Here is a 1,153,433-nt window from a genome sequence, read left to right as displayed (position 1 = left end):
TTCTATGAGTATTTTACTAGCGTTACAGATCTCGGACAAACTGCCGACTTCTCAGTCGTCTCCGACGTAAGAAAGCGCAGGAACAGAATCTTTCCTCACTGCGGAGTTTCAACAGCAAGGGGAAAGTTCTGATCTAAAACGTATTACGAATCAACATAAAAGGAATATACGAAATTAAATTTAAAAAATCTCACAAGACTTCTTAAATATGTTTTTCTTCTATGACAAAAGCTGTTAAAAATACTTATTTATTACAATCGGTTTTAAGGCTAGAATACTAAAGAGGGGGGGGGGGGGGCAGGGGAATATTACATTCTGCTAAACCATCGTGAAGTTTTCTACTCCGCATTTTATTCAAAGGAAATCATAAGTTATGGCTGATGAATTAGTTGATTATAATTATTACATCTTCAGTGATATGTTACACACAGTACCAGATTAAGGGGGGTAGGACGTCAGACTGGCCGACTTGGAACAGGAGAGGCATCACAGGACATTTTAATTTCCAGTGTCTATACCTTTACAAATAAATTCGTAAAACTTTGTCAGCATCACCAGGAAGGATTCAGGATTCACACTCATTGCAGTGGAAGTTCGAAAACATAACAAAATAATTTTTTTACTTGTGAAATTTCATCATTTTTTCTCTTACTAATGGCTGCATTTGTTGCTATAGGTACACTTTTCTTCATAAGTTAGAGAAATTCTTTGATGAATTTTGCACAGCATACATACCATACTTACAGGTGTATGAAAGCCTAGAATTTCTTTGATTTTTGAAAATACGCATGATCTGTTGTAATTTAACCTTCATGTTTAGAAGAAACACAAATTTTGTAGTTAATTACCTCAATTTTTACCACAGTTTTTAATAGATTTGGAAAATTCTAGAGTTCCATACACCTTTAAGTATGGTTTGTATATTGTGAAAAATTCATCGAAACATCTCTCTTACTTATGAAGAAAAGTGTACCTATAGCAACAAATGCTGCAATTAGTATGTGAAAAAAATTATGAAATTTCACATGTAAAAAAATTACTTCGTTATGTTTTCGAATTTCCACTGCTATGTGTGTGAATTCTGAATCCTTCCTGGTCATGCTGACAAAGTTTTATGAAATTATTTGTAAAAGTATAGACAGTGGAAATTAAAATGTCCTGTGGTGCCTCTCGTGCTCCAGGTCGGCCTGTTTGACGTCGTACCCCCCTTAAATACAAAATGTCCGTTTTATACAGTACTGGCCGTGCGGTTAAAGGCGCTACAGTCTGGAACTGCAAGACCGCTACGGTCGCAGGTTCGAATCCTGCCTCGGGCATGGATGTTTGTGATGTCCTTAGGTTAGTTAGGTTTAACTAGTTCTAAGTTCTAGGGGACTAATGACCTCAGCAGTTGAGTCCCATAGTGCTCCGAGCCATTTGAATTTTTATACAGTACTGCAATCGTAAATGTTATTCGGGTTTGGAAGCCTTGCGTTAATCCCTCAGATCGTCATCAGGTATACTGAATGCAAAAGAGGAAGGCAACTTGAAACGCATGTCTTAATCAGCTGTCACTGCTTCTGTTGTAGATGCACATACGTACATAAATACACATCCAGCTCTGATACTCCCTGAAGACCATGCGCTACTTCCACATATAGCCTCCTTTCTGTCTTGTGCTCTGTTCCTTCAGATGTCTTGCCTGCATGGCTGGCAGATATTTCGCCAAGTCGTAAATCCATCACTGCCTTGCTCGACCTATGGGCGACTGGTGTTTGGTTTCCCTCAAATACTTTCTTCACCCATCTTTCTTCTGGTGTACGGGGATTTCAATTGGATGTTATAGTTTGGTACTTATTTCGTGATAACAGCTAGTGAGACGTATCCAATGATGAGTAACAGTACGGTCTTTGAAGTTCAACGAATGTCACTAACGTGGCATGAACGTCCATTTACAGCGTGTGTTCGAAATGATGAGCACTGGTAACAATGCAGTTTACAATCTTCTTATCTTGGATTGAGTGGTACTCTTTATCACATCGGCACTTATCGAAGCACATGCTCTGACAATTCTCTCTCGTATATCGTTCAAATAGTAAATATTCGCAGAATACGGCGCATCCATCTGATGTGCCATTGCCAAGTAAACACCATTCGACGCTTTCGTAGTACAACACTAATAGCAACGGTATGACTAATAACGTCGAATCAAGCGAATGTTAATGATTTATTCCTTCGAAGAACAAGTGGATATGCTTCTAATTTACGGAGAATGGCAACGAAATTCAATGAGAGCTAGAGACGTATAGGCTGAAACATATCCTCAATGTACTCTTCCTACACGTCGTACATTTAAATATGTATATGATAAATTGAGAACAACTGGATCTTTAACGCATCGGAAACATATCCTGCAAAGAAAAATTGCTAATGAGGAAACTGACATTGGTACTCTTGTCACTGTGGCTCGAGATCCTTGTGTTAGTTCGCGTTAAATCGCAAGGGAATCTGGCATGAACCAGAGTAGTGTTGTTTGTGTTCTGCATCGCCATAAATATCATCCTTAAATATCAGTCTCTATCAAAAATTATTTGGTACGGATTGCATGCGTCGCGTTGAACTATGCCGATTGGCTCCACTTCAAGTTCAGAGTGATGGCACACTAATAAATTTGATTTTATTTACTGACGAGGCTACATTTAAGAAAACATGGAAATAATGTTAATTTGCATAACATGCGCTATTGGGCAACTGAAAATCTATGTTGGATGCAGCAAGTTGAACACCATAACCGTGGTAAGGATTCTGGAGGACAGAATTATAGGCCCGTAATTCATCGAAGGAAATCTTAATGGTAGGAAATACACCACATTTCTGCAAGAAACATTAGGTCCGTTATTGGAAGAAGTAATTTTAGGAACAATGAACATGATGTGGTATCAACACGATGGGTGTCCGGCACATTTTTCGCTGATGGCTAGAAATGAGTTCCAGAGACAATTCCCAAATCGTTGGATTGGACGTGGAGGAGATGCGTCGTGGCCGGCTCATTCGCCGGACTTGACACCTCGGGAGTTTTTCTTGTGGGGGTTCGTAAAAGACATTGTTTATAAAGACGTTCCAACAACACCTGAAGATATGCGAGGGAGAGACTTATCAGAGCATGTGCTTCGATAAGTGCCGATGTGATAAGGAATACCTCTCAATCTATGATAAGAAGATTGCAGCACTGCATTGTTACCAGTGGTCATCATTTCGAACACAAGCTGTAAATGGACGTTCATGCCACCTTTGTGACATTCGTTGACCCTCAAAGACCTTACTGTTACATATCGTTTGATTCGTCTCGCTAGCTGCTATCAGAAAATAAGTACCAAACTATAATACCAGATTTAAGAAAACAAAACCGATCTTCATATCTCTGAAGCGACCCCACCTAGCAACAAAAAACCAACGTCATATTATGGCCCCCGTTGTCCCATGCAACTTTTGTCACACAAACTTTTCAGCTCCTATCATACTTTCGGAGCTATTCTTGGTGGCAATATTTAGTGACTCACCCTGTATAACGGGCTTGTTATGGCCAATTTCTATTCTGCTGCAATGTCTCATACTTCCATATCAACTGGATCAGTTTATATACTTCTAAGTGCTTTGTGTTGTGTATGCTCACGAGACCTCGCGTAATGACATATCACATAGTAATTTACGTCGTTTAAAGCAACCTAGGGGCTGATGTTAAACCTATGACGTGGAGGTGCATACAATTCATCAGAAATCACTGAAAATAAAAATTCGACACGTAGTGTAATGGGACTGAAAGAGTTCATACAGATAATGAAATACTTAAATATGCTGTTACCTATTGTGAAATAGTAAAATACATTACATTGTGGTTCAAATGGCTCTGAGCACTATGGGACTCAACTGCTGTGGTCATCAGTCCCCTAGAACTTAGAACTACTTAAACCTAACTATCCTAAGGACATCACATACACCCATGCCCGAGGCAGGATTCGAACCTGCGACCGTAGCAACAGCGTGGCTCCAGACTGGAGCGCCTAGAACCGCACGGCCACCGCGGCCGGCCATTACATTGTCACGTATAATATGTATTTAGCACTGTTAATCATCTTTCTCTATACAGGGTGCCCCAGGAGTTATAAGACAAAGATCTAGTAAGCGTTGGCTCTAAAATGCATACCTTAAGAGATATGAGCTCTTGTTCCTTTTCACTACTGTATAACACATCACTTCCACTCAGCAAGTGCTCATAGCTGTTAAAGTACGTACTTTAGACAACATGTCCACTACACTCTTTTGCTTCGAATGATCGCTTCAGTTAAAGCGCTAAATACTGAACATTCCTCCAGGGACACGCTGAATACAGCTGGCTTCCGACATTTAGCGTGGTGGTACTTACTACACAGCAGACGGATATAAGCAGCAATTTTCGTCGGTTGTATTCTACAATGTTCAGTTCTCATTAGTAGTATGCCTTGTGCATATGTTGTTTAATGATCAGCTCTTTTTATTATACTGTTAAATGTTCACTCGATTCACAGTAGTTGTATGCTGTGTGTAGCTATTTTTTTGAACAGCTAGTGCTTGATGTCGTTTGAGCCATATTTAGTGAAATAATTTCCGCTATTTGGGTCACACGTAGGATGAATACTATACGTGTAACTACTCTCCTACATGTTTTCAGCCTGGTATTAATATTTCTCTTACAGAATTAGAGCCGAACTTTTAATGGAGATACATATTACGTTAAGCCAGTTATATACGATACATGTAAGTCTAATTTCCTGTGCTAAAGTTAAAACTGAAGAGGCGGTATCCCTCAAATATCGCCGAAAAAAATGGAAGATCTAAATCATTTCACACAGAGAAAAATTCGTAAGTAGCTTGTATTTACACTTCCTTATTAGAAACGCTAGTGGTAAACTAACACACATAATATACTATTACTGTCAGCGTACAGATCATCACATTTTTATGTGTGGCTGCCACAGATTATCGCAGGCGCATATTTTGTACGTAATTTGTGTGGGAAGTTAGCCGTAGACCTGAGTTATGCTGTGGTATTGCTATAAAATGTTGCTTATTATGTGTGAATACTGCAATGTCGTTCGCTAAATAGTCACTAAGCGAGAGGCAGCAGACGCATAATTCTAGGGGACGTTGACACATCCATTCATAGTCAATAAACAGACCTATAATCAACAAGAGAAGTATCAGCAATGCTCGTTACGTTCATTGCATAATAAGACTAATGTCTTTGAATATGGCCACAGTGCACAATGATGACATCGCCACAATGAAAACAACAAGCTCATACGTTTTGACAGTCGGCCTTGTCCAGCCTTCTTCCTCACAACGCCACGAAAGTGTCAAAGAATGGCAGGTAACACAAGGCAAGGGGTAAGGTAACGACTAACTTTTTTAGCTAAAATTATTGATTTATTAAGTGTGTGTGAGGTTTTTGTGGATGAGATGTCGATGGTACTACCGACAGAACGTCATAAGTAAGGGAATACAGTGGCGTATAGAACCCGGAAAACTCTTCTGTTCCAGGGATGGAGAAATGGTGAGCGACATAAAGACGAAAAACTCAGAAGAAGAAAAGACCCGCTCACTAGGGGCACGGTAAGCGAGGCGGACTGCTAAGCGAAGAGGCACCATGGAATATGAGCATATCGAAATCTGATATACCGCGTGGTGGGATTAACGCAAGTGCCTAGTAAAGGGGTAATGCATGTTCGACTAGAGTGATTTACAGGAACAGCAATGAAGTCCATATATTGCCTTTAACATAGTCTTAGTTGCATCATAAATGAAATTAGTTGCATAAGAATGATTAACAGCGGTAGCAGAGAATAACCATTAACAAATAACAGCGCTAAAGTATGAATGAAAATGTGTGAAGTTGATAATAGAACAAATATGCTAGGTGCAAGAAATAATAAGCTCTTAAAATCAAGTTGTCTAAGTGCAAGGTAGTACAGTTTTTTAAAAGTGCAATTATTCTGATAGTAGTATGAATCCAAACGACGTAAGGTAGAAAATACGTGTTTTTAAAGTCAATTTAACTTCATCTTTCCCTTGGAGACTTTACTTAGTAAGTTCAACAAGATTTTTTTTTTAATTTTCTAGTACAATATAATGAAAAACTGGAGAAGAATTGACTGGTGGGTTGAATGGAGATGTTTGTACTTCTACGTAAACATAAGTGGATCGTTTGCTAATCACAGCTCGTAAGATTTTGTGCGGATGGATGGAAGTGGCAGACACTGAGTAAAGCAGTGGAGTGGCGGCAGGCACTGGACACACAATTATAACGGGGTGTTGACTTGGCAGGTCTGGAACCGACCGACAACGGGTAGGCAAGTGGTTCCTCTCGACCTTGGCGCAAGTGGCTGAGCTGGGTCGCAGCCAATGACCCGACTCAATGGCGACTTATCGCGGCTGAATCGAGGTGGAGTGGGTTTGACAACTGACAGGGTGAATGGAGAGGGCAAAAGGGTGAACAGGGCTGATGGTATGGACAATAGCTCGCAATCACGCTGTGCTCCCACAAACATTCACCTGCATTTCCGTACCGGATGGTCGGAAACCTTTTGTAAAGCTTGTAAGGGTTTGCAGCATAGGCTCTGCTGAGAAATACCTATTGCCAAAAAATTCGATGTATAACGCTGTTTCCTAGCATATTTACATTGAAGTTAACCAATAAATGTGTTGTTGCGTAAATTCAAGCGGCCTGTCCGGTACAGCAAGCGTCAGTTGCCTTCTTAGTGTAGATGATAGTGTACGAGACCGCTCAGTCTTTGGGTCGGGTTGGATCTTTCCTACCGTCCCATGTCCAATGTCGCTCTGCTGTTCGATTTTAGGGTAGCAAACGAAGAACAGGTACAGTGACACCATCGGTGGCTGTGTGCTTCAATTTGCCTGCCCAACGACCTCATTGCTAAATTCAGTGCTAATTACCTGGAAGATAGGGCAAGGTAAAGAGATTTTTTATTGACAATTATTTCTCAGCAGAGCCTACCCTACAACACCCTTACAAACTTTTCATATAGTTTCTGACCACCCTGTATACACATCCAGCCTGACGACCAGCGAGTCACACAACATTTAGCGCTGTAACAGATTTTTCTCATAGGAACCGTAGATACATATGTCTTGTCACACACCATGGCTGTTGTCTCCTGGAGAAATCATTATCCAGTGTCTTCTTTGCGATGCATAATCACACCCATGATGTAACGTTATGGCAGCCTTTGCCAAAAGGCTATTTCTGACACTATGCAACAAGACTCATGTCAACATAACCAGCCTATGCAACCAATGGGTTTTATAGAAATGTGTATTTAGAGTGGTTGACGAAATAAAATACGGTCTCTCTCAATCGTATCGCCGAAAATCAAAGTTCTAAGATTTTCATAAGTTCTATATCAGCTCGGAGCCCCCATGTGCCACCACAGAAACACTTCAGTGTGCCCCCTTAAATGTAGCTGGACTTACAAGTTTGAAGCGTCGATCGCGTGCAATGTACCCAGTGTTCCACATAAGTTTTTAATATAAATGCAGGCCGAATTTGCTACGCAAAAGTCACGTACGCACTCACGTATATTTTAAAGTTTCACAAAATCGAGTTCATTTCCAATAAGAACAGAAAAATCGAAAGCCACAGTTAACAAGAAAATAATTTCAGAACCTGACCGGATTTCGTAAGATCTTGAAGGGAGATGAATAAACTACGATTAATTGCATGAATTATCTTTAGAAAACCGCTGAGGTTCCACAGTACCTCAAACTACTAATTCCACAACGTCTGAACACTGAAATATTATAAGTGTGGCTTGTATCACACAAAACTAAAAAAAAAGAAGTCCAGCACATGCCGAAAAATTTCTAGGAACTCTGAATAATTCACTCACGCGAAATAGTGGCAGCTATTTCACTGCTCGTCAGATAGGACTTTCTCGAAACACAGACTAACACCAGCCTGACCACCTCCAATGGCGACGAAACAGACTCCACCAAAATGCTACTGTTCACTCAGGAAACCTCGGTGAAGCACCACTCAAGTCAGTTAAACTACTGAACAAGAAAATTGTTGAAATTTTTAGTTTTAACCTTTTATACAAATATGACACATGAAACCACACTGAAATTTCCCGAGAAATATTGCGCTGTTATCACTTTTATTTCCCATAGTTTATTAGTAAGCAATAATTTCTATAGTTTTCCCTCATTTTCGGATTTACAGGTGTAAATGTTAACAAACAATTTAAATTATGCAGTCAACGATTTCCTGTATATCTGGATTTACAGTACTTTTTGCTTCTGAATTTATTTAGTAAGAAAATCAGTTTTCAATTGTGCGAAATCCACTTTTTGGCTTCTCATTTAAATTTGTGAATAATTTCAGCCAATATACTGTCACAGTACGATAGCATTTTATGAGATGTAGAAACATCGTTCGTTGCAATCGCATTATGTGTTGTCGAGAAATTCACTTTTACAGTCCAGAAATTACTTATAACATTTAACTTACTTACAAAATATTGCGGATAGCGAAGTCGCGTCTTCACACGTGTAATCGTCCGTCTTTTCCACTTCATATGAGCTTACTCGTTCTTCAGTGACACATATGGTTCAATATTTATTAATTTTGGGGTAAGCTTTAATTTTTCACTGGTCCCGAAAACTGACTATGAGAAAAGAGCAGCCATTGTGCTGTCCAACGGACGGGTTTTCCCGCTCACGTCGTCACATAAGCGGCAGTTGGAAGTCCAGAGACAGCCCCAATTGTGGAACATAATGTGAAACTGGCCGTCCTCGTGCTTCTGTCAAGCTGAATTCAGCTGTCAACAGGAATACGATCCGATCATAGCAGCCGCCTCTGCGTCAGCGGTCGCGTGTTTGTGATTATAAAACCTGTCTCTTCTCTTTGCTATAGGCTGTCGTGTTACGCTTAGCTTCCATGTTAATGTGAATCGACAAGTGAGCCAATTTCCCCGTTGAGACACCTTCGCAAAAACAACCGCACCAGAGATCTCCGACATTCACGAAACCTGATACTGTGAGACTGAACATTTCCAAATGTCTAGTCTCTTGTTCATTACGCAATAAGTGCAGATACAGAAAAAATGATTCCGTGTGTCGCAGGGTGTGTGTAGGTAATTTGTTTTTCACGGCAGTATCTCGCAATGAAGAGATGAGCGTTATATATTTTGCTTTATTTTTCAGCGAACTGTATGGTCAAAATCTTTCATGGATAACGTTTTTTCATTTAATTTTGGTATGTATACTTATAAACCTTTGAGATACGGAAGTCCGCGTAACACCATTTAGGGGTAAAAATGGTTCAAATGGCTCTGAGCACCATGGGACTCAACATTTGTGGTCATCAGTCCCCTAGAACTTAGAACTACTTAAACCTAACTAACCTAAGGACAATACACACATCCATGCCCGAGGCAGGATTTGTACCTGCGACCGTAGCGGTCACGTGGTTCCAGACTGACGCGCCTAGAACCGAACGGCCACACCGGCCGGCATTTAGGGGTACAATTGCCATGTATTCTGATATTTATCCTAGTAGTTAAATTATATACGACTACCCTTAATAACTGATTCATATTTGGGAAGGGATTTTCATTTGTGTGAGATGCGATTATGGATGATAAGTGAGTAAGTCCATTTGAATTGTACGTCGAGTTTCTCTCCTAAGAGCTGTTAGGTGCATTTTTCTGATGTTTCTGTAGACATGTTCAGTTTCGTGATGTATTGTGTAGCTGGAGGCACCCCAAACAAATACTGATCGTCATGTGTTTCATGCTACGACTAGAGTCAAGAGAGTGCGTCGGTTTGTTTCCCATTACAAACAAAATAAGTTGTAACTAGGAGTTTTACTGGACCATTCTACACGAACCCTCCAAACTTGTCTAGTCCGATATTCGCGTTATCGATATGTACTAAAGGGAGACAGCATAACACTAAGAATAAATAGTAATGCAGCAGCAAGTCGATAGAGCTGCATGATTGGCGGTAGCATTCAGCGTTAGTCAAGGCAGTGCTGTCGTTGCTAGAGTACTAGTTATTCTTCGAGTTTAGTAAATGTCGATAACACGAATATCGCACTAGACTAATACTTGACCCTCTGACAAATAGGCGCGTGAAATTCCGTGTTAAGAAACATTTTTAAAATATTTTTTTAACTGGAATCTCCCGACGCTTTCCGTCTACAATGGCCGTCGCGTGAAAGACATGATGAGTTCTGTTTGTTTCAGCTAATTCCAGCCACACAGTGAGAAAAAATGAAATTGCAAATATCTCTGCTGAAGCACCAGAGATGCAAAACTAGACTGCTCTTGCGGTGTGATTCGAAAGGCTACAGGCGACTGTGAGTTCACACTCGGACGGAAATCACTTTAGCTAGTAAGCCTTCCAATTGTCTACCTGACCCTTGCATCTGCCAAATTGACTTTGTGCTTTGACAGTAGTTGTGATTAATGTATCAACATGGAATTGATCGTATACAAAAAAACTGTAGCAAAAGTGTATTGATAATAAAACAGACAAACATACAAGTTAGGCGAGATGGCAAATAAATCAAGAACTGTAGGCAACACAAATAGGAGCCAAAAATAGTCTACACTCCAGTGGGTGGGGACAGATTGGCAAGACTAAGAATTGTGTGGTTAATCTGTTTATTCTGGCTCAAAACATGGATAACACAATATGAAATTATCTAATGCTGAATAGGCGTTGATGGATTTACTCGACAATGAAGCTATACTACGTTGGTGCAGTTGAGGCCAAGTGGAAAGACTGTGACTCCAGACCGGAGTCCGAATGAGAAGAGCGAGTCTCTCCACTCCCACCCTTCGTTCAGACCTCAGCAAACTCACCAAAACCACTCATGCACCCACCCCCAAAAGGGTGTTTCGCCAATCACAAGACTCCATGAGCTACATGTCCCCCTCTAATTCATCTGCTCTACCCATCGGCCAATCGTGATCAAAGTTAAAAGTATTTTTTTCTTTTCAGGAGAAACAGCCAGTCCCTGGCTCATAAATTAGCGCTTTCATTTTTTCCCATTGTCACTTCAAGCAGCGTATTTTGAGTATCTATTTAGGCCTAAAGTGAACAACAGATCGATGACAGAGCTCATTATCTGGGTAGGCCTAAGATTCCAACGTCCCTGACCAGGGCCTTGGCTAAACTAAGACAAGTGCTTTTGTGTCCCAACATGGACACTTTCACAGCCGCCAATAGTTTTGCATTCCATTCGAAAATTCTTTCCAAGGCCTCAGACTGCACAAAAAATCGTCAGGCGTTGGGGAAGCACTATCTGACGGCACCCTCGATAGCCCCCGGTCCATGGTGAACACGGAAACGCAAATTTTTATGGTCACCATCCCTATTTACAACTGGCGTTTAAGACTCTGTCGAAACGCCCTGGCCAGGTGACCTACAGTTCTCTTGCACTCCTGCCTTTGCCTTGATTAGAAGCACCTAACAGGTTGATCTAGGTAGGCAGTTTTTTCATCCCTTGGGTCGAAAGCATTGTCTACACACCAATGAGAGAAATTATTGAGACCGGTATTCTGTTCTCTGTAAAGGCTCGGAAACTTTCCTTTTCCTACTAGCTACACGTAGCTTCTGTGCCACGAACGTCCATTGGAAGATTTACTGCCCACTTGTTCTCAACTCCAGGAAATACTATTCGAAGAGAGCCCCCATAAAGATCCCACAATCATTAACAAACGTTCATGCTCCGATCAGTGCCTGCTCATGTCGATAATTTCCTGTCATCTCACAAAAGTGAAGTCTTGCGTTTAAAATCAGTACTAATGTACCTTTGAATATGAAAAATAGAGAGAGTGACTCATCCTCTCTCAGAATAAATGCAACTGAAAAGAGATACCCTGTATACACCAATGAACCAAAGCATTATGACCACCTGTATAATAGTGAGTTCTTCCACTTATCAGACACAGTAAAACAGGGATTCTGCTTGGAACGAATGGTACAGCTCCTTGACAGGATTGCATAAATATGAGGCACCAGATGTCAAGCAATTCCCACAAGTTACGGGATGGTGGGTTACAGGCATGAAGTTGGTGCCCGATACCTGTTCCAGTGGATAGAAATCAGACACAATTGCTGATCAATACATGAATGTGACTTCACTATACTGCCTCTCAGACCACTGTTGCACGATTGTGACCTTGCAAGACGGACAGTCATCCGCTGGAAGATGCCATCGCCGCAGGGGGGATACTTCAAGCATAAAGCGATGCAAACGGTCCGCAAAAATGTTCACGTAGTTCACTGCCGGTCACGATACCTTCGAGTACCATCACAGATCAGTTGGAAGCGCAGTTCAACGTATCTCACAGCATAATTCTGCCCTCACTGGCCTGCATCTGTGGCGTAGTGCATGTTTCGGGCAGCCATTCGCCCGGATGGGTTGTAAGGACCCAAACATCGACCTGATGTAAAACGAAATGCGATTCATTCGACAGGCGACATATTTCTACCGGCCCACGGAGAAAACTATGTGGTGCTGTGCACACTGAAATCATCACTGACGATGGCGTGGATCAACACAGGAACACATGGCGATCGTGTGATGTGGATTTCCGTGTTCAATCGGGGCCTGTACCAGCATGGTACTCAGTCGTCAGCTCTATCGTAGATCGCTGCCTATCCTGTAATACACAGTGGGGGATCCTCCGACCTCCAACGTTTTGTGATGAGACGTGATCGTCCATTATCGTGCGGTCTATTCGATACTGCACCACCCTTCTACCACATTCCATTGGTAGAGCAGTGCGCCGACAGGTGACCAGCTACGCCATTTCAGAAATACTCGTTTCCAGATGCAACGCAACGACAATGTGCTCTTTGTGAAAACTCTTTATATCTGTGGACTGTGGCTGTGGCTAATCCATGTCTCCGCAATATCCTTTCCTCCAAGAGCGCTATATTTCCAAGTTTCACAAGAGACGTTCTGTGAAGTTGTGAAGGTAGGATATGAAGCACTGGCGGAAGTAAATGTGCGACGACGGATCGTGAGCCCAAATCAGCAAAACATATGCCCATCAGCAGCAGACGACAGCCAGCAGAGCAATCACACTGTGTTCAGAACATAAAAGCCACGAAACTTACTTCTCCCTCCTAAAATCTCTATATTACAAAACTCTACATCGAGGGGACCATTCAGTCATACTGCCAATGTCATGGACGATGAATATCGCTTCTTTCATGAAAAAAAGAAGACAGCAGAAACATGAAATTCTTGATGTGCAAAACGCACATTGAACATCATACAGCCATTTACAACAATACGAACCGCATCCTTCAGGAATTTTATAATGACATTATATAATCACCCCAAATGTAAGATAGTGTAAACATTACAAAATACACACATAAAAAAAAATTGCCTCACCACGTTTCCCAGAACTCCTGAAGATAGATGTTGACTGCGGATGTTGTATCACAGACACAGTCCCTTTGACTGTACAGAGATGTCACTAAACCCGCCCAAACATGTAAACAACCATGCATGAGCAGCGACTATTAGACGGAGGGGGCCATCAGCCGATCAGCTCCAGTCATTCCACGAGGGAGGAGGTACAGGGCTCATGTCGTCCGTAGTTCAACCCTGCCTAGACGGTCAATACCGCGCTTCAATCGCTTCCGCATTGTTACTTTGTGTCAGGAAAGGCTCTCAACAAGGGAAGTGGCCAGGCGTCTCGTAGTGAACCTAAGTGATGTTGTTCGGACTTGGAGCGGATACAGAGAGACAGGAACTGTCGATGACATGCCTCTCTCAGGCCGCCCAAGGGCTGCTACTGCAATGGATGACCGCTGCTTACGGATTATGGCTCGGAGGAACCCTGACAGCAACGCCGCTATGTAGAATAATGCTTTTCGTGCAGCCACAGGACGTCGTGTTACGACTCAAAGTGTGCGCAATAGGTAGCATGATGCGCAACTTCACTCCTGACGTCGATAGCTAGGTCCATCTTTGCAATCAAGTGACCATGCAGCGCGGTACAGATGGGCCCAACAACATGCCGGAAGTACCGCTCTTGATAAGCATCACGTTCTCTTCGCCGATGTGTGTCGCATTAGCCTTCCACCAGACAATCGTCGGAGACGTGTTTCGAGGCAGCTCGGTCAGGCTGAATGCTTAAAAACACACTGTCCAGCGAGTGCAACAAGGTGGAGGTTGCCTGCTGTTTTGGGATGGCATTATGTGGGCCCGACGTACGCCGCTGGAGATCATGGAAGGCGCCGTAACGGCTGCACGATACGTGAATGTCATCCTCCCACCGATAGTGCAACCATATCGGCAGCATATTGGCGAGGCATACCTCTACATGGACTACAATTCGCGTCCCCATCGTGTACATCTTGTGAATGACTTCCTTCAGGATAGCGACATGGCTCGACTAGAGTTACCAGCATGTTCTCCAGACATGAACCCTATCGAACATACCTGGGATAGATTGAAAAGGGCTGTTAATGGACAACGTGACCCACCATCCACCCTGAGGGATCTACGCCGAATAGCCGTTGAGGAGTGGGACAACCTGGACCAACAGTGCCTTGATGAACTTGTGCACATAGAATGAAATTTTCACTCCACAGCGGAGCGTGCGCTGATATGAAACTTCCTGGCAGATTAAAACTGTGTGCTGGACCGAGACTCGAACTCGGGACCTTTGCCTTTCGCGGGCAACTGCTCTACCAACTGAGCTACCCGAGCACGACTCACGCCCCGTCCTCACAGTAGTCCCGAGTTCGAGTCTCGGTCCGGCACACAGTTTTAATCTGCCACGAAGTTTCGACTTGTGCATAGTACTCGTATGCCACGACGAAGACAGCCATGCATCAATGCAAGAGGGCGTGCTACTGGGTATTAGAGGTACCGGTGTGTACAACAATCTTGACCACCACCTCTGAAGGTCTGGCTGTATGGTGGTAAAACAAGCAATGTGTCGTTTTCATGTGTAATAAAAAGGGCGAAAATGATGTTTATGTTGATCTCTTCCTATTATCTGTAGCGGTTCCAGAACTCTCGGAACGAATGTGATTCAAACTTTTTTTTGATGTGTGCTATTACTTGGAAAGTTTCAAAATTTATTAAATAAGATCAAGGGAAGAAACAAAGTGAATAGATAACCTGAAGCCCACATTTCCTTGAAAATATAATAGCTTATAACATTCTCATATAATTTAAATGTCATGCTAAAAATTACACCAATCACTTCAGATTAACCCCACTTTAACTGAGACAGAACCTTTACTTAAATATTATTGCCCATCCATATATTGAGCTGTAAAAATATATATTACAAGTATATGACACTTCTGAATGTTGTTGAATTAACGCTTAGTGGTGATCACACAACAGGCAACACAAGATATCGCGAGTCACTTAACGCTAACAAAACAAGAATGGCCACAGTTTGTAATGTGCTCATTCACCAAGCGTGATTAAGTGCTAGCGTGAGTATCACAGCGCAGCTCAGTTTGGCACTGTGGTGTACGGAGGTAAAACACAACGCGCAGAGCAGAGGTTGTGGGTTGCAACTTGTGGGTCAGTCCGAGTCTTGTTAGGGAGTTCCTGCAGAACGTTCGTCTTCTTTTCAAGTATTCAAGTCATCAAGTACGATAGAAAGAGTGGCCGATAGACAGACAGTGGTGAACGGTGAACAGAATTATCGTGTATGGACGGAGACCGCTTGTCTAGAGATTTAACTGAGCATTGTTAGTTAGGAACTGTTGATCGAATATTTCATTCTTCCTCCTTTAATTTAGTTAACATTATTTAGTTTGTTTTCATCGAACTGTAGTCGACGCAGGACAATTAGGCTAAACCTATATTCAACATTTTGTGTATATGTGTGCGTGTGTGTGTGTGTGTGTGTGTGTGTGTGTGTGTGTGTGTGTGTGTGTGTGCAGGTGTGTGTATATGAAAGCCAGGATCCTTTGATTTTAAGACCTCTGTTCCAAATACTACTTGTGCACACTGGGGGTATTCATCGTTTGTTGTGGTGTGTTGAGCGCCTAGGACGATTACAAATGTTTGTTACCATTACGTTTCGGCACACATGTAATTTATATTCTTGAAGTGTGCCCATATCTTTGTATATGTGTCATATTTAAGGATCTACTTTTGTGATTCCCATAATATATAATGTTCTTTTTAAATTGTGTAAAGTTTTCATGACGCTAATTTCAAATATTTAAATATATCACCGTTCAATACGATGGTGCTACCTGATGTCTACAAGCAAGTCAAGAGAATTCTGTGTCGTCTCAGTTCAGCCCAGGTGGTAATTTAGGTCATCCCAAAAAATGGTGGTATTTTGTGCAAATTACTGTGTACCTCTTTTCTTTTAATACAGTGTAATGCCAGTCTGAAGATGACAGCACGATCCTGTCGAAACTATTAACTGGAATAAATATCTCAAAACCCAGCGAGCTTGGCTTTCAATATATATATATATATATATATATACCAACAGAGATCACCGCAATAACATCTGTAAGTTATCTACATTCTACAACCGCTGTAAACAGCGTTATCAAAGTTGAGTAATGTACACTGAGGAGCCAAAGCAACTGGCATAGGCACGCATGTACAAATACAGATATAATATGTAAACAGGCAGAATATGACGCCGCAATCGGCAACGCCTACGTAAGACAACAAGTGTCTGGCGCAGTTGTTAGATTGGGTACTGCTGCTACAGTGGCACGTTATCAAGATTTAAGTGGGTTTGAACGTGGCGTTGTAGGGGGCGCACGAGCGACACGACTGAAGAGAATCGTTCAACGTGACATAAGTGCAACACTTACGCAAATTGCTGCAGATTTCAATGGTAAGCCTTCAACAACTGTCACAGTGCGAACCATTCAACGAAGCATAATCGATATGGGCTTTCGGAGTCGAAGGCCCGCTCGTGTACCCTCAGTGACTTCATGAGAGAAAGCTTAACCCCTCGCCTGGGCTCGTTAACACAGACATAGGACTGTTCATGACTTGAAACATGTAGGCTGGTCGGAAGAGTCTCGTTTCAATTTGTATCGAGCGGATGGACGTGTACAGGTATGGAGACAACCTCAGCAATCCATTAAATTTTGGAAATTTGTAGTGAGGTCTTACGGGACCAAACTGCTGAGGCCATCGGTCCCTAAGCCCCCACACTACTTACTCTAACTTCAACTAACTTATGTTGTGGACAACACACACACCCATGCTCGAGGGAGGACTTGAACCTCCAACAGTGGGAGCCGCACGGACCGTGACAAAGCGCCATAGACCACGCGGCTACCCTCGCGGCTGAATCCATGAACCTTCCATGTCAGCGGAGGACTCTTCAAGCTGGTGGAGGCTCTGTAATGGTATGGGGCGTTTGAAGTTGGAGTGATATGAGACCTCTGATACCTCTAGATACAAATCTGACAGGTGACACGTACGGGTAACCATCCTGTCTGATCACCTGCTTCCATTCATGTCCACTGTGTATTTCGACGGACTTTGGAAACCCCAGCAGGACAATGCGACATCCCACCGTCAAGGATTTCTACAGAGTGGATCCAGGAAAATATTTCTGAGTTTAAACACTTCCGCTGTCCACCAAACTCCTCAGACATGAACATTATGGAGCATATCGGGAATGTCTTGCAACGTGCTGTTCAGAAGAGATCTCCAGCCCGAGTACCTTTAGGGATTTATGGACAGCCCTACAAGATTCATGGTGTCAATTTGTCTCTCCCAGTAGTGGTTCATGCCATGTTGTGTTGCGACACTTCAGCGTGCTCACAGTGGCACGATATTAGGCCAGTGTATCGGTTTCTTTGCCCCTTCAATGTATTTTGCTTTACACATTTCTGTGTTACGTTCATTGTGTGTGAGTGTGTGCGAGTGTTGGCCTAGAGCCCACGCATCCGTCATGCCAGGGCCACTGTAGTGGTTTTTTCACCAACAGCGAGATATTCATCAATGTGGACGCTTCCAGTTCACAACAGCCGTTGCACAACTATACGACAAGCCAAACATCCCATGCATAAAATCATATCCAATCCAAGTTGTTCCTGTCGTGTTCTCATGCAGTGCTCCACACGGGAATTGAGACGACACGTGAAGGCAGCAGCGCCGACGCGTCAGCGAAGCGCCCTCTCGACAGGTGTGGCCCACGTGGACGTTCCTCTTGCGCATACCACTAGCAGTGGCGACGCTACGGTTCGGAGGACGTTCAAATACGCTCGCCTCGGTAATGGAGTTGAACCATCTGACGCTTACTGTCAATGTTGGAAGAAACTGAGCTTATTAAACAACGTACGCAAGATCCTGGCAACACATAAACAAGCAGATCCATTTTAATAACATTGCACATTTTCTTCCAGAAATTTTTAAGGCATCTAGCAATCGTCCACGTCGACGCACCGCGTATTTGAGCCACAGCCCCGTGGCCGACCTGAGACAGAGGCAGCGCATCGGCGTGTAGATTGGCTTCCTTAAATGCTGTACAACGGCGTGGTACACAACGTGGTATACGAGCAAGCAAAAAAAAATTCAGTCAACCGTAGTGGTTATATCTTACTTCCCGTAACTTCAGTTGCTGCACACTGTTTCCCTTTTATAATTTATTGTTTTATACTTTTCGTGTTTTTATGCTTTCTTTTTTTCGTTTTTAATATTCAGTGTCAGTTAATTCAGTTCTAGGAACTAAACATAATTCCAATTGTACTATTTTACGACCTTTACGTCTCTTACTATTTATATATCAATTGCTTCATATTTCTAATATTTTAACGAGAATTTTTGTACAGTTTTACCTTTTATACTTTCAGAGCAAGACCTTACAGTTTTGGACTTTCAGTGTTCCATATTTAATATCATAAGACACTGATTCAATTTTAATTACTTTACCTCCAATTTTGTAATAATTACACTTCAACATGGAAACTCTTCCTTATACACGTTTCTGAACACTGCAACACTGCATCGTATTTCTTTGCGATTCTGCACGAAAAATAATCAACACCTCCAATATACGCAGCCAACAGCTACTACAGAGTACACAAATCGCGCAGCAGAACAGAGAACATAATAGTCCTACGTTCTAGACAATGGTCTTGTAGCAGTGATGCCAACTCTGGCGCACGGTTTGCCCTTTATTGCACTTCAAATTCTCCTAAATAATTTATCACGCCGTCGGGTAAGCGAGCGGGGTAGTGGGGAGGTAAAAGGGAGTCAAGAATGAAATTGTCGAGAGGAGGGGCGGGGAGGGGAGGGTAGTAACCATAATCTTTTCTCCCTGAAACATTTATCTGTCTAACTTCCCATAGGCAGCTTAATTCCCCCTAAATTTAGGGGGAAATCCCCCAACTTGGCAACGCTGCCTTGTAGACACAACAATGCTAATGACTTCACACAGAACGACTATCGACTAATTCTTGTCCACGATAACTTTACGATTGCGCTGGTTCTACCAGAAGCAGAGGAAATTGGCACTAGCTGAAAGATATTTATTTGTCTCCGAACCCTGTAAACGGTAAGTTCCTTACTTCCTTGTAGATACGAAGCGCGAGCTACCCCTACTGCCGCTCCCGACAGCCACCGCACATAGACAAGTAGCAACCATACCGTGTCATCCACCAATATATCGAAGGCGCAGGATTTTCAAACAGTATGGAAAGGATTGAATCTGCTCTTACAATCGGGAGATCGGTCTTCACGGTCGGCAGATCGGGAGCAGAAAAGAAAAATCGGGAGTCCCCCTCCAGAGTTGGCACGTCTGGTAATCTATTATTTTATCTCTTTTAGAGTTTCGAACACCTATTGATCTCTTTCGGTATAAACTCCTCTCCTATCAAACTCGTAGCATCCCTGCCATCACTCCTCTTCCCCAACATCAATCCCCTATCAATCCCCTTCGGCCCGCCGGCCGGAGTGGCAGAGCGGTTCTAGGCGCTACAGTCTGGAACCGCGCGACCGCTCCGGTCGCAGGTTCGAATCCTGCCTCGGGCATGGATGTCCTTAGGTTAGTTAGGTTTAAGTAGTTCTAAGTTGGAGGGGACTGATGACCTCAGAAGTTAAGTCTCATAGTGCTCAGAGCCATTTGAACCTTGCCCCCCCCCCCCCCCCACCTCCATACCTTCTTTCACCGCTTTCAATATCCCCTTGCTCCATTTTATAATTTTACTGTTTTATGCCTTTCCACAGTAATTCTACACTAGGAACACTTTAACGAGAATGTTTATATAATTACACCTTTTGTAATTTTCATGATCCCTCTTGGAAAACTCAGGACACTTTGCTACCACTGTCCCTCTCTGTACGTTTCCCCCCTCCAAATCACCCTCACTCCATTTTTATCCTTCCTTCCTTCCTGTGTACCCCATAGCTATCAGATACCTATTTAAAACATTGACTGAAGCAGCTAAATAAAGTACTTTGATACAAGGTTCTGAACAGACAACACGCTTTTCTCATTCAACTAATTAGGTAAATTGTACATTTATTTTTGCTACTTGTTGTAAAATATTAGATACTGCATGTGTAGTTTTACTTCTTTTAGACCCGAAGATGATACAGAATGATCGAAACTGCCATGTAATTAAAAATGTGTAACTGAGATTGAACAATAAATGACAATTGTTTTAAGTTTCAATGCAGATGCAAATTTTCTCGGGGCAAAAATATTGCCTGTAGTACGCGGAAAACCTTATTTGTACGAAGCTTCAGGGATATCATTTACTACCGATAGTCAAAGTATGAGAGCCGAAATTATGTTCGAATGTAAAACCCACATTTCACAGTTCGCCCATTGTCTTCCAGTAGTACAGTTGCACTGGCGTGTCGAACAGTGTAAGTTCAGTGAAGTTCATTCTTAGCATTCCCCTTTTAGTCTTTGTGAATAACGCTAGCGTGCCTTGTGCTAACTACGTAAGAAAATGACCTTTAAGTATGAAGTCTGTGTGCTGTCAGTGAACTTGCACAGCGCTAGATATCTGCAGTAGGTCTATGCTTGCATAGGTAATTTGCTCTCGTAGGAAATCATTTAGGGAGGCAGATCTACACATTACACCAATATAGATATATTAGATATTCGTAACAATTCGACAGACTTTACCCTACAGGAGGAAACCATGAAGCGTCACTGCGTCACAGCCAGAGGCTATAATAAGTTCTACAAGTGAGGTGATGATACGAGTAATTTCCTATTATTTTCTATAATTTATGCACTTTCATTTTCACCAACACTAATGGTCTGTTGTAACAGGCTTTCTCAACCGGAGTTAGTTTCCTTACAAATTTTATGTGTTTTAAGCGTGTCATATTCCAAAATAACATATCAACGAATATTCCAGTATCGCAAATGGCCATCATCAGAATATTTAATACGACTGTGGCAATGAACAATTCGCTGACTTCATGCGTTCCTCAGTAATTCCTGAAAAAGAGTGTAAATAGAGATTCCTCATACGTAAAATGTGAAATTACTAACTTGAGCTGATGATAATGTTCTTTATTTATACAACCTGTTTCAGTCGCCTGACCATTGTCAAGTTCATAAAAGTACTCACAGCATCATACTAGGTGAAATGTAAAATCATTGTCGTCTGATGATAAAATCATGGATTATACGCTGTAATCGTATCGTAGTACAAATTACATCGAAAATGTATAAAAACTGTACCAGGAGTGTACTCGTTCACGTTATAATTGCTACCATGATCCAGCACAGTTTTATCATCTGATGATAATGGTTTTTTATATCACCTAACATGACGCTGTGAATCATTTATGAACCTGATCATGGTTAGTCGGCTGAAACTGTTTGTGTAAATAAGCATTTTATCAGCAGCTCATAGCCGTAATACCATATTTTAGAGCTGTGGCATCATCACCTAAAAATATAATGGGTTCTTCGTACGACTGGTTGTCGGGGGCTGATATTCCATATTGAGTGATTAAATGAACTATAAAGTTTCTTCAAGTAAAAGCATACGTGAATTGTTCGATGACAGTTTCTGATGAATATTTATTATTACAAACTACCCATAAACACTTTTTGGGCAATGGCTATGTCAGATCTTTTGGTCCTCCTGGAACCCAGTAGTAAGAATCTCATGGAAAAGTTCTCTCCTCGCTCTCGCCGTTGCTGTGTTTTGGTAACGAATACTTAGTCGAAACCAGTACTACCATTAAACAGCTTACGTGGCCACTGAAAAAATGGTTCAAATGGCTCTAAGCACTATGGGCCTTAACATCTGAGTTCATCAGTCCCATAGAACTAAGAACTACTTAAACCTAACTAACCAAAAGACATCACAAACATCCATGCCCGAGGCAGGACTCGAACCTGCGACCGTAGCGGTCGCGCGGTTCCAGACTATACCACCCAGAACCGCTCGGCCACCCTGGTCGGCCACTGACAGTTTACTCTTCTTTAGAGGAATTATTGTGACGGAAACCAAGATGTTATACTAAAATTGTGTTGTCCCAGCAGTATTACATATTTTGTTGAATTATATAACGATTTTAGTTTACGCCAGCATTTGGGAATTATAGGGATAGAATTGAAGACAATGTATTGTAGTTACAGTTACAACTTCTTAGTAGTGTTCAATGGTCCATCATTACACGGTACGACACCGTCTACTACTATTGTGGAAACTATTGTGATAGCTACGACTTCCGCCAACTTTTACTTTTTCCTTCTATTTCTTATCTTCTACTATTATTCCTTCTTACGTTGTATCAACACCTGCTTCCTAGAGTTACCACGTTCAGCGAAATACATTGTGTATTTTTCCCCCTCCACCAGAGTCTTCGTTCTGGGTACAAGCTTTATTTCTGACGTTCTTTTGTTGCAGAAAGAATTCGATGTGCAAGACGGGTTGATGACTTGCTCTGATTTTCCCAGAATTTTTTCTCAGAACACTAGGTCACATACGTAAACACTTAGGTGCAATTCGTGACGCAGGAAGCGTGGCCTCCAATTCGAGAGTAACATTCAGTGTGAGTCTGAGGACAAAGCAACAGTCGATGAGAAGCTTCGATCCGTTGTAGCGGACGCCTGCGGACAGCAGGGAACGGAAGCCCTTGTCCTTCCACTGCTGGCCTGGAAGACAAGGATTAGTTTCTGCTCTCCGTTTGTGTCACTGGCGAACAGTCGAAAGGTGAGGGAAAGCTCACCATTTCTCAGAGTCTTGTTATCAATAAAGTGACAACTATGTCACTGCTACACATAATTTGTTCAGGAGGCAAAGTAATCATTTTAAAAGCTGGCAGTACAGAACACGTCTAACAAAATATATCATATAGTATGTGTCAAATATTTTGTTACAGAGATAAAGCTGGTTCCAACGGTAAGTTTTTATTTCAGCGTCGGTACTACATTACGTATGGATTTATTTACTTACTATCATTGTTGTTTTGAAATTGTGAAGCTGTTGTTATGTTTACATAGTTGAATTTTACGACTGCGATCATGACTGTTATTTGCTGGACAATTCTACTGTATCGTCTATCCGGGCTACGTCGTCTTAGAGGGTCCCAGTTATCTAAGATTTTATTGAAAACGAGCTTCCAGCATTATTGGAAGAGGTTGATTTGGCTACAAGGAACGATATGTGGCGGGATCCCTGCACATTGTGGTTGTCAAGTGATACATCATCTAAGTCTAACATTCTCTGTATGGTCGATAGAAATAGTCATGTTCCTTAGCAACCAAGGTTTCACCCGAAAAGTGAAGTCTACAAAGGAATGTAAACAGAAGAGCCGGATTGATTATTTGGATTATTTAAAATGCTGCTCTCATAAAAGATCGCCTAGACGTCCACAGGAGAGCTGCTCGTGATGTTGTCAACAGAATTCGAATGAGAATTGAAGTAGGAGAACGAATTCATGAATAAACTTTGCCCTTAATTGTTAGCCCTTAATCGTTATCTATGTAGGTACTAAGTGTTGGACCACATCTGATACCGAATCTTTTATTCGAATATATATCATATAAATTCTCGGTCTGTGTGTGTTTGTGTGTGTGTGTGTGTGTGTGCGTGTGCGTGTGTGTGTGTGTGTGTGTGTGTGTGTGTGTGTGAAAGAGAGAGAGATAGAGCATGCGTACAGGAATTCTATTCCTTCTATTCCTCCATCACTCTGTTATGCCTCAAGCAGTTTATACCGAAGTTAGTACCCATATCACCTTGAGACAAATGTAGTGTGGGAAAGACACACCAAACAGCCCTGTTCGTGTGAGACGAGATGGAAAACTGACGACATGTTAGCATAGCTCTAAAACGCCAGGTAAAATTTCGGCGAAAATTCGTGCTTACGTAGACGACGTTAGTGTAGAATTCATAACTTTCGGTGTTGCTAGGCTGCTTGACGGAAATCTCGATAACATTCAACTGCTGCTCGAGGGGGGGGGGGGGGGGGGGAGTCAGATAGGTCTGGAGAAATTTCACTCGTGCGCACTTGTGGAAAAGGAATGCACTTATATGCGTTCCCCTCTTGCGTATGGGGCAAGCACAGCCCAACGGCGTCTGGTTACAAGCCGCAAAGATGTATGAAAATGATTTAAAATGATGATAGTACAGAATCTTAATTTTTCTGTGTTGCTATCCGAATTCCTGCCATTAACTTTGATGTGTCACTCGTTGGAGTCATATTAGAGACTAAGGAAAGTAACTTGTAACAATAATTGAGAAGTATTGACATGACTGTAACATTAACAATATGCTTTGGTCTGACAATATTTCATCCACAGAGGTGAGGCGAAGATGAGGTAAGAAGGGGGTAGCGCAAAAATAATAAAAAGAAATAATAAAAGACAGCGAATAATTAGTAATCTGGCAGCACCGAGTAATCATGTAGTGCTGAAAACTGAACATGAATAGTCACAACCGCAGGAAACTTCTGTTCTTGTGAGGTTACCGATTTCGGTCTGTTTTAGACCGTCTTCAGATCTAACACAATGATGGCAGATGGTGGTTGTGAGCAGAACTGGCTCCAGCACCACGAACGCTAACTACTAATGTTCCCAAAAAGTAATCACGTAGTGGCTTTCAAGAATGCACATACATACGTTAAGAATTTGAAACATACTTTTGAAAAATTGTGAATGAATGTGCTGGTAAACTTCTACGTTATTTGATTTTCGAACAGCTGAGCAAAACCCAACGTACTCAAACAGTTTTCTCTTTGCTACTTCTGATCATCACTAAACTGACACACAATATTTTTAGCGCAACGCATTCTGACTTTCAATAATCGCTACAAAAGAATGGCCCTGAGTAACAATAACCTATACCTTTCATGAAGCACTTACCTCACAAAAATCTTCGTTACTCGAACTACTGCAATAAGCGAGCTCCAATACTGCCAGCTAAATAAAAGGTTCTAACTATTGAAGGCACTAACTACTGACTGGCATAGTTAGCAAATGAAAGACGTTGATAGAGAACAAACAATGTATTAACATTAAAAATATTCAGAAGTCATCATATATATCCATCAATTCATAACGACCATCTCTGCAAAATTCCTTTTTCTGGCGGACGCACGTCCAGATCGTCCGCTTATACTAACCTCTCAAAAGTCTGCCATCTCTCTCTCCACATCCACAACTGGTGGCGGCTCACCTCCAACTGCCCAACACTACGGGCTGTTCACATCCAACTGCCCAACACTACACCAGCGAATATTCCAACAATGAGTCCAACCAGCCACAGACTGCACACAGCAGCCAGTGATTTTCATACAGAGCGCATCGTGGCGATACCAACATAAAAATCTAAACACCCTACTTAAAAATTGTTCTGTTTGCCGATTCTGTATTCTGCATTCTCTTACATCGAGTCAGGATTCCACTCATGCAGTACCTTTTTACATCATAGTTACCTAAGAAAAAACAATTTATTTCTTCTCCTTTCGGATTGTCTACGGCTGTCGCCGTTTCTCAGCCGCCCACTCCCAGTCTTCTGCCTTGACTTTCCACAAAGTTCATGTGCTTTGTTCCCATTGCCTCCTCCACATCATTCTGCCAGTTGTGTCGTGGGCGACCTCTTTTCTTCCTCTAGGATGGTATCCTCCTCTTTTCCTTATTTGGTATGCTAGTGTATTCATCCTATTCACGTTGATCCTTTTTTGGAAAATGTAATAATTTTAGCGTTACAAATGGAATGAAAATGATTCTGAGTGTCTGAAGTGTCATTGTGAGTAAATATTGATATGAACAAATAAAGTGAATACTGGCGGTACCTGTACAACTGCATCTGCTGCACTAATAGTGATAATAAAAGTAGTAATAATAATAGTAATGACAATAGTAAGAGTAATGATAGAGGCAGACACACAAAAATTTATATGTGTACACAATAGTCCGCCATACATGGTCAACGCGTGTAACTTCACCACCAAAGGAACTTCTTCAGTTAACAGAATAGGAGTAATAAAAGAAAACCATAGTTATCTGCTTTTTCTATCCCAAATTTCGTACAAGATTTCTGTCATAAGTGAATTTTTAATTTCTCCATAACCAAATAGTTATGTGTTCCACGCAAGTCTAGAAATTTTAAAAGAGCTAAGGCTTCCTGAATCTCAGGATGGGTTCGAACAATGCAGTGGTGTACTGGAAATTGTTTTTATGGAGACAGTATCATAGCTTCTAATATAAATAACTGATCCCGTGTGATAATTGTAACTATTTTGCCGTTGTTTATCATTTTCGGCGTCCTATAAAGGTACTGTACTTACTACGTAACGGATGTATATTTTAGCTGCTGGTAATAAGGAACTAGGAAAAATATATTACTCAAAAATGAAAACAAACAATAGTGATCTTACCGATTTACTGTCCTTCAGTCTAAATTTTTATGCTTTTAAAATGATGATGGAAGATAACTGAGTGTCCGCTTGAATGTTTGTGGCATCTTTTGTAAGATAAATTTAGCACTCAGCTCACGGATACCAGTTTAAACATCAGAACAGGTGCAGGGACAGCTAGCTGAACCTGAACAAATGTCATACGTTGTGTATAAATAGATCCATTACTATTTGCTTACACTATTAGTGATAATCACTGGAAACACTAATTACTGCAAAATAGCCAGGATAAACTCCGGTATGACTTAGAGTTGGATTATGACAAAAAGCTGGTTGTACGAGAAGCAGATGTGAGGCTGATATTTATTGGATGAAACTTACGAGAATACAATTCCCTGACCAAATAAAAGCTTCATAAAGCACTCATCCGACCTATTCTTGACCCTTGAGATGACAGGTCAACAAAAGAGAGAGACAGGATCCAACGAAAAATTGCGCTTTCCGTCACGACGAGATGCTTAGCAAATTCCAATGGTGTACCCTACATGAGAGACGTTTTACTTCAAGATAGGTGTGCTACTGAAATTCCGAGAGCGTACGTTCCAGGAGTAGGTAAACATATTATTTTCTCCAGCGTACGTGTCGCAAAATGATTAAGTCAATGGAAAAAAAATTATAGCTCATATGACATGCGTTAAGACAGCAGTGAATAATTCCACGCTACTAGAGGGGACCGTTGAGGGTAAAAACTATAGAGGACGACAGAGATTGTAAAACATACAACACATGACTGATTACGTAGGATGCAATTGTGGGATGATGAACTAGGTACAAAATAAGAGCTTCATAAAGCACTCATCCGACTTATTCTTGACCCTTGAGATGACAGGTTAACAAAAGAGAGAGACATGATCCAACGAAAAATGGCGCTTTCCGTCACGACGAGATGCTTAGCAAATTCCAATGGTGTACCCTACATCAGAGATGTTTTACTTCAAGATAGGTGTGCTACTGAAATTCCGAGAGCGTACGTTCCAGGAGTAGGTAAACATATTATTTTCTCCAGCGTACGTGTCGCAAAATGATTAAGTCAATGGAAAAAAATTATAGCCCATATGACATGCGTTAAGACAGCAGTGAATAATTCCACGCCAGTAGAGCGGACAGTTGAGGGTACAAACTATAGAGGACGACAGAGATTGTAAAACATACAACACATAACTGATTACGTAGGATGCAATTGTGGGATGATGAACTAGGTACAAAATAAGAGCATCATAAAACACTCATCCGACCTATTCTTGACCCTTGAGATGACAGGTTAATAAAAGAGAGAGACAGGATCCATCGAAAAATGGCGCTTTGCGTCACGACAAGATGCTTAGCAAAGTGGAATGGTGTACCCTACATGAGAGACGTTTTACTTCAAGATAGGTGTGCTACTGAAATTCCGAGAGCGTACGTTCCAGGAGAGGGTAAACATATTATTGATCCAGCGTACGTGTCGCAAAATGATTAAGTCAATTGAAAAAAATTATAGCTCATATGACATGCATTAAGACAGCAGTGAATAATTCCACGCTACTAGAGGGGACCGTTGCGGGGAAAAGCTATAGAGGACGACAGAGATTGTAAAACATACAACACATAACTGATTACGTAGGATGCAATTGTGGGACGATGAACTAGGTACAAAATAAGAGCTTCATAAAGCACTCATCCGACCTATTCTTGACCCTTGAGATGACAGGTTAATAAAGGACAGAGACAGGATCCAACGAAAAATGGCGCTTTCCGTCACGACGAGATGCTTAGCAAATTTCAATGGTGTACCCTACATGAGAGACGTTTTACTTCAAGATAGGTGTGCTACTGAAATTCCGAGAGCGTACGTTCCAGGAGTAGGTAAACATATTATTTTCTCCAGCGTACGTGTCGCAAAATGATTAAGTCAATGGAAAAAAATTATAGCTCACATGACATGCGTTTAGACAGCAGTGAATAATTCCTCGCTACTAGAGGGGACCGTAGCGGGTAAAAACTATAGAGGACGACAGAGATTGTAAAACATACAACACATAACTGATTACGTAGGATGCAATGGTGGGATGATGAACTGGGTATACAATAAGAGCTTCATAAAGCTCTCATCCGACCTATTCTTGACCCTTGTGATGACAGATTAATAAAAGAGAGAGACAGGATCCAACAAAAATGGCGCTTTCCGTCACGACGAGATGCTTAGCAAAGTGGAATGGTGTACCCTACATGAGAGACGTTTTACTTCAAGATAGGTGTGCTACTGAAATTCCGAGAGCGTACGTTCCAGGAGAGGGTAAACATATTATTTCTCCAGCGTACGTGTCGCAAAATGATTAAGTCAATTGAAAAAAATTATAGCTCATATGACATGCATTAAGACAGCAGTGAATAATTCCACGCTAGTAGAGGGGACCGTTGAGGGTAAAATCTATAGAGGACGACAGAGATTGTAAAACATACAACACATAACTGATTACGTAGGATGCAATTGTGGGATGATGAACTAGGTACAAATTAAGAGCTTCATAAAGCACTCATCCGACCTATTCTTGACCCTTGAGATGACAGGTTAATAAAAGAGAGAGACAGGATCCAACGAAAAATGGCGCCTTCAGACACGACGAGATGCTTAGCAAATTCCAATGGTCTACCCTACATGAGGGTCGTTTTACTTCAAGATAGGTGTGCTACTGAAATTCCGAGAGCGTACGTTCCAGGTGTAGGTAAACATATTAATGTCTCCAGCATACGTGTCGCAAAATGATTAAGTCAATTAAAAGAAATTATAGCTCATATGACATGCATTAAGACAGCAGTGAATATTTCCACGCTACTAGAGGGGACCGTTGAGGGTAAAAACTATAGAGGACGACAGAGATTGTAAAACATACAACACAAAACTGAACTCGTAGGATGCAATTGTGGGATGATGAACTAGGTACAGAATAAGAGCTTCATAAAGCACTCATCCGACCTATTCTTGACCCTTGAGATGACAGGTTAATAAAAGAGAGAGACAGGATCCAACGAAAAATGGCGCTTTCCGTCGCGACGAGATGCTTAGCAAATTCCAATGGTGTACCCTACATGAGAGACGTTTTACTTCAAGATAGGTGTGCTACTGAAATTCCGAGAGAGTACGTTCCAGGAGTAGGTAAACATATTATTTTCTCCAGCGTACGTGTCGCAAAATGATTAAGTCAATGGAAAAAAATTATAGCTCATATGACATGCATTAAGACAGCAGTGAATAATTCCACGCTACTAGGGGGGACCGTTGAGGATAAAAACTATAGAGGACGACAGAGATTGTAAAACATACAACACATAACTGATTACGTAGGATGCAATTGTGGGATGATGAACTAGGTACAAATTAAGAGCTTCATAAAGCACTCATCCGACCTATTCTTGACCCTTGAGATGACAGGTTAATAAAAGAGAGAGACAGGATCCAACGAAAAATGGCGCCTTCAGACACGACGAGATGCTTAGCAAATTCCAATGGTCTACCCTACATGAGGGTCGTTTTACTTCAAGATAGGTGTGCTACTGAAATTCCGAGAGCGTACATTCCAGGAGTAGGTACACATATTATTTTCTCCAGCGTACGTGTCGCAAAATGATTAAGTCAATTAAAAAAAATTATAGCTCATATGACATGCATTAAGACAGCAGTGAATAATTCCACGCTACTAGAGGGGACCGTTGAGGATAAAAACTATAGAGGACGACAGAGATTGTAAAACATACAACACATAACTGATTACGTAGGATGCAATTGTGGGATGATGGACTAGGTACAAAATATGAGTTTCATAAAGCACTTATCCAACCTATTCTTGGCCCTTGAGATGACAGGTTAATAAAAGAGAGAGACAGGATCCAACGAGAAATGGCGCTTTCCGTCACGACGAGATGCTTAGCAAATTCCAATTGTGTACCCTACATGAGAGACGTTTTACTTCAAGATAGGTGTGCTACTGAAATTCCGAGAGCGTACGTTCCAGGAGTAGGTAAACATATTATTTTCTCCAGCGTACGTGTCGCAAAATGATTAAGTCAATTGAAAAAAATTATAGCTCATATGACATGCATTAAGACAGCAGTGAATAATTCCACGCTACTAGAGGGGACCGTTGAGGATAAAAACTATAGAGGACGACAGAGATTGTAAAACATACAACACATAACTGAACTCGTAGGATGCAATTGTGGGATGATGAACTAGGTACAAAATAAGAGCTTGATAAAGCACTCATCCGACCTATTGTTGACCCTTGAGATGACAGGTTAATAAAAGAGAGAGACAGGATCCAACGAGAAATGGCGCTTTCCGTCACGACGAGATGCTTAGCAAATTCCAACGGTGTACCCTAAATGAGAGACGTTTTACTTCAAGATAGGTGTGCTACTGAAGTTCCGAGAGTGTACGTTCCAGGAGTAGGTAAACATATTAATGTCTCCAGCGTACGTGTCGCAAAATGATTAAGTCAATTGAAAAAAATTATAGCTCATATGACATGCATTAAGACAGCAGTGAATAATTCCACGCTACTAGAGGGGACCGTTGAGGATAAAAACTATAGAGGACGACAGAGATTGTAAAACATACAACACATAACTGAACTCGTAGGATGCAATTGTGGGATGATGAACTAGGTACAAAATAAGAGCTTCATAAAGCACTCATCCGACCTATTCTTGGCCCTTGAGATGACAGGTTAATAAAAGAGAGAGACAGGATCCAACGAAAAATTGCGCTTTCCGTCACGACGAGATGCTTAGCAAATTCCAATGGTGTACCCTACATGAGAGACGTTTTACTTCAAGATAGGTGTGCTACTGAAATTCCGAGAGCGTACGTTCCAGGAGTAGGTAAACATATTATTTTCTCCAGCGTACGTGTCGCAAAATGATTACGTCAATGGAAAAAAATTATAGCTCATATGACATGCATTAAGACAGCAGTGAATAATTCCACGCTACTAGAGGGGACCATTGAGGGTAAAAACTATAGAGGACGACAGAGATTGTAAAACATACAACACATAACTGATTACGTAGGATGCAATTGTGGGATGATGAACTGGGTACAAAATAAGAGCTTCATAAAGCACTCATCCGACCTATTCTTGACCCTTGAGATGACAGGTTAATAAAAGAGAGAGACAGGATCCAACGAAAAATGGCGCCTTCAGACACGACGAGATGCTTAGCAAATTCCAATGGTCTACCCTACATGAGGGACGTTTTAGTTCAAGATAGGTGTGCTACTGAAATTCCGAGAGCGTACGTTCCAGGAGTAGGTAAACATATTAATGTCTCCAGCGTACGTGTCGCAAAATGATTGAGTCAATTAAAAAAAATTATAGCTCATATGACATGCATTAAGACAGCAGTGAATAATTCCACGCTACTAGAGGGGACCGTTGAGGATAAAAACTATAGAGGACGACAGAGGTTGTAAAACATACAACACATAACAGATTACGTAGGATGCAATTGTGGGATAATGAACTAGCTACAAAATAAGAGCTTGATAAAGCACTCATCCGACCTATTGTTGACCCTTGAGATGACAGGTTAATAAAAGAGAGAGACAGGATCCAACGAGAAATGGCGCTTTCCGTCACGAGGAGATGCTTAGCAAATTCCAATGGTGTACCCTACATGAGAGACGTTTTACTTCAAGATAGGTGTGCTACTGCAATTCCGAGAGCGTACGTTCCAGGAGTAGGTAAACACATTATTTTCTCCAGCGTACGTGTCGCAAAATGATTAAGTCAATTGAAAAAAATTATAGCTCATATGACATGCATTAAGACAGCAGTGAATAATTCCACGCTACTAGAGGGGACCGTTGAGGATAAAAACTATAGAGGACGACAGAGATTGTAAAACATACAACACATAACTGATTACGTAGGATGCAGTTGTGGGATGATGAACTAGGTACAAGATAAGAGCTTCATAAAGCACTCATCCGACCTATTCTTGGTCCTTGAGATGACAGGTTAATAAAAGAGAGAGACAGGATCCAACGAAAAATGGCGCCTTCAGACACGACGAGATGCTTAGCAAATTCCAATGGTCTACCCTACATGAGGGACGTTTTACTTCAAGATAGGTGTGCTACTGAAATTCCGAGAGCGTACGTTCTAGGAGTAGGTAAACATATTAATGTCTCCAGCGTACGTGTCGCAAAATGATTAAGTCAATTAAAAAAAATTATAGCTCACATGACATGCGTTTAGACAGCAGTGAATAATTCCTCGCTACTAGAGGGGACCGTAGCGGGTAAAAACTATAGAGGACGACAGAGATTGTAAAACATACAACACATAACTGATTACGTAGGATGCAATGGTGGGATGATGAACTGGGTATACAATAAGAGCTTCATAAAGCTCTCATCCGACCTATTCTTGACCCTTGTGATGACAGATTAATAAAAGAGAGAGACAGGATCCAACAAAAATGGCGCTTTCCGTCACGACGAGATGCTTAGCAAAGTGGAATGGTGTACCCTACATGAGAGACGTTTTACTTCAAGATAGGTGTGCTACTGAAATTCCGAGAGCGTACGTTCCAGGAGAGGGTAAACATATTATTTCTCCAGCGTACGTGTCGCAAAATGATTAAGTCAATTGAAAAAAATTATAGCTCATATGACATGCATTAAGACAGCAGTGAATAATTCCACGCTAGTAGAGGGGACCGTTGAGGGTAAAATCTATAGAGGACGACAGAGATTGTAAAACATACAACACATAACTGATTACGTAGGATGCAATTGTGGGATGATGAACTAGGTACAAATTAAGAGCTTCATAAAGCACTCATCCGACCTATTCTTGACCCTTGAGATGACAGGTTAATAAAAGAGAGAGACAGGATCCAACGAAAAATGGCGCCTTCAGACACGACGAGATGCTTAGCAAATTCCAATGGTCTACCCTACATGAGGGTCGTTTTACTTCAAGATAGGTGTGCTACTGAAATTCCGAGAGCGTACGTTCCAGGTGTAGGTAAACATATTAATGTCTCCAGCATACGTGTCGCAAAATGATTAAGTCAATTAAAAGAAATTATAGCTCATATGACATGCATTAAGACAGCAGTGAATATTTCCACGCTACTAGAGGGGACCGTTGAGGGTAAAAACTATAGAGGACGACAGAGATTGTAAAACATACAACACAAAACTGAACTCGTAGGATGCAATTGTGGGATGATGAACTAGGTACAGAATAAGAGCTTCATAAAGCACTCATCCGACCTATTCTTGACCCTTGAGATGACAGGTTAATAAAAGAGAGAGACAGGATCCAACGAAAAATGGCGCTTTCCGTCGCGACGAGATGCTTAGCAAATTCCAATGGTGTACCCTACATGAGAGACGTTTTACTTCAAGATAGGTGTGCTACTGAAATTCCGAGAGAGTACGTTCCAGGAGTAGGTAAACATATTATTTTCTCCAGCGTACGTGTCGCAAAATGATTAAGTCAATGGAAAAAAATTATAGCTCATATGACATGCATTAAGACAGCAGTGAATAATTCCACGCTACTAGGGGGGACCGTTGAGGATAAAAACTATAGAGGACGACAGAGATTGTAAAACATACAACACATAACTGATTACGTAGGATGCAATTGTGGGATGATGAACTAGGTACAAATTAAGAGCTTCATAAAGCACTCATCCGACCTATTCTTGACCCTTGAGATGACAGGTTAATAAAAGAGAGAGACAGGATCCAACGAAAAATGGCGCCTTCAGACACGACGAGATGCTTAGCAAATTCCAATGGTCTACCCTACATGAGGGTCGTTTTACTTCAAGATAGGTGTGCTACTGAAATTCCGAGAGCGTACATTCCAGGAGTAGGTACACATATTATTTTCTCCAGCGTACGTGTCGCAAAATGATTAAGTCAATTAAAAAAAATTATAGCTCATATGACATGCATTAAGACAGCAGTGAATAATTCCACGCTACTAGAGGGGACCGTTGAGGATAAAAACTATAGAGGACGACAGAGATTGTAAAACATACAACACATAACTGATTACGTAGGATGCAATTGTGGGATGATGGACTAGGTACAAAATATGAGTTTCATAAAGCACTTATCCAACCTATTCTTGGCCCTTGAGATGACAGGTTAATAAAAGAGAGAGACAGGATCCAACGAGAAATGGCGCTTTCCGTCACGACGAGATGCTTAGCAAATTCCAATTGTGTACCCTACATGAGAGACGTTTTACTTCAAGATAGGTGTGCTACTGAAATTCCGAGAGCGTACGTTCCAGGAGTAGGTAAACATATTATTTTCTCCAGCGTACGTGTCGCAAAATGATTAAGTCAATTGAAAAAAATTATAGCTCATATGACATGCATTAAGACAGCAGTGAATAATTCCACGCTACTAGAGGGGACCGTTGAGGATAAAAACTATAGAGGACGACAGAGATTGTAAAACATACAACACATAACTGAACTCGTAGGATGCAATTGTGGGATGATGAACTAGGTACAAAATAAGAGCTTGATAAAGCACTCATCCGACCTATTGTTGACCCTTGAGATGACAGGTTAATAAAAGAGAGAGACAGGATCCAACGAGAAATGGCGCTTTCCGTCACGACGAGATGCTTAGCAAATTCCAATGGTGTACCCTAAATGAGAGACGTTTTACTTCAAGATAGGTGTGCTACTGAAGTTCCGAGAGTGTACGTTCCAGGAGTAGGTAAACATATTAATGTCTCCAGCGTACGTGTCGCAAAATGATTAAGTCAATTGAAAAAAATTATAGCTCATATGACATGCATTAAGACAGCAGTGAATAATTCCACGCTACTAGAGGGGACCGTTGAGGATAAAAACTATAGAGGACGACAGAGATTGTAAAACATACAACACATAACTGAACTCGTAGGATGCAATTGTGGGATGATGAACTAGGTACAAAATAAGAGCTTCATAAAGCACTCATCCGACCTATTCTTGGCCCTTGAGATGACAGGTTAATAAAAGAGAGAGACAGGATCCAACGAAAAATTGCGCTTTCCGTCACGACGAGATGCTTAGCAAATTCCAATGGTGTACCCTACATGAGAGACGTTTTACTTCAAGATAGGTGTGCTACTGAAATTCCGAGAGCGTACGTTCCAGGAGTAGGTAAACATATTATTTTCTCCAGCGTACGTGTCGCAAAATGATTACGTCAATGGAAAAAAATTATAGCTCATATGACATGCATTAAGACAGCAGTGAATAATTCCACGCTACTAGAGGGGACCATTGAGGGTAAAAACTATAGAGGACGACAGAGATTGTAAAACATACAACACATAACTGATTACGTAGGATGCAATTGTGGGATGATGAACTGGGTACAAAATAAGAGCTTCATAAAGCACTCATCCGACCTATTCTTGACCCTTGAGATGACAGGTTAATAAAAGAGAGAGACAGGATCCAACGAAAAATGGCGCCTTCAGACACGACGAGATGCTTAGCAAATTCCAATGGTCTACCCTACATGAGGGACGTTTTAGTTCAAGATAGGTGTGCTACTGAAATTCCGAGAGCGTACGTTCCAGGAGTAGGTAAACATATTAATGTCTCCAGCGTACGTGTCGCAAAATGATTGAGTCAATTAAAAAAAATTATAGCTCATATGACATGCATTAAGACAGCAGTGAATAATTCCACGCTACTAGAGGGGACCGTTGAGGATAAAAACTATAGAGGACGACAGAGGTTGTAAAACATACAACACATAACAGATTACGTAGGATGCAATTGTGGGATAATGAACTAGCTACAAAATAAGAGCTTCATAAAGCACTCATCCGACCTAGTCTTGACCCTTGAGATGACAGGTTAATAAAAGAGAGAGACAGGATCCAACGAGAAATGGCGCTTTCCGTCACGAGGAGATGCTTAGCAAATTCCAATGGTGTACCCTACATGAGAGACGTTTTACTTCAAGATAGGTGTGCTACTGCAATTCCGAGAGCGTACGTTCCAGGAGTAGGTAAACACATTATTTTCTCCAGCGTACGTGTCGCAAAATGATTAAGTCAATTGAAAAAAATTATAGCTCATATGACATGCATTAAGACAGCAGTGAATAATTCCACGCTACTAGAGGGGACCGTTGAGGATAAAAACTATAGAGGACGACAGAGATTGTAAAACATACAACACATAACTGATTACGTAGGATGCAGTTGTGGGATGATGAACTAGGTACAAGATAAGAGCTTCATAAAGCACTCATCCGACCTATTCTTGGTCCTTGAGATGACAGGTTAATAAAAGAGAGAGACAGGATCCAACGAAAAATGGCGCCTTCAGACACGACGAGATGCTTAGCAAATTCCAATGGTCTACCCTACATGAGGGACGTTTTACTTCAAGATAGGTGTGCTACTGAAATTCCGAGAGCGTACGTTCTAGGAGTAGGTAAACATATTAATGTCTCCAGCGTACGTGTCGCAAAATGATTAAGTCAATTAAAAAAAATTATAGCTCATATGACATGCATTAAGACAGCAGTGAATAATTCCACGCTACTAGAGGGGACCGTTGAGGATAAAAACTATAGAGGACGACAGAGATTGTAAAACATACAACACATAACTGATTACGTAGGATGCAATTGTGGGATGATGAACTAGGTACAAGATAAGAGCTTCATAAAGCACTCATCCGACCTATTCTTGGTCCTTGAGATGACAGGTTAATAAAAGAGAGAGACAGGATCCAACGAAAAATGGCGCTTTCCGTCACGACGAGATGCTTTGCAATTTCCAATGGTGTACCCTATATGAGAGACGTTTTACTTCAAGATAGGTGTGCTACTGAAATTCCGAGAGCGTACGTTCCAGGAGTAGGTAAACATGTTATTTTCTCCAGCGTACGTGTCGCAAAATGATTAAGTCAATGGAAAATAATTATAGCTCATATGACATGCATTAAGACAGCAGTGAATAATTCCACGCAACTAGAGGGGACCGTTCCTTTTGTGCACCATTTCCATACACTCCGGAGACGAAGGAGAAGATAACGGGGCCAACAGTATTCCACACACTCTGAATTACAGCAGATGCCGCTGCAGCGCAATAGGAATTCCTTAGAAGCAAACGTTGACCTGAAAGAAACGTCCAGAAGTTGGACAAAAATATGGAAACGTCATGAGAAATGCGTGTTTCATACAAGTGCACTTGCTCGCCACCCTGCAGTTTGCACTGCTGTATTTGATAGCGAACGGCATTTATGCAATGTCCTCAATGCTCTGTAAGTGTAAGTCTTCGCCAGAATAGAGTTCTGTGTAGCTGCGAGTCTATTGTGGCGGAGCGAAATCACTTCGAATGTCGGCAAAACGCCGTAGATCGCGTGGGAGGCTCTTCCGTAGCCAAGGTAGCCAAAGTGTTTGGTGTTTCTAGAGACTACCTTTCAAAAATTTATACCGCATACTGGGAAAACGAAAAATTGTTATGCGCTAAGTCACGAAGTTGACGAATGTGTCTATTGAATGAGCGTAACGGATTGTCATTGAAAAAGATTTTGACTAAATATAAGAGGACATTTTCGAAACGCACTCCAGAACTCGAATTCGCACTCGCGAACCTAGTAAGTACTAAATTAAAACGAAGGGAACTCCACAAACAATAAATTACAGGGCGAGCACCGATGCCAAAACCATCCAATAGACGTGCAAATGCCCGTAACAAGAAAACACAGTGCTGGAGCCAGAGAACCTGGTCAGTGAGCAATGTAAGAAAGTCATTTCGCTGGATGATTCTTGTCTCACACTGTTCCCTTTTCTTGGCCGAGATAATGTGACAACAGTGAAGCAAGGCACGTGTCCCATGATGATTTGGGCAGATTAATCCTTGTATTTCATGTTACGCTGCGAAGTCTCATTTCTGCCAAGAATTGTGTGACAATTTTGTTTAACTATGTCTGCCCCATGGTACAATGTTTGCCCTCAATGGTCGTGCTGTGTTCCAAGACGGCACGGTCCCTGTTCACGCTTCTCGCATCATCCAGGGGTGGTTTTGTGACCATGAGCATCAATTGTCGCGACTCCCGTGGCCACCATAGTCGGATCTAAATTCTTGAGCATTTGTGATTTGCTTTAGAAAGAAATGTGTGCATCTATATATACACTCATCGTCCTTACCTGAACTGCCACTATTTTACTGCAAGAATGGCATAATATTCCCTTGGAAGAATGGTATAATATTTCCTTGAAAACAAAACATGACCCATATTTCTCCATACCGACACGACTGAAAGCTTTTTTGAATGACAGCGGGTCTTCTGTACCATTTTCAGGATGGTAATGCTTTGTATTTTCTGGTGCTACCATACTTTTGACCAAACCCTGTATTTGCCAACAAATTCGCATAAAGAATGTGTTCTGTAACCACGGTGATGTATTATAACCAATGTAATTCTAATACTACAAAACGACAAAGGAATGAAGTATCTGCAAAACTTGCTTAGTATTTTCACCACATGTATTTCTTCTGCAGCAGTGCGTTCTCGGGTATACTGGCAGCTTGATCTAGGACTTCATTATCGAATATTCTTTCCAAATTTAGACTGGGACAGATCGTAACTGAAGTTTCCCTTTACACTGCCAAGATTTACAGGGTGACGATAATTAAACTTTCAAACCACTGTATAAATATCAACACTGGTCAGAATGACGTCAAAATGCCACTGAATATTATCGGAGAACGGGGAAAGCGTATAGCAGAAGAAAAATAAATCATAATTTAATAGCGGTAGACTAGAAATGAATCTTACAAAAATGCCTAGGGTGTACGTTTGACGATAAGCAAAATGTACTACGCAGTGTGCATGGATGTACAGATGTGATCCTGTTAGTTACGTAAGCCCGTTGGATGGGAAAAGTAGGTTTCTAATTGTCCTGAGGCCAAAACCAGCATAAAAAGCATCACTCACAATGGTTTTTAACTGCCCTGAGTCCTAAAACCACGTGAAAAGTATTAATCAAAATCAAATCGGATTATTAATTTCCGTGTGACTGGCCCAAAACATGTTCGTTAAACTGTCCACCGCTTTCTGCAACAAGCTAAATCGAGTGACAGCATGTTCCACAACTGATCGAAGTGTTTCCCGGGATTATGTTCAGAATGTGTTGCGCAATGCGTGCCTTCAATGCAGCTAAGTTTGCAGTCGGAACACTGAACACAACATCTTTCAGATAGCCCCAAAGCCGCAACTGACACGGCTGATGATTTTATCATTTTCTAAACGGCACTTCAGCAGCTGCTTAAATGGATTTGCAATGTGCGGAGGGGCACCATCTTGCATAAAAATGATCCCATTCACACATTCGCGCTGTTGGAGAGCGGGAATGACATGGTTGCGCAAATATGGCCCTGTGATAAATGATACCGTAAACCCGCACAACATAGTGACCTTTTCAGGATGAAGTGGTACTGTTTGATTTACATGTGGATTTGCCGTTGCCCATATTCAACAATTCTGAGCAATGACATACCCTGTCAGATGGGTCTTCGTCTGTAAACAAAATCTTCCAAGGACAATCTTTGTCCACTTCCAAGCGGGGAAGAAATTCTAAGCAAAGGTCTCTGTTGCTGGCAGGTCAACAGGAAGAAACTCGTGCACATGGGTAATTTTGAATTGATACGAACGAAGGATGCGTCGTAGGATTTGACGCACCGTGCTCACGGGTATTTCCAAATTTTGGGCAACTCTCCATGCACTACACGTCAGCACACGTCAGTCTCCTCCTGCATTGCTGTGGCCACTGCTTACACTGACGTCAAATTAATTCGTTTCCTCCCTATAGAAGGTTGTGCACAAAAAGAACCCGTCTTTCGAATTTCCGAAACATTTTCTCCAGACCCACGGCCGTCATCGGACTAACGCCTTTTTTCAAACCCTTCAGTGTCCGGAAATTTTGCAGAGCGACGTGTATACAGTCATCATTCTTGTAATACAGCTTTACAAGGAGAGCGCGATCCTGCATTGAGACAGTCATGGTGAACGTTGTAGACGTGAAAGGAGGAAAAGCTGTGTACCCGGAGTGTTTGTACCAACTTCAGGGGGTCATGCGCTTGACAAGTCTTTTCATTTACGTATTCTGACATATATAGCGCCATCAAGTGATCAATTTTAACACTTTTTTTTTCCTTCTTCCATAAGTTCTCTCCCTTCTCCGATAATATTACGTTTCAATTTGACGTCAGTCTGACCAGTGGTGTTATTTCTACAGCGTTTTGAAAGTTTTACTTTTATTATAACCACCCTGTATATCAGTCATCACTGGTGCTGCTTTGCTGTACGATATAACACACGTCGGCACGGTGATAGGTTCTTAGATTACTTCTGGAGCAGGCCAAATTAATACTGTAGCACATTCAAAATATTATATCATTTTACTGTAACCTCATACATATAAAAATGTCCTGTCAAGTGCGTTACAAATAAAGTTCAGTGACCTATCTCTCCGTCAACATTCTGGAACTGAATATAATTAGATTTTTATTTTTATCATTATAATTCTATTTAGATTCAGAAAAAATATAATGTTGCATTTTCAGTCTGCGTTGAACGAGAAGTGAAAAGTATACGACCAATATAATTTTTACGTGTCACTTTCAGGTGTGTATTATTCATTTGAGAAGGTGAGAAGCAGAGAAAACAACATGGTAACGCGGATGATTTTTTTAGCTGGTAGCTCAGTCTGAAAATTATCGTAAAATACTTCAGTCCAGAATGTGAAAACCATCAGTAATTTTTGCATTTAATAAATAACTTCAGTACTCATATACCGTAAAGTCTAAAATCCTAGCGTTAGGTATGGACGCCAGGCAATATCACGGTTCGAGAGCAGGCAGAACGCAGCATTAACGATTCATTAACTCGTTCAATTAATGACGGCAGCTGGTAAACCTTCGTTTAATTTTAATGCAATTAGTGGTACTGCGCAAGTGCTCGCTTGTGAACAACATTAGGTATTAGTTTGCAGCCACAGATTTCAAGCATAATCTCATAACCGACCATTTCTGCAATGCGAGCGTGTAGGAGTGGATCAGTTACAATCAAACATTTGTTTTCACGTTACTGGTAACTCATTTTCTTTAAAATATAAATATGAGGAATTTCAAGCTATAATCGAAATATTTGAGACACTGTTTCTATTTACACCAAAAAATTTTACTACTCATAATAAAACATTAACATGCTGGTAGATTCTAATACAGAAAGAAATAAAGCTTGAAATAGACAGTGAAGTTGTTTTCCATTCTTAAATTTCCGATTTCGACTTCACTACAGTTTTCAGGTGCACATAAAATTTATATACGCATCTTAATACAAAAGTTGCCTCGCCATACAAAACGAACATACCACACTCTAAGGCAAAAAGAAAAACGACGCACCACGCAGGAATTATCCAAATGGGACTGAACTCTGTAGATGTTATGTACATGTAAAGAGAAACGAATGTTTACAATTTCAGAAAAAAACTGGATGATTTATTCCAGAGAAGGAGTTTCACGAATTCTGAAAGCCAGTAATGCGTTGGTCCACCTCTGGCCCTTTTGCAAGCAGCTATTCGGCGTCTCATTGTGTGATAGAGTTGCTGGATGTCCCCTTAAGGGAGATCTTCTCATATTCTGTACAACTGGCTCTTAAGATCATCAAAATCCTGAGTTGTTTGGAGGACCATGCCCATAATGCTGGAATAGTGGAGAGGTCTGGCGACCTTTCTCGCCAAGGTAGGCTTCGGTAATCACAAAGACCAGCAATAGAAACTGGTGCCGTTTGCGGGCGGACATTATCTTGCTGAAAGGTGAGTCGAGGATGGCATAACGTGCAGGCCACAAAACGGGGCGTTGAATATCGTCGACGACACCCTGTGCGGTGTTTGGACAGCGTCTATATATTCGCACAACAATGTCCTTCAGACATGCATGCTTGTCTGAATACGTTGTAGTGTGACGGTACAGACAACGTTTAGATACAGGCATTGTAACCATCAAAGAGGTCATTAATGTCTCTTCATCCAGACATGCAAATAAATAATGCATACCCAGGCGGTCACAGGATGGTAATACCGTTGATCTGGTTTCCTCACAGTTTCGTTCTCACTGGTGCGGAAACACGGAGTAAAGCTGCGATAGTGAAGTGATGAATGTAGGGAGGGGTGTGACGTATGGAAGATAGGGTCACTCCGAGAAGCGTGCATAAATAGCCGAGCTAGTTCAGGCGACCGATCGCGGTAAGCGGGAAATCTGGGATAAGTCCTGGTCCTGTACAATTATTCGTATGTCAGTGATAGGTAGTAAATCATTACCTAGCACTGCTGATACCTAGATATTCGAATATTAACAATTTATTTCGAATTAAAAGCGGATGTGTATCAATCGTCATTAATGTCTCATCATCCTTACAAGCGAGTAACTAAATTAAATATCTGTGTCTCGTGAACATTATCGCATCCTCATCTGAGGGCGCATTATGGATTTGTGGCAGAAGTGACGGGTCTATTCTTTCACTGGAACGTAAACATATTACCTCCGATCTGAAAGAGAGACTCCAAATATTTCAGCTCTGTTTACGAAGTCATAGGTAGACCCTAACACAAGTGTGTCACTCGTCGTTATATTTGAGCCAACTATCGTATTTTGGCTGCCTGAATTTTAACAGGGAATCGTAAGGCAGTAAAGCAGCTCGGAGGGCGAACTCATTCCCAAAGTACAAGCCCCCGTTCGAGAAGTTTCTTAAACATCTGCCTGCTGACACCTGCGGTATCTACAATTCCATAATTCAGATCGAAACTCAAAACAAAATGCTGTTATTAAACACAACTGGCCATTAAAATTGCCACACTACGAAGATGACGTGCTACAGACGTGTAATTTAACCGACAGGAAGAAGATGCTGTGATATGCAAATGATTAGCCTTTCAGATTATTCACACATGGTTGGCGCCGGTGGTGACACCTACAACGTGCTGACATGAAGAAAGTTTCCAACCGATTTCCCATACACAAACAGCAGTTGACCGGCGTTGCCTGGTGAGACGTTGTTGTGATGCCTCGTGTAAGGAGGGGAAATGCGCACCATCACGTTTCCGACTTCGATAAAGGTCGGACTGTAGCCTGTCGCAATTGCGGTTTATCGTATAGCGACATTGCTGCTCGCTCTGGTCGAGATCCAACGACTGTTGGCAGAATATGGAATCGGTGGGTTCAGGAGGGTAATACGGAACGCCGTGCAGGATCCCAACGGCCTCGTATCACTAGCATTCGAGATGACAGGCATCTTAAGCGCATGGCTGTAACGGATCGTGCACCCACGTCTAGATCCCTGCGTCAACAGATGGGGACGTTTGCAAGACAACAACCATCTGCACGAACAGTTCGACGACGTTTGCAGCAGTATGGGCTGCGGTTACCCTTGACTCTGCATCACAGACAGGAGCGCCTGCAATGGTGTACTCAATGACGAACCTGGGTACACGAATGGCAAAACATTTTCTCGGATGAATCCAGGTTATGTTTACAGCATCATAATGGTCGCATCCGTGTTTGGTGACATCGCAGTGAACACACACTGGAAGCGTGTATTCATCATCACCATACTGGCGTACCCACTGGCGTGATGGTACAGGGTGCCATTGGCTACACGTCTCGGTCACCTCTTGTTCGCATTGACGGCACTTTGAACAGTGGACGTTACATTTCAGATGTGTTGCGACACGTGGCTCTACCCTTCATTCGATCCCGGCGAAACCCTACATTTCAGCAGGATGTACGACCACATGTTGCAGGTCCTTTACGGACCTTTCTGGATACAGAAAATGTTCTACTGCTGATCTGGCCATCACAATCTCCAGATGTCTCACCAATTGAAAACGTCTGGTCAATGGGTATCGTGTTGAAGCTGCATGGGCAGCAGTACCTGTACACGCCATCCGAGCTCTGTTTGACTCAATGCCCATTCGTATCAAGGCCGTTATTACGGTCAGAGGTGGTTGTGCTGTTTACCGATTTCACAGGATCTATGCACCCAAATTGCGTGAAAATGTAATCACGTGTCAGTTCTAGTAAAATATATTTGTCCAATGAGTATACGTTCATCATCTGTATTTCTTCTTGGTGAAACAATTTTAATGGCCAGTAGTGTATGACCAGTTTAAATGAAGTTCACGTTGACTTGACAGCACACTATTTATTGTACTTGAATCACAAACAAGGTTATCCGCACGAGCCTCAATACACCTGCTTTGCAAGCGCATTCTTGCAGTTAACACTTCTTGAATCGAGTTCGCCGTTCCTGGTAATTTAAAAATCATCCCTTAAATAAGTAATTCCATTTCTTCAAATTGTTGTTGTTGTGGTCTTCAGTCCTGAGACTGGTTTGATACAGCTGTCCATGCTACTCTATCCTGTGCAACCTGCTTCATCTCCCAGTAGGTACTGCAGCCTACATCCTTCTGAATCTGTTTAGTGTATTCATCTCTTGGTCTCCCTCTACGATTTTTACTCCCCATGCTGCTCTTCAATACTTAATTGGTGATCCCTTGATGCCTCAGAACATGTCCTACCAACCGGTCCTTCTTCTTGTGAAGTTGTGCCACAAACTCCTCTTCTCCCCAATTCTGTTCAATACCTCCTCGTTATATTTGTGATCTACCCATCTAATCTTCAGCATTCTTCTGTAGCATCACATTTCGAAAGTTTCTATTCTCTTTATGTCCGAACTATTTATCGTCCATGTTTCACTTCCATACATGGCTGCACTCCATACAATACTCTCAGAAACGACTTCCTGGTAAATCTATACTCGATGTTAACAAATTTCTCTTCTGCAGAAATGCTTTCCTTGGCATTGCCACTCAGCATTTTATATCCTCTCTACTTCGACCATCATCAGTTATTTTGCTCCCCCAATAGCAAAACTCCATTACTACTTTAAGTGTCTCATGCCCTTATCTAAGTCCCTCAGCATCACCCTAGTTAACTGGACTATATTCCATTATCCTCGTTTTGGTTTCTTTTTATGTCCATCTTATATCCTCCTTCATCTTCTTCAAATTAATTCCTTTTATTCCCGATCCCGTAGAACACACTCGCCATCCTCTCTTTAAGACGGCTCTGGTGAGACTGACTTAGTTACACTCCAGAGAAAATTGCGGTCACCAAGAAACTCGCTGGATCGGAGACAAGTTAGGATCGATTCGATCTTTCAAGAAGAGGATCCATATCTGTAACAATACTCATGTTGTACTGGAATGTGCATTTCTCTGAGTCCTCGATTGTAGAAGTGAGGCAGCAGCTTCAGGGCTATCTGTCTTTAAAGCGCTGCAGAATGAGGAGAAATTTGGCGTCTTCAACCAAACAGCTTCTACATTTCACAGTATGCAAAAAGCGAAAATGGGGAACAACTGTTGGATTCCCAGGGAAGAAGGATGCGATGTGCGCTGGAAAACGGGAACAGGTCGATTGCAGGATAGGAATGATGGGAGATGGATCTACAAACTGTCAGCCTCATTTCATTTCCAAGCCTGCCTTCGGATACGAAGTCACACAGTTGGTGGAACGAGAAACACTCCAGTAGATCACAGAATAGGTTATGGATCCACGATGTTCCTGGAGATAGTCTGAGAAGTAAAATGGAGCCGGTGAGCTACATTAGATCTCTCAAAAAACGTCGTAGTATGTGTAATCTCCATCACATTCCTATTCTTCTTACCATTTAATGGTTAAAATAGTGTTGGTTTAATTACAGCTAGTTCAAAATTTCCAAATGTGTGTGAATTCCTAAGGGACCGAACTGTTGGGTAATCGGTCGCTAGACTTACACACTATTTAAATTAACTGATGCTAAGAATAATACATACAAACACATGCCGGAGGGAGGACTCTAATCTCCGGCGGGAGAGGCTACTCCGCGCGCCTAAGAGCTAGTTCTTAGAAAAAAACAAGAGCAAACATACACACAATACCTAAATGTCAGTCGGCGGGAAACCAGATCACAAGTGATTAAGAAGTATTTTAACCAATAAAAGTGTTATGTTTTTGTACATCTTTTTCCAAAAATAAAATTCAAAAAGATGGTCTATTTAATTGAATATGTGATAGACAATCAACAAGGATACGTAATTCTAAAATAAACCCTTCTTTGACAGAGTCCCCCCCGTTCTCTCCATTATCTTAACGGACGTCGGCCACTGTGTCGCAGTTGCTACTGTGCCTCCCTGATCCTTAGTCTTACAGCAATTATTTCACTGTAACTGTTAGATATTTCGTCTTTTTTTGCCGCTATCTCAAACAAGATAGCCATTGTCGTTCACTTTGTTTTCTTGATGGACGTCATTTACTGTGTTACTGTTGCTGCTCTTCCGTCCCCAACCCCTAGACTTGCACCTCTTATATAACTGAAACTGACAGCTGTACACTGTATCAAATAAAATAGACACTGCTGTTCACTTTGTGTTCTTGGTTGACGTCATTTGCTGTGTCACTGTTCCTGCTGTTCCCTCCCCTGCTACTAGTCCTGCAGCAGTTGTTTAACTGTAATTGTCAGTTATTTCCATTTGTTTCTTCTGGCACCATCACAAAAAGACATCTAAGATTATAAAGATGGATGGTCCTCGTCTTAACAGATAATTCATTTCAAGTTAGGACATTATATTGTGTACTCCGTTAACTGTAACATATTTCTTATTTGTTTTACCATATCGCCAGCGGGGATTCGTTCAGATGATTCAAATGGCTCTGAGCACTATGGGACTTAACAGCTATGGTCATCAGTCCCCTAGAACTTAGAACTACGTAAACCTAACTAACCTAAGGACATCACACAACACCCAGTCATCACGAGGCAGAGAAAATCCCTGACCCCGCCGGGAATCGAACCCGGGAACCCGGGCGTGGGAAGCGAGAACGCTACCGCACGACCACGAGCTGCGGACAGCGGGGATTGAAGTTGTAAATATTTTTCACAATGCAACTTTTTATTATCAGGGAAATCTTGCTTTCCACAATCATATGTGTAATTGTCGATCATAATTTTCCGTTTGAGGGTGATTTGCAGCGTATACTAGGTGCTACAATAAAGTAATGAGACTGATGTGAAAAAAAATATTGCTTACCGTTTTAGTGAAGTTTAGCGTTGTCTCCTTCAAAGTAGTTCCCTTCTGATTGCACACACTTTTTCCAGCGCTTCTGCAATTGATTGTAACATTCCTGGGACTCATCTTCTGTAATATTCTCCAAGATCCTCGTGACAGCTTTTTGGATATCTTGTGTTGTTAGAAAATGGCGTCCGTTGACCACCGTTTCGACTCTAGGAAATAGGAAAAAGTCGCTCGGAGCGGTATCTGGTGAATAAGGTGGCTGTGGTAGTACTGAAATTTGTTTTGAGGTTAAAAATTGTTGTACTAACAGACCAGTATGGGATGGCGCATTATCGAGTTGCAGAATCCAATTGTCAGCAATGTTGACGAGGACATGAAGAACTCTTTTACAAAGTCATTCTAAAATTTCTTTGTTGTAATATTGGTTAGCTGTTTGTCCAGGAAGCACCCATTCTTTATGAACAATTCCCTTGGCATAAATGAAGCACACAAGCATGCATTTCACTTTTGACTTTGACATGCAAGCTTTTTTTGGTCTGGATGATCCCTTTGAGCACCATTGCGAACTTTGGCGTTTTGTCTCTGGATTGTACTAAAAAAAAAGAAACAACTTTCATTACCAGTGGTAACATGGCTCAGCATTCTGGATTGATTTCCATTTGCTCTAACAGAGCGGCTGCCACATTTTTCCGTGTTTCTCCCTGTTGTGGTGTGAGAGTTCTGGGAACCATTTTTGCACTTTCTCGTACCAAGATCTTCAGTTATTATTAGACGAACCGTTTCTCGATTGATGTTCAGTTCTTCTGCAGTCATTTTCGCGGATAATCTTCGATCAGATCGTACGAGTTCATGCACCCTGACCAAGTTGACATCCATCCGTGAGGTTGATGTTGATGGTCGTCCACTGCGGTCTTCATCTTCAACATTCGTTCTGCCTTCACTAAATATTTTATGCCAACGAAACACTTGAGCTCTTGACATAACCTCCTCTCCAAAAGCGTTCTGAAGCTTAACGTAATTTGTAGTCGCGTTTTCACCAAATTGAAAGCAAAAAAAAAAAAAAAAAAAAAAAAAAGAAGCCATACCGTTGAGCAATATTATGCAGTTCCATTTCCGTCAAGAGATACACAAACACGTCTTACCTTATTACAGCACAACTCACGACTGAGCACTTGCATCGATGTGCCGCTTGGGCCAGAAGCAGCTTATACACCAAGTTCAAAGATACTGTGCCTACGCAAGCCTGCAGGATTGCCACAAAATGAGTCTCATTACTTTGTTGTGCACCTCGAATGAAACTTAGTGGGACTCTAATGTGGGTATACAGGGTAGCCCATTGTTCGTGACCTGGGCCAAATATCTCACGAAATAACCGTCAAACGAAAAAACGACAAAGAACGAAACTTGTCTTGCTTGAAGGGGGAAACAAAATGGCGTTATGGTTGGCCCGCCGGATGGCGCTGCCATGGGTCAAACGGATTTCAATTGCGTTTTATTAAATAGGAACCACTTTTTTTCATTACTTATTTTTGTAGTACGCAAAGAAATACGAATGTTCCTGTAGGACCACTTTTTTCGTTTCGTGATAGATGACGCTGTAATAGTCACATAGATATGGCTCACAATTTTAGACGAACAGTTGGTAAGAGGTGGGTTTTTTAAATTAAAAAACAGAACGTCGTTACGTTTGTTCATTTTATTTCGGTTGTTCGAATGTGATACATGTACCTTTGTGAACTTATCATTTCTGAGGACGCATGTTGTTACAGCGTGATTACCTGTAAGTACCACATTAATGCAATAAATGTTCAAAATGATATCCGTCAACCTCAATGCATTTGGCGATACGTGTAACGACATTCCTCTCAACAGCGAGTAGTTCGCCTTCCATAATCTTCACACATGCATTGACAATGCGCTGACGCATGTTGTCGGGCGTTGTCGGTGGATAACAATAGCAAATATCCTTCAACTTTCCCCGCAGAATAAAATCTGGGGACGTGAAATCCGGTGAACGTGCGGGCCATGGTATGGTGCTTTGACGAACAATCCACCTGTCATGAAATATGCTATTCAATACCGCTTCAACCGCACGCGAGCTATGTGCTAGACATGCATCATGCTGGAAGTACATCGCCATTCTGTCATGCAGTGAAACATCGGTAGAACTTTACGTACGAAATCAGCATACATTGCACTATTTAGATTGCCATCGATAAAATGGGGGCAAATTATCCTTCCTGCCATAATGCCGCACCATACATTAACCCGCCTAGGTCGCTGATGTTCCACTTGTCGCAGCCATTGTGGATCTTCCGTTGCCCAATAGTGCATATTATGCCGGTTTACGTTACCGCTGCTGGTGAATGACGCTTTGTCGCTAAATAGAACGCGTGAAAAAAATCTGTCATTGTGCCGTAATTTCTCTTGTGCCCAGTGGCAGAACTGTACACGACGTTCAAAGTCGTCGTCATACAATTCCTGGTGCATGGAAATATGGTACGAGTCCAATCTATGTTGATGTAGCATTCTCGACACCGACGTTTTTGAGATTGCCGATTCTCGCGCAGTTTTTCTGCTACTAATGTGCGGATAAGCCGCGACAGCAGCTAAAACACTCACTTGGGCATCATAATTTGTTGCAGGTCGTGGTTGACGTTTCACATGTGGCTGAACACTTCCTGTTTCCTTAAATAACGTAACTATCCAGCGAACGGTCCGGACACTTGGATGATGTCGTCCAGGATACCGAGCAGTATACATAGCACACGCTCGTTGCGCATGTTGCTGACAATAGCCATACATCAACACGATATCGACCTTTGCCGCAATTGGCGAACTGTCCATTTTAACACGGGTAATGTATCACGAAGCAAATACCGTCCGCACTGAGGAAATGTTACGTGATACCACGTACTTATACGTTTGTGACTATTACAGCGCCAACAACCACAATGCGAAAAAATTTGTCCAAATAAAACATTCATATTTCCTTACGTACTACACGAATATGTTGATTTCCGTTTGACGTATGGCAGCGCCATCTAGCGGGCCAACCATAGCGCCATCTGGTTTCTTCCTTCAAGGTAGTCGAGTTTCGTTCTTTGTAGTTTTTTCGTTTGATGCTTATTTCGTGATATATTTGGCTCGGTCACTATCAATGGACCACCCAGTATAAGCATGGACATATAGGCACAGGAGTAGTGTGGTATTTGTTTTTTTGCGACGTGTGTGTAGCAAATGTGAAAACGTGAACTTTCGCGCCGTTATTACCAAATGCGTCCAGACAGAATTATCACGCTCTTGTTCTGTTCTTCGCTGCCGCAGGACAAATACTGGAAGACAGCTATCAGTGAAAGAATGTATATGGGTCATCATGTCTCTCGGAAACCACCATTGTGGAATGGTGTTCAGCGGGATGCTGCTGCTTCATGGTGACGTACATGTCCATATCACAAATGTTGTACCGCTGAAGCTACGCCAACTCAAGAGGGAGACACTCAAGCACACACCCTATACTCCATATCTCTCCACCATTCCATAAGAAAAGCCTTGTATTGTTTACGATTCCATCGTAGGAGAATGTGCATCAGGCAGTAACGGAGTTCTTCAAACTTCAGCACACGGTGTTTTACCAAACGGGTATCTTCAACCTTGTGCATCAATGGGATGATTGTCTCAATGCTTACGGCAGTTTTGTCTGATTGGCATGCCGACTCAGGACTGTATAGCCTTTAAAAGGAAACTTTTTATAGTCGCTTATAAAGGCCGCTTCCTGTGCATGTAGATCATGGTTACCATTGGGTGATTCCAATGAGAGATCGATGGGCCCATTCTTTTACTAACTACTCTCATTAACAGCACACTTTACGGCTGAACAACATTGTGTGATGCGTGTTACAGCAAAACGGAACAGAAGTATCTCTGCGAATCTGAAATTTCCCAAAAATATTCGAAGTGCCGAAGGGAATCACTTCCTCCTCTGCTCGACTGTTCATGGAGAAACTCTTACGCATCATCCTACAGACAATATCAAAAAAGCTCGCCTATAATATCGGAAATTTACCTTCTAGCAAACGGGTGTGTTTATTTATTTACCGGCAGTATAGCTCACTTTCTGCTATAGCTACTTTGAAGTTGATGCGTAAGTGTTAGTTCAAACTACACACATCAAAAAAAGTTTTGCTTCACAATGGTTCCGAGAGTTCTATAGCCTGTACAGAAAATTGTAATAGAGATCAAAACATCATTGCCGCCCTTTTCACCGCTCATGAAAACCACACATTGCATGTTGTACCACCTCACAGCGAGACCTTCTGAGGTGCTGGTCCATATTGCTGTACACACTGGGATCTCTAATACCCGGTAGCATGTCTTCTTGCATTGATGCAAGCCTCTTTTCGTTGTGGAATGCTGTCCACAAGTTCATCAAGGCACTGTTGGTCCAGATTGTCCCACTCCTCAACGGTGATTCGGCGTAGAGTGGTAGGTGGGTCACGTCGTCCACAAACAGGCCTTTTCAATCTAACCCTAGGCATGTTCTATAGGGGTCATATCCGGAGAACATGCTGGCCACTCTAGTCGAGCGATGTCGTTACCCCGAAGGAAGTGATTCACAAGATGTACACGAGTGCGGCTTGAATTGTCGACGAACACCTCACCAATATGCTGCCGATATGGTTGCACTATCGGTCGGAGGATGGCAGTCACTTATCGTACAGCCTTATCGCTAACAGTCGACATGACAGGCATCTTATCCGCATGGCTGTAACGGATCGTGCAGCCACGTATCGATCCCTGAGCCAACAGATGGGGACGTTTGCAAGACAACAACCATCTGCATGAACAGTACGACGACGTTTGCAACAGCATGGACTATCTGCTCGGAGACCGTGGCTGCGGTCACCCTTGACGCTGCATCACAGACAGGAGCGCCTGCGATGGTGTACTCAACGACGAACCTGGGTGCACGAATGGCAAAACGTCATTTTTTCGGACGAATCCAGGTTCTGTTTACGGCATCGTGATAGTCGCCTCCGTGTTTGGCGACATAGCGGTGGACGCACATTGGAAGCGTGTATTCGTCATCGCCATACTGGCGTATCACCCTGCGTGATGGAATGGGGTGCCATTAGCTACACGTCTCGGTCAACTCTTGTTCGCATTGACGGCACTTTGAGCAGTGGTCGTTACATTTCAGATGTGTTACGACCCGTGGCTCTGCCCTTCATTCGCTCCCTGCGAAACCCTAAATTTCAGTAGGATAATGCACGACCGCATGTTGCAGATCCTGTACGGGCCTTTCTGGATACAGAAAATGTTCGGCTGCTGCCCTATCCATCACAGTTGAAAACGTCTGGTCAATGGTGGCCGAGCAACTGGCTCGTCACAATACGCCAGTGACTTATCTTGATGAACTGTGGTATCGTGTTGAAGCTGCATGGGCAGCTGTACCTGTACACGCTATCGAAGCTCTATTTGACTCAATGCCCAGGCGTATCAAGGCCGTTATTACGGCCAGAGGTGGTTGTTCTGGGTACTGATTTCTCAGGATTTATGCACCCATATTGCGTCAAAATGTAATCACATGGCAGTTCTATTATAATATATTTGTCCAATGAATACCCGTTTATCATCTGCATTTCTTCTTGTTGTAGCAATTTTAATGACCAGTAGTGTAGTCTTTCTCAACTTCTTCTTATTGTTTTCAGTCTCTAATGAACTCATCACTGATGGAGCCTTTACTCCAATCTTCCCGTATCCTTTTCTCCTTGTACTTCCTGCTGGATTGACCGTTAATCCCGGTTCTGATTCAAAGTCTAGCCCCATCGACTTCCCGAAATTCCTATTGTTCTACATCCTTTGGGTCCGTACTGCAGAGCTTATGTGGTCACGCTGCCAGAATTTATTTCAACGTGCTCTTTCCCGTGACGCTGTTGGTAAGCATTTCAGAGCCTATGTTCAGTAGATTTTCGTATTTTGTTCAACACTACCACACACACACACACACACACACACACACACACACGCACACGCACAAGCACGCGCGCACAGACACACACAATAACATATCACCAACTTAGCTTTTCAGTTACTAGAGTAGATTTCCTGTGTGCGTTTCTTTAATGTTACCGTCTGGACATTTCTCTTTCATCGCTGTAACTAATCGCCAATGTGATACAGTGTAATTGGCCGTAATCATTGTGAACTTCTTGCTGTGCAGTTCCTAAACGAGGCCACAGATAATCGATCCTTAAATCTCTGCTCTCTTCAAGAAACAGGTTAATCGGAGAAAGTAATTAAGTCTTAAATAATTTTGTAAGATTGCTAGTAATAAGTCTCGTTTTTGTGTGGGCTAACTGGGATAATTTGGGTATTTTATTTCAGTGATTACTTTCATTTAACTTTCACTTAATTTGATCGAAGTAATAATTAGGAATTTTACGCTGTTCACGGCGTACGCTTCTGGCCGTTTGTATCTTCCGCAATTTCGTATCTTGATAAACGTACAGAAGGCGAGTTCTCTCGTAAGTGGTTTTTGACTTGCTGCAAGTCTCCACGTTCCATTGTCTCATTTCTTTGCATTCGGTAAACTGCTTGTACGGAAAGAAAAAAAAGTTATCGTCAAAACATCTGTGATCATAACTGATACATATTCATAGTAGACAACGTTTTCCGGTACTTGAATTGTGGTAGGTAGCGTATTAACATAGTTCCGAGGGCAGACTTTTGTGTTTTAAACATGAAGCTAATTCCAGAGAATGAATGATGCCGCTTATAAGAAGATGGACGATGTTTAACGCGACATTTAGTGCAAATGGGCTTATTATTTTGATACAATGAGCGTAAAATTAGTCTGAAAAATCATTCAACGGCTGCCGTTCACAAAGGGTTCGAATGAATGCTCATGAAAGAGTAGTTACACAATGCACCTATCATCGACGGCTGATCGAGCGTGAATTGAAGGTGCAGAAGCGCTTAGAATCTGCACTACAATGCACAACAAACAGACAGAAGGACAACAGACATTGTGAACTGTATAACAATGACCCATCACACTGGAAAGAATTTAGGTGTTAACTTAATTAAACTAATTTAAATAAAACGTATACGCACTACTGTGAAATAAGTAGTTGCTCTTGCACGAAGTTGTGCCTTTTCGCATCGAAATATCAAAACAATAAGTTCTAAATCAGTTACTACTAAATAAATAGTAATAAAGCACATCTCATTTGTTGATGGACGCATAACACGTTGAACTAGGACGTCTCTGTATCAAAAATACGCCAGTTAAAAGAATCAAGTCATATTATTTACCATGACATTTCTGCAGTGCTCTCTTTTATTTACGTGTAGTAAACCGTTACATACTTGAGTGGGAGAAATGTACAAGAGCCCAGTCATAGTAATTCTGATGAAACGCAGTCTTTTGATCACAGAATGGATGTCAAAGGAAGATCTGTAAAACTGCTACATTACATGATAAAGCTTTCTCTCGAAACGGATGTAGATTATGTCCTAAAAGTACTTAACATATACTTAGAAAAAGAATTAATACTGCAATGCTCTTTTCACAAATAAGTCCTAATGCCAATTTCATCACAAAAACGAACTTCCTAATAGAATTTTAGAACATACGCAGATGGTATTACTGCTCTGAAATTGAGCTGAAGTTGGATTCTATGATGACTTGATAAATAACATATACGTCAACTGATTCTACCAAGAAAAAGGTAAATGTTGTATAAGTGTTTCCCCAGCAGTATGTTCATTCGGCCATTCAAAATTTTACTGCTAGCTAAATTTTCAGGGCTACTGGCAAGTTATTGAAACAATATGGTCCTGAATGAGTAGCATTTTTATTTAGGCAGATTGTTTTTAATTGTAGTAAAGTTTCAATGAACTGACCCCCTGAGTTTAAAACTGAGGTACGGTATTTATGACAAAATTTACTAAGGATTTAATGCAATACAAACCCGAAATATGTTCTCAGTTTCTTGCAGAAACTTTTGCAGGTTGTTTTTGAATAAATCTAATTACACATTTCTGCAAGCAGGGAACCGTGTATTGGCTTCTTGAGTTAAGCCAAAATATGACTCCATGGACGTTATGGAGTTAAAGTAAACAATGTATGCCAGCTGTCTTATTTTAATATCATGAATGTTAGATTTGATTTAAGAATCATGACTGAATTTTGTGTATATGGGAGAGATGTGATGAAGGTTAGTGACAGATTATATTGCGGTAAGACTGCCATATCAGATCCATATTTTAAACTGCGAAACATTTCCAGGGGTAAATGCGGATTCACATCATAGCTTGTTGGTTACGAAATGCAGATTAAAACAGAAGAACTTGCAGAAAGGTAGGATATAAAGAAAATGAGATCTAGATAAACTGAAAGAATAAGAGATTCTTGAGACTTTGAAAGAGAACTTTAGGCAAAATATGAAACAGGATACGGGAAATATGTAGCAAATGAAGCAGCTAAAAGGCATTACAGACATTTGAAACTGAGACTGCCAGAAGCATGAAGCGTCTTATTAGGAATGCACAGAGAGTAAATGCTAATTTGTGGAAACATGCATGAGCAAAAGGAAATTGAAAGCCTGCTTACAGTAAAACTGAAGAGAGTTTGGAGAAAAAAGAAGCGACTATATTAATACCAAGAGATTAAATCTGTGCTACGCAAAGAACGGAACACTGAAACTGAAGGAAACTCATTGAAGAACTATGCGATGAATGAAAACTTGAAGAATGTTACGGAAAGAGAATAGGACGTAATTGAAGCTGAGATCGGAGATAAAACACTATAAACAGAACTTTCCAGAGCACTGAAAAACTTAAGCGGAAAAAAGCTCAACATATCCATTTCGCCTGGTGTACAAGATGTAAGTCAGGGGATACACCCTAAGACTCGAAAAAGAATGTAATAATTCCAATTAAAAGAAGGTATGTGTCTATCAAAATGAATATCAGAAATTTGTAAGTTTTATAATTCGAGGTTGCAGAATACTGAATCGACTTCTTTAGAAAATAAAGAAAAAACTCACTGAAGCTGACCTTGGCGGAGATCGGTTTGTGTTCCGGAGAAATTTAGGAAGACATTAGGCATCACTGACCCTAATACTTATCACAGAAGATAAGTTGAAGGAAGCCAAATCCACGTTTACAGTATTTGTAGATTTAGGGAAAGCCTTTCGCAGTGTTGACTGGACCACTGTCTTTGAAAATTCGAGGACGACCGGAATAAAATACAGGGAGGAGACTGTATTTAAATCTAAGGACATGTAAGTGCAGAAGTAGCTGAGGGAATAGTGAGACAGGGTTATAGTCTTTCCGCCGTTTTATTTAAAAAAGCTGCGCCAGAACCAACGACACATTTCGGAAAGACATTGAAGTTTATAGCAAAGAAAGTGAAGCTTTTGAGATGGCAGATAACAAAGCAATACTGTCAGATATCGCAAAGGGTTTGGAAAAACAGTTGAGAAGAATGGATCGTTGACGTAAAAGTTTCTGGGTATAGTACTGCGTCATAACGTAAAAACACTAAACTAGAAAAAACAACATATGTTAAGATGACTTCTGTAATCATTGTTTGTGCTACTTGTTATTCAAAAAATACGCATTTTTTAAAAATAACATTACTGCATGGTACTTCTTGCAAATATTCTTCTAAATTTAATAACTTCCCGTCACATGTTTTAGCTTCTATTCTCGCCAATACATTCATGTAACGCAAATGTAGTACCTGATAACTGCAAACAGCTTGTTGGGTAACACTGTAATACAACTTTTATCAACTTGGGTGCTCCTTTATGTTAATATATATTTTACTTCTTGAATTGCAGCTTCGATGTAAATATGGTTTCTCAGCTGCACAAAATACGTACAGCATTCTATAATCCGGATTTAGGAAGCAACGTCTTAGAAAATGACTTGGCCTTCTAAACAATAATTTAACATCTTCAGTTTTTGTAGCCCTGTCTTCCTTAGTTGCGTGTAATATTACGGTATATTGATAATTTTTACTTTTGGACAGTCCAACTACTCGTATAACTAAATGAAACACAATTTTCCTCCCCTACCCTCTCCCTCCCTCTCTGCCTCGCTCTCTCTCTCTCCCTCCCCCTTCACCTTCTGGTCACACACACACACACACACACACAATGATAGTAAAAAATGCTCACCAAAACCAATACTATTTCACACAAAAACACAAACACATGCATACACAAACAGATGACAGATATGTCAAAAATTACACTCGAATTGGCATTAACATTGGATATTTGGCAATAACATCCGACAGTCGGCAACACAAACCAAAACATTGTATCAAAAAATGTGTTCAGTTCCTAGTGTTGTGAATTGTTAAAACGAAAACCCCAAGTAGCAATTATAAGAAGAGGAACAGCACCTAAAATGGTACAGAAACAGAACATGTAGAAAATCGTCTACGCAAACTGTCAGTAGGATTCAAAATATTACTACGCCATAGAAAAAAGCAACCAACAGGTTTATAATCTATATGAACATTGCTCCAGAATTTAAACTGAATATTAAAAATATGTGCATATTCCAGGTCAATGAAGGTGGCTTATAGAGAATAAAGGAGAAACGCGTATAGCACGAAAATTGTGTTTCATTCAGTTGTAGTTAGACGGTCCAAGAGTAAAAATTATCAATATACCGCAATAACAGACAGTTAAACATTTATGTATATGTAAAAGTCATCTGCAGATAACATCAGTGAAGGCATTGCTCATAGACTTCCATATAGCTCCCAGCTGGATGTGGCTACATCTTTGGCTGATAACGGAGGACATCGACTCATATGCATTACCGTGGCAACCAGCTGGTGTCCCATTAACCATCTTTGTCATACTCGCGTTGATATGAGAACCTGTAGAGGTCACCGTATACTGAAATGGGCAAGTCCCACTGGAGACTCTCTACTCTGTTTAACAACAATTTGTACTGTACGTCTTTTATGTATATCTATAACACCCATAAGACTTTTATGTATGATTTTCTCTGTGACTTTAACATATATTTAACATTTGTATACAAACAGCTCTCGCACCTTCAGTAACCGTTCTCCACGATTGGGTGCTGGAGTCGTCATGCAGCAGGCAGTGGGCGGAGCTTTGCTGCAAATCCATGAGCGCATGAGCTCCTGTCATTAGTGTTCCAGAGCAGCGTGATCCACTCCACTTGCACCGGCTTTCGCCAATGGAATACCAGTCATTTGTTTGACGTTATTTTACTTCTATGATTGTTTTCTTTCCTCGACCCCTAACTATATGTAATACTCCTGTTTGCAGAGGAAAACAATGGTCTTATGAAGCACCGAAATCGATCACCTAACGAAATACACAACATAAATACGATCAAAACTGTTTTATTAAAGGAATTTCGATAACGATATTTATATAGGTTCTCCTGATCTTTACCGTAAGACGTGACCTGTAATGCTAATTTTGGCCTCTCAGAGCAGCTGAATATAAATATATTATGCATTTGATTTCCTGACTGCATGTAAGGACTACTTTTGCGTTGGCATGAGTGATAAAGAAAAAATTTGTGTGGAGATCAGAAAAAACTTAGGCTACCCACACGTGTATCTATTCAGCACTTATGAAGTACTTGAACAAATGTTTTTAAATAGGTGCTGGAGCAAAGCCAAGCAGATTAGTGTCCATAATGAATCGCCAGTGCCACTGATATGGAAATTTGAACACCTACTGACTCTGTAGAAAGTTTCTTAGATATCGTTGGAATGAGGAATAAGTTAATCTTCTGTAGGCCTACCTGATAAATAGTCAAGCAGCCACTTGAATCTGAGTGGACACAGTGGAGGAAAGCGGAGGAACAACGGAGTAAATTTAATGGCGGCAATAGAAGAAAATTAGGTCATTGGGAAAATGATCACCTTAATGGGCGCTGTTAGACGCCAGACAACAGCAAAGTTTTGGCCGCAATGGAGGGAACTAGCAAGGAAAACATTTGGGGAATTGGAAGTATTCCTACTGAAAACTGAGAGAGGACAACTAATTATGATTTGAAAAGGCTCAAGAGGAGGAATTTTAATGGGTTCAATATCAGAGTATTTCATATGTATAATAATAAAGCTTAGAAAGGAAGAAATGGATGCAACTATAGGAAACAGTGATTTATGGCTCAGTATGGTTTCAAAATAATACGGAAAGAAACGTAAATAAGTATCCAGATTTCAGGCATTTGGGATTCAATGTGAGAAATTTAAGAGGATCACACCCTGCCTAGTTAACCCATGTTAATTTAATCAAGTATTTGACCCATTTCTGAAAAAAAACTATTTGATGCAGGACCTTAATATTTTTCCTGTATGTTACATGATGCTAATAGAGTCAACTGTACTAATATCTACTTTATCCATTTTATAGTTTTAAGGAATGCTTTTTTAATTTATTAACAAAAAATATTAAGATTTTCCTGCAGGAAATATTTTTTTTCTGAACTTCCTAATGGGGGAATATTAATGAATGTAGTACCAGAGGTGGTTCTTTATGTTATGCAGAGTCTCTGAAAATTTCATTCGTTTATCTATGATAGTTTCTGATATAATGGGTCATGTCTAATAAAAATTTTAGTTTGCGGGAAATTGACTTTAAAGAAAACACTTTTGAAATTTGTTATTTAATTAAAATTGTCCTGATGCATACGATGGCCCTTCTTTGGCCTCTAGCAGGTCTTCCAGCTTCTTTTTCACCTTCCTGGATGTTTGTCTTACTTTCGTGGCCATATTAGCTGCAGACTTAACTGCATCGGCTACCCTCATTTTATCGCAATGTTGCAGCCCAGTGAGCATATTTTCACCTGGATTACCTTCCAGCTTTTTCAGTACCCAACACTTTCCAATATTATCACAACTGAATGTAATAACAGCATTATGAGCTCCTAGTTTCATCGTGTGCATGCCTAAAAATACAGTTTTAGGAAGGCGGTTCCAAATTATGCTGTTGAAACATTCATTTGGGTTCTGTGTCTGCCCATACAGACATTTCCTTAGAAGGTCAGGATGAGCTAAGTCTCTGAAAATAGGTTTAATTGCGGTAATAACAGCAGCAGGAAGAGAATGCTGGTGAGAATAAGATTCTCCAGTTGCCTGAGCCCTATTGTATTTGCACCACGAATTTTCTCCTGATGGACAGAATCCATGACATGGTTTATCATCAGTAGAGGACTTATGGAAGAATATGGCCCAAACATCTCTCTTCATTGCCTCCAGATTTTCTTTATTTCTCCTAATTGCCTGCCTGTAGTATACCTGAGAGTTTTGTATTTCAGTTGTAGCTAACCGACCCTGTCTGGTCAACAATTTTCCATCTTCTGGTTTTTTCCTCTCATATCAACAGTTCGTTTTCTCAGCCTTGTTCCCAAACGTTTTTGAACAAGGCCTACACATTCTATTTTGCTAATAATGGCATCTCCTTATGGCTTAGAGTTTACAGTGGGTGGGTTGACAGTAGGTGACAGAAAAATGGGCGTGGCACATAAACACATGTGGTGGGAAAATGCTCTTAAAATGCAGTTAAATTCTTTTCAGAGTACTTAAATAAAACCTTAATCTATCGAAATAGGATCAAAATCGAAATTACTTTTCTTCGACTTGAACCACCTTGAGGTCACCTTAATCTAATGGGGCTTTTTCATGCGAATAATAAGACTGTAGATGTAGTATCTAATTCTATGGGATTGGCTTCTGAAAGCTGTGATAGCAGATGAAATACATGTGTGCGTTAATAAGATGTATGTACATGTGCATGGCAGTTAGATACAATGTGATCAGCTCCATTTCAAAATGAGTAAACTGTTTGCAGGTAGAGCAGCTATTGTCACAGTTGCTTGTAGATGGAGATGTGTCAGAAGGAGCAAGTTCCCATAGTGAGGATAGTTCTGTGCACGTGGTGTTGCCGCAGATCAGGTACAGGACATTTATTTGTTGGTGGTGAAAGGCTACTGACTGTGGTCAGCTTCGACTACAACATATGCAACACCATAAGTATTATTACTGGACTCCATTGTGCCACTCATTGTATTCGTGACATCAGCAAATACATCCACAGTTTGCACAAAACCAACATCACGGGCATATCCTCGTACAGGTCCATTTATAAAGCCTTGTGTTGCAGAGTACCTCGTGTTACCTGCGCACAACCAACTTCAGTAATGTGACATGCTCTTTCTTGTACATGTCTGCCAACAAAAAAACCCTGACAAAGACTCCTTCACCGGCTCACAATTTACATCAAGTACAAATGAGGATGAACGCACTGTAACTAACTCGGTACCATTAATGATGCTTTCGTCTTATTACGGCACACATTTATTACTTCCGGTGCCACAGCAGCCCCAGACTCTAAACTTTCATAAGCCTATTCCACACAGTCCATGGTTCACAGTGTTGTGTACTTTCCAGGCGCCATCACTGGAACATTTTCCGCCGTCTGTACGCAACTGAAGACCTGCTGAAACACAAGGTCAATATCCCTCTCGCAGTTTAAGTGTTGTGCATGATTACAATCAGCAGAACAGCAGTAACTACCCCTCTTCCCTCCCCACAGCGTTATCGAACACTGGATGACTGTAGTCTGGGTGGCTAATGATCCATTTTAAACAAAATCAAATCTTTCACGCATATCGTGGTTTATAACTTCATATCTCTTTTACTATGTGTCGCACAATATTTGAGGCCGTGCTGAAAAGTAAGTCTCCGATTGTTTTCAGTGAAAACTCTTAACTTTTTTTTGATAAAACATATGTTATTAACGTTCTGCATCCTTGTTCTTTTATCGCCACATATTTATTTCTCAACATAGTCATCCCAGCTACGAACATCTGTGTCTCAACGAGCGATCTGTTTGTTGGTACCGTCAGTGTAGAATGTTTGACTTCGTTGACGGAGCCACGATGCTTGCACCGCTTCATCACTATCGAAGAGAATTTCTGTAAGTTTTGTAAACAGATAAATATCGGGTGGCGAAAATTCGGTGAAAATAAACCCAAGGTGTCAGATTGTTGCAGAAGTCGCAGGGCTCGTGTGTGGTCTGTCATTATCATGCTGAAGGAGAAGGTGCTCCATGTGTGGACAGACTCTTCTGCAGTTACAAACACGGTGTTCGCCCATCGAGGCAGTTACGTTACATCACCACGTTACCCGCTACAATTCCGAGCCCTGTAGTGGCAGAGTATAGCAACTTGCGCCAGCGAGGTGGGAGAAGAGACATGTTTTATATCGTCGCCGTATTAAAAATTAAACCAACTACCTGCTGATGATATGGAGGGGAGGTTGATTCCACTTTGACGTTACCGGACAGGCTGAAACATTAGTCCTCTTGCGAGCTAACCGTCAAAACTCGTAAGCTGCTAGATGCATGCACATGGAAAAGTAATGTGTACCCTCCCATGTAAGGATCAAAATATTATGAAATAACATGGTGAACAATGTGATGAGAAATTCTGCCTTATGCAAGATCCCTTTCTTCCTGTTTTGTTTCACCCATACATGTTTCAGCACTTTTGTGGTACCATCAGTGGGTTTAATTTTTATTTTTAACTGTGAAATTGTTGTTTCATATTAACATTTGTGATGTTTATAACATTATGTCAAAGTTCCATTTATAGCTTAATTGGAGAAAAGTGGATGTATGCATTAGTTAACATACTTTTCATGATGCTATTGTCAATTTATTTTGGTTGCTATTCTGCTACACAATATACAACTTGTCATTTGCAAACAGCAAAACTGAGTTTATTTTTCTGTTTGTTGTGCATTTACAAACGGAAATGAATCTGCATTACGTTTTTTGTGTGTAACTTACAGTTTTGAAGTTGTGAAGCCTTCTCCTGTGTTGTTGGCGAAGTTAATAGGCTTACTTCGAAACCTATGGTCGCTTGCCACTGCAATTTTTCGATTTCTCAAAACATAGGCAGAGTTTTCGCTGCCATTACGTGTTGTTGTGTCTCTGTGGTATTCATTTGTTTCGTAGCGAGTTTGGTTGGATGAGGCGCATGAGTTTGAATTGTATTTGGCATCAGTGGTGCATGTGCGTATGTGTGTGTTGAGGACTGGGGCAGAGAGAGAGGGAGAGAGAGGGAGAGACAGAGAGAAGTGAGAGAGAGAGAGAGAGAGAGAGAGAGAGAGAGATAGAGGGAAAGGGAGAGGGAGAAGGAGAAGGAGACGGAGGGTGGGAGGGAGAAAGGTTTTACTTATTTATTTATTTCCCATGAATAATTTTGGTTTGGGTTTTATTTGTATAGTTCTTCTATTATGGCGGAGAGGGCTTTGTTGCACAGTGATGTGTATTCATCGAGTACTTTCTTTCCTTGGGCTATTGATTTTTGGATGTGATAGTTTTCTTCTATAGTTAATTTTTGGTATAAGCTGCTACTAGTATGTGTAAGTCGGTTTCAATGTTTGTTGGGTAGTGATTGTGTGTTATCAGGTGGTCTGCAAATGTTGAGTGTGAGATATTGCTTTTCAGTGCCCTGAGGTGTTCTGTATACCTGGTTCTGAAGTTTCTACATGTTTGGCCCACATATACAGATTGACGGCAGTTGCAAGCAGGTTGGTACATACCGGAATGGCTGTATTTGTCAGTGTTGGTGGTATTTGTTCGAAGTCTGCTGTGTATTGTGTTGTTGGTTCTGTATGTGATGTTGAGTCCTTGTTTCTTTAGTATATTAACCACCCTGTGTGTGACTTTGTTATTGTAAGTCATTATGTGTCATTTGTTGTTTACTGTCTGTTGATTTGTTGTGCGTTATGTTGTGTTTGTGTGTGTGTTTCATGGTTACATGTTGTTTGTTTTAGTATTTTGTACTTTTTGTATTCTGTAGTTTATTTTGTCAGCTCTCTTTGAATCATATCCATTCTCATGTACAATCTGTTATACTGCGTTTAGTTCTTGTGTGTAATCACGTTTGTTCACAGGTATTTTGTTCAGTCTGTGAAGTAAATATCTTAACGTGGCTTCTTTGTGAGTTATGGGGTGATTGGATTGGCTATTTATAATGGTGCTGGTGATTGTGGGTTTTGAATTGGTTGTGAATTCCTGTTTGTTGCTTCTCTTGTGTAAGGTGAGATCTAAGAAATTAATTTTTTCTTCTGTTTGTGTTTCAATGGTGAATTGTATTTGTGTTAGTGGAAGTTTATGTTGTCATGAAGTTCTTTTATCCGGGGCTGTGGTTCATCTATTAAGCAAGTTATGTCATCTACATTTCGGTACTGTGATTTTTGTACTGTTTTGGTATTACTATGTTGTCAAAGATTAGTTATTCAATCTGATTGAGGAAAATGTCAGCTACGAGACCACTGATTGGGGATCCCATGGGTAGTCCATCTGCTTGAGAGTAAAATCTGTTGTTGAATGTGAAGTAGTTTTGCTCTGTGATGAGCCTAAGTAGGATCGCTATTTCTTATATGTTTGTTGTGGGTGTGTTTCCTTGTAGTTGGAGGTTCCTTTCTATGATGTTGATGGTTTCTTCTGATGGGATGTGTGTGTACTTGGAAATTATGTCAAATGAAGTAAATGTTGCTAGGTTTCGTATGTTTTCATTTCTTATTTTTTTCTATTGAGTCACTTGAGTTTCTTAGACTACTGTTTTCAGTGTATTTGTATATTGTCTTATCCCATTTTCGCCACAAGCACGGACATAACAAGAACTGCACCCCAAGATGATGGTGTAGTAGTATAAGTAAACAATGGTAACATATTCCATGTAACGGTCATGTGTTACTTCTCTTTACTTTGTGGGGAGTGTGCTCAAAATTAAATTTCCACCCTGTTGATTTTGGTTTCCCACAGAATTTGTAATTCTTTCGTTGACGTTATCTGTATCCAATCCTTCCATATTCATACTTTAAATATGTCTTTTGCGTACTTTACGCATGTTGTCAAGTTATACCGATGAAATCTCTGGCATATTCGGATGTCGTTGAATATGGCTATGTAAAGGAGGGAAACATCAGAAGCTAAAATAAGATGTGGAATCTAACAATGAAAGATGTGTTGTGCAAACATTGATTTTCCATTGACTTTGCGACTTTTTTTGTTACACTACGCCTATGTTACCTATGATTTTGCTGAGAACGCGAACTTATTTTGAAAAATTTCAGTGAGAGGTCCTGAGTGAGGCAGTGTTTAGTTGCATCAGCAGCTGCTCACACGAATATGGGTTGTCGACACGAAAAGTAGCATCTTCACTGATACCACATAATACGAGGCCTTAGCCATAAAGCTGTGGGCACTGTCAGACTGTATAGCAGAATTTTAAAATTCACAGTCCAAATAGCGTACAACGATGTGGACAAAACTCTGCAACAAGTGCATAGAAACAACCTCCATTCTAGAACAGCAGATGCTCTTTATTAACAATATAACTGGTGTATAAAGGGAAAGGACACCTCAACGATCCCGGCAAATACAGAGGCATTGCAGTAGAAAACTTTCTTTTAAAAATACAAAATTAAAAACGGAAAGATTATAGGAAACAATCGATGAACATCTCCATGAAATCCAAATGAGATTCAGGAAAGTAATATGAACACTGACTGCATTGAAACTCTAGCTAAAGAACTGATGGGAATCCCTTGAAGATAGACAAAAGTTTTATGTATTGGTTATAGACTTAACAAAAACCTTTGACTTTATGGACAGACGGATGGTGGTGAAAAATTTAGAGTAAACCCTAAGCGAAATCTATATATGGAAGCGATTCATAAGCGGAGCACTGCGAAGGAACGAAATAAGGCTCTCGGAAAATCTTTTCCTAACATAGACGACACTGCAGTCAAACTGAGTACTTAATGAAGTACCTCTAATTACTCTATTATTTATCCTTGTAGGAGAAAAAGTCGGAAGAAGATCCCAAAGTGAGCATGCAATCTGAAAAGCATAAGCAGACGATATTGCAATTGGCTAAAAGGACATTGCAAAGCTACAAGAAACGGTGAACAATAAGGAAAATTAGTGCTTCAAACACGACTTTGAAATAACTGTGGCAAAAACGCGAATGATGGCGTTCTGAAATTATCGACTGAACGAAAACTGAAAATCGTATCAGAGATCAAATACCTGTGCGTCACGACACAAATAAGTGCTAAACATTTCACAAAACATGTAACTGAAATATCAATGCAAGCAATAATAGATATACATGTAATAGAACACATTAGAGCTCCCAGCCCACATACAGAGGCGGCACTGTTCAGAGCCAAACTCCTGGCAATACCGACTTACGGCATAGAAATCATGGACCACATCTCGCAGTGAAAAAGCCAGCGCCACAAGAAAGATTGTAGGCGACCTACAAAAATAAAGCGTTCGTAATATTCAAAACAAAATGATTCAGACTTGTAGTCCTGTTAGCGAGGGAATCCTTTTTCATTGAAGACTTACGGGCAAATCTCTTGTTACCCAATACCTGCACTTCCGAAATTTTACTACAGAACTGAACGAAACAAAGGGAAGACATACCCCCAGAGTTTTACAGCACAGAGACTATGACTGACCTGACATGGACAAATGAAAACTTCGAGACGAGAAGAGCGAACACCGGAGTTGCAGTCCATCTTTTCCACTAGCTTATATGCAACAATATACCATATCATGAACCAAACGCAGCGTGTGAGTATAAACGGTGTCATAGAACATGCGAACGTTTCCACATAGAACTCTGTACTAAAAGGACACTGTCAATAACTGACTATGCAAATCGCAATATGTAAAATTTCTAATTTGGTGTATTATTATAACTGTACTTTGACTTTTACAGCTACACTCCTGGAAATGGAAAAAAGAACACATTGACACCGGTGTGTCAGACCCACCATACTTGCTCCGGACACTGCGAGAGGGCTGTACAAGCAATGATCACACGCACGGCACAGCGGACACACCAGGAACCGCGGTGTTGGCCGTCGAATGGCGCTAGCTGCGCAGCATTTGTGCACCGCCGCCGTCAGTGTCAGCCAGTTTGCCGTGGCATACGGAGCTCCATCGCAGTCTTTAACACTGGTAGCATGCCGCGACAGCGTGGACGTGAACCGTATGTGCAGTTGACGGACTTTGAGCGAGGGCGTATAGTGGGCATGCGGGAGGCCGGGTGGACGTACCGCCGAATTGCTCAACACGTGGGGCGTGAGGTCTCCACAGTACATCGATGTTGTCGCCAGTGGTCGGCGGAAGGTGCACGTGCCCGTCGACCTGGGACCGGACCGCAGCGACGCACGGATGCACGCCAAGACCGTAGGATCCTACGCAGTGCCGTAGGGGACCGCACCGCCACTTCCCAGCAAATTAGGGACACTGTTGCTCCTGGGGTATCGGCGAGGACCATTCGCAACCGTCTCCATGAAGCTGGGCTACGGTCCCGCACACCGTTAGGCCGTCTTCCGCTCACGCCCCAACATCGTGCAGCCCGCCTCCAATGGTGTCGCGACAGGCGTGAATGGAGGGACGAATGGAGACGTGTCGTCTTCAGCGATGAGAGTCGCTTCTGCCTTGGTGCCAATGATGGTCGTATGCGTGTTTGGCGCCGTGCAGGTGAGCGCCACAATCAGGACTGCATACGACCGAGGCACACAGGGCCAACACCCGGCATCATGGTGTGGGGAGCGATCTCCTACACTGGCCGTACACCACTGGTGATCGTCGAGGGGACGCTGAATAGTGCACGGTACATCCAAACCGTCATCGAACCCATCGTTCTACCATTCCTAGACCGGCAAGGGAACTTGCTGTTCCAACAGGACAATGCACGTCCGCATGTATCCCGTGCCACCCAACGTGCTCTAGAAGGTGTAAGTCAACTACCCTGGCCAGCAAGATCTCCGGATCTGTCCCCCATTGAGCATGTTTGGGACTGGATGAAGCGTCGTCTCACGCGGTCTGCACGTCCAGCACGAACGCTGGTCCAACTGAGGCGCCAGGTGGAAATGGCATGGCAAGCCGTTCCACAGGACTACATCCAGCATCTCTACGATCGTCTCCATGGGAGAATAGCGGGCTGCATTGCTGCGAAAGGTGGATATACACTGTACTAGTGCCGACATTGTGCATGCTCTGTTGCCTGTGTCTATGTGCCTGTGGTTCTGTCAGTGTGATCATGTGATGTATCTGACCCCAGGAATGTGTCAATAAAGTTTCCCCATCCTGGGACAATGAATTCACGGTGTTCTTATTTCAATTTCCAGGAGTGTATTTAGCTGCAAAAATTGTTTTACTTCTATCTAAGTTAAACTAACTGTAGGTATCAGGTTAATAAATTATTTTGATTGAATGTTAATGAAACAATATTGTAGTAGTTATTAGGGACCAAAGGAAGGCTGTTTATGTGTACGTTATTAATGCAATAAACTTAGTTCTGACGAACACTCTTTAGCTGAGTGTGCGCTGATTCCAGATTCTCTGGCGGATCAAAGCTGTATGTTGGACGGGACTACATAGTTTCTGAAGGTACTGTTTCTTATGACACAGTTTTCGTTCAGTTCTGTAGTAAATTTTCGGAAGTGCAGGTGTTGGGTAGCATGAGATTTGCCCGTAAGTCTTCAATGAAAAAGGATTCCCTCGCTAGCGGAAGTACGAGTCTGAATGATCTTGTTTTGAGTATTGCGATCGATTTCTTTTTGTAGGTGACCTACAATCTTTCTTGTGTCGCTAGCTTTTTCACTGCGAGATGTGGTCCATGATTTCTACGCCGTAAGACGCTATTGGCAGGAGTTTTGCTCTGAATAGTGCCACTTCTGTCTGTGGGCTGGGGGACCTAATGTGTTCTATTACATGGATATCTATTATTGCTTTGGTTGAAACCTCAGTTATACTTTTTGTGGAATACTTTGCACTTATTTGTGTCGTGACGCCTAGGTATTTGATGTCTGGTACGGTATTCAGTTATCCCTCAGCCGATCATTTCTGAACACTACCATATCCGTATTTGTCACAGTTATTTCAAAGTCGTGTTTGACGCACAAATTTTCCGTATTGTTCATTGTTGCTTGTAGCTTTGTAATGTCCTTTTAGCCTATTACAACATAGTCTGCATATGCTGATTTTCAGATTACATCCTCACTTTGGGATATTCTTCGATTTCTTCTCTTACAAGAATAAATAATAAAGGACTTAGTGTGACTTTCTGAAGTACTTCGTTTCACTGTGTATCGTTTCTTATAGGAACAGATAGTCCGAGAGCCTTATTTCGTTCCATCGCAGTATTCCGCTTATGATCCGTGTCCGTTTACTGTTGTCGCTTAGGATTTACTCTAAATCTTTCGTCACCACCATTCTGTCTATAAAGTCAAAGGTCTTTGTTAAGTCTATAACTAATACACAAGACTTTTCTCTGTCTTCAAAGATTTCCCATCAGTTCTTTAGCTAGATTATCATTGCAGTCTGTGTTGATATTACTTTCCTGAATTTCATTTGGTTTTCACGGAGATCTTTGTCGATTGTTTCTTATATTCTTTCCGTTTTCATTTTTCTACCGGGTGATCAAAAAGTCAGTATAAATTTGAAAACGTTATAAACCACGGAATAATGTAGATAAAGAGGTAAAAATTGACACACATGCTTGGAATGACATGGGGTTTTATTAGTACCACCCATATTGCTAGACGCGTGAAAGATCTCTTGCGCGCGTCGTTTGGTGATGATCGTGTGCTCAGCCGCCACTTTCGTCATGCTTGTCCTCCCAGGTCCCCAGACCTCAGTCCGTGCGATTATTTGCTTTGGGGTTACCTGAAGTCGCAAGTGTATCGTGATCGGCCGACATCTCTAAGGATGCTGAAAGACAACATCCGACGCCAATGCCTTACCATAACTCCGGACATGCTTTACAGTGCTGTTCACAACATTATTCCTCGACTACAGCTATTGTTGAGGAATGATGGTGGACATATTGCTTTATTTCTATCGAAGTCAAAATAACTTTAGATATCAGGTTAATAAATTATTTTGATTAAATGTCAATTATACAGTATGGCAGTAGTTATTAGGGACCAAAGGAAGGACGTGTATCTGTAGGTTATCAATGCAACAAACTTAGTTTTGACGAACACTGTTTACAAAACCCGAGACAGAAGCCAATATGCAGTTTGTGAACACTGTTTAGCTGAATGTGCGCTGATTCCAGATTCTCTGGCGGATCAGAGGTATATGTTGGGCCGGGACGACATAGTTTCTGATGGTACTGTTTCTTATGACGGTTTTCTTTGGTCCCCTCTATCCTATTGCAAACTTTAGATCGGTCTTATAGCGAAATTATTTCTCTCTTGAAGGGCACATTTTTGGTAAGTTTTCAATGAGTTAGCAAGATAATTTTCCATCCGCACTTTGTATTTAGGTGTTAACGATAACTCCGCAGATCTGATCTGGGAAATACCCACCAATGAAGCGTCTTTCACTGAGATATTGTGTTGTGAACACACAGTCCCAACAGCTAAGTAAAGCCGTTACCTTCTTCACGGGGACATGAGCTCCAGTCATGTTTTACAAGATGGCTTGTGTTTAAGTGCGATCCGTTGCATCTAATGATAGCGGCAACTTTCTCCCTTATTTATTTCCAAGTCCCGGTTCGATACCTGCACACAGACATTTTTGGGAAGAATCAACGATTTGTTATTGTGGACATAACGTGTTTGGAGTGTACTTGAGTTGACGTAGCCTTTATCCAGCGAAAATAGTGTCGTTTAAGACGTCGTACTAAATTGTTAACTATTAAACCGCAGAGTACTGTTGTTTATATTCTCCAGTGTCAAATGCCAGTGTGCGTTCGGAATTTATCGCTCTTCTGTATTTTTTTTGAATGTATTTTGTTAATTTAGCACACAAGAACTTCGTTGTAGATCGATTTCGTACTAATTGTAAATAGCTGAGTTCAAAGTAGTATCATTCTGCATAAACTAGCACCGAATCTGTTAGGCCCACGTTAAATTGGGCGGCGAGTGGAGGGGGGAGGGGGGGTGCGTTGGGATGGTTGGTGGTTCTGATTTCGTAAGTTATCAAATAATTATTTTGTTGCAGTGTTCTAGTCTTTATAAAATGTTTTGCAAGTTTCTCTCAGACACAGAGCGGTTGCTCGTGCCATGACTTTCTTATGCCTAAGGCTCCTTCGACCCGGTTTAAAGTGACCGTGTTAAAAGGAGTCTTAATTTTGATATTTCGACAGCTATACCGACACCACTAACTTTGAAATTTGGTGACAACTGCTGTTGGTATGATAACACATTTGCTGGGCACTATAGCGAAGATCATAGGGTGAAATCCCATCAAGAGAATATTTGCTTATCTGTAATTACCGTTTATTAAGTTTTATGGACTGAAACGGAACCAAAAAAGATGCGATCCTATCTCCTGAGATGTAATGTTACAGAAGGATATTGAAAATTAATAATACCTGATGAGGATGTTCCCAAAGATGTTCTCTAACGGTTTTGCGACACAGCAGCGAATTTCTGTCGTCCAGGAACTGAAACGATCGTCGATGAATTAAACATTGCTTAGAGATGCATGTTTACTTTGTTCGAAATTAGCTTCATGTATCTTCGTAACTTAGATGTATTACCCAGTATGCCCCTTCGTCTTCTACATCTTCACATATACCCCGCAAGTGCACTAAGACGCTTGGCTTTGAGTACATCTGTGACCACAGTCACATTCCATATCCTTGTTCCGTGTGCGTATTGCCACGTAATATGAACAACCGTCGGTAAACCATCACATGAGCTTCAATTTCTCAGACTTTCTCATTTCACGAGAGACGTGTGAGGGACTAGTGTATTTTCAAAACCTTTTGTAAACAATTCTCTCAGGATTTCAACAGTAAACTTCTCCGAGGTGTAAGGTGACTCCCCTGTAACATCTGCCACAGGAATGAGTTTAGCACCTTCCGAGTGCTCCCGCACTAATAAAATTTTTCGGGATTAAACCTACCGCAGTTCACTAAATCTTCTCTATCTGTTCCAGAATCCGACAAGGTGACATTCCCAGACTGGTGAGCTACGTTTTAGAATAAGTAAAATTATTGTCTTATAATCCACTTCTTTTGTGAATGCATTGCATTTTCTTTTCTTCCAGTTAGTCTCAGTAGACCATATGCCAATGTTAATGATGATTGGATCACTAATTGCGTGTGAAATACCTCACCTATTGGAAGAAGCACTAGCAATGCGCTTACAGAACCTTTCTTGAGGACCAGTGCTGTCTCTGACATACTGCACTCATTTTTTACTGATTCGTATTCTGCTGCGTCGGCAACATTCGGAGTGACAACTTCTGACAGTAACTAAAATCGTGCAGTTCAGCAGAAGAAGATATACGATTCGCTTGAACCTGTGATTCTGTAAGTCTGAATCGCAAAAGTACTAGTTTCCGCTATCCTATGAGCATATCAACTCAGGATCGTAAGATTCCGACCGAGAATGTCCTATAAGTCACTATCCACTGAGGAATGACGAGTCGTTCCAATTGAATGATGACAATTCGCATCCCGCGTCTCTTTTGATGTTTGATCAGTTCGTTCGGCGAGTTAGCAACATTTTGTGCTCTCAGTTATTATTTTCTTGTTGAGGTTGTTGTAAGTGCAATGGCTCTGTCGAAATTGTCGATCAAAGTTTCTTGTGACTGTGTTCGAGAGGGTGTCGGTTTGTTGCAGATCCCCACTTGCATAGATTCCTCATATGTCATAGTAGGCTTTTGGGCTGCTTTGCGTGAAGGCCACGGTAAAGATGTTGAGAGTGGTGGAATCAATCTTGGATATGCAAGAGCTGTGTTGATTGTGGTTGTGTGGGATAGATGCTCATACCCGAGGGCGCCCTGCCACCTACCTCTCAGGGAGAGGAAAAAATACAATGTAATCTGATGTTTTTCTTTCGAAAAAGAGTTTAAGAGTCCGTGCTACGCAGATTTCTTAACAGGGTCGAAATTGGAACTTTTTTATTGATACTTACAAGTCGTGATTCGTCTTCCACAACACGAAAATACTCCAGACCTACCCCCCTTCAACTGTCTGTCGTATGGGCGCCCTTGTTGTGTGGAGCGTGGTTTTGGTAACCAGCTGGAGGAGGCTTTCCGCCGTCATCTGGTGTGCTTTCTTTTAAAACGTGTTGCCAAAGCGTAAATTTAGCACCGTCTTACATAAATATGTAAATATGTCTACGGTTCTAAATTGTTATTCAATTACTGCATTACCGGCTATAATATGGCATGAGCATGAATGTGAACTAAATTGAAAGACACTACCGTTTTCATATGTTGCCTGTAAAGTATTGTATATGTTTAAAATTATTCAGTTAGGTTCCCTGAATACTTTCAAACAAACTTAGTTCACTCTTGAATATCATTTCACTTTTATAACACGGAGACAGACAATACTAGAAATGGCGAACTTTACTGAAAAGTTTTCTGAGATTTAGCTGAGAACGTTTTATGCTACGACACCAGCAAAGAAAGGTAGAAGTTAAAACAGTTTCTCGTAGCATATATGTTGATATACAGTCAAGTATCCTTTACGTAGACTCTTTTTACAGTGGAAAATATGTTTGTCTGAATTATTCGGCAATTTAAACTCGCCGCGTAAAACTTTCATGAAATGGCGACAGATAAATGAACATCAGTGTATCAGAGAATCGATCTGTTCCGATTACATGAAAATAATTGACTGAATTCGATTTGAAAACATAAATACATTAATAAGTATTAAATAATTGTCCTGAACATTTTCAATCTGAAATAAAACTCTAACTCGCGCCAATAAAATCATATAAATTTATTACCGCTAATGGCGGCGTTGCAGCTCGTCCGCAGCGAAGCGAAGATGGAATGCAAAGGATCAAGATTAGTAATATTCTTACGGATAATATGAGATAAACTTGAATAACATTATTCTCTATTTTTCTCGAATAATTTACAATAGGTAGTTTACATAATAGGCGGCAGATTAAAGCGCGTCTTGCTAATACAAGTAGAAAGAACGCAACAGAAAATCAGTAATAATAACAATTGTTCTTATAATTAAAAGATTTCATTGTTTTCAGACTATTTTCTGTGGCTTGTGAAGATATTGTAACACCGTCTCTGCACTAGCAAATCCAAACTGTTTCTCCGACACCACACTTGGCTTTTACGATATCACATATTAAAAAAAATTATAAAAATGTTTTATCGACTACAAAATACTTGCGTGGATGCTATAGAGGGTACTGCGCTGCTAGCTAGGTCTGTTTTGAGGATACAGTATGTATTCGCCTCGGAGATCAAATTGTCTTACGAGGCACGCGGTCTTCGTTGCATACGTCACACGATATTTTTCACTTGTGGAGGTCATTGTGTTGAGCAGCTGTGAAAATTCGAACATGGAATTCAACTTCGGGTCTTGTGCTGGTATGTGATGTCTCTCTCGGCATGCCACACAGGTGTGGTGCTGACCAGTGTAGCTAATAGCAACCAGAAAGCCAAATATGGATAGACACAATTCTTTAATGCGTCTTTCATATAATGGTACCCATTGTCTACACCGAAGTGAAAATTATTGTGCAAACTTTCTTACTAGAATTAGTACACCTTTCCCAGTGCAGCTGCCGCTTGATGGATCGTCTCATGATTAAATTTGGAGAACATATTGCTAATTTTGCTCGAGCGTCGTCCTAAGGGCACGTGTGTGATCACTGTTTTGCTCACATCGCACATAGATGTGATGAAACACGCCTCGCCGTTGAACAGTAGGCCAAAGCCTTATTACGTGGTAAATCTTTGCAACAACCTTGTGTCAATAACGTAAATTTTCGGACGCTTGTATAAGTAGAAAAAAAAAAAACGAATCGTTCCGTTCTCCCTTGCATTTACGCCTCCATGGTGATGAACCAGGCGACTAGGTGCCAACAGTCTACTGGATCTGTTTGTTGGCATACTGAAGGCAGCTATTAAGGGCGAGGTTCTTCAATGCCACGTCATAGACTCACAATTCACCAGGTGTACGACTTTAGTCGAACATGTACTGCTTTTTACAGTCGCGTCCGGACAAATGTTATAAGTCGGCCTGTCCAGCTTTTCTTAGGATTCTTAGCGATGAAGTAAAGAGCGCACAACGAAGGTCTATTCCAAGCTAACGACGTAAGCGCGCGGATTAAGTGCAAGCAGGAAACAGTTCCGATCGATCCCGAAATGGGAATTACTATGAGAATCCGACTAAGCTTTCCACATATATGTCAGGCAGCACGGTTAGAACGTAAATATGCCTAGAAAATACTGTCTCCCGCCAATTATGTGGGCTCTTGAGACTTTCAGCCTGATGCCATGCAGCCCACATAACATAAGTGTCTCTTTGTGACAATTCGTGGTCAATGACGATGATACTGCAGCGTTTTCGATGGGGAGTGTTTAATCATCTCCTGCTGAATTTCATCTCTCGTAGCATGATATGCTGGCTATGGAGGTAACGTTTTGGCACAGAAAACGAGCTGAAGATCAGGGTAGAGAAACGGTGTAAAACACAGGCGGCTGCCTTTTATAACGAGGATATTGAAAAGTTGGTACAACGCTACTACAGATGTGTAATTGGAGCAGTGACTGTGTAGAGAAGTAGCTGGCAGCAGTAGCTAACTGTTACAAATAAAACATTTTTGGTTTTTGTAGTGGTTTTCATTCCGCTACCGACCGGAACCTACTTTCCGAATAACTCTTGTAGATCTACCAGACAATGCTGGACTGATGTCTGTGGCCTATGTTTCTCTTCGTAGGACGGATGAGGCTAACATACCAAGTCACAACCACGGTACGTGAAATGCAAGCGAGGCAAAACAGCATGTTCCGATAAGGCGATGACAACCCACCTGCCCAGCCATGTTCGTGGATCGCTCTTTACGCGTCTTCAGACGCGCAAGTGCGAACTAGAGTTATTCTCGGCTGCGCCTTCGCCAGCAGAGACTGCTGCGGTTGCTTTCAGCGAGCGACAGACATTTTCTTTGAGATTTAACTATTTCGAGGAAACAATGCCCTTTTTCTGACAGTTGACAAACTCAATACAAGATGTTAAAAACTGGGATCAAATAACTAGAATTAATACTTAACTACAGAGTATCGTTATTTCTTTATATTAACATGTCCAAAGCTATTCAGTAATTTTTCGTTTACCATCCCGGAAGAATACATAACATTTTACTTTCTTTAATAGGGAAAGTTTAGTTCATTGTGACGTACGATTATCCTAGTAAGATTGCTCAGCTATTAAAAAGAGTCGTCAATTAATGACTATCACAACTGTCTAATTATCTGGCTGTTACTAATTTCTTTTAATTTTCGGCATTTTTAAGGTTGAAATGACAAAAAACTTACTACAGTCGGTTATTAATAATCCATTGTGGTGGTCAGGCTTTCAGGACAAAAATTCCAGCGTAATATAAATCTATTTTTGGATCAGGAAAACCTAAACAGGATCGTCTGTTGCTCCTGATGAAGATGATGGGTTTAATCATCGAAGGCTCATGATTTTACTCTTAACTGACGTGGCAATATTTCCGAGAAAGTTTTATACATCAGTGTCGTCGTGAAAGACTTCATTCACATACTACGCAGCACAAAAGATAGTGGTACTTCGGGACATTGACGACAGGCATTTCTCTGCTTCAAATATTTATTTATTTATTGATTGATTTATTTAACCTGGCAAGATTAGGGCCATCAGGCCCTCTCTTACATCCAACCAGGCATTCTACTTATTTTACATTCATATGTTTTAGTAAGCATGTTAAACTACATCTAGTACAAAAAGTGAAATAAACAATTTGAAAGGTACACCTGGAAAAATACATACATATAGAGTTTATATTATTAGGTCACAAGTATTGTTATAATTAGACATTATTGAAGAGACAGATTTTAGATAGGAGTGCTGGCAGCAAGGAGTATGAGGGAGACTCATGGTGAAGGGAGGAGAAGAATAGAGACATGATGAAACATAATTAAGGAAATATAAAGGAAAAGAAGATTGCGTGGCTAATAGAGATAGATGAAGAGGAAGCATCTCAGGAGCAAGATAGGAGACGCTAGCTTTGCTATTTGACAGATGAGGGGATTGTCCTTGTACATTAATTTTGTGGAGAACTTTATGAGGATGATAGTAGGAAATGCTTCAACTTCTTCTTAAAAGCAGCAGGAGATCGAATTTTGCGCAAGGTAAGGGGCAGTTTGTTCCAGAGGCGGACAGCGGCAACTGAGAAGGAGTTTGCAAAAGTTTTTGTTTTGTGAGTGGGCACAGTTAGGATACCAAATAAGAGTGACCTCGTGTTTCGATTATGATGACATGACAGGTTTTTAATCTCTGAAGCAAGGTAGTGGGGTGCTTGCGCGACGAGGAGTCGGTGGAGAAGACATAGAGTGTGGTAGTCACGCAATTTGTCCGGCGGCAGCCACCCTAGCTCGGAGTATGAAGCACTAACATGATCATATCGGCGAATGTTGCAGGTGTAACGCACACAGGCATTCATGGTTAGCTCTAGCCGTCTTTTGTTTTCACTACTCATGCCTTGTTGAATCACATCACAATAATGGAGGTTCGGTGGAACGAGTGCTTGCACGAGCTGGCGTTTCAAGTCCTGTGGAAATATGTTCCGAAACTTTTTGAGAGCATAGAGACAAGCAGACGTCTTTCGGCACACGGCGACTGTATTCTCCGCCCAGTTGAGATGCTCATCCAAAGTTACACCCAAGTTCTTCACTGTTTTCTGATATGGTATTGGAGTACCGTCGAGCAGAATAGGAGGTAGCCGTTCGCGGAAATCTGAACTTATTAATTTCTGATGGGCTATTAAGATTACTTGCGTCTTTTTTGCATTTAGTTTAAGCCCCAGGGTTTTCGCCCATGTCACTACTGAAGACAGATCATCATTATTCTGAGCGATTGCAGTGTTTACATCTTCAGGTCTGACGCTTAGGTAGAGCTGGAGGTCGTCGGCATAGAAATGATATTTACAGGAGGACAGAACCGACGAAATATCGTTGACATATAAAGAAAACAAAAGTGGTCCTAAGACTGATCCTTGTGGCACTCCCGAGGAAACATGTTTCCAGGAAGATTTTTCATTTACGCATACAAAACATTGCTGTCTGTCTTTTAAGTAGCTTTCCAACCATCTCATTGCACTATCAGAGAAATTAAGCTGTTGCATTTTTCTGAGCAATATGTCAAAGTTAACAGTGTCAAAAGCCTTGCTGAAGTCCAGTAGCGTCAATATTGTTGCCTTTCGATTGTCGATGGTATATTTCAGGTCATCAGTTACTTTAATTAGAGCAGTGTTTGTGCTGTGATGTTTACGGAAACCGGATTGAAATTTGTCATATAGGCTGAATTCATGTAAGTGTTCAGTGATTTGGTCATGAACAATATATTCAAGTGCTTTGGAAACAGCAGGCAGTATGCTAATTGGTCGGTAATCACTAGGTAGTTGCGGGTTTTCGATCTTAGGGATGGGTCGAATTAGCTTCTTTTCCATGCAATGGGACATATTCCGTTCACGAGGGAAAAATTAAATATGTCAGTTAAGACAGGTACTAAGATTTCGGCAACATTCTTAATCATGGTTATACCGATACTGTCGTTGCCTATTGCATCAGAAGAGATTCTCATTATGGCTTTTCTTGCCGTATTTGTTGTTACGTGTTTTAGATGGAAGGTATCGTTGTTAGTTATCCTGTTTGGGGATTCTTGTGGACGGTAATAATCAGCTGTGCTGGTATTCAGAGGTGCAGAGAAGAATTCATTTAATTCGTTAGCTGACACTTGAAAAGTAGTTTCCGATTTTGCCTTTCCGACCCCCAGGCTACAGAGATTCTTCCATAGAGTCGTGGGCGTCAGATCGCTGCGTACAAGGGAGCGAGCGTGCCTGATTTTAGCATTGCGAATGCATTGTTTCACTCTGTTCCGTAGCTTTCTATATTCTACGAAACGCTCGGGTTTCGGATCTGCCTTGAAACGCCTGTGGACAGCATCCCTATTAGTCATCATTTGACGTAATTCAACTGTCAGCCATGGAGCAGGAGATTTTCTTACACGGATTGTGCACACAGGTGCATGTTTGTCATAGAGGGCAGTGAGTTTATCACCAAGTTCATTAATTTTGCCGTCGATTGTGGGTTTTCTGATTATTTGATGCCATGAGATTTCTGAGCAATCGGCTGTTAGAGCGTCTAGGTCAATACGTTTCATGTTCCTACGAGTTATGTAACGCGATTTGATCCTTGGGGGCTGCACAGAGCAGGCCAGGAATATTACATCATGTGCTGAGAGGCCAGGGGCCGATGTTTGACCAACTTCTCCTACTTTGTCAGTCTGTTTCGTTGCGATTACGTCTATAAGAGTATGACTGTGCGCCGTATGGTGCGTAGGTTGTAATGGAAGAATGTTCATGCTATTGCAACTAAACAGTCTTGTTAGGTTTATTGCGGAGGGAGTGTCTCTTAGCAGGTCTATATTCAAGTCACCCATTACGATGACATGTTCGTATTGACACTGAAGTGAATGTAATTGCGACTGGAAGGAACTCGTTGAGCTTATTTTTGGCGGCTTGTACATGACGCCAGTCAAGAATTTCCGACTTTGTATATTTATTTCAATGAGTATGAATTCAGCCTCTTTTTCTTCAGCAGGATTTGACGTACATAAGACTTTCGCTTTGAGATCTGTTCGTATATACGCGCCGACCCCGCCTTGATCTGTCTGCCCTAAGAAATGTGTACCCTGGGAGATGAAAAAATGCAGAGGATATGTGTGGTTTCAACCACGTTTCGGATAAGGGCATTACGTGGTAGTTTAGTTAGTTGAAGAGGAGGTTAAGTTCTTCGTAATACGCAGGTAAAGACTGGATGTTGCAATGAGCTGCTAAAAGCTCTGACGCGTTCCGCTGAGCAGCCTGGAGTAGGGTGGCAGAATGGTTTGTCCCTTTGTTAGGCACTTCCTGCCGCGAGGGGCACTGGCCGCTGCTTCCGCCAAGTGACATAACACAGGGGTGTCCGAGATTTTGCGCGCCCTGTTTGTGACTCCGCGAGTGCCGAAAGAAAGGCGACCGCTAAAGATTTCCTGAGGTTGCGGGAGTATAGAAAATGGATTAGTGGTATTCGGTGCAAGAAGAATATGACCAAAATAGTGACGGCTGTGTGTCACTGTATATCCTCTGTCGTAAGAGGAGAAATGTAATTAGCGTATTTGAAACAGCTTAGGGTGGAAATAAGGAAGAAGGGAGTGATTTAAGAGGCCGATGCTGCCAGCAGAGAGAAGTAAGCTTAATAATTAATAGATTATCGTAGGAAGCTAGAATTAAACTGAAATTTACTAAAGTGATACTGGTAGTGATTATCGTAGGAAGCTACAATTAGATTGAAATTTGCTAAAGTGATACTGATAGTGATTTTTGTTATGAACAATTTAAACCAAAGAGATGGGTGATTAATGAGCTAAAGGAGAGACTAATAATTGCAATAGAACTATTTCAGAACGGAAGAGAATAAACTGAGAAAATGAAAAAAGTATTAGCAGTAACTAAAATTAAGTAATGGTTAGAGCTACATACACAAAAATAATAGTGAAAAGTTAATACAGTTACAAAAACAATTAGTTGAAGGTACAAATATGGGTATAATTAAAAAATTAATAAAATTACAAGACTATATCTGAGTATTGGGGCTGTTACAATTGCAAATGGTGTTAAGTTTGCACTTTTGGCTCGAGTAGCTTCACTTAATACTATTCAGTTCTGTCAGGTTTGTGACTGTCTTCTTTCCAGCTGCTGTCTTAATGATTACTCTGCCATCCTGAGTCCACACATTCTGAAGACCGAAATGGGATATGGCACTGTTTAAAATCTTTAGCCGTTCGTGTGCCAGATCTTCCCTTATTGTAAGCCCTGTCCTTGCTAACTTCTTCTTCTGGGTAAAGATCTCTGCCCTTTTTCGGTACGAGACAAATTTAATTATTGTTGGACGAGGTTTGGTGGCACCTGGTAGTTTTCGTCCCACCCGATGGCTCCTCTCAATGTCTGCCTTGGTCACTTCAACGCCTAATTTTTCACGCGCAACCTGTATAAGCAGGTTGTCCGTGTCTTCTTCCTTATTCTCTACTACTCCAAACAGTCGTAGACTATTTCGCCTTTGGTACTGTTCTAGTTCGTCAGTTGCGGCAGATAGTTTCACTTCCAACTATCGTGCCTTTTTCTCTTATTCAGACACAGACTTTTTTAGTGCTGTAATTTCGGAAGTATTGGCCTCAACAGTTTCACGCATTTTGGCCAATACTGCTGCCGTTACAGTATCTGATATAGTGCCTGCTATCAGATCGAGATTGTTTTTATCGCGAAGCGCAGCGTTTACCTCAGAGCGGACCAGCTCCGCTATACCGGGAGCCGCGGCCGCACCTTCCGCCAAGAGCGGGCCCGCCGCACCTGCTGCTTCCCCGCTGCTGGACGCGCTGCTGTTCACTCTTCTGTTTACAGGGTGTTAAGGATATAACTACAGATACTGTGACAGCGTTTAGAACACATGGAATCTTATTCAGCAAATGCAGCCGATAGCAACTGAAGATGGCATTTGAAGGCCGAAACCGGTTATTATTGTATACTGTGGGTATTGCATCATATAGCCGGCCGCGGCGGTCTAGCGGTTCTAGGCGCTCAGTCCGGAACCGCGTGACTGCTACGGTCGCAGGTTCGAATCCTGCCTCGGGCACGGATGTGTGTGATGTCCTTAGGTTAGTTAGGTTTAAGTCGTTCTAAGTTCTAGGGGACTGATGACCACAGATGTTAAGTCCGATAGTGCTCAGGGCCATATTGCATCATTTAAAATTAATTGAGGAAAAAATTAAAAAGTAGTATCTTATATTGTGATCATTGGTACCTTAGTGTTAGTTGTTTTGTCTCTGCATCTTACGCTCTTCTGAGAAACATGTCATATAATTTACTTCCGACGTTTCAGCACGGTCATAAATGCACCACAGTGTCAACTACACCTGTCAGTACAGACTGACAGTTCTCAGAATAAGCAATAATGGCTTGTACTTGGGACATTTACTTGAAGGTACTAGCCAGCCTAAGAAATTACTACTCCTAACAGCTATAATACTTGCCTGCAAATGATGTAAATACTGATTTATTGATTTATTGTTGTTCAGTATAGTTTCCTCCCTCAGTCACCAATAAGAATATCATGATTTATATCCCATATTCACGTATATATATATATATATATATATATATATATATATATATATATATATATATGTGTGTGTGTGTGTGTGTGTGTGTGTGAGTGTGTGTGTGTATGTGAAATGACTTAAGACAGGAAAGTAACATTTTGGAAAATGAGAAAAAACTTTCTAAACCACTTCTGCTCTTATTGGGACAAAAATTGTACAGTCATTAATTTATTTGTCCATTTATGTAATATGGTTTAATGGGAAAATTTTGTACATGCACAATGCAGTGTAATTATAAAAAACATTAAAGATTTGAAAATCCTCTTCACTTACACTTTTCATAAATAAACGCGCATATTTGAGGAAAAGGTATTGAATAATATTAGATACCCATTCATTTCCATAGTTAAACGCTCTTACAGTTGGCATTATACATGAGACATTCACATGAATATTGTGACTTATTATAAAAGTGTGTTTCATGAATCCCCTATGTGCCTGTGGTGGCTTAGTTGTACTGAAACTGCGTGAAACTAACAATGGCGAAGTTTTGTTTTTGAGAAGGTGACACTACAGTGCCCATGTTTTGAACTTCAGATATATATCCTCCAACGGAACTACGTGAACATTAAATTTGCCACGAATTGCAGCAGAGCATATGATTTCACAAATTTATATCGGTTCATAGTGTCTAAAAGTTTTTTCTGAGTATTCGCTTTACAGAAATAAAATTACGGTCGCACGGTGGTAAGACTTAGGAACCTTGGACTGGAAAGCGATAAACACTTTTGTCAGGTTCTCCATTGTCTACGAGGGCTAGCAAGAATCTTATCATGCGGGGATGCTTTTCTTACCCACCACAGAAATCACTAAAAAGGCGAAGCTCTCTGATATCTGGGAAAGTATGTTCAATCAAACGAATGAATAGGAATTAACAAGTTTCATTTGTGCCTATCTTCCTCTGACCTCCAAGGCACAAAAAGAAATCAGCACCTTTAGTGCTGTGGTTATGTACAGCAAATGTGAAAACAGATGCCTGCCTGTAATAATACATCTCTTGAACGGGAATGCGTGGCATGGAGAATTTCTGCTAATCAAACGTGAGACCCATAATGCTGTCATTATATTTAGATAACTGTTCAATCTCTCATATACTGCGGTAAAACTTTTAGCTTTTCTCTCACGTACTGCCAACTCAGCAGCTGCCACGTGTTCTACAGTGTCTCTTTCATCTAACTTTGAGCTGTTCACAGATCATTGCAAGAGTCAGCATGTGGCCTACCGGAACATAAATCAAAGCCATATTTCAGTGCCTTGAAATATAATGAATGCTTCACTTGTGGATCCGGAAACTTTTCCCGGAAAAGACGACACATCTTTGTAATATCTAAAGCAAATGAAGATATTTCAGTGACTGATGCTTGTGGGGAAGCCATTATGTTCTCTCCAATTCGCTCTACAACTTCCGTTTGGATTGTTCTCCTGTTTCCTTCTTGGCCCCATCTGTCCGTTGACGATTTTTCCACCAACAAGACAGTTTCTAGTCTGAAACTTCCTGGCAGATTAAAACTGTATGCCGGACCGAGGCTCGAACTCGGGACCTTTGCCTTTCGCGGCCAAGTCCTCGGTCCATCACAGTTTTGAATTTCCTGGAAGTTTCATATCAGCGCACACTCCGCTGCAGAGTGAAAATCTCATTCTGGAAACATCCCCCAAGGTGTGGCTAAGCCATGTCTCCGCAATATCCTTTCTTTCAGGAGTGGTAGTTCTGCAAGTTTCGCAGGAGAGCTTCTGCAAAGTTTGGAAGGAAGGAGACGAGGTACAGGCAGAAGTAAAGCTGTGGGGACGGGCTGTGAGTCGTGCTTGGGTAGCCCAGATGGTGTAGGTACGGTAACTCAGCGTGTTCGGTCAGAGTGTTAGCTACCCTCTGCAATAAAAAATAAAAAAATAAAAAAACTGAGTTAATGGATCAACGTCGAACAGAAATGGGCGTCTTGCGACGTCCGCCCCAAGCAGGTACAACGATAACGAAGAAAATGAGATTTAAAAAAAGGAAAAACAATTAGCGCAATGGGCAAGGTAACTGACTGGGAATCAGAAAACCCGGGTTCGAATCTCGAAGAAACCTAGCGGATGTTATAAAGCCGGCACGGTAGCTCAGCGTGTTCGGTCAGAGGGTTAGCTGTCGTGTGTACTAAAAAAACTGAGTTAATCGATCAACGACGAACTTAAGCTGGTGTCTTACGACGTCCGCCCCGATCAGATGCAACGAAAGAAAGCGAACAAAACGAATTGAACAAGAAAAAAAAAGACGGTAGAGCACATGCCCGCGAAAGGCAAAGGTCCCGAGTTCGAGCCTCGGTCCGGCACACAGTTTCAATCTGCCAGGAAGTTTCATATCAGCGCACACTCCGCTGCGCAGTGAAAATCTCATTCTAGTTTGTAGTCTCCCCATCCCTTTTTCAGCTCCAGTGTGCACTTGAAGAAACTCATTTTAGCACACTCTGAACCACTGGCCTCCATTCATTACGTGCTACTTGAAAAAAGAAATTTTTCGTTTGTTTATGAAGAGGCATAAGTCGGGTGACTTCAGATGTTACAAAAATAAACGTAAAAAAAGACTAAGCTTTTTCGTGCCATTCTAAGAGTCGGACTGGGGGTTCTTTCATAGTCAAACGATGCTTCTACAATCAAATAAACGGCTTTCACCAATTATTCATTTCCATCAGAAACTGATGTATCTCCTTTGGTTCAAATGGCTCTGAGCACTATGCGACTAAACTTCTGAGGTCATCAGTCGCCTAGGCCTTAGAACTAATTAAACCTAACTAACTTAAGGACATCACATCCCGAGGCAGGATTCGAACCTGCGACCGTAGCGGTCGCTCGGTTCCGGACTGTAGCGCCTAGAACCGCTCGGTCACCCTGGCCGGCGATTAGAGAATGATTACAAGCTTTGATTGTTTCAAGAATGTGGAACCAAATCGGTCGCGCTCTTTCAGTGAAACTATCTCGGAATTTGTCTGGAGTGTTTTAGGGGTATCACAGAAAACCTACATCATTATGATCGGACACGGATTTGAACCACTTTCCTGCCGTATCTGAGCCCATTGTAAACCACATCAGTCGGTCGTGCTTGGATACTTCAAGCGACAGAGCACTTGTCTAGAAACGCAAAAGTCCCACATCTGAGTCCTGGTGTGGCATGTGGCTTTAATCTTCTACAGAGTAGTGGTCGCTCGGTTCCAGACTGTAGCGCCTAGAACCACACGGCCACTCCGGCCGGCGATATATAAGAGAGATAAGGAGAGAAAGAGAGGGATTGGTGCCAGCAGCAAGCTTAAGTAGTTGTTTGCAGTATATTACAGCATTAAATGCGAGTCCGTTCACTAATTTCTGTTGGCCTTTGTGGCGCTCTTCGCTGGACCAATTACAGCACAGCAGGATCTACGACTAACTCCATTTGAATCGCCACCCGCAGATCGTAGGGACAGCTTCTCTGGGTCGCCACGCGCACTTGATTAATACCGCAACGCGAACCGTCCGTCCGGAACGCCACACGGTAGAGCCGAGCGACGAGGTCCGCCCCGTTTGATTGTGCGAGAGGCCTCCCGGCTTAATAACATTACAGACACTCTCGCCCCATATTAGCTGCTGTGAGTAATGAGAATACGCAATAACGGGGCCTTTTAACAAAAACCGCAGGGTATTAAAGCTAGGTAGCCGCCGCAGGGCCGGCCCGAGTTAAGCGCGCTCGCCAGGCGGGAAATATTAGCGCCGCTAATCTAAATTTAAGCCGGCGTTGGGCCGCCGGGGTAGTTGGCAAAACCCGGCCGTAGCCAGAGTAAATGAATTCCGAAGAGCTCGCGTGCTGAGTAGCAGAGGTCGGCCGAGCAGAGGACAGGGTGGGCGGGGCAGAACTGAATGGCCGGAGCGCGGAAGGTGTCGCGCGGCCTATTTGCACAGGACGTAATCCGCCGCGGCCGGTAACCGTGTTTTGCCAGCTGCCACGCGGTTTCGCCGTCAGCTTCGGGGGCGGCGAACAGGTGGAGAGAGACGCCAACTGGCGCAGACCTACAATGTACTGCCCTAGTTTGCGGTTAAGCGTTAATGACATGACCCTTGAAATGCTAACGTCATCTTTTCAAAGCGCGGCAAATACTCATCTGATATTACAGTGCAAGGCTAAATTAGTAACCCCATAGGCTTCTGTACATTGACCTGCAGTTTATTCCATATTTATTTATAACACCCTTAACTGAACACACATTCAATTCTTATGATCTCGAAGCAAATACCCCGATACACAGCGGAAAGGCTTCTTTCCAGACTTTACGTGTTTCTTGACTTCCGCAAGGCGTTCGATATAGTTCGCCACAGTCGTTTAACGAACAAAGTAAGAGCATATGGACTATCAGACCAATTGTGTGATTGGATTGAAGGGTTCCTAGATAACAGAACGCAGCATGTCATTCCCAATGGAAAGAAGTCTTCCGAAGTAAGAGTGATTTCAGGTGCGCCGCAGGGGAGTGTCGTAGGACCGTTGCTATTCACAACATACATAAATTACCTTGTGGAAGACATCGGAAGTTCACTGAGGCTTTTTGCGGATGATGCTGTGGTATATCGAGAGGTTGTAACAATCGAAAAATTGTACTGAAATGCAGGAGGATCAGCAGCGAATTGACGCATGGTCCAGGGAATGGCAACTGAATCTCAATGTAGACAAGTGTAATGTGCTGAGAATACTTAGAAAGAAAGATCCCTTATCATTTAGCTACAGTATAGCAGGTCAGCAACTGGAAGCAGTTAATTCCATAAATTATCTGGGAGTACGCATTAGGATTGATTTAAAATGGAATGATCATATAAAGTTGATCGTCGGTAAAGCAGATGCCAGACTGAGATTCATTGGCAGAATCCTAAGGAAATGCAATCCGAAAGCAAAGGAAGTAGGTTACAGTACGCTTGTTCGCCCACTGCTTGAATACTGCTCACCGGTGTGGCATCCGTACCAGATAGGGTTGATAGAAGAGATAGAGAAGATCCAACGGAGAACAGCGTGCTTCGTTACAGGATCATTACTAATCGCGAAAGCGTCTCGGTGATGATAGATAAACTCCAGTAGAAGACTCTGCAGGAGAGACGCTCATTAGCTCAGTACGGGCTTTTGTTGAAGTTTCGAGAACATACCTTCACCGAGGAGTGAAGCAGTACATTGCTCCCTCCTAAGTATATCTCGCGAAGATACCATGAGGATAAAATCAGAGAGATTAGAGCCCACACAGAGGCATACCGACAATCCTTCTTTCCACGAACAATAAGAGACTGGAATAGAAGGGAGAACCGATAGAGGTACTCAAGGGACCCTCCGCCACACACCGTCATATGGTTTGCGGAGTATGGATGTAGATGTAGATGTACTTGTCCAGCATTCGCGTCCGCACAACAGCTATGGAAGAAATCTGCAAAGTGTATCTACTAAATGAACAAAGTATACGACGTCTGTACCAGAAGAAACTTAATCAAGAACTAGAGAAGAAAGAAGTAGCGAAAGAAATAGAAAACGGATAGGAAAGAAGGAAAAGATGAGAACCAAGAAATGGTTAAAAATTGGGCATTAGATCTAACTGGACTTATCTCAATGAAACACCTTAGCAGAATCGTCAAATTCACTAACAAAAGAGAATTGCAAAAAAAAAAAAAAAAATCGGGCATTGAAACGAGTTCGTCAAAAATCTTAATCTACATCTACATGTAGTGATTACTCTGCTATTCACAATAACATGCCTGGCAGGGGGTCAAATGAACCACCTTCAGGCTTTCTCTCCACCGTTCCAGTCTCGAACGGCACACGGGAAAAACGAGCACTTAAATTTTTCTGTGTGAGCCCTGATTTCTCTCATTTTATCGTGATGATCATTTCTCCATGTGTAGGTGGGTGGCGACAGAATGTTTTCGCAATAGAAGGAAAAAACTGGTTATTGAAATTTCATGAGAAGATCCCGTCGCAACGAAAAACGTCTTTGCTTTAATGATTATCACTCCAATTGACGTATCATGTCTGTGGTACTGTCTCCTCTATTCCACTGTACTACAAAACGAGCTGCCCTTCTTTGAAGTTTTTCGGTGTCGTCCGTCAGTCCCACCTGATCCTGATCCCACACTGCATAGCAGTACTCCAGAAGAGGCCTGGCAAGCGTGGTTTAAACGGTCTCTTTAGTAGGTCTCTTTCATCCTTTAATGTTTTGCCAATGAATGGCAGTCTTTGCTTTGCTCTACTTATAACGTTATCTACAGGGTGGCGCACGAAATGTGTTACCATTTTGTTTTTGAATATAAACTTTATTGTCAATACAATCTGAAAGGAACATATACTACAATGAAGAGCAGTCCATGGAGATTTGTTCTAACTCAGCACATGCTCAATATGTCCACCACTTCGTTTCCTAACTTCCTTCAAATGAACACTGAAGTTAGTGATTACCCTACGGCACATGTCTTCCGTAATTTCACTGCAAGCTTGAAGAATAAGTCTTCTGAGCTCCATTAAATCACGTGGACGATTCGGGAAAATTTCTTCCTTTCGGTACCCCTAAAGAAAAAAGTCACATCGATTGAGGTCTGGACTACTGGGGGGCCAATATTGTCCGTCATTGAAGCTACCTGGATACCTGAGTGAAATGATCCGCATGTCTAAATGCTCGTGTAAAAACTCCAACACAGTGTTTGCAGTATGTGGCCATGCTCCATCTTGCATGAACCACTGCGTGTTGAAGGGCAAGGCAGCAGCAAGAAGCTGTGGAATGAAGCTATTGCGAAGCATGCTCAAATAACGCTCGCTGTTCACAATTTCTTCAAAGAAAAAGGGTCCAATAAGTCCGTAACTGGAAACTGTTGCCAATGCTGTAATCCTCGGAGCATAACGTTGTCGTTCATGAAGCACATGTGGGTTTTCAGTGGCCTAAAAGTGTACATTTTGTTTGTTAACCACACCGTCTAAATGAAAATGCGCCTTGTCTGAAAACCAAACGTTGTTGAGAGTTTCTTCCCTATCCTCCGCCCACTGAGCAAACAGTAGTCTCTACTGCTTGTCTTCTTCAGTGAGCTTTTATGCTCAGGTCATCTTTTATGGGTACATATGAAGCTCACTTTTAAGAATGCGTTGAACGGAGCGTCTGGATATTCCCATTTGCACAGCTGCCTTTCTGCACAATTTCCCGGGACTTCTCTGTACAGCAACTCCTACTGCTTCAATATTCTCTGGCGAACAAACAGGCTTAGGCCGAGGTCCAATACTGTTCCTTTCTGTACACATTTATCGTACAACCTGTGGATGGTCTTCTTGCAAGAGACCCATCGCGTGTTAAGCTGTTGTCGAAAACATCTCTGAGTCACAACAAGGCTTTTCGTTTCGCGAAAAAGTAATACAATTGCCGATCGTTGTTGTGTCGTCAGTTTTCCACTGTCAGCCATTGCTGCTTACTAGCTTCCTAGCTGCTTTAGAGATCCCAGCGAGATATCTAATGTGCGTCGTAAAATGTGAAAGAAACAATTGGTAACAAACTTCGCGCACCACCCGGTATGTGAGCGTTCGGATTTTCTATTGCAATTCCTAGGGAATTACTTCAATTTACAGCCTTTAAGTTTGTGTGACTTATCGAGTAATCGAAATTTAACGGATTTCTTTTAGTACCTTTGTGAATAGCTTTACACTTTTCTTTATTCATGGTCACATGCCACTTTGTGCACCATACAGATATCTTACCTAACTCATCTTGTAATTTGTTACAAGACGGTAAATGGTGGCATCATCTGCAAACAATCGAAGAGCACTACTCAGATTGTCTGCTATGTCGTTAATGTAGATCAGGAACAATAGAGTGCCTATAGCACCTCCTTGGGGAACGCCGGATATTACTTTTGTTTTACTTGATGACATTCCATCTATTACTACGAACTGTGACCTTTCTGACAGGAAATCACTAATCCAGTTGTAAGGTGGCAGAATAAATGGTCAGATTCGCACCATACTATGGACCTTTATACATTACAACGAGAAGCTGAGGATACCTAACGTAATTCGGCGTCTATGAAAACATTTGCCTGTCACTATGGAATGCAGAAAGGGATGACAGCCAATCAACGGTAATTAATACACCTGAAACTCTGTACAACCTCTAGTTCTTTCAGTTTATCCAGGTCCCATCTCCTTAAATTCCCACGTTTTTGCAGTTTCTTCAGTTTTAATGTACAGTTCATTGCCAATTGATTGTGGTCTGAGTACACATCTACCCTTGGAAATGTCTATCAATTTAAAAAATGGTTCCTAAATCTCAGTCTTACTATTAATTAACCTATCTGAAACCTTTTAGTATCTCCAGGGTTCTTCAATGTATATAACCTTCTTTCATGATTCTTTCATGATTCTTCGACCCAAATATCGAAAAAGGGCCGTGAGATGAAAAACGAATGATCCAAAGTGGGGTTCTGCCATGAGTAGAACAAGAGAGAAAATTTCGACGACTCTTCTCTAAACTGTCGTCAAGTGCAGAATGGAGCGCTTTACGCTCTGTACGACGCAGAGAAGAAATTTGTGTGGACACTGCGTTCACAGTGGCTGCACTTCAGCTAGAAATTAACTGTAGCAACATTTAACTCCAACTGTGGAGAAACGAACCAGCCACGTTAGTTAATCGTTCTTGCGAGAACTGAGAGTGCACTATAATATGCACGCTGCTCCTACCATGCACATGTATATCGGCACATAATAAGAGTAGGGCCGAGTACAAGATTTTTGGCATATCAAGAAACATAGGGAAAGTTTCTGCTGGAAAGTTCAGCAAAGGCCAGAATTAGTTTTGTAAGAATTTCAGTTGGAGAGAGCGGCCTTGCAGTCGGCATCACATCGCAGCTTAAGATAATACCACGTGCAGAGGTGTAAACTTCGTTAGTTCACCAGTTTTTGTCGACTTTAAACTCAAGCGACCTTGGGTAATCTTGCACTCAAATTTGTCACCGAACTACCCATCCACCGTCGACTTGATTGCCATCATAAATAGTACTGAACTTCGATCCAGAATCGCACAATTTTCTTAGGACTGACCAACATCATAACATATGTGTAGGAGCAATTTTGTAAAGAAACTTCCAATTAAACTTTCATAATATTGTGTTTATTATTAATGTTCTTTCAGAGAATTAATATTTAACATTTTTGTGCATAAAATTAGTTCACTACTTTATGTTGCCGATATGCGTTATCCATTACCCTGTTTTTATGTTGTCGAGTTGAAAACCAAGCGTGTAATTTTGTGAGAAAAATTGCGACATTAAACTTGTCATTTCACCTTACACAGTTGTTCTCAATTCTAGAATAAGCAAAACCGCACCTACTGAGCCACACATCTGAGGCGATATTCCATAGGCAAGCAGTTTGGTTAGAAGATGCTTGTGAGGAATGTTGTCGAAAGCCTTCTGGTGGTTGAAGAATCAATTTGAGATCCCCTGTCGATAGCATTCATTACTTCACGAGTATAAAGAGCTAGTTGTGTTTCACAAGAACGATATTTTCTGAATCCGTGCTATGTGTCAATAAATAGTGGAGAATGTCTCTTATAAAAGCGTTAAGAAGATTTTTATCAGCTTTATTAAATAGATGTACATTGTATTTCTTTTTTATGGTTATGGGTGTTACGGTATTCAGCCTAGCAGCAACTGCCTTGTGGTCGCTAATCCCTGTATCCCACATGACACTACCTATTTGCCAGGATTATTTGTTGCTAAGAGGTCAAGCATGCTTTAGCAACCATTTAGGCTTCGATAGGGCTCTTGAACTAATTGTTCAAAATAACTTTCTGAGAAGGCATTCAGTACAGTTTCGGATGACGTTTTATGCCTACCGCCAGCTTTAAATGTGTAATTTTTCCAGTAAATCGAGGGCCGATTGAAGTCACCACCGACTATAATTGTGTGATTTGGGTACCTGTTTGAAATAGGTACTTCCATAATTTACTATTCAGCGTTGATTTCATCTGTGCCAGTAGCTTTCTCGTAACTCGTACTTCTCAAATAGTATACATATCATATATCAAGTTTATTCTGTTTACTCTCTGTGGAGTTCTTATAATGTTCTATCCATTTTGCTTATTGGAGCTTATTTATTTGAGCAACTACATTTTCTGTTTGATTTAGAATTTTCATTGTTTTATAAACCATCATTTGCCTTCAATGACTATCAACTTCTTTTACGCTTGTAAACGTACCGAAGATGCGAGCTGAGTTGGTGATCCTTCGCTCACAGCTCCAGGGGGTGTTGGCTTCCGTCACACAGCTTCAGGCTGCTGCCAAGGGGCATCACTGTGGGGATGTCGGACGCGAGGATGCGAGAGACGTCGAGCACGTCTCACGTGTCCCTCAGATCTATCCACTGCTGTGGCCTCCCCGGGTACTACATGCACTGAGGTTGGCCCCGCACCCGTGGTTGAGTGAGAGATCATTCAAAAGCCTGGCAGGCAGCGAAAGGCTTTCTGAAGGGCCGATCGTACGGCCGCCCTGGACATTCACAGAAGGTGTGTTCGCTGGTATTTGGGAGCTCCAACGATAGTCGAGTAATGGGGCCCCTTAGGAACAAGGCTGATAAGGAGGGAAAGGAGCCGGCCGGAGTGGCCGAGTGGTTCTAGGTGCTACAATCTGGAACCGCGCGACCGCTACGGTCGCGGGTTCGAATCCTGCCTCGGGCATGGATGTGTGTGATGTCCTTAGGTTAGTTAGGTTTAAGTAGTTATAAGTTCTAGGGGGACTGATGACCACAGATGTTAAGTCCCATAGTGCTCACAGCCATTTGAACCAATTTTTTGTGAGATACGGTGCTGCAAGAAGAATACAGAAGACCTAGTTCGAAACAAGGCCCTTACATCAGAAGATATTTTCTCAGAATTATTGAGATCCTTGGGTGAGGCAGCGACAACTATACATTTCCACCTGGTATGCAAGATATATGAGATAGACGAAATTACCTCAGATTTTAAGATCAATGTAAGAATTTCAGTTAAAAAGAGCGCTGATGCTGACAGGTGAGTTAGTCACGCTTGAAGGCGCAATACTGAACCTACGTAGCTTAAGGAAAGGAAAACCTACGTTACATTTGTAGGTTCCATACTGGGATTAAAATTCATGGTGGAAAGGTATCAGGGATAACATTCGCCAATGACACTGCTGGCCTCAGGGAAAATGAAGATTTACACTATGTTTTCAGTACAATGAAATGTTTAATGAGCATAGAGTATAGACTGAGACAAACTTAACGATGGTCACGAAACAGATGAGGTTAGGAAATTCTGGTATCTAGGCAACAAGCTAACTAATGACGGAGGGTGCAAGGAGGACATAAAAAGCAGATTAGCACTGGCAGAAAGAGCACTCCTGGTCAAGAATCTGTTAGTATCAAACATTGGCCTTAATTTGAAGAAGAAGTTTCTGGGAATGTACGTCTGTAGTACAACATTTTGTGGCAGTGAGACATGGACTGTGGGAAAACAGGAATAGAAGAGACTGAGATGTGGTGACACAGTTTGATGTTGAGAATTAGCTGGAGTGATAAGGCAATGGATAAGGAGTTTCTCCGCAGAATTGACGAGGAAAGGAACATATTGAAAACACTGAAGAAGGGACAGTACGAGAAGACATCTGTTATGACATCGGGGAAAATGTTCCATGGTACTAGACAGAGCTGTAGAGGGTAAAAAGTATATAAGAAGACAGAGACTGGAATATATGCAGCAAAGAACTGAGGAAGTACGTTGCAACTGATACACTGAGATGAAAAGGTTGGCGCAAGAAAGAAATTCGTGGCGGGCCGTAACAAAGCAGTGAGTAAAAAAGAAAAAATAAGCAAGTTTTAGACGATGTTGACGCAAAGATACTCTTTGCCATTCTGAAGAGGAGAGATGAAACACAGGGAGCGAAAAGTTATGTAAAACTTTTGTGGAAACCGGACTGTAGTTATGAGGATTGAAGGACTTGAATGGAAAGCAGAGGATGAGAACAGAGTGAGACAGGGTAATTCCATCTATAGATTGGGCAATCTATGAAGTTACCATAGAGAAGCGTAAAGCTGGAAATGTAGTTCACGAAGAAGACATAAAACCTTGTTGATTTGCCGATTGTAATGTAATTCTATCAGAGAAAGCGAAGAATTTCGATGAGCAGTTGACTGAAATGGATAGTGTCTTGAAGAAAGTTATTAAAATCAGTATCAACAAAACTGACAAGTAGGGTTGTAATAGAATTAAAGCACACGACGTTCATGGAGCTAGATTGGGAAATAATAACAGCAGTAGAGTTTTGTTATTTGAGTAAGAATATAACTGATGTTGGACGAAGTAGAGAGGATGTAAATTAGAAACTGAGAGTAGCACGAAAAACTTTTCTTAAAAAGACGAATTTGTCATGTAATATAAATTAGTAGTTAGGAAGTCAAGTCTGATCTGAAGGTATTTGTGGAGAACGTAGCATTATACGTGAGCGAAATACATAGGATAGGCATTCACACAACAAGAAAACAGAAACTTTTGAAATATGTGCTACTGAAGTGAGCTGAAGGTTATATGTATAGACAAAATAACTGATGAGGAGATATTGAATCATATTGCGGAATTACCACATTTATGGCACAACTTTACGAAAAAAAAAAAATGCAGGGAATTGTGTAGGTAAAACCTGTACAAAGAGAGAAGGGGATGAGTATAGCGAGCAGATTCAGATGGATGCAAGTTGCTGTGGCTACACCGAGATGGAGAGGCATGCAGCGTAGAGATCTGCATTCTTTCTTCTGAAGACCAGAACAGAAATACCTATTACAATATCGTCTGGAGAAAACAGCAAAAATGTAAAATGTAGATTGTTAACAAAGGTATCGTCCGTTATTTTGAGCCAATTGTTTATGACCGCGTAAAAGCAAACAATAAAAAATTTCCTTATATCGCTTCTTGTTTTTGTTATCTGAGACTGATTCACGTTTCAAAGAATGAAACTGTACCTTCTTATTTACGTACAGTGATTCAACAGCTGAAATTCAGAATTCCGTAATTACTTTATTTCCTAGTATTTGTCACAACTATTTTCTCTTCCCATGGAACGTGTCATTTCAGACTGACACGCCTTTGTTTTATCTGAAACTCACTGATAGCAATTACAATAATAACATAACACCATTTTATGGAGAAAACTGCCAAAGAATGTACGTCGTAGACAACTAAGCCATTAGAAGGTTGAGGGATAGCACATATGGATGAGGAAGTGTAATGATATCGGCGCCGAATTTATTGAAGGCACTAGCAAATATTTCGCGTCAACTGTTATACGGAAATAATGCGAAACCTATGCCATTGGGCCGGGCTAAATTCGTCTGAAGTGTTCTGATGAGAATGGCGAAAAATCTGTAACTGGATGGTGATTGATTTGTTATTCCAGTAAATTTTGCGATTTACTATAAGTAATTCTGAAGAAATTCTGAGTCTGTAACGACACAGTTATGTGCTGACAGCAACTTAAACTTGAGAGTCACTCACGTATGAAACGCAGAAGCCCAGCACAGTTTTCAATTCTGAGTTTATTAATTTCAGTTCATAATGGGATATGGGATATTTACAAGTATGTGCCAGTGTTCTGACATGGTAACCAGTAACGCTATCTGTTAGTAGCGTAAGGAAGTGTTTGTGTAAATATTGTCATTTCTGTCTGAGCGCTTTAGAATTTGCGTATAATATTATTTGTGTAATAAAGTCTTTGAAAAATTAAACTATGCTATAAAGTGGAATGTGTGTTAAAAATAACCGCTGTGTATAAGACATTTATCGTCCTTGTACGAGAGCTGCACTAGTTGGGCAGAGATTTTGTTTATCGTAACAACTGTGGTAAATATAGTCTGTGGCAGTCAATACGTCATGATATGCTCTATGCTCTATGTTTAACTGCGAGCATTCCGTGATGGACGATCAAATACATATGTAGTAATATTATAACGTGGGGACATTACAAGTAGAAGTGTGCCGCTATGCGGTAATTACCGTAACATGGCAGTAAAATGAACGAGGAAGGGGAAGGAAATTGTTTATCTGTCACTGAACCTCGATATCACTGCAACACTCCAGATAAGTGATACTTATTTGTAAAGTGGAGTTTCTCACTAAATTTTGCATTCACATTCAGAAACCCAAGAATTAGAGATGTGTAGACAAATGATTCCTTTTTATTAACTATTTCTACAGCCCTTCATTAAAAATTATGTAGGCACTAACGCTCTTTCCTCCATTGCAGTAAATTATTCAGTTTAGAAACGGCACTGCGTTATCTGTTTAAATAGTTATATTTATTAGTCCATGAATAATATTTTAATGTGAGTTAATGATGGTGTGAATTATTATTGTAGTTATTACTTTACTGCTGTAAATAATTACACTCCTGGAAATTGAAATAAGAACACCGTGAATTCATTGTCCCAGGAAGGGGAAACTTTATTGACACATTCCTGGGGTCAGATACATCACATGATCACACTGACAGAACCACAGGCACATAGACACAGGCAACACAGCATGCACAATGTCGGCACTAGTACAGTGTATATCCACCTTTCGCAGCAATGCAGCCCGCTATTCTCCCATGGAGACGATCGTAGAGATGCTGGATGTAGTCCTGTGGAACGGCTTGCCATGCCATTTCCACCTGGCGCCTCAGTTGGACCAGCGTTCGTGCTGGACGTGCAGACCGCGTGAGACGACGCTTCATCCAGTCCCAAATATGCTCAATGGGGGACAGATCCGGAGATCTTGCTGGCCAGGGTAGTTGACTTACACCTTCTAGAGCACGTTGGGTGGCATGGGATACATGCGGACGTGCATTGTCCTGTTGGAACAGCAAGTTCCCTTGCCGGTCTAGGAATGGTAGAACGATGGGTTCGATGACGGTTTGGATGTACCGTGCACTATTCAGTGTCCCCTCGACGATCACCAGTGGTGTACGGCCAGTGTAGGAGATCGCTCCCCACACCATGATGCCGGGTGTTGGCCCTGTGTGCTCGGTCGTATGCAGTCCTGATTGTGGCGCTCACCTGCACGGCGCCAAACACGCATACGACCATCATTGGCACCAATGCAGAAGCGACTCTCATCGCTGAAGACGACACGTCTCCATTCGTCCCTCCATTCACGCCTGTCGCGACACCACTGGAGGCGGGCCGCACGATGTTGGGGCGTGAGCGGAAGACGGCCTAACGGTGTGCGGGACCGTAGCCCAGCTTCATGGAGACGGTTGCGAATGGTCCTCGCCGATACCCCAGGAGCAACAGTGTCCCTAATTTGCTGGGAAGTGGCGGTGCGGTCCCCTATGGCACTGCGTAGGATCCTGCGGTCTTGGCGTGCATCCGTGCGTCGCTGCGGTCCGGTCCCAGGTCGACGGGCACGTGCACCTTCCGCCGACCACTGGCGACAACATCGATGTACTGTGGAGACCTCACGCCCCACGTGTTGAGCAATTCGGCGGTACGTCCACCCGGCCTCCCGCATGCCCACTATACGCCCTCGCTCAAAGTCCGTCAACTGCACACACGGTTCACGTCCACGCTGTCGCGGCATGCTATCAGTGTTAAAGACTGCGATGGAGCTCCGTATGCCACGGAAAACTGGCTGACACTGACGGCGGCGGTGCACAAATGCTGCGCAGCTAGCGCCATTCGACGGCCAACACCGCGGTTCCTGGTGTGTCCGCTGTGCCGTGCGTGTGATCATTGCTTGTACAGCCCTCTCGCAGTGTCCGGAGCAAGTATGGTGGGTCTGACACACCGGTGTCAATGTGTTCTTTTTTCCATTTCCAGGAGTGTATGTCATTCAGATATGCATCATATCTGCTCGTTATCTGCTCCATGCGTACAGTCTATTTGCCATAGCTGTTTTTATTTTAATTGTCAGTACCTGAACTCATAATTGGAATATGAATACCACGCGTACAGAAATTTTGTTATAACACAGTGTTTGATGGTCTGATATATTCACGGCCATGTTTTCGAATATTAACATCATTTACAGTGTATTACTACGGCAGCCTCCCAAGTCTAAGCATATATGGTCCCGATACGAGAGGCTCGTAACATGTTCACTGAACATAGTGTGGAACTGAATAGAATGTGGCCTTGAAGTCAAGGAACACTTCATCGATCTGGGCGCTTTTGTCTAGGGCGCTCCGGATCTCATAGACGAACAGAGTGAGCTTAATTTCGAAATATGTCAATGCAGCATATATTCGTTCTCCAATAACTATGTCCGCAGCGTTGTTCCAGTGACCTACGACAAACTAATGCTAGAAGGGAAACAAGATATTTTGGATAATCTGTGTAGAGCTTCAGAGAAGTCTCATACAGTCCAACTATGTTTCCACTGGTGTGCAGTCTTCGCTGACATTCTCTTCAGCGATCACATATCTCAGTATCTGCCGAAATCGAGCGACGATTGATAGGAGAAAACGTGTTACGACCTTTCGCAGGGAAACAGTTTCGAAAGACTGAATTTATCACGGTGGTTTTCAGTCTGTAAACTTATGCCTCAGTGCGAGCATGCTCACTGGATAGATGATATACAGTAGATCCACTTACTGACTTTCCGTAACACCAAAACTTCTAATCATTTTTAGTCAAAACGTGTGGCAAAGTTCTACTTTCGAATTTATTAGGTGCTCCTCGCATTTACCATTTTAGGCTGATTTGACCTTCGTTCAACATTTGTTCGTAAACTGTACTTCGACTTCCTTTGAATCGAAGTTGAAACTCTTTGCTTTCTCAGCAACTTTCTGTCGTGCATTGAACACCGGTAGGTCCTTTCCGTTCCTCACAGCATTGCTAACACAATAGCATGATCTTGAAATTTATTTATAATATCATCTTCCTCTGAAACGCAGTGTCACTACGCCTTCCAGGGCAGGTGATGACCAATAAAATTATGGTTAACTCACCTAAGATTTGAACTATGTAGGATATTGTCATGTGGGAGGCAGAACAGTTAGTCAGTGTACAAGATTCCGTAACAGTTAAACTATGTTGGGGATGATGGATTCAAATGTTACAAATACTTTTAACAATCACTTTCTAAACGTAGCAGCACTGGTAGGCTTAAATGGTTCCGTTGAAGAAGCAAGAGAATATATTAAAAATTTCATTGCACGAAACTTAAAGCAGCTGGAAGTAGCACCAGCATCCTTCGCTGAAATTACTGCAATGATATTTTTTTTTAAGAAAGCTCAAGTGTGGTTGGTGAAATTTCAAACAGAACTAAAAAGTTTTTCCAAATTAATAAGTATTATCCTCAGCGATATATGTATTGCATCATTGGCAAGGGGAATTTTTTCAAACGGGTTAAATATGCATTAAGGTAACAAGACATACTCAAACAAATGTCGTCCACTTTTGTTAGTGACGTCTTTTTCCAAAATATTCGAAAAAGTTATTTACCCAAGAGGAGGCACGTACTTCAGTGGAAACAATTTTACTTAGCGTACCACAGTTTCGATTCCACAAGAGTTGAACGCGATTTATGCATTACGTAAAACAGTAAAAGGATTAAATAATAATATATTGCCAGTTGGTATTTTTGTAACCTTTCTAATGGTGTGGATGGATATGGTGTTATGGGCGCTCAACAGTGTAGTCTTTAGCGCCCGAGTGTAATCTTTTCGAGGCGTCAATTTGTGTAGCTCGTGTTATGCTCATAGAAAAACTCAAGTTTTATGGAATTGATGAATTTACAGATAACTATTTTGGATCATATTTAAGAAACAGAATGCAAAAGATTGCACTGAATAATTCATATCAGGATAAAAATGTAGAAAATTTTATTGGCTAGGAAAAAAGGATCACTAAGGTTGCCCCACAGGGTTCAATTCTCAGTACACTCCTATTCCGGATCTATGTGATAACCTTCCACTCAATGTTCAAAATGCAAAATAAGTACTTTTAATACACGGCATTTGTGTTATAATAAGCCCCACTAGAGAGAATGTGGCAGAAACGTATAATTTCTAGGGAATTATGAAGTGTTTCCCTGGAAAGAGACTCAACCTAACTTTTAAACAGGCACAATACATTCATTTCCTTACAAAAAGTAGAGTCACACCAGCAGTTTATGTAGCACGTGAGCAGAAGGCAGTAAATAGGAGAGAATGCTCCAGATTTCTGAGTGTTTGTATAGATGAAAACTTGAACTGAAAGGGAATATTATTGAGCTATTCAAACAATTCAGCTACTTGTGCTCTTCGTATACTAGCTAATTTTGAATACAAACATTTCAGTCTGCTGAGATATTTCGCATATTTCCACACAGTAACGTCTTACATTATAAATTTCTGGGCTAACTTACCACTTAGAAAGAAAGTACTGATTGCAGAAGAGCGAGCGATAAGGAAAACGTGTGTAACTCAGCCACGGACGTCCTGTAGGTACTTCTTCAAGAAGGCGCGCATTTTAACTGCGCCGTCACAGTACGTATAATCGCTAATGAAATCCGTTATAAATAATCCATCACTATTTGGAAAAAACAGTTATGTCCATACCTACAAAACCCATTATTAAGGCTGTCGGGGGCTCAGAAAGGAGGTCAATATGCAACAATAAAAATTCTTGATCATTTGTTACACAACGTAAAACTGTGTGACCGGTGGTGAAGCAAGTTTTAAATCTAATTTGAAACCATTTCTCCTGGAAGTCTTCGTCATTGTGTAGCTCACGCCTGGTCTATTGAGAGGATTACTACAGTCTCTATGTAACAGAGGAAGTCGGAAAATTCGCATCATAGATCGTCGCAGAATCCACTGAGACTCTGGTTCAGAACTCTCTCTCGCATCCAAACCAGAGGGCTGTGTTTTATTCAGGATGATGTAGAGCTGCTTTAATAAGTATCATAAAATTAATTTTTTTTGCTCTTCTTGTAGTCACTGAAAACGAAAACATATCTTCAGCTTAACCCTGAAAAAGAAAAAAAAAGATTTACATAAAAAGATATATATAAAAAAAGATATATATAATGTGGGATCCTAAAATCCGAGCAACAACATGTTTCCAGGATATCACGTTGATAATAGTAAAATCACGTTGAATGAAGTCCCAGTCTCGTTTATCCGGTAGTCGGCTCCCATTTGAGTTGGCAGCTCAGTAACAAATTTTTGGATGCAAAAATTGTAGGGTCTTTAAAGCGGTAATAATCTACGTAAACAACAAGTCACCGTCGTCTTCTAGATCCTGCATAATATGATGCAGCGAGTTGACTGGCTTGCAGAAAGACAGATTTTCGTGGATGAGCTCCAGAAATATGGCTTTTTCAATATTAAGTGCTGCCTCAGTCGTTGCATTGTGGATCAGTGTACTCATTCGTGGTGATTTACTGTATTCTCCAGCTGAAAGTGAGCAGTTTTCAAGAATATCTAATAAACGCTTAGAAGGGTCTACAGCAAAATTTAGCAGCATGTAAATACCATTTCACCCCCATACCCACTGTAGTTTACGGAAACACGAGACCGGCTGTAGGAAACAGTTCCCTAGGAGCCACCACGACACATCTCATAAACCATTTCAGCGATGTAACATTTCAAAGGGCCCTCTCACTATTTTGTGGAAATAGACTCCTCGTTAGAATGAGTATGGCTTTCATGGATAGCGGGCATGAGGAAGCTGAAGAGTGAGAATGCTGGCTATCTCTCGCCATCCTATACACAGTTAAATCTTACCAGAAATATCCAACATAGCATATACCCCGGCAAGAGGGAAAGAAAATTCGTGCACACACACAAAATGTAGCGATGGAACCCCAGTCAGCGAAAGTTCAGTTACGTACGAAAATTTTCGTCACCTGCTCACCAATCTGACGATGAAGGCTTTTGTGTTCTGTTTTTGTTGTTGTGGTCTTCAGTCTGAAGTCTGATTTGGTGCAGCTCTCCACGCTTGTATATCCTGTACAAACCTCTTTGAATAACTACTACAAACAACGTACATTTGAACCCGATTACTATCGTCGAGTGTTGGTGTCGCTCTGCATTTTTTCACCCTACCTTCTGTTTCAAAATTCTTTTCTCGGTAACTCATAATGTGCTTTGTAAACCGATACCCCCTTTTAGTGAGGTTGTATCAAAACTTTGTTCCTTTTTTTCCCCAATCAAATTCAGTACCTCTTCTTCAGTTAGTCATTGTACCCATTTAACATTCAGCATTCTCCTGTACCACCACGCTTCAAAATCTTCCATTCTTTACTTGTGTTAACCGTTTATTGTCGAAGTATCACTTAAAGACTAATGCCTTCAGATAAGTCTCCATAGCAAAAAAATGTTCAAATGTGTGTGAAATCTTATGGGACTTAATTGCCAAGGTCATCAGTCCCAAAGCTTACACACTACTTAACTTTAATTACCCTAAGGACAAACACACACACCCATGCCCGAGGGAGGACTCGAACCTCCACCGGGTCCAGCCGCACAGTCCATGACTTCAGCGTCTTAGACCGCTCGGCTGATCCCGCACGGCTCTCCATAACACATGACTGGCGACTCTTTCTGGTTTCACCGTGTAGCTTTACGTATCTACTTGCCTGGCATAGCGGCGATCTGTACTACTGTGAGATGACCGAACGTGTTTAGCGTTGTTAGCAAAAAGCTTGAAAAGTTTATGACCGATTTGCTTCACTTTTTTACTCGACACTATAAGCAATATTTATTGTATCGTAGGCAACATATTCTTTTAACCAAAAGTGTACAAATTGTCTGTTGAAACGGACTGCGAGAAAGAAACTTCTGTGCTGTGCTGTGAAAATATCCAACTTCTTTCTCGCACAACAGCAAAGGATTGAAACCTTGGCTAAAATTGTTACTCCCACCTATATTCATTCTGCTTATATTCAATGCTAACTGCTTTGTATACGCTACAATGAGCTGTTTTGTTTTGCTATTAACAACTGATTTTAACAGGAAAGTTGTATTTATGCCTTCTCGGCAAATTATCAGAATATTGTTACGGAATCTGAATAGTCCGAAACTTAGCAATGCACCCATTCCGTGACTAAAACTACACCAAATACTGTCATTGCATTGAAGCTACAAACATAAGACGTTGACTGTGGATATTGTATCACAGACACAGTCCCTTTGACTGTTCAGAGATTTCACTAAATCTGCCCAAAGATGTAAGCAACCATGCATGAGCAGCGCCTATTAGACGCAGGTGGTTCGACAGCCGATCAGTTCCAGTCATTCCACCAGAAAGGAGGTAATGGCTCGTATTGTCTGTAATTCAACCATGAATTGACGGTCAATACCACGGTTCGATCGCGCCCGCATTGTTACTTTGTTCCATGAAGGGCTCTCAACAAGGGAAGTGTCCAGGTGTCTCGGAGTGAACCAAAGTAATTTTGTATGGACGTGGTGGAGATAAAGAGAGACAAGAATTGTCGGTGATGCGCCTCGCTCAGGCCATCCAAGGGCTACTACTGCAGTCGATGACCGATACCTACGAATTATGGCTGCGAGGGTACCTGACAGCATGTTGAATAATACTTTTCGTGCAGCCACAGGTCGTCGTGTTACGACTCAGACTGGGCACAATAAGCCGCATGATGCGCATCATCGCTTGCGACGTCCATGCCGAGATCCCTCTTTGCAACCATGACAACATGAAGCGCGGTACAGATGGACCCAACAACATGCCGAATGGACAGCTCTGGATTGGCATCACACCGATGAGTGTCGCATATGCCTTCAACCAGGCAATCGTCGGAGACGTGTTTGAGAGCAACCTGGTCAGGTTGAATGCCTTAGACACATTGTCCAGCGAGTGCAGCAAGGTAGAGGTTCCCCTCTGTTTTGGGGTGCCATTATGTGGAGACGACGTACGCGCTGGTGGCCATGGATGGAGCCGTAATAGCAGCGTGATACGTGTATGCCATCCTCCGACCGATAGTGAAATCATATCGGCAGCATACTGGCGAGGCATTCGTCTTCATGGAAGACAATTCGCACCCCCATCGTGCACATCTTGTCAATGACTTCCTTCAGGGTAACGATATCGCGCGACTAGAAGGGCCAGCATGTTCTCCAAACGTGAACCCTGTCGAACATGGCTGGGATTGATTGAAAAGGGCTGTTTATGAACGACGTGATCCACCAACCACTCGGAGCGATCTCCACCGAATCGCCGTTGAGGAGAGGAACAATCTGGACCAACAGTGCCTTGATGAACTTGTGGATAGTAAGACACGACGAATAGAGGCATGCATCAATGCAAGAGGACGTGCTACTGGGTATTAGAGATACCGGTGTCTACAGCAGTCTGGACCACCACCTCATAAGGTCTCGCTGTAAGGTGGTACAATACGCAATGTGTGGTTTTCATGAGCAATGACAAGGGGGTGGAAATGATGTTTATGTAGATCTCTATTCCAATATTCTGTACAGGTTCTGGAACTCTAGGAATTGAGGTGATGCAAAACTTTTTTGATGTGTGTATTATCATCACTGATCCAGTTGTTGGAGAAGTCTCATCATACTCCTTGTACCAATGATCCCAAAGATTTGCCCAGTCGTGTTAAATGATTTCAATTCCCAATCTAGGTTTCGTTTGCAATAACAATAAACAAGGTTCAAGGTCAAGAGGAGGGGTATGAGTAGATGGACACAGAGGGGAGGGGGAGGAAGACGAAATGGATGTAGAGAGGGGGAAGGAGGCGACGGATAGAGAAAAGAGAGAGATGGGTAAAGGAAGAGACTGGTAGGAGATGATGGACGGGAAAAATATGCAGGATGTGAAAGACCGAGCTTGGGGGTGGGGGGCGGGGGGCGGGGGGCGGAGGGAGCAGGAGGAAGAGGAGCAGTAGATGGACATAGCCGGCCGGGGTGGCCAAGCGGTTAAAGGCGCTACAGTCTGGAACCGCGGGACCGCTACGGTCGCAGGTTGGAATCCTGCCTCGGGCATGGATGTGTGTGATGTTCTTAGGTTAGTTAGGTTTAAGTAGTTCTAAGTTCTAGGGAACTGATGACCTTAGAAATTGAGTCCCATAGCGCTCAGAGCCATTTGAACCATTTTTAGATGGACATAGTGAGAGGCTAAGCGGAAAAGACAAAGAGACAGCAGGAGATTAGGACGTGTATCCAATTTGCCTTACACACACAGCAATTCGGAAGCACTTCCGCGTTTGCTGGTAAAGCACATACGCTTCCTCGTGAAAACCGTATAAAAATCCGTACAGAAGCTAATGGCATTAGTCTTTGCATGCAGACTGAAAATCGCGACGGTGGAGTTGAATTTATAATCGGAATAGAAGTTAACAAAATACCTTTTTTTTGGAAATGTTTTTGTTGTTATTTGGCCTGTAGGCCTGGTTTTTACATGCTCTCTACTTTTGGCTGTGGTCTGTTATTTTGCTGCCCAAATTTCAAAATTCATCTGCAGTGTATTATTATATCAACTGAGTAAAGATATCCACTCGGCGATTAAAACCAGCAATTCACCCGTTCTTTTGACGCCTCCTCGATTGAGGTTGAAACCTCGAGACATACGGTTGAAACGCTGTTTTCTTTTGGGTGCCTGAGTAAAACATTTCAGACAAATCGCCTCTCAGAAATGACGCATAAAGCCCTTAAGGTGTGATACAAAGGGCGTCAATGAAACTGTTCCTTTCCTTGCGGTATCGATCCCCACACTTTTCACGCTCGAGAAAAACAGTTCGCAGTGTGACGAGCAGCAGGAGGACATTGTTGACAACCTGTGACATTGATGACATCCGATGGACAATGCAACCCTTCTCTAAAGATATTGTGAGCCAGCAACCGAATTGCTCGTGCAATATTTGCTCTGTTTTACAGGGTGCTAGCAGCATGGACCGTTCAAAGCCATGGGACGAAATCTGAACGTGTCCCAAATCAGTAAATGGTTTTTACCCATTTACAACCCTTCTTTTAACGGAGCGGTGTAACTTTGAATCATGAGTGAATAAGACTTCGATGGTTCCCTTTAAGCCCCCAATTTGGTTATAACATTAGTTTCAACCCTCCACTTTTGTTGAGCAGTTTAAATATGTACCCAGTACACCGACAACCTATGATGGAGCCCCGGGCGTTTGCATAGAGGAAACCCCTTGACACCGCTCTGATTCAGCAGTACTACTAGCAGGTGTTGGAGTAGTGCATAGTCTGCCTGCAGGCGCCTAGGACTGTTGTGGATTGTCTCTGTACATAGCATTTAACGTACTCAACAAACGCGAATGGATTGCACTGTGACCTTTGCTGAAGAGGGTAGGCTTAGAAGAATCTTTTGCCGTTTTATTTTCACATTCGTCAACGTCACAACTCTCCTCCCCCCCTCCCAAACGAACATTTCACAAGAGGGAACAAACAGGAGGGTTGAAAAGACGTAAGCAGTCTTACCTGTTTCGGAACACATTCAAATTTCTTTGAACGGATTTTAACGGTCGCTTGTCACTCCACCCTTAGGGCAAAAATTGCAGTCGTACTGTGCTCCAAAGGCATGTGATCACTTCCAATGTGGTTGCTAGCCCACAATGTCCTCTTTTTTTTGAGTCATCAGTCTTCTGAATGGTTTGCTGCAGGCTGGCACGAATTCCTTTCATGCACTAACCTCTTCATCTCAGAGTAGCATTTGCGAACTACATCCTCAATTATTTGTTCGTTGTACAGTCTTTGTCCTTTATAGTTCCCTTTAATACGAAGGAGATTATTCCCAGATGGCCTAACAGAGATCCTATCATCCCGTCCCTTCTTTTTTGCAGTGTTTTCTGTATGTTCCTTTCATTGCCGATTCTGCGAAAAACCTCCTCATTCTTCTGTAGCACCACATCTCAGACGCTTAGATTCCCTTGTGTTCTAATCTTTCTACTGTCCATGATTCACTACCATACGATGCTATATTCAGAACGTACATTCTAAGCCCTATGTTTGACATCAGTAAATTTCTCTTAGCCAGGAATGAGACCATCCACAACAGAGTCCTAGGCCCGTGCAGGCAGACTATGTACTACTCCAGCACCTGCAAGCAAGAGTGCTGAATCAGAGGGGTGTCAAGGGGTTTCCTCAATGCAAACGCCCGGGGCTTCATCATAGGTTGTCGGTGTACTGGTACAGAGCTTGTCTGCTTTCCATCTTCTTCTTGCTTTGTCCGTTATGGGTTAACTTTGCTTCCAAGGTAGCAAGTTTCTTATCTAACTTCGTCTGCTTCGTGGCCATTTCTTGATGCCATATTTCTCGCTGTTCCCATTCCTGCCACTTCTCATTACTTTCCTGGTTTTTAGATTTACTATCAGTCCAACCAATCCATATTCTGTACTCATTAGACTGTTCTTTCCCATTAATACACCCTACAGTTCTTCTTCCGTTGCACTTAGGATAGCAACGTCATCCGCGAGTCGTATCATAGATATTCTTATATATCAATCCGACTCTTGACATTTTCTTTCATTTCCGTCATTGCTTCTTCGATTTATAGATACAGCAGTAGAAGAGAAAGAGTCAATCCACGTCTTAAATCCAATTTAATTCGAGCAGTTCGAAATTGGCCTTCCAACATTATTGTTTCGTCTTGGTATCCGTACATATACTGCATATCGGCTATCTCTTCCTGTAGCTTGCTCCAGTTTTCTCAGAATTTAGAACATCTTCCACCATTTCACATTGTCGAATGCTTTTTCTAGTCCTTTTTTCTCAACATTTTGAACATATTTCACCGTTTCACTTTGTCGAACGCTTTTTATAGGCTGAGAAACCCTATTATCATATTTTTATCAACCAAAACTTCAATTTTCATCTCCCTTCTGCTGTATGTTGTTGGTTTACATCTACTTTTACTGATAATTATTCTACAATTTGCTATAAAGTGCCTGGAACAGGGTTCATCGAACCATCTGCAAGCTATTTCTCTACAGCAACACTTTAGAACAGCGCGCGGAACAAACGAACACTTACACCTTTCAGTGAAAGCTCTGATTTCCCTCATTTTATTAAGATGATAATTCATCGTTATGTAGGTGGGCACCAACAAAATATTTTAACGCTCTGAGAAGAAAATTGGTCATTTAAATTTCATGAGACCATCCTGCTTCAACGAAAAACACCACTGTTTTAAAGACTGACACTCCAATTCACTTGTCATATTCGTGGCGCTCTCTCCTATTTCACAATACTAGGAAACAAGGTGTCCTTGTTTGAACTTTTTTGATGTCCTCCGTCGATCCTATCTGATGCGGATCCCACACCGCACAACAATACTTCTAAAGAGAACGTACAAGCGTAGTGTAAGCAGCCTCTCTAGTCGAGTTGTTGCATTTTCTCAGTGATCAGCTAATACACCGCAGGCTTTCGTTTGCTTTACCCAAACCATTATCTACGTGATCGTTCGTACTCAAGTTATTCTTAATTCTAACCTCTAAGTATTTAGTTGAATTTACAGCTATTAGATTTGTGTGATTTATCGTGTAACCGAAATTTAGAGGAATACTTTTAGTACTCGTGTGAATGACTTTACACTAATCATTATTTAGAGTCAATTACCATTATTCATACCATACAGGTAGCTCGTCTAAAACATTTTACAATTTGGTTTACCTGTTGACTTTAAAAGACGGTAAATTCTAGCATTATCTGCTGAGTGCTACTCAGATGGTCTCCTAAATCGTTTATGTAGATCATGATCAGTGGGGAGGGGGGGGGGGGTGGGGCTTACTTGGGGAACGCCAGATATTACTTCTCTTTTACTCGATGACTTTCCGTCAGTCACTACGATCTGTAATCTTTTTGATAGGAAACCACGAACATAGCTGCACAACTGAGACAGCAGACCATAGGCATGCAATTTGATTACAAGTCGCTTGTGAGGTACTATGTCAAAAGCCTTCTGTATATATGAAGATGGTACCTATTCTTTCCGACATGTCCGAAAGATCAGATAACATCGGTGACCATGCAGCTTGTTAGAATGAAATTACTATGAAATGAACACTCTTAGCAGCATACTGGCGTTGATATAAGTCAAAGCGGACAGTTGAAAATGTGTGCCCCTACCGAGACTCAAACCCGGGATCTTCTGCCTACGTGGCAGACGCTCTATCTATCTGAGCCATTGAGGACACAGAGGATAGTGCGGCTGCAGGGACATCTCTGGCGCTATATTCATAGTGACCCTGCCCATTACACTCATTACTCGCGGCTTTTTGCCGATTCCCGTAAGAATTCGGGTACTGTATGTGCATCCGCACAGAAGAAGATGGTCAAATAGCCGGTGAGCCTTAACTTTATAGATATATGAAGATGGTATCTGTTCTTTCGGACATGTCCGATTAATGAGTATAACGGGCAGTGGCACTGTGAATATAGTGCGGACCAGTAAGTTGGGAATGTGGGTCTCAAGAGAGGCGTGCCAGAGATAAGTCCATGCAGACGCACTATGTGTCCTCGGTGGCTCAGATGGATTGAGCGTCTGCTATGTAAGCAGGAGATTCCGGGGTCGAGTCCCGGTCGGGGCACACATATTCAACTGTCCCCGTCGAGTTATATCAACGCCTGTATGCAGTAAGGGGTATTCATTTAACTGTAAAAGCCTTCTAAACATCTAGAAGTATGGAATCAATTTGACATCCCCTCGTTAGTAGCTTGGGTGCATGAGATGTTAAGCTGACTGAGCGATAGTTTTCGCGCTTACATGCCCTAGCTACCTTCGTAACTGCGTGGATGATATTTTTCCAAAAATATGATGGTACGTCGCCAGTCTCATAGCGTCTACATAACAACTTGAAAACTCATTTGGTTACTGAGCCGTGGCTGGCTCATGTTCTGAGTTGGATTAAACCGTGGTTGCTATTCTATGTTTAGTCTCCCGCAGTTATCTCAATTATACTGTTATCCTGTCTTTTCACGGTTGGCAGCAGCGGTGTTTAGCGATATTCACACCTTGGATTATCTTTGGCCTGGCGCTTATAGTTTCTCGCTGGGCTGTGTGCGGGCAGTTGGTCGGTTAGCGTGGAGCAGCGCGGAAATCTTTGCGACGTGTAGTTTGGCCGGGCCATCTGGCGGCCTATATGCGGTGACTGAGTGTGTGGTGCTGTTCCCTTGCTCCGAGTTTCGTGGCTCACCGATCGTGGACATGAAAGTTGGGTTTCGACTTAATGTACCTCCAAGTCACGACTATTCACATTGTATCGTTTAGAGTTCGTTGTCAGCTGCTGGGGTATTCCCGTGAGCACCAACGTGTGTTTTCAAGTGGGCGAATTGGAATCTTCTCCCTTGTTTCCGTTAACGTTCCGGTTACCTGCCGTGGCCGTTGACGTAAATTCCAGGCGGTGTATTTTCCTCATCGTGTTGTTGCTGTCCAGCACGGTGTGTAGATTGACAGTTCAGTGTATAATTGGTTGTGGGCGCCGATACCTCCTACGTTGTTCCAGTGAAACCCCTGTTGTGTGCTGGTTGGGTGAAGAGGAGGTTACCTTGTCGTTGGGCCCGTTGACTGTCTGTCGGTTGGGTTGTCGTCAGATCGACAATGGTTGGGCCGACTGCCTGTCTCACCTAAGCGACAGTTAGTGTTTGATTTCCAGGCCGACTGTCGGAACTTGTGAGTGCCCTTGGGTGTACTGCCTTTTCTTGTTTGTTCTTGTTGCTTGTACTTGTATGGCTTCTAACCGTTTTCTAGATAAGGTTGTTTGGCCCTTAAGGAACAGATGGATTTCGCCTTCAGCCTAATTTTAGAACTGTTTTACGTAAAGCCTTTGGCTTTTTTAAATTAATGTTATTGGGTCTTAAATGATGTGCCTTCAGCCGATTTTGAATTTAAGTGGTTTTGCGCTTAAAGTGTCAGATTGTTTGAGCCTGTAGCCGGTTTGAATTAAATTGGTTCTGCTCTTTTGCTGTCAGATGGTTTGGGCCTTCAGAACGTACCCAGACATTTCCCTCTTTGCTTATTCTGATCATCACTAAACTGCCACACAATACTTTTAGCGCAACGCAATCTGACTTTCAATAATCCCTACAAAAGTATGGCCCTGACCAACAATACCCTCTACCTTTCATGAATCACTTACCTCACAAAAACCTTCGTTACTCGAACTCCTGCAATACAGCGAGCGCCAATACAGCCAGCTAAATAAAAGATTCTAACTACTGAGGGCACTAACTACTGATAGGCATAGTTAGCAAATGAAAGATGTTGATAGGGAACAAACAATGTAATTACTTTACTAATGTTTAAAAGTCACCAATTAATTACCTCCATCTTCACAAATTTCCCCACTACTCAAGCGAATATTCCAACGATGAGTCCAACCAGCCACAGACTGCACACAGCACAGTCAGTGATTTTCATACAGAGCGCTACGTGGCTTTACCAACATAGAAACCTAAACAGCCTACTTACAAGCCTTTGGCATCTTTGAAAGTAATATTACTGACTCTTCAGACGATTTTGATTTTATTTTGTTTTGCTCTTAAAGTGTCAGATTCTTTGGGCCTTCAGCCTAGTTAAGGAACTGTTCTGATTTTGGTTGAGCTTTAAGTTATTGGCTTTCAGCCGTTTTTAAATTAAAGTGGTCTTGCCCTTAAGGCATGAGATTGTACTGCGTATTCAGCCACTAATTAAGTTCCAAAACTAAAGCTGTTTTTTTTTTAATTTTCCTTGGCTCTTGTGAAGTTTTTGTGCGCAATAAAAGGTTGTATGTTCGAGTGTAACTGACAGCCGCTTATTTTGGCCCCTTTCCACAACTTAAACTACCTGTCCTGTCCTGCGGGTTTAGTGAGGCGTTTCAGTTACCATTTTCCCAATGGCTTTAAAAAAAACCTAGGCAATGTTATGTTTTCCTTCTGCTTTACTTCATCTCAAACGTTCCACAGTTACTATGAACTCGGTCTCTAATACTCGACCCCTATATCTTTCTTGGTGACTACAGCTTCTTCTTCTGGCAAGTCATCAGGCGAGTCCTCATTCTCGTTGAGACTTAGGTTTACTCTTTCGACCTATTCGCTTTCCCATCTGCCTTTAACAGCAGAACATCCATTGCACTCTTAATGTTCCAAAATTTGCTTCATTTTAACGAAGGATGTTTTGACTGTTGTGTATGCTTAATCAGTTCTTCTGACGGTCATTTCTTTACATCCTTTCTGCAGCCATGTCCCTTGACTGCCCATCACTTCCTATCTATTTTATTCCTACGTTATTTATATTGCTTTACTTCTGTCTTTCCGTGAACATTTTTGTACTTCCTCGCCTCTTCAATGAGCAGAAGTATTTCCTCTATTACGCAAAGTTTCTTTGGTGTCCCCTTCTTTATACCTCTGTCTGACTGTCCAATCTCTGCATATGGCCTTTTTGGAGACGTCCACTTTCTCTGACGTTCAGACTTCTAAAATTCCATGTCCCGATTCTAGAATGATATTCTGTTAATGGTTATTCCCTCTTTTTCTCATGATCACATCCCTCATGGTAGTCCCCTTCTGGAGATCCAAATGGGGGACTATTCTGAAATCTATTTCCGATCGACAGATCCTCATGACCTTTTTGCAGTTGCAGGGCACATATCCTTTGTATACATATTATGTGCCTTTAATGCAGTGGTTTCTATTGCCTTCATTATCCTAATGTCGTTAATCATGGCTGATTCTTTCACTTTGGGGCAGTTTCCTTACAAGAGAGTGATCTTGATCTCTATCCGCACCTCTGCTGTTTTTGACAAGGACGATGGCACAGCGTGTGTGAATTCTTCTGCCAGATGACTTTGGCCATCTTAATGGTGAATTTTATTCACAATTTAAGCAGTGGCTGGGTTCGACAGCAGTACGCAGGACGTTTTGGTTACCAGTCATAGACCCTACTCCTAGACCATGGGTTCACGATATCCGTGAAGAAGCGTTGAATTCCCCGAGGGGTGTTAGCTGTGCCACAGGTTGTCAGGAATGTCTTCCTGTTGCTCATCCGACTGCGATTGTTTTCGACCGCGAAATGTGTGAGTACCAACGCTCCAAACAAGGGTTGGTTTCTGACACCCACGAGGACTTTTCGTGACACTTGTAAGAGTAGGTGTGTCTAAAATACTTTCCTCGTCCAACTATGAGAAAACTGCGTGATTTGAACGCTGGGCCTCACGATTCTGACGTCCAGTGTGAAGACACCAAAAACAAATGGTGAAATGTGGATAAGACGATATGCAACGACATTCCCATCTTGCGACATGTCCACCGTGCAATCGGGCAAAATTGTGATGAAATTTGTCTAATTTTTTATTTTTATATTTATTTATTTATTTATTTATTTATTTTTTTTTTTTTTGGCATGTGTCGACACTTCGCCCGAGACAGACGTCGCAGGTCGCCGTGCTTATGTACCAATCCAGAAGTTGTAAACATCTCTAAGTCAAATTTGAAACCCACGTATCTCCATGTCAAAGAAGTACAGGTTTCCAAAAAGTGATAATTGAACTGTATTGCGCAACGTAATTTTATCAGCACTACCTGATTTAATTCAACTAAATTGCAATACCGTTGTGTTAGTTTTGTTGGCGTTCGTTTTATAATTTCATTTCCATTTTTGAACCATACCTTTCAACTCATGTTGCAAATCTTTCGCTGTCTCTGACAGAATTACTATGTCATCGGCAAACGTCAGAAATTTTATATCTTCACTTTAATCTACAATCGCCTTTGGAAATTTTTTTAGGATTGCTATTATTACGCGATCTGTGTGCAGATCCATCATCGTCGGACGGAAGTTGTACCCTGTCTCAGTAGGGATTTTAAAACACAAAATTCAGAACATTTGAGATGTTTCACGTTGGTATCCGTAATCTTTTCTGAGGTAGCGCGTGTGTTAAACACCGCATGTGCACAAAGAATAGAAAGTTGAACAATTCACACCAAGAAAGAAAATATGAATAATCCACTGAAATAAAATAGGTGTGGTGTCACCGCCAGACACCACACTTGCTAGGTGGTAGCCTTTTTAAATCGGCCGCGGTCCGGTATTATACGTCGGACCCGCGTGTCGCCACTGTCAGTGATTGCAGACCGAGCGCCGCCACACGGCAGGTCTAGAGAGACTTCCTAGCACTCGACCCAGTTGTACAACCGACTTTGCTAGCGATGGTTCACTGACAAAATACGCTCTCATTTGCCGAGACGATAGTTTAGCATAGCCTTCAGCTACGTCATTTGCTACGACCTAACAAGGCGCCATTATCAGTTACTATTGATATTGAATCATGTACCGTCAAGACCGACGTTCACCATTAATGGATTAAAGTTAAGTATTCCACCAGCTACGTCCGTTTCTCTAAATTCTAATTTCCTTGTCCTGTTCCAGACCTCATGCCAGCCTGGGTGAGCTAAAACGCGTGCCTTTCGGCCTCCTCTAGTAACACGGTGTTGGCTCTCCTGCCAACCAAAACAATAGGAATAACCTGCTGAATTCCAGACTCCTCTCACCAACATCACTTCCAGTAGGATTTTGCAGTATATATTGCGCTCGAACATTACGAATAACCTCGAAGAAAACGATTTATTGACAGTTAGCCAATACGGAATCAGAAAATATCGTACTTGTGAAAGACGGCTAACTCTTTATTCTGACGAAGTAGTGGGTGCTATACACATGGGACGTCAAATTGCTTCAGTACTTATGGATTTCCAGAAGGCTTTCTATCCCGTCCCTCAGAAGCGACTTCTAATTAAATTGCATGTCTATGGAGTATCGTCTCTGCTGTGTGACTGGATTCGTAGTTTCGTGTTAGAAAGGTCACAGATTTTAGTAACTGATGGAGAGTCATCGAGTAAAACAGCACTAATATCTACTGTACTCCAAGTAAGTGTTATATGCTCTCCTTTGTTCCTGATATACGTAAACGATTTAGGAGACAGTCTGAGCAGTTCTCCCAGGTTGTTTGCAGATAATGCTGTCATTTACCGTTATGATCAAAACAAATCGCCAAATTATGTACAGAAGATGTCTGTATGGTGCAAAAAGTGGAAATTAACTTTAAATCGTGAAAAGTGTGAAGTCAACCACATCAGCACTAAAATGAATTATCTAAAATTCATGTACTCTGTAAATCACACATATCCAAAGGCTGCAAACTCAACTAAATACCTAGGCCTTGCAGTTACGAATAACTTAAACTGAAATTGTCCCATAGATAACGTTTTGGAGAAAGCAAACCAAAGGCTACTGATTCACTGAGAAAATGCAACAGGTCTACTAAAGAGACTGCTTACACTAGGCACGTCCACCCTCTTCTGGAGTACTTCTGTACTGTGTGGGATCATATGAGATAGGATTAACGGATGGCATCGCGAAAGTTCAAAGAACGGCAGCTCGTTTTCTGTCATCGCGAAATAGGGGAGACAGTGCCACGGATACGACACAAGAATTGGCGTGGTAATCATTACGACAAAGGCGTTTTTCTCTGCGGCAGTGTCTTCTCATGAAATTTCAATGACGAGCTTTCTCCTCAGAACGTGAAAATACTATTTTTTTGTTCGGATACATAGGGAGAAACAATAATCATAATAAGAGAAGTCAGCGCTCGGGCTGAAAGATTTAAGTGTTCGTTCGAGAACGGAAGAGAAGTAGCTTGAAGAAGGTTCGATGAAGCCACTGCGGGTCAAAGTAATAGATATTGTATGTATTGTATTGTATTATGTGTTAACCGGGAACCTAGAAACGACGGAAAGGCTCCGTCCCCGTCGCAGCCGCAGTGGTCCACAACCCCACGACGATTACCGCTGTCCACTTCACCCCTCCGCCTCCCCACACTGAACCCAGGGTTATTGTGCAGTTCGGCCCCCGGTGGACCCTTCAGGGAACGTCTCACACCAGACGAGTGTAACCCCTATGTTTGGCAGGCCGCTAGTGGCCGTGCGGTTCTAGGCGCTTCAGTCTGGAACCGTGTCACCACTACGGTCGCAGGTTCTAATCCTGCCTCGGGTATGGATATGTGTGATATCCTTAGGTTAGTTAGGTGTAAGTAGTTCTAAGTTCTAGGGCACTGATGACCGCAGATGTTAAGTCCCATAGTGCTCAGAGCCATTTTTTGAACCCCTTATGTTTGCGCGGTAGAGTAATGGTGGTACACGTGTACGTGGAGAACTTGTTTGCAGAGTAATTGCCGACATAGTGTAACTGAGACAGAATATGGATAACCAGCCCGCATTCGACCAGGCAGATGGAAAACCGCCTAAAATCCATCCACAGACTGGCTGGTTCACCGGACCTCGACACAAGTCCGCCGGGCGGATTCGTGCCGGGGACCAGGCGCTTCTTCACGCCCGGAAAGCCGTGCGTTAGGCCGGACGGCCAACCGGGCGGGCAAAAATGGTTCAAATGGCTCCTGAGCACCATGGGAATTAACATCTGAGGTCATCAGTCCCCTAGAACTTAGAACTACTTAAACCTAACTAACCTAAGGACATCTCACACATCCATGCCCGAGGCAGGATTCGAACCTGCGACCGTAGCAGTCACGCGGTTCCAAACTGAAGCGCCTAGAACCGAACGGCCACTCCAGCCGGCCCCGGGCGGGCAAATAATAGATATAGACGTAGATGTACTCTTATTGCAAATAGGGAATGCCTTTCAGTACAACTTTATTACCCCCTTATGAGATGATACGCATTTTCCTCCATACGAAGCGACTCAAATAGCAGCTGTTGATTACTATGAATACGCAGCATATAATGCTGCCTCCGTCTTATCGTTCTGCCAGCAAGCAAAATTTTACGAAGAAGAAAACGTGAAGCGTAAGATATTTAGAAGAAACGGCGAGACAAAACCGTAAACTTGTATACGATGCGAATGTTATTAGCTGAGAAGGTAATAATTCAGAGCCTTGTCAAGGGTTACGCTGCGCCTGACGGCAGCGAGATGAAGCCGGGCTTATGTGCCCAGGGAGTATTTTTGCCTCCTGCGCGTTGCTCGTTTTACGCGATGCCAGGGGCCGCTCCGGAGATTACGGAGTGAGGGAAACTTCGGGGCCCTGCGGGACTTAAGAGTCGGCAGTCAAGTGCCCGCTTTCTGGGGCTTCTGGGCCACTTGCCCACCCCGAGATCATCAGTGCGCTCGCCCAATTTCCCCCGTGTACCACTACCAATTCTGGCTCACTAAACGTCTTAAAGTGGCACAATTTCTTACAGTAACTGTGAGGGACGGATTAAACTCATGCTCATTTACAAAATGCGCCCACTGAGTGACACAATGGATACAAAATTGAACAAGTTACGAGGATGGCTTAGTTTCTACGCTAACATACATATTTATTCATATTGTAAGTAGCTGATCACTCATTTACGTATTTGCCCAACTTTTAAGAGTCACCTTTTCCTACTCCTCTCCCCCCGTCCACCACCGCTACAGTGATTAAAGCCATCAGATCGGTCACCAATCGCCAGTTTTTACTCTAGGTCATCAGTATTCCGTCTCGTTTGTTGCAGCCCCCCACGATTTCCTCCCCTGCCCCAACTTGTTCGCCTCATAGTATGTTATGGGTATATTCCACTACATTTTGTGTGATATTTCTCTCCTGCATTTCTCTCTTCTACCAGTTAATACATTTTCTTCTGCTTGATGTATGTTCTCTGATCACGTCCCTTTCTCTAATAAGTGTTTTGCATACTTTTCTAATCCTATCATGCGTATACAGGGAACTCCCAGATTCTGTAGAACTAGACCTTGCCGCGCGGAGTGGCAGCATGGTTCGAGGCGTCATTATACACATTGCGCGGCCCCTCTCTCCGGACATTCGACTCGTCCCTCGGGCATGGGTGTGCGTGTTATTTTAGCATAAGCTAGTTTAAGATAGTTAAAGTAGTGTGTAAGGCTAGGGACCGATGACCTCAGCAGTTTTATCTCTTAGTAAGTCACACACACACACACACACACACACACACATACACACACAGCTACACCCGCTCCTTCTACTTCTTAACCTTTTTCCTTTCTTCTTAAGCTAAAGCCTGTTTCATTCGCCACACATCAGTGTACCTTGAATTTCTCACTCCATTTTTTTTTAAATGGTTCAAATGGCTCTGAGCACTATGGGACTTAACATCTGTGGTCATCAGTCCCCTAGAACTTAGAACTACTTAAAGCTAACTAACGGAAGGACATCACACACATCCAAGCTCGAGGCAGGATTCGAACCTGCGACCGTAGCGGTCACGCGGTTCCAGACTGAAGCGCCTAGAACCGCACGGTCACAACGGCCGGCTACTCCATTTTTTCCTTGGACGGCTTATGTTTCACATACCAGCTGGCGATTTACTTCTTACGGTTTTCACGTTCATACGTTCATTCATCCTGTCTGTCCGTCCTTTTCATTCATGCTTTTTCTTGTGTACACACTCATTAATGGCTGGCCGGCGTGGCCGAGCGGTTAGAGGCGCTACAGTCTGGAACCGCGTGACCGCTACGGTCGCAGGTTCGAATCCTGCCTCGGGCATGGATGTGTGTGATGTCCTTAGGTTAGTTAGGTTTAAGTAGTTGTAAGTTCTAGGGGACTGATGACCTCAGTAGTTAAGTCCCATAGTGCTCAAAGCCGTTTGAACCACTAGATCCCCTGAGCGGATGTTTAGGTTTTTGGCTGCTACGTTAAAAATATGTTAAACCTGCATCGTCACCATAACAATTTCTTTTTATCTCCAAATCTGTCATTCTATAAGAACCCCCTGCGGATGCCTCCTCTCGCAATATGTCTCTACACTGCACAATCCATCTCGCTTCACACCACACTTCCAAAAATCTCAAGTACATCGATTTTCAGTTTTGTACAGAATGATATCTTCATATTATTCTTTTTATATAAAAAGAATTTTAAACCAGATATGAATAAACGAGTAAACATACAGCATCAGAACAAAATCAAAATAGCAATCACATTTATGACCGTTGCAAAACATGGTCAGAAATGTATTTGTACAAAGAAATGCACTTATAAATTCTCGTTCTAAAATAATTCTTTCAATGTATCACTAAAATAAAGCAGATTGGAAGAAAAAGGAAGCACAGGAAAGAAGAAACAAGATCTATATCGTTCTCAAGTTGTATCTTAACTGCGTCAATCGTTATTTTCTTTCTGTGTGGTTATCATAATAGTTATAACTATGTGCTGACCGTGAAAAGCACGTCCCACCCTCACGGTTTTACCAGTACCTCATCTCCTACGCTTCCATCTTCTACAACTTTGCGGGGCTAGGAGTCCTGGGAAGAAAGAATATTGTGGAACATGGCTTAGAAACAACATGCACACTGTTTCCAGACTAAATTTCTACTCTGCGCAGGAGTGTACACTGATATGAAACTTCCTGTGTGTCAGACTGGCAGATTGGGACTCATACCTGGGACCGTTGTCTTTTGGGCCAAGTACTCTGCTGACAGCCATATACGACCACCCCTAGTAATTCGTCTGCTGCTAGCTCATCTCCGATCATTGAAAATGTATAGATGTTCTCCTGTAATCTTGCGAGACTAGCACTCCTGAAAAAGAGGATGTTGTGGAAACGGGCTTTTAGAGAAGCGGAGTGTGTGAAGTGGGCATTTCCTGCGGCAGTCGGCAACTGCACAGCATCTGCGCCTGAACGAGGCCGTTCGGTGGCCAGTGGCGGAACTTGGTGGGGACAGAAGAAGGTGTCTTGGTCTTGGTCTTGAGGTTCGACTACAGAGGGGAGAAGATGTGTTCATCGGGGTACACAGCAGTGGTGCTGCAGTGGAATCTCCACCGCGCTTTTCGTCAGTATTAGCAAACTATTGGCAGGAGTAAAGAAGAGACTGAAATTGCGGAGTTCGTGGGTTTTCTGAATTTACTATGCGTGACTTATGGCCCATTCAGAATTTACACGTCAGTCGATATATATCTGGTTATTTGTTCTTCGTTTATGAGTGACATTCCGTTGCATGCTAAGAGCGATCTGAATTAGTCTGGTGTCACTAGTCGTGCCCGTTATCTGAATTCTTGTAACTTCTTGTCAGTAAGCGGAAGGACTTAGTGTGTTTGCTGGACGACGAGATCCAGGAGTTGTTACTTTAACAAAATGTGAAACAAATATTTTCTGCTCTAAATGTTTCTGCTGTAGTGTGAACTATTTAAGTTTTTATGGAATCTGAATGAATTTAAAGTTTCTGCGGAACATGTAACTAACTAAGTTTGAAACATCTGCTAAATCCGCTGGGCAGAACAGGTAATTAGAATTGTGGGCAGGGCCAAATAAAGTTGCGGTCAGTTTCACCTTCTACTTGTAATTTATTGTAATAACACATTTACAACCAAAGCGGCACATAGCAGGACCTTTACAAAATGCAGCTCTTTCAGAGAAGGAGGCCTCCGAACAAGAAATCTAAAAAAAATCAACAAGATAAAAATACAATTAAAATAATGAAATGAACATCTACCTCAGCTAGGTGGAAAGCCTCAAAGCAAAGTAGACAGAACAAACATATGCAAGGCGCAATACAAATTGCTGAAGGCCACAATTAAGTCTCAAAATTTACAAATATATTACGATAATCTTTTAAAGGCAGAAGGTCCAAATGTTTAAGCTTGAACGATAATCTTAAAAATAAGGTTCTAAGACTGAAAGCCCACAATTAATTTTGCAAAATTTTTTAGAAAAAAAGAAAAAAAATCATAAAGCTTAAATTTTAAGTAGCTGAAAACAGATAATCAACACTGGTAGGAAAGACAATAAAGACAACGGCACTCAGAAGCCTCCAGGGAGGTCGGTCTCCCCTCGTTCACTTAGGCGAGACAGGTGGTGAGCCCAGCTACACGTGATCCGTCGTAACCCAACCAGGGGACAGCCACGGACCGACCGACGCAACGACTTTCTTCCCATCAATCAGTGCATGAGAACCCAATCAGAAAAGGTTACATATGTGATAATCCAAAAAGGGGTATGTATTAGCTGTCAAAATTACGCACCATGTTGGACTGCGACAACAGGTGAGGAAAGGACGCTGCCTGAAATTATGTTACTGGCCAGGACAGGTAACCGGAACACTGACGACTACTAGGTAGAAAATTCCGATGGTATACTTGAATTTGAAACACGGTAGTATAGTTAACTTCCCCCAAAAGAACACTGCCTGAATTTATGTCAGTGCCCAGTGCAGGTAACCAGACACTAACGGCCACAAGGCAGAAAATTCCGCCGGTGGACTTACCTACGGATAAATTAATTTAACCAATTCCACCTGACGGCGGCTATCTCGAACACTTTACTCGTTGGTGCTCACAGGAAAACCTCCACAATAGCAACGCCGGAACCAACAACGTAATGGTCAAAACCACTTAACCTTCACGTCCTGGGTCGGCGAGCGACGATGCTCATACCGATCGGACAGCTCCAGACAGACTCCGACATTGCGCAGAGACCACCAGCGGCGCAGTCGACTACGCCGCAAGGAGATGTCCTCGGACCAACCGACCGACCATCAATCCACCAAAGGTCAGGCTCGGCTTAAGTGATGCGTGGCGGCAACGGTCGGGCGGGCGACGTCCATGCAGGGCTCACTTCTGCTGCAAGCCGGCGACTGGCTGGTCCGGGCTGTGCTCCAGACGCTTTGCAACTCCCTGGCAGGGCCCAACTCAAGACCCGAACTGCCGCCGTTAACTCTCCTCCTCACACGTTCCGACTGACTCCACGCAGAATGCCGACAATATCTAAAATAGTCGTCAGTGTAAATAACGGCAACTACACACACAACCTGACAAACACTTGCACGAAGACCTGAACGATACCAAACAGTAACTAAGCACACACGAAGACAAATCAGCACAGACGCTCACACACAGACACAGACGACTCATGAACTATTGGAGAGAAAAAACGCGTCGTCCGGTAGGACGACCGACCAACGATCCACCAACACCGTGGCCTAGCTCAACTGATGCGCCGTGGCAAAGTTCGGGCGAGCCATGTCGACGCAGACCTCAATGCTCCAACCCGACTGCACTAGTGCCACATTGTAACTCTCTACTGGCAGGTCCGGCCTGCACTCCAGACGCGTTACAACTCACTGGCAGACCCGAACTAATGACCGGAACTGACTAAAGAAGACAACGACCGGGAGGCAATAGCACTCAAGCATAGATACTACGAGAGGTGATACATCGATACACGCTGCTAGCGCCGGTCATGGTCAGGCAAAGCAGCAACTCAGTGACAGTAATAATTTAAATTAACGTAGTGAGGTGGAAGTACGTTAAAAACAGGGTATAAAATACAAAATGGCGGGATCACGAGCCACTCACGGCACAAATTTTGCTAAAGAAAGACACAAACGTAGCAGACCTCTTATTGGAACTTTATGTATATTCCATTTGCGTAAAGGTCTAGATATGTGAAACAGGATATATGGTAGTTGCTGAAGCATGACTTATGTTATGATCATTTGGGTTTGGCTAGCTCCAGTGTATTAATTGTGCTAAGGAAGCTTGGTAATTTTTGACTGAAAAACACCTGAGGGAGCAAATAAAATATTCAAATGTTCGTGGGATGTGCTAATTGTCCGGTTTTAATAAACGTTTTTAGTGATTTCCCACTTTGGTGCATTTCCTTTCAACCCAGAACCACACACACTCATGGAAATTCTATGTTTGCTACTCACACTCTGCTGCAGATTAGAAATTCATTCTGGATACAGTTACGCAGGCTGTGACTAAGCAACGTCGCTGCAGTATCCATTTATTACAGGAGGGAAAATCCTGCGATTTTGCAGGAGAGCTTCTGTGAAGATAGCAGATCAGGTTCTGGCGGAAGTAGATCTTGGATGTAAGGAAAATAATCTCGTTTTTGCGTCTGTGGAACGAAAAATGAATCTAATTAAATCAAATCTAATCTATGAAGAGAGAAGATATATTTGGGTTTTACCTCCCATCGAGAACGAGGTCATTACAGAATGAATATAAGCCGGGATTGTTTCAAGAATGTGGAAGGAAATCAGCCGCCTCTTTCAGTGAAATCATCCTGGCATTTGTCTGGAGTGTTTTAGGGATGTCACAGAAATCTGTATGATCGGACACGGATTTGATCCTCTTTCCTGCCGGATCCGAACCCATTGAGCGCCACATTAGTCGGCCGTGCTTGGATAGTTCAATCGATAGAGCACGTGTCTAGAAAAGCAAAAGTCCCACGCCTGAGTCCTAGTGTTGCATGTGGCTTTGATCTTCTACGGAGTTTTAATTAGCATCCACTCAGCTAAAGAGTGAAACTTCATTCTGTTAACATACAGTGTTTCCAATCAACATCTGGTCATCCTGACCAATGAGAAAATTCACTCTAATGGGAAGTGTGTTTCAGGTATTTTTCAAGATTTCTTACAGACGCATGACTTTTCGTTTCCACGGGATCTTGTTCTACATACTGTGACTTGGCATTTGTACTGTAACACCTTCTAATATCCATTATTGCCTCCCCCCTTCCCTTCCCCCAACCTGTCGTCATGCTACGGACATTTACCTCACTGTTGTTACTGTTCTACTAATAGTTTGTACAGTAACATGAAATCCGGTTTGCTTTCACGTTGTACCTTACTCTAATTTTCATACATCCTTATATATTACAGCGGCAGTACTAACAGTGTAACTTTATCTTTCTTCGAAAGTCTTTGTATAACGTAAGTTTTTATGTAATTGTATATTTATTTTGTTTAATTTGTTTGTATGTGTTTACAGTGTTTGTAGAGACACTCACCGTAGCTCTTGTGCTCCTTCCATCTTGTCTCTTTCCAATACTCTGTTTTACATGATTTGGTTTGTTACTTTTACTGTAACATCTCCTTGAGTCATTAGATTCCTCTTCTTCTCCACCACCCTCCACGTATAGCTCCACTCACCACCCATTCCTCTGGTGAGCACTTTGCAAACTCTTGTTATTGTTATACGAATAGTTTCTATCTAAACACTAAATCCAGTCTGCATTTACATTGTATTTATTCTCTTTTGTATAGGTCTTAACTTTTTATATTAACAGTAAAATACAGTATTGTTATGTTTCTTGGAAAGGTTTGCATCTTCATATAATGATGTATTTATTTTGATTAAAATTTCTATACACATTTACAAATTTTGTAAAGACACACTTTGTAGCTCTTGTGATCCTTTCATCTCTTAGTTTTTATTACACGTTGGCGTCAGCCAATATGGTTCTGTTAATTCGTTTCCTTATTTGCATCTTAATTTTATATTACTTAAATTTTTGGTTTTTATTATATCAGTTGTAAACTACGACGATGCAATGCAGCAATGTTGCTACTTTCTGCGACCTGATGACCTAGTACTTGTTCGTTTATTAGTTTCTTTTTAACATTTTAAATTTTGTAATTATTTTGTTGTTGAAGTTTTATTACGTACTCATGTCTATTATTCCTCATAAATATAATGTACTATCAGTCTTGACGATGCACAGTTGCACGTTTGCTACTACTTTACCATCTGACAGCAGCCACATGCATTTCTTCTTTGCTGTTCTTGTTTCAAACTAAAAATATTTCCCAATCGTTGTTTCTTTGCTGATTTTATAATGTATATTTGACTATGGGATGTATACGATTTAATTTTTGGACTATGCTGTCACCTACGACGAAGTATGGCACCCTCATATTAAGATTCTTTCATTAGTGTGCTTATGACTGTTACATACACATCTTGAAACCTTGATCCAAGTATCCAGTGTGTTGCTCCTGCGTATGCTTTTACCTGAAATACCTTGTGTATACAGTTGAGAGTTGCTCTTGTGTTCCGGTATTATGATTTTGTTTTCTAACTGTTATGTGTCTTCTCTGTTTTTTCAGATATCTAAAGGTGGCTAACTCCGAAAAGCGTCATATTACTAGCAACGAAATCATTCTGTATTTCAAGCAAGACTTTTTGATTAGTGGCCAATTCAGCCCTTATGAAGTTCTACTATTCATCCTGATTACAGTTTTCACTAATTTTCTTAAATAATTAAAGCACATAGTGGGATTTTTCGTTGCAGGATTACATATTTGCTTATCCACCCTTCCAAATTCAAATTTCTTCTTTGTCTTTAATGACCTGTCATCGATGGGACGTTTAACCCTGATCAGCCAAGGGTACTTATGTTTTTTGAGGCGTCCTGTTTTGCGCCCTCGAGTGAAGTGTTCATATGGGAGTGGTCCATTAACATGTGTGTAAATAAAACTGGAAAATTTTTCTGTATCATCCCCAAGTTCAACAATACCCTCGGTGTGCCCTGCGCACCTTCGATGAAGATGATACCAGTTCAGCCTAGTGACTGCTCTATGGCCTGAGGATTAGGCAGCTGCTTCGACACGCCTTAGGAAGGATTTGCCTATCTTCAGGCGCTAGAGAAGCCATAAGGCTGAATTTGTATCGAAATTTTTGACTGGTACATCTGTAAAGTGCTCATAAAACGTGCGTGGGTGGTATTCAGAAATGGCTCTGAGCAATATGGGACTTAACCGCTGAGGTCATCAGTCCCCTAGAACTTAGAACTACTTAAACCTAACTAACCGAAGGACATCATACACATCAATGCCTGAGGCAGGATTCGAACCTGCGACTGTTCTAGACTGTAGCACCTAGAGCCGCTCGGCCACTTCGGCCGGCGTGGGTGGTATTGATTATATTGTCGAACAGAGGTGTCTTACAGGGACCCAATGCTACAATCTGAAAATATCTATCGGTAAAAGTTTGATTCACTGCGGGAAACACCCATCGTATGACAAATTGTTACTGTAGAGAGGGAGCTGTAAGAAGTCTGCAGTTTTAGATAATTAGGATGCGATATTAACTTGATACTGATAGTGATGTACAGAGTAAAGCAAACAAATTTCAATATACATGTTGTTGTTGTATGGTTTTCACTCTGAAGACATGTTTGAAGTAGGTCTCCATGTTACTGTATCCTGTGCAAGACTCTTCATCTCCAAGTAACTACTGCTACTTACATCTTTCTACATCCACTTACTGTATTCATCTCTCGGTCTTCCTCTACGACTTTTAACACCTTCCCCTCCCCCCCCCCCTACACATCCCTCCAATAATGCGCTGGTGATACTTTGACGTCTGAGAATGTGTCCTATTAACTGATACCATCTTATCCTTTCTTATAGTCAGGTTGTGATAGCGATTTCTTTTCTCCTAATTACCTACGTAATCGAACCATCTAATGTTCAGCATTCTTCTGTAGCACCAAATTTCAAAAGCTTTTATTCTCTTCTCCTCTAAACTATTTATTGTCCACGATTTACTTCCATACATGGTTACACTCCACACAAATACTTTCAGAAAAGACTTCCTAACACCCTGTTCTACGCTGATGTGCCTAAACATTATGATCACCTGCTTAACGATCTTTGGAACGAAATACATCACTGACTCTGCGTATCAGGAATACCACTTCGTTGCTAAGCTTTTGGAGGTATGTGGTGTTAGATGTCTATGCACACGTCATGTAATTCATGGAAATAACAAGTCGCGGAAACGCGACCATGATGATGGCGCCCGATAGCGACACAGATGGCTTACACAGGATTTACGTGAGGCGAATTTGGTCCCAGTGGCATCAACGTAACTTCACTATAATGCTCCTCAGACGACTGTAGCACGATTCTGGCTCCGAGACACGTGCAGTTAAGCTCATGAAAGACGACATCGCCGTCGGAAAGATATCAAGTGTGAACGGATGCAGGTGGTTCACAGTGGTCAGCCTGTCTTGTATTACTACCATGGTCCCATGTAAGCGCAGGAGAATGTCTCCCATAGCATAATACTGCTCCCATCAGCCTGTGGTACACAGCACATTTCGAGCCGCCTTTTACCTCGATAACGGCGTTTGTGGAGACGACCATCGGCCTAGTGCAGCAAAATTGTGATTCACCTGAAGGTCCGAAAAGTTTCTATTGATCGACGATCGAATGTCGATGGTCCCTGGCTCACTGCAATCATAATTGACGACGTCGTTGGGTTAACATGCGAACACGTAGGTGTTGTCTGCTGCAGAGCTACATGTTCAACAATGTGCAGTGAATGGTGTGCTCCGAAACACTAGTGCGTGCACCGATGTTGTGCTCTTTCAGGGTGGATGCCACAGATCACCATGCATGTACTTTACAGAGCACACAAACCTCCAAACCCCTACGTTGTATGAACAGTCATAGAGTCCTACCATTTAGACTCATTACAGCATCATGGTAGTTTTCTGTTCATCGACCGCTTTCCTTAGATCACCAAGGGAGTACCATGTGACATTCGACCACCTTCAAGCAGTAACTGGGTACTTTGAGCGCACTAAGAGATTATTTAATGATCAAACCCAACCCATCCGCAAAACTAAAGTCTAAAAATCAAATCAATATAAATTTACTCACTAAATGAACACGAGATTGTGAAATTCAATGTCATTATTTTTACTTTTTTCATTGCTTTATATTTTAACATGATATTACCATCTTCAAACAACTAAAATTCCCAGTTATTATTTTATTAAACCAATCTGGCAAAATAATTTTAAACTATATAGCTCTACATTCACAATTTTAGAGGAAAACCTTGGTTTTGCCTATTCTTTATATTGATATTCAGTAACTGAACATGATAGAATACAGAAGAGTGAATTAGCTGTTTATTTTCTCGATTAGTTTGAAACACAACAAAAATAAAATAAGGCATATCAAATACCAAGGAGTTATAATAATTAGTAATACCTAGTTCAAAATTTCTTTTTCTATCTAATTTGGCTATTTCAACTGTTTGTGTCTAAGAAAAGAAACTGCAATTTTTGGATCTTTCAGTCTTTCTTCTTCTAGCTGTAGTGAATATTTTGGTTCATATTTTACGACTGGGACACGAATTTCCAAACATTCTACTACAGTTTCACCTTGTATTGTAAGTGTATCCTTCATTTCAACTCCAGCATAGATTTTATCAGCCTACATAAGAATAGCACCTCCAGCACTTGTACTCCAACTACAAATTACAGTTAAATGACCCTCCTTCATCACTTCCTTACAAACTCTCAAAAATCCACCAAAGAAATGTAGCAGAGAAGGTGCTTCATTTTTCTTACCTTTTATCTTATCATTTTATGGATATGACCTTCCATTGGGAACTCACGAGCTATAGTGGAAGTCAATCGTATAAGGAACAGAGAAATGAATGGGTGTTCTAGGTGAGACAAAATATTGTTTCTTTTCTTTATAGTGTTGATCTCGGAAAGCTTTGCCACATAGTTATTAATATTTTATTAGATTTTCTGTCATATGATGGAAAATCAGTACCATCGGCTCCCATAATACTAAAGATTCAATACTTTTAACATACAGGTACTGGTTTCTGTAATTACACACCTGGCTCGTTTCTTTTTGAACGCCTCTTATATTTCGCATAATTTACGTCCTCCAGAAGGTTTCTCGAAAATTTTAAAGTAAGGGAACTTAATTTTAGAGATAAGAATCTTGGTCTTAGAGGATACAGTAAATTAAAGAAAACAGAGCCAATGAATGCTATTTCGTTACGGGAACATCAACTTTACCCATAATTGTTCGAAAAGACTGGATCAAGGCAAAAATGTGTACCTAATATAAATTATTTTTAGAACTTTGATGATGACGTTATTGAAAAAACTCGACTACATAGAGCAGAAAAAAACTGAGACTAGATAAAATTTATCCATCCTGTAGCAAACCATTTGAGCAAGAAAGAGAGACAGAGCCAACCATAAAGCATTTAATTGAGATTAAAGAAATAATATCGAGATGTAATGAAAAATTTAAAGCTTGTTCTGTTCACTGCAAAATTGTCTTTAATGGTGCTAATATTGCAAAATTCCATACCATTAGTAAGAAATCGAATTATACAATGAAAGCACTCAAATCTGTGGTTGAAGTACCTAAAAAGAGAACTTATTTTAGAAAGGGAGTTAAGTTTAATATACTATCCACAAATATGTTATCCAGTTTATACAGGATATAAAGCATCAGATAATACTTTAGAAGCTGTTCAGGTTTTGTGGAATAAAATCAGAGACATATTAACATGTGATGAGAGTATTGATATCCCAGCGACCTGATTTAATGTCAAATGATAGCGATTTTATAGACAGTAAAGATAAAAAGTAATAAATTAAGCTCATGATAAAATGACTAAAATGTGTATGACAACAATTAATAATAATGATAATCTGTGCTGTCCTAGAACAAGAATAGTGGCATTAACATACCATACAAATAATATTTTGGGTAGAGGTATAACCACAAATGAGATTAAGAGATTTACAGAAGGAGATACTTACAAATTATATATTATGTAATCAGTTGGGTGAATACAACGAAGAAGGGTTCACTCTAGATGATATTAAATACGTTTAAGATTTGCTAGATGTTCAGTTAAACGTTATATGTGCTGTGAATTTCAATTCAGGTACCTTTAATGGTCCTGAGAAGGAAATAAATTTATATCTGCCTAAAGAGCATAAATATTTTGATGTAATTAACAGTAAAAAAATCTTTCTTAGAATCAATATATTTCTGTAATAAATGTAAGAAGCCATATAATAACAAATACTAACATAATTGCAAAAGAGAGAAAAATCTATGTACTATGCAGCAGTTTATATATGGAACTGTGGAAACAAAGATATACTCTTAAAACTGCAATAGATTATGTTATAATGAAGAATGCTTAAAAATCAGCAAGAAGTTTGTGGTACAGCTAATATGTGTAAAGAATGTAAACAGATTTGTTTGAGGTCTAAAGAACATAGATGTAGCCTAGAGCTTTGCAGAAACTGTACTCAACCAGTAAGAATGTAAATGTTACATGCAATACTGGTTGCAAAAAGATGGAATTTTTGAAAAAAATTTGGTGAAGAATTCGTAGTCCAAGGTTGTTACAATTGTAATAAGGATGGTCCTTATATTAATGGAAAATTCATAAATTTTTATGTTTACCAAAGCTTCACATGCTCTAAAATAGTTTCTCATAAATAGTTTGAGTATTGTGAAGATGAATTCCATGTTGTTGTTGTTGTCGTGGCCTTCAGTCCTGAGACTGGTTTGATGCAGCTCTCCATGCTAATCTATCCTGTGCAAGCTCCTTCATCTCCCAGTACCTACTGCAACCTACATCCTTCTGAATCTTCTTAGTGTATTCATCTCTTGGTCTCCCTCTACGATTTTTACCCTCCACGCTGCTCTCCAATACTAAATTTGTGATCCCTTGATGCCTCAGGACATGTCCTACCAACCCATCCCTTCTTCTTGTCAAGTTGTGACACAAACTTCTCTTCTCCCCAATCCTATTCAATTCGTCCTGATTAGTTACGTGATCTACACACTTAATCTTCAACATTCTTCTGTAGCACCACATTTCGAAAGATTCTATTCTATTCTTCTCCAAACTATTTATTGTCCATGTTTCACTCCCATACATGGCTACATTCCATACAAATACTTTAAGACACGACTTCCTGACACTTAAATATATACTCGATGTTAACAAATTTCTCTTCTTCAGAAACGCTTTCCTTGCCATTGCCAGTTGACAATTTATATCCCCTCTACTTCGACCATCATCAGTTATTTTGCTCCCCAAATAACAAAACTCCTTTACTACTTTAAGTGTCTCACTTCCTAATTTAATTCCCTCAGCACCACCCGACTTAATTCGACTACATTCCATTATCCTCGTTTTGCTTTTGTTGATGTTCATATTATATCCTTCTTTCAACACACTATCCATTCCGTTCACTGCTCTTCCAAGTCCTTTGCTGTCTCTGACAGAATTACAATGTCATCGGCGAAACTCAAAGTTTTTATTTCTTCTCCATGGATTTTAATACCTACTCCAACTTTTTTCTTTTGTTTCCTTTACTGCTTGCTCAATATACAGATTGAATAACATCAGGGAGAGGCTACAACCCTGTTGCACTCCCTTCCCAACCACTGGTTCTCTTTCATGCCCCTCGACTCTTATAACTTTCATCTGGTTTGTGTATAAATTGTAAATATCCTCGCGCTCCCTGTATTTTACCCCTGCCACCTTCAGAATTTGATAGAGGGTATTCCATTCAACACTGTCAAAAGCTTTCTCTAAGTCTACAAATGCTAGAAACGTAGGTTTCCCTTTCCTTAATCTTTCTTGTAAGATATGTCGTAAGGTCAGTATTGCCTCACGAGTTCCAACATGTCTACGGAATCCAAACTGATCTCCCTCGAGATCGGCTCCTACCAATTTTTCCATTCGTCTGTAAATAATTCGCGTTAGTATTTTGCAGCTGTGACTTATTAAACTGATAGTTCGGTAATTTTCACGTCTGTCAACACCGGCTTTCTTTGGGATAGGAATTATTATATTCTTCTTGAAGTCTGAGGGTATTTCGCCTGTCTCGTACATCTTGCGCACCAAATGGTAGAGTTTTGTCAGGACTGGCTCTCCCAAGGCCGTCAGTAGTTCTAATGGAATGTTTTCCACTCCCGGGGCCTTGTTTCGACTCAGGTCTTTCAGTGCTCTGTCAAACGCATTATCGTATCTCCCATTTCATCTTCATCTACATCCTCTTCCATTTCCATTATATTGTCTTCAAGTACATCGCCCTTGTATAGACCCTCTATAAACTCCTTCCACCTTTCTGCTTTCCCGTCTTTGCTTAGAACTGGGTTTCCATCTGAGCTCCTGATATTCATACAAGTGGCTCTCTTATCTCCAAAGGTCTCTTTAATTTTCCTGTAGGCTGTATCTATCTTACCCCTAGTGAGTAAGCCTCTACATCCTTAAATTTGTCCTCTAGCCATGCCTGCTTAGCCATTTTGCGCTTCCTGTCGATCCCATTTTTGAGACGTTTGTATTACTTTTTGCCTGCTTCATTTACTGCATTTTTATATTTTCTCCTTTCATCAATTAAATTCAATGTTTCTTCTGTTACCCAAGGATTTATACTAGCCCTCGTCTTTTTACCTACTTGATCCTCTGCTGCCTTCACTGCTTCGTCCCTCAGAGCTACCCATTCGTCTTCTACTGTATTTCTTTCTCCCATTCCTGCCAATTGTTGCCTTATGCTGTCCCTGAAACTCTGCACAACCTCTGGTTTACTCAGTTTATCCAGGTCCCATCTCCTTAAATTCCCACCTTTTTGCAATTTCTTCAGTTTTAATCTACAGTTCATAACCAACAGATTGTGGTCAGAGTCCACATCTGCACCTGGAAATGTCCTACAATTTAAAACCTGGTTCCTAAATCTCTGTCTTACCATTGTATAATCTATCTGATACCTTTTAGTATCTCCAGGATTCTTCCATGTAAACAACCTCCTTTTATGATTCTTGAACCAAGCGTTAGCTGTGATTAAGTTATGCTCTGTGCAAAATTCTACCAGGCGGCTTCCACTTTCATTTCTTAGCCACAATCCATATTCACCTACTGTGTTTCCTTCTCTCCCTTTTCCTTCAGTCGAATTCCAGTCACCCATGACTATTAAATTTTCGTCTCCCTTCACTACCTGAATAATTTCTTTTATTTCAGCATACATTTCTTCAATTTCTTCGTCATCTGCAGAGCTAGTTGGCATATAAACTTGTACCACAGTAGTAGGCATGGGCTTCATGTCTATCTTGGCTACTATAATACGTTCACTATGCTGTTTATAGTAGCTTACCTGCACTCCTATTTTTTTATTCATTATTAAACGTACTCCTGCATTACCCCTATTTGATTTTGTCTTTATAACACTGTGTTCACCTGACCAGAAGTCTTTGTCCTCCTGCCCCGAACGTCACTAATTCGGACTATATCCGTCTTTAACCTATCCATTTCCCTTTTTAAATTTTCAAACCTACCTGCCCGATTAAGGGATCTGATGGATTCCATAAGAGAGTGAATTGTATCTATACTGAAAAGTACATGTGGCTAGTTTAAGAAGCTCAACAAGAAACTGGTATACATATATCGAACCACATAATAATTCCCAACTTCAAAGGAGATACTTTTTATAAATTGAAGACATGATGAACTCTGTAGTTGGGTGATATCTAAAACAAAATTATATTCATTTGGAAGTACTGTGTTGAAAATACAATAAAACCATGTACTGACTACACAGCAACAAAGCTGATGTTATTGGAGATAAGACAATTAGGTCTAAAAATTATAGATATCAATAATCTTGTGCAAGTTCCATTTAGTAGTTACTTAAAAGCATTTGATTTGAAAGAATTGATGAAGGGCTATTTTCCACAATTATTCAGTATACAAGAATATGAAAATTACTTACCACCAATTCCAGATACTCGTTATGAGTTGAGACTATGAAACCAAAAGATAGAGAAGCATTTCTCAAATGGCATAGTTCCAGAGTTAAAGTAAATTATGTGTTTAATATAAAGAAAAACATTAATGAGTACTGTAAGTCTGATGTAGATATCTTGAGAAGAGGTTGTGTGGAGTTGAGAAAACTATTTCTAGAGATAGCTAACATTGATCCATTCTGGGTATTTAACAATTGTAGGTGTGTTTAAGACTATTTATAGATATAAATATTTAGCTGAAAATACAACTGCTATATTGGATCCAGAACAAATAGAAAATTATAATAAAGAATCCATAGTTTGGTTGAATAGTTTAAAGAATGATAATACCTCGCATGCTCTTAGTGGTGGAGAAGTAAATATAGGCAGGGAGAAAGTAGATGGATACTATTTCTCAATACTACAGCTGTTTTGGCATGGTTGTAAACATGTTTTAAAAGTGAGATGATTAAATATAAAAACAGAGAAACAATAGATTACCTTTATCAAAAGACTGTAACAAAAGAAATACGAAGTGTGGGGTACAATTCACTGGAAATGTGGGACTGTGGTTGGCTTAACTGTCCAGAATAACAGATGCTTGAAAAATAAAAACAGTTACCAGAAGTTATCGAACCATTCCAACCAAGAGATAATTTTTATGGTTGTTGAACATATGCAGTTCAATTAAGAGCCAAAGCACATTGTGTTAGGTGATGATGTATGCAGTCTTCATCCAACTGTACAATACTACCATTATTATCCTGAGCGACATCACAGAAACTTATTTCGACCAAGATATTGTTCAAAATAGTGGGATGGTTTAACAAAAAGTAAAGTAATGGCACCTACGGGATTGTATCATCCTATTTTACAAGAATGAATCAATGAAAAACTATTGTTTCCTTTGTGTATCAAGTGTGTAGAAGACAAAAAAAAGTAAATGCCATCACAATGATGAAGAAAGATGGTTCATTGGAACTTGAGTAACTGAAGAAGTGAAGTTGGCTGTAGAAATGGGATGTAAAGTTTTAGATATTTGTGAAGTATGGGATGTTAGAAATAAAAGCAACATGTTGCTTAAAAAGTATGTGAGAGATTTTATGAAAATGAAATTAGAAAGCAGTCCACATGATTCTGAAACTGACAAAGAGTATATACAGTTGAAGAGAACTTAGATATTCACTTAGATCCTAACACGAGTAGAAAAATGGAAAATTCCAGAAAACGAGCTGTTGCTAAGGTAAGGCTTAATTCATTATGGGGGGAGTTTAGACAAAGAATATGATTTAAACAGAATATGTTACAGACTCATGGCGATTTTAGTAGATACTTTTGGATGATCTATTAGATAATGTAGATAACAATTTCATTAATTACAATTTCATTCAGATGAAGTTCCATTTCAAGGATTATTTTATGGAAAATGATACATCTACAAATATTTTTATAGCAGTACTCACTACATAACAATGCTATGCTTATATTACATGACAGGCTAGAAAAAATAGAAAAATATATTTTATATTTTGATACCGATTCTTTGGTATATATTGATGATGAAGTTAATTTAGAAAAAGTTTGGATGTTGGGTGAAAGGACAAATTAGTTAGGAGATAATAAATGGAAAAAAAATTGGTCTTTGACTGAACCTAGATGTTATTATAATGGGAAAGTGATAAAAGTGGAAGGTAAAGGGTTTCACTTTAAACTATAATAATATTCAAAAGCTGAATAGCCAATCTATGATGAGATTAAATGAGAGTGAAGTGAAAGAAAAAAAGGACAATTTCCAAAATGTTCAAATGTGTGTGAAATCTTAAGGGACTTAACTGCTAAGGTCATCAGTCCATAAGCTTACACACCACATAACGTAAACTATCCTAAGGACAAACACACACACCCATGCCCGAGGGAGGACTCAAACCTCCGCCAGGACCAGCCACACAGTCCATGACTGCAGTGCCTTAGACCGCTCAGCCAATCCTACACAGCAAACAATTACAATACAATCAGACTACAAGATATGTCAATACCAAAATGTAGTCAACAAAGAGGATAAGAGAGAATTCTCATTTCAGTGTGATCCAAGATTACTTCTAGAAAATTATGATAGAGTGCCTTATGAATATTGAAAATTATTTATTATTTAATAAATTTTAATAAGTTTAAATTATTTTTCAGTATCTTCTAATGCAAGAATAAAATTCATACCCATTTGGTGTACAATGAATTAAATTTGTTAGTGGATATCTATTGTATTCTCTATCTTCTAAATCTCAAATCACTGATTCAGAAGCTATTAAAAATTATGAATAGGCTTTAATATAATTTTGTATTATTTTTGGTAAATTGTAATTATGTTACAGTCATAAAAAAGAGATAATCTGAATTTCCTATTTCATTCTGTATTTCTATATCAGTTTCATCATAACTATTAAAACTCATTTTGTATCCTTCTTCATAAATTTGCTTTAATACACTAATCCTGTCAGTATGATCCTGACTTCTCAAATGTGGTTTAAAATATTCCTTCTGAATATTACATTGAAGTTCTTGGTTTATAATTTCTGACATCAGGCGGCATCCGACATCACGGTGGGCAGTCATCATAATGTTTTGGCTTATCAGTGTACGAGGTTTCTGCAAAAAAATCCAGAATTTTGTCCACAAAATTTTACTCTGCTCACCTTTTATTTATTGTGAATTGTTTTCTTTGAAATACTCTCATCCACAATTGATACACTTCTCAGAACGCCGTTTTCACTTCTGGAAGCAGTCTTGGTAGGCCTTTTGTTGGATTGTGCTAAGCGCCGTCTGCGAATTTTCTTTTATCTCGTCTCTGCAGATCTTCGGTCTTTCAAAGGAGTTTTCAACTTCGTAAATAAAAAAAAGTCCAAAGGCACCAGGACTGAAGAGTGCGAAAGATGAGGCAGCACAGTGATTTCGTTTTCTGTGCGATAGTCACGCACTAACAAATATGAATGTGCGGATGCGTTATTGTGATGCAAGAGCCAAGAATTATCTCGCCACGTTTCCTCGCGTTTCCTTCTGACACTTTTTCGCAGTCGTCGCAACACTTTCCGATAGTCAGTCTTCGACTAGCATGCACTTTTTCGTTGACGTTCCTGACATGGGCGTCATCGTAGACGCCGAAGGGCGTCCTGAACGAAGGTCATCTTTAAATTCCCATCCGGCCATTTTTAACCCGTGTGAAGCATTTGTAACACCTAGTAAAGCTTAAGCATTCGTCACAGTAGGCTTCTTGCATCATTTGGCGTGTCTCTGTAAAGGTTTTCTTGAGTGTCACGCAAAATGTAACGCAGACCCTTTGCTCCTCTTAACTCTGCAATCTACGTTCTACCCAATAGAGCATTTAACGGTAACTAACAGACTAACTGTTCCAAGATGGCCGCCGAGTAAGTGACGCCAGAAACTATTTCCCGAAAGTTATGTGCTTTAGACAGGAATATAATTTAGTTTAACACCGACAACAAATTAAATACGTGCATTAGTGTATCGTTTAGTCTTGCCATTAAAGATTTCACTTTTCTTTGCGTATTTTTTCAGAAAACACGAAAAGATCGTAACTTCGCGAAGTTGATTTTATTCTAAAATTTTGTAAACGTGTTTGTCTCTTGTTTCATGGTAATTTGACTAGTTTCTCGGTAACAAATAAGTAATCTGCCGTAAATAGCGTATAACTTAATAGTTTTAATACAGATTTCTGAAAAACTGCGTAACTTTATATCAGAAACTTACTTATATACATTTGTTTATAGGCCTAATTCTCGTAACGTTTTTGGAGAATCAAACTTAAAGTATCTCGTTTAATTGTCCTTTTTTTCATTCCATCGAGTGAAATATATAATAATTAGCGTATACCTTCATTGTTTTAATACAGATATCAGAAAAACAGTGGAATTTTAAATCAGAGACTTGCTTATATACATTTGTGAATAGGCTTAATCCTCGTAACGTCGTTTTTTGATTTTCGGTAATTTAACTGATTTATTCTAGCTAAATTATTATTTTTGCCATGAGTGAGAAGTGGCTGACTTGCTGTAGAATTGTTAGTTCCGGGGTTTGGTGTGATGGATGCAGAAGTTTTTTTCATTAGGGGGACTGCAGTGGCGTGGGTGTCGGGAAAGTGGATCAGGCTCATCAGTGGTTATTTAGGTTTTGCAGCAGAGATAGGAAGATAGTGGAAGAGGAGGGGAAAATTGCTGCCCTTTATGCTGAGCTAGGTCAGGCTAGGGAATATCTGGACAGGTTAAGGAGGGAGAAGGGCAAAGAGAGGTGGGAAGTGGCAACAGGTAACAGAAGGAACAGGCCTTCAACTAAGTCTGACAATTTGGTGGTGAATGTCAAAAATAAGTTTGACCTGTTGCTTCAGTTCGAAACTGATGAGCCTCAAGGAGAGGTAGGTGTAGACAGGACACAACACACTGTCAATAGGAAACTGAAAAAGAATGTAGGAAAGTCATCGAGAAGGAAGAAAGTTTTGTTCTTAGGCAGTTCTCATGCCAGAGGTGTAGGCCAACTTCTGCAGGTCTGGATCAGGTGACAAAGGATTTAGGTTCACTCGTAAATGATTTACCAGTTAAGACACTGTGGTTATTGTGGGACGGCCAGGGGACAGTATCGACAGAGATCCTGGGTACAGTATAGAGTGTGACTTGGTGAAGATTTCGTCGGCATCGAGACACACCAATGTTGAATTTGTATCTGTCGTGAGACGTCATGACCGGCCTCATTTGAACTCTTCTGTTGAGAGAGTTAATTTGGAGTTTGAACGGTTACTTGGGTCGGGTGCGGGGGCTCATAGTGGTGTGGATCCTGTTGATTCTCTCAGTAGGTGGGACTATACCAGGCATGGCCTACATCTCAACAGGAAAGGGAAGGGTAAACTGGCTGGGGTAGTAGCAGGAAATTTAAGGGGGGGGAGGCACTGCTATCAATGATACAATACCAGTGGTTATAGGTGTTAGAGCAGCACCTTTTTTAGGATAGGTAAGACAGAAAGATGTCAAGTTCTACGAGAGGTCAGGATTGAAACTAATCTTCAGTTTAGGAAATAAATTAAACAGCACAATTCTAGCACTTTGGATCACCAATCACAGCTGTCAATTATAAATTTTCACCAATCACCAGAAATTTTATCTCCACCAAGTTGTATCTCAGTCCTAGGTAATTACATTGATGAATTAAAGTCACCCAACCCAGTTGACATAATCTGCCTCTCTCAACACCATGTGGCCACTGGTATAGGAACTAGGCCTAAGCACAATGAGAAACTCAGACAGGAGAGTAGTGCAAATGTTAGAATAAGGAAAGGTTCTCATAAAAGTACCATTAAAAATAATATAAGTATATTTCATCAAAATATTGGGAGTTTAAAGAATAAAATAGATAAGCTTCTGGTTTGTTTAGAAGATTTAGAAGCTGAGGATGAAATAGATATACTATACATGTCTGAGCATCACATTGTTACTGATATGGATAAGGCAAATGTAAGTGGATACAAGCTCTCTGCACATGTAATTAGAGAAAATATGGAGATAGGAGGAGTTGCCATATATGTCAAAAGTTATCATTGTGCAAAAAGTATAGAAACAAAAAAGTTTTGTGTAGAGAAACATATAGAAGCATGTGCCTGTGAGCTTAAATTAAATAAAGGCACATTCATAATTGTAACTGTATATAGGTCCCCATCAGGAAATTTTCATCTATTTCTGAAAAATTTGGACTCCTTGTTGTGCTATCTGTCAGACAGGGGGAAGCAAATTATTATTTGTTGGGACTTCAGTGTAGATTCTCAGAAAGAGGGTAATAGGAAAAATGACCTTGAAGTATTACTCAGTTCTTTCAATTTGACACCCGTTATTGATTTTCCTACTCGGGTGGTAAAGGATAGCAGCTCACTGATAGATAACTTTTTTATAGACCAAGATACATTTAACCAGATTAGTGCTCAGCCTGTTGATAATGGTCTTTCTGATCATGGTGCACAGCTAGTTACAATATATGACATATCTCCATTCAGCGGTACTAAACAGTCCTCCAAAGTAGTACGTTCAGTCAATGATTTAACAATTGCAAATTTCATGGAAAGCCTACAGCAGTTAGACTGAGATGAGGTGTACCGTGAGCCTGATGCCAATTTAAAATATAATGTATTTCATGACACTTTTGTAAATGCATTTGAAAACTGCTTCCCCAAGAAAATAGTTAAATATACTCATAAGAAACCATGTAACAAACCATGGCTTACTAAGGGTATAAAAATATCTTGTAACTGGAAAAGGGAAATGTGACAGAAACAAAGAGTAGTGAGCCAGAAACTATAAAACATTGTAAAAACTACTGTGCTATATTAAGAAAAGTTATTAAAAAATCCAGAAGTATGAGTATCAATTCTGAAATCAGCAACTCTGGTAACAAAATTAAAACAATTTGGAATATTATTAAAAGAGAAACAGATCAACCAAGAGCACAGGAAGACAGTATTACCATCAAATTGAATGAAAACTTTACGAAAAAAAAGTCAGAGGTTGAAAATATTTTTAATAATCATTTTCTAAATGTTGTGGATATAGTGGGATCCAGGTGTTCATTAGAAGATGCTAGGCTGTTAACAGAAGAGGGATTACCTATGCAATTTGATACAATTGAAATCTCACCCACTTCTCCTTCTGCAATTAGCAAAATAATAAACTTGCTTAAAAGCAAAAACTCGCATGGAATTGATGGCATTTGCAGCATAATACTAAACGCTTGTTCTCAACAGATAAGTTAAGATTCTCAGCCACCTGTGTAACAGCTGTCTGGAACAGGGCATTTTCCCTGATAGACTGAAATATGCTATTGTTATACCTTTGCATAAAAAAGGGATAGATATGATGTCACCAATTAGTATCCAATCTCCCTTCTAACTGCTTTATCCAAAATTTTTGAGAAAGTAATGTATTCAAGAGTAGCTTCACATAACTGTAAAAATGAAGTACTAACAAAATGTCAGTTTGGTTTCCAGAAAGGTTTTTCAACAGAATTGCCATATATGCTTTACCAGTCGAATTTTGAATGATCTGAATAACCGAACACCACCCATTGGGATTTTTTGTGATCTCTCAAAGGCTTTTGATTGTGTAAATCATGAAATTCTGCTAGACAAGCTCAAGTATTGTGGCATGAGTGGGACAGTGGACAAATGGTTTAATTCATACTTAACTGGAGGAGTGCAAAAAGTTGAAATAAGTAGTTCTCATAATACGCAAAGATCAGCACATTCCTCAAAGTGGGGAACTATCAAGAATGGGGTTCCACAAGGGTCAGTCTTTGGTCCTTTGTTGTTCTTAATATGTATTAATGACTTGCCATTCTGTATTCATGAAGAGGCAAAGTTAGTTCTCTTTGCTGATGATACAAGTATAGTAATCACACCCGACAAACAAGAATTAACTGATGAAATGGTCAATAATGCCTTTCAGAAAATTACTGAGTGGTTCCTTGTAAACGGACTCTCACTGAATTTTGATAAAACACAGTACATACAGTCCCATACAATAAATGGTATGTCGCCATTAATAAATATAGACCTTAAACAGAAGCATATAGCTAAAGTAGAATATTCAAAATTTTTAGGTGAGTCCATTGATGAGAGATTAAATTGGAAGAAACGCATTGATGATCTGCTCAAACGTTTGAGTTCAGCTACTTATGCAATAAGGGTCATTGCAAGTTTTGGTGATAAACATCTTAGAAAATTAGCTTACTACACCTATTTTCACTCATTGCTTGCATATGGCATCATATTTTGGGATAATTCATCACTGAGGAATAAAGTATTTATTGCACAAAAGCGTGTAATCAGAATAATAGCTGGAATCCACCCAAGATCATCCAGCATACATTTATTTAAGGCTCTAGGGATATTCACAGTAGCTTCTCAGTATATATACTCTCTTATGAAATTTGTTATAAACAACCAAACCCAATTCAAGAGTAATAGCAGTTTGCATAACTACAATCCTAGGAGAAAGGATGATCTTCACTATTCAAGATTAAATCTAACTTTGGCACAGAAAGGGGTGAATTATACTGCCACTAAAGTCTTTGGTCACTTACCAGATAGTATCAAAAGTCTGACAGATAACCAAAAAGTATTTAAGAAGAAATTAAAAGAATTTCTGAATGACAACTCCTTCTACTCCATAGAGGAATTTTTAGATATAAATTAAGAAAAATGTGAAAAAAAAACAAACAAACAAAAATAAAAAAGTTGTTATATTAACTTAATTATGTTGTTAAATTAACTTAATTATGTCATGTATTGGAAAATTTGACTCGTTCCACATCATTACGAAATATCGTATTCATGATCCATGGAACTAGTATTAATCTAATCTAATCTAAACTCCTGGCCGTTACACAATAAGAACAGGTATCCCAACCGCCTTTAGCTCTAACATACCATTGGCACGAAATTATGAAAGGTCTGAATTTTTAACAGACCTTGGATAGTCGATGTTAAATGACTTCTCTTCTTCAAAAACGCTTTCTTGACCATTACGAGTCTACATTTTATATCATCACCACTTCGACTCTCGACCGCTATTTTTCTGACCAAATAACAAAACTCGTCTATTACTTTCAGTGTCTCGTTTAGTTATCTCATTCCCTCAGCTTCACCTAATTTAATTTAACTACGTTCCATGATCTATGTTCTGCTTCTGTTGATGTTGATCTTATATCAACATTTCAAGTCACTCTCCATTGTTCTCAACTGATCTTCCAAGTCCTTTGCTGTTTCTGACTTAATTACAATGTCATTAGCAACGCTCAGTTTTTATTTCTTCTTCCTGAACTTTAATCCCTACTCTCTCTTTTTTTTAGGTTCCTTTATAGTCTGCTCAGTGTACGGATTGAATAACATCAGGGATAGACTACAATCCTGTCGCACTCCTCTTTCAATCACTGCTTCCCTTTCGTGTGTCTCGAATCTAATAACTGCTTTCTGGTTTCTGTACAAGTTGTAAATAGAGTTCCGTTCCTGTATTTTATCCCTGATATCTCCAGAATTTAAAAGAAAATACTCTAGTCTACATTATCAAAAGCCATCTCTAAGTCAACAAATACTATATACATAAATTTGCCTTTTCTTAACCTATGTTCCAAGATAAGTCTTAATGTCAGTACTGCTCCAGGTGTGGCCACGTTGGTTAGGAATCTAAACTGATCTTCCCCGAGATCAGCTTCTACCAGCCTTTTCATTCATTAGTAAAGAATTCGTGTTCGTGTTTTGCAAACCATGACTTACCAAACTGATAGTTTGGTAATATTCATTCCTGCCAGTACTAGCTTTCTTCAGAATTGGAACGATTGTATCTTGACGTCTGAGGGTATTTCGCCTATCTCATATATCTTGCACACCAAATGCAAGAGTTCTGTCATGGCTGCTCACCCAAGGCTATCAGTAGCGCTGACCGAATTTAGTCTGCTCCAGGGGCCTTCTTTCGACTTCAGTCTTTCAGTGCTCTGTTAAATTCTTCTCCTAGTATCTTGCCTCCGATCTCATTTATGTCCTCTTCCATTTCTATAATATTGCAAGTTCATCTCCCTTGTACAGACTTTGTATACGAGGTATGATTGGGAAGTCTTAAGAATCGATCCTCCACTGCTTACGGGTTTGGTGGGCAGGTACACGGAGGGTGGGGAGTGAGTCATTGCCTTGTCCTTGAACGCTGTCTGACAAGAAACTGAGTTTCCTTTATTCAGTTCATTATTGCAGCTGGCTGAGTGCGGGTCTGTTAGGGCTTGTTGCCTGATTCTGTCTGTGTGAATAAAAACGGAGCAACGAGTTTGTGTGAAAATTTGTTTTCAAACGGGGAAATCAGCTTCTGGGACTTACTAAGTGTTGAAAACAGCTTCTGTAGATAACTGTATGAGTCACTCAAATGTTTTGGTCTGGTTCAACAGATTTAAAAATGGCTACCATTCATTAGAAGATTAACGTCAGTACGGCCATCCTTCCACCTCAGAAACGAATGAAAATATATTGAAAGTTTGCGAATTAGTGCGCTCTGTTCGTAGACTTACAATTTGGGAAATGGCTGATGAACTTAATTTAAGTTTCTGTGCAGCTCAGTCAATTTTAACTGAAGATCTGAGAGGGGTGCTACATCATGAGAATGCTCCAGCTCATCGTACCTTCTCCATCGTTGAATATTTGACCAAATTCAAAATCCCTGTGTTTCCACAACCGCCATATTCCTCTAAATTGGTCCATGCGGACCTCTACCTGTTTCCTAAAATGAAATTTGCACTGAAAGGGAGGCGATTTGACTCGATCGAAGACACCCAGGCAAATATGGACAGCGTCCTTAACATATTTCAGAAATAAAATTTCCAGGAATGTTTAAATAAGTGGAAACACGTTGGAGTCGGTGTGTTCAGTCAGAAGGGGAGTATTTTGAAGGAGATGCATCAAAGCAGCATGTAAGGACCGCCATTGTACAATTACAAGCCCATTCTTAAAACTTTCCTATCACACGTCGTATACTCCTTCTACCTCTCACCTTTACCTTCTTTGCTTAGGACTAGTTTATCATCTAAGCTCACACCATTGCTTCTGTTTTCTCCAAAGACCTCTTTAAGTTTCCTAGACAGTGTCTGTCTTTCCTCTAGTGAAATATGCGTCTAACTCCTTACATTTGTCCTCGAACAATTTCTGCTTAGTCTTTTTCCACTTCCTGTCAGTCTCAGTTTTTAAACGTTTGTACTACCTTTCGCCTACTTCATTAGTTGCTTTTTTTAATATTTTCTCCTTTCAGCAGTTAATTTCAATACCTATAGTGTCAGCCAATGAATTATACTAGGCCTTGTACTTTTATCTATTTTATCCTCAGCTGCCTTCAGTGTTTCATTTCTCAAAGCTACTCTTTCCTTTTCAACTATATTCCTTTTCCCTGTTCTCGTCAATCGTTCCGTAACGGTCCCTCTGAAACTCCCTACAACCTCTGGTTATTTCATCTTATTCTGGCCTCATCTCCTTAATTTCTTACCTTTCTGTCATTCCTTTAGTTTTAATCTACAATTCATAACCAGTAAATTGTGATCGGAACCCACATCTGTAACTGTAAAAGTCTTGCAAGCTAAAATCTGGTTCAGAAACCTCTCTCTTACCATTAACCAATCGGAAACCTTTTTGTATCCCTAGGTATCCTCGACGTATACAGCCTTACAGCCATCTTTCACGATTCCTAATCCAAGTGTTAGCAATGATTAAATTATGCTCTGTGCATAGTTCTACCTTTCGGCTTTCTCTTTCGTTCCTTTCCCCCAGTCCCTATTCACGTACTAATTTTCCCTCTCTTCCTTTTCCGACTATGGAATTTTAGTCCCCCCACCACAATTAAATTTTCGTTTGTCATAACTACTGATTAATTTATTTTATCTCATCATACACTTCGTCAGTCACTTCATCATCAGCAGAGGTGGTTGGGATATAAATTTGTCATACTTGGTGTGTATGAACTTTTTGTGCATCAGTAGATACACGAAACTTTATATACTACTTTCATGAACAAGAGACGATATTCAGGTTTCACGAAACAATGCCAGTGCTAGTGTGGCTCTACGACAGTGAACCTTGAATTGAAGAGAAGAAATATGAAATCAGAATATAGTCGTCTGAAATAAGTTTTGTGAGATCTACGAAAGGTTGCTCAAGGATGTTTCTTAGACGACAGAAGTTAAATTTAATGTAAACGACAAACAGGGAGAATGCGTGGGGAGATGAAAGTTACATCTTAAACATTCGTATAAAGGCAAAACGCCAGTGACTGTAAACGCGTACAAGCACTCCGCCCCTGCCAGTGACAAAGCAAAACCTACGTAGGCAGATAAGGAAACAAGTGTTCTTGAAAATGTGAAATAGGAACGGGCATATTGCATGAACCTTGAAACGAAGAAGATAGCAATGACCAAGTTGTCAACATCACGGGTGCCATGATTGCAGAGGTGCACGACTATCGGGTGTAGCTTTCTACTTCAATGCTAGTTTGGAGCAACGTAAGTGAAACTTGAATGAATGTTAGCGTCCTGTTGTCTCCTTCGATGAGAATTAGGTTCATCGCTACACCCGGAAACAAAGTGTCGGTCGTCTAGAGGGATTTTGTACGATGAGATTGAATGAAGAAAGAGAAGAGGCCTCCATACCTCAAAAAAGCTTGGATTCCAAGGTCGTTATATAGTTATTGGCTTCTCAGGAAAAGGAAATAAAGGTCACTGAACTATATTGCACTGTGGTGTCAGATCTTTTCGACAAGAAATTCAAAGATACAACGGTCCATTTGGCAAAAGAGAATATGCTGTTTCATTGCACCAAAACATCAGTACATTCATCTCCACTTGTCACAATAAAATTGTATTAAATGCAATATGAATTACTGCCAATTCTCGCATTCATGCGACCTGACTCTCTGTGAAATCTCCCCAAAGATGAAGGAATGGCTTACAGCAATTGACAATGATCAAATAAAATCATCTTCGAGACGGAGTCGTTAATCAGAGTGAAAGAGGTCCTATAGTCCCCTCTCATTACCTCTTTATTTGCTTACCAGTGCACTTTGCGTCCTACAGAACAATTCGGGTGTTTTCGCTGCTAAATTTCGTGCCAGAGAAGACTAAGCTATGATTCAAAATGGCCGTAGACTATTTCTTCGTACAATTTGCAAGCATCATACGGCTGTTGTGTTGGCTATTTTCAAATCTGCAAATGCGTCAATAACGCCATTATAATTCTTCCGTGTTTTTATATGTAACCCAACTCACCACTACGATCCAATAAAACGTTTATCCCTTGTTCTCCGATTCCAAAACTCTCTGGAATGCGTGAGAGAGTGAATGTGAGTGCGTTTCATTTTGCTCTACGGCGGGTATTCTCCAGCAGAGAATCAGCGGTAGGCTCCCAGAATGGCCAACTCTTGTAGGTTTCAGGTAGGCAAGGAGGATTTTCCCTTTTTGTGAGAGTTACTGGTTTTAAGCTGGTGGTGGAAACCTCATCTCTGGGTTTTCCTGGCCCCGGGGTTGTGTGGGAGAAATTTTAGTGTGAGATGGTAAGTCTGCTTCCAGCTCTCCGAGGGTCTGTAGCCGAGATCCCTTCGAAGGACGGTGAGTTGATTTAACCACTTGGCGCTTTGGCTTCTAGCGAGAGAGGAGCTTCTTGTAATTCAGCCTTACTGAACGTGCACCTTTTGCAGCTTTTGGCCTTGCGTTTTGTTTTATAAAGTTTGTTTTGCTGGGTCACAGCAAGGAAGCCAAGTCTTTTGTAGACCTCCAGTTCGATTCCTAATACAGACTTTGGTCCATAAGAAGAACGTAGCAGAATGGTGTTGCATATGTTGAAGTGATCTCACGTAGGAAGTGCGCCCTCGGTTCAGTGTGACTGTTTGTGTGCCTGCAACTGAGTGTGTATACATTCTAATCTTTTCCGAATCTTGATAATTATTGCCGCTTTTTGAACTTTCTTTGTTCATTGCTATATGTCCGTTGGAAACCATCCAAGTTGGTTAATAGAAGAGTATGTTTGCCCTCTGCCATTACCCTTTGTGTATTCAAATGTGTTCTTTGTAAAATGTTAATTGTTCGCGGTTGCGAAGTTTAATGTTGGTAAAATTTGACCACGGTACGTAGAAATTATGACTCTGCGATCCACGTGGTCACACGAGTTAACTGTAGGCCTAACTTTCATGAGGTCCCCTGTCTCTGTGCTAGAGTTTACTTATTGCTCTGATTTTGGAATATTAAATTTACCCTGTTCGGATTATTGAGTTATATTTGTGGTTTGTGATTTCATATTAAGCGCGTAAGCGTGTATGCGTGGCCCTCTTCGAGGCTGTTTCTCCAAATCGAGGTTCAACTTTAAATGCTACCGTGATTTTCAGATTTACTGTTACATTTAATCATTTCTCAACATAGTGAAACAAACCTCGTAGCCTCGTTGCATGTTGGTGTTTGGGTCGTCCTTGCTGCTCATTGAGTGAATGTTGGCCTGAATGTGAGTGTTCAACCTTTCCCGTCCCCCTCTGTTGTGAATTGTATAGCGATTCACAAGCAACGGTACGTAGTTAACAGCCAACAGCATTTATGTAGATGTCTTCTACCAATGTCTTCAGAATTAAATAGTTTTGTTTCAAGTTTTCTCCAGTGTACCGATGTTACGCGTCGTTTACCTACGCCATTCATCTTTTAGCTTCCTTATTGCCCATCCATAGCGTTTTTATGCGTACAGGTCCAATAATTAGAGTTCCCTCTTTATTTAAAATAAATTCTTTAGAGTAGATTTTGTTTTCAGGAATTTTACGGCAAGCTGCTCTTATTCACAGTGTTCACACGCTTTTTAGCTTATTTTAATATTTGATTCATGTGAAGAATCCCGGGATCATACGAGGCGTGTTTTTTAAGTAAGTACCGTTTTGAAATTAAAAAAAGACGTGCTGAGCTATCTCAATAGTTTTATTTTTACATGAAAGCCTGTGCCTTAATCTACCCACTGACGCCATTACAGTCTGATTCTCCCTTGTTTACGTTGTGTACTGAGTGTTTAAGATACCTCCGATAATCGTGAGTCCCGCCGACTGTGAAGTACGGGCTGTTATAAGGTTTCTTAGTGCTAAAGGCCTAACAGCGATATTCATCGTAAGATCTGTGCAGTTTACGGAGAAAACATTATGATTGATGGAACGGTAAGAAAGTGGGTGAGAGCATTTAAAGATGGCCCCACAAACGTGCATGATGAACAACGGAGTGGGCGTCCATCGGTCGTTAATGAAAGTTTGGTGCAGGAAGTGGACAATAAGGTGAGAGAAAACAGACGCTTCGCGATTTCCTCCTTGCGGAATGACTTTCCTAATGTTTCTCGTAGTGTTTTGTATGGCATTGTGACCAAGCACTTGAATTACCGAAAATTGTGTGCACGTTGGGTACCGAAACTGTTGACGAATGTGCACACAACGAAACGTTTAGACAGTATATTGACTTTCCGTGAGCGGTACCGCAACGACGGTGATGATTTCTTAAGCCAAATTGTTACGTTCGGTTAAACATGGGTGGCCTACGTCACACCAGAATCAAAGCAACAGTCTATGGAAATTGAGCAAGGGCATCGTTTTGCTGCAAGACAATGCCCGTGCGCATGTGGCGAATCAGACCAAAGACCTCATCACATCTTTTTGATGTGAAACTCTAGATCACCCTCCGTACAGCCCCGATCTAGCGTCCAGTGACTACCATCTGTTTCTGCACTTGAAGAAACACCTGGGCGGTCAGTGTCTTCAGGTTCAAATGGCTCTGAGCACTATGGGACTTAACTGCTGTGGTCATCAGTCCCCTAGCACTTGCAACTACTTAAACCTAACTAACCTAAGGACATCATACATATTCATGCTCGAGGCAGGATTCGAACCTGCGACCGCAGCGGTCGCGCGGTTCGAGACTGTAGCGCCTAGAACCGCTCGGCCACTTCGGCCGGCCAAAACAGTGGTATTGCAGTGGTTAACAGTGGTGATGCAGTGGTTAATAAGTTATGCGGCGGACTTCAATGAGTAGGGTATTCAAAAACTGGTACATCGTTATGACAAGTGCCTCAGTATTAACGGAAATTATGTAGAAAAGTAAATTAAGGTACAGGCTTTCATGTAAAAATAAAATTATTGAAATATCTTAGCAAGTCTTATTTTAATTTCAAAACGGTACTTACTTATAAAACACGCCTCGTTTTAGTAATTGGATCCCATTTGTTATGAATGACATTACAGTGAATGTCCTTTTACGAGTTTTCCTTATGACTAAATTAGTTAACTTTCCAAATCAGTCTAACCTCTTGTTTGTTGTGTGGCTAGAGGTGGTGGCCACCCAATCTTTTACTTACATTTTAATGTCAGATAGCATTTCCATTTGCGTGTAGCTCTTTTAGCCATAATGATATAGCTCAGGGCTCCACTCATTTCATAAACATCACTTAAGTACACGTCACTTACAAGACAGCGTACGGTTCCTGCTTCTTGGAGATTTACGAAATGTCCAGAACGATAGGAAAAGTGTATATCACTGATCTCTAAAAATGGCTAAGTTGAAAATAATAATTTCGAAAGAAAGGGTGTCTATTACTAAAACTAGTATTAATTGATTAGTCGAGGTAACACGTTGCTCACAACGCCACTAGAAACTCATAGTCGCACCAGTCTATACTTATTTCTGACAAGTGCTAACTGTATCCACCTCTATAATCCGCAACCCACTTTATGACCCTTGTTGCAGGGTGCTCTCTGTGCCACTGCCGAATTAGTATTTTCCTGTGACAGTATTGAATGGTTGACAGAAAGAGCTACAGTTCGCAAACCTCCATGTGTGCTCCAGTCTCTTTACTGTCCTTTCGCGAGGCATACGAACTGTCAGCAGTCGTGATGGCTCTTACGCTGTCTGTGTAAGTGCGTAAAAATTTTAATGTAACATTTCTTTCCATAAGTTTCTCACACATATCTCTTTCTTTGAACTACTGAGTGTGCTACATTTCAATCCGAGGTAGAACCATGGCAATGAATAGGAGTATGGTAAAATGACGCATCTGATACAAAAAATACCCCTCCAGATAAGGACAAAACTCAGTTGCGACAATCTGAGAGGTTCAGTGAATATGAAATCTTAAGCCTTGAACGTTAAGACCTTACAGTAAAATAAGTCAAATTCCGAGTTATTAATGAATATTCACTCCATATCGCGCAAACTATAAAGGGTTCACGACGAAGATAAACAAAAACGCCGTGTATTTGCAGGAATACGGAAGTAATGAAAATGAAATGTGGGTACATCGCGTGCGATACGTGTGCACATGCGGGAAGAACGCGGGGAGCAGAAAATAAACTCCGTCAATAGTGTTCTGCTTGATGGGTGTGGCCAAATGGGCCAAAACCTCAGAAATTATTTCATCAGTTAAGGTGCACGAACAACTAAGAAGCACGGCAAACGCACAACAGAGCGGAGGAACGGTAATTTAGAGTTTAGCCGAGGAGAACGGCACTCTTTTGGCACGCAAGTGCGCACGATAACTTTCGGGGCGAAAGTAGAAACGCACGGCAGTAAACCAGAAACACGGACAGCTTAATACTCTCCTACTGTTATGCAATTAGTCTCCCCTTTGAGCTACTGTGAAGCGGAAGTCATGGATAAAAAGAATAAGAGAAAGGTTAAAGGCTATTGCTGAGAAACTCTCCACTGTCGTGAGTGGTTGGCTACCTCTTAGAGCAATATCATATTTAAGACATGAGAGAGTCACCCCCCCCCCCCTCCCAAAAAAAGAAAGCTATGTACTCTAGCTCTCTGTTGACTCTCGCCACCTGCACAACATCCACAACAGACTTCCTCCTCAATGGGCATCATCATGTCCTCTAAAAGCCTTTTCTGTTTTCAGTGCTGGAGTTTGCTTTTTAACAGTACAATTACTCTCAGTAGCTCAAACAACAAAAATACAATTAGGAACGCATGCTTTTGGAAAATTCTTTACAATTAATTCCGTTTGTCACTTCTCAACCTTAAAAGTTTATGGTGTCCCCTAGTCTCTTTTGGAGATTCCGAGCGTTCTAAGCTTCTGTGACATCAGTCATCCATCTTCCTTTCCTTTTCCCCTTTGGTATACGCCTCCACCCTTTCTTTGATCAAATATTATTTCATGTTAAATTAACAGACCACATTGACTTCTTCCTTACGAATTATATTCTCTTTCACGATTATAAATGTGATAATTTCGTTATTTCTGACGCGTTCGAGTCTTGAGGCGGCAGAGTTTCGTACCCTAAAATCAGTTGCCATAGACAGCAGTTGATCTTTTTATCACTTTCCCACTTGCCCCGTTATCTGATATCGTCGATGAAAGTATGAGGCGAACTTCTATATTTGAGAGTGTAGTATTCTTTTAGAACACTTTACTGCGAAGATCGCATGTTTTGTTGCGTAGCTAACGATAATTGTCTGAAACTGGTTATTTACGTAACAGAAATTGCAATCTAGGCGATAAATATCTCTAAAAGGATACTTCACAGAGAGAGAGAGGGAGAGAGAGAGAGAGAGAGAGATTTCACGTTGTCACCCATCTTGTCGTATCTTGTCTTGAAACCGAGAAGATGGACGCTCGAACCTGATTAAAGTATTTCAAGACTTATAACAGTTACGATAAATGTACAGTTGAAACTGTTCTTATACAAAGGAAAATACCTTTCGAATGCTGATTTCTGTAAACTACTGGTGTCGTATTAATCTTAGTTCTAATAATGTATAATCGAGTCATCTGTGGTAAAACCAACCTGAATATGTTTGCTTCTTCCTCTATTGGCAGCGGCATGATAAAGATGAAAATGCGTTACCTACAAAAGCAGTAGTAAATGGACAATATATATCAAATATGTGTTTTACTTTATAACATGCACGTCCTTTCAGATCTCCTGTTTTAATTAAATGAATTGAATGATTTTTGGATCATTTAATTTACAAAGAGGTGACAAAAGTCATGGGATACCTCTTAATACCGTGTCGGTCTTCCTTTTGCCTGATGTGGCGCGGAAACTTGACGTGGCATGGACCCAATAAGGCGTTGGAAACCAGTGCAGAAATATTAAGCCATGCTGCCTCTGTGGCTGTCCATAACTGATAATGTTCTGCCGATTCAGGATCTTATGCATGAATTGACCTATCGATTATGTACGATAAATGTTCGATGAGATTGAATTCGGCCGATCTGGTTGGCCAAATCACTGGCTCGAATTGTCCAGAATGTTATTCAATCCAGTCGCGAGCGATTGTGGCCCGGTGACATGGCCCATTGTCATCCATAAAAATTCCGTCATTATTTGGGAACATGATGCCCGTGGCGTCACGAGCCCAGGAGAAGGGCTGCAGGAGATGTCGGGCTGTTAGTAACGGAACTCGCGTCGCTCGTCTGGTGCCATGGCCCATTAACGCCCAATTTCGCCACACTGTCCTAATGAATATGTTAATCGTACGTCCCACATTGATTTCTGCTGTTATTTCACGCAGTATTGCTCGTCTGTGAGTACTGGCAACGCTACGCAATCGTCGTTGCTCTCGGTCGTTAAGTGAAGGTCTTCAAGCACTGCATTGTCATTGGTGAGAGGTAATCGCAGAACCTTTCTACTGCTGACACACTCTTGATACTGTGCATCTTGAAATATTGGATTCCCTAACGAATTCCGAAACTGAATGTCTCATGTGTCCAGCTCCAACTACCATTCCGCGTTCAAAGTCCGTTAATCCCCATCTTGCGGCCATAATCACGTCGGAACATGAATGACCTGAGTGCCGATGACAGCTCCGCCAATGCGCTGCACTTTTGTACCTTGTGTACACGATAATAACACCACCTACACCTGTGCGTATTTACTTCAGTCACCTCCTGTAAGTTGGAACCGACTTACTAGGTAAAACCCAGTGATCAAATGCTATAAGCATTCTGTCGGTTAGTCCTTTATCTTTTGATAGTCGAGCCTGCGTTCTGCACGAAATCTGACTAACTTGATGCAAAGTAATTTTGGCCTACATTTAATTTCTATTTTAGGCGGTAATATCAGTACATTTGATATCTGCCAAGTAAAAAATTTTCATGGTTTTTATCAGTATCAGAAAAATTGGCAATAATTGTGGCATACCATTTCTTACTGACTTTGTAGTGGGTTCCCCTTCTTCGAAATTTTATTACAGATAGCAACAAAAAAATCTCATCAATTTATATCTATGTTTATCGGGAACTACTATAGAGTACCACTTTGTTGCACTTGTGTGCGTTTCAATAAACTCTGTAAATTTAGAGTTTAGACTGTACAGCTAGTTACAGACCAATTATCTATTGAAGATTACTGTGGAAGGCAATACCCTTTATATTAGACGTTATAAGAAAAATAATTAATTTAAAAATGTTTACCAAATATTATTATAGCCAGGATACAAAACTTCAAGTCACACGTTTTGTAGTAACTGCTTCAAATGAAATAAAATTGCCCTACCATCCGCTCCAAATGTAGATATTGATTATGCAAAAGAAAATCGATTGGAACAGGAATAGTGAGTGACAACAATGTTTATTCATTTTATGAATACAAAGTTCTTAGGACATTAGACTGAGCGTCGACACAGTTGGGTAACTAGGTAGGTAGGGAGGGGTGATTAATGATGTTGATTGTTTGATGGAATCGGCAGTACATGATAATGTAGGAAGCTTGCATGATCTCGGCGTGACGTGTGACGTGTTGATGTGGAGGCAGGCTGATGACGGTGGTATGGCTGTTGATTGACAGCTATCTGCCGGTGTCTCATCATTCCTGGGCAGCTCTTGATTTATGGACGTCGCTCAGAGCTGCTGAATCTGCACTCTGCTAGCTCTTCAAGTCTGGTGACCTGTATGGCTAATCGAAACTTCTGTGTGAGCGCTTATGGTTGCTTCATTCGCTGAGTCGTTGCGACTGTTCGGTGTCTCCGGATGCTCACACAGCATGTTATGACTACAGTAATTAAACTGTGGTGGCAGCATCAAACATATGGTATATTCACATGTACCATATCACAACAGCATACAGGGTGAGTTACCTAACGTTACCGCTGGATATATTTCGTAAACCACATCAAATACTGACGAACCGATTCCACAGACCGACCGTGAGGAGAGGGGCTAGTGTAATTGTTTAATACAAACCATACAAAAATGCACGGAAGTATGTTTTTTAACACAAACCTAGGTTTTTTTAAACGGGACCACGTTAGTTTTGTTAGCACATCTGAACGTATAAACAAATACGTAATCAGTGCCGTTTGTTGCATTGTAAAAGGTTAATTACATCCGGAGATATTGTAACCTAAAGTTGACGCTTGAAACCTCCGACGTTCAGTTGCGTGTTGTAACAAACACGGGCCACGATCGGCGAGCAGCATCTGCAGGGACATGTTCACGATGACGACCGTGTTTACGACTGTGGCTGTAGTGCACTGTTGTGGTTTGGTCTAGCTGTCGCAGTGTCCGCATGTAGGGCTTGCTGCTATTGTTATTCTGCATTCGTCTCCGCACGCAGACCAACTGTAGTACACCGTGTTACCAGACGTCTGTGATAGTGTAGTGTTGTAGGAACTGTGACCATGGTGTATTCGAACTCTGAAAAGGCGGAGATGATACTCATCTATGGCGAGTGTCGACGAAATGCAGCTGAAGCCTGCAGGGTGTATGCAGAACGGTACCCGGACAGAGAGCATCCAACGTGCCGCACATTGCAAAACATCTACCGCCAACTGTATGCAACAGGTATGGTCGTAGCACGCAAACGAGTCCGTAACAGGCCCGTCACAGGAGAAGCGGGTGCAGTTGGTGTGTTAGCTGCTGTTGCCATGAATCCACACAAGAGCACACGGGACATTGCGAGAGCCGGTGGACTGAGTCAAAGTAGTGTCATGCGCATACTGCATCGTCACCGCTTTCACCCGTTTCATGTGTCGCTACATCAGCAATTACATGGTGATGACTTTAATCATCGAGTACAATTCTGTCAATGGGCATTAATAGAGAATGCGTTGCAGTTCTACCTGTTTACCGATGAAGCGGGTTTCACAAAGCACGGGACAGTGAATCTACGGAACATGCATTACTGGTCCGTGGACAATCCTCGCCGGCTCAGACAGGTAGAGCGACAGCGACCGTGGAATGTAAATGTAGGGTGCGGAATCATTGGCGACCACCTCATTGGTCCTCACTTCATTGCAGGGGCCCAAACAGCTGCAACATACATCGCGTTTCTACAGAATGATCTGCCAACGTTGCTCGAAAATGTCCACTGGAAACGCGTCGACGTATGTGGTATCAGCATGATGGTGCACCTGCACATTCCGCAATTAACACTAGGCTGACCCTTGACAGGATGTTCGACGGACGTTTCATAGGACGTGGAGGACGCATAAATTGGCCAGCCCGTTCTCCTGATATTACACCTCTGGACTTCTTTCTGTGGGGTACGTTAAAGGAGAATGTGTACCGTGATGTGCCTACAACCCCAGAGGATATGAAACAACGTATTGTGGCACCCTGCGGCGACATTACACCAGATGTACTGCGGCGTGTACGACATTCATTACGCCAGAGATTGCAATTGTGTGCAGCAAATGATGGCCACCACATTGAACATCTATTGGCCTGACATGTCGGGACACACTCAATTCCACTCCGTAATTGAAAACGGAAACCACGTGTGTACGTGTACCTCACCCCTCATGGTAATGTACATGTGCGTCAGTGAAAAAGACCAATAAAAAGGTGTTAGCATGTGGACGTAATGTGCTGTTCCAGTCTCTTCTGTACCTAAGGTCCACCACCATATCCTTTGGATCCCTACGTCATTCGGTGCTCTCCGATACACACGATCGAACAGCGGAGGAGTGGTACTCAAGCGTCAACTTTAGGTTACAATATCTCCGGATGTAATTAACATTTTACAATGCAACAAACGGCACTGATTACGTATTTGTTTATATGTTCAGATGTGCTAACAAAACTAACGGGATTCCATTTAAAAAAACGAAGGTTTGTGTTAAAAAACATACTTCCGTGCATTTTTGTACGGTTTGTATTAACCAATTACACTAGCCCCTCTCCTCACATTCGGTCTGTGGAATCGATTCGTCAGTATTTGATGTGGTTTACGAAATATATCCAGCGGTAATGTTAGGTGACTCACCCTGTATATATATGATGATCTGTGTTACGAATCAATGTTAATACTGATTATGTCTATTACTAAGTTGTAAAAGCTTGAAGTCTTTGTTTTATGACAATCGTTCAGTTACACTGGCCACCGAATCTGAAGAACTGTTTTTAATTGTATTGTGTAAGTATGTTGTCATTTTATGAAAGATCTTAATGATACGTGGAGTCGTATGGCACCATCACTAATCAAGAAGAAGGTTCCTACAGTCATCTCCAATAGAATATAGGAATCAGATTTAGAGTCTGTATGCCTACTTGAAAAAAGAGCGACATGCCCCCTGAACGCAAAGTCGGAATGTGGCTATGAACGGCGGTTTCATTGTCAGATGCGACGCAATGTTTGAGAAACCTAAAACAGCATGAGAATGAAAATCAACTCCAGAATCCGACTCAAATTCAGAATGATCCTAAGAATTCTCCGGCTCGGAAGATTTTATCTCCCTCACTGTTTTCCTTCGGAGCACTGTATTTTCTAACTCAGTGTTACCGGTGAACTCAAATTATAATGCCTGCTAACGATCAATCGACGCTGGGGATTTCCACCTTCCCAGTCTTCTTTGCAAAGCACCTATCGTTTCGATCTTGATTCAAAACAATCATTTGATTCTCTTTCGCAGATAGCCTTATTTCTCATCATCAAAGACTGGCATGATGTACGCCGCCATTCGACAGGGTGGGTCTCAAGTTAACTGGAGCCATACCGCCACTCTTACATGCAGGGTTTCTTAAGAAGTCAATAATTGCGGCCAGGGATCAGATCTTTGCATTCCTGAGTTGCCAACCTGCAAGTTAACAGCATGTCCACTAAGCGAAAATGTGTGTGTGTGAATTTCTAAGGGAACAAACTGCTTAGGCCATCAGTCCCTAGACTTACACATTACTTAAGCTAACATAAATTAATTTCTGCTAAGAACAACACACACACCCATGCCTGAGGTAAGACTCGAACCTCCGACGGGAGGGGCCGCGCAGTCAGTGACATGGCGCCTCTAACCGCGCTGCCATTCCGCTAAGCATCCCAGGATACTTTGCGGCGTCCCTCTGTAGTTTGTCACTCTGTAAATGGCACTGCCTCTTCAGGCCGAAGCACGATACATGTGATGGCCGGCCGAAGTGGCCGTGCGGTTAAAGGCGCTGCAGTCTGGAACCGCAAGACCGCTACGGTCGCAGGTTCGAATCCTGCCTCGGGCATGGATGTTTGTGATGTCCTTAGGTTAGTTAGGTTTAACTAGTTCTAAGTTCTAGGGGACTAATGACCTCAGCAGTTGAGTCCCATAGTGCTCAGAGCCATTTGATTTTTGAACGATACATGTAAACAGCACTGTCAGTAAACTGCAGTGTCAGTGGTGGAATTCTTACGTTTACAAATCACGACTTTAGGGACGTGTTTCTTCGGTGAGCCACGCTTACAACTGTGAATGTACCAGAAGTATGTTTCGTAATGGTTCTCATACTTTCCTTTGAAAAGAAAGATTTCGGCGAGTGTCAGTTCTTGTGAAGCTTATGGGTAGGAATGCTGCATTGGAGGGAAATTTAGGTATATCAAACGTGTACCTGTACACCTTGTAAAATGCTTTGGATTTGAAGAACAAATAAGTTGACTATGATTATGGCCAGTAGTCAAAACTGGGCCCTTGGAAAGGTTAGTCAATACAATCGTGACCTTCTCAGTGCGTTATCATATGCTGGTATCAGTGTTAACAACTACTTGTCCCTAATTAACAGAACAGCTCGAAGATCATGCCGGTAGACAGAAAATCGGTGTTTCTTACATAATAAAGAGCAAACTGTACGACAGGCCAAGTGTGAGAGAATGATCTGATTTGTGAAAAGATAGAGACTCTGTTAGATGGAAACGTTGTAGAAACACACGCCTCGTTCAGTGTTATTGGTCACAGGGTACGGTTGGTAACAGAAACTCGAAGTAACAAAAGTTGTGAAGTGAGCCACGAAGTTGACAGAAAACGCTGTGTATGCTATGCCAATCATTAGCACGTAGATCCAGGCTAAACTATCTTAGATACTGAGTGAAGTGATGAGAATTCACTTTGGGGATTGATATATGTCTGAGCAATGTTCACATTACGAACTTGTGCTACGAAGAGTGACTAGATATTCTGTTTTCGATGCAATGGGAAGACTCTGTTGGAGCTTTCTCTTATGGGCATCAGACTCTACACGTCCACTACCTTCCTTACTCGCTACCTGGAAACCAGGCCACCCTTTGCATAGTATAATCACGACTACAGCCCACCCTTAGCATAGTATAATCACGACTACACAGTCCCAAAAGTTAGTTACAAAGCCGAATAGAATAATTCATCTAGTACAAATCCAATCTTTAAAGTTAAAGAAATATTATCTACCTTCAAACAATAATTTTTTAAAATGCAATTTGATTTGTTTAATGTAATTTTATACTTGGCACTCGTAAACTGAGTTTCACAATACAACAAAATAAAAATTTTGCCTTGGACCTTTGGCTGTTTGCTAGTGTTTCATTCTCAGTGTAGAAACATCATCGCATTACAGAAGCCTTGCGATTGGACTAACCGAGCCATGAAAGTCCATTGTGAATTGATTGAACGGAATCAAAAACCAGAGAGAGCCTTGGGTCAGACTCTCGTTTTCATCAGCTGTGGATCTCATCACTATTTCAGTTCATTCTCATATAATATTTTACATTCTTCAGACATCCTTTCATCTACTCTCAATTTCTCTTCATTCTTTCTCAAGATCATTTTCCACATCTTACAATCTCTGTCTCGAAGTTCATTTTTTTCCATTTAACATTTTCCCTCTGAAAAAATCCTCTTCTGGAGATTCTTCTGCGTCTATGTCGTATATTCCTAAATCGTTTATAACTTCTTAGAATCTCTATTGTCATTTACCTTGCATAAATGCTCAAAATATATTTGTTACTTTTTCTTTGGTGTGATACATTTTAAGGCTTCAGCGCTGCTTATTTGACCCAAAATTTTCCTTAATTTTCCTATTTCTAATTTAGAATTTATTGCTGCCTATTCATTTATGTAGAGCCATTTTGATATCGCTACCGTTGTGTAATACGTTACCTTTGCGTTTTTTTGGCGATGCACGTGTTGTATTTTTTGTTTTTGTTATTCTGTATATGCTTTCCATTTTGTGAATACTTTCATTTATTAGCTGGTTTCTCTAATGCACTTTGAATCATCTCTTCTAGATTCTTCTCACTTTTGTCTTTGTCGATTGCGATTGTATGCGTTAACCTTATCTCTCAACACTGCTACAGACTATTCATTTACACTGACTTGAAACTAGATATCTTTCTTTCGTCATTTACATTCTCCCTCTATAAGGAAAGGGTTGACAGCGATGGGCTGTCAGCGACCATGCTGCTTTTGGTTAGAAATAAGGAACTTAATACAAATTTTAATGGGATGAAATAGTCTTGAAATCAGGACTAGATGCTGATGATGTGAGTTATTCCTGTTCTATGGAGATGAGATGGGCGTTGGGGGCGGCTCATCATGGTATGATTGTAATGTAGGAGATAATATTATAGATACGGTTTTCATATGAGAAATACGTAATATAGGTACCGGATGCGTGAAAGCGTATTGAATTGCTGCTAGGTAGGAAACGACGGCCTCCACCTTCATTTGGGGTGAATGAGTAGTGTGGATTGTAGCTGGTTGGAAAGGTAGATCTCGGGAAATTTTCCGTGGTCAGGTAAGCGGAGGAAATTGAAAATACTATGGGAAACGATAAGGAGCGATAGGAGAAATCGGCTAAGAGGCTCATAATGATAGACAAACCGCAGTATTCTAAGAATCTCGAATAGTGGAGATACAGTAGGGTATTGTTTCTGAATTTACGTAATAAACTATGTGATTCATTTACTGTCGTGCAATTTCGGAGAGAAAAAACTAGTCTCAGGAAGCAAGTTGTGGGTTGTCGATACCATACTTAATTATTCTGCTCCAAGACCCTTAGGATACAGCATTGCAGTGTTATCGTTCTGTTACTGAGTGCACTGTCTTAAGGTATCCCGTGTTTGTAAGCAAGAACGATTAATGCCGAACTTAGGTCCCTCCATTACCGAGTCAAGTATGCCCTGATGTGTACGGAAGAGTCGATGAATCTATCTGTTCCTCAAATCAGGTTATGACATGTATTATTCTTCGATTGCGCGCCTCTTCATTAGTTATACAACCTACCTACGCATGCATTAGTATTCAGATTTACTTTTATTTTTGCAGTACTGTGAAGACAGCAAAATAGTTTGATGTAGACAGGTCTGATTCATTGTGTTTATAGTTCAAGTATACCCACTTCATGCCTACATAGTTTTATTTGAGTACCAATCTGGATGTTCGACGAAACTTTTTCCCTATCTTCATCCGTTTATTAGTGTTTGACTCAGGGTCTGAACTCGCTTCCCCCAAAAAAACACTCGTTACACGTTTATATATCTGAACAAAACCATATTGCTGACCAAGGAGCATATTTTTAGTTTACTGAAACATACTATTGCCCAAAATAGCATCATGTGTACATACAAATTAATTGCCACATAAAATTACAAAATTAGAAATGTCAAATGAATGTGAAGACTTTCAAGGTATTTCGTTTCGTGGACTTAAAATTTGGCTATGGGCTAGCCTAGCATAACCTGATTCAGTGGTACGTTGTACGAATTGTATGACTCACCCCCCTGTTTGAAACTGCGCAACAAATAACCTTCATTGCCCAGTACAATGAGGGTTAAACCTATTACACTGTTGTATATTTTCAAAATGGATGTTTCTGTATTTCATCACGCACTTGTGCAAATTCAGCTTGTTTTGACACATAGCCGATATTACGTGCTCTCAGATCCACATCTCTATCCACAGCACAATTACAATTCACTTTCTCTTATTTCCAGCATCTTCTACTTTGAGAAATCAGGCAATGATTGTCACTTATTTAACAGATCCCACTAACGTTCCATAGAATATGAAAGGAACATGAATTTACCTAAGACGGATAAGGGAGAGCAAAGCGAAACTTCATAACATGACTTGGTCTTGCCTGTTGTAGCTATAGCTAACTGAAACGAGAAAATGAAGCAGAGAGGTTTAGAAAAACAGTTAATGTGACCCATGTTTCAGCTGAATGAGATAACAGTAATCTCCATTTTCTGTATGTCTTTCGCATTAAAGATCCGTGGTTCGTTATTTCGGAGCGAGCTAACACTAAGTCTTACACAACTGCCGCATTCCACGACTCAGATATAAAGTATATCGTCTAAATGTCAGTATTAGTATTATTAAGTGTCCTAAGTCACCACTAGCTTTCCATCGAGATTCGGAGAAGCAGTGTCATCTGTAATTATTGACCATGTGATCAGTATAGCGCAGCATATTCATTCTGGAAACAGCAGAACGAAGTTCACTGGTAGAAGCTTATTAAAAAATGGCATAACTTCATCTATAGTAACTAACTAAAATGGAAAATGTATCTTCTTATCGAAGGAGAAAACCTTATTTTTTAATTTGGAAATCTGGATACTGTTACGTAGCATAACGTACATGTATATACTTTGGGATCTCCAACAGTGTCAAAGATAATTACTTAGGTAGGTACTGGCATTGATTAGGTACTGCAAGCGATATACGTATGTGTGATGCTGTCGTCGTTTCAGTAAGAATACAGAGTGGAAACTATCCGTTGTTTGAAGCTGACATACGACATACCACGAAGATAAGATTAAGAGAAGTTAGGAGTCGCACGGAGACATATAGACGGTCTTTCCCTCGCTCTGTTTGCAAGTGGAAGACGGAATAAAATGGCTAGTAGTGGTACAAGGTACACTGCACCGAACGAAATTCGGTGGCTTGTGGAGTATACGTATAGATGCTGATGTAGAGCCTACAGCTTGGCTGATTTCAACAAGACTGAACGCTTGGGATCGGGGCTGCGGCTCCGAAACAATTAACGACCAAAGACATACTCTTACAAAGAATTAGGGGCAATATTCGACGGAGAATAATTGCAGACTAGGTATGTCACCAGATTATACCTTTATCTTTGACAAATTAAATACCCTGCAATATATGGTTACTTGCTTGTTCATTTAATTAACAACAACGTAAATGTCCGGCTGTTGTAGACAGCACAGTAGAAACAGTGCTTTGAGCGCCTCAATAAGCGTTTATCGCCGCCTGACACGTTCATGACAATTTCCGTGTAAATCTATGATCAGCCTCTGGTATCGTGTCCCATTCTTGGATGAGAGACCTTGACTGTTCTCATAGAGTCTGAGATAGAACAGGAAGGCGACCAACACGGGTGTCAAGTATGTTTACGTCGAGACTCACGCCGGCCATCCCGTTATTTCAGTGTCTAGGCTTCGCAGGACAGCACTGGTGACGCCTGCCATAAGGCCCTTAGCAATATCGTGCACGAGAAGGAGTTTAGAGCCGCCACCATATGCAGCAGCTTTCATACGGTTCACCAAGAACTGTTAGATGTACTGACTGAAGGTATGGCAACCACTGACAACGACAAGATGTGTACGGCTGTCAGCTCTAATGCTTCCCTACACTATCACAGAAACTTCGCCTAATCGGTTGATTTTCTGGGCAATATCCCACAGGGACCGCTCACCACGGCATCTCCGTGCTCTAAAACGGCCCTCACTTTGCGTCAGATGAAACCTGGACTCCTCAGTGAATAACATGTATCGTCAGTGACGAATTTGCCAGGTGAGTGGACAGGTAGAACTTAAGGCGATCTGCGAGCTGTGTCGAAGTGAGTACTGGAATAGGAAGTCTTGGTGTTAAATTCCTTTCTTCTAAACTATTCCTTACAGTCCGATCAAACACAGCGGCTTCAATGGCCCTTCTGAGAAACTCCTGCATTGGAAAATGTTTGAAATTTGTGGTAGGTTCCAATGGGACCAAACTGCTGAGGTCATCGGCTCCATGGCTTACATACTTAATCTAATTTAAACTAACTTACGCTAAGGACAACACGCACAGCCATGCCAGAGGGAGGACTCAAACCTTAACAGTTGCATACCAGTGCTGTATGTTGCATTGGCCAACGCCAATGGGAGGAGTCAGCGACTGGCCCCACAACCATGACACATTCCCTATCTAGGATAAATCACATTACTTATGTATTTCCATAATTTTGACAGGAGAAGATTAAAATGTTGATTATTATTACTGGGAAAGGGTTTCTGGGACATTTTTAGTAAAAAATAAATAGTTTTTTACATTTATTTGTATTAATTTCACAATTAAAAGGATTACTGAGATTCACATTCAGAACATTTTACTATACGAACTACTTCTTCTTTCTTCGTGTGTGCAGGGCAGATATACTTCCTGCAAAAAGTGCAAGCCTTCATGTACTTACGGTCTTTGCTTCTGGCGCATAAGTAACAGCGTCCTTTCTTTGACAGATTATGCACAGCTGCAAGTGTTACTTTCCGTCACGGCTCCGTAACGTTTCCTCTGCTCACAGCGCCTTGATTTTCATTACACTCATACCAAAATGTTGATAACGCTGTAGGGTATTTTTAGTGTAGGTCTACAGCATTTTGAGCACGTCTTTTCATGTTGAGGTCACAAAGTTCACGAGCAAGATCTTTCAGGTACTTCTTTCTTCCAGAACTCTTTGTCGGGTAATTCTTTGTCCACTCCTTGTGTGTATCTTGAAATACCACATATGAATTGTATGCTGCAATGTCAATCAAGTTGAAAAACACCGCCATAGGCCACCGACGCGTTGCTCGACGGCTGCTGCACGTTCTTACACACTTATCTAATGTATCCACTCCTGACTTTGTACAATTGTAGAATGTCTGGCTTCTCTTCCGTCACATTCATATCATGGTGTTGGGTTGACAATACTGTAACAACCTTTCCCGTCTTAGGCACGTAACTGACTTAAGTGGCATCATCACTAAAGGCAAATTGGATTGTTCCTGGTGTAACTTCTTTTAGAGAAACAGGACGGAGTTCTGTAAGAATATCGCGTTTGTCACTTCGAATAGTACCAACTGTAGTTATTTTCTCTTTCAAAAGATCAGACGTGAGTGGAACAGTAGAGAACTTTCCGTCCATGGTAACATTTCTTCCAGATTGTTTCAAGTTAGACATTTCAATCAATCTTCTAACGATTTCAGGGCCACTGTTAAGGTTCTTCCCATTAGCGTGCTTTCCAGCGTAGGGATCCACAGCGAAGCTGTATTTCGTATCTGAATCACATAACAGGTTCACCTCTATTCCATATTTTTCTGGTTTTGTTGGAATATATAGCCTGAATGGACATCGCCCATGGGTGGTCCCAAGTTCTTCATCTACTGTGACTGACTCACTAGGATTATAAAACTCAGGAAATTTACCAACTATCATGTTCCATATATCCCTGCTAGGAGCAAATTTGTCGATCTGTTTTCTAGCTGCTCGAGTTACAGCATCATCAAAACGCAAGCACATCAGTAAGCGCCTCGGTCTATGCTCCGAAAATGAAGCGCGGTACATGGGAAAGTTTTCTTTACTAAATATATCACGTAAACTGTTCTTGTTCTGTATATGGACTCCACAGTTCAATAGAATTCCAATAGCTGACACAATTTCTTCCCTTTCAAATGCTTTCAAATTTTTCATGAAAATATCTTCAGATGATTCCCTAAGATTTCCAAGCTTTAGATTGGTACACATCAAAATGTTATCCAGGATGTTATCATCGAAGTACATGAGAAAAGATTTACCTGGTGTATCAGGTTTTATCCCTGGTTTAGTTCCTTTCGGGGTTTTCATTACGTTAGCAACAGACCTCCTCCTTTGATTTACGCAAGGGCTTCTCTTCCATGTCGTACTTAACGGGGCCACCATGTCTTTTTCAAGTTGATCAATTTGGCTTTCGGCCTGGGTCGTCTTCTTGTTGGTTGAATATCTATAAAAATATGAAAACAGAACCGAACACTAGCAAACTAAGCACTCTACCGAAACACACATCCTAATATACACCAAAATATCTGCAAAAAGTAATAAAAATCAATACTTACCCTGTTCACTTTCATCACACTCGCTGCTGTCAAAAACTACTTGATCTGGAATTTCAATGACTACATCTTCAGTTTCACTGCTTGAGTTTTCGGATAGTTCACCACTAAATTCATTGTCTGAACTCTCAAGCAAATTTCTAATTTCGTCATCTGTCAATTTCATCTTCTTGTACATTCTGTCAAATGCCACAAAGATATTACCTTCCACTCACCACACTGTTTACCGGTTGACTGCGAGTGGTGATCGTTGACCTGCTACACCTTCAGTTATAACAATCGCTATAGCTAAACAGTCAGTGTAAACCAAAAGCTGTTCTTAATGTCGATTGTACCAATTATAATTACGATAAATGCCATGTATTTATTAAATAAACTACTGAACAAGACAGGAGTTTTAGCCTAAAAACTTCATTGGGGTCAGTTACTGACCCCCCCCCCCCCCTGGTATGCACCTGTTAAACGGGGGGAACCGGGCGAAAAGGGGAGGGCGCCTTTGACCGCGTGGCTACGCTGCGCGGCTCTTATTGCTCTAGCGGTAGCCGTAGGACGTGGCAACGCTGATAGGTGGGATTTTAATGCATCGGCGACATCGTGGAACTCTCCTTGTGTACTACTGAAATACCTGCCTGTAGCGTTTCCACAAACTACTTATTACATATGAAGAAACATCGGTATTTGCAGTAACAACAAGCGAAGTCCACTCTTTCTGGTTGATGGAGACTGCCCTTGAAACTTGTGCTGCATGAATGCTATAGCATGGCTTGCGTCTGGTTGAATACAACGTCCACGAATGACAACTGCCGGCTCTAAACGTCACTGGAGAACGCCGGATCACCGGTACTCACTTCCTTCTGAGGGGATATCTGATACTGTAGTGCATAGTACAGCCGACATTTGGCGAATTACTTCAGTTGTGGCGTACACTGAAAGCAAAGATCTCAGCCTAAAAACGAAGATCACATGTACCGCCTGTATCAAAGCAGATTTAACATACCGGATGCTGATAAGCGTGTTCCCCTAATTGTTTTTAGCAGTGTACTGACAATTAAATGTATGTCGCTGTGGAACTGTTATTTACAGATAAAAATAAATATTATGTCTCTGGTCGGGATATCTGGTATCACTCTTATTGTTCACGTTTTCAGTTACTTGTTGATGTTTGGTTGTATTCTTGTTGGGCATGTGGCAGCGGATGCCAGTGATGCTGGTTTACTCGCTTCGAACAGTGGTCTGGCCGGTCGCTGTGAACAATGTCACTTGTTCTCATTTCATTAGACAGTGCTATTGGTCCTAATGTGGAGCCACTTTGTCTGCGTTTTAGCATCATATTAAATCATTATTCTACCCTGTTCTTGTTGTGGTCTACACATCGAAGTCTCATTTAATGCAGCTCTTCACTCTAGTCTACCCTGCTCATGCCACTTCATCTCTGCGTAACTACTGGAACCTACACCCATTTGAAACTGCTTTCTGTATTCATACTTAGCTCTTCGCCTACAGATATCACACTTCCTCCCCTCCAACACATCCGTCAGTTATCGAACTGACTACCTGTTGATGCCTCAGGATACGTCCTGCCAACCATTCCTTTCTCCAGTCGAACTGTGGCACGTACACCTCTCATCCCCACTCCCCAACTTGGATGCAGTACCTCCTCATTAGTTACTCGATCCAAATAAACTTTAGCATTCTTTTGAACAGTCACATATCGAAAAGTTATATTCTCTTCCTGTCTGAAATTCTAATCGTCCACGTTCTATTTCCGTACAAGGCAACAAGCGACACTCAAGAACTGACCTTCTAACACATTTGTATTATATCTTAACGAATACCTCTTGTTCAGATAGCTTATCGTGCTGTTACCCGTCAGCATTTTATACACTCTTTACTTCTATCGTCTCATTTCGTGATCTCAGCATCACGTGGCTTAATTCGTCGACATTACATGATCCATGTTTTTACTTTGATTGGTGTTGATTCTTACCTTTTTAATATACTATCCATTCCGTTAAACTGCTCTTCTACGTCCACTGGAATCTTTGACAGACGCACAATGTCATCGGTAAACCTGAAAATTTTTGTTTATTATTGCTGAATTTTAAATTCAAGGTAGCAGTGTCATCAGTGAAACATATCACTGATAACCATTCATCAGAATTTGAATCCCACTCTTTAACGGATCTTTTAATTCCATCGTTGTTTCTTCGATGTATATATTGAACAGTAGCGACGAATGGGTGTATTCCTGCATTATACCCTTCTTAATCCCAACTCGGCATTCTTCCCCCCCCCCCCCCCCCCCCCCCAAGGACTCTTGTAGAAGATGAATATTACACTACATCTTACTCCTAGGTTTCTCACAATTTCGACTATATTGCACTATTTTGCATTGTCGAACGCTTTTTCTAGACAGTGTCTTGATTTTTCTCTAATCCTGCTTTAGTTATTAACCGCAACGTCAGAACTGACATCCTGGTGCTATTTTTTTCCAAAGCTAAACTGATCACCGTATTACAGAAATTCAGTTTTCTTTTCCGTTCGTCTGTATATTACTGTTGTCAGTAGCGTGGATGCATAAGCTGTAAAGCAGATTGTGCGATAGCTCTCGAACCTCCAATGTGTTTCTGACCTCCGATAGTAAGAGTGGCTTTTACTGTCCTGTAACACACACACACACGCACACACACACACACACACACACACACACACACACACACACACACACACACACACACCAAGAGTATCAGACACCTGGCTGAAAATGACTTACAAGTTCATGGCACCCTCCAACGTTAATTCTGGAATTCAATATGGTGTTGGCCCACCCTTATCCATAATGACAGCTTCCACACTCGCAGGCATACTTTTTCAGGTGCTGAAAGGTTTCTTGGGGAATGGCAACCCATTCTTCTCGGGATGCTGGCTGAGGAGAGGTATCGATGTCGGTCGGTGAGGCCTGGCCCGAAGTCGGCATTCCAAAACATCCCAAAGGTGTTCTGTAGGCTTCAGATCAGGACTATGTGCGGGCCAGTACATTAAAGAGATGTTACTGTTTTGTAACCACTCAGCCACAGGCCGTGCATTATGAATAGGTGCTCCATCGTGTTGAAAGATGCAGTCACCATCCCCAAATTGTGTGATAGTGCGATGTAAAACAACAAGGGGTGCAAGCCCACTGCATGAAAAACACGACCACATCATTACACCACCGCTTCCGAATTCTACACTCTACTGTTGACACCACATACGCTAGTAGATGAAATTTACCGGGTATTCGCCATACCCACACAGTACCATCGGATCGCCACATTGTGCACCGTCATTCGTCACTCCACACAACGTTTTTCCACTGTTCAATCGCAAAATGTTTACGCTCCTTACACCAAGCGAGGCGTAGTTTGGGATTTACCGGCTTGATGTGTGGCTTACGAGCAGGCGCTCGACCGTAAATCCAAGTTTTCTCACCTGATGCCTAACTGTCATAGTACTTGCAGTGGAACCTGAAGCAATTTGGGATTCCTGTGTGAGGGTGTGGCGCTCTCTTTCAGTGTACAGACGAGGTCGGCCTGTACGCTTTTGTGCTTTACGCGTTCCTTTACGTTTCCACTTCATTATCAGATCGAAAACAGTGGACCTAGGGATGTATAGGAGTGTGGAAATCTCGTGTACAGACGTATGGCGCAAGTTACACCCAATCACCTGACCATGTTCGAAGTCCGTGAGCGCCGCGGGGCAACCCGTTCTGCTCTCTCACGATGTCTAATGACTAGTTACGTCGCTGATATGGAGTACGTTGCCGTAGGTGGCATCACAATGCACTTAATATAAAAAACGTAGTTTTTTGGTAGTGTCCGGATACTTTTGATCACAATAGAGAGAGAGAGAGAGAGAGAGAGAGAGAGAGAAATCAGTGACACTACTGCTTTCTCATTTTTATACCGTCCTTTTACTAATATATTTGTTAGCTTGCCTAACTGGTAATTCTTGTTTCTACACTGAAGCCTGAAGATGATGCAATGGAACACCAAAACAGGTTGTGTAGATAACTTAAATGCAATATAAGATGTTTTAATTTTCATTGTATACTGAACAGCCGAGATCCCTGCAACCATATACGGCAACTCCTGCAATCTTCGGATTTGTGTGGATATTATTTTTTCGAAAATCTGATGATACGTTGCCAATCTCATAGATTCTATAAACCAACTGGAACAGTGTCTGGTTGCCAGTTCAAACAACGTTCTTTGAAATTACATTGGAATTTTATCTATCTTTTCTGCCTGATTTGATTCAAAGTCTCCCACAGCCCTGTTAATTTCTGACTATAGCGCCGTACCACCTGTGTCTTCTAAATCAATTCAAATTTCTTCTTGCATCACATCACCAAAGAAGTCATCCCCCTCACAGAGGCCTCCACCTTTCTCTCTGTAACATTTATGTCAAATGATAGGTACTCACGATCTCATAATGTTCTGTAGTATGTTGTCAGCGGCTGCGGATTCTGTGAGTGTGTGTGTGTGTGTGTGTGAGAGAGAGAGAGAGGGAGAGAGAGAGAGAGAGAGAGAGAAAGAGAGAGAGAGAGAGAGAGAGAGAGAGAGAGAGAGAGAGATAGAGAGAGAGAGAGAGAGAGAGAAAGGGAGAGAGGGAGAGAAGATAGCTCTGATATTTTGCAACTTACAGTGTGACACCTTGGTGAGATTACTTGACGTGAGCCACGTAAGAGAACGCCATTGGCAGAGATAGGCAGCAATACATATAGTCAGACCAAATTTCTGCGACTCTGAATGGACGAATGGCGGGGAAGCAGGTCGCTACCCTGGCTGCTGAGAGCTGGAAGGATAGTGACGGAGAAGATCCCATCGGCTACGGACGTGTGCCGGTTGTCGTTCCTATTCATTACTTCTGTTATTGAATTTACTTCATTAACGGTCGACTTCTATCACTGGCCTAATTAGTCAATATTTCAGAAATGTTTTTGGATAAATGTTATCAAGTTTGTTGCTCATATTGCATATCCGCAGTCTGTGATTGTGAGGTCACGTAGTTGCGTAATACAAATGTCCTTTGGATAATCTGCCTACAATTACATACTGGTTATAAGAGCCGCGCGGGGTGGCCGCATTGTTTGAGGCGCCATGTCATGGACTTCGCGGCCCCTCCCACCGGGCGTTCGAGTCCTCCCTCGGGCGTGGGTGTGTGTTTTGTTCTTGGCTTAAGTTAGTTTAAGTTAGTTGAAGTAGTGTGTGAGTATAGGGACCGACGACCTCAGCAGTTTGGTCCCGTAGGTATTCATAGACATTTGAACAAATTTTGTATATAATAGTCCGATGAAGTGTAAAGTGCAGCGTATGGTGGATGTGAGGACATTACCAGATGCTTAGTTAAGCGCATGACATCACTTTTAAAACATTTTACACTCTTAAACGACACAAAGAAACAGTTATCGAAGAATCCGTTCACAGTGCACCATTGCAGCTATACTCCCGCGTCCAAATCCGGCGAGTCCACGACCGTGCTTCCACTGCAGCGAAAGAGATACCATCTGAAAGAAGCAGGTTAGTGGTATCCACATCAATAACCGAGATGTGTGATGGACATGCATATCTCCAAAGACGACCTCCCCACTTACAGTTGCTGTCGTACAAGCAAAGGCTGATACCGGGCTTGCAAATGCAAGGGGAATGTTGTATCTCTTAATGTTACCTCCCTTTTGATTTCACCGAGGGTTGCTTTGAATTTTCTATACGTCGAGTCAGTCCTCCCAACTACCATTTCTTTTTCAATTTCTTTACACCTTTATTGCAGTCAGTCCGTCTTGGCTATCCTGCACTTCCTAATTATTTCATCACTAAAGGATTTATATGGCTATATTCCCGCCTCTCCTTGAACATTCGTGTACTTCCTTGTTCCGTTGATCAACTGCAGTATATCTTCTTTACCTGGGGCTTCTTCACAGTTACATTCCTTATACCTTGTTTGTTTGTCCATCATCTGTGATAGTGGTAGCCTTTTTCAGAGAGGTTTCCTTCTCTTCAACAGAAATGGTTGCTCTAGTATTCCTTATCCTTAGGAACCTTCAAACCTGCCTCATCATTCCTCAGAATTGAACTATTCCACTTCGTCCCACGCTGTTCGTTGCGGACGATTCTGTTAAGCTTCAACATGCTTTCCGTTATTACTAGATTGTTATCTGAGTGTATATCGGCACACGGGGACAGTCAACATCTGATTTCGGAATCTTCTTCTGATCATGCTGTAATAGAGCTGTAACCTTCCTATGTCTACATCTAGATCTACACGTATACTCCCCAAGCCACTGCGCGGTGAGTGGTGGAGGATATGCTGTACCACTATTTGACATTTCCTTTCCTGTTCCACTCGCATATGGAGCGAGGGAAAAACGACGTTCTGTGTGCCTCCGTATCATTCATAATTTCTCTCATCATATCTTCGTGGTCCTTACGCGCAATGTATGTTGGCGGCAGTAGAATCGTTCGACAGTCACTTTCAAACGCCGATTTCTCCAAAACAACGGCGCCTTCCATCCAGGCATTCCGATTTGAGTGCCCGAAGCATCTTCGTAACACTTACGTGTTGTTCGAACCTACAGGTGACAAATCTAGCATCCCCTTCTGATTTTCTTCTCTCGGTCTTCTCCAAGTATATCTCCCCCTCTTGTGTTTCTGAACAGGATATTCATTAACACTATCTGAAATTTGTTCAACAATTCAGTTAATCTATCTCCTCTCTCTTTCATATTGCCGAGCCCATATTCCCGAGTATTCCTTTCTTCTCGTCTTTCCCCTACAGTTACGTTTCTACTTTCATCCTATGTAGTGAATTACCCACTCAGTGTCCTCATATATTTCACCACTTCTTCTGCTTATACTTGCAACGTTGGCATGTATATCTGAACTATCGTTGTCGGCCTTGCTTTGCTGTTGAGTATGAAGAGAAGATTGCTTTCACCAAATTGTTCACAATAGCTCACTCTCTGCCGTTCTTTCCTATTCATAACTAATCCTACTTCTATTATACAATTTTCTCTTAGCTACTTATATTACCCTGTATTCGCCTGTCCACAAATCCTTATTCTCTTTCCGTTTCACATCACTTACCTCCACTGTGTCTAGATCCAGGCTTAGCAATTCCCTTTTCGTAGATTTTCTAGCTTACCTACCACGTTCAAACTTCTGTTACTCTATGCCACGACTCGTTGAACGTTGTCCTTTCGTTGGCTTCTCAATATTCTTTTCATGGTCACCTCATCTCGGTCAGTCCCCCCCCCCCCCGCAGAGATCCGAATGGAGGAATGGGGGAGTAATCTCAAATCTTTTGCTAAAACAGAGACCATCATTACACTTCCACAATTACAGATCATAGCTGATTCTTCCGCCTTTTAGGGGCAGTTTACCACCCGAAGGCAAGAAATTTAACCGTAGCTTTATCTGTTTCTGCGTAGGACTAGGGTGACTTCTTATGCCGGAAGTGCTGATGATATTTATTCTTAACTTACTCGGTAGCTGGGTTCAAAAGCAGGTCCCAGTACGTTTTGATTATTGGTCGAGAATGCTCTTCCCAAACTTACCTATTATCAAAATTACAAAAATTGTTGTCCACTCAACTCTGTCAAAGTCATATCGAAATCGGCAAGTGCTATAAATGTAGGTTTGTTGATTTTCAACCTATCTTGTAACATTAGAAGTAGAGCGATTATACTCTCACGCACTCCTACATTTCTCCAGAAATCCGCACTGATCTTCCCCGAGGTGGATTTCTGCCAGCTTTCTATTGTTTTCTAGGTAATTCATGTCATTGTTAAAGTGAAGAATCGATATTGATCACACGTGGCAGCAGCTGCCTTGTTTGTAAGGGGAATTGTTGCATTCCTCGTCACGTCTGAAGTTACTTAGTCTGTCTCATAATCTTGAATTGGTGTCTGAATAGTTTTGTCACAACTGGCTCTTCGAAAAACCTCAATAATTCTTAAAATAAGTCTTCTGTTCCTGGAATGTTATTTGGAATTACGTCTTTGTACTCTGTCTGATTTTCCTCGTAGTAACATATGTCTCATCTTCTCCTATTCCCTTCCTATAATTTAGCCTTCCAATTTATATCCCTTGTACAGCCTTTCTACGTATTCCTCCCTCACTTCAGCTGCCCCTTGTTTCACAGCATTGGGTTGCCTTCTGAACTGTTTGTAGTCACTGGGCTGCTTCAGTTTTCTCTCTCCATCTCTCTGTAATTCTTTTTAATATTCCGATATGCAGTTTATGTCCCTTATTCATGTTATTTCTACAGCCTTGCATTTGTGTTCTATCTTTTCCTACTCACCCATTTCGCAACTCCCGTCAGTCTCATTTTTAGACCTCTGTCATTTGATTTTTTTATCTTCATACGTGAGTTAAATTCTCTCGCATTAACAAAATGTAGATACCGAAAGCACTGCATCGATTGAAGATTAAACGTGTTATTTGTGACTCTCTCGCTGCTGCAGTAGTATAATGCAAGGAAGATAAGTGTCTCATTTCCCATCAAGTAGTAAGTCATCAGAAGTGGGAAACTATAATTCTGTGGACAAGAATAGGGACGGAAATCAGCGGTGTCGTCTTCATTAAACCATAACGGCATTTGCCGTAAGAGCTGTAGGTAAGACATGGAAAGAAAACTGATCCAGACTGGTCAGACGGGGATTTGACTCTCGTTCCTCCCACCCCCGCCGGCCGAAGTGGCCGTGCGGTTAAAGGCGCTGCAGTCTGGAACCGCAAGACCGCTACGGTCGCAGGTTCGAATCCTGCCTCGGGCATGGATGTTTGTGATGTCCTTAGGTTAGTTAGGTTTAACTAGTTCTAAGTTCTAGGGGACTAATGACCTCAGCAGTTGAGTCCCATAATGCTCAGAGCCATTTGAACCATTTTTGAACCTCCCACCCCCGAGTCCAGTATCGAACAACTACTCCAACTATCTCCATCACTAGTGGTGTGCTGACGAGATGTAGGGACCTTCATCTGTTACACTAACACTTAAATAATATGGTGAACAATCTGTGCTGCGAGTTGTGAAATTCGTAGTTAGCACTTAGTTGCTAGCCCCATGTTGTGAGTTAACAGAAGTGGTAATGGATTTTTACTCTGCCACCTTCCCAAACTAAATTATACTAATTACGTATATTATTTACAAAAGTTGTACTTCCACGTATCAATCAGTATGAAAAAGAAGTGTTAAGAGCGGCAGCTGATGGACGTTTCCACGGCGGTAGCTAATGCTGAGCCGCCTATCAGAGAACATTGGCCAACAGGATTTCGATTTTGTCACTGCATTTCAGAACCCCGCACGCACAGTGTTCAGTTGTTTTCGTGTGACTCGTGTCTTATAGCGTGTGTCTGCGATGCCGCCTTTTTTGGAAACCCTCTTATGCAGCGTTACGACAAATGAGTCCAACCAACTCTCCGTTCAACACCGGTGACCTCTCAACATACGTTGAATTGACTCATGAGGTATGCAGTAGCTAAGTTCATCCAGCACCAGTGTGGCTCCCCCCTGGAAAGGTAAAGCCGTCACCAAGCCGATGTTTGGTTTGAATACCTTCGGTAATATGCCATTGTCATCCTCTGATAGTCGAACACAGGTGAAATAAATGAAAATTAACCGATAAAAGTCATTTCTAAGAACATTTCTCGTGACCAAAGTCAGCAGCGTAGCTAACATTCTTTAAAAATTGGTTAAAACAGTTTTGACCACTGCAAATAAACATTTCATTGCCGTTAAGATTGTTTTCAATCAGTTTTATATACATAAAAGTCCTAGACTGGCTGGGATTGAATAGTCTATCACTTTACATTTAGGCCACCGTTTTACCTGTTTCGGCAAGTTGTTGCCATCTTCAGACGTTCTTCATCCTCAAAAAGCCTCGTATAGACAAACAAACATAGTCAGTCACTTATTCTTTTTCGACTTACAGCTCTCTCCTTTATAGCTCTTAAATTAAAATAATTTTCTTTCCCATTAAGATAGTAACACCATTCACAGCGGAAAATTTGCAGGAGGAAGGAATAATTGAGATTACCGTCCTGTTAAAGGGTGAGTTTCATCTCTTAAATTTTTGTTTGGAACTAATTGCAAGTGATCAAAATATTTGAAAAATAGAAACTGAAAATGAAAGCCAAGTCTTTTATCGCAAGTATAAAACTCAGTTATCACTTTTTGTGTTTTTACGTTGCTAACATAAAATTCTTTTTCGGTTAGGTGAGCTTCGTGTATGTACTAAAGATGAAATCCTAACAAATAAAAATTTGTGGAGTAAAGTTACTTCGCAATTTTAGCACTGTTGTTAATCTTTCCATCTGTTCTCTATTCTATAAGACTACGTATACGTATCGTTTATATTTTGTTGCCATTTTAGGATTTGCTAGTGTTTTCCAAACCTTTTTCCTTAGTTGGTCCCGTAAACCTTTGCGTATTATTTAAGTGCAGACTATGTTACACTGGTTTCTACACAGTCTATACCATTCTGCATCAGATCATCGTTACTCCCTATAAGGCAGTCGAAGTTACGCGTCAGCCGGTGTGCCCGGTGAGTCATCCGCCCGGAATTCAATGATTTTAGCCTCAGCCATTTTTTTCTCGTGGCCTTCTTTGATATGCAACATCGAATTTAGTATGATTTCATTGCCCTTCTTTTCTCCTTGATGTCTTTCTATATTTGAGACAGGACTTCGGATATCTCTTCTCGCTTCATTGCTGCTTGTCTTCTCTTTTTAGAAGATGTACTGCTGTCGTCTCTGTTTTGAAAATGTACTGATGTCGGTTTGCACTTTCATAATGATGATTCTGAAGACAGTTGCAGCTTAGAAGAAATTTAGTTACTGCTCCAATTTACCACTAGTTTTTCAGCATGGTGCCTTTTCGGTCATATACTCGTTGTCATATGTGGTCTCGGAGTTTTCAAAATATATGTTTTGCCGTTGTCAACAGTTCTTTTTTTTTTTTATTAATGCTTGCTGGCGCATTCTGATGTTCCTCGTCCTGTGAGTTTTCATTAACGCCGATATCGTCCTCGTTGCCTGAGTCATGTTAACTGTCAGCTTCAGCAACTTCCATTCCGTTCCCTTATTCTCCGGTGATAAGTTTCCCTAATTTCTTCGTCCACATTTTTCCCACTTCGACCCGGTTGAACAACTGAGGGGTCGCTTTGACTTAACACAACAGTTGCATGCGTCATTACTTTCGGTTTATTGTTTCCTATACACTATTTTCCAAGGTCAGACATTTCTCACAGATGTTCACTGATCAGTTTCATTACCTATGGAGCATATATGAGAATGGTTTGAACACACGACAGACGTCCTACCCTGCATAGAGTCGCATGAGTATGTGCTTTTGTAATTCTACACTGGCTTTTCGATTGCCACTTAATTTGTCATGCCAAAGGGTTTCAGCCCACACTGCTTCTCTGGTACCGTAAACTATCTCATATGAGCTAAGGACTTAAGTGACGTACTCGAGCGGCATTTAGTACTGTAAATTAGGGACTCTCGTAGATCGTAAGCCGATAACTGTGTGTGTAATTAACTTTCTGCTAACAGAGCTGCACCACTTGCACGCGATGCAGATAGACAAGGGTATGCGGCGAGTAAGGTATGCCTTCGTCCAGCGAAACAAGCACGGCATCCAGAGAGCTAAGCCTGGCCCCTGACACTTCGCTGACAGCGCCTGTTCACATACTCAGCAAATGGCTCAGCGACTGGTACCTTCTCATTTGGCGTCCCTGCCCGTCGGAGCTGATGCTAAACCGTAGAGCAGGTGATCCCATTGCGTGGTGGACGCTGATGATCTAACTAACGGAAGGCGGTAGAGGGACGATATTTCTTCGGCCACTCTGAGGTAGCCCGCTCCATGGCGCCTTCTGGTAAGATGCACTTCACTGGCTAGGCTGCCAGTACTTGTACGGTCTGGGCCAGGCGTCTTGACGTCAAGAAGCCCCATCCGTCACCTGGTCCTTCTGTTGAAATGCTATAAGTAATATTCCCAACACGACTAGTTGTCCACTAGCACTCTTAACGGTATGAAATCGACAGATGAAAGGAAGTATACGGAGCACCAAAAGGACGTATTGTAGGGTCCTTAATGCTCACAATATATGAAAATGAGCTAGTAGGAAATATCGCAACATGAGACTTTTGTAGGCAGGAAAGAAGCAATGAGAGGAGATTTTAGCGAAATGTAGGAAGAACTCTAGAGCAACGATGGTTGGTGCAGAGGCTGGAGGTTGACCCAGAAAGTAAATAAATGTAAAAAAAATTGCGTAAACAAGCGGTGACATCCATTAACGTACCGATAACGCTTTTGATGAAGACTCGTTATAAACAACTACAACCATAAAATATATCGGCGCTGCCTAAAGCGGATGATGACATAGAATTAATTATCAGAAAAACAGATGCCAGGCTGAGATACAGTAGAAAAATCTTGAAGAAATGCAATTCACGAAAGAAGTTGTAGCATCATTTACAATATCCATTAATATCTGTGCATCGATGTCTTTTTTTTTTTTTTTTTTTTTTTGCGGAGAGTTGAAAAGGACAAAAACAAGTTGCAGCATCCTTGTTGAACGAGCTAACTGCAGCGTTGAACTGGGGGAATAATACCGGCGTGTGATCTAGTGGCGCTAGAGACCTACCTACTGATAATATTCACTCGGCAATACAGCAGTTTCGGTAGCGTTTGTAAGTTAACAATTTCTTGATGAAATGAAATGCATTCTGCTGCTTTTGTGACGCTAGTTACAGTATCTATTAATTTTTACTGCTGCGCTTTCATTGTTGTTGTGTATTGATAGAGCTTTTAGTGAATGAATTCAATAAACGAAATCCTATTGCACAGCAGGATAACTCTGATATATAAAATCTTACGGCACTGTCAATAAGGGGTCTTACATACCACGCTAATAATTTCATTCTCTCACATCGCAGGATAGTAATCTGTAATTGCCTATTAAAGCGAGACCTTAATCATATTTCAGTGCCATATCAACGTCATTTGCATCGAGGTGCTCATAACCATGCTGTAGAATATCCTTGCAACGTCACAGCTCGGTTCAGGGTTATAACCATAAAAGAAAAACACTAAGGACGTAGTAGTAGCTGTGGCACAATCAACGATTACCTCTTTTATATTCTACTCTTATATCATGTCTTATCCGCCCAACCACATTTGTATTTGATGCTACAACATTACTAAGTAGCCACCATTAGGTGGAGAAGCCGTATAATCCGTAAATCTGTTATAGAGCAGACACAAACAAGCAACATATTTACATTAACTCGTTAATACTATTGACTTCTTGTTAAGTAGCGTTTATTTACTGGGTTGAGAAGTGTATCGTAAGACCTAATCACACTGCTGTTGTTAAAAGTCGGCAGCGTTTTCCGATTAGGTCTGAAAATATGACCAGAAAAGTTATTCGGATCTGCAATAGAATTAGTTAATTTCAGAACTCACTTCCACTTCCTAGATATTCTCGTAATCTTCAACGTAGCACATGCGGAAAAGATTGTTTGAACGTTAATATTATAGAGGATGACTTCTCCCTCAACAATATCTTACGACTGAGATCTCTATACAGCGAGTTATCCAATATGACCTTGAGATCTCAGTCAGACTAGTTAGCATCTTCACTTTTTTTTTTTTTTTTTTTTTTGTCCTCAGTCTACTGATTGGTTTGATGCGGCCCGCCACGAATTCCTTTCCTGTGCTAACCTCTTCATCTCAGAGTAGCACTTGCAACCTACGTCCTCAATTATTTGCTTGACGTATTACAATCTCTGTCTTCCTCTACAGTTTTTGCCCTCTAAAGCTCCCTCTAGTACCATGGAAGTCATTCCCTCACGTCTTAGCAGATGTCCTATCATCCTGTCCCTTCTCCTTATCAGTGTTTTCCACATATTCCTTTCCTCTACGATTCTGCGCAGAACCTCCTCACTCCTTACCTTATCAGTCCACCTAATTTTCAACATTCTTCTATAGCACCACATCTCAAATGCTTCGATTCTCTTCTGTTCCGGTTTTCCCACAGTCCATGTTTCACTACCATACAATGCTGTACTCCAGACGTACATCCTCAGAAATTTCTTCCTCAAATTAAGGCCGGTATTTGATATTAGTAGACTTCTCTTGGCCAGAAATGCCTTTTTTGCCATAGCGAGTCTGCTTTTGATGTCCTCCTTGCTCCGTCCGTCATTGGTTGTTTTACTGCCCAGGTAGCAGAATTCCTTAACTTCATTGACTTCGTGACCATCGATCCTGATGTTAAGTTTCTCGCTGTTCTCATTTCTACTACTTCTCATTACCTTCGTCTTTCTCCGATTTACTCTCAAACCATACTGTGTACTCATTAGACTGTTCATTCCGTTTAGCAGATCATTTAATTCGTCTTCACTCTCACTCAGGATAGCAATGTCATCAGCGAATCGTATCATTGATATCCTTTCACCTTGTATTTTAATTCCACTCCTGAACCTTTCTTTTATTTCCATCATTGCTTCCTCGATGTACAGATTGAAGAGTATGGGCGAAAGGCTACAGCCTTGTCTTAGACCCTTCTTAATACGAGCACTTCGTTCTTGATCGTCCACTCTTATAATTCCCTCTTGGTTGTTGTACATATTGTATATGCCCCGTCTGTCCCTATAGCTTACCCCTACTTTTTTCAGAATCTCGAACAGCTTGCACCATTTTATGTTGTCGAACCCTTTTTCCAGGTCGACAAATCCTATGAAAGTGTCTTGATTTTTCTTTAGCCTTGCTTCCATTATTAGCCGTAACGTCAGAATTGCCTCTCTCGTCCCTTTACTTTTCCTAAAGCCAAACTGATCGTCACCTAGCGCATTCTCAATTTTCTTTTCCATTCTTCTGTATATTATTATTGCAAGCAGCTTCGATGCATGAGCTGTTAAGCTGATTGTGCGATAATTCTCGCACTTGTCAGCTCTTGCCGTCTTCGGAATTGTGTGGATGATGCTTTTCCGAAAGTCAGATGGTATATCGCCAGTCTCATATATTCTACACACCAACGTGAATAGTCGATTTGTTGCCACTTCCCCCAATGATTTTAGAAATTCTGATGGAATGTTATCTATCCCTTCTGCCTTATTTGGCCGTAAGTCCTCCATAGCTCTTATAAATTCCGATTCTAATACTGGATACCCTATCTCTTCTAAATCAACTCCTGTTTCTTCTTCTATCACATCAGACAAATCTTCACCCTCATAGAGGCTTTCAATGTATTCATTCCACCTATTTGCTCTCTCCTCTGCATTTAACAGTGGAATTCCCGTTGCACTCTTAATGTTACCACCGTTGCTTTTAATGTCACCAATGGTTGTTTTGACTTTCCTGTATGCTGAGTCTGTCCTTCTGACAATCATATATTTTTCGATGTCTTCACAGTTTTCCTGCAGCCATTTCGTCTTAGCTTCCCTGCACTTCCTATTTATTTCATTCCTCAGCGAGTTGTATCTCTGTATTCCTGATTTTCCCGGAACATGTTTGTACTTCCTCCTTTCAGCAATCTACTGAAGTATTTCTTCTGTTACCCATGGTTTCTTCGCAGCTACCTTCTTTGTACCTATGTTTTCCTTCCCAACTTCTGTGATGGCCCTTTTTAAAAATGTCCATTCCTCTTCAACTGTACTGCCTACTGCGCTGTTCCTTATTGCTGTATCTGTAGCGTTAGAGAACTTCAAACGTATCTCGTCAGTCCTTAGTACTTCCGTATCCCACTTCTTTGCGTATTGATTCTTCCTGACTAATGTCTTGAACTTCAGCCTACTCTTCATCACTACTATATTGTGATCTGAGTCTATATCTGCTCCTGGGTACGCCTTACAATCCAGTATCTGATTTCGGAACCTCTGTCTGACCATGATGTAATCTAATTGAAATCTTCCCGTATCTCCCGGCCTTTTCCAAGTATACCTCCTCATCTTGTAATTCTTGAACAGGGTATTCGCTATTACTAGCTGAAACTTGTTACAGAACTCAATTAGTCTTTCTCCTCTTTCATTCCTTGTCCAAAGCCCATATTCTCCTGTAACCTTTTCTTCTACTCCTTCCCCTACAACTGCATTCCAGTCTCCCATGACTATTAGATTTTCGTCCCCCTTTACATACTGCATCACCCTTTCAATATCCTCATACACTTTCTCTATCTTCATATTAGCTTCATTAATTAACTTGCGAGTGTCACATAGTTTTGACCGAGTACCAGAACAGAAGAACAAAGGATTAGGATTGACCCTCACGAAATGCAACTAGAAATGGGTAATGAGCCGTTGCTCTCGTCAAATAAGTGGATGAAAATGATAATAAAATATTCCGTCGCTTATTGTTAACGCCAAATAATAGCAAAATTATGGGAGAGTGACCCGAATGATAGACTACCCAATAATATGCATCGTTACCACAATATCCAGATAATGATAATAATTTCGTGTAGCTCAAAGAGCTAGCTCAACTCTCTGAAAAAAAGTGGCGAACAGCTGTTCCCTACAACGTCTTCATACCAGAACTCTTAAGAGAGCAATGTTCCAAGACGTAAGCGCTCCTATCATGTGGATATAATATGTTTAGATTAGAATGACTAGGATAAAATTGATTCATAGGCTCCATCCATCGTAACGTCCTCTCACAAGTTTATGAAATCAACAGCCTAGTAACATCTGTGTAGAAAAATGAGTCAGTTTCAGGACAGAACGTGGAATACTCTGCCCTCTACGGCTGTTACTCTGTAGTTTTAGTTGCTCAACAATCATGGAACAGTTTGAATAATTTATCACTATTATATTGAGGGACCGATGCTGTAGAGAGTTCGAGTTCACATATTCGATCAGAGAATCCCAGATACTGTTAGCGAAACTTGGAATAAGTTCAGAGAGTGAAAAGAGCATGTTACGATTGATTTAATTTGTATCAGAAAGATTAACGAAAAGACACAGCATGTTAAGATTATATTACCACCAAGCAACTTGCGACATAATTATACAAGAAATAATTTTTATCACATACTTTCACTTCGGTACGGTGGTTGAATGACCTGAGAAATTGGAAAACTCATTCAGACTATATAAAATGCAAGAATGATTGGAAACGAATTGCTGAAGTTTGATGACCTCGAATAATGGAAGATTTTAAAGTCTGACATTTGCCTAAGCAAAATGTTTTGCAGTGCCACTTGCTAATAGCACAAAGGCTGAAATTGCAGTAACGAAATAAATTATTTCTACAGTCAACGGCGAACATCATGTCCTTCAAAAAAAGTGAACTAGTAAGTGATTTAAAAGAACTGTCATGTCGAATCCAAGCCACATCAAAACACTTTCCCCAACGCAGAAATCCTGAGGTCTCACCTGAACTATCGTTTCAAGTGTGTGGTAGAGTTTTTTGATAGTAATACGTCATAGTAACATTCAATTCATCCCTATGAAGCAAACAGTTTTCGTACAGAGGAATGTAGCTACAACCTTACATTTTTACCTGAAACTATACAGTGATTCTGATTTCCTCTTTCGTTTGATGGCTTTTATAATAAACACTTGCCGCTGCGGTAGGTCACAGTCTAAAGTGATATTTTTATTCAACCTCACCCAAACAAAACTTCTGCAACATTAACGTCCAGTTCATTTTTAACATACTGAGAAGCAGAATTCCTTCACCCATTTTCGCACAGAAAATGAGCAAGCAAGTAATTATGTAAAGTGAGTAATGGTATGTCCATTTGTTTTCTGACTTAGCTGAAAAAAACTCTTGAATTTACGCAGTGAGCGTAGGTTACAGCTAGTCAAGAGAGTACTGGCGAAAAAAGGAAAATTAGTGTAAAGTATATAATTTGTTATGTTTCCGTGAAAGACAATTTTAGCCGCTTTTTGCATACTGTAAGGTGTACTGTTTCCATCTCAATAGCCTATTTCCTCAGAACATGATATTTGTATCAGTCAGAATCTGAATTATCAAAACAGATAACTTCACGAGATCCCTTGGAATGGTATGTGCATCCCCATTCATACAGTAGCTTCTCAAATTTTTCGAACTCGAAACAGTATAACGTACATTATCTGACCAGAAGTATCCAGACACCTATTAACATACGTCAATATACGCAGTTTCCACCCTTCGCCATTACGACTACTAGAACTCTGCTGGAGAGATTCTCGATGAGGTATCTGAATGCCTGTCGAGAGTTTCAAAAGCTGAAACAAAAGAAGACAGTGATGTTGGACGCTTCGGTCTGAAGCGAAATCGACATTGTAATTCATCCCAGAGGTATTCTTGGGTTCACGTCGGGCACTCTGGCCGGGCCATGTTGATTTCAGAGATCTTATTGTCTTCAGACCATTTCCTCACAGATCCTGCTTAATGACGGAGCGCATTGTCCTGCTGGTACAAGCAATCAGCGTCGACCTGTTCCTGTGTTGTACGTAGTACACAACGTTGTACAATGTGCTCCTATCATTCCAAGCTGAGCGTTTTCTTAATGGTGTAACATATATATAAGTAATAATCTGAATTATCAAAACAGATAACGTCATGAAATACCTGGGAATTTTCTGCGCGCTCTCATTAGTACAGTAGTTTATCAAAGTTTCCGAACTCGGAACAGTACAACATAAGTTATCTGATTAAAAGTATCCAGACGCATATTAACACTGAGCGTTTTGTTAACCACAGTAAGGGTACCATACCATAAGCACGAGAGACACCCCCATAGCATAACACTACCTTCTCTGTTCTTCATCTATGACTCTATATATGATGTCAGGAAATATTCTCCACGCATTTGCCAAGCCTAAAACCTCCCTTCCGGTTTCCACAGGGTATAGCATGATTCGTCACTCTATGTCACTTGTTTCCAGTAACACACTGTCGTGGCGTCGCTCTTTACACCACTCACAGAATGTTTAACACTTAATACAGAAACGTATGGCTTATGGAGAGCTGCTCGACATTTGTACTCTAATCATTTTAATTACCTAGTGGGACTAGTGGTAGCACTGCAGAATTCATCCGTTATTCCTTCCACTGACTTATCTCGATTTTGTACATGCATTCTCCACAATGCTCCACAGTTCCTGTCAGTCAGTAGAAGATATCTACCTTGTCTTGATTCTGCTGCGGTTGTTCCATCAAGTATGCATTTCAGAATCACATCAACAACAGTCGACTTTGGCAACTTCATGAGGGTCGACATTTCCGTGCTGGATTTGTTACTCAGTTAACATCCGTGACTAATCCTCGTATAAATGTGGTGCTCAACAGAGGAACAAACGAAATTGTGCTTATACTGAGTAACTCTGTTGGTACTGATAAATATTTGCATGGTGAAAATTCATTAATGCTGCAGTCTTATGGTATTTCGTCGAGGTAAGGCACTTAATTGGAGAACAACAGTCCTCTGGGAATACTGTTGATTGCATATTGCATAGACTAAAGAAAAAAATCCTTGACGTCTATATTTATGTGCTGCTCCATGACTCTGCTGTCAATATCTATATTCTTGGCTTATGTGTAAGTTCTGTGTATTTTCTCTTACAGAAAATGTGTTTTTTTCGTATCCAGGGTGTAATTACAAAGCTAATAAAATGTTTTCTTGCCTTTAAATAATATTTTTCATCAGGTTATGGGCCCAGTACACGTGCAAAGGCAAACAACACAGTTTAATTAAAACAATATTTGAAATGAGAGTATGTCTGTAAAGAAACATGACTGCTAGCGGCGATTATAAGGTCAGCATTGATAAGCTTGAAGGACCTGACGACTGGGCCAAATGGAAATGGCATATTTCTATGGTGCTACGTTCATATGGACTAGAAGATATTATTAACGGTACACGTGAACTTGTAGAGTTGCCGCAAGATACGACAAGTGAACAAAAAGAAGCGTATGTGGAATGGCTCAAGAACGACGCAAAGGCAGCAAGTCTTATAGCAAGTGCGCTAAGTAAACCTGTTGCAGAACTCGTCTTAACGTGCAAGAATGCTAAAGAAATCTGGGACAAATTACGCGCCCGATTTGAACGTAGCAGTACTCAGCGTTTGAATATGTTGATTGAAACATTTTTCCGTGTTAAAGGTGATGAATCGGAAGATATTAGTGCACATGTCGCCAAACTGCAAAAGTTATTTGTGGACCTGAACGATGAATTATCAAAACATGAAGAAAATACGCTATCTGAAAGAATCTTAAATGGTAGAATTTTGTCTACACTGGGAAAAGACGACAATTTTAAGGATCTCTGGGATACGATACCGACAGAAAAGCAAAGCTTGAATTTATTGATTGAAAAACTCTGTACTATAGAACTGCGTGAACAAGACGTAAGTGGAAGTGCAGCTTTTGTCGTTTCTAAAACAAGAAAACGGAACAAGTAATCAGCAAGTAAAGATGACGAAGTCACAATTAAAACAGAAGTTTCCGTGTAATAAATGTAAACAATTAGGTCACTGGGCAGCAGAGTGTCCACAGAACACTCGTGACAGCAATAAAAGAAAAGAGAAGAAGCGAGACAGTGAACACGCTGCATTTACTTCATACGCTATGGGTGTGTGTACCAGTAATCACAGTGACCCAAATAAATGGTATTGCGACAGTGGCGCTACAAATCATATCACTCCCAACAAACAGTACTTTGTTTCGTATAGTGAATTTGATGTTCCTCAAGTAATTTCATTGGGAAAACAAGATGTGAAATTGTGTGCGTACGGTCAAGGAACAGTTTACATCAAAATCCGGCGAAACAATAAATGGTACAATGCTAGAATGGACAATGTTTTATACGTCCCTGATGCAAGTGCTAATCTGTTCTCTGTGAGAGCCATTGCCTGCAGAGGCTACAGTACTAATTTTAGTTATAATAATGTCTGTGTTCGAAAACAAGTCAGTGGCAATATTGTTATGAAAGGTTATGTGAAAAATGGACTTTATGTGTTGAACATGCGTGTTGTTAGAAATGCAAAAATGAATCGTATGAGCTTGATGACTTCATCCGAAACATTGCAAGTGTACCATGAAAGGTTTGGTCATCAGAATAAACAACATGTGAAGAATATTTTAAAAGGAATGAACATTAATGTGGAAGATGCCAAGAGTGAATTTTGTGACGGCTGTGCGGTTGGAAAGATGCATAGGCTGCCATTCAAAACACGAACAATACGCGCTACCAGTACTGGTGAATTAATCCACGCGGATGTAAATGGACCAATGAGCACGAAATCTTTTGGAGGCAAGCATTATTATGTATGTTTCAAAGACGATTTTAGTAAATTTCGTCGAATTTTCTTTTTAAGACACAAAAGTGAAGTGTGTACTGTGCTTAAGCAGTTTTTAAATGAAGCACGAACTAATGGACATGTTCTCAAGCAATTTAGATGTGATGGTGGCAAAGAATTTAACAATAAGAATGTCAGTGAACTGCTTGCAGACAGGGGAATAGAGCTACTGATTCCTCCTCCTTACACTCCTGAACAAAATGGTGTGGCTGAACGGGAAGATAGGACCATTGTTGAAGCTGCCCGGTCAATGCTAAATCCGAGTAAATTACCTAAAGGGTTGTGGGCAGAGGCATGTAACACAGCAGTCTACCTAATAAATCGTACTGGAAAATCTTCAGTTGAAAATAAAACCCCTTATGAACTATGGTTTAATCGACCAGTAGGACGAGTTGATCATCTCAGAATTTTTGGTACAGGCTGCTATGTTCACATTAACAAACAATTCCGTTCCAAGTTTGATGATAAAGCAGTTTTTGGACGACTTGTTGGATATGTTAATGACAAAGATGGGTTCAGAGTTTGGATTCCATCTAAAAGAAAAGTGGTGTTGAGTCACGATGTAAATTTAAGCCAGAAATTGTTTGTGATTTACATAGTGATCATGTTGAATTTGAAGTCCCTCGGGAAGAATTTAATGATCCGAATTCATCTAAAGAAGACCAATGTAAATCTCCTAGGCTGTACACTTCTGGAGGAAGCCAAACTCAAGAAAAAATTGGCACTCTCGATTCTAGAGAAAGTCAAGAGTAGAGTGAATCTGAAGAAAATAAAGAATTAACAGAATTTCTGAAAGCAGAAGCTGCTGAATCTTCTAATGAAGAGAAACAGAAGAATAAAAGACAACGAAGAAAACCAACCTGGACGGAAAGTGGTGAATTTTGTATGGCAACAAAAGTTGATGCACTTGGATACAAAGATCCACACTGTTTTTCAGAAATATTGCAGTCAAACGAGAAGGAAGAATGGATGCAAGCTATTAGTGCTGGTTGACCGTCCGAAGAATGCCAAAGTATTGCAAAACCGCTGGGTTCTACGGCGAAAGGTCGCAGTCAATGGAGGTACTCGCTTTAAAGCCAGACTGGTTGCAAAAGGCTGTATTCAGAAAGCAGGAATTGATTATGACGACGCCTTTCGCCCTGTGGCACGTTATGACACCATACGAACTCTGTTGGCTGTAGCTGCTTCAAAGAAAATGCTGCTAGAACAATTCGATGTAAAGACAGCTTTTTTGAATGGAATACTTGAAGATGAAGTATATATGGAACAACCAGAAGGTTTCGAAGATGGTACAGGCCGAGTATGTTTCTTAAAAAAAGGTCTTTATGGGTTGAAGCAAGCGCCACGTTGCTGGAACAAACGTTTTGTTGAGTTCATGAAGAAAGCTGGTTTTTCAAACAGTGATGCAGACCCATGCCTATTTTATCGTAGACAAAATGGAAATAGCCCTTATGTGGCAATCTACGTTGATGATGGCCTGATTGTCGGTAGTAACAAGAAAGAAATTGCTGTTTTTATGGATGTTTTACAACATGAATTCGAAATAACAACTGGCAGTCTTGACAACTTTCTTGGCATAAAAATAAAGCAATATGAAGATGGAGCAATAATGATAAGTCAAGAGAAATACACAGAAGAAATTCTGCAAAGATTTCGAATGGCAGAATGCAATACAATCTCAACTCCTAAAGGACGTGAGGACAATAATCAAAACGAAGAAGTTTCGTCATCTGTACCCTACCGTGAAGCAATTGGTTGTCTCATGTACCTTTCAACAGTAACTCGTCCAGACATCACTTTTGCAGTCAATAAAGCTGCTCGAGCTATGGAGAAACCAACCACTGAAGACTGGAATAGAGTAAAGCGCATTTTCCGGTATTTGAAAGGGACCTTAAATTTTGGAATTGTATATAATAAAAAAGAAGAGTTAAAGATTTACGCTGATGCAGATTTCGCAGATGATAACCGGACAAGGCGCTCAACAACTGGAATTCTTGCAAAGTACACAGGTGGTGCAGTGGCATGGACAAGTCAGTTGCAGAAAGTAGTGGCCACATCCACAACCGAGACGGAAATAATTGCAGCTAGTGAAGGAGCAAAAGAGTTAGTTTGGTTACGTCGTCTGCTATCAGAATTAGTGTAAATGTCGGGGCAGCCTCCAGTTCTTTACATTGACAATGCTAGTGCATTGAAGTTGGCAAAAAATCCAGAATATCATCGACGTTCTAAACATATAGAGGTCCGACATTTCTATGTTCGTGAAAGATATCTGAACGGTGAGATTTTCTTGGAACACATTGATGGACACAATCAGTTGGCAGATATGACGAAACCTCTTGAACGAGTTCGATTTAATTTTCTATGTTCAGAAATTGGCATGCAAGAGACAAAGCAATAATTTCATGATTTTTTCTTTTGGAGGAAGTGTTAAAAGAAAAGAAAAAATTCCTTGAGGTCTATATATATGTGCTGCTCCATGACTCTGTTGTCAATATCTATATTCTTGGCTTATGTGTAACTTCTGTGTATTTTCTCTTACAGAAAATGTTTTTTTTTTTTCGTATCCAGGGTGTAATTACAAAGCTAATAAAATGTTTTCTTGCCTTTAAATAATACTTTTCATCAGCCTATAAACTTAGGCTGATTGTTCTTAAGTATGGTGATTCCACGCTTTCTTTAGGTTACAGACGCAAGTACAGCGGTAGTAAGAATCCAAAAGAGTAATTAATGCATCTAGGCGGGTGCATAATGCATTAGATGCGACGACACGTACAGAGGATTTTCTTGGTAAAATGCCTGGGCTGCTTTGTTATTACATTTGCGGGTATGCACACAAATATTTCATTTCAAGATTTATTCTTACCGTAACCTTGTTGAATTAATATAGGAAGCGTTTGATTTGCTGCCACATCGACTTTCGACAGTCATATTACCCGTATTTCTTCTAACGCTACAACGGTGGAATAGGTCAAAATGACCTCTGTCATACGTTTTTCATTCATTGTCATATCCATTTTATTTACTTCGTTAAGGAAATCATATCAATTTTCATAATTTTTCTCCTCTTTACAGTGATATAGTAGGATTTGCAAAATATTTGTATTTTTTCGATATTGCATTCGATATACCTAGAACAGTGAAAGGGGTCAAATCGAAGCCACAGTAATTACTCTTCTGAATGTATTGTATCCAACAATGAGGCGACAGTAGTCATGTAGAGCAGCTGTCTCTCATTGACTTAACGTGGCACATGTAAATTCCAATCTACTACAGCATATTTCGTGTCATTCAGGTCTTTGTCCGTGAAAGACGTTTTCGAACACGTATCGCCAGCGTGAACTTTCTGATTTCTTAGAGAACTCCAAAGTTAAAGCGAAATTTGACTTTACTGGTGAAGATGAGGATTATGTACCTCAGAGAAGTGAAGATATTGTGAACGAAGAAAGATTAATGGAATGCGATTGATATGCTGATTTACGACAATCATAAACTCTTTCATCACACAAGGCACAATAGGAAGCGTTTACAAAGATGGTTGCTAGAGTTGGAACCGTGTGGGAGAGCGCCGATTTTTCATATTCTAGTAGAAGGTCGGCTTTGAACGTTATGAAGGACAAGAGGAGGTCCGACTGCTTACGCTTGCCAACGAGCAGGCGACTCTGTCACCAGTGCCTTCCGACTTATTTTTGACGAAGGAATGCTGCCTCTCATGAAGAAATACACAGAAACAAATGCTCGAGAAGTATCAAAAAACAATGACTGGACTGTGTCATTTGAGGAACTGTACAAAAGGTATGTCTGTGGATAATCTCTTATTGCATTCTTGGAGGCCTACTTTTATTAAAGACGTATAGATTTCAGGAGCTTCTCTGATCCATTTCGATGAAAAATCAGCCATAGCTTACCGGCTGGCAGTGAACAAATTGGATCATGTATCTGAAATCTGGTGAAAGTTCATTGACAACTGTATTCATTCTAACCAACCTGAGAAAATACAGCCACTGACCTGCAGCCATTACCAAGCAAAATAAGGTGCAGGTTCACTCAATTCATGTCCAACAAACTAGCCAAATACGGTCTCAAATTCCAGTTGTCCGTCGTTGTAACGACAAAGTGCATAAGTAATGCTTTCCCTTACCTCCGTAAAGAGGACACGCCTAGAGAGTAGCAGCCACTTGGAGAGTATGTCCTTCTGTGTCTCATGGACCCATTTGTAAATCAAGGAAGAAACGTGACGACAGCCCACTTCTTTAAGTTTCTTCAACTTGCTGAGAAACACAAAGAAAAAAAAATTCATTATTTAGTACAATGAACACGATCCATCGTGAAATCCCCGAAGAAGTAAGAAAGCCCAGTGCTGAAATACACCCAACCACAAATCTGCACCATAGTGGTAACACAGACTGCACTATGACTGAATTCCAAAGAAATAAGAATAAAAATGTCATCTTCTGAGAACACTGCATGATTAAGTAGCAATAAGCAAAAAAGGAAAGAAGAAACCTGAAACCTTAACTTTCGATAATGAAAAAATGTGTGGAGTAGGCATTGTTGATCAAATGACCTGTAAATACACTACAAAGGGTGCATGAAGGAGATGCCCAATGCATGCCTTCTACAACGTCTTGGACATAGGCTTAGTAAATGGATGGATCATCTACAACATAGTAACGAAGAAGAAAATGGAAGGGAAGAACATACTTCAGCTGGTAAGTGAACTCAAGGGATCGAAACAGCAAGAACATGAGGCAAAGGAAGAAGATACGAGACAAAAATCACCTAGAAAGGGGAAGACGTGCTAAACCAGCCACTTCTAGGGTAACAAGACCAGCGAAAACTCTGTAATGTGCCACAAAGCTGTGTGCGGAAAATGTGCGCCTAGAACGAAAATCACCTGTGCTAGGTTCGTGTAGCAGATTCCAATGACTTGCGTGAAAGCGGCATGAGAACATATGCGAGAGTCATATCGACCAGATACACTAAACGTAGCTAAAAGGTTCCACATTAATAAATGAAAATCTACAGTTTACAAAAATTCTTGGCATTAGCAACAATAAATTTGTAAGAGGCTTTGTTGTTGAAAGAAACAGGTGATCATTAATTATCATGTTAAATAATTATTGTGATTACTAGAAAAATGTATTGGTTAACGAACACTAAACAAAGTACTTGTTTAAGTCAGGTATGAAAATGTTTTATTTTGGGTCAACTCCTTTCTACCATTTTAGGAATGTCAGAAACTCCGCCGTTCTGGCCTTACAGAACAAAAGGCTCAAAACATACGGCAGTTAGAGTACGTAGTTTGGTCTGGCGTACCGACTAGTAATTTAACTGATGCTCCAAACCGACTGCGTATAAAGGAATGATGATATTTAATAACACATATTGTTAGAAGCTGGACGACAGACTTGTTAATAATGCACCGGACTTTTCAAGCATCCAGTCGGTACAAAATTACAAGTAGTCTGAAAAACGCTATTCATATACGAAGATACAGTTTGTTCACAGGTCAATAACAAATATACACTGCTTACAGATCCGGATATTCACCACGCTACTTTGCGTCTTACCTTGGTTCCTAGTAACAATCGTGACAGCTCTCCAGAATGTACGCAAACTCCTAGTACACCTGGTACAATGCCATAGAAATAAATGCAGGCAGTATCGCTGCAAAATATGTTGCGAAATAACTGTATTAAAATTAGCATCACAGAATCATTTATTGTTTATGAGCTTATAGATTTCATTATTAGAATATCAGCATGATCAAGATGATATCGGAGACCTTCGCCGTTATTACATTTCTTAAAGAATTACTACACTCTATCTGCATTATACGCTGTTGGAAAAAATTAGTACACGCCTTTAGACGTTTCGAATCCACTCAAGACGTATGGTTGCAACAGTGTATATGGATCACCTGAAATGATTACATTTACAGAGAATAGCACAGGCGGCTCTGAGGTTCCAGGTATCGACCTATGCTGAAACACCCATATTTGTACGTGGTGATGACTCCACGGGGGGCAGTACAAGTACTCATCCGCATCCAGTTCATTGTACGGATAGCTAATACTGTTCTGTTCTGTGATACGTCATTCCACATCTGCTCGACCTGCTCACGTAGTTCTGTAAGACTTATTGGTTGACGAGTATTACGAGCTTCGTCTCGTCCTGTCATATCCCACACATACTCGATCGGAGACCAGTCCGGATATCGTGGCAGCCAGGGAAGTTGCTGACCTTCTTACATACCACGTTGAGTTTCACGGGCAGTGTGTGTGGGGGTATCATCCTGTTGGAAGAACATATCACCTTCCTGTTGCAAGAACAGCGACAGAACGGTCTAATAACATTCTGCATGTGCTGAGCGCTGGTTACCCTCCCCTCCAGAAACACCAAAGGTAAACGAGAGTTGTCGCTGATCGCATCCACAGACCACAAAACCTGGAGTGAGGTTAACGTGCCCTGGACGAATTCACTATACGAGACAAATTCAAATGGCTCTGAGCACTATTTGACTTAACTGCTGAGGTAATCAGTCCCCTAGAACTCAGAACTACTTAAACCTCCATGACTGAAGCAGGATTCGAACCTGCGACCGTAGTGGTCGCGCAGTTCCTGACTGTAGCGCCTACAACCGCTCGGCTACTGCGGCCGGCCTCTACGAGACAGAACGGTCTAATAACATTCTGCACGTGCCGAGTGCTGGTTAGCGTCCCCTCCAGAAACACCAAAGGTAAACGAGAGTTGTAGCTGATCGCATCGCCGGACCACAAGACCTGGGGTGAGGTTCACGTGCCCTGGACGAATTCACTCTACAAGACAGCATTCACAGTACGCATAGACGACCACTACTTGCTGGCAAGTAGAATCAACTTCCATCGCTGAAGACCACGGCACCAGCCGAGCCGTACACGTCAATGCTCCATAGTGAGTGGAAGACGGTCTATAGGTGTACGTGCCATTCGTCCCGTTGCGAATAACTGGTTCGCAACAGTTCGTGTTGACATGCCTGGACTCACAAGCCCTGTTATCTGTGCTGTGGTAGCTGTACGATCTGCCACTGCTACGCTTAATAAACGACTATCCCGGCGGGAGGCTGTGCTGCGTGGACCTCCGGAATCTCGTCTACGAATGTGATCATTGATACCAGCATCGTTGCACAATTGACGCAGCACGTCCAACTTGTGTGGCAGTTCTCTGAAAGGACCATCCATCTACTCGGAAGGCTACAACTTGATCCTTTCAAACTTGCTTAGTTGGCTGTAGGAAGCACGAATGCGTCGCCGTGATATGGTTATTGTTTGTTTCACGCTTCTCTCCACAATGAGCCTTCCCAATTGAAGAGTAGACACAGATGACACTCTGTTAGCTATGCCACTACGCTATCTGGGATTGCCGGTCTTGTTCCGAACTTTAAACCAATATTTTCATATGAGACCTACCTCATTTTATGACACAAGAAAATAAAAACTTTGTGTTTCTATTCACCCCACAGAGAGAGGTGAATAGAAACAACAGCGTTTATCTTACTATTTTCTTATATTAGGCCTAACTGTTATTTGTGGTGGATTGAGACACTTGAATATGCGTTTTGGTTATAGCGGACTAAGAAGCAAAATTTATCTAGTCCGAAAATAGATGAATTCAATACAAAAACTAAAATTTTGCATGCATTTTGGTTTTTATTCTACATTCCGAATAAAAATATTATATCTCTAATTGCTTTATTGTAACTGAACTTCGTTTACTTATTAATACATTAAGTCACCGGCAGTATGTTGTAAGATGACTTCTCTGAACCATCCCATCAGAACTAACGAAGGTCTTTCGAGCCACATCTCCGTCACCAAAAAATGACTCCTCACCTGTTAAAACGAGTGTGTTTAATCAGCATAATGTTTTCAATCAGGATAATTTTTATGCTCCTAAATAACAAATTTTACGTGCGTACAATCAAATGACAGCTTAAATTTTCCATACACTTTAATGACATTATAATCTCCTGGGCTGAGAACAGTAGCAGGTGGTCTATTCCCGTAAAATTCTCGTTCTTCTTCTTCGGAAACACTGACGATTACTGTTTCTGTTCACCACACAATTTCTGAAGGCGCAACTGAAGATTTCAATTAGCCGAAACACAAGTCAAATTAAGGTAGACCTTAATACTGAACTTTTCGTTAGTGAAATAGGATTTTAAAGTTGCTTACCACGTACTTAAATTTAGACATCACAGTTTGGATCTGAGCTCACAAATAAAGTTTCCCGTAAGCAAATTCAGAAACACATCCGATGTCTGTCATAGAGTGAACGAAACATCAACTTATAAGTTGCAAATTTTGATATTCATAGCTTTCCTGTTCGATTTGTTCACCAGAAGTAGACAAACAAATATTCTACATGATATTCCCATTCATCTTCTGACATGGTAGTGTAACCTCCCCCTCACTTACCGACCTTAATGACAGTGAAAAATGAAACCGCGTGTACCTAATGGAAATTTGGGAAAAGCAATCGTCACCGAAGTTAATCTATCGGTAAAGAGGGAGGAAAGGGTTACATCTAAATGAAAGGAAAAATGCAAATGAAACTGGTGGAAATTAATTTTGAAAAGGGGTAAAGTTAATAAAGAAAGTAAATGTGCGGCCGTTACGTTAACAATTAACTAGCTGTAATTAGATATTTGAGATTTGGGGGAAATCACGGTCGCCAGTCCTATGGACAATTACTATAGTAACTGAAAAAGAAAGGTTATTACACATATAAATAACACTAGAAGCGTGGCAACTGAAGGTTGACACGTGTAGTGTGAAAACTGAAAGTTTGTCAGAAGTAATAAATTTCGCTACATTCTGACTTAATTTAGCAAAAGAATTAATAAAACCGGAAAATCGAAAGTTAATTTAGTGACTGAAGTTAATAGTGAGCTTTCTTTCTGAAGCACATCGAAATCCGGTAAAATACGGTTAGTCTTGGACTACCTCAACAATCATTTCAAAAGCAACTTGACTCTACGCAATTTAGAAACAAGAGATTTAACTTTGAACTTGAATTAAATGATTCTGAACTATTAACAATAGTAAAATTTAGTACGTACCAAGCTGAGCTGCAGTCACAGGTAAGCTAAAATATGCTAACAAAACTCGCACTCTAAATTTGTGCTCGTGTAACCTAAATATTGTAGCCAGCTACTGAACTTTGAAATTAAAGCAGTGAAATCTAATTATATTATTTTAATGCTGGCGTTTGAATTTCAACGACACTCGGGTTCATTTCGGAAAAGGAAGGGACCCTGCTTGGCAATGCAATTGGGACAATGAGCAACAAAGGTTCATGCTAAGTTGCTGTAATTTTGCGAGGCAAATGGAACAATTTGAAAAGCTGAGGTCTGCCATACAGTTCTGAAACTTTACGTGCTTTTAGTCTTCCTTGTTGGTTGATTGAAGGTTTGAAGCCGTCGATCGAGGAGGTGGCGACAGTCACTCATTGTCGGCCGTCGCTGTTGCAGAAGCTGGATGTTGGCGCGCCTTCTTCTCGACACGGTCACCAGGCGAAACGGGCTCTTGATGTGCGCCAGCTAATGCTTCCCGTCCGCGACACCATGTCAGAAACTATCATCGCGAGTCGAGCGCAATTACATGCTACCAAACCCCGAAAGCGCGGCACCTCGCGGGAGCGTCACACAACACACCTGCTCCACTCGCTACTCCCGCCACACTCTCACTGCCCGCGCTCCACGCGGCAGAGTTAACACTACCAAAGATCCTACACACTTTGATTCGTCACACGACCTATCGACGTAATCGTTCGATAGCAGTTTTCCCTAGGCAAGACCCAGCGTAAAAATACAAATAATATTTACGAAACAAACCAATTATACATCGACATGAGTGCATAAATATATATATCCAAACAGTAAAGCAATTACAATATAAAAAGAGACAGAAATGTCATATCTTGAGGTAACAAAACAAGGAAAAAAAAATAATAGTACAATAGATGGAAATAGGAGTATATGCATTTCCGGCGTTACACGTGCCCCACATTGTCTGAGGATGTTCGTGTAACGTAAACAGACTCAGAAAATGTCCCAAAAAAGAAACAGCGGAAATGCATATGCTCAAAACATCAACAAAATTTAGCATTCGTCTAATTAATCATAAATCAATTTTTAGACCATAATAATTGAGTGGGGACACTCCTAATCTTATTCCACTCTGTCATCTTGCACAAAATAAAACAGTTTGACAACATATTAAAATTCATAGAAGATATAGAAAATGGTTTAGCTATTCCAAAATCATTAAAATTCGTAACACTATGAGAAATGGAATACTATTTGCAAAATTAATCAGAGTACATGGTCATAAAAACAGGTAGATCAAAATACGCAAATTAATAATTAATTACATAGAATACACATTTTTACATAACCTTTTCATAATTAATATCTCGTCATGAGATTCCACTTAACGCTAAACAAGAAAATAATATTCAGTAGATCGAAAAAAAACATAAATATTGACAGCAGAATTCTTTCACATCAGCTGTCCGGGAAGAAAAACTATTCCGCCTTTCGTACTCGCAAGTACAAAGAATGCCGACAGCGGCACAAGAGCCAACAGCGGCACAAGAGCCGACAGCGGCTCGCCTCGCCAGTATTGTTGCGCCCGCGTGTGCGGCACGCTTGATCTCTCTCGCCCTTGTGACGGCGTTTCCAGAACGTCCGTTTCACTGAATTCTTTAGGAAAAACTCACTCCCGAGTAATCTCAAGGAGTCCCTGAATACTATCACAGTGGATAACTCAACACTGTCCATCATCACACCCATGTACTAGCCTGAAACTTAAAACAGCGTCTAAGTACATCGGCAATGACTAGTAAAACACATATTCATGAAATCTTACAGCTAGTTACAAAATCATATTTACATTCCTTAATCTACTGTGACTCAGCTGAAAACTTAAACTAGCAGCTTGGATTTTTCAGTTGGTTAAACGTCTAATCAAAATTAATTACTTGTTAATTACAAGTTCCTTAATGATCTCTAGGTCAGGCAAAAGCATCGCAACATGGCACATCCTTAAATCTTCTAACTCGCTCGATTTCTCATGAGCTTTTACAAGTACTAAGTCTCCGATTGCAAACTTAGCAAAACGCGCTTTAGCGTCATGACGACGTATGCGAGCATCGGCTTTAAGCTTCATTACTTCTCGCAAACGATCTTTTTTCACACCAATACTAATGTTAATCCGTGGAGGGAATTTGATTATCTCTTCCAATTCACTTTCTACACTTTTGTCAATGCCGAAATTCCTCATGTTACGGCAGTTTAAACTCATTCCTACGTCAATGTCATCCGGCCAGTTAACAATGTGTATAGGCTGGTATTGCCTATGCACACCGTCTCCTGCCTCGTCAAAACCAACTACCATTGTTTTATCTAGTGACACACATGTCAAAGTTTTGCTTTCGCAGTTAATCACTGCACGGTACTTTAATAGCCAATCCTACCCCGATAATTACTTCCGTAGTTAAGTCTGGCACGACGACAAACTCTTGTTCAAATCGTGCCCCACATATTTCGAAGTTGACAAAAATCTGTTTTGTGACCGGTTTACTGGCCTTCCCAGTAGCACCGATAATTTTCACTCCTGTTACTGGCATAACTACGATGCCAGGTCTGTCTTTCAGTAACTCAAATATTTTCCCAGATACAGCACTCAATTCTGCACCGGTGTCAATCAACACGTTTAGTTGTATGTCGTGCATATTAACAGACACTACTATCTGTCTACACTTGTCCTCGACTGTTTCTTTATTTTCCCACAGTAAATCCTCGTCTATATCCAGGTCATTCCAGAAAAAACCATCCGGCTTTGATCCTAAATCCAGTTTATCTGGCGGCTTTTTCAGCCTCTGTTCACATACAGTTTTTATTTCAACACGTTTGTCCTGAGGCTTAGTCTGTAGCGTCGCCTCCAATACCGAAACCTTTTCCTGTAACTCGTCAACTAGTGAGTGTAGCTTTGCTATCAATTCACTAATTGTCACCTTCGTTGATTCCTCTTTAATCAGATTGATCTCATCTGCCAATCTACCTGGAGACATGTGCCCAGTAGTATCTGCAATTACTTCCTCTGGATCTGCGCAACCCACACTGCTATCGTCTGACCGTATAACGTCAGCTCTAACCTCATACACACTGTAATCTACGTGGTTTTCTACCAATCGTGTCCGGCTATCACTAAAATTTTCGTAATCTTTCTCCTTAATACTCTCGCAATGTTTAAACTGGATGTTCGCGTCGGATGGGTCGGCTACTTCTACCATTACAACTTTCGGTAAAGTCTGCCGGTTAGGGCCAGAACTTTCCGTTACTACTTCAACATTCAACTCCTGCGGGACGAAACACGACGAATCTTGCTCGTGCTCCCCATTAACATCAACTATTTCTGGTAAAGTCTGCCGGTTAGGGCCAGAACTTTCCAACACTTTACAAATACTATCTTCCTGTGGGACGAGACGCGGCAAATTCTGCCCGCGCTCTCCATAAATACTTCTCCCGTACAGGCCCCTATAATCTCTTAGTTCGTCGTATAAGCGACCGAACTGCCTTAACCAGACCTCATCCCTCTCTGCATCCCCTCGCTCGATGACGGACGTTTTATCCGACATCTGATCTTCTCTCAACAATTGCGAATCATTCTTAAACTCAATCTCCAGTTCCGCTGTGGGTATTACAGCTGGCACCTTATAATCGATTTCCGGAACACTACTTAAATTGTTCTCACAGACAGTGAATGTACCTTCTACTGCCGTGTATACAGCTGATCTACTACTTGTGGGCGCACTCCTTTCTCTTAACACTGGCACACTCTCCCGCCGTTGATTATTCCATACGGAATTTTCATAACGACGACACCTGAGTTTTCTACTGTTATTGGGCCGCCAAAATTTCTCCACGCCCGGTCGGCCCCTCACCGGCGCGGCTAATGGTTTCCCTGTCTCGTCCCAGCAGATACAGTCCCCGGATGCTGCTGAGGCGGCTGATCACACCCTCTGGCGTTATTACTATTCTGTGAAGCCCGTATCACGTTAGTATGATACTGGTTTCCGTCATTCCTGTTATTATTTGCATTGTACCGATTGTTATTACGGCCCGAACCATTATGGTTATTGCTGCGGTATGCATTATTCCCATGGTTATCGTTGTTATGGTTGGGGTGGTACCCGTTGTTGTTACCACGGCCTCTACCACTGTCGCGATTATTGCGCCAATTGTCCTCGTCCTCAACTCTTTCCAGGAAATCACTGATTGTCCTGTAATTGCTTCCTACGTAGCGTTTTGTATCATCTGGAAGCTTCTTGTAGAGTTCCCAGACTATTTCGGATTCCGTGCGGCGATCACGCAAATATTCCAACTTGCGGATCCAGCCCTCACAAAACTCCCTCATCGAACCGCGCGAATTCGCATCGAAAGGTCTCGATACGACAAATTCGCGCCAGACACTTTGCTGTTTTTGCTCTGACCAGTATTCAGCCAGAAACAAATTTTTAAATTCGTCAAAAGTCAGGTTCGTAATGTTGAGGTTTAAGCCCCAACGCTTGGCATCACCAGCCAACACATCAATAATCGCATTAATTTTTCTCTCATTAGTCCATGATCTGGGTAAAACTCTTTCACAATTTTTAATGAAATCCGTCGGGTGTATACCGCCTTTTTTCAAGGGGTCGAACCGCTCCTCTTTCGTCAACAACTCCGAACTATGTGCACAGATTGGCACATAGCTCTGTTTTTCGTCAAGTTTCCTTTCTAATTCCGACACCCTCGTAATCACTTGGCAAGTGGTTGTCGCAAGCGTTTCCACTTCCCTCTTTTTCTCTTCGCAGGTGTTAGCCTGCTTCGTCACTTTGGTATCTATTTCGGATACTAAAGCCTTTAAAGTTTCCACCTTCTGTTGATCCTCTTTTCTCACTAATTGAATTTGTTCCGTCACCTTATTCTCGATGATCGGAGCAACTGATTCTCCTACACTTTTCTCGATTCTGCTAATTTCAGAATTAAAACGAGTATTTATGCTCGCAATTTCCGCCTCAACGCCTATCATTTCCTGTTTAAGATTACCGATTTCGGTATTAATTACAACAATATCTTCTTTGATTTTATCAACTTTTGTGTTAACAACTCCAACATTGTTGTTAACAACGTTAATAGCTTTGTTCTGATTGTCTAGCATCCGTTCAAATTTTTCAGACTGAGCTTCTTGCTTGACCGATTGACTCTTGATTTCGTTAATCAAAACGTTCAATAAATCAGCTAAATTCCCGGAAACTACCGGTTTTACTTCCGTAGCGGCTTCCTCTTTAATTGTCCCCCCGTATTCGTCATCAAGGGATTCAGATTTGATTTTCACTTCTGATTCCGAAACATTTTCTAAAGTTTGGAATTCCATTTCTGCTCTTTGTTGCGTTTCGGCGGTCGCGTCTTTCATGCTAGCCGCCTGCCCCTGAACAATGGGTACCGCGGTGCGCGTTTCCCACTGTTCGACCGATTGTTCCGTATCCAAGTCTACCAAATTTTGGCAATTGTTGCCTTCACTCATTTTAATAATTTTCAATATAACTGCCAAATCTCAAATGTAATTAGGATTACTCCCACTAATACTCTCGCTGACGTATCGACCATTTCGTAACCAGTACTTTGTTACGAGATTTGTACAATGCAAAATTCGTGTCCAGAACAACCTCAAATTTGAAGATTGTCCTGTCACCAGGTCGCCACGTGTAACCTCCTCGCAAGCGTCGACCTTTGATGTTTCTGTATGACGTACCTACGCACATGACAACAGACAATATGGTGGACGCAATAAATACACAAAACTTTGATGTGAACATGTCAAGAGGAGAATTTGATGAACAGTTCAAGTTACGCTTCAAAGTAGGACCACGTGAGAAATTGACAGTACACCATATGGTAGAAGTCTCGCCAGGTTTATGGAACCTACTAACGAGAATGGGTCGGTTGTTAAATAACAAAGTGAAGTGTGAACCTCCTCGCAAGCGTCGACCTTTGACGTTTCTGTATGATGTACCTACGCACATGACAACAGACAATATGGTGGACGCAATAAATACACAAAACTTTGATGTGAACATGTCAAGAGGAAAATTTGATGAACAGTTCAAGTTACGCTTCAAAGTAGGACCACGTGAGAAATTGACAGTACACCATATGGTAGAAGTCTCGCCAGGTTTATGGAACCTACTAACGAGAATGGGTCGGTTGTTAAGTAACAAAGTGGTCCTATGCAAAGTATAAGGCCTAACGACACCTTTGAGTTACTGTGCGTGGACTTGTACGGACCTTTGCCCAAGTCATCAGGAAACTTTGCTTACATTTTAGTAGTGCTAGAAGCTTTTTCCAAGTTCATCAAACTATACCCGATTAGGAAAGCTACAGCCAAAGCTGTCTATAGCAAGCTTGTGAACGATTATTTTGTTCATATTGGCAAGCCCAAGGCGATTCTATCAGACAATGGGGCACAATTTACTTCTAAGTTGTGGAATGAAGGCATGGAAAGTAATGGGGTCGAGGTGATCCATATTTCAGCTTATTGTCCGGCTGGGAATGCCGCTGAGAGGTATATGCGCGAGCTAGGCCGACTGTGCCGTACCTATTGCCATCACAACCATAGGGCATGGGGCAAATATGTAGCAGTATTTGAGAGAATTATGAACACCTTGAGACATGAATCGACGGGATTTTCTCCAGAGGAAATCCTGTTGGATGACAGAAGTAAAAGTTTAGTGGAAGAGATAATCAAATTCCCTCCACGGATTGACATTAGTATTGGTGTGAAAAAAGATCGTTTGCGAGAAGTAATGAAGCTTAAAGCCGATGCTCGCATACGTCGTCATGACGCTAAAGCGCGTTTTGCTAAGTTTGCGATCGGAGACTTAGTACTTGTAAAAGCTCATGAGAAATCGAGCGAGATAGACAATGAAATCTCTAAATTTAAGTTTGTTTATAATGGACCATATAAAGTCATTGGTATACCTCACACAAATGCTTATTGCTTAGAGTATCCAAGCTCTGGAAAGCTATTAGGTATACGAAATATAATAGATTTGAAATTGTACCAACCTAGGATCGATTAATACCACACAATGGGTAATTCGTACAATATGTAAATATAGAGTGTAAGATTTAAGGTTTGCTAGATTGCCATGCTTTTGACTGACCAAGAGGACATTAAAGAAGTTGTAATTAATAAGTAATTAATTTTGACTAAATGATTTAAGAGAGAGTGATTATTTATCAATTGAAAAATCCAAGCTGCTAATTTAAGTTTTCAGCTGAGTCACAGTAGATTAAGCAACGTAAATATGATTTTGTAACTAGCTGTAAGATTTCATGAATATGTGTTTTACTAGTCATTGCCGATGTACTTAGACGCTGTTTTAAGTTTCAGGCTAGTACATGCGTGTGATGATGGACAGTGTTGAGTTATCCACTGTGATAGTATTAAGGGACTCCTTGAGATTACTCGGGAGTGAGTTTTTCCTAAAGAATTCAGTGAAACGGACGTTCTGGAAATGCCGTTACAAGGGCGAGAGAGATCAAGCGTGCCGCACAGGCGGGCGCAACAATACTGGCGGGGCGGAACCGCTGTTGGCCTTTGTGCCGCTGTCGGCTCTTGTGCCGCTGTCGTCATTCTTTGTACTTGCGAGTACGGAAGGCGGAATTGTTTTTCTTCCCGGACAGATGATGTGAAAGAATTCTGCTGTCAATACTTACGTTTTTTTCGATCTACTGAATATTATTTTCTTGTTTAGCATTAACTGGTCTCTCATGGCAAGCGTATTAATTACGAAAAGGTTATATACAATTTGTATTCTATGTAATTAATAATTAATTTGCGTATTTTGGTCTACCTGTTTTTATGACCATGCAATCTGATTAATTTGGTAAATCGTATTCCATTTCTTGATACTGTTAGGAATTTAGATTTTTAGAATAGCTAAACCATTTTCTATGTTTTCTATGAATTTTGATATGTTGTCAACCTGTTTTATTTTGTGCAAGATGACAGAGTGGAATACGATTAGGAGTGTCTCCACTCAATTATTATCGTCTAAAAATTGATTTATGGTTAATTAGACGAATGCTAAATTTTGTTGATGTTTTGAGCATATGCATTTCCGCTGTTTTTTTTTTGGGACATTTTCTGAGTCTGTTTACGTTACACGAACATCCTCAGACAATGTGGGGCACGTGTAACGCCGGAAATGCATATCCTCCTATTTTCATCTATTGTACTATTATTTTTTTCCTTGTTTTGTTACCTCAAGATATGACATTTCTGTCTCTTTATATATTGTAATTGTTTTACTGTTTGTATATATATATTTATGCACTCATGTCGATGTATAATTGGTTTGTTTCGTAAATATTATTTGTATTTTTACGCTGGGTCTTGCCTAGGGAAAACTGCTATCGAACGATTACATCGATAGGTCGTGTGAAGAATCAAAGTGTGTAGGATCTTTGGTAGTGTTAACTCTGCCGCGTGGAGCGCGGGCAGAACAGTGAGAGTCTGGCGGGAGTAGCGAGTGGAGCAGGTGTTGTGTGACGCTCCCGCGAGTTGCCGCGCTTTCGGGGTTTGGCAGCATGTAATTGCGCTCGACTCGCGATGATAGTTTCTGACATGGTGTCGCGGACGGGAAGCATTAGCTGGCGCACATCAAGAGCCCATTTCGCCTGGTGACCGTGTCGAGAAGAAGGCGCGCCAACATCCAGCTTCTGCAACAGCGACGGCCGACAATGAGTGACTGTCGCCACCTCCTCGATCGACGGCTTCAAACCTTCAATCAACCAACAAGGAAGACTAAAAGCACGTAAAGTTTCAGAACTGTATGGCAGACCTCAGCTTTTCAAATTGTTCCATTTGCCTCGCAAAATTACAGCAACTTAGCATGAATCTTTGTTGCTCATTGTCCCAATTGCATTGCCAAGCAGGGTCCCTTCCTTTTCCGAAATGAACCCGAGTGTCGTTGAAATTCAAACGCCAGCATTAAAATAATATAATTAGATTTCACTGCTTTAATTTCAAAGTTCAGTAGCTGGCTACAATATTTAGGTTACACGAGCACAAATTTAGAGTGCGAGTTTTGTTAGCATATTTTAGCTTACCTGTGACTGCAGCTCAGCTTGGTACGTACTAAATTTTACTATTGTTAATAGTTCAGAATCATTTAATTCAAGTTCAAAGTTAAATCTCTTGTTTCTAAATTGCGTAGAGTCAAGTTGCTTTTGAAATGATTGTTGAGGTAGTCCAAGACTAACCGTATTTTACTGGATTTCGATGTGCTTCAGAAAGAAAGCTCTCTGTTAACTTCAGTCACTAAATTAACTTTCGATTTTCCGGTTTTATTAATTCTTTTGCTAAATTAAGTCAGAGTGTAGCGAAATTTATTACTTCTGACAAACTTTCAGTTTTCACACTACACGTGTCAACCTTCAGTTGCCACGCTTCTAGTGTTAATTATATGTGTAATAACCTTTCTTTTTCAGTTACTATAGTAATTGTCCTTAGGACTGGCGACCGTGATTTCCCCCAAATCTCAAATATCTAATTACCGCTAGTTAATTGTTAACGTAATGGCCGCACATTTACTTTCTTTATTGACTTTACCCCTTTTCAAAATTAATTTCCACCAGTTTCATTTGCATTTTTCCTTTCATTTAGATGTAACCCTTTCCTCCCTCTTTACCGATAGATTAACTTCGGTGACGATTGCTTTTCCCAAATTTCCATTAGGTACACGCGGTTTCATTTTTCACTGTCATTCAGGTCGATAAGTGAGGGGGGAGGTTACACGTGTAACCTCCCCGCTCTCTTATTGACCTTAATGACAGTGAAAAATGAAACCGCGTGTACCTAATGGAAATTTGGGAAAAGCAATCGTCACCGAAGTTAATCTATCGGTAAAGAGGGAGGAAAGGGTTACATCTAAATGAAAGGAAAAATGCAAATGAAACTGGTGGAAATTAATTTTGAAAAGGGGTAAAGTTAATAAAGAAAGTAAATGTGCGGCCGTTACGTTAACAATTAACTAGCTGTAATTAGATATTTGAGATTTGGGGGAAATCACGGTCGCCAGTCCTATGGACAATTACTATAGTAACTGAAAAAGAAAGGTTATTACACATATAAATAACACTAGAAGCGTGGCAACTGAAGGTTGACACGTGTAGTGTGAAAACTGAAAGTTTGTCAGAAGTAATAAATTTCGCTACATTCTGACTTAATTTAGCAAAAGAATTAATAAAACCGGAAAATCGAAAGTTAATTTAGTGACTGAAGTTAATAGTGAGCTTTCTTTCTGAAGCACATCGAAATCCAGTAAAATACGGTTAGTCTTGGACTACCTCAACAATCATTTCAAAAGCAACTTGACTCTACGCAATTTAGAAACAAGAGATTTAACTTTGAACTTGAATTAAATGATTCTGAACTATTAACAATAGTAAAATTTAGTACGTACCAAGCTGAGCTGCAGTCACAGGTAAGCTAAAATATGCTAACAAAACTCGCACTCTAAATTTGTGCTCGTGTAACCTAAATATTGTAGCCAGCTACTGAACTTTGAAATTAAAGCAGTGAAATCTAATTATATTATTTTAATGCTGGCGTTTGAATTTCAACGACACTCGGGTTCATTTCGGAAAAGGAAGGGACCCTGCTTGGCAATGCAATTGGGACAATGAGCAACAAAGGTTCATGCTAAGTTGCTGTAATTTTGCGAGGCAAATGGAACAATTTGAAAAGCTGAGGTCTGCCATACAGTTCTGAAACTTTACGTGCTTTTAGTCTTCCTTGTTGGTTGATTGAAGGTTTGAAGCCGTCGATCGAGGAGGTGGCGACAGTCACTCATTGTCGGCCGTCGCTGTTGCAGAAGCTGGATGTTGGCGCGCCTTCTTCTCGACACGGTCACCAGGCGAAACGGGCTCTTGATGTGCGCCAGCTAATGCTTCCCGTCCGCGACACCATGTCAGAAACTATCATCGCGAGTCGAGCGCAATTACATGCTACCAAACCCCGAAAGCGCGGCACCTCGCGGGAGCGTCACACAACACACCTGCTCCACTCGCTACTCCCGCCACACTCTCACTGCCCGCGCTCCACGCGGCAGAGTTAACACTACCAAAGATCCTACACACTTTGATTCGTCACACGACCTATCGACGTAATCGTTCGATAGCAGTTTTCCCTAGGCAAGACCCAGCGTAAAAATACAAATAATATTTACGAAACAAACCAATTATACATCGACATGAGTGCATAAATATATATATCCAAACAGTAAAGCAATTACAATATAAAAAGAGACAGAAATGTCATATCTTGAGGTAACAAAACAAGGAAAAAAAAATAATAGTACAATAGATGGAAATAGGAGTATATGAATTTCCGGCGTTACAGTAGTACAGAACATTATTGGAGTTTCATTTTATTCACAGCACTTTGAGCAAGTACTAACAAGCAAATCACTGTAGCGGCCTCTAAAGATGAAATTCTACCAACTTTTATCCTGGTATACCAAATGTTAGCAAACAAGTAACTCAGGTGCGATTCATATGATGATTTTTCTGACTGCCATATCTACACATACGTATCAGATGCTCAAAATATTTACCTTGAGCACTGATACATGCCTCAAAGCGATTTTCGGCGCACAGAACTGCAAGCTGAATCTCATCTGGAGACATTCCAGCACTGGCCCGTATTCGACAGCATTTTACGCTCTGACGTTATTCCCCACGTCTACCCACATACTATTTGATTTTATCATAATGTCTACAAAGCCTTATGCTTATATGCGCCAGCTAGCAGTTAGGATTGGTGGCTGTCATCATCCGACAATACAACAGATGTTCACGGAACATGAGAAAAGAAACGCGAGCAGGAACCTTCCGCACTGAAGCGTATAGAGATTACGGTGAATCACACTGCGAGTAGTGGCGACAAACACATAAATTTATTTATGAATATTAACTGTTTAAATGTTTTTTTAAGACTCCCGCTAAACTGTCGACATTAGTCACACTGACATCTTTCTAAATTATATTCCAGTAAATCCAAATTCAAGCTCAAATTTAACTAGAGTTTTATTTAATGTTACCTATCATTGACCAATTAAACCGATCAGTCAGAAACGTGCCCTGCGTATGCAGGCGCGAGTGACTGAAGCTATCTCGCTACACAGTTGCGGATTACTTTTCGGAGAGATACCATATACAAACAGTGAACCGAGTACGTTTTCGCGTAAAAGTAATTATTTGAGTTAAAAGTGCCTTGGAGAACGTTTATGTACGAATTTGCGAGTGTGCGACTTCGAACTGTTATTAATTCTTCTGGAGATGGTGCTGGGTACGTGAAGGTTCAATTTTGTGAAAATTGGTTCAAGTATTACCGCCAGACTCGCTCGAAATACTGTTTGTCCTCGACTTTTCAGATGGAAAGAAGAAGGCATCCCATTACTTCAAGGATTTCAGCAAGGTTGCGTTGAGCTCTTCTCACTTGCCATCACATTATTCACAATAAATTGATAGCTTTTGTGGAGCCACTTCTAGTTGGTCAACATTACCCTCCACACACTATGATTCGCAAGGGACAGTTTGCGGTGTCAGCGTGACCGAGGCAGTAATGTATCACATCAGAAATAATCCATACATCGCTATAATTAATTAATTAATTAGGAATGGGTAAGGGATCTCTACCATGTCTTCCTGAGTCACATCGAAATCTTCCCTGTAGTGGCCGCGCGGTTCTGGCGCTGCAGTCTGGAACCGCGAGACCGCTACGGTGGCTAGTTCGAATCCTGCCTCGGGCATGGATGTGTGTGATGTCCTTAGGTTAGTTAGGTTTAACTAGTTCTAAGTTCTAGGGGACTAATGACCTCAGCAGTTGAGTCCCATAGTGCTCAGAGCCATTTGAACCATTTCTTCCCTGTAGATTTCTTGTTTTACATTAAAATGGCGTTTCTTGAGAGTCTGCAGACCATTTTTGTTGTATTAATGACCAATCAGACTACGACTAAATGGTTTGATAGCAAAGTCTGTAACAATCTGTGTGGAAGGGTCGAAAAATCCGTCATGTTCGCACCACGCCGATAGTCTTATGTCGTTCAATAATTGCGGGAGTATATCTTTTCAGAATTGTACGTAATTGTAGACGCTCCTTTAGAGACCCATCAATGCAAAAGGGAGCAATTTTGTGGTTTCTGACAAGTCTGTATAACACCAAGGTGGTTGTTTATTCCTTTCCGTAAGGTAATGTGGATATTCAGCTTACTAGTGGTGTACAGCAGCGTATTTTGAGGAATATTTGTGTTTAATTACCACTGTGTCTTATTCTTTCGCTTTCTTATTTTATTGCGTGGAATATTTACTATGGTGATAATGAAATTGGCAACGAACTGTAAATATTTTTGTCTGTGTATTCTCTGTATTCCTGTAAATTTCTCAAATGACTGTGTGTAATGTCTGACGCAAAGAGTTCTCTGTAATACGGTGTAATGCTATGGCCCAGTTAGACACATGAATAGCATCTGTAGGGTTTCAGTAAAGCGGAAGATAAAACAGGAGATTGTGGGGATCTGCGCTGGCGTGTGAGCGAGGGCGTAAAATCGTGCGCGCTGATTTTGGAAACTTCAATCCGATTGTGTGGGAATTTACATTCAAGGCTTAATTCCAACCAGGAACTGTTATGAAATACGTCGGAAAGGAGAGTTGGAAATAGTTCTCTGTGTTTAACTCGATTGTGACTGACTCTTCTGTTACTAAAGGAGGCAAACAAAGGGAATTTCAATAGCCAAGGAAAACCGAATTTGATAGGAAGACCAGGTGTAAAAACTGGACTGTGATGTAGCTGCTTTGAACGATGTGCGGCTATGAGGTGAGACGTTCACTTCTGTGGTAAATGACGATGGAAAACGCAAACAGTTTATGATTTCGATTGTCAGAGCAGCAGACTATGATACAAACGAAAGTATAAGCCCTTTACGCAAGTTCTGTTTGTGACGAATGGCAGTAGAAACGTGCACTTACAGGAACGTAAACAGGAAGCGGGGTGCAGACGTTGTGTACAGATGTACAGGGTGAAAATTAATAAAACGGACAAATTGCAGAGATAGATTCCGGACGGGAACTGGAGAAAAAAATAGTCCTTTACACATGTGTCCGGACATGTATATTTGCCACGGTAGATGGCGCTGATGAATGACAGTTCCTCATAGCATGTGCCATGTGTTTGTTGTATTTTGCAGGCTGTGTGATTGACATAGCGTACTGTGAACATGAGAATGGTCCGGTATTCACTTCGTTATTAAGCCGAGATAGTGTTTGTGTGCGGTCAAGCAGATTGAAACAGTAAACAGACAGCACGGCTATACCGAAACAAGTACCCTCACATACATCACACAACATTTAAAGCGCTTTTTGGGCGTGTATGTGATCATGGGTAATTTTAGACAGACGAACGTGGAGGGAGGCGGCAGACTCTGCGTGTCCCAGATTTGGAGGACCTGGCTCGACAGGATATTGAGATGAATCCCAGTACAACCTCCAGGCAAGTGGCCCACAACAAGGTGTAAATCAAAGTACGGTTACGCGTATCCTGCATCACAACCCTACTATCCCTATCAACTACGGTCCCATTGAGGCCACTTTGAACATCTGTTGTGATGTGGACGCGATGGAGCTCTGTACTGTGGGCCGGGACGATTTGTTGTCGTTGCGCCGGCCACTGTGACCTAGCGGTTCTAGGCGCTTCAGTCCGGAACCGCGCTACTGCTACGGTTGCAGGTTCGAATTCTGCCTCGGGCATGGATGTGTGTGATGTCCTTAGGTTAGTTAGGTTTAAGTAGTTGTAAGTCTAGTAGACTGGGGACTGACGACCTCAGACGTTAAGTCCCAGAGTGCTTCCATCTTCGTACGACTTTTTTTGCTCCACTTCCGGCCAAGAATCCGGCCCGCAGTTTTTCGGTTTTACTAATGTTTACCCTGTATAGAGGCAGACATGCATTTCGCTCTCAAAAATTCCATCTCGATCATTTCTGTTGCTACAGAGATTTGAGGCGTGGTTGGAAGAATGAAATCAACGTCCTTACATCGTGGAAGGTAAAATCTGTACCTTATATATTACTAATCACAAGATAGCAAATAGAAATTCGCCATTGTGGTCGGCCGCCATTTTTCATGGTCCAACAAGAGACGCAGAGATTCCCGCAGCATCAGAGAATTGATTCGAAAAGCATACACAGCATCAGCAGAAAGGTTTATCTCTGCAGTCTTGCTATATCTCTGGAGAGGGCAACGACAACAAATCAAGTGCATCACAGGACATAACGAATCGTACCAAGATTCCTCGAGCTTATAACTGAGAACAGTTTATCTAAGATGATAAAAGGGAATTTGATCCAAGCAAGACACGAGATATTAATGGACAAGTAGGAAATTACTGTAGATTATGTAGCAAGGAATTTTATTTTCAACCTAGCAAATTAATTTCAGCTTCACCACCTCACCACCTGCAACATTAATATAAATATAGTGTCTCAGGTTAAACATTTGATAACACCTTTCTCAATTAAGTAAATTAACTGATTACTAGGTGACATTAAATCTTTTCAGACACCGTACAATTAAAAGACGGTAACAGATGGGAGCAACTATATATTGAATTTCTAACGTGTCTGCCTGACAACGAAACAGTTCATATGGACACTATTTAATAAACTGTATTTTACGATGTATTATAATCCTTATTGCCTATTTTTTCCCACTAAGAAAGAGAAACAGAGAGTGAGAATGGTAAGTGTGTATGTTATTGCTACGATAGGGTCAATATGTATAGAGTATTTTAAGGGACAACTGTGTATTTGAAACTTCCTGGCAGATTAAAACTGTGTGCCCGACCGAGACTCGAACTCGGGACCTTTGCCTTTCGCGGGCAAGTGCAAGGTTCGCAGGAGAGCTTCTGTAAAGTTTGGAAGGTAGGAGACGAGATACTGGCAGAAGTAAAGCTGTGAGTACCGGGCGTGAGTCGTGCTTCGGTAGCTCAGATGGTAGAGCACTTGCCCGCGAAAGGCAAAGGTCCCGAGTTCGAGTCTCGGTCGGGCACACAGTTTTAATCTGCCAGGAAGTTTCATATCAGCGCACACTCCGCTGCAGAGTGAAAATCTCATTCTGGGAACTGTGTATTTGATTTGTGAAATAAAATTACATGAGAGGTGATTAGTACCCAAGATAACACGAACGTTAATATTGGAACTACCACGGTTTAACGACATGATAACTAAAGATAGCTTCCTTCTTCCATCCTTCCAGGTCTTAGTGCAGATATAAGGACTAAAGATTTGGTCAGCGCTTATCAGTATGTCTTGTGAAAGCCAGCGCCATATCTCAGGAAATTCTTATTATTACTGTTCCTAATTTTATTATTATTAGCGATTCTTCACAAAAAACGTCAGCTTCTCTTTAAATTCTTGTTGTTGTTTCAGTAGGCTTTCATTCTTGAAGGCTTGTTCACGTTCCTGCGACCACTTTGGTCTGTAATGTTTCTGCTTTGGTTGCTTCGACGTATTTTCCCAATTTTCTGCTTTGCGTCTGAAGACGTCTCTTTTTAAAATATCGGCTGGTCTCATGTTTGCGTTGTCGAGGTCCTTTCGAGTTTCGTTCAGCCAAGGTTGTTAAGTTCTTAAGTGACATTACTTAGCGTATTATCATTATTGTCCATCGCATTTCTGGTAGCCTGCTGAGATGATCAAAGAATTTGCTTGCTGTCAGTTTAGATGTTAGATAAACTTTTCAGTTGCTTTCATTGTTTGTAGACTGTAGCCGTCTTGGTACCTCTTGCTTCTAAAATTTTCCTAATGATCTTTGTTTAAATGGTTTAAATACGTGTGCGCACCATGGGACTTAACAGCTGTGGTCATCAGTCCCCTAAAACATAGAGCTACTTAAACCTAACTAACCTAAGGACAACACCCACATCCATGCCCGAAGCAGTATTCGAACCTGCGACCGTAGCGTTCGCGCGATTCCAGCCTTAAAGCGCCTAGAACCGCTCGGCCACACTGGCCGGCAATGGTCTTTGTCTCTTCATTTTTCATTTCTCCCAGTTTTATGTTAAGCGTCAGTATTTAGTCTGCGAAGAGGACTGTTGAGTTCATGACTGTGTTGTAGTGTAGAATTTTTGTATGTCTTCACATGCATTTTTTTTTGTAGAGGTTTCAGAAAAGTCCTAATTTTTTTTATGTTTTGTTATGAGATTTTTTTTAGGCCTGTCGGTTCTATGAATTCCCCGTGGTATTTAAGGTACGGGACCCTGCTGATTTTACCGTCTTTTGTTTTCAACATGAGAATTCAGTTTTTTGAAATGAGATTTGTATCCCTTTTTTCTGCACATTCTTTAAATGTCTCGCGCTGATTGACGGCAGTCTGTTCGTCTTCTGCAAACATCATCGGGTCACCTGCAAATGCGAGCTATGGTTTGTAGTGGTTGTTTTTGAGAAAGCCCAGTAGGATTGGCTTCGAAAGCAATTTTTCTTAAGTTATTTCTCTCATTCTCTCATAACCTGGTCTAGGACGACGTTGAACAGAATAGAAGAGAGGCCATCTCCTTGTCTCACACAGGTTTGAATGTCAAAGAGTCGATTTCCCCCACTGATTTTATTTTAGATTTCTTGCCAGGTAGTACTTATTTGAAGAGTTTTCGTGTTCTGTGATCCAGTCCCCTCTCTTCTAAAATCTGGAATAGTAAGGCCTGTCTAAAGAGTCGTATGACTTTTTGAGATCCACAAATTTGTATAATAGAGGTTTTTATCTGAGGGCTCACATTTTCTGTGTGCTTTTCAGGTTAAATATCTGTTCTGTGCAAGGCCTGTTCAGTTTGAAACCTGCTTAATATTCTCATAATTTTAATTCTAATTGTCTTTGTGCTGTATTCAAGAGTCAAGCTGGTAGGATATTGCATGTGACCGGTGAGAGAGAGATCCCTCTGCAGGTGTTTACATCGCATTTGTAGCCTTTTTATGCAGTGGATGGATTTGAGCAAACTTCGAGTCATGGGGGATTTTTTTCAGTTTGCTAAATACTTCACAGTACTTGTATAATCTCTTTGAGTGAGTTTGGGACAATTTTTTTCAAAAGTTGAGCTACAAATCCACCCCTCTCCCTCCTTATGCGTAGCCGTTTTATTTTTTAGGTGACATGGTATGTGAATAAACCTTTTCTTGTGATGGCGGTGATGAACTTTCTGTTGGGATTTCTGTATGTATTTTCGGGACTCTCTTTTTGTGTTCCGGACAATTTAAAAGCTATGTAAAATATCTGGCAAATTCTTGGTAGTTTTCTTTATTTGTCAAGGCTAATTTACCATTTTGTTTTCGAAAGCACCGTCTCTGTGGTGAGTACCCTCTGATTTGGTTTGCGAAGATCGTGTAGAAATTGTGTGCGTTGTAGTTTTTAAGTTATCTTCAGTTGACTCCAGTTATTCATTGACATATTTTCGTTTATTTTATCTTAAAATCTTGGTTGTTTGATTGTGAACCTTGAGGAATTTCTTCTGTTTTTCTTCTGACTTTTAGCAATCGTAATTTTGAAATACCTTCTTCGTTTCTTCTAGAGCTTTTTTACATTCTTGATTACGCGAAGGGTGTTTTAGTTTTTTTGTGAAGAGGTATCAGATCTTTCTCTGTTTTGATGATATACGTTTGAAATTTCTCTAAAATTTTGCCATCGCCGGTATTTTCCTGTGCAAATTTGTTTCAGCTGTGAATTTAATTGTGATTTTGGTCAAGTAATGGTCAGAATCAATTTTAGCACCTATGTGTACTTTCGCATGGTGAATTTCTTTTTGTAGTCATACGATGTTGCCACGTAATTAGTCTGAAATTCTCTGAGGAGTGGCTGGGGTTGCCATGTATTTTGGGCTTCTCTTGGCGTAAAGCCTACATATTTTTTTGATTATATTTGCCAAGTCTCAACGAGTCTTGCACCATTCTCATTGCTGATCTTGTGATCAGGGCAATCTCCTACTGTCCTCTCGTATACCCTGGCAATTTGTGATTGGAATTCACCCACTCCCTTTCATGTCCTTTCCAGAAACTTTCGCTTTTTTCGAGCTTTTTTTATTGTCTACATTCGTTTGTGCATACACGTCAATAAAGATGCAGTTTTTGTTTGTGTCGGTTGTTGATGGGCGTCACATCTCTTACTGAATTCAAAACTTTTTTTCTAGAATGGAGGCCATGCTAAATAGTGCTGCTCTTTTGCCGATGTTCTTCTCTGTTCCACTTTTGAAGATTATGTAATTATTGTAGCCTACCGTTTCTGAATCTGTGAAGTGTGTTTCTTATAGGGCGAGAATTATGATTTTCTACTTCGTGTTATCCGTTGTGAGATTGTGTAGTTTTCCTGCTTGAATGAGTGTCCGAATGTTGAAAGTGAGAATAGAAATGTGTGTTTCTCGTGGAAGTTCGGCTCAGCACTCCGACTAGCTCTCTTGTGTCTGTACAAGTTCTCCAGAATCCGAATGCTTGGTTGCCACTTGTGGGTGGGTGAATAGCCCGCCTGGGGTAATTCTGTCATGTATGAGTTATGTTTGGTTGCCATCAATTTTGTAGCTTTTGTTAGTGGTGTAGAACGAGGGATTGTGAGTTCTAGATCACATGTACTGCCGCACATCCTGGTGAACTGCCGCTGGTTCCAAGACAATTATCAACAACGTATTATATAAATACTTTACTCCAAAGTTAGGGATGAATTCTACATTTTGAGTGCAGACTGCGACAAATTACCTGCATAGAAACACGTCATCACGTTACAGTTTTCGTGGATACCATTCTGAGAATTGTAACTCATAATGAAAGTTATCGCAATGACGCCACTGAGAGTACGAAATGTGGAAAGCATGAGATGGGTTGGAATGTAATAGTCACAAAACACTTATTTGTCTGATCGCATCCGCGTATTATATCTGGTTCACAGTGGCATGTATTACTCTTGCTAAAAGGTTAGTTGCATACCTCTTATCGTTTGCTGTTCTTTTTCACTGACGTATTTTAGTCTTCTCATTATCGTGGTGATTTGGCACAATCGGGAGGTCTTTAAACATACAACCGGACCGCTGCCCTAGCAACTTGGTGAAATTCACCTTAATCAAATTCCATATTAACTTCTTTGGCTGTCAGATGCACTGTCAGAGTCTGAATAACATCACGAGCAATTTAATCACTGCAAAAGTAGAGCAAGGACTGATGAGCTTGAAGTGTAGGGACAGAAACACGAATCCCACCTGATACATGACTTGATTAGAAGCCTCCCAGATCACGGGAGCGTTCTATACACCATTAGCAGAGTCCTGCTTGACACAGTCACGGCGCTTGTATGTCTGGGCATAATGTTGCAAAGCGGTGTGAAATGGAACGAGCATATGAGGACTGTGATATGGAAAGCCAATGATCCAGTTTATTGGAGAATTTTAGAAAACTGGTTCATCTGTGAAGGAAAGTCTTAAAGGACGCTAATGCGACCTATTCTAGAGTACTGCTCGAGTCTTTGGGATTCGCACCAGGTCGAAATAAAGGAAGACTTCGAAGCAATTCAGAGGCGAGCTGTTATATTTGTTGCGGGTAGGTTACGGGGATGCTTCGAGTACGTCAAGAACTCAAATGAGAACTGCTGGAGGGCAAGTGACGTTCTTTTCGAGAAACACCACTGAGAAAATTTAGAGAACTGCCATCTGAAGCTGGCTGCAGAGCAATTCTATTCCCGTAAACATGCATTTAGCGCAAGGACAATGAAGGTACGAAAAATTAGGGCTCATACGGGGGCATGCAGACTGTCGTTTTACCCTCGCTCTGCGAGTGGAACAGGAAGAGAAACAACTAGCAGTGGTACATAGTACCCTCCGCGAAGCACCGTACGGTGGCTTACGAAGTGTTTATGTAGATGAAATACTTAATTGTTTATGAAATATATGAATTTTTCGTGTTTTCTTGTGATTTCTTTTCTACAAATAATAATACGAATAATGAGTGACTTACCAAATTTAAATTGTGGAGGTGCATTAACTGTGCTTTTCCTGCAGGAATTAGCAATCATTTGCGTTCTTATCCGTGTGCCTCTAGTCAGCTGCGTCCATTCAGATCGGATGTTCCCATATTAGGTTTACATGAAATTGATTGATGTCCCTGTCGTGAACACTGTGACAATTATGCTACGGACTTGACCGTTGCTGGGATTCGCGTTGGGTGAAATGTCTCTTTACAACGGATCTTGAGTGTCCTATTGCTTTAGATTTATTCCGAGTTGTCATGGGCCGTATCAGTGATTATCGCACTTCATGCACGTCACTTTGAGGGCAGCATTCAGCCGGTAAGGGCAGCCTAGGTTGATTGCAAGTAGAAAATGAAGCACTCGTTCCTCCCTCTGAGCTTCCTCCCACGAATGCGGTCTTATTAATCAGATCTGGACTGGTCAGGAAGTTACTGTAACCATTGTTCGAATGGGGAAAATGGTTATTATCTTATCGGTGGAGGAGGCTGTGTAAGATCTTCCCGATCCACTGAGAAAATACTGTCACACTATAAAGGGTAAAGCGATATTCGGGCTGTCGGGTTCCGCAGCGCGACTCCCCACATGCCAGCGATAAAAAAATGTCTGTCACAAAATTTCGTTCAGCGAGTACATCTGGCAGAAAAAGGACATTGAAGAGTGGCAGTCTGGTAACACTCTAACCGTATGTATGGTAGTTACCTCTGTCGGCACGTAGTAGATATGCTGTACAGTTAGTGCAGTGAATTGCGTTTTTGGTTAGCACGCATGAGGTCGAGGGTACGATCCTGGGTTAGGGCACATTTCTCTTATTTGCTAATTTCATTCTGACATTTAAAATTGTAATATACACCGTTTCTTAGGTCAAAAGTATCCTAAATTTACATTTTTAACGCTGAACATAATAAATAAGAAACATATGCCTCAACCTTGGATCGAACCATCGACTTTCTGCACAATAACCCAAAACTCTACCCACTGCACCAACTATACAGCACAACGACAACAACTGACAGAGGCAGCTACCACACTTGTGGTTACAGTGTTACCAGAAGGACACTCTTCAACGTCCTATTTCTGCCGGATGTACTCGCCGGACGAAATTTTGTGACAGACATTTTTTGTCGCTGGCATGTGGGAAGTCGCGCTGCGGAGCCCGAGTGCGCCAATTTCGCTTCACCCTGTATAGTGAGATTGCATTAATAAAGCACTGTCCGCAGCTCGTGGTCTTGCGGTAGCGTTCTCGCTTCCCGCGCACTGGGTCCCGGGTTAGATTCCCGGCGAGGTCAGGGATTTTCTCTGCCTCGTGATGACTGAGTGTTGTGTGTTGTTCATCATCATTGACTCGCAAGTCAACTGAAAAGGACTTGCAATACGGCGGCCGAACTTCCCCGCATGGGGCCTCCCGGCCAGCAATGCCATACGATCATTTCATCTCAATAAAACACTTCTACAGTTTTTTATTTTAAGCCTGTGGCCACGCAGGATTTCCAAAGAGCGCAGGAAGTAGAGAAGCATAACAGCAAGTTAGCCTGTTGGGCTTTCGGCCAATACTGGAAACCCTCGCCTGCGGCAGAAGATGGAGCTTGGATTCGTGGAACTAAGGAATGCAACACGGAGTCTAGTGTTGTTGTCTGCGATATGTTTCCGGCTACGACAGTTTAAGATGATTGTAAAGGTTGATTTTAGAGCTGCCTTGTAGTGCAAAGGAGTGCAGCTGCGTTCTTTAAATTAAGTTATCTGGATATCACAGCATTCAACTACGGCGATGTTGCTCTAGAGCAGTGGTCGTCAAACTGTGACACTTGGGCGTCCCGAAGTTATTAGCCGTATTTTACAAAGTAATCACCATTAGTCACAGGCGCCAACTTACCAAAATTTCTGTCGGTGCATACCAATGGCGGAATGTAGCATATGTTTTCTGGGGAGTCTAGATTTTTTTTCTAAAGATTAGCTTTCATTTACAATCCTTTATGAACACTGCCCGTGTCGTAAGGACCTGTGCTGTGATAAATTAAAATATGCCGGTACGATAAGCATACGTTCAGACTGCCAGTTGGTAACATAATTGACTCAAAAGCAACAGAAATGAGATCGAACTCGGGTTCAAATATACTAGGATGAATCCACAGACCTAGAGGAGTAAGGTATGCGATATGGGCCCGTCGATAAAAATAAAAATCCTGATCCCGTAACATAAAATGTACAACCTATCATTAACTAACGTAATTTTCATTACAGCAGGTAGAAATAGAAATGTAATGGAGTGTGTTGTAAAATCCCATAAACTATAAACAAGATCATTCGTATACTATACTCAAAGTATTAATACCTATAAATGTTATTGAAAATTAAGAGCATTGTAGTGCTTGACAGGAAATATCAATAAGCACAGACCTCTAGTTCTGTCTGTTGTTTCATTGATTTGTACTTATAAAACATCATTGTACTCACCTTCACCTCTAGTGAAACTCAACCATGTGGCGGACTTTCTGTGATCGTAGGTTTTGATTATTTCACTGGCATCGATAGATTCCTTTGGATACTGTGGAGGCTGAGTTCACTAGTTCTGTCTCGGGCTACAGAATTTCACAGACTGTTCTGTATACGTAAGCAGTTCAAAAATAAGCATTAAACCGAAGAAACAGCAACAGGAATAGTTGCAAACAAGTAAAACTTTTTGCAGTAATCTGGAACGCTACAGCTACGATTGATTTCTCTGTTGCTAATAGTTAATGAGGCTACGTTCTTTTTCAAAGCTTTTTTCGCCTGGAAATTTACTGGGTAAGTCCTCCTACATCCTTCATCCTGTAGCCTGCCTGGCGGTTTCTAGACACTTCTTGCTGATGTACTGCAGGAACTGGCAGAAGACGTATCCTCGGGTTCCTTGTTATTTGGCTGATCATGCATTTTACTATTGTCAATGTTAATAATATACCCCTGTAATAATGACGACAAATGTATGAAGAATTTATCCATAGCAACTAGGAAACTGTTCGAATTCGAAAATATGTATAGATGCAATACTCAACATCGTGTTTCAGCTTTGCACACTTGCCCAGTCAGCGCGCAACGTTTGAAAACTGCGAAACTTTTTGCCCGGCGAAGTGATTTTGTGCACGTATCTCGTTAGTAGACCCTCTTCTTTCTACTCGCTATTAATGCAGTAACACCACTTCAGTCTACAAAATATGCTCCCGCGACCTTCAGAGCCGTTGTCTCAACAAAGAAAACGATAATTATCCAGATTACGTGAAAATAATTTCAGTGGAATCTTCAACCACACGGCTGTTATGTTTTAAAAAATAGCTACCGAGGCAATTTGTTACAGTCGGACACCTTGTATCTCCGATTTTCCTTTATTACTGCTCAATATTGGCAAGCAGATATTTTAAAACAATTGACGAATAGATTGGGCGTATTGCAGCGTGTCACTTGTAAGGAAAGATGAAAGCAAGCCAGAAAGACTGGATTCCAATCACAGTACAGTGCGACTGTTGTTTTGGGCAGAGCCTTTGACTTGGACAGAGAAGGCAAGGAATGACGGAGTGTGTTGCTTGGTTACCTTTGCACAAAGACTTCTGAAACAAACAGATATGTATTATAGGTAAGAAATTTTAATTTCCTTCTCAGTGTTTTAATCTCTGTTTTTGAGAAAGACAACTGAGAAATATTCATTTTATTTTATTTTTTAAAAAATAAAAATTTTGTGGATGCGGCACGCCCTCGAGATGATGCAGGGTGATTTTTTTCAATGTGTAAAAACTCTAGGGATTGATCGATGAGAGGATACGGAACAAAAAAATTTCTAATGAACTTATGACCGGAAATGCATAGTTTCCATGCTAGAGACCATTTACTCAATCATACATTGTTACGGAGACTGCGATCTATGCCCGCTTTACCATGCAGGCACAGTTGCAGTATGTGTTGAAAATCGTTTCCATGTAGCTCACCACCTGCGTGTACGTGGCCGTAGTACGTTCTGTCTCACACGTTCACATCGGCCAGGCTGCATACGAACTATATCAGGGGCAGCATGAATTCGCTGCTCCAGTGTCTCCACATCTGGAATGGGCTCTCCATACACTATAGTTTTGACATGGCCCCATAACCAGAAATCGCACGGGTTGAGATGCTGTGAATGAGCAGGCCTTGCAACTGCACCCCCCCTCGTCCGACTCATCGACCAGGGAAGACACGATTGAGATGTGTACGGACGTTAACGGTGAAGTGGGCTGGAGCATCATCATGTAGTAGCCACATAACCTTTCGAATCATAAATGACACTTCTTCCAGCCGGGGAGGCAAAATCACTCACAAGATCTCCGATAGTTCCCGGCTGTTAGGCGATGTGGAAGGAAGACTGGTCTCAAAATACGGTCGACAATTATCCCGGCCCACACATTTCGGCTGTACCGATGCTGATGATTTTCTGTCGGCATCCGACAGATAACTGTTATGGAAGCTGAAGATTTCGCTTAGCGTAAAGGTGGACTCATCTGTGAAGTGGATGGATGACACAAATCCCGGAATCCAGTGACAAAATTGCTCCCGATGTGGAAAGTCTGTCGTTAGTAAGCCATGCACAGGCTGTAAGTGATAAGGGTAGTAACAAGTGTCATGGAGAATGTTCATCACGATCTGGCTTACTCTGTTTGGCCTGGTATTGACACGACGTCGCCTTCCTCGGTGTAAATCATAATTACCTTCATAACTGGTGTCCGAACATTTCTGGTACGTCCTTCATGATTCCCTGCTTACTGAAAATACCCTGTGTGTGATAAACAGCCGCGCGTGATAAGCCGAGCGGTCTAAGGCGCTGCAGTCATGGACTGTGCGGCTGGTCCCGGAGGACGCTCGAGTCCTCCCTCGGGCATGGGTGTGTGTGTGTTTGTCCTTAGGATAATTTAGGTTAATTAGTGTGTAAGCTTAGGGACTGATGACCTTAGCAGTTAAGTCCCATAAGATTTCACACACATTTGATTTTTGTGATAAACAGCGAACCACTGTTGCAAACATTGGATGCTGTCGGCGGAGATAGATCTCCTGATGAAAAACTTGCTGCCCGCCGCCCGTTGCCATTTACCGTTCCGTAAGTAAATACCATGTCGTCATGCTCTCGATCCCAATACGGAACCATTGTGTACAACGGTGTGTTGCATCCACTACAAGGTGAGTCAGCAAGAGAGGTGACTCGGACACATCACAAATTACATGACAAGAGAGGGCGCTAGGCCATGGCCTGTGAGGAATAGTACCACCCTCTAGGAGGAAACCATGCATACTGTAACTTTGGCTACATGGTAGAGCCCGTATTAGACCGGAGTCTCTGTAAAAGAATATGTTTGAACAATTGGTCTCTAGCATGGAAACCATGTGTTTCCGGACGTAAGTTCATTAGACTTCTTTTTGTTCCGTATCCTCTCATCTATCTGTCCCTAGGGTTTCTACACGGCGGAAAAAATCATCCTGTATATGTGAGCGCTCGAGCCCCGGCGATCCTACGTAGTCGGCGCGCATGCAATTAGTACAACACATTTCCGAGATCGGCTGTGAGGCTGGTGGGAACTGTTAGCAAACACTTCATGTGGCATCCCTCGAAGCACCGTGGTCACACGAAGCCCAAGCCTTTCACAGCTCAAAGAAGCGAGGGAAAAAAAAAGAAGTCTGGCGGCGCCAAATCTGGAGAATAAGTAAAAGATTGAAGAACAATCATCTTCCACTGAGCTAGAAAGCTGAGCACATAGACGTTCTGGATAGCCAACAAAGCGTGGCCATGGTGCTTCGAGCGATTCCACAAGAAATCTTTGTTGACAGTTTCCAGCAGCTTTTCAGCTATGGTCAGAAGTGAGTTCTAGTTAATGACGACTACTTTGAAGGCGAAAAAGGGTATTTTGTTTGTAACTAATGCACATGCAGCAATTGTCAGCCGAATTCAATAACGTCTACCAACGTTAAGATAATTGTCAAAAGCGTAGTATTCCTGCTCAGTAAGAAACAAAAAAAAAAATACAGGGACACTAATATTTTAAGACTCGGCCGTGAGCTAATCTGGCCACTTACAACAAGGGCAGGAGAGGTAATTACAGCGGCCACTGTGGATTGGAAGATGTGAGAGGGGAAATGTTTTATTGTTTGTCTTCCAGTACGAACAACTCAGTAGCAAAAGCGGCTTCTACCGGTCACCTGCTAGGCCTAAATTTTGACACGGTACTAACACGGATTAGTGAGTATACAATACGGAAACGATCATCTGAAAATGAGGTAACATTTGCCGCTAAGAATACGAAATTAAATTATGGCTGTTGTATTGCAACACAATGAGTAGTAGAAAAATGCCATTCAAAACATTTCGTAAACATTTGTGATCGTGTCTCATAATACAAAAAGCATTTTAATGTAAGTACAATTAATGTTATTAATCTGTCATCCACTCAGACAGACAACACAACAGATTCATCACCCACTTATACCATCACAACCTGCGGTGGCCGAGGTTTGCAGCAGTGTGAAACAGAAAGCAGTCCATAGGATATGTTCTGAACAGTGTCGACTTTTAATGATCAGTACGTGGGAGCCAGCGGACAACTCATAGCGCCCTCGGTCTGTCGGCGGCTCATAACTTACCAGTTAATGTAGGATACCAGTCAGTAATAGATTGGTACACATGCAGCCCAAGGTGCCGCCCCGGAGTGTCAGTATTGGCTCCTGAGCAAGAAAGTCTGACGACCTTTGCTCTGGAGTCTTGTGTATTATAATCCGAACATTTTATTTTATCATTGTTGCGTTCAGATAAGTTTTGATAGGTTACTGTGTTTTCTTGTTCTACTTTTACTGTTATGTTATTATTTTGGCATAATATTTCTTGTTCCATCTTCCGTAAAGTAGGTAAAATTCAACGTGGATTACTTAATAAGTGTTAGTGTCGAGTGTAATTGTCTTGACTGCTTATGTGGGTGTTGTTTCTACGAGTTTGCAGCACAGTGGAGGTCCCGCTCGGCTTAATAGGAGGCACCAAATCAGCAGGCAGTTTCCTCGCTGCAGGCGGGAGTGGGCTGGAAACATGAAACGAGGACGCAGTTAGCTCCACTGGTGTCCACAAGATAGCGATCATGCAGAGTCTTGCCGGAAACTGCAGAACGTGTGGGGTCCATTTTCAGCAGCACAAGGAAGATGTATGGTAGAAGGTGGGTTAGCGGGGAACGGTAGCCATTGAGTTTGATGGAAAACAGAGAGAAAGTCTCGCTAACTGCACAAACGAATGCCGACGTAAGAGTTCCAGTCATTTTTGATCATGAAGCCTCCAGAATTCTCGTGGTTGAAGTGCACAGGCAATGTCTGTGTTCTGTGCTGCACCCCTTGTTTTCAAAATTCTCGAAGGGGAAAAGTCCTGTTCAGCTGACACTGAAATCGTTGTAGGTGCCATTCAGCAGTGCTTAACGTGGAATTGTGCTTTTTAGTTCACCTGGTGTAGTGTGTAGTGTGTCAGAATTCCTGCTGAAGTTAGTTACAGAACATATTGCTTCAATTTCTGTTTTTCTCTATGTAATTTCACTGTAGGAAATTTAGCCTTTGCGCATATTTTATTTTTGGTTTTATTGCTGTTTCTTAACCCTTTCACGACGGCGCCGTGATTGTTGCGTGATGCGCTGTGGACGACCGCCAGTCCCGCCCGGTCGTGCCCGCTATACGGGGCATTTTACCCGTTCCCCGCTGCGCTACTCTGTCCTCCTTTCACACTCGTTGTGTTATCGCAATAATTGGACTTTACATTTGTTGGGGAAGAGATTTATACTAATCACAAATGTCTTTGATTTCATCTTGAATAAAAACAGTCTTCTTGGATCTTCGTAATTTTTTCGTTTGCCGGCCGCTGTGGGCGAGTGGTTGTAGGCGCTTCAGTCCGGAACCGCGCTGCTGCTACCGTCGCAGGCTCGAATCCTGCGTTGGGCATGGATGTGTGTGATGTCCTTAGGTTAGTTAGGTTTAAGTAGTTATAAGTTATAGGGGACTGATGACCTCATATGTTAAGTCCCATAGTGCTCAGAGCCATTTGAACCATATTCGCCGGCCGTAGTGCTCGAGCGGTTCTGGGTGCTACAGTCTGGAACCACGCGGCCGCTGCGGTCGCAGGTTCGAATCCTGCGTTGGGCATTGATGAGTGTGATGTCCTTACTTTAGTTACGTTTAAGTAGTTATAAGTCTAGGGGACCGATGACATCATGTGTTAAGTCCCATAGTGCTTAGAGCAATTTCAACATTTTTTCGTACATTCTGTAAGACCCGTGTTTTGGATTCAGCTCTGGTGTGTGGGTGCTTTATAATTTAAAACTTATATTGTATGAATAACAGGATTCTCACGCCAGTGTTCAGACACGCTCAATTTCTTTGTTCTTGTCTTGGTAAACATAGGGGCAATAAAGATATAAATATCATTTAAACTCACGTCACTCTATACTCGTTGAATCCTTCCGGGAACGCGACCAGCAGCAACCATTTGAGAAAAGTATCTGTTAGTTTTCTGACGCAAAATGTTTACGATATCTGTGCTACATAACAACTGAAATAAGCTGAGCATGCTGTGATTGTTTACGATACCTTTCAGTCCAGAAGTAGCTGCGTCAAACGCGTGTTTCTTTGGATTCATGTTGTCGTTTCCCCAATTGGTTTTTTTTTCTTGTTCAGCGGTTCTGATGCTTCTTCATCAATCTCACTATCCGTCTGGGGCTGTCAATGGAACAGCTTTAGTAGCACGTGTACCCAATGTAGAAGCAGCTACGTGTTTCATGTTCATCGTCAGATTAGCTTTCATCTTCAAAGTCACTACCCAGTATGAGAGAAAGAGCTTCTACCACAGTAATCGATAAGCTGGCATATCACTTCTAGAAGAAACTAACTGTTCACAACACGTCACTTCAGATTAGAAGCAATGCGGGAAATGAACAGTGCAACTGAAGCAAACCGCTAGATGGTGCATAGGACAAACTTCCACTCTAGCCGAGCGTAGAGAAGCGGAGAAATATGACGCGAGGCGGAACTGCTACAGCAGACCACCGGCTGGGCGGCATGGGCCGCATTCGACTACTGCAGCAGTCCACCGGCTGAGCGACACATTCGCTCCCGACTTTTACAGAAGTCCACCGTAGCGAAAGGGTGTAAGTGAATTCCATTTATAGTCCAATTTTTTTTCTTGTTTTAGTAGTGTTACCTGGGCAAATATGTCTGCTCACCAACAGCCCCCGGCACTTCCTCTATACAGCCCACTTCCGCTGCAAAACTACGTTATCAGATGACAAAATCGTAGTCACTTAATTCAATAAATAAAAATACACTGGCGGGAAAAAAATTCCCTTCACCAAAAGGGAGTTGTGTGAGATAAACAAAAGTTGGTGGGGGTGTTTCTGCATCTCAAAGATGACGTCTACCAAAACATCACACCAGTAGCATGAGAGTGGTGCTAGTAGCGCTACGAAGAGGACGCAAAGCAGGTTTGTTTAAATACGCGCCGTAGCAGCTTTGAGCGTTACCTTTGAAATTTGGCATTGTGAGTACATTATAGTCAAGAATGCTTTTAAGACGACGAAGACGTCATCAAAAGCTCACTGAGTTTGGACGAAGTCGTTTAAAAGGGCCACGAGAAGCTGGGTGTTCCTTTCGCAATACTTGAGAAACTTGACAGCAGTGTAGCTGTAAATGATTCCTGGCGGCGATGGTCTCGAGAAGCACTGTCGCAAAGAGACGACGTAGCGGACGGCCTCGTAGCCCTGCCGAGATGGAAGACATCGTGTTCGGCGTATGGCTGTGGCGCATCGCACTGCGTCTGCAGCAGTAATTCGAACCGTATTTGCCACCATAGTGACACAACGAACTGTTGGCAGCCTGTTACTTCAAGCAGAGCTCCGACCCAAAGGCCCTGTCCCAAAACCGCCACCATTTGCGGCTTCTGTGGTCCCAAGCGTGAGCTCATTGGACATTGCAATGGAGGTCTGTTACGTTTTCTAATGAAAGCTGGTTCTAACTCGGTGCCAGTGATGGTTCCGAGTTGGTTAGGCCATGCCAGCGCCTGCAACCATCCTGACTGAGGCCCGACACATGGACTTCACCTGGACTTATGGTCTACGGTGCGAATTCGTACGACAACAGGAGCATTCTCGTGGCTATCTACACAGCCTAACTGCAAATTTATACGTCGGTCTGGTGATCCGACCTCTCGTTCTGCCTTTCATGAATAGTATTCCAGGGGTGTCTGCCAACAGGAGAGCCCATGGCCCACATACCGCTATTGTAACTACAGTGTCTCGACATGTTGGCTTGGCCTGCTCGAACATCAGATCTCTCTCCAGTGGGACATCATTGGGCGACAACTCCAGCGCCATTCATAACCAGTATTAACCGTCGCTATTTGACCAACCAAGTGTAACAGGCAGACAACTCTGTCCCACAAACGACAACCGACACCTGTACGACAAAATGCATTTGTTTGCGTCCTTACATTAAAAGTTCTGGCAGTCAGCCCGGTCATTAACGTGTCATCATTTCATATTTTCGGTGGCGTTTGTTCTCTTATGTTAATCTGTGATTAACAACTTTGATCTCTTAAATGTGTTACTCAGAAAAATGTATTCCCGAAATTTCATTGCTCTTCGTTAATAAATTCTTGGTGGTGGGATTCTTTTTCCGTCAGTATGCATGAAACATTTTTCTACGTCAGTCATTTATTTATGCCACAGCGCTTCTCGATGGTTCACTCCATCACGTTCAAGTGGAGAATTGTTTAGTCGCGTAGCTGCTGTTAATGAAGAGCACAGTGGCCGAACCGCAGCAGCAGACCAAATGCGAGGTGGTTTGCGTTGCTTCTTTTCTTAAAGGAACATAGAGTCGAAAAAAGTCTGCATTTTGCTACTTCTAGCACGTGCTCTCCAATGTACGTTATGGTTCGAATGGCTCTGAGCACTATGGGACTTAACATCTGAGGTCATCAGTCCCCTAGAACTTAGAACCACTTAAACCTAACGTACCTAAGGACATCAAACACATCCATGTTCGAGGCAGGATTCGAACCTGCGACCGTGGCGGTCACGCGGTTCTAGACTGAAGCACCTAGAACTGCTCGACCACACCGGCCGGCATGTAATTATTATTTAGCATTATAAGGCAGGGTATGTGTTCTGGTTTATACACATCATGCAGTGTTCTAGTGGTGATTTTTTTATCTATCGTGGTTCCTGTGCAAAGGGAGTGTGAACTGTTGTTGTAGACAGTGATTGCAAATGGTTTAATATGGCTGCAAAGAAAAATTTTATTCCTGTTTTTGAAATTTTTCTCGTGTTTTAACGATTGTGTTGCTCTGGATACTACCCAGTTGCTGTGTGGTTTTATGTGGTTGTTTCAGTGCTATAATCAGCGGTGCTCATCGTCCATTGCAGCTGGTCGTTTAACTGGGGGGACAACGCCTTCGCGGCGTCCAGTTTGAGTTGTAACCGATAGCGCGGTCCCTGTGTTTATCAGTAGGCTCCAGTTCTTCGGCGAACTAAAGTTGAGTATTTCATTACTTGTTCCCGGTGTTCAGTCTGGAACCGCGCGACCACTACGGTCGCAGGTTCGAATCCTGCCTCGGGCATGGATGTGTGTGATGTCCTTAGGTTGGTTAGGTTTAAGTAGTTCTAAGTTCTAGGGGACTGATGACCTCAGATGTTAAGTCCCATAGTGCTCAGAGCCATTTGAACCATTTTGTTCCCGGTGACGCTGAAGCGGCCGTCTTTCCTTCTTCACTGTTTCTTTCAGCTTTCATTAAGACTCGATCTGAGTTGTAGTTTCCGCGCACCACTGATATGCCATTATTTGCCGCTGAAATTTTGTAATACATGAAAGATGCCTTTCATTGTACTAGGTTTTTAGTATTTCCCTCAGAAAGAGAAATTGTCAGTTGTTTCTGTTGTTATATCGTGAAAGGTGTCCTACATCTTTGGGAGTTTTCTTCAGTAAACCATTTATTGTTTGTGTGGTTCACAAGATATGGAAAGAGGGTTTTAAAATTATTCATGGTTTGGGTTGGGTTTTGACGCCCGTAGACATTTGTCTGTTTAGTAATGTTTCAAATTCTACGGCTGTTATGTATATTATTGTGGGGTGTGGGGTAACAGCAGTTTGCTGTTGTCATGTAGTTGTTAAATAAAATCTGTTGGAAATTACAAGCCAGAGTTTGTGTCAAATTGGTAATTAATGTATTGTCTTTATTGAACTGAAGTATCGTTGAGCGTGTGTCCCGCGTCTCAAGCATATTATTTATTTTTGCCTCCATGTAAATGAAGTACTTTTTCTTATCTTTCCCATAGAAACTCGTAATTCTAAGAGTAGTATAAGAGAGGGAGAGAGATTGCTTGTAAGATTAAGGGACTCATATTCATGGGGTAATATTTCACCTTATCTATAACCTAGTTTCGACTGTTGGTATCTTCAGATCAAAACTTACAACTTGAAAAAACTACAGTCAGTTTTATACACGAATGCAAGGTTTGGCCGCGATATCTACTCATAAAATACTCTCGAGTTTCCTGCTGCGTCGAGTGGTTTAAAATCCACGAGCCAAGGACGGTAGCAGCGACCAAAATACAGTCACCGCTTGACAATGACCAAGAAGTCCTCGACCGGAAGTTTGTAAATTTCAAACCACTTGAGGCGGTTGGAAGTTCGAGAGAATTTTATATCACGTTCAGTGTCAATCACTAATACATATTCCTCAACAGCGATCCGCTTAAGCGTGGGTAAACCTAACACTGAACGTTGTTTTCAAGCTCTATGCTTTGACTTGATGGTGGCAGCAGTCGAAACGACGTTATCAATAGTGTATTAAGTTATCTAGACGATTTTATTCACAAAATATCCACAATGAGTGCAAAATCATGCAGAAAGTTTAGTTTCTTTATCAATATATTATTGCAGGACAGTTTTTCAACGTTCAGCTGTGTACCGTGACAAGTACTTCGAAAATGAAATAATTCCAGAGGAGCTCGATAACAACAGGCTTTTGGACCTTCTGTTTAGTATGCGGATGCGCTGGCCATTACGCCATCAACACACAGTGGTCATTGGAACTACACTTACTATCCTTGTCCATCTCGCTTCACCCCAAGTTCTCAACTTATCTACACGCTGCTGACGTAGAGATCCTTGTCCATTATATACAGGGTGGTCTATTGATAGTGACCGGGCCAAATATCTCACGATATAACCATCAAACGAAATAACTACAAAGAACGAAACTCGTCTAGCTTGAAGGGGGAAGCCAGATGGCGCTATGGTTCACCCGCTAGATGGCGCTGCCATAGGTCAAAGGAATATAAACTGCGTTGTTTTTAAATAGAAACCCTCATTTACTAATACATATTCGTATAGTACGTAAAGAAATATGATTGTTTTAGTTGGACCACTTTTTTCACTTTGTGGTAGATGGTGCTGTAATAGTCACAAACGTGTAAGTACGTGGTATCACGTAAAATTTCGCCAGTGCGGACGGTATTTGCTTCGTGACACATTACCCGTGTTAAAATGGACCGTTTACCAATTGCGGGAAAGGTCGATATCGTGTTGATGTGTGGCTATAGTGATCAATATGCCCAACGGGCGTGGGATATGTATGCTGCTCTGTATCCTGGACGACATCATCCAAGTGTCCGGACCGTTCGCCGGATAATTGAGTTATTTAAGGTAACAGTAAGTGTTCAGCCACGTGTGAAATGTCAACCAAGAGTTGCAACAAATAATGATGCCTAAACGGGACGATGACAGATTTTTTGCATGCGTTCTATTTCAGCGACGAAGTGTCATTCACCAACAGCGGTAACGTAAATCGGCATGATATGCACTACTGGGCAACGGCAAATCCACCATGGCTGCGACAAGTGGAACATCAGCGACCTTGGCGGGTTAATGTATGGTGCGGCATTATGGGAGGAAGGATAATTAACCCCATTTTCTCGATGGCAATCTAAATGGTGCAATGTATGCTGATTTCCTACGTAATGCTCTACCTGTGTTACTACAAGATGTTTCACTGCATGGCAGAATGCCTATGTATTTCCAACATGATGGATGTCCGGAACATAGCTCGCGTGCGGTTGAAGCGGTACTGAATGGCATATTTCATGATAGGTGGATTGGTCATCGAAGCCCCATACCATGGCCCGCACGTTTACCGAATCTGAAGTCCCCGGATTTCTTTCTGTGGGGAAAGTTGAAAGATATTTGCTATCGTGATCCACCGACAACGTCTGACAACATGCATCAGCTCATTGTCAATGCATGTGCGAACATTACGCAAGGCGAACTACTCGCTGTTGAGAGGAATGTCGTTATACGTACTGCCAAATGCATTGAGGCTGACGGACATCTTTTTGAGAATTTATTGCATTAATGTGGTATTTACAGGTAATCACGCTGTAATAGCATGAGTTCCCAGAAATGATAAATTCACAAAGGTGCATGTATCACATTGGAACAACCGAAATAAAATGTTCAGACGTACCCACGTTCTGTATTTTAATTTAAAGAACCTGCCTGTTAGCAACTGTTCGTCTAAAATTGTGAGCCATATGTTTGTGACTATTACAGCGCCATCTATCACAAAGCGAAAAAAGTGGCCCAACTAAAACATTCAAATTTCTCTACGTACTACGCGAATATATAATAAAAATGGAGGTTCCTATTTTAAAAAAAACGCAGTTGATATCCGTTTGACCTTTGGCAGCACCATCTAACGGGCCAACCATTGTGCCATCTGGTTTCCTTCTTGACGCTAGACAAGTTTTGTTCTTTGTAGTGTTTTCGTTTGATACTTATTTCGTGAAATATTTGGCCCGGTAACGATCAGTGGACCACCCTGTATAATTAAGGCTAGGACAGCCAGTGATGCATTCAGTGAAAATGTACAGTTCGAACTCCTACGAGGATCGGCGAAATGCCGCGAGTAATGAGGATAATGGGCGAGGAGCACTACATCAATATTGTTTTAATAAGTTGAGAACTTGTGTCTCACGTGTGGCGTGCTAGCATATTCCATGCAGTGCGCTGACCCCTATTTCCAGAGGCGTAGTGGTCAGCGCATCTGCCTAGTAAGTAGGTGACTTGGATTCGAATGCCCATACAGGAAAATTTTCAAGATTCCCCATTGATTTAATACCATGTCCAGTGGCAGCTAATGTCTTTCATTCCTTTGTGTCTAATAGTTTCTTTAATTCTCCTTTAACTTCTCCAGTGGTCTCCTACATCTACAACTGGCATTCTACGTGGGTAAATAATACCAAAGATTCACATATCATAGTAGTGTTTTAGGTAGTTTATTTGCCAAAGGAAACGTACAGAACGTTGAAATCAAAAATAAGAAACATTTAAATAATGATATCTTCAGAGTCATCTGCTGCATCACTTACATATTCAGTTGTATTAACATGAGGATGGAAGAGTTTTTTCGCATTTCACTTGATATACATATGACTATATCATAAAATCGTCCACCGTCCACAATGTCTATTTTCGACAGTCTTACATACAGATAAATCTTTGTCGACAGTCTTACGTACAGATAAATGTTTGTAAATAGTATGTATGCTTGACCTCTTTAGATCCAAAAGTAGACCAGAATCGTTTTTCACTTACACTCACAGATTTAGTTTAAGCATTAGCGGGAAAATGTTAATTGCGTCCATGAACTGAATTGTCTTTAGTTCTGCGTCCTCACCGAACACAACGGCGACGGCGGCAATGAAGAAGATGGAACTATATAGATGGCGCGCAAACTTCTCACTGTCCCAGCCTAATCACTTCAGTCTGAAAGCGCCACAGCCAACGATGCGTCTACGAGGTTCGGATCCCATTTATGAAACTTGGAAGATCGTTGTAATTAAACTTAACGGAGATGTAATTACGATGCTATAGTGGGAAAGTTTGGAGTAAAACGTAGCTTTAATGGCTATTCTTTTTTTTTCAGAGATATGAGCGTTCTGTCCTCGTTCTCGATTTTATAGCTATCCCGAAAGTAAGTGTGTGAAACTTCTGCGGGAAACTTGACTGATTTTGTTCCTGTTCTGGAGAGATACCAGCAATTCATTTATGCGAATGTTCCTTGCCTTACGACAAACACAGTTAAAGGAATTAACAACGTCCGTTGTAGCCAGCATTTCTGGTGTAATTATCCCCTGAAGCCTATTTCAAATTATTTCTTTGGAATTCACAACAGAGGTCCCAGTCCAAGTTCTCCAACGGTGGTAATCATCGTAATAAGTCATCTACAGTGATTTAGTGAAGTAATTTAAGAAATATAACATCTCTCAATTACCAGAAAATAAATAAAAATCTTATCTAACGAGGTCGTCAAAGGCAGATTACGAGAAACAAAATTCGAAACAGCAATGATTTTTATGACTATTAACCATTTTCAACACATAAAAAAATTCAGAACTGAAAGATGCTGACTTGGCCAGAGCGCACATGTGCCTCACAAACGGAAGAAAACGAGGAGTAACGGAGAAAAGCTGCTGCAGAGGGTACTAGTAGGGCGTAAGTTGTAAGCAACACAACAGATTTTCAGTCATAAATGTAGAAACATTGAAATAAAAATATAGCTGAAAACAGAATACGCATTCACGGTTAGGAAAAGTCTGAAGTTATAGTGTGTAGAGACAAAACTGAGAAGTTGAAAGACCAAAGAATAAGAGGAAGAAGAGAACAGTAGAAGAGAGGGAAGTAAAAAGTGAGCAAAATTTACGAGTGGATGTAAAATCGATTTAACTTTTGAAACGCGATTCTTTCGGAAAGAAATAAAGTACTGTAAAACTAATCAGGGGATTCTTAATATTTCTCTGTGGTTAATGATACTGAGAGAATATTTTTTTGATGTACGTAGTAAATGATTAGTTCTCTTGTTTTACTCACTCAGTAAGATATGGGGATTCTTTGTTCTGATTCTCTAATGGAAAGATGTACATTTTCAGTGAAATGTCATGAGCGAAGAAAAACTGCATATAGGAAATGGGATGTTCGATGTTTGAGGTTACTCCTTTAATAAAGAGAAGTCGGTAAATATTCCAAATAATGGAGAAACTTTGTTGATGAGAAATGCAGTTTCACCTCTCTTGTCGTGAATTTCGTATGCTTAAGCCCGTCAGTAGCGATCCGTTAAACAGTCCTTCAGTTCAGAATATAGCTTATTGATCGATTTCGTCCATCATAAAATCACGTCTTTGATACTGTTCAATGGTGGCATCTCGTAGCCACAGCAGGGAGTGCCTCCAGCTTTGCAAAAAAATTGACACGACTCCTGTATGAATAAGTATTAAGCTACACGTTCGAGACATTAGCAAAGGTAACTACGATAAGTTACAGTTGCAACTGCAATGCCGAAACGTTACGTAGGCTTGAACATCGTATGGCATCGGAAGCCATAATAAAATACAACGTCGGCTGATAGAGTATCACCGCAGAATATTTTTAAATACTGCACGTTGGCTCCTCTAGTCCCGGAGGCGGTATTCTGTTACGATACCGGTATCTAAAAATTTTCGTTGCATTCGACTTATCGTCACCGAACGACGTAAGGAACAAAAACAGCAAGCTCCGCAGGTACCGGACAGTTTCACGTTTACGGCAGCTGACCTACAGATGCGCCAGCATTCTGCTGTCGGAAAATATCCGCTGAGAGTACGAAGGGTGTTGACGATAGGATGAAAGTGAGAGCACCTTTGGTCGAAACACCGGCCTATTCCACTCTCGGTTCCGCCCGCGGGGTGCGGGCAAAGCAGTACGTCTTCGTACTGCCGTCACGATGACGGACAGGTGTTGGCGTCCTTCGGTGGGCCTATCCGCCGCCCCCAGGCACCGCAGCCGCCTCACGGCAGAGCAGGAGCGGCGAGGGCGGTCGCCAGCGCCCCCAACAGCAGAGCCTGCCCCACGACACGCCGGAGGCCCTGCGGGGGCTGCACGCCGCCGGCGGAGTTCTTGTCGCGCTGCATCGCCGCCGGGTGCTCACCTGCGCAGAAGACAAGGCAGAAGTTAGTTTAGTAATTAACTGTTCGGGGAGAGAGGATGGAAGGTGTGTGGGTGCAGACGACACGCTGTTTTGCTGCGGGCGACATTCTGCGGAGGTACAAGATGGGTGTTTGGTCACGATGATCATAACCCCATGCACCCACAACGAAAGAACAGTTACACAAAAACTGATAATCCAAATTCAAATATCTAGTAGAAATCATTCAACTATCTGAATTTAATTTAATTGTGAAACAAGCAGAGAGAAACTCACAAAACTTCGAAAAACTTGTAAAATTACATGGAATGGGTACAATAAATAGTCAATACCTGATAAGTGGGAAATGTAAAAATTACATCGCAGTATTCAGTTCCAAACTTTGTATGCATCCGGTAGAACGCTAACAAAAGATATAGAAAAAGAAAGAAAACATCAAATATATACAGGGTGTTACAAAAAGGTAAGGGCAAACTTTCAGGAAACATTCCTCACACACAAACAAAGAAAAGATGTTATATGGACATGTGTCTGGAAACGCCTAATTTCTATGCTAGAGCTCATTTTAATTTCGTCATTCCAGCGTGATCAAATTGTAAATTTTCACAATCCACATGTGTGGGCTCACGAGAATCCGCACGCAATTGTGCAATCACGTCATCAACACAGATTTTCTGTGAACGTTTGGGCAGGCATTGTTGGTGATGTCTTGATTGGGTCCCGTGTTCTTCCACCTACGCTCAATGGAGCATGAAATCATGATTTCATACGGGATACTCTACCTGTGCTGCTAGAACATGTGCCTTTACAAGTACGACACAACATGTGGTTCATGCACGATGGAGCTCCTGCACATTTCAGTCGAAGTGTTCGTACGCTTCTCAACAACAGATTCGGTGACCGATGGATCGGTAGAGGCGGACCAATTCCATGGCCTCCAAGCTCTCCTGACCGCAACCCTCTTGACTTTCATTTATGGGGGCATTTGAAAGCTCTTGTCTACGCAACCCCGGTACTAAATGTAGAGACTCTTCGTGCTCGTATTGTGGACGGCTGTGATACAATACGCCATTCTCCAGGGTTGCATCAGCGCATCAGGGATTCCATGCGACGGAGGGTGGATGCATGTATCCTCGCTAACGGAAGACATTTTGAACATTTCCTGTAACACAGTGTTTGAAGTCACGCTGGTACGTTCTGTTGCTGTGTGTTTCCATTCCATGATTAATGTGATTTGAAGATAAGTAATAAAATGAACTCTAACATGGAAAGTGTGTGTGAGGAATGTTTCCTGAAAGTCTGGCCGTACCGTTTTGTAACACCCTTCTTCGCGGATGGATCACTTAGGACCACGCATAATCAACATGTGTTGACCTTCCTTTTTGCCTAGTATTCCTTCATACGCAACGAAGGAGCTCGCTTTCGTTGCGTAGACCGCGTATGTCGGTTAGTTTTTCTGTCTTCTTCCTCAAAACCCGTGTGCTTGTGACTTTTCTGATTTCATTTCTGTCATATAGATTGGGAGCCCCTAATTCTCACAGGTCCTTTTTCGTCTGTTTGACCAGTTGAGTCTTGTAGTTTTGTTCTTTAAACAGTATGGTTTTTGTGCGTTAACATGTTTGAGTCCATTCTTTCTAAATACCCCATGAATTGGATTTTTCTCATGCGCATTGTGTCTGTTATTTCGGAGATATTTTTATACATTTCTGCATAGGGTTTTGGATAATGCACACAATCTTTAGTTCTTGGTCCTAAGATTTTCCACATTATTTTGCGTTCTTTTACTTCCAATTCCCCTTTTAGTGTTGTGTGTTGAAGATTTGGTGTCTCAGATGCGTCGAGAGCTTTGGGTTTAATTACTGTTGTGTAATGTCGCATTTTGCAGTTCCACGAGAGACTCTTTTTTGTTGTAAACGTATTTTGATAACTGAAACGCCGTCTCCATTTTCTGGACTCTTGATCTGACAGATTTCTTTTCATTACAATTTTCTGCAATACATTCACCTAAATATTGAAATTCTTTTACTAAAGAGATGTAGTTATTACCAATTTTGAAATCAAATGGTGCATCTTTGATGTCAGTCATAAATTTTGTTTTTTTCAAATGAAATTTCTAATCCTATTTTGCTGTCTGCTCTTTTAATAATTCTAGTTGTTTCTGTGCATCGGTTATGTCTTGGGCGATGCCTGACATGCCTGAAGAGATACGCTTGAAGTTCTTTGATGCAATAGGTACTGCGATAACGAAAAGGTCAGTAGTTTATTCAGTTGAAGAGGAATGGATATCTATGAAAAGCGCAATCATAGAAGTTCGAAAGAAAGGATGGTAATTGCGAGGAAAGCACGGGTAACAGAAGAAATACTTCAGCTGATTGATGAAAGAAGGAAGTGGAAAGATGTTCAGAGAAATTCAGGAACATAGAAATACAGTTCACTTAGAAATGAAATAAACAGGAAGTGCAGGGAAAGGGGGGCGGAATGGCTACATAAAAAAGTGTGAAGATATCGAAAAGGAAATGATTGTCGGAAGGAATAAAACACGTATAGCAAAGCCAAAAAACCTTCGGTGAAATTAAAAGCAAGGCTGGTAACATTAAGAGTGCAACGAGAATTCCACTGTTAAATGTAGAGGAGAGAGCGGATAGGTGGAAAGAGTACATTGGAAGCCTCAATGAGGGGGAACATTTGTCTGTAGACGTGATAGAAGAGGAAACAGGAATCGATATAACAAAGATACGAGATCCAGTATTACGATCAGAATTTAAATGAGGCCTGGAAGACTTAAAATCAAATAAAGCGAAGGAACTGATAATATTCCATCGGAATTTCTAAAATCATTGGGTAAGTTGCCACAGAGCGAATAGTGACGTTGGTGTGTAGAATGTACGAGTCTAGCGACATACCCACTGAATTTAGGAAGAATATTATCTACACAATTCCGACGATAGCAAGGGGCGACAAGTACGAGAATCATAGCACGGTCAGCTTAACAGCTTATGAATCCAAGTTGCTGACAAGAATAATATACAGATGAATGGAAAAGAACATTGGGTATCTGATAGAAGATCAGTTTGGCTTTAGGAGACGTAAAGGCACTAGAGAGGTAGTTCTCATGTTGCTATTGATAATGTATGCAAGACTAAAGAAAAACCAAGACTCGTTCATTGGATATGTCAACTTGGAAAAAGCGTTCGAAACTGTAGCATGGCGGAATATGTTCGAAATTCTGAGGAAAGACGAGTAAAATACTATACGTACAAGAGGGAAGAGGGAAGAATAACATTGGAAAACCAAGAATGAATTTCTCGCATTAAAAATCAGTAAGAGAGTGATCTAGACTTTCGTCCCTACTCTTATATATATCGAAGAAGCAATGTTAGAAATACAAGCAAAGTTCAAGAGTGGAATTAAAGTTCAGGCGAAAGGATATCAATGATAAGATTCGCTGATGATATTATTATCCTCAATGAAATTGAAGAAGAATTACATGATTGGATGAATGGAATGAGGAGTCTAATGACTACAGAATAAGGGCTTGGAGTAAATTGAAGAAAGACGAAAGGAATTAGAAGTTGCCGAAATGAGATCAGAGTGAAACTTAACCTCAGGATTGGTGATCATAAAGTAGATGAAGTTAAGGAATGCTGCTACCAAAAAAAATGGCTCAAATGGCTCTGAGCGCTATGGGACTTAACATCTATGGGCATCAGTCCCCTAGAACTTAAAACTACCTAAACCTAACTAACCTAAGGACAGCACACAACAACCAGTCATCACGAAGCAGAGAAAATCCCTGACCCCGCCGGGAATCGAACCCAGGAACCCGGGCGTGGGAAGCGAGAACGCTACCGCACAACCACGAGCTGCGGACAATGCTGCTACCGAACTAGCATAGTATCCATGACGGAAGGCTGAAGGGGCACATCCAAAGCAGACTAGTAGTGGCAAAGAGAGGATATTTGGGAAAAAAGTCTACTAGTGTCAAAGATGGGCCTTTATTTCAGAATGTGCGTTTGAAGTACAGCATTGTGTGTTAGTGAAACATGGACTTCTGGAACACCGGCAAAGAAGAGAATCGAAACATATAATATGTGGTGTTACGAAAGTAAGGAATGAGGAGGTTCTGCAGAGAATCGGTGAGAGAAGGAATATATTGAAAACATTAAAAAGAAGAATGAAGAGGATGGTAAGACCGATTTCCACCAAACTTGTTACATGTGTCACTTACTGTATGCAGAGAATCGCTGTGGAAGTAACAACCACCTACATACAAATGGGGTGGGGTGGAAGGGAGGGGAAGCAGTTTTGCCTCAAATGCGCTAAGACTCATACCCTCATGCACCCATTATTTGAGATCAAGAGCGCATTGAGACTTCCATCAAACTTTACACATAATGGCAAATCCTTCCGAAACTTTCGTGTCACAATCTGAACAAAATGATGAAAGAGAAAAAGGTGAAACACTCAGTACATTTTCGCTGTGCATGCACAGTAACTGCAGCGTGAAGCATGACATTTGAATTCATTACTTCTTTGCACATAAAGCTACTCCCGACACATTTCACACACAATATTCGTATATACCCCTGAAAGAATATACGAGCAAAACATTATTGTTATACAACACATTGATCAGGAGGTATGACGTTACAAATACTGAGACACAAGGATACTTCTGCATCACGAATGACTTTCTTATTTATTGTATTGTGTTGTATAGAACTGGGGATCTAGAAACGGCGGACAAGCTTCGTCCCCGCTGTAGTCCACAGTGGTACACAACCCCACAACACGCTACAGCAGTCCACTCACCCCACCGCCGCCCCACACCACACACCGAACCCAGGGTTATAGTGCCTGCGACGCACTCCCTACGCTGTCTGCGCCCCGCACCACGGTCGCGCGGTGGAACAGATTGCGACGGCGTCTCGACGGTACGCATCGTCTGACCAATATACGACTTACCACATTGACACGGAATCAGGAACACGCCGGCCTTCCTCAAACCGAGGTCATCTTTGGCGCTCCCGACCAGTGCACGAGTTTTATTCGGAGGACACAGCTCCGACCCAGTGTTTCTTCAAAATGCGGGCGATTTTCCCCGAGAGTGCACCTGTATATGGAATAAACGCAGTGCCTACCTCCTCCCTGGTGATTTCACCCATCCCCACATGTTGTGCTGTAGTGGTTGGGCGGAGCGCACGTTGAATCTGCCACTCTGAGTACCCATTTTTTCTTCGAAATACAGTTCTCAGATGTTACAATTCCTGGGGGTAGACTCTCTGCGTCAGAGATAGTGCGCGCCCTATGTACTAGAGGTTTAAGTACCCATTCCTCTGTGAAGGGTGGTGGCAGCTGTCTGCGTGAAAATACAGATCAGTGTGCGTTGTCTTCCGATACACCCCATGACCTGGGGTGCCGTCAGCCCTTCTCTTGACCAAGACGTCAAGGAAAGGTAATTTACCCTCCGTTTCAGTTCCATAGTGAATTTGATGTTGGGGTGTATGGAGTTTATGTGTAAGGAAGTCAAGGAGTTAATCCATACCATGTGGCCAGATGACGAACGTGTTGTCCACGTCACGGAAAAAGCAGGTAGGTTTCCATTCGGGTGATGACAGGGCTTCCTCCTCGAAGTTCTCCATGTACAAATTCTCTACCACCGGTGAGAGTGGGCTACCCATGGCGACTCCTTCCGCTGGTTCGTAGTATGCTCCATTAAAAAGAAAGTACGTGGATGCCAAGACATGCCTAAAAAGTTCAGTGGTCTTCTCGTCAAACTTGTGACTAATCAATTCTAGTGACTGTCGCAGGGGTACCCTCGTAAACAAGGAAACGACGTCAAAACTCGCCATGATATCTGACTCATCAAATCTGAAGTTGTCAAGGCGTTTAAATAAATCCACGGAATTATGGATGTGATGAGTGCATTTACCCACATAAGGACTTAATACTCGCGTCAGGTATTTGGCCAACAAATATGTAGGTGCCCTGATGTTGCTGACAATGGGGCGTAATGGTACCCATTCTTTGTGAACCTTCGGGAGACCATATAGTCTAGGCGGTACCGGACCTTGGGTAACAATTTCTTAGCGTCACACTCCGGTAAATCTGCATCCTTGAGAAGCTACCTCGTCTTGTTCTCCATCTTCTTTGTAGGGTCAACGCTGATCTTCCGGTAGGAATCGTCATTTAGCAGGTTCTGCATCTCATCAGTGTAGTCCTTAAGGGAGACAACAACTGTAGCATTGCCTTTGTCAACCGGTAAGACAACAATTTCAGAGCGCTGCCTCAGATCACGAATGGCCGCCCTCTCTTTACTGGTGATATTTGACTTCATCGGCTTTCATTTCGTGCACTGGTGGGGAGCGCCAAAGATGACCTCGGTTTGAGGTAGGCCGGCGTGTACCTGATTCCATGTCAATGTGGCAAGTCGTATATTGGTCAGATGATGCGTACCGTCGAGGATCGATGCCGTGAACACCAGAGGCACACTCGACTGATGTATCGAGCAAGTCGGCGGTCGCTGAACATTGTTTGTCGCATAATCACGCTATGGAGTATGAACGCACGAGGATTCTCGTACAGACGTCGAGATACTGGGACAGCGTTGTTAGAGAGGCCACCAATGACGACCTCATAAACCGTGACTGTGGCTATAACCATAGCAAGGCTTGGGAAACAGCGATTGGGTTAATCAAGAGTAAATCGATTAAACGTACAGTTGTGACGACCACAGCGGACAGAGCCATCACTCCGACGTCATATCAGACGCCGTCGCAATCTGTTCCACTGCGCGACCGTGGCGCGGGGCGCTGACAGCGGAGGGAGCACGTCGCAGGCGGAGGGTAATTAAATCGGCCGCCGCCGCGACCGAACCCAGTTCCATCTGAGCAGCCATAGCGTACGGATCTCCGTGCGGGCACGTTCACAGGAGCTCAGTCCGTCAGTTCACCTGATGATGGCGACATGTATGATCGCCGAAATATTGTGCCCGTTGGACACTGTAGATCGGCAGTACACCCGTGGATATTTAGATTAGGGGAAGAGATATTTGATAGACAAAAAGTAGGATGGAGGAGATAGGCTCTGATGGGAGAGGAGGATATAGAGACAGAGAGGTATAGGTAGATAGTGGGATGATGACGAGATGGTGAAAGTGATGAGGACCAGATGGAGAGACAGAGCGTAGGAAGAATTGGGCAGCGAGAAGGAGTGGAGTAAATGTGCAAAGAGAGGAGGAGAAAGGATGGACAGAGAAAAGGAAGAGGAGATGGACTGAGACAAGAGAGAGGAGACAGATGTATGGACAGAGAAAGGAAAGAGGAAGAGATGGAAGAGAGGAGGAAGTAGAAGCGAGAGGGAAAGAAGTAGATGGACAGGGAGAGGTGGAGAAGGTGAATAGGAAGAAGGAGGAGAGAGAGAACTGATAGGAGGAGATGAACGAAGAGAGGGTGAGGAGGAGATGGAATCAGAAGGGGAAGAGGAGACGTATAGAGGAGAAAAAGGCAGATGGATAGAGGAGAAAAGAAACAGGAAGAAATGGACGCAGATAAGAGAGAAAGGAAAGAGGAGAAGATGGAACAGAGAAGGGAGTGTATTCCGTATCTGTTCAGGACTGCACGCAACGGCTTAAAATATACGACCGAAACGCCATATATAACAGGTCTTATGACATGTGTGGTAAGTATGTACTTTTATTTGCTGAGCTCAGCCAGCCAGTGGTTCGACAACAATGAAGAGGAGCTCAATAGCTGGGAACAGTTACGGGCCGAACTGGAGAAAATGTTCAGCAGCAACCAGTAGCAAGTCCGCTTAGCGGGAGGACGACATATCACCAGGTCCCAACATCATGGGGAATGGGGAAATGATACAATCAAGCATAAAGAATATTTAGGACATATTCCATATCGTAAATTCGACTATGAAAGAAGCCGGCGAAATCTCACACTCTGTCAAAAGAGTCGCAGAAAACATGTTCCAAGCGCTTTATTTTACGGATGTAATAAAACAGAGGAATTCAGACGGTGACAGTGAGCAGAGGAAAGGCAACAGAAAACGTATCAAACGATAAAGGTATCACCGACTGCCGAATGTAACCCTTTGGCAGTTTTGAGAGGCTACATTGAGCTCGCATCTCTCATACGTCAGATACTAAGGGGAGAGAAACTGGAGATAGGAGCTAGAAAGGTCGGATCGTTTACAGAAGAGATAGCGTGTTTGAATGTCGACACGATACATCTGAAACGAATAAGGAATGTTGAACAGGTCTGTCGATTTTGGCACCAGTCTACACCACTAATTTACTCGAGCTTATTCCGTGTCACTCAAACGACAACAGAGAATCTAGCCAAAAGCAGATACAGCAAACGTGATTGTCTCAATGTACGATCGCACGATGCTGAAAAAGCTCTTTACAAGAACGTAAACAATTATCTATTCTTCTGGGACTGCTGACTTAAATGTATTCAATAACTTCTGTTATTTAAGTAATTTAAAATATAGGACGTAGTCTTAAGAATAATATTGGTACGTGTATCTGCATACCCTGCTATTAAAGCTCCTTATTCCCTCCTAAACAGCGTGTCCACTATTAAAGTTTCAATTTCACAACACTGTAGAAAGAGAACCACTGCTCAGAATTGGACTTGTGCGGCATATTAGTGACGCACGGGGTAACGTATTGGAAAATAAAAATAAAAAGGATTAACGAAAATTTTGACGCCACAATCGATTTAAAGTAAATGGAGTTGGTGGCAAATGACATATGAAACGAAATGCGACAGTAGTTGGACATAACGTCGTCCGTACTGTTCAATGCACATGGCTGTTCAAGATCGGCATTCAACACTTGTGGCACTCTTAGCAATGTAGGCCCACACACCAGAGCAAGTTCGTAACACATCGGATGGGAAAAGTCGGTTTTTAGATGTCCTGAAGCTAAAAACTGCATACAAAGGAAAATGACATTGGTTTTTTATTTTTCTGGGGCCAAAAACGCATAAAAACCAAAATGACATCGGTTCTGTCGTGAAACTGGAGCAAGACATTTTAAATATACTGTCAACCGTTTTCTGCCTCAAGTTGATAGCGAGAAACAGCATATTCCACATTATATCGCCGTGTCCGGGGGATGGTGGTTGGGGAGGGGGTAGGGATAGGGGTCACATACAGGATGCGTTGGGCAACGCTTACCTTCAATTGAGCTACGTTCGTAATTGGATCAGTGAACACATCTTTCAGACAACCCCACAGCCAGAATTCGCACGGATTAAGATGTCATCTGGATAGCCAGGCTGTAGGGAAATGACGGCCGATAATTCTACCATTGCCGAAATGCCTCCGCTTCGCTGAATGTGCCCCATCTTGAATAAAAATGATCCTTTCCATAAATCCACGTTCTTGATGGATTAGAATGTCGTTGGTGCGTAAAAGACTCTCATAGGGTTTACCATTCACGGTAGACCTATCAGGACCCGCAGGACTCATCTTCTCGAAGAAATACAGCCCTACGATAAAGTATGCCGTGAACCTGTACCACACAGTTACCTTTGGAGAATGAAGTGATACCGGTTACGCCCGTGTGTGTTTTATGTAGCCAATATTCTGAAGAAGAAGAATGGATAGCTTTGAGGGATGAAATAGTGAAGGCAGCAGAGGATCAAATAGGTAAAAGGACGAGGGCTAGTTGAAACCCTTGGGTAACACAAGAAATATTGAATTTAATTGATAAAAGGAGAAAATATAAAAATGCAGGCAAAAAGGAATACAAACGCCTCAAAAATGAGATCGACAGGAAGTGCAAAATGGCTAAGCAGGGATGGCTAGAGGACAAATGTAAGGATGTAGAGGCTTATCTCACTAGGGGTAAGATAGATACTGCCTACGGAAAATTAAAGAGACCTTTGGAGAAAAGAGAACCACTTGCATGAATATTAAGAGCTCAGATGGAAAACCAGTTCTAAGCAAAGAAGGGAATGCAGAAAGATGGAAGGAGTATATAGAGGGTCTATACAAGGGCGATGTACTTGAGGACAATATTATGGAAATGGATGAGGATGTATATGAAGATGAAATGGGAGATATGATACTGCGTGAAGAGTTTGACAGAGCACTTAAAGACCTAAAACGAAACAAGCCCCCCGGAGTAGACAACATTCCATTAGAATTACTGACAGCGTTGGGAGAGCCAGTCCTGACAAAACTCTACCATCTGGGGAGCAAGATGTATGAGACAGGCGAAATACCCTCAGACTTCAAGAAGAATATAATAATCCCAATGCCAAAGAAAGCAGGTGTCGACAGATGTGAAAATTACCGAACTATCAGTTTAATAAGCCACGGCTGCAAAATACTAACACGAATTCTTTACAAACGAATGGAAAAACTGATAGAAGCCGACCTCGGGGAACATCAGTTTGGATTCCGTAAAAATGTTGGAACACGTGAGGCAATACTGACTCTACGACTTATCTTAGAAGAAAGATTAAGGAAAGGCAAACCTACACTTCTAGCATTTTAGACTTAGAGAAAGCTTTTGACTATGTTGTCTGGAATACTCTCTTTCAAATTCTGAAGGTGGCAGGGGTAAAATATAGGGAGCGAAAGGCTATTTACAATTTGTACAGAAACCAGATGGCAGCTATAAGAGTCGAGGGGTATGAAAGGGAAGCAGTGGTTAGGAAGGGAGTGAGACAGGGTTGTAGCCTATCCTCGATGCTATTCAATCTGTATATTAAGCAAGGAATAAAGGAAACAAAAGAAAAGTTCGGAATAGGTATTAAAATCCATGGAGAAGAAATAAAAACTTTGAGGTTCGCCGATGACATTGTAATTATGTCAGAGACAGCAAGGGACTGGGAAGAGCAGTTTAACGGAATGGACAGTGTCTTGAAAGGAGGGTATAAGATGAACATCAACAAAAGCAAAACGAGGATAATGGAATGTAGTCGAATTAAGTCGGGTGATGCTGAGGGAATTAGATTAGGAAATGAGACACTTAAAGTAGTAAAGGAGTTTTGCTATTTGGGGAGCAAAATAACTAATGATGGTCGAAGTAGAGAGGGTATAAAATGTAGACTGGCAATGGCAAGGAAAGCGTTTCTGAAGAAGAAAAATTTGTTAACATCGAGTGTACATTTAATGTCAGGAAGTCGTTTCTGAAAGTATTTGTATGGAGTGTAGCCATGTATGGAAGTGAAACGTGGACGATAAATAGTTTAAACAAGAAGAGAATAGAAGCTTTTGAAATGTGGTGCTACAGAAGAATTCTGAAGATTAGATGGGTAGATCACATAACTAATGAGGAGGTATTGAATAGAATTGGGGAGAAGAGGAGCTTGTGGCACAGCTTGACTAGAAGAAGGGATCGGTTGGTAGGACATGTTCTGAGGCATCAAGGGATCACCAATTTAGTATTGGAGGGCAGAGTGGAGGGTAAAAATCGTAGAGGGAGACCAAGAGATTAATACACTAAGCAGATTCAGAAGGATGTAGGCTGCAGTAGGTACTGGGAGATGAAGAAGCTTGCACAGGATAGAGTAGCATGGAGAGCTGCATCAAACCAGTCTCAGGACTGAAGACCACAACAACAACAACAATATTCTGTAATTTTGTTTATTGTCAGGTTCTTGGAGATAGAAATGGGCTTTGTCTGTCCATGTAATATTCCACGGCCATTCATTGTCTACTTCCATGGGAACAAGGAACCCGGAAGGAAAGTTTGCTACCTGGCAGGTCAGCAGGAAAAAGCACCAGAAAATGAATGATATAGTATGGATAGCAATACAGGATTTTATGCACCGTGCTCACTGGCATGCTCAACGTTTGGGCACTCTCTGTCTGCACGTCACTCTCGACCTCTCCTGCGGTATATTTTCGACAAACGCCTGATGAACACCTTTCCTCCCTCCTCCTCATAGCACTTCAGAAGAAGCTGTCTTTTCGGATTTTGCAATCATTTTCTCCAGACCTTTAGTAGACATCAAACCAATGCCTTTTTAAATACCCTTGAGTGTCTGCAACTTCTGTTGGACTACTGGCGCACAGTCACCGTTCTTGTAAAAGAGCTCTGCCAACAGCGTGGAATATTTAAAGAAGGCAATCATGATGGAGGCAAGCTGAACAACAGCCGTGTGCCCTGCGTTGGTTGGTGTGCATATTCTGAGGCCTATAGTGGCATCTATTGGTCAAACTTAGTGTTGTTCAAATTTGACGTGTTCTACAGCGTTTTGAAACTAGATGTTTAATAGTGGACTCCCCGTTTAACATTTTCAGCTTAATATTTCAGTTGTTAATGCCTGATGGCTTCTATTTGTCGTTCACGCGGGTCGTCGTGCCCGCCTCGCCGTGGCCGAAACACACAACTCATAGCCCAACCGTAAACAGCAGTCCGCCAGCTCTTGAAGCTCTCGACGATAAAGTTCAATTCTGCGAAGCCGCTCGTAATGTCATAAAATTCCCCTCCCAAGTATCTCCAGTTGGAATTTCCTTTACCTCACTTCCATCCCTTTTCTAATGTTTGGCTCAAAAGAACTGCAACTCTACAATAGGGCAAATCTCAAACAACTCGCTCAGCTCCTTGGAGAGGAGATTGAAGAGTGGTTAAAGTAAACATTGCAAGTTTTCAAAAATTATGCGCCGTCTACAAAAAAAATAAAAAAAAATAAAATCATAATCCTTACCGCAGGGAGCAACATATAGCTGAACATAATCTTTTAAATACACTGTAAGCTCAACAGGTGTCATTGTTCACTTACATGAAACATAATATGTATGTTATGAATGTGTCTCCGGTATCAAAGTACACATGGACAGCGAAGGAAAATTAGTTCGAATGGCTCTGAGCACTATGGGACTTAACATCTGAGGTCATCAGTCCCCTAGAACTTAGAACTACTTAAACCTAACGAACCTAAGGACATCGCACACATCCATGCCCGAGGCAGGATTCAAACCTGCGACCGTAGCGGTTCAAGATTGAAGCGCCTAGAGCCGATCGGCCACAGCGGCCGACAGGAAATTAGTGAGGAGGTAAAATTAAGTAGAAGAAACAACAGTAAGTTATAGATGTAGCAAGTACTGTGGAGTCGCATATTAAAACTGGGGAGAAAAGAACCTTATAGCACATCCTGACAGAGTAGGAATCAGTTTGTAGCCCTGAGACTTTTCTGAGATGTGTAACACTTGTGCAGATGCGTCAGCAGCTGTGCAGTTCAGTCCCATTCACAGAAGTTTTTTAATTACGTAATAATCATGTTTCCGCTCAAGGATTAATACTATAAACTTAATTACGGTTCCAATTATAGTGATCACGGGCCTACTGTGTAATTAATTGACGAGTCAATAAACTCAATCAGCAAATTAATTCATTATTAACAGTTTACTTCAGATATCTGAAACCATAAGTGTGTTTCCTAGGTAAACTACCATCGAATGATAAGGACGGATCATTTGCAATGTTTACCAATCATACTTCACGTTCTCCTGGGCCCGCTCGGTGATAAAAGTCTTGTAACCATATCCGTTCCTTCAACTGAATTTCTTTATTGCGATCGGCCTATTTCGGCTGCTATAGCCACTGTCAAGCTATCCATAAATAATACATAGAATTTTATCCTTACTTGGTTAAATTTTTTGAATTTATATAGTATGGCTATATGGTGTGTGTATACGTTGATACCTACGTATAGTTACTCTTGACATCTATTTCACGTAGGTGATACGGTCGCTTATTAAATTGCTGAATATGATTTTGAGATCTGTGTTTGTCTTTTGGCGAAATTGTGACAGCTTTTTGGTCATTTTTAGCATCAGTGGAGTTTCCAAGTTTTAAAAAGGCCAAGAAGCTGTCACAAATTCTCTAAACTACAAATGCATATCACAAAGTCATAGACAGAAATTTAAAAAGCCACAGTACCCACTGATGTGATATCGAAGTCAACACCTTATAACCATAACATGTATATACAATAAATTAAGTTAATAATGGTAAAATAATATCTATTCTTCTTAGATACCTTGAATGGCAATTTTAGCCGGAATAAGCCTATCGCAGCAGAGAAATTCAATTGATGCAACGGACTTGGGTTCATATATACATGGTGTAGCGGGTGTTAAAAAAAATGGTTCAAATGGCTCTGAGCACTATGGGACTTAACATATGTGGTCATCAGTCCCATAGAACTTAGAACTACTTAAACCTAACTAACCTAAGGACATCACACACATCCATGCCCGAGGCAGGATTCGAACCTGCGACCGTAGCAGTCTCGCGCTTCCGGACTGTGCGCCTAGAACCGCTAGACCACCGCGGCCGGCTGTAGCGGGTGTAAGTGCAGTTATTTTTATATGTGATACCACGGTATGTATACACATCTTTTTTTTTTTTTTTTTTTTTTTTTTGCTAAGTCGAACAGTCTCCCCACAAACACGTCACAAAGTATACGACATGATGTTTTCTACATGGTCTTACTGAATCAGTAAGTAGGCCACGCCTGTCAGTATAGACTTCCAGTTTTAGCGTTCATGCGGCCACACGTCAACCACTGGCCTGCTGTCCAGGGGAAAACCAACCCTTATTGCTTGCTCTTGCAACATGCATTTGGTGATGCTAACCACTCTTAAAACACACGTTTTCTAGTGGCTATAGTTAGTGGTCAGAAAATGAACTAAATACGGATGTAATACTGAGTACACAGTCCTCAGTCACTATTAGAAGTACCTGCGTTTATACGGACTACATCCAGAATGTATATAATTTTCCGATCAGTTAAGTCGGCAGCCGCTGTGCCCGAGCGGTTCTAGAAGCTTCAGTCAGGAACTGTGCTGCTGCTACGGTCGTAGGTTCGAATCCTGGCTCGGGCATGGATGTGTGTGATGTCCTTTGGTTAAATCAGGTTTAAGTATTTCTAAGTCTAGCGGACTGATGACCTCAGATGTTAAGTCCCATAGTGCTTGGAGCCATTTGTACCGATCAGTTAAGTTCAGAAAGTCACAAGACGACGATAAATCAGTAGGATGGGAGACATTGCGTTCAAATTTCGGCTGCAGATAGGCAATGTCGCGCATTGAGCTATTTTCCCCCATCGTAATGGTCGTATCTACATAACAGATTTCCAGACCTTAATGCCAGGATGAAGCACCGTCCAGCTAGACCAGAGCCCCAGCAACCGTCGTCACTACAACGACCGGTGAAGTTGACTATATTAATTACATGTTCTCGGAGAAGGCACACTGCTGTGCTGTATCTGATTCCTTAAAACCACAGAGAAACGCTGTTTGGCCTCTACTCCACTGCAGATCTTACAAGGCAACACTTTCTTACACGTATTAGTCTGGTCATTTGCGGAAATGTTGTTTGACTTGAATTAGCTTCCATTACCAAGGAAATGATTTGTGTTATAATTCAGATCAGTAGTGATTACGTGGCTATGTGACAGTATGCTCGGGGCTACTTCGCTCACTACTATTACGCGAGTGTGGCATTGTGTGTGATGCTCATGTGGCAAGAATGGTAATGATGTCCTTGTTCAATTTCAAATCTGATATCTCGCATGGCAAACCACATTCTCTCTTGATATTTACGTCCTGTAACTGATCTCATGTGAAAGAATACAGCTCTCTGGAAGATCTCATGTTTTTGTTGTACAGTGTTTATTACGTTATTAACATTTCCTGTAGAATGACGTCATAACAGCGAGTAGCCCAGAATTTTGGTTTGCTTTTGTTTCCATAGCGTGGATAAACTGTCTCCCATTTAATCTGCTTTGATTATCAGTATAAGACAAAAAAAGAAAAAGCTCAGAACGGAGGAATTATCCGAAAAGGACGGAAATCAGTTCACGTGATGTACATGTACAAACAAACAAATTATTACAATTCCAGAAAAATATCGCAGATTATTCAAGGGAAAGAGCTTCACAAATTGAGAAATTCAATATCGCGTTGATCCACATGTGTCCCTAATGCAATCAATTATTCGGCCTGGCATTGATTGATAGAGTTGTCGGACATCATCCTCAGAGATCCCGTCCCAAATGGTCTGCAACTGGCTTGTTAGATCGTCAAAACCTCGGGCTTGTTGGAGAGCTCTGCCAGACAGTGCTCCAACCGTTCTCAATTAGGGTGAGATCTGGCAACCTTGCTGGCCCAGGCAGCGTTTGGCAAGAATGAAGACAAGCAGTAGAAACACTCAGAATGTAAGGGCGGGCATTATCTTCCTTAAACGTAAACCCACAATGGCTTGCTATAAGGAGCAACAAAATGTGGTGGTAGAGTATCTTCGACTTACCGCTGTTCTGGAACGATGACGAGGATGCTAACCAAAGGGGGGCTGCTACGTTAGAAAATGGTACCCCAGGCCATCACTCCTGAATATCGAGCCGTGTGGCCAGCGTCAGTCAGGCTGGTATCCCATTGCTATCTGGCGCGTCTCCGGAGACGTCTTCGCTGCTCATCGGGTCTCATTTCGAACCGCGACTCATCGCTGAAGACAGTTCTACTCCATACAATGAGATTAGAGGCTGAATCTGCTCGACACCACTGCAAACTTGATTGTTGGTGCACAGAAACCAATGGTAGTCGGCGAAAAGGGCGTCTTGAGTTTAGCCCTGTCCCTGTCAGCCTCCTGTTAATGGTCCTTGAGGTCCCTGAAGCACCAGTCGCACGTCGGATCGTTGATAATGATAAATGTTGGGCTCTGAGTGTCTCCCTGATGATTGTCCGGTCCTCACTTTTGTCGTCTCTTTAGGCCGGCCGGTCCTTTTTGACACTGTGTTCGTCCATAATTCACCCGTTCCTCCCAATACCGTCAAATTGTGGCGCTGTTCCTATTCAAATGTCGAGCCGATTACTCCATCCGGCTTCTTTGAGCCCAACTACAAGTCCTCACTCAAATGCTGATATCTGCGTATACTGCGCACGCGCCTGCGTTCGAGGCATAGTTTCTGACCAGCTGAGTACTTGGAATGACACTGGCAAAGATTTTATGCCCTGGTGTCGACATGTCCAAGTTTACTGTCCTTGCCATGCGCCTGGTGAGATTTGGCTGCAGCGTCACACATTCATCCTTTGGTTGCCGAGCTTTACCGTTTTGCATTTTTCGTCACTGCCTATATGAATATCAGTTCGTGACCTATTTGCATAACTGCTTCGTGGCGTAAGGTTTGTTTCTTTTATCTTCGTATAGATTGATTCCTTTAGCGTCTTGCCTATTGCTTATTTCTGGTGTCAGCGTGTCTTAGATAAATGCACTCCAGGAGACAGCGTTCACCAGGTTTACACTATATGCGCATACCACCATAAGTTGCGTGCTGGCAGTATCTGCTTTCATCGCTGAAGTCCATGGCGGCCCATACCATCTTCCAAGTCATCCTCTAACGCCACCAGTCGTGTTGTTCGTGTCGATGCAGTGGTGTGAGTGGAAGATGGGTTAGAGGCGTGCATGTCCATAGTTCCACTGCTAATAACCTGTTCGCCACGTTCGTGTTGTAACTTCTGGGCTCACAAGCCTTCTTATCTGTGCTGTGGTAGCTGTACGCTCTGCCACTCTTGCCATTACAATACGACGATCCTTGCAGCGTGGACGGCCACAACGTCGTCTACAAGTGTAAGAATGTTGATGTGACCATTTGTACCAGTATTGTTGCACAACGTCGCAGAACGTCCAAGTTGTGCAGCAATTCTTCGAAACTAGTACGCCGCCACTCAAAAGACCACAATTAGGCTTCTTTGAAGCACGCTCATCTGCATCTACATCCATACTCCGCAAGCCACCTGGCGGTGAGTGGCGGAAGGTACCTTGAGGACCTCTATCGGTTCTCCCTTCTATTCCAGTCTCGTATTGTTTGTGGAAAGAAAGATTGTCGGTATCCTCTGCGTGGGCTCTAATATCTGATTTTATCCTCATGATCTCCTCGCGACATATACGTAGGAGGGAGCAATATACTGTTTGACGCCTCGGTGAAGGTATGATCTCGAAACTTCAACAAAAGCCCGTACCGAGCTATTGAGCGTCTCTCTTGAAGAGTCTTCCACTGGAGTTTATCTACCATCTCCGTAACGCTTTCGCGATTACTAAATGATCCTGTAACGAAGTGAGCAGCTCTCCGTTGGATCTTATCTATCTCTTCTGTCAAACCTATCTGGTACGGATCCCACACTGCTGAGCAGTATTCAAGCAGTGGGCGAACAAGCGTACTCTAACCCACTTCCTTTGTTTTCGGATTGCATTTACTTAGGATGCTTCCAATGAATCTCAGTCTGGTATCTGCTTTACCGACGATCAACTTTATATGATCATTCCATTTTAAATCACTCATAATGCTTACTCCCAGATAATTTATGGAATTAACTGCGTCCAGTTGCTGATCTGCGATATTGTAGCTAAATGGTAAAGGATTTTTTTCTTTTACATATTCGCAGCACATTACACTTGTCTACATTGAGATTCAATTGCCATTCTCTGCACCATGGATCAATTCGTAGCAGATCCTCCTGCATTTCAGTTCAATTTTCCGTTGTTACAACCTCTCGATACACTACAGCATCGTCCGCAAAAAGCCTCAGTGAACTTCCAATGTTATTCCTCAAGCTCATTTATGTATATTGTGAATAGGAACGGTCCTACGACGCTCCCCTGCGGCACACCTCAAATCACTCTTACTTCGGAAGACTTCAATCCATTGAGAATGACAAGCTGCGTTCTGTTATCTAGGAACTCTTCAATCCAATTACACAGTTGGTCTGATAATCCATATCCTCTTACTTTGTTCATTAAACGACTGTGGGGAACTGTATCAAACACCTTGCGGAAGTCAAGAAACACGGCATCTACCTGGGAAGCCGTGTCTATGGCCCTCTTGAGTCTCGTGGACGAATAGCGCGAGCTGGGTTTCACACGATCGTCTTTCTCGAAACCAATGCTGAATCCTACAGAATAGATTTCTACTCTCCAGAAAAGTCATTATACTCGAACATAATACGTTTTCCAAAATTCTACAACTGATCGACGATAGAGATATAGGTCTATAGTTCTGCACATCTGTTCGACGTCCCTTCTTGAAAACGGGGATGACCTGGGCCCTTTTCCAACCTTTTTGGGACGCTACGCTCTTCTAGAGACCTACGGTACACCACTGCAAAGAGAGGGGCAACTTCCTTCGCGTACTCTGTAAAATCGAACTGGTATCCCATCAGGTCCTGCGGTTTTTCCTCTTTTGAGCGATTTAATTTTTTTTCATCCCTCCGTCATCTATTTCGATACCTACTATTCTGCCATCTGTGCGGAAATCTAGAGAAGGAACTACAGTTCAGTCTTCCTCTTGGAAAAAGACATTTAGTATTTCGACCATTAGTCTGTCATCCTCTGTTTCAGTACCATTTCGGTCACAGAGTGACTGGACAATCTGTTTTGATCCACCTACCGCTTTGACATAAGACAAATATTTCTTAGGATTTTCTGCCAAGTCAGTACATAGAACACTACTTTCGAATTCGTTGGACGCCTCTCGCGTAGCCCTCCTCACGGTACATTTCGCTTCGTGTAATTTTTTTTTTTTTTTTTTTTTTTTTTTGTCTGCAAGGCTTTGGCTATGTCTATGTTTGCTGTGAAGTTGACCGTAGGAAGGACGAGTGCGAATATATGGCATGGTTGCTGCCTGCTTCACACGTCTGCACCACACTGAGCCTTCAGGCAGTGAGGAAGCCTTTTTGAAAGTTAAAAACAGGTAGCGCTTTTGTGACTATTCCACTACGCTATCTGCTGGCGTACGAGATTGAACCCATTATCAGTACATCTACTATCCCCCAGGTAGCATATACCGTATCGGTTTAAAATCGACGTCGCCTTCCGAGGTGTACTAATATTTCTTTTCATGCAGTTCAGTCTACTGTGCAACAGAAATATCTTTAATAGGAAAATGGGCTAGACCTGTAGTAGGTAAAGGGGTTAGATGTGACCACAATGAACGAACAAAAGTTTTTTCAGGTTCGAATTCTCTCATTTGTTAACAGGACAGCTATTTTATTTATTTATTTCTCATCTCCACAAATCACCAGGGCTGCGAGTTGATGGCCCATCCTGCGGCATCAAGGAATAGCCAGTTTGGTTATAAAAGGAAGGATGGGTGGCTGAGGATAGGGGAGTGTTGTTGTTTGGAGCAGTTATTTACAGACGGACACTGTTTCACATTGCAGACAAGCGTGGAGAGATGCACGTTTCCGGCTCACGACTGTGGGACAGCAGCTCAGCTGCACTCGCGTGTGTGTGTGTACTGGAGGCTGGAGGGGATCCGGGCGGCTGACAATGCCGGCCACGTGTGGGCGGCGCGTGCGGCCGCAGACGCCATTAGCGCAGCGGGCGGGTCCCGCGGTCGCGCGCCGGTCACGTCGGCGGGCGGTCACGTCCCGCGCGCCGGTCACGCAGAACTGCGGGACGACCTGGCGGTGGGGTGGGGCGAGGACAGGTGGCGGCGGATCAAAGCCCGCGGCGGTCGCTAATGGTAGCTCAAAGAGGCCACCGGCGCAAACCGCCGCTACGCGAATGCGCCCCCCCCCCCCCTCCCCCCTTCCTAAAGGTAGCCGCGATTCCGGCAGACAGCGGCGGCGTGAGCCGCATTACGGTGGAAGCCTGATACGTAAAGGGGCTGTGCAGTGCAGGCGAACTAGGTACCTGTGGCACAGCTTGCCTATAAAATAAGTGGTGCATCGGATGTATATCGATTGAAACCGAAGACGTAGCATGCGTACCGATTTGTTGAATTTTCTACCGCTACACCTGCATTCGATTTGTAGTTCTCCCAACCTGATGTACCAACAATACAATACCAATAGCCGTTATTTAGGTTTTATTTTTAGGCTACCAGTTTCGACTTTACTTTAAGTCATCTTCAGGCCTGCTTAAATCGAGTAACTTTCGGTTACAGCTGACAGCTGCCTAAGAATCTGGCCTATAATCGGACTCCCTAGGTTTAGATTGTATAAACCCATAAATTTTTGTTGGTAGAATTTGGTCATTAGGTAAGCTACAGTCGCTACTACAGCTAAACGTAGCTATATTTACACTACTGGCCTTTAAAATTGCTACACCACGAAGATGACGTGCTACAGACGCCAAGTTTAACCGACAGGAAGAAGATGCTGTGATATGCAAATGATAAGCTTTCCAGAGCATTCACACAAGGTTGGCTCCGGTGGCGACATCTACAACGAGCTGACATGAGGAAAGTTTCCTACCGATTTCTCATACACAAACAGCAGTTGATCGGCGTTGCCTGGTGAAACGTTCATGTGATGCTTCGTGTTAGGAGGAGAAATGCGTACCATCACGTTTCCGACTTTGATAAAGGTCGGATTGTAGCCTATCGCGACTGCGGCTTGTTGTACCGGCGTATCACACGGCGTGAAAATGAACTGGGTGATCAAAAAGCCTGTATAAATTTGAAAACTTAATAAACCACGGAATCACGAAATAATGTAGATAGAGAGGTAAAAATTAACACCACATGCTTGTCATTACACGGGGTTTTATTTGAACTAAAAAAAAAAAGTTCACAAAATGTCCGACAGATGGCGCTGAACAGCAAAACGTCACTGACTGCGCATGACAATCGTGTATAAAAGGAGCTGTAATGAGAGAGAGAATCAGATGCGCCAGCAGTCGCAGCGTGTTGACGTTACGTGAAAAGCCGCTTTTAGTGAAACTGTTATCAGAATGGGGAATGTGCTAGTTCAGCGTTACGATCCTATCGCCATAGGAAGGGGATTCGAACGGGTAAAGGTCCGTTGATAAAGCAGCTGTGGTGAGAATGATATCGAAGTTCGGAGCCACGGGTTGTTTAGACGATAGACCCCGTAGTGGCCCACCGAGCACCAGGCGTAATGCTGCTGAGACAGTTCAGGAAGAAATGGAGACTGTAGCGGGTTCGTCTATGCATGGGGAAGTCAGCGCTCGTGCAGTCACACGTCGCACCGGCATTCCATACACTACGGTTTCGTTGCCACTTACGCGTACCCTCCGGTGCAATCCCTACAAAATCCATCGGCATCATGGACTGTTACGTGGCGATTTAGTGAAGCGGAGGGCATTGGCGTTTTGGGCTTTCCAAAAGATGGCGGAAGATGACGATTGGTTGAGTAACGTGCTGTGGGTCGACGAAGCTCATTTCACGCTCCGGGGTCTGTCAACGCTCACAACTGCAGAATTTTGGCTACCGAAAATGCTAGAACTGTCGTGGAAACTACATTGCACGACGAGAAAGTCACGGTATGGATTGGATTTACCACATCTACCGTTATCGCGCCTTATTTCTTCGAGGAAATGCCTGATTCTGGTTTCGTAAGTACTACCGTGGCGGGTGAGAGGTACGCCGATTTGTTACAGAATCGCATCATCCACAGCCTGGCTGATAAACACCTGCTAGAACGTACGATATTTATGCAGGATGGCGCTCCATCCCATATTGCTAGACGCGTGAAAGATCTCTTGCACGCGTCGTTTGGTGATGATCGTGTGTTCAGCAGCCACTTTCGTCATGCTTGTCCTCCCAGGTGCCCAGACCTCAGTCCGTGCGATTATTGCCTTTGGGGTTACCTGAAGTCGCAAGTGTATCGTGATCGACCGACATCTCTAGGGATGGTGAAAGACAACATCCGACGCCAATGCCTCACCATAACTCCGAACATGGTTTACGGTGCTGTTCACAACATTATTCCTCGACTACAGCTATTGTTGAGGAATGATAGTGGACATATTGAGCATTTCCTTTGAAGAACATCATCTTTGCTTTGTCTTACTTTCTTATTCTAATTATTACTATTCTGATCAGATGAAGCGCCATCTGTCGGACATTTCTTGAACTTTTGTATTTTTTTGGTTCTAATAAAATCCCATGTCATTCCAAGCATGTGTGTCAATTTGTACCTCTCTATCTGCATTATTCAGTGATTTATTCAGTTTTCCAATTTATACTGGCTTCTTGATCACCCGGTAATCACATGTCAGTTCTAGTATAATATATTTGTCCAGTGAATACCCGTTCATCATCTGCATTTCTTCTTGGTGTAGCAATTTTAATGGCCAGTAGTGCAGTAAACTACAGTCAGTGGGATGCGATCAGTATGCTAGTCTGATAATCCTCAGTAGAGGCTGTACGCAGATAATCACTGATTTCCTGTTTATAACCAGTAAATTTTTAATACAAGTATTTTACACACTGTAGCTTGCCCATACGCTGCTGCACTTAGTTGCTGTTAATCAGCTACTTACAGTCTGCTCACAGCATCAGTCAGCCCACCTTTCATTATTGGTATATTTGAGTAGATTTAGACACCTTTTTCCATGGAGTGCAGCGATCTGGTGCTACACATAGGTTAAAATAACAATCTAGAACTAAATAAATTGTCAGTGTACGATCGTGCTATCAGGTGAACAACCAAGGTGCCGCCAACACCAGCCACAGAAGGCCCAAAGCTCTGAGGATGGGTTTAACTTAAGCCGAAACCGGTCATAATAAACAAATGTTATTAAAATTTGGACTGCTATTTTAACCTAAGCTTAGGTACATTTGTTAAAAGTAGTAAATTTTTAAACTTTTTTTCAGCTTTTTAGTGAGTTGATCATATATGGCAGCAGGTTATTAGGCATCTATAATTCTAAGTAGTGAAGCATTTCCACTTCTAAGTGGTTAGTCACATTGCCAGATAGTTTACCATGTATTACTGCAGGTACTAAACCATCTGCAACCTACAGGTGATCATTTATTGTGCTACACGTGTTTAGTTCTTCGTTAACAATGACCTATAGACAATCTATGCTTAAAGTTACAGATCATTTGCTCTACAGATACGAGTAATGTTTACAGGCAATAAGCAGTTTTATGCTTTCGCGGTCAGGCAGTAAAAACCTGTTTTCCTTATTTCACACATCTTATGCGAACTTCGGTAGTTATATTAACTTCAAGATACATGTTCAGGAGTTTCTATACATTTATGAACTAGTTATTCAACGTTTCCTTTTCCCTACAGTTAATTTTTAGTCATTGTATTCATCAGGCCTTCTTACTCCGCAACTACTATGCATGTAAGCGTCAGTACTGGATTTAATTTTAACGTAATTGGTTTTGAGTAACGTTTAGGAAATAGACGACTGTACTGGTGGCATAACATTCCAATCATAAGAGAGCAAAGAAGGTCGAATAACGGAAATAGTACTCGGAGATTGTTGTACAGTGATAGGAAAGTGCCATGATCAACAAACCAGAAATCCTGATTGGTGAGGAATGAGTTTGGGGTTGAAGGTGCGTTTGAAAGTCGCTATTGAAAACCGTGGCCTCCAACGAAAAGTCTCCCAGTACAACAATTTTAACTACATCAAATTACCGACAAAAATACCCTGTTCACTTTTCTGTACGACTAATAGTATGCACGTAGCGAGCGAGAGAATGTGAAAATCACCGCTCGTGATCTTTGAAAGCCAGATACAACAGTGCAGGTTCCATAAAACGACATCCGTTGGGGCAGCTGAATCAGCCTATGTATACATTTAATTCGTACGTCTCCCGATCGGATGTACACCGTTTACATGCCCCGTGGTCGTTTCCGTGTTGGTTTCTGCTGGAGAAAAGCGTTCACCTTAATAGGAGAAAAAAGGCGTAGGAACACCAGTTTAACGGAAATAAACTAACAGGTGAGTTTCTCGAAATCTACCAGACTTTACGCATGACTGTAGAAAGGCTTTACGACACTTTTCGAGACAAGAGAAACGTTTTAACTGATCAATAGGGCAGGTTTGAGGACCAGTTAATAAAAGCGGCCATATGGGGCGGCTTGCTGACAGAGATGCCAGACACAGAATTTATGTTTGAAGTGAAAATTAATTAGTAGGGGAAAATAAAGCTGGTAAACGTGTACAGTGATAATAGCAGATTTAGAAACATTGCAGTAAAATGAAGCAGCAAATAAGCCGTATGCGAGATCATTGTGAATGTGTGGCTACAGGATGCCACTGTGAGATATTGTACTAGTTAGTACAAACTCATTTGAAATCTAAATTTTTCGGTAATTTTCCCATCTATCTGGACCAGATCCGCCCTAGAACTACCTCAAAAAGAAATACAATACCGATAGAAATTACTGCAATCCTGTACTTGTTAAGAGATGTGTTCTGTATGTCGTCTTCACATTTCGAAGCAATACTGCACTTGTCTCTGCATTGGACTAGGAGATTTTTAATAGATTCCCGGATGACCTGGTAAGTATTGATATTGCTGTCTGATTTGCTGCTCCAGTTCTACGCCCATATTATCGTGAGTGCTGTGCGTTTGACTTTTGAGACGAACCAGTGCACAAAAGTCCAATTGATTGAGGTCAGTTGATCTTGGAAGCCAAAGTACAAGCTTTCTTTGACATATCCACCTTCAATCATTATGGAACTTGGGATGTCTTATATCAACAACGAATATGCTTGTGCCACATCATCCATGTACGACGTTCACCAGTGTTGTGCCGGTGAGGTAGGGGATGGGTGAAGTCGAAAAATTTACATTTTAAATGCATTTGTATTAACTATGACAGTGCTTCAAATTGAAATCCGTGGAGACTCGTAACGTTGAAAATCGTGAGTTATCTTAAATTAATGGATGTGAGACACAAATTTGAGCGCATTGTTGGCATTATTGAATATGAGTGGAACAGTGCGAATTTGTCTTAATATGGCACGGAGATAAAATGAAAAGGTACTATGTTTGTCTGGGCGATAGCACGACATGAATCCCATTTAACGAAACGAGAAATCTCGAACTTTGTGGGCAAGGTTAGTGACGTTATGTTCAGTACACCAGGCGAAGATGAGGCCACGTAATTCAAGGCGAAGATAGATGTCTTAGAACGGGAACACAGATTGCTACTCTGGCGTTCAAAGGAGCAAGTGACAATAGTCAAGGCAACATTGACTCGTTTTAATCAAACGGTAAGCTCCGTAGTGAAAAGTGAAGAAAAATTCACACATGAAATGCAGATTACATGCAGAATCTAACTGAATTAAAAGAAAGTCTTTGGACACCGTTACGTGATAACGAATAGCTGTTTATTACCCCAGTAGACGAAGCCATTACCGCCATCTATCATGACGGTAATCCCACAGATGTAATGCTCCGAGATACGAGGAATTTAAACTTTTAGGTCAATGTCGTAAGTATACGGCTCATATTGGTAATACAGTATGAACGTATAACATGAACAAATGTCATTAGTAGTGGTATTGTGCCGAACTTAAGCACAAGAAGAGGTTGCTTCGTAGCGAATAATCATAAGAAGAATGTGAGTAAACTTAAGTTCGAACTGCCAATAGGATCTCCAATTAAGGAGATAGATGACCTAACAGCTACAGGACATACGTAGGATGAGCTACAAAGTGAGACTGAATACCGGGAGAGAAGTGCCTTCAGTCACTTCTCGTTAAGTCTTTTCTCTTTCTGGAGTTTCATGGGGTATAGTTAGTAACTGCAGCAATATTATGTTGCCTATGCAGATATTGAAACTTTTGCCGAGACTGTTTTCAATTTGTGTGCAAAACAATGGGTAACGATTGTTGCAGAAACATGTGTTAAAAATGCAATCGTAATTCAGTGCACAGAGAGGGATATAGTCGGATACCGTCTCACACGAAGCGCATCTAGAGACAGTAAAGAGATAATTTTTGACAAATCTCTAGTGCCTGTTAGACATATTAGAAGTGATGTTAGAAGTCCTGTTCATCTAAGTGTTAAGAGGATCGTGGACAATTGTTGAAGAATGGTAACACTGATAGAAAGTGTGAAAAACTAGTTTAAAGTGTTTTCTCTTTCAAGTTCTGAAACTGTCATTACTTCATGAAACGTACATCTTGTACCAAGTTTAATTCATTGTAAAGTTGACTGTAATATATATATATATATATATATATATATATATATATGTGTACGAAATTTCTCATGTTGTAAAATATATCATTATTGCAGGTATTAGGTCCGCCCCCAGTAGCTGAGTGGTCAGCGCGACAGAATGTCAATCCTAAGGGCCCGGGTTCGATTTCCGACTGGGTCGAAGTTTTTCTTCGCTCAGGGACTGGGTGTTGTGTTGTCCTAATCATCATCATTTCATACCCATCGACGCGCAAGTCGCCGAAGTGGCGTCAAATCGAAAGACTTGCACCAGGCGAGCGGTCTACCCGACGGGAGGCCCTCGTCACACGACATTTTTTTCCGGGTATTAGGATATGTGACAATGATATTAAGTGTGAAATGTAAAAATGTAAATATTTCTGTTAAAGATTTATTGTACTTTATTTGCACTTCTGTCGTGGACAGCTCTAAAGCAATTGTGTGTGTCTTTTGAACATTATTGTAAAGAAAATGTGTATTTTACCCTTTAATACTGAGGACAGCGGCTACAAACTTCTCCTTAAGGGGGGGGGGGGGATGGGGAAGTGTTGCATACTTAGAAAAAAGGAAGTTTTTGTAGAAGGTCCTCGATGTACAAAGGCGATGCCAAAGAAATTGCGGTGGCTGGTGTTGGCCGGCAGTGTAACATGGACTCACGAGGAATCACGTAAGCTCACGTGGAGAAGCCGTGGGGATCGGCAAGCCCGTTGGTAGGGACCATTTATGGTCGCATACGAGGCCCCAAAGGGTGGTGGTCGGAAGCGCCAACGTGGAAGGGGCGACGCAGCCAACAGCACAAGTAGAAGGCGCGAGCGGCGCAGCCCACACCAGGGTTCAGTACAGACAGCGGTGCAGGTGGGACGTCTGTGTTGGTCGGGCCTGGGAACTGGGGGCTGGGTTTGTAGAATTCGGTTAGGCTCTGCTCCCACCATACTTATCCGCAGACCCCCATCCATTAGATTTTGCAATCAGGAAGAGTGTACTCTTATTCAAATCATTATCTAATTCTTGCTCAGACGACGGATTAAAGATTTTAGTTATTCAGGCCTTGTCTTCGTTCGATTATTTCCTTCATACTTCCAGTCAGCCATCTCCATGTTAGCTGACTGGATGGACCTTCTCGTCTCCAGTGTCATTGAGCGTGTAGACCGCTCACTGGACGTGACAACGGAAAGGGAAGGTATTACACCATCTAGCCACAGTCAAATATTCATCTACTTTCTTTGTGGAGATCTTCATCAAATAACGAGTGGTAAATGGAATCAACATTAGTATGAGGTGTAATTCCCCAAGGTGCGAATAAACTCTCGTATTCCTTGTGAAATGGAAGTAAGCAGGCTGCAGACACCATCTTGAGGAATTTCTTGCCGCTGTTGTGTCAGTTGCTGGCTGGAGGCTTGGTGTGGAAATTTGAATCATCCCCCCTCATTCCTGGAACGTCCAGGGCGTCGAAGGACCCGCGCAATATTCATGACGTTTGTGGTGTGAACTCTTGTGTGGAACCGTGTATTTTCCTGCTCGAATATGCTACTTGCCATCGTGGTCATGATGGGTGTAACGATAGGGTGTAACGTGTGTAATCTAAAGATTTCCAGTCAAATCAACGGTATATACTGAGGATTTTGATTCGGATTTAGTCGTTTACGAAACGCTATTTCAGCAACTCCTCTTCCCCTCATTCTTCAGGTAATTCCTGTAGAATGAACACCTGTCTTACACAAGCCTGCTTTATATTCTCATGTGTGACCAACTGTAGCAGTGTGCCGAACTACAGCACGACCAAGATCTGACGAACTATGGCAGTCTGACGAACTATAGCACGATCAAGATCTGTACTGACGTATGCCCTCGGCATATCTCTCAACCTTCGTTAGTTGCTGAACCTCCTCACAACGTTAGGTTGGCCAGCGATCTACAAGATGCATTCTGCTCTAGTCACCCGCGTAAACATCTACATTCGAAATACACAGATCTTCACTCATCGCTGAAATAAACCACCGGGACTGGGAAGGAAGTGTATCTATAAATGAACAAGTGGCCCATTCTTTCTCTAGGCGATAACGGTCTGCTGAGGAGATTAATGTTCCACTAGAAAATCTGTGTAGCAGGTACCCAAAACGTGTCTGACTGACTTGTTTCACGGGCACATGAAGTGCGAACGCAGACAGAAAGCTGACGGTAACTTCAGTACGAAATGGTTATTTGTGGATAAGAGTCCTTACATTTACATGCTGTGTGCAAAATTATCTACATCTACTTTTATACTCCGCAAGCGGTGGGAACTTTACGTGCCACTGTCATTACCTCCCTTTCCTGTTCCAGTCGCGTATGGTTCACGGGAATAACGACTGCGCGCTCGAATCTCTCTAATTTTATATTCGTGATCTCCTCGGGAGGTGTAAGTAGGGGGAAGTAATATATTCGATACCTCATCCAAAAACTCAACCTCTTGAAACCTGGACAGCAAGCTACACCGCGATGCAGAGCGCCTCTCTTGCAGAGTCTGCCACTTTGGTTTGCTAAACATCTCCGTGACGCCATCACGCTTACCAAATAACCCTGTGACGAAACGCGCCGCTCTTCTTTGGATGTTCTCTATCTCCTCTGTCAACCCGACCTGGTACGGATTCCACACTGATGAGCAATACTCAAGTATAGGTTGAACGAGTGTTTTGTGATTCATCTCTTTTGTCGATGGACTGCATTTTCTAACGACTCTCCCAATGAATCTCAGCTTGGCACCTCCCTTACCAACAATTAATTGTATATGACCATTCCACTTCAAATGGTTCCGCACGCATACTTCGAGATATTTTACAGAAGTAACTGCTATGAGTGTTTGTAACGGTACCATATAATCATACAGTAAAGGATCCTTTTTTCTGTGCATTCGCAATACATTGCATTTGTCTATGTTAAGGGTCAGCTGGCCCTCCCTGCACCAAGTGCCTATCCGCTGCAGATATTCCTGCATTTCGCTGTAATTTTCTGATGCTGCAACTTCTCTGTATACTACAACATCATCCACGAAAAGCCGCATGGAACTCCCGACACTATCTACTAGGTCACGATAGTGAGACGTGTCGCGAGTCTATTGGGTGTCTCACGCTCTCAAAAGTATTATCTCTGGCCAGAGGGCGTGGTTGGCGGCATAATATACCGTGCTGGAAGGTAGCTCGCTGTCTTGAATTTCGGTGGTGCGACACTGAAGTGCGACGAGGAGCAGAGGCGGGAGTGTGGTCTCTGTTTCACTCCCTGTTTGGTTCGGGTGATCTCTTATTCTGGGTCTGGTTCGTCTCCGAAATCCTTCCTGGTGCACGTAGGGCGTGCTGGACGTTTTGATTTGGACGGATCAGAGTGGGGCCGGCTGTGCGGAGCACGCCTCCTGATGACGTACATGGGCGTAGCAGTTTTCTTATAGACAACGGCTAACAGAAAGGGAATCCTAACACTGGGGGAAGGCGGCTGTCACACCGATGTCAGCTTGTCTAGCAGCCTTCGCGATTCTTATTACGATAGAACACGTTTTGGAACTTTCCCGGTGCTTAACTTCGTTGAGTAGTACGTTGTGGTCTTGGGACAAGAAAGCTTACTGTGCAGACAATTCTTTCAGCCTCTTCTGTGGTGAACGACGGTGCTGTGTGGTCTGCTCCACGCGTTGCTTTCCGTGGCCGTAAAAGTATGTTTTATATTGTTAAATTTTTATGCGATGCAACTCAGCCACACATAAAGTGAATTTCTGGTTTCCGGAAATATTATGTGTTTTAAGATCTTTTCCTTTTTAAAGTTTGTGGTTCAGAAAAGAATTCTGAGATGCACTCCCGGATGGTGTCTCGTCTATATGGTCTATTTACTCTGGGTAGCTTGTGAAATAGGATGAATGAATTCTGTTTCCTTTTTCGTATTTGCAAGCAGCAGTCATCTTTTCTTGGCTCTGTAACCTAAGATGCTGTAGGCTCCAAGTATTCTTAATACGAGGAAGCTAGTGGGCGCATCCTGTTTCTTGTTTACTGCCTTGCCTTGGAAGCGGTATGGGTTCGTTCCTCTTGTTAAAGAACTCGATTCTTATTTAATTCAAAGCATTTTTTGTAATGGGTGTTTGTGTTTTATCTCCAGAGATTTGATTCGATGTAAGTCAGGCTGAGGCCTCTGTCTCAAGTCTGAGCGCATCTATCTTGATTGAAACTACTTGAGTTTGAAATGGATTTTATACTAATGGCTGCTTGGGGGCCGGTACGTTTTTTGTTCAACTACTCTCTATAGGACTGTGTTATAAATTCAGGCCGAGACCTGTGTTTCAAGAGCTGGAACAACTGTGTTCAATAAAATTTCTACAGTTTGATATCACTTTTAACAATTTATTCTATGGATGTCAAAATTTTTGAGCAGTTTGAAGCGAGCGTTGTAACTCCTATTCGTATCTCCGCTCCCGAACTTTTTGATACAGTTGCTATTAAACCTTGTGCACATGTAATCCGCCTTCTTAGCTGGCTGGTGACTGGCTATGATGTGTGTTCGCCATTTGAACGTTTGTACGTTGTACAAAAACATTTAGAGGTTGATTGCAATCAAGCATAAATCAGTTTTTTTTATTTTATTTTTTTAAAGAAGGGCTCTTACGATCATTTACAGTATGTAAAGTATTAATTTCATCTGTTGCTACTGTATGCCTTTCAAGATTGTTTTACCTCTGTTTTAGAATGAAATGGCGTCTGAGGTCCTTGGCCATTCTAGCAGGTGACGCGTCCCGATTAATCCGTGGCATCGGAGTTTAAACTTATTCTTTTGAACCGCAGCTGGAATTTTTTTATTGCATTGTTAATTTTTACTGTAAACCATTCAAAAGCCACTATCAAACAAAATAGAGACAACCGGTTTCAACACTCAGTATCAGGTCTTAAACATTTTTTTCTAGTAAAACATGTTCATTTTACGGTGACCTTGTGTACAAGATGTCAAGTGGATAAAATTCAGCACATTATAAAAGTTTGTCACGGATAAAACTCAGCACATTATAAATGTTGGTCATATAACAAACATTTACACTGAAGCACCAAAGAAACTGGTCTAGCCTTGTGTATTCAAATACAGATATATGTAAACAGGCAGAATACGGCGCTGCGGTCGGCAACGCCTATATAAGAGATGTGTCTACCATAGCAGTTAGATCGATTACTGCTGCTATAATAGCAGGTTATCAAGATTTAAGTGAGTCTGAAAGTGATTCTATAGTCGGCGCACGAGTGATGGGACACACATCTCCGAGATAGCGATGAAGTGGGGATTTTCGAGGACGACCAGGAATTCATAAAGGGTCAAAAATCCGACATCACTGAGGCTGGAAAAAGATACTGCAAGAACGAGACCAACAACGACCAAAGAGAACTGTTCAGCGGGGGAGAACTACAACCCTTCCGGAAATAGCTGCAGATTTCAATGCTGGGCCATCAACAAGTGTCAGTGTGCGAACCATTCAACGAAACATCATCGATAAGGGCTTTCGGAGCCGAAGACCTACTCCCGTACCCTTGCCTGGGCCCGTCAACACCGACATGGGACTGTTTATGACTGGAATCATGTTCCCTAGTCGGACGAGTCTTGTTTCAAATTGTATCGAGTGGATGGACGTGTACGTACGGGTATGGGGAGAATCTCATGAATCCAAGGACCCTGCATGTCAGCATGGGATTGTTCAAGCTGGTGGAGGCTCTTTAATGGTGTGGGGCATGTGCAGCTGGAGTGACAAGGGATGCCTGATACGTCTAGGTAGGAGTCTGACACGTGACACGTACGTAAGCATCCTGTCTGATCACCTCCATCCACTCACGTCCATTGTGCATTCCAATGGATTTGGCAATTCCAGCAGAACAATTCGACACCCCACACGTCCAGAATTACTACAGAGCGGCTCTTCTCTGAGATTCTCCTGTGAGTTCAAACACATCCACTGACCACCGAGGTCCTCAGACATGAACATTATTGAGCATATCAGGGATGCCTCGTACTATGCTACTGAGATGGGATCTCCATTGCATCACCCTCATACTGATTCATGGACTGCCTTGCAGAATTCATGGTGTCAGTTCCTTCCAGCATTGCTTCAGAATTATTCGAATCGATGCCACGTCGGGTGGCGCACTTCTGCTTGCTCGCGGGGTAGACAGGTGTACCAGTTTCTTTCGCTCTTCAGTGTATAATTGGCTAAGTTATATCCACGTGACCTCTTGTGCATGAGATCAGCTTGAAATGTACACTACTGGCCATTAAAATTGCTACACCAAGAAGAAATGCAGGTGATAAACGGGTATTCATTGGACAAATATATTATACTGGGACTGACATGTGATTACATTTTCACGTAATTTGGGTGCATAGATCCTGAGAAATCAGTACCCAGAACAAGCACCACAGGCCGTAATAACAGCCTTGATACGCCTCGGCATTGAGTCAGACAGGGCTTGAATGGCGTGTACAGGTACAGCTGCCCATGCAACTTCAACACGATACCACAGTTCATTTAGTGACTGGTGTATTTCGACAAGCCAGTTCCTCGGCCACCATTGACCAGACGTTTTCAATTGGTGAGAGATCTGGAGAATGTGCTGGCCAGGGCAGCAGTTAAACATTTTCTGTATCCAGAAAGGCCGCTACAGGACCTGCAACATGCGGTCGTGCATTATCCTGCTGAAATGTAGGATTTCGCAGGGATCGAATGAAGGGTAGAGCCACGGGTCGTAACACATCTGAAATGTAACGTCCACTGTTCAAAGCGAACAAGACGTGACCGAGATGTGTAACCAATGGCACCCCATACCATGACGCTGGGTGATACGCTAGTATGTCGATGACGAATACACGCTTCCAATGTGCGTTCACAGCGATGTCGCCAAACACGGATGCGACCATCATGATGCTCTAAACAGAACCTCGATACATCCGAAAAAATGACGTTTTGCCATTCGTGTATCCAGGTTCGACGTTGAGTACATCATCGTAGGCGCTCCTGTCTGTGTTACAGCGTCAAGGGTAACCGCAGCCATGGTCTCCGAGCTGATAGTCCATGCTGCTGCGAACGTCGTCGAACTGTCCGTGCAGATGGTTGTTGTCTTGCAAACGTCCCCATCTGTTGACTCAGGGATCGAGACGTGGCTGCACGATCCCTTACAGCCATGCGGATAAGATGCCTGTCATCTCGACTGCTAGTGATACGAGGCCGTTCGGACCCAGCGCGGCGTTCCGTATTAGCCTCCTGAACCCACAGATTCCATACTCTGTTAACAGTCATTGGATTTTGACCAACGCGCGCAGCAATGTAGTGATACGATAAACCGCAATCGCGATAGGCTACGATCTGACCTTTATCAAAGTCGGAGACGTAATAGTACGCATTTCTTCTCCTTACACGATGCATCGCAACAACGTTTCACCAGGCAACGATGGTCAACTGATATTTGTGTATGAGAAATCGGTTGGAAACTTCCTCATGTCAGCACGTTGTAGGTGTCCCCACTGGCGCCAACCTTGTGTGAATGCTCTGAAAAGCTAATCATGTGCATATCACAGCATCTTCTTCCCGTCGGTTAAATTTCGCGTCTCTAGCTCGTCATCTTCGTGGTGTAGCAATTTTAATTTCCAGTAGTGCACGTATTTTAATACAAAAAAGTGTTTAAGACTTGAAGATGACACCTCAGACTATTGAAACGATTTGTCTTAAATTAAATATATTTTGTGCGACTTTGGCTTTAGAATGGTGTTTATCAATTAAGTAGTCCGCCCTTTAGTATTCTCATAATGAGAACATTTAAGTCAATTTTTACATTGTCAACGAACTTGTTTATTGTAATAAAGTGCACTTAAAATTTCTTTGTTCCACCAATGGTGTTCGACCCCTGTTTGCCCAGCCCTCGATCCCCAAGGCAGTCAAGTGGCAGGCCGCGTTACAGATACCACGTGATATAACGATGTTCCAGCTGCTTCGTGAACACATTGGTAGATCACAGTTTGCGGTACGTGTTGAGAGCGGTGGACTCACCATCGAGGACGTGCAGGAAGACGAAGGCGGGGTCGAGGTTGCTGGGCCGGCACGAGTAGTTGCCCGAGTGCAGGCGGCGCGTGGCGCGGCGGATGAGCAGCGAGCCGACGGTGGCGTCGGCCGCGACGCGCTCCACGTGCATGTCCTGGTAGGCGAGCACGCGCCGCGACTCGTGGAACCACAGGATGTAGGCCGGCTCCTCGAGGGCGCGCGAGATCTCGCAGCGCAGCGCCACCGTGCTGCCCGCCTTCACGTACAGCTCGGGGCCGCCCAGGATCTGCACGCGCGGCACTGCAACACACACCGCGTCGTGTCCGTCACGTCCACGCTCCGGTCAGAAATACACCGGTGGGCAAAACATGACGACGAAAGTAGCTTACGGAAACTCCGGCGAATATCATTAACATCGGTTTGTTGCAGGATTCTCGAACATATTCTCAGTTCGAATATAATGAATTTGCTTGAGACAGAGAAGTTGCTGTCCATGCATCAGCACGGCTTTAGAAAGCATCGCTCTATTTTCACATATCTTGCGAACCGTGGATGAAGGGTATCAGACGGATGCCATATTCCTTGACTTCCGGAAGGCGTTTGACTCGGTGCCCCACTGCAGACTCCTCACTCAGGTACGAGCATATGGGATTGGTTGCCAAATATGTGAGTGGCTCGAAGACTTCTTAAGTAACAGAACCCAGTACGTTGCCCTCGATGGTGAGCGTTCATCGGTGGTGATGGTATCATCTGGAGTGCCCCAGGGAAGTGTGGTCGGTCTGCTGTTGTTTTCTATCTACATAAATGATCTTTTGGATAAGGTGGATAGCAATGTGCGGCTGTTTGCTGACGATGCTGTGGTGTACCGGAAGGCGTTGTCGTTGAGTGACTGTAGGAGGATACAAGATGACTTGGACAGGATTTCTGATTGGTGCAAAGAATGGCAGCTAACTCTAAATATAGATAAATGTAAATTAATGCAGATGAATAGGAAAAAGGATCCCGTAATGTCTGAATACTCCACTAGTAGTGTAACGCCTGACACAGTCACGTCGATTAAATATTTGGGCGTAACTTTGCAGAGCGATATGAAGTGGGACAAGCATGTAATGGCAGTTGTGGGGAAGGCGGATAGTCGGCTTCGGTTCATTGGTACAATTTCGGGAAGATGTGCTTCATGTGTAAAGGAGACCGCTTATAAAACACTACTATGACCTATTCTTGAGTACTGCTCGAGCGTTTGGGATCCCTATCAGGTCGGATTGAGGGAGGACATAGAAGCAATTCAGAGGCCGGCTGCTAGATTTGTTACTGGTAGGTTTGATCATCACGGAAATGCTTCAGAAACGCGGGTGGGAGTCTCTGGAGGAAAGGAGGCGTTCTTTTCGTGAATCGCTACTGAGGAAATTTAAAGAACCAGCATTTGAGGTTGACTTCACTACAGTTTTAGTGCCGCCGACTTATATTTCGCGGAAAGACCACAAAGATAAGAGAGATTACGGCTCATACAGAGGCATATAGGCAGTCATTTTTCCCTCGTTGCGTTGGGGAGTGGAACAGCGAGAGAAGATGCTAGTTGTGGTACGAGGTACCCTCCGCCACGCATCGTATGGTGGATTGCGGAGTATGTATGTAGATGTAGATGTAGGTATCACCGACAGGTAATATAGCACGATGAAACTTGGAGCGTCCATAGGAAGACCTGCTACACTCCACTGAGGTGACTGAAGTCATGGGGCAGCGATGCACACATATACAGATGGCGGTAGTATCGCCTTCACAAGGTATAAAAGGGCAGTATATCGCCGGAGCTGTCATTTGTACTAAGTATTTCTTATGAAAAGGTTTCCGACGTGTTTATGGCAGCAGGACGGGAATTAAAAGACTATGAACACAGAATGGTGATTGGAGCTAGACGCAAGGGACATTTCATTTCAGAAACACGCTATTCCCAGATCCACAGAACCACAGTGCCGAGAGTACTGCTTACACTACGCTTGTGCGCCCTATTCTGGAGTACTGCTGTGCGGTGTGGGATCCGCATCAGGTGGGACTGACGGATGACATCGAAAAAGTACGAAGAATGGCAGCTCGTTTTGTATTATCGTGAAATGGGGGAGATGGTGTCACAGGCATGATACGTGAATTGGAGTGGTAATCATTAAAACAAATGCGTTTTCGTTGCGATGTGATCTTCTTATGAAATTTCAATCACCAGTTTCCTCCTCTGATTGCGAAAACATTCTGTTAGCACCCACCTACATAGGGAGAAATCATCATCACGATAAAATAAGAGAAATCAGGGCCCGCACGCAAAAATGTAAGTGCTCGTTTTTCGCGCGTGCCGTTCTAGAGTGGAACGGTGGAGAGGCAGCATGAAGGTGGTTCGTTGAACCCTCTGCCAGAAACTTTATTGTTAATAGCAGAGTAGTCACGTAGATGTAGATGTAGATCTCTCGCCACTGAAAACGCAGTGGCCGACGGTCTTCACGTAACGACCGGGAGTAAACGCAATGAAACTGAGCATATGTTTTAAGGTTAGGAGAAGCGGAGAGTAAAGCAGCTACCTGTTCAAGTAAGTGATCGACTAGCTGGAAATTTAAAAAAAGAATTCTGTTAGTGGGATATTGTGTGTCATTTGAGGACATGCCATTTTTTCGCTGGATAGGTAGTGCGGATGCCTCCTGTTTTCCTAAACGTATTTAGTAAAAATATCAACATTTCTGTCATCCCTTAAACAGCGCAGGAGCATCGTTTCAAGACGTATTAAAAGCAGCCGAAGTCAAAATACAGTTTGATGCGTTTCCACTTAAATTCTGGTACGCTCTTTAACGCTGTTGAATACAATCAGGTTTTTCGTACTCCTTCTCATAGTAGTTTGTTACTGAAAAATATGAATCTGATCATATAGTATAATGTACATTGCGGCCAACGGTTCGGAAGATATTATGCTCAAGACATATTTTCCAGCGTGCATTATTAGCCCATTGTTATGCTGGTTGTTTCCAGTATTTTCATCCTGCAGCTCACGGTGTAGTATTGATTAAGTGACTGTGTACTTTGGATCACTGTGAATGGCTATTTGCCTGTGCGGGAGCGATCGAAAATAAGCAAAATGAAAATTTGAGGTGTGAAAACTAAAACACAAAGTGAAAAGGAAGCTCAGTAAGTAATAACACCTGATATAGTTTACGAATGATCATTTTCAGTGAAATATGTAATGCCGTTGCATTGATGTGTTATCCGTGTGGGAAAAATTGCATACATTCATGTTTTTATTATTTTTTGCTCTGTATTACATGTAATTGTGATGTAAGAAGACCTATTTAACTTTAGGCACTTCAAGCGAGATCCGCATTTAAGGAATTTTGAGCGACCTTGTAATCAAGTAGAAAGCAGATTAAAGTGTGGAAGCATCCCTGGATTCTGTCTGGCGAAAGCAAGGAATAAAGTTTGTAGACTACTGAACAAACTGGAACAAGATCGTAGACTCAGTTATATGGTGTAAGTTACCTCTCCAAAACCACGTCGAACTGGAAAGCTTAATGCAGTAAAGTGTAATCAATATTTCATTGTTGTGTTGTTCACAGAACTGCTACTAATGCGTTAATTTGTAATTCTGTTTTGGAATCGTCATTATCATTCTGCAATAAATACCCATGTAACCTATTATTGTAGAACAATAAGAGTCTGGCATGTGGTACTTCCCTGGCACCGGGAGGAAAGGACTAAGTGCAGGACTGTAACACGCCGATCTACCAACAGTAACATGTTAATAACTGTGGTTTTGCTATGTCGTCCGAACAGACATAGTCAGGGAAAAGTACCACAGGCGCTAAGGTGCGAGCTGGTGCCAGTGCCATAGAGACTCACCGCTTGGCGCGAGTTCCACCAGCGCCACGCACGCCACAGGGGATGTAGATATCGACTTAGCCTCAGCCAATTGCGGACCGGGTACAATCCACCAGTGACCGGACGACAATAGTCAGAAGCCTACTCGGAATATGTGCCAGACAGTTGTTATAAATTGCATTTGCTACGTACTGTGAAGTTTACCTAGGATTATTTGCACTTAGCCATTGAGGGCTTCTTGTGTTATATTACATTCAGTATCGCAGACGCTAAAAAGGCGAGGGCTGCTAGAAATCCTTGGGTAACAGAAGAAATATTGAACTTAATTGATGTAAGGAGAAAATATAAAAATGCAGTGAATGAAGCAGGCAGAAAGAAATACAAACGTCTCAAATATGAGATCGATAGGAAGTGCAAAATGGCTAAGCAGGGATGGCTAGAGGACAAATGTAAGGATTTAGAGGCTTATCTCACCAGGGGTAAGATAGATACTGCCTACAGGAAAATTAAAGAGACCTTTGGAGAAAAGAGAACCACTTGCATGAATATCAAGAGCTCAGATGGAAACCCAGTTCCAAGCAGAGAACGGAAAGCAAAATGGCTCAAATGGCTCGGGGCACTATGGGACTCAACAGCTGTGGTCATCAGTCCCCTAGAACTTAGAACTACTTAAACCTAACTAACCTAAGGACATCACACACACCCATGCCCGAGGCAGGATTCGAACCTGCGACCGTAGCAGCAGCGCGGCTCCGGATTGGAGCGCCTAGAACCGCACGGCCACCGCGGCCGGCTGAACGGAAAGCAGAAAAGGAGTATATGGAGAGTCTATACAAGGGCGATGTACTTGAGGACAATATTATGGAAATGGAAGAGGATGTAGATGAAGATGAAATGGGAGATATGATACTGCGTGAAGAGTTTGACAGAGCACTGAAAGACCTGAGTCGAAACAAGGCCCCGGGGGTAGACAACATCCATTAGAACTACTGATAGCCTTGGGAGGGCCAGTCCTGAAAATACTCTACCATCTCGTGAGCAAGATGTATGAGACAGGCAAAATTCCCTCAGACTTCAAGAAGAATATAATAATTCCAATCCGAAAGAAAGCAGGTGTTGACAGATGCGAAAATTACCGAACTATCGGTTTAATAAGTCACAGCTGCAAAATACTAACGCCAATTCTTCACAGACAAATGGAAAAGCTAGTAGAAGCCGACCTCGTGGATGATCAGTTTGGATTCCGTAGAAATATAGGAACACGTGAGGCAATACTGACCCTACGACTTATCTCAGAAGCCAGATTAAGGAAAGGCAAACCTACGTTTCTAGCATTTGTAGACTTAGAGAAGGCTTTTGACTATGTTGTCTGGAATACTCTCTTTCAAATTCTGAAAGTGGCAGGGGTAAAATATAGGGAGCGAAAGGCTATTTACAATTTGTACAGAAACCAGATGGCAGTTATAAGAGTCGAGGGGCATGAAAGGCAAGTAGTGGTTGGGAAGGGAGTGAGACAGGGTTGTAGCCTCTCCCCAATGTTATTCAATCTGTTTATTCAGCAAGCAGTAAAGGAAACAAAAGAAAAATTCGGAGTAGGTATTAAAATCCATGGAGAAGAAATAAAAACTTTGAGGTTCGCCGATGACACTGTAATTCTGTCAGAAACAGCAAAGGACTTGGAAGAGCAGTTGAACGGAATGGACAGTGTCTTGGAAAGAGGATATGAAATGAACATCAACAAAAGCAAAACGAGGATCATGGAATGTAGTCGATTTAAGACGGGCGATGCTGAGGGAATTAGATTAGGAAATGAGACACTTAAAGTAGTAAAGGAGTTTTGCTATTAGGGGAGCAAAATAACTGATGAGGGTCGAAGTAGACAGGATATAAAATGTAGGCTGGCAATTGCAAGGAAAGCGTTTCTGAAGAAGAGAAATCTGTTAACATCGAGTATAGATTTAAGTGTCAGGAAGTCGTTTCTGAAAGTATTTGTATGGAGTGTAGCCATGTATGGAAGTGAAACATGGACGTTAAATACACTCCTGGAAATTGAAATAAGAACACCGTGAATTCATTGTCCCAGGAAGGGGAAACTTTATTGACACATTCCTGGGGTCAGATACATCACATGATCACACTGACAGAACCACAGGCACATAGACGCTGGCAACAGAGCATGCACAATGTCGGCACTAGTACAGTGTATATCCACCTTTCGCAGCAATGCAGGCTGCTATTCTCCCATGGAGACGATCGTAGAGATGCTGGATGTAGTCCTGTGGAACGGCTTGCCATGCCATTTCCACCTGGCGCCTCAGTTGGACCAGCGTTCGTGCTGGACGTGCAGACCGCGTGAGACGACGCTTCATCCAGTCCCAAACATGCTCAATGGGGGACAGATCCGGAGATCTTGCTGGCCAGGGTAGTTGACTTACACCTTCTAGAGCACGTTGGGTGGCACGGGATACATGCGGACGTGCATTGTCTGTTGGAACAGCAAGTTTCCTTGCCGGTCTAGGAATGGTAGAACGATGGGTTCGATGACGGTTTGGATGTACCGTGCACTATTCAGTGTCCCCTCGACGATCACCAGTGGTGTACGGCCAGTGTAGGAGGTCGCTCCCCACACCATGATGCCGGGTGTTGGCCCTGTGTGCCTCGGTCGTATGCAGTCCTGATTGTGGCGCTCACCTGCACGGCGCCAAACACGCATACGACCATCATTGGCATCAAGGCAGAAGCGACTCTCATCGCTGAAGACGACACGTCTCCATTCGTCCACTGGAGGCGGGCTGAACGATGTTGGGGCGTGAGCGGAAGACGGCCTAACGGTGTGCGGGACCGTAGCCCAGCTTCATGGAGACGGTTGCGAATGGTCCTCGCCGATACCCCAGGAGCAACAGTGTCCCTAATTTGCTGGGAAGTGGCGGTGCGGTCCCCTACGGCACTGCGTAGGATCCTACGGTCTTGGCGTGCATCCGTGCGTCGCTGCGGTCCGGTCCCAGGTCGACGGGCACGTGCACCTTCCGCCGACCACTGGCGACAACATCGATGTACTGTGGAGACCTCACGCCCCACGTGTTGAGCAATTCGGCGGTACGTCCACCCGGCCTCCCGCATGCCCACTATACGCCCTCGCTCAAAGTCCGTCAACTGCACATACGGTTCACGTCCACGCTTTCGCGGCATGCTACCAGTGTTAAAGACTGCGATGGAGCTCCGTATGCCACGGCAAACTGGCTGACACTGACGGCGGCGGTGCACAAATGCTGCGCAGCTAGCGCCATTCGACGGCCAACACCGCGGTTCCTGGTGTGTCCGCTGTGCCGTGCGTGTTATCATTGCTTGTACAGCCCTCTCGCAGTGTCCGGAGCAAGTATGGTGGGTCTGACACACCGGTGTCAATGTGTTCTTTTTTCCATTTCCAGGAGTGTAGTTTGGACAAGAAGACAATAGAAGCTTTTGAAATGTGGTGCTACAGAGGGATGCTGATGATTAGATGGGTAGATCACATAACTAATGAGGGGGTATTGAATAGGATTGGGGAGAAGAGAAGTTTGTGGCACAACTTGACTAGAAGAAGGGATCGGTTGGTATAACATGTGTTGAGGCATCAAGGGATCACAAATTTAGTATTGGAGGGCAGCGTGGAGGGTAATAATCGTAGAGGGAGACCAAGAGATGCATACACTAAGCAGATTCAGAAGGATGTATGTTGCAGTAGGTACTGGGAGATGTAGAAGCTTGCAGAGGATAGAGTAGCATGGAGAGCTGCATCATACCAATCCCACGACTGAAGACCACAACAACAGCAACCCAGCAGAGTGGGGAGGCACCGCAGACAGTAAATAAAATGAAACAGAGGAATAGATTTTTGAACACATTGGATAACCCAATACAACAAGAAGAATACAGCACAGTAATAATTACATTTGTACACACGTGCATACCGGACTGAGAGTTCTTCAACAACGATTTGTGGTCATGTGTTGATTGCCAGCAAGGTAAGAGTAGGTTGTACAATTCAGTTAGAATAATCAAGGAGATCAACCTAAGTCTTGGAGCAGAACGAATCTCTGTGCGCTGCAGTCTCCACATCAACATCTGACTGGAGGGCAGAGTTCCCAACCATGTATTCACGTCTTTCACCCTGTGCTTCAGTGAGCGAGTAGCGACGGCAACACTCTGCGCGTCTTATGATGATAAGTTACGGTTGTATGTAGGCTGTTTAGGTTTTTATGTTGGTAACGCCACGTAGCGCTCTGTATGATAATCATTGGCTTTGTTGTGTGAAGTCTGGGGCTGGTTTGCATTGTTGTTTGCTATTGTAGTGTTGGGCAGCTGGATGTTAACAGCGCGTAGCGTTGCGCAGTTGAAGGTGAGCCGCCAGCAATGGTGGATGTGGGGAGTGAGATGGCGGAGTTTTGAGAGCGGATGATCTGGACAGAGAGAGTACACTTGTAAGACTGGATGTCATAATATATATATGACTTTGGAACACTATTAAGGTAAATACATTGTTTGTTCTGTATCAAAATCTGTCATTTGCTAACTATGCCTATCAGTAGTTAGTGCCTTCAGTAGTTGGAATCTTTTATTTAGCTGGCAGTATGGGCGCTCGCTGTATTGCAGTTGTTCGGGTAACGAAGATTTTTGTGAGGTAAGAATTCATGAAAGGTATAGGTTATTGTTAGTCAGGGCCATTCTTTTGTAGGGATTACTGAAAGTCAGATTGTGTTGCGCTAAAAATATTGTGTGTCACTTTAGTGAATGTCTGAGTACGCTCAGTTTTGCTCAGCTGTTTGAAAATCAGATAACATAAGATGTTTGTCAGCACAGTAATTCATTAATTTTTCTAAGGGGCGTTACACGGTGAGTATAATTAGCAGTACACTACTCGGTCAAAACTTTGTCGCAGCTTGCAGTTATCTGCCTGCATCCACCCGTGCGTTGGTGGATACATGCATTTCCCATTCTAACGATTAAGCAAACATTTACTGTTTTCGCTAAGTTAGAAACTCGCATGTCATTCCAGAACGTCAGTTTCTATGGATCACGTTCTGAGACTTTTCAGCTACCTCTGGGAACCAGTAGATTCACTTGGTGGAAACCTTATAGTGCAGTACTGTGATATTAACTTATTCTCAGACAGTTAATTGCGCTTCATGTTAGTGATATATTTGGCTAAATTAACGTGCTCACTTTAATCGGTTTCCGTTACCACTTTTAATTAATCAAATTTTCAATGTTATGTAAATTTACACCTTACACCACAGGTAGGGCCTTAACGTTTCTTTGTATTAATTAATTATTTTATGGACAGTAATTCAGTGTGGGTCTTAAAGTCGTGTCTGTTTCTTAATTAATTTTCTGAGTTAGGTCAAGAATTTCAAACGCCCATGGAGTTTTGCAACCCAACACCACAATATCGCAGAAGTTTTAGATGAACGATTCTCTGATCATGCATTCTACTGCTAAGGTTCTAGAAGCACAGCTGTTGATTACAGCTTATGCTATAAGGCAAAATACGTTTCTCGTGGCGCATGGTTTGAAAATACACAGTATATATCAGCACTTGCACAAGTTTTGATGTGAAATCTACATTAAAAACACATTTAAGATTTACTACATAGACTCTACTTCGGCACAAATGAAGTACTGGCAATTGGCTTGTGTAAATATGAGTAAATAACCGTGTGAATAGCACGGATTTCAAACTCACATGTTGTTTTCATGTCACATTCAACAACTGTGTGACAAAGAAGAACACTGCAGAGTCAGCATATCTCACACAAACGACGTAAACACTTCGAAAATTTGGTAATGTCTCAGGAAACGCGTTTTCGTAAACTTATCGTGTATTCACTCCAAAAGCATGTGCTGACTTTCGAAGCAGTTTGCGAGTTTGGGCGAACTGAACAGAATGCATGTTTGTGCGTGTGATCCATGCGGTGACCGACAACGCTGCTCCTCTACCTGTCTTTTACTTTAGTTTTCCTATCGAACCGTCTCCTGTTATTGTTTCAGTTTCTGTTGAGTATTTATTGTCTTCTCATTTCTCGTTAGTATTCTTTACAATGATACAACTAGTAGAAGTGGGCTTAGATTTAAATATGTAGAGTTTCAAATCATATCGGATTTGCAGCGTGAGTGAGAGATCAAGTGTTACATTATTTAGGTAGCAAACTTACGTATAAATCTACATCTAAATCAACAGCTTCTTCTGTTTCCACTAACTTTATCCTACTTAAATTTTTGAGCAAGGCCATAGTTTTTGTGGACTTATACGCAAAACAAAATATTTGCGTCCTTTACGGAATTATGTATTTATTTTCAGGAGTAAATAATACAAGTGAACATTTTCCCCTTCGGCTAAATCATTACGAGCAGATAAATCATATAGCTACATTTGGTTCAGTACCTACGAAGAGTGCTTCACTCAGAACTGATGTGGATATACCACCTGACTTTCACTATTTATCCTTATTACCGACGAACCTACACGTTGTATCACTGCGTGGACTTCGTTGGAATTCATTATGAGGTACTGTTCGTCACAGATAATCTACACGAAACATTGGAAGCCAAAGTAATTATTGTGCGTCACTCTCCCGGCTGTTAGAATGCAGCCGCATGACAGGCGAATGATGAATGCAACTGACATCCTCCGTGTTACAGCATTAGTTTATCGTAGTGGATGATATATTTTTACCTATAACATGGTAAATCCATCTGTAAGCTGCTAAAAATTTTCTCAAAATGTTAATGGTAATGATGCGAGGGTATTTTTAAACAGCTATAAATTAATTTCGTCAGTACAATTTACGTCTTTCCTTGGACACTGCATTTTAACAATGTTTTGCATTAAAGGTACTAAAAGTTTTTGTACCGCAGTATAAAATCAGTAACTCAACACAAAGTAACTTTGACGCAAAACAAGGCCACACCCAGTAAGTGAACATTACAGTCTTGAGGAGGAAATTTTGAAGTTCATTTCTGAAGTTCTGTCGTAAAGGAAGGGAAGCTGTTTACGAGTAAGTGGTTTAGAGTCAAGTTACCCACATGAAAAGTACTTTCACAAGCAGAAAATTATTATGAACGGTCTAGCATTATTCGCCATTCTGTTCCGAGTAAAAAGCCGATAAATTTGATACATTCATTACAATAATATGTACTGCTGCTATCAACACAAGTTATTCGGAAAAATCTGTTTTTAGCAGGTATACGTTTTTCGTGTCTGTTAACAGAAATGCACTAGCACCCTAATTTTGCTTGTTCGTTCTTTCAATAATGCATCTTGCTCATCTCGAGTGTCAAGTTCTCTTCTGCTCCGACTTCAGTATTTTCTCTGTTTTAAAATTTGCGTTTGTTCAAAACATGGTTTAGTGATGTTGGGGTTATGTGTGAGGGGTTGTAAAATGAGAATGTAGCAAGATATGTGCTCTTAATATTAAAAAGGTAGAAAGAATCTTTAACGTAGAAAACAAAGCAGACTATGATTCAAGTATGCTGAGTTTGAAATCATATCGAATTCTTAGAATGCGAGATCAGTCTTACGAATAAATATACATGTATATACATACTATATCAACCAGTGTGTAACATATGAGAGAAGTTGCTTCACGTTTCACCACACGTTATGATTTATTTATGTTTTGATCGCCTACGGAGGGCAGGAAGTATGCTGAAATATATTTGATAGCGCTGTGTAGTCGAATCTTGTCTTTGCAGTCCCATACAAGGGAGTAGCTAGGTTCTGCTGTTAATAAAGGTTCTCTAAAGATTACAAGACGGCTTTCATAGATTACTGAAAAATTAATGGCTATTGAATTTTATTAATCTAAGAAGCAATAACGGAATTTAAAAAATAACTCAAAAGTAGAATCAAAATTCAAGGAGAAAAGATACCAGTGCTAAGATTTTCTGATGACGTTGCCGTCTTCAGTGAAAGTGAAGAATAATTGCAGGATGTCTTGAATGGAATGAACAGTCTAGTGAGCACAGAATATGGATTGAGAGAAAATCGAAGACAGATGAAAGTAATGAGAAGTAGCATAAGAAAAACGAGAAACTTAATATCAGGATCAGTGATCACGAAGCAGATGGAGGTGGGGAGTTCTGCTACCTAGGCAGCATTCGAATTTCTGGGAGAGGACTGCCAAGGGGCAGGTTACTATTTACTATGAGGAAAAGATCGAATAACCACTGAAAGGATAACGTCCTACGAGTCGTGGTGCGGAATATCTGGAGCTTGAGCGTGGTAGGGAGGCTAGAAAATCTGAAAAAGGAAATGCTGAGGCTCAATCTAGATATAGTAGGGTCAGTGCAGAATAATCAAAAGAAGAAAGGATTTCTGCTCAGATGACTGTAGGGTAATATCAACAGCAGCAGAAAATGGTTTAACAGGAGCAGTATTCGTTATGAATAGGAAGGTACGGCAGAGAGTGTGTTACGGTGAACAGTTCAGTGATAGGATTCATCATATCATAAACGACAGCAAACCAACACCGACAACGATAGATCAGGTATACATGCCGACGTCGCAAGCTGAAGATGAAGAAATAGGGAAAGTATATGAAGATATGAAGATACTGAAATGGTAATACAGTACGTAAAAGGAGAAGTAAATACAATAGGTATGGGGGACAGGAATGTAGTTGCAGGGGAAGGAACAAAAGAAATTGTTGCAGGATAATATGGGCTTGAGACAAGGAATGAGAATGGAGGAGGTACACTAGCAAAAGGCATGGTGATACAGGAAGATTTCATTTAGATTACATCATGGTCAGACAGGGGTCCCAAAATCAGATACTGGATTGCAAGGCGTATCCAGGAGGAGATACAGACTCCGATCACAACGTAGTGGTGATGAAGAGCAGGCTGAAGCTCAAGAGACTTGTCAGGAAGCATCAATACACAACGAAGTGCGATAGAGAAGTACTTAGGAATGACGAGATACGCTTGAACTTCTCGAGACCTATAGAAACAGCAATAAAGAATAGCTCAGTAGGCAGTAGCGTTGAAGACAAATGGAAATCTCTAAAAAGGGCAATCACAGAAGTTGGAAAGAAAACCGTAGTTACAAAGAAGGTAACTGCGAAGAAACCATGGGTAACAGAAGAAATACTTCAGTTGATGTACGAAAGAAGGAAGTACAAAAATGTTCAGGAAATTAAGAATACAGAAATATAAGTCACTGCGGAATGAAATAAATTAGAAGGGCAGGGAAGCTAAGACGAAATGGCTACGTAATGAAATCGAAAAAGCAGTGATTGTCGAAAGGACTGACTCATCATATAGCAAAGTGAAAACTCCCTTCGGTGAAATTAAAAGCAAGGATGCTAACATTAAGAGTCCAACGGTAATTGTGCTGTTAAATCCAGAGGAGAGAGCGGATAGGTAGAAAGAGTACATTGAAATTCTCAATGAAGGGGAAGATTTGTCTAATGTGATAGAAAAAGTAATAGGAGTCGATTTAGAAGAGATGAGAATAAAGTATTAAAATCAGAATTTAAATGAGCTTCAGAGGACTTAAGATCAAATAAAGCGGAAGAGATAGATAACCTTCCATCAGAACTTCTAAGACCTTTGGGGGAAGTGGCAACAAAACGACTGTTCACGTTGGTGTGTAGAATTTATGAGTCTGTCGAATTACTGTTTTACTTTCGGAAAAACATGCATTCAAGTTGCTGACAAGAATAATACAGAGAAGAATGGAAAAGAAAATCGAGAGTGTGTTAGATGACATTCAGTTTGGCTTAGGAAAAGTAAAGGCACTATGGAAGCAATTCTGACGTTACGGTTGATAATGAAACCAAGACTAAAGAAAAATAAGGCACGTTCATAGGATTTGTCGCCTGGAAAAAGCATCTGACAATGTAAAATGGTTGAAGATATTCGAAATTCTGAGAAAAATAGGTCTAAGTGATAGGGAGAAACGGATAATATACAACATGTACAACAGCCAAGAGGGAATAATAAGAGTGTACCACCAAGAATTAAGTGTTCTGTTTATAACTGGTGTAAGAGTGCCTTGTAGTCTTTCATCCCTAATGTTCAATCTGTATATCGAAGAAGCAATGCTGGAATAAAAAGAACGGTTTAGCCGTGGGACTAAAATTCAGTTCGAAAGGCTAACAGTGATACGATTTGCTGATGACATTGCTATCCTGAGTGAGAGTGAAGAAGAATTACAGGACCCCCTGAAGGGAATGAACAGTATAATGAGTACAGAATATGGACTGAGATTAAATCGAAGAGAGACGGAAGTGATTATAAGTAGCAGGAATGGGAACAGCGGGAAACTTAAAATCAGGATTGATGGTCACGAAGCAGATGAAGTTAAGGAATTCTGCTATCTAGACAGCAAAATAACAAGGGACGGAGAGAGTAAGGAGGACATCAAAAACCTACTAGCAATGGCAAAAGGGTATTCCTGGATAAGAGAAGTCTACTAGTATCAAATATAGTCCTTAATTAGACGAAGGAATTGTTGAGAAAGTACGTTTGGAGCACAGCACTGAAACATGGACTGTGGGAAAACAGGAACAGAAGAGAATCGTAGAATTTGAGATGTGGTACTCCAGACTAATGCTGAAAAGTAAGCTGACTGATAAGGTAAGGAATGAGAAGGTTCTTCACAGAGTCGGAGCGGAAGGGGATATGCGGAAAAAACTGACAAGAAGAAGGGATAACATGACAGGACGTCTGTTAAGACATCAGCGAATGACTTCCATGGCACTAGAACGAGATGCAGAGTACAAACACTGTTTAAGAAGACAGAGATTGCAATACATCCTGCAAATAATTGAAGACGTAGGATGCAAGTGCTGCTCTGGGATGAGGAGATTGGTACAGGAGGGAAATTCGTGGCGGACTGCGTCATAACAGTCAGAAGACGGATGACTCAAGAAAAAGAGGAAGCGGAATTACCCATGGCGGACAGAGCAAAGAGGATATAAAAAGCACAGTAGCACTGGCCTTTATTTGCGGGAGAACAGCATTTTATGGAAGTGAAACATAGACTGTGGGGAAACCGGAAAATAAGAGAATACAAGCATGGAAGATGTGGTACTGAAGAGTGAAGGAAATTAGATGGACTGATTAAGGTAAGGAATGAGAGTTTATCCTGAGAATCGAGTAGAAGTATCGGCGAGGAAAGAAATATAATGGAAAATACTGAGGAGAAGATGGAATGGCGTGATAAGACATCGGTTAAGGCATCACGGAATAATTACATGGTATTAGAGGGAGTTGGAGAGGGTAAAAATTGTAGAGGAAAAGGGAGACTTGAATACATCCAGCAGGAACGAGTTGCAAACAGAGCACTCTTTTCTGATAGCAATAGGTGAAACTCAGGAACTATGAGTTGCTGGGATTCTCTGATAGCAATTGGTGAAACTCAGGAACTATGAGTTGCTGGGAAAGACTAAGATATAGAGTGGTGAGGTGTACTCATTGATTTACAAAGGTATAAAGCTTGGGTAAGACACCTCTCCGAATAAGGTTGAACTATTGGTATATAAATTATTCTTAAATTGGATCCTCAAGTGTATGCACTCTCATTCACTTCCTACGAAGCCAACCACTTCTCCGTTCGAATATCACCTGTGCTAAGCTTCTTAGGAGAATTTCTCCCACTCACTACGTTAAAAGTAAATTATTAACAATAGACCGCAGCCACATTCATACCTTGAATACACCACGCAGAACAAACCTTCGTCCAAAGCTGACGGTAGGACCTGCTCCAGGACGTGAGAGACGTACTACCAGTTCAGGTTTTCGGTATTTCTGTGGCACTCCCTAGCGAGTTCAATTAATTTGTGACCATGTGTTTTTCCCTTCTCTGTATACGCTGATTATCCCCTGTTAGTGTTATCCGGCATGCGTCCCACACAGTTTATCAGAGTTCTAGACAGGAATACACGAGTGTTTTGTAAGCAGCTTCTTTTGTAGACAGATTGACTTTTCCAGTATCCTACCAATGAAAAGAAGCATACCAACGGTCCTGGCTACGACTGAGCATGTCTGATCGTTTCATTACAAATTCCCAAAAACTGTTGTTGCGCACCGTATTTTTGCATGAGTAGACCAAATCCGGTTGCAACTTATTAGGCAATGAATGTAACTTTTCTATATTTTCGAACATTTCAAACAAATGACCAATCTTTGCACCACTCTAAAACATTATAAATTCCTCAGTAGATATCTGGGCACCTTTTTCTGATAATAATTGATTTTATGTAACATTAATTCAAAAAAGTCTGAAATTATTAATATTTTCTACCAGGTAATCAATACACCACTTGAACAGCAAGGCACATAAGACACTTCCGTCAATGCGTCTGAGCTTCATCTTAGAACATTTCTGTCACAGTTATACCTTCAGACGTTGTAGCATAACCATCTCCCACGTATTTTATTCACAGCTTACTCGATGCTGGCGACAATGTAATGGATCGAGTGTAGGATTCCCTTTGTCTTGGAAGCAATATTGTCCATGACATTGGAAGCGAGGAGGAAAATCCAAGCGGAATAGCTAATACTAAGAGGGTATTTCTCGCTCATGGAAGCCTGCTTGTGTCAAACTTAGTCTTCAATTAGGAAAAGCTAATTTCTGAGAAAAAGTTTCTTGAACATAGTACTGCACTGAAGCGGCAACTGGAAAAGAAGGTAACTGAATCATTTTAAATGTAGAGAAGCGTTTGAAAATTAGGTATACTAACATGATATGAAATGTGGAAATTCATTGGAGAACCATTGAGAAAATGAATATATGCAAAACACTGACAGGATGACAAGATACCTATTAACACATCAGAAGATAACTTCCGATGGTATCAGATAGAGCCGTAGAGGAGAAAATTTGTAAGAAGGTACGGAAACCGAAATAAAGTATATGCTGCAGATACGACGGTATTTCGAGACAAAGGAACTGGCGCAGGAGAGTATTTTGTCGGTTACGCCAGTATCAAATGGTTCAAATGGCTCTGAGCACTATGGGACTCAACTGCTGAGGTCATTAGGCCCCTAGAACTTAGAACTAGTTAAACCTAACTAACCTAAGGACATCACAAACATCCATGCCCGAGGCAGGATTCGAACCTGCGACCGTAGCGGTCTTGCGGTTCCAGACTGCAGCGCCTTTAACCGCACGGCCACTTCGGCCGGCTACGCCAGTATCGCTAAAGCATTGTGCGGGACAGCGAATCTGCAAAAGTCACTACACGAGACTGTTAGGAGATTGGCGCAGTGAATCGTCAGAAATCCAGTAACAAGCCAAAGTCGTCCCGATCCAAAATTTGTTACGATGTTGTTGCAGACTTCACTCCATAGGCTAGTTTCAAGCAGCTCTTCACGCTAGACTATCCTGTGCAAACCTCATCTTCTCTGAATATCAACTGCAACATACAACCATTTGAATCTGATTGCTGTAGATAAGCATTTCTCTTTCTCTGTAAACATTTTCTTATCCTCCACTCATTCCTCCGTTAACCTATTGACAGTTCCTTGATGTTTCGGTATCTGTTCTATTAACCCGTCTCTTCTTTCAATAAAACTATGCCTTTCAATACCTTTTGCCCTCACCACGGCTGAAGTTTATAGTTCACATTTTACTTCAAATGGAAGTACGTTGCAATAGTCATGCAGATATGAAGTGGGTTGCGTAAGACAGGCTAGCATGGATAGTCTCATCAAACCAGTCTTTGGGCTGAAGATCACAACAACACCAACAACAACATAATGATGACAACTTCAAGCTAAAGTTTATATAATAACAACAGTATGATAAATTGCATGTTTGCCATTCAAATTTATTATTTACTAGGTGATAAACGAGGCTGTGTTTCAGATCAGTTGTTTTTTTAAACTGTGAGATGGTGAGTAAGTAAGCTAGTGGATGTTCAACCACATTAGCTGCCTTTATCAGCCTGCCTGATCGGCTAAACGTAACCCATGATGCGCGGCCCACTCGAGCCTCTTCGAACGCACTGTACCAAAGTACGATGTGTCGTTATGTGCAGGTTTGCTACAAGGCGTACAGAGGGGCACTGGATGAAGCGCTCATCAGTGCATCTTGCTATTGAAGTAACTACACGATATGTGACGTGTACATTATACTGTACATTAAGGAAGCATGTCGTATTCATAACCTTAAATCGTATCATATAGCACCTACCAAACAATAAAGACATGTTCACAAATATGATCCGATCAAAAGTGAATCCTGTCTCGGGCATGGATGTGTGTGATGTCCTTAAGTTAGTTAGGTTTTAGTAGTTCTAAGTTCTAGGGGACTGATGACCTCTGAAGTTAAGTCCCATAGTGCTCAGAGCCTTTTGAACCATCTTGAGCCATCAAAAGTGAGAGAGTAAACATCTCGCGCAATATTCTTCAAATCAGTAAATATCTTGCAACGCACGCTTACTGAAATAGCCTATGTTCGTCTGGGTTCAGCGTATCTCCATGTAAAATTTCATCGAAATCGGTTCAGCGGCATACCTCCTCAAAACGAAACAAACCGGGTTACTTTAGCATGAATATAACTTTCAGTCACGAAATCATCTTTTCCGTGATCTGATTTTGTTGAAGTAAAGGCTATATGGGGCACCAAGCCATGTACTAGTTACCTTGGAAAACCCCGTGAAAGAGATTAGCGTGTTCAAAAAGACAGACAGATTTGACAGTTTCAGATAATTCTTTAACTTTCGATATTTGTTTCTGTGATTCGATTTTCATGAAATAAAACCTATAAGTTGTCCCAAGCAATGCTCAAGTTACCTGTGGAAAGCCCCATGAAAATTGTCTAGTAGTTTTGGAATTAGCCCTCTCAAACAGAGCAGGCTTTTCATAAATCTTCAATAACGATATTTTCTTCGGGATCTGATTTTGATAAAATATAGCCTATCTGGTTGTTGAAGCCCACCTTCATATGGAGAAATGGTCATCATAAGAAAATAAGAGAAACCACAGCTCGAACGTAAAGATTTACATATTCGTTTTTGCAACGTGCGGTTAGAGTTCAACGGTAGGGAAATTGCTTGAAGATGGTTCGATGAACTCTCTGCCGGTAACTTAATTGTGAACTGCAAAGTAATGATATAAATGTGGATGTAGCTGTATGGAGCCGCGAGTTATGCTCAAGTTACCTGCGAAGACCCCATGAAAAAACGTCTTGCAGTTTAGGAGATTAGCGTGTTCACTCAGACAGACAGCATACAAAACGGTTTTCGTAAAACTTTAAATCACGTTATTTTTTCCGTGATCCGATTTTGATAAACTATAGCCTTTAAGCTGTCCCAACCTTTGCTCAAGTTACCCGCGAAAACCCGTTACAATCGTCTAGCAGTTTTCATCAAGCGTGTTAAAACACACAAACAGGCAGTCACGACAGTTTTGCTGATAGTTTTTTTTCCCCTTTCGAATCTTCTGACTGGTTTGGGGCGGCCTGCTACGGATTCCTCGCATCTCAGCGCAGCGCTGGATGTATTCCAGACTCTGCCTTCCTCTACAATTTTGGAAGTATTCCAATCTCTGTCTTCCTTTATAGCTTTACCCTCCACAACACCCTCTAGCAAAATGTCTTAACATATATCCTATCATTCTGTCCATTTTTCTAGTTTCCCATATGTTTCTTTCCTCGCCGATACTACTGACAATCTCCGCCTGCTTTACGATTGTCTTCTGATTTTCGATGTCTCACTAGCATACAGTGCTGTGCTCCAAACGTCCATTCTCAGAAATTTCTAAATTTAGACCTGTGTTGGATACTAGTAGACTTTCTTGTCCAGAAACACCCTTTCGGCGTTTTTTGTCCTCCTTGCTCATTGGTTATTATGCTACATAGGTTGCAGAATTGTTTAACTTCGTTGACCTAGGGATCCGCAATTCAGACTTCAAGTTTCTAGATGTTCTCATTTTTGTAACTTCTCGTTACTTTCGTCTTTCTTCGATTTACTCTCGATCAATACTCTGCACTCATTGCACTGATCATGCCATAATTCTTCTCCACTTTCACTGAGGATAGCAGATTCATCAGCGAATCTTATCATTGATACCCTTTCACCCAGAATTTTAATCCTACTCTTAAACCTTTCTTTCATTTCTGTCATTGCTTATTCGATGTGTAGTGTGAACAGTAGGGGCGATAAACTGCATACTTCCCTTATACCTTCTTAATTCGAGCATTATGCTCTTGATCTTCCGCTTTTATTGTTCCATCTTGGTACCTGTTAATATTATATATTATCCGTCCTTTGCTACAGTTTACCCCAGTTTCTTCGCAGAATTTCGAATTCCTTGAATCGTTCTATATTGTCCAACACTTTTCCCAGGTCAGCAAATCCTATGAATATTTCACGATTTTTCTTTAGTCTTGCTTCCGTTATCAAACACAACGCCAGGACTGCCTCTCTGGTGGCTTTATCTTACCTAAAGCCAAACTGATCGTCGTCTAACAGATTCTACATTTGCCTTTTTATTCTTGTGCATATTCTTCTTATGAACAACTTGGATGCATGAACTGTTAATCTGATTGTGAAATAATTCTTGCTCTTGTTGGCTCTTGCTATCTTTGGTGGTTGATGTTTTTCCGACAGTCAGATGGTCAGACTGATACAGCCTACACACTAACATCAAAGATATTCTGATGAAAAGCTATCTATCGCTTCCGCTTTATCTGATCTGTCTTTCAAAACTCTGTTAAATCCTGATTCTAATGCTGTATCCCCTATCTCTTTACTGTAGACACGTGTTTCTTGTTCTACCACGTCATCAGTCAAGTCTTTCCCAGTGTACTCTTTCCATCTATCTGCCATCTCCTCTGCATTTAACAGGTGCTTTCCCGCTGCGCTCTTGATGTTTACTATACTTGCCTTTAAAGTTATCGAAGGTTTATTGATTTTTCCGTAGGCCGAGCCTGTCATTCCGACAGTCATTTCTTTTTCGATTTCTTCACATTTTTCATGCAGCTAATTTGCCTTGGCTTTCCTGCACTTCCTATTTATTTCGTTCCTAATGACATGTGTTTCTGTGTTTCTGAATTTCCCTGAACATTTTTGTACTATATTCTTTTGTCGATCAGCTGAAATACTTCTGTTACCTACAATGTTTCCACAGTTACCTACCTTGTACCTACAGTTTTCTTTCCAACACCTGTGATTACCCTTTCCGCAGATGTCCAATCCTCTTCAACTGAACTGAGCTCAAAAATGGTTCAAATGGCTCTGAGCACTATGGGACTTAACAGCTGAGGTCATCAGTCCCCTAGAACTTAGAACTACTTAAACCTAACTAACCTAAGGACATGACACACATCCATGCCCGAGGCAGGATTCGAGCCTGCGTCCGTCGCGGTCGCGCGGTTCCAGACTGTAACGCCTAGAACCGCTCGGCCACATCGGCCGGTTAACTGAACTGAGTACTGAGCTATATGTTATCCAGTTATCTATAGTGCGAGACAACTTATTGCGTGTCTCTGTATTCCTTACTACTACCGTATCTAACTTCCTTGTGCACTGATTATTTCTCAACAGTCTTTTAGCCTTCAGCCTTCTTCATCACCTGAACTTTTGATCTGAGTCTATAACTGCTCGTGGGTACACCTCATAACCCAGTAATCCATCATTAGATTTCAGAATCTCTGTCTGGCCGTGATGTAATCCTACTGATATTTTCCTCTATCTCCCTGGCTTTTCAAAGCATACGTCCTCCTCTTCTGATTCTCGAACAGAATGTTCCCCATTAGTAACTGATATTTATTGCGGACTCAATTAGCCTTTCTCCTCCGACGTTCCCACTACCAAGCTCATATTGTCCCGTAACACTTTCCTCTACCCCGTACCCAGCAACTGCTCTCCAGTCTCCCATGACTGATACACTTTTACCTCCCCTTACATATTGAATTACCCGTTCAATATCGTCATATATTTTCTCTATCTCAGCCTCCACTGCTTGCGACACCGGTATGTACAACTGAACTACTGTTGTCGGTGTTGGCGTGCTGTTGATTCTGAAGAGGACAACCCTATCAATGAACTGTCACGACTACCCTCTCTCTGCACTACGTTCCTATTCACAACAAATTCTACTCCATTTATAGTGTTTTTACTGCTTTTTCTGCGCTGATATTACTCTAGACACTTCTGAGCAGAGATCCTTGTGTTTTATCCACTTAACCTCAGTGACGCCTGCTGTATCTATGTTGAGGCTTTGCCTTTCGCTTTTCAGATTTGCTAGCATCCCTGCCACTCGACACTTCTGATATTCCACACCCCAAGTAGTATAACGCTACGCTTTCATTGGTTATTCAATCTTTTTCTTATAGCCATTTCAACTCAGGAGATCCAAATGGGGCACTAGTCCGTAATCTTTCACCAATGGAAAGATCACTATGACACCATTCCAATTACTGGCCACATGTACTGTGAATACACGTTATAGGTGTTTAAAGCGGTGGTTAAATAGTTCACTTGTTAGATGAATACAGGAAGTACAAAAATGTTCTGGGTAATTCAAGAATACAGATATATAAGCCAATTAAGAAATAAATAAATAGGAAGAGCAGGGAAGCTAAGGTGAAATGGCTGCATCACAAATTTGAAGAAATCGAAAATGAAATTATTGTCAGAAGGACTAAATCAGCATATAGAAAAGTCAAAACAGCCTTTGCTGAAGTTAAAGCAAGGGCGGTAACATTGCGAGTGCAATGGGAGTTTCGCTATTAAATGCAGAGGAGTCAGTGGATAAGTGGAAAGAGAATATTGAAGACCTCTATGAGGGGAAGACCTGTCTGATGGCTAAAGAAGAAGAAACATGAGTCTACATAGAAGAGATAGATGACCAGTCATCACACTAGCAGCTTAAGAGCTGATGCTTCCATATTGTTCACAAGAAGAATAAACAGAAGAATTGAAAATAAAATAGACAGTATGTTAGATAACGATCGGTTTGGCTTTTGTGAAGTTAAAGGCACCAGAGAAGCATTCTAAAGTTGCGGTTGGTAATGGAAGAGAGACTGATGAAAAATCACGATATTTTCATAGGAACTGTTCACTTTGAATAAACGTTCGACAGGGTAGAATGGTGCAAGGTGTTCTAAATTTTAAGGAACATATAGACAAGCTATAGAAAAATAGGTTAATATACAACATTTACAAGAGCCAGAAGGGGGCAATAAGACTGGGAGACAAAGTACGCAATGCACAGATTAGATAAGGTGTACGACAGGGTGAGAGAGGACTTGTTAGACTCTCACCTATTTTTCGCAAATGGATAATTATTAAAGATTTCATTACAACCTGACACACATTGAGTGAGACTCTGCAATTGGCAGCGAGCCCATCTGTTAGTAAATCTTGCTGGACAGGCCAACTGCTGTACAGGGCAGACAGGGCAGCCCCTCATTGAGATAAGACTCCAGTAGAACAATGCCACACTACCTGCTGTGGCACCAGCGGAAGCCTGGGCTGGGGCAATGGTCTGAAAGAACACGTATACAAAGTGGAGTCATAAACTGGGCATTATGTGCAGAGCCACATGTGTTAAAAATTCACCCATATTCGTGCTCGCTGATAGTGCAAATAGGCCAGTGAACCACTTACATCGGCTGCCTTGGTTGTATAAGAAAAATCCGGCGTCTGAGAAACGTTTGTATATGGAATCTTTATTACACCTCATAGCTAGGACTGACAAGCGCCAAGGTACAGGCGATTTAGATAAAGATATTTGAGACTGTATCTGTTCACTAGTTGCTGTGGGAAGAGACACGACTTTGGAAAAAATCATCTTCCACCTCCTTGTGCACTCTGTCGTATAAGTGAGCCTAAGTGGTCCTTGGTATGACCAGCGAACGGATGTGTCCCGCACTGAAATCTACCGTGATTTCAGCACTCTGGTAGAGAGTAAATTGCGATCTGTCTGCCTGTTCACTAGACTGTGAGATTGTTGCATTTCTTACATGGCCACGATCGATTCATAGGTGCCGCCTCCACGTCTCAACTCCGGAGCTCAAATCTCGCTATCTACAAGTTACAACGCCAGGAAAAGCCAACAGTGTAATGTACTGCTGCTCTGGCATTGACAGGGCGTACATATCTCAATTGCCACTTGCTCTCAACTGCACCTACGTAGAGATACTTGAGTAGACTTGAACAATAATAGCCTGTTCAGCGTCAGATCAATTCACATTGCGTTATCCACATTTTCAGGACCAGAGTACTTGACTCACTCCATTAGTTAAACAGTCTCTGCCACCCAGGATCCTTGTCCAGAGTAGTCTTACATCACCTGTTAGTTGTTTACGGTATTCGATCAATAACTTGTATAGCACAATTTATGTCTGTTTCGGGAAAATATATGTTGTTAGTACGTTAACCTTTGCCTACATTCTAGCTCATTTAAATAGTCTCACCAGGGTTATCATTCAAGGGATATAGTCTTTCTCCCCTACTGTTCAATCTATTCATCGAAGATGTAATGACAGAAAGGAAAGAAAGATTCAAGTATGCGCTTAAAATTCTGAGTGAAGAGATGTCAATGATAAGATTCGCTGATGATACTGTTGTCCTCAGTGGAAGTGGAGAGGATTTGCAGGAAGTTTCTCAGTAGTACCGGCGATGGAAGGAATGTAGATAAAAAAAGAAAAATTTACAGTATTATATAGCTGTTAAGAGATATCTGAATAAGTTCCATGGCCCTAGAGGGAGCTGTTGAGGGTGAAATGTATAGAGTGAGACAGAGATTGAAATACATCCAGAAAATAACTGAGGGCGCAGGTACAAGTGCTACTCTGAGATAAAGTGGCACAGGAGAGGAATGCGTGGCGGACGGAATAATACCAAACAGAAGACTGGTGGAAAGAAATGCAGTGGTTTCCACTGACTTCTGCATCCGCTTACTGTTGGTGACTGCTGATTCTTCCGTCTTTTAGGGGCAGTTTCCCACTGGAAGGGCAAGAGAGTGCCCTGAATCACGGTCCGCTCCTCTGCCCCCTGTGACATAGCCGTTGGCAGAACGAGGGTGATATGTTACGGCAGACGTCATTAGCCGTCATTGCTGATGATGTTTTTCAAAATTTAAGCAGGGGGCCGGTCGGAGTGGCCGAGCGGTTCTAAACGCTACAGTATGGAACCGCTCGACCGCTGCGGTCGCAGTTTCGAATCCTGCCTCGGGCATGGATCTGTGTGATGTCCTTAGGTTAGTTAGGTTTAAGTAGTTCTAAGTTCGAGGGGACTGATGACCTCAGAAGTTAAGTCCCATAGTGCTCAGAGCCATTTGAATCATTTAAGCAGGGGCGTCGTTCGAAGACCGGACCGAGGGTATCTTGATTACTAGACGCTACCCCCTTTTCTTCGCGTATTTGCATCATTTAATAATGCACGACTGGTCAATTTCTGCTCTACAAGGCGTTCTCAAAAGCTGCTGGTGTCGTTATGAGAGCGAGCGCCACGAAAACGGCCCTCAAGAACTTTCAGCACGGGGCGTGGCGGATGTGTGGACGGAGTAGGTTCTTTTTATTATATTTATTTTGTGGCTTTCGGTACGTGCCCACCCAGGCATCTGAATGTGGAATGTCAGTTATGACAATAAGAACGTAAGGACCACAGGACTCCATGTTCCCAAGAGAAGAAAATCTCCGATTCGGCCGAGAATCGAAGCCCGTTGCCTTCAGTTAGCAAACAACTGCGCAGACCGCGCAATACCGAGGTTGACTACCCTAGGGCACAGGTACACCACAGGTTTATTGTAAGTATAGAATTATATATCTGTACGGGTCTGGTTGTAGTGATCATCTTCGCAGGAAGAAAAGGATTTGTAAATTTTCGCCCGCCGTAGTGGCCGAGACGTTCTAGGCGCTACAGTCTGGAACCGCGCGACCACTACGGTCGCAGGTTCGAATCCTGCCTCGGGCATGGATGTGTGTGATGTCCTTGGGTTGGTTAGATTTAAGTAGGTCTAAGTTCTAGGGGACTGATGACCTCAGCAGTTAAGCCCCATAGTGCTCAGAGCCATTTGAGCCATAATTTTTTTTTTTTTTTTTTGTAAATTTTCCTGCTCGTGTTACCATATAAATGACTGCTCTCTTTAATCATAGTGAAGTATTTTATGTGGTTTGCGATATCATGATCTTTTCTAGGTGGTTATGTAAACATTCACTCTGATGGGTTTCATTTTATGAAATGGTAATTTAATTGTATATCCCTGCTTTTACTTCCTGTGCAAATGGTCACGAGGGCCGAAACTGGTAGAAAACAATAGTAAAATTGTACAGCTGATGGAGAACGTGCAATTCTTCAACGACAATCGAGTCATATCATTAATCTGGTGATGAAAATGATGGTGTAACCGACCCTCGCATTATTTCAATTAAGAACCGACTAAAAATGGTAATAAATTTTAACATGTATATATTATATGCTACTGTAGTTGCATGACGCCTTTGGCATGAATAATATATTCATGCAAGAATTCTTCGGAATCGTTTCCTACTCGGTGGCGTGTGAAAGGCCGCGCCCCCTTTTGTGCAAGTGGGCAGCGCCATTCGCGGTCCGGTCCTCTCTACCGCCGGTGATCTCCTCTCCAGAGCAGAGCACAAGTTGCGGCTTCCCACGGGGCCTCACAAATACACCCCGCAAAGAAGCGCTCTGCTGCCGCTCTGGCTCTCCCTCTCCCTCCCACCAGCCTGCACTCTGCGGCTCCCTGGAGACGGCGGGCCGGCGGGCCGGCGGCCGGCCTCGCAGGCCATCTGTCATCCCGGCCGGAGCGGCCGCTGACGTGTGTACTGCCGCGGCCCACCCCGGAACACCTGTTGGGGCCGGTGCTCCGTCTCCCCGCCGTCACTCGTCGCCCCCGGGGCCGCTCTTGTTTTCTCAAGTCCTGCGCCGCGAAAGCGATCTCCGCAGTCCTCGGAAACCCGGGTCGCTAAGTGCTATTCATCTTGTTTGCTTTTAAAGGAGCATTTTTGTGACAATATAGATGCTCCTCGGTATGACAAGTAATGTAAAGGCTGACCCAAAAGTCTGTTAACATTAGGAAATGCACTAATTCACGGATTGATGCAGGTAGTAGAGCGGAAAATTGAGTTTAACCTCCAGTCGAAATGGAGGTCATTAGAGACCACCATAAGCTCGTATTGTGTCAAGGTTGATGAAGGATATCGGCCATGCCCTTTTTCCAAGGAACATCCCGGCATTTGTCTGGTACGAGTTAGGCAAATCATGTAAAACTTAAATTTGGATGGCGGGACTCGTGTTTGAACCGTCGTCGTCCAGAATGCGAGTCCATTGTGCTAACCACTGCAAATGCAGGTTGAGAGGTAAACACACATGCTTGAAATGACGTGACCTTTTATTGAAACCAAAAACCTACAGATAACAAACAGACCCGAACTTTTCCACTCTGTAAGCGCAGAACTGGGAATCAGTGATCATAAGGCCGTTGCAGCATCCCTGAATATTGAAGTAAATAGGAATATAAAAAAAAGGAGGATGGTTTATCTGTTTAGCAAGAGTAATAGGAGGCAGATTTCAGACTGCCTAAAAATACCAAACTGAAAATTTCTGTTCCGACACAGAATGTTGAGTGCTTGTGGAAAAAGTTCAAGGCAATCGTAAAATGCGTTTTAGACAGGTACGTGCCGAGTAAAAATGTGAGAGACGGGAAAAACCCACCGTGGTTCAACAACAAAGTTAGGAAACTACTGAGAAAGCAAAGAGAGCTTCACTGCAAGTTTAAACACAGCCAAAACCGCTCAGACAAACAGAAGGTAAACCATGTCAAAGATAGCCAAAGGAGGGCTATGCGTGAAGCGTTCAGTGAGTTCGAAACTAAAGTTCTGTGTACCGACTTGACAGAAAATCCTAGGAAGTTCTGGTCTTACGTTAAATCAGTAAGTGGCTCGAAACAGCATATCCAGACACTACGGGATGATGATGGCATTGAAACAGAGGATGACACGCGTAAAGCTGAAATACTAAACACCTTTTTCCAAAGCTGTTTCACAGAGGAAGACCGCACTGCAGTTCCTTCTCTAAATCCTCGCACGAACGAAAAAATGTCTGACATCGAAATAAGTGTCCAAGAAATAGAAATGCAACTGAAATCATTCAACAGAGGAAAGTCCACTGGATCTGACGGGATACCAATTCGATACTACACAGAGTACGCGAAAGAACTTGCCCCCCTTCTAACAGCCGTGTACCGCAAGTCTCTAGAGGAACGGAAGGTTCTAAATGATTGGAAAAGACCACAGATAGTCCCAGTTTTCAAGAAGGGTCGTCGAGCAGATGCGCTAAACTATAGGCCTATATCTCTGACATCGATCTGTTGTAGAATTTTAGAACATGTTTTTTGCTCGCGTATCAAGTCATTTCTGGAAACCCAGAATATACTCTGTAGGAATCAACATGGATTCCGCAAACAGCGATCGTGTGAGACCCAACTCGCTTTATTTGTTCATGAGACCCAGAAAATATTAGATACAGGCTCCCAGGTAGATATTTTCCTTGACTGCCGGAAGGCGTTCGATACAGTTCCGCACTGTCGCCTGATAAAGTAAGAGCCTACGGAATATCAGACCAGCTGTGTGGTTGGATTGAAGAGTTTTTAGCAAACAGAACACAGCATAGGCTACAATCCGACCTTTATCAAAGTCGGAAACGTGATGGTACGCATTTCTCCTCCTTACACGAGGCATCACAACAACGTTTCACCAGGCAACGCCAATCAACTGCCGATTGTGTATGATAAATCGGTTGGAAACTTCCTCATGTCAGCACGTTTTAGGTGTCGCCACTGTCGCCAACCTTGTGTGAATGCTCTGAAAAGCTAATGATTTGCATATCACTGCATCTTCTTCCTTTCGGTTAAATTTCGCGTCTGTAGCAGGTCAGCTTCGTGGTGTAGCAATTTTAATGGCCAGTAGTGTAGATCAGGCGATAATCTGAAGGCATGCTGACAACAGATTTTTTGGGTGTGTAACTAGATGAAGACTGGGCATTCAGTACCCACATAGAATATGTAAATTAGTAAAGCGAATGTAAAGTGAAGTTGTAAAATGAGTAGCTGAGTAATGTGGGACAAAATAGGTTTCTTTCGCCCCTGAATGTAATTAGACTGTACCTCAAGCCTACAATGTGATTCTGTGGTAAAGATCCAAACTTCCGGAGATGATGGATCAGTGCCGTTGTTTCAGTTTAAGGTACGTGACGATGAGACCACCACTGGTTGCCAATTTCGTTGACTGACGGCGTTAGCAGCCCAGGACGAGGGGAGAGTCAGACCCCACAGAGCGAGTGTCAGAGACACATACTGCAAACGTGCAGATGTAGTCGGGCACATGCCATTCCTCGCCTAAGAGTGGATTTCTTGCGAAGAGCCGAGAGTTAGCACGAAACGTGCAGATAACTGACTGAGCCCTGCAGGGACGAAGAAAAAGCGTGGACACAAAAACACCAAGAATTGGCAGATTGAGGGATGTGAAGCTGAACAACTGCGGAAGAAGTCAACCGCTTAAAAAAATGTTTGATGGACATAAGGCGGTTGCTTATAAATCACGAATGCCAGCAAATCATTACATGCACAAATACGAGATGGTCCATGCCTCATACTGAGAGAGCCATTACAAAGAAGTATTGTGTGGTTGCTTTTGCGGCAACTTAGGAACGCACAAAAACGTAGAAACAATATACGACTAACGCTGGGAACAGCTTTCACAGTGAAAACATGAGAAAGATGCCAATTTGCGACTCGCACACCAACTCACGCAACATAGAAAATTTTCGTACTGCACTCGGAGGCGTGGTCATGAAACGGTGCATTGAGCAACATTGCTAGTTTTATCCACGAATGACAACGTAGAGAAGTGGACAAATTCGACTAGTTTGTAATCATACAAATGGACGAAAAGAGAGTCAGTACACAGCACGGAAGTAAGACGACATGGAGGCTCCTCTATCCACCACACACATCCTCCTCCTGACCACAAGGAAAACACAGCGAGCAGTCAACGCAGTCAGATGGCACTTAATTATTCTCTACCAAAATTGGGTAATGTAATTAGTAATCTGCATGTAATTTTATGCAAGAGATCAGAGAATATTTACAGGACCCAAGTCCGGAAACTAGCAAGTCGAAAGTTTTAAGCTAAACTCTACTGCTGTTATAGCCATACAACTGTTTGGAGTTCCATTACCTGGTAGGTTTACTTTCATGTGCGTGAGGCCAGGAGATCATCTATCAGCAGCATCCAAAGTGTTTCAAAGTTACTCTAGATAGGAACCGGTCCTTCAAAAGACATCTTGACAATATATCTCATAATACATGATCACAAAACAATCCTATTCACAGGCTCTGAGCACTACCTGGGGGCTTCAGCAGTTACACTACGAACCTCTATACTCACCTTCGTAACTCGGCAACAGAGCACTGAGCACCATTGTGGTTAACTACCAATCGTGTAAAGAAGATGTACAGCCAGCTGAGGATTATTGATGGACATATAAAAACTATGCCACAATATTGTCTCCCAATACAGCCATATAGCCGCTCCTCCCTTGCGCAGACAGGAAGCTTTAGTCACTGAATTTATGAAAGTAAAGAACAATCTTGTATTCTCCACGAAGATACTCCAGTTTTATAAACAACTCGACTTAGCTCTAGAAACCATCCGCTGAAAATCACACATCAACTGGCAGCTACTAACTTCAACAGGGGTACTAAATGGTACACGAACTGGAATATTAGTGCCTCCCCTGAGAACCGTGACAATATCAGTCCAGCAGAGAAACGTAAGGGCTTCGAACTTCCACGACAGATACTGAAAACAGACTTCTAACAGGGCTAGGAATATGCACACGAAGTATTCACCAGTGGAGCAAGCTATCCAGCCCTAGTTGAGATTGCAGGGTTCCAAATCAAGCTCTCCAACACATCGCTCAGGACTGTGGACTGAGATCCTACCAGGGTAGCCTTGCTGATTCATTCAACGACACATGGTCCTCTCTCGAACACGTCACCAATCTGGATGTCAGAATGTAAGGATACCAGTTTATATGCTGTAATGCTATATTTTGTTTATTGTGTTACTGTATTCTAAATTTCATCTCATTTTAACTCATTTTACTCTGTAAGTAAGGGAATAAAGCCAAAGTGATACTAGTATGCGTTGTTGCCAAATTTATTCAAGATGGCGACTGTCCTTAACTCCTCTCCCTGGAATGTAGATGTGACAATGTCGGTTATTGACGCCACTGCCCCCACATCTCCCGCCACAATTATTGCCCCTCCTGTCCCACACTTGTGAATTGGCAGGAAAGAGGCTCAGCCTGTGCTGGGACACTGGAGAGGAAGGATGTAAGGTTATTTTTGAGGGTGTTATCCTGCTGCTGGATTGTCCTACAGCTGCCTCCCCACTCCACAGTCCCCCGCTCCCATCTTCTGCTGCCCACCACCCACACTTTTTTTCCAATTGCATGTACGTTTGCCTCGAATTTTGAAGACTGACTGCTCTAGTCCACAATACCACCGCCAGAGGGTGCTGAAAACTATCCAAAAGCTGTCCCCACCCCACCCCCCCTCCCCCCAATTTCTGCTGCCCCACATCCATATTTATGAACTGGTTTGAAAAAGACTGGAGTGAAAGGTACTGTATTTTGGGAAGGAAATGTGTTCACTTGATGAGAAGTTGGTGTTGGACAGAGAGGAGGTTAACAAGTGTATCATATGTCAGCAAACAGCTGACAGCACCCACAGCCTGCTGCATGACGAGGTCATAATGGATGAGCGTAGGGGGAACACTTTTTATCAGATAAGAGTGATGTGGCACGATGGACTGAGGATGCACTTCAGATCTCGGCAGAGGCTACTGCTTACGCCACAGCTGTTAGTTTTTTTTTTTTTTTAATGGTTGGTCGATCGACAGTGTAGAAGACAATGTCGGCCTCTTCCAGTACGCCAGTCAGAATAAACCAGATGTGCTCGCCTTAGTGTATGAGGCTAAACTCGGGACGTTTGAAACGCATTTCCCTCCACTTTTCATTTGTGAGTGTGTGTGTGTGTGTGTGTGTGTGTGTGTGTGTGTGTGTGTGTGTGTATGTGTCTGAACAGCTGGCTGAGTCCATCATACCACTCGAAATTGGCGAGGACGTACCATACAGCTATTGCTGGAAGAAATGCCTCCTGCTGATCCAAAAGTGTATAGACGCTGAGGAATATTACACGGATACATGATAAGAGGGGATAGGACTGCAAACTATCACTTAAGTGTAGGAAGAGTAGCCTTCTGCTGGTCTACAGGTAAAATAGCTGCAGAGGAAGTTGATGCTCCGATAACTTATGGAATATGCTTCACTGCTCTAATGACACATCGATAATGTCATGAAGAAAAGAAAGACACTACTCGCAAACAATCGGTTATAATTCAACAGGTGCACTGGGAACTGAGAACAATGTTGTAGTAACACAACTACCACAAAAACTGACACCAAAAGATCTCAGCAGGAGACAGTGGCGGCAGCTGCATGTGTGTTTACTTCGATTTGCGGATACAGACAAACCAGCGTACAACCGGTCTCCCCTCCACCCTCTCTCTCCTACTCCCATAGGTCGTGATGCAGGTATTCCATGCCTCTTCTAGTCTGTCGCTAATGCTACACAAAGAGATCCATCTGCTTGTCTGTCTAAAGAGTTGTCATTCTTAGTAGCTCATCAGTTGTAATGTCAGCACATATATTTTGAAAAAGTAGCTGAATAAAGATAAACTCTCATTTGTTGCAGGAATCACTACCATCGAGTATTCTCCAGGTGTGATTCTTATGCTTGTTACAATGAATATTGTACAGACAGACCACACCTCGCATCGCATAAAGGTGTAGTCTAATACTTTTAAAAAGAGAACTGTGACATCACAAATAGTGAATATAGTACTAAATCACTGAAGTTCCCGGATAAATAAGTGTAAACTCACTCTGCAGGTGTGATTCTTACGCTTGCTCCAACGAAATATTGTACCGACAGACGTTACCTCGTATTGTGTAGAAGGTGTAACCTTACGCTTTTGAGACAAAAACTGTAAAGTGAAAATAGTGGATATAGTGCAAAATTAATTAAATCTGCCGCTAAATAAGTGCAAACTCACACTCGTAGTACGAATTTGTGCTTCCTTCAGTGATTATTGAACATTCAATATTGTGTTGAATGAACTACGAAATAAACACCTTTATGGACACTGGTTTTCCAGGCCTGCTGTATCATGTCGCTGATAGGACACAAAGAGATCCTCTTCAGGACTCTGCTTGGGCGGTGTTGGGATGACAAAGATATACTGTTTCCGGTCTGCAACTGGACCCTGGTGTATTATGAGTGCTTCCCGCCTGTGTTTCAACGGAAACATGAAACAGTGTAATAACATTACACAATAACTGGAAAGAATGGTTCTGCACTTAAACATGCTATGATGTTAACCCTTTCGGGACGGAGCGCGTTTCCCCAAAGCGGAGCAATTCGGCGGCGCTGTGCGGGTTCCATATCCCTAAGGTTTCTTCCATCGCTTGTAAAGTCTACAGTTTTTGACCTATCGGTGTAATTTTTTTTGTAAATTTTGTAAATGAAGTTTAAAACACGCTCTTTACTGGCATACTATTTTCATTATTCCATATAGCGCTCTTTTTAAGTTGAGGGTGGTGTTAAATTAGAAAATAGAAAAAAATGAAAATTTAGATTTTTTGTTACTTTTTTTAATTGAGAGTTGAAGCATTGAATCAGATATATTAAAATTAGTTTTATCTAATTCTTTAAAGTTTTAGCTTTAGAACGAGATATAAAATACAATTTTATCTCTTATGGGACGTCCGTGGGAAGAAAAATGAAAAGTCCATTTGAGGGATGTAAAATTTAATTTATGTCAATAAACTACAAAATTTCATACAATTTGCTTTAAACAAACTTAAAAACTTTGGCATATCGATTTTTCGACAGGCAACCACATTTTACAAGTACTTTGCTACTTTCTAATGCCTGGTGAAGCACATGAAGAGAAGGTTTGGATCGACAAGTTTCGCAAGAAAAGGGGGACCGTTTTCGCTCTCCTGGCTTGGAGCGATCACTGCAAACGACACAGTCACCCTGTTTTCCGGTGTCTATTCTTGCGACAGCATGGTACAGGCCGTCCACCATGTGTGGGTCACCATGCTCAGAGTGTGGCCTCGTCCTCGATGGGTTGGTTGAGCCCTGACGTCGTCCACAAGCTCTTTGACGTGACTCTTCCGAAACTGCAAATGACTCTTTGGTATCTCTCCTCTTCTATTTGCTATGATGACGTATAACAAGAAAGCGTTGACGATCGCCATCTGATATTAGCCAGAACAATTACTCTTTTGTCAGGATGCGCCCTGTCCCGTGTCGATACTCCAAGCCAGTCCCTAGATACAGCGCTGGGTGTGTAACGCGACAATCGGGCCACGTATACGGACCTCGCGTCCCATAGTGACTGCAGCGTCGGGCCACGTATACGGGCCTCGCGTCCCGAAAGGGTTAAAGCATTGTGGTTTCCAATATATTGGTCGGGGATGCAACGTTGTTAGTGCCCCAATTCCGGAAATATATTTCCAACACCTGACATATATTCAACCTGCAAGTTTTCTATCCCACTCACTATCATGCCTAACGTAAAGATGATGAAACTACTACCTTCAGCCGGCCGCGGTGGCCGAGCGGTTCTAGGCGCTTCAGTCCGGAACCACACGGCAGCTACGGTCGTAGGTTCGAATCCTGCCTCGGGCATGGATGTGTGTGATGTCCTTAGGTTAGTTAGGTTTAAGTAGTTCTAAGTTCTAGGGGACTGATGACCACAGTAGTTAAGTCCCATAGTGCTCAGAGCCATTTTTTTCCTCCTAAGACACGCTAGTACCATTCACAAGAAAAGAGCGTCTATCCAACCCGAAATGCCTACCAGCATTACGTTACTGGTGACTACTACTTTCAATACTGTGTCGAACTTCGTAGCTGAATGCATGTTTAAGGACTGCTGGATTGTGTTAAGTGCTTGTTTTGTAGTTTATTCAACGCAAGGTCCAATGGTCTCAGTTCAATAATCATTGTAGCAAGTTCATACTACAAGTATGCGTTTACACTTATTTAGCTGGAGATATCATTGATTTTAATACTATATCCGATATCTGCACTTTTACAGTCACAGTTCCATTTCAAATTTGTAAGGGTACATCGTTTACACAATGTGAGGTGAGGTCAGTCGGTACGATATTTCGTTGTAGCAAGCATAAGCATCACAACTGAAGAGTGAGATTACCATTATTTAGATGGGGATTTCATTGATTTAGTACTATATCCACTATTTGCATTGTCACAGTATTCTTTTTAAAAACCTAAGACTACACTCTTTATATGATGTGTGATTAGGGTTGTCAGTATAATATTAGTTGTACCACGCATAAGAATCACACCTAGAGAAAATAATATGATAAAACTACATACAAAAATTGAGTGTTCGTGGTTGTTCAGTCAGAGGATGTAATATGTAGCCAACTAGTAGCAAAAATGGTGGTATTCAAATAACTTTTACCATTGTCTCCACGGATGTAAACCTATCTGCGTCAGAACGTTGAAAATGTGAAGTTGGTTTGTCCTTTTGAGGAAGGTTTTAAATCCGTCGAAACCATCGCATCGTAAAGGCTATTCGATGATCATTTATTGCAACTGGTTGGCTGTCTGTTTTGTAACCGTTGGTGTAGCGCAACCGGTTGGAAATATCAATGCAGTCACTTACTTTTTTAAATAAATGAGCCAACATTGCAGCGGCTCAGCTGTTAAGAATGCCAACACATTAGGCAGACACGCTGTGTGTTACTCCATGAGCAGCAACTGATCTGTGCAGAATTCCTCCATTGTCTGCGCAGCAGGAATCTCATCCCTCCACAGTTTATGAGGAGACTCTCTCTCTCTCTCTCTCTCTCTCACACACACACACACACACACACACAGTTGACACAACTGAATGTCTGACACTTTTATTGGACAGACTTTGAACTGTTTACCTGATGAATGAAAATAAATGCGAGTGATTATGGTTTATAACCACATGCAGTGGAGGAGGCTAGCGAGTATTTACACTGCTCTCCACCTGTCTGTGACAAAGTGGGTATGAGTTGGCGAAATGCGAGACGACTAATATAAAGATCCATATGTATCTCATTTACTCAGGATGTGTTATTTGAATGTTTTTCATGGATGTGACTGATTTTTCTGCTTAGCCGAGGACCACTTTCAGACAGTGTTGGTACATCAACAACATTTAAAAGTACTCTGCTGCTGACTGTTTAGCTCATCATCCATGACGAACAGTCAAGTATTTCGCTATTGTTCCTTGGGGAGGGAATCAGTCTTCTCGAGAAATACATATAACGACTTGCACGAAGGGTCTTGTTCTCGAGTCTTTTGTCTATTTGTGACAGATTCCGCAAACTAGAAAAAGTATATCACTGCCAGCAGTTGGATTTCCTTGTGTATCAGGCTTGGCAAACTGGTATCCCTACCTACAGGACGAGGAGAGGTAGGGAGAAGGTGAGGTAGTAAGGAGGTAAGAGAGGTTAAAAGCTGGTTAGTCTGAATCTGCAAATTGAAGTGAACACACGCGCAACTGCCACCACTCTCTTCTGGTGAGACCTTTTGGGGTCAGTTTATGCGGTAGCTGTGTTATTACAATAATGTTACCACTGTGTAAGTTACATTTGACTTGTTGTTGACACGTGGTGGCTTTTTCCACGACAATCTCAATATGCTATTAGAACAGTACAGTAGTTTTCATCAGTTATGCCAGTATTGGGCTTTATACACTTCAGTGGTAGTTTGCTACCATATCCCTTCCTACCATGTATCTGCGTACTTGTTCCTCAGCAGATACACATTTGTAGATTGGTAGGAGGCTACACATCCTACTCTACACTGATAGTTTGCTGTCCTGTCCCTTCTTACCATGTATCGGCGTTCAAATTCCTCATTTGCTACTCACTTGTAGAATTGATTGGAGGCAGCTCTTCCAGCAGCTGCTGCAGAGCAGTCCCGCCGCCAATTTCAAGTGGTATAGTGGACCAGAGCACACAGCAATGTTAACACATTCATACACGCTAGTGGACAGAGGAGAAAAAATTGTTTCAAGCTTTCTCAGTTAGCTCATTTAGTCCAGGGTAGTGGAATAGGACGAAATCCTGCACTGTTGATTGACTGGCCTTTTCAGAATCTTGAACAGCTCCAGAACAGGCAGTATTCTCTGTGAGTTGCGAAATGCCTCTGTCCATCTTGCAACATCAGACTTTTTTGGAGAAAAGTATTCCTCTATGCTCATCTATTGTCACCGTCCACCATTCCTTGGCAGGAGGCTAAGGACACAATCCTCGGTTGTATGATTAAAGGTAATACATTTATTAAAGTTCTCCCTGTTCAGCACCAACATCTCGTTAATTGCATATGTTTCCCAACAAAAGTAAATACCTTCGACTCCGGCCTACTACCGCCAGTTCGCTATTGGGGGGTAAGGGGGGTGGCGAAACTTGTGAGCAGTTGTGGGCAGCTGTCGGACAGTTTAGAGCATCCTGTTGTGGCGGTAGCGTGAACTAGAGCAGTTCGTCACCAAACTCTGAGGCGGACATCCACAAACGCGATCGGAAAACAAGCAAGAGGTGGGTAGCAAAAAGTGAGAATGGGTGACGGCAGAGTGTGGAGGAAACGGTAGGACAATTCAGCAGCAGGATATCACACTCAAAAATAAATAAAGTTAACAAATGAGGACAGTACTTCATGTACTTCTTCTCCAGCTGCTCAGCTGTGGGAGGGGGGTGAGAAGTGGAGGTGGTGACGTCAATAACGCAACGTTGCTACATCTACATACCAGGGAGAGGAGGTGAACAGACAGTCGCCTTCTTGAATAAATTTGGCAACAATGCTGACTTGACTTAATGCTACTACTTCGGTATTTTCACCGATGTGTTTTGTAGTATATTTTATCATTGTTGATATAACCAGTGTGAACCATGTGTGTAGTATCATACGATAAATAAATAAATTTCGGCCTCAGCGTCAAGCATCACTCAAGCTGAGGGCTACGGTTTCCGAATCCTGATCATGATGTTCAGAATTCCCACTGAATACTCTACAGCATCCAAAGATAAAGCCCCCTGTTGATGGTGTAACGAAAGGCTTCAGAGAACACATTCAGTGCCACATACGGGACTGGTCCATTACCTTTCCACACACGGGCCATACGCTACATATCAGAATATAATAAAAACAAGGTACCGACAAGCTGTGACCGTGCCGAAATCGGCGTACTAGATCGAGGTCTATGGGAGTGTTCGCCTGTGGGAGTATCCCGTAGTTGAAGATATACCAAGGGCTGCACCCATTAGACACAACAAGAGAGATGAACGTGCAGATGAGCTTAAGGTACGAGAATGAAACCCGATAAATTAATAGGAAGGTCAGCGTAGGCCGTAATATTTATGGTTTATTGACAGCAAAATCGATTTTCAATCACATAGTGACCATCTTCGGTGCTGTGGTGTACAAATGAAACTCATAGACACTGGTATTAATTTATCAGTAACCAAAACTGAGAAGCGATTAAATGGCTCAAATGGCTCTGAGCACTATGGGACTTAACTTCTGAGGTCAACAGTCCCCTAGAACTTAGAACTACTTAAATCTAACTCACCTAAGGACATCACACACATCCATGCCCGAGGCAGGACTCGAACCTGCGACCGTAGCGGTCGCGCCGTTCCAGACTGTAGCACCTAGAACCGCTCGGCTACCCCGGCCGGATGAAGCGATCACAATAACTCTATTGTTACCAGTAACCAAAACTGAGAAGCGATCACAATAGAGTTATTGTGATCGCTTCTCAGTTTTGGTTACTGATAATTTAATACCAGTGTCTATGAGTTTAATTTGTACACCACAGAACTGAAGATGATCACTATGTGATTGAAACCATCAATATTACGGCCAACGATGACCTTCCTTTTAATTGAACAAATATGGTTGCTGTGCATACAGCACTCCATGGAGTCGCCAATCAATGAAACCCGATGGTTATACGATCGCTGGTAGCAGTAATGGAAGAATGAAGGTACCAAGTGCACCTAGGAGGTGCGAGAGGAACGTTGATAGATAAATGATGCGCTCTGATCTGTCGCCATGCTTCTGGAGGCATCAATTTATTGCTGTACCCGACAGTGGGCAACCTAATGTGGAACGTCCACAGATACTAAATACATACCGATGGTCCTAAAATATTGTGTGTATGTTTCTCCCTCCGAGATGTTCTAGTTAACTGTTCTTCGAGGTTTAGTGACTCTAAACTTGTCATAAGTACTACTGCAATGCGGGGACAAAAGAGCAGCAAATGACTTCACGACCGCCGGAAAAGGTGAAGCGCCAACCATTATCGGGGAAGGTAACACCGAGGGTTTTCGGGACTGCCATTGTGTGGTACTAACAGACTGCACTCGTAAGGAACATACCGTCACAGGAACATCACAGTGCCTCAACCCAGCCAGCACAGGTCGTGCCTCCGCCGCAGGGCCCCTAATGCACGTCTGTGTGGCAACCCTCGCCTCAGAGGTAACTACTTCTAATCCTATAGGTGTGTGAAATTTTCGCTGCCAGCATTTGGCTGGCTAGAGGTGGAGAGTTGGTTGTGTGAAGTTCCTGTCACCAACTTGGCGCCATTATCATGCTTTAACTTACAAAAGTCTTTGCAGCGCCTCACGAAGTAAGTGCATGGGACAATCTTGATAACGATCCGTCCGTCGGATGTGGATGCTAAGCTCTGCTTTTCCCTTGGTGCTGCTCTAAAGGAGGAGGCTGTACGACTATGCCGGCAGCAAGTTCCACCCTCTCACTTCTCTCCATCATCACACAATACAAACATTACACCTCACTCTACACTGCTATCACATATCGGTAAGGAAAGTGGCAGTTAATGCAGTTATGAAGTTGTAGGTATGATGCTGACGAACCCACAACATCGAAGCAGAATCCGTAGCTGTACTTTTCTTACTGCAGCAGCAGATCTGCCTAGTTGTAAATGGCACTGTGGCCCACATTGCTGTTAACAGTCAGAGTGATTCCGTGATGATGTTACAAGCTTTGGACAGAAATACTTTCCGACTAGATGGCTGAACCCATCTCTTGTGGTCTCGTAGCCACCAATTCCACACGACTTTACTTTATGCTGCACAAGACGTATACTTCTTGGAGTTATCTAATTTTGCCCTATCCCTCGTGCTGTCTTGATATGCCAACGAACATTTTCTTCCTCTCTCCTGGAATAAGAGGCCATTGCCTGTCAGACACTTCCCGAATGACGATGACATAATTTTCGAACTCAAACCTTATGCTGAACAGGCAAAATAAGGAGTGCTACAAAGGTCTCCGTCATGTCATCAATCTTTGAGAATAGTGTGCTGTATTCTACTCTTCGTAGACAAAAGATGAGTGAACCACGCGTATGCACAATGACATACTACACACACACACACACACACACAAACACACACACACACACACACACACACACACACATACACATACACGCGCGAGCGCACGCGCGCACGTGCGCGCTGATATACAGAGAAAAAACAAAACTGGAGTGTCAGAAATGAAAAGTGTTGCATCATGAACGCGCTCACCGAACGCTAGTAATCTGATACTTTAGCATTTCTATGTATGTTGCACATACACTGAAGCGCCAAAAAAAAAACCTGGTGTATGAATGCGTATTCAAATACAGAGATATGTAAGCAGTGAGAATACGGCGCTGCGTTCGGCAACGGGTATATAAAACAACAAGTGTCTGGCGCAGTTGTTACATCGGTTACTGCTGCTACAGTGGCAGGTTATCGAGATATCTGTGAGTTTGAACATATAGTCGGCGCATGAGCGATGGGACACAGCATTTCCGAGGTAGCGATGAAGTGAGGATTTTCCCGTAAGACCATTTCACGAGTCTTTCATGAATATAAGGAACCCGGTAAAACAGCAAATCTCCAACATCGCTGCTGCAGGAAAAAGATCCTGCAGCAACGACACCAACGGCGACTAAACGGAATCGTTCAACGTGACAGAAGTGCAACCCTTTCGCTAATTACTCCACATTTCAATGATGGCCCATCAGTAAATGTCAGCGTGAGAACTACTCAACGAAACATCATCGATATGGGTTTCCGGAGCCGATGGCCCACTCGTGTACCCGTGGTGATTGCGCGACACAAAGATTTACGCTCACCTGGGCCCGTCAACACCAACATTGGGCAGGCCGCGGTGGTCGAGCAGTTCTAGGCGCTACTGTCGCAGGTTCGAATCCTACCTCGGGCATGGATGTGCGTGAAGTTCTTAGGTTAGTAAGGTTACAATAGTTCTAAGTTCTACGGGACTGATGACCTCAGAAGTTAAGTCCCATAGTGCCCAGAGCCATTTTTGAACCAACATTGCACTGTTGATGACTGGAAGCATGTTGTCCGACGAGTCTAGTTTCATATTGTATCGAGCGGATGGACGTGTGCGGCTATGGAGACAACCTCATGAATCCATGACTCTGTATGTCAGCAGGAGACTGTTCAAGCTGGAGGAGGCTCCGTAATGGTGTGGGGCGTGTGTAGTTGTAGTGATATAGGACCCCAGATATATCTAGATACGACTCTCACAGGCAACACGTACGTAAGCGTCCTGTCTGGTCGCGTGCATCCACTCATGTGCATTGTGCACTCCGACGGACTAGGGCATTCCAGCAGGACAATGCGACACCTCACACGTCCTGAACTGCTACAGAGCTGCTCCAGCAACACTCTTCTCAGTTTAAACACTTCCGCTGAGAAACAAACTCTCCAGACAAGAACATTATTGAGCATATCTGGGATGCCTTGCAACGTGCTCTTTAGAAGAGATCTCGATCCCCTCGTACTCTTACAGGTTTATCGACAGCCGTGCAGGATTCATGGTGACAGTTCCCTCCAGCTCTACTTCCGACATTAGTTAAATCCATGCCACGTTGTGTTGCGGCACTTCTGCATGCTCGCGGGAGTCCTATACTATATTATGCAAGTGTACCAGTATCTTTGGCTCTTCATTGTATTTCACTAAAAGAACGCCCTTACCGTTCAGTATTTTCAGTACAGAAGCCAGCTGTTACCACAGATGAAGAAATGATAGTTTACTGCAACTTTTCAGAATGAGTGCGCATCAGTCCATCCTCAAATGGGACGAAGTGCACTGTATCCTTCGCACTTTTATGGGTGTTCATTCATGGATATGAGGGGCATGCGAGCATCACACAGATTGCATCGACAGGTGGCATTACTGCAGTGATGTGTACTGCAGCGACTGCAGAACAAATGGTAAAGAGGTTCACTCACGGTAGCAGTGCGGCTAATAGAGTGGTCACGGGACCTGGTTGAAAGACTGCACTACGGGAAGATTGAACGTTCGTTCGACTGGCTCTGAGGAATAGATGGATGAAAACAACTGATATCCGTGCAGAGGTTACAAGCATAATGTCAGCGTGAACTGAAAGATAGGGTTAGATCTTGAACTGACATGCGCCACTTAGCTCTGGCCCCACACAACCGACAACAGAGACTTGCAGTTCCAGTGGACTGGGACACTGAGTTGCACTTTAGTTTCTCAGCAACTCTAGCTTCTGTTTGTGACGGTCAGATAGAAGATAAAAGTCCGTAGACGGCCACATGTCATTGCAAGTAAGGATATTGAAGACCCATACAATACCAACTCCTTGAAACACTGTATGTGAAGGTACTGGATGTCACAACAGGACTGATGAGTAACTGTTGAAGCAAGACTGAATTCTCAGCTGTATTTGGCAAGATCCTGTCGTCATACCATTAATGATCAGGGTGCCAAATGTCCTATTGCAATAGGATAATGTAAGTCTCCACTGAGCAATTCACATCACATACGCTTTAACAATGATCATAACTGACTGGCCAGGTTTCTTGACTTAAAACCCATAGATTACGTCTGGGATGTAATGGGGAAGGTTTTTTTTTGTATCAGACTCCAGACTCTTTTGTATCAGACTCAGACTCTTCATAAACTGGCGCAGTGTGTGTTTTATTCATGGCAAGATATTCGTCATGTTGACATTGGAAGGCTGTTTTATTCCTCGACACAGTCAATACAAGACTGTATTTGTGCCTGAGGAGGGGAATTCTCATTCTGACTTTGATAACGGAAATCGGTTTTGAATGAAAGTCCAACATTTAAAACCCGCTCCATGATATACATCTACACAACTTATGATAAACATCGGACTGCTGCTTCGTAGAGTAACACTTTCCATTTGTCTACATTCTGGGGCGAAATCTACTCTAAAGGGGACTCCAAGATGAGGAAAGTTTCGCGCCTTTCATTTGGCAAAGAAGCAGAATGAAATATAGTACCTGTGTCTCCCCTATATTCGTGGTAAACAGCCAGCCAAACTGTGCTTGCACCAAATGTACTGCCACATTTCGACAACATTTTCAGTACGTACCTGCATTCGTGATCATAAAACTTTATTGTCATTTCAAACAGTCAGTAAACGTTTCCCACCTTTCAATGATATCGGCCTAAGTGGCCATAATGAAAACCACAAAATAAAAACAACAGATGGTGATGACAAAGACACGTGGTGCTTTGTATAGCCCAATCCCTACATACAATTGGGATCAATATTTGTTGTTTTCATTTCGTGGTTCTCATGAAGGGCAGCGTCGGCCGATATATTATAACGTTAAATTAAGAGGTTCCGAATTTAGTCAATCGCATTCTCTGAAGAAATCATAAATTAAAGCTAATTATCCATTCATCCTGACTGGAAGGAGTGTAAATGTACGTGCAGCGGTTTATTACGTCTATGTTGCCTAATTACTATAATATTCATATTATCAGTTATTGTCACCTTCGGGTATTATAATTTAAGGTGTTTAGAAAGATTTTTTATACGTTTTCCTATTTTTATCTCATTATAAAATCTGCATTTCTCTTTACAAAACCCTAAATAAACAAATTATAATCTTTCGTGCGAATCATTTTATTTGTCTCTTGAAATATCCTCTGTACCTGCTTAAAATACTGAAAATCTTACACGTGCAGCTTCAAGAAGAAATGGAATCAGTAAATTTTTATACAGAAGGCAAGTGGATCACAGTATCACAAAGGCGAACTTATGTAATTTCTATTGGTAGCACAGTCGAAAACAATATTGTAGCCTTACATAATGTAAACCCACCTTATGTGTAGAAGTTCTGACAATTCTATTGCTATGGTGACCAATGTGGATACCAAAATGATAATCGACTTTCAGATTCAAACAAAATATTGTTATAAATATAAATCAGGGAAACAAGGAGACATTATCTGTGATAGGAAATATGAAAAAGCAAGTGGTGCAATGGAGTCATGTGTAGCTACTGATATTTTGACTTGGTTTATGAATGAAACCGGTGTTTGTTACACAAAGTTTTTAGATGATGGGGACTTGGAAACATGCAACGTAGTAGCAGCTTGGCTTTATTGTGATAAGATTATCACGAAACTGGAATGAGAAGGAGATGGGAATCATGCTGAGGATGCTGAAACTAAGTTTGAGAAACAAGCTGTCTGATGCGTAAACAATAAATGAAAATTATTGATGAATTACATCAAGGCTTTTGGATAGCCAACACAAATAACACCGAAGGCAGTCAGAACGAGCTACCTCTTCCATGAACTGTCAACGGATGACAAACTAATACATAAACGTTTTCCTCTCAGACCAGATCCATAGTACAAATATGGCAAGGCCCTCACACAACCATAGACATTCAATCCTAGCAGTACTCATGGAAGTCATAAAGGCGATTTGCAGAGACCTGGCTCATAAGCGTTGTTGAAGTATCTATTTGAGCAGATGCAGAGTCGAAATATCTTTGAACAATCTCATATGGACTCGCATCGCAAAATTTATTCTTGTTATGGGGAGGGGTGGAGGAGAGCGAGGCGGGGGTCAATTACGCTGTTATAGCCGTTAACACTGGTAAAATTGGTAGGGTGAAAGTACAACAGTCGGTGGGAATTAATACTGGAGTAAACAGAACGAGAGAATTTCAGCTGACGGACAAGGCTCACACCGATAAATCACAGTAAAAAGCAGAAATGAACAGTACAAATCCTGAAGGGAGAAAAGAATGAGATCTTTGGAAAATGATCAAGAGGATAATACACAGGATTGTGCTGTGTGCTTCTGTCAAAGTAAAAGTAAAACAAGCATAAAAAAGTTTTAGTTATTTCAAACTTTATTAGCTGTTTCTGAAAATTTACATGTTCATGTGGACTTTCCCCTAAATCACAGAAACACTTAGAACAGAGCATACAGATATCCCGTTGCAATATAAATACACTGAGTCAATGCAACTAAAATAAAAACATGACGTTAGGTATAGCTAAATTAATTTGGAGAAAGTACAAAAAAATATGCAAATTTCAGGCATATCGTTAAAGCTTTTATTTCACAAACAAATGGCTGCAGTTCAATGATTTTAGTTGAGTCCTTAACAACATAACGTGTAACTACTGTAAGAGTTTCATGCCCATTGCTGCAGAGGTTTCTGAAATACTGAGAAGCCAAGTAAAAAAATGTAACATATTCACTGTATCCCAGCGCCTCTTATTCCTCCAACAGGGTCGTCGTGATGTATAAAAACTCAAGGTTAGCACTCTGAACATTGTGAAATGATACATATCAATGGCTTGTACATGAAATCACCACCTGGTAAAACTGTGTCTATTACCAACTGACACTTAATGTATATGTCCCAGACATAATTTATAGTAATTTGTGAGAGTAAGTTTGGAAAGCGTACGATTGCTGGACAGCAGTGTATGGACATGAATCATGTGCGGTCTGTAAACCTGAAGAGGTGGGGATCGAAGCGTTTGAGATGTTCTGCTGTAGAAGGCTATCGAAAATTTAATGGAAGGATAATGTAAGAAATGAGCAGATTCGCAGAATCGGTGAGCAGTGAAACCACTGGAAAACCTTGACAAGAAGGCGCAGAAGATAAAAACTGTATAAGAATTCAGTGTAGCGTCTAAATTTAACTCTTAGATGCTGTGTAGGCACAGGAGAGGAATTCGCATAAAGAGGGAGACAAAACTGATGCAGCAAGGAATGACATACCCATATCTGTTCCTGCCCCCCCCCCCCCACCCCCCCGCAAACCAAGCTCAGTTCTACTAGATAGGTAGCCATTGTTGCTGGCAAGGTTGGCACCTCAGAGTACCAAATTTCAACTCCTGTATACCTCCAAATCCTGTAGAAAGCTAATCAGTTTATCATCGTACAACGCTGTGTACAAACAGTAAGTGATTTTTTTTTTTAATTTGGCGTCCATGGTGATATAGCTTTAATGGGCAGCAGTGCAGTTGTAAACCATACTGTGTCTTAACAGCATAATTTTGGCAGTGTAATGTGGTCTCTCATACTATTTTACCGCGGATCTGTGGACTACAAGGTAACGCACAACTTTTTCATAGCCTTGGTTCTTGCTCCTGTCCTGCGTACCCGTTATTACCACCATATAAAGTCCAGGTGAACCAGATATTTAACCCGTTTTCACAAATGTTTTTGGAACATAGTGCTATAAATTCCGGAATAAAGGCGAAGTCTTCTCTTTGTACTCCGTTCTGCAGATGATTCGTGTACAACGAGCCAGCCATCGCGTCCGACAAATGCCAAGCGTCGCGTACGGTGCGGGATGCCGTTAATACCCCTGCAGTTTCATTGCGGTCTCCACCGTCACAGGTGACTGCGTGCGGCGTTTGTTTGGCGCTGCCGCAGCACCCTGTAACAGGCATGTAGCGGCCGCTGACGAGTGTAATGCACAAACGGCAGCTGTCGGCCGCCGGCCACGCAACGCCGTCCCCCGGGCGCGTTTGAGCGCCTGTCGAAACTCAAAGCTACAGTCCGACGTGGCGCTCAGTTTTGCGGGGCAGCCTGCCCGTTAGGGACGACCGCTTTGTTGTCAAAACTGTGGTGGGTGTGCGCGTGTGTGTGTTTGGATGGAGGGAGAGTATGACGAATGTTGCCACTTTCTCAGTGAGGCAGCCGCATGAAAGTGAGCTGTGAGTACAATATTTACAGGGTACAAATATCGAAAGGAAAAAGAATTAAAGGATGCGTTTACAATGTTGTTTATGGCGAACGACACCATACAGAACTGAAAGTAGAGTGTAGCTGTACTATTATCGATAGGCTACTGAAATTATTGATATCAGCAGTTAATTTCTTTCAATAACGTTGGTGCTCTAGAAGGTCAGAAGTTAAATATAGGAACCAGTAGTAGCGCAACCTGAGGAGACGGCGCTTTTGCATCGTGAAGGTGAGTCGGTGAGCTGCAAGCAACGAAGGTGGTTTGTTTATGTTGAGATCTAGAGAAAAGGGGTTATGTTGGCAATTAAATATTTTAAAAAGTAATTTTTGAGGGAAAAGTGAGGTACTTGATGATAACTGACATTTGTGGCTAAACGAGTTGACTGTCCTTATGGTCTGATAATGGAATATCAGTCTGTGAGTGAAGTAATAGTCTGTATTTGATTGAGAGTCTGTTAACACTTTACGAAATTCATTACCCCTTTCGCTACCTCAGAAGAGTACTTTGCATTTCGTGCTGAGGCTGTTTTGCTATGGTTGTACTGCTCTCCAAATGCTGGCGGGTCTGCTTAGAGCCGGCGTTTCCGACGACATGAAATACTTAGCATTCGATTGTCCGAAATATTGAATGAGGTAATTTGATTTTTGCACGTCTTACCGTCTGATATCTGCAATCGGTAAAGAACTGTATTTCATTTCGTAATCCATCTTACTTGCTGCGCTGCATCAAATTAAGTAAAACAATGCACGGAGTTTTAAAGATTCGGAGGGATGAAAATGCATTTCATAAACTTTGCGTGTGGTTGCCTTTAGTTCATACACTGCAATGAATGAAATGTAGATAAGGTAACTATTTTTTTTAAATTGATAGCAGAAGGTCATCTCTTTTCGTTATCGTGTTACTGGGTTTTATATCCGAGGAGCGGTTCCGTGCGATGCGCCCATTCACGTCTTTGCGCATCGTGTATATCATGTCATATAAATCGTCATACACCACAAAGGATTCAAAATATCGAAACGATGTTTTCTGTAAATGATAGCGCGCATAAGACACATATGTTGCACGATAAATGCTCGAAACTTCTTTATTGACAGAGATAGGGAAGTACATCGCCCATAACAGTGAAAGGTCGGCGGGTCAGGACGCATTCAGATATCCAAAGCACTGCTGAAAAATCCAAACGAGGCGCGTGTACACATAAAAAACACCTAGGGATCAGCTTATCAGGACGTGCATACACGCTCACAGCAGCGAAATGCTTAATTTTAAGTTTCCGGCCTCGAAGATGGATTAGGCACACAGTTCAAACAATAACCGCTTGCATAACTGATGTTACGAACTCCTCTGTACTCGTCCGATAGCCATAAAATTGAGTGAACCTAACTGTAAATACAAGGAAGACAGAGGCTAAGAGCTGGCATTAGTATCAGATCATTTTTAGTTAGAACTAGTAGTAACTGGTTGGCAGCTGACGCTGAAAATAAAGAAATGTAACATATTGCACCTAAACAGGCATAGATCCTATTATTGTATGACTAAACGATTTTTCAACAGTCACTGAATTCAGTCACACGCATTAAATGTCATATACCATGCACAATGCGGAACGACCCATTGACACCATAAGAAAGACAGATGCACGACTGACATTCATTGTCAAAATTATCACGGAAGACCGATCTCACAAAAACGTCGTTCGATCAATACCTGAATATTTCTAATCAAAATGGGACTCGTACAAGGTAAATATGATAGAGGAAAGAGATAAAACCCAGTGAAAAGCAACGCGTTTCGTCACAAGTTCGTAAATTATCACGGGAGCGTTGCAGAGATGCTGACTCAATACCGGTGGGAGTTGCAAAAAGAAAATTCACTATATGGTTTACCTGTGAAATTCTGAGAGAGGATGTTTCCTCAACACTGAACCAATAATAAAATATTACACATAACTGTCTTAAATCGCATAAGAACACATTTACTTTAAAATCGTGACCGGTTTCGACCGGATGGGGAGGATATTCGGACCATACTCAGTGATGACGAGTGGAGACGCTGGTCACGGAGCACGAAACGTGGGTACCACGTACTAATATCGACGCAAGCTATTCACTGTTTTCTGCTATTTACGTTATGCAAAAAGGCCACGTCGCCTAAACAGAGACACTACAGATCGCTCATACACTTACGGGATGGGTCAGGAAATGGAGGAAGTGGCGGTCGTGAAACCTTCACCACACATCACGACTAGCGGAGTATAGATTTAGATGTAAGGTGTGCATCCCAAACGTCGTCCGTGTGCTTAATATCATCTACATCTATTGTAAATGCAACATACACACCATTCCTGATTTTATGACCTTTTTTGAACGTGTGGTTTTTGGGGATGGTTTATACCAAAATGTGTTCAGTACTCCCCGTTGGCAATATTGAGATATGAAGTTCATCAGGAAGCAACCTCCTCTTGCCTACTCACAGTGTGGATGCGGACATAATGAACACCTCTTTCACGTTTTGTTAAAAACAGTACTCGGACGATTTCCGTGAGCAGTAATGCATAAAGTGCATTTCCTGCTTAAAACTAAACCATCAATTCTGCGATGCAGCCACTGCTAAAGAAATGACGTATGTTTGCTTGCGACAATAATTTATTTCATGTTTAAATAATTAGATGGTTTAATATAAACGTGTGTCACATAAAAGATTATTCTATACACCCCTAGGAGTAATATGGCCGAAATTAATGGTTAAATGTCCATCGAGACTTGGTGGCCAAATTAGCTTCTCATGTTGTAACAGTTGTCACTGATGATGGCTTACCGTCCACACTTAGTATTGTTTGTAAACTAAGACAGACTCCACACTCATGAACATCGCGGATCCTGAGAGTCATGATAGGTAAAGACTCTAGATGGCTTCTGATTCAGATACTAATGCCAAATAAAATCCAATGTCGAGATGAACGGGCACAGGCTAAGGAATTCGAAGTTCAATTCCTGGGGTGGGCGAAACATTGAAGCGCTTATTACGAAGAGGCGGTTGTAAAGGCAGAAGAAGTTTATTTAATGTATTTCACAAATTAATTGGTGAAATCTGGCAGTCTTAGACACTCAGTCTTCAACTAAACGCTTTCCAGTTCTCAGCCATAGCAAATTTTCAAGAGATTTCTCTTGATGTACAACCTAATTACGGCTTGATCATCGAACTCATGTATCAACTAGAATACCACACAGCAACCTACTTCACTTTTTCCTTGCAAACTGACACAGTGCTAAACACATGGGACTCTTTTTCAGGTGGATTGCAGTCCAGTCATAAAGTCACAGTATAAAAATTTGATTTGTAATTTATCTACCTCTTCTTACTCAGTTATTTCTAGTATAGTCTACTGCAGCCAATTTCAAATCTGAAAAACATAATTTCCTATATCCTTCTTGTTTAATGCTGTTGATAGCTGGAAACTCCACATTCTTAAAGACACGGTACAGCAGGAAATTGTAGTACCCTAATATCGCTCGTTTTTTAAACATATTTCGTTTACGCGCTAGTCTTACTAGTTTTGTATTGTTTATCCTCATACTATTTATCATACGAACGATAATCGTAATTAGAAATTGCCTTCCACGCCACCTCACTGGCTGAACTGGATATCACTCCCAGATGTCGTTTGAATTAGTAGTTGGAATATTAAACAACAATTTGGGCTTAAATTATTTGTAAACTATAATTTAAGGTTTGTCTACAATTTTTTTAACTTAACACATGGCACTGGATGTTGAGGAATCACTTCCGACTTGTATTTTACAGAGAAAATTCTGTTCCTGGCAAGCTATGACTAAAGAATCAATATATTTCTGAAATATCTAATACTTTGTTAAGTAGCGTCCCTGTTCATACATATGTAAGAAAAGGCAAGGGCCACTCACTAACGTCTCATACCTGACAATTAAAAGAAGGAAATACGTTATACGAACTTCGTTCCGGAAATGTTTCATTTCCATGTTACAGCTGTTCCTAAGCTCTTTCAATCGGTCTCAGTATACAAATTTACAAAGAAAACACTACCTCATCTGCTAGAAGATGTGCTGTTATTAGCTAGACGAATTATAGTTACGGATCTCCTCTTCAAATCATAGCATATGGCCGTCGGTTTCTAAATAAAAAATTCTGTGATGGAATTATTGGGAGAATGGGACTAATTCGCCGAATTTCACATTCTTCGAACGGAAGTACACTTCCCTTCTGTCTGTGAGGGTAGTTGAATGCTCTTTTGTACTAAACCCTACTCCGGAATGTTGCGAACTCACGTGCAATACTTTTGGGATACGTCACGTTGTTCCAGGTTCAGTTCATACTGTTACGAGAGTTTTTTATAAAATCTTAATCGTCTCCTTCAAAATACAGAGAAGTGTCAAAAGTCATGGGATACTTCCTAATAGCAAGTCGGAGATGTTTTTGCCTGGCGTAGCGCAGCAAGTCGACGTGGCATGGATTCAACAAGTAGTCTGAAGTTTCATCCACAACTGCTGCCTCAATATACATCCATAAATGCAAACGTGTTGACGGTGCAAGATTATGTGCACGAACTGATCTCTTGATTAGATCCAACGAGTGATCGATGTGTTTCATCACTGGCGATCTGAGTGGCTAAATCATTTGCTCGAATTGTCCAGAAAGTTTTTCTGACCAATCATGACCAACTGTGGCTCGCTGACAAGACGCTGTGTCATCCATAAAAATTCCGATGTTGTTTGCGAATATGAGTTCATAATGGCTACAAATGGTCTCCAAGCAGACGACGATAACCAGTTCCAGTGAATGATAGGTTCACTTGGACCAGAAGACACAGTCCATTCCATGCAAACACAACCCACATCATTATGGAGCCTCCACCAGCTTGCACAGTGCCTTGTTGAAATCTTGGCTAGATAGCTTCGTGGGGCCTGTGTCTCACTAGATCCCTATCATCAGCTGAAATCGGGACTCATCTGACCAGGCCGTGGTTTTCCAGTCGAATAGGATCAAACTGACAAGGTCACGACCCAATGAGAGGTGCAGCAGGCGATGTCTTGCTGTTAGCAAAGTCTCTCCCATCGGTCGTCGTCTTCCATGGCACGTTGACGTAAACTTTTACCGCTATGTCCTAACGGATACGTTCGTGTGCATCTACATCTACGTTATATTCCACATGCCACTTAATGGTGTGTGGCGGAGGGCACTTCTGATACTACTATCTAAGCTCTCCAACCCTGTTCCACTCACTGATAGTGCGTGGCAAGAATGATTGCCGGTAAGCCTGTCAATCACCTCTAATTTCTCAAATTTTCTCCCCGTGATCAACACGCGAGATGTGTGTGGGGAGAAGTGATATGCTTTTCCGACTCCTCCTGAGAAGAGCTGTCCCGAAATTTCATTAGTAAATCACGCCTTTATGCACAATGTCTCTCTTCTAACGTCTACCAGTGGAGTTTTTTTAGCATCTCCGTAACGCTCTCTCGCCAGCTGAACGATCTCGTGACGAAATGCGCCGCTCTATGTCGGATATTCTCTATCTACTATCAGTCCTACCTGATAGGGATCCCAGATAGATGAACAATACTCAAGAATCGTGCGAACAAGCGCCTTATAAACAACTTCTTTCGTGGATGAGTTACATTTCCTTAATATTCTTTCGATGACACTGAGTCTGGTATATGAATTTTCCACTATCTGTTTATGTGGTCATTCCATTTAAGGTCGCACGGGATGGTTACGCCTAGATATTTTACGGTAGACGCTGTTTCCAGCTGTTTGTCATCATTAGTGTAGCTGTACAGTAGTGGATTTCTTTTCCCTTGTATGCGCAATATGTTACATTTATTTACGTTCAGGGTCAACTGCCAGAGTCTGCACCATTCATCCATTCTCTGTATGTCGTTCTGAAAATTCTTACTACCTTCTGGCGTTGCTACTTTGGTATAAACGACTACATCATCTGCGAATATCCTTAAAGAGCATCCGACACTTTCTACTAGATTATTTGTCTATATTGTAAACAGCAACAGTCCTATCACACTTCGATTGGGTACTCCGGATATTACCTTTACATCTGTCGAGTTTGTTTCGTTAAGAGAGGCTTCTTCTATCAGCAAAAATGTCTTGAATCCAATTGCAAGTCTGCTCCTATACTTCGTAAGCTCCTATTGGTTTTTCAAATACCTTACTGAAATCAAGGAACACGGAACGTACCCGAGCGCCGTTGTCCACTGCGCTGTGGATCTCATGGAGGAACAGAGTGATCTGCGTTTTGCACAATCTCTGTTTGTGATATCCATGCTGATTTTTATAGAGAAGACGATCATTTTCCAAAAACGTCCTAATTCTTGAGCATAAAACATGTTCCACAATTCTGCAACAGATTCACGTCAACGATACAGGTGTATAATTATGTGGATCTGTCCTACGGCCGTTCTTAAAAATGGGAATGACCTGTGCTTTTTTCCAGTCGTTAGATACCTTTCGTTGCTCAAGCCATCTACGATAAATTACTGCTAGAAGGGGAGCACGTTCTTTCGCATAATCTTTACATAATCTTATAAGGTGTCTCATCTGGTCCTGACACCTTTCCACTACTATACAGTTGTAGCTGCTTTCCAATTCGTCCTGCATTGATTGCAGAGATTATTTCATGCAGTGTTGAATGTCTGTTAGCACTGACACCTCTACCTAAAAGCCGCCGCTCTCGGTCATTAATTGTTACCCGTCGGCCACTGCGATGTCCGCGGTGAGAGCTGTTGAATCAAAACCGGTATTCTGGACACACTGTTGATATTGTGTATCTCGGAATATTGAATTTTTCAATGATTTTCGAAATGGAATGCCCCATGCGCCTGGCTCTAACTACAATTCCGCATTCAAAGTCCTATAATTCACGCCGTGCGGCCACGATTAAATCGGAGTCCTTTTCAAATGAATCAGTTGGGTACAAATTACAGCTCCGCCTTTGCACTACTCTTTTATAGCTTGTACACGCGATATTACCGCCATCTTTATATGTGCAAATCGCTATCCCATGGCTATTGTCTCCTCACTGTATAAAGTTAGGCAGACAAATTTTTCAGTGTTTGCAGGTGTAAAGCTGCAGTCCAGCTAAACATGAATATCACTGGGCCACAGTGTCGTAGACCGGGGCAAGTGGAGTCAAAGGAATTAGTGTAGCCATTCTTCACTTTGGGAAAAAGCTGCGTCAGTTTGTTTCGGCTTCTATAGTGGCGTTCTGCGGTACTGTGGCACAGTGTTATTCATATGTAGTCACAACTACAGACTTTCACCTGCAAACATACACAGAATTAATTACGTAACTTTAATTTTTCTAGGCGATAGTAAAAGCTTTATAACTCCCCTTCGGATCAGTGATAACCAATGCATTTCCAGTATATTTCATGTAGGAAAGATTTCTGTACGTTTTGTGTTTGTCTCTCGTAGATAACACAAGAGTAAATGTTTTTTTCTGTTTCCCATAGTAAATACAGTATTAAGAAATCTAGAACCTTAGTTGTAATACTGAAATGCAGTGTGGCTGTATCCATCACATCCTTGTAATATACTTTCTCCTATGGGATGAATGTGTAGAGAAAATTTGATCATTCCTCTTCAACACAACCTGTACATATGTCGCGTGACAGCATAAATTTACAGGTAAATCAAATAACACAGACAATGGCAATTAACTTGCATTGCTGAGATTATGTCTTCCTTATTGCGCTTATAGCTATTACTCGTAATCCATGTGGCGTAAATATGTATAATGCGAACAACTCCAGTGGGAATTTTAGCTCAATAGTGATTTTCTGAGTGTCACAGCGCTGTGCGAAAAACTCAGTGAGAGAGAATCCATTTTTCACCCAGCGGCTTCCGATACATCATTATCCGCCAACAAGCGCAACTTCCATTTCACAGAACTAGCTTCATCAATCATCTCTACAACATAATTAACATATCAGATTATTTTCACCATGAGCCCATTTTAATGTAATGACTCAGGATAACTTTATTTTTCAGCCGAGTATTAATTCTTCCAAGAGATAGACAAAGTAAGGTTTGAAGATGAAAATATTTCCCCACTTCTTGCGTTATTGTTTGGTTTCATCACTGGATGGTTCTGGAAATAAGTTTACCATAACTGAATCTGAGTGACAGATTCTGAATCGTCAGGTCTTTTTACAATTATGTATCTCTACTCATTAGCTGTGTGTCAATCATATAATCAGTATTAGTACATGTGCGTCACAACAATTCGGAATTATGGACTGCATCATAATACAACGAAAGAACAGACACCACACATATAAATATATGCACTATGACGACAAAATGGTTCAAATGGCTCTGAGCACTATGGGACTTAAGATCTGAGGTCATCAGTCCCCTCGAACTTAGAACTACTTAAACCTAACTAACCTAAGGACATTACACACATCCATGCCCGACGCAGGATTCGAACCTGCGACCGTAGCAGTCGCGCAGTTCCGGACTGAAGTGCCTAGAACCGCTCGGCCACCGTGGCCGGTCTTTGACGACAAATAAAGATCATTAATTGCACATGCACTCTTCGTTAGACCTTTTGCGCGAATCATTGTGAGGCTGCTAACGATGAGAGTAATGGACGGGAGACACTTTGTATGCTGTGTGTGATTACTTGGGAAATTGGATTGTACGTGAAGTGAGCTCGGATAGGCGAAGCTATTAAGACGACCGTTCGCTTCGAACAAGATTTCTGGATACGCCTCCTGGGCTGGCACAAAGTTTTACTAGGAACCAATGAATTTATTTCAGTGCCAGATTGTGGCTAATGTCAAAATCACAGTCTGTTGAAAACTGCGTGTCTGCAAATCGGACGTAGCCTATTTAAATGCCCATATACGGATCCCAGTTTAAAAATAGCAATAAAAGACAAATTTTGGTATCATTTATCAAAGATAACCCCAAAAGTAATATCAAAACTTCTCTAGATACACAGATTCTGTGAAGTCGAACTGTATTCCCTTATCCTTCACACAGCTACACCTTTCGTAAACGTTCTGTAGCATTTGTTATACTTATTTCCGTTCTCCTTTTCTTAGGTTTCCCAGTAATTGAAAATGATATGTCAAGCTGAGTAGGCAATCTCACGTTTTTCTGCGGAAATGTGCTGATACTTTAATTAGTTTGTCTCTGCGATATTGCGCTATATATCCTCCATAATTCTTGTAAGATATGAATTCATTTCTTCTTCCACATAGGCTGCTTTATCTTGTGTACTATTTGGTAACGGCTATTTAGCACTGAGCGAAATGGCACTGAAGTCCGGCCAAATGATGACGTTTTTTCAAATTTTACCGAGGCTGTCGATACTACGATAACTTAAACCACTGTTGGTTGAGAAGAAACAGTAATCACGCAAATTTAAGCTGCTAAAAGAGGTTCAATGACTGTAAATGCAGAGAAAGCTTGTTATGCAAGAAAAACATTGCATTTAAACGACGAAAGAAGAATGTCATGAAATTCAGGAAAAGAAAGTAATGTAGCAATGTAAGGCACTTAGGAATGAAAGCAGCAGAATAGGCAGGTAAGGAAAAAAAAACGACTACACGAGAATTTTTCCAAAGAGAGAAGAAAAAAAGAGGACTGTTTGTCGTTAGTGTTGGTAAACGGAAAAGGAAAATTAAACCGCAATCCTCGTCGCTACTCTAATCATCACACATTTTTTAAAATTGGAACCTTGTTATGTAACCTTTAGGAATGGATAAATGTTCCAGCAAATAGAGTAAATGTCGGTGCGGATTGTGTTAAATAATGTGTTAATTGCACGTCACTATGATGTTTCGCACTAGCCGTTGAACACCGAACTGAACAAATTGTTTCTGGGTCTTTACTTGATAACATAAGTCTCACGCAGCACATAACTGTCACTCAGAGGAATATTCTCATCTGTATGACACACAAGGGGAATAGATTTTGAGACCACAATAAAAAAAGGCAATGAAAGGCCTTTAAATACTGGCGGCTACCTTGAATGTGACACTATGGAAACTAGATCGTCATCAGTAGAGCTAAGAAGCAGATCCTGTAATAGATCTGGTTAATCGTCCAATTTCGATGTATATTGTAATTCTCGATACACTCAAATAATTGGATTCCTTGACAGATAGTCATTCTTCAGCATTGTTTTTAATAGTTAAATAAATTGTAGGGTATTATTTTTGTGCGTAAAAAATACAATAAAAACGTGTAATGAGTAGTTATTTGTGATGAACAGATGAGGTTCGCATCTTTTGTCATCTTTTTGCACATGTTAATGAAGTTGTGTCGAACAAGTAATGCCTGTATTCCCAGTGATGTTTTATTATAAGTTTGACTGTGATATGTTGAGACTTTCTGGCTAAAGCAACTGAAAATGAACATGAAAAAAGGTGCATAGTATGTTATTATAAAACCTAATGCATAAAATAAGAAACAACTGGATGCCTTCTTGTAAAGTAAGAATTTAAACAAATGGTCACTGCTCCGCCAAATGAAAGAAACTTCTAGAAGACTACATAGAAGATGCAAGCTAAGTAATATTACTTTCCGTATAGTATTTTCTCTAAGTTTATAATCACACGCCCTTCGTTTGTGCTGTGTCACATGCAGTATACAGCAATGCAAGTCATTAAATATCTGCTGACGAACTTCATTCAGGTTACTTTAATAATTAGAAAAACAAACGGAGGAGGTCAGAAGACGCACTGAAGGGGGTATAAAAGACTCTAAACACATCGGCGAGACTAAATTTATCTTTGGTATTTATCAAGTGAAAGATTTTCAGACCAAAATAATGAAACATGCAACTACTACCATCCAAAATTATGGCCATGAAGTTCAGTATATTTAGCAACACTTGTGTCAACGAAATTAAAACAAAGATTCTGGTCTTAATTCGATTTTCTTGTATCCGGGAATTCTTAAAGAACTTGTGACGCCCACGTCATTGCGTCTCTCTTACTTTCAGTGGGTTATGCTGCGCTAAATAAAATGGTTTACACGTAACAGGGGAGTGAACTCGACTGGAGCTGTGACCGTTGTTTCCTACGTAGCGCGCGTGAGATGATTTCATTCCAAACACTGACACAGGAATAACATCAATCGCGTCCTCAGAATTCACTGCGTGTTTTGAATCCGTTAGTTACACTGCGCAGTGGTCCTTCTGATATATGATATTCAATAACAAAATGTTTGTGTGTCTCAAATTTCACATGAAATATTATCATCCCTTATGAAAATCGTCCCGGTCAACGGCTTTACAGATTGAATTTATAGTCTATGTTTTACCGCGTCCTCTGAAAGCGAAGCTCTCGCATCTGTCGGTTCTGATTTACGCAAAGGCCGGTGTTGACTCCGATCTCCGGTTTCGGAAGCGATTTTTTTATATCGCTCAGTGTTTATTCCGCATCGAATCCAAAACGCCGACAACGGTATCTCGACTGATTACAACAGCTGAAAGGTAATTCCTCGAATTGCGGGCCTGAAAAAAATATAATAAATTTTTAAAGATCTGTTCATCCTCAGGTGCTCACTGATTGCTGATTATATTGTGGATAAGAATAACAAGTACCCTTCGTTTACTTTTGAATGATATAGTTTTTGCGGCGAATGGTTTCTAAGTGTGCTACAGCAATTAACAGGTATCTGATGCCGGTACTATAAAATAAACTAAAAATTTACGCTTCACCTGACAGGAATTATTACGATCGTAGAACATGCAGAGGTCGCGAGAGGAATGGCTGACGTTCAGAGATATGACAGTAACGACTATTCGAAGCAAAAACGTCTAGTAATCTTTTGTTCTAAAACGCATACCGTAAGAATTATCAGCACATCATCTTCCATACTATGAAATAAGTCTCTTATATCGACAGCTGCTTGCTTTCCATGTTTGGAGAGATGGTAGAATGGACCAAAACAAGAAACAAATTCCAGTAAGGACGGACTCTGAAGGGCCAACCTTAAGAGCTGTGGGTAATAGTTCATCTTCACTGATGCGAAACAGAACTCTTGGCCGCGCGGTCTGAGGCGTCTTATCCGGTCCGGGTGGCTCCCCCTGTTGGTGGTTCGAGTCTTTCCTAAGGCATGGGTGTGTGTGTCGTACTTAGTAAAAGTCAGTTTAAGTTAGATTAAGTAGTGTGTAAGCTTAGGGTCCAATGACCTCAGCAGTTTGGTCCCATAAGACTATACCGCGAATTTAAAAAAAAAATATAAATAAATAAATAAAATAAAATAAAAAGAAACACAGAACTCTTCAGCTGAACAAGTAATCATAGCTCTTAGGTTATGCACTTCACAGCCCCTATTTACTAGACAAACTTTTATTCTTTTGGTGCACAATACCGTCTCCCAAATTATGGGAAGCAAAGAGCCTGTAGTACAACAGATTTGTTTCACAGTACCAAAGAAGTGCTCATAACTCTTAAGTTACAAATTTTCGAGCTGTTGTTTACAAGGCTTCGAGTGATCGTTCCCACCATGTCTCAGAATATCCACAATTCCTTCTGGGACAACCTGTATGTCTCTAGTGTATGTGTCTGTTGCCTACACTTGGTGATTAGTGCATGCGTGTGCCCAGTTTACTAATTACCGATGCAGTAGCTAAGGCTTAGCTGTAAAACAGCAATATACGTATAGAGCCTTTATCTTTGAATGCATATCTTTAGAAGATTTTAATAAACCTGAGAAGCAAAGATCTGACGTTCGTCGAAGCGTAATGTAACATTAGCGCTTACTTTAGTGAATTTCTTTAACTACTGAACTACGAACCGTATGTATATTATTTGACTTCACCACCGTATATCTGGGTCACACCAACAGCAGTACAAATGCCAATAAAATATTAAACTTCAAAGGCTCCATATAGGAGTGACAGATCGCTGACTGTATCGCCAGTGGTATCGCCTGAAATCGCTCGCTGGTTTCTACCCTACTACACACGACCACTTAGCAAGCAATTTCAGTCTCTATTTGGAACGTCACCGTTCGAAGTTCTCCAATGGTAAGCGAAATTTTGTGTTTAGCTGTAGCCGCAGTTGATCTCTGTGTGCCGGCTAACATCTGTCAAAAATAAATGCTGAAAGTAATTGTGGTAATTATAAACGAAATCAAAATTCATTAAACTTGTTTTTTTAATGATTTTGTTGAGAACTGCGATCTATGTTACAAAACTTATCAAATTTCTCTGTGACCCCACGTGTTCCGTGTACACCTTTCCTGTCTGCATTTTGCAAATACATATTAAAGTTTTCCGCTCCTTTTCATGTTTTAATCTTGTGATTTAACTATTAGCATATGAAGAATGGCTTCACAAATTCGATTTCTCTACAGGAATGTTGTGATTAGCAGCACTGTTCGTTTCCATAACTTTTTTAAACTGTATGAGGGGCATTAGATATGTATAAAGTGTCAAAGGAATTATATTTGCCGTTAAGTAGGTGTGTCCTAAATATTGAAGTTGAAATGTTTGCGTCTGTTAAGAAATTGCGCTTTTTAGCAGTGCGTCTAGTTGCTCATAAACAACTCAGAATCACAAGCTGAATCTCGATATACTGTAACTTCCCACGAACTTCTACTTCTACAGCACACTTTTCAAAATGCTGTTCGCTGCAAAATATAAGAGTTGTTAGAGTTGTATTCTTTCACAATATTAGTGACGGCTTCGTCCTCAAATTCACTTTTAAGAGAATTCGTTTCCCTCCGACAACTATAAATTCTAACGTAACTTCTTATTCCATGTGGACACAGAGAAGCTAAAGATAACTGCACTGTCATGCTTAGTTATAAACAAAAGAGATGCAGTCATGCAGTCATGGTGTCAGACACGGCTAATTCGTAGCAAGCGATTCAACTGATTTCTCGGACATTCGAACGAGTTATCGCTGCAGACTGTGATTTGTCAACAAACGAGCAATCTGCAGACTGCTCGCGCGTTTTGGAGACGAATTCCTGCGAACCATCTGTAGTATTTATTGTCCTTAAAATACCCTATAACTCTCATAAATTCGGAAGTTAAAGTGATGAGCATAATGCCGTTCATGTGCAAGTATTGGCGTAGACCTTCCATTCCGCTACTTTTGTGTTTTACTGGTGACATTTAACTGTCGTTTTTAGAAAATCCAGTTGCAAGGAGACCTAACCGATTGATCCTCTTAGAACTCCTTCATACGATGGGATTCACATGTCAGTGGCTGACATGAGTTTGTTTATGCATTACGACGCTATGCAATCTCCCACCCTCACCCCAATCCCGACTCCTCCCTCCCTCCCCATCCCCACCACCACTTTCGCTAAAAATAAGCAAACTCGAAGGATCGTCTTTGAAGATTAGATTTCCAAGTGCTGGTATGTGGGTAATAATTATATTTTATTAAAAAGGAGTACCTAATTTTAAAGGCTTTGCTAATCGTGAGGTTGCTTGCTCGAATCTCGCTAGTAGCAACTTTAGTTGGCTTTTATTCAAATTTCATATTTATTAATAAGTGAATTTGTTAATTAAAAATATTGAATTAGACACTTTTAATAAGTATAGCGCCTTTTCATCTTTAATTACTGGCAGCATAAAAATAAATTAAAACGTGATACAGATATGCGAATGGCCTTTTTGTTACGTGAACCAATAGTTTTTTTGCACAATAATACTGTTTAATCTCCAGAAATGAAAATAAAAAAGATTTTATGTGCTATTTGATGTTCCGCATTTTTGTACCAAGTTTTAATACAATGTGAATACTCCCATTTTAATGCAACATAGCAATGAAAAATAAAAATACGTTATGTTCACTAAAAAATGTGATTCAATATTTGCTGAGTAACGTTTTCATTTGATCATACATGTGGAATTCAAATAAAAGTAAGCAAAATGAGGACGCTTCCAGCGAGTTTTGAACTGCTTTATGCTTACTGGCCTTCTCCTACTACCGAATACGCAAATATTCCAGTTACTCGTATGTTGCGTATTTGGAAGGCTTTTTTAAGCAGCGTCGTGCTCCGTTAGGAAACTGATATCCAAGCACTGACCTTTAAAACCTATAAGTATTAAAGATGGCATGTGCAGTATTTAATGACAGAAATATTCATTACAAGTTATTGATTTGTTACAACTGTTCAGATATAGAGCGCAGCCGACATGTTTTATTGCAAAATAATTACTGGAAGTAAACGGCTGTAGCAGTAAAGAATAGCGTTAAACATATGAGTCTACGTCAATGTGCGTGAATATCGGATATTAGTACTGATACAAGACTGTTAGTCATTCTGTTTCCTATTTTACAGCTTTCACAACATAAGACCAACTACTTCTTTAAATTGTGGAAAATCAGCTCTGGTTTTACGCTTTAGGTACTTCTGAATCGTAAATTTGTATTTAACGCTGAGGAACAAAATTTCTATAGTGTTTTTCACTTCATTTACACATCGTTTGAAGGTGATTTTTTTCTCATATTTTGTGTTCTTACTGACGATTACTTAATTATCATATACAAACCTTCGATTGCCAACCATTCACCTAGCTCTACATGTGTTCACTATATGCTACCCCACGGAATGTGGTGAAGCGTACTTCTGCTTGCGCTACATTTTCCACCTCTCCCTTTACATTACCGAAAGGTGGGTGAGACGAACTATTGTTGATACGCCTTCGCACTGGCATTAAACTTTGCTAATTACTTCGTCATGGTCATTTCGCCAGAAATACGTGCGGCAAAGCAAGCAAAGCACCGCGTTCGGGCTCGATGACCAACAGGGACGCACCGACTGCCGTGTCATCCTCTGCCAGTGGCACCATTGGATGCGGTATGGAGAGGTGTGAAGTCATCAGACCGTTCTACCGGCCGTTGTCGGCCTTCTTGACCTTGGAGCCGCTACCTCTCACACAAGTACCTTCTCAGTTGTCACGATGAAGCCGAGTGCTCCTCGTTCCAGTCCTTCCATGAGGACAAAATCATTGGCACTGCCGGAAATCGAACGCAGGTACTCCGCATAGCAACCAGACATGCTTACTACTCAGCTACGGAGGCGGACTCGACAGATATGTGGTAGGAAGTATTAGGTGCCCAACTCCTAATCGAACGCACACTTTTAGAATGTTATGAGTAAAGCTCTGAGGAATTGTGTGAAACTTGAGTCTGTTGAACATTTCCGTAACACTATTGCGCTTACTACACGAATCCGTGGAAAAAATCTATGAATTAGTATTGTGTAAAACAGAATGGATAGCCAGCTCAAAACTGAAGTGTGTGTGGGTGTTAATTGTAGCTACAAATCACGACAGTAGGTTTAATTTCGTACGTGTATCCCAAAATACGAAAATATAGCCGTCGGTTCGCACATAGCATTAGCGTAAGATAAAAATATTATGCTAGCCGTATCCCACCGCATGTAAATATTCAAAAAACCATTCTCATTATCATAAACTTCATACTGAATAACTTTTTACTACCATTTTCTGTCGCACAGTGACCTGTCAATATCCAGAGTGCTGTCACGGCTCTGGCAGCTACACTATGTGATCGAAAGTATCCGGACACCCGAAAAAAACCTACGTTTTTTATATTAGGGGCATTGTGCTACCACCTACTGCCAGGCACTCCATATCACCGACCTCAGTAGTCATTAGACATCGTGAGAGAGCAGATTGGGACGCTCCACGGAACTCATGGACCTCGAACGTGGTCAAGTGATTGGGTGTCACTTGTGTCATACGTCTGTACGCGTGATTTCTACACTCCTAAACATCCATAGGTCCACTGTTTCCGAAGAGATGGTGAAGCGGAAACGTGAAGGGACACATACAGCACAAAAGCGTACAGGCCAATTCCGTCTGTTGACTGACAGAGACCGCTAACAGTTTCTTAATTTGTAATAGGCAGACATCTATCCAGACAATCACACAGGAATTCCATACTGAATCAGGATCCACTGCAAGTACTGTTACGTTTATGCGGGAGGTGAGAAAACTTGGATTTCATGGTCGAGTGGCTGCTCATGTCACACATCACACCGGTAAATGCCAAACGACGCCTCGCTTGGTGTAAGGAGTGGAAACATTGGACGACTGAAAAACGGAAAAACGTTGTTTGGTGTAACAATCACGGTACACAATGTAGCGATCAGATGGCAGGGTATGGATAAGGCGAATGCCCAGTGAACATCATCTGCCAGTGTGTGTAATGCCAACAGTGAAATTCTGAGACGGTGGTGTTATTGTGACGTCGTGTTTTTCATGGAGGGGCCCTGCACTCCTTCTTGTTTTGAGTGGCACTATCACGGCACCTTCTTGCTTTCCACTGTTGAAGAGCAATTCGGAGGTGACGATTGCATCTTACAACATGATCGAGCACCTGTTCATAATGTACGGCCTCTGGTGGAATGGTTACACGACAAAAACATCCCTATAATGGACTGGCCTGCACAGAATGTTGACCTGAATCCTATAGAACACCTTTGGGATGGTTTGGAACGGTAACTTCGTGCCAGGCCTCACCGATCGTCATCGTTACCTCTCCCCAGTGCAGCACTCCGTGAAAAATGGGCTTCCATTTCCCATCAGTCCTTGCAGGACCTGATTGAACGTATGCCTGAGAGAGTGAAAGCTGTCATCAAGGCTAAGGAAGGGCCAACACCATACTGAATTCCCTCATTACCGATGGAAGGCGTCTATTTTACAGTATTTATTATTTGTGCGTCTCTTTGCCACTGTCATTGTCCTCTTTTCCCTCAGCGTAAAAAGGAGTGAGTATGTTCGCAAGCCAAATGATTTGTTTAAATTTTTGGAAGTGCTGGGGAAAATAGAATGAAGCAGCTGGTTCCCCAATTCTCGGTCAGAGTCCTTCAAATAAACGGGAACAGTTTGTATTTTTCCGCTTATTCCCATATTTCCCCTGCCAGAGCAGGGCATGTCAACCCTATGAAAAGAACTTTATGGGTCAGTAAAATTCTCATAGTTTAGTTATGTTAAACTAAAACAACGCAGTATTAAATCGAGACCTTTGAACGGATTATACGTGCTCAAAACTTTTACATATACTTCAGTGGCAGAGCATGGAGTTCCCAGAACCATTATGGTGATAACGAAGGAGACACTTTACAGCACATTTCTCGTGACACGTCACTTTGTAAACTACGTTTTCGTCTCACACTGCATTTTACGTGCGTATTTTGCTTATACAAGTTGGGTAACTTTGAACTTCGATGTCTCAGAAACGGATAAAGGTGTCAATAAAATTGTCCACTTTGTTCGAGATCCGGATCTTAGGAATACATCGTATAAAATTCAGTCATTTTCTCTTCATAGCTGTCTTTGAATCAGAAACTCGGATTTTTTTACAAAAAAATCGTAAAGAAACCCTTCTTATTTAGTTTTGTAAGGAGCTTCCCGTAGAAATTATGGTGCCTCCATAAGCGACTTTAACGGTAACCGTAGACCACAGCAAATGCAAACTAACCGCCCCATTTGCACCATTTGCCTTAGCTGAAGGAAGTGTGACACTAAAACGATCCTTTTGTTGGATATACAAATAGTCTACCGCAAGAACTGTCCAAATCAAAGGACTCTATCACCAACAGAACCCGAGGTATGAGCTCCGGAACAGCCCCGCTTTTATCGGAGGTTTTTTGGAACATATGTGTTAGCCTATGACGTCGCATGCTTGTGGATAATGAAGGAAAAATTTATGACGACTCTGATGAATTCGTCAGGACTTACTCCGAACGTGGGTCTCTACGCCGCTTCTACAGGCGTTAACAGTTTGAACAAACTGGATATGATATTGTGGGTTTTGAGAATGGAGTTATTACGAGGGCCACGCAGAAAGTAAACTTCCCTAGGTAGACGCCGCTCCTACTCAGACATCTGTCGCACAGCTTTACAATACCCTCGTCATAGAACGCCGCCGCCTGTGCTTCCCGCCACTTCTCTACGCTGGTCTACAGCTCGTTGTCTGCGCCAGAACGTAGAAAGCGGTTCATGCGAGGAGAGACGAAATAAAGGGGGAGCCAATTACGGGCTTTATTGTGAGCGATCAAACCCTTCCTACGGAGAACGCTGCAAGAGCTTCTTCGTTGGCCCTACAGAGTGCGGCCGAGAATTGTAAAGTAGAAGGAAACTCATGACAGTAATGTAAAGCAGGCTGTATGACGTAAAGCGAAATCCCTCACCAGGCCTTCGTTCTTGGCGGGCGACACTATTTTCTAGGTATTTTTACGTGCTCACTGTCCGCTGACAACCGAAAAGAGTGACATGATGCGACCGACGTGCATATTACAGACACTGCCCGGCTAGTCTGTATAAGGCTTCATCGGATTTTCACTGTGACTTCCATTTCGTCTCCGATCGAACCTTACTTTGCCTATAGCAGTTGTACATTTCGTTGTTGGTGGCCCTGTTACAGAGATGGATTAATTAGAAAGTTACAAAGTCAGTGAAACATATTCAATATACAGCCACTAAACCAACACGCTCATTACTAACCGTAGTTCAAACAATACACAAGCGTAGACACAGTGAGAGATGATCTTTGAAGGATAGAAGGCGTACGAGACAGCTGATACTGGGTGTAGGAGCACTCACCGACGACGTGCAGTGTGACGAAGTGACTCATCTTGGGCGCGGCGCTGACCTGGCACTCGTACTCGCCGGCGTCGCGCGCCTGCACGTACTTGACCTGCAGCGTCCACGTGCTCGTCGCCTCCACCAGGAACGCCTGGAAGCGCTCGTCCGCGATGAACGTGTACCGGTCCACCGTCAGGATGTGCGCGTCTCGACGCCGGATCCACGAGACCTGCCGCCGAAATACCTTGCGTCAGCCAGGGGAAAGCATTACCGTACACCTGTCCCACATTTACGTGTATTCTTAGCGAGCCGCTTTATAGGATGTACTGTAGGCTATATTGTAAAATTTACTTGTTGTATCACAGTTTCTAGTCCAGGAAGCGTCATTGACTGAGGATGTTGTTTATAAAAAAATGGTTCAAATGGCTCTGAGCACTATGGGACTTAACTTCTGAGGTGATCAGTCTCCTAGACTTACAACTACTTAAACCTAACTAACCTAAGGACATCACACACATCCATGCCCGAGGCAGGATTCGAACCTGCGACCGTAGCGGTCGCGCGGTTCCAGACTGTAGCGCCTAGAACCACTCGGTCACCTCGGGCGGCGCTGTTTATACAACCACTCATCAAATAGTACATGACTTAAATAATTATATGTCGCCAGTTGGTATTTTTTGTGGTCTTTCCGAGGCCTTAGTCTGCGTATATCACAACATTCTCTTAGAAAAACTCAAGTTTTGTGGAATTGATGGCTTTTCACATAGCTGATTTCAATCATAAATGACAAAAAAATGCAAAATGGTTTGTTCAATAATTCAGGCAATGCCGGAAAGACATACCGTTTTAGTGACTGGAGTAGAATCACAAAGGGCTACCACAGGGTTCAGTTTCGGGTCCACTCCTATTCTGCATATATGTGAATGACCTCCCACTGAATATTCAACAAGCAAAACTGATATATTTTGCACAGTTGTTATAAAAAAATCTCATTAGAGGGAAAGTAACAAAAGAGTAAATATATAATACTTTCCAAAGAATTATTGAGTGGTTCTCTGGAAAGGGACTCTTGCAAAATTTTGAAAACAGAAAAGAAAAACACTGCACTTAGTTCTGCGCAATAAACAGGGTGACACCAACAAATGATGTAATACATAAGCAGGGGTAAGTAACTAGGGTAAATTGTTAAAAATTTCTGGGTGTACATATTGATGAAAACATGAACTGGAAAAAGGATATTACTGAGCCTTCAAACAATTCAGTTCACCTACTTTTGTTCTTCCTATAATTAATAATCTTGGAAACAAACGTATCAACCTCCAGACATATTTTTCATATTTCCACTAAATAATGTCAGATGGAATAATATTCAGGGGTAACTCATAGCTTAGAAAAAAGTATAGGTTACACCATGGAATACTTTTGCACCGACACACCGTCTTCGATCATGGGTCCAAGTATATCAGAAATCTTTTTATTCCATTTTCACAATGACATTGAAGTTTATGGTTAAAGATGTATCGACTAAACTGATTTCTCTGATTTTCCGTATAATATGCAACAAGCAAAATTAGTTCTTTTTGCAGACGACACTAATTTTGTAATCATTCCAAGCACATATACAGACCGAAGAAATGGTAGACAGTGTCATTAAAACTATCATTTTCTTGTTGTCTGCGAATGGTGTGACCCCCAATTTCAAAAGGCACAACACACTCAGCTCTGTATATCTAGGGATACTACACCAAAGCTAAGTGTAACACATGATGAGGAAATAAAAAGAGGTTGCAAACTTCAAAATTCTTCACTGCGCGTTTTGACGAGGTTTTAAACTGAAAAAAATCACTTTGGTGAACTCCTAAAACAAGTAAGTTCAGCGGCATTTGTACTACGAATGATTGTAAGTCTTTGAGGGATACGAATCAGAGAGTTGACATATTCTGCATGTTTTCCTTCGATAATGTCAGAAGGCATAATTCCTGGGTTAACTCTTATTTAGTGAAGAAAGTCTTCATTGCTCAAAAACATGCTGTATGACTAGTACGTGGTGCTCACCCTAGAGCATCCTGTAGACATCTGTCCACGCACGTGAGCATTCTGACTCAGGCTTCGCGGTATACTTATTCCCTCTTGAAGATTGTTGTAAAGAATCCACTCCATTTCAAAAGTATAGTGAAGTACATAATTGTAATAGCAGAAGGAAGAATTACATTCATTGCGCCTTATGTGGGTTGTCTTTAGCAGAAAAAAGCGGTGCACAATTACGAATCTAAATTATCTGATTACTCAGCCCGTAATAAGAAATGTTTGACCGACAGCAAAGTATAATTTGCAATGAAACGAAAAATGTTTCGCAGTAAAAACTTCGATTCTGTAGAAGAATTTCTATTACCGTAATGTGCAAGATATGATGGGTAGGAATTACAAACTGCTAGCATCTGTTTGTTTTGAAACTAAATCTTTTAAATGATTGGAATGTAGCCATATTTAACTAATTCGCGATGCGAAAGTAAAATTACTCGTTCCACACCGCTACGATTTACCGTATAAAATGACCCAAGGAACGTGAAACTAACCATCTAACTAACCTGGGAGAACGACTGTTTGATTTAGATTTAGTTAGCCGTAGGAGGGACTTATTGTTATAAGTATTTCAGATGACTGGGACGACTTTACCCAAAATTTTCTGCACCGGCATTATTGGATAATTGGCACTGGGGAAATTATCGATCATTTCATCCAGGTACCTGAAATGCTGAATCTGAGTGCTGTTGCCACATCTCATCAGAAGGGGCTACAGATATACATACACACTACATACATACTACACAGTCAGTAGAGACTTGGGAGCCAGTTATGGCAGCGATCTCATGCCGGTTCTCTGGGGCGTGCCTGGCATCGTTAGTAATCCTGGCAATTGTTGCTAGGTGATCACCAATGGCAAGAAATTCGCTGTTGATTGTTTTACTTTTTGTTCGCATGTTTACTTGCGGTATTGCTTCCCGCCATATTTTGATGATATTTTCCAGTACTGGATCTAAATGTAGTGTAGATAAATCATCTTTCTTTCTTATATTTATCTTTATTTAAAAATATTCGGGTATTTCAAATGGTTCAAATGGCTCTGAGCACTATGGGACTCAACTGCTGAGGTCATAAGTCCCCTAGAACTCAGAACTACTTAAACCTAACTAACCTAAGGACGCCCGAGGCAGGATTCGAACCTACGACCGTAGCGGTCGCGCGGTTCCAGACTGTAGCGCCAGAACCGCTCGGCCACCAGCGTCCGGATTCGGGTATTTAAGAATTTTATTTTGCACGTAGAGTTTGTGAGGGTCTTTCGGATTGCGTTAGTTGCTTTGTTATCCAAGCCTCTGCATATAGCCCGTTAAATAAGTTCCTTTGATCACTCGAGTCATAGTATTTTATGTATATACTTTCCTGTCATAGTTGCATACATATTCCTTAAAAGTGGCTAGTTTCGAACGATTCCGCTCATCTTGCAAACTAGTCTCTATGATCGAACATGAATGCAACTGTGGTAGAAAACTAAATTAATAATGAAATGTATTTGGTGGTGCTTAATGCCAACGCAGCGCACACACTTGGCAATTTTTATTTTTATATTTAAATATCCACACGTGACTCCTGTATAAATGGACTGCCGGTGCTATACAGGGTGTTCTATTTATCTGATGACGGCACGTGCGGGTTGTTAGCTGGCCACCGGCGTTGCGCAGGGCGGACGAGTGCGTCCGCTTCTCCCTGTTAATGCCGCACTGCGCGCAGTCTCGGCCACTGTCATTCGAAAGTGAAACGAACAACACGAGTGTAACACTGAAGACTGCGATCGCAAGAGTAACAGGATCGAATTATTACATTATAAACCGATTTTTTATTTGGCATTCGTTTGTGCGTACAAAAAAATGGCTCTGAGCACTATGGGACTCAACTAATGAGGTCATTAGTCCCCTAGAACTTAGAACTAGTTAAACCTAACTAACCTAAGGACATCACAAATATCCATGCCCGAGGCAGGATTCGAACCTGCGACCGTAGCGGTCTTGCGGTTCCAGACTGCAGCGCCTTTAACCGCACAGCCACTTCGGCCGGCTTTGTGCGTACAGAGTCCCCTCGTATTGTCAGGAGGTTGTCTGAACGGAAGTTTCCTGGTGCTCGAAGTCCGAGTCATTGTACAATTCGCCAATTAGTGAATAAATTTCGTAAAACAGAGAGTGTTCTTGACAAGAAGCGTAAACTACGACGTACAATGCTCACAGAAGCTCACCTCGATGACACTGCATACTGCCTGAAAAATCCTCCTTAAAGTCTCGTAGAAGTGGTTAACAGTAAACACAAATTCCTTGCACCTCTGAAATGTAGTTATCGATAATTTCATCCAGGTACCTGAAATTCTGAACCTGAGTGCTGTTGCCACATCTTGTCAGTAGATTTATTTGGATCCGCTGTGTCAACTTGTTTATGCAGAGAGTAAATCAAAACAGTTTTTAAAAGTGTACGAATAACATTTGCTATGTTACTTGGGCTAAGGCCGTATAAAGTAACAGCAGTGGAAGAGGTTAATCCTTGTGATCTAACTTAGGCGGTAGGTTTTTGGGAGTGCGATTTGAAACAGGTTCCATTTACCGGGAATGTCAATTTCGAAAGCTGTCGACAATGGAGCCCTGATAGTCCTTCTCTGGTTGTTGAGATACCCGTTCATGGTCTGAAAATAGGGGAGTGGTGCACAGTTAGTGGTGACAGGATATTTTTTAATGACATACTCAACAATGAAAGACAAGTGCAAAACATTTTGCAACAGTTTTTTAATTACTTGAGTGAAAGAGGACAAAGTTTCGCGCTTTTTAAACAGTATTGGGGGAAGGATCATTCGGCCAATGTTCCTTTGCACGAAATTCATGATGTGTTCCATGGCAAAGTCAATGGCAACAAAATCAGGCCGTGAGATGTCCACTGTTGCGGAGCACTGAAGGATAAAGTGTAGCCAACAAATGGGTGCATGTTACACATACTACAGGATGATTTGCGCGAGTCAATTAATTTAATTTATCAAACAGAATTAAATCGTGTGATGAATAATTTCTTGATTAGATGTCAGAAATGGGTGAAAACTATGGCAGGTAGTTCCAACATTTCCTTACGTCACTCAGGTGAGTACAAAATGTACTTGTATATATTTTAAATTTAGCACTACATTTTAAATTTGCAACACGACATCTGATTCGCGAGGCAGTGGAGTGCTCGCTGCCTGGCAACAACTGTTCTGTTCGAGCGGTCTCCAGATCTGTTCTGTTGAGAGTGGCTTGTCGAAAATCCTGCCTGGTATTCACTAATCTTCCATTCCGTCTGTTGCTGTAGTCTGATGAGATCGATACACAGAATGCTCTGTAAGCCACTGGCAGAAAATAAACGCCTCAGTAATGGTTTGGATCCGCTGTGTCATCTTGCTTATGTAGAGAGTAAATCAAAACCGTTTTCAAAAGTGTACGAATAACTTCACTCTCAAATACATTCTCAGTCATAGCTTGTAGTCTGCCAGTCATCAGTTGGCCTCTAGTGTCCAGCACCTCATCAAAAACACCCTCTTTTCCCATTTTTTGAGCTATAACGTCATGGTACAAATCTCTTTGTCCCTTCGACTCTCTCGTGTTTCAATATATATTTTATCTCCATAGATTTACGTCCCGTTTACTGAATTTTATTTCGGAAGACTTATGTCCCATTATTAACACGAATAGATTCTCTGTAGATTAAAGGAATTGAGGATACATGCACTGTAACAAGTACAGGTCACAGAACTTCGAGAGGACACTGGTGGGAAACGTTCCAGAATTTCCCACAGTGTCTGGCGCATCACATTAAAGTAGGATAACCAGTGCGGTTGCCTTCGCAGACCGCGTAATCAATTATACAGATAAAAGCAGACTAATCTAAATGGACTGTAATGTTTTGCGGTTGTTCACGGTTTGCCGGAGCCGTATGACGCAGCGCTAACAATTAGTCTGACCTGCAGCATTAATTTCGTTCCGCTATTGCACCACCTGTCAGCGTGCACTAAATCGCGCACAGCGCATAAATTTGTTTAATTGCTCGCCGTATCATCACGCTGCCGTTATCGTGCCGTACGCAGTGTTTGAAATAGCGGCACAGTGCACATACTCGGCCCAGTACAGCGGGAATTCCGTCCTCTGTTGGGGCACTACGTCACTTGCGTAGGGCGCTGAAAGAGATCGCTTCATTTTTTAAACAGAGAACGGTATAGACGTGTCAAGTGACATTACGGATGTGGAGACATGTTACTGGAAAACCTCGAGTAAAATGTAGTCATTCATAATGTTTAACGCTAATCTGAAGTTTGGATTCCACGAGCAAGAACGACGCATATATGTTGCAAGGAGCTTTCAGTTTTCTAAATTTGTGATTAATCGGATATGGAGATACATATTAAACCTGGTCAAAAAATATATCGAGTTTCACTATGTGCATCTCACAAGGAGAGATCCCCAGGGATGAGGTCGACTTTTTGAAACCTAATATACCATGATGTAGGTTAGGATCTCAGATATCACACCCTGCAGCCATTCAGTTTGGTGGGCCCCAGTTTGCGAGTAACTGACAAAAAAATTTGGGAACTTAGCGCGCTGCACAATAACACATGAGAAGTCTTAATCCATAAACCGGTTGCGTATTGTAGTGTATAGAATAATAGCTTCACACACAGGAGGTTGTGGGTTCGAACACACACGGCACGCCAGCTCAGCGTGTTCAGTCAGAGCTTTAACTGCCCTCTCTAATAATTAAAAAAAACTGTGAATTTATCGATGGTGAACTTGAACAGGTGTCCGTCCTGAACAATACCGTACAAAATGATAAAGAAAAGCTTCGACAGGTGCAGTATTTTTTATTCTTAAATTTTTAATAAAGTAACTATGGTTCTTTTAAATTCAGTTAACTGGTTTAATTTTTCGTTTTATATTCGTTTGTGACATCATTTTAGTCATTGTATGAACTTTTTCATTTGTTACATTTTCCTTTATATCACTTTTCTTCCGATCGTAATTTCTGTGAACTGGAATTTAATTTTATTTACGTATTGCAGTATTAAATTATTTGAAATTTCCGCTCTACCAGTTAAAAAAACAAAAGGCGTAGTAACCTCTTTATATTGATGGGTAATTGTGTGAAAATATAATTTTCGTTACCAGATACCATAATTTTTTTTTTTTTTTGCACGATGATCGTCATACAAACATTTGAAACATAACCTAAATACTTATTGCACTATTTTCAGAATAATTCATATCAAGATTTAAATGAAAGGAGGTCTTACAAGTAAAACGAAATTCAAGCTAAATGAGAAATAGATTTAATAAACGTAATAATGTGGACGAAAAATCAGAATGACTCAACAAAAGGAACTAAATCGAAATTAATACATAAAATTAAGTAAAAACACAAGAACAAAGATTTCAAGTTGGCAAAGAAAGACAGGAAGAGAAATGAGAGCAATGACAATATTGATATTACGAATAAAATTATATGACAAAGGAATGAAAATAAAAAAATTACAATTAAATCAATTAGCTGAATAAAAATGATGATCACAGTCATTTCGATAATGGTTCAACAATAAAAAAATTTACCACACTTCATGAGATTCATAGCGCTGTATGTGAAGCTATCATCCTCTACATTAAGCCACGCAACTACGCTCTGCAACTTAAAATTCTAAACGCTATTGAGTGTAGCACACAGTTGCGACATTTTTTTCGTCAAGTTACTTGCAAACTAGGGGCCCCCAGGGTGAATCGCTCCAGTGTGTAGTATCTGGAATCTTAAACTACATAACTGTATAGAGTGTACATAACTCTATAGGTTGTTAAGTCGATCCCACCGCTGGGGACCTCTCCTTGCTAGACTGTTATTTTGAATATTTAAAAAATATTTACAGTTGCGGTATCTCTCGTTACATTATATATTGGAAAGTTACTTCCGTTTAAGGGATTTCGAATAATATGTGCAATGAGTCAAATGTGAAAACTAAAGGATTAACATGACACGACTGGTCTGTAGTACAAAGTGTGACTATAAAATAACGCAACTGCTGCTGTCAAACTTTTTTTTTCAAAAAAACACGTTCAATATTTACCTATAGTCACCCTCAATATAATACCCTCCTCTGTCCCTGCAGCGTTCCACAAAAATTTTCCGATGATGGACACAGTGGTGGAAGTGGTTCCCTGAGAGCTCCTAGATGACGCGTGAAAATTTTTCTTTCAGCACTGACAGAATACTTGTTCCTTTTAATGCAGATTTGACCTTAAGGAATAGATAAAAGTCGCATGGTGCTAGGTGTGGCGAATAAGGTGGGCGGTCCAACAGTGGGGTGCTGTACTTCGCTCCAAACTTCGTAGCAGACAATGCTGTAAGAGCTGGTGCGTTGTCTTGCTGCGTAATCCACAACTTGTTCTTTCACAGCTAGAATCGTTTTCTTTTTATATTCTCACAGAGTCGAGCAAGAACCTCAAATCAGTAATGTCCATAGATAGTACGACCTTCAGGATCCCAGTGAAGATACACAATTCCATGAATATCGAAAAAAAATCTTTATCAGTTTGAATCTTCATTTGCTCATTCGAGCTATTCTCTATCTCGGTGTAGTGGGGCCTTCCAATGCCTGGACTGGCTCTTGTTTCTGGATCATACGTAAGAAAAAACCCAACATTTGTCAAATGTCCTATTCTTTCCAAGAAATTATTATTAGTTTGAATGGTATTCTTTATGTTCCACTGTGATAATTTTTGGCATAAGTTTTACACGAATTTTTCTCTTATTATACCAGTTGTCTAAAATTGGCCTTAAGCATTCTTTTTCAGTTCCTATATTTTCAGCAATCGTTCGAATACTCAACCGACGGCCAGATCGAATCACGTTACCTACTTTTCGATATATTCTTCCGTTTCTTGATGTTGAAGATCGACCCAGGCGTTAGTCATTTTCAACGTCTTTTCGGCCATCTTCGAAACTCCAGAAATACTCAAATATTGTCGCGGGTGATAAACAGTCTTCGCCATACACGTATTTCAGTGCAAGAAAGGTTTCAGAAGCACTTGTGCCAAATTGCTGGAGAAATCGTTGCTCTACTGTAACACTTATCCGTCTTTCCGCGAAACAAAATAAAAGCACGCACATAAACGAAGACCACAACTACACTGATTTGTCCACAGACCCCAGAGAAGCCGCATTCGATTGAGAACGCTTCACGCTTCACATTTGTTGGTCGTTCATATTTGGTAAATGCGAACTTTGTGAAAACATCTCTCCCGTTATTTTATACGCAGAGCTCGTATTAGGGCTCGAATGAACGACGTGAACAGACGTTTGGAAGTAAAGCAGAAGGTTGTTGGTATCGTCTAAATATTAAATGACTAAAATGTGTTTAATCATTGTAACTCTAATCATTACAGACACAGTGTAACTCAGTTAATAATTCGATCAAGGACGTAGACACAACCTCAGAGTGATCCAGTCAGCAAAAATTTCAATAACACAATCACATACTGTTCAAACGTGAAAACAGCAGTCAAAGGTAGAATAGGGTAGAAGAAGTAACACATTCTAAGTCATACCCAGTAGTTAATAATTTTGACTGATTGCTTGTTATTTCTGATAGTGGGAGAAATTAAGCATCACTGCCTAAAATATATGTCGAAGACCACTCTGTAGGATGTCGATACACTGTGAGCATATGAAGCAGAAAACTGAGCATGTACACATAATTAAATGACACGTAATAGCTATCAGGTATATTTCACAATAATTTTATCGTCACTTGGTACAAAATAATAAAAATAATCACAAATGTGCTGTCACTCAGGTGCTGAATAGAAGGGAATGGCAATCGCCGTTACGAAAGACGGACTGTTGTTAGTTATGATCCCTTTGTTTTATTTTTACGACTGTAAAATCATAACACAAGTTGTGGACACACGTGCTTTGCTTTAGTGTACGTCATACCAAATCAAAACAGTTCGTCTAAAGCTATAACCATCAGCCACGGCTTATAAAATGTCCGCAATAGTTTCTCTAACGTTACGACTTTCTTTCTCGTTTCTGTGCACATACGCCAACAGTAAACAGTGGCTGATATTGAAAACATATACTCTACAGACATCATTGTGTACTTGAACTTCTGATTTCTCCAGATTTTGTAGTTGTAAAGCTGCTGTTCCATGATGACCTAAGAGCTTGTTTCCTTTATTGACACACATCGTCCCTCCTCCGACACCCAGTTTTCTGCGCAATAGTCAAACCGCATCCCTCGGAATCACAATTCGTGAGATTTTATCATTTAAGTCAGGGCGTTGGATCACAAATTATTCGTAAGGACACGCGGACAATGTGGTCACTGCCTGCCTAATCACCTCTGTTTAATAACCATAGCGCTCCATAAATCAGGAAGCTCTGTAGGACGACATGAGTAGTCGTACTGACGTATGATTAAATTTACTTTTAGAATTTTGTGTATAATTAAAAACGGTCTAGATCGCGTGCAATACTTTTATTTTAAAAAATCAGCTGGATGACATAAAGCTTGCGAGTGCGGTTCATTCTGTCTGCCACCGTGTCCAGCAGCCAGCATGGAGTAGCGGACTGAAGGCGGTTAAACACTGATCGAAACATTTCACCTTTTTTATAACAAAATTATTGCTTGCGGTCTAAACTGTTTTTATTATATGTAATTGTTAATAGCATTTTACGACCGCTGTTATTGCCAAGAACTATGTTAAAAGAATTGTAAATTACGTTTAGAAACTCTACGACAACAGGAAATGTCGTTGTTTCCTATCACAAATATTTTCAGTACGTGATAAAATTTACGCAGACTAAAACTCCTGAGTTTCATTAAGCAAAGCAAACATCATCCAGACATGTTCACAGAAACACAGCTGGTCGTTGTGGCGGAGCGGTTCTAGGTGCTTCAGTTCGGAACCACGCTGCCACCACGGTCGCAGGCTCGAATCCTGCCTCAGGCTTGGATGTGTGTGATGTCCGTAGGTTAGTTAGGTTTAAGTAGTTTCTAAGCCTAGGGGACTGATGACCTCAGATGTTAAGTCCCATAGTGCTTAGAGCCATTTAAGCCATTTAAACAGAAACACAAGTTTCATGTGACTATATTTGGCTAGTCGACGAAAAGAAATTTAGTGTTCCCATCAACACAAATGTATTTGGCGACCGATCATCAGCTCTATTTCAGAAAAATAATGGAAGGAACCGTAAGCGTTTTGCACTAGGAAAACTTTCGGCATCTGCATATTATGATTTACGGAAGTGCAGGAATCCGTGATTGTGAACCGCCGGGTGACGGCTTAAAATCCTCTATTCAACAGCCGGCCGCTGTAGCCGAGTGGTTCCAGGCGCTTTAGTCCGGAACCGTGCTGCTGCTACTGTCAGAGGTTCGAATCCTGCCTCGGGCATAGGTGTGTGTGATGTCCTTAGGTTTGTTATATTTAAGTAGTTCTAAGTCTAGGGGACTGATGGCCTCAGATGTTAAGTCCCATAGTGCTTAGAGCCATTTGAACCATTTTTGATCTCCTCAACAATGTGAGTACACAGCCGACAAACTGAATCAGCTTCTTCCGCACTTCATCTCATCCTGTAAAACAGATATCCAAACGCGAGGTAAGTGGCTCATAAGCAACCTGTATGTGGCAAGTTCGTTTTCTTGCACCATCGCGCGACGCAGTTTACTTAGTTTCCGCACGATTAGAAAACAATTGGAACTGTGGTGGTTCATGTAATGGGAACTTGACGTAAGTTTCACCTCAGTATCTGAGTAAACTTTTCTCGGTTTACAAGGATCGAACAACAAGCAACAAGTTAGGACCTGAGCTGCAAGGACATGGACTGAGGCTAATGTGCCGGTCCTCTACGACACCCATACTGGAGAACTGACTTGAAAGCTGGGCACGAAGAAGGTGAGTCATCAGTCGAAGTCTGGTTTCATGAACGTCTACGAAACAACCTATCAGAAGAACAAATAGGTAAAACGTGTGTCGGAATACTGGGGGAGTGCTGGCAGTCGACATTCAGCAGGTACGGTCTGCTGGAGTCTGGAGGGCAAGTGCACTGTGTAAGGTAGCGTGTAAGAAGTAGGCAGTTCTGTGGAGCGCCTGAAGAGAAGAGAGGAATGGTGTCTTCGCAATGCAAGGTTAAGTGCCGAAGGCAACGCTTCGTAGATAGTTTAGGCGTGGAAGGAACGATTCCTGTGAGGCAGAATTCTAAAGGCTAGATAGTTCTCCAATGGACTCGTTTCAAGAGGGACTCGAAGTTTGTAAGGAGAGTACTGAAACTTTGATAAGTCTTCACACCGATGGCTACAAAGTCTTAAATCTAGCAGCAAGGTAGTGAAGTGCTGCAGCGGTTCATCGACCGTACGTGCAGTATACAACCTAGCATAAGATATACCGTCGAAATGGAGAAGGGCTGGAAGTTGCCTTTCTAAGATTTGTTGATGGAGCTGAACGCAGATTGACGGTCATTCTATGTACACCTACAGGCCTCTAGCTCCAAGGAAGAAGCTAGCTCTGCTGGGAACCCTGGTACACGGGATCTGGATTATTTCAGACAAGAATGACCTCGGTATGACGACGGTATGCAGACCGAATGGGTATTCAGTCTGTGATCTCAGGTCATCTTAATCTAGGTAACCAAAACGCAGTGCGATTCAAACAGTCCAAGAAGACGAACACTTAGCGCGGCTTCCGTTCTACGGTGTAAAAGCGAGCATGATAGAGTCTTAAATAGGCAAGGAATCACACCTCTCTTCAGACCACTCAGAAAAGTGAAATGTAGCACCCTGTTAAATATATTCTCCGCCCAAGTGTGCCAGGGGTTTATAACATTACTTGCATGTTTCCGGGAGAGCGGGTGGGGTGGGGTGGAGGGGGGGGGGGGTTCAAATGGCTCTGAGCACTAAGGGACTTAACATCTATGGTCATCGGTCCCCTGGAACTTAGAACTACTTAAACCTAACTAACCTAAGGACAGCACAGAACACCCAGTCATTACGAGACAGAGAAAATCCCTGAACCCGCCGGGAATCGTACCCGGGAACCCGGGTGTGGGAAGCGAGAACGCTACCGCACGACCACGAGATGCTGACAGGGGGGGGGGGGGGGAGCAGTTTCGTGGGGCACACATTACAGGCTATCGCTGAACTCCTTTTGAACATCAGCTTGGCCTTAAGTACAGATATTTTGAAATATCAGAGGTGGCCGACTAGAGCCTAAGGAATAACATAACAGACAAGATTATGGCTCACTCTTCGAACAATAGGGACTTGGTCACGGTTATGCACTTAGCAGTACATGGAAGCATGCTCTTGGCAAAGAAAGATCGCGGGAAAAGACTTCTCAAACTCTAGTCCCTGATATGTGGTGGCACTGCAAGTGACGCTGGACAACGACCACAAAGTAATCTATTAGTGCTGAGGTCACTATATCAGCAAAGACCACCTACGTCACGTCGTAATGATGTAATCTAGCCAGTGAGATGCCGTCCTCTGGGCATAAACATGAGAACCTCACCAGTTTAACGACTGTCAAACTCATCTCCTCACGGCGATGATGGAGGCACAAATAGACAGCTTACCGCATCGAATTCGATGCGGCAAGCTGATCTTGAAGTTATATCCCTTTCTCACTACTAGTGAAGAGACTGAGTCGGGAATTACTGGAGATAATGTAGTTAGCAGTTAGTCTGTTCCTCTTTAAGTGTTTCCAGTGATTTCATGTTGACGATATGTTCCAGTGTGTGGCCTAATCTTTACATATGCGACGTATAGTGAAACACCGGGAGAAATGCCTGCTTTAATATATACACAGATGCTAGCAATGTGTGTAGGTTGTGCTGTTGCATTTTACACTAACTGGACCTGTAAATGTCCTCAACAGGTTCCAAGTGTCAGTCGTAGTCGGGACAGTTTTCTCGTTGTTGTCAGAGAATTACGTCGGAGATAAGTGAATTCGAACGTGGGCAAATTGTTATGGTGAGTACTTCCGTAACCAAGAGAACCGAAGTGTTCGGTGTTTCAGGAGACACCATATTGAAGATTTATACCTCATACACGGAAAGGGAGAATATCACCGCCAAGTTACATCGAGGACGAAAGTATATATAGAATAATCATGACAATCGGACTGAAGAGGATTGTGCGGAAAAATTTGAGGACGGCAGCTGTAGAAGTCACTGCAGAGCTGAATGTCGCATTCGCGAAATCTGTCAGCACCAAAAAAAAAAACGAAGGAAGCTCCATAAGAAGAGAATTACAGGACGGAATGGAACTTCAAAGCCTTTCATCAGTGATGGCAATGCCAGTAACGGGAAAACTCGGTGCCGCTGCCTTAAAACCTCAACTATGGAGCAATGGAAGGAAATTATTTGGTCGGATGAGTCTTGCTTCACACTTATCTGACTTCAGATCAAGTTGACGTACCAGAAGTGAGTTAGTTGAATAAAAGCTAAGACCATCAGTAATACAACTTATAACAATAGCTCGTTTTTGGACAAGAATAGCGTTCTAAACAGATTGTATAGATACGTGACCATTATATGTTGATGTTAATCTCAATTATCTGCTACTCCAATATTAATTTTGTTAGAGCAACTATGGCGAAATGCACATTTGTCGCACATTCTCGCTGAAGTCACAATAGATATTCTGCAATTTTACAATTTTACAGTTGTTAAAGAACAAATAATAAACGACATAATACCGTAGATGAAATAACTCTAACAGGAATACACTTGCTTATGTTAATTGCTTTGTTTGTTCGTTGTCTAAGAAATATGAAAAAAATGTGCCTCATTAGCCAGTCTCTTCACAAGCTATCTGAATATCTACTCTGAGAGACTGAAAAGTTCCGCTACCTACATGGCAATTACCAGTGTTAGTTACCAAATATGAAATGATGGTATGGCATTAGTGGGCGGGAAAGACCGTTTGTTTGGTTATTCCGACTATTGGAAGTCATTCTACTTGACGTCTCTTCGGCTACTTGCACGTCCATCAAGATGAGATATAATGATGAAGACAACACAAGACACCCACTCCCCCAACGAAGAAGTCTCCTGCCTGGCGGGGAATCTTATCCGAGATACCAGGATATAGAGATAGCGTCTATAGACACTTGCTTTATAAATTTTAAACAGAACAGTTTATGAATAAATAATAATCATATAGGTGAAAATCAGAATAAAAATAGTTTAAATGAGAAAAATATAAAAATAAGAACGTTATTGAGCATTAAGATTAATTTGTTTCCGGACATAAATTTCTTCTTTTAATGTAAACTGTCCTCTTATGCGTCTTGCTTTATTCCTGCAATGGTTTATCCTATTGCAAGTTTGTCAAACGTCATACACTTGCCTAGTAAATTCTCGTGTTACCGATCCTTTTGGTTTCCCAGTAGACCATCTGCGTGTAAGTAATGAAGTTGGTAAAGTTAATATCCGCTCTGACTGTAGATATGTAATTTCGTAATGCCCCAGAAACAAAACTAAAGTGTAATATTTTGTGTTAGGATATACTCGTAGTTTAGCTGCGGGTTGAATTAAGAAGTCTTTCGTGTGGCTCGTTTCGGAGTTCCTTGTCAGCAGGGCAAACCCTTCTCCAGTTGCGTTAATGACAACCGCAGTAGGAGGACGGTGGAGACTCTGGACCAAAACTGAAGTTTGGAAGTTGAGTTGCCTACATTCAACGGCAGAGGGAAATGAGACTGGGCTACCTTGATCTTGAATGTAGAGAATCCAAATGTCAAAGGCAGAGTCGCTACTGTTAGAAGAAGAAGGGAGTGGAGAAGGGCGTCAACTTATCCATATGAGGGGTATTTATCCTTGTCACTAAGTTCTGTTCTGTGAAGCTCTACATCTGTTGAAATTTTAGCGTATGTCGATATAGTGTAAGATGCACATGTAGCTATGTTTGCCCGCACGTCTCCCAGTCGGTGGTTGCATTCTGTATTCTTGGGTTTTCCTCCTGTTTCCATTCCTATACTAGCTGGGCCTATAGTTTGCATAGGTTTTGTTGTGATATTGCCTGTTATCCCGTTCAGCAGTGTTATTATTTTCATGAGGGAAAACGCCGTTGCATTACTGTTGACGTCAACAAATTCAGATGGTTCAAATGGCTCTGAACACTATGGGACTTAACATCTGAGGTCATCAGTCCCCTAGAACTTACAACTACTCAAACCTAACTAACCTAAGGACATCACACACATCAATGCCCGAGGCAAGATTCGAACCTGCGACAGTAGCGGTCCCGCGGTTCCAGGCTGAAGCGCCTAGAACCGCTAGGCCACACCAGCTGGCTGTGAACAAATTCTAATCCAAGAGACCCCTTGATGTTGCCTTCCGCTTTTGGAAATATAAAGACTTTCGCGAGATAGTAGTCTTTGGAAAATACGCAAGTGTACTTGATTCAGATTCCTTCAGTTAAGTTCACAGCGCTCCAGTTGTTTTCCACAGCTTCCCTTGAATCCTGTTTGTGACAGATCTCAAATGTTTAACTTCCATCCTTAGAGGTCACCTGTCTAAGATGACTCCTAGTGTTTTGTGAATGCCCACAAGTCGTGCCGACGGTGTATCCAGGTTTCCGCAGCTCCTAACGTTTAGGATTATATATTTTCGGCCATTGAGTTGTGCTATCAACGCTGCGCTATATCCATCAGTATCTCCTTTCATGAACCCTATCTCGTCCTCATTTCGTATTACGAAGCGACGTCAAAAGCATATGCTTTTACGACTAGTGTTTCATCAGACTTCGAATTACTTGATAACGTTTCGTTAAAGAGAAAAGAAGCATGAAGAGCTACCTTCCCAATGGAACACCCCGCTGAATATCAAAAGAAATGGCTAACCAAAACCTAACGGATATGCCGGTGCGATATTCCGAACGATGTTCAACACAGTTTCTTCCAGATCCACTCTCTCCATTATTCTCAACATATAATGATGGCCGACAGGGCAAAATGCCTAATGTAAATTGATGAAATAAGGGCGCATTTGATATTAACCACAACAGCTATTAAAAATAGTGCCTCTAATGCCAGAAACAGCTGATGTAATAGTCCTTCTGCGGACGAAAACTTGTTGTCTCCTTTTTAGACAACGGGATAGTTCTGTATACAAAATTCATCAGTGTAATAACCCGCTGATTTTCGATGTTCTTCAGTCCACTCCTGTTTGGTAAGGAACAGTTTTACCCTCTTTCATTTCGTTAAGCACAATCCCACCACTAATTACGTCATTTAAAATATCAGCGAAAGTAGTTCGTATGATATCTCAGATATTGTCAGAAGACTCTGGGAGTTTCAGTAGGGACTTGAGCTTTATGAGCTGGTGATTTAACACTGACGTTGCACACTTCGTCCAAGCTAAAATCTGCTACACATTCTCTATGGTCGTCTTCAGTGAGTTCTCTGTTTATTGATTGTTGGGCTTTAGCTATCAAATCGTTATCCGTGTGATTCACGAAATAGGGGTTCTGGTAATGGCGTTGTGTTTCATTCACAACTCGCTTTGATAATTAGTAGCTTAGCCGGGTTTCGCCGGAGAAGGTTAACTATTTTATCTACACCTACATCTTATTCACAATTCACCTAGTGGTGTGTGACGGATGGTACTTTTTGTACCACTAACTGAGCCGTCCAACCAGGCTCCATTCGCCAATAGCGCATGGGAAGAATGGCTGTCGGTAGGCCTCTGTATTGGCTCTAATTTCTCGAATTTTCTCCTCATGGTTATTCCGCGAGATATATGTAGGGGGCAGTAATATGTTGTCTGACTCTTCCCGGAAAGTGCTTTCTCCGAAGTTCAATATTAAATCTTTCCCTTATGCACACCGTCTCCCTTGTAACATCTGCCAATGTAGTTGTTGAGGATTTCCGTAATGTCCTCGTGCCGACTACACGATAACGTGACGAAACGTGCCGCTCTTCCCTGGATCTTCTCTATCGCTTCCATCAGTCCTACTGGAAGGGATCCCAGACAGATGAACAATAATCAACATTGGGTAGGAAAAGGGCCTCATAAGCCACTCCATTCGTGGATTAATATTTCCTTAAGTTCGTCCTATGTGTCTGGCATCTGCTTTTCCCACTCTATGTTTTATATGGTAATTGCAGTTAAGAACGCCGCGGATAGTTACTCGTGGATATGTTCACAGCGGTTTGTCATCAATAGTGTAGCATGCAGTAGAGGACTTCTTTTCCTACGTACTGCAATGTGTTACATATTACGTTCAGGGTCAACTGATAGAGCCTGCGCCGCCTGTCAGTCCTCTGGACGGTACTCTACAAATCGTTACTATCTTCTGGCGTTGCTACTTCATTATAAACAACCGCGTCATCTACGAGGAGCCTTAGAGAGCATTCGACCCTTTCTACTGGATCTATTTTTTTTTTTTTTTTTTTTGAGTCGTCAGTCTTGTCTTCTGACTGGTTAGATGCGGCCCATTACGAATACCTCACCTGCGCAAACCTCTTCATCTCAGAGTAGCAATTCCAATCTCTCCCTTACTCTTCAGTTCTTGCCCACTACTGCTCCCTCTAGTGCCATGGAAGTCTTTCCCTCATGACTTTACAGATGTTCTATGATCCTGTCCCTTCTCCTTATCAGTGTTTTCCACATATTCATTTCTCCTCCGATTCAGCACAGAACCTCCTTATTCCTTAACTTAGCAGTCCACTTAATTTTCAACTTTCGTCTGTAGTACCACATATCAAATGCTTCGACTCTCTTCTGTTCTGGTTTTCCAAGAGTCCATGTTTGACTACCATACAATGATGACCTCCAAGCGTACGTCCTCAGAAATTTCTTCCCCAAATTAAAGCATACGTTTGATACTAGCAGGCTTCTCTTGGCCAGAAATGCTCTTTTTGCCAGTAATAGTCCAGTTTTGAAGTCCTCCCTGCTCCGTCTGTCATTGGTTATTTTACTATGTAGTAGAATTTCTTAACTTCATCTTCGTCTTGGCCATCAATCCTGATGTTAAATTTCTCACTGTTGTAATTTCTGCTACTTCTCATTATTTTCGTCTTTCTTCGATCTACTTTCAGTCCATATTCCTTACAACCCTGTCTTACACCCTTTTTAATCGAAACATTCGTTCTCGGTCGTCCACTCTAACCATTGCCTCTTGACTCTTGTGAATACTGTATATTACCCGTCTCTTCATCTTCATCCTGCGTCGTCGGCATGTATACCGGAACTGTAATTGTCGTTGCTGGTTTGCTGTCTATTCTGATACGAACATTCACAGTAATACACTCTCTTCCCTACCTTCCTAATCGTAACGAATCCTACGAATCTCACTCCCGTCTTTGCAGTAACAAGCGATTGTAGTTGTTTTTCTATTCGTCGATCGGTTATCTCAATATCAGCCATTATGACCTTCGTACAACAATAGAAAAGAGGGTCCGTGTTACGATCTTTTGCTGTGGAACAGTTTTAGAAGACCGAATTAACTGTTTCTGTCTTCTTTCTGTGCCAGAATGGCCACTGAGTGAATGAATACTTGCTGATTTTACATACGATCAAAACTCAGATCGGTTGACAAATATTTACTTTCAGAGTCATTGAACGCTTCTCTCATTGTTCTCCTTACGTTCATTTTCGCTTAGTTCAATTTTTGTTTGTCATCTAGGTTGTTACTTCTCTTGAATCTGAGATGTTCTCTTTGTTTTCGTAGCAATTTTCTAACCCTTCTGTTATACCTTGGTGGATCTTTCCCGTCCCTTAATACCTTATCCAGAACATATTCGCCCGGTGCATATTGACGATTCCTTTGAATTTTTTCGATTTGTTTTCCGAATCTTCGTCCTCATCACCGAGTCTTTGATACTGACTGCTCAAATAGTCTGAAGTTTGTATCCCGTCATTCTTGCAATGCAAAAAAAGTCTTTCCACCTTTCATAACATTCTTTGTCAGATCGGTTGTCATAGATGCTATCACAGTCTTATGATCACTTATACCACCCTCAACGTTAACTGATTCGATAAGTTCAGGTCTGTTTGTTGCCAAGAGGCGTAAGACGGTACCCTAACTATCTGCTCAAAGTAAATTTCGGACAAGACGTCACATGAATCCAGTCTCTGGCACCAGTTTTGATAACATGACACTCGCAATCTATATCTGGTAATTTGAATTCATCCCCTATCGTAACGGCAAGGTCAGGAAATTTACTAACGACATTCTGCAACTTCTGTCTGAAGCGCTCAATCACTAGAGCGCCTGACCCGGTCAGCCTATAAAAGCATCCAGTTACCATTTGTGACCCATCTTTTATACTTCACCTAGATGAATTCACAATCTGAATCCGTAATAACCTCGCTCGAATTTATAGAATTCCGTACTGCAATAAACTGGCCGCCACCACTGGCGATTAATCTATCATTACGATTCATACTCCAATCCGAACTTAGGATTTCGTTGTTATTAATGCCCAGTTTCAACCAACTTTCTGTCCCTAACACTATCTGTGCTTGATAACCTTCAGCAAACGACACTAATTCTGTGTTCTTTCCTGTACTAAAATTATCTGAGCTGCTGTATCAGATCTTCCACTCTGCTCCAAACTAGAGGACCTCGTCAACCCTGGGAACAACGATACAAATAGACAGTGCGATGCTAGTTGCGTTCACCAAATCAGCTAGCTGCTGTAAGGAACCGAGGATGCCCACAGAATCGAAGCGGGAGGCGCCATTTGTGCCGAGATGTGCCCACTATATTGGGCCGGTTGCACCCAGTGCGCTCGATGGCTGCCGGCAGGGCCTTTTCCACATCACGAACGAGAGCCCCAGGCAAACATATCAAGTGGACGCTGCCATTCTGTCCAGCCTTGCCTGCTATTTTCCTGAGGGGCTCCAGCATCCAGCTAACATTGGAGCTCCAAATCACAAGCATATCCACCCTCCGCACTTTCCGGACTGAAGAGGAGAGGCATCTCGTCCTGGCTCAGAGTTACCATCAACACACGGTAGCACCACGTACACGTAGCTGAAGCATAGGGAGCCAGCCGAGGGACCCCTTTCGCCTTCCGTGCAGTGACAAGCGAACCCACCACTGTCTGCCACCCACTGTCGAGTGAGAACGAACCAGTAAGGTGTTGCTAATCAGAAGATGCAGTGACATCTGAGTCAAAATTTCTCCGAGCACTATGGGACTTAACTTCTGAGGTCATCAGTCCCCTAGAACTTAGAACTACTTAAACCTAAGGACATCACAAACATCCATGCCCGGGACAGGATTCGAACCCGCTACCGTAGCGGTTGCGAGGTTCCAGATTGTAGCGCCTAGAACCGCTCGGTCACCCGGGTCGGCGACATCTGGGTCACCAGGGGATTCCAAAGACATCAAAGGTGTCGCAGGTCTCGACCCCAGTTCCCCGATGCCGCTGCATCTTTGAACACTAACCGGAAGCATGTCGACGGTAGTCAGCGCTTCTTCCAGCTTTACGGAATCCAGCCATCTCTCCTTGTGTTCGCTAACAACAAGCACAGTTCTTAGCAGTACCGTAGGGTATATCAAATGGTGCTACTGAGTTTAGAACGTACGCAAAATATAACGAGGAGAATGAAGAAACACTAACAGATGCTCCGCAGATTTCTCACTGAGCCCTGAGACGGCTAACTCTTTAACAGAAATAGACTTCTCTAATTCAGCGGATGTATTTACAGAGACCTTTTACTAGAAACTCTGCTTACCCGAAAGCTATTGCACGAGATAAGGAAGCTAACTAGAATGCACTGACCTAAGCTATATGCTATGTACCAGTACGAGATTTAAATTTAGCTGGCCGCTGTGGCCGAGCGGTTCTAGGCGCTTCAGTCCCGAACGGCGCTGCTGCTACGGTCGCAGGTTCGAATCCTGCCTCGGTCATGGATGTGTGTGATGTCCTTAGGTTAGTTAGGTTCAAGTAGTTCTTAGTCTATGGGACCGATGACCTCAGATGTTAAGTCTCATAGTGCTTAGAGCCATTTTTTAGCCATTTAAATTTAGTGACGTGAAAAGCCGGTCTGGCAACAGGAAAGTTACACAGTGAAGGTGCCTTACACAAGGATATGCACACAAATACAAAAACTTACAGTAATTTGCTAACCTCCAGTCTACACAATATAACACACAGGTACCGTTCACGTATTTGCAGAAGCACGTGAAAACACCAGAAAGTAAACTAAATTACTGAGTACCAAGCAAATGCTCCTGCTGCTACCGTTGCTAGCGCGTCCGCCTTTTCGCTGCGGTCTGAAGGAACGTAAACATCTAGAGGAGTGAAAATGTAAATTTTGCACGCGCTTCCTCTCCCGGATTCTAGTTTCTCAATATAGCCGACTGAGATACCTTCACATAAAAGGATGTCCGTGCCTGTGGTTGCTTCGAGTGCGACGTTGTGTTATTTGGAACCCAGGCATATTTAAGTCTGGTTTATGAAGCCTAGGTACAGTTTAAATATGTCACTTCTTGCAAGTCGGCATCAGGCTGATATACTAATTGCTGCAGTGCAGCTACGTTCAAATCAGACGTAATTCTTCTGCCATTGAGAGTAAGAACTGTCCATGCTGGCGACATAACTCAGTTAGCTTTTTTTCGCATCCAGTCAGCTTCGGACAGCCAAGACTCGCCCGACCGTTGCCGACACACGTGAGTGGGAACGACCTGGGTTGGTCGTTCGGTCGGTCGTCTCATCGGACGACGTGTATTTGGTCGCCAACCGCTTGTGGAAACCCTCTGTGTGTCGAATTGATTCGTCCTTGTTGTTCCACAGTGATTTCTTTTAGGATTGTTCGAGTCTGTTTACGTGGAACCGTTTGTAGCTTTTGTGATTTCCACTGAGCAGATGAATGCTGTCCGCGTACTGGAGTAGTCAGTCGGTCGGTTGAATTAGAGGAGCCAGCGTGTCGGGTGGAAGAGAATTGATTAGGCTGTTGGTTGTTTCTTCAGCCGTCCCTTGAACGTGTTGCCATCCGATTGGTTAGTATTACGCTTGGCTGCCTGTCTCACCTAAACTGTGCTTAGAGCTTCCTCCCTAGGCCGACCCTTGGAACACTCCTGAGCACCCCTGTTTGTTGTTTGTGATTCTCTTTTTATTTGGTCGCAGGTACTGTGCCAGACCTTCAGCCGTGTATTAATATTGTCTGTTTTATGTTTAGTATATGGCCTTCAGCCGAACTTCATGTCAACTATTTTAAGATTAGGCCTTCAACTGTGTTTCATTTAAAATTCTTGTTGTTCTGTATTTAGCCGGCCGGTGTGGCCGAGCGCTTCTAGCACTTCAGTCTGGAACCGCATAACCACTACGGTCACAGATTCGAATCCAGCCTCGGACATGGATTAGTGTGACGTCCTTAGGTTAGTTATGTTTAAGTAGTTCTAAGTTCTAGGGGACTGATGACCTCAGATGTTAAGTCTCATAGTGCTCAGAGCCATTTGAACCATTTACTCTGTATATAGGCCTTCAGCCGCGTTTGTTTCTGAATCTGTGGCTTTAATATGTAAATCCTTGTCTGCAAGGTTTCTCTTTAATTGTCTTGAATTCTTGAAACGGTCTTCAGCCGTGTTCAGTAAACGTTTATCTTTAGGTTGTCTTTAATTATTCTTGAGTAACTGTTCGGGTCTTCATCCGACAAGATACTTGAAGTTTTCTTAAGATGTTTTTCTTTTGTACTGTGTAAAGTCTTATCTTTAAAGCTTCCCCTTTATTACGTAAAAATTTTTTTTTTATTAGGCTTTCGGCCAAAGAAATAACTTGAATTTTCCTTAATATAGCCTTTAGCCGGAATTTGAAAACGCTTGGATTTTAAAGAAATTCCTTGGCTGATCTGAAATATTATTTTGGCCTTTAGCCGAGAAGATACTGTAATTTTACTTAAGTAAGGCCTTCCACCGATACTCTAAATCCTGTTGTCTTAGAAGGAATCATTTAAACTTATTTTGGAGAAGTTATTTGGGCCCTCAGCCGTGAATTGATGTTTATTGCTTTTAAGAGAAAACTGTACTTTGGTTCGAGCAATAAAGTTGTTTGTTCTTGTATAAATAACAGTAATTGATCTTGGACCCTTTCCACAACCTGCTCTGCTCTGTCCTGTGACAACCAGGATTTCACCCGTTTCTTAATGGTGTACGACAGATCCGCACAGAGCTAACCAAACGTGGTCCTACTTATTTATTGGTGACCGCCGTGCAATTATTATTTATGATGGCCAGCCGAATACATGCTCAGGATGTGTAAAGTAGGACACCTCCGTTCCAGCTATCTGCAACGCAGAATCACACAGTTACCGCCTGCCGGCCGTGACCGCTCCTACGACGCTATGGCTGACGTTTGTCGAAGTTACCCATTACACCCCCAGACAGCGATCGCCACTGGCTCCTACTACTGCCACATCGTTGTCTCCGGTAACGCCTCAGGCTGTTGCGGACGGACCGACGCCCTTGCCTCCCTCTCCCGACATGTGCAGTGGTGAGCAATCTCTAGGACAGCGGACGGCCCTTCACTCCATGGTTGTGCCTACCGATGTGTTTGTGCGTGAACATCCGGATCCCCCGGCGTCTCAAACTGAAGATCACGTGCGCAAGCAACGGTCGCCGGAGAGACGTCGGAAATAGAGGATCGCCCCTTCTGACACCTGCAGGACTCTGGACAGACAAGTCCATTTCGCGAACGTTTTTATCCACATAACATCGCCTCACAAATGCTGCTTTATAAAAGGGAACACCGCTACGCTCATACAGACAATAATTTCTCTCAAAAGTTCTACTATATGCAGTACGTAATGTAAAATTTGTTCACATTCGTGCACGTTTACCTTTTCCTTAAGCTCAATAAAGGAGCCACATCCTAACCTCGGAAAACACCCCCATACCACCTCCCCGGTATTTCGATGTTGGCCCCGCACATGATGGTAAGCAATTTTATCCAGCCTTTCGCGAAATTTATACGCTTCCATCGGATTCCATCCAGCATCACTCTAAATCACACGTGTCCAATCATCCACTGCTCAATGCTGTCTCTCTTTACACGACTTCAATCGTCCTTTAGCACTGACTACAGAAATGGGTGAGTTATGTGAAGCTGCGCTGCCACTTACTCCATTCCTTTTAACACCCTACACTTTCATCGTGCTAGCCGAACTGGTGGTGTACTTTGGAACGAGTAATTCCTCCCGCAGTATTTTTCTATTTTCTGCAACCACCCTCTGCAAAGTTAGATGATCCTGTCCGTCAGTTCACGATGTCTATCTGGTCTTGATTTAACTGTAGTTGTCCCTTTGAGTTTCTACATCGGAATCACATCACATCAAATGTTGACGATGGTGGATTTTGAAGGTTTTAAATTTCGTTGATTGTTTTTTCATTGGGATATATCAAGTGACTAGACCGCGTCCGAAGTCACTGTATTCTCCAAACCTACCTCTTCTGTTGTTACTGCTTCTCTACTAACAAAATAATAGTCCACACCTCTACTTCGTGAGTTAACGAGCATTTAGCTCTCATTTAAATATATGGCCGAAAGAGTCAGCCCACAGGAATTGTGAAACGAACTCTGTCGCCCAGGACCGCATGCCACAAAAGGCGCAGATTCACCACGAGATGGGGAAACACACAGACGTCTATTGTCTATTGAAACCTACGCGCTGTAGTGGGCGAGTAAGACAGACTAGAACCACGTCACAGGGAAACCTAGTAGAAGCCTTTTGTGGCCAAGGAGACGTAGCAGCGATAAATATGGCGGACCTAAGGTCGGCATAAAGAAAACATTTATGAAAACTGTTTAATTCTGTAGTAATACAGGGAATGAAGCCATAGCAATTTTTATCTGCCAAACTTCATTTTCATTGTGATCCCAATAAAACTTGAATATTAGTCATATCTATAATAGTTTAAGATTTACTGTTAAAGTGAAATTCACAAGTTTTGTAACAAAGACCTGAACGCTAAAATCTGAACGCTTTAGTCGATCTTAATGATCGATATTTCATATAGAAGCGCATCTTTAAAATGAGAAACGTTGTAAATATCGACTCTGTAACTTTATTTGTTTAAAAGATATAGTAAATTAAACTATCAATATTTTCAGCTAAGCATCAGATCATCATTTCCTGCACACAAAACACATCGAACAGTCACAGCATGACATCTTATGGAATCATTAGGTAACAGAATATCTGTTATTAAGTTCAGTGCATAATAGTTACTTTTGTTCTTTATTTATTTAGCAGAAAGACCATGGGTGTAAGGCTACTGGCCATGACATTCAACGTTAAGAAGGAGATTGTATTGGTTTATCTAAAAGAATTTAACAATGGGTATTATTGCTACTTTATTTTGAACGTGAAAGTGGTCAAACTTTGATTATTTAAATATATTAAAATATAAAATAATGGAGAATAAGCTGTAGCCAATCAGATGGACGGCTCCAAAATAGAGAACTGTACTATTCAGTTGAGCGAGGATATTCGCCGCGTGGGAAACGGGGCCAGGGACGTGTAGAGGGAGTGCTGGTGGAAACGTGAAAGAGGACAGTTCGACTGGAGACACCAAAGGGTACAGTTCGGATTGAGACGCGAAAGCGGACAGTCGGTCTTTAGGGAGCTAGGAAGTGAAACGACTTATAAAATTTCGCGTTGTGTGGTATCGCGGGATTTAGTCTCTGAAAGGTGAGCAACCGCGCGCCTGCTGTGAACTCTAATGTTTCGCGTAGTTAACTTTTATTTCACTATGAGATTCTGAATCATCGAACTGTGTCAAATGGATACGCGCTCGAGTGTAACAGAAACTCTAAATACGACCAACTTCGCTATTAGTTTGCTTTCTGAAGAAACATCATTACGACCAAATTGCAACTGTGTGGCCTACTTCTTTTATGGGTCGTTAATTTAGTTCCCAATATTATTATTACTGTTATTGTATGTTGTGTTAACTTTGTATTTTGAAAACTTGCGATCAGCCTGAGAAATTTACCAAAGGGTCACAAGTGTAAGTTAGGACGTGTAATGCGACACGTGCGGTTCAACCCATAGACGAGTTTGAGCGAAAACATTCCGACGAAGAGGTTGAGCCAAGACATTTCGACGAAGACGAACCGCATGTGAACCCGAACATCTTTGGGATGTTAGCTCGCATCTTAACGCGATACCACCTCTGGTGACATCTTTTGGACAATTGCGCATTACATAGCGGTGTCCGGACGCTTTTGATCAGGTGGCTGCGTAGGCGTGAAAGTGCAGAACAATTACAGGACGTGTTGAATAGAGTGAACAATTTAAAGTCATGAATATGGACTGAGAGAAAACCGGGGATACAAGAAGGTAATGAGAGGTAGCAGAGGTTAGATTAGCTTGAAACGTAACATCGGATTTGCACTCCACGAAGTAGGCAAAGTTAAGGATTCCTTCTATCTTGGAAACAAAATACTACAAGACAGACGAAACGAGGGGGACATGATAAGCACATTGGCACAGACAAAGAGTGATTTCCTGGTCAAGAGAAGTGTGGGGAAACCAGAAAACGAAGAGAATTGAAATATCTGAGAATGGACCCATTGAAGGATGTTGAAAGTTAGCTGGGTTGATGAGTCTCACCTAAAAAAACTAAAAGTGTGGAAAAATAAAAAACACCTGTGAAATTGAAATCAGAATTAGGTGGTGTGTCAGACAAACAAGTGCCGCGCGGGATTAGCCGAGCGGTCCTGGGCGCTGCTGTCATGGACTGTGCGGCTGGTCCCGGCGGAGGTTCGAGTCCTCCCTCGGGCATGGATGTGTGTGTTTGTCCTTAGGATAATTTAGGTTAAGTAGTGTGTAAGCTTAGGGATTGGTGACCTTAGCAATTAAGTCCCATAAGATTTCACACACATTTGAACATTTAGAAACAAACAAGTGATGCGTTTTAATTTTCTAGGGACTACTGTCAACAGCTATAAATACTTAACCATGTAAATGAAAAACTAAATGATAAAGGCAGGATGCCGGCAAAATACTCTATGGATAAAAAAAATTATGACAGCTGAGTGGAAAATAAAAAAAATTTATAAAGCAATGGTGCGTTCTGTGATGATATATGCAGGGGAAACTGGAGCAGAAGTGAAAAAGATAACACAAAAGTTAGGGGTAGTGGAAATGCGAGTTGTATGACAGATCCAAGGAGCAACCGTTTGGGAGAAAATTACAAAAGTATTGATGGTGCAACAGTGTGAAATACAAGGTATGAATAAATTGATCAAGGCGAGGAAACAGAATTGGAAGGATCATGTGGAAAGGAAGGACACCACAACACCAGCTCTAATTTATAAACATGGACGACCACAAGAGAAACGACTATGGTTTCCCCAGGGAAGGGACAACAGTTGATCCAGTACATCCACGAAATGAGGTAGACAGACAGGAGACACCTTAGTCAGCAGCAGCAGCAGAAGAAGAAGAAGAAGATAGGAAAAGTATGAGAAAATTCTCTCCAGAATCGGCGAAGAAAGGTCATGAGGAAAAACTTTGACAGGAAGAAGGGACAGGATCATAGGATTTGTGTTAAGACGTCGTGGAATAGCTTTCATGGTATTGGAGGGAGAACTGAGATGTGATTACACCCTGCAGAGTGCAGCACGTAATGTGAAAACGTTGGCACAATAATGGAATTCGTGGCAGACCGCATCAAACTAGTCAAAAAGAAAAAAAGAGAGAAAAGTAGACGTACATCAGTATCGGACAAATGACAATTGCACTGAAGTTCGTTTACTGCTGTCGTGTGAATCTTGTCAAAAAATCTTCATTTGTCGCCGCCGTTGTAGATCAGTTTTACTGGATTTTATTGAAATGGACTCCAACCACGAAACCCTACCTAGATTCGGTATTAATATAGATCAAGCCAGAAGCGTGTTTATGTTGCGATAAGTGACCAAGCGTCAGTAAAAACGTTGGGCGAGTGATCGCAAAGTGTTCTGCAGAGCTCCCATCCAAATCTGTTGATGGTGGTGTAGGGAAACACTGCTGCCACTGACTTCCGGCGCGCGAGGCCCTCTACAGACAGGCTGATTGCCGCCGGCTCCAGATGTAACAGAATTTAACGGACGGCTGGACGGAGCTGCGACGGGACGGCCGCACGGCGGATACGGCGCGGGCAGGTCGGGGTGCGGATGGTGGTGTGCGGCGTGCCTCTTATATTGCTCCGCTGGTATCACCGCGCCGCGGGCTCCCGAGGGGGATTCGTATCGACCCATCGGGCCGGAGCAGAGCCTGCCGCCGTCGCTGTATGGAAATATCTCTGGCGCGGCGGATGCTGCGGTCGCCCTGCAGATTCCGAGCCGCTCAGCCGGAACGGCACCGCGAGAACTGCCCGGGGCAAGCACTTCTAATGGTGTGGACAGGAGTTAGCAGTAGGGTGTATCGAGAAGTGCATTTCGTATACAGAGAAATTAGATTGCTTTGAACACCTCACCACCACGCGAAAGTCACATCTACGTAATGGAAACACTCATCACCATTGGTGCAGCAAAGCTATGTGAGCCTTGACCTTCTGTTGAAATTTCATTCTTCCCTATTTAGTGGCGAGCTCCTCAAATTTTGAATTCCTATTTTCCTTATATTCTCTTTGCCACCTTGCTCCTGCCTTAACTTTGGTTTTCTAACTCTCCTGGGTCCATCAGGTACTGCGCTGATATCTTCTTAATCATTCCGTCGTTTGCTCTCAAAACACGTCTTGCCCGTTACTGAGCTTTAGTATCAATGTAGCTGGCAGTTTCTGCTTTATTACACAGTCTTCTGATGCCAGGGGTTCAGTTAATAGTAAACTAACTGGAGGAGAATAGTAACCTTAAAAATATGTACTTATATGTTTATAAGAGAAGCTGCAAGTGGTGGCCATGGACATCCAGCCATCGCTGATTATTCCAGCAACACGCTATAATTCTGCAGGATTGATGTTAATTACTTGAGTAATGTTCCCTTTAAGATCCTGTATTGTTAGAGGGTTGTCAACATACACTTTGCTTTTTAGCGATCACATAAATAAGAATAACACGATGTTAAATCCAGGGACTTTTAGGGCCAGAGGCTTCAACTGACAAGTCTGTCTTCAGGGAACACGTTGCAGATTCGGCCCATACTTTGTTTCGATGGGAAAGTGGTTTCTCCATCTTGTTGGAATTCCGTCTACAGCTTCTCTGCATCTCGTAATTGTGCGTAGAAGCTGTCAAAAATCTATAGATGTCTGGCACTATTTACGATGTAATTGAAAAATATGAAGTCAATAATATGCATGACAAACAACGCACACCAAACAACTATCTACTCTGACGTTCTTCATGCAGAATGTGTTGGTTGTCCTGCGACCAGTATCTGAAATTCTGGGAGTTCACACAACCTGACAAATGAAACCGGGTCTCATCTGATATGCAGTGGAAAATGGAAATGATCTTATGGTGTCAGTGGCCGGGAGTTCCCAAGCGGGAAGTTCGGCCGCCAAGTGCAAGTCATATTGAGTGCGACGCCACATTGGGCGACTTGCGCGTCGACAATGGGGATGAAATGATGAGGACAGGACAACGCCCAGTCCCTGAGAGGAGAAAGTCTCCCATCCCAGCCGGGAATCGAACCCGGGCCCCCATGCGTGCCATTACAACGCCCTGACCATTCAGCTAGTGGGGCGGACCTTATATGCAGTAGAAGAAAGGGGGCAAGTAACCGTTAGCAGTTGATGTTAACTGCCGGTTACAGTACTAAAATAATTTTTCCTGGTCCTCAAATTTCAACTCTTGCACCACACTCACAAGATAGGCTTTTAGCTTCATATCTTCCATAAACTATGACACGATGTACAAGATACAGCAAGTTGCTGCGATGGCCTCCTTACAGACTTGCAGGGACTTCCCATAATATGCATGGGAATTCTGTCTGTAGTTTTAGGGGTCCTCACTGATCGTCGTGTATTCCTCTGCACATTCCTAGCAGGTCGTACAGCCCTGCATTTCATTTTCAGATGTTGAATAATACCGCTCGTAGCGAGTTTGCTACCACGATGCTTAACTTCCAACAGTTCTTTGCATTCCTTTATGAAGCCCGACTTTATAGTAACACTACACTGTTCTAATGCAGACTTCCCCATTTCTGTAACAACTCAACAATACGAGCATTTTTCTAGCAGCTCTTTCAACAATTGTAAGAGTTTCTTTCATTGTTCTTGCCGTTCTTGAAGTTACACAAATATTATCTGCATATGTCAGCACAGGAACTTATTTGTACAAGATGCTCTCAGTCGTATTGGCACCGCATCTCTTATAACATTTTGCACAGCTATATTATACATAGGGCTGGATAATGATTCTCCTTGTTTTACTCCATTTTTTGTAACCACACACTTAATAACACGTTCAGTAATTTAATTTGACTCCCGGTATTTTCGACAGCAGCTTTCACTAAGGCAGCATACCACCCCTTTGACCCCCTAAACTGAAACACATGCACTATCTGATCAACAGTATTCGGAAACCTTTACTGGACATTAATATGGAGGGTGCGTCCACACTACCCCACTGTGATGGCTTGAACTCTGCCAGGGACGCTTCTATGAGCTGTCTGAATGATTGTGGAAGAAGGAGCCCATTCCTTCTCAAGAACCGACATTAGAAAAGGTAGTGATGCTAGTCGCTGAGGAGTAGAGCGAATTCGACGTTCTAACAAATTCCAAATCTCATTAAGTTGAGGTCGGGTATCAAGGCAGGTCAGTCCATTTCAGGAATGTCATTTCCACAATCCATTGCATCACAGACCACTTTCTAACTACGAAAAATATCCGCGTACTGTAACCCAAATTACTCTCCACATCACTCTTGGCACTAAATATAAGGGCACGGTATTTTCCCGCACAGTTGCCAAACCCAAACCCTTCCATCAGATCGCCACACTACAGTGTGATTCATCACTCCAAATCACGCGCTTCCATTTATCCAGTGTCCAGTGGCTTTGCGATTTACACCACTTTTAGCGTCGCTTAGGTCGACTACAGAGATATTTGGTTTTGAGAAGGTGGTCGATCGCTGTATCCCATTCTTTTTAACACCCTAAGCATAGCCAACTTGCTATGTGGACTGCTGGTAGCACTTTGGGATTTCTCAGGTAATTCCTTCCTCTAAATTCATGCGCCTTTTTACAACCATCCTCCGAAGTACTCGACGTTCCTTCAGTATATGAAGTCTTCCTGGTCTTGATTTAGCTGTAGTTGTTCCAGTGCACTCGCACTTCACAATCACATCACCGACAGTCGACTTGTGCAGCTTTATGTAAGATAAACTGTCCCAGATGAGTCTGATACTCAGATGACATGGAATGACTAGTCTACATTTTAAGCCACTGAGCTCTCCTAACGAACCATTCTACTGCCTCTGCTTCCCTACTGACAATACTCTTCTTTTACAATGGCAGGTCTGTCTCTCATGACATCAAGTGGTCAATTCCGCATTACACTTGGGTGACCATATACTAAGGATCACATGTGTATATGAGATTGTTTTACAATGTATCATTCTCACTATACCATAATTTCAGTGTGTTTCCGAAAGGGGCTAAATTTTTTCTCCCAAGAACAACAACAGTTCTAGCATTTTGCAGTGTACTAACTGGATGAAAATGTCCTCTCGATTCTTCAGATTGTGTCGCGGAACCTGCACAATACTTCTAAAAGGCAACTGTTCGTAATTTCCAATAACGTTTGATGACACAAAGCCCGAGAACCCTGTGATACTTCCGCCCGGGTCCTCCGTCGGCCACCTACACAACTAGCGGCCAAGAAGAAATCCGGCCGGACCCCATGCGACGAGTGCCTGAGAAGCGGACGTTGGAGCCATTCTGCAACCACACAGAGGGTAGATGGCAGGACGCCCTCGCCTCGCTTCAGAATGGACACGTTGCGAAGACCCTTACGGACAATGGGAAGCGTGCCAAAAGCTCGTGGGCCCCTGCAGCGATTATAATGGAACGTCAAGAATGCACCAAGCGGAAGCATGTGAGTTCTTCTGGCCTGGCAGCAGTCGTTTTACCTGCCTTAAACAGCAAGGATGTATTGACAGTTCCAACGCCCCACAGACACTGGGAAAAGCGCACACGAAGCGCGAAGAACTTACAAAGGGAGACGTCTGAAAGAAGTCAGCCTTCTTAAAAAGAAGTTTTCTTGGCTGTAAGGACGTACCTTTGAATCACGTACATCAGCAGATTCAGGTACTTAGCACATACATGAGTCCGTCCAGGCCTCACGCAGAAATAGCGATTACAAAGCAGTGTTGTGTGGCTGCTCCCACAACAGCTTCGGAATGCAAAAATCGTCGGAGTGGTGATATACCAATGCTGGTGAAATCGTGAGAAAGACACCAATCTCAGAGTCACACACCATCCAACCCAAAATAGTAAAGGGCCGTGGCCATAGAAACGCAATCAGTCACTGGGAGTCCGTCAAGGACAACGCCGAGAGAGGAAAAAGTTTCGAGGAACCGTCGAGCTGAGTGAGGGTTGAGAAGTGAATGAGGGAGTTTTTTTCGACAGCGTGGAAGAAAGAGGACATGGTGGCTCTTTCACCCGTCGCCAGCATCCGCCTTAGAGGACATGGGGGCTCTTACACCCGTCGCCAATATCCGCTTTCCGACACGGTGACATCGCAGCTCTGGCCACGCAACCCACAACGGGCAAACAACGCAGAGATCAAACTTGGGCCTCGCAGCAAAGGCACGATTGCTGATGTGGGCAGCCGACTCCAGGAAGCACTAATATTGATCACAAATAATAACTGAGTCGTGTCCACGCCCAGTCAAATCGACCTTGTTTTGGTTTTTGTAAACATGCTTTAATCATCTGAGCAGCCTGTTCCATTCAGACTTCAAGCCCTTAATCTGTGTTTGATTTTATTTAATTACTGAGAAGTAATTGTTGGCCCCCAGTTTTCGGCGATCTCAACGGTAAGTTTAGTGCTATGAAATAACACAAACGATTTCTCTAGTTTACTACACTCTATAAGACAAAATCGTAGTACTTATAAATCCACAGCAACAACTGCGAAACGTTGTCAGTTGCGTAGTAGAGTGCACTTCCCATTTTATACTGCGTGTTTGGAATTGCTCCTGTATCATTCACTTATGGAGCTGTGAAAGGTCTGTGCTCTTTGTAACAACCCTAACCTCGTCTTCGCAGTCCCCATGGGACAGACATACAATGAGCTATAGCACATTCTTAGATTCCTCAATAACGGTTCTTGAAGCTATCCGTTTAGGGGTAGTTAGTGTGTGTCTTAAGGTGAACCGGCAGGTTAGCCGAGAGCGCTAATGCGCTGCTTCCTGGACTCGGGTAGGCGCACCGGCCCCGGATCGAATCCGTCTGGCGGATTACCGACGTGTGTGCCGGCCAGCCTGGATGTAGTTTGTAGGCGGTTTTCCACATCCTTCTAGGTGAATACCGGGCTGGTCCCAACGTTCCGCCTAGTTACACGACTCGCAGACATCTGAACACGGTCGCACTATTCCATTAATTACACTCGACGTAGACAGGAGGGTCGCACTGACTCCGTCCCGGAGGGTATGGGGTGGCGGCAGGAAGGGCATATAGGCCACCCCTTTCCACTAACCTTGCCAAATCCGTTCCTAACAATGCCGACCCTGCGTCAGCGCGGGACATGGCACCAGTGAAAGACAGAAAAAAAAAGAAAGTGTGTGTCTTAAGGTATCTGCCGTTTCAGATTTATCAACATTTCCGTTGCACTCAACCTGTGGCCATTCGTGGTGCCATTACATGTTCAATATCCCATATTAAACCTGCTTGATGTGGAACTCACATTATTGAGCAATATTGTAGGGTGAATCCGAGTAGTAGCCTCTTGAACACGTCTCTGTAGACTGATTGCATTTTCCGTGCATCCAAAATATGCACTGAAGACTGCTGTTCGCTTACCTACTAATGCACCAATCTGATCATCCCATTTCTGATCCCAAAGTAATACAAACCTTACGAAGATTATCAGGAAGTATCCTCTACGGAATTCGAGAGGAACACAATCACGAATCAGCCAGTGACGAATAACGTAAAGTTTTCAGAAATTTGTCGTAAAGTACATACCATTAAAGAATACCTACGTAATGTTACAAAGCATGTGGATAGTTTCAATACCAGAATGAGATTTTCACTCTGCAGCGGAGTGTGCGCTGATATGAAACTTCCTGGCAGATTAAAACTGTGTGCCCGACTGAGACTCGAACTCGGGACCTTTGCCTTTCGCGGGCAAGTGCTCTAGCAACTGAGCTACCGAAGAACGACTCACGCCCGGTACCCACAGCTTTACTTCTGTCCGCGAAAGGCAAAGGTCCCGAGTTCGAGTCTCGGTCGGGCACACAGTTTTAATCTGCCAGGAAGTTTCAGTTTCAATACCGCTTTATAGCTGGGCCTTCAGCATCTGCTGCGAAAACATGAAGTGAACTCATTAGATGTCTCGAGTCATTGGTGTACTTGAATGCATCTGGGGTGGCGTTGCTGAAGGCGTAGCAAGTTCGAGACCTGATGTCTTCAACGTGACGCAGGTCAGCAGGATAAACTTGATTTTCACAAGGACTGAAATAGTTATATCAGGAGCGACTCTGTGCAGCTCCAGCCGGATGTGAGACCCCACCGTGGTGGAAACGGCAAATACCCGAGCTGTGAAAGGCCATTTCCTATCAGCAAATCACGATCATGGTGTGTGGTTCATCCTTCAAAGCACAGTTTGGTTGCATACCAACTCACACAGTTTATTACCTTGCTGCTACCACGACATTGTTCATGAGCCCGTAAGTCATTATATTCGGACGTTGGTCCTATTAACTTTTAGTGAAATTTGGTCTTCGGTATCCTCGAAGAACATAATGTTTTTAGAAAATGATATTTTATATGACAATACGAGTCATGAACACGTCACTTTCAATGTGGTATCCCTATTGGCATATTTCCCACAGGTTTCAGCGTTAGGTACGCGTGCTGCCTCATTAGCATTTATGGAATGTAAAAAACGATTGTTTTAATCAACTAAAGTTCTCTACGTTGTGCAGGACATTTGTAGGTTTTATTACAAATACTCCTTTCTCCTTCAAATGTTTTTCACATATTTCTAGAGTCACACAGCTGTCTATACTACATTTGTAACATTTTAGCGTCTGATGGTCGTGTATGATATATGACAACAGAGCACAGTAACGTTTCGGTACGTACCGACAAAAATTTTATTTATAGCGGAACGGCGATGTGGTGATAAAATTTTAAAATGCCGAAACCGAATTCCTGTTGAAGCACGGGGTTACACCTTACACAACGCGCTATTTGCAAACATCATGCATTAATTCAGCAAGTATTTTCGCAACTGATGTAGTAACAGTAGACTTCAGCCACACTGTCATACACGTGAGTATGCAAGAAAGTAAAGTGGTTTCCGTTATGTGAGACTGCAGGCATTTGTGCAAGTTGCGTTTGCGTGAGTGTGTGTGCGAGCTAATTATTTATTCTACTTACATTTGTTTCGTGTTTTAAATTATTATTAACAGTTTTATATTCAAGTCATATTTTTCTGCTTTGCTGTTTCACATACATGTATTTTTTTAAATGATGATACTGACTCATGTGAATAATAAACGTCTGTAAACCAAATGCTTCTAAGGTAACGTTTTTTTTACACCATCCACATAAAATAATGAAATCTCTTCGTGTAATATACACGAAGGAAAACAACATTTAAGACAAAATTCAGCAGGATTTCTAATTGCTTCCTGTAACTAACCTTATCTATATCATGGCTTATATCAGTACACTGGTAAATCTTGGCTGAGGGAATTGAGTGTGTACTGCCTCTTGTTACACTGTTTCTCAAGTGGACACTACAGGCAGTAATCGATGAGATATACTGCTTTCGGATACCGTACTTAAGTTGCCCTGTTGTTTCTTTAGCATAATTCTCAGGTATGATATTTATAGATCAACATCCTCGGTACAGCACGTGTCTCAGTTATACCCAAATAAGCTCTATACTGACGATACTAGTCCACTAACTGTAAGAAGTAATGAATTCCACACTGTGTGCACTCTGAAGTACGTCAGAAACGTCTGCATTTTCTGTCCAGGGATGCATCTACACTCATACATGGTAAGCCAATTTGCTGTGTCGGTTATTACTTCTGGGAACACTAATATTTCCTCCTTTTTCTCTTCATTCACGGAACTGTGGATAAACCTCCGTGTTAGTTCTAATTGCTCTGATTATCCTGTTATTTCACAATATTTATGTGGGGAAGTAATTAACTTCTTTTGGTAGCGGTTCACAGTCACATAATTTTTTAAAAAATAAATCATAAGCCCTGTTGACTGCGAAAATTGTTATTTATTTTATTTCAATTTCGTCTTTATAGCCACTATCAAGTTGTATATTGCTCAAGCTAAATGATAATGAATACAGTGAATAGAAAGACTGGTACTAACACGTCATGCGTCATGAAGCTATATTTTTAACAACAGTAAAAAATATCACAACACTTACACGATGCTTTAGCATGGGTCAAAATCAAATAATCTTACCATTTGTACACAGCGTCGAATCTGTATGTTCGGGCTTTTACTTGTAAGAATACGTCAACATTAAACGACCGCGAGTCTCCGTACATAGTAAAATACGGTATAAATCTTATACTGGTATACTGTTACTGACGTTAACATCTTTAAAATAAGTATTACGAAATCATTATTTTTGTTCACTGTATATTTGATAACTGAGGCAGCTGGTGGGAAGTCCCATTCACAGATGAAATTTTTTTTTCCTTTTGATCTCGTCAGAGATCGTACATTCATGTGTAAATACTTGTTATCTAAGTAGGGTAATATAAATATTATATTCTCTGACAGAATATGGCATTCTCTGTTACGATACAGTCATATGGTATCATTGGATGGTGGTACACGTACTACGCTGTAATTTGTGGGAAGTATCCCAACACAAATTTTTCTCAGTTTATTGTATTTTTTGTGTTATGTTATTGGATTATCCCATGTACAGACAGAGTTGTGAATACGACTTGTCCTTTATATGATGATAACGTGTTACAACACATGCACATGTAAAGGTGGTATATATGATTATCATGGTCACGTTTTTATGAGCATCTAAGCCTACTGTTAAGTCCTTTAGCATAGGTTAGATGCATACCATTACACCCCACCATTATAAATGAATATGTTGTTGTTGTTGTTGTGGTCTTCAGTCCTGAGACTGGTTTGATGCAGCTCTCCATGCTACTCTATCCTGTGCAAGCTTCTTCATCTCCCAGTACCTACTGCAACCTACATCCTTCTGAATCTGCTTAGTGTATTCATCTCTTGGTCTCCCTCTACGATTTTTACCCTCCACGCTGCCCTCCAATACTAAATTGGTGATCCCTTGATGCCTCAGAACATGTCCTACCAACCGATCCCTTCTTCTGGTCAAGTTGTGCCACAAACTTCTCTTCTCCCCAATCCTATTCAATACTTCCTCATTAGTTATGTGATCTACCCATCTAATCTTCAGCATTCTTCTGTAGCACCACATTTCGAAAGCTTCTATTCTCTTCTTGTCCAAACTATTTATCGTCCATGTTTCACTTCCATACGTGGCTACACTCCATACGAATACTTTCAGAAATGACTTCCTGACACTTAAATCAATACTGGATGTTAACAAATTCCTCTTCTTCAGAAACGCTTTCCTTGCCATTGCCAGCCTACATTTTATATCCTCTCTACTTCGACCATCATCAGTTATTTTGCTCCTCAAATAGCAAAACTCCTTTACTACTTTAAGTGTCTCATTTCCTAATCTAATACCCTCAACATCACCCGATTTAATTCTACTACATTCCATTATCCTTGTTTTGCTTTTGTTGATGTTCATCTTATATCCTCCTTTCAAGACACTGTCCATTCCATTCAACTGCTCTTCCAAGTCCTTTGCTGTCTCTGACAGAATTACAATGTCATCGGCGAACCTCAAAGTTTTTATTTCTTCTCCATGAATTTTAATACCTACTCCGAATTTTTCTTTTGTTTCCGTTACTGCTTGCTCAATATACAGATTGAACAACATCGGAGAGAGGCTACAACCCTGTCTTACTCCCTTCCCAACCACTGCTTCCCTTTCATGTCCCTCAACTCTTATAACTGCCATCTGGTTTCTGTACAAATTGTAAATAGCCTTTCGCTCCCTGTATTTTATCCCTGCAACCTTTAGAATTTGAAAGAGAGTATTCCAGTCAACATTGTCAAAAGCTTTCTCTAAGTCTACAATTGCTAGAAACGTAGGTTTGCCTTTCCTTAATCTTTCTTCTAAGATAAGTCGTAAGGTCAGTATTGCCTCACGTGTTCCAGTGTTTCTACGGAATCCAAACTGATCTTCCCCGAGGTTGGCTTCTACTAGTTTTTCCATTCGTCTGTAAAGAATTCGTGTTAGTATTTTGCAGCTGTGACATATTAAGCTGATAGTTCGGTAATTTTCACATCTGTCAACACCTGCTTTCTTTGGGATTGGAATTATTATATTCTTCTTGAAGTCTGAGGGTATTTCGCCTGTTTCATACATCTTACTCACCAGATGGTAGAGTTTTGTCAGGACTGGCTCTCCCACTGCCGTCAGTAGTTCCAATGGAATATTGTCTACTCCGGGGGCCTTGTTTCGACTCAGGTCTTTCAGTGCTCTGTCAAACTCTTCACGCAGTATCATATCTCCCATTTCATCTTCATCTACATCCTCTTCCATTTCCATAATATTGTCCTCAAGTACATCGCCCTTGTATAGACCCTCTATATACTCCTTCCACCTTTCTGGAATGCCGAGTTCTGTCAACCAGGGTCGATAAGTGTGATAATTATGGCACAATCAGTTTAATTCGTGCATTCATACTGTTATAATACACAAATGAATGAAATATGAAGTTCTTTAGAGTGAGGAAGTATATCGCTCTAGAAAACGTCAAGGCGCGAGAAAAGCAGGTGGGACGTTGCTTTTGATTATGGATGCAAGTAAAGTCAAGACACTTTAACAGGTACTTTAATCTAGAAAAGGCGTTCGAGAATGTAAAATGGTGCAATAACTTTAAAATTAAAATAAAAGTAGATGCACGCTATACGGAGAAATTGGTAACATTCAGTATGCGTAAACAAGAAGTTGTAACACTAAAAATCAAACACCAAGAACGTTATCCTGTGATTGAAGAGAGTCTATGACATAGATGCAGTCTTTCTCCAATACTAATATAAATACATAAATATCAGCAGCTGGTACCAGTCTCATTACAGTCTTTCTCGGAGTATTGTTGCATCTTAAAAAATACTGCTGCCTTCCTCTGGGAAAAGGGTTAGATAAATTTTAATTGGATTTTCCCCTAATGTTCAATATTACATCGAAGAACCAGTGACTGACATGTAAGTTCGGTTCAGGAGTGGTATTAAAATTCAGGGTGAAAGAATGTCAATGACAAGACTGACTGATCTCGTTTCTGTTCTCAGTGTGGAAAGAAAAAAACAAAGGAATTACAGGACTTGTTAAATGAACTCATCCAATGAGTACAGAGCATGGATTGAAAGTAAACCAAAGGTAAAGAAATTGGGAGTGGAAGAAATGAGATTAATAAGAAACTTGTCATCAGTATTCTAACCACCATATGGATGAATTCAAGAAATATTTCAGCTTTGGACGCAATATTACGTATGAGGGACTGTGCAAGGAGAGAGTAAAAATCAAACTAGCACAGACAAAGAGTGCATTCCTGGCCAAAAGAAATGTACCGATAACAAAAATACATTTGAATGCGAGGCAGAAATGTTTGATAATATACGTCTGGAGCATAGTATTTCATAGAAGTGAATCATGAACTGTGAAAATAACGGATATAAAGAAGAATCCGAGCGTTTTGGATGTAGTGCTACAGAAGGATGTTGAAAGTTCGGTAGACTGATAAGATATAAAATGAAGTTTCTTGCAGAATCTGCGAGGAGATAAAATGCGAAAACCCTTTCAAGAAAGAAGCACAAGATGATTGGTCATATGTTAAGACATTGGAGTATAATTTCCATGGTGCTGGCTGGTGTTGTAAAGGGTAAAGCGGTATTGAAGACAGAGATTGGAATATAAACACAAGGATTTTGAGACTGAGTCCTTGCCTCAGGGTGGAAGCAGCGGTGGGCCGCTTCAAACCATTATTTTCTATTTTTTCTTTTTTTTTAATCGGCAATTCAGCTCTCTCTGAAACCGCAATTATGTGAAGGTGTTCAGGGCGTGAACGAAGTCAGTTTTTAGCGTAACAGCGTGCTATTCTGAATGTCGTCGCCACGATGAATAAAATTGTACAACAAAAGGATAGCATATTCTTGCTGTCGGGTGAGTTTAATTGCGGCTGAATTACGAAGTTCAATCTTCATCCATGCCAGAGTACTTCGAACCTTTCCGGTCGTTCCTTTCACAAAGTTGGCATTCTTTTTCGTGTAAATCACTCTCGCTTTCATATTTTCGAACCGACGACGGTTTGGAATAAAAATAAGCCTCGAGATTCAGAATAAATTAAGTTGTGCTTTGGACTCAGTTTTATCCTAACTAATTTGTTTCCGTATATCTATAAACTGGACCGGCTGAGGGGAAAAAGTGAATATTAATTCCGTACGTAAACCGTATTGTATTTACGTATATGCTTACATAAAATTGAAAAATTGACAAACAGCTGACAATTTCCTCACTCACAACTCACGTCGAAGAATAAAGTTTTCACAGTCAAACAGAGAAAGTCATAAATATTGAAACGTGCCAGGATGTGGAAACGTATTTTCGGGAAAACGGAAGAAGTGTGCGTTTTAAATTTGTTATTTGCACTACTACATTGTTCGTTCAAGTAAACATACAACACTGGTACTGACATGGATTTCCTAACAAAGAAATGCAAAAAGCGAAAAAAAGCCATATTATCACCCACAACTCATAACGCATGTTTAAAATTTGCATAATAATCCATTTTCATAATCTTTGGTGACGAAAATAATTAAGAGAAAATGATGTTATACAGAACGTAAAATATGGGTACAGGTGAAAATTATGGTAAACTATTCAAGTGCAAAATCCCCAAAATTCTCTTACATTTTCGAGTCCATTACATACCTTGAATGTCTACAAGTCATAATGCTCTTGAAAACCTGAAAACAAATATAGGGAGGGAGAAAACACTGATTTTATGGGAGACAATTGGGAAAGAATAGTCGGTGTGTTAAAATAAGTATATACAAGTCCACTGAAAATGTCTTGTTAGTCAGTATACGAGTACACAGGCGGAATCATTGTATCATATATAGAATACCTTCTGACGTTCCAAGTGTGCCCTCTAAGTCCAAAGCCGGTCAATCGCGATGTATCGGATTTAAATTCGCGACGAAACTATAGTTACAACATTCAGTAAATTCGGACACATAAGCAGTGAGGTAAGTTAGAAAAGTAATACACAGGGTGCCTTTTAGACAAAGTAAAAGAGGGGAGGGATATATACTAGATTTCCTTTTCATACGCGTATTATAAGGTGTTTTTGCAGGTCTCGTATAACTTTTCTACTTTACATACTTCGAGAGGAATATATCGCATGAAATCACAAACGTATATTCTTCAATTCTCCGTGAACGCCGAAGTAACTTTAGTTCGGACACTAACAGATGGTACGGGCGTTATTAAAAGACAGGAGAGCAATGTAAGGTCATCAAAGCTTGTTCCACGTAGATCATGATTATTAATGATAGCCGACAGAAATTCAGGTCAACGTTAAAGGAGAAAATCGAAACGCTGATTTTCCGCAGGAAAACATTCTGAAGGGCCACCACACACTAGACAGATTCCACGTATACAGAACAACACGCAGAAGTTCGGAGGAGATGACAGGATAAAATATTGCGGGCAGTTACCATAGAAAAGTTGTCTTCACTGTGAATAAAAACGACAGTGTATGATGAATTGAGAGAAAGTAGTTGTGAAGATAAATGGCTGCTGGTAGTTTCCCGTCTGGAACGGACTGTTTTTCTTGCGTCCTTGTTGGTTCAGACGGCAAGTTTATGAATTTTCTCGAGAGGAACCAACAGAAAAGTAGTCCACGTTACTGATAGTTCACTTTACTAGTTGCTCTCACAGGCCTTTAGTTCTTGATACAGAGAAACAAAATACTGACTAACAGATAGCGGTATTAGAAAAACAACAGTTTTGGTCTTCTTACATCAGAGATACCGAAGTGAGTAGCTAGAGTTAGACACTTGATGACTTACTGGCTACATGGGTCTCGATTCTGCTTTATGTTGGTAACTTAATGTATGGGTTTATGTAATGTTTCAGTGCACTGTTCTTATAGACACGAGGTTTTCGTAAAAATATTATCATCATGCATTGTGAAACTGCAGACATTTCAGAAACAAAGAAGAACCCAGATGAAGGCATTTCATACGCAATAGTTTCTTCAAACCAAGACCGGAAATATGGCGAAAACATAGACTGCGCACAAAACATGTTTTCTCACGTACAAAAGACTGAGCTTTGAACCTTCATGCATGTATAAACTTATAACCACCGATATACACAATCAGAATGCTACCGAGAGGAGTTGGTATGAAGTAATGAACGGCAATTCTGTTGAATTGCACTGGGATTAATTAGAAACGAATTCGCTTACGGTGGAATCATTCTGTTACATGTCGTTACAGTGATTAAAACTTGCTGTACGAGGAGTTTTACAATTCCAATTATTACAAAGGAAAATGATGTTATGTTACTGTTTCTCTGTTTGTTAACAGGTGCACATCTGCCGTTCTCGTGCTCATTCCATACCATAGAGTCCCGCCTGAGTGCTGCCCACCGATAAAATGGATCGAACAGTAAATCATTTTCATCATTTTGACGATAAGAATGCTTGGTTGGTGAAAGTGTAGGTCATCAGTGCATTAGCATATGACTCACAGCACTGCTAAGTGGCGCGGACGCTTGGCTGGCTCTGAGCACTTTGCGACTTAACTTCTGAGGTCATCAGTCTCCTAGAACTTAGAACTAATTAAACCTAACTAACCTAAGGACATCACACACATCCATGCCGGAGGCAGGATTCGAACCTGCGACCGTAGCGGTTCGTCCTTGTTGTTTCACAGTGACTTGTTTTAGTATTGTGAGTTGCCGGAGGAATTGTTTTCCCGGATACGTGTGTATCTTGTGGCGTTGAACGAGCAGTTATATTATTGCTGTATGAGTACTGGAATTGAAGGGTTGAGAACGGACATCAGGTCGGTTGAGGGCGCACAAGCGAGCAGGTCCGTGCAGCGCTAGGGCAAACCTGGGCCTCTGGCAGCGTGCTGCCACTGCCGGTTTGAGGAGAGAGTGACGACTTCGTTGCACACCGTATCCTGGACGTATGTGTGGAGAATTAACTGCTAATGCAACCTCGACTCTACTGAGATCTCTTCTTTGGTCGGGGGGTTGTTGCTCCCAGCGTCGCTGTGCCTGCGGCAAGGAGTGAATCGTTTGAAGGTGGTGAAATATTGCAGCCGTATTTCTCTGTTTGTTATTCATCATTGAATTTAGTATTATTCTTATTAGTGAAGTTCAACCAGTGGTATTATCTGCCTTGTGGCCGCTAACGCCCCAGTACCTGCCCTGGAGGTTAGCGTTCTTTTCTGGCAGTGTACCTTTCCTTGTGCTGTGGACGCTGTCCAACGCAGCGTGTAGTTCGCCAGCCTCTTGTATTTTTTGGATGGGTGGGGGGGAAGGCCTGCTTTAATTCTAGTGTTTCCTTCGGCCTTGGGTGTTTTCTTAAGACGTAGTGCTGTGTGTCTCTTCGCGCTTGCCTAAAAATAGTCCATCGTTGTACCGGTGATCCGAGGTTAGGCGGATTGGTTAGTCGGTCGGTCGGCGCTTAAGCTGCCCCTTATTTGAGTTGCCATCCTGTTACTTGAGTACAACTCTTGGCTGTCTGTCTCACCTTACCTTATGTTTGAGTCGCCTTCCCACGCCGTCCCTTGGAACACTTGCTGAGAACTGCTTATCCTGGTTCCTTAGATAGTGATTTTTGTCTTAATGATATTTGTAATTTTCTAATTATTGTTGATGTGGCCTTCAGCCGAGCAATAATTTCCCTTCTTTGGTGCTGAGGCCTTCATCGATGTTGCAAAAGGTTTATTTAAGCAAACTTGTTTTAAAAGCCAGGTATTTATTTTAAAAGTGCTATTTGGAATTGTTCTTCTGACTTCTAATTCAGGCCTTCAGCCGTTTGTGATTTGAAGTTGTGTGTGGGCTTCAGCTGAGCGATAATTTCTCTTCTTTTATAATTAGGCCTTCAGTTTCTTTTACAACGAAGTATTAATCTTACCATGTGATATTTGTAATTCTTTTTCTTCTAATTCAGGCCTTCTGCCGTTTGTTGTTTGAGGTTACTGTTAGTGGCCTTCGGTCCTAAAATTGTGAAATTTTTTTCTGCGATAAGGCCTTCAGGGGTCATACGGTCATTTGTGATTTTTTTAAGAGATTGATTTAAAATTTTAATTTCTTTAAATGAAGTTTAGTATTTGTTATGCAACCGAGAGCAACTGATAACGGCCCCATCCACAATCGTAACCTTATCCTGCCCCATCCTGAGACCCCAGATGTCATACATAACATGTTCTTGGGCATTTAATTTAGCTAACATGTTGAATTTTTCTTTAGACTTGGATAGAGTTATGTATCTGTAATAAATCTTGAGAAAATTGATATGACGTAGCACACCCATTTACGATAGCGCCACGCCATTGATAAAGCAAAAATGAAATATCTACGAAATTCTTCATATTTCATAAACAGTTACACATACCGAAATTAGATTTTGGCACCTGATAACACGCAAAGAGGAGAGCATTTTGTGATATAGCTATTATGTAACACTTCATTATCAACCGTGTTACTCCAGTAACAACAACCGCCCGGTGTAGCCGCGCGGTCGACCTGCCTTGCCACGGTCCGCGCGGTTTCCCCGTCGGAGGTTCGAGTGCTCCCTCGGGCATGGGTGCGTGTGTTGTCCTTAGCATAAGTTAGTGTAAGTCAGATTAAGTAATGTGTAAGCTTAGGGACCGATTACCTCAACAGTTTGGTCCCATAAGATCTTACCACAAATTTCCGATTTCCAGTAACAACAGACTTTTTCGGTGAAAGAATGAATCTTTAAGGGCCATCGATAGCTGGTGAAACGTGAAATGCTGTAGGTTTTTCAGCAGCATATGTGAAGAAATTACACGATTTTTCGTACGCAAAATGTGCTTTTTAGTAAGGTACTGACTACTTTCCCTCATTTCCTCATTTAATAAACCACTTTTTCAGAATCCTCTAACAGTTTGATCTGCACAGCACGTTAGTGAGGTGTTTGGGCAAAATAAGCAAATTTTCACGTGACAGCCAGAGAAATGTGTAGGTTTTTCTCGAAATTCGCCACTCATAGCGCTTCTCTGAATGTTACAAATGGTTAACAAACCGGGCAAAAATAAATCTCTGCATTTATTTTAGATACTAACGCAAGCAGAGGTGACAGTAGATCTTTTTGAATGATCACCATGCAAGTGTGGGCTTGGAGGGGCCTCACTTAATATTTACGAATAATGTGAACGTAGGTGTCAGTTTAGGACTTCCTTTCGAGCGCTCAGCGTTCCCCCTACAGGGTTCTGGGCCATCCCGCTGCACTGCCGCTCTCACCATGTTTCCCCAGCCGAGTGCGCATCTACCAGCCAAGGGATTTTGCACGCACTGTTCCTTGAGCTTTCGAGGAAGGACTTACTGGCCATTGTCAAGTTGAATGACTGCTACTAAGCAGTCTCCTACAAAAACACAAGGATGTATCGCAATTATAAACATCAATTACAATAGCGGTAGGGTTAAGAACAACTAGAGCTACAAAGTGCCTTGAGAGTGTGGCCATTCTTATTTAGGAAAAGCAATGCGCACTGTAGAAAACAAGCCAGCTGGAGTGGCAGAGCGGTTCTAGGCGCTACAGTCTGGAACCGCGTGACCGCTACGGTCGCTGGTTCGAATCCTGCCTCGGGCATGGATGTGTGTGATATCCATAGGTTAGTTAGGATTAAGTAGTTCTAAGATCTAGGGGACTGATGACCTCAGAAGTTAAGTCCCATAGTGCTCAGAGCCATTTCTTTTTTTGTAGAAAACGAAGGAAGTAGCACCAAACGTTGAATCACCTACGCTTCACTGAAAAATTCGATTTATCTGAGCGTATTCTAGATAACGGGCACCGAATAAAATTTCATGTTGTGGCTCACAACCGAAGATTGTTAATTTGTAATTATATCACAAAAAATTATTTTTTGTAATTTGTAATCCGACTGTCTATTTGTACAACAAATAAACCACTTTTTTCAGGGACGGGTTGACATATCAAGTTTGAATGTTAGTCTCATGCTGAGGACTATGATCCTTTGGCGGATTAAAACTGTGTTCGACCGAGACTCAAACTGGGGACCTTTGCCTTTCGCGAGCAATTGCTCTACCAACATTTTTAATTATTTATTTATTTATTTGGTGGGGGTGATCAGGTCATGGGCTGGCGGAGGAAGGGTAGGCACGGGTCGGAACCAGAGTCCGGGCTCAAATGGATCAAATGGCTCTGAGCACTATGCGACTTAACTTCTGAGGTCATCAGTCGCTTAGAACTTAGAACTAATTAAACCTACCTAACCAAAGGACATCACACACATCCATGCCCAAGGCAAGATTCTAACCTGCGACCGTAGCGGTCACCCGGTTCCACACGGTAGCGCCTAGAACCCGAGGCCTGGCCACAATGTCTCCTTCCTCCCTTTTCTGGGGATTTGGTCCATAGTATGAAAAGTTTTTTTTTAATTGTATTTGAGGTTTTTCTTTTATGTATTGATTTTTATTGTCTTTCGTAGGTGCTAAACACAACATACATAAACTAAATGTGCCATTCAACACATCCAAACGTAAAAACGGCTCCTAACGCCGTCTAGATTTAGAGAGTTCACTAGAAAAGAAAGAAAAGAAAACGCGACCCTGCAACGATCCTGTTGGCATGTATCCAGGTCGATATATAGTCCCCTGAATACATCACGCATAATCAAGTGAGCTACCGAAGCATGACTCAGGACCCGTCCTCACAGCTGTACTTCCACCAGTACCTCGCCTCCTACCTTCCCACTTCACAGAAGCTCTCCTGCGAACCTTGCAGAAATAGCACTCCTGGAAGAAAGGATACTGCAGAGATATGGCTTAGCCACAGCCTGGGGATGTTTCCAGAGTGAAATTTTCACTCCACAGCGGAGTGTGCGCTGATATGAAACTTCCTGGCAGATTAAAACTGTGTGCCCGACCGAGACTCGAACTCGGGACCTCTGCCTTTGGTGGGGAAGTGCTCTACCAACCTTTTTTTTTTGTTTTTAATTGAAGAAAAAGGAAAGAGGTTTTGTTTCCTTGATGGAAAAATTGATTAAGCACTTTCTTCTACCTCTTCTATACGGAAACGGAACAGTAAATTAGAAACAAATGCGTCGCCCGGGTATCGAACCCGCTCCACCTACCAAGCTTAATTTTTTTTCATTCTTTTTCAGGAGCACAGTGACTGGCAGGCTGGAGGAGGCAAGGCGGGCAGGGGTCGAATTCCGATGCCTGGCCACGATATCTGCCTCCTCCGACCACCGAAGCGCACCGTCACATTTTTTCTGTTATATAACAAAAACAAGGGAGCCATATATCAAAAATTATGACCATAATGTGAATAAAAAGGGCGATCTTGCCCGCTGGGATCACATTATCGAAGCGGGCGGCTAGCAAGAGGCGGTCGTCACAGCAATAGACGAACTGAGCTACCCAAGCACGATTCACGTCCCGTCCTCACAGTTCTACTTCCGTTAGTACCTCGTCTCCTACCGTCCAAACTTCGCAGTAGCTCTCCTGCGAAGCTTGCCGAACTAGCAGTCCTGGAAGAAAGGATATTCCGGAGGCATGGCTTATGCCCAGCTTCGGGAATGTACCAAAGTTCTGCGACTATTTATGTGACATATTTTAAACACCCAAACATACTCAACAAAACCATTGGGGTATTTCCCGTTGTCCTAGAAACATGATATTTGGCAAGAAGCAAATGTTTCAAAGTAAAAGTAAAAAAAAATAAAAATAAAAAAAGTCCGAAAATTGTTAATTTATAATCCAATTGTCAGTCCTTCTCTCTAAGTTCCTTTTTTTTCAGGAACGGGTAGATGTCTATCTTGCCTGTATCGATATAAGTAACAGACAAAAATCGCCGAGAGTGCCGATTCCAGGGATGGAGGAACTATCTGTGTACATAATTCAGTGTGTACAGAAGCGTCTCTGAACAAGTCCTACTCGACTTTAGCCGGATTTAATTTTTAATTTCTGGCGTAGTGTACCGTGTCCTAATAAATCATCCGCAGCCGATAACAGAAAACAGCGGCAGTGGTCCTGTAGCACAGTGTATATTCGCTGAGAAGGGTCGCCCTAACGGATTCGTATTCCTCGCCGCACCTTGGGCTGTGCCGGTGCCTGCGCCTGGTGCGGCGTAAGCCCGCGATCCGCTTGTAAATTCGGCCCCCGCTCCAATCCCCAGGCCTGGCCGAAGCAGCGTTACGTACGTATGTATCCCGCGCCGCCGCCGGACTCACCCCGAATCCCAGCGCAATATCCGAGGCCAGCAGCGACCGAATGCGAGATCAATCTGAGGCGAGCGGGCGCGCGTATTCCTCGCTTCCCCAACTTCTTCGGTGCAGCCTTGGTGTGGGAAGGGGAAAGCGGAGGAGTGAAAGGGTGATGGGGAGGGGTGGAGATTCAGAGGGGGAGGAGGGAATCACTCAACACAAGGGATTCTGAAAGTGTTAGGTCGGTACGAGCTGTAATAGTCTAGTGACTACGAGCGAACCATATAATAAGGGTTCAAATGGCTCTGAGCGCTATGGGACGCAACTTCTGAGGTCATTAGTCCCCTAGAACTTAGAACTAGTTAAACCTAACTAACCTAAGGACATCACACACGTCCATGCCCGAGGCAGGATTCGAACCTGCGACCGCAGCGGTCTCGCGGCTCCAGACTGCAGCGCCTAGAACCGCACGGCCACTTCGGCCGGCTATAATAAGGGGATAAACGTTTTATTTATAACAGTGTACATAGGAATCATGAATGTAGGCTGGAGGAAAGGAAGAATGGTGTTCTGAATAGTTTGGGCAATGGACGTTCATTCGGATACTGCAGCTTTTCAATTAAAATCTGGGCTGTTTTGCATTGTTTAAATTACTTAACGAGAATTCTGGGATGTTTCCTTTGAAAATGACACTGCAGGTTTTATGTTCCGTGCGTTTTCCATTAAGATGTTTGCTCCTTGTGTAGTGATTTCGTCGTCATCAGTGACATAATGACCTCCTTTTCCTTCTTTCTTCCAAGGAAGCCCTAACAAGTAAAGCTTTATTAGCACTCATAAGTTATCTTCCAATAAAGCGCTAATCAGAAAAATAAGCTAACCTGATCCAAACTGTAAATTTTCACTTTCGCGGCTTCCTGCTGTAAATATGTAGAAAGAATGTAGCGATAAATTTTGTGTTTCACATGATGTATAGTTATCACAAACAACTCAATTAAAATTGACGCATAATTTGAGATAAAATGATATTTGCTTGAAATGTAGTATGACCAACTGAACAAAATTTCTATTTCAATAAATTCCCAGTCTTTCTGTGTCTAATAGGTCATATCGGCGTAGATATTTGTTATAAGATACATGTAGAAAATGTTTTTTATTAATAATCCATCCATCGCAATAGCAGTAGCAATATGCAAAGCTACAACATTAGGAGAATAGCTGATCTTCACTACATTGGGGTACATTTAACACGGAAAAGGGGTGAATTATTCTGCCATAAAAATCTTTCGTAACTTACCAAACAGAATCAAAAGTCTGACAGTTAGCCAACCAACATTTAAAAACACATTAAAAAGAATATTGAATGACAACTTCTGCTACTGAAAATATGAATTTTTAGATATAATTAGCAGTCGCACAATGAGAAAAAACCTTGAATTGCGGCATGTAAGGGAACCTTATCTGAAACTTATATGTTCCAGGTAATTACGGAGTGTCGTATTCATGATCTATGGAAGAGAAATTAATCTAATCTAATGTAAGACTAGCGACTTTAAACAAAATATATGTTTATAAGTCAGTGGTGTCTACTGTGTTTGACATGTCCGTTTTTGTGAAAAACAACGGCTCATCGACCTTCGTTTCACAGTGAACACACAAATATAGTCGGAACTCTTACAGGAATCAGGATCTGCGAATGAAGAGTTAAATGGGCGAGGGATGCTGCATCTCAGCTTACGAAAACTTTGAAATTGGAGTCAGCGAAGCTGTACAAGGCAACCGCTCATGAGAAGCGGTAAACCCGGGTTAGAGTTCCGATCCAGTACACATTTTCAACTTTCGCCATTCGATTACCACAGTGCCCTGTGCGGTTACCTGTCACGATATCTTACCCAACCTTTCCCTTTCCCTCTATACCGCTTCCTACATTCCATGTTTACGAAAAAATAGGTCATTTTTATATTACGCTTTGTTTCCGGTGTATTTATTCTGGACGAGATATCCAGACGAGAAAGGTCCGTATATTTTCGTGATTTAAAGAGTGAATTAGAGATAATATTACGTCCCTATTGTTTGTGTTTGGTTTATGACTGACAATTTGAATTTCAGGCGCTGCGAAAATATACGAACACAGTCGTAGCGGTTAATAATAGAAATCACGCAAAAACTGCACAAGAGTTTTGGTCCCTACGTAAGTAAGCTGTCACAGACTGACAATTCGGCAAAAAAATTGAAATCATCTCGATTTCAACATATGTTGAGAACTGAGTGTCGAAGTTTTAAGTTGGTCTGGACAAATACGCCAGAATACGTTGATAGTTAACAGATTAACAGTAACAAAAATATCCTGAGAACACGATCATTATCGGTAAAAGATAAACAACTACAGTATTAGAAGGAAACTGTACAAACCACATATCTACAAGAGCCGCTATAAGTGACATCCATAACCGTGTCCACACTACGACATCTGGCAGTGACCTCTAAAAATTATTGGAAATTCTTGTTCTAATACTCTGAAGTAGAAATCCACAACAACAATGTCAGATCAAAATGTATTAAATAGTACTTTCAATATAGGATATATACTCAGAGATTTACTGTTAATCATCACACAAATTCAGCACTAGATTGTTGGAAATGATCACAGCCATATCAGATTCCTATTGGATTATGTATTAAGTGCACCGCAGAATCAGACCCAAATTTACCTCAACTTCATCAGGAGTCTGAAAATTTGAAAAAAAAATCGATGGTCAGGGATCAGCTATATGACTTTATTTCCAAGAAGGAAATGTTGCACAATGCAGCGGACTGTGACTGGTTATAAAACTTCGTGGCAGATTATTATTCTTTACTAAACTGGGACTCGAACATTAAATTGCACCTATCTCGGGCAATGTTACTCTGTAATTATTAGGACAGCAGGGCCAGTACCGCAACCCACGCAGGGTAAAAGTGCTTCCGAGAGTGCATCTCAGAGGACGGCTCAACAGCGGTATCCGTGAATTAAAGGTTTTACCTCCCAGTCCCTGCTGAGCATACAGTTTAAATCTTCTTGGTAACTTGGTTCGTCAGTATTGTCCTAACCAGTCAAGTGTAATGGAGACTGGCAAACTGTGGCAACTCACTGTCATCATATGCCACGAATCAATAACCATTATATATACCTGCATATAGAATTATATAAGTACTGGTATAAAAATACAGTGCTTCGCAACTGAAAAATATGGATTGGGTTTGGATATACATCCTCGTTCTCACCCCTTTCTTTGTCTATCGCCTCCTCTACCCCTCTCTTTATCCATCTCCTCCATCTCCTACTCTCTCCGTCCCTCACTTCTTTCACATTCTGCCATTGCCATATAGGCTATGAGGGACCTCCTCTGCTGTTGAATCTGTGAGTATAACAGAGTCGTGAACAGTGTTAGCGTGTTATATGTATAACATGTCCGTTGAATATGTCTATTTGAACGGTAATTAATCCTTATATGGCTAAAGACGTTTTCCGATGCTGTCGTTAATAGCGTGTCCCATGTATAAAACATCTGTAAAGTATATCCATTTGAATGATAGTTAATCCTGAGAATGTTAAAAGAAGATTCTTCAGAACACAAAGAGAGGCTTATTAACAACAGTATGTAACTGGAACAAGTACAAATATTTCCAATGGTGACTGAGGATTATGTACTGAACAACATTACATCAGTGTTAATGACATTTGAAGACTAATAACTGCAGCTTTTAGGAGCTGCATATTTTGATGTTGGTCAGTACCTCCAAGTACATGTGACAGGAGTAAACCATTACTGCTCATTTTCCCTGGGCAGCAGGTCAGGGGGGCACCAAAGGGTTCGTCAATACTGGCAGACGTAGTCCAATTACTGGTGCAGTTACAACCGCGGAAGAACGTATTACATTGTCGTGTTTCTTGGAAGAGTAATCGATGCAGAGAAAGTGCAGCCAACGTACCGAAGTGAGTACATCTGAAAGTACCACAAATAAAAAATATCTGCCCGTGTACCCTCTTACACTCTGTACACACATTTATACCTATAGTACAATACAAAGACAAGTCAATGTTGCCAAAAATCTCAAAAAGCTCTTGACCGATTTTCTTCAGCTGTCCATTCAAATGGTTATCAGAGCATCGTGTAAAGAGATGAAGCAAAGGATACTTCCCGTTGACCTGAAAACATGAAATTTACTATGAAGCAAAGGTTTATGATACAAGTAAAAGAAAAAATCAGAAAATTGTTAATTTGTAGTTACATCACACTAAACAACATATTTCTTTTGTCGTTTGTTATCCGAGATCCAACTTAAAATTAAAACATTCTCGAAAATGCTGTAATTCCCGGGACCTATATCTTGACAGCATCAATGTCGACAACGGGCAATGTCGTGATTCTTGATTCTGGTGATCGATGAACTGACTACATACATTATTAAGTTTGTACGGAACCCTCAGAGATCAACGGATTCTGGTATCCAAATTGAACGAAACATTCGAACACAGTGAGGAAGTGAACCAGCGACGTGACCAATCATTTGGATTTCACGCGTCATTTAAGGAAACTGGTACTGTTCTCCTTAGATAGAGAGTGGGTCGCATATCTGTTTCACACGCAAATATGAGCGAGTTATCGCATACGTTTCAAAGGGATCAAAAACTGAGACTACGGTAACCAGAGAGTTGGTAAATTCCACAATTAACAATGCACGAACGCTTGCGTGAGGTGTTACGTGTTCATGCCTACGTGATGCAGCTGCTTGGGCGCTAATACCGACGCACGAACTTCGGTTCGAAAAGTATGCAGTGTATACGCTAGCCATAGGAAATTAACGGTGGGCGTGGACTTCCGGCATAAGAAGTCAACGTCACTCTCTCACTCTGCCAACGGCCTTGTCAAAGAGGACGGAGCAGCGGACGGAGATTCACTGCACAACCTTGCCCTTCGTTTGCGAACAGCCACAAAAAGGAGGACGAATTAGGAATTATCAGTGGCATGAGAATGCAGAAGGCGATGGAAACAAAGCATTAATAACATATATGTATCCACAGGACATGTCACCTATAACTGAAAACGTGGCATGATGATCTGTGCATCGGCAAAAGACTCTGGATTAGCCCCATTCGGATTTCCGGGAGGGGAATGCCGAGAGGGAGGTGACCAAGGGAAAAAGGTGGAATAATCAGCGAAAGGATAACATTTTAAGAGTAGGAGCCGTGGCAGTCAAGGATTTGAACGCAGTGGGAAAGCTAGAATGCCTGAAAAGATAAATGGAAAGGCTCAGTTTAGAAATACTGCGGCTTAGTGAAGGCAGGTAGAAAGAAGATAAGGATTTCTAGTCAGAGGAGTGAAGGATATTATCGAAAGAAGCAGAAAATGGTATAACGGAATTATGATTCGTTTTGAATAGGAAAGCAGGACAGAGTGTGCTGCAGTTCAGCGATACGGCTGTCCTCATCAGATCCGACGGCAAACCAACGCCGACAACGCTAGTTTGCTTTCCGACGTCGGAAGCTGAAGACGGTCAGATAACGAGCGTACTTGAGAAAACTGAACTGGTTAGTCAATGTGTAAAGGCAGCTGAAAAACAAATAAGGGAAGGAACAGAAGTAACAGTTGCGGGAGAATATCGGCTGCGCAGGAGCAATGAGATAGGAGAAAGACTGAGTTCTGCAAAAAATTTCTGCTAGTAGTAGCAAATACTCAGTTCAAGAACTACGAGGGCGAATGCTCTGTTCAAGAATCACGAGACGAGGAGGTATACTTGGAAAACATCTGGAAACACGGCAACATTCTAGCTCTGCTACATTATGGATAGAAAGAGAATCCGAAATCAGATATAGGATTGTTAGGCGTATCCAGAAGTAGATAAAAATTTGAAACTACCTGACAGATTAGTTAGGTTTAAGTAGTTCTAAGTTCTAGGGGACTGATGACCTCAGATGTTAAGTCCTATAGTGCTCAGAACCATTTTTTGAGCGTTGGAAAGAAACATAAATTGATCAAATCAAGGGGGAAGCAAAACATTTTCGGGGAAATACTGGAATACAAAAATATTAATCACTTAGTAGTCAAATAAATCGGCAGCGCAGAGCAGCCAAGGCGAAAAGGCCGCAGGTAAAAGCGAAAAATCGAAGAAGAAACGATCATCTAGAAGACCGACTCAGAAAAGCCAAATCAGACTTCGTTAAAATTAAAACCAACGGCAGTAACATTAAGAGTGTAATGGGAATTTGGCTGTTGAACGCCAAGGCGAAAAGGCCGCAGGTAAAAGCGAAAAATCGAAGAAGAAACGATCATCTAAAAGACCGACTCAGAAAAGCCAAATCAGACTTCGTTAAAATTAAAACCAACGGCAGTAACATTAAGAGTGTAATGGGAATTTTGCTGTTGAACGCAGAGGGAAGTATAGATAGGTGGAAACAGAACAATGCAAACCTGTGTGCGGGAAAAGATTTGTTTAAAAACTTGATGGGAGGTGAAACTGGAGTCGACACCTTAGACATGGGAGATTCAGTTTTAGAATGAGAATTTGTAAGAACTCAGGAATGCTTACGATCAAATAAGGTAGGAGGAATAGATATCAGTCCACTCCAATTTATAAACTCATGGGGGAACATGGAAACCAAATGACTATCGAACTTCGAGAATCTATTGGATGGGCGACATACCATCAAACTTTTGTTAAAATATCGTCTAAAAAATTCCAAAGATAAGAAGGGCAGGTAGCTGCGAAACTATGGCACTATCAGCTTCACAACTCATCCATCCTAGCTGTTCACAAGATTGATATACAGAGGAATGGGAAAGATAACTGACGATCTGTTAGATCATGTCGAACACTTTAGCTTTAAGGAAGGTAAATGCACAGGATGGCAGCTTTGACATTACGCTTGATAATGGGAGGAAGACTAAAGAAAAATCAAGACAAGGATTTGTCCACCTGGAAAAGCATTCGACACAGTAAAACATTGCAAGATTAAAATTAAGGGTGGAAATATCTAAATGGTACGATTCACTGATGACAATGGAATCCTTAGTGAAAACGAAGAAGAATTATTGGATCTGCTGAATGGCATGAACAGTCTAACGAGTATGCATTATGGATAGGGAGTAAATCAAAGGAAGAGGGAATTAATGAGAAGTATCAGAAACGAGAACAGCGAAAACGTTAACATAGGAATCAGGCATCACGAAGTAAACGAAGTTAAGTACACTACTAGACATTAAAATTGCTACACTAAGAAGAAATGCAGATGATAAAGGGGTATTCATTTGACAAATATATTATACTAGAACTGACATGTGATTACATTTTCACGCAATTTGCGTGCATAGATCCTGAGAAATCACTATCAAGAACAACCTTCTCTGGCCGTAATAACGGCCTTGATACGCCTGGACATTGATTCAAACAGAGCTTGGATGGCGTCTACAGGTACAGCTGCCCATACCACAGTTCATGAAGAGTAGTCACTGGCGTATTGTGACGATCCAGTTGCTCGGCCACCATTTACCAGACGTTTTCAATTGGTGAGAGATCTGGCGAATGTTCTGGCCAGGGCAGCAGTGGAACATTTTCTGTATTCAGAAAGGCCCGTACAGGACCTGCAACATGCGGTCGTGCGTTATCCTGCTGAAATGTAGGGTTTCGCAGGGATCGAATGAAGGGTAGAGCCACGGGTCGTAAAACATCTGAAATATAACGTCCACTGTTCAAAGTGCCGTCAATGCGAACAAGAGGTGACCGAGACATGTAACAAATGGCACCCCATACCATTACGCCGGGTGAAACACCAGTATGGCGATTACGAATACACGCTTCTAATGTGTGTTCACCACGTTGTCGCCAAACACGGATGCAACCATCCTGATGCTGTAAACACAACCTGGATTCATCCAAAAAATTATGTTTTGCCATTCGTGCACCAAGGTTCGTCGTTGAGTAAACCATCGCAGGCGCTCCTGTCTGTGATGCAGCGTCAAGGGTAACCGCAGCCATGGTCTTCGAGCTGATAGTCCATGCTGCTACAAACGTTGTCGAACTGTTGGTGCAGATGGTTGTTGCCTTGCAAACGTCCCCATCTGTTGACTCAGGGATCGAGACGTGGCTGCACGATCCGTTACACCAGTATGGCGATTACGAATACACGCTTCTAATGTGCGTTCACCACGTTGTCGCCAAACACGGATGCAACCATCCTGATGCTGTAAACACAACCTGGATTTATCCAAAAAATTATGTTTTGCCATTCGTGCACCAAGGTTCGTCGTTGAGTAAACCATCGCAGGCGCTCCTGTCTGTGATGCAGGGTCAAGGGTAACCGCAGCCATGGTCTTCGAGCTGATAGTCCATGCTGCTACAAACGTTGTCGAACTGTTGGTGCAGATGGTTGTTGCCTTGCAAACGTCCCCATCTGTTGACTCAGGGATCGAGACGTGGCTGCACGATCCGTTACAGCAATGCGGATAAGATTCCTGTCATCTCGACTGCTAGTGATACGAGGCCGTTGGGACCCACCACGGCGTTCCGTATTATCCTCCTGAACCCTACGACACCATATTTTGCTAACAGTCATTGGATTTCGACCAACGAGAGCAGCAATTTCGCGAAACGATAAACCGCAATCGCGACACGCTACCATCTTATCTTTATCAAAGTTGGAAACGTGATGGTAAGCATTTCTCCTCCTTACACGAGGCATCACAACAACGTTTCACCAGGCAATGCCGGTCAACTGCTGTTTGTGTACGTGAAATAGGCTGGAAACTTTCCTCATGTCAGCAAGTTGTAGGTGTCGCCAACGGCGCCAACCTTGTGTGAATGCTCTGAAAAGCTAATCATTTGAATATCGCAGCATCTTCTTCCTGTAGGTTAAATTTCGCGTCTGTAGCACGTCATCTTCGTGGTATAGCAATTTTAATGGCCAGTAGTGTAATTCTGCTACCTATGCACTACAATGAACCGTGACGGACGGAGCAAGGGAGACACTGGAAGCAGACTAGCAAGAGCATAAAGTTCACTTCTGGGTGAGAGAAGACTACTAGTATCAATTACAGGCCATAATCTAAGAAATTTCTGAGACTGTGCCATTGGAGGACAGCATTGGATGGTAGTGAACATGGACTTTTATGAAACCGGAACAGAAGAGAATCGAAGCATTTGAGGTATGGTGCTACAGAAGAATGTTAAAAATTAGGTGGACTGGTAAGGTAAGGAACGAGGAGGTTGTCCACAGAATCGGGAAGGGGCGAACGTATGGGCAACACTGACAAGAAGGGAGAACATGGTAGGACATGTAACACATGTAAGACATCAGGAATAACCTCCATGGCTAATGTAATAACTGCGCGTGAAGCATGAGATTGGAATAGATCCAGCAGATAATTGACGACGTAGGATGCAGAAGCTACTCTGTAAGGAAGTCTTTTTCATGGCGGACCTCTTCAAACCCGTCAGAAGTATGAGCAACAAAGTAAATAAAATAATAGCTAAGATTGACACATGGCTCTGAGCACTATGGGACTCAACTTCTCAGGTCATTAGTCCCCTAGAACTTAGAACTAGTTAAACCTAACTAATCTAAGGACATCACACACATCCATGCCCGAGGCAGGATTCGAACCTGCGACCGTGGCAGCCGCGCGGTTCCGGACTGAGCGCCTAGATCCGCTAGACCACCGCGGCCGGCTGATTGACACATCGATGACGTTTTACGAACGACTTATTTCAGAGACATCGTTTCAAGAATCCGCCGACCTGAAGAGGAATAATGTTAGTATATGGGGGTCAGCTTTTCCTCATGTTGCATATGAAATGGATTCAGATAATCCCAGGATCAATTTGTGTTTCGGACCTACCAACATATGCGCGATATTTCACATTTTCTGAGTAAGTCTTCCTGAAACAGAGACGTTTACCTGGACTTGTTATGTTGAGTGTACTGTGCCGATTTTGGAATACGTGTAACCAGAAGTGATTCCCAGCAGAATGACGCCCTATCTCAATGGCCCGTCAATTTCTGAATGAAATGTTTCGTTTAGGATGGGATGAGATGGTCCAAAGTGGGAGCCTCCACAATCGCCTGACCTCACACCACTAGACTTCAACCTATGGGATGCTGCAGAGAACCAGGAGTAGCGAACCTAGATTGCAAACCTACAAGACTGAAAGACTCTCATTCTAAAACGTGTGTCGTCGTGGAGATTCTGGAGCGTGAGTGGGGAGAAATTAAGTACTAACCTGCCAGTACGGGTTCACACATCGACGTGTATGAACGATGAAACTAAATTTTGTTAGATATCTTGCCGCGTGTGGAAACTAGTTTTACTGTATTTGTTTTAAGTTGTCGAAGTTATAAAGTAAAGTTTTTTATTATTTCTTTGTCAGTATGAGATATGCGATACGTGAGTTTTATGTAAGTATGGAGAAAAAAAATTACGACGAGATCAAATATTTTTGCTATAGATTACTGGATTCGGCTCAGTGGCGAGCTATCTTCAGATCAATGTAAAACGTTGTTCAGTATGCGACTACCATTACACACCGTCGTGTTCTTAGAGCTGAGCAGTCCTAAAACGAAAAATCGTTGTTCGTCATATAAACTGACAACGGAAGTGATTAACTTTGTCAGTTAGTACAACCAACTACGATATTTCATGTTAGGGCGTCTTAGCTTTAAGGATACGACGATGTGTAACGGGTGTCACACACTGAACAACAGTTTAGATTGATATGAAGATGGCTCATCAGTGAGCCGAAACCGGAAATCAATGAAGAAAATTTGCGATCAACACATAGCATTTTTCTCCACACTTTTTTCTAAGTTTTTAGTCGTTACTCTTTTCCAGACAGGACAGCAGTAACCCGCGAAGTCCGCAGCGTCTGTGTTGGTAGGCAGCCCGCGCCACGCCCTACCCAGAGGCTGGGCCCTGAACAGCCGACACTGCTACCAGCCGCCACCGGTTCTGACCGTGACAAGCGGGCGGCCGCGTCGGCGATATCAGAGGCAGCAGCAGCCGCCGCCGCCGCACGGTAGCTGCAGACGCGAAAGGCGTCTGCTGACCGGCTCACGCCACATTACGGTGCGCCGCGCCGAGGCAAGCCAAGCCGCGCCGAGCGGGACGACTATCGATCCATCGACTGCGGACCGACTCCGTTTGGCCCCGGGCGTCTGTTGCGTGCGCACGCCCGCTTGTCACCTCGCTCAGTCGCTTCCATAGCGCCTTCCGGATCTAGCAAAGGTTTCTCACGTGGCTTATGGTTGCACTCTCCTACCCGTCCCCCCTCCCCAATCCAATTGTCTCTTCACTTCCAGAGCGCCCGACAGAGAAGTGTACGCTACAGGTAAGGTGGATAAATTTTTGTACTAGTTCCGTCTTTGGCTGGCCGAGACACTGAGTTTGGTTTTCCGAAATTGTCACCACTGAAGATCCTCTTTTCACTCACTGCACGAATACCGGACTGACAAATAGTGAGATAAGCGTTTGCGGTATAGAATATCAACTAAAACTGCTCAACAGTGGAACGTCAACTGGACAGGAAGAGGTAACTCTGATGTTCTGCAGAGACTTATCAAAAACACTTTCTCGTAAGTCACGTGGCCACAAAGGGTACCTAGCGACTAGAAATAATCGCAGGACTTACCTGACAAACGGACATAACCATAGGCCTGCACTGCTGACGTCAGAATGTTGTAGATTATGGAGCATGCCTTATGACCATGCTTTTTGGAGTTTCTGGGGAATGAAAATCTCCTTAGTTGAAATATCATGCAAAATGGACTTTCCACTCTGACGTTCTACAGAGACTATGCAAACTGATGGACTGATATGAAACCTTCTGACAGATTAGAACTGTGTGCCAGATCTGGACTCGAACCCAAGTCTGCCTTTCTTGGGAGAGAGCTTCACAGACATAGCTAGCCAAGCATAACTCACGAACCATCGTCACACCTTTACTTTTGTGCACTGATTCTTCCTGACTAGTATCTTCAGCCCACTCGTCTTCTTTAATAAAATGCGACCTGAGTCTATATGTGCTCCTGGGTACACCTTGCAATCCAGTATCTGATGGTGGAATCCCATAGTGGCCTTGGTGTAATCCAACTGAAATGTTGTCATATAGTGGCTCTCCTTGAAGCATTGTTTTTAAAAAAGCTGACTAAAGCCCTTCTGGCCTGTTATTTATTTTATACGTGACATGTACGTACTGACTGTCTTGTATTGTTAGTCAGTACTTGCACTTTTATATAAAAATATTCTTTTCCCGTAAATCTGTAATTATGTTATAGGCCATTTAGAAGTTTAAATTCTGATGGTTAATAATACTAAAAAATTCAGACCGAGAGCTCATTTGTTTCAATTTTAATGGCGTCTTTGTTGCCCTAAAGGCGTTCTTGACTAACATCGACTCACCACTTCAAATCTCAAAGGTAATTAACGCTCACGACCCTTACCGCGTGTATTTAGAGCAAAGCTGAGCTGCGTCCTCACAGTGGTGCTACTACCAGCACCACTCTTACGCAACGGGACCGACATTTCAAGAGAGATTATATTTAAAACCTAGAAACAGGGTTGCCAACTTAAGTTTATGTCGCACAACTCCTTCTTGGTGTTGTGACTCGATACGTCCCCTCACCGCGGTCCACCAGCTGACGCATGAATAGCAATTAACCAGTTTTCTCGGCAACATCTCCGCGCAACGTCTACGCAGAGATTCCATAGTGTCTTTTAACGAGTGAATACTCATTACGCCACAAGATAACACGTAAAGTGACAAATCCGTAAAAAAAAAATCTCTGTCATGTCAACCTCGCAAACAAATATAAGCTCCCAAAATTCGAAATCAATAGCAGCCTCCCCCTATACATTTTTTTTGAAAGACCATTCCAAAGGGCATGTTGAAATATTAAAATATGTATGACTCGTCTGTGATATGTCATTGTCAAAAAACATGTTTCTGGACTTATAGACCAGTTGTCGTGTTATAGGAAATAAGAACAGAAGTACGGTTTTTCGATACATTTGGAAATGTGCATTATGTAAAATAAATGAGCTGTTAACAGTCAAATGGCTGAAACTTCTTTCAAAAAGTTCTTCGTGACTGTAGTCCCCCACGAAGGAAAGTTCATAAACATATTGCTTAGTGATTACTTTTAATTTAAACCAATAAGGTTCCTAAAATTAGTGATATTATCATTGAGTTAGTTCCTTCAGTATAGGACTAGGTACGAGAAACTTTCGTAGTGACTGTTCTTCTTTCGATGCTGGACAGTGAAAGACCGTCGATCAGTCATCTTAACCCTACTTCCATTGGAAAATTCTCCTTTTTACTTTTTTCATTCCTTTCACAGCTATTTATTTTTTCTCTGTAATCTTATCGCAGTTTCGTATCGGAAACTTTGCTCCGTTTGAAAATGTTAATGTACTAGCATTCGTTTCCAGTTTCATGCTTGTTAATGCGAAAGCTCTCTTTCATGAAGTTTACGAAATCTAGGTTACATGAAACTTTTCTGAAGCTCAAACTCTACCCATTCCCGTATATATGTATACTGCATTTCCATCCACATGTAAGATACTGAAGTAATTTTCGTTCGAAAAGAAATGAGAAAAAACCCAAGGTTGCAGTAAATTATAAATTACGCAAATAACGAAATACAAATAAATCATTTAGTGAAATTAATATCCGAAGCGTTACTTTCTGCGAACCCGAAATGAAGTAAATAATTGGAATCTATTTGCACAGCGTTGTTAGAATTCATTGAGCGGTTTTAACGACTCCCCAGTCCTTTATTTGTTTAGACAATTCGCTCGGACGAATTTCCGAGCTAGAGTAAAATGGAAATGGTTCTCTGTTCACTCCAAACAGAAAAAGGGATGGGCAAACAACTCGATGCGAATTATTGACAGAATAGTTTGCTTTGGTACGCTTTGTGCTCGTATTTGGACTGAATGCAATTTAAATTGGAATTGCGTTTTCCAGAGACTACGTCTACCTTTTCCCTCTCCTGTTGCTTCGTGCTGTGCGCACCCAAGGGGTCCAAGTAATGGCTGGAAGCCGTTCCCTGCGGATGTGACAGAAGCTGGGCTGTTGACTTGTAGTACGATCAGTGAACCGCATTGCTAGTCCCTCCATAATGCCGCGAACTTAAAACATCATTATGACACGTGATCAAAGTAATTAGGAGTCATACATAGAACAAAAACAGGCAGTTAAGAGGAATGTGTTGCAGTGATCATTGATTGAACTTTTGTTGTTAGCACCATATATGGCTGAATGTATGGTGTTCAAATGGTAGTCTAGAGGGTTGCTAGTCCCTCCATAATGCCGCGAACTTAAAACATCATTATTACACGTAATCAAAGTAATTAGGAGTCATACATAGAGCAAAAACAGGCAGTTAAGAGGAATGTGTTGCAGTGATCATTGATTGAACTTTTGCTGTTAGCACCATATATGGCTGAATGTATGGTGTTCAAATGGTAGTCTAGAGGGTTATTTTTTGTATTATTTTCGAGTTCGAGTGAGGTTTATGACGTCCACGATACAAACACAATTGCTACGCCCACCTCCAACTAACTACAGAGCGTAGAATTATAGACATAGCGGTAAGGCTGTAACTGAGGATTCGACGAAACATTTGCTTGTAATTTCTCAAGTGTGACCTTTTGTAGGCCCTTATACGTTCGAAGTCTGCTGATACACAAGCGACCAGTCGCTCGTCTCTGTTGTACCATAAAATATTGTGTTCCTCCGACTTCTGGTGGTTTAGGTTGTGGAACGTTATATAACAGCAAGAAGAAAACGGGAAGCTCCTGACGTTTTTACGAGTAAGCAAGTAGACCCCCGGTCTGTTGATGCTCACGTGTTCTGGATTCAGATACAAAATACAGGAGAAAAGTAACTCTGTAAACTTAATTACTGTAAATGACGCACAACTAGCACTGTGTAAAACTATACGATATCTGTTATTATGGATATTACATATAGCGAAACCGAATTATCCGTTTAAGATTTCTTTAATTTATGGTATTTACTTCGAGTTAAGAATTGTGCTATAACCGAAATCATTAGCCAATTATTTTGTCCTTATAGCAGCTTATTGATGACTCAAAAATAAATCATTTTCAACAGGACATTTCCACGTAGCGGCGAGTGATACACACCCATTAGCAACACTCGAGGTAAGCAAACTATTGGTTATTTTGCCACAGGTACATCAAAACAATACACAAATAAAAGATAAAGCGTTCACAGATGAATTAAAGAGGAGCACAGAGACAGAGACAGGAAAAACAGACAATAGTGATGAGATTGGGAATTTCGCATCCTGATTTCCATGTCTCACTATAGCGTCCACAGATAATAAATTCTCTTCTGGACTCCTTTAAACTTATTATGGATGTTTATTTATGTTTTATTTTTTTTAAATCTTATTGGACTTAACTGCTAAGGTCATCAGTCCCTAAGCTTACACACTACTTAACCTAAATTAGCCTAAGGACAAACACACACACCCGTGCCCGAGGGAAGACTCGAACCTCCGCCGGGACCAGCCGCAAAGTCCAAGACAGCAGCGCCTTACACAGCTCGGCTAATCGCGCGCGGCTATTATGAATGTATTTTTGCATTTTTATTTTATTTTTTTATGTTTTATAAATCCCATGTTTGATTTCATGTGGCCCTTCACGATTCCTTCACTTGTGCCAATGCCCTCATGTCAGAGTTAGATTTACACTAAATGCAATTAGTTGATTGTTTTATATGTTCGTTCTTTGATTTCCGCGACAGTTAGTCTCTCTAAGGATCTGTCTAGTACTACGAAGTTTTTTCTTATGATGGTGTAATACAAGATGATGGTATAATACAAGACTTTTCGTTATAAGAGTTTGTGTCTCCTACAAATATATTTCATACCTGAATCTGCAAACAATCACCATTGCAGTTTCAGTATCTACATATGAAATACAGGAATCTTGCTCGTTACGTAATAGATTGTCTAGTACGTGCAACAGTACCGAGACAGTAACTACTGTTCCTCTGTTAGGAATGTACTGTTTATGTCGTGCTGCATTTTACTGGATTCGCCATTGTTGCCAATGTTTGCTGCCGCACGCTACGGAAGTCTACATTTTTTAATGTACCGAATCACTTACCACGCGCTTGTTATTTTTTAAAGTCTTATTTGGAGTATAGGATTCCTGTCCTGTACTTCGTTATCTAGTACAAGTGTCTCGGCCAAGATTTTTACTGTTGTTCCCACATTCTGAATATAGCTTTGTTCTCTATCAGAGTATCCTCTAGTTTCTTGTCACTTCGATTATGGACGGGTATTACGAAACTCTGGGCGGAGGGGGGGGGGGGTGGGGGGGGGCAACTGATACCAGAATGATCATTCAATATTAATGAATATTATTGCTTATATATTCTTTGAAGTATGAACGACATTTTTCTTTGCAGTTATCCTGTAACAATAGCTCGTGATGCGTTGTACACAGTAGTTTATATTACAGGTATCTTATAGGGTGGGTTAATTGTGGAAGTCGGGCATTCCGGGACTAGCTCCTCCCATGCTTCGCAGAATTGGACCACGTTCTGCGTAAATCACTTATTGATCACATATAATCGGTCAAGAGCTTCCTCTGACCACGAGAGGCATATATCTTTCCTAGAAATAAGGAAGTACTAGGATATTTTACGCAAGGATAAACGCTTCGATCGGTATCGGCCATACGTGATGTATTCGGCTTAAGTCGCTTGAGCTCCTATATGCACTGAAGCAGAAGGCAGCCTTTTCTGGTAGCACGTAGCATGCAGTTTTTTAGAAACAGACGCACTGACTATCAGTATTTTATGCAATGGTGAGCCCGCATCAACCTGTGAGCACGGCATTTCATTTCATATGATTGCTATCTTTTATAATATACAAGTTAGGTAAAAGCATGTCCTTCACGCGTTCTCTTTTAGATGCACAGTACTGGGTCTTTGTTTATATTTTCAGTTATTACATAACTCATGGTGATTCGAACTAATCTCGGTGCTAGGCATCCGTAAAACCCACTTACTTATAAACAGATTTTTTCCTCTCACGACGATGTTTGCTGGTGATTTGTGAATGTTCCGTGATTCTCAGATATGCAGAAGGGATATTTGTTTAGTCACCGACAATATGGTGAAACTGTATGGATATTCTCTCCGTAAATTAAACTGAACTCCTGATTATATTTCGATTTTCGAATTCATTCCTTTACATCTTTTCCTCGAGTTATTAACTTCCGCCACATGTATTCGCACGTGTTTCACGATTTGGCAACATTCCTGAACTTGTGTAAATTTGATCGAAGAGTACTTCTCACAACCGTTCCGCGCTAGAATTTCTTGATTTGTAAAAGGTTTTCAGCATGATGCCATTTCTCCGACGTATCCTGAGGCTGCAACTACGTAATTGTTAATCAGTGTACCCACCACAAATGCTAAATGTTCACAAGTTATTGGCCATGCATGTAACAGACGACAAAAACGTAAGTCATTTTACACAGATGGCCTACAAAGTGCGAATTCATATACGTTGTGGTTGTGTAGAGTGTGATTAGCAGTTCATGTACGTATTTAGTGTTCAATTGTGTTACTTCCGAGTAAGTTTCCCCCTTTTCGTTGGGCTTTGTGTGAGCTTGCTATATCTTAAGATTATCGAGAGGTCAAATCACGTTATCAGTGGATAACATTTGCAGTCCAGAATCTGATTTAAGGGCACAAATTTTGTTTGTTTTTGTTTTTTGCATGAACACCCGTGAGAATTTTCGAAAGGAGTGGCAACTCGCACCTCTGATGGGACAGACTCACACAACAAATCTTCATAATTATGACAGTGTCATTAAACACAAGCTGAAAGAAGCAGCTATGTCATTAATGAAAATGTCTAATAATTGCCGGCAGCATAACCATAGCTAATTATTTTCGTTGAAATTCTATCTACACAAATGAATCAAATGCAAAGTAGTATATAGGCTGTAATGGGAAAATGTATTAAGACGAAGGTTTCCATAAGCCACAATGAAGCGTTAATCTCGTCTGGACAACAACGTCAACGTATCGTTTCCCATTATCAGCCACTGTACGGTGTTCTGTTTACTTGGTACAAGGAGATGACACGTTTATCGACATCATGATACTGCTGAGTACTTAGTAGACGTCACTGTCAGGCTTGTGAGGAACCCCTCTGCTTTCCCTCGTCATATGCGGGCGTTGTCTGCTCCCGACACGTAGCTGGAACGTTAGTAGGGACCATTGTCTCAGGCGGACAATGACCCCCCTATGTAGATCTCTCGGACCGATAAATTCTATACCGGCACGCGTGAGCTCTGTTCCTGTAATTACAGTTCGCTCCAAACGTCCGTCGATACTGTACCCTGGGCCATGGGTAGCGTATTAATGGTGATAAGGCTGGTAACCTCATCAAGTAACAACTGAAGTCACTTGCCGAAACAGAGCGTCTATGTTTCGCTAGTGAATTAACAATGTCTATCAGGAACAGATGATTTGAAACACGTTCCCTCTCCAAAGCCAGTCACATTTTAAAGAATCAAAGCATCAACTAGAAGGAAACCCACAGTAAAGTACAAATTATATGACAGCTGATAATGGGTAAAGTCGATTGTGCAAAGGAGGACTAAGTCGATCGAGGCATCTAAAGCCATTGTTTTGTTATTTACGACGTCACTTTCACACTAAAAAGTAAAATGATGTTCTCTGTCTAATTTCCCACCTTAGCGGATACCTAAAATTACGTTCCTGTTACTGATTAGAGATTCTTCTACTTTCACTTCTGTAATACGGGCTGTATCGGGTATTACTTTCCTTTTCCTCCATTTCTTTGTAATTTTGTGGAAAGAACGACCATCGTAAAGTCTCCTTTTATGTCCGAAATGTGTTGCTACAAAATGCAGAACAGATGCCACTTACCAAAAACAGACTATATAATGTCACATTATCACCGATAAAGATGGAATGTTTTTTGATTAGTTGCATGGTGTTAAGTCAAATTTTCCCGACTGCGTGTGAGCAGATATCATACCTAACGTGTTAACATTCAGTTTCAGTGACCAGAGGCCATAAAAGATAATATACAGAGACTTGTATAGTACCATTCGAACATCAGCATTTCCCTTTCAGATGTAGACATGTAGTCGTATTGAAAATATTTGAGTTTCATCAACTACTGTACAGAGTAAGATGAACAATAAATAAAGCCGATGAGTATAGGTTGAAGTGAATTATATTTCCAGAAGTTATTAATAATTTTAAGCTACTATTAGGTGCTTCAGAGAATCATGAAAGAAAGTTGTATCTTGGAAGAGACCTCGAAACACTGAAAGCTTTCATAAAGTTTACATAATGGCCACACAGATATTCTGAAACAAGATCTAATTATTGAAATCATTTACAGGGCTAAAAATGGAATCTTCCCATAATTTATTGGTTATTAATTTCCGCTTAAAAGTAAAAAGAAATTACAGAATGTTAAGAAGATACTTAGCTTAAAAATCAAGATGTCTTCGAGGGATTCAAAGGGAGCGTTAGGCAAAAACTGACCAATTATTTTAACATCGAATGTAAATTTAAGTCTAAGGAAGTCTTATCAGAAGATATTTGTCTCGAATTTACGTTTGTTCGGAAACATGAAGAGAACAGATATTACTGAAATGTGGCGGTATAGAAGAATGCTGAAGATGGGTAGAAAGACTAACTGAAATGGGAAAGTGAAACGGTATTGAAACGGGAAAGTGGAAAAGACCTTAATGACAAGGGGCTGGTTGACAGGAGACATCCAGAGTAATGAAGGTGTAAGCTTTCTGTAAAAGTTTATCTACAAATAAAAATATTGACTAGTTTTTGAATCATAAATTTTCTCCTCTGTACCGTGTTCTGTAGATATCGCATGCAAATGCTGAGCAATAGTGACTGCTGATGGACCTCGTGTGAACAGTTTATGAAACAATTAATGTAAGTAAAATGGTGATTTTGACATAATGGAAGGAAATGTAATTAAATCCCTCAAGAAGCTAATAAGGTGCTCAGTGAAAGCTATTTAACTCTAACTCAATAGTGAAGTACATTATGACAGTTGCGTAACATGAAATGCAAATTTTGTCTTGAAATATCCACAAAATACAATACTCCTCAACTGGGTAGAAAATAATTCAATAATATTACCTACACTGTTCCCTGTAATTTAATTTGCGTAGTAAGCACAATACCTGAAAATGATGACTGTGTACGGTTTCCTCATAAGAATGCAAGGTGAGATCTGTCCTGAAATGAAAGTAACTTATCTCGTGCTCAGCATGTGGTTTTGTGTCTGGTGAACTGACGTTCTCGAAAGAAAAAAGAAGTAAGTAGATGCGTGAGCTAAAGAAAAATGATAAACTACTCACTACAAAACTGGTTTCTTGCTTGTCAGGAACACCTGTGGCTTCGTGTGGCTTAAGTTACAATGCATAGACGACAAAATATTCGAAACTTTACTTTGAACAGTGGAGAAGGGTTTTACATCTTTTCTCGCTGTTTAGTTCGGCGTCCACTAAATATTTTCGCTTTCGAAGAACAAAGTTGGCGATTTAAATTTCGTGAGAAGATTCCGCCGCAATGAGAAACGCCTGCGCTTTAATGATGTCGAACCCAAATCATGTCTCATGTCCGTTACCCTCTCTCCCGTATTTCGCAACATAAATTTCATTTACAGTAAAGTAAAAATTGCGGTTTTTGCCCAGATCAAATGATTCTTCTAGTGTCTGTCCTACTGATTCTCAGCATATACACTGAAGCACCAAAGAAACAGGTAAAGGCAGGCGTGTTCAAAAACAGAGATATGCAAAATAGCAACTCCTATACAAAACAAGTGCAGTTGTTAGATCGGTTACTGCTGCTACAATGGGAGGTTATCAAGGTTTAATTCATTTTTAACGTGGTGTAATAGTCGGCGCACGAACGATGGGGCACAGGACCTCCGAGATAGCGACGAAGTGGTGATTTCCCATACGGCCATTTCACGAGTGTACCGCGCAGGAATCCGGTAAAACATCAAATCTCCGACATCGCTAAGGCCGGGAAAAGAGCCTGCAAGAACAGGGAAACGACGATTGAAGAGTATCGTGCAAAGTGAGAGAAGCACAACCAGTCCGCAAACTGCTGCAGATTTCAGTGCTGAGCCATCAACAAGTGCCACGAAACATCATCGATATGGGCTTTCGGAGCCGAAGGCTCCCTTGTGTAGCCTCACTGACTGCACGACACTATGTTTTACGCCACGCCTGGGACCGTCAACACCGACGTTGGACTGTTGATGACTGGAAACATCTTGCCTAGTCGGATGAGTCTCATTTCAAATTATGTCGGCGGGTGGACGAGTCCGGGTATGGAGACAGCCTCATGAATCCATGGACCGTGCATGTCAGCAGGGGACTGTTCAAGATTTTGGAGAGTCTGTAATGGTGTGGTATGTGCGAAGATTGAGTGATATGGACCCCTGATACGTCTAGATACGACTCTGACAGGTGACACATACGTAAGCATCCTGTCTGATGACCTGCATCCGTACGTGTCTATTGTGCATTCTGATGGACTTAGGCAATTCCACGAGGACAATGCGACACTCACACGTCCAGAATTGCTACAGAGTGGCTCCAGCAACACACTTCTAAGTTTAAACACATCTGCAGGACACCGAACTCCCGGACATGATCATTATTGAGTATATCTGGGATGCCTTGCAACGTTCTGTTCAAAAGAGATCTCCACCGAGTCGTAGTCTTACGAAATTATGGACAGCCCTACAGGATTCATGGTGTCAGTTCCCTCCAGCACTACCCCAGACATTAGGCGAGTCTATATCACACCGTGTTACGGCACTTCAGCGTGCTTGCGGGGGCCATACACGATATTAGTCAGATGTACCAGTTTCTTTGGCTCTTCAATGTATGCGGCTAATGCTAGCTGAGCAAAATCAGTTTAGAATGATTCTCACATTCTGGGGTCGTGTCTCCCTCCATTGAGTCAAAACTGTTGTGACCATACGTTCTATCTAAACTTTCCTCTAGGCACACATCCGTAACTTAGATTGTAAACAACTTTTTACTTCCCCAAACCACTCCAGACTATTTTTTTTCTCGGAATAGTTTATTTACCGTCCATCTAATCATTGTCTTCATTTAAAATTCATGAAGTGATTCTTTGGTTTATATTAATTTCTTTACAATATATTCTTTGCACGCTATATTAGTTTTGTTGTGATTTATCTTCATATATAATTGGTACGTTCTGCTTTAAGTTCCTCCTTTCGTTATTGATCTGCGGTAGAAGAAAGTCTAACATAGCCCAGAAATGGTCCATTTTTCCCAATTTAACTATGTGAAACCTTGTTGTAAGCCTCCTGATGATGGTTCCGGTAATGTGGATTCTCATTGCTCGATTCCTCTGCTACATCTACATGGATAGTCTGCAAATCACATTTAAGTGCCTGGCAGAGGATTCATCGAACCACCTTCGCAATTCTCTATTATTCCAATCTCATATAGCGCTTGGAAAGAACGAACGCCTGTATCTTTCGGTACGAGCTCTGGTTTCCCTTATTTTACCGTGGTGATCATTTCTCCCTATGTAGGTCGGTGTCAACAATATATTTTCGCATTCTGAGGAGAAAGTTGGGTATTGGAATTTCATGAGAAGATTCCGTCGCAACTGAGAACACCTTTCTTTTAATGATGTCCAGCCCAAATCCTGTATCATTTCCGTGACACTCTCTCCCATATTTCGCGATAATACAAAACGTGCTGCCCTTCTTTGAACTTATTCGGTGCACTCCGCCAGTCCTATCTTGTAAGGATCCCACACCGCGCAGCACTATTCTAAAAGAGAACGGACAAGCGTAGTGTAGGCAGTTTCCTTGGTTGATCTGTTACATTTTCCAAGTGTCCTGCCAATAAAACGCAGTCTTTGGTTAGCCTTCTTCACAACATTTTCTGTGTGTTCCTTCCAATTTAACTTGTTCTTTATTGTAATACCTAGGTATTTAGTTGAATTTACGGCTTTTAGATTAGATTGATTGATGGCGTAAACGAAATTTAAAGAATTCCTTTTAGCACTCATTAGGATGGCCTCACACTTTTCGTCATTTAGGGTCAAGTGACAATTTTCGCATCAATCAGATATCTTTTCTAAATCGTTTTGCAATTTGTTTCGATCTTCTGATGACTTTATCAGGCAATAAACGACAACGTCATCTGCAAACAACCTAAGACATCTGTTCAGATTGTCTCTCAAATCGTTTATATAGATAAGGAACAATTCAGTTCTGAATTTCCTACTAACTTTAATAAGCCTAATAAAACGTGTAACACTAACGTGTCTAGTTTTATGTGCTCTAAAATATGTTAAATCAACAGATCTCGTGAAGTGAGTCAAACATTTTCTCAAAATATATGACTTCCAGGGAGAATGATAACTCATTCCTGTTACTCAGTTCTACAGTTTCATTCAGGACTTCAAAACAATCCATTGTGGGATATCCATTCCAGAATGAAACTTATTGACTTGGCTGATAAAAATAATTGTTTTTCTCTATTCTGGTCGCGCTTGTTTCAGAGAGTATGTTGCACATCAAAGGAGGAAGCTGAAAGGCTAATATTCTAACGTCTGGAGTTCGTCTTGTGTATTTGTCGAGAACAGAATGTATATCCAACCCTTCTCATAGTATGAAGTACCTACACAGCGAAATTAACGATAATACTCGAAACGTCTCAAAAATGAGATCGACAGGAAGTGCAAAATGGCTAAGCAAGGATGGCTGGAGGACAAATGTAAGGATGTAGATGCTTATCTCACTAGGGGTAAGATAGATACCGCCTACAGGAAAATTAAAGAGACCTTTGGAGATAAGAGAACCACTTGTATGAACATCAAGAGCTCTGATGGAAACCCAGTTCTAAGCAAAGAAGGGAAAGCAGAAAGGTGGAAGGAGTATATAGAGGGTCTATACAAGGGCGATGTACTTGAGGACAATATTATGGAAATGGAAGAGGTTGTAGATGAAGATGAAATGGGAGATACGATACTGCGTGAAGAGTTTGACAGAGCACTGAAAGACCTGAGTCGAAACAAGGCCCCCGGAGTAGACAACATTCCATTAGAATTACTGACGGCCTTGGGAGTGCCAGTCCTGACAAACTCTACCAACTGGTGAGCAAGATGTATGAAACAGGCGAAATACCCTCAGACTTCAAGAAGAATATAATAATTCCTATCCCAAAGAAAGCAGGTGTTGACAGATGTGAGAATTACCGAACAATCAGTTTAATAAGCCACAGCTGCAAAATACTAACACGAATTCTTTACAGACGAATGGAAAAACTAGTAGAAGCCGACCTCGGGGAAGATCAGTTTGGATTCCGTAGAAATACTGGAACACGTGAGGCAATACTGACCTTACGACTTATCTTAGAAGAAAGATTAAGGAAAGGCAAACCTACGTTTCTAGCATTTGTAGACTTAGAGAAAGCTTTTGACAATGTTGACTGGAATACTCTCTTTCAAATTCTAAAGGTGGCAGGGGTAAAATACAGGGAGCGAAAGGCTATTTACAATTTGTACAGAGACCAGATGGCAGTTATAAGAGTCGAGGGACATGAAAGGGAAGCAGTGGTTGGGAAGGGAGTGAGACAGGGTTGTAGCCTCTCCCCGATGTTATTCAATCTGTATATTGAGCAAGCAGTAAAGGAAACAAGAGAAAAATTCGGAGTATGTATTAAAATCCATGGAGAAGAAATAAAATCTTTGAGGTTCGCTGATGACATTGTAATTCTGTCAGAGACAGCAAAGGACTTGGAAGAGCAGTTGAACGGAATGGATGGTGTTTTGAAGGGAGGATATAAGATGAACATCAACAAAAGCAAAACGAGGATAATGGAATGTAGTCGAATTAAGTCGGGTGATGTTGAGGGTATTAGATTAGGAAATGAGACACTTAAAGTAGTAAAGGAGTTTTGCTATTTGGGGAGCAAAATAACTGATGATGGTCGAAGTAGAGGGGATATAAAATGTAGACTGGCAATGGCAAGGAAAGCGTTTCTGAAGAAGAGAAATTTGTTAACATCGAGTATAGATTTAAGAGTCAGGAAGTCATTTCTGAAAGTATGTGTATGGAGTGTAGCCATGTATGGAAGTGAAACATGGACGGTGAATAGTTTGGACAAGAAGAGAATAGAAGCTTTCGAAATGTGGTGCTACAGAAGAATGCTGAAGATTAGATGGGTAGATCACATAACTAATGAGGAGGTACCGAATAGGATTGGGGAGAAGAGGAGTTTGTGGCACAACTTGACCAGAAGAAGGGATCGGTTGGTAGGACATGTTCTGAGGCATCAAGGGATCACCAATTTAGTATTGGAAGGCAGCGTGGAGGGTAAAAATCGTAGGGGGAGACCAAGAGATGAATACACTAAGCAGATTCAGAAGGATGTAGGTTGCAATAGGTACTGGGAGATGAAGAAGCTTGCACAGGATAGAATAGCATGGAGAGCTGCATCAAACCAGTCTCAGGACTGAAGACCACAACAACAGCAACCCAGCAGAGTGGGGAGGCACCGCAGACAGTAAATAAAATGAAACAGAGGAATAGATTTTTGAACACATTGGATAACCCAATACAACAAGAAGAATACAGCACAGTAATAATTACATTTGTACACACGTGCATACCGGACTGAGAGTTCTTCAACAACGATTTGTGGTCATGTGTTGATTGCCAGCAAGGTAAGAGTAGGTTGTACAATTCAGTTAGAATAATCAAGGAGATCAACCTAAGTCTTGGAGCAGAACGAATCTCTGTGCGCTGCAGTCTCCACATCAACATCTGACTGGAGGGCAGAGTTCCCAACCATGTATTCACGTCTTTCACCCTGTGCTTCAGTGAGCGAATCGATACTAAGAATGTTACGCCACAAGTTGCCAAATGTGTGATATTTTTATTCATGAGGCAGTTGTATGATGACTTCACAACAGCTAATATACAGATGTTTCACTAGGGAAAATCCCATGCTGCCAGAAATATTGTCTTATGCACTGGTTCTCTCGGAATTAAAAGCCGATTTGGAATAATTCTCAGACTCATCCATTTATTTCCGTCATTCACGAACTTTTATACGATCTCTGCAGCACAGCAGTCATCGTGGTACTCATTTGAGTACCGAGTGAATCTAGCATTCTGGGCAGTGAACTTGCTGATACATTAGCTAAGGAATTTCCGTTATTGACTCACTACCAATACAAATCCCAGTCGCCCTGTTACGGCTCATCTAAGACGCCTAATGTTACAAACACTGGGAAGAGTATTTGGTGCAGCAAAAGTGCTGCGTGTCGATTACCAAAGAACGAAATAAACAACAAAAAAGACCGTGAGTAGCTATAAGAATTAATACTGTTTATCGTAGTAAACGAAGTATGCGAAATACTCATGATCCCTGCAAACAAAACTCTGGGAAAAACACATATTTTACTGTGACCACTGAAGATGCTTTAGAATAAAGCGAAATGTGACTGGTCTTCATAAGACTTTCATTACAGTTGCAATGATTAATCCATATTAGTGGAAAATGCAGGATCAACATCCGGTGCAGCAAACTCTGAACGACAAATACCTCAACCGGATGTGGAGGATGTCACTTCACAGCTCTTAAAGAGAGGCTATAATCTTCTGTTACATCCGCGTTGGTCGTACGTACCTCACAGATAGCCAGATATTAAGACAACGAGACGCTTCCAGGACACCTATGGAGTGACTATGTAAGTCCTCCACATCTTAAGAGTCTTCCAGACACATGTGGCAGACTCGTTAGTCTATTGTCTTGATCAGTCTTTTCCACAGGTCCTATATAATGTAATGCTGTTAGCTAGTACTTTAACCTTCACTTAGGAGAATTGTTGTCACTGCGTGATTAAACACCACTGTTTTCAATAATCGACCTATGGGGTGGATGTGAGGGGAGAACGCCACTCGCCGCAGGTCCTGCCCCCGGATAGTCCCCCCCCCCCGCCCCCGCCCCCGCCCCCGCCCCTCCCCCCCCCCCCCCCCCCCACCGCTTCAGCACCTACATACTTCAAATCTCACTATATCTTACTTGTCCTTATCATGAGTAGTGGATGGACTGACGTTTTCTTCTTTTACAGTAACTTCAATTGGTGCTGATCAGACAAGAGAAGGGATCGCATCTTCCACACAGTTGTTGTCTAAGCAGTGACTTCCTCCTGCTGCTGTACCTTCACTTGTACGCCATCAATTATACCAACACAAAAAATTTCACTGTATCCTCATGTGAGAGCATCTCAGCACTTGACCAGACGCAAATAAAATAAAGAAAAGTCAGCCGAACAAGTTTTCAAATAATTAAAAAGTTAACAACATTGATGAGCTCCTTGGAAATCCCAATCATTGTCATCATATAATTTCGTGTGGAAGAAAATAATTCTAGCATTGCTCCACTTTTGGGTAACTGTTTCCTTCGATAAATATCAATTAAGTAATTTCCTGGTTCTTTTTGCTCCAGCAGCAACCATCATCTTCAAACGTCTTTCCCACGAACGGCTTCATAAATCTCATTTGCTTTCTTTCTGGAATTTATTTAATTGTTGTGTATCTGCATTATTCAGGCTCTTTTGGCAACATACACAAATTTTAATGAAGTTGGAGTGTTTAATATAATATACAGTTTCCTTCTTATAACTAACTGTGGCATCTGCGACATTAACAGATGAAATGTGTCTTCTACAGTCATAAATTTCTTTTGTGTATGCGTTACTCGTTTTAAATTACGGAAGTTAATGCTCGCTTCTACGATTCTGCGAGATAAAGTCTACAGCATGTAAAGCAAGCTTTACTCGGGGTTTTGACGTACTGGAACCCGTCGGGTAAATCTGCACCTGGTGTTTCCACCGTACCTTTGCGACTAGAAAGAAAGGTCCTTATATTACTTTGCAGCGCTAACGATAAGGAATTCTCACTGTTATTATGAACGCTATGGCTACGTGTCTCGTTTCGCTGGGTATGGGATTTGGCCAGCGGGGTGGTTTTCTGTGCCAAGTGGGACACCAAGCTCAGGAAGTGAAAAGTAATGTGCATTCATTATGTGAAACTTAGTCACGCCATGGAGCAAAAATACAGAGAGTATTTATTCCTGGATTACTGTTCTCCTAGACTCAGAGGTAAAAACCATCGTAGATGGGCTCTAACATAGAACAGGAAAAAGCAAAGACAGTGGTGTAATAGGTATTCATAACGTAGTGTCTAAGACCCTATTTACTAAGAATTTCTTTGATAAATTTTGAAACCGCTATGCATATACACGAGAAATGTTATTTCTCCATACCAGACCGTAATTACGGAGAGCATTAGTAAATAGCAATAAGTGTCAGCGTATCTTTCGTCACATATGATTCTGACGATTAATGTCTTATTTCATAGGTCACATAGCTAGGATACAGGGTCTTTAATGTAGTGCGTGCTAATAATTGGTGAAAAGAAAATAGTGCGGGAATGTGGGATGCGTGATTAGCATGAAGCTGTATTTTTATACGTTTTTATTCAATCGCTTACTTGCCTGTTTGTGAAAATTTTGCTATCGATTTTTAAACTACTCCCCGGTGAGCTAGAGGCCTGGAACTTCCAACATAGCTCAGAAGTAGGTGACAGTCCATTACTAACTACTAACTTTCTTGTCTGGCGTGTGGCGGGTATCTTGTTTTTATTTTGCCTGTACGGTGCAGATTTCTTAACTATTTCCAAACTAACTCCTAGACGTGCTACAGGCTTGCAACTTTCAACTTTCAACATAGCCCAGAACTTGATGGCAGCGCGATATTAACTCGCTTTCTTGTCGGATGTGAGGCGGAGTGTATTTTGTGTGTCACTGCTAGCACCGCTTCTCCTGTTCCGGTTGGGATGTTTTGTGTTAAGAATGGTTGCTGGTAGGCCTCCACGTGAGCCCGAAATTTCCGTTGTTTGGCTTCACGGTCTTTATGGAAGATATACATAGCAGGAAGCGTTATGCTGGTTGATTCAAAGGAAGAGAAATGAAAGAAACCTGCTTTTTACAAAATGTTTCTGTTGTAATCTCATCAAAATGTTTGAAATCGATTAAAAAATTTCACTCACACCATATTAAAAAGCATAAAAGCAATAATTTTTATGGCACATTTTAAGAACGGACCGATAAACGTACATGAATTTCTCCTAGTACAGTATAGATTCCTAACACCATACAGACAGTTCTCAAAAATTGTGGTTGTGAATTTTTAATAGCTGTGACAATACTTGTAAATTCTGGAAGGAACAACGTCGAGCGCATGAAGTAGATAATAAGAGATGTAGAGAGCGCCTATCATCGAGGAAAATTTCACAACGTATCACACAATTTGCTTGCAATAAAACTGTCAGTGACTTCAGTGAATTAGTCGTGCACGTATTGTCAACAGCAGACGACCCACATTTTTTTGTTTTAAATTTTACAATTTTTCTCATACGTATTAAAAATTAACAAGCACAAATTATAAGGATTATCTTTATGGGATTACGTGTCTGTATCGTGCAAGGACGAATTATATTGTACTTACTAGTAATGTGTTACATTAAAATGATTTTATATAAATAATTATTTTCTTCTTACAGGTCTCAGTTGATGGATACCAATCCACAGGTAGCACATTTATGACAGCATGGCATTCTTCATAAAATAATTACTTAAAAACTGACAGAAAATGCTATTTTCGTGAAACTGTTTCCACAGAGATAGGGGTGAGAGTGTTACTGATATGATACGCGAGTTGGGGTGGCAGTCACTGGAACAAAGGCGATTTTCTTTGCGGCGAGATCTATTTACAAAATTTCAATCACCAACTTTCTCTTCCGAATGCGACAATATTTTGTTGACACCCACCTACGTAGGGAGAAATGATCATCACAGTAAAATAAGATAAGTGAGAGCTCGAACGGAAAGATTTAGGTGTTCCTTCTTCCCATGCGCCATTCGAGAGTGGAATGGTAGTGAAAAAGTATGATAATGGTTCAATGAACCCTCTGCCAGGCACTTAAGTGTGAATTGCAGAGTAACCAAGTAGATGTAGATGTAGAGATCGGTGCACGAACAAGATAATGCTCTCCTCTGTTCCCCTGTTGCAAGTAATGAAGGAGGTTTTCTTAAAGAAACATACACACACACACACACACACACACACACACACACACACCACATATAGCTCCAACTGCAGATGTGGTCTGATCTGTAGTAGACTGAAGATGTGCCGTTTGATATAATTGTCACTCTAATCATGATAGAATGCTTCGACAAATTAAAGTGACAAAAAAGATATTTTACTTTCGTTTCTAATGAAATAACGAATGTTTCACGAAATAAAAGTTTTGGCAGGATTCAGTAGAAGCCACACAGATTTCTAACAATTGATATGTTTCGTATATATTGTTATAACCCTAGCTTATGGTGATAATATCAAAGTTACATCACAATAAAATAAATTCATTGCTACAAGCGATTGACTATTAGTAATGTTATGTCGCCCATAATAGTATGCCATAAATATGAATCTCACTGCAAATGTTTGCAAAAGCGCCAGCTACCGGCCGGTAAAAACAGTGACAGAAAATAATTCCATCTCTTGAACAAGAATAATAGAAACTTAAATTTAGAGACAAAGTGCCATGAACAAAAATTTAATCGGTGATGTATTTCGTTATGCATAACAGTTTATTGGCAAAAGTTACAGATAAAAAATTATTACCGTAGTGGAGTCTTATTCTACAGGAAATGAGTCGAAATGTGGTGCTTCCCAACGTGACATTACCAGCTTCATTCATTCCGTGTAGGTATTACTCCGAAACCTCTAAGTATTTGAAAAAGGAAACCATGAGTGCCAGGAAGCTGCCATGTGACCCTTCTTTATCCAGCGACTGGTTTGCACAACATAACCAGAATCTAGAACGTCTAATTGACTCGTACTAGCTACCCATGGGCAGCCACTGCCAACACGTCCTATTTATAATAACGATATCGATGTGTGTTATGTTTATTTATTCTCTGCATACTGCTGCTGTCGCTCATTATTGTTGCCAATCATTTATCAATCATGCAACTGTTCTAACTTCTCTGCAGTTCAGAGTCGCATGTGATGGCATACCGATATTGGTTTCAGAGACTGGCTGCCAACTCACAACGATTATTGCACTGAGCAGATGATGGCAGTGCTATGAGAACTTTTCTGGTAATAACGTAAGTCATAATACAGCTCTTTGACGCCTATCTATTAATTTTTACAGCTAACAGATGTTGAAAATGTTGTTCACGCAGGACACAGCGTATGCTTCCAAATTCGCTAGAGTGACCGTCACGAAATTAGAAACTTTAAGAACGCACCAAATGCCTACAGTTAACAGATGCTTAGAGCTCACCCGTGTTCTAGGGGCTTACAGGCACAATTGCTTAGTGCGTTCGAGCAGAGGGCTGGCAACACTTAAATAAAAAGAAAACTGAATGATGTGTTGAACAATGAACATGAAAGGCTGTCCTTTGACGCCCGCCCGGACCAAACGACGAGAATAATTACGAACAAAATAAAGAATAATAAAAAGTAAGAAGTAAAAAACGGGTAGCGTTGTGGAACGGTAATTCCGTAAAAAAGGGGTAGCGTCTTCGATTAGTAATCAGAGTGACCTTGGTGTTGGGATCGAACCCCGCCACCGCTAAAATTTTAAATAAAAATCACCAGTAATGGCGTCCGAAGACTTCCGACGTAAAAGTCGCCATCATTTAGCAAACGGCATTGTCAAAGAAAGCGAAGGAGCGGACCCAGGTTCAGGGCACCCTCTTGCCCTTGGCGTAGAAAACGGGCCCCAAAGGCAGAAGACTCAGCGATGTTCAACGGAATGAGGATGCAGAAGACAATGGAAACAACAATATTAAAAGCACATAATCTATATCCACAAGACATGTAGCCTGTAATTGGAAAAGCGTCATGATGATCTCTCCATTGGCAAAAGATTTTGGAATAATCCCCCATTCGGATCTCTGGGAGGGGCTGCCAATGGGGAGGAGACAATGAAAAAAGGATTGAAAAACCAACGAAAGGATAACGTTCTAAGACTCGGGAAGTGGAATGTCAGACATTTCAATTTGGTAGGGCAGCTATAAAATCGGAATAGAAAAATGCTAAGTCTCAGTCTAGATACTATGTGGGTCGTAAAATAGACAGAAAAGAATTATTTCTGGCCAGACGAGTGTAGGGTAATAGCAAAAGCAGCAGAAACTGGCACAATGGGTGTAGGATTCATTATGAATAGGAAGACAAGGCAGAGGCTCTGAACAATTCAATGACAGGGTAGTTCTCATCAGATTCTCACAGCAAATCAACACCCTCAACAACAATTCAGGTATACATGTCGACCTCGTAAACGGAAGATGAAGACAGAGAGCAAGTGTCAGAGGATGTTGAATGGGTAATTCAGTACGTAAACAGAGATGAAAATGTAATAATTATGTGAGACTGTATAGCGGATATAGGGGAAGGAGTTGAAGAAAGGCTCACGGGACAATATAGGATTGGTTCGAGGTATGAGAGAAGTGGAAGACTTCTCCAGTTCTGCAAAAAATTTCAGTTAGTAATAGCGAACACCCTGTTCAAGAATCACAAGAGAAACAGGTGATATGGGAATATTTTAACTGAATTACATCGTGGTCAGGCAGTGATTCTGACAACAGATACTTGATTGTAAGGCGTACCCAGGAGCAGATATAGACTCAGATCACGATTTTGCTGTCATGTAGCGTAGCATGAAGTTTAAGTGACTAGTTAGAGGGATTCAATGCGGGAAGATGTGGGATACGGAAGTACTGAGGAATGAAGAGATACGATTGAAGTTCTCCAAGGCTATAGGTACTGCGACAAGGAATAACGTAATAGCTAGTTCAGTTAAAGAGCAGTGGACATCTTTAAAAGGGGTTATCACAGAATCTGGAAAGAAAATCGTAAGTACAAAGAAGGTAACCACGAAGAAACCATGAGTAAAAGATGAAATACTTCAGTTGATAGATGAAAGAAGGAAGTACAAAAATGTTCAGGGAAATTCAGAAACACAGAAATACAGGCACTGAGGAATGAAATAAATGGGAAGTGCAGAGAACATAAGGCAAAATGTCTGATTGAAAAACGTGAAGAAATCGGAATTGATATGATAGTCGTCAGGACTGTCTGAGATTAAAGAAAAGTCAAAACAGCTTTCGGTGAAATGAAAAGGAATGGTGTTAACATTAAGAGCGCAGTGGGAATCCCACTGTTAAATGCAGAGGAAAGGGCGTTTAAGTAAAATACGTTGATGGTTTGTATGAGGGGAGAACTGGCCTGATGACGTGATAGAAAAAAAAACGGAAATCGGATATGAAGAGGTAGGAAATGTAGTACTAGAATCAGACTTGAAAATAGCTTGTCAAATGAGGCAGAAGGAATAGCTAACACTCTGTCAGAACTTCTAAACCCATTCGGGGAAGTGGGAACAAAACGACTATTCGCGTTGGTGTTTAGAATGTGCGAGTGTGGTGATATACCACCTGACTTTCAGAAAAACATCGTCCACAGAATTCTGAAGATTGCAGTAGCCGACAAGTTCGAAAAGAAATACACAATCAGCATAACAACTCATGCATCCAAGTAGCTTTCAAGAATAATACACAGAAGAACGGAAATGAAATTGTAGGTGCGTTAGATGACGGTCAGTTTGGCTTTTGGAAAGGTAAAGGCACCAGAGAGCCAATTCTGACATTGTGGTTGATAATGGAAGCAAGATTAAAGAAAAATGAAGCCACGTTCACAGGATCCGTTGACTTGGGAAATAAGTTTGACAGGTGCAAGATTTTCGAAATCCTGAAAAAACGTGGGATTACCTACAGGGAAAAACGGGTAGTACATATGATAATATATTCTTATTTGTACTGTACTTTATAGTTTTATAGACCAGATTAGCATGTGTCCTTGGTTTTCAGATGATATTTAAATATCTATTGAAAGTAAACGCGCCTCGTGTGTATTCTGTCGTGTGGCAATATAATGGTAAAGAGCTGTGACAGATATTTTGTTGCGCGCTCCTGAATCCGTGGAATGTCACCTTGCTCATTTGCAGATTCATTCGGCAATGTTCCCAGCGTCTCTCCAACTCCACATCGACGCAGTGTAGCTGAGATTTTCTGTAGTAATTAGAATGACTAGAAATAGTAATATTTACATTCGAATCTCACCTAATTATTTATCAGAGGTGAACACTCTTTTATTTCTTATTCTTCGCTTGTCTTGTGCAAGGAGTAACGGATTTGGTTCTTATTCACAGAACAGTATCTGACACACTTATTCCCCTAATAATGTGTGATATTGCAATACGTACAATAGGCAAGAGGGAACAGTGAGAGCAGAAGACCAAGAACGAAGTGCTCGTATTAAAAAGGGTGTAAGACGGTTCCAAGTAGAACTAAGATTCAAGGTCTGGGTCTGCTCAACACAACGACCACAGAATGTGGCTTGAGGGCAAATCGACGAAAAACGAAATTAATGAGAAGTAGCCGAAATTAGAACAGTGAGAAACTTAACACCAGGACTGATGATCACGAACTAGATGAAGTTAAGAAATTCTACTATCTAGGCACCAAAATAAACCATGACGGACGGAGCAAGGAGGACAAGAAAAGAAGACTAGCACTGGCAAGTTGGGCATTCCTGACCAAGAGAAGTTTATTAGTGTAAGACATTGGCCTTAATGTCACAAAGAAATTTCTGAGAAAGTAATTTGGAACACAGCATTGTATATTAATGAAACATGGACTGTGCGCAAAACCGGAACGGAAGACTATCGAACTTTTTGAGATATGGCACTACAGAAGGACGTTGAAAATTAAGTGAACTGATAAGGTGAGGAACGAGGACGTTCTTCGCAAACTGGGCGAGGAAAGGCATACATGGAAAACAGTGAGAAAAAGAAGGGACAGGATGGTAGGACATATTTCAAGAGATTTCAGAATAGCTTCCATGGTAGTAGGGGGAGTTGTAGACAGTAAGAACTGTAGAGGAAGACAGAGAATGGAATGTACCCAGCACATAATTGTGGGAGTATGCTTGCAAGAGCCTCTGGGATGAAGAGGTTGGCACAAGAGAGAAATTAGGGGTGGGTCGCATCAAACCAGCCAGAAAATTAATAATTAAAAAAAAAAAAAAAGAAACAAAATCAGTGTTATTCGTCAGCCTCATAGCTTTCTTGTCATACTGTTAACAATGCAGAGCAAGCTGAATGTTCAATATTTCGGTGCGATATCGTGTGCACGTGTGGTTTACGTCTTCAATGGAACGGTGCATCGACGTGTGTTTGGTAGTGAGCGAAATGCAAAAGCAAAGGCCTACGTGTAGTGTTACTCCAATCGGTATACATAAAGCGTAAAAAGACTTTCGAAAACAATCTAAAACTGTTCTATCGAATCTACTGAATAGCATTTAAATGAGCTGGCTAACAATGAAGAAACCATGGGTAATATAAATTTTGCACAATTTCTTATTACGAGGATGAAACCTTGTGGTATTTCGGAATGGAACGTATTCTGTATTATCAGTGCAGTAACATCAGTAGAATCTGTAGATGTGAGCGAGTGTTTTGTTTGCCCAAGGCATTGTACTTATACACAATAGATGGGTGTTAACGACAGTTAGACATTACAGTGTGATACCTGTGGAAGAATAAATTATTCTGGCTCACAGACTTCCCGTTCATTGTCTTCTCCGCTTACTTGGTTTTTGATTCAGAAAATACAACGATGGGCGACAATTTTTAATAGAATGCAGTGACACTCATACAGCAAGTACGAAGTTTTGTGTGCGATGCACTTATTGCGTGCTGAGGACAACAGTCTCACAGCACTTTTCGATAAAATTAGGGTTTCACAAAACCAGGCGCACAAATCTTGCTTCATTTCTACGAAAGCAGTGGCCTGGAAATACCTGCATTGACTTTTGTATAGCGAATATCGGTGATTTGTGTGATGTGTGTAGTGACGAAGAGACAGTTAAGAGAAGCAAATAAACTGTCCGGAGGTGCGGAATAATCTTGGTTGTATTAGGGCGAGACGTTGAACTAAACTCCTGGCAGCGGCAGACGCAAGTAGTCGTCTGCAACCGCCCTATTGAGTCTCTCTCAAAATATGTTCATAGGCGACACGACACGGTAATGATGTATCACGCGATACCAGAATCAGTTTTGTAGTTCTTTTAATAACATTTTTGCTGGAAGTTTCTACAAAGTCCAATAGAACACAAATTCATCAGCGGCGACGTTTTTCGTTACACGGGCGGAAAGTTTCATACCTCTTACGATATGTTATTTTTGCCCCGGAATAATTTCATGTTCTCACGATAAAACATGCATCATATGATTCTCTAAACTTGCAGAATCTTCACAATTTTTTTCTGTCCATATATATCAGTGTTGCTGTTTTGTCAAGAGGCTGAAATGAAAACATATTTTTCTTCATAGTTCCTTGTACCGTTAGATTTTTTTCGTAGAAGCTGGCAAGAATTTTGTTTTGGGAAATACTCTATCACGTTTTAGGCTCTAAATAGAGATCTCCAGTACCCTTTTCTTAATTTTGATAGTATTTAAAATTAACACCAACTGTCAATACTGTACGACGGTGAGAGGACCTAGAGGTGCCCATCTACAAATCCGTCACTAAACACTACTGCGAGGGTACTGACTGGTCATTGCACTATCAAATACAGTAAGAGAGGGCCTAGGTATTTAAATGCTTAAATACCTTTGGTGCTTACAAGATGCGTTGAATAGCATTATGTCGATTATTAAACGGATGAACTTTATGTCAGATACGGAATGAGATGATGCAATGCTTAAGAAAGTGGACTTCATATAGAAACAACAGGTTGAAGTCGCAAACGCTCACCCAAAATTAGGATTTCTACCGTTTCCCTGAAGTCTTGTAGATAAATACTACGCGTGGTTCAAATATTTGAATTTGTCGTGCCTCGTACGTAATATAACATATTGCGCTGTTGACTTTGTAAAGGCGTACGCTCACGTGTGGAATTACACTACTGGCCATTAAAATTGCTACAACAAGAAGAAATGCAGATAATAAACGGGTACTCATTGGACAAATATATTATACTAGAAATGACATGTGATTACATTGTCACGCAATTTGGGTGCATAGATCCTGAGAAATCAGTATCCGGAACAAGAACCTCTGGCCGTAATAACGGCCTTGATACGCCTGGGCATTGAGTCAAACAGAGCTTGGATAGCGTGTACAGGTACAGCTGCCCATGCAGCTTCAACACGATACCACAGTTCATCAAGAGTAGTGACTGGCGTATTGTTACGAGCCAGTTGCTCGGCCACCATTGACCAGACGTTTTCAATTGGTGAGACATCTGGAGAATGTGCAGGCCAGGACAGCAGTCGAACATTTTCTGTATCCAGATAGGCACGTACAGGACCACCAACATGCGGTCGTGCATTATCCTGCTGAAATGTAGGGTGTCGCAGGGATCGAATGAAGGGCAGAGCCACGGGTCGTAACACATCTGAAATGTAACGTCCACTGTTCAAAGTGCCGTCAATGCGAACAAGAGGCGACCGAGACATGTAACCAATAGCACCCCATACCATTACGTCGGCCGATACGCCAGTATCGCTTCCAATGTGCGTTCACTGCGATGTCGCCAAACACGGATGCGGCCATCATTACTCTGTAAACAGAGTAAAGCATCTCAGGCGCTCATGTCTGTGTTGCAGCGTCAAGGGTAACCACAGCCATGGTCTCCGAGCTGATAGTCCATGCTGTTGCAAACTTCGTCGAACTGTTCGTGCAGATGGTTGTTGTCTTGCAAACGTCCCCATCTGTTGACTCAGAGATCGAGACGTGGCTGCACGATCCGTTACAGCCCTGCGGATAAAATGGCTGTCATCTGGTCTGCTAGTGATACGAGACCGTTGGTATCCAGCACGGCATTCCGTATTACCTTCATGAACCCACCGATTCCATATTCTTCTAACAGTCATTGGATCTTGACCAACGCGGGGAGCAATGTCGCGATACGATAAACCGCAATCGCGATAGGCTACAATCCGACCTTTATCAAAGTCGGAAATGTGATGGTACGCTTTTCTCCTCCTTACACGAGATATAACAGCATTTCACCAGGCGACGCCGGTCAACTGCTGTTTGCGTATGATAAATCGGTTGGAAACTTTTCTCATGTCAGCACGTTGTAGGTGCCGCCACCGGCGCCAACCTTGTGTGAATGCTCTGAAAAGCTAATCATTTGCATATCACAGCATATTCTTCCTGTCGGTTAAATTTCGCATCTGTAGCATGTCATCTTCGTGGTGTAGCAATTTTAATGGCCAGTAGTGTAGTACGCTATGAACGGCGCACGCACTTGACGTCGCGCAGGCAGTACTGAGTGGGGCAGTCTGTGATAGTGCTTTAGTTACTCTTACACCTTTTACAGCATGCGGAAAAACTTTGTGATTTATGTCAAGCACATGGACGAGAACTGTGACTCGAGCCACCTGCAACGAGGTTCCCATATTGTGGAATGGATGTGGTGCCTGATAAGCTACCATTTAGATGTCTTTCCTGGACACAGGCTGGAAAGAGAACCAGTTTCGATGCTAATTAACAGCCTTATTATTTCAGTATCTGTTCAAGTAAATTTTCTGGATATGAGCCTAGTTATTCGACTGACATTGCAGAAACATTTCGACGAACTCAAGCCTAAGGTAGACCCTACATGAGAGAATTAATATCCGGAAAGCTCTGTCTTGCACTGACAGGGGACCCAAAGGTAGGACCCTTTTACTTCTATATAAACGTTACTTACGAGAAAGATGGAAGATATCTGCCCTCCACTCCCACGTCACGCCACGTGACGATGGAAGGTAGTACGCTGTATATAAACAGCTACTCTGTGTTTGCGGAGGCTTTAACAAAACTACATTTATTTTATGTATTTGCTTATTTGCTGCCATTTGTGAAATGATCTGCCACCTTCTTAGTAAGAATGGCATATTTTCGCAATATGAAATTGAACAAGTACGTAATGTGAAACTTATTTGTTATTTCTTATTTTTAATAGTTATTGGTAATATTGCAGCTTCAAATGCTTACAGACTTAAAACTAAAAAACGAAACTTCTAAAATTAACGATTTATGAACAGAATATAGGAATTTATGAAGACATATTATGAACTCCAAAAATTTTATGAAAGTAACAAGTTTTGGGATATCTAAATATAACCACAACCATATTTTTAGGAAGAATAAAAACAGAAGTTAGGAAAGATGATGGTGGAAGAATGTCCCTCTACCTAGTGTGTATTGGGATATGTAAATATAACCACAACCAAATTTTTAGAAAGAATAAAAACAGAAGATCGGAAAGATGACGGTGGAAGAATGTCCCTCCACCTAGTGTGTATAACGGTTATCGTCTTGGAATTGTCCATCAAGCCACCGACCGCCAATCAGAGCTCTTCATCTAAATCTAACATTAGATTTCGTAATAACTAAACATTAACCTTTAATAATAATTCTTACAATTTGGTCTGTATGTTCTTTTTCCGCTTGGATACAGAGTTGTTGAGATTCTTTAGCTATTACGTTCTCTATATAGGGTATTTCTTCATTATCATTTACGGCCGTATCGGGGTCAGTATGATCACATGATTCCATGTCTGAATTCGCGCTGTTTCCCACCCTGTGGATTCCTTCCTCTCTTTGCAAATAGGTTCGTTGTCTGCCTCGGACATAATCACTGTAGGTCGCTTTGGATATATCGTCAGCGAGTGTGTTTACCACGTCCATTAGTCTTCATCTCCGACCACTGCATGTAGGGTGTCTTGAATACTGCTGATGTTTAAGTGTAATGTGTGTCTGACTTAACAGAAAGAGACAATGAGTTGTGGGAGAGCCTTCTTCCCTACATGTGCATGTTATTGTCTGCCTAAGACTCATGCGGTTTAAGTGCTTGTGATAAGGGCCGTGTTCTGGTAAGAAGGGGCAACATACCGCGTTTGGGATCAATTTGTCTGAGTTTTTGTCTCTGCATTACGTCGGGAAAGAAATGGTATAGGTGCGACCCTTATCACTTGTGTCCCACTCACCTTGCCAGGTATCTATCCTCCAATTTTTATCTGCTGTTTCGTGTTAATTGGTACTGCAGTAATCTTCCGAACTTTATCGTACCTTCCTACCTTAAGCCAGTACATAATCGGTCTGTACCTTCTCGTAATGTCTGTCGGGTAGATTCTGAGCACCACACAATGATCTCACTGAGGTAGTGTCAAAAGCTGTCGATAGTCTAAGTAAGCCGCTCCTTGGTCCTCGCCTGACAACGGTCCGGTTTGCTGATATGCGCAACCTGTGAGCGCATGTGTTGGCGGCGAAACTAAAATAACGAAACGACAGCCGAATTTGTCATGCAAAGGCAACTGGCAGTTCCCCCTCTTTTTACGAGACGAAGGCTCCTGTGCGATTGACGCACGTTGAGGGCCGCATTCTCTATCAATCGTCCTTTTTGCTGAAAATACCTTGATTACTACGTCTGAAACAGACTTAAATCATGTTAGTCGCAAACCTCTACTACCAATATCATAAGGCGTGGTGATATCCTGGAACGCTCGACAGCGCAGTACTAACATCAAGTTCACGGAAGACATGTGGTGTCAAACAATAGATACCTCCCCAAAAATTCTCTGTGGTCTATATTATTATCAAATGACTGAAATACGTACCTCCAGGAAACCGAGTGAACTGATTCTATCACTTGAAAACACGAAACGGGAAATTGCGGAAGAAGTTTATGCTAATAAAAATACAATCCATAAACATGAGACCGAAATGGGAAAGTCTGACAATCAACTTAGACAACTACCATCTAACATCTAGGGAGTGGTGGACCAGTCAGATAATATTGGTAAATTTCGCTATGATAAAATTACACACTGTAAATCAGAAATTAGTCAAGTAAATAAGAGAACACTAAAAGCTAAACATGGGCTAATTAATGTTAAATCTCAGTGCGCTAACAACATAGTTTGCAGAGCAAAAAATTTTCGATAGCCTGCCTCAAGACTTGCAGTAGGAACAACCTATCTCGTCTTCCTGACAAAGACATAATTTGCATTTCCGATGATAGATTTAGATTGTATGCAAATTTTCCGAATGGTTTGATATGTATCATGGATCGCTCCGTGTAGTATAACGGAAGTCAATGAAATTAATCATTAATTAGATGGTAACAAACTGATTTTCCCTGGCATTTTGATATCACCGTAACCTTGTCTAGTCGGAGTCTCCTGGGGCAGAGGATTTTCTCTGTAACGTAATAGCCATTACTTCGGTCGTAAAGTCGTAGAAATGCAACGGTTTGCGTCTCAATCGTAACAGTATTACTGTGGCTATTAAATATTTTGATGAATGTCTCAGTGTATTTCCTCTCCGTGTATTGGCTGAACGACTAATTAAAATGCTCGCTAATATTGCAGTTACTTGGTTCTCTTGTCATGTACTGCAGCAAGACTTTCAGGACTATGTGGGGGAAGTCGTAATTAATTTGTAACAGGCTACGTCTCTTTTCCTTCTGTTTATTTATTGAACATTATATGTAAGTTTTTATCGTATCCGTCGGACTTCGGGTCTGTAGAATTCCCCAGATAGAAGAGATGCGGTTCAATGCTGGCCGCGATCTAGACAGTTGTTAATTAACAGGTAACGCCAGATGTACCTGTTAATTGGGAGGTCAGAGGTCAGACAACGTTCATCAGTTCTATAATCAGCATCGCCACATTTTTTTAAGAAAACACTGCAGCATATATAGCGTGATACTTAGTCGAACTAAATGAAATTGAAAAATGTGTCGATAACAAAGTTAGTTTTCATAAACAGGAACCAAAACAATATGATATTCAAACTGAAGATAAAGATTATGCTAGAGTGTTCTTTCTTACAAGAAATCAATCGAGTTGGAATAGGCTTTTCTGACACTAATTACGATAATTTCTTACAGGTCTGTCAGCTCCAACAGTTTTCAACATGAGGCCCTATTAATTCCGCTGCTTTTCTCAAACAGTTTGATAATGCGCTACTCGCTGTATGTGTTGGCAGGAGAAAGATAGGTTTCATCGTTAATACAGCGGCAGATGATGCCCTTTCATGAAGTTTGTGAATAGTCATCATGTACAGGATATAACGAATTAGTTACTGCATTTTTCAGTTACTAACGGTCAAATTCTGCACATAACCATGAATGTAGTGATATTTTTAAAGGAAGAAGTTTTTCTGGCACGGCTATCAGACATAGAGATTTTTTTACTGGTGGTGAGGGGAAAATAATGTGAACTTTGACTATCCATTAAGTGAAAGACATCTAATTTCAATTCTATTATTTACATAGATTAAATATTCAAGAAAGATAATGGAAATTCCTAGAGACAATACTGATAGAATCGTTCATTCCCTTAAACAGTTGCATTCTCTGTCTGGCATTCATCAAGTTAGAAAAGGTTAGAGAAGCAACGAATTCATACAAAAAGAGGTCACCAAGTAGGGACATGGGTATATGGAACTGTAGTGACTATCATACAGTTTATGGTAATAGTGAAAGTGTAGCAATAAATGGATAAATGGTTGACGATTTATTATTTATGGACAAAAAGAAAATAGAAGAATTATGTAAGCCTGCATAAAAATTAGAAATAGATGGTAAGGAAATTTTAGCGGTTTTACACTCAGGAGGTGACGTGTGCTACTAATGAAAACCTTTTTATGTGTAATTGACAGAGGAAAAATATTCTGTAACTAACAGTACAAAGATTAAGGATTGCTGGAGCCATTCGTGCTTATCCGAAAGCAAACAATTTTGGAAGCCGATATTTAAGCTAAAATATTTAATCTCTATGTGATGTTGATTATAAAATTAGGTATGGGATTAATATTGGGAGAGATTTGGTTAACAGAAACGTTTGCAGTTGTTGACTTTGTGAGAGGCATAGTAAGGATTAAGGTCGATGAAGGGAAAACAGAATTAAGATTTGGGAGAAGTGCGATCCAAAAATTTAAGAGTAATTTTCATATTAAGATACTGAAGTATAAAATTAATTGGTGCTCTGATTGGTATGGCGACAGAATAATGAAAGATACAAGTATCACAACTACAGGTTGCAAAAATAAATCGGATTATGTCAAGAATAATACGGAAAATATTTCTCACTTCAATGTGAGAACAGATGTTAGGGTTGAAGGTGGCATACTGTGTTTGAATTTTTTGGCATCCTATAATGACATTGATAAAGTAATTAATGGTAAATAGGAGGTGCAGGATATGTTGAAAAAGAAGCTTGAACAAGATTGTTGAGGAAGCATCAGAACGTACTTTTCGAAAGAAATGTCCTTACAAATGACTATGTTTACCGACTGGAGACTAAAGAATAAAACACTTTCAAATTTATGGCGTAGTATCAAACCCATTGCAAAAATGAATGATCGTGTGTAAAGAAGTTATACATGCATTTGAACTGGGTATGGCAGAAAGAATACAAATCCAATATTGTAGTCCCGTTATTATCAAAACAGCGAGATGGACCAGAGTGGAGAATCTTATATGTGGCACCAATAAAAAAAGTAGTAATTCCACAAATGAACAGAGCAGAAAAATTAGATGAATTTATTCAAACATTTCATAACATACAGGTTAAGACTAGTATCGACTTGCCAGATGGTTATGGTAAATACAACTAGCAGGAGAAAGCAGGTGGCTCATTTATATGGCTCGCTGCTTCCACTTCAAACTGGTAGCATTTGGATTAAATATCTTTGTGTCAGTATTTATAAAAGTGTTAGATGGTGTATTTGGAAGGGATTTGTTGTATAAAGTTAATATTATGTCGTTAATATTTTGATTATAGCTAATAACTGAATTAACTCAATAAAGTATTAAGTGTATTTGCTGAAAATTGTAAAAAATCAAACTCGCTAAAACGAAAATAATTTTTTGGGACAAATCGTTTCAGCATATGACACTAGAGTCTCTAAATAAGAAACAGGCTAAAGTCTTTCCATACCTATGCTGTTTTTACAGGCGGTTTGCAATAAACCAGGCAATAACTGCTCAACTACTACTAGAACTGACTAGAAAAGCAATGACCCATAGGGGTGGGACACGAGAAGTATAAATACGCATTTCTAAAAGTAAAAAAAAAAAAAACATTTTGTCAGCCAATAGTATTAGCATACCCGTATTTGTCATTGTGAATACGTATTGCAACAGACAGTTCAGAATACGGGATCACAACAGAAATATGTGAAATAACAGAGGCTCAAGATGGTAGCGAACGAAGAAAAATAATTTTTGACAACTGGATATTAAATAAGTCACTAACAGCATTCACTGACACCTAATCACTGATCGAAAAAGAGCCTTTAGCCGTTGTTTGGACACTTGAAAAATTCATAAATTATTTAGGTGGTAGAGTAGTTATAGAGTTTATGGATAATAAAGCCTTGTTTTTTCTCCAGGATCATCGACTGATTCATAGAAGGCTTACCAGATACGACACAGAATTACCTGAACGTAACTTTAAGTTAGGTGTCAGTCACAAAGAGGCAACATTATAGAAGATGCGCTATCTACATTACCTTTTAGTATGGATGCTACTGATATTACGGATTACAAGGCAAAGATGTCAACATAATACTTATGAAAAATGTTCCTTGAAACTTACGTGACAAGGTCTCATGAGGAGGGTGTAAAATGATGATGGCATTTTAAAAGTGACTGGGGTTAACTTTGGAGGATGAGCAATTAAGTGAAGCTGTACAACTTTTAACGACTTTGCTTATGTCTTGACCACCCTTTTATTTTTCATCAGCTTTTTTCGTTTCGACTATCCGCCATTTTCGAAGGCAGTCATACAAAAACGTTAGCTGAAACATGTATGGTTGATCAAAACTAAAAGTGTCGTAAAGACATAGGTATAGTTATAAAAAGTGCATCCAGATGGCAGCGTCGTCTCTCAGCATTTTCATGCAAATTGCCGCAATCTACAAAGTATTACATAATGATTGATGGGATTCTATTTTGTAGAAAATCCAGAAACAGCGGATTGGAAGATCCCTCCTAAAGAACATGTAACTGATAATTTCGTACAGTATGTTTATCATGAGATGGTCACTGTGTCCAAACAAGTGTGTATGTAAACTTAAAGATGTTCTATATTTGATGAAATGGAAAAGAGGGTGAAGGAACTATTGGGGGAATGTGAAATATGTCAAAGTACAATATTATCGAATAAGCGGATCAAAGAGCTTCTATGCAGCTAAGGAAAAGTACCAGCAATGCTATACCGATTGTTACAGAGAGATTATTTGTCAAATATTCGTAAGTCACATAACATCCTTGGTCCAACGGTCCCAAATTTGTGTCAAATGTACGGCAAGGCAAAGCTTATTAAGGGAAAAATAAACAATACTATTTTACATTTCTAAATACCAATCATCAGGTCTACAGAAAGAGCGTTGGGAGAGCGAAGCAGGTGTTTAGAACTTACTATGCTATAACGCATTCATTCTGGGAAAAACATTTTTAAAAACTTTGAAGGTAGCATGAATGAATTACCTCACTCAAGAACAGAACTGTCACAAATGTCTGTAAGTATGTTTGGGAAGACATTTCCACGTTGTTGTTCCGATCTTCATTGCGTAGACTGATTTGATGTAGTTCTCCACGCTAGATTATCCTGTGCTAGCTCCTTCATCTATGCATAGCTATCGCAGTCGAAATCACTTTGTACTTGGTCTCCACCTGCAGTGTTTATTCTACACATATCATTCCATACCAAACTGGCATTTACTTGATGCCTTAGGACATGTCTTTCTACGATTCCTTCTTTTAGTCGAATTGTGCTATGAATCTATTTTTCCTGAATTCGTTTCAATACTTCCTCATTTTTTATTGGAACAATCCATTAACTTTCAGCGTTCTCCTATAGCACATTTCAAAAGCTTCTTTTCTCTTCTTGTCTTGATTGGTTATCGTTCACGTTCCACTTCTAAATGAGTCAAAAATGCTGATATAAAGCTTGAGAAAAGACGTCCTAAATTTAATTTTACGCTACAAGGTAACTTATTTCTCTTTTTTAGATATTCTTTCTTGCTATAGGCAGTCTGATTTTCATATTAACCCTACTTGGTAACCGTTAGTTATTTTACTGCGCTGATAGCCAAACCCTTCACCTATTCCTTCAGGATTGCCTCTCCACTATTTCTTCCCTTCCACGTCCTTCGCCTCTTTAAGTCTGGTTTCTCCACTATTTCTTCCCTTTCATTTCCTTCGGCTCTTTTAAGTGTGGTCTGGTTTCTCTACAACCTGTAAATAACCTTACTCCCCATGTATCTAATCCCTGCAGCTTTCAAAATATCACTGTTTAGTCCAGTTCACATAGTCAGAAGCTGGATGCAAATTCTATAAACGTAGGCTTGACTTTCTTCAACCCTTCCTCTAAGACAGGTCGTAGTGCCATTACTAATTCGGAACCTAAAATGGTATTCCCTAAGGTAGACGTTGACCAGCATTTTCATTCTTTTATAAGTAATTTGAGTAAGTATTTTACAAACATCACTTGTTAAACAGAAAAGAGGTTTCACGTTCTCTTCGAAAATCTCAACGGCATCTGTTTCCCTCCTTTTATCGATGTCACATCCTCTTAATTTTATTCTCGAATAAATTATGGTCTGAGTACACATTTGTCCCTGGAAATGTCCCAGATATTAAAATCTGGTTTCGAAAAATTTTTGCAACGATTTTATAATCATTGTAACACCTGCCAATATGGCACGGCCTCTTTCAAGTATAGCAAAACTGAAGACTAAATTATGCTCTATGCAAAATTCTACCAGACAGCTTTCTCTTCATTTATGGTCCTCGGTCCAAGTTTTACTATTACATTTTCTTCTTTTCCTTTTCCTATTACGGAAATAGTCACCCATAGCATTTAAATTATTATCTGCCTCAACTAACTGAATAATTTCCTTTTTCTCGTCATATATTCATTCAGTACATCATCTGCAGAGCTAGTTGGTATAGAAATTTGCAATACTGTGGTGTCTATGCTGGTTACTGGTGTATCGTTCCATTCATAAGTGATGAAGATGAGGTGGCACTCGAACACAAAAGAGCGATGAGGCGAACAATATTTAATAAGCAACAGTTTGATACTAATTAACTTTATTAGATGCAGCGTCAACATTTATGGCAGGCCACATTACAAACAAAGTGTAAAGTAATACAACTCCAATCCAATCCGTTGAAGAAGAGGTCACAGAAGTCCGAGTAACGACGACTGATTAGCACGCCACGTTAACGGCTAGCGGGCGATCCCAAGACAGCTTTCGAGTTGGGCGGTCCGCGCCTTTTCAACCCTTCCGACGGAGAGCTGCAGTCCCTGCCTCTTGAGGCTGTTCCCGCCGGATGGCGCTGATTGACGGTAGCTCACATGGCTTCTTCGACAATCAATTAGCGCGAGAGCGCTGGCCGGTGGTGGAGTCGATAGCGAAGGATCCCACAGCTACTATAATACATTCACTACGCTGTTCATATTGGATTACCCTCATTCACGTTTGCTGTTATTTATTAGGCCTACTGTTGCATTACTTCTTTTTGGTTCGGTTTTGCTAACACTATACCGAACTTACCACAAGTCGTGCTCTTGCTGTAACCGCACTTATAAAACTCTTTCTTTATCTAACTTCAACCTATTCCATTCACCTTTTAAATAATTTAACCTACCTACCCCAGTAAGGGACTTAACAATACACTTGCCAACTCGTAGATTCCCGGTTTTGTTTCTCCCGAAGGCGTTGGAACTTGGGTAATCTCTGCCCGGAGATCTGAGAACTACTTTACATTCGGAGTACGATACCCAAGAAGATGCCATCATCAGTAAACCGTACAGAAGACTTGCATGTGCTCGGGGAATAGGGAACATACCAGTTGTAGTTTCTCCTTGTTTTCAGCCGTTCGTATTACGAGCACAGCAAAGCTATGTTGGCAAGTGTTACAAAGACAGATCAGTCAGTCAACCAGACGCTTTCTTGCAATTTCTGGAAAGATTACTACCCCTCTCCAGGAACCACAGGTTATTCTGGTCTCTTCGTTCCATTTGCGGCTGTCTTACTATGACATGCAAGCCACCCCTCCTCTATAAGGGTCATGTTTCATGGCTGTTAGGCGTTAGGGGGCGGGGAGGGGGCATTTCCACCTAGAAAACGAACGTCGTTAAATGAAATAAGAAAACTGACATCATAAAAAAACAGAAGCCTGAAAAGGGCCTGCAGCCACATTGTCAGGGGAGAACAGCACTGTTACTTAGGGGAGATGACTTACTGTTGCTGAAATAAGTGGCAAAATCGTCACAATCAATATTTTGCGATATTTGTAAGAGTCCCTACAGGATTAGGTGTCCATCTCATCCTACTGCAATAAACCTGGGCGACAACTGTAACAAGCGCTTCGGAATGTGTATGCAACATCGTAGACATTATACATTGCTGTGTTTAAATAACTAAAAGTTTTATTATTACATTCAGATATTAGATGTCTCTCCTACAAAAACAAATTAGAGACTAGGGACACTCAGGTATGTAGGTGTTAGTGTAAATGATGATTTTTAATGGTCTTATGTATAGTGTGTAAAATTAAGTACAGGAAAGAGCCAAGTGCACTGTTTTATAGTCAATGACGACAGATCGACAGATGTGCACCGATGGACGCACTAACGACTTCGTTTGAATTTAAATTGCTCGAAAGAATGCATGATGTCATACAGTAAAAAGACCCTGGTTAACAGCGGCTTCAAGTGACTGAAGTTACACAAGATTTCGGCCAAGTACTCCTTTGGTATGGTCAAGTGTTATGGCTTCCAATGGGCTGCCGTGCACCATTTATATCTTAGTTGCCAACTGTGACGTAACTAACGTTCGCTGCATCGCCATATGTGGGCTTACGCTCATTCAGCGTGCAACGAATCCGCTTCAACCGCGCGACCGCTGGATCCTACACTATGCTGAGCTGCAGGCCACCGTCTCCATTACGGATCTTATCGGTGATTTTTATTTCAATGGCTTCTGTAATTGTACAGTGTCACAAGCCCTTTGTGCGAGCCGCAACAGAGGTCCCGTCAGATTCGGTCCGCTGACCGTTTTATAAAGCACGCTCAGCTAAAGCAAATTTCTTATGACAGCGCAGGCGATTAAGTGTCTCGTCCACCTCCCTACCTGTGCTACAGTGCGTAGTGTTTGCCCAAGGTACGAGTGGCCACCCTCGCAAAGTATCTTGTAGATCCCAGGTGTTCTGAGACCCGCTGCATCCTTAACTGATCTCAGTAACTGCCCGATTGTTGCCGACGGCATGAAGATCGATTGGATCTTGTGTCTTTTCAGCAAACGGTGGAGTCGCAGAACGACTGGAAAGCAAGTCATTTCTTCTGCTTTGATGAACGCTGTAACCGTTGTTTATGAAGACCTTGCGTAGATGGCTCAACTAATGGGGCAGGTCATTAGAGTCTGATACCATTCTTGCACGATGTACCAATGTTTGTAAATAGTGCGCTTGTTTGCCGGGTGATAATGGCTGATGTCCCGCAAGTGTAAATAAGAGTGAATAGGTTTTCTGCAGCCGCTGTGGACAAGGCATGGCTTTCGCTTGCGGCGAATGAAATGTCGAGGAAAGGAAATGTATTGTCTTTCTTTACCTCCATGTTGAACTTGACGCTATTGTTATTGCTGCTGAGATATTCAAATAACCCGTTTAGCTTCTTAAGTCCGATGGACCAAATGACGGAAGTGTCATCAACGTGTCGAAAGGAACAACTAGGCTTAAGTGGCGCCGTGTCTAAGGCATTATTCTCGAAATTCTCCATGAAGGGTTTTACAGCAACTGGAGCTAAAGGACTTCCCATCACAACGCCCTCTGTCTAATCGTAATACTGGCCGTAGTACATATTTAACGAGAGAGTACCTATAGATCACGATCACGTCACGTACGAAGAACTGGGATATTTGGTCCAAGGAGTATTACAAATATTCGTAAACAGGGTCACCACAAAAAACTTTACCACAGTGTCACCCTCACTAACTCGAACACGGATAATTTAGTTGATGGAAACCCCTGAGTTTTTAATATGATGTTCACTATGTCCTACATGTGTTGCAAGGAGATTGGACAAGCTGGCTCATATGTTCGCGAACCAGTGGTGGATACAACGAGGTGGAATGGCGTCCCGTGCTTGTGGATCTTTGCTAAAACGTTCCTAGTAGGTGGTTTGCGTGGCTGAGGCAGAAGCTCTCGACCACACTGTCTTTTACCGAAGAGCGCTTGCGACGTTCAGAAGTCGTTCTTATCATCCTCGATATCTGGTCGGTTGGGAGCTTCCAGTAAATATATTCGTCCAGTTGCAAGCAGATCTTTGTACCATAGTCCACGTATTCCATAATAATTCCCCTGTCAGCAGGAAGGATCACATTGCTTTTATCTTCGATTAGGAAGCGCAGGCCATTGCGCTCATGTTCATGGTCATGTTTGGTGCTGATAGCTCCGTTTTCGTGAGAAAACGGCTCGTTTCACGCCAATTTTGTCTGATGTTTTACTATGGTGCTTTGGGACTGCCTTTTAGACGCCAATTATAATGCGACCGTATAGAGAAATAGTGTCATGTATCTTTTCACTGGGCGCTGATGACCACGCTGTTTAGCGCCTGTAAATCTCAAACACACACACACACACACTCTTTGTCACATTGACACTGGATAACAGTTACTTGGCTTCCTAACAATGTATAACTTCCTTTTTGAAGACTCTTCGTATATGAAATAGAAGGTCATTGATTATTACAAATGTCTGCTACAAATCTTCATGTACCATGTAATAATAGCTTACGTATTGATGATTGCATTAGAGGATAAGTAATTTTCGGGTGAAAACAAAGAACAACGCTTCATCGGTACTTCTCTGAGAAGCTGACTGTAGCTCAAAGCTCAATCAAACTATTAATGTACCACGTATAAAGTAGTCTTTCTGGCGTAAGGTTCCTGGGAAGGACATCTTCTGCTATCTTTTCTCCGAATTTTCTGGCTGAGAGGTCGTTTAAGACAGTTCGGTCTCATCTTGACAGTTGTTGATCGCATAGCACTACCAGCATAGTAGTAGTAAAGATGTAATTCCTGGGGACATGAACAACAATGGTTCCCTTCTTCATAATTTGTCTGTAGAAGCTTCTGACTAGACTTACAGCTATGATGTTATTTACGAACTTGTGGGTCTGCGTTGAAAAGTATATATTTACGGTAAATGTTGTCTAGTATTTTCTCCTGTCTTCGTACGATAAACAAATGTATAAAATATAATTACCTAAGATTCACTAATATTAAAACAAAAATTTGTTTATTCCTTTAAGTGTCACACTATATTATAAATCCCGCATGTGCTCGGTTCGCAGCATTTATCCGTAAGTTTAATAAACACTACAGTTACACATAACAGAGGCTTTAGTTATCAATAATATATCGTCCCTCAGAATTTACAGAAGTCGGTAACTCTTGGGTAACTTATAGATTCCGTGACTGTAGAAATCAAGTGGTTTTAAGGCGAAGATCTCGTCGAACCATGTTCGGAGACTGATAGATAAATCCATACCAATCGGAATACCAACATTCAAAACCAAAACTATACGAATTTATGCACCAACCTAATATGAAAGGTATAAATTGTTTTAAACAGACCAAAATGTAGACGTATAAAACTGTACTTATTTGCATTTTACTGATATCAATTCTTTTGTGTTTTTTATCATTACAATATGATGATATACATTGTATAACGTTGCATATGATTTAAGAGCCGCACATTTTTATGTAGGATGGTTTAGGTGTAATAACAAATATTTTAGTAGGCGATAACATAGGCTAATTGGATTAAAAAATCTAATATTTTTCTGCTTACTGAGATCCAACTGGTTACATAGATTAGGTTTCATTTCACGTGTTGCTACTCTAGTTTCCATATACATATTGATCTATTCTCATTTAAAAAGAAATTGAAATTGTTTAGGTATGTTTGAACTCACATAACTGCACTTTCCCTTTGTTACTGACATTGTGAATTGTTGGATCGTTCTACAGTATGGTTTAAACATTATCTTACAGGGGCCCGTTACATTCAGTGAAAACGAACATCTAGCATCATGCGAAGAAGTCCCTTTTGCTATAAGAACAGGTACGTTCTTCCAGAACGGCGGGGTCCCTGCATAATCAGTTTATCCGGTGAAACATCTGCTAAACCCAGCGTTCCCCCGGAGATGGATAGACAGAAATGTGCACTTTTCTTGGCCACCAAGACAGCCAAACATTACCCCTTCATATATTTGCCTGTGACCTGGATGAAAGGTGAAGTCCTCACAAGAAACAGTCATATGTTCTTAGTTAGTAGTAGTGCTGACCACACAGAAAAATGCGACGACGATCTAAGAAAAGCTGCATGTTGTGTTGTCAAGAGAATCTGAAAGCTTACTGAAGTCAGAGGGGCATTTTAAGAAAATTACCTTAGAACTCAATCTTTTGCATGCGGTGAACACTTTCTGTGGATATTTGTGTGGGTTGAAGTATGTGTGCTGTATTTGTGTTACCAGTAAAAATTGGACGCGTGTTATGCGGAATATTTTATTCGAATTATTGTATACTACCACCTCCTGAAGTATTTACATTCTTTCTTAAACACTCTGGATATGACTCCCACATCCGTTTATAACTCACATATGGTAATGAAGCATGTATCAGTGAGAAAATCTGTCCGAAGGTGTCAATAATAGAAAGTTATCTGCATATAACAATGTATGATATTCGCATCGACATGTAAACAGAAGCCAGCCGTTCAGTGTACACATAAACTCAACACAGCGGCGTGGAAGCGTAATTGGGACAGTGTACTGAGATCTTGTAACCGTATTAATACAGCCAACTGTTGATGGTAGATAACAATGTACAAAAGTGTAATTTTCAACTATTTCGCTTATACTTATGAAAATTGTGATGTTCCTTTATCCTGCATCACGTACCTCAGTTTCCAAATTACTTACGGGTTTGCTCCTGTCGAAATATCGGCGGTGGTCGACGACGTTACCAGGCAGCAAACCCTAAAGTTATCTGAACATTCAATTCACCAGGAAAAATTAAGGTCTTACCTTAGTTCCGGTTGCACACGATATTTCTTCATATTATTGTTTAATGCTAAATTAGAATGAAACCATTCAGGTTTATATACATAAGTTTGTATGAGTATTTTGTATTGTATTATGAAAATTTAATGAGAATATTCATCAAAGTTCTTTGAGTTGATACCTATATTGTCAAATGTATGATTACTGTGCTCTCCATTGATGTACAGATTACCTGAGTATGATAGATTGACAGGAACTGGTACTGAATGAAGATTTATTTTATCAGGAGTCCTCGGTGGTCTTAAATATCACTTTCTAAAAATTTTAGGAGCGGTGGATCGCCACCTGCACAAAATTTATGTCACTATTATCTTCTGCAGTGTTTCGTCAAAACTGTTCAGTATGCAGTGAGCATTCTTCACTGATGTAATATGTTTATTTGTCTGCATAAAGATGATGACGTAATTTGCAAATAGCTTATTGGAAGGCAAAAAGCGTTTTAATCTTGTTTGTCTTCAAATACACCATTAAGTTGAGCTTTGAAGATATCTGAAATGCATATTGAAAGTGAACTCGAGAAGACAAATAAATGTTCTAACCGAATCCGCTACTGAAGCCACAGAGCCTCGTTTTACATGAGCTTCAGGCGCTTCTCTTTGAGAGGGGCAGCGCACCAATGTAAACATCATTTTCTCCATCTGTGTTACCAAGGCTCTCCAATACTGAATTCACTCCTAGCCCTCTTTTATCCTCCACATTTTAATGTATCTAAATTCATTTATTCAGCAGATGAAGCTCTCTCTCTTTTCATATGGAGATTGTAGACACCTGATACCTTTCCATTATTGGCGGGGACAAACTTTTGAATTTCTTGTCGACTCTTCGGCGGTCCCTAGTCCTGTTGAAACCGGCGTTGGAGGAAAGCTATGACCAACGACGGAATATTTGGAAGGTAGTCGCTCAATTTGTCCTAAATTTCTCTGTCAAGACTTCCACCCCATTTCTACAACATGACATAAATTCTGTCGAATTAAACAGATGGATCCACTGATACGCTAACGATACAGTCAATGAGATTTATCACTGAGCGAAACTTTGTTTATTACGTGTGATAGAGCACCGTCATTCTCTCAGTCTTTATCTACCATTCTAAGTGAAAATCATTAATCATTAACATTAGCAGCATGCCATTATACCAGGCTGGATAGGTGCGCACGTTAAACTGCGGCTTCAGGAACGGAACGATACGTCGGCCCGAGTTGGATACACTCGGCAGATTAAGGGCGTGTGGCCGTGATGGTCAGCCCGGATGTGGTTTTAGGTGGTTTTCCACATCACACTAGGTGAATACTGGCCTTGCATCCAATCCACGCCTGAGCTATATGATTCGCAAACATTTCAAACTCTCGCGTAATTTCGCATGAATAACATTATACGCAGGGGATACTGTGACGGTACAAACTCCCGTTACTGGATGGATGTTTCCAGAATGCAAGGATTGCTTTGTGGAGAGCGAGCGCGATACATGGCGCGTGACTCGTGGAAGCGCGTGGCCCGCCCGCGCGAGATTTTGTAACGGTCGGTCGGACGCCTCCGTCGCCACGTGGCCTGCAGCTTGGGGTATCGTTTGGTGTTTCGCGCATTACGCGTAAACTATGTGACTTACGGTGAAGAGCTATGCGGAAGTGGATTGTGGTCAGCAATATGCACCTTCTGAAAGGTCAATCTTTATTTCAAGTCACGAGACGCAAAAGTTATAGTAACCTCAAAATCAGTTAATATTACGAATACTGAAAGATTAATAAAAATTGTAAATAACAACTTACGGGGACTCATTGAAAACGTTTCGTCATAGCGGATCGAGTGCCGTAGTCATATGTTAAGCTTCATAAATAATTAAGCCCGTAAAGAGCAATAAACAAAGTTTGAGGGAAAACTGTTTATAAAATTCGATAGAAATTTCATGACGTAAAGAACGGCACTATATAATATTTTGGGTCGCATCACACGTATTTTAAACTAGTTAAATTATACTATACACTTAATTTGCAATAGTTTTCATTGTTTGCAAATTACGAGGGCTGTCCAGAAAATAAGTTACGATCGGTCGCGAAATGGAAACGACTATGAAAATCCGATAAACCCACAATACAGCCCGTAATTGTCTCCCACGGAGTTTCATCTCTGCTCAAACGAACCGCTGGCTATGAAGACAACATTTTGGCTCAGACAACGAGCTTTAGGCCAGCGTAGAGAATTGGCGGAAAGCACTGGCGGCTGCCTTCTATGATGAGGGTATTGGAAAGTTGGTACAACACTACGACGAATGTCTGAGTCAGAACGGCGACTACGTTGAGAAGCAGCTGAAAGGTGTAGCTAACTGTTACAAATGAATCATTTCTGATTTTCACTGTGATTTTCATTTCGCGATCAATCGTAACTTACTTTCTGGACAGCCCTCGTATTATTAACATTTATTGCCCGTAATTAATTAATTATTATAGATATGAAGATTTTGAGTAGCGCAAAGTGTAGATCGCTACAGATTAAAAACGGTGCTACATGCAGTTCTATGTTAAATCTTTGCAGCACAGATACCAACAAACAAATTTGTTATAGTGGCGAAATTTTGCAAAAACTAAAACTTGATTTACGGGCGACAGATTAACCCAAGAAATTAATGTAACATAATAAATAAGATGTTCTTTGTAGCGCGGTTCCGATGGTGTAGTTATTTCTGTCGAGGTATGTATCACAATTTGTAACCTTAACTGGTGAGTCTGGTACCTGCATAACGAGGGTTTGATGTCCGAGGCTATATAAGCGAGCAGCCATTTTGGCCAATGCGCAGTCGTTGGGCAGTCGTTTTGGAGGGTGGGTGGCGAGCAACCCCACTTGAGGGTGGTCCATGTGGTAGGTTGAGTATTGTTTTTCGCGCCAATTTATTTCGACAAAGAGTATTTTTTAATAATGGAAGTGTGCAAGCATATATTTGGTGAACTGGAAGTGCTATGATTATTTGTGTACGATTTAGGAGGTATACATCGGCGTAAGTGAATATGTGGCGGCCTGTGATTTCGCGCCAAAACTGTTAGAACAAAGAGGACAGTGGGACTTGTGGATCTGTTCGAACTGACAATCACTTTAGATTATTGCAGCTTAAATTACTGCTGTTGGGGGCTTGGAGTCAAATTATTATTAAAGGAAAACTGTAAACCGTCTCACCAGTGCTAATTTATCTGTGTTAAAGGAAAGGACAGTGATTGAACTGTGTCGCGAAAAAAACTGATTTTGCTATAATAATCGCCTAATTTTGTTCCCTAGCGTAAACCGTACTGTGACTGAATAATTAATTTAAAAACTATAACAAATGCGCAGGTGTGGAAGTGTACTAATGCAGAAAGTGTGGAATTCATCCCCTGAGAGTTACGTGAGAGCCAAAATTTGCATTAACATTTTTTAACCAATATTTGTATATGCACTTTCGTGTGAACTCTCTGCAACCGCACGTCTTCTTTATTATTTACCACCCGGTCGCAATACTCATCGGAAAGGAATTCTGCAATTCTTTAAATTACCCATGAAGATATGCAAATAAACATGCCAAATCCGTTAATAAAATGCCGACCGTGATCAGATACGGGACAAAGGCCAAAGAACAAGAAAAAGAATAACAGCATGCCATTCTACTATTTCAATACAATTAAATATGGTGGTCAAATTTTTTTTTTAATTCGAAACTACGTTTCATAAAACTGATAGCGATACAGTACAATAATATGAATTAGTCGATGAGATTCGCTCAAAGGAATTCAACGTATTAAATATGTTTATCACAGTACATATACTAAGATGACAAAGAAATAGCTGTATTTTAAACATTTTCATTACTGTGACGACTAGTTTCAACGTTTCATTTGCATATTCCTGTTCTACTATTTATCAAGTAAGTTCTTCCAGTCTTGGATCATGTACACTACTGGCCATTAAAATTACTACACCACGAAGATGACGTGCTACAGGCGCGAAATTTAACCGATAGGAAGAAGATGCTGTGATATGCAAATGATTAGCTTTTCAGAGCTTTCACACACGGTAGGCGCCGTGCAGACATGAGGAACGTTTCCAACCGATTTCTCACATACAAACAGCAGATGACCGGCGTTGCCTGGTGAAACGTTGTTGTGATGCTTCGTGTAAGGAGAAATGGGTACCATTACGTTTCCGACTTTGATAATGGTCGGATTGTAGCCTATCGCGATTGCGGTTTATCGTATCGCGACGTTTCTGCTCGCGTTGGTCGAGATCCAATGACTGTTAGCAGAATATGGAATGGGTAGGTTCAGGAGTGTAATACGGAACGCCGTGCTGGATCCCAACGGCCTCGTATCACTAGCAGTCGTCATGACAGCCATCTCATCCGCATGGGTGTAACGGATCGTGCAGCCACGTCTCGATCCCTGAGTCAACAGTTGGGGACGTTTGTAAGACAACAACCATCAGCACGAACAGTTCGATGACATTTGCAGCAGCATGGACTATGAGCTCGGAGACCATGGCTGCGGTTACCCTTGACGCTGCATCACAAGCAGGAGCGCCTGCGATGGTGTACTCAACGACGAACCTGGGTGCACGAATTGCAAAACGTCATCTTTTCGGATGAATCCAGGTTCTGTTTACAGTATCGTGATGATCGCATCCATGTTTGGCGACATCGCGGTGAACGCACATTGGAAGCATGTATTCGTCATCGCCATACCGGCGTATCACCCTGCGTGATGGTATGGAGTGCTATTGGCACGTCTCGGCCACCTCTTGTTCGCATTGACGGCTCTTTGAACTGTGGACATTACAGATGTGTTACGCCCCTTGGCTCTACCCTTCATTTGATCCCTACGAAACCCTACATTTCAGCAGTATATTGCACGACCGCATGTTGCAGGTCCTGTACGGGCCTTTCTGGATACAGAAACTGTTCGGCTGCTGCCATGGCCAGCACATTCTCCAGATCACTCACCTATGGAAAACGTCTGGTCAATGGCGGCCGAGCAACTGACTCGCCACAATACGCCAGTCACTACTCTTGATGAGATGTGGTATCGTGTTGAAGCTGCATGGGCAGCTGTACCTGTACACGCCATCCAGGCTATGTTTGACTCAATGCCAAGGCGTATCAAGGCCGTTATTACGGCCAGAGGTGGTTGTTCTGGGTACTGATTTCTCAGGATCTATGCACCCAATCTGCGTGAAAATGTAATCACATGTCAGTTCTAGTATAATATATTTGTCCAATGACTACCCGTTTATCATCCGCATTTCTTCTTGGTGTAGCAATTCTAATGGCCAGTAGTGTAGTATAGGACACATACAACAACTAGGTACCGCCGACAGCTGTTCATAAGGTATTTACATTTTTTTTATTTAATTTTTATTTTTTTTTTTATTTTTTGTCATCAGTCTACTGACCGGTTTGATGCGGCCCGCCACGAATTCCTTTCCTGTGCCAACCTCTTCATCTCAGAGTAGCACTTGCAACCTACGTCTTCAATTATTTGCTTGACGTATTCCAATCTCTGTCTTCCTCTACAGCTTCTACCCTCTACAGCTCCCTCTAGTACCATGGAAGTCATTCCCTCATGTCTTAGCAGATGTCCTATCATCCTGTCCCTTCTCCTTATCAGTGTTTTCAACACATTCCTTTCCTCTCCGATTCTGCGTAGAACCTCCTCATTCCTTACCTTATCAGTCCGACTAATTTTCAACATTCGTCCATAGCACCACATCTCAAATGCTTCGATTCTCTTCTGTTCCGGTTTTCCCACAGTCCATGTTTCACTACCATACAATGCTGTACTCCAGACGTACATCGCCAGAAATTTTTTCCTCAAATTAAGGTCGGTATTTGATATTAGTAGACTTCTCTTGGCCAGAAATGCCTTTTTTGCCATAGCGAGTCTGCTTTTGATGTCCTCCTTGCTCCGTCCGTCATTGGTTATTTTACTGCCTAGGTAGCAGGATTCCTTAACTTCATTGACTTCGTGACCATCAATCCTGATGTTAAGTTTCTCGTTGTTCTCATTTCTGCTACTTCTCATTACCTTCGTCTTTCTCCGATTTACTCTCAAACCATACTGTGTACTCATTAGACTGTTCATTCCGTTCAGCAGATCATTTAATTCTTCTTCACTTTGACTCAGGATAGCAATGTCATCAGCGAATCGTATCATTGATATCCTTTCACCTTGTATTTTAATTCCACCCCTGAACCTTTCTTTTATTTCCTCGATGTACAGATTGAAGAGTAGGGGCGAAAGGCTACAGCCTTGTCTTATACCCTTCTTAATACGAGCACTTCGTTCTTGATCGTCCACTCTTATTATTTATTCCCTCTTGGTTGTTGTACATATTGTATATGACCTGTCTCTCCCTATAGCTTACCCCTACTTTTTTCAGTATCTCGAACAGCTTGCACCATTTTATATTGTCGAACGCTTTTTCCAGGTCGAACAATCCTATGAAAGTGTCTTGATTTTTCTTTAGCATTGCTTCCATTATTAGCCGTAACGCCAGAATTGCCTCTCACGTCCCTTTACATTTCCTAAAGCCAAACTGATCGTCATCTAGCGCATTCTCAATTTTCTTTTCCATTCTTCTGTATATTATTCTTGTAAGCAGCTTCGATGCATGAGCCGTTAAGCTGATTGTGCGATAATTCTCGCACTTGTCAGCTCTTGCCATCTTCGGAATTGTGTGGATGACGCTTTTCCGAAAGTCAGATGGTATGTTCCCAGACTCATATATTCTACACACCAACGTGAATAGTCGTTTTGTTGCCAGTTCCCCCAATGATTTTAGAAATTCTGATGGAATGTTATCTATCCCTTCTGCCCTATTTGACCGTAAGTCCTCCAAAGCTCTTTTAAATTCCGATTCTAATACTGGATCCCCTATGTTTTCTAAATAGACTCCTGTTACTTCTTCTATCACATCAGACAAATCTTCACCCTCATAGAGGCCTTCAGTGTATTCTTTCCACCTATCTGCTCTCTCCTCTGCATTTAACAGTGGAATTCCCGTTGCGCTCTTAATGTTACCACCGTTGCTTTTAATGTCACCAAAGGTTGTTTTGACTTTCCTGTATGCTGCCAATCATATCTTTTTCGATGTCTTCACAGTTTTCCTGCAGCCATTTCGTCTTAGCTTCCCTGCACTTCCTATTTATTTCATTCCTCAGCGACTTGTACCTCTGTATTCCTGATTTTCCCGGAACATGTTTGTACTTCCTTCTTTCATCGATCAACTGAAGTAATTCTTATGTTACCCATGGTTTCTTCGCAGCTACCTTCTTTGACCTATGTTTTCCTTCCCAACTTCTGTGATAGCTCTTTTTAGAGATGTCCATTCCTCTTCAACCGTACTGCCTACGGCGCTACTCCTTATTGCTGTATCTATAGCGTTAGAGAACTTCAAACGTATCTCGTCATTCCTTAGTACTTCCGTATCCCACCACTTTGCGTATAGATTCTTCCTGACTAATGTCTTGAGCTTCAGACTACTCTTCATCACTACTATATTGTGATCTGAGTCTATATCTGCTCCTGGGTACGCCTTACAATCCAGTATCTGATTTCGGAATCTCTGTCTGACCATGATGTAATCAAATTGAAATCTTCCTGTATCTCCCGGCCTTTTCCAAGTATACCTCCCTCTCTTGTGATTGTTGAACAGGGTATTCGCTATTACTAGCTGAAACTTGTTACAGAACTCAATTAGTCTTTCTTCTCCTTCATTCCTTGTCCCAAGCCCATATTCTCCTGTAACCTTTTCTTCTACTCCTTCCCCTACAACTGCATTCCAGTCGCCCATGACTATTAGATTTTTCGTCCCGCTTTACATACTGCATTACCCTTTCAATATCCTCATACACTTTCTCTATCTGTACATCTTCAGCTTGCGACGTCGGCATGTATACCTGAACTATCGTTGTCGGTGTTGGTCTGCTGTCGATTCTGATTAGAACAACCCGGTCACTGAACTGTTCACAGTAACACACCCACTGCCCTACCTTCCTATTCATAACGAATCCTACACCTGTTATACCATTTTCTGCTGCTGTTGATAATACCCGATACTCATCTGACCAGAAATCCTTGTCTTCCTTCCACTTCACTTCACTGACCCCTATTTTATCTAGATTGAGCCTTTTCATTTCCCTTTTAAGATTTTCTAGTTTCCCTACCACGTTCAAGCTTCTGACATTTTACGACATTTTACGCCCCGACTCGTGGAACGTTATCCTATCGTTGTTTATTCAATCTTTTTCTCATGGTTACCTCCCCCTTGGCAGTCCCCTCCCGGAGATCCGAATGGGGGACTATTCCGGAATCTTTTGCCAATGGAGAGATCACCATGATACTTCTTCAATTACATGCCACATGTCCTGTGGATACACGTTACGTGTCTTTAATGCAGTGGTTTCCATTGCCTTCTGAATCTTCATGTCGTTGATCATTACTGATTCTTCCGCCTTTAGGGACAATTTCCCACCCCTAGGACAAGAGAGTGCCCTGAACCTCTAACCGCTCCTCCGCTCTCTTTGACAAGGCCGTTGGCAGAATGAGGCTGACTTCTTATACCGGAAGTCTTCGGCCACCAATGCTGATTATTTATCAAAATTTAGGCAGTGGCGGGGGTCGAACCCGGGACCGAAGACGTTTTGATTATGAATAAAAGACGCCACCCCTAGACCACGGGTTTTATATATACTACAGGAATATACATATTTTACATCAGGAATACACTCTTGGAATTAGCATTCCTAATGAGTGGTTGTCTGCAGCAGCTAATTATTTCATGGTGCTATGATACGTGACTAGAAGCACTTAACTTGGTTAACAGTAGCACCTGAAGATGATGCAAACAGAGGAGAAACTGGTCGTCCGAATAATAAATACTTCGCCTGTTATATGCCATTTCCATACCTTATATTGTCAACCGCAGTCCCAAGTCCACAATAAGGATGGGCTTTCACCAGTTTTGTAAGCAGTCTGTTCTGAGCCTTGATGTTGAAGACGTAAATGGATTTTATCGCAACGTATTATTGACACGTAGCCTAATGTCTCTGCTGAATGTGCAGGAGTTAGTTTCTTGTGGAGTAGAAAACCAAGAAGAATTTTAGCCTTGAAGCCAAACACGGATCATTGCTATGACAACATCGACAGAAGAAATCTTCGATAGCAAACACAGCCAAGATATCGTTAACATTATTTTTGAATGTACTCTTCTCCAAATAATTTCAGCGAAGCTTAATAAGAAGAGTTTTTTTTCTTTTGTTCCAAAAATGCCAAACACGGATCATTGCTATGACAACATCGACAGAAGAAATCTTCGATAGCAAACACAGCCAACATATCGTTAACATTAGTTTTGAATGAACTCTTCTCCAAATAATTTCAGCGAAGCTTAATAAGAAGAGTTTTTTTTCTTTTGTTCCAAAAATGCCTTCGTTGGTATTGGGTCTACAAATTTGCTTCCGCCGTTTCGCACTACATGGTAGCAGTGGCAAGTGTTGATGCGGGTAAAAGGGCTTAAGTATCATACAGTAAGATTAGGCACATGTAAACATAACGCTTTGAAAATATTAGTTCATTCGTGATTGAATTATACATTTATTCTCCAAACATATGTCAACTTACGAGCCCAGTTCTCATCATTTTCGGGAAGGTTTAATTTTCAGCTTTAAAATGAAAGCAATTACAGACCTCGGTGGTAAAAATTAAGTCTTTTGACCTGGTTTGGACTCTTCTATGAGTGCCTCCATCAGAAGTAAAATATTCAAACTGGGTTATAACTTAGATACAAAAATTATGGATTTTTTTTTATAAAAGTGTGAGTACTGACTAACAGTACAAGAATGAAACAGTGCTTACATGTCACGTACAAAATAAATATCAGGCGATAAAGCTTTAGTCACAATATTTTTGAAGTAGAACACGTGGAAACAAGTCAGTCCTTTTGTAAAAAAAAAATTTCCTATAATTATTTACTTATGTTACAGGCCAGTTTTAATATTTTATCTCTGATTAAGGCACTCATAGAAGTGCATAAACCAGGTCAAAAAACTAAATTTTTGCGATCGAGGGCTGTAAGTGATTTAATTTTAGTTTATAAACGGTCACTGACAAAGCAGCCATGTTTAAAACATCATGATTTCTGCTCTAACATAAAGAAATTTTGGAGTCGAGGCGTTCGATGTGCGTCTCTTCCGTATGGTTAACAGCTCACACATGTCCTTAGCGGTAGAAATATACCAATCGGAAGAGTCACTGCAGTGCGAATTCGAACGTTATTGCTCATTGTTTCATTCGCAGCATTTAAAACTGTTCTTTCTAATGTTCCTGCCTATCCACACACTCGGAAATCGTCAAATTTTCGGAAATAAAAGAGTCAAACACTTATTTCATCTTTCGTTTTCTGATCAGACGGAAATGTTAAATATCATCGAATATTGAAGTTAACTGGTATTACATCCACAAGGAAACCCCAAAAAGTGTGAAGTACACTAAGATAACTAGAAAATTATTGGTGTAACATGCTAACACATTAAACAGCAATCGTATCCACTACGCTACACTATATTTATGTGACATCCGTCTTCGGTTTTGGTTATTATTGTGCCTCTCGAAGGCTTATATTGTCGATGAGTCCTTAAGTGATTTTTAAAGAAAAGGTCGACGTGTTTGTGATACATTTTCAATGCTCCATTGCCTAGAAATTGTATACTACGAGATATAATTCAAAGCAGGTAAATATGCTAGAATAAGTAGGACGCATCCTGAATCGATTGTCGGTATTGTGGTGGGGCTCCGATATTGTATGTGACATTAAAATGACATCACAATTGCAAGAAGTGCTGCGATCCGAGTGTTAGCCGAAGCATTGGCCTCTCTCTCTCTCTGTCTCTCTGTCTCTGTCTCTCTGTCTCTCTAGGCCCTATAGCGGGCCTGAAGAAGTGTCCACTCTCCTTGGTATCTGGAGACGGCGCCTAGAGACAGACAACCTGCCGCACGGCGCCGGGAGACAGACGGCCCTGTCGACAGGTGCTGACCGCTAGCCCGTCGGCCAATGGGAGCGCGCGCTCAGGGGCGCCGCCGCCTCCCCACTGATGGCGCCGCGCCCGCCTCGGCGTCGTCGTCGTCGCCGGCGACGCAATTACAGTTTGCCGGCGCCGTAAAGCCCCCACGACGCCGCGAGAAGAATGCGGTCCGCCTCATTCGACTTTAATTAGACCCCGGCGCGCGTCCTGCGGCTTTGCAGACGACCCCTCGGCGCGCCACGCCACCTCCACCTCCGCCTCACCCGCCTCCCTCAGCCTGCTTCGGGACGGCTCTCGCTTTTCTCCATTCTGTGGCTGACGGCGTCGGGTGTTTTCCGTTTCTCGGCCCGCCTGGCTCCTCAGCGAGAGGACCCTGCGTCCTTCTACCAGAGTTGCTTCTCGTCACGACGCTGTGCCTGCAATACTCAGCATGTGTTGTAATATCCTGGGCCCGGGATTTTTCTGTTCATCTCCACATATAATGTCAAACTATTTGTTTGTCCAGTATTTTCCCTGATTTTCAACATTCGTACCCGTTCTTCATTTTGCATTGTAGGTCGTCAAGAGGAAAGAAAGTAATATCAAACTGTTGTTTATTGTGGCTTTAGTGCGCAAAACAGTTGAGGTCTTAAGCAGCTAAATCGTCACTTAAAATGAGCCTTAAATTATTTTATGTTTTGCCCCTCTCCGTCCCTATTCTTTCCTTCGTCAGCACATCTCATACTTGCTACAAATATGGCCTAAGTATCTACCGGGTGATCAAAAAGTCAGTCTAAATTTGAAAACTTAATAAACCACGGAATAATGTAGATAGAGAGGTAAAAATTAACACACATGCTTGGATTGACATGGGGTTTTATTAGAACATAAAGTATTTCTAGACATGTGAAAGATCTCTTGCAGGCGTCGTTTGGTGCTGATCGTGTGCTCAGCCGCCACTTTCGTCATGCTTGGCGTGCGATCATTGGCTTTCGAGTTACCTGAAGTCGCAAGTGTATCGTGATCGACCGACATCTCTAGGGATACTGAAAGACGCCAATCCTCCCACCATAGCTCCGGACATGCTTTACAGTTCTTTTCATAACATTATTCCTCGACTAAATCTATTGTTGAGGAATGATGGTCAGACATATGAGCATTTCCTGTAAAGAACATCATCTTTTCTTTGTCTTACTTTGTTATGCTAATTATTGCTATTCTGATCAGATGAAGCGCCATCTGCCAGACATTTCCTGAACTTTTGTATTTTTTGGGTTCTAGTAAAACCCCATGTCATTCCAAGCGTGTGTGTCAATTTGAACCTCTCTATCTGCATTATTCCGTGATTTATTCAGTCTTCAAATTTATACTGACTTTTCGATCACCCAGCAATTACTTCTGTCTAATTGTTACAAATGTTAGTCACACCATCAGCAATAATTAGAGGGTGTCCTTCTAGCACAGTTTTTTGGAATTATTATACATTAGCGATATACATATATTGTGAAAGCTAATAATTACAGCTTAAGACATCGCCGAGGCATAAATGTGGGATCCAGGCATCCAGTCCCAGGGCGCATCTGCTGAAAACAAGTTACGCCGTCAAAATACAGTGATGGAAACACGCGGACCATTGGCAGAACAGCCAATCTCAGCGAGATGACAATTGCAACAAGTTTCTAAAAAACATCACCTGTTTGTGCAGTTATTGTAACTGAGATAATATGTGAATTTCACAACATATTTTTTTACAAATTTGTCACAAGTTCCTTTGTTAAAGTTTAATTGTTTCCATCTACATTATATCGATTTTAACTCATTTAGAATGTTTTAATAATTGAACGATAATTATGTAAAAATGACGACAAAACCATAGTCAACACTTAAATGCAAATTTAGAAACAACTGCATTGAAACTGATCATCAATAAACGAAATAGACAAGAGTAAAAGTACAAAATCTTATTTTCACATTTAGTGTGATGTTTGTGCTTGAATTTATGAAGAAAGCAGATCGAGGCTTGGTTGGATCTTTGAAACAGATCCATGTCTAGCTGCACTTAAGACTGATGTTTTGTATTGATTAATTCCACTCTACAAAACGTTTTTTATTAACATTAGTGGTTGTCATATGTTTAGTAGGTGATGGGTAACATGGCCTCCAGGATGAAATATTATTTGCGACTTTCCTCTGTAATTGCGAAATATTACAGCAAATTAACGATGGAGGAGCTTCCAAATTTGATTCACAGAAATGACAGTCTGACGCTAGCAACATACGTTCACCGGAAGTCGTTTCCTTACATAATATGAAACATAGATCTTTTAATGAAGGCCAGCGCCTCCCTCCATTACTTATTGTGCCCATAACTTCGAGGATACCTGATGTAGAGAATGCTCTATGGTTCCACTTAAAAATATTATATAGGAATATGTAAAATCTCAAATAAATAGATAGTTCAGTAAATAATATGAATTCGATATTATATTAAATATCTGGAAAAATGAAGTGTTAAGTAAATTCTCAATCAGTTATATACGTTTTCATGTGAGCATTGCACAACTAACTACGAGGATAAAGCCTCTTGATTACCGTACGACTTGCTCTAGCAATTATGCGGAGCAGACAGCCACACATTCTGCTACTTTGAATGAGAATGCCAGAGTACAGATATAGAACTCTTTCGAATAACGAAGTTAACGGAAGATGAAAGAAATTAAATCAGTGATGTGACTGGAAAGATTAACGTATTAATACACTAGAAAAATCTTACTAAAATGTTACAAGTCCATAGGTTTCGCATAAGGACATACGCGGTTTTAGTGGCAGGTAAAATATAATGTAATGAATACTGATAACGCGCCATGAAAGCTATTTAGATGCAACACACGTTCTAAAATCCAACTGTGTATATTTTTAATTCTGACAAATCTGTTTGTAATTTTACTTTCGACAAATCTGTGTGGAAGGTGCAAAATACTCTCCAAGTAAATGTTAACATTGCAGGAGAAATGAACGCACAATGGAACATGACGTAAGACAAGGAACGTTTATGACGATCTGAAATTGACAGTTTTACCTGTCGCCATTGTTCAATAAAAAATTGTGATGGTTAAATCTTTATCACTACCCGTCGAAGGCTAGAGGAAACTCTGCTGTACTGCAGAAAAACAACCACAGCTTATGCAACAGCCCAGAAGAATCGATAGTCAAGTAGATTAATTCACAGACCATTCTCGAGAAACGAAGGGCTAATGAAAAATAGAAAATTTCTCGTTACATTAGATATATCGCCATCCATTATTTTGGTGATGTCTCAAGATTTACCCAAATGTGTTTCAGAATGCTACCCTTTTCTACAGTACTAAATAATTATGTGCTCTTGTTGTCTATCAGTAGACATAATGTAATCACATCCGACAAAAATTTCTCTCGCTTCTTGAACAAAATTTTTTAGACAAACGAATGCTCTCGTTTATAGGGGGAAGTATACCAGATATATGACGAAAAGGGCAACAATAATTTCTTAATGACACAGAATTAGAAACTCATGAATTAGAAAAATTCTCAAATTAATTACAAGAATCCAAACAGTTAAAACCACTATTAACGGAAAAGCTAACTTTTGCGGGCACAGTGTTTGTACTGTTTTGCAGACAAATATCAATGGTTCGTGAGTACGAATAAGACGCTAACACTTACATGCTTTTTTCCCTAGTCCTTCAGACCTAAGGAACAATTATTGATTTAAATCTTATTACCTACGCTATATGAATTTGCACTGTAGATTCCAGAAAGTAGCTAGCATCTGTAAATATCGCGTCATTTAATGTTCATAGCAGTTGTATGTGAGTTTGCATTATACTGGACTGTGTAGTATGTAGGATAATCTATAGCCATATACTGGCTATAGCTCGTATGAGACGCATCAATTGTGTTTGGAATACAAAACTTGGATATTAATAAATGTAACTACTGCCTTAGCTTAAGTACCTAAATTATTTCACATTGACAGAGCCAGGAATTAAACACTGCAATGAAACGAAAAATTAGTTACACCAACTATAGTGCCACAGGAAATTAAATAAACGTCCGTAATATAATTCAAATGGTTCTGACAAACGATAGCTATATGTCATATTAGAGAAAACAAGAAGAAGGACAAAACGTTTATGAAAATCACATTGAAAAGTATGATCGATGAAGTATGACTTTTAGTGTTGTTGTTGTAAACTAGGAATAGTTTTGAAAGTGATGACCTGTTTAAAAACCTGTTTATGAACTGCATCCTACTCATTCGCGGCTCACTCGCAGTTCCAGTGGTTGAACTTTTTTATCATCTTGGTAATTTTATAACCACGATTCTTCTGAGTTGTCAGCATCAACTACTTTGGCGACCTATGATACTGAAGAAATATATACAACAAAACGTTGTGTGTGTTTGTGTGTGTGTTGTATGTATGTTTGTGGGCGCGCTTGCGGGCATAGATGGTCATATTGGAATGTGTAATATAAGGTATGAGGGATAGTTCTCATAAACTGTCCTTGGTGTTGGAAAATCTTTAGTAGTGCGCAGCAGAAGGACAGAAATGTTTGTTATGACTACAAGGAATCATAGGACAACTAAAATAATCGGACTGGAAATATTTTGATCTCTGTGGGAGCAAAACCAAAACATTTCATCCATCCTAGAATGAGATCTGCCAAGACTTACACGCATTAGAAGCGTACATAATGAAAGAAATATAATTGTTGTGGTAATGACTCCCGTTTACTGCACGTATGTACGTATATCTGAAATTTTTGTGCCTCTACTCAAATTAATGTAGTGTTGAATGCTAACAGTGGTAATACTGGAAGCCCTACGAGCACAGAAAACAAAGGATCAAGTATTACAACTCATTTAAGTGAACAGCTCCAACCTAGAACTTTTCTGTAACCATTCCAATACTTTACGAATCACAATTAAATCTCACTCACTGGCCCTAAAACAAAAACGCTTAAATGGAATTAGGAGTTCCACCTTTTACTTCCAAACCATAGGGAAAGAAAAAACAAATTAGATTTTAAACGTGAATTACGGAAAAGTTGTGGCTCTTTAAATCAAGGGCCGGCATGAGACTGCCCAATTACTTTAAGGCGTGTAAACAAATAAAGACAGCTAGGTACAGTATTTTCACAAATGCGGACTCTGAAGGAAAATCATACCCTCCTCGAAAATCCGCAGAGTTAATTAGCATCATAAAGAACTAGAAATTTCGGACTACCCCAGCTTCATTATAGAGTAAAATGAAAATATTTTCTGATTTTTACTTGGATTTACATAGCAGTCACTGACAGTTGTAAACGATACGTGACACAGAAGACAAAAACGCAAGACTGCTTAAAGAATGCCAGAAATGCTGGAATAAAATTGCATGACAAAATTACAAACACAAGATTGGCTAAAATTTTCATATGAGACAAAGTCACTTCTGAAAGTCTGAGGCATTTTGCAATGTACTACGTTGAAAAACTTTATAAGGGAATATTCTCAATGCCGTCGGAAATAAAGAATTTTCTTAAAATGATACGAAAACATCTTTAACAAAATTTGATGTGCATTAGTTCAAAATAATTAATTTTCATCTAAACTATCATTTAACAGAGGGTTACAAAGCAGTCTCACGATAACGTGAGGAATAATGGACCGTAACTGCTGGGTAAATTCAACAGAATGTCACTCAGTACACACTGAATTAAGGCTATATTTTTTAACAGAAATATGAGATGCTCTGTCCCACGCCCTGCGATATGGCAACAGATTACTGAAGCCCGCGATGAAGTCATGAAAAGCCAAACGTTTTCCGGAGACAGTGGAGCATAATGACATTGAATCTGAAGCCAGCTGGTTCTACAATCTGAACTTCAGTGTGTTTAAATGGTGATTTACACATATCACAGAGAGGCGACGTATAAGTTAGCAAAAACTAGAGAAGCTGATACTAGAAAGCAACAATTAAGTATGGCAGTATTGTCAGAAATGCAGAGGTCAGTTAGAGCAAGCTTCTTAATTCAGTTATGAGTATTTAGTGAAATGTTACAATATTAACAAGCTACAATTTGAATTGCGCAATTTATACAATACAATTAGTGGGCAAATGATATGTAATGAAGAAACAGATTCCTTCGTAGGTGAAGCAAGTAACAGATTCCTCATCATTGGCAAGGTACACGAAAAATGCAACAGGTCACAAACAAGATTGCATACAAAACACTCCTGCGAACATTCCTACAATTTCCTCAAATATGTGGGACCCATACCAAAACCCCAATATTGAGATTATATAAAAAAGGTAAGTGTGAGTGGTCAACGTTTATTTTATTCACATGAGTTTCATGGAAATGCTGATGAACCTTGACTGATAAGACATTTGAAGAAGGACGCCAACCATCCCGCGATTATTAAGTAATAATTCTTGGAATGTGTTAAAGCAAGCTGCACATTGCTCCAGCTGTGGAAGCGAAGGCAAGAATACAGCTCCCGCTTACACGGCCATTTCAGTAGTCATTATTGTGGAACTTCTTACTCGAATGGAGGGGGAGAAATCGTAGCATGTGGAGCATGCAATTTTCAATTCATAGTAGTTTGCAAAGTATGAAAGTTGGTGTAGAAATTAGCCACTTGGTTCGCTAGGCGTTTTTTGAAGTAAGTGTGCCATGTCAACGAGGGCAATAGACTGTTGGTATTTTTATATATATATATTTTTGCCTCAACGGCTGCGCATTAAGTATATCTATCATATGGAAGCAGATTTTGACACGTGACCTTTCTCAGATCTTTCCATTTTGCGAGAATTGGTTTTGGATTCAAAGACACTACCTGGAGAAAAAGAAACAGTGGCTCCTGTTAGAAAAGTGGTCCTACTAATTTTGTTATTTTACTTTGAGAAACAGTGCTAAGTAAATGATGTTACAAACACTATAGTGTCGAAATGGAGAGAAGAACTTACAGTTTAGTGCTATCTTTGTGCCATGAGGTGTCGCTTCCAATTTCGTACCCGATTGCATTAGTGGTATACACTGACGAGCCAGAACAATATGATCACCTACCTAATGGCCGGTATGTCCACCTTTGCCACGTATAACAGTCGTTACGCGTCGCTGCATGGAAGCAATAATGCCGTAGTAGGTCCCTGGAGGGAGTTCGCACCACGTCACCTAATTCCCGTAAGTTTGCGGAAGGTGTACGATGAGTTCTGACTCCGCGTTCAGTCATATCCCACTCGTGTTCGATCTGGTGCAGATCTGGTGAGTTGGGGGGGCCAGCACATCAATTTGAATTTGCCACTGTGTTCTTCGAAGCACTCCATCACGCTCCTGGCCTTTTGACATGATACGTTATCCTGTTGAAAAATGCCTCTGTCGTTAGGAAACGTTATCGACCTGAAGGAGTACGTGGTCTGCAACCAGTGTACGATACTCCTTGGCCGTCACAGTGCCTTGAACGATCTCCACTGTGCCCATGCACGCCCATGCATGATGGAGTCGCCGCCTGCTTGCCTCAGTTCTGCAATACAGGTGTCAAGAAGCTGTTAGCATGGAAAACGACAGATTCGCGCTTTCCTATTGCCAGGATGAAGAGCGTATCTAGATTCATCAGAATATGCAGCGCTCTGCCACTGCGCCAACGTTCAGTGCCGATGGTTACGTTCCATTTCAGTTGTACGAGGGTTGTTTTTTAAGTAAGGGCCGTTCGCGTGAATAGTCCCGTAGTTCACGCGGACGCCGCAACAAGCCACCGCGCCACTTGCCGGCATCCTTCCCGTTCACACTGATGCAAGTTGCAGCTCTGTAGCTGACGTGTACGCATCGCTGTGTTATTTTATAATGTTTACGATTATTGAATCGCCCGCCGCGTGTGAGATCCGGTCAGTGATACGTTTTTTGACCGCGAGAACCCTATCAGCTGCAGAAATTCATCGTCAGTTAACAGACGTTTATTACTTGAATGCAATGAGTGAAGGTAAAGTGCGTCAGTGGGTTAGAGAGTTTAAAAATGGCCGTCAAAACGTCCACGACGAAGAATGCTCAGGCCGGCCCTCTGTGATCACTGATGATTTGGTGGCTGCAGGCGAAACAAAGATTCGTGAGGACAGAAGATTCACAATTTTCACTCTTTCTTTGGAATTTCCACAAGTTTCAAGATCGGTTTTGTACAAAATTGTGTCTGAAAACCTAAACTTTAAGAAACTGTGTTCTCGGTGGGTACCCAGACTCCTCATAGAGGACCACAAAGGGAAGAGATTTGTCACTTCATTGGACTTTTTGATTCGTTACGAGGAAGAACGGGATGACATGTTGAGTCAAATTGTTACTGGAGATGAAACATGGATATCCCATATCACTCCCGAAAGCAAGCGACAATCGATGGAATGGCGACACACAACCTCACCCGTCGAGGCCAAAGCCAAACAGACGCTCTCAAAGCGCAAGATTATGGCAACTGTGTTCTGGGACCGGCGCGGTGTTTTGCTAGTGGAATTTATGCCACGAGGAACGACAATCAACTCAGATGCCTACTGTGCAACTCTAAAGAAGCTCCGCAGAGCAGTTCAAAACAAAAGGCGTGGCATGCTGAAAAAAGGAGATTTGCTCCTGCACGATAACGCTAGGCCTCACACCTCTCAAAAGACTCGGGATCTGATTGATTCTTTTGGCTGGGAAGTTTTGGACCATGCGCCATACAGCCCCGACCTTGCTCCTAGCGATTTTCACCTTTTCCGGTACCTGAAACACCGTCTTGTTGGGCAGCGCTTCAATAACGACGATTAAGTGAAAGCGGCCGTGAACCCTTGGCTGTCGGAGCAGGCGACCGAGTTCTTTGAAGATGGAATTAAAAACTTTGTTGTACGGTATGACAAGTACTTAAATAAACAAGGCAACTACGTAGAAAAATAGGTAAAAGTGTGTAGATCAGAAAATAAAATTTGTTTTACAAAAGTATTTGTATCTTTTGTTTTAAAATAAAAACGGCCCTTGTTGTCGGCGTCGGTGTCGTGATGTTAACATTAGCACGTGCATGGGTCGTTGGCTGCGGAGGCCCATCGTTACGAGCGTTCTGTGCATTGTGTGCACTACGTCTGACGTCTGCAATGAGGGGTGGCTGCCCAACCCCAAGGCGTCTGGACGTGGTTTCACTTTGGTTTCGCAACACGTTAAAGGCTCTCACCACAGCACTCCTCGATCTCTCATTGAATCGTGCAGTTTCGTAATAGTCTTGCTGAGCATCCGGGCCAACACAGCCTGCCCTCGGTCAAACTCAGACAGATCACGCGACTTCTCCATTTTAAAAACGGACAGCAGGTTCACTAATGGAGTCATTCCTCGCCAGCTGACGCTGCTATCGCCTGGAAGGGTTTACATCGGAAGTAGGTTGGTGGTCATGATATTATGGCTGATCAATGTAGCTGGCCGGTGTGGCTGTGCGGTTAAAGGCGCTTCAGTCTGGAACCGCGTGACAGCTACGGTCGCAGGTTCGAATCCTGCCTCGGGCTTGGATGTGTGTGATGTCCTTAGGTTAGTTAGGTTTAATTAGTTCTAAGTTCTAGGCGACTGATGACCTCAGAAGTTGAGTCGCATAGTGCTCAGAGCCATTTGAACTATTTTTTGATCAATGTATAACCCGTCTGACTGGGAACCTTTGTGATGTTATGAAGCGGAGCTAACAAGCCACGGACAAAAACAAGTATTAAAATCTATTGTCTGAATGATTCAACTGTGGTTTCCTGGTGTAAGGCTGTATATTATATAAATAAACGAAGCACTTCCATAGCCTTGTTTCAAAGACTTTATTAGTACAGTACGGCCAAGATTTCGCTTTATAAATCCATTTTCTACTACACAACTTATCCCGAAAACGGAAACCAACAAAAGGTAAGCATGTCAACTTGCAACCTATCGACTCTTGAAACCGTAAAAGTTATCCCTGTCGACAATTATGACATGTTTAGATAATTAAGTATTTTACAAAAGATAATTAGCATAACATTCACAATAATTATAAATAAACATACATTCAAGTAGAGATATGTGTGCATGAATGGGAATTTGTGCCACTGTCTTCCTCTTCATCTACATATAGGTTGTTACATAGTCTAAAATGTGGGAATAATTAAATTATGTTTGCTTACTCAATAGCTGATGTGTAGATACGCACATCTATTTTTAAATTCATAATGTTTATGAGTGAGTTTTACATCCTTTCTCTCTGTTTGTAGGAATTCTAAATCTGTTAATTATTTGTGGTTTTCGTTCAAGCGAAGTACGGCAGAGGATGAATCTGGCTTATCTCCAGCTTCTATGTTGTTCTCTAAGTCTAGCACAGTCTTCCAAGTACGCTATAGCAGAACTGACACTCAGGCAAATGATGTTACAAACCTTACTTTCCATGATGGTTAGTTGTTTATACTTTGGAGTGAGTAAACGTCTACCTATTGTTTGTGGGATATAGAAAAACACAGAGAAACCCTTTGCCTTTAAAATTTTGTCTATCCTCTTTGAAATTTTATCTATAAAAGATAAACTGCACCATTTCCTTTTCGGTCTCTCTACGTTGTTCACTAGGTTTAGTAGGGACCTGTCTTCCCTCTTTAAATTTTTGTTGAGAATTTTGTCAGTGATGATAGATTCCAGTTCATTATTTGGGGCTATTGTTTTTAGTGTACTGATTTTCTCGTGAAAGTGTTCTTGGAACATGAGGATTAAAAACTTCGCCACGAGTTTGTGGCTACAGCGTGTATTTAAATGAGGATAATATAAAGATAACACATTAATAATGTCAGCTGCCAATTAATAGTCAAATTCTACTGTAGTGCCTTCTGTGGTCAATGACTGAATGAAAACAACATTTTCAGAGTTATCACCGTGGAAATATTTGTAAACAATTTGAGTTCGAAGAAGAGAGATAAGTTTCGCACGGAGGTAGAAAAAAAACTCCAAAAACGACTATGAAAATCATTTGATGTGATCAGAAGAGTTTAATTGTTATGTATGAGTGGATATAAAACAGTAGAGGAGCTAGGGGAAAATCGTATTATTCTTCTAGCACAGAAGGCTCAGTATTATCAAGCACTTACGTCATTTTGAAATAAAAAAGAAGCCCGTTAACTACAAAGATTTCCACAGACGTAAGGCTACTTCGAACAGGTGTTGCACGAGATACCCTTTCAAGTCATTTATATGGGAGTCTAAAGTTTAGAGTAGACTCAAAACTTAGCTTTTCCACGGATCTAAATCATTTTAGAAGCGCCAAAGAAAAAAGAAAAAGGTGGATGGACAAGGAGTAGAACAGAAGCTTATGAAATAATTTTATCTGTCTCTGTTCTCCATGAAATGAAATGAAATGCCGTGTGGCTAGGGCCTCCCGTCGGGTAGGCCGTTCGCCTGGTGCAGGTCTTTCAAGTTGACTCCACTTCGGCGAGCTGCGCGTCGATGGGGATGAAATGATGATGATTAGGACAACACAACACCCAGTCCATGAGCGGAGAAAATCTCCGACCCAGCCGGGAATCGAACACGGGACCTTAGAAGTGGCATTCCGTCACGCTGACCACTTTTTTTTTCACCTTTTGTTTGTTTCTTTTGTTTTTGTTTATGTTTAAAAAATTTGTATTGAACAAACTAAAAGTACATATATATTCACTATGCAAGAGTTCTTCAAGGTACCATTTAAAAATATACAAATGACTGTTAGTTAAACAAACAAAAATACTAAAATAGAAAAACATTAAATACAACAAAATATAACATATTCTGTCTTCTTCCTTTAAAAAAAAAAAAAAATATTGTGTTTGTTTTTGGTCGATGCATGAGAACATGGATAAGGGTGTTGCATCATGTGACAGGTAGGCATGGTACACCCCAACTTTGAGGGGGGTCAAGGAAGACGCTGCGGAGATAACCGGCAAAAGTTTGTCGGTAAGATGGTTTTCGGGTGAGGGTGCCATGCGCGGTCACAACTTTGTACCAGAAGTCAAGGACTGTATGCGGACCACTCCGAAAGAGATATTCTAAAGCCTGTCCTCGAAACCAGATTAGGGTATGGTGCTTAGCAAGAGGGTAGTGAAATGTCTGGGGCAACAACAGGAAATCCGGGGTTACCGTCGTTGGCGGGGCACGGAGGTAAAAGCCCACGATTCGTTGGATGAGGAGCCATACGTTTTGTTTCAGGGGGCACGTAAGACGGTGCTCGTCGGTGTCTTCGAGCTGACAGTCAGGGCAGAGAGGGGAGGTGGCCAGTCCTATGCGATAAAGTCGACTATTAGTCGGGAATTTTCCATAGACTAAAACATACCAGAGTGCAGACACAGACGACGGTAAAAAGGGTGCATGCGCACACCCCCAAACCGTGCGCCAGTTAATGTCAGGATGCTGTAGCACCATGGGGTCGCAAGGGTTGGACAGCATAAACAAACGATAATAATCTTTAGTACGGGGAGGACGGGTGACTGGAAGATCGGCCCGAACGTAGCTGAGTTCTATGAAACAATTGGCGACGTAGTACAATAATGGAGAAATAGGTGCCACATTGATCGGTGGATCGAGAGAAGCTGGTCGGAGGATATCTAAGAGACTGTGTGTTAAAGACGGGACCGGCCCCTGCCAGTGCCGCAACAGAGTGTGGACAAAGAGTGCAGAAGAGCGTGCCTGCACGTTGATGAGTCCGAGGCCACCTTTTGCAGGAGGCAGTGTTAGAGTGTTGTAGCGGACTTTGAAAAGTGCCCCTGCTGACACGAAATATCCAAAGGCTGATTGGATGCGGCGGCCAAGGAGTAACGGCATTGGGAGGATCTGGGCGACGTGTACCAGTTTAGGGGCGACATAGATGTTGACATAGGACACACGTTGGAGTTGGTTTAAGTTACGGTGCACTTGACCGCGGACATGGTGCCGAATAGACTGCAAAAGCCGCCGGTAAGCCAGGGCCACTGTGCGGTGTGTGGAGCTCGTAAATTCGATACCCAAGTAACGAAGGGTGGCACTAACTGGGAGTGGGGTCGGCACCATAGCCGGGAGGCCGCGCCCAATGTGCATCATAGTCGATTTACGGACATTAAGAATGCTACCAGAAAGACGTCCATACTGGTGGATCCATTGGATGGCGTCATTGAGTTCCGTGGAGGAGCAGGTGAGAAAGAGGAGATCGTCCGCATAAGCCCTACAGTGAAAGGTGTGGTCACGCAAAGTGAGGCCCTGCAGTCTAGAGGTAAGTCCAGTGATGAGGGGCTCAAGTGCAATGGCATATAGTAAAGTAGACATAGGGCATCCTTGACGCACAGAGCGGCGTATAGGAATCGGTCCTACAAGCCTCCCATTGACTTGTACCATCGAGACCGCGGGAAGGAGTAACCGGCGAATGGCATCGACAAAAAGCAATGGGAACCCCATACGTGTCGCCACCATGAGGAGGAATGGATGTCGAACGCGATCAAAGGCACTCGTGAAATCGACGGATACCAGTGCTGCACGAAGGCGACAAACCGACGCCAGTGCAATGAGGTCACGGCATTCTCCTAGGGCTGTTTGTAAGGTGGCCCCACAACCACGTGCAGTCTGCTCAGGTGAAAGGACCGTAGGTAAGACGGTGCGTATGCGCGCTGCTAAGAGGCGTGCATAGATTTTATAGTCTGCATTCAGTAGTGTTGTTGTTGTTGTTGTTGTTGTGGTCTTCAGTACTGAGACTGGTTTGATGCAGCTCTCCATGCTATTCTATCCTGTGCAAGCTTCTTCATCTCCCAGTAGTTACTGCAACCTACATCCTTCTGAATCTGCTTAGTGTATTCATGTCTTGGTCTCCCTCTACGATTTTTACCCTCCACGCTGCCCTCCAATACTAAATTGGTGATCCCTTGATGCCTCAGAACATGTCCTACCAACCGATCCCTTCTTCTGGTCAAGTTGTGCCACAAACTCCTCTTCTCCCCAATCCTATTCAATACTTCCTCATTAGTTATGTGATCTACCCATCTAATCTTCAGCATTCTTCTGTAGCACCACATTTCGAAAGCTTCTATTCTCTTCTTGTCTAAACTATTTACCGTCCATGTTTCACTTCCATACATGGCTACACTCCATACAAATACTTTCAGAAATGACTTCCTGACACTTAAATCTATACTCGAAGTTAACAAATTTCTCTTCTTCAGAAACGCTTTCCTTGCCATTGCCAGTCTACATTTTACATCCTCTCTACTTCGACCATCATCAGTTATTTTGCTCCCCAAATAGCAAAACTCCTTTACTACTTTAAGTGTCTCATTTCCTAATCTAATACCCTCAACATCACCCGACTTAATTCGACTACATTCCATTATCCTCGTTTTGCCTTTGTTGATGTTCATCTTATATCCTCCCTTCAAGACACCATCCATTCCGTTCAACTGCTCTTCCAAGTCCTTTGCTGTCTCTGACAGAATTACAATGTCATCGGCGAACCTCAAAGTTTTTATTTCTTCTCCATGGATTTTAATACCTACTCCGAATTTTTCTTTTGTTTACTTTACTGCTTGCTCAATATACAGATTGAATAACATCGGGGAGAGGCTACAACCCTGTCTTACTCCCTTCCCAACCACTGCTTCCCTTTCATGTCCCTCGACTCGTATAACTGCCACCTGGTTTCTGTACAAATTGTAAATAGCCTTTCGCTCCCTGTATTTTACCCCTGCCACCTTCAGAATTTGAAAGAGAGTATTCCAGTCAACATTGTCAAAAGCTTTCCCTAAGTCTACAAATGCTAGAAATGTAGGCTTGCCTTTCCTTAATCTTTCTTCTAAGATAAGTCGTAAGGTCAGTATTGCCTCACGTGTTCCAGTATTTCTACGGAATCCAAACTGATCTTCCCCGAGGTCGGCTTCTACTAGTTTTTCCATTCGTCTGTAAAGAATTCGTGTTAGTATTTTGCAGCTGTGGCTTATTAAACTGATGGTTCGGTAATTCTCACATCTGTCAACACCTGCTTTCTTTGGGATTGGAATTATTATATTCTTCTTGAAGTCTGAGGGTATTTCGCCTGTTTCATACATCTTGCTCACCAGATGGTAGAGTTTTGTCAGGACTGGCTCTCCCAAGGCCGTCAGTAGTTCCAATGGAATGTTGTCTACTCCGGGGGCCTTGTTTCGACTCAGGTCTTTCAGTGCTCTGTCAAACTCTTCACGCAGTATCGTATCTCCCATTTCATCTTCATCTACATCCTCTTCCATTTCCATAATATTGTCCTCAAATACATCGCCCTTGTATTGACCCTCTATATACTCCTTCCACCTTTCTGCTTTCCCTTCTTTGCTTAGAACTGGGTTTCCATCAGAGCTCTTGATGTTCATACAAGTGGTTCTCTTATCTCCAAAGGTCTCTTTAATTTTCCTGTAGGCAGTATCTATCTTACCCTTAGTGAGATAAGCCTCTACATCCTTACATTTGTCCTCTAGCCATCCCTGCTTAGCCATTTTGCACTTCCTGTCGATCTCATTTTTGAGACGTTTGTATTCCTTTTTGCCTGCTTCATTTACTGCATTTTTATATTTTCTCCTTTCATCAATTAAATTCAATATTTCTTCTGTTACCCAAGGATTTCTACTAGCCCTCGTCTTTTTACCTACTTGATCCTCTGCTGCCTTCACTACTTCATCCCTCAAAGCTACCCATTCTTCTTCTACTGTATTTCTTTCCCCCATTCCTGTCAATTGTTCCCTTATGCTCTCCCTGAAACTCTGTACAACCTCTGGTTCTTTCAGTTTATCCAGGTCCCATCTCCTTAAATTACAACCTTTTTGCAGTTTCTTCAGTTTTAATCTACAGGTCATAATCAATAGATTGTGGTCAGAGTCCGCATCTGCCCCTGGAAATGTCTTACAATTTAAAACCTGGTTCCTAAATCTCTGTCTTACCATTATATAATCTATCTGATACCTTTTAGTATCTCCAGGGTTCTTCCATGTATACAACCTTCTATCATGATTCTTAAACCAAGTGTTAGCTATGATTAAGTTGTGCTCTGTGCAAAATTCTACCAGGCGGCTTCCTCTTTCATTTCTTAGCCCCAATCCATATTCACCTACTACATTTCCTTCTCTCCCTTTTCCTACACTCGAATTCCAGTCACCCATGACTATTAAATTTTCGTCTCCCTTCACTATCTGAATAATTTCTTTTATTTCATCATACATTTCTTCAATTTCTTCGTCATCTGCAGAGCTAGTTGGCATATAAACTTGTACTATTGTAGTAGGTGTGGGCTTCGTGTCTATCTTGGCCACAATAATGCGTTCACTATGCTGTTTGTAGTAGCTTACCCGCATTCCTATTTTCCTATTCATTATTAAACCTACTCCTGCATTACCCCTATTTGACTTTGTGTTTATAACCCTGTAGTCACCTGACCAGAAGTCTTGTTCCTCCTGCCACCGAACTTCACTAATTCCCACTATATCTAACTTTAACCTATCCATTTCCCTTTTCAAATTTTCTAACCTACCTGCCCGATTAAGGGACCTGACATTCCACGCTCCGATCCGTAGAACGCCAGTTATCTTTCTCCTGATAACGACATCCTCTTGAGTAGTCCCCGCCCGGAGATCCGAATGGGGGACTATTTTACCTCCGGAATATTTTACCCAAGAGGACGCCATCATCATTTAATCATACAGTAAAGCTGAATATGCTTTACTGTATTCAGTAGTGTAAGGGGGCGATATGCAGAGACATGAGACCCTCCCTTCGGTTTAGGCACAGGTAGAAGAATGCCAGTGACGAAGTCAGGTGGAATTGGGAAGGACGGAGTAAAGAGTTCCTGAATCATTTCCGTCCAGCGAGGAAGCATTAACGTGGTGAACGCCCGGTAAAACTCCACTGGGAGACCATCTGGTCCGGGTGATTTGTTCTTGGCCCCTTTGTTGATCGCATTTACCACCTCTTCTGCGGTGATTGCAGACATCATGGACGTTGACTCCGCTACGGTGAGGGTCCGATCAGGGGAAGGACGGAGATCATCAGGAATGGGCGTCGCCATCGGTTCATCATCATAAAATTGGCGATAATGTTCAGCAAAGGCGGACACGACCGCCGCCTGTGTTGTGTGGTGAACACCATCGGAGGTCGTGATGTTGGGGACGAAAAGCCGACGTCGACGACTATGGTCGGATGCGGCATGGATTGTGGATGGGGTTTCGTCGTGGAGGAGGTCTTGTCGTCGGGAACGCACCACGACACCATGCAGTCGTGCACGTTGAAGAGAGAGGAGACGAGCTTTAGTACGTTGTCGTTCCCTGTGGGTGTCAGGTGATGGAGGGAGCGCATCGAGCTCACGGAGGACGGCGTAGTGAAAATTTGTGGTGTCTCGATGCCATGCTGCTGCTTCCTTGCCACATTGTATGAAGGCCTTTCTGATCGCAGGTTTGGCACATTTGAGCCACCAATGGAACGTGGATGTGTATTGCGGAAGGCGTCTTTCGCAAGACGCCCATGTAGTGGCAATACATTGTCGGCAGTGTGGATCATTAAGGAGGGAGGTATTAAGCTTCCAGTAACCTCTGCTGCGCCACACTGACTGAGGTGGCAGAGCCAGGGAGCAAATTACGGCGCAATGGTCCGAAAATGCAAGGGGCCATCGTTCAGCTTGGGCGACTCCATTGCCGAGGTGAGCAGAGACATAAAACCGGTCCAGTCTGCTCGCAGAATGTGCTGTATAATGGGTAAAACCGGGGGTATTGCCATGAATTTTCTCCCAAACGTCCACTAGATGAAAATCTTCGATTAAAGTGAGCAGCGCCGGGCATGGCGAATAACCAGGTACTTGGTCCTGCGGATGGAGGACACAGTTGAAATCGCCTCCCATGATAAGGCGATCATAGCGTCCAGAAAACAGGGGCGCCACGTCATGTCCGAAGAATGTGGACCGCTGCCGACGGTTCGTGGAGCCAGACGCGCGTGTCGAAGATGGTAACAGCCATGCCTCTTCCACAGGGAAGGATTGTCGTGTCCGTGAGTGGGATTCCTTCGCGTATGTAGAAAGCCACTCCATGCCCTGATTGATCACATGTGGACGTGTATGAGTCGTAGCCGTAGACTGGTGGTAGTGTGGCAACGCGTACTTCCTGAAGAAGGGCGACGTCGACGTCAGAGGCCCGAAGCATGTCACATAGGAGTTGCAGCTTGGGTGCAGTGCCGATCATGTTGATGTTCAGTGTGGCAAACCGGTATGTTTGTTTCAGTGGTGGTGGACGCGCATCTACCATCACCAAGGGAAGTAAGAGGAGGGCTCCGACAGGAAGTCCCGTCCCATCAGCTGCAATGCCTCGCTTTTGATCTTAACAGGCAGCCTCGTCCGGCGGAGGCAACTCATCCGGAGGAGGGGGCGTACCTTCCTCAATGTCGTCGGCCCATGCTCCTGTGCCGTGGGTCTGTCCAATGTCCATGGGAATTGCGTCGTGGTGTGAGAGATCTGGAGTTGTCGGCGGGGAGACAGGCGTCTCAACCGGCGCACCGATCGTTACATTGTGCGTGGCGACCTCCATAGTGGTCCCGTCCTGCGAAACGTCTAGTTCATCGTGAAAGTTGTCCGCCGACCTTTGCGTGGAAATGTCGGATGCTGGGGTGTCGTCTTCGTCGTCGCGGGTGGAAACGCTCTGAGAGCCCGTGGGTGAACGGCGAGCGTTGTTTGCGCCTACGTGGCGAGCGTTGTTTGCGCACGTGTTCCTCAGTGTCGGACGACGGCAAGGAGGAGCGTCGACCTGGTTCGAAGGCGTCGGTGGGTACAATGAAATTGTCAAACAGGTGTTGTGAAGATGTACTGGTCTCCTCAGCGTCCGGTGCGGGAGCCTGTTCGGCGGCAAGGTTGTCAGGTGGGACGTCTGTACCGTCCGTTGGTGACTGGGACGGTGGGACGTGCCGATCGGAAGGACCGGGCGACGGACCGGACGAAACTGTAGACGTGGCAAGAGCCGCTGCGTAAGTGACCGGTAGGGCGGTCATCGTGGGTGTGACGGACGCTTCCGACAACGGGAGCTGCGCGACACGTCGTTGAATGCATTCAGACCGTAGGTGACCTTGTTTCCCGCAACCGGAACAGGTCCGAGGTTGGCCGTCGTACATTATAATGGCACGGCAGCCTCCGATACGTAGATAGGAAGGCACGTGTTTCTGCAACTCGATGCGGACCTGTCTAACACCGTTTAAAACTGGATAGGTCTGAAATTGGACCCATCGTTCGGCAACATGTTCCAGAACGTTGCCATAGGGACGGAGCGCCTCGATGACGACGTCTGCAGGTAGTTCGAACGGCAGTTCGAAGATCCTTATCGTCCGTGTGCCGAGACCTGCGTGATCGACGGTAACGGGTCCGACGTTGCCGTCGGAACGACTGAAGCGCAGTCCACGTTTTGCCTCTTGAAGCACCTTGTCGCACGCCGCATCGTTGATCATTTTGACGTAGATGGTACTGCTAACTATGGACAAGTGGATACCAATTAGATCCGTTGGTGGTATTTTAACTTCATCGCGTATAAATCGTTCTACCTCCAGGGCCTTGGGTCGGGCGAAGTCAGAACAAAAGTTGAAACGTAATGTCTTCTTCCGATAGTTGTGCGCCATGGTGGTCTAGAAGGAAAACGGCACTTACAGCGGCCGAAGTAAACACAAACACACCGTGCGCGCCTCGCCCGCAGCGCTCTGGCGCGTGACCGCCTCGCAGCACTGCCGGCGGCAGACTTACCACTCAGCTACCGGGGCCGGACTCTGTTCTCTTTAAGGCAAAGGCATTATTTCCAGGGTCTTAATAGATGATAACGCCGGTTTCTCATATCTCAATATTTTCATCGTCTTTCCTTCACAATCACCGAATATAGTCACTGTTCTAGACACTTTTAAGTCTGTTGGGAAAATAATAATTGCCATCTTAAGTTTCCGTCTTAATGTCCTAGAGTTGGAGTACACTGTGGGCGAACGGTGACAGGGAACTGCATTGAAAATCATTCCCTATTTCAAGGCACCAATCACCATTCATTTTAGGCCTTTTTCGCGCTAAAAGTGACTTTCTTTGAAATTAACTGGATGTTTCTACCAAACTGCCCAAGTCCCGAGCAAGGCAATAGTTGCAAACAAACAGTTAGTTTGTTACTTACATGTTCCATAGATAATTTGAACGATATTTATTGAAATGTTGTAAATAGTGTCAGTTTAGGGGATATATATACGTGTAGGAGGTATGTGTTGTATTCTCTGTAAAATGTCTAATTTATGACTAATAATTGTCATACTAGCAGTTAATAGTGTCTGCAGTTTTTGTAGAAACATTGATTTGATCTCATGAGCTCTTATTTACAGATGAACGTGTTAGGCATTATGCACACATTGCTTGAAAGCAGATAGATGAAGTCGAGCCTGCAGATCTATTTCTACGAAATTCGATCTAATACTCATTACAAGTTTTTACGTGGAAGCTTCACCATCCATTGCCGGTGGTGAACTGGCAATGGAGGGTGAAGCTTTGACAATTCCAGTCATTCGTGGCGAAACGTCAGTAAAATCATTAGATGAACGTCGGCCGAAGAACCCGAGACAGAAGCCAATAGGCAGTTTGTCAACGAGTGGCCGCGAAAGTCTTAACAATTTGTTTTACGTGGAAGTCTATACAGTATTATCACAGTCAACAAGCTTTCACAATTGCTGCCAGGACCTGACTCGTCAAAAGATCATATCACGCTATAGTCTGAAGGCATAATGAAAGTGATTTAGTACAACAGTAGATGTTATTACTTTTTGATGTGCATTCTAGTATTAACCACATCGTGCCATCATAGTTGTCACGAGTCTTCCCTGAGGAAAATTTCTATTATGCACCGCATAATTGTAGCAAGATTTAAGATTTATTTCATTTTTTATCTTCCAGGAAGGAAAAATACCTTACGTTGATTCCACTGAACGCTTTTCTCACCCAGTGGATGATTGAATACTTTGTAAGTATGACTCTTAGTAACGTTTCAAATCCGCGATGTGACGTGGGTGACGCCAAGTGATTTAATGTATGACACATTGGGCTGCAAATGACGGGAAATACATTAAAATTGGTTGAGAAATATTGAAAACGTGACCCCACCAGACGGCGTACGTTGGCACACGTGCAGCAGTGAGGGCTATCGGCCCTTCGCACCTGATCATCGCAATAGAAGGCAAGTATTCACGTCTGCGTGTCTCCGGGACTACGTGCTCGAATTTAGCGCGTGGGACTTATGGTTCAAGTCTTGCGTCTGGCAGGCAGTGCTTTTTTTCCATTTCGTTTCATAGTTACGTGTTTAGATTTAGACAATACATTTATTTATATATTTTATTTACCGGTCCCGTGCTCTCCGCTGCTTAATTGGAAAGTACAGTACAACAAAAACGTACCATATTGCGTCACAAGTTTATGGTTCAAATGGCTCTGAGCACTATGGGATTTAACATCTATGGTCATCAGTCCCGTAGAACTTAGAACTACTTAAACCTAACTAACCTAAGGACAGCACACAACACCCAGTCATCATGAGCAGAGAAAATCTCTGACCCCGCCGGGAATCGAACCCGGGAACCCGGGCGTGGGAAGCGAGAACGCTACCGCACCACCACGAGCTGCGGACAAAAGTTGATAAGACAAGCTTCCGAATTGCATCGTTGCCAATAAAAGATATACGTGTTTTTTTTTAAATATGAAGTTTGCAAACATAAAAAGAGGGGAAAAAAGAAAAGAAACATAAAATAAGAACAGCTTTTGCTTGATTACAGCAAGAACAATAATTTATAACTTCTACGCTCGCAACGGAACACATTTACAAAAGAAGTTCAAAAAGAGAAGAGCCTAACGGAGCGGTGTGTAGCATTGCTCTCTACCGGCGAGGGTAGGATCGACAAGCCCAGTCGCTGCACGTGCAGTGACGTACGTCATCTGGTGACGTCATACTTTCAGATTTTGTCGTCCAATTGTGCGGTATTTCCCGACAATTGCGGCCCCATGTGTCTTTTATTAAATTACTTGTCACAGTGTCATCTACGTCCCATCGGGGGTTCTTGAATGTTAATAACAGTCACCATGTATAACGAAGATGCAGTTAAAATGCTGTCTCCTTCAGGAGATGTCTGCGGATGAACTCCACCCATTATAGTTATTGCTTGTTTTTGTGCCATCATTAATTGCTTTATGGGTGAGGTGCTCCGTAGGACATTATTGAGCGAAAGTATACTAAATACCGGGTGATCAAAAAGTCAGTATAAATTTGAAAACTTATTAAACCACCGAATAATGTAGATAGAGAGGTAAAAATTGACACACATGCTTGGTATGACATGGGGTTTTATTAGAACCAAAAACAAAAACAAAGTTCACAAAATGTCCGACAGATGGCGCTAACTGCTAACGTGACGGGTGAGAGGTACGCCGATATCTTACAGAATCGCATCATCCCGAGCCTGGCTGATGAACACCTGCTGGAACGTACGATGTTTATGCAGGATGGCGCTCCACCCCACATTGCTAGACGAGTGAAAGATCTCTTGCACGCGTCGTTTGGTGAGGATCGTGTGCTCAGCCACCACTTTCGTCTTGCTTGGCCTCCCAGGTCCGCAGACCTCAGTCCATGCGATTATTGGCTTTGGGGTTACCTGAAGTCGCAAGTGTATCGTGATCGACCGACATCTCTAAGGATGCTGAAAGACAACATCCGACGCCAATGCCTCACCATAACTCCGGACACGCTTTACAGTGCTGTTCACAACATTATCGCTGGACTACAGCTATTGTTGAGGAATGATGGTGGACATATTGAGCATTTCCAGTGAAGAACATCATCTTTGCTTTATCTTACTTTGTTATGCTAATTATTGCTATTCTGATCAGATGAAGCGCCATCTGTCGGACAGTTTTTGAACTTTTTTATTCTTTTGGTTCTAATAAAACCCCATGTCACTCCAAGCATGTGTGTCAATTTGTACCTTTCTATCTACATTATTCCGTGATTTATTCAGTTTTCAAATTTACATTGACTATTTGATCACCCGGTATATTAGGAAGTTGATTCGTTTGTTTCCAAGACTAGTAATGATACGACGAGAAAAAGTAGTGGGACTTAAATGTTTGAGTAGCTCAGTAATATGGTCCTTCTGGTTCAAGTTTACAGCAATAAGTCCACCCTAAAATTCAGAACACTCTATCCTGTTTACGGACTCAAGCTTTGGCGCGATGTAGTTTTATGAAGTGTTTCTTTTGATGGGGAAGCTTGTTAGGAAATTCTGACGACTGATTGTGGGCCGTCAGTCACAGCAGGCTGCGAGATCAGGTTAACCAGCAGCGCTCGCACGCGCAGTCAGCGCTAACAGCACTTGTCGGCTGCTGGTCGGCGGCCACTGCCCTTCGTGTGTACGCGGGGCGCGCGCGCGGCACGGCGCTAATTGTCACGTGACCGGTGTCGTGCGCCGTGTCCGGTAATTGAGGCGGGTCCCCCCGGTAACTGGGGCGCTAACAAGTTTCCCGAGCGCGCGCCTAACGCGATTGCCCGCCCCATCAGCCGGCGAGCGGCGTAACGCGGGACCCCCTCACGGGATTCCACACGTCAACGCTGCTGTGTTCTGCAGGACGCACGGCGCGGCGGGATATCTGCGCGACATACGCGTACATTACGCGTGCTTGCAGCAGCGGGGTGGCTAGCTCTCACTTGGCCAGCCTGGCGCTGCTACTCTGATCGTGGTCAGCTAACTACCGAGCCGTATGATGCACGAACGGGTATGTACCCTGCTGGCCAGATGTCTACATCTACGTCTACATTTATACTCCGCAAGCCACCCAACGGTGTGCGGCGGAGGGCGCTTTACGTGCCACTGTCATTACCTCCCTTTCCTCTTACAGTTGCGTATGGTTCGCGGGAAGAACGACTGCTGATGTAGATGTCGCACATTGCCTGAAAAAAATGCAACACTCTCATGGGCAAGATCATTCCATTGACAACTGAGGTTACATATAGTTCATAATTCTAGGAGTATACGGCAACATATTCAGGCCAAACGAAACTCACGTGTCACCTGTCACAGACGTACGAATACATTGTGTATCCCCCCCCCTCCTCCCCCCCTCCCCCCCCCCTCCCCCCCACTGGTGGCCCAACAGGAGTGTATGTAAACGATCGTAAAGGTGCCGAATGGCATTCGGCGGTACACTGTCCCAAGTTCTTACACTTCTTGTGTCAATTCGCCAATGGTTCATACTGGTCCTGGAGAAAGAGTATGTTCTAGTTTCATCATGTTCCGTACACTGATGTGACAAAACCCATGGCATATTTCGTAATGTGATGTCGGACTTCCTTTGGCCCATCCTAGTGCAGGAACTCTGCGTAGCATGGGCATAACAAGTTGCTGGAAGACCCCTTCAGAAATACTGAGCCATGCTGAGGCTGTAAACTGTCCATAATTGCGTCTTCGAGAAGAATATAACAATACCAATCCCTAAGAAAGCAGGTATAGACAAATGTGAAAATTACCGAACTATCAGCTTAATAAGTCACTGCTGCAAAATACTAAAGCGAATTCTTTACAGACGAATGGAAAAACGGGTAGAAGCCGACCTCGGGGAAGATCAGTCTGGATTCCGAAGAAATGTAGGAACACGTGAGGCAATACTGACCCTACGACTTATCTTAGAAGCTAGATTAAGAATCTTAGAAGCTAGATTAAGAAAAGGCAAACCTACGTTTCTAGCATTTGTAGACGTGAAGAATGCTTTTGACAATGTAGACTGGAATACTCTCTTTCAATTTCTAAAGGTGGCAAGGGTAAAATGCAGGGAGCGAAGGGCTATTTACAATTTGTGCAGAAACCACATGGCAGTTATAAGAGTCGAGCGGCATGAAAGGAAAGCAGAGGTTGGGAACGGAGTGAGACAGGGTTGTAGCCTATCCCCGATGTTATTCAATCTGTATATTGAGCAAGCAGTAAAGTAAACAAAAGAAAATTTCGGAGTAGGTATTCAAATCCATGGAGAAGAAATAAAAACTTTGAGGTTCGACGATGACATTGTAATTCTGTCAGAGACAGCAAAGGACTGGGAAGAGCAGTTGAACGGAATGGACAGTGTCTTGAAAGGAGGGTATAAGATGAACATCAACAAAAGCAAAACGAGGATAATGGAATGTAGTCGGGTGATGCTGAGGGAATTAGATTAGGAAATGACACACTTAAAGTAGTAAAGGAGTTTTGCTATTTGGGGAGCAAAATAACTGATGATGGTCGAAGTAGAGAGGATATAAAATGTAGACTGGCAATGGTAAGGAAATCGTTTCTGAAGAATAGAAATTTGTTAACATCGAGTATTGATTTAAGTGTCAGGAAGTCGTTTCTGAAAGTATTTGTATGGAGTGTAGCCATGTATGGAAGTGAAACATGGACGATAAACAGTTTGGACAATAAGAGAATAGAAGCTTTCGAAATGTGGTGCTACAGAAGAAGCTGAAGATTAGATGGGCATTTCAGATAACTAATGAGGAGATATTGAATAGAATTGAGGAGAAGGGGAGCTTGTGGCACAACTTGACTAGAAGAAGGGATCGGTTGGTAGGACATGTGTTGAGGCATCAAGGGATCACCAATTTAGTATTGGAGGGCAGCGTGGAGGGTAAAAATCGTAGAGGGAGACCAAGAGATGAATACACTAAGCAGATTCAGAAGGATGTAGGCTGCAGTAGGTACTGGGAGATGAAGCAGCTTGCACAGGATAGAGTAGCATGGAGAGCTGCATCAAACTAGTCTCGGGACTGAAGACCACATCAACAACAATTACGAAACTGTTGCCGGTGCAGGATTTCGTGCATGAACTGACCTCTCGATTCTGTCCTTCAAGTGTCTCATGGGATACGCGTCGGGCGATGTGGCTGGCGAAATCATTCGCTCGTACTGTTCAGAAGTTTCTTCATAATAATCGTGAGCAACAGTGGCCTCGTGACATGCTAGGAAGATCATGAATCGCAGTAAATGGTCTTCAAGTAGCCGAAAAATATCATTTCCTATCTGCAACAGGTTCCGTTGAACCAGAGCACCCAATGCAATTGATGTAAACACATTCCACACCATTATTCAGCCACCACCAGCTTGCTCAGTACTTTGTTGACCCATCGGGTACATGGTTTTGTGAGGTCTGCGCCAGAGTGGAATGCTTCAGTCAGCTCAGACCAGGCCACGGTTCTCCAGTCCTTTAGGACCGTACCGATATGGTCACAATCCGAGAAGAGGAGCTGCAGGGGATGTCGTGCTTTTACCAAAGGCACCCGCTTCTGTCCTTTGCTGCCGTTGCCCATTAACGCCACATTTCGCCGCGCTGTCCTGTCGGCTGCGTTCCTTAGACGGCCCACATTGATTTTTGCGGTTATTACACGCAGTGTCGCTTGCCTGTTAGCACTGCAAACACTACACAGACGCCGCTGCTCTCGGTCGTTAAGTAAAGCCCGTCGGCTACTGCGTTGTCCGTAGTTAGAGGTAACATCTGAAATTTGGTATTCTTGGCACACTCCTGACACAGTATACCCTCGAATACTAAATTCTCTAACGCTTCTAAAATGGAATGTCCCATGCATCTAGCTCAAACTAACATTCCACGTCTGTTAATTCGTGTCGTGCTGCAGTAACTACGTCGGGAACCTTTTCACATGAGTCACCCGAGTACAAATGACAACCTTGTCAATGCACTGCCCTTTTATATCTTGTTTACGCGATAGTACAGTCTTATGTACATGTGAATATCAGTATCTTATGACTTTTATTACCTCACTGTATTCTACACCCTTTGTTACAATTCGGCAGTGGCTCTTGCATGTCCTGGAGAACGTGTCAATTTCCGTTTCATCAAGTCCCATAAGTGTTCAATTAGCGAAAGATCTGCTTATCTCGCTAGGCGGTGCAGTGGTGCACCCCGAAGAGCACGTTACGTTGCAGTATCCTGCTGAAAAAGCGCATCACTTTCCTGACAAAGACACGACGATAGCGTGGGGATAGCAACCTGTAGAATGACGAGACCAGTAGTTTCTGTACCCTGCAGAAACCCCAAATGTGACTGTAAGTGTTAACTGTTAGCCTCCACACCATCAAGCCAGCGATTTGACTCTAGAATAGGTAGTTCACCAGGTCTACTCCATACTCGTGTAGTCCATCAATCTCATACAGACAGAAATCTCTGTCAGCAGTGTTGACAACAGAGCGCCATTCCCCTCGCCAGTCAACTCTTCCACGACACCAAAGTATCTACGCTTGTCGGTCTCGTGGTGTCAGTGGCCACCTGGCCAATGGCACAAGTGGCCTTAGTCCATAAGTAGTATTAGCGCTTCTCCAAGAAAACCGTTCCCAGTGGTCCCTGACGACACAGCAGGTGCTACATGTCCCAGGATTTCGTTCCTAATGACGTTCAGGGAGCTACTGCTGCTCACACAAACCGCCAGTCTTGACACATGTCTCTGTAATGCGGACGTTAAGAACGTGTTCTGCAGATGTGTAAATATTCCACAGACCACCGCTGAAAGCAGCGACACACCACCGATACAATGCGCCCATCACCTGCCGCTGTCCTTCGATACATTCATCCTGTGTCCCGCAGACCCACAATTCAACCTGTTCAAATTGTTGAAGTTGTTCAACAGGAGAACACGATGGTTGTACCGTAGAACGAATGTTGCGAACACTCTTGAAATCTGAACTCAGAAAATTTACTACCTGCCAAGACAGGGGCTCAGATGATCCTGACAAGTAAACCACTAACACTATAACCCTCACTATGCACATGTTGCACCCTGCTGCCATTGCACACTGTACTTGTGTGTGTGTGGCATATTTTCCCCGCAGTGGACTGTGGTGTTATGGACTTGTGGCTCGTGAGCGGATTGAATGTATGAGTACTTTACTCATGAGTAGCACCGCAAGAAATGTATCGCACTTGCAAAAGTACATTTAGGTGTTGGCTTGTAAAATGACTGGCACAGATCGCCTCTTAATTCTGTATCTGTTCAGTTACATTTTATTTCATATACAAAGTGGTCAACACTGGTTCTCAAGGGTGTCTGAAAAGTTCTCACGGTAAGTCACGGATTGGGGGATATCTTGTGTGTATTGTGGATTTGCAATAAGCAGGCTTTACACACGTTGGGTGGCAACTCTTGAGTAGTTTTACGGGCCTGCTCGGAACTTACTGAAGTAGCGGTTTCCGGGATTTAATGCTTGACACTCGGCCGCAGAGGTGCCTTAGCCCCCATGTGCCCACTTCAGATGTAGCAAGTATGAATTTAGCGTGGATGTCGATAAGAGTCTTGTCTTTAGCAACTTCTCACAGCTATTTTCTGTTTCGTCAAGGCTGTGTTCCCCCCCCCCCCCCCCCCCCTTTATATACCTGCGTATTCTTCGTCAACCAATAGGAAAATAACGTTAAAACTAAGTACTAATCTAGTAAAACGCTTTTGCGTCCCTATACAGAATGTCAGGAATTCGTTTGCAGAATCCCGTCTATTTTCATACTGCGAGACACATTTAAATTCATCAGTTTGGCTACAAACTTCCTGTCGCCACTGCAGTGAGAGTCTGGGCAAAGAATAGAGAATTCGGTATTGGCTTTATGACTGTCATACCATGCTGATCCAGCAGTTTGTAGGCGTATAAATTGCTTTCTGGCATAGCACTCGGAGCAGCTCACGTTTATCTGGCTGTACGTATCTTGCACGTCCAATCGTCTACCTTTAAAACGTGGAAGCTCTGTCAAAAGTGTGTATTAAAAGGCCGCTCGCAGAATTGTGGTTTTGAGTATCTTGTTGCTCACTTCCAATTTGAGCTAGAAACATAGTGCAAAAAGGTTTTGATGGAGCCCCGATCAGCGGTCATTTGTATAGGCATTCGAACTTCTGGCTTGCTATAGCTGTGTTACGGTATGTTAAGCATGGTTTGAACGACGAACCAGAGCTGGTGCCAATGAAAATTGAGTATATCGATTAATTCCTTTTGCAAAAGATTTTGATTGGGCTGCATTAACGCTCAACTATTGGCAAAACAAAACTCTGCACTAGGTCGAGATCGTTAGTACGAATTTCGACCTTGATCTAAGATACGTTTTTACCCTCAACCACTATTAAATAACTCTAGACTTGGTGGAGACTGATGGTTCAGATTTGGACCTTGGTCTGAGATAAGTTTTCAACTTAATGTGAGACAAGCAATTAACTAGTGTCTAACGGTTATGTCTGTTACATGAATTTTTTCACACAACCTGCATGTAGGATTGCTTTCACTTATATATTTGAATATACTAGAGCCACAAGATAACGTATCTTATTTCACGGAGGGGCAAGCGAAAAGTACACACTGTGTCCCACTCGACTTATGACTGCTTGTGTGAAATTCCAAATTGCAATGCTATCTCGCGGCGAGTTGTGACATTCAGCTCCTTGAAGTTTCAAAGAAGCAGTGTAAAATGCCAAACCGCTAGCTAGCATTGCTTCAGCAGGCATTCTGGCCGCGAATGTAACAGTACATTTCCGACACTTGTCTGAAAACGGCAATGGGGCAGTATGGCAACATCAAGTTTTGTGAGTCCTCCTGCGATTGTGGGAGAGAAATCGTCGAATTCCACCCGAATACCGAGACGCAGATTCCTCGTTTCTCTTCATGACAAGACTCCAGCGAACAGAGTGATCGATAACCGGCTTGGCTCACCCACTATATTCCCGCAATGGCCCCAATCAACTTCTGGTTGTGCCCCAAATGGAAATTGGTAACGACAGAACACCATTATGACGCAGTTGTAATGCAGTACTAACTGCAACGCCAAAAAATGAGTACAGTGACGATTTCAAAACATTTTATAAACGATTTAAGCTGTGTTTTGATTCTGATGAGTCTATTTTTAATAACGACAGTGATTTTGCAAAAATAATACATGACTTATATTTATCGTAACCACAGTCGTAAGAGAACTGGGACACATTGTGTATGTGTCGATGAATAAAGTACTCTTAAAAAGCTATATCTATTTACTTAAATAAGAGTTTATCGTACTTATAACACTCAGTATCAATATTTCGTTGATATCAAAATAATAACAACTGGTACGTTGTTATAATTAACTAAATAAAAACTGTTATTATTAAATTGAAATTTATTTTTAAATTTAAATTTATTGGAAGAATTTCTGTCTCCTCCAGCTGTTTTACACACGTCACGGATATCTCTCATTCGGTAAATGCATAGGTGACATAAACAAAAAACATATAGGATACAATTTTCTTATTGTTCGATGACAATCTCTTCCTTTTTAAGGATATGCTGCCACTTTTCAGAAGTATTTTTTTCACGAATAATATTTATCATCATTTGTTAATATTCTTTGGATGTTAACCAGCCCCATATTCACATAGAGGTGAAATCGCATAAAATCACACCCAGTAGAAAGAATAGGTTTCACTTGAGAAGAAAGAATTAATAACTCACTTAATATGCAAAACTACAAAGGACCGAATTGAATGTCTTCACCTGGTTACTCCCACAGACTGGTTTAATTCACGTTATATGTAAAGCTACAACGGATCGTATCGTATGTTGTCATCTGGTTACTCCCAGAGACTGGTTTCATACAAAAGGACTGAATGAATAGTGACACAACTGATAAGTATAACCATTAACGACTGAGTTTATTGTTTCCATTTTGTTTGTGCCGTAGATGGGTTCCACTGAAAAGACTACATATATATTATAAAAAAGGATGTACATATATGTGTATGTTACACATATCATGTACATGTATATACATCTATCATCATGTGTCACATGCCTCCTCCTAAACCACTGTACCAATTTCAACCAAACTTGATACATATATTGCTTACTATACCGAAAGAAATATTGTGGGTGTTAGAACTACCAGCCTGCTATTGTGGAGGGATTGATAAGTGGTGAGAGAAGGTGGAAAGGAGGAGGTGGACAGAGAGGTGGAAGGATGTGGAGGAGGTTGACAGGGAGAGTGAGAAGAAGAAATCGGCAAAGAAAAGGGCAGGCGATGTGACGTACGGAGGGAGGGTGGAGGAGGAGATGACGAGAAAGTAGGAGAGGAAGAGGAGGACGGAAATGCTGGGAATGAGTGGATTAGCAGGGAGAGGCTGAGGCGGAGATGGATAGAAAGAGAGGAGGGATAGAGAGAGAGGGGGAAAAGGAGATGAACTTTGAGAGGGGAAGATGAGGAGAAGTTAGAGGCGTGAAGGAGGTGATGGAAAGAGACAAGGTGAGGAGCAGGTGGACAGAGTGAGGAGGAAGAGCAGATGGCCAGGTAGAAAGGTAGGAGGAGATGGATAGAGAGTGATGGGGGTGGGGGACGAGATGGAGAGAGGGGAAGTTGGAGAAGTTTGGAAGAAATACATACCTGGGCAACGCTGGCCCCTCAGCCTGTGTACGAAAAATTCAAGGGATACGTACAGTTAATAACGAATGAGTCAGTTCTTTTCCAATTACCGTCTGAGTCGATTATTTTCATTCTCTTGTTACTGTCACTATGTTCAATCACGTTACTCAGAGCAGTATGGACGACAGAGAGAATCCGACGTGCGTTCCAGGGCGCACATGTTCAGTTTTGCTTAGATCTGTTTTTTCCTCGCCTAGTTCAAATGGTTCAAATGGCTCTGAGCGCTATGGGACTCAACTGCTGTGGTCATCAGTCCCCTAGAACGTAGAACTACTTAAACCTAACTAACCAAAGGACATCACACACATCCATGCCCGAACCAGGATTCGAACCTGCGACCGTAGCAGTCGCACGGTTCCGCGCCTAGAACCGCGAGACCACCACGGCCGGCTCCTCGCCTAGTATCCAGTAGTAGGGAGCGTGGACTTGTTCAATAAAAAAAGAGACCTCAGAGGAGAATCTTGCCACTAGCTACCTGGAGGTGCTATTGGATAAAAGAGACGTTCTTTTCTACGGGTAATTCATGCGAATAAATTACATTTATTTCAGTGCTAATTCGAAAGTGATTTTTTTCCCTATCATCGGGCGTTGCTAGCAGGCATTTGGAGGCAGCGTATGCACTGTTAGTGATATTCATGTTCCAATCCAGTGGCCATATCGTGGAACAGTTCCTGTAAATAATTACGAGGCTACAGTGATTTTAATTATTGCCGTCGAAGTTTGTGTGATGCTTAACCTTGTCTCGCAGGTCAAAGTGAGCCGGCCGACCCTCATTTAGACTGATTTGACAGTGTAACAGCCCAGATAATTGAGCCGGGTCCGCTCCGCCAATAATCGTTTCCAATTAAATCCGCTGAACAGTATGCGCGTAATTTGACTCGAGTGCCGCTGATCGTCAAGAGTGCGTGGATTCTGGCTACAGCCGTGAGTGTGACGTCACGCGACACGACGGATGCTCGGCGCACAGACGAGAGGAACGTTTAAAGTGGATTGTCACAAGTTTAATAAAAACTATCCAAGCTTTAGCCGAGAATTTTTTTTCATTACAGGTTACAATTTTTAAAAATTCCGATTTTAGGGGATTTGTACACACACACACACACACACACACACACACACACACACACACACACACACACACACACCTTTTCCCTTGGTTATCTGCTATGTAGAAATTACTATAGAAAAATGTGCCTTGGCAGGCTATATTGCTAAGGTATGATGTCATAGGACATTCTTTAATATCATTTCTCCGTCTATGGTCCGTTGTTTAGAAAGTAGCATAAAATATGTCATGGCAGATTGTATTGCAGATATCCTACGATAGGTTATTAACATCGTAATTTTTGGAACCTGATTATTTCAAAACTATATTTCTTGATTAACACCCTTCTTCTATCCATGTCTTCGTGTATTTATAGTAAGAAGTACGTAACGCACTATATACACTCTTACTACCTTATTAAGCATATAATTTGATCTTGGTGTTGTGGTGTGCTGCTTTCTTAAGTTCGTTTATTGTGTAGTTTAATAAAATACTTCCAAATTTCACTTTTACTATGTGCCATTCCCTCTGCTGGTTCAGTAATTCTTTCACCCGAACTCAAATAACAATTGAAGAACAAGGAAATCGAACCACGAAAGCAAAGGGATTTCAAGTGAAGTAACTTCGAACGAAATGTTGCCAAGGTTGTCGAAGTATTATAATTTTTCGCTCACTCAACCTGTCACCCATACGCACGCTGCTAGGCTAGTTGTTGGCCAGTTGTTGAGAGCGTGTTCAGTTGCTGAAAATATTTGAAGTCAAGCACGTGACCAACATTTTACACAAATACAGAAAATATAATAAATGACTACTAGAATCACTAGTATCGTGAATCGATGTTTCATATGGAAATTATAGAATAAGAAACTATGACTGTCGAGACGTCAGTAGTCGATACCAATATATATTGGTACTTTCGCCGTGTCCCTAACCGTGTGTCTACGTGTGTGTGTGTGTGTGTGTGTGTGTGTGTGTGTGTGTGTGTGAGAGAGAGAGAGAGAGAGAGAGAGAGGGGGGAGAGAGAGAGAGAGAGAGAGAGAGAGAGAGAGAGAGAGAGAGAGAGTGCGTGTGTGTGCACTTTTTTATGAATATAGAAACCGGTACACTGCGCCACCAGTCTGTGCAATACTCTTATTATTACACTAGCGTCTGTAGAAATCGCAGCACCAAGAGGGAAACACATGAATTAAATTTATTTAATACCACAGGTTAGGTACTGACAAGTAACAAATGATTACCTATTCTAATCTGTACATGTCCTCTGAGCCTAACTATTCACTATGTCGTGTGGCCACCAAGCGCTGTAATTAGAGCTGCTATGCGCCATGGCATTGAATCAATGAGGTTCTGAATACGTTCCTGAGAAATTTCCCTCCACGCAGATTGTATCCGAGCTCACAAATCTGTGGCACCAGTTACTGGAGGACCGTGACGCACCAGTTTTCGACCAACCATGTCCCAGGAATGTTCGATGGGCGACATGTCTGGCGAACGTGCAGGCCAGAGAACAATGGTACCCGTCGCTCTTCGAAGAAGGCCTGTACATTCCTCGCAATATGTCGCCGGGCATTGTCTGTTGAAATGTGGCCTGTAGAGATGCCTGAAGCAGTGGGAGTACCTCAGGCTCCACAACCTCCGTTAGGCACCCGCAATACGTACGACGCGAGATCGGTTGTTGTAACCGATGGCGCCCCAAACAATGACACCTGGTGTTTGTCCGCTATGCCGCTCCACAATGGCACCCTCCAGGTTGTGCTCACTATGGTACCGCCCGAAACGTGTGCGGCCATCACTGTAGGACACATTGAAGCGGGACTCATCCGAAAAGATTGCAAGTTACCACCCAGAACCCCATTGACGGTGTTCACGTGCACATTGCAGTCGGAGGAGCTTGTGGTTCCTGGATAATGGAAGCCGACGTAATGGCATGCTTGCAATCAGTCCAACCTGCAGCAGACGGCTACGAACCGTCGATGCAGACAAGTTCACACCTGTTGCAGTGCTCCATCGACGAGCCAACACTGTGGATGACGTTGTACGGTCCGTAGTGGCCATGCGGACAAGATGACGGTCATCCGTGCCGTGGTCATGTTACGCGGTCCAGTTCCCTTTCATCGCTGCGCACGACCTTCCTCTATCCACAGCTTCCACACACGCATCACTGTTGTAACAGCAAGCTCTGTGCAAGCTGAAATGTCAAGGTATGACAACTCGCGGCGACAGATCATTCTGCCCCGTTCGAACTCGCTCACATGCCGATATGGCTCTCTTCGACGTCGACGAGCCGTATTGGCACTCATCGTATTGTTTCCACCTTGTGTGACAGCTCTGCACCGACTGCACTAGGCGCAACACCGACCCCGTCAGATCGACACGAGAGGGCTCTGCTCGGCCTACGTGTACCCCATCTCGCTGCAAAATGTATCACGCATTGCTTGCACATCCGTCGCCACTTCCACCAAGTTTGGCGCTATTCGGGTAATTCCCTCTCGGTGTTGCCCTTTTTAGAAACGACAGTGTATTTATTAGGCTCCCCTGCAACACCCTTACAGGCTTTGCGAACTCTTTCTAACTACCCTGTATATAATGTAGCATTCCAGTGACTATGAGACTCATCCGATGATATAAAAAGAATTACTCTTTTCCCACTGCTGCAATAGGTTCTGTTCAGAAGCAGTATGGGACATACATGTTTGCAAAAAATTGAAATGTAGGATAGTGGCTAAAGGTTCATAAAAACATTTACCAGCATAGTCACGAGACGCTGGAATCAAGCAAAATAAGCGCACCATTGTGCCCCGGAGCTCAGGTACCGGCATGCAAAAAAAATCAACATATTAGCAACACAGGAGGGAACAAACAGCTTTTCTCCTTATGATGGGCTATTCCATCATCCATTTAGCTTCTGTTGGCATCTGAGTTCTTGTCTGCTTTCAAATGCTCGTTTCTGAAACCACCCAAAATGTTAATTCTTCATTTCTGTAGCACGAGCTATGATTTCTTATTTCCAGACTACTGCGCCAGTAGAGCTTGAGAACTAAAAGCCACGACAAAGCCCAACGATTTCCAAAGACTTGACCCACTATCTATTTTTAGTCTTTCAGAGAAGCATTCCCTTAGACACAGTGTTTGATAAATTTCCGTTCCTGCCGTACCGTGTGTTAGCTTCTAAAGAATAGTTTGAAGTTGACAGTTAACACGGTTTCCGGTTGGTACGCCATCAATCAACATTCATTTTTCGTGGCGTCCCGTTTTGCGAGAATCTGCTTAGTGAAATTAGCGTTATATTTAATAAAACGTTACAAATGGAGCAAATGAATCATTGCTCCAAGCCTACTGTGACCGGGCAAAATTCCACACAAAAGGAAACTATTAACACAGACTAAAGGAGAATTACACTATTTGTGAGGTACTGATGTTATTAACTCGTATCATGTTTTGGTGTATTAAAGCCATCACAATCATCAATATCATCGTCATCATCATCATTGTCTCCACCACAGTAACCGTACTAAACATCAAAACCTTGGCACTAGTAGATCATTTATTCATACTCAAAAGCTTTTAACATAAGGGAACCCATTATATTATTATTAATTTACCTTTTCTTACCGAACTTTTCTGCATTTTTCATGTTATAATCTGTATTCCTATTTCGTCATCATTATAGACTCGATTGGGGTGACGGGGGGGGGGGGGGGGTGAAGCATATCTAAATTGCAAAGTTTCCTAGTCCTAGTTGTTGTAAAAAAGATCCATTTGTGCTTTACTGAACCGCATTATCCTCCCGATATTGATGTTCTACTTTCTATTAGCTTCTTAGCCTCCTCTAATGTTTTACAAGGTAACGGCATGTGGAACGCTCTCTCTCGTGCTTCCTGTAACATGAACTAGTCATATTAATACCGAATCGGTTGACGTGAAATAGTGAACTACAAACAAAGGTCAGTTCAACATATTAAATAAACCTACAAGCACGATATTAAAACCAAAGGAAGAAATGCATAAGTTTTGGGGCAAACGTAAGCATGCGGACATTTGGCCCAGCTTCTTCGTAGGATCTTCGCACTGTGGCGCTGACTTCTGGTATCAGTTGCCATGTACGACAACTTGTTAAAGTGACAACTAAGCTTATAACGTGAGTTAGGTTATATGCTTATGTACGAGGTGTTGTTAACTCCTGGGGATTTGTTATAGCAGACAGCTAGCCACCAATTACATGGTAAATACTTAGGTCGTAAGTTGCAAAAAACCAACACTCAATTATCGAAATCTTAAAAGGGCAAACCGATAACACAACACACGTGACTCTTCGACCACAAAAGCTCTGAACTGAATACTCAGGGCTGCAACACTACACTCAAAAGTTTGAAAATCGCCAGATTCTGATCTTTTTCCCGTGCACACCTTTGCCCCCGCTTACACTTTAGCTTATATCGAAATGTTAGAAAGTCAGAACTTTAAACTATTTGGCAATTAATATTTTTTGTTGGAAGATTGCTATTCACCATCTAGAGTCCTTCTTCATTAAGCACCAGGAGTGATTGCATATAGTTTTATTTGCAAGGTACAAATATGTGCACATGTTTGACCTTGTAATGACACGAGATATTTTTTTGTGCAGGATAGAGATTCGAACCCAGCCACTAATCGCAATGTTAATTAAGTACAGCTGGATGCCGGACATATAATTTTTCACTAGAAGGGAACCTTTTGAAACTGTAACGACAAGATGGGAAATTTTATGCCTGAGCACGATTCAAACGCAGTACATTTCGGCTTTGTTGGCTGTACACGAAGAGACGTTACCTATAGAATTATTTTTCCTCAGCATCCAAATAGCCAAGACTGCGAGTTTTCGAATTTTGAATGAGGTAAGGAAAATTTCTGTCTCTGACCATAAATTGAAACGATAATTTATCGTCATTTAATTCACACGAGGAGGTGGTAAAAATAGTTTTTTTATTTTTTTTTTTTTTTAAATCAGTTGTTAGCTTAGTGGGTGCAGGACTGATATTCGAGCACAGCAACTAATCACAATGTTAGTTCAGCATAGTTGGATGGATGATTTTTTCACCAGAAATAAATTACTTGAGCAGGAATCAATCCCAGCACATATCACCTTTGTTAGTTGTACACGAAGAGACGCTACCTATAGAAATATTTCTCGCCTGTACCTCAGTAGATACGTATGCTTGTGTTCGAAGTTGACATGACGTGCTGAAATCCACGTCTGACGAAAAACCGAAATGATCATCTATCGTTATTTATAGCTGCACATGAAGAGATGTTAGAAATATAATTGTTTTGGATCAGTAGATGACTCGGAGTATGTTAGGACTTTACATGACGTAATTAAATTTTCTCTCACAACGAAATTTACGTCTAGAAATGTCCCTTTCTTAGAGACCTTGAGGAGTTCGAAAGCTTGATTTTCACAGAAGAATGGAAAAACTTACTGAAATCTAAATCTGGGAAGATCAGTTTGAGTTCAGGAATAATGTAAAAACGAGAGAGGCAATACTGACTACGACTTCTCTTAGAAGACATGTTAAGAAGTCGGCACGGTAACTCAGCGTGTTTGGTCAGAGGATTAGCTGCCCTCTGTAATAAAAATACTGAGTTAATGAATCAACAACGAACTAAAAAGGATGTCTTGCGACGTCCACTCCGAGCAGATGCAATGAACGAAAGCGAACAAAATGAGACTACAAAGAAAAGAAAAAGCTTGAAAGGTCAGCGTGACGGACTGCCATCCTACAAGGTCCGGGTTCGATTCCCGACGGGTTCGGGGACTTTTTTTGCTCAGGGACTGGTTATTGTGTTGTCCTTATCATCATTTCATCCCCATGCAGCGCGCAGGTCGCCTAATGTGGTGTCGAATGTAATAACAACTGCACCAAGGCGTCCGGACTTGCCCCATAAGGGGCCTGTCGGCCAATGACGCCAAACGCCCATTTCCATTTTTTTTATTGCATTTGTGCACATATAGAAAGTTTTAAACGATGTTGAATGTAGTAATCCCTTTAAAAGTATGAAGGTATGAGGGTGAAATACAAGGAGGCTATTTACATCTTGTATAGACACCAGATGGCAGTTATAAGAATGGCATGAAAGGGAAGCACAGGTTACCAAAAGACTGTCACAGGGTAGTAGACTACCGCCAATGTTATTAAATCTGTACACTGAGCAAACAGAAAAGGAAACCAAAGAAAAAAATATATATACCTCTAAGGAGAAGAAATAAAAGCTTCGAGGTTTGCCAGTGACATTGTAATTCTGTCAGAGAAGACAAAGGACTTGAAAGGGCAGTTGAACAGAATGGACATGGTCTTGACAGGAGGGTGTAAAAACAAAACGAAGACAATGGAATGTAGTGAATTAGGTCAGCCTGAGAGAATTTTTTTTTTTTTTTTGTCATCAGTCTTCTGACTGGTTTGGTGAGGCCCGACACGAATTTTCCTCCTGCACCAACCTCTGCATCTCAGAGTAACACTTGCAACCTACGACCTCAATTGTTTGCCGGATGTATTCCAATCTCTGTTCCTGTACAGTTTTTGCCCTCTACAGCTTCCTCTAGTACCATGGAAGTCATTTCCTGATGTCTTAAAAGATGTCCGTTCTCGTTGTAAATGTTTCCTACATACTACTTTCCTCTCCGATTCTGTGCAGAATCTTCTCATACATTACCTTATCAGTCCACCTACTTCTCAACAGTCATCTGTAGCACAACCTCTCAAATGCTTCGACTCTCTTCTGTTCCTTTTTTCCCACACTCCATGCTCCACCACCACACAGTTCAGTAAGCCAAACGCAAATCCTCAGAAATTTCTTTCCCAAATTAAAGGCTATGTTTGATGCTAGTAGACTTCTCTTGGCCAGGAATGCCTTTTCGCCAGAGCTAGTCTGTTCTGATGTCCTCCTTGCTCGGCCCGTCATTGGTTATTTTTCTGCCTAGGTGGTAGAATTCCTAAGCTTCATCTACTTCGTGACTATCAATCCTGATGTTAAGTTTCTCCCTGCTCTCATTTCTGCTAGTTCTCAATACTTTCATCGATTTACTCTCAGTCCATATTCTGTACATATTCATTCTATTCAGCATTCATGTAATTCGTCTTCAATCTCTCTCACAGTAGCAATGTCATTAGCGATTGATATCATTGATATCCTTTCACCTTGAATTTTAATCCCACTCCTGAACTTTTCTATCATTTCCATCAATTCTTCTTCGATGTACAGATTGAACAGTAGGGGGGAAGACTACGTTCCTGTCTTACACCCTTTTTAATGGTGTCAGATGGTATGTCGCCAGAGTCATACATTCTGTGTCTGGTCATGATGTAATGTAACTGAAAGTTCCACGTATCACCCGGCCCTTTTCTAGTATATCTCCAACAGAGTATTCGCTACTACTAGCTGTAGTTTATTACACGTCTCAATTAGAGTTTCTCCTCTCTCACTCCTTGTCCAAAACCCGTTGTTGTTGTTGTGGTCTTCAGTCCTGAGACTGGTTTGATGCAGCTCTCCATGCTACTCTATCCTGTGCAAGCTGCTTCATCTCCCAGTACCTACTGCAACCTACATCCTTCTGAATCTGCTTGGTGTATTCATCTCTTGGTCTCCCTCTACGATTTTTACCCTCCACGCAGCCCTCCAATACTAAATTGGTGATCCCTTGATGCCTCAACACATGTCCTACCAACCGATCCCTTCTTCTAGTCTAGTTGTGCCACGAACTTCTCTTCTCCCCAATCCTATTCAACACCTCCTCATTAGTTGTGTGATCTACCCATCTAATTTTCAGCATTATTCTGTAGCACCATATTTCGAAAGCTTCTATTCTCTTCTTGTCTAAACTATTTATCGTCCATGTTTCACTGCCATACATGGCTACACTCCATACAAATACTTTCAGAAACGACTTCCTGACACTTAAATCTATACTCGATGTTAAAAAATTTCTCTTCTTCAGAAACGCTTTCCTTCCCATTGCCAGTCTACATTTTATATCCTCTCTACTTCGACCATCATCAGTTACTTTGCTCCCCAAATAACAAAACTCCTTTACCACTTTAAGTGTCTCACTTCCTAATCTAATACCCTCAACGTCACCCGACTTAATTCGACTACATTCCATTATCCTCGTTTTGCTTTTGTTGATGTTCATCTGATATCATCCGTTAAAGACACTATCCATTCCGTTCAACTGCTCTTCCAAGTCCTTTGCTGTCTCTGACAGAATTACAAATTACAAAAACCTGTATTCTCCTGTAATCTTTTCTTCTACACCTTCCCCTACAACTACATTCCAGTTCCTCATGACTATTATATTTTCGACTCCCTGTACGTACTGTATTAATCTTTCAACAGCCTCACATACTTTATCCTCAGTTCACGACGTCAGCATGTACACCTGAACTATTGTTGTCGATGCTAATTTGCTGTCGATTCTGATAAGAACAACCCTATCACTGAACTGTTCACAGTAACGTACTCCTGTCCTGCTTTCCCATTCATAAAGAACCCTACACCCATTATACCATTTTCTGCTGCTTTTGATATTAACCGATACTCATCTGACCAGAAATTCTTGTCTTCTTTCCATTTCACTGCACTGACCCCTGCTATATCTAGATTGAGCCTCTGCATTTCCCTTTTCAGGTTTTCTAGCTCCCCAACCGCGTTCAAGCTCCTGACGTTTCACGCTCTCCGATTCGTAGAACGTTATCCTTTCGTTGGTTATTCAATCTTTTTCTGATGATCACCACTCCCTTGACAGTCCCCTCCTGGAAATCCGAATCGGGGACTACTTCGGAATCTTTTACCACTGGAGAGATAATCATGACAGTTCTTCAATTACAGGCCAATGTCCTGTGGATTCCCGCTACTTGTTTTTAATTTCCTTCTGCATCCTCATGCCGTTGATCATTGCTGATTCGTCCGCCTTTATGGGCAGTTTCGCACCCCAGGGACAAATTGCTCTTAACCTCTGTCCGTTCCTCCGTCGTCTTTGAAAAGGCCGTTGGCAAAATGAGGTGACTTCTTATACCGGAAGAGTTCGTCCGCCAATCTACAAAAGAATGCTGAAGGATAGATGTGTAGGCCACATAATTAATGAGGAGGTACAATACAGAACCGGTGAGAAAGTAAATTTGTGGCGCAACCTAACTAGAAGAAGGTATCTGTTGATACTACACATTCTAAGACATCATCATAGTAGTACAGGAATGATCTGTTGGAGGTAAAAATCTTATAGGGAGACCAAGAAGTAAATACAGTATGTTGATTCTGAAGGACGTAGGATGCACCAGTTATTCAGTTATGGATAGGACTGTACAGATTGAAGTGGCATGGGGAGCTGCTTCAAAACACTTTTCGGACGGGAGACGACATCAACAACATGAGACAGTAGTTAAGTGGCTATGGTGAAGCAAATCTAAATGGCAAAGAACGATGTAACGAGCAAGTCTCTCTACGACAAAGTGGAAATGGCATGAAAAGCATAGGGTCTTGTGCTCAAGGCCTCTCCTATCACAATCGAAGCAACAGAAAGGGAAAACCAGTCACGGATCAGATCTTGCACGCCGTTCTGAACATGAAAAATGTCGCAGACCCCTGGATTCCGCAACTGCTCACTCTCATTCAAAAACTCGCCGAACGGAGAGAGATGGAGAAATATAGCCACCTAATAACCATGGAATCCTGCTCCCATCGCTGTGGTCCTAAAGCAAGGCAGCAAAGCCTCACCACAAGAGAAAAAGACGGAGATCCAATCTCTAACGGGACAGAAGTCATGGTACAGTGCTGACAGATTTTGCTCATAAGAAGGGAACCTTCAAAGGTAAATAAATAATAAATAAAAAGGTGGGATTCTAACGTCTGTAATTAATCTAGATGACAGAGAATTAGCGTGAATAATGTTTATTCGTGAAAATATGTTTCAACTAAAACGAAAAGTGGTCCTACGGCATCCGATTAAAAAACAGAAAGGAAACAACTTTATGAAATGCAGTAAAGTTACGTTGGGAGTCTTACGAGTATGGCAGCAGAATCCCACAGCTAAATAGTTACACAAGACCCGCGAAAAATTAAGTTCGTTTCGTAATCACAATACACGAAGTTCTCACCAGCTCAAAACAGTTCAGAATTAAACAAGATTTATAAATACTCTTTTCAGTCTCAATTTTGTAATGCAATCGGATAAAGTCAAGTATCGTAGGGACCGTTCTCCACAAAAAATCAGTAACCTATACGACGTAACTACCACAGACAGGTTTCCCTTCTTCCGGAACGAACATTTAGGCTCGTCTGTTAGCATTCACACGCACAAACAACTGTACCCCCTTCTTACCAATTCTAGGCGGCCAAATCGCTCGCCTACATATGTGTAACGTTAAACTATATAGATGCTTGTACGTGAAGACCGTATTGTCTGGAATACTCTAGAAGGAGTCTTTATTAAAGACTGTAGGAGAAGACGATGAAAACTCATCGATAAATGTTTACGTGCGGGGAAATATGCAATGGTGTATCAATCTTGTCCTTCAGTTGCCTGAATAAATTTTAAGCGAGATAAAACGACATAGGATTTATTATGTTGGATCATGCAAAAAGCCGATTTTACAAAACTCCACCCCAAAATCACGTACATTTGGTTCTGTACGTAAAAGTACAAAGGCGCATTACGTAAAAGTACAAAGGCGCAGTACAAAAGTACAGAGGCGCATAATCAATCGCTGTGCGGTTTGTAGTGTATTTATCGATAGTTTGATCAGCCGTTTTGAAAAAGTGGTATGTTCAGTGTTATTCTACAGGGGGGAATGAAGCTGCATCAAAATTTGAAGGTTACTCTAAACATTTACTATGTACCAATGAATAAGTGTCCACTAATTGTTTGTAAAAGATTAGCAGGAAACAATAATTGTTCTTACAGCTTAGGGTGGAGGAGAATATTGTACTTCGGGGCACTTTTCAGACTTCTGTCCTGTAATAAAAGTTAAATACAATTTCTCATCCCCTTGTTAAGTGATATCATTTATTTTTCGTATCCTGCGGTCTTTTTATGAATTTACAAAATTTACTCTATGAAAGTAAGGTTTATCCAAATGTGAAAAATGTTCGAAGATACTACACAGTCATGTACCTGCAAACAAATATTCTATTACAATTTAAAAGAGACACAAGCGAGAAAATATCGTCAATAATGCGATTAATACTCTGTCACACGTTCGTACGTAGTAACTGAAATCAAGTTGAGCAGAAGCATTATCAAAATAAATTTACTAATTAAATATATTTTTCAACAGAAACTCTTGGAAACTAACACAAATTTTTATTTTCAAGGCAGGTACAACTGTTACGGCATTAAATAAACTCGGTTCATTTGCAAACAACACTTATCCCATAGTAGAAGACCTTCTTCCGTTTCAAAGTTCAAGACTGCGCACGACCGACGTATAATGGTGTTTAATTACCTACGCATTATGTAACTAGTTTCAGAAATATTTACCCGTTATAAAATTCTATAACTGAAGAATTAACAGTATCTTTCATATAGCTTTAATATACCGTACAGTACTAAAAATAGTTACAAATTCTGCACAAAACGCAAGCTCATATTCAATAAAAACAAAAACGGTAGAAAATTCCAGAAACTTATGGCGGTTTCTAGTGCACATACCCCCGTGTGGTTATAAAATCGCTCACTAAATTGAAATAACGACCAGGAAACTTCATGTCTTCCTAGGTACACTATCCCCCAGGTACAACACTACACCACACTGAGTAGAGAGTCTACAAGGCAGAATCTTCATGTAATAAAATAGATTGCTCGATTTTGTGATTAGAATACTGACGAACCTGTAAGTGATTTTCCACTACGTACACTAAATACCAAATGACAAAAATCCTCCTTCCGCTTGATTGTAAACCGTTTACAGCTTGGACGCTATGCCAGGGACATTGATGGGTCAACAATTCATTCAACAACAGTGCATGAGTTGGACACATGTGTTCACTGTGACTGGATTTCATAGTATCTTTTAAAATTCTTTGTCGCCCTACAGTATAATATTTTCACTAGAAAACTTCTATATCCTTGGTCACTTAATAATTATGGGCACATCTGTAACAAGCCAATCACATACAGATAACCAATGTCTCACATGCACAGTATGGATGAAAATGAGAAAAAAAGAACTGCAAAAAATGTAGATGTCAACATAATAACAAATATTTATCGTACGATTACGATTGTTGATTGTGTTAATTTTGACTTAGGTGTTCTCTACTACTTTCGTGCCGAAATTACGGTTGCTTGAAGATAATATCAACTCATTAAAATAGTTAAAACTGGATCTTCCACAAGGGTAAAGATACAAGTTTACGCAACGCAAGCTACCGAATTATATGTGATAAAGAGCACAATGTACCAAAATCATTTGCCTCTCTTTCTGTTGCCTTAGCACACGGTCAGCGGGAGGAGGGTGGTATGGTGGGAAAGACTATCGGTTTCCTTGTTTGCAAGTCTGAATGTCCCTCATTTTAACGTAGTGACGTGCGTGCTGCAGGAAATAAACTGTTTTCTAATTTGTACTGGAAAGCTGATATTTGAAATTTTTAAGCTTTATTACGAGGAACAGCGTGTTTCTAGTAGCCCCTCTTACTGGCTCATTAGAGCATTACGTTGTGTCGTCAGCGTGAGAACATTAAATATGTGCTTGAACCGTACAGGTGTCCGTTCGATCTTCCTATATATGCTACTTGGTGAGGGACTTAAACGGGCGAAACTTGATTCAAAAAGTGATTTCAAACCGCTCTGCTCTGAGGACGAGTTATTCTCACAAATCTCAATGTGATGCCATCTCACGAATAGATGTAAATTATGTCTTCATCTTTAACCACTCCGAAGAGAATTTACAGAATATTTTCTGGTTGTAACTGGGTCTAATAAACGATATCCAGTTGTTTCGTTACTAGCCAGTCTTTTCAAAAAAATGCTTCAAATGGCTCTGAGCACTATGAGACTTAACAGCTGTGGTCATCAGTCCCCTAGAACTTAGAACTACTTAAACCTAACTAACCAAAGGACATCACACACATCCATGCCCGAGGCAGGATTCGAACCTGCGACCGCAGCAGTCGCACGATTCCGGACTGCGCGCCTAGAACCGCGAGACCACCGCGGCCGGCCCAGTCTTTTCGAGGGCATTTCAGTACATTTATTTCTGCTTGTAATCGGTCACCAAACGGTAGTTCTCTCCAATTGTTTCAACATTCAGCATTATCATCAAACAGTACGATCATGTTTCACAAAAACGCGAACAGCCAAAGTGTTCAGCTGTTTATTTTTTGAACGATAGCAGTCATATTATACTTTCCAGACCCATGCTGTTCGTAGCTCTGCTTCTAACGTTAGCTTTCCTCTAGTAAGACATTATGTGTTCTGCTTGTTACCCACTCACCTGTCTAGTCGTCTGTCTGATCTGATGTTCTTTAAGTATAATTAGATTGCTTATGGATCTCGCTAACTAACAGACATGCTGACTTCACAATTGATGTTGATTCATTTAGAATATTTAATCTTCATAACAGCGGTCATTCTCGACCCCAAAATGTGTACCGTGAGTTACAACTGATGTATGATTTCTGTGCCTCATCATCATTAATAATACGATTTCCACTCTAATATACGTTTTTTTACTAGTACGCTCCACGTCTCACTACTGCACGACTGTTTTAAGTTTGAGAAACTTCTCCTTGTTTTGACGTCAAAATTTGATTCCAGTAAATCTGAAATTTTTATAAAAGTTTCCTTCGATGTAGCAGTCCAGCAATGATTTAGAACTTGCAATGACCTATTTGGGATCGTTCTTTCACATCGTCTACTGTGTATTCCGACAAGATAGCAAGAGACTGTTCTTGTTTTCCCTTTTCCGTCTTCATTTCTGTGTCAAACGATTTGTTTTTAATTCTCCAGCTAGAACTGGCTTTGCAAGTAGTAAACCAAGATAGAATCAGGCGAACTGGTAGTGGGACAGAGGGAGTTCCCACTGGGAATGATTGGGAAAGGATTGGCATTTCCTACATTTGCATTTGAACCTAGGGAAACCTCCCGAGAAAAGAAACCATTTATAATTTAATCCTGGTGCTGCGCAGGTTGTAACAGGTATAAGTTCTGCGTAATGGTGACAGATTACGGTGTGCTGAACAACTTCAGGTAAGTTTTTTATGTCATTTGTAGACCACTGATTACAGCAATCACAAGTCATATGTTTGTAGACTGTTTAGTATCTCCAAATGAATGTGGCAAGAAGAAGACACTATTGCTCATTTTCGGCTGGGAAGCAGGTTAGGTTTTGGAAATGTGCACATGATGGTGGAAAACGGCTAGGTTACACTCTCAGGCGTAATCCAGTTAGTGGAGCAGTTACGACAGTGCAGGATTCATCATGTGGTAAACTATGTGACTTCTTTGCACTAAGATCGTTAACTGTAGGGAAAAAATAGCGAACACATTTATGTGTGTACATATTAAAGTACCACATATAAAACTGTCTGCACTTATTCCCGCTACATCCCCGACAACAAACATGAAAGCACAGTGAATGTGAAAGTTTATTTGTTTACGTGTATTCATTATAAAGTGGATAACTAACCCCACATGGGCAGTGTATTAATGTCGCAGTCAATTGTACCAGGAGAAAACGAAAGAAAGCTAATAGTAATAGCATAAACAAATACCTTTTATGTTATCGAGCTTCTATACATATCATATACAACAAAGTCTCTCTCTCTCTCTCTCTCTCTCTCTCTCTCTCTCTTTGTGTGTGTGTGTGTGAGTGTGTGTGTGTTTGTGTCTGTGTGTGTGGAGGGTAATCTCAGAAATTTCTGTAGCGATTCTGAGATGGATTTCACTGATACATATTCGATTTTACGAGGAAGGTTTGTCTGTATAATTTGGATTAAAATATGGAAACGCGTGTTTGAACGTAAGTGCAGCGGCTAGCCAATCTTGCAGGTTCAGTTGCTGTATTTGACTATGAATGACACCTGTGCCATATTCTCAATACACTGCAAGTGTCTGTCGTGGTCTACGTGGTTGCAAGTGCATTATGTCGGAATTAAGTGAAGTTGAATGTCGGTAACTTTTTGGTGCTCGTATGGTGGCAGCTTCCCTAAGGAAAGTATCCCTTGTTTGGTGATCGAAGAGGCACAGGGTCGAAGATTTGTAATGCGTACAGGGAAATCGGATAGACATCATCAGATAAGTCACAACGCGGGTGAAAGAGTGTGTTGAGCGATAGTGTCAGACGGTCGTTAAAGGACTCTGTAACGAAACAAAACAGGAGGATGACAACCGATAAAGTCGCACCAGCAATGAATGTCACACTCGCGGTCGTAGTCAACACCAAAAGAACACATAGGTAGCTGCATACACACGGAGCTGCAGGGCAAGCTGCAAGTCCAGAACCACTCGTAAGTCATGCATACGCTCGTTATATGAAAATGTGCTGCTAAAGCAATGGAAGAAATTCATTTGGGCGGATTAGTCTTGTTTAAAATTTTTTCCAACTTCTGGCTCTTGCATGGACCACGAATACTCCCCACGATCGCATTACTGGCAAGGTTTACGCTACCATTTTCTCTGATCAGGTCGATTCATTGGTACAGTGTTTGCTTCACAATGGTGATGCTGTGATCTAAGTCGACAGGAGTCCTGCTCACGCAGCTTGCATCGTAAACAACTGGTTTAGTGAGCACTCGGATGAACTGCCATATCTACCCGGCCACCACAAGTAACAAGGTTTGACTAAACCCAGGTGGTTCACTTCTGAAAGAAATGAACGAGATCGCTATTCACCTCCATCATCTCCCCTGAAATCCATACGGGACCTGTGTTTACTCACCCTGTTCAAATTTTTTCCCCCTTCTGGCTGATCGCATGGGCCACGAATACTCCGCACGATCGCGCTACTGGCAAGGTTTATGTTACCATTTTGGGTGATCAGGTCCATTCAGTGGTACCGTGTTGGCTTCACAATGTTGTTGCTGTGATCTAGGACGACAGGGGTCCAGCTCACGCCGCTAGCATCGTCCACAACTGGTTTTGTGACCACCGGATGAACTGTCGTATCTACCTGGCTACCACAAGTACCAACGTGTTACTGAGCCTAGCTGGTTCACTTCGGAGAGAAATGAACGTGATCGCTATCCACCTCCATCATCTCCCCTGAAATCCATACGGGACCTGTGTTTACACACTCAGAGGGAGTGGAACCTACATTTAATGCCAACGATTTTCTTACACCATATTAGGCATGATAATTTGTTGTTGATTGGTGGTGGCCGATGGTTAGATTGGGGGAGGGGACCAAACGGCGAAGTCATCGGTCCCATTGGATTATGGAAGGATGGGGAAGGAAATCGGTCGTGACCTTTCAAAGGAAAGGCGTTTGCCAGAAGTGATTTTGGGAAATCACGGAAAACTTAAAACAGGATGGCGGGAATTGCGTTTGAAGCGTCGTCCTCCCGAACGCGAGTGCAGTGTGCTAACCATTGCGTCACCTGGCTCGGTGGTAATGTATTGTGTCTGTCGCGTTACGTATGTTCATCCAAACTCTATATTACCGCTAAGTAATGAAATATGTGTAATGTAGGTGTCATTATCTGTTCCGCATGCAACACTGTGCAGCAATGAAAATGTAAATCGAATAGAAACAGTCAATTCCTATCAGTTCTAATATACTGATCGCTAATATCACGAAGACAATTTAAAATTAGCTCTAGTTTTCATTTCATACCGTTTTATTACGGTGAGTTAACTATAAATGGATTTTTATGTTACGTTTAAAATCAAATATTATAATTGTTTGTCAGAGTCATAATAACTAGTAACAACGGATTACATTATTGTCCCTGGTCTTACTTGTGTATAATGTTTTGGATATAAACACTTTGAAACCAATATATTATATTTAAAACAGTCTTGATCACAATTTATTTATTACGGTGACTGGTTTCGACCGCTACTGTGGTCATCTTCAGACCAATGAGTAGGAACCTCCTTCTGCTGGAGAAGTTCCTGGTTCCTACTCATTGGTCTGAAGATGACCACAGTAGTGCTCGAAACCGGTCACCGTAATAAATAAATTGTGATCAAGACTGTTTTTAACAGTAAATATTTGTAACACATTGATCACTGTCACTCCCATAATGTAATCAGAAGTTACTTTGAAACCAATTTTAGCGATTTCTTGTCTCTCACCTCCACAAGTTCACTGACTTTATTAATGCATGTAATAATTTTTGCACATTTGTTTCCAGATTGACTACCAGTTGTTCAAGTTGACTGCTACTGAAGTGAACAAAAATGCCACGAGTTCGTGTTAACACTGCAGACACATTTTGCTATGTGTGTGGAGAAGTGACATTTTCTTCACAAAAGCAGCACATTACTCCACTGATTAGAAAAGTTTACAGTTGTTATTTTGGGTGAAAAATAAGTGATCAGGATAAACCCTGAGCTCCACATGTGATCTGCAACACTTGTGCGAGCAACTTCAGGAATTGGATGCATGGGAAAGGACGTTCAATGCCCTTTGCAGTGCCCATGGTAAGTCGCGAGCCAACTAACCATAACAGTGACTGCTACTTTTGTATATTTGTTCCTATCAAGAAGGGAATATCGAAGAAGAAGAAGCGGACAGTGATCTTACCTAACATTCCATCTGTCATACGCACAGTTCTACATGGGGATGGATTGCCAGTACCTGAACCACCGACAGAGTACGAGATCACTTCTGATGGGGATTCTGAATCTCCTGAACCATGTACATCACAAGACACAGGGTTTCTTCCAAGTACATCATCAACTGATGATCCACAAAATTTATCCCAAAATGAGTTAAGTGATCTCATTAGAGATTTGGAGCTCTCTAAAGCTAAGGCTGAGATTTTAACATCAAGATTGCAGCAGCGTAATTTTCTGGAAAGCAATGTGAATGTTGCATTCTACCGCAGAAGGGAGCAACAATTCACTCCTTTTTCTGACATGCAAGATAGTCTTTTGGTATGTGTGGGCATAAGTAGTCTAATGAAGGCTCTCAGAATTAATTACAGCCATGATGAATGGAGACCCTGTACTGATTCGTCAAAGCTTAGCTTAAAAGCAGTGCTTATATATATTGGTAATGAGCTTCCTTCCATTCCAGTTTGGGATAGTGTGGATATGATAGAGTCATAAATACATGAAAATTTTACTAGAAGCCATCAAGTATAATGACTCTCAATGGCAGATTTGTGGTGACTTGAAAGTGCCATTAGGTATGAAGTTAAGGTATATTAAATATTGATGCTTTCTCTGTGAATGGGATATCCGAGCTCGTGCATCTCATTACAGTAAATATGAATGGCCCACCAGAAGATCTCTTCAACAAGGTATGAAGAACATAAAGGTTGAACTTCTAATAGACCGTGAAAAGATTCTGCTCCCGCCCTTGCACATTGAGTCGGGTCTCATGAAAAACTGTGTTAAGGGAAAGAACAAAGATGGTGACGCGTTTAAGTACATAAGACAAAAATTCCCTTACTTAACTGATGCCAAGGTAAAGGAGGGCATCTTTCTAGGCCCACAGATTCGAGAGATTTTTGGAGACCATACTTTTGATGGAATCATACAAGGTGATGAGGAGCATGCATTGACAGTTCTAATAAAAAAAGCGAGGTATAAATTACAAGGAGATTGTAGATAACATTTTGTCATTTTACGAAAAACTTGGTTGCAACATGTCATTGAAAATGCTTTTTTTACATAATCATCTTGACTTCTTCCATAGAGATTGTGGTGCAATAAGTGATAAACATGGGGAGTGATTTCATCAAGATATTGGCACATTTGAGAAGAGGTATGCCGGAAAGTGGAGCCCTACTATTTTAGCAAATTACTGCTGGACTGTCATAAGGGACGTTCCCGAATATGTGTATAAACGTCAAGCCAAGCGAAAACGGTCATCTTCTGGATTTATCTCTGATCGAAACATTTAACATTTGTAATCCTTTATATTCATTTGTGACCAGTTAATTTATATATTTTCTTCTGTGCTTTACATACTTCTGGCGCAAGGTAGACTTACAACGTATTTTCATTCGTGTCATATTATCTTCATTTTTCTTTATATTTTACTCTTGTACTTCCAGAATGGCACTGAAATTTATCGATGCATAACACATTACATAATTCAAGTTATTATTCACTTATATTTTGTTATTCTATATCTTGGAACATGAATGCATGTTTAGTTAGTGAGTTATTTATACAAAAATGTAGATTACTTTTTTTAAAAAAAGTTAGAGCTATATGTTTATGAGATGATTTTGTTCCATTTTATACTGAAATAAACATAACTAACTCAAAATCATGCAATTTACACACTTTCCCTTCGAATTTTTGTTGAGTGTAATTGGTGTTAGGAGTGACGTCTAATGACAATGATGGGAATTATGAGCTGGTCAGCTACAGAGGGGGCGGTATCTGGCGAGAGTAGCAGTAAAATTAAAGATTGCTGCAACTCCAAGGAGCATCAATGTTGATCAGAAACCTAGTGCTCTAACGATGGAGCGCATGTCTGGAACCCGGAAGGTCATGGCAGCTAATCCCGGTCGGATTAACTGGTTTCATCCTGCCTTTTAACCTGTCACCTTTCACTGCCGGTCGCCCGACTCCAGCGCCAGCTGCATCGCGAGCTACACGACCTGTGTGACCTTTCCCTGCCCCTTCCGACGTATCATCCCTACCAAGCTCTATCTGCCTCGCAGTATCGCAACCGAGTGAGGTGGCGCAGTGGCTAGCACACTGGCCTCGCATTCGGGAGGACTACTGTTGAATCCAGTGTCCGGCCATTCTTATTTAGGTTTTCCGTTATTTACCTAAATCGCTCCAGGCAAATGCCGGGTCTGTTCCTTTGGCAGGGTACGGCCGTCTTCGTTCCCCGTCCTTCCCTAATCCGATGAGACCGATTACCTCGCTGTCTGGTCTCCTCCCCCCAAACAACCCAACACCCCTCGCAATATCGGCAGGATGCACCCTCTTCCACGAAACATTAGTACAAAACAGCCTCTACCACGAAACATCAGCACGAAGTACCCTTTGCTACGCATCATTTGTATGTCAGGCACGCTGAGTCACCACGGAGCAAACTCCGCCTCGCAATGATGTATTACGATCTGCACACAACTTTGGTACAAGGCACTCTCTCAAACGCAATGCTTCTACAAGACAGTCTCTAGTACGCAAAATTGGTACGGACACTCTCAGCCACCCGACTTTGCAGAGGAACACCATCTGCCTCGTAATATCGATAATCTACACTCTCTGCCACACTACATTGTTACGAAGCACTCTCTGCCATGTAACATCGATACGAAACGCCCTCTACTGCTTAACATTCGTAGTAAGCATCCTCTGCCTTGCAGTATTAGTACATAGAATAATTCGGATCGAGTGTATCTGTCAGGTGGCCATGCTACCGAGTCTGGTATTTCTCAGAGACGACGGAGTAACTTGACATTGTTGATGATACTGTAGTTGACAGCAATGACGAACTTATATGTGAGTCCAAACCACGTACATCAACGTATCAGTTAGCAACAATAGTCCGCCTCTTTGGCTCTCTTTTACCTACACGAAAATATAGAAAACATGATCGTCAAAGCGGTAATATAGAAATATTAATTTACCCCTGTGGATAGTAATGTACGTACGAAGCTAATCCGGAAACTAAGGTTGCAAGAACTTTTTGAAGTAGAAAAACTGAATTAATTTTAATAAAATTTACATGACTGTAGTATATATAGGTCTTGCATTATTTTTCCACATAATGACCGTTTAAATCAACACATTTTGTCATCCGTGGGACGAGTTTTTTGATTCCTGTTTCACAGTCATATCCTGCCTCCTTTTTCAGCCAGATGTTCACTTCAATTTCCATCTAGTCGTCGTCGTCGGAAAAGTGTTTTTCACGAAGGTGTTACTTAAATTTAGTGATTGATTGGTTGGTTGATTGTTTTGGGGAAGGAGACCAGACAGCGAGGTCATCGGTCTCATCGGATTAGGGAAGGACGGGGAAGGAAGTCGGCCGTGCCCTTTGAAAGGAACCATCCTGGCATTTGCCTGGAGCGATTTTAGGGAAATCACGGAAAACCTAAATCAGGATGGCCGGACGCGGGATTGAACCGTCGTCCTCCCGAATGCGAGCCCAGTGTCTAACCACTGCGCCACCTCGCTCGGTTAAATTTAGTGAACAGATGATAGTCACTAAGTGCGAAATGGGGGCTGTGATATGGGTGGCTTCAAACATATCAACCAAACGAAGTCAACAACTCTTGCGTTACATTAGTGGTGTGCGGACGCGAGTTGTCGTGAAGGAGACAGACTCCTGTTGTCAACATCCCGCAACGTTTGTTTTGTATAGCTCTGCGAAGTTTCCTCATGGTCTCACAATATCTTACAGCACTTATTGTTTCACATCGTTCCAAAAAATCAACGAGCAGAACCCCCTTTCTGTCCCAACAACAGCAACCGTGCCCTAAGGTGTGTAAATAAAGTGTCTTACTGTACTTGTAGAGTCAATGGCTCGCAAGAAAATATTTAGAAATTATGTATAAAACTAATCAAGGACCACTCTGAAATCAAGAAGTATAGAAGGACCTATTGAGACAATGATGTAAATTTTCCATCGTATTAATCCAGTTATTTTTGGTTTCTTATTAAACTGTACAGTAACAGGTATGTTTCACGTAAACATGTGTGAATTAGCAAAATACCGTGTTAAAGTAGGTGAATTCAGAAGGAAATGCCTTGGGGATTTTAGAATGTTATCACACTCTTCGACGATGCGTGTCTGATTTGTAACCAAGTAGACAATATTCGCGTCGTAAGCAGCTTCGGAAGTTACGTTGGTACGTCAGGATTATAACGCGCAGGAACAGGAGGAAATTGTGAATTTTTTCTTCAAGATAATGCAGTCTCTCTGAGATAAGTACTGACATACGCTTCGCAAACTACAAGAGAAAAGATCGTTGCCATTAACTTACCGATTTGTTTCCGAGCTGCTTGATACGGCACGGCAGGTAGGCATGTGTGCCTAGTTGCGCCGTTATGTTGGTAGGCATGCTCGTGTCGAAGAACGGGCCCGTGTACAGCCCGTGTTGGTGCGCCGGCGCCAGAACTGTCAACAGAAAGTGATATGAACATCAGAGTTAAATTCTGATTTATATATTTTTTACCCATCACAAAACAAATGCTTTATAGGTTACATGTATTTATAACAACAATATTCTCAGGTAATAGTTAATTTGGTTTAAATCGTATTTTTCATTCATGTGAGATATATGTACCAGACGGCACGAGGTGGCATTTGTCTTGCGGGTTATACGAAAAACGTGGATGATACAAAACCACTTTATTATCCTGTGACGTAGCAAGTAAATTTTGCTGATATGTTGTGTGGATTATTTTTGTAGCCGGTATGGTCAGCACCGCTATTGTACATTTGATTTCAGAGGGGTGTAATTGCAATATAGTGTACCGAAGATTATATTTTGATTAGTAATTTTATTTTTATCAACATATGGCTCTGAGCACTATGGGACTTAACATATGAGGTCATCAGTCCCCTAGAACTTAGAACTACTTAAACCTAACTAACCTAAGGACAGCACACAACACCCAGTCATCACGAGGCAGAGAAAATCCCTGACCCCGCCGGGAATCGAACCCGGGAACCCGGGCGTGGGAAGCGAGAACGCTACCGCACGACCACGAGCTGCGGACTTTTATCAACGGGTCTGAGGACTGTTCACTTGGAAACGAAACAGAACACTTCAAAAATAAGTAAATGTAGAAGGACAATAAAATCTGCTTCATAACAAGTGATTACTAATTTTCTTCCAAGACTTGCAGTTTTTATTAATACATTGTTTTGATGTACTGATGTAGTTCTTTGTACTTTTCTACGTACCAAGGGAAGAGTGTCTCAGTCGTGTGCAAACCCCACTAGTGTCCGACAGTATGGAATGTGTTCCATAAAAATAATTCTCTGTATTTAGCCAACCAACCCGTATAGTTCGTACGTTTCACCTGACACACATTTTATCCAATGTTACGGTTCATAGAGAGCTCTCTAACTGCAGAGTTTAATCTTTCCTACTGAGGAAGGCCGTTAAATTTGCTACATATTAATTCAAAGTAACCGTACTGAGAAGTGCTCTGCTTAAAATATCGGTATAAAAGCGTACTTCTCGAAACATCTACCTGTCGTAATAACTGAGAAGCAAGTTCTTACAACCTTCGTCATTTAACCACATTACCAACGGTGAAAATGTAAGCTCTACTAGCATGCATCGCTTCCAGAGTGCGAATCGTTTTACTGATGGACGTCACAAAACATCAGTTTGAAATGTTATGACGACGATCATCTACTGCGGTGATTACACTCGTAGCTAATTTACAGTTTAATTTTATGTGGACCAAACATTATTTTTCGCAGTCGACTGCACCTTCATTCCAGATATTGGCCTTTCACCGTTAATCGGTCCACCAGTTTAGGTAACTGAGTATCACTCAGATTCCGTTCTTAGTAATTTCGATATTCAAGACTTCAATTAAACTCAACTGATGTTTGGCAGAGCAGTGGATGACACAGTATAAGTAGATAGATTAAAAACATTAATTGTAACTTCTGTACGAAATTAAATGTCCAAATTAATTAAAGAACTATTGTAATAGAACGCTGTGATGCTGGTTAGATGTTATAGTAGTGCGACTGTGGAATAAAATAATGCGCAGCTAACATTTACGGCTGTTCCTCAGTAAGATCGGTGTATTAATAATTTTACATCTCTTTGAACGTTACACTTACGAAGAAATTAAGGTGCTTTTTTATTGATTAAAGCCAACGAAACAAGTGAGAAATAATTCACGTACAACCATAGAACAAACAACATTCACTCACATCTTCTATCAAATTTCTCAAGGGAAAAAATCCAAGGGAATCCAGTATGTACAAATTTCTGTTAACTACAAATGTTATGAAAGGATTTGTTGATTGCAATTATTTTAAACGATAAATCACGATACAGAATACGCTGTACAACACAAGGAGTAGAACAAGGAATTTTTTCAAGTAAGATATTAACAGAATTTTAAATTACACTGGTTGATATGTATATTAATATAGCACATTTTAACTAAATGGCACCTTGCACATTAAAATGAAACACCACTACTAACTTGCATCTGTTGGCAAAACGCGGTTGCATCTCCTTTGGCTGTAACCATTATTCCGCGCGTCTGAGACCACATGGTACTAACTGGCGATTTATAACTGGTAACACTGACACTGTAATTATCGCCAAATAATGAGGTGATAGCATGGAACTAATCACAGCTTACGTCAGTCTATAAAATGCTAACACAGACTTCAGTTCCGTTTTCCTGCAGTATGGAAACTCTACTGAATACAAAAAGGCAAGGAATGACCAGTTTTCACTTACGATTAACGTGACATAGAGATTCAACTTTTGTATACTGTCATTCCACAGAAATCGTCTGGAGGTCAGGATATCATCACACCCTGAGGTGAAAATGGGTCTCTCAGTTGGAACACAACTCGAAAAAAGTTCAAAGTTAAATGTTATATTCCTAGTTCTCCACAGAATATTGTACTGTCAGAAAATTTCACTGCAGCGTACACTTTCTGCAGTGTGAGATATCTGTCGGTTTCTCTTTATGTTCTAAATACAAACTTGTGTTCTTTTTCCTCCAAAGAAACTATATAAGCCTTTTGTGTTTGCCGAGGTTAGAGTAGACAGGTAATCGACAACATATATAGGCTATTTGTTGAAACTAGTTTCAGTGTCGTTATTTTCCCAAGGATGGCGTGTTCCAGTGGAGAAAAAACATTGCTTGGAAACATTCAAAAATTTGTATACTTGGAAAATTTTTCCTAAGAACATTATCTCCTACATTTTCCGAATTTTTGTGGCCCCCTTCTGGGAACACTATTCCGGTATTGTGACAGGAAGTACACGTGTTTTTGTTTTTAACACTAATAATAAAGGTTACCATCTAACCCACAATCTTCGCTCCGTATTTCGTTTCACCCAGATTTCAATTTGCATTATGAATGTGATATGATACTGCTTGTCATTTTCTGTACGTCATATTAAATAGTTTCGAAACGATGCTGTAGAATAATATGTTCAGCTACAAAGAGAGTTCTCATTTTACAAGATTGAGGTATCCCAGGGTAACAACTGTGTTTTTAGTTACGATACCTTGCAAAGCATTACTATTTTGGTCAAAAATGGTTCAAATGGCTCAAGCACTATGGGACTTAACTGCTGTGGTCATCAGTCCCCTAGAACTTAGAACTACTTAAACCTAACTAACCTAAGGATATCACACACATCCATGCCCGAGGCAGGATTCGAACCTGCGACCGTAGCGGTCACGCGGTTCCAGACAGGAGCGCCTAGAACCGCACGGCCACTCCGGCCGGCGACTATTTTAGCCACTGTAACCTATAATTATGGTTTTCTCTTACATACTCACAGACGTTCCACTTGTATAGGCTTTTGATGCGTTGTTTTGTACCAACAATTCCTTTAGTGCAAGTTTGAAGCCTTCGTGGCCACTGTCAGAGGTGGTAAAATCTTCTGGGTTCTAGAAATACGACGCGGCCCAATGACCCTGAAAGGTTTTACCACAGTTTCCTATCAGTTTCCTATTTAGGTTTGTTTTCTTTACCTGCTCTTATTTCTTCCTCAAGTCTGTATTCTAATTATACAGAGTGCGCATCTGTTCTCTTAATAAAATATAATGACTTCTCACGTCGGCAGGATTAATGCCAGATGATAATGTATACTGCTAAAGTACCAAACACGTAAAACAGTGCATTCTGTTCACTTTTTAAATCTGTAGCTTCCGGAGCCTATATAAATATTTTATTGTTTTGTTTTGCTCACTACGCTTGGCAATAAATTTCAGTAGGTTAGAATATTACAGGAGCTTAAATGTTGCAACGTACCGGTATGTATCCCTGCCATACGAGAGCCTGCTTCCGCCTAATAAGACTGAAAAATTGGGTGGTACGGCATGAGAGATAAGGAAATCTGATAGGGCCGAGTGGCTGGTGTGTTGGTTTCCAAATTAATATCGATGAGAGCTGCTGAAGAACAGTGATTAACTTAGAGTGAACCATACGGTGCGCTTTTATTTGTGGACGAACTAAGACAGTTTTCGCGTGTGCAATGGATGCAGACTGGTGGCTCACTGGTGAAACACTGGGCTTCCACGTTACCAGGTTTCAACATTTTGAGGACTGTGCTTTGACGTAAACAAGCCTTGAACTGTGTCGTAACAGTTACTGAACTAATAATGCTTCGAGGGTACCATACAGTAGGACATTGCATAGAGGAGTGTACTCCGTTAGTACGTCAAAGTCAATGTATCGCATAACGTGCAGATTCTGGAACTTCAGTTTCACGACATTAAGCTCACGTCTGCAGCAGCGACAGTCAGGTGTCACAACAATGCCTGCTACACATGTACGAACTTCCAACGTAGAATCGCCAAATACCAACTTAGCCCCTCGCTAAACCCTGCAAAGGGGTTGTCAAAGCGGAGATTTAAAAAAAAACAATACTGATGGCCAATCATTTTCTCAACTGAAAAACTAATGCAGTACCTGATTTTTGTTTAAAATGTAATGTTTTGTCATTTGTAATGTCGTAATTTGTCGATTTACGGCAAAAGTGTCGCTATAGTTATACCACAGATAAATGTAGAATTTGATCGACATGAAATACAGAAAAATACGTGCCTAAAACACAAGAATCTTGGTATTAATACTACAAAATTGCGAATTCGTGTTTCCCACAAGAAATCCAGAGAATGTTATCTCTATCCGCTGATATTTGTATTCGTTGGTTTTCTGCTTTCAGTATGTTGCTGGGATTGCCCTCGAAATACTGCAGTAATTCAGAACCGGTTCTGCTCTCATTAAAGGTAAAACACAGCCTTTGTAAAATACCGGTTTGTGCCGTTCCCGCCGGCCGGTGTGGCCGTGCGCTTCTATGCCCTTCAGTCTGGAACTACGCTATTGCTACGGTCGCATGCTCGAATTCTGCCTCTGGCATGGATGTATGTGACGCCCTTAGGTTAGTTAGGTTTAACTAGTTATAAGTTACAGGAGACTGACGACCTCAGATATTAAGTCCCATAGTGCTCAGAGCCATTTTGATTTTTGTGCCGTTCCCTTCTTCACGCAGCTGTGATAAAGAGAACTTGAAGAAAACTGTATTTATTACGTTCGTAGTACATATGACTGTAAAATACGTTAAGTCCTTGTTGCTTCGTTTTTAAGACGTCGTACTTTCTCCCTATGTTACTTTTTCAGTTCATCCTCTAGAAATTTATATGCTATTATTAATTATACACAACTTCGAGATTTGGCGTAGAAAACAGAAGATATCAGTTCTTGTAGGAGAGTATAACTGGGAAAGAATTTATTTCAGAAAATCTGGAAAGATTAATGGGCTTCCCTAATTTGATTCGCAGCGAAGTAACATCCCTTAAGGAAACAACTCGGAAATTTTTTAATGTAATTAATACGTTTTATAATCAGTTGAATTTTTTTTCTTTTTTCTCGAACTTTTACGGAACTCCTACAGTCTTCTGTATACGTCCATAGGCCTCGTAAATAAGGTGGTATTTACTTAATTCGTTCACTTTTCTAACTCAGTTATAAACATCAAAGAAATTTATGAAAGGCTTTAATGCCCGTTTCAGCTTTGAATCCTGGGAGAAAGTTGTGCTAAACTTGACTGGAACTTCATCTCCCGCTTCGGATGGAACTTTCACAGGCTTTCAGCAACGTTTCTTTCATCTGAGTCGTAGATCAGCACACACGCGGCTCCAGGAAACGCCCTGGGCGCAGGTCCAGTAAATTGTGTTGCTCTTTTCTTTCACGGATTAATGTTTTTCGCAGACGGACCTCTTCTAATTGCTGTGTTGAGTTTCCTTTGTTGCAAGAACGCCGTTATTTATTGTGACATTAATTTTTCAACGCTGTAGTTCATTGTAGACATTTATTCCTCACTTATTAATGGAATCAGGTTGAAAGTGAATGGCATTTGTTTGTCTTCTAGAGTGAAAGAATGACAATACACAACTTTCCATCACTTATACGAGTATTTTGAACTGCTTAAAAAAGAGAAATAGGGATAGAGAACACAGTAAATTATGTCTTGACTCCAATGCTAAAAATGAATGTTGCTGATAGGTAAGTAAATTGATTTGTGAGTTCCTTTATTATAGTTTCTTCATTATGATTTTTATCGTGTACTAAATGACAAACGATTGAGTTCTACCTAGTTATGGTATTTCACAACTGATGCCATGTCTTCGGAACCGTGATCGTTTTGGTATAGTATATAAACACCGGCTGGATCACAATGTCTTTTTGTTTACCGAAGACCAGTTGACTGTCGTGTGTTTTTTCTATTATTGACATTAATACGCAGTTCAGAGTAGACACCAACACGCGAATTTGCTATTGACAACCGTGTACGCACTAACCCGCTTCCATTAACACATACTCACTTACTGGTGATGGACTCTTACGCATCTGACTTGAATGCTGGTGGTGGAGGAAACATTCATTTCGGCTGACTGGTCGTCGAGGTGTGGCGTACTCTTCTGGTTACCAGACTTTGCGTAAAGTTCTGAGTTCATTTTTAAAATTCCCACCTGTCCGATGGGTGACGTTAAACTCCGTTTCCCTGTTTTTCTAGATGAGTAGGCTGTGTGCTGGCACAATGTTTCTGCCCCCATCATCTCCCGAAACAAACAAGACACATAACACTACACACACTCAACCCAGTCACACATACCGGAGAGATGTATTTAAGACACAACAGTGACAATTCGTTAAGCAGAAGTGCTACACTGAACAACCCGTTTGTGGTGTTCCAGTCACCAATGCCATTTGGATTCCTTTTACACAAGATTCTCTTATTTCATGATTCAAAATTTATCTGTTAGAGGACACTTACAGCTCACCTGTCACCGCTAATTCATTTTCTTTTTTAATTACAGGAACTTATCAGTGGGTATATCAGATTGATATATTGCGGATGCTGATTTAATATCGTAGCAAGTTTTATTTCATAAGTAATGTAACGTTCTTTAAAAAATTTTCGTTGTGATACATTGAATGAATGCCGCAACTGGGAATGCATAGAAAACTGGAGTTACCGTGTAGCGTGTTGTAACTGGAAGCAGAATAATTACTCTGTGTTATTGTTAGCAAAAACTTTATACGAACAGATTCGGCAATGCAATTCCCAATATCGATAAAAAATATTCTCATTGCAAAATACATCTTATACCCCATTAGGCTCTGAAACTTCAGGCCCTTTTCGGTACTGGTAACTGTGCACATAACAAATAAATAACATTATCTTACCTCTAAGGCTGCAACGATGGATCGTAATATATTCTGGTCTCTCACAAAGAACAACAATATACACTAGCTACAGGCTCTGCGGTATGCATTGCTGGCCGTGTTACTTTGAAATGTACATGGAATTCTTTTGGATGATAAATGAAAACATTTAAGAAAAATTCTATGTCTTTGAAAAACATATGATGTGGACAGGGAGGCGCTACTACATTGGGTGAATTACTAACACTGACCATTTCAATAGTGAAATTGTATTCAAAGCTAAGTTTGGCTTTCCAAAACATCTGACAATCGAAATCACATTATTAGGTGAAATTACATCCTTTTTATTAATTGAGTGATAGACAATGAGATTTATACAGCAAGTATTATCTAAGCTCACTATAAAACTTAAAAACAAAGTCATCAAGTTACGTATACCTGTGTTGACAAATCATAGAGATATTGCAGAAGGGAAATATCTAATCAGCCTTTACATCAAATCTGTTTACGTACATTCTGGGGTTACTTAACATCTGTCAATTATCAGCTAACTCATCGACACTAACGCGCTGGCAAAACGAAATTCATAAATATTTAACATCTTTACCTTGCTTGCGAGATGACTTCTGCTCCTACATTTATAATTCCAATAATACATGTACTAGTAATTCCTACCTCATCATGTAACACTTGGTGACATCACAGATGACACCACAAAAACTGGCTACTCCATCCTCATTCGCTCACAGACAGCTACCCACTGCTGTCCGCCAAGCACTCTCTTGCTCCAACACTACAATCTCAGATCAGAAGTTATATCTTTGGCTCTGCGGTCGTGCACAGTGAGCGATCCGCTTTATAGAGCCCATCAGAGACATGAATCGTTTATAATGTAATAGTTTCACTTTAATTTACGTTATTATCATTACAATATTAGAATGCCAGATACAATTGTACCCCACTACACTGCTCCCAGTATTTAAATAGAAAGACCTGACGTGACATTAATAAACATGTAAAGCCGGCACGCTAAACCATGTGGATTATTGTTGTAACCATGGCACTGAAAGTTTAAGAGTAAATTATGCTCCAAAGATTCACAAATAGACATCCGTTACATGACCTGCGCCGTCACAGAAAATTCCACTTAATTATTCCAAACTTCTTCATTAAGTATTAATATTCTGAAAACTGAATCCACTAATTCACGTAGCTGCTTGAAGTACTTGGTAGGAAACCAAGCAATTTGTTACACCGTGATTATCCAGTCATACGTGATCCTTTCTATCATGTGGTATTATCTTGTAAGACAAATGCATATTTACATTGCGGGGAAGCAGACTGCAGCGGCCAAAAGAACAATGGGCAGCTCAGGCTTTAACCCAGTGTCCCATTTCAGCTGATGATCGTACAGCACTTGATTTTTATTACGGCTATCGATGAAATGCCGCTTCCGCAAAAATATGACGCCATAAACAAACGCTGGAACCGCAGCGCATTAACAATTCACAGCGTTCGTAATGCCTTATCGGCGCCCGAAACCGGACGAGGCCTGGAGTTTTACGGCTTTTGCTGGTATTCGTGCGTTGCCGTTATGTTTTCTGTAAGTAAAATTTATTCGAGGTCCAAAATGTGTATAGATTTCATTACAATCTTATGGTTCATATATATGAGTTGTCCTTTTCTTCGCCTCTTTTGTGTGGTGACTTCCTTCAGTTAGTTACAATTGTATATCACTCCACTTTGTCTTCTGCTTCACACACGCTGTTACGTGAGCTGTACAAACTAGTTTCTTATCTCCAACGCTTGTATCAGAACATCCTTTTTCATATCCCTTTTTGGACGGTTATCAGACAAATTGGCGGATAAGTTATCCTTTATCGTTATCGATGAAGAGACTTTCCTTCACGACATTTTAATCTTGACTAAGACGTCATAATGTCATCCCAATACCAAATCAGTAAATTATGCTACTTTGAAGGTACATATTGTGTATTTACACCGGATACAGTGTACAACCGTCGGCCAGAAGAAAATAGCATGTCCCTAGTTGCCTTCTTTTACAATTATGCCCCTTAGCTCATGGAGTTCTTTTGTATCACAAGAACTTGCGGGAGCTGACACATGTAGCGTTACCATAACACTCCCTCGTACTTGAACGGACTGCAGCCGCTCGGAGTAGCCACGAGGTTAGAGGCGCCATGTCACGGATTGCGCGGCCCCTCCCGCCGGAGGTTCGAGTCCTCCCTCGGGCATGAGAATGTGTGTTGTTCTTAGCATAACTTAGTGTAAGTAGTGTGTAAGCCTGGGGACTGATAATCACAGCAGTTTGGTCCATTAGGAACTCATACACGTTTAAACATTTGAAAAGAATGCGTTTCGTAAACTGATGAGAATGCACTGACCGATTGCCTAAGACATATATCCCTTACTTCAAACGAAGACTCCTGGACTGAACTCGAGCTTTAAATTATGTGTCATTTAAGGAGCCGTTTCGGAGTTGTTAATACGGAGATTTGGCATTCATACATGAATATGTGGCACTTTGTGGAAAAGCATACGACGGATGAAGTTTATCTATTGGGACACAAATACATCGTAAATTAAGTGTTATCAGTTCCTGAAGAAAATACATTGCACACCACCGAGAATTTTTCTCAGTTATCGTATTTGTATAAGGTTTATTTTTTACAGGTTTCGAAATTTCTCCTTTTAAGACTGTGGATTCGTTCAAGAAATACTGATATTGCTATCTATTTACATCGCCCATTCTAAACAATCCGATCCCACAGTCCTCTTAAAGATAAAAGCGATCAACGGTCTCAATTGGATTTAACTGCACTTCTTCGTAAAGAAATCAATATACAGGGTGTTACAAAAAGGTACGGCCAACGCTTACTTTCCATGTTAGAGCTCATTTTATTACTTCTCTTCAAATCACATTAATCATGGAATGGAAACACAGCGACAGAACGTACCAGCGTGACTTCAAACACTTTGTTACAGGAAATGTTCAAAATGTCCCCCGTTAGCGAGGATACATGCATCCACCCTCCGTCGCATGGAATCCCTGATGCGCTGATGCAGCCCTGGAGAATGGCGTATGTATCACAGCCGTCCACAATACGAGCACGAAGAGTCTCTACATTTGGTACCGGGGTTGCGTAGACAAGAGCTTTCAAATGCCCCCATAAATGAAAGTCAAGAAGGTTGAGGTCAGGAGAGCGTGGAGGCCACGGAATTGGCCGCCTCTACCAATCCATCGGCCACCGAATCTGTTGTTGAGAAGCGTACGAACACTTTGACTGAAATATGCAGGAGCTCCATCGTGTATGAACCACAAGTTGTTTCGTACTTGTAAAGGCACATGTTCTAGCAGCACAGGTAGAGTATCCCGTATGAAATCATGATAACGTAGGTGTAAGAACATGGAGCCCAATTAAGACATCACCAACAATGCCTACCCAAACGTTCACAGAAAATCTGTGTTGATGACGTGATTGCACAATTTCGTGCGGATTCTCGTCAGCCCACACATGCCGATTGTGAAAATTTACAATTTGATCACGTTGGAATGAAGCCTCATCCGTAAGAGAACATTTGCACTGAAATGAGGATTGACACAATGTTGGATGAACCATTCGCAGAAGTGTACCCGTGGAGGCCACTCAGCTGCTGATAGTGCCTGCACACGCCGTACATGGTACGGAAAGAACTGGTTCGCCCATAGCACTCTCCATACAGTGACGTGGTCAACGTTACCTTGTACAGCAGCAACTTCTGTGACGCTGACATTAGCGTTATCGTCAACTGCACGAAGAATTGCCTCGTCCATTGCAGGTGTCCTCGTCGTTCTAGGTCTTCCCCAGTCGCGAGTCATAGGCTGGAATGTTCCGTGCCCCCTAAGACGCCGATCAATCGCTTCGAACTCTTCCTGTCGGGACACCTCCGTTCTGGAAATCTGTCTCGATAGAAACGTACCGCGCCACGGCTATTGCCCCGTGCTAATCCATACATCAAATGGGCATCTGCCAACTCCGCATTTGTAAACATTGCACTGACTGCAAAACCACGTTCGTGATGAACACTAACCTGTTGATGCTACGTACTGATGTGCTTGATTCTAGTACTGTAGAGCAATGAGTCGCATGTCAACACAAGCACCGCAGTCAACGTTACTTTCCTTCAATTGGGCCAACTGGCGGCGAATCGAGGAAGTACAGTACACACTGACGAAACTAAAATGAGCTCTAACATGGAAATTAACCGTTTCCGGACACATGTCCACATAACATCTTTTCTTTATTTGTGTGTGAGGAATGTTTCCTGAAAGTTTGGCCGTACCTTTTTGTAACACCCTGTAGATGTGATTTTTACACTTTGCAGGACATACGTTGCGGATCTACGACGCCCAATGTTGTTTATTGATAAAGTAAACAGTTGGAGGGTGATACTCATGTTATTCCTCTTGACGTCAAACTATGTGATACTGCTCGTTGTCCTGTAACAGAAAGAGGTGTGTGCTCGGCGACAGATTCCAGGGTTTCTCACGTTTTACAAAAAAATCTAACTCTTCCTTGACCCGATGTTTTGGCGTAATCCATTCATCAAACAATTAGATCTATACTGTAGTACCGTTTATTTACGAAAAATTTCTAATGGGTAAACTTGAAATGTTCTTGGATGAAACACTTTTTAAAGTACCACTTTTATATATTTTATACATCTGACAAAACAAATCTTGACCGCTGACAGTTCTTGTACAACGACATAATTTTATGAATGCATTTCACGTAGGCACAATAGAGATAAGCTATAATCTAGCTTCCCCACGTCATTCCACCATTAACATGATGTACTTCTTTGTAAGAGATTTGTTTAATTACTGGTGTTTTCTGAGACTAAATTCAGCCTCTGATACCTGGTATAATTAATTTCTTCAGATAACAGGCAAGGAAGGCACTTAAAAATATGGAGGAAGTAATATAAAACGGAAAACGAAAGCTCTAATATGGTTTTCCAAACGTCAAAATAGATCCAAAAACACACATAAAGAAAATATGTTTTGTAAACGAGAGGACATGTACTGTATCGAGATGTTTATTAGACATAGCTGTATCGTTATTTAGATTTGTACAGGTGCTACCTTCGTTCGTTTCGGTATCTCTGGCTAAAAATCATTTCTGTAGCTTTACTGTTCAACAGTAAATGTTCAGCACCTGTATACCAAAAATTTCCATGACCATTTTTGGCAGGAAACACTAATATCCTGGTATCACTTCTGCACTTCGGCGTGACTTTGGGCGTCGTGGAGCACAGCAAACTTCCCGAGAGACGTATAATAAGAGTTGTTGTTTGTTTATCTGTTATTCTGAACAGAACAGTACTGTGTCACAACTAATTTCAGCTTCATTGTCGCACTTTTACGTTATAATACCGCTTGTAATGTATCCTAGATAACAACACGTATAACAGCTACCGCTAGAAACAAGCGGTGACACGGAAAACGTTTCGCTGACGGTAGGCGTTGTGCACCTTAGAAATTCTGCAAAAAACCACATCCTTTCCAAGCAGCAAACACGAGCGAGGCAACGACGTTAACGACGTGCGCAGTTAGAGCCCCCGGAAGCGAGGAAGCTCTCCTGTAATTTCATTTTTATGCTCGAAACGGAGACGCAATCATGTAACGCTCAGAGGCCGGCCGCTGAATTGCACCTGCAGAGACCATAATGCTGCCAGCAACGTTGTTTATTACATACGAATGCCGGCATGGTCGGTGATCCCACCGAGCGATAGCAACAGCACGACGCAACGCACGCCCTGCTCGGCTGCATTTAGATCCTTATCGCCACCGTCAGAAATACACAGTCCCACCGGACAAGAACTGCAGTTTAGCGCGGTAGTCCTTTACTCGAGCTGACATTTTATCGTTCAGTTGTTTCCTACGTTTGCTTCCATAGTAACGAAAACTGCACAGAACGTAAACTCGGAAACGTTAATAGAATGTCTCTCTGAACCCTTGTGAAACGTTATCACAATTACAGTTGTAATACAGCTGGACATCCCTGGACCGTAATGGCATCATGGAAGAGCTGAGAAATGGTTCACTCCACATCTGGAAATTATATTGCAGGAGGTGCCAACAGTGCCAACAGACAGGAAAGAGTAGAGAAGCCATGGGGTTCTGTTCTGGGGCGATTGCTTTCCTTGACATGTATCAATGTTGTGCTGTTAAATGTGCCATATAACTAAAATGTTTAGCTTTTTGTACATGTTTTTATAAGGGACAGCAAACGTAATGTTTATTATCAAGATAATGGTGTAGTTGGGAACACAAGCAAGTGTCTTCCAGAAAACGGATTAACGATTAATTGAAAAAAGCGATTACCATTAAGGTTTTCACACGGAAGTCCTGACAAAACTAGTCCTTTCGTCTGTAAGTGACCAGACAGTCAGCGTGGTCAGTATTTCAAGTTCTCAGTATTGAGAGCGTCTCTGATACTGCACCTTGAAAACGTGTTGCCTTTGCTTAGTAGAATGAGAGTAATTTGCTATTTGTACCATGTGATGAGAGAAATACTCTTTGGATCAAATTTGGAGTTTGACTGTTGGGTTGCCTATATGCTAGGGCAAATGCAAGATGCCATCGTGCACTACATCTTTCCTCAGCCACACCCTTGCCAAGCCACTGCCCCCATCCCCTATAATTCCGCATTCCCCTCGTCTCTTTCTCTGGCCAATGAGACGCTCTCTAAGCTAACTGGCTTACACAGATTTATCCCAAATACAGCTGAGTATATTCCTGGCATATCAGTGCAATATCTTCTTAACCATGCCCACTTTCTTTTGGAAATAAGTCCATCAGACCATTTCCAACAAAAAAGATAGCTGGGGAATAACATCATGCTCGACCAGTGACGTTGGTCATTGCATAATCTCTTCATGGTGTCGGACATATTGGAATCATTGCAAAATTCTGTTCCTTTATGTACCTGAACAACTAAAACGATGGAATGTATTATTGAAAGGACTTAGAGTGGGTAATATAGTCTTAATTTGCTATACCTTCTCTGTTTAAATAAGGTATTGTGAGCTTGTCTGCCCAAACGTATGTGTGTTCCCGTTGTGGGCGTCGTAAACTGATGCCAGCATAATGATCTAGTTGGATTTATTTCGTATTTTCACATAATCCGTGGAAACGAATTGAAGATACAATCATATGCATACCTAAATCAATAACAAACATTTTGTTTCGGTATATTTAAAAGTATTTGCGAGCGTAGTACAGTTTTACGCTATTAAGCATCCATATTCCAAATAAAACGACCTGAGTTTTGGCGATAGTTGCTTCACAGAAGTAGAGTTGCAGCATCTCTTATTGCAAATAACATTCAACGAATCATTTTAATGGAAATGATAATAGATAAAATTCTAAGATGGAATGTATGACTTGTTATTTGCCTCTGGTTGGTTTGAAGTTTTGGGACTACAAATATTACACATTATACAATGAGCGGTTTCGAGAGTGTGTTATTGTTTACTTATGTTATTTTTTACGTTATGTTTACGACATAGCTGTTATGAGAAGTATGAAGTTTCTTAATCTGGTAGCGTTGCAAAAAACTGGTAGCTTTATTTCGTATTTTAACTATTTGCGAGTAAAGGGAGTTAACGAGCGGGAAGGCGTGATGGTCCCCAGCATGAATCCGCCCGACGGATTAGTGTGAAGGTCCGGTGTGCCAGCCAGCCTGTGGATGGTTTTGAAGGCCGTTTTCCATCTGCCTCGGCGAATGCGGGCTGGTTCCCCTTATTCCGCCTCAGTTACACTATGTCAGCAATTTCTGCGCAAACACTGTCTCCACGTACAAGTACACCATTATTATTGTAGCATGCAGACTACATTTTTATGGTATGAGACATTCCAGGGAGTTGTGGAGGAGGCGGGTGCAGCACTAAGCCGTTCGAAAAGTCGAAAATAATTTTTTATATGTCAGTATTTACTAAAGTGTATGGACTACGTGAACAACGGCAAGGTGGGTATGAAATTATTGTAATTTTTCTTGGTAATATTGGTAAAATATTCAACCAATTAGATATAACAAATGAACTGTCGAATGCGACATGGCGTAACCTACACTGCAGTTTTTCACACTAGAAAATTACTAAAGGAGATACACTGACTAAATTTTATCTCTTAACGACACACTGCATGTACTTTTTTTAAAAATATTAAGGTTCTCATTTTTTTCGCAGAAAGAACCGCGTGTATAGCACTCCCTGCTTAGCGTGGAATGGGTGAATATGCAAACGCAGCTGTGACAAGAAAACATAGCGCAGTGTAGCGCGAAGTCCAGAGTTCACACACAGGAATTTAGAGCATTTAAGCCACACCAAAATATCTAAAATCATAATTTTTTCTAAACTTGGAGTTCATATCGACAGCTAAACTGTATCAAACTTAACTGTTGCACAAGTAAGAAGCAAGGAAGCCAGCACGGCTAGCCGAACGGTCTAACGCGCTGCTTCCTGAGCGGGAAGGCGTGCCGGTCCACGTGTCGCGGTCCCCGTGTCGAGTTCCGGTGTACCGGCCAGTCTGTGGATGGTTTTTAAGGCGATTTTCCCTCTACCTCGGCGGATGCGGGCTGGTTCCCGTTATTCCGCCTCAGTTACACTATGTCGGCGATTGCTGAGCAACCACTGTCTCCACTTACGCGTACACCATTACTACTCTACGACGCCAACATCTGGGGTTACACTCGTGTAGTATGAGACGTTCCCAGGAGAGTCAACTGGGGGCCGAGGAGCACAATAACACTAGATTCGGTGTGGGACTGCCGTGGGGTGTGGGGGGGGGGGATATTAGTGTTTAACGTCCCGTCGACAACGAGGTCATTAGAGACGGAGCGCAAGCTCGGGTAAGGGAAGGATGGGGAAGGAAATCGGCCGTGCCCTTTCAAAGGAACCATCCCGGCATTTGCCTGAAGTGATTTAGGGAAATCACGGAAAACCTAAATCAGGATGGCCGGAGACGGGATTGAACCGTCGTCCTCCCGAATGCGAGTCCAGTGTGCTAACCACTGCGCCACCTCGCTCGGTACCGCCATGGGATGTGTAGACTGCTACGGACTGTTGTGGGGTTGTGAACCACTGCGGGCTATAGCGGGACGAAGCCTCTCTCTTGTTACTAGGTCCCAGTTTTAATACACAACACTCACAAAGTGATTTCAAGTCACAATCCAGTAAAACACGCTGTACACATAATGTCACACTACCTGCAGCAAGGAAGGCTGTGTTTGTGGATGGGTGGGGGGCGGCGGGGTGGAGGAAGTAAGGAAGGGAGGTGGATGAGAAGCGTGTGACACCACGGGATAAGTGCTAAGATGGGAAAGGCCTCACCCTAGTCGAGACTCATTATCGTACTGAAACTCGCACAAGTTTTATTTCTCAATTCACAGATATCTGTGTTGTAGAAGTGTATTCAAGGAATCATTTGGGACATTTTGTGCGCAGGTTACATAATCTCCAAAAGTGTCACATGGTTTTTTCCGGCCATTGGGCATAATTTCATTTCGGTTTGTGGCCCTCTATTTAAAGAACCCTCTGTGGAGAGTAAGGGCTCCCACTCTGTTATTATTAAGACATAAAACCGCCTTATTCATTTTTACTCAAGGTGGTAATGTGTTCCATTTATTAAATGCTCTGCGTACGTGTTATGGGTAAATTCAGTTTTCAGTTTTATTATATATTAAATTCCCTTGCAGTCGTCTAACTGTATTTAGAGTTGCAGATTTAACAATTAAATCCTTTATTCCTGAACTAGTGAACTGTATTTATCTTTATCTTCCTTCACAGTTTTTGATTTCTTTTGTGTTGTTGTATTTGTCTGTTATATTTTTTTGAAGATTTTACTAATTTAGTGTGTGAGCTAGTTGTGGTACTTTATATTTCACTATTTTAAGTTTGTACGTTAGGCTGAATTTTATGGTCTGCAGTTGTATATCTAAATTGTTCTTACTTTTACTGTCTTCTCTTTGTATTTATTTTAGTGGTGATGCTTAGATTGTGCACTATCTTCTTCTTGTATCCATTTTTTGTGCTACACTGCTGATAAGATCTATGTCTTCATGATTGTTATGTTTAATTGGGGGTAGCCTGCGTATCTGTATACTATGTGTCTGGTAGATGCTATTTCCTGAGACTGTGGGTGGTTTGATTTCCTGTGTATTATTATTTCTGTAGTTGTTTCTTTTCTGAAAATGTTGAAGCTGCGGGTTTTGTTGGGTTTCAAAGTGAAGGTGATATATTACTTCATCTGTTTCGATTGCCCTAGTGATATAATATTGTGGTATGTTTTATGTACAAGCATCTGTAAGCTATTTGTATGTTCTTTTGGTTTATGTGTGAGGTATTGATCCCATATACATAAATGTGGTAGTATAAGATTTTCTGTTTTTGTTTCTATTACTTCTGAATAAAATTTTCAGAAATTTTTCAGTGTGTACACCAATACATTTCCTAGTATATATGAGAGACAACTTCCATTTGGAGCATCTGGTTTGCAAATAGAATTAATAGTTAAGTTTAATACAGTTACGTTTTTTCCTTTACATCTATGTGGATTCCTGGGGTTCCTGTAAGTTGTTCTTTTATAATACTGATTGTGCCACTAAGTTGGACTGAAGTATACAGGTCCTGGACATCAAAAGAAATGAGTTTTATAATTTGTGGGATGTGTGTATCTTGTAGCTTTTTGATTAATGGCAAGGAGTTGTATATACTTCCGTTGTTTTCTTGTTTGTAATGATCAGCTAAGTACCATCGCGTGAACTTCATAGTGTTGTACATGGGAGCATTCTTGGATCGTATAACTAGTTTCATGGAGCTATTGTCTTCGTCTCTTTTGTGCTGCCTTGATAGTCTTTCTTCTGAGACTTTTTCAGTCTTCTTTGGGATCTTCTACGAGAATTAGACGTTAGTTCTTCACCATTATTGTTTATAATAGGTGTGCAGTGGAATGAGGATGTTGTGATGTGTATTGTAGATTAGCGATAGAAATTCCTGATGTGGAGTGGAATGAGGATGTTGACATATTTGCTTTAGGTCTGCGATAATAATGCTTGACAGGCACCCACAATGTTGTTAATATCTGCAGCCATTCTTTTTCAGCTACTGCTTTAGTTACGTTTATCATGTAGACAAGAACAAACATTGCTGGTCCCAGCGGAATATAACTCTGTGGTGTCACCGCCAGACACCACACTTGCTAGGTGGTAGCCTTTAAATCGGCCGCGGTCCGTTAGTATACGTCGGACCCGCGTGTCGCCACTATTAGTGATTGCAGACCGAGCGCCGCCACACGGCAGGTCTAGAGAGACTTCCTAGCACTCGCCCCAGTTGTACAACCGACTTTGCTAGCGATGGCTCACTGACAAATAAGCTCTCATTTGCCGAGACGATAGTTTAGCATAGCCTTCAGCTACGTCACTTGCTACGACCTAGCAAGGCGCCATTATCCGTTACTATTGATATTGATTCATGTACCGTCAAGACCGTCGTTCTTTATTAAAGAATTAAAGTATTCCACCAGAGTATTCCACCAGCTACGTCCGTTTTTCTAAATTTCCTTGTCCTGTTCCAGACTTCACGCCAGCCTGCGTAAGCTAAAACGCGTGCCTTTCGGCCTCCTTCTAGTAACACGGTGTTGGCTCCCCTGCCAACCAAAAGAAACTCAATTTATTTATTTATTTTGGTTCTAACGGGTTTGATACGGCCAGCCACGAACTCCTCTTCCATGCCAACCTCTTCATCTCAGAGCGTCATCGCCGCCTTAGTCTACAGTTTTGGCCCTCTACAGTTCCCTCTAGTACCATAGAAGTCATTCCCTGATGTCGTAACAGATGTCCTATCGTCCTTTCCCTTCTGCTATCAGTGTTTTCCACTTGTTCCTTTCCTCACCGATTTTGCGCGCAACCTCGGCATTCATTACGAGTCCACCTAATTTTCTACATCCGTCTGTAGCACCACACCTCGAATGCTTAGATTCTCTTCTGTTCTGGTTTTGCGATAGTCCATGTTTCACTACCATACAATGCTATGCTCCAGACGTAAATTCTTTGAAATTTCCTACTCACGTTACATTACTTTACATAACTTTAACTAGTCCTAAAATCGCAACTAAACAAAGGCTGTCATAGGCAATCACTGACGTCAGTTACATTTTTTATAATGTACAGGGTGTTTAAAAAATGACCGGTATATTTGAAACGGCAATAAAAACTAAACGAGCAGCGATAGAAATACACCGTTTGTTGCAATATGCTTGGGACAACAGTACATTTTCAGGCGGACAAACTTTCGAAATTACAGTAGTTACAATTTTCAACAACAGATGGCGCTGCAAGTGATGTGAAAGTTATAGAAGACAACGCAGTCTGTGGGTGCGCCATTCTGTACGTCGTCTTTCTGCTGTAAGCGTGTGCTGTTCACAACGTGCAAGTGTGCTGTAGACAACACGGTTTATTCCTTAGAACAGAGGATTTTTCTGGTGTTGGAATTCCACCGCCTAGAACACAGTGTTGTTGCAACAAGACGAAGTTTTCAACGGAGGTTTAATGTAACCAAAGGACCGAAAAGCGATAGAATAAAGGATCTGTTTGAAAAATTTCAACGGACTGGGAACGTGACGGATGAACGTGCTGGAAAGGTAGGGCAACCACAGAGGGCAACGCGCAGCTAGTGCAGCAGGTGATCCAACAGCGGCCTCGGGTTTCCGTTCGCCGTGTTGCAGCTGCGGTCCAAATGACGCCAACGTCCACGTATCGTCTCATGCACCAGAGTTTACACCTCTATCCATACAAAATTCAAACGCAGCAACCCCTCAGCGCCGCTACCATTGCTGCACGAGAGACATTCGCTAACGATATAGTGCACAGGATTGATGACGGCGATATGCATGTGGGCAGCATTTGGTTTACTGACGAAGCTTATTTTTACCGGGACGGCTTCGTCAATAAACAGAACTGGCGCATATGGGGAACCGAAAAGCCCCATGTTGCAGTCCCATCGTCCCTGCATCCTCAAAAAGTACTGGTGTGGGCCGCCATTTCTTCCAAAGGAATCATTGGCCCATTTTTCAGATCCGAAACGATTACTGCATCAAGCTATCTGGACATTCGTCGTGAATTTGTGGCGGTACAAACTGCCTTAGACGACACTGCGAACACCTCGTGGTTTATGCAAGATGGTGCCCGGCCACATCGCACGGCCGACGTCTTTAATTTCCTGAATGAATATTTCGATGATCGTGTGATTGCTTTCGGCTATCCGAAACATACAGGAGGCGGCGTGGATTGGCCTCCCTATTCGCCAGACATGAACTCCTGTGACTTTTTTCTGTGGGGACACTTGAAAGACCAGGCGTAACGCCAGAATCCAGAAACAATTGAGCAGCTGAAGCAGTACATCTCATCTGCATGTGAAGCCATTCCGCCAGACACGTTGTCAAAGGTTTCGGGTAATTTCATTCAGAGACTACGCCATATTATTGCTACGCATGGTGGATATGTGGAAAATATCGTACTATAGAGTTTCCCAGACCGCAGCGCCATCTGTTGTTGAAAATTGTAACTACTGTAATTTCGAAAGTTTGTCTGCCTGAAAATGTACTGTTGTCCCAAGCATATTGCAACAAACGGTGTATTTCTATCGATGCTCGTTTAGTTTTTATTGCCATTTCAAATATACCGGTCACTTTTGAAACACCCTGTAGAATACTATGCACTAACATCTTCTCTTCGAAAATGGTGTTTGATGAAGCAAATCATTACAGAAATAATCCTCAAAACGCCAAGATATAGAGTTCGATGTCTCTATCCACCATTCCTTGAATGTTATTTGCAATAATAAATGCCGTTCACACGTTGCAGACAACATTATCATCACAAGCCAGCGCGATTTACTTGGAGTATAGCGAATGGAAATTGGTGGTACATAGTAAGTAAACAAACCTTTTTGTACTCTACTCACAGTACTCGAGACCTACTCTCACAATTTTCAAAGCAAAAACGCATTATTAATGTCGCTGAATTCCTGTAAATTCAAATCATTTTAATTGGAAAAGGTTCAAATACGAAATAAAGGTATCAGCAACTTGTGACGACTACAATATTAATACAGATAGCTGAGACACGTAATTCTGACGACAGGTACACGTAAAAATGAAAATAAGCCAGGTGTATCATCTTGAAACTACTTGTAGTATAAATTTTCACTTTTTGGGATTCGAAATCTAAAAGTAACAAGTTCGGCACAGTAACTCATATTGGGCAGAAAACAACGACAGTTACCATTTTCTTCTTGATGCAATAATTTACCAACAGCCGTATGTAGTGTTCGCAAACATCGATGTGTGGTCAAAGTCTGTGTCGTCTGGCCACCAAGAGCTGTTGCAGGACGATTGATTCACGGATCCAGTTATGTGCCTCCTTCCGTGTATAGCGATTTTACGATTATGACGAGTGGGGCCTGAAGATGGCATCAATGTAATGCTGAAACTGGTAGCACATAGAAGTTCATAAAACAGAATAAATTTCTACAATACATACGGCTGTTGGTAAATTATGGCATCAAGAAATTCATGCCAGCCTTCGTTCGACGATCCATAATGAATCAACGAAGAAGGTTACAGTTTTCTGATCTTCAACATGATGCATTACCACCGCCTCCCCTAAAATGGTTGTTAATCCCCGTGTTCGATAATTTTCCTGAGTGCATTACGTGCGGACACTTCTCTCTATCGGAGGGAACGTATTGCATTGTGTAATATTGACCGGTTTGGTGGTCCAGATATTACGGTGTGGATGCACAGTGTTGTTGCATGGGCGTTCGGACCTCCAGATCTTTTAACACTGTACACTCAGCGGTCAACGTAATTCTGACGCTGTACTTCTGACCAATATGCGTCATCTACCGTTTATATTCGGCCCTAACTTCATCTACAAGGAACGACAATGCGTGACCTCACCGAAGAGCACAAGTGTTCGGCGAATGGTCTGGGCTGCCCGTTGCTCCGACTTAAACCTCATCGAACACGTGTGGGATCCGTTGGGAAGACGTCCTCATGCACCAACGACCTGCAGCAATAATCAGCTGCGTTGGTGGAGGGGTGGGACACATTACCACAATAATTCCTAGCCAGTCTTGTGAGTGCGACTGCTACGGTCGCAGGTTCGAATCCTGCCTCGGGCATGGATGTGTGTGATGTCCTTAGGGGACTGATGACCACAGCAGTTGAGTCCCATAGTGCTCAGAGCCATTTGAACCATTTTTTTTGAACCAGTCTTGTGACCGGGAAGGGAGTACGCTGCAGAGCGTGCATTTCCATCCGCAAACACACATCCCATTGAGAAGCAGGTGCCACCTTTTGTAACGCTCAGAGGACCACCATAAATCACAGGGACTTCAGTGTTATTGCCGTCTTTCAAGAAAGTGTCATTTCTATTCTTCTCAGGTCTTATTTCTTTCACTTTTGCGCTACACTGCAGCAGTTCATGCTATCTAGAGTCAAAATTTCATCAAGTTATGTTACATGGCAGTGACACATCACGCGAAAAGTACTTTTCTCCTGGTGTTTTGCACACCAGAGTACTTACTTTTGATTCTGCGACGGAAACAGCTAACTGCCTATTGATCCTCAGACTAATTATACATATATTCGTTTACACCATGGCCTTCATTAAAAATTAACTGTCTCTGATCGACACCAAATAGTAAATCGTCCAATAGTTAAAACAACGCTTTTCAGAAAATCTTTGCCATTGTACTAGTTTATGGAAAATATCAACAACAATTGCAGAGGTGTTTACTTAAATTCCTACTTAGACTTATGTTAGAACTAGACAAACCCGTTTCATCTGTAAGATGAACGTATAAAAAAAAATTATTGCGCCATATATAGTTAGGAGCATCGCTTGTTGTTGAAACTGGTGCCATAATGTGAACACATATAGGCAACCTTCAAGGACCATGGAAAGTATCGTAGGCATAAATATTGCCCGTTATTACTAAATCAAGAGTTGTGTATCGGTAAGTGTCCACTTCGTACTGACTCTCCCTAGGAAGGCATATATTGTGTGGCGAATATACAGTACTTTTATTTGAGAGACACACACTTACGACGCCAGGGATAGGGGCATGGGCCCACTCACCTCCTCCTCGAAGTCTGGTGGACCAGATGCCGTTTCACCCCTTCTGTACACCGGCCCCGCCAGCACCACTAAATTATTTACGGATGTATATGATCTACAGAGGTAGCGACAAAATATATACTGTATTTCAGCAAATATGCGATTAATATTTTGGTTGATTAAATAAAACTGACGCATCATTGAAGCTACTAATTACATTCTGGCCTGCCCTAAATTTTCGTTTTCGTGAATGAAAGGAAGATCTTGTAGATCGAAATGGTCTGTGTCTCATCCGTTGCTACATTGCAAAGAAAAGAGTGGCCGCCTTCTCTGCTACGATTGCGTTAGATCTATCCACATATCGCCCAGAACACCTGAGAAAGAATCTTCCTGTAAAGCAAAAAAAAGCTACAGAAAAGTTAGACACGAGAAGAGTCTTTTTCACCGACGGTCCTTCGCGAATGTCTAGCAACGTGAAAATAGCACACCAGTGTCCGGCCAAACCGCACGACATTTGCTAGCTACTCATTAGAATTCTAGAACCGCCGATTTGTTAATAATTATCGGTTCTCTCAAATTCCTCGATCGAACAGGAGACGCACTGACGGGACATGGAACAATAATTGGATAACCCATGACCACAAAACGATGCACCAGAACTGAGGATCTGGCTCGATCACCATGACACTTACTTGGCGCCAGCGGAACAAAAGAAACCACTGGAAAAATTATGGCTAAAATGATGTAGGGAGATATTTTGCAGCAAATAAAGGTATTAATATAATTCTAATTTCGTTCTGGACGGCTGCAGGTCATCAATGGTGTCTGTACTTTCGGACATGTCCTAAAGATAAGACACCATATCTATATAAGTTTGCAGTGCGAGGAATACCGGCCATGACCTTCTTCTTCTGTGCGGATGCACGCATATTCCCCGAACTCTTACAAGACTTGGCAGGACTGTCTTCCACGAGTAATGAGTGTGTTGGGGTGGGACACTACTAATGTAGTGTGTGGACGTACAAGGTGAGAATGTGGGTCTCACGGGAGGCGTGCGCAAGATAGTCGTTGCAATCGCGAGGCTCAGATGAATAGAGTGTCTGCCATGTAAGCAGGAGATCCTGGGTTCGAGTCCCAGTCGCGGCACACATTTTCACCTCTCACCGTTGATACATATCAACGCCCGTCGGCAGCTCAAGGTATTAATATACTTCTAATTTCGATGTAGAGAAGATGTTAAGTCGTACACAGGACCAACAAGAAGTGTACTAAACACGCGATTTTTCAGCCAAAAAGGCTTCTTCTAACGTAGATGTGGTCATGTGTGTGGGTGTGTGAGAGTGTGAATTGTGCTTGTGTTAATGTGTCTGTGTTTTCTACGTTAGAAGAATCCGTTTTGGCCGAAAGCTCACATGTTTAGTAGTCTGTTTGTTGTTACTGTCTGCGACTCAACATCTCGTCTATATGGTGAGTAGCAGTCTATCATTTTCGTAATAATATCAAGTAATGAATATTTACACTGCTACTTATTCTCAGATCTTCGATAAAACCAGTAGGCGAGAGTGTTGCACCTTGGTACACAGTTCGGTATTTCGCCTCTAGGTTATGTAATTTCTTATTATAGTTTCGGACGATGGCATTCGCTTTTTATGAGCTACAATCTTTTTTTGAAATTACAAAACTTTGTCTCGGATATGAAAGATTTTTACCCAATGTGAAAACATGTTCCGAGGAAGAAAATGGTAGTGTATCTTGGAATGTAGGAATGTATTTCTACTGAAATTTAAGAGCGTTGCAATCGACAAAATCTTGTCAGTAATGTATTTAGTCGTCTATAGGATACACTAGCAAACCTGGTAATGATTCTCAATTGCTAAATATGTATGGAAATTGGATATACGTCTTAACCTCCGTCTCCCTCTTCTTATTGTCCATCTCCTCCATCTTTCCTCCGTCATCATTCTCCTCCCCATTATCTCTGTCATCTCCTCCTCCTCGTCTCTCTTTGTTCATTCCTTCCTTTCCCTCTCTATGTTCATTTCCTCCTCCTTTCTATCCACCTCCTCTTCGCCCCAGCCCCCCCTCCCCCTCCTCTCCAACTCTGAATCCTGTTCATTCGTATCGCAAAGGAAAACTTAACTGGGAGTTGGACATTTGTGTGTGGGATATGAGTGACACCTATACAGCTGCTGCATCTGTGAGGATAGTAGCTTCAGCGACAGTACTGTGCATGGTTTTAATCTGTGAACGGGTAGGGTTGCATGTGTCGGACGATAGTAGTCTTCTAGCCACAAGTAAATAAGCCAATAACTTTCTGTTTTCTGTTACAATCGTTTGCAAGGAATTAAATTAATAAAATTGTTACATACAAGAATTTATGAGGATAAACATATTGTGTAAAGGATGAAATGCCCTGATATCATAGTTAATGCTGACCATGAGGTAGAAAGCTAGATCACACAATGTCATGACACAGCATCCTCCAGCATTTTTTTTTCGAGTCGATTTAGCAAACAACCTGTACATTGTTTAACAAATATATGCCCTATATCAGTCTAAATGTTTATCAGAGTATTGTGCAAAAAGTTGCAGTCTGTTGATCAAGAACTATTCAACATTTTCGCTAACAACGTTTGTCTATTATGTCTTACATATATTAAGACATTGTATATAATTAAAAATAGACATTCAATGGACGTCCATATTTTATAAGAGTGTTGTGTGAAAATTTGCTACGGTCGCAGGTTCGAATCCTGCCTCGGGCATGGATGTGTGTGATGTCCTTAGGTTAGTTAGGTTTAAGTAGTTCTAAGTTCTAGGGGACTGATGACCACAGATGTTAAGTCCTATAGTGCTCAGAGCCATTTGAACCATTTTTTTTTGTGTCAATTAGAAGTAAATCGGTAAAAACTTTTTTGATGTTTTTTGTACCAACTTCCGCCTATGACGTGTCTATGTGATAGTATAGAGTATTACTCCACTGTACACCAATAATCAGCAGGTGAAATCAAATGAAGCACTAGTATTATCAAAAAAGACTTAATTGTTAAAAATATTTAGAAACTCCAGCTACTGGAAACCAACACCCCCCTTTTCATTACATGTAAAATTGTTAAGATGTTAACGAAACTCTGTGAATTTTCAAATATCCCATTGTCCATGGTAAAAGAAATTCTTCTGTATCAGAATACATGATGGAGCACCGCCCACAAGTTTATAATTAGTTTTAAAAATATGTAGAGTTTTACCTCCACTAAAAATTTGTAAATCAAGAATTAACAATGTATTTCAAATATTTGTAGTATAAAACTCTTAAATGTGTACAACTCGAAGTATTTATATGTAAATCTCAAGTCTAGCAAAATAAAAACTCCAGAAAGTGGCGGAAACTGCTTACAACGGTCCTTAGTCCTCATTTATTCATGTGATTCTGAAATCAATCTCTAGACTGAAATACAGATCAAAAAACATCAAGTGTTTCTAGGTGTACTATCCTCTAGGTTCGAAGCTCTCCACTGCACTTACTGCTGTAGTATCGACAACGTAAAAATTTCCACATGTCACGCTGAGCATTTTCGGTTCATACATCGGAACATAGTGAAATCAAATACAGTAAGGGGAACACGTCGTCCCAAGAAGTCTCAAGTTTCAGGAGACTCATAATTATGTTTGGATGTTCTCGTCAGAAGCCGTTACTACCAGTGATTGCTGGCTTCCTCATATTATTGCTGCTTCCACCCAACGTTATTAAATCTCGTGCACATCGATGGAACTCATATTTGTGTGTGTGCGTGTGTGTGAACCAGAGGGGTGGATGTCGTCTTCGAAGGAACTAATAATGAGTAATGAACTTTCGCATTCGTAACTTCATCAAAGTGCTCGTCTAAGTTTTACAGCGGTGGGCATAAAGTTGCGTGCGCCGAAGTTGGCAGAACTGCCTTTAATATCGTATTGCTCGTCGTATTTTATTAACACACGCGCGCCCCGGCTGGCTGCCTGCCGGCCTGAAGAGACCGTCTCCGCAGCTTCGGAATCGTGTTACGACGCTACCTGCGCGCGGTTGGTAAACTTGTTTTCGAGTTAACGACCAGTCCGGGTCGGTGGAAGTACCGCTGCGAATTGGATTGGAATAATTTTCTCCAGTTATGACAAAGTGGGCACAGAGAATTTTCGGGGCTGGGTGCCTTCGGAGAATCTCGACAACCTTACCAGACGCGGAGGCGTGACAAACTACGCCATGTTGCACTCTTTTTTTTTCACAGATGTAATTAGAACAAGTTTTGCTCACGAACATAGCCCAAAATGTTCCTGTTTACATAAGACAGGCAGTGAAAAAATTAACTCGTATTTTCAAATCTTGTTGTGACTGCAAACGATGTATGACGACCACAATGGTAGTAGAATGAACTATCTTTTCGCAGCTTCGTGTTGTGTATTCGGTGTAAAGTATGTGGCGTACCATGAATGAGTTCTTCTGCACGTATAACCCATCTAACTAGGACTTCTTCCTGTTCTAAATAAATCATCTCGCCGAAGCACACAGCAAAAAGTCTATTGAAAAAAACTGTGGTTTGATGGAGACAGTTGTATTATAAATATGTTTTATCTTACATTACTGGACAATTTTTATACAGTTGTCATTATCAAGTTCGATTAAGGTTACTAGACCTTAAATGGCTACCACTCTCGAATAAAACATTTTTGCACTCAGTCAGCAGCATGAAGGAAACAGCAGAACGAAAAGACAGCATTTCTGTCAAGGGCTGTTGGCGGCAAAGCATGTGATAAACATTGACATCGTTTCCTTTTCCTGAACGTTGCGTCAAGATGGTTACGGACGATCGAACCAGTAGGGTACAAATTATTGGGAAGACGTCAGGTGCTGACTGAATGTAAGGAACAGCTTGCAAACAGAAGCCGTAATATGCTTGGGAAGATAAAGTCTATGTATTGCTGAAAATAATCTCCAAGTAGCCAAACATAACGATTTCCAATCAGTAATCGGTTCATTTGAACCAGAGGACCCAGTCCATCCCATGTTAACATAGCCCACACCATTAGGAAGCCACCACCAACTTGCACATGCCTTGTTAACAACTTGCGTCCGCAGTTTTCTGGGGTCTGCCCCATACCAGTACCCTACCATCAACTCCATCCAACTGAAATCGAGACCCATATGACTAGGCCATAGATTTCCAATCTTATAGGGTCCAACCGATATCGTCACCAGCCCACGAGCTGTTAGTAGGCAATTTTGTCGGTCGTTTGCTGCCATAACCCATTAACGCCAAATTTCGTCGTACTGTCCTAACGGATACATTCGTCGTACGTCCCACATTGATTTCTGCGGTATTTCAAGTAGCTCTGTTTGTCTGTTAGCACTGACAACTCTACGAAAACGCCGCTGCTCTCGGTCTTTAAGTGAAGGCTGTCGGCCACTGCGTTGTCCGTGGTGAGAGGTAGCACCTGAAATTTGGTGTTCTCTACACATTCTAGAAACTGTGGATTTAGGAATACTGAAATCACTAACTGTTTCCGAAACGGAATGTTCCTTGCGTTTAACTTCAACTGCCATTCGCAGTTCGTAGTTTGTTAATTTCCATCGTGCGGCCATAGTCACGTCGGTAACCTTTTCACATATCACCTGGGTGCGAATCACGGCAGGGTCAATGCCCCGCCGTTTCATCCCTTGTGAAGGCGATATACCGTCATTTGTTTATGTGCATGTCAGTATCCCACAGCTTCTATTATCTCAGTGTAGTCTTAACATTGCATACATCTAAGCGCCGATCCTTCTTGAAAACTGAAAGAAAATTTGCGTTATTCCAAACACCTGAAGCGCTTACATCCTCTAGTGATCCACGGTAGACAGCTTCTAGAAGGGGTGCAATTTCTTTCGCACAAATGATAAGTTTTCTTCTAGCGTTACATCACTTACACAAAAACCTGAGACAGATATGGATCAAATGATCTTTTACCATGATACCATTTATGTGAATAAACTATGTTGTAAAACGTGCATACTGCAAGATGCCACTGGGCATAGTAGGATCACTTTACTAAATGATTTTTTTGATATACAGCGAATTCCCCCTCTCTATATGCAGATCACTCTGCTATGATTCAAATGTATGGTAAAGACATCAGCGCAAGGAAACGGAGGAATGGCCCTGACTTATAAACCATAGCTGTGAGTCCCAGAAGAAATAAGTAAACACGAGAACAGCGTCGGGTACAGATGTCTACCACAATGAAACAAGAATTCAGAAACTGTTACGTCTGCCACAGACGGCCCCTGCCAGGCAGACTACACTCAAGACACCCCTGTGTACCATATAACACACACATACACCTACAGGCGCAACCAAGAGGAAAACAATTCTTCAAAACAAACAGAACTTGTCAGAAACTAATGTGAACCTTTTTCTGCAGAGGTCGTCTCACAGATTCAGGAAAAGTTGGAGCACTCCGCCAGCATCCGCCGGCTTTATAAAGCCAGCGCAGTAGCAATACAGCCAGTTCCTCGCCAAACTGGGACCAGCTCCGACGGACCTCATTGGCGCGCTTGATGAATGGTCGCCTACAATTCAATTCTTTTTGTGTGTACATAGTGTTTGTTCAGTTTCAATAAACGACATTATACTGAGTGTTCTACAATACTGGGTATTCTCCAGAAACATTAGGCTATGATTTATTGACAATGTATTTGTATGTAGGTTATCACCTGACAAAAACAAAGCCGCGCAGTGTGGCCGCGTGCTTTGAGGCGACATGTCACGGATTGCGCGGCCCCCCAACCGGAGGTTCGAGTCCTCCCTCGGACAGGGGTGTGTGAGTTGTTCTTAGCGTAAGTTAGTTTAAGTAGTGTGTAAGTATAGGGAGAGGCGACCTCAGCAATTCACACACATTTGAAGATTTTTTGACAAAACAAAGTAAACAAATTCTGTCTCTTAGACTCCTTTTTGTGACATATTCGTTTCGCTGAAGCAAGAAAAGAATGATGTAAGACAAAAATGAAGATATAATGTCTTATTTTTATGATATAACGAAGTATTCTAAATGTTTCAAAATGGCTCTAAGCACTATTGGACTTAACATCTGAGTTCATCGGTCCCCTAGACTTAGAACTACTTAAACCTAACTAACCTAAGGACATCACACACATTGTCCGAAGCGCCTAAAACCACTCGGCCACAGCGGCCAGCTAAATATTTCATGTTGGTACTGAAGCCATGGGGAGCAGTTCTTTTACAATCACACATGAGTTAATCTCTCAACTCCTCCTATAAATGAATTCGAGGAACACAGTTCACATGGGAGTTTTCATCTGCTACATTGATGAGAAACCGATCAGCATCTCTATCTATGAAGCCATCCCAGCGCCATGCATACACATTCGTCGGCACAACAATTTATACAAAATCATTACGCTATCCTTGGACACACCACTGTTCTTCTCATGTTTCCAAGAGGCTACAGTTTGTGTGTTACTGTTCCTTTCATGCACCTAATACATTCCAAACAGAAATTCCTGCTATCCCAGATGTCGTAGGGTTAAATACCTCAGTCAGTAAAAACATGAATCCTTACAGGATTATCTTGTTCTCCGTCTGTCTGTCTGTCCCACTGTTAAGTTCTTCTTATTTGGAAAGGATAGACGCATCAAGTTGAAATATATGTGACACACTGAGGTATATGGTTCCTAGGCTGTGTAAAACATTGAAACTAGTAAGTCAATGCAATCAAAAGGTACAACCATTTACACTACCGGTCATTAATTTCAGTACACCCTGGTATTTCAGATTTACAACACAAATCAAGCGTTATTTCTTACAAAATTTAATTATATTAAATTCCACATGTATAATATAATTACACTCATTATATTTTACTTTCATCGAAGTATCCTCCTTTGGATTTAATGACTGCCTCACAAACTCGAGGCATGCAGTCAATCAGTTTTTGTAGGTATCGTGAATCTGCATCATCCAAACATCCTTGACAACATTTCAGAGATGTTCCTTGCTGGATATATTAACTTCCCCGATACGTCTGTCCACTTCGTCCCAGAACATTTCAATGGGATTACAGTCATTGTTTTGCCTTTGATGCAGTGTAGTTCCAACGGTATGCCGACCAATGTTTTGGGTCATTATCCTGTTGTAAGGTAAACTCTTTCCCTACTAAGCGCAATACACTTCGTACTGCATGATAGTGAAGTATGCGGTGGTGCTCCTTCTGATCCGTACATTCTTCAATTTTCACAATGTCGCCAACTCTATCTCCGGTTAAACATCCCAAAGCCAAAATAAAACCTCCACCGTGCTTCACTGTAGGTATAACACACTACTGGACTACCTCCTTCCCTACAAATCAGCGAACAAATATTCTTCTTCTGGTTCCAAAAATCTCGAACTTCAATTCATCGGTGAGTAACACCATCGTCCATTTTTCCGATGTCTAATTACGATGTTTTCTAGCCCATTCAAGTCTCTTCTGTTTATTTATGGGCATCAGAACGGGTTTTCTTGTTGAGAGACATCCTTTCAAGCCAGCTTCAGTCAGTCTCCTTTTTGCTGTTGCAACAGATATTGTTGTCGCACTCATTTCTATCAGTTCTGCACAAATTTGGGGCGCTCTTTTGAATCTATTTCTCTTACTGGTAATTCTGACATAGTTATCATCACTTTTAGTGGTATACGTCCTGGTCGTGGAAAGTCCTTATTGGTACCTGTTGTCTTCTGGCAGTAAAAGGTGCAGAGACCCACTACACTGTTTCGCAATTTGGCAAACAGATACACCTGCTTGCCTAAGTTCTACAATTGACGCACGTTTTTCTATGGATATATCCACTCGTGGAGCTATACTAGCGATGCGCACACTTCAATGCTACGAAAGAACTGACGTGCAGGAACCACATGTTACGTATCGTAGCAATGCTTGCCGTTCTCTGCGGACATCACACCACTACATGCAATAACACCAGATGCGGAGTCCGGAGCCAAATAGGCAAACAAACTCATCAGATAGGTACATAACGTTTATGTACACAACATTGTTTATATATCGATGACCACAAACAAAAATCCTAATATGTGTACAACTATTGCCCTGTTCCTTTGCTGCCCTATTAGACGTTATCTACAGAGAACTAGATGTCATTTAATGATGTACTAAATCAATGAACGGTTGTATATATGACATATTTTGATACTCGGAAACTCACTCATCAAACATATAGGATACTTCTCGGTAACTAGAATCAGAAAGTATGTCATGAAGCAAAATTCCTTGGTACAAGTACAGGAAAAATCCTAAAACTGTTAATTTGTAATGATATCACAGAAAACTGTTTTTGTGGTTTGTTATCTGAAGTCAAACTTAAGACAATCAGTAGTTCCGCATTCCGGTAGAATGGGCTGGAATGCTTTAACTCTGACTCCAGGAAAGGAATGACTTTATCGCCCATATCAGACTAGTCTAAGAACGTTTGTTTCAGATACAACCTAAGGAGCCTCATCTAAGTGCAGTAACCGCTCATGGATATGTGCTGGATAGATTCAGAAACGCATTATATGAGCTATAATCTCACTCCAGAATGAGATTTTCACTCTGCAGGCAAAGGTCCCGAGTTCGAGTCTCGGTCGGGCACACAGTTTTAATCTGCCAGGAAGTTTTATAATCTCATTCCTTGCTTTGACTTTTACCACTAAGACATGGTCAGCCTGAACCGATTACTACTCGTTATTATAAAAATGGTTGCTTGTCTCCTGTATGACTTTATGTCACATACACAGTTTCAAAAATATTGGGATCACTGGCACCGATATCCTGCCAGTATCAATGTCGATAACGGGCAGACACGGTCGAGATTCTTGTTTCCCGGAATGGATGAACTCTTTTTATGCATAAGTAAGAATTACGGATCCTCGGTGCCGAATCTTACTGGCCCATGAACAATTTTACAACTGAGACTTTTTTGTAAAAAAATTTATAGAAGTTGCTAACAGTTTGTTTTCCGCAACATTTTAAAGGCTTTAATCGCCTGTATTTTACTACGGAAGATTTAAGAATTTTTGTAAACTGATGGTGAAGGGCGGAGAATGTGAAAGAAAGGGAAAGTTTTGTTGATGTCATCTGCATGTGAATAAATCTAACGTAACAGTGAATCCACACTGAAGGTGGTGGATTCATTGCCCATCGAGCTGAATCAGTTATATTAATATATTGTGCTTCCGGGACGGTGGAAATGCCTGTTTGCGAGATTGACAAAAGTTAAACTATTAAATCAACAGAAATATCGAAGACTGTGATTGCTGTTACGCAATTTAGGGTTAGGGTGTCATTGACGTAGGGATAAGAACGATATACCTACCGCATAAGCAGGGTCTTTTCCCTGTGGCAGTACAGCATCCGATGGAGGGTGTAATGCGGCCGATGACCAATCCGCAGTTTAACTGAAGACGATTAACGTGTAGCCTAACATGTACGACTATCTTTTCCTGCGATGGATAAAACTCCCAAATGGGAATATTAGTCAGCCAGGGAATAGCATACAATGTGATCGACTACGAAGAGCCCAACAGTTCTAAATTATGTTAACTGCTCATTAAAAATTAGTGGAGGACGGGTTTGAACTATGACAAATTGATTATATTGTACCTCAGTACAAGCGTGGGCAGAGCAGTTCATGAAAACTACATATTGCACAAAATATATAGTATTTAAATTTGTTGGAGTGTCCCTGATTGTGTTTCATACACTCGTATAATGTTATTTTTCGCAATATTTGGTTTTCATGAACTGCTCTGCCCACGCTTATACTGAGGTACATCAAACTGTCTGATGTATCCGATGCATAAGGCTCGTGCCTATTACAAGCTGCCAAACAAACAGAATTTCTCTATTTTTGAGGGTGTCATCTAAGTTCACTAAGAAGAACGCTAATAAAATGAACGCTCGTTACTGATTGTGGCTCATAACAAGTTAATTTCAGTCACTTTACGTTACAAACTAGATTTTGATCCAACATAACTCTTCACTTTAGAGTCAATTTCAGGACTGAGGCAGTTTGTCCCGTTAACGTAATACAGCTTTACATGTCAGTCAAACATTTCGCAGCACACACATGTTTCAGCTGTCATTCACCTACAGTTTCTTGATGTAGCCAGAACCAATAGAACTGGCTCGTCCGGCAATCGTATTACGCAAGATTCAACAAAGACCATATTCAGTTTAGTTTAACGGTAAACAACTCTGATACTGCTCAGCTCACAATTTCCACGTATGTCACAACAAATAGCAAAATAATCACACAGAGAACAGTTCCAAATACAACATACGATAACTAATAACACTTACTTGCTTCGTTTTTCGTTTGCCGTAACTAACGTAGTTCGCTGTAGCCTCAAATTATAATTTAAATATGCCTTCGGCGGAGTCATTGTCTCCTTCAATAAAGCATCGTACAGCAGTTTTACGCAGCAACAAGCTTTCAAAGTTTCGTGCTTCACCAACATACTTCCAGAACTCTCCAAACTTTTAAAGATCATAATAGTGGGAACTCATTTCGTGAACTTCCGAACATCGCGTTACCAACCATTGAATGGAGAATAAACTGTAAATTAGGAAATCACGTATCTGCATATCTGATCACGGAATCCGTATGCTCACTTCCCAGTAAGTTAACTCTGTAATGGATTTTCTCAGTGACGGTAAAATCCATATTCAGCAGATCTGCGATTTGCACAGAATACAAGAAACGGAAATTAATTGCTTTTAGACATCACCTCTTTGTCGACGGTTCATCGTGGAGATATGTACACTTATGCCAAAGCATTGGACAATTTTCCAATTATCATAAAGCGATGTAGTGTAAATCTCTATGAATTCAAAAGAAAATTCAACATTTCTGAGGATACTCATTGTTGTTGGGCTCTACGGGATGCAATGATTAATTTAATGAATAAACGAGTGAAAAAATTACTGTTACTCTCTGTCTACACTTAGCGCTACATCTTTATTGTCCTCATGTTATCCTAACAGAACCCTTTCAGACATATAAAAATCTTTTGGAGTAGTTTTCCACAGATTTTATTCTACAAGTCTGACGCTACGTAAGTAATATTAGTATAGAGTACAAATCATTTTTGATTGTTAATACTATTTTGTACGTTATATTTACTGGAATCGTTATAATTAGTTGCGACACTTCACGTCCTATTTTATGTAGTGTTTGGAAGTGCATTTGTTATCATTGCTTTCGCTCCAGGGAGATGGTCAAGACTTCTGAAATCTAAGTACGACCATTGTAAAATTGGCTCTGAGCACTATGGGACTAAACATCTGAGGTCATCAGTCCCTAGAACTTAAAACTACTTAAACCTAACTAACCTAAGGACATCACACACATTCACGCCCGAGGCAGGATTCGAACCTGCGACCGTAGCGGTCGTGCGGCTGCAGACTGAAGAGCCTAGACCCGCGCCATACCCGCCAGCACGACCAGTGGAACTCGTTGCTGATCACCTTAGATAAGATAAAAGTGATTGTGTGTGGAAAATATATTACCAAATCAATTATTTCATAGCTGGAAAAAAAGACATAAACTGCAGGTCCATTGTACCGGTATTTCTCATGTCAGACATTATTTCCAAAGAAAGCTACCACAAATAAGCTATACAGCGGATGGCCACACACCATTCCTGACTAACATCCCAAAAAAATGTGTGTTAAACAGTCCATAAACAAACAAAGAATATCAGCACAACCAATTCACTTAATTTCGTGTGCTTCATCTGCCAAATGTTAAATTACAATTTTTACTATAAGAACATCTACGGCAAATGAATGAAGCAACCAGTAATTTTATACGAAAAGGCCTCCATAATACACAGTCCGGTCACTTAATGTGACCACCTGTCAGAACCATGAATGGTCATCTTTTGCCACGCGAACTGCTGCAAGTCCAGCAGGAGGAGAGTAATTTAGGGTTTGGAAGTTACCAACAAGGATGCGGAGCGATGCCGGCTCAACTGTGGTGGCCAACTGCGCTAGGTTTTTCTGTTGAGGATCCACTGGCGGGAACAACCCAATCCAGGTAGTCTAGGGATTTAATCCGTTTTCTGTGGTGGCCAGGGCATTATGGTAAACTCATCCTGCTGCCATTCACATCACGCACGTACACTGCGAGCTATGTGGCACGTTAAATTGTCCTGCTGGTAGATGCCACGGTGACGAGGAAGCATGAAGTGCATGTGGGGTTGGAAATGCAGGAAGATCTGCAGCGGATAGGCACTTGGTGCAGGGAGTGGCAACTGACCCTGTAACGCCGGAAATGCATATACTCCTATTTCCATCTATTGTACTATTATTTTTTTCCTTGTTTTGTTACCTCAAGATATGACATTTCTGTCTCTTTATATATTGTAATTGTTTTACTGTTTGTATATATATATTTATGCACTCATGTCGATGTATAATTGGTTTGTTTCGTAAATATTATTTGTATTTTTACGCTTGGTCTTGCCTAGGGAAAACTGCTATCGAACGATTACGTCGATAGGTCGTGTGACGAATCAAAGTGTGTAGGATCTTTGGTAGTGTTAACTCTGCCGCGTGGAGCGCGGGCAGAACAGTGAGAGGCTGGCGGGAGTAGCGAGTGGAGCAGGTGTTGTGTGACGCTCCCGCGAGTTGCCGCGCTTTCGGGGTTTGGCAGCATGTAATTGCGCTCGACTCGCGATGATAGTTTCTGACATGGTGTCGCGGACGGGAAGCATTAGGTGGCGCACATCAAGAGCCCGTTTCGCCTGGTGACCGTGTCGAGAAGAAGGCGCGCCAACATCCAGCTTCTGCAACAGCGACGGCCGACAATGAGTGACTGTCGCCACCACCTCGATCGACGGCTTCAAACCTTCAATCAACCAACAAGGAAGACTAAAAGCACGTAAAGTTTCAGAACTGTATGGCAGACCTCAGCTTTTCAAATTGTTCCATTTGTCTCGCAAAATTACAGCAACTTAGCATGAACCTTTGTTGCTCATTGTCCCAATTGCATTGCCAAGCAGGGTCCCTTCCTTTTCCGAAATGAACCCGAGTGTCGTTGAAATTCAAACGCCAGCATTAAAATAATATAATTAGATTTCACTGCTTTAATTTCAAAGTTCAGTAGCTGGCTACAATATTTAGGTTACACGAGCACAAATTTAGAGTGCCAGTTTTGTTAGCATATTTTAGCTTACCTGTGACTGCAGCTCAGCTTGGTACGTACTAAATTTTACTATTGTTAATAGTTCAGAATCATTTAATTCAAGTTCAAAGTTAAATCTCTCGTTTCTAAATTGCGTAGAGTCAAGTTGCTTTTGAAATGATTGTTGAGGTAGTCCAAGACTAACCGTATTTTACTGGATTTCGATGTGCTTCAGAAAGAAAGCTCACTATTAACTTCAGTCACTAAATTAACTTTCGATTTTCCGGTTTTATTAATTCTTTTGCTAAATTAAGTCAGAGTGTAGCGAAATTTATTACTTCTGACAAACTTTCAGTTTTCACACTACACGTGTCAACCTTCAGTTGCCACGCTTCTAGTGTTAATTATATGTGTAATAACCTTTCTTTTTCAGTTACTATAGTAATTGTCCTTAGGACTGGCGACCGTGATTTCCCCCAAATCTCAAATACCTAATTACCGCTAGTTAATTGTTAACGTAATGGCTGCACATTTGCCTTCTTTATTAACTTTACCCCTTTTCAAAATTAATTTCCACCAGTTTCATTAGCACATTTCCTTTCATTTAGATGTAACCCTTTCCTCCCTCTTTACCGACAGGTTAACTTCGGTGACGATTGCTTTTCCAAAACTCCCATTAGGTACACGCGGTTTCATTTTTCACTGTCATTAAGGTCGATAAGTGAAGGGGGAGGTTACACGTGGCGACCGTGACAGGACAATCTTCAAATTTGAGGTTGTTCTGGACACGAATTTTGCATTGTGCAAATCTCGTAACAAAGTACTGGTTACGAAATGGTCGATACGTCAGCGAGAATATTCGTGTGAGGAATCCTAATTAGAGTTGAGATTTGGCAGTTATATTGAAAATTATTAAAATGAGTGAAGGCAACAATTGCCAAAATTTGGTAGACTTGGATACGGAACAATCGGTCGAACAGTGGGAAACGCGCACCGCGGTACCCATTGTTCAGGGGCAGGCGGCTAGCATGAAAGACGCGACCGGCGAAACGCAACAAAGAGCAGAAATGGAATTCCAAACTTTAGAAAATGTTTCGGAATCAGAAGTGAAAATCAAATCTGAATCCCTTGATGACGAATACGGGGGGACAATTAAAGAGGAAGCCGCTACGGAAGTAAAACCGGTAGTTTCCGGGAATTTAACTGATTTATTGAATGTTTTGATGAACGAAATCAAGAGTCAATCGGTCAAGCAAGAAGCTCAGTCTGAAAAATTTGAACGAATGCTAGACAATCAGAACACAGCTATTAATGTTGTTAACAACAATGTTGGAGTTGTTAATACAAAAGTTGATAAAATCAAAGAAGGTATTGTTGTAATTAATACCGAAATCGGTAATCTTAAACAGGAAATGATAGGCGTTCAGGCGGAAATTTCGAGCATAAATACTCGTTTTGATTCCGAAATTAGCAGAATCGAGAAAAGTGTAGGAGAAGCAGTTGCTCCGATCATCGAGAATAAGGTGACGGAACAAATTCAATTAGTGAAAAAAGAGGATCAACAGAAGGTGGAAACTTTAAAGGCTTTAGTGTCCGAAGTAGACACTAAAGTGAGGGAGCAGGCTAATACCTGCGAAGAGAAAAAGAGGGAAGTGGAAACGCTTGCGACAACCACTTGCCAAGTAATTACGAGAGTGTCGGAATTAGAAAAGAAACTTGACGAAAAACAGAGCTATGTGCCAATCTGTGCACATAGTTCGGAATTGTTGACGAAAGAGGAGCGGTTCGACCCCTTGAAAAAAGGCGGTATACACGCGACGGATTTCATTAAAAATTGTGAAAGAGTTTTACCCAGATCATGGACTAATGAGAGAAAAATTAATGCGGTTATTGATGTGCTGGCTGGTGATGCCAAGCGTTGGGGCTTAAACCTCAACATTACGAACCTGACTTTTGACGAGTTTAAAAATTTGTTTCTGGCTGAATACTGGTCAGAGCAAAAGTAGCAAAGTGTCTGGCGCGAATTTGTCGTATCGAGGCCTTTCGATGCGAATTCGCGCGGCTCGATGAAGGAGTTTTGTGAGGGCTGGATCCGCAAGTTGGAATATTTGCGTGATCGCCGCACGGAATCCGAAATAGTCTGGGAACTCTACAAGAAGCTTCCAGATGATACAAAACGCTACGTAGGAAGCAATTACAGGACAATCAATGATTTCCTGGAAAGAGTTGAGGACGAGGACAATTGGCGCAATAATCGCGACAGTGGTAGAGGCCGTGGTAACAACAACGGGTACCACCCCAACCATAACAACGATAACCATGGGAATAATGCATACCGCAGCAATAACAATAATGGTTCGGACCGTAATAACAATCGGTACAATGCAAATAATAACAGGAATGACAGAAACCAGTATCATACTAACGTGATACGGGCTTCACAGAATAGTAATAACGCCAGAGGGTGAGATCAGCCGCCTCAGCAGCATCCGGGGAGCGTATCTGCTGGGACGAGACAGGGAAACCATTAGCCGCGCCGGTGAGGGGCCGAGCGGGCGTGGAGAAATTTTGGCGGCCCAATAACAAGAGAAAACCCAGGTGTCGCCGTTATGAAAATTCCGTATGGAATAATCAACGGCGGGAGAGTGTGCCAGTGTTAAGAGAAAGGAGTGCGCCCACAAGTAGTAGATCAGCTGTAGACACGGCAGTAGGAAGTACATTCACTGTCAGTGAGAACAATTTAAGTAGTGTTCCGGAAATTGATTATAAAGTGGCAGCTGTAATACCCACAGCGGAACTGGAGATTGAGTTTAAGAATGATTCGCAATTGTTGAGAGAAGATCAGATGTCGGATAAAACGTCCGTCATCGAGCGAGGGGATGCAGAGAGGGATGAGGTCTGGTTAAGGCAGTTCGGTCGCTTATACGACGAACTAAGAGATTATAGGGGTCTGTATGGGAGAAGTGTTTATGGGGAGCGCGTGCAGTATTTGCCGCGTCTCGTCCCACAGGAAGATAGTATTTGTGAAGTGATTGAAAGTTCTGGCCCTAACCGGCAGACTTTACCAGAAACAGTTGATGTTAATGGGGAGCACGAGCAAGATTCGTCGTGTTTCGTCCCGCAGGAGTTAGATGTTGAAGGAGTAACGGGAAGTTCTGGCCCTAACCGGCAGACTTTACCGAAAGTTATAGTGGTAGAAGTAGCCGACCCATCCGACGCAAACCTCCAGTTTAAACATTGCGAGAGTATTAAGGGGAAAGATTACGAAAATTTTAGTGATAGCCGGACACAATTGGTAGAAAAGCACATAGATTTCAGCGTGTATGAGGTTAGAGCTGACGTTATGCGGTCAGACGGTAGCAGTGTGGGTTGCGCAGATCCAGAGGAAGTAATATCAGATGCGACTGGGCACATTCCTCCAGGTAGATTGGCAGATGAGATCAATCTGATTAAAGAGGAATCAACGAAGGTGACAATTAGTGAAGTGATAGCAAGGCAGCACTCACTAGTTGACGAGTTACAGGAAAAGGTTTCGGTGTTGGAGGCGAAGCTACAGACTAAGCCTCAGGACAGACGTGTTGAAATTAAAACTGTATGTGAACAGAGGCTGAAAAAGCCGCCAGATAAACCGGGTTTGGGATCAAAGCCGGATGGTTTTTTCTGGAATGACCTGGATATAGACGAGGATTTACTGCGGGAAAATAAAGAAACAGTCGAGGACAAGTGTAGACAGATAGTAGTGTCTGTTAATATGCACGACCTACAACTAAACGTGTTGATTGACACCGGTGCAGAATTGAGTGCTGTATCTGGGAAAATATTTGAGTTACTGAAAGACAGACCTGGCATCGTAGTTATGCCAGTAACAGGAGTGAAAATTATCGGTGCTACTGGGAAGGCCAGTAAACCGGTCACAAAACAGATTTTTGTCAACTTCGAGATATGTGGGGCACGATTTGAACAAGAGTTTGTCGTCGTGCCAGACTTAACTACGGAAGTAATTGTCGGGTTAGATTGGCTATTAAAGTACCGTGCAGTGATTAATTGCGAAAGCAAAACTTTGACATGTACGTCACAAGATAAAACAATAGTAGTTAGTTTTGACGAGACAGGAGACGGTGTGCATAGGCAATACCAGCCTATACACATTGTTAACTGGCCGAATGGTATTGATGTAGGTATGAATTTGAACTACTGTAATGTGAGGAATCTCGGCATTGACAATAGTGTAGAAACTGAATTGGAAAGTATTGTAGACGGTATGTCAAACGTAACACACGAACAAAGACGAGGCCTGTATGAAGTAATAATGAGGAATAAGAGTGTGTTTTCAGACAAACCGGGTCTTGTGGAAGGATATAAATGCAAGTTGCATGTAATTCCGCACGAACCATTCTTCGTGAGACCGTATGCTATACCGCTGTCCAAAAAGGAAGCAGTGCAACGGGAGATAGATAAGATGATCGAATGGGGAGTGATTGAAAGAAGTACAAGTCCATACAATAACGGTTTGGTCATTGTAGCAAAACGGGATGGTAGTGTGCGTATTGTGATTGACGCACGCACGTTGAATAGGGTCGTTCAACGTGAAACAGACAGACCAGAGAGTATGGAGGAGATTTTGCAACGTTTTCATGACGTTAAGTTCATGACTAGCCTCGATCTGACAGCTAGTTACTGGCAAATAGAACTCGAAGAAGAATCTAGGCCATACACCGCCTTCTTGTTTGCGGGCAGGTGTTATCAGTATAGAGTACTGCCGTTTGGACTTAATATATCTGTGTCCGTGTTCATCAGGGCCCTAGATAAAGTGCTAGGACCGGCTTTGAGTTCAAGATTAACTGTATATGTTGACGACCTATTGTTGGCCAATGCCACTTGGCATGACCATTGTGACCTGTTAGATGAAGTTTTTAGAGCATTGCGCCGTGGCGGAATGACTCTAAAGCTAAAGAAATGCGAATTTGTGAAGCAGGAACTGAAATTTTTAGGGCATGTAATTACCACTGCTGGTATTACGAAAGACCCAGAGAAACTAGAGGCAATAAAGAATTGTCCTCCACCCAAGTCTAGGAAACAGTTAAAAAGTTTTCTAGGGCTCACAGGATTTTACCGTAAATTTGTAAAAGGACAAGTGTTTAATGATGAAAATTTGAATAACCTCTTGCGCGAAAATGTTCCGTTTGTGTGGACTGACGGGTGTCAGACCGCTTTCGAGAGATTAAAAGACGAGTTGTTAAGATCTAACATACTATTTCATCCTGATTTATCGCTACCCTTCCATCTGGGAACGGATTCGTCGAATTACGGGGTGGGGGTAGAACTGTTCCAAGAAGTTGGTAAAGGAGAGGATAAGGAACACCGGACGATAGCGTTCGCGAGTCGAACTTTATCAAAAAGTGAGCGAAACTACACGATTTCTGAGAAAGAGTGTCTCGCTATCGTGTGGGGATTCAAGAAGTTCAAGGGTTACCTATGGGACCGTAAGGTGATTATTCATACGGACCATAAGGCGCTCACTTATCTGAAGGATTGTAAACTACTTCACGAAAGACTGACTAGGTGGTCGCTGTATTTACAGCAATTTAACTATGACATCTGTTACGTAAAAGGGACCGACAATTGCGTAGCGGATGCGCTGTCGCGGTTGCCCGAGTCTAATCAAGGTCTATTGAAAGATGAGGCAGATGGAGTGGTCAAATTGTACTATTTTAAAGAAGTTGAGGGACGTAAATTAATAATGAACATTTGTAAGAATCTACGTCGTCATCAGAACGAGGATGGTTGTTTAAATATGGTGAAAACCCGATATGATGAAAAGAGTCCAGAAGGAGGGAAATTAAGGAAGTATTACAAGATATACGATCATATCTTGTACATACGTAAGGGTGAAGATAGTAATATTTGGCGGGTATGCTGGCCCAGCAAATACGTCACGGAAATAATAGACTACTACCATTTGGCGTATGGTCACTGTGGACCAAAGAAATGTACGGAAAAGCTGAGTGAAGTAGTGCAGTTCAACAACATGTTAAAACGAGTTACTGACAGAGTGAAAACTTGCGATTTATGTCAGAAGTTGAAGGTTACCAACTGTACGAGTCGTGGTCCTATGCAAAGTATAAGGCCTAACGACACCTTTGAGTTACTGTGCGTGGACTTGTACGGACCTTTGCCCAAGTCATCAGGAAACTTTGCTTACATTTTAGTAGTGCTACAAGCTTTTTCCAAGTTCATCAAACTATACCCGATTAGGAAAGCTACAGCCAAAGCAGTCTATAGCAAGCTTGTGAACGATTATTTTGTTCATATTGGTAAGCCCAAGTCGATTCTATCAGACAATGAGGCACAATTTACTTCTAAGTTGTGGAATGAAGGCTTGGAAAGTAATGGGGTCGAGGTGATCCATATTTCAGCTTATTGTCCGGCTGGGAATCCCGCTGAGAGGTATATGCGCGAGCTAGGCCGACTGTGCCGTACCTATTGCCATCACAACCATAGGGCATGGGGCAAATATGTAGCAGTATTTGAGAGAATTATGAACACCTTGAGACATGAATCGACGGGATTTTCTCCAGAGGAAATCCTGTTGGATGACAGAAGTAAAAGTTTAGTGGAAGAGATAATCAAATTCCCTCCACGGATTGACATTAGTATTGGTGTGAAAAAAGATCGTTTGCGAGAAGTAATGAAGCTTAAAGCCGATGCTCGCATACGTCGTCATGACGCTAAAGCGCGTTTTGCTAAGTTTGCGATCGGAGACTTAGTACTTGTAAAAGCTCATGAGAAATCGAGCGAGATAGACAATGAAATCTCTAAATTTAAGTTTGTTTATAATGGACCATATAAAGTCATTGGTATACCTCACACAAATGCTTATTGCTTAGAGTATCCAAGCTCTGGAAAGCTATTAGGTATACGAAATATAATAGATTTGAAATTGTACCAACCTAGGATCGATTAATACCACACAATGGGTAATTTGTACAATATGTAAATATAGAGTGTAAGATTTAAGGTTTGCTAGATTGCCATGCTTTTGACTGACCAAGAGGACGTTAAAGAAGTTGTAATTAATAAGTAATTAATTTTGACTAAATGATTTAAGAGAGAGTGATTATTTATCAATTGAAAAATCCAAGCTGCTAATTTAAGTTTTCAGCTGAGTCACAGTAGATTAAGCAACGTAAATATGATTTTGTAACTAGCTGTAAGATTTCATGAATATGTGTTTTACTAGTCATTGCCGATGTACTTAGACGCTGTTTTAAGTTTCAGGCTAGTACATGCGTGTGATGATGGACAGTGTTGAGTTATCCACTGTGATAGTATTAAGGGACTCCTTGAGATTACTCGGGAGTGAGTTTTTCCTAAAGAATTCAGTGAAACGGACGTTCTGGAAACGCCGTCACAAGGGCGAGTGAGATCAAGCGTGCCGCACATGCGGGCGCAACAATACTGGCGAGGCGAGCCGCTGTCGGCTCTTGTGCCGCTGTTGGCTCTTGTGCCGCTGTCGGCATTCTTTGTACTTGCGAGTACGAAAGGCGGAATAGTTTTTCTTCCCGGACAGCTGATGTGAAAGAATTCTGCTGTCAATATTTATGTTTTTTTCGATCTACTGAATATTATTTTCTTGTTTAGCGTTAAGTGGAATCTCATGACGAGATATTAATTATGAAATGGTTATGTAAAAATGTGTATTCTATGTAATTAATTATTAATTTGCGTATTTTGATCTACCTGTTTTTATGACCATGTACTCTGATTAATTTTGCAAATAGTATTCCATTTCTCATAGTGTTACGAATTTTAATGATTTTGGAATAGCTAAACCATTTTCTATGTTTTCTATGAATTTTAATATGTTGTCAACCTGTTTTATTTTGTGCAAGATGACAGAGTGGAATAAGATTAGGAGTGTCTCCACTCAATTATTATGGTCTAAAAATTGATTTATGCTTAATTAGACGAATGCTAAATTTTGTTGATGTTTTGAGGATATGCATTTCCGCTGTTTCTTTTTTGGGACATTTTCTGAGTCTGTTTACGTTACACGAACATCCTCAGACAATGTGGGGCACGTGTAACGCCGGAAATGCATATACTCATATTTCCATCTATTGTACTATTATTTTTTTTCCTTGTTTTGTTACCTCAAGATATGACATTTCTGTCTCTTTATATATTGTAATTGTTTTACTGTTTGTATATATATATTTATGCACTCATGTCGGTGTATAATTGGTTTGTTTCGTAAATATTATTTGTATTTTTACGCTGGGTCTTGCCTAGGGAAAACTGCTATCGAACGATTACGTCGATAGGTCGTGTGACGAATCAAAGTGTGTAGGATCTTTGGTAGTGTTAACTCTGCCGCGTGGAGCGCGGGCAGAACAGTGAGAGGCTGGCGGGAGTAGCGAGTGGAGCAGGTGTTGTGTGACGCTCCCGCGAGTTGCCGCGCTTTCGGGGTTTGGCAGCATGTAATTGCGCTCGACTCGCGATGATAGTTTCTGACATGGTGTCGCGGACGGGAAGCATTAGGTGGCGCACATCAAGAGCCCGTTTCGCCTGGTGACCGTGTCGAGAAGAAGGCGCGCCAACATCCAGCTTCTGCAACAGCGACGGCCGACAATGAGTGACTGTCGCCACCACCTCGATCGACGGCTTCAAACCTTCAATCAACCAACAAGGAAGACTAAAAGCACGTAAAGTTTCAGAACTGTATGGCAGACCTCAGCTTTTCAAATTGTTCCATTTGTCTCGCAAAATTACAGCAACTTAGCATGAACCTTTGTTGCTCATTGTCCCAATTGCATTGCCAAGCAGGGTCCCTTCCTTTTCCGAAATGAACCCGAGTGTCGTTGAAATTCAAACGCCAGCATTAAAATAATATAATTAGATTTCACTGCTTTAATTTCAAAGTTCAGTAGCTGGCTACAATATTTAGGTTACACGAGCACAAATTTAGAGTGCCAGTTTTGTTAGCATATTTTAGCTTACCTGTGACTGCAGCTCAGCTTGGTACGTACTAAATTTTACTATTGTTAATAGTTCAGAATCATTTAATTCAAGTTCAAAGTTAAATCTCTCGTTTCTAAATTGCGTAGAGTCAAGTTGCTTTTGAAATGATTGTTGAGGTAGTCCAAGACTAACCGTATTTTACTGGATTTCGATGTGCTTCAGAAAGAAAGCTCACTATTAACTTCAGTCACTAAATTAACTTTCGATTTTCCGGTTTTATTAATTCTTTTGCTAAATTAAGTCAGAGTGTAGCGAAATTTATTACTTCTGACAAACTTTCAGTTTTCACACTACACGTGTCAACCTTCAGTTGCCACGCTTCTAGTGTTAATTATATGTGTAATAACCTTTCTTTTTCAGTTACTATAGTAATTGTCCTTAGGACTGGCGACCGTGATTTCCCCCAAATCTCAAATACCTAATTACCGCTAGTTAATTGTTAACGTAACGGCTGCACATTTGCCTTCTTTATTAACTTTACCCCTTTTCAAAATTAATTTCCACCAGTTTCATTAGCACATTTCCTTTCATTTAGATGTAACCCTTTCCTCCCTCTTTACCGACAGGTTAACTTCGGTGACGATTGCTTTTCCAAAACTCCCATTAGGTACACGCGGTTTCATTTTTCACTGTCATTAAGGTCGATAAGTGAGGGGGAGGTTACAAATGTAATGTATTGCGAATACATAGAAAGAAGGATCCTTTATTGTATGATTATATGATAGCGGAACAAACACTGGTAGCAGTTACTTCTGTAAAATATCTGGGAGTATGCGTGCGGAACGATTTGAGATGGAATGATCATATAATATTAATTGTTGGTAAGGCGGGTACCAGGTTGTGATTCATTGGGAGAGTCCTTAGAAAATGTAGTCCATCAACAAAGGAGGTGGCTTACAAAACACTCGTTCGACCTATAGTTGAGTATTGCTCATCAGTGAGGGATCCGTACCAGATCGGGTTGACGGAGGAGATAGAGAAGATCCAAAGAAGAGCGGCGCTTTTCGTCACAGGGTTATTTGGTAACCGTGATAGCGTTACGGAGATGTTTAACGAACTCAAGTGGCAGATTCTGCAAGAGAGGCGCTCTGCATCGCGGTGTAGCTTGCTCGTCAGTTTTCGAGAGGGTGCGTTTCTGGCTGAGGTATCGAATATATTGCTTCCCCCTACTTATACCTCCCGAGGAGATCATGAATGTAAAATTAGGGAGATTAGAGCGCGCACGGAGGCTTTCAGACAGTCGTTCTTCCCGCGAACCATACGCGACTGAAACAGGAAAGGGAGGTGATGACAGTGGCACGTAAAGTGCCCTCCGCCACACACCGTTGGGTGGCTTGCGGAGTATAAATTTAGATGTAGATGTAGAAATGGTCCTCTAGAAGATATCCAGACGTGTTGATCCATTGTGCCTTCCAGAATGACGACATCACCCAGGGAATGCCACAAAAACATTGGCCAGACCATAACACTCCGTCCTTGTTTGCTTTCAGACGTTTCACACTGTATGTGCCAATGGCCATCTGTCCGACGGAGCATAAGACGTGACTCATCTGAAAGGCCACCTGTAGCTACTCAGTGTACGTCCATGTGTGGCAAATAAACAGCAGTCAACGTGTGTACATCAACTAAGCGCCTGCCGCGCATGTCCTTACCCAGCAACGCTCGCTGAATGGTCGTTGAGGAGACACTGATCGTAGCCCCTTGATACATCTAGTGGTCAGATGCACGTTCATACGAGGTACACATCTCCGCAATCTGTAGACCACACGTGTCATCCACAGCTGTGTCCTCATCGGTTTTGGATAGCGCCATTTTGGCAAGCAAGACGTGCTTTAAGCACAGCGGCACGTGAAAAATTTTCTAACTTAGCCGTTTCGAAAATGCTTTCACCCACGGCCTCAAAGCCAATGATCATAAGTCAGACAAATCGCTCCGTTTTCTCATTACGACAATGACTGCATTGTTTATCCATGTCCTCCCGACACGCTGTAGATACCCTCCACTGCTAGTGTTGCAACGAGCCGTGTGTGAGTGATCGTTGCTCGTTGACGTCGAACACAAGTGGTGATCACATTAACGTGTGGTGACAGTGACACTTGCACTCTAAGTCCTTAATTATTTTACTCTTGTATTCCAATCTTTGGCCTCCTCTACCGTTTTTATTCTCAGCAACTCCCTCTAGTACCATGAAGGTTATTCCCTGATTTCTTAACACATGTATCACCCTATCCCTTCTTCCTGCCGGCCAGAGTGGCCGAGCGGTTCTAGGCGCTACAGTCTGGAACTGCGCGTCAGCTACAGCTGCACAATGGATGTGTGAGATGTCCTTAGGTTAGTTAGGTTTAAGTAGTTCTAAGTTCTAGTGGACTGATGACCTCATCAGTTAAGTCCCATAGTGCTCAGAGCCCTTCTTCCGTGAGTGTTTTCCGTACGTTCCTTCCTTCACCGTTTTTAAGGAGAACTTCCTCATTCTTTCTGTCATCAGGCCACATAATATCCAACAGTCTTCTGTACCATCATATCTCAGACACCTCGATTCCCTTCCGTTTCGCATTTCCCACTGCGATAATTCACTACCATACGATACTTCGTTCGAAAATTCTCAGACATTTCTTCCTCAAATTGAATGGCCATGTTAGATAACAGTAGACTTCTCTTGACCAGAAATGCCCTGCTTCCGATGATTTCCTTGTTCCGTCCATCATGGATGTTTTTCTCCCAAGACAGCAGAATTTCTAACTTTGTCTATTACACGATCACCTAGTTTGATGCAGCGTTTCTCGCTGTTTTAATTTCTGCCGCTTCTAATTATTTTTGTCTTTTCCCTGTTCATTCCCAAACCACACTTTGTACTCATTCGACTGCTCCTTTAGTTCAGTAAATCCTGTAATTCTTTTTCACGTTCACTCAGAATAGAAATTTCAAGTTATCATTGATACCCTTTCACACTGAATATTAATCCCACTCTTGAACTTGCCTTTCATTTGATTGATTGCTTCTACCGTTTATAGATTACACAGCAGGAGTGAATTATTGCATCACATTCTTACGCGATTTTCAATCCGAGCACTTCATTCTAGGCCTTCAAATCTTCTTGTTCCTTCTTGATTCTTCTGCATATTGTATCGTACACGTTTCACATTACAGCTTACTTATTTTTCTCTCAGAATTTCGAATATCTTGCACCCGTTTACACTGTCTAACGCTGTTTCTAAGCCGACAAATCCTTTGACGGTGACATGATTTTTCTACAGTCTTCCTTCCATTATCAAATGCAACGTCATAGTCACGTTTCTGGTGCCTACTGACGTCAAATTAAGTAATGTTTTCATTCTTCTGTACATTGTTTTAGTCATCAGCACGGATGCATAAGCTATTAAGGTAATTATACGATGGTTCTCCCATTGAAACAACCTTGCTGTCTTCGTGGTTTTACGGATGATATTCGTAATTTGCCGAACGACTGGTGTTATGTCACAGACTCATAGTTTCTGAATACCAAGTTGAACAGTCGTTAGGTTGTCAAAAAATGGCTCTGAGCACTATGGGACTTAACATCTATGGTCATCAGTCCCCTAGAACCTGGAACTACTTAAACCTAACCAACCTAAGGACATCACACAACACCCAGTCATCACGAGGCAGAGAAAATCCCTGACCCATCCGGGAATCGAACCCGGGAGTTAGGTTGTCAATTCCTCCAATTACACTGGAGTTTTCAGTGTGCTGTAACTGGTTCATATTGGACAAACTGTGTAAACGGTGGTTTATAATCAAATCGACATTGTGCCTTTCTCGCTTGTTTAACTTTTTCTGCCCGCATCGCGTTTCTAATCCATTACATATGGAAACATTTCTACACGTCCTTGCATTCACAGCACTAGTTTTCCGTCTGGTGGCCAAAACTGGAAATAATTTTTTTCCAGCTTGAATCTGTTCCGCATTAACGCATTAGCATATCTACCAACTTTTGCTGCCATACGTTAATTACAGCTAATATTGGACCTCCGTGAGTGGCTGCGCTTTAGTTATAACCACCCTGTAGAAAGCAGACTAACATTCGCAAAAAGGGAATGAGGGAATTACTGACCAAAAGCATTTTATCAGTATCAAACATTGGCCTGGATTTGAGAAAGAAATTTGTGACAAAGTACGACTGGAGCACAGAATTGTATGGAAGTGAGTAGTAGACAGTGAGTCTTCCGGAGAAGAATAGAATCGAAACGTTTGCGATGAGGTGCTACAAGAGTTTTATAAGCATTTAGTGGACCAATAAGATAATAATAGGTGAGGATAGAAAAATGTGGAAAAAATTGACAAGAAGAAGAGACAAGACTGTAAGGCGCATGGCCAGGCATCAGGGAATAGCTTCCAAGGTACTAAAGCAAGCTGTAGAGGGGAAAACTTCAGGGGAAGAAGAAGAATGGAATAAATCCAAGAAGTAATTCAGGACATTGGAAGCATGTGCTGCTTTAACAAAATATGAACAGCTTGACAGAGGAGATGAAGTCATGGCAAGCCGAATTAAACCAGTCAGGTGACTGAGGACCACAGAAATTTTATAAATTTTATCTTACTACTACAGCCAAGTAAAACAGCCATCAATGTACTTATCAATGAAGAAATACAGCATAGTTGCGTGTTGAAAGAGAGAGAGAAAAAGAAAACTCAGAGAAGTGAAATGGTGAAGAGAAAATTACGAAAGGCATGCTCAATCAGGCGCTATGATAATTAATTTGTTCGTAGAGTATTAACATAGTTGTGTTGTAACATATTGTCAGTGACTGTTGTATTTCACTAAAATGTAGAGTGATTCTTGTGCTAAAACACAATTACGACACGAATGTCGATGAAAAGAGATGATGATTTCTGAAATTTAGCTTTGATATTGTAACGTACATTGTCTAAGTGTTCGTTAGTACCGATTTCGGTAACTGGAAAACTGTCACGTTTAATAATATCGTTTCTGTTTTTTTAACTTTTATTGTTCTGTTCAAAGTACTTTTTAACCATTCACGGAGTCTTAACGTTAAACAAACTTTATATTCACATTTTTATATTATACCCTACAAAGTGAAAACAAGGCACCTAACGTAGGCTGAGGAAATGGAAAGATAAGTCCGTATTTTTTTCATGCTTCTCGATATGAAGGTGAGTGCCTTTAACACATTCCGAGTTATAAAGACCACAGAATCCCTGGACCTTTCTGTGGAAGGCGCTACCTGCGTTTCTAACAAGGTAACAGGAATTAAAACTCCTCCCGGAGGCCGGCAAGATTGGAATCTGCTCCCATTGTCCTGGTAAACGTACGCAGAACCCAGAGAGGCGTATTATTATTATTTTTTTCGTGTTTCAGCTTCACGGCTTTCTACTTCATTCCTTTTTCGTCGCTGGTTTCACATTTTAGCGATGAAGGTAGTCTCCCCGCTCTATTCTATTTTGCAAACACACACAAACGAACATGTTCGCGTGGAGGAACTCACGTAATACACGCACACGCACAGAAAGAGAGAGAGAGAGAGATGACGGGATTCTGCAACTGCTGGGATTTTGCAGGAACGAACGTGGACGCAGCGTATAGAACGGCGAGGGGAAGAAAGACCGTGACGCCCTCAGGAAGTCCCCAGAACGGCTCTGCTCTGCCCGCGTTCCAGAAGATCTTATTTGCAGATTCGCTTATCTGGCCAGTTGTAAATTTTCGGCTTCTGCTCGGGCTTCGTTTCTCGCTGCGGAGCAGTCTGCAGAGTGCGAACGGGTTCGGCCCTCTGAGAGCGACGCCTCTTTTCAGAAGTGCGGTTCCTAATTAAACTCCGGTCCCATCTGTTAACGCAGGGAACACACCGCTGTGTGTGGGCCGCGTCGTGCTGCTGGGATTCCCCAGCGCGTAGCGCCGAGCTCCAAAGGCCAGGATAATTACTGACGAATGAGAAGATATTGGACCACCGGCTCTCCGTGGCCTTTGTTCGCGCGTTGCGGGTGTAGCAGCCACACGAGAATGCAACGAGTGAGCGCGTATTCGACCACATACGCACGCTGGCGCACATTCGAATTGTGGAAGATTAAACTACATTAAATGAGATTAGGGCCCTCATAAATTAAACGTCTTTTAGATTTGTATTACTTCGTTTTCATTAGATGTCCTCATCGATATCATTCATTATTATGACAAAGGTCCGACAAAAAGTAACGCACAACTACCGTAGCTCTCTGCTGGTAAAAAAAAAATAAAAATAAAAAATAAAAAAAAGTGGTTCAAATGGCTCTGAGCACTATGGGACTTAACTTCTGAGAACTTAGAACTACTTAAACCTAACTAACCTAAGGACATCACACACATCCATGCCCGAGGCAGGATTCGAACCTGCGACGTAGCGGTCGCGCGGTTCCAGACTGTAGCGCCTAGAACCGCTCGGCCACTCCACCCGGCACTGGTAAATACTAACAGAACATTTGTAAATAATAGATTTCAGCTATCGGTCGTCCTTTGGAATTTTTATTGGCTTCCAAAGGACGACTGATAACTGAAATCTATTATTTACAAGACAAAATAACAGTCGCTGCATGCAACAGCCTCTGAGTGGAGGGCAACCACACTAACAAAACATAGCGACAGTAGCACTAATAACTTATCAAATAAATTGTTCCCTGTATCCCTTCTTATGCATCGCACTGGACGATCTAGACGAGACCGTACTCTGCCAAGGAGCAGCTATCGAATTCCACACCAAATACGGAAGTAACTCAGCGGCATTGGTACCCAAGTAATCATCAGTTTAAGATGATACCACCGTGAACCAAGTGGTTTCAGGAGATGCGACAAGATGAGAGGACAGTCTACTTCTACTTCAAGTGAATTACTCTGCGATTGACCCATAAGTGCCTGACAGATGTCTAATCAAACCGGTTACACATTGTTTCTCTGCCGTTCCACTGTTCCACTATCGAAAATCGAACAGTTAAATCTTTCCCTACTAAATTAATTCCTATCATTTTACTACGATGATCATTCCTCCCTAAACAGATTCGTGACAATAAAACGTTTTCGTATTCAGAGGAGAAAATTCTCGATTGAAATTTCGTGGAGAGATTTTCCCGAAACGAAGAATGCCTTTGTCTTAATGATTGGCACCCCAGTTGCTTAATATATCCGTGACACTCTCTCGCCTGCTTCGTGATAACAGAAAACGATCTTCCTTTCTTTGTAATTTTTCGACGATCTCCGTTAATCGTAGCAGCAATACTCTAGAAGAGGACGGACGAGCTTACTATACGCGGTCTCTTTAGAAGACCTATCTCATTTTCTAAATGAGGCTTCCAAACAGCATTATCTGTGTGAGCATTCCAAATTAAGTTGTTCGTACTTGCAGTTACTAGGTACTTAGTTAAATTTACGGCCTTTAGATTTGTGTGATTCATCACGCAACCGAACGTTACTTGGTCACTTTTAGTACCCATGTGGATGACCTTACACGGTTTCATTATTTAGCGTCAATTACCATTTTTCTAACAGTACAGATGCAGTGTCTGAGTCGTTTTGCAATTATTTTTGATCTTATGATGGCTTTCGTAGACGATAAACCTTCTGAAAACAGTCTAAGAGGGCTGCTCATATTATCTTCAACTTCCATTACATAATCGAGGATTAGATACAGCATAGGGCTTCTAGCACCACCTAGCGCTACGCCAAATGTAACTTTTCCTTTATATGACGACTTCCCGTCGATTACTACGTACTGTGACGTACCTGACAGGAAATTATTATTAAAAAAATTTAAAATAATATTCCAGCCATAAGATACTAAGTTTTCTAGTTCTGTAAAGTGCTCAGTTTTACACGTTTGAACTATTAAACCAAGTTACCAACCTTTACATCACACTGAAATATTAGTAAGATCCGAATGAACAATGATGGAATCTCTTTTCGGTCATTATTTCATCATAAATAACTGCATTACCTGCGAAAAGCGTAGGGTCACAATTAATATTATCTCGAAGGTCATTAATACAGATTGTGAACACCAATGGTTCCGACACTCCAGCTGGAGCACACCTTAAGTTATTTCTGCGTCAGGTACATACTCAGAACCAATAAATCCTCCTTCCAGTCACAAATTTCGTTTCATACCCCATTCGAATGTACTTTATATATAAGCGTAGGTGTGGTAAGGAATCAAATACTTTTCGAAATCAAGGCATACCGCATCTACCTGACTGCCTCGATCCTTGGCTTTCTGGGTGACAGGTAAGAAAAGTGTGTTCTAAGGTATTAATTAATATGAGTTGGCAGCTCCTCTATGAATCTTCTACTGGCAATATATATTTGAACTTCCCTGAGTGCAGAGTCTTGTTGGATTTTTGAAGAAAAACGGCGTTATCAATCAATGATCAGTGTACCATAGACGCAACCACAGATCTCTTTGAGAATGTAAACGTGTTCTCTAAATATAAATATGAAGGGGTTTTTATGGTTCTAAAACAGCATTTGGACGTTGAGACCATAGAACATTAGCACAAATATTACATGTGTATGGTATAAGAGGGAAAGAAGGAGGCAGGATCATATCTGAAAAACGGGAGCCAATACCGTGAGGTGACAAAAGTCATGGGATACTTCATAATATCGTGTCAGACCTCCTTTCGCCCGGCAAAGTGCAGTAACTAGACGTGGCATGCACACAAAAAGCCGTTGTAGGTCCCCTGCAGAAATACTGAACCATCTGTCTATAGCCGTCCATAACTGTGAAATTATTTAAAGTGCAGGATTTTGTGCACGAACTGACATTTCGATTATGTCCCACAGGTGTCCGATGGGTTTCATGTCGGGCAATGTGAGTGACCATATCATTCGCTCGAGCTGACTAGAATGATCTTCAAACCGTGGTGCGCTGACATAAATGGCTTATTGTTATCCATTAAAAACTCATGAAGTTCACTAAAGGCTACCAATTCTCTTCTAGTATCCTAACTAAACCATTTGCAGTCAATGATTGGTTCAGTCAATGATTGGTTCAGTTGGACCAGAGAACAATCCATTCCATGTAAACACTGCCAACACCATTATGGGGCCACCACCAGCTTGCACAGTGCCTTATAGATAATTTGTGCCCACACTCGAACTCTACCATCAGCTCTTATCGGTTGAAATCTGGACTCATTTGACCAGGCCCCGGTTTGTCAGACCTCTAGGGTCCAGTAATATCACAAATTGAGTCCGCCTTGATGCAAAACACCTTGTTATTTGTTTATTTCTTTATTTTCCCAAACTAGTTTCGGCGACAAATATCACCATCATCAATGGGGCTTTTTTAATTTTATTTATTGTATGCTACAGCATGTTTTAAACTATTATTGGCGCTGTTTGTGACATATTTTCTGTGTTCTTTTTTATGTTGCCGTCTTTTTAATTAGCGGACATCATGTCATGTTCGTTGTATGGTGTGTGGCTGCTACACAAAAAACAAAACTTTTGCACTTTTGTTCGCTAAGTAAAAAGACAGAAACAGAAAAAAGAGCACAGAAAATATGTCACAAACAGCCCCAAAAATAGTTTAAGACATGCTGTAGCATACAATAAATAAGATACCTTCGTGGTACGTCGCACATTTAGATTTCTGCGGTTATTTCATGCAATGTTGCTTGTCTATTACCACTGATAACTCTATGCGAACGCCGCTGCTCTCGACCGTTAAGTTGAGAGGTAATACCCGAAATTTGGAATTTTTAGCACACTTTTGTCATTGTGGATCTCGGAATATTAATTTATCTAACGATTTCCGAAATGGGATGGCCTATGCGTCTAGCTCCAACACCATTTCGCGTTCAAGGTGTGTTAATTCCCATCCGTCGGCAATACCCTTGTGGGAAATCTTTTCACACGAATCAGAGTACAAATGACTGCTCCGCCAACTCACTGCTGTTTCATATCTTGTGTACGCGGCACTACCGTCATCGGTATATGTGCATATCACAACCCATGACTTTGGCCACCTTATTGTACAAAGAAATTCCAAGAACAGCAGCAACGAGAATAAGCTCTGAAGCATGAATTCTACGCTTCTCTTCTCCACGGCGGTTCCATTCTTGCCCCATTTCTCTTCACTTTATATATAGATCACAACCCAAACACTGTTAACAGTAACATAGTAATCTACACAGAAGACAGAACTCTACTATTAGTGAGCAATGACAAACAAAATTGGAAACAAAACCAGGTTTGGCAGTAAATACGTCTTTGTTAATCAAATGTATTTTGATATAAATTTGCATAATCCCACTGCCAAGGCACTTTGTGTCGTTTTCAGACTAAGAAACCAACGGAATGGAAATGAAAACACTTGGGCTGATGAGTGTATGCTGATAATCGATGAAAATGTAAATTGGGTTAATCATATTTATCTACATCTAGATGAGTACTCCACAAGTCACGCTAATGTGATTGGCAGTGCATTTCATCGAACAACTTTCACACTATTTATCTACTGTTCCACTCTCGAACAACGTGCGGAGGGGAAACAACATTTAAATCTTTCTGTGGAATCTCTCGTTTCTCTTATTTTACTACGAAGATACGGAACACGAGGAAACAACAAATAATGGAGAAATTGAGACAAGTTGGGAATCATAATTAGGACAAATTACACTGGAAGAAATGAAAATAGCTGGGAAGAAGATGAATGGGGGGAAAGTCCCAGGATCTGATGAAATATCAGTGGACATGATGAGGGCAGCAGGTCCAGTGGGAATGCAGTGGCTGTGTAGAGTACTATCATGTGTGTGGAGAAATAGTACAATACCTGACGATTGGAGAAAAACATTGTTCCTATCTTCAAAAAAGGCCACAAAAGACTTTGTAAAAACTACCAAAGAATAACCGTTATGAGTCATAAAGCCAAGATTTTTGAAAGAATTTTACTAAATCGAATAAGTGAAAAGATACAAAAGGAGCTGAGTGAAGAACCGCATGGGTTTAGGAAAGGAAGAAGCACGATCCACCTGATATTTTCTATCCGTCAACTGATGGAAAAAAGTTGAGAGTATAACAAAATGGTGATACTGGTTTTTATAGACACAGAAGAGGCATATGACTCAGTTAACAGGGAAAGACTCTGGGAAGAAATGAATAAGATAGGTATAGAAGATGGGCACTTCAATTTAATAAAGACAATCTACAGAGGACACAATTGTAGAATTAGAACACAATTGGGGAACTCTGAATACTTCGAAATAAGACAAGGACTTAAACAAGGAAGTATTCTATCTCCTGCACTTTTTAATGTTGTAATGGAGGGAATGAACAGGGCAGTTAAAAATATAGTAAAAGAAATAGACAAAAGGATGATTTTAGCAGATTATGTGGTAATATGGGGTGATAAAGAGGTAGATGTACAGTTACAACTTGATGTGTGGAAGGAAATAATGAAAAGGTATGGATTAAAAATAAATAAGCATAAGAGTGAAGTAATGTTATTTGGAAGAGAGGAAGGGATCAATGGAAATATGACCTTGAATGGAGAACCCCTCAAAGTGGTAGATAGTTTCGCTTACTTAGGGAGTGAAATATCTAGGGATGGAAGAATAACTAACGAAATTAATAGGAGGTTACAGAAGGGGGGCAGTTTCTACCAAACAGTAAAACAACTGATATGGAATAAGGAGGTTTCAGAGAAAGAAAAACTCCTTATGTATTAGAATTATTACTTCCCTACTGTCAACTATGGTGGACAAACATGGACAATTACAGAAAGGGACGGGAGCAGACTGCAAGCAGGGGAAATGAAATTTCTCAGAGCAGTTAAGGGATAAACAAGAATGGACACAGTAAGGAATGTAGAGATTAGAAAGGACCTTAAACAATAAAGTATGAGAGAAGAAATTGAAAACAAGTGATTAAGTTGGTATTGGCATGTTAAGGGGATGCATGGGCAGAGACTCCTCAAAAGTATGGAAGAACAAAGATGGATGGGAAAAGACCTAGAGGGCGCCCAAGAACACGGTGGAAAATGGGAGTGAGAATATCTGTGGAAAGGAGAGGTGCAACCTGGCAGCAAGTGGAGGAAGAAAAGTGGTGGGAGGACCGAGCCAAATGGAGAGGAGTCGTCAGCACCCAGACCGGCAGTAGCTGGAGCGGGATCCGGATATAGGTAGATAGATATTTTCTCCCTATGTGCTAGGGCGTCACTAAAATATTTTCGCAGTCGGAGTGATAGCTGGAGGTTGAAATTTCTCGAACAGATCTCGCCGCAATGAAGGACGCCTTTGTTTTAATGATTTCCACTACAACTCGAATATCATATCCCTGACACGCTCTACCCTATTGCGCAAGAAAACAAAACGAGCTGCCCTTTTCTGAACTTCTTTGATGTCCTTCGTGAATCCAATATGCTAAAGATCCCATACCGCATAGCAGTACCCCAGCAGCCGACAAACCAGCGTTGTGTAGGTGGTCTCTTCCGTAGACCTGATGCGTCTTCTATGTGTTCTACCAACAAATCGCCATCTTTGGTGTTCCCCACAGCATTATCCATGTGGGCGTCGCAGTTTAAGTTGTTTGTGCTTGTAATTCCGAGGTAATTGAATTGACAGCCTTTACATTTGTGTGATTTATTCCTTTTAGTACTCGTCTGGATGACTTCGCACTTTCTCTTATTTAGAGTCAGTTGTCATTTTTCGCACCGTACAGATACCGACCGTGTCTATGTTGTTATCGACCATGCTAAGTTGTTTTGCAATTGTTTTCCCTCTTGTGATAGCTTTAGTCGGTGGTAAAAGACAGAATCAACTGCAAACTAGTTAAGAGGCCTGCTTCGACTGTTTCCTTGTAAAGACTGGGAACCCCGGAAGGCCTATAACATTTCCTCGTGGAACGACAAATATCTCCTCTGTTTCACTCGATGAGTTTCCGTCGATTACTGCTTCGTTTGAACTTTCTGACAGAAAATCACGAATCCATTCATACAACTGAGACGGTAATTCATATGCGTACTTCATATGCACGCAGTATGATTAGAAGTTTTGTGGAAATCTGTCAATAGCTCTCGTCTGTACGGACCATATGAGACACTACAAAGACTGATTAATTCATCTCGAGTTGCCTGTACAGGACCACTATTCAGCACATAAAACGCACAGATAGCACACGAGTGATAAGGTATTTTATAATCTGGGCATCTGCAGCTGTTGAAGAGCATGGTGTTAAAAACAATTCCGCTGACAGCTGGTTAATTTGTCAACAGGTGTAACAATGTTGAAAGGTTATAGGTGTACCCATTGGCCCTAGTCAAGGTACGCATAGAATATTATTTATATTGAACTGGCGAACGAAGGGTCTCAGAGACGTGATACATTAATTTCGTCAAATTACTTGCTGCTGGTCATGTAGTTATAGACATTTTTAAGATTTACTGCATAGATATGACAACAAGGTAGGGAAGAGTAGACCCAGTCCGCACAAGTGACTGAGGCGTCTCAAGTGTTTCAGTAATTACATTCATGTTATGAAAATAACGATCCCTGCAGTAAAATGGCGCACCGTTATGTTCATTCGCCGAGACTAACGACTCACGGAGATAGCAGTTCACCCAGATCGTAGCTCAAGGATATTGCTCGAAACTTAGTTCAAGAGGCGCACTTCTCGCTCGATGACGTATTAGTGCAAGATGTGGGCTGTAATGCTGACGTCAGTCGAGATAAGAGACACAATAGCTACTGTGTAGTGGTCATAAGGCCATTATGACTCAACTGGGTAGGGTGGGATGTTTCAATATATTTCTGAGTTAAAGGAGTGACGTAGGCCATCGAGAGAATTAGCAAAATTGAGCAGTAGCTTTCTTTATCGTTCGCCATTTACAGAGTATAGCAGACGTGCCTAGCGACGCACATCTTTCCTTGTAGAATATGCACATCATAATACCTCCACCATCTGCCACAAAGATGACTTGCTGGGAAGCGGTATGTGTGCTCTCTTGCTTTTTCACCACAGTTTAAAACTACGATCGGCTTGTCCTTACGTATTCTGAGACTTCACGTTCTTCTAATGGCGATATTCCTTCGCCAACGCAATGATCGCCTATCAGATGGCGTTAAGTATATCTGGTATCACCATCATTGGTATTTGCCCACCCCACTCCCTACCCCATCCCGGGCTGTTCCTTGTTCCACTCGCGATGGCGCCTGCGAAGGATGATTGTCGGTAAACTTCCGTGTCAGCTCTAATTTCTCTTATATTCTCGTTGTCAGAAGTATACGGGAGGACGTAACGTGTTGCCCAAGTATTCCCGGAAAGCACTCCCTCGAAATGCCAGCGGTAAACTTCTCCTTAATTCACAATGCCTTTCTTGCCGCAACTATTACTGGAGTTTTGGCGCCGACTAAAAGATTCCGTGAAGAAATGCATTGCTCGATATCGAATGTTGTCCACCTATTTTATTAGTCCAATCTGATAAGGGTCTCAGACTAACGAGAAATATTGAAGAGTCGGTCAAGCAAGCGTTTTGTAAGGCACTTGTTTAATAAATAAATTATATTTCCGGAGGATTCTTTCAACGAAACACAGACTGTCATTTGCTTTTCTTTACTGTTTGATTACAACGCTTCTGGTCACTCATTCATGGTACTCGTAAGTATTTTAAATAGTTTCTGTTTCGAGTGATCTGTCATCAATAGTGTAATCGAATAGTAGTGGATTGCTTAACAGGGGAAGAAACGAAATTTTTCTTCAGTTAAATACAACGCAGGGCAAGCATTACCCATGAAAAGCAGGAACACCACGCACGGTTACTGACTTAGCTACGCAGCAGAAACAAATAATCAACAGTGTAAGTAGAAATGGTTCAAATGGCTCTGAGCACTATGGGACTTAACTTCTGAGTTCATCAGTCCCCTGGAACTTACAACTACTTAAACCTAACTAACCTGAGGACATCACACACATCCATTCCCGAGCGAGGATTCGAACCTGCGACCGTAGCGGTCGCGCGGTTGCAGACTGTAGCGCCTAGAAACGCTCGGCCACCCCAGCCGGCTCAACAGTGTAAGTCAGTCACGGACATGAGAACATGTTGTTACATTGGCACTGGTCGCCGGTCACAAGTTACACATTCAACAGATTGCCCACTGAGAGAGAGAGAAACAGGGATAACTACATTAGCTCTTGTTATATGGAGCAACAAGCTGTATCCCAGACGCAGTATCACATATCACAGACTTGACAGTGCAGTTTATAGCCTGTAACAAATTGTTAAGCAAACACAGCTGAACGTGCGATGCTGACCATAATAAAAAGCAGGCTGCACTCTGTCATAACGAACAAAGTCTCCCGCACATCTCCATAAATACCGCCGTCCTCCAGCTCTGAATTCAGTTTGACATTAGGATCGATGCCATGTGTACCGAAACACTTGAAAATGTTTCAAATGGCTCCGAGCTCTATGGGACTTAACTCCTGAGGTCATCAGTCTCCTAGAACTGAGAACTACTTAAACGTAACTAACCTAAGGACATCACGCACATCCATGTCCGAGGCAGGATTCGAACATGCGACCGTAGCGTTCTCGCGGTTCCAGACTATAGCGCCTAGAATCGCTCGGCCACCTCGGCCGGAGAAACGACTGAATTATTATTATGATGTAACTAGACCCATGTGTAGGATGTTCCAGTACTTCTAGACGAGTTCCTACGTGGAGTTATCCCCTGTACAACTCGTGAAATGCTTCCTGTTGTATCGAGTCAAAATATCTGGTTGCTAAATTTTCTCATTCTTTTTAGCACTGCTGATGGCTCTATTTTAGCTGGAATCTAGCTAGCTCTGCAGTAAAATACAGGTTTATATGAGGCTGACTCCTTTGTTCATCTGATTATAGGAGCGAACGCATTCTCTCCAGTGATACTCCCAAAATTATCGGACGAGCTTGACTATCGTTTGGATGTTTAACGAGCGTCTGTTGAAGAGAACATTGTACATTTTTGATAGGTAAATGAAAACTCAAGTTCCCACTAATACTGTAAAAATTTTCATTTAAAACACACAAGAAATTTACCATTATTACGATAATCACATTAGCTACATGAAATCAGATGTTTCTAACACCCTGTAAGTAGGAATCTAGGTGATACACTTTAGTAGATTTATTATAAGACTTTGCGAGACGGGGAGAAGGCGAGTCAGTGAGGTTCTGGAAAGTAACGATAAGGATTTGAAGCCATGTTGACTCTAGCGCCACGGCAAGCTGCTTTAGATTTATCGCTTGAGGACCCACGGCGCGAAGAGCCTGATGGAGACGGTCCCACGGTTTCTCGATTGGGTTTAAATCCGGGGAGTCTGATGGCATGCACACTGCATGTGACACGTTGTCTTGTCCAGCTGGTAGGAACCATCGTGCCGAAGAACAAACTGCATGTAGGGGTGGACGTGGCCCCTAAGGATAGATGCATACTTGTGTTGATCCGTTGTGCCTTTCAGAATGACGAAAACAAACAGGGAATGCCACGAAAACATCCCCAGGCTACAAGGCTCCCTCCTCCGGCTTGGACTCTTCCGCCGATTGTTGCTGGGCGTTTTCTTTCAGACAGTTCACGCCGATGGAGCATAAAAGGTGAATCATTTGAAAAGGCTACTTGTCGCCACTCAGTGAACCTCGAGTTGTGGTATTTTCGACGAAATTCCAGCCTTCGTCGCCGATGGACAGCAGTCAGCTTACGTGCATGAACCAGGCGCCTGCTGCAAGTGCCCATAGACATCAACGTTTGCTGAAGTGTCGTTGAGGAGAGGTCAGCTGTTAAAAACTGCCCGTCCATTCGCCCGTAAGCATCTCAGTGGTCATCGTTCACCTCTGTCATCTGTGGGCCTTAGTGCACCACGGCCGCCTCAGAGTCGGTTTTGGGTTGCACCTTTTACTCACGCACGGTATACTTTAACTACTGTGGCACTCGAAGAATTTACAGGCTTAGCCGGTTCTAAAATGGTTCCACCTTTGTCCCTAAAGCCAATAATAATGGTCCTTTGGACGTCAGCTAAATCCCTTCGTTTCTGCATTACGACAGCGATTGTACGCCCCCTCCGCTTCCGACACGCTTTATATATCCTCCATTGCCAGTGCTGCCAACAGCCGCCTGTGAGTTGACGCCAAACATAAGCGGTGATAATGTTAATGTCACTATACTGGTACTAAAGACTGATTCCTCTCTCAGAATTACTCTTTTCTCCCCCTCAAAACTTACGCTATCAATCTTCAAAATAGATAGCTGCACATTGTGATACAAGATTTTCAAGTACGACTAATTAAGGAATCTTGCTCTACAGTTAACCAGTTTCAATTAATATATTAAACACAATATGCTGTCAGAAAGTCAGAGGACATGAAAGGAAGCAGTAGTTGAGCAGGCAGTGAGACTGGCCTTAGCCTATCGCCGATGCTACTCGGTCTTTAAATGGACGAGCTGTGAAAGAAACCAAGTGAAAATTTGGAAAGGGAAAAAAAGTACACGCCATGGAAATGAAATTTAAAATTGACCAATGCCATTGCAATTCTGTCGTCAAAACACTTGGATCAATTGTTCAACGGAATGGATAATGTCTTGAATGTGAACATAAAAAAAGCAAAATAATGGTAATGAAGTGTAGTTGAATTACATCAGGTGATGCCGAGGGAATTACTCTTACATTAGGAAATGAAACACTAAAAATAGTAGATGAATTTAGCTATTTGGGCAATAACATAACTGATGATCGACAAAGTACAGAAGATATAAAAAGCAGATTGGCAACCACACCCAAGGAATTTCTGGAAAAGAGAAATTTGCAAAACCCAAACATATTACAAAGTAAAGCTGCCGCCGAGTTTTATTGTCTACTACAGGAATGTTGATATTTTGATATGGTTCTCACTAACGGACTGTTAAAGAGGAAGATCTGTGTGTATAATTTATTACCGCTATGCCAGCCAAGTAGTCCAGCAGTAGGTACTTACTAGTACTTGTGCGATGCTGGGGTGGGTGACTAGCCTAACACAAATTAAATTCTTAAGAAGTCTTTTTTAGACTGTATATGTCTGCAGATTAATATTCCGTGAAAGTATTTCAGAGAAGAAGATAATAGCTTTTGAAATGTGGTGCTGTAGGTGAATTCTGAAGAGAAGTGGGAAGATCAGACAACAAATAAGGAGATATCGAACCGTAAGGCGGATAAAAGGTATTTATGGTAGAACTAGTTTAAAAGAAGGGATCGGTTGCTAAAACATTTCCTGAGGTATTAGGAAACAGTCTGTTTGGTAATGGAAGGAAGTTTGTGGGTTGGGGGGTGGAGAGGGGAGGGTTTAAATTGTAGAGGGAGACCAAGGCTTGATTACAGCCGGTGGAATCTAATGGATGTAGTCCGTAGTAATTTCGAAATGATGAAGGGACTTGCAAGCATACACTGGCATGGAAAGCTACAAGCGGCTAGTCTTCGGGCTGAAGCTCGTAACAATGAGAACAAGCTGTTCAACTACAACGAATTGTTTGCTTGAAATGGTGTGAAAAGATTGTCACTAAATGGCTAAAATACTCTTCCAACAGCACCTTAATAAAATAGCAAATTTCGTTAACTCAGTCTATAAAAACTGATATGAAATCTCTCCTATTCCTCGAAATAAGTGGACACTAAACAGCCTTAGCACCCCGAAAATGTTAGTAAGTTTAGGAACTCTAGTCACATTCATGTACATAAGCACTGATATGGGCGAAAGCATTTAATACTTTACTACTAGATACAGAGACGGTAGTGAAATGTAATGCCCTGTAACGCTCTATCACACGAATTTTGTTCGCGTAAATGTAGCTCAATAAATATCTGTAAAACATAGCCATAATATCCGTATTACGTATATTAAAAGCTTTTAAAACAATAATTTACTGATATCATCAGAAATAAAGATTTCTGTCACAGCCATTGTCTATTTGAATGGAGCTAAGACATTTGCATTAATTACACAAGCTGACAAAAGGATGAAGCATGCAGATGAACAGAAGTACGAAACGAAATGAAGCTTTACCAGTTAAGAGGGTATGTGATGCTATTTCTTTGATTACAAAATCGAGTCAAATTTACCATAAATTTGGAAGTTTGAGCCCACGTATCAGTATGACATTTCACCCCCTTTGGCTTGGATACGTCCACTAGTTTGTTTGGAAAGCTTGTCGTAAAGCCGTTGTACTCTGTGGCTTCCCCTGAGGCAAGCTGTCCCCCGTCTATTATAACTGGTTCTTGATATATTGGATACTGGCATTAGGACGGGGTCTGGTGTTCGAGCTGGTCAATCACGTGTTTTGTTGGAGAGAGATCTCGAGAGCTTACCAGTCACGAGAATACGTCAATATCACACAGGCCATAGAGACATGTGTGACGAGGTATGTTCTGTCGAAAAATGACTCCAAAATAGTGTCGTATGAAAACTAACACATGAGGACGCAGGATGTCGATCACGTTCGTGATCTGAAGCCATACCGCATAGCTGCGCGAAACGCGAATCCAAAAGGCACACAGCTGAGCCTCTCAGACATGTTGAAAGTGTGGAACCTCCTCCTAGGTTGCTGTCATGGTACCCGACAATGCTTATCTAGGGTAGTGTAAAGCTGCGATTCACTTTTTTAACATAAAGTGACAACATTCGATGTTTCTCGATCATAGCGCCACTCCAAATGCATCCCTTTTTGTTGTGGCGTAGACGGCATCCTAGGTCTGGGCGGTAATTGCCTAGTTCAGTTGCTGATACTCTTAGACCGTTGGCGTGGGATGACACTGAGGGTTGCAGACAGTCCATTACTTGTTCTCGGACGGCAGACGCAGATGAGCAGAGATTACGATGTTCTTCGTGCACAATACAGCGAGTCTCCCTTCAGGTGCTCATGCTCGTATGCAGTAAAACACGAAGCAAATGTCACATACGAATGTCCCACAAGCCTGGAATTAAATATACGAGCCAGCTAAATGGGGACTCACAGTCGGGTCCGTTTCAAACTCTTTCGTGTGCTGATAACTCTGACTCATACGAATTGTATAAAATAAAGAATTTTTGTAACTATTAACTGAACTGAATTCCTATTTTTCGTGTGTGTTTGTATTATAATCTTGAACGATGCAAGTGGTGTAACTACTAAAACACTATGTGATAAAAAGAAACACCAAATCAGTAAGAAAATGTATAGTTGTATTTTAATCAACTTTCACGAAAACAATTACAAAACATGAACTGTAAACTAAATACGCTCTCCTATCATATTCTGAATTTCGCATTGCAGTGAACAGTGCTACAATGCGTGACGTCAGAATACGTCGTATAAAAATCTAACACTCAAGGCTAACAGAATAAGAATTCTAAATGAAATTACAAACTAAATTTTGAAGAATAAATGACTAAAATGATGAAATGGTTCAAATGGCTCTGAGCACTATGGGACTTAACATCTGAGGTCATCAGTCCCCTAGAACTACTTAAACCTAACTAACCTAAGGACATCACACACTTCCATGCCCGAAGCAGGATTCGGACCTGCGACCGTAGCGGTCGTGCGGTTCCAGACTGAAGCGCCAAGAACCGCTCGGCCCCACTGGCCGGCCCAAAATGATCGCCTTGTGAATTTAGGTAGGCAAACTGACTAAATAAAGTTCCGGCCATTACATGACACTAACGCAAATGTAACGCTGCATTGTGAGAATAAGTATCGCAGCATATGAAATGAAATCTGAATTAAACTTTACCTACATTGAAGCTGATAATAATTTTGAAATGCAATGCTTAACTTATTATTGGTCCTAATAAGTTTTCGGGCTTAAATGTAGCTACGAAAGCTCGGTGCTGCTCGAGAGTGATGAATATAAAAGCAAACCAGCTGAAGAGGAAAGAAAGCCTTGGACAGTGCAATACAAGGACATACAACCATGCTATACAGACCACGTCTCAATTGTAGCCACTGTATTCCACGGAGTGCAACATAAACACGCTACTCTGCCATGAGATTAGTTACAGAACGGGTAAAGGAGTGGTGCACGAAAAAATCTGAGTGGAAGCCATATGAGCATCTGACGTTGTTTAAGCGCGCTTAGCAGTGTAACTAACCTGAACCAATAAAGAAAAACTGCACTAAAGCTTTCCCGTTTTTATGCACATCATAGATTACACGCAAGCAAGCAACACAGCGACAACATTATCTAAAAATAGTGTTCACATTACTTTCATTAAATACGCAACAAGACTGGAAACCTTATAGAGTATGCAGCAACTCCGGTTCTTCACAATGATTGTTCAATATCTGACGCTATTCGCGCCCAACCAGGCCTGGTAACAAACAATAGTACGCCGGCCCTGGTAGCCGTTCTACCTGCCACAGATAACTGCAGGTCTTATCATTACGTACCTGCCAGTGGTGGGTACGTGTACGAAGCTACAGTGACATCCAATAATTTCGTCTAAGCGCTTCGTCTTTTTCTTTTTGTCACCCGTTATGTTTATGTGCATTCCCTAACTCACTGTCCTGGTGTAACATAATGTGGGGATGTTCATACAAAGCTGGCTACGTCCCTTCTGGAAACAGCATATAACATAATTTTCAGTAGTCATTATAAATTGCGATCACTATAGTATTGTAAAGCGCCCATACTCTTACATATCTAAACCGTACCCTATATAAAAGGTACCACTTACATGACCTAATAATTATGATTTTTCTCAAAAACGTATCTTATATGAACCGGCAAACCCATATCAGAAGCCATCCGGCAAATAACATTTCTTGTTCAACCAGACTTTTTTTTTTAAATCTAAATCTCGTTTTCACAGTTAGAATTACACCAGAATGATGTACTGGCATAGCACCTACGTCGCGACGCTAAAGTTTTAGATCTGATGATGGCTGCAATGCCAAAACCGGTAATTAGCTATAATAAATTAGTTTCCGACCTATGCACTGTTTTCTACAATCTAATCGGATACAAACGTCAGTGGTATCCTCAAAATGTGCACACGGCCTCATTTCGCCCACCAGGTTCCTCCTTTACTATTTTGTTAGCTTTTTGTTACTGATTCATAGTAATAATGAAGAGATATTCAGTTTAGAGCTCACGTATTTACATGTTTGTCACGTATCAGCCAGCATCCGGCAGCAAAAAGTGCTGTTGCAATTGATGATCAATATGTCTGGCAACTAATAATACCAAATTTTATAATGGTATGCAGTTGTGAAAGAGGGTGGGCTGGCATTTATATTTTAATAGAAATGTACGTCGTGTGAAACCCAGCTCGCGCTATTCGTCCACGAGACTCAGAGGACCATAGACACGGGTTCACAGGTAGATGCCGTGTTTCTTGACTTCCGCAAGGCGTTAGATACTGTTCCCCACAGTCGTTTAATGAACAAAGTAAGAGCATATGGACTATCAGACCAATTGTGTGATTGGATTGAGGACTTCCTAGATAACAGAACGCAGCATGTCATTCTCAATGGAGAGGAGTCTTCCGAAGTAAGATTGATTTCGGGTGTGCCGCAGGGGAGTGTCATAGGACCGTTGCTATTCACAAAATACATAAATGACCTGGTGGATGACATCGGAAGTTCACTGAGGCTTTTTGCAGATGATGCTGTGGTGTATCGAGAGGTTGTAACAATGGAAAATTGTACTGAAATGCAGGAGGATCTGCAGCGAATTGACGCATGGTGTAGGGAATCGCAACTGAATCTCAATGTAGACAAGTGTAATGTTCTGCGAATACATAGAAAGATAGATCCCTTATCATTTAGCTACAAAATAGCAGGTCAGCAACTGGAAGCAGTTAATTCCATAAGTTATCTGGGAGTACGCATTAGGAGTGATTTAAAATGGAATGATCATATAAAGTTGATCGTCGGTAAAGCAGATGCCAGACTGAGATTCATTGGAAGAATCCTAAGGAAATGCAATCCGAAAACAAAGGAAGTAGGTTACAGTACGCTTGTTCGCCCACTGCTTGAATACTGCTCAGCAGTGTGGGATCTGTACCAGATAGGGTTGATAGAAGAGATAGAGAAGATCCAACGGAGAGCAGCGCGCTTCGTTACAGGATCATATCATTTAGTAATCGCGAAAGCGTTACGGAGATGATAGATAAACTCCAGTGGAAGACTCTGAAGGAGAGACGCTCAGCAGCTCGGTACGGGCTTTTGTTAAAGTTTCGAGAACATACCTTCACCGAAGAGTCAAGCAGCATATTGCTCCCTCCTACGTATATCTCGCGAAGAGACCATGAGGACAAAATCAGAGAGATTAGAGCTCACACAGAAGCATACCGACAATCCTTCTTTCCACGAACAATACGAGACTGGAATAGAAGGGAGAACCGATAGAGGTACTCAGGGTAACCTCCGCCACACACCGTCGGGTGGCTTGCGGAGTATGGATGTAGATGTAGATGTAGAAATGTTAAACTAATATTTGTTATTCCGGCATCATGTGTTCAAAATTTTAACTTAACAAGTTTATTAATTATATTTGCTTATCTAAATCTATTTTTTCGCGATGTGGAAACTTAGTGCTTAGTATAGCGTTAATAATCATTTATGGTCAAAATAAAAGTATTTTTAACAAAAAAGATGTTTTCACGCGTTATAATTTCATGTTTCATGTTTCCAAAAATTTTACCGACGAAAATGGTAAATATAAATATAAGAAAATCAAGGCACGTATATTTTTAAGACATTGCGTCTTAGAACTACCGTGTTGTATCATGGTATTGTTTAATGTGATGGATTTCCAAATAAAACCTTAAAAAAATTGTAACTATGATAAACATTTCATGTCCGATATTACCCAACTACGTTCTACTAGCAATTCGTCGTCATACAACGATCACTTCACTCCCGTCATCAGTTTATGAAGTGGATCAAGGTACTGGAATATGTACTCCAAGTGTAGATTTCGACGTTTCGTTAGGGACGTTAGAAATTGGGAACTGCTACCAAGTACCTACTCAGCATTTGCGCGGTGGCCGAGATTATTAAATGTAATTTATGGCAGTTGACAACAGAATGTAATTTAGTTTAACAACCCTCTTGGAAGAGGCTGTTCTACCTTCAACAGTGATAACTGAAGCATGTTTATGATAAAGGAACTGTCGTCACTACAGTTTATACACTATACTTATGTTAGTGGATCAACATTATAATATTTTACTGACTCATCTACTTTATTTTCATAAATAACTAAATGTTCTCGCGAGAGAAAATGTCATGTTTTGTTTATATATGGTGTCATCCTAATTTTCTTTCGGCTCGCTAGTTAAAAGGGTGCGGTGTGCCGAGATGAAATACACGGCGGCCGCGTCGACTCCTCGCCCAGTGCGTTCAGATAATATGTCTCATAAAGGGCATTCGGGGCCGCCCCGCTGGACGGATAATGGCGGGAGTTTGTTTGCCCTCTTATCTCAGTTATAAATTGCGAGCTCTGACGGAGTGAAATAGCTGCTACTCTCTTCAAGAGTGCCGCAGAGGAGGCTGCAAGGGAGCAGAGGAAAGTGAAAAGGCTTCGTGGTATTCTCTGCCAAGATGAGACCACAATTGCAGAGCCGTGTTGTGACAGGAGCTGGTGGTATTGGTGAAGCTGCACCGATGATGCTCTTACTTTGTTTTTCATTTTGGCTCACTAAGGAGGATGTTTGAACTCCCTTAGCTGGTTTTCCTTATTTTCTTCCCAACATCTCCTCGTTCACTCAAAGTGTTAGTACTTCTTTATCTCTATCATCATAATCATCTGTGTTCTGTCCGAGGGCAGGTCTTTACATATAGGTCCCTGTGCAATCTTGTGATACGCTACCCTGTTCGTTACCGCGTAATTGTTTCCTAAACTTATAGTATCCACAATGAAGTATCTTTTAGGTCCTCTTCACCGTCTTCCGTTCGCCATTCCTTCCATAGCATCCATCAGTAAACAATCTCTTGTCATCCAATGTCCAAGCTAACTGTCTTTCCTCTTCCTGATTCCCTTTAAAATTTCTCTCTCTTCCCCCACTTTTGGTAACATCTGTTCATTTCTCACTTTGTCTACCCACTTTATCCCTTACATCCACTTCCAAATCCACATCTCAAATGCTTGTGTTCTTCACTCTTTCTCTTTGTTCAATATCTGTGCCTCAGCTCCTCAGAATGCCACTCTCCACATAAAGCACATCGCCAGTCTCTTCCTCAGCTCCCTGTCCTTGCATCCACCTACAAGTCATCTCTTCTTATTCAGTGCCTCCTTGGCAATTGCTGTATGTCTTTTTCACCTCCGTCTTGGATGTTAAGCCTTTCTTAATTATGCTTCCCAGGTATTTCAAAGTACCATCTTGTTCTATATCTTCCAATCCTAACTTGATAGGTATTCTTAGTTTTCTGTGTTATCACCATAAGTTTTGTATTTTTCTTGTTATTTCTCATTCCTCACAGGTTCTTTTAAAATTACAATCACTGTTCTTAAGCTCTCTGCCAACAACATAACATCATCCGCAAATCGAAAACAATCTGTCTTCGTACCACCAACCCGCACTCCATTCCTTCGTTTCAAACATTTCTGAATAATATGCTTCAAATCTATGTCCAACAGCATCGTGGAGAGTCAGGAGTGTTGTCTCACACCCCTTCCAATCGTGCTTCCTTTTGTCACCTCATTGCCAGTCTGTAGTCGTATTTTCCGTAGTAGGTATAGATTCGTCATCAGCCTTCTATCCCACCAGTCGACTCTATTTCGTATACTATTAATTTATTCCGCTGTCCTCTAACACCGGCTTTCTCCAAGTGAATAAAAACAGTCTAAACTTCCCTTCCTCTTTCAGTGCATCGCACACCTGTGCTTCTCAATAGTCCAGTTGCACCTGCTCTATCTCCGCTCTTCTAAACCCTTGCTGCTCCTCCGCAATACATTCTTCCTGTCTTCTGTGAAGTCTCCTAATCATCCCTCCTAGTAGAACATTTGCTGAATGAAAAGCCAAACTTATTTTTCCCAATTCGTCATATTTTTTGACATTGGTGTTTTTCTCAATCGATGTCATTATTTTCGAGAGAAAGTCATTGGGCCATTCATCTTTTTGATAAATTATCTTATTACAAAGATAAGTTAATCTTTCTGTTGAACCAGAATTTTATCGGATAGGCTTCTCAGTAAATTTCCGTTTCTGGATTATGTTTTTCAGTTAAGTTCTATCGTGAACCACGAATGTAAAATTTATTTTCGTTCTTTATTAACTTCTATTAGTTACAAACAAGTTATCTGAACGAAATAATTCTAACAACCCTATGTAACGCTAAAGGGGCCACTAGATGTCACGAGTGGCGGAGCCGCCAGTGCAAAACGAGGCGAAAATTGCAGTCGAGAAGCAGGAACAGCAAAATGGGCAGTCGGGAGAGTTCAGGGTCATCGAACGTGGACTAGTCAGCGGATGTTACCTGACTAACGTATTCAACATGGACACTACAAACCTTCTAATACTGTCCAGGTCTACTGTTTGTGATATTATCATGAAGTGGGAACAACTACAGGTAAACGAAGAGCAGGAAGATCTCATGTATTGAGGAATGTGACTGTCGAGTATTTTGGATTGCAGCTAGTGCAGTGAATCTGCTTATGGATTTCTTGTTGACGCTGTACAGTGTCTGAGCAGCCTCTCGTAAGCCACACATTTCTGTAGCGGCTTCTAAGCGACGGTTGGCATGGTCTAAAGACAGACACCACTAGACGGTGGGTAACAGTGAATGAGTGATGAGGGGAGATGAATCACCCAACACCCTGTGGCATCAATGGAACGGTTTGTGTCTGATGAATGCCTAGAGAACGGTACTTGTCATCATGTCTAGCGACATCAGTTCAGTACAGAGGAGGTGGCGTTACGGTAGGGGTAGGTTTTGCGTGTGATCGCCGTGTTACGCGTGGGAAGACTCTACATATCTAAGGTGGCGAGCAAGTTTTACAGCAAGTTTTCTACGTACAGCATTATAGATGAATGGAAGGACATCGTAAGATGCTCCACAATAAAGGTGAATTTTCATTGTGCATATCTATGAATATTTGAATGATGTTCAAGAAGTATATTGTCATCTGCAATGGATTTTGCAGCACTTGAAGACAGCTGCTGTAGTACTGGTCCGAACAAATTCGAACGGTCCTTTACTTGATAGCACGCATGTAAAAAATGGTTCAAATGGCTCTGAGCGCTATGGGACTTAACATCTAAGGTCATCAGTCCCCTAGAACTTAGAACTACTTAAACCTAACTAACCTAAGGACATCACACACATCCATGCCCAAGGCAGGATTCGAACCTGCGACCGTATCAATTGCGCGGTTCCAGACTGAAGCGCCTAGAACCACTCGGCCACTCCGGCCCGCACGCATGTAAACTACGAGCAAAAAGTTCCCCCTGTTTGTTCATTCTGCTCTCGGAAACTTCAGACTCAAGCCAAATCCACACACGGTAAAGTAGTGCAGTAAGACTGAGTGGTATCAGTGGCCAAGAAGTAGCGCTATGGCGACCGATCCAACGCTCAGTGCAATGTCACTGACCGTACAGAATTTGCGGGAGCCACGTCTTGCTGGAAGTACACTCGACGCCTTGTAATCAAAAGAATACCTTCCAAGTATTGTAGTAACACATTTTGAAGGATATCAATATACCGTACTCCGCTAAGACAATTATCCAAAACAACTAAGCAAATGGGATGTTCATCAATAATACCACACCACACGTTCACTGAGAAACGACACTGAAATTTTGTTTCCACAGTAGCGTTCAGAATTTTATCTGCTAACACGTAGATTAGCGCGTGTTATTGATGCATGTTTGCAGGTGGGGAATGTTCATCCGCCAAATAAGTGTGAAAATTCATGGTGAACCTTCAGCTGTCCTGTTTCGCACAGTTCGCTTCCCCACTAGTTTCGGTCATACGACCATTGTCAGGCATATGCTGGCACAAACGGCTGGAAAGTTATACCATTACTCTTACTATGGTACAACTTTTCAGCCGTTTGTGTCAGCTTATGCTTGATAGTGGTAATTTGACCGAATCTAGTAGCGAAGCGAATTGTGCAAAATAAGTAAGCTGAAGGGTCACCACGAATATTAAGTGGTATTGATGCGGTTGCGGGCAAATGTTAACACATAAGTGAATAGAATAGGTGGAAACTAGCGTTCACAGATTTAGTTTCGTTTGGCATCATCTACACGCAGATTTTGCACACTCTGCCGATGATACGGATACAGACCGTCTTCACGTACCGTGCGCATCGCTCGTGTTCGTCAAATAGCCACCTGTGTTAAATTCTTCCTGAGCTGGTGGTTCGGCTGCGTTGTCCCATTTCAAGAACGTTCTCAGCTTCACTAAGATCTTGTTGGGTGGGACGTTGAGATACAGCATGCACGCTGGGAAGCGTACTACACTCATATCAACTGTCAAACATCCTACTAAATACGCTGCTATCCGGAACTCTGCGGTTAGGAAGTAGTCGCTCGTATTCGAGAACAGCGGCTAAGGAATTCCCATTGCAAAACCCGTGCGCAAAAATCATGCCACCATAGTCCGCGTACGTCAACAACTGCGGTATTTTCATTATACTGCCCGGCACAGTTTTGGCCATACACGTCACGACACTGCAGTACGCTGGTGCAACCACTGTGATACTGAGACGTGAGATAACCAAAGTGTGTAGTTGTAGAACTCCACTCCGCACCGTGCGCAAGTGCGCACTGCAATAGTAATTAAAGACACACTACGTAGCCTGATGTCGCTTTTGTTAAAATCGCATTTAAGTGTTGGTGAAGAAGGAAGAGCGACTGAGGGCCGTGATTTTAGATACTGTTAAGAAAATGGCGTATCTTCAAGATTTCTGGTTCGAATTCACGAATACTATCGCCCCTCAATGCCAGTTTCTTTCCTCCTGACTTATCCTGTAGTTACATTAGGTATAGTTCTGATGTTTACATAGTTTTAGAGCAATTTATGGCAAAATATCTAGCCTCCTATACAATATAACGATAGTAATTTCTCTCTATTTTCTACAGTCAATACCCGTTCCCAGATCCATGTCGTTTTTGATTAACTACTTTGCTTAAGAAGTTATTGTCTCAGCCATATTCGACTTCATTAAAATGTATGCTAACCAAGAGCCGGCACAATAGTTGTGTGTTTATTATACAATTTAAAGTACCGCTACTGACAGAGAGCAGTGCCTAGATCGTTAGCATTGCGCAGATAAAGGTCAGAAAATTTTATTATTTCAGCGATAGCATTCATTAAGCAGAGGAACTATTATTCAAAATTGATAAAATTTTCTTTTATTACCTGGACCTATTTCAAATCAATAGTGTTGCATCAGATTCAGTTTTTGTGTTACGTAAATTCACGCAGTTTAGCTTTGGGTTAAAGTTATTGACAGTTTACATTCTCGCAATCAGAAAAGGTAATTACAGGGCGAAGCGCATAAGCGACGAGATAAAATACACGTTCGCATGCCACTCACATTATAACAGACGTATTGCAAGCTACTGTTAGTTACATTACTACAAACGTACATGTTTCAAGGTGTCCACCCTCAGTTTATTTATATCATGTTGCAATATGTTCGTATCTACTACTGCGGAAGTCTTCACCTTGGTAATACGTATTCGAAACATTAGCTAAACAGCACATTTCCCATTTCGTTTTTACACACCGGCGTTAATTTGTCCTGAACTTCCTAAAATTTGTCTGGTCTTGTAAAGGTAATTACGTAAATTCACTTTATCATCTATATTTCATCTGTCAATGAATTCTGTTATTAAAATTTCTCCTAACACACTGATTCTCGATAAAACGTCATACAACTGCTGTTTGATAAAAATTGACGAATCGAACCGATTGGGGTCGGATTAGCATGTGGCTCCATAAACAAGGACGGAAGGTTGTATTAAACTTCGGCGTAAGACTCTAATTATGCTCCAGAGGCCGAATACCCTTCAGCTGCAACTTATTCATAACGTTCGAGCATTTTCTTGTTGTTTTCCTATTATCTCATTTCAAAAATATAGAGATCAGGAAAGGAATAGCGTCAGGTTGGAGCACTGAGGCAGGAAATGAGATCGGATGTCCCACATTGGGACGGAATCACCTGTACTATTCTGTTCCTTCTTACTCTGTGGGCTGTGTTTACATGGAATGGACTGTGTTCTCTGGTCAGACTGAACCGATCATTGCCTGGGAAAGGTTGTATTCGGCTACTTAGAGACCATTTTCTGCCATTCATGGACTTCATGTTACCAAACAATGATGGAACCTTCATGGATAACAATGCGCCATGTCATCAAGCCACAATCGTTTGCGAAAAGTTGTAGAAGCAGTACGGCACTGTATTTGTGCAAGAGGCTTCCAAATATTTGTTGAGTCCATGCCACATCAGGACTCTGCACTACACTGGGCAAAAGGAGGGCCGACACGATATTAGGAGGTATGCCATTATATTTGTCACCTCACTGTAAATCAGATCATGTAAAATGTGTCTCTCATCGACTTTCTCTTACGATCGTTTACAGCAAAGGTCTTCATATCGTGCCAAACGCCTTTAATTTAGTCACCAACTGAACATGAAGATGTATGTATAGTTATGTCGAATATTGGATGAAGGAATATTGCTCTCCCAGACACACGTCAGAGAAACGTTTCAGCAAGCTATGTGTGTTTCGTTCCTCCTGACCCAACATCAGACGCGTCTTTCACTCGTGGTGAACCAGCAGGTCGCAGTGGTATCGACCAGCCAGCAGCTAGCAGCAGCCAGCAATAGCCAGCAGCCAAAGCCGGTAAATCACGTCGGCGCGGCTGCGAGGTCCGTAAGCAGGCAGCGCCTTTAATTACAACCGACACCGAGCGCCTTCTGTGCTATATGAGCGAACCTCGCACACCGCCATCGCCCTCCTCTCTGACGAGCCGTCCGCCTCGCCGAGCTCCGAGTGACACGTGTGCCGCACTGGAGCTCGTGGCGTGCATCTGTGGTGGAAGGAAGTGCTCTAAAGCCATCTCCCGTTTCAAACGGATCAAGTCGTGCGAGGCGCCTCTCAGAGGTGCGGTTCAACCAAGCAGAAAATGCGGCTGCATTGATCAGCTTGCGTCTGCTAAGCGGCACACGAAAATTCGCACTACTTGGAGAGTAAGGTCATTTGGGCATTTTCTTCACTTTCATATAAATATACATACGTACTCTGAAAGTCAGGGTGAAGTCCAGGGCAGAAGATGTTCCCCATTGTACCAGTTAATAGGACTTCTCTCCGTTCCCTTCACGTATCGAGTACAGGCAGAATCATTGTTTAAAAGCCTCTGTTCACTGTGTAATTAATAATGTTCTCGTTACCGTTACGGAAGTGATAAGTAGGCGGATTCTAACTACATTATTTATTAATGACTTTGAAATAGCTCATTCACTCATATGGAAGTATGCTATCAATCGTATATATCAGAGAGATGGGGAGCCCCTCCACTCCTACAGTGGCATCGCTGAAAAACTGTCAGTTCCGTCGGGAATTTATAGAGTGCTGACATGTAATGTTCCCCATATACACCTCTTCTACCCACCTCTGTTTATCTCCTCCTACCCTTTCTCCCTGTTTCTTCATCTCCTTCCCCACTCACTTTCTCCACATGCAACTAATCTTCCCACCTCTGTCTGACTGTCTCCTCCGCTCCATTTTCCATGTATCTTCATCTCCTGCCCCCCCCCCCCCCCCCACACTGTCGATTTCCGCCACCTCCTACATCTGACCATTTCATTCTCCTCCTTTCTCTTTACATCCCTGCCTCCTCCTCTTGCTTTTCCCCCTACCTACTAGCCCGTAAACAATTCCACTTCCCTAAAGCTTCCCCCGTCCTCCCCTCTCTCTGTCCAACTTGCCTCTGTCTATCTCCTCCTCCCCATCCACCCTGTTTCTTCATCTCCTCCCCCCCCCCTCACTTTGTCCATATGCAACTCATCTTACCACCTCTGTCTGTCTATCTCCTCCTCCCCATTCTCCCTGTTCCTTCATCTCCTCAACCCCCCCCCCCCCCCACCATTCTCTTTGTCGATTTCCTCCACCTCCTCCATCTGACCATATCGTCCACCTCCTCTCTCTTTACTCTTTACATCCCTGCTTCCTCCTCTTGCTTTTCCACCTTCCTACTACCACCCTAAACTCTCTAATGCATTCCCCCTCCTCCCCTCTCTCCGTCCATCCTGCCTCTTTTCATATGAACCTGTCCCCAGCCAAACACAGTGGAACTTGTAACCCTTGTGATACAGGTCATTAAAGCAGGTCAATACTATTTCCACAACTCGTTTGTCAAGCAGGGCAGGCACATCAGGGGCTTGAAAACCATCTATTTTCCGCTGATGTACAGGCTATTATGCAAAGTTAGTCAATAAAGCAGGCCTTTACTGCTCCAAAACAACTGTCATGCAGGGCAGCCTACATGTTATGGTCCTAAAAACCATTTCTTGCATGACATGTAGGCTGCCCTGCAAGCAGGTTGATTTTGGAGGCTGATACTGCTCCCACACAACATTCCTATTGTACATGGGAGCCTGCACGCCAGGGACACAAGAAAACACGTTTTTATGCGTATGTCCAAACGTACTGGAGCTAGGAAGTTATTAACCCCTAGTTCTAATGTTATTGAGGCCTTTTGTTTCTTTGGCTGAAACTGAGCCATCGGTTTGCGACTAGATACCAGACATAACCACTTACACACGTATATTCTGCAATATATACATGTATAATGGTAAATGAAATATTTTTTGTATGAGCCTGCAATAGGAGCGAATATATTGTGAATAAAACGCACTATATCACTTTACATATGCCTTTACTTTTAACATCATTTCAGCTACTGTGGCCGCGCGGGATTAGCCGAGCAGTCTGAGGCGCTGCAGTCATGGACTGTGCCGCTGATCCGGTGCATGGGTATGTGTGTTTGCCCTTAGGATAATATAGGTTAAGTAGTGCGTAAACTTAGGGACTGATGACCTTAGCGGATAAATCCCATAAGATTTCACACACATCAGCTACTGTTATCATCAGATCATCATAAATGAACTCTATGCCTACTCAGGGCATCAACAGTCGCTGATGCACCTATTGATACTGACATGAACCTTCTCAAATTCTAAGTTTTTATGCAATGATGGCAATAGTCAGAACGATGTTAAAAATAAAGACATGTACAAAGCAATGTAGATAATTGTAGTGTATTCCTGGATTCTTCTTTTAAAGGTAGTTAACAAAATATGAAGTATACTTTCTCGGGATAATTTGTGTCTGTCTTCTAGGGTCTGCCAACTCGCTTTCTTCAAGAGCGCTGTGACACTCTCACAGGAGTCAAACAATGACTTTCTATTTAAACATTCAGTTTCCTGTTTTAGGCCTATTTTCTATGGATCTCACAAACTTGAGCAGTATTCTAGAATCATTCGCATGAATCTCTTGAAAACAGTCTCTTTTGTAAACGGATAGAATTTACCTAGGATTCCTCCCACAGATCGAAATCAGTCACCTGCTTTGTCTACGACTGGGTTTGTGTGATGGTTTCATTTTATATTCTTATAGATGGTTCTACCCAGGTATTTGTGTAATTCACCGATTCTTGTTGATATTCTAGGCATAAAACTCTAGATTTTGTGAAGTGCGCAAATTTAATTTTTTGAGCATTGCAAGTAAGTTACCAAATTTTGCATTTCTTCAAGTATTATAAAGATCCAACTGAATATTTGTGCATTTTTTCGGACAGTACATCATTACTGACAACTGCATCACCTACGACAACTCTGAGGTTAGAGTTAATATTGCTTCCAAGGTTATTAATACACAACGTGAACGACTAGGGTCTCAACACATGCCTGAAGGTATTTCTATACCACCTATGTACTCCGTACAGACCAGTCACAAATTTTATTTTATACCTCATACTACAGTACTTCCGATAATTAGTGTAGATGTGGTACAGAGACATATACTATGTGCAAATCAAGAAATACCTCATCAACCTGAATGTATTGATACTGGGTTTCCTGGGTGACACATGAGAAAAGTGTCGTCTTATGAATTAGTATGAATGGCCAGCTCTTCTGCCGGACGTCTATCAGTCGTATCGAAAATACTCTGAAGCGCCAATGAAACTGTATAAATATGCCTATTCAAATATGGAGATACGTAAGCAGGTAGAATACAGCGCTGCGATCGGCAACGCCTATATAAGCTAACAAGGGTCTGACGCAGTTGTCAGATCGGTTACTGCTGCAACAGTGGCAGCTTATAGAGATTAAAGTGGGTTTCAACGTGGTGTTACAGTCGGCGCACGAGAAATGGGACACAGCATCTGCGAGGCAGCGATGAAGTGGGAACTTCCCGTACGATCATTTCACGAGTGTACCGTGAATATCTAGAATCCGATAAAATATCAAAACTGAGACATCGCTGTGGTAGAAAACAGATCTGGCAAGGAAGGGCCAACGACGACTGAAGAGAATCGCTCAACGTGCCAGAAATGAAATCCTTTTTCAAATTACTGAAGATTTCAGTGCTGGGCCATCAACGAGTGTCAGGGTGTGAATCATTAACCGAAACATCATTGATATGGGCTTTCGGAGACAAAGGCCCACTCGTGTACACCTCGCCTGGGCGCGTCAGCACCGACATTGGATTATTGATGACTGGAAACACGTTGCCTGGTCGGACGAATCTCGGTTCCAATTGTATCGAGCGGATGGACGTGTACGGGTATGGAGACAGCCTCACGAATCCTTTGCATGTCAGCAGTGAACTGATCAGGCTGGTGGAAGACGTGTAGTTGGAATGATGCAGGACCCCTGATACGACTAGATACGAATCTGACAGGTGACACTGACATGAACATTACGCAGCATATCTGGGACGCCTTGCAACGTGCTGTTCAGAGGAGAGTTCCACTCCCGTCGTACTCTTACTGATTTTCCGACAGCCCTGTAGGATTCATGGAGTCAGTTCCCTCCAGCACTTCTTCAGACATTAGTCGAACCCATTCCACGTAGTGTTGCGGCATTTCTGCTTGCTCGCGGATTCCCTACACGATATTAGCCAGATGTGCCAATTTCTTTGGCTCTTCAGTGTATTAGGACTTTCATAAGAAAGGACACTCTTTGAATATCTCGTGAACAATTACATTATCAATGAAGTTCAGTTTGTCTTCCAGAAAGATCAGGTTAAGTCAAAAATTTCTTTGACAATTTTATTAATTTAAACCCGAAAATTTAATTTGTAGGGGTTTTTACCAATGTAACAGAGGCTTTTTATGGCATGGACCATAAAACAGTAGCACAGTTGCTACGTCTACATGGCATACGATGGAAGGTAGGCGACTTCATCCCATCATTCGTGCAAAACAGAAGCTAATGTAGACAAAATACTAAAACGACACCAAAGAAAGTTATCTCCGAAGCATGTGTTCTGCACTCCTCTTCTCCAATACAGATCCATTCTTGGCCAGTTTGTCTACACTTTAAACAAAAATCACATGTCTAACACTGTTAACTATAGCAATATAGTTGCTGACACAAATGACGGAACTCTACGGTTCGTGGACAGTGACAAATAAAATATGTAAACAAAACCGGTTTTGGAAGAATATAGCATTATGGTATGCAAAATATATCTGAACCAAATTTGCGCTATCACACTGCAAAACACTTGGCTTAAAATTGAAAATAAAAAAAAAAAGACGAAACACAATGAGGAAATAAACTTTTTCATTGAGGAGAGCACGATAATAAGCAGTGAAAATGTAAATTGGGATAAGCATCTACATTTACATCTACGTGAGCTACAAAACACACTTAAGGACCTAGCAGAGGGTTCTTCGTACAATTTTCACACTATTTATTCACTTTCGGACTCTCGAACAGTGCGCGGAAAGTGAGAACACGTCAGTCTTTCCGTGCAAGCTCTGATTTCTCTTAAGTTATTACGGGGACCATCTCTGGCTATGTGCGTGGGAGTTAAAAACATTTTCTCAATAGGAGAAGATATCTCGGAGATACAAATTTCTCGAACAGATCCCGTCGCAACGAAGAACGTCTTTTTTAAAAAGATTTCTATCGCAACTCGCTTATCAGATCCGTAACAGACTCTCCCCTATTTTGCGATTACACAAAAAGAGCTACCCTTGTCTGAACTTTCTCGATGGCCTTCGTTAACCCTGATAAGAATTCCATATAGCATAGCAATTCTCTAGCAGAGGACGGACTGGCGTATTATAAAAGTGTCTTTAGTGAATCTGCTGTGCTTACCCCCACACTATAGTTACAGGCTCCAACTTTTGGATGTGGCTTTCATGTCTTCTTTTAAAAGCTACATACAAGCTTGTGAAAAATTTATTCCCAGTAATCCTGGAAGAACTATTACACAGTTTCATGTAAGTCCATTCTTGGGTGAAGTGTTTCTTCGTACAGCCGTTGCAATGACAGCAATCAAAGGCTTTAGAAAGTGTGGAATTTTTCCTCCTGACCAACGTTTTTACCGATGCAGACAATACTGTAGCTGGGGTTACTGATATTGCTTTGTATAGGTACGCTAATATTATACGTTGTTCAAATATGGTTCTTTTCAATGCGAAACTGCAGAATTTTCGTCAAGTGCTGGTCCCTCTGGTTTTCAAACTGCTGTGTCTTATTCAGATAGCTTTACTGGTTCATTTCCATTACCAACTTACGAGGTATCTTCAAGTGCAGGGTGGCTCCAGATTATGGGTGAGTATCCTTCTACAAGAGATGGTTCCTTCAGCGTCCGACCATTGAAGAACGTCTAAATATCTACAAACCCAAAGATGTGTAACCTTTGCCTAAGAAACAAAGTGTGAATGTACGACAAACTACGAGTAAAAAAGGAAAGCTGCTATAATCACTTCATGTACCAATCTAAATGCGTCGACTGAAGCTAAAAGAAAGATGCAGAGCTTTTAATGAATTACAAAAAAGGAAAGTTCGTAGAAATATAAACAGACAATATTCTACACTGTAAGGCAAGGTAAAATACAGGTAAGAAGTTAAAAGTGGGACCAGACGTGAGGAGAGTTTCCGCTAAAAAGAAGCTGCTTCAGGAAGTGGAAGAGGAAAATTACACTGATGAGGACAGTATCACAGTCTTCGTCTACTGTAAGGAAGCGTTTTCTAGATATAAAGAGAATGAAGGATGGATAACATGTCGGAGCTGTAAACACTGGGTTCTCGAACGGTGCCCTGGATGTGATGAGGACGACGGCAACTGCATGTACGATTTTATTACATGACTTGATGTTGTTCCTGAGATGATAAGCTGTGAATGACTTATACTGACATAGTAATCCATAGATTGTCGTCGATTTCTCTGTTTACACCATTGGGAATAAATGATACTTGTCATTAGCTGACATTTTTGTGTCAAGAACGTATTGCAACACCTTCCTTTCTCATTTTTATCATTGTTTTCCTAGTTATAATCAGTGGCGAAGTAAATCTGTAAGCTTATGCATTTTTTAAAGTAAACAGTTTATTTGCGTGTGGTGGCGAAGGACTGACAACTTTACCGCATTAGACAGGAAAAATGACCATTATGTAAGCATCCAGAAAAACGTTTATAAAACCTACAAAAGATACTGTTACCACAGCGATGCCTTACAGTACGTTGACTGGTTTGACATGTATATGCCACAAGCTTCTGTTAACAGCCTTCGTTTCATGAAAATTTAATTTCACTTAGAGTGGCTACTTTACCCCACCTTCCCCAACTAAACGAGATGTAGCTTATATAAGACACAAAATATTATCCTGAAACAGAGAGAAATAAACTATATAATAAAAAGAGAAAACGTACCACGAGTGAAAACTCCTAATGAGGCGGAAATTGGTGGATATCAAGAACGCGTACAGACAAACAAATAATAACAGTTTCAGAAAAAATGGATGATTGATTCAAGAGACAGAGCTTCACAAATTCAGCAAGTTAATAACGCATTGGTCCACCTCTGGCTTTTATGCAAGCAATTGAAGCAATTATTCGCTTTGGCATTCATGAGCAGAGTTGTTCAATGTCCTCCTGAGGGATATACTCCCAAATTCTATCATATTAGTGGCTTCGATCGTTAGAATCCCAAGCTGATTAAAGTGCCCTGATCATAATGCTCCAATCGTTCTCAGTTGGGGAGAGATTCGGTTACCTTGCTACCCAGGGAAGGGCTTGGCAAACACGAAGACAAGCAGTAAATGATCTCGCCATGTGCATTATCCTGCTGAAATGTAACTCCAGGATTGCTTGCCATGATGTATGAAGTGCATCAAATTAGGGTGTAGAATATTGTAGAGGTGCCTTTGTGCTGTGAGGGTGCGGAAGTTGTATACCAAAGGGATCATGCTATCAAAAGGTACCTCACCCCACTGCATCACTCCATATTGTAAGGCCATATGGCAGGTTACAGTCAGGCTGGTATCCAATCGCTCTCTGGTGCTTCTGCAGACGAGTATCCTTTGGTCATCAGTGGTCAGTTTGTAGCGGGACTCATCACTGAGGGTAGTTCTATACCAGTTGATGAGGTTCCTGGCCCAAGTTGTGTCTAACGACGACCCTGACAGTGGCGGAATACCAATCTGATGTCGCCCCCCATACGGTCCACATCCTGGACTGAGGTGTCATTACTTTTCACCACTATAACACAGCGGTACGTCGAATATATTCTATGTCCCGTTTTGTTGCTCTTCGTGGCAAACCAACCTAGGTTTACATATCAGCAAGATACTCCCCGCTAGCGCATGGCGAGATTTCGTACTGATAGTTGGAAATTAACAGTTCTTAGGAAACTTGGCCACTGATTCTGCTGCGGCATGCATACGCAAACTCTGAGATATTATTATCGCGAGTGGCAGCGAGCAAAAAGTACTGGAGAGTAGTCGGACGCAGTGTGGCGTGAAGAGAAGCCGCGCGTCACGAAAGCTCGCAGCCTTCCGTGACTGTGCTAGTAGAGCAGGAGGTGGTTTTGGCATTAATCGAGGATTTCTGGTAATTTTCCTTTTTACTGTACGTAGTTGTTGCTTTCTTGCGCACCGGAAGGATTTTGTCAGATTTCTATATGCTTACACTGAGAGTAATATTCGTATCTTTGTCGTGGCCAGGCTGGATCAAATGGCTCTGAGCACTATGGGACTTAACTTCTAAGGTCATCTGTCCCCTAGAACTTAGAACTACTGAAACCTAACTAACCTAAGGACATCACACACATCCATGCCCGAGGCAGGATTCGAACCTGCGACCGTAGCGACCGCGCGGTTCCAGACTGTAGCGCCTTTAACCGCTTGGCCACCAAGGCCGGCGTCGTGGCCAGATACTTGATTATTGATCATAGGCGTTGTGCAATAGTAGAAGTTTTCAAACTGTTCAAAGAAAAGAATGATCTGAGTTAAGTTTGTCAATGTATGAAGACTCATTTTCAGAATACAGTAAATGAGAAGTTTGGTTACGTCCTTTCACTTTCTTTTACACCGTTTAAGAGCTGTTGACGAAACCCTTCCCAATAATTCAATGTCTGTAAAAACACACACACACACACACACACACACACACACACACACACACACACACACATACACACACACACACACACACACACATAGGTGTAGTTGTATTAGTTGTTGTAACCATGCATTGCATTCCGCATGGATCGCAGTATTTCTTCTGAATTATTTTAACATATTGCTGGTCACGCAGTTGCAGCGGCAAGACGAGAGAAGGTGTCTGTTGCGTATAGGAGCATTGCAGTACAATTGTTACAAGACGTTAGCCGGCCGGAGTGGCCGTGCGGTTCTAGGCGCTACAGTCTGGAACCGAGCGACCGCTCCGGTCGCAGGTTCGAATCTTGCCTCGGGCATGGATGTGTGTGATGCCCTTAGGTTAGTTGGGTTTAATTAGTCCTAAGTTCTAGGTGAGTGATAACCTCAGAAGTTAAGTCGCATAGTGCTCAGAGCCTTTTTTTTTACAAGATGTTACAGAATACTATTGAAATTCGCAGTTTGTAGTAGAGAACTGATATATCATTATTTGTAGGAAGAGTAATTAATTTCTGTTTTTGTTCTCTATCAGAGTACTGACATGTCCGATACGAAGATCTTCGAGAAAATCCTTGAATAGTGACTTGTCGGCATGTAAGTTTACATTATAAAATTTGTACGGCTCATACCAGATTATATTCTAACGATTTTACAGTTTAAATACACTGAAGAGCCAAAGAAACTTGTACATCTGCCTCGTATCGTGTAGGGCCCCAACGAACACGCAAAAGTGCCGCAACACGACGTAGCAACGACTGGACTAATGTCTGAAGTAGCGCTGGAAGCAATTGACACGGTGAATCCCGAAAGGCTGACCGTAAATCCGTAAGAGAGCGAGAGGGTGGAGATCTCTTCTGAACAACACGTTGCAAGGCATCCCAGATATGAAACATCCTGGCAGATTAAAACTGTGTGCCGGAAAGAGACTCGAACTCGAGACCTTTGCCTTTCGCGGGCAAGTTCTCTACCATCTTTTTATTTATCCCATATTGTTCGCTTTTGTTCGTTGAATGTGCTCAGGGTGGACGTCGTAAGACATCCGTTTAAGTTCGTTGTTGATCGATTAACTCAGTTTTTCTTATTACAGAGGGCAGCTAACCCTCTGACCGAACACACTGAGTTACCGTGCCGGCGCCATCTGGGCTACCCAAGCACGACACACGCCCCGTCCTCACAGCTTTACTTCTGCCTGCGAGGACGGGGCGTGAGTCGTGCTTGGGTAGCTCAGATGGTAGAGCACTTGTCCGCGAAAGGCAAAGGTCCCGACTTCGAGTCTCGGTCCGACACACAGTTCTAATCTGCCAGGTAGTTTCATATCAGCATACACTCCGCTGCAGAGTGAAAATCTCATTCTGGAAACATCCCAGATATGCTCAATAATGTTCGTGACTGGGGCGTTTGACTGCCAGCGGAAGTGTTTAAACACAGAAGAGGGTTCTTGGAGCCACTCTGTAGCAATTGTGGACGTATAGAGTGCCGCATTGTCCTGTTGGAATTTCCCAAGTCGGTTGAAATGCACAATGAATGAATGTAAATGATCAGACAGGATGCTTACGTATGTGTCACCAGTTAGAGTCGTATCTATACATATCAGGGGTTCTATATCGCTCCAGCTGCACATGCCCCACACCATTTCAGAACCTCCACCAGCTTCAATAGTACGCTGCTGACACGTAGGGCCCATGGATTCATGAGGTTGTCTCTATACCCCTACACGTCCATCCGTTACATACAATTTGAAACGAGCCTCGACAGACCAGGCAACCTTTTTTCCTGTCATCAACTGTTCAAAGTCAGTGATGGCGGAGCAAGGCAAGATGTAAAGCTTTGTGTGGTGTAGTTATCAAGGATACGTTAGTAAGCCTTGGCAGCGAAAGCCCTTATCGATGATGTTTCGTAGAACGGTTCACACGCTGACACTTGTTGATGGCCAAGCATTGAAATCTGCAGAAATTTGCGAAAGGGTTGACCTTCTGTCACGTTGAACGATTCTCTTCAGTTATCGTTAGCCCTGTTCTTGCAGGATCTTTTTTTCGGCCGCAGCGATGTCTGAGATTTGATATGTTATCGGATTTCTAATATTCAGACTACATTCGTGATATGATCGTACGGGAAATTCCCACTTCATCACTGCCTCGTTGATGCTGTGTCCCGTTTCTCGTGCGACGACTGTAACAGCAAGTTGAAACCTACTTAAATCTTGATAACCTGCCATTGTAGTAGCAGCAACCGATCTGACAACTGCGCCAGACCATTGTTGCCTTATATATAGGCGTTGCCAACCGCAGCGCAGTATTCTGGCCGTTTACATATTACTGAATTTCAATACGCATGCGTATACCAATTGCTGTGGCGCTTCAGTGTGGATCGCCCTGCATTTTTAGCGAACAGTATAAATGATGATAATATTCCAGAATGAAATTTTCACTCTGCAGCGGAGGTCCCGAGTTCGAGTCTCGATCCGGCACACAGTTTTAATCTGCCAGGAAGTTTCAATGATAATATTGTTTGAGACTGACCTTTACACATTTCTGTACGTCTTTCAGCAGGTTAATTATAATTATTACAATTTTTGATAGTTAAAACTAACAACTTTCACCAATTTTCGATAAATAAAAATATTTTTTATCAGTACTGCCGGTTTTCATGCTTGCCAAACTCTAACTTGCCTAGAAATGTCGCAGGATCCGTCCACAGTGGAGAACGTTTGGAGTATTATGGGCAGGGCCCTCCTAGCCCTCCTACCATCTCAAGATTTTGACCATCTGTCGCATCAGTTGGACATAAATTTGCACACTATCCATGAGGAGGATATCCAACAACTCTGTGCATCAACGAGTAGCCAATAACTGTATAAATGTCAGCGGGGGACCAATGCGTTACTGACGCTCAATTTGTGAAGCTTTTTCTCCTGAATAAATCACCCAGTTTTTCTGAAATTGATTTCATTTGTTTGTCTGTACATGTACATCACATTCCGTCTCATTAGAAAAATTTCTTCGTGGTGCGTCGTGGTTTTTGTCTTAGAGTGCATACGTTGTCCTTAATTAAAGTTCCACTTGAAAAACACTGTAGTAGGAGAATCACTGGTCAGAATGACTTCAAATTTGAACAGGATAATACTGACGTAGGGGCAAACGTGTTGAATAAAAAGGAATTTAACGTAAATTTGATCAATAGCTAATGCCCTTTACGCGTCAGAAATGCACACCAATAGAAGTGCGGCACTCAGCTCTCCCTCAGTATGCGTCCAAGACTGCCAACAAGACTGTCTCCATGCAGGACCGCTCGCTGCTGATAAGGCTCTTTCACAAGATCGGTGACCGTGCGTCAGTAGCCTTGAGAATTGCCGGACACACCTGAGTACGAAAATTGACGTTATTACAAAATTCGAAAGATAAGTTTATTTGAAGTGTATTGTAGCAGAGGAAAGAAACCAGATGATCGATGTCTTAAGTGGGAAAACAAGCAGTGCACGAGGAACTACCCGAACGCTTGACATGTCTCCGAACACGGTGCACAAAATCCTACAAAACACTCTTGGACCCGAAGTCCCAGGGTTGCGTCTTGATTACTAAACAAAAAGCTCTCGTCCCCGGGATCAGACTCTGCCACTGCCTAGATTATGAAGAAAAGTCATCAGCAACGGGGCTCGAAGACATATGGCATAAAAAGTAACCCTCAACCTGCCAACGACCTTGTCAAAGACGTTGGAGAAACGGACAGAGGTTCAGGGCACTCTCTGGCCCTTGGGGTGGGAAACTGTTCGTGACAGGCAGAAGAATCACTGATGATCAACGGCATGAGGATGCAGAAGTCAAAGGAAACTACTGCATTAAAGAAACATAACGTGTTTCCAAAGGCCATGTCGCCAGCAATTGAAAAAGTGACATGATGATCCCTCCATTGGCTAAAGATTATGGATTCGTCCCTAATTTAGATTTCAGGGACGGGATTGCCAAGGGAGAGGTGACCATGAGAAGAAGATTAAATAACCAATGGAAGGATAGAGTTCTACGAGTCGGGGCGTGCAATAACAGAAGTCTGAACGCGTTAGGGAAGCTAGAAAATCCGAAAACGGAAATGCTAATGCTTAGTCTAGATATAGTGGGAGTAAATGAAGTGAAATAGAAACAAGATAATGATTTCTTGTCAGATGAACACAGGGTAATATCAGCAACAGCAGAAAATGGTATAACGGGAAGATGATTCTTTACGAAAATTAAGGTAGTGTGATATTGTGAACAGTTCAACCACAGCTTAGCTCTCACCCGAATCGACAGCAAATCAACAGCGACAAAAATGGTTCAGGTGTAAATGCCAAAGTCGCAAGCAGAAGATGAGCAGTTAGAGAAACTATACGAGGAAATTGAATGGGTAATTCAGTACATCAAGGGAGATGAAAATCTAATAGTTTTGGGTTATTGGAATGCAATTTTAGGGGAATGAATAGAGGAAAAGATTACAGAAGAATACGGTCGTGGTGGGAGGTATGAGAGAGAGGCAAAAGGTTATTTGAGTTCTGCAATAAATTTCAGAGGGTGATAGCTAATACACTGCTCAACAATAACAGGAAGTGGAAGTTTACTTGGAAAAGGCAGGCAGATATAGGAAGATTTCAGTTAGATTACATCATGGTCAGGTAGAATTTCCAAAAACAGATATCGGATTTTAAGGCATACCCAGGAGCAGACATATACTCTGCTCTCAATTTATGATTCATGGAGAGCAGACTGAAGTTTAAGAGAGTAGAAAGGCGGAATCAATACGCAAAGTACTGGGATATGGAAATACTAAGGAAGGAAAAGATATTCTTAAAGTTTTCTTTTGCTATAGACACTGTGGTAAGGAATAGCTCAGTATGCAGTTCAGCTGAAGACGAATGGATGTCTCTCAAAGGAGCTAGAGGAAACATGAGTACGAGAAAGGTAAATGCGAAGAAATCATGGGTAAGAAAGAAACACTTCAGTTGATCCATGAAAGAAGGAAATACAAAAATGCTCCGGGAAGTTCGGGAAAGCAAATAAATTCTTATACTACTTGCAGTGCTTCTAAGGAGAAATAGCTACAAGAAAAATGTGAAGAAATCGATAAAGAAATTATTTATTATTGGTGGGCTCCATGTGGTTCCAAGTCGTGCAGCGACCATAAACCATAAAATTACCAACTATGCAGCAACCAGTCGCAAAATCGTGTTTTATTTATTGACTTTTGCAAATCGATTTCCACTGATTAACAGCCATCATCGGTGCTAAAAATACAAGAATAAAAATTATCAATAACAGTGACCAAATGAATAAATGTACATAAGTCAACGTAAGCCGATTAAATGTATATAGACGCATTAAGCCATTTAAAATGAACATGCAAATTTACCTTTCAACCAATATGTGCCCTGAGTAGTAATACTGCCTTAAGCAGAGGTCAAACATAAAGTGATACATCAAGAATTGACTACGACATCGAATAAGGGGGCGCTGCAAAGCAAACCCGACCTCTATGCGAAAAGATACAGCTAAAATAAAAATGAGAAGAAGAAGAAGAAGAAAGAGTTATGACATACAAAGTGAGGTAAAGTATAATGATATAATCCTAAAATATTTACTTGAAATGGATATATCGACAAAGATTTTGTCAACCACATAGTTCAGTTATATACGCCAAAAAGCGATTGTGCAAATTAGTAAAAGGAACAAACATAGATGAGAAGCACACCATCAAAAAAATTTTAAAAAATTTTAAGAGCTAAGCTTAATCATAATGTCAGAACGTAAAACGGTGTTGGCATCTATCTAGCGTACAGTTAATGACATTCGGGAAGATCGGACTTTTTTCCTGCAGATGGCGCCACATTGCTGATGCACATGTAATGTAAACTAAGTTGAGATAAGAAAATTACGGACACGATCGTAAGAAATGTATTAACTAAACAAGGCGAAATGCCAAAATAAAGTGCTAGCACACTTGATACATGGGAAAATTAACACTGGCTCGATAGGATGAATTGAGAACTCGTAGAGACATAAATCTGCACCATACCTCCGTTGGTGCAGTCGACAAGACAGCAAAGGCCCAATTAAAGGACGTCAACGCAAACTAAGTCATAATAACATCAATCATATCACCAATCTATTTATCTCCCCCCCCCCTTTCACTCTTCCCTCCTCCACCCACCTCTCGTCTTTCCTTGTCCTATCATTTCTATTCCCATCAAGCACATGCTCGGCGAAGAGCTCCCAAAAATGAACTCCTCTCACCGTCACCTGCTCATTGAGAAGGCACACGTCAGCTGATCTATGATGACAAAAGATCTAAATATCCTCTAGCAAATCAAGATAGTTTCTAATTTCACTTTTCCGCTCTATTTAATAACCTCAAATGCGTCTCAATTCGAGGAAGTTCATGTCCACTATTTATAATGTGGGCTGCAAAATTCGACCTATCAGCCGCGTCCTTTCTGTCAACGGCGGCATGTTCAGCAAATCTAGTTTAAATTTTTCGTCGAGTCTAACCTACGTAACATCCTTTACGGCTTGGACAAAGTATTTTGTAAACCCCCGACTGGTGTGAAACCTTTACTTTATCTACGCCATGATCTAAAATTTGTCCCAAATTATTCTTAGTTGAAAAAGCAATCCTAACCTTGAGCTTCCTAAAAACAACTGCCAATTTAAGACTAACTGCCCCTTAGTATGGTAAAGAAATATGTTTCATTGTTTCATTTTTCCCTACAATTACTTCATTTGCTCCCATGTCTTTATATTTACTGGCAAATATTTTATAAATTTTTTGAACAAAGGGTAGCGGATAATCATTAGATTTAGCTATGGAAAAAATAATATATAACTCAGTTTTGGATTCCTCTTCAGATAGTGGGGTACAGAAAACACGATTAAATGCAAATCTGAAAAACGCCATTTTATGCTGATTATGGCGGGCTGAACGATGGTATATGATACAATCAGTATTTCTCTTTTTTCGAAATATGCCAAAATGAAGCCTTCCGTCACTATTCCTTATGTATAGATCCAAAAATCTAATAACCCCATTCGTTTCAAGTTCATATGTGAACTATATTTTAGCATGTAAAGCGTTAAATAAGGACACAATTTCGCTAATGTCAATTTCATCGCCATTCAGAAGCAATACTGTATCATCAACGAACCTAACGTAAAAGACAATTTTCTTTGCCATCTCAACATTCTCATGAAACCATCTGGTTTCAAGGTGATTGATGAACACGTCAGTTAAAAAACCAGAAATCGCGTTTCCCATACTGGGACCGTCTTCTTGCACATAAATTTCGTCGTTGAACCGGAAAAGTTGTATTTCAGCAGAAGAGACAAAAGGTCTATAAATTCCTCAATTTCATTGTCTCTCAGTTTACTCATCATTAAATTATTTTTCACAATATCAATAGTCTGATCTATCTGGATATTAGTGTATAAATTCACAATATCCGGAGACATCAGATTCATACTAGCTGTAGTGGGGATGTCTCTAACTTGCTCTATTAATTGTTTACTATTATTCACGGAAAATTGTTTACGGAATTGAACGTGTTTTTTTATTTATTTATTTAGTTTACATTTCATATGCATTCAGAAATATGGTGCCATCTGCTGGAAAAAAGTCCGATCTTCCTGAATGCCTGGATGCCAACACCGTTTTACACTTTGGCATTATGATTTGGCTTTGGATAAAAATGTGATAAATAATTGAAAACGTTTTAAAATTCTTTCGATGGTGTGCTTCTCATCTATGTTTGTTCCTTTTATTAATTTGTACAATCGCTTTTTGGCATATATAACTGTACTATGTGGTAGACAAAATCTTTGTCAATATATCCATTTCATGTAAATATTTTAGTATTATATCATTATACTTTACCTCACTTTGTATGTGGGGGTATGTCTTGCGTCGTCAGTGGGGGCATAAGGGAGAACGGAACTAAGGACTCCAGCAGCAAACCTGTCAAACTTCCCGAGTGGTGGTGCCACAGCTTGATGTGCGAGCTGACAGACAGGGCCACCGCTCTGACGTGGACATGGACTAGGACAAGACTTCCCTTTTTGGGGGAAAGGTCAGCGACTCATAACTGACTTTGAAGAGCATGCCTGTACTGACGTAGGCTCCGAATGCCGCTAAGAAATGTCGAGCCATCAGTAACGGTATTGGAAGGACACGCGCTATGTGTGGAAGACGCGATGGGAGGTAAACGTTGACGAAGGGCGCCCTTTGAAAAAAAGTCGTGGTTCCTCAGTCGAAGGTTGGAGATCTGGAAACGAATTTGTGTATAATAAGCGGCAGTAGTTAACGGCCGCAGTGCGCCGTATGTCAGCGTGAACCTCTATTAAGTGACATTTGATAGTGTCACTAAGCTGTAGGGGGTCGACACGCACTGGGGTCGTTTCCTATGGCCAGGACGACAGCTGCTGGAAGTCACACCGTATGTGGTAATCCATTCTTCTGCGCTGGTTACATCGTCACGACTGCGGAGTACGAGAACTAGGTCGTCTGCATATGCTGTACAGTGAAATGTGACGACACGTAAGGTGAGTCCGGTGAGGCGTTGTCAGATGTTACAGAGAAGCGGTTCCAGTGCCAGAGAGTAGAGTAACGTCGACAGGGTCAGCTTTGACGCACCGATCTGAAAAACGGTGGGCAGTGCGTGAGACGCCCCGTAACGAGCACCTTGGAAGTCGCCCCACGGACGAGGCGCATCACGAAGGCTGTGAATTACTGTGGGTACTGCATGTGAGGGAGAACAGACGTTAGGTACGTGTGATCCACTAGATTAAAAGCTTGGCTAAAACCTAGTGATGCCAGCGCTCCCGTGGTGCGGCGTGCCCTCGCTTGGGCTGGTACGTCACGGTATCTACATAGTGCTGTGTGGATGTTATTTATACCTCCTAGGGAAGCCTGATCTGGTGAGTTGACGTGAAGCAGGGTTGGTCGTATACGGTTTGCTTATAGTCTGGTGAATATCTTCATGTCGTAGTTGACGACTGATGGCGAGCGGTAATCATGTACTCGGGCACCACCTTTAGGTTTGTGAACCGGTATCCTTGTTCCTTCTATGAAGGCCGCGGGGAGTGGCACCGTGGGGGACATAAGCTCCCGACAGATGCCTGCCAAATTGGTAGTCAGTAAATACTACAAAGTTCTATAAAACTCCACACAAAGCCCGTCGGGAGCAGGAGACGTTGTGGCAGCTCCTTTACCGATGGTGTCGATAACTTCGTCTTCTCTAATATCGTTCAATAATTCAGTTTGTAAATCCTGTGGGACAATGCCAAAAACTGATCGTGAGTCTCCGGTCACCGTCGTCGGGTCGGAACAGTGAGCAGAATAAAGTCGAGCGATATGATCGAAGAATGCTGCACCAAAATCGTGTTGTGCGGTGTGGTGATGGCCGTCCGCAGTGATGATGGCCTGTATTAGCGCCTGTCTTCACAGTTTACGTTCTGGAATGGCTTGGTACATTGTGGATGGTTCTGTTGCGAGTCTCTCATGTCTTCGCGCTCGGACGATCGTCCCATCAAGGTGTCGGCGAATATGGGCCACGATCTGCGCCTTCGCACGCTGTACTGTCACCTGTCGTTCCGGTGTGGGTGACAAGGAGGTGCATTCGCGAAAGATGGTAAAATAAATATCGAGGGTCTGCGGCATCCAAGCAGTGGTCTCACAACCGTACGTAATAAAGGTTCTCCGGATGAGCTGGCTTGGCATAGTTCAACCACCAACTGAGCGATTAGTAGACGTCGGGAGGCGGTGGTCGCACGAACTCCACGTGTCCTTGATGTCGCGAATCCGGAGGAGCGAAATGAGCAAGGTTTAATTTCCAGGGATGTCGGCTGTGCCACACCCATTGGCGGCGGAGGGTGACGGCACATATATAGGCCTCGTGATCAGAAAAGCCCACTGGCCACACCTTCGCGTCGCTCACCCTGCGAGAGCACGAGAGACGTAAATCCTGTCGATGCGACTAGACGAGTGACTCGTGAAATGAGTGTGTCCCGATCGATTTCCGTGGACATGTTCCGATGTATCTACCAGCTGGAGAGCACTGATAAGTGTCCTAAGTTCACGCCACGGTGAATGGAGTGTCAGTTGATCTTTAAGTGCTTGGGTGCTATTGAAATCTCCCCGTAATACCAAGTCACTGTGCTAATCTGAAAAAGCGGCTCTACTCCTTCTTCGAAGACCGGTCGCGACGGCAAGTAGTTCCGGAGAGGTCATACACATTTATAAACTAGACGCATATCATCTTTACGGCCATTCCTCTAGCGTCGGGAAGATATCTAACATTGTCCGGTTCGATGCCCTCCCTGAGGAGAACCGTGACTCCACTGTTAGTTGGCGAGGCGTGGGACACATGAGCAGTATAACCATACACGCCCGGGAAATAGGCGACGAGAACTTCTTGGAGAAAGGCAGTGTCAACCTCTGGTGCATTGAGCATGTCTTCGAGCAGTGACAACTTTGTAGGTGTCCGAATGGTGTTAATGTTGATGGTCGCTAAGCGATAGGTTTGTAGATCATCTTCTGAAATGGGGGCTGCCGTCAACGTCGCCGTAAAAAATGGGGATTGTGATTTGCAGGCGGCGTCCACACCGTCATCTGTTGCTGGTCGCTAGGGGCCGAGGTGTGGGAGGAGAGACCCCTCTCCTCATCCGCCACAGTGGGTGTAAAGTCGTCCTCGATGTTGGCTGCCCAAGGTCCGTAAGTTTACAGTGACTGCGCTAGAACACTAGTGAGCTGAGTGAGCAAGGGTGAATCTGCAGTTGTTTCTGATTGTGTACCAGTGGCGGGCACTGTGAATGTTGATCAGCTTGCCCGAGAGAGCGGAAACCGGTGTTTCGAAATCAGAGAAAGTGACAGGTGATGGCGATCCTGTGTCATCCATTTTTCTCGTCTCATTGGCCGTCCGGTCATCAACTGGAGGAGACGTCCGCTAGAGACAATCGTCTGAGGGTGTACGACATCACTTATGTTTCCTCGTGACCTTTTTCTGCGGACGTGGGTTTCTGTGTCCGAAAGAATGTGTAGTTGCCGCACTGTATCCGCCTCAGGCAGAAAAGCAGAGGTCGGTACAATCCTTGGCATTTTTTAATAGCGTTTTCCTAGTGTGTTCACTGGCGCAACTACGTTCGCTCGCCTTGTCTGTCAGTGATTGGTCAGTGAGTGGCAGCAGCAGCGCTTATCGATAGCGCGTACTGTGGTACCATCTTTGGAGCGGCCTCTAGTATTTCCGGGTCGTCGTGTGTCGAGCGAGTTGAGTTGGGACAGAGCAGCGGTGAGGGCCGGACAGCCAGTACTCGCTCGACCGCTGGCGTCACACATGCATTGTCCGATGGAAGGATGTGGTCACGAGAGTGCACGACCACGTCCAGGACCGGATTCAGCGAGGTTTAGTTAATTGGACCGCGATATTCGAGCAGTGCAACCTTCACCTGTGTGTGAGTGTCAGTTGACGATTTATACTGTCCCGTGCCTGACTTGAGGACGACCGTTTTTTGGTCGTTCGGTCGGTCGTCGCAGCGGACGACGTGCATTTTGTGTTCCGACCGCTTCTGGCTTCGGTGTGTTTGTGCCGACTTATTTAGTATTGTGAGTTGTTTGATCCGTGTGTATGTTGCGTTTTTTAATGAGCAATTATTTTAATGCTGTTTGCGTACTGGATTTGGGGAGAGTGGCGAACGGATCATTTCGGTTGGGTCGCAGCAGCGAGCCGGTCCGTGCAGCGTGAGGGCAAGCTGGGGCCGCTCGACTATTCTCAGGTCCCGTCTTTGGTCGGCGCGTTGTTGCTCCCAGGGCCGGTGAGCCTTGCGACAACGAGTGAAGTGTTTGGAGGTGGTGATATATTGCAGCCGTCTTTCCCTAATTTGTTACTCATCATTGAAATTAGTATTATTCTTATTAGTGAAGTGTAACTAGGGCTATTTTCTGCCTTGTGGCCGCTACCGCCCCAGTTACGTGCCCAGGAGGTTACGTACTTTTCTGGCTGTGTACCTGTCATCGTCTTGTTGATGGTGTCCGACTCCGCGTGTAGTTCGACAGCCTCTTTTATTGTACTGTGCTTTTTTTTGGGGGGAGGACTGGCTTGGTTCTAGTTGTAGTGTTTCCTTCGACCTTGGGTGTTTTCTGAAGACGTAGAGCTGTCTGTCTCTTCGCCCTTCCCTAAAAATATTCCATTGTTGTACCGGTGATTGGACGTTAGGCGGATTGGTTATTCGGTCGGTCGGCACTTATGCTGCCCTTGTTTGAATTGCTATCATGTTACGTGAATACAACTGTTGGCTGCCCGTCTCACCTTACCTTATGTTTGAGTTACCTTCCCAGGCCGATCCTTGGAACACTTGCTGAGAACTGCTTGTCCTGATTCTTTGGACTGTGATGTTTGTTTTAAAGATATTTGTAATTTCCTAATTATTCTTGGTGTGGTCTTCCACCGAGCAATAGTTTCACTTCTTTCGTGATAAGGCCTTCAACCATATTACAGTAAGTTTTTTTAAGCGAACTTGTTTTAAAAGCAAGGTATTTGTTTTAAAAGTGCTATCTGTAATTGTTTTTCCGACTTCTATATCAGGCCTTCAGCCGTTTGTTATTTGAAATTATTTATTGCCGTCGGCCGAGTAATAATTTCACTTATTTTATAATAAGGCCTTCAGCCGTGTTACAGTTTGCTTAAAACGAAGTATTTATCTTAATATTTGCTATTTGGAATTGTTCTTCTGACTTCTAATTCAGGTCTTCAGCCGTTTGTTGTTTGAGGTTATTGTTGGTGGCCTTCAGCCCCAAAATTGTGGAATTCCTTTTTCCTGTGATAAGCCCTTCAGCCGTCATACAGTCAATTGTGTTTTCTTCAAGAAGTTGTTTTAAGTTTTTAATATCTTTACATATAGTTTACGTATATGTTGTCCAACCAAGAGTAATTTATTACAACCACATCCACAATCATAGACTTATCCTGCCCCATCGTGAGAAACCAGCTCTCAATCGTCACATCAATGATAGGTAAAGGTTAGCATAAAGGCAAACTGAAAAATTCCGGTGTCTGACCAAGATCTCCAGGATCACATTTTACCACATTTTTTAATTACTCGGGACTACTGCCTGTTGGCAAATTGCTTTGATTCTTTTTTATTTTATTTTATTTTATTTTTTATTTTTTATTTAAATTTTTACTTCAGCCTCGGTGGATACAAATTGAGTTGTGGTCGAGTCCAGAGGCCTGGTGACGATGCCTACCCCCTTTGCCCCCACCCCCAACCACCATCCTCGACCCCCACGCTTGTCAATATACCGTTCAGACACATGGTACTGCCCCCTTTAATTTTGATCTTTATTTATTTATTTTTTCGTTGAAATATTGCAAGTACTAAAAAAGAAATAAACGAAATCTAACTTAATCCAATATGGTTTTCGTCACTTAAAACAAGAGAAAACGTAATTTCCAGTTGTGACCTGCAACAATTTTTATTTTCTAGTAATTAAACCAAAAGTAAGACAAACAGCTCCACAAAATGAAATAAAGGTGTAACATTACATCTGAAACGTGACCATGGCGAAAGTACTAAGAGGAGCGGTTAGCTCAACTCCTTTTTCTTTGTTTTCCTTTTTTGTTAAATTTACCGAAAGGAAGGTAACAGGAAGTAACTATCGAAAAGAAAAGGGATTCTGTACTTCATCCAACTCCTTGACCGTTAAATATGAGATACAGCTATTCGCAAAAGGCTTACGATAGCGTGGCATCCTTTGCTATGTTCAATGGATCGTAACCACACACTGGTAAAAGGCACGAGGGTCCGAGTCATACCTGATCCCCCACCAAGTATTGAACATAACGCACGACAAGCCACGTAACTGTACTGTCTTCATTCCAGGGTGGAAGGCTGAATGGGGACGCAGAAGAATCTCACTGAAAATTGCCTTTTCCTTCGTCCTGGCAAGAAAGGGTAATTGTCGGCGGAGCCAACTCCTATGTCTGTGTCCGCAAGAAATCAACCGATGTCGTAATGTATCCGATTCATGGCAACGACTGCCTAGGTATGTCTCACTAAGGCTAATTCGAAAACTTCGAACGTCGGTGGGGACAAGTTCGTGAACACCTTGGTACCATGAGAAAGCCACTTTCCTATGAAAAACAAGTGGACTGAACTTGTTTCAAATAACTTTGCAACCAGTCTCTGGCGATAAGCACGATTTGGAAACGTACAGCAACATAACAGCTTTTTTACATAGAGCTGCGCCTGGGAAATAACTGACATTAAAAAATATTTCCAATATTCCTTACTTTATTATTTATCCTAACATCTACTGGAGGAGTTAATCTCACAGATCGGAAACAGATAAAAAGTCGATCTGTAAGTGACTGGAAGACGTGAAAACATGTTAAAAAAGATATAAAGCAGAAGCCTTGGTCCGAACACCAGGGAGGCTCAAACGTCCCATCCTCCGCCGTCTCTCTATCTCACCATAATCTCACAGCGCAAGCGAAAACAAAGTTTCACAAGATAAACTCTCGTGATAATCGTTGTAACTTTCGGTTCATCATCGTGGGAAGTCCTAAAATTTGTGCAATGGAAAAGGCTGTATGCAACAAATAATTTTCCAATGTCCGAACGCTATGAAGCAGCCAGAGGGATGTAATTTTAACACCAATATTTTGTGTCATCAGTGTATGCGAAAGTGCTCGTGATTTATGAAGTGTTGGGTATTTTTCCAGAAATGACTTTTAAGTCTACATGTGAAAACTGATAAAGAAAAGACTTATTATTATAATGTGAAATGTAAATAATTTCCAACAGCAATATGTTCTATTATCTTTATAAACAGTTTTCTACAAAGAATAACCATACGACGAAAGATAATACCATTAAAAGTCTATATTGGCATTGTACTGCCTGTAAATTTTTTTCTTCTATTGATCTCTATGATGTATGAAGTGGCTGAGATAAAAGATTAAGCTCAGATCTGTGCTTTTAAATATTGTAAAAAATAATCGTTGTGTGTGAGGTACAAGTAATCTAAAATAAAACGTACAATTTACTAAATGGAATTCCGTGTACTGACTTTTATTTGTAAATACATAAACTGCTATGAATGTTGCAAGTTTTGTGTCCTCAGCAAACAGGAAATTAGGCATTATCCCCTGGTACGGCGATTGTGAATTCGTGGTATCTGGTGAATAATATCGATGTTGATGAACCGTCAGAACGGTGAAGAATTCAGACATTTAATGCAGCAAAATGGGAAAGGACGATGTAATTCATTTTCTACGAAAAATTACGTTGGTAAGAATATCCAGTCCAAACCGTGATTTGTCTGCCGCCATTACGTGAGCGTATGGAGCGGCAATTTCAAACTGCAGAAATAATCAGACATTAATTCTTTCGACCTTTATTACAATATTTGAACTCCGAGGACTCTCACAGGAATTTATTATTTTTGTATTCTAACAGTTAATATAACATTTAGTACAACCATTTTAGACTTTATGTAAATGAAATAATTTTTGTGGCTGGTGCATTAGATCAATTTTTCTCAGAGTAATTTATCAGTGAATTTAAAAAAATATTTACGTCACCACTGTTGTTATGGGAAGAGGTTGTGGCATGATATATTAATTATTTGGAGCATACATTTTAATGTCACTTACTGAATTGATGCAACAGCGCTAAAATATTTATTTGTAGTGATAAGGTATGACAAAATTATTCATTGTAGTCGGGCTCAGCAGCACATAAATAAGAATTATCAGAGATTATTTATTTCTTTCAAATAATACTTTTATTCCTGCTGCTACATTTTCATACGTTTTACAATAACACGTACACACCACCACAAGAATTTTAAACAGACAGAACAAGCCCCATCACAAAGAGCGAAGCTCGCGTTTATGGATCGACCTTTGAATACTGTACGTAACGGACTTTCAATTTAACGCATCCATCTTCATCGGACAACGATCAGTAGCAACACGCAGCAATAGAAAGCAAGCAACCGGCTGAGACCATCGAATATCAACGGCGTCAGTTCGTTAATCTGTGCACCCGTAAGATGACAAAATTCTCCCCAAATGTTCTTGAGCAACGGTATGTCGTCAGAAGTACGATCAAGTACCATAACGTCATCGGCATACTAGCGAACAGAGAACCTTTCTCCCAATAACCACAAGCCACCCAATCGAGGAACTGTGGACCGCGTAATGGTTCCAAAAGTACCACGAATAACGACATAGGTTGGGGACTCTCGTGCAGAACACCTTAATACAATTACCATGACCATGACCATTTACGCCAGTAGACACCTGATTACAGTGCATACATGTCATGCAGCTTCATTAAAACCAGCAGCGGTCAACACTCGCAACAGAAAATCATGCGCAACTCGGTTAATGACGTGATTAAAATCAATAAAAGTAAATATCCCGACGCAGGAGTAGTCGAAGCAGTTGAGATGAAAAGACGACATTCAGCAACGGGAGTCAAGAGAGTATTACCCGGGAGACAATGTTGATGTACGCGACAATGTCATCAATTAAAAGCAACAAACGGGTATTTATCGCCCGTAATACGATTTTACAATCGAAATTGAGTAGTGTTATTGATCGACCCTTATCTATGGACAGACGTTTCGTCTTTTTTGGAAATTAAACCTATTTTTCCTACTTGAAGGAGAGCGAGCCTTTGTACCACTTCATTCACCACAGATGTTACCGTATTTCCTTTTCTTTGGTCACCTGTCTTCCGACTGGTTTGATGCGGCCCGCCTGTAATTCCTCTCCTGTGTCAACCTCTTCATCTCAGAGTAGCACTTGCAACCCACGTCCTCAATTATTTGGAGGATTTATTCCAATCTCTGTCTTCCTCTATAGTTTTTGCCCTCTACAGCTCCCTCTAGTACCATGGAAGTCATTCCCTCATGTCTTAACAGGTGTCCTGTCAACCTGTCCCTTCTCCTTATCAGTGTATTCCACATATTCCTTTTCTCTCCGATTCTGCGAATAAAATTCTCATTCCTTACCTTACCAGTCCACAAAATTATCATCATTCGTCTGTATCACAACATCTCAAATGCTTCGATTCTATTCTGTTCCGGATTTCACACAGTCCCTGTTTCACTACAATACAATGCTGTACTCCAGATTTACGTTCTTAGAAATTTATACTTCAAATTAAGGCCTATGTTTGATACTATTAGACTTTTCTTGGCCATTAATGCCCTTTTTGCCATTGCTGGTCTTATTTTGATGTTCTCCTTGCTCTGTCCGTCACTGGTTATTTTACTGCCTAAGTAGCAGAATTCCTTAACTTCATCAGTCCTAATGTTAAGTTTCTCGCTGTTCTCATTTCTGCTGCATCTCATTACGTTCGTCTTTCTTCGATTTATTATCAGTCCTTATTCTGTACTCATTAGATTGTTCATTCCGTTCAGCAGGTCATGGAATTCTTCTTGACTTTCGCTCAGGTTGGCAATGTCATCAGAGAATCATCTCATTGATATCACTTCACCTCTATTTTGAATTCCACTCCTGAACTTTTATTTTATTTCCATCATTGCTTCCTCGATGTACAGATTGAACAGTAGGGGAGAAAGGCTACATTCTTGCCTTGCACCCTTTTTAATACGAGCATTTCCTTCTTGGTCGTCCACTCTTATTATTTCCTCTTCGCTGCTGTACGCAGCCCGCCTCTCCTTACAGCTTACCCCCACTTTTTTCTGAATTTCGAACATCTTTCACCATTTTACATTGTCCAAGGCTTTCTCCAGGTCGACAAATCCGATGAATGTGTCTTGATTTTTCTTTAGTCTTGCTTCCATTATTAACCGCATCGTCAGAACTGCCTCTCTCGTGCCTTTACCTTCCTAAAGCCAAACTGATCATCATCTACCGCATCCTCAATGTTCTCTTCCATTCTTCTGTATATTAGTCTTGTAAGCAACTTGGATGCATGAGCTGTTAAGGTCATTGCGCGATAATTCTCGCACTTGTCTGCTCTTTCAGTATTTCGGAACAGTGTGGGTGCTATTTTTCCGAAAGTCAGATGGTATGTCGCCAGGCTCATACATTCTACACACTAACGTGAATAGTCGTCTTGTTGCCACTACTCCCAATGTTGTCTATCCCTTCAGCCTTATTTGGTGTTAAGTCCTCCAAAGTTCTTTTGAATTCTGATTCTAATACTGGGTTCCCTATGTCTTCTAATTAAACTCCTTTTTCCTCTTCTATCACATCATACAAATCTTCCCCATAATAGAGGCTTTCAGTGTATTCATTCCACCTACTCACTCCCTCCTCTGCATTTAGCAGTGGAATTTCCGGAGCACTCTTCATGTTACCACACTTGCTTTTAATGTCACCAGAAGTCGTTTTAACGTTCCTGTATGCCGACTCTGTGCTTCCGAATAATCATTTATTTTTCGATATCTTCATATCTTTCATGTAGCCATTTCATCTTAGCTTCTTTGCATTTCCTATTTATTTCACTCCTCAGCGACTTGTATTTTTGTGTCCCTTAGTTTCCCGGAACATATTTGTACTTTCTCGTTTTTTGATCAAATGACGTTATTTTTCTGTTACCCATGGTTTCTTCGCAGTTACCTTCTTCGTACCTATGTTTTTCTTTCCAACTTCTGTGATGGCCCTTTTTAGACATGTCCATTCCTCTTCAACTGTACTAGCAACCGATCTATTTCTTACTGCTGTACCTATAGCCTTAGAGAACTTCAAGCGTATCTCGTCATTCTTTAGTACTTCTGTATCCCACTTCTTTGCATTTTGATTCTTCCTGACTAATGTCTTAAACTTCAGCCTACTATCAATCTTCACTATGTTGTGATCTGAGTCTGTATCTGCTCCTGAGTATGCCTTACAATCCAGTATCTGATTTCGGAATCTCTGACTGACCATGATGTAATCTAACTGGAATCCTCCCGTATCACCCGACCTTTTCCAAATATACCTGCTCTTCTTGTGATTATTGAACAGGTTATTCGCTATTACTAGCTCAAACCTGTTACAAAAGTGAATTAGTGTTTCTACTCTCTCATTCCTTGTCCCAAGCCAATATTCTCCTGTAACCTTTCCTTCTACTCCTTCCCCTACAACTGCATTCCAATTTCCCATGACTAATAGATTTTCATGTCCCTTTACGTACTGTATTACCCTTTCAATATCCTCATATACTCTCTCTATCCCTTTATCTTCAGCTTGTGACGTTGGTATGTATACCTGAAATGTCGTTGTCGGTGTTGGTTTGCTGTCGATTGTGATAGGAACAACCCTATCACTTAACTGTTCACAGTAACACACTGTATGCCCTGCTTTCCTATTCATAACGAATTTTACTCCCGTTCTGCGTCTGTTGATATTACCCTGTAGTCATCTCACCAGAGATCCTTGTCTTCATTCCATTTCACTTCACTGAGCCCTATTATATCTAGATTGAACCTTTACATTTCCTTTACAGATTTTCTAGTTTCCCCACTACGTTCAAGGTTCTGACACTTCACGCCCCGATTCGTAGAACGTTATCCTTTCAGTAATCAATCTTTTTCTCATGGTCACCTCGGCTTTGGCAGTCAACTCCCGGAGATCCGAATGGGGGACTATTCCGGAACCTTTTGCCAATGGAGAGATCATCATGACACTTTCCAATTACATTCCACTTGTCCTGTGGATAAACATTACGTGTCTTTAATGCAGTGGTTTCCATTACCTTCTGCGTCCTCATGCCGTTGATCACTGATGATCCTTCCTCCTTTAGGGGCAGTTTCCCACCTCTAGGAGTGTCTGTGTCGTCCTAACCGCTGTCTGCTTCACGTCTACTGTGTAGCAAGCTACCTTAATTTAAGTATTAACTGTACTTTTCTTACTTGTCACTTCTTCTTCCGTGAGTTTTTGCTTTTAGGAAGCTTTAATTATCGAGTGCTATTAGTAGTGTTCCATAGATTTCGTGTTTGTTTTGAATACAGTCAGAGAGAGTCCCTTTAGTCAGCGATAGTGCCAGTAGTGTCAGTGTCGTCCTAACCGCTGTCTGCTTCACGTCTGCTGTGCAGCGAGCTACCTTAATTTAAGTATTAACTGTATTTATCTTACTTCTCACTTCTTCTTCCATGTGTTTTTGCTTTTAGGAAGCTTTAATTGTCGAGTGCTATTAATAGAGTTCCATAGATTTCGGGTTTGTTTTGAATACAGTCAGAGAGAGTCCTTTTACTCAACCATAGTGCCAGTAGTGCTAGTGTTTGTTTTCAATACAGTCCAGAGACAGGTAGTGCTATTTTCATTGTTTTCTACAAGAAGTGGCTGGCAATCACGGTTTAGTCAATAACTAGCCGCCTTTAGTGAATTGGCAGTCTAGTTAAAAGTTGATTAACTCTCTTCAGTAAATAGATTCCTTAGGATCGATGGGATGTGTGACTGCTGCGTACGGACGCAGGAGGAGCTGGCCACTGTTCGCGAACAGCTGAACGTGTTGATGGCCGCGGTCAGCCGTCTTCAGGCTGCTGCCTCGGAGTGTAGCGGCAGTGGGGAGTCTGGTGCGTCGACAGGTACACCCCACAGGTGTTACATGCTTCACCCACTGTCCCTGCTGTCGAGACATCTTCGCGGGTACCGGGCGCAGTTGGGCCAGCCTCTCCCCAAGGGGAGTGGCGGGTTCAGCGGCGTTCGCGGCGCACGAGGCGGAGGGTAAATGTGGAAGCTGGCCGTGTGGTATAGCCCGCTCTGCCAGTGAGTGGACATGTGGCTGCTCCTTCAGCAAGGTCCGAGCAGGCACACGGGGGGAGGGGTTTATTAGTTATTGGGAGCTCCAACGTTAGGCAGGTGATGGAGCCCCTTAGGGAATTAGCGGAAAGGTCGGGGAAGAAGGGCAGTGTTCACTCTATCTGCTGGGGGGTCTCATCCGAGATGTGGAGGAGGACCTACCGGCGGCGATAGAGAGCACTGGGTGCACCCGACTGCAAATTGTTGCTCATGTCCGCACCAATGACTCCTGCCATCTGGGTTCAGAGGTCATACTCAGTTCGTACAGGCGGAAAGCCTCGCTCGCGGGGTGGAATCAGAGATAACTATTTGTTGTATCGTTCCCAGAACCGATCGCGGTCCTCTGGTTTGGAGCCGAGTGGAAGGCTTAAACCAGAGGCTCAGACGATTCTGCGGAGATCTGGGGTGCAAATTTCTCGATCTCCGCTATCGGGTGGAGAAATGTAGGGTCCCCCTGAATAGGTCAGGCGTGCACTACACGCCGGAAGCGGCTACAAGGGTAGCGGAGTACGTGTGGAGTGCACATGGTTTTTTTTTAGGTTAGACAATACCCTCCTTAGGCCCGAAAAGATGCCTCCTGAGACGCGGCAAGGTAGGAGTAGGCAAAATGCAGCAGGGAATAACAATATTAATGCGCTAATAGTAAACTGCAGGAGCGTCAATAGAAAGGTCCCAGAACTGCTCTCATTAATAAACGGTCACAACGCCCATATAGTACTAGGGACAGAAAGTTGGCTGAAACCAGACGTAAAAAGTAATGAAATCCTAAACTCAGTTTGGAATGTATACCGCAGAGACAGGCTGGACAGTGGAGGGGGAGGCGTGTTTATAGCGATAAGAAGTGCTATAGTATCGAAGGAAATTGACGGAGATCCAAAATGTGAAATGATTTGGGTGAAGGTCTATATAGGCCCCCTGGCTAAGCAGCTGTTATGGCTCAGCACCTGAAGGATAATTTGGAAAATGTTTCGAGTAGATTTCCCCACCATGTTATAGTTCTGGGTTGAGATTTTAATTTGCCGGATATAGACTGGGAGAATCAAACGTTCATAACGGATGGCAGGGACAAAGAATCCAGCGAAATTTTTTTAAGTGCTTTATCTGAAAACTACCTTGAGCAGTTAAACAGAGAACCGACTCGTGGCGATAACATATTAGACCTTCTGGTGAGAAACAGACCCGAACTATTTGAAAAAGTTAACGCAAAACAGGGAAGCAGCGATCATAAAGCGGTTACGGTATCGATGATTTTAGCCGTAAATAGAAATATTAAAAAAGGTAGGAAGATTTTTCTGTTTAGCAAAAGTGACAAAAAGCAGATTACAGAGTACCTGACGGCTCAACACAAAAGTTTGTCTCAAGTACAGATAGTGTTGAGGATCAGTGGACAAAGTTCAAAACCATCGTACAATATGCGTTAGATGAGTATGTGCCAAGCAAGATCGTTAGAGGAGGAAAACAGCCACCGTAGTTCCACAACCGAGTTAGAAAACTTCTGCGGAAGCAAAGGGAACTTCACAGCAAACATAAACATAGCCAAAGCCTTGCAGACAAACAAAAATTACGCGAAGCGAATTGTAGTGTGAGGAGGGCTATGCGAGAGGCGTTCAATGAATTCGAAAGTAAAGGTCTATGTACTGACTTGGCAGAAAATCCTAAGAAATTTTGGTCTTACGTCAAAGCGGTAGGTGGATCAAAACAAAATGTCCAGACACTCTGTGACCAAAATGGTACTGAAACAGAGAATGACAGACTAAAGGCCGAAATACTAAATGTCTTTTTCCAAAGCTGTTTCACAGAGGAAGACTGCACTGTAGTTCCATCTCTAGATTGTCGCACAGATGACAAAATGGTAGATATCGAAATAGACGACAGAGGGATAGAGAAACAATTAAAATCGCTCAAAAGAGGATAGACCGCTGGATTTGATGGGATACCAGTTCGATTTTACACCGAGTACGTGAAGGAACTTGCCCCTCTTCTTGCAGCGGTGTACCGTAGGTCTCTAGAAGAACTTAGCGTTCCAAAGGATTGGATAAGGGCAGAGGTCATCCCCGTTTTCAAGAAGGGACGTCGAACAGATATGCAAAACTATAGACCTATATCTCTAACGTCGATCAGTTGTAGAATTTTTGAACACGTATAATGTTCCAGTATAGTGACTTCTCTGGAGACTAGAAATCCACTCTGTAGGGGTCAGCATGGGTTCCGAAGAAGACGGTAATGTGAAACCCAGCTCGCGCTATTCGTCCACGAGACTCAGAGGGCCATAGACACGGGTTCACAGGTAGATGTCGTGTTTCTTGACTTCCGCAAGGCGTCCGATGCAGTTCCCCGCAGTCGTTTAATGAACAAAGTAAGAGCATATGGACTATCAGACCAATTATTCTGGAAACATCCCCCAGGCTGTGGCTAAGCCATGTCTCCGTAGTATCCTTTCTTTCAGGAGTGCTAGTTCTGCGTGGTTCGCAGGAGAGATTCTGTAAAGTTTGGAAGGTAGGAGGCGAGGTACTGGTAGAAGTAGAGCTGTGAGGACCGGTTGTGATTCGTGCTTCGGTAGCTCAGATGGTAGAGCACTTGCCCGCGAAAGGCAAAGGTCCCGAGTTCGAGTCTCGGTCGGGCACACAGTTTTAATCTGCCAGGAAGTTTCATATCAGAGCAATTGTGTGATTGGATCGAGGAGTTCCTAGATAACAGTACGCAGCATGTCATTCTCAATGGAGAGAAGTCTTCCGAAGTAAGAGTGATTTCAGGTGTGCAGCAGGGGGGTGTCATAGGACCGTTGCTATTCACAATATACATAAATGACCTGGTGGATGACATCGGAAGTTCACTGAGGCATTTTGCAGATGATGCTGTGGTGTATCGAGAGGTTGTAACAATGGAAATTTGTACTGAAATGCAGGAGGATCTGCAGCGAATTGATGCATGTTGCAGGGAATGGCAATTGAATCTCAATGTAGACAAGTGTAACTTGCTGCGAATACATAGAAAGATAGATCCCTTATCAGTTAGCTACAAAATAGCAGGTCAGCAACTGGAAGCAGTTAATTCCATAAATTATCTAGGAGTACGCATTAGGAGTGATTTAAAATGGAATGATCATATAAAGTTGATCGTCGGTAAATCAGATGCCAGACTGAGATTCATTGGAAGAATCCTAAGGAAATGCAATCCGAAAACAAAGGAAGTAGGGTACAGTACGCTTTTTCGCCCACTGCTTGAATGCTGCTCAGCAGTGTGGGATCCGCACAAGATAGGGTTGATAAGAGATAGAAAAGATCCAACGGAGAGCAGCGCGCTTCGTTACAGGATCATTTAGTAATCGCGAAAGCGTTACGGAGATGATAGATAAACTCCAGTGGAAGACTCTGCAGGAGAGACGCTCAGTAGCTCGGTACGGGCTTTTGTTAAAGTTTCGAGAACATACCTTCACCGAAGATTCAAGCAGTATATTGCTCCCTCCTACGTATATCTCACGAAGAGACCATGAGGATAAAATTAGAGAGATTAGAGCCCACACAGAAGCATACTGACAATCCTTCTTTCCACGAACAATACGAGACTGGAATAGAAGGGAGAACCGATAGAGGTACTCACGGTACCCTCCGCCACACACCGTCAGGTGGCTTGCGGAGTATGGATGTAGATGTAGATGTAGATGTAGAGTGACCTGAACATATACCCGTTCCTCCTCCCTTTTTACAAGGCCGCTGGCAGAACGAGGGTAGCTTCTTATACCGGAAGACTTCGGTCGCCAACGCTCATTAGTAATCAATATTCAAGCAGTGGCAGGTTTCTAATCAAAATGCTACACCTAGACCACGTGTCTAGAGGTAACTCCTATCCGAGGTCAAGACCAAATACACGAGTCTTGGGGAAGCACATCCAGTCCCAGATATTTGCGGGAGGAGGGCAAATTACAGCGTCAGATACCTCAACACAGTGAAAAAATGGCAAAAGTTGGAGAGCTGGCGCGACAAAATTATGAAAGACAGAAGTAAAATCAGTAGGCGGAAAAGTCATCTGATGCCATTCCACTGTAAAAACGGAAAAGTATCATGCAAAGTTCACGCATTAATTCATCTTTTGATGACGACTCACGTCCATCTATAGAACGAATGACAGTGAGGCATGTCCTTTGAGATCACGTTCGAAACCGAATTACATGAAACAGACACGCTAGGTCATCCAGGAGTATCGAACGTGGCTGGGAATGCAAACGAAAGCCATCTAATTATAGTATTTTGAGTTTCAGGAGTTTTCCCTTCCACATCTCTTAAGGCGACATCTTAAGTATTCTCATAAAGATCGCGAAGGACAACATAATAAAACTCCAGAGTCCTCCTAATTTCAGCCACTTTACCTGCCTGAAACACATGAGTGCTGTGTGAAGCCGAGGTTTGACAATGGCAGTCCACCATTGCGTAACTGAGGACTAACGTACTGGCGAACGGCTCTCCCGCCCCCACACTGAAGCGATATCTTCCAGAGAGGGGGCCACCAGATGTACAATATTTAGCTTCCAAATAGGACGCGAAAGAGATACCCGCTGCTGCGCGCGGTTAGGAGTTATTGAAACAGGACACTGGTCAGTGAAGCTGGTGAGAATAACATAGATTGAAAAAGCTGGATAAACAGGGAAGCAGTCATATGGAAACGGTCCAGTCGACTACTATAAGTAACAGGAAAGTACATAAAACGCAGTAGTGTGGGATACCTGTAGATCCAAGCATCCTGTAGACCCAACGACGCCACGTATTACTAAGTTCACGATAGTAGTTATAACTGAGCGTACCATTCACAGGACGTAAGACGCAGCTGAAATGTCTGCTCATCAAAAGTCTAAGTGGAGTTTTATGAAGTAAGTAGACAGCATATTCCTTATAAAATTACGACCGGTCTTATATACAACCAGATCTAAATGGAGCATAAAGAAAAACTAAGACAAGGTTATAAAAGGGACGACCGTCGTCCACCGTTTCAACGTACGTCAGTACCCTTCCTGTAAAGTTCGACCATGCCAGTATTACTTCCCGGCGCAACATTAAAAAAATATAGAACACCCAGGGAGACAAACACAAGAAATTAACACTTCTTGCAAAGACACAATATCAGCTTGGGAATCGTAAATAGAATGCCGTAACGCAGAAAGCCGTAATGGAGAGCTTATTCTATTTAGTTTAAGAAACGTATACGCCTCTGTTAGTAAAGACAGGTTAACACATATTAGGCATGAAGCAAGAACGAGAAGGAATTTATACATCACGTCCTGCTCTCCACAACACCTGAGGGCGACAGGGACGAAGGCACGGTACTTGAATCCTCTCCACCGGAATGTGCAGAACAGACTCCATACGTTCTTTCTTTTTGGGGGGGAGGGGTGAGAGGAGTGGAAGCAGCTCTGGACGCTGAAAGGTTGTTCCACATCACTCCGTTTCAACACAGATTCCTGTGTTAGGAGGCACATCAAGTTCCACTACGGTTGGGGGGTGGGGGGGGGGGTGGGGGGAGGGTGGGGGGGGGGAGGGATGTGATTGTGCCCCCATTCCACTCAACGGAATGTGAGAAACACTACGGGAACCTTGAATATCGTCATGATCAAAGAAGAAACAGACAGCGAGGCGTCTGAAGCTCTCTGCAGTATTTCGACCGCCCGGAAGACAATCGGCAGTAACCTGTTGCACCATCGTATCAGATTGAGGAAGGTATAGCATTTCTATAGAATACTGTAAAGACAGAACAGCACACTTTGTCTGTGTTAAGTCGCTGGAACTAATTGGTGTACACGCTCCTACAGGTGTACCAAGATGCATCACTCATTTCAATAGCAACAGAAGCAGCCTTGTCATTCTTGGCGAAGCCAGAAGCGCAATTAACGTCAGTGTTCAAAGCATCATCACTAGAAGTAGTATACTGCTCCACCATCTTCTCGGAGGGGTGGTATTGTGGAGGGGTGACTTCAACGTCTTCACCATCCCGAGGTTGCCGGCGGTCGAATTACGCTACCGTTGCTGGCGCCGAGGCTACGGGGGCCGCAACTGAACGTGCCGGTGGCAGCGGAAAGTCGCATGGAATGGCGGACACTGCCTCCCCAACATCCAATAAGGTCGGAGAAGGAAATTACGAACAGACTGATTACGCTAATTTCAACGGACGATGTTTCTCATAGTACAACTTTGAAACAGTAACACGAAGCGGAAAATTGGATCTGAGATGACCACGTTCATTATAAAGGAAACAGGTTCCTTCTTTATGGATCAGGTACCACTATAACATTGCAAACAATGTTTAGGACACCAGTTCTCCCGCCGAATATGTCGAACGACTTTATAAGAGAAGCGAAGAAGCGATGTCGCCTTAAGAAATGAATCGTCCACTTCAGGTGGGAAATTGTAAACTCTTTTCGGAATATACTCGATCACCTCATTTGCAAGGAAGTCTGCACTAATGGAACCATCGCGACGTGTAAACATCGCCAGAGAACGAAATTCAGACAGAAGTCGGTCTGATCGCAAGGGATCTTAAAACTTCACAAAAGATTCGTACAAGTCAGAATCATAATAAGCAATGATCAGATGTAACTCGAATGGTATCAACAAAAGAACTGTGAAAATCTAAAGAGCCCGGTTGAACATGACGCGTACTCTTGTAAAAACTAAAACGAACATTACCCAGACGAAGAATATTCTGGGAAGACTAGTCAGATATCATGGTGCGTGTAGGGAACGCCGCCACCAGAGAACAAACTAACAACAAACTCCGCTAGGCAACAACAATGCGACACCGGCCGATAGGTAGACAAGACAAGTAAAATGAGAACCACACACACGATGCTGCTCGACAGGTGGAAGTAGGAACAGCCTGCCAACTCAGAAGGCAGGATGTAACTACAACTCTGCAACAGAGACGAACACCTGTAAATTAATAGCAGCTCCATTATAAAAACCGGATCTCAGAGTCGTTGCGAAGAGTTTTAAACTGTAGGTACTAAGAGAGAAATGCCACTGGCAGCCGGACTTCCACAGGAGTGCTGTAGTCCAGACATTTACCGAAAGTCCATCGGGCTGCTGCTGGCTCTGCTGAATGCGCGCTAGTGTCTTGCTGACAGCGACTGCAGGCGCCGACTTGGATGCCAAAGACGATGTGTGAGTTTCGGTCACTGCCAGAGCTGTATGTTCAGCGTACGTGGCAGCGAGGCTTAGAAGGGAACCCACACCAGGGCCTGTATCGAAGCCTCTGACTTTGTTATCGAGTCTGGCTAACCAGTATTTCCTGGGTTATGTCAGGTCTCCCTCGCCAAGGCGTGCCCACGGTTCCGACCGGTCTCTTCATTTTCTTCTTCTGGACAATCGAAATATTTTGAGTTATCTTCAATAACTATACAATGAAGGCTGTTACGGCCGGATGTTTCAGTTGCCGAGAATTCTTCCGGGTTGTATGGCCGTGGTCCATGGAACTCTTCTATCCCTGACGTTCCGTCCAAAGTTACGTTGGACCTCTTCAGAGTTGCTCCTGGTTGTGCTGAGTCTTTCTGACTTCCATAACTGTTGGGAACCGCGTGTACAAAGATTATACATGACCAGCAAGAATGTTATCAATAGAAGAAAAAGTGCGTGTCGACCATTAAGCGTCGATGTCCCACGTTCCGCGGACGCGTCCATTTGTCATCTCTGCCTTGAAAAGCGCCGTTATATCTACAGATGTCTACTTTCACTGTTGCCTTATAATATGGGACCATAACCGGTCCGATACCTGTTCGCGCATTTAAAACAGTGACATTCATTAACGGAGACTGAAGTTCCTTTTCTCGGGTCTTCATGTACGATCTGTAATCTCGTATCTTGAATCGACACTTGGACAAGCTCTATCCCTGACTATTGTAGAGATCTCCGTCTGGCTGCGTCTGTGCTTTCGGTTGCCCAGGTCACGTTCTCCGTACCGGTTATAATGCTAACGGTAGAAAGATCACACGCGGACGCCAACCATGTTATTTGGATTATTATCCATTTATCGATAACGTAACATAGCCCTTGACCATTTCCTTATGTCATATCTGCCTTCAGAAATGGCTTTTACAAAAATGGTGCAAATGGCTCTGAGCACTATGGAACTTAACATCTGAGGTCATAAGTTCCCTAGAACTTAGAACTACTTAAACCTAACTAACCTAAGAACATCAAGCACATCCATGCTCGAGGCAGGATTCGAACCTGAGATCGGAGCGGTCGCGCGGTTCCAGACTGTAGTGCCTAGAACCGCTCGGCCACACCGCCCGGAGGCTTTTACACGTTCAAATTTATGCTTTCCCTCCCGTGCCTGTCCAGAAATTGAACAGAGACCTCTCGATCTATTCAGTGCACATGCGTGCCGTCGTGACACCAGGTTACTGCTGTACATTACCGGTCTGAGTGGTTCATATGGCCAATATATTACAGGCGTAACAATCTGGTGGACCACTACAGATATCTCCATGTACCGGTATTCGAAGAGAATACAGACTCTATACCCTAACGGAAAGTGCGTTAATGGGAAAAAATTGGGAAATTTGTGGTGTAATCCTAAGGGACCAAACTGCTGAGGTCACCGATCCCTAGACTTACACACTACTTAATCTAACTAAAACTAACTTACACTAAGGGCAACACACACACCCAAGCCCGACAGAAGACTCGAATCTCCGACAGGGGGAGCCGCAGGAACCGTGGCAAGACTCCAAGACCACGCGGTTACCCCGCCAGGCATGCGTTAATGATATTAGCAAATACGCACTGACCACTCACACACATACAAACTGCACAGCACACTTAAAGGATAAGTTTTTCGAAAGCCTGTAAACGCCTTCCACTGCAACGCAGGTTTTAAATTTGGCTCATAGGTGCATACAACCTTCCCTTGTAGACTCTGTATGTCCATCTTTCCAGAGGTGGTTGCGAGACAGGAGCCGAACGATGGTGTTTGAATTGATCGCTAAATCAAGCAGAAGTACACAAATACCAGACTTTGAATGCTGGCCCCTATTTTGATCAGAAGAGAGGTTGGAATCTTCCTATACGTCGGTCGGGAGTTTTTTGTCGCCGAAACTGGTAACCCAATAAAGTAACAGTTTGAAAACGTAGAATGAGATTTTCACTCTGCAGCGGAGTCTCGGTCGGGCACACAGTTTTAATCTGCCAGGAAGTTTCAGTTTGAAAACGTGTTTGATTTTACATTCCTTTGTAGTGGTGCAAACGCGTTGCGTTCTGCTGCGTCACCGTCGGACTATACGGCACTTCAAACACGGTGATGTCGACGCAGGCCGGAGCTCAGAACTTCATGTGACGTGTAAGGTGGGTAAATGATGTCACACTGGTACCAAATTATACCACGCCTCCGCAGTGGAGGTCAGAACCGTGAAGTCCAGTGTTTAAATCACACGATTTTCTTATGAGAGGCTGAGGAAATGTTTCAGACCAACAACCACTCAGAATCTACACGAAAAGCCTTGTGAGGGTGGCATAAAGAACGCATTTTGGCCGTTGATTCTCACATATTTCTAGGGCGAAAATAACTGTTCGTAAGGCGATGAGCAACAGCATGATGCTCTTGAGGATCTTAGACAGTGCTAAAACTGCCAGACGTTTCATTCTCTATGGACATTGTTTTCTCATTCATGATCACCACACCACTTTGGGGTGCAGTGCGACCCCAACTCACCTCTCGTGGGCAGGATGGAGCCACTAAGGACCGTTAAAAACTATTTTATAAAATTTGAACTCAATGCGAAGTAGGGAAAGGAGTTAATACGAGAGTGAGTCAAACGAGAACCTTAAATTTGTAATAACAAAACGAGATTTGGCGCTGTTATCCTGTAACTTGGTAAGAGTGGTACAAACAGCGTGCAGAATGGCCTGTAGGTGGCAGCATAGTGCAGATGCCCACATACCGTCGCGGTTTCAGTATAAAGATGGCCACCCCACTTGCAACCTGCACCAGAGAACCACACCCTCGGGCATGGGTGTGTGTATTTGTCCTTAGGATAATTTAGGTTAAGTAGTGTGTAAGCTTAGGGACTGATGACCTTAGCAGTTAAGTCCCGTAAGATTTCACACACACACGAAACCTGAGTTCACTTCCAGCAACCGGAAACGAAGAGAGCGAGCAAGGAACGGCGACATTCCTTATCACCAAAAGCAAAGAAGATTCGAACAGAACCATCAGCAGGATACGTTTTGTTGACTCTCTTTTGGGACAAAAATGGAGTCATTTTGGAGCATTACATGCCTAGAGGGACCACTGTTACCAGCGCATCATACACATATCTCCTACAAAATCATTTGCGACCTGCAATCAAATCAAAGCGACGTGGATTGCTGTCAGCAGGTGTCCTTTTGCAACATGACAATGCCGTACAGCAGTTGCAACGATCACAGTCCTGCATTTTGAGTGTCTTCCTCATCCACCATACTCACCAGACCTTTCCCCAAGTGATTTCCATATGTTTGGACGACTCAAAGAAGCGCTGGGAGGAAAGAAGTTCCGTTCTGATGACGAGGTAGCCACGTGGTGCACGAGTGGTTGCGCAGACTACCAAAAGAATTTTTTCTAAAGGAATTTATGCATTTTGTACGCGTTGGAGGACTTGCATTGAGCGTGGGGGAGATTATGTTGAAAAGTGATACAGCTTTGCACCATTTCTCCACAATAAAAAATATTAAAAAAATATTTAAGGTTTTCATTTGACTCACCCTCGTAGTATCTCAGCCCTGCTGTTTCGCGCCCTGTTGTGGCACGATCATTGCGGAGTGCAACACTGACATATGCGGTAAGAGAACAGCACAGTGTCCCAATAAGTACCACCAGTTGGACAACACCATCAGTGGAATCCGCCAGCCCTAAGTGTGAGAATCAACGCCCCAAGGGTTGGGAGGTTATATTGACTCCACTTAAGCAATGCTCTGAATCATTTTTGTGTGGATTCTGAGCAGGTGCGAAGCGTTTTCCTGGCTCGCCTAGGAGAAAACCACTTGAGTTTAAAGCTGCGCATAGTGGTTCTGACATCAATTGAAGAAAATTCAAAGGAAGGGGTTATATTTGGGTAACAGGCGCTTTGGGGGGGGGGGAGTGGGTGCTGAACATAACTGTGGAGAATTTTGGTGAGCGTGTGACATCATCACTCCACCTTTCACGTCACATGAAGTTCTGAGGTCTGGCCTTTTCCCGCATGAGTTGAAACATTGATGTTCAAGCATAGTAGAACCCGAAGGTGACGTCGCAGGGCGCTACGCTAATCATTACACAGGAGGTTTGTACCTTTGTGCCAAATTTCTAACCTCTGCGTCGCAATGGGAGACAGTTACGAGGTTTCGAAAATGTTATCCTTTAATTGTCTTGCGCAGTGTAAATGCAGACCGAATCGACTGAATACGTGTACACCTTATTGCATAAAAAGAGGATAGCACTGCCGTTCTGGCCACAGATGGTCCAATTGGTCCCAAGTGACCACCGTGTCATCCTAAGTCATTGGCATCATCGAATTGTGCTATGGGGGAACGTGGAGTCAGCGCATAGTTCTCCCGCCATCTGTCGTATTAGCAGACCGGGTGCTGTGCTACTGCACGGTGAAGAAGCTCCTCAACTGGCATGATGACGATATGTGGGCGTCGTTCCAGTCCTTTCACCAAAGAAAAATCCCTGGCAGCATCGGTAACCTAAGTCAGCCACGTCGAATGTAACCTAAGTCAGCCACGCTGACAGAAAAGGAAGCAGACCTTATCCCTTAAAAGGTTTTCAGGTACACGGTAGTAGATGCGCCACGTCGTAAAGCACCCTTGTGGCAGCTGGCCGCAAAGGCGGACGCCGCTGCACTCGTCCTAGCGTCCATCGTGCTGTAGGAATGGCCAGAGCGAGCGCCTGTGAAGTGGTGCGGTGCTCCTCGTTTGCCACCGCAATATGCGAGCCGGGTCGCACCGCAGACGTGTGAGTGTGTGTGTGCGTGTGTGTGCGTGTGTGTGTGTGCGTGCGTGTGTGTGGGACTGCGCGCCCCGCGTGCCACGGCTGCCTCGCCGAGCGCCCGCCGCCTTTGATGACGACCGCCGGCTGGCGACAGCGGGCAGAGAGCCCGAGGCGATGCGACGAGCGGTGATCCCGCACCGTCCAGGTCAAGGGCACGCTGCTCGCGAATAAGTAGTTCCACTGGGACGTTTAGCAAAGGAGGAACTTGGAGAGCTGGACTCTAGGGCATTCGTAGATACTATCAATATAGCGCGCTGTCGACGAAATCCGTATTCATGAACATATACACCCTATTAACACAGAAAAAGAAAAGGATGCAACACGGAGAAATTATCATAATGGGACGGAATCTAGTAGGTATGATTTATACATACAGGCAAACAAATGATCACAATTTCAGAAAAAAATTGGATTATTTGTTCGAGCTGAGCTAGTCAGCAACGCTTTGGCCCACCTCTGACTCGCAAGCAGCTATACAGCTGTGCATCATGATGGGTTGCTGGATGTCTTCTTGATGGATAGTGTGCCAATCTCTGTCCAATTGGGGCGTTAGGTCATCAACATCTCGAGCTCGTTGCAGAACCCTGCCCGTGATGCTCCAAATGTTCTCAGCTACAGAGAGGTTTGCTAGTCAAAGTAGTGACTGGGAAGCTTGAAGACAAGTAGTAGAAATTATTCTCGTGTGTGGGTGGGCACTATTTTGCTGAAATGTAAGCCCAGGATGGCTTGCCATTAAGGGCAACAAAATGGGGCGTAGAGTATGGCCGACCTACTCCTGTGCGGTAAAGTTGCCCGGATGACAACCAAAGGTTTTCTGATATGATACGAAGTGGCACGCGAGACCGCCACTCCCCGTTCTCAGACCGTATGGTGGGCGACAGTCGAGTTGGTATCTCACATCTGTCTGGGGCGTCTCCGGATACGCCTTTGCTGGTTATAGGGGATCAGTGCGAAGGGGGACTCACCACTGAAGACAGTTGTGAACCAGACAGGCCGAATGGGTCAGATCCCACAGCAAACGGGCTAGTTGGTGGACAGAGGTTGATGGTAAACAGCGCAAGGGGTTCCGTGTGCTCACCCACCTTTCTATGAATCGTCTGCTAATGGTTCTTATGTTCACTTTGTCTCTCCCTTCGACCTAAGGGATAGTGTCTTCTATACGTAATCAAAACGTTATCGGTCCCAGGTTCGAATCCCGCCGATCCTTTCATTTTGATTAATAATCAGCATTAGCGGCCGAAGACTACCGGCATAAGAAGTCACCCTCATTCTTCCAACGGCATTGTCAAGGGAGCAGAGGAGCGAACAGAGGTTCAGTGAACTTTCATTTCCTTTGTATGAGAAACTGCACCTAAAGGCTGAAGAATCAGCAACGATCAACGGAATGAGGATGCAGAAGGCAATAGAAACCACTACATAAACACACATAAGGTGCTTCCACAGGACATGAGGCCTATAACTGAGAAAGTGTGATGACGATCTCTACGTTGGAAAAAGTTTCCGGAATAATTCTCCGTTGATATCTCCCGGAAGCGATTGACAATGAATAACCGACGAAAGGGTAAAATTCTATGTGTCGGGACATGGAATGTCAGAGTTTTGAAAGTGTTAGGGAAGCTAGAAAATATGAAAAGTAAATGCAAAGGCTCAATCTAGATGTAGTAGGGCAAAGTGAAGTGAAATGGAAAGACGTCAAGGATTTCTGGTCGGATGAGTGCAGGGTAATATCAACAGAAGCTGAACGGGAGTAAGATTCGTTATGAATAGGAAGGCAAATGGCAGACAGTGTGTTACTGTGAACCGTTCAGTGACAGGGTAGTTCTTATCACAATCGACAGCAAACCAACACTGATAACAACAGGAAATACTACGCCTACATGTCCCTTGTTTACTACTGCCCGGTGAAATTGTGCTGCAGCGTCACACATTCACCAATTGTCACCAAATTTTACAATTTTGCATTTTGCATCGATACCTGTACGAATGCCAGTTTGTGATCAGGTTTCCTAACTCCTTTGTGATGCGTATTTTTGTCTGTCTTAGATGTATATAATTCGAATATTAAAAAATAACATGCCCCATCAGACATATCCCCCAGCTTCGATTAGAGAGGCTTCGTCGTCGTAGCAGTAACGATTGCTGAGAGAAACCATACAGGTCCTAAAAGCTACAGGACTCTCAACTAGGGTTTCCATAATTTTCTTCCAAAAAACCATGATAAACTGATTTTAGCAATTACACATAGCGTACTGTCGATGAAAATGGAACTAAGGGCGTCTCCGTTGCGGGTATATAAGCACCGACATCTGAGCTAGTGATTACGGTGGCATCTGTGTCTTTCTGATGTGTGTGTGGTAAACGCGAAACTTGTGCTATGGTGATGTTATTACCAAATGCGGCCAAGCGACACCAATGTGATATTATTCTTTTCTTGGCTGCCGAAGAACAAACACCGGTAGACATCCGTTGGAGAATGGTTCGCCAAGTTTCATGCTGGTCGCGGTTCGACACAAGGTCAGCATCCTCAATTATAGACAAGTGGGAGACACTCAACCACCCACCGTATTGTCCTGATCTATCCCCATGCGATTATCACGCCTTTGGTGTCTTAAAAATGCTTTGGAGGGTTGACATTTCCTGTTGGACGAAAATGTGCACCAGACAGTTACGAACTTCTTGTTACAGCAAGACACGGTGTTTTATCAAACTGTTTTCTTTAACCTGTTGTATCGGTGGGATGAAAGCCTTAATGCTCACACCGATTTTGCATTTTATAAATTCTTTATTGATTTACCATGCCCAAAGGAATAGCCGAAAAATTTCTGGTACGCAAGCATAATTTGCAGTTGCAGAAGATTGAATCTTTGCTTATCTCTACAAGATGAATTACACATGTAAGTTGTGCTGAGAAAAGGTTGTTAAGGAAAAAACTGGATATGTTGCGTCATTTCCATGTTAATTAGGTTTGATGTTAAGCAATCCCATCATTGCGGGAGCAAATTCACCACCACAGACAGTGTCGCCAAATATAATCTTCGTTTTGTTTCCTAAAACTAACAAAATAGAGATACAAAGAATGGACAGTGGACTGTAGAAAGACTCGAAACTAAGCCAGAGGCTGTGCAGCCTCGTGCGCTATCATCTACGCTACGATGACAACTGACACTAACTGATTCGTTGACTTCGGGATGAGAATAAGTCATGAAAAGAAAATCTGACAGGAGAAGCATAAAACCATGTAGACACTACGAAATACAAAGTTGTATTTAAAAATTGTTACACAAACTCCAAATTAACTTTACAAACATATTTACAACAACTTGTCACATTTATGTAAGATACGCAATTAAGGTGTACAAAGATTGAGACAAAACGCATGATATTTTATGTCAATATGGTCCAATACCGCCAAATGTTTTATTAGCACCGGTAGCGATGGGTTTTCGTCCAAGTGGTGGTAGAGAACGAACTGTAGATATGTTCTTGTCAGATTTACCCTTTTCCAAAACGTTGTGCTCCCTCCACGGTTCTCTTTCATTGCATGAACCTTTTATTTCTATGACAGGTAGCTTATCCATCACAATTCTAATCCAAGAAGTAGTACTGATATTCACTGTTACTGTGTGCAACAACGTACCTCATACCGAGATGAAATCACAGCAATCTCCTGCTATCATCTTTACTACATTGAATGGTTGTATATTCTTTCATTTTCTAATCATACCAGGTATTTCACCAGGAGTCACTGGTTATGAAACCTTTTTCTTGTCTATTGTGTCGAAATCTCGGCCACAAGGGGCATGTACGAATTCCCCGACATCAGAAATTGCAAACAGATTTTGCAACCATGCTGTGTGCCAGTGCGTAGATTAAAGCCTTTAAAACCACCCGATTTTTGGACTATTTTTGCTCATGCAGCTGTCACACCACACTATCAGAGTCGGAGTCAGTGACAGATATTTGTCTTCTGCTCAAAGCAGGATCGTCGACAGTACGTAGCTTTCTTTTTCTTCTTTGCACTATGTTGATTAACAGCCGGAACTATGACATAGCAGTTTCTATGGAAAGGGTTTTGGAAGAATTTGTAATACTAACAACTCCCAGTAACATTAATACTGAATCAATAACGGAGTAAAGAACGGTTGATCACGGAGTAAAAACTGGTATCTCGATGGCTTGTTGACTTAATCCTATATTCCTGTCAGTTCGCTTGATGTTACTGCAAGAACCATCTTGCGTAGTTTGTAAGACTGAAGCCACTCCGAACTTGTCATTCTGCTGCTTCCATGCCACTATCGACAGGCCTTACTATCTTTCTGATAAAAAACCTAAAAATGATTTGTTTTTACTTACTGCCTTTCCCATGCCAATGCCCAAATTTTATCTGATGGGTCGCTTGAATTTTCGCCCGTAACGGCATTATACGCGAACTTTAATGGTGATTAACTCGGGAATGGTGCAACATATCCAACGTTTTTGTTGACAGTTACATATCAGCACAACCTACCCTACAGACTGTTTCTAACCATCCAGTACAGTCTGATCTTCGGAACACATTGAAAGAAGTACCAGACGACATGCTGTAGTGTTCGTTGTATATATGCCGAAAACTATCTCACTATGGAACATAAAGGGAAAAGCCGTTGATACAAACGAAAATAAGTAAGCAAATTTCTTCTGATCTCTGGGGTCGCATTTTTTAAGAAATTCCTTATTCAGAAAGCTACATGATACATACGTAATCCACTACCAAAATACATTAGTGAGTCCTAAATTTATGTTTGTATTACAAATACTGCAGCATAGTTTGTTGTTACTACAGGTGTGTTAGTACTACTACTATTTCCACTATCGGCGTTGCTAAGTTTTATTGCTATCTTATGCTACATGTTTCTTTTGCAGCAGTCGCATCTGTGGCAGTAAACTGGAAAAGCTGTAATCTAAAAACATCACTTGCATATATTGGCTCTTGTGGAAACGGCCGCGATAAGCGTAGCAGATTTTTATTCGTACGAAGGAAGTTATTACTTAACAATATTTTGAGCGCACGAGTAGTTCCCGACTGAAGAAGAACTAAATGGAGGAAGAACTAAATGGACGAAGAATGGAGGATAGATTACTGAGCGAGTCAGCGAATTTCACTGTTCCCTGGACCGCGTGCAGCAGGGATGGGTGACAGACCATCCAGACTTTACGAGCCATTAAATGACGCTCCGCCGACAGCCATCGCGATGACAAATACTCCGTATTTTCTTCCAAACTGCTCCCCCCGGCGAGGCAGTAATAGCATGTAAAATTAACACATTACACTTCGGTGCACAAGGGCTGTATTAGGGGCGAGTTTGGATTATGATGGTGACGTCAGAATGGGGCGCATTCGTGGGTACCGAATGGGCTACATTATGGTGTGTGGTGTCACCACTTGGATGCAGGGATTACAGGGCACTGCAGTATTTTTCCATCAGAAGTGAACTATGCATTTTGACATACTTCAACCTCCGAGCATTCTTCCTTGCCGCTGGAATTTTTCCAGTTTTTTGAAATCACTTAGGATGGATTTGAAAGCTCTCAAGCGTTTCGCGCCTGTAAACTGCTGGCTAGAACAACACACAGAGGAAGAGATACTGAAGAGTTACTGGTCGCAGAGCAGTCTGATTGTAGAATACGTAACGGTACAACACAGATTTTTGCGAATTTGCGCTTAGAAATGGAATGAAAATCAGGATGTCATCTTAAGATTTACAGATCTACAGTAACGACTCATCCTAAGAATAAGCAGTAACACATTCAGAAAGCACACAGTAATGGAGATAATTACAGTGACAATGGAGTAATTCAATAAAGTTGCAAAAACCAACGGAGAAATAAAAATAGACTTGTTAGTATTAAGAAGACTACAGGACACATTTCGTACAATTTTAGGTTTTAGAAGAAATTAAGCAACCTCAAAAAGAATGAAAGAGAAATAAATCAGGAAGTACTCAAAATAAGACGGGGCTGGTTGATGACACATGTGGCACATCATCCACAAACAATTAACCTGATATAAAACCAGAACTAGTATTTTATTGTTTCTTCTCAAAAGAAAGGTACAGGGCCGAAAAATCATTCCATCTACTCTCCGTATCATTTTTAGCCTTTATGATACCAGAGAATTATTAGTGAATTAATAACTATTTGGTAATTCTAATCCCTTGCACTGGTCGCAAATTCTCTCTGCTGGCTTAATATTGTCTCACTTGTTTCATACCTTCAACTACAGTTGTCATATATACATATATGGTACACAGAAATGTTCATGGAGCCATCCACGTTTCTGAACTACAGTCAACTAGTTGCATACATGTTTCACTGGTTTGCCTTAGAGAGTTGCATGACGATATCTTCGTGAGTACGTTAGAGCTTACGTCGTCTTCAAATGCAATAAAACACTGCAAAACATTATTTCACGGACTTTTGTTTCACCGCATGCAGTTTATCGATGAGGGATATGTGACGTCTGTTATTAATTAAGTCTAAAATGTTTCTTGTAACACTACAACACAGTGCCTCACGTATTTCATAATCACTTGATTCCATGATTTTAAAATCATTTTTTTTAATTACATTTACTTACGAATTTTTGAAGTAATTATCATTTATGGAACTTTAATATTATGGTAGAAGAACAATTTTAAAAAAGTTATGTTAAAGCTTTGTAGTAAGCACGCCAGAAATTCATACTGCTCGGATCCCAAAGAATACCTTTTAATGTAAGAATAACATCGTTGGTACGAGCACGTGTACTAGTGGTAGTGGATGCAAAAGAGGCGGATGCGTATCATCTGTGGTGGAATGCAGAGGTGAAGTGTTGGCGTACTAATATCAGGTGCAGATTGTTCTGGAGTTGGTTTTGTACTACGAGGCAAGGCAAAATATATAACTGAGCGCGCATGTGTATGGGAGAAATAAGTGGTTATAAGACGATCTGGGAAGTAAATAAGATTACTGTGTGGCCCAAAGATATTAAATCTGATTGCTAACCAAGAACAGCCAGTGGCCAAAACTGGATACCATTAAAACCATTATGTCACACCACAAGTAACTCGTCGTAAAGTAAGGTCAAGACAGTTATATTGTAGTTGTGTGCAAAGCTTGTCAACAGCTAATTTTTTTGAACATGATAGTGTTGTTTAGTCAAATGATAAACTTAAGGAGTAACGCTAACTGATCAAAATCATTAACCACCAGCAGGGTCCCACCCCTTCATCAAAACTTCCCAGTAAGCCACAAGTGAAAGAAAAAACTAAATGAAGATGAGTCCTATTAATTACATGGTTAATTTCAGTTCAAATAGTTATTGGAATCAGCGACTGTAGTAATTACAGTTTTTCATACAGTATTGCATTACTGCTGCAGGAAATCAGTGACACCCAAGAGTTTTCTAGCAGCAGTATATATTTACGCCATTGCAGCCAAAGTAATTTACTAGTTTCGTGTTGTGTTTCACAAATAAATTCAGGTGCTTTTATCTTCGTAAGATTAGCAACCTCAAATGGTTTGTACTACAAATGAAAACATTTATGAATTTAATTCGAGTAGTTGTCATTGAGAAACAGACAGAGGTATTACCGTGAGTTACGTAGTTCAGTACATTTTGTATTAATGGTTTTGCTGGGCACTAAATATTATATTGTTCGTAACTGTAAATAATATGAGTGTATTTCAAAATAAAATCATATTTCTGATATTACATTTATCCAACATCTAGACTCAAGCGAGTGCATTTTCTTCGTTTGTTGCATTATTATTCAATCCCAGTGATTATGTGATTTCAGAGTCGTGCCAGCCATTTACAAAATTCATCTTTCGCTGGTTTTTCGGGTGGTGAGCGTAATTATTCTGCAATTTGAATTTATTGAACCATTTAATTACTCAAAATTATTGCTATCTACAGTGAATCAGTAACGTATTTCTACATTTCGAACGTTGTTGTATGTATTTAACAAAACTGGTGACGTAAAGATCAGGATATAATTACACTCCTGGAAATTGAAATAAGAACACCGTGAATTCATTGTCCCAGGAAGGGGAAACTTTATTGACACATTCCTGGGGTCAGATACATCACATGATCACACTGACAGAACCACAGGCACATAGACACAGGCAACAGAGCATGCACAATGTCGGCACTAGTACAGTGTATATCCACCTTTCGCAGCAATGCAGGCTGCTATTCTCCCATGGAGACGATCGTAGAGATGCTGGATGTAGTCCTGTGGAACGGCTTGCCATGCCATTTCCACCTGGCCCCTCAGTTGGACCAGCGTTCGTGCTGGACGTGCAGACCGCATGAGACGACGCTTCATCCAGTCCCAAACATGCTCAGTGGGGGACAGATCCGGAGATCTTGCTGGCCAGGGTAGTTGACTTACACCTTCTAGAGCACGTTGGGTGGCACGGGATACATGCGGACGTGCATTGTCCTGTTGGAACAGCAAGTTCCCTTGCCGGTCTAGGAATGGTCGAACGATGGGTTCGATGACGGTTTGGATGTACCGTGCACTATTTAGTGTCCCCTCGACGATCACCAGTGGTGTACGGCCAGTGTAGGAGATCGCTCCCCACACCATGATGCCGGGTGTTGGCCCTGTGTGCCTCGGTCCTATGCAGTCCTGATTGTGGCGCTCACCTGCACGGCGCCAAACACGCATACGACCATCATTGGCACCAAGGCAGAAGCGACTCTAATCGCTGAAGACGACACGTCTCCATTCGTCCCTCCATTCACGCCTGTCGCGACACCAATGGAGGCGGGCTGCACGATGTTGGGGCGTGAGCGGAAGACGGCCTAACGGTGTGCGGGACCGTAGCCCAGCTTCATGGAGACGGTTGCGAATGGTCCTCGCCGATACCCCAGGAGCAACAGTGTCCCTAATTTGCTGGGAAGTGGCGGTGCGGTCCCCTACGGCACTGCGTAGGATCCTACGGTCTTGGCGTGCATCCGTGCGTCGCTGCGGTCCGGTCCCAGGTCGATGGGCATGTGCACCTTCCGCCGACCACTGGCGACAACATCGATGTACTGTGGAGACCTCACGCCCCACGTGTTGAGCAATTCGGCGGTACGTCCACCCGGCCTCCCGCATGCCCACTATACGCCCTCGCTCAAAGACCGTCAACTGCACATACGGTTCACGTCCACGCTGTCGCGGCATGCTACCAGTGTTAAAGACTGCGATGGAGCTCCGTATTCCACGTCAAACTGGCTGACACTGACGGCGGCGGTGCACAAATGCTGCGCAGCTAGCGCCATTCGACGGCCAACATCGCGGTTCCTGGTGTGTCCGCTGTGGCGTGCGTGTGATCATTGCTTGTACAGCCCTCTCGCAGTGTCCGGAGCAAGTATGGTGGGTCTGACACACCGGTGTCAATGTGTTCTTTTTTCCATTTCCAGGAGTGTATGTGCATTCTTCCGTTAAACACTTTTTTCCGAATAAATGCCTTTTTTCCTTTAATTGCGGAACATTTGATACGTTATTTTGAGTTTGTAGATGTAATACAGAGGCAGTTATTAGAAGTTTATGTCATTCGCTTCCAGAGGCACTTGGGGTCCGACTACGTTTGTGTTGGCACTCGGAACCGAGTCTTCGTCGGAACGACGGCGTATTAAGGTAAATATCAACAAGTGGAAGCAGTTCTGATCACACGCAAACCGAAACTACTGCACAAACATCAATACTTTAAGCAGGTAACACTACATGCACGCCCATACGTATCCGAGAATAAGCCAGATAATTCGGTGTCTGCTGGACCGGAAACTTACATGGGGGAACACATAGAAATCGTTGCCAACAGAGGGCACGTGACGTTCAAACAACTCTACCCAATGCTCAACAGGGAAGTACACTGAATAGGAGGGCGTCGAGGTCCATATGCATGACACTGATTGGACCCTAGATGACGTACACAGCTCGCTTCTGGGAATACGCAGCTCCTACACGTCAGCGCCGCCTGTTGGTCATACAGAACAAAGTGCTACGCATCATTAGCAACGCTTCACGCTACACCCACATAGTGAATTTTTACATTGAACACCGCCTTGAAACTTGCAAGGAAGTGTTCAAAAAACTCGCCACACGACTATACAGAAATTCCAGACATTCGAACAGTCCTTTCATCCTTACTCTGGGAAACTGTGTTCACAAATGGAAGGATAAGCTGCCTAAGACACTGTTATCTAGGGCATAACCATCTATGGCGGTCTAACATACACTCACAAGGGATAATATCGGCAAGGCACTGCAAATCAGTAACATTGACTGGATATGGCAACTGCTATCAAACCCGATCAACAAGTTACGGCAGGGAAGCCGAGAAGCTCGTACATTAACGCACAAATAAACTGCGAACACTATCCTACACTATGAATTCGATATATGACCTATTGGACATTAAACGGTGATGAACACAACTGTTACAGCTCTGACCGAGAAGCCAACACGGGCACCCAGCAGCAACCACCGAGTAACACAACCACACAAACTCAAAGGCATCTGCCCGTATGTTACCCACTACTAACAGAGCCTATCCTTGCATGACCTGTGGCATGCAGCAAGAAAACAGCTGCTGCTCTTACTACCCCACCCAACCATCCAGAGGTTTCTTTTCCACTTCCCTTGGCACTTTTTTTCCTCTGGCCTTCCAACCGCTACCCTTCGTTCAACTTTTGACCCAATCTATCTCGAGATGAGCACGTACCAATGATTAACCATAACTAGATGTACGTAATCACGGCAGTATCCACGCACGCGAGACCTCGCTTAGTGAAAACCAACGAATATAGTAACCCCCAAACACCACCCTCTCTCACAGTTTGTTGCTAATAGTCCTTTATGCTGCGGGTTAAATTCCTGTTATGCATATTTTGGGAATCTCGGACGGCTATTATGGCCTAGCATCCCTTATTATCTGAGCAATCAAGGTTAAACAATTTACAGAGCTCTGCTATGAGCGCTTGAGTGAGTGAGCGCCACTTTAATTGAACACCTTAGTGCTACGAGTACAGAGGATTGTCACAGTAAACAATTTACAGATCGTTGTGTTCTGCATTTTTTTAAACGATTCATGGCCGGCCGCTGTGGCCGAGCGTTTCTAGGCGCTACAGTCTGGAATCCTGCCTCGGGCATGGATGTGTGTGATGTCTTTAGGTTAGTTAGGTTTAAGTAGTTCTAAGTTCTAGGGGACTGATGGCCTCAGATGTTAAATCCCATAGTGCTCAGAGCCATTTGAACCGTTTGAACGATTCAGCACTGTAAGCGCAACAGAATGTGATATGTACAAGACAGTTGACAGCTGTCGGCTGACAACAGTTCGCACGGACTGGTGCGTGCCATCATGTTCGTAGCGGCGTGTGTCTGTTTGTGTGTGTTTGTGTGTGTGGTTGGGGGGGAAGACAGTTGCTGGAGACGGATATCAAGGCCAAGGCCAGGACAATGTATTGAACAAGTATTGTGGCGTAGCTGCATTCACTGTAGGCCCCGCAGTCTTCCCACTCCCCAAGTTCTGGCAGCAGTTCTCCGTCGCGTAATGCGTCGTCTTCTCGAGTGACAAAGTAGTAAAGGTGTTTTCCAAATGAACTCAAAGCGTAGAGCGCTAGGTGAACTGGTTCTGTACACTATGTTCCAGTGAAGCAACTGTAGCAAGTCATGTAAAGTTCTTGAGAAAAATGGGTACAAAATGTGCTAAAAAACTACAAGTGCGTTTCAGTGCCGTGTAAGATGAAGTGTTAACTAAAGCAGTGTCTGTCATACTTGCATACGGCACATGCTGAAGCCAGGCTTTAAAAATATAGCGAAGAAACACATGATTCGGAAAGAAACAAAAAGTTATCAACAAGAGAAATAAGCAATTTCGAACGAGGTATTATCAACGCAGGCAATCGTTCATTGATAAAACAGAATATTTTGTAGTTCATTTGTTGACATATTATGAATTGTTTTCATTAGGATTATCTATAATTCCTGCTGATAACATTATCAGTTATGCTCGTATAGAACGATTATTATAATACACTACATTACAGCTTTGCTACGAAATTCGAAATATATCATTATTATCAGTATCTGGCAAGGAAAAGTCCAGTGATGTTTATGTCCTTCGACACCCCACTTGTCACGCAATCACAACGCTAACTGCTAAATGGCAACAGGGAGCGGAACAACGTCTATAGTGATACATAGTAAAGCAAGATCGTTGTCCAAGGAGCGGGTCCTAAACACAGTTACGTACATGAATGATAATCCGTGGCATAATAAACACACAATTATGAACAGATTTCGAATACGTCTGCAACAATATGACTGTGAAGTGCATGAGAAAAACTACGGATGTTCAACGGACGACAAGACGTACTGGTGTTTCCGCGTTTCAGGGATGCACGATGCGATTTACAGGATGTGAATACAGTGATATGTTACGATATGCACATCTGATTGCGCGCGACGTAGATTATAGTGTTTTCAAGGGAAGCAGTGGATATCTGCATAACTTCAAACAGTGCTCCAGAATTGGTAAACGTAAATTAACGAAATTTCAAACAAAGGGTCAACATGACGATGCACTGTAAACTGCGGAATCGGCCGGAAAATTTTTAGACGAGATAAATAAAATTATGCTATTGTTCAGTAAGGAAATTGTTTTCAACTGAAACCAATAGGGATTTGAAGAGGAAATGCATATAAAAGGAACCCTGGAAATTAGAGGAACCAAAAGAGTTGAAACAGACTCAACTAACATCAGTACCTTAATGCATTCTGTTAACCTGGGTGATTAATTCAAAATGAAATTTTCACTCTGCAGCGGAGTGTGCGCTGATATGAAACTTCCTGGCAACTTAAAACTGTGTGCCGGAGCAAGACTGGAACTCGGGACCATTGGCTCTCGCGTGCAAGTACTCTACCGACTGAGATACCCAAGCACGACTGACGGACGACTTGTCCTCATAGTTTTAATTCTGCCTGTACCTCGTATCCTACCCTCCAAACTTCACAGAAACTCTCCTGCGAACCTTTCAAAACTAGTACTCCTGGAAGAAATGACGATGCGGAGATATGGCTCAGCCACAGCCTGAGGGAGGTTTTCAGAATGAAATTTTCACTCTACCTCGGAGTGTGGGCCCGTATGAAACTTCCTAGCAAATTAAAACTGTATGCCGGACCGAGAATCGAACTTCGGACCTTTGCCTTTCGCGGGCAAGTGCTCTGCCAGGAAGTTTCATATCAGCCCACACTCCGCTGCAGAGTGAAAATTTCGTTCTGGAGGCATCCCCCAGGCTGTGGCTAAACCATATCTCCGCAATATCTTTTCCACCAGTAGTTCTAGTTCTGCAAGGTTCGCAGGAGAGCTTCTGTGAAGTTTGATAGGTAGGATACGACGTACTGGCGGAATTAAAGCTATGAGGACGGGTCATGAGTTCTGCGTGGTTAGCTCAGTCGGTGCAGCATTTGCCTACGAATGGCAAAGGTCCCGAGTTAGAGTCTCGGTCTGGCACACAGTTTTAATCTGCTTGGGTAATTTGGAAAGTTACTTATTGTGCTGCGAGAAGTCAGTCCCTTACGATTCTTTCTCATGTGCGTGATCTTGAGAGGGCGGTAGGGAATATTTGCGTCACAGCAAGCAAAAGTGGGAAAATTGGCGAAAGAGAACAACAACTACGGTATGAGTATTGCTTTTTGCCAATAGCTAGCCAGAATAAGTTGCTTTTGCTTGATTCCTGTTCTGTGAATGATTATACTGCTCTAGAGCAAATCATCCCTTCCGAAAAGTTTGTGACATTGCTGTTCATACCATCTGGAACCATTAGACAAATTTAACATCCGGATATTTGTCTCTCCTGTGTCTATAAAACATATTATCGTATTATCTTTAGCTACGCCTTAAAGAGAAACCAGTTTCACGATTAGCTCCACAATAGATTTTTGACATAGGTTGCATGCCATCACATTCCGTCAGTTCTCGTCACCCCGTTACACCAGAACGTATACCTAGCCGAATGTCCTGCACGATTGGCAGCTCCTAAGGAATACCCTCGTACATAGTGCTAAAGTCGTCTCAGGCGCAGAAAGTCTGCCACTAGAACTGAGCCACATCCGAAAAGTCTTTCGGGAAAGCGGGTACAGCCACGGACAGGTGTCACAGGATATATCTGGTGTGACACACAGGAAACACACCAACAGAGAAGAGAACATCACCGAAGAAGAAAGGAAAAAACTTGTGTTTTTGCCTTTCTGTGGTACTGTGTCGGGGAAGATCAGCCGGATCCTGAAGAGATATAACATTTCATCGGTGTTCAGGTCCCCAGCAAAAATTCTTCAGCTCATGAGACCTGTGAAGGACGATCTAGGGCTTAGAAGGCCTGGAGTGTACAAGACACCATGTCAGTGTGGCTGTTACTACGTCGGCCAAACAGTACGCACTTCGGAGCAAGGCCGGACGGACTCGAGAGGTGCTTACGCCTACGCTATCCAGAAAAATCAGCCGTGGCAGGACACTCCTTAGAAAATGGACACCGAATTCTATTCGACGAAGCACCTGTCGTTAAGAAGACGAAGGGATTTTGGAATATCGCCATAAAAGAAGCTATTGAAATAAAAACCTCTGAAAACACTATCAACAAGGACGGCGGTTTGCAGCTCAGCACAGCCTGGGAACCGGTTATCGAGATGTTGCAACGGGCGTGGCGGACGCGATATGAAAACATTACCATATATGGCTAGGAAGAAAGCACCACTGACGTCACAGCCAGCAGTGTGGCCGTATAACGACGCTGCCACGAAGACACAGCAGTCAGTCTTACCACCCGGCTATGACCGGGGAGTGCTCGGTCGAAAGCTCGTGTGATTTTAACCACCTAACCGCGGCTGGAAGCCCGAGAAAATTTCATTAATTCACATCGCCACGAAACCATGCACTCTACTGTAATATATTTTTGAAAATGAAGCTAAATATACACATCTGTGTTACGTGCAAAATTATATGGTGCTGCATTTCGAAATTGTATTTCGAACACTACCTCTTACATTGTATCATTTTGCAGCTTCATGTTACTTGGCAGTGCATACTTTGCGACATCACCGTTTATTCGAGGCACGAACTTCGTAATTGTACTGGAAAGAGGCATACCTTTGACCTTCCTTTAACCACGTAAACTCATGAGTGTTTTGTCTTTCCACCGTTGCAAACGTTCAGACATCTCAGTGTTTCTCTGTAGTTGCTGTGAGGAAGCTGATGGTTTATCTACGATACTCTTTGATAGAGTTCCGTGAGAGAAGTATCACACCGTCGGCTTAACAGCTCATGCATCCAAATAGTTGGCAACAGCTATATATAGTAGAATTGAAAAGAAAACTAAGGAACTTTTAGGTAAAGTCAGCATACAGGGAGTCCCGACGCAGCTTTTGGCAATGGAAGCAACGCTTAAGAAAATCAATTGACAGTTTATGTCTGCTTAGAAGCAACGCTCGACAGTGTAAACTGGTTCAAAATAGGATAAAGTGCCAGAAAAAATGAGAGTAACCCATAGAAAGAGAAGGGTAATGTACCATAAGTAGAAGAAGCAAGAAAAACAAATGAGAATGGAAGATCCAATTAAAGAGTGTGTGAGAGAGGGAAGCAGTCTTTCAGACTTCTTGTTCAGCTTATACTTCGAAGTAGCAATGACAGACATGGAAGGAAGGTTAAAGTATCGAATTAAAATTCAGATTATAAGATTCGCTGGTGACATTGCGACATCATGTGAAAGTGAGGAAGAATTGCAGGATTTGTTGAACGGAATGAAAAATCTAATAAGAACTCACAATCGATTGAGAGCAAACCAAAGAAAGACAATTATAACGAGGAAGAGCAGAAATAAGATTAGCGATGAATTTAAAATCAAAAATGGTAACTACAATATAGAGGAAGCTAAGAAATTCCGTTACCGTGCAAGGAAAATAACACAAGATGTAACGAAGCAAGAACATAAAGAGCAGACTAGCACAGGCAAAGAGGGCACTGATACATGAAAGAGGTGTACTAGTATCAAACGTAGGCCTCAGCCAGAGGAATAAATTTCTGAGAATATACGTCTGGAGCTCGGCGTTGTATGGTAGTGAATCATGAGATGACAAAATCGGAACAGAAGGGAATCGAAGAGTTTGAGATGTGATACCAAAGAAGGATGTTGAAAAGTAGGTCGAGCTATAAGTCACGAAGAGATTCCCTGGAGAAATTGGTAGGTGAGAAGGGCATGGAAAACACTGACAGCTATAAGGAAAAGGATTGCAGGACTTCTTTCGTAATAGAGAGAACGGCAGAGGATGAAAACTGTCGGAAAGACAGAGATTGGAGGAGCCGAGTAATTGAGCATATTGAGTGCTACTCTGAGATGAAGATGGTGGTACAGGAGAGGATTCGTGATATGAATCCGTTTAGAGAACCTGAAAATAAAGTAATGTCAGTTCCGAAAGTTGCAGAGGCAGCTGCTTCCCTCCCCATCTCTCCACTCTACAGGGGACGTTGTGCACCAGGCTGTGGGAGATGCTGCCGGCCGCCAATCGATCAACAGCGTCTGTACGCAACACACGAAAGAGTGTTAATTGCGTTAAACTGTTTACAAAGGGCAGAGTACCAGCAACGCTTTATGAATTGTGTAAAGGAAGAAGCGTGGACTCATTAGCTATAATGTTCACGTAAAATTACATTTATTCCAGCAAGAGCTGAATTGTATAAACAATATGGCGGGATACCCCTCAAAAACATACCATCCATGATCCTGGCGAGGATCGAACCCACAGTGCACTTGGGCTATTAGTAACTACTTTATGTGCAAGGAGAAGAGAGGGAGTTTGATGCTCATGAAGCAGACATAGATAGATCCTATCTAGCGAATGAAGCGTATTATTAATTTCTGTCATCATGAACCCACCGTTAAATTATTTTTAACGTACCTGTATGGTTTATTTGTCCTTCAGTATGCTCGTTTCGTTTTTGTTATCTGTTCACTTGTTTAGCACAAGTCTTCCTAACATGTGTAACACAAGAATATTTGTGCTTGATTTAAAGATGATACATGAGGTGTATCATCTATGACGTTCATAAAAAACGTGAATATTTATATTTACATGTAGATATATCTGTGAGGATCATTAATGTCTAAAATGATATAAAAACTGATGGTATACATTTAAAAAGTAGATGAATTTTTTATGACTGGATATTGAAGGAGAGGAATGGTTTTACTGATATGGAACTATACGACAAATTTCAGTGAAGAACAAATTCCCCTAAGACGGACCCCAAGTCTCTTGGCTATGCGTAACCTTAATTTCTAGTGACATCTAACGTAACTACTGATTTAGGTCTTACAACATTGCACCGGACCATGCATGTCACCAGTTTCTGTTGCTTGAAAGATCGAAGTTAATTAGTTTCCTTGTTAAATATTTTTCTGAGTTTACCACATTCCTCATGATTAGAAATGAATGTTGACATATACCTCCTTCAACCCCTTCAGAGAACGGAGGAAACATAAAACGCTATTGGGTCCTATATCCAATGAAGTGATACGCCCGACTTACTCCTCATCGTGGTGAAGGAGTGAACGTCATAGGCGATTAACGTAACCGGAGACCAAAATATTGGTGATAGATAAATCGAACAAATAAGTAAGGGAACGTTGAATTGTTACACTAGGGTGATCACGATAAACAGGACTGAATGACCAGTGTGCAAGTCCCTGATGCTTCCTTTTGGTTACTGTCAACACCAAGAAATTGACGAATTACGTTACCCCATGTACCTGCACTGTATGTTAGTACAGGAGATTCCAAGTCGTGTTGTGTCGCGTTCGAAGTAAAATTATGTTTACGTGAATCGCATGCCGTGATAGTTTTTGAACACGACTTGAGGAGGGGAAGTGGATAACCGTACAGAAATAGGATGCTGTTTAAAAAAAAACATACTACTGTCCATATCTTCTTAACAAATAGGGTTCGAAGGAATGATACGAAGAGCGTTCCGTAACTAATGCAACACATTTTCTTTTCTCGGCCACTTTACGGTAAAAAATGTGGCTTTCCTTTTGGGTCATCTTGGAACGTTCCCGCTTTAGGTCCTCTAGTTTAATTAAGTTCCTCTAGGTGGCAGCGCTGTACGTAGCCTTCTGAAAGGCGTCTGTAATGGAGATGCGTTCCAAGCAAAGAGCTGTCATTGATTTTTCATTTGGTGGAAAACCAGAGCATTTCAGATATCCATAGGGGCTTGCAGAATTTCTACGCAGACCTAGCTGCGAACTAAAGCGCGCTGAGTCGTTGAGTGAATCGTCTATCATCACCGCAACAAGGGCGTGCAACGATCTGCCGCTTGCCGTCAAGCCGCACACAGTTGTGACCGTCGCAATATTCAAACGTGAGGACACTCTCATTCGAGGTGATGGACGAGTCACAATCAAATACCTCGCTGCTCAGCTTGACGTCTCTGTTGATAGTGCTGACAGACTCGTCCACCAGGTAGGGTCCTCAAAGGTTTGTGCCCGCTGCGTTCCTCGCCACCTAGCAGAAGGCCACAAAGAATAAGGAAAGGTCATCAGCGAAGAATCGCTTGTGAGTTTAGAGACTGATCGTGACAATTTTCTGTCGAACACAGACACAGACGATGAAACACGGATTCATTACCTTGAACCGCAAACAAACGGTAATACATGGTGTGGCGGCACACACTCGGCCGGTAGAGTCATGCAATCGTCTTCTGGGACTCTGAAGTGGTTATTCTACTTGATGTCCTCCCTCGAGGTGCAAAAATCACTCGACTGTATTGTGCTACCCCTAGGAAATGGAAGAAACTGCAGTGTGTTCGTAGCCAGAAAAATGGCTAAAATGGAAACGAACCTCTCTTTCTCCATGACCACGCAAGGCCTCACACAAGCCTAAGGACCCGAGAGGAGTTCACAAAACTTCGTTGGCCTGTTGTTCCTCATCCGCCGGCCAATGTGACCGAGCGGTTCCAGGCGCTTCAGTCTGGAACCGCGCGACCGCTACGGTCACAGGTTCGAATCTTGCCTCGGGCATGGTTGTGGGTGATGTAATTAGGTTAGTTAGGTTTAAGAAGTTCAGAGTTCCAAGGGACTGATGAAAAAAATGTTCAGATGTGTGTGAAATCTTATGGGACTTAACTGCTAAGGTCATCAGTCCCTAAGCTTACACACTACTTAACCTAAACTGCCCTAAGGACAAACACACACACACCCATGCCCGAGGGAGGACTCGAACCTCCACCGGGATCAACCGCACTGCCCATGACTGCAGCGCCTCAGACTGCTCGGGTAATCCTGCGCGGCAGGGACTGATGACCTCAGATGTTAAGTCCCATAGTGATCAGAGCCATTTGAACCATTTGTTTCTCATCCACTTTGCAGGCCAAAATATCGTACAGTAGGGCTTTCATTTGTTTGGTCCGATGAAGGACACACTCCCTGGGACGCAATACGTGGATCATCTGGAGATTACCGATGTAGCAAGACGTTGGCTCCGACTTCTAGTAGTAGAATGACACCATGCGGACATACAGGTTCTCGCAGTAAGTGTCGTCCTAACCGCCGTCTGCTTCACGTCTGCTGTGCAGCGAGCTACCTTAATTTAAGTATTAACTGTATTTTTCTTACTTGTCACTGCTTCTTCCGTGTGATTTTGCTTTTAGGAAGCTTTAATTGTCGAGTGCTATTAATAGTGTTCCATAGGTTTCGTGTTTGTTTTGAATACAGTCAGAGAGAGTCAACCATAGTGCCAGTAGTGCTAGTGTTTGTTTTCAATACAGTCCAGAGACAGGTAGTGCTATTTTCATTGTTTTCTACAAGAAGCGGCTAGCAATCGCAGTTTAGTCAATAATCAGCCTCCTTTAGTGAATTAGAAGTCTAGTTAAAAGTTGGTTAACTCTCTACAGTGAATTGATTTCTTAAGATGGATAGGATGTGTGACTGCTGTGTACGGACGCAGGAGGAGCTGGCTACTGTTCGCGAACAGCTGAGCGTGTTGATGCTCGCGGTCAGCCGTCTTCAGGCTGCTGCCTCGGAGTGTAGCGGCAGTGGGGGGTCTGGTGCGTCGCAAGGTACACCCCAGGTGTTACATGCTTCACCCACTGTCCCTGCTGTCGAGACATTTTCGCGGGTACCGGGCGCGGTTCGGCCACCCTCTCCCCAAGGGCAGTGGCGGGTTCAGCGGCGTTCGCGGCGCACGAGGCGGAGGGTAAATGTGGAGGCTGACCGTGTGGCATCGCCGGCTCTGCCTGTGAGTGGACATGTGGCTGCTCCTTCTGCAAGGTCCGAGCAGGCACACGGGGGGAGGGGTTTATTAGTTATTGGGAGCTCCAACGTTAGGCGGGTGATGGAGCCACTTGGAGGGAAATGGCGGAAAGGTCGGGGTAGAAGGCCAGTGTTCACTCTGTCTGCTTGCCGGGGGGTTTCATCCGAGATGTGGAGGAGGCCCTACCGGCGGCGATAGAGAGCACTGGGTACACCCAATTGCAAATTGTTGCTCATGTCGGCACCAATGACTCCTGCCGTCTGGGTTCAGAGGTCATTCTCAGTTCGTATAGGCCGTTGGCGGAATTGGTGAAGGCAGAAAGCCTCGCTCGCGGGGTGGAATCAGAGCTAACTATTTGTAGTATCGTTCCCAGAACCGATCGCGGTCCTCTGGTTTGGAGCCGAGTGGAAGGCTTAAACCAGAGGCTCAGACGATTCTGCGGAGATCTGGGGTGCAAATTTCTCGACCTCCGCTATCGGGTGGAGAAATGTAGGGTCCCCCTGAATAGGTCAGGCGTGCACTACACGCCGGAAGCGGCTACAAGGGTAACGGAGTACATGTGGAGTGCACTTGGGGGTTTTTTAGGTTCTCTCCCTAGGCCCGACAAGATGCCTCTAGAGAAGTGGCAAGGTAGGAGTAGGCAACATGCAACAAAAAAATGGTTCAAATGGCTCTGAGCACTATGGGACTCAACATCTTAAGTCATAAGTCCCCTAGAACTTAGAACTACTGAAACCTAACTAACCTAAGGACATCACACACACCCATGCCCGAGGCAGGATTCGAACCTGCGACCGTAGCAACCTCGCGGTTCCGGACTGCAGCGCCAGAACCGCACGGCCACCGCGGCCGGCCAAAATGCAACAGGGAATAACAATATTAATGTGCTAACAGTAAACTGCAGGAGCGTCTATAGAAAGGTCCCAGAACTACTGTCATTAATAAACGGTCACAACGCCCATATAGTACTAGGGACAGAAAGTTGGCTAAAACCAGACGTAAACAGTAATGAAATCCTAAACTCAGATTGGAATGTATACCGCAGAGACAGGCTGGACAGTGAAGGGGGAGGGGTGTTTATAGCGATAAGAAGTGCAATAGTATCGATGGAAATTGACGGAGATCCGAAATGTGAAATGATTTGGGTGAAGGTCACGGTTAAAGCAGGCTGAGACATGGTAATTTGATGTCTCTATAGGCCCCTGGCTCAGCAGCTGTTGTGGCTGAGCACCTGAAGGATAATTTGGAAAATATTTCGAGTAGATTTCCCCACCATGTTATAGTTCTGGGTGGAGATTTTAATTTGCCGAATATAGAATGGGAGACTCAAACGTTCACAACGTGTGGCAGGGACAAAGAATCCAGTGAAATTTTTTTAAGTGCTTTATCTGAAAACTACGTTGAGCAGTTAAACAGAGAACCGACTCTTGGCGATAACATATTAGACCTTCTGGTGACAAACAGACCCGAACTGTTTGAAACAGTTAACGCAGAACAGAGAATCAGCGATCATAAAGCGGTTACGGCATCGATGATTTCAGCAGTTAATAGATATATTAAAAAAGGTAGGAAGATTTTTCTGTTTAGCAAAAGTGACAAAAAGCAGATTACAGAGTACCTGACGGCTCAACACAATAGTTTTGTCTCAAGTACAGATGTGTTGAGGATCAGTGGACAAAGTTCAAAACCATCGTACAATATGCGTTAGATGAGTATGTGCCAAGCAAGATCGTAAGACATAGAAAAGGGCCACCGTGGTACAACAACCGAGATAGAAAACTGCTGCGGAAGCAAAGGGAACTTCACAGCAAACATAAACATAGCCAAAGCCTTGCAGACAAACAAAAATTACGAGAAGCGAAATGTAGTGTGAGGAGGGCTAAGCAAGAGGCGTTCAATGAATTCGAAAGTAAAGTTCTATGTACTGACTTGGCAGAAAATTCTACGAGATTTTGGTCTTATGTCAAAGCGGTAGGTGGATCAAAACAAAATGTCCAGACACTCTGTGACCGAAATGGTACTGAAACAGAGGATGGCAGACTAGAGGCCGAAATACTAAATGTCTTTTTCCAAAGCTGTTTCACAGAGGAAGACTGCACTGTAGTTCCTTCTCTAGATTGTCGCAAAGATGACAAAATGGTAGATATCTAAATAGACGACAGAGGGATAGAGAAACAATTAAAATCGCTCAAAAGAGGAAAGGCCGCTGGACCTGATGGGATACCAGTTCGATTTTACACAGAGTACGCGAAGGAACTTGCCCCCCTTCTTGCAGCGGCGTACCGTAGGTCTCTAGAAAAGCGTAGCGTTCCAAAGGATTAAAAAAGGGCACAGGTCATCCCCGTTTTTCCGCAAGGGGCGTCGAACAGATGGGCAGAACTATAGACCTATATCTCTAACGTCGATCAGTTGTAGAATTTTGGAACACGTATTATGTTCGAGTATAATGACTTTTCTGGAGACTAGAAATTTACTCTGTAGGAATCAGCATGGGTTTCGAAAAAGACGGTCGTGTGAAACCCAGCTCGCGCTATTCGTCCACGAGACTCAGAGGGCCATTGACACTGGTTCACAGGTAGATGCCGTGTTTCTTGACTTCCACAAGGCGTTCGATACAGTTCCCCAAAGTCGTTTAACGAACAAAGTAAGAGCATATGGACTATCAGACCAATTGTGTGATTGGATAGAGGAGTTCCTAGATAACAGAACGCAGCATGTCATTCTCAATGGGGAGAAGTCTTCCGAAGTAGGAGTGATTTCAGGTGTGCCGCAGGGGAGTGTCATAGGGCCGTTGCTATTCACAATATACATAAATGACCTGGTGGATGACATCGGAAGTTCACTGAGGCTTTTTGCAGATGATGCTGTGGTGTATCGAGAGGTTGTAACAATGGACAATTGTACTGAAATGCAGGAGGATCTGCAGGGAATTGACGCATGGTGCAGGGAATGGCAATTGAATCTCAATGTAGACAAGTGTAACGTGCTGCGAATATATAGAAAGATAGATCCCTTATCATTTAGCTACAAAATAGCAGGTCAGCAACTGGAAGCAGTTAATTCCATAAATTATCTGGGAGTACGCATTAGGAGTGATTTAAAATGGAGTGATCAGGTAAAGTTGATCGTCGGTAAAGCAGATGCCAGACTGAGATTCATTGGAAGAATCCTAAGGAAATACAATCCGAAAACAAAGGAAGTAGGTTACAGTACGCTTGTTCGCCCACTGCTTGAATACTGCTCAGCAGTGTGGGTTGATAGAAGAGATAGAGAAGATCCAACGGAGAGCAGCGCCCTTCGTTACAGGATCATTTAGTAATCGCGAAAGCGTTACGGAGATGATAGATAAACTCCAGTGGAAGACTCTGCAGGAGAGACGCTCAGTAGCTCGGTACGGGCTTTTGTTAAAGTTTCGAGAACACACCTTCACCGAAGAGTCAAGCAGGACATTGCTCCCTCCTCCGTATATTTCACGAAGAGACCATGAGGATAAAATCAGAGAGATTAGAGCCCACACAGAAGCACACCGAGAATCCTTCTTTCCACGTACAATACGAGACTGGAATAGAAGGTGGTGGTGGTTGTTAGTGTTTAACGTCCCGTCGACAACGAGGTCATTAGAGACGGTGGAATAGAAGGGAGAACCGATAGAGGTACTCAGGGTGCCCTCCCCACACACAGTCAGGTGGCTTGCGGAGTATGGATGTAGATGTAGATGTAGAAGATGGCGTAAGTCCGTCGCATTCAATGGAGGCCATGGTGAAAATCTGGTTTTTATAGCCAAAAGCGTGAAGAATAATATGATGCATTTGAATCCCGAATAGAACCAATTACTTTGAGAAAAAACTGTGTTGCATTACTTGTTGAATGAACCTCATACCTACGCAGGTTCACGTCCTTCCGGTGTCTAACCAATATTTCCTTCGTAACTTATTTGTCTAGCTGGGGGACCAAAAGTTACTTGGGGCAGTTCAGACAGACGCCATTTATATGTCAAAGCTTAAGGAATCCAGCAAGCTGTAACTGTGCGATATCCTTCGCAGTAAGAGCCGTTCGCATAAATAAGGACCAAAAAAAGTTCATCAGCTAACAGCTCTGCCGTCGAGAACGCTAAAGTCTAATATTTAGGTGGTACTATAGTAACTGAAGTTCTGTTGTTGGATGAAACTTTTAGCCTTAGCATTTGACACCCAGGCTAGTTGATCCGGCGACAATTGCCGATAAACATTGCACTTGGTTGCAAACACAAAGATACCCCTTTCCTCTGCTGCACGACTCTCTGACGGAATCGAACTGAGCTACCCAAGCAAGACTCACGACTCGCCTTCTTCTGTAAAGTTTGGAAGGTAGGAGAAGAGATACTGACGGAAGTAAAGCTGTGAGGACGGGTCGTGAACCCTTCCTTGGGTACGTCAGTTGGTAGAGCACTAGCCCACGAAAGGTAAACGTCCCGAGTTCGATTTTCGGCCCAGCACACGGTTTCAATCGACCAGGAAGTTTCGTATCAGCTCACACTCCACTGCAGAGTGAAAATTTCATTCTGCAAGTATAAGATGCTACGCACACTGATCACAGGACATCGGACGTCCTGCATGGAGTAATAGAAGCTCACCGCCGTGGTCGAGCGGTTCTAGGCGCTTCAGTCCGGAGCCCCCCTGCTACTGTCGCATGTTCGAATCCTGCCTCAGGCATCGATGTGTGTGATGTCCTTCGGTTAGTTAGGTTTAAGTAGTTCTAATACTAGGGGACTGATGACCTCAGATGTTAAGTCCCATGGTGTTTAGAGCCATTTTAACCATTTGAGAAGTAGAAATCTGTGTCCTAGAAAGAGACTAGAACATCTACTTAACGATCACAGTGAAACAGACTCAAACAACTTTATCAAAAGCTTTGATGGTTCAAATGATTCAAATAGCTGTGAGTACTATAAGACTTAACTTCTGAGGTCATCAGTCTCCTAGAACGTAGAACTACTTTAACCTAACTAACCTAAGAACATCACACACATCCCTGCCCGAGGCAGGATGCTAACCTGCGACCGTAGCAGTCGCGCGGGTCCAGAGTGTAGCGCCTAGAACCGCGCGGCCACCTCGGCCGGCAAAAGCTTTGACAAAGTACTTAAAGCACCCTTATAATTTACAATTTTATTGCACAGCACTCAATGAAGCCTCTCTCACTTATTTCTTATTAAATTCAACGTACAGTATGTAGGTAGAATGCAAGCATTTTATAAGTAAGCAATGTAATAATTACATAGTGGACATGTACGTATTCTTCTGCAACCTATTAATATTTTTAAGGTGAAAGAAAAACGTATTTATGTGTATATAACCTCCTAATACTATAAATGAATTGCGCAGATGTCAATATTCTGATGTAGCCGATTCATATTTTTAAAATAAAAGTAATACACATTTAGGTAATAACAATTTAATCTTTTATCTGTGTATCAAATGTAAGGAAGTATACCTGTAAACTGTTGTTGTTGTGGTCTTCAGTCCTGGGACTGGTTTGATGTAGTTCTCCATGCTACCCTATCCCGTTAAGTTTCTTCATCTCCCAGTACCTACTGCAACCTACATCCTTCTGAATCTGCTTACTGTATTCATCTCTTGGTCTCCCTCTACGCTGCCCTCCAATGCTAAATTTGTGATCCCTTGATGCCTCAGAATATGTCCTACCAACCGGTCCCTTCTTCTTGTCAAGTAATGGCACAAACTCCTCTTCTCCCCAATTCTATTCAATACCTCCTCATTAGTTATGTGATCTGCCCATCTAATCTCCAGCATTCTTCTGTAGCACCACATTTCGAAAGCTTCTATTCTCTTCCTGTCCAAACTATTTATCGTCCATGTTTCACTTCCACATATGGCTACACTCCATACAAATACTTTCAGAAACAACTTCCTGACACTTAAATCTATACTCGATGTTAACAAATTTCTCTTCTTCAGAAACGCTTTTCTTGCCATTGTCAGTCTACATTTTATATCTGCTCTACTTCGGCCATCCAGAGTTATTTTGCTCCCCAAATAGCAAAACTCCATTACTACTTTAAGTGTCTCATTTCCTAATCTAATTCCCTCAGCATCGCCCGACTTAAATCGACTACATTCCATGATCCTCGTTTTGCTTTTGTTGATGTTCATCTTATTTCCTCTTTTCAAGACACTGTCCATTCCGTTCAACTGCTCTTCCACGTCCTTTGCTGTTCCTGACAGAATTACAGTGTCATCGGCGAACCTCAAAGTTTTTATTTCTTCTCCATGGATTTTAATACCTACTCGGAATTTTTCTTTTGTTTCCTTCACTGCTTGCTGAATATACAGATTGAATAACATTGAGGAGAGGCTACAGCCGTGTCTCACTCCCTTCTCAACCACTGCTTCCCTTTCATGCCCCTCGACTCTTATAACTGCCATCTGGTTTCTGTACAAATTGTAAATAGCCTTTCGCTCCCTGTATTTTACCCTTGCCACCTTCAGAATTTGAAAGAGAGTATTCCAGTAAACATTGTCAGAAGCTTTCTCTAAGTCTACAAATGCTAGAAACGTAGGTTTGCCTTTCCTTAATCTTTCTTCTAAGATAAGTCGTAAGGTCAGTATTGCCTCATATGTTCCAATATTTCTACGGAATCCAAACTGATCATCCCCGAGGTCGGCTTCTACCTGTTTTTCCATTCGTCTGTAAAGAATTCGTGTTAGTATTTTGCAGCTGTGGCTTATTAAACTGATGGTTCGGTAATTTCTGTAAATTGTACAACATCTTTAAAGTGACAGTGCAAACGTAATTTACGGGGGAGAGGACATACAACAGATAGCAGTACACAAACTATTTACGAACCTACAGCACTTTTAAATACAAATCACTGTCAGAAATTCATGGCGTTTAACCTTAAAAAATGCCTTTTCTAATAAACAATTTTAATCATCAACAAAAGGCGGAACACAACATTTATTGCCTTTAATCTGCTGCTGTGAAAAGCCATTTATAATCTCTACCAACACCAGCTATGTAAATAAACCATGCTCCAACTGAAGATGATGGTGGGAACCATCGAAATGCGCAGCTGCAAAAGAAATGACTGACTTGGAGAACTGTTTTAACTGTATCTATCAACAGTCGCAGCCTTCTTAATGTCGTCCTTTATGGGCGAAATTTCATTTCAATCATAGTTAACTTTTCGGTATCAACGGAATCTACTTCGAAAATAGAAGTGCCGCTAAGTTGTGTGTCAACCGTTTGCGTTTAAATAAATTCAGTGTGAATCCAATTACTGAATATAAGATCGGCCTGTTATGCAAATCACTGTTTTTTGATGTGACCCAAACTTGTATCAGCATTTCTATGGCATCATCAGTGGACTTTCTTTATTGTAATCTGTTAAACGTGGACATATTTTAAGTAATAATTATTCTATGGAAATAAGTCAAATACTGCCAGTATATGATAATTATAAATTTTCCTGCATAAGCATATAATGTAAATATGGTAATAACAAAAACAAACAAAAACTGCTCTTTTGGCCTAGTTTTCGTTGATTAGTTATCACTTCAAATATGTTCATATTTCTCAGATTTGAATAAAGGAAACTCCTCTGATGAAGGTATATTTTGCTGAAACGTGTTTAGGTCACATTAAAACATAGTGTTTCGCATAATAGGTGGACCTTATGTCCAATAATTTTAATTGGAAACGCGACAAATGCAAGAGGAACTAGTGAAAATGATTGTAACTAGCCTGTTTGTGTTTTTTCAGCGTTACAGTCTGTGTTAATATCGCTGACAGCGGTCTGCGCCCTCGGCAAGAGATTCTGTGGTTGAACGTACTTGTAGTTAGCGATTGTATAGTGAAGTGTATGGACATATGTGTGTCATAGCGGAGACTCTGTGTTGGTAGGACGTGCACTGTAAAGTGAGAGGAAATGATGTGTTTATAAGAAAATACGCAAGGAAATGTACGATGATGGATGTTTGATTGATAATGGTTGGGCAGTGAACTTACTTACAACTATATAATTTTTTGAACTGGAAGTCACATGAAAAAGGTAAAATTTTCTTAATACATTGTGTTCTCTGTAACAAAATCTTTCTTTCGCTAACCACATGCCTCCTAGTAGTAAGAGTCTATAGTAGTGAGAATCTTTTTATGTAGCTGGCTGTAGTTGCTACTTGCTGTAATTGCTGTAGTACGCGTTATGAAGATTTTCTGTAAGTGACTTATGAAAAAGAATTGAGGTTTGCACTGTTGGGATTCGTGATTAAAATGAGTTTAGGCAATTATCAGAGTTGGGGGTAGTTTCATATTTCTTTAATTTCATGTTTTTGTACTATTGTTAGGATTTCTTTCAATTCAGGGCCGTTATTTTTTGTTAATGTTGTCCATGTATAGCAGTCAGTTTGCGATGGGCTTGTATATTGTGGGTGATAAATGAATAGGTTAAGTTTGAATTATCTTTGTCAGGGAAAATTCTGTAGGTCAGTGTTTAATAAAAATAATTAAAGAGGTGTTTCCATGATTAATACTTGTGTAATGCCTGTAATCTTTTTTTTGGAGCACTACTGCCTTCAGACCCACTGAATCAGTCACATAAAATTACAGAAATTTGCACCCTCTTGGACAAATTTCTGCATACGTCCATGTTCTCCGCTCAGTTTTCCGTTTCTGTATAACATTGCTGGATGAACACTGTCAGTACATTATGGCGCAGAGTGCAAACAAGGAGATGAACCCGTGACGTAGTAAAGTCTCCAACACCCTGGGAACGAATGCAGTGCCTCCCCAGCTCTCGCCCTCTGGTCCAGCGGTGCTGTCGCAAAACTCCATTCTCGCGGCGGTGTTGATCTTGTACCGGGGAGAAGGCGAGGGGAAAAAGTTGTCTCCAGCCGTCCCTCATCGCGCTCCTGTTCCGGCGTAGCCTGCAGGCAACTTTTATCGCTTTCCGGAGAAATATCCTTCCTTATCCCGCGTCCCCGCGGCCTTAATACATCCCACGCTTAAAATATTGGCCGGCACAGCCCGCACGCAAAGGACCTCTTTAGCTCCCAAAATCGCCGGCCGGCGCAGTAAATTTCGTTAGTAACCCAAGCTGGCCGTTCATTTTGTCCCTAACTGCCAGCTCGATAGTAGGCGCATTAGACAAATTATTCCCAGTGTGTTAAATTCCAAGCGGCACTCTCTCCGTTTCCCTTTTGGTGTCTGTTCTGTCTCTCTCTCTCTCTCTCTCTCACTCCACGACTCCCTCTTATTCTTTCCTATGGCTCCTTGCTTCGCAATAACCGGCCCTAATTGTGTAGTATAAATCCTGGCTGGCCTCATAAACTTTTTGATGATCGTGAGTTTAGTCTGCGCGAGCTGCCCGTTTTACGACAAAAGTGCCGTGTAGGGTTTACTTGGCAACTTAGCTCCCGTGAACCAGCAAGTTAAACGGTTGATGGCATCGCAGTCACCTATGACTGACGTCTTATTCAACAAAACATCCTCGCACTAGACGATAAATATGCTTTATAGTACCCACTGCGAATGCACATACACAGATGACCGTCGCATGTTCCTTTATCCATTAATGTTCTGATCGAAAAATGTATCTAAACATACAAGGAAAAAAATCGTTAGGACATTTAGCAGTAGAATTTGGTAACAGTGTAGTGCTCACACTGAAATTACAACCTTACGAATGGAAGGTGTTATATTGTATGTCACTGTCTGCGCAATAACTCTGCTTTATGAGCCAAACATATCACACCTCGATGGAGTCAATCTCGTACACTCATTATTAATGCATACATGTCGGCAGTTAACCTGAGTTATAACACCAGTAACTCGTTTTTGAATAAATGCAGAGAAAACGTGTTCGTAAACTGCTCGAGTCATGAAGACTGCCTAAATTATATCGCAGGTAACAGTATTTTGAATAAATGGAGAGAAAAGACGTTCGTAAACTGCGATATTTGAAAAGTATTTACGCCAACGGCTAGTTACCTTTCTGAAGAGCAGCCGTAAACTAATTCTTGCGTCAGCTGAAATAAGTTTTTGTTTTCAAAGATTGGGTGGAATGTTTTGCGCCACGTTACTTTTAAATGACCATATGCACTGTTCGAAATTCTAAGAAAAATAGGAGTTTATAAAGATAGATAATACACAAACTGTATAAGAACCAGAAAGGAACATTAAGGGGTGATATTCATGAAACACACACTCGTTAAAAGACGCACCAAATCCACAGGTTTGAAGATACGGCAATGAAATTTTATATCATGTTTTAGACTAAATTATGTTTTTTCGATTATATATATTTAACTTTCTTATGAAATTTAAAAATTTTATTTTCCAACGATAATATACATACATTTTTCTATGAAACTACTCAAAAAATTTTTCTCTGTTTACTCTCTTTGAATGTAGCTGTCTTCTTTTATGAGGGTTTTGAACATATCGAATATAAGAATTTTAACAATTTTTAATTATAATTCTGTAAGTATAACATAAAATTCTAAGCACTGTGCCTCACATCTCAGCTTACATTAAGAATTTCAAAATTTGCTTTTCAGACAACAAAAAATTGTACCAAATATCACAATCGTATCCTTCACAGATACTGAGAAAAATGTAAATAGACTTTAAAGAACACAACTTCTATGAAATTAATTTTAATCTTCAACCTAACCTTTTTTCTAGTTTCACCTCTCCAGAAGGCCTCATATTTGTACTCAGGGTCCTGTTTCTCTTTAAGAATATTCTTCTGGTATCTTGTGTTCTGCCTCATTTCTTTCACCAGGTCTTAAACCGACTTTTCAACTGCAGAGAGGCTCTGTAAATGAATTTTCCTCACTATTTATAGAGTGAAATTTCCCATCTTAAAGCCCATTCCCTCTCATACCTTCATTCTCCCGCATTCGCGTCATTAGAAACAAAATAAGTGAATTTAGAGACTTTTGTATTTGCCATGAACACACATTTTTAGAAGTTCTGGACCAGCGAGAAACCTGAAAGTAGCCTTGACAGCATCGAGGAAACTATTTGGAAGCCTCTTTTTGTGAATGTAGGGCTAGTTATTGCTCTAAGCCTGTTGATATTGAAGTGCTGCTTCAAATCTCTGAACTGACAGGATGGTCACGTCATGCAATTAATTATTTGTCAGGCACTTCGGATTCGATTTCGTTATTGAAACATTGGGAACTTGTTGGCATTTAGTTCTACCAATAAGTAAAAAATAAACTGAAAATTGAATTTTCAGTCTATTTCATGAATGTCCCCCCACCACCACTACCCCTTAGGAATGGAAGACCAAGAACGAAATACTTAGAACAAAAACAGTGTAAGACAGTGTTGTAGTCTTTTCTTCAACTGTTAATTTTATACATTAAAGCAGCAATGACGGAAATAATAGAAACACTGAGGAGTGGGTTAAAATTCAGGGTAAAAGGATGGCAATGATAAGATTCACTGATGACATTGCTATTCGCAGTGAAAGTGAAGATGAATTTTAAAAAAAATAGTTCAAGTGACTCTGAGCTCTATGAAACTTAACATCTGAGGTCATCAGTCCCCTAGAACTTACAACTACTTAAACCTAACCAACCTAACGACATCACACACATCCATGCCCTAGGCAGGATTCAAACCTGCAACCGTAGCGGTCGCGCAGTTCTAGATTGAAGCACCTAGAACCGCTCGGCCACACCGACCGGCGAAGATGAATTAAAAGACCTGTTCAGTCGAATGAACTCACGCCAAGTGTTGAGAATAGAACGTAGAAAGTGATCAGCAACAGCAGAAGAGGGATTAACAGCCAATTTAAGAGCACAGTTGACTAGAAATTAGACCTAGTAGGGAATTACGCTATCTTAAAAACAAAACAACCAGTGATGGACGAAACAAGAAAAAATAAAAACAAACTGTGCCTCACATCTCAGCTTACATTAAGAATTTCAAAATTTGCTTTTCAGACAACAAAAAATTGTACCAAATATCACAATCGTATCCTTCACAGATACTGAGAAAAATGTAAATAGACTTTAAAGAACACAACTTCTATGAAATTAATTTTAATCTTCAACCTAACCTTTTTTCTAGTTTCACCTCTTCAGAAGGCCTCATATTTGTACTCAGCGTCCTGTTTCTCTTTAAGAATATTCTTCTGGTATCTTGTGTTCTGCCTCATTTCTTTCACCAGGTCTTAAACCGACTTTTCAACTGCAGAGAGGCTCTGTAAATCAATTTTCCTCACATTCCCAGTCAAATGAACCCTGTTGGTATCAAACATAAGCCCTTAATCTGAAGAAAAATATACCTCTCTGAAAACTGAAAAAGAAGAGAATCGAAGGGAACCAGATGTAGTGCTATAGACGGATGTTGAAAATTGGGTAGACTGATAAGAAATTAAGAGATTATCCGCAGAACTGGCGAAGAGACGAACATAAGGTCAACTCTGGCAAGGAGAAGGAGAGAGATGATAGGATGCATATTATGGCGACAGGAAGTAACCCCCCTGGTACTAGACAGAGCTGTAGGGGTGATAGAAATTGGAATACTTTGGACAAATAAGAGCGGAGCAAGAGCTACTCTGAAACGAAGTTAGCACAAAAGAGGAAATCGTTGCGCACTGCATCTAATCAGACGCCTGATGACTCCAGATATCACGTTCACTGTCTCGGCTATCGAATCCAGTCCGTCGAATGTACTGGAAGGTTGCACGCTCGCCTCAGCCGACAATGCAGACACTGCCACAGTGCACGCACGGGAATTGTTGACCATGAGCGCGATCGCTGCGTGATCCTGCTTGAAGCCCCCGCTTGCACTCAGTCACACACACACACACACACACACACACACACACACACAACGGATACATATTCACCGAGGCGCGCCCATTTGTAATGCACACAGTTGCTAATTTACCGAACTTATTGACAGAGCCGCGACATGACAATTTCAGCTTTGCTGGCTAATTCAGCAAACGCACGGATTGCCGCCACAGAGCCGCTTAATTAAGTACTGTGCGCTCCGGCTGCCTGAAATGCGAGCACTTGTTTGCTCTGCGGTGATGAAAGAGGAAGAGGAACGAAGGGGGTTGCAGGAAACGTGAACGTGTGTTAATGCGTTAAATGTGCGTGACCGGACGGAAAAAGTGCGTCCTAGCACTGCACTTCCATTTCTCGTTAAGTGGTCGCTAAAATATTTTATCTCTCTCGGAATTTCGCTTCATTGTTTGTTACTGTTGACATACACCTTTAATCAGCAGCTTTTTCACTTACCGCCCAGGAAGTTTTCTCTCACTATTCATCAGCGTGGTTTGTTCTGGAGATGTGGTAGGAGAACACGCTTCATTTTTATAATACTGACACAATCAAGTAGCTATGTGGAATAGTGGTCATAATTTTAAAAAGAAATGTTTTTGTATGTCTAGATCGCAAATTCGTACAATGATTCCAGGTGGTTATAATTAAAGTGTAGCTACTCACAGCGGTCCAGTGAGGGCTACAATTATCATACGACACCAAAACTTGGTAGTTATTGTGATGCATCAACGCGGGAATGATTTACGATGGAAAGGAACGAGATCCAATTTTTTCCCCCAGGTCCAAATTAGGCACTGTGAATGCAAGAAAGACGTATAGAAATATTTCTCTATAAAAAGGATTAGTAAGGCATAATGTTGATGATATTGTTCACCGCCGTGTGATATTCCTGGCTGTGGTCGCCAGTATTTTATTTTGCTAGAAGATCGCCTTGATGCAGCTTAATTCACGTGAAGTAGTATATGGTATAAAAGTGGAGTAAGGTACAAGCGACAAAGGGTACTGAACTTGCTTCTGACTGGTCTGCACGTTTGGGTGCCATGTGCCAAAACGCCTAACTTCCCTTATTAATTAGTTGTATTCTTTTCATTGTATTTAACCCAGTTTTTATTACGACAATCTCCCATGGATACCCTACGAGTCTATCGTTTTTGTTTATTAAATTTCACAAGTTTTGAGAATCATAAGAGTAACGATTTGCCACCGAAGTGCTTCGGACACCTTCGGGTCTCTTTGGCGCGCCTGGAAGATGAGGTAGATGAAGTAAGTACTTCGGCTGCGCTAGTCACTATGTCTCGGGCGTTCTGGAGGGACGGACACATTGTTTCGGGTGTTCTTCAGAACCGGATATGTATCTTTGTTTCGAGCTAACAGGTCGTACTCTATAACGGAAGTGAATAGAAAAATTACCGTACAATTAAGAAATGTATGTCGAGTGTAGTTATAGACAGTGTAAAATGTGTTAATATTTAAGTAATAGCCAAACAGGAAACATTAATGAGAAGTGTCGCCTACCATCATTGTCAGTACCATAGCTGTTGCCCTCTGTATATACAGAGACTAATCTGGGCAAGTGGCATCCCATAAAAAGCACAATCACGGATTCACGTTAACAGCGTAGCAACCTCCGCCGAAGAAGCTCCCACGACCGACGAGCAGTCCTCTGCGCTGGCGATACGACTTTAGAAGACAACAGGTTGGTGGAAAGAACGGTTAGAGACTCTTATTAAGTCTCTCCATATCTCTCCAGGTTCCAGACCTGACTTCCAAAGCACACATAATTTCTAGCTGCTTATACAATTTATGCAATATGAGCACCAGATTCATCGACAAGGAGCTGTACAGTGCCAGATTTGCACCTGGTGACCAATATTGAAACTAATTTTTTCCAGCTTAATTCTGTTCCACATTAACTCATTAGAATATCTACCAAGTTTCCCTGCCATTGGATTACTACAGTCTCATTGGACGTCTGTGACTAGCTGCACTTTAAATATAATCCTTTTAAATATAACATCCCTGTACGAGCGATGTGGACTGTGCTAGAAATCATCTTCAGATCTAAAATTGTCGGAAAAAAATTTTGTTCATAAAAAGTACAAGTACAATATAAGCAGAAAAGAAAGTGACAGAGAAGATGCCATAAAACTATCGTCACTACCGAGTGTTGCACAATCAAGTACTGAATTAATAAAATTAATGTGTTTAATGATGCTTCAGCTTAAGAAAGACACATTTACATTTGCTAGAAGGGACCACTTCTTGTACAATTATATAATTAAATTTATCATATTACAAAAACGCGAGAATAAGAATGATGGCGGTCAAACTTAGGGTAGTGACAGAGTTCATTGACTTATAACAGTAAATGTGTTTTGATACATTACTTCATAATTCACTTAGGTGCATCTTTTCGTTATCAATTAACAGCTTTCTGATCACAATAACTGTTTTACCTTTTCATATGGTCTCCCCACATTACCTGTTATTTTTTTCTTTTTCTTTGATTTATGACTACGACAAATTTAACTATGTAACTATACAACTTAAAGAGCAGCATCATTTAACACACTCGAGAAGTTAAACATGGTAGCGATAGTTCCAAGGTACGCGTTGTGTGACTTCCTTTCCTTTTTCTATTTTACTTACTGTAAGTAGATAGATCATTGCACAAAAATAACTTTTCCGACTGTTTTAGATGTGAAACCGGTGGCACAGATGCATAAACTTGGGTTCTATACAAATATAAAGTCTTACATGTTTCATAGTTGTGTAAAGAGATTAAGAATTAAGTTAGTGAATTTTTCCCGCACTGGAAGAGCTGAATGTGGAGTAGGGGTCGAGAAACAGCCTTCCCAAACATGTTTGATGTGCTGGGAGCGACAGCAGTGGTTTTTCATAGTAATCTACGAAAGAAGGTGGAGAAAACATGCTACTGACCATTAAAAGTGCACCAACATGAAGGCACCATGCAACATGTAATTAGCATTAATTGTACGACTTGCTTCAATAAGCAAATTCTTAGTATTTCAGAACAGCATCAAAGAATAGGAGTAACATTACCTGGGATATATACACTGTCAACTCACATTGATGTGACACCAACTTAGTTCTAAGTGAACGAGCAGTAACCACTCACAGATGGCACGTGGCAGCACTAGCAGTGGACGGTATGTAAGGTGTCTCGTTAGGACGCGAAAATGTGCAGCCGTTGTCTAATGCGTAAAAGACGTGATGTATCTATCGTTCAAAAGGGCACGATTATTAGCTTTCGGGCCATAGGTGGAAACATTTCCGAGACTACTAAGCATGTAAACTGTTCGACTGCCGATGTTAAAGTATACTGCGATTGCCAAAATGGGGCTAAACCAAGCCGCGCCGAAGCAACTGTGGTGCACCACTGACCATAGATAACAGGGGTCAACGACAGCTGAGGGATGTGTGCAGGCAAATACATGTGCATCTGCTGAGAGACTGTCCTTCAAGATGGATGAACCAATGGACTAGCTACCAACAGTGTCTTCACAACGATCCTTAGCGGAAATTGCTGCATATGGGTCTCCACAACAAGCAGGCATGCTGACGTCCATCAGCGACGAAGGCCGGAATTTGCAATGAGTGATGACAGGAGCCCTCTTCAGATAAATCACGTTTTATTATGAATAGGGGAGATAGCCATTGGTGTGGATGGCGTTAACGTGTTAGAGCAGTAAACGCCCAGCAACAGTATGCGAAAAACATTAGATGTGATGGAGCCACTGTAAGATTAACCTCATACTACTGGATCTGAAATGAACTCCATGTACATGTTTGAAATCTAAGTCCTAACCGCTGAAACTACTTGAAAAATTATTACGAAAGTGGTCGCAACATAACCCTGACTAAGATGGTGTTGAAAAAGTATGGATTAGTTATTTTAATTGGGATACATCTAATATTCTGAGTTTTACCAAACAGCCTGACAGAGATCTGTACAGAGTTCGTTCATACTCTAGGCCAACTGGAAACCGAATGCCGAAAAAAGGGGTAGTGGCAGCTAACAGTCACACTGCTGATCCATAGGAGGAGGAGAGGAGGTTCCTACCAACGCCGAAGATTCCATCACAGATACATCTTTGTCGACTGAGTCAAAATGTTTGGTTCACACCTAACCTTAAGTAAAGTATTTATCCTTTTACACAACTGCTCTACTCACAAAGCCACTGTCAAGACAGTCACTCATTCCATGAGTCAGACAACTTATAGGGGTGGGAAAAGAGTGTGCAATATAAGATCTATACTACTGTAGGAGGAAAAATTGTAGCTGTTACCAAATGTCTCGAAAAGTTCTCGAACAATTTACTTCCGATTTTTAAACAATAATCTAACAAACCTTCGGACCGACATAACCTCCACAATTTTTAATGTTTAATATATATATATACTTCCATACGAAGACATGTTGGAGTTTAACGTTGTTAGACAAAACTTCCAGAAGTCTGTGACCGATTTATTTCAAATTCTTGCTAATAAATGTTCATACGAACACAGGCAACACTTGCTAAAAATATATGTAAATTCGAAAAGCTCTTGACGAAAATTCTTCAAATTTTTACACAAAACTCTAATAAACATTCAGACATATGTATGATACAGAACTTTTAACAGTATGGCAGATAAACAATGCTACATGAAGGGCAAAAGTAGTTAGCTACATACTCGGAATGTTCCTGACCGACTTACTTTAAATTTTTAGGTGTACTCTAATAAACGTTCGGACGGACATAGACTACACAGTTCTTAAATATATGTGGTATATGAAAACCTATATCTGTACTACTATATTAAAATAAGTTATTGTTTAAAGTAATTATCGAAAACCTAGAACAGTTATTGATCGATATACTTCGGATTTTTATATGATAACTCAATAAAATCTCATAAAGTTCTCGACAGATTTACTTACAAAATTTCACACGATTATCTAATCAATGTTTGGACACACATACGCTACATATTTTGTAATACATACCGTATATAAATCTATACTACTATATATAGACAAATCGTTGTTTAATTGTGTTAATGAAAATCTCGGAAAGTCCTGATAGATATATTCTGCTTACTGTACAAAGAAAAGTCACAGATCAATATTCTTAACGAAAGTTTCGAAATGAACTTGGCCAATTTGCTTAAAATTTTACACGCTACTCTAATATGCGTTCAGACATATTTTTTGAAATATATACATCGAATAAATAAATATCTGATACATAATGGGGATATATATATATCCCCTTTATGTATCAGATATTTATTCGCCGTATATATTTCAAAAAATTTTTGAAATATATACATCGAATAAATAAATATCTGATACATAATGGGGATATATATATATCCCCTTTATGTATCAGATATTTATTCGCCGTATATATTTCAAAAAATATGTAGGTTATGTCTGCCTGGACTTTTTGGAACACACGCACACACACACACACACACACACACACACACACACACACACACACACTCATATACCAGAATACGTCAGTGCGGTCGACAACGCCTGTATAAGACGACAAGTATCTGGTGAAGTTGTCACATCGGTTACTGTTGCTACACTGGCAGGTATCAAGATTTACGTTAGTCTGAACTTAGTGTTATAGTCGGCACACGAGTGGTGGGACACAGCATCTCCCAGGTAGCGATGATGGGGATTTTCAAGTACGACCGTTTGATGATGGCACTGTAAATATCAGGCATCCCGTAAGACATCAAAACTGTGAAACCGATGTGGCCGGAAAAAGTTCCTGCAAGAACGGGAATAACGACGACTGAAGAGAATCGTTCAACGTGACAAAAGTGCAACCATTCCTGAAAATGCTGCAGATTTCAATGCCGGGTCTGACGGTACAAACCCCCGTTACTAGATGAATATTTCTAGTATGCAAGGATTGCTTTGTGAAGAGCGAGCGCGCTACATAGTGCGCGATTCGCGGAAGCCCGTGGCGCGCGCGCGCAAGATTTGCAACGGTTACGCGTTACGCGAAAACTATGCAACTTACGGCGAAGAGCGATGCGGCAGTGGATTGTGGTCGTCAATATGCACCTTTCGAAAGATCGATCTTTATATAAAGTCACGAGACGCATACGTTATAGTAACCTCAAAATCGGTTAATATCACGGATACTGAAAGATTAATAAAAATAGTAAATAACAACTTACAAGGATGAGCGAACACTCATTAAAAACTTCTCGTCATAGCGGATCGAGTGCCGTAGTCATTTGTTAAGATTCATAAGTAATTAAGCCCATAAAGAGCAATAAACAAGGTTTGAGGGAAAACTGTTTATAAAATTCAATAGAAAATTATGATGCAAAGAACGGCACTATATAATACTTTGGGTGTCATCACACGTATTTCAAACTACTCAAGTTATACTATACACTTAAATTGCAATAGTTTTCATTGTTAGCAAATTATTATTAACATTTATACCCCATAATTAATTAATTATTGTAGATATGAAGACTATGAGCAGCGCAATGTGTAGATCGCTATAGATTACATGTAAAAACGGTGGTATATGCAGTTCTGTGTTAAAACTTTGCTGCACAGATGTAAACAAAGCAATTTGCGCTAAGTGGTGAAACTTTTCAAACACTAAAACTTGATTTACGGGCGATAGGATAATCCTAGAAATTAATGTAAAATAGTAAATAGAATGTACTATTTAGCGCGGTTCCGATAGTGTACTTATTTCTGTCGAGGGATGTATGTATCAAAATTTGTAACCTTAACTGTTGAGATTGGTACTTAAATAACCAAGTGGGTGCACATTCGAGCCTATATAACCGAGCGATCATCTTGGCCCGGGGTCAGTCGTTGGTCAGTCGTTTCGGAGGGTGAGAGGCGAGCGAGAATTTTTTTTTTAGCGCCGATTTATTTCGACAAAGAGTAATGTTTAATAGTGCAAGTGTGCAAGCATATATTTTGTGAACTGGGGGTGCTACGATTAATTGTGTGAGTACGAATTACGAGGTATACATCGGCGTAAGTGAACATGTGGCAATCTGTGATTTCGCGCCAAAACTGTTAGAACAAAGTGGACAGTGGAACTTGTGGTTCTGTTGGAAATGATTGAGTAATTTTCCTTTATAGCAGCCTACGTAACTACTATTGGGGGCTCGGAGTGAAATTATTATTAAAGTGAGACTGTAAACCGTCTTACCAGTGATAATTCCATTGTGTGAAAGAAGGGACGACACCAATAAACAGCGATTGAATTGTTTCGTGAAAAAATTATTTTGCTTTAATAATCGCCTAATTTTTGTTCCCTAGCGTAAACTGTACTCGTGTCTGAATAAATAATGAATTCAAAAACTATAACTGATGCGCGGTTGTGGAACAGTTTAATAATGCTCCTGAGACTTACGTGAGAGCCAAAATTTGCAATAATATTTTTAACCAGCTGGTGAGAACGCGTCAGTCGCACTTGTTCATTTACGGCCCCGTCGCATGGGCCATCAAGAAGTGTCAGATTGCGAACATCGTCGACATAGGCTTTCGGAGCCGAAGGCCCACTCGGGTAGTCTTGATGATTGCATAATACAAAGCTTTACACCTAGCCTGGGCCTGTCATCACCTACATTGGACTGTTGACGACTGTTGGTCGGACGAATCTCGTTTCAAATCGTATCGAGCGGATGGACATGTACAGGTACGGAGACAACACTATGAACCCATGCACTCTGCATGTCAGCAGGGGACTATTCAAGTTGGTGGAGGCTCTGTAATGGTGTGGTGCGTGTGCAACTGGACTGATATGGGACCCCTGATACGTCTAGATACGACTCTGACAGGAGGCACGTAGGCAAGCGTCATGTCTGATCACCTGCATCCATTCATGTCCGTCGTGCATTCCGACAGACTTGGGCAATTCCAGCAGGACAATGCGGCACCCCAGACGTCAATAATATCTATAGAGTGACTCCAGGAACAGTCTTCTTAGTTTGAACATTTCCGCTGGCCACTAAACTCCCCAGACAAGAGCATTATTCAACGTCTCTGGGATGCATTGCAATGTGCTGTGCACAAGAGATACGCACCCTCTCGTACGATTGCGGATTTATGGAATCCCTTGCAGGTTTTATGGTGTCAATTCCCTCCAGCAATACTTGAGACATTAATCGAGTCCATGAAACGTTGTGTTCCTGCGTTTGTGAGTGCTCGCCAGTTTCATTTTTTTAACAAGTACTGGATTTCTGTGAAAACTGACAGCTTGCAAGAACATGTGCTGAAAAGAACGTTTGATTCAGTTTCATTCCTGGTAATCAGTTTCAACTTAGATATCAGGGCATTTAAACCACTGGACAAATTGTTTCTTCTATATATATTCTTCCCTCTTATATACAGCTTTAAGCAAAAACTATATGAAAACAGGGTGCTCTTTTGTTTTTCTTTAGTAGTCCGTTTTAAAAGATAAAGGTTATATTTATGGGTTATCAACTTATGATTTGAACAGTACTCCGGAATATTAATCAGCAGACCTACCGATCACAGATACAGAATAAAACCATGAGAAGTATCTGAGGCTAATGTTCTCACAAACCCAGCAACTGAAGATATCTCTTCTGTACCCCTTACATTCATTATCTCAACCGATTTACCGGTTGATTCTAAGTGATTTTGTTTCCTAGTTCTGGTTTCATTTGCAGTATAAGTAAACAAGTCTCAAGGTCAAAGAGAGGGGTGATGGGATGGACACAGATGGGAGGTGAATAAAATGGACAGAGAAAGGGCGGAGGAGAAGATGGAGGGGATGGGCATAGAGGGAGGTGAGGAGGCGATGTGGACTGGAGGGAAGAGGAGACGGACTGTGAAAGTATATATTCAAAAAATAAAAGTTAGAAGATAAATCTTAAAAGTCGACTCACATCAACCGTGAATATAACTAATTAAATAAATAAATACTCTGTACAAACCCTGACAGCGGGGGAGAGTAGGAGAAGATGCACAAAGAGGTGGGAAAAGTAAGGAGGGGCAGGCGATGGAACGAACGAAAAGGGAGAAGGAGACTAGGACTTATATACAATTCCGACACATATTTAGCAATTGCGAAGCATTACCGGGTTACCTAGAAAATAAGTAAACACAATCATTTTCATTCTTTCACTAGATGCTCTCGGTACTCGAACGAAAATGTGAACATGATCAGTGTGTTATTAATAACCAAGTTATAATTATTATAAAGAACTTGGGTTACTTTGAGGCAAAGTGATGAGGCGAAAGAACCACTTCCGTCTGAAGGAGCGTACATAAAATCTCCGATCGTCTATCAACATTTCACGTTTTCGTGGTTTTTGGACACCACTCCTCGTTATTGCTCTTGTGGCCCGTCCAAAAGGTCTCATTCACTTTCCTCTCGTATCCTTGCCCAATAATTCACTCCTATTCGTAATTCCTCTATCAGGTATAAAACCCAAATTCCCATGTGGCCCTATCCTCTTGTTTTCTGTTTCAATTCTCAGCTGTCAGATAAATCATGCGTAATGAGAAAGTTCATAGTAGAGGGTGCATATCATTGACGGATTGGTCATCTCCGACAGTTTTATTAGTGCAGCATTGTGCAGCAGCAGATTGTATGAATCTGTGAGAACTGCATTAATGTTAGCCTCACCATTACCTTTCTGGAATCCTCATTCCTAAAATTAATATCACACGCTTACTGTATCTCTGTTTTACGCCTTCTGGTGTGACGCGTACTACAATCAAAGTTTTAATGCCGAGGAACTGAATAGAAATGAGCTTCTGTTATTAAGGTTTCGATGTCAGTCCTTCCCGACTTTGCTAGTTTAATTTGACACCTTAGTTTGCTCTCTATCTATTGACTTCGTAAAACGAAATCAACGGGAAACTCCTTCCCTTAGCGCCTTCGATAGGAGTCTTTGAGTACGATATACATCGGTAGCCGTATTTTGATTAATATTCATATTTAGAACATTCACGTCATTGTGTTCTTAAAAAGTCAGAGGACACTTAGCAATCTCATATGAATGTAGAGGTGCTAGTTACGTTTATCTACTTCACTCTCAGTTTCCTTCCAGATATTTGTTTATAGCTCCTAATCCTATTTCAACCACTTTTGAGAGGAGACTGCACATGTCTCAGGAAGAGAATTCGTTTTTCAGATATTTAACACTTTGACATTCAAAATATACATTCACAACTTCGTTTACACCTATGGGAAGAGACTTTTTTCCTATTAAATGTAATATTATTACTAAATTACAGAATGGCTTAGTTGTGTTTTGGGCTGTATTCAGCAGTTAGTTTTATGTTATCTTATGGTTCTGAAGGTTCACTTGAATTTTAAAATACTTGCCCCTGTGTATGAGAATACAGCATGTACCTACTCACAAAGGTGAACCCTCCCAAATAGCGGTGTGTTGGACGCCGCTTTCGGTATTCAGGGAAGCACGAGCGCCGGGATCGTGTCCGACTGGTGGACTGACGAGAGTCAGTATGCTGGTCCAACTCTACGTAGTTTTTTATGCAGTTTCCCACATCCTAATAGCTGAATACCTGCCTCATCCCCATGTCATGCCCCATTTACACAGCTGGCAAACATTTCGAAAACATTCTCAATCTTTTACGTGGAATAACATTAAACGCAGGCAGATGGTGTACACAAGTTATACGTCACAGGGCGAAAGGTACGGCGACAGAAAGTAATGAGTATTAACTGGTCACCATCTGTCACTAAAATTCGGATTAACATGCTCTGCCCGTGAAGATACTGGATAACACCAGGAGAAAGGAGGAAAAAGAAGACTTACCCGTTGAAGTAGCCACTGTGCTCTCAGGTATTAGTCTTGTGCTCGAAACATCTTCTTCACTGCCAACTGTGACAAAAGAAAAATAGTTACGAAGATAGGAATTAGAAAGAAACTAGATTTACATTTATTAAGAACATCTGCAGACACGTTGCACTACTGCTCCATTCTGTTAGAGATCATATGAAAGCCGTACCACAAAATCAGCAGATACAAGGTAAGTGTAGTCATAAAAGTCTGTAATTAAACTATCACTACTGAAAAATTTTCATTGCTAATTTTAGAATCCTAGTAGGGATGTGAAATGCAAAAGAATATTTTTAAAAGTTGCTATTGGTATTCAAGCACTGTGTAAGTAGATGACTAGGTCAGTCCAGCAGCTCTGTTCTGTAACATAGTTTTAAGGACATTAACCTACTATCACTTCGCACTTTGTTCCACTTGGAAAAGTGTAAATCGTTTTGCCACATTTTACCAGATCACAACATTTTGTCCATTAAGAGAAATGAAGTTGGGCAGAATGTAAGTTATCATTTTTTTCTTCGTATCCTGGAAACTAATCACAATATTAATTTTTTACTTGGAGGGAACAGAAGTTGATACTTCTGTTAAGAAACATAGGCAACCTAGAATAGAGTACTTGTTTCGGGACAGAGATTGCCGTTATGTACTTTATATGGAAAAAACTCAGATGACTGATATGAATAAATAACTTTTCTCCCGTTTTCTTTAGATGTACGTCTCTACTTTTGTGGGTGGGAATCGTCGGTCGTGGAAGGATTGTATGCGTCTTTCGTTGTAGTGTAGCAGAACTAACTGTCCCATACCATTATGGTGAAAGTTTCGGAAACTGTAGCAGGTCTTAAACGAGGTAGTCTAAGGTAAGGAAGCAATGGTCAGCAATAAATATTTATTGTACCCATGAAATATAAACTTTCACCTGATAAGACGTACTTCTGTTCATAGCTGCTGTTCAGTTTGTGGACCGTCAGACTCGATGCATGGATTAGGCCAACGCACAACATTTTTCTGCGTTCTCTCGAATGTCCCTGTCTTCTCTTGTACAATGACACAGGTCCAAAGACCATACCACCCTGTTACTCTTCAGTAATGGCTTCATGTAACTCCATAGTAAAGAGAACCACGGGGCTTAGATTTGGGAATTGTGAGAAGAGACCTTCCCTTACATTCCAGCCTATGGAGGAATCGTTCCATTGTCCAGCACCAACGTGCTGAAAGTTATGTCCTATCGAGGATAAGGGGACGTAATAGTTGCAACTCGACATGTGGCAAAGAACACCAACCTCCTGCATCTTAGAGACTGGACCTTCTCTCGCTACCACAATCACAGAAAAACAAAACACTTTACAGAGAGATCGCTATGTGACGCTGGATGGACTGTATTCTGAATGTAGGCAATCGAGACTTTTAATTACATACACTGGTGTGCAAAACTTAATGACGAAAGTAGCTTTGGCAGGATGTGTCGCCGTCAAGTAATGAAGCTCAAAACTTGGCCCATACATAGAAGGATCATAAATGATACGTTCATTCAAAGACTATAATCACAATAAAGTCACCCTAATTGATGTTGGTCCCCTGGACATTACGAAAGGCGAGACATGTTTCTTAGTTGTGTGTTAGATCACAACGGACGATAATACAGGGTGCTCCCATGCAAGCCACAATGTTGGTAAGGTGTTCCTGTGGTACGGTGCCCGTTCGTCAACCAGCGCGGATGGCAACTGAAGCATGATCTTTGGTGCACGTGGACGTAGCGCTCGCTATACGTCTCCCTAACGCAACCCACATGTTCTCGATGTGATTTAACCCATTCACAGCTCCAGACGTAAATATACGCTAATCGTTTCAGTGCTCCAGACGTATATATATTATTTTCTATAAAAAATACTTACAGCGGTTCCCTGCTACAGTCGTGTAGTTACGTATAACGCCGACAATCGGGCCAGCGATTCGGAGGTAATTGTTGCGCAAGTATGCAGTTTAATTGTTGGAATACTAGGAAATACCTGAACGACTATTGAATGCTGAATTCTATTTCTGCTGAGTTCATTCGTTTCGCTATATCACCTAGTTTGTGTGCGGCCGTTTCCGCGTTACCGAATAAAATGACACGACGTTACCGTCCGTTTACAGACGATGAGCTGCAGAGTATTCTAAACCAAAGTGACGACGGGGACATCATCAGGCCCAATCCAACTATTATGGATGGACAGATAATGACGACGACGAGCTGGCAGATAAATCTGTCACCACAAATATAAAAAATATTTGTGAACCAACAAACGTTGAACCAGTAAATGCAGACCCAGATTTTGATGTTATCGTCGATTCTCTCTCAGATTCCGAAGAAGAGCCCGAGCGTATGCCTGAAAAATCTCCAAAGAGACACAAAACAGTTGATTTTAGATGGAAAGACTGATTTCGACCCTAAAGTGCATAATTTCGACAACAGTGGTTCCCGTTGCAAAATCCTCGAGTTATGTGATTTATTTATTGTATACGACTGCTTCCAAGTTTTTTTTTTAGCCAAGCAATTGTGAGCTACATAGCTGAGCAATGTAATTTACATTGTGAACACCTTTGTAATGATGCCAGTGAAAAATCAAGACTGCAACGTTGGAAAAACACAAACAGTGACGAAGTTTACTGTTTCCTTGCTGTAAATTTTCTCGTGGCTCAAGTGAGAAAAAATGAAATAAATAGTTATTGGACCAATGATCAGATACTGTCTTCTCCAATGTTTGCGCAAATCATGCCGAGAGGTAGATACCTTCTGTTACTTAGAATGTTACATTTTGCTGATAACAGTAAGGACCCTGGAGATGACAAGATCTGGAAATTACGTAGAATTGTGGATCACTTAAGAAAAGTATTTCCAGGTGCTTTCTAAGCTTTTAAAAATTTGTGCATTAACGAAAGTTTAGTTTTCTTCAAAGGTCGTGTCTTCTTCAAGCAGTACTTTCCTTCCAAATGCCACAGATTTAGTGTACAATTTTTTGTGTTATGTGATTGTGAAACTGGTTATATTCTTGACTTTATTATTTATGTGGGTGTAGCAACAGACATAAAAAAAGAAACTGACTTTGGTGTAAATGTAGGAATACCTGGAGGCATTGTTCTCACTGTACTTGAACGTTACCTTGGTAAAGTCGCACATTATATGTTGACAATTGGTACACTAGCCCAACGTTATTTCCTTATTTGCATGACAGAGTGACTAATGCCTGTGGAACTGTGAGAAAAAACCACAAAGGCATACCTGCTTTGTCAAAAAAACTTAGAAAAGGCGAGATCGAGTTTATGTCAACAGATAAACTTCTTGCTCTGAAGGGCAGGACAAGCGGGAAGTGAGGATACTTTCAACTCTCCATACAAGCGAAATTACAGCGACTGACAAAATTGACAGAGCCAGGAATGAACCGCTGGCCGGAGTGGCCAAGCGGTTCTAGGCTCTACAGTCTGGAACCGCGCGACCGCTACGGTCGCACGTTCGAATCCTGCCTCGGCCATGGATGTGTGTGCTGTCTTTAGGTTAGTTAGGTTTAAGTAGTTCCAAGTTCTAGGGGACTGATGACCTCAGAAGTCAAGTCCCATAGTGCTAAGATCCATTTGAACCACGAATGAACCAAAAACCAAACCAGCTTGGATCGTAAGCTACACTGAAAATATGGGGATCGTCGACATGAGCGACGTGATGCTAAGTTCAGTAGAATGTGTACCAAAAACTGTAAAATGGTATAAAAAAGTATTTTTTCATTTGGTGGATCTGTCTCTGCTCAGTGCGCATGCATTATATAAAACTCAAACGGGACGAAATATTTCAGTATCTGATTTTCAACAGAAACGTATCATCCTAGAGATTCACCACCAACCGCAAACAGAGGGACGTCGTGAAAGGAGATCGGCTGAAGATGACAATCCCTTACGCCTAACCGAGCGCCACTTTATCTCGTTAATCCCAGGAACTTCAAAGAGAAAGGCCTCCCAGAGAAGGTGTATTGTATGTGCAAAACATGATAAACGAAGTGACACAAGATACATTTGTGTAAAATGTAATGTGCCTTTATGTTTGATTTTTTGTTTCGAGACATATCACACTCTGAAGTATTACTAATGTAATACGTTTTGTATTTTTTCTCCTAATAAAGTACGTTTTTTGAACAAAATAAGACTTTGTGAACAAAGATTTTAAAAGAAGGAAACGATTTACACCGACAATACTGGATTGCAGTTTAATTGTTGGAATACTAGGAAATACCTGAACGACTATTGAATGCTGAATTCTATTTCTGCTGAGTTCATTCGTTTCGCTATATCACCTAGTTTGTGTGCGGCCGTTTCCGCGTTACCGAATAAAATGACACGACGTTACCGTCCGTTTACAGACGATGAGCTGCAGAGTATTCTAAACCAAAGTGACGACGGGGACATCATCAGGCCCAATCCAACTATTATGGATGGACAGATAATGACGACGACGAGCTGGCAGATAAATCTGTCACCACAAATATAAAAAATATTTGTGAACCAACAAACGTTGAACCAGTAAATGCAGACCCAGATTTTGATGTTATCGTCGATTCTCTCTCAGATTCCGAAGAAGAGCCCGAGCGTATGCCTGAAAAATCTCCAAAGAGACACAAAACAGTTGATTTTAGATGGAAAGACTGATTTCGACCCTAAAGTGCATAATTTCGACAACAGTGGTTCCCGTTGCAAAATCCTCGAGTTATGTGATTTATTTATTGTATACGACTGCTTCCAAGTTTTTTTTTTAGCCAAGCAATTGTGAGCTACATAGCTGAGCAATGTAATTTACATTGTGAACACCTTTGTAATGATGCCAGTGAAAAATCAAGACTGCAACGTTGGAAAAACACAAACAGTGACGAAGTTTACTGTTTCCTTGCTGTAAATTTTCTCGTGGCTCAAGTGAGAAAAAATGAAATAAATAGTTATTGGACCAATGATCAGATACTGTCTTCTCCAATGTTTGCGCAAATCATGCCGAGAGGTAGATACCTTCTGTTACTTAGAATGTTACATTTTGCTGATAACAGTAAGGACCCTGGAGATGACAAGATCTGGAAATTACGTAGAATTGTGGATCACTTAAGAAAAGTATTTCCAGGTGCTTTCTAAGCTTTTAAAAATTTGTGCATTAACGAAAGTTTAGTTTTCTTCAAAGGTCGTGTCTTCTTCAAGCAGTACTTTCCTTCCAAATGCCACAGATTTAGTGTACAATTTTTTGTGTTATGTGATTGTGAAACTGGTTATATTCTTGACTTTATTATTTATGTGGGTGTAGCAACAGACATAAAAAAAGAAACTGACTTTGGTGTAAATGTAGGAATACCTGGAGGCATTGTTCTCACTGTACTTGAACGTTACCTTGGTAAAGTCGCACATTATATGTTGACAATTGGTACACTAGCCCAACGTTATTTTCTTATTTGCATGACAGAGTGACTAATGCCTGTGGAACTGTGAGAAAAAACCACAAAGGCATACCTGCTTTGTCAAAAAAACTTAGAAAAGGCGAGATCGAGTTTATGTCAACAGATAAACTTCTTGCTCTGAAGGGCAGGACAAGCGGGAAGTGAGGATACTTTCAACTCTCCATACAAGCGAAATTACAGCGACTGACAAAATTGACAGAGCCAGGAATGAACCGCTGGCCGGAGTGGCCAAGCGGTTCTAGGCTCTACAGTCTGGAACCGCGCGACCGCTACGGTCGCACGTTCGAATCCTGCCTCGGCCATGGATGTGTGTGCTGTCTTTAGGTTAGTTAGGTTTAAGTAGTTCCAAGTTCTAGGGGACTGATGACCTCAGAAGTCAAGTCCCATAGTGCTAAGATCCATTTGAACCACGAATGAACCAAAAACCAAACCAGCTTGGATCGTAAGCTACACTGAAAATATGGGGATCGTCGACATGAGCGACGTGATGCTAAGTTCAGTAGAATGTGTACCAAAAACTGTAAAATGGTATAAAAAAGTATTTTTTCATTTGGTGGATCTGTCTCTGCTCAGTGCGCATGCATTATATAAAACTCAAACGGGACGAAATATTTCAGTATCTGATTTTCAACAGAAACGTATCATCCTAGAGATTCACCACCAACCGCAAACAGAGGGACGTCGTGAAAGGAGATCGGCTGAAGATGACAATCCCTTACGCCTAACCGAGCGCCACTTTATCTCGTTAATCCCAGGAACTTCAAAGAGAAAGGCCTCCCAGAGAAGGTGTATTGTATGTGCAAAACATGATAAACGAAGTGACACAAGATACATTTGTGTAAAATGTAATGTGCCTTTATGTTTGATTTTTTGTTTCGAGACATATCACACTCTGAAGTATTACTAATGTAATACGTTTTGTATTTTTTCTCCTAATAAAGTACGTTTTTTGAACAAAATAAGACTTTGTGAACAAAGATTTTAAAAGAAGGAAACGATTTACACCGACAATACTGGATTTTTATCTCAATAATAACAGTAGACGGCTACAGTCGTATATATACGCACGGGGTGAAAGTAACGCGCACAGGGCGGGAGTCGCCGAGAGTAAATGCGCAATGAAAGGGTTAAGTCGGGAGAACGAGCAGGCCAGTCGAGTGGTCGCTCCAAAGGCTCCTCCAATTGCGCAGTTCGATGTCGCCGCGCACTGCCATCCATAAAAATGAACTGAGGTCCGAATGCACGGCTGAAAAGACGACTAGCGAGTATACCGTGTTCTCAGATTTGGAGCTCAGAAGGCTCATGCAACAATGCGCCACACCACACCATAACACCCAGACCACCAAAACGACCGTTTTCGACAATGTTCCTGCGTGCATTATGTTCGCTTACAAGCTGAGAGACGAGTACACGTAATGTACCCAGGAATACTGTTCAACAGGCATCGACGTGTGAGATGCATTGGGGAGACATCGCAGCACGTCCACACACACCCTTGGCCACCCAGCTGTTGTCAGCCGCACTGGTGGTGGAATGAAGCGGTCTACTACAAGAACTCCTAAACAACCTTGTGGCCAGCGTGAGAGCACGGTGTAGAGTATGCATTGCCGTCCGCGCTGGTCATAATCCCTATTAATAACCATTTTCCGTCTTTTGTAATGTCCAGAGGATCATCAAGGTGTCATTTTATTTCTTATCACTGCGTATTTCTCTCAGTTACCTTCTGTACCGTATTGCAGTTCTTTCCATGTATGTTTCATGTTTCATCGAGCTATGTTACATGGAAGTAACACATCATTAATAGCCCACTCGATTAACAGCCGTCAGTGTCTATACTAGTGAAGGTATCAACTTCGGGTCCCACATTACCACGGCGAGAGCGGCTTGGTTCGAGGTATCAAGTTCGGGTCCTATATTACAACGGCGAGAGCGGCTTGATTCGACTGTATCTCACTACGATTAAATGTAGGGCGCAATAATATCATATCTAACTCTTGATCATGTACCTGCGAGTACAAAACATTCGACGCTGTTATATCATGGCTGTTAGCCAAGTTATCTTTATCAAGTATTGTTAGATTTATTTCTGAGCTCTTTAGTCAGTTAAACCTAGTAAAGTCACACTAGTGTTTTTCCATTTTTGTAACAGATCTGATGACGACGGAAAGCCGGAACCGGTTGTATTGTTAATTACATAAGAAACTGAGATCGAGACGATTTCACTAACGAAATCTTTTCTGGTTGTCAGTCGACTCGTGACGCCGTGTTATCGCAATAATTTAGCGAGTTTCCTACTTGGCATTTTCTGGTCAAGACTACTTCGCCTGAAGATGACGAGTAGGAAACTCGTCGAAACTTTGCGACAACACGACGCTACAACTCGGCTCATCACCTGTGTATAATTTTATTGTTGTTGTTGTTGTGGTCTTCAGTCCTGAGACTGGTTTGATGCAGCTCTCCATGCTACTCTATCCTGTGCAAGCTTTTTCATCTCCCAGTACCTACTGCAACCTACATCCTTCTGAATCTGCTTAGTGTATTCATCTCTTGGTCTCCCTCTACGATTTTTACCCTCCACGCTGCCCTCCAATACTAAATTGGTGATCCCTTGATGCCTCAGAACATGTCCTACCAACCGATCCCTTCTTCTGGTCAAGTTGTGCCACAAACTTCTCTTCTCCCCAATCCTATTCAATACTTCCTCATTAGTTATCTGATCTACCCATCTAATCTTCAGCATTCTTCTGTAGCACCACATTTCGAAAGCTTCTATTCTCTTCTTGTCCAAACTATTTATCGTCCATGTTTCACTTCCATACATGGCTACACTCCATACGAATACTTTCAGAAATGACTTCCTGACACTTAAATCAATACTGGATGTTAACAAATTTCTCTTCTTCAGAAACGCTTTCCTTGCCATTGCCAGCCTACATTTTATATCCTCTCTACTTCGACCATCATCAGTTATTTTGCTCCCCAAATAGCAAAACTCCTTTACTACTTTAAGTGCCTCATTTCCTAATCTAATTCCCTCAGCATCACCCGACTTAATTAGACTACATTCCATTATCCTTGTTTTGCTTTTGTTGATGTTCATCTTATATCCTCCTTTCAAGACACTGTCCATTCCATTCAACTGCTCTTCCAAGTCCTTTGCTGTCTCTGACAGAATTACAATGTCATCGGCGAACCTCAAAGTTTTTATTTCTTCTCCATGAATTTTAATACCTACTCCTAATTTTTCTTTTGTTTCCTTTACTGCTTGCTCAATATACAGATTGAACAACATCGGGGAGAGGCTACAACCCTGTCTTACTCCCTTCCCAACCACTGCTTCCCTTTCATGTCCCTCGACTCTTATAACTGCCATCTGGTTTCTGTACAAATTGTAAATAGCCTTTCGCTCCCTGTATTTTACCCCTGCCACCTTTAGAATTTGAAAGGGAGTATTCCAGTCAACATTGTCAAAAGCTTTCTCTAAGTCTACAAATGCTAGAAACGTAGGTTTGCCTTTCCTTAATCTTTCTTCTAAGATAAGTCGTAAGGTCAGTATTGCCTCACGTGTTCCAGTGTTTCTACGGAATCCAAACTGATCTTCCCCGAGGTTGGCTTCTACTAGTTTTTCCATTCGTCTGTAAAGAATTCGTGTTAGTATTTTGCAGCTGTGACTTATTAAGCTGATAGTTCGGTAATTTTCACATCTGTCAACACCTGCTTTCTTTGGGATTGGAATTATTATATTCTTCTTGAAGTCTGAGGGTATTTCGCCTGTTTCATACATCTTGCTCACCAGATGGTAGGGTTTTGTCAGGACTGGCTCTCCCACGGCCGTCAGTAGTTCCAATGGAATATTGTCTACTCCGGGGGCCTTGTTTCGACTCAGGTCTTTCAGTGCTCTGTCAAACTCTTCACGCAGTATCATATCTCCCATTTCATCTTCATCTACATCCTCTTCCATTTCCATAATATTGTCATAATTTTATTAAAGATGGTGAATTATTTGTAAAGTACCAAATAAAATTACTGATCAAGTATTCAGCTGTCTGATAAAGAATGGTTACCGACGATTTCAGACATGGGTGTTTCACAGATTTCCATCAATCAATACATTGCTACCTCAACAGTTGAAAACACCACAACGTTTGAAAGAGGCCGAAGTTGCGAACGGCGGATAGTATTAGGAGTTAGGCATTGTAGTGCAGCGCTGAATAATTCACTTCTCGATTCCGACGTCTTTACTCTCCTCATTGTATTTATCTAAGTGTACATTCCTGAAGTAAGCCTACTTATGAATCTACTCCTACACAATACTGTGCCTTGTTTTCAAACTCGAATGTGCCAAAAATTCTTTGTGAAGGACATTGGCCTCTCTGTAGATTGAACGAGGTAGTTTGTCGTATGGCTCTGTCAACGGCACTAAGCTTCTTCTTCTTCGATTGACGCTTGTTGGGAACCTTTTCTCCGTACATTCGTTGTGCTATCCAGGTATACATCATCCTGAAACAGGCAGTACAAAAGTATCTGTAAGTTTCCGTAATGAGTGGGCGAGAGCTGGGCAGGTGGTCGCACGGTTTTGTTGTCACTCGCCGCAGCCCTTAGTCATTAAAAATTCCTATTGGGCTAAACTTAAACAGAAGAACGATCACATATTCTGGTTACGGCGTACGGATTTTATGGTTCCTTTAGATAGTTTTACGGATCTTTTTGGTATTTTTTGTAAGTTTACAGCTTGTTATTGATGTAATTAACTGTCATTACTTGCTGTGCATACAATCGCAACTATTGTCTGTTACCATTTAACAGTTCCACAATGTTATTACGTATAAATATTGAGACTACGTTCAAAGTTTGTGTTTCCAGTTCGGGTTCGTCTGAGTTTCTATTTAGTGTTGTTTGTCATAAAAATTGCGGAGTTGGTTGCCACATACGACAACCTAGCCCTGCAGGTTTTGTTAGTAACTTTTTAGTATTTTTTTTTTTAAATCGTAAAACTGCACAATGACGAAGTTTCTCCAGACGGTATGATTGTAGCACTGAATATGGTATAATAGCAGGGATTATCACTTCATAATACACCCGCTGATTACCAGAGCAGTTGTCGAACATTTGCAAGATACAGTAAGACAACTGCCCGAGATAAAACGGACTACGAAAAGATAGTTCATTCTTCCACCACTGTTGCTTGTGATAACGAGAAGGAAGTAAAGTAGTATGTTCCTTAAGCAGCCGATGTTTACTACAGTTTAGCGGCAAAATTAATCAGAATTTCGGCTTATGGTCTCTGCATGGCAATTATGTTTAAGTATTCTAAACCTTGGCAGGTAATGGGTGTACCAGACGTGACGGGTTCGCTGCATTTTTTTAAAAAGATTTCCCTCGCCTTCATTACGGAAATCAGAGGCGAACATCTTAACACGAGCTCCAACAGAAAAAAATCTTGATTCTTTTTCAATAATTTCACTGCAGTTTTCGGAAGACGTAATTACAAACTCTGTGAATATTGTAAAAACTACGTAACATGCTACACATTAGCAGAGACGACAGATAGAATAGTTGCTGACGATAAAGTTAAGGGAAACAGGAAACTGTACACTGAAAGTAACGACAGAGCGCACACATTATGTACCAAAAGCCAAATAACATTTATGGAAGTGAACATTTTGAAAGTGTGCTCGAAAGTGATTCGTCTGATACAGAAAACTTTATTCAGTACTCACTTAAATTACTAATTCAATGTCTAAACTGGTCTCCAATTGTATTATTGCTTTATCAATATCACTGTTTGATTTTATGTACTGAACACATTTTAATAATTTTTTTTCATAATATGTGGCCACAGTCATAAAATTTTTCTTTAAAGTCTGTACCGCCACTAGACTGTTTTTTAGTTGCAATGTTACATTTACACGATCATGATTTCGGCTTAAAATGCCATTTTCAAGTGGTTTAATGTTATACATTGCCGAAGATGGCATACTGTCGTACATTTTTAGTAAATAATTTTCCCATCTAAATAACCACTGCCAAGTAGCCGCAACATTCGCGACAGCCAACATGGAGGTGGTACAGGTTGCCACAGTAGTTTACCACACCAGAACTATATTTCTGAAGAGCTAAAGGTCGCTAAGACGTCAAATATGTAGAAAAAGAGCCAAGCGTACATAGAAAGTGGAGATGGGACGGGTTGTCATTGCAATTTACTCCACCAGGACTATTTTTCTGAAGAGCCATATGTTGTTATAACGTCAAATTTGTAGAAAAATATAGCTAAGCGTACATAGAAAGTGGAGGTGGGACAGGTTTTCATAGTAATTTACTGTACCAGAAGTATTCTTCTGAAGTGCCAAATGTTGCTATGACGTCAAATTTGCAGAACAATATAGCCAAGCGTCCGTAGGAGGGAAACGAATTTCTAAACACAAACTTTTAAAAATTTAAAAATCATAAATTATGAGAACTTTCAACTGTCTCCCACAATGTTCGATTGTCGACAACAACTCAAGTAGATTTAACAGTGATGCATGTCACCGTGTAACCTACGTATCACACACTGTTTAGTATCAACATAAGGCAAATTCAGTGTAACACACAATTTTTATTTTTGAAACATATGTGGTTTACAAACATATGGTTCGAACTACTCCTTAAACAACTCATGTAACGTGAAATATTCCTTTTCAGTCGCTGAATCTTTATCTAAATAAACCCAGGTAAGGATAACCTCGTAGCTCCACAGTTTTGATCTGTGAGATTTTGACGTCCAGTAAATGACTGTAGTACGGAGATAATCGTCAGTATGGTTGTAGTGCAAAGGAAATGATTTCAGTTTGTTTTGAAACCGATTTTCTTTCCTACCAGCACCTTTCATTAGCAAGGGAAAAACCAAATATTGTAGTGGCTGTATACTTTGACCGTTTCTTTGACAGAGTGAGAAGTGCTCTATTTATGAATATTATAATTGTTTTCTAATAGTGAGTAATCGTTTCTGTGGAAGCAAAGACGGATTTACTCCAGAAAATAAATCCATTTACCATTGATACTTCGAAGGTAAGGTAAGGCAATTTTATGACGTTTTATCACCGAACTCGGAAATCACCCGTAGACGGTATGTTTCAGAATATCTGCGCTACAACAATTCAGATTCAAGTAATGACCAGTACGCACATTCAGTTTTCAGGATTGTAAAATTTATTTCCCTCTGCTTCTATGTAACTAATGACAATATATCGTGCTCTGTTCAGAACTGAATGAACGATGTTTTCCCTAACAAGTGCTTAGTGATTGGCCATTTACCGAAAAGCATTAAATGTCAAGCGAGAATATTTCAATTAATCTTAAGGGTAAACACGGAAATTACATCCTTTTACAGCGAAGAAACTGCCACGAACAATGTCTTGGGGCTCATTTCATGACAGTGACCATTCTTTGGTAACCTAACACAACAACAAAAGTTGATAATCGGGAATTTGAAGCCGTTATTCCAAAGTACAATCTAAAAACCGATATTCCTTCCTCTATACTTTTCAAGTTGGCTGCCAAAGTGGCTACAGTTTAATGTCTTCGTACACAGATTTGAAACAAATAAAAGCTAGCACATCAGTGATATTAAAACGTATTCGAAGACAGAAGCTTGGTGTTACTCGATTCTGGCAATGAGCAGCAAGTATATGATTTCAGGTTCATTAAGTGTTGATACGAAAAGAGATTGCTAATGCTGGCTGATAAAGAGTTAGTGGTAAATTTTTCATCAATTTTTAATAGACCACATATCTACAAAAAGCTAGTTCCATAGCTACAAAATGTAGGAAAAGTTGACAGAGTGCATAGCTCATAGTTACGTGAAACTTAGAATTTAATTAACGTTCAGGAGGCTTTAACCTATAAGACGGCGTGCTGTGAACTGAAGAGCATGTCAGATAACAAATCAAACTGAATCACTGAAGTCAATTTCCAACTCTTTTGAGAGTAACCTAGGGACGTTCATAAAGAGCAAATTCTGTTGCTGTCATGAAGCATCTAATATCGAACATACACACAAAGTCTCCTAAATATGCTTCAAATTAATCTTCTATGCAGGCAATATTTTTTGACAGGTTATGAAGCCACCATTGCTAGGCGTGTAGCTGATGATTTTAATTCACAACCTATTGGTCGTTGCATTCGCATGAATACTATTTCTAAATTTAAAATACGTTACAAAGCAAATAAGTTTGGTACATCTTCAGAATTGAGTGTTTTCGTATGAAGAATTAAATGAGAAGATACTTATTTTGCAGCTCCTTAAATAATTCATTTCGACCATATTATCACTTTTGGTCAACAAGCATATGGTAGAGAAATACATAAAATTGTTAACTTACTTTGCTTGTGTCCACGTAGCACTCTCCGATGAAATTCCTGCGCTATTTTATGTGCAAGAATGAAAAAGAAAACAGGTCATCATAATATCCTCTGAGAGAAAAGCACCACGAAGGAATTATCCGAATGTGATTTACATGTACAGACAAAAAAATTATTTCAATTTCAGAAAAAAAAATTGCTTATTCATTGGGGCACAGTTCGAAGCTGGACTCATGATTGAAGACAAAATGGTTCAAATGGCTCTGAGCACTATGGGACTTAACATCTGAGGTCATCAGTCCCCTAGAACTACTTAAACCTAACTAATCTAAGGACATCACACACCTCCATGCCCGAGGCAGGACTCGAACCTGCGACCGTAGCGGTCGCGCGGTTCCAGACTGTAGCGCCTAGAACCGCTCGGCCAGTCCGTCCGGCTGACTGAAGACAGTTCACTCCAGTCAGTGAACCGAAGCCGTGTGTTTGGAGACGCCCCGTACAGCGTACAGATTCCAACCTGACAGTCTTCCGCCACAGTGCCCGACAACCAGGAGTGACGGCCTGGTGTTCCATTTCTGTTCTCAGCGGCGACTCTTTTGGTTGCCATTCGCCGCACCCCCACAGCGCAGCTGTACGTCACCATCCTGGGTGTAAATTTCATCATGACAATGCACGGCCACACTAGGCGAGAGTTTCTACTGCTTGTCTTCGTGCTTACCAAAACGTACCTTGGCCAAGAAACATCGCTGAAACCCTCCCCTATCAAGAACGTCTGGAGAATTAGAGGCAGTGACCTCCAACCACCTCGCGGTTCTGACGGTCTTACGCTCCAGTTGAGCGGAATTTGGCACGATATCCCCCAGGAGGACGTCCAATAAATGCATTAATTAGTGCTAAGCCGAATAACTGCTTGCATAACAGACATAGGTCGACTAACGCGTTACTGATTTGCTCAATTTGTGAAAACGCTGCCTCGAACAACGTCCTATTTTTTATCAAATTGTAATCATTCGCTTGTCTGTAGCTGTAGATCACATTTTCGGATAATTCCTTCGTGGTACGTCGTTTTAATGTCATAGAGTGTAGTATGTGTACAAATCCATCTTCGTTTTGCTGATAGGTGTCTATGAAGTTACTTCTTTTTACCACACCATCATACTTCACACAGTCATTCGTGAAAATTATCATACGTCCTCCCCTGGAGTTAGAAAGTAATAGTTATATCATAACTGTAATATTTGAAGAACAGATTACTTTTATTACGCTCAGAAATGTGTGATTAATGCTGGTAGTGTAATATTTCAACACTTATCTAGTTACACAAAAGTCTGACAGAAAGAAAACGCAATTCGAAAAGTTAGCAAAAATAACTACGTTATTTGTATTAAGAATATTTAATTATGAACTGCCGGCCGAGGGGGCCGAGCGGTTCTAGGCGCTGCAGTCTGGAACCGCGCGACCGCTACGGTCGCAGTTTCGAATCCTGCCTCGGGCATGGATGAGTGTGATGTCCTTCGGTTAGTTAGGTTTAAGTAGTTCTAAGTTCTAGGGGAATGCACCCGTGGTCTAGGGGTAGCGTCTTTGATTCATAATCAAAACGTCTTCGGTCCCGGGTTCGCTCCCCGCCACTGTCTAAATTTTGAGAAATAATCAGCATTGGCGGTCGAAGACTTCCGGCATAAGAAGTCAGCCTCATTCTGCCAACGGCCTTGTCAAAGAGGGCGGAGGAGTGGATAGAGGTTCAGAGCACTCTCTTGTCCTAGGGGTGGGAAATTGCCCCTAAAGGCGGAAGAATCAGCAATGATCAACGACATAAGGACGCAGAAGGCACTGGAAACCAATGCATTAAAGACACGTAACGTGTATCCACAGGACTTATGGCCTTTAACTGAAGAAGTGTCATGATGATCTCTCCATTGGCAAAAGATTCCGGAATAGTCCCCCATTCGGATCTCCGTGAGGGGACTGCCAAGGCGGAGGTTACCATGAGAAAAAGATTGAATAATCAGCGAAAGGATAACGTTCTACGAGTCGGGGCGTGGAATGTCAGAAGCTTGAACGTGGTAGGAAAACTAGAAAATCTGAAAAGGGAAATGCAAAGGCTCAATCTAGATGTAGTAGGGGTCATTAAAGTGAAGTGGAAGGAAGACAAGGATTTCTGGTCAGATGAGTACTGGGTAATATCAACAGCAGCAGAAAATGGTATAACAGGTGTAGGGTTCGTTATGAATAGGAAGGTAGGGCAGAGGGTGTGTTACTGTGAACAGTTCAGTGACCTGGTTGTTCTAATCAGAATCGACAGCAGACCAACACCGACAACGATAGTTCAGGTATACATGCCGACGTCGCAAGCTGAAGATGAAAAGATAGAGAAAGTGTATGAGGATAGTGAAAGGGTAATGCAGTATGTAAAGGGGGATGAAAATCTAATAGTCATGGGCGACTGGAATGCAGTTGTAGGGGAAGGAGTAGAAGAAAAGGTTACAGGAGAATATGGGCTTGGGACAAGGAATGAAAGAGGAGAAAGACTAATTGAGTTCTGTAACAAGTTTCAGGTAGTAATAGCGAATACGCTGTTCAAGAATCACAAGAGGATGAGGTATACTTGGAAAAGGCCGGGAGATACGGGAAGATTTCAATTAGATTACATCATGGTCAGACAGAGATTCCGAAATCAGATACTGGACTGTAAGGCGTACCCAGGAGCAGATATAAACTCATATCACAATATAGTAGTGATGAAGAGTAGGCTGAAGTTCAAGGCATTAGTCAGGAAGAATCAATACGCAAAGAAATGGGATACGGAAGTACTAAGGAATGACGAGATACGTTTGAAGTTCTGTAATGCTATAGATACAGCAATAAGGAATAGCGCAGTAGCCAGTACAGTTGAAGAGGAAAGGACATCTCTAACAAGGGCCATCATAGAAGTTGGCAAGGAAAGCGTAGGTACAAAGAAGGTAGCTGCGAAGAAACCATGGGTAACAGAAGAAATACTTCAGTTGATTGAGAAAGGTGGAAGTAAAAACATGTTCCGGGAAAATCAGGAATACAGAAATACAGGTCGCTGAGGAATGAAATAAATAGGAAGTGCAGGGAAGCTAAGACGAAATGGCTGCAGGAAAAATGTGAAGACATCGAAAAAGATATGATTGTTGGAAGGACAGACTCAGCATACAGGAAAGTCAAAACAACCTTTGGTGACATTAAAAGCAACGGTGGTAACATTAAGAGTGCAACGGGAATTCCACTGTTAAATGCAGAGGAGAGAGCAGATAGGTTGAAAGAATACATTGAAAGCCTCTATGAGGGTGACGATTTCTCTGATGTGATAGAAGAATATAAAGGAGTCGATTTAGAAGAGAGAGGGGATCCAGTATTAGAATCGGAATTTAAAATAGCTTTGGAGGACTTACGGTCAAATAAGGACCAAGGGATAGATAACATTCCATCAGAATTTCTAAAATCATTGGGGGAAGTGGCAACAAAACGACTATTCACGTTGGTGTGTAGATTATATGAGTCTGGTGACATACCATCTGACTTTGGGAAAAGCATCATCCACACAATTCCGAAGATGGCAAGAGCTGACAAGTGCGAGAATTATCGCACAATCAGCTTAACAGCTCATGCATCGAAGCTGCTTACAAGAATAATATACAGAAGAATGGAAAAGTAAATTGAGAATGCGCTAGGTGAAGATCAGTTTGGCTTTAGGAAAAGTAAAGGGACGAGAGAGGCAGTTCTGACGTTACAGCTAATAATGGAAGCAAGGCTAAAGAAGAATGAAGACACTTCCATAGGATTTGTCGACCTGGAAAAAGCGTTCGACAATATAAAATGGTGCAAGCTGTTCGAGATTCTGAAAAAAGTAGGGGTAAGCTATAGGGAGAAACGGGTCATATACAATATGTACAACAACCAAGAGGGAATAATAAGAGTGGACGATCAAGAACGAAGTGCTCGTATTAAGAAGGGTGTAAGACAAGGCTGTAGCCTTTCGCCCCTACTCTTCAATCGGTACATCGAGGAAGCAATGATGAAAATAAAAGAAAGGTTCAGGAGTGGAATTAAAATACAAGATGAAAGGATATCAATGGTAAGATTCGCTGATGACATTTCTATCCTGAGTGAAAGTGAAGAAGAATTAAATGACCTGCTGAACGGAATGAACAGTCTAATGAGAACACAGTATGGTCTGAGAGTAAATCGGAGAAAGACGAAGGTAATGAGAAGTAGTAGAAATGAGAACAGCGAGAAACTTAACATTAGGATTGATGGTCACGACGTCAGTGAAGTTAAGGAATTCTGCTACCTAGGCAGTAAAATAACCAATGACGGACGGAGCAAGGAGGACATCAAAAGCAGACTCGCTATGGCAAAAAAGGCATTTCTGGCCAAGAGTAGTCTACTAATATCAAATACCGACCTTAATTTGAGGAAGAAATTTCTGAGGATGTACGTCTGGAGTACAGCATTGTATGGTAGTGAAACATGGACTGTGGGAAAACCGGAACAGAAGAGAATCGAAGCATTTGAGATGTGGTGCTATAGACGAATGTTGAAAATTAGGTGGACTGATAAGGTAAGGAATGAGGAGGTTATATGCAGAATCGGAGAGGAATGGAATATGTGGAAAACACTGATAAGGAGAAGGGACAGGATGATAGGACATCAGCTAAGACATGAGGGAATGACTTCCACGGTACTAGAGGGAGCTGTAGAGGGCAAAAACTGTAGAGGAAGATAAAGATTGGAATACATCAAGCAAATAATTGAGGACCTAGGTTGCAATTGCTACTCAGAGATGAAGAGGTTAGCACAGGAAAGGAATTCGTGGCGGGCCGCATCAAACCAGTCAGTAGACTGATGACCAAAAAAAAAAAGTTCTAGGGGACTGATGACCTCAGAAGTTAAGTCCCATAGTGCTCAGAGCAATTTGAATTTTTTAATTATGAACTACAACATTTGAAAAGAATTTTAATACCTCTGCTAAAAAGTAAGAATTCTCTTTTTATTAGGCTGGTTTAAGTACAAATTATTTCTTTGTCTATAAACTGAAAAATCCTGTGTCAATGTATCATCCAGTTATCCGCAGAACTACAGTTAAGTGTTAGTGTGGTCTAGATTGCGAATCCTGGTATGATGTCAGATTCTGTGGTATTGACTACCTAACTATGAAGCTATCTGAAATTCACGTTTTACCTCGAGTCAGTTTTACGGTAGTTGGAATTACCGTCAATGTTTGATATTGATTTTTAAATTTAGGACCAGTTAACAATGACTTTTTCTGCTCTTTAAAGAGAGAAGCTTCCATAATCGTACGTCTAACACAAGGGTGATAAACCCAAGGTCGTACTTTGAACGTACCTCAGCTTCATTTCACAATGTTCATCTTCTAGTGCTGCAGAACTTCTTTAAATTTGGTATTTTCTCCCTAGAGCGAGGCTATACATAGGAACTGAAGTACTCTGAGACACCGTAAATCCTTTCGCAGAGAAATATAAGCATCTTTATTATGTGGATAATCTTCGCATTAATTTCATACTAGCACACAATATTCTTAACCTTCACACTGTTTGTAAAATGTGCACTCATTCAAGATCTGTGATATAAATTCAGCAAATCAGTGTTAGGTTAGAGATCCGCAGTAGGCATAGTATGCTCTCTCTATCTACTCCTTCGCGTGCGAGCCGTCTACTTTCCATGCATATAAATGCATATTGCGCTGTCCGCGTATTGAAAAAAACGCGCCCGTTTCTGTAATCAATATAGCTCCGGATCGCGGGGGTCGCTGTTTCCGCTTATCTATATTCAAGTTATGCAGATTTATGCATGTTCCTCTAGATGTACATTTTAGGCGGAAAAAAATGTGTGCCGTGTACGGCAAAAGCCCCATAGCCCTTTTTCCTCGGCGCGGTAATGCTGAATTATTCTGACACTGCGCGATGTTAACAAGATTGGTGCTCGAGAAATGAGGTGGGTTTTAGGTCGCGCTTATAATTAGCTTGCCTCAGCTATGGCTTTCTTGATAAAGCATTCACCTACGTGAAAGTACGGCGGAACGTCATTATACGTAACAGGCGAAGAACTCATTGCTGGATGCCAAAAATATACAACACTTGGAGTACGTTCGTTGGGTGATTCTCTTTCTGTAGATTTAGAGAAGCCACAGGCTTTTGAATAACTCTGTGGAAGTGTTTCGGGGAAACATGAAGTACTTGTGAATTTTATTTGAAAATGGTAATCAAAATTTTTAGGTTTATTAACTGTGACCTTTCGACGCTTGCTTCGTGCTAAGTCCATTACTTTCTTCCGCTTGGACAGTCATGATTAAGTTATCGGCTTACAGTATCATAATTGTAGTGTGTAAATAAAACACAGCGAACAATAAAAATGTATGAAACAAAAGGAAGGGAAATTAATTCGTAGGTTTCCATGGGTGGTACTATGACCGAATACCCTAAATGACTTCGTTCAAGAAGGGAAACGTTACTGGAAACAAGAGGAGGAAGAGCTCAAAGACGAAATGATAATTGTTTAATAATTCATTTTCAGACCTTATAACAGGTTTTTAGCACCTTAGAGCGGCGTGTTTATAACTAAATATGACATATACGATGATGACAATTGACCTGAATCAACATGGGGTACAGTAATATTTCTTGAACTTAGTTTCCACATGCCACTAAAAAAGGCGCTCTGTTAACGCTTGATTACATGAGACTTTAACTTCACACTAATATTTTATGTTGGATCTTATAGCCTTGATAATAAATGCAGCTAACAGTTACTAAAATGTAAAATGTAGCAAATAAGCAAGCACACACATACAAACACTCACACACGCAGGGTGATGATAAAGACAATCTGTAATGAGAGATGCACAAAAAAATCTCACAACAAGGCAGAAAAGCTTTGTAGAAGTTGCACGCAGCTACCTTTGCGCAAAATGTTGTGCATACTGAAAGACCAACAAGGCAATACAGCAATTTGTCATGCTACAATTACTTCAGTACTTAATGCTACATCTCGTTTTCTCTGTTGCATGGGACAATGAGGAGCACTGAAAGCACCTTACTTAAAGCAGTTGAATATCATCAATATCAGTTCTTTGGGAGCGTGCTGTGACAGGCAACTCCAAGTATTGCAGAGCACTGTTACTATTCCGTTACGCCGAAGACAGCGTAATTTATTGGGTTTGCCAAAACAAGTTATTAAACAGCTTATTAGATGTACTGCATCTGTTAGTAGACCCTTCCGTTTTCACCCGTATGCAGTGTAATGAGACGTCGGGACTACACACCTTAATAAAATTAGGCTGGGCACCAATGCATTTAAGACTACTCCTGCTGACAGTTTCTTTGCTATTTAACAACGGGCAGAACCTCCTTATGTCAACATGCCACAGACATCGACGTTAAGCACAAATGTTCACCGAGTGATCGAAAGACTTTTCCTGAGTCTGCTGTGAACAGTGAAGCATTCTGACTCTGCAAAAAGGCTGCCATTTGGATATTGGTGCAACTCATTTCAGTGATTTGCGTTAAGTAGGCAGCAGATCACATTATAGACCAATCTGGACGCATATAATTATATTGGATGTGGATGATTTTAGGATATAATGTATTTCAGATACGTTTCAGATAAGCAGCAAGTGATATATGTCGATGCTCTACAGAATAAAGAATCACATGGATCACTTCCCCAATCACATTGTCAGGAATCGTTAGTTTGATGAATACGTTGTGAATAATGCAGAAGTATACATTATAGTGACAGAAATATGTTTTTGCTCACTTTCTGTTACAGCTGTAAAGAGAAGGCAGAGTAAGATGACGAATCGTTTATTTAATGGGATCGCCGAAAGAGAGCAGCACTTGAGAAACTTGCCTTGCTAGGTGGTATCACTCCACGTCTGCTACCAACACCATTTAACAGTGAGACACCATAGTTAATGTTTACACGCATGTTCGTCGTAATACTTCAGTGCATCGAAATAACATCTAAACTACACGTGGTAACTTTTTCCATCCTGGTTTAAGTTTTGTCATAAACTATAAACTATGCCGTTTCTTTAATATATATAGCAATCTTCAAAGAGAATTTAGACCGCCACTTGTATTGTATCATCTGTACCTCCATTATGTTTTATATTGTATCACTCGCGGCTGAAGAGCAGCGTATTATGCTGCTGACAGCCCACCTTTGTACAAGGTGTTCAAAATAACAATAAAGAAAAAAAATTCGTCATCTTATCCGAACATTTAATAAACTATTTTAATAATCTTTTCCGTTTCATTTGCAGTATCCAACATAAGTAATAAGTACAAAAGGAAGACCAACAGACAGCAATTGCCGCAGGAATGTATGACCCTAGCTGTGCAGGAGGCAAGAACCGTGCCGCAGTGTACGCAACTGCGGAAAAGTACAATCTTCCAAAATCTACAGTGTTACGCCTAGGAAAACTCCAAACAATAAAGTATTTTTAAATGTAGTATCTCAGTTTGAAGTTGGGGGCACCACAGGAACTAAATATAATGGCCTTTAATTAATGTATTACGTTCGAAATAATTAAATTCTGTTCATTTTTCAGAATATGCCGACCAGCACTAGACGGTTTCGATATACATTCACTATCAGATGCAAAACATCAAGAAATATGTCCAGAACTTGGATAGAAGAGCTGTCGGTTTAATAAGGGAACAGTTTGCAAAACTCACCTTTGACTAAGTTGAAATATTGCAGATTCCACACCGCTTCGGCAAAGAATAGAAGAAAGTGGGTAAAGACTTCATCGAGAGCTTTAAGAACAGCTTCAAATTTTCGCTCAGAAAACCGAAAGCTACATCTGCAGCCAGACTGTCAGCTTTTCACAAAACTAGCTCTGATGCATTTATTAATCTGTACTCACTAATTGTAGCTGAGAAAAACTGTGAGTCTCATTAAATTTATAACGTCATCTAAAATTTGATTGTCTTAAGCCCAAAAGGAAATCGCGGTGTTATCAAATTATGTTCTTCTGAAAGGAATGTGAACGTTAGAGTAGCATGCAGCTTCAGTGTTACTGGTCATTATGTTCCACCTATCTTCATATTCTCCATTGTGGGGATGCAGCAGCACTTCGTGAACATTTCAACGCCCGGTTCTACAGGTGTGAGTAATAAATCTGGTTGGATAAAAGCTGAAATCCTTATCCTGTGGTTAGAACATTTCATAAACAACGTAATACCAAATAAGGAAAACCCAATTCTGTTACTGGAAGATAACCACACATAGCACTTGATCACTTTACCTTGAATTCTCTCAATTTATGTCGAAAAAATCATTTTAGTTTACTAGATTTTCCTCCACATACTAGATATCGTTTGCGGCTTTCAATGGCCCCTTTAAAACTGACTGCAGCGGGGCTAGTAATGTTTACTAAATGTGACATCCAGGACAAGTGGTAACTTTTAACGACGTTTAATGTAGCATACAGAAAGGTTTCTACAATAACTAACGCCGTAAACGGTTTTAAAGCAACTTTATTAGTTCCACTGAATTACCAAATATTCAGTGATTCTGACTTTGAGTCATTGATGACAACAGAGAGGTCACATAATGCTTCAATGCTTAGTGTGGATGAAAAAGATGTACCATAGCTGGACCATTTGATGCCACTGCAGGGAACGCAGATGACTCCGCAGTAGGCGTAGCTGGATCGTATTGTGCTCTTGAGATTAGCACTGATGATACTGCAAAGCCTGGACCTTCTTATCTAGAATCATCCTACTTTGCCCTGCCTCCTTTACATAATTCTGCTCAAAGAGAACAGAGGAAAAAATTGCCCTCGTTCCACATCACAAGCAACCCTGTCAAAAGAGCTTTTACGAAATAAACATGCTGAGAAGAAAGTCCAAGAAAGGAAGAAAGAAGAAAACCAAAAGAAATGAGATGAAAAACAGAATTTCAAAACGTAAGAGAAAAAAATGTGGTAAAGAAGACTTTTTGGAAGATTTCTCAGATTCCTCGATATCAGTCCATTACCATGAAGCTGGCGACGATACGGATACCGTCGGTGAAGAGCTTGGTACAATCTGCAATGACTGTGAAAAATCAGAGACCTGGTATGCTTGTTCTCGCTGTCACAAATGGGCCTCCGTTGCTTGTATTGTGCTCTCAGCTGCAGAAGCAAAGAGTAAAGCACATGTATGGGACTTCTGTGCTCAAAATAAAATGATTTTTAAGTTCATTCATCTTTGTTTTCCCTCATCATCTTGCCCACCTACATGCGTCGACTTGCCCTCACAATTGGGTAAGATGATGAATTTGATATCATTTTTTTTAAAAAAAAGATGAAAAATCGTCATAAACGGTAGATTAGAAACATTACAAATAGATGGTTTAAAATAAAACTATAAAAGTTGCTTCAAATTATTAATGTACTAAGTATTTTCGAAAACATAAGGGTAAAACATATTCTAAATCTTACTATCGCCATTTTACCCTCACTTCCCCTACAAGATATACACTGTGTTCCCTTTCCACAATAAATTTCAGTCACCACCTGAAAAAATGTTTTTATTACACTTCACTGGTTTCGATAAGTTAATTTGTCATTTTTTGAATCCTACAAAATTAGTGATATTATAAATATTTAGACTTTGAAGTATAAGAAGTATATTATAGATACATATTCAGTATTGGTTTAGTGGATATCAACATCCTCTTCATAGAAGCATAGTTAAAAATCTTACAAGATTTAGGAAAATCTGAAGTCCAACTATTTCAGGTTCAGTGGTCAGCTGTATCAACAGCGGTCAGCTATATTCACCCCACTGTATCCAATCGCATTCCTTTGTACAGAGGATATGTTGATGAGATGAGCCATCACTATATTAAAACGGGCTGTGAAGGATGTCAAGTGACTTAATATGTCACTGACGTGCTTCCATCCCAAAACTAAATTTCGATATGAAATACAAAATAAACATAATGAACTCAGTTTTCTGGACCCTAAACTATGTTTCGTAGATGCTAAAATAATCTCTGACATTTGCAAGAAACCCACTACCATATATAACATTATTCATGCCACTTTTTTCATCCCTTTAAGCACAAACCGGCATTCTTTCACATTATGATCGAGTGTATTACTGAGGAGCTCCTAACCCCTTCTGCAGTTGCTACAGAACGTAATAACTTGAAAGTATATAGTAGTCAAAAATGGATATCAAGCAAACATCTTACAAAAACTTTATAAAAAAATGAACAAGAATATAAATTCCTGCACACTCAATAAAAACTTACTGTTTTGAAATACACTAGAATCGCATTTGTAGGTAAAAGTTTCTATGAAATAGCTAATTTGCTTAAAAAATATGACATCACAGTGTAATTTACAGCCTGTAGTGCCATAAAGTTACTCTTTATACATAATGAGAAACCTCCATCTGACAATTTTCTCAGATCTGGATTATATGAAATACAATATATACGTCAGAGTTTTCATATACACATCAAAAAAAGTTTTGCATTACCTGTATAGAAAACTGGAATAGAGATCAACATAAACATCGTTTCCATCCATTTTATTGCTCACGAAAACCACACATTGCATGTTGTACCACCATACAGCGAGACCTTCAGAGGTGGTGATTCAGATTGCTGTACACAGCGGTACCTTTAATACCCAGTAGTACGTCCTGTTGCATTGATGCATGTCTGTATTCGTCGTGGCATACTATCCAGAAGTTCAAGGCACTATTGGTCCAGATTGTCCTTCTACTCAACGGCGATTCGGCTTCGATCCCACAGAGTGGTTTGGGTGGGTGACGTCGTCCATAACCAGCCCTTTTTAATCTATCCGAAGCAAGTTCGACAGGGTTAATGTCTGGAGAACATGCTGGCCTCTCTAAACAAGCGATGTTGTTATCCTGAAGGAAGTCATTCACAAGATGTGCACGATGGGGGCGCGAATTGTCGTCCATGAAGACGAATGCCTTGACAAATTTCTGCCGATTTGTTGCACTATCGGTCGGAGGATGGTATGTACGTATTGCACAGCCGTTACGGCGCCTTCCATGACAACCAGCGGCGTACGTTGGCCGTCATAATGCCACCCTAATGCCTCAGGGAACCTCCGCGTTGCTGCACTCGCTGGACATTGCGTCTAAGGCGATCCGCTGGACAGTGTGTCTAAGGCGTTCAGCCTGACCGGGTTGCCTCCATACTCGTCTCCGACGATTGTCTGGTAGAAGGCATATGCGACACTCATTAGGAAGAGAGAGGTCCATTCGGCATGTTGTTGGGCCCATCTGTACCGCGCTGTATGGTGTTGTGGTTTTAAAGATGGACCTCGCCATGGACGTCGGGTGTGAAGTTGAGCATCATGCAGCCCATTGCGCACAGTTTCAGTCGTCACAAAACGTCATGTGACTGCACGAAAAGCATTATTCAACATAGTGGCGTTGCTTTCAGGGTTCCTCCGAGCCATAAACCGTAGATAGCGGTCAACCACTGCTGTAGTAGCCCTTGGATCGCCTGAGCGAGGCATGTCATCGACGGTTCCTATCTCTCTGTATCTCTTCCATGTGCGACGCCTCGACACTTCGTACGATATGTGAATGCCATCCTCCGACCGAGAGTGCAACCTATCAGCGGTGTATTGGCGAGGCATTCGTCTTCATGGACGACAATTCGCGCCCCCATCGCGCCTGTCTTGTGAATGACTTTCTTCGGGATGACGACACCGCTCGAGTGGAGTGGGCAGCATGTTCTACAGACATAAACCTATCGAACATATGTGGGATTGATTGAAGAGGGAAGTTTGTGGACGACGTCACCCATCAACCACTCTGAGGGTTCTACGCCGAATCGCCGTTCAGGAGAGCGACAATCTGGACGAACAGTACCTTGATGAACAGGTATTGGATTCCAGAAATGCGATAACCGGGATGAAAACTACTCCTGTTATAGCACAAGAAAAGGCAAATATGTCTTGAGCAAAGTTAGGGATGTAAACTAACTTATCGACTTACCTGGCAGCTTTAGAGACTTACATTATACACCGTGTCAAGTATAGTAAGATGGGACATGATTACATGTCGTATAACATGACACATGCAATCATGCCATCCTGCAATGCGTTTCTCACGTCGTACAATTCGACACTACTTGTCAGTTTAGGGTGTATGCTTCCCCACGGTGGATTACTTTCATTACAGGTGCACCCCCTCTCTTAGATATTTCCTATTGCAGATGCACTGTCTAGAAGCATATAGATTTGTGTCTATTTGCTGTTACGAACCTCACGATTCAGTAAGGGGGGGCGGGGGAGTGGGGGAGGTTCTAAGAGAGCTCACTGCGCTGGCGGAGAAGGGCTACCTCGTAAAACAACGCGAATATGTCAAGATGTTTCGACTTAAATGTCTTTGAAGCTGCCGCATATATTGTAAAGTTGGCTCCCCTCTTTTACATCCATAACTTGGCAACCAATACAGATATTTGTTGACACGAACCACAGCTGGTCAGGTACAGGTCTTTTTCATTATCTTTCGGAGCATGTTCCTTATATCGTGGCAACGGATAATTCTTCCAAAAAAAAAAAAGAAAGAAAAGAACAGGACGACTATAAATTACTTGTATTTGTCTACCTTATTACAAAATTTTAACCGATTCGCACAAATCCTAAACAAAGAAGAGGCGCGAGTATAAAAATCTCCCAAAAAAGTGTTTTTGCGAGTAGAATCCGAATGAAGTTAGATTTTTGAAAACTCGTTTTCAGTTTTATAGCAAGAACGCATTATTTATTATTTAATTCCCTTTAAACAGTTTCCGCGAATTCATTTCACGTAAGAGCAAACCTTACGTACTATATTTAGCTCGATCTTAAACGTCCTTATGTCGACCACGGTAAGGAGTAACGGATAAAAAAAATTCCTTTTGACTTTATCCATTTAACTTCCGGCACATTTTGTGTCGATTTATACAAGTTTCAAATACAGAAGTGGTGCCCTTAAAAAGCCTCTTGGGATAATCTCGCTCCAGTCCGGAGTTACAGAATTTACGGATAACTGTTTTTACACGTAAAATCCGAACGATGTACATACAGGTGGTGTCATTAGCAGAGTATTAACTTCAGCCAAATTAAAATCTTTTGAAAAAGGATTTACTCTGTTCGCACAGTTTGCCTGGGCGCCAGTTCCCGCTCGTCCTTCAAACCAATGCTTAATATATTGAAAAATAGTTATAGTAAGACAGATGTTTAAAGTCTATACAAATGGTCGCTGATCCGGGCTAAACCGAAAACTTTTTGGCCCATGTTCGTACCTCAAAAGGAACCAAGCACCAAGATGCATCCCCACCCCCTCCAAACCCGGACTTTTTAGAGACATTTGTTAGATAAACTATTTCTCTAGTTTTGGTCAGTAATTCCTAATGCAGGAATATAATCGCACAGACTGAATGGAAGAGTGAAGGATATTTACACCTACATGCTGTATCTGGGCTGACCAACACAGACTAGGCGAGAGTGCACGTTGTCACTACATGAGTGCTACGGGGAGTACGGGAAAGGTATACAAAAATAAGTTTACTGACTGGATATAAGGCAAAGGGGATTCTTTTGAGATGTTTCAAAGGCAACAGCTATGTGCGGAGGAAAAGAAATGACAAACAGAACAGGAAACAAGCGCCCTATCAAACTGTTTTCACACTTACCACAATGTCTGAGAGGACGACGTTATTATTTTTTTGGTGCACCTTTCCACTACAGTGAAGCATTAGGTCATAAATTAATTCGCAAAGGATGAAACATTTTTAATCAGAGCGGGGGCAAGAGTTCTGAGGACACATTAGAGCAATGCAGTAACTTTAGTCAGAAGAGAATTGAGTGATATTAAAAGGTAAACACCAATGATTCTTTCCCATACACTGCACGGGTTCCAGATAGGACATGACACGGGCTCTGAAGAGGACGGCCAATATTGACACAGAAGCCACCACCGGCAGGATTGTGACCTCTTTGCCTTGTGCGCTGCGTGGTATCTGCGGAAACTGCAGACGGAGAGGGCTTCTGTCCACAGTAGAGAGACCGAAAAACCTGACGCAACCGTAATGTGTTTCCGTCTTATTTTAGGTAGCTCAGTCGTATGAAAGTTTCCATCAATTCCTACGACCGACTGTGCCTACTCTATTGACAGAAGAGTTTCGTTATTATTGTGTATGGCCACGACACCAACTGGAATGGAATTAATACAATTTTTTATCTGTAACTACTTCTGTACGTTGTACGAATAAGTTACCTTTATTTTGAATGAAATATATAATTACCCTGTTAAGATGTTCATGAGACACGTGCAGGAACATTAATTTTCTGTTCTTAGTATCTGATACTGACCTACAAGTAATAGAGTCAGAGTTTCTGTCAAAGAGGCCTGCGAGAGAAACAAAGAATATGGTAAAAAGAAATAGCATCCATACGGATGTCATCTGTCAATTCGCGTACCTTAAAATAGCAGAACAGTCTGAAATGAAATACGACCTTGTTTAATCAGGCAATGGTCGAGAGAGGCAAGAGTGTTATTTAAAGTGGAATTGACGACAGACCTAAATATACAAGTGGTGTCTAACTTTGCTTAAAATGAACGTAAGACTACGAGGGAAAGCAGTGGACTCAGTGCGAAAAAAGAAACTAAATTTTTTAGTGCAGCTGGCGACTAATTTATATTTTCATTTACAGTATTTCTTTAACCATGCCGGTATTTTCTTTCAAATTGCAATTTACTCAGCTAAGCAAAATGATACATCCAAGGAAAAGTACCTATACAGTTGTCGATGCTTCTCGAAAAAGATAACCAGTCAATGTTTTCATTTTAATTTCACTTTATTACGTCACTTGACAAGCCGTTTTTCTCTGCATGTGCTAAAGTGATATGTGTAGCCCAGCTGCTATTTGTATATCAATTAATAACATTTTCTAGACGCTTTAGGTGTGCGGTCTGAGTTAACTATTTTTTACATGAATGTGTTGATTACATTCAACTTACTATACATTTCACCTACTCGTGAATCGATGTTTACATTTTTATTTATTCTTCGTTTCCTTCAGCATCTGAACAGACAAAAGCAGGTCAAATGATATGCAAAAATCTATCCACCATGTGGCGATAACTGTTTATTCTGGCGACGGATTGTTTCGCGGTAGGCAGCTGATAGATCAAGTCATTGTATTGTGGAATACCATTTACTTTTGTAGTAGCATCTCCTAATTGAGGTCATTCTCAGATGTCGAACACACTTCATTACAAACTTCAGCTAACTGGTAACAAGTATTTGTAGTTCTCTTAATAAAATTAAAAGAATCTTACCTACGAAAAGCGTTTTTTTTTAATGTACACTTGGAGCTTTATATGTAATAGTGGCAGAAGTATGGAAAAAGGTTGTAAAAATACACACAGTTATGTAAATTTGGGAAACATTGTATTATATGTGCGCGATATACTATTGTAAGTTCCTCTTAAATTAAAGTCTTGCAAGAATAGCTTATCAGTTACGGAAAAAATTATTTCATTCGATAATAAATGTGTCACGTTTATTAAAATCAAAAGAAAGACGTAAACAAAATAGTGTAGGTGATTCGTTTTACTTTCAACTATTTATACAAGTCACTAATCTTCGTTCTCAACAGCTACTTATTCAACGTGGGTTTCATGGAATAAAAAGGTAGATTGCTGGTTAACATATAGAAACGATGCTAAGTCGCAGACAGTCACAACGAAAAGACTTCTTCTGAAATAAAGAAAACACACAAATTCACACAAACACAACTCACACACAAGTGACCATGGTCTCCGGCAGCTGTGTGTTCTCTATACCGGAAGAAGGCTTTTTGGACGCAAACTTGAATGTATAGCAATCTTTTCGTTGTGCCTGTTTGCCACTCAGCTTCTCTATGTGTTCAATAGCAATCTATGTTATTGATAATATTATGGTTATTCCATCCTGGGCTTTCCATTTTTTTTTAAACAACTGTATCCGTTGCCGAGAATCGACCAAAGATTATCCATGTACAGCTACTTAATAATTTGCGTAGTTTTAGTAGTCAGGGTTCATTTCCAAAAATTATTTCATGTTTCTGAGAACTTACTCGAAACGTTTCGTCAAACTACTGCAACAGGTTTCTTTCCTTCTTTTTTTTTTGCCGTAGCTCACTAGTTCAATCTGTCTGGAGACGAACTAGACTCCCTAGATCACTATATGGCATCTTCGAAACATTTTAAAGTACATCATGCGTCTTGATGGCATCTCCGAAACATTTTAAAGTACACCATGTGTCTTACGCTTGGGAACGCCACTCAACGGATGAGAAACCACGGTATTCCGTACAGAACGACTATTCCATAACAGCCGAAGTTCTACTAATGCAGATGACCGGGATGAATAATTTATCTTGGAAACGAGCAGGCTCCATTACGAGTGTTTTTGTATTTCAGCTGCATGTGTATGATGTCTCTAAGCGTACGTGAGAACTCTGTGGAACATATGGGCACGCTGATATCGGTGCATTATAAGTCTGTTAGAGATGATATATATTTTTTCCACCTACATTTCAACTGCCTAGCTGATGCTTATAAAACTCTAAAAACAAAAACAAGTCTCATTCACTTCCTTGAAATAACATAGTAACCAAATTTTCTTCTAATCCTTTGAGCCCCAATCGTTACTGCCTCAATTTTGTTTTGAAGTACCAGAGCCGTTAGCATAGTCGATAATCGTAGAGACACTGGTACGTCAAAAGAAAGGGAATGAAATTGTGCTTTGGAATTGAAACCACTGGGATTTACGTTCATATTAGCGCAGGAGAGAGATACGAAATACATAAAACGAATGACTGCACAAAAAAAGAGATTAGCCGTAAAAATAAAGTAGAAGAATCGTGATATCTAAAGAAATGCAAATCTGTATGTACAGGTGCAAGAACCAATAAACATTCAGCACAAACACAACACTGATGAACGCAGATTGGCATAAATAAAATAATTACAAGTGGTTGTTGGGTTGTTTTTGGGGAAGGAGACCAGACAGCGAGGTCATCAGTTTCATCGGATTAGGGAAGGGCGGGGAAGGAAGTCGGCCGTGCCCCTTTTAAAGGAACCATCCAGACATTTGCCTGAAGCGATTTAGGGAAATCACGAAAACCTAAATCAGGATGGCCGGAAGCGGGATTGGACCGTCGTCCTCCCGAATGCTAGTCCAGAATTACAAGTGATCAGTTGCTGTATTTTTAGAAGATATTTAACATACAGACATTGAGCTAAAACTGTTGTGGACTAAATTAACGTCTCATTTAGTAAATGATACTTACGCAAATAGAATTTGGAAACTATCGTGAATAGAAACGTTTTAAGGACGACATATTAAATCTGCTGAGCGGCTAAACTATCCTCGATTTGTAGTATGTTTTCGGCGAGTTTAACCAAATTACACGGTCGGGCGTTGTGTATATCGCCCGCTGGAAACTACGCTGCGCAGCGCAACAGCGTGCCCGAATATTCGGACAGAAGGGGAGCGACATTCCAGCGGAAAGCTGTTGTGCGACGGCGGCCGGAGGAAGGAAGCGCCCCTAAAAGCAGCCATTTAAGCGGCGGCGAGTCTGCGAGGCAGCGAGGCAGCGCCCCGGTCCCACGGGGCAGGGCAGGGCAACCCCCGTCCAGAGAGTAACAAGCGGCGGCTGGCCGGCCGCCCGGCGCGCCGCCAGCCGAGCGGAAAATGAAGCTCGCTGTCGGGGAAGCCCCGGCCTCGGGGACGAGCAGCCCGAAATAAAACGGCGGCAAAACAAGCCCCGGAACCGTCAACTGTAATCATGTACCAGCGACGGCGGCCGACTTTGACAGCGTCTCCATACGCTGCGTAATAGCACTTATCTCTTGGCTCTCGAGTGTTCTTGGTTGTAGCGTCGTTTCACTCATAACACCAGTCTCCTCTGCAACTGCTCCATGACCTTAATTTTCTCTGACACCATTTTCATTAAATTCTTTGATAGCCTGTGGATTTCATGCTGTGGCTGATGAGGCTCCACTTATGGCCTGACGCAGTTCTCCATAGCAGTAAGTCCACTTCACTGTGCTACGTAATACAATTAGGAGGGGATGTTACAAGCCCCGTATGAAATAGATACTATTTCACAAGAATTGGAATCAATTTTCATAAAATAATCTCAGTTTCACTTGCTCTTGAGGGATAAGATATCGATGAACAGTACAATTATTGTATACAGAGTCCACTCTACCATGTTTCTTTGAAATAAACTAGCTACAAACATTTTCATTGAAATTAGATATACTTTTAAATGTGTCCTTTACTAGGTAGAGCATTGTTAATGCACTTAATGTAGACGTTCTTGTAGGTAGTTCCGAAAGTCCAGTACATGTTTAGGTCCTCGTGAGATGCCCACGGACCCAAGTGACTGCTCTGGTTTCGGGCGCGGGAAATACCGTTCGTCCGAAAATAGTATAACCCGAGATGTGATGTGTCCCGGAGTCAGCCGTAGAAAATACGACAAAATTTGTCGCACGAAGCGCCACCCGTCTTCTGCCGCGCCACATGTGAGACGATGCTCGTCCGTGTCCGCTATTCCACAGTCTACACATAGAAACGAGTCCGCCACATTTTTATCGCCAGCCGCAGTGGCCAAACGGTTCTAGGCGCTTCAGTCTGGAACCGGGCGACCGCTGCGGTCGTAGATTCGAACCCTGCCTCGGGAATGGATGTGTGTAGTGTCCTCAGGTTAATTAGGTTTCAAGTAGGTGTAAGTTCTAGGGGACTGATGACCTCAGCTGTTAAGTCCCATAGTGCTCAGAGCCATTTGAACCAATATAGTCTTAACCATCTTCCTTCTTCGAAATGTCTCGATCCTTATCAGACCTCAAAATCATCTCTGAGCCTTATTGGATGCGTGGATTGTTCAGGAAGTAAGTTCCGATCGGTCGCGAAATGGAAACCACAGTGCAAACCAGAAACGTTTTATTTGCAACAGTCAGGTACATCTTCCACCTAACTCTCTACATAGTCGCCGCTCCAACTTCGAGTTTTGTCGTAGTGTTGTATCATCTTTCCAATATCCTTGCATTGAAAGCTGCCGCCTTCGCTTTCGGCCAGTTGTCTGCACCGGTCTGAAGCTCGTTGTCTGTCTTCATAGACAGCGGTTCTTGTGAGCAGAGATGGGACTCAGCGGAAGCCAATTACGGACTGTATTGTGGGTGCTGAAACACTTTTCATCGGAAACGCTGCAGGAGCGACTTCATTGCCCCTGCAGTGTGCGACCGAGAATTGGCATGAAGAAGGAACTGCTCGACGGTTGTGTTATGTGGGCTGCATGACACAGGCGAAGTCTCTAACCAGGCCCTCGTACTTGGCCGGAGACGCTATTCCCTACACATCTTTTAGTGCCTACTTTTCACCAAAAACTGAAAAGAGTGACGTAATACGAGTGACGGGCATACTAGAGACACTGCTCAGCACATCTGTGCAAAGCTTTACTGGATTTTCCCAGTGGTTTCCATAGCGCGACCGATCGGAACTTACTTTCTGGACAAGCCTCGTATTACTCGTATAGTGCAGACAGCTATCAGAATTTTGCAAGCGCCTGAAAACAATTTTAGTTTGTCTCAGACAATGAATTATGAGTGAATCCTGAAACACTAAAACAGTTTTTAAAATATATTGCACACTAAATGTATGGAAAACACGAGATCGCCGAAGATGTGTACGCTAACATAGTGCCTACTCTTTTGACGTGGGCTACTCATTTCCGCTGCGAAACTTCGGGGCTTGCTGGCGTGAGATTCTTCCACCAGTGTTCCCTCTGTAATCTGGCATGCGAGTTCTTAAGCTCGTAAGAGCACACGGGATTAAGAATTTTAGCTGTTGCTTTGAATACTGTTTCAGCTGCGACCCACGGCCAGCTCCGATATTAAAAACATTTTACGAGAAATATTTTTCACAAGTATGTGTCGTAACACTGTGGTGAGAAACACCTGTGACTGTGCTCCAACAATAAACACTCCTTCACTGTCTTTATTAATTGGATGTCAGACAATATGGCAATTTCAGCCATTTGCATGCCTGTGCTGGGCAATAATATGAATTCTTCTATAACTGGTCTGCTTTGCTGAATGTGTTTCTGTTGTAGAAGTCAGCTGCAAGTGTATGCGTTAAGGTAATTTGGCACGGGACGTGGTCACATTGGCGGACTGTGCAAGCGGTTGACGGAGAACGTATTCTTCAGCTAGGTGTGGCAATGCATTTACGGCTGCCACAGAATCAGCGTTTGTACAGCTGCGTAAAAACCTGCTATTTCTCAGAGTGTTCGTATGTTATCCGTTGTTGTTGATTACTAAGACATTCGGTTAATGTATTTTCTTTTTTTTTTAATTTGGGAAACTTTGTAAGATATTGCAGAGAAAATTGTGGCAGCGAGCCGTAGGTTACAGTTCTCATTTCCTTATGGAGTGGCGTTTTCGGGTTTCAAAATTTTGAGTGAATGCAACTGGGTGTTCAACTTGGGTAATTGAGATTTCACTTAATTCTTCAAAGAATGTTCTTATTGCAGCCTGGAAGAGGTGTGTAGAGTTCTTTTATAAAAACCAGTTGTTTACCGACTTTTTAGATTCCTAACTGTTCTAAGGGTCAAGGCCCTTTGATCCTGCTCGCAGAATATTAACTATCCAGTGGAATTATTTGTTCAAGTAACAATGTATGCAAAATTTTAACCCTGCTTGTTTTCCAAACCAAAAGTTCAAATAATGGTTCCGTGTCGTACTGTTCAATAATCCCTGCATCCAAGCTAATGTGTTTCACTCTAAAGTAACGCCATTCCGAGTTGACCAGTTTATACACGTCTTCGACATAGGCTAAATTATGAAAGCACTTATCATGCCTAGTACCGCTTTAATTCTGAGCAACAATCTGTTAACTAGACACAATACACTTTCTGAAAGTCTGCAATAAACTGTTATCTCTTTGTACAATTATGATCCCTGAATACTGGTACATGAACCTTATCCCTAGCGCATATACCACACCATGCAAATCGAATTAATCGACAGTGACTACGATTCAACCTAGGTAATACTCACGAAAACTCTCTATGTACAATACAGTGTTCATACATGTATATAAGCAAATTAATTCCTATAATCAATATCAATATATATTATACAAGTAACTGTACAATTTGCGTGCCGCTAAAACTCATAAGCTTGTCCCGGTACACTCGTGGGAGTTCCATGGTGCGGTAGCCCTCTATCCCCCATCCATGAAGGTGTCCGTTTTTATCTCAAAGATAAATCGAAGATATAAGGGACGGAAGTTTCCCCCTCTAGAAATTTCTAGAACATTCCAGAACATTCGAGAGGTTTCGAGAAGATTCCAGGATATCCGAGAGTATTCGGAGCATTACAAAACATTGCAGATTGTTCCTGAATGTTCCACAATTATGCGGGATGTTCTGGAATCTTTCGGAAATAGTCTGGAACATTCAGTAAGATACCTGAATTTTTGGGAACCTCCATCCCATACCATTCTGGAACTTCAAGACCTCTCTCGAATGTTATGGAATGTCCTAGAACTTTGTAGACCATTGAAACCTTTTTACTATGTTTTGGAATTCGTCACTAATGAGGCTGCCCATTGATAGGAGTACATAAAGCAAGACCTGTCGTGGGTTCGAACTTCAGTTTCTTATCAGTGGCGAAGGGAGGAATCGAAAAAGTAGTGCAGTGAGTGCATAAAAAGAAACAGCGAAGTGTGAGTAGTCAAAGTGACTGACTGAATGTAAACCGAAAATAAACTGTGGAAAGCGTTTAAAGTATACTTCGTGTATAAAAAGTTGATTTATATTTTAGACAATGCCCAAACGAAAAGAGGAGGAGGTCTTGCCACTTCTGAAGCAAAACGGTGAAAACAAAAAGAACAGCGAAAAACAAAGAAAGAAACGAAACAGACGAAGATGAAAGCACGTTTAAGTTCCCAACGAACGATAACAAGCACCGTCAGTAAAGTAGAGGCACCGAAGAAGAGCGAAATGAATGGATTGAAGAATCTAGAATTGCGACACAATCTTGTAATAAAAGACGGCTAACTCAAATCAGCTAAAAATGTCACCCTAGGAGAAGCTCGGATGAGGACAAGTAAACAGAACAATCTAACGAATGAAGCAATCCACAACGAGCCGAAAACTCAATATACCGAGCACAAAAACGTCGTAACTGCAGAAATGGGTAACATCTGCTAGTTTTGAAACGTGAAATGTTCAGTAGAGAAACACCAGGATCCTGTTGCATGAATGGAAAAATTCGATCACCATTACTCGAAGCACCTCCGTAGGAATGTTTACATTAGATGACCTGGGGAGCTCCTGGATCAAAAGAATTTCTTCAAAATATAAAAGCGAACAACGCCTGCTGCGAGATGACTTCTTTCGATACCACTTCGATCAACACTAACTGAAATGAAAACTGTTATGTCCTAGCCAGTAATGCCACTCGAGCCCGCTGCCGAAAGGTTGGCAGCATCAAAGTACGGACGCCGTCCGCATAAGCAGCGCCAGCGAGACAGCAAATCGCCGCAAGTCTGCGCGCGCCACCGCTGGCTTCTGGCTTCTTAAGCGCTGGAGTCGCGAGCGCTAGGACAGTTCTGTATTCGCCGCTCAGTTGTATACTCGCCACCGAATTGTGTACTTGCAAGTCAGTTGTGTGTTCATCGCGGCAGAGTTGTTGTTTGTCGTCAGCCGACGCTGACCTAGCCGCTCCGACTCGAACTAGACAGATTTCTGTAGACACCGAGTTCACTATTGTGTTTCTGTATCTTCATCAATAAAGATAAGTACCGTCTTTTATTTAATCAGAGTGTTTGGGGTTTCATCTTTCTGTTTACTGTTCCAGCGGACCGGTCGGCCCGCTATTAAAAGTGTGGCGGTGACTTCGTAAGCCATTTCTACAGCCAAGTGTTTGTCGCTACGAACACTGCCACAAAAAAAAAACGATTATGGGTTTTTCGATCCAAGGACAGATCTATCACAACATAGAATCATTACTACTACTGCCCAAGGCAGTCCGTTTATTTCGACAAGTATATTTCATCAAAAATTAAGATACAGAAATTGATCAACGATGCACAAATAGCAGTGAATTGAGACGAGAAGTAGTCCGATAGGTACAGAGGATCTTACACAAATGCAATCAACCGATTCACATATTCATACCAGCACTAGACCGAATGATTTCTGACGACTATAAAGCTATAATTCGAGCCGATTAAAGACACTCTGGAGAACACGGACGTCGATAACACAGACGTCGATTTAATGCACCTCAGGTAGGCGAAGTCGCCATCGTTGGTGTTGACAATTTTAATGTTGCTTCAGGAAATACGGGGATCAACAAGTTTCATAGATTTCAAAACTGTTGACTGTTACCTATTCCAGACGTACAGAGAAGTATGCCAACGCTTAGGTCTACTTCAAAACAACAACTACTGGGAATTAACACTACAAGAAGCCGCACTTACAGCCACAAATGAATGAATGAGAGACTTATTCGCCGTAATTGTAGCAACATGTAACCCACCGAATCTAAAAGAACTGTAGGACTCCTTCAAAGAGGGTATGAGTGATGACATACTGTACCAAATTCGACAACCTCATACTGAACTGAACATCGAATTCAACGACTATTTCTTCAGTGAAACACTAATTCGCCTATAAATGTTTAGCAACGAATAACCCGACCTTAGTACAACTTGGCGTGCAAGCACCACGAAAAGATGCTATCAGTGTGCTAAACTTCGAAATTACAAAGGAAAAAAGCTGCAATATCAACGAAAAACTTCAGTACATAGATCACAACAAACTACTCCTCGATGACAATCAAAAGAATATTTACAACGTTATCATGGACCGGATCGACAACAACACTGGCGGAATTATTTGCTTAGACGCACCAGATGGCACCAGGGAAACGTTTTTAATAAATCTACAAGTATTTCTGGCGTAAATACATGCTAAACAATGTATCACACTTTCACTGGCATCATCTGGCATTGCAGTCACACTTACGGAAGGAGGACGAACTGACCATTCTGCCCATCAACAATCGTTCAATAGAGCCGGAGAACAATACCCGATATGTAAAATCTCAGGAGCATGTAGACGGGCTGAACTAAAGCAACCTATTATTTTCTGCGACGAACGCATAATGACACATAAAAATCACTCGAAGCCGTGGAAAGATTATTATAAGACTTGCGAGAAAACTCTGATGTGATGCGAGGAGCTCTTCTCATGCTCTCAGGAGATTTTCGATAAACACTTCCACTTATCCCCAAGTCGTCTCCAGCAGACGAGATCAATTAATGCTTAAAAAAGTCACATCTTTGGCCACACATAGAATACTGCGATTAATGAAAAATTATGAGAGTTGAACAATCGAAAGACGAAACAACATCACCTTTTGCTTACAACTTTCACAAATAGGCGAAGACACATGTCCTCATTAAACTCAACATAGCTACTGCTGAAAACGAACTCATCAACCAAATCTATCCAAACATTGTTCACAACTATAGGACTGCGTACTATCTATTTGAAAGGGCAGTTTTAGCAACTAAAAATAATATTGTCAACGATATCAACTGAAATATTCAAAATTCCCGTTGAAGAGACAATATACTCGTACAAACCAATCTACACAATGGTGATAATTGAAGAAAGTGTGAACTTCCCTAGAGATTCTCTAAACTCTAACGCATGTACCAGGAATGCTATTACACTGCCTTCGACTTAAGATTGGATCTCCCGTCATACTACCCAGAAATCTTAACTCACCAAAGCTATGTAATGTAACAGGAACAATTGTCAAACAGCTGTCGGACAACATCATCGAAGCCGAGCTTATGTCTAGAAAGTATAAAGGAAACACAATATATATCCCCAGAATACCGCTGGTCTCTAATGAACTGCCATTCCAATTTAAGAGACTGCAATTTCGAATCAAATTAGACTACTGATTTACAACTAACGAAGCTCAAGGGCAGACTTTAAAATACTGTGGCATCAAGCTCACTCTTACTTCTCTCGCGGTCAACAGTATGTAGCTTGCCCTAAAGTATAGTATGCGTATACACGCCGCATTAGAAAATGAAAAATGTTGTTTATAAACAAGTATTGTAAATAGTTATGTTTTCAATATTTTGTTTACCTATTATACTTTAACAAGTACTGTAAATAGTTAAAATTCAATGAATTTTTACCACACACTCTCATTTCAACTCCCTGAGCGAGGCTGGGTACCCCAGCTGGTGGACCTAAATATTTCATGATGAGCCAAAACATTATGACCACCTATTTGATAACGTGTTTGTCCGTCTTTGGAGGGAAATACATCACTGATTCTGCGTATCAGGGATCCGACGCTTCGTTGGCAGGTTTGTTGAGGTATTTGGCGTTAGACATTTACGCACAGGTCATGTAATTCGCTTAAATAACCGGCCGCTCTTCTGCGCACGCTGTCGTGGCGCCCGATAACGACCCACATGGATTCCTTAGGATTTACATCGGGCGAATTTCGTCGTTGAGATATCAACGCGAGTTCACTATAATGCTCCTCAAACCACTCTAACACAGTTCTAGCTCCCAGACAAGGACAATTATCCTACTGAAAGATGATACAGCCGTCGGGGAAGTCTTCATGTATGAAAGGACGCAGGTGGTTCTCAGCCGTAAGCGTGTCTTCGAATACTACCATAGATCCCATGAACACGCTGTAGAATGCCTCCTATAACACAATACTGCTCCCAGGAGCCTGTGTTGGTGGCGCGCTGCACGTTTCAAGTCGCCTCTCACCTCGATGACGGCGTTTGCGGAGACGAACATCAACCTAGTGTAGAACAAGTATGGTTCACCTGAAGAGTCGACACGTTTCCATTGATCGACGCTCTAAACGCGATGGTCCCGTGCCCATTGCATTCATAATTGACGATTTCGTTGGGTCTGCATGTGAACACGTAGGGGTGGTCTGCTGCGGAGTTCCATGTTCAACAGTGTACGATGTACAGTGTGATACGCGACACTTGTGCGTGCACCAGCATTGTGCTCATTCGGCAGAGATGCCACAGATCACCATCCATCTTACTTTACAGGGCAGACAAGTCTCTGAATACCACCTTTTGTGATGAGTCGAGACTGTCAATCCATTTAGCGCCTAGTGGTGGTTTCGTTGTCCTCCTACCTCTTTCCGTAGATGCTCACAACAGTAGCACTTGAACATCGGGCCAGCTTCGTCGTTTTCGAGATACTCGTTCACAGGCTCTGCGTAATAATAATTTGCCCTCCGTCAATGTCGCTTATCTCAATGGATTTCCTCATTTGCAGCTTATAATTTCGATAGGGTGATCCCTCGTCCGTGTTTCCACCGCTTACATAATTTTGTAACCATGTCACGTGCCCGCAACAAGGCGGCATCTAACGTCGCGATGGGCAGTGGTCATAATGTTTCTGCTCGTAAGTGTAAAATCCACCGACTCGGCCCAAATGGAATGTGGGAAAAAATCATGAGATCAACGGAAACATGTAACCGGTCCATGAACAACTGAGTACCATAATTTCTACACTCATAGTATACCTCTTGCTCGGTAATGAATGGTTATTTACAACAACGTTTCCTCCAACTAAACCGGCATATGGTCACAACTGAACAAGATGTTAGCGTTGTATTAAACTCTAAGCTATATAGGCTCCTTCGTTAGTAGGTAACTAAATAGAACTTCTTACTTCTTTCGCCATGTTAAACACTTTTTTCCTGCATTCAGCTTATCGGCCCTCGTGTGATCTTCCTCTAGGGTCTTATTCGAATTTTGGAGAGAGCAGATCATTTCACGGCCATATAACTCAGGAGTAATATGGGATTAGTTCAGTAATTCCAGTACGAACAAAAAATTGGCCACCTGCGACTAGGACTATAACTTGCAGGGTTCTGTACAGACGTAATTATGTAAGTAGACGAATCGGGCATGTTGACTATTTTTGCGTGTTATCGACATTATACTGACAATATATGGGTGCCAGGGATTGCGTGACTTTCAAGAATGTTGAAATTTCAAGTTAAAGGTCATAACAAATGAAAAAAGAAATATTTTTTCGTACGATATGGTTGCATATTAACAATTTTGGATTTTCCCTTTACTTGTTCTGGGAAACAATGCTTCTTGCCAAATTTCAACGTTTTAGGTCAATGGGAAGTAACAACCGGAAGTACGCTGTAGATTCCTATAGCGAATTTTCTAGTATCAAAATATTTGACATAAATAGCCGTATCTTTTAATTGCGTTGACTTAGAAACTTAAAATTATTACATCGCCGAGGAACCATAATATGTGACATAACTTCGAACTTCATACGTCTACACGCTCCTCACAAGAAGGGTTCTTAAAGTCGGACAGACAAGCAGACCGAGGTAATAGCGATCCTATAAGGGTTCCATTTTTACAGATTGAGTGGCGGAACCCTAAAAAAGGCGTGTGAAGTTGTTAGCTACGGAGCACGTCATGCTCGACTCAATGATCGCCAAAATCTGTGAAGTGTTCTTCTCTCAAAAATGGTTCAAATGGCTCTGAGCACTATGTGACTTAACATCTGTGGTCATCAGTCCCCTAGAACTTATAACTACTTAAACCTCACTAACCTAAGGACATCACACACATCCATGCCCGAGGCAGGATTCGAACCTGCGACCGAAGCGGTCACGCGGTTCCAGACTGAAGCGCCTTGAACCGCACGGCCACACCGGCCGGCTGCTCTTCTCTCCTTCAAACTAAATCTGAATGCGGTTGCTTGCTAACAGAGTGAGGTACAGCATCCAGCCGTTACGTAATTGCCACACGCTTTTTAACAGATTAGTCTAGCTTGTGGTTACCGCCCTTTGCTGCTAAACTGATTTCAGTTCTCGATGAGATCTAGTCGCATATTGATGTCATAGCGTAGGCTGTCAGTATTCCACAGTTCAAAATACCCGCCTGTTAAAAAATTTAGTGTAGCTGGCTCCGTCTGTGAATAACACTTGTGATCTTTTGTACGAGTTTAGCGTGTGTGTGTGTGTGTGTGTGTGTGTGTGTGTGTGTGTGTGTGTGTGTGTGTGCGCGCGCGCGCGCAAGTCTGCCACCTTTATTCCTTTGATGCAAATGCCACGGTAAAAGACAAATCAAATGATTGTGGCGCGTACACTTTCTGAAGGTGGTGATTATATGGGTTGTACTCTTGCTGCATTTTCAAATGGTACATGATCATAGAATTTCCGGCGACACACCTACTTGTTGAAGATGCTTTACTAAATTCTTCTGTTAATTCTTCCTCAAAATTCGATAGACATTCATCAAGCTTTCTACTGCCTATATGCAAAGTGCGAAATTTCCTTGATTCTCTGAGACTTCGTTCAGCTCCAGCAAGGGTACTGTGGCGCAGTTGTCTTTAGTTGCGAGGTCGATGTTTCATCTTTTGTCCTCGACTCACTATACTACGCAATATTGCCAGTGATCTCAATTACTCAATAGTTCTTGCTACATCCAGCATCTCACTTATATGCAGTAATGACTGGAGGTGTACACTGAATTGTAAGAAACAGTACGCCACTTGACAACCGGTTGGCTGCGGTATGTTGTGTATCATGTGCAGTGCAGACAACACATTCTGTAGCAGACACTTGATGAATGTTGTAGGAAGAGCTCTTGAGCGAAGGATGATTTGCCTTGTGTAATACAAAAAGTATACTGTAAAATTATAAGTGATTCATTCACTTTCAGATTTCCATTTTATTCGAAATATTGCATGTATAAATATGACTCATCCATGAATAGAGCCGTAAACTCGATTAGTTTTGCATTGTGCCCAGGAGCTGGCGTTGTGAGTGCAGAGCCTTGACCAAATGGCGACAAAGCAAGCAAAGAGTTTTCCAGTGTTGGAATATCCGAGACGTTTAACTGTTATAGCAGTGTAGCGCGCAATGGGAAAGAATTATGGAATAGAACCATAATTTAACACAAGGTTGTATGTTAATATCGACAAATAGGGACACTGATCGTCTCTCTACACAGAAAAGCACCGATCGAGCCAGTGTGTCGTGGGGAGGGCGAGGGATAGTTTCGCACGAAGTCCAAAACAAATCAGCGTTCCAAGCAAGCCGAGAACCTGTAATAAGCAGCAAGCTGTGTGAAAGATTTTGCAACTGCGGATACGTTTCAAGACGTACCGTCTGCTGCTCGTACAACAATTATAACCGGAAGATTATGGCCAGCGCCTTCAATTTGGCACCACAGAGCTGGAAACACTCGAGGATGATCATTTTGCCTCCAAGTCGATATTCAGTGGTGAAGCAGCCTTCCATTTATCTGGAAAGGTTAACCGGTACAATGTGGGAGTTTGGGGACCAAAAAATTCATCATAAAATTGTGGCACATGAAAGAGATTTACCGAAGATTAATGTTTTCTGTGCGACATCTATGAGTCGACTGTGACGGGTAACTCATATTTTTTTTATGTCGCAGTTGTAGTTGTTTCCACAAAGAACCGGTCTGCGGTCGCGTTGTCGCTCCCCGAGCATCTCCCGTGTTCGATTCCCGGCGGGGTCAGGGATTTCCACCTGCTTCGAGATGACTGGATGGTTGTGTTGTCCTCATCATCATTTCTGCAAAGTGGCGAGTTTGGACTGGGCAGAGGTTGAGAATTTCTACTGGTGCTGATAACCGCGCAGTTGAGCGCCCCACAAACCAAACATCATCATCGTCATCATCAGCATCAACCAAAATCGTCCGCTGACGCCGTATTTCATCTTCCGGCAAGATGTGGCTTCCTCTCATTGGAGTACCGCTGTTCGTCGCTAGGTAAAAGACGAATTTCGGCATCGCTGAATTGGGCGTGGTGGTGAAGATTGTGTGAGTCCGTTTCTTCGCACCTTCAGGCACCAGATTTAATTCCCTGTGACTTTTTCGTATGGCGGTCAGTTATGGACCGTGATTACGTGTCACCACTGCCAAGAGCACAGGAACAGATCAGAGAAAACGCTAAGGCTGCCATTATGACTATTGACAGGATGCTGCACGAACTTGACTACAGCTTGGACGAGTGTCGTGTGACCAGAGGCGCACTACTAGACGTCTGCAGAGAGAAAAAAGCAAACTTGGTGGGTTTACGAGTCTAGTCATCCATCAATCATCTTTGTACATGTAATCCTTCGGAGAAAGTAGAGCTCTGAAAACTAACGTATCATTTACATTAGTCCTGTATTGAAGCATTAATAGTTTACCTGTGAGGACATTATAACGTGTAGTCTTGCAATATGAGGGCCAATCATAGATCAGTGGGGAAACTAGGTCATGAACTTAGTAAGCAAACTGGCCTTGAAAACATTAGACTCAAAGGGATGGAAGTCGTTATACATAACTTTCACATCTACATTTAGTTCATTCAGAAGCTACAATGTTAATGTTCATGTTAAACTCTGTAAACGCAGAGCACAACCGTGTCACGAAAATTATTCGAACGCGCTCGACTTGTTAAAGGCATAGCACGTATATGGGCGTGATACTGAGTTCTGTTTGTCGGCGGGTCCTAGTACTATAGAGCTTTGACCGCATCAAAACCAACACAGTGAAAACGTAACTAGTCGCAGCTCTCTATACTTTTGTTTTAGTGGAAACTCTGTGACGATTTCGTAGTCAAATTAACATTAGACATAAAACCAGCTTCTGAAAAGAAATGGAAGCAATGATTTGACCATTAGAATGTGAAAAGCAGTACTGTCGTGATTAATATTTTCTTTTTTGTCTGCATCTTAATTTTGCTTCATTCAAACATTTGATTGTGTGATACTGTCCTTCATAGTTCATGTCCTAAACCTATCACTTCTAAACATAACAACCTTTATTTGAGATAATATTAAGGGAGGACTTCCTGTCTCTACGTTTCTTAGTTTTGATTGTGTCTATAATGAATATGACCTCGAAGTTATGATAAAATGTAGGCTCAAACACACTTTCGCTGCGACAATAGCGACGAAATGCGTTAATATGATTGCTACTGAACAGTGTCACCAGTCTTGTGACTGATTTGATGCTGTACGCCACGAATTCCTCACCTTTACATCGTTTTTACCTCAGAGTACCAGTTCAACCACCGCCCCCATTTATTTGCAGAAGATATTCCAATCTCTTCCCCTACAATTTTTACCCTCGCCATCTCCCTCTATTACTACGTAACGTATTTCCTAATGTGTTACCATCTGTCTTATGAAAGTGTTCCTTCTTCTTGTCAGTGTTTTCCATATCATTCTTTCCTCGCCGCTTCGGAGCAGAACCGCCTCATTCGTGACGTTGTCAGTCCACACAATTTTCAACATTCTTCTGTAGCAACACATCTGAAATGTTTCTGCTCATATGTTCCGGTTTTCCCACTGTCTATGTCTCACTGGAATACAATGATCTCCTCCAAACGTACGTTCTGAGAAATTTCTTCCTGGAATTAAGGCCTATGTTTGATAAAGGTAGACTCTTTTGGCCACTAATGCCCATTCTGTCAGTGCTAGCTGCCCTTTATGTCCTCCGTACACCGAGTCCATCGTGGGTTATTTTTCTGCCTACTTAACTTCAGCTACTCCTTGATCACCAGTACGATGTCACGTTAATTGCTGTTCTGATTTCTGCTACTTGTCATTACTTTTTTTTAATGTACTCTCGATCCACATTCTGTGCTCATTAGGCGGTTCATTCCATTCAACAGATCCAATAGTTCTTTTTCACTTTCATTGAGGATAGCAGTGTCATCAACGAATAACATTTACATCCCTTTAGTTTTGATCCCACTCTTGAAACTGCTTTTTCTTCAGTCTCGCTTACATTATCGACCGCAACGTCAGGATTGCCTCTCTGGTGCCTTTACCCTTCCTAAAGTTAAACAGATTGTCTTCTAACAGATCCTCAAATTTCTTTTCCATTCTTCTTAATACTAGTCTCGTCAGCAACCTTGAATGCATCTGTTAAGCTGTTAGTGCTATAATTCTCGCATATTTCTGCTGTTGCAATCTTCGGAGTCGTGTTGACAGTGTTTCTTGTAAGGTCTGGTGGTATATCCCCAGTCCCATACATTCTACACACCAGCGTGAATAGGCCGGCCGGTGTGGCGGTGCGGTTAAAGGCGCTTCAGTCTGGAACCGCGTGACCGCTACGGTCGCAGGTTCGAATCCTGCCTCGGGCATGGATGTGTGTGATGTCCTTAGGTTAGTTAGGTTTAATTAGTTCTAAGTTCTAGGTGACTGATGACCTCAGAAGTTGAGTCGCATAGTGCTCAGAGCCATATGATTTTGAACCAGCGTGAATAACTTTTGGTGCCTTTTCCCGCCAATGATTTTCAGAATTCCGATCGAATGTTACCTATCCCTTGTTCCTTTTTTGATTTTACGTCTTATAAAGCTCCTCTAAATTCTGATTCTAATCTTGGATCCCCTGTCTCTTCCGTATCAATTCCTGTTTCTTCTTCTGTCACGTCATCAGATAAGTCCTCTCTCTCACAGAGATGCTCAAAGTATTCTTTGTACCTATCCGCTCTCTCCTCTGCTTTGAACAGTGGAATTACCGTTGCACTATTAATGCTACCGCGTTTGCTTTTCATTTTTAGGGAGGGTGTTTGGCCTTCTCTATATGATGAGTCAGTCCTTATGACATACATTTCTTTCTCGATTTCTTCACGTTCTCCAGGCAGCTATTTCACCATAGCTTCCCTGCTCTTCCTGTTTATTTGATTCCGAAGTGAGTTGTATTTTCGTATTCCTGGATTTTCCTGAACATTTTTGTACTTCTTTCCTTCGCTGATCAGCCGAAGTATTTCTTCTGTTACCTGTGGTGTCTTCTCCATTACCTTCCTTGTACCCAATTTTTTCCCTCCAACTTCTGTGATTGCGATTTTTTTAGAGATGTACATACCTCTTAAACTGAACTGCCTGCTTAGCTATGCATTATCGTAATATCTATAGCCTCAGGGAACTTGAAGCCTATGTCTTCAATCCCTAGTACTTCATATCTGATTTCACTGCGCATTCGTTCTTTCTAACAAGACTCTTAAATTTCAGCCTACTGTTCATAGTTACCAAATTGTTATCTGGGTCTGTTTCTACCCCTGGGTATGCCTTAAAATCTAATGTCTGATTTCTGAATCTCTGTGGGAACTTAATGTAACCTAACCGAAATATTTCTGTATCTCCCAGCCTTTTCCAAGTACACCGCCTCCTCCTGCGAATCTTGAACAGAGTATTCGCTGTTACAATCTAAAATTCATTCCAGAAAGTTAGGCTGTCTCTTCTTTCATTCCTATCACCAATTCACCTCGCTCTTCAGGGCCCACACCCGGAGATCCAAATGGGGAACTATTTTGGAATCTTTCGGCAATGTAGAGATCACCAGGAAATCTATTAATTACAGGCCACGTGTGCTGTGGATAACGTTATGTGTCTTTAATGCGAAGGTATCCATTGATTTCAGAATCCTCGCATCGTTAACCATTGCTGATTCTTCCGCCTCTTAGGGTCAGTTTCCCACACCAAGAGCAAGATAGTACCCTGAACCTCTGTCCACTCCTCCGTCCTCTTTAAAAAGGTCGTTGGCAGAATGAGGGTGACTTCTTATGCTGGAGGACTTCCCATTGCTGATTATTTGTATTCATAACTGAAGCAGTGGAAGGGTTCGATCCATGACCGTGAACGTTTTGATTAGTTATCAAACAAGCAACGCTTGGACCACATGATGTTTTTTAGGATTATATGCACCGTTCTCGCAGGCATTCCGTACACTAAGGCCCACAGGCTATGATTCGACATGTAAATTTTTTACCTATTCTGGTCGGAAGATGGTAATATAATTCTGATACCTGCAGTTGTTTCCGCTTTGTGAAGTCACTATGTCTCACGGGTAATATACAATATGTACGAGAACCAAGATGGAATAATAGCAGGGCGGTGTAGCCTCGCAATTTGAGGCGCCATGCACGGATTGCGCGGCCGCTAGCGCCGGAGTTTCGAGCCCTCCCTCGGGCACGGACGTGTGTGTTGTTCTTAGCATAAGTTCGTTCAAGTAGTGTGTAAGTCTAGGGACCGATGATCTCAGCAGTTTGGTCCCTTAGGAATTCACATACATTTGAACATTTTCAGGGATTCATAAGAGTGGAAAACCGAGAAAGAACTGGTCGCATTAAAAAGGGTGTAAAGCAGGGATGTCGTCCTTCGCCTCTACTATTCCGTCTATACATCAAAGAAGTAATGACGGAAATGAAAGAAACGTTCAGGAGTGGAATTAAAGTTCAGTGTTCAAAAAAATGGTTCAAATGGTTCTGAGCACTATGGGACTTAACATCTGAGGTCATCAGTCCCCTAGAACTTAGAGCTACTTAAACCTACCTACCTAAGGACATCACACACATCCATGCCCGAGGCAGGATTCGAAACTGCGACCGTAGCGGTCGCGCGGTTCCAGACTGAAGCGCCTAGAACTGCTCGGCCACAACGGCCGGCTAATGTTCAATGTGAAAGGCTGACAATGATATGATTCACTGATGACATTGCTATCTTGAGTGAAAGTAAAGAAGAATTACATGATCTGCTGAATGCAATGAGCAGCCTAATGGGTACAGGAAATGGATTGAGAGTAAAATGAAGAACGACAAAAGCAATGAGAAGTATCAGAAATAAGAACAGTGAGACTGATGGCCACGCAGTAGATGAAGCTAAGGAATGCTACTACTTAGGCAGAAAAATAACCTATGCCGGACGGGGCAAGGAGGACATAAGAAGCAGATGATCAATGGCAAAAAGGGAATTCCTGGCCGAGAGAAGGCTACTAGTATCAAACATAGACCTTAAATTGAGGAAGGAACTTGTGAGGATGTATGCTCGAAGCACAGCGGTGTGCAGTTGCGAAACATGGACTGTGTGAAACCGGAAAGGAAGAGAGTGGAAGCATTTGAGATATGGAGCTACAGACGAATATTGAAAATTAAGTGACTGCTAAGGTAAGAAATGAGGAGATTCTGCCTCGAAGCGGCGAGGAAAGATTTATACAGAAAGCACTGACAGTAAGAAGCAATAGGATGATGGGGCATGTGTTAAGACAGAGATTGGAATACATCCAGCAAACAATTGAAACCTAAATTGCAAGTGCCACGCTGAGATGAAGAGGTTGGCACAGGAGAGGAATCAGAGGAATTCGTGGCGGGCCACATCAAAGCAGTCAGAAGACTGCTGACAAGAAAATATCCGCCATAGATTTCTATAAAGACCAAGTAAAATTTTTTGCTGTAATAGGAACGGAATAAGAAATACCCGACAGCTAGCAGCAGTGTTACCTGCGAAGTGCTAACGGCTGACCGCGAAACAAAAGGCTGTATAGAGTTGCGACAGCACTGAGGCGTTGTCGTAGAGACATCTACGAAATCGCATTATGTGATTGGCTGAGGCAGGGGCGCGAAGCTGCTGCTCCGAGTCCTCTGCAGCTGACAGGGATCTTGTTTCGCCGTCACGACTTTTTACTGGGAAACAAAACTCTGGAGGTAGAGGAGCTTTTCACCTTCGGTGAAGGCCATCAGACATTCGCTAATCGAATATATTGTGTTTTTCCAACTTTGGGCTAATTAGTTTAACCACCGTAGGGCGACGGAGAAATTTCGTAGATAGATGTGTAAATGTATTCAAGATTGGCGAAGTTCTAAATCAAACAATTTTGACAGTCTCTGTGATAAAATACTGCCCCCTTTATCTCTCGAGTTTCGTTAACTCTCTGAAATTATGCTTTTTGACCTTCCACTAAAGTGTGTGCCGAGTGATTCTCATTGCAGACGTCTTTGTGACAACGATATCACAATATCCATAACTGCAACGGTACACCGTGTATGTAATTCATCCCTAAACGTCACCGCGTCATAGAACAGGGACCATTTGAGCCTCTATAGTCTTCTGTTTCTGTCACACTTTCATAGCACAAGTTACAGCGTGCCAGTACTAGCATCTGCTGACTGTTTTCGGTATCCCTGCCAAGATTTATTTGTTGAGCCAACTTCTCTCTTCAGCTCGCAAGGATAGCAGACTCGTAACTGGCGAATTAACCGAAAAAACTAGCGTTTTCACACAGAACTGAGGCTATGGTCGCTGCATATGTACGCAACGACGCGACGCTAACTGGAATATCAGGGATGCAATAGTTTAATTGGCAGCAGCTCTCGTTACACAGCCGGTTGCAGAGAAGCCGGCTTCAGGAATGACGTTTACTCAAGTCGGTTTCAGTTACTGACGTACCGTAATGGCCGAGTCAGTTGCGTATCTCATCGTGTTCAGCCTCCTTTATAAGCTACATTGTCTCCAGTGCAGTAATTTGAGACCTTTCGGATAAAACGTGTGCTGCTTTTGATTCTATACGTTACACAATCGCCTGTTATATTAGCTTACGAGATAAGTGAGCTGTTATTTATGCTCACGTACATTCTTTCAGAGATAGGACAGTCAAAAGCTTCTGCAATACGAAGTCAGTATTCCCATTCTTCTGGAAAAGAAAACCAAAGTGACTGTCATCTGCTTCACAGCAGCCGGCCGCTGCGGCCGAGCGGTTCTAGGCGCTTCTGTCTGGAACCGTGTGACCGTACGGTGGCAGGTTCGATTCCTGCCTCGACATGGATGTGTGTGATGTCCTTATGTTAGTTAGGTTTAAATAATTCTAAGTTTATTGAATTGGTATTTGAAGGTAACTGCAGAACGATCCTATTGCCGGCAACATAAATTTCGTTTAAGGAGCACGCAGATAAGATACGAGAAATTAGGGGTCATTTGGAGACGTACAGAGAGTCGTTTTTCCTTCGCTCTATCTCCGAGAGGCACAGGAAGGGAAACGACAGGTAGTAGTACGGTGTACCCTCCACCATGCACCATACGGTGGCTTTCGGGGTATGTATATAGATGTGCATACAGATCTGCACTCTCTGAGTGCCATCTTGTTCCATTGGATTAGACCAGAATGCAAGCTTAATCTGTTGGTCAAACCAACCATTAACAACACTTCAAGCTACATAGCAATCTAATATCGATAGAAATCAGGGCACTCGGCTGACAACTTTTTTCTAAAAAATCCGCAGCTTATACGTTTCGTTGAGTACCAAAAGTGTACTATTCTGAAAACTAGACTACAATAGAGCAAAATACACTTTCATCCTGAATAGCTTCAGTGATATAAGAAAACAGCTTACGGTGAATAATATAGGATTTAACTCGGTAACTCACAGAAGTACACATTAATCAAATAAATTTTGAGTAAGAGTGTGGTTCAGTAAATATTTCGAATACTGAGAGAGACATCAGAGCCACGTGTATCAAACTGAAATCTGTTTTCCTTTCCAACATTCTCGCCTTGTAAACTGAAACACTTTCTTTTCCTTGTCCTTTGCTGTATTACAGTATCCAATTGAAGACAGATTTCCATGAAATATAGTTGCAAGCACGTATGTGACGAATTTCACCATTGGCGTGCTCTGTGGAGAGCGTAAGTAGCCTAGGTAAGGAGCCTGTTTATGTGTTTGTATGTTGGCAGCCCTATACAGCGCTAAGACTGCATTAATATCACTGACAGCGCTGTGCGCCCTCTGTAAGAGACTCTGTGGCTGGTCGGACTCGTAGTTGCAAGTTAATAGTCAGCAGTGATGGAGGTTAGAAGTTAATAGTTAGCAGTGATGAAGGTTAGAAGCTGTGTTAGTGCAAACGGCCGGTCTGGACGTGTATCCGTCATTTAGATTTACTATTGGTCGGATATGGATTGTAAAATGTGGGTAATGGAACTATTGATGATTATATAATTTTTTGAACTGATTGTCACATGATTAAGGTTAAATCTGCTAAATCCATTGTTTGCTCTGCAGCAAAATTTTCCCTTTGCTAACCACATGCCTATTAGTAGTTACAGCCTACAGTAGTTAGAACCTTTTATTTGGCCGGCTGTATACCTGCTATATTTGATGTAGTTCGTGTCATGAAGATTTTCTGTGAGGTAAGTGATTTATGAAAAATGTATGGGTTAATGTCAGGATTTCTTCTAATTCAGGGCCATTCTTTTGTGTTAATTAATAGTAAGATTGCGCTATCGTTGCACATTTTGGGTCATAAATGAAGAGAATTGTGGGTCATAAATGAAGAGAATAAATTTGAGCTGTATTTATCAGGGAAAATTCTGTAGGTCAGTGTTGAAACGATAAAGTAACAGTACATTCAGTTGCACCCAGCAGATTTAGAAGGATCCGTTGCATTAAGGAATTTAAGCAATAGAGAATAAATTTGAGCTGTATTTATCAGGGAAAATTCTGTAGGTCAGTGTTGAAACGATAAAGTGACAGTACATTCAGTTGCACCCAGCAGATTTAGAAGGATCAGTCGCATTAAGGAATTTAAGCAATAATATTGAAGTTTCACCTTCTCAGTTATTTCACTTGAAGTAAAAATATACATTAAGAAGTTTCAAGAGTTCCTCGGCTTACAAAAATCGAAGTTTCTCTAGTCTGGTACACACTCATTGCAAAACTGCTATCTTGGTCTGACTGCAGATCGTTCATCATTGGCCGCGGAATCCTGTGTATTGGCTACATGTGCTGCACCTTCTAGAAACATATAGGTGCTAAATTTAAAACGATATGCAGCAATATGGCGTTTGCGACTTATTTATTGAATCACCCTCTTACTTGAAGCATATGTAATTGTGGTATTGCCACTAGTTGATTAATGTAGCAAAAATAGTAACTTTCATGCTATAAAAAATCCGTCTACTTGTCTTATTGGGTTACTGAGTACCGGCTGGCTGCCGGTCACCCTATGTCAATGGCGTCATTAGGATGTGTTTTGAAGAAGGACACAACACACGATTCTCTCGGCCGTTGTCGACTATCAGATTTTAGAGTCACTACTTCTCACTCAAGTGGCTCATTAGGGGGCATCACGAGGCTAAGTGCAACCCATTCGAAACCTTGGCAGCACTGGGAGCCGATGCCGGTTCCTTTACGTAGCAGTCAGACATGCTGACCATTTAGCTATGGAGGAGCACAGCGTTGTTGCTAGTAACGTAAAATACAATAATACTCCTCAGAATACAGAAAAAATAGTACAGATATTGTGAGCAGTTTTTTGCAGCTACTCATAAGTAGCCACTAGTTACTTTGCTCCGCTTGCAATGAACGTCTGGACATCACTCAGACTGGCAGGTTATATGCTCTGCTCTGCTTAGTTCATACAACTCGCTGGGAAGGCCAACATACACAAAGTTCTTTCGTACGCCAGAAGGGAGCCAAAACACTAGGGAGAGACAAATGGAACTACAGGTGCCTCAGTGGGGCAGCCCTCGGACACACGTGGAAGTCGCGTAACTGCAGAAGGGCACGCGATCACGTTCCAGCTGCCACACAGTAAACACGAAGCAGCAGCCTGGAGATTACGCCACGCAATTTCTCCAACAAGTTGGAAAGCTGAAGCAAGGTATTACACAGTTGCTGAAGGGCTTGCTACGGTACTCAGGTACACAGTTTGGAGAAAGTTGAAAAAATACGAGAACTACGATATTTACGTATCACTTAAATGCATCTGCATTACTACAGCTAAGTCATGTTACTTGGTTAACATTTTATGTGTAGGAACTATTAAGGTACCGTGGGAACTTTTCTCACATTAATCTTGATAATGGCAGCAAGACACGAGAAAATCTGGACACTTTAATAGAATTCAGAAACGTTGAAAAACGTTCCGTCAAATAAGATGGTAGAAAACGTTTTAACCCTCCTCCTTTCCTTAAAAAGTTATACCCATATCCGATTTCGGGTAATAATGACCGACTGGTATTTGACGCCATAATACCCTAAATTGTTCAGAGTTAATACAGTTTTACATTTAGGTTCTATTTGCTGTTGACTTTGGGTCAGGATTGTTTAATAAATGGTTCAAATCGCTCTGAGCACTATGGGACTTAACTTCTGAGGTCATCAGTCCCCTAAAACTTAGAACTACTTAAACGTAACTAACCTAAGGACATCACACACATCCATGCCCGAGGCAGGATTCAAACCTGCGATCGTAGAGGTCGCGCGGTTCCGGACTGTAGAGCCTAGAACCGCTTGGCCACTCCGGCCGGCGATTATTTAGTATTTCCATCCATTGTACCTGTAGAGCTCTTATAGGTGCTAACATGTCATTTGACCCTTGTGCTCTGCGATCGAAGTGGAAATCGAAGCGTTAACATACGTGAGATGCTACATAATTGTTTCTGTGATATTTCGGAACGAGAGATGGCTATTGCTGGATTGAAAGTCACTCTGTTGATTCACCACACTATTTATAGACACCAGTCAGTAATAACTAACTAATATTGATTACTATGATATATAAATGTTAGACATGTCATTGACACACAGAACTGCTCAAAATATATATTCGTATTATTAAACCCAGGAAGTACCCAACAAATTGGTTCAAAAGTAGGAAAAGAAAGAAAATCTCAACGGTAGAGGTTCTTATTCAAACGTCTGTGTTGTTAGGTTGACACTAAACGTAATGTATTTAAAATGGGAACTTCGGAAAAACAGATACTCCTGCTTGTTATCAGCAATTTTTTTTGTTCACATACTAACACAGAAGGACCCCCTTCTAATACAGTCATCCTGTTTAAACTTTCCTCCAATGACTCTGCCATGTAAAATTGAATGTGATCTCAGCAAACGGCACCGACACTCGGCTGTAAATTGAATGAAGTTTTTTTTAGTTAGTTAGGTACATGTTCCATTGACCAACCTCACGGTAACCGTTATGATGTGGTACGTGTCCAGCTGTTTTTTTCTTTTTTTATTATCGCTGAGACACGAGGACCTTCCCACCAACGACAAGGTCCATGTTTCATGGGGTGCCACATTTACGTAGTTAAATAATAACTTCATAAATATAATATACAGGAACATGTGCCTCTTAATTATCATAGTTGCGTCCTCACCCGTCATTTAATAATTTGTTCAGAACAGACGAACTGTTCAAATGTTATAAATTTTTAATGATTTTTGTCAAACTATTCATTTACTGTTATGACTTGACTTCAGTAGTTCTTGTAATACGCATAACACTGATGTCTCAATACATGCACCTAGATGTCGTAACTAGGCTAATGCGATTGGTTTTCAAAACTGTGAATTATCGTTTAATTTTAAAGTATTTGTCAATAGCCCCAGTCTGCCATAACGTGATAGCCACCATCTTTAGGGCTAGCAACTTGCTCCATATGCTGGTACTCAAGCCAGCTCTCACCTTACCTCTTCCGTGACTGGGAAAAACCACTGATTTCTGGTAGCTACTGATGCAAGCCCGACCTCCTGCCTTTGTCCCTTAGCTGTCAAATATGTACGGCTCCAAGATTCCTAAACTTTAAGTGGCTGATAGCTTACCAGCATATACGTTTTGTTAAAGGCTATCTTATTAATCATCCATGATACAATTTGCAATTCATCAAGGAAGTTAATGACTTAAAGTCTGTAAATATAGCATTTTTATGACCAAGCAGGATAAAACTGGATTTTTTAAAGGCTCCATACAATACTCAAACAAGCACTTCTCTAAGATGTAGTAATTTCTTTCATGTGGACAGAACTCAACTGCAAAATGAAATTATTCAATGTAATCACATGGAAAAATTCTGATGTGTTCTCATAAAAACTACTGTCAGTGGCAGGACAGGAGGTGTCATTTACATATTGATGAAATAACTTTTTTTTTTAAATCATTCTTTCACTCTATTAAACGTCTCCACTTACATGGCGTATTCTTCTTTAACACTGCATGTAGAATTTATTTAACAGTCTTTCAGGTACAAATTTCCTCTGTAACTTTCACAATCCTATGAATGTCGTAACTTGTTTCTGGTTGTTTAGTTTTGGGACTCTTTAATTACTCTTATTTTCTCAGAATCAGATTTTATGTGACCTTCATAAACTGTTTTCCTATAAATTTTACTTCCTTCTTAACACGATCAATTTTGGATAATTTCGAAGCTGTTGTTCCTATATTAAGATTTGAAATAGTTTACAGACCATTTAAAAATGTTCTTCCCTTGTCTCAGCGACTACTAACAAGCCAGAATCATCTGTTTCCATTGTGTAAAAATGATATGTACCCCCTTCTTTCTTATGCTATAGGAACTTGCCAATTCTCATAAGTCAAATAAAGACTAGTTATGAACTCAGTCCTGCAAACATTCACAAAATATCCGGCATATTTTCAGGTCAGTCAGCTTCCATTTCAGTACTCTGCTTAAGTCTCTTGGCTTCTAGTACTACCCTAACACTTCGACCTTTCTTAGATACAATGTCACCAATGGAACTCTACACTTTTTCTTCAATTCTCTAATCTGAAATGATCTACAGCTCCTTCTCAGTAGCCTTTCGTCAGGCTAATGACACAGTATAAGGTTTCATCCTAAATAGTTTATTGTCAGTCATTTTGACTACCTTACCTGAATTATTATAAAGTACTTCTTGGTATTTCAAAAATGTATGTCACAGCTTTTGTTTTTGTTCCTCGGTAATAGGTTCAACTTTTGAGACACTGTTCCTTGATCTCCCATTTAATATTCTTAAAGAATCATTGGGTTATATTTCTGCTGTGTATCCTTTTCAGCATATTTTAATTTTAATTTTCTCATGGAATTCCTGTTATCAGTGTCGTTTCTTAAATACTCAGCCTTCAGTTCTCACCGCTGGAATTATACTACTACAGTGGTTAGGTGATGCAAAAAGGTAGGCGTTCTCTTTGCGAGAGTTTCTTGTAAAGTCGGCCTTGTATACAACAACCATGACTGTTGTGTGCTGATAGTGATATCCACGGGACTGGTAACAACTGCGGATATCAGACCAGTCTGTTTGCTCGCCTAGACCGTGTACTCGGAATTGACAGGGACAAGTTTTCGAACTCTTCTTTGACACTGTTCTGGAAAGATTTCCATCCGTCTGCAGGGCATAACGGCACCGAAATCGTAGCCGAAATAATTTACTGTGAGCAGCTCAACAACTTCACACACAAAACAAACTTAAGTTACTTAGGGATTACTACGCTCATTCTGTTTCCGTTTACGCTCCACGGTGCGATGCCAGAGTAATTTAAATCTGTATAGTAGTACAATAACAGGTACCGATGTCTGGATACTTGTGAGATTTGTACACCGAATAAAAATTCTGTACACCAGTTTCCACTAGAGAGCAAGTGACTCCACTTGCTTTCGTTCATGGCTCCTGTAGTTAAAGAGTCGATTATATAAAGGCGTTGGCCTTAAGATAAACCAGATCTAGCTGAACTTGGAAATCTAAGGTATATACAGGTTAATGTGCGATTATTTTGCTGTGATGTAGCGTCACCTTCGCGGTCCAACTATCAAAACGCACTGCAAAGTAACAATTTCATTTTCAGTTAGAACAAGATGAAAAGAAGTAACAAATAAAGAAGTTGTATTTAATATACCCTGCTGAATTTCGAAATAGTTTTTTCCCATCATGTTGCGTGGGGACGATATCGGCGATGTAAGTCATGAGTGCAGATATCAATTGCTTTCGTAAGAATTTTTAGGGACAGTTCGTAATTAATATGAGAACACTTAGGGACGAAGCCAGAAAGGCAGAGTCCAGTTATTTACAGTGAACGTTCGACAGCAGTTAGTACTGACTGAACATATCTTGCAGAAATGGTCTTCTGGATTGAACAGCAATAACTACACGGCTCGTACTGCATCTTTCACTTCGGAACTTGATTTCAAGTTTCTCTGACAACCACACGCACGTTAATGAGCAAAACTGGAAGTACACATAAACCAATGAGCGACGTCATATATCATCATCATCATCAGCCAATTCTATCATTAAATGATGTGGTCTCTTCGAGTCGTGGATTCAGGTAGGCTTTCAACAGTCTTCTCCAAATGGGACGGTCTTGGGCAGTTCTCTGCCAGGTGTTACCAGCGATCTTCTTGATGTCTTTGTCCCATCTGTCTGGTGGTCTTCCTCTAGGCCTCCGGTGCTCTCTCGGACACCACTCCAGTACTAGCTTCGTCCATCTGTTGTCTTTTCTTCTTGCGACGTGACCAGCCCACTGCCATTTCAAGGAACCTACTGTCTCTAAGATGTCATTAACCTCTGTCACAGACCAGATGTTATCTGCCCTTTTCCTGTCCTTTCTTGTGTAGCCCAGCATTGATCTCTCCATGGCTCTCTGTGCTGTCCGAAGTTTCCCTTTTGTAAATGAGTTCGGTGTCCATGTCTCGCAGCCATAAGTCATCACAGGAAGAATGCATTGATCAAATACTGCTTTCAATCAAATTTACTGCTATACTTTTGAATAATTTTGAATTCTTACCAAATGCTTGCCAGCCAAGCTTGATGCGTCGATAGATTTCTGGTCTTATGTCTCCCTTCATATTTATAATCTGGCCAAGGTAGACATATTCACTGACCTCTTCTAGTAGACTGTCCTTTACTTTCACATCTCCAGCTGGGACCCATTTTTTGGACATTACTTTTGTTTTGGAAAGGTTCATGTTGAAGCCAACCAGCTGACATTCCGATGCAAGATCTGTAACTAAGTTTTGGAGCTCTGCGAAGTCTTTAGCCAGTAAGGCAATATCATCAGCAAATCTCAAGTTGGTAAGCCTTCTTCCATTAACTCTAATTCCCTTACATTCCCAGCTCAGCTTTGACATTGCCATTTCCAATACAGCAGAGAACAGTTTTGGGGAGATGGGATCGCCTTGCTTGACACCCCTCATGATGCGAAATTCTTTAGTCGATTCGCCGATGTTAACATAAGCTGTAGAATTCTCGTAGATTTTCCTGAGCACTTCAATGTATGCTGCTCCCACTCCTTGCTCACTCAAAGCTTGGAGGACAGCTACATGGCTAACGGAGCCAAATGCCTTTTCAAAGTCAACAAAGGCAATGCAGAGAGGCAGTTGGTATTCAATCGCTCTGCTTATCACTTCACTAATGGTCAGAATGTGGTCAATACTGCTAAAATTACTTCGGAATCCTGCTTGTTCTATAGGTTGGGCTGAGTCTAGGGTGGAACTAATTCGGTTTAACAAGATCTTTGTGAAAATTTTGTACAAAATTGAGAGCAAGCTGATAGGACGGTAGTTTTTAATATTGGGAATACTTCCTTTCTTGTGTATCAATATAATCTTAGCCTTGTTCCACGATAATGGGATTGAGGCATAGTGCAGGCAGGAAGTAAATACTTTTGCCAAGTGATTTATTGTTACCTCTCCTGCCAGTTTGATATATGAAAATGAAGAAGGGAACAGTGCCGGGTGATGATGAGCTCAGCGTTGACATCCTCAAACTGGCAGGAGAGGTAACAATAAATTATATATATATATATAGGTAAATTCGTAACAGAAGTTGCATCTCGGTGATACAGTGGATAGGTGCGCTTACACTGGGTACACCATCTCTAAAAGGAATGTGTCCAGTAAATCGCTGCAGAGGTCTAACCAACCTTCGGTTTCGTAAAAGATCCAAGCACTCAAGTCAAATGTATACAGCTGCCAGTCTCTACTTAGACAGTTTTCTTGGCGTTAGTAACTATGGTTTTAAACCGTGTCAACTATAGAAGCTTTCGTTCACATATATATATATATATATATATATATATATATATATATATATATATCCACGGATACTGATGTTAAATTCCTATGTTCTCATCATGCTCGGCACAATTCTGAAAACCAGACTCGATGCCATTGTCCATAGTTTTTCTTCAATGTCAAATTCAGGCGCCAACTACGTTACCTTCAGCTGCCAGCAGTTGAACGATTTGTCCTCGACGATATTCTCTACGAAAATAACTATGTTAGTAGTGCGATTTGAAACGTGTACCTCTTATATAAGGAACATTCTGTTTTCCTAGCTGTGATGAGCATCAGTGTGTACAACAGCCTTAAGCCGTCGGCACACGGACCGTGCTGTCGAACGTGAACGTTGAGCGTGCTGAGTTCAACGTGCTGCTGAGCGCTCAGCAATGATGTGACTTGTGCATACGGTATGTGGGCCCCAATGTGGTATACGCGATCACAACGCACTCCGGGGCAGTTGCGGGATGTTTCCAGTCCGTAAATCACACTGTTTACTAAACGGGAGCGCGTAATTCCCACGTTAGCTCTATTAAAACGCACATTTCCTCCTTCGCCCACGAAAAGGAAAGTACGATCCACGTCCATTCAGTAAGGACACAGGCTTATAAAAGTCCCATTACAAACAGTGCATTAAAAATTTGCAATACTTCTCCACATAAGATAAACATTATTTCATCATTCCCGCATTTTAGTAAATCCCCAAGGTCAGTCTTACTTGATCACTGTTCCTATCCAGTGGCAGAATCTTGGCAACATGTGAATTACTAAGCGTAAAAGGAAAAGGAGCAAAATATCTTCATACAAGTAGCGCAAGCTGTCCTGTGGATTAAGCCAATCGAACAAACACACTCCTCGAAAAAGGTGAACTTATATTCACATAACATCAAATATTATAGTATATACTTATATTAAACTAATAAAAACGTAAAGTTAGGAAAAAATTCTTGAAAGTTCCGCGATGGGAACCACCGCCATAGGTTACTTTTATACCGATAAGTGACGCCACTAACAACGCTAAACCAACAACACACTGCTGATCATAAATCATAGCATGTTACTACTTGCTGAAAACTTTAATCGTAGATTTGTTACTGATTGAAATTTAATTATAACAAATTGTACCAAGAACAATGGGTTTTGGGTGGATCTTCAGTGTGTCACTGCCTTCAAATAGCATACTCTCATAATACGCAAGTTACAATAAATCTTTTGCCACAAATATGACGTGTCTCATTCTTTTATTGGAACGAATCACACAGTTAACAACGGGTTTTCCAGTGATTCTCAATTTTCTGGTGCTCAGAAACGGCATATTTATACGTATAGGCTTGAAATGAATGCCAATATGGCGCCTCACAACTCTGTGCTGAAGCGAGCTGTCGTGCATGTGACGTAGGTGGCATTGTGTCATCTCATTGGTCAATGAGAAGCCGCAAGCTCAGAATATCTGACATGCTAGATATTGTTCTGCACGTTCGGAAAGACTCCCAAACGTGCTATTCCACGCTATGACGTCAGAAACTCGGCACGCTCAACGCTCTGATGCCGACGGCTTTAGTCTCCGAGACTTACGTTGTTTACTTTAGTGCTCTTTAGGGGTATGTGAATCCTTTAATGTTTCCGTCTGTGAAGAACTTTCTTAAAGAAGTGTGAGATGTTTCTTGGGCTTATTTTCCTCCAGCTTCCCAGCATGAAAAATTCAGCAATAAACATTTTGTATCTACGATATTCAAATAACAACTGCGTTTGAATTGTGATAATCGAACCCGTGGCTCATTTTGCTGTGTTACCAAGCATGTTTCGCGCTAACTGAGATCAACCCTGCAAGTTGGTCAGTTGATCAGATTTAATATTATTCGACAGTTCGTAAACTGGGCTCAGTTGCTGAACTAAAATCAAAATTGATCTCCAGTCAGCAACGTCAAGATTATTAGTCTAAGAGACTTATTGACGAATGTGAAATACCTAACTAGAACCAGCGAAAAATCAGGAACAGGAACCGTCGTTGGAAATCCATCCTAACTGCCGGAGAAGGCAATATGTGGAAGCGTTTCGTGCCATGCTGCAGAGGACTCTAGCCTCCTTCGCGTCTCCAGCGCACACCAGTGCAGTGGCGCAACACTTCTCCAAGTGATAGCCGTTTTTGATGGTGGTGATGGCAGAAATTTTCGCTGGTATTCTCGGGCCTACAGAGAGACTGGATGTGGTAGCATAACGTTCCTAATCGAAAAAACTTTATGCTAATGTCCTGGATTAAATTCGAGACCTTGAAGGAGGTAAGCTTCGTTTTCTTCGTAAGCCCTTGCTACTAAATGCTGCATAGCAGCTTTTTTTGTTCGGTTGCTGAGATAATCTCTACATTCGTAATAAGATACCTAATTTCTGAATATTCTTAAATGAACGGGACACTACTCATCGTGTTTGCAATGGGCATTGTGAACCGTTGTACAATAAAAGATTAAGAACTAGTTTACTTGATATTCATAACAAAGGTACGCAGCTGAGAAGCCTTTGATCCCTTACAATCATAGGGTGACGATTCATTACATATATTGGAATTTTGTGCCTCTATCGGATGATTTAACAATGAAATTGCCTTGTAGGGAGTCAACCAAACTGAATATAAGCTCCCATAAAACCAATTATTCACAAGACATAATTCCAGTTTAGCATACGAAACTATTTTAACCTCAAGGATAAATCTTAATTTACTATGATCACTCACACACACAAAAAAGGCATTTATTAAATTTATTAAATAGGTCAGCAAAAATACCTCTCAGTATAAAGATGGAATAAGACATTTTAAACTTAGGAAGAAAGGGCAGCAATGGATTTTCGTACAAGATATCACACAGGGGATGATGGAATGGGGGGGGGGGGAAGGGGGGGGGAGGAGGAAAATTCGAAGTCCAATAAGTCCACAAAGAATTACATTTTTCCGATTACAACTAATCAAGGAAAATATTACACAGATTGACTTGCGTTTTCTATGCACAGCTACCCCTCCTCGCTAACTATTGCGGGCTATTTACTATTGGCGGCAAACTCTACGTGATGTACTGTAATTTATGTAAACTATGGCAACATTGCTAGTTTATAGGATGGTGAAACAGGGCGTAGATTGAACTTCACAGGTAACGTTTCGCTACAGCCGCAGAAACGGGCAGTTGTGTGAATGTGAGAACTGCTGGTGCTTAAGAGCATTTTTGTGATTGGTGCTATTTCGTCGAAGGTGCATGTATGACACAACATCAGGAAGGCAGTGTGTGAATAGCCCGGATACATTATCTTACAAATGCGGAACGTATGTGATAAGCTTAAGACGTTGAGAAATAAGAGAATTTTGGTTTATTTCGGCACGAAACTCGGAGATCAAAAGAAGTCGTTTGCCCCACACATTGTGTGTCATATATGTTAAAGCAGAAGAATCGTGCCTATGGTTGTTACTTGTGTATGGGGAATGTAGCGGAATACAGCAGAAGAAACATGAACAAAAGCTTGCATCTGAACTTACCTTTGACGGTTAGCCAGGTCCCTCATGGTCCAGGGCTGCCAGTCCCCTCTTCACCACCATCAATAGGTACATATGAATTCTCTGAATTGGAGGTGTCATGAAAGTAGCGAATCCGACTATTCTGACTACTCCAAGTATGGGGTACCGATAGTAACCAAAAATATCTTACTCAAACAGGACAATGAATTTCATGAACTTCAATGAGGTGTAAGTCTTGGGACTCTTCAAAGACGCAGCAAAGTTTCTGGGACCACGTCTCAGTGAAAATAATTTACTTTCACGTGGTACTTCATATTCAGTATACTGAAATCGTGATTTTTGGCCTTAGGCAATTTTTTGTAGAAGACGGTTTAATGGTGTTCTGCAAAGATATCGCCGAATGAGTGCTGAAAGTATGACTTGAAATGAAACTTCCTGGCTGATTAAAACTGTGTGCCGGACCGAAACTCGAACTCGAGACCTTTGTCTTTCGCGGGTAAGTGCTCTACCAGAGAGTTTTAATCTGCCAGGAGGTTTCATATCAGCGCACACTCCGCTGCAGAGTGAAAATTTTATTTTGACTTGAAATGTTTGGGCAGTATGCAATGGCAATTATATATAAATTCTTCAAAGTGATATTTGAAAGCAGAATCATTACGCGTTGAAAATGAACTACCATAAATTCCAAATGCGTATTCAGCACAGTTAAAAGAAACTTACAGTACAATGAAGTACCCTCAAATGTGAAGTATGAATAACACCAGTGGCTTGTATGTGGTGACTGAGCGACTGGCATTCCTCTCTGCTAGCAAACACGGTACACCTAAATGCTTTGCTATACGTGTGTGAAAGGGAGAGTAGACCAGCATTTCCCTGACCAGAATAAGCAGCCTGATTACAAGGAAATAGTAGGATATATGACAGAGTCATATGTATAGTTAAGATGGAATGTTTCCCAAAAACTACGTTTTCTAGTGTCACACCTACACAGTTTTCAGGACAATATGGTTTGCACACCAGAGGAACATGGTGAACGATTACATCAGGAACTTAAACCTGTGGAACGTCATTATCAAGGTCATTGGGGAATAAGAACGGTGTCTGACTACTGCTGGTGTATGACATGTGAAGGATAAGTGACGCACAAAAGGAAGAACATCAAATGTTTGTTCAAGTGCAATCATAATTGGAAGCAGGCCCAGTACCTCTACCTCCTTTTAATTCCTCTGTCTTTCACGTTACTCTTTTTAGCGTTTTATTGTTCCATTTTACCTCCATCTTACTGTAAAAGTTTTCTTATTTCACTGTATACAGAGTTTGATGATGATGATGCTGATGATGTGGCGATAATGATGGTGGTGGTGGTGGTTCAAAAACCTTATGTGTTGTAGAGAAACTGGATTCAAATTCGTGATCGGCGCAATCAATTTAGTCAGAAATTCATATATTGATGCAAATGATAGACATAAAGTCAAAATTTTTGATCTGTGTTATCATACAAACAGGGATTCATTCCACACAGGATAGCTAGTACAGTGCAGTTAGATGGGAGGCTACGAATGGATATAGGAAACAGGACCAAACTACAGAATCAGAGTATGTTAACTCCAGTAAAATAAGTTACACGAATTTTGTAGTGTTCATTGTGATATTCATTATATTCATAGAATCGAGCTGTGTTTGATGAAAGGGCTTGGCGCAAAGCGATGTCTAGTACAACACAACGAACGGACATCATTCTACCAAAAGTATTGATTAGAGGACCACATTAATAGACTGCATTTGAATTACAATGGTAAAGCTCATAGAAGGTGTTGGAAGGAGCAAATAATGAAAAAACTGTACTCGTGAAAGGCACCAAGTTCTCTTCAATGGTAGAATTTCGTTATAGATGAATATTTTCCTGAATTAACACTCCGCCAAAACTTTATCACTGAATAACCAACACAAGTAACTTGTAGCTAATCTATAGGTAGTGTGATTCGATCACATGGATGGATACTGTTGAAGAATAAAGTACGAGCGCAAAATCTTAAATTACACACGAATTTGCTGGGATCCAATTTGGAATACTGTTGAAAAAGGCTTAACTCTTCTTTAAATGAGCACGAAAGTGCTGATACATTGACATTTAATAAAAAAAGCTACTCGGCTTACAATAAAATCATGTTCCAGGGTAACAAGTGGACTGAAACGTTGCAGTCTGCTGAAATAGTGCGCCTATAACCAGCCTCTGCGCTTCCATTGAGGGAAGTAACTCACTTTGCCAGTCGAGTGAAAGCTCCGGTTTCACGGCATGCTGTTTTATTGGTCATCTATGGAGCGCAAACTGTGATGTTGTAGCGTGAATTGGGAGGTTGGTAGGGCTACGTTCTGAAGGAACCTAAACCGGAGAATTCTAAAATACACGTCCCCGCTTCCACATTACACAGGCAGTCAATCAGGACCTGATAAAGGTAAACGAAGAAGCTGCTGACCTCAAGGGAAATAGAGCAAAAGTGTCCCATTGCATTCTTCCTCCATGCATCGGCATGTGTTCAACGTATGACACTGAGAGCAACAAAATCGTGACAGGCATGTCGAGAAATTATTAATTATGAAAGTGGGGCGAAACATATACTACTTTCAGCTTCTTCGCAGTGTCTCATGGAGCGAAAGCAGTGGCGGTTCGTACAATGAGGGCTCCCTTGGTGATAAACAAGAGGTACAGGTTATGTACCGGCAGATGGTTACACCCATTCCCTTCTCTTTTCGTTGTGCACCACCCTGCGCAAAAGTCAGTTACAGTCAAAAATTCTTAAGACACAATTCTCACACACTGCGTGGGAACGAGCCAATCGTTTCCGATAAAGTGGCTTAAAATATCATTCATGACTGTTCGCGTTTCCCTTGCAGTGTCTGAAATACACGTTGTCATTTTCATTATATTGGTGTACGTTCTCGTTCACTTGCGACTCACGTTTCCCATTCTCATATCTATGGTATCTTGAGTAATCTGCGTTGTCGATATGTAATGTCGATAACTTGTATTTTGCTTCACCAAAATGTGTGATGTAATTTCAGTGGCCTACAAATGTGTAACACAGATAACTATCTGTTTATATATATTTTCTTTGGAGATATATAAAATTTCATGATCGCATTTTTAGGTGAGTGTATCCTTTATGTCTATTTTGTTTACGCATCCGCTGTCTCTCGTATGCACACTGCTGGACTCGAATGTCTTCGGTCAGTATTCCATCAAATGTGCGTTAAACACGTATGTTCACAGCGCTTAAAAGTTTTGCTATCAACTTGTTACTCACCGCACTCAGAATTTTTTCTATAAACTTGCTACTCACTGCACTTAAAGAGCTTTCCTTTAAAAATACTCTTTCCCCATCACTCCCAGGAATTTCCTCCTTTGACTCGGATATTTCGCTCAAGAGTAGAGACTTGGTTGTGACAATTACGTTTCTTATTCCATGTAATGTACGAGTAAGACCAGCACGGCGGTGTTCAATACTTTGAAAAGAAGAGAGACAGTGCACTTTAGTATTCGTAGGACCGTGCTCATAATCGAACATTTACAACGCTCCACACAAAGTGTGTATAGAAGAGAACATCAAAGGGAAAAGGCCTGCGGTACCAATGGAAATTGGACGATTTCCGACAGGTGCGGCTATTTCGGAAGCGAGATGAGGTTGACGTTAGCGGAGAGATTACTTAAAACTGTAGTGGAGTTTGTGGTACAGGCTGCAGGTTTAGATCAGGACCAGATTAATCAAACGGAAATTCAATATTTAATTGCTATTCAGATGTCTCAGTAAACCATGACATCACTCCCACACAAACAGGTTTCACGACATATCTTTTTGCGTCCTAGGATCCTTGTTACGTTATTACGGTGAAGTATTACCACATTCATGTAGTTGTTAATACATTCAGATAACAACCAGTCTAAAGTTTAAAGCTTGGAGGGCATGTGATGGTGATATGTGTATAGAGAATATATGTCTGGAAAGCTGAAGATATGATGTGCAGATGGATAAATAAACATATCGAGGAGAAAAGACGGTTCCTGTTTCTGATGCCTGAAACTGAGGAAGACTTTGACGAATATTGAATGAAAGAGAAGTCTTAAGAGGAGCGAGACTTCTTTATTTTCGTTTTTATTTTTATTTATTTATTTATTCATTTTACAGAGAGACAAGTTTCAAAGTTACAACGAAAACTCCGACTGGAAACTAGACACAAAGATACAAAATTTACAGCACAAAAGTCAGAGGTTTTATCTTGTATAGGAGACTTCACAGACAGACTACCGTAAATTATGGACAGTTAAATGAGGAAAAATTTCTTCAAAATCTGTGACTGGGGAATAATATTTTCCCTGTGATTATCATGTAGGCTGTAGGAGGTTCAGAGAAAGGCTGAATAAATGTTGGCAGTAGAAGGAGTGGAAAGGGTGCTGTTGACAATTTAGAGATAAACTTAAATGTGTCAGTCCAATAGAGACAGTACAGAGTAAGACGTAATAATGAAAACAACCGAGCACGATACTTTCCAGATCAACATTCTTAAAGAAGAGAGTCGAATTGTGGGCATCTCATGGCAGTGGGATAACCCATCATGTCGTGAAGGTCACCAGTAGTCAACAAAATTAGGATGCAGAAGTAAAGGAAACGGCTATGTATAAAATGTGGAATGTCTAAGAAGCTGAAGCTGAATAAATTCGGTTTCTTTGAACTGGACTCCTTGTCATGCTTTAACTCCTTCAGTCGTTGATGACTGAAAAAAAGCTATTTTGATTGTGATTGATTAAGGCTACACTCTAAGACCTTTTCGTCGGCTGTTGATATTTATAGGGATTTTAAAATTTTTAGGAGAGAGGTTGATAGGTCCCAATTAAATTAACTACAACAAAATAAACATGCTGAATGAACAGAGAAGTCAGCTTTCGACTTAAGGAGGGAGAACATGTGGCAAAAGCGAACAAAAGCAAACTATGAAAGATAGTTCATCATTTGACATTCATGAGAAATTGAAATTTAGATCTAGTCGCTGGTGGGACATCCTTCCTCTTATATAATGGTTTCCACTTTTCGTGGCACTGTCTCCATACGACATCATAAACAATGGACAGCGAAACATTTTTGTTTATTTAATTTTCCTTTCGCGTTAACCATGTATCTAGAAAAACGAGTAGTTACAAATTGTTACATAAGATCATATACAACATACTCATTTTAATATACATTTTTGCAGTTTAATCTGCTTGATACGTTTAGTTCAGTTTAAAGCTGTTGTTTCATTTCAGTTAAATATGTACGCTTCTATTTATCCGAAATTATATGTAATTCACTTACGAGAATTCATTCCTCAATACACTTACACTAATTTTCCACCGAGTACGTTTTCTTCTTTGCACATCCCACTGATGTAATTCCTAAGAAACATGAAATATTAGATTCGTGTTTTCCATTTATCGTCTTTATGTTTAAGATGCAGTATTTCGTACACTATGTATTTTGAAGTTTTGTAATTTGTCTTTTATATACTTAATTGTACTAGTCCTATTCCTACCTTGCAGGTTTTTGCAGAAGAATTTCATTGTTTTCTTAATGTAGATCAACATCTATAATTACAACATGCTTCAGATACGAGTTGTATACCTAAGACAGTTTAGTGAAAAAAAACTACGTTTACCAGGTTAAATGTGAACTACTCTTTCTAAAATATAAAGGACTTCATTATAATTAAGATCCGTCTTTATACACTTTAATGCTGTCGAAACTTTCTCCCACTTACTGAAGGTTCTAGTCATAGGTGATGGCGAACGTACTTCTTGAAATTTCTACTTTTTGACATTTAGCTGTAATTGTTATGTGCAAATAGAAAAGAAGGCCCAAGTATTATAGCTACATACGTGGTATCTCAGAATTTCGCATCCGAACTCCTCGTGTATGAAGAGAGCAATTTGAAGATAATATTTTGAAAGGGGGTCCATATCTGAAGATGAACGTTTTTTGTGGTACAAGAACAATCTTGTTTAGCAAAGAGACTACATTGCAGCACATATAGAATCTACTGCCTTGGTACCCACAAAACCTACCGTATTCAAACATAACGCTATACAAACTCGAAATTTCCTCGTTTATAGATGGGCGTGGTACAGTTTTACATTTACAACAGCAGCAAAACTTTTACAATTGTTAGGACGTTGTTACAAGGTCATAAAAATATATTTTGCCACAGTAAATTAATAAACGCTTGAGAGACGAAGAAGGTTAGAGCACATTATAACACGCAAATGTTCGTTTAGCACGAACTTGTACATCTCCAGAATGGGTTTCCATGTACATATCGATCTCTTCAAATTCTAGAAGCAGCACTAGAAAGACATTATATATATATATATATATATATATATATATATATATATATATATATATATATGTGTGTGTGTGTGTGTGTGTGTGTGTGTGTGTACTACTACCAAAGTATTTATAAGAAACGTTTCTACATCCTAACAGGGAAATTAAAACTGAGTGACAGATAGGGAACCGAACAAGAAACCTTGCTTTTTGCCATCAGGGTTGCTAACAACTGAGCGTTCTTTGTAGGACTTAAAAGATCTGCGCTCATATTGAGAACTCTGCTAGATTTAAGTTACACTCACAAATATCAATCTGTGACGACAGTGAAGATTACGCCTTTATAGTTTAGCAGGTAAGAGCATTGCCTCTGACAGGAAAGATTTCAAGGTCGTCTCTCTGTTATAATGTAATTCAGACTAAATGCACACTCACACAACATACTGTAACATTTGTTCTGTCATATCTATGTTCTTGGAACTTTTTTAAGTTTTTTACTAAATCTATTTAATATACATTTATGGTCATTTTAGTTTTTTTATGTTATTTCATCTGTGTCTGTAACATAATGATTTTATATAATGTGTAACAGAGATCAATAGCATAAACTACTTTGTAAAATCTCACCCACAACCGATTAAAAGTTATATAAATTTAGATAGGATGTACCGCTGACGTTGAAGCGCATGGAACATTACCATGCCCACGGAAAGGCAGTGTATTAGTCGCTAGGTAGATATAGAGCAAGTCGTACGCAGTTAGCAGATTAGGACGCAACAAATACTGGTACGAACAATGCTCTTCATTAGTTATTTCTGCCGATAAGTAAGCCAGCATGTAACAGAAAGTCATACGCCTGTGTATAAATAATAAAGAATTCTTTTGTTTTTAATTTTTTAGTAAAAGTAGTTCGAACTGATAGACTGAACAATGTCATTAGTGCTGTATGAGGATGTTTCTCTGTAGAGATATGAGAAGAAAATATTTTAACATATGAAAGATCGCCAGGCGTTTCTCTCAAAGATAATAACCAGTTTCATGTCGACGCTATACGACATTAACCAGTTATAAATGAATTGCTCGTTGCTTCATGTACAGAAGAAGAAGAATGTGCAGTTAGTACGTGATTTCTGCAATTTGGAAATACATTAAATAGCAGTCATTAAATGAGCGCAAGCTTGATGGTCTTTCCCCATACAATGCAATATATAATCATTGTATTTATTATGTCACAGTATGCAGATTATTCTCCTGTGCTATGTGTTCTATTTACAAAGTATAAACTAGAAGTACTTTAAATCTAATGACTACCCTGTCATTTCCTTCATAGTAGGAAATAGACGGTATATAAATTATTTTGGACAATTCGTCTAATTGTACAACTGATCATGAGCGGCACTTCAGAGCAGACTAGTTAGTATACACTTTTAAAGACGTAAGTTTGAGAACATTTATCTTGGGCCGGCCGGTGTGGTCGTGTGGTTCTAGGCGCGTCAGTCTGGAACCGCCTGACCGCTACGGTCGCAGGTTAGAATCCTGCCTCGGGCATGGATGTGTGTGATGTCCTTAGGTTAGTTAGGTTTAAGTAGTTCTAAGTTCTAGGGGACTAATGACCTCAGACGTGAAGTCCCATAGTGCTCAGAGCCGTTTTAACCATTTGTCTTGGAGAACAGCGGTTTGTTTTATTACTTTAAAGTGATCATAAATAGTCACAACCGCTAGAAAATTCTTTGTTTTTCTTTTTTCTTAGGTTACTGGTTTCAGTCTGTTTTAGACCATCTTCAGATCTCATACCAAGTTGGTAGACGGAGGCACTGCCATCATAGTGTGAGGTCTGAAAGTGGTCTAAGAAAGACTGAAAGCATTCCCTCCACCCAACAAAGTTACATGTGGTTGTGATTGTTTATGTTCATTTTATACTTCTAAAGAACCTGCTACTTAATACTTGTTTGTAGCAGACTAAAAATGTCAAAACCTCATATTTAACACTATGATACTAAGTGTGCTTTTAAATCACTGAAATGAGGAAGTTACTACTACTCAGATACCCGGTACATTAAAATAATCTTTGTCACAAACTAGTTAAAAAATAATATATTCAGATGTACACAGTTTTATGACTACAGTAAATCTGCGAGTTCAGACTTCTTACAAAACTCATCAAAGAGATACAATGCTTACATTCTTAGAGTTAATATGAAAAGAGATGTTCTGCGTGTGCTACCTCCTAGATACGTTTTGGATAACAATGCTAAAGGGCATTTAATTTTGCTATTGTAACATATGAAATCTTTTAATACACATTGTTAGCTTTACAAAGATTCACTGAAGTAGGTATAAGTAGATATCTTTACTAACTGAGGTCTTGTGGCAGACATACAAAAACCTGTGTCGTAAATCTGTACCTACGCTTTACATAGATATCACTTGACAGATAAGTTAAGTGTGTAAGGTTATAATACAGTTACATGAACTAGAACTTTGTTTCACAGAGTAATATACTTTGTCTGAGAATGGATTAACTTTCGAACTTATACAATCAAAATGTGTAAATCGATACAGATTCTGTTAGAATTAACAGATTTCAAAACTAAGCTTTCACAACACTTCAAACGTAATTAACTTTCAGGTGGATTGACTAATGGTGAGTAACAACTTCTATACAAGCGTACGTGCAGCACTGTCACAAGCTTTGCTGATATGAAAAAAGAACAAGAAAGTTACGGTGCTTAGTAACGGCCATAGTACCGTGTGTCATTATGTCTTCGGACTCTGATAGCCTTTAATATTTAATTAGGTGGCGGTCTAGGAATACTGGAACTGTTTCAGTCGTGAGCGGATTAGGTACTGCGTTGCACTTGATTAGTATTACTTAATTTTTGGAGTGAAGAGACATCACAAAGATAAATCTATAAGGCGATCATTAATCTGCTTTAAATCAATAAGTTCTACAGTTACACGTTTCTAACTGCTTAAGTAACCTGGATTATTGTCACTATAAGCACTAAATATCATCAACAAACTATTAGGCAGTGAAAGGGCTCAGTCCACTCGATACGTAGTGGCAATACGGGATTAAAACCTAATCGCATGACACAAAGGTTCACACGTTCACTTTTTAAACTCTCATGAACTTCCCAAAACGCACAGACTGCCGTACAATGGTTCCATATGATATAGGATCAAATTCAATACGAAAAAGATGACTACAACCACTTGTGTCCGTCTCTCAAAGTCAGTGAACTACTGTAAGTGCTACATAATGTTTAATTACTGTCTTTCGTAGATCCACAGCGTTCAATTGGGTGATTGTGTTATCAGGAACAGTTTCACAAGTAGAAACTTCTACAATTTCATCAGTTCTCTTACTTTTCCACTCGACTCACCTTTCGGACAGAGACAAAATTTGGAGGTGTTCCAACGGGAGGTGGCGACTTCGCAGTGATGTAACGAGACTCCAGTTTACAGGCCACCTGCTCTCGGATAGGAAGGCAAGAGGTGCGCGAAGCTGTCGGAGGCGCGTCATGTGCAGATAACCCTTGTGGTTTTACAAGTATTCGCAGTGGGCACGTACTTAGTCGGGTGCGGCAGAGTAACAATTACAGTTTAATTAAAACGCCGTGACAGAAGCCGCAGCCATTAATTGGAGTACTTTTTGAACGCCAGTGCGCGTCCGGTCAAACAAATCGGACTGTACGCAAGTAGGTCGCGCCTGGGGTGGTCCCCCTGCAACACCCCCTCCATAGTCCTCACCCCTCTTTCGATATTGCCCATCTCCCCCTCCAGTCCTTCACTATCACCCCTCCTCCACCACCATCTCCCCGCCTCGTCTCACCAACACCATCTCGCTCTAGCTTACAGTGTCACGTCCTACGACCTATGCAGCGTCCGCCGTAGGTCTGCATCACCGAATTTATGGCTAACGAGGCCCAAATCAGGACGAATGGCTGGGGCGGAAATTATCGCTTAAAGCCGGGGATTCGGACTGATTTGATTGCCCCCGGCTCAGAACTGGGGGGCGGTGCCCTGTCGCTGTTTGCCAAGAGTCTTTGTCACCCATCTGAATCCAATCCACTGTATACGCATTCCAGTACAGTGAATGGCACGTTCAATGCTAATCGCAGTAAGCGGCCATGGCCTATATGTGGCAGATAGAGTTTATAGGTCAGGTTGTATTGCAGGCACCTGAGATTTAAAATGACAAATTGAAACCTCCGACAGACTGCCTTACTGTGGACACAGATAGCAGATCACGGTTGCGTGTTAAGGCCGTTATCGCCCATGTATTTCGGTTATATTATTTCGCACGGTACGGTGGTTAGAGCAACCCACTATATCAAACAAAGAACTAATGGAGACTTGCAACATTAATTTGGTTGTTTACCCCAAATTAGATTGCGAATAGACAAAATACCGATCTTTTCTATCGTTTAAACCTTGCTATAAAGGTGCAGAAACCAGGTAACTGAAAATGATTTCATCAGAATTAATTGTCATCAATTTATACTGTCGGAAATGGGAAGTGTTAAGACACTGAAGAATCTATCTCATCTGTATTAAACATTTTGCCGATGTTCATCACGTACAGGGACAGCACATAAATACGTAAACACCGCGAGAAATTAATGATTGAACACAAATTCCGATGCTAGCCAAGCGTGCACCTCGCTGTTGTGTTTGACCGACTCTGCTATGTCCTCGTCACGTTGCAAGTGTCAAGTCATGGTCTGAACATCATTCTGTGTAGCCGTGAGTGCATTACGTATGAACTAAGTGATTTCGAACGTGGGTCGATCTTTGGCGTTCGTACGGTGGGTGCCCCCGTAATCAAGGTAGCCGACGTATTTGATGATTCAGGACTGAAAGTATCGAAAATTTATGCAGCATACTGAGTAAACCGGTAAACATCATCCATTAACCCGCAGTGCGGACGATATTGTGCGTTGAGTGATCGCGAAAGACGGTCGTTGAAGATGATTGTGACGAAAAATAAGGCGACGACAGACACTGCGGAACAGAACGTTCCACTGATGAACACTGTCAACAAGAGAACGATACGAAGGGGTCTCCATGAGCTGAGAATCGCAGAGCGAATTGGAATTCCAAAACCACACATCAGTGATATGTATATACAATGGCAGGAAACATGGTGCCTAAGCCATAGAACCACAACAGTGAAGCAAGAGAAAAAGGTCATTTTGTCGGACGAGTCTTTTTTCACACTGTTTCCAACTTCCGGCAGAGTTTACGTCCCAATAGTGATAAATGGCGGAGATTCGGTGATGGTTTGGGCAGCCATATCGGGAATTCCATGGTTAGTTTGCAAGGTCGCCTTACTGCCGAGGACATTACGTGACCATTTTGGCTGAACAGATGAATCCAATCGTACAATGTTTATACCCTAGGAGTCAGGGTTCCTATTGACACAGAACTGTTTTGTGGGCTCGAGTGTGAATTCCCGCTTTTTGTCTGGCCACCAAAGTCACCAGAACTTAATATTGTTTTATCTTTGTGGTCTACTTTGGACAAAAGATGCGTAATCGGCATGCACCTCCAACATACCTAAGAATGAGCTATTTTGGAGCCATAATGGTACAAGATTCCCTTGAAAACCATGCAGAAGTTGTGTATATATCCATTTTCAGTCAAGATGAATCTGTTTTGAATGACAATGGTTTTTCTACACCGTATTAGGCTTGGAAATGTGTTATGTATTTTTGTGTTTCCATAGTTTTTTCCACCTGCTGTAACTGGTAGTGCATTATTAATCTTTCATTAATTCGGAACATAAGTACATTTTAAGCAGCAGTATGAAGTGTGACTTTCACGAGAACAAATTTGTATTCGCTGCGGCATGGAAACAAACTCCCTCTTGTCGTCTTGAGGATTTACTGTCATGCCTGAAACACAGGTCGCAATCATAAACTTCAGGAAGACTGTCCACTGGGAGCTGGTATGAACGCATATGTATTTCGATCGCCCCCCACACGACTTTATGGGCGGCAAATCAGGGGATTGATCAGGCTGATCAAGGATCCGTAAGTTGATTTAGATGCTTGTGGCGCCAAGTGCGGTATAGGGCCTTGGATTATACATGTAGAATGGGCATTTTGACATCCTGGTCATGAAGGATTTGACAACATGGTTTGCTAGTCTTCCAACCTAGCGAGCATTCAGCTTCCCTTCAACGATTACCGAACCAGTTCTGTTGTCATACGCAATAACTCCCCACAGAATGGCTCCACCAGAAGTTGGCTATATACGGAACTAAAGAAATGCTTTCCATCATGTCTTGGGCGGACACGTTTGTGTCCATGTGGCATCTACAACCTTAAGCAAACCTCCTCTCTGAACACCGCACAATGTCACTCAGTATGCCAGTTGGCTGTGGCTCTGCACCACGACAGTTTCCTGCTGTCTGTGGTACATGGTAAGAGTAAACAACCCAATGCAGCACTATATCTTAACCCAGCTTCTGGCAATGCTTCCCCGTCGGATCGAGGAATGGTTTCTCTATGTACCAAAATAAGATAAGGAAGAAAGGAAACCTCGATAATAGGCCGTGAATACCACGCGGTAGTCGACCGAACGTCGTGTCATCCTTAGTCATCCGTCATTGCGGGCGGTATGGAGCGGCATGGGGTGAGCACGCCACTCTCCCAACCGTTGTCGACAATCACACCTTTGAGCATCTGTCTCTCAATCATGTGGCTCCTCAATAGGCGCAAGAGCTTGAGTGCAGGTCGGTCCAGTATTCCCACTAAGGAAAAATCCCTAGCAGTATCATATGAGAGTCTGTCATGTTGATCACTCCGCTATGGCCTGCCATTGTGGCCGAACGGTTCTAGGCGCCTCAGTCCGCAACGGCGCCGTTACTACTATCGCAGGTAGATTCCTGCCTCGGCAGTTCTAAGTCTCGGGGAGTGCTCAGAGCCATTTGAACCATTTGAACCACTCCGCTATGGACGCGGTCCCAGAAATACGACACAAGGGAGATATTTTAATTACCATATGCGACAAGCACAGAAATACTGGAATAGCAGATGATAGGCATTAATGCTCTAGAGTATTTTGAATGGCGTCCACAAACGGCTAATTGCTCCCTTGGTTCCTTTTAATGGACATGGCCTATATCCTTCCCCATACTTGAAACAATCCGAGCTTGTATTCTGTCTCTATGTCGATGGGACGTTAAACCTCAACCCTCCGTCCTTCCTCTCGTGGCTCATAATTTTATGAGATACGATTCAGATTCAAATGTGCATAGCACTATGCTTTTTCTTGAGCCATTTTCGTCTGTGTTCTGAATGTAGCCGTGCAGTGGAATAGAGATTACGAATGTAGATTACGATTTGCTCGAAACGAAGTTTTCGGGACACAAGTTGCCAGAACTGTATCGTCATAGATACATGATTGCTTTTTAATTCGTTTCACTATTTTTTAACATTTAACTGTCTGGTGCAGTTGACGAAAGCAACTGAATGCGATGTGCAGTGTTTAGATGTTCAATTTGTTTATCAGTTATGCTGGTTTCAACTTAGGAACGTATTTTTCTTGTTGAACTTGAGTTTCTACATGGCAATAAATGCTCGGATTTAGTGCTGGAAAAATTGTCGGAGACAGCCATACATCATCGCAATGCTGTTATTGGCTTTATTGAGAAATTTCGAAAAAGGGGTTCAGTGTTTGAGGAGAAACGAATTAAAGGTCACCTAAAGTAAACGAATGGAAATTCTTGAATTTTCCTAACTTTATGTGGTAGAGCGCAGCAAAATGGTTGCACAGGTTGGCACCAGAAAAGTATATCAGGCTAGCAACCGCGCATCAATAGGCTAGCCAAATACTGCATTTGTTCCCGTATGGACTGATAGCAGCCAAAGAATTGAAAGATGCGGATGATGAAAGACGAATCTGTTTCTGCAAATGTTTCACATCTTTCATTGAATGGAATACACTGATATTTTTGATGAAGCTCGGTTCCCCCTCTCTGGTTACGTTAACACACAAAACACACAATTACGTTGAACGGCGTATTCTTCTGCTGTGCTTGAAACGCCACAGCGTGATCTGAAAATTGAAGTGCCGGTAGCAATATCCAGACGATGCATTAGTGTAGCTTTATGTTTTGAAGAATGCGTCAACAGTGTACGTTATTGCTGAATGATCCACAGTTTCTTTGGCCAGGTAGAGAAAGACGATATCAGCTACTCAAGGGATCAACAAGTGGCTCTACTGCGCACACATCTAAAAGTGCTGTGCATCTTCTGGAAGGTGTTTTTGGGAACGTGTCACCTCAAAACACCTGTGGCTTCCTCGATTGCCTAAATTTACTCCACTATATTTTCCATTTGGGCGCAGCAAAACTTGCTGAGCAGCGGTTCAAAACTGAAAGTAATGAAATTTTCTTGGGGCTAAAAATTAAACGATTCCATTTAGTATGAGTCACGAAGCTAAATTATTTTCAAAAGATCATTAGCATTATCACAATTTTGTAAGACTCTAATATTGATTATGTAACTTATCAATAATTATTTTTTCTTAATTAGTAGTATTCGTTGGGTGTAGGCTACAGGTTCCTCACATAGTCCACCCATTGCACACATATGCTGTGCTTTGTCCCGTACATCTCTGATGATAAAATTGAGACATATGTGTAACAGATGCAAAATATCTCAAGAAAATGTCTTCTCCAAGCTGTAGATACTACCTGCAGACGCACGGAACTTGCTTCTTTACTTGCTTCGAAGAAGGTAAGTAATTAATTGACAGCACGAAACAGGAGTAACTACATAAGCGCTAGTATAGTGCTCTATACAGTTTTATTATATTATTATTATTATTTGAGTGGTTAGACACAAAGCATTAACTACCTAAATTCGTCAAATTTCTACCAGTTCATAAGTAAGGCGTGCAGCAATAAAGTGATTTACGAATAGAAAGTATAGTGCAAAGATCTGAACTCGTTTGATATTAAATAGGGTTTCAGAATGCAAGTCAATCAAATGACGCAGTCAAGAGGAATACTGAAGAGGAAGCATATCTTGTAACAAGTGTGTATCCTCAATGTGGAAAGCTAGCTTTGTTCTCCGAGAAGGACCTGTGGGTTGCACTTGCGATGCATCACGAATTCCTTCGTCATTCGTTCTAACACATACCCAAAACATCATGCATCTTTCATCATTTTAAAAAGAAAAGTGTTCCAAGACAAGTCTTTCATTCTACAGTTTAATAAAGTTGACGATAACGTGGGGAGCGGGGCAACAGATGGCAGGGGTGTGATTGCACTCAGGATTCAAATGGTTAAAATGGCTCTAAGCACTATGGGACTTAATTTCTGAGGTCATCAGTCCATTATACTTAGAACTACTTAAACCTCACTAACCTAAGGACATCACACACATTCATGACCGAGGCGAGATTCGAACCTGCGGCCGTAGCAGCAGCGCGGTTCCGCACTGAAGTGCCTAGAACCGCTTGGCCACAGCGGCCGGCTTCACTCAGGCGTAATGGTCTAAGAAAGGTTGGCACCTACTGCTGTAGTAGTCGTGCACGCAAGCTTTGTGACTTAAAAAGCGAAGCAGCTGCCCAAGAACGAATTGTATCACAATCAGATCTGCAGAAATTAAGCGGGCTGAGGTTTGAGTAGTCGCCAGTGGACGTAATTTCTCCCATTTGTTCTTAACTGTACAACAACTTTCTGAACACCCTCTATAATGAATGTAGGAATGAGGCTTATACTCGCTGACTGCAGTTTGAATAGTAACCTTTCTGTTCCTCAGCACTGCAAAATTATTCACATTTCATTTGAATGCAACACATGCTTTTTTTCTCCGTACTCGGCATCTATCCTCAAATATTTCGTGTAATCGGACAGGTTTTTAATTAATGAAACTCTCCTCAGTACTCTGACATATCATTCTTTAACGATTACCACTCTGAGATATTACTGTTAAAAAACGAAGGTGTTGACTATGTGAAATGAGAAGGAAAAAAAACCACTGTTAGTTGAAAAGTCTTTAGATATTGGTCATTCATGTCTGAGAAGCCGAGCTGTGAGAAAGTGCGCTCATTGTAGTTCTAAGTGCACTAGACTTCAGCTATGAGCAGTCAGTCTCAAGGTGCCAACGACCTTGTTTCCACTTTGTTGCCTTTCAGTAGGAAATTAACCGAAAAATTTAAAATAACTGGCAAATGTCAACTACTTGTGTATGCAGAGACAGTGGCAATCACTTACTGGCAAAATAGTGTCGTTCATTCTCCGAAACATGTGTACCTCTATTGATAATTAGTTCCTTCACAAAAGGTATACTGTAAATCGTTTGCTTGTTGCTATCTTCAGGTGGCTACTGCGCTGGAAGAGTTCTTATGAGATCTTATATTAAATTATCGCTGAGATTTTCCCTGAGACATTTAAGTCTCATCTTCATCTACGACAATGCTGGATGCTGAAGAAATGAATTAAAATTTGTGGCACGGACGGGTCTCGAACCCGAGTCTCCTTAAGTACTAGGCAGAAATGCTGACCATTTTCTATTTTTATCTAATTTTGTTCGATATTGTTCTCTGCAATTGTTCTGAGTGGACGTTCCATGACACCTGTTCAAGTTCATCGATGCTCCATTAACTCAGTCTTTTTAATTACAGGCCATTACACCACCGTAGCACTGTGGTCAATATTGCTGCACGAACTACGAAAGTGAAAATATGAACCGAAGTTTGTGTAGGGGAGAGCATTCGAGTATGGGAGTTCGTGCTGCAATGTGGTGCAATGGTCAGCATTTCTGCCAAGTAAGCAAGGTGACTTGGGTTTCAATCCCGGCCTGATACAAATCTTAATTCATTTCTGTAGCTTCCAGCATTATCGTAGATAAAGATGAGACTTAAATGTCTCAGGGAAAATCTAATTACAGGATCTACACGATCACCTTTGGTTCAGGACTGCCCCGTTATGTCCAACGCTGGGGTGCTATTTCAATGCCGCAGAACCCTGGCAATAATGATGATTTAGGTGGAAAATAAGCTTAACATATGATCTGAGGTTTTCGTAGGGTACACGAAAGAGACTAACGTTCTTTCCACGCCCTCTTAACGGTTTTATTTGCAAAAGACTCGTGCCGTGGTTGGTAGGACCATAGAAGCGTGAGAAACAGCAGTAATCTCGGATTACTGTAGTATTGTCAGTGCACCATCTCGTAACGTGCCGAAATGAACGCAAGGTGACGACCTAGGGAAACTGTCGCTTAGATATTTTTCTCTTGGTTCATAAACGTGGGTATCTTCTGTTCTTAAATATCTGTCACATTTCACTAAGGGCAGATAATTTGAAATTTTTAGTCCAAGGCGAAAAATGTGTGGATCTTTCTATTTCATTCGGCTAGTGATGGGGTTAGTGTCCTCAAATATATTTCAGGCCATAATTGGAACCGAATATATCTTCGGACAGCGACTATTACGCTAGAGACCTTTCAAGGAAATACAGAAATTCATGTCGATCTGTCAGAGCGACTGCAATATAATTTACTTCTTCTGACTCTGGGTGGATAATAAAATTTGAAAACTATCTGAAAATAATAAAAATAATACGCCCTTGCTCAAGCGTGGCACTACGGAAAACATTACTCATGTAGACTCTGCCGTGTAAAGAAAGGGATTAGGACTCGGTCATCTATATGTAAGGGGACATATCGACTTCATGACTCCACAGCATGGGAAATGGTGTAGAGAGAATATCTCGTTCAAAGGCTCCTCGGTAAAACTATTAGAGAGAAAAGAGAAAGAACAATTTAATATTAACACCGGTGCGAATGAATAGTTGTGATTTACGGTGCTCTAGAAAAATTCCAAAAATGAAAATTTCTAAAAATGAATTTTTTTATCGACAGCAAGTTCCATCATTGCCCATATTCAAGAGCTTAAGTTTGCGGTGGACGGAAATCATCGTAGAGAGTGAATTAAAATTCTAAATAGGTTCGTGACAGTTGTTGTCTTAGAGACAGCCTTAACACTAAGGCCAAAGGTCGCTAAAACTCCAGCAGAACAGAGAGTTGAATGTTCAAATCTTTCTTTGGAAAGTTTTCTACTGAGTCAGCTGTTGCGTGCGTACACAAACTCTGAGTCTGATATATTATTATGGCAGCAAGAGAACAGTTTTTGAGAGTCCGATTACAGGGGAGTTCCAGAAAATATTTGAAAACTGCCGTGTCGGGACAAGGGTATTCATAATACAAGTTGCACGGCAGCGTATCACATTATGATAACAGCAATAAAGTTTCATTAGACAGCTTAGTAATTTTTTGAGTAAAAGTATGTATAACAATAGTATTGTCAGAGATAGAGCGTTACACATTTCCATACGTCTGTTGTTATAGTAATAATTTTTGACGTAAAATTTCTCCAGCAAAAATAACTATTTTTTGATAGTAAACCATTCAGTTTGGTGCTAGTTTTGGAACGCCGATTTGCTTGTCAGCATTCAAACAAACACGAGTCTACGAAACACTTAATGTTTTCGTTAGCTGACTACTGGTCGGAAAGGCAGCTGTTCTCTAGCTGAAAGGGTTTCGAGTATTTGCTGATTTTTTTCATGAAAACCTTTCAGAACTATATCACTATCACCGCTCTTATATTCTAACGAGAAGAAGGAAAATTTCGGTTTTTCCATTGTCCTACACTGTTTTCCCAATCTGTAAATAAGTACAGCGCTGAGATTTTTTTCGGGCGAGCAGTATTATCATGTTATCGAGCAATCCTTAGAGCCAGTCGCCGTTACCATCACTTTTGTGGATCAATTAGCGTTTCAACTATTGGTCCAGCCTCCTGGCTCTTATTTCATATGTTATCGATATATGTAGAAAGTGACGTATTCAGTACATAATCTGTAGACAGAAGGTCTTTTTTTAGGTTGAAATCTTTTCACCTACTGGTTGCAATTTCCGGGCTCTTATTTAAAATGTTATCGAGATATGTAGGAAGTGAATACTCAGCAGAAAGTTTCTGGAGAAATGAGTTGATTTTCGTTTTCGTTTATTTGTTGTAAAATTTTTGCATCGAAATCCTCAGACAATTGTGTGTATCTGTACGATACTTGCATCATAAACAACAGTTAGTTATTTGTGTCGTTCTCTTCATACTGAAATAATAGATGAGCTTGAAAGCAATGTTTAAATTACGACATTGTGACATGCTCATATTAAAATGTAGAATGGACTGCAAATAAGTCTTTTAAATAAATATTTTTACAATCAGTGTTTTAAATAGGACATTATGGCTATGCAATAGTATCGTCCTACTTAAAACTTTGCTTTAAAAGTGCATTTATCACTTTATTTAAACAAGGCTACAAAAGAACTTATCTTCGTTTCTGATCTATAATGGCACCATAATACTTTTATATTTACTTAATTAGTACAAATTTCTTACTCCTCAAGTTTCCATTACGTAGATGTTTGAATATCTACGTTTTCTACATGATGTGGTTTTATTGTGAACACGGACGGCAATAAAATGAAAGTGCTTAGGTCAGTGTATACGGAGGCAAGAGTGTTTCGTATACTTCTAATAATATTTTAATATTGAGGCAATCAGTTACAGTTACAAAGCTGACTCGCTACTCTGTAACAAGAATGAATTCGAAAACTGCTATTATATTTCAGCATCAATTGCAGAATATTTCAAAACGAAAATCTATGCTGTATCAGAACTCTTACACAGATTTTCCGCTTCTCGAGAGCGATCAACATATTGTGTATTGATCCAGGTACCTAGAAACGACGGAGAGGCTTCGTCCCGCCGTAGCCCTCATTGGTACGCAAATCCAGAACAGGCCACAGCAGTCCCACCACCACACCGCCGCTCCACACCCAACCCATGGCTATTGTGCGGTTCGGCACCCAGTGATCCCGGGAACGTCTCATACCAGATGACTATACCCCAAATGTTTGCGTGGTAAAGTAATTATGGTGTACGCGTAAGTGGAGACATTGTTTGTGCAGCCATCGCCGACATGTGTAACTGAGGCTTAATAAGGGCTACCAGACCGCCTTCGACGAGGCAGATGGACAACCGCCTAAAAACCATCCACAGTATGGCAGGCACACCGGACCTTGACACTAAACCACCAGGCGGATTCCTGCTCGGGAAGCAGCGCGTTAGACCGCGCGGATAGCCGGGCAGGCTACTCGTAATTTAGTTTGACTCTCTCTCATTTGCAAGAGGGAGTTCAGTAATTAGTACTGTGAAAGATTTTCATTCTCTCCAAAAATTCCTATGTGTTGGCAGTCAGGGGTAAATCAGTCATGTGTTCAATATTTTAATTACCCCTCCCCCAATTAGATAAGTTAAACTATATTGTATTATGAATTCAAAGAGACAAATTTTTATAACAGAAATATTTCGTAGACGCAGACATTATCGAGCATGACAATGCTGATTGTTAGTATTACTTGAAGGTGACTTTTATGTCAGTAAAAGAGTTTGTATGTACCTCCTTTTGTCATCTGTAGCTATGTCATAAAACATAACCCCCCTGTTCAACGAAACATAATCGGTAAAAATTGCATTGTCACGCCTTGCGCTTTTGCGTGAACGATAATGATTATGAAAAGAGAACCGAAAAAACTAATTTGCTAAAACATCAATATCGACATCAACATAAAATATAATGAGTCAAAGTGTCACGCACGCTTTGATTTCAAATCTTCAACTGCAGTGCAGCCACAGCATGGCCAAGTTATCCGCTGCAAGGTAAGAGTTTCTTATAGAAACTAAGACGTCCGGAGTGGCCGAGCGGTTCTAGGCGCTTCAGTCTGGAACCACGCGACCGCTACGGTCACAGGTTCGAATCCTGCCTCGGGCATAGGTGGGTGTGATGTCCTTATGTTGGTTAGGTTTAAGTAGTTCTAAGTTCTAGGGGATTGATGACCTCAGATGTTAAGTCCCGTAGTGTTTAGAGCCATTTGAACCATATAGGGCCTAAATGAACATTTTTGGCTGAATATTAGCGACAGATTTTAATTAGTGAAATTTTTGTAATAGGGCCGATTTAAATTACTTAACAGTCACTCTGAATATTCTTGTCATTCATTCTTTTATACACTCTGATTTACAGACCGTCAGATGCGTTTCAGAGAAATTAGAATCGCATTTCTAAAATTTAATTTGCATAAATACATTCATTTTCAAGAGTAGGGTAGCGACGCCAGCTCTAGATCTGAATCAATAATCAGAATTTAAACCTCAGTTTTCAGATTGTTTGCGAGGACTTATAAGTATAGAGATAACTTTCAATGTGTCTTTGCAGTTATGTTTCCGTGAAGTTTTGAGCTTGTCTTCTTGAGTTTTTTTGACAATGTCCGACACAGACATTTGCGCGTTGGTTGGTTGAGGAAACCGAAGTCTGGAGAGCGGGTCCACTTCGTTTATTGAATTATCGGACGGTAATCATCTTGAGAGCACTGCTGGGAGTTTTGATCGTGATTCTGACGATTCCGATGCTGGCGGACCGAAGAAAAGAAGAAGACCAACCGTTGGGGAACTAGAAAATGTACGTCCCACAGACGTCTCCGAAGTTAACTGGGATTATGTAACTCGACACATGGACGATTTCACCACAACCTGATATAAGGCAATTGCTGATGATGTGAAGACTAAATTGGAAAATGTGATGAACTGGATTTTTAGCAATGGTTTTTTTGATGACACTGTTTTGGAAAGGACTGCCAGACCAATCGATAACCCGAGCAAAGATTTATTGGCAGTACTGTCAACAATAATGTACAGGACACAGGAGACTATAATGGGCACAAACCATAAAGAAATGGTACGTTTCTTTAGATTCGTTTTCTTTGGTTTGGCCCGTTCCGCTACACTCCGAAACTGTTGGTCAAAGGACGCATTGTACAAAAAGGAAACAAGTGAGGCTCTGTCCCGCAACAGAGTCTTTTGAGTATGAAATATTTTTGGGACCATTCTGGCACAAACAAAACAAAACTGCACAAAGTTTGATCATTGATTGGTCTAGTAAATGATAAATTCCACGAAATGTATTGGCATGTGGAGAAAGTGTGCATTGATTAAAGTACGGTGTCGTTGGAGGAAGGCTGAGATTTCACCAGTATATTATGGGGAAACGTCGTAAATATGCCAGAATGAGAATTTTCACTCTGCAGCGGAGTGTGCGCTGATATGAAACTTCCTGGCAGATTAAAACTGTGTGCCCGAACGAGACTCGAACTCGGGACCTTTGCCTTTCGCGGGCAAGTGCTCTACCATCTGAACTACCGAAGCACGACTCACGCCCGGTACTCACAGCTTTACTTCTGCCAGTATCTCGTCTCCTACCTTCCAAACTTTACAGAAGCTCTCCTGCGAAACTTGCAGAACTAGCACTACTGAAAGAAAGGATACTGTGGAGACATGGTTTAGCCACAGCCTGGGGGATGTTTCCAGAATGAAAATTTTCACTCTGTAGCGGAGTGTGCGCTGATATGAAACTTCCTGGCAGATTAAAACTGTGTGCCCGAACGAGACTCGAACTCGGGACCTTTGCCTTTCGCGGGCAAGTGCTCTACCATCTGAGCTACCGAAGCACGACTCACGCCCGGTACTCACAGCTTTACTTCTGCCAGTATCTCGTCTCCTACCTTCCAAACTTTACAGAAGCTCTCCTGCGAAACTTGCAGAACTAGCACTCCTGAAAGAAAGGATACTGTGGAGACATGGCTTAGCCACAGCCTGGTGGATGTTTCCAGAATGAGAGCTTTCGCAAGAGGGCTTCTGTATAGTTTGGAAGGTAGGAGACGAGATACTGGCAGAAGTAAAGCTGTGAGTACCGGGCGTGAGTCGTGCTTTGGTAGCTCAGATGGTAGAGCACTTGCCCGCGAAAGGCAAAGGTCCCGAGTTCGAGTCTCGGTCAGGCACACAGTTTTAATCTGCCAGGAAGTGTGCCAGGAAGTGTTGTAAATATGGTCTCAAGCTTTGCAAGCTGTGTGTGTTCATGGAGGCTGTACCTCGCATGTGAAAGTAAATACTGAAAAGTAGATTGCCTATGGAAATCATGAAGTGTCTTCCTATATAGTGATAGGATTGAATGGTTCACTGTTGAATGTTGAACGCACTCTGTACGCCGACACTTACAAGCGTCGCATTAACCCATATGTTGGACGGCCATTCTGGCCACCTCGTTGGTACATTGAGGAATAACCAAAGGTGCAATTCAACGGCCGGATTGAAAGGAAAGGTCAAGAAAAGTGAAATGTTAGATGTGCAGAGTAACACAAATTTTACTGTAGGAAAATGGAATGACAAGGCAAATGTCTTGTTTCTGACCACTACAGAAGTTCCGGAATTGGTATCAACCACCTCAAGAAACAGAGTAACTTACGAAAACGGATGAAGTGGTAATGCTAGATTGCGTTCCAGCCCCTCACAAATACCGCAATTGTCAATGCTCATGCTATCTACAAGCAAGTAATTTACAATAATTTGCACGTAACCGAATTTCGAGAGAAAGTTGCTTTTTCGTTGATGATCGAAACGTTGGGAACCCGAAATATGTACCAGGATCGCCAGGAACACCACAAATATACTGTAATCCCCACGGAATCATATCTTGCGAGAAACCGGCAGCAAATGAAACAGGCGCACGCCATGTTACCAAAGATACTCTCAAAAATCTGGTCAATCTGAAGTTGTAAAGAAATGAAAGCAAGTCATTACAAGCTGTAAGGGTTGTCCGACTGAACAGTCTGTGTGCCTGAAACACTTTTTTTCCATTACGCACACAGATATGTTGTTAAATATACTATGAATCTGTAAAATTCAGCATTTATGCTATTTTTGCTCTGTTTTTTTTTTAATGAATGTCATTCGTCTGAAATGCTGAATAGAGTCTTTATTTGTTATTAAAGAAACGCATTGCTTAGGAAGAATGTCACTGAAGGAACTAACTTCGCAGACCATGTCTCTAACAACTATAAACACCTGAAAAAGCCCTCGTCCTAGGTACATAACCTCGGGTGATTTATATACAGTAGCCAGCGTGTTGAACTGTAATCTTCGTTTTTCGTCAGATATCTTGAGACAAGGGAGCAGAAGGTCTGCTCCACCTGGACGAGGTAGTCACAAGTGTATCAGTGAATAATTACCAATTTCTAATTATCATTTTATCCTCAGATGTAGAAATATTACGTTATCCTTATTGTAATTTTAAATGAAGCTATGCAGTTTGTAATGTTTATGTCTAAAGTATGCTATGATGTTTAACAAAGAACTGCTATATCAAGTGGTGTGCTGCCTGCGTATCTGATTACGTGTATCTGTATACTTACCGGACCCTGTTTTAAACAATATGTTCACTAGTAAGAAAGAATAAACCCAAACGAATTTAAACCTGTGCTCGTTAATGACAAATTAGAGGTAAGGACATTCAGATCTACTGGATCTTCACTGGACTCGCATTCGGGAGGAAGACGGTTCAATCCCGCGTCCGGCCACCCTGATTTAGGTTTTTTGTGATTTCCCTAAATCACTCCAGGCAAATGCCGGGATGGTTCCTTTCAAAGGGCACGGCCGACTTCCTTCCCTGTCCTTCCCTAACCCGATGAGACCGATGACCACGCTGTCTGGTCTCCTTCCCCAAACAAACCAACCAACCTACTCGATGTTACTAAGACCCTGTAAATCTGAAAAGGTACGAAAGTCGTCCCTGTGCGAAAATCCATAACCTGTGTAAAATAATTTTCATACCTCGTATTGGTGTCGCTTGGATAACGCGTTGTTCTGCTATCAGCACTGCTAAACTAACTACCGATGAAAAAGCCAAAATGCAAGAAATTTGTTTAAATAAAATACAGGATATTAGTTTAACTAAAAACGTCTTGGAGGCGGAACATTACTGAGATGAATGACTGTAATATCTTTCTTGACAATCTTACTATATTGTGAATCCGACTTGCAATTGTGAAGCCGTATCATCAAATTTACATTTACGCAAACAAATGATCTTTACAAAGAAATACAATAAAAAACTTGGGGTTACGCACAAAGCTGGCCTCATTCAAATTCGTTCTACACAAGGCAATTATGAGAATCTCTTCCGAGGCAGTAGGAAATGATGGAGTGAGTATTATCATGATTAAGAACGTCGTAGACACTATTACTCCAGTTATCACAGACATCTTCAACCTGTCTCTTGTCAGTAGTACATATCCTACTGAGTGAAAGCAAAGTTTAATTCAACCTATACCCTAGGCTGACAACCCTAAGTCGCCAGGTGACTACAGGCCGATCAGCAGACTACCTGCAATATCTAAAGCCCTAGAATACATCGTCCATGAACAGCTGACGGATTACCTCAAAACTCATAACATCCACGACAAATATCAGTCAGGCTTTCGAAAGCACCATAGTAAAGCAACTGCATTAATCAAAGTAACTGATGACATTAAACATGCTATGGACAGACGTGAAGCTACAAACCTAGCACTGCTTGACTTTAGCAAGGCTTTTGATACAGTTGACTTTGATATATTACTAATTAAAATGAAGCAACTGAATTTCTCAAACAGCGCAATACACTGGTTCGACAGCTACCTCAAAAACAGAAGCCAACAAGTCATTTGTGGGTCGGAAAAGTCATCATGGAAAAACGTACGCTCTGGAGTTCCCCAAGGCTCCGTCCTTGGTCCATTACTCTTCTCACTGTACATTAATGATATTTCTTCAGTGATTCACTCCTGCAACTACCCTCTATATGCCGACGACATCCAACTGTACATAAGTGCAAACCCCAAGAACATTGCTGACGCAGTAGCGAGTATGAACGCAGATCATTGCTCTGTTTCTCGATGGGCACAGAACCTAGGTCTGAAACTAAACCCCAAGAAAGCCAAGGTCATACTTATATCGCATCCAAAGTTAATCAGTCCGTACTTTCGCGAAACAGTCCCTCAAATACTCCTCAATGGTACCCAACTAACATACCAAAAAACAGTAAAAGACCTTGGAATAATCTTGGATGAACACCTAAACTGGGCAGAACAAACAGTCATAACTTGCCGGAAATCGCTCTCGTCCCTACATGCAATTCAAAAATTTAGAAAAATATTTCCAACCCATGTTAAACAAAAATTAGTCCAAACACTAGTCTTGCCTAATCTTTACTACTGTGATGTAGTTCAACACGGCACAAATAGTGAAAATTCGAGATGCCTCGAGCTAGTGATGAATGCTTGCGTTAGATACATATGCAATATACGGTTGTATGATCATATCAGTCCTTCATACTCCCAGCTAGGTTGGATACGCCCACATAAGGCACGCGCTCTCCACACGATGTGCTTACTTCATCGATTTCTTAGCCACTGGTGCCTCCAATACTTATCTTCTCACATTAAACACCTATCATCATTCCACAACCGCAATACCAGATCGGATACGTCTAGCATCTTGACTGTACCTTTACATAACACGAAATCTTTCTCCGTGTCATTCTCCATCTCAGCCGTACGACTACGGAACGCGCTCCCCTGTGATCTGCGTCTTATCCAGAACCACTCAACATTCAAGAGGGAACTCAAGACTAACATATTAGGGACGGTATAGCCACCATTGTTGTGCCCCTCTCATCTTTTCCTTTCTCCTCTCCATCATAGCTTCGAATTTTACCATTCTATTTCTCTTCCTCTAACCTATCTACCTCTTCTATATCTCTTTCACTCCATTCTATCGTCTTATGTCTCTGCTTGATGAGAATAACTCACAAGCTGCAAGAAATAACGAGTAAATTCCCAACTAGCAATAGGACTGACATTCATAAAAGAAAAATATGTTTACTTTCATATACATAGTCATCACTATTATTATTATTATTATTCTTGATTGTTATAATTATTTTTTGATTGTTATAGTTATCATTGTACTACTTTTATAATCTCTATTTTTTTTCTTTAACATTAATACTGTATAACATGTTATATGTCCTTAATGTTCTGTAGAAACTGAAATTTGTTGAATCTGAGTATGCCTAGTTAGGTGTAAGAGAGGGCCTGAAGGTCCTAATCTTGCCAGGTAAAATAAATGCATAAATAAATAAATAAAAAGCGCATAAATACATGAATTTTGCTTACCTTACGGTAGACCGGTGTAAGAATATGCAGAAAAATTGTTCATCAAAATTTCAAATAATATTTTCAGCATTTCCTTAATTAATCATTTTTCCTTGAATCATTAATACACAACACTGACGTTATTACACTGGATATTTAATACTAAACGACTGCACACTCCATAGCATCGCAACATTCATTGCCAGCCTCTGGCGCGCTACTTGCAGTATCCCTGAGCAACAACTTACCTACCACTGCCCGAACTAACATAAGTTCTTTGTTACACCTATTCTGCCTCGCAACATTCTTCCAAACGTGCATCTTTGCAATCGGTATATCGCTTATGCTCTTTGATGATACGTTAGAATTTACATTTTTTAATTATATGTACCTATTTCATGTTTCACGGATTTGTAACAGCAGCCGGCCGGAGTGGCCGAGTGGTTCTAGGCGCTACAGTCTGGAGCCGCGCGACCGCTACGGTCAGAGTTTCGAATCCTGTCTCGGGCATGGATGTGTGTGTTGTCCTTAGGCTACTTAGTTTTAAGTAGTTCTAAGCTCTAGGGGACTGATGACCTCAGCAGTTGAGTCACATAGTGCTCAGAGCCATTTGAACCATTTTTTGTAACAGCAGTTATTTTGGGAGGGATGTCGAGTATTATGTTTTGTATGTCTGGCGATAAAATATGAGTTCGCTTCTAAAAATGATTAGCTATATACGTTTCACATACAACGTGTACATTTGGATCAAATGAGTGGCAGCATCCGATTTTATTTTAACTAATCTAAGAACCGCTTTCTCTTCGTTCTCACAGTTAACTTTCACTCCAATTCACGTAGTTGCTACAAGCTGCACTTTTTTTTTCTTTTTTGGTAACTAAGCTCCTCATATAGCATTTATAAAAGCCATGCTTCCTGATAGGAATTCAGTGTTTTTATCAGTTCGTAGTTATCTAGGGAAATTTCGAAGTAACAAATCTCTGTTCAGAGAAAACGTTACTCTCTTTCATAGAAAATAACGAATTATCCTCTTCATTTACTGTTCTATAAGTTCATCTAAAAAAAGAAGTCAGTTACGAGTATCGTGTGACTATTCAGTTATCTGAAAAGTATCAATGTCTGTTATGTACGAAAAAGTATTTTTACTGAAAACATGAGGAGTTCCCCTTTGAGCCATGGAGAAGCAGTTGTGTTGTTATTAACATTGTTTTATATTGACATATACACTGCTGATGAAACAAACAAAACATTACTGCAGGAAAACCGATTTTAGTACCACGGATGGTTCTTCTACGAAAGCCCTTCAATTCGGAATGGGAGACTTTTTGTCCTGATTTTCCGAGAGTGTACCTTCCGCTGCAACTCGGCCAATTAAGGCCGTGCAAATTGCAGAGGGACACGGTTTGAATAATGCCTTTAATCAAAGCCATCGACGGTTTAATTTGACGGTAAGCGGAGCAGCAGTAAAATTACACCGTTGAGCTTAATGGGACACGCCACTCGACAATAAATTAGTGTTCCTAAATACCTTCCACTTCCAGCCTTACTTCACAATTGTATTCTGAACTGTCTCTGTGAAGAAGACTTCGCCAAAATACTTTTGGATCGTCGTTGCCAAACTGCGTGAATGTGTGTAAAGAAACGGAAGCAAAAATCCAGTAATACGCGGCTATTAAGTTCTGTACGAATCGTTCTCATGCTAACCGTAAAATAGGCCAAAATTAGGGCTTTTGTGTATAAACGTGAATGTGACATTGGTTAATGACGCCAATTCTCCAAACTTCGCGGTGTTTTATGCGACACTCTATACATTTAACAGTGTCCTGATGTTTGTAAACTCCAAAATTTCGTCTCATGTACATTTCACCGAACAATATGTTCCGATACTAACAAAACAATATCTACATAAGAGGAGAGCTTTAGTGCAACTGTATCTCGAGTGAAATAAACACAAAAATTAGTTCATTATTCAGCCAGAAAATTCAAAATATTGTATATCTCTCCTGCAAAACAGAGCTATATGGAAATGGGAAAGGATAGCCTTGTGAAAATTGACTGCTACACAGCATTTTTATATCAGTGTCACATATGTTTCTGAATGTCGTCATACATTTCTAGAAATTTTTTCCGTGCATACAATGGATCAAACTGCATAGAAAATTAAATATTTGTGAAGAAATTCAATAATTTAAGAAAGTTGTATGCCTTAAACTTCACCATTGCTGATAGGGAGCTAACAACTCTTAAATCTATGCTCTGCAAAGGTGTGTGATGCTTATGATAGAACGCACTTCACACTGTATGTTTGATCAAGGTTTCATCCTGCTCCATTCACTGACAGAGCATGGTAAGATGAACAGCTTGTAATGCCATTTGCGAACTATTATATGCATTATTTCATCTGTTAGACATATACATACAAATAATTACGCAGGGACTTGAAGAAAATTTGTAGATTCTATCCTGCAGTGGAGCTTTTCTGAGCACCTTATCATGCGGTGTATAGAGAAATCTACCTGTTAAGATTTGGAAACGTATTTATTATACACTACAATCTATGAAAAAAATCTTGTGATCATTCGCTGTGTTCTTTCTGGTACGTGCGGCTTCTAGTCCCCTGTTAGTCCGTTCAAATGGTTCAAATGTCTCTGAGTACTATGGGGCTTAACATCTATGGTCATCAGTCCCCTACAACGTAGAACTACTAACTAACCTAAGGACATCACACAACACCCAGTCATCACGAGGCAGAGAAAATCCCCGACGCCGCCGGGAATCGAACCCGGGAACTCGGGCGTGGGAAGCGAGAACGCTACCACACGACCACGAGCTGCGGACCTCTTTTAGTCCAGCCAGCGAATGGGTTCATACATTTGAGACGTATTAACATGCAGTTGATAAAAGGATATTGTATGCTATAACATTTTCAAATATACTGCGGATTACCAGCTTCTTACCAATAACTCGTAGCGTGCCATTTTCTTTATATGTAAAAGACTCTATACATTAATTCCACTTATTATCCTGACCCATTGTTGGCTAAAATATTTGTGTGATATGGCTAAAATATAGTGTGTGAGTACGTACTGTGAAGAAGGATTGATAGAATCAAGAAATAAACCCAAAATTAGTTCAAACAATCCTGTTGGAAGACATCCGCAACTGAGCATTGTACTAGATGTTGAAAATACCGTTTCAGTTATAAATTTCTATTATATCACAACCGGTTCCGGGTCTTATAAGCCCATACTCAAGTGTCCAAACTGTGCTGTGGACCCCGACCGCCGTCATGAACATGTACAAGGCGCGCTACCTATAGGTAGCACAGTACGCCTAGTACCTATAGGTAGCACAGCGCTTCTAGTACACATCCACCGCGGCGGCCGGAGGCCACAGCACAGCTGCGACACCTGAGGGTGGACTTATGGGAGCCCGAAACTGGTTGTCATAATAAAAGAAATTTACAACTGAAACGGTATTTTCAACCTCTAGACCAAAATTAGTTTCTACAAAAAAGCGAGGGAAAGGTTTAGTCATATTTCCAGTGAATCTCAGATAGTAAGGCATGTTTGGAAGGAATAACTTTTCTACTTAATAATTTATTGACAGGTAAAACACGTCAATTAAGTTAGAAATGGTGAGATTTCCTTTCGTTAACCTTTATGATAGGGAATTCTATTGGATTGGTGCATACGTCAGACGAATGGAACAACTGGTAGAAGCCGACCACGGGGAAGATCAGTTTGGATTCCGTACAAATTTTGGAATACGTGAGGCAATACTGACCCTATGGCTTATCTTAGAAGCTAGATTAAGAAAAGGCAATCCTACGTTTCTAGCATTTGTAAACTTAGAGAAAGCTTTTGACAATGTTCACTGGAATACCGTCTTTCGAAGTCTGAAGGTGGGAGACGCAAAATGCAGGGAGCGAAAGGCTATTTATTATTTGCGCAGAAACCAGATGGCAGTTATAAGAGTCGAGGGACATGAAAGGGAAGCAGTGGTTGGTGTGGGAGTGAGAGAGGGTTCTAGCCTCTCCCCGATGTTATTCAATATGTATATTGATCAAGCAGTAAAGGAAACAAAAGAAATTCGGAGTAGGTATTAAAATCCATGGAGAAGAAATTAAGACTTTAAGGTTCACCGGTGACATTGTCATTCTGTCAGCGACAGCAAAGAACTTCGAAGAGCAGTTGAACGGAATGGACAGTGTCTTGAGAGGAGGATATATGATGAACATCAACAAAAGCAAAACGAGGTTAATGGAATGAAGTCGAATTAAGTCGGGTGATGCTGAGGGAATTAGATCAGGAAATGAGACACTTATAGTTGTAAAAGACTTTTGCTATTTGGGGAGCAAAATAACTGATGATGGTCGAAGTGGAGAGGATATAAAATGTAGACTGGCAATGGCAAGGAAAGCGTTTCTGATGAAGAGAAATTTGTTAACATCGAGTATAGATTTAAGTGTCAGGAAAGTAATTTTATGGAGTGTAGCCATGTATGGAAGTGAAACATGGACGACAAATAGCTTAGGCAAGAAGAGAATAGAAGCTTTAGAAATGTGGTGCTACAGAAGAATGCTGGAGATTAGACGGGCAGATCACATAACTAATGAGGAGGTATTGAATAGAATTGGGGAGAAGAGGAGTTTGTGCCACAACTTGACAAGAAGAAGGGACCGGTTGGTAGGACATATTCTGAGGCATCAAGGGATCACAAATTTAGCATTGGAGGGCAGCGTAGAGGGAGACCAAGAGATGAATACACTAAGCAGATTCAGAAGGATGTAGGTTGCAGTACGTACTGGGAGATGAAGCAGCTTGTGCAGGATAGAGTAGCATGGAGAGCTGCGTCAAACCAGTCTCAGGACTGAAGACCACAACAACCACCACGGTGCACAAGTTCGTAGCGTTTTTTGATTTGAATGCTGGTATTCCTGTTGCAGTGGGTTTATTTATGTATTGTTAATTTTTATTTGCAGTTCACTGTTGCTATTTGATTTTACGTATCATAATTTTGTCATTTGGAGAGAGAGTGAAGCTGTGGACGCTAGAAAATAGAGTGCCAAGTGGAGAAATTGGAACATTTGAGACATAGTCTTCCGTTTGAGTTTAATAGAGTGGTGACGGCAGCGGGAACAACCAGAAATATTTGCGCCGTGTTTGGGGATAATGCCACTGAGTAGACGGCAAGAAAATGATTTACTCGTTTCAAGGAGAAGCGCTACGATATTAGTGACTTTCCTCTCTCAGGAAGACCTTCTGAATTTGATGAAAATCGTTTAGATACATTAATTCACATATAGTCACGTTATAGTACGCGAGAAGTGGCAAATGTGATGAACCATGATCATTCCACCATCGTGCAACAACTGCATGCAATGGGAAAGGTTCAAAAATCGGACGTGTGAGTTCCGAATGCTCTTAGCCAAAACCACAAAAATCAGCGGGTGCCCACACGAGTATCTCTGCTTGCTCGTCATCAATTCGTACCGACTATTCTTATTCTGTGGTGACTTGTGCGTATCCTGGAAAGGTAATGTCATGATCTGTTGGACATAGACTGTGTGGTGTACTACAAAATGCTGCCTCGAAGTGTAACCATCATGCTGACATTAATATCAAGAACTAAAACGTTTTGCAGACACAGGCCAAGGACACCCGACCAGGAAGACTGCGTGAAGTGATGCTGCTCCATGGAAATACCCGTCCTCATTGTGCTACACTGACAAAAGATACCATACAAGATATGGGTTTTGAGGTCATTCCACACCAACCTTGTTCAACTGATCTTGCACCCTCAGATTTTCACCTTTCCTGCACTCTATCAAACAACCTTCACAGCACTTCCTTTCCGGATGAAAATGTGGTCCGAACGTGAGTCAACGAGTCCTTCGCTTCAAATCCACATAATTTCTACAGTCACTGAATCGAAAAGTTACCTATGCGTTGTCAGACTGTCGTGATTAGTGGAATACAATGTATTATTGATGATTGAAATTTCTGTTATATGTATCTGTTGTTTATTAAACTTACCGGAAAACGCTACGAATTTATGCATTAACCCAATACATTTCGAATGAATACAACTCATAAGTACTTGCCAAATTACACTGTACCTACTAAGTCGACAAAATCGATAACTTGTTAAATTAGTTTTTATATCAAGGTCCTGTACTCACGTATAGGATTATACACCTCAACTTAGTGTTAAAATTTCTCAGAACAATCAGCTTATATTCTGCATAAAAGGATGTTTATTCTTTTCAGATTGTAAGATATATGCCCTGAAATATTAATATAATTTTTGAAAATGTATTGAGATGTATTTCATTTACGCATTCCGGAAATACAGACATTTATCCGTCTACCTTGTGTCTACTCTCACTTACTCTGGAAACACTGCTGCTTTTGCAGTCCTTTGGACCCTCGGATTATGAGCGGAAAGTGGTTTTAATGCTCTCAAAAACCTCAAAGAGTAGTGGCTGTAAGAAGCTCTTTAAGGCTCTAAAAGCACAATCATGTTTTTAAGCGAATGTTTTCTTGGAACACCTACAGTCTGTGAACGCAGAGTGCGTTCTCCATCCTCTCTGACACTCCAGGTGGAATAATATCTGAAAGGGCAGGTAGCTTCTTCCAGCACTAGGTGCTTCCGGCGAGACATTTGGTTCTTAAAAGAGCTTTTCCGTTGTGCATACGCTACGGGTTTTCTAGAAAGCTACAACTTAACGCGCTCCAACAGTCACAGATCTGTTTTCCCCGTCAGCAAAGTCATATTTCATAGAAAAGCACAAAGAGGCTTTGGCAAGGAACCAATGCAGTAGTGAAGACATCGGCGCGCAGTTTTTTTCCTGCTGCGAAGACAGCTTCATTGACTTACGAAAGTTCGCTATGTATATTTCTTACAAACTGTAGTGTATCATGAATTGTGCAATGCATTATGAATGATCATTTCCGTGACAGTGAACTGAGAATTGTTATTGTATGGGGTTTTTGCATATAAAAATAAAACAAAATAAAAGAATAATAATTCATGGCAGTCTGTTGTTACCAGAAAGATGGATACGTCACAGTATAAAAAATTAACAGCTATAAAAACATTTGTACCTGATCCAAAAGATGAAGCTGCAAAAAATTTATTAAAGTAATCTATTTCTGTTTTTTTTAAATCTTCTTTTCTTTATTTTTTGATTGCCACAGCTTATACTCATTAATGTTGTATTTCGTACACAAGAATTCAACAGCATTGATCCTTAAAACGTTTACGTTACCAGTGATAGTTTAACTGGTCCTAAAATGAGTTAGCCGCTATAATCTTATTGTGTGTGTTCTGTCAGGCGTCTTTTCGTCATTCTCAGATATTATTTGGTCCATGAACCATCATATTTTGTGTCAGAAGCTTGTTGTTTCAGTTTACTGTTTCCGTTTGTAACAACCTAAATTCATTGTGTATCTTCAACCGTTTCCAGCAATATGCTGCCATTCATTTTTCGCCATTATTATTTAAAAACATAACCAAAATTTTCAAGCAGCTTAAACAAATTTTAATTTATTAACTAATCTTTTGAATTCTGAAACCACGGTTCTTCATCATCATCAAGATTTCCTTCCAGCGAGCCGAGTAGGAGCTTTGCGAACGATGTACCTCCATTTATCTCTGTCCTGGTATAACTTTCCCCTCTACACTGCATCCCACGTTACCCCTCTCCTCTTGACATTTTTATTAACCTGGTCTGTCCATCTGTTCCTAGGCCGCTCAATCGTCTTTCTCCTGTAGCTGTGTCTACAAATACTGGCGTTCAGTTCGAGTTTGAAGCATTCATTTCAGATGACCTAACCAGTTCAGTCCTGTAGCGATCATCCTTTCCTCCATGGTCACGGTCACTAGCAGGTCCCTCCTTACTTATTCGTTCCTAACTCTGTATCTCCTGGTTTTTTCTTGAGCTGAGCTAAGGAACTTCATTTTCATGCCTATATCTCTTTTTTCATATCTGACACAGATTTATAGACTATACATCATGACTACATGTTCTGTTTAGCTCTTAAACTGAATCCTTTATCCCAGATTAGATTTCGTAATCGGTGGAAGAAGCTGGATCCTTTTGCTTCTGTGTTTGACACTTCCATCACTTGACATAGTGATACGGCGATAACAGAAATTTTTCACCTGTTCAAACTTCTCTCTTTCCAGTATGATGTTACAAGGTGTAGGTGTCCTACTCGTCTCCATTGCCATTGTCTTGCTCTTGTACTGTATAGTTTTGTATGGAACTGGGGAGCTAGAACGACGGAGAAGCTTCGTCCCCACCGTAGCCCTCAGTGGTTGACAACCCCACAACAGGCTGCAGCAGTCCACCCACCCCATTATGCCAGCGTACGTAATGATTAGCGCATCTCCCTAGTGAGCAGGTGACTAGGTTCAGATCGCGGCATTGGTACAGATTTTATTCGTCGCTTCAGTTTGCATAATTACGTCTTATCTGGCTGAAATGCATGCCGACGATGTCTTGCCATGAAGGTCAACAAAAAGAGGCATGAATATTGTCTACATTCCGCTGTGCTGTAATGGTATCACGGATGATAAACAAATGGTCCGTGCCGTGAAAAAAATGGCGCTCAAGACTATCACTCCTGGATGTTGGGCTGTCTGGTGGCAAACAGTCAAGTTGGTATTCACCCGCTATCCAGACGTCTCCAGACACGTCTTCGCTCGTCGTCAGGGCTCTGTTCGAAGCTGGACTCATCACAGAAGACAGAAGACAGTTAGAAGAGATTCTAGACCCAATGTGTCCAACATCGCTGCAAAGGGGCTTCCTGGTGTACAGAGGACAGTGGCAGTCCACCCGAGGGCACTATGATTACAACCCTTTTTCCGTAAGCCGCCTATTAACGGTCCTTGTGGTCACTGAAGCACTAGGTGCACCTAGGATCGATGATAATTGTGAATCCTGGGATGTGAGTGGCTCCCTGAGGATTGCTCGAGCCTATGTGGATCGACTGCTTTCTTCTTCACGCTGTGTACGGCCATGGTTCACTGCCAACATCGTCGAATAGTGGCATCCCTCCAAATGAAATGTCGAGCTATATGCCAATTACCACATCCGGTTTGTTTGAGCCCAACTTGCTATACGTTCTCTCTCATATGCTGCCATACGTGTATACACCGATGAGCCAAAACATTATGAGCACCTGTTTAATAGGGCGTTTTTCCACATTTTGAACACAGTACAGCAGAGATTCTGCTTGGCGTGGATCCTAGAAGTCCGGTTCAGGATTTCAGAAGTACGTGGCACCAAATGTCGACTGTCAGACCAAGCAATTCCCGCAAATTACGGGATGGTGGTTTGCGAGCAAGCAATTGGCGCCCGATATGTCTACTGGTGGGTACATATCAGGCACATTCTCTGGCCGAGACATCAATGTGAGTTCGTTATAACGCCTCGTGTCTTCGTTATGATGACTGCCCTTTCGTCTCTCTTCCACCCGTGCCCGCAACGCCACCAGGAGGTGTTCAATCTCTCGGGGGGAAGGGGGGGGCGGCGTGGTCATTATACTTTGGCTCATGAGTGAATTGTTCACGCATCCGTCTGTGTCATAGTTGCTGTCCAGCCGAGTACAAGGAATTACTTTATGCCCTGGTAGTGACATATCCCCTGATTACCACACTTACCAGCGGCGCAGTGAAATTGTGCTGCAGCATCACACATTCACACATCAGCCGTCAAAGTTAAATACTTTGTATTTTCCGTCGATGCCTACAAGATAATCAATTTGTCACCAATTTTTGTAGCTGTTTCGTGGTGGGCCATCCTTTTGGCTTAGAGTGTGTTATCGTCACATCACAATTACCGTAATTAGATGTGATTCTTCAATTTCTAATTGGGGACCGATACCGAGAACATCAACGGCACACTAGACTGCAACAGCCCAGTAAGTCGGCAATCGCTGAGCATTGCCTGTTGTAACTCTACAGCATGGATTATGTCCAAACCAGAGTCCTGACATAGACTTCCAAATACTGGGACAGTGTCATCAAAGAAGCCATAGAGCTCAGAGTAAGGGAGCCACAACTAAATCGTGACAGCGGTTACAACCTTAGCAAGGCGTGGGAACCCGCGATCACCCAGATTAAGAAGAAAAGGGATATTTCCTAGAGTATACCGACTTCGGGGGAGGAGGGAAGAATAACGAGAGCGGTGCCGGCAGACCCTCCTGAACGACAAGACCTAGGACGCAGCGCCCAGACGGCGGGAGAACGGACTTTGTACCTGGACCGGGCGCGGGGCGCGGACCGCACCGACTCATAGGAAGCGTCTGAGGGTGGAGCGGGAGGGGGATTGTCCTATATATACTTGGCGCCGGCCCACCGCCGGTCAGTACGTCAGCGCACCTAATGATGACAACGTGGTCGATTGCCCAAATATTGTGTCGTATGCACACTCATACCAGGCTGTTCACCCGAATTTATTTCGTCACCGTAATTAACAAGCCTTTGAGGTTTTGTAAACTGAAGGAGGTGGGGAAGGGGAATAGGAAAGGAAACGGATTATTAATATAAGGTGCATCAGGACTGTGTGCACCATCAGCGACGACGGGTGACGATGTTTGCTGGGCAGGGATTTGAACAGCAGATCTCGTCCGTACTATTGAGCTGCGTTAACCACAGCGCCACATGGACACAGTGTTTATCGCAACCGCACGAACTATCTGGGCACGCCGTTCGGTCGACACATATTCCCACGTAGCGCTGCCTATCCTTAGTCCTGTCCATATGCTCCATCCTCGCTAGCTGAAGAGTCTCACAGGAGGTCGGACGTAATCGTGCACCAGCACTGAATGTGGTGGATCCATTACCCGTCGTGGGGAATCATGTGAATGCGTTGTGTCTGCTATTTCGAACTTGTCTGAAAGAGCAGACACCAAGCATAATCCTTCCCTTTCCCTCCCCACCACCATCAGTTCATATAACATGTGTGGTGTCCGTTCTTTCGGACATGTCGGAAAGAACAGACACCATGCATCCATATAAGTGTCCGAGGCTATAAATAATGGATGGTTAATTGAAGGGCTTATTTCAGTAATGGTAAAAGTCCACTACCTCCACTTTTCTGCCTATAAAGCTTCTGAAATTAATGATCCAAACAAACAGAAAGAAAAGTTCATCCTACGGTCGCAGGTTCGAATCCTGCCTCGGGCATGGATGTGTGTGATGTCCTTAGGTTTAAGTAGTTCTAAGTTCTAGGGGATTGATGACCACAGCTGTTAAGTCCCATAGTGCTCAGAGCCATTTGAACCATTTTTTTTTGAAAAGTTCATCCCTGGCAAGACGCCTCATGTTTGAATATTTCTGGTATCTCAACTGCCGATTGTTCAGCGCACATTTAACTTCAGGACTCTTATCCCAAATTGAACAAAAATGGACTTGTACCATTGTTGAAATAAGCCCTTCAATTAATTCTAATTATAATTTTATTTTTATTTTATGGGTGTTACGAGGAGAACGAGAGGTACCAAGCAGACAGTAGTCTACTTATTCCGCGGTATACAGGTATCACCCTTAGATTTTTACTATCGTGATTGCAACTACAGTAGAGCAGATTTTACCGATATGGCGTTGTCTTTTGCAGTGAAGCCCTTTGCGTTAATTTACCATTCCTTCGTGCATAAATACGCTAGAGTGGTGTCTCAAAATACGGTACTGGTCGTTAGAGGTAGTCAGCGTTTGGCGACCTAAATCAAATAGCTTGGCGAAAACGATGAACACGACTGTTAGACTGGCTATGAAGATTAGGGTCGGTCGTTTTCTTTGAAACCCGTGACAATAAATACGCCTTGATAGCAAGAACTCTGCCCCAAGGTTACTGAAGTAATTTTGCCGTCAAGACGTGCTACAGGCAGTCTCTCGCCCACATGGTCCTGCTGATCCGTGGCCTCGTTGAGTAGGCTTAACTGCGCTGTATAGGCCTAAAAAGGATCGACAAGAGGTTCCAGATTAGTCAGAGAAACAGTTAAAGATCTCGTTGCTCTCTGGTTATGACTCTCAGATCGTCCGAAATTACGAAGACAATACGTAACTAAGATCACATTCAGACCGAAAACACCACCACTCGGGAGCTTTCTCCTACTATGTGCCATCATTAGATAACGTGCCTCTCTCTTCCTCTCAATTAAGAACTTATTTATTCATTTTGTGTTCTCTGATTGCTTACGTTTATGACTAGAATGTTGTGTACTGCTCCGGTAATAATTTCCTGGTTTCCGGTCACTATTATATGTCTGTGGTCGGCTTATTCATAAATTCAGACGAACAGGAATATAGAAAATATACAGAGAAGGAGAACACGAATGATCACAAGTTTGAACAATAGTGCTGCATAAAAGCCTGATTGGTTGCAAATCAAAAAGCCACCCTTCAAAAATAGAATGACTTTATTGCTCATAATATGATGCGTTTCGGACTTAGTGATCTTGAGATATCTGTTAAAATCTGTAAAGATAGAGGGAAATTACAAAACAGAATTAAGAAGGTGGAAAACAAGAGCAACTCTCAGTTCTACCTTCAACATGATTCAGGCATCAACTTACCTGGGAATAAGATCCTACAAGTAGTTATAAATATTACACGATGTGTGCTTAAAAATCATTGCTACGTAGCAGTCATAAGTAGGATAGTGAAAAAAGACATTAACATGACGGAGGTTTACATTCACTCCTCTTTCAGTTTAAGAATTTTTCACAAGTCTGCTTATGAGTGTTACTTATACATCTCGTAACTTTTATGTCTACTTGCCGCATGTCACTCCTTGGTATTTCTTTGCCTGAATTACTTTGTGTGTGCAACTCAGAGATACTTTTGTTTCACTGATCTGCCTCTGTTTTGTAATCTCCACATGTATCTTTCTGATTTTGTTAACATATATTAAAAGATAGGTAAGTCAGAAGCGCGTCATATTACGAGCAAAACAGTCATTCTATGTTTTAAGCACGACGTTTGGTTAGCGACCAATCCACAATTTTCAGGAATGTCACCTGCCTGCTGCGCGACTTTGTGTAGCAGTCGTTTGTAAGTCACAGGTTTGTTTCATCGCCGGCCGTGGTGGCCGAGCGGTTTTAGGCGCTTAAGTCCGGAACCGCGCGACTGCTACGGTCACACGATCGAATCGTGCCTCGGGCATGTATGTGTGTGATGTTCTTAGATTAGTTAGGTTTAAGTAGTTCTAAGTTCTAGGGGACTGATGACCTCAGAAGTTTAGTGCTCAGAGCCATTTGAACCATATGTTTGTTTCATCCGTGTCACAGAGATTCTGAAGAAGCTAAACTGGTAGACCCTTAGAGGTAAGACATAAACTATTGCGAGAAAGCCTACTTACAGAATTTCAAGAACGGGCTTTAATGATGACTCTAGGAATAAACCACAACTCACTACATATGGTTTATGTGGGTTTAGTGAGGACAAGATTAGATTAATTTCAGCACGTAAGGATCATTTTTTTCCACGATCCATACATGATTGTAACGGGAAAGAACCCTAATAACTGATACAGTGGGACGTTTTGTGGTTCACGCACTTCGCTGTGGTCTGTCGAGAGGAGGTGCAGGTGAAGAGATGTGCTATCTTCTCCCGTCACTATTCTACCCAAAATGATTCTGAAGATAAGTTCGACACACTGTTGTAGTCGGTGAGGAATTCGACACTTTAGGTACGATCAGTGCAGGATTTGGGATAGTTTGTACTCATTTATAAGCCATATAGCTGGGATCGCGGTTCCATCTTTGCACAGATTCGCTAAATAGCTCGAGGTGAATGCGTATGTAGTTCCTCTCAGAAAGGAAACCGGCTATTTTTGTTCCTCATATTTCAGTTTTGCGAGGTCACCATATTTAGATTAACGCTTGATGTCCCTAAATAGCTTTAGGAGAATGCTAGAATGATGCCTCTTAATAGGGACACTTTTCCTTCCACTTTAGTCTTCATAATTAGGCTTTGTATGGTGTCCTCATCAATCATATTTCCATTTTTTATGGGCTGACTAAATCGCATAAGGCCGTTATGGGTCGTCTGAAAATCGATAAAGGCATTTCCTGTCCTCATCCTTCCGGAATCCCAGCTTGTCCTCCTTCCGTAGTGACAAGAAATACAATCTTGCTTTTTTCTCCTTCTCTAACAGAATATAACTTAATGCATACTTGTCAAGTTGTGTTCAACAACCACAGATATTGAAGTTCCATATTTGACCCGGCGTTTGTGATGCGCACTTTACTCTGATTCCGTAAATAGGAAATTATCAATATAGCCACTGCTGTACACAAAAGGAAAGTCGTTAATATCTCTTTGGGTGGTCGTAAGCTTACGTTATTACGTAAACCAACTACAGAACCTTTGCTCAGAATGTCGCCCCGAAAAACTATTACAATAGCGTAGGCCAACATCACTCACATCCCCTAATCAGTATAACGGCAGACCTCATGCTGTGATCTACTTGTAGTGTAAAGTATTTCCTTCCAACGATTTCTCAAATGATGCGTATGGTTTCCGACAGTCTTGAAATTATTAATATGTCAGTTTTGAAGCCGGCTGGTATGGCCGAGCGGTTCTAGGCATCTTCAGTCTGGAACCGCGCGACCGCTAAGGTCGTAGGTTCGAATCCTGGCTCGGGTATGTATGTGTGCGATGTCATTAGGTTAGTTAGGTTTAAGTAGTTCTAAGTTCTAGGGGACTGATGACCTCAGATGTTAAGTCCCATAGTGCTCAGAGCCATTTGAACCATTTGTTAGTTTTGATCATCACTTGGGATACAATGCAGACGGGGATTACAGGTGCCCTACGTCTATGTACACGACGATGAAACTAAAATCAATAGATGGTGACTTATTAAATTTTATGAGAACAAATACACCACCTCATCATATGACGGCAATAATCTCATTTTCCCAGTAGGAAAATAATGTCCGACAACCGCAGCAGAAATCATTCATGATGATGAAAAAAGATGGAAGCCAACATGCAGTGACTAAATCCTCCAGAGCTGTTGCTCCATTTTAATAAGCTGGCCGGGACGAACACCTGTTTCCCGAAGTAAGCTACAAGAAAGCGTTTGCGACCGCAGCGGAGGCGATACCTAACTAAATTGCGGAGAAAATTACTCTCCTCCGGAAGGCGAGACGCCGGCTAGAAGGCGTAATCACCCGGCTACGACCTGCCTCATACATACCACTTGCGCATCTCGTATCCCCCCCCCCCGAACTACCTCCACCCCATCCCTTAGTGCGGCGGCAGTCTGGAGCTACGATGGTTCACCTCTCACACACACACACACACACGAGAACACCATGTTGGCTCAAATTGAGCAGCGCCAGACTCATTTTTTGGACGGCGGTACAGAGGCAGCAGTGGCAGCGACGGTCCATAAATGTGCAATAACCCGGGGAGGCCGTCTTGAGCGGCGGAGGACAGCCGAGCATGCGCTGTCCCTCCGGGCCTGAGAGAGTCGCTGTTGTGCGGACAGAGATTAACATCGATCACAGGGCGATCTGACAGCCCGGGGGGTGGTGGGCCTTGCGGCGGACGAAAAAGCCAGCGGCGCACGGCGCACCAGACATAGTAGCTGTGCTGTGCTGCAAGCGACAGTATGGCGCGGTACAGGACGCTGAATCGGGCAAAGACCTGTTCGCTTTGCACGGTTCATTCAGTAACATAAACACTGTATAAATGAAAACATAAATGTTTGTTCAAAATCGAAAATTTCCGAACGTTCTTCTCCGATTCCTTTGAAATTTTGACACACCGTTGCGTTCAAATACGCGTGCGTTTTTCTGTACCTGCTGGAGCACCGATGATTATATACACTACTGGCCATTAAAATTGCTACACCAAGAAGAAATGCAGATGATAAACGGGTATTCATTGAACAAATATATTGTACTAGAACTGACATGTGATTACATTTTCACGCAATTTGGGTGCATAGATCCTGAAAAATCAGTACCCAAAACAACCACCTCTGGCCGTTATAACGGCCTTGATATGCCTGGGCATTGAGTCAGAGCTTGGATGGCGTGTACAGGTACAGCTGCCCATGCAGCTTCAACACGATACCACAATTCATGAAGACTAGTGGCTGGCGTATTGTGACGAGCCAGTTGCTCGGCCATCATTGACAAGATGTTTTCAATTGGTGTGAGATCTGGAGAATGTGCTGGCCAGGGCAGCAGTCGCACATTTTCTGTATCCAGAAAGGCCTGTACAGGACCTGCAACATGTGGTCGTGCATTATCCTACTGAAATGTAGGGTTTCGCAGGGATCGAATGAAGGGTAGAGCCACGGGTCGTAATACATCTGAAATGTAACGTACACTGTTCAAAGTGCCGTCGATGCGAAAGGAGGGATGTGTAACCAATGGCACCCCATACCATCACGCCGGGTGATACGCCAGTATGGCGATGACGAATACACGCTTCCAATGTGCGTTCACCGTGATGTCGCCAAACACGGAAGCGACCATCATGATGCTGTAAACAGATCCTGGATCGAGACGTGGCTGCACGATCCGTTACAGCCACGCGGGTAAGATGCCTGTCATCTCGACTGCTAGTGACCCGCACGAGGCCGTTGGTATCCAGAACGGCGTTCCGTATACCCTCCTGAACCCATCGATTCCATATTCTACTAAAAGTCATTGGATCTCGACCAACGCGAGCAGCAATGTCGCGATACGATAAATCGCAATCGCAATAGGCTACAATCTGACCTTTATCAAAGTCGGAAACGTGATGGTATGCATTTCTCCTCCTTACACGAAGCATCACAACAACGATTTACCAGGCAACGCTTGTCAACTGCTGTTTGTGTTTGAGAAATCGGTTGGAAACTTTCCTCATGTCAGCACGTTGTAGGTGTTTCCGCCGGCGCCACATTAGCACGTCATTTTCGTGGTGTAGCAATTTTAATCGCCAGTAGTGTATATATAAAGTAAACAAAAATGAATAAGCTGATCAAAACGTATTGGGAATTTTTGTGTTTCTTAAAGAATCTCTGTCTTTTCATCAACGTCAGCTTTGTCCTCTTCAAAGTAATCATCATCAAATACAATACGCTCGCGCCAGAGCCTTTTTCCAATGTTGGAAACACTTCATAAACTCAGAATGATTTTCACTCTGCATCGGAGTGTGCGCTGAAATGAAACTTGTTGGCAGATTAAAGCTGTGTGCCGGACCGAGACTCCAACTCGGGACCTTTGGCTTTCGCGGGTAAGTGCTCTAGCATCTGAGCTACCCAATCACGAGTCACGCCCCGTCCTCACAGCTTTACTTCTGCCAGTACCTCGTCTCCTACATTCCAAACTTTGCAGAAGCTTGCCTGTGGTCTGGCACACAGTTTTCATCTTCCAGGATGTTTCACTTCATAAACTCATTTTCCGTTTCAGTGTTCACCTCCTCCAGCGATTCGGTTCTTATCAATCAGTGGCGACAAAACAACTCCTTTCAGGGTCTCTTCAGTTTGCGAATAAAAATGTGACATAGGGCCGTTCCCCGCGGATATGGTGGCTGAGACAACATAACGATTTGGTATTTTGGCAAAAAGTCACGAACACGCATCGAGCGAGAGCACTATCGTGATGCAATTTCCAGGAGTGGTTCGGCCACGACTCTGGTCGTTTTCTTCGGACTGCTTCACCTAAATACCGCATAGCTTCCAGGTATTATTCCTTAATGAACCGTACGACAATAAGGCTTGAACTTATGATTCCACGTCTCACTGTAATCGACCTTCACGTGTGATTGAATTTGTCGAGTTTTTACTTGGTTCTTCGATCAGTTTTCATTGTGTCGACTGGCTGTTGGTTTCGATGTCCTACTAGTATACACATCTTTCGTCACCTGTTTCAATCTTCTTCGGGTGTTCTGGATCGTTGTCGACTTCATTCAGCAATTCCTACGCGGTGCCTGCGCGATTCATACCCGAAGCATTCGAAAAAATTCTTGGCATAAACTAAAGGATATGCTGACATCATCAGAAACCTCGCAGATAGTGACTCGGCGATTTTTGAGAGCCATTTTCTTTACCTCTTTCTGATTGTTGTCAATAACTGATGTGCTAGTCCGTCCAAGGCGGTCGTCGTCTCCAGTATCTTCTCGATCCTCTTTGGAACGTTTATACCACTCGTAAAGACTTATCTCATTCTTAGTACGTATATTTGCCAAAATTCCCAGTCAACATTACGAATGTTGTGCTGCACTTTATTCCATTTTTCAAGCAAAATTTAATGCAGGTCGTCTGATCCAACTTTCTCGAAAGTAAAAATTTTCCGAGAACTCAAAAACACATTTAACCTCTTCGAATATCACAATAGATTAATTATTTAAAACAGCTTAAAATGCAAACATACATTAGGAATATGTATAGCGTGATTGTGGAACGGACCATTTTAGCCCGTATAGCACGTAACGTAGTTTGAGTGATATTACTCCGCTGCTATAGACAGATCACCTTCAGATGTACCGTGAAAAATCGTATAATCGCTTAACAGAAACCGTATCAATTTGATAACAGGATTTGTAGGTGCCTTAAAAATGTAAAGAGCAATGATCTGGCGCTTTTTCGCCATGGTATAATAGCTTAGATCACAGTTTACGTTTTTTCGGTAACGAGATAAGAAGTTACAGTAATCTATTGTGTTTTATTTTGCACTGATTCATATTGTCGAATCTCCTCTGATAAACTAAGTTACAATGATACTGTATGCGAAACTGTCTCAGGAAAAATACTTAGATACACATTAGGGTTTGAGGATCTGTAGGAAATTAACAGACTGGCATGTATAAATTTTATCTACATAGGAACGTAGCATCAGTATGCGAAAACTGATTAGCAATTTACTCAAACACACTTTCAAATTTATTTGACCAGTGTATCGTAAACACTTGACCATAAAATAACATAAATTACAATATAAGGCTCTATAACATCGTGTGTGGATATATTTCAACGTATAAATTTCCTCAAATGAAGGCAAAATTTGGCAGTTACACATTAGTTGTACGTACCTTTGGAAAGTGACTGGTTGCCTTTCGCACACTTCTCTTTCAATCCATTGAAAGACAATAGTGCACCATAGTTGTTACTAAATCTCAAACGAGCAGGAACGTATATAAGAGAAGGCGAATACTTGAAATACTGAACTTTCGCTGATACCACAAACTGTAGACAAGCAGTGTCGTGCCAAAATTGTGTGATTAGCCCGATTTGTCGTCGAGAGCATGCGCAGTAGGTTATCCTCACTCCAGAGACGGTGTACTGTATGGTCGGCACCAGACATCATGCAACGGTGGTCTCGGGTACGAAGTTGCAGAACGCACGTCCCTGATATCAACCTGTCGACTGTCAACTGATTTTCGATTGCTGCTGGGCATCAGCACAAAGAAACTTCTACAGACAAACATTACTTAAGTATGTTACACAGGTTCAGGTCAATTTTCAGTTTACCTTTCAACAGTTGTCCTTCAATATAGATTCAAAATAAAATTACATTTGAGCCAATAGGAGCTGTTTCAGTGATAGGCCTTAACGTAGTTGTCACATAAGCAAGTGTGTTCACAAAACGATTATGATGATACTACCAGTTCTTACTTTGTTAATTCGCGGTAATACCAATGCCAGAATTTAAGTAATGATATTTTGAAGACACTGAGGATACAGACGGAACAATTTTGCTCTATTGATGCTGCGAACTCACTTGATTAAAGATAGTGGTCTTGAAGCAGTAGAGGCAGTTGTAATTAATTGACGACTACTAGAGGTCGAAACTGTTTACAGCTTCGTCATTTGAAGCCAAGTCTACATCTGCATCTCCAAGCACACAGATACTCCGAAAGCAACCATACGGTGCGTGGCGTAAGGTGGGTACTCTGTACCCATACTACTCATTTTCTTTCATCTTCCACTCGCAAACAGAGCGAGAGAAAAACGACTGTCTACATGCTTCCGTACGAGCCCTAATTTCTCGTACCTTTGGTGCTGATGTGCAATGTATGTTGGTGGCAGTAAAATCATTAAGCAGTCAGCTTCGAATGCCGGTTCTCTTAAATTTTCTCAGTAATGTTCCTCGGAAAGAACGTCGCCTTCTCCCCAGGGGTTCCCATTTGTGTTCGCGAAGCATCCCCGTAGCATTCACGTGTCGTTCGAACCTACTGGTAACAAATCTAGCAGCCTGCGGTCTGAATTGTTTCGATGTCCTTCAATCTGACTTCGTACAGATCCAAACGAACAGTATTAAAGAATAGGTCGAAGCAGCGTCCTAAATCCGGTCTCGCTTATAGATGGGCCATACTTCTCTAAAATTCTCCCAATAAATCGAAGTCGACCATTCGCTTTCCCCTACCACTCTCCTCACATGTTCATTCCATTTCATATCACATTGTAACGTTACGCCCAGATGCTTAATCGACTTGGCTGTGTCAAGCGGGACACTACTAACGCGGTATCCGAACATTACAGGTTTGTTTTCCTACTCATCCGCATTAACTTACACTTTCCCATATTTAGAGGTTGCTGCCATTCCTCACACAAGCTGGAAAATTTGTCTAAGTCGTCTTGTATTTTCCTACGGTCACTCAACTTCAATACCTTACAGTGCACCACAGTATCATCAACGAACAACCGCAGGTTGCTGCCCACCCCGTCCGCCAAAGTATTTATGTGTATAAAGAACAACAGCGGTCCTATCACACTTCCCTGGGGCACTCCTGACGATTCTGACGTTAACCTTATTTAAATGAGGGATCATCTACTCTCTTGTTCACTGCAATGCTTAATAGTTAATATTTTCCGCCAAAGGCATTCTGAATACTAACAGGTCTACGTTGCTAGTAGTAATAAATCTGTACGCAACACATTTACGAGCTTGGTGAAAGAGGTTTTCGTATAACGAAGGTGCACTGCCTGCTCTTACGTCCAACACAAACACTATTATAACACTGCAAATAAAACGTGATTCTCACTTCCACACCTACATCTACATATACAGGTGTTACAAAAAGGTACGGCCACACTTTCAGGAAACATTCCTCACACACAAATAAAGAAAAGATGTTATGTGGATGTGTCCGGAAACGCTTAATTTCCATGTTAGAGCTCATTTTAGTTTCGTCAGTATGTTCTTCCACCTACACTCAATGGCGAACGTTATCATGATTTCATACGGGACACTCTACCTGTGCTGCTAGAACATGTGCCTTTACAAGTACGACACAACATGTGGTTCATGCACGATGGAGCTCCTGCATATTTCAGTCGAAGTGTTCGTACGCTTCTCAACAACAGATTCGGTGACCGATGGATTGGTAGAGGCGGACCAATTGCATGGCCTCCACGCTCTCCTGACCTCAACCCTCTTGACTTTCATTTATGGGAGCATTTGAAAGCTCTTGTCTACGCAACCCCGGTACCAAATGTAAAGACTCTTCGTGCTCGTATTGTGGACGGCTGTGATACGATACGCCATTCTCCACGGCTGCATCAGCGCATCAGGGTTCCATGCGACGGAGGGTGGATGCATGTAACCTCGCTAACGGACATTTTGAACATTTCCTGTAACAAAGTGTATGAAGTCACGCTGGTACGTTCTGTTCCTGTGTGTTTCCATTCCATGGTTAATGTGATTTGAAGAGAAGTAATAAAATGAGCTCTAACATGGAAAGTAAGCGTTTCCGGACGCATGTCCACATAACATATTTTCTTTCTTTGTGTGTGAGGAATGTTTCCTGAAAGTTTGGCTGTACCTTTTTGTAACACCCTGTATACAGCGCTCGCCCCAACCGCTGTTCCACTCGCGGATCGAGCGAGGGAAAAACGACTTGTCTGAATGCCTCAGTACGAGCTCTGATTTCCCTTATCTTTGAATGGTGATCATTGCGCCACCAAGTTGGTGGTAATCATACATTCTCTACATCCTCGCCGAAGATCGGATTTCGGAATTTAGTGAGCAGCCCTTTCCGTTTAGCTCGTCGTCTATCTGCAATTGTGTCCCACTTCAAACATTGCATGAGATTTGTAAGGCTGTCGTGATGGCTAAATGTACTGGTCACGAATCTTGACGTTTTTCTTTGGACCTTCTCAATCTCATGAATCAGAACCAACTGGCAAGGGTCCCATACAGACGAACAGTGCCCTAAGACTGGACGAACTAACGTGCTGTACGCCATTTCCCTTGTCGAAGGACTGCATCGCTTCTGGATTCTACCAATAAACCACAAACTAGAGTTCGCGTTGCCCGTTACTTGTGTAATCTGATCATTTCATTTGAGGTCATTTCAAATAGTCACACACAGATACTTGACGGATGTCAAGAAGTTTGGGTATTTATTTTGTACTCGTACATTATTGAGCATTTTCGCGTTGTTATACGCAGTAGGTTACACTTACTAATATTGAGAGAAAACTTCGTCATTACACCACGCATATATTATCTGCAAATCCTCATTGATTTGTTCACTTGCAGTGAATGTTAGTAATGTTGAGGACAATTTCCAAACAGAAAATCGAAATACGAAAACATGAATCACACGGCGAAAATTGATGAAGTGAATATCGATATGAAAACAGACAGATAATAAGAAACAAATTAATGCTGAAGCCTTAAGTGTTTGGTTACATCAGATAGAGCGTCTGTTACATGAAAATTAAGGAAATGATTAACAAAAGGCATTCTGTGTCGTGCAGTCGGTTAAATATAGGGATATAGCTTCTAATCTCACATAGATTGAAATAAGGAGCGGACCATTCACCAGAATTACATTATGTGATTAAAAAAAAAAAACGAAACACTCAAAAGGGGCTGAGGAATCTAAATGAAACTTAAGCGGTGAGACGGTACGTCTGTTTATTCAGCGATTTAAAATGGTTCAAATAGCTCTCAGCACTATGTGACTTAACATCTGAGGTCATTAGTCCCCGAGACTTAGAAATACTTAAACCTACCTAACCTAAGGACATTACACACATCCATGCCCGACGCAGGATTCGAATCTGCGACCGTAGCAGCAGCGCGGTTCCGGACTGAAGCTCCTAGAACCACTTGGCCACAACGGCCGGCTCAATGATTGCAAAATCTGTACGTATTTACGAATAACTTAGGACTATGAGGTTATTCCTCAATATGAGGTCGACGGGATAAATGCACTGAATCGGCTGGTACGAGTGTCATAAAACTGTTGTGTCCTCTCCTGAGGCTGACTGGTCTGTAACTGTCTTCGATATTCTGAGTACTAGCACTTTGATGGAAATACGTCCTAGATGATCCCATACATGTTATATTGCGGACAAATCTATGGAGCTCGTTGGGCACAGAAATACTTCAACATAACGCAGATATGTGGACGAGCATTGTCTTGATGGAAAACAAGACTAAGCTATGACAGGACATAGGATCTCCGTGACGTACTGATATGCTGTCACTCAGTCACCATCAGCCGTGACCTGAAATATCCGATGGCTCCCCGCACTGTACTGAGCGAGATGGCACCGTGATTAGCATGCTAGACTCGTATTCGGGAGGACGACGGTTCAAATCCGCGTCCGTCCATAGTGATAAGTTTACTGTGATTTCCTTCCCTAACCCGAGCTTGTGCTCCGTCACTAATAACTTCGTTGTCGACATGACGTTAAACACTAATCTTCTCCTCCCTCCCCGCACCATGACGCCTGGAGTGACGCATTTCTACTTCTGCAAAACAACGGAAACTTTGACCTCCCTTCATGTCAATTACTCAAAAACATCCCTCCATGTCGCCGCCACACTCGTCGACGATGGCTATCTGAGTGCAGAAACGCGGTTCGTCTCTGAACACATGTGACACCATTAATCGGCAGTCCGTGCTCTCTGGTCAAGCCACCTCTCCAAAGCCATTCGTTTATGTTGTGGTGTTGAGACAGCCTGTGCATGGGGTCACCCTAGTCCGGTTGCTCCTCTTCGACCAGTGGTGCGGGTGACACGGAGTGTTGCAGGGAGACTACAAGATGTTTCCGGGTGGTAGGCACAGATGGTTCAAATGGCTCTGAGCACTATGGGACTTAACTTCTGTGGTCATCAGTCCCCTAGAACTTAGAACTACTTAAACCTAACTATCCTAAGGACATCACACACATCCATGCCTGAGGCAGGATTCGAACCTGCGACCGTAGCAGTCGCGCGGTTCCGGACTGAGCGGGTAGGCACAGATATGAGGGGTTAAGTTGTGCTAGGTGCACAATACTCTGATCCGCCTTTCCGGTGGTCAGACGTGGCTGACCGGAACGCTGCTTTCGAGTACGCCTGCCTTCTCGTTCCCATGCAAAAAATCATAGTGCCACTGTCGCTTTCGAATGCCCCACTGATCTGAATATAGCACGATTTGACCACAGAGACAAATGGAGACGCACAATGAGGCCAATTTCAAACCTTTTTAGGTACTAATAACGAAGTCTCACACGAGCTGAGGGCATCTCCCTGTACTTCAGTGATCACCAAATAATGGACACAATTCACGTCCCTTGTATACCTTACTAGGTAACAAAGCAATTCACGAACAACATTAACCCACGTTCATTGACAAGCGACCATATCTTTTCGGTGCTCACTATTTTTTTCAGGCATTGTACATCACAGTCTCTCCTGTTAGGGAGACTACCTTTGATGATAGAAACAAATTAGAAACATCCGTTGACTTTCCTGAGAGGCAGGCTTCCACACCTACTGCACGGCTAGTACTGGTGGGGCAGTAAGTACGCTGCTAACACAGGTATGAGGAAACGAATTCGAATAGAGAGGTGAATTCTGCCGGTAGATTATCTAGCGCCGGGCTCTGTCTTTTTTATTGTATCGTATGAGGCATCTTTCCACTGTGAAACCAATGTCAGTGGTTGCGATTCCCAAATCTAGAGTGAAGAAAATCCACATAATGCCCTCACCTGACATTCCCAGCAAAAATTTCTCTATAAAGTTTTCTGCTGCAATCTTATGAGATCATTTAAAATGAGGTTATTTCTTGTCAGTTTATAAAAAGTGTATGAATAATAAGGAATTCAGTTAAGCCGAAAAAATCTAAAACGCTTTACATTAGCACAAACATCAACTTAGTTGTCTCAACAAAAGACACAGAAAAGACAGAGAAAATTATTTTGTCTAGCAACTTAAATGCGCCAAAAGAGATTTTCTTGGTTCCAATATTTCAATGTGTGAAAATTGATTTCATGTCTAATCACGGAAAAAATAAATCGCAACACCAAGACGGAGTTGTACCGTATAAGCGAAAATTGGTAGGAGTGTTTTTATATCTGACAGATCAAGCGTGTTAAAATTTCTCGCCAGTCGTTTAGGAATGACGCTAGTAGTGCCACTATAACGATACAAACCAGGTTAGATTTAAATACACGCTGTACCGGCTTTGAGTTTTAGATACCTTTTAGACTGGACACGACGAGGTGATGCTGGCCAAGGAAGACTCTAAGGTGACAAAGACGCCATCATCAGCACTTCACTGAGTTCGAATGAGTTCGTGTAATAGGGCTACGAGAAGCTGGATGATCCATCTAAGACACTGCAGAAAGACTTGGCAGGAACTTAGCCACTGTACGTGACTGCAAGCAGGTTTAATCACGAGAATGTAGCCGCGCGGTGTAGCCCTGCAGTTTGAGGCGCCTTGCCAAGATTCGCACGGCTCCTCCCGTCGCAGGTTCGAGTCCTCCCTCCGACGTGGTTGTGAATGTTGTCCTTAGCGTAAGTTAGTTTAGGTTAGATTAAGCAGTGTGTAAGCCTAGGGACCGATGACCTCAGCATCTTGGTCCCATAGGAACATACCACCACTGTGAGAACGTAAGATCGCAAGGCCCCAGATGGCCACGTAACATTACCTAGAGCATAGACCATCGTGTGCGGTATATGGCTCTGCCCCGTCTTTCTGCATCTCCAGCAGCAATCTGAGCAGCAATACGCACTATAGCTACACAGCTAACTATTACAAATCGATTACTTCAAGGACGGCTCTGAGCCAGATGCCAGTCTACCGCCATCTCCGACTTGTGTGATGTCAAGCGGGAGTTAACTGGAGGGCAGGATGAAGGTCTGTTGTGTTTTCTGATGAAAACCGGTTCTGTCTAGGTCCCCCAATGATAGCCGTGTGCTGGTCAGAAGGAGCGCAGTTGAGGAACTGCAAGCAGCCTGCCTGCGTGCTAGACGCACTGGGCCTCCATCCGTCGTTATTACCTGGAGTGCGATTTCGTATGACAGCAGAACAACTCTCGTGGCTATACTGCACAACGTGACTGAAAATTTATACGTCAATCTGGTGAATGGACCTGTTGGGCTGCAAATCATGGCAGCGTTTCAGGGGGTGTTTTCCAACAGGATAACGCTCACCAACATACCGCTGTTGTAATCCAACATGCACTACAGAATTACAGTATATTGATAAATTTTACTTATGGGATGTCTGACAGCAACTGAATAAAACACAATTTTAGTGTCATACGCGTTTCGCCTTTCGATACAAAGAACATATCACTTGTTGGAAGTACGAAACAAACCGTTCCACATTTGCAGAACATTTAAAACACCATAGCCACCATCCTACAGACATGGAACAAGAAATGTAAATACTGATAATAAGCAACAATGACAAACATCCTATACAAACGCAAGAAAACTTCCACATTCAGAAAGCCATCGCTGAAAACATACATGTGATAAATGAACAAACACGCATCAGCACAGGCTCCCTACTACACTTAATTAAAGAAATGATAAGACTAAAAAAAAGGAAAATTAAAGAAACACACACACACAAATGCATACACGAACAGATCACAGATACTTCATTAATTACACTCGAAAATTTGGCAATAACATTCAATCTTTGGTAAAAACATCTGACAGTCGGGTACATAATCCGAAACATTGCATCGATACAAGTGTTCAGTTCATAGTGTACTGAAATGTGGGAAGAAAACCGCAAATTGGCATATATAAGAAGAAGAATAACACCAAAAATGAAACAGGAGCGTAATATGTAGGAAATCGTCCACACAACCTGTAAGTCCAGTTCAAAACATTACTACTTAATAGGAAATGCCAACCACCAGAACTGTTTTAACCTATAGGTACAGTGACCAAAATGTAAACTAAATAGCAAACATATGTACATATTCCACGCAAGTGATGATGTCTTGCAGAAAATAAAGGCGAAAAACGTATGGCACTAAAATTTTGTTTTATTCAGTTGGGGTGAGACGGTCCATAAGTAAAAAATATCAATATACTGTAATATTACACGCAACCGAGGAAGACAGGACTACAAAAGTTGACGATGGCACTACAGAATGTTGGCACGTAGCCTTTGCCTGCTCTATCACCAGATATGTCTCCAATCGAGCGCACTGCGACACCAACGGACGACAAATATAGCGTCATTCACAACCTGCATTAACCGTCCTTATACTGACCGACCAAGTGCAAGATGCATGGAACTCCATCCCACAAACTGACATCCGGCAGCTGTGCAACACATTGCATGCTTGCATTCAACATTCTGGGGGTTACACCTGTTATTACTGGAGTAGCATTTCATATCTGCAGTTCTTTTGTCGTGCTTATATTAATCTGTAATCTTGCAATGTTAATCACTTACTTCCTAGACAAATTTATTCCTGAAATTTCATGCTGTATATGAAAAAAATTTGGTTTCGCAATTTTTTTCGTAAATGTATTTTCTATGACAATTCCACGTAAAGCATTTTTGTGAACTTTTACGGCATTGCAGAACAGATAGGAAACCTTGTTGAGCTTGAAAAAGGAATGGTTCACATTAAAGAGTGGAAAATAATACCATTGATCTCTGCTGAATTTCGGCTATCAAACCAGTTGTGCACGACCCATTTAGAAAAGTCATTGACGTCTTCTACACCGTCTAATTAACAGCCGCTCCGAGCGAAAAGCGCAATCCATATCTCCTAAACAGGTAGACAGAGAATAATGGAATTTATGCAGCACTTGACAGTGGTGGGTAGCAAATCGCAGGTTTTCCCAGCACATGTTAATGACAGTAGTGCGACTAAAAGTAGAGAAAAATAATTTCCATTAACGAAGATAATACTAAAAATATTTCAAATACGGGAATTAGGAGTCCTTCATTTGATATTATTGGCCGTTTGTAACAACACCTGCAGGGAGGAAACACCGTGAATGATTGAGTGAAATCTGGTTTAAAATACGGATGGACACACTCCGATAACCGAGTAGCCACATTGTGGTCACAAATAATTATTACAATTTTAATCCCGTGTGACATAATGAATCACAGGAGCGTGACATTGCGCAACAATTTCGGATTTAATCCCGTGATAGCACGGATTCCAGAGCTCATGGATCAATTGCAGTTCGCATTCAGCAAAATAAAAATGCGAAACATGACAGGACAAATTATCATCATTTTTGTCGTTATCATGACTAAGTAGCTCAGCCTATTTACTAAATATCGATAAAAACAATGTACTGACGAAATTTACTTTCCTCTTCAGAATTTTGATGATTTCCTTCGAAAACTAGGACCGGCACATAAGAAGTTCCACAATACCGCCACCTGCCAGCTTTCGTTTCACTACATAATTCCGTAGATGGATACGAGAATAGTTCAGAAAACAGAGTGATTTCTGAAATCGGCCTCTCCGAGGGTCATTACAGATTAATTCCGACTTTTTTGCTATGAATAGATTTCAGTGATCTACGGTATGCTTTTATATGGCCCCTCCATTGATCCTTGTGTAATGGGTGGTATTACTGAAAAATCTGAAAAGAAGAGCAACACTTCAGTATACTGAATGTACCAAACAAGTATAAAGTTTCAGGAATTTCAGGACTTCTTTCTGAGTATTTTAGTATACGAGACCCGTAATCTCCGTAAGAGAGTAATTGTATTTCGTTTAATAGCTCGCCGACATTTGGCGACGGCATGTGCTGGATGAACTGTCTCGAAACGTATTCGTTCACTTACGTACTTGCTGCGATGCTACTTTGTTTTCGTCCTCAAGCATGAATTCAATACTCGTCGCTTCTGCCTTAGATTTTTTCTTCACCACTGTCAGTTGTACGTTCAATGTTTAGTCATCAAGTGCTGGCAGACATTCTCCTTGTGTATGTTTCCATTAACCTTTTACGTGACAAAATGCTTTAGCCAGCATAACTGAAATATATACTAGCATGTACTCTTTGTGAATAGTGATCAATAAAACTGCTGAATTTATTGTGTATTTCTATGTCCACCATGCGTTATGGATTGGCAGGTATTCACACCAATGAATCAGGAAATTAGAGAAGTCGATTTCTTTTGGTGAAGATATACCCTTAGAAGAAAGACATTTCCCAAAGGGAAACCAACAATTAAACCATTCATACTTGCAGCAGTTTCAGAATTAGAGTCGTTTTCACGTCTTTCATGAAGTTTTTCCTCAAGCAACAGTCTTCCCTACGTGTGCATCTGCACTTCAAATGGTTCAAATGCATCAGAGCACTATGGGACTTAACATCTGACGTCATCAGTCCTCTAGACTTAGAACTACGTAAACCTAACCAACTTAAGGACATGACACACATCCATGCCCGAGGCAGGATTCGAACCCATGACCGTAGCAGTAGCGAGGTTCCGGACTGAAGCTCCTAGAACCGCTCGGCCACTAAGGCCGGCGATGCATCTGTACTAATTTCACCAATAGGTCCACTTGGCTCCGTCTTACCGAGAAACCATCCGTTCCTCTGTTTGAAACCATAGGAGTAACCGCTACGTCGTCTGCATCACTGTCTCCCCAAAATTCTGAATCTTCTGCTTCTTGTTCTGTTACCTCTTCTCAGTAGTCGATTAAACGATCAGCCAGAGCTTTATCTACCATGGAACTATGCAATCTCCGTGAAGTAATTCTTATAGATATGAAAGAAGTAATCACAAATGTCAGTATGATCCCTCTTACTATGAACACCATCCAGAAACGACTAAATATTATGCCTTTTCCGTCCAAGTGTGTGCAAAACCTGATTTGTTCATGTTGCATATTTTCGTTAATCATCCCACACCAGCACTGTCGGTGGAAACAATTTACACTCGGCGGTTGACAACATTGAGATCGTTTGTGAAACAATACTACTTACAAAGTTCCTTCGTCATTACATGAAGCATTTCACAGCGTATAATCGTTTGAATAGGATTTAACGAGAAAATGAATTCACAACAAAATATTCACATACAAAAAACCAAATGTAAATACGTTTACCAACTTAAATACTTTACGATGAACGAACTGTTTTTGTGAACTGAACTTACCCTCGTTTACACCAGAAGACACGAGAAGAATGAATCCATAGATACCAGTTGATTGCCGAACACAAATGAGCTCTGAAATCGATTGTTTCAAAATGCATCTGTAAATAGTCATACCAGATACCATTACTCACTTGTTCGCTGATACCTCAAGCCTACCGAAGTAGAACAATAAGAACAGCATTCAACCTTGTCACAAAAACTATTGCGAGTATACTAATGAAAATAAAACTGATTGTTTAGAGCGAATAGAGTAATGAACAGCATTTAAGACTAATGATATCAGCGTTCTATCATTTATATCAGAAATACACGATATCCAGGAGAAAATTAGCAATATTTATGATTAAAATGTTACACCAAAAGAATATACATTCTGATATTCTCCACTCGGCTTTTACGATGTTAGAAAACATTTTATTGCAGGAACAGGTGAGGCATCTGAAACGTTGTACTTACTGGAATTCAGGAAAACGTGGAATGGAGGGCCCACCGACATAACTTTCTTCTCACACAACCTGTTTATTCAACAATATATAATGATAAAATTTTGTTCAATAAAATGAACAAATTTGGAAAATTCTTTTGATCTTAAACCTCAAGTTGAATAACCTTTTGCAAAAGAAATCGAAACAGCAAACAGTGTGACAATGGTTAAAAAACGGCCGGACCTGCAGCCCGGCCGTTATCTGGTGAAACAGAAGTGTTTACTACCGCGCTGTCTTATTAACTGACCTTCTGCAACACATGAAAAATATATCTGCACCATTGATGACAAAAGTGATTCGCTTAGTCAAACCAGATGACGCAACTTTTAATTCGAAAGCTTTATGTCGAAAGGTTCAAATGGCTCTGAGCAGTATGGGACTTAACTTCTGAGGTCATCAGTCCCCTAGAACTTAGAACTACTTAAACCTAACTAACCTAAGGACATCACACACACCCATGCCCAAGGCAGGATTCGAACCTGCGACCGTAGCGGTCACGCTGTTCCAGAATGTAGCCCTTAGAACCGCTCGTCCACCCCGGCCGGCTATGTCGAAAGGTTCGGCGTTAAGATGCGCACCTGTCCTTAAAGGTTAAACAGGTTAGATAAACAATATGACAATAATAAGGCTTAATTTAAAGCAACCAGCTTCTTAATTTCAATCGGCAACCAAGGTGCGACTGGATCCCAACCCGTCATTTCTGACAATTTTATTATGACAAAAGCCCTGGCAACAGTTGGCTGTTAATATTTTCAAAGTTAAACTGCTTGTCAGTTATTAAGACCGCTCTAAAGGAATGTCTTCAAACATTACTAAGTTGTTGTTGTCGTGGTCTTCAGTCCTGAGACTGGTTTGACGCAGCTCTCCATGCTACTCTATCCTGTGCAAGCTTCTTCATCTCTGAGTAACTACTGCAACCTACATTCTTCTGAATCTGTTTAGTGTATTCCTCTCTAGGTCTCCCTCTACGATTTTTACCCTCCACCCTGCCCTCCAATATTAAATTAATGATCCCTAGATGCCTCAGAACGTGTCATACCAACCGATCCCTTCTTCTTGTCAAGTTGTGCAACAAACTCCTCTTCTCCCCAATTATATTCAATACCTCCTCATTAGTTATGTGATCTACCCATCTAATCTTCAGCATTCTTCTGTAGCACCGCATTTCGAAAGTTTCTATTCTCCTCTCGTCCAAACTATTTATCGTCCATGTTTCACTTCCATACATGGCTACACTCCATACAAATACTTTCAGAAACGACTTCCTGACACTTAAAACTATACTCGATGTTAACAAATTTCTCTTCTTCAGAAACACTTTCCTTGCCATCGCCAGTCTACATTTAATATCCTCTCTACTTCGACCATCATTACCAGTGAACACTTATTACAAGAGAACTCACTCGGCGGAACCACAAGATCCAGCTAAATAAAATACCATAATGACTCGGTCTTTCAAACACAGAAACGAAAAGATTAGTACTCCAGGTTGATCGGATTATAACTGATCACTGGGAAATGCAATTACAATCAAAGAATTGAACCAGCTAACATCTAAATCTAACCACAAGGTGCCTCTTTGTTTAACGGAAAACTGTGCCTTAGTACAATTGTTCTGGCTGTATTTAAGACCAGGAGCTGATTCATTAGGACATTAATGACCGGGTAAAAATCAGAAAGGAAAGGAAATATAACAACGGGACAAATTTTTAAACGACAACTAGTGTCTCAGAACCATACTACGGCCTATATTTACGACCAAAGAGCCGACCGACTATAGCTCTGAGGGTTGGGTACAAACCAGAAAATAATGAGGGCAGATAGACAATGACACAGATCACCACGAGGATAACAGAATGTTCTATTATAAGCAAGCAGTTCCATGGACCCACGGTGCGTCGCAGACGTTACTGAATGGTGCCGGTGAAAGCCACGTAGAAGAGGGCAGCCAGGCCACGAGCGGTCGTCCGACACGAATCTTGCCATCCAACCGACGGAATGTCGCTCCGCTATCTTCGCTCTACGCAGGCCCTCCTTGGGCAACTCGTGGCTTCGGCTGCTCTGACCTCGTGACCACCTCTTGTCGCGACGCTACCGCCAAACCCCAAATTCCTGCCTATCTCTTGGCCTTTATTTTTTCTTTATTGTTATTTTAAACACCTTGTACAAAGGTGGGCTGTCAGCAGCATAGTACGCTGCTCTTCAGCCGCGAGTGGTACAATAAATAACATAAAGGAGGTACAGATGATACAATAAAAATGGCGGGCAAGAACTGTAGACACGAAAAACAATATACACGAAGCCGTTCACGCTGGACAAGATAAACAACACTAAAACCTGGCCGGCCGCGGTGGTCTAGCGGTTCTAGGCGCGCAGTCCGGAACCGCGCTACTGCTACGGTCGCAGGTTCGAATCCTGCCTCTGGCATGGATGTGTGTGATGTCCTTAGGTTGGTTAGGTGTAATTAGTTCTAAGTTCTAGGCGACTGATGACCACATAACTTAAGTCGCATAGTGCTCAGAGCCATTTGAACCATTTGAACTAAAACCTGTTGACCCGGCGCACAAAACACGGACGACTGCGACGGCACAGGTGAACGGTGGTGGCGTGACAGCGAAAGAACACTAAACACAAACACAAAGGCACACACACGAGACACTGATGGCGATGATCTCCGGCGCTCGAATGTCCACTGAGCATGTATGAGTCCGGGGACCTGCCAAGAGAGGAGGAGGGTGGTGGGAGAGGGAGAGGGGAGAGCAGAGATGCCAAGGGCAGGGTGGACAGGGGGGAGGAAGGAAGGAAGGGAGGAGGGGAAGGGGAAGCCCGGGGGAAGAGGAGTGGAGGAAGGGGGGATGGGTGGAAAGGAGAGGGAAGGGAGGGAGGGTGCCCAAAAGAAAAAACACATGAAGTGGGAGGGGAGGATCAAAGTTGGTAGGAGGGGTAGATGGAGGAGGGCATCATCAGGGAGGGGGAGCTGGCGGAAGCCACCTTGGGAGAGGGTAAGGAGGGTGGAGAGATGGAGACTGGGTGGGACCTTTGAATATAGGTGAGGCAGCGGGTGGTGGTGGGAGAGGATGGGTGAGACAAGTGGGTGAGGAGGGTCGGTTTACAGGAGGTGTAGAGGATCCGTATCCGTTCGAGGAAAAGGAGGAGGTGGGGGAACGCAATTAGGTCGTACAGGATCCGCGTGGTGGAGGGGAGACGGATGCGATATGCGAGGCAGAGTGCATGGTGTTCAAGGATCTGAAGGGATTTGTAAAAGGTAGGGGGGCGGAGATCCAGGCTCGATGGGCGTAACAGAGGATAGGGCGGATGAGGGATTTATAGGTGTGGAGTATGGTGGAGGGGTCCAGACCCCACGTACGGCCAGAAAGGAGCTTGAGGAGATGGAGTCGGGAGCGTGCCTTGGATTGTCTGGAGATGGGGGGCCCAGGAGAGGCGATGGTCGAGGGTGACGCCATGGTACTTAAGGGTGGGAGTGAGGGAGATAGGACGGCCGTGGATGGTTAGATAGTTATCGAGGAAGCGGAAGGAAGGGGTGGTTTTGCCTGCAATGATCACCTGGGTTTTGGAGGGATCTCTCGGGCGAGCGAACCCCGTATATATATATATATATATATATCGCCAAGCAAAGATCTTCTAAGGGCACAACCCACAGATACCAACTCTTCCTCATAGATATAGGCAATGGGGCCGCAAGAGGAACAGTCGATACTACACCTGAGTTAGTGACGCCAGACGGAACAGTCTACTGACTCAATGGCGCCACGGCTCAGTCGAAACATACATTAATAGATGCGATGTTATATACTTATTGTATCCAGCAATTTTATTGAGGTTTCCAGTCATGCTTCTTCTAAGTATATCAGAAACTGAAAAAATGTGAAATTTCAGAAATTAGCTATTTAACATTTCAAGCTAGTTCTTAAATTATATTATTTTAAAATGTGTACAAGGTAATTTCGTACACCATACAGCCTGAATGTTATTCAGTGCTGGCCGGAGTGGCCTAGCGGTTCTAGGCCCTACAGTGTGAAACCGCGCGACCGCTACGGTCGCAGGTTCGAATCCTGGCTCGGGCATCGATGTGTGTGATGTCCATAGGTTAGTTAGGTTGAAGTAGATCTATGTTCTAGGGGACAGATGTCCTCAGAATGTAAGTCGCATAGTGCTCAGAGCTATTTGAACCATTTTTTGTTATTCAATGGAATTTTCTTAATTTTCAGCATATAGAAGCAGTGATCAAATGTGGTTCATAACAAAGTACCCAGGAAATTATTTTTTGACTTGTTTTTGAGAAAATACGTTATGTAGTTGCCATTGTTGCGAGAACAGTTCTTCATAGCATCGTTGAATAATATATATATATATATAATGTGCTTGAAGACCAGTTCTTCATAGCATCGTTGAATAATATATATATATATATATATATATATATATATATATATATATATATATATATATATATATATATATATAATGTGCTTGAAGACCATTTCAACGATGCTATGAAGAACTGTTCTCACAACAATGGCAACTACATAACGTATTTTCTCAAAAACAAGTCAAATATATGTATATGTATGATTGACGTTTTACAGTCACTTTCCTCATGATTTCAGACAATCGAGCGAGTGTTATCTATCGCTTCTTGCTTATTCGATCGCAAGTCCTCTAAAGCCCTTTTAAGTTCTGTTTCTAATACTGGATCCCCCATCTTTTTCCTGTCGACTCCAGCTTCTTCTTCTATCACGTCGTCAGAGAAGTACTCTCCTTCGTAGAGGCCTTCAATGAACTCTTTCCACCAACCCGCGCTCTCTTCTCCATTTATGTTCCCGTCCTTGCTTTTAATTCCATCGGAGGATATTTTCCCCTGTCTATATGTTGAGCCTGTCCTTTCAACGATCGTTTCAGTTTCGATTTGTTCACATTTTTCGTGCAGCCATTTCCCCCCTAATCCTCCCTGCACTTCTAATATACGAGGGCTGCCCAGAAAATGATGCAGCATTTTTTTTCTTCAATAATACGTTACTGAACATAATGAGAACTACACACACGGAAGAATACTGTTTTATCTACACGCCCTATTTTCTACATAATTTCCATCCCATTCTATAGCATTCCTCCAGCGCGAAACAAGGGCGGGTATGCCCTGCCGGTACCAATTCTTGTCCTGGTGCGGAGCCAATGCTTCACTGTGTAAATCACCTCCTTATTCTCCTCAAACTGTCTTCCTCGAATGGCATTCTTCAGAGGCCCAAACAAGTGGAAGCCCGAGGGGGCTAGGTCAGAGCTGTCAGGTGTGACAGCCGTGCTTATAACGTCTGTCACCTATATACGCTACGCCATCTATCGGAGGCGAAGGAAACTTGGCGAGATCTCTCAGGAGAGTTCAGATAATACACACGTTTTGATATTCCATGCCGCGTCAGGGATTTTTTTCCACCCTGGGGGGCTGATTGTTTGTGTTGTCCTCATCAGCTCATCATCATTAGGGGACATGCGGAGACAGGAAATGGATAGATTGGGAAGTTCTGGGCGCTGACAACCACAATGCTGAGCGCTCCACAAACCAACATCGTCATCATCATTGTAACGTTTCACTTTCGTAGCATTGTTTTCGACTGAGGAAAAAAAAGCGGTGCATTACTTTCTGGGCAACCCTCGTATTTCGTTCCTTTGTGACTTATATTTCCGTTTTCCTGATCTTCCCTGATTAGCTGAAGTAATTCATCTGTTATCCATGGGTTCTCCGCAGTTGCCTTCTTTTTTCCTTCGGTTTTACTTCCAATTTTGGTCATTGCCCTTTTCAGAAGTGTTTACTCTTCAACTCAATTGTCTACTGAACTATTCATAATCACAGTATCTATAGCCTCAGAAAACTTCAAGTGTGTCTCTTCAGTCTCTAATACTTCCGCTTCCCACATCTTTGGGCGCTGATTCTTCGTGGCTAGTCTCTTAAACTTCAACCAACTCCTCATCACTAGTAAATTTCGATCTGAGTTTATATCTGCTCCCGGGTACGCCTTACAATCCAGTATCTGATTTCGGATTCTCTGCCTAACCATGATGTAATCTAAGTGAAATCTTACCTCCTTGCCCTTTCCAAGTCCACTTCTTCCTCTTCTGATTCTGGAACAGAATCTTCGCTGTTACTAACTGATACTTATTGCAGCTCTCAATTAATCTTTCTCCTCTCCCGTTCCTACAAGCAAGTCCATATTCTCCCGTAAACCTTTTTTCTAATCCCTCCTATAAAACTGCATTCTAATCCCCCCTTCCCACTCAAGATTTTCATCTTCTTTACGGTCTGAATTATCCGTTCAATATCCTCATACACTTTCTCTATCTCTTCATCTTTTGCATGTCTATGTAAATCACCAGGAAGACGAAATCTGAGAAATTAGAAAGCATAGAGCGATTTGTAGACACCCGATGGTCCCCTGCACAATTCGAGAATAGAACAGGGAAAGGAGGAACTGATAATGCTACAAGAAGTACCCTCCGCAACAGACCGTGTGGTGGATTGGGGAATATAGACATAGATGAAGACATAGATATACAAACACTTGTAAAACGCCAAATTGATCGTATGTAGGGATTTACTGCTGTGAGTGAGTATTAGATGGTATAAACATGAACTGTGATCGTAGTACTTCTTCTGTTCATTTGTTTTCTCGATTACTTGGTAATGCGTATAAAGGGTGGTCAGAAATAGTCTGAAAAGTTTGAAGGGTGTTGCAGGATATGTTGCCCTGAGGAATACTCGTTGTGAAAAAAATCAATACGTCGCGCCGTTGCAGTTAACAAACCACGTCGTTGCACGCACAAATGCAAGTAGCCTGAAAGGTGCAATTAATCGAAACGTCAGTTGTTCTCATAGAGTATATGATAGCAGACGAGACTACATAGCATTTGGCTCGTGTTCATTCCTTTCAACCGTCCCATGTCTAGCCTCTGTACAGGACTTTTTTTTTTCAGTTTTAAGAAACCATACGGTGAACACGTTTGGCAATGTCTTTGGCAGGCTGCTCGAATTTGCACGCCTAACGATGTGATTCGTTAACGTTAATGCTAATTTAATCGGAAACAGAGTAACGTATCGAACACATTTTCTTAACAATTATTACTCAGTGCAGCTTACTTTACAACACACGCGCATTTAAAACTATTTCTGACTAACCTGTATAACGCATTTTTAGTAATTTGTTTAGTGCCCACATTTTTCCATGTTTTGCTGACGGAGCTAGCCACTGTGACCGTGCGGTTCTAGGCGCTTCAGTCCGGAACTGCGCTGCTGCTACGTTCGCAGGTTCGAATGCTGCCTCGGACATGGATGTATAATGTGATGTCCTTAGGTTAGTTAGGTTTAAGTAGTTCTAAGTCTAGACGACTGATGACGTCATATGTTGAGTCCCATAGTGCTTAGAGCCATTTGAACCATTTTTTCCCGGCGGAAACTACCTTTGATCCAGCTCTAACAATTTTTTTGAGCTACTATGTAACTCAAGATACTTCGCTGCGTATAGTTTTATAAGCTAGGTTTGCTGATGTGGCGGAAGTCAGTCACTACATGTTTCAATATTGATCTAAGTTCCTTGCTGTGCACTATTTTTCTTCCTCATCATTTCTGACCTCATTATCCCATCTTAGTGAAGACTTATTTAGTTCATAATTCTTCGTATTCTGTCAGTAGGGTGGCTCAAATGGTAACGGTCTTCAATGTAAATTAGAAATTAAAACGTAAATTAGAAGCACATCGATTTCTTCTTCGAAGGAATAGTTGATTCACATTCGCTTGATTCGACGATACGAGCCTTACCGTTCCTATGTGTTGTCGAATGGTGTTTACATGTCAATGGCACGTTAGATGGATACGCCGCACTTGGCAAATATTTACTATTTTCACGACATAGGAGAGAGAATTGCCAGAGAATGTGCTTCGATAAGTGCCGAAGTGATAAGGAATACCACTCAGTCCATGATAAGAAGATTGCAGCACTGCATTGATACCAATGGCCATCACGTCGAACATTTTCTGTAAATGGACGTTCATGCCACATTTGTGATCTTCCTTGACCTTCAAAGACCTTACTGCTACACATAATTGGATACGTGTCGATAGCCGGAATCAGAAAATAAGCACCAAATTATAGCACACCTCATAAAAAAACAAAGTCGACCTTCATATCTATGATGCGACCCCATTTAGCAACAAGAAACTAACGTCATATTCTGACTCCCGTTGTCCTACGCAACTTTTGTCCCACAAATGTTTCAGCTCCTATCATACTTTCTTAGTTATTCTAGGTGGCAATAGTTAGTGACTCATCCTGTATAGTCGCAGTGAGGAAGAAGGTGAAACACTAGCTACGAAGTTGCTTCTAGCGTCGGCAGCAGTGCTCACCCAGCAACGATTCTGACTAGAAAATTATTTATGAACCTTCCTCGCAGATTAAATCTGTGTGCCGGACCGAGACTCGAACTCGCGACCTTTGCCTTTCGCGGGCAAGTGCTCTACCAACTGAGCTACCCAAGCACAACTCACGCCGCGTCCTCACAGCTTTACTTCCGCCAGTACCTCGTCTCCTACCTTCCAACCCTTACAGAAGCTCTTCTCTTTCGCAGAAGAGCTTCTGTAAGGTTTGGAAGGAAGGAGACGAGGTACTGGCGGAAGTAAAGCTGTGAGGACGCAGCGTGAGTCGTGCTTGGGTAGCTCAGTTGGTAGATCACTTGCCCGAGAAAGCAAAGGTCCCGAGTTGGAGTCTCGGTCAGGCAGACAGTTTTAACTTCCCAGGAAGTTTCATATCGGCGCACACTACGCTGCAGAGTAAAAATCTCATTCTGGAAACATCCCCTAGGCTGTGGCTGAGCCGTGTCTTCGCAATATCCTTTCTTTCAGGAGTGCCAGTTCTGCAAGTTTCGCAGAAGAGCTTCTGTAAGGTTTGGAAGGTAGGATACGAGGTACTGGCAGAAGTAAAGCTGTGAGGAGGGGGCGTGAGTCGTGCTTGGATAGTTCAGTTGGTAGAGCACTTGCCCGCGAAAGGCAAAGGTCCCGAGCTCGAGACTCGGTGCGGCACACAGTTTTAATCTGGCAGGAAGTTTCATATCAGCCCACACTCCGCTGCAGAGTGAAAATCTCATTCCGAAAATAATTTATATTTGTCAGAGGGCCTACAACGATCCCTATTTTTCTCTAAGTAAATCTGTAGTCCGATTATACTGTATAAAATTCTCAGCTCATGCGCTTTCTAAATATGTTAAAATCTGGATTTTTTAGGGAAACATTCGATAATGACCTGGTTTCTCAAAATCTGGCCAAGTGTTGTAACAATTTTTTAACATTTAATTTCACATTAGATTATTATGAAATCACTTTGTTCGTTTTGTCCACGATGTGTATTAGGCGCTGTCGGCCTGATCGGCTTCATCATCGTCGAACGACGGAGAAAAATTATCATCTTGCTCGCCACACTAGACATTCCGACAAGTGTTTCCTTCCACATAGCGCCACCAAAGGAGCAAATGTTGAAACTGATTGAATGGGACAATAGGCGTGTCACATAAGCCAAGAAAGGTGTGAATGCCTTAATTTTTTGGCATGGTATAACACATTACATTTGTGCCATACTTTTTGAAACACACTGGAGTTCGAAAAATTGCTGTGATTATTGTGAGCACTTCTTGACGTAATGACAGCTGGCTGCTGGTCAAGGATCCCGAGCTAAAAGACAATGCGAATACGTCAATAATGGTTAACTTTTAAGCTCCTAGAAAATTTCTTAACAATTGTGAACCATTTTCAGTAATATGTTCAGTACTAGTATTGCACTCTCTTATACATCACATACACGGAAACTGACTATAAATATTTGTCGAATTGCGCACAAGTGTATGCGTGTGCAAATGTGTGTGTGTGTGTGTGTGTGTGTGTGTGTGTGTGTGTGTGTGTGTGTGTGTGTCTGTCTGTCAATCTGTGTCGGTGTGCATATTGAGTTATGGTGGAAATATTTCTCGTGCAGCCACATGCATGCTACATTATAAACGAAATAATAATGGACTCATATCTCTCACGTAAATCAAATTAGCTCTGGAAACGATATGAGCTCCAACTGAGTATGTAAGCGATATGAGGATCATTTTGTTGGAGTGGAAGTGTGTGCCGTACGTAGCTATGTATTTCGATAGTCATTGGTGAACAGTCTGAGAACGGAAGGGTGCAATCCGTATTTAATATCCTGTGGAGTGCTCTTTCATACTTCGACTATCAAGCAAATTGCTTGCAGTGTAGCATCATTTCACATCAACAGTATTTGCGTTTTATATCTACCCATAAGCCAAGAGAGAAGTGGCATCGTTCAGTGCTGAGAGCAATTACTCTGAGCGCTTTTGTGAACATCATCTGATTCATACTTCGTTGGTGGCCCTCAAATACCGAACTCATTAAAACAAGAATGAGGTTCGTTGACCCAAAGCTGTATTCCTCTTCGTAGCATATGTATCAGACAGACACAACTGAGCTGCTAAAAGGTTGTTAAAAAAATATCCAACGTGCATGCGACATCCAAAGACATTAATTCAAGAAGCGATTATTTGATTGACAGTACAGTGTTATTTAAAATGGTGATTTCCTTGTCTGATATCGATTTTAGTAATTTATGTAATACGTAGTTACCAATCTAGCATACTATTCGACAAAACATAACAAATGGGACCACTTTCGCATGAGTCATCTTTTTATGAGAAACGGCAAGTTCTTATTCAAACATTGTGGTGTGCCATTCAAATCCTACCTTCACATCAAACAGAGAATTTATTTTCCCTGCTGTATGCAGTTCGTCAGGACAGTGTCTCTGTAAGGAATTACAGCTCGTACGTTCCCTAAGTTACATGTTTAGTACTTTTCTAAAAGGTATTACAGAATCGTTCATTATAATGTCTCTGCAGGATGTTTCTCTTATATAATCATGACGGCTTTAGGGAACGTCACTGATAAGAAATACAACTGGCGCTATATCAAACGAGTGGAACTTGCTAGTAAACACGTGTATTACGACTTCGAATATTTCCTGAAGTTTAGGGTTGTACTATATTGTTTGACAATGAAATTTCTCTCGTCCACAGTATACATGTCCATCAAGGAAGGGTAATAGGACCGATAATGTTCTCAGCTTACATAATTAATCAAACACACTAAACAGTTCACTGAAAGTAATCTCTTACAGTCCTGTTGTCTACAGGAAAACTCGCTGCTAAATGACTGTAAGTAAATAACGAACCGACGTAGCCACTATTTCCAATTGAGTGCACTGAATGGCAGTCTTAAAAAATTCCCACATATAAATGAATGAACGGTGTACTAATGTATTACGAAATAAATGGTATACCGTATTAGTTTGTCGTCTTAATTTCCACAATCAGAAGTGTTTTCATTGGCATCTTCAGTCTCATCTGTTAAGATCCGTATGTTACGTTCAGGTTTGTTTATACACAGTTTCCCCATTTCGACCTCATGTTCCCAAGCGCATGAGCAGGCTTCTACAGCATCCACTGAGACGACAAAAAGCCATGGGATAGTGATATGCACATGTACAGATGGTGATACTATCGGGTACACAAAGTAAAAGAAGGTGCTGCATTGGCGGAACTGTTATTTGTACTCAGGTGATTCATGTGAAAAGATTTCCGACGTGATTACAGCCGCATGATGGGAATTAACTTACTTTGCACACTAAGTAGTAGTTGGAGCTAGAAGCGTATGACAGTCCAGTTCGGAAATCGTTAGCATATCCAATATTCCTAGAGTTACAGTGTCAAGATTGTAACGACGGCCTTCACTTCCGGACCCATAGGAGCAGCGTCTGCGTCAGTGCTAACAGATAAACACTGAGCTAAATAACCACAGAAATGAATGTGAGGTGTACTACGATTGTATCCGTTAGGATAGCGCAGCGAAATTTGGGATTAATGGGTTATGGCAGCAGATAACCGACGCGAGTGCCTTTGCTGACAGCACGAAATCGTTTGCTCCGCCTCTCCTGGGCTAAAAACCATATAGATTGGACGCTAGACGAACTGGGAACCTGTGGCCTGGTCAGATGAGTCCCAATTTCAGTCCGCAAGAGCTCACGGTAGGGTTCGACTGTGGCGCAGATCCCACAAATCCATATCCCCTGGCAGGCCCTGTGAAAGGCACTGTGAAAGTTGTTGGTGGTTGAGTGATGATGTGTAGTGTGTTTACATGGAATGAACTGGATACTCTAATCCAACAGGACCTATCATTGACTGGAAATCGTTACGTTCGGCTACTTGGAGACTATTTACATTCTTTCAGCTTTGCAACTGTTGAGTATGAAAGTGCGCTATATCACTGTGTCACATTTGTACGTGATTGGTTTGAAGAACATTCTGGATAATTCGAGTGAATGGTTTGGCCACCCAGATCACCCGACGTGAATCCCAGCTAATGTTTATGGGACGTAGTCGACAGGTCAGTTCGTGCACAATATCCTGCACCAGGGATGGCTTTCGCAACTATGAACGGCTATTGTGGCAGCATGGCTCAATATCTCTGCTCGGGACGACCTGTTAAGCTCATGCCGAGTTGCTGCAGTACACTGAGCAAAATGAGGTCCGACACGAGGTAAACTTTGTTACCTCAGAGTACGAAAGCAGCCATTTACACGAGAAACAGCCTAATACCACATAGAATCATCCCTAATGAGGAATTTGGGCGATTGTAATTAAATTACGGTAACGTATATCACTATATGGTTCCTTAGTTCCTTTATGTCTGGCACCATTATTTCGACAATTTCAGTGAACGACAGAACAATTTTGACTGGTTCTGTTTATGTGGAATATGTGGAATAAACATTTTATTTTTCATTTATTCTTCGTGGGAATAGTGACTCACCCTGTACAATGACCGATGCGTCTGCACTTTCGAAGAGGTTCGATCGTCGTCAGTCACGTGGAATGTAAGAGTATTACGCTCCGTTACAGAATCTGCCGTAATTCTACCCGTGTTGGTGTCAGCGTAGGACACGGACGGCTTTAATGACAATTGGCATGACTGTCTTTTCTATCGAATGGGATATCGCATGTATCTTGTGAAACTGTAAAAGTGACGTTTTTTGGATTAATCATTTAAGCGGAAAGGACATGGTTCATTTCCGATAATCTGTTTCGTGTGCCACCCGCTGTATTGTAGAAAACAGCGTGAGAAATTCCTGTAATTGTTCTCCCCGTTTAAGCCGAGCAATTAACTTCACGTAATTAGAAACAAAGAGTAGTGCTCCTGAGTACGATAAAGAAAGATTTAATGATTTTATCAACTAATTGAATTAGTGGTGAAACTTCCAGCTTATCTTTATTTTGCACAATTCCGCAACTAGTTTCGGTCAAATGACCACTATCAAGCTAAGCTGGCATAAGCAGCTAAGACGTTATACCATAAGCTTTGCTTCTTGACGAAAACTATAGTATACAGCTATCAATGCAAAAAAATACTTTTATGGTAGGCTCAAAAGAGCCAATTACTTTTGTTAAAATTATGGTATAACTTTCTTGCCGTTTATGCCAGCTTATCTTGACAATGGTTATTTGACCGAAACCAGTAGCAAATTGTGCAAAGTAAAGGACAGGTGAAGGTTTCACCACGAATTCAAACAATTATTAGGCCGCTGAATATCCCTCTCAGCAAACACGCGAAAATAAACCTTGTGCGAGCGAACTTTTGTCAGAATACACAGCTCTGTTAAAAGACAGCCGACTTTTATTTATCTTAGTGATTCCCGACTCCTCCGCATTTTTCCTAGAGAGACCCTGCGTACAAGAATCTTTTACCAGATTGTCTCTTTCCCCCACATTGTCGCCCCCGTTGAACGCCTTCACATTTCCTTTATTTGCCGGTAACTCGAGTCCAACCTTTCTGTCGCTCCCTTTCCCTCCCAAAATATTCAAACCATGGTTTCCTACCGTGCATATATCAACGCATTCCATCCACTCTGCATTTACAAACTCTTCATATCTCGAACCAGTGCAGTTTTCACAGAGAATCAATGTTTGACAACGTTGTCTGTCAGATGTGATCCGCTCCATTTCAGGTCTCCCCTCCTTCCTCATCTCTCACTCTTCTCCGCTTGACCTTAGCCTGGATCCCATCTGTATCCTGAATTCCATGTTTCCCTAACAACCGTTCTAATACGTGATACTTATCTTCAGGATACAACCCATCTGAACAAAACAGCTTCATAAACACTTTGTACTCAGCAGGACCAATCCACATTTCTTCTCCCAAGGACTCTTCATGAATGCAGATCCCTTCCAACAAGTGGCATTGAAGTGCAATACAGTGTGTTGTTTGTCTTTACTTTCTCGCAACTTAATGTATTGAAGTGTCATGAAACGTTTTCCTAGGAAAGACGTCTTTTAACGTATTTTCGAACATCTGTTTAGAGCTAACCCCTTTAAATTTTTTATTCCATTTTTGTATCTTTTAAAATATTTTTGCCGAGAAAAAGACTATTAACCGACAGCCAGACCAGCCTCCTCTCTCTGGGATGAGGTGATAAAATAACAATAAATAAGTTGCTTGGTAACATCTTATCTTTTGACATACCCAAAAGATAAAAATGACTTGGGTATACATTAGGAACGAGGACCCAGATCAGTTACTTTATTATTAAAGATGCTTCTTTACACTGTCGTAGACGCATTGGGAGGTGTGCTGGGTGAAAGAAACTTAGATATTTTTGTTACTTGCTAGTTCTCTGAGAAACTAATGCAGTCTTTTGCTCAGACAGCCTACGTATAAGAAATTATGATATGGTGAAAAATAACGGTTTGCGCTAACTGAAATTGACTTTTCCATTTCCTCACCATGCAAAAGCATCTGATGCATTTTCAGACCGCCAGTGTCATTTCGTCTGCAAATTCACGCCCCTCATAAGTGCAGAGGAGAATGTATTTTAAGATCAACCTCTCCATCAGGCACAAACCTCATCAGCAAGTAGGTACCGTTCAGTTGGTCAGTTGTTGCACTACCGGTCCTCTAAAAGGGTTCAGTGTAATTTCGTGTGCTGCCCAGCGATTAGATACTGCTAACAACTAATTCTGATGTGATAAAAGGCCCAACGATTTCCTAGCCCTTCGTTCCATTCCTGCTCCTAACCACTCTAATGCCTGACAAAAAACGTGAAGCACATAGAAGACATGATCAGCTATTTCGTACACTTACATACCATCGATGCCTTCGTAAATGATTAAAGATTGAATTCTCTGTTACAGATATAAGGGGCGCCAGTGTGACTTAGTGATATTCGTGTTTAGTGTTGTTACGAAGACTGATAGGGTATTCAGGAGGCATAAACTGCGTCGGATGTCGCGTGATTACTGTGAAGAACTCGAAGGCGTAACGTACTCTCTGTGAAACAGCGTTATCAAAAACCGATAGTGTTTGTATGTGGCGTCATTGTGGGTCTCCATTTGGCCGTATGGTCGAATCATGCAATATCTAGATATGTGGGGGGTTCGGACGTGAGAGGTCCTGATGTTGGGCTGCATCGGGTGGTGAGATCACGTACACTCTTCCTCAAGGTTCCGGTCGACCACAACTGACCACCACAAGAGAGGATCCCGAGGACTGAAGCGTCTAAAACCGTTCGGCCACAGCGGCCGGCGCCGAATGAGGGAATGACCGTAACATAAGTAGGCCGCCATCAACACCACTACTCAAACGGTTGCGTTTGGACTAGTGTCATGGATGCGAAGCATGGAGCTCTTCTGCAGTATCTAGAACCACCATTGGCAGCTTATACGACAGCGACCTATACAGAGGACCCATTCTTCCAATGTTCTTTGTTAGTCCTAGGGGCATAGAGTGGGGAGCCATCGGATATGGCTTCAGGTTACGACCGGTAGCGAGTCAGGGAAATCTGAATACACAACTGTTCGTCATGGATAACCAGCATCTTTCTTCAACACGACGATGTTCGTCAAAACGTGTCACGTGTCACAATGAATTGTTCGTGTGAAGGTGAGCTGTGGGGCAGGTTGCCAGGATACAGTTGCTATATGACACGCAACTGGGGTAGAGGGGAAGCAGCGTCCTATTAAGTCTACTCGAACTACCAGGTCCTTAAATTTGCCTCGTTTTCTAATCACTGAAAAAAATCACACACCCTCTCAACCCGGTGAATATTCATTTACAAGGGTCGTTCAATACGTAATGCAATGCATTTTGTCCTCTATAAATTTCGCTTAAATAACATGGAATTTGCAGTGGGACACTGTGGAATTTTCCCACTTCAGATACTATAGTTTCAAGAAGTTCCGATGTGTGGCGGCACTGTACGTTGCCCTCAAATTGGCGACTGTAACGGCAGTGTGTTCCAAGCAGAAAGCTGACATTGCGTTTCTTTGGGTGGAAAGTGAGAGCATCGCAGATATTCATAGGCGCTTCCAGAATCTCTACGGAGACCCGTGAATGAAGCACTGTGAATCGTTGGGCAAGGCGTCTGTTATCATCGCAACAAGGTGGCGCAAACCTGTCCGATCTCCCGCGTGCCGGCCAGCCGCACAAAGCTGTGAGTTCTGCAGTGTTCCGAAGTGTGGAAACTCTCACTCGAAGGTGATCGACGGATCACAAACACCTCGCTGCTCAACTGGACGTCTCTGTTGGCAGTTTGCCGCTAAGCAGAAGACCATAAAGAGCAACGAAGGACAATCTGTGCGGTACTGCTAGCGCGTTACGAAGCTGATGGTGACAGTATCTTGTCGAGTACCGTCACAGACACTGAACCATGGGTTTATCACATCGAACCGGAAACAAAACGGCTATCCATTGAGTGGCGCCACACCACACTTCCTCCGAATACTAATTTCAAAGCTACATCTGAGCCGCTCATATGGAGACGGTCTTGTGGGACTGAAGGGTGTATTCTGGTTGATGTCCTTCGTCGTGGTGGAACTATCAGCTCTGAAGTGTGTTGTGATAACCTCAGAAGATGAAGAAACGACTTCCGCTTGTTCGTCGTCACAAAAATGCAAACCAACTTCTTCTTGTCGATGACAAAGCAAGGTCTCGCACAAGTATGGATACTCGAGAGGCGATCACGGAACTTCATTCGTTTGTTCATCCTCATCCACCCTACAGCCCACGTCTCGTACCTTTTGACTTCCATCTGTTTGGCCCTATTGAAGGATGCATTCCGCGGAGAGTAGGACGTGGTTGATGCGGAGGTTACTGATGCATTACTAATGCAACAAAACATTGGCTGGCATGTCGACCAGTAGAGTGGTACCATGCGGGCACACGGGCCCTCACAGTAAGATGGCGGAAAGCTGTGGCCCTGAACGGAGGTTATGTTGAAAAATATGGTTTTTGAGCCTCAAGAGTGGTGAATAATATGGTGTATTGTAATCCTGAATAAAACCAACCTGCTTGTAGAAGAAAAGTCAGTTGCACAGTTGCATTGTACAGTCCTCCCCGCCTCCTACGGGTCTTGTTTTCAGGCTGGGTTTCATTCTCGATAAACACCGTTTCTAAACTTATTTTTATCTAAAACGAGAACGTACTTATGATATTTCCGATCTCGAATACAGACAAACTATTGTTTGTACTAGGTCTACAACTTTGCTTCCCCATTTTTTCTCGAAGTTCGATAAACTTACAAAATATTTACGATTCACATTATTGGCCATCGCTGCCACTGCTTTCTCCTAGCTTTAGGGCATCATATGAATCCCTCAGTGTGTAATCTGGCCAGCTTTTGAGGGGATCCATAAATCGATCCAATTTTGCACTTGTTCATATGACCGCAAACGCTAGTCAGCTACGTCGTGCACACTGCTGCAACTCTACAGAGCACTTGTTCGATCCTACCTTGACTATGAGAGTCTGCTTTATGGTTTGGCAGTGCCGAGTGCACTCAGAATTTGGTATCGAGAAAGCCGGTCGCTGAGGCCGAGCGGTTCTCGGCGCTTCAGTCCGGAACGGCGCTGCTGCTATGGTCGGAGGTTCGAATCCTGCCTCGGGCATGGATGTGTGTGATGTCCTTAGGTTAGTTAGATTTAAGTAGTTCTAGGTTAGTCAGATTTAAGTAGTTCTAAGTCTAGGGGACAGAGGACCTCAGATATCAAGTTCCATAGTGCTTGGAGCCATTTGAACAGTTCGAAAAAGGTGGCGGTCAGAGGCAGGAATATCTGGAGAATACAGCGTATGGGGAAGAACTTCCCATTTCGACGTTTCCAAGTATGCTTTGACGGTATTTTCGACATGGAGTCGTGCAATGTCATGCTGTAAAAGCATTTTTTGTATGTCTATCGGTGCAGTGTGGCCGTTTTTCTTTCGGTGCTCGGCTGAAACACATCAGTTGCTTTCGATAACGATCTCCTGTGATTGTTCCCGTCGGTTGAAGTAGCATCGCAAGCTTTCTCTCTTTCACAACCATGTCGGTCCTCAACGTCATTATCACACTTCCTGAAGCATAGAAATCATTTTCTGCGAAGTTGTGTCTCTAACAGGCGTCTCATCATAAATCTTATCCAGATTTTTACGAGCCTCAGCAGCAGATTTCTTTACATTCAAAGCAGAAAATTAAAACCTCCCCAGAACTGGGCTCATAAGTTGACGTATTCAGTCGAGAATAAGTTTACGATGCAATCAAAAATCGACTGATATTTTGATCGCGTTTATGTTCTCAATTGCCTAAGCTTACCCTATGACACGACGAACGACTTGCACCACTACTTTCCAACTTTCCACTACTGCCGTCTATTGCAAACCAGCGGAAGCAAAGTTGTGGAGCTAATTTCATTTCATAGATGGACGTTTTTGTGCGTAATTCAACAAACGAAACATTCGGTGATCTTTCATGCGTAGCATAGCGAATGAAAACGGATATAAAGATAAGAAATTCCTGGCGCTTACACACACACACACACACACACACACACACACACACACATATATATATATATATATACGCCGTTTGCCAACTGTCTCAATATGCTTCACATATAAATATTTTGTCCTTCGATTGCTGGAAAACCTAACAGAAACTTAGCTTGAGGTTTCGTACCGTACACAAGATGTAACGAAAATGCACGGCACAAATTTTATGACACATTTCTCACACATAGACGAAGAAATTATGTTATGTGAACATAGGTCTGGATACGCTTTGTTTCCATGTTACAACTCATTTTCTCTAACTCGTTAATCATGGGAAACAAACACGAACAGCACGCACAAGCATACGACATGCAACTATTTCTCACAGGAGATATCCAATGTGCCTTCCGTGGGCATTGATACATGCATCAACCTACCGTCGTAGTGCATCTAGGGTGCGATGATATATTGGTATATTGTATGGTTGTGTATCGTGTGTGGTTTCACTGCCTTTCTAATGTGGTCCCCGGAAACTCTGAACTTCTTGTACTGGAGTTCCATACACAAGAGTTTTCAAATGCCTTCACAGATAAAAGTCCAGCGGGTTTGGGTCCGTAGAGTGAGGAGGTCAGGCAATTGGTCTATCTCTACCTCCAGGTACAAACTTTGATTGCGAGCGCCAAATTCATGGATCAAATAGACATCTGCCATCTGTGCATTTGTATACGTTGCCACTGCACCCACGAGCCAAGTCTGTGATGACCTCTACATAGTGATCCAGGTGCTTGGAACAGTCGTACTGGTCGCTCAGTATCTCAATTATTTCGACAGGTAACCATCCTCCACGTCTGAAGACCGAGCTTTCTTCTGATCCTCTATTTCAGCTCACGTCGGCCTGTATGGAAAGTTACGCAGAAAGCTACACTACGACCTTACTGCCTCTCCATGCCAGATGTAATCAAAACCAATATGTATCGATGGTAGACGAAAGGGTCCCGTCCTTTATAACACTTTTGCTTCACTAGAGAAAGCGTTCAAACAGTATTAAAATAAAGTACTTAGTTCATGTACAAAGGAATATCCTCTAATTTCGACGGATTCCCTCATGACACGGTCCCAGTTCTTGGAACTGAAGTTTAAGATCTTGTTGTTCTTGTATCCTACGTGACAGCCTACGTAGAGGCTATCAGTCATTGAGTAACACCGTCTAGAAGTTGATCTTCTGCCAATTATGTATCGCACATCTTTCTGCATGGTCATTTCGACGGTCGTCACCTATACAGTCCCGTCCTTCATTGAACAACATTTTAGACCACCAGCAGTTAGAAAATTAACATATTCCACTCATATACACGGGGAAATAAAAAATCGACGTCATATCCAAACCTCCACAACTCTTTAAACCTCTTAAAACTACTAACACGACACATTTTACTTCTTATTTCACTTCTAAATGCTTCATTTGCCCCACCTTAGCCTTTGCAAAAGATGTATGAACCTATTCCTCTCCTAAATTTTAGAAATCCCTCGAAATTCTAGAAAGACATGCACTCCAGTCCCCTTCCATATCCGCCTATCTTCACTGCCTCGCTTCTTACCCATACTTAGCCATTGGCCACACTACCTTATCTTCTCGGAGCAGCTCTGGATCCACTATATTTGTAGGTTAACAGCACCCAATATTCTACCCGACTCTACTGCCCCATTACATCCATATCCCATCTCCTATGTCCCTCCACACCTTATCTTTCATCTCTCGTCATATCTTCAACTAACTTTGACAATCAAACGATGAAATCCGTCTTGGGACATACGTCTCCCTTGAGCCCTAGTAAGGAGCGCTCAACTTGCCCAGTTTTTCCGTTTTATTCCTCCTCTATATTGTCATCTCAGTAACTGTTCATTGATTTCTGCAGTCAGTGGGATCCTGCTATATATCTATTATGAACTTTTTTTTTAAAAAAAAATCACCTAAAAGTTTTTAAAAGCGCTAAAATAGTTTTTCATATGTATTTTTTGTAACATGTAATTAAAACTTCTTCCCCATGAACCATGGACCTTGCCGTTGGTGGGGAGGCTCGCGTGCCTCAGCGATACAGATGGCCGTACCGTGGGTGCAACCACAACGGAGGGGTATCTGTTGAGAGGCCAGACAAACGTTTGGTTCCTGAAGAGGGGCAGTAGCCTTTTCAGTAGTTGCAGGGGCAACAGTCTGGATGATTGACTCACCTGGCCTTGCAACATTAACCAAAAGGGCCTCGCTGTGCTGGTACTGCGAACGGCTGAATGCAAGGGGAAACTACGGCCGTAATTTTTCCCGAGGGCATGCAGCTTTACTGTATGGATAAATGATGATGGCGTCCTCTTGGGTAAAATATTCCGGAGGTAAAATAGTCCCCCATTCGGATCTCCGCCCGGGGACTACTCAAGAGGACGTCGTTATCAGGAGAAAGAAAACTTGAGTTCTACGGATCGGAGCGTGGAATGTCAGATCCCTTAACCGGGCAGGTAGGTTAGAAAATTTGAAAAGGAAAATGGATTGGTTAAAGTTAGATATAGTGGGAAATAGTGAAGTTCGGTGGCAGGAGGAACAAGACTTCTGGTCAGGTGAATACAAGATTATAAATACAAAATCAAATAGGGGTAATGCAGGAGTAGGTTTAATAATGAATAAACAAATAGGAGTGCGGGTACGCTACTACAAACAGCAAAAAAATGGCTCTGAGCACTATGGGACTCAACTGCTAAGGTCATTAGTCCCCTAGAACTTAGAACTAGTTAAGCCTAAATAACCTAAGGACATCACAAACATCCATGCCCGAGGCAGGATTCGAAGCTGCGACCGTACGGTCTTGCGGTTCCAGACTGCAGCGCCTTTAACCGCACGGCCACTTCGGCCGGCTTGCAAACAGCATAGTGAACGCATTATTGTAGCCAAGATAGACACGAAGCCCACTATAGTAGTACAAGTTTATATGCCAACTAGCTCTGCAGATGATGAAGAAATTGAAGAAATGTATGATGAGATAAAAGAAATTATTCAGGTAGTGAAGGGAGACGAAAATTTTTTAGTTATGGGTGACTGGAATTCGAGAGTAGGAAAAGGAAGAGAAGGAAACATAGTAGGTGAATATGGATTGGGGCTAAGAAATGAAAGAGGAAGCCGCCTGGTAGACTTTTGCACAGAGCATAACTTAATCATAGCTAACACTTGGTTCAAGAATTATGAAAGAAGGTTGTATACATGGAAGAATCCTGGAGATACTAGAAGGTATCAGATAGATTATATAATGGTAAGACAGAGATTTAGTAACCAGGTTTTAAATTGTAAGACATTTCTGGGGGCAGATGTGGACTCTCACAACAATCTATTGGTTATGAACTGTAGATTAAAACTGAAGAAACTGCAAAAAGGTGGGAATTTAAGGAGATGGGACCTGGATAAACTGAAAGAACCAGAGGTTGTACAGAGTTTCAGGGAGAGCAGAAGAGAAAAACTGACAGGAGTGGGGGAAAGAAGTACAGTAGAAGAAGAATGGGTAGCTCTGAGGGATGAAGTAGTGAAGGCAGCAGAGGTTCAAGTGGGTGAAAAGACGAGGGCTAGTAGAACTCCTTGGGTAACAGAAGAAATATTGAACTTAATTGACGAAAGGAGAAAATATGATAACGCAGTAAATGAAGCAGGCAAAAAGGAATACAGACGTCTCAAAAATGAGCTCGACAGGAAGTGCAAAATGGCTAAGCAGGGATGGCTAGAGGACAAATGTAAGGATGTAGAGGCTTATCTCACTAGAGGTAAGATAGATACTGCCTACAGGAAAATTAAAGAGACCTTTGGAGAAAAGAGAACCACTTGTATGAATATCAAGAGCTCAGATGGAAACCCAGTTCTAAGTAAAGAAGGGAAAGCAGAAAGGTGGAAGGAGTATATAGAGGGTCTATACAAGGGCGCTGTACTTGAGGACAATATTATGGAAATGGAAGAGGATGTAGATGAAGATGAAATGGGAGATACGATACTGCGTGAGAAGTTCGACAGAGCACTGAAAGACCTGAGTTGAAACAAGGCTCCGGGAGTAGAAAACATTCCATTAGAACTACTGATGGCCTTGGGAGAGCCAGTCCTGACAAAACTCTACCATCTGGTGAGCAAGATGTATGAGACAGGCGAAATACCCTCAGACTTCAAGAAGAACATAATAATTTCAATCCCAAAGAATACAGGTGTTGACAGATGTGAAAATTACCGAACTATCAGTTTAATAAGTCACAGCTGCAAAATACTAACGCGAATTCTTTACAGACGAATGGAAAAACTAGTAGAAGACGGGGAAGATCAGTTTGGATTCCGTAGAAATATTGGAACACGTGAGGCAATACTGACCTTACGACTTATCTTAGAAGAAAGATTAAGGAAAGGCAAACCTACGTTTCTAGCATTTGTAGACGTAGAGAAAGCTTTTGACAATGTTGACTGGAATACCCTCTTTCAAATTCTAAAGGTGGCAGGGGTAAAATACAGAGAGCGAAAGGCTATTTACAATTTGTACAGAAACCAGACGGCAGTTATAAGAATCGAGGGGCATGAAAGGGAAGCAGTGGTTGGGAAGGGAGTGGGACAGGGTTGTAGCCTCTCGCCGATGTTATTCAATCTGTATATTGAGCAAGCAGTTAAGGAAGCAAAAGAAAATTTCGAAGTAGGTATTAAAATCCATGGAGAAGAAATAAAAACTTTGAGGTTCGCCGATGACATTGTAATTCTATCAGAGACAGCAAAGGACTTGGAAGAGCAGTTGAACGGAATGGACAGTGTCTTGAAAGAAGGATATAAGATGAACATCAACAAAAGCAAAACGAGGATAATGGATTGTAGTCGAATTATATCGGGTGATGCTGAGGTATTTAGATTAGGAAATGAGGCACTTAAAGTGGTAAAGGAGTTTTGCTATTTGGGGAGCAAAATAACTGATGATAGTCGATGTAGAGAGGATATAAAATGTAGACTGGCAATGGCAAGGAAAGCGTATCTGAAGGTGAGAAATTTGTTAACATCGAGTATAGATTTAAGTGTCAGGAAGTCGTATCTGGAAGTATTTGTATGGAGCGTTGACATGAATGGAAGGGAAACGTGGACGATAAATAGTTTCGACTAGAAGAGAATAGAAGCTTTCGAAATGTGGTGCTACAGAAGAATGCTGAAGATTAGATGGGTAGACCACATAACCAATGATGAAGTATTAAATAGAATTGGGGAGGAGTATGTGGCACAACTTGGCAAAAAGAAGGGACCGGTTAGTATGACATATTCTGAGGCATCAAGGGATCACAAATTTAGCATTGGAGGGCAGCGTGGAGGGTAAAAATCGTAGAGGCAGACTAAGAGATGAATACACTAAGCAGATTCAGAAGGATGTGGGTTGCAGTAAGTACTGGGAGATGAAGAAGCTTGCACAGGATAGGGTAGCATGGAGAGCTTTATCAAACCCGTCTCAGGACTGAAGACCACAACAACAACAACAATGAAAACTTTTTTAAACGTATGCAACCTTTGGTTGCAGAGGTATTTTAACCGATGTATGAAGTTTCCCTCACATCATTCCCTTAGTCCTTACTGTCTTTTCCATCTGTTTCAAATTTTCTGAGCTTATACGATAACACATCTATCACTTATTTATCACACAATTTTTGACGTATTATTCGTGACACAATAAAGTAATTCATTATAGGGAACCTTACACCATGTGTGACTTTAACTCTGCTTGTAATATGATCCCATTGGATAATTTTAAAAAAGTAAAGAAATAATTACAAGAAAGACAATTTTCTTTGAATCAAATATCGTACACTGTGAAAATCTCCTTGAAGACCGTTGCTGACTTTTTTATAGACCCGTTCATTGCTCGAAAGTGCTTTCAAAGTTGTTATCATGACCTGTTCATAATAAGAATTTATATTTTTGGTTCTGCAACACAGAACTGAAAACAGTTTCTGTAGCGATAAGAGTCAATGCCCTTTTATACTGCAGGCTCTTACTCCTAGCACCAAAGGGACTCTTAATACCAACTCCACCATCTTTGAAAACAAAAATTTATCATCGTCTAATTTTAAGTATAAAGAACAATATTAATATTGAAACATAACCTTCGATAAGTGTGAATTACAAGGAAAATATCATAATGACTAATTAGGTAGGCATATCTGTAATAAAACTGGCGCAAAAAGTTTTCGTAGGCAATGAAAAGAAGCTAGTTCGTTAACTAAGAGAACTAGCCACTACGCCACGGCGCTCTGCAAGATTAACTACGAACCAGTAACTGTAATTGATAAATGCGACACAAGAATGCACGGCGTTATTTATTAGATATGTGCGGCGTTATTCATTAGATGCTGAGGGGACCCCAAATGGGTACCAGGGGCCCGAGATACCACCGTTACCCTTACCAGCCTGCCCTTCCATGGGCAACAGAAATAATGAAAAAAAGGGAGAAAAAATATATTACGATTGTGATACCGCCTTTTTCTAAATTAATCTTAAAGTCGACCACTCCACAGATGGAACAACGCCACTTATTTAAAAACAGTCTGAGAATCAAATGATTCTAGCTTCTTTAGAGAGTGATATTCTCTCCCTCCCCTCTGGCATAGTCGCATGCTTTGAGAGGCAGTGCGGTATTTATTCATGTTTGCATGTATTAAGAGAATTAAACTTGGAAATTTCTCAGTTTCAGAATTTGTCAGGCAACACAACGTGGAAGTCTTAATAAGGTGCTGCAATTGCTCGGCCGCCACTGTAGCTGCCTACATGCAAATTTACATGATTAATCATAGAACCAGCCTTCATTATTTTTTCATGATTCACAAAGTCCGATTACAATTTGCTGTACGCAATTTTATTCACTCCAGCATTGGCGACGCAAATCCTTATTACCAGTACACAGTCTAGCAACACCCTTTTAATGACTGACTACATCATCTTTCAGTCAGAACGTCTCTTCTTCCTTACAGTAATGATAATAATAATAATAATAATAATAATAGACCACCCGGCTAGCCGTGCGGTCTAACGCACTGCTTCCCAAGCGGGAAGGCGTGCCTGTCCCCGGCACGAAACCGCCCGGCGGATTAGTGTCGTGGTCCTGCGTGCCGGCCAGCTTGTGGACGGTTTTTAAGGTGGTTTTGCATCTGCCTCGGCCAATGGCCCCCCCCTTATTCCGCTTCAGTTAGACCATGTTGGCGATTGTTGAGCAAATACTGACTCAACGTCACGTACACCATACTTAATCTACAACGCAAACATTCTGGGTTACACTCGTCTAGAATGAGACGTTCCGGAGAGGGGGGGGGGGGGGGCAAACTGCGGGGGCGGGACGAACCGCTGTTTCGTTGTCGAGCGGCGGTAGGGTGAATGGACTGCTGTAGCCTGTTGTGGGGTTGTGTATCACTGAGGGCTACGGCGGAGACGAAGCCTACCCATCGGTTCTAGGTCCCCCGTTCAACGCTTAATAATAATATTTCTGCTCTCATTTGGTCCCAGGAAGTATAAATACCAAGTACAATCCTCCAAGAATACACTTCAAAGCTCCAAAAGGGAAGCTAGATCATAATGATAAGGACAACTGCCAGATATTAGTGAATTACTTTAGAGCTCTTCTGTGAACCTCCAAACTCCACATTTCCCTTTGCCGACTATGTAGAAGTACACCCAAATTCATCACCACCCACGAAAGAGGAAATCAAGCTAATTATTCAATCGCTTAAAAACAACAAAACGTCAGGGGATGATTCTATAATTGCTGAGCTTCGGAAGTATGCAGGGGATATGGCAGTATTTAAACCAACAGAAATTATCAGCCTGATTTGGGAAAGTGAAAGACTCCCGCATGACTGGAAATCTGCGCTAATTCATCCTCTTCATAAAAAAGGCGACAGAACAGATTTAAATAACTATCGTGGTATCTATCTCATATCAAAAACCTATAAGATTCTGTCGAAAGGTCTGTAAAATAAGATAGAAGAACTGCTAGACCCACAGCTGTGGAGTATCAAGGAGGTTTCGGGAAGGGGTGATCATCACATAACGAACCTCAAATCCATCCTTTCGTACCTGAAGCTGAGGAAGAAAAATTTTTTTGGGACGTTTGTGGATTTCAAAAAGGCATTAGACTCGATTGATCGTAAAACCGTGATCAGAGTTCAATAAGAACTTGGCCTAGACAAGAGGACCAAAGCGACAATCCAGAAAACACTAACCAACACAATCTCAAAAGTGCAATTCAGAGGAGAAACATCAAAAACTTTTGAAATAAAGACTGGAATAACGCAAGGAGATGGGCTCTCACCTCTGCTCCTTAACTGTGCCCTCTAGAAGGTGATTCGTGAATGGTGTAAAGAACTGGAAAACCAAGGAATTAAAAATGGTTACATGATGGGTTACAAGAAATAAAATCTTTATTTCGATTGTGTCGCTTTTCAGATGTTCTTGCAATTTTTTACGATTCCATGGAAAAAACTGAGAGAGAGATTAATGAACTTAACGTACAAGCACAGAAGACTGGCCTCAAAATTTCATTTGAGAAAACCGAGTTCATAATGAACATAAATTCACCACAAAGGGAGCTTGTCGTGGGTCAAGACAAAATTAAGCGGGTTGAAAGGTTTAAGTATCTCGGAGAATAGATAACAGCCGACTTATCAGGGAAAGAACATACCACGCATGAACAAAACGGAAATGGCATTCCATTTAAGCAAAAACATCTACAACAAAAGATCAGTATCGTTCAATCTAAAGTTAAGGCGTTACATTAGTGTTATCCATCCGGAGGTCTTGTATGCTTCTTAATGCCTAGTAATGAACAGTAAAGGCCTAATCGAATAACTGGAGGCCAAGGAAAGAAAGATTTTGAGAAATACCTTCTTTCCAATCCAAGTAATTGGGAATATACAAGAAGTCATAATCGTGAACTGTATTCCCACATACAGAAGATAAACGATACTATCCGGAAAAGAAGGATTATGTTCTATGGACATATGATCCGAATGAGCCCTGGAAGACTCACCAATCGTATGATACCCTACTTGCAGGAGAAGAATACAAAATGGGTCTAGTTCACAGACGTGAAGAAAAATCTTAAAGAAGTGGGGATCACCCATGAAGACATCTTGGAGCGAGTCCCACTCAAGGAGAAACTTATGGCGTGGCAGGATTTCCAAGAAAAGCCAGAAGTAAAAACAGAAAAGGCTTCGGAACACGTAAAGCAAGACAGCTGGAATAACAAGGTCCACAGATGGCCTATACGAAATGAATGAAATGTATGAACGAATTTCTGCTCTCATTAATCATATTTTAAAACCATTTCTTTATTGATATTGTTATTATTATTACGGGGTACAGTTAATGCAGTGAAATGGACCGACGGACAGTCACCGTCTGCTTTTAACGAGTTTAGTCAGCTGCATTCTCATGAGATACTCAGAACTGGACGATGTAGCCTTAGGTTCGTGCTAACAGCGTCCTGCTTCCAATGTGTAGTTATCAGTGCTGTCTGTGTGTGTCTGCAAGCCAGTCGCTGCAAAAGCAGAAAGAAAAGCAATGGAGACGTGTTCCGCGCCCTGTACCCACCCGCACCTCGCCTTTTCCCCGCGCTATCCGCTCAGCGCCACAAACGCCTCTCCCCCCCTCCCCCACCCCCAAACTCCCATGCCCCCTCCAAACCCTTCCCTGTCCCGGGGGACACACCCCGAGCGCCGAAAGAATATATTCGCTTTCCGCTGCTGGCCATTTGGGGCACATTCGGATGCGACGGCCCGCTCGCAACCTGCGCCAATTGAAATCGATACACTCACACACACACACACACACACACACACACACACACACATATATATATACACAGACCCTCACACGCGAACATACATACCTTCCGTACATATATACTGGAGGAGGAGGAGGAGGATGGGATGGGATAGGGCGTGGAATGGGGGCCTAGCGGAATCTCTGTCCGCCGAACAAAAGCGGGGCCCGACGCCGGACAGATACGTCGCGCCGGGCTCTCGGAAATAAATGCTCGCGAATCCGCAGTGTTTGTGCGGGCCATGTGGTGCCAGCGGTGTAGAGCACGTGTCCAGATGCGGCCGGTGTCGGCTAATACGGGAACACCGCCTGGGGATCGCGCACGCGGATTGCCCCGGACCGTAATGAACGGCGCGTGGCTGCCGCACAAACACCGCCAGAGGTTTTTGCAGAGCCAGTTTTATCCCCACACCTTGGGACCTGGCGCTTGTTCTGGTGGCCAATAGGGTGTTGCGGCCACCGGCTGAACGCGTTCTGTCTGGAATAGGGGCTCACCCTGCCAGAGGGCTACTAAATGCTCTTTGTTTTAGCATGTTCTTGGTTTTTTTCCACTCTTCATTGAAAAGTATCTTATGGCAAACGTAGATTAAAAATCATTCCAGAAACGCACTAATGTGCCACTCTACGTATATAGAGTTTAATTTGTTTGACCTTCTAAGTCGGCTCGATAAAAAAATCAGTCCGTGTGCTGCTTATTGTCAGACTGTAAAGAAACAGTAAATTCAAGACATTAACATACAATTTAGAAACACATTTTCTTAATTTTATTTTCAAATTTGGTAAAATATTTTGAAGAATCAGCCTCAGTTGCGCAAATTTTCTGGTCTTTACCAGTTTTCGGCTAAATTAATCTAGTCTTCTTCAGAAGCATAAACTTACTGTAACATGCCAGAGTAAGCCACAGTCAACTTTAAAATTAAAATTAACATTAAAATTAAAACCTATAGTACCGTGGCACCACGTCGAATTAAAACTACTTCAACTTTAATGTTGACTGTGCCTTTCTCTGGCATGTTATAGTAATTTTTTGATTCTGAAGAAGGCTAGATTAATTTAGCCGAAACCTGGTAAAGACCAGAAAATTTGCGCAACTGAAGCTGATTCTTCAAAATATTTGTGTATCACAATTGCTGACAGGGCTGCAATATGCTAAAAATTATTAAATTTTGTTTAATGATTCAGTCCAAAGTTTCTGTACTCGCAAGAAGTAATACCATCAGTTACTGCTGCAGGAAAGAAGTTGGCAAAGTAATTTATAATGTACCTGTGCAAACCTGTAATTTTCTTTTTGTTATATTTATGGTACATCTGTTCAATCTCCGACAACATACAACGTATGAAATGTAATATACTTATGTGATAAACTTAAGAACGAATGTAAGTTTCACAAGGTGTGTCACTGCCGAACAACATAATTCCGATGAAACTCGGACCGTACATAAAGAGAACTACTACAGTATGCACTGATCAGCCAGAACAGTATGACCACCTACCTAACAGCCAGTATGTTCACCTTTGGCACGAATAGCAGCGGCGATGGGGTGTGGCATGGAATGAAAGAGGCCTTGGTATAACGCTGGAGGGAGTTGGCATCACATCTGCACACAAGTCACCTGATTCGTCACCTGATTCCAGTAAATTCCTTGGAGGGGATGTGACTTCTGACGCCACATTCAATTACATCCCAAATGTGTTCGACCGCGTTCAGATCTGGTTAGACCCATACATCAATTGTAATTCGCCAGTGTTCTCCTTGGACCACTCCATTACACTCCTGGCTTTGTGACATGGCGCATTATCTTGTTGAAAAATGCCACTGCCATTGGCAAACATGATCGTCATTGAGGGTTGTATGTGGTCTATAGAGTACGATACTCCTTAGCCGCCATGGCGCCATGCACGAGCTTCACTGGACCCGTGGATACGCACGTGAATGTTTTTCAGAGCGTAAGACACTCGCCACAGCACTCCTTGAACACCCGACAAGTCCAGCAGCTTCCTAAATGCTCGTGCTGAGCCTCCGAGTCATCACAGTTCGCCCTGAACCACATTCAGACAGATCGCGCCCCTTTCCCATTCTACACACGGACAACACATTCACCGATACTTCATGCATCGCGCGTGTTTCTGACTAGCAGTCATTCCTCGCGAGGTGACGTTGCTGTCACCTGGACGGGTTTATATAGATAGCAGGTCCGTGGTTATAATGTTCTGGTTGTTCAGTATAGCCGTCCGCTGCGACCGAGTGGTTCTAGGCGCTTCAGTCTGGACTTGCGCTGCTGCTACGATCGCAGGTTCAAATCCGGCCTCAGCCATGGATGTGTGTGATGTCCTTAGGTTAGCTAGGCGTAAGTAGTTTTAAATCTAGGGGAGTGATGACCTCAGATGTTAAGTCCCAATAATCATACCCAAGCCACCGCGATCCGTGATATTCTCCTGGATCACACCTAGGATAATCGTTCTAAACAAGGTGTGTGATCACCACGGATTGCAGTGCAAGCTCTTTGCGAGTTCTCATGTTGGTAACACTTTTGGTAAGGAGTTATTGTGGTAGCAAGTTCCATTCCTCTAACGGCGCGATTGACAGTAGTTGGTGCATGTGGACGTAATGACAATGATGTCTGGTTTGTGGGGCGCTCAACTGCGCGGTCATCAGCACCTGTACAAAGTCCCAGTTTGTACACAGTGGAATTGTTTTACACACTCCAATCTAACCACTGTCACGAATGATAATGATGGTGATGAAGTGATGAGGACAACACCCAGACCCTGTGCACAGAAAACCCCCAACACGGTCGGGAATCGAAACCAGGACCCCATGATCCAGAGGCTGCAACGCTAGCCACTAGACCACGAGCTGCGGACGCACGTGAACGTGCTGAAATACGTCTGCTCAGTGTATCCAACACGTGCTCGATGAAAGTCCATTCACGGAATATTCTTTCTTTCTGCGCTGTTCGATGCAGTCAGACATTATCATCCAAAACAATGAAGATAGGACCCAGTGCGTCTCTGAAAAGACACGGAGATGGAATACAGTGTCACACTAACGTCTATCAGTGAGTGAATCGTCCCTAACGTCAATCAGTGAGTGAATCGTCTTCAAGGAATTTCAAATCGGAAAGCCGTTAAAATTTAACCTCCCCGCACGATATAACATGGATCACCGAAACGATCGTGTTCGACAACGCCGGACGTATCCTCATATAGTAAGAGGTGAGAACACATAATAGCCAGGAATATTACCGAACATGATCGTTTTGGCGGTCCAGGTACCATGCCGTGGTGAAGCATAATTCTGCATGGTAGTACAGACCTCCATACCACTGAACATGGTACCGCCAGAGGTCAATGTTATTTTGCCACTGTACACTTTCTACACGTCCGTTTTTTCAGGTGTGCTGTAGGTTCTCACTTTATCTTAATGGATGACCAGGAGTAAATGAAATGAGCGTTTGGCGTCATTGGCCGGGAGGCCCCTTCCAGCGTAGGTACGGTCGCCTTGGTGCAGGTCTTATTACATTCGACACCACATTGGGTGACCTGCGCGCCGGATGGGGATGAAATGATGATGAAGACAGCACAACACACAGTCTCTGAGCGGAGAAAATGCCCGACCCAGCCGGGAATCGAACCCGGGGCCGCAGGAAGGCAATCCGTCACTCAGACTACTCAGCTATAGGGGTGGACATGACAAGGAATGCCTCCATCGAAGTCCGCGGGCAGAGGAGCTATTGAAACTAGATGATATTCGGCAAATGAACTGGCCAGGCTGTGCCCCGACTTATATCCCATTGAGCACGTGTTGGATTCCTGGGGAAGACGTACTGCAGCACGTATAGATGAACCAACGATCATCAAACGTTTGTGGAGGATGGAACTCCTTACCAAAAGACTCCTGAAAAAGCTTGTGAGCGGCATGGGGGCACGGCAGTCCGTAGGGAGGACATGCCCTATCAAGAACGACTCCCGTGCTTTTCTAATGTCGATGACACCATCATGGAACCCTGTAACTTTAATGTGAAATCCTATTGTCTGTGAACGAATTATCAAAAATGGTTCAATTGGCTCTAAGCACTATGGGACTTAACATCTGAGGTCATAAGTCCCCTAGTCTTAGAACTACTTAAACCTAACTAACCTAAGGACATCACACACATCCATGCCCGGGGCAGGATTCGAACCTGCGACCGTAGCAGAAGCGTGGTTCCGTACTGAAGCGCCTAGAACAGCTCAGCCACAGCGGCCGGCTTAACGAAGTCTCATTCCCATTCGTCTCGTTACGTACTTCTTTCAGTTACTTTCTGTATGTTCCGCCCGTTCTTTCTATGTATGTTCTAAGCTTCACTGAGCTATGTTTTTTGGCAATGACACATGATGCGAACGATACTTCCGTCCTCACGTTCTGCGCACCACTGTATATGAGCATACGCTTTTTTTAATTGCTAAAGGACAATATATGTGTGTAGGCCCAAGAGGCTATTTATTGAAAAAAGAGTCTAGCAGCGGCACTCAGTGGGTGACAGTGAGCGAGGCAAAGTGTTTAGAATACAGCTAAGGAATGACGAGATACGTTTGAAGTTCTCTAACGCTATAGATACAGCAATAAGGAATAGCGCAGCAGGCAGTATATATGAAGAGGAATGGACATCTCTGAAAAGGGCCATCACAGAAGTTGGGAAGGGAAACATATGTACAAAGAAGGTAGCTGCGAAGAAACCATGGGTAACAGAAGGAATTCTCCAGTTGCTTGATGAAAGGAGGAAGTACAAACATGTTCCGGGAAAATCAGGAATACAGAAATACAAATCGCTGAGGAATGAAATAAACAGGAAGTGCAGGGAAGCTAAGACGAAATGGCTGCAGGAAAAATGTGAAGACATCGAAAAAGATATGACTGTCGGAAGGACAGACTCAGCGTACAGGAAAGTCAAAACAACCTTTGGTGACATTAAAAGCAACGGTGCTAACATTAAGAGTGCAACGGGAATTCCACTGTTAAATGCAGAGGAGAGAGCAGATAGGTGTAAAGAATGCATTGAAAGCCTCTATGAGGGTGAAGATTTGTCTGATGTGATAGAAGAAGAAACAGGAGTCGATTTAGAAGAGATAGGGGATCCAGTATTAGAATCGGAATTTAAAAGAGCTTTGGAGGACTTACGGTCAAATAAGGCAGAAGGGATAGATAAAATTCCATCAGAATTTCTAAAATCATTGGGGGAAGTGGCAACAAAACGACTATTCACGTTGGTGTGTAGATTATATGAGTCTGGTGACATACCATCTGACTTTGGGAAAAGCATCATCCACACAATTCCGAAGACGGCAAGAGCTTAACAGCTCATGCATCGAAGCTGCTTACAAGAATAATATACAGAAGAATGGAAAAGAAAATTGAGAATGCGCTAGGTGACGATCAGTTTGGCTTTAGGAAAAGTAAAGGGACGAGAGAGACAATTCTGACGTTACGGCTAATAGTGGAAGCAAGGCTAAAGAAAAATCAAGACACGTTCATAGGATTTGTCGACCAGGAAAAAGCGTTCGACAATATAAAATGGTGCAAGCTGTTCGAGATTCTGAAAAAAAGTAGGGGTAAGCTATAGGGAGAGACGGGTCATATACAATATGTACAACAACCAAGAGGGAATAAAAAGAGAGGACGATCAAGAACGAAGTGCTCGTATTAAGAAGGGTGTAAGACAAGACTGTGGCCTTTCGCCCCTACTCTTCAATCTGTACATCGAGGAAGCGATGATGGAAATAAAAGAAAGGTTCAGGAGTGGAATTAAAATACAAGGCGAAGGGATATCAATGATACGATTCGCTTATGACATTGCTATCCTGAGTGAAAGTGAAGAAGAATTAAATGATCTGCTGAATGGAATGAACTGTCTAATGAGTACACAGTATGGTTTGAGAGTAAATCGGAGAAAGACGAAGGTAATGAGAAGTAGTACAAATGAGAACAGCGAGAAACTTAACATTAGGTTCGATGGTCACGACGTCAATGAAGTTAAGGAATTCTGCTACCTAGGCAGTAAAATAACCAATGACGGACGGAGCAAGGAGGACATCAAAAGCAGACTCGCTATGGCAAAAAAGGCATTTCTGGCCAAGAGAAGTCTACTAATATCAAATACCGACCTTAATTTTAGGAAGAAATTTCTGAGGATGTACGTCTGGAGTACAGCATTGTATGGTAGTGAAACATGGACTGTGGGAAAACCGGAACAGAAGAGAATCGAAGCATTTGAGATGTGGTGCTCTAGACGAATGTTGAAAATTAGGTGGACTGATAAGGTAAGGAATGAGGAGGTTCTACGCAGAATCGGAGAGGAAAGGAATATGTGGAAAACACTGATAACGAATAGGGCCAGGATGATAGGACATCTGCTAAGACATGAGGGAATGACTTCGATGGTTCTAGAGGGAGCTGTAGAGGGCAAAAACTGTAGAGGAAGACAGAGATTGGAATAAGTCAAGCAAATAATTGAGGACATAGGTTGCAAGTGCTACTCTGAGATGAAGAGGTTAGCACAGGAAAGGAATTCGTGGCGGGCCGCATCAAACCAGTCAGTAGACTGATGACCAAAAAAAAGGTGTGATCGATTGTGATACTAGAACGATAACTTCCGGATCAGTGTATGTATGGTGGCGGTATACTGAGGAGTCGGAGGAAGAGATGTAGCAATACGGGCTATTTATCATATACTTGCCGCGGGGATGCTGACATTAACAACGGTTCCTGCCTTCCGCAACATTCACTCCAGCAATGCATCTGGTCAGTTAAGGTAACTTGCAAAGAGCAGCTTCTCAGTGACTTGTTTCCCTTTTTTTTACTTTAATTTATTGAAAAGCCATTTTCATGAGACTACTTTTTCAGTTAATGATTATCTGTACAACCTGACACAATAAAACAATAATAGCCATTATTTTGAAACGGAAAGACAAATTTCATTTAAGTAATTGCGTTTAGCACTAAAATTATTTTATTTCACTTCACGAAATCTTTCTGAGAATATTTCTAACGGTCGTTACAGTAATGTAGCAGACTTTTACTAGCTAAACAGTATAAATATTTATTAATCAGAGTGTTTTTTGTGCATGACTCGTAATTTAGTTAGTATGAATGCATGTGCGAACGCTTTCTTGTTATCGTACCATCGTGTTGCTATGCTATAACATTGCTATAGGGTATTACATAACTGACCATAGTTGCGTCAACTTTCCAGTTATTCTGTAAATAGCATCGTTTTCCTTCTAGTTAAATTTCAGAACTGTGCACATATTATAACGTAAACTTAAATTTTTTTATTTTAACACAGCGTTTGGTGTCCGATATGCACTTTGTCATCGTTCCACATTAGGAAAGATCTTCAACTAGTGAATCCCGACGACGATTTTACTAGTAAGTTCGTCGGATATATCCATCTTCAGCCTTTTGTGGCTTTTAGCTAATGTGGATGATGGGTCAGTGATATTTCCCCTCTGTCGCTATCTTATCGGCCAGTTACAACGTTTTCATTGTTTTACTGATACGTTTACTGATAAGGACACAAATTAAGGCTGTCATTATCGTGAACAGAAAATATCTTCTCCAATTGTTTTGAAGAGTGCTCAAATTTCTTTGAAAAGGGTTATTCTATTTACCTCGACAATTCATAAATCAGTACAGATTTGGGTAACAAACCAACGAGAAACAACTCCGGCGTTTTCGCCAGAACGCAGGAGCTCTCTGAGTTAATGAAAAATAAAGAAACTGAAACATGGTAATTACGTAAGGGCGTGCAGAAACAAGCAGACGATGATGAAATCAGAGAATAAGAGAGATCTCGTTGTAGTCAACAATTTTAATGATACTGCAGTTCCAGACGTTAACTCAAAGAACAGCTTAATGAAAAAGCCGAGTGTTCTCAAGGATTACAATAAGAATATGGGAGGCAGCAATATGAATGATTCTCAGTTGCAAAGCTGCCAAATGACAAGAAGCAGACTAATAAAATTTCATCAGTAAAATTTACTGCGTTTATTGGATGTTACAAGCTTCAGTGCATACATTCTGTACAGAGAACATGGCAGTATAAAAATAGATTCGACTTTACGATAAATCTCGATGAACATTTGCCTGTAGCTTAAGCACTAGGGACATGAACTGGACGCTCATCTCGAACACTAAATGCGACTCATCTAATAAGCTAGCTATAATGTTTGTCACTGTACATGAAGCTATGTTCCCTCTTGCAACTAAATGAAAACACGCTTTTTGCTTCTTTTACTTTCTAAGGCTTTTCCGTGGTCTGTTATATACAATGCATTATGTAATTGTTACAAGTATATTCATATGTTTCGTTTTCTCATGCCACTCTTGTTTTTCTGGTTCGAAACAACTTTTGCAGCACAATTTTCGTGAGGCTAATTTATAGTTTGGTGGTACTTACGATTTACTATGCTGTCAGTTAACGTGTCTCATCCTGGAGGTATATTTACTAAGTCTCCATATTAGAGATGACCGATTTTCGGCGTTTTCTCGTCCACATTTACTACAACACTTCACTTACACCTTTCTCTGGTGTTGAACGTGTGTGCGTTTACAGTGTATAGTGTTATCGACTGTCAATTTGTGTGTTTATCTCTCGTGTTTTGTTTGTGTTGTGTGTGTATCATTTGATTGTTCATTTGTTTTTGTTTGTTTGTTTGTTTGTTTGTTTGTGTGTGTGTGTGTGTGTGTGTGTGTGTGTGTGTGTGTTTGTGTAAGAGAGAGACAGAGAGAGAGAGAAAGAATGAAAGAGAGAGAGAAAAGGAGGTGACGGGAATAATTAATTAAATAGTCTGGTTATGTTTTACATTTCTGTGCGTTAATGTTTTATTAGTGGCTAACATGGTCAGTGAGTTATTGCATATGTTGAGATGGTCATTAATTTCTTTCATTTTCAATGGAAGGGCTCCTTATATCTGGAAGTTTCCCTGTAATGTCAGGAATTTTTTGTTGTAATTGTTCACTCTAATAATTTTCACATCCTGTTACATACTGGATGCGTGCACGTTTCATCACGAGTTTAGCAAAGGTAGAATGGCTACTTTAATACTTCCGGCTCCTTATAGATACTTTGTACCGAGTTTTGAAATTCTTACCTCTCATTTCCAGATACACTGCTTCATATTCTTGACATTATACCTGGTGTATACCTACTAGTTGGTATTTATCTGATTGTCTGTTGCTGTTTCTAAATGTGACTGTAGTGTGTTTCTTGTTCTGTAAGCAATGTTTAATCCTACTTTTTTTAGTACTTTAGCTATTCTGCGTGTTGATTTGTGTTCGTATGTTTTAGTACATCATTTCTTATCTTTAGTCAAGTCACAAGTAATACTACTTAGTGTTTTTGTTACAGTCTGGTGTTTCTGCTCTCTGAATATTTTCGTTTTTCTTTAGTTGTGTTTTGATTTTGTGTTTGAGTTTTTTACTGTATTGGTACTGCATCCACCGTTTGTGGCAGTGAATCTTAATACTTGTAATTCTTTTCATAGTTATCTTTGCTGAATGCGATATTATTTAGTCTGTCTAACGTATTTCACAGGACTGCTAAATTTCGAATCTTATAATGCCGTGTATAATCGTGTATGAGGCTGTTGGCTTTCTGAAGAAGTCAGATTTATGCTCACTACTGTGCCCATTTATTGTTATATTCAAGAAACGTGGTTGCTTTTGTGTTTCTTTTTCCGTGATGAACTGAAAGGTGTTATGCGAACTGTTCAAGACTGTATGAAGTTTATCTATTTTCTCTGTTGGTTTATCTACCACACAAATTATATCACCCACAAATCTGCACCAGTAAACGGTTTTGGATCCTTTATTTGTAATTACTGTATCAAATATTATGTTTTCCATGAGGTTGATGAATATGTTTGCCAATGTTCATGATATAGGGGATCCCACTGGAAGGCGAAAATGCCTAAATCTCCTCTTGTAGCGTGGCACCTCTGTTCTCATCCAATGCTGTTGCACGCACAGCCGTAAAGCGACTCACGCCGTCTTTCCAGATTCATTACTTATGTAGACAGCGGTTATCTCATACACTTCCTGTAAGTAAATTTCTTTTCAAATTGTAAAAAAAAGTAGGATGTGATTACTTTAAGGATTTTGATTATTTCTCTGATACCTGCAGGTAGTTTCTTGCACATCTGTAGGATTTATAGAACAAGTTTCACTGTGTCTGTGGTAGGTATCTGAGAGTAAATATTGCCCATGTCGAAAGAAATGATTGATGCTGACACTGAACTGTGTCTTTTGTGTTATGAATTCATCTGTTTTGATCACTATTCTGCTGTTACCCATTTCATACTGTTGCATTATGATATCTGTTTTGCCGTATTGTATGGTGATGCATATAGGAAATTAATAGCAGCTCTTACTGGAATAAGTGATTTGCGGACTTTTGGTTGGCCTCCGAGTGTTGGTGATTTGGGTTCTTGTGTGTGATTGTTTGTACTTTCTTACCTGTGTGTATATGTTTCATGATTTTGAGGGTAATTTTTATTTATGTCTGAAAACATACTGTTAGATCACATTTCAGTGCTGTGATATTGTTAGAGCGGATGAAATCTTTGGTTATTTTATGTGTATATTGTTCCTTATTGATCAGTACCGTACAGCTCCCTTTACTTGCTCTTGTGACTATGATTTTACTAGAGTACATTTTCGCTTTTCATTTCTAAGTGGTGTTGTTTCCTGCTTTGTTCTTTCTTCAACATCTTAGTTACGTTCTTTATTTCTTTCTTCACTAGTTGTATCATTAGCGGAAACTTTACAGTGTTTTTTTCTTGTTTCTCTTCCTCTGCCAGTATGCTTTCTATTTCTACAGTCAGATTTTATATGTAGAGGTTGTCTATCTTTGTAATGATGTTATGTTTCAGCCGTTTCTTTCTAATAGCTGTGTTACTTCCTCTGTTAATTCTGTATCTGTGAGATTCATTAGTTTTGGGTGGAAATTGTGGTGATGAGTGTGTTGTATTTTGCTGCGTTTTATTTCTGGATATTTTCGTTTGTGATTGTTATAATTTTTCGTATGTGTTTGTTCTGTGTACTTTCAAATGTTCTTCTGTATTGAGTTGATTATCACCGTTGGGTTGTTAATAGATGTAACTAAATACAGATGTACATCTTAGAAGATTTTTTGAAGCCAGAGTATGTTACTATAAAATGATTTGATTTGGTATTTCACGAAAGCCAATGTGCACACCATGCGCATACCGGGTGGAGTCATTCCGGATCTCATGAAGACCACAGGGTGCAACCAACTGCAGGTGATGGCTCATGCCAGTACCAATGGTGTGTATCGCTTTGGATCGGAAGAGATTCTCTCTGGTTTCGAGCAGCTGTCAGAAGAGGTAAGGGCTCCAGCCTTTTTTGTGAAATGAAAGTAGAGCTCACCCACTTGCAGCATAGTCGACAGGGCAGGTTGAGAACCTTTGGTACAGAGCCGAGGGAGGGTCTGAATCAGAGGCTCAGACAGTTCTGCAACCGTGTACGCTGCAGATTTCTCGACTTGTACCGCAAGGTTGTGGGGTTTTGGGTTCTGCTGAGTAGGTGAGGAGTCCATTACACGCAGGATCCGGCTGCACGGGTAGCAGGGCTGTGTGGCGTGGACTGGGCGGCTTTTTAGGTTGGGGGTCACAGAAAAATACAAAAAAAAAGCTTCAGTTTCAAAGGTGCACGTCGAACATAGGAAGAGCGTAGATACAGGAACCATCGGTATAAACGTTGTAAATTGTTTTACCTGTGTTGGGAAAGTACCACAGCTCCAGGCAATAATAGAAAGCTAAAGCCGGAGATAAATTCAGCCGAAATTTTTGAGAAGAACCTAACGGTTTTCCGAAAATATAGGCTAATCTCAGTTGGCAGCGGCGTATTTGTTGCTATTAAAAATAGTTTATCTTGTTGCGAAATTGAAGCAGATAGTTACTTTGAGTAAGCATGGGCAAAATTCATTCTTTGCAACTAGAATAATATAATAATTGGATTCTTTCATCGATTTCCCAACTCAGAAGCTACAATTGATGAAAGGTTCAAAGGAAACTTGAGTTTAATTTCGACCGCTTACACGACTCCTACGATTGTAGTTGAAGATGACTTTCATTTACAGTCGATATGTTGGCAAAAATACATGTTTAAAGCCGGAGGTACGCATAGAACATCAACCTGTAAACATATTCTCTGAAAATTATTTCGAGCAGTTAGTTTATTAGCCGATGCGAATAGTAAGCAGTTGTGAAAACTAGATTGACCTCTTTGCAACAAATGATCCTGAACCAACATCGAGGATCCATACTGATCCAGGGATTAGTGAACACTAGGTTGTCCTATCGAGATTGAATATTGTAACTCCTAAATCCTCCAAAAATAAACGAAAAATATACCTATTCAAAAAAGCATATAAACATTCACTTGACGCCATCCTGACAGACAATCTGCACTCCTTCCAAATTAACAATAAGTGTAGACCAGATGTGGCTTGAATTCAAAGAAATATTATCGACAGCAAGTGAAAGATTTATGCCAAATAAATTAACAAACGATGGATCTCATCCCCCCTGGTACACATAACGGGTCAGAATACTGTTGCAGATACGACGAAAAAAGCATGGCAAAAATTAAATGAACGCAAAATCTCCAATCCTGGCGTTCGTTTACAGAAGCTCAACATTTAGCGTAGACATCAATGCGAGATGGTTATAACAGTTCTCAAAACGAAACTTTATCTCGAAACCTGGCAGGAAATCGAAAGAGATTCTCGTCGTAAGTCAAGATTACAGTCAGGCATTCTCTGCCCGATAGCAACTTAAACACTGTCGATGACAGCGATGCGAATGCTGAGTTACTTAACACAGTCTTTCGAAATTCTTTCACCAAAGAAGACAAAGTAAATATTCCAGAATTCTAATCAAGAACAGCTGCCAACATGTGTAACTTACAAGCAGTTATTCGCGGGGTAGTGAATCAACTTAAATCACTGAATAAAGGCAAGCCCTATGGTTCATCCTGTATACCAGTTAGGTTCCTTTCAGAGTAAGCTGATTCGTTAGCCCAATAATTAACAATCATACACAAACACTCCCTCGACTAAAGATCCACGCCCAAAGACTAGAAAGTTGGACAGGTCACACCAATATTCAAGAGAGTTAGCAGGAGTAATCCACTAAATTACAGGCCCATATCATTAACATCGATATGCAGCACGACTTTGGAACATATGTTGTGTTCCAACATTATGAATTATCTCAATGAGAACGATGTGTTGACACACGGTCAACACTGATTTATAAAACATCGTTCTTGTGAAACACAACTAGCTCTTTACTCATACAAAGTGTTGAGTGCTATTGACAAGGAATTTGAAATCCATTTCGTACTTTTCCAAAGGGCTTTTGGCACTGTAATGCACGAGCGACTTGCAGTAAAATTGCGTGCTTATTGAATTTCGTCTCAGTTATGTGACTTGATCCGTGATTTAGTGTCAGAGAGGTAACAGTTCGTAGTAACTGACGAAAAGTCATCGAGTAAAACAGGAGTGATTTCGGGGTTCCTCAAGGTAGTGTTAGAGGCCCTTTGCTGTTCCTTATCTATATAAACGATTTAGGAGACAATCTGAGCAAGATGACGCTGAAATAGGAGAGAGAGTATCACAGACATGGTACAGTATTTGTGATGGACCCCAATAAAAGAAAGCACTTCGTTCGACGGAATTTTTTCACGAAATTTCAATCTCCAACACTCTCCTCCGAAAGGGAAAATATTTTTGTACTCCGACCTACATACGGAGAAACATTCATCATAATAAAACGAAAGAAATCAGAACTCGCACCGAAAAATATAGGCTTTCGTTTTTTCCCTGCGCTGTTCGAGAGTGGAATAAAAGAGTACTATTGTTAAAATATTTCGATTAAAGCTCTGTCAGGAACTTAAGTGCTTTTTTCAGAGTATCCTTGTAGGGGTGAAGTCTTTTCTGCAAATAACTTCGATATTTGTGCTACCAATGAGTTGTTTCTGAGCTTTAAATTAATATAAAGTGGAACTGTATTATTCAATTTGCAGTTATTATTGAATGTGATGTGCTGGATGGCCTTTGGTGTCTGAGATGGATATTCCTGAAATAGTTACGTAACTTGACTAGAATTGGCTTAGGTGGCTGTATTACCATCATTTTTTGCTTTGTTTTACTGGTAAGGACACAAACCATGGCATTCATTCTCGTGAACAGAAAATAACATCTCAAATTATTATGGAGTTTGCTCAGAATTCTTCGGAGAGGAAAAGGATTACTGTATTTATCTCGACAATTGGTACAGTAGTTCAGATTATCTTGCCAAACCAAGGAATAATAACGACGTCAGTATCTGTAGAACGTAGCGCAAGAGTTGCCTGATTTCATGAAAAATGAAAAACTGAAGGAAGGCGAATATGGAACGACGTACAGAATTTTGTGAAGCGCAACGAAGAAACAGCTAAAAAAGAGTTGTAGAGTACGCACAAGACAAGACTCATTAGCGTAGAATGTTTCCACATATTTTCGCAGAAAACGAATTCTAATAATGGAAAAATAAAATTTCATTCTGTTCTCTAATACATTTTATTAGATCCTAATGCAGTTTAGTAGTAGTTCATAAATTAAAATCAGCAAGTAAATGTTTTAATGCGTGAGGAAAACATGTGGTGCGATTATAACCGGCCAATACTAGGGGAAGCTACCCACTGAGGCAGTGTAGCACGATCGAAAAATACCTACTTAAAGGGTAAATCACTGGCATAGTCTTAGGTACTGCACATTGTCTAGTGAAGTTTAGGTAGCAGAAACCATGGAACGATTATTACAGGTGAATAAAGTAAGTTATCATGAGGGCAAAACTTACTTGGGGCTGCTGTACAGTTACCTCTAAGAAATTAGGCCAATTATTGAAGATGACGACGTAGTGCCTGATGCTGGTGAGGAACACTTAACATTTACCTCTGATATAAAGAAAGAGTAAATACAGATGTCTAGATAATGATTAAACACAAGTAGAATTCTTACGGACATTATTTCGAAAAAGCCGAGGAGGATGTTTAAAGGCTCCAGAATAACAGTCGTCCAACTGTGGAGTTTCCGTCAAATTTTGAAAATAATTAGTATAGAAAACAGGACAATCTGTCTATTAGCACCTGCAATCTAAAATACTCACGACAGTATTGTACATAAAAAAATGTAAAGTGAGTAAGGAATATGGTTTTAGAGAAGTAAGAGAACAATGTAAAAAATTTTAATAACAGAGCGCGAAGTTAGGAAAAATAGGGAAACATACATTGCACCTGTAGATTTGGAAAATGCTTTTTGTAATGTCGATAGGAATAAAACATTCTCGAGTCGTCTGTCACACCTAATACTGCGAAAATGAGTGGTATAGTGTGCTTAGATAAACATAATAGGTGCTAACAACTTTGCTTCAGTGGCCATCAACAGCAGGAAGCACAGAAATACTGTTTTGGACAAATTAATCTCCTTTTTCTTCCTGCAGTGTACTTTATTTGATTCACAGACGTTTTAAAGTAAAAGGTGACACGCCTGTGGAATAAATAAAGTACACTACAGCAACAGAAAAGTGGATTTTGTTTACCAAACGAATAATGTGGGCTAGATTAAAACTTACAAATGTTTGTAAAGAAATCACTGCTATTTATGGAAATAAAGGATATCTGTATAGTGCCGTCCCTTCGGAAATTTGGAAGACTGGTGTATGCCTTTCGTTTATGTTCTACGTTCTATGGAACAGAGCGTGAAATGTTACGGCTGAATGTGGCTGGGAATCTAGAAAATATGGGAAGGGAGAGAAAAAGGTACAATCTAGACGTAGTGAGAGGCAGTTACAGTAAATAGAAAGAGAATAAGGATTTCTAGTCTGATGAATGCATTAATACCAACAGAAACAGATAATAGTACTTGGATTCGTCATGAATGGAAAGGTACAAGTAGGATTGAACATATCAGTGACACGATTATTCTCATCAGAACCAACAGGAGATCAACGTCGTAACATAAAAGACCGAGTTACGAAAGAACACGTATTACTACTGCAGGCAGTTCACGTGAAGGTATGAACAACTGTAAAACGGAGAATCACAGAAGTTGGACAAGAGAAATATATGTACGAGGAAAGCATCTTCGGGCGAAAGTATGGTAACAAATAAATATTGCATTTGATCGAGACCGAGAGAACAACAATGCCCAGGAAAAGAAACGATTACAGATATAAAATATACTTAGGAATGACGTCAACAGGAAGTGTATGGTAGCTAAAACGAAATGGGTGCAGCAGAAATGCGAAGTGCTTTGGAAGACTTGCGATCAAGCAAGGAGGTAGGGACAGATAACATTACTTCCGAATATTTAATATCATTTGAAGAATTAGCTACCAAACGAGTGTTTAAGTTGGTGTACAGAATTTAAAAAATTGATAACAAACTACCGGTCAATCAAAAAACTATCGTCCACAGCGTTCCGAATGTAGCGATGTCAGATAAAATCTAACTTGACGTTAGCATCGGAGACTTTGGGCAGCAATGGCCCCAAGACTTGAAAAGCTGTATAGGCTCATGGATAACACGCCTCCCGTTCTTTTTTACATCTCGGGGCGGCTGGTGGGGAAAAGGCAATATACCTAGGGATATTATTTAATAAATAAGACACAAGTGATGAACTCTGTTCTGTGGAACAAAAAGGTAAGAACAACAACGAATAAGCGAATAGATAATATCGTAGTACACGTTGTAGTTTCGCACAGAGCAAAATCCTGGACATTAGCGGAAGATAAATGAATAAATTGCTTACGACTGAGATGGATCACTTAAGACGAAGCTCGATCTTTTCTGGGACGGAGAAGATGAAGAATGACATAATCCGACAAATGATAAAAATAACGACGTCCAACAAAAGCAGGAGACGTGGTGTGGTAAGACAGGGCACCAGATAGGGCACCAGACAGGATACAGCAAGAATAAGATGCTGCGGTCGGAAACGCCTATATAAGACAAGTGCTTCACGCAGCTGTAACATCGATTACTGCTGATACAGTGGCAGGTTGTCAAGATTTCAATGAGTGTGAAGGTGGTGTTATAGTCGGCGCTCGAGGGATGGGACACAGCATCTCCGAGGTAGCTATGAAGTGGGGGTTTATCCGTACGACCATTTTACGAGTGTACCGTGAATATCAGGAATCCGGTAAAACATCAAATCTCCCTCATCGCTGCGGCCGGGAAAAGATCCTGCAAGAACGGGACCAACAAAGACCTAAGAGAATCGTTCAGCGTGACAGATGTGCAACCCTTCCGTAAATTGCTGCACATTTCAAAGGCGGGCCATCAACAAGTGTCAGCGTGCGGAGCATTCAACGAAATAAAGTCGATACGGGCTTTCGGAGCCAAAGAATCACTCGTGTACCCTTGATGACTGCACGACACAAAGCTTTACACCTCGCCTGGGCCCGTCAACACCTACATGGGACTGTTGATGACTCGAAACGTGTTGCCTGGCCGGACGAGTCTCGTTTTAAATTGTATCGATCTGGTAGACAGGGCAGCAGACAGGATTTTACACTGAAGCGCCAAAGGAATTGGTGTAGGCGTGTGTATTGAAACACAGAGATTTGCAAACAGGCCGAATATGACGCTGCCGCCGGCAACGGCTGTGTAATACGCAATGTCCAGCATGGTCCCTGCACATTGGAAGGGGACTCTTCAAGTTGGTGGTAGCTCTGTGATGGTGTGAGGCCTGGTAGTTGAAATAATATGGGACCCCCGATTCGATTCGGACAGGTGATACGTACTTAAGCATCCTATCTGATCAACCGCAGCCATTCATGTCCATTGTCCATTCCGACGGGCTTGGGAAATTCCGGCAGTACAGTGCGACGCCTTACACGTCCAATATTGCTACAGCGTAGATCGAGGAACAGTCTTCTGAGTTTAAACGTTTCCGCTGGCCACCAAATTCCCTAGACATGAAAGTTGTTGACCATAACTGGGATACCTTGCAAAGTACTGTTAAGAAGATATCTTCACCCTGCCGGATTCATGGTGTCAGTTCGCTCCAGCACTATTGCAGACATCAGTCGAGTCCATGACACGCCGTGTTGCGGCACTTCTGTGTGCTCGCTGGGGCCCTACACGATATTAGGCTGGTGTACCAGTTTCTTTGTGTCTTCAGTGTACGGCAGACATAATCCCACCGGAAGGAAATGGTTCCCTGGACGAAACTGACAAGATTATGTGGAAGAGGTGTGGAAGCAAGGACTATGAACATTGACGAAAGTCAAGAAGAAGAAATGGCGACTAGGTTGGAGACGGGGAAGGGGTTACAGAGAAGCGGTGCCAGCGGTAGATAAACAGCAAGAAGAACAACGAGAAGGAGAAATGGTTGGGTGGTGGAACTGCCCGACGATCTTGTAGCAAACGCTTGGAGAGACGATTCGTGGCAGCAAGTTGCAACATAAGAAAGTGGTCCCATATGCACGGAGCATGTGCCGGTCTGTGATGTTTGACGGTCTATCAGCTGGATAGGCAACAGGAGGCCACGCTACGTGCGAACATCCCCGGGAAGACGACTGTCTCTTGGCAGGAGACAACGTGTAATAGGGACCCCGTGACTATGGAGAACGGGACGGCCCGTTTTTTCATGGGTATCGTAAGCTGAAGCAGACACTTCAATCTGTAGCAACCTACGGAGGAAAGAGAACAGGGAAGCAACATACAAAGACGCAAGTTTGCGTGTGCAGCATCGAAACCGTCTGGTGGTTACTAGACGTGATGTAGATGTAAAAGAACTTAACATTTCGTGGGTATCGGTTCCTGTCGTGGGCGGGCAGACGGTAACTGCCACCTTGGCCCCATGGAAAGGCGTGCTGACGACCCTCAAGTGGATACTGCCCGTGGTGTGTGTGCGTGAGTGTGTGCGTTTGAGCGGCGGTGGACCAGAAGAGTGTCGTGCCGGTGGGGCTTGACAAAAATATTGCTTGTGCAACTGCTTGCATTCTGGTTGTGATTGACCGTGAAGTGGTAGTAGCAGTTTTAGTGTTCAGTGGTTTCCTAACGATGGGGCCGCAGCAAGATTCGAGTGTGTTTGGCTGTATTACGTTCCATTTGTTGAAGATTTATGTAAACTAGACCCTGAGGATGCGCACTTACATTATTTTTAAATTGTGTGTAAATGATTGATGTTTTTATATTTATAGTGGTTTGGCGAAGTGTTCGATTTTTCTGGACCTGTTTGTCGTTTCTACATTGCGGCATAGTGTAGGCCTACCTCTGTGGTGTTTAGTTTGTCTGTTTCGTGCTATATTTACTTGACTAGATGAGTTAATTTTAACTTTAGGTGGTCTTCTTTTGTCAGTTCTCATTTGTATTTTATTTGCGAATCCTGTCTTGAATATCTGTCCAATACGTTTTTCGATTTTTCTCCTTTCCAGTTTCTGTAATTAATTAGTAGTACAGTTGTTGATGTATCTTGTGCTCTCATCTTCTTCTGTAAACAGGAACCTCATAATAGTAAAAATTTTTGCATACTGTTTTTATACAAAATTTTATTGTAACCTGTCAATATGTCAGGACTAAACTTACACGTAAAAACTTTTTATTACTATGAGACTCCAGTTTTCTATACTTATACTTCGACATTTTGGAATCTTTTGCATACATGCGAGTCCATACGTATTAGCATTACCAGGCAGCGCTGCAGAGTACATAATGTTCATGTGTAATAATTACATAATTATTGCGATAAATATTATTATTATTATTTTTTCTGCCTGTTTGTTAATATAGTTGCATTGGCACTTGGTGATACTATGTGGCACTCGGAAAAAGTTAAGAATTGTACTTTTCGTGATAGTTCGTATTAAGCCTTTTGTCGATAAGCCATGCCTAATTTTACTACCAATTCTCTGTTCTTGCACCCGATCATTTTTGTAAATTATATGTCGCTTATACTTCGACAGTACATAGCGCCACTCTCGCCACTGGATTCCAGTACAGCACTCGCGGCTGCCGCATCGTGGTTGCGAAGTGGGGCCGAGGCAGTTTCAGATAAGTTTTTACAGTCTGGCGATAATTTGTGGATTTGTAGTTTTAGCTTCCCGATGTCCACTATGGACAAACGGTAGTTACTTATATTCTGAAGAAGGTTGAGTTATACCGACTAAAACCTAGGAAATCTAGGTAAACTTTGCAACTGAGGCAGTTGATTTTTAAAATTAAAGTTAATATTTATACAGTTGCTGACAGGGCCGCGAAACGTTGAAAATATTTAATATCTCTGAGTGGCTATCACGCTATCCAACTTGACAAACTGAAATAGAAAATTAATGAACAGGAGATACCACAGTATGATCCATAGACACAGAGACAAAATTCAGAGCAGAGGAATCTGTCGACATCATACAAATAGGAGTATCTCAGCTAATGGACAACAAAAATCTATTAGAAAATAAAAATAAATACTTATGTCTATGTGCACCGGATCTCGGCAACCATCCACCATCACACATGGGAACTCGCGTAGTGCTGACGTTCGTGCTCCATTGTTCGTAAGACAGTTTGGCTGAAGACTGTGCAGGTGTTGTGGACTACTTGGGTTGAGGTGCGGTCAATGTAACAGATATCTCTGTCATTTCTGCCGACTTTAAATGATAGTAACGTATTCTTCGTTGCGTAATGTATTAATTGGACGTAATTTTGTTCCGAAACGCTCTAGAAATTTCAGAAATATTTTCAGTTGTTTCTGAATGTCTTGAAAATCTAAATAACTGTTTCAAATGTGATAGAAATTTCACAGACGTTCGTAAATAACTAATGAATTACATTTATAGTTCTGAAACTTTGATTGCTGTCGGGTAGGAAATGTGAACATTCTGAATGACCTCTAATGTTCTCGAATGAAATGAATAAATGAAACCGAATACCACTAAGTTCGGCAAACGTCAGTGTCTGAGCCAGTGAAATTATAAGGCGAAGTTCTTATCGATTGCTTTGATATAAAACGATGACACAAATTTAATATTTAAACGATAATTAAAAAACAATATTTATTAAATTAATTGTTTTCATTGTTCAACGCCTGGACGAAAGCATTTAGGAAATATCAATTCTAAAGACAGACAAGTCGGTGCGCTGAATTGGACAGAAAAAGAAAGACAAAGCCATAGTTTCAGAACGAGAATGAGAAAAAGTCAAGCTTAACTGAAGTGAGGTCATGTACCATCTATTGCACTCTTTGGTAGTTAAAGCATTGGGAAAACATATCATTTGCTCCCAAAGAGATGCGCTGTCTTAGTGCTATACACTTTGTTACAGCACTATTCTTTATTGTTCTGTTCGATTCACAATAGTATAGGTTTTGGGGTGGAATGACTCCTACCTGATATTCTTCTAAACGATGCAGCCGTAAAGAAAATATTTTATAGGGGGAAATCACCAGCAGTTGAGAACCCGAACGGGGTGCATCTTCGCTAATGGGGCGTAATAAATTAAAAAAATAAATGAGTTAACCAACGAAGCTCTTTGCCCGCTTCCGAATAAAACAAGGAGTTAGTTAATCTTTCAGATGACACATACATTATAATTGCTTTCGACAGCAAACTTTTGTTAAATATTTATCCCCATACGGAAAAAAGGGTGTCCAGTCACAGATTACCTCCCTTTCCGGACATAATGAAATGAGAGCAAATGGAGAATAACGTAAGGTACGAGGAATTAAAAATAGTGCATGATCCGCGAAACTTAATTTACTCATCATATTTCTCTATGCTCCGTGCAAAATGTAAATAGCTTTGTCGTGGCGGCCCGTCTCGAAGCAGTCAGGACTCAGTGCAAAAAACTAAGCATAACTAACAACCTGGAAAAAGTTTTGTCATCCATGCCAGGTAGTATTTTTTCCACATCGCCGATCACGCAAAGCCCAAATTTTTCCCCTCTCCCATGACACATATGAAATACTAAGAACTATGAATGGAATATCTGAGCCATTTTCGTGTATATAGCCTTCTAAAATGTTTTCTGTTCATAAATACATGGATGCACCTTACAGGAAATATTTTCGTATGAGATTTGGAACGTTGGATTTATTTAAGCTATACAGCGCCTATTTGGGAGCCAGTTATGTATCGTGGTCAAATTGGTGCAATAGGAAGCCTGTGCTGAAGTAATTATTTCTGGTGCTTTACAGATAAGAGGCGACAGGAGGCTTCTCTCTGTAGCGCATCATCCCAAAAATTGTGCAGGGTGACAAAGGAGGCTGCGTACGCCGCCCCGTATTGACTGTCGATGGCTATTGTTGTAGAATACGGACTCCTCTCCAGGTGGCATTGTCGTAGAGAATAGACACAGAGCGCGGAAAATAGCATTCTTTGTTTGAGCTTCAGTTTTGTCGTTTGCTTTTTGTGTCATCTGAAATGGAAAAACGCTCTGGTTCGATGTTGCAACTCAGACAGTGAATGCTGTGAAAACAATGATCGGAGATCTTATTCTTTCCCGTTCGTCGATGAGACCTAGGTTTTCCTAACTTTGCATTTCAGAGCATTTTGATGAAACTTTGATTATGTCCTCAACTTTTTAACATATACTGAAGCTGTTCGTAAAAATGCTTGGGGAGGTTGAAGTAAGGAAATGACTTTGTTTTCAGTTCACTGCCATAAGCAATTGCTCCATTATTTCTGTGCCGGTATGGGAATATAACGGCAACAGAAATGATGTCGGTAGTTCAGTGACTTTACTGGAGGACGTATAGATTTCTTGCCCGACATTTTACGAACTATAGCATTCTGATGTGTGTAACGTCTTAACTGACGTATCTACTGCTCTCTAAATTTTGTGATCTATGCGCCGGCATGTATCACACATTTCTATAAGAAGCGACAATCGATACATAAATTATCGAAATAATTTGGTATTTTTTTTATTTGGCAGTAATTATTCTTAATGGGAACACCTTTGGGAAGTTTCTCTTTCCGGATGCTTCTTAAACGCCTACCAGAATTTTCCGGAGATCGAGTGCACTTGCCCTCAAGCTTACAATACACACATCAAAAATGTTTTGCATCAACACGGTTCCAGGAGTTCCGGAATCTGTACAGAAAATTTGAATAAAGATCAACATAAACATCATTTATGCCCTTTTAATTGCCCATGAAAACCACACATTGCATGTTGTACCACCATACAGACAGACCTGAAGAGGTGGTTGTCCAGATTGCTGTACACAGGTATCTCTAATACCCAGTAGGACGTGCATTGATGCATGTTTGTATTCGTCGTGGCGTCATACCCATTAGTTCATCATGGCACTGTTAGTTCAGATTTTGTCACTTCTCAACGGTGATTCGGCGTAGATCCCTCAGAGTGGTTGGTGGGTCACGTCGTCCATAAACAGTCCTTTTCGATCTATCCCAGGCATATCTGGAGAACATTCTGGCCACTCTTATCGATCGTTGTCGTTATCATGAAGCCTATTGCTCACAGTGGCTGCACGAAAAACATTATTCAACATGGTGGCGTTGATGTCAGGGTTCGTCCGAGCCATAATTCGTAGGTAGCGGTCATCCACTGCAGTAGAAGCACTTGGACGGCCTGAGCGAGACACATTATCGACAGTTCTTGTCTCTCTGTATCTCTTCTATGTCCCAACAACATCGCTTTGGTTCATTTAGAGACGTCTGGACACTTCCCTTTTTGAGAGTCCTTACTGACACCGTCTAGGCATGGTTGAACTACAGACAACACGAGCCGTGTACCTCCTTCCTGGGGAATGACTGGAACTGATAGGCTGTCGGACCCCCTCCGTCTTATAGACGCTGGTCATGCATGGTTTTTTACATATTTGGGCGGGTTTAGTGACGTCTCTGAACAGTCAATGGGACTTGGTCTGTAATGCAATATCCACAGTCAATGTATATCCTCAAGCTTCTGGGAACCGGCCAACGCAAAAATATTTTTGATGTGTGTATTTGCAACTCACCGTTTACAGAGAAAATGAGCTTTCAGTCAGGTGAGTGATGTATCATAATGAAGTGAAACTATCGAATGGATGTCCGTTGTTTCAAGCAAATAAATAAAATTTTAACTATTAATGTCCTTTAGTATCATGAAACAGTAAGAGTTATTTGTCCATAATTTTGGATTGTTGTAGAGAGGAGACTTTACTGTTTTCAGTCCAGTTACAACAGTTAGGAAACGACATAAATAAGAAGTAGGGAAATGCTTAATTCTGCAACCTAGTGAAACTAGAAGTTAAAAGAAATTCTTATTTCAGTTTACGCGTACTGCAGTCTGGAATGTGTGGTACGTACCCTATGGGTCCCATTTCGTAACCGCTCTGATATGAGGAGGGTAAGTAGAATTTTAACAGAAATGGCAAAATTTTAAAGTTTTACTTCCTTAAATTATATTATTATTTATTTATTTAATATGACTCACTAAATCGTCATTTCGTTGTTGTATCGAGTGATGGCATATATATTTGAAATTTTATTCTTCTATTTTGACGTGATACCGTTACGATGTGTACCTTAGCTAATAACAAAAAATGCTAATTTATATTTTCCGTGAGCCACATTCATTACGAAACAAAAAGAAAAGCCTTTCTGTAGTGTTGACTTTCCAGATGATCGAACGAATTCTAACACCACCCGGTTGAATCTTTCTACTGTAAACACAATGTGAAGTGTCAGGACACCTGGGCATTGGTACGGAGAGTGTTCAACCTTTACCTTTATGATTACTTGAACTCTGCTGGGACACTTGAAATCAGGTGTCTGGATGTCTGTAGAGAAATGACAGCGCGTTCTTCCTTAAGGGCGAAAACCAGAGAAGCTGGTGCCGACGAACGTTGCGGTATAGGGCAATGTCATAATGATGTTAGTCGCTCTTGTCTCGAGCGAAGTCTACGTTCCAAAAAATCGCAGAGGTTTTCCACAGTGTTCAGGTAGGTGTTCTGGAATGGTCTGTCCATCTACGGAGTGCTACTGTCCACAAATCATCGTTACACAGAGGTTGCTTGGTAAAGGGGTGCATTGTCATAGTCATACAATCATCGTCTCCCAATATTTCCACTGCCAAACGCAGTACATAGTGCTGTAAATGTGTTAATATCCTTCACATTTAGCGTTTGAAGCACAGTAACAGGATCACCCCCTATTATGGAAAAGCGCCCTCACACCGTGACACAACCTCCTCCGTAATTTACTGTTGGCACTACACAATGTTCACCATGCATTTGCCGTACCGAAAGCAGTCCATCAGATTTCCCCTGTCCAAGGGATTCACTCTTTGCGGCAACTAAAGCGTCGCTGATAACTGACTCCAGAAACGTGTGGCTTTTGTGAAAATGCCTAATCGTTCTGCCCTATTCTTTTTAACTGTCTATCAAGAATCGATGTGTTAGCTGTGCAGTGCTGCTGGTAGCTCTTCGGAGCTCACGAGTAATCCCTTCTGCTTATTTCATGTAGATTTTTGCAACTACCCTAAGCAAAGTTTGATGATTCCTGTCTGTTACTGTCTTCGTTTAGCTGTGGTGGCTCCTTCGCCTTTGCACTTCAGAATCACATCACCAACAGTCGATTTGGGCAGCTTTAGATGGACTGAAATCTGCCAGATATATTTGTCATTTAGTTGACTTCCAGTGACTAATCCACGTTAGAAAACCGACAGACTCTGCTGTTACTACTGCTCTACTGACCTTACGGCCGGCCACTGTGGCCGAGATGTTCTAGGCGCATCAGTCCGGAACCGCGCTGCTGCTACGGTCGCAGGTTCGAATCCTGCCTCGGGCAGGGGTGTGTGTGCTGTCCTTATGTTAAGTTTAATTAATTCTAAGTCCAGGGGACTGATGACCTTAGATGTTAAGTCCCATAGTGCACAGTACTCTCTGCCTGCTTATTTACTGACGAGTCCGTCTCTCATGACATTTGGAAGTCAATTATGAATCACACTAAGTGCCCGGATGTATCATATAGTTTAACAATTTCGTGTTTCCAGTTTGCATATACATTTATCTGTGTCAAAGTATAGCGACATAAATAGGATACTGATGTATCTACTAGGGATTGCTTTACAAGCTGAGAGTCACACTGCTAATCAACAACGAAAGTAGTTTTATATGTAGAGGAGGAGCTAGATTTCACGTGACTTGATGTCTTCCTATACGGTAAAGCACGATATGTTCTGCACGTAGATAATTATGTGAGGTATCGGTTGGCGAACTTAAGGACGTAATTATTCAGAAGCAAGCAGTAATCACGACATTATTATTTTTTATAATTGGAAGAATAATTTTGGATAGAAGTATTGTGTCATCTTTCGAATTTTTTTTGTAAATGTAAATGTGGTTGATGAACTACGTTTTGATTCAATTGAGTTTAGACCTACGAAGCTAGGGACATCAGATGCCGGTGCGCAAAAGGAGTCACTAAATGACCAGAATCTTAATTTTGTCTCGAGCGGAAAGATTATTTAACTTGTAGCAAAATTAAAAATTGTAGCTATGCATTTTATCATTTTGTGCCGAATATGTAATGGCATATTGGTTTAGTACAAGTAGCTGCCACTTTAAGAGTTTGGCAGTTAAACGTAGTTTTTATGAACAGTGTAAAAGGTAATCAAGGCCCAGGTTCAAGGGAAACGATTTTTTTAATGTAAATTCCAGCCTATTTATGTTCAGTTGTTAGCTTAGTTTTACCAAAACCATAACAGAATATGTAATATATGACAAGATTAGCTGAGTACCCGACCTTGCCCGTGTATGCATTTATTCCAATTCTATTAGTCCATTCGTCCTTCCCTCACTCTCTCTGCCCCTCGCCTCAGCACCCCCTCTGTCCATCTGCTCCTCGACCCCCGCTCTCAGTCCACCTTCTCCTCCCTTCTCTGTCCACCTCCTCGCTCCTTTCTCTTTTCATTTATTCCGGCTCTGTATATCTCCTCCCCCTGTCCCAGTTCATTTCCTCTTCCTCCTTCTCTCTGCATATCTCCTCACCTTCCTCGATCCATCTCCTCCTTTTACCTTATTCTGTACATGTTCCCCTTCCCCACTCTCTCTCTGACCATCTCATCCTGCCGCCATACCTGTGTCCATGTCTTACATCCACCTCCTCTCCCTGTCCATCTCTTCCATGCCACACCCAATGGCAGGTTCCTGTTTTCTAATATTAGATTATTTCTTTCTGTACAGTAAGAAATGTGTGTACGAAGTTTGGCTGAAATCGATCTAGGGGTTTAGCAGCAGATTTTTGTCCTCTGCTTTGCTGGTAAACACACATGTCATGCATATTTCGCATATATTTACATCTTTCACTCATACACTACTGACCATTAAAATTGCTACACCACGACGATGACGTGCTACAGACCCGAAATTTAACCGACAGGATAAAGCTGTTGTGATATGCTAATGATTAGCTTTACAGAGCATTCACACAAGGTTGGCGCCGGTGGCGACACACACAACGTGCTGACATGAGGAAAGTTCCAACCGATTTCTCAAACACAAACAGCAGTTGACCGGCGTTGCCTGGTGCAACGTTGTTGTGGTGCCTCGTGTAAGGAGGAGAAATGCGTACCATCACGTTTCCGACTTTGATAAAGGTCGGATTGTAGCCTGTCGCGATTGCGGTTTATCGTATCGCAACATTGCTGTTCGCGTTGGTCGAGATTCAATGACTGTTAGCAGAATATGGAATCGATGGATTCAGGAGGGTAATACGGAAGGCCGTGCTGGATCCCAACGGCCTCGTATCACTAGCAGTCGAGATGACAGGCGTCTTATCCCCATGGCTCTAACGGATCGTGCAGCCACGTCTCGATCCCTGAGTCAACAGATGGGGACGTTTGCAAGGCAACAAACATCTGCACCAACAGTTCGACGACGTTTGCAGCAGCATGGACTATCAGCTCGGAGACCATGGCTGCGGTTACCCTTGACGCTGCATCACAGACAGGAGTGCCTGCGATGGTGTACCCAACGACGAACTTGGGTGCACGAATGGCAAAACGTCATTTTTTCGTATGAATCCAGGTTCTGTTTACAGCATCATGATGGTCGCATACGTGTTTTGGCGACATCGCGGTGAACGCACATTGGAAGCGTGTATTCGTCATCGCCATACTGTTCGCATTGACGGCAATTTGAACTGTGGACGTTACATTTCAGATGTTTTACGACCCGTGGCTCTACGCTTCATTCGATCCCCGTGAAACTCTACATTTCAGCAGGATAATGCACGACCGCATGTTGCAAATCTTGTACAGGCCTTTCTGGATACAGAAAATGTTCGACCAGCACATTCTCCAGATCTCTCACCAACTGAAAACGTCTGGACAATGGTGGCCGAACAACTGGCTCGTAACAATACGCCAGTGACTACTCTTTCTGAACTGTGCTATGGTGCTGAAGCTGCATGGGCAGCTGTACCTGTACACGCCATCCAAGCCGAGGCATATGAAGACCGTTATTACGGCCAGAAGTGGTTGTTCTGGGTACTGATTTCTCCGAATCTATGCACGCAAATTGCGTGAATATGTAGTCACGTGTCAGTTCTAGTATAATATATTCGTCCAATGAATACCTGTTTATCATCTGCATTTCTTGTGGTGTAGCAATTTTAATGACCAGTAGTGTATTTATACACGTATTTCACCCGTATATCTAGCGAATTTCGGCCAGCAGTTTCGGTTTCTCGCAACTCGAAGCTTATGACGCCGTATCGCCTGAAGTATGAGTTGTACAGTTGGTATAATTTTGTAGGTACAGTTTACGGAATATGTGGATACTGTCTGCCAAACAGTTTGAGAAATTATAAATAATACGTCGTACGTGGTGCTGCAGTTTTTCGCCCATCTCAGTGTTTATGAAGCCATGTATCCTGAACTATGTACTGTACAGTGATATAATTTTGCTGGTACGTATGTGGTATGTGTGACTACTCCTTCAGACTGTTCAAGAATACAGCTACCAGTAAAGAAGTTGTGGATTAAGATGTCAAGCTTGATGTGGCAGTTTTTCTCCATGTATAGTGAAAATGTAGTAAGCGATAAGCATTTTTCTTTTCGTAATTTTGAGGGGTTGTCAGCGAAAAAGCTTTCAGAACTGATTGTGGAAGAATTTTTCCAAGTCACAAACTATCATTCTCAAATATTGGATGAGCAAACTTTGGGTATTTTCGCGACGTGTGCTACACTCCTTTTTCACCCCTATCCACAAACCTTTAAGACTATGTTGGTTCTTACGCCCACAAAGGTTCTTTGTAGACACCATGTGATACGCGTACCAAGTTTGGTTGTAATCGGCCCAGTGATTTAGGAGGAGGTGTGAAACATATAGGCCGGCCAGAGTGGCGAGCAGTTCTAGGCGCTACAGTCTGGAGCCGCGCGACCGCTACGGTCGCAGGTTCGAATCCTGCCTCGGGCATGGATGTGTGTGATGTCCTTAGGTTAGTTAGGTTTAAGTAGTTCTAAGTTCTAGGGGACTGATGACCTCAGAAGTTAAGTCCCATAGTGCTCAGAGCCATATGAACCAATTTTTGAAACATATATACAAACTTTTTATACGGTAGTATGTATGAACTGGCTATTACCCACTTCTTTGCTCGCTTGGCAGCAGTTTTATTGTGATGGGTGACAGTAAGTGAGATAGTAATTTCACGAGGTACCTGTGTGTTTAGTGATGTAGAGACGTGTGTATAAAAATGTATACCGAGCCGGTATGTAGGTACATAATGAATGTGTTTCTACCATTTTGCTTTAAGTCGAATATGGAAGCATGCATTATATGTTCAAATTGCATTTAAAAATACCTCGATTCGCTACATTCGGCCTAAGTAGAGTTTTTAGGGGTTTCCTGGCTCAGCTAGTACTGGATGTGACATTTTGCCAGCAGAGCAACATATACTGTTTCTTACATTTTAGTGCATTATGGTGCCTACATTTGGAATTCATCGTCCTACGATGACCTAATTTATGATTATCGTAGTCAATTGGTACAGCCTTTATGTGACGCCGTTGTGACTCTTTAAGCGTCTCGGAAGCTTTAAGAGATGAGTGAGGCTCAGCGTCTAAAATGCAGCCGGCTTGTGACTGTTCTAATGTCTCCATAGCTGTTAAGGCCTCACGGCGTTTTGCATCCAAGTTCCGGCGGACATGAGATTGCACTGAGGTTTGCTGGATTCGAGTAACTTTCGGAGGTTGAGCTCTCTTAGAACTATTCGCAAAATCAGACTTACGTTTATGAGATTTACAGTAATAATGTTAAATGTAGTTCTCAGTGTTACAGTCCGATTTTACTGTTATATCAGCAGCAAAATTCTCCAGCTCTACTTCTTGATTTAGGATTAAAAAAAATGGTTCAAATGGCTCTGAGCACTATGGGACTTAACATCTATGATCATCAGTCCATAGAACTTAGAACTACTTAAACCTAACTAACCTAAGGACATCACACAACACCCAGTCATCACGAGGGAGAGAAAAATCCCTAACCCCGGGGAATTGAACCCGGGAACCCGTGCGTGGGAAGCGAGAACGCTACGGCACGACCACGAGCAGCGGACCGTGATTTAGGACCTCAATGTCATTAGCCACAGGCACAATAATATTGGATCTGCGCTGTCACTGAATAATTTATAGACACAGCGTCGCTGACGACAGCGCCAGCGTCACCTGCCTACCGGTAACTCACGTATACCACATTTACAAACGTCGATAATGCTCTAAAAGTTAAGGCTTTATAATGTAGGCTGTGGACTTCCTCATTGTTCAAGCTATCTCCGTAACAAATGCCATCGGTTCACCGGTAGAGTCGTGGAAACGTAACAGAGTGATTTGCTTTCCCAATTACTAATACTGGTATTATTATGGAAATTAGGATTAAACACGTTGAGAACTGAATAAGCAGTGTAGTGATTATGATGAATCATATAGAACACATATCCAATAAAAGCATTTTCACAAAATGGTTCAAATGGCTCTGAGTAAAAAATGGTTCAAATGGCTCTGAGCACTATGGGACTCAACTGCTGAGGTCATTAGTCCCCTAGAACTTAGAACTAGTTAAACCTAACTAACCTAAGGACATCACAAACATCCACGCCCGAGGCAGGATTCGAACCTGCGACCGTAGCGGTCTTGCGGTTCCAGACTGCAGCGCCTTTAACCGCACGGCCACTTCGGCCGGCGCATTTTCACAGATGTGATAAAGTTCGAAAGTGAAAGAGTAAGTAGTTATTTCAAAGAGTCAATATTTTTCCTTAATCTGAGGAATATTCTTTAAATCAATAAATGTCTTGTACTGCACAGTCTGTAAAGTTACCCGTCTTCTTCGTCATGATTAAAGCTATCTCATACCCAATTTTATGGATATCGATTCGGCGATTTAGTCGTAAAAATTAACATGCAAAGTTACTTTCGCATTTATAATACTAGTATGCTAGTACGGATTGTCTTCGATTAAACACGTTGAGGATTGTATAAGCGTTCTGTTGTAGCTGTTTCCCACGGATGCTGTCGCGTATCAGTAAAATTAAATGTGTACGGCTTCATTGGTCGGGAAATCCCGTTTGGGATTTTCGGGAGCGTGGTGTTAGTATTTTTATTTGACGCCACTTCGATGATTTGCACGGCGATGCTGATAAAACGGTGATGACAACGCATACATCCAGAAGCGAGCAGAGAAAAAGACAAACTGAGAGCGAAGTGAACCCGAAAAACCATGTTAAACTATAAGCAACGCTAAATTGATAACCACGATATGTGCGTACTAATCAGAACGCAACGAAGTACTTACGCAAAGCGCATGACCTTCAGAGGCTAAAAAGTGACTTTCTTGTGACTGGTATTAGTAAGGAAGCACGGACTGAAGAAGTAAAGGATTCCAGAATGAGATTTTCACTCTGCAGCAGAGTGTGCGCTGATACGAAACCTCCTGGCGGATTAAAACTTTGTGCCGGACAGATACTCGAACTCGGGACCTTCCCCGTTCGCGGGCAAGTGCTCTACCATCTGAGCTACCCAAGCCCGACTCACACCCTGTCCTCATAGCTTCGCTTCTGCCAGTATGTCGTCTCCTACCTTCCAAACTTTACAGTAGGCTAAGGCAAAGTTTCCGAGTTCGAGTCTCGGTCCGGCACACAGTTTTAATCTGCCAGGAAGTTTCAAGTAAAGGATTGTAAAGCATTGTATTCATTGTTTTGAATCGTATCATGTAGAACACATCAAACAATAAATGCATTTTCAGATATATGATTAAGTTCAAATGTCACAGAGTAAATAGGTTTTACAAAGAGTAATTATCGTACAGTATTTCGCGTCATATTCTTCAGATCAATGGATGTCTTGTACTATACACTTTCTAAAGCAGCCCATGTTCTTCCTTAGCGTTCAAGCTATCTCCGTATCGGATTTTGTCAAAATCAGTATGCGGTTTAGACAAAGTTACAATCGCATTTACATTATTAGATAGGTTCTACAGTTTTTCAGGTAGAACCTGTAATCCCTGGAGGGCGCCTTCTCAAGTGGCAAATAGGGGGTGCTTCGTACATATGGATGCGTGGAAAGGCATGAAACACCTCCTGAGTACCAGCAGGCGCCCTGTAGTTGGATGTTGGATCCTCAAGGACTAGGCCTACAGCTTGAAACTCAGAACCAGAGACAGACCCTTGAGACAGAATGGCTGATTAAAACACATATCGCCTTATAATGGCTCAATGACGACATTAAGGCGTCCCCGTAGGCAACACGTGTCGACTATGTTCGATCGACTCGACAGGTACGTAAGGCTTACAGGTATGAATGGAACGGTGGTGGTAAACAAGCTAGCTCTTGGTTCAGTGGCAGGAAGAGGACGTAAACTATCTGCTGCTCTAATGCGACGCGTAACTGAGATGTTCACGGTGCAAGAGAGAAAATGGAGTGACCCAAAATCACATGACATTGATGACGGTTATGCGATTATACACAATGGCAGCCAGAAAAAAAACCTTCGACACAGTTGAAACCACTGTTCATTAGTGGTTCTGGAGTTTTGTTGCTGAAGTAGGACGATTTAGAGGTAAACTGTTGGAGATAGCTGTAGTCGATGATAAACAAATCAACATTTCCTCACAACATGCTCCGCAGAGTGGTAGCCCATAAAGTTAAAAGGCTATTTCTGGGAGGTGCTCGCTGTACGCAGCTTGTAGTGCCACAGGAAGGTACTATAATCAGCGCTGGTGGTGTTAATGATAATCTTGGGACAAAAGTAGATGGCTATGTATGCCTAGGCAAAATGGCGGAAGCTCACGGTCCAGGTATCAGAAAGACGTTTCTCAATATGCAGGCGAGGCATCATTGAACAGACCACAGAGGCAGCAACGTCAGCCTAAGCGACTTCTTTCTTGTGTGAAAACGTGATCAATAACTACTTATACATCCAAAGGATCTTCAACGCCATACACTTACAGACGGAAGTCGCCACAAAATAACGACTCGAAAGGAGGGAAACCGGGTACAATGGTGGCAGCTAAAGAAAGGGAGAAAGACATCATCTTAGACGTCACTACTCGTCATATTACCGACGTCGAAAGAACATAGAGTGCATTAAATAAACTATTCAGGCAGTTGTCTGTGAACAAATAGGCACGGCAAAAATCGAACCTACGTAAAATAAATCAATATTCGTGGGTGTAGAAGGAGATGTCAAGAACAAATTTGGTTTCTGGACGCGACGTCTTGTTTCATTTCGTCACAATTGGCACGAACAAGTTAAAGAATCCCTCTTCGTATTAACGGAAACTGAAGTGATACTTTTCGAATCAGGTCATTTATATTTTGACGTAACTTGACTGATTTTTTCAGAATATCATACAGCTGGTTACTTCCACGACGACCAAAAATTGCCAGGTTTGCGTGGCCTGGGTTGTGATGCACGCCGAACGGCTCTGCGGGTCTCTGCCTGTGACCCGTGCAGGCGTTACGGCTTAACAGCGCATGGTAAGCTTGCTCATTAGCGTCCAATCTGCCGCTCTCTGCTCGCAAAGTGGAGCTTATTTCGTCGCTACATCGCAACAAGCCAAGCCGAGGCTTCCGCGTCGCTGTGACGAAATACTTAAAATGAAGATCTCGCTTCCGAATGTCCTCCGGAAAGCCTCCGTTATTTCGACTCTTTGTATTTTAACAAAGCAAATAGCTAAACGAACCAAGCCGACTGTTGCCGATTAATTATCTTCTAAGTACCTCGTAAGAACATCATTATCTCTGGCGAGTCTCTTCACCTCACAAAAAACTTCATTAACTCCTGGGTGTTCTACAGTATCTGGTGAATCGGTTAATCTGTTGTGCCTTACTCGCAAAACTATGAAATATAACAACAGATGCGACAACAAAGCTAGATGTGCAAAATTCCCAAATACCGCCTTCCCGATCGTTACGTCCTCTCTATTATCTCGTTGTTGCTTCCAGACTCACAAAGGCCGGCCTAGGTGGCCGAGCGGTTCTAGGCGCTACAGTCTGGAACCGCGTGACCGCTACGGTCACAGGTTCGAATTCTGCCTCGGGCATGGGTGTGCGTGATGTCCTTAGCTTAGTTAGGTTTAAGTAGTTCTAAGTTCTAGGGGCTGATGACCTCAGAAGTTAAGTCCCATAGTGCTCAGAGCCACTTGAACCAGACTCACAATGACAGTTCGTCCCATTACCCAGATATTATAGCGTGTTTTTCGCATCATACGATACTTTATGACAACTCCAGTCTACTCAGTGAGGAGTACAGTTCATCCCACTGCATGTTTTACACAGCCATGCAGCGTTCTTATTGATTTCTAATATTATGATCATATTATTAATTATTTCTGCAAGAGTTCCGACTCCCGTGGAGGTGGATGGGTTAATTTTCTTATCTATTAAACACTACCACACATTGATCTTGCCAAAAGCCGAGAAGCTATTCTTCTTAGTGTTTTAGCTCTCAGGGGCACTCTGGGATGCTCTCTGGTGCACTCTCTGATCCTCTCTGTGGCACTCTGGGATGCTCTCTGGGCCTGTTTTTGATGCTCTCTGTTGACTCTCTGATTATCTATCTCTCAGTTTTTATCCTTTATCTCTTATTATTCATTTTATTGTTCATTATAAAGCTGCGGAGCATCCTTATCTATCTCGTGAGATCTTTTTTTTTTAAAGTCTACCTCTACTTTAACTTTAAACTCTTACCTTTTAGATTCTAAATTATTTATTTATTAATTATAATCTATGTGTGGGTTGCAGGGGTTCCGACCCCCTGGGGAGGTGGGTGGGTGTTAATGCATGGCTGTGTGCGCTGTGACGCTGTGACGCTGGAGAGACCTCAAAATTGTTTCTTTTGCGCTGAAAGAGCACTATTAACGTGATTTTGAGAGTGGTGAATCCCACTTTGATAAAAAAAGGCAGTATGACCGACTAATCTTTTACGCTTTACGTAATAAAATGAAAAGCTATTTTTAGCGATTTTGTCCGTATATTTCGTATACTATTTCAGGTAAAAAATGAAATTGCTACAAGTGACTAGACGTGACTTCGTCAGGTAAGGGAAACACGATAATCTGTATTGTTTACACTTTAAGAAAAAGTAAAAGCGCCTCTCACGCAGGAAATATTGGAATGGGACGGATAATGATAGATGTGATGTACATGTACAGGCAAAGAAATTATTATAGTTTCAGAAAAAATGGATGATTATTCAAGAGAAGGAACTTCAAAGACTAAGGAGCTGAACCACGCTTTGGTTGGTCCACCTCTGGCCCTAGTGCAGGTTGCTACAGGGTGTTTCAAAAATGACCGGTATATTTGAAACGGCAATAAAAACTAAACGAGCAGCGATAGAAATACACCGTTTGTTGCAATATGCTTGGGACAACAGTACATTTTCAGGCGGACAAACTTTCGAAAACTTTCGAAATTACAGTAGTTACAATTTTCAACAACAGATGGCACTGCGGTCTGGGAAACTCTATAGTACGATATTTTCCACATATCCACCATGCGTAGCAATAATATGGCGTAGTCTCTGAATGAAATTACCCGAAACCTTTGACAACGTGTCTGGCGGAATGGCTTCACATGCAGATGAGATGTACTGCTTCAGCTGTTCAATTGTTTCTGGATTCTGGCGGTACACCTGGTCTTTCAAGTGTCCCCACAGAAAGAAGTCACAGGGGTTCATGTCTGGCGAATAGGGAGGCCAATCCACGCCGCCTCCTGTATGTTTCAGGATAGCCCAAAGCAATCACACGATCATCGAAATATTCATTCAGGAAATTAAAGACGTCGGCCGTGCGATGTGGCCGGGCTCCATCTTGCATAAACCACGAGGTGTTCGCAGTGTCGTCTAAGGCAGTTTGTACCGCCACAAATTCACGAAGAATGTCCAGATAGCGTGATGCAGTAATCGTTTCGGATCTGAAAAATGGGCCAACGATTCCTTTAGAAGAAATGGCAGCCCAGACCAGTACTTTTTGAGGATGCAGGGACGATGGGACTGCAACATGGGGCTTTTCGGTTCCCCATATGCGCCAGTTCTGTTTATTGACGAAGCCGTCCAGGTAAAAATAAGCTTCGTCAGTAAACTAAATACTGCCCACACGCATATCGCCGTCATCAATCATGTGCACTATATCGTTAGCGAATGTCTTTCGTGCAGCAATGGTAGCGGCGTTGAGGGGTTGCCGCGTTTGAATTTTGTATGGATAGAGGTGTAAACTCTGGCGCATGAGACGATACGTGGACGTTGGCGTCATTTGGACCGCAGCTGCAACACGGCGAACGGAAACTCGAGGCCGCTGTTGGATCACCTGCTGCACTAGCAGCGCGTTGCCCTCTGTGGTTGCCGTACGCGGTCGCCCTACCTTTCCAGCACGTTCATCCGTCACGTTCCCAGTCCGTTGAAATTTTTCAAACAGATCCTTTATTGTATCGCTTTTCGGTCCTTTGGTTAGATTAAACCTCCGTTGAAAACTTCGTCTTGTTGCAACAACACTGTGTTCTAGGTGGTGGAATTCCAACACCAGAAAAATCCTCTGTTCTAAGGAATAAACCGTGTTGTCTACAGCACACTTGCACGTTGTGAACAGCACACGCTTACAGCAGAAAGACGACGTACAGAATGGCACACCCACAGCCAGCGTTGTCTTCTATATCTTTCACATTACTTGCAGCGCCATCTGTTGTTGAAAATTGTAACTACTGTAATTTCGAAAGTTTGTCCGCCTGAAAATGTACTGTTGTCCCAAGCATATTGCAACAAACGGTGTATTTCTATCGCTGCTCGTTTAGTTTTTATTGCCGTTTCAAATATACCTGTCATTTTTGAAACACCCTGTGTTTGCCACCGCGCGGGCTAGGCGCGCGGTCTAGGGGCACACTGCCAGGGTTCGCGCGGCTTCTCTGTCGGAGGTTCGAGTCCTCCCTCGGGCATGGGTGTGTGTGTTGTCCTTAGAGTAAGCTAGTTTCAGTTCGACTAGGTGGTGTGTAAGCCTAGGGCCAGCTGACCTCGGCAGTTTGGTCTCATAGGAACTTAGCATAAATTTCCAAAGTTTTGCTATTTGCCTTGGAATTGATATACAGAGTTGTTGAATGTATGCCTGAGGGATATAGCGCCAAATTCTATCCAAATGATTCGTAAGGTCATCGAAACCAGGGCTGGTTGGAAGGCCCGGCCCATGGTACTCCATTCTCAATTGAGGAGAGTTAAGGGAACCTCTCTCACCAAGGTAGGATTATGCAAGCACAAAGAAAAGCAGTCGAATCTCTCGTCGTGTGCGGGTGTGTGTGTGTGTGGGGAGGGGGGGCTTTATCTTTTTTCTGAAATGTAAGCACAGGGTGGTTTGCCATGAAGAACAAAACGGGGCGTAGAATATCGTCGAGGTACCGCTGTGTTGTGAGGGTGCCAGTGATGACAACATTACTGCTATGAAAGGACATGGCACTCCGTTATCCCTGGTGGTCGGTCCCTTTGGAGGTAGACAGTGAGATTAGTATCTCACCACTGCCCGGGGTGTCTCCAGACCCGTTTTCGGTCTGGAATATTAATGACTGGAGTAGAACTCCATTTATTATTGAAGCCCGCACCGAATCAAGCACCAGCTGCCACCGGAAACGTTTCTGGTGATGCCCCAGACAGCGATGGGATACCAACAGGAAGTGATTGTCTGGGGTGCAGCAACGCTTCGGTTGTCATCCGCCGCAACCTAACAGCTCGGCGGTTGGTTGACGATATTCTAGGCCCCGTTTTGTTGCCCGTGATGTTAAGCCAACCTGAGCTTACATTTCAGCAAGGTAATACCTGCGCACACATGGTGAGAGTCTCCACTTCCTTTCTTCGTGCTCTCCAACCCTTATGTTGGCCAGCAAGGTTGCCACAAATCTCCCAACTGAGAACGTTTGAAGAGCCCTTCAACGAGCTCGGGATTTTGACAATCTAACGCGTCGGTTGAACAGGATTTGGCAAGATATCTCTCAGGGGAACATCCAACAACTGTTCCAATCAATGTAAAGCCGAATGACTGCTTGGATAAGAGTGACAGGTTGATCAACTTGGTATTGAAAGTCCCATGCTTCTTGACAGAGCGCAGGAGAGCGATGCGAGAGACCCTCACCGCCGCTAATGGAGGTAGTTTGCCTTTGCCTTCCTCCAACCGTAATGGGGATGAATGATGGTGATGAAGATGACACACCAACATCTATTCATCTCGGGGCAAGTGAAAATCCCTGACCGCACCAGGAATCGAACCCGGGACCTCGTGTTTAGGAAGCGAATGCTACCGCGAGACCACGAGCTGCGGACGGTATTGACTTGCACATTCTATAATGCTATTCCTCTTGAATAAATCATCCAACTTTTCTGAAATTGTACCGAGTTGTTTGTCAGCACATGTAATTCCAAACTACCAATTTCTTTCCCAGCTGATTATTTCCTTCGCCGTGCGCAGTTTTATTGTGCTAGAGTGTATTATAAATTTTGATTGTCTTGACCACAGTATAAATACAAGTATATGGTAACCAGTTTAGGGTAACAAATAACTGTCATCAGTCTGCGGAAGTAAACAGAAAAGTTACCTTTCCGTTAATGTAAGAAACTGCCAAACTATTTTTTAATTTAATTTTTGAATCATATAATGATTTCATAACAGTATTGAAAAAAACCTCATAAAAATACCACCATACGTACACCATAATTGGAACCTAATCACTGTTTTAACTACTGTAATATCTTTATTACGCATCACCTATCAATATGTAAGTGAAGGTCAAGGCATGACTGCTGGGGTGCAAGAAGAGTTAGGGAGCAATCGCTGCGGGTACTTGCCCGCGAGCAACGTTGTTGGCCTCTAACAACTGACAGCTAACCAGTGGTGCACGAGGAAACACTGTTTTAAGAGCAGACAAATCGAAGTAATTTTGTTGAGCCGGTTCGCAGTCATTCTAGGAGATCTCCTTGCACTTCGTGATTGCGTGGTATCACTGCCCGCTAGGAGGTGGGCGAATCATGCCATCGATAAAGTTGGTACGCATACCAGCTCGGGGACTGTTCGTCGGCGCCCTCTGCTTCGTATCCTGGCTGACACTTTAACCAGTCTTGAATGCTTCGTTTTGAGTTGATGAAGTCGTAACAGGCCTTTTGTGGCGCGGGGCCTGTACCGGAGTACCGTGTGCTCTCTACCCATCGCTACACTGAACTTTAGATGGGGCTCGCCGGCGTGGCCGCAGTGTGTGTTCCATTTCACGGTCCAAAGTAAAAGAAGATTGATGGCTTCATTTCAGATAAATGGAGGCGTCTATTAAATCCCCTCTTCACGGTTGTCGAGCACTCGCAGTGGATTGACAACTGTCTCGTGGGACCTGTTTGTAGAGGCTACAGCGCTACATTTTTAAAACGGTTTACAAGGGGGTTCCTTGTCTTCCCCGTGAAGTAAAGTACTGAAAGTGCTACATTCCACTAACGTCATTAGTGTTACACTTGAATTGTAATGAGATGATAGAACTTCCTTCCATGTAATTGTGTGGTGCCTTGTTGTGCTACTAGTGCAACGTTACTGCTTTTAAAAAATTCCATTGTTCGTTTCGAAATCGTGTGTCGTAGCAGTGCCAAGCTGTGTGTAGTTTTGTTGTGAATTTTAAAATTTTCCCGGCGAATTGTCTGTTCAAACATGGAGAAGATACATTAATGGAGTTTCTACATCACCTCAACTCCATTCATAGCAACATCTGGATCACCATGGAAATAGAGAGAAATGGTTGTTTGCCTTTCTTGGATGTCCTGGTTCGAAGGAAGAATGATGGTTCTCTAGGGCATTCAGTTTACCGGCAATCCAGTCATACTGATTTGTACCTGCAAGCATCGAGTTGCCACCAAGCATCGCAAACCATGAATTTTCTTAAAACACTTGTTCATAGAGCTCATACTTTCTCAGATCTAGATAGCTTACCTCAAGAACTCGCCCATCTAAAGACAGTAATATGAGGAAATGGGTATTCCATCCGGCAGATAACAGGGCACTAACAGTTACAACTAAGAAGCAGGAAGTGAATAAAGAGGAAAACATGCCGGAACAATCTTTAGCTTTTCTTCCTTTCGTTGGCAACACTTCGTTCAAAATAGCAAGAATTTTCCGAAAATTTCAGGTAAAAGTGGTTTCCCGCTCACCATCGAAGATTGCGCATCTTGTGGGATCAGTTAAGGACAATCTGTTACTACGAAAGCCCGGAATTTACAAGATACCGTGCCAATGTGGTATGGCTTACATAAGTCAAACCACACGCACCGGGAAAGAACGCTGCACTGAATATCAACGTTACACCCGCCTTTTGCAGCCAAGCAAGTCCGCTATTGCCGAACATTGTATTTCTTCTGGACATTCAATGGAGTATGAGAAAACAATGATTTTGTCCACAGCAACGTCTTTCTGGGACTCCATTATTAAAGAATACGTAGAAATACGACTGGCGGAAAATCTGTTACACCGTGACAGCAGCTACCAGCTGGACAGTGCATGGAATCTTTAAGCATATTCTGCCTCATTTAATACACAACCGTGCCTACTCGTAATTCGTTTCAGAATAGTGCAGCTATCAGTTTGTTCTGATATTTAAAATTTTAGGTCTGAGCAACTAATTTCAGCTTGGTTTAAAGTTTTACTTTTTAAAATAGTAACTGTTTTTAAGCTCATGGCAATCTATGCACGTCAATAAAGCTGCTTTGCCAGTTTTGAAAGGGTTTGAGAGTGCATAACCGTCTGATGTCGTAGTATTCAGCATAACGTAATTATGATTTTCTGGGCGAGTGTTGCGATGTGTGACCAGGCATGTAATCACCATATAGAGCTATTGTATCGAGCCGTACAGATCACTGCACGCCACATTTTAGTAGATTATGTTTGATTCTCGATCCGGAGGGCGGAGGCAGATTTTCTTGTACACTTTGCCCTCTATTTCAAGTGACAATGAAACGAATGTGGTTAGAGTTTTCTGGTTCTGTGATATGTCCAACTTGTTTTCGCAGATTTTAGGGAGAAGGTGTTGATGAGTTAAAAAGGCGGCCGGCTAACCAGTCACATTTCCTTGTGCCTTTATTTTGGCTCTACTGTGGTTTTACTTCTGTTTTAATCCTATGTATAGCACATTTAACTCATTGTCCGTTGTCTTAATGCTCGTGAGATGAGTGATTTGTGAGTGAATGAGGGTGAGGTGGGAGTGAGCAGTTCTAGACGTGTGGGGTGTCGCATTGTCCTGCTGGAATTGCCCAAGTCGTCGGAATGCACAACGGACTTGAATGGATGCAGGTGATCAGACAGAATGCTTACATCCGTGTCACCTTCCAGAGTCGTATCCTGACATATCAGGGGTCCCATATCACGCCAGCTGATCACGTCCCACACCATTACAAAGCCACCACCTGCTTGAACTGTCCCTTGCTTACTTATAGGGTCCATGAATTCGTGAGGCTGTCTGAATAGCCGTACACTTCCATCCACTCGATACAGTTTGAAACAAGACTCGTACGACCAGGCAGCCTGTTTCTAGTCATCAACAGTCCAATGTCGTTGCTGACGGGTGCAAGCGAGCTATAAAGCCTTGTGTCGTGCAGTCATCAAGGGTCAACGAGTGATCCTTCGGTTCTAAAACCCCATATCGATGATGTTTCATTGAATCTGCGGCAATTTGCGGAGGGGGTCGCACTTCTGCCACGTTGAAAGATTCTCTTCAGACGTCGTTGGTCGCGTTTTCGCAGGATTTTTCCCATCCGCAGCGATGTCGGAGATTTCATTCCTGATTTTCCCGGTGCACTCGTGAAATGGTCGTACAGGAAATTCCCCATTTCATCATTACCTTGGAGGTGCTGTTTCCCATAGATCGCGAGCCGAATAAAGCACCACATTCAGACTCACTTTAATCTTGTACCTCTTTACTGTGTAACAACAATTTTAGTGATATTCTCCACATTCCGTTCTTTTAATATGTGTAAGCTCCAAACCACATACATTCACACGTGCACACACACACACACACACACACACACACACACACACACACACACACACACAACAAACCTTCTAGATAGTATAACCGTTGTTTATATCGAAATTTAGAGTGTAATACTGTTCTGTGTCCTTGATAAATCACTATGAACTGTATTCCTGTGTTTGGCATTGTAGGGATTATCTATGGAAGTTGCTAGGAGCCCGTGGGAGAAGCTATGTCAACTGTTAGAGATGTATATTTTTCTCTCCAGTGGTTGGCTTTCAGAGTTTGGATTGACTTAATGGGGCAGTAGTGAAGAAGATGTCGGGGGAGCAGTAACTCGGGTCATTTATTACAAGGACCGAACATGGCTAATAGTTGGTTTCAGCGGTGGCCGCAAATGACACTCAGCACGACGTCTTGTACACCCATACGGCTAGACATGACTTGTGCTCTTCGGACCACGCACATACGGTGCGAGCTGTCTGACATGTTGCAAGGTCCTTCTGGTAAGTGTCATCGTGTCGAGGAAAAATAAATTGCATATAGATGTGGACTTGGACCCCAAGAATACTTGCGTACTCATGTTGATCTATTATGCCTTGCACAACGACGTGATGACACTGGGAATGCCACGACAATATGTCCCAGACCATAAGACACCCTCCACCGCCGTCACACGTCCGACTGTCGTTGTAGGGTGTTTCCTCTCAGACATTTCACTGCGATGGACGATAAAACGTGATTCACCTGAAAAGACCACATTTCGCCAGTTGCGGTGCTGACGTACAGCTTCAGTCGAACCACCAGCAGTCAGTATGAGTGGACGAACAAGTCACCTGCTGAGGAGGCCGATAGGCTGGAACGTTAGCTGGGCCGTCCTTCACGAGACAGCAGCAGCAGGTTGCTCCTTGTTTCAACTGGCCAGTCAGTTGCTTAGCAGTAGCACTTGCATTCTCCCATACATATGACAGCAGCGGTCGTTCACCCCTGTCATCTACAGCCCATCGTGCACCACAGTTGTGTCGCTAGCGATTATGAATAGCGCCAATTCGCAGTGCACGGCATGTATTAACCACAGCGGAACACGAACAGTTAGCAAATTTAGCCGTCTCGGCCAGGCGTCAGATAAGTCGCTCAGTTTCCACATTACAACAACGACTGCACTGTTTTCCGCTTCCCACTGACGCGCTTTATGTGATCTCCACTGCTAGAGCAGCCACCAGCCGTCTATAAATAGTTACCACACGTTGACGTCGAATACGGCTGGTGGTCACATTAATGTGACCGAATTATGTAGAAGATACACTATGTGATCAAAAGTAACCGGACACCTAGCTGAAAATGACTAACGAGTTCGCGGTGCTCTCCATCGGTAATGCTGGAATTCAGTATGGTGTTGGCCCACCATTAACTTTGCTGACAGCTTCCACTCTCGCAGGCGTACGTTCAACCAGGTGCTGGAAGGTTTCTTGGGGAATGGCAGCCCATTCTTCACAGCGTGCTGTACTGAGGAGAGCTATCGATGTCGGTCGGTGGGGCCTGGCACGAAGTCAAGTTCCACAACATCCCAAAGATGTTCTACAGGATTCAGGTCAGAACTCTGAGCAGGCCAATCTTTTACAGGATGTTATTGTCGTGTAACCATTCCGCCACAGGCAGTGCACTATGAACAGGTACTCGATCGTACTGAAAGATGCAATCGCCATCTCCAAATTGCTCTTCAACAGTGGGAAGCAAGTAGGTGCTTAACACATCAATGTAAGCTTTAACTGTGATAGTGCACCGCAAAACAAAATGGGGTACAAGCCCCCTCCATGATAATCACGACTGCACTATAAGACATCTCCTCCGAATTTTAGTGTTGGTACTACACACACTGGCATTTGACTTTGACCCGGCGTTGCCATGCCCACATCCTCCCATCGGATCGCGGCGTTGTGTACTGTGATTCGTCACTCCACACAGCGTTTGTCCACTGTTCAATCGTCCAATGTTTAGGCTCCTTACATCAAGCGAGGCGTCGTTTGGCATTTACCGGTGTGATGTGTAGCTTATGACCAGCCGCTCGACCATGAAATCCTAATATTCTCACCTCCCGGAACTGTCGTAGTTCTTGCAGTGGATCCTAATGCAGTTAGGAGTTCCTGTGTAATGGTCTGCCTGTTTGACATTACGATCCTCTTCAACTGTCGGCGGTTTCTGCCAGTCAACAGAAAATGTTAAAATGTGTGTGAATTCCTAAGGGACCAAACTGCAGAGGTCATCGGTCCCTAGAATTACACACTACTGAAATGCTAACAACACACACACCCATGCCCTAGACAGGACTCGAACCTCCGGCGGGAAGGGCCGCGCAACCCGTGAAATGGCGCCTCAGACCACACGGCCACTCCGCGCGGCTCAGTCAACAGACGATGTGGGTCTTTACGCTTTTATGCTGTACGTGTCCCTTCACGTTTCCACTTCACTATCACATCGGAAACAGTGGACCTAGGGGTGTTTAGGAGTATGGAAACTTCGCGTACAGACGTATGACACAAGTGACACCCAAGCACCTGACCACGTTCGAAGTCTATGAGCTCCGCGGAGCGCCCCATTCTGCTCTCTCACGACGTTTAATGACTACTGAGGTCGCTGATATGGAGTACGTGACAGTAGGCAGCACAATACACCTAATATGAAAAATGTTTGTTTTTGGGGTGTCCGGATACTTTTGATCACATAGTATATATGTGTTTTATCTATGGTAATGGGCGCATATGACTAGAGATTCACACGTAAATTCACAGACATTTCTGTACGATTATTGGTCAGCGAGGGTATTGTAGGGAAATGGAGATTGTAGAAGGAGACTGAGGGCGAGAGGAATGGGAGAGGGGTGGCCGGCCGGTAGGCAGTCAGAGCGACTGTTGTGGACGCCTAGACAGGAGAGCGCGCGCGGCCGTCGCCATGAACGCCGGATCACGAACCGCGCAGCCGGCGCGAGGCATGATTTACGGTGGCTATGCGCGCCGGGGGCGGCAGGGCCTAACGGCGGCGGGTAGCGGCGCGTCGACGTCAGTGGTGGTGGGGGCACTCAATTAGTGTGCCGCTAATACACTACCGCGGCAGCGGGCTACGCTCCTGCCTTAACAACACCAATAAACATATCGTCGCCCTGACAGCAACAGCGCGCGGCACGCAGCTAGCTGTCTGGTCAGCGGCCAGGTGGCTCTGATTTCTCTCCTCCAACCAGAGCGGACACGCTACAGAGTCCAGCCTGCTTGGCGGTTGTGCGCTGCCGCGTTCCTTCACCGTTTCTGTGTCGTCTACTGTGTAGATACTATTAACGAAGTCCTGCCGAGAAGGGACCTCAAGTTGATTGCGTATTTCTAGATTTTCAGATGGCCACTGATACCGTTACCCACAAGCGACCTCTAATCAAATACAGTCTGTGGAGTATATTCTCAGCTGTGCATCTGGATTCGTGATTACTCGTGAGGAAGCTCACAGTACTAATAGACGGGAGTCCATACAGTGAAGAGTAATTGGTATCTCGATGATGATGTTTGTTTCGTGGGGTGCTCAACTGCGCGGTCGTCAGCGCCCGTACCCCCTCCCAATCTGTACACCAGTCTTGCCACATTCATGAATGATGATGTAATGTTGAGGACAACACGAACACCCAGTCCCCGGACAGAGAAAAGCCCCGGCTTGGGCAGGAATCGAACCCGGTTCCCCGTGATCCAGTGCTAGCTGCGCTAGCCTCTAAACCACGAGCTGTGGACTGATATCTTGAGTTCCATAAGGAAGTGCTGTAGGTCGTCGGCTGTTCATAACCTACGTAAGTTGTTTTTAAAAAAGTATCACATATCCCTACAGCATGCGGTATGGAAATTTCCTGTTCAAGTAATTGACAGCAAGTCATCAAGTAAAACAAAAGTGAAATATGATGCTTCCCAAGTTCTATACGCCTTCTGCTATTCGTAACTTATATAAACGATTTAAGAGGCAATCTTAGCAGCCCTCTTATATTTTTCGCAAACGATAGTTTCATTTACCGTCCACAGAAGTCTTCAATAGATCAAAACCAAATGCAAAAATATTTAGACAAGATATCTATAAACAACAAATGTGGTCACAGTTGCGAATATGGACAACCTTCAGCATTATATACGAATGACAACGAAAATCTGTGCCAGTCTCGGACTCGAATCCGGATTTCCCGCTTATCGCGAGCAGTCGCCTTACCATTACGCTATCTCAGCACACATCATGGCTAGACCCAAGTTCTACATGTCACCAACAATGTGTCTACAACCAGCACTCGTTTATCCATTATGTATACTCCCGCACAAGGGAGACATTTTTAATTTAAATGCCTGATGTTGGTGGACAAATACGATATTGCAGTGTCTATGCTTGTCAGAAGTATGATGCAGTTTTCCTTCGGAATACACGCATGCCTGAAACGGTATTGCATCATACTTCTGAACAACACAGGCACTGACACATCCCAGATATCTGTATGGTGTGGGAATGAACGCTGAGGTGAGGTCAATCACAACAGTACTAAAAGGAATCTGTTAAATGTCGGTTACACAATAAACCACACAAAACTAAAGGCTGTAAAGTCAACTTAATACATTCGGATTGCAACTACGAACGACTTAAATTCGAAAGACCACATAGAAATTATTATGATGAAGTCGAACGAAAGTTGGCGTTTTTTTGGCAGACCACTTACAAGTCAACAGATCCGCTAGACTGTCTACACCACGCTTCTCCGTCCTCCTCAGGAGTGCTGCTGCGCAGTATTCGATACTTCACTGGAGAGGATTGATAAAGATAAACGTCGTCTGACTAGGGCCTCCCGTCGGGTAGGCCGTTCGCCGAGAGCAAGTCTTTCGATTTGAAGCCACTTCGGCGACTTGCGCGTTGATGGGGATGAAATGATGATGATTAAGACAACACTGCACCCAGTACCTGAGCGGAGGAAATCTCCGACCCAGCCGGGAATCGAACCCCGGCCCTTAGGATTGACATTCTGTCACGCTGACCACTTTTTTTGTGTTTTTTTTCTTTTTTGCAGTTTGTTCGTTGTCTTTGGTCTTTGCGGGCGTCACATGACATCCGTTCCAGTTCGTTGTGGATCCTTACACTCAGTTTCTTTTTTATTACTCTGCTCAGTTACCGGGGGCGGACGATAAGATTGATAGAGGATATGAAAGATATCAAAGAAGAGCAGCTCGTTCTGTATTACTGCGAAATAGGAGAGATTGTGTATCAGATATGATGCAAGAGTTGAGGTAGCAATCGTTAAAGCACTGACATTTTTCGTTGTAGTGAGATTTTTTCAAGGAATTTCAGTCACCAACTTTCTTCTCCGAATTTGAAACAAAATACACAAGGACAAATGATCACCATAATAAAATAAGAGAAATCAGAGATAGCGTGGAAAGATACAAGTGTTCGTTTTTCCCACGTGCTATCTCAGAATGGAATGGTAGAGAAATAGTCAGAGAGTGATTCAACGAAAGCTCTGACAACCACATAACTGTGAACTACAGATCAGTCATGTAAATGTTGATGTAGAATACTGGAAGAAAAGTTATTACATGATTTGTCGGGAAGCCAATACCCATTGAAATATGGGCCAATCTGCCCATTCATTCCCATCTCTCTGTTACGCAGAAGCAGACATTACAGGCATTGCTGCATGCGGTTAACTCTTCTCCTGACGTATCCTCCAGCCCTTTTTTGCAGTGAGTCACGTGGTTTGTCAAAACAGATGGATTGTAAACATGCATTTGTCACACACTCCTGTAATGGCTGCAAACTGTCCACAGGTCGGGCATACACCAAATTCCTTACACGTCCCCTTAGCCAGAAATCCACCAGGTTCATGTATGGTGAACGGGCAGACGTTGCTATCTAACCTCATTGGCCAATCCATCGTCCATTAAACATTTCAGTGAGATATCGTCGTGAGATACGTGAAAACCTGGGTGGTGCTCCATCGGGCATAAGCCACAGTCCTTGTTTTCCAGCAAGTGCAGCGCTAACAAACACAGCACCTGTTAATCTATTTACCAAAGAGTATGGCCCTATCAGTCTGTCAACAACAGTTTCTACTGTGAGGTGCCTGTTGAGCTGTTCAGCAAACATGTTAGGTGCTGTGAGTCTTATCCTGGGTGACCTAAAGTGAAGGGAAGCTCTCTATACGATCATGAAATTTAAGAAACAAAACAATGTCATACAATGGAAACATCTTATTGAAGGAAAATTACTAGCGGTGGTACAATCAACAATAAAATAATACGGATACCACATCACACATAAATATATTAATGAAGTGGCTCATCTATCTAGAACAGAAACAAGTAGTTACAGTACCAGTTTGGTTTATTACAATTAAAGAGTGCCATGTCAACTACTTACTGAGTAAATTGTCTTCGTACATCCATATTTAAACTGGATAAAGGTGGGACACAGCTGGTATAATTTTTCTTATTAAAATTGAAATTGCTCCAGCTGTACTTAAGATTCTATATTTACTTCGCCACTGGTTTCGATGTTGCGTCAATGCCATCTTCAGGCCCGTACACTTTGATGAAATCAGTACTGCCCGCCATCCATGTGGAACACGTGTTGGTCTCACCGCTGACTTCTAGACTGAGCCACACACAACCGATTTCATCAAACTGTACGGGCCTGAAGATGGCGTAGACGCAACGTCGAAACTAGTAGCGAAGTAAATATAAAATCTTAAGTACAGCTGGAGCAATTTCGTTTTTAATAACAAAATTTACAAAAAAAGTGTAAATTGTGGACATTTAATAAACGGACAAGTTATTCTAAATACGAAATCTAACTATGGTAGAGGTAGGTGAACGAAATAATCACAAAACCAAATAATGGATTTGGCCAATGACTGTTAGAATGGTTAGTTAGTTAAAGAAAGATCGCAGCAAAATAAGTGCGAACAACAGCAGGCTCGCCAAAGTGCGTGATGGAGTTAACCACGTGCCTGAGAACATTAAAACTGTGCATTTAAACTCTGCTGAAAGTTAACTAGCCTTGCATCGCCTCGAATCTGTGATTGTATCACCAGTTCATTCCTACCACTGCTGTACGTCTTCAAAATGAAACATGTCAGTAGTAATGGCGGGATATTCTGAGTCCAGTTGCTCTCTGTAGTCAGCACTCAAGTGTCAACATACGTCTATAAGACAGCAAGTCTATCCAGATTGGTCGTCTGGCAGCAAGTGGTTACTCATCCGTCCCCAGAAGCTAGAATTTTCTCTCTAATGGTCTGTCAACAACTGTAATTTTCCTTAACTGAAACTCAGCTGTTTCTGTCAGTGTAGTAATCTCACCGGCCAATTGCAAAAAAACTGTGAGTTCTGTCCAACAATAATTTTGTAAATAAGGTTAACAAACTTCTAGTCTCATACATTTTTTCATGTTTAATAATGATGGCCTGACAAGACGAGGAAGGCAGATCTCTTCGTGACTGGTTTCTAACCCTGACCTATCGAAAGGTGTACAAGTAATCACATGAGAGGAAGTGCGTGTTTTATAGAAATGATTACTGTGAGCCAATCACAGAGCCCATCCCAATAATTTTAAACCAACATTCTACAGTGTCAAGACTGTAGAGTAATGGCGCATCCTGTACATCTCCCATTCCTGGCTACACATCTCATAAAAAGTACTTCTTTTAGCGCTGTACAGTGCAAGTTTTATGATAAACAGGCCAATCCTTGGGCTTCCAGCGTGCAGTAATGGAATGAAGCCAATTCTCTACTACTTACCTGGTATGATGGACAGCTCTCAGCTCTAACCACGTTTATAGCCGCTCCTAGATCTTTTTAAGTAAACTTCTATATTGCCTGGGCCAGTTAGAAAGATTTGAATGCAGCAGAAAATAACAGGTCCGTCACCGTCATACAAGGAAAGGAAGTGAAGAAGTAATACTTCCACGCTGAATATAACCTGAGATTATGATGCGCCATTAAAGGATTAACTACACTGATCATCAGGATGTGCATATAGATTATGAAATAAGTTATGTATTGTTTGGGAATAGGCTGCCAGTTAATATTGCGCGTAATTCGATATTGAAGCATTCCTGATGCCTCAGCTCCATGATTGTTCGAGGATATACACTCCTGGAAATTGAAATAAGAACACTGTGAATTCATTGTCCCAGGAAGGGGAAACTTTATTGACACATTCCTGGGGTCAGATACATCACATGATCACACTGACAGAACCACAGGCACATAGACACAGGCAACAGGGCATGCACAATGTCGGCACTAGTACAGTGTATATCCACCTTTCGCAGCAATGCAGGCTGCTATTCTCCCATGGAGACGATCGTAGAGATGCTGGATGTAGTCCTGTGGAACGGCTTGCCATGCCATTTCCACCTGGCACCTCAGTTGGACCAGCGTTCGTGCTGGACGTGCAGACCACGTGAGACGACGCTTCATCCAGTCCCAAACATGCTCAATGGGGGACAGATCCGGAGATCTTGCTGGCCAGGGTAGTTGACTTACACCTTCTAGAGCACGTTGGGTGGCACGGGATACATGCGGACGTGCATTGTCCTGTTGGAACAGCAAGTTCCCTTGCCGGTCTAGGAATGGTAGAACGATGGGTTCGATGACGGTTTGGATGTACCGTGCCCTATTCAGTGTCCCCTCGACGATCACCAGTGGTGTACGGCCAGTGTAGGAGATCGCTCCCCACACCATGATGCCGGGTGTTGGCCCTGTGTGCCTCGGTCGTATGCAGTCCTGATTGTGGCGCTCACCTGCACGGCGTCAAACACGCATACGACCATCATTGGCACCAAGGCAGAAGCGACTCTCATCGCTGAAGACGACACGTCTCCATTCGTCCCTCCATTCACGCCTGTCGCGACACCACTGGAGGCGGGCTGCACGATGTTGGGGCGTGAGCGGAAGACGGCCTAACGGTGTGCGGGACCGTAGCCCAGCTTCATGGAGACGGTTGCGAATGGTCCTCGCCGATATCCCAGGAGCAACAGTGTCCCTAATTTGCTGGGAAGTGGCGGTGCGGTCCCCTACGGCACTGCGTAGGGTCCTACGGTCTTGGCGTGCATCCGTGCGTCGCTGCGGTCCGGTCCCAGGTCGACGGGCACGTGCACCTTCCGCCGACCACTGGCGACAACATCGATGTACTGTGGAGACCTCACGCCCCACGTGTTGAGCAATTCGGCGGTACGTCCACCCGGCCTCCCGCATGCCCACTATACGCCCTCGCTCAAAGTCCGTCAACTGCACATACGGTTCACGTCCACGCTGTCGCGGCATGCTACCAGTGTTAAAGACTGCGATGGAGCTCCGTATGCCACGGCAAACTGGCTGACACTGACGGCGGCGGTGCACAAATGCTGCGCAGCTAGCGCCATTCGACGGCCAACACCGCGGTTCCTGGTGTGTCCGCTGTGCCGTGCGTGTGATCATTGCTTGTACAGCCCTCTCGCAGTGTCCGGAGCAAGTATGGTGGGTCTGACACACCGGTGTCAATGTGTTCTTTTTTCCATTTCCAGGAGTGTACATTTGCCCGCAGACATGTAACGTGGGAACAGCCTGTATCATCTTGCGAGAATCCTGCCTTCACCATTGAGTACTTCACACTGACTGTGACAAGTAAAACAGCCCATATCTCAGCAGGTATTGCCCTCTCAAATAATGTTGTCCTTTACCATCCAGTAAAGTCACAAAAATATATAAACGAACTGCGAAATGATTAAGACTTACGTATGGTGTGAAAAGTGACAATTGAATTTAAACAGTAAAAAGTATCAAGTCCTCTACATGAGTACTAAAAAAATAATCCAGTTTCGGCTACAAGATGTATCGTACCATATTTTACAGAGCAATTCATCTGTTTTCCCGATAACACGTACACATGTCGATGAATTTTAACGTTTGCTATTGTAACGTGAAACCTTTTCTAGCACTACCATTTTTTATAGATGTAGCCGATAACAGGACTAATTGCGAATCAGGTATAGGTGAACATTCTTGGCTGTTTCTTTGAAATAATTTCATATGATTTTGTTTACGATGTATTATATTTCAGGCTAAAATGTGTAAAGAGAAATTAAATTGTTAGTACTCTGTATGTGCACTTAAAATTACTCTACTTTTAGAAACATTTGAAATTACGAAATCTCGCGCATATTTAAAATTCATATTATTAATTGTTCAATCTAACGCCAATTTTTACATTTATTTTTGGATTCATTTATAAAATGATGGTGTGGCTTAGTAAGAATAGCAATTCTTCTTTTGTCAAGAAAGTACGTAAATTCTTTTACTTTGTGAACTCTTTGGAATATTCATAGTACCGCAGAATGTTAGCAGTAGCGGTGGACATGCCTCTGATGGAAACGCACGTGGTTTTTTTTATTTTTTTTTAATTTGGTCTACGACAATGAAATTCATGGCTTTATGAAAATGGAAATTGTGAAGTCAGTGTGATATAGAGGAATGGGATAAAATAAAAGAAAATCATAGCAACATATAGTACTTCATCAGATATTTAGTCTTCTGGAACCCAGTAAGTCAAATCTTCAGCTTCAGAAACGTACACCTAGATGCAATAATTGGAGCCAACAACAAGAGAAAATGAAATAAAAAGTTTTTCTTTTGTGTATCGTACACCTCCCGGAACTTTTGAATATAATGAAGAGACTAAGAAAAATTTGATAGTGATGTGTGAGAGGGTAAGATTACATTATGCTCTTAAGCAAAATTACCTCTTGATGATCGCCTTGAGGACTAAATTACAGTTGCGAATTATATATCTGTAGTCAATGGCTCTTGTGATTTCCTTTAACAAATTTAAAGATAGTTGATTCAACTAAGAACATACATCAGAATTATGAAGAATTGAAACTGGACGCTTGATATAGAAAATTATTTGGGGAATGTGATGAAAACACTGCCTTTTTTATTGGCAGAACTGTTATAAGAGAAAACAAATTTAGCAAAGAGGCTGAATCCAATGGAATATTATTGCGCTATATGTACTCCTTACCAGATACGACTGATGGAGGTCTTCCAAAAAGTTCAAAGGAGGGCAGCTAATTTTCTATTATCAGGGAATTGGGGGAAGATATGACACACTGGTTCAGGTGGCAATCATTAAAACGAAAATATTTTTCATTGGGTTCTGCATTTAGGCTATTTTAGTGTTATGCTCTCGTCAATTGTAATTAATGGCTCCAAAATGATTTATACTCTGACCTGACAATGATTAATAAAGGCTGTATTTGAAGTCTCACAAGCTCTATGACACTCTCAAGATTACCTGAAATAGGAAGAATCATCGCTCTGGAAAGACTACAACAGAAAGAAAACTTATGAGCCGCTAGAACTAACACATGCTTTCATTGTGATAAATGGATTACCAGACCATGATGCACAATTAAATAACTTACAAGACCCAACAGCGTATACAGTTCAGAAACCATTAAAAATGTAAGGTTGCTCAACCCAGTATCTATAGTCTACCTCAGAGAAAGTTTAAGAAATGTTAATTGGGGAGGTGTATTAGTGAGCCAAATGCTAACGATAAATGGAACATATTTCTTGATAAACTTTATTCCCTCTTTGAACATTGTTCCCAAATTAACTTACTAAATGTAACACCTAACAGTTTTCAAAGAAAAGCTTTGATCACTACACGTATTGAAGTGTCTTCAGAAAGTAGCCCAGCCAAGGCTACTGCTGGCGCCGCAGCAGGTATCGTGGCATTGTTCTGTTGGAGCAAGTGTTAGTAAAGACCCAGAAGTAAATATACACCATAAAAATTATTGTAACATACTGTGAAAAGTTGTCAGAAAATCAATTAGAGATTAAATTAACACTCTGTCAAGTAACCACTGGGGTAGGTAGTATTAGTATTACAGAGAATAAGGCCATCTTAGCCAACAGTACACAAGTAGCTTATGTATTTAACAACCATTTCTTAATTTAGGTGAAAAATTAGGTGAGAATAATTCAAAAGAAAAAGCTAAGCAGTACAAGGAAGAGTCAGTTTTGAGAAATGAGATGACATCTCTAACAAGATATTAAAGCGATGCAGAGCAGTTACAGCTGACATTCTGAGTCACATACGTAATGCATCACTAACTCGAGGTATTTTCCCAGACAGGCCAAAATATGCAACTGTGAAGCCTCTCTACAGAAAAGGGACACCACAGATGTCAATAATTACCAGCCATTATCCTTGCTTGAAGTATCTTAAAAAAGTGTCAAAAAAGTAATGTAGTCAAGAGTGGTTAGCCACTCAACAGTAATGGGACACTTAGTACATCACAGCCTAGATTTCAAAAGTGTTGTTCCACTGAGACAGCAATATGCAATTTCTGTGCCCACATAATGGAGTCCTTAAATAGTAAAATGTCACCAATAGGAATTTTCTGTGACTTATAAAAAACATTTTATTGTGTTAACCATGTCATTATGTTGCAGAAATTACAATTCTATGGTGTAAATAGTAAAGCATATGAGTGGTTCAAGTCATATATATAGAACAGGAAACAAAAGGTTTATTTATTTGATTTAATGAAGTTTCCCACTTCATCTAACTGGGGTTAAATTGCATTAGGGGTTCTACAGGGTTCAATCATGGGTTCTGTTCTTGACATGTGTGAATGACCTCCCTTTTTATCGAAACAAGAAGCTAAACTGACACAGTTTGCTGATGATACACGCATCATTATTAAACCAGTAAAAGAGACTCCGATTTAAAATGATACAAATAATATCTTCAGAATAGTTATTGATTGGTTTTCTGTGAGTGGGCTAGCTCTGAGCTTTGAAAAAACATAGAACATCCTATTTTCAGCTGAAAGAGTGTTATTCCTTTATTAAATGTAACACATCAACAGAAGTCAATAGCCAAGGTAGAGAATACAAAGTTCTTGGGTGTACATATAGATGAGAATCTTAGTTGGAAAATTCATAGTTTCGATCTGCTAAAGCGACTAGGCTCAGAAACTTATGATATCTGAATAATTGTGAATTTTGAGGATACAAAAATTAATAAGCCAAAATACTTTGCATACATTCACTCTCTAATGTCATACAGAATAATATTTTGGGGTAACTCAACACTTGGGCAAAAAGTATTCGCTGCTCAAAAGAAAGTGGTTAGAATAATGTTTGGGGCTCATAGTCACAAATCTTGTACACATCTGTTTAAATGGCTGGGAATTCTTACAACAGTCTCATAGTACATTTACTCTGTAATGAAATTTGTTCTCAACAACATGGACTACTTTAGAAACAACAGTGACATTCATGATTACAATAGCAAAAGAAAGAAAGACTTACACAATCCTCGACATAACCCGGCGTAACACAGAAAGGGGTAAAATATGCTACTGAATACTTTTCGATAAATTACCATATGAAACAAAATGCCTCACACACCACAGTAATAGTTTCCAATATTAATTGAAATCATATCTCCTTGACAATGCCTTCTATACTATAGATGAGTTCTAGAATAGGAATAAATAAATCTGTAGGTATAGTATATACGTTTTGTGCCATTTCAGGGAAAGGGTAGCCTAAAAAAATCGAAGCTTAAAAAAGATATCCTTGATTCATATATCCATTGCTTAAGCACTCGACACTTTCCCATCATAACGGTTACCGTGAGATTGATCAATGGAACAAGTAACTAACTAACTCCCTAACTAACGATCTATAGTCAGAAAAAAATAAAGTATCGTTACCTCTGCCGGAAAGCATGAAAGGGCGATAATTACAACATTGTTTCAGAACCTAACCGTCTGTGGGATACTAGGCATACATGTGTTGCTTCTAATTACACTACTGGCCATTAAAATTGCTACACCAAGAAGAAATGCAGATGATAAACGGGTATTCATTGGACAAATATATTATACTAGAACTGACATGTGATTACATTGTCACGCAATTTTGGTGCATAGATCCTGAGAAATCAGCACTCAGAACAACCACCTCTGGCCGTATTAACGGCCTTCATACTCGTGGGCATTGAGTCAAATAGAGCTTGGATGGCGTGAACAGGTACAGCTGCCCATGCAGCTTCAACTCGATACCACAGTTCATCAAGAGTAGCGACTGGCGTATTGTGACGAGCCAGTTGTTCGGCCACCATTGACCAGACGTTTTCAGTTGGTGAGAGATCTGGAGAATGTGCTGGCCAGGGCAGCAGTCGAACATCTTCTTTATCCAGAAAGGCCCGTACAGGACCTGCAACATGCGGTCGTGCATTATCCTGGTGAAATGTAGGGTTTCACAAGCATCGAATGAAGGGTAGAGCCATGGGTCGTAACACATCTGAAGTGTAGCGTCCACTGTTTAATGTGCCGTCAATGCGAACAAGAGGTGACCGAGACGTGTAACCAATGGCACCCCAAGAGGCCGTTGGGATCCAGCATGGCGTTTCGTATTACCCTCCTGAATCCACCGATTCTATATTCTCCTAACAGTCATTGAATCTCGACCAACGTGAGCGGCAATGTCGTGATACGATAAACCGCAATCGCGATAGGCTACAATCCGACCTTTATCAAAGTCGGAAACGTGATGGTGCGCATTTCTCCTCCTTACACGAGACATCACAACATCGTTCCACGAGGCAACGCCGGCAAACTGCCGTTTGTGTATGAGAAACCGGTTCGAAAATTTCCTCATGCCAGCACGTTGTACGTGTCGCCACCGGTGCCAACCTTGTGAGAATGCTCTGAAAAGCTAATCATTTGCATATTACGGCACCCTCTTCCCGTTGGTTAAATTTAGCGTCTGCAGCACGTCATCTTCGTGGTGTAGCAATTTTAATGGCCAGTTGTGTAACTACTACAACGAAGAGGAAGTTTATGTCTTAGATCTAAAATAAAGACCAAAACAGACAACTGACACGACTCAAAGGTCTGTCACAATAACCTGTGCCCGCGTACGGGCATTCCGTAATAACAAGCATTTACTGCCTGACGTAATGTAGTTATCGGTCTCCGTAAATGAGTTGGCCGTGAGGCTGACTGCCAAGCGGAGGACTCGTGTGGGGGGGCCTGGAACGGGATACACTCATTGTCAGCCTCGTGTTGCCAATTGGGGAGCTGCTTGAATGAGAAGCAGTGGCACCAAGGCCTGCGACAGCGGCAACGGCCAGAAGAGTGGTGCGCTGTTACCACGACACCCCGATACCGCAATCAAATTACGCCATTGCCTGAGGACATTACAATTGTTTTCTCCAGACTATTGTCAGCAGACGATATATGTTTCACTGAACTAATTACACTAGACTGCATTAAAACCATTTATCTACTTCTTCATTGCCGGTTTCTGCCCCAACAAGCATCATCTCGTACCCCTACCAACGTCAATGTGGGACGCTTACGAGAAACACAGTATTTAAAAGATTCACAAAATCTACAATTTTTGAAAATACTGCAAAGAAATTTTGTACTACATTTTCTATAAATGTATGCGTTGCCATTGCACATAGGCAGCTATACAGGAGCATCAAGGCTCACAAAAAAGGAATTAAATAGCATCGTGTTTAATTTGCTTATTGCGTAACATTAAAGAAAGATTTTTTTCCATCCATCGTGACTAAGACGGATATGTCTTCATATTGGAATACGTATGATATTTCTGACGATAACGCTATGAGAAAAATTAGTCGCGTCTTTTAACAAACATAAAAGAGAGTTTTTAACACAATATTTCATTCCAAATTTAACAGAATAATTTATTTCATTCACTTCGTAACGGGAACCTTTCTAAGGTGGGTGAACTTGCTGGTCAAGAAATAACAACCAAATTAGAGCTGAGGCTTTGGAAAGTGAATGAGAAGCAATGAGAGTGGGGCAATATCAGTACTGATCGAAGAATGTTAAGTGTAGTTCCAAAGATGAAGGAGAAGATGCTTATATGCCACGTAAATCCATCTAAATGCATGATGCATTGACAGGGAGGCCATGGACCACATCCTGAATATCCATACATTAGTAAGGAAAGTCCTAAAATTATGTATGCATTGACCACATCCTGAATATTTATATGGGATTAAGGAACGTGGAAGGAGTATATAGAATGTCTATACAAGGGCGATGTACCTCAGGGCAATATTATGGAAACGGAAGAGGATGTAGATGAAGATGAAATGGCAGATATGATACTACGTGAAGAGCTTGACTAAGCACTGAGAGACCTAAGTCGTAACAAAGCCCCGAGAGCAGACAACTTTCCATTAGAACTACTGACAGCCTTGGGGAAGCCAGTCCTGAAAAGCTATACCATCTGGTGAGCAAGCTGTATGAGACAGGCGAAATATCCTCAGACTTCAAGAAGAATATAATAATTCCAATCCCAAAGAAAGCAGGTGTTGACAGATGTGAATATTGCCGAACTACTTAGAAAAAGATATTCACAATGTTGACTGGAATACCCTCTTTCAAATTCTGAATGTGGCAGGGGTAAAATACAGGGAGCGAAAGGCTATTTACAATTTGTACAGAAACCAGATGGCAGTTATAAGAGTCGAGGGGCACGAAAGGGAGAAGAGGTTGGGAAGGGAGTGAGACAGGGTTGTAGCCTCTCCCCGATGCTATTCAATCTGTATATTGAGCAAGCAGTAAAGAAAACAAAAGAAAAATACGGAGTAGGTATTAAAATCCATGGAGAAGATATAAAAACTTTGAGGTTCGCCGATGTCATTGTAATTCTGTCAGAGGCAGCAAAGGACTTGGAAGAGTAGTTGGACGGAACGGACAGTGTCTTGAAAGGAGGGTTTAAGATGAACATCAACAAAAGCAAAACGAGGGTAATGGAATGCAGTCGAATTGTATCGGGTGATGCTGAGGGAATGAGATTAGGAAATGGGACACTTAAAATTGTAACGGAGTTTTGCTCTTTGGGGAGCAAAATAACTGATAACGGTCGACGTAGAGAGGATATAAAATGTAGACTGGCAATGGCAAGGAAAGCGTTTCTGAAGAAGAGAAATTTCTTAACATCGAGTATAGATTTAAGTGTCAGGAAGTCGTTTCTGAAAGTATTTGTATGGAGTGTAGCCATGTATGGAAGTGAAACGTGGACGATAAATAGTTTTGACAAGAAGAGAGTAGAAGCTTTCGAAATGTGGTGCTACAGAAGAATGCTGAAGATTTGATGGGTAGATCACATAACTAATGAGGAGGTATTGAATAGAATTAGGGAGAAGAGGAGTTTGTGGCACATCTTGACTAGAAGAAGGGACCGGTTTGCAAGACATTTTATGAGGCATCAAGGGATCATCAATTTAGTATTGGAGGGCAGCGCGGGGGGTAAAAGTCATAGAGCGAGACCTAGAGATGAATACACTAAGCAGATGCAGAAGGATATAGGCTGCAATACGCACTGGGAGATGAAGCAGCTTGCACAGGATAGACTAGCAGGGAGAGCTGCATCAAACCAGCCTCAGGAATGAAGACCACAACAACAACAAGGAACGTCCGACAAACGTATGTGCTGGTGGTGATGCTGCTACACGATATGATAGTTCACTAGAGTGCCTTGCCTTTCAAGATCTATGGACTCAAATACTAGACACTGGAACACTAACGTTGTGAGACCAAAACAAAAGCACCTGATAAAAGAAGTATAAGTTTGTCAGGAGGTAACACAAAAAGATTTAGAATGTAAAGACACTGGTGACCTCACCGTGAGCGCCAGTAAACTCCAAACAGGAAGTAAAGGTTCAAGAAGCGAAAACTCGGTTGTACGTGATAGTGCTGATATGAATACTGTGAGTGCAGTGAACATCACCGAGGCTCCACCTACGCCAGAATTAATTCCTACTCAGAGGAGGACCAGAAGTGGCCACAACAGGCCAGGTCGGGTTGACAGAGGAGATAGAAAAGATCCAAAGAAGAGCGGTGCGTTTCGTCTCAGGGTTATTTGGTAAGCGTGATAGCGTTACGGAGATGTTTAACAAGCTCAAGAGGCAGACTCTGCAAAGAGGCGGTATAGCTGACTGTCCAGGTCTCGAAAGGGTGCGTTTCTGGATGAGGTATCGAATATATTGCTTCCCCCTACTTATACCTCCCGAGGAGATCACGAATGTAAAATAGAGAGATTCAAGCGCGCACGGCGGCTTTCCGGCAGTCGTTCTTCCGCGACTGGAACAGGAAAGGGAGGTAATGCAGTGGCTCGTAAAGTGCCCTCCACCACACAACGTAGGGTGGCTTGCGGAGTACAAATGTAGATGTAGATGTAGACAGCTAAGGCAGAATCAGCAGAGTTAATGGAAACTTGTACAAGACTTACGTTGGCCTTCCAGCAGGAATAGGCTGCGGGAAATGGTGTGGTGGATCCGTTAACTCCCACTGGCTGACACTACTAGGACTGCTGACGATGATCAAACGCCTACAGCCGACCTTATGATCTTATTTATTTTGAAGCTATCAGTTTCGATGCTTTAATGCACCGTCTTTGCGCCTTAGTTGATGCCGAAGGTGTTATCACGATCCATATATACGATTGTAAGTAGGCTGTTTAGGTTTTTATGTTGGTAACGCCACGTAGCACTCTGTATGAAAATCACTGACTGTCCTGTGTGCAGTCTGTGGCTGCTTTGCATCGTTGGAATATTTGCTATTGTAATGTTGGGAAGTTGGATGTGAAAATCGTGTGGCGTTGTGCAGTTGGAGGTGAGCCGCCAGCAGTGGTGGATGTGGGGAGAGAGATGACGGAGTTTTGAGAGCGGTCCATCAGAATGAGTAATTTTGTAAGACTGGATGTCATGAACTGATATATATATATATATATATATATATATATATATATATATATATATATATATATATATATATATATATATATATCAGACCACTATTAAGGTAAATACATTGTTTGGTCTCTAGCAAAATCTTTCATTTGCTAAGTATTCCTATCAGTAGTTAGTGCCGTCGGTAGTTAGAGTCTTTTATTTGGCTGGCAGTATTGGCCTTACTATATTGCAGTAGGTCGAGTAACGAAGATTTTTGTGAGGTAGGTGATTCATGATTTTTTAGTATAAAAAAAGAGTTAGCACAGTCTTTCCGTTGGAAGGACAACACTACTTCTTCAAGAAATCCACTATTTCCGTGTGCATTTTCTTTTAATGCTCAGACTTTGAGAAAAAAGAAGCTAAAATTAGTGCTGTGATGAATGATCAGGATTGTCTTTATGGACTGTGAAAATTTTTTAGCTTTTGACCAACATTGTATCGATAAGTGTGTGCATTTGATATATTTGTTAGCGTTAATATGAAAAAAAATCCTAAGGGGTTGTTTCACGATGCATCAGTGGCCAACATAATTAGTTTATGCATACTATCTGTAACTGTGAAGTCGTTTCTCCAGTTGATGCTTGGACAGTCGACACCACAGTTACAGACAGTCTGAGTAAACGAGCTATGTTGGCCACTGATGCATCGTATACATGGATCGTGATAACCCCTTCAACATCAACTGTCTGAAGCTGGCGCACTGAAGCACGACACTGACAGCTACCTAATAAATAAGATCACAAGGACGGCTGTAGGCGTTTCATTTCCTTACGATAGTAGACGTCCGGTCAAAAGAATGGACATAAAAAGACTTGGGGACGATGAAGCTAGCTCACCTGTGGACCCCCCTCATGCTGACTAGCAGTAGGTTCGGGATTGTTTGGGGATTGTATTTCCTGAAAATACGATTCTGGAGATTTAGCGCGTTGCCCTCACCAGTCGGGGACCTTCTCACATAACTTAAGTAATGTTACCATGTGTCGCTGTTACAGACTTCCGCAAAAGGGGCTTCCTGAAGAATGTAACAATCTAAAGCCCCAGATGCCCAAACTGTTAAGAGCAGGAACTGTCTGTAAGCCATCTTCGGCGATGATAGTGTAGATGTGTAACAAATGTAATAGAATGATTAAAGAATATTTGGTGTCTTTTCTTTTCTATTTTACATTTAATTTCGTCATTTATTGTAAATGTTTCAACTATTTTACACGTCTTAAAGCGAATGTGTCGTTGCAATTATACAAAACTTTCTGAACTATGTGGAAATATGACATCCATTAGTTTCCAGGTGACGGTTGTCGAGACCATAAGCAGTAACAATTAAGTAAATAAATTCCTTAAGTTTTCAATGCTGGCTTGACTCCTTTTAAAATGGACACGGTCGGATTTTCTCTTCATCTTTCACAGGATGTGCGTTTCTGCCTCTAAAGATGTCGTCGTCCATGGGACGTTTAAATTTAATCTTCGTTTCTTCATAACTGTCCAAAAATATACAATACCTCCGCGATTTGAAAGTGCTTCCCATAGTGGTCTGTCTTGCTCCTTGACAGTGCTTGGTTCACATGTCTTCTTTACAGAATATTTCACAACTCGTATTCCTCGTACACGGCTATTTATTTTAATTCATTTGCGTTTCACGACTTGTAAATGCGACATGAACGATCTACATACCGAAGAAAAGAAAAAGCTATACCGTAAACGGCCACTAGGACGGAGGTGGTTACGTAACGTGCCGCTAGGGTACTCGCGCCAAAAAGGCAGTTGTGAGTAAGATGGCTACGATGTAAGAATACTGACTATCGCTGAAACAAAAGATTTTTCAGATATATTTTTTTTATTCACGCCATTTTCACCAGATTATTAAAATCGCCCAAAACAACCGTTTTCTGAAATGACCGATTTCCGGATTTTTATTCTTATTATGTTCTGTAATAAACATAGAAAGTGAACACTGTACGAAAAATTTTGACTGACTTAGTTTCAAGACACGTAGACTCAAAATATTAAATCAAATAGGCAATTAAAAGGGAACTTAGTCCATCCAATGTACGCTGCTTTTCTCGAAAACTGCTAAGTGGTTCAGTACCACGAAACTTTACCACTATCCTCGTATTGATTCTAATCTTTTGAAATTCTGCTCAAATGTCAAGTTTTAATTGAGGAACCTATCACTATTTGGCCATTATGAATAGCCGGTGCTAATGGGTGGAAACTGAGGTTGAAGAATGCTTTTCGTGTTAATGTGCCCGATTTCAATGGTTAGAAGCAAAAATGGTTCAAATGGCTCTGAGAACTATACGACTTAACATCTGAGGTCATCAGTCGCCTAGAACTTAGAACAAATTAAACCTAACTAACCTAAGAACATCACACACATCCATGCCCGAGGCAGGATTCCAACCTGCGACCGGAGCGGTCACTCGGTTCCAGACTGTAGCGCATAGAACCGCAGGCTACCCCGGCCGTTGTTAGAAGCGGGCCATGGAATATTATATAGACACTGGCAGCAAATTAGCTACTTTCTACTTTTATGCTATGTCTGGATTGTTGTTAGGTTTTCAATTTATTACTGTTACCGTAATTGTTTACTTCCCCTTTCATTGTTGCTGTTGTTGTGGTCTTCAGTCCAGAGACTGGTTTGATGCAGCTCTCCATGCTACTATATCCTGTGCAATCTTCTTCATCTCCCAGTACCTACTGCAACCTGCAACCTACATCCTTCTGAACCTGTTCAGTGTACTCATCCCTTGGTCTCCCTCTACGATTTTTACCCTCCACGCTGCCCTCCAATACTAAATTGGTGATCCCTTGATGCCTCAGAATATGCCCTACCAACCGATCTCTTCTTCTAGTCAAGCTGTGCCACAAATTTCTTTTCTCTCCAATTCTATTCAATACCTCCTCATTAGTTATGTGATCAACCCATCTAATCTTCAGCATTCTTCTGCAGCACCAGATTTCGAAAGCTTCTATTCTCTTCTTGTCTAAACTATTTATCGTCCACGTTTCACTTCCATATTTGGATAGAGTCTATACAAATACTATCAGAAACGACTTCCTGACATTCAAATCTAAACTCGATGTTAACAAATTTCTCTTCTTCATATACGCTTCCCCTGCCATTGCCAGTCTACATTTTATATTCTCTCTGCTTCGACCATCATCAGTTATTTTGCTCCCCAAATAGCTAAACTCCTTTACTACTTCAAGTGTCTCATTTCCTAATCTAATTCTGGTAGCATCACTCGATTTAATTCGACTACATTCCATTAGCCTCGTTTTGATTTTGTTGATGTTCATCTTATATCCACCTTTCAAGACATTGTCCATTCCGCTCAACTGCTTTTCCAGGTGCTTTGCTGTCTCTGACAGAATTACAATCTCATCGGCGAACCTCAAAGTTTTTATTTCTTCTCCATGGATTTTAATACCTACTCCGTATTTTTCTTTTGTTTCCTTTACTGCTTGCTCAATATACCGATTGAATAACATCGGGGAGAGGCTAAAAGCCTGTCTCACTCCCTCCCCAACCACTGCTTCCCTTTCATGCCCCTGTATTTTACCCCTGCCACCTTCAGAATTTGAAAGAGAGTATTCCACTCAACATTACGAATAGCCGGTACTAATGGGTGGAAACTGAGGTTGAAGAATGCTTTTCGTGTCAATTTGTCCGTTTTCAGTGGTTTCAATATTTGATAGAAATGGCGCAAAGATCTTTTAAAGGAAATGTATTGTACTTCATTACCATATTACTTCGTAAATCTGTCTCCAGACTAGGGTTGAAGCCATTTTGCAGTGCAATTGATGTACGGCGACGACAACAGGGTATGGCAAGTCCTGCTGCAGCCGCGACACACGGCGACGGCGACGCTATTGTCTCAGCAACGCCGTATCAATTCCTGTCTGTGTATGTTGGTTGTTTGACTCAGCATTGTTATTAAAATAAGACTGATCGCTTTGCCCATTCTCTATACCAACGCAATATTTGAAATCAAGTTAATTTTATGAATGAATTTTACTCCTCTTTATGTTCAAAAAATGGTTTATGTGAAACGAAAAATTTAGCACTGTTGCTATGACTATTTGGTATTGCGGTTCTTTATTCCGTTATTAGTAGAAAATATAATATCTGTTATAGCCGAGACCGAACAAACACCGAAAAATTCCGGTTATTCAGAACTAAATTATCGGTATCTGTTTTCTCTTATCCCTTCTATAATGCTGCAGCATAGTTCGGCGTTCTTGAGTTTACAAGAAGCGCATAAGCAGCTACAGTGCAGTGGTTGATTCGTCTGTGATTCGGCACTGAACCACCAGCTAGGAAAAGCATGAGCCGTTGGTTTAAGCAGCTTCTACAAGCTAGACGTCTCTGTAAAGGGAAAAGTGCGAGATGACCGCGCGCGTCAGAGGGTAATATCACACGAGTATAAACAGTCTTTTTCGTAGTCCATGTGAGATAACCACTGCAACTAGTATGAGATTAGGAATACCTCAACAATTCCTTCCTCGGAGATGGATAGGTCGCACGGAAAATTGAGACCTGGCTCTGTACTGCTGGCAACCATCATGTCGTGATCGCGTGCCCTTTGATTGTTTCTTACACATATATGCGATGTCTGTCCTTTCAGAAGTGTCCAGTTTTCATCCAGCAGTCATCATGAATTAAGACTCAAAAGAATTACAGACATTGGCTGCAAGTAGGCATTGATTGAAATCAATGGGGAAAGTTGAAAATTTGTGGCGGACCGGGATTCGAGCTAGAGTCTCCTTCTAACTAAGCAGGTGTGCAATCGTGGTTATTTTTGCACTGTCGCACAAAGGTGTACTAAGTGTCAAAAGGTGAACTTGATTAAGACATGTATTTATATTCTCGAGGTTGCCAATGTTTTCTGTGTATGTCACTGTCCATTTACTCATCCTCTTGTGTTACAGGCTCTGAGCACTATGGGACTTAACATCTGAGATCATCAGTCCCCTAGAACTTAGAACTACTTAAACCTAACTAACCTAAGGACATCACACACACCCACGCCCGAGGCAGGATTCAAACCTGCGACCGTAGTGGTCGCGCGGTTCCAGACCGAAGCGCCTAGAACCGCTCGGCCAAACCGGCCGGCTGTGTTACAGGAATAAGCATTATCTACTTAGCAGAAATTGTGCGATGGAAATGCTTGACTACCTCTTCTATTCCCGTACAACGTGTCACCCCTTACCATTAAATTTGCTACTAATTTCTCTGTTTCGTTATCCATTCGTTAAGTTAATGGCTAGTGTTTCATTTACCTCTCTGGTAAAGTCAATATCCATGGTGCACGGACCTTTGAGTACCTCGCTTTATCAGTAACGAGAGTTCCATTATCTTTAACGATGCGTGGATTTAGCACATGTCACCACGTGTAGCTCTGCCACGCTGGTGCTTTGAAAGATTGATAGTCACATCAGTGGCGGATTGGTTTCTGCACCTTTCTGCAGCTAACCGCTATCGCAGTTTCCATACTTCGACAAATCCAGCAAGTAGATGTCCTTATATGTAGTGTAGTTCCCCGATAACCATCGTCCAAACTATCGTCACTGTAGACTGCTGCTCTATTAACCGTTTTCCAGTGCATCATCTCAAACATCACGGAGCTAATCGTCCGTTGATAGAACACACTGGACTTACAAAAGAAGAACGATGTTCGAAGGTAGAAGTATAATCGGTGTATTACGTCTTAAAGTAAAATGAAATTTTTATCAGAATAAATAATTTCACAATAGTTAAAAGAATCACTGATTTGGATTTAAAATTATTCACAGGGTTCAATACACTTCAACATCCTCACCAAGTCGTCGCCATAATCATCATCCATTTCATCCTTATGTTGGATAAATACCCTCTCCAAGATTCTTCATGCATTAAGTTGTTTTAGTACACTTATTCATGGTTTTACTGCATTTTTCTGACACCTTTCATTCAGAATACTTTATGTTAAAGCCTCATCTTCCATCCACCAAGTCCCCTTAATTGGCATCCTAAGGGATCGTACTAGTTCATACAGCTTGTTATAGTTAGATACAGATTAATTCTACGTAACTCGAACTATGTGTTTTGTATTTGGTCCTACCACATTTCTACTGTGTTAAGGATATTTTTTTATATTTTGGACACATTAAACACACGATTTTCACGTTTATACTACATCAGCACTTGAAAATGTGTGCGTCGTAAACATTAATGAAACCATTCTGAAGCAGTATTTTACTGTACATCATTGCATCTATAATAAATCATTTAAGGATGCTACTTCACAACGTTTTCGTATCATGAATAAGAATTATTCGAGTATATTTTATTTATTTATTTATTTTTGACAGCGCGGAATATGGAATGAAGCTGTAGTGCTTTGAACCAAAATGGATGTAAACATCACTCCCCACGATTGCTAATTCTTTGTGTCGACCATTCTTCTTGAGTGGTGGTCTCTGCATTCTTACTAATAATGGGAAAGTATGCCTCCAGAAACGTCTTTGTATCAGAGCCATGCGATCCTGCAACGATAATGGGATACCGTTGTATTATTTAGTTTTGTTTGTACGTATACGTATTCTGTGACTGGATGATAACTCAGGAATTTATTTCTATGTTATTTACTTATTTATGTACTTACATTTAGTGTATGTGCCATGTAGCCAGTACTGAATTAGATGTATGGTACGAATAAAGATAATATCTAAATTATGTCAATATATACAGAAAGCATAGTAGCTGACAGCAGATAGTAATAACATCTCTCAGAAACAGACGATAAAAGTAGTTGCTTTAGATTTAGGGTTGAAGATACTGAGAAATACAAGTAAACTATGTAATCATATCTGAAACATACAGTGATATTATTGTCAGATTGTACCTGAAGTTTCATTCGGTAATTCTACGTCTAGTAAGCTCTTAATGGGGTTTGACATTCGGTTGCATTTGCTTGTATCTTTAAAAAAAAAAATTTCCTGATTCTTCGATAGTGGCGATGCTAAAAGGAAATTCGTCTTTAATTCCCCTTGACATTTCTTGCACAATGCTATTTGTTGGTCGCAATACCACAGACAAAAATTCATACATATTTTACGTCCCCTTCTGGTATTTAGTTGAATGAAAAGCTGGACCTTCGACGTCTTTAATGGTAGTCTCCGTTCCAGAATCATTCATCCCAGTCTCCTTTCCATGTATACAGATGTGGTTGGATCCTTACAAACAAGGTTGATTCCCCTTGACATTTCTTGCACAACGCTATTTGTTGATAGCAATACTACATACAAAAATTCATATATGCGTTACGTAACCTTCTAGTATTTAGCAGAATGAAAAGCTGGACCTTGGACGTCTTTGATGGTAGTCTCCGTTCCAAAATGATTCTTCCCAGTCTCCTTTCCATGTATGCAGATATTATTGGAACGTTAGAAACAAGGGAACAGTAATTTCCTGGCCTCCATGTTTTTAATGAATGCTTGAGGAATCGTACAAGTTTTGACGCACACATGCTCTTCAATATTACTTTAGATTTATTAACGACAGATGACGACAACCATAGCAGCTGCCATTGTTTTTCGCACTTGCGAACATATTTAGAAGCGTCGAGTAAGCACCGAAGATTTCGTGCGTTTTCTGTTACAAAATTCTCTTTTTCTTCGTAACGCGCCGCAGGACCAATATCGCAAGAAGATTGATACCAGCGTTTGTCGGCGAACCGCATGACGTTGATGAATGCTGGTATTAGGAACGGACATCTGAGTGCGTTTAGATGACGGGAGAGGAATGTGACGTGCTAGTAGAAGAAATGAGGGAGAGTCACGGACTTGTTCCGCCTCCTCTCGCCGCCACTGCATTCTCAGAGGCTCCAGCCGCCTCCCTTCCTCTGTCTTCTCTTTACATCCCTACCCACTCCTTATCCGCCTCCTCTCTCTTCACACACACACACACATTGTCTCTCTCTCTATTCTCTCTGCCTCCATCTCTCTCTCTCTCTCTCTCTCTCTCTCTATCTCTCTCTTCCTATGTTCCCCCTCTCTCTCTTGCTTGTTATGAACCTCGCTAATGGCTGCACCATCCATCAGTCAGCCCACAACAGCATCGACAGGCTATTACGGAAGGGCGACCCGGAGCACGGCCCGTGTCGCAACATTACCGATTGACACAATAAAGAAAATATTTCAGTTGTCGCAGCAAACACGCCGCTGAGGTTATATAACACCTGCGAGTTTGAAAGTAATTACATCTTCCGTAGGCACACGATGCTCTGAAACGAAATGGAATTTATATTTTTTGGACGTTAATTAAAGCTCTCTCTCTCTCAAAAGCACCCGCGGTAGCAGTACGTATGAAAAGCAAGTGAACAATGTACGACTCTATATAAAACACCTGTAAAAATTGCAGCTGCAACGCTCAGCCCCTAGTGAAACAAAAGATGGTGAAATATGTGTCGTATGACTGAACTAGCGTTCCACCGGTTTCCGTGTTATTTGGTCCCCTTTGATTTATAGCATTCTGTTACATGTCCTGATAACAGTTGCTTACAACAGTGGCAGTAAAGTCGATTAGAAACTTTTTAGTATGACAGACTTCAACATAAAAGCATTTGAAGTAATCTGCTCAACCTCCACAATTAATTCAAAATGATAGAAGCCGAGTGTTGACAAGCAGTATTCAAGAATTATTGGACCAACTGTTCTGCAAGATGCCTTATTCGCGGATGAAATTCATTTCCTTTAGTTCACCAAGGTGCTGGTGAAGCATCTACGGGTACCAGTGGAAACATCGTAGGATCTGGTTTGAATAAAAATCATCAGATAATCAGCAATGTTGACTGAAGTCTTCCGATTAATAGTGATCTTAAACCGGATAACAGCTTTGTCAGGAAGGCAACAGAAAAGGATTAAATTAGTTTTCGGAAGGTCTCTGCGGTGTTTCTGTAGCGTCCGTGGCTTTCAACAAAAATGTCATGGGGTCAATGTTGAGCAAAAATCATCAGCAATGATGGCTTCCAATTAAAAGTGAACTTCAGCTGGTTAATACCTTTGTCAAAGAGGAGCTGGAAGAGGATGGATGTCAGTGTAACCCTCTTGCCGTTTTGGGAATAGAATATCCCTGAACGCGGAAAATTTAGCCACGACTAACCGCATCAGGATGCAGGAAACAACTGAAGAAATATCTACGTAAAACCGTGGAATGGGGCCTGTAATTGACAAAGTTTTATGATGATCTCTTCAATGTCAGAAGAATTTGGATTAGTCCCCAGTCAGATATCCGGGAGTGGTCTGCTAAGAGGAATTGACCATGAGAGAACGGTTGACTAAGTACTGAAAGGCTGTATTCTACTGATAGGTGCGTTAATGCTAGATATCTGAATGTTGTAGGGAAGCCAGAAAATCTAAGAAGTGGGTGGGAGATACAATATGAGTCACTGAAGTGAAAAGGGGAGAATCTAAGGCTATCTGTTCGGACGAATATAGGGTAGTATCCAAAGCAACGTAAAATGATATAAAGCGTAGGTTTCATTTTGATCTAGCAGGAAGGACAAAGAGTAGATGCCTGTGAGCAGTTCACGACAGTGTGACTCTTGTCAGAATCGGCCATAAACCAACATCAAAAAACGACAGTACCAGAAAGTGAAGGAAGAGACTGTGTAAGTGCATTGGACTCATAACTCGAGGTGTGAATGGAGATTAATGTCTAGTAACCGTTGGCGAAGGAACAGAAGGACACGGTGCACCTGCAACAAGTGGGAGACGAGGCAACATTCGAACTGTCTTGAATCATAGCCTGAGAAAGATTCCTAAATCAGATAATATATTGAGAGGCGTAACTGGAGCACATATAGAGTGAAATCACGTTTTAGTAATAACGAAGTGTTGGCTGAAATTTACGAAAATCCTCAGGAAGATGGAATGTGTGGAGAAGTAGGGCACTGAAGTACAGAGAAGGATGTGCGTCTCAAGTTCTCTAAGGCTATAAATACTGAGACAATGGAATTATAATGCAGGCAATTCAGCTGCAGAAGTATGTACAAATTACTTAAATCAGATAAAATGCCCGCACAAATATGAGTGCGAAGAATGTAACTGTGTTGAAACTCGGATAACAGAAGAAATATTTCAGCTGATCGGCGAAAGAAGAAAATGCAGAACTGTTTGGGTAACTCAGTTGGTAGAATACTTGCTCGCGAAAGGCAAAAGTCCCGAATTCGAGTCTGGGTCGGGCAAACAATTATAATCTCCGAGGAAGTTTCAAATACAAAACTATTCAATTAGCAAATGGAGTATAATAATTCACTTAGGAATGAATCAATAGGACGGGCGTGGATACTAAAAGCGAGATGGCTGATGTAAAAGGTTACTAAACCGAAGGGGAACTGCATGTTGTAAGGACATAGTCAGCTTATAGAAAAGTCAAAATGACTTTCGGTAAAATTAAATAAAATGCCATCAGCATTAATTGTTCAAAAGTCACTCCAGTATCAAACGCAGAGGAGAGAACGGGTAGAGAGAAGGAAGACAATGAAGGCTTCAACGAAGAGGAGGAACTGCGTGCTAACGTAGTAGCATAAGAGATGGGCGTCAGTTTGAAAGACGTCCACTAAAAAATTCCAAGAGAGTTGCAAACGAATGCCTTCGTCGTTGATACCTTTCAATTCCAAGATTGCAGATTGTGTACTAAAGGCTAATATAGATAGGGCGCCTGCCGAATTGTTTATAAGCAAAGTACTTAAAACTCTCAAAATTATCATACGCTGAAATATAAATTAAACAAAACAGGGGTTCATTGTATGGTCGACACACACACACACACACACACACACACACACACACACAGTGTTACGTAAGGCTCTGTCGAGTAACGAATCAGAAAAAAAAATGAGACCCACTGAAAACAAGTTCAATGAATAAAGAATTCCTGACTCTTCTTCACTGGTACATCCATGAAGAATAATATTTCTAAAATATAAACAATATACAAATAATTAAGAAGCCGTTGAATACGTCGTTTAATACACATATCAACAAGCAACTTACGGAAAACTGATTTTTTTGTGATTCAGAACAGCTAAGAAAGACTACAATAGCCAAATGTATCACAGAAATGCTAAGGGCATTCTATTTGCTGTGAACCCGAAGGTATTTTCCACTTTAATTGTCACAAGTTTGTCTCCAGTTTTTGTAATTCTAGCGAGCATCGTCAGTAAGTAACCGTTTTCTGTCCTACGGTAACGCATACTACCCAATTTAAAAGCCGTCCACGCCTCGTATATCATACAATTGAATTACTAGATGCAGAATGGGCATATCTATCTTTTTTTCGTGTACAGATAGCTATAATGTAACTATATTCTCGGTGTACAAGGGTCAAGCGTACAATCACCGGAACATGATTTTGCTGGTTGTTGACCATGACGAAAGATGTAGAATGGACATAGGTAGCACAGTTGTTCCTGTCCTGCAAAGTAAATACACCTTTTCTGCATCTACTAGTTCAATAAATAGCAGAGTTGCCTCTCGTATCGTCACAATGCTGAGAATAATTTGTTGTGGAGAGCCACAGGGTTACATCAAAGCGGTCAATTCACATGATATTTCAGTTTTCAGGGAACGATGCATAGGAACTGTTAAAAGATAAGTCTATCAGATGAGACAGGAAAATAGAATTACTTTTCAGTTATCAAAGTTTGAAGTAAATTGAATATAAATCACACATAAAAAGAAAAAATTGTTGCTTTTAAGTATTTTAATTGGCAAATGGCGCCCACATTTTCTCTTAAATTCTATAATATAACTCTGAGTGAATATGATGTTGTTTCGGTTTGCCGAAAAAATAATAGATATGGACTTACCGCTCAACAGCGCCATCATCTGTGTTGCTTTGGTCATGTTGTTGGCACTATTTCACTACGACTGAATTTAAAATTATACTTGGTCCGTATAGGGCCTGAATTTCATGGTGAATACGTATGCAATATGGACGTTTTCCGACAAGGATCAAAAGGCAATAGGAAGTGACGGAGTAAACAGCCAGCTGGCAAAATACTACATTTGGTCCTCTTACGGCCTGAATTTCGTGGTGAATACGTGTGCAATATGAACGTTTTACCCACAAGAATCAAAATGCAGCGGGAAGTGACGGTGTAAATAGCCAGCTGGCAAAATGCTCTTCAGTACGATTTAAAACCACTTTCCTAGAAATTGCAAAAGAATGGAAGATGTCGCTTGAGAGGGTCATATTCAAGAAGGGTGGCGGATAATACCGGAAAGCACAGGGTATCATCACTGAACTCGACGTATGAGAAGTCTGCTAGAATAGTAACCGAAAGACTGAAGCCAATAATGGAGAAAATCTATCAGAGGAACCAAATGGATTCAGAATTGGAGGAAGATGCGCAAACAATACATTTGTACTGCAGTAAAATTATATAGAAATACTAAGTCTACAATAAAAATATACACATTATATTCATATTTAATGGCAATGAGGAATGCAGCTACAGAATTCAACATGTGATTATAACCAACAAGATTATATAACGACGATGTAAATCGCAGGTGATAAACTTTTAATCTCGAACAATGAAGGTAGAGAGCTGCCTGCGAACTACACAAAATACACTCCTGGAAATTGAAATAAGAACGTGAATTCATTGTCCCAGGAAGGGGAAACTTTATTGACACATTCCTGGGGTCAGATACATCACATGATCACACTGACAGAATCACAAGCACATAGACACAGGCAACAGAGCATGCACAATGTCGGCACTAGTACAGTGTATATCCACTTTTCGCAGCAATGCAGGCTGCTATTCTCCCATGGAGACGATCGTAGAGATGCTGGATGTAGTCCCGTAGAACGGCTTGCCATGCCATTTCCACCTGGCGCCTCAGTTGGACCAGCGTTCGTGCTGGACGTGCAGACCGCGTGAGACGACGCTTCATCCATTCCCAAACATGCTCAATGGGGGACAGATCCGGAGATCTTGCTGGCCAGGGTAGTTGACTTACACCTTCTAGAGCACGTTGGGTGGCACGGGATACATGCGGACGTGCATTGTCCTGTTGGAACAGCAAGTTCCCTTGCCGGTCTAGGAATGGTAGAACGATGGGTTCGATGACGGTTTGGATGTGCCGTGCACTATTCAGTGTCCCCTCGACGATCACCAGTGGTGTACGGCCAGTGTAGGAGATCGCTCCCCACACCATGATGCCGGGTGTTGGCCCTGGAGCAACCCCAGGAGCAACAGTGTCCCTAATTTGCTGGGAAGTGGCGGTGCGGTCCCCTACGGCACTGCGTAGGATCCTACGGTCTTGGCGTGCATCCGTGCGTCGCTGCGGTCCGGTCCCAGGTCGACGGGCACGTGCACCTTCCGCCGACCACTGGCGACAACATCGATGTACTGTGGAGACCTCACGCCCCACGTGTTGAGCAATTCGGCGGTACGTCCACCCGGCCTCCCGCATGCCCACTATACGCCCTCGCTCAAAGTCCGTCAACTGCACATACGGTTCACGTCCACGCTGTCGCGGCATGCTACCAGTGTTAAAGACTGCGATGGAGCTCCGTATGCCACGGCAAACTGGCTGACACTGACGGCGGCGGTGCACAAATGCTGCGCAGCTAGCGCCATTCGACGGCCAACACCGCGATTCCTGGTGTGTCCGCTGTGCCGTGCGTGTGATCATTGCTTGTACAGCCCTCTCGCAGTGTCCGGAGCAAGTATGGTGGGTCTGACACACCGGTGTCAATGTGGTCTTTTTTCCATTTCCAGGAGTGTATGTTAGAAATACAACATTTCAATATTCGCAAAAAGAAAGCCATGGCTTTCTGTGTGAAGAATTCAGTAAGGACAAAAACAGTTGTAGAAAACAAAACAATAGGGCAACTTTTATTGACGAATCTAATGTACAGATGAGACCCATATGAAAAATACTAAATTGAAAGGTTCGGTTATCTAAACGGTAGCAGCAAACGTTCTTTACAGGTAAAGTAAGAAAAGAAACGTGTCTTAAATTAAATAAAGTTATGTCAGTATCAACATAGGTCCTCGGTAATGGAAAGATAAAATTATGTTGCAGACCAAAGGGATCAATTTCATCAGGATACAAATTGTTAGATTATAAAAGACATATATAGATATTTTGAAATAATTTAAGATATTTGACACTCGTATAGATGAAAAGTATGAAGGAGAGAAAAAATGGATGTCCCGTCTGCGGCGAATGGAGAAGTTAGGATTACCACGATATATTTTTGACAGTACATTGCGAAACATAAAAATGAGTTTTAAGACGGGCAGAAAAATGAAAGGACTATTTGTAGTTGCAACAGGCCGAGCAACGCTTATTGGAGGACAGAGGAAGACGCAGAAGAAGAAGAAGAAAAATCATACGTCTCACCTACTTCAACTTTGTTTTGCATTTCCAGTTGCCGCGCCATTTCACTCGCACTATAACTATGTCAACAGAATATCAGGAACATGTAAACTCTTCCGAGTATGTGCCACTCTTTTTCCTCAATGGTCATAAATGAAATGACATGTGTAGCTTACTTTCTGAAGTCTCTACGCATACTACGATCGCGTTTGCTCCAGGCTGACTTCTATGCAACTCGGCAGCCAACCTTGAAACCGTCTGTTGTACACTGCACGCCCATCCAGTATATACAGAAAGTTGTGGTGTTAAGCTGAGTCTTAGAGATGTCTGATTTAGTTAGTGATAACAGCCGAGGAACTGAGAATTAATTCGTTTTCTACACTACGCCACATGAAATACGTGTTTTAGCGGTGTGTGTTATCGTTGAGAACAGTCCTTTCATCAATTATAAGCAATTCACAATTTGCTGGACTGGCTCATAGTTTCCAGCCATCGGAAAAAGTACAATTGCATACTATTATTAGTGTCATTATTATTATTATTATTAGTATTATTATTATAACTGTTTTCACATTTAGTGGCAGCAGTTGTGCAAGAACTGCGCCAATATTATCTTTATTAGTTCATAACAAAATCAAAACAAAGACAGTGGAATGCAGTTGAAATACATTAGGTGATACTGAGGGAATTAGATTAAGAAACAAGATACTAAAAGTAGTAGATGAGCTTTGCTATTTGGGCAATACAGTAACTGATGATGACCGAAGTAGAAAGGGTATAAAACGTAGACTGGCAATTTCAAGAAAAGCGTTTCTGAAGAAGAGAAATTTATTAATGCTTAAAATAGATTTAAGTGTTAGGAAATCCTTTCTGAAAGTATTTGTATGGAATGCGGCCGTGTAAGGAAGTGAAACAAAGATGATAAACAGTTTAGACAAGACGATAATAGAAGCTTCTGAAATGTGGTGCCACAGAAAATTGCTGAAGATCAGAAGGGTTGATCACATAATAAGTATGTAAATGTAAATGTCGTGTGACTAGAGCCTCCCGTTGGGTAGACATTTCGCCGGGTGCAAATCTTTCGAACTGATGCAACTTCGGCGACTTGCGCGTCGATGGGGATGAAATGATGATGATTATGAAACCACAACACCCAGTTCCTGAGCGGAGAAAATCTCCGACCCAGCCGGGAATATAACCCGGGCCATTAGGATTGGCATTCTGTCGCGCTGACCACTCAGCTACCAGGGGGCGGATATAATAAATTTGTAATGAAGAGAAGTGGGGAGAAAAGAAATTTGTTGCACAACCTGAGTAAAAGAAGTACTCGGCTGAAAGGATATATTCTGAGACGTCAAAGGATGACCAATTAAGTTCCGAACGATAGTGGGGAGGGTGGGATGGCCATAGTAAGCATATTCAGAAGGATGTATGCTGCAGCAGTTATTGGGGGATAGCTACCTAAACAGTGGTCTAGGGGTAGCGTCTTTGATACGTAATGAAAAGGTCTTCGGTCCTGGGTACGAAAGCCTACACCGTTTACATTTTCATTGATAATCAATATTTGCGGCCGAAGACTTCCGGCATAAGAAGTCACCCCTCAGCCTGCCAACGGCCTTGTCAAAGAGGGCGAAGTAGCGGCCAGAGATTCAAGCCACTCTCTTGTCCTAGGGGGTGGGAAACTGCCCCTCAAGGCGGAAGAGTCAGCAATGATCAATGGCATAAGGATGCAGAAGGCATTAGGAACCACTGCATTAAAGATACGTAACGTCTTTCCACAGGACATGTGGCCTCTAATTGAAGAAGTGTCATGATGATCTCTCCGTTGGCAAAAGATTTCGGAATAGCCCCCCATTCGGATCTACTGGAGGGGACTGCAAAACGGGAGGTTACCATGAGAAAAATTTTGCATAATCAACGCAAGGATAACGTTCTACGAGTCGGATCGTGGAATGTCAGAAGCTTGAACGTCGTAGGAAAACTGTAGAATCTGAAAAGGGAAATTCAAAGGCTCAATCTAGGTATAGTAGCGATCAGTGAAGTGGAAAGAAGACAAGCATTTCTGGTCAGATTAATATAGGGTAATACCAACAGCAGCAGAAATTGCAATAACGCAAGTAGGATTCGTTATGAATTGAATGGTAGGGCAGAGAGTATGTTACTGTGAACAGTTCAGTGACAGGTTTGTTCTTATCAGAATCGACAGGAAACTATCACCGACAACGATAGTTCAGGTATACACGCCGACGTCGCAAGCTGAAAATCAAGAGATAGAGAAAGTGTATGAATGTAGTGAAAGGGCAATACGGTATGTAAAGGGGATCAAAATCTAACAGTCCTGGGGAAGTGGAATGCAGTTGTAGGGGAAGGAGTACAAGAAAAGGTTAGAGGAGAATATGGGCTTGGGACAAGGAATGAGAAAGGAGAAAGAATAATTGAGTTCTGTAACAAGTTTCAGCTAGTAACAGCGAATACTCTCTTTAAGAATCACAAGAGGAGGACGCATACATGGAAAAGGCCGGCTGATAGGGAAGATTTCAGTTACATTACATCATGGTCAGACAGAGATTTCGAAATCAGATACTGGATTGTAAGGCGTACCCAGGAGTAGATTTAGACTCAGATCACAAAATAGTAGTGATGAAGAGTAGTCTGAAGTTTAAATCAATACGCATAGAAGTGAGATACGGAAGTACCAAGGCATGACGAGACATGGTTGAATTTCGGTAAGGCTATAGATACAGCAAAAAGACATAGCTCTGTACGGAGCACAGTTGAAGGGCAAAGGACATCTCTAAAAAGGGCCATCACAGAAGTTGGGAAAGAAAACATACGTAGAAAGAAACTCCAAAGAAACCATGGGTAACAGAAGAAATACTTCAATTGATCGATAAATGGAGGAAATACAAAAACGTTTCGGGAAACTCAGAAATACAGAAATACAAGACGCTGAGGAATGAAATAAATAGGAAGTGCAGGGAAGGTAAGATGAAATGGCTGCAGGAAAACTGTGAAGACATCGAAAAAGAAATGACTCTCGGAAGAACAGACGCACCATACAGGATAGTCAAAACAAGCTTTGGTGACATTAAAAGCAAGGGTGGCAACAGTGCAACGGCAATTCCACTGTTAAACGCAGAGGACAAAGCGGATAGTTTGAAAGAATACATTGAAAGAATCTATGAGGAGGACGATGTGTCTGACGTGATAGAAGAAGAAACAGGAGTCGGTTTAGAAGAAATAGACATTAAAAGCAAGGGTGACAACAGTGCAACGGCAATTCCACTGTTAAACGCAGAGGACAAAGCGGATAGGTTGAAAGAATACATTGAAAGAATCTATGAGGAGGACGATGTGTCTGACGTGATAGAAGAAGAAACAGGAGTCGGTTTAGAAGAAATAGGGGATCAGTATTAGAATCAAAATTTAAAAGAGCTTTGGAGGACTTAAGATCAAGTAAGGCAGAAGGGATAGATAACATCTCATCAGAATTTCTAAAATAATTGGGGGAAGTGGCAAGATAACAACGATTCAAGTTGGTGTGTAGAATGTATGAGTCTGGCGACGTACCATCTGACATTCCGAAAAGCATCATCAACACATACCCGAAGACGACACAAGCTGACAAGTCCGAGAATTATCGCACAGTCAGCTTAATAGCTCATGCATTCTAGTTGCTTACAAGAATAATGTACAGAAGAATAGAAAAAAAATTGAGGATGCACTAGATGACGATCAGTTTGGCTTTAGTATAGGTATAGGCACAAGAGAGGCAATTGTGACGTTGCGGTTGATAATGGAAGCAAGACTAAAGAAAAATCAAGACACGTTCATAGGATTTGTTGACCTGGAAAAAGAGTTCTACAATGCAAAATGGTGCAAGATGTTCGAAATGAACAACAGCCAAGAGGGAACAATAAGAGTGGACGACCAGAAACGAAGTGCTCGTATTAAAAAGGGTGTAAGACAAGGATTTAGTCTTTCGCCCCTACTGTTCAATCTGTACATCGAGGAAACAATGATGGAAATAAAAGAAAGATTAAGGACTGGAATTAAAATTCAAGATGAAAGTGTAAGGTGAAAGTGTAAGTGTAGAAGGATTACATTATCTGCTGAACGGAATGAACAGTCTGATGATTACACAGTATGGGTTGAGAGTAAATCGAAGAAAGACGAAGGTAATGTGTAGTAGAAATGAGGACAGCGAGAAACTCAACATGAGCATTGATGGTCAGGAAGTAGATGACGTTAAGGAGTTCTCATACCTAGGCAGTAAAATAACCAATGAAGGACGGAGCAAGGAGGACATCAAAAGCAGACTAGCTATGGCAAAAATGGCATTCCTGACCAAGAGAAGTCAGCTAATATCACCTATCGGCCTTAATTTGAGGAAGAAATTTCTAAGAATGTGCGTCTGGAGTACAGCATTGTGTTGTAGTGAAATATGCACTGTGGGAAAACCAGAACAAAAGAGAACAGAAGCATTTGTGATATGGTGCTACATACGAACAGACGAATGTTGAAAATTTGATAAGGTAAATATCATACACACAGTTCCGAAGGCTTCCAGAGCTGACAAGAGCGAGAATAATAGTACAATCAACATAACACCTCATGCATCCAAGCTGCTGACAAGAATAATATGCAAAAGAAGGGAAAAGGAAATTTGGGATGTCCTAGATGACAATCAGTTTCGTTTTAGAAAACGCAAGTTCATCGGAGGGGCAATTCAGAAGTTGCGCTTTACAATGCAAGCAAGAGTAAAGAAAAATCAATACACGTTCATAGGATTTTTCCATCTGCGTTCGACTACGTAAAATGGTACAAGATGTTTGAAATCCTGAGAAAAATAGGGATAAGCTATATGGAGAGACAGGTGATTTGCAATACGTACAAGAGCCAAGATGGAATAATAAGAGCGGACCACCAAGAATGAGGCGCTCGGTTTATAAAAGGTGTAAGTCTTTCGCCCCTACTCTTCAATCTGTACATCGAAATAGCATTAATGGTAATAGAAGAAGGCTCAGGGGTGGAATTAAAATTAAAGTTGAAAGGATATCAATGATACGATTTGCAAATGACATTGCTATCCTGAGTGAAACGATTACATGATCTGCTGGATAGAATGAACAATCTAATGAGTGTAGACTACCGATTCAAGTAATACCAGAAATTCTAAAGTAATGAGAAATAGCAGAAACGCGAACACCGAGAATCTTAACATAAGGATTGATGGTCACGAAGTGGATGAATTTACGGAATTCTGCTACCTAGGTAGCAAATTAACCAACGACGGACGGGCATGGAGGTCATCAAAAACAGGCTAGCACTGACAAAAAGGGCGTTCCAGGGCAATAGAAGTCTACTAGTATGAAATATAAGCCTTAATTTGAGGAATAAATTTCTTAGAATGTACGTCTGGAGATACCTTTGAAACATGGACCGTGTGAAAACGGGACAGAAAAGAATCGAGACATACGAATGTTGATATTATGTGGACTGCTAATGCAAGGAATGAGAAGGCTGTGCGCAGAACCGGAGGGGAAAGGAATATGCGGAAATCAGTGACAAGGAGAAGGGACAGGTTCATACGATGTATTATAAGACATCAAGGAATGACTTCCATGTTACCAGAGGCAGCTGTGGAGGGCAAAAACTGTAGAGGAAGACGGAGATTGCTATACATCTACCAAATAATTGAGGGAGTAGGTAGCAAGAGCAATTCCGATATGAATAGGTTGGCACAGCAGAGAAATTCGTGGTGGACAGCATCCAACCAGTCAGATGACTCAAGAAAAAAAAAACCAAAAAATCCCTAAACCTTAACTGTTGTGTGACAAATACTATTAAAGTGATTTGAATATCTATAAAGATAATATGAGTAGTCAGTACTGACTGTGACCTAATAAAGTAGATATGGGCAGTAATTCTACTATTGTTGCTTCTGTTGCCACTAATACCAATAATAATAACAATAATAGTAATAGAATAATAATAGTAATAATGACAATAATACAATAATATCACTGGAAGGTGACAAAAGAATTTATGAGTGTACGAAACGGATGTATTATGATATTCCCTGATATAGTTATTTCCGGGGGAAGGAAATTTAAAGGGACTGTTCAGGTTAAGAGCACTGGTTAACAAGATAGATATGGTTGGATGGAAAGAACGATGTACATGGGTAATGAGTGCGTGCAGGGAGAACTGTTGTCACTGTTGTTGCTTCGGCAGATATGTCATTACCTGTCTTCTGAAGCTGGAGATGTTATTTAATTCTCTAATATAATGCGGGAGTTTATTCAAGAGTCGGGTTGCTGTTACTGACGAGGTTTTTGAGCTCTGATGAGAACGGGTATTGCTGCCATGTACCTTGAAGCATAGCTACAGCTACAGCTGATGGTGGACAAACTTGTTGACCATTGTACTTTACGACACAAGGACAGTTCTACAAACTCAGTTATGTAAAAACGTCAAACTGAAGAATATGGTTGCAATTACGACAAGTTTTTAAAGAATTGTTACTAAAACCTCTATAATTTTGATTTCAATAGAGACTAATCGTCTCAGAGTCGGGAACTCATTATTGAAATAATACTTGGTCAGACAGGAGAGTTGCGACAATAGTTTTAAAGAATGAATGTGCACGTCCGACGACAAACAAATTACTGATTAAACGATGATTTAAAATTTCCAAAGATTTCGTTCATTACCTTAATACTGATAAATATGACGTCACGCTACAGCCATGTAGAAGCAAAAATATAAATATTTTGATCATCGAAACCCAAATCGATGGTAACCGAGAAAAAGTATCTAACTTTAGAGAACATAACAAGCCACATACTTATCGCATTTGCCGGTTTTCCAGTTTTTGGTTTTTATCTTCACCTGTTTTTACATGCATCTCATTTAATGATGCGAGCCGGTCATATATTAGCGCACAGATATGCGATCGCTGTATTAATATAAAGAAATAAAATAAAATTAACGATAAGTTAGGAATCCATTGAAGCAGCATAAACCGAGTGAAAGTCTTCAGTTAGTTGCAAGTTACCCTTCTTGCTGTGAATCACTATACTAGATATCAATGCTGTTACGCCGTTCTCTTCGATACCATTTAACATAGAGACAGCATTTCTGTTAGCAGTACAGCTTATTCGTATTCCCAACAAAACGGGAGTGCAACAATAGTCTGTCGCTGTGTATCAGCCGAAACCGCATGTGGGATCAAGCACAAATTGCGAACTAGAAGTCATGACGAATTCATACCGCAGGATAGATCGTCCATTACGTCACAAAGCCAGCGCCGCACGTCACAACAGGCGGCATCCGGCACTCTCGCTTTCACAGAATGACGTCATCGTGCGAGCTATGCCCACCTACACATCACATGACGACTGTACCAACGCTTGTCACTGCACTATCGCTATTACATATTCTATTAGATGGAGTACCGGAACAGTACTGCTAGTATGCCTCGGCGTACAGAGACACTTCGCAATAACAATTTCCTGCAGTAGCGCGAGGGTGAGCAACTTAACAGCTGCTCGATAAGCATTGTATCTATTGTGGTGCAGGTCAACCAACAACAATGTTTCAGAAATACTTATTAAATTCTAGATTGGTCACAGCTTTTTTTGTTATATTGTTGTGTGATTCATAATGTATATGTAACCGAACTGCACCAGTGGTCGCTATCAGTACAACATTGCACCATAGCAATAGTGACAAACCAATATAACGCTTTATGACTTCGAAGGCAATATTTACGTCTGCATATTAACACTGAACATAGACCTTGGCGCTGATTTAAACTATGGAACCTCTGCTACCACTGTTTGTGAAATGCGCTGATGTAAATACATTGGTTGCTGAATTCTTCTGTACATAAGCGCAGTTAATAGCACAGAAATTGTAATGGCATTTAGGTGAGCTTTGTAGCACAATTTTACCAATTGTTGATTGCGACTAACAGATAGGATTTCCTAAAATAATTACCTTTTCCATATTTACAATTTAATTTGGTGTTATTTATATTACCTAATAATGAACTACTACTGTTTCTGCCACTTTGAAACTGTATTTGATCAGCATATGATCAATTAAAAATAATCAAATACATAAAACGTTATTATTGTGGTGCTATAGTCAATAATTCTTCACAACCGATTTTCTGTTAGTGCGAGTATTCGTCGTGACGTATAAATTACCTTTGCTACAATTAAGAGATTCATCTGCGGGAGGAATTTCTACTAACTACTGGATGAATGGTAGACCCATGTTTTTCCCCTTTCTCGTGAAGCGTAGTGTCTAATTACCGTAACTTGTATGAATTTTTGTAAATGATGTCATACTCGCCATTCACTGTACTAATACTCGTATTACAATAACCGCTATTGTGATTTGGACGTTAGGTCACTTTCAGGTGATAACAGGTGCTGAAACATCGGAATCAAAATAATGTTACCCTCCATAGCTCGTGTCTGCCTTTTTCACATACACCGTTGGTATATAATGGATATAATAAACTGCTTTCATCAGTTTTTTACTCATGAAGTTTACATGAGTTTTTATCCTATTCTACACATACCGATGGCTTATGTGAGAAAGACATACACCTGCCATAGAGGTTCGTGTCAATTTTATTCGTTTTATTGATGTTGTTGACCACTGCTGTGTTTCAGCACCTGCAATCAATTGTAAATGAATTAAGGTCTACATTGCAATAGTTGACATTGCGATAAACAGTACAGTCAATGGAGAATAGGAGGTCATCAAAAAATTCTACGAGACTGAATTTCCACTTCTTATGGTGTACAGCAGGTCGCTCCAGAATGTTTATTCGATTTGCTTCAGAATTGGAGGTTGTGATTCCTGCCTTGTGGCCTGTGTGCACTCTGGCATTGATTAAAACTAATCTTCGAAGTTAAAAAAATCTGGAAATACTATTCTCCGACCGAATTTCGCTGCTCCCACAACACACTCAATTGGTAAATAGCCTTCGTCAGGTCACAGTGACGTAACTCACACTCGTGTGAGCACCATATTAATTACTGCGATTTATAACTACCTTCTGCTGCTCTGTGGACTATCTCACCTAATACATTCTGTTTGCTAGTTATTAAAGTCACTACTGAAGTTCATCAGATATTCAGTGACGTCCATTGATGTATACTGCATATGACAAAACACAGAGGGACGAACGATTATCACATGAAGCTGGTATCTGTACAGATATAATTGGTGATCTTGCAGCTCTCGAAGAATCAAGATATAATGGAATCTAGCCCTTTTGTTGCTTACAGACGTTGATAAATATCAACGCCTGTAGGCAGCGATAGGTTTAGGTTTCATTGTATATTCATGAAAGATTATCATGTGGCAAATACAATACTACATGAAAAAAAAGTCAGTCAGCTGGCCTATTTTATGCGCTCTTCTCGAAGTTTCTTTGTCTTGGCTCCACAGTGTCCATTTGGGTAAGTTATTACACTACAAAGATAGATCCAGATTTTTTTCCATTTTATGTTTTAAGTTAAATAAAAGGACGCAGAGGTATTTTTCTGTCTTTTTCTTTCGTCTTCATTATTCATTGCTGCAGGCAGGGAATCTTGTTATTCAGTACACTGCTTCTTCAACACAACTCCATTAACACGCACCAAACATTAGACAAAGAGGGTCCAAGATCTGATTCTCACAGTATAAAGATATACAAAATATCGGTTAATACACTTTAAGGAAGTCATACCTTTCCATATAAACCTTTTCAGATTATCGTATAAAATAACAACAACAGTAATAATAATCTAAAAAATAATAAAAATTTGGAAAATCTATTTATTACAACTTTTACGGAATAATTATCCATTACACGTTTTTTTATAATCTTTCAACGAAAGTAAAACAATACTTCACGATTTATTTAATTCTAATAAAAACATTTGTTTTATTTTTGAAAAAAAATCAGTTTATCGCGTAATTCATTTATTTGAGTATATCGACAATACATAGCGAAACTGACCCACTCACCAGTTCCATTACAATTTCAACAATGTTCTCCCGTGAATGCTGCATAGAGCACCTAATTAATTATTTCCTAAGTGCCGGGCCGGATGCCAAACTAACTTATTCCTTCTTCTTGTAAGGGTTTCTCATAACTTACCGTAGCCTGTTCCTTTTAGTAGTGCCGGCCACTGTGGCCGAGAGGTTCTAGGCGCATCAGTCCGGAACCGCACTGCTGCTACGACCGCAGTTTCGAATCCTGCTTACGGCATGGATGTGTGTGATGTCCTTAGATTGCTTAGGTTTAAGTAGTTCCAAGTCTAGGGGACTGATGATCTCAGATGTTAAGTCCCATAGTACTTAGAGCCATTTGTACCACTTTTTTGTTCTTTTTAGTACCGCTTCCCACATAATTTTAACGTTTTTCTGTCGATATCACCACATTGTAGGTACCTGCTAGGTTTAGTGTTCCTCGGGTTTTGTGGTCATAATGCATTTCATCCAGATATACGGTCGAGGCACTAACATCCCGATATCTGGCACCAGTAGTGCTCTTTTATTGTACAATACTTCTTTCGTCTATACCAATTTCTTACTGAAATCTTACTTCATTCACTCTGTGTAATGTTACGGCCCAGATAGGAAAATTATTTCAGCTCTCCCGCTACTCTGTCATCTCCAGTTATGATATTAAGCTGCGCTGTTTCCTTTCCTCTAATGTTTTGCTAATACCTAAAATACATATCCTGGAAAGAAGTTTTCCAAATTTTTAAGCCGTTCTTTGAACCTTAACGCTGCTACTTCTCTTGCACCTTTTTCTCTTCCCTTCCTGAAGTATTCATCCATTTCCTTCATTACTTCGTCGATATAAAAGTAAATCGAAAATGGTGATATATAATACAACCCAACATATACACAGCGCAAACTAGTAAGATTCTGAGCTTGCATTTCTGATTCTCCTAAATGTGTGTTTATAGACAGTATAGCTCATCTCTCTATCTGCACACCACTCTGCTCGTAAATAGAGGGACTTCTAGTGGTCATTGTCCCATCGATGCTGATATCGTTACAGACGGAACACAAGCACTGACTGTGGAAGGACGGGGAAAGAAAACATTCTGCCATTCACCTTCACAGATGAAACAAGTCACTGAAGACCTAAATCTGGATGACCGTGACAGGGGTTATAACTACCATCTTCCCTGACACAACTGTACCGCCTCGATTGATGTATTCCCATTTGTTTCATTGTTATGATCGTCTTATTCCTCCTAAATAGTCTACGATTTTCAGTAAATCAAGAAATAATTGATACTTACGCTCATTTTTTCATCAGTTGCTCTTGTGTTATTAAACAATAAACCAAAACTGCTGCTTCTGTACCTTTTCCTTTTCTAAGAGCAAACAGATCGATGTCAAGAAATCTGATAATTTTTCTTACTAATCTTCGTTACTTGATGGAGTTCATTTTTCAGTCGACGTTAACGGATTTATATGTCTTGGACGTCAGAAAATATTTTACTGTCTGGAATTATGAAGAATTTACCTATCAAGAATTGTGATTAGGCAATAATAGGCAGTTACATGTTGAGTGTTTGTAAGAGCTACGCAGATAAGCTCTCTGTTATTGCTAGGCGACTAAAATATGACAAACAACTGAAATTCAGTGGCACTTACTAATGATACCGAAGGTAATCGCTTGCTTTAATCAATAAATCAACGAATCAGTCAAAAATTACAGTGTGAATCTGGAACTCGCATTTCCTTGTGAAAAACATATAGATTCAAGGACGTCTTATAAACTAATTTTATACCATTGTTTACTTGTGCACAGCTGTGCAAACACAGCTATTTTACTCTGCGTGATAACATAAAACCGTTTATTACAGACAACTCGCACAGCACATTCTCCGCACAACACGTATTGTGTGTTGTGCCACCTGTTTTTAGATGAATGCAATCACTTTCGGGAATTGAAACTCTCTGGTCTGGTATGGAAGACCTTGGATAAACAACGTTTACGCGATTGTCACCAACCAGCATGCAGCTTACAGCATAGAACCGAATACATGCAACAGGAATAGGAATGTTGATACAGTAACTAATGAGTGACATTTTGTGTGACGTGTGGTTTTGAATTTGTATGATTTCCATCTTAATATGAGAACTTATTTCATGATACGTGACGCTATTCATAAAACGATTGTTAAAAATGTTGATATATCAGTTGGTTGTCTACATGAAGTGACGATCCTCCGTTCGTCGATTGTTTCCTTTTTTATTTTGTTTTTTGATCAACAGGAAAATTAAATTTGGCTATCCGTTCAGACTGTGGATGCTAATTAAGTTCTTAATGTTAGTAAAATGAAGACTAGGAAAGGAAAAGCAACTTGTTTCGTTTCGGGATGTTTGTACTGGTCCTAAAATTAGATACGTGTATTTCTGTGTAGTTATAACGAAACGGGTGGCATTCAACTAAACAAAAACGCGAATACTAGTGTTTCTGCAAGATGTGTACTTATTTACTTCCTATTACTGCACTCTAATGTAAATCCCCACCCAAAGTGTATCACGGATGTGATGTGAAGTTTTATTTTATTTCGTCGTATCCTGAAAACGTGACAAAGAACTTGACAACTGTTTGAAGATAAGTGAATGGGTTGTACTACTAATGCCTAGTTTCAGGGTTGGAGCGTATTTCATCTCCAGTTAATGAATTCATCACGTGCTATTTTATTGTTTCATACTTGATATTCGTTACTTCGTTTTGAGACAAGCACTTCCTAAAATATTCCGATTCCGGTGTTTTAACACTCTCCGTATTTACAAACGAAGTTGGTAGATTATGTGCACTTGAAAGATATTTGTATAAACTAACCCTAAAGATCACAAAACAGCATTTGTGAACGTAAACTTGCGAGGCGTATTCTGTCTATAAAAAGCTACCCGTATCTGGCTAGCTGATCAATACGTCCATGTTTTTGTGCTTGCCATATTCTCACTTCGTTCCAAGGTTACCAATATGATGCTCATCGAAACACCGAGTTATTTCACAAGTCTTATCCGGCTAGAAACTCGAAAATTTGCCAACGACACAACTTCTAAATCAGGGAATGTAAATATTATTATTAATGTATTTTGGTTAACCTATAGTTCGTCAATGAGTATCTGCAAGCAGAAACTATTTGTTCGTTTTGTATTAGACGATGTTTCTTTTCCGCTAACTCGCTTTTCTTACTATATCAGTTTCAGCTTTGGCCCAACATAGAGGAGACAAGTATTTGCGAAGTTCTTAATTCCAATATCCAAATCATGAAAAAAGAGGGTACATTCAATTAATACGACCGAAGTGTCTACCTCAGTGCGAGAAGAAAATCCTCCTCCCACGACCAGTACTGGCGATATAAGTGTGAATTGCGAGTCTGGTATGCCACCTTTTCGGATTAGTCCTCAACAGCGACTCTGATTGTCTTGTAATTTCATTGTCACTAATTGTAAAAAACACAATGGACCAACTTGACAGCACAATATGACGCTGCCCTATATAATAGCTACTATAATTATAAATGTGGCATTGATCCTGTTATTAGTTGCTGAAATTGGCCGGAGATAAGGCACTAGAAGGCTGAAATCGTCCGTTTGCTAACGAGTTCTACCGTTACAGTACTAGTCCGTTCAAGAATTAAACTGGATATTTTACACGTCACAGTGTACCTATGTTACTCGTGATAGACCAGTGACCATAGTTTAATATGATAACTAAATAGTGAACAACATTGTAGCCCTCTGATGCCTATTACGGAATGCAGAATGGATTAATAAAATTATCGTAAAAGTGTTCCAAGTTTTAAATCCATTAGAAGATCCGGAACATCGATAATTATATTTCAATATATTGTAAAATACAGCAATGAGTGCTGTACACCACAGCAACCAAGAAATATTAAATCTATCTATTCGCAACGGCGGAGCACATAGGTCTGTTGTGGGAAAACTAGAAGCCAGGCAGGGATTGGTTAGAGGAAAATTGAGTGAAACAACTAATGCTATGAAGTTCAATTAATATATTAATCAGTTCGTTAATAAAGTCTACGTTCAGATATTCTTGGCACACAGACACATCTAAATCGCATTACTGGAAGCAAAACAGAAATTTCAACGAAAAGTTGTGTGATTTGTCATTAATACTTAGTTTACGCCGAAGTGTCGCTAAAACACTCATCAGGGGCCTGCTCTCGAGGAAAGACGATGTGGAACATGTGACAACTTACTGTCAACAGAACATGTGCTACAATTATTTCTTCCCATATGTTTACCACTTAATGACCGTAAAGGTAATGTAGAGACTTCTGCGTTACACAGAGGTGGGAAATATCTTTGTTCCTGTCTGCCATTCTCAAATAGAATAGGAACGGAAGAGGGAAGTCATACACTGTATGATGAAAATCCGCGTCCTGACTTTATTGTGTATTTATTAACTGCTATTCTCATTTAGTCTGTTACCTGTATAAAGGAACAGATCGAATGTTGCATTTAAGCTGGCATGAATAAAGCACATAATAATTTAACATAATTTCAAATGTGTTACTACTAAATAAGCATTATGCTAGGGGGAAAATCTACACAGAATAACTGCATTAAAAACAATAATAATAACAAAAATGTCTGCATACTACCATTTGGCCGTCTGATACACAGATATCTGTTCGTTCGGAATCTAGGAAGCACCCGCTATTTGTCTATCACACTTTGAAGCATTGGCAGACCAAAAATTTTCTAAATTACAATTCTGGACTAGGCTATTACAACGCTACACTTAACAGCACTACACCACACTACATTACTGTATTTGGTATTGGAATCAAGCTGGAACTCTCATTTGTCTGGATGGCTAGCGCCTGGTGCACTGAGGTACAACTCAGACTTCCCAGGAGCTGTACTGCTGTGCTGCCCAAGGTGTAGAGATTAGGAGTAGACTGTCAGGGTCTCAATAAATCCTTCCTGATTCTCACCGAGGCTCGTCTCTTCAATGCTTCCGAAGGTAGTCGTAGGCGGTTGTTTTGCCGTGGCTTTTCTTGTTATCGTGAAGTGAGGACTACTCTTGGTTGTCTCTCAGCCATGAAGGCTTGCGCTTCATAAGATGATAGCTGCAAGCGAGTTCAGCTTATGTCACAGTTCCTCATACCTCATAATATTACGCTGTTGTATGTCGAAATGCTTTCCTGTCCTGGTATGTAACATCTTATCTAAAGGCAAATTTTGTTACGGCGTGAAGTTAAGCGCCGGCACGTCAGTCGGGAAAGACAAAGAAGAGAAGGCTGTGAGAAGAAATCAGCCAATCGCAAGCTGACCGACCTCCCTTCCAGGACGACAATGCGACAACAGCGACCGCTAGGTGACGAGCACATTGGCGCCGCGCCCGACTGGTTTGGGCCACTTGGATAGCGGCGTCAACGTTAGTGAATTCGATAGCAGTTCAGGACAGAATTTTGTCAGTTAGAGATCAGCAGTCACTGCAAGGACTGATTATTTTGTACGTCGCCTTTTGACTGCGACACACCTATGTAGTTGCCAAAGTTAAACATTGTATTTGATACAATAAAACTCATTAATACGAGTTGTTTTATTGTTTGTCCTGCGAACCAAGTAGTCAGGATTCCTAGACACAAAAGATGTGATCTGGGATACCGATTTCTCGACATTCACCTGTGGTGCGTTGTCGTATTTTTAGTAAGCATCTGAGATACGGACCATGTTCCAACATGCAGTGTATAGCTCCCTTCTTCCTTTTATATTAGTAAGGACTGTTTCTTGTCATTCTTTATAAATGCACGCTTTCATTTCCTTATTCGATACGGCTCTTGTTCCCAGTATCTCCTTTACCTTACCACATTCGCACATTTTGAGCAAATATTGTGCACCTCTCTTTACTACTAATAGCCTTGGTGGTAGCAAGCTTAACACCAGCAGCAGCGCCTCAGTCGATGTTGCTCAATGTGCACCTGTCAGGCGCAGGACTATACTGTGTGCTCGTCTTAGAGCCTGTGCTGTCCGTATCATTCTGGCTCTATGAGCACAAACGCTCCACCCTCAGCCCACAAAAGCGAGTGAGATAGTGTTGTGCAACGTTCTTATTGCACTTAATAGGAGCTGAAAACTTCTTTGGCCAATTATTGCTATTTTATTTAATATTTTAATGCCTCTCTGGCAGACGATTTCTATATGTGCATGACAGTTTTGCTTTTCGTCGATGTTAATTCCGAGGTACTTATATACCTCTTTTCTTTTCATAGTTTGGTCATTTATTCTGATTGTGGGATTTCTAATTCTTGATAATATTCCTTTTAGTTACATATAGACTGTTTCGTGTACTGCTATAGTTAATTCGTTTTCTACGCCCCACTTGCTTAGTCTTTCAAGAACTAACCTACTGTTTTCCTCTAATTTAGCCCTGGTGTTAGCAGATAGGGCAGATCTTCTCGTCGTTACTTCTGGGCTGTAATACAATATAGACATGTAGACACATAGTAACTACGAAAAAACCATCACGTACACAAAATATCTACAAACCTACTGCCTTCACTGCCGTCCGGGACCACCCTACGAATAAAGTATTGTCAAACTTCTTGATGTAATTCAATAAGTTGATACAAGTTCTATCTCGAATATTGACAGATGGAATAAAATGACCACTGCTTTTTCCTGGAAGCAGATGTGGATTGCTAGCGCTACGCTGATAAGAGTCAACCCTTATGTGTCCGAATGGCCTCACTATCTTCACTGTTTCACACAACCAAATTCATTTTGTGTATGCTACTCATCTGTGTCATAGACGTATTATGCTTCCCAGTAGAAATTGTACTAGAAATTTGGAAAATCTGGTGGCACTGAAATAGATATTTGAAACTAATTGTAACCGATTGTTTATAAAACCAATTAAATACATAACAAGACAATAAAGACGGCAAATTCGAATCCGTCGTCAAGTATGTTAAGAATCATATAGCGCTGTCATTATGGTTCATCGAAATGACGCAGGAGACTATGGGAAATATTAACGTTAGCAAACAAACATAAAATCGAACGTTACGGGATATATTGTGAAGATATTCACAGGCAAGATCGGTTTCCCTTAAGCGTATCAGGTATCAGAGGAAAACTGTAAAAAATACGGTGAGCACTAACAGATAGTTACCAATGCGAATTTAAGTTCACACTTATGTAGAATCGTTAATTTTACATCAAATGGCTTACTGATACATTTTACAATCGTTGAAATTAGTGCAGCAATAAATCTGTGGTGTTGATTTCAGACTGTGTGGCTTTTCATATAAATTGTCATCCTACTACAGACGTCCCTAAAAGTACGTATTTTGACAGACATAAGCATAGGGCTGGATGGTATTTCAACGTTATATGCTTGTACTTTATGAAAAAATAATACTGACAAAAAACTAAAATACGATAAAATATGAAACACTCGCTGCCATCCGATGGTGGACCTAGGCTTGAAATTATGCAGAAAAATATATTACTTAGGAAAAAAGTATGTGGATCTTGCAGAGTCATTTCTCACAAAAATTAAAAATGTCAGTCTATGTCGATTAAATACAAACGCGTAGTAAACGTTGGTTGAGTCCTCATGGAATTGTGATATCAGTTAGTGAAAGTAGATAAATAGAAAGCGATTCTAAGCGAATTACATACTCATCTTATAGAAGAGCTGAAAATTGATAATAGAAAAACTACTGTTAGTGAACCTTAGCTACATACACGGAAAGAATGTGAACCCGGAAACAGGATTGTAAATGATGGAACTTAACATCCTACCATGGTACTACTCATTAAATATAAATGTTGGTGGAATCATGTTATGTTGTGATAATTCTTTTCGTTGTCTTTGTTGACTGGTTTGATGGGGCGCGCCACAACCTTTTCATCTCATTCGAGTAGCACTTGCAATCTTCGTCTTCAATTATTTATTGGATGTTTTCTAATCTCTGTCTTCCTCTACAGTTTGTAGTGTATGTTAGTAATAAAATCAGCAAACAGCTGTGAAATCATAATTGCATCACGAATTGGTTCCCGATCCCATGATCAACGGATAAAGGGTGCTCATATCCTTCGGAGCGAGATGCAACATACCACACACTATCGATAAAAGTAGAGGTGTAATACGTTTATTTCTTATTTATTTCCACAAGATTAGTGTGGTTTACAATTTCCGACAGTACATCAGATTCAGCGTTAGTTAGCCAACAGTCCTCCGTAGTGCATATCCTGGGAAATTTATGCGTGAAATGCACGTAATAATGGACAAAGAAAGGGCAGACGCTGTAGTTCGGTCGATGTTGTGATTGTTACAGGTGAAACACAACGTCAGAATGGTGGGGACAAGTTAGTATATCAGCTGTGAACGTGTTTCAGCAATTACAGTGATATTCATATTACATGATTAGTGAAGCAAAGGAAATTTTGGTCCTCTTTCAATCGAACTTGATTTCAGTATTCGAAATCACGCTGGAACTTTTCTGGTGTATCCCTATAATATTTCGTACTTGGCCTTTGAAACGTCTTGTGAACATGGTCCGTTTATTCGAACCTCGGCTTCTACAGTGACTCCTGTACGTCGTATCCGCAAAAAATGTACGTATGAAATCCGTAGAAAATCGTGGGGCATTCTTACGAAAGCGAATCAGCCGAAGCTAGGAGGTAAGGATGTTTGAAAGAGATCATTCGAAGACGTGTTCCCGAAAACGACTCGAAATGATACGAGGAAACTCTTAAAGAAAACCTGTTATATTATTCATATTGTTAGTTAAGAAACAAAATTAAATTTCTAATTAAAATTATTTCTCTTAGTTGAAATGTCATAGGGATCGATACCAGAAAGCATCTGTCGACATTGAATTACACATTACTTTTTGTATTACGAGAAAAATAGACAGAAATAAGTTTCAGAAAGCAGTTGAACAAAACTTATTATGGTGATCAGAAAAGTTATACGATCGTCTTTTTTCTCACGGCAACTAAATGCTACTGCCGTTTTTTTTTTTTTCAGCACTGAGACTAGAACTGCTTGAGTAGACGTTAGTGAACTCTGCTATCAGGGCGAAAAAATTGAACGCTACTCGCGGAACGATAAACCAAAGTGTCAGCAGAAAATTGTTATTGTTATGTCATTCAAACCATGCAAGCAGTTCTAAGGCTTCAGAGGTGTAAAATGTAGATCTGAGTGCATCGCGTCGCCCCGGACGGTCAGAGGCAAAAATTACTCGGCGTAAAGGATCGTGACAGTAGAACGCCTTGTTCACCATGAAGAGAAGATTAAACTCCTTTGGAAAGAGTGGAAAAAATAAAAATAACTTTGAGCCAGGATTAACTTACCTTCTTTGGAAACATTTGTAGGTAAGGGTGCTGACCCCAAACCATTTTTCAGTCTCATGAGATTACGAAGATTATAGTGTCGCACAATGCACACAGTTAACGACCGAAGAATCTAGAAAAGTAAACAGAAACAACTGAGGCTTTTTGCAGTGGTGTTCCATAGCGCCTCCCTAACGTGAGTGTGATATGCGCACATAGGTAGCTGTTTATATGTAACCACCGAAAAGATTTAAATTTAGATCGAAAGAGAAAGGATATTACGTCTCTGTAACTTCATCTTTATACGAGATGGTTGGGTAGCCCTCGGCTGTTCAGTATAAAATGTCAGATCAAAACACATTCAGTCGTCTAAATTTCCAGATACATAAATAAAATAAACTGGAAACTCAGACGGCTGAAGGCGTTTAGATTTGAGATTTAATTTAAAAAGGATGTTAGTAAGTAGTTGGTTCATAAATATATATCCTATGCAAGCTCTACATTATTTGCAATCTCTTAGATCTGATTGTGGGAGGGAATAGTACATATAACTTAATAATTAGATGTAGGCATTTCAGACAGTAGAATGCTATGTTGAGATAAAACAGGTGCGACACTAAAAGGTGGTGCATTCATTACAGTGGAATGGTTTTTTGTATCGATTTAGAAGAGCTCGCCTGCTTTACTGCTGTCCACTGGGCCTGTGACAATCATCAACATGTAGCGTCAAATATCAGTGGATGAGCTAGTCACTACAGAACCATACTAATACTTCATCGGAAAATGCTGTAAGCGGCGTGTGAGAAAACATAATGAGATAGAGGCTGCAAATTTGTGTACCTGTTAAATATTCTACGTAAGTCCAAAACGTTTAGAGACTGGATTCATAAAAACTAGACATAAGCTAAGGTTATAGTTTTAACTTTTTGAGTGTCTCGTCACCGGTGATGATCTTATACTGAAACAATTTTTCAGCTTTTCCCACTTCCATAAAATTGAAGCAGGCGTCCAAGACAAGTCATATCCGTTTGGGACGCAAGGAGTGTAGGATAAAATTTTGTCCACACTTCTCCCTTCTTGGGAACGTTTTTGAGATGTTACTCCATTGTGACACAATAACGTTGAGTCATTACTACTTAACACTGACTGCTCACAGCTAACTGGTCGACTGCACTTCTGTTGCTTTCAGATGTTAGTTTTAGCTACCACAGTAGCTACTGCGCTGACATCGGTATCACGCCAGAAAAAAATCTGTCCCGGAACTTTTTGGACGGATCGCGACTCAGTTAGTTGTGCTCGTCAACAAAGTGGAATCGACGTGAGACCACACTCGGCTGCAGTCATTCCTTCCAGAACTGGAACATTTCTGTATGCCGCTTCACGTGAATCTGAGCAATAATAATTTGAATCCCGCCATAGCGTATCGATGGAATTGTAGGCCGAAAAACAGCGTCGCATATACGCTAACAGAAATAGTAATTCGAGCAGTCATCGTTAATTTTTGTCAAACCTCGTTTAGACGACTATGTGATACATTTCTTCCGCGGCGTCCGTATCTCCGTAGCCAATTGGGTTATTATGAGCAGCTGAGCTGTTACGAGAAAGGAAGCTGTTGACAAAACCAGACCAGTAAATTCCTCCAGCAGTTTGTCGAGAACATACGGAATTACCTTTATAATGTAAATCGAAGGTGGAGGGGCGAAAACGGTTACGAATAGGAAAGAACTAATTATATCAGTTTCATCGGAATCAGCGGCTATGAGTGAAAAAAGGTGCCGGACCGGGACTCGAATCCGAAACCTCTTGCTTATTAGGCAGTTGTGTTAATCGATGACCATGCAGACGGAGTGTTAATCACAAATGCGCGGGCTATCTCGGTATGCCATCCGACCGCCTCAATCCCACTTAGCGCTGCCTATTCGCAGTCTATGTCCATGTGCTTCATACCCGCTAATTTTAGATTCCCGCTGGAGGTCGAACGTAAATGAGCATCCGCACTGAAGGTTGTGGAATTATTATTCATCGACGGGAGTCAGTTATATGAACGTCTGGTGTCTCTTCTGTCACGCATGTTCGAAGCAACGGAAACCACGCATTCATAGAATAATATTAGTTTGAAAGTGCTGATCAACAGTATGTACGACGCAAAAGGTGTTACGGTAAAACGTCGTATAGAAAACTGTTGCGAAATAGACAGAACATGGAAATACCCTCATAGGATATCGTATAATTAGGATCTTATTTTAAACTGCCACGCGAGTACCGTACGACCCGTTTGCTTAACAGCCTGCTGAAAACTTGCACAAACAAACAAATTCTGACGGGAAACGGTTGCAACTGGTAGTGCCACTGAGCGCTCTGTGCCATGTGGGCACGCGGCTGGCTCACTTGGCAAGAACAAAGGAATGCAGTTGGTCCTTCGTCGCCTGTTAGCCACGCAGCAGCAGACTGTTTGCAGTGCGCTGCGTAAAAGGAAACTGTCAGCGCGCTACAAAAGAGCTGTGACGTAAATCCACAAGAAATTTTACACAGAAAATGGAAACATAGAGGAGACCTAGAGCTCTAGACCGGGCTGTGTTGCCAGGGAAAAAGCGAAAAATAAATGGGGACAAAAAAGCTGCACTGAGAACGGATGCGTCCAAACTGCTTTTCTAAAAAGGGCGGACGAATATGCGGCTGTCTCAATTACTGAAAGTGCAGCAGAGGACCAGGCCGAATAAAAAAGAGAGGCGAAAAAAAGGCAAACCTGTCGATATGTATTTCAGTGAAATAGTGACTCGCGTCGACAAGCTTAGAGCTGTTGAGAATTTTAAGGCAGGAAGGAAATCCCAATTAACGTAAGCGATATAACGGGGGCATTCTGACCGTAAGCCTTCCGTTTAAAAATAGCTTGGCTCTTCTCGTTCTGTTTATCTTAACTTCGTTCTACGCTGTGTCACTTCTGCAACACTTCGTCTCTCCACTTGTACATTAAAGCCTATTAAATGGGAGTATTTTATCCGAAATTGTGTCGTATGTTCCTGACGGTGGAAGAGATTAGCTATTTAAACCACCGCTGATCTTTTTTCCTTTTTTTCTTTTTCAAAACTGTCTTCCATCATAATTTAATAACACGACGGTTGTTTATTGAAATTAAAGTGACATATAAATAACAGTTTTTCTGCTTACATAGCGCTAGTAGCGACATGAGTAACGCTGAAGTTTTACAAAGCACAGGTTCAGTTCAATTGGCCACAAGCACTGACGAGTTCAATGAAGACAGAATTAAATGGTACTGTCAAGCAGATTCTCAGGACAACTGGGGAATCTAGAAAAAATTTAATCTTTAAAATATGATCGTGACTTCCCTAATAAAATTTCGTTTGACATACTTTTAACATTAATCTGATGAAGAAGCTCTGTGATGCCAGTTTTGGAACATCCGTGACTCAGCTATTACTTCCTTGACGTTTACGACTAGTTCCACTGTACATTTGACAGAAAATTTTGTTATTTTATCTCCCACGTCCTGTGAAGGCGCGCTGCCCCTCATTCCTTACGAACGCTAGAGGTTCTGTTTGATATTTGAGGTAATTCGCATCAATTACTTTCTAAATTGTTGTTTGTATTGTTTGAATTGGTAATATATTCATTTTAGGATTCATTAGTTACATTAACGTGTATATTAATCATTTTATAGTAAGCATTTTATTGTAGTGCCTCATATTTCAGGAGATACACTTTCTTTTTTGTCCAACTCTCTCAGTAAACCACTCACTTTTGTATGATTGAATTTTTGTGTCACATTCCAAAATTTAGATTTGGTAATTTACCAATATCTGTTTCGATGGGTTTAGATGTGCCTCTCATGTCTGTGTTGATTAACCTACTTTCCAGTTAAAAGTTTTCTTCTGTTTTGTTCACCATGAATTTGAAAGAGTTTTTCTTCCCGCTTTCATTTCTGTACGTAAGTTAGAATTTTTAAAATTCTGCGATGAATACTGTGCACGAAAAGATACAAAAGTGATGACTATGATTATCACTTGCGCCAACAGCCATTTTTCAATTCATCACACTTCCAGAACTTCTTTTGATGATTCCGACATCAGTGCATTTGGTTTTAGGTGTTCTGATTACCTTTTGCCCTTTAAATCTGTACCTCAATAATATTTTTTAACATTTGTCTTTCTGTAAATCTGTTAACGTTAAGTACATGAGAAACGCTACAAAATTGTTTGTCATACTACGTGACCATATTTCTGAGAATTAAATCAAAATATATATTTTTACATAAGTTTATAACTTCCGTTTATTGAATTATTTTTAGTATTGTAACAAAATTGAACATCATCTCAGCCATAAATGAATTAAAATTTGTGTGATCGATGCTTAACAATATCTTTTGTATTGGTTTCAACCTTTATTTGAAATCTAAATAAAAATGCAGTATGACGATTACTGAAGCTGTAAAACTGATCTTTTGTTATTTCCTTATGACGCAAGATCTAATCAATATACTTTTATTGTAAGATCGATAATTTTCTAGATCTACAATCAATTGACTGACCAGTACGAAAGAGATATCTGCAAGATAGTAGAACAAAAATTGAATTTTTTGGTGGTTAATGTTATATGTGTAACCCCACGTATGTTTCTTGCAATAATGTAAGTATCGTACGCTTTTCGCGCTACCTTACAAATAAACAATATCCTCTGATGATTCACATCAAAACAAAGGAGTTACCACTATTTGCCTCCACACATCAATACTCCCTCAGTTATTTCACTGTGACGTTCTTCCCGGATACAGGACATGTGTCAGAACCAAAATGTATCCTTTAAATGTGTGCGGCTGGGGATATTATCTATTTGTGTCAGTTTTGGGTTACATATATAAGACCGAACGTCTGCTATTTCGGCTGACTCCTCAAACACGCGAGATAACACAAAATAAATTCTCAGACCTTGGCGTCTACGGAATTATCGTAGTCTATACCTATGAAAACTTATTCCGAAACATGGTCCTCAAACGCAGTTATCAGCCAAAGTTTAAGGCGCCTTTGAAATAAAAGAAAATGCTCAACATTAAATTCCACGTTTAAAATTTACTTAAAATTTCGCTATCCCATAGAAGCCCTCCATTCAAGAAACATTTTCCTTCATAATGTAGAGGTTATTAAATGCGAAATCTGTCGGAAACTTTCAGAAACAATCAATTTTTTGTACGATGGTGCAGAAGCCTTTTGTTTTCCTGAAAACTATGTATGTATAAGCTGTCTAAAGTGACACTTTGTCGTCTCGAATCAATGGCAAACTATTGCTGGAAACTTGAAAGATACGACAACCCTTACTACAAACATCAGTACATAAATGAGGAACTTTCAAATTGCCTTACACTCAAAACCGTGTATATTTTTAATTTCTTTGAAATAATTTGTTACTAACTTTTTCTTCGAGACAAAGATTCGCCATTTATGGAGAACACCTCGATTTTAAATGACCAGTGTTTGCATTGCTCAAGAAAACTACAAGGATAGTTCAATCGATGAACTGAAATCCAGAGCCTGACACGAGAAGAGTAGAAAATAAGCAATTAAGTACTGGACTAATAAAATTTCTGTTATGTGGTGATCACAAGATGCCCCTAGTACCAACTGGAGGATTATGGTGTTCCCATCTCACCCAGTGATCTCCTAGTAACTATTACCTTCGCGATGCGTGTGCACCTTTCGCGGTTTTATTGTGTGTTTTATTGTGTTCTGGATATAGAAATAGAAACTGGTAAGTCGCAATCAAAGATCTGACGTAACTTTACAAAAGAGTATTGTGTTGCATAAGACGGACTCTCTCTTGACACAAATCAAAGGCGTGAATTTCGATTTAGAAGTCCTCGTTGATACTTGAAAACTACTGTGGTAGGACATAGATGAAAGATAAAGTTCATTTGTGCAGAGGTCTGCTTTTAAGAAAGTATCAACATTTCCTTTTGTGATCAACACTGTGGCAGTGCAAGTAATCTTGATAAACCTTAAATGTAAAGCAGCATAGGTAGACACGGAAAAAGAAATATTAATTACAGTCAAAGACATACAGCCTTATGAATCTATTCAGCATTAGTGAAACAACACCTCGACAAAAATTATTTTTCTTTTTATGCTGCAATTATGTGGGAAAACTAAGTAATCTTAACAATAATTTTAAGCCAGTGAAATATGAACCATTTGCCTGTCGCAAAAAATGGTTGACACGATGCAGCATTCCCACAGAAACCTCATTACTCGTCTTTGGGTGCGTTATTTTTAGTTCCTTGATTTCACAACGTTTTTGTGACTGTGAGCCCGATTGGGAGTGAAGAAATAAAATGGAGAAAATTCAATAGGATACTCCAGGCAAAGTAAGGTTTTAACTCCTCATGGCTACCGTGAGATATACAATGAAATTGGTAACCAAAGAAAGTGAAAAATACTTTGCAGTGGTAAACATTTAAGCAATCTTGGTGTTCTTATGATACCTGTGGCAATTATGAGTCAAATGTGTAGTTTTAATCCTCTGACGTTTGTTCAGAGCAGAGGTATTTTTTCTGGTCCATCCTGAGATTTGTCCCATGGAAATAGTTGCATAATTTCTCTGATTATAACGCAATTAAAATGGATTCCCCTAAGGTGATGGATAAGGGACACAAAGTTGTTGCACAGAACTGGAACTTAGTGAGAAGGATACATGCGAGTATTAATAAAATATAGGTTGACTCTTACATTGAAGATTACAGCAACCAGCCACTTTTTACAGTGCTATTTATTTATTTAAACAGCGCCGTTACCGGTTTCGAACCGAGAGGTTCATCTTCAGACGACTATCTGATGTAAAACGTGAAATATCTGGCTGAAGATGAACCTGTCGGTCCGAAACCGGTACCGGCACTGTTTAAATAACTAGCGTTGTAAAAATTGCTGGTTGCTGTAATCTTGTATGTAAGAGTCAACCTATGTTTTGTACACAGCAACGGGTTCACAATGACAATTTTTGGCAAAATAGTATTAATAAAATCATTCTGATATATGGATGCGTCATGAAGGAAATGTATCGTTTCAAAAAGTATAGCGTATCGTCATCATCAGGATTACGATTTACAACGAAATTTAACACTGTCGAAGAGAACATTTCGGCTAAATATGAGTGACAGCGTTTGATAAAACAATGATCTTTATAGTTTTATCCATCATCAGGAATTGCATTTCTGTTTTCTGAAATAATCAGCAATAAGTTGAAAGAAAGAATTCTTCTTTCTTTACTGTTTTCAGGCTCCTTAGTGCCCTTTTTTAAAAGTTATACTTGTGGCATCCTTTGCGAGAGACACCAATAAGTAATGTGATGCATATATATTACATCTGACGCTCACAAATAATGCGATTATAACTGCTGAAGAGGGCCATTAGGTGCCTGAAACCTGTAGAGAAAGAAATTTCTTTTGTGCAGGTTTTTGCTGATTATTTCAAAGAAACTGTGATCATTGTTGAGATTAGAGTTCTGACAGTTAATTTCTAGCCTGCAACTCATAGTTTGAACAAATGCGCAACATGTTACACTTAGTGTTATACTTCCGTACTTGAGTTCTACGCTGATCACCATTCTTGGAAAAGGATAACCTAACGTACACTTTTATTGAATTCATTCTTACAGTCACTCTGTGCACATACTGAAGCACTATGAACAGAATATTTTTTGGGATGCTACACCAGTAATATTTCCTTTGAGTATCGAAACATCAGTGACTACTTTCCAGCAATAATGTATATCACGGATTATAGTATTTCTGTATGAGATTTAGACAACACTTTATATCTGGTTTAGACAACGCTTTACAGTTCCCTCGAATCAACAGCATCCAGAGTGCTCTATAGCAGCAAGGTGAGACTGCCTCAGGCCTATATATACGAGAATGTTCACTCACAGCTTGGGGCATTTGATAACAGTTTACATAAATTTTTTGAGCTTAATTAAAAATAATATCAATAAACGAACTCGGTAAGACACTCTTCTACGAAAATAGCCAGAGTGATCAGCAAAGTGATGTCCATCAATTTTAGTTCGTTTTTAAATAATATGCATTCTCTTGCGTTGTTATTTCCAGAAATTTTCATGTGAACATAATGCAGAGATGCAGAACAGCATTGGTAAATGTGTAATCTTACGCAGCTCATAATTTTATTTCTGCCATCATTTTGATATGATTTTTTCTTCAATACTTCATAATTATTAATTGGAAATGATTTTTTTAAGTTACGTATTTATTTGTGGAAATCTTAAGGATATTATAGTTTGTATATATATTTCGGTCTTAAAAGTGAAACAGATCGTAACGAAAACTGTAGCTGTCGACAGTAAAAAAAATGACAAATGAAGTACTAAATTGGCATTCATAAGAAAGAAAATGTTTTTGTGGCACGTTCGGTGCAACTCGAGACGGAAGGCGTGGCACTCTTTGTAGTGCTTTCGTCTTCAGCAGGTGGGACAGAACATTAATGTGTTTCAAAGAATTTTGTGGACGCTCTGGCGGTTGGCGCGGATGGAATCCAGGTAAGCTTTACCCATTGCTCTTTGGGGGCCTGCCGTAGTGAAGCAGTAGTGAGAATGGAAACTGACCTTTGTAGATGTGTAGGCAGACGAGGGCCCAGCACACGGACCACGGCAGGCGCGCTCCCAACGTTCTGAGCAGCATCTCCTCGGACTCGGGCTGCAGCCGGCAGCAAGGCTATCGTCGCCGGTGTCGATATCCCACTACATCCTCACAGCGCAGCCCGTCACACACAACAAATCGGTGGCACAGTAACCTCCTTCAATCTTCCGTTATGGGCTCTCAGTTTACTACCACGTAGAGAAATCCTCGCTGATAGCGACGAGTGCTCAACAGTCGGAGGCGGTCCTGATGACGAGTCAGTCGTTCGTCGTTAAAATAAATCGAGACTTTCCAGATCGATTTTTTCAGAAAAATATTTGACAAATGTGTGTCTCAAAAGCCTGCCTGATTACGCTTTAAATACCAGGCACGTTCCTTATTTGGTACACTATTATCTAGGTTCTCAGATGTCCCGGCAGGCACTTGAACTACACGATATCGCTTAAGAAATTTACCAGCAGATAATCTAATTGAAGAATTCACTGTATCAGCATCACATTAGTGTACAGCTGCCAGAGATGACAGTTTTAAGTTTTCTTCCGTTGATTCGTTGACGATTGTGCCAAGTGAAAATTAATCCATCAGTATTTGAAGAGAGGTCGTTGACGAAACGATAGCAACGTTCTACCCTTCGTGTTTACCCGAAGCTGTGCGTGCTTCACTCTACGCGACTAGAAATACTGTTCCAATCAAGCTGACAGCTATGCTCTCAACAGATACATATATTTGAAATGGTGAGAGAAACAACGTTACGTCCTTTACACTTCATAATCGCATCACACACATTTGCGTCAAAAAACGACCAGAACACTTTGTAGAAGAAATCCAGAGGCGTGACACGTGGGACACACGTGCGTGTATGTCGTCACTTGGCGTCAGACTAACATTTTACACAGTCTCGCCACACTCAGCTCACTTAGAGTGCGTGTCGCCGCCGCAGTGACACTAGCGACAGATCCAGTTTCTGGACGTAACTGGTAGAACTGGAGGCGGACCGCCGACTCCCGGCGGGCTGTAGCCCCTGACGCGGCGGCCACCCGCGACGCAGACTTATGAGCGCGCTGCCTGGGCCAACAGAGGTCGGCAGCTCCTCCCAGACGGGCGTCGCGACGCGGAGCTCTGGCGGCTGCGTCAGCGTGGCTTCGACGGCCGGCACCTACTGGCGACCCGGTGCCGCTCCCAGGCGCCGCCGGCGACGCTGCTGCGCCCTGGCGGTGGCGGCGCGAGCCGCTGCAGAGTGCCGCGCTGCTGCGATCCGCGCCGCACGAGCTTCCATGTCCCTGTTCTGGTCGTGGAGACAACACAGGGCAGATTTTGGACCCTAGACTTGCAGCTAAGGTCACTCTAAACACTGGACGTACGTAGTTCCCTAAAGAAACGTGGCCAGGGCCAGTGTAGAGGGTTCACTTCTCTACTACTGCATTTGCCAACTTCCGTATATCTCTCTGTTGGTGCTTTTATTAACTGAAATAGCTGCCTTTCCAGCGTTTAGTTTTCCCTCAACGGAAAATATGTGCTTCTTAACTGTTTGATGAAATTTGTATAGGAGCAGTTTTAATGGGGGTAAGGTCCAGTGTGGGGCAAAAATCATCACCGAGTTTCGCAATTTACTACCATTGATTCAGGAGTTGACCACCAGGTGGCAGATTTCTCTCACTGTAACTTACTGTTCCACGAAAGTTCGCTTAAGCAGGTGGCTCCAGAGGAGACAAAATGAGGTATGTATGTAATTTTCTTTTACGTACTACTTTTCTGATGTTTTACTTAAACATTGCAAAATGTAAGCTTTGGTAAGGTGAATCAACAAACTATTCGTTCACGCTACCTCATTAAAGGTCCCCTTTCACGTGGGAATAGTTGTTCCAGTTGGTCCACAAGTCAACGATGGCACATTTCTCAGAAAATGGTGAACTGGAGCAAATCCCCACAGGTGTTTCGGGGAAAATCTCCACAGCTGCAAAAATGTGAAGACATAATATTACATTAAACACACACTGCGTGAGATTGTGTCATTGTCTAAAGTAAAGATTTAGGGCAGTAAGCTTCTGGCAAAGCATTGGTATCTAACGCCGACATCCAAATACAGTAGAACGAGTGAAACAAAATACATGGGAAACAAAAGTTTGCTGCTGAGAAGGAATTACATGAGAAGAAAAGAAAGAGCCTGTTATAGAAACTAAACACTGAAGAGGCTAATTCCAGTCGTATACAAGATCCCATCAGTGGCCTATGTTTTTCAACGAGTTTCCATAGACTGCAACAACGATATTGAGTCTCCAAACGTCAACTACCAACTAGTTGATAGTTGGAGAAGCAGCATCATCGTCATAGTCTTTATAAACCAGTTCATACAAGTTGGCCACTGTTGGGTTCGTGTATTCGATTAGAGTCAGCCCATCAGCCTGAACAGATGCTGTACTGAACCACCGAATGTGGTAGCTACGAAAAACATCGACAAGACAGCTACAGGCTTTCCATAATATTACACAAGTGAACGGCTGAAATCCCCCAAACCATCAACTAGGATGGACATACAGTGTTACACATGCTGTTCAAGTGTTTTTATGTTTGCAGCGTCCATTTTTACCCATTTTTATCTCAATTGGTGTACAGAACTGCACTGCAGCGCTTGACTCCATTTTGTGGCATAAAATACCGCAATATTTGTTTTAATAAAATTCTAAATACCTCCTTCGTTAAGTGTCAGACAGAGCTGGAATTTGGCTAGATTATAGGTAACAACCGGAACTATGTTTTAAATTTTGGAATCGTGATGAAATCCACATATTTAGAAAAGCTGAAAGTTGGTGCGTTTTACCACCACATACTCTACACCTTAATACCGGACTTTTCAAGAAGATTTACCGTTTACACGTCACGTGGTGTGAAGCTTCATTAGAACGATAGCTTGGAAGGCCGAAATATGCATAAAAATCTCTGAATTTAGTTATTGTGTAATGTAAGAAATTGTATAGTCAAAATATATGTAGTATAAAATAATTTCTGCACTAGGGATCTTGCATTGCACTATTGACCTGCAAGGTTAATTGATCTTACGGCATGTCATTCATTGCTGAAGATTAATGAATGAGTTTGTCTCTTTCCCTGCCACTCCAACAACCTTAGGTTAAGTGCATCACTACATAGCAAATCCAGTGAAAGTAATTACTCCTGATATGCTTGTAAAAGTATGGAATATGTCTTTGTTTTGGACGTTCCTTGTGGGTCCGTTGGAGTGCACACTGAATATTTGTGAATAATAAAATGGGTAAGTACTGGGATGGTATCCTATACGCATCACCTGCAGTTGCTCACTCCACTCCACTCAATTTTACACACGCCCTCTATCATTTTATTTGTGACTGGAGCGTATTTATAGGCCAATTTCGTGCCGATGGTATCATCGGCACATGTCTGATGCCTTGGAATGCCACGCGCAACCTTCAAATGGCTCAGAGCACTATGGGACTCAACATCTGAGGTTATCAGTCCCCTAGAACTTAGAACTACTTAAACCTAACCAACCTAAGGACATCACACACATCCATGCCCGAGGCAGGATACGAACCTACGACCGTAGCACCCACGCGGTTCCGGAATGAAGTGCCTAGAACCGCACGGCCACCACGGCCGGCGCGCAACCTTCCCGCCCCGGTAATACAGTGTGATGCGACCTGCACCACTCAGGTGTTGCCCTCTACCGACTGCCTTGAGGGACGGCCGGAGCCAGCTACGTGGAGAACGGTGGCAACCAGGGAGCGAGACAGAAGAGTGGACCCCCGGACTGCGTCAAACCGCTATACGACATGTGCGGGCAGAAGATGCCTTTGGTCGGTATCAGTCAAGTCAGTTCAAAAAGTTCCCCTCTAACCTGTAACGGCCGGCCGGAGTGGCCGAGCGGTTCTAGGCGCTACAGTCTGGAACCGCACGACCGCTACGGTCGCAGGTCCGAATCCTGCCTCGCACATGCATGTGTGTGATGTCCTAAGGTTAGTTAGGTTTAAGTAGTTCTAAGTTCTAGGGGACTGATGACCTCAGCAGTTAAGTCCCACAGTGCTCAGAGCCATTTGAACCAATGTAACCTGAACATTGATAAGGAATGCAAAGCGCTATGTGCCTCATCGACTGAATATTATGATAGCGTACTACCCTCCGTTAGTGATTTTCCTAAAGGGTTGGGCATCTTAGCGACAATATCAGCACAAAATAAAAGGGGCCTCGATTCCAACTTGTCCTAAGATAGACTGAGACAATTCCCTCTCGATTTCGCCTATTTCCACCAATGGCGGCGCGGTATGTTTACTACGCTAGAGGGCAGTTAACGGCACCTTCTCGCGCACGCGTTGTGGGTCTTCTGCGGCCTATATAGGGGCCGCAGCTTGCGCTAGGAAGTCAGTGCCGGCGAGTTCGTGCACCAGCACTCTCACTTGAAGATGGCGGCCAGATGGAAAGCGGAAATATTGTGTCATGAAGACGTTATGATCCGGCTGCATACCCGAGAAGAATATTATCAATTTTTACGCCGGGAAAGCCTTCGTAGCCAAATCAGAAGCCTCTACGGGGAGGAGATGGTGGAATGTGTGTAGAAGTTTGATAAACTTCGTAAGAAGAAAGGCAAGTTGCTGAGTGCCCTCGCCTTTTTGCTGAGATGCCGCGATGGAAGAGTAATACCTAAGTTTGCTAGATTTGTGCATTTTATTGATACGAAATCGGCCAACAACATCAAGAAGCGTGCCAGTTTCGCCTTAGTCAAGGAGCGCGTTCCCTTCACTCGAAGACAAGGGGATCTCATATCCAAGGATTTACTTTTCTTGCACTTGGAGTTATCGTCGCTGCTGTCGGACGCATCCTGAGAATGGGTGGATAGTTCTTCTTGGGCACTATCAGACTGGACGCATAGGAGCGCTGTCATGAAACAGTCTTCGAAGTTTCAACGGCTTTCTTCTCAACCCACGACATCTGATAACGACACCCGTCGACGGACAGTGATTAACCTCACGAGTAAAGAACTGGACGACGCCACGCCGTCAGTGTTGGAGAAAGGCCTGAATTTTGCCCCTACACCGAGGAATGTGCCTATCACCGAAATCATCTGCGCAGTCGAACAAGCAATGTTCAGCTTTTCGGAAGACCAAGCTGAAGAGATTAGGCAAGAGGTCTCACATACATTGCGGCGGGCGCCGCCTCCACGGAGTAACATCTCCTCTCTCGAAGGGGCAGCCGTCCGGTCCATTAGAGAAGACGAAGATCTGATAGTTCTACCAGCAGACAAAGGCAACGCAACGGTTCTTCTGTCACGTTATGACTATCTGGGAAAGATGGATCTCTTACTTGAAGACTCGGCATACAGAATATTGCAGGACGACCCAACTGAACGGATAAAACGGAAGACGCTTTCACTGCTGAAGAAGAGTTTTTTACCTGACGACGTTCTCAAAAAACTTCGTCCTGGTGCTGCTGTGCCACCGAGATTATACGGTCTACCCAAGATTCATAAGAAAGGGGTCCCGCTTCGTCCGATCGTGAGTAATTTGGGTGCTCCTACCTACAATCTAGCCAAGTATTTAGCATCTGTTCTTGGCCCTCACATCGGTAAATGCGAACATCACATTTTCAATTCTATGGTGTTTATTCAGAGATTGAAGTCCTTGTCTCTCAGTCCCTCGGATTTACTTGTGAGCTTTGATGTCGTGTCGCTTTTTACCCGGGTTCTTCTGGAAGAATCCTTGCAATTAATTGGTGAGAAACTGGATGAGGAAACAACCAGGCTTTGTCGCCACGTGCTGACGTCGACTTACTTTTTATTTAATGACAAATATTTTGAACAGACTGACGGAGTGGCTATGGGGAGCCCATTGTCCCCAATAGTCGCCAATCTTTTTATGGAAGATTTTGAGGACATGGCGCTGAAGACGGCGTCCTTAAAACCAACTTGTTTCTGGAGGTACGTTGACGATACGTTTATGGTGTGGCCTCACGGGAGAGAAGCTCTTGACCGCCTCCTAGGTCATTTTAATTCCCTGCATCCTAGCATCAAGTTTACCATGGAGGTGCAAAGTGATGGGAAGCTTCCGCTTCTGGATGTTCTGGTGTACAGAAAGGATGATGGGACACTGGGACACAGTGTTTATCGAAAGCCTACGCACACGGACCGTTACCTGCATGCTTCTAGCTGTCATCCATCGTTCCAGCGTACGGGGGTCCCGCGGACGTTGGCGAGAAGAGCTAATGCCATTTCAGATGGAGAAAGTTTGACACAAGAATTGGACCGTCTTAAGGTTGTGTTCAAGCAGAATAGCTATACAGATAAACAGATCCGTCGTGCTTTCCAGTATGGACCTTCGCCTGAACCACCAGAAGATACCTGCAAATCGGTGGCTTTTCTGCCTTTTGCTGGGAGCATTTCCTCGAAGATAGGGAGAATTCTGAAAAGATACCATATCAAAAGTATTTTTCGTCCGCCAGCCAAGATTAGAGCGTTCCTTGGCTCTGTAAAGGATGACTTGGGTTTGAGGAAGCCCGGTGTGTACAAGATCCCTTGCCACTGTGGGAAGGCTTATATTGCGCAGACAATCCGGACCATTCAGGACCGATGTGTTGAGCATCAGCGGCACACACAGCTGCTTCAACCTGAGAAATCTGCAGTGGCGGAGCACTGTCTCTCCGAGGGACACAGAATGCTCTATGACAAGACACAAATGGTTGCCCCTGCATCTCGCTATTGGGACTGTGTTTTAAAAGAATCCATAGAGATTCGTTTATCTGACAATCTTATTAATAGAGACAAGGGCTATCTTTTAAGTAAGACTTGGGACCCGGTGTTATCTGACATCAAAAAACAACGGTCTGTGTTTCGATCGTCGGAATAAAAATTTTTTTAATTTTTGACAGCGATATCTCGATTTCGCCTATTTCCACCACTGGCGGCGCGGTATGTTTACTGCGCTAGAGGGCAGTTACGGCACCTTCTCGCGCACGCGTTGTGGGTCTTCTGCGGCCTATAGAGGGGCCGCAGCTTGCGTTAGGAAGTCAGTTCCGGCGAGTTCGCGCACCAGCACTCTCACCTGAAGATGGCGGCCAGATGGACCGAGGAAATATTGTGTCATGAAGACGTTACGATCCGGCTGCATACCCGAGAAGAATATGATCAGTTATTACGCCGGGAAAGCCTTCGTAGCCTGTTCAGACAGTTCTTTAACAGGGTGTTGGACGGGTTGACTGTACACACATCCTGTGCCCTACCAATATAATGTACAATCCGAGCTCTCACTCAATCTGTGACCGTGACGGCTCTCTAAATTCGAAGAAGGAAACTATTGAATAACTCGCCTTGCACACACTTAATGGTTGATACGTCGTCACCCCGCTTTCCTCCAGCTGCGGCGGTACAACCGGACGGACAACAACTTCCCGCAACCGCCATACTAACTCGGCCACAGTGCCCGATGTATCGGCACCCCGTACACTTGCTTCGTACAATAGTTATTCCTTCCGCAACTCCGACACCCCAGTCACCTCTCTGGCTGCCATGCTGAAACAATACAACACCAAAGTACCATCGGCTTTACAAAATATAACAAGGTTCAACCTTATTGAACTGTCATTAACAGAAATAATATACTTCGTACCACACCCACGTCCTCAAACCACAACCACGCTCTGCTACCATAGTGTAACAGAGCATAAAATGGAAGGGCTGGGGGTGAGGAGGTACGCGTAATACAACAGTTACGAGCACAATTTTATACTAACTAACCATCCAGTAAAATCCACTGACACTCTTAAAAGCAAACTTTTAAAAACACGAAATAATTGATTTAAAACGATATGTCAAAAAAAGTTTACACCGAAACGTTTAATTTAATGTAATGTGATACCATAGGCAACAAAACTTTACAACCACAAGTGAATATAACACATGCGCTCATCCTATCAAAATTAGTGCATATCCTTATTCTCATTATCTTTGCTCAATGAGAATAGTTACAAAAGAAAACAGCTATCAGAACCGAATTAGTTCCTGGAAGGGACACGAAAATATCTGAATGCAGTACATATGAGTAGCACGACATGTTTTCGGACTCCCCCTCCCGTACAGTCTTATAACTCAAAAAGTTTAATGATCCGGTACCATCAACAGTGTCACCGACACCGACCAAAGGCATCTTCTATACGGAACATTTCGTGTAGCGGGTTGACGCAGTCCGAGGCTTAGCTCTTCCGTCTCGCTCCCTGGTTGCTACCGTAGTCCACGTGGCACCTCGTGGCAGCTGGCAGAGGGCGACACCTGAGTGGCACTGGTCGCGCCACGCTGTAGTACCGGCGCGGGAAGGTTGCGCGCGACGTTCAAAGGCATCGGACATGTGGCGATGATACCATCGGCACGAAATTGACCTATAAATACGCACCCGTTACAAATAAAATGACAGAGGGCGAGTGTAAAATTGAGTGGAGTGGAGTGACAACTGCAGGTGAAGCGTCCAAGATACAATTTCAGTATTTACCCATTTTATTATTCACAAATATTCAAAGTGCACTCCAACGGACCCACAAGAAACGTCCAAAACTGAGTACCATTGCATACTTTTACAAGCATATCAGGAGTGATTGTATTCACTGGATTTGACATGTAGTGATGCTCTTAACCTAAAAGCCGGCCGAAGTGGCCGTGCGGTTCTAGGCGCTGCAGTCTGGAACCGCGAGACCGCTACGGTCGCAGGTTCGAATCCTGTCTCGGGCATGGATGTGTGTGATGTCCTTAGGTTAGTTAGGTTTAACTAGTTCTAAGTTCTAGGGGACCAATGACCTCAGAAGTTGAGTCCCTTAGTTCTCAGAGCCATTTGAACCATTTGAACTTAACCTAAAAATGTTGGAGTGGCAGGGAAAGAGACAAAGTAATTCATTAATCTCCAGAAATGATTGACGTCCTGTAAGATAAATAGACCTTATAGGTCAATAGTGCAATGCAAGATCCCTACTGCATAAGTTATACTACAAGATATTTTCACTGTACAATTTCGTACATTATACAATAACTGAATTCACAGATTTTGATGTATATGTCGGCCTTCCAAGCTTTCGTTATAAATATCTTCAACATTTCGCGGCCTTGTCAGCAACTGTACAAATATTAATTTTAATTTTAATAATCAACAGCCTCAGTTGCACCGTTCACCTAGAATTTACCTAGGTCTCAGTCGGGATAACCCAACCTTCTTCAGAATAACAGTAACTACAGTTTGTCCAGTCGACATCGTCAAGCTAAAACTACAAATCCGTTATTATCGTCAGACTGTAAAAACTGATCTGAAACTGCCTCAGCCCCACTTCGCGACCGTGATGCGGAAGCCACTAGTGCTGTATTGGAACTTTCGTTCTAATGCAGCTTCACGCCACGTGACTTGTAGACGATAAATATTCTTGAAGGGTCCAGTATTAATGTGTAGAGTATGTGGTAGTAAAATGCACCAAATTTTAGTTTTTCTAATACTGTGGTCTATGAGCGGAAGATTACCCCACGATTCCAAATTGAAAACATAGTTCTCGTTGTTACCCATAACCTGTCCTAGTTCCACCTCTGTCTGATTCTTAACGACAGATGAATTTAGCAGTTTACTGAAACAAATATTGCCTTATTTTAGGCCACAAAATGGAGTCAAGCCCTGCAGTGCAGTTCTGTACACCACTTGAGGTAAACACGGGTAAAAATGGACGTCTGCAAAATAAAAGCAGTTGTTGAGTCCAATAGTGAGTGGATGTCACGAACAACTGTTAATGAACGCTAGGTGTCGTAGGTTGTCGTTTAGTGCAATTCGGGAATTAATCTGCCATAATTATCTTTCCCCCCGTGTGCAACATTTGTAGTGGATATCTTGAAGTCCAGCACGATAACGACCTGTTTGAGAAGTACGTTAAAAGGGTAAAGGATAGTGCTAGAAGCTTATGTCTTAATTATAGTGAAGCGGAGGTAATCGAGAATATTCTCCAGCGGATGCATCCTAGCGATCGTTGCAGGGCTTTGTTTCGTGAACGCCCACAGATGTTTAGGAAATTAGATGAATAGATCAATAGAGAACAAGCACTCGTCTACGTCGACCAACCACGGGGTAAGGGAAAAAGTTCTCAACAGCAAGAGCTGGATAATTGTATATTCATACGACAGGTGGGTTCCATGGGAATAAAGTGCTTTGAGTGTAAGAGCAGTGGATATGCTGTTAAGAACTGTCCTACAGCAAGGTGTTCAAAAGTGCAAAACAAGGGGTATATTGCTGAGAATTGCTCTGAAAATGGGAAGGACAAGAGTTAATGGCGGTATTGTAAGCGGGCATTGCGTGGTAGGGGGATCAGTAGGAGTACTGAAGCGGTTCCCAGCGATAGCGTTCCTTTTGTTTGGCAGCACTAAAAGAGGAACCTGGGTGTCCTTTGCTGGACACCGGCAGCTCCGCATCTTTAGTGGATGAAAGATGGTTGTCCACACACCGCAGACACAGCAAGTTGTCGTACTTATCAGACTAAATTGGCTATTACCTACTAGCCAACTCAGAGCAAAGGCAAATTTTGGGGACAATTAAGGTAAAGAACGGAATCCCTGAATTTACGGGTAAATTTCCTGTCCAAGTGGCTATACTGGATGCCGGGAAGGTAGGCCTGGTGCCCCAGTGGGGTTGGAAGGAGTTTTATTTCGAGTTCTCCAGGAAAAAGCATTAAAAGTCCTGTAAACATCATGTACATCGCCGGATTAACTGTTCCAGACACGTAATGAACGCAGTCGAAACCTTTTCCGTTTATGACCTGGAGCATTTTCTGCCAGAGCGACAGCAGATGTCGAGTTGTGTCCCGAGTTCAGCGTTATGCTAACCGATCCTTTAGGTGAGATTAAAGAAGCCGAGTATAAGATTGAATTAACTGACAACGTTCCCATAAGGTGCCCACCATATAGATTATCCTCGCCTCGTATGAAAGCATTAAGGGAAACTATTCGGAAGATGTTGCAGGACGGAGTGATTAGACCATCTACAACTCTGTATTCTTCACCTATATATGTGGTACCCAAACCGCAGGGTGGGCTTGATAACAAAATAGTGCTACAGTCCATACTTCCCCTGATTTGCATTCTTGTGTTTCCTGTGTCCACAAGGAAAAGGTTTTTACTAAATTCCACTAGAACCAGGCGAATTATCAGGTACCTCTGGCAGAAGAATCTAAACCGGTGACAGGCTTTGCGACAGATTGGTCACTTTGTGAGTACAATAGAGTTCCGTTTGGGTTATCGACAGGTGCAGCTGTGTTGTCCGTTATCATCGACAGTTTTTTCGGATCTTAAGTTTGAGTGTGTGTATCATTATTTAGATGATTTGTTGACTTTTAGTGAGAGTTTTAAAGAGCGTGTTGTGCATGTTTGCGAGGTACTCCAAAGGTTGCGAAAAGCCGGATGTACTTGAGAGCTGTTTTCTCAAGATGGTGAAGGATAAGGTTACGATTGTGGACGGGGCCGTAATCAATTACTCTCGGTTGCACAACAAATACGTAAACTTTATTTAACGAAATTACAATTTTAAGACAGTCTCTAAAGAAACACATTTGACTGTATGACGGCTGAAGGTCTGCTCATTCATCTCAGGCGTCTCCAAAGATGGTACCACAGTACGCGCTATCGATAAGCGCTGCTGCTGCCACTCACGGACATAGTGGCGCCAGTGAACACACTAAGAATAGGAGACGCCACTATCCCTATTACATGATGCCAAGCTATGAACGGCATCAATGCGAGCCGCACACGGTTCAGTACTGTCAAACCGTCTAAAGTTAAATTGGCGCAAACGGAAATATCCTTTGTGGGGCATATTGTGTCCCAGAACGGAGTGCGAATTGACCAAAGTCGTACTGGGGCCATTTGTTCGTTCGCAACTCCTAAAAATGTGAAGGCTGTGGCTCGTTTTATAGGAATGATTAATTTAATTCGAAAATTCATGCCTAATTTTGTCCAGTTAGCTGCCCCCTTAAACGAGCTTCGGCAGAAGAGTAGAAAATTTCATTCAGACCTTCACAGCAGGCATCATTCGAGGCTTTAAAGAAATCGTTGGCCACCGCCTCTGTTAGCGATGGCCAATATCAACAAGGAGTTTGTAGTTCTCCATGTCGGGAGTTGCCGCAGTTCCGTTGTAAGAAGATTCGGAAAAACGCCCAGTCGCTTGCGCTTCACGTTGTCTTTATCTCTTAAAGCAAAGTATTCCGTATACAAACTTGATGCCTTAGCAGTCCTGTTTGCGCTCGAAAAATTTGAATTATATCTGGAACAACCATCATTTCTGTTGGAAACGGAGAATCAAGCGCATAGCTGGGTGCTTGCAAGACCGAGGCGAGCAGGCAGAATAGCAAGGTGGGCGTTATGAATTTCGGCGTTAAAATGGTTGAAATGGCTCTGAGCACTATGGGACTAAACTTCTGAGGTCATCAGTCCCCGGGAACTTAGAACTACTTAAGCCTAACTAACCTAAGGGCATCACACACATCCATGCCCGAGGCAGGATTCGAACCTGCGACCGTAGCGGTCGCGCGGTTCCAGACTGTAGCGCCTAGAACGGCTCGGCCACCCCGGCCGGCTCGGCGTTAAAGTTCAGGGTTAAGCATATTAGGGGCTCGGAGAATGTCGTGGCTGACAGTTTAAGCCGAATGTTTGAGCCGGAGCTCGAGGAGCAGCAGGACGAAGAAGGACTTTGTAACTGATTGCATTGACCATAGATAGACGAATGAAACTGCACTAATTTTGATAAGATGAGGACATGTGTTATATTCACTTCTGTTTGTACAGTTTTTCTGTGCCAAGGTACCACATTAAATTAAATTAAACGTTCCGCTGTAAACTTTTTTACATATGGTTTTAAATAAATTATTTCAAATTTTTTTTATGAAAATTTGGGTTTAAGAGTATCAGTGGATTTTACTGGATGGTTAGCTACAATAAAATTATGATTAGAACTGCTGTATTACGCCTACCTCCTCACCCCCAGCCCTTCCACTTAATGCTCTGTTACAGACTTAAGCAGGAAGGTAAGGAACAACTATTATTTCCCCTACACCTCCATTAGGATCTAATCACAAATTACTTTTCACCAGTTTTTCATCTGAAGGTGTGACTTCCTGGTCACAGACGTAGCTGTAACTATGTTTCTGGCAGCTGTTCCGATGGGTTACTACAGCTATGGTTGACATGCCGGGTGATACGTAATAAACGAAAACGTGGTTCTCAAAGTAATTGCAAAAAGTATACCACTGTTGTATGCACCAACATGTAAACAATACATAATTTTAAACCAAATGGTTCCTTTGAAAATAACTTTCAAGTCGTACACGAAGATTAAAATTTGTTTCAACCTTGTAAAATCATTTACTAGAATGAAATCCTATTAACCTTTCTGTCTTGGTACAAAAGGACATCGGGTTTGACAGTGATCACGGTAGTTCGTAGAGACCGTCATGTGTTGGCAGATCAGGATTAAGATCATTCGGTTGCTCATGCGTAATAACACAGCTAAAGCGAAGCAAACGTCCAGATAGTGGCTGCCACTATATTTATAAGGCACACTTGCAGCACACTTGCATCGACCGACCACACAGTTAAATTTACCGATTTTAACATTTTACGTCGGCTTCTTAAACACTTTCTACCGGTACAGCTCCAAGGCACGTGAGTCGTAGCCTGGTGTACAGATCTCCTACCTTTCGCCCGTAGCTCTAGCTGCTTGATAGTCGACCCTTGCGGGCTACTACTACTGGAAGTCAGTAGTCACTCTAATGGTACCGTAACTTAAATGGTAGCTATTAGCACTGAAAATATCGTTATAGCTTTATCATACTTAGACGTTGTCCTCCTGCACCTGGATGTCGGAATAAAAGATTAGAGATTTGTTTCAGGCTAGAGGATGGTCATAAGTTACTATTCTAATAGCTTTGTATCGCTGCTATGTGAAATAACCACGAGGAAATTCCCTATGTGGGTTTTCGGTTACGCGACTTTTACAGAAGTGAAGCTGAAAATGTAGAGGACACGCATTCCCGATATCTGTAGCACCTTGAGTTATAGAATGGATATAGGAAAATTTGATGTAGCTTTGAATAGATGTCTGTACTCTACCTAGTCCTTTCCGACGAAGCGTTTTGCTTCTACTATCAACGTAAAGGGTACCTTAAATTCTAATCTTCCCTCTTTCTTTTGCGTTCAGACATCGTATTCCATGTCTACATTTACGCTGTATTCTTGAGTGACCTAAGTGGATAGTACCAAGTACTTACGCGTTAAGCAACGATACGAATCGTACAGCAGTCGGTACATAAGAGATAAGAGTAAATAAATGGCCAGTGGGGCAGGGTGGATATTCCCAAGTGTACAAACTGTAACGTAATTCACTATAAAAAGTCTTGTTTACTGTAATATACAATGTTTGAATTTTCTCAGAATTTACAAACAGGTGAAAATTGATTTTTTCGGATATCTGAAAACTGTTTGCCTCACCTCTATCCAGTTTGTAAAATATCTGCATCGAAATATATACAATCGGTGATCACATCTGAAGTGAATAGCGGGCGAGAAGGGTGGGACGGGAGGGGCTGATGTGTGTTAACCGGTCAACGTCCGTTTGCTGCATGAAAGAAGCAAGGAAAAACGCCTTGGTACGCTCTCTAATCCCCTGAACAGATTGACAGATATTTGACGGAACGATAGAACTGTTATCTAGTCACTTCGGATTTCATGTCTCTAAGTTTATACACTGTTTTCAGGAGGGCAGCACCGACTTCCCTCCAAAATTTTACTGTACTCTTACGACTTTTATGTTTCTCTCTGGATGACTCCCACTTTTTTAAGATCATAAGAAATCATTTCTGAACTTACTCGATGCTCGATCATATCGCACAAACGTTATTTACACTTATCTCAACTAAGGTAAACAAGGTAGTATGTGAGTATGCATTCTTATGTTTCTCCAAACAGTGACAGGCAAGAATTAACATTCGTTAAATTTGAAAACGGACCCTGGAAAAAGATCCTCCTAAATATCAGCAGCAATCACAGCGTCAGAATATCAGGTTAGACTGAAGGAGTGATATACCCATTCATAGTAATATGAATTGTGTAGCCACAGAGGCATAGCAACCAAAGTACTATGCTTTATTAACGATCTGTGAGATGGACATAGGTGCAGAACGTAACCAGTAACGCGGATCCTCCACCATAGGTGTTTACTCGTTATTGTGTAGCTAACACTTGGTTTAAGAATCATGAAATAACGCTATATACGTGGAAAACGCCTGGAGACGCTGAAATGTTTCATATAGATTATATGATGGTAAGACAGATTGAAGAACCAGGTTTTAAATTATAAGTTATTTCCAGGGGCAGAATTCGACTCTGAACACAAAATTGGTTATCAACTGTAGATTATAACTGAAGAAACTGTAAAAAGGTAAGAATTTGAGGAGATCATCAAGAAGGTAAAAAGACGTGGGATAGTTGAAATCTTTGGGTAGCAGAAGAGATATTGAATTTAATTAATGAAAAGAGTAAACATAAAAATGCAGTAAATAAATCAGGAGAAAAGTACAAGCGTATCAGAAACGAGATCGACAGGAAGTGCAAAATGGCGACACAGGGGTAGATAGGGGAAAAATGTAACAATGTAGAGGCATATATCACTAGGTATAAGATAGATCCTGCATACAGGAAAAGTAAAGAGAGCGTTGCGGAAAAGAGAACTACCTGTATGAAAGTCAAGAGCTCAGATGGAAAACCAGTCCTAAGCAAAGAAGGGAAAGCAGATAGGTGGAAGGTCTATATAGAGGGTCTATAAAAGGGCGATGTACTTGAGGGCAACACCATGGAAATGGAAGAGGACGTAGATGAAGATGAAATGGGAGATATGATTCTGCGTGAAGAATTTGGCAGTATGCTGAAAGACCTAAGGCAAAACAAGGCGCTGGGAGTAGACGGCATTCCATTAGAACTACTGATAACCTAGGGAGAGCCAGCCATGGCAAAACTCTACGGTGAGCAGGATGTATGAAACAGGCGTGATACCCTCAGAATCCAAAAGAAAGCAGGTGCTGACAAGTGTGAAAACTACCGAACTATCAGTTCAGTAAGTCACGGCTGCCAAATACTAACACAAATTCCTTACCGACGAATGGAAAAACTCGTGGAAGCCAGCCTCGGGGAAGATTAGTTCGGATTTCGTAAAAATGTTGGATCACGCGAGGCAGTACTGACCCGACGACTTATCTTAGAAGATAGATTAAGGAAAGTCAAACCTACTTTCTAGCATTTCTAGACTTAGAGAAAGCTTTTGAAAATGTTTACTGGAATACTGTCTTTCAAATTCTGAAGGTGGCAGAGGTCAAATACAGTGAGCGAAAGGCTATTTACAATTTGTACAGAAACTAGAAGGCAGTTGTAAGAGTCGAGGGCTATGAAAAGGAAGCAGTGGTTGAATAGGGAAAGAGACTGGGTTGTAGCCTATCCCCGTTGTTATTCTATCTATGTATTGAGCAAGCAGTAAAGGAAACAAAAGAAAAATTCGGAGTAGGATTTAAAATCCATGGAGAAGAAAAAAAAAATTTGAGGTTTTCCGACGACATCGTAATTCTGCCAGAGACAGGAAAGAACCTGAAAGAGGAGCTGAACTGAATGGACAGTGTCTTGAAAGGAGGATATAAGTTGAACACGAACAAAAGCAAAACGAGAATAATGGAATGTTGTCGAAATAAATCAGGTGATGCTGAGGGAATTAGTTTCGGAAATGAGACACTTAAAGTAGTAGTTGAGTTTTGCTACTTGAGGAGCAAAATAACTGATGCTGGTCGCAATAGAGAGCTTATAAAATGTAGACCGGCGGAAGAAGAGTTAACATCGAGTATACATTTAAATATCAGGAAATCCTTTCTGAAAGTATTTGTATGGAGTGTACAGTGATCATTGTCGATAAATAGTTTAGACAAAAAGAGAATAGAAGCTTTCGAAATGTGGTGCTAAAGGAGAATGCTGAAGATTGGATGGGTAGATCATGTAACTAATGAGGAGGTACTGAAAAGAACTGGGGAGAAGTGAAATTTGTGGCACACCTTGACTAGATAAAGGGATCGGTTGGTAGGAGACATTCTGAGGCATCAAGGGATCACCAGTTTAATACTGGAGGGAAGCGTGGAGGGTAAAATCTTAGACGGAGAGCTACAGATGAATATACTACGCAGATTCAAATGGACGTAGGTTGCAATAGTTATTCGGTGAAGAAGAAGCTTCTGCAGGATAGAGTTGCATGGAGAGCTGCATCAAACTAGTCTCTGGACTGAAGATCACAACAACAACAACAGCGACACAATGGAAAAGTAAAGTAATTCAGCGCTTGTTTAGCACCTAGACGTCGAAGTACCGTTAATGTCTCGTTTCGACACTCGCGCTCTAATTCATTATCCTTCGTCTGTTTTCCATATTCCCTCTCGGACTGGTTTCAAACGCAGCGAGGTGGCGCAGTGATTAGCACACTGGCTCGCAATCGGGAGAGCTACGGTTCAAACCCGCGTCCTGCCAACCGGATTCAGGTTTCCCTTGTTTCCCTGAATCGCTTCGGTTAAATGTCGAGTGGGTTGCTTTGAAAGGGCACGGCTGACTTGCTTCCCCATCCGTCCGTAATTCGATGGGACCGATGACCTCGCTCTTTGTTCCCGACCCCAAATAAACCGACGAACCAACCAACCGGTTTTAAGAGTAACGGCTTGGCTTATACGTACCAATGCTTCAGTAGTGGGGTTCTGGGTATATAACACCACATACGAATTTCAATTGATATTTCACTCCTTGTTTACAAAACCTGAACCATTGTCCTCTTCGGGCAAATCTGCAGCTATTCATTGTACCAAATCTTTTATTACTGTCCAGAATGCGCGTATTTTTAAACTTGTGACGACTTTCAGTTCCATAGAACAGTCTAAATATCTGAACACATTGGCTATAAGAGTAATCCGCTGGTTTCCTTTGCAGATGTATAATGTGCGTTATAGAACAATGCGACGTAGCACCTATATTTTCTGATGCTACTGTAGGTTGCTATTGTAGCCGGCATATCCAGATTTGAAGGTGACTCGATGGAAATAAAACTAGCCACAATAAGGCAAACAACAAATTGGTTGTACTTGTTCTACTGCTACAATAGCGGTAAGTAAGAATGGGTACTTGTTACAAGTGGGACGTTTACCTACACTAAGCAGTGGTGGGTTGTAGAAGAGGTCATTTTATTTCTTCTTGACGTACTACAAAAGATTGTGTCTAGACACGAATTTTCATTCAAAATGAAAATGAGGTAGAAACTTTAAAGCATCCAATACAGTGGAAACACTAATTTCCGTCTAAGTCGCACCTAAATGAAATAACTCTGCCATTGGTGTTTTCTTTTTGTGACCTTGGATATCCGATTGCTAAGTACTCCACGCAGTGTTTATATTCTGATTAGTTTAAACTAAAGTTCCTTAGATCTGAAACTGACGCTATAAACTGAAACATGTCACTACTCAATAAACTATATTGCTTTTAAAAACTTTCCCGCCAACTCTTTCTTATGATCTATTATTTCACACGGTGCATTTGATGAATCTTGACAAGTGGTTGCCATGTGGGACTGCCTGCTCCTACTACATGGCCATATTTTATAGTCTCGTAGGGACTTCTATGTCGGGTGAGGTCGTTCTGATCAGTATCAATCTTACATCCCTATGATTGCAAAACTGTAGTTTTTATACCTGCCACATTTAAGTGCAGTGTATGAAGAAGAGGTAAACACGCAGAAGGGTAGAAGGAAAAGAAATGAAACTTCACGGGTTGAGAGAGTACTTCAGTGATTACAAAACTGACTCAAATCTACAAAGGAATTGGTTGTATGAACCCAGTAATTAGCATTACACCAGTATGACTTTGCACCCCTTTTGACCAGGAATCATCCAATGATTCGGTTGCGAACGGTACTATGAAGCTGTTATAACCTCTGCCAAGGCAAGCTGGCTCGCAGCTGTAGTTACTGGTCATCCATATACTGTATACTGACACTGGGACGACGTTAACGTCAGAGCTGGTCCCAAACATGTTCAAGTGGGTTCTACTGGGAAGAGAGCTGGGGTTCTTCCTGGCCACGGGAGAGCCTCAGCGCACACAGACAGTTCATAGGTAAACGTGCCATGTGTGGACGACGATTGTTGTATTGAAAAAATGTCAAGGTTAAGTCGTTGGAGAGGTAAGACTTGTGGACTTAGGATGTGAGTGACGTGCAGTTGTGCTGTCAGGGTTTCCTCAGTCAATACCTACCGTGACCATAGTGACTCCCTATGGCTCCCCACACTATGAAGCCAGTAGTGACACCGCTGTGCCTTTTCAAAACACTGGATGCGTTAGACCCCTCCCCAGGTTGCGACATTCTATCCGAAGACGGTCATCCGAGGTAGCTCAAAACAGCGACTCGTCGCAGAACACAGTGTGGCTCCATTCATCACCAGTCCATGCAAACATGGCACGGTATGACTCCAGATGCCACCGTTTATGTTGTTGTGTTAACGAGAGACTACACATCGGACGGTAACCCCCTATTCGGGCTGCTGTTGTCTCCGACCAATGGTTGGAAATGACTTAGAAATTTGTAGGAAATCTATTGCTAATTCTCAGAATCAAATGGTTCAAATGGCTCTAAGAACTATGGGACTTAATATCTGAGGTCGTCAGTCCCCTAGACTTAGAACTACTTAAACCTAACTAACCTAACACTCATCCATGTCCAGGGCAGTATTCGAACCTGCGACAGTAGCGGTCGCGCGGTTCCAGACTGTAGCGCCTAGAACTGCGCGGCCACAGCGGTCGGCTTAACTGTGCTGATAAATGTTGTTGGTTGTTTTGTCCAAGTACAAATTGGTTTTATAAAGATTTAATCCGAATCATGTCACGGGATTAATTCCAGTGCGAGGATAATGAGGGATCATACATTCATTTTCACGGATATTTACTAGGCTTCCTTCTCTATATTTAGTGTATCGATATTTCTTGAACTCGCTGAGAAGCTTCTGAGGTGTACCTGTTCGACTGGTTAAAATTATATGCGCTCTTATACGGTGATGCCCTTGTGATTTGATGAGAGGTTCTGTTGTGACTCTTGTGTTTACCATGGGAACCTTTGAAGTAAAAAAAAAAAAAAAAAAAGAAAACTGAAATGCAATCTGAAATAAATGTGTCATGCTCTGCTCGATCTAACTCCTCTACTCACATAGTCAGTCGCATTTAAGATTTTAATATTCGCTAATGGTGCATATGTTTACGAAGTTACATTGATGTCTGGCCATGTCTTCTGAATTCTCAACTTTTTTTTGCCAGCCAGCCTTATTCATACATACACTGATGAAAAATCTTATCACTCTGATAGCAGATACGATGTTCAGTCAGAAGGTAATGGCTCCTAATACCTTTTTTATTTTACGAGAAAGTAACTATAACATTCAAAATATGACAGCTATAGCTCTGACGATTAATAGCTCACTTTTCAATGTTATTACTCTTTTCAATGTGATAATCTCTGTACACAGTTTTTCTCCACCTTGAAATTTTAACATGAGCACATGTTGAAGCTGCGACGGTTTACGGTTTTTTTTTTTTTTTTTTTTTTTTACGTGCGTGCGTGCGATGCACCAATTGCGACGGAGTATACGTTGCTGCTGCAATGCAATTTCTTTTATAATTTTTGTTCACCTGCCTCTTTACAGCTACTTACGAGATCACAGAAAAGCAGTGTTGAGGAAACTGTAACCTCATAGCTACACGCCGGAGGCCGCTGTAAGTATAATTTGCTGAAAATTTTCTATGTACTTTAAAGAAATGATTCGGAAAGGGGATGTCACTCGTACTTTAAACATGAAGTTCAAATTTAAACCTTCAACAGATCTTTATTGCCGTTAAGCAAGATCATCTGCCCACATTTACGAAAATTACTAAAGTTTCTGCTCACAGTTATCACCATATCTGAAACAGCCAGAACTTTTACCTTCCCAAATTCCGAAACCAATCACTTGTAACACAGTCAATGATCGGCCAATTACTTCTGCACACGATATTCAGTGGTTGTCTTTAGTAAAAGTTTATGCTCACCATAAAATACTCAGTAAGAATATACTCAGTACCGCCACGCTATATAATTCAAAGTTCACTTGCGATTTTCGTCGAAACGAATTATCACAACACTCTAAAGTTTTCATAAACAGCTTCTGGTCATTACCAGATACCATTAACACTGGACCATAACGCGGAAGTCATCCCAAGACTTCATCTTACACATAATGCGAAAAGTCACATCCAGCGTAATAGCCTCCAATCCAAGCTAGCTCGCGACTCCATTCTCACTCTCCCACACTCAAAACAATATCTCCTCGCTAGGCGGCCAACCGTCTCGCTTCTCATTGGCTGTCAGCACTTACGACCAATGAGAACTCACTTCTAGGGCGCGGCTCGCGCCAAAATCTAGCAAGCACCAACCACTTCTCTAGGCTCATTGACGTCATCAAATTAAGTAACACAAAACTCTCTAATTAAATAAACAAAACAAAATGAACCATAAGCTTTACTATGTATCTGGAAATTTATTATGTAGTCGCGAATGTTCTGGCTGTCTTATACATAAGCATACATACTTGGACATCCGACATTCACTAGTAGGGGAACTACTAGTGGGTTCGTTCCCACGTTACAGAATTGGAACACTTGCCAGTCCCTGTAGAGAATTACATGAATGATTTTTAATAATGCCGAACGTCCCACATACTCTCACACACGCATTCTCATTCACACGCACCCTAACACACAATACACATATTTACTTAGAATTCTTGAAATTATAATTATAGAAAAGTCACAGAGGTTTTCTGAACCTAAAAACTTTCGAAATTTATATATGAACACTGAAAGTGTTATCAGATCATCGTCACTGAAGGTGAACTATTACATCACTGTATTTATTTAAATTCTTGACTGTCGGAGAATTACGTTTTTTATGGAATTTTACTAACTTCCAAAATACAACAATTTTTGATTTCAGACTTTGACATACGGTTTGTTTTCCGTTACTGAGCGTATAATACTCTACCGGCCGACATACATTCTGATCGCGCAGGTTCGAACCCTGCCTTGGGCATGGATGTGTGTGATGTCCTTAGGTTAGTAAGGTTTAAGTAGTTCTAAGTTCTAGGGGACTGATGACCTCAAATGTTAAGTCCCATAGTGCTCAGAGCCATTTGAACCATTTTTGCAGTCACTAGCTGGCCATTCCAAGTTGAGTCAGCCAACTGTTCATGTGCGCTTCAGTTTCTCTACAGCAACAAACCCATCTCCTAACAGAGGTAACGTCTACCATAGCCTTAACATCTCACTATTTCAGCGTTTCATGAATGCCATTCAACTTCTGTAGTTAGTAATTCAACCAAAAAGTGCTGTCTTATACATGCGTTGAAGTCTGCCATTTTTTAAACTTAAAAGAGTGCTGCCATCTGTTGATGCAGGGCGCTAATACTGGTGAGGGCACTAGAAAAATGTTTTCAAAAGTGTGGCAAGCTCATGATTACTACACTAACGACTTAATGGAGGAGGAAAGAAAGCTGGAGCTACTTTCTGATAGATACTTACAACTGTGTAGTTCTGTATCATAATATTTCGTCACAGGCATGTATACTTGGTGATCCGAAACTATTCTTCAGATTAATACAGGAGGTGGAGACATTGAAAACATACATATTTAGTTATGGTTGAGACAACGTCTTTACATATTTTTATCATTTAAACACTGACACACAGAATTTTCCCTGACAAATACGACTCCAATGTAGCCCATTCATTTATTACCCATAACATACAAGCCCAACGCAATCTGACTGCTGTACAGTGACATGACTACCAATAGTTCACAAAAACGAATGGACATTAATTGCAAGAGATCCTTACAATAATAAAAGTCCAAAAAAATGAAAGTAATGAAATATGAAACTACCTATATTTCTCTTAATTGCCTAACTCATTTCAATCACGAACCATATTTTTTAATAAGTCACTTACCTCACAGAAAATCTTCATAAGACGAACTACAACAATTACAGCAAGCAGTGACTAGAGCCAGATAGAGGAAAAGTTTCTAACTACTATAGACTCTAACTACTAGGAGTCATATGATTAGCAAAAGAAAGATTTTATTGAAGAGTAAATCATGTATTTAGAACATTTTACCTTTCTTCATGTGACAACCAGTTCCAAACATTATATAGTTGTCAATAATTCCACATCCGAAACATTACCAACAAGATCCATCCTCATTTTACATTTCCTTGCATCTCACTTTATAATGAATGTCCTACCAAAGCAGAGTGTCCACTAAGAAATACATGTTCATACACTTCTCTATCCACTCGCTAACAGCTAGTCTGTCCAACCACAGAGTCTTTTGCGGAGGGCGCAGAGAGCTCTCAGCTATGTTAGTACATTCTACCGCACTGCCAACATACAAACATAAGAACAGGCCACTTACATGGTACATCAGCGGCATTCACAGGAACTGCTCAAACGCGTGGCCATTGGCCTGTGTGCATGCAGTTTATCGTCGGACTATAGGCTGTTGTCCGCAGAAATATTTCTGGCATGCCCGCAATGGTACCACCAGTGATGGCAATTCTATCGATACGGTCTTCCTCTGTTCCAAAACGGTTTCATACACCATCTGCTTCATTTGACCCTAGAGGTAGAAATCTAGACACGTGTGGACAGATGACCGGGGTGACTGGGCCTCCTCGACAAATCCATCAACTCCTGAAGGTAGTTCTCAGATGATTCCCTACAGCAAGGCTGAAAAGGGCTGGCAGTCCATCATGCTGGAAGTACATCCTTTTTCTAACATTCTTAGGTATATCCTCTGGCAGTTTCTCCAACGCATATTTCACGAAGATGCGATATTTTGTTCCACTAAGACGGAATGGAAAAATGACCATATGGTCCAATCAGCCTATTACTGAGAACGCCGGCCCACACTTAGACACCGAATCGCTGTTGATGACCACGAGAACGAATACCTCGTGGATTCGAATGAGCCCAAATATGTGAACTATGGATATTGAAACAGCATTCGGGAGGAAATAAAGCCTTGTCTGTGTACAGGACTTCGGCCATATGGAGGGCAGGTCAATCTGTTGTGTAAACCATTGTGCGAAGGGCATACATTGTGAAAATCTTCAAGTGCTAGTGCTGCCACGCGCTGCAGATGTAAAGGGTGATGCAGCTGCTAAGTAAACACGTTCCACACTGGGATATGTCTGACGCGAAGAATGTGTGCAATACCTCGTGTGCTTGTAGATGGAGTGTCTTCAACATGCCATAGAATCTCGTCTCCTATTTCAGTAGTTCTCACTGTTCAGTCCCAACCTGTATCATGCATACTTGCATGGATGATAGTTGATTTAGATCCTACTATTACACTGCTGGCCACCGTAAATGCAACACCCTGAAGGAAGCATCCGAATCAAGTGAAATTTACACCATGGGTTTGCAGCCTTGAGATATGCAACTGATTAGAATTTCAGTGCAGACGCACATCACGCGCGCCTGTGGCGCCACCTCATAGCGCCATTTAAGGCTTGGCGATTTCGACGAGTGTACGTTCGGCACGTGTGTTTACCTTGTGGTTGTTTCACAAGACGATCAGTTATGCCTCGTAGACAATAGCGAACATCGTTTGATCAAGTATCCGAGTTCGACAGAGGAAGGATAGTGGCTTACCGAGATTGTGGATTATCATACAGAGAAATCGCTAGTCGTGTTGGTCGAAACCAAACAACTGTAATGCGGATATGTGACCGTTGGATGCAGGAGGGTACGACGGACCGACGTGGTCGATCGCATTCACCTCGGTGCACCACTGCACGTACTGATAGGCAAATTGTGCGCATGGCAGTGACGGATGGCTCAGTGACATCCCGAACCATAGCACAGCACATTGCGTCTGTAACGCATCATCCAGTGTCTGCGCGTACCATTCGACGCCGTTTACAGCAGAGTGGTCTGTCCGCAAGACGTCCATTGCTTCGTCTACCATTGACGCAGAACCACAGACGTCTCCGTCGCCAATGGTGTGATGACAGACGGATGTGGACGGCAGAATGGAATGACGTTGTCTTCACTGACGAGGCACGCTTCTGTGTGCAGCACCACGATGGGCGGATTCGAGTGTGGAGGCACCGTGGAGAGAGGATGCTGGACAGCTGCATTATGCACGGCCACACTGGTCTTGCACCGGGTATTACGGTATAGGGCGGTATTGGATATTACTCTCGCACGCCTCTAGTACGCATCGCCGGTACTTTAAATAGCCGGCGCTACATATCCGAGGTGCTGGAGCCAGTTGTCCTTCCTTACCTTCAGGGTTCGGCCACAGCCATATTTCAACAGGATAATGCGCGACCACACGTGGCACGCATTGTCCTAAGGTTCTTCGTCAATAACCAGATTGAAGTGCTTCCCTGGCCGGCTCGCTCTCCGGATCTTTCGCCGATAGAAAACATGTGGTCCATGGTTGCTCAACGAATGACCCAGATTACATCCCCATCTGCCACACCAGATGATCTTTGGCAACGTGTGGAAGCTGCTTGGGCTGCTGTACCCCAGGAACGCATCAACGTCTCTTTGACTCAATGCCGAGACGTGTGGCAGCGGTGATCTCCAACAATGGCGGCTACTCTGGCTACTGATTCTGGCAGGAACCACATGCCACAGACGTCTGTAAACGTAATCATTTGATACTTGGTCAACATGTTATCTACAAAATAAATTTTGTTGTGCTACCTCTTGTCTTTCTTGGTGTTGCATTTACGGTGGCCAGCAGTGTATATTTTAAAATTAACAGCCTGTTCCACGCAGCGTGCGATGCAGATGTCCGAATGTTTGATGTTGTGGAACCCGTCAGCTGGGAAAGCGCTGTCAATACCTTCTCACTGCATCTCGTCCGTTTTCCCTCACAGGCCTGTATACCAAATGCATGTCACCCACTTCTACATTCGTAAACCGATGCATGTTGACTGTTGTGCTCATAAGGCGGTCATGATTGCTGCTCAAGCGGTATGTTTACAAGGAAGTCACTGTTCTTGTTCCGCGGCAGTGACGCTCGCGAATGAAATATTCTGTTAACAATCAGAGCTAACTATCCATGCAGCGAACAGTTTTGAACGTCAGTACACATTCCTAGTCATCGACACCGACGCGGCAGCTTACCTCAGCCCCACTAACAAAATGTGCCCTCATTTTACAGGTTGACGTCATATACCATAGGTTCCTTATCGAAATCTGTAAGCTTTGATGATCTCTTTCTCCGATATTAATTTCAAAGAAGAGTTTCGAAACACCCAGTAAATGCGATATATATGTTTAAATTTAAACAATTTTAATTACTTCCTTCTTCTTAGTATTCTATACATTGTGGAAAGATAAAGTTCAGAATTGAATTGCAAGGAACTGCATATTTTTAAAATTCGTCCTTAAATTGCAAAACTTACAATAGCAATTATTGAATAATGTTTTTACTCTTTCTCTGATTCCTTAGGTTACTGGCTTAGATGTTTCTCCATAAAAACCGATGATTCGGGAACTAGAAATTTCCACGGGCTAAACTTTTCAGTATTTCCTAATCAAGGTATCCGAATTAGGAATTACTTACAAAAATCGTAGACTACGCTGAATACAGTAAGTTACGCAATTGAGTTGCACTGACGGGAAACTGAGTGCGAACTAGCCTGGAGAGAGAGCACTCTTGTAGCCACAGAGCTGTGAACAGTATGAACTAACTTGTGACTAGCATGTTGGTTGACTTTGTAGCTGTGGTCGGTGTGAGAGAGAAGGAAGGTGACAATATTATGGCAATGATCACTAACGCATCAGTATCTGACACATGGAACAATCCATACTAGAGAGTGGGTGTTGGGAAGACACTTACTCATATTCTGGCTGCAGACACTCCGAATCTGCATTTGGTCATCAAGATTTGTGGTACCTGTTATTTCCCTCAGTCTCTCAAGGCAAATACCGCTATGTTTCGCTTGAAAAAGCACGAACGATTAATTTCCCAAAATTTATATTTTGCTCCAGTGTCCTGTCGTATGCAGGTAAATAGTCATTGATCTGCCTTAATTACTTTGAGGTCATTCAAGCAATCGGCTATTCAAATTTCTATGTGTCAGTCAATCATTCATGTATCTCGATTCTGGACCGTCTATAACAACTCGCTGTCGAACGGACGTTAAACGCTAATCTTAGAATCCGGGGTAAGTGGTGACAGAGTAAATTACAAGGTACCACAATTTATTGTTTGTAGGGCGCGCTGTCAACAACTATCGTGTGTTATTCTGAAATTACGGTTCACTGTGCAGCAATACACTATGTAAATGTGTAATGGCTGAAAACAACCGATGTGAAGCTTTACCGCCATATTGGCCTACAGAACCCTACAGAACCTACCGCCCCATTGTTGCTTTTTGCTCTCACAGGTCACAGACAATAGAAGATCACCGCATATGGCTGTGTGAAGCACTGAGGAAGGTCGTATGCAAATGTACATTAATCGACACGGGCAGGCTGCCGATAGGGGCTGTTCACATAGATTGAGAAAGTATTTCCGTGCAGGGGACTTTTACATGTAATATGTCAGCTACCGCCCCTTACAGGCTAACCGCACACAGAACCCCAGGACTAACGGTAAGTAGTAATACGGCAGGAATGAACATTCGAAGCAAAAGCCTAGTAAAGTCCTTAATAGCTGTGTACTATCTTCACTAGTGTGCAAGATATTTTCCACTGAAAAAATTGTGTTATCTTTTATGACATGTGTTTTGGGACCCACGATAGCTTGACAATTTATTCCTGGTTTGTTTTATACTTCTTCTTCCCAGAGTATGAAAAGCAGAGAGCTGGAATACGTCTGCTGCACAGTATCGAAGGTGAATACGTCTTCACAGCTCTCAAGGTTTGCAGTTTAGATCCCATGTATGCTGGACTTTTTCTTTCGAATGATCGTTCCTGTCGTATTCATGATTGAAGAGCAGTCTTCTTGGGAAACATTATGTAGCAGCCAACCGTTGGATCATGCCCAATAGTTCGAAAGCTCATATCACCCACGAAGTAAGCTATAGCATCAGACAGAAAATACATAATCGTGTAAGAAGATCTGAGGAACAGTCCATAGTCGCGAGGGTGTGGCGTGGCGTTGTGCAGTCAACTGACCTCAGCATATCGGGAGCACCACGAGTGATACCTGTGTACTGAGAGACAAGGCGTCAGCCATCCCAGTGAGATACACATCTACGCCTACCTACATTCTCCACAAGCCACCGTACGGTGTGTGGTGGAGGGTACCCTCTACCACAACTAGTCGTTTCCTTTCCTGTTCCACTCGTAGATAGTGCAAGGGAAAAACGACTATCTTTACGTTTCCGTATGAGCCCTAATGTCTCGTATCTTATCTTCGTGGTCCCTACGCAAAATGTATGTTCGCGGCAGTAGGATCATTCTGCAATCAGTTTGAAATGTTACTTTCTCAGTAGTATCCTTCGAAATGAATGTCTAATGTCTACTTCCCTCCAGGCATACCTATTTGAGCTCCCGAAGCATACCCGTAACACTTGCATGCTGATCGAACTTAACAGTAACAAATCTAGCAGCTCGCTCCTGAATTGCTTCGAAATCTTCTTTCAATACGCTCTGGTGCGGATCCCAAACACTCGAGCAGTACTCAAGAATAGGTCGCACTAGCGTCCTTATGCGGTCTCCTTCACAAATGAACCACACTTTCCTAAAACTCTCCCAATAGATCCGAGTCGACCATTCACCTTCCATACCACAATCGTCATATACTCGTTACATTTCATATCGTTTCGCAACGCTACGATCACATATTTGTACGACGTAACAGTGTCAAGCAGGATACTACTAATACTGTTTCAGAACATGCCGGTTTTGTTTTTCCTCCTCATCGCATGAAATTACGTTATTCTACATTAAGAGCAATCTGCCATGCATCACCTCAAGTAGAAATTTTGTCTATGACATCTTGTATCAACCTAGAGTCACTTATCTTCTACACATTCTCATATACCACAGCATTATTAGCGAATAATCGCAGAATGCTGCCGACCCTGTCTGCCAGATAATATACGAGTGTAGAAAACAGCAAAGGTCCTCTTTCCTGGGGCACTCCTGATATTACTCCAGTCTCCGATGAACACTCGCTGTCTACATCTACATCTACATCTTCATGATTACTCTGCAATTCACATTTCAGTGCTTGGCAGCGGGTTCATCGAACGCCAATCATACTATCTCTCTACCATTCCAATCCCGAACAGCACGCGGGAATCTTTCTGTTAGAGCTCTGATTTCTCTTATTTTACTTTGATGATCATTCCTACCTATGTAGGTTGGGCTCAATAAAATATTTTCGCATTCGGAAGAGAAAGTTGGTGACTGAAATTTCGTAAATAGATTTCGCCGCGACGAAGAACGTCTTTGCTTTAATGACTTCCATCCCAACTCGCGTATCATATCTGCCACACTCTCTCCCCTATTAGGTGATAATACAAAACGAGCTGCCCTTTCTTGCACCCTTTCGATGTCCTCCGTCAATCCCACATGGTAAGGACCCCACACCGCGCAGCAATATTCAAACAGAGGACGAACGAGTGAAGTGTGTCTCTTTAGTGGACTTGTTGCATCTTCTAAGTTTCCTGCCAATGAAACGCAACCTTTGGCCCGCCTTCCCCACAATATTATCAATGTGGCCTTTCCAACTGAAGTTGTTCGTAATTTTAACACCCAGGTACTTAGTTGAATTGACAGTCTTGAGAATTGTACTATTTATCGAGTAATCGAATTCCAACGGATTTCTTTTGGAACTCATGTGGGTCACCTCACACTTCTCGTTATTTAGCGTCAGCTGCCACCTGCCACACCATACAGCAATCTTTTCTAAATCACTTTGCAACTGATACTGGTCCTCGGATGACCTTACTAGACGGTAAATTACAGCATCATCTGCGAACAACCTAAGAGAACTGGTCAGATTATCACCCAGGTCATTTATATACATCAAGAACAGCAGATTCAAATGTTCAAATGTGTGTGAAATCTTATGGGACTTAACTGCTAAGGTCATCAGTCCCTAAGCTTACACACTACTTAAACTAAATTATCCTAAGAACAAACACACACACCCATGCCCGAGGGAGGACTCGAACCGCCGCCGGGACCAGTCGCACAGTCCATGACTGCAGCGCCACATCTCGGCTAATCCTGCGCGGCGGAACAGCGGAGGTCCCAGGACGCTTCCCTGGGGAACATCTGATATCACTTCAGTTTTACTCGATGATTTGCCGTCTATTACTACGAACTGCGACCTTCCTGACAGGAAATCACGAATCCAGTCGCACAACTGAGACGATACCCCATAGGCCCGCAGCTTGATTAGAAGTCGCTTGTGAGGAACAGTGTCAAAAGCTTTCCGGAAATCTAGAAATACGGAATCAACTTGAGATCTCCTGTCGATAGCGGCCATTGCTTCGTGCGAATAAAGAGCTAGCTGCGTTGCACAAGAACGATATTTTCTGAAACCATGCTGATTACATATCAATAGATCGTTCCCTTCGCGGTGATTCATAATGTTTGAATATAGTATATGCTCCAAAACCATACTGCAAACCGACGTCAATGATATAGGTCTGTAGTTCGATGGATTACTCCGACTATCCTTCTTAAACACTGGTGCGACCTGCGCAATTTTCCAATCTGTAGGTACAGATCTATCGGTGAGCGAGCGGTTGTATATGATTTCTAAGCAGGAAGCTGTTGTATCAGCGTAATCAGAAAGGAACCTAATCGGTATACGATCTGGACCTGAAGACTTGCCCGTATCAAGCGATTTGAGTTGCTTCGCAACCCCTAAGGTACCTACTTCTAAGAAACTCATGCTAGCAGCTGTTAGTGTTTCAAATTCTGGAATATTCCATTCGTCTTCCCTGGTGAAGGAATTTCAGAAAACTGCGTTAAATAACTCCTCTTTAGCGGCACAGTCGTCGGTAACAGTACCATCGGCACTGCGCAGCGAAGGTATTGACTGCGTCTTTCCGCTTGTGTACTTTTCATACGACCAGAATTTCTTCGGATTTTCTACCAAATTTCGAGACAATGTTTCGCTGTGGAACCTATTAAAGGCATCTCGCATTGAAGTCCGTACCAAATTTCTCGCGTCTGTAAATTTCAGCCAATCTTCGGGATTTCGCGTTCTTCTGAACTTCGCATGCTTTCTCCGTTCCCTCTGTAACAGCGTTCGGACCTGTTTTGTGTACTATGGGGGATCAGTTTCATTTCTTACCAATTTATGAGGTATGAATCTCTCAATTGCTGTTGCTACTGTATCTTTGAATTTGAGCCACATCTCGTCTACATTTGAATAGTCAGTTTGGAAGGAATGCAGATTGTCTCTTAGGAAGCCTTCTAGTGACACTTTATCTGCTTTTTTAAATAAAATTATTTTGCGTTTGTTTCTGGTGGATTTGGAAGAAACGGTATTGAGCCTAGCTAAAACGACCTTGTGATCACTAATCCCTGTATGTCATGATGCTCTCTATTAACTCTGGATTGTTTGTGGCTAAGAGGTCAAGTGAGTTTTCGCAACCATTTGCAATTCGCTTGGGTTCGTGGACTAACTGCTCGAAATAATTTTAGGAGAAAGTATTTAGGACAATCTCGGAAGATGTTTTCTGCCTACCACCGGTTTTGAACAAGTATTCTTGCCAACATATCGAGGGAAGGTGGAAGTCCCCACCAACTATAACCGTATGAGTGGGGTATTTATTTGTTACGAGACTCAAATTTTCTCTGAACTGTTCAGCAACTAATCATCGGAGTCTGGGGGTCGGTAGAAGGAGCCAATTATTAACTTAGTTCGGCTGTTAAGTATTGCCTCCACCCGTACCAATTCGCACGGAGTATCTACTTCGACTTCACAACAAGATAAACCACTACTGACAGACACAAACACTCCATCACCAATTCTGCCTAATCTATCTTTCCTGAACACCGTCTGAGACTTCGTAAAAATTTCTGCAGAACTAATTTCAGGCTTTAGCCAGCTTTCTGTACCTATGACGATTTCAGCTTCTGTGCTTTCTATTAGCGCTTGAAGCTCAGGGACTTTCCCAGCACAACTACAACAATTTACAACTACAATTCCGACTGTTCCTTGACCCAAGCACGTCCTGTGTTTGCCATGCACCCTTTGAGGTTGCAGCCCACCCCGTACTTCCCCGAGGCCTTCTAACCTAAAAAACCGCCCAGTCCACGCCACACAGCCTCCGCTACCCCTGTAGCCGCCAGCTGAGTGTAGTGAACTCCTGACCTATTCAGCGGAACCCGAAACCCCACCACCCTATGGCGCAAGTTAAGGAATCTGCAGCCAAAACGGTCGCGAAACCGTCTGAGCCTCTGATTCAGACCCTCCACCCGGCTCTGCACCAAAGGTCCGCAGTCGGTTCTGTCAACGATGCCGCAGATAGTGAGCTCTGCCTTCATCTCATAAGCAAGACCGGCAGCCTTCACCAAATCACATAGCCGCTGGAATCGAGAGAAAATTTCCTCAGATCCAAAGCGACACACGTCATTAGTGCCGACATGTTCCACCACCTGCAGCTGGCTGCACCCTGTGCTCTTCATGGCATCCGGAAGAACCCTTTCCACATCAGGAATGACTCCACCCGGAATGCACACGGAGTGCACACTGGATTTCTTCCCCTCCTTAGCCGCCATATCCCTAAGGGGCCCCATTACGCGCCTAACATTGGAGCTCCGAACTACCAATAAGCCCACCCTCTGCGATTGCCCGGACCTTGAAGGCTGAGAATTATCCACAGAAACAGGGCAGGCAGCTGCATCTGGCTCAGCTAGAGACAGTACCTGAAACCTGTTTGTCAAACGCACCGGGGAGGCTTTCTGATCAGCCTCCGGGGTCGTCTTTCGCTGCCTGCCTCGCCTTGGAACGACCTCCCAATCAACCACAGGCGAGGGCTCAGCCCCATTGCGGGCAGCAACCGGGGCAACGACAGCGGCAGACCGATCTGGGGACAGACGGGACGAGGTTGACATCCCCGTGATACCCAAGTCCGGCTCCCCACAGTGGTGCCCATTGGCAACAACCTCAAGCTGCGCGACCGAAGTCAGCGCCGCCTGTAGCAGTGAGCGAGGGGATGCCAACTCAGCCCTCACCCGAACACAGATGTCACAGTCCCTGTCCATTCTAATCGATGTTGAACAACAGTTATTGAAAGACGAGTCCGTGCCTAGATAACGCCAGGGAAACACGCAAAGAATATATGAACTAACCTGTACAAATGCCTAACGACTGCGCTACAATCTGTCTGAATATACGACTACAATAACTAAAATTCGATATTACACCACCTATAAGAAACTCACCGCAATGTCAGTAAGAATCTACGAAGTAAACACAGAAAAGAAGCTATATACATATCTTTCTGCGCTGTCGATGTGCACCAACTGGGAGCTCAGGCTGTGGAGGAAAACATACTGTTTCTATTACTTACGAAGTATCCGAGCCAGTCACATACCTGGGAATCCATTCCGTATGCACGTACCTTCGTTAGCAGTCTGCATAGGAGCACCGTGTCGAATGCTTCTCGGCAATCTAGAAATATGGAATCTGCCTGTAGCCCTTCATCCATAGTTTTATATAATGTGAGAAAACAAGCTGGGTTTTACGCCAGAGATGCTTTCTAAAGCCGTGCTGATCCGGGAAAATGACCTTAACGGTCTATAGGAAATTTATTACATGCGAACTCAGAATATGCACTAGAATTCTACAACAAATCGATTTAAGGATATTGGTCTGTAAATTTTCGGATCAGTTCTCTTGCCCTTCATATAGACAGGAGTCACTCGCGCTTTCTTTTTCAGTCGCTTGGTACTTTGCGCTGGTCGAGAAATTGGCTGTAAGTGAAAACAAAATACCGAGCCGATGACGCACTCTTTGTAAACCCGAATTGGGATTCCATTCGTACCCGGAAACTTACTTCTTTTCAACTACCTCAGTGGTTTCTCTAGTCCAGGGATGCTTATTACAGTCAACGACGGTTCGTTTGTACGATTTCCCAGCGTAACAGATTAGTTGAACGTGGAATTTAAAATTTCGGTCTTCATTTGGCACCTCTGACCGCTCTGGTCAGAATGAATCACCAGCGCCTTCTGTACCACTAGTCGTCAGCGACATCCGGGAAACGAAATGTCACATACTACGGGGCAGGTTCGCTTCATCCGTGCTTGTGCAGTAACAGTCAACACGTACCAGTTTAGCAATCCGACTCCCGTTATGCATTTCTTAAATTCCGTTTCCCAACGTTCATAGCGGTTTGCTAATGAAGTAACGCTTTTTTCTTTGTATTATGGAAATAAATTACTGGTTATCTTCGAACTTTCATTAGCGCAAAAATTCCAACAATGAGCAGAGAGCACAGCCTGCTCCAGCTGCCGTCATTGTCTGTCCCTGAGGACCGTAACGAGGTACCGAAAAACGTCAGCGTGGACTCAACGTCCGACGTCCGCGCGCAGCGGCGAACTGAAAGCGGTGCGACTTTCTTTCTCGTGATAAAAAAGGGGGGTGGGGGGGAGCGACGGAGAGGGAGAGGCAACGAGAGCGGGAGGGGCGGAAAGGAATAATCTCGGCTCGGCGGCAGCGTAATTAAATTGGTGCCGCACCGCAGCAGCCGCCGGTCCGCGGCGCCATCGTCGCGTTTCGTATTCCGTATTCCTCTCCCACAGCGCAGGGCGCGGCCGGCGACAAGTAACGGAGCAGTCTCTCGCTTATCACCGCACCGTCCGCTGCCTGAGAACCACAACTTGTGGCGGCGGTAAATAGTGGTGTACTGCCGGTCAGCGACTGCGTTCACCACGTAGAGTGAAAAATTTCAGGAAGTGTGAAGTTAATATGGCCGCAGTTGTTTATGGAAGTGATTTCAAGACCTGCAAACAGAATGGTCCAATCCGACGTGTCGAGAGCGACTTTGAAATTTCTGTTGCTGCGAGAATACAACGAAGGAGATGCACTGTAAATATTTTAGCCAAGGCTCACTGAAAAGTATTTTTTTTTTAAATTGTTCAAGTTACTCGTTTCATTCGCCCGAAAAACTGTTCATGACTTCGATTCGTACAGACCTTCCTGCCTAGCACGCGATTGGCTGTAATAGGAGAGCGTACTGCCACGCCAGCCGGTGTGGCCGAGCGGTTCTATGAGCTCCCGTCCGGAACCGCGCTACCGCTACGACAGCAGGTTCGAATCCTGCCTCGGGCATAGATGTGTGTGATGTCCTTAGGTTAGTTAGGTTTAAGTAGTTCTAAGTTCTAGGGGACTGATGACCTCAGATGTTAAGCGCCATAGTGCTCAGAGCGATTTGAACCATTTTTCGTACTGGCACGTAGTGATAATATTCGAAGCGACATAAGCAAATATGAAACACATAAACCGCACAAAAAGCGTCACGAATCATTATTGTTTTGAATAAGAGATATTTCGTATCGATGGCAAAATTGTTGCATATGTAATTCTTACAACGCTAACTAGCAGAGGAAAACAAATCGAAGCGGTGTTTGATGTTATATTACAGAATACTTTTATCAACTGTGACTTTAATTTATTGAAATGAAATATTACTTACACACTCATCGTTTTATAACAGTTCCTGTAGAAAAATTCTTACGATAATTACTGAATGAAGTATATGTTAGTAAAAATAATATAGTTCCTCGTTTTGCCTCCATAGTCGTCAAAACAAAGCGAAGTGTCATCTTAATGGCGTAAACAAACACGCTCCTAACACCAGTTACATCTGACGAAAAAAAAAAAAAGTTTGCGCCCTCAGGCACGTCACAGTAATTACTGGTTTTATTTTGAGAGAACTGCACTGCTCTCCTCTTTGAGCTGCATTCCGAGCATACTTAGAGCAATTCGTAAAATGTGTCGATGGAAGATGATAATACTCGAATGATTAGAATGTCGAATAAGACAGAGCTGTCGGATATTGTATTATATGAAGGCGTGCTGTCTGTTCTTTCGGACGTGTCCCATTGTTTGTTCCTGATGGATTCTGAATTATATAGACAGCCTTTCCTTTGTCCTTCTCAAAAACAGGGGTAAGGCCAAGAGTCCTACAAAAGCACTGAATTGATTTCTGCGTCTGGTGGGAAAACATTTTGAACGAAATGTTGAAAGCTGTTCTTTCCTATTTTTAATGAATTTGAGAGATCAGTTAGAAGATTGAGCCGTGGTAAATACTGGTGTTTTGAAGAGTGGGCCGCAGCGCGTAGTGTAAAGCAGTAGCCTTCCGTTTCCGGCGGTGGCGCCGCTGTGGCAATCGCAGCTTTGGTGCCTCCCTCTGGGGTGAAAGCGGAAAGGTTGCCCGTTCACGTGCATTTAGGGGGCGCCATCAGCTCGGCAGGGGGTAAGTCGGAGTGAGGCTAGCTCAGTCTCGCGTCACCAGTTGCTGGTCTGTCTCTCGTTCGCATTTGTGCGGCAGTTAGTGTCTGTCTGTCGTCGGAGTGCTAGAATGTCTGTCGTTTGGATCAAACTTTAACGCCAGAAAATGAGTCTTTCCACTCCACCAGTAACAGAACTCAGCTAGTGGTCACCCGGTCGGGCTAAGTTCATGCATCTGAGTCTGCGCGTTAGGCCGCCAGTCTGCTCGAGTTGCTCGGGCAACGGTCATTGCCGTTTGGATCGGTCGGTTGGTCGGTCGCGCACTGAGACACGAGATGACTTGTCCGCCTTGAGCATCGGCGCATGTGAGGTCCCCACGTGAGTCCAGTGGGCAGTGCCGTATAGAAAGGGGTAGTGGCTTCGCGGCTCACACGAGAGCAACAGGAGCGAAACCACGACATCGGGCTGGCTGGGGAGAGCTGCGACGCCGTGAGACTTCCTACGTCCGTTGAAGCGGCTGGCAGCGGACGGTTCGGGAGAGCGTTGGGGGTGCTACGTCAGGTCTTCGCCAGACATAGCAGTTTATTAGAAGTTAAGTTATTGGAAATATGTTGTTTCCTTTACTTGTTAAATTCTACTTGTTTTCTTGGTGAGGTCCCCAGCCACTTTGTTTTGGGGTTATCCCATCATTCCTCTCCGTTTGCCCACCCTCGGGAAGGTGGTTATTTGTGAATTGGGTGCTCCGTTTTTCCCTTGTGGAATTGGGGAGGTTTAGAGCAATCTGCGTTTCGGGTTGTTTAGTAACCTCCCCCCACCACCTGTCAATCTGCAACACGTTAAAACTGCCTCTGTCATATTTGTTAACGAATTTTTGCTTAAAGGCCGAATTCTTGATATATGTTTTTGTCTTGCCTATCATCTTGCGAGGTGGTATATGTGTAATGTAGAGGATGTTGTACATTTTATGTAAGCCTGCATTTTATGCGTTTTATTTAAATAGTCATCTTAGGTTATATGGTTGCCACCCTTCTACCGTAAGAGTCCTTTTAAAAAATGCACTATCGGTGGCAAATCATTTGAGTGTTGTACCATTTCCATCCCTCTTACGGGGTGCATAGTTTACGTGTTTGAGTGAGTTGTTAAAAATTTTTTGGTTCAAAGTAATCTGGTATGTTGCAGATTTGCACTAGTGTACTATTCCAGAGGTTGCTGTGAGCGGTCATGTGTACGGCCGTATTGAAAGGGAGCAGGCAAGCTTCTCGCCTGAAGGCGCATACTGTTAATATTGTTCCGTCCGCCTTTAAGTAAAATTGTAACTTGTGCTTTTCTGCTTATAATTTTAAATCTGTTTTGGAAAAGCTACTAGAAATAAAATTCACATTTGTTAAAAGTAATTTCATTTTCCATCAGTTACTTCCTGGCAACTACTTCCACGCTCACCTAGTGTGATTAAATGTGTTAATGTTCTTGATGAATCGCTAGTAATTAAAGTAAATTCTTTAAAAAAAGATTTTGAAAGTAAATTTACGGTTCAAAGATTGTTACCACTAAACAGTTTCTTCTTTCGTCCATTAAATTTCGGGCATGCAACTGAGCAAACAGAATTTCTTCATTTCGGCAGCGTATCGTCCAGCCATCCTCAGAATGAGTCACAAGACTGATGAAAAGATATATTTTTTCTTTACTGTATTTCAATTCCTCATCGGGGCGGGCTGGAAGCAGCATATGCGTTGCTCTTCAGCCGAAAGAAATAGAACGAACAATAGAAGACATATAAAAATAACATAAAGGAGAAAATATGATGTACATAAATATAAGAAAGGGGAAACATTATGGAAGACAATAGACAGAAAGGGGCGACTGTAAAGTGGAGCTAAAAACCGTAAAAGAGTAGCGCACACAAAGAACCACACTGGGACAATTAAAAGAACACAAGGCGAAGTATGACCTGAGCATAAACGTATCGAAAGACGGCGTAGCACATAACAATCACTGACAGTAACACTGTGTACAAGCCCAGCAAACAATCAAAATCACAGCTCTCGACGCACAGGAGAACAGCACCAAACACTGATGACGATGAGCAAAATGGAGGATCTGCCAGTGTCAAAGAGATGAGGGAGAAGGGATGAAGGGAGGGAGGGGAAGAGAGAGGGGAAAACTGGCGGAGGGCGCGCCGGAGATGGCCGGGAAGGGATGGACGTGGGAGGGAAAGAGGCGAGGATGGAGTGCTGGGACTCAGGAATGGGGGAAGGTGGAAAATCTGCTCTGGGAGAAGTGGAGAGAGGAAAAGGGGGGCCTTGGAGAGGGGGAAACAAGGCCAGGTTACAGTTGGAAGGAAGGGTATATGTCACAATGACGTTCAACATCCAGGAGGGGGAGGTGATGGAAATCGACCTGATGGACGGTGTGGTGGTGGAGAGAGGGAGGGATAAAGAGATAGAGGCGTGGCAATGGGCAGGGGTGGAGACGAAGGAGGAAACCAGGGGGTGGGGCAGATCAAGCCCGCAGACTTTGTAAAGGATGCGGAGATGTTGGGGGAAAAGGAGGTGATGGGGGTCGGGGAAGAGGTCATACAGGAGCCATGTGGGGGAAAGAAGGCAGATATAGAAGGCAGGGTGGAGTGCATGGCGTCTGAGGATTTGGAGGGCCTTGTAAAAGTGGGTGGGTGTGGAGATCCTGGCAATGCTGGCATAAGAGAGGATAGGACATACGAGGGGTTTGTAGGTGTGGAGTATGCAGTCCCCATGTCTGGCCTGACAGAAGTTTCAGAAGGGCAGAGGTGGGAATGGGCTTTCTGTTGGATAGTCAGGAGTGAGGGGTCCAGGTGAGATGACGGTCAAAGGTGAGGCCAAGGTATCTCAGGGTGGGGGTGAGCTGGATGTGACAACCATAAAGGGTGATGTAGAAATCGTGGAGACTGACGGAGCAGGTGGTGCGGCCTATAATAATTTTCTGGGTTTTGGAGGGATTGAGACGAAGGAACCATTGGTTACACCAAGTGGTGAACTGCTCAAGGTGAGATGACAAGATGCCAAGTGCGGACTTATATGCTCCACCGTGGTGGTACTACACATTTGGGTCACAGATGCTCGTCGGCGGCATAGAAATACACTTACACATGCTCCGCCTGTGGCAAAGGCATACAGGTATTCGAGTCGCTTATCGATTTATGTTCGTCGTTGGTGATACGATGACGATTTCTCTGCAGTTTAATTATGCCAAGAACCGGATTCCATACTTTGTCCAAATTAAAACCATTATCTGTATTTATTAAATTGTTAGCTAATCTATGCTCTATAGCTTCCTTGAAGACAGATTCCCAAAGTTGAGAGGTGGATCTTAAAATCTTCACATCGCTGTAACTCTGTACCAATACAAAGTTCGGCCACAGCTGACTTGTCTGACTGTGATAAGTGTGTCTATCTTCGATGCTCCACACGTCTCTCATGAACCGTGCATAATGTTTAACCTACTCACCCGCTTTACAAAGCAGCAAATCGTCGTTTAAAGAGCCATTAGAGCTGTAATCTTCGTGGGGGGCCTGAAGATCACCTTAACACAATGTTTCTCAAGAATATGGCGTATCTTCGAGAAAAGATCACCTGCATATGGCAAGAACGCACTTGATCTGAAAGAATTGCTACCTTCTTCTCCATCACATACCTGAATTCTAGGGTTGCACTGAAATCTCTACGAATTTGTTGCGCAGAAAATCCATTTGCTTAGAAAATGCTCTTGAGGTATGTGAGCTCGTCTTGCAAATTATCGGATATACAGTGCGCCCTATGCACTGAGGTCTTAAAGACACCTGCTAGCACCCATCACAGACAACAGACTCTGCCTTTTTTCGCCTCGAAATTATAATATGCGGTTTTCTCACATTTCTTTCAAGAAATCTGATTGATCCTGCGGTTCGGAGGTCCCAGACGTGAAGATCTCCATCAGTAACAGTACACTGCCTTTCAGGAGCAGCTCTACACATTTGTATCTCAAGAAAACTGTAACAAACTATTGTTCCTGTTATTTACTCAAGCTTATGGTTTTTTGTTGGGTATTAATGGGTGGTATCAGTATCTTGTGCTCGCACTGTACATAAATTTTTTAGATAGATTTTCTTTCACTGGCTCGTGAGTTCCATCTTAGTGCATATTTATCACTACTTGTAAGTCCTTCTACCATTTATACAGTTCACAGTCTGACCTTACGAAGAAAATCTGGGTTGGCACACTGCTTAACGTTAAGCCTTAAACACAATCAATATGTAAAGCATCCAGAGTTTACAGACCTTACATGAGCCTGATCCATAACAACAGGACGATACAGTATGAAATCGTCAGAAAGTAATGTTTACATTATATCACCAAAAGGTAATTGCAATTAATCTGATGTACTGAAAATAACAAAACAATATCTACCAATATATGGACTGACATGAACAAATAAGTTAAACTGAAATGCATTTTGGAAACAAACCGAGGAGGTGGTTAATGATGTCATAAAACTCCCACTTAACAAGAGAATGGTCAGTGCAGAAAGGGATAAAGCCAGATCAATCCAATATACCTTTTGACTTAAGTAAGGCCAGGATCAAGGGTAAGGGGCTGAATGTCATTAACAGGGCTAGGCTGCGACTCAGCAAGAAAAATAAAAACGTATTCAACTCTAGCGAGATGGTGATTGGCTGAAGGCATACTTGGCGGAAGTCGACGTGACGCGGTCGGAGATCCCCATTATATAAAAGCATTTTTAAACTTAAAATTTCTTTCTCTCTCTCATCTCGTGGTGGAACGCATGAGTGTGTGGAAATAAGTGAGGGCATTGACAGCTTTCCTTTCTGTGAAGTGAGGACGATATGCTTCACATATCGTGGCGACAGATAGCAAAGCAGTAGTTAACTATTCCTGTGGAAGATTTTGCAGACAAAGAAATTGAGCACACCACTCTAACCCAAACGAGTGTGCAATAGCCATTATTTTGACTATGGAGACGGCTAGAGTGGCCGTGCGGTTCTAGGCGCTACAGTCTGGAGCCGAGCGACCACTCCGGTCACAGGTTCGAATCCTGCCTCGTGCATGGATGTGTGTGATGTCCTTAGGTTAGTTAGTTCTAAGTTCTAAGTTCTAGGCGACTGATGACCTCACATGTTAAGTCCCATAGTGCTCAGAGCCATTTGAACCATTTTTGACAGTGGAAATATTAACATTCTATGGAACACAGGAAAGTAGCGACTGATTGAATTCAGTCAAGGGCAGAGTACGGAATTAGCGTTTCAGATCCTGCTTGGAGACCACACCATTGCAGATGCCACTTGGTAGAGTAGCATCGCACATTAGGCCACAGTAAGTGTGAAGTGTAGATTTTGCTCACTCCAACTTGCTTTGACCATTGCATATCAAAAGCTAGGATACTAAACTGACCCCACATTGAGTACATGCGTTTTTTTATTGGTTCAACAAGTAAATTTATTCTCCACCAACTTGGTGGATTGACCAGATATGACACTGCAGATTTAAATGAGCTAATGAGAATTTTTAATAGTCAATCTTTCCTGTGATAAAAATTTGCATGTGTAGGGATAACGATTTTAATAAATGCCATTTCAATACGTCCAAGAATTAAAATATTTTGTTATTGAGTGTCAAAAGTAATTGAGCTTGAGTGTTGCTTGTCACTTAACGCCTGAAAGCAACAGCTCATAAAAAAAGGGAGTAGCTGTTTTGTACTTCTAGAATAGACGCCAAACTTTCACTTCTATTAATTCACGCAGTCTAGGTACGTGACAGCAGCATTTCTAATGATTTTGGTTTTGAGCCACACCTGATATTAGCTGCCTTTAGAATATCTGTGTGACAGCCTGGGCTTGAGAAGACAGTTCAGATCTTTTGTCCATTTGCGCGCTAAGTGGTAAACTAGATTTGCACACATTAGTACACTCACCATGCAGATACAAAGGCCGGACGTACTACAAATATTAATTCAGTTCCACCACCACTGTTAACTTTCACGTTACTGCAAAAGAGACTGGTAATTATTATTCACTCAGAATGAGTTGGAAGTTCGAGTGAACAAGAGAAACAACCAACGACAACTGAAATTTTCCTTAGAAATTACGATCGCACGGAACAGTGTAATGTGTTTACAGGTGCGCCGCTAACAAAGGATATGCGGCTGTCATGTTGCGCAGGCGCTCTTGGGTACAGCTACAGTAAGGAAGCTTAATTATCCAGGAACGTAGCGAGCTACGAATTTATCAATTTTTCCCATTTCTAAAATATACTTGCATTGCGTCTTTGCAGCTAACCTTTTGACAGGATCCTTCTCGCGGTGTTTTCTCAAGGCATAAAATATTTTAGGCCATGTTTCGGCATGTCAGATTCGACCATTCCCTTGTAAGTTCAAATAGATACGTGATCTACACAGAAATAGAGAAGCACAAAATTAATTTTTCCGTTGAAGTCTAAACCGCTAGTTATGACAAAAGTGGAGTTTACTCATTTCCCTGCTAGGACCGGCCGTACAGTGGTCAAGCACTGGTATCAAAATCGATGGTCGTGAAATTGTATTCCCGTCTGAATCGGAAATATTTGTCAGGTACAGCGCGGTTGAGTTTGTTTCAGTGCTTAAAGTTACCTTTAATCGATGTCTTGCGCGGGATTTGGGGCTCTGAGTACCAAAGAAATTCTGGCGTGGCTAGAAGAAACGCAGGGAGGGCACTGTAGGCTGGGGTAGATAATGGGACGACCGTCTTCGAGGGTTACACGGTAAGCAGAGGCGTCAATGTGCGTGGCACGACCAGCGGGTGAACGCTCTCTTCGCCGCTGACAAGGAAAACTCCCCATCGCATCCCCCTGAGGTTTAGCGGTAAAATGGCCAAGTGGGTAGCCCATCAAAAACTGAACACTGATGAAGCATGCAAACAGGAAGAAAGTGTACTGAACTGAGGAAAAAAGCAAAAAAAAAAAAGGCATTGAACGGTGCAAGCTCAAGATGTACAACATGGAGCGAATGTGGATAGCCACGGCGTCGTGATTATATTGTCAGGGTGTTGGACTGCGAAGGGAAAAATCCGTGTTCAAATCCCCCTAGTGCTCCATAATTTTTTTCCACAAATTAGGAGCTGTGCGTTCGGTCATTTACGTGTCTGTTCGTTGTATTCAGATCTGTATCTGTGTCGTAGTGTGACGTCCGTTTGCAACAGGGTGATGTAAGGAAGGGACCTCCAAACGTAATTACCTCTATTTCTTCGACTCATGTACCACATATTACGGCTCATGCGTTCCGTTTCGGACATTTTGACTCTCGAATTCCTTTTTTGTAACGTAGTTCACATACGTTCCGTCAGAGATCTACGCAGCATCTCGCTTGCTCTCACTATTCATCACATTTCCTTGCGACGGTAATATATTCTTAGCACGTGGTTCATATTTCATAACCAATGAATGGTATGACAATTGCCAAGAGTGCAGAATGATAACAACACGTTAATCACCGGATGGAAAATTGATAATTTTATGGGAAAAAATGGCGAGAGGAAGATTTGCAGTACAAGACTGTGACCACACAACAACCAAGCTGTGTTTCTTGCAACTCGCTGGATGTTTCACATGTCTAGCTTCGACTGTTCACTGTTTCTGTTCAGGTTCTTTTTTCACAGTTCCTTACACCTTCATTCTGTTTTCATGTTTGATCTATGTTGCGTTTCTACGGGCTATCCACTGTGCCATTGTACCACTAAATCTGTGGGGGGTACGACACGTAGTTTCCCTTGTGAGAGTTGAGATGGAGCCACTGAGCGACTAATCGTACGCAGCGGAGATGTGTGTTAAGCCCCGTGTGCACTCGCAATTTTATGTACCGCTTTTGGCCCATGCCACGCGAAATGGAGTACACACCGTATCCTTGTCTGCACACGTTGTATATTGTCTTGGCTTATTTCGAACAGTGACTTGCTCTTCTCGCAAAAGGTAATTGCTGTTTGTTGACTGCTGAGGAGACCGCTTCAGGCGCCGCTTTGTAGAAAAGCTATTACCGAGAGTGGAAGGAACGCGGTCAGCTTCTATGGAACTCTGTGTGCTGGTATCTACGGAAATAGAACTACTACACTAACAGTGAAGGATGCAGTTAGGGTTCGGTTACTGGTACGCACACACCCTGTTCTAAATATACGTGCTGTAGTAAACCTGTATGAGAATCGCTATCCTGGTTTCCAGACATAGATTTTTTTCAGTTAAGCCACGAGAAAATCTAAATCAAATACTATTATTTAAATCTGGTTACGCAGGACAGAGCGGATCAGGTTGTGGAAAGGGGCCAAGATCAGTTACTGTTAGTTACACAACAACACACAACTTTATTACTCGAGAACACAATACACGGTTTTCTCTTTAAAACAACATGATCAATTCACGGCCGAGGGCCCAAGTAACTTCTCAATGATAAGGTTTAAATAATTCATTCTAAAACAAGGATTTAGAGAAACGCAGAAGGCCTTACTTAAGTAAAATTGAAATATCCTGAAATAATTCCTTTTAAGGCAGAAGAATTTACACAAACGGCTAAAGGAAGTGAAATTAAAATATCTTCTCGGCTAAAGGCCCAAATAATATTTCAGATCAGCAAAGGAAATTCTTTAAGGCAAGCATGCAGACAAACGGGTGGTAATGTGTGATGTTAGCTGCGCTCAACCGAAAAATCTGCTGACTAGGTGAGGTCTGAGTCAGCATAAAGTTCTTTGGACCAGTGGCCGATTTTGCAGCCCATTCCGAACAGGCATAGAGGGCGGGAATGCTACTCCTTGCGAGCTCCAGCGTTAGGAGAGCTATAGCGAAGTAGCAGGCAGGGAGGGTCTCGTCCGAGACGTTGAGAAAACACTGCCGGAGCCTACTGAGCCCAGTGGGTGCCACTGGCTGCAAATAGTGGCTCATGCCAAGACGAACGACGGCTCCCACATGGATTCTCAGGTCTTTCTCGGTTTCAGTCTGCGGTTGACTGATTTGATGAAGGAAACTAACATCTCAGCAGGGTGTAGCACAGAGATAATATCTATTGACGTTATCACAGATTCCAAATGTGAATTACTCTGGGTGAAGCTAATCGTCAAAGGTGGGTTAGAACTGGTAATTGGATTCTCTAGACCACCTGCGTTAGGAGCTGTAGTGGAGAGCGCTTCAGAGAGCACGTGCAGAATTTCCTAAATATATTTTTCGACCACGCTGCTCTACTAGAGAGTGACTTCAACTTGCCAAGGGCAGAATGGGAGAATCGTTGTATCGAATCTGATGCCAGAGACAGGTACTCGTATGGTGTTATTGTGAACGTCCTGTCCGAAAACTACTTCGAACAGATAGAGAACCCACTCGTGCAGTTAACATCTTAGACCTCATAGCAACATCACACCCAAACTTTTTGAATAATTGATAGTCGAGGAGGGTATCGGTGATCATACGGCTGTGGTAGCATCTGTGACTACTGTGTTTAAAAAAAATAGGAAAATATTTTTGCTTAGCAACAGTGATAGCATAGCAATTGCAGAGTATCTGAGTAGTCAATATCAAATACTGAGTGCTGCGGACGAAGGTGTGGAGCACAAATTGAAAAAATTCAAAAGCAGCGTTCAATAAGCCATAAACAAGTATGTTCTGCACAAAATCTTAAGGAATGTGAAACACCCACAGTGGTTTAACAGCAGTGTTAGAATACTGCTACGTAAAGAAAGAGTGCGTCATTACAGGCACATAAACAGACTCAAAACGTAGCTGACAAACAAAACCTGTCAGAGAACTTCCTCCCCATCTAGCAGCAGTGTATCGAAAGCCGCTGGAGCAGTGAACGTTAACTAACGACTGAAACAAAGCGCGGACTATTGTCTTTCTCGAGAAGGATGTACATTTTCTGGTAGCGAGCGCCGCGGGTTTCGAATCCGCGCCAGACGGCATATACCTCGATTACCACTAGAGGGCTCTGCACCCGTCGTGCTGTAAACTATGGCTGCGCGAGCTCCTGGCCAGAGTATAGTGTGAGGGCGCCACGCTGGAGCACGTGGTCCCAGCGGCCAATAGCGACGTACACTATCATGTGTTTAAGTGTGCACCTCTCGCTCAACGAGGCAATATGATATTCGCGTGAGTCTATCGACATCTCGCCTACAGACAGCGTGTTCACTTTACTTTGTTTGCGTGTGCTAGTGGACGTTGTGGATTCGTGAGGTTTTCGCTTGTGAAGCAATTGCTTCTTGCGTGTTGTTGTTCGTAAGGTCTTGCTCGGTCGTCCGTCGTTGTTCTTGTCCGTCCTTTCCTGTTCGTTTTGTTTGTCCGTGGGCCGCTCCCGTTTGGTCCCGCCACGCTTTCGCTCTCAGCAACCCCGCGACCGGAACGGTCGCGGTTACCACACGTTTTATAGGCCTGTATCGCCGACTTGTGCCTGATGTAGAATTATGGAACAGGATTTATGTTCACATATTATAACGTTTTTGGACAACAAAAAGCTGCTGTATGAAAATCAACGTAGGTTGCAGCAACCAGCTCGCTTTGTTCATTCACAGACAGTGCGGCAGACACTGGTGCTCAGGCCAGGGTGGTGTAGTGTTCCTACACTTCGGGAAGGAACTTGTCACTATCCCGCGTTACTGAAAAAATACGAGCCTATCGAGTTGCGGACAAGATTTGCGACACGAATCAAGACTTCACTCTTAACGGAATAAAATCGACAGATGTAAAGATAACTTCATGAGTATCCCAAGGGAGTATGGTAAGACCCTTAACTCATTCCAATGTGTATAAATGTAGGAAGAGGCGAATACTGTTTAAGAGATTTCACAGGTGATACGCCTGTCTAAAAAAGGGTAACAACGGCAGGTGGAAGTTGCGATTTGCAAAAGGGCCTGCAGAGTATTCATAAATGGTATAGCACCTGGCAGCTGATGCCGAATGTAATGAAATATTAAATACTGCACTTACCTAAGAGAAGGTATCCACTACTGTAGAACTACTCTACCGATGAAAAATTTCTGGAAACTGTATCTGCACAGGAGTAACCATCCATAGAAACCTTACGCCGAACGGCCACATAAAACGAATAGCAGAAAAAATAGTTGAGCTATAGCGCATCCACTAAAGAAGTGGGTTACAAAACAGTTTATTGTTGAATGCTCTACATCACTCTTGGACCCTTCAGGTAGGATTAATAGAAGAGACGGAAAAGATCCTACGAAGAGCGGCGGGCTTCTTCACGGGATCGTTTAGTAAGTGTTTCAGAGAAGCTTAAAGAACTCCACTGGCAGACTCTACAAGAAAGGTATTGTGCGTCATGGAGAGGCTTACCACTGAAAATCCGAGAGAACGTTCGGGGAAGAGCAACATACCCTGCCAGAAGAAAAGTTCACAGACCAATAAATAATTAATGTAGACTAATGAAGCCTCGGGCATACGTTTTCCTAGGTAACGTAATGTATGATTAACATTGCAGGATCACAGGTTAATGTAAGCGCAAGATGAAACATGGCTAATGTGAACTGCTGGTACTTTAATAACCTGTGTAACTGCCAGAATGTTGAATGCTAGCATGCAAAAGTGCACGGCTTTCGTAGGGTCCAGATGTCAGTAAGTGGCATGGAGGTCCCTGCCTGTAGCACTTGCTCAGTCAATACAGCGACCGTTAATGCCTTTTGTAGATGACGCTACAAATGTCGTCCGATGATGTGCGGATGTGCTGGAGTCACATTGGGTGGTCGAGCATGCCCAGTCAATGTGTCGACACTCTGTTGAGCGTGTCGATTTACAACAGTGGTATGTGGGCGAGCGCTATTTTGTTGGAAAACAGGAATGGCAGTACAAGAGATCGAATCACGAAGATGTGTGGGATAAACACTAAAATGCTCCTGTTGTCATACGAAATAAAACCCCAAACCTTAACGCCAGGTGTAGGTCCATTGTGTCTAGGATGCAGACAGTTCGGTTGCAGGCCCACAACTGGCTTCCCTCCAACCAACTCACTGCCGTCACTGGTACCGAGGCAGAATCAACTTTCATCAAAAATCATAACAGACTTCCGCCCTGTCCTCTTATGAGGTCTCGCTTGACGTTACTGAAGGCGCAAACGGTGGTGCTTTGGGGTCAGTGGAATGCACGCTGTAGAGCTTTTAACTCGAAGCTGCAGCTGAAGTAACCAACTTGTAAAAGTGCGTTGTGTCGCTGTGGTGCCAACTGCTGTTCAGATTTCTGCTGCAAATGCGGTAAGACGCGACAGAGCCATTCATGGATCACGATGCTCTTCACTTTGGTAGCTCCATGTGGCCATCTAGAGGCCGATCTTCCTGCGACCGTTCATTCTCACGACCACCGCTGCCACCAGTAATGTACAGGGGCTACATTCCTGCTAAGTCTTTTTGCAGTACTGCAGAAAGAACATCCAGTTTCTCGTGGGCCTTTTCACGACATCGTTGAAACTCGTCTTGAAGACATTCTTGACTAACATCAGCTGATCACATCCAGTCTCAATAGTAATTAAAGCTCACAACCGTTACAGCGTGTACTTAAAGCAAACCTGATTTGCATCCTCACTAGCTCCAATCTGATGCGACTGGTGCGAAATTTGAATAGACATCATCTTTCAGATGTAGAAACACGCACACCAACATTTGTTCATGGTGGATATCTCCTAACTTGTTCTTCTTTTAGTGTTCAACCCTGAAGTTGGTTTACAGCAGAGCGCCATTCCTCTCTTCTGTCTGCCTTTCTCTTAATTTCCAAGTAACTGTTACATCCAACATCATTCATGATCTGTTGCATGTATGATATCTTTGGTCACCCCCGCCGATTCCTTCCCTCAATAGCTCCATCTGCTACTGTTCTCATGATGCTTGTGTCTTAGGATGTGTCCTACAAGTTTGTCTCTTCTCGTTTGGACATACCTCCACAGAGATCTGGTTTCCTATATTCCTCTATGCACCTCTTCATTTGGTACTTTGTCTCTCCAGCTGATCTTCATAATCCTCCTATAGCACCACATTTCCAGAGCCTCTAGCCGTCTTCTCACTTCTCTTCCCATTGTCCAAGTTTCACATCCGTATAGGGCCACACTACAAACGAAAACTTTCATGATACGTTTCCTTACTTTCAGATATGTTCTAGCTGCTGAGTATGTTCCTCCTCACGTCAAATGCAGTTTTGGTCTGTTGTATTCTGCTCACAATTTCTTTCCGTTCTCTACCATCCATCGTGATTTTGCTTCTCAGGTAGGTAAATTCCTCTATCACTTCCAGCTCCTCTCTTCCAATTCTCATTTACGGAGGTTCATATTCCGCTTAAGTACTGCATACTATCACTTCAGTCTTTTTCTTGTTTACTGTCGTTCCATATCGATTGCATAGAATCCTGTCAATTGTTCTGAGGACTTCCCTAGATATTCTTTTGTCTCCGTGACTATAGACATACGTGCATAACGTAGAATGTCTATCTTCGGTCCATTAATTTTGATCCCCACCTCTGTAATTTACTTTTCTAATATTTGCTTCTTGTTCCTTGCGACAGTTCCTAACCACTGCCATCCTTTCTTATAGAAACTGTGTATCAGATGGATGTCATTGTACTTCATTCCACCTTTCCTCAGCACTCTGAAAGTTTCTTGCCAGTTAACATTATCAAATGCCTTGTCTAGGTCTACAAAGGCAATAAATGGTGGTTTGTTTTCTATAATTGCTATTCGATAAGGGGTCTCAGCGCTAGAATCGCTTCTCTTGTTCCCAATCGCCTTCTGAAACAAAACTGATCTTCAGTCAGCATATGTTATACTTTCTCTTCAGATCTCTTCAGAATTACTATTATGAGAATAATTTGATGTGTGTGATATTGGGCATAAAGTTAGGTACTGTTCTCATTTTTTAGCTGCTGCCTTCTTTGGTATAGGAACAGTGATGGAGTTCTGGAAGTTTGTCTGTATCTCTCCTGTGTTATAGATGGACCTAAAGAGTTTAAGCAGCGTAATTTTCGTGCTGGCACCAGCATACTTTATCAGTTCTGCAGAGATGTCATCAATACCTGTTGCTTTGTTGTCCCGCAGTCCTGGTAGATATTTGTCAAATTTTCCTTGCAGATTGTCATCTCTCTTGTCATCTTTGTCTACTTGCTCTTCTCTTCCCAATATTTCCTCCGAAAGAGGTGTTACAGCATACGACTCCTCAATTTATTCATTCTATCTATTCGTGATGTCTTCACGAAACAGCATTTTCCCCTCTTCATTTTCTATTGTACCAGAGAGTGTTGTCTTACGATTGTTAAAAATTTATTTGCTGTTCTGTACGCTAAATTAGTTCTTAAGTTTTGCATATTTTCTTCCACTTTCGATGCACATTTCCTCAAGAAAATTTTCTTTTGCTGTCCTAGATTCTCTATTGACTAAATTCCTTAGTTTCCTGTATTCAGTTATTCCTTGTACATCAGATGCACTTTTGTATAATCTCCTGTTTTTTATAAGCTCAATAACATCTGTTATCTATTTGCTCTTGTGTTTGGGTTTAGTTTCTCGAACTATATTTTCTGCTGCTTTGTAGGGTAAACCACCCAATTATTGGCACTTTAAGAACATGTTTGTCGGGTAAATTATGTATCCTCAATACTTTCCTTGCTTGAAGTATAATTCTAACACAAAACATACTAGAATATTAAAGTAACATTATTCTACAATTACGAAAGTTTTATACTTTATTTTCCATGTGAAATTAGTTGCTTAAAAATATGTAAAATTTTACCAGTTATTGGCAAAATTTTCCAGTAGTTGGCATGCACATTACCAGTCATTGGCACCCACAATTTATAACGACTTTACTTATTATTAATAATTTTATTACTCACAACTAGCTATCACAAGCTGTTCCTAATACTTGGTAATGCAATAGAAGGTGAAAATTAAGAAACTAATGAAAAACTGAGAATCGTTTTATTAATTCAGTAAAATTACATAACACTCTATACAAATACAACTATGAATTACAGAAACACCAAAACTGAGTTTGTTCTCAGTCCTTTCCTTTGTGTGAGTACTGTTCTTGAAGAACTGCTATGCATAGGTCTTTGTGTGATGCAAGCAGTAAGAATTTATTCCACCGATTCGGAGAAATCACTTTCATCATCAAAGGCATCAGTATTGTCACTATCATGTACTATGTAACAATTATGGCATACAAAGAGATCATCATCTGAATCATCTGGGTATGTATTTGATGCCCACTGGGGATGCATTTAATATACGGCAGTATTTCTTAACTTACCTCTTATAAAATCCTTTCTTGCACAGGGAACTTCTCAACAATCGACTTCAGGTCAGCTTCCCGCCAAACCAGTTCTCGGAGAGCGTTGAAACAAATGCAGCGCAACAAGCGAAAACAGAGGTCTTCATCTGTTTCTAAACCAGCACTACCAACTTAAAAATTTCCTTATTACAAAATGTTTCTTAGCAGGGTGCCAATTACTGGTGGGGTGCCAATAATAGGGTAGTTTACCCTATACACCAGATTTAATTTGATCCCAGTCTTCATTTACTCCACCATGTTGAAAATTTTAAGCTAAGTTGTCCGTTTCGTGAGCATAACGCTTTGCGAGTACCTCGATTTTCAGTTTTTCTAGTTCCCATTTAAGTTTTACTCTCATCTTCGTCAGTCATTTGAATTTGAGTGAACTTTTTGGTGTGTGCAAATCAACCTAGAAGTTATCGATCCCGTCTGGCGTAAAGTTTGCCTAAGGCGAGGCACGTGAAGAGAGAGTGAACACGGAGCCGCTAGGAGGCGTGAGTCGCGCATGCACTGTGTTTGGAGCACCCTGGGCGGCAGTATAAGCTGGCAACGCGTAGAACTGAGGCTGTTGGTACTGACGTTGGTGATTCTCACGTTCATTGGTTGACGGGACTCTGAGTAGACCGCCTTGTTTCTGCTCACGACGGCGTTGGAACCACGAATAGTTTTTTTTTTTTCATCCAATGAACTATGGTAACGACGTGATTTGATGTATGGCTGCCTCTAATTGCCTCATTCCAATTTCTCGTCAGCTACCTCAATCTGTGCAATGGGTATTGCCAACTGCCAGTCCTGAACGATTTCCTTAGTAGTGAAATACCCGTATTTTTATGGTTTATCAAATGTGGATAAATTTTTTTTTGTTTTATTATTTTATTTACTGGACCAATTGGTTGCTTCAAGTTTTCCCGGCCATAGTTTAAATTGTCATTATTGTCTGACCTGTATTCCCTGAAGCACGTATGAACGTGTTTTTAAGGCTTGTTGAATTAACACCATCTGTTTGTGTCTTTTAGAAGCTTGTCTTGTTACTTTGTGTTCAATCCCGTGTGTACAACGAGCTGCCTGAGGAGATTGGAGAGTAAAAGGGCTCGTGTCAACAGCGGCGGTTTATGTGTAACGAAAGGAAAGCTGTGTAATCCTGCTTTAAGTATACGCCTCCAATTACAACCTTTATCTCTTGAGGCATTTGTAATTAAAGGAGTGGTGGATTAATTTTAAAACCACGGGTTTGTTTAATGTTGTTTAATGATCCTGTGTTGAACTATTGCAGAAGTTAACTCTAAAGCCATTTACTTGACAACTTGAATTTGTTTTAGAGATTTCTGTATTTAATTAGAGTAATGTTCCTCTGAGAAACTTTGTCTTAAAATTTTATGCTTTGTTTTTTTATCATATTCTGGCCTAGTTATTTTTCTGGTTGAAGTACCAAGCTTATAGTATTCTCATTGCTTTGGTAGTGGTTGTTTAAATATTACTGCTTAGTAAAATATATTTCACTCTTTTATTATTTTAATAGCTTGCCTAAAAGTTTAATGCTAAATGAGCTGATGTTTTTCTACCCTTGCTTAAGATCAAGTCTGCAAGTTCAGTGTCTATATTATAAGTACCAAGGAATGAAACTTACTCAGAGAGTTACATTGTAATAAAGTCAATCATGTTTGAGAATGGTGGCCTAGTCCTTTCATTAACTGAACTTTTCATATGCTGGCTCAAAGTAGCGCTAAACTTTTCATCGGGACCAGGTTAAGATCACTGCCTATGTCTACAGATGGATAGCTCCTGCAGTCCAGAAATGTGCTTTCAACAGAATGTAATGAATCTGCTGTTTCCTCATTGTGACCGAAAAGAGCGTGAGGATTGATCAATGAAGAATTAGTGCTACTCACAAGTTCCCAGTACCCCGTAATAATAAGGGAGTTGCCCGATGTATTGGAATGTGCAATTTCTTTTCTAAATTTGTGCAAAATTTTGCTGGGTTGGCCGCTCCTCTTAATCAGTTGAGATATAAAGGGAATAAATTTCACTGGGGTGATAGCCAGCAGGCTGCCTTTGAAGCGATTAAAAGATCTATTAGCAATGCACCAGTATTAGGAATCTCCGACTTCACTTTGCCATTTATTGTGAAGACCGATGCATTAAATGCGGCAGTGCTGCCGTTTTGTTACAACAGCAGGAAGGGGAACGTAGACCAACAGCATTTGCTTCAAGGGCACTTTCCGGTCCTGAATGCAATTACTCTAAGTAGAAGCATTAGCCGTGTTGTTTGCTATTCAAAAATTCAAATTCTATCTTTAGCATCGGCGATTTCAGCTTGAGACTCATAATCAAGCATTTAGTTGGGTTTTGGCACGCCCGCGAAAGACAGGTAGAATAGCACTCTCAGCTATTAGGATTTCGGCCCTCCAGTTTGATGTGGCGCACATTCGAGGGTCGCAAAATCCGGTTGCTACTGCGCTTAGCCGCATGTTTGGGCAAGGCGGAGAAGATATCCACTAAGAAGATTCTCAGGCATCATCTGCGGATTTGGCGGAGGTGCCGGAACCTCAAGTGGTGGGGTGGTACTAACCGAGACCCCGGCCTTGTTGGGTAACCTTAAAGAAGAGTAAGAAAGCGATCCCAAGTTAGCCGTGGTCCGACTGAAGTTGCAAAACGGGCATTTATTAGACGGTTACTGAATAGAGAAAGGGGTACTTTGTAATCAAGGGCAGCGAGAGAAGGAGGCAAGAATTTGTCTGCCGAAGAGTCTCGGGGTGGAGGGAGGGTTACCGTTCCATTTCAAGTTTTAGGTATTGTAATTTGCTACACTGTAGCAGCGTTCTCACATTCCAAGATGCCATGTTAAAACTGGGACTCTTATCTTTCACCTTGTCTGTAATTTGTGCAGTCCCCACCTGGAGATCCGATTTGGAGACCAATTAACTCCGGAAAATTTTACAGAGGATACTGGCCTGGTTTACTGCTGGTGCTTGGGATAGGTACAGATCTTTATTTTGGTAGTTTCCCGTTGCATTCCAGATCCTATGCCGTTGACGATCAGCTGGTTCGTCCGCCTTTGGAAATGATTTCTCATTTCCAAGGCAAGAGGGTGTCCTGCGCAGAAAATGCCGGGGTTATCACTTATCCTGGTCATCCCTCCATCCCTTTTTACGTTAGCCATCATATGAAGAGATGTTGCCCACTCTACCGCGTGGAGATGTAGATCAGGAGTTTCCATTCATCGGGTCTAGGAATTAACGGCATTTTCTATTCCCCTCCAGTATTTTCGAGAGTAATTGGTGTTGTGATTTTCTTAGGCTAATGTATTACTTCCCCCGCTATACGTCTCGCGAAACGACCACAACGAAACAATTCGAGAAACTGAAACTCATACAGAGTTTTACGGACAACCGTTCTTCCCACGCTCTACTCACTAATGGAAAAGGGACGAGGTCATCAGTGGTACCAAAAGCATCCTCTGCCACACGCCACCAGGTGGCTTACGGTGTATCGATATAGAAGTGGACACAATGCGGATGTAAAATAGTTTAGCAATCATGACGCTAACGAAAAAACGCAGCTCTTTCACGTTAGTTACAAATTTTGTTCTTTCACACTGACTTATAAAGTGACTTATATATGGCAAAAGTCTCGTAATACTCCCTACCAAAGCTTGTGGCTGGTGGTGGGACGCAGCGTGGCCCATGAAGTCCACTGCGCCTCAGTCTCTGGATAGTCCACACATCGCCGCACTGTATTCCAAAGATTAATTAGCTTGTAAGCTGAAATTATAGCCTATACGACGTGACATTTTTTGCTTAAATGACAGTATACTTCGTTAACTTTACCGAAGTTCGATCACACATATTTCACCTACATCTGTATGAAAAGCAGTGAAAGCTCAGTCGCATTTAATTTCCTCGAATTACATGGAAGAGTAGCAGGTATTTTAGAAATCATGCCAAAGTTTCTCTCAGGACAAACTGCGCCAAGTTCAAGAGCCACGACCAACCATACAAGGTGGGGAGGGTAACAAAATCTGTTGGAGAATTACGGGACTAACACAAAAATTTCCACAACCCAGGATAGCGAAATTATTATATGTTATTTTCTCGTCCATAACTATGAGATCAATGGAATCAAACTCACAAAAAGATTCTCTAGACGAAATTTGAAGTTATTCTCAAAAACTACACTAAACTGAATTCCAATGAAGAACAACTGCCAAGATGAGCAACATAGAAGTAGATATCCTCGGAGTAACAAAGCAGCTTAAATCACTTAATAAAGGTAAGGCCTCCGGTCCAGATAGTATACCAGTCAGGTTCCTCTCAGAGTATGCTGATAAAATAGCTCCATATTTAGCAATTATATACAACCACTTGCTCACAAAAAGATCCGTACCTAAAAACTGGAAAATTGCTCAGGTGACACCAATACCCAAAACGGGAAGTAGGGGTAATCCGCTGAACTGCAGGCCTATATCACTAACGTCGATTTGCAGTAGGGCTTCGGAAAATATACTGTATTCGAACATTATGAATTACCTCGAAGGAAACGATTTATTGACATATAGTCAGCACGGATTCAGAAAATATGGTTCTTGTGAAACACATATTGCTCTTTATACTCATTAAGTAATAAGTGCTATCGACAAGGGATGTCAAATTGATTCCATATTTTTAGATTTCCAGAAGGCTTTCGACACCGAACCTCACAAGCGTCTTCTAAGCAAACTGCGTGCCTACCGAGTATCGCCTCAGTTGTGCGACTGGATCCGTGATTTCCTGTCAGAAAGGTCACAGTTCGTAGCAATAGACGGAAAGTTATCGAGTAAAACAGAAGTAATATCCGGCGTTCGCCAAGGAAGTGTCATAGGCACTCTATTGTTCCTGATTTATATTAACGACGTAGGAGACAATCTGAGTAGACGTCTTCGATTGTTTGCAGATGATGCTGTCATTTACCGTCTTGCAAAGTCATCAGATGATCAAAACGACTTGCAAAATCATTTAGATAAGATATCTGTATGGTGCGAAAAGTGGCAATTGACCCTGAATAAAGAAAAGTGTGAAATTATTCACATGAGTATTAAAAGAAAATTTCGATTACGCAATAAGTCACACAAATCTGAGGGCTGTAAATTCAACTAAATACTTAAAGATTAAAATTACAAATAACCTAAAATGGAATTAGCACATAGATAATATTGTGGGTAGAGCAAAGATTGCGATTCATTTGCAGAACACTAAAAGGTGCAACAGGTCTACCAAAGAGACTGCTTACACCACGCTTGTCCGCCCTATTATGGAGTATTGCTATGCGGTGTGGGATCCACATCAGGTGGGGCTGACGGATGACATCGAAAAAGTACAAAGAAGGGCAGCTTGTTTTGCATTATCGCGAAATAAGGGAGATAGTGTCACAGACATGATACGGTGAATTGGAGTGGCAATCAATAAAGGAAAGGCGTTTTTGTTGCGACGGGATCTTCTCATGAAATTTCAATCACCTGTTTTCTCCTCCGATTGCGAAAACATTCTGTTGGAACCCACCTAAATATGGAGAAATGACCATCACGATAAAATAAGAGAAATCAGGGTTCGCACAGAAAAATTTAAGTGCTCTTTTTTCCCACGTGCCGTTCGAGAGTGGAACGGTACAGAGACAGCATGAAGGTAATCCATTGAACCCTGTGCCAGGCACTTTATTGTGAATAGCAGAGTAATCACGTAGATGTAGATGTAGATGTAGATGTAGATCTATAGTACTCACAGGAACTTAAGTCCCGTAGAAAAACCAAGTACCAATTAATTGCGTTCTGGTTGCTGGTGTCACTGAAATCAAAATCGTAAAAATGAACACATTTATTTGATGCATAACGGGCTATTATAATTTTCCTAGTTTAATCTAATAGTCATAAAAGATTTTCTGTTAACTGGACAGTACAATGCACCTAACAGCTAATTAATGATATGTGCAAATGATTTGAGGATACTATTTGATGGAGCTTGACGAGCGTAACTCATAGACACCTTGAGACTTACCTATGCACGAGGAAGTGCTGAAAAGTAATGCCTCAGAACTTTGTATGTGAAAACTCATAAAGCCGTGTAATAAAAGAAACGTTAATAACACTGTACATCTTTTTAATTCTCCGTGTTCACATAGTCACAATGGCGACGAACACTTTTTTCCAAAAAAGAGACCAGTTTGTTGATTCCGTCGCTATGAAATGTGAATTCTCACGGACGTTAATGTCACAAATACGAGACGCCACATGTGTTGAGTATCCGGGAGCAATTCACCGCTGTCGATCACAGTCGTCCTTTATTGCTGTCACCCTATGCTACACATCTTCTTTAGCTCCTAAATCCAGACGTCATTTGATATCACACCGTCCTACTTCCTACTGAAATTCCTGAGGTGTTTTACAATCTCTATTGCCGCTCTGTACAGCCTTCCATGGTATCTGCTTGTGGCTGCCAATATGTGGGTCACATCGAAATAAATGTGGCGGTCTCCAGGCAGCAAAGCTTGTTTCGCACAAGCTGGTATGTCAATGTCCCCTCTTCTCCGGATTCTTGACCATTATTTTTATAGTAATCACGTATGCCTCCACACAGCTTCTTGGAATCCTATAAATACCTACTTCTTGCGGCAGGTGGCGAGCATCCTCGGACACTATAGGTAATCCTGTATCTTCCGGGTTCTGTGTTTTCAAGATTCCTCCTATGTGATCGGTAAGGGTCTTAATGAAAGCTGGGAAAAATTTGGATTTCACGGACATTTGTGTATCGCTATGATTTCTGCATTGCGGTCTTAACGCTCGCTTACATGAGTGGACGAATAACTGTTATTGAGCAATTCCCTGGTAAGGTGTCTGCATTCTGCGTTAATCAACTCTGGTTCGCAATGTTCCCCGCTCTATCCACCATCGTTTTTATGATGCCTCGGTTTTGTTGTTGTCGGTGTGGTGGGGGGTGGTGAGTGGGGGGGGGGGGGGGGGGCGGCGGATGGCAGTTCAGATGTCGGTGTAGGTAACGGTTTGTGTACGTGAGTTTTCGATAAACCGTGTGGCTTAAGGTACCATCTTCTTTCTTGGAGAGCAGCACATCTCCTTTCTTGAAAACGAGCACATCAAGAAAATATAATCTTCCGCTTGGCTCCTCCTCTACGGCAAATTCAGACTTCGGATGTGACATGTGAACCTCAACCGATACCGAGAACAGAATAGAATATTCAAGTACATTGCTTTTCTGCACGTCCTCAAATGTCATCAATTAATTTACAAAAAGTTGCAATTTTAAACGACAGCTTTCCAGACAGGTACGTGTGACAACCACCACCTGACGCACTTGTGACGAGTCTGGTGAGTGAAAGATAGCTTTGGTGAACTTAGCAACGCTGTCGTAGATAAGGAGTTCATATGTTCGCACTACTTTCTGTGCCAAATGACAGCAGAGTAAATTGTCTGATGGGATTTCTATTCGGCTGAGTAAGCCAAACCACAGCAGTGACTGGTTCGTAATTAATATTTGAAATTTAAGGGAGGATACTCTTGTAGGAGTGTATGCTGCGTTGATTAAATGTGGCAACTTAATACTTTTTTTATACTGGATTCAAATCTGGAAGAACTCAAGAACTGTGTGCCAAGAAATACGCTATTAAAGACCTCCAAGCGGATCGGAGCATAGTTACAGCTTGCCTCGACTTCCTCCTCTCTTCGACCGGACTCTGTTTCTGCTCTTCTATGAATCTGTGAGAGTAGCAGAGGGAGAGAGAGCATGTAAAAGGTCTTGATCCCGAACTCAGGTTTGTTTCTTGAATCTTTTACGATATGCCGATCATATGCCTCGCTGATTGTTTATGAACAAAGCCTAAGCTTTTCGTGCCATTTTTAGATCTGGGGGAAAACATTTGATAATACGAAGGAAGCAAAAGGTTATCTACAACACAACAGAAAATAGAATGCAGTTGTAGGAGTCCAAAACTATGAAAGGAAGGCAGTTCGTTGGTTGATTTGGGCAGGGGACCAAACAGCGAGGTCATCGGTCACATTGCATGAGGAAAGAGTTGAGAAGGAAACCTGTCGTGCCCTTTCAAGGGAACCATCCTGGCATTTGCCTGAAGCGATTTAGGGAAATGACGGAACACTTAAATCAGGATGGCCGGACGCGAATTTGAACCGTCGTCCTCCCGAATGCCAGTCTAGTGTGCTAACTACTGCCCCACCTCATTTGGTAAAGAACGCAGTAGTCCACAAGGGATTGTGACAGGATTGTAACCTATGCCCAGTGTTATTCAGTATGTACACTGATCAAGCAGTAAAGGTACCCAGCTTACTCCTGTTCTTCCCAGAATATCGAACATCTAGCTCCATTTATCATTGCGGAATGGTTTCCTCGGTTGATAGATAGAATGACGTCTCTCGATTTTTTTAAAGCCTGCTTCGATTTTAAAGCACAAAATCAGAACTGCCTCTCTGCAGTTTTCACCTTTCCTAAAGCCAAACTGATAGTCATCTACCAAATCATGTTTTCTTGTCCATTCTACTATTTGCGTGCATGACATGTTAAGATCACAATGAGGTAGTCACACCTATCTGTCCTAGCAAATATTTGGGATAGTGTTTTGATGATATTTTTTTGGAAGTCTGGCGGTTTGTCTTCAGATTCAAAACTTCTATAATGCCATTTTAATAGTTTTGTGGCATCGACTATCATATTTGCACCTCCGCTCATGCCGTTACACTGTTCCTCCCCTGTCATAGGCCTCATGCTACCCTTTCCACCCGCCGATCTATCCTTTTGTTTTAACTGTGAAATTAATCTTGCAACCTTAAAAAAACGGCTCTGAGAACCATGGGATTTAACATCTGAGGTCACCAGTCCCCTAGACTTAGAACCACTTAAACCTGACTAACCTAACGGCATCACACACAACCATGCCCTAGGCAGGATTCGAACCTGCGACCGTAGCAGCAGCGCGGTTCCGGACTGAAGGGCCTAGAACCGCTCGGCCACAACGGTCGACTTGCAACCTTAATGTCGATGTCCATTCTTTTAATTTCACCGAACGTTGTATTGGCCTTTCTATGTGCTGAATCACTTCTTCTGAGGTCCGTTTATTTTTCGATTTCTGCTCATTTTTCCTGCGTTTCCTACAGTTAATGCATCAGCCTGACTAGATTCATGAGTTTTTTGGATAAGTGACCACTTCATCTACTTTTATGCGCCCGTGGTTAGGATGTTGTTGCAGGACGCCATCATAAGGCTGGTGAAAAAATACATCACCCTTACAAAGACCGCCAGCAACAACCTTGTTCGACTATATTCTTTACTATATTTCTGAACCTCTAAGAGTATTTCGAAGCTGTATTTAGTATCAGCTAAAACATCAGAGTTAACGGCAGAGAAGGGAATTGAATGGATGATAGGAACTGTTAAGAGAGAGGAACTAGACTGTTTCAATGGCGTGCTCTGTAGACCAGAGCAGGCAGGCGACCGGAGATGTTTGATTGCAGTCAGCTGCAGGTGTGGTGAGGTAAGTATTGCGATAGAAAGCGAACATAACTGTCTTGTGGAGCTGGATAATAATATTCACTCATTGAGATTTTGGAGAGGTAAAAGTTATTCGATTTTGAGAATTTGGCTCTTTTATATATTGTAGGAGAGGCTGGTTTACTTTGCGGAGAAGGAGTATGTCTGCTGTGCTGTTCAGATAGAAGTGTTAGAGCCTAAGTGGGAGGGAATCCAGTGACAGAGCACATATTAGAAGAATATAATGATCTACGCTTAGCCATAATAATTGTCAGAGGGCAGGAGTAATATGTTTGAATGGCTTAAAACCGATGAAACTGCATTCATTGCCATTGCATTCAGCGTAAGCTCTTACATGAATGTCGCTGAATAAGAGTATCACAATAATCAATAATTCAGAGTATTAGCCATTCTACCAGTTGCTCTACAAGCTCAAGGAAAAATCTAAGATTTTTACGTTCTTAAAGTTCTGTGTTACGTCAGAAACATATATTTCTGTGCAGGAAGTTGGACTGTATGTCCTGATTCAAATGAATAGTTTGACATTAATTGTTCTCAATTCCAAAACAATGTATACCCAGTATTGTGAAAACGGACAGGGTTTTAATTCAGCTTCAGTAAGAACTATGACAACATCCTGTTGTTTTCGTTTGTTCTCGTTTTGGCTCGTTTTGTTTTTTACTGTTTTCAGATTTGTAAATATTCTAGTTCTACTCTTTACGGTGATGTGTAATATATTAAAGTTTTTTAGGAGGAACAGCTATTTCTTCACGTACAAATCTTTAAAAATGTGAAATTACAGATATTTTTAAAATTGGTTATATAGGGTATGGAATAAATAGTTCGTCGTTCGTGCACCATGTCATTGCACTTCTATACACTGCACATATCTTGAAATCTCTAGCAGCGACGAAGTCTCCGTCCAGCCGAGAAACGTAGTGGCGTGCTTCGCTTAAACAGTCGCCTTTTATGTTATACCACAGGTTAAGCAGACACATTCAGTGTATTTTGGAAAGACAGCTGGAATCAATATAGTGACCCCATTACAAGAGACAGCAAGTGGATAATTACGAGTATATTTCAGCGGCAGTGAAGTTACGATCGCTAGCTCTTTAGGTTCTGTTCTAAAGCCGGTATTACACGACGATCCGCCGCGAACGGTAGTGGTCTACTGCGACAGCCATCTAGTGGTAGAACGGGTGAAACTACGAAAATTAGCAGACACATTATACGCGCACCAGAATAGAGAACAGTTCTAAACTGCCGTCAATCCGCGCATGCCCACTAGGCAGCGACAATGCGCGCATGCGCAGAGGGGCTACCGCAGTTTTTCTGCTTCTTATTTGCTTACTGCTTGGTGGCTAGTAGCTGATTTCAGATTTTCGTGTTGCGGATTTTCCGCTTTTTTTCAGTAAGTAGGTTTTCATAAATGCAGAGAAAAAACTTTCTTTTTGCTAGTAGACTTTCTTTTACACTATCTGTTTGTGATAGCTATTATTTCTATTGATTACTTCGTATTCTAGAAATTACGCGTCTTAACTCAGGCATACAGCGAAGAAAGGTGTATGTGTGACTCACTGTATCATAATATGATTCGTCGGCAATAGTTACTTTATGAGTAGTATGCATAAGCACCACATGGTGATTTTAGATTTGTATCGTAATGCCTTAGCTTACGAAAGTACATGTTTGTTTTGATTGCATCTCTTGTTTATTTCAGCATGCCAGAAAAGAGAAACAGTGAGTTACAAAGTCCGTGCAGTTTCGCCCAGTCCGATAGACGCGGACTGATAAACTCTTGAGTAGCACTTACATACCATATATTGAAAACTTGGACAAATAACACAAGTACACCTTTAAGTATTGGTCCTTTCAAGTGCTGCAAATTGCAGTGCATACATCCACAACAAGTTTTGAAATGGTGAGCTGTCCAATTCTGTGACTAAAAGCCAGACTCTTAAAAGATTCTCTATTCGCCAGGAAACGTAATGGAGCAACGAGCTTGCGACATAACAGGTATTTTATCAGTGATCTAGGCTGGTACGATCACAAAACGTATACACATATGATTTAATTCTTACTTTCGAGAATGTGAGATAAACTCCTTCATGACTGTGTCACACTTGATAAATCCGTCTATCGTAAACCAGCTTCTCGAAACAGGCCATGTCCACCCTATCTAAGTTCCCACATTCTTGGGGATCTTCGGGTCTCAGTTCTTTCATCAGTGAATGTATTCCCCTGCCTTCACCCCTTCTTTTCAGCCAAGTTCGAACCCAACAACGTCTGACTTTTCGTTTCCGTCGCCGTTCTGCCCTAATCCGAAAATTTACAGCCACTGCCAGCACCAAAAACAAGTGCACCCTCCATGTGCAATATGCTGTATAAATGTAAATTTTGATATACGTATACCTGTGTAACCAAGCGTCGTAATATAAAACTGTTGAGTCTGTATTTCAGAACAGTACTAACCTACATAAGAGAAAAACAATTACTTAATAAATAATGGTAAAAAATAATTGCTTATTAAATAGGAAGCTTGAGCTCACAGAAATAATTTGAACGTATTACGCTCCAGGCGCCCTTGAATTGCGCGCCGTAGAAAGGACGACTTTACAAGACGTCAGATGGTTCTATTTTCTTTTTGCGCGTATCGTCTGCCGCTTGTGCGATCGTATGCTGCTGCGCATACGCCTTAGGTATATCCCGCGTGGATGGTGTAACAGGTTGGAAGTGAACCAGTCTGTAGTTACAGGTATGCACGTTAGGGACGCTGGTGCACAGGTGTACGGTTTAGGAGCATCGTGTAATACAGGCTTAATGGTGCAGGCTGACTGACGGTGCCTAGCTTATCCTGTCTTTCATTCCATTCTGACCCATATGAACACAACCACAATACCCATTACAGTCATAGAAGCGAAACGCGCACCGGACACAGCAAATCTTAGACGCTAGAAGCCATTTTCGATGAAACCACAATAGAAAAAAACTGGATGATAGTCTTATTCCATGTTGTAAGCGCCTTGTGGTTTCACTGTGATTACTTTCATTTCAGCATCATAACGAATATCTGTGTACGAATGTGAAATATGGTCACGTTGCAAACGATTAACTGCCACCGCATATAATGGGAGCTCAGGACGACTCTTACATTGACTTGTTAAAATTCCACACGAAATGACGAAACAATAGAAACATATAGTCCACTAGTACAAAAAAATGGTTCAAATGGCTCTGAGCACTATGGGACTCAACTGCTGAGGTCATTAGTCCCCTAGAACTCAGAACTAGTTAAACCTAACTAACCTAAGGACATCACAAACATCCATGCCCGAGGCAGGATTCGAACCTGCGACCGTAGCGGTCTTGCGGTTCCAGACTGCAGCGCCTTTAACCGCACGGCCACTTCGGCCGGCTCACTAGTACACAACTATACATCTCGTGCCTTGTGTTTGATGATCTAGTTAATATATTGTCACCTAAGAACACTTATTCTTTTCTGAAAAGAGAAAATATACACACCATTTGTACTTCAGTGAGATCTGCTGCGCTGAGGAAGATATATGTTCTGAAAACGACAATTCTACCATACATTTTGTTACCCTACAATGCGAAAATTCTGATTACTTGATAAGTGAAAGTTGATTTTGAAAACTGATCATGTTACGAAGCGACGAATAGTTTTTAAATGTCGGAGCTAGAAACCAAATATAGTTTATACTGGATGTTTCACAATTCATGTTAGACACTTCTATTGGTTGTGGGGGTAGCTTAGTAGATCAAGGTTTACGTAGGAACCTATGAGCGGAAACGTCATCCAGCAACGCAACAGAGAGTCAAACCTATTGTCGTCGGCGCCTGTAGATGTCTGTTCACACAGGGTGAGTCCGCGATGGTTTCACAAACTTTCAAGGATGATGGAGCAAAATGCATCAATTTGAGGTAAGAGTCCCTGTACCAGAAATGAACGAGTCGAAAGTTATAAGCGAAAACCGTTCTCATACTTCTGGCGGTGGAGTACATGGACTGGTACCGTTGTTCCTAACAGAGGAAACTGCTCAACGCACCTCTTTAGATTTAGTAGTAAGATGGCTCAGCGGATAGCTCGTCAAAAAGTGAACAAACATCTAGCGTGAAAACAAGAATGTGTACTGGACTGCGAAAAAAGAAGCAAAATTGAAATAGTGAATGGTCCAAGTTAAAGAAGTGCAGCATCGAGAAAACTTGAAGAGCGCTATGGGACTGCGATAGCGGAGATCCAAGTACATACATCTTTCCTTCCCAGTAATTTTTTTCCAAAAAATTATAAACTCTCCGTCCAGTCACTGATGTGTATGTTTGCTGTGTCAATATGATGTCGGTGTCGTCGTGTAACTTTCGTTTACAACGTGAAACGAAGGGATCTCTAGACATACGTACATCCTATTATTTCTACACAACTACCACAAACTATAACTCTTAAATTCCGTTTTGAGTGTTTTTACTCTTGAATGTCTTCGTTGCAACATAGTTCACACCAGTTTATTTGTTGTTTTCATCTGTGTGAGAGGTTTATGCGGCATCTCGCCTGCTCTCACTATTCATTGCATTTACTTGCAGCGGTAATATATACTTATAATATGACTAATATTCTACAGGGTGTTACAAAAAGGTACGGCCAAACTTTCAGGAAACATTCCTCACACACAAAGAAAGAAAATATGTTATGTGGACATGTGTCCGGAAACGCTTACTTTCCATGTTAGAACTCATTTTATTACTTCTCTTCAAATCACATTAATCGTGGAATGGAAACACACAGCAACAGAACGTACCAGCGTGACTTCAAACACTTTGTTACAGGAAATGTTCAAAAAGACCTCCGTTAGCGCGGATGCGTGCATCCACCCTCCGTCCATGGAATCCCTGATGCGCTGATGCAGCCCTGGAGAATGGCGTATTGTATCACAGCCGTCCACAATACGAGCACGAACAGTCTCTACATTTGGTACCGGGGTTGCGTAGACAAGAGCTTTCAAATGCCCCCATAAATGAAAGTCAAGAGGGTTGAGGTCAGGAGAGCGTGGAGGCCATGGGATTGGTCCGCCTCTACCAATCCATCGGTCACCGAATCTGTTGTTGAGAAGCGTACGAACACTTAGACTGAAATGTGCAGGAGCTCCATCGTGCATGAACCACATGTTGTGTCGTACTTGTAAAGGCACATGTTCTAGCAGCACAGGTAGAGTATCCCGTATGAAATCATGATAACGTGCTCCATTGAGCGTAGGTGGAAGAACATGGGGCCCAATTAAGACATCACCAACAATACCTGCCCAAACGTTCACAGAAAATCTGTGTTGATGACGTGATTGCACAATTGCGTGCGGATTCTCGTCAGCCCACACATGTTGATTATGAAAATTAACGATTATATCACGTTGGAATGAAGCCTCATCCGTAAAGAGAACATTTGCACTAAAATGAGGATTGACACAATGTTGGATGAACCATTCGCAGAAGTGTACACGTAGAGGCCAATCAGCTGCTGATAGTGCCTGCACACGCTATACATGGTACGGAAACAACTGGTTCTCCCGTAGCACTCCCCATACAGTGACGTGGTCAACGTTACCTTGTACAGCAGCAACTTCTCTACGCTGACATTAGGGTTATCGTCAACTACACGAAGAATTGCCTCGTCCATTGCAGGTGTCCTCGTCGTTCTAGGTCTTCCCCTGTTGCGAGTCATAGGATGGAATGTTCCGTGCTCCCTAAGACGCCGATCTTGTACAGCAGCAACTTCTCTACGCTGACATTAGGGTTATCGTCAACTACACGAAGAATTGCCTCGTCCATTGCAGGTGTCCTCGTCGTTCTAGGTCTTCCCCTGTTGCGAGTCATAGGATGGAATGTTCCGTGCTCCCTAAGACGCCGTCTTCCTGTCGGGACACCTTCGTTCTGGAAATCTGTCTCGATACCAACGTACCGCGCCACGGCTATTGCCCCGTGCTAATCCATACGTCAAATGGGCATCTGCCGACTCCGCATTTGTAAACATTGCACTGATTGCAAAACCACATTCGTGATGAACACTAACCTGTTGATGCTACGTACTGATGTGCTTGATGCTAGTACTGTAGAGCAATGAGTCGCATGTCAACACAAGCACCGAAGTCAACATTACCTTCCTTCAATTGGTCCAAGTGGCGGTGAATCGAGGGAAGTACAGTACATACTGACGAAACTAAAATGAGCTCTAACACGGAAATTAAGCGTTTCCGGACACATGTCCACATAACATCTTTTCTTTATTTGTGTGTAAGGAATGTTTCCTGAAAGTTTGGCCGTATCTTTTTGTAACACACTTTATAACCAATTTAGAGTATGACGATTTCCAAGACTACAGAAGAAGAACAGACCAGTCAATTGCAGGGCGGAACGTTCATAATATGGTGGGAAAAAATAAGTTCGAGCACGAGGGCCATTTGAACACGGATGTCCAACGTTGCAGTCCAACACCGTGACCACACAACCATGACGCCGCGGCTCTTGAAGGTTGCTCGATGTTGCACATTCTGAGGTTACACCACTTTTCTGTTTTGCTTTTTCTCCACAGTTTAGTACATATTCTTACTGTTTTCATGTTTGTTCTGTATTCAGTTTTTGACGGTCTGTCCGCTGGCCCATTTCACCACTAAATCTGAGAGGGGTGCGATGGGGAGTTTCCCTTGTAAGACAGTAGAGTAGGCAACTTTCAGAGGTGGTAGTATGAACCAAAACAAGAAAAACATTTCGTAAAAAGAGGCTCTAAAATACATACCTGAAGAGCTATTAGCACTTGTTCAGCAGAGGAGATGTGTTTCGCACTAGCGAAGACGAACGAGAGCTGTGGTATGCATCTTAGAGCCCGTGTTTACCAGATATTTTTTCTTATCTTGGTCCATACAACCACCTGTGAAAGTGGCATACCCTACATTCTTAGTACCAGTATATGTATTCCACTATCAATGGTATCAGAATGGTACTCTGTTTGAACTTTCGACTCTGTCGTTTCCGAACGAGGGCTTCGTACCTTAAATTTATACATTTATCCTTCTCCATCATCCTTGAAAGTTTGTAATGTCATCACGTAATCACCCTGTATGTATATATACATTTACAGGCCCTGGCGCTCATGAATTTGACGCCCTGTACCGTCGTTGGATGACGTTTCCGGACATGGGTTCCTAAGTAAAACTCGAAGTCCCCTCTACAACCTCTAGAATTTTGTAACATAAATTGTGAAACATCCCGTTTATGATACTGGGGAATCTACCACCAAGCTGTATTGATGCCATTTTAGACCACGTCAGTATGGTTGTTGCAAGAATGTTGCCAAAAAATACCGACGGAGCGTATCGCAGACAAGTTCGGTTGGCGACATGTAGGGTGAAGATGGGGCTACAGAAATATTGCTGAGTAAGGGCTTGCTCGGTCGTAATCAGACGAAGCCCTGCTGGAACACAATTGGTAGCCTTAACTGAAGGAGAGGCAGTATCACAGGTTCACCGTCATAGTGACTGTTCTTCATATTGCGTTTAGGAAATAGGAGTCACTGTCACATATTATATTCCTTAACCGTCTGCAGCATCGATCTTGAATTGTTAATCACTGCTCAATAATTAAGATTCCATTCAATATGGCCGCGTCTGCCAACTACTGCCATGTTGTAGAATAGTATGGATCGAGAGGTCTTCATCCCATTTATTGATCTCTCAAGCATTCGTGACATTTGGACACCTCGTGCTAAAGCAATGGCATGAAGGAAAATTGCGATAAGCCAGCAGCATCCTGCCAGAAAACGCTGATGTGGAGACACCTGCAGCTCTGCTCCGAGGTCGGGTCAGCAGTGTGGCCAAAATTACGTTCATCATCCCCAGCTGTGATGTACGGTAGGTATTTCTAGCTGCATAAGGCTTTCCTCTGCCTACACGTTCAACACAAGCAACGTAGTCGTAGGTGCATGCTCAGTACGACATACAAGAGCATGCAATCGTTTTTTCCTGAGTCCACACGTTTTTCGTTGTCCCAACCCCCTCATACTCTGATATTGCGGGATGTTATGTGTATGAGATGTTCTGGTTCTGACGTCTCCATTTCGTTACACGGCTGTCCGCTGTTATATCTTTTAACACTGACTTTCATCTTCTGGGCACATAAAATGTGAGAGTCATTTATGCCTCGTAGGCGATGTACGTGGTGTGTGAAGAAAGTAATGAGACTGTCCTTTTGTCTACCAGAGTCTTTTTAAATATTTTTTTGAAATAAAAATGTTCACTTCTGCAGCTATAAAGCGGTGGTGTTGTAATTCCTGTTCCTGGTAGCAGCGCTGGAAGTCATCAAGTGTTAGAGCCCTTGGCATATCACTCATATTCTTTTGAATGGGATTTTTCGAATAATAAAGGTTATTTCTTATTTGGGGTTGAAGTTTAATTATTTCTGATTGTGTTTCGGTTTACCTGGTGGAGTCAGTCCCAAAATGATGCAAGACATTTTTCAGTTTCCAGAAAAAAAAAAGAACAGGAACTCATATCATGTGAACAGGGGGTCTGTGGAACGACAGGAATGACTTCTGACGTTGAAAATTTCGTGACGCAAGTGGTCATGTGACACTTTTGTGCAATGTCCGGTCTCACTCGATTCACCCTTGTCCTGAGCCTTTCAAGGACATCTTTGTAAAACCCTTGGATGACAGTTTCTTCTGCAGGAACAAGTTATTTTTTGTACGATACGGTCAGCAATGCTTTGATCTTTGACTTGCTCGTTCGAACTTTTATCGTTAGAGCAGGTGTCTCAGTGTGCCACTCTTCACTTCGCCGCTTTGTCTCAGGATCGTACTCAAAAATCCAAGGTTCATCACCTGTGACCGCACGGGTAAGCCGTTTATGGTCACTGACAATCCTTCCATGAAGATCAATGCAAAACTTTTCTTCCACTGCCCTGTTCAATTGTGAGGTGTTTCGGTACCATTTTGGCACAAACCTTTCGCATATGGAAATATCCAGTCAAAATCTTTGCCTTACAAAAATGATTTGTTCCAGCGAAAAACTTGTGCTCTTGATAATGGACGTTCCCCGCAACCCTTTTTCAATTTTTCAACGGTTACACTTGTGGATTCCACAAGCTTAACACAAAACACGATTCCCTAACTTTGCTTTACATTCCACTGCTTCATCTTCGTAACACACAACAAGCAGAAACACGGACTTGGCATTTGGAAGGGATGAGCCCACCACTCTGCACAAATAGGAGAACGCGGCGTTGCCAGATTGCTCACAGTACTCTCAGTCTCATTGCTTCTCTCACACATCTCGTAAGTCTCTGTATGAAAGTCTCTGTATGAAAGTCTCTTACAGCTCCTCTTTGTGCGTGTCCTCTCAATAAGAGTCTTAGTCAACATGACGTCTCATACAAGAACCCTTTGTTATGGCGCTTGGCGTCGGCGCCAAACGATATGTGTCTCGGTGACTGACACGCGTACAAAATACATTTCTGTTCAGGAAGGTGCACAGGAGATGAAGCATAAATGAAACATGGAATGAATAACAAACATCACTATAAAATAGTTTATTGTGAATGCGGAGTGGACGCGCGGTTTGAGGCGTAATGTCACGGAATGCGCTGCCCCTCCCACCAGAGTTTCGAGTCGACCCTCGTGCATGTGTGTGTATGTGTTGTTCTTAGCATAAGTTAGTTTAATTTAGTTTCAGTAGTGAGTATGTCTCGCGATCGATGACCTTAGAAGTTTGGCGTTACGGCACATGGGACGTGGGCCTGGTGCCACTCCGGATTGGACGGCATCCTTTGCAGTTCCGACCGCTGATGGACCGCAACTTCACTTGTGTTATCAGCTTCTGAGTCGTCTACGATGACGGCCGCCGTGTGACATCGGTTGTGAAACGACAGCGCACCTTTGTGGTCGACGCTAGCTAACTGACGCCGACACTATAATTACCTGATTAGCCATAATCAACAAATTCTTCTCGCGAGAGGTATCTCTGCACCTAATGTGTTCTCACTCACACATCTACATCTACATCTACATTTATACTCCGCAAGCTACCCAGCGGTGTGTGGCGGAGGGCACTTTACGTGCCGCTGTCATTACCTCCGTTTCCTGTTCCAGTCGCGTATGGTTCGCGGGAAGAACCACTGCCAGAAAGCCTCCGTGCGCACTCGAACTCTCTAATTTTACATTCGTTATCTCCTCTGGAGGTACAAGTAAGGGGAAGCAATATATTCGATATCTCATCCAGAAACGCACCCTCTCGAAACCTGGACAGCAAGCTACACCGCGATGTAGAGCGCCTCTCTTGCAGAGTCTGCCAGTTGAGTTTGTTAAACATCTCCGAATAACGCATTCACCCGCAGCAGAGACTGCGGGCGCTGCAGGTCCGGCTGTCGGCTGTCGATGCAGATGGCACTACAGAGTGGAGACCAGCATGTTCCGCGTGTGGCCCTATCGCATCGTACTGCATATAGGGCAGCAACTGAGCAGCAGATGGCACCACAGTGACACAACGGAATGTTACAATTCAGTTACTTGGACAGCTCCGAGCCAGAGGTCCCGTAGCGTGCATTCAACCGGCCCTAAACCACCACCATTTGCGACATCGGTGGTGTTAAGCGATCCTCACTGGAAGGCTGGGTCGAGCATTGTTGTGTTTTCCGATGAAAGCTGTTTTCCATTATGCCAGTGAAGGCCGTGTGTTGGTTAGGAGGGCAATTGAGGGCCTGCAAACCAACCCGTCTGATTGCTAGACACAATTTACCCACACATGGAGTATTGGTCTGGGGTGCGATTTCGTATGGCAGCACGAGCCTACCACCTCCTGACTTGAGATCTGAACATCAGTCTGATATTGCCATTCATGAACAGCATTCCAAGGAATACTTTCCAACAAGATAACTCTCGGCCACTTACCACTGTTGAAACTCAACATCCTCAATGGAAGGTCGATGTGTTGTCTCCGTACACTCGATCTCCAGATCTATCTCCAGTCATCGGACGACAACTCCAGCGACATCCATAAATAGCGTTAATCGTTCATGTACTGACCGATGAAGGGCAACAGAGATCGAACTCCCTCACACAGCAAGACATCCTGCACCTGTATAAAACAAAGCATGCACGTTTGTATGTCTGCATTCTACGTTCGGGCGGTTATACTGGTTATTAATGTACCCGCATTTCACTTTTGCAGTGCGTGCTTACCTTGACCAGTGATCTTTCAATGTTAACCACTGAAACGTGTTACGTGGACAAATGTAATCCAGAAACATCATTACTCTTTATTAACTGTATTTGTTCTTGTGTTCTTTTCCGTCAGTGTGTTCATGTAATTGTATTTAAGTCGTTGCTTTTCAGTGGGTATAAAATTTATTCAAAGGTGTGTTATTTGCTGTTTGTCAGCCGACTGGAGATTTCAGTAAATTGTTTATTGAGCTGTAGGAGAGTAGTTATTGTATATTTTGGCACCCTTCCCTTTCATGGTTAATAATTAGTACTGCGTGAAACTGACCAGGATTTTATCGCTGGAGATAGTAGTGAGCACGTGCGAGTGCATGATATGCGATTTTTTTAGGTTTGTTTTTCACGTAGTTCAAGACTGATAATTCCTTTTTAAAAGAAGTTCATTAAGGATATGGATCTGTTACTAGTGATACAGCTGTTCGAGCTGAAGACTGACCATCATTGAAGGTTGCATTTCATATGACTATGCTTCTGTTTTAGGTATGGGTGGAATGTACACTGCATTTCTGTAAATTATTCATTAGATCGTGAATGGGAACTGGGAGCACATCCAATTTGGTGTAAACACCGTTCCTCACAAGTGCCTTCTAATCAAATTGCGATCAATTGCGTATCGTCTCAGTTGGGTGACTAAATTCCCGATTTCTTGTCATAAAGGTCATAGTACTAAGTTACTCACAGAAAATCATCGTGTAAAATAGAAGTGATATCTGGGGGCTCCCCAAGGATGTATTAATATAAACGATTTAGGTGACAAACTGAGCAGCTGATTACTTGCGGACTATGCTGTCGTTTCGCGGTTATCATACATACATTAAAAAAAAGTTTTGCATCACCCCGGTTCCCAGCACCCCAGAAGATAGACGTTGACTGTGGATATTGTATCACAGATACAGTCCCTTTGACTGTTCAGAGACGTCACTAAACCAGCCCAAAGATGTAAACAACCATGCATGAGCAGCGCCTATTAGACGGAGGGGTCCGACAGCCGATCAGTTCAAGTCATTACACCAGAAAGAAGGTACACGGCTCGTGTTGTCTGTAGTTCAACCATGCCTAGGCGGTCTATACTGCGGTTCGATTGCGTCTTGCATTATTACTTTGTGCAAGGAAGGGTTCTCAACAAGGGAAGTGTCCAGGCGTCTCGGAGTGAACCAAAGCAATGATGTTCGGACATGGAGGAGATAGAGAGAGACAAGATGACATGCATAGCTCTCGCCGCCCAAGGGCTACTACTGCAGTGGATGACCGCTACATACGGATTATGGCTTGGAGGAACCTTGACATCAAAGCCACCATGTTGAATAATGCTTTTCGTGCTGTGACAGGACGTCGTCTTACGACTCAAACTGTGCGCAATAGGCTTCATGATGCCCAAATTCACTCCCGATGTCCATGGCGAGCTCCATCTTTGCAACCACGATACCATGCAACGCGGTACAGATGGCCCAACAACATGCCGAATGGACCGCTCAGGTTTGGCATCACGTTCTCTTCACCGATGAGTGTCGCGTATGCCTTCAACCAGACAAGCGTCGGAGACGTGTTTGGAGGCAACTCGGTGAGGATGAACACGATAGACACACTGTTCAAGGAGTGCAGCAAGGTGGAGGTTCCCTGCTGTTTTGGAGTGCACTCTGAGGGGCCGACGAACGCCGCTGGTGGTCATGTAAGGCGCCGTAACGGCTGTACAATACGTGAATGCCATCCTCCGACCGATAGTGTGACCATATCGGCAGCGTATTGACGAAGCATTCGTCTTCGTGGACGACGATTTGGGCCCTCGTCAAGCACATCTTGTGAATAACTTCCTTCAGTTGTTTCCAGAGCTCTCGGGTGTCCAGCCGGATGCGATCGTTGAAGTCACACGATATTTCGGCGAATAACCTTACCGCCATCATCAGGTGGTTCTGATGGAATGCTCTGTCTTCTCATTGTCAGTGTTATTTATGTCCGTCAGTCGGGCTTCGATTCCCTGCGCCAACGGTCCGATTGCGGCCGCTGGACTGTGTAGTTAATTAAAATTTAGGGAATTTCTTTTGGTACTCATGTGGATAACTTCACACTTTTCTTTATCCAGGTCAATTGCCACTTTTCGCACCATATAGATTTCTTATCTGAATCATTTTACAAAACTTTTTTGTCGTCTGATGACTTGAAAATACGGTAAATGATAGCATCATCTGCAAAGAGTCTAATAGGGCTACGCAGATGGTCTCCTACGTCTTTAATGTAGATCAGGAACAATAGACGGACTATAACATATCCTTGGGGAACACCGGTTATTATTTCAGTTTAACTCGATGACTTTTCGTCTGTTACTACGAACTTTGAAGCTACTAACAGAAAATCACGAATCCAGTGGCACAACTGAGGCGACATTCCATAGGCACGCAGTTTGGTTAGAAGACGCTTGTGAGGAACGATGTCGAAAACCTTCTGGAAATCTAAAAATATGGAATCAATCTGACATCTCCTGACGATAGCACTCATTACTTCATGAGTATAAAGAGCTAGTTGTGTTTCACAAGAACGATATTTTCTGAATCCATGTTGACTATGCGTCACTAAATCGTTTTCTTCGAGGTAATTCATAATGTTCGAATACAGTATATTTTCCAAAATCCTACTGCAAATCGACGTTACTGATATGGGCCCGTAATTCTGCGGATTACTCCTACTTCCCTCTTTGGATATTGGTGTGCCTTGAGCAATTTTCTATTCCTTAGGTACGGATCATACTGTGAGCGAGCCGTTGTATATAGCTGCTAAATATGGAGCTATTGTGTCAGCCTACTCTGAAAGGAACCTGACTGGTATACAATCTGGACCGGAGGCCTTGCCTTGATTAAGCGATTTAAGCAGCTTTGCTACCCCGAGGATATGTACTTCTATGTTTCTCATCTTGCAGTCGTTCTTGGTTGGAATTCAGGAATATTTACTCCGTCTGCTTTGGTGGAGGAGCTTCGGAAAACCGCGTTTAATAACTCTGCTTTAGTGGCACTATCATCAGTGACCTCACCGTGGTTATCGCACAGTGAAGGTATTGATTGCATATTGCCAGTGGTGTGCTTCACGTGTGACCAGAGTCTCTTTCAGTTTTCTGACAGATTCGGAGACAGGGTTTCGTTGTGGAAACTATTTAAAGCACCTCACATTGCAGTACGCGCTACATTTCGAACTTCCGCAGAACTTTGCTAATCTTGGGGATTTTAAGTTCTTTTAAATTTATCATGTTTTTTTTTTTTCGCTGCTTCTGCAACAGCAACCTGACTCGTTTTGTGTACCATCACTCATTAATTTATGTGGTATACAGCTCTCAATTGCTGTCGGTACAACCTTTTTGAAATCATTCCACAACTTTTCTTCGTTTACATGATCAGATTAGAAGGAGTGAAGAATGTCTCTTTAAAAGGTGTTAAGAGCATTTTTATCAGCATTTTTAAATACACATACTTTGCATTTAGTTGGAGGCGTTACGGTATTCAGCCTAGGAACAACTGCCTTTTATTTAAGCTTCGAATGGGCTCAAGAAGTAATTGTTCAAAATAATTCAATACAATTTCAGATGACATTTTATGCGTGCTGTCGGCCTCAAATGTGTAATTATTCCAGCATATCGAGGGCAGATTGAGGTCACCACCGACTATAATTGTATGAGTGGGGTACCTATTGGAAATGAGACTCAAGTTTTCTTGGAACTGTTCAGCAACTATATCTTATGAGTCGGGGGTCGATAAAACGATTCAATTAATTGTTTAGTCCGATCGTCAGGTGCAGCCTCTACCCGTACTATTTCACAGGAACTACTTTAATTTCACTACAAGGCAAACTGCTTCTGACAGCATTAAATACTCCACCACCAACTGTTTTTAATCTATCCTTTCTGAAGACTGTTAGATCATTCGGCTAAACTTATTTCCGGCTTTAGCCGGCTTCCTGTACCTATAAATATGAGCTTCAGTGTTTTCAGTTAGGGCTTGGACCTCTGGTTCTTTCCCAACACAGCTAGGACAATTTACCAAGACAATCCCAATTGTTTCTACAACTACCTTACCGTGTTTTACCTGCACTCTTTTAGACGGACGACCTTTCTGTGGTTCCCTGAGACCATCTAACCTAAAAAACCGCCCAGTCCCTTCCACACAGCCTCCGCTACCCGTGGAGCCGCCTCCTGTGTGTAGTGGTCTCCTGACCTATTAAGCGGAACCCGGAAACCAACACCCGATGGCGCAAGTCAAGGAATCTGCAGCCACATGATAACAGAACCGCCTGAGCCTCTGATTCAGACCCTCCACTCGGCTCTGCACCAAAGGACCACAGTCGGTTCTATCGACGATGCAGCACATGGTTAGCTCTGCCTTAATCTCGGAAGCAAGACTGGCCGTCTTTACCATCTACATCATCATGGTTAATCCGCAATTCACACTTAAGTGCCTGGCAGGGGGTTCATCGAACCATTTTCATATTACTTCTCTAACATTCCAGTCTCGAAAGGCGCGTGGGAAAAAGGAACACCTAAATCTTTCCGTTCGAGCTCTGATTTCTCTTATTTTATTCTGATGATCATTTCTCCCTACGTAGGTGGGTGTTAAAAAATATTTACGCATTTGGAAGAGGAAGTTGGAGATTGAAATTTCGTAAATAGATCTCACCGCAAAGAAAACCGCCTTTGTTTCAGTCACTGCCACCGCAACTCACGTGCCATATCAATGACACTCTCACAACTATTGCGCGATAACACGAAACGAGCTGCCCTTCTTTGCACTTTTTCGATGTCCTCCGTCAGTCCTACTTGGTAAGGATCCCATACCGCGCAGCAATATTCCAGCAGAGGACAGACAAGTGTAATGTACGGTGTCTCTTTTTTGGGTTTGTCTCATCATCTAAGTATTCTTCCAACAAAGCGCAGTCTGTGTTTCGCCTTCCCCACAATATTATCTATACGGTCTTTCCAATTTAAGTTGCTCGTAATTGTAATTCCTAGGTATTTAGTCGAAGTGACAGCCCTTAGATTTGTGCGATTTATCGTATACCCAAAATTTATCGGATATCTTTTAGTACCCATGTGGATGACCTCTTACTTTTCTTTGTTTAGTGCTAATCGCCACTTTTCGCATCATACAGAAATTCTCTCTAGATCATTTTGTAATTGGAATTGAACGTCTGATGATTTTACTAGACGGTAAATTACAGCGTCATCTGCAAACATTCTAAGCAGGCTGCTCAGTTTATTCCCTAGATCATTTATATAAATCAGGAACAGCAGAGAGCCTATGACACTATCTTGCGGAACGCCAGATATCACTTCTGTTCTGCTCGATGATTTACTATCACAACGAACTGCGACCTCTCTGAGAGCAAATCACGAATCCAGTCACACAACTGAGACGATACTCCATATGCAAGCAATTTGATTAATAGTCGCTTGTGAGGAACGGTATCAAAAGATTTCTGGAAATCTAAGACTATGGAATCGATCTGAGATCACTTGTCGACCATTTCCGCTAGCCGCCCCAAACCAGAGAGAATCTCCTCCGATCCAAATCGAAACACGTCATTGGCTGGCTCTGAGCACTATGCGACTTAACTTCTGAGGTCATCAGTCGCCTTGAACTTAGAACTAATTAAATCTAACTAACCTAAGGACACCACACACACCATGCCCGAGGCAGGATTCGAACCTGCGGCCGTAGCGGTCACTCGGTTCCAGACTGCAGCGCCTGGAACCGCACGGCCACTCCGGCCGGCAAACACGTCATTGGTACCGACATGAGTCAGTTGGCTGCACCCTGTACTCTTCATGGCATCCGGAAGCTCCATTTCCACATCCGGAAGACTCCGCAGGATATGGACACGGAGTGCACACAGGCTTCCTTCCCATCCCTGGCAGACACGTTCCTAAGGATCCCCATTACGCGCCTGACGTTGGAGCTCCCAACTACCATCAATCCCACCCCCTGTGATATCCCAGACCTTACGGTCCGAGAAGCTTCCTCTGGAACAGGCTGGACGACGGCATCCGGATTAGAGACGTCTTCAGCCACAGATAACACCCGAAACCTGTTCGTCAAAGGAACTGAGGAGGCCCTATGATCGGCCCCTCATAACGTATTTCACTCCCTGCCAGACTTTAGAATTATCTCCCACTCAACCACGGATGAGGGGTCAACCTCTGTGATGGCGGCCATAGCAGTGGACCGATCGGGTGACACGTGGAAGGTGCTCGACGTCCCTCGCATCCCCACATCCGGCCCCTCACAGTGACGCCCCTTGGCAGCAGCCTCAAGCTGTGTGACGGAAGCCAACGCACCCTGTAGCTGTGAACGAAGGGTCACCAAGTCAGCTCGCATATGTACACAGCAGTCACAGTTCCCATCCATGACTGCAGTCGCTCCTTTTTGAAGGTCGAAAAATATATAACAATCGAACGGTGTACTCGCCTTATTAGCAGCACAGTTACATACAGAAGAAACTCCTTCCGAACAGGCCATGAAGGCCCAACGGAATCGATCGGCCGCTGTGTCTTCCTCAGCTCAAAGGCGTCTCTGGATGCGGATTCGGAGGAGCGTGTGGTCAGCACACCGCTCTCCCGGTGGTATGTTAGTGTCCGAGACCGGAGCCGCTACCTCTCAATCAAGCAGCTTCTCAGTTTGCCTCATAGGGGGTGAGTGCACCCCGCTTGCCAATAGCTCTCGGCCAACTGGATGATCACCCACCCAAGAGCTAGCCCAGCCCGACAACGCTTAACTTTTGAGATCTGAGGGAACAGGTGTTACTGCTGCGGCAAGACCGTTGGCTGGCTAGAGTGAGCAGACAGTAATTAGAAGTTACTCATTATTGCAGACATGCTACTAATTTTGATACTGAATTTTGTACAACCACACTATAATGACAACACGTATGTAGCTTTTGGAAAATTTGAAATTCGTTGTTGTTGTAGGTAGCGCCAAGAAGCTATAGTTTCCTGGCACTAAGGAAACTCTATACTCACTTATGTATATTTCTCTCGGCCAGAAACTCCCTTTTGCGTGTGCCAGTTTGCTTTTCATGTACTCCCTTCTTCCTCTGTCATAGATTATCTTACAGAATTCCGTAACTTCACTTTATTCGTTTTTCATTGCTCTCGTTTTTCTTCTGTTTACGTGTCGACAATTATTACCCGTTACAGCGCATAAGCGTGATTCATCGTTGTGCAGAATGTGACCCCATTCATCAGCAGTCCTTAATTCCCGGTCACGATAGCCTACCCATGCGACGATAATTCTTTTTCTGGCTTCTGCTAGTCTCTGACTAGTTGTGCGGGATGACTCAGAATGCTGGAGATCGCCCATTGCTTGTTCTTAGATGGTTAACGCGGTCTGAAGATGCTACCATGTTCTTGGTGCGCAAAAACTGTGATCCTCGACGAGAAGCTTGAGGATGAGTATTTCGGTCTTCAAATTCCCATGCAATCAAACATTGGGAGCTGTCACATCGGAATGCTCCATAATCCTAGGTATCGCGCTATTTGATCTGCTGACCAAATAGAGATCCAAAACAAAGTCCTTTTCGAACACTGTCAGGTGTTGTCTCACAAGAGTATGCGGTAATTCCCTTGCCATTCACAGTGATCATTCAGTACACTGTTCGCTCTCTTATATATGCTACCAGGCCTGGTAACAATTGTTAACATCATCAGTACTAAAGCACTCTGGTTGCCGTTCAGCTATTTATAGTGAACTGGCAGCTCTAATAACTTACGTACCGGTGAATAGTGCGTGAATGTCTTCTCGCTGCTTCAATGTTTTTACAGCCACTGTACGTGCAATCTCACACGCAGTATCTAAAATAGCTGATATATATATATATATATATATATATATATATATATATATATATAACTACAAGGAACGAAACCTGTCTAGCTTGAAGCGGGAAAGCAGATGGCGCTATGGTTGGCCCGCTAGATGGCGCTGCCACAGGTCAAACTGATATCAACTGCGTTTTTTTTTTTTAAATAGGAACCCCCATTTCTTATTACATATTCCTGTAGTACGTAAAGAAATATGAGGGTTGTAATGGGACCACTTTCTTCGCTTTGTGATAGATGACGCTATAATAGTCACAAACATATGGCTCACAATTTTCGACGAATTGCTGGTAACAGAGAGGTTCTTGAAATCAAAATACAAAAAGCGTCAACATTTTATTTTGGTTGTTGCATTGTGATACATGTACCTTTGCGAACTTATCATTTCTGACAGCGCATACTGTTACAGAGTGATTACCGGTAAATACCACATTAATGCAATAAATGCTCAAAATGATGTCAGTCAACCTCAATGCATTTTGCAATACGTCTGACGATCTTTCTCTCAACAGTGAGTAGTTCGCCTGCCATAATGTTCGCACATGCATTGACAACGCGCTGACGCATGTTGTCAGGCGCTGTCCGTGGATCACGATAGCAAATATCCTTCAACTTTTCCCACAGAATGAAATCCGGGAACGTCAGATACGGTGAACGTGCGGGTCATGGTATGGTTCTTCGACGACCAATTAACCTGTCATGAAATATACTATTCAATACCGCTTCATCCACGCGCGAACTATGTGCCGGACATCCATTGTGTTGGAAGTATATCGCCATTCTGTCATGCACATCTTGTAGTAACATCAGTAGAACAATACGTAGGATATCAGCCTACATTGCACCAATTAGATTGCCATCGATAAAATAGGGACCAATTATCCTTCCTCCCATAATGCCGCATCATACATTAACCCGTCAAGGTCGCTGATGTTCCACTTGTCGCGGCCATCGTGGATTTTCCGTTGCCCAATAGTGCATATTATGCCGGTTTACGTTGCCGCTGTTGGTGAATGACGCTTCGTCGCTGAATAGAACGTGTGCAAAAACTCTCTCATCGTCCCGTAATTTCTCTTGTGCTTAGCGGCAGAACTCTACACGACGTTGCAATTCCTGGTGCATAGAAATATGGTACGGGTACAATCGATGTTGATGTAGCACTCTCAACACCGACGTTTTTGAGATTCCAGATTCTCGCGCAGTTTGTCTGTTACTGATGTGCGGATTAGCCGCGACAGCAGCCAAAACACCTACTTGGGCATCATAATTTGTTGCAGGTCTTGGTAAACGTTTCACATGTGGCTGAACACTTCCTGTCGCCTTATATAACGTAACTATCCGGCGAACGGTAAGGACACTTGGATGATGTCGTCCAGGATACCGAGCAGCATACATAGCACACGCCCGTTGGGCATTTTGATCACAATAGGCATACATCAACACGATATTGATCTTTTCCGCGATTGGTAAACGGGCCATTTTAACACGGGTAACGTATCACGAAGCAAATACCGTCCGAACTGGCGGCATGTTACGTGATACCACGTACTTATAATAATGGCTCTGAGTGCTATAGGACTTAACATCTTAGGTCATCAGTCCCCTAGAACTTAGAACTACTTAAACCTAACTAACCTAAGGACATCGCACACATCCATGCCCGAGGCAGGATTCGAACCTGCGACCGTAGCTGTCGCGCGGTTCCCGGCTGAAGCGCCTAGAACCGCTCGGCCACTGTGGCCGGCCCACGTACTCATACTTTTGAGACTATTACAGCGCCATCTATCACAAAGCGAAAAAAGTGGTCCAGCTAAAACATTAATATTTCTTTACGTACTGCACGAGTATGTAATAAAAAATGAGGGTTCCTATTTAAAAAACGCAGTTGATATCCGTTTGGCCTATGGCAGCGCCATCTAGCGGGCCAACCATAACGCCGTCAGGTTTCCCCCTTCAAGCCAGACGAGTTTCGTTCTTTGTAGTTTTTTCGTTCGATGCTTATTTCGTGAGATATTTGGCCCGGTCACTATCAATGGACCACCCTGTATATGCCATAACACATATTCTAAGGGCAATTGATATAGCAAAAAGGCATACCTTGGTAAACATTTCAGCTGACGGGGACTGGACTTGGTAGGCCGGGGTGGCGGAGCAGTTCTAGGCGCTTCAGTCTGGAACCGCGCGACCGCTACGGTCGCAGGTTCGAATCCTGCCTCGGGCATGGATGTGTGTCATGTCCTTAGGCTTAAGTAGTTCAAAGTTCAAGGGGACTGATGACCTCAGATGTTAAGTCCCATAGTGCTCAGAGCCATTTTTTTTTTTTTTTTGGAGTGGACCTCTCTAAAAAGGGCAATCACAGCAGTTGGACAGAAAAGCGTAGGTACGAAAAAGGCAACTGCGAAGAAAGCATCGGTAACAGAAGAAATACTTCAGTTGATCGATGAAAGAAGGAAGTACAAATATGTACAGGGAAATTAATGAATATGGAAGTTTACGTCTCTTAGGAATCAAACAAGTAGAAACTGCAGCGAAGCAAAGGCGAAATGACTACATAAAGAATTGAAGAAATCAAAAAGTAAATTATTGTCGGGAGGACTGGCTGAGAATGTAGAAAACGCAAAACAACCAGTAAAATGAAAAGCAAGGATAGTAACATCAAGAGCGCATTGGGAACTTCACTGTTAAATGCAGAGGAAAGTGCGAATAGGTTGAAAGAGCTTATTGAAGATGTCTATAACGGGGAAGACATGTCTGATGGCGTGATAGGAGAAGAAACAGGGGTCGATAGGAAATAGATAGGGGATTCATTATTAGAATCGGAATGTAAACAAGCTTCGGAAGGCCTGCTGTCAAATAAGGCAGAAAGGAAGGATAAAATTCAATCGGAATACCCGAAGTCATTTGGGGAAGCGACAACGACTGTTCACGTTGGTTAGGAGGAGGAGGAGGAGGAGACGTTTCAAGTTTATCGTCCCGTCGACAACGCGGTCATCAGAGCCAACAGAAAACAGTAAGACTGGAAGACCAAGTACGGCGTGCTCAGAGTAAGAACAGTGTAAGATGGAGATATAGCCCTTCATCCTAACTGTTCAATCTGTATATCGAAGAAGCAAGGACGGAACAAAAGTGAGGTTTAAGAGGAGAATTAAAATTCAAGTTGAAAAGATATCAATGATAAGAATCGCTGACGACATTGTTATGCTAAGCGAAAGTGGAGACGAATTACAGTATCTGTTGAGTCGAATTAACAGTCTAATGAGCACAGAATACGGACTGGAGTAAATCGAAGTAAGATGAAAGTAACGAGACATAGCATAAATGAGAATAGCAAGAAACCTAACACTAGTATTGGGGATCACGAAATAGATGAATATAAGGAACTCTGCTATCTAGACATCACGGAATAAATTCCTTGCTACTAGAGGAACCTTTAGAGGGTAATGACTGTAGAGGAAGACAGAAATTGGAATACATCCAGTAAATGATTGAGGACATTTGAGGATGAAGGATGAAAATTGCACTCCGAAATGAAGAATTCGGCACAGAAGAGGGATTCGTGGCGGACCGCATCAAACCAGTCAGAAGACTGATGACGAACTGACCAAGAATATTTAATGCGTGTTATTAGATGTGCAAATATTGTATTTGGTTCAACCATTGTAACTAATTGCGGCCATATATTGAGCAACATTGTGGTATCACGTGACAGATTTTGAATGTGGAACCAGAACAGGGTTTGGGGTCTCGTCGGTAAACAGTCCGGTTGGTTAAAGCTTCAGGTAATGTGCAGCCGGATTGTTGTTTGAACTTCAGTGTGTCATATGGAACTTACAAGGAAACATCACCAATCAACGCAGATTTAGAAGGCATCGTTCGTGCGAAACTAAGCTTAACCATTTCTCACATGACATCCTGTGGACCATGGATCATGGGCAACAGGCAGATGCCGTATTACGGCTTTCCACTGCGACGGTTGACAAAGGTCCGAGCATGAGTGTTAGGTTCGCAGATGTGTGAGTGGCTCCAAGAAAAAGTACTAGAACCACATACGTAGGTGTCGTCAGGAGTGTCCCAGGGAAGTGCTGTAGGACCATCGTATACAACACTAGTGGGACCAGTTCTTGATTACTGCTCCAGCGTTTGGAACGCCCACCAGGTGTGATTAAAGTAAGACATAGAAGCAGTTCACAGGTGTGCTGCTAGATTTGTTACCAAAGATATGATCAGTATGCAAGTATTACGGAAATGCTTCAGCAAGTTAGAGAACAGACATTTGAGGCTGTGGAACGATTCTGTTGCCGCCAACGCATATTTCGCGTAAGGACCACGAAGATACGATGAGAGATATTAGGGCTTGTGTGGAGGCTTACAGACCGTCGTATTTCTCTCTCTCACTTTGCGACTGGATTGGGAAAGGAAATGGGTGATAGTGGTGCGAGGTACCTTATGCCATGCACCGTTCAGTGACTTGCAGAATATGTATGTAGATTCGATGGAGAAAAATGTAGTTTCTAGATATCAGGCCCAGCAATCAGCCCCGTGTGGAAATTTTGGTGATAATTCTGATAGGATGCAAATGTGAACTTCTGAATGTACAGGTTTTAAACTTTGCGGGCATCGGTTTTTTGTCAATCAGCCCCGTGTGGAAATTTTGGTGATAATTCTGATAGGATGCAAATGTGAACTTCTGAATGTACAGGTTTTAAACTTCGCGGGCATCGGTTTTTTGTCACTCGCTCCTTCCCACTGCAGCTGCCTAGTGCACGAGCTCCAACTACTGCACGTCTGATGATGATGAGCGCCCTCATATTCGCAGGATGTTGAAGATGAGGGACGAGTAGAGGAGAGATTGACACATCTGCCCAACATATTGTGAAATTTTATTGGAGGACACTTTATCCTACGTAAAAGTAGGTAAGTAATGTGACTGCATAATACGTCAACTTCATTGATATATACATTCGCTATTATTTAACATTACTATTGTGTTGATATTCTCCAGGTATATATACGTCTCTAAAGCAAAGTGAGCCACTGAACAGTTATTATGAAATGTTAATGATTTTCAATTTACAGTTTTATCACGCCAATCACGTTGATGAATAGTGCTCCCCTGCCAATGGATTTCTCTTTAACATTGTCAGCTTTCAAATGCAAAGAAAATAGCCCACTACAGCGGTGTTAAAAATCAGATTGTACTCCGTTACTTCTTTAAGCACACACTCATTCCTTTCATTTATTTACGCTGCTGTTGTGAATCATAACATAAAAATGTTCATAGACATGTGGCAAAAGCAACAGGTTAGAAACTGCGCACTTGAAATAGTGTAAAAAGCATGTTGCCAATTTCAGAATAATATATCACAGACCTCTTACTGCGCTCTATACAACTTCGCGCTTGGGCTACAAGGGGCTACAGTGGGGCGCAGCGAGTAACGACTAACCGTAGCACGTGAAATCTAAAAGCTTCACATTCACAAGGTCGTAACTGCATATTATCAGAACTATGGCCCAAATCATCGCCCGGGATAGAATGCTGGGGGTACAAAGTTGTATGTGAGCTCTTTTGGTCCCCTCAAAATATGAGGTCAGTTCGATAATATTCCCTTGTTATATTTCGGTGTCTGTGAGTGAGAACTTCGAATAACTTCAGGACTGAGTTCTGTTGTGCTTAAAATATCAAGCTGGGTTTCAGTAAAAGAATGATTTATAATCACACAACCTTTATTGCTGTTTGTATATTTGTTGGAACTGTGTACAATGCTTATTTGCTGCATTGTGTAATTTCATTAGTAGATTGAAATTGAAGAATTTCAGTTGATATAAATGTGTTGTAAGAGTTATATTTCGCGGTGATTATTAACGAGATTTTACGCTATTGGCCTTCCAGATTTAGCTGCAGGTTTTTGTGATTTTATTGCGAGTATACAAGCACTTTTACTTGACCTGCTACTGTCTCTGAATGATCTTCTTCCACTACAGATTTACGGTTTATGATCTCGAGTCATTACTATGTTAAAGTATGTGTTTATAATGGTATATTTATTTGACAAACAAATGGCTGAAAATTTAATCCCTCCATTAAAGATACTTTTATTAACCCAAGAGACTATTTTCATATTGCGACACTTTAATTTTCACCGTTCATTTACCGCTTCTTTATTTATTTTCATGTTCGCTAATGTCTGTGCTAATGAAACTGGCTACTGGCCGGTAACAACAAAATATTCAACTCTGAGTTCACCACCCGTAAGTTCACAATTCTGGTGGTTAATGAATTTCAAAAGATTCTCTTCTTGATACATGAGAATCTATGTTAGACGCCCCATTGAGGAAGTTGTCAGAAGAACGTATACCTTAAAGTGGAATCCTATAGTTCATTACCACGAGCCTTCCCATTAATCAGCTGAGGTGTTAGTACAATACATCTTCTGCATGTTTGGAAACACATTTCGCAATATTGATTGTAACCTGTAAGGAGGATTTATTTACCAACTCCTGTGAGATCCTCCAATATGATGACGTTCCTTTTTTAAACTTAAGTAGGCGCTGCGTCACTAGTTGTAAACACTGCCGAATCGAACTCCGACATTGAGAAATAGGAGTTTGAAACATCTCATTCCTAGAACGAAAGCCCCCTTTAGCTCTGTGGCCGTAGCAATCCTTTTTGAGCACAACACACACACACACACACACACACACACACACAAAAGCAGACACTCATACACAGACCGCCCCATTCCACATGCACCCACACATTCATGATGGAGTGCCAGAATGCACCTCTTCGAAAGTAAACCCTTCACCTCCCCACCTTCCCCCTCTTACAGCCAGAAAAATCACAAGTATACATTTTTTAAAACTTATTACAAAACTTGGAAGCGGAAATCGGCTGCCGGCCGCAGTGGCCGAGCGGTTCTATGCGCCTCAGTGTGGACCCGCGCTACTGCTGCAGTCGCAGGTTCGAATCCTGCCTCGGGCATGGGTGTGTGTTATGTCCTCAGGTTAGTTAGGTTTAAGTCTAGGGGCCTGATGACTTCCGCTGTGAAGTCCTATAGTACTTAGAGCCATTTTAACCATTTGAAATCAGTTTCCTTACAAAATGCTGTTCTGTTTGTGAAAGATAATTTCTTATAATCAAAACAAATGAACACATGACTTAATATATACAAGATATGCCACTGTCTGTGCCGACAGCAATGTCACTTCGCTCCCTGGTTCTCCTCGATACACATCGGAAAATGTCGGTGGCCTCTGTCACTATGGTATCAAGTTTTCAACGGCTGCCAGCCACAATAGTCAAACATCATTGCAGCTGCTCTGTTAACTTGTGTACAATACATAGACATCCTCGGGGGAGGAGGGAGGTGTCTCTGGAACGTGCTTCTTAATCGTTACAGAATTGTCTCACATTCTGTAAATAGTTTTCAGCGAATGAACTTTGGGTGTAGCACTAGAAGGCCGACGGGATAAACTGCGACTTTTTTTCGAGTTATCAGTCGTCTGACTGGTTTTATGTGACGTGCCACGAATTCTCCTCCTGTGCCAACCTCTTCATCTCAGAGTAGGATTTGCGACATACGTCCTCAATAATTTGCCGTCTGTTTTTCTCAGATTTTTCGAACATCTTGCTCCATTTTATAGCTTTCAACATTTATTTCCAGTTCGCTGTTATGAACATGACTTGATTCTTCTCCACTCTTGCTTCTGTGGGATCCTGTCCACTCGTCTCTTATAGGTTGCTTAGGAAGCTGTTTTCTCGGATAGCTACACAACATACAACAAGATCGTACTAATAGAGTTTATTACAGTAATTGAATTGACAATACTTAACTTGCAAATGTACTATGTGGTTCGCAAGCAACTTTCGACATACAAATAATTAATGTTTTCCGCTATTTACAATGTCCATGCAACTAGTTGATATGTATCACTAGTAACGGCGCTTCTAGTGTGGCTCTATTACTGCGACTCTTGTAGTCCTCTCGTCTAGTGTTGCTCGTATAGTGCGGCTCATCCAGTGCTTTTGTCTAGTGCCCGAGGCTAAGCAGCGCGTCGCTTTTATTCTCTTCGTGTAGAGGTCTCTTCTGCCGTTGTGACGTCCTAGCCAACATGCTATTGGCTGACGTCATCTCACAGCCCCCTCTGCTGTATCGTTCTTGATCTTCGTGCCGGCGCTTGCCGTTACGCCGGAACAGCTCCCAATATCAACCACGACGTGAGAAAAGCCGCTCTGGTGCCTTTCCCTTTTCTAAAGCCAAACTGATCGACCTCTTACGGGTCCTTTACTTCCATTCTTCTGTATATAATTTTTTTCAGCAACATGGGTAAATAAGCGCCTCTTGCAATCTTCAGAATTGTGTTGACGATCTTTTTCCGAATGTCTCATACATACTCGTTTTGTTGCAAGTTCCCTCGATGATCTTCGCAATTCGCATGGCGTGTTAGTCATTGCTTCTGTGTTATTTGACCTTATGTCGTCCAAAGCACTTTTAAATTCCGATTCTAATGCTGGATCCCATACTTCCCGTATCGTCTACGATTTATTATTCTACAACGTCATCACATAAGCAAGCCCTCAGTGTACTCTTTCTAGTTGTCAGCACTTTCCTCTGCAGAATACAGTGGTGTTCCCATCTCACTCTTAATGTTGCAGCCCGCACCGTAGGTTGTTTCGACAGTTCTATATACTGAGTCACTCCTTCTGACGATCATTTTTCTTCGATTTCTTCGCATTTTTCATGCAGTCACTATACCTTGGGCTCCCTGAACTTCCTATTTAATTCATCCAAATGTTCAAATGTGTGTGAAATCTTATGGGACTTAAGTGCTAAGGTCATCAGTCCCTAAGTTTAAACACTACTTAACCTAAATTATCCTAAGAACAAACACACACACCTATGCCCGAGGGAGGACTCGAACCTCCGCCGGGACCAGCCGCACAGTCCATGACTGCAGCGCCTTAGACTGCTCGGCTAATACCGGACGGCTTAATTCATTCGTTAAGTGATTTGTATTCTTGAATTTTACTGAGCGTTTCTGTTCTCCGGTGTTTCATCGATCGCCCGAAGTTTTTCTTCCGTCATCCATGGTTTTTTCGGAGCTTTATGTTTTTCTTTCCAGCTTCCGTGATAGCCCTTTTTAGAGATGTCCGTTCCTCTTCTATTAAACTGCCTACTGAGCTATTCATTAACAGAGCATCTAAGGCCACAGAGAATTTCAAGCGTATCTTCCATTCCTTAGTATTTTCGTACCGCACTTTATACCATATTGGTTCTTCCTGACTACACTCATAAACTTCAGCCTACTCTTCACCACCACTATGTTGTGATCTGAGTCTATATCTGCTACTGGTCACGCATTACAATTCAGTATCTGGTTTCGAAATCTCTGCCTGATCATGATGTTATGTTGTTGAATTCTTTCCGTACCTACCGACCACTTGAATGTATTCCTCCTTCTCTTGTAATAATTTGAACAGTGTATCCGCTATCACTACCTGAAATTTATTGCAGAACTCAATTAGTCTTTCTGCTCTCTCTTTCCTGGTACCAAGCCCATGTTGTCTCGTAACCCCTTCTTCTACCCCTTCACGTACAACCGCGTTCTAGTACCCCAATGACATAGATTTTCATCTACCTTTACGTAATGAATTACTCCATCAGTATCATCTTATAGTTTCTCTACCTCTTCATCTTCGGCATGCGACATTGGCTTTTATACCTGTCGTTGTTGGTTTCCTGTCGATTCTGATGGGGACAAACCTATCACTGAACTGCTCTCAGCAACACAATCTTCGCCGGCCGTTGTGGCTGAGCGGTTCTAGGCGCTTCTGTCCGGAACCGCGTGCTGCTACGGTCGCAGGTTCGAAACCTGCCTCGGGCATGGATGTGTGTAATGTCTTAGGTTAAATAGTAATATCAGAAACTGAGTCCGCCTTGATGCAAAACACCTTGTTATTCGTCTATTTCTTTATTATCCCAAACTAGTTTCGGCGACTAATATCACCATCACCAGTGGTTGTTTCAAATCTAAAACATGCAGAAAATAGCATGGTTTTACAAACACAGTAAAACATTATTACATTTTTACAATTCGTCTTTTGAAATAAAGTTTTCTATTCATACTTTCATACTACCTTATTTATTGTATGTTACAGAATGTTTTAAGCAATTATTGGCGCTGTTTGCGACGTATTTTCTGTGCTCTTTCTTTTCTGTTGCCGTTATTTTACTTATCGAACATCATGTCGTCTGCAACCACGTGAGCGGCTGTTAGTAAACAAATACTAAAAGGGTAACTTCGTATGTCAGCAATATATACTTGGGGTTGTGGTAGTGCTGTGTAAACCAGTTATTTGATGTGTACTGAGCTGTTATTTAGCTATTCGTGTACTCACGTTCGTTGGATGGTATGTGGCTGCTTTTATACACAGAAAAATAAAACTTTTGCACTTTGTTTCTGATCCAGAATATTACGCCATCTTGCTGTTCGCGTGTGTCGCGAGAGGCGTATCGCATGTGGTGAGAAAGACTATGAAAAACTGTAGCGCGAATTACGACGACTTCTGTCCATTATTTATGTCTCTGTGTGTGATGGGGAAGTGGTTCTTTTTCGTGTGTTTGCTTTCTGTTCTGCGTCCTTGGTCAGTTCTCTCAGAGCAGTAAAGAGTGTGTTGTTCCGAAGTGCTGTGTTTTCATTTATTAAATTTTTCCCTTCGACTATAGCCTTTTGTATGTAGTAATTTTCTTCTATTGTTAGTTGTCGGTATAGACTGTTGCTGTTTCTCAGAATGCGTGTATCGTTTTCGATATTAGTGGGGTTATGGTTTTTGTTCATTAGATGTTTTGCAAAAGTTGAACGTGTGCTGTCACTTTTAGAGCTCTCATGTGTTCTGTCCACCTCGTTCGGAAATTTCTGCTTGTTTGTCCTATGTAGTGGGCCTGACAAGAGTTGCAAGTGAGTTGATATATTCCAGCGTTGCTCAATTTGTTTGAGGTTTTTCTGAGTGGTCTTAGTCTTTTCTGAACTGTATTTTTTGTTCTGAATGTTATTGGGATCTCTTGCTAAAAATGGAAGAAAATTACTATGGGCTATAGTTGAAGAGAAAAATGTAATACATGAAAACACAACACTTTGCAACAACACACTCTTTCCCTCTCTGAGAGAACTGACCAGGGAAACAGAACAGAAAGCTCATACACGTAAAAGGACCACTTCCCCATCACACACAGAGACATCAATAATGAAAAGAAGTCGTCGTAATTCGCGCTACAGTTTTCATAGCCTTTCTCGCCACATGCGATACGCCTCTCGCGACACACGTGAACAGCACGGCGGCGTAACATTCTGGATCAGAAACAAAGTGCAAAAGTTTTGTTTTTCTGTGTATAAAAGCAGCCATATACCATCCATCGAACGTGAGAACACGAATAGCTAAGTAACAGCTCAGTACACACCAAGTAACTAGTTTCCACAACGCTACCACAACCCCAAGTATATATTGGTGACATACGAAGTTCACCTTTTAGTATTTGTTGACTAACAGCCGCTCACATGGTTGCAGACGACATGATGTTCGCTAAGTAAAAACACGGCAACAGAAAAAAGAGCACAGAAAATATGTCGCAAACAGCGCCAATAATTGCTTGAAACATGCTGTAAGAAATGGCTCTGAGCACTATGGGACTTAACATCTGTGGTCATCAGTCCCCTAGAACGTAGAACTACTTAAACCTAACTAACCTATGGACATCACACACATCCATGCCCGAGGCAGGATTCGAACCTGCGACCGTAACAGTCGCGCGGTTCCGGACTGCGCGCCTAGAACCGCTAGATCACCGCGGCCGGCTAAAACATGCTGTAACATACAATAAATATGGTAGTATGAAAGTATCAATAGGAAACTATATTTCAAAAGACGAATTGTGAAAAGGTAATAATGTTTAACTGTGTTTGTAAAACCATGCTATTTTCTACATGTTTTAGATTAAAAAACACTAGTGATGGTGATATTAGTCGCCGAAACTAGTTTGGGATAATAAAGAAATAAATGAATAACAAGGTGTTTTGCATCAAGGCGGACTCAATTTCTGATATTACTGTTTTACTGTGCAAACAAGAACCAAATGGAAGAGTTCCAAGATAAAGTCATTGTGCTTAGGTTAGTTAGGTTTAAGTATTTCTAAGTCTAGGGGACTGATGACCTCAGAAGTTTAGTCCCATAGTGCCCAGAGCCATTTGATCGCAATCTTGGCCCTATTTTCTTATTCATAATAAATCCTACTTCCGTTATACCATTTTCTGTTGCTGTTGCACATTACTCATAGGACAGGTACTCATTGTCTTCTCTTCAATTTCACTTCACTGATCCCAACTATGTCTAGATTGAGCCCTGGCATTTTCATTTTCAGATTTTCTAGCTTCCCTACCACGTAGAACTTCTGTCATCAACTCCCCGACTCGTAGAACGTTATGCTTTCGCTGGTTATTCAACCTTTTTCTCATCGTCAATTCCCCACTGGCATTCTCTTCCCGGAGATCCGAAAGGATGACCAGACCGGAGTCTTTGCCTATGTAGAGATCATCATAACACTTTTTTAATCACAGGCCACACTACAGTGTATACACATAATGTGTGTTGTAGTAATTTCCAGTGCCTCATGTGTACTCATGGCGTTGGTCACAGTTAGTTGATATTCCTACCCCGAGGGCAGAAGGTGCCCTACACTTATTTCCGTTCCTTCACTCTCTCTGACAAGTCCGTTGGCAGGATGATTGTGAGTCCTTACAACGGAAGTCTTCGGTCGGCATTGCTGATGATTTTTATTTAAAATTTAAGTAGCGGCGGCTTTCGAATCCGGGACCAAGCCCCGGGGATGGGTGTGTGTGTTGTCCTTAGCGTAAGTGAGTTTATGTTAGAGTAAGTAGTGTGCAAGCCTAGGTACCGATGACCTCAAAAGTTTGGTCCCATAGGAACTTACTACAAAATTCCAATTTTCCGGAACCGAGGACGAATTGTTGACTACACAAAGCCTCTAAGCAAAGCGTACAGATTTCTCATACACTTCTAGGATTTCCATGATTCCGCAAAACCACTCATTTAACTAAATGTAACACCATATGGCTGATTGAAGTTATACAGTTATATAATGCCACGGAATTACCATCTTCTCTTCAGAAAATGTAACATCCCACATTCTTTTATGAAACGCTGGATCTTATGGGTCATAAGTCGCTTTTCTTTCCGTAACAATGAGCACACACCAGTTCTGTGAGTCAAATGAGGGAGGAAAAAAGCCGCCATTGTGTCCCGTTCCGACGGTCGTTATTGCCTTCATCAAAGTATCTCTGTCAAATTGGTTACGAACTGTTGTGGAATCAAATCCCATGTCACAATCCCGTTAACGTGATCAACAATAGCTTTTCCTGTAACACTGTTTGATTTCACAGACTGCCACGTACGGTACTGTGTGCACTCCGCTATGCAATGAAATTTGTTCGCTGCTTAATTCTTTTTGAGCCAAATCAGTCAAACATTCCTTATGTCTGGTTATTTTTGATTATACGGATAATTTTGTGGGATACAAGTCAAACATAATCGTAAAAGAGCTTAATTTTAGATAGTGATCTTCAAAAATATATCACTTCCATCATCATTTTACTAATACAAAATGGTTTACAGTAAAGGTAATCATGCTTACATTTTAAGTGTCAATGTAAGATATCTATAACAAATAGAAATATTGAAGACATAACCATCAGTTTTGTGGGATACAGGACATTTGCTTGTGTCACCAGCAAAATTTAGTTCTTGTGGCATGACACGTCTCATAACTGATGAAGTAATTTACATAAAAAATCACATTTTTGGGGTACTGTCTCCCCTCCCTCCCCCTTGGAAAATACTTGTGAACTTCTACAGTCCAGTATTAGTTAACAAAACATTTAGCGTTGAATGACGCGGAAGACATTCCTAGCCCGTTGGGGTCACTTACAATTCCCACTTTCTGAAGAGTGTGGTAGAAGAAGAACATGACGTAAGGCCGAGCGGTTCTAGGCGCTTCAGTCTGGTACCACACGATAGTTACGGTCGCAGGTTCGAATCCTGCCTTGGGCATGGATGTGTGTGATTTCCTTATGTTAGTTAGGTGTAAGTAGTTCTGAGTTCTAGGGGACTGATGACCTCAGATGTTAAGTCTTACAGTGCTCAGAGCCATTTGAACCATTTGACGTGCGATACAAAGTTAAATCTCTAGTAGCTGCTTCAAATGACATTTCCCTTCTGCTCATTTGGTTGTATTACCATTGAATTGATCTAAGTTCGTATTCATTACTATAAATAAGCGACCGATTTGAACTCGCTACGGTTGCAGGTTCGAATCCTGCCTCGGGCATGGATGTGTGTGATGTCCTTAGGTTAGTTAGGTTTAATTAGTTCTAAGTTCTAGGCGACTGATGACCTCAGCAGTTAAGTCGCATAGTGCTCAGAACCATTTGAACCATTTGAACAAGAACGTCGACCACGTACACTGCAGCCAACTCAGTGGCAAATTGGAATTATCAGTGGTGTAGTCTTCCTGTGGGAAAGGTTTATTAGCCTTGATTATAATATTTATACTTAGATAACTAGTTTCAGCAAATTAAATTGCCATCTTCAGATCACTTACTACAAGACATTAATGGCACAAAGGAACTGCTAGTGGGCATTCATTTACATCAAAATTTGTGCCGAATCTGGATTCAAACCCCAGCCTCCTGTTACTAGGCACCTGCCCTGACGACTACGCCATCCTGACAGTGTTCACCACAACCGTACCGACAAACGTTGCACGCTTCCAGTCAGACCAAAATTCTCAACTTGGCCATACACTACTGGTTTATTGCACCTGCTCGTTAACCTCATTATTAGCGGCATCCCGATTCCCGTAAGGTTTCGAGCCTGGTGTATATGTACGCTGATGGAACCATTGGTCGTCGTCGCCTTAATTGCATTTGTGGTATCTGTACTTCTTCCATTTTATAAATGGAGCAAATTGAAAATTTGTGCCAAATACACAAGGCAATAGTCCGTGCACCGATGTTCACAGTTAGACTACTATGTTGTAATTATAAGTACTGGTCACTGCCACATTTTCTGTTACTCTTAGCAATGATCCTAGGTTCTTTTTTATCAAAGACTGCCACTTCCTGGTAATATTCAGCGGTTTCTTTCTATTTGAGGCTACACCTAATGGTGCAAATAACTTTACGAAACTGAAATAAAGTAACTATACACCTTCTGCGGTGTTTTCCTCACAACATGAAGTTTTTTTAGCTTTGGTTGTCAGTTAAAAAAAATTTTCTGTTCCGACCGAAATTAAGCCCTGTTACACCAACAGGTTATTACAAAATTTATGGAAATATTATAACTGCAAACACGGTAACACCTTCTTGCTTAAAACACCCGTTAACACACAAACATGCAGTTTCCCCGCCAACAATTCTTCTCATATGCCAATCTTATTCCAATTTTTTTTTCATTTCAGAGCATCAGATACAAGTTAAGAGACTGAACGGGTGATTCTGTATGAAAAGGGAGAAGGAAATCTAATATTCCAGGGTGACTGGAGCGCAATTGTAGGAACTGGTAAAGATATAAGAATTAAGCTTAAAGCAGGGCTGCAGATACTGTGATTAGCAATAGCTCAATAGGGAGTTCAGTTGGAGAGTAATGAACAACTGTGAAGTTGGAAAGGAAAACAAAGAGACAAAGATGGTAAATGTGAAGAAACCTTGTGTAACAGATGAAATACTTCAGCTGATCGACGAAAGAAAAAAGTATGCAAATGTTAAGTGTAATTCAGGAATCCAAAAATAATAGTAACTTGTGACTGAATTACGTAGGAACTACAGGGAAGATATGGCTGAACGCTTCCACGAGAAAGGTGAATAAATCGAAAAAGAAATTATTGTCAGGGGGACTGACGCAGCATTAGAAAACTAAAGACAATCTTCGGTGAAATTATGGACAAGGGTGGTAACGCTAAGAGTGCACTCGGAATTCCACTGTTAAATACAGAGAGGAGAGCTGATGGTAGCAATGGTACATTGAAGGCCTCTGTGACGGGGAAGACTTGTCGACGTGATAGAAGAAAGAACAGGAATCGATACAGAAGATATAGGGTGTCCAGTATCAGAATCAGAATTTAAAACAACTTTGGGAGAATTCAAAACAAATAAGGCAGTAAGGATAGATCACATTCCATCAGAATTTCTAAAATCATTGGGGGAAGTGGCAACGAAACAGTTATTCACATTGGTGTGTAGAATACATACGTTTGGCGATATACCGTCTGACTTTTGGAAAAACACCATCTACACAGTTCCGAAGACTGCAAGAGCTATCAAGTGCGAAAAGTTTCGCACTATCAGCTTAACAGCTTTCGCGTCCAAGTTACTCATAAGAATAATGTATAAATTGTGCAAGATGTTCGAAATTATGATAAAATAGAGCTAAACTATAAGGAATGACGGGTAGTACACAATATGTACAAGATCCAAGGTGGAACAGTGAGACTGAAAGACCAAGAATGATGTGCTCGGATTGAAAAGGGTATAAGCCAGCGATGTAGCTTCTCAACTCTGCTGTTCAATCTATGCATCTAAGAGTCATGGCGGATATAAAATAAAGGTTCATAAGTGGAATTAATATACAAGTAAAAATGATATCAATGATAAGAGTCGTTGATGACATTGCTCAGTGAAAGTGAAGTAGAATAAATTCAAGATCTGCTGAATGTTTTGAAGAGTCGAATGAGTACAGAATGTGGACTGATAGTATAGCGAAGACAGGCAAGGTCCCTGAGAGGCAGCAGAAAAGCGAACAGCAAGAAACTAAACATCAGACAAGGGTATTGCGAAGTAGATGAATGAATTCTGCAACCTAGGCATCAAAATAATGCTTAACGAAAGGAGCAAGGAGGGCATAAAAAGCAGACTAGCATGGACAAAGAGGGCAATCCCTAGTAAACTGAAATCTACTACTATCAAATCTTGGAAGTAATATGAGGATGAAATTTCTGAGAATGTATGGTCGTAGCACATAATTGTATCCTAGTGAAAAATTGACTATGGAAAAATTGGAACAAAGAGAAACTAAGTGTTCGAGTTGTGGTACTGCCGAAGAATGTTGGAAATTAGGTGAACTGAAAGGACAAGGATTCAGAAGGTTTTCCGGGGAATCGGTGATGAAGGATATATTTGGAAAACACGGAGAAGAACAAGGAACATGTTGGTCAGGCATCTTTTAAGACACCAGGCGATAAATTCTGTGGAACCAGAGGGAGCTGTAGAGGAAGACATAGATTGGAATACATCGGCTATGTAACTGAGGACGTACGCTGCAAGTGCTATCCTGAGATGAAGAGGTTGGCACAGGAGAGAGATCCGTGTCGGGACCCATTAAACCTTTCGGAAGCCTGATGACTCAATATAAAAGTACCCAGTGCTCGTCTGACCAAATATTCTTGCCTTGTTTCCATTTCACTGATGAAGTTTTGATTATTATTAGTCAGAGATGCTACCACAAAACCAGGGTCAATTCCCAGCAGAGCTAAAAAAAATTAAATTTATTATGTCAACTAATGGCTACATTTCTGTCCTAATTGATTCCTTATTGCATAGAGAACGAAATTGGAATTTACACCGTTCTTGTATTCTCTCTCTGTTGCTCCGCATGCTGTCTGCAGGAAGTGGTGTAAGTCACCATAGCTGAGACTGGTATACAACGCAGCAAAAACATTGAATCCTGCAACTACAGAAATTCCAACCACATGTAAAACACCACAGCCCAATGTTTTTTTTTTTTTTTTTTTCAATAGCAGAGATAAGGCTCAGTTACTAGGCAACAGTGTGTTACACAATATTATTAGTCCTGAGTGCAATAAGTTTCATACTGTTCAGTCTGGCAGATACATGGCAAATAGGCTGACTGAATGTGAAAGCTGCTGGAAGTTGCAATATTAAGACTCCAGGTTTGCTGAGCATGTGTTGAGTGCAGTCTGCAGCTTCCACCTCAGTGTCATTTAGCAAACCAAAGCCCAAATGGCAGCCTGTTAGAAGCCTTGGAAATCTACACGAATCTGGGCCACAGCACTGATTTAATTCTAAATGCACAGACACATGCCAATACTCACTCTCCTATGAACTCCAGTTGTTGTTAAAGTTGCCAGTTCTATCTTTTACTAAGTTTCTTATCACTTTCCATGCGTAATACCTTATAAGCTAGTCTTTAGTAGTCTTGGCAGGTACTAATTTTATCTGAATGGGTTTTTTAATTTAATTTAAATTATATAGGCACTCTTTTCCGAGTTTAGTGTTAAAGTTTTCCTAGGTTTCTCTGTTTATATTTATTCGTTGTTCAACTTTTTACTTCTTAAATGCATCACCACTGCATTTTCGAAGATGGCGTTTAATTTTTCTTTGAGCTTTAGTCTAGATTATAAACATCTTTTTGAATGTTGTTTATAAATATTGTAATTTCCTTGATGGCGATAGTTGAAATTTGGTAATGGCCTTGTAAGCCGAAAACCAACTATCTAGAAACATTACTCCTGCAGAAAATTCAAATACAGCGCTTTGCACTTATTATTGAGTGTTTCTTGATATGGCTCTCTGTTTGGGCTAGAGAACACAGTGGCTAAACAGGGTGTCCCAGCTACCCTGTCCACCCAAAATGTCTCTGGAACAATAACAGCTATTGGAAAACGACTTTCACCGGTATCAATGTAGGGCTGGGGCCCATGAATGTACATATTTGGAAACATTCTAAAACGAAAACATATGTGTCTTTTAACACAAACTTATGTTTTTTTTAAATGGACCTCCTATATTATTTCTCCAGTAATCCATAGCACGACAAAGCATATACACAACGGCGTTGATTGCATCGCGATATTCCCATTACATCCCGAGATATTAAGACGCGAAGTTGACGCTTGAAACACCCGACATGCACTGCTAGCGCACGTCCTGAAGCTCAGGCGTGAACCCCATGCTGCCCGTAATCGCAATGTGATTGACATGCGTAATCACCCTTCCATACCTATCAAGAGGTCCGAAACGAATAATACGGTCTGCTGCCATCCTGCATTAACGTCGTACATTCCAGCAGGTATTTATCCCATAGGCTAGGGGTGATGCGGTTCTGTAACATATCTGTGTACCGCAACGTTAGTCACAAAGTTAACTTCGCTTATCGTTAATCCGTTACTAAAAAGGTATTGCCGTTCAACGTTAAAACTTTACTTTACTGTAGATCTAGCGCAAGTGACAGTTAATCATTCACTCGTAATAGTAAAATTTATGTTGATGGTTTTAGTGAAACGAGCAAGTGGACTAAAAGTTGTACCGTTGTTTAGGCAAAAATGTTTTGATTTGGGAAGTTCAGGTTGGACATAGAAGATGAATGTAAACATGTTTAACCAATTAGTTCTATTATCACATAACTATCAATGTTATGTTTATCTAATGTGTTAAGTGACAAATTGTTGCAAACAAATGTTTCTTAACATCACTGGGTAAAATGGCCCTTTGTAGAAACTTCCACTGTGATACCAGCACTACATACTAAAAATAGCATTCACATCTCATGCTCAAAGTGATGCACATTAGCTTGCATACATAGGGTCACTCTGCGGATGAAGGATGCCCTACTTCGTGCTACTGTTTCCTCTTTGATGGCTGTACAAGCATCAATAACGCGTTGCTTCATGTGCTCTGGTGTTGTTGGTTCATGTTGGTAAACAGCATCCTTCACTGCTCCCCAAAGATAATAATCCGGAGATCGGGCAGGCCACCGAACTGGGCCACATCGTCCAATCCACCTACCAGGGAACTTACGGTTCAGAAGTCGTCGTGCTCGTAAGGCGTTATGTGCAGGGCATCCGTCATGCTGATATCACATGACCATTCTCCGGTTCAGAGGTACGGTGTCCAAGAGAACAGGAAGATTGTGTCGTATAAATCTGGAGTATTGTCTGCCATTTTGGATCCATTTATAAAGAAAGGTCCGATAATGGTATCTCCAATAATCCCACACCAAACATTAACTTTCCACGGACGTTGATGCTCTACCTGACGGAACCATTTTGGATTGTCGGCGGACCAATAATGCATATTCCTCATATTGACAATTCCTTTATTGGAGAATGATGCCTCGTCGGTAAAGAGAACATCTGCAAAAAAATTTGGATTAGTCAGAAGTATTTGCTGAGCCCACCGACAAAATGTTACCCTATTGCGGAAGTCATTTCCATGAAGATCCTGGTGTAAATGAACATCGTAAGGATGAAATTTATGACGTTTAAGAACACGCTGTGCACTTGATTTCGACACACCAACTTCACGTTCAATTTGAGGTGTGCTGATTTGAGGATTCACAGCTATGGTAGCGAGCACAGCAACTTCAGCACGTTCATCTGTGCGTGTTATAGGACGATGTCGAGGTCTTGGATTTAAGCTTTCCGTTTCACGTAGACGTAGACGAGATGTGAGACGACCACACATCCGGCGCGAAGGCGATGGCTTGTCAGGGAATCGTCTTCTGTACAGTCTTTCTGCCTGAACAGCATTTCGTCCACGTACAACAGGGTACAGTACAGGTATGTAGAGTAGGGTAGAAAACAGACATATTAACTTAATAATCATAATGTTCGCTAACAGTACTATCAACAAACAAGCAATCTCACAACGTATTTCACGTCAACGTACATTCTCCATAGATCAGCAGCATTTCTATCATAACTTCATGTGTGTACATTATACTGTACGGTATAAGTTCCACAACACAACGTTTATTCACAATGTGTACTACCTCCGTGCCGTCACTAGATTACTCTGATGCACGACTACACTGACAAGCGGTGTACTGCACGCCAAAGCAACAACAAATGGGATGCTCGGAGGGTGGTGGAGTACAGGAGTGTGCATGGGTCGCTAATCATATACAAGGCGGAGTGGTAACTGTGGCAGTAGTGGGAACTACGTTGGACACTTGACTAGGTAGAGCCAGGCCCTGCGCGACATGCACAATGGGTTATATAACGCATTAGATAACCCTTATTTTGGGCGTGCAGGATAAATATGACAACCTGGCGGGTGTACACCGATCGTTACTGGTTCATATTGTGTACGTAGATACGTAAAACGTGCAAGAGGGAAACCATTATGTGCTTATGAGAGTTGATGGCAGCAGACCGTATTATTCGTTTCGGACCCCTTGATAAGTATGGAGGTGTGATTGCGCATGTCAATCACATCGCGATTACGGGCAGCATGGGGTTTACGCCTGAGCCTCAGGACGTGCGCTAGCAGCGCATGTCGGATGTTTCAAGAGTCAACTTCGCGTCTCAATATCTCGGGATGTAATGGGAATATTGCGATGCAATCAAGGCCATTGTGTATGTGCTTTGTCATGCTATGGATTGCTGAAGAAAAAATATGGGAGGTCCATTTAAAAAAAAACCTAAGTTTGTGTTAAAAAACACATATGATTTCATTTTAGAATGTTTCCAAATATGTACACTCATGGGCCCCAGCGCTACATTGATACCGGTGAAAGTCGTTTTCCAGTAGCTGTTATTGTTCCAGAAATATTTTGGGTGGACAAGATAGCTGTAACACCCTGTAAAACCTGGGTTTTTTCCCCTCGTCTAAAAATCCTAGTAATAGTTTCCTGACCTGACTAGAGGTAACTAGTATAGTGTTCAGAAATTCTCATTCCGTCCTCTCTTCAGATCCCTTAAAAATATTGTGGTATTTTGCTATTGAAGAAAGACTGTGGTTCTCTGCAGATAGTTGGCGTATGAGTGGTAAAACGACTTCTGGTTAATGTCAACGTCGCCAAAGAGGAAATGAAACATTCACAGGCAGCGACATAGTATCGTATTAAAACAGTGGTCGAGGAAGAGTGGAATAAAATCCTTTTATTTCCGTCAAAGATCACATCACAGTAGTCCTTAGACTTCCGGTTTCGGTCAACAATGACCATCTTCACATCTGTTTTACATAATGAAGGACATTAGTCAAAAAATTGTTCAAATGTGTGTGAGATCTTATGGGACTTAACTGCTAAGGTCTTCAGTCCCTACGCTTACACACTACTTAACCTAAATTATCCTAAGAACAAACACACACACCCGTGCGCGAGGGAGAACTCGAACCTCCGCCGGGACCAGCCGCACAGTCCACGACTGCAGCGCCTAAGACCGCTCGGCTAATCCCGCGCGGCGGATATTAGTCATTAGGACGTGAAATTAGAACTGAAAATGTCCTTAAGAAATTACGTCCTATTCGAATATGACGAATGGACATGACTTGTTATTAGGATGTGACAATTAGGTTATGAAACCGACAGTGTAAGGACCAAAGTTTTGTGATCATTTATAGAAATAAAATGGAATAATGGAAATGTTTCCTTGAAGCATTCGGTGTAATTAAAAAATTAGTAGAGTCGATAATTACCTCAATGAAAGAAACACGGAACAAGGTCGCAGTAATGAATTAATTCTATGTTACATGTTTTGCTTGACATTGTGGATGTTTGTTAAATACTGACAAGATTTTTCCTTCGTTGCACATCAGGAGATTGTAGATTGTATTCAAAGATTTCGACAAGAAGGGAAGGTGAATCTCTCAATTGCTTTGTTCTCTTTCATTTTTATTTTTCTCTGGGATTAAGAAAGTGACTTTTTTCACTTTGACACCTGAAATACGGAAACTGAACCAAACACGTCTTCATACCGAAAACCAAAGGTCACAACAACAAACGTATTGAGATGAGCCTCCTCTAATAGTATCGTTCGATTTACCATGAAGCAATGGCAGATACCTGTAACGTAAATATGACAGTTGTCTCTTTCATATTCTCGCTTTCCACTGAACTTGGTTAGTTGGTTATTATACGTTTGATTAACATGAATCCATATTTACAGATTCCAATGCCTACATTAATATCAAGTGTTTCCGACACAGGACTGTTAATTATCATTGGATACTGCCTATTAACAATTTTTATATTTCTGTATGAATAGATAACTTACCGTCATTCAATGTGTGGTTTAGTATAACCCCCAAGTGCTTGATCAGATTTGCTGCCAGATCAAGTGTGTGTATTTCTTCCAAAAGAATGTGTTAATAGTTGAAAATAAATTTTATTTCGAACTGCTGTCGTTGGCTTTCCAGTGAAACGTCAGATTGGAGACTTTGCAGACCTTCCGCCAAGCGTATGAAATATGGGGCAAGTACTATAAGTAAATTATGGGGAGCTAACCGGCCGCCAGGGGCATTATATGCTTCCTTGGCTCGCTGGATGAGTAATGAGTCGGCTACACGCGACTGAGAATAACGGACCAACTTTCTGGTCGATTGCGGCTCTCGGAGTCACGTTACAAGGGCCTCCTACCGAAATTTTTGGCAGGCACGTGACACTACCAGTTTGTTTCCTCTGTTGACATCCAAAAGACTGGGAAAGTTGTCGCCTGAGGTATTGCGAGAACTTTAACCTACTTACAGAGTACTACCGTTATTGCCAGTCTGAATTCCTTGACTGACCTGGGTGCTTCGTCCTGGCGACATAAGTGAATTGATTACAGTACTTTTTAAACAAGTTTCTTGTTTCTTGTTTTAGTTTCTTTTGTAAAGCAACGGTATCAAATGAGCATCCAGTGCAAGAAGAGGTAATCGACGTGAAAATGGAATACTGCTCATATCGATGGTCCCTATTCTTGTGTTTCTAGCATGGACGTATTACAGGGGACTTCTGAACAATAACAGTCAAATTTAATATTATATCTTGTTTCATTTTTCACAACAACGAAAATAAAACTAGCGCTCCTTCTTCATTACACAAAACCTGAAAAAAATATGGTACGTCTCTGATCTTATGTTCTACATGCGCTTATACTTCAGACGCTTGTTACTGCTTTGATTCATGTGCACTGTAGTTAAGATTTTATAGACGACCTGTCGTTGCTTCAAGAGGTCCACAAATATTTGTGTTGGAATATTTTGTCTCTATCAAAATCCCATATTCCCCACATTACTGGTCCCTTATTGTTTCTTTGAACTACAAAAGGTAAAATGTGGTCCTTTTAGGAGTAGGTGCAAAATTATCTAACATTAGAGAACGTTGATAGGGCATGAGGTACTGGTAAGAGCACTGCATCCTTCGTCTTTGATTCGATTTCATGTCCTGTACAGGCACACGTTTTTAAAGTCAGTCACAAAATTTTATTCTTGAGTAAGTCAGTACGCTAGTTTCCCAGATGTGTTATTGGTAATCGGTACATGAAATAGTCTTGTATACGTTGTAAAACTTCGAAGTGAGAATATTTTTATTTCGAAATTTCCATTTCTCCAGAGGAAACTACATACACAGCTTCGCCGTTCACAGTTATCGACATTAATTATAAGTTTTGGATTGATGGCGTCTGTACCAGGGAGCTTAAGGTTCATCTGAGAATTCGTAGAACGTACAATTGGACCGTTGAGTTAACCAGTTTACCAGCGTTTTCGAGAAGTGTTCAATAAGAGGCTCAGTTCGAAGCGAGAACAGCAGTTAATATATTCGATTTTCTGTCTTTTCCTCCTCAAATGTTCTTCTTAGTTGTATAGACACGCTCTCCGTAGTTAACAAAGTTCTTACTGATTTCTAGTAGTTAGAAGAACTGGTTTGGAATGAGTGAAACTTCATTATCTTCATAACCAGACAAAACTTCATTGTTGCAGTCATATTGAGACAACATTCATAAGCATTAGAAAATTTATTTTTACATAAATTTAGAAATAGAAATGTAATATTGTAGCAAACCAGTATTCCTACATGATGATGGTTATTTTGAAGTTGCTGGATGAAGATTAAAAATATTAACAACCATATTGTGCTAAGAATACTGTGAGAAAGAAACGTGGACCATTATCTCTAAAATTCATACCGCTTTTTTTTGTCTTAGGCCTCTTTTCTGCTGGCGTATCTAACCAAATAATATAGATTGTATACTGCCTTTTGCAAAAGTAATAAAAATTTCATTTACACCATACGTGTTTTGCATCTTAATTGGACAGATTTTTTTTATGCCTACCTAATTCTTAATGTTCTCTTGCACACAGGTATTCGATTTTAGTTCACTCTAATTTATTGACACCTGATAATTTTCATTTCCTTGTTGTGCAGATCGACTTTTATCCCATTAACTTTGTTTCCATGTTGGGGGATGCCCTTATTACAGTCAAACCTTGATCGCCTCTAGTTCACAATTTTTATCTCCAGCATTTCAGTCTATTGCCGAACTGTCGGTTGCTTGATGCGTAAGGATGCAGCCAATGAACTCATGATTTCTTTTAGTCGAGTTGTGGCACAATATTTTCTCCTCATATCGATTCAGTACCCTTTCATAAGTCATTTGAACTTCCTATCTTATGGCCTTTTTTCCTATTGTTTGTCTACATTTTATACACGATAATTATTTCAACCAGTCGTCATAAGTATCCATGAAATACGTTCTGAACCATCAAAGTACAAAAGTTCATATTTACACTTACTTCAATCTAGGTTAACTACTGTAACAATAGTATACAAATGTTCAGTTTCTTCTTTAGTATTAAAACATTCATGTTGCTCCTGCTGTGCAGGTGCCAGTAAGTCTCTAACATTTTACTGAATTCCAAAGTTTATTTATTACCTTGACATATAATATGGTCTTGTCTTTTCTATTTGCGTACTGAATTATTTACATTTGCTTAAATATTGTTTTTTACTCGTGTTTCAAGTATTTTTTGATAATAAGATGTAGCATGGAACAGATCAGCAGCAAAAATCAACAGATGTTTTGTAATGATTGACAACCTCGATGGCAATTTAAAATTTTCCCGGCACAATAAATTTCCGAAGAGATTTCGGGATAGCGGCCGGTCGTTGTAAACTTCACTCCACGATATTTCAACCGGACACCTGCCAGTCATTTTCAGGCGAGTCATCGAAGACAATCGAAGACGTTATCCACTCCGCCTGATATAGCTCGCTGATAGTATTGCAGCGTGTGCGCTACAGTCACCGTGACAGAAAGACCACACTGCCCGACGGCAGCGACATCACTGGAGGAACTGCAAGGATCAGCTATGATCGGCGTTGCCGCTCGCCAAAGTCATCGGTGAGTTCCACGCATTATCTAGCTGGTAGTCGCTGTCACGGTTCATCAGGTTTACCGTGATGCTTATTTTAAGGGGTTCTTCTAAAATGTAGTGAGAAAAAGATGTTGCTGTGGCCAGAATGAATGTTTTGTCATACTTCATTGAATGTCCGTTGGAGATACAATGTTCCGCAACTAAAAAATATGTGTGAATTTCTAAGTCACCAAACTGCTTATGTCATCGGTCACTAGACTTACACACTACTTAAACTAACTTAAGCTAACTTATGCGAAGAACAACACGCACACCCATATCCGAGGGAGGACTCGAACCTGCAGCGGGAGGGGCCGCGCAGTCAGTGACATGGCACCTGTAACGACGCGGCCACTTCGCGCGGCTCCGCAACTGCAGACTTGCTGGGTTGCAGAAGGGAGTGGAACGTTCATTTCTGTGCAGTGTTCTGCCACTGTGCGTGTTGTTTGTCCTGTGTAGGCCTTACCACAGTGGAAGTTGCCTTCTGCAATATCAGATAATCCTTCACTGATCGCAGCAGGTCCAAAATGTTAGATGGAGGGAATAAAATCACTTTCACCTGATAATTACTAAAGATTCTTGCTATTTTGAAGGAAGTATTGCCAAAGAAGGGAAGAAGATCTAGGGACTTTGCTGGCGAATTCTCCTCTTTACCCACTTCCAGGTCTGGTTTTTAGCTGAGAATGCCCTGATAATTTGCCAGATGGAGAAACCGTTGTCTCTGGACACTGTCCTTAAATATGCATGCTCTTCGGGTAAACTATCTGCATCCGACACTGTATGGGCCCTGTGTACAAGCGTTTGAAGCACACTCATGATTTGAGATGAGTGATTGCAACTTGAAGACTGCCAATACAAATCAGCTGAGTGGGGTTATGGCAAACAGAGTGTCCCAGAGAGACGTCGTTCTAACGTCTAACCAAAGCCTCCAGTGATGGGAGACAACTATCTTTCTCTAATTCTATAGTATGTCGGCTGTTCTCACGAATGTAGTTAAGATGATGTAAAAACTGCAATAACTCATCTTCTCCGTGGGGCCACACTACGAAAGTACTATCAACGTTTCTCTAAAATACAGTTGGTTTAAGAATCGCTGATTCAAGTGCTCTTTCCTCAAAGTCCTCCATAAATAAAGTTAGTCACAGGGGAGACGAGGGTCTGTACATGGCGACGCCGTCAGTCTGCTCAAAAGATTTTTGGTTAAACAGAAAATACGTTGACGAAAGAGCGTGCCGAAACAGAGCAGTGATGTCTGACTGAAACTGTTTACCAATTAGTGCCAAGGCATCAGCAAGAGGTACCGTTATTAAAAGAGATACGACTTCATATATTCACTAAAAGGTCCGACCTACCTAGCTAGAGATCCCCCAGTCTGTTGATAAAATCGGAAGAGTTGCGCATATGATGGGGACATTTGTCATTCAATGGTCTTAGTAGTACAGAAAGATCTTTGGCTAAATCATATGTGGTGGCGTCAGTATTACTCATTACACGCCATGAAGGAAGACCTTTGTGCACTTTAGGAAGACTGTACAGTTCCGATGGTACGCTGCCTTTTGTTCTTATGCGGTTGATGGTTTCTGGAGGTCAGTGTTTTTCTTTTAATGTAGCTTGTCGAAACGTCTTACATGCGAGGCCATCTCCTCCGTGTAAAGAGGTCTGATTCGAAATTTAAAACTTTCCTGGAGAATTAAATATTCGAAGACATTTCGGGATTGCAGCCGGTCGTCGTGAACTTCACCCCACTCTTGCCAAAGCAACATCTATTCGGGATTGTATTATAAAAGAATCCGTTGAAATACGAGTCGTGGAAAATCTAATGAACCGTGACAGCGGCTACCAGCTGGATAATGCATGGAATCCCGTCATCTGCGATGACTTTGGCGAATGGCACTGTCCAAGACGGCTGAGCCTTGGAGTAGCACCAGCGAGGTTCGCCGTGACTTACGTATGAGCGGCAATACTATCATCTCGCTATATAAGGCCTAGCGGACGGAGAAGGTCATCGTCAGTCTTCGATGGCTCACCTGAAGATGACTGGTGGGTGTCCGGTTGAAATATGGTGCAGTGAAGTTTACGACGACAGGCTGCAATCCCGAAATCTTTTCGAATCTCGATGGAATTTGTGTATATACTTTAAAACAAAAAATAAATTTAGGTGTATACCGTTAGAAATTTTCACAATCTTTGTGTTCCTTTCACTGTTTTATTGATTGTGATTTTCATGGTTTATTACACACTTCATTAATGCAGATCCGTAAGAACAAAGGAAGAAATTTCAGTGGAACCAAGCTAAAATGAAATCCATTGTGTTTCTGAAGAGTATTTAGTTGTATGATATACACTCCTGGAAATTGAAATAAGAACACAGTGAATTCATTGTCCCAGGAAGGGGAAACTTTATTGACACATTCCTGGGGTCAGATACATCACATGATCACACTGACAGAACCACAGGCACATAGACACAGGCAACAGAGCATGCACAATGTCGGCACTAGTACAGTGTATATCCACCTTTCGCAGCAATACAGGCTGCTATTCTCCCATGGAGACGATCGTAGAGATGCTGGATGTAGTCCTGTGGAACGGCTTGCCATGCCATTTCCACCTGGCGCCTCAGTTGGACCAGCGTTCGTGCTGGACGTGCAGACCGCGTGAGACGACGCTTCATCCAGTCCCAAACATGTTCAATGGGGGACAGATCCGGAGATCTTGCTGGCCAGGGTAGTTGACTTACACCTTCTAGAGCACGTTGGGTGGCACGGGATACATGCGGATGTGCATTGTCCTGTTGGAACAGCAAGTTCCCTTGCCGGTCTAGGAATGGTAGAACGATGGGTTCGATGACGATTTGGATGTACCGTGCACTATTCAGTGTCCCCTTGACGATCACCAGTGGTGTACGGCCAGTGTAGGAGATCGCTCCCCACACCATGATGCCGGGTGTTGGCCCTGTGTGCCTCGGTCGTATGCAGTCCTGATTGTGGCGCTCACCTGCACGGCGCCAAACACGCATACGACCATCATTGGCACCAAGGCAGAAGCGACTCTCATTGCTGAAGACGACACGTCTCCATTCGTCCCTCCATTCACGCCTGTCGCGACACCACTGGAGGCGGGCTGCACGATGTTGGGGCGTGAGCGGAAGACGGCCTAACGGTGTGTGGGACCGTAGCCCAGCTTCATGGAGACGGTTGCGAATGGTCCTCGCCGATACCCCAGGAGCAACAGTGTCCCTAATTTGCTGGGACGTGGCGATGCGGTCCCCTACGGCACTGCGTAGGATCCTACGGTCTTGGCGTGCATCCGTGCGTCGCTGCGGTCCGGTCCCAGGTCGACGGGCACGTGCACCTTCCGCCGACCACTGGCGACAACATCGATGTACTGTGGAGACCTCACGCCCCACGTGTTGAGCAATTCGGTGGTACGTCCACCCGGCCTCCCGCATGCCCACTATATGCCCTCGCTCAAAGTCCGTCAACTGCACATACGGTTCACGTCCACGCTGTCGCGGCGTGCTACCAGTGTTAAAGACTGCGATGGAGCTCCGTATGCCACGGCAAACTGGCTGACACTGACGGCGGCGGTGCACAAATGCTGCGCAGCTAGCGCCATTCGACGGCCAACACCGCGGTTCCTGGTGTGTCCGCTGTGCCGTGCGTGTGATCATTGCTTGTACAGCCCTCTCGCAGTGTCCGGAGCAAGTATGGTGGGTCTGACACACCGGTGTCAATGTGTTCTTTTTTCCATTTCCAGGAGTGTATTTAACACTGGTAAATCTCAGTGAGTTTTGCTGTCAGAAGTGAAACCAAATATATCAGTTTCAGTCTCGTTTTTATCAGTTTCACCAAACAAACTAGTCCCGGTTTGTTCAACACATGTAAGACCACTGGAAAATGTCAGATGTAACAAAGACGAATACTCATAGAGTATTCTCTTAATGTACTCATGGAATACTCATGAAGTATTCCCTTGATGTATGTCCTTAGGCGAAAGTATGTGATGGTTTGAAACTTATAAAGAGGTGATGGCTCTACCTTTAACCTCTGAACACCGCGAGACGTCGTACGAGTGACCTATGAGAGAGTGCTCTGAAAATGAGGCCCGTTCTGTGTCGGACCAATAAAAGCGCCCCCTCCCAACCAACCTACATATAACTCGTGTCTAGGGTTCTAACTGCACGCTGCCTGCAGCTATTATGTAAAGCCACACTGTGTGTCGGAGTGCAGCGTCCCGCACGTGAGGGCGGACAGCGCGGCGCAGCGCCTGCCGACGGCCGCGATGCAGCCCTGCGCATCACACAGTGGCCATTGTGCGGCGGGCAGCCGAGCCGTGCGCCTCCGGCCGGCGGCTGCCGCTTTCACGCTCGGCGACGCACGTCTGCCGGCAGCGACGCCAGGAGACGCGAGGCGAGTCCTCTGCCGGTCACGCAGTCAAAGGAGCGGCCTGCAGCCGCAGGCATCGCCGCGCCCGCTTTGTGCCGGCCGTGCCCTGCACCTGCTGCGTGCCACCACGTCTCTGCAGACAACCGTGAATGAGACGCTCATGCTGGGACGGTAGCTTGGCAAAAGAATCCAGCGTTCCACGCACTGCCATTCAACGCTGTAAACCTCGGCCAGTGTAACGTGTCTAGACTCTGTGGTCGTATTTACGGCTACCACCTACCCTGCAATAGCTTATTTGTCAGAGAATTTAAAACATGGCACATCGGCATTCTTCTCAACTTCCTGGATTAATTATTTTAAATGAATTGGACAGAGGAAGAACTGCAGATCAATAGCAGACAAAAAACTCAAAATAAGTCAAATATATTGGCGAAAAAGTATGATGAATGTGAAGGTATTCGTGTCACATACAATGGAACTTTACCAACCCACGATTTCTGCTGCATGGCAAACTGCTGTCTAGCTCTAGGGCAGAATAAATCGTTTGAGAAACACTTATAAATAAAATGAGAAACAGTGATAAATCGACAGTGATAAATCGTCCAGTCCCTAGAGAGAATGATAATTGGAAAGACGAAATGAATTTTGCAAAGTAATAATCAGGAAGGATATATTTTAACGTAGGGGCATCTTGGCAAATATTACCGCACTAGCTTCCATGGAGTCACGTTACCGGTTTTTCAGAGTGCAAATAACATATTAGTATAATAACTGCGACCGAAGTTGACATGAGCGTTCTTTCGCGAAACATCTTAACTATAACCGAGTCTACACATGGCTGCTTCGAAAGTAATGGAAGCCAACACATGTACGATAAAATGGCGGCAACTTCGGCACTACTACTAATAACGGAACGAAGCCGATCAAGACTGCAGTGATATGGGACCTCAACAAATTGCGTGCTTATGGAATATTGTCTCAGTTATGTGACTGGATTTGTAATATCCTGTCAGAGAGGTCACACTTTTTAGTAATTGACAGAAAGTTATCGAGTAAACCAGGAGTGATTTCTGACGTTCCCCAAGGTAGCGTTATAGGCCCTTTGCTGTTCCTTATCTATATAAACGATTTGGGAGACAATCTGAGCAGTCGTCTTCGGTTGTTTGCAGATGACGCTGTCGTTTATCGACTAATAAAGTCATCATAAGATCAAAACAAACCGCAAAACGATTTAGAAGAAATATGGGAATGGTGCGAAAAGTGACAGTTGACCCTAAATAACGAAAAGTGTGAGGTCATCCACATGAGTGCTAAAACGAACTCGTTAAACTTCGGTTTCACGATAAATCAGTCTAATCTAAAAGCCGTAAATTCAACTAGATACCTAGGTATTACCATCACGAACAACTTAAATTAGAAGGAACACATTGAAAATTTTGTGGGGAAGGCTAGCCAAAGAATGCATTTTATTGGCAGGACACTTAGAAAATATAACGGACCTACTAAGGAGACTGCCTACACTACGCTTGTCGGTCCTCATTTAGAATACTGCTGCGCGGTGTGGGATCCTTACCATATAGGACCGATGGCGTACATCGAAAAAGTTCAAAGACAGGCAGCACGTTTTGTACTATCGTGAAATTTGGGAGAGAGTGTCACAGAAATGATACAAGATTTCGGCTGAAATCATTAAAAGAAAGGCGTTTTTCGTTGCGACGGAATCTTCTCACAAAATTCCAGTCACCAACTTTCTCCTCCGATTGCGAAAATCTTTTGTTGACACCGACCTACATAGGGAGGAACGATTACCACGTTAAAATAAGGGAAATCAGAGGTCGTACAGAAATATATAGGTGCTCGTTCTTTCCGCACACTATACGAGATTGGAATAACAGAGAATTTATGAAGGAGGTTCGATGAACCCTCTGCCATGCACTTAAATGTGATTTGCATAGTATCCATGTAGATGTAGATCTCACGTCTCTCTGTGGTTATATAGACCCAGCAGAAATTTTTGGCCTGGACACAAAAATATTTTTGTAGCCAACTGTATTCTGTGACTACAGGTTAAAACGAGTCCCGCCTAGGGTGGTTCTTTGAGGAGCACAGGTTGAGCCTGTAGAAGTGTCATTTACTTTACTCTGGGGCTGGCGGTTAAAACGGTTCCCTCTACTTTCTGGAAGTGGGATAACTTGGTCATCTGGTTCAAAGGTTGAGCAATTTGTAGAGGCACCAATTACTATACTCTGGAGGTTGCGGTTAAAGCGGTTTCCACTACTTCCGGACGTTAGGGTGTCGATCTTTTGGTAATCATGTTGAAGAACTTGTAAAGGCATCAATTACTATACTCAGAGCGTGATGGTTAAAACGGTTCTTGCTACTTCCGATTGGTTAGTAGGGTAACATGGGCTTCTGATTGAGGTAATTTTGCACTCAGTCCTCGTCAGACCAATTGAGAAGCTACTTGTTTGAGAAGTATCAACTCTGGTCACTGCAACTGACAATGGCCAGGGAGAGCGGTGTGATTACCAAATGCCCCTTCATATCTGCATCCAGTGACTCATATTGGCAGAAGATGGCACGGCAGTCGGTTGGTACCTATGGTGTCTATGAGCCCGTTCGGAAATAGTTTTATGAATGATTTCTTCCAGTCAGCCATGAATTCCTCTCCTGTGCCAACGTATTCAGGTGCAAACGCTCTCAGCTTTATTCTGGATGTATTCCTCTACAGCTTTTACCCTATGCAACTCCCTCTAGTATCATGAAGTTTTTCCGTCATGTCTTAACAGATATCCTAACATTCTATCTCTTCTTCTTGGGCCACGCGGCTTCCCCCGTCGGACGTACGAGTCCACCCTAGGGCATGGGTGTGTGCGTTGTTCTTAGCGTTAGTTAGTGTAAGTTAGATTAACTAGAGTGTAAATCTAGGCACAGATGACCTCAGCAGTTTGATCTCATAGAAGCTTACCACAATTTTTTTCCTTCCTCTTGTCCACTTATTCCTTTCCTTTCCTATTCTCCGGAAGACTTCCTCGTTTCCTATCTTACGAGCCTAATTTTCAGCATTCTTCTACGTCAACACATCTGAAATGCTTCAATTGTATTCTTCTCTGGTTTTCCCCCAATCCATGTTTCACTACGACACAATGCTGTCTTCAAACGTATATGAAACCCGACCTTTCAGAATGTGGATTAACCAGAATGAAGCACGTGAAAGGACTGGGCTAGTGTTTTAAGCACACATCATTCACCATTAGACAAGGTATAGTACCATTTCAAAAAGCGCCACATGTACTAAAATGATGATGATGATGTTTGGTCTGTGGGGTGCTCCCAATTTTTACACAGCCCAAGTTATGTACACAGTCCGGTGTAACCACTGTCACGAATGATGATGACAACGAAATGATGAGGACAACACACACTGCCAGTGCCCGAGCAGGGAAAATCCCCAACCCGTCCGGGAATGGAACCTGGTACCCTGCGATCCAGAGGCAGCAACGCTACCCACTAGAACATGAGCTGAAGATATGTATGCTAAGAGAAGCAGTTTCTATGATTAGTAACAAATTCAGTAACGGCAGGAAAAGAAAAAGAAAAAAAAAGCTAAATTTTGTGAACCTGAGTCGAAACAAGGCCCCGGGAGTAGACAACATTCCATTAGAACTACTGATGGCCTTGGGAGAGCTAGCCCTGACAAAACTCTACCATCTGGTATCAAGATGTATGAGACAGGCGAAATACCCTCAGACTTCTACGAGAATATAATAATTCCAATCCCAAAGAAGGCAGGTGTTGACAGATGTGAAAATTACCGAACTATCAGTTTAATAAGCCACAGATGCAAAACACTAACACGAATTCTTTACAGACGAATGGAAGAACTGGTAGAAGCCGACATCGGGGATGATCAGTTTGGATTCCATAGAAATGTTGGAACACGTGATGCTATACTGACCCTACGACTTATCTTAGAGAATAGATTAAGGAAAGTCAAGCCTACGTTTATAGCATTTGTAGACTTAGAGAAAGCTTTTGACAATATTCATTGGAATACTCTCTTTCATATCCTGAAGGTTGCAGGGGTAGAATACAGGAGCGAAAGGCTATTTATAATTTGTACAGAAACCAGATGGCAGTTATAAGAGACGAGGGGCATGAATGGGAAGCAGTGGTCGGGAAGGGAGTGAGACAGGTTTGTACCCTATCCCCAATGTCATTTAATCTGTGTCTTGAGCAAGCAGTAAAGGAAAAAAAAGAAAAATTTGGAGTAGGAATTAAAATCCACGGAGAAGAAATAAAAACTTTGAGGTTCACTGATGACATTGTAATTCTGTCAGAGACAGCAAAGGACCCGGAAGAGCAGTTGAAGGGAATGGACAATGTCTTGAAAGGAGGATATAAGATGAACATCTACAAAAGCTAACCGAGTATAATGGAACGTAGTCGAAATAAATCGGGTGATGCTGCGGGAATTAGGTTAGGAAATAAGACGCTTAAAGTAGTAAATGAGTTTTGCTATTTGGAGAGCAAGATAACTCACGTTGGTCGAAGTAGAGAGGACATAAAATGTAGACTGGCAATGGCAAGAAAGCGTTTCTGAAGAAGAGAAATTTGTTAACATCGTGTATAGATTTAAGTTTCAGACCAGAGAACACCATGCAGCTTGAGAAGGATGTAGGTGGCATTAGTTACTTGGAGATGAAGAAGCTTGCACAGGACAGAAGAGCACGGAGAGCTGCATCAAACCAGTATTTTTACTGAAGATCACAAAACAGCTTCACACATTAAAAAAAATAAACCTGACCACGTCTAAAAACACGTTACACTCTTAAAACAATGGGAACAAACTGTCAAACAGTAACTAGCCGTTCAGACCCATATAATGAGAAAAAACAGCAGTTACCTGAAACAGTTACTAGATTACAGTTACATAAATTATCGAGGGGCAACCTCCCCTGGTCGCTTAGGCGTTTAGAATGACGAAAACAGCAGTTAAATAGCGGATGGCGACCTTCTCTGCGGAGATGGTGAAGCACCGCTGCAAAGTCTGAGAGCCTTATAAGGCCAAAACGACACTGTCAATGGCGAATATGATTTCGGGCCATGACTGTACGCTACACAATGACACAGTTACACCACTCAACAAGATGTCTAAAGCTTTGTAAACGTGTTATAGTAAACACGTTCTGTCGGTGTCACAAAACAATATGTTAGAATAGAAAAATAATTCAAGAAGTAATGCCGAGCATCGACTACGGAACTCACCAACAGCCAGAAATTTGCAACTCATCTCTGTTTGTCACCGATTTACAAAGGTACCGGAAACGAGACAGGCAGGGCAGTGAGACTCTTATACACTACTGGCCATTAAAATAGCTACACGAAGAAGAAATGCAGATGATAAACGGGTATTCATTGGACAAATATATTATACTAGAACTGACATGTGATTACATTTTCACGCAATATAGGTGCATATAGCCTGAGAAATCAGTATCCTGAACAACCACCTCAGGCCTTAATAGCGGCCTTGACACGCCTGGGCATTGAGTCAAACAGAGCTTGGATGGAGGTACAGTTGATCATGCAGCTTCAACACGATTCCACAGTTGATGGCGTATTGTGACGAGGCAGTAGCTCGGCTACCATTGACCAAACGTTTTCAATTGGTGAGAGATCTGGAGAAAGCGTTGGCCAGGGCAGCAGTCGAACATTTTCTGTATCCAGAAAGGCCCGTACAGGACCTGCCACATGTGGTCCTGCTGAAATGTAGGGTTTCGCAGAGATCAAATGAAGGGTAGAGACACGGGTCGTAACACATTTGAAATCTAACGTCCACTGTTCAAAGAGCCGTCAATGCGAACAAGAGGTGACCGAGACGTGTAACCAATGGCACCCCATACCATCGCATCGGGTGATACGCCAGTATGGCGATGACAGATACACGCTTCCAATGTGCATTCACCACGATGTCGCCAAACACGGATGCGACGATAAACCGCAATCGCGATAGGCTACAATCCGACCTTTATCAAAGTCGAGAACGTGGTGGTACGCATTTCTCCTCCTTGAACGTGGGATCACAACAACGTTTCACCAGGCAACGCTGGTCAATTGCTGTTTGTGTCTGAGAAATCGGTTGCAAAATTACCTCATGTCAGCACGTTGTAGGTGTCGCCACCGGCAGCAACCTTGTGTGAATGCTCTGAAAAGCTCATCATTTGCATATCACAGGATCTTCTTTCTGTCGGTTAAATTTCGCGTCTGTAGCACGTCGTCTTCGTGGTGTAGGAATTTTAATGGCCAGTAGTGTATGTCCGGAATAATCATGCTCTCTTGCAGAAGCTCGATCTACGCCTTCACCCAACCTGTGTGTTTCTCGGAGCCAAAATTCACTACAGGCAAACGAACCGTAACTGGGGGCTAAATTCTGCTGCCACAAATCACCTACCATGCGCATCTACACTCCTGGAAATTGAAATAAGAACACCGTGAATTCATTGTCCCAGGAAGGGGAAACTTTACTGACACATTCCTGGGGTCAGATACATCACATGATCACACTGACAGAACCACAGGCACATAGACACAGGCTACAGAGCATGCACAATGTCGGCACTAGTACAGTGTATATCCACGTTTCGCAGCAATGCAGGCTGCTATTCTCCCATGGAGACGATCGTAGAGATGCTGGATGTAGTCCTGTGGAACGGCTTGCCATGCCATTTCCACCTGGCGCCTCAGTTGGACCAGCGTTCGTGCTGGACGTGCAGACCGCGTGAGACGACGCTTCATCCAGTCCCAAACATGCTCAATGGGGGACAGATCCGGAGATCTTGCTGGCCAGGGTAGTTGACTTACACCTTCTAGAGCACGTTGGGTGGCAAGGGATACATGCGGACGTGCATTGTCCTGTTGGAACAGCAAGTTCCCTTGCCGGTCTAGGAATGGTAGAACGATGGGTTCGATGACGGTTTGGATGTACCGTGCACTATTCAGTGTCCCCTCGACGATCACCAGTGGTGTACGGCCAGTGTAGGAGATCGCTCCCCACACCATGATGCCGAGTGTTGGCCCTGTGTGCCTCGGTCGTATGCAGTCCTGATTGTGGCGCTCACCTGCACGGCGCCAAACACGCATCCGACCATCATTGGCACCAAGGCAGAAGCGACTCTCATCGCTGAAGACGACACGTCTCCATTCGTCCCTCCATTCACGCCTGTCGCGACACCACTGGAGGCGGGCTGCACAATGTTGGGGCGTGAGCGGAAGACGGCCTAACGGTGTGCGGGACCGTAGCCCAGCTTTATGGAGACGGTTGCGAATGGTCCTCGCCGATACCCCAGGAGCAACAGTGTCCCTAATTTGCTGGGAAGTGGCGGTGCGGTCCCCTACGGCACTGCGTAGGATCCTACGGTCTTGGCGTGCATCCGTGCGTCGCTGCGGTCCGGTCCCAGGTCGACGGGCACGTGCACCTTCCGCCGACCACTGGCGACAACATCGATGTACTGTGGAGACCTCACGCCCCACGTGTTGAGCAATTCGGCGGTACGTCCACCCGGCCTCCCGCATGCCCACTATACGCCCTCGCTCAAAGTCCGTCAACTGCACATACGGTTCACGTCCACGCTGTCGCGGCATGCTACCAGTGTTAAAGACTGCGATGGAGCTCCGTATGCCACGGCAAACTGGCTGACACTGACGGCGGCGGTGCACAAATGCTGCGCAGCTAGCGCCATTCGACGGCCAACACCGCGGTTCCTGGTGTGTCCGCTGTGCCGTGCGTGTGTGATCATTGCTTGTACAGCCCTCTCGCAGTGTCCGGAGCAAGTATGGTGGGTCTGACACACTGGTGTCAATGTGTTCTTTTTTCCATTTCCAGGAGTGTAGATTACCATACGTCAAATTAATCAAATCAGGCCGACATGAGTGAGTTCTACACAAACAAGTGTCAAACCTCAAAATGCCGTTGTACACCCACAAACTTCCCAATGCTGAATGTCAGTATGCCTTACCGCAATTTCACACCATGAGACCCCTTGACGCCGACAGAGGAAGACGTCTACGCTAAAGCACCATTGGTCCCAGCTCAGTCCTCCGCGGGGCACCGCCTCGCTTCCCAGATCATGAAATCACTACCACGCCACCTAGATGAACGGCGCGCTCTATATAGCGGCTGTGAACTCATGCGATACAGATGGTAGTTTGTAGAAGGAAAGTGAGCCAACCCGGCTCAGTATATTGTAAGAAATTTCTTACTTGTATATTTCTGCTCTTTCTACCAATGATAGCGTGATTTTTATATCGTCCTTGCTCCGTTCGTCATATATTATTTTGCTGCCTAGATAGCAGAACTCCTTAACTCCGTATACCTCGTGCTCATCAGATCCGATTTTATGTTTCTTGCCATCATTTCTGCTGCTTCCCATTACTTGCTTCTTTCTTGGTTTACTGTCAATCCTTACTCTGTACTCATTTGACTGTTCATACCAGTTAGCAGATCCTGTCATTATTCTTCACTTTCATTGAAGACAGCAACGTCATCAATGAATCTTATTATTCATATTCTTTTGTCCTGAATTTCTATTCCACTATTGATCTTTCTTTTATTTCCGTCATTACTTATTAGACGTATACGATTTAAGAGCAGGGGCGAATAACTACATCCCTGTCTTATTAATCCGAGTCCTTCGTTCTTGGTCGTCCACTCTTGTTTTTATCCTCTCGAATCTGGTGCATAATATTTATTACCTGCCTTCTGTAAATCTTTCCCCTAATTTTCTCAGAATTTCGAAAATCTAGCATCATTTTACATTGTCGAACGCTTTACGCAGGTCGATAAATCCTACGAAAGTGCTTTGAGTTTTCTTTAGTCTTGCTTCCATTACCAACTATAACGTCACAACTGTTTCTGTGGTAACTTTAATTTTCCTGGAGAAAAACTGGTCGTCATCTAACACCTGCTGAATTTAGTTTTCGATTCTACGGTATATTATTCTTGACAGTAACTTGGATGCATAAACTGTTAATCTGATTGTGCGATAATTCTCGCACTTTTGAGCTCTTGCAATCTTCAAAACTGTATGAATGATGTTTTCCAGGAAATCCGATACTACAGCGACAGACTCAGATTCTACATACAAAGGTGCATAGTCGTTTCGTTGCCACGACCTTAATAATTATGATGGAATATTATCTATTCCCTCTGTCTCAATCTCTTAATTCTTCTGATTTTAATACAGAATCTGGTATCTCTTCTTTGTGGACTCCTGTTTCTTCTTCTATCACGTCATCAGACAAGTCTTACATCTCACAGAGGTCTTGAATATACTCCTTCCACATATCCGCTCTCTCCTCCGCATTGAACAGTCTAATTTCCATTGCATTCTTAATATTAATTTCACGGAAAGTTCTTCTGACTTTTCTACATGCTGAGTCAGTCCTTAAAAGAATAATTTTTCCGATTTCCTCACATTTTTCATGCAACCATTTTTCCGTTGTTTCCTTGCACTTCCCATTCATTTCATTTCTAAGTTACTTGTATTTCTGTTTTCATTAATTTTCTTGAATATTTCTGTACCAGATCCCTTCGTCGATCCAATGAAGTATTTCTTGTGTCGACTCCTGTTCAACTGAACTGCCTACTGATTTATTTCTCATTGAAGTATCTATAGTCTCAGAGATGTTAAAGCGCATCTTTTCATTTACTACCGTATCCCACTTCTTGCGCATAGGTTCTTCCTGAGTAGTCTCTCTGAATTCAGTCTACTCTTTTTAACCTCTAAATCGTGAACTGAGTCTGTATCCGTTCCTGGGTACGCGTTACAATCCAGGTCCTGATTTCGGAATCGTTGCCTGAACAAGCAACTGAAAACTTCCCATATTTCCCGGCCGTCTCCAAGTATTCAACCTCATCTGGCAATTCTTGAACAGAGTATGCTTTATCACTGGAATAAATTTTTGCAGAGCTCAGTTAGTCCTTTTTCTAGTACCAAGCCATATTCCCCAATAACCCTTTCGCCGTCCCGTACAACTGCATTCCAGACCCCCAGACCTATTAGATTTTCGTCTCTCATTACGTACTGAATTATCCGTTAAATACCTTCATGTACTTCTCTTCACCTTCGGTTTGCTACGTCGTAATGTATACCTGGTTGGTTTACTCTCAATTCCAATTGGAATAGCCCTATCGTTAAACTGTTCATCCTCCTACCTACCTTCCGATGTCCTACTCCCGTTATACCATTTTCGGCTGTTGTTGATATTAACCTATACTCATTTGATCGTATAGCCCTGTCTTCTTGCCATTTCACATCAGTCCCCACACTGTATGTAGATTGTACCTCTTCATTTCCCTTACCACTGTTTCTTGATTCCCTACCACGTTCAGAACTGTGACATTCCACTCCTCAATACATGGAACGTTATCGTTTCGTTTCATATTCAATCTTTTTCTCATGGTCACCTCTACATCCACCTATTCATCTACACAGATACTCTGTAATCCACCACACGACGCGCTGCGGAGGTTACCTGTACCACCAGTAGTCATTTCCTTTCTTGTTCCACTCGCAAATAGAACAAAGGGAAAATGACTGTCTATATGCGTCAATATGAAGCCTAACTGACGTGTCTTATCTTCGTGGTCCTTATGCGAAATGCGCGTTAGCGGAAGTAGAATCGTTCTGCAGTCAGCTTCAGTTGCCGGTTCTCTAAATTTTCTCAATATTTCGTCGAAAAGAAAGTCACCTTGCCTCCAGTGATTCGCATTTGAGGTCCTGAAGCAAGCCCTTAACACTTGGGTGTTGTTCGAACCTATCAGTAATAAATCTAGCAGCCCGGCTCCGAAAAACTTCAATGTCTTCTGTTAATCCAAAAATTCTAGCAGTACTCACGTATGGGTCCTATTAGCGTCCTACATGCGGTTTCCTTTACCGACGAAACACACTTTCCTATCACTATCCCACTCGCCTTCCGTACCACAATCGTCACAGGCTCGTTCCACTTCATATCGCGTCGCAATGTTACGTTCAGATATTTAAACGACATTACTGGTTCTAGTAGGACACTACTAATCCCGTACCCGAATATTACGTTCTTTTTACTTCTCATCCGAATTACCTTACATTTTGCTATATTTAGAGCTAGCTGTCATTCACCACACCAACTACAAATCTGGTCTAGGTAATCTTCTATCCTCATACAGTCACTTAACTTCGACATCTTACTGTACACTACAGGGCAGCAAACAACCACAGATTGTTGCCCACCCTGTCTGCCAAATCATTTATGTATGTAGATAATAACAGCGGTTCTGCCACTTTCCTCTGGGGCACTCCTGAAGATAAATTTGTCTGATGAACGCTCTCCGTCGAGCACAACTGGGTCCTATTACCTTGTAAGTCTTCGAGCAACACACATATGTGTGAATCTATTTCATGTGCCTGTACCTCCCTTAATTTCCTGCAATGGGACGCCGTGTCAAACGCTCTCCGGAATTCGCAGTATATCAGGTGAGGAAAGACAAAGCTGAGTTTCACACGAGAGCTGCTTTCTAAAACCATGCTGACTCGTGGACATAAGTTTGTCAGCCACAAGCAAATTTGCTATATTCGAACTCAGAATAAGCGCAAAACATCTGCAGCAAACCTATGTTAGGGATAATTTTCTGCAATTTTTTGGGTCCGCTCTTTTGTGCTTTTTATATACAGGAGTCACCTGTGCTCTTTTGAAATCACTTTGGACTTCGCTGGACAAGATATTGGCGCTAAACTCAAGCTTGGTAAGGAGCCAACGCTGTAGAATACTCTTTGGAAAACAAAACTGGGATTCGTTCCGGACTGGTGACTTACTAGTTTTCTGTTCTTTCAGATGTTTCTCTACGCCAGGGATGCTTATTGCTACGAGTATGTCGTCCATACGGAAGTCTGTTCGATAGTCAAACGACGGTATGTTTGTACGATTCTCTTGCGTGAACGATTCCTTAAACGCGAAATTTAGAACTTCTGCTTTCGTATTGCTACCTTCACTTGCCACACCAGACTTGTCAACCTGTGACTCAGTGGAAGCCTTAGAGCCCCTTAGCGATTTTACATACGGCCGTAATTTTCTGGGGTTCTCCGCTAGATAGTTCGCTTAGATATGACGAACGGTAGTTGTACGTTTGGTGCATAGATTTTTTGACAGACGCACGAATTTCTACTACCCTTTGCTCCTCTTGGCTGACCCCTCCCGAAGATCCAAATGGAGGACTAGTCCGGAATCTTATGCCAATGTAGAGATTATCATGACACTCTCTGAGTTACAGATCACATTTCCTGTTGGTACACATTACGTGCCTTTAATGCTGCGGTTTTCGTTTCTTCTGCGTCCTCAGGCCGTTGATAATTGCTGATTCCTTCAGATTTATTGCAGTTTTCCAAACCGAACGGAAAGAGAAGCCTCTGAACCTCTGACTACTCCTCCGCCCATTTCGACAAGTCTGTTGGCAGAATGAGGGTGCCTTCTTACGCCGGAAGTCCTCGACCGCCATATCTGACGGGTTCTGTTCAATTCTTAAGCGGCGGCGGAGTTTGAAGCTGAGACCGAGGACGTTTTGGACACTATTTGAAGAAGCAACACCTATGCCGACGATACAGCTAGGGGCGCCAATGTTTCGGACGCCAGTGGGACTCGTACCCCTATGCATGTGTGTGGGTGAAACTTAAATCTGAAACTAAGAGACAGGAACTTTTCGCCATGTTACGAATTTCCTGAAAAAGCTGATCGATGAACACAAATGCATTTCGGCCCACTCTTCCATTCAACGGACTTTCACTCAGGGGACCCATCGAGGATTTCATATGGGCAAAGAAATTTGCTTTTAATGCATAAATTAACTGATTAATTTCGCCTGCTTCGTAATTAACTGATTTATAGACGCATGACTACTATCACTGAACACCCAACTGCTAACTCAGTAGGTATCCTTGACTGGAAACATGATTGTAATTATTAAAGTCTCTTCCTTTGTAAGGTGAGTGAAATGGACAACTGCTGAGACTTCTTCACGTGCCGTAAACGTCCCAGGAGAGTCTGTGTAACAAACCATAGATCTTTCGAGATGGTCAAATTGGTTCAAATGGCTCTGAGCACTATGGGACTTAACATCTTAGGTCATCAGTCCCCTAGAACTTAGAACTACTTAAACATAACTAACCTAAGGACATCACACACATCCATGCCCGAGGCAGGATTCGAACCTGCGACCGTAGCAGTCCCGCGTTTCCGGACTGCAGCGCCTAGAACCGCACGGCCACCGCGGCCGGCCGAGATGGTCACCCAGAAATAATGGTCACTGGTGCGGATGGCATTCTAAGAGTAGCTAAGCTACCTAGAAAGCCTCCTGAGAAGAGGATAGCGTATAATGTACCCCAAATACCCACTTAGGATACCAGAAAATATAAGGTAACTGGAATAGTACACCAGTGCATAAATGTGACATCCAGAAAGGAGCTGTAAGTATTTACAAAATGGCCCTCAGGGTGATCCGTACACGAGATTAATGGTCGGTAATCTGCCACAGTGATTCAACCAGACTCTGCTCATCGCCTTCTTTCACAAGCTAGCGCACTGTGCCTTGTGCTATACAAGATGTAATGGGTATAAGTGCAGACAATGGCGACTGTGCGCTAAACAACATTGCATTAATATGTACGTAATTCGCAGACAAGTAATTATAGCTCCGGTAAGTCTTATCTTTTTAGTTTTGAAAGTACTTCCAAGTACATGTGGCAGAGCAAGCCATTAGCCCTGTGTAATTATAGCTCTGGTCAGTCTTATGCTTTTTAATTTTGGAAGTACTTCCAAGTACATGTGGGACAGCAAGCCATTGAGCCCTTTGTCCCGACTGTGCCGCAGACCAGGTGTTGAAATGTAGGCACACGGACGCTAAAGGTTTAGTCTCTACTCACAGGTTCGTTCACTTTGTGGCCAAGGAATGCCATGTAGAAGGAATCTGGTAATAAAGTTTGTGCCATGTTTGTGGGAAGACTGTACTACCCAGAGAAAAAACAACCAACACAAAAACGTTTGTACATTTTTTGGTGCCATACATAAAAATATCTGCACTTAAACCCCTTAAAACCTGTATATTTATCTGCATATTTTTATAAAGCTACATCCTGATCCGTTTACGAGAATGATTATTCAGACATCCACTAATAAAACAGAATTGCTCAAATAAAATTTCCATCTATATCCTTGCTCAAATTTCATGTCAGTAGTGAGTCATAAACCTCTCCCAGCGCAATTCACGACGAAACAGTCTATGGGTAAAATAGCCAGCTGTAATTGTCCAACAGACACAATATTTCGGCAATCGACGACGTTATCATCATCAGGTGCACTGATGAAATGGATGCATGTTTTCTTATGCAGGGCTTGTATGTCCTCCATTCTCTCCCTCTGATCTGAGACCCCGAAGTCCATATGAGGTCTGTGCCCAGGCTCGCGTATGCGTATATGTGCAGCATCTCCTTCTCCTCCCCACCGCACAACCAAATCCATGCCTCCAAAGTTTTCGCCCAGAGACGCATGCTGGTGGCATATCCGCTGTTGCTCCACTTGACCCAAAGTCAGTTCGTTCCTTTCTCTTCTTAAGTGAACTCAATGCGAATTGCCAGACCTTATTAAGGATTTACCCACTACCACGATTTATCACTCCTTCCCACACTCGAATATTGATAAATTGTTTAATGACATAGTCCTAGCAGTTAGAAGTCTGTGTTAGTAACTTAATATGGTCGTAAGCTCCTATGGGACCGAACCGTTGAGGTCATCGGTCCCTAGGTTCTTGTAAGGGAACCGCTGATCAGTCATGACGGTGGCTATATTCATGGTATGCCCTGGGAAATCACATTGAGTTTGATTACGAAGAAGAAGCAGATATTGCACAACCAATTGATTTTGGGGCCAAGCAGAGCAACAGCCGAGTCGCCGCAAGCACGTGTCTTTGTCACGAACTTCGGACTGAGCGACTCCGCGGCGGAAGGAGGTGAGGAAGGGATGCTGGATGCATCCTCACATTTGAAAGTGAATTGCGTGCAGAACGTCAGGTCAGGGGTTGGGGGGAGGGGCGGGAGAGATATAAGCCCTGCATCGGCAATCATTTCGTCTGCGCACCTGATGATGGTAACGTCGTCACTTGGCGCAGTATCGTACCCATTGGGCAATGACATCCGCCCGTTCACTCGTAAACTATTTCGTTGCGATTTTAATCAGCTGCTCATCAATGCAATTTGTCTTCGCCAGTTGCTTACAGCCCCTCTACCTCTTTCCATCCCCCCCTCCCCCCGTACCTTTTATATAACTGCTGCACCATTTGGGCAACACACCTTTTACGTAAGCATCCTCTGACGCACAAATGAGGACAATTATGGCTTATCCTTCCACCTTCAGTAGCCAAATCAATAAGACATACCTCTCTGGGCAATGTTTCCCTTACACGATGTTACTAGGGTGGCTTGAAAAGTTCTCATATTCACCACGAGAGGTCAGCGCTAGCGCAACGCGTTGCTCACGTGACGTTGATTTGACTGTTGCCTGTAAACACGTGCCACGTCAGTGCTCTTGGAAGAGAGCTGTAGCGGTGACGTGACTCTGTTGTTGTTCCCGCGTAGTGAATTGCGAAGATGGAAAAAAATCGAGATTCGAGCAGTGATTAAGTGCTCCGTAAAGAAAGGTATGAAAGCAAAGGATATTCATACGATTTCCAGGATACACTTAGGGACTCTGCTCCTTCATATTCATCTGTTGCCAAGTAGACAAATGAATTTAAAACTAATCGGGTGAGCTTAGATGTTGATCCGCGCAGTGGTCGGCCAAGATGTGTAACTACTGAAGAAACCATGGCAAAAGAGCACAAAATGGTCACTGAGGATCGCTGATTGAAAGTGCATGAAATTGCTCGAGCTTGCCAGATGTCATCTGAAAGGGTACATCACCTTTCAACTGAAGAACTAGAAATGAAAACATTTTCTGCAATATGGGTGCCACGACTTTTGACGCTGGTTCAAAAATGTATTAGAATGGACATATCACAACAACCTTTGTCCCGTTTTAGGAGAAAGGAACAAGATTTTTAGCGCCGGATTGTGACCACAGATGAAACTTGCGTGCACTACTATAACCTAGAGACAAAACAACCGTAAAAGCAGAGGAAACGTGCTGATTCTTCGCCACCAAAGAAATCAAAGGCAACTCCTTGGGCTGGAAGGGTCATGGAATCAGTATTCTGTGATGCAAAGGCAATTTTCCCCATCTGGCAAACAGTACTATGCTAACCTCCTGGACAAATTGCAGCAAAAGATACGCGAAACAAGGCCAGGTAAGGTATAGCAAGGAAGAAAGTCGTCTTCCATCAAGACACTGGGCGCACGCACACATTTGCCGGCGTATGGCAAACTAAGGAGCGAATTGTTGCCACACCCGCCTTATTCACCTAATAGGGCTCCGTCAGACTTCCATCTCTTCCCAAAACTGAAATTTTTTCTTGGTGGACGAAGATTCATTTCAAACGAAAAATTGATAGGCAGAGTTGACAACTATTTTGCAGGCCTGGAAGAAACTCATTTTCGAGATGGGATCAAGGTACTGGAAACATCGTTGGACTATGTGCATTAATCTAGAAGGAGACTACATTGAAAAACAAAAATTGTTTCAGTGATGTAACTACATTTTTCTATTCTTTTCCGAGAACTTTTGAAACCACCCATGTAATTTTTTTAACAGTTACTACTTCCTATCTAAAAGTTCATCTGCTGAGTAGAAGGAGATGTCATTCAGAAATTCTTTTACATTGTTTTTAAATGCTGGTTGGCTTTCTGCCAGACTTTTAATGCTATTTAACAAATTCCAAAGGCTTTTGTGCAGCATAATTCACCGCTTCATGTGTCAACGTCAGACCTAACCCAGAAAAGTGAATATCATACTTTCTTCTAGTGTTATATCAATGCAATTTTCTGTTATTTTTGATTTTGATGGGTTATTAATAACAAATTTCCTAAGTGCTGATATGTATTTCTAAGGTACTGTCAATATACCAAGTTCCTAATATAAATGCCACTAAGGTGATCTTGGGTGGGCTCCAGCTAATACTCTGATTACATGCTTTTCAGCAATGAATACTTTTTCTCTTAGTGGTGAATTATCCCAAAATTTAACAACATATGAAAGCAGTGAATAAAAATAGGCATAGTAGACTAATTTATTGATATGTTTATCACCAAAATTTGCAATAACCCTAATAGCATAAGTGGCTGAACCTGACCATTTCAGTTCTTTAATTCAATTTTGAATATTCTGTCTCAGCAACAGACTTCTGTTAAAAGTCAATATTTACCACTGGTGTCATGGCATTTATTGAACAGAACTGTATATACTGTATTTTTTCAGAATTTAGTGAGTATCCACTTGCAGAGAACCACTCAATAATTTTCGGAAAAACATTATTTACAATCTCTTCAGTTAAATCTCATTTTTTGGGGTGTGATTAATAGACTTGTATCATCAGCGAAAAGAAGTAGCATTGCATCGTCTTGAATATAGAGTAGTAAGTCATTAATATATATTAAGAACAATAAGGGGCCCAAGACAGAACCCTGTGAGACACCATTCTTGATAGCTCCCCCATTAGAGGACTCTGGTTAGTTCTACAGACTATCTGTACCGTTAATTTCTTCCTTTTGCTTTCTTGCCGTTAAATATGTATTAAACCATTTGTGCACTATCCCACCCATGCCTCAATACATAAGTTTATGTAGAAGAATTTCTTGATTCACACAGTCAAAAGCCTTCGAGAGATCACAAAATATCCGAGTGGGAGATGTTCGGTTACTCAGAGCAGTGAAATGAAGTTGATATTTTGTTAGTACTTCACTTTTACGAATATGTGACGCTACTGTTGACTACATTACTTTTTCAAGAATTTTGGATAAAGTTGTCAGAAGTGAGATTGGGCGGTAGTTGTTAGCATCAGACCTATCCACTATTTTATGCAATGGTTTAACAGTAGCAAATTTCAATCTACCTAGAAAAAAGCGCTGTTGCAGTGAGATATTACTTATGGAGGACTATTATGGAGAACTGTTTGCGCTACTGTACGGAGCTAAGTCATATACTTTAACTAGCTGTACACCACAATCAGACAGACCATTCCTAACATGAAAAGTTTTATTTCGCTAAATTCTTCTTCGTCTGTAAAAACCTTATCTATCCTTGTGCTGCTTTCCTCCTGTACTACCTGAGTGGGAAAATCAATAACTGATGTAAGATTGAAAGACCCAAGTAATGCTTAAAGGTCAAGCTTTCTATCAGGTTCTTTCAGAAAATCTACATAGAAATCCCCACAAACAATAATTTGCTTCCCTGTGTCTGACAGGTAGCACAACAAAGATTCCAAGTTTTTCAAAAATATCTTAAAATCTTCCAGTAATGACCTGACCTATACATTGCTACAAGCACCATTACTTAGTTTAAGCTCACACACACATGCTTCTATATGTTGCTCTACAAAAAATTTTTAGGTTCTAAATTATACATATACAATTATAAAAGAACCATTGTCTAGTTTAAGCTCAGTGAAACATACTTCTGTGGGTTGCTCTACACAAAATATTTTAGTTTCTAAATTTTTCACACAATGATAGATTTTAACATATATGGCAACTGCTCCTCTCTCGATAGTGTTTCTACTTACGTGTGCTCAAAGTTTACATCCAACTACATTTATCTTTACCATATGTGTGACTACATGATGTTCAGACAGACATAGTACATGTATTCTACCCTCCGTTCCTAAATCTTCTAAACAAACAAGAAGCTCATTTACTTAGATTCTTTAAACCCCTCATATTCTGATGCAATAAACGAACATTATTTTTCACTGTGCTTTTATGAGAATCTTATGACATGTTAGTTCCGTCCTGTCTGAGCTTCTTATTAAGCTTAACTTCATTCAGTGTTGAATCATTGGCCACTAATCGTAGCCTAGAAAAGATGTAGTCCCATCAGTTTCTGTGCCCCCCTCTCAAAGACTTGGCTATCATACACGCCAATTTACACTTCCCTTTCTTACTGAAAGCACTGTAAGTAATATTGGGAAGAGTATTCAAGCATCCTCTCAACAGTGGTAACCGTTATCTACATATGTTTCCCACGTCACATGACTAGAGATGACAGTAGAAAATCTACTAAGTCTGGTAAAAGATAAAATACATAACTACAAGACCGATACATCATATATGAATTGCCATTTGGACACGGGTATGATTGATGGAATACAGCTCTGTATCATCAGTTGACTTCGTAGCAGCTGAGGAGAGCTCCGCCTACCATCCTAAGGGAGCCATGGGTCTGATGATGGTTATGTAAAAATAACCGAAACCGGTTACCTATGTCATTGAAACATAAATAGTGTGATCAGGACTGAACTTTAGTCAAAATATAATAATCTATTGATCACTGTATTCCAAAAACGTTTACCGAAATGGTACAAACATTATCACTTCTCAACCGCTGATCACCATTCATGACCCTTGTCTCTTCGACTATCATCTGGTTTTTGCACAGGTTAAGAATAGCCTGTGTTTTACCCCTACTACACCCAGAACTTCAAAGAGAGTATTTCAGACAACAATGTCAAAAGCTTTCTCTAAGTCTAGAAATGCTACAAACGTAGGTTTGCTTTTCCTTTACCTATATTCTGTTCGAAATCGTAAGGTCGTTATTGCCTCGCGTGTTTCTACATCTATCTGGAATCCAAATTGATCTTCGCTGAGGTCGGCTTCTACCAGTTTTTCCAATTATCAGCAAAGAATTCGTGGTGATAATTTGCAAGCATGATTTATTAAACTGATAGTTCGGTAATTTCCAAACCTATCAGCACCTGCTTTCTTTGGAATTACTATATTCTTCTTGAAGTCTAAGGGTATTTCGACTGTGCCATACATTGTGCTCCCAATATCAAAGAGTTTTCTTATGGCTGCTCTCCCAAGGCTATCAGTAGTTCTAACAGAATGTTGTCTCCACCCAGGCGTTTTTCCGACTCAGGTCTTTCAGTGTTCTGCAAATTCGTCACACAGTATCATATCTCCAGTCTTATCTCCATCTACTTCCTCCTCCATTTCTACAATATTGCCTGTGGTATATATCCCTTGTATATACCCTATAAATACTTCTTCCAGGTTTCAGCTTTCGCGTCTTTGCAAAGCATTGGATTTCCATCTCAGCTCTTGGCATTCATACAGGTGGCCCTCTTTTTCTAAAGTCTCTTTCATTTTTCTATAGGCTTTATCTCTCTTTCCCCTAGTGATATATGCTTCTATATCGTTATATTTGTCCTCTTTCCAATCCTGCTTAGCCATTTTGCACTTACTGTCGGTCTCACTTTTTAGAAATTTGCATTGCCTTTCAGCTGTGTCATTTACAGAATGTTTATATTTTCTCCTATCATCAGTTACATCCTTTATCTCTTTTGTTACTCAAGGATTTCTATAACCCCTCAGCTATTTATCTGCTTGGACTCTGGTGCCTTCACTGTTTAAACTTTCAGAGTTATCCATATTTCTTTTACTGTATTCTTTTGCCCTGTTCTAGCCTACGGTTACCTTGCGCTTCCCCTGAAATTACCAACAACCACTGACACAGACACTCATAGGTCATAATAACGTCCTCAACAATGATTTTGAACAGTCTATACTTGGTTACTGCCGATCATGTGACTGTTTCGCATCCTGAGCCGTCATTGTTTGTTGCAGATGTATAACCGTCGACAATATTCTTCATCATTTCTGCTTTGTCGTCTCGAAGGAATTTGAAAATTGGGGAGATAACTTTCTTCTTTGCAACCGTAATCCCAGGACGAGACGTCTTCGCCATCACCGTGTCAGTATTCCGAGCTGCCAATGTACATCTTCGTTTCTTTTCAGTTAAACTTGACATAAATTTATCTACTGTGTTCTTGTCATCTAAAGCCCAAAGTCGTTCATGGATCTATTCAAATAGCATTCTTTTGTTCAACATTTCTTACTAAGTGCAAATTTGTTAGAACAGTCTTTCTTATCGGTTTTCAGTGAAACAAACGCTGTCCTGAGTTTCACTTGCTCTTCGCGACCTCTTCCTTCCATTTCCCTTTCCAAATTTTACGTTTCCTTCCAATTAGGTGGTTCTCATAATCCTACTCCTTACTGGATATACTATTACAATCACTTAACGTATTCTGTTTACAGTCACTATCTACTTCATATGTTGCATTGGGAAAAGTTAGTTCCACGACGACTTGGTGCAGCACGGCCGTAAAATATTTCTAAAGGGCGTTGTGTCTGTCGGAGAGTAACAATAATTTTTTGAACACAAAAGCGGGTTAGTAAAGAAGCAGTTACTGCTAGAAAAGGTAAAACGACTTAATGGACGTTAACTTGTTTATCCAGAGAACGCCTCAATTGTAGGTGTGACTGTGCGTCTAATGGTTCTCACAGCACTATAATGTGCATCAGTTTGACTTCTCAACGCTCATTTGAAATTGCCTATGAGGAAGGCGCATGCAACGGAAAAGACATTCTATCATTGTTGTAATGAAGCAGACTAGCTTAAGCCTCAGATCTGCTACTCATGCAGCTCATGATACATAGGGTTTATGGCGAAGATGAAACTTCAGTCATCCAGAGATTACATGAGGCTCTTTGTGGCGAAGATGGAACTTCAGTCTCCCAGAGAAGACGTGGTGTTGACAAAAATCAAACTGCACATTCCCGTGAACCGTAATGTTCATAAATCCAGTACTGGGAATGGTCCATATAGCACAATATGTGACTGGCAAAGAATCCTTTTACTCTACCGATTTGCATAGCTTGAACGCTGCTAAATTTTCGTAATATACTGGTCTCTCCTCTTTGTACCTAATGAATAGCTAAATGATTGAAGCCGTTGTGACTGAGCGACGAATCGGAATTCATTGTTCTGCTGTCAGACAGTGTCATAGGACTTGAATCTACTGCTGTTGTCATATGGTTTGTTGATCCAGTAAATACATTTGTAGTTCCTAAATATTCAATAACGACGGGACATTGTGGTGCTTGTGTAGTCTTCATGAAAGTATTGCTACGCACGCTTTGTTGCCAAAACAGTTAATACCTTAAAGATAATAACTTGGATATTGTTCAGAACGTCCTCGATAGCGGCATGTAAGTTACCAGAGAATCAGTACTGAATTGCTGAGGTCCCAGCATTTCGAGCAGTTCATCCTGAGCACATTCTAAACACGCTCCTGTGGGTATTGCATTCCAGCTGATCGTGTCATTGTAGGGAGAGAGTGAGTACATCTAAAAACATCCGCCATCGTCGGCCAGTTCATCCTCTTAAATGCTGGTCTGTCAGCAAAAACCACAAAGTCCTGGCTGCCAAGATGCCCTCCGACCATTTTAGATGTTTAAGAACTGGAATACGAGTTGTTTTGGAGTAGTTTCATTTATCCATATTTGATCGGTTGGAAGGTCTCTCCAGTGAGCTTCACTATTTTCCACTGAGCAACATACCAAAGAATTCTATACCGATCCTGTATGCATTATTGAAAAGATGGTTTTATTAGTTGATATGTCTTGCTTAGTAAAGTAAATTAATTTCGGAAAACGTTTGCTTACATAGCCATTGAAACGATGTTTTACTTATGTTGATATGTCTTGCGGAGCAAAGAAAAAAAAATCGGAAAACTTTTGCATATATAGCCATTTACAGCAGTCGCGTCCTATGCGTCTCTTTAAGGTACTTTGTAGAATTGTGGCATCACAGTTTGCTTAACGTTTTATCTCCAAAGAAAACCTCGTTGGTGTGCGTTTACACATTCTTCTTCTTTAGTATCAACAAATATGGGAGATTGATTTCAGATGCAGGCAACATTTCTGGAAAGCGATCCACACGAAGGACGTCTCAGAATTGCTATCTGAGATGAAAACATCCAAGGACCGCTCAATGCGGAACTGTATCGTTAGTGTATCAAATACTGTATGGAAGAAGAAATGACATTATATAATTTATACGAGGAACTATTGAATAAAAAGTTTTGTAATATCGTTTGTTGAATACCAAGATAGAATAAGGTTGTGGATTGTGATTTAAAGAACACAACAGAGGGCTGTTTATATAGATTACCATACAGAGGGGGAAAACTTAACTCACGGCTAATGCGTAAGTTCTTTGACCTTAATGAATGAAAAAGGTCGAAAATGACAACTCGGTTGTAAAAGATCAAAATAATAATACTGCAGATAAAGAAATTTACTGCTATAAACATTCATTTTTCGGTGATGACCTCGATGCAGCTTCAAATGCGACCCCTCAGAATGACTAGTGGACTAAGTCCACAGAAGAACCTCTCATCTAAATGGGTAATACTCTGAGAAAAATATGTGCCCTTTTATCTTCATACGCGGTCTTTTAGCGCTAGTCAGAGTACTTTCCACGTTGCCTCGTGTGGCCTCCACGCGCATTGTTTCCTGTGAAGGGCACATACAAAAGCTCTGGCATCCCATTTCCATACTCGAAAAGCACGCTTGAAAAACGTGTGTTATGCTTTCGGATGAAGTACAGTTTCACTTCTTTTTCGCTGTGTACATTAAGCAATATTGCTGTAGGAGCTGTTTCTACATGCATCTGAGAATACTGGAAAGACACATTTTAAGAACAGGGTAGAGTTTTTCCAGAATGCTGAAATATTTTACTTTTGAATCTTCCCATATGATCTGTTTCCCTTACGATGTGCTTGACGAACGTTAAAACTGCAAAATTAACGATCTGTTTTATGTTCGACCGTCACTGTGGGGTTTGCGGCCCCGGAGTCGTTAACCTTACTCGCATACATGTCCAAGTAAGTATTGCAGAATTATTGTAATAAACCACAGCCTTGCATCTTAACGATAACTACATAGTTTACTGGAAGTTTTTTGTGAACACGCTGAATCAGAATGTAAAAACACGTATTTATTTTCCCATGCTCGACGCAGTATCTTGATAAATTAATATTACGACATATTATGATTTATTTGATCTTCATATTTTTTCAGATAACAACCACATCTGAAATTCCTTCTCTATTATCTATAATTTTCACTTATTATGCTAAGCAATATATTGTGTTTACTGTAATTATTTGTTGCTTAATTTCTGTGTGAAACACGAGTTACAGGCCAGTAAAATTGTCGGGAAAAACCTACACCTTGCAATAGAAAGGGAGATAGATATAATTTTTATAAATCGTTCATATGCTTGGAAAGTTTGTAAAATCAAGTTTAGCCAACAAAATTTATGTTGGCTACATCATCCGTAGTAAAACTACTTTGAAAATTTCGGAACTTTTTTCCTAAACGCTCAGTTTCTTGCTTTCATAACGCTTTGGCATGTATTTTTTTCTTAAAAGAGCACAAAATTCTATACAACTCTTTTCTGCTCGCAATAACGAGAACACTACGGTTTGTCGAATAATAACAATGTTTCTAACTTTGTGAAAATGACAAAATAAAAGTTTTTGAGCACTTTTATTTCGGTCTCTGTTTGTATAGCAGAAAAATATTATATATTATACTATACACCGGAACTGAACATCTCACTTCACGGCGTGGCCACCGTGTATAGCGTCGCTGACATGACATTCAGTACTTATTAACACAGTCGGGACAATTTCTTTTTTTTTTTTTTTTTGTCCTGTACATTTATTATAGCTGACTAACGTTAATGATCTCTTATAAGAAACAACATTGTTATTTGGCGAACAGCGTTGCATCTATTCCTTGGTGTGCGGAGTGCGATTTTTTTTTTACTCGATCCTACAAGTTAGATAGTGAACATACTGTGTTCACTCATCCCATTAGTGGGCGCGATATAACATCCACTTTTTTGATCAATGAAGAAAGGACACCTCATCTCAATACTAGGCACCTTCTTGAAAGCAGACACTATCCGTGAGGAAATAATAGCATCTGGAGAACAGTTCGTTATAACATTGTATACAGAAGGTATGAGGAATTCCCAGATGTTTGACGTTTGGCAGAATAAGTGATTCTCCAAATCTGTCACAAAAAGCAAACTGAATCTTGCTAGGTAGCCACTCAGAAAAGATGCTGCGCGACACCACTCGTTAAGAAGCTAACATCCCAAGTTCACAGATGGATGGGAAAGTGGAAACCTCTTAAGAAATTGGGCTGGATTCAGAGTGACCACGGATCGATACATATTGTAACGAGCCATGTTCCAGTATCTGAGACAGTTCTTCACGTAGTTTCGCGTTCATATGAAAGGAACGTGCTCCACAGAAACGCAGGTTGGAAAGTTTATTGATTTGAAATAACTGTAGTGGAATCAAGTGTGAAAACGTGCCACAATTTTAATATGAAGAAAGAGAAGAAGAAGCAGAACTTAGGGAAATTATTGAGGGAACAGATGTCGACATCAACGACCTTTAAGAAGCTGAGTCCATCCGGACCCGCTCGATGTACTTAGCATGATTCTACTTCTCCAGGCATTTCTGGTGAAACCGCGGAACGTGATCCATCGAAACGTCAGAAGTGACACACATATCCAACTTAATTTCGTCAAAGGACGATGTTTACTGTCAGAAATGTTAGGCATCCTGATGTTTAGGTAGTAAGTATTAGTAACTGTTAGTGCCCTTTTTAATTGTAATAAAACTACATTTGTTTCATTTGTATTTCAAGGTCTCTTCGTACAAGTGTGATTATCGACCTTTTCAAATTTGCTTCTGTCAGCTAATAATAGTTCCATTTTCTGCCACTGATTTTAAATAACCATGCTGTCTCAGAAAACACCAACAACACTTAATATGTTGTCCGGGAAGTCAAACTGATCGTTTTCCAAGAAGGAACCCATTTCCAGAAACGCATGGGTAGAACGCTGGAGAGCGTCGGAAAAGGAACCGTTGTGAACGTTTGTACCGATTCGTTTTGGTGTCTGAGTACAGGAGTTATGCAACCCTTTAGCCATCTGCGTACTGCGGATGGACTACATGAGCCTAACAACATTCCTGCGCATCCCATACATTCCTCAACACAGCCCTTGGGTACATCCTACTGCGGATCTTGGGTGGTCTGCCAGTGCAGTAACGTTATTGACAGCAGTGCGACGTGTACCAGTACACAACTTCGGAAATGACCGAAGTGATGTTTTCACACTACAAAGCCGATTGCAGTGGGAGAGCTGCTGCAAGATGCATCTCCATCCACAGTTTCCGAGCTTGTTGCTATGCACGGGTGAATGAACGTTCATTAGAGACGGCATATTAATCTTGCGCAACCTGTATCTTTGGGAGGACGAAAATGCGCGTGCAAAGATGATTCAAAATTTCCAACGTAGGGTAGGTATTAACATCTGGATAGAGATAACAGTTGCCCACATCACTGGTCCATATCTACTACCAAACAAACGAACAAGACCGTTATAAGTCACATTTTTGGAGATGTTTTGGCCACCCAGTTTGATGTAGTACCACTCAGTGAGGGTCATGGGGCTGCAACACGACGGAGCTTCAGCACATTTTGATGTCGATGTGCGCAATCATCTCAACGTCGCATATCCCAGTCGATAGGTAGGCGTGGACCAGTTCATGGCCAGCACGGTCACTTGATCTGACTCCTCTCGACTATTTTCAGTGGGGTAGTACGAAAAGTATGATGTATGGCACACCTGCAACGTCAACAGAGGACCCAATTGCACGAGCCCACGGCACGATGTAAATATTTCAAGGACAGTCACACGTATTGGCCCATTTGTGTGTGGTTCAGCACCGCCGATGTAGGCTCTGCATTGACGTAGCAGGTACGTAGTTCGAATCCAGTTTTAATGTAGACAGCGATAAGTGCTACTCATGTTGTGTTTCTTGAAGTAATGTGGGACGCACACGCATTTCGAACTTCGACGCCCTCCACCGCGTACGACTTGCGTTTCTGAATGAAGATTCATTACCGTACAAGACACTAAGCGTTTTCGGTGGTTTTTCTTGGTACACCGTGTTTGTAACACAATGATTAAATGGTGTAGTTTTATAAAATACATGATCCAGAGCTGAAGCAATACTTCGACTTGTGATGTACGAATCATGACAGATGAATGCCCAGGAATTACTTGATTGCACACGCTGTGCAATTGAATGGCGCATGTGATGTTCAATTCCATTATGTATCATGGCATACAATATGCTTCTCCTATGCAAAAAAAATCTGAAATAGAGCCTAAAAGCTAGGTACTTTCGTTGTGGCTGCGAATGAACTGGGAATTACAACGTAAGAAATAATTACATCGTGGATGCTCACTTTGACAGTAAAAGCCAAAATTCACTCAGTGGTCAATAATTTGGCAGTTGTTCACACCGTGTAATGCAGGATGCTAAAAAGCTATGACTTTAAAGCTTCAGCCTCCACACAAATCTGTTAATCGAACTGTTATTTACCCTACCAATCTCATTTTTTATCCACAACTGATCCAGATGGACACCGTATATATCGTTTGAGAATATTTTCTATTTTGATACCTAATCAACAAGTAATGAGCAGCGTCAAAAAATCTAGACTATTTTCTTACAGCTCCGCCTTCAAACTCCTAGTTACTGTACTACTATCAAGAGTTCTCAGGGTACATGACGTATTATTTATGATGGAAATGTTCAATAATTTTCTGTAATTGTCTTGCTAGGCATAGCTTCCTGGGGTTTGGAGCAGCCGACACCCTCTCGTTAGTTAATTTTCCAGCGGTTTCTTCGAATTAGTAGATTTTCCCTACCTACATTTGGATTTTATCTCAGAGACCTAAGTAGAGAATTCCTGTGCATCTTATTTGTCAGAGAGTAGAAAGTTGAGTAGGCCACCAGTGGTTATTAAAATCTCCGTCTAAATCTACCACTAAGCCAAAGCAGTGCCTTTCGTGTAATATGTTAATCGTCCTTATAGCCTAATTTTCAATATCTCCTGTGGATTTGCTTTTCCTGAACCAAATTTGAAATTCCTTCACATTCACAGTTTCTATGTTCAGCGTCTCTTCTGTATTTTCCCTCTTGTTGTTATTCTTTTTGTGGTCTTAGCCCGGATACTGCTCTGATGCTGCTCTCTGCGCTAGTCCATCCTTTGCTAGCCTCTTCATCCGTGCAAGACTTCCGCATTTAAACCTAAGGTATTAAAGCCTAGCTCCCTCCCCTTCCCATACAATTTTTTACCCCTTACACTTCCTTCCATTAACAAACTGACAATACTTTGATGCCATAGGATCATCACTATCTACCGATCCCTTGTATCAGCCAAATTTTACCACAAATTTATACTCCGCCGGTTCGATTCAGTAACTCCTTATTAATTATTCGAAACACCTATTTAGTCTTAAGCACTCTTCCATAGCACCACATTTCAAATGCCTATATTACCTTTTGCTTATAGTCCACTTTTCACTTCCATATAACGCCACGCTTCAGACAAATATCAACAGGGAAGACTTCCTAACACTTAGAGCCATATAACCTGTCAACAACCTCCTCTTCTTCAGAAAGGCTTTTCTTTCTACTGCCAGTCTCCTTTCAACCATTTAATATTCTCTCTAATTCGGTCATTATCAGACACCCAAACAGGCAAACCCATCGACTGCGTTTAGTTTCTTATTTTCGGATGTAATTCCCTCAACATCGTCTCATTTATTTGGTCTATAGACATTTACGTGTTTCCCTTCATGTATTTTCAAAAAGACATATCAGTCGGGAATTCTTTCTTTCCTATGATCTCCACCTTCAGCTACATCTCTGCAGTTTTTGACATTCAATGTACAGTGACTGAAAGCTATCTTCGTTTTCCACCAACCACGTAGATTCGATGCCGACTGTATGTTTCCCCCGTATGGCTTACATTGCTGAATATTTAAGAATACTATGTGCAACTGTAACTTCTTACTACCTCATATATTTTAAGCTGAAAGTTAATTAAAGCAAGGTGTTACACGATAACCATTATTTTCCTGGATCTCTTAATAAATTTGCATGAATTATTAGAGTCAGTTGCTCATGACGAGTCAGTTGCTCCTGACGGAGACGATGGTGGAAATCGCCGAAAGCTAGAGGTTTTACCCTGAACTGACGCGCCAAGTAGTCCGAGAATGTTTTATACAATGAGTGGAATTGTAAGACAAGTGATGTACTGGGCCACGTCCAATCAATTACTTGTAAAAGTGGTCGCATTACCAACATACTTTCAAACTTTTGAAGCATGTAAAAGATGCATGTCTGGACATGGATTTCAATTCAAAATATAGTTTACTCACTCCGCTCTTAACGTCGTAAAAGAATCTAATGGAAACTTCGGAACACTCTACGTAATACATCGTGAATCGTAATTGTGATCGTACGAAGCGATCATGACTACAGAATAATAGCAGTTACAATGAACAACGCCGTGTCGCTGAACGTATAAAAGAATTGAAGAAACTTAGCTGGGTAGCTCATGTGCGTTACTGGCAAACTAAAAGCGAGCTGCGCTCAATTTGCTACATATCTGTGCAATAAAGGAACATATTCCAAAGCTTACACAAGCTGGCACTGATATAGACACATAAAACATTAATTACAAAAACGATGAAGTAGTTGCACACAATATAGCAAAAAACAATAAATATGATCGCACAAAGTAAGAGTGTGTAATGAACAGAAGCTATTACAAGAAAACGTGTTGTCACTGAATATGTGCAGTGCTAAAATAATTAAACTGGATAGTTCCAGACAGTTAAAATCCAGGTGTGTTCAACTTGCAACTGTTATGTACAAGTACTGAACTGATAAACAGAAAAAACGCTTGAGAAACAAATATGAACAAAGGGTTACAGTACAGCTATGGCCGAGCGGTTCTAGGCGCTTCAGTCTGGGACCGGACGACTGCTACGGTCGCAGGTTCGAATCCTGCTTCGGGTATGGATGTGTGTGCTGTCCTTAGGTTAGTTAGGTTTCAGTAGTTCTAAGTTTTGGGGGACTGAGCATCTCCGACGAGGCTATGAAGTGGGGATTTTCCATTACGACCGTTTCACGAGTGTACCGCGAATATCAGGAATCCGGTAAAACATGAATTCTCTGACATCGCTGCGGTAGGAAAAAAGATCCTGCAAGAACGGGGCCAACGACGACTGAAGAGAATCGCTCAACGTGATAGAAGTGCAGCCCTTCCGGAAATTGCTGCAGATTTCAATGCTGGGCCATCGTCAACTGTCAGCTTGTGAACCATTAAACATCATCCATACGGGCTTTCGGTGCCGAAGGCCCACTCGTGTACCCTTGATGACTGCACGAATCCAATCTTGCCTCGCCTGGGACCGTCAACATTGACATCGGACTGTTGATGACTGGAAACATGCTACCTGGTATTCTCGAGTCTCGTTTCAAATTGTATCGAGCGAATGGACGTGTACGGGTATGGAGATAACCTCGTGAGTCCATGAAACTTGCATGCAGTAAGGTACTGTTGAAGCTGGTGGAGTTTCTGTAATGGTTCAGGCGTGTACATTTGGAGTGATATTGGACCCCTGATACGTCTAAATACGATTCTGACACGTGACACGTACTAAGCATCATGTCTGATCACCTCCTTCCATGCATGTCCATTATGCTTTCCGACGGACTTGCGCAGCTCCAGCAGGACAATGCGACAACCCACACGTTCATAATTACGATAGAGTGGCTCCAGGAACACTCTTTTAACTTTACACGCTTCCGCTGGCCACCAAACTCCCAATCAACCTAGAAACTCCCAACCTCCTCAGACGTGAACATTATTAAGCTTATCTGGGATACCTTGCAACGGGCTGTTCACAAGAGATATCCACCCTTGGTACTCTTCAGGATATATGGACAGCCCCGCAGGTTCATGGTGTCAGTGCCCTCCAGCACCACTTCAGACATTAGTCGACTCCGTACCACGCTGTGCTGCACCACTTCCGCGTGTTCGCGGGGGCGTACGCGATATTAGGCAGGTGTACCATTCTTTTTGGCTCCTGATTGTTTTATGTCCCCCCACATACTTCTCGCGTAATGACCAAGAGCAGAAAATTTGAGAAATTAGAACCAGTACAGAGGCACATAGAAAATCATTCCTCCCATGCGCTATTCGAGAGTGGAGGGCTGAGTTAGTGGAACGAAAAGTACCCTCCGCCACACACCATTAAGTGGCTTGCGGATTATGATGGAGATATAGATGATGTAGAATTTTCAGGTCCTGCAACGCCTCGGCATATCGTGACTCGTCCATAATCACTATTCAGACTGGCTTTGCTCTCATATGGGAAGAGCAAGCGACTCCTCGTTGGTCCAGTTCCTGGGCTCTTTCGAGGGTAACTCCCCATTTCTCCTTCACCAGCTACAGTAGGAAGACAGCGCAGTGAATAACCCATCAAATACTGATCGCATATCAAGCATAAAAACAGGAAGAAGTGGTCAAAGCTCAAGATGTGCAAAATCGAAAATTTTTGTACAGCCATGTTGTCGTAGTAGAAAATGGACATCCGTGTTCAAATCTCCCTTACGCCATAAATTTTCTTAAAAAATTATTAAATGCCCGTCAGGTAATTGGTGTGTCCTTGTCATGGCGTATCGTCCGTTTGCAAAAGCGAGGTGTAAGGACCTGCAGAAGTACGTGTCATCTACTTGTTCTATACAGGTACCACACTTAACGACTCTTGTGTTCTGTTTTGGAACTTTCGATTCTTGAATTCCTTTGTTGAAACATTGTTCACACCCGCACTCACTGTTCATCATATTTAACTGCGACGGTAACTGTATTCTTACCACATGACTTACATTCTATAACCAATGACAGTTGACAAAATTACAGAATGAAAACAGACACATCAGTGACCGGATGGTAGGTACATAATTTTTCGGTGAAAAAATTTGGAACACGAGAGAGATATGAGATCTCATCTCCCGCGTTGCAGTCCAACACCGTGACCACGCAACCAGAAGGCTGTAATGCTCGCAACTACCTCGACGTGGCACATGTTGAGCTTACGCTGTCCACTGTTTAGATCTTACTTCTCTTTTCACAGCTCAGTACACCATGTTCCTGTTTTCGTGCTTGATGTGTATTCAGTTTTCGACGGTCTATCGACTGGGCCATTTTAGCACTAAATCTCCTTTAGAGAGCTTCCGTTGTTAGCAGTATCGCAAACGGCGCCACCGGATGGCAGATAACAACGGGACACAAGGGGCATAGACAACCCCCACACAAGAACCGTGCCTCTGTGGAGCGTGATCTTTTTATGGAAGTGGTAAGTTTCTATGGGACCAAACTGATAAGGTCATCGTTCCCTAGGCTTACACACAACTTAAACTGACTTACACTAACGACAACGCACACACCCATGCCCCAGGGAGGACTCTAACCTCCAACGGCAGCAGCCACGCGAACCGTGGCAAGGCGTCCCTGACCGCACGGCTACCCCGCGCGGGTGTGGAGCGTGTTATAGCGTGCCTTACAGTCCTGTTAAATGCAGTTGCAATTGCTGCCACTCTTTCACGTAGGTCCCTTTTTTCCTGTTGAACATTGTAGCGGTCATCTGCTGCTATAGTTGGCCGTGATCGACCACATCCACGCCTTCGTTCAGCAATGGCTGTGATTCGCGACTCACCCTGTGCACATGAAATAATGCTCTGAACAGTACCACTCCTGGCTACACCAGTCACACTTGTTTCTTGTTGCGAAAAATACAGTGGATATATCTTCATGTGTCATATCTCGATAGGTCCCTAAATTTTATACTGTACACTGCACATTTCAGCATGAAATACGTTAGTTCAGAAGGTTGAATCTTCCGTCACTGTTTTCCCATCATCCTTTCAAGACACTGTCCAGTACGTTCAACTACTTTTCTAAGTCCTTTGCTGTCGCTGACAGAATTACAATGTCATCGACAAACCTCAAAGTTTTTATTTCTTCCCCATGGATAGTAATTCCTACTCAACCTTTCTGTTGTTTCCTTCACTGCTTGCTTAATATACAGATTGAATAACATCCGGGATAGGCTACAACCCTGTCTCACTCCCTTCCCCAGCACTGCTTCCCTTTCATGCCCCTCGATATTTGTAGCTGCCATCTGGTTTCTGTACAAATTGCAAATAGCCTTTCGCTCGCTACATTTCACCCCTGCCACCTTCAGAATTTGAAAGAGAGTATTCCAGTCAACATTGTCAAATGTTTCTTTAAGTCTGCAAATGTTAGAAAAGTAGGTTTCCCTTTCCGTAATCTACCTTATAAGATACGTCCCAGGGTCAGTATTGTCTCGCGTGTTCCTACATTTCTACGGATCAAACTGATCCTCCCCGAGGATTCGCCCGTTTTTCCATTCGTCTGTAAAGAATTCGTGTCAGTATTTCGCAGCCGTGACTTATTACACTGACAGTCCGGTAATTTTCACACCTGTCAACACCTGTTTTCTTTGGGACTGGAATTATTGAATTCTTCTTAAAGTCTGAGGGTACTTCGCCGGTCTCACACGTCTTACTCACCAGTTGGTAAATTTTTCTCATGGTTGGCTCTCCCAAGGCTATCAGTAGTTGTAATGGAATGTTGTCTACTCCCGGGGCCTTGTTTCGACTTAAATCTTTCAGTGCTCTGTCAAATTTTTCATCTTCATCCACGTCCTCTTTCATTTCCATATATTCCTCTTAAGTACATCGCCCGTCTATAGACCTTCTGTATACTCCTTCCACATTTCTGCTTTCCGCCGGCCGCGGTGGCCGTGCGGTTCTGGCGCTGCAGTCCGGAACCGCGAGGCTGCTACGGTCGCAGGTTCGAATCCTGCCTCGGGCATGGGTGTGTGTGATGTCCTTAGGTTAGTTAGGTTTAAGTAGTTCTAAGTTCTGGGGGACTTATGACCTGAGATGTTGGGTCCCATAGTGCTCAGAGCCATTTGAACAATTTTTTCTGCTTTCCCTTCTTTGCTTAGAACCAGTTTCTCATGTGAGCTCTTGATATTCGTACAGGTCGTTCTCTTTTCTCCGAAGGTCTCTTTAATTTTCCTGAATGCTGTATCTATCTTACCTTAGTGTTATTTGTCTCTACATCCTTACATTTGTCCTCTAGCCATCCCTGCTCAACCATCTTGCACTTCCTGTCGATCTCCTTTTTGAGACGTTTGTATTCCTTTAACCCTGCTTCAATTACTGCATTTTTACATTTTCTCCCATCATCAATTAAATACAATATTTCTTCTGTTACCCAAGGATTTCTTCTAGCCCATAGTTGTTTAGTCCGTAAAAAGAAGAAATATTTTCAAAGTGTTCATTGAAGAGAGGTACATACATTTTTATAAGTCATGAATCTAAAATCATTAAAAACTCAAAAGGATTAAGCATTAAGAAAAATTTTCCTTCCACCAGAAAATCTCGGGTCAGAAATGGTTAACGCAGCCCACTTCTTTCTTAGACATCCCATGTTAAGCCAGCCTGATGTCCCATTACATGTACACTACAGGACATTAAAACTGCTACACCACGAAAGTGACGTGCTACAGACGCGAAATTAAACCGACAGGAAGAAGATGCTGTTATGTGCAAATGATTAGCTTTTCAGAGCATTCACATAAGGCTGGCGCCGGTGGCGACACCTACAAAGTGCTGACATGAGGAAAGTTTCCAACCGATTTCTCATACACAAACAGCAGTTGACCGGCGTAACCCCCAGAAACGTTGTTGTGAAGCCTCTTGTGGAGGAGAAATGCGTACTATCACGTTTCCGACTTTGATAAAGGTCGGATTGTAGCCTATCGCGATTGCGGTTTATCGTATCGCGACATTGCTGCTAGCGTTGGTCAAGATCTAATGACCGTAAGCAGAATATGGGATCGGTGGGTTCAGGGGGGTAATACAGAACGCCGTGCTGGAAACCAACGGCCTCGTATCACTAGGAGTCGAGATGGCAGGCATGTTATCCGCATGGCTGTAACGGATCGGGCAGCCACGTCTCGATCCCTGAGTCAACAGATGAGGACGTTTGCAAGACAACAACCATCTGCACGAACAGTTCGATAACGTTTGCAACAGCATGGACTATCAGCTCGGAGACCATGGCTGCGGATACCCGTGACACTACACCACAGACAGGAGCGCCTGCGATTATGTACTCAATGACGAACCTGGGTGCACGAATGGCAAAAGTAATTTTTTCGGATGAATCCAGGTTCTGTTTACAGCATCATTATGGTCGCATCCGTGTTTGGCGACATCGCGGTGAACGCACATTGGAAGCGTGTATTCGTCATCGCCATACTGGAGTATCACTCGGCGTGATGGTATGGGGTGCCATTGGTTACACGTCTCAGTTACCTCTTGTTCGCATTGACGGCATTTTGATATTGTGGACGTTACATTTCAGATGTGTTACGACTTGTGGCTCTACCCTTCATTCGATCGATGCGATACCCTACTTGTCAGCAGGATAATTCACGACCGCATGTTGCAGGTCCTGTACGGGCCTTTTTGGATACAGAAAATTTTCGACTGCTGCCCTGGCCACCACATTCTCCAGATCTCTCACCAATTGAAAACGTCTGGTCAATGATGGCCGAGCAACTGGCTCGTCACAGTACGCTAGTCACTACTCTTGATGAACTGTGGTATCGTGTTGAAGCTGTGTGGGCAGCTGTACCTGTACACACTATCCAAGCTCTGTTTGACTCAATGCCCCGGCATATCGAGGCCGTTATTACGGCCAGAGGTGGTTCTTCTGGGTACTGATTTCTCAGGATCTATGTACCCAAATTGCGTGAAAGTGTAATCACATTTCAGTTCTAGTATAATATATTTGTTCAATGAATACCCGTTTATCATTTGCATTTCTTCTTGGTGTAGCAATTTTAATGGCCAGTAGTGCAGTTAATGCCTGTACGCTGCTCCTTAAGTTACTAAAATGAGCGACCTGTTGTCACTGAAATACTAATTACATCCCACCATGAGAATGATCTCAGTACTAATTCATTGTCAGATACAGCTTCTTGCACACGCATTGCCCGTAACACCGCTTCTCGGTGAGATTGTTTTCAATGACTGTGCACAAAGAGCCATTTCCGGCATCTGCGACATTAATAAGCGAAAGGAAATGGGGCGCGGGCTGGCGTCGGATATTGCGGCGCGGGTGAGCGGCTGGAATCGGCGGGCCTGCGGCTCGGCGCGGCTGCGGGCGCTCGCCCGCCCCCGTAATGACGTATAAACTATTAACGGCAGGCGGGCGGCGCGCGCCGTGGCCCACGGGGGCGGCGCCGGCGGCACCACTTAGAGCTGGACGCCGGAATCCAGGCGGCGCATCCGGCTAATTACCGCGCTCACTCTGTGCGCACTGATCAGCCATTTATGTTAAACACCGGAGACAGACCGGGAACTCTTACAGTCATTTCATTCTCTAACAGTCAATGGAATAGGCAGTCGTAGCATCTATGATTAAGAGTATTAGAAGGAACATTAAGAAAGGAGCGAAAATATTTTTGCTCAGCGAGAGTGAAGGACACAAATTGCTGATTATCTGAGTACTCAACAACAAATATTCGGGATGAGGACGAAGATGTAGAGCACAGATTGAAAAAACTGAAAAGCTTTGTTCAGTACACCTGTGACAAGAATGTTCTGAGAACGGTCTTAGGCGATGGGACGGACCCTTTGGGGCGGTGGGTAATAAGTAAATGGTCTATGTTCCTCGTTATGTCTTCATGAAAAGACTCTTAGACTCATAAATTGCCTTTGCGTGCATTCCACCTACCTCCGCCATCTACATGGGCCTGAAAACTACACTCCTGGAAATTGAAATAAGAACACCGTGAATTCATTGTCCCAGGAAGGGGAAACTTTATTGACACATTCCTGGGGTCAGATACATCACATGATCACACTTACAGAACCACAGGCACATAGACACAGGCAACAGAGCATGCACAATGTCGGCACTAGTACAGTGTATATCCACCTTTCGCAGCAATGCAGGCTGCTATTCTCCCATGGAGACGATCGTAGAGATGCTGGATGTAGTCCTGTGGAACGGCTTGCCATGCCATTTCCACCTGGCGCCTCAGTTGGACCAGCGTTCGTGCTGGACGTGCAGACCGCGTGAGACGACGCTTCATCCAGTCCCAAACATGCTCGATGGGGGACAGATCCGGAGATCTTGCTGGCCAGGGTAGTTGACTTACACCTTCTAGAGCACGTTGGGTGGCACGGGATACATGCTGCCGTGCATTGTCCTGTTGGAACAGCAAGTTCCCTTGCCGGTCTAGGAATGGTAGAACGATGGGTTCGATGACGGTTTGTATGTACCGTGCACTATTCAGTGTCCCCTCGACGATCACCAGTGGTGTACGGCCAGTGTAGGAGATCGCTCCCCACACCATGATGCCGGGTGTTGGCCCTGTGTGCCTCGGTCGTATGCAGTCCTGATTGTGGCGCTCACCTGCACAACGCCAAACACGCATACGACCATCATTGGCACCAAGGCAGAAGCGACTCTCATCGCTGAAGACGACACGTCTCCATTCGTCCCTCCATTCACGCCTGTCGCGACACCACTGGAGGCGGGCTGCACGATGTTGGGGCGTGAGCGGAAAACGGCCTAACGGTGTGCGGGACCGTAGCCCAGCTTCATGGAGACGGTTGCGAATGGTCCTCGCCGATACCCCAGGAGCAACAGTGTCCCTAATTTGCTGGGAAGTGGCGGTGCGGTCCCCTACGGCACAGCGTAGAATCCTACGGTCTTGGCGTGCATCCGTGCGTCGCTGCGGTCCGGTCCCAGGTCGACGGGCACGTGCACCTTCCGCCGACCACTGGCGACAACATCGATGTACTGTGGAGACCTCACGCCCCACGTGTTGAGCAATTCGGCGGTACGTCCACCCGGCCTCCCGCATGCCCACTATACGCCCTCGCTCAAAGTCCGTCAACTGCACATACGGTTCACGTCCACGCTGTCGCGGCATGCTACCAGTGTTAAAGACTGCGATGGAGCTCCGTATGCCACGGCAAACTGGCTGCCACTGACGGCGGCGGTGCACAAATGCTGCGCAGCTAGCGCCATTCGACGGCCAACAACGCGGTTCCTGGTGTGTCCGCTGTGCCGTGCGTGTGATCATTGCTTGTACAGCCCTCTCGCAGTGTCCGGAGCAAGTATGGTGGGTCTGACACACCGGTGTCAATGTGTTCTATTTTCCATTTCCAGGAGTTTATTTTTGTTGCCGGCCAGAAAACGATGGAGAATGTACTGGTCGAGCGAGGTGGTGCCGTGGTTAGCACACTGGACTCGCGTTCGGAAGGACGGAGGTTCAAACCCGCGGGCCGCCCATCCTGATTTAGGGTTTCTGTGATTTTCCTAAATCACTTCAGGCAAATGCTGTGATGGTTCCTTTGAAAGTGCACGGCCGACTTCCTTTCCCATCCTCCCCTGACCCGATGGGACCGATGATATTGCCATTTGATCACCCCCTCTACGATAAACAACCAACCAGAACATAGCGACCATAATTTCCAGTCTATAAATCTGTGTTACTCTTAGTGCTCTCTGAAAGGAAATGTTGCTACATGCTATTTACTGAGCAGGATCAGGAACTATGACTGACAAATAAAGGTTTTGAGTTTTAACTGATTGGTACATTAAGTAAAATTTCACACGCACAACTTATAAGTATAGGTATTATATCTCTATCCTATGGGAAGCAGCACTATTAACAATTCACTGGTAATTATACGGTAAGTTCCAAGTAAAGTGGTCTGTTACCTTAATTTTTAATCACGATTAGTGAAAAATAATATTTGTACTGGCGGTTTTGTCAGCACTGCGGACAACAGACAAACAGTTGCCTCCATGAAATCTAACCAATCCACTATGGTGTGCAGTCCTCGCGAGTTCACTTCCTACTTTCACCAAAACCACATTCAGATCTGCCCAGCTCTGACGTCATCCGAGGCCCAACGCCCGCGGCTGTTTGACTGACGTGGACAGTTCGATACATTGGTGCGAAGTGTGTCGGGCCACTGCTTGACACGCCGTATTTATATTGGGGCGCAGCGGATTGCCAAATGGGACACCTGCTATCAACCGCTATAATCACAGATGTTAGTATCCAAATGGCTTCTTTATGGGACACATTTTAATTAATAACTATGTCGTTCAACAATTTACGATCTTCTCGATTATTTTATACGCAGTATTATATTTCCTCTACTTACTGAAAAGCACAAACACAAATGATACTAAATCAACCAAGAATAAGAACTGATCATTCCATTTATGGATTTTAGTCAATAACTTGAGAACTAATGGAGGTAGCTTTTTGACTTTATACATTTATGGTTTTTTTAATGAAACTATGGCTACATATGACTTTTCAGCTTTCTGAGTCTAATACACACATCAAACAAAGTTTTCCATCACCTCGGTTTAGAGAGATCCGGAACCTGTAGAGAAAATTGGAACAGAGAACAACATGAACATCATTTCCGCCCTTTTTATTGCTGATGAAAACCACACATTGCATCTTCTACCACCATACAGTGAGACGTTCAGAGGTGGTTATTCAGACTGCTGTACACACCAGTAACTCTAATACCCAGTAGCACGTCCACTTGCATTAATGCATGCCTGTATTCGTCGTGGTATACTGTCCACAAGTTCATCAAAGCACTGTTGGTCCAGATTGGACCGCTCCTCATCGGTGATTACGTGTAGATCCCTCAGGGTGTTTGGTGGATCACGTAGTCATAAAAAGCCCCTTCCAATCTATTCCAGGCATGTTCGATAGGGTTCATGTCTGGAGAACATGGTAGCCACTCTAGTCGAGTGATGTCGTTATCCTGAAGGAAGTCATTCACAAGATGTATACGATGGGCGCTCGAATTGTCGTCCATGAAGACGAGTGCCTCGCCAATATGCTGCCGATATGTTTGCACCATCGATCAGAGGATGGCACTCACGTATCGCACAGCCACTACGGCACCTTCGATGAACACCAGCGGCGTACGTTGGCCCCACATCAAATCATCCCAAATCAGCATGGAACCTCCAACTTCCTGCACTCGCTGGAAACTGTGTCTAAGGCGTTCAGCCTGACAGTGTTTCCTTCAAACATATCTCCGACGATTGTCTGGTAGAAGGCATATGAGACACAAGAACGTAGTGCCAGTCCCGAGCAGTCCATTCGGCATGTTGTAGGTGTGGCGGATGATGGAAGGACGCAATCCCCATGTCTGGCCGGACAGGAGTTTCAAGAGGCGAAGGTGGATATGAGCTTTCAGTTGGATGGTCAGGTGATGAGGAGTCCAGGTGGGGTGAAGTCGGGAGTGAAGTTGCGCATCATGCAGTTTATTCCTCACAGATTGAGTCATAAGACGACGTCCTGTGGTTGCACGAAAAGCTTTATTCAACATGGTGGCGCTGCTGTCGGGGTTTCTCCGAGCCATAATCCGTAGGTAGCGTTCATCCACTGCAGTAGAAGCCCTTGGGTGGCCTGAGCGAGGCATGTCATCGGCAGTTCCTGACTCTCTGTATTTCCTCCATGTCCGAACAACATCGCTTTGGTTCATTACGAGACGCCTGGACACTTCCTTTGTTGAGAGCCCCTCCTGGCACAAAGTAACGATGCTGACGCGATCGAACCGCGATTTTGACCGTCTAGGCATCGTTGAACTACAGACAACACGAGAATTTGGTTGCTGAGCACAGGCCTGTTACGATAACAAGGCGCTGGCAGTAGTGAACTAGGGTAAGACTCACGCTCTTTCTCGCCTCTGTACAACGATGCAGCGCATGTTTCACCTCAACCCAGTGTGGTTTAAGCCGATCTAGAATAGATCACATTTTCTAAGACGTTTGTATGAAAACGAACTTCGAATATGATAAAAATATTTATAGTCGGTTCGTCGATTTTCAGTGTGCATACCACAGCATCCACAGGAAATGCCTACACTCTCATCAGCCATAAAATCATGATCATTGACCTGATATCGATATAAACCCGTCTAGGCGATAGCAGCATCACCTGGAGACGAATGACTGCTATTCAGACACACGCTCGGTGCTTGTAGTATCAGTGGGCATTCTCTCCGTGTGTATAATGGGGTTCAAATGGTTCAAATGGCTCTAAGCACTAAGGCACTTAACATCTGAGATCATCAGTCTCCTAGACTTAGAGCTAAATAAACCTAAGTAACCTAAGGACAACACACACAACCATGCCCGAGGCAGAATTCGAACCTGTAACCGTAGCAGCAGGACTGAAGCGCCTAGAACCGCTCAGTCACAACGGCCGGCTGTACAATAGGGAAAGCGCGCGATCTGTCTTTCTCAGAGGGCAGAATTTAATGGCCTGGAGGCTTGGACGACCATTTCGGACTGCACGTCGAGTGTTCTGGGAGTACTGTTGTGAATGACTTCAACATGAGGTGAATCCAAGGTGAAACCATGTCGAGACATCGTGGAGTTGGCCGACCACCCCTCATTACAGATGTCGGACGACGTAGGTTGGACAGACTGGTAAAACAGGTCAGGCGGCGAACTGTAGCGGAAGTAACATAAGACAATACTGGCTGGAGTACGTGTATGAGTAACTTACAGTGCACCGAATACTGCTAATGATGGGCCTCCGCAGTCGACGACCCAAGCATGTGCCAATGTTAACACCATGACATGTGCAACTACGTCTGAAATGGGCACGTGACCATCAGCACTTTGCGTTGGTGTCGTGGCAGAGCCTTGGGATGGTCTGATGAATCCTGATACCCTCTTCATTGTGTCAGTGAGAGGGCGCGAATCTGTCGTCTCCTTTTCACCTGTACTGCGGAACGGAGACAAGCTGGCGGTGGCTCTATTATACTCTGGGGAGTATTCACGTGGGCATCCAAGGGTCAAATGGAGCTAGTGCAAGGCACCATGACGGCCAAGGAGTATTGTGCTCCGGTTGCAGACCACGTACACCACTTCATGACCATCATGTTTCCTGACGGCGGTGGCATGTTTCAACTAGATAATGCTCCATGTCGCAAGTCCAGGAGTGTGATGGAGTGTTCAAGGAATACAGTGGTGAGTTCCAGTTGATGTTCTGGTTCCCCAACTCGCCAGATCTGAACGCGATCGAACACATGTGGTATGTTATTGTATTACTGAACGGGGTGTCGGAACTCATCGGCCTCTCCCCAGAATTTATCGCAATTAACTGACTTGTGCATTCTCATGTCATGCCAGCTCCCTCCAGCGATATGGGAATGCCTTAATTCTTCCGTGCCACGACGCATCGTGGCTGTGTTCTGGAGGTACAGAGCACGAAACAGAAAGGAATGGATGCAGTTTGTGGAAGCAGCGCATGATCTGCAAGGTCTCCGGCGGCTGGATATATTTTTTTTACAAAACTAATACCTAGGCAGAGAGAGCTTCATGAAATTTTCAAAACAACTCAAAGCCTTGTTCACGTAAACGTAAAGAGAGCAATGACAAAAGCGTTCAACGACACCGAAAGTAAATTTTGGTCCACCAATTAGTCTTACGTAAGAGCTGTAAATGCTTAAAAATACTATATTCACTCACTCATGGACCGTACTAGGACGGAAACACGATATGACAGAGAGAAGACCGAAGTACTGAATTCGATACTGCCAAGTTGTTTCACCGCTTACGACCACAACACGTTCAGTCTTTTCTATCATCGTACGAACATCAAAATGAGATAATTGATTACGGAATAGAAAAGCAACTGCAATCGCTTAGAAATTTAAAGGCATCAGTACTAGATTATAGATAGCTCTAGGAGTCCGTAGACACTATGGGGAAGAATTTACTCCCCTACTCGCAGCAGCTTATCGGAGGTCACTGGAGCAACGAAGGGAACCTAGTGACTAGAGAAAAGCATAGATGATTCTCGTTTTGAAGAATTACCGCTGCCCATAATATATAGTCCTGCATCGTTTTCATTAATCTGTTTTGCGCTTAAGAATTATGACAATTTTGGAGAAGGAAAATCTGCTCTACGAAAATCAACATGGAGTCCGTAAACATAGACCTTGCCAAATTTAGCTCATCCTGTTCTTCCATGACATCCACAGCGCTGTGGGCAACGGCGCTCAGATTGACACCATGTTCCTAGAATTCAGGAAGCCATTTCCCAACATCCCACAGTGTCACCTACTGAGAACAATACTAGCTTACACTGCATCAGACCAGATTGTCGACTGGATTTATGACTTCCTTGCAGAGAGAACTCAACATTCCCTGGGAGCAAAATCGGCAGATGTAAAAGTGATTTCAGAGAATCTTAAAGAAAGTGTGATGGGATCGTTACTGTTTCCAACATACACAAACAAACAGGTAGAAAATGCCAGAAGCACCGTAAGGCTATAGGCAGACCATGTGGTTGTATACAAGGAGATTTTTTCTTTTTGGTCATCAGTCTACTGACTGGTTTGATGCGGCCCGCCACGAATTCCTTTCCTGTGCTAACCTCTTCATCTCAGAGTAGCACTTAAAACCTACATCCTCAATTATGTGCTTGACGTATTCCAATCTCTGTCTTCCTCAACAGTTCTTGCGCTCTACAGCTCCCTCTAGTACCATGGAAGTCATTCCCTCATGTCTTAGCAGATGTCCTATCATCCTGTCCCTTCTCCTTATCAGTGTTTTCCTCATATTCCTTTCCTCTCCGATTCTGCGTAGAACCTCCTCATTACTTATCTTATCAGTCCACCTAATTTTCAACATTCGTCTATAGCACCACATCTCAAATTCTTCGATTCTCTTCTGTTCCGGTTTTCCCACAGTCCATGTTTCACTACCATACAAAGCTATACTCCAGACGTACATCCTCAGAAATTTCTTCCTCAAATTAAGGCCGGTATTTGGTATTAATAGACTTCTCTTGGCCAGAAAGCCTTTTTTGCCATAGCGAGTCTGCTTTTGATGTCCTCCTTGCTCCGTCCGTCATTGGTTATTTTACTGCCTAGGTAGCAGAATTCCTTAACTTCATTGACTTCGTGACCATCAATCCTGATGTTAAGTTTCTCGCTGTTCTCATTTCTACTACTTCACATTGCCTTCGTCTTTCTCCGATTTACTCTCAAACCATACTGTGTACTCATTAGACAGTTCATTCTGTTCAGCAGATCATTTAATTCTTCTTCACTTTCACTCAGGGTAGCAATGTCGTCAGCGAATCGTATCATTGATATCCTTTCACCTTGTATTTTAATTCCACTCCTAAACCTTTCTTTTATTTCCATCATTGCTTCCTCGATGTACAGATTGAAGAGTAGGGGCGAAAGGCTACAGCCTTGTCTTACACAGTTCTTAATACGAGCACTTCGTTCTTGATCGTCCACTCTTATTATTCCCTCTTGGTTGTTGTACATATTGTATATGACCCGTCTCTCCCTATAGCTCACCTCTCCTTTTTTTCAGAATCTCAAACAGCTTGCACCATTTTATATTGTCGAACGCTTTTTCCAGGTCGACAAATCCTATGAAAGTGTCTTGATTTTTCCTTAGCCTCGCTTCCATTGTTAGCCGTAAGGTCAGAATTGCCTCTCTCGTCCCTTTCCCTAAAGCCAAACTGATCGTCACCTAGCGCATTCTCAATTATCTGTCACGTTCTTCTGTATATTATTCTTGTAAGCAGCTTCGATGCATGAGCTGTTAAGATGATTGTGCGATAATTCTCGCACTTGTCAGCTCTTGCCGTCTTCGGAATTGTGTGGATGATGCTTTTCCGGAAGTCAGATGGTATATCGCCAGACTCATGTATTTTACACACCAACGTGAAAAGTCGTTTTGTTGCCACTTCCCCCAATGATTTTAGAAATTCTGATGGAATGTAATCCATCCCTTCTGCCATATTTGACCGTAAGTCCTCCAAAGCTCTTTTAAATTCGGATTCAATAGTGGTTCCCCTATCTCTTCTAAATCGACTGCTGTTTCTTCTTCTATCACATCAGACAATCTTCACCCTCATAGAGGCTTTCAATGTATTCTTTCCACGTATCTGCTCTCTCCTCTGCAATTCACAGTGGAATTCCCGTTGCACTCTTAATGTTACCACCGTTGCTTTTAATGTCACCAAAGGTTGTTTTGACTTTCCTGTATGCTGAGTCTGTCCTTCCGACAATCATATCTTTTTCGATGTCTTCACATTTTTCCTGCAGCCACTTCCCGTTTATTTCATTCCTCAGCGAATTGTATTTCTGTATTCCTGATTTTCCCGGAACATGTTTGTACTTCCTCCTTTCATCAATCAGCTGAAGTGTTTCTTCTGTTACCCATGGTTTCTTCGCAGCTACCTTCTTTGTACCTATGTTTTCCTTCCCAACTTCTGTGATGGCCCTTTTTAGAGATGTCCATTCCTCTTCAACTGTACTGCCTACTGCGCTAATCCTTATTGCTGCAACTATAGCGTTAGAGAACTTCAAACGTATCTCGTCATTCCTTAGTACTTCCGTACCCAGCTTCTTTGCGTATTGATTCTTCCTGACTAATGTCTTGAACTTCAGCCTACTCTTCATCACTACTATATTGTGATCTGAATCTATATCTGCTCCTGGGTACGCCTTACAATCCAGTATCTGATTTCGGAATCTCTGTCTGACCATGATGCAATCTAATTGAAATCTTCCCGTATCTCCCGGCCTTTTCCAAGTATACCTCCTCCTCTTGTGATTCTTCAACAGGGTATTCGCTATTAAAAGCTGAAACTTGTTACAGAACTCAATTAGTCTTTCTCCTCTTTCATTCCTTGTCCGAATCCCATATTCTCCTGTAACCTTTTCATCTACTCCTTCCCCTACAACTGCATTCCAGTCGCCCATGACTATTAGATTTTCGTCCCCCTTTACATACTGCATTATCTTTTCAATATCCTCATACACTTTCTCTATCTCTTCATCTTCAGCTTGCGACGTCGGCATGTATACCTGAACTATCGTTGTCGGTGTTGGTCTGCTGTCGATTCTGATTAGAACAACCCGGTCACTGAACTGTTCACAGTAACACACCCTCTGCCCTACCTTCCTATTCATAACGAATCCTACACCTGTTGTACCATTTTCTGCTGCTGTTGATATTACCCGATACTCATCTGACCAGAAATCCTTGTCTTCCTTCCACTTCACTTCACTGACCCCTACTATATCTAGATTGAGCCTTTGCATTTCCCTTTTCAGATTTTCTAGTTTCCCTACCACGTTCAAGCTTCTGACATTCCACGCCCCGACTCGTAGAACGTTATCCTTTCGTTGATTATTCAGTCTTTTTCTCATGGTAACCTCCCCCTTGGCAGTCCCCTTCCAGAGATCCGAATGGGGGACTATTCCGGAATCTTTTGCCAATGGAGAGATCATCATGACACTTCTTCAATTACAGGCCACATGTCCTGTGGATACACGTTACGTGTCTTTAATGCAGTGGTTTCCATTGCCTTCTGCATCCTCATGTCGTTGATCATTGCTGATTCTTCCGCCCTTAGGGGCAATTTCCCACCCCTAGGACAAGAGGGTGCCCTGAACCACTATCCATTCCTCCGCCCTCTTTGACAAGGCCGTTGGCAGAATGAGGATGACTTCTTATGCGAGAAGTCTTCGGCCGCCATGCTGATTATTTATCAAAATTTAGGCATTGGTGGGGATCGAACCCGGGACCGAAGACGTTTTGATTATGAATCAAAGATGCTACCACTAGACCACGGGTCTAGCAGTGCCAAAAAACTGTATCGATTTGCGAAAGGACCTGTAGAGTGTTGACGCATTGTGTAGGGACTGCCAGTTGACCAGTAAAATAGATAAATGTTATATATCCTGCATGCATTGCAGAAGAAATGCTCTACTGTACAAATCAACCATTAATGAGAAACTGCGGGAAATAGTATCTGCCGTACAATGCCTATGAGTAACCATCCCGAGCGTCCTTAACGGGAATGACCTCATAAAACAAATACAAGGAAAATCAAATGCTGTACTAAGATTCATAGGCAGAATATTAAGGAAATGGAAAGTCTCTCCGTTTTGTCTTCTTTGATTTCAGGTCTCCCACAGATCTTTTAAATTCTGCTTCTAACACTGATTTCCGTGTTTCGTCCATATATACCCTTATTTCGTCTTCTTCCACGTCATCAGTGAGTGCACCCTTTTCATCTACTCACTCGCTCTTTGCGTTTAACGAATTTCCATTGCACTCCTAATGTAGTATCCCTGTTTTTAATTCACCGAATGTTGTTTTGATATTCTAAATCAGTTCCCCAAACAATCTATTCAGTTTGGATTTTTACCCATCTTTCACTGTAGCCATTTCGCCTTGACAGCCCTGCAGTTCCTATTTATTTCTTCCCAAGAGATTTATAGTACTGTGATCCTGTCGTTCCCTGAACATTCTATGTACTTCTTTTTTGTTGATTAGCTGAAGTATTTCATGTGTTATTCAAGTTTTCTTCGTAGATACCTTCCTTGTTCCTAAGTTTGTTTGTCCAACATTCTACGTCTTTCCCTACAACAGTTTTCCAGTCCCCTATGGGGACGCAGTGAATTACCCAGTTAAAACTTTCTCTATCTCTTCATGTGCCCGTTTTGGAGATGCACACTCCTCTTCAGCTGAACTGCGAATTCTGAAATTCCACATCCTTAGCTAACTTCAAATTCGTCTCGACATTACTAGGACTTCAGTGTCCCATTTCTTCCACAATGATTGGATGATTCTCTTAAACTTCAGTCACTTCTTTACTATTACTAAATAGTGATCTGAGTCTATAGCTGCCCCTCGGAATGCCTTACAATCCAAACTCTGATTTCGTAATCTCTGTCTAACCATTATGTTGTCCAGCTGCAACCATACCGTGTGTCTGGGTCTTTTCCAAATATAACTCCTAGTCTTGTGATCCTTCAACAGTTTCTTCTACTCCTTCCCCTACAACCGCGTTCCAACGCCCCATGGCTGATGGATTTTCATCTCCCATAACACAGCGAATTGCCCAATTAACGCTTCATACACTTTCTCTATCTCTTCATCTGCTGCTTGCGACTTTGCCATGCATACCTGAACTATCGTTGTCGGTGTTGATTAGCAGCCGGATCTGATGATAACAACCCGGTCACTGAACTGTTCACAATAGCTTATCCTGTGCTTTGCTTCCTATTCATAACGAATCCTACTCTCGTTATACAATTTTCTGCTGCCGTTATGTTACCCTATACCTGTGGGGCCAGAAAGCATTACCATCTTTCCATTTCACTTCACTGATATAAATCTAGGGTTAGCTCTCAATTTCCGTTTCATATTTTCTACCTTTCCTTCTATGTTCAAATATCTGACATTGCATGCTCTGACTCACAGAATTTTATGCCTTCGTCGGCTATTCCATTCTTTTTCACGGTCACTCCCATTTCGCAAACTCAGCTTGGGGACCCGAATGGGGCAACAAACCGAAATTTTTTACCAGTGGACAGACCGTAATGACACTTACTTCAATTTCCTAGCCACCCATCCAGTGGATACACATTACGGGACCTTAACGCAGTGGTTTCCATTGCCTCCTGTATCCCCATTGCCATTCATCATCGCTGATTCTTCCACCTTTTAAGGACAGTGAACGATATCAAAGAGGAATCTAAAAACGCAGTTTCTGTTCCGGGAGAAAATATAAATACTTCGGGTTTTGTCGACGACATTTCAGTTTTTTCAGAGACAAAAGAGAACTACGAAGAGATGCTGAAACTGATATCTAACGTTGTAAAAGGGATTATAAGCAGAAAATCAACAAAAAAACAAATGTAACTGAATGTAGGTGATAATGAGGAACTTAAAGAGACATTAAAGCCGATAGTGAGTTTTGCTATTTAGGAAAGGAAAACAACTGTTAATGGCCGAAGTGAAAGCGCTATAAATTGTAGATCAACAATAGCAAAAAAAAATTCTGAAGAGCCGCACTTCTTAACATTGAACATGAATCTAAGTGGTAAGAAGTCAGTCTTTCCTGAATGTAATTGTATGAAGCGACCCTTGTGAGGAAATGTAATGTGGACGATAACCAATTGAGACAAGAAACGAAAGAACCATTAGAAATGGATGGGAATGTCGAATAACAAATTGGGGAAAGATGAACTTTGTAGCACAACTTAACTAAAGGAAGGGATCGGTTGATACGACACTTCTTGGGCGGCAAGGAATTGTCAGTTTGGTAGTGCAGGGAAATTTGGGGAATAGAAATTGCAGAAGAAGACCAAAGCCTGAATACAGTAAAGATGTTCAAATTGATGTAGGGTGCGATACTTACACAGAGATGAAGAAGCTAGCGCGAGATGGACTAGAGTGGAGAGGTACAGCAAAGCAGTCACTGGACTGAAAGCCACAACAACAACAAACGCTGAGATGTGAGATATAAAACCTCATCCCAACCACGACCTGGGAAAGAAAGTGCGCTAGAGTGAACCTGTCCCACTAGCACATGCATGCACACACAAATCGAAGACAAGCTCAGATTGGTATCAAGTGAGACAGTTTCACAGGTGTGGCAATTATTGGGTTGTAGTGAACTGTGAAGACATATGTGTGGGGCTGTCGACAGCTTACAGCATTGTATGAAATTTATAATTTGTTACCATTTATCTACTGGTACTGGTTTTAATCAACATTTACATCGAACGGAAACCACTGTAATATTACTACTACTAAGACATCAGTATTGCCAGTGTGTAAGATCAGCGTCAAAATACTCTGTCTTTCAACTGTAACAGTTTTGTACACAGTATACTTTTTGGTATGACTTACCTGTTGTTGGTGTCTGTCAGAGCACAGTATTGACATTACTACCTTGGATAACCTGCTTCCAATTGAGAAGCTTATTACAAAACCTGGGCAAGTCCATAAACGTCATTTTGTGCTAATACTACCATCCTCTTCTCCATCATAACATCTCTCTCATGGCGGAATTTGTTTCGACAGAAGCTGTACTGGTATTAAGAAATATCCATTTGGAAATGTTATTCTTCTGCAAGAAGCAGAATAGTCCCTTGTTATTTTTACAAACAGCCGGACGAGACCAGGATTAACAGGTTTCCTAATTTCACCTTCTCGTACTGCCTACTATGCACTACATTTCAGTGGAAGAGTCCAGTGATCACACACGCAGCTGCTCTTACCTACAAATAGAGAAATGAAAGTAGGGATAATCACATTTCTAAAGTAGCATTCTTCAGCTTTCGTGGAATGACCAGGCACAAACTGTAAAGAAACCAGAACAGTATTGTTACGTAGGGGAGTATCCAAAAGATAAGACGTTTCCAAACAAACAGACCAAAGAACATAGCAGAGGTCATTGTTCAGTTGACTGAATGTTACATAAAGTCCTTGAAATCAAGGCAATCACACTATTCTCAGCCTGATAACCCAAATCGAAATTACCTATCTTTTGACCACAAGTGTTATGCATATGGAATTTTTACAGAAGTACCTTATCAAATGTGTTGAACAATATGTAAAGCTTTTAACAAATATTTGTAATTTCCCAGGTTTGATACGTGTACTGTATGTGATTATAACAGTAAAATAGAAGCTGGAGACAGAGATTTTGATCAAAGTCAATTAGTAGCGAAAAGGCATTGCATTTCAGATGGGAAGATGCTTATGTAATCATGAAATGAAACTGTACTTAAAAAGAAAAAACAAGGGATCAACGAGGGATCATTAATTATATTTCATTTGATTATATGTAAAATTTGCACCTACTGTACTTGTAGTCAAATGTCATTTCCTATGCAGTGCAGTTATGGCACAGTGTTTTCTGGATTCATAGTCTGACTGATGACTCAGCTTCAGTTTACTGTTAATTTGAACATGAAGGAAGGAAAGGACCTAATGAACTCACATCCATGATTCTTAACTACATTAACAACATTCCATTACAAAATCGAAGAGACAAATTTTCTTTTCTTACAGAAGGAAATCCTGAGCAGACTAAGTTATGGTTCAATTCCTGAACAGTGAATTGCACGTCTGCAAGGTCAACAAGAGAAACACTAATTTTATTCTTGTGCTAGAACCCAGCTACTTACGAGAAAATGAAGTTAGGACATAGGAAGTGTCACTCAAAGATTACAGATATTCCCGAAATTTGTGTCAGGAAAACTGTTGAAGCTGGTACATTATCTTATCCATTCCATCTGAAAATAATGAAACATGATTATGTCGTAGATATCAGACATGATACGGAGCCATTCTGTTTGAGAACTTCTAAGTCTCCACTCAAACTGCAGCAGATATGGATGACTCTCAATGATGTGGAAGACCGGTTTTGTGCCTCATTGTGAAACTATTACTTTGGCCTTTTGATTGGCATAAGAGAAGTCCTACATCAGAATATACTACTTTGGATCTACATCAGTAGCACAGTACAACAAGAATACAGGTATTCAGCCAGTTAAGGGCAGAGATCTTTGTAATTTGACGCAGTTCCCGCCAGAATAAAAGATGGCTTCTACAACGACCCACTTTATGCCACCCCAGATAAAAATTGTAATAGAGAGGCAGAGATGGATGTTGACGCTGATGCTCAAAATAGCATTGATGATCGCGAATATGAATAACAGCTAAAATGAGAAAAGTACGGATACCTAAACCTCTGTTTTCAGTTTGTTATGAAGAACGTAAAATTGTGTTCATTGTTACGTACTCCCAGGCAGCATTTTGGAAACGGAATAAATTAGACTAGTGGAAAGTATATGAGCTTTAATTCTCCATTCTCTACAAACGACAGACAAGTTAAAAAATGCTACTTAACGATTAGCTGTAGACTGTACAATTAAAAACGAACGTAAGTGAAAAGGGGGTTCCTATTTAACATGTTATGAACATCATTTGGACGGTGTTCATGATTTAGTTCAAATTGTGGAAAGTCTAATTTTGTTTTCATATTTTTTTTATTACTGTAACATTGTAGTTTTGGAATTGTACAGTGTCTGTGATACGTCCCTCACAGAGTTTTGTGGACTTAGCATTTGTTTTATAAATTACAAACCTATTAAGTAACAATGAAGTTAATCTGAGGCAGATTTCAGCTTCAAACAAATATTTTTGTACGTCTTTCGTGGTTCAGGTGAAATATTTCTTCGGGTATCTAAAATTTGTTGGCAGTTATTTTCATTCTACCTAAATTTTTCTGTCTAAAGTGTATGGTTGCTCTTTTTAGGTGTGCATATTCTTCTTCAAATGAGCTACCAATTTGATATTCATAGTAGTAATACCTACAGCCTTAGACAACTTCAAAGGCACCTCATCAGCACCAGTATTTCAGTATCCCATTTCCTTCCACCTGAATTCTTCTGAACGATTCTCTTAAACTTCAATATTCTATTCACCAGTACTAAACTGTGATCTGAGTCTACATCTGTTCCTGGGTACTCCTTAAAATCACTGTCAAAACGTGATGTATTCTTTTAATTTTTGAATAATCTATTCGCATATGCTAAACGAAATTCATTATGAATTTCGTTTAGTTTTTTTTCCTCCTAGTCAGTTCTCTACGTTAGCTCTGTATTCTGTTTTTAGGTTCACGTAAAAATTCATGATTTCTTAATCTCTGTGAAAACTCGATGTAGTCACGTGATTGTTGAGCAGTCAGTTCTCTAGCACTAATTGAAATTCTCTTAGTATTTACCTTATTTCGTTCCTCCAACGTATTGCGTATTCTGCCTTAAATCTGTCAAACAGTTCACCTCCTATTATCTCGTTCCAATCCACCATGATTACCTGATTATCACTCCTTTTCTTTTTTAAGTTAACTGTGAATAATCTCGTGTATTTCCTCTTTTGCTTAATTTTCTGCTTGTGACAACGGCATGTATATCAGAAATATTGTCATTATGGTTATTTTGCTGTCGACTGTGAGCAGAAGAAACGTGTCACATAATTTTTGCAATTTACCCATTCTCTGGCCTATTTCCCGATTAATAATGAATCATATTTCCCTTATTCCATATTCTGCTGCTGTTGATATTACTGCATATCAGCTGATTAGGAATCTCTAACGGCTTTCCGTTGCACTTCACCGACTTCCAGTACACCAAGAATTAGCATTTTTATTTCCCTTTTCAGTTTTTTTAATGTTCCTACCACATTATACTTACGACATTCCTTCCTCGGCTTCGTATGTTAAATAATATTTTCCAAGTGGTCACCTCGCCTTCGACGGCCCCCTCCACTAGGCCCAAATGAGGGGGTAAACGTTGGTCAATGTAAATATCACTATAAAATTGTTTCAGTTAAAATTCACGAATCCTCTGTATAAACATTATACGTATTTAGTTCACTGGTTTCCATTGCCTTCTGCACCCTCATGGCTTTCATCGTTGCTGATTTTTCCGCCGTTAGAGGCGTCCAAGAGGGTCCCCTTAAACCCTGTACTCTCCGCCGCCCTGTTGACAAACCCGTCGGCATACCGACGGTGACTTCGTATACTGGAAGTCTTCGAGCTCCGTTGTTTACGAACTCCATTCAGAATTTAAGTATTCGCTGTGATCGAAGCCGTTGCCTATGAAGCTTCCGACCATTGCCTAATAACTTGCTGAATTTTAATCAGCAGTACTGAAGGGCTAGTGAAATAGGCAAGCAAGGTACAGCCGCGACATCACAGAAAAAAGGGAACATGTGAAATTGTGGAGGGTCATTTCTGACAGTGGGGCCATTTGGTAGCAATAATGAAGGTTCGTCGGAATGTAACGCTGATAATGTCTCCGCATTCCAATCGACAGCAGAAGTAGTCCTTTACTTTTATGGAATTCACAAAATGTTTAGTGATGAGATGTTGAATACTTTTAGGAAATGCGATTTAAAAACCCAGTCCACGTCATTCCACGTTAAAGAATATGGGAAATAAATTTTAAAAAAATACTTGAGCGAATGCAAGAGGTTTTGACAGTTAAAAAAGAAAAAGAACATTCTGAAGGGGAGTAAGAAGGCAAAGAAAGATCACATGAGTGAACCGTTCCCATTAGCTAAGAGACTTTTAGCAAAGACCTTGTGTCCTTTCCCGGATTGTGCCGTTATCAAAAAAGACATGACAGACTACTGAACTATCTTCGTAAAGAATTTGTCGCAGTAGCTTTGGCGCTCTATGAAACTGTTGGTATCTTGGGCACAGATATGACAGCAGTTTTCGTCAGAGACATGAACAGACAACTGACGTCGTAGAAGACCTCTTGGACTGGTAGCGGTGAACAACAAGACAAATGTATGTCACATTCGGAGCAACGTGGAAGACAGCGTATAATCAATTGGTTTGTGATGGAATTTGTTAGTTCCAACCATACTGGGAAATAAATAATTATACGTAGACTGATGGAATGAAGAAAGCCTGCAGTACCCAATGAAATCAGGGGCGTTCACTGCTTTATTCACCAAGGTAATTTATGTGAAAAACATGCTACTTCGAAAATTCGGTCATTGTTGTTCCTACGATTGATCATATACGGAAACACGGACTTCAACACCACCAGTTTACGAACGTTTTTAAGATAGCGACAGACAGCGTATTACAGTGACGTGTGCTATTTCACTAGTGTCCAATTGTTAAAACAATTTTTCATATTTTACATGAGATAGACATGTTTATGGAATCGGGTAGCGCTTGTGTCCAAGGAAAAGTGTTCTTGTACTGCTTGCCGCTACAACCAACCAACTGAAGAACTTTTAACACTTCCGGCAGAGTATGGGCTGACACAGCATTTAACCTACAGTATGTAAGTATTCAAAATGAAACTTTTTTCGGAGAATATGCTGGACAAAGGAAATAGAGTTGGTTTTTTTGAAAATTATCTCCTTTAAGGAAATCTAATATTAACGTAGACAGCGAACGCCATCTACCCATTCTGTGTAATCTTAAGAAAAATTTTCATTTTCTGTTCAACAATGCGACAACGCTGCAGAGGTTTTCACCTGCTTTTTTTCTCTCTATATACAGTTCATATGGCTGCAGGCGTATTATCTGTCTTCATTACCACGTAATTCTACGATCGTTTGCGAGAAACTCATTACCAGTTCGTAATCTTGACTGCACAACACGTCTATAATGCACGGGAACTAATTTTTACCAGTGAAACACTATCTGCAGTGACTTGACAGCTTTGTAAAATTAATTAGTCCGCGAAATCGATGTCTCATGCTTACACACAGCTTCTCCTTCACTTCCCTGTAACCATTATGATGAGGGATACAGTTCTCACTGCTCGCGGAACCCCTTAGACTGTGAAGCCCTGCGTTTGATTTTAGCCAAAGACACTATCCTTATGTCACTTCGGGGATATAGATCTGTAATTACGTTCAACTGTCCTGCGAATCATCTTGAAAACAGGTATGACCTATATTTCTTTCCAGTCGCTGAATGTCCGCCTTCTGCTCCAGCGATTTACGGTAAACTACTTCTTGATGGCCTGCGAGTACTTTCGCGTGATCGATGTAGAATCACACAGGTATTCAAAACGCAGCTGCGTACATCTATGATGCCTTTCCACTACTTAGCTACTTTTGACGTTATTTAGTTTCATGATCATATTCAACATGGTCAATGTTTGCCATTTCGGCTTTCGTGTAATGACTGAAATGAGGTTTCCGTGATAAGACCGAAATAAGCGTTTCAAACTTCTCTGACGTCTTCCATTTCTGTGACTGAATAAGATTTAACCCATCCGCTGCGAAATAATGTAATATCAAATAATGTTTAGTCACGAAGAGTAAATTTGCTAGTGTTGGTAGAGCTCAAGCATCTGCACGATGCTAACAGTCAATGAATATGCGGCAAAATCTTATCACAACACTTGGTAGCTATTTTTCACTTTTTGTTCCATGTTTGCGATTATTTATTTTTTCACCCTGGTACTAACACTTTCCAGTAGCTAAAATACCACATAAGTGTAAAATTTATATTCAACTCAGCTGTTAACGATATACCGACGATAGGCATCGAAAACCTCGTAACGCCATTTTGTTAAATTTTGCAGCAGAAGGAAAAACGATCACTTAAAATATAATATGAAGTGATATAGAAAGTTGCTGAATGTGTAACTAGAGTTACTGGTTACTGACATTACGTGTTTTCAGAGAGAGATGGATTTAGAAGCTTTTATTGCCAAGAGTAGATATGCTTTTTCGAGGTATCGATTCAGGTTATATGCAGCTGACTAATCGACTCATAAAACACTCTTTGTTACAAAGGGAAATGACTGAAATTACATCGTAGGCTTATATCCCACATTGACAGCAACGGTCTCTCAAAGTTATACGAGGCATGTATTTTAGGTATATGGAGTTTCTAAATGTGTACTCTGTAGTGTGACAGAAGCTGATCTGAACATGAGCGATGAATATGAGTATCTATTGGCAATTAAATTCTTCTGGGTTTGAGGCCGCATTGTCATCTGTTGCAATGCGCATTAACCAGGGTGTATTGCTAACTGCTGAATACGCATTAGTTTGGAAACATTATATAGTATGTATGAGTGCTGCCATTGAATGTGAGGGTTTACATTTAACGAACCTGTATGGGCAGGAGATCTACGCAAACATCAGGCAACTCGAATCACTGAGACTGAAAAGCGGTAAACTGCTGAATGACCTTGCGTTTCTGAAGAGATGTAGGGATGCCAATGTAGCACCAACATTTTTGCGGCTGACGTCCCACATAAAGCGGTACGAGGCTAGCAAAGCTTTGTTGCGGGAAAGGATCCGCCACATTCGTGGTAGTCTCGACGCGTTCAACATAGAACTGTGTGAACTGCACCTCTTTCTGAGTGGGAAACTGGGTGAGGATGACTGGCAGAAGGTCGACAGGTTAACCGTCCAACAAGCCACAACGTCAAGTGAAGGACCGATTCTGGACACACTACGAACTGAGGTGAACCTCTTATAACACTTCCACTCTGCTACTATTGTACCATAACCTCAAAACTGGAGGCAATTTGCAAAACAGAATTATGTTGTTGGATTAATAATGGTATAAAGCAACAGAGCAGTGTTACCCTCTGAGAGGAATTTTGTTATGTTGACCGTGTTGTTCCTAACGGAGGTGGCTTATCGGAAATGAAAGTCAGAATTACGTAAATATTTGAATAGTAACAAACAAAATTTTGCCTAGCTATACTGTTTATAGAATAAGGGAAACGGTCGCCAGCCTAATTAGGCAAGAGAAAGATTAACGTTGTCGTTTAAGAAAGTAGGTATAAGTAACTGTAACGGACAAACACAACCTAGACTTAGCCACACGCAAGTGCAATGAACTCTCACACACACATGTTTTAAGATTGAAGCTAACAGTTAGAGCAGCACAAACTATTTGCAAAATTATAAGAGATAGCGAAACACACTTTTACTTTCAGGGCTTACACAAAGTGAATGGTCTTTATAACATTACTATTAATATGCCCTTCTAATACACAAGAGAGACAAACACTTAGCAAACAAGAGTGTATAACGTTTCACCACTGCAGCTTTCTCACTTTTACTACATCGAAACACAATGCTAACAAAATTGCAAGAAACTGGCTCACCTTTTAGAATTTACTACAGATTTCAAAGTGATCATTAGCTAAGCAAAACTTTAGAAACCTCAGTCTTAAGAACTTTAAATTTTGCAGTTGGCAACAGCACTTGAATAAGCAGTATCAATAGGAAGATTATTTTCATCGAACATTTACTTTAACCCACTTCCTTGCCACATTAACTTTAACTTTCTTTTTACTAAATTCAAGAGACATTAATTAGCATAACATTGGTCATAAAAGTTCTTTCAATAGGGACACTCGGTAATTATTTTAGTTCAAACGGAAAGGAACCTGAGAGGTGTTATGATGAGGAGAAAAATCAAGGTTGGTACATAAATTCAGATATAAATTACCTTATATTTGAGCACACTAACACATCCATTAGGCTGATCCTTCACTGTACATCAATGTAGTATTCCAATACAATGATTGCGCAATGTGGTGGCAACTGCATGTTGGTAGGTGGAATTGCAGGTAGAATTGCTGGACTCTGTCATTTCTTGGTGGCGATGATAAACACAAATTCCAGAATAGTTCCAGCTATTTATCCATCCATCCGAGGCATTGGAAAGTAGCAGAAAAAGCCTCCCTCGGAACTATCATAATATGCATCGGTTACTTGGCAGTCCCCGACTCGTAGCTCGTCTCCGACTGCTGGCTCGTTCCCGACTGACTATCAGTTCCACCTTTTCCACCTAGGCCAACCACAATTTGCGCGCGCTACACAGTTCCATTCCCGAGGGGAACCACTACACCTTTTACATACAGAATAACCAAGAGCCCTAAGTGAAGGTCAAACAAACACATTATATAAAACAGAACATTTTCACATATTGACACTTCTACAAAAAATTATTCACACAAAATTACAATTATATACAGTAAGTTTTGTTCCCTCCAAATGGGACAAAGAATATAAATTGCAGATACACTACTTTGCATAGAATCAAATCACGACATCAAAGGTTTGACAAAGAAAAGAGTATACAATTTTGTGTTATCTGTTCAGTCAAGCACATTTACAGGTACTCAATGTTATAACATTAAATAAAACAAAGGCAAAATAAATCAGTAGAGTATTAGAGCTATAGTGTTACACTCTCCCGTCGCACCTTGAGCGATGCAGCCACAAACATTTTGGCCAATGGGATGAACTATGCAATCGCACCAAAACTAGTACCGAAATAAGACGTTATAGAATCAGTGAAGGCCTCGGTTCGTCATCTACCACAACCAGAAGCAGAGGAGATCCGACAAGAAACAGTACGAGTCTTGGCTCACGCAAAACCTCCGAAACAAAACATCAGTAAGGAGGAACGTCATGCCATCAAGGAGCTGAAGAACAACTCGCAGATAGTGGTAATACACGCGGACAAGGGAAATGCCATCGTAGTGTTGGACACAGTAGATTACGACAAGCGGATGGAGGATCTTTTGAATGAGCCCATTTACCATAAACTTAAGGGAGATACGACGGCCAAGATAATGAAATCGACGCAAGCGCTTCTGATGCAGACCAGGATGAATTTTGCCATGACCTGAAGACTCATTCCACTAGTGCCACAGGCTCCAAGAATATACGGTGTACCAAATCCACAAAGAAGCCTTTCCTTTACGGCCGATAGTGAGTAGTATTAACTCAATGACCTACAAATTAGCGAAAGAATTCGCTCCGGAGCTTAGACGTTTAGTGAGCCACACACATTCATACGTCGAGGACTCAACCCATTTTATAGCACTTTTGAAAAAAAAAAGCGTGTATCGGATACGGATCTGATGGCCAGTTTTGATGTGAAGTCTTTGTTCACGAATGGAACCGTGACGGACACCGTCAACATTTCAGAGGAACGCATGGAACCTGATTTCTGCGAGCTAGTGCGCCATTGTTTGACGACCACATATTTCAGGTGGAAAGCGGATTTTTATGAGTAGACGGACGGTGTAGCTATGGGTTCCCCTCTTTCACCGGCAGCAGAAGACATTTTTATACAAGCGTTCGAAGAAACAGCACTCCAGTCGCACCATTACGCCCAGACTGCTGGCTACGATGTGCTGATGACACTTTTGTTATCTGGTCACACGGGGAAGAAGAGCTTCAGAACTTTCATGAAGATCCTAACCAGGAGCACAGCAAAATTCACTTTACCATGGAGATATGAAAGAACGGGGTATTGCCTTTCCTCGACATGGAAGTTTACTGTTACCCAGAGGGGAAACTTGGACACAGAGTTTATAGGAAGCCCACCAAAACGGACAGGTACCTGCTTGTATCCTACCACTACCGTCCTACTCAAAAGAATTCGGTCCGGCAGACTTTAACTAAGACAGCCTACAGGGTCAGTGATGAACACAACCTGCAAAATGAACTACAGATCCTCAGGTCCCTTTATGGAGCTAATGGCATGACATGAGGGTAATACACAGAAACATGATGCTGAAGGAGGAGGTCAACAGGGAAATGCAGAACGAAGCACAGAACACCGTCGTGCTACTGTATGTACAAGTGCTTGCTGAACGTCTGGGCAAAATTCTCCGTCGACAGGCATTTAACGGATTTTTCGTAGCAGCAACAAAATAAATGACATTCTGGGCTCGACAAAAGATGCAGTTGACAAGTTTCATGCTGCCGGAGTTTACGAAATCGTGTGCGAATGTGGACTGGTGTATGTAGGCGAGACTGGGCGTCCAATAAGCACAAGGTTAACTGATCACGGGAGATATGTGCGCCACAAACAATACAACAAATAAGCTGTGGCATTACATCAGGAACAGTGCAGGATGAAGATCGAATTTCGAGAGGCCTGCATACTGACGAAACAGCCGTTTAGTTTGAGGAAGAAGATTAGAGAGGCTATAGAAATAGCCAAGCGGCCCGACTACACGAATAGAGAAGACGGGTTCCGCTTTCCAGCGTCTTGGCTGCCAGCTGTGACAGCTTTGCGGAAGGACAGCTCTCGCAAAGCAACAGGCGCGCGGTGGGCCACAGCGGTGGAGGGTACACAGAGCGCTGACGCCCGCCTAGTCGATATTAGGCAGTCAGTAAACAACGCTACGCTGTAGTCGCCGCTCAAACTCCTATTCACCGATTTCCACAAATGGCAAGCAGTAAAGAAAACTCCAATGGAAAACGCCCATTTCCGCCAATGACAACACGTAATGCACAGACCAATAAAATGAACTACTAATACCCTTCCTCCTCATCCTCACATCCGATGGCAGCACTCCTCCATAGTATATATGTATCCAAACTATTGCTCATTCAGCAATTAGCAATACAGCCTGAGGAAGGAGCCTTATAACAGTCGCCGAAACGTCGGAATTTTACTGATGACAATGCGGCCTCAAACCCAGAAGAATTTTACTGACTGTGACGACGGCCGCGGAAGCCTACGTTTACATCAGCATCTATTGGTTAGTTACAGGCGCCGCCAGCAGAAACATACTTTGGTGTTAACGTACGTTTGAATTTATTCAAACAAGATGATCTGAAACTTCTTCCTATTGCAAAAGACGTGAAATGGTTTGTTATTTGTATGCAAAATTCTTGAAGGAGCTCTAAAATCATAGGCAGATTAACAAAGCTTGGAAGTTTGTGTGATAATAAATAGGTTTGTACTTTTGGGTGAAGTAGCCGTCTTAGATGACGAAGTGCATACTGGGCAACCATCTATCAACACAGAGGACTTGATACGGGAAGTAAATGCAAAACTTGAAGAAAACAAAAACTTTGCCCAGTGATAACCCCTTGTTAAAGCAGTTGGAAAAACATCAGGTACTCAGCACACGAGAACGACGATGAAGGTGAAACGACCGAGATACGGAATTCAATATGCTGACGTTCATGAGAACAGACTTCAGAATCATTACGATATACCTTATGGTTGGTGAAAATTATGTTCAAAATTACGTTAAGATACTCGTAAAGACTTTCATGGAATGATGCAATTCTTTTAATACGAAACTTAGGGAGCATAAAAAGGATGTGGTAAGTCAACTTTTCTGCCAAAGTCATATGATGCTACACTCTTGTTACTTAAGTCTATGTATTACAGTGCACAATTGTTTTAGGGATGAAAGACAATAGTTGTAATAATGTTTGGTAGCTTATGTATGCACATACATATGACAGTAGTACCGTTTACATAAGGCATATAAAGGCAGTACGTTGTAGGAACTGTCATTTGTACTTAGATCATACGTGTGAAAAAGTTTCCGACGCAGTTATGGCCACACGACGGGTATTAATAGATTTTTAACGCCGAAGGGAAGTTGAAACCAGATGCATGGTACATGTAACTGCGGATATCGTAAGGGAACTCAATATTCCGAGGTCCACAGTGTCAAGAGTGTGTCAAGAGTACCAGATTTCAGCAATTACCTCTCACCACAGAAAACGCAGGGGCCGATGAATTTATCTAAGGGCCATAAGTAGTGTTGTTAGCGTAGAGTTATCAATGCTAACAGGCAAGCTACATTGCGTGAAATAACCGTAGCAATAAATATGGGATGTAAGACGGACGTATCCGTTAGGACAGTACAACGACATCTGGCGTTAATGGCCTATGGCGGCAGACGACCGACGCTATTGCCTTTGTTAACACCACGACATCGCCTTCAGTGCCTCTTCTGGGCTCGTGACCATGTTGTCTGGGCCCTAGGCGACTGGAAAATCATGGCCTGAGCAGATGCGTACCGAATTCAGTCGGTAAGAGCTGATGGTACAGTTTGAGTGTGGCTCAGACCCCAAGAAGCCATACCCACGATGTCAACGAGGCACTGTGCAAGCTGGTGGTGGCTCCATAATGGTGTGAGTTGTGTTTACATGGAATGGATTGGGTCCTGTGGTTCAACTGAACAGAACTTTGACTCTAAATGGTTATGTTTGGATTCTTTGAGACAATTTGCATCTATTCACGGACTTCAGGGTTCCAAAAAATTACGGAATTTATGTGGATCACAAAGCGCCACGTCACCAGGGCACAATTGTTCGCTCAACTGGGCTGAAAAACATTCTAGACAATTGGAGCAAATGATTTGGCCACCCATATCGTCCGACATGAATCCCATCGAACATTTATGTGATTTAATCTTGACATCAGGTCTTGCACAACATCCTGCACCCCAAACACAGTGGCAATAATAGATACTGTGGCGGCAGCATGGCATATCAGTTCTGCAGGGGACTTTCAACGACTTGTTGAGTCCATGTCACGTCGAGTTGCTGCACTGTACTGGATAAAAGGAGATCCGATATGGTATTAGGAGATATAATGTGACTTTTGTCATCTCAGTCTATATGTATAGGTGAAATAGGAGGCAAGCCCAGTGCCTACCAGAGCAAAGTGAGGGTCCATAAATGTCACACTACACCCCACTGAAAAAGATTTTCTTTTATAACCATTTGGCCTATCATTTAGTTAAAAGGCAGCTCTTTTACTCACCACTTGTCCCAGCCTTAAAATATGTACTCAGTTTCAATGTATTTATTACCTTGAAATACATTGTAAGTCATACAATGGATCCTGGGTAACTTCCCTAATGACAATAAAACAATAAGTAAGTTATTGAGAATAAACGGACTAGACGCTCCAAGGTGGAGGTTTTCTATAATCTTAGTGCGTGTACCAAGATAAGGATCATAAGTAATGTTTTACAACTGCTGCTGCACTTTTGTTAGGCTTTACAGATTTATTCCTTTCAGATATCCTACCAATACCACGAGATAACACTGCAGATTTACGCTGGGAATTATAGTATTTCAATCTCTTGTCACAATGTTTTTTTTTTTTAAAGAAAAAAGCGTAAGCAGTTTTCAGTAAACAAGAAAACCACTTCTTTTCAATCCCTGTAAATAATGTAAACTACAAAAAGAGTAAAAACCTTTTTCTACACATTATTTGGTATTATCTATTTTACACCTGATGAGGATCATACTACACTATTTTACACTACGATTTTATATTTACTATAAAATTCATGAACACATTCTTTATTATATTTCATTATTTGAAAGTGCTCTCTTGTAAAATTTACTGACGTGCTTCTTCCCCCATATTCTTCACTTTTAATGTTTAATAGAAACGGTACTTACATAAAAAGCGTTATATATATATATATATATATATATATATATATATATATATATATATATATATATACACACTGATTGTGCTCTTGTGCTCATTACTATTCACAGATTGGTACATACATAGACAGGTTATATATCATCATATAAAGAACTGAAGGTGTTTTAGTAAAAGTTCTAAGGGAAACTATGACATTTAATCAGCTTGTATATGGACTGTCGTTCTTATTTTTTGTCTTAGCAATAGAGCAAAGTGTGCTCACCAAACTGTAGATCACAAAATTGCCTTTAGTTGTGGCAGGCTTCGGCGTTGACACGTGATTTGCCTGTGTGCTGTTGAGAAGTGAACTCTCCAGTTGCGCTAACAAACGACAACATTATGCATCATAGTTTTACGGTAAGAAAGTACACGAAGTGCTGATAATAGTCAAACCATATCCGTTGTACATCAACTACTTTTTCCGCTTCAAAAGTAATAATGCTAGGTTCAGGTGATGAAATTTTTTGCTGAATGATGAAGCAAGAGCTGCAATTAACTGCTTTGCAAAATGTGTTACATATCCTAGATGATTAGGAGCTACTGAGCCACTACCCAGCTCTGCCTGGCAGGGGTGGAGCAGCTGGCCAGAGGGGGCATGAACACTGGGGGCAGTGTAACGATGGTCCAAACATTCATCATTTTTATAGTTTGTTGAGAAGGTTTGAGTGGCTGTGTGACGACTATTTTACTAGTTTATAGAGCTCCTCAGTTTTCCAGTTTCATCAAATAAATACATGTATTAATGTCTGACAGTACGTAGTGTATCATTTTTGCATAGACATTATTGAGATAAACAGGTTACCAGTCTGCACTTGTAACAGCAGCTTTGCATCCAGTGATCCATAGAAACTGTATGACACTGCTACTATAGGGTTCCTTTTTATTTATTGCATCCACTAATGCTTCACATGCGTTAGTACATGTGTAAGTAGCTGGTGGTCTACAGACAAGAGGCAGCTCACGATTGGCTTCAATTTGAGAAATGGGAGAAATTGTGGGAGACAAAACGAGACACTCAATTCATTTATTTATTGTTATAGAAATAACTAATTCCTATGTGATCAATCTTCATCCCGTCTCTAATGACCTCGTGGTCGACGGGACGTTAAACACTAATCTCCTCCTCCTCCATCAATCTTCATAAGTGTTTTCGGACGAATACGAGTATTTGAAAAATGCTTGCTAAGAGTATGGATGTTAACACAATAAATTAAGAACACTTGAAAGAGTCGCCAGTAGCCAAACCGCAGTTACCGCTAATTGCTTGTTGAATAGAACTGACTATGTTAATGCCGTATTTTGCTTTTCTATCCTTTCTTCTATTAACATTCATAAATACTTATTGTTCGTTTTGGACGAATTAAAACATTGCAACCAGTTCCTCTTATAGGTGCTTGTTTTCCCGTGACGACATTTGAAGATGCCTGGAATTCGGTCTCCGCATGTTGGTATTTATTTATGTATCATCCACATCGTTTCTTTACTAAAAGAACTGCACCATTTTACAGCGAATATTTTTAACACAGCCGCTGTAAGACGTCGCAAGTAAAGAAACAGTGATCATGAGTCATAAATAAATGTAAACATGATGTGGAAAATATACACTGAAAGGTTTTCGAACAAGCGTTTTTAGGTCTAATTGTTGGTGTGGTTTGAAGTAAAGGGGAGCCATTTATATCAGTACATTACCCCATAAACGTTAATGTCACAGATGCTGTATATTATAAGGGTACACATACTGGTCCTGCTCTTAAAGGACAGAATCTACGCTGAAGCTCTTTTCTCCAGCGCAACGGCATTGCTAACGCTCCAGCGTTCTGGAAGAGCGAGATTGGCGCCCGGAGACCTTTTGTCGCAAAGAGAGAGTCGTTGAGTCGGAGCGTGCCTACAGGACAGATCGCGAGTGTCTGTGATTCTCACGATCGTGCATAAGAGTGGAATGAATTTTGGGAAGATTATACTGATAGCCGAATCAGAGTTAAGCGGGAGTAGAACGTAAAGGTGTACGAGCCAAGTGAGAATTTTGAGGCTTTTATTTATATTTCATGCCGATGGAAGTGTTACACATTGAAAATGTGATCAAATAGTAATGGTAAATCTGTTCAGCCACGTGTTAAACGAGTGACTGAGATTGTAGAACGAATGCAATCAAAACAAGCAGAGCCATGTTACATGAATTTAAAGGTGAAGAAAATTGACGGTAATACAAAAGTGTGTGTGTACCCTAACCTCTTCAGTATTAATAAAATATTTTGGAAGGGACATAGTTATAGAAGAGTGTGGAAGAATAGATAATACGTTTATTTTAGGCACACTGTCATAGCTTTAAACATTGGCGTATGTACCTCGGGACTAAGTTTGACCTTTGTCTCAGGCTGCTTACTAGTTGTCGATGCCTAATTTTCAAGCCAACCCGATTGCAGCAAGTATTAATCAACTATAATCACCAAGAAAGCAACAAAAGAATAGGGGCGGCTTATATTTGGCGACCGATTCAGGACTGAACTGTTCAGATCTTTGGATGCAGGCGTGGATAGAAAAATAAGACGAAAAAATATATTCGATGATGCATGACAACACCAAACTGTTTAAATCATAGAATAGAGGCTTGGAGTGATAAATGAGACTTCAAAACACATTTTTCGACCGTTGAAAATATCGAATTTTTTAGTCTTTGGAGGCGATACTAAGAGCAATGAAAGGAATGCAAGAACAGTTTTCAAACTCTTGGATACAAAGGAACAACTGCTACAAAAAAGAATAAGAAGCTGTACCACACGATGAGGCAAAGGATCAAGCAGATGCTACATCATAACGAAAAGCACCCAGTAGAACACCAGCCAGCGACAGCAGGAAATATAGATCATAAGTGTCAGAAGTTGCTGTAGGCCAGTAAAAAATTATTGTTACAGAAATAGTTAAACACTGGAGCACAGACTAGGAGGCGATTAAAACTGTATGTGATGGAAAATGATATTTCAGGAATTTTAAGTACTGATAGAAATTGCGTTATCTAAAGGCTTTGAAGGCCCTATGGTAGCGACCGACCGCTGTGTCATCCTCGGCCATAGGTGTCACTGGTTGCGGTTATGGAGTGGCATGTGGTCACCACATTTTTCGGTTTTCGTAAACGGAGTCGCTACTTCCCAATGAAGCAGCTCCTCAATTGGCCTCACAAGGGCTGAGTGCACCCCACTTGCCAGCAACGCTCGGCAGACCGGACGGTCGTCCATCCAAGTTCTAGACATGCCCGACAACGCTTAACTTCGGCGGTCTGACGGGAACCGGTGTTACCGCTGCGAAAAGGCCACTAGCTAAGAAACGTAATAGGAAAAATAAAATTGCGAAAATGAGGAAAGAATTACTGAATAGCACAGCACAGGAGATCATGGGAAACTTAGCTGCAGCTCAAAGCAACAACAGCGGGAAATGTGAAGACTCCCAAAACAGAAGGATGAGGAACTATAGCGGAAACTAGTTAATGGGTGCCGAAGAGATACTGCAAGGAATAAATCAAGAAGAAAGCAAGAATCCCGAGTAATAACATAAATAGCAAATTTAAGGAAGATTTAGGAGAGATAGTAGTACATCTCGATCAGCCAACTATCAACTCTTGGTCAGCGAGCCCGTCTATGTTTGTAACAAACACGTTACGAAACTCAAGACGCCAGTAACAGTTGTGACGAAGGGCATGAGCAACCAGTAAGTTGCGGATACAACACATCCGAAAATACTGAGTAAAAATGAATCGTATGCTAACTATGGACAGAGGTTGTGGATGCAAAGTTTATATGTGGATCAAACAAAGGACTACGACTTCGGAAAATTAAGCCAAAGTGAGTCTCAATTTTGGACATCAGATGTGGATACAACATAAGAATACTGCTTGTGCCGATGTGAAAAAAGCGAAAAAAAGAACAAGCAATAAGAATATTGCTAAACTTGAAGTGTGAACCCTGGTTGAATGCAAAATGCTTTATTACCAAGTGGACGAGAATGTAGCAGCTGTGGCACAAGGAAAAATGCTCGTGCAGCAGAAGGACATAGAAAGGCCCCCAGAAACACAAAGAAACTGTATTCAACACAGGTGGATCAGAAGAAGAAAAGTGCAGCGAGAGCAAGTATGGATATGAAAGTTGGAGTCTGAGAAGCAGGACGAAAGCGGCAGAGAACAAGAAAGCGGGGAAGATATAATGATTTCAGAATTGATGCGACATGAAACGTATTTGAAGGAACCTTGAGAAACATGAGAGGAAGAGTAAAACAGCGAAAACAGAAAAATTTAATGACAAACAAGAATGTCTATCAGAAGGGTGTGTGGATAAATCATTACCTGGGTCAGAAAGCCAGCAACGGGTGTCATAAAGCAATGTATATAAAGAACGGCTGAAATGGAGAGATGATTTACCGAGTCGCTGGTTAGCGGATGCAAAATAAAAGGAACTGTAGGGGAATGCGGGAAAATAATTTACTGTCAGATAATGTTGCAGGTTAAAGTAGAAGGAGAATCATGTCGAATGGACGCTGTAGTAGTGCCTAATTTCCAAATGCCATAATTGGCTCTAGTTGCTTAACAGAGCACAGTGCAGGAACAGAATTTGGAAAAAATTGAGGCTTTACGATGGAGAAAAGAAAAAAAGTAAAATTTATGACAAAAAGACAGTAGATAGAATACATTATCTGTCCTGCATAGACCAGCTGGGAGATTGTGAAGAGGAAGTGGAAGAGATAGAATAAATAAGTTCTAACCGAAACTGTATATGTCCAAACAGTGAGAAAGATACAATGAGGTAGCACAGGAAAAAATTAACAGCAGGATAAATGGAAACTCTAACATAGGATAGGTGGCAGCTAGACAGCTAACTTTATTACTTAACAGATTCAGGGTGTTTTCTGGAAAAAGACCTGGCATAAGGGAAGGCTCACAATATTATGTACAAATCTTGGACAGTATTTTAAGCCACTTTATATACTTCCCCAGACCCAGCACCAAGTGTTAGAAAAAGGTATTCCGTAAGGAGTAATGGAGAGGACTCGAAGCCGGTACTGCTGGGTTGAAAAAGGAAAACTTATTTGTAACAAAGGAGACTGTTAAGAATGAACTGTATTAGTAATATGTAGCTGGAGCAAACGTGCTTCTCTTAAGGACAGTGCGATGTGTCAGACTTGATTGTTTTATTGGAGAATGAAAAAAAGTGCTTTACAAGTGCTTTACATGTACAGCTATGTTGTATGTTAAGGTTGCTTTGAACCTGTTCACATACTCAACCACTATGCTAGAATGTAGCGTTAGAGCACAGTGATTTACTTAGACTGTATGGCAGGTGCGAGCCGTCGTTGAGAATTTACAAGAAGAAAGTGTGGCTCACACAGAGTAACGTAGTTTTAGTCATGGGCCAGTGGCACGCAGCGCTGCAATTAACACCAAAGCGTAGAGCAGCCCGACAGTCCCTGAAGGAGCCGACAATAGCGGGAGAATGCAGCCGTTGGCAGATACGCCGCATTTACATTAAGCCCTTCGGTGAGGATTAGATCGCACAGTTCCACTAAATTACAGGGATGCAGAAGTCGGCGTTGTTCCCGCTGTTCCAACATGTCCCTGTATGTGATTCAGGATTTTGCACACCCGTCAAGATGTAATAGGGTGGGGGAAGATTCAGAAAACCAGTCACATATTTCTCCAGCCCAATGAACTTTGCAGTTCTCATCTTCATGTGCCTATGTGAGCAATAGTCTCTCATGAGGTGACCGAGTCGAAATCGCCGGAAACATCACCCAACAGCTTGGGCAAAGTGTCTCGGATCTCCTTCGTCAGATTTTGCAAGGTGAAAGAGATTATCTTAAGTTAGAATATATTCTATGAAGTAGGTTAGATTTTAACCACTTAGGGTAGGGTGGATACCACGACCCCTGTGTGGCAGGATACGAGTACTCCATAGCGGCTCCTACTATTGTAAAAGACGCCAATTGCATGTGAATGAGTTTTTTTGTCACATAAAGAACGTGGCGAATACTATACACTGTGTCCTTAGTTGTCGGAAAAACCAGACAAGTTTTACGAAAATATTCTGTGACAGAAGAAATGTTGTTACACACGCGAAATAATGCGTGTTGACCTTTTGAAGCTGGTTACGAACACACTGTTTTGTTGTATAAAGTTGTGCTTACGTACGTCAATTAGTCTTCAGTGACTGTCATTTACCACACGAGTGAAAGACAAGCATAAAGTGTAGCATGACGTACTCTGAAAACCATAAAACACTCATAAATGGAGAAACATACGGTACACCACATTTGCAAACCACTTCATATTAATAGAATCACCACCTTATTGGCATAAAACGTCAGTAAAAAGTAAAAATAATTTGTATACAACCAATGGCAACCTATCACAAAGGAGATCCAGTACGGAAGCTATGAGCATATAAGCCACTCTTTGCACTTGAAGAAATAAATTTTCGAGGTTGTAATCCACACTTAAAAGTTCCAATAAGGATTACCTATTTGAGGTTTCGAATAAAGCTGCGATTTCAGTCAATAGATTCCGAACTATATCCCGATTATGATATTTTCATCCTCAGAATGCATCTTCGACTAACTTATCAGTTTCTCACGCTCCATATTTCGTGTGCGAGAACGTCGGTCGAGTTAACCGAAGAAAACAAACTGATTTGGATTTCACAGATTGTCGTCCGAAGTTGTACGTTCGGGAGATGGGATCGGCTATAGTGTGAGCGCGTACGTAGTGGCGTACTGATTGGAAAAGATCGGCCGTCTACGGCATATGTCGATCGTCGGCGGAATCCACCGATATCGGAGCCACTGTGACCTGCAGCCTTATGGCCATGGATACAACCGAACACGACTGCCCCTTTTTGCCACTCTGTCACATCGTTGTAATTACTAGTGTTTATATACTCGTACAATGTGCTCTCGAAACATAAGTGCCTCGCTAATCGCTATCGCCTGATAGTCGTGTAGCGGCAGTTCACTACCGGCTGAACGGCTGACTCGATCGGTGCGCCACCTGTAAAAGCTTAACGATCCATCTGTGCGCGTGCACTGGGGTGACTAACTTTTTGTCTGGTGAGCTTAGTTAAGTGGAGAGCAGATATTGGTTCAATCCAGTACGCAATGGGGGAGTATCAGCTGAAGTCATTATCCAGGATTTATCTCTGGCCTGATCTGTGCAAGGAGTGGGACGGATTTCTGCGCCCTGTGCACAGTGCCGCCAGTGGCCGCACCCCCTCGCTCCACCGGACGGTGTCCGCTCGCGCTGTCGCAGACTAATTGCACACGGCCAGCCGCGAGCCTCGCGCGCTAATTAGGCGTGCTGCAGCTCGGCGGAGCGGCCAAACAGCGGACACCGGCCGCGCAGCGACAACAGCGCCAGCACGGCGGAAGCGGAAACCAGCACGGCAAGTAGCGCCTCGGGGAGTCCCCGGCCGGCCGCGTCGCCGCCGGAAGTGCACCTCTGGCGCGACTGCTCTGTCGCAGTTCCGGGCGCCACCGTGTCCGCGCGCCGTTGCTGACTACGTGGGCGTAGGGCACAGATTCCAGTGTCGCACAGACTGTAAAGGAAGGCTATAAAGAGAACAAACCATTGGCGATTCTGAATATTGCGCAAAGGACGGAAACGGGAACGTAGTACTTGGGTGTTTGTAGACGGGAAATCACTGGTAAAAGTAAGACTGTAGACTTGCAGCTTCACGCCAGGCTGGAAATTCCTTTTATACCCTGCCACCAAAATTAATGTCCACAGTCATAAATGTTTTGTTGAAATTGCAACATAATAGGAACTGCCTCTATGGGTGTGAATTGCAGGTTCTAGTTTTCGCTTGAAGTTTAGGAGAAAGTACACAAAGCTTTGCGACCTTCAGCTGCCTCGATGGTACAGTGCTAGAAAATACCCGAAAGCATTAACTTCTGATAGCTACCTCCATTTTATCAGTGGGCTCTTCAAATGGTTCAAATGGCTCTGAGCACTATGGGACTTAACTACTGAGGTCATGAGTCCCCTAGAACTTAGAGCTACTTAAACCTAACTAACCTAAGGACATCACACACATCCATGCCCGAGGCAGAATTCCAACCTGCGACCTTAGCGATCGGGCGGTTCCAGACTGTAGCGCCTAGGACCACTCGGCCACCCCGGCCGGTTTCAGTGGGCTAGTTTACATGTAAGCCTAGTTTACATGACGACATTGGGTTGTGCCATTCGTTGCGTGGAATGACTTGCACGCAAGTGGTTTCATATATGACTGTAGACACGGCGACACCAGTATACACTTCAATTTCGTCGTTTTGTGGGTCCCTGAGTCGTGTCTGAAAGTTTTGGCAGCTGCAGGTCGCACGAGTTGTGATGGAGTTAAAGCTTGTTGCATGGAATCGCTGCATAAGAAAAAAAAATTAGAAACGTGTTCCGATTAGTGACTAGATGAAGAAAAGACGTCAGCTCGGTTGCTCGGTATCCTTGCTCAAATAATTTATAACGGAAGATCCAAGTTATTCTAATTATCTTAGAATGTCACCAGAACTGTTCACGTTTCTTCTAAATAGAGTTAATTATGCGATAAGGAATAAAGGTACTGTAATGCATGAAGCACTGTCGCCAGAGCTCAAATTACATATCGTATTGCGTTCATTACAGTCGAGAAGACTCGGCATGCTATAAGATGCGGTTTTTGGTGGTGATGACGCTTTTACATTAACACCAACAATTGTTAACAGTAACAGTAATAATTATTAACATTAACAGCAATACATATTCGAAGCAGGCCGCATTAAGAAGAGAATGGTTTGCAAACTACTCTCTTGAAAACAGATCTGAACAGTGGGCATATTTCAAAATTGTACCATATGTGAATGAGGAGCACTGCAGAGACGTTTTAAATATATGTATATTTAATAAAGAACGTAGCTTCTTGAATTTGTATAGCGTTCCCTCCTGTCATCAATATTGCTTAACAAAGAGTTGGACTAATCGAACGATGGGATTTCAGTCTTGTAGACGAGAGCATGGCCACAGCTAGAATTACACTTGCTTGAATTTTTCTTATTTCAGTAGTATACGTGCTCCTGACTCAATAAATTTTGCCCCGCAGCTCAGATATTGTCAAACCATCTATATTATGATTGTCTCAGCGGCAGCAGTATGTTGGTTATTTTTGTAATCAGCATCACTGAAATCCCACAAACATCTATGCAAAGCATTGTTATCCGAAAAGCGGACCTTATTCTCCGTTCCCCACTTCATATTTCAGTTTGTCTACCTCAAAAACTCATGCTGCTAGTGTCGCCAAAGTTGTAACACGCTGAAAGTGTTTAGGTTTACCAACTAGTTGCTCAAACGCGCGGCGCTCATGTGCAGTGGCCGGTAGCGCAGTTGCCTGCAACCTAGTGTCGTATAAACTTGCCTTTAGGCTCCTCAAGCAATGAGGTTCGGTATTGCGAGGAGATTTCCGTAAGTGCTACAACTGCATCCCTGTATCTTTTACTAAGCAAAATATGAATTATGTAACTATACTGTGTGAGTCAGGAGGAAAGATACATACACTGAAGGGTGACGGTGCTAATGACTCTGCCGGCCGCTGTGACCCGGCGATTCTAGGCGCTTCAGCCCGGAACCGCTCTGCTGCTACGGACGCGGGTTCGAATCCTGCCTCGAGCATGGATGTGTGTGATATCCTTAGGTTAGTTAGGTTCAAGTAGTTCTACGTCTAGGGAACTGATAACCACATATGTTAAGTCCTGTAGTGCTTAGAGCCATTTGAACCATTTGAACATGATTCTGAACAAAAAACTTCAAATGAAGATATGCCCTTTTCTTAACCGTATCCAACAGACAGCTGTTTGAAAATCACGGGCGTCATTAGAGTGTTGTTCTTCAGCACCATCCACGTGCGAATACGACCAAAGCAGCATTAAGTTAGTCTTTACTGACAATTTCAGAGCGCATTTCACGTTCTCACAGTGAGGCGACGAGTCCTGCAAGGCTAACCGTTGTTTACTTCACGACACAGACTATCCTGGTTGCACCACTGTACTGGTACTACGGTGTTGTTACGTTTACAGTGTAGCGAAAGTGTCACACGTCTGCACACATGCGGAGTATGGCAACTTGATCTTCATGTACAGGTTTTGCAATCGGAACTCCAGAGCCACTGTTCGCGAATACGAAAGACGATTTCCTATTAGTTGAGTACTTAGCAGGTATAACAGCATTTCTCCGTGATGATTTGGTTTGATTTGTACTTGGCCTCTGCTAAAATTCGGCGACAGTCGGTAGAGTGTTGAGATCGTTATCAAATTACGAAGACGACGTTACACAAAATAACAGTGCTGAACCGAAATGTCGACGTGCGTGAGATATTTACTTCACCAAGAGTCGTAATTAATCGTTCGTAACGTTCGTAATCGATGTTTAACTGATTAATGATGAAATATTAATGATAAAACCAATACAGTCACATCCACAAGAAATTCCCTACAAGCTGGTCGTAATTTCAAGTATCTAAGAAAGCGTAACAGTGGGCTTGTTATTTGGGTCAAAGATTCTACAGAAGCGCCGAGCGCTACAGTCAAATATTATCGCTACGCGTAATCATTACTCGGGAGTTTCATGTCAATAATTTGATAGAATTTTAAATCACAAATGCACTACTTGGCACGAGAGGGTGTTTTATTGCACAATATCAGTCACTTTCTAACCGAGCCATGAGAAGAAAAGTTTCCCAGGTGTTGGGGGAATTTAAATTATATGCTTCGGACCTATCACTGAAGTTCCATAAACCACTAGCTATAATGCATGAAAATTGTCTATCAGTGTTCGTTGCCTAAATCACTGTCTATGTAATGTTTAGTTCAATTATCTAGTTAAAAGTTCACTTTATTCTAGTAGGTAAAAGTCCTCCGTTCGAATTCTAATGCCGTCATATTTGAAGTAAGAAGATCGTATTACTGCGTCATAATAGATCTCAATTATTCAATCTCAAGAACAATCTAAGCTCGCCTACATGTACGAGCATTCAAATATATGACCTGCTTCGGCCAACTCTCGTAACGTAGTGACAGTATATTGAATTATAGTCATTACTCACGATTCCCAAAGAGTACTCACACGGAGTATTCTTTTGGATCGTTGGTTCTACTTTTCGAATGTTAATTTATGCTGATTTGGCGATTTATTATGATTTTGATTTTAATTTTACTGAAATTTAATCTTACTTTCGTAGATTGCTAAATTGTCAAGTCTTAGATTCCAGATTTAATTACTTGTTAATGTCCTAATAATAGTGATAAATGGAACTTCGTTTGCTTATTCACTTTTCTGGGTATTTGGGACTTGGGGGGAAATCTTTGTGGTATTGGGGGCTAATTTTTGATTTTTTTTTCTCGTCCGAGGGTGTGGCATTAAACAGGGTCTATGACAGATTGGGTGAGCGTAGTACCCCCACCAGCGTCCATGTTATGCCTGAACGTCTCGTTCAACAAGATCTTCAGTAAAGTCGAGAACTTTCTTGACATAGTAGCACACGACGGAGCTCATGCACATTCCGCACATCAGTGACACAGTACCGGGCGTTGTATCGGTGGCTTCGTTATTATTTCTTGGCCACCTCCGTCTCCCATTCATACTCCTTTAGATTAGTGTTTATGATTGGCTTAGGAGTGAATCCACAGGTGCAGAGTGGCTACTAAGGAGCAACTTATCACTCGTATTTTACATACGTGTGCTCAAGTAAAGGAATATACGAGTGAGCTCAGATCAACAACTTAGTAGCTGTCTACAAGAGCTGCAAAATGCATTTGAGTTGGCGGGGGACTTTTTGGACGTCTTTTGTGAGGAAATGTACACAGTTTAACAAAACCTTATATCACTATTTTCATTTACTGTCATCAGCTATCCTGTTACAGTTGTTTTCGTTTCCTTACACGGGAGCTGTTAAGAATGGGGCGTATGCTCATATGATGCTTCTTTGTTCAGAATCACTAATACTGTCACCCCTCAAAGCACGTACCATACCCAGTGAGTCACAGTACAGCTCACAGTATAGCTTCCGTTCGTGTTGTCTTTATTATTTATGTTCAAATCATATATCTTGTGTGCTGTAGCGAGAGACGATGGAAGGATCGAGTATTACTAAAATGGTTCAAATTGCTCTAAGCACCATGGGACTTAACATCTGAGGTCATCAGTCCCCTAGAACTTAGAACTACTTAAACCTAACTAACCTAACGACATCACACACATCCATGCCCGAGCCAGGATTCGAACCTGCGACCGTAGCTGTCGCACGGCTCCGGACTGAAGTATCTAGAACCGCTCGGCCACTGCGGCCGGCGAGTATTAGTAATGTACCATTATTGCGCAGTTGTAACAGCTGAAGATTTTCGAGCGCCGGCCGCTGTGGCCGAGCGGTTCTAGGCGCTTCAGTCTGGAATTGCGTGACCACTACGGTCACAGGTTCGAATCCTGCCTCGGGCATGAATATGTGTGATGTCCTTAGGTTAGTTAGGTTTAAGTAGTTCTAAGTTCTAGGGGCCTGATGACCTCAGCTGTTAAGTTCCATAGTGCTCAGAGCCATTTGAACCATTTTGAAGATTTTCGAATTTCATTGCGTCACTTGTCCTTATTATCCCGACTGGTCTGTTTAGCTAGAAGGAGTCGCAGTACGAAAATTGTTCTTCAGCATTTTCTCCACGTGAAATGAAAATATCAGATCGATAATTGCCAGAAAACTAATAAATACTTTTATGATTAAATGATATTATGAAAAGCTACTGTCCAGTTTTCTAGAGTAAGAGCAAAATTTCAGATGTGTTGCGTACAATGTTTTTTAATCGATCTTCTGGTTAATTTAATGATGCCAACATAATTTTCCCCTTCTTCCTCGAGACAAGAATTATTTCCAGAAGATTGGAAAAACTTACAGAAGGCAACCTCAGAGAACAGAAATTTGAGATCCAGAGAATCGTAGATAGATGCGAGTTAACACAGACCTTATTTTACAGGATGAAGAAAGGGAAAGCTCCCAGTAAATTTACAACATTTGTGAATTTTCAGGAACCATTTACAATGTTGACTGAAGTACAGTATCTTTTTATACACTGAAGGAAGCACGGATCAAATAAAGGAAGCGAAGGGTTATTTCGAACTCGTAGAGGGACAAAACTGTATCTGAAGGAGCCGAAAGATTGCAGTAGTTGTGGAGGGAAATGCTCTTTCAAGTTGACAACCGACAGTTTTTGAATGTGTAGTCTTTATTTACTGAAAGTTGCACTCATAAGTAAGTTACTACCGAAGAAAATGTAAAGAAACAAGGTTTGTATAAGCTTTAGGTGATTTCTTTAACCTGCTTGTAGATTTCATAATGTGTAGATGCAGTACACGCATATTTGGGAGTCGCTGCAGTGCGCTGTTGTGTAACCTGTCATTCCGCAATCAAGTGAGATTACACCCTCGCTTCGTAGCTAGTTAAAAGGAATAATGGCGCTGCATGTTTGTTAAAGTTAATCGTTCCCAGACTTTTTCATATGATCTACATAGGCATTATCATTTTAACCGAAAGAGAAGTCGGTTCAAGTCGTGAGGAGACAGTCCTGGGTACGTCAGCCGTTGGGAGCGAGCTATGGTGTGCTCTAAGATATAGTTGGAGGAGAGGACTTTTAATACACGCTGTTCCGATTATCCTTCCAAAATGTATTTGGGAGGATTTCGCTTACTAGTTTCGGTTGACGATTTAGGATTAGCCTAGCAGTTTATGTGATGCTGGGAGATCTTTGCCGGGCCTGGTTCTGAAGTATATTAACGGACTGTAATCAACGTGAGATATTGACAGTGATTGTGAGATTTGATCGGGATACGCAAAATTCCTTGATGTAAAGTTAGTGTTTACGGAAACACGCTGAGAAGGAACCGTAGTTGTGCCTATTTTGTCGTTGTGTGGCACATTCCGAGTTGTGGCTGTTTATTGGTTGCGTATTGGGAGATTCTGGGGCTTCAGTGAAGAAATACCTTAAGAAATTTTTATTTAAGGTTACAGACCCAAGCACCTGACAGCGGAAGTTTAGATTATTCCTTCAATGATGTTTGCCCGTAAGTTTTGAAGAGCCACCATGATATGGTTAAAGAGAGACAACTTCCAAAGGCACCATTATAATAATTAATTACTTATGACTCATAGTAGCGAGTGTCCGCTTCGATAGCTGAGTGGTGAGCGTGACGGATTGCCGTCCTACGGGCCCTGGTCCGATTCCCGGCTGGGTCGGAGATTTTCTCCGCCCAGGGACTGGGTGTTGTGTTGTCCTTATCATCATCATTTTCATCCCCATCCGGCGTGCAGGTCGCCCGTGTGGCGTCGAATGTAATAAGACCTGCACCAAGGTGGCCGGAAGTGCCCGCAAGGGGCCTTCCGGCCAATGACGCCAAACGCTCATTTCCATAGTATTGCGTAATCATTTGTACTTGGGATTTTTTTGTTTGACGTGTGCTCCGAAAACCTGAGGATTTAATTTTTTCTGATTGTTTAATTATAAAGGGTGGCGGTGGCACCTAGACTTTCGTTTGTTGATGATTAATGTTCATCAGTAAGGACCTATACTTTTGTTGGCATTCGTACACTTAAGATGAATTGGCTGTACTGAAATTTGAAATAAGAGAGACAAAATAAAGCCAAGGTACCGAAAATAAAATTTTGGTTCCCGAATTATGATTGAATATAAACTGTCGTACAACGAGAAATAATAACCTGAAAAGGCTTTCAAGAATCAAATACACTGAATGTACGCTAGGTAGTTGTAATTGCAAAAAGTTAGCGTAAAAATTTATAATTTTTTTACAACTATGTAAATTGGAAAAGAACGATATTTTTATAATAAAAGATATTTACTTGAGAATCAAAGGTTTATAGATTCTGTTTAATCCATTAATACTGCAAACTGATTAAATGAGGCAAAGATAAAAATGATACATGAAATCAGATTTTTAGCTTAAAATAAAAATAAAAGAATGCCGGAATCGGTAGTAAATTGTATCACTGACTTAGTTTGTCACTTAATCTCTAACTCTGTGACAAACGTACAGAACAAAAGGGCATAACTTTCAGTGGGGGAATTTTAGTTAACATAATTAGGTAAGTATATTTTGCTAGGGAAGTTAGCGTGGTATCGATAAGTGAAAGGTTTTATTTGTAATATGCATTCCTATTTTACTTTTGAATGTAGTTTATGTGTATCGATTTTCTGTAACACATTGATACAAGTATATGATGCATTACTTACGCATTGCTATAAGCTTCAAAGACATTTATGTTTCTTAACACTGTGAAATAAATTACACTAGGATTGAGACAGTGCTGTTAAACAGATAATCTCACTTTGCCGAATTTTTTTATTCAGATATCTAATTGTGGTACTATTATCACTTCACTTGAAACTTCATTATGAACTAGGGAATCTTTGTGATAAAATAGTGAGTTATTAGTTTTAAAACAAATATTGTTTATACCTATAATAACGAGAGAAAAGAGGAACCTGTCGATCTATAGAGTAGCTCTAACAGATGCGTCTAACATCTATCATACAGTGACAATTAAAGCTATCGTACTTGTTTATTACTTAAATTATAAATCATACTTGATTATCAAAGTGACTCATTGGAGGGTGTGAGACAGCACTGTTAGGTTATCCCCGATCTCATGAAATATGTGTAGTGAGCAAGCAGTGAAGTACACCAAGAAGAGATTTGGAAGAAATTTAATGTTCAGAGACAAGAAATTACAAGTCTGACGTTTAACAATGACTCTGTAATTCTGTCAGATATAGCAAAAGATCTGAAGGGCAGTTGAAAGGAAAGGATAAGGTCTAGAATCGAGGTTACAAGGGGAATACCAGCAAAAGTAAAACAACGATAATGGAGTGAAGTCGAATGGACTCGGATAATTTTGAGGGAATTAGAGGACAAAATGATAAACTAAATAGAGCAAATCTCTGCTTTACTTCCACACCAAAATAAATGACAATGGCAGAATTAATGTAAGCTGCCCACCTGGTCATCCTCTGTCTGGTGGCGTCATCCACATCAGATGCTGTATGGAAGGGCATGTGGTTATCACATCACACTCCATACCGTTATGCATACTTTTCAGACCGTGTAGTCGCTACTATTTGGTCAAGTAGCTCCCTAATATGCTTCACGAGGCTGAATGTACCCCGTACCAGTCCTTTAAACAAGGAAAATTACTTAGTACTGTCGGGAATCTAACCCAGTCCTCTGCGTGACACCAATTTACACTGACCACTCAGCAACGAAGGCGAACATTAGCAAGAAAAGCATTCCTCAAAAAGAGGGAGTTGTTAACCTCTAATATATAGTTAAACATCAGGAAGACTTTAGGAGAGATATTCATCAGGAGTGTAGAGAAACAAGCAAGATAAACAGTCTACCAGGAAGAAAATATAAGCGTTTGATATCTCTTTCAAGAGAATAAGAAAAATTAAAAGGTAGAACGAAATTTGTGGCCCAATTTGACTAAAATAATGGATCGGTTCATAGGAATAATCGAGTCGGTAATTGAAGGAAGTGTGGAGGGTAAATATCATAGATGAATACCAATACTAGACAACAGTGAGCACGGTAAAATTAATGTGCACTGCAGACATGAAGAGACTTGTACAGGACAGGTAAACGGGGAGAACTACATAGAACCAGACAGTTGCTTCAGTATGTCTTCAGTCGCAAGTATTCAACAATAATAACTGAAAAAGGCTTTAGTCTGAACTAGCTTTTAGCACGCCCTATCAACCAAATGCGATGCGAAGGTGTTCGCAGCCGTAAGAAACCCTGAAAGATGTTATTTGAATTTAAAATGTTTCTCAATTATGGTACTCACATCTCTTTTATTACGCGAAATAACTTGAGCAAGTCAGCCTTTAATCATCATTTCTGCTAAGGGTCTTGGTCACGAAACTCTTCCGTTAATAACGTTTCATCCTGAACCGCGCAAGACATCTTCAGAGGTTCAAGTGAATCCGATGATTCATGCTGATTTACGTGTAGGACGTCGGTGAACGACATAAATACTTTGGAAAAGATGCTTCTTGAAGATTACCGTGATTGGCGGGAAGAATCCTTTTCAGAGACCAAAAATAACTGTCGATTGTCGGCAGTCGAAGATTAAAGCTTGTAGGTCGATTATGTAGAGTTATTGTCCATACATTACTACTTTTCATGGTTCCTCCTTCTCTGTTAAGGTTATCATCACGTTAGTGTTTTTCAATGGTTTCTTTATATATTCATAGTTTGGCATTGTAGATAAAATTTTGCTCTCGGAGAACTTCACACTTTACTGACTGAAAAGCATGCTATGATACAACTGACTTATGTGGCTTCCCCACTTGTCATGGACTCTTACGTTGCTTGAGCCGTACATTCAAACATCTGTTCTAATGTTCCAATGTATACCTCACCACACATACACGGAATTTTATACTTCCCGCATGCCACCTGTGGAGGGATTTTAACCTTTAGAAGTAGGAGTGCTTGACATATTTTCTTACCTGAACCGAGGTCATACACCACGGACGACTCATCAGCACGTAAGACGTGCGGCAGTGAAAGCCTTCGTTGTACTATCATCTGTGGTTGTATTGCAATTGAAGAGGCGTAATAATAAATACTGCACTTTGACATTCAGGACTGGAGTTTCGATTCGTTTAAAACCTCAGTGAATCGTCGTCTCGTATACTAATCGTCTATGCGAATGTTTGGCCACACAGAGACGACAGGGTTGAAATATGAGATTTGATGTCACTTCGCAAATTATGTTGTCACAACGGTTTTACAAATCGACTCGTCATATATCTTCCGGGAATACAGCATCGCTCTCTACATTGGCTATGTTGCCAATGCGTGGATGAGGTGGGTATCAAACTTGTCGTAGACGAGAAACCATTGTTAAACGGGTACACACCACTGATCAGTGATAATAACAGAGGGCAAGGAAGAAACATATCCTGAAATACAGTATGCACTGACGTGGCGAAAGTCATGGGATACCTCCTAATGTCGTATGGCACCTCTTTTTGCCCGGCGTAGTGCCGGGTGCACTCAGCCCTTGCGAGGCAAACTGAGGAGATCGCTGTTTGGCATGTTGCGGTTCCGGTCTCGGACATTAACATACGGCCGGAAAAGCGGTGTGGTGATGACATGACGCTCCATATCTGCATCCAGTGAAGCCTGTGCGCTGAGGATGACACGGCGGCTGGTGGTACCGTTCGTTGGGAGATAAGTTTGTTTTACCACAGTGGCATGGACTCACAACTCGTTGGAAGTTTTCCGCAGAAATACTCAGTCTGCGGCCTCAATAGCCGTCCATTATTGCGAATGTGTTGCCGGTGCAAGGTCTCGTCCACGAACTGACCTCTCGTTTGTACCTGATAAATACTCGATAAGATTCATAATAGGTGACCTGGGTGGCTAACTCAGTCGCTCGAATTGTCCAGGATGTTCTTCAGGCCAGTCAAGAACAGTTGCAGACCGATGACATGCCGCATCGTTTTTTGGGAACATGAAGTCATTGAATAGCTGAAAATGGTCTCCAGGTAGCCGAACATAACCATTTCTAGTCTGGTTGATTTGGACTAGAGGATGGAGTCACCATTCAGCTTGCCCAGTGCCTTGTTGACACCTTGGGTCCATGGTTTCGTGGGCCGGCCGCGGTGGTCTCGCGGTTCTAGGCGCGCAGTCCGGAACCGTGCGACTGCTACGGTCGCAGGTTCGAATCCTGCCTCGGGCATGGATGTGTGTGATGTCCTTAGGTTAGTTAGGTTTAAGTAGCTCTGAGTTCTAGGGGACTGATGACCACAGCTGTTAAGTCCCATAGTGCTCAGAGCCATTTGAACCATTTGAACCATGGTTTCGTGGGATCTGCGCCACACTCGAACCCTACCATCAGCTCTTACGAACAGAAACTGCCAGGTTTTCCTGTAGGTTAGGGTCCAACCGACAAGGTCAAGAGCCCAAGAGGTGCTCTACTAACGATATCATGTTGTTAGCAAAGGCACTCGCATCGGTCGTCTGCTGCCATAGCTCATTAATACCAGATTTCATCACATTGTTCAAACGCATACTTTCGTCGTAGTCTCTCATCTGCGGTTATTTGTCGCAGTGTTGCTTGTCTGTTAGCACTGACCAATCTACGTAAATGCCGCTGCTCTCGGTCGTTAAGTGAAGGCCGTCGGCCACTGCATTGCCCGTGGTGACAGGTAATGCCTGTATTTTGGTATTCTCGGGACACTCTTGATACTGTGGATCTCGGAATACGGAATTCTCTAACGATTTCCAAAATGTAATGTCTCATGCGTCTAGGTCCAACTACCATCCCGCGCAAAGTCTGTTAATTCGCTTCGTGTGGTGATAATCACGTCGAAAACCTTTCCGAATGAATCATCTGAGTAGAAATGACGGCTTCGCTTATGCACTACACTTTTATGTCTTCCGTACGTAATTCTACCACCATTTATGTCTATATGTGCATATCGCTATGCAATGACATTAGACACGCCATTACTGAAGTGTGGAAATTCGTCACAATGTGTGTTATATCTTTTAATATCGCGTCACGAGGTACTGATTTTAGAAGCGACATAGTTACCCTGCCATATGACACGGGAAAAATCGTCAAGGTTCATACATCGCAGCATATATTACATAAACACTGATGAAAAGATATGAGGGTATCTGAATGGCGGCGGCAAACATAGTAAATTTGAGACCTCATATGCGACGGACATTCATTCTGCGAACAAGAATCCAGAATTTTGACCATTTCATAACCTCGTTCGATCACTGGAAATTAAGTGACGAAATAAAGTGACGTTAGAACTACTGCGTCATTGTGCTTCCGACCTATCCTCTAGGTACCAGAATCGTAGGTATTGTGATATTAACGTCTTAGTGAAAATTTCCTTTTTTATCCAAACTTGAATATTAACTAGGTATTGGAATGTAGTCGAGCTTCCGCGCAGACTATAAGCTCTGGGAAACATGTTCTTACTTTCGTTCCTTAGTGTTTTTCCTTTTCCCTCACAACGCATGGAGCTCCACAGTTTTACATATTTTACCGTTGCCTAGCGAGAACATAGATTACAATTCAATTATAGTTTTCGGAAACTTGGAAACAATAGGAGGTAACTTGGATCAGGAGCGTAAAGTTAATTAAAGTGTGCGCCGTAAGTTGATTACGCCTTACCGATAACTGGGTCAGCAGATGCGGATGCAAACAGCCCGAGGTGCCGAAGGGAAGCAAACAAATTTGCAACTTTACTTATTTCTAACTACCGACCTTAAATATGAAATCTTTAATAACTGCTCAACTTTCACACCAACTTCGTACAGTGCTTAAAGCATTCCAGGAACCGGTGAGACCTAAGATCTTGCTTGTAAAACTTTGTAAGCGTTCAAAAACGTTGTTTCTAGGAATTTATTGTTTTGTGATTAAAATAATTTTCGTGGTAACAGTCCAAAACGTAGAGCAGTAATACAGTGCAAACAAGAGTCATGTATAAAGCGACTTTGCTAGTGATATTTTAGAAAATATTACTACATATTGAAATAAATGCTATATATTGAGATACTGGTAAATTGTTGGAGTATTTTCTGAAGTTTCTTCCTGTGTTTCCACAATGTATCATTGTCATTACAGCTTTCCGATTTCAGAGATATGTTCTACGACTTTTTTCGCTGCGAATTTGTTTTTTAGACAAATACTAGTGTCTCAGTAGTGTGTTGCATTCTCTTCTGTCTCAGCTATATAGTGAACGGATGGAATAAAAAGTGATGTCCTATGAATTACACTAGTATGAATATTTACTTTATTGATTTGTATTATTTAATTTACCCCTTGTCCTCGTCTGATAATTTTTAATATTTTTCAATAAACATTCGTTGTTGGTCGTTTAATACGAGGATATAAGGAATCGCTCGCCATGATGCTCACATCACGTTCCAGGAAACTTACCTATCTTCATTCAGTTGCATGATAACGCAGTCCGATGCCGATTTATAGCGTCGTTTTATTACAAACTTCATTCTGACGACAAAGATATTTAATCATCTTTCCACAATCACACATCATCGCGTTAAAGGTGGGCCTAAAACACAGCATTCGAAGATTTTCGTCGTTCATGTCATCATTATAATCTCCCTTTCTCTCTCTTCCCTGTTATATTCACTCCAACCAGTATTAACAACTTACTAAACGGGAAGTGCCTTTATACCCCAGCTGCTTATACATATTTATTGTATCTTGCGCAGTGGGTCAGTTTCTGCCTTGCAGGTAGTTCCTTTTCGTTATTGCTGTTTCATCCTCCTAGACACATATATCTCGCCTTTCAGCCAAAACCTTTTCACAAAATGTAAGAATGAACATTGCATCAAGATTCGTGGATACAAAATTTCAAAATATTTTTAAAGTCTATAGAAAGATAAATGTGTGATCCTACTTACAAAATATGTTTTTTCGTTTAAAATTAAAAAAAGAAATAGACAGTTTAACAGGTAAATATAAAAAGGTAAAATAGGCATTTAAAGTCTTAAAAAGGAGGTAACGTTCATTATAATGGAGCACCACACTTTCACTATAACCCTGTGGGGGCAGCACTCGGTAAAAATGTTGTGGGGAGCTTAAACGTTGGCTGTTCCATAGAGCGGAATGCATGTGTTTTCAAATACATAAACCTTTCAGTGTCATCTGGAAAGGAAGGTCAGGTGGTTGGGTGTACATTGGAAAGACAGAAAGGAAGGATGAGTTTGTTGTGTGGACAGGGCCGTTTTATGAAGAGGCTAAGGGATTGGGAGAAATTAAGAGGGAAGAGAGAGGGGGAGTCCTGATCTGCACTGAAATGGATGAGGTAGAGTCATAGTTGGTTTCATGAATAAATATAGGAGCTGATTTCCATTCCTGAGACAGGAAGTCGATTGAAAATGCGTAAGTGTGTAGATGGTGGAATGTGTTTGTAAAGGCGAAGCTACATACTGGATTGATGATCGGAAGGCAAACGATGGGGTAATTGAAATCCATCATGTAGTAATATATTTGATTCCTTAAACGTGGAAGCTCTGAAAGGAATCACACGTACGAGCAAGAGTCAAATGTGTAACTGAATACCGAAGCTCTTGTCACTTTAGAACTCATTATATGTGCTGACTTCAATTGTTAAAAATCAACAGTCATTTCTGTCCGCATCAGAAACAGACACGACAGTAAACATTCTTCAGACGTTATCAGTCCATCTAGTTTTCACCTTTCTTCTGTAGCACCGCATCTCAAATACCTCGATTCTCTTCTATTCCGGTTTTTCCATGGTTCATGTTTCTTTATACTGTTGTGTTCCGAACGTACATCCCCAGAAGGTTTTCCTCAAAAAAAAAAGTTTGATACTAACAGACTTGCCTTCGCCGGGAATATCCTTTTTACCAGTGCTGGTCTGATTTTTACGTCCTCCACGCTCCGTTCGTCATGAGTCATCAAAGCCTGGGATCTTGCACTGTACTTGCTAAGGACGCAACAGCTGCAGCAGCAGAAATAAAAGGAAAATATCTGAGAATATGCACATGGGCACTGAATCCCAGACAGAGAGTCCCGCAGCTAGAGATGGAGCATTTAGAAGCAGTAACGTGGGTAACCTGAGTCAGGACTATTACTAGTGTGGAGCTAGCTGCAGGCAGTGACAAGACACTGCATGAATGTAACAGGTGGTATTTACGGATGCCCATTTCTGATCCCCGCATTTTGTTTCTGTGGAGTATACACTGTCCAGTCACATTAATGCGACCACCTGTCAGAAGCCTGAATAAACGTCTTTCCCAGCGAGGTCGCGCAGGAAGAGAGTCAGTGAGGTACCGATGGGGATGTGCAGCCATGTTGACGCAGTGCAGTGGCCAGCTGCTAGGGGTCGTCCTTGAGGATCAATGCTGCGAACAAACGGAGCGAGGTGGCCTGCAGATTCTCGATTGGGTTTAAATCAGGGGAGTCTGGTGTCAGTGGAAGTGCGATAGACTAATCCTGACGCTGTTCATACTGCGATTTGTGTGGTACATGGCATTGCCCTGCTGGCAGGTACTGTCGCGCCGAGGAAAATATAAATGCCGGCCGGAGTGGCCGTGCGGTTCTAGGCGCTACAGTCTGGAGCCGAGCTACCGCTAAGGTCGCAGGTTCGAATCCTGCCTCGGGCATGGATGTGTGTGATGTCCTTAGGTTAGTTAGGTTTAGTTAGTTCTAAGTTCTAGGCGACTGATGAACTCAGAAGTTAAGTCGCATAGTGTTCAGAGCCATTTTGAAAAATACAAATGGCATGTTGGGAAGCACGTACTTCCCAAAGTTAGATGCGTACTTGTGTTGAACCGTCATGCCTTCCAGAATGACGAAATCACCTAGAGAATGCTACGAAAACATTCCTTAGACCATAATGTCCCCTTCGTCTGCCTGGACCCTTCCGACGATTGTTGTAGGTATGTACGGCCAGCTGTTCGATGGAGCATAAAACATGAGTTATCTGAAAACGACACTGTCACCACTGTTGCGGTGCCAATTCCAGCAATCGCCGTCGATGAACAGCAGTGAGCAATGGTGCGTTAACCAGGTGCCTGCTGCGGAGGGCCATGCGCAGTGCCGTTCAATGATAGGTTGGTGAGGAGTCACTGGTGGTAGCCCCACGGTCCATCTCGACGGTCAGTTGCTCAACAGTTAGACGCTTACTCCCCTGTGCATATTTTAGCTGCCATCACTCACGTCTTCCATCTATGGCGCTTTGTGCACCTCAGGTTCCTCGGCACGATTTCCGGATGGTGCAACTTTACCATCCACAGCACACTTTAACCACCACAGCACTTGAGCGATTTACAAACTTAAGCGTATCGGATATGCTTCCATTCTTGCCCTTAAAGCCGATGATCATGCCCTTTTGGATCGGTCCGTTTTTGCATTACGACAATGACTGCACTATTTTTCAGCATCCACCCGACACACTTTACATACCCTCCACTTCTAGAGCAACCACCTCCCCCTGTGAGAGGTTATTGCACGTTGACGTCGAAAATAGGCGGCGTTCAGATTAATGTAGTTGGAGCATGTGTCATGTTTGGATCATGTATTTCTGCCCTGGCAGCCTTGTTGACTGGACATCCTGCTCTAGGACCAGGATGGAGCCTTCCGTGACGTCAGCTCGGACTCTCAGTAGATTCTGCGGTAACAGCATTGCTTCTGCATGGAGACGGATTACAAAAGCCAAGTTAAAGGGCAGTGAACAGAGTATCCTTCCAATGGTCATCGTTTACTTGTGCCATCAGAGACGGAGACATTCTCTACCACACTAGCTCAGGGATTTCTGATTAATGTGTAATGTTGGACACATACGACAAGAACATTTGCACTTCGTATATTATACCTGTAAGACGCAATTTACTGACACTATAATAAGACAATGGACGAGGAATTTTAATATCAGTTTTGTCTTGGTTAATTCAGGTTACTCTCCTTATTTTTACTGAAGCGCTTTGACAATATCGTAACCATTCCGAAAAATTAAATAATTTCCGACAGTATGCTTTTACTTACACGTGGGTCGGATTTCATATGAAGAGGTAACATTAGAGGGCGTAAGACTAGGGTCACAATTTGTGATGCTTTCCCATGGTCTTCTTTTTCATCTTCTTTTCCTCTTAGGCAATAGCCTGTTTTCCGGATAAAATAAGAAAGAAAGATGTCAGACTTTTAATCTGTGGTGATGGAGGCTGCAGTTCATGTTACCTTGCTCTTCCCGTACCTTACTTCCCTCGCGCCCCGATAGGTGGCGCGAAATCAGTTTGCAATTTTTGTAGATGATCCCTGTCTCAGAGAGTTTGACATAGGCCGGCAGTGGGTTGTGAGGTGAGAACGGGCAGGAAGGGAGCAGCGGAATGGTATCAAGCTTGGATTTCCGCGCGCATCTGTTCTTTCGGACGTAAGTTCCGTTTGTGCCGAGATCCTTTGCATAGTGGTAATCATATTGATGTAAGGACGGTGTCCCCCTACGTCCTTGAGTAGACTAACACTTCCGTGTTTATCCATGTTGTGCGGACCTGGATGCTCTCAGTTTTGCCCTCACCGTTTCTGCGTATGCAAAGACCATCACTGGAATATTTTGCCGTCAGTATCGATCGCTCTCTGATAGTTGTTCCTCTACTGTTGCTGACGTATGGATCACTAGAACATTTTAATTTATTGTGTTTAAACTTGGCGAAATCGAGTTGTACCATTGCATTTGTTTAATTGGTGGAAATTCTGGGTGTAAATTAGTGACTGTCCTTGTGCTGGGAACAAAGATCTTTACTTGCTATGGATTATTAAGGCCATAAGCCGTGCAGCGCTTTCAATTTCAGTGCTTTGCTTCCTCAAACTTAACTTTCGCTTCATGTGTATGGCCGTTTAATGAAGTCCTTTATTCAGTTTTATTAACTGTTCTATGAGGCGTGTGGCGTACGTCCTGTTCACTGAGTTTCAGATTTTGAACGCTTTTTTATTTTACTTTTAATTATTTTACGAGTAATTCTCTATGTTCAATGTGTGTTTTTGAACTAGGTTCTAGATGGTTGTCAAGCAGGAGGACGGATTCAAGGAGACACTGTTTGTAAAACCTAGTGACTATTTATTCCTTTGGCGGAATAAGGTTAACCACCTATTTGTCTCATCTGCTTGATTCTGGTCGAGCAATTTTAGAGCAAAGTTTACATAACTTGTTTGGGAAGCCTCAAATTATTATATTTTTTATACTACCTTGTACTATCTTATTTTACGATGGATTTTTCGAGCTTATAGCCGTGATCTCTTAACAAGGTGACGAATGTTGTTCATGTAATTTGTATGTCTGTAGCCTGTATCATTCCTGTGTGGTGTTTGTTAGCAGCGGATCTTAGTCCTGTGAAGCCCGGCCCCGACGTTTCGGCGGCTGCCGGGCGCAAAGGCCTGTTGCTGCTGTGACCCTGCAACACGTGCCTCCCGGCTATGTTTGCGGCGTATCCGCTATTGCTATAGTGGAACTGTTCACCTTCGCGGACTCCCTTCTTTAAGCTAAATTTCACCTTTGCCATATTAAGGCTCCCTTATACTTAATTTAATATTCTGCCTAAAGGCCTACATATGAGTGATTGTAATTAAATTGTGGTAGCTCCTTTATCTGTTCAAATATTTCCGTATATAGTCGTGCGCTGAGGAAAGTATTATTGTAATTTCCGTTCTGACTGCCATCTCCTTAGATTCCTATCTTTAATTATAACTCGCTGTTCCTCGCTTAGGTTTAATTTGTTATTGTATTCGTCCTATGGATATTAGAAAATTTGTCACATCTGAAATGCATGGGCGTTTATTCTACTAGTTTTGAACTGTCACTATTTAAGGAGATTTTGCAAGCGTTATCTTTACTTACTTATAGTTTAAGAGAGGCTTTAGTCCGATTTATTTTTCTTTATTTGTTGCTGGAAATGATTCCATGAAACAGCAACAATTGAACGTTTAGTCACGTCAGTTTGTGGTTACAATTTTAAAAAGGCTTGTTTTCACCTATTAACCTTTTATGTTCAAAGATTTATTCTTCTCTAACGTGTTGCAAACTGGAAAAATTCCGCACACTCTCAAAAAGGCTTAAATTGTTGCCATATTAAAACCGGGCAAACCGAGTGACCAACCTCAGAGCTACCGCCCAATCGCCTTACTCAGCATGATCTACAAATTACTGGAGAGACTTATGTACAACAGAATGAGCGAAGTCATCCTGGAGGCTGTACCGGTAGAACAGGCGGGCTTCCGGCCGAAAAGAAGCTGCACGGATCAGGTCCTAGCTCTAACAACCTACATTGAGGCGGGCTTCCAAAGACAGCAAAAAACATCAGTGGTATTTGTTGACCTGACGGCGGCGTTCGACACTGTCTGGAGACAGGGCCTGATTTATAAGCTCCTCCGCATCGTGCCATGTCTAAAACGGCTAACCTTATCAACGAAATGCTCTGCAATAGACCATTCCAGGTTGTCATCGGTAACAACAGAAGTAAATTCATGAAACTTAATAATGGCCTGCCCCAAGGCTCAGTACTGGCTCCACTGCTTTTCAGCATGTATATAGCCGATATGCCTAGGACGAGATCCAAAATGTTCGGATATGCGGACGACTGGGCCTTGGCCACACAACACCGGGTGATGGAGGAAACTGAGATCACACTATCCAGCGATTTGACCACTCTAGGAAAATACTTCCGTGACTGGAGGCTCCAACCCAGCCCATCCAAAACAGAGGCCACTTGTTTCCACCTGAATAACAAATTAGCAAACAAAGAGCTCAAGATCCGCTTTGATGGCGGCATTCTTACATATAATAGAACACCAAAGTATCTGGGCGTGACACTCGATAGAACATTGAGCTATAAACAACACCTTGTAAACACTGCTGAAAAAGTCAGAACTAGAAACAACATTGTCCAAAAGCTTTGTGGCACTAGTTGGGGGTCCACTGCCTCCGTTCTGCGTAGCTCTGCACTAGGACTAGTCTATTCTGCAGCAGAGTACTGTTCCCCAATATGGTGCTCACATCAAGAAGGTGGATGCAGTCTTGAACCAAACGATGAGGACTATCTCTGGAACGATCAGGTCAACTCCTGTCCAATGGCTGCCTGCATTGAGCCATATCCCGCCGCCACACTTGCGCAGAGAACACGCACTTGTCAGGGAGTGTCGAAAAATCCAAAATAGCCCAGATCTTCCTATCCACACCCTGAGTAATGGAATTGGGAAAAATAGATTGAAATCCAGACACCCCCCCTCTCGCAAGTGCCAAAGATCTGGTAAAGAATGCTTTTATTCTTGAGCACCGCTGGAGAGAAGAATGGGAGGAAAAGACACCGCCTCAAGTGAATACCTTATTGGGAACATCTAACAGACCTCGGGGCTTTGACTTGCCCTTCAAAATCTGGTCTACCCTTAACAGGATCAAGACGAGCCACTGCCGTTGTGCGGACTCCTTGTACAAATGGAGCATAGTGCCATCACCACAGTGCGACTGCGGCGCTGACAGGCAGACAATTCACCATATCGTGGTAGAATGCCCTCTGAGGGCCTACCCTGGGCCAACAAGGGACTTCATGGATGCGACTAACAGTGCAATCGATTATATTTCTAACCTAGATGTTTGTTTGTGATAATGTAACTGTTTTGTGTGTTATGTACTTTTAGATCTTTCATACGTGATTTGTACTTGCCATACGCTAAATAAAATAAATATTCGGTGTTTATTGTCTTTCATTTTTTGCCATGATGTGCCATGTAAATATATGTGATCATTCAAAGGACAAATGATGCAAGAATTGTCGACCCACCCTTTCATGTAAATCTTTTCCTATCTCAACCCTTATCTAGAAGTTACTGTACTAACGTCTTATACACCGTCCGTCCAGAAAGTTCCGAAACTGGTTTTATTTCTGACGTGTAAGTGATATCAGCGCGGTAACAGCTGCGGCAGCTTGAACTAACAGATGCGCATTCGATCAGTCACTTTTGAGCAGGCAGTGTTAAGTTGTGGCCGCAGGAACGCAATCTGTCGCCGCAGTTGTATCACAAACCGCAATGGAGCAACATCTCCAAATCAAGTGTTCAAGACATTCTCCGAAATATTCCAAAGAAGAGGAAAGTGTGAGCTAAGTTTACCCCACACTCCTTGATTTCCGAACGAAAACATTAAGAAATAGATTCGCATTTTGCGGATCCGGATTGACTTCAGCTGTTTGCAACACATGAAGATTTGTGGGACTCGAACATGAAATTCCGACTTATTGTGAGTGGTCGCCTAAACCATTTTGGCTATCCGAGCAAACCTCACCGACAGACCTGAAACTTCCACAGAGGCCAAAAGCCTTATGCTCGCACATTCCGTGACTCCTGCGCAAAGAGATGCAAATATTTTATCATCACTTCAGCCGGTCGAAGCATGGGTACATCACCGATAGTTACAATGTCTGTGTTTATACAATGTCTGTATCCTCACTTTACAATGTCCTTCAGACATGCCTGCATGTCTTAAAGAAGAGACACTGTTCTGGCGATTACAGCTGTGGAAAATATTTCGAGATAGTTTCGCATTTTCTGAATCTGGATTGTCGTTAGCCGTTAGTGACACATGAAAATTCGTGCAGGATTGGGACTCGAACCTAAAGTATGTGTCGATCTTGCACTGGTGTTCCGACAGCCGAAGTTGTTAAGGAGGGCGCTCGCGATAAGCGAGAAATTTGCGTTCGAGTCCCCGTCTGACACAAACTTTCGTTTGTCACAAACAGCTGACTACAATCTGGATTGGTAAAATGCGAATCCGTTTCGTAGTGTTTACCACATCTGAAATCGCCAGGACAGCGTCGTGCTTGTCTGGAGGACACAGTGATGTTCAGATACAGGCACTGTGTAAGCACAAACCTTCTAAACATGAACGACGGACGAAAGCAATGGCGCGTGGACGCTTGCTGCTCTTTTATTGAAATGCAAAATGTGGAGCATTCTTTAATGGAAAAAATCATCACGGGTGACGGTACTTGGTGTTATCAATATGAACCTAACACGAAACGACGAAGTGCACAAATTTACAGCAACGCTTTGGCGACATAATCATCTTTCAAAGATTGTACGACCGTGCTGTGCGCTGAAGGGATGGAGAAATATGGGGCGGGGGTGGGGGGGGGGGGAGACTGTGTAAATTACCTGAAACCTTAGAGCTATCATCTGAACAGCTTTTAAATTTCTTTTACTAATCCAATCTCCAAAATTTTTTAACCAAAGGGGCATTTAGTGTACGAACTGGAAGTGTGGATTTGTAATTCTGAGATCGAATTCTGATTCTAATGTTTGTGAGACGATGGTGTTATGCTTCGTGTATGGAGGAACGTATGCCAATAAGAGTCGAAATTCCACAGCAGCTGCATCGCGGCCTATCGTGACCAGTTCATTGTTCCGCGAAATTGCTGCTGCCATTGGTAGGAATTCCATGAATGTCGTGCGAATATGGAATCAGTAGATCGAAAGGTCACAAAGAATGCCATGCAGAAGCTGAAACGCACCGAGCTATTATTAACGCACTACAGGACAAACATTTCGTTCGGTCGGCTGTGCAGAATCGTAGTGCCACGTCACGAACAGGAAATAGATTTGTTCGCAGCAAGACAGGTTTCCACATGTACATTGCGAAAGGACAGGCACTACACACATAATTATATGCGCGTTGACGGCAATAATATCGACAGCCGCATTCCCGCAGTACCTCTCTTTGTTCGACCACTTGCGGGAATCGGCTGACACTATGTGCAAAGAGGACAGAGGTCACTACGTATGGAATGTGCGACGTATGGGAATTTGGGCTGAACAGGAAGCGGCTTAGGTCACTGCTCACGATAAGCGGGAAATTTTAATTTTCACTTGTCGTCATGCCCAATTGCAACTGACGCTACAGGGAGATCCACCCCCCCCCCCCCCCGCCCCCCCGCCTCGTCCCCCCTCACACTAACGACAAAACTGGAAACAGGAGTGGCACCGCTTTTTTTACCGTCATCATTTAAGACAGATTATGCCTTTCAGCGTTCAGTCTGGAGCGTAGTCCCCCTAAAAAACTTCCTCCATGATACCCAATTCAGTGCTAACATTGGTACCTTTTCTGATGTTAAGCCTATTACTTCAAAATCATTCTTAACCGAATCCAGATACCTTCTCCTTGGTCTACGCCGACTCCTCCTACCCTCTACTGCTGAAACCATGAGTCTCTTGGATGACCTTGCTTCTCCCATGCGTGTAACATGACCCCACCATCTAAGCCTGTTCGCCCTGACTGCCACATCTATAGAGTTCATTCCCAGTTTTTCTTTGATTTCCTCATTGTGGATATCCTCCTGCCATTGTTCTCATCGACTATTACCTGCAATCATCCTAGCTACTTTCATAGCCGTAACCTCAACCTTATTGATAAGGTAACCTGAATCCACCCAGCTTTCGCTCCCATACAACAAAACTTAGTCTTGGTACTGAATTTCTTCTTTCAGAAGAGAGTAGATCGTAGCTGAGCGCTCACTGCATTAGCTTTGCTACACCTCGCTTCCACTTCTTTCACTGTGTTGCCATCCTGTGAGAATATGCATCCTAAGTACTTGAAACCGTCCACCTGTTCTAACTTTGTTCCTCCTATTTGGCACTCAATCCGTTTATATATCTTTACCAGTGACATTACTTTCGTTTTGGAGATGCTAATCTTCATACCATAGTCCTTACATTTCTGATCTAGCTCTGAAATATTACTTTGCAAACTTTTAATCGAATCTGCCATCACAGCTAAGTAATCCGCATACGCGAGACTGCTTATTTTGTGTTCACATATCTTAATCTCACCCAGCCAGTCTATTGTTTACAACGTATGCTCCATAAATAATATGAACAACAGTGCAGGTTGCAGCCTTGTCTTACCCCTGAAACTACTCTGAACCATGAACTCAATTTACCGTCAACTCTAACTGCTGCCTGACTATCTACGTAAAGACCTTTAATTGCTTCCAAAAGTTTGCCTCCTATTCCATAATCTCGTAGAGCAGACAATAACTTGCTCCTAGGAACCCGGTCATATGCCTTTTCTAGATCTATAAAGCATAGATAAAATTCCCTGTTCCACTCGTAACACTTCTCCATTATTTGCCGTAAACTAAAGATCTGGTCCTGACAACCTCTAAGAGGCCTAAACACACACTGATTTTCATCCTATTTGTCTTCAACTAATACTCGCACTTTCTTTTGAACAATACCTGAGAAGATTTTCCCCACAACCCAGATTAAAGAGATACCTCTGTAGTTGTTACAATATTTTCTGTTTGCATGTTTAAAGATTGGTGTAATTACTGCTTTCCTCCAGTCTGATGGAACCTGTCCCGACTCCCACGCCATTTCAATTATCCAGTGTAGCCATTTAAGAACTGACATTCCACTGTATTTGATGAGTTCCGACTTAATTTCATCCACCCCAGCCGCTTTATTGCACTGCAATCTATTGACCATTTTCTCCACTTCCTCAAATGTGATCTTATTTCCATCATCATTCCTATCCCATTGTACATCGAAAGCTGAAACATTACTGATCGTATTTTCACCTACATTGAGCAACTCTTCAAAATATTCCCTCCATCTGCCCAGGGCATCAACAGGATTTACCAGCAGTTTTCCTGACCTGTCCAAAATTCTTGTCATTTCCTTCTTACCTCCCTTTCGAAAACTGCTAATTACACTCCAGAATGGTTTTTCAGCAGCTTGACCTAAAGTCTCCAACCTGTTTCCAATGTCTTCCCAAGATTTCTTCTTGGATGCTGCAATTATCTGTTTAGCTTTGTTTCTTTCTTCAACATAACTTACTCTGTCGACCTGAGTTCTAGTATGTAGCCATTTTTGATACGCCTTCTTTTTCCTTTTACAGGCTGCCTTGCCTGTGTCATTCCACCAAGCTGTTTGCTTCATCCTACCTTTACACACTACTGTTCCAAGACATTCTTTAGCCACTTATGGTACTGTGTCCCTGTACCTTGTCCATTCCTTTTCCAGTGACTGTAATTGACTACATTCAACTAACTGGTACTTTTCTGAGATCACTGTTATGTACTTGTGCTTGATTTCCTTATCATGAAGTTTCTCCACTCTTATCCTCCTACATGTGGACCTGACCTCCTGCACTTTCGGCCTCACAGTACCAATTTCATTGCAGATTAAATAGTGATCAGTGGCATCAAAGAATCCCCTGAATACACGTGTGTCCCTCACAGCCTTCCTGAATTCCTGGAATTCCTGATGTGTTATTATTTAATCAATGAGAGATCTGGTTCCCCTGCCTTCCCAAGTATACCGGTGAATGTTCTTATGTTTAAAAAAGTACTAAGGCCATACTTGCACAGAAATCCAAGAGTTGTTTCCCGTTCCTGTTAGCCTCCATATCGTCTCCAAATGTACCCATAACCTTTTCATACCCTTCTGTTCGATTTCCAATCCTAACATTAAAATCACCCATAAGCAGAACACTGGCCTTGTCCTTTACTCTAACAACTGTCCCTTCACAATGCGAACATACTGACACAATCATAATTTTCTTGCTAGACACTGTCAAATCTATCCACATCAGTCGTTCGTTTACATACCTTATTGCAACTACGCTGGGTTCCATTTCTTTCCTGATGTAAAGCCCTACACCCCATTGTGCTATTCCTGCTTTGACTCCTGACAGCCGAATGCAAGTAACAGCTAAAACGTCCAACCCCATCTTACTTTCTTTTTTTTTCACGCAGGTCCCAGTTCTGCCTTATCACAGTCCACAACGAACGTTATCAGACTGTAATCGTCACAGTAAAACAGCTCCCGTACCTAGGGTAGTACACATAAGCCGCTGAATTACAGACCCATGACAAATGGTTCTGAGCACTATGCGACTTAACTTCTGAGGTCATCAGTCGCCTAGAACTTAGAACTAATTAAACCTAACTAACCTAAGGACACCACACACATCCATGCCCGAGGCAGGATTCGAACCTGTGACCGTAGCGGTCACCCGGTTCCAGACTGAAGCGCCTAGAACCGCACGGCCACACCAGCCGGCAGACCCATAACACTGACGGACATTTGCAGGAAGATTTTGGAACATTTCAACAATCTCTAGGAAAACAACTTATTGACAAATAGTTAGCGTGGAATGCTACTAGCTGTCTATTCATAGGAAGTAATGAGTGTTACTGCCACAGGATACCAAACGGAATGGAAATTTCTAGATTTCCAGAAGGCTGTTGACGCCAGCGACTTTTACTGCGTAACGAAAAGTGTGAAGTCATTCACATAAGTACTGAAAGTAATCCCCTAAATTTCAGCCGCACGATAAAGCAGGCAAACCTAAAGGCCGTCAGTCCCAGTAAAAACTTTGGTATTACCGTTATGAATGACTGAAATTGGAACGTACACGTAGATAATGTTGTGGGGAGAGCGAATCACATAGTGAGTTTTATTGACACAACACCTAGAAGAATGAGCAGGTCTACTGAAGGGACTGCCTTCACTACGCTTGCCCTTCGTCTCCTGCAGTATTCCTGCGTGTCATGGAATCCTCATCACATTGGATTGAATAGGTCATCGGAAAAGTCGTAAGGGTACTTCGTTTTCTTTTATCATCAAATAGCGGAAAGAGTGTCAACGATGTAAGACGAGAGTTGGTGTGGGAATCATCAAAACAAAGGCGTTTTTCGTTCCAGCGAGAATTTTCTCACGAAATTTAAATCATATGCTTTCACCTCCAAATGCAAAAATATTTTGTCGGCGTCCACTTACATAGGATGAAATGACCGCCGTAATAAATGCAGAGACATCCGCACGGAGAAATTTAAATGTTCGTCGCTCCCGTGTCCTATTCAAGATTGGAACGGCAGAGAAACAGTCTCAAGGTGCATCGATGAACTCTGTGCCATGCAGTTAACTGTGAACTGCGGGATAGTCATACAGATGAGTTCCAAAAGGAAGTACCTGGGCGTTAAAATTACGAACAACTTCAGTTGGAAAGACCACATAGATAATATTGTGGGGAAGGTGAGCCAAAGGTAGCGTTTCATTGGCAGGGCACTTAGAAGATGCAACAAGTCCACTAAAGAGACAGGTTACACTACACTCGTTCGTCCTCTGTTAGAATATTGCTGCGCGGTGTGGGATCCTTACCAGATGGGATTGACGGAGGACATCGAAAGGGTGCAAAAAAAGGGCAGCTCGTTTTGTATTATCACGTAATAGGGGAGAGAGTGTGGCAGATATGATACGAGAGTTGGGATGGAAGTCATTAAAGCAAAGACGTTTTTCGTCGCGGCGAGATCTATTTACGAAATTTCAGTCACCAACTTTGTCTTCCGAATGCGAAAATATTTTGTTGAGCCCAACCTACATAGGTAGGAATGATCATCAAAGTAAAATAAATCAGAGCTCGAACAGAAAGTTTTAGGTGTTCGTTTTTCCCGCGCGCTGTTCGGGAGTGGAATGGTAGAGAGAGTGTATTATTGTCGTTGGATAAACCCTCTGCGAAGCACTTAAATGTGAATTGCAGAGTAATCATGTAGATGAAGATGTAAAGGCAGAGTGATGGTCTGGGGTGCCACTGGGTACACAATGCGATCACCTCTGGTTTTCACAGACCCTAACTTAGACAGTAGCCGTTACATTTCTCTCGTGTTGAGTCATTTTCGTAGCCCTGATGTCATCGCTCAACAAGCACGTTGGCTGAGATGCCATGTCCTACGTCGATAAAGAGAATGTTCTATTCCTTCCCGGGACAACACGGCCACCAGAATTTCGAATCTACACGCTGACTGCCTTTCAGCACTCCTCAGTTACTACGGTTGATGAACTCTGATATGCAGTTCAAGCATCATGGAATGATGTACACACGTATGTCACCCTTACGCATTTCCACTCATCATCCAGTCAGGCTAGAGCCGATGGTGCTGCCCGAGGTGGCAGCTCAGTATACTATACTTCTCAGCTCGTATGTGCTCAAATCACAGGTTCAATCCTCCTACGCTCTGTAAGCCTCATCATTGTCGTCTTTTAGTGTCTTCTGCCACAGAATTGTTCGCGCCACTTATTTCAGGAACGCACAACGAGTCTGTATAACATATGAAGTCTTCACGGGTTTCAGCCGAGTAGCGTCGTCGTCTCGTAGCAACGTTTCAATGGAATGTGTCTACATCATCTTCGCCTGAAAATGATGGAGACGCATTTCCTCGAAACGTTGCTACGAGACGACGACGCTACTCGGTTGACAACCCTTGAAGACTTCATGTATTAAATTCGTAGAGAAAGCCTGCACTCACATGTCTATATCCTGTTGCGTTATAAATTATTGTAGCTTCAGTTTCCTACAAGATCTGGTCATATTAAAATAATCACCGCCTATATTCATTGTCTTTATGCAGTAACCACTCGCAGACGACAAGTGTCGGCACTAACAATGGAAAGTGAATAAAGGGTATCCTGGAGACCAGAACGCAGACAGTCGTTGTAATGACCATCGATTCATCTGACTTCGAAAATTGTATGATTACTGGATTTCGGACCAAGTGAAGAAGCGTTTCAGAAACAGAGAACCTTGTAAATGTTCACGAGCCGACGTGCTTAAAGCAGACCATGCATGGGATAATAGCACTATCCAAAACCGGGACACCATTGGCCATAGATGACAGGTATCAATGAAGGTTGCAGAAATTTGAGCGGGCGAATACTCGTGTAAATGTTGAACATCTGACAGTCAAATGGTTCAAATGGCTCAGAGCACTATGCGAGTTAACTTCTGACGTCATCAGTCGCCTAGAACTTAGAACTAATGAAAACTAACTAACCTAAGGACATCACACACATCCATGCCCGAGGCAGTATTCGAACCTGCGTCCGTAGCGGTTACTCGGCTCCAGACTGTAGCGCCTAGAACCGCACGGACAATCCGGCCGGCTCATCTCACATTCCAGATGAACCAAGAGGCTACCAACAGGGTCTTTCAACGACCGTTGAGTGAAAGTTGCTACGTGTGGTCCTCCACAGTAGGTGAATGGTTCATGAACCCAGGCTGACTGCTGTCCACTGGCGATGAATGCTGGAATTTGCATGCCAATACTGCAACTGGGGCCGGCCTGAGTGGCTGAGCGGTTCTAGGCTCTACAGTCTGGAATCTCGCGACCGCTACGGTCGCAGGTTCGAATCCTGCCTCGGGCATGGATGTGTGTAATTTCCTTAGGTTAGTTAGGTTTAAGTAGTTTTAAATTCTATGGGACTGATGACCTCAGCTGTTAAGTCCCACTGTGCTCAGAGCCATTTGAACAGCAACTGAACGTCCACTGAGTGAAACGTCTGAAGGCAAACACCCAACCATTATCACCGCAAGAGTCCAGGCCGGAGCGAGGTGCATTCCCTCGGTTACTCGTCATTCCGGAAGGCACCTCAAGTAATCAATTATCCTTGGGGACCATGTCAACCCCTAAATGCAGTTTGCTTTTTCCTCAGCATGATGGCGTCTACCAACGGGACAATTGGACAGTGCCACACAGCTGCATTGTATACGCGTGGCTCGAAGGGCACCGATACGAGTTTATCATATTCCCTGGCCATCATATTTGAGAAGTTTAATTAATGTTTATTTCCGTACGTTAGGTTTCAAATTCCATTATATGTTGTTACAAAAAATGGTGAATCTGACGGTTGTAGATCTGCATCACTGGGCTTGGGAAATATATTATATCTCCATCTATCACAATTCTGATTCTTGAAATCCATATTTCAATCCTTGAAATGCTACCACTTTTGTTTTACCTGCAGTTGCCCCCATTCCTCAGAAAATGAGATGAAAAATTTGAGGGGTTATTCCTGTGTGACAGACTTGTTATTATTATAATTTCTTTCCCATACTTTCACGTGCGAGAGTCACTGTACAATGAAGGCAGACAAATAAAACGCTGTGGGCTAAGACATTTTCATTTTTGTTATGGCGCTGTGAATAATTATTACTGACACAATTTATTTATTTATTTATTTTTGTACAAAAGACGTCCATGCAGTATCTAAGCATAAAAGATAATCCGATCGCCGTTGGATTGTGCATTATTGACAAAAGAAAGTTAGCCCTCGAAGCTTTAAATCAGCAGAAACATCCGTGCCGCGAGGACTGGGGCGCCTTGCCAAGATTTGCGCGGCTGCCCCCGTCGGAGGTTCGAGACCTCCCTCGGGCATGGGTGCGTGGGTTGTCCTTTGAGTAAGTTAGTTTAAGTTAGATTAAGTAGTGTGCAAGCCTAGGGACCGACGACCTCAGCAGTTTAGCCCCATAGGAACTTACCACAAATTTCCATATTTTCAGCCGGAAATTTCAATGTCGTTTAGCTGAAGGATTTTTTCCTATAAGGGACTTCCGCTATCGGTGGGGGAGGGGCACTTTTCACGTACGTACTGCAGTTTGAATCTTTCCTTCTGATTCTTCTATTATATACAGGACGTCAGCAAATACTGACCTCATGAAATTAAACTCTGCTTAATGTGTCATTTAACATAACTGACATTGAAATGAAAATTTCACTGTATATGAACAATTACTAAAATATTTTTTACGCTCCTGCTTGGTTTGGCTGTTTTAGTGCTGTTCGTACCACGGAAAGTTATCATATGCTTGTTTACCTGGCTAAAAACTTATGGTGTAAGGAGGTAAGTGAGTGAGCACATATACGAGGGGCGTTGAGTTAAAAACGCAAGACATTTTTTCTGCAAGGAGTGTAGTTGTATTCAGTATTCTAATACACTACATTACTCGCCATCTTTTGGCTATAGAACTCTATTATTTTAACGTAATCTCCATTCAATGCCACAGCCTTACGCTACTTTACTGGGTGCGTTTGTACGCCCCCGTTGAACCACTCTATTGGTCAACGTCGGAACCAATGTCTTGCAACATCAACAACGTCTCATCAACCACATACTGCTTCCCGTAGAGTGCGTTCGTCATCGGGTGAAACGGATGGAAGTCGGCAGGTGCGAGTTCCCAACTTTAGGTTAGATGAGGGGAAGAGTCTAACGAAGTATTGAGAGGTCCTCTCGGGTGCGCAGACTTTCGTGGCCTTGTATTGTCATGGTGAAAGAGCAGTTCGTTAGCATTTTTGTGACGAAGAACACGCTGGAGTTGTTTCTTCAACTTCCTGAAGGTAGCACTATACACTCCAGAGGTGATCGTAGCACCATGACGCAGGACGTCAAACAGAATAACCTCATCAGGGTCCCAGATAAGCACTAGCAAGCACTCCGTCTTGAGGCCGCAAGTGGCCCATCGGGACCACCCGGCCGCCGTATCATCCTTAGCCGAGGATGCCGATAGGAGGGGCGTGTGGTCAGCACGCCGCTTCTGTTCGGTCGAGTAGCTCCTCAATTGACATCACGAGGCTGAGTGAGCCCCAAAAAATGGCAACACCTCATGGCCGCCCGGATGGTAACCCATCCAAGTGCCCTACAGTGCTTAACCTCGGTTATCTGACGGGAACCGGTGTATCCACTGCGGCAAGGCCGTTACCCAGGGTCCCAGATGACCGTCGCTATAACTTTACCGGCTGAGGTTGCGGCCTTGAACTTCTTCTTCGGAGGAGAGGTGGTGTGGAGCCATTCCTTGCTTTGACATTTTGTTTTTGGTTTGAAGTGTTGAGCCCATGTTTCATCTCCTGTAACGATGTTCGACGGAAACTTGTCACGATGAGCCTCGCAACGCGCAAGCGATTCTGCAAAGATGGTCCTTGGTTGCTCTTTATAGTCTTCTGCTAGGCGGCGCGGAATCCAGCTGGCACACACCTTTGATTAAACAAAGTACCCAACTACGAATGTGGCAGCACAACTAACACTGACGTCAAGCTGAACAGCAAGGTGTCTGACCGATCAGCTCTAATTAGAGTCATGAAATAATTTCGCAGTTGCGAATGTGGATAACCGTCAGCTGTATAATAAAATGAAGGCAATGGGGATTTATGCCTGACCGGGACTCGAACCAGGATTTCCCGGTTATTGTGAGTGGTCACCCTACTAGTAGGCTATCCAAGCACAACTAGCGGCCCGATCAAACTTCCATATGTCGTCAACGATGTATCTACAACCTGTGCTCGTGCATCAACTATGTACACTACTGGCCATTAAAATTGCTACACCACGAAGATGAAGTGCTACAGACGATAAATTTAACCGACAGGAAGAAGATGCTGTGATATGCAAATGATTAGCTTTTCAGAGCATCCACACAAGGTTGGCGCCGGTGGCGACACCTACAACGTACTGACATGAGGAATGATTCCAACTGATTTCTCATACAAAAACAGCAGTTGACCGGCGTTGCCTGGTGAAACGCTGTCATGCCTCGTGTCAGGAGGAAAAATGCGTACCATCACGTTTCCGACTTTGATAAAGGTCGGATTGTAGCCTGTCGCGATTGCGGTTTATCGAATCGCAACATTGCTGCTCGCGTTGGTCGAGATCCAATGACTGTTGGCAGAATATGGAATCAGTGGTTACAGGAGGGTAATACGGAACGCCGTGCTGGATCCCAATGGCCTCGATCACTAGCAGTCGAGATGACAGGCATCTTATATGACTGAAACGAATCATGCAACCACGTCTCGATCCCTGAGTCAACAGATGGGGACGTTTGCAAGTCAACAACCATGTGTACGAACAGTTCGACGACGTTTGCAGCAGCATGGACTATTAACTCGGAGACCATGGCTGCGGTTACCCTTGACGCTGCATCACAGACAGGAGCGCCTGCGATGGTGTGTTCAACGACGAACCTGGGTGCACGAATGGCAAAACGTCATTTTTTCGGATGAATCCAGGTTCTGTTTACAGCATAACAATGGTCGCATCCGTGTTTGGCGACATCGCGGTGAACGCACACTGGAAGCGTGTATGCGTCATCGCCATACTGCCGTATCACCCGGCGTGATAGTAAGGGGTGCCATTGCTTACACGTCTGAGTCAGCCCTTGTTCGCATTGACGGCACTTTGAACAGTGGACGTTACATTTCAGATGTGTTACGACCCGTGGCTGTACCTTTCATTCGATCCCAGCGAAACCCTACATTGCAGCAGGATAATGCACGACCGCATGTTGCAGTTCCTCTATGAGCCTTTCTGGATACAGAAAATGTTCGACTGCTGCCTTGGCCAGCACATTCTCCAGATCTCTCACCAGTTGAAATCGTCTGGTCAATGGTGGCCGAGCAACTGGCTCGTCACAATACGCCAATCACTACTCATGATGAACTGTGGTATCGTGTTGAAGCTGCATGGGCAGCTGCACCTGTACACGCCATCCAAGCTCTGTTTGACTCAATGCCCAGGCGTATCAAGGCCGTTATTACGTCCAGAGGAGGTTGCTCTGGGTACTGATTTCTCAGGGTCTATGCATCCAAATTGCGGGAAAATGTAATGACATGTCAGTTCTAGTATAATATATTTGTCGAATGAATACTCGTTTATCATCTGCAATTCTTCTTGGTGTAGCATTTTTAATGGCCAGTAGTGTATATTCCTGTACAGGTGTGATATTTTACTTGATGGCCACTTGTCAGATGTCAGCGGATAAATAAGATATTGCAGTGCCTGTGTTATTCGAAATTACGATGCAGTATTCCTTCACCCGGCATGCTGGAGATCGTACAAGTTAGCGTGAACTTATTTCGGTGACGACAGACGTCTAGACCAACGACTCAGAATGCTCTTGTTCACTGACGGTTCTCCAGAGACACTCTACAACTGGCTATGAATATCTGCGATGCTCTGGCTTTCCGCTACATGACAACTCTCTGCTTGGAACGCACCTTCGTTACAAACGCAGTTTTAAAAACCATTTATCAAGTCGCCATGTGTCGAAACTTCATGAAATTACGTGAGATGAAGTGGGGATATTCCAAGATGTCCCACAACTAATTCTTCATATTTCTCTACTGAAATGGTGTCGAGAGAAGAATATGTGTTGCATTACTTATCGAATGTCTCTCGCAGTAGCCAGTAATACTTGGCCAGTAGTTGAGTAATGTAATGGAGTGTGGCGTCTGCTGGCAGCCGTAACTGCCGAACAGTGATTTGTGAAGTGTCGCACGTGTGTTTCTCTGTGTGTACGTGTGTGCGCCTCCGCAAACAGCGGCAGTGGGCGCACCGCAGGCGTACGAGTGCGGCGTGCGTGCCGTGCACGGAATCACGCGCGTGCGATGCGTGATGCGCGATGCTGTTATCGCGGCCCGACGCCGCCCTAATTGATGGCGGCATTAATCCGCACTTGTGTGCTCTGCCCGCGGCGTGATGCGACGTGACGCGTCGCGGCGCGCGTCCCCCTATCTGCCGCGCATCCAAACAGATAGCGGGCGGCCCGCGCGCCGTCGTTCGCGAAAAATGGCCCAATACCAGTCTGGCGCTGCCGCGCCACTGCAAATCAACGCACTCCGAAAAGCCTTCTCAAAATCTGTTCATCAAAAGCTGCGCCCGTTACTGTGTGCTGGAGTGGGTTCCATGGAGATTGTCCGGAATTGTGGCTGTAACATGCCTAACGCCTCCCATTTGAGCGCCAACAATGTTTAGATGCCCTTTGGGTTTCTGTATTCTTTAACGGAGGATGAGAATCGATAAAATATATTTTGACACTTCGCTTTCGATTCCTTTGAGCATATGTACTTCTTTTGATTCACAAGTCCCATCTATCACTTCTTTGCTTTGTTTTCGTCACTTAATCATTGCCCACTTTTATTTGTACTTGCTGTCTCTTGTGTTCCAGTATATGTTATTTTGTTCCCCATGCTCTCATTTTTAGGACAACATGTTGGAACTTCAACGACTGAACATGATACAAAAGTAAAATAGACAGAAAACTTAGCAGCTGGAGACAGGTATTGTATAAAACAGCAGCCCCGAGCTCCGGCCCCATATGTGATCTCTAAACTTGATCTAATGATGGTTACTACTACCGAAACCCGTTACCTCAGGCAGAACGATAATAAATCCCGATTTGGGCCTACTTTTTGCGTTTTTTATTTTTCTACAGTTCCTCTCCACTGTATGATTTTTCATTCCATTTCCCATCCGATTTTTTCCTGATCCATGTGGCTCAAATTAATGACTTCGCTACATAAAGAGTTGGATGGATTGTTTGAGGGAACCGTTAAGGTGGACCTTGCTATTCCTCCGACATATTCATTACACTATCATTAACTCTCTCACCAACGTCAAAACTCTTTTGCACTAAAATTTTTTCCTAGATGACTTCATTCTATCCAGCTTAAAATTTACTGTTAAATATCTGTGTACATACAAACATTCTGATCAAAATGCTATAGCGAATAGTAGCATGTCTGCCGGGAATCTGGCGCACTTTATTTACATTTTTAGCTTGAAACGTCTCCTGGCAAGATACTTAAAAAATTGTTAGAATATACATAAAAAATAATAAAAGTAAACTTATATCTGTATTATTATTATTTCATTACTGTATGAATGGTTATAGATTATGTGTAAAAGGCAATAACATAGTTCAATATTTATGTATTTATATTTCACAAATAACGTCTGTGGTCAGCGAATGTATGTATCGAAACAGACAATGATAATTAGAAATAATTACAAAGATGCATATTAAATTGACTATAAGCAGTGTAGGTTAAGACATTACTCTCTCTGTCTTCCTGTAGCCGTTAAAGTTGTAACAGCTTGTGACGCTGACTTGAATGCTTAGGTAACCTTTGTTTGTCCTTTAATCGAGAAAGACGCCATTGGAGGCTGATATTTGTAAAAGGTGCGTACGTTCAATTTATGTTGATTTCTTGAATACAGAAATTGTTAAAATTATTACCTGTAATAATTTATTGCTACCTTTCCCAAGATTTCATTCCACATTCTTAGCAGTTTTCTGCATATAAGGAATTTTTCATGAGGCAGAGCCGTGCAGCGATCCCGGGAGCCGCTGCTGCAGCCAATTCAAATTACATTGAATGAAAGCACTTTTCCCGCAATATAGAGGGCATCTAACGGTACATTAAAAATATCTCTTTTAGCTTCCTGTAAGTTTCTTACAAGTAACATGAGTAATTTTCTGTGCATCCAAGAGATGAAAGTAGCGAAGGGTATTTTTTTTATTCCATAATTAGTTACAGTAATGATACCGTGTTCCATATCTAACAAGCCAGATCAGTGTCATATAAAAGTAGTTTGTAAATTAAAGATTGTACGTCAACAGCAGAAAGTCTTTCAGTGTTGTGCGTATCCCCACATAATAGGTCAAAGTGCATAAAGTTAAAATATTTTCAACTGCAGAAACTAATAGTGAGAACCGTTTTTTATCTGTCGTGCTCGCTACAATAAATAATATAAAATTAATTAAAATTTTATGCCATATAAACTGCATATAAAGTAAAACGGGTGTGTGGTGGGGATTACACGACAACTTGGCGCCCAGAAACGCGGGGCATGAATGAGCAGTGGCCACGAAAGCAAAAAAAAAAAAAAAGTCTTAACAAATTTATGTTTTTTTCTTACAGAATAATTAGTGGATATATACATACATATATACTGAAAAATGTACATATGCAGTTTGTAACAAATGCTATGTATTAATGCATGTATAATTCTTTCATGAAAACTACACAACTGCGAGCAAACTGAACGAGTAAAAACTGGTTCTACAGAGGACTTGCAACAACATAGCCTGGAGCAGCCGAAATCAGAACCATGCAAATCAACGGTAAGACTACAGTGTACTTTTCCTGTCAGTAGAGTTTGAGTTTCAGTGAAGTCATCTCGTATCACTAGTGGTGTGTGTGTAGTTTAAACATAGTTGTTTGTGACAGGACAGAGTTTGGATTTAGATAGAATTTTTCATTGTGTAGTGTATTGTGTATCAGTTCATATATTTCGTACGCAACGAGTAAGACGATAGATATTGTATTCAACTTTGAAGAAATAAATATGGTGAAACTGTGTAGGCAACGAACAGGCAACATGGATACTGAGGAACATCAATTAACCAGTGCAGTAAATGTAGAAGCGAGTACTTCAGACAGTACATGCAATCTGATTGAGGAAATACCCTGTGAGACTGTGCGGCCGGGGTCACAGGAAGTATTGCCACCGACCACCAGTGCCCAAGCAGACGTAGAAAGAGAAGTAGTACAACCACCAGCAGAGCAGGAACCAGATATTGGTAATCTGCCTGGTGGATATTCGATTCAGGATGTTAGAGCGCATGCTAAATTATCAGGCGAAGTTAGCGCAACATCAAGTGGTAAAGGACAAGCAATTGGAAGCCTTTTCCTGGCAACAAACTGAGCGGGACCGCCAGCAAGCAGAGCGTGAGCAACAAGTAGTACAGTTCTTAGAATCCGTGCAAAAGGAGTTAGCAGATATGAAACAAACCTATGAGTCAATACCTAAAGCTGTACAGGAATTGAGTGCGCAAGTTAATAATCTGCAGTTAGCGAATACTACCATTGTAGATGAAATGGGGATTTTAGCTAATCGAATCGAAAAATTAGAACTAGATTATACACAGCTTGTCGAACGTAAACTGAACGAACAAGCTACTAAAATTGAGGCTGAGTTTAATTCCTGGTTTGAATCGAAAGACAATGATATTGAGAAAGGGATTGATTCAAAGGTAAAAGCAGCTTTTCACGATAAGGACTCTGAATCTTTTAGCGCTGTAATAAACAGCCAGGTACAGAGTAGTGTTCAAACAAATATTAAGTGATGATATTCCGCATTGGCAGATGAATATAGCTAAGCGGATATCAGACTTGGAAAAAAGTTTAGCCGATAGTAGCACACGTGCCGAAAATGAATGTGTGTCGCCAGTAACCAATGTTTTTGGTAACGCGCAGATGTATGCACGACACAATAATGAGTCTTCGTGCGATAATGCGAAAAGCTGCAGCTCCAGCTCAGAGCAGGCAGCCTATGCACCAGGCGCGAATACGTGCAATTCAAAAATATTAGTCGAGGAAACAAACAATTCCAGACTTTCACTACCGAACGAAAGTCAGTACATATGGGTAGTATATATTAAAAGTTTCAGAAACATCTTGCCAAGCGTATGGACTTCCACTACCGGTAGTATTTATTAAAAGTTTCAGGATGTGCCAAGCGCATGGAATTCTTTCTTTCACTGGTGCCATTTCCCGCACTAACGCAGGGTCGGTATTGTTAGGAACGGATTTGGCAAGGTTAGTATTAAGGGGTGGCCGGATGCCCTTCCTGCCACCACCCCGTACCCCCGAGACGGAATTAGTGTACGCAAGCTGTCTGCGTCTAGTGGAATTCATGGAATAGTGCGAATGTGTTCAGATGTCTGCGAGTCGTGTAACTGAGGCGGAACGTGGGGACCAGACCGGTATTCACCTAGCGGGATGTGGAACACCGCCTAAAAACTACATCCAGGCTGGTTGGCACACCAGCCCTCGTCGTTAATCCGCTGGGCGGATCCGATCTGGGGTCTGCGCGCCTACCCGAGTCCAGGAAGCAGCTTGTTAGCGCGCTCGGCTATCCTGGCGGGTTGCCAAGCACATGGAATGAAGCGCTGAAAATACAGTATGCCTTGTCCTATATTCAGGGTGACGCAGCATTATGGGCTACTGAAGTAGCGGACAGCTGCATAACATATGCGCAGTTTGAGAAGGCATTTTTAGCCAAATATTGATCACCTTGTATCCAAGGGCGGCTTAGGAAAGAGGTCTATAATCCTGAACCTTATTGAACTAGTATTGGAAATCTCAGACGATATTTTGAAAATTACATTAACAAGACGCGCTCTTGGGACGAACCTATATCGTCGAGAGACATTATTAGGCAACCTAAATCTCATTTACCTACCCACATTAATGAAATACTAATTCACGTTCCCGAAAACGAAATGGAACGTTTCCTGTCAGTACTAGATTCGATTGGCCTAATACAGGAAGACGAGAAGTCACCGGGCGAACACACGAGAAATAATGGCTCAGGATGCACAAATGATAGACATGGTAATGCACCGAACCACAGCCATGGAAATGGTGGGGTTGGTGGTAAAAGGCATTATTATCAGCCGGGTAGTAGTAAAAACCGAAATCACAATGGTTATGGTTACCCGTCAAATAATAAACAACGTAGATTTGACGATCGATATTATTCCGGACAAGCTGGGGCCAACCGCTGGAAAAATGCGCGACGTCAATGGCACGACAATTACAATGAAAACAATCGTAACTGGAATCATAAACACCGACCGAACCAAGACCGACAAAATAAGGAGAGGTACGATAACAACAGACCACTGCAGCAAAACGCGCCTATCGCGCAGGCGTGGCGGCCGGCGAATCAAAATGTTCAGCCGGTCTATGTGGCCGAGCGGTTCTAGGCGCTACAATGTGGAACCGCTCGGCCGCTTCGGTCGCAGGTTCGAATCCTGTATCGGGCATGGATGTGTGTGATGTCCTTAGGTTGGTTAGGTTTGAGTAGTTCTATGTTCTAGGGGACTGATGACCTTAGAAGATAAGTCCCATAGTGCTCAGAGCCATTTGAACCAAAATCTTCATATTATAGAGATCACTGACAAAACCCGTCCAAGCAACTCGCACGAAAATAATTCAACAAACTAGAATCGGCCACGATATGCTCTCCGTCGCTGGCCGTGGATTGGAGTGAGAGCCTCGCAAATGATAGTATACGTGGAATCAAAATGCTGCGTTATAATGACGGAATTAGTATGGAGCACGACCTTCTAATACAACCGCACGAATGAGCAAAGAATAATAATAAAAACATACAAGCAATGCTAGAAGCAAAATTCTACTATATTGCTGTAAACATAATCATTGACACAGGTGCCTCGGTCAGCGTGATGAGTAGAGAACTGTACAAAGCACTTGGGACGGGACGAAATATACCGACTTCCTCAGTGAATAACTGCAAGGTGTCTGGAGCTATAAGCTCACAGAGCCAGTTAAATAAGCGCCAGGTTCAGGTAGAAATTTGTAAAGAGGGCGTAGCCATAGTGAGTTCGTTCCTCGTTGTTAAGAGGCTAAGAGTGGCCTACATTCTGGGAGTAGATCTTCTCCGTGAGATGGACGCAATGATCGGACTCTCTGCAGGAAAACTAAGCATACTTAATAAAGGCAGAAGGGTTGAATTGTCAATGATGCGATCGAAAGATGTAGTTGGGCCATGTTGAACAGAATAAATATCAAGGGAAAGAACCCGTGGGTACTGCACTTAGAAAATAATTCAACAGTGACAGATCTTTATTATCACAATAAAGAAAGTAATGATTTTGAAGTAAATGTAGATGCATTCCAGAATAAAGTCCAAGAATCTGGAAGATTAAATAATATGCAAAAACAACAGCTACAGCAGCTGCTGTCAGAATATACAATGGTATTTTCTGAACAACCAGAGATAATTAAGGGGTTATAACTATCATATCGATGTAACGCACCTAAAAACTTATTGTCGAGGGTCTACATCTACATCTACGTGACTACTCTGCAATTCACATTTAAGAGCTTGGCAGAGGGTTCATTCAACCACAATCATACTATCTCTCTACCAATCCACTCCCGAACAGCGCGCAGGAAAAACGAACACCTAAACCTTTCTGTTCGAGACCTGATTTCTCCTATTTTATTTTGATGATCATTCCTACCTATGTAGGTTGGCCTCAACAAAATATTTTCGGATTCGGAATAGAAAGTTGGTGACTGAAATTTCGTAAATAGATCTCGCCGCGGCGAATAACGTCTTTTCTTTAATGACTTCCATCCCAACTCACGTATCATATCTGCAACACTCTCTCCCCTATTACGTGATAATACAAAACGAGCTGCCCTTTTTTGCACCCTTTCGATGTCTTCCGTCAATCCCACCTGGCAAGGATCCCACACCGCGCAGCAATATTCTAACAGAGGACGAACGAGTGTAGTGTAAGCTGTCTCTTTAGTGGACTTGTAGCATCTTCTAAGTGTCCTGCCAATGAAACGCAACCTTTGGCTCGCCTTCCCCACAATATTATATATGTGGTCTTTATAACTGAAGTTGTTCGTAATTTTAACACCCAGGTACTTAGTAGAAATGACAGCCTTGAGAATTTTGCTATTTATCGAGTAATCGATTTCCAACGGATTTCCTTTGGAACTCATGTGGATCACCTCACACTTTTCGATATGTAGCGTCAACTGCCACCTGCCACACCATACAGCAATCTTTTCTAAATCACTTTGCAACTGATACTGGTCTTCGGATGACCTTACTAGACGGTAAATTACAGCATCATCTGCGAACAACCTAAGAGAACTGCTCAGATTGTCACCCAGGTCATCTATATAGATCAGGAACAGCAGAGGTCGCGGGACGCTTCCCTGGGGAACACCTGATATCACTTCAGTTTTACTCGATGATTTGCCGTCTATTACTACGAACTGCGACATTCCTGGCAGGAAATCACGAACCCAGTCGCACAAGTGAGACGATACCCCATAGGCCCGCAGCTTGATTAGAAGACGCTTGTGAGGAACGGTGTCTTACCCCATCCCATGGCCGAGAAGAGAGGTAGTGGCAAAAGAGATCCGAAGAATGTGGGGATATCATCGAACTCTCCCTCTCTCCGTATAGCAGCCCTCTTGTAGCGGTGGCGAAAGCCAATTGAAAAATTCGTCTGGTCTTAGTCGCAGGGGACATCAACAAGATTATTGTACCCGTAAGAACACGCCCGGAAAATTTAGATGAGCAAATACAGAAATTTTCGGTGTGCAGTATTTTACCTCGACTGATTTGCAAAGTTCGTATTGGCATATGCAACATACGCTACAATAGATAAAATAAACAGTATTTATATTCGGAGGGCGAAGTTACAGTTCAAAGTACCCCCCTTCGGATTGAATGTAAGTTCAAAATGGTTCAAATGGCTCCGAGCACTATGCGACTTAACTTCTGAGGTCACCAGTCGCCTAGAACTCAGAACTAATTAAACCTAACTAACCTAAGGACATCACACACATCCATGCCCGAGGCAGGATTCGAACCTGCGACCGTAGCAGTCGCTAGGCTCCATACTGTAGCACCTAGAACCGCACGGCCACGACGGCCGGCTGAATGCAAGTGCTGAAGTGTTTATTACCGCACTAGACACGGTACTAGGACCAGACCTATTAGAACGAGTTACGTTATACGTTGATGACTTGGTAATTGCAACTGCTTCCTGGGATGAGCGTATGGAATTAATGCGTTGTAGCGTTGCTCTTGGGGGACGAAAATAAAAAGAATTGTTACTTTATTTTTAATGTCGAAAATGTGATTAATTTGGTGGGCCACTTGGCAACAGAATCAGGGATTTATTACGCTATTATAATAACATATGTTGACCATTAAATATCTGAATAAGAGCAGCATATTGATATATATATTTGAGATCGTTCGGAAGAAACATTATCATTTCTGTGCATTTTTATAGTCGCGATGTAGTCATACCCGGATCAACACTAAGGAACCACAAGATTTATAGACTTTAAAAGAAAAGCAACACTACACAAAAAAGTTTGTTCAGAAACAATAGGAAAGCGATAATGTTCCTTCTGCCTCATGCTGCGTTCGGCCCATCAGCGTGATCGTAATTTCTGGTGATGAAGTAACACAAAATAATTATAATTCAAGTAAATGAGGAGATGGAATCATCAAGGTTAATTTACGAAAATAAGCACACTTATCTTTAACACACTTTTTTTTAATGCTACGTACCTTTTCATATTAAATTACAATAGATGACCATTGTGGTTAAATACTTTATACATAACAGTCAAAATGTCCTCTTGATGCTGTCTGTTCGTAATCTGTTACCAGAAACTACGTGCTCTCTGATTGAAAAAAAATAGCATTTAGCATTTTCACTCAATATTTATAGAGTATAAAATACAGTTGCGGAACGCAGCAAGTCCGCGTCCGCCTCTCATGGAATACAAACAGTAAAAGGTGAGGCGCCAAAAGCCTCATTTGTCTTGAAACAACAGAATTCTTTTTTATACCATTAATCGATACATGTACATAGAGATTTACTGGCACCGCGCAAGAATGGCAAAGATAAAGGATAATAGATTCTGTCGCTGCTATGCGATGGTTCATTTCTTTTACTTTACAATTGTTCGATAACTTTAGGCCATCAGGCGTTTACTATTGAGCGTATATTAATGTTTGTGAGGCGAAAATTAATAATATTACACTGCCTCCCATGAGGAGGGAAGGAATACCGAAGGTATTACTTTCATCCTCATGCCCATTGGAATATTTGTAATTTTCGGGTGTAGCATACAGGTTATTAAAAGTTTCATTTCTCATTCATTCCATAATAAAAGAATTAACGTTTCAATTTGTAATTACTGACGATGGATCATTGTGAATTTGTTCTGTTTTTCTATCAGTGTTTGCATGGATTCAGTCTTTCTTCATGATTCTTAAAATTAAGGCTATAAGCACACATATTTACAAAATTTATAATGAAATAGAGTCACACTTCATTTTTCATCGTTGCAAAAGTAATTTGACTATCACAACTGGTACACAACTTTCTGTTTTGACTGTATTCATTATACTGTCAACCTCTTGTCGATGACTGCCTTGTTCGTTGTCGCACTTAATTATACATTTATTTTCGTCGCACATAAACTATTTATGATAGACTTGGATTGTAGAGCCGCCACTGGTGATGGCTTCGACAAGGAAGTCCATATCTTTCACTTTCAGGGCTCGAGTGTGGCTCTCTGAATTATTTCACATATGAAACAGATAAAATATCTTATATTAGAATAGCTTACAAAACTAATTTTATATACATGTGGGATGGGATATAGGAAGGATCGGATCCTTTGACGTATTTTCGTGTGCTTATTTTCATTCGTATCGTGAGCTCTCGTTAAAGTCTACATTTCAACAGTGTTCAGAGGTGACCTTGTGACTTGTCTCTGTCTACAATCAGTCATTATACTAATTACGTTAACTTCTCTATCTTAGAGTCTCTCGGAAGGTTTATGATACATACAAAATGTTTTCAGTACTGGGTGTGAATGTTTTTGCTACAGAATGTAGCGCACAGCAACTGTGTTGGCGGTTGAACGTTTGCATTATTTCGTCACGTGTTGGCTGTCCACCTCCACTGTTGCGAGTAATCTTGAAATTCAGTCTGTGCGCGCGCACGTGACCGGAGCTTTCTTGCAGAGCGTTGATTTCGCGCTTGAGGTGCCATGCGTCGCTTTTGTTCGGCGGATCGTGGCTTTGTGCTTTTTAGATTGCTGGAGGGAGCTTCTGCCACCGAAACTGCCTCACATCACTTCCTGTCCACTATCCAGTTACGGATTCACAGGTAAGTGGAAGCTACCGCTGCAACTGCACGTGTGGAATGACACTGATTATTACACACTGCACGCATCAATGACTTTTTTTTTTTTTTTTTTTTTTTTTTACACGTATGGTGCAGTAGAATACTGCCACTGAAAATCGTCGAACTTTAAAACTTGCACTGTGGTGAGCGTCTGCGTGAACGGTGTATTAAAAGAAATTCTCGCTTCATAACATCACACGGTGTTTACAAGTTGATTTACATACTAATATTTACAAGAGTTCATTTAAATCGAGAAATAATCTAATTGATCACTTTGAATAAAAACAGTTGTTTCTTAATTAGTCCTTTTTTTATTTATGCCTACAGTCACAGGCAGGCTATTATAAGTCCTTTTCCTTTGACCAAATCCATTCCAATCTCCTTTACAAATTAATTTCATTCATAGTAACCTTTATCACGCTTGCTTATTCATTTTGTAGGCCCAATACATTTTTTTTGGTTTTTTTTTAATTGCTCGTCTTATTTAGTGACTTGTGAAGGGAGCTTCATTTATGTCAAAAGTTTTTCTCCTATGTGCTTGTCTTTAAAGACAGTTCGAAGACAGATTTGAAAATAGCAATTCCGCCTCTGAATTCGGTGTAGAAATACAAACAGTCGAAAAAAAAGTGGGAAAAGCGGGACCACTCGCAGATCGTCGACAGAATTTAAATTACTCCTCAACCAGGTCGAAAATTTAATTTACATTGCGCATTACAAAAGCAATATGCGCGTCGCGAACCTACTCATTTTTATATGTAATGCCTCACTTCCCAAGCACAAGTGCATCTTTACAAGTTGATCCTGAGGAGTGGGTAGGATCAAGGATCTTAAAGGATTTGCACTTACGAAAGGGATTCAATAATCATAGAGAAAACAATAAATATTGCAGTGCGCACTTAAAATAAAATCTATCACTTCAAGCATTTATATCTAATATGTATCCTGCTGCAGCTTGCTTACTACTCTTTGCTCATTTCTTAGACTAAGTCAAGTTTATGCATTACGCATTTGGGTGTTAGTTACCATTTATATATATGTATAAGCCTCTCACTAGAGTGTTGTTGTTCGCTGCAGTCGCGACCTGTGAAGCTTGGGCGAGATCCTTATTCTATTTGCTGCTAGCTTGTGAATTTGCAGTATCGCTAATGCTCAATAGTACCGTGAAGTTGGCATAATAAACCATGTTACTCATATGTTCTTTTACTCAGCTTGTTTATAGTCTGAACTCATCTTACTTTGCGTTATATAATAAACTTCCTTTTTATTCCATCACGCTTTTACTTAAGGTTAACGTCAGGCCTTTTTTAGAACAATTGCACTGCGTTATCAATCTGTTCATGCTTCATCCTAGGTATCTGTTTACTTCAAAGAGATGTTATTTCATCGCTGGCACAGCACTGTGCTGGAACTTACAAGTTAAATCTACCGACTGTTTTGCGCTAACAGGTGGTGCCTTATTTACGTCACATTTGAAAATAGGGAATAACCTCATGGAATCGAATCTTCTCACATAACATTCCTCTTTTGTCCGGACGTTTAAGTATTTCCTTTTAAAACAGGTAATTAATTTGTCCTCGATTAAATTTCACTTAATAATACTAAGCACATATAATCATCATTTTCATATTACTATTTAGTGAGAGAAGTGCATTATTCGCTCCTTCCTGCTCATTCTCAAATTACTATTTAGCGAGAGAAGTGCATTATTCGCTCCTTCCTCTTTCCTCATTTTAGTACCTCGGGGCTAATTAATACCTCTCGAGTACATCATTTTTCTTACATACTAACTTATAACTAAAATTGAAAATCGCCTCTAGGACATGTCCTCCTGTTTACATAAAGATTATTCATGTAAATACTTGTCTACAAATTATTCTGTATTTTATTTTCCAGACACGTAGTTTTGATACATAAGGTTTCCTTTTAGCACCGGTTAACGTCCGTAGTCAGTTCAGTTCAGTTCAGTCCTTGTTACTCATTGGTTAATCCTGATCTCCAATACCTTAGAATTTTCTTACAGCTTAAATTAACTCAATTCCTGGCGTTATAAAATTTTCTTAAATCATGATGGTGGAACAATCCTTTGATTTTATTCATGTCAGGGTCAGATAACAAATAGCTACCAATGTGTGGTTTCCTCATTATCACAAAGGGACCTTCATAAATGTGTTGCCACATACGATTCTTCTTTAACAACATGGATGGTTTAAAGTGAGTCCTGACTAATACCATTTCTCCTTCTTTGAAGTCTATAACTCTGTTTCCCTTCTTATCAAATGCCTTTTTTCGGAGGTTAGCATACGTTGTCAATGATATGAGAGCTTGCCTGATTTTTGCGTCTAGGTCCAATTCGTTGTCTTGTAACTTT

General features: G+C 41.9%; 1 protein-coding gene and 1 non-coding gene across 2 annotated transcripts; both read right to left on the bottom strand.

Annotated features, from left to right (window-relative positions):
* Positions 1-14,699: 14,699 nt before the first annotated feature.
* On the bottom strand, positions 14,700-14,774 carry Trnas-cga. Its single transcript has one exon. It is a non-coding gene; the product is annotated as a tRNA-Ser (tRNA).
* Positions 14,775-235,789: 221,015 nt separating this feature from the next.
* On the bottom strand, positions 235,790-925,389 carry LOC124712174 (junctional adhesion molecule B-like). Its single transcript, XM_047242468.1, has 6 exons — positions 924,235-925,389; positions 669,394-669,459; positions 506,309-506,442; positions 337,522-337,732; positions 270,874-271,164; positions 235,790-235,929 (listed from the first exon to the last, which is right to left on the bottom strand). Exons 1-6 carry the CDS (start codon positions 924,308-924,310, stop codon positions 235,790-235,792), a joined length of 918 nt encoding a protein of 305 aa, XP_047098424.1. The 5' UTR covers positions 924,311-925,389.
* Between the last annotated feature and the right edge of the window lie 228,044 nt (positions 925,390-1,153,433).

Source organism: Schistocerca piceifrons, chromosome 8 (assembly GCF_021461385.2).
Source record: "Schistocerca piceifrons isolate TAMUIC-IGC-003096 chromosome 8, iqSchPice1.1, whole genome shotgun sequence".
Classification (NCBI taxonomy): Eukaryota; Metazoa; Arthropoda; class Insecta; order Orthoptera; family Acrididae; genus Schistocerca; species Schistocerca piceifrons.
Note: the sequence above shows the minus strand (reverse complement) of the source record. Positions and strands in the feature narration are given on the sequence as shown.

Coding starts and splice junctions, on each gene's coding strand:
- LOC124712174 (XM_047242468.1), bottom strand. CDS start 924,310: ATGCTGCTCAGAACGTTGGGAGCGCGCCTGCCGTGGTCCGTGTGCTGG. Junction 337,733..506,308: donor AGCAGCTCGGAAACAAATCG/GTAAGTTAATGG, acceptor TTTCGGCGGCAG/GTCTCGTGGATCCGGCGTCG. Junction 271,165..337,521: donor CGTCACACTGCACGTCGTCG/GTGAGTGCTCCT, acceptor TGTGTGTTGCAG/TGCCGCGCGTGCAGATCCTG.